Genomic DNA, 1,112,593 nt, shown 5'->3' with positions numbered 1-1,112,593 from the left:
ACTGTGAAAGGCTACCATACCTAGAACTCCATAATGCCTGCCATAATATGGTTGTCTCAGCTTCTGGTCCCCTTCCCACCCCTGTACCCTCACCTAGTTGTATTAAAACATTTAAATTACACTCAATGAAAGAATGGAGGGGACTAAGCCTTCCCCCAAGGGGCAAAGAGCAGCATGGGAGAGAGAAATTATTGGGAAAACTACAGTTAGTTAGATTGGCAGGTAGCAGTGTTTATTGTGAACATATGGATGGAAGTTCCTAGGCATTAGCCATTCAGAGTAGGTATATTCAGAGTAGCCAGTCAGAATGCAAGATTAAGAGGATACTTTTCAGTACAATATTAATAATTTCAGGGGGTTTTGATAGCCCAGTATATAGTGATTACAGAGTTAACTCCTCCTGAGTTTTTGCCCTCAAATGTTATTTCACGCAGGAGGGCTACTACCTTGAAGATAAGTACCTTAAAGTTACAATTTAAGTACACAGGACCAGATTTCCTCCTCTGATAGGACAATCTGAGAGGGGCAAAGAATGAGGAAGTCTTTGAGATGTCTTGTGGGTGGTAAGTTGTTCCTCTTCATGGAAGAGTAACAAAACTGGCATCCAAAAATCACAGATTCAAGAAGATCAGCAGGAGGCCAGAGCCCTCTACACTGAAGTCTTGGACCTCTGCCCAATTTGGTTTTACCAGGTTACACAGTTGGAGCCACTATGATAGGGCATATACAGCTGGCAGCAGATGCTGGGACCTACTTTAAAGGGAGACTTCCAATTGCAGAGGGTGGCTGTAGAAAATAATTCAGGCTAAGGCTGTACAGATCTTTGTACAGGAATCTTTACAGTGGGCAGCAATCATGTCCTCAACTGGCCTGCCCTCCCCAATTACCCTATGGAAACTCAATCTAAATGTGTCTTTTGGTGTGAAAGAGCTCCTCAAAATGAAAAACAACCTTTTACTGTCTACTGTAGCTAATTCCCAGTGCCTACTGGATCCGTGGGTCCAGCATACAGTAACATGAAACCTGTCTTAAGAATCATTCAAATGGCAAACACTTAGTGTTTTAATGAAAGTGGTTTACTGAAAAAGGCGGAACAGAACTGTTGTCTAGTAAAGAGTGGTGTATATAGGTTTTATTCTAAATAATTTACAAATAAAATATTTTGTAGGAGGATGAATGAAAAACCATTGATCAATTTCCAATCATAGTAGCTAAATAAATTCTATTCTAGAAATGTTGGTATAGTTTGTGTGTATCAGAAATAATTTAGAAAATATAGACTTTTACTTTCAAATCAAATATTAAATTTATTTCCCAGGAAATTAAAAGACTGTTTAGAAGTCAAAATTTTATCAACAAAAAATATAGTTTAACTTAAGTATAGTGTTCAATTTTAAGGTATTTTTTATTTAAGAAAAGTGAAGAAAAGAACTACAAAGCAGACAAGCAATCTAGGATTGAATCTCTCTCCTTTTATACAAGAAAGCACAATCAATTGTTCCTATCATTCTTTTGGAGAGAGAGCATACAAAAGATAAGCATACTCTCTCATCTTATAAATTAATTAGGTCAAACTTGGCTAATTTGTTATATGTAACAAACAAAATGGAAAATCATTTCCATTTGATTTTGTCTACCTTGATTAAATTAACACCGCAGATGACACAGTATTGTAGGAATTGAGAGATGTTTTTGTATTTTTTTTTAAACCTTAATGGCATGCTTTTGTGTTCACAAATTTTTTTTTGATTATAATAAGAAGTGACTGGATCTAATACCTTACCCACACTGATGGCAGTAATGTGAAAATGCATGCTATTCATTCCATTCTCTTATCTTAAAATCTTACTTGCATTCCCATAAGAAGATCTGAAGTTATTACCTCAAACCTTCCATAGTGAAAAAGCTACAAAAATAGGTTACACATTGTAAGAATATTCAAACATTTATAAAGATCAGGAAGAATAATTGAATCATTCCACGGTGTAACCAACTACAGAAAATCTCAAGTACTAAGATATTCTTAAATGAATAGTTGATTTGACACTGTTTTACAGACTGCACTGCAAACACCAAAACTCTCTATACATCCCTAAGGTTTGAAACTTTTCTAAGTAATACAGAAGTATCCCCAGAAAGTTATTTGACTTTTAAAAGAAAGGAATAAAATCCCTGAGTAATCCAAAAACAACTGATGTATGACCTCAGAAAACAGACTCTCTAAAACGAGTTTCAAGGCAGCTAACTTTCAGGTACAACCAAAATAAGGGACAGATGTATCATAGCAGATACAGTTTTAAAGCTACATAATCTATGTATTTTAATTGGAAAACTATACTTTGAAATTAGGTAACTGCCTCATTTTTAATATTAAACGCTTAGAAAAGGTCCGATTTCCAAATTGCAAGGTCAGCATACCTATTAAACTGAGATAGATGTACTTGAGAGGCTGGGGCTGTTGGAAACGATCGTTGCTACTATTATTATACTTGTACCAGTGTTTTGGTAGAAATAAAACCAAGCTGGCTAATGCCTGTAAAGAAGCAAAACACTAGCCACTATGTAAGCTGACATTTGTGTTGCCAGGTAAACAAAATCCACTACAATTTCTTCCAACTGAGCTTTGAAGTTGAAGTACACTCCTGCTAAAGGGTACATGGATCACTAAATGGCTTACTGTTAGATTCAGGTTTCAGGGTGTGTGTGTGTGGTTTTTTGTTTTAAAAGGATATCGCTGCAAAATATATACTCTCAAAATTGTACGCTGTATTGGATGCAATTTACAATACCTACAGACTTTCAAGGAGACTAAATAAACCGCAGCATATACAAATACCGGTCCCGCCTCTATCCAATCCCTCCTGCTTCTTTCCCCCTGATGCGCCCTCCCGGACTCCTGCCCCATCCAACCCCCCCTGTTCCCTGACAGCCCCTGAACTCTGCCGCCCCATCCAACCCCCCCCCCACTCATTCCTGACTGCCCCCTCCAGTACCCCTGCCCCCATTCACCCCCATGTCCCCGCCCTCTGGCCGCCCTAACTCCTCTCCACACCCATGCCCGCTGACCCCGAACTCCCCTGCCCTCTATCCAACCCACCCTGCTCCCTGCCCCTTACTGCACTGCTGGAGCACCAGTGGTTGGCGGCGCTACAGCCGTGCTGCCCAGAGCGCCAGGACAGGCAGCCACGCCCACCTGGCTGGAGCCAGCCTCACCACTGCGCAGCACAGAGCACTGGGTCAGGCCGGGCTCGGGGGAGGGGGAACCACAGGGAGGGACTAGGGGCTAGCCTCCCGGGGCGGGAGCTCAGGGGGCAGGCAGGAGGGGCCCACGGGCCGTAGTTTGCCCACTTCTGTCTTAAAACAAAGGTACTGTTGTCATGGTACATCACCCAAACCAAGGAAGAGAAAACAAAGTGTGGAATACTAGTAGGATCGTTTCTAACTCCTTGCCCTCCACTCTGTGCCTGTCCCCACCCATGAGACATTGGGTCTTTTGGGAATTGAGCAGTCCTAACAACATAAACATGTGCTGTTTGGGTAAATAATATTTCATACGACTGAATCTTCACAGTGTAGCTAGTTTGTAGTGTATGTGCCAAAATACAACTGAAGATACAAGTTAGTTCTAGCTCCACCATGAAAACAGACTCTCCTACCAATTTCCCCATCTCACTTTCAGTGAGTGCCTGAAGACAGAAAGGGCCAGTCATATTTGTTTGTTTTAGCTAATGAAACATTTCTTTTTTGCTGGGAGGGGCTGAAATTCTGAACTGTCCTACAGAATTAGTCTCCCCAAAATCATTGCTTATATTCCTAATATAATTTAAATACTACAACAAATATCGACTTGGTTCCAATAATTTACTCCTTACTTCCCTTTGAGGCACTGATATTTTGGCAGTGGCAACCCCTGCCACATAGGTGATTAAACTCCCTAATCCGCTGGTAAAATTGGCAGACAATACAAACAGCAGTCATCTTCCAGCATCTGATTTTAGATATTGGTATGCGAGACAGAAACACTGTGTGATGAAAAAATATTTACAGAATTAGACTCTAAAACCAGACAAGGCTATTCAGTGTACAGTAAAAGTTCAAACACCTTTAGGTATTTCCTCTGAAAGGCCTATACAGAAGCTAAATGGAAAACATGTTACCAATTAAATGTTTTCTTCACAGGACAATCAGTAGAGTTGTGGCTACAATGCAGACTCTGATTGTCTATGAAAGAAACTTAGACCTAAAACTTTAAAATTAAAATAAAACACACATTGAAAAAGCAGCAGTTAGGGGGGGGCCATCTTGTTTGGAGTGCACCAGAGTAGGAGGCATTCTGGCCAGCAGTAGTGTACTGTGTGGAGGGAATATGGCAGAAAGTTCCCATTTTTCTTCCAGGACGTGGCTTCAAAGCTGCTAACCAGTACTATATTGCTCTGTTGCACATTTTTTGTGTAGCCTTACATGGCCAGCTCAGTTCAGGTGAGTAAGGTCCATTCTTACCAGGGCATACCTGTCCGTGACCTTTCCTCTGCTTTTTACAAAGGCAATAGATGGAAACCAAATAAACCTGCCAAAAAAGAACACACAAAATTAAAAGAAAATACTATATAGTTATAAATAGTAAATTGTAATTCTCAATATGTGTGTATCTCCTCACTCACATAACACCACCCAGTATCCAAAATATTGCTCCACAAATTCCTGTGAAACTTAAATGGTTAAGACATTTAGACTAGCACAAAAAATACTGAACTGAAATAGTCTCTTTTTGGTAACTACACTAACATTTCTCTATCTTTCATTAATTTTGGGTTTAAAAACTTATATTATACTTCGGAAATTGCAGTTTAAACTCTCACAATACCTCAAAGGACACAAATAGTACAGAACTGTTGAATCACTGGCAATCTTAACTCCACATTAAAGTTTTTTTGCTGTGAAACTATAAATTATCAGGAAGGCTTCTAAAATACTTTCAGATTATTCAAAGAAACCTTAACCCTCTGATTTTATCTGGCATAAAACTCCTGTGGGTATAAAAGAAGGATGCCATTCAATTTATGGTTCACTTTTAATTTACTTGCATAACTACTGGCTCAATGATAAAACACAGTGTTTATTTGTAATTTACATGATACGATACAATTCCTGCTAATGCCCCTATCTCTCAGGAACAAAATAAATGTCTATTCCATAGTGTTGATTATACAAGACATGAGAATTCCATCATAGATTTAAAGAGAATATTTTAAAAACTTACACACTTTTAAATTCACAACTAAGTTAATAAATCAGTTTTCATACAAATGTAAATCTAAAAACCTAACACTAAGTTACACTCATTGTTAATTACTTTCAGTTCAGTTTCTTTTCTATTTGCTCACTTTCCAGAATCCCAATTTCTGACTATAGAAAACCTTACATGGATGATATAACCTGAACTACCATGCAACATAAAAGTAATGTCTTGGGCCACAAGGATATTGTGATTATAGTATATTAAGTGGTTGTATGCAGTGTTCCTAGAGCCATGTTGGTCCCAGGATATTAGAGAGACAAGTTGTATGAGGTAATATCTTATTGGGCCAACTTCTGTTTGTGAGAGAGAAGTTTTCAAGCTCCACAGGGCTCTTCTTCAGCTCTAGGAAAGGTATTCCAAGCGTCACAGCTAAATACAAGCTGCTTTGCACAGATATTAGACTGTTTGTATTGGCTGAGTAAAAAAAATCAATTAGTTTTTACCCTCTGCTTACAGCTGTTTTTTCCCCTGGTCCCTGCCTTTTTTTGATGGAATGTAGATTTCAAGTATTACATGTCTTCCTCTATTAGTAACTTCACTTTCCTGAACATTAGGTGGAGAGGTATTTTAATGGAAAACTTATTGATTTGCTTCCTGGTTAATTAAGTTTAAAATACAATGTTTTCATTTTCCCTATGGAAAAAGCATGGTCTCTGGATCACCAGCTGTCTGCATCAAGACACAATGAGTGCACAAAACATCTGCAGTTCACTGGCTTTCCAGTGACACCATTAATTTGAAAAGTGGAGGAGAAACAGCAACACCTTTCAGCTGAATGAGGGCAATAGCCCTTTCTTCTCTTCTAAGGGATGTAGTTCATTAATATTTATAAAGCACTTTGAGTTAGTCAGAGAGAAGGTGCTACGGAAAATACAAATATTACTTGGAGTGCTTTCATGCCTTGTCTAGACTAGGATTTAAAAAAGTGTAGTGTTTGCCTGTGTTATCCAACATGTTCCAACACATTGATATTTTGCCTTAAGACATTCTAAATTGGGTCAAGTTGAAGACCAGGTTCCTCACTAGGCTTTAATTCAATCAATCAGTTTAGTATGTGTTGAAGGCAGCATGTCTTGTCTTCACATCAGCAAATGTGTGCCAATAGTACACTTTTGATCCTAGCCTAAGCAAGGATTTGAGTTTATCTTAAGCCTTTCTGTAAAAGCAACTGTTTAATAACCTGATGTGTGTTTTTAAGCGAAAAAAGAACATTTGTTAGAAGAGGTACTTTTCAATCCAATTGAAAGAGTAGTCCATACGGGCTTCTTAGAAAAGATATGCTTTTCAGAGAACCAGGGCCGGCTCTGGCTTTTTGCCACCACAAGCACAAAAACAAACAACCCAACACAAAAAAACACAAACGCGTGGGGGGCGGCTGAAGGTGGCGAAGCAAAAAAAAAAAAAAACAACCCACACACAACCTGTGGGGTCAGGCCGGAAGCCAGGATGCAAACTTTTGGCGAGCGTGACTCTGAGGCTGCAGACGTGCCCCGGTCAGGGAGTGCATGCCCCGGCTAGCAGGGGGGAGATGAGAGAGGAGGGGGGCGGCCAGGGCTTACTTCAGCCCAGGGTGCTCACCACTTGACCCCTTCCCGCCAGTCCACCTCTGGGAGGGCTCTGCACCGCTCTGGTCAATGGGGAGGGAAGGACCCCGGGCTGCCAGGCAGGACGCTCCCCTCCTCCGCACCGCCGCCCCCTACAAGCAGCCAGAGTGGCGAACAAAAAGGAAAAGGAAAAGGAAAGAAAAGAAAAAAGGTCGTGCCACCTTAGGATTGGGCGAATGCCACCCCAAGCACGAGCTTACTTGGCTGGTTGCATGGAGCCGGCCCCTGTCAGAAACTGTTGCTCTATCATACCATCAAGAAAAACCTACTGAAGTAATTACTCCGAGCTCAGTATTAATAATGAACTGTCAAATACATGGTGAAATTACTGGTGTAGAGTGGTTTACAACTACCCCATTAAGATTACTTTTACAGCAGTGTTGGACCAGACGTTGCTATAATACTTCAATTTCAGAGATTAACTATATATAATCAACATGTCTCTTCTAAACCGCATACACATTACTCTGCAGGATCATCTCAGTGATCTGATCATAGCTAAGGCCTAGTTTTACACTTAGAAGTTCTGCCATTATACCTATACCAAATATTGCTATACAAACCCCGATTAGTGCAGAAAAAGTGCTTTCACCAGTATAGCTTGGTGAGCAAAATAAGCTTTACAGGCAAAAGCATTTTTATGTCAGTATTAATGCACTGACACTAGGGATTCTGCAAGCATAGAAATGTCACAAAAAAGGTCAAAACAAAAACTCAAGCACCAAAGCACTTCTAGTGTAGGCATGGCCACAGTTTATATCAGATAAAGGTGCCTTATATCAGTATACAGCTTATTTTGCTTTCTGACCCAGGTTTAAGATGTATTGGTATACACACTTTCATACTGGCATAACTACATCCACACTAATGGAGGCTTTGTACTGTACTATACTCATATAGTTCAGGTGGCAAAACGTCTAGTGTATACAAGCCCGAAGTACTGACTCACTGAAAATATTTGTTCTTTTTAAATAGCTAGTTGGCATCATCCTGTACAGAAAAAAATAATTATAATGCATTGATATTCTCATATAGAAAGCATTATTAAATGCAAAGTGCTTTACAACATCAGTCACACAAACACCCCTGTGAGGTAGGTAGGTAATATTTGTGCCTCTATTTATCCATCTCTAAAAATGGCATTACTGAGAGACTGAACGAATTGCTCAAGATCACGTGTCATGTCAGTGGCAAAAATCAGGATTAGAACCCAGATCTGCAGCTTCTGATTCCTAGTTTTGTGTTAACCCTTCGGTATTGATCACTAAGCTTCAATGAATTATACTATCAGATTCAAGATTACTGACTACTTAGACCTTAGAAATTCCATTTTTTAGCAGAATAGTCATTATACTGCATGAGTTCTTACCTATTACAACAGCTACAGCTCCCAGTGCCAGTCCCAATACCAGTATTAAAGGTGCAATGAGTAATTTCCAGCTGAAAAACAAATCATTAAAAAAAATTAAACTATTTATTTTATTTCATAATCATCCTGGCTATCCAAAACCACCTTAAAATAATCTAACCTCATAGGTACTGCTGAAATAAAATTGATTTTGGAAGTTTTACTGGAGTTCCCCTTTGGTAATGAGATCCTTCAACTCCAGTGAGAAGCCATTAGTGATAAGCCAATCTGTTGCTCTTCCTGCACTCTAACCACTTTTACACGCCACAATCTACCTTTGTGTATCTCAGCTTTCAAAGTGAGCTTGCATCTTTTACCAGTTCTAATTTTAAGACCTATCAGGATTAGAACAGAACAATGGGCTATATATACTCAGTACTTTTAGTATCTCCTGGGGAGGCTCTAGGAGTCCTACTACAATCCACCCCACTACCATCCCTAGGAAGATGTCCCACCAAAGCATCTATAATTCTTGAGATCTATGGAGTTAGGCCCAGATCCAAAATGGGATCTCAGTTAACAGTCAGTAGCAGCAGCTCAAAGAGACATTACCAACTGATAGCTAGCTTATTTACGGTCTGATCCTTTGCCCTTTGAAGTCAATAGTAGTGCTCCCACTGACTTTCATGATGCAGGACCAATTCCTAAGAGCATCTAAGCCTGTTTCCAAAACAATACCTAAAAGAAATGGTGTCGCTCTCACAGGACTGGGTGAAAAGAGCTGTGTGGAGTAGAAGCCATAGGAACATAGTTACCCTGTATGGGTGGTTCTTTTTAGATTTGTATTTTTAGTTTACAACAGGGGTATGCAACCTGCGGCACACGTGCCAAAGGCAGCATGTGAGCTGATTTTCAGAAGCACTCATACTGCCCAGGTCCTGGCCTCCGGTCCGAGGGGCTCTGCATTTTAATTTTAAATGAAGCTTCTTAAACATTTTAAAAACCTTATATACTTTTACATACAATAGTTTAGTTATATATTGTACACTTCTAGAAAGACACCTTCTAAAAACGTTGAAATGTATTACTGGCATGTGAAACCTTAAATCAGAATGAATAAAAGAAGACTCGGCACACCACTTCTGAAAGGTTGCCGACCCCTGGTTTATAGCTTGTTGAACTGCATGGAAGGACTGAGCAGCCAAAAACTTGCCAAACTGATGCCAATTTGGATTAAACTAGAACCCATGCAATACAACTACTTTGTCTTGCTAACATAGACTGAACTCTTGAAACAGGAATAGTTTCTGTCCATGTGTTTGTATAGCATGTAGCACAAAAGGGGCTCTGGTCTCAGCTGTTTGAAAGTAAATGCCAAGTATTTTGTTGTTATTAATGGTAGTTCAAATGGAGATGTGAATTTCAATAAATTAGGTTGTACCTTTAAGAGATCACCTTTGAAAAGGGAGGAAAATTAAAATAGATACCCCAGAAATACAGACTGACTTAGATTAGGTTTTAGGGAATGATTTCATCATTCAAGAGAACAATGACGTAAGCTTCTCCAGAACCAGAGCCACTAATTTGAGCAGTTTGAAGGGAAAACAAGATGTTTCACAAACATTTACAACAGTAACTGAACTGGTCCTTTTCACACTTCTGTGTAATTAAAAAAGCCTTAAAAAACAGAGTGTGTTGAGTAGGAGAGAAGAGTTCTGAAATTATACTTAATTATTAAAAGAAAAGTTTATTATTTGTATTACCATAAAACCTATATGCCTACCCATGGGTCAGGATGCCCATTGTGCTAAGTGCTGTACAAAGAACAAGACAACAGTCTCTGCCCCAAATAGCTTACAATCTAACACAAGAGACAGCTGATGGATGCAAATAGACAAGTAAGGACCAAAAGGAAACAAAGCAATCAAGGATAAACATATAGATAAATAACAAAATTGACGTTTTTTAAGTACATTTTTTAAAAGTAAAAATATTTAAAATGTTTGAAGTTATGACAACCTATATTCAGGCCTAAACTTATGAAATCTATTAAAATAATTACATTTAAAAGTACACAAGCAGTACATGTTTGCTACTGAAGTTTCAAAGAACGTCAAACCACTGAACTGGTAGAACTTGGACATCACTGGCTAAGCACCTGGAATTAGAATTTGTTGTAGTGCTAAACCAGAAGTAGCCTCTTCTACAGGCGAAGAGAGAATATTTTCTTCATTTCAGTTCAATCAACCAGTTTGTTCAAAGGTGAGAAACCAGTTGGGAGTTGAAAAAAGTAGGAAAGCTTTTTTTCCCCTCTTCTAATCTATGAATAAACACTAGCTGTGAGAGGATGAAATTTAATCGTTCTAAAATCTTGAAGGATAGTGACCAGAAACAATCAGTTCAATTCAGTAACTGCATGCAATAATTCCTTTAACATATATTTTGATAAACTACCGTAACTATGCTGGTTACAGAATAAGAAAGTTTATTAAATAAAAACAATATTAAAATGCTGTCTGTGCATTTATAATTGAATTCCAATTACCATGCAAATATAGTTTAACACAAGTCACAAGTAAAGAAATCAATTTAGTAAAGAAATGTGTCATTCACCATTTTATAATAAAAATATAAAAATTAAGAATCTGAATAAATGTATGTTAATCTTTTGCGACAGACTGTACCCTATTGTTCACCACTTTTACAAAACTATGATACATTTTGTATTACCTGTGCATTGTGAGATACTGTTTGAAAACTCAAAATCTACTAAATGTTATTGTCCTGGTAAAATGTGTCCAGCAACATCGTATGTAAAGATTTTACTGTATGACATTGCTGAGACATGCTCCAAATTAGAAAAACAGCCCAAACCAGTTCCTCAGAGACAAAAGGTTAGCCAGCACATCAGTCAGGTGTCAACATAACCAAGTGAACTATTACCAGGTTGAGAGGCCATTCTTTAACAGGAAGAAGGATGCGAGGAAGAAATTTACATTTTGGCAGTGGAACGGATGGGAGTTTCCATGTAAGCAGACCGGCTGTCACCTGAACCCCAGCTAGAGAGGATTCTCAAAGAGTAAAGGATATAAAAAGAAGGAACAGAGGACACAAATAACCTCTTTCCCCTCATCTCCACTCACAGCATTAACAATGTTTGAAAGACAAAGGATGCATCAGTGAACTAAGGGAGTGGTCCTGACTAAAGGAGTTCAGCCAGTGAAAGCATGTGGTGAAAAAACACCTTTGCTTTGAATTCATTTAGCTTCATAAATTAGCTATTAGTTTGCATTTACCTTTTATTTCTTTGTAACCAATTTTTATGCCTCATGACCTGTAATCACTTAAAAGGTTACCTACCTTTTCGGAACTGTTGTTCTTTGAGATGTGTTGCTCACGTCCATTCCACATTAGGTGTGCACGCACAAGCATCAGAAACTTTTCCCTTAGTGGCACCCGTCGGGCCAGCGGGACCCCCACTTAAGTGGCACCACTACACCGTGCATATATATCCCCGCTGGCCTGACCCCCTACAGTTCCTTCTTGCCGGCGACTCCAACAGAGGGGTAGGAGGGCGGGTGGGTGGAATGGATGTGAACACCACATCTCGAAGAACAACAGTTACAAAAAGGTAGGTAACCATTTTTTCTTCTTTTGAGTGCTTGTTCACGTCCATTCCACATTAGGTGAATTACAAGCTTACCTTTGGAGGAGGGTAGGTGTCACGGAACAATTGATCAGAGGACCGCACCGCCAACCGCCGTGTCCTCTCGGGCCTGCTGGTTGACCGCGTAGTGGGTCATGAAGGTATGCACTGACGACTAGGTGGCTGCTCTGCAGATCTCCTGGATCGGGACTTGTGCCAGGAAGGCCACTGAAGCTGCTTGCGCCCTGGTCAAGTGGGCCGTGACCACCAAGGCCGGAACACCTGCGAGGTCATAACACGCTCAAATGCAGTCTGTAATGCAGGAGATTCGCTGCGCTGACACCAGGAGGCCTCATCCTCTCAGCCAGGGCCACGAACAGCTGCGTGGATTTATGAAAGGGCTTGGTGCCCTCCAAGTAGAACGCCATCGCTCAACGGACATCCAGGGTGTGCAGGCTGCGGTGACTTGGGTCCGCGTGGGGTTTGGGGAAGAACACCAGACAACAAATGTCCTGGCCTAGATGGAATTGTGAGACCACCTTTGGGAGGAACTTAGAGTGTGGATGGAGCTGCATCTTGTCTTTATGAAACACTGTATATGATGGCCCCCAGGTTGAGTGCCCTCAGCTCAGATACCCTTCTGGCCAAGGTGATGGCCACCAGGAAAGCCACCTTCCAGGAAAGGTGGAGGAGGGAGCAGGTAGCAAGGGGCTCGAACAGGGACCCCTATGAGCTTAGAAAGGACTAAGCTGAGATTCCATGGAGGGACTGGGGGGCATGAGTAAGGGAACACCCTCTCCAGTCCTTTAAGGAACCACCCAACCATTGGGTGGGAGAACACCAAGCCCCTGAAAACCCTGGGTGGAAGGCAGAAATGGCCACCACATGCACCCTGATCGAGGATGGGGCCAGCCCCTGCTGCTGCTTGAGATGCAGTAGATACTCTAGAATGGGTGGCACTGGAGCCTGGCATGGCTGAATCTGTTACGGCCCACACCAGCATGAGAACTTTTTCCACTTGGCCAGGTAAGTCTCCCCAGTAGAGGGCTTCGTACTACCAAGTAGAACCTGCTACACAGGAAGGGAGCACTGGGTCTCCAGAGCATTCAGCCACAGAGCTTCCATGCTGTCAGATGCAGTGATTGCAGGTCGAGGTGGAGGAGCCACCCTCCGTCCTGCATGATGAGGTCCCAGTGTAGGGGCAGGGTTACCGGGGCTTCCACCGACAGCTCCAGGAGCGTGGTGAACCAGTGCTGACGGGACCAGGCCAGGGCGCTGAGGATGACCATCACCCTGTCCCTGCACACCTTGAGCAGGACTTTGTGTACCAGAGGAAGTAGGGGAAAGGCATATTTCAATTGCTCTCCCCACGGGATCGCGAATGCGTCTCCTACTGAGCCTGGGCTGCGGCCCTGGAACGAGCAGAACTGCGGGCATTGAGCAAACAGGTCTACCCAGGGAAACCTTCACTTGCGGAAGAGCAAAAACACGACATCAGCTCTGAGCATCCATTCGTGCATGTGATACGACCTGCTGAGGTGGTCCACCAGTTCGTTCCACATCCCCAGGAGGTAGGACACCTTGAGGTGGATGGTGTGGACTATGCAAAAGTTCCAGAAGAGGAAAACCTCGTGGCAGAGTGGAGAGGAACAGGCTCCCCTTGTTTATATAAATATAGCGGTTGTGTTGTCCGTCAGAACTGTCACGCTGTGACAACTCAAAGTGGCCATGAAAGGTCTGGCAGGCTAAATGAACCACCCTGAGGTCCTTCACACAGATATGGAGCGACCGCTCTGCTCCCGACCACAAGCCTTGAGTCCCCTAGTTGAGCACCCCATCCGAGGTCTGATGCGTCCGTCACAAGCATCAGGTCCGGCTGTTGTGCAGCAAAGGGGATGCCTTCACAAACCACTGTCTGGAATCGCGACCACCGCAAGGAGTCTAGCACGTCCCCTGGGGCTGTCACTACCAAGTCCAGAGAGCCCCTGCCTGGGTGGTATACACAGGCAAGCCAAGCGTGTAGCGTCCTGAGTTTTAGTCTGGTGTGCTTGACCACATGCATGCATGCTGCCATATGGCCCAGCAGCCTCAGGCCGCATCTGGCCGTTGTAGGAGGAATTGGCACAGGGAGTTCACTGCTTGCTGGATGGCCAGGAATTGTGATACTGGAAGTCTCACCTTTGCCTGTACCACATCTAGGACCGCCCCTATGAATTCCACTCTCTGCGTTGGAATGAGGGTGGATTTGGGGACGCTGACCAGGAGCCCCAGCGTGGGGAATAGGCTCAGAGCCACCTGCATGTGGGACTGCACCCCCTCTTCAGACCAGCCCGCCAGAAGCCAGTCATTGAGGTACGGGTAAACTCAAATTCTCTGCCTCCGTAAGAAGGCCGCCACTACCGCCACGCATTTTGCGAACACTCGTGAGGTGGCAGCTGGGCCAAACGGGAGAACCGTGAACTGGTAATGTTCCTGGTTCACGGTGAAATGCAGGAATTGGTGACGCGCTGGATGGATGGCGATATGAAAGTACGTGTCCTTCATGTTGAGGGCAGTGTATCAGTCCCCCGGATCCAGGGAAGGGATGATGGTGCCCAGAGAGACGATGTGGAACCAGGCCTTGACCAGGAACTTGTTGAGCCCGCGTAGGTCTAGAATGGGTCAAAGGTCTCCTTTGGCCTTGGGAATGAGGAAGTATTGGGAGTAGAACCCTTTCCCTTTAGGTCTTTCGGTACATCTCTACCGCTCCCACATCTAGGAGCGTATGAACCTCCTTTCCCAGGAGATACTTTTGAGAGGGGTCTCTGAAGAGGGATGGGGAAGGGGGGGAGGTTTGGCAGGAAGAACTGCAGCATGTATCCATTTCGCACCATGCATAACACCCAAACAATCTGATGTAATGCTGGACCATGCACAGGAGAAACGAGACGGACGGTTCAGGAAACAAGAGGACAGATCCGGTGGTTGGTCTGGTACGCTGTCCTCGAGTGCACCTTCAAAAGCCTGGTTTAGGGCCCGGCTGGGACTTAACGTTGGCCTTGGCTCTGGTCCGGCCTATTAGAGCTATTATTATTATGTCGCCTCCTGTCATTCCCGCTTCGCATGCGGTAGGGCTCGTGCCTAGGATGAAGCTGGTAGGGATGCTGAGGAGACAGCTGGGGGTCCTAGAGTGAGTTCTGGACCTCAAGTGGCAGACCTGATTCCTGACCACGCCAGACGCGACTGTCCTGGCTGCCACATCCACCGAATCCAAGGACTCCTGGAGAGAGGTCTTCGCTACGACCTTGTCTTCGTCCACCAGTGCCGTGAACTCCTGCTGGGAACCCTGTGGGATGTTGTCCTTAAACTTCCCCACTGCCGCCCAGGAGTTGAAGTTATGCCTGTTGAGAATGGCCTGCTGGTTAGCAATCCTCAACTGGAGGCCCCCTGAGGAATATACCTTTCTGCCAAACAGGTCCAGGCGCTTTGTTTTCTTGGCCTTGGGGGACGGGGCCTCCTGCCCATGGCTCTCTCATTTACCACTGAGATTACCAAGGAACATGGGCTTAAGTGGCAAAACAAGAAGTCATACCCCTGTGACGGGGCGAAGTACTTGCACTTCACACCCTTGGCTGTTGGAGCGCTGGAGACCAAGGTCTGCCATATAGTCTTATAGTTCAACTGTATGGTCTTCATGAGCGGAAGCACTATTCTGGATGGACCTTCTGGGCTCAGAATGTCCACCATGGGGTCCCCCTGCTCAACCATCTACTCGGCCTGCAACCCCAAGTTATGAGCAACCTTATGCAGTAGCTCTTGATGGGCTCTGCGGTCTATTGGCAGAGGCCCTGATACCTCTGTGCCTGCCACCACTTCATCTGGGGATGACGAGGTCAGCAGCTGCTCAGCTTCCTCCTGATGGTCCCCTTGGTCTTCCGCCCCCACAGGAGGGGCTTCTGGCTCGGGCCGGGACAGCTGACCTTGGGGCAGCACCGGACTCAGTGCCAGTCTCTCCGGTCTCTCGCTCAGCGAAGGTGCAGGTGGGTCTGGACACCCAGCTTCCCGCACAGAGAAGCGTTGGTGTTGGGACCAGAACCGGTGCACCAAGTAGCCGGCCTTGGAGGGAATCCCTTGCCACTGGTGGTAGGCCCAAGGGGTCCAGAAGGGCCAGTGTCCTGGCGGTCCCTACTGGGTTTGCCACTCAGCCTGGTGTTCTCTGTTGTCCGGTGCGGGTAACTGTATCGGCCTGAGTCGGCAGTGGACTCCAGTGACGCCGAATGTGAAGGCCAAGGCGGTGCCGTCGATCTGTGCCAGCAGGAGGTCAACGAGCGGCTTCTTGCCAGTCGGGAACGGGACTGGTACCACTGCTAATGGGACAGGGACCAGAGCTCCCGAGATCTGGACCAGGATCAGTGACTTCTGGAAGCCTTCGGTGATGACCGGCTCACCGTCTCCTGGTGCTGGTCTTTGGGGGGTGCCGGAGAGCGTTGGGTCCCTTGCACTAAACCCGTACGCTGACTTTCCTCTGGTACGAGACATCCCTCTGCATCAGGGGTAACTGAGAATCCACAGACTCAAAGCTTGACCAGGACCAACGCCGGAAGCGATGCCTGGACGGTGTCCTTGAACAGCACACCATTGCTGGCTTTCCCCTCGACAGCACCCCAGGCCTGGGTGCCGGAGGCTTATTCCTGGTCGGGAGGGGGCTCACCGCCAACAACCCAATGAGGTTCTTCGCTGCCTCAAAAAGGTGTCAGGCGTGGAGGGTTGATCTATTACTCCCTCGAGCCTGTCATCCTCACTGAGGTCACCTGGGGCTAGACTCAGTGGGACTTGTGGCGCCGGCCCCACTGTTGCTGGTACAGCATCCATCATGCTCTTCCCCGTGCCCTTAGGTGGCGCCGGTCTCCTTAGTGGGGGAACATCTGTGCCCTTCCTTTGGTTTAGCCTTGGTGAGGATGAGCGGTGCCGGGGCCTACTTCACTCAAGGCCGACGGCTTGTGGTGCTTAGCCGGTACCAGGTCTCTTGAAGGAGGCTGGAGCCAGTTTCGGGCGCTCCAGCCTGATGGCTGAACAGCAGCCTCCATCAACACTGCTTCAAAACGAAAGTCTCTCTTTCTTAGTTCTAGGCTTAAATGCCTTGCAAATCTTACATCTCTCTGTTTGGTGTGCTTCCCCTAGGCAACCTAGACAGGAGATGTGGGGGTCACTAACCAGCATAGGCTTGTGATACATGGCACAAACCTTACTCCCATGTGTGACGTTGCAGTCTATATAATTTTATAAAAATATGCTAATGAGTGAATATAATGTAACTGGAATATGCTTCATGCAAAAAGTCTTTTGTAAGGTATCATTACAAAGCTTATAATCTACTGAGTGTGATCATTCTATTTGTATAAATGTACCACTCTTGTACCTGAAACTAGAAATATGAAACATAACTGAGAGCCTATTGTAATTATGCAAAGTGTGGGCCATTAATGGTGGTTTGGAAACTTGATGACTCCCAGTAACCAGGACAATTGTCTGCAGATGGGTATGTTTTACATGTAAGTCTTCCTATATACGTGTGTGCTGGCAAGTGAGCAATGAAGTCTTGCAGTGACATATGAGCATGTCAGCTAAACTGGAATCCATCTTTAACCTGGTGTCTTTCCATTGAGAATTAGGGGGTGGAAACCAAGAGTGGGACAAAGGATTCCCGCCTTATGAAAAACATATATAAAGGGGTGGAACAGAACAGAGGGGGGAAGGAGCCATCATGAAGAATCCCCTAGCTACCACCTGAGCTGGAACAAGAGCTGTACCATGGGAAAGAATTGAGCCCAGGCCTGGAAGGTGTCCAGTCTGAAGAAAAAACCTACTGAAGCATCTCTGAGAGTGAGATTATCTGTATTCAGTTTGATTAGACAGAGATTTGTGCATTTTATTTTATTTTGCTTGGTGACTTACTTTGTTCTGTTACTACTTGGAACCACTTAAGTCCTACTTTCTGTATTTAATAAAATCACTTTTTACTTATTAACTCAACAGTATGTATTAATATCTGGGGGAGCAAATAACTGTGCATCTCTATCAGTGTTATAGCTTTATACAGGGTAAAATGGATTTATTGGTGTTTAAACCCATTGGGAGTTGGGAATTGGAGTGTTAAAGACAAGAACACTTCTGTTAGCTGCTTTCAGGTAAACCTGCAGCTTTGGGGCAAGTAATTCAGACTCTCAGTCTGTGTTGGAGCAGATGAGAGTGTCTGGCTCAGCAAGACAGGGTGCTGGAGTCCTGAGCTGGCAGGGAAAGCAGGGGTAGAAGTAGTCTTGGCATATCGGGTGGCGGCTCCCAAGGGGGGGTCTGTGATCTAACCTGTCACACCGTGGGCCTGGGGCATGCCCCATGGCAGGTGCTGGAAGCCTCCAAGCACCTAATCTATTAAGTATCCACAACAAGGGATAACAAACTGATAGCAGTTAAGGGATAACAAACTGATAGCAGTTAAGTACTCTAAGGCTAAGGGATTGCTTCTCCTAAGAGGGCAAGAGGTTGTTCCAATGCCACCATGGATGGTTAGAAGGAACGGGAGGGAGGTTGGGCCAGTAGGGACATATATGCACAACACAGTGGTGCCACTCAGGCGGGGGGCCTGGCTGGCCCAATGGGTGCCACTAAGAGAAAAGTTTCCGACGCTTGTGCATGCGGTGCGCGCACACCTAATGTGGAATGGATGTGAACAACCAGTCTAAGAACTTGTTTTATCTAAACCTGTGTGTGTGTTTGGATTGAAGTGCCTGGAACCTGAGATAACAGGGTTTGTGTATATCATTTTCTATTAATGAAACAATGGACTTTCTATGAGCTTGTACTGCACGGAAAGAAAAAGAGTTGGGCAGTACAAGGCACACATTTCTGGGGACAAGTCTGGGACTGAAAAAGTGCTGGTTTCACTCTGCAACATAATTTATAACTCATACAATTCCACTGGGAGTGATTTTCCATGCTAAAGGCTGTATGTGAACAGGCAAGGAGTGGTTGTTCTCACAGCAAAGCAGTGTGAAAGGCACCCGAGATTCCGGGAGGGTTGAGAGGACACAGCTGTTCAACTATGCAGATTGTCACATCTATATACTTACTTCAAATGTGCACAGATGGAGTGTATTCTCCTGGTTAACAAAAAGTAGCAAAGGCTATATTTAATTGCAAATTAAGATTTCACTGGTTACCAACCTATCGGTATCAATCATTCTTTAGGAAATAACTAAAAGATACAAATGCAAAACAAGATTAAAATCAGTTATTTAAATCAGCAAGCAGAAAATCTTGATTTAAATCAATTTTAATCAAGATTTCCCATTTGCTGATTTAAAATTATAATTAAAATCAGTGATTTAAATCAATCCACACCAGATGATATTGATCGGCATGCTTGGCAGCAGGAAAAAAAATAAGTTACTGCTTAACACATCACCATTCATGGGGTTTAACTGAAGAAACTATTTGTATAAAATGTATGAAATATCTAAATTAGAACACTAAAAAAAGTGAGGGAAAGCAACAGAACACCTCTGTTTATCAGAATGAATGGAACTCATTAGGGCAAGAAAAACTTAACTGATGGGGGGAGGGCAGGAGGAGAATTCTCACCACCAGAGAGAAATACCTAGATTACTGCTTGTAATCTGTGCCTTCAAATTCAGTTAATAAATCCCTTGTCCTGCCAGTGCAGGACTGTCCATTTTCTACTACAGGAGTAGGCAACGTATGGCACCTGTGCCAAGGTGGCACTCACACTGCCCGGGTCCTAGCCACCGGTCCAGGGGGCTCTGCATTTTAATTTAATTTTAAATGGAACTTCTTAAATATTTTTAAAACCTTATTTACTTTACATACAACAATAGTTTAGTTGTATATTATAGACTTATAGAAAGAGACCTTCTAAAAGCGTTAAAATGTATTACTGGCACGCGAAACCTTAAATTAGAGTGAATAAATGAAGATTTGGCACACCACTTCTGAAAGGTTGCTGACCCCTGTTCTACTACTAGCTGGTATATCCACCCATCCACTTTAAGCTGAGGAGAAGCAAATATAACATAGTCTACAACAGAATATTTCTGACGACTCATATGAAACTGAAGCATAAATTGTAATGAATTCCATGGCTAAAAAGGGGTCTGCCATAGCCACCACTAAAGAACTGGTTTATCATTGTAAACAGAATGCACTAATGACATTTTATAGATATGGACTCTACATAGAACGCACTGGGCAAGATACACAGCTGGTGTAAAGCCATTGCCTTTAGTGGAGCCTCTACCAATTTACACCAGCTGAGAATCTAGTCCAACTAATGTACAAGGATCATGATGTTGTCAATCACTATTATAGGAAACATTAAATGCTGAGAAATACCCAAGACTAAGTAAACAACCAAACTTAAAAGAAAAACTTTAGAATTCTACACCTTAATTAAGTGGAAGCTAACTGCACAAGATTATCTGACAATAGGAGAATGACTTCAAGCAATTTCAGCTACAGTAGAACCTCAGAGTTAGAAACACCTTGGGAATGGAGGTTGTTCGTAACTCTGAACAAAACATAATGATTGTTCTTTCAGAAGTTTATAACCGAATATGGATTTAATACAGCTTTAAAACTTTACTATGCAGAGGAAAAATGCTGTTTTTTGACCATCTGAATTTAAATGAAACAAGCACAGAAACAATTTCCTTACCAAATCCTTTTTTTAAACACTTTTTTTTTTTTTTTAGTAATTTACACTTAACACAGTACTGTGCTGTACAGTATTTGTTTGGTTTTGGGGGGAATTTTTGATCTCTGCTGCCTGATTATGTACATCCAGTTTCAAATGAGGATTGGCTGACTGGCAGTTCATAACTAGTGTTTGTAACACAGAGGTTCTACTGTACCTTTTCATGTTATTTTTCTTCAGAGTAAGAACTCTTACGCCAATTCCACCTCAAAACACTACAGATTCTCTGTTTACTCCCTCCAAGAAATCTTTTACTCTACATGTGTTATTAAAATTACACTAATTTTTTTTTAAAAAAGCTATTGTTCTATTGAGTTATTTGGACATTGAATTCAACCACTAGTTTTTGTCCATTTATGCACGAATTTCAATACACTAACTATGGAGTCACTCCAGTATCTGTATTGATAATATACATAAACACAAATACAGGCAGATCTAGCTAATACTAGTCTCAGTTCCCATCTGGATTTAAAAAATCAGATGCATATATGAGGACTCATTATCAGGCCAGTAATCAATAAGCCTGGCATCTGCATGCAGATGTCTAAGAAAGACTGCACACTGGAGACATATGCTGGTTTCTGCAGTGATTAAATTGTGTATATATCCTGCTGAATCATGCACTCAGTCTTGAGAAGGAAGGGGGGAGTAGAAGATAGAATAAACAGGCATAAAAACATACTATTTCTAAATCTTAGAACTAGAGCAAGTTTTTAAACAGTTATTTCTGATATAAAAGTTTCAGTTGTTATAATGGAATCTGTTTTATGGCTGTTTTGCCTTGCTATGTAGCATGGAATCAGTAATGCAGCACATTAAATTTACCATTTAATGCACTTAACTGGAGACAGATGATGCTTTTATAAATTTAAACTAGCTGTGTATTTTTTTCCCCGTTTTCAGAGACCAACGGGATTCACAATCCCTGCCATAATAAACCTTAGTTAGGCTACATCTACGCTACAAGGACTACATCTGCTGAGACATCACTGTAGCACAGCCGTGTAGATGCTTGTTACAGCAATGGAAGGGGGTTTTCCATTGCTGTAGTAAATTCACCTCATTAAGAGGTGGAAGCTAGGTCAATGGAGAAATTCTTCCACTGACCTAGCAATGTCTATACTGCGGCTTAGGGTCATCTTAACTACACTCCTACATGACATAGCTAGGTCAATCTAAGTTTGAGGTATAGAGCGGGCCTTAATCTGATCATCCTGTTTTCTACAACTCAGCCGAATGAAGGCTACACAGGGTAGAGATGAAATTCTGCTCATTTTTTTGGACACCAGATGCTTAGTCTTACTGCTTTCCCTGGAAACAGTGGACAAACTCCCTTTAAAAAAATCTGCTGCTTGAAGGCAGGGTTAAAGAGAGGGACAAAGTGAGGAAAGGAACAATCACTTCAGCTGTATGTATTCCCACTCTCTCTGATTTCTTTTAATATTTTTTAAATAGACGGTCTGCCTATTATCAGAGACACATGCAGTTTTTCCTATTGAAACATTTGCTTCTAAACAGCAAGTTTGTTAGCCTGCTGCAAAAAACTTTCCCTTTTTATATAAACACTAAAATTGAAATCAGGTTTGCATGGTAAAAACCAAATTCAAAGCACTTTAAAGCACAGACTTAGTTATTCCTAAAAACAGATTTTTGTTTAAGATAAGCATTTTCCTTCCAAAAGAGAAATTAAAATGCTGCTGGAGATATTTCACTTTGATCATATGGCACTCCACTTTCTCATTACATCCCCCCCAATTCTTTCATGAGTCCCAGACCTAAATGCCAATTCATTTTGCTATAGGGCTTACAGTCAGGAAATCCCACTTCTCTATACTAAAGGGTTGTTTTAATTTATACTATACTTCATATATGCTATTTTCCTACAAGTTCCATTATGTTGTCTCCCCTTTATAGCCTTCTTCAATCCTGCTCCAAGTAGCTATTGGCCAAGAACTAGCATTATAATCTCTTCAAAATTTTCCATAGTATAAGTAGTTCTGGATTCACAACTACAAGAACCAAACAAACCCTTACAGTTTTAGTTCAAGGCCAGATCCAAAACTGGAATGAAACTATTTTCAGTTCTGGTTCAGAGATACTTGAAAGTTCCCAAGAACAGACTCTCTCCACAAGATAGTGAAAAATCTTGCAGGTGTAGTTTATCTCACAAGATTTCCACCATACGGCAGAATTCACAAGCTGAGCTGAAATATCGTAAATATCAGCTCAATTTCAGCATTTTCCACCTTCCTGAATGAAGGAATTATCAGGAGACAAGCTTGTAAGAAACTGATGCCGTTTAATACATAACATTCCCCTGATTCAGGCAGCCAATTATATGCTAAATCTACTCTGCAGTCTAATATTTTCTCCTCAGCAATCTTGAGTCCTAATTAGATTCAAACCATTCTAGTTTTATTTTTCAATTTTCTGCTCTGAGATTTGTTGGAATTCCATGGTATTTTGCTACCCATACATTTTTTGTTTCCACGTCTTGTACTAGAGCAACACAAAAAAAAGCCTGTTTCCCTTCTGCAACAGCATGGAAGATGTTAGGAACATGTATATCAATGCAGAATTCTCTGGTTGAGTCATCCTAGGTTCAGGTGCTAAAACCTTACATTAAAATTCAAGATAATTACTACTGAATTATGCTGGCAAGTAGCTCCAATTAGCTCCAACCATATTTAGGAGGTCAGAGTGTCACAGGGAAGTAGTGAGCTAAAACAGAGGTTGCTCCAGAGAGAAATCCTACAGTAAAATTCAGTAAGTAAACATAGGCTGAGGTTTTGCATTGTACTACTCCTATTGACTTATCAAGAAAATCCAGCCACAAGAGCACTTACAAACAAAGAAATGAGTTAAGGACATCAAATCTTATACAGCCCAAACAGGGAGAAATATATTGTCATCATAAAACAACAAATTTAACTCTGATCCAAGGATTACTGGGGCTGTATGTATTTGTTATCTCCACATCAGTATTTAAACAGTATTTCTCAAAATAAAAAAAAATTGTATTTTTGGTGGGGTTTTTTTTTGCTTTAACATTAGAAATATTGTTGTTTCTTGCAGATACATAACAATACAATACAAAGACTGCTCCAGCCTGGTCGATGAGCTGATGCCAACCATGTCTGTAGAGGTCTGAGTCTTAGCCTGGCGTGATGCACTGCGTAGGTACAGGACGCCATGTGACCCAGCAACCTGAGACACTGCCTCGCTGTGGTGGTGGGAAACTTCCAGAGGCTGGTAATTATGCTTGCTATAGCCAGGCGCCAGCCCTCCGGGAGGAAAGCCCTTGCTTAGGTTGCATCCCGGACTGCCCTGATGAACTCTATTGTTTGAGTAGGGGAGAGGACAGATTTTCTGGCATTCAGCATGATGCCCAAGTGACTGAACATGTCCATGACCAGTTGTACTTGAGACCGGACTTGTTGGTGAGAGCAGCCCCGTATAAGCCAGTCGTCGAGGTACAGAAAGATGTGCATGTGGTATCAGCAAAGAAAAGCTGCCATGACCGCCATGAACTTGGTAAAGATGCGAGGGGCTGTGCACAAACCGAACGGGAGGGCTGTGAACTGATAGTGCATCTTGTTCACCATGAAACGGAGGACACGTCTGTGAGGCAGAGTAATAGAGATGTGAAAGTACGCGTCTTTCATATCGAGGGTGGCATACCAGTCTCCTGGATCCAGTGAGGGGATAACAGTGGCTAAGGAGACTATGTGGAACTTCAGTTTGATGATGTGCCTGTTGAGGTCCCTGAGGTCCAGAATGGGTCTTAGGCCACCCTTTGCCTTGGGGACAAGGAAATAACGGGAGTAGAAACCCTTGTCCAAGAACTCCTGAGGCACTTCCTCCACTGCCCCTAGGGCAAGGAGGGATTGTACCTCCTGGGCAAGGAGCACCTCATGAGAAAGGTCCCTGAAAAGGGATGGGGAAGGAGGGTGGGAGCGGAAATGGATGTTTCCTGTGGATGTCTGTTATGTGCAGGATCTGGAGCATAACAGTGTGAGGGGGCTGGTGAGACAGAGGGCTCAGTGGTACCCCAGTTCCAGGTTTCACCCCTGGGAACCCATCACACACTGTCATCAGTTTTTAAACAGATGAAAATTAGGCAAAAAGGCCATGTTTCCAGAAATGTGTGAGCAGTCATACTCGCAAAGTTTGTGCACACATTTTTGTGAGCCCACATTTCTAAATATGCCCTCAACAAAATGTTAATTAGAACAGGGCGTTTGTCAGAAAAGACGGTTACTCACCTTTGTAACTGTTGTTCTTCGAGATGTGTTGCTCACATCCATTCCAGTTAGGTGTGCGCGCCGCGCGTGCACGTTCGTCGGAAACTTTTTACCCTAGCAACTCCAGTGGGCCGGCAGGTCGCCCCCTGGAGTGGCGCCGCCATGGCGCCCAATATATATCCCTGCCGGCCCGCCCGCTCCTCAGTTCCTTCTTGCCGGCTACTCCGACAGTGGGGAAGGAGGGCGGGTGTGGAATGGATGTGAGCAACACATCTCGAAGAACAACAGTTACAAAGGTGAGTAACCGTCTTTTCTTCTTCGAGTGATTGCTCACATCCATTCCAGTTAGGTGACTCCCAAGCCATACCTAGGCGGTGGGGTCGGAGTGAGAAGTCGCGGCACGGAGCACTGCAGTTCCGAAGGCCGCATCCTCTCTCGACTGCTGTACCAGGGCGTAGTGGGAAGCAAAGGTGTGGACCGATGACCAGGTCGCTGCCCGACAGATTTCCTGGATGGGCACACGGGCAAGGAAAGCCAGCGACGACGCCTGCGCCCTGGTAGAATGCGCAGTCACACGGCCCGTAGGGACATGGGCCAAGTCATAACAGGTCCTGATACAGGACGTAACCCACGAGGATACCTCTGGGAGGAGATAGGAAGCCCTTTCATACGGTCCGCTACCGCCACGAAAAGCTGGGGGATTTGCGGAAGGGTTTGGTCCTCTCTATGTAGAACGCGAGAGCTCTACGGACATCCAGCGAGTGGAGCTGCTGCTCCCTGCCTGAGGAGTGAGGTTTTGGGAAAAAAACCGGGAGGAAAATCTCTTGGTTGACGTGGAAGGCTGAGACCACCTTGGGTAGAAAGGCAGGGTGTGGTCTAAGCTGTACCTTGTCTTTGTGGAAGACCGTATATGGGGGGTCTACCACAAGGGCTCGGAGTTCCGACACCCGTCTAGCTGAGGTGATAGCTACTAGAAAGGCAGCCTTCCAAGAGAGGTAAGCAGGGAGCAAGTAGCTAACGGCTCAAAGGGGGGCCCCATGAGCCGGGACAACACCAGGTTAAGATCCCAGGTTGGAGCAGGGGGACGGACGTTAGGGAATAACCGTTCCAGCCCTTTAAGAAATCTCGACACCGTCGGGTGAGAAAAAACGGAGCGACCGTCCGCACCCGGGTGAAAGGTGGAGATAGCTGCCAGATGGACTCGCAATGACGATAAGGCCAGACCACGTTCTTTGAGGGACCAAACATAGTCTAAGATTTCGGATACCGAAACTTCCATAGGGCGGAGATTTCTCTCTACGCACCAACAGGAGAAGCGTTTCCATTTTGCCGAATATGTGGCTCTTGTGGACGGTTTCCTGCTGCTCAAGAGCACCTCTCTCACAGGCGTGGAGCAGCGCAGCTCGGAACCAGCTAGCCACACAGGAGCCACGCCGCTAGGTGCAGCGACTGCAGGTCTGGGTGACAGAGAGACCCGTGGTCCTGGGTAATCAGGTCCGGATGAAGGGGCAGGGGGACTGGGTCGGCTACGGCCAAGTCTAGCAGCATGGTGTACCAGTGCTGTCTGGGCCATGCCGGGGCCACCATGATCACACGAGCCCTGTCTCTGCGCACCTTCAGGAGGACCTTGTGAACCAGAGGGAATGGAGGAAACGCATAGTACAGGTGGGTCGACCACTGGATGAGGAAGGCATCCGCTATCGACCCCGGCTCCCTGCCCTGAAAGGAGCAGAACGCTTGGCACTTCCTGTTCCCCTTGGACGCAAAGAGGTCCACCCGGGGATAACCCCACCTCCGGAAAATGGAGAGAGCGACGTCCGGGCGAAGGGACCACTCGTGTGACAGGAAGGATCTGCTCAATCGATCCGCCAGCGTGTTCCGTACTCCGGGAAGGAAGGAAGCCCTGAGGTGAATGGAGTGGGCTACGCAAAAGTCCCAGAGTCGTATCGCCTCGAGGCACAGGGAGGAGGACCTGGTGCCGCCCTGCTTGTTGATATAATACATGGTTGTCGTGTTGTCCGTGAACACGGCTACACAACGACCCTGAAGCTGATGACAAAACGTTTGGCAAGCAAGGCGGACCGCTCTCAACTCCCTCATGTTGATGTGTAGCCCCACCTCCTCCTGGGACCATAGGCCCTGCGTCCGCAGGGTCCCTAGGTGGGCCCCCCAGCCTAGATCTGAGGCATCCGTTGTCAGGGATACCGAGGGCTGAGACGGGTGAAAGGGAAGACCCCACACAATACGGACTGGTCCAACCACCAGCCGAGGGAATCTAAGACCTTCTGGGGGACTGTGATTAACATGTCTAACGGTTGCCTTGGCCTGTAATGACTGATAAGCCACAGCTGGAGAGGCCTCATGCGGAGCCGAGCGTAGTCGGTCACAAAAGTGCACGCCGCCATGTGGCCTAACAGGGTTAGACATGTCCTCACTGACGTCAACGGGGCTGACCGCAAGCGTTGAACGATCGCCGCCATGGTCTGGAACCGCTGCCGAGGCAGCGAGGCCCTGCCCACAGTGGCGTCCAGGACGGCCCCGATAAATTCCACCTTCTGAGTGGGCCTCAGGGTGGACTTGTCTGTGTTTATCAAGAGGCCCAGACTCGCAAACATGCCGGTGATCACGCGGACATGGCTGTACACCTGCTGTTCCGACGTGCCCCGAATCAACCAATCGTCCAGATAAGGGAACACGTGGACACGGTTGCGCCGAAGATGCGCCACGACAACTGCCATGCATTTTGTAAATACCCTCGGGGCCGTGGACAGGCCAAACGGGAGGACCGCAAATTGATAATGACGAGCCCCCACAACGAAGCGGAGGAAGCGTCTGTGGCGTGGCCAAATGGCAACGTGGAAATACGCGTCCTGCATGTCGAGGGCGGCGTACCAGTCTCCCGGATCCAGGGATGGAATAATGGTCCCCAGGGATACCATGCGGAACTTCAACTTCACGAGGTATTTGTTGAGCTCTCGCAGGTCGAGGATAGGCCTGAGGCCCCCCTTGGCCTTGGGGATCAGAAAATAGCGGGAATAAAACCCTTTGCCTTTCTCGTTTTCGGGAACCGCCTCTATAGCTCCTTTGCTGAGGAGCGTCTGCACCTCCTGCCGAAGGAATTGCTCGTGAGAGGGGTCCCTGAAGAGGGACGAGGAAGGAGGGCGGGAAGGAGGAAACGAAACAAACTGCAGGCGGTACCCCGTCTGCACCACGCTTAAGACCCAGCGGTCCGATGTTATTTGGGACCACGCCGGGAGGAAAAACGAAAGGCGGTTGGAAAACGGGGGGGAAGGATCCATAGGGGAAACTGTTACTGCGCCCTCGAGCGCACCTTCAAAATGAAGGCTTAGGACCAGGCGGGGGTTTTGAGGAGCCTTGGTTCTGCCCCCCTTGGTTCCCCGACTGCCTGCGCCTCCCGTTCCTGCCGCGGCGCCTGTAAAGGTCCTGCCGCTGGCGGAACTGGGAAAACGGCCGACGGTGCTGCTGTTGTTGCGGCCTAAAGGGTCTACGCTGTGTCACGGGGGTGTGCATCCCGAGGGACCGCGCAATGACCCGGTTGTCCTTTAAACTCTTAAGTCTGGGGTCTGTCTTATCGGAAAACAGGCCCTGGCCTTCGAAAGGAAGGTCCTGTATCGTGTGCTGGAGCTCTGGCGGAAGGCCGGAAACCTGCAGCCAGGAGATGCGACGCATCGTAACTCCTGACGCGAGGGTACGGGCAGCCGAGTCCGCAGCGTCCAAGGAGGCTTGTAAGGCCGTGCGCGCGACCTTCTTGCCTTCGTCCAGGATGGCCGTAAACTCTTGGCGAGCATCCTGTGGCAGCAGCTCCTTAAATTTGTCCACTGCCACCCAGGAGTTAAAGGCGTATCTGCTCAGCAGGGCCTGCTGGTTAGAGACCCTGAGCTGCAGCGCCCCAGCCGAATACACCTTACGGCCAAGGAGGTCCATCCGCCTGGCTTCTCTGGATTTGGGGGCCGGAGCCTCCTGGCCGTGACGCTCCCTATCGTTCACCGATTGCACTACCAGTGAACCGGGAGTCGGGTGAACATGTAAATATTCGTACCCCTTAGAAGGGGCCATGTACTTCCTCTCGACTCCTTTCGCTGTCGGAGGGATGGAGGCCGGGGACTGCCAGATAGTATTGGCATTGGCCTGGATGGTCCGTATGAACGGCAGGGCGACCCTGGTGGGAGCATCGGAAGAGAGGATGGTGACAATTGGGTCCTCTATCTCCGAGACCTCCTCTGCCTGCAGACTCAGGTTTTGAGCCAATCGCCTGAGGAGGTCCTGGTGCGCCCTGAGATCCAGCGGGGGGGGACTGTTGGAGGAGGTACCCGCCACCGCCTCATCCGGGGAGGAGGATGATGAGACCCCAGGCACAATAGTGTCCAACGGGGGGTCTTCCTCAGCCCTCGCCTCTGTCTCCGGAGCCACAGCGGAGTCCTGCTGTTTGGACCCTTCGTCCCCTTCCGGGGAGGGAGGGGGGCGAGACAAAGAGGCTTCAGGGGCCCTACGCTCCGCAGTCGCCGGCCTAGCAGGGAGCTGCTGGGGGCCCTGGGCCTGATGGTACGCCCAGGGTGTCCAGAATCCCCACTGTTGTGGGCCTTGGTCCTGCAGCGGCGGATCAGCAAACAGCGCCGCCTGCCGGTCGGTGCCCAGCGCATAGCCGCTGTCCGTCTGGGAGGATACGGACGGCTGCCTCGAGGGCCACGGCGGGGCCGACCCTGGATGGTACGGGTCTGCGCGGGCCGGCACGGAGGATCGTCTCGGTGCCGGGGACCGGTGCCGGGAGTCATATCGGTGGCGGGATCGGGACCGGGACCGGGATCTGTCACGGTGCCGGGCGCCGCTTCGGTACCGGGCGCCGCTTCGGTGCCGGGACCTACTACCAGCTCGGTGCCGGGAGATCGACCGGGACCGGGACCTGCCACCAGCTCGGTGCCGGGAGGTCGACCGGGACCTGCCACCAGCTCGGTGCCGGGAGGTCGAGCGAGACCGGGACCGGGACCGGGACCTGCCACCAGCTCGGTGCCGGGAGGTCGACCGGTGCGGCGAGTAGCGTCGGGACCTGCTCCTGGAGTCGCGGTGCCGGTGTCGACTGGAGCCTGACCGCGACCGTCTCGATGCCGACCGGTGCCGCGAGTGCGACCGGTACCGCTGAGGGGAGCGGTGCCGGGACTGTGAGCGGCGTCGGGATCTGGAGCGCCCAAGACGTCGGGACCTGGATGGCGAACGACTGTCTGTGGGCGGTGCCGACATCATGGGCTTGCCTCTGGACGCGACCCGCACCGGAGGTACCGGGGGTGGCAGCCGAGTAGGCTCCGTCAGGGCAATAAGGTCCCGAGCCGAGGCAAAGGTCTCCGGTGTGGATGGGACCACTATCTCAACCCCAGATCTCATGGGGGAGCTCGGCGGCACCGGACTCAACGGACCCGCCGGGCCCGGAGTCAACGGTGCTGACGGTGCCGGCGGCGCCGCGGCTGATGTCGAGGCCGGGCGCTCTAGCCGGGTCTGCCTGGCCGGAGTATTAGACTTCGACGGCCTTGGCTCTGGCTCCAGTGCCGGAGAGGGTCGGTGCCGAGGAGTCTTCTCGGTGCCGATACCACGGCCTGCGAAGCCGCCGGGTCAAGTGCCGCCTCCATCAGGAGAGTTCGGAGCCTTTGATCCCTCTCCTTCTTTGTCCTCGGCTTAAAGGCCTTACAGATGCGGCACTTGTCAGATCTGTGCGACTCCCCGAGGCACTTCAGGCACGCTTCGTGGGGATCGCTGGTAGGCATGGGCTTCTTGCAGGCCGCACACTGCTTGAAGCCCGGCGAACCAGGCATGAGCCCGGTGCCGGGTGCCGGGAAGGGCTAAGCCCCCGGCGAAGAAGTACTTTATAACTAATTAACTTAACTATCAACTTAACAAACTATTTAACAACTGTAATGGAACTAGAGAATAACAATAGATAACGATAGATAACTAGGAGAGCTAGGGACGTGGAGGACAGCTATGCCGCGCTCCACAGTTCCAACGACCGACACGGCGGTAAGAAGGAACTGAGGAGCGGGCGGGCCGGCAGGGATATATATTGGGCGCCATGGCGGCGCCACTCCAGGGGGCGACCTGCCGGCCCACTGGAGTTGCTAGGGTAAAAAGTTTCCGACGAACGTGCACGCGCGGCGCGCACACCTAACTGGAATGGATGTGAGCAATCACTCGAAGAAGAAAAGTTACTTCTGTTTTGTATTACAATTGCTTTACTGTATTTTAGCACACACAGTATATACCTACACATTTGGAACCTAAAGTCTAGATTTTTCATGACTGCATGTTCTTAGACAGGTTCCTATGAATAGCTTACTTTTAGACCAAAGGACTGCATTAGTTAACCCCCCATGTCTTGCTGGGTGTTAAAGATGCTTTTTTGAGTGTAATGAATGAATGGACTGGAGAGCTGCTGCTACAGTTAGTGATGCTACCACAGAGTATATCTTCAAAAGTATATGGGCAACTCTTGATTCAGTGCAAAGCGGAGCAACAGGATCTGGTCCAAGAGGTAAGTATAGCTGAACCACTTGGTAATAGTAGCCATATGGTAAAATAAATTTAACAACCTTGTAGGGAGGTTAAAATACCAGGGAAACCCACCACAGTAGCATTTAACTTCAAAAAGGGGAACTACACAAAAATAAGAAAGCTAATTAAATGGAAATTAAAAGGAACAGTCACAAGGGTGAAATGCCTGCAAAGTACATGAAGACTATTTAAAAACACCATAATAGAGGCTTAAACGAAATATATACACCACAAAAAACCAGTAAGAGGACCAAAAAATGCCACCATAGCTGAACAGCAGAGTAAAAGAACCAGTTGGAGGTAAAAAGGCATCCTCTAAAAATTGGAAGTCAAATCCTATTGAGGAAAATAGAAAGGAGTATAGAAACTCTAGTAAGTCAAGTATAACGAGATAGAACAAGAACGAATTTGAAAAGTAACTAGTTAAGGACATAAAAAACTAGCAGCATTTTTTTTTTTTTAAAGTACATCAGACGCTTACCAAATAGTCAGTGTGGGTCACTAGATGATCAAGGTGCTAAAGAAACATTTAAAGGAGACCAGGTTGTTGCCAAGTAGCTAAATGAATTCTATGCAGTGGTCTTAACTGCAAAGGATGTTAGGGAGATTCCCACACCTGAGCCATTCTTTTTAGGTGAGGAATTGTCCCAGATTGAGATGTCACTAGAAGAGGTTTTGGAACAAATTGATAAATTAAACAGTAATAACTCACCAAGACCAAATGGTATTCATCCAAGAGTTCTAAAGAAACCCAAATATGAAATTGCAGAACCTCTAACTGTGGTATGTAACTCCGTTAAATGAATGTCTACCAGATGACTGAAGTGTAGTTAAGGTAATGATGATTTTTTTAAAAGGCTTCAGAGGTGATCCTGGCAATTACAGGTCAGTAAGCCTAACTTCAGTACCAGGCATTTGGTTGAAACTATAGTAAAGAACAAAATTATCAGACACATAGATGAACATGATATATTGGGGAAGAATCAAGATGGCTTCTATAAAGAGAAATCATGCCTCACCAATCTATTAGAATTCTTTGAGAGTCAACAAGCATGTGGATAAGGATTATCCTGCTGATAAACTGTACTTGAACTTTCAGAAAACTTTTCACAAGGTCCCTCACCAAAAGCTCTTAAGTAAACTAAGCAGTCATGGGATAAGAGGAAAGGTGTTTTTGTGGATCAGTAACCAGCTAAAAGATAGGAAACAAAGGGTAAGAATAAATGGTCAGTTTTCACAATGGAGAGAAGTAAACAGCAGAATCTCCAAAGGATCTGTACTGGGACCTGTGCTATTCAACAAATTCATACATGATCTGGGAAAACGAATGAACAGTGAGGTGGCAACATTTGCAAACACCACAAAATTACTCAAGATAGTTAAGCCCAAAGATGACAGAAGAGTTACAAAGAGATCTCCCTAAATTGGGTGGCTAGGCTACAAAATGGCTGATGAAATTCAATGCTGGTCAGTATAAGAACATAAGAATGGCCATACTGGGTCAGACCAAAAGTCCATCCAGCCCAATATCCTGTCTACCGACAGTGACCAATGTCGGTGTCCCAGAGGGAGTGAACCTAACAGGTAATTATCAAGTGATCTTCTCCTGCCATCCATCTCCACCCTCTGACAAACAGAGGCTAGGGACACCATTCCTTACCCATCCTGGCTAATACCCATTAATGGACTTATCCTCCATGAATTTATCTAGTTCTCTTTTAAACCCGGTTATAGTCCTAGCATTCGCAACCTCCTCCACAGGTTGACTATGCCCTGTTTGAAGAAGAATGTCCTTTTATTTGTTTTAAACCTGCTGGCCACCAATTTCATTTGGTGGCCCCTAGTTCTTATATTATGTGAACAAGTAAATAACTTTTCCTTATTCACTTTCTCCATACCACTCTTGATTTTATATACCTCTATCATAACCCCCCTTAGTCTCCTCTTTTCTAAGATGAAAAGTCCTAGCCTCTTTAATCTCTCCTCATATGGGACCCGTTCCAAACCCCTAATCATTTTAGTTGCCCTTCTCTGAACCTTTTCTAATGCTAGTATATCTTTTTTGAGACGAGGAGACCATATCTGTACGCAGTATTCAAGGTAAGTATAAAGTAATGCACATTAGAAAACGTAATCCCAACTATAAATGCAAAATGATGAGTCTAAAATTAGCTGTTACCACTCTGGAGAGAGATCTTGGATTGTGGATAGTTCCCTGAAAACTTCTGCTCATTGTGCAGAGGCAGTCAAAAAAGATCACAGAATGTTAGGAATCATCAGGAAAGTGATAAAAGATATCATAATGCCACTATATAAAACCATTTATATATATACAATCATCTTTGTTGCCCTCCTCGGCACCTTTTCCAATTCATTCATATATATATATATATATATATATATATATTATATATATATATATGAATGAATTGGAAAAGGTGCCGAGGAGGGCAACAAAGATGATTACGGGGTATGGAACAGCCTCTAGAGGAGGAAAGATTAAAAAGACTGACTGTTCATCTTAGGAAAAAGAGAACTAAAGAGGGATGTGATAGAGGTGGAAGTGTTATTTACCCCTTCACATAACACAAGAAGAAGGGGTCACTCAAAGAAATTAATAGGCAATTGATTTAAAACAAACAAAAGGAAGCACTTCTTCATACAATGCAGAGCTAACTTATGGAACTCAATGCCATGGGATATTGTGAAGGCCAAAATTATACCTGGTTTCTAAAAAGAATTAGATAAGTTAATGGAAAATAGGTCCATCAAAGACTATTATCCAAAATGGTAAGGGACAATCCCATGCTCTAGGTGGCCATAAACTGCCCATTGCCAGAAGCTGGGACTGGAGAACACGATCACTCAAAATTGCCTTGTTCTGTTCATTCCCTCTGAAGCATCTGGCATTGGCCTCTGTCAAAAGACAGGATACTAGGGTTAGATGGACCACTGGCCTGACCCAATATGGCCACTCTTATGGCAAAAGCAAAGAGCACAACAGCTATCAGAAGACCCTAATATGGTTGCAGAGAGAAGGGGACAGGAAGGAAGAAGAGAATAGAGCAAAGGGAAAATAAATGTGTGGCAGGGTAGGGTGAGGGGAGAAAAAGGGCAAAAGGAAGGATGATGAGCTAAGCAAAGGGGATCAGAAGCAAGCTGAATAAAGAAGGGAGGACAACAGTTTTCCCCAAATAAAATGTAACTCTATAAAATATATTTTGAATGGGAGTTAACAATTCACCAGCATCACATGCTAGTTAAACTATGAGTAACAAACTAGAATAAGAAAAAAAAATAGCATTTACAACAGCATCCTCAAATTGATGCAGAAACACTAAGTAAATAATTTACTCCACCCAACAAACCTACAAGATAAAGTAACATTGTTCCCTTTTTACAGAATTGGCGAAAGAGAGACTTTAAAATAACTTGCCCAAGGCCATAAAGAAAGCAGTCAGAAGTCCCCAGATTGGAAGTTAGGAATTCCTCTCACCCAGTCTCATAACTTCCTTCTAGTCCATGTTGACTCTCAAAAGGTATTATACTGGTTTTGAAAGTTGAAGTTCAATGAGGTGGCTGGCCATGAATATGATAGCATTGATGATCAAAACCAAAATTTTTGTCCTGAGGTACATTTTTGATATTTTAACATTTGCTTTCTTCCTCCTTTGGGTTGAGACGTTGTAATATCAGAAATTTACCCAGAATGGGAAGTTCACAAAAATGTAAATCCAGAAGTGTTTCATTTTGCTGTTTTAAATTGAAACTATTTTGATATTCCTGAATCAAAATGTTTCACTGCTGCTTGTTTGAACTGTGTCCACCCAAGCTGCCATAGAACCTCATGTTCCTCATGCCCCCATTCTCCTCTCTCGGCCAGACAACATCTTCCATGATGCACCACGGTGGTTCAACCAAAGAGGAGATTGTGATTTAGTATGGACTGTAGAATAAGACAGGACAAGCAATGTCAAAACTACAACTCCCATGAGGCTCCACAATAGGCACAGTTCAATGTCAAACTGACAAGAAATGAAATGTTTTAATTCAGGATGACCCAACTCAAAATATTTCATTTAGATAGCAGATCAAAAATAGACGATACAAATTTGGAAAAAAATATCAAAATTTTTCTGCAGAAACTGTTTTTTTCAATGGAAGAACACTGACAGAAAATTCTCAGTCAGCTGTAGATGAGCATTGTTTTGTATTAGTGCTTCAGAGGACTAAGTCTGGTAGTGAGACAAACAGAAGGGTAACATCATTGGGATGTCATGCATCTGACGAAGTTGGTATTCACCCACAAAAGCTTATGCTCCAATACATCTGTTAGTCTATAACAGGGGTAGGCAACCTACAGCACGTGTGCCAAAGGCGGCACACAAGCTAATTTTCAGTGGCACTCACACTGCCCAGGTCCTGGCCACCGGTCTGGGGAGCTCTTCATTTTAATTTAATTTTAAATGAAGGTCTTAAACATTTTAAAAATCTTATTTACTTTACATATAACAATAGTTTAGTTATATATTATAGACTTATAGAAAGATCTTCTAAAAACATTAAAATGTATTATTGGCACACGAAACCTTAAATTAGAGTGAATAAATGAAGTCTTGGCACCTCACTTCTGAAAGGTTGCTGACCCCTGGTCTAAAAGGTGCCACAGGACTCTTTGCTGCTTTTTGCAGATCCAAACTAATACGGCTACTCCTCTGATACTTATCACGGGGACAATGCCCTTGCTTACTATATAAGACCACCAATGTGGTTATCACTGCATCATCAAGAAAGTGCTGATTCTCCCACTAATCAAAACAGGTGTGTGTGTGCGCACGCATTACACAAAAATAATATGGGACCGAACGCAAAAGAGAAATGTAGGATTTCAGTGTTTAAATCTGAGTATTTCATAAAATGATGTTTACCACAGCACCCTGGTTTCTTAGGATACAACATGGAACAAAGGATTCATTTAAATGCCCTAAGTCACAACAAAAGAATACTTAGAAAATGTACGCACAGGACAACTATAAGTTTATCTTTCTGGAAGTATATGCTTCAGCTCCCCATTAAAACAGTTTTATGTTAGGATGCAAAGTTTTTTCAATTTGCTTGCTACAGTAACACTCCGATTATGAAAAAAGTTTCAATACAAGAGAAGTCAATTAGAAAAGTAAAAGTAAAAAAGAGCTTATTCACCCATAACCCATTGATTAAAAATTCCAAATGCTAAATTTGTTTATATTTTTAATGAAGCATCTTGAAACAACTCAACTTCTTTATAAAGAAGCCTATGATGCATTCTGGACCAATTGTTAATTAGTTAATACTTTTACCATTCATCACTTCATAATGCAGTTCTCTGCAAGGCACATCATCCACTCACCACAGACAGAGCCTCGCACTAATCTCCTTAAATGCGGTCTCTCAGGGAGGTAGCGATATTTGCATCCAAATATACTGAGGTTTGACGTGTGATCTCCAAAGAAACGGAGCTGGCGGTATCTCTCCCCACAGCGGTAACAGAAATTAGTGTTACATTGTGAACAGGTCATGTGGTCACACCCTTCTGTTCTCTGGATGTGGATCTTTATGAGCACAAGAGGAAGAAAAAGAAAATGTTAATTTAATTAAACAAACAAACAAACAAAACCATTAAAGCAGGTACTACCTAATAATTATCTGGAACAAAGATCAGATGAAGTCACGATGAGTTATTCCCAGAGTAACAGTCACCCTGATACTGTCCCAGCCATTCCATCAGTAATATGATTGACTTCAATAAGTGTACAATTACATTCACACATTTGTTCACAGAGCAGCAAACCTGAATATTTCCCTTAAATTCATTTCCAGAATTCCACTTAAGGATTACCTCCCCATTTATCTCCCCTCTCCTTTTTTTTTTTTTTTTTTTTTTTTAAGAAAACAATATTTTTTGCACCCCAGATAAAATCCCAAGAGAGTTCTCCAAATAATCCAAATATTATTGCAGTTTGAAAATGATAAGAACTCTGGTGATTATTCAGATACATTATTCAGTACTGCAACTATGGTTCAATTCAAAAAGCACTGAAAAACATAACTTAAGAAGGCACCTTTCCCCACTTGCTGACCTATCATGACACTCTTCCACCTTGAAAATAGAAGTGAACTCAAGCCCTCCTGGCCCCAAGCATGTTGGTCCCTAGCAACTGCTGAACTCCCCTTTTCTCCACCTTGCCATCCTTGTGTACAAGTTACAGATGTCTGCCTGAGGATCCTGCACACTGAGCGTCATGCACAGAGCCTTGCAAAATGTCAAGTTCAGATCTGGTAAAAGTACTTGTAAATTCATTTTAAAGAGTCAACTAACTGACAGAGCCACTCAGAAGCAGCTGAATAGTGCTTTACATCTCTGACCACACATACTTATGCCTCTGACTGTTGCCCCTTATACTTGGAGCAGCCTTCTGAAATGGTCCAGTCTCCACCTTTACATTACTCAAATCACTACTGAAAACCCAACTCTGCACCACTGCCCAGTTCTTGCTTTCCCCACCCTCCGCCCCTGAAGTATAGCGAAAACAAGCAACAAAAACCCATGGAAACAACAAGATACGTTCCTATCTTCACTCAAATTTTAAGTTGTATTTTGTCTCTTCCCCCTCTCCCCCCCCCCCACACATTGCTCTCTTCCAATTATCAGCAGTTTAAGGGAGAGACTGTCTTCTTATGTCTGAGCAGAATCTAGCATACCTTAGACCAGCAGTTCTCAAACTGTGGATCAGGACCATTTTAATGGTATTGCTAGGGCTGGCATTAGATAGGCTGGGGCCACCCAGGGCTCAGGCTTTGGCTTCAGCCCTGGGCAGCGGGGCTCAGGTTACAGGCCTCCTGCCCAAGGACAAAGCCCTTGGGCTTTGGGCCCCTCTTCCCAGGGTGGTGGGGCTCAGTCTTTGGCCCCCCTGCTCAGAGCAGTGGGGCTCGGGCAGGCTCAGGCTTCAGTCCCCCATCTTGGGGTCGCGTAGTAATTTTTATTGTCAGAAGGGGGTCACAGTGCTATGAAGTTTGAGAACCCCCAATTTAGACGCTACTATAACATGAACACTAAAAATAAACCCAACACACTTTTTTTTTTAAATTAAAGAGTAAAGTATCTCTTCTACAACCCCTTCTCTGATATGAGTTCTCACATACCATTTGTGGCCATTTTACATCTCTTCCTCCACCCCTTCAACTTTTTCTTTATCTTGACAAGCAGGTAGCCACTGGGGCACTTTTCCTCAGAAAAAGACATGGTACCAGCTCAGAAATCCTTGTCAGTGATACTAGTACATCAGGGAGCAGAGGGTGCTGAAAATCATCATTAGCATCACATTTTCTCTACACCACCACTTTCAACCACTTACACATTAAGAGAGACCAAAGTATCACTTTTAAAGTGCACCACTCGGCAGAGCCTAGGGTCAAAGATGTCTCGCACAACAGAATGACAGGTATTTCTATCACACTACCACCATATATACCCCAATTTGTATGTAAAATTTAAAATTGTATAAAAAATACCTCACAAAAGACAAAAACATTTCAAGTTCTGGATCCTAGTTCCTAGTATCTGCAGTCAGAATAGGCCTCAGCAGTTTTCAGGTTAAAGGGTATCCCAAAAAATCTTAGCACGCAAGACTAAGGGAATTATCCCTGAAGATTCAGTCTCATATCTTTAATATCCTTCTTCAATATTAAACCCATCCTTAAATAAACCACTAAAACACACACCATGCACATACTTAAACTGAATCACTGCATGATCTTATTGCTGTCCTTGTCCTTCTCCATCCTCCTCTTCCATAAATATGCATGGAGCAGCACAGCCCCACAGTCAGGAAGGCAGCCTGTCCTGGGCACCCCCAAAGCTCAGCCCCATCATCCTAGCTGTACTCCCGGTGGTAGCCATGAAGTAGCTGCCAGTATTAGCTGGCAAATTCTGAAGGTACATGCATCTTCAAATCGGAAATTTTTGCTATACACTACTGATGTGACTCTTTCCAAAGCAAACATATTTCAACCTTGATTATCCAAAGCACCTTTTATCAGCTATCATGACCCTGCTTTGGATGTCGAAACTCAGATAAACAGAGGAGTTCTTCGGTGTCATTCAGATGCTCAAAGCTGAACTTACTATGGCCTCTGCAGATGAACTAGAATATCCTCACTGAGGGGATCATAGAATTAGAGGGTTAGAAGGGACTGCAAGGGTCATCTAGTCTAACCACCTGCCAAGATGCATGGTTTCGTGCATCTGAATCATCCAAACAGATGGCTATCCCACTGCCTCCTTCTGAAAACCTTGAGTGAAGAAGCTTCCACAACTTCCCAAGGCAGTCTGTTCCATTGTCCTACTGTTCTTAGAGTTAGGAAATTTTTCCTGAGTTTTAGTCTAAATCTGCTGTTCTGTAGTTTGAACCCACTGGCTCTTGTCCTGCCCTCTGTGGTAGCAGAGAACAACTTTTCTCCATATGTTTTATTGCAGCCTTTCAAGTATTTGAAGACCGCTATCATGATCCCCCCTTAATATCCTCTTTTCCAAACTAAACATACCCAGTTCCTTCAGCCTTTGCTCATATGGTTGGCATTCCATCCCTTTGATCATCTTTGCTGCTCACCTCTTGATCCTTTCCAGTTTCTCTACATTCTTTCTATACAGTTACCAAAATTGGACACAGTACTCCAGCTGAGGCTTAACCACCGCCACGTAGAGCAGTACTATCATCTCTCATGACTTGCATACTAGGCCTCTGTTAATGCAACCTAAAATTGCATTTGTTTTTTTTGTAACAGCATCACCTTGCTGACTCATGTTGAGGTTGTGCTCCACCACCGCTCCCTGATCCTTTACAACAGTGCTGCTGCCAAGTGCGTTATCCCCCATTCTGTATTTGTGCATTTGGTTTTTCTTCCCTAACTGTAGCACCTTACATTTGTCTTTGTTGAATTTCATTCTGTCATCTATAGCCCAGTTCTCCAATTTATTAAGATCCCTCTGAATTTTAGCTCTGCCCACCTCTGCTTTAGAGGATAAACTATGGCCCGCGGGACCATCCTGCTCAGCCCGAGCTCCCATCTGGGGAGGCTTGCCTCCAGCCCCTCTCCTGCTGTCCCGTCCCCCTGCAGTAACGGCGCAGTGGCGGCAGGGCTGCAAGTTTCTGCCACTCTGAGCAGCATGGTGGGGAGGGGGGGTGTTGGATAAGGAGCAGAGGGTTGCGGGGGGCAGATAGGGACAGGGAGCAGGGGACAGTTGGATGGGGCGGAGGCTTGGAGGGGGCGGTCAGGGGATGAGGAACGAGGGGGATGGATAGGGGTGGGAGTCCCGGGGGGCCTGTCAGGGGGCAAAGGTATGGATGGGGTTGGGGCAGTCAGGGAGAAGGGGGGGGTTGAATTGGGGGTGGGGACCCGGGGGGCAGCTGGGGTAGGGGTCCCAGGAGGGGGCAGTCAGGAGACAAGGAGCAGGGGGGTTGGATGGGTCAGGGATTCTGAAGGCAGTAGTCAGGGGGCTGGAAGTGGGGGGGGGCAGGCTGTTTGAGGAGGCACAGCCTTCCCTACCTGGCCCTTCACACAGTTTTGCAATACCAATGTGGCCCTCAGGCCAAAAAGTTTGCTCACCCCACTCTAAAGTGTTGGCAAACCGCCCCCCCCCTTGCCCCCACTTTGTGGCATCTGCAAATTTGATCAGTATGCTCCCAATTCTTACATCCAGGCCATTAATAAACATGTTAAACACCACCAGACTTAGAACAGAACCCCACTTGAGACCTCCCTCCAATCTGACATTGTTCAATTAATAGTTACACTTTTGTTTGTGGTTGTTAAACCAATTATGTATTTACTAAATGGTAGTTCCACCAAGTCCACATTTCTCCAGCTCACTTTTCAGAATGTCATGTGGGGCTGTGTCAAAAGTCTTACTGAAGTCCAGGTATATTATGTCCATTGCATTCCCCCTATCCACCAAACCAGGTACCCTGTCAAGGAAGAAAATCAAGTTGATTTGGCATGATTTGTTCTCAGTAAATCCATGCTGGCTGCTAGTGATTACCCCTTCAGCTTCCAGGTATTTGCAAATTGAATATTTTATACACTGCTCTGGTAGTTTCCCGAGGGTTGAAGTCAGGCTGACTGGTCTACAGTTCTCTGGCTCTTCCTTTTTAAAGATAGGCATTATGTTAGCCCTGCTCCAGTCTTTCAGGACCATAAATTTGCAAATATCATTGCCAGTGGTGCCAAGATTTCTTCAGCTAATTCCTTCAGTACCTGGGATGAAGAGCATCAAACCATGCTGATTTGAATTCATTCAAACTAGTCAAAAGATCTCTAACATGTTCTTTATCCCAATCTACATTTCTTCCCCTTTACTGTCTATGGTAACTTCCGGTCACTTATTTTTTGTGAGAAGACTGAAGCAAAGTTGGCATTGAGCAGCTCTGCCTTCCTAACATTTTCCGTTCCCAGCTCATGTTTTCCATTGGGCAGTGGATCCCCACCATTCCTGATCTTCCTTTTTTGTCTGTAGCGATCTTACAACATAAGGAGGAAACTTTCATATATAACTGTGAGATGTGTTTTCTTATTTCTAGATAAAAGCTAAATATCTCCACATGCAATATATATACTTGTCCCTAATTTCCAAAGAAAACAGTCTGAGAAATAAACTGAGATTCCTCACTGGAAGCCAACATGGGATAAATCTGCAGAGGCCAGGGGGAACAACCGAAATTAAGCATTGACTGACTTCAGTTCCCCAAGTGATGGGATATTGCTCGACCACTCAAGGAACTCAGAGAACTCAACTTTTAGGTGCCACTTGCAGAGACCTGAGTGTACATCCCCAAGAATATGTACACAAGTGCCTCTGGAAGCTGGAAATTTGAAACAACTGGCTTTGCTTTTTCCTCCAGTGACTGTATTTTCAATTGTAAAACATTTTCTTCAAAATTTACCACTTAATTGTTATTCTGATTAGTTTCAAAAAATTGCCACACATCTTTAACAGTGTTCCTGGAGCTTCATATCACATGCAGAGACTAACAGTGCCAGATGAAGTCTGTATAATTCAGTCGGGATGCTTAGAAATTCAGAAATGACATTTCATTTGATAAACTTCAGCTCTGGTTCAGATGGGTATTTCTCCCTCCACCCCTCTATAATCCTACAGTGGAGATGGATCATGCAGCTAAAGGTTGAGGAAAAGTGACCGTTAACGGATCACATGTCATTTGCATGTCTCTACCCTACTGGGCAAAACAGCAAGAGTATGATATGCAATAGACACCACAAGGAATGTGCAGCCCTAGATATTCACTTTGCTATAATTAGCAAAGTACATTTCAGTTGCTTGATAAACTTCATTTCTTTGTTACAGAGGACAACACAGAAATGGAGAAAGGAGAATAACCAAACAGAAGACAGTTTGAATCTCTGAAGAATCTATTATTGGCTTAACCCTGCATAGCAACGAGCACCCTTAACTCCCACTGAAGTCAAAGAACATTCTTCATATTACAGGATTAGGCCTACATGGCACTTTTATCCAAGAATCCAACAGCGCTTTACAAAAGGTGGAAAATTATATCCATTTTACAGATGGGCAAATTGCACCATAGAGCCATATGACTTGGCCAGGATGTCGCATTGAATCAGTGGCTGAGTCTGGAATAGATCTCTAAACATCTACATGGTTATTTTATAACTATGTAATAAACAAACAAACGACTGCATATTTCTTTACAATATGTATGAGCTGGCTAACAGGGCCGACTCTAGTTGTGGGGAGGAGTTGTCCATCAAAAATGTTTTTGGCACTCTGAACCACCCTGATCACCTAAATGGCTAAATGAGAGTTTCTAGTGAACAATACTTTACAGCAAGTTACTTAATGAGCTATCAGCTGGAAAGTTAAGCTTCTTCCCCACCTTTTGTACCACTATAGCTATCTTTCCATTCCAATAAAAATCCTCTCTAAAGAAAGAGCCCTTAAAAAAATTCTCCAAACAAACATTTTCAAACAACTTTACTGTAGCATAAATGACTAGCTATCTCTTAAGGAAACCCACTGTACATTTAAATCCTTTCATATATCTGCACTAATTTGTTTCTCTCAATAAAAAGGAGCCCAGTTAGTTCCTTAAAAGAAAGATTCAGCTGGAAATACCCAACAATCAACTTTCTGGATTATTTGATGATACTCAAGTTAATTTGAAATATCTGATCCACAAAAAGTGCAAGTATGTCCTGATTTGTATCAGTTTTCTTGTTCACTCAACTTCCTTCGGCTATTCAAAGTTCTACAACTGTAACTCACCAGCCTTTTTAAGTTAAGTTTTCTTCTGTCACCCTAAAATGCGTTTTCTCCTGAAATCTTTGGCATGTTCACATTTTCTACATACAGCACTTTGTTTTATTGTATAGCAAATACATTTGAGGAAGAAGGGGAATTTTGTGGGGAAGTTTTTAAACACACTATTTCAAGAAGTTTCAAAAACTTTTGGTTGAGGAAACGGGTATACTAATTATATTCCTTTTCATCGGCTATGTATACAGGAGATTTTATACTGCCCTAGACATCTCCGACTGAAATAAACCCATGACTTTTCACCAAGAAGCAGAACTATTCAGAAAGTCACACTGCATTACATATCCCAAAACAGAAAACAGGATCTGTTAAAAAAAGCTAACAAATTATTTAGTCATAAATCATGTAATAAAGAACCCAAAGAAACCCCAATCCTTTCATTTTAGTTATAATTTACAAATGTTAAAAGCAAAATATAACATTGTTGTGTTTTGACAGCACATGTTTTTGCTTGCTTGTGTAAGCATATCCTGTAGGCAGCGGCTACACCTAAATAAATGTTTCAGTCAGACACAGTAAGGTAGTATTCACTTTCAAAAAATTTAAGGTGGGATTAAAGCTGTGGCCAAACAATGGTGCCTTCTGCTCTGTGCACCCTTCTAGAACTTGAAATTCCAAAACATCTACCTCAAAATGTTGGAAAACAAGAAACACAGATCTCCCCAGATATTCCCGAAAGGAACATTCTTGTAACACTAAAAACACCCACAAACTTAAGAAAATCAGAAAAATGCATAAATAACGTAACAGTTTATTGGTGATGTGTTCACTTCACGAAAAGTTGCACCACAACTAACAAATCAGCTGTAATGCTCCACAAGGCTACCGAGGGTTGCAAGGTTCCTCACCACCACCTGCCCTTACCATGAGTAAATCTTGTCTGTGCCTGCTGTGTAACAGCTGCCTGAAATCAACAGCCTCTGGCAACACAAGCACTGCCTTCCAAACTTCTATGCCTCTTTCTCTCTATACAGATAATGATAGGCACACAGCAACCCCCAAATACTTGGGGCATTGCCACAGTGTCCAACCCTTTATTCACTGAACACAGAATTATCAGACCCACTGGTAAAGGAACGGTACACATCAGCTTTTAAAATTCAACTCAGTACCAGCACTTCGCTTAAAACCACAGCGCTCTGATATATTGAGAATGAAAACAAGAATAAGTTTGCTGTCCAAGAACAGAGATTCAAGTAATAGTGAGTAAGAATATTGGAAACAAATGGTTACATACAACAATATAAAGCAAAATCATAACACACTTCCTAAAAATTAAAGCTTAACAAGCTATTCACTTGTCTAAAGTTTATCTTACCCAAAGTTCTCCTCAGTGTTTTCAACCAAGGCTGGCTGAGACCCCTTTTTCCTGAAGAAGAAAAACTGCTGTCTTTTTACTTCCTCAGAGAAAGGCGCCCAGCTGTCTTCTCTGCCTCACAAATATAGTCATGCAAACCATTAGTGTGCACCTCTAGGTAAAGTTCTCTCACCCCAACTCTTCTTATATTCTTGTTGTTAGCTTCGTTCTGAAATTCTGACAATCTTCATTTGCATTTAGTTCAGACTGGTGATAGGAAGACCATTGCGAATAAGACAACACGCAATCTACATATAAACTAATAGATGGATAAATCTCTCATCTGACAGAAATCCGGTTTTTCACCTTTGCCAGTGACCACTACCTGGATACAGATTTTAAGAACATTTTTAGTACGTATACAACTTCTTCCACAATATCTGTACATGCACTTCACAATGGAATTAATACAGTGACACCAGTTTTCATTTGAGACCTTACATGACATTCTTTAGTGATCTAGAATGCACACACCAGAGTCATGACATTCCTGTATTCCCTCTACACATACTTTGGCAGTTTGCATTAAGAGGTTCTTGGGTCACATCAGCATTCCCCCAATACATACCTGTTCATATAATGAGGCAGAACTTGTAAGATGGTACCCTTTGGAGGCAACCAATAATTTTACATTATGCCTTCCTGATGGGAATAACCAGCTTGTCTCTTCGGGTACATATACACTGCACTTTTTACTGTGGAGTGTAGAGTACATACAATAAGTGCCTCCCTAGCACGGGTGTAAATACCACTACAGATGGTGAGGCACTGCTTAGGCAAATACAGACAGGACTGAACCACACAGTATGTACCCAACACAACTCTCTACATGCCCAAGCAGTGCCTTCCCAGTCTACAAAGCTATTTTTAGTAGCATAGTGTCCCACTGCCTCCCTACTGCTGGAATCTTTCCCTGATGCAAGAAAAGGCTCCAGCATTAGGAGAAGGCTCTGATAGCGGGAAGGCAGCAGGGAAAGGCTCCCTGTTGCGTCTCCTCAGGCCAGAGCCAAAGCTCCAGCAGCAGGGAGCTGCTGAAGCCTTTTCCCATTGCCTCTCCCCTCCCACAGCCTTTCACTGACACTCATACCTACACCCCGAAAGGTGGATGCAGCATGCTTTTCGCTAATGCACGTAGCTACATGATCCTTATGTGCTACCACCAGTAGTGTGCAGTTTATACATAGCCTATGTTATATCAAAAGAAGTGAAACTTACTTCCCTGCTTTGCTACAGTTTTTAGTTTCTGAACAAATGACAAACTATACTTGAGCTTAAAGCTTTAGGCAAAAAAATGTACTCTGGGTTTAAAATATATTGCCATAATGAAATACTGAAATTCAAATATTATTAAATCATAAATCCATTCAAATGTCATTCCAATATAACTTGCTACAATAAGAAAATAATTGTTTAGCTTTTCTTAGTCACAAGAGACCTGGTTCCCTCTCGTTCTCAACAGATCAAATATGGAGAAAGAGTGTAAACTAAATTTAGTTTTGAAGAAAGATGGCTCAGTCTCTTTGGTAAAGAGCAATTTTTTAGACACTTCCTAAGGTATATAAAAAAAGAACTTTTACATGTATAACTATTTGCAAAGCTATACTAGGTAGGATTTATTTAAAAGATCATCTCTTAGAAGCTGTCACAGTTCAGGACAACTACATCTGTATTTCCCCCTCTGGTCCATCCAGGGCACCCACTCTAGCTGTCTAGTTCCCCAGCAGTTGCCTCTTGTGGGTGGAGTCTCACATCTTTCTAATTAGGTTCTTTCCAGGCGCCACAGGCTCCTGCCAATGCTGTGGTATCTCCAGTAAAAAATAAGCTGGCTAAGCAGACTTCTTTTGTCTTCTCTTCAAAGATGACACACAATCTAATTGCCACAGTTATAAGTTACCACACAGCTTTTTCTAAGCAAGCACATTTTGTTCTTCAAGTAAAAGCATTACAGAGAAAACATTAAAAAACAATAAAAACTACACACATGCTAATAAATTTACCAGAGATCAACCAAACATGGACTCTGGCAGGTGAGCAGACCAAAAACCCACAAGAACCCTCACATGACACTTAGTCACTCATTTATCCAGTTTGGGCCTTTGAAGAGACTGTGAATAGATAATCAGCCAGACAATGGTTTTCTGCTCAAGGCACAGCTTCAAAAGGATGGATTCGAACCCCAAGTGTTTCCTAGGAGATACACTTCACACATATTGTCCCCAAAAGTCCTTTGATGCTCATACATAAAACTCCACAATAGCACATTTGTATGTTTAATATGAGTTCCTAAAAACAACCAACCACATTTCAACAAAGTTTAACTTAATTCCATTAGTTTTGTCTTAGATATTGCAGGGTACTGTCATATTTGTACTGAAGTTACTTGTATGCAATACAAGTAATACTGCATCCTCTTTCACATGCTCCTCTAACATTCTCCTAGGTAACAGAAGTTCCTGAGGATTTGTTCAGGAAGGATCCATTTCTGAAAGTGAAGTTCCTTTCCTGCATCATCAGTTCCTGAAGCCTCAGTTTATCCTTAGACTGGTATTCAGATCTGTCTTCAGCTTCTTGGAATATGAAAATAAAGTTTGCGTTCCATCACAACAGTATACAAATCATTTTACACTGCTTCTTTGGTCCTAATAGAATATTCAGTCAGCATTAATATGTTCATTGTCCTTCCATATAAAAAACAAAAAACAATCTAGTAAGTGATCAAAAAAAAAGTGTGGCTTTTTTGTGTGTGTGTGGGGGGGGGGGGACACAGCATTTGGATTTTTTTTGCTGGGAAAGGGAGTTGGTGGAAAACATGAAGATGCAAAACACAGCCATTCAAAAAAGATCCAATGGAAGTACAGAAAAGTATAGCTGTACTTAAAAATAAATCATAATATGTTCTCAGTTTAACAGATAATATTTCAAATCTTGTTTGCTTAAAACAAACAGTAATACTCTGCTTCTTTTAATATTTAAGCTTCACTACTTTTTGTAGTATCCTGGTTTAATGGCTGATTTTGACCTTATCACACTACAAATGCTACTGCTTAAGAGTATTCAAGAAAGCTGTTTTAATGAAGTACTTCAAGTGAGAATGCACTGGACCTAGAATAACTCAGGATAGATCAAATGGAAGCATGCATCAGATGCAGATTCTTTTTTCTAATTTGCAGATAGGATTTCCATCTGCTTCAAGACATCCCACTACTTCATATATACAAAAAAAAATGTTGTAAAAAGTTACAACTGCTATTTCGTGGTGCAGCTCACCTTTCCTGAGATCTTTGTGTGCTTTGAGACCTACAAATGAAAGGTGGTAACACCAGATGGTGGTGTACTTCGTGCTACAACTGTTGAGAAAAAGCAGAAACACAGCAACCTTGCAATCCTTCTAAGCAGTTATTTTGTTATTACTTGCCAGCTGCACAGACTTGATCTTGCTTAAACAAATAATATTTTGATACAAACTGGTCAGACTGCGTAAGCTTAGAGAATTCTCTTCTCCAAAGATGAACGCTGAACAACCAGAATTCCCTCTCAGATACTAATGCCATTTTGGTTTAATATTATGTAGTTAGAGGAGAAAGTCACTATCAAAATGAATTAACAAGAGTGATCTACATGAAAGACAGTACAGCCTCAAGAATTCACTTTCAAATCAGAACACAAAACATTCAGCTTTGAAGAGCTGCCACATCTATCCTCTGGCACAGTGGAAAAAAAAATGTATAAACAGTCACACTTCCTCATACACAGATTACAACGCACAAAAATACCAAATTTCTAAAACACGTCATTGAACTGCAGAAGGGCTTTTATTAACAAACGTAATTTTCCACACATTGGGCTTGTCTGCATTTCAAATGCTACAGCAGTACAGCTACACTTCAGTGTAGACACTACTTATGACGACAAGAGGGGTTCTCCTGTTGGCACAGATAATCCACCTCCCTGAGAAGTGGTAGCTAGGACAATGGAATAACTCTTCCGTTGACCTAGCGCTGTCTGCGTTGGGGGTTAGGTAGGCTTAACTACGTTACCTCAGGGGTAGCGGTGGATTTTTCACACCCAAGTGATGTAGTTGGGTCAACCTAACTTTTTAGCATGGACCAGGCCTTTTGTTTCATAGCCCAACTCACCAAATTCAGTAGACTGAGGAGTGCAAGATTATTATTTCCTAAACATGGATCCTGAACTCTTTGACAAAGTTTTTCCATAAACAGGAGCCCTTACTTTAGGCTCCTAGATAAGTGGCCTGATTTTCAGAAGTTCTGAGCATCCAACACTTCCTATGAAAGTCAAGGAGAGACGCTAGGTGCTCAGCACACTTGAAAATAAGGTTCTTTATTTAGATGCCTAGTATAGATTTAGGCAACTAACTTTAGGCTTCTATATTTCTAAAAAAATCTTGGGCTTTATGTCCAGTTGCTCAGATATTATGGTGATGTCGGCCACATAATTACCTAGATATATTGAAAGATATCAATAAGCAGAGACTTATAGCTGGTCAAAAACAAACAGTTTGCAAACGTTTGAAAAATTTCCAAAAAAAGTAAAATATTTCAAAAGTTTTGACCAGCTCTGAGAGACTATCACATCACATACTTGGATTTAAGAAAAACAGAGAATTTAACAAGTTCATACGCTTTAACTTTTGTTAATGGCTCCCTTTACTACAGATAAAAGATACCATGAAAACCAAAGAGAAAGCAGCACAAGTTATGAGAAGTGGAACTGTCTTTCCCTACTACAAATGAACCCATCCACTGAAAAATGACATCATGGGCATTTTTCCCATAATCAGAACAAACCAGAGTGTATATTGATAAACATCCTCCTCTTATTAAAGTACTGTGCAGTTTTCTAGCCAAAGATCTGAATACTTGCCAAAAATGTGCTTTGTTGAACTGGAAGATTTACTTTAAAGTTGATGATCATTGTATAATATGACACTAATAGATGGTGATGTCGATATCACAAAGAGATCTTGGAAAAACTTTACCAAAATCAATGTGAGAAGAGATTTTAAAAACCTTAAGGACGCCAAACTGCCACTACTGGCAAAAATCTGGGGTCTCATACAGATTTAGGAAGGCTGGTAAATAAAGCTCAGTTTTCAGTTACTTTAAACACATTTCTGATTATTATCAATTCCACAACAAAAATGTCAAGGTGGAGTTACAGTTGAAAGAACATTAGTCATTCAGAGCAACGCACATTAGAGATGCTGTAATTATCCCTAAACTAAGCACTATATGCCCAGGGAATTCAGAGGTAAGATTAACTTTAAAATAAATCCAAACATGATTTGGAGATACTCAGCTGGGGGATCCAAACCACCTTAACTATGTTTGTAGTGACACCATGTAAGAAAATAGACAAAACGTTTGTACCTTTAAACATAAAATTAATCTAATCTGGGGCCCTGAACACTAAAACCCCTTCATTTTAATCACCATGTTATTGCTTGGTATCGCTACAGGGCAGAGTTAAGGTTGTTAGAATGCCCTATCTATGCATTTTCCATTACTTTAAAAGAAACCCCAACAACATGTTAAAGTAGGGTGATGAGACATCCCAATTTTATCAAAACAGTCCCGATATTTGCTTGTCTGTCCCGCGTCCCGATCGACGTTAGGTCAGGACACTGGACAAACACGCAAAGGCTCCTGTGCACAGGCGGAACCTGGAAGGGCTCACGCCCCCCTTCCCCAACTCTGCCCCGTCCTCCCCCCATTGGATCCCTCCCCAAATCCCCGCCTCTTCCCCAAGCACTGGAGGGAGGCCCGAGAGATGCAGGGGAGCACGGGGCCGGGGTGAGTGAGAGTACAGCCTGGCCTTGAGTGCAGGCAGGACTCTGGCAGAGTGGTACCTGGAGGAGGAGCAGAGAGGTGGCCCACAGGGCCAGGCGGCAGCTGTTCTCCCCACTTGGGCAGCAGGACTCAGGAGCAGCCACTGCTGCAGCTCCCACTGCCACGGCCGGAGGAAGCAGCCGCTGGCCAAGCACGTGGCACTCGGCAGCTACGGCTTTGGCACCTGGGGCGGGAACCCCCCAAGCCCAGGCCTGCTGAGGGGACCCAGCACGCACGCTGCGCCCAGCCCCTGGCCAGTCGCGTCTGGGCTGGCTGCCCAGGTGGTGCAATCCCGCGGGCAGCCCGGGGCAGAGGCAGTGGCAGCTCCATTCGTTCCCCTGCAGGAACCGAGTGGGACGGGGGGCTGGGGCCTGCTGCCCTCAGTCCGGGACCGCCCACGAGATTGGACCAGCTGAGGTAGGGGTAGGCGCTCCGGCGGTTTTTATTTTTTTTGCCCCTCTCCTTTGTCCCAATATTTCAGTTTTGACATCTGGTCACCCTATGTTAAAGTAAGGTTAAATGCTGAATTTCAAGCTTTATAAACCAAGAGTTTAGGGACAGTTACAATGTCCACATGATGCATTTTACTTTAAGGAAGTGCACTTTCTGAATTGCTCTTTCTTAATTATTAAATTTCATACATGAACAGTAAACAAGAAATAATGAAAATGTTACCATAATATTTTTCTAATCATTTGAAAATATGGAGGTATCAACTTTAATTATTTTGTATTTCACACTTTTGTGGCCAGACTATACAGAGGGGTAGGCAACCTATGGCATGGGTGCTGAACATGGCACGTGAGCTGATTTTCAGAGGCACTCACACTGCCCAGGTCCTGGCCACCGGTGTAGGGGCTCTGCATTTTAATTTAATTTTAAATGAAACTTCTTAAACATTTTAAAAACCTTATTTACTTTACATATAATAACAGTTTAGTTATATGTTATAGACTTATAGAAAGAGACCTTCTAAAAATGTTAAAATGTATTACCGGCATGCAAAACCTTAAATTACAGTGAATAAATGACTTGGCACACCACTTCTGAAAGGTTGCCAACCCCTGCTATACAGCATGCTGTATCTACTTTATCCCACCCTAGAACACCACAAAAGGTCATGCATCCTATGCTACTGGAAGTAGGAGAAGAGCAATACAAAAATCAGGTGAATGAAAGCAGCAGTCATCTTTGCTAAGAACAACCTGTGGCCTCGATCCCTTCTGAATAGTGGGAAATTTGCTTAAGTAGAACATTCTTCTTAACTGAAAGCTTTTTCTTCATCAAAGACTGAAAAAGGATTACGAAAAAGTGACCATTAATCCTAAAAAAACTTCAACCACAAAAGAGTTTTAACTACAAGGGAAATATGTAGAGAGGTACTAAATTTCTTAAAAGATCTATTCTAAGAATAATTTTTACTTCATATTTACTTTTAATTCCCAGAAATTTTATTCTCAACTCGGAGAATAAAACAATATAATTTTGCAGAAAATACACTCTCTACACATAAATTAGAGATTCAACCTTTTTGTTAAATTCAAAGCTCTATCTTATTTATGTAGCTGGAGCCCAGCACCATCTTAATATGCATCCATTATATATTTGCTGAAGTAACATTAAACAAAACAGAAGCCTCAGTTTGGATAATTATTTAGATTATTCAAATACAATTCTGAAAGCTTATGTTGTGCCCTAACAGAGGATAGCTTACCTTGCATTTTGGACATTTCTGGGCATTCCTTTGCCCATGTTCAATCTCACTGGCCCAGTGACGCAACAGCTTGTCTCCCTTTTTGTATTCTTTACAGTTAACACCTTCATGCCAGGGGGAGTGGCATTTAAAACACCAGACAAATTGGCAAGATGGACACTGGATCTGCATAAACAAAAGTGAAACAAGAAAATACCAGACAAATTTGCAAGCTGGGCATTGAATGTCTGTGGAAAAATCACCACCACCGTTATAAACACCTTTATAATTAATTTTAATTAAGATCTCAATTTTGTATGATAGTTAGGGTCAAACAAACCTAAAAGACTGATAATCTTTAAAAAAGTATAAGAAAGTACCAATTTATTTTATAATTCTATATGTAAGAAACTATATTAAGAAACGTTAAAGCTTCACAATTACTCACTCAAGATCAGAAGATGTCAAAGGCCCCAAAATAAATTTGTTAGTCTCTAAGGTGCCACAAGTACTCCAGTCCTTGAACAGGGGCTTAACTTTAAGCACACGACCAATCTCATTGAATTCAATGGAATTACTCAAATGCTAAGTGTTTTGTCAAGATTGGGGCTAAAGTTAGTGTTGAATGCACAATTCTTCACTCTGCCCTTTTGTGAATAAGCAGTTTGGTACAAACCTTCGTTATTTGACAAGACAATGTGTTTTCAGGTAGTATCATAGCTTTTTCTACAAACTTTAATAAAATTTAAATGCTTTTAATTAGATGTGTAACATTTAGTATTTTTCCTTCACTATTCTGATTTGCACAATGGTGCATTCACACCTTTAATGATTTACAAGACCTCATTTTCACTGCTCTGTACCTCGTGTAGTAATTTACATCTGCACAGAGCAAATAGTTTTTGTACTGAGGTAGTACCTAGAGGCCCCAGACCTATTGTGCTAGCCCCTGTACATACACAAAGGTCTGGTCTGCACAAAGTTGCACCCATTTAATGAGAGCTATGTTTCTAAATCAATTTAACTAAACTATTGCAACTTGGTGTTTGACAATAGGTTTATCTTGCCCCTATAAATTTCCAGAGGCAAGTTCAACTAATTCAATCAGATTTAAATGTATTCAACAGTGTAACGGGGTAACACAACCACTCTAAATGAGTGTGTAGACCAGCTCCCCCAAAAAGCCCTGAAGGGCTTACTCTGTCTTCCTACTGCTCTCATTTAATGGTTTTTTCATCCACTTTGGACAGGTGCACCTGACAACCGCAAAGCAAGGAAGCAGAGAATCAATGTCAGAATTCTGATGCAGGTTCTCTTCTGTAAACTATGAATTTTAATATTTTAGGCTGCCATGTATTACATATTCTAACAAGTACAGCCTTCCTTATGTGCAATTCAAAGGATGAGACAGTTAACTTTGCTGTCAAGTTAGATGGCCTATATGATATCACAATACGAAATAACTTAAATTTTGCTTCCTGTAGTAGGTTGTGTAAATGTCATTTACTTAGTACTTTCAAATATTTTCCAGTCTTTGACCTCAGTAGTGCTACACAGTACTACGAGATGCTGCATATACACATACAACATTGTGAAAACAAAATATATTGCATTTGACAAGAAGTAGGTGATAATGTTATTAAAGGACTATTGTAGTCTTCAAGGAAGGCAGCACAAAAGTTATGAAAAAGAGTTAATATATTAATAGGAATGTTTTCATCACTATTTAGGAATAAATGAAAGCTTGTTTGCATTTAACTACTTCTCTGCAGCATTTGTAATCCAAATATTGCAGATTGTGACAGTGCATCAGAACATGAAAGTCAAACTGACTGATTTTCAATGTCCATGATAAATACAAAAAGTAAAAAGTATATTTAAAAAAAAATCTGCTAGGAATTTGATGTGCTATAAGTAACTAAATTTTTGTTTCTTTAACCTCCTGCCCTAGGTAAAATTTCTAAAGTACTTACATGACAGAGGATCTTAAGTCCCATTTTTCAAAGAGACTTTGGCACTTAGTTATGGTATCGCTACACTTAAAACACTACAGTGACATAGCTGCAGCTGAACTGTTCTGATGCTTCAGTGTAGACTCACTACAGAAATGGGAGGGGTTCTACCATCACTATAGATAAGTGACCTCCCGGAGAGGTTGACTTCCATTGCACTAGCTATTATCATCCTAGTGCTCTCTACAATGATGGTTAGGTTGGCATAGCTACGTCTCACATGGGTGTGCATTTTTCACATCCCTCATAGATGTAACTATGCTGACTTAAGTTTTCATTGTAGACCAGCCCTCGGTCTCACTGAAAGTCAATGGATCTTTGGCTCTTCTGTCACTTAGGCACTTTTGATGTTGATGATGATAATGTAATGCATAATGGAGGTAGTAATGCCATAGTGGTAAGATTAGAGATGAATGTAAAATTAGGGAGGTTTTGGTTCAGTGAATGGTGGACTTTCCAACCTGGAACTTGTGTTTTATTTTGTAAAATAAACCTAGTTAAGTTTCTAAACAAAAACACAAAACATTTTGTTTAGAAAATATTTTTTTAAAAAAATCCGGTTACTAACCTTCTGTAACTGTTTTTCTTCAAGATGTGTTGCTCATGTCCATTTCATGTTAGGTGCGCATAGGCTAGCCCCACAGAGGGAAAAGTCTCCAGCAACTGTGCACACGGTACACAGACACCTATCATAGAACTGACATGAGCAAGCACTCAAAGAAGAACAGAATACCAAAAAATCACATTTTTCAGCAAATAAACTATCTGTCTGAAAAATTTCACTGAGCTCTAAACAAGACCCCTTTAAAAACAACATTAAATATCCCTATTGAGAAAGTAATACCATATAAGATTGTTTCTGCAAGTACAGAAGCTGCTCCAAACAGTCATTTCCAACCCTGTCATTTCATGATTCATCTTTGACAGACATAAAATAACCCACTTAAAGAGCACTTCCTGCCCTAAAATATTACAAAATTTTAAGAGTTAGGTGAAACCCTATCATATTTATTTGAAAGCTTGTGAAATACATTCTCCAGAGTTACAACTTCATAGAATATCCAGGTCGTGAACATAGATATGCAGGGATACAAATATGTCCTATTTTTAAAAAGGACAATAACATTGACAGGCCCCTGTATCTCCCCTATGTTGAAAGTTGCATTTGAAGATTACATTAATCCTTCCCCTTCCAGCTGGGCTCATCTCTTCCCACTACAAACGTTCCCAGGATAAAATTCTACAGAATTAAAAATATTGAAGCCTCTGCTGGGTTTCTTGTTGGAGTCAGTCTCGTGGTGCCTGGTTTTTAAACAAGCATGCATACGTCCTATTACTCTGCCTGTTAGAAGCATTCCTGTCACCAGACTGCTTTTTAAAGATATGGAAATTTTCAGCTGTGCAAAGTGCTTGCAGAGTAGGATGCTTATTATTTTCAGTATCCTACCTTCTCAGAAGACTGATATAGGTTTGCATATGTCCCTAGAGGTCAACATACAAAGCTCGTAGCTTTAATTACTGGTCTACCAACCTAGACAGCATCCTCCAAACTTGTTTTAAAGTCCTTAAAAACTTTCACTCATCACTGCTAATAGAAGAAGTTACAGTAACCTATGCTGAGCTGGTATTCTACAGTAGATAATGACACATTGTGCTGCGTTTGTGATCTCCACTTCAAAATGAACATGTAGCCATAGTTATCGCTTCTAAAAACTGAAAACCTTCAGCAGCTGTAATAGTTATAAGGCCTTCCAAGCTTGGCCAATTGCAGCAGAGTGTTTCTCAGTCTATCTGTAATGCAGTAACTTGTAAACCCCAAACCAATCAATTCCAAAATTTAAAGGAAACACATTCTAGGCACCAGCAGCCAGAACTCTATTGATTCTGAGAAAAATCAGTTAATCCTTTTTACTCCCAGCCCACTGACTGACTGAATGGGTAATTAGACCCACACCACAAAATGAGTTTGAAACCCCTGAATTAAATTCTAAAGTTCAGGGCAGGGACTGTTCCTTAACTCTATGTTCATAGAGTGCTTACTACAATGGGGCCCTGATCTCGATTGATGCCTCTAGTAATCATTGCTAGAATACAATCAACAATTGATCTTTAGGTTTTAGTTTGTAGAAGACTCATCTGCAGCAAAGAAAATAAACAATGCTGAGATTAGTCTGAATTTAGGTTTTAGAAGGTATGTGAATAATTTGTAATGTTTTCAAACTGTATTAATTATTTTGAGTATGCTTTTTTTTTTCCTATCTAATAAAAGTGTATTCTTGGTTTCTAAGAGATACAAAAATTCCCCCTCCCCCCAAATTACTATTCAGAATAAAAATGCACTACTGATAGAGTATTTATAGACTTCAGTCCCACTGCTGATGTTCTGTAAGCCTCACACATGTAAGCTGGCTCTTCTGAAGGCAGTATATTTCCTGTTACTTATTCAATGGTGAATAGGAAGAATTTCCTCTGGTGTAATTTACAGATGGAGTGAGGAGCAGGGAAAAGAGGCATTCAGCACAGTAACAGCAGCCCAGAAGGGTAATCTTTGCGGGCACAGCCGCATTGACTGGAGAGCTCTATGTCACACGTTTTATTGGTGATAGAGATAAATAAATAATTCCAGAAAATCTGATGAGCAGTGATCACATTAACTGCAAACAAAGCAGCTATTCTGATATGCACTGAGGCAGATGGCAGGATCTGCAACCAGCCATTTCTCTCAAGTGCAACTAGTAGAAACAAAAACAGGTGACCTGAATAGCTCATGTGAGCAAGCTATCCAAAGGCTGCCATTTTCAAGTATTTCTATCTGGAAGACTTTGTCACAGAAAGATTACTGCTTTTTAACAAATTACACAAATGTAGGACAGCCTCAAATGAGCTCAGTTCCACAAGGACAAGTGGACAGGCATTATCTTCAGTCACTCTGAGGGAACACAATCTGGCAAGTCCAGACTTATCAAATGGATCTTAGACCAAGTCTACAAAAAAGGGACAGAACACTTATCAAAAAGTTACAGTAGAACCTCAGAGTTACGGACACCTTGGGAATGGAAGTTGTCCGTAACTCTGAACAAGACATTACGGACTTCAACCATGGGGGAAGGGAGAGTGCCTTGCCTTGGGGCTGCAGCGGGGGACAGGGAGGGAGTGGTGTCAGGGCTCTGGGCAGTGGGGGGTCATGGCTTCTGACCCTCAGGAGCACCAGGGCTCAGGGCTTTAGATCTGAGGGGGGGGGGAGCGCTGGGACTTGGGGCTTCTGCCCTGCAGTTCTGTTCCCGGCCTCGGGGGAAGGAGAGTGCTGGGGCTCCCCATGGCTCCGCTCCTGGTTTCAGCAGCTGAATCGTCCCTTGGGCATATGGACAGATAGCATAAAATACAACTGTTGTTAGGCTGCTCTAATTTGTGATCTGAAGAGGCCTAATGGCTGGAGTGCCTGAGGATTTTGAGAGGGAGGTGTAAAGATGACAAATACCTTTACACTACTCCTAACTAAGCTGGTAAGCACAGCTTGGTCACAGCCCAGGAAGCTGTCATTGTGAATTCAGCTGCCCTTGAGCGTGTGTCTATACTGCAGCTGGGAGTGAGTTTCCCAGGCCAGGTGGACAGACTCATGCTAACGGAGCTCGAGCTATCATGCTAAAAATAGCAGTATGGACATTGCAGCTCAGGCTGTAAAGCCCACCTGACCCCGTAGGCTTGAGAGCTCAAGCTCTAGCCTGAGCCACAATGTCCATGCTGATATATTTATCACTATAGCTTGTGCCCTGTTAGCATGAGCCTGTCCACTCCTGGCCGCAGTGTAGAACACACCCTAAGTGACCTGAAACCCAATGAGATACCAGCATATTCCACAGACTGAAAAATTTGTAACAATACTATCATTAAAGCAAGAAGCAAAAACAGTGACTGTGACAGGCAAGTTACAGTATTCTTAATCACGAGCTGGTAGTTTTCTTCCATTTACTAACAAATGTTTCCTAAATTAACTGATAAAATACACAGAAGACAAAGAATGACATCTTGAGCATCATGCCCAGAATCATGTCACCCTTTGAAATAACTCTGCCATTTGCCACCATAGAGGGCTTTCTATCAGATGGTGGTGATTCAAGGCACAGAACATGCTACACATCTTTGCAACTTATTTAGAAGTTACCAATCATATGTAAATAGTGGTAAGTAGGCTCCAATAAAATAAACTAATAAAAACATGGCTCGACTATATAAACAAGTGCTGTCATCTTTATTATTTTACCATAAAAAAGTCATGGAAAGGGAGAGTGAAGAAAGAGGAAATGAGTAAAATAGTTGTGGAAAATGTGTAATATAACTGCCACCCTACATGTTCTTTCCTCAAAACGGTAACAAAAAATATCTGAAGCAACAAGATTTAAATTAAGTAAAAAAAATTTAAAAAGGAGGGGAGCAGTGTTAAAGACTAAACTAACACTATTTCTCAGATATGGATTTTTCTTCTCCTCAAAAATATTTAATGCTCAGTTGTAAACACGTTTAAAACTTAATCATCATACATGTACACTTGTACTAGATTTTCTCAAAGTTACTTAACATTCTGAGAGCAAGTGACTAAATAATGTGACTCGATAGTAGTTACCTACTACTAGTCATTTTTGCATTATGCATGCGAGTTTTAGTCAAACTGTAGGCATAGTGGATTGTACTTTGCTTTTTTGGCTATAAGCATATGTACCGTCATCATCTTAATAACCAGTATATTCTCTCTCAGAAACATTATCTAAAAGTTGTATATGTTCTGGCATGACAGGAAGACAGATAAATATTTGATACATCTTTTTCACCTCTACCTTCCTTGACACTCCGGTATCATACCCTCCTCAATAGGGTAATGGAGAATTCTAAGCAACTGATAATCAGATTGCCTTTTGGGAATTTTAAAACACTTATCCATTATAAAAATAAAAAGTTGCACCTATAAGCAACTCATCACAGAGCAACATAGCAGCCCTCAGGAAAAGTGCTTCCCCAGCACATAGGGCTTTATACTTTGTTAATTGTGAGAAAAGTTGAGTTGTGTGGCTAAAAACTCTGGTTAATTATTAAAGTCAATCTTAGAGCCCCCACCTCTTTTCTGTCCAAACTGGCGTTCAGTTAGTGCAGTGGAAAGTGAAGGGATCAGTCACCTTTCAAGGTACCATGAAAATTTAATGGCCAAACTGTCCTCCTACCACAAGAAATAAATAACACGAAAAGTTCAAATAGACGACTGAACTGTTACACGACTTGACCAGTTATTCAGATGTATCATACTATAGATTCATATTCTAAATCACAGCTTACATTAGGCTCCAGTAATGGAGGAAAGCCCATTTAATGCCCACCACATGCTGTCCTACTTTTGCTGCTTACAGCTGTGTCATCTAATCCATAGGTTTGGTGAGCATGCTCACTTTGTATTTGTTCTCCAATTTCGTAGGAGTTGGAATGTGACCTCTCCTCCTGAAAGTGGTAAAGTGTTTGCATTGAGGGCATGGCTTGGTGCTGGAGTCAATACGGCTGAGTTCCAGGAAGTATTTATACTTGATGATGTCGTCATGTGGCAGGTTGTAGAGGACAGTTGTTTCATCCAGGTATTCACTGCACTCTGTGATTGGACATTTTATATCTGCCTGTCCCAGCTGCACCTGCACATAAGGGTAAAAAATTACCAGGTAAAAGATCAGATAGCTGCAGAGCAAGTATTCCATGTCTACTATGCAAAAAGTAAAGCATTTCCAACGCATCTTGTGAACTGCACAAGAAAATGCATATGTTCTGAATTCTAGCTATCTGTACACTAACAAAAACATGCCATTTTATTTTAAGTTTATTTTGAACACATTCTGGGAAATATTTTAAAATATTAAGTTTCGCTTTTCTGTCATATCCACATCTGTTATATCACATGCACAAAGCACATGCATGTGTGCCAGTGAGGCTATGTTCAAACGTTTTATCTTTTATATTGGCTACTGAGAGAGACAGTCCAGCTGTTCCTAATTTTACATCTTACTAAGATATGCAATACAAGCAGGCTAAGGGAGTATTTTTTATTTCATACAGAAAGGATAAAAACATGTACCCAAAGAGAGCCCAGTTTTTACCAGGGAAAATAGATTACACTTGCTCCAGAAGCCTTTGGCTGCCTTTGCTAGCTCAATGCTCTTATGTGTGCTTCTTACTAGAATTTGCTTTCCCCATGCCAACTTCTATCTGCTCCTTGAAGAGCACAGAATAAGCTGTTGCCTTCTTATTCTACACCACTCTCAATCAAATGGAAGATAGCCATGATGGTCAGTAACACAACTGCTTGCTCTGGGTATCACTAAACCTCTGACTGGCAGAAGCTGGGACTGGAGGACAGGATGGATCATTTGATAATTGCCCTCTTCTGTTCACTCCCTCTCAAGCATCTGGCACTGGCCACTGTCAGAAGACAGGATGCTGGGCTAGATGGACCACTGGTCTGACCCACTAAGGCCATTCTTATGTTCTTAAATACAAATACTTGTTTTAAACAGAGTGCTTATAGTAGATAAATATATTTTATAGATAAAAATTCTACACACCACTTACATCATGCATTAACTGACTATGCAGTGCAGAGAGTCTTGTGCAGACAACTCCACAGTGGGGAGAATTTCACTCACACTGAAAGAATAAGAGTACCATCACTACAAAAGATAGCGAGAGCTGCAAGGAATGGAAAGGCAGTACTTTAAAATCTAGAAAGGTTAAAGTTTTGAAGTCACTTCTGTTTGGAGGTTTACCATATAATGGTGCTGCATCTCAGTATGCAACCTACTCTACTCTCATGAACTGAGTATATAAATACAAATTTTATGTACAGGAATTTCTGCGGTATTCAATCACTGCAGTACCCTAGAACCACACAGTGAATTAAATCTCACAATTCCCCATTTTACAGAGGAAAAAGGCAGAGAGGTTAAAGCCACAATTTTCAAAGAAGGGGACCTAGTGTTAAGAACCAAAATGGCCTCTTTTCCACTCAGATATATCAGTTTCAAAATCAGAACCTGATTTATTTGCCTAAGGTGACCATTTACGACTATGTAAAAATGACACCTTCTTACTGAAAAAGTTTGCTGTGTATTCTGAGACTCATGCTAACTTTACTGACTAAAATAACCATTTACTGACTTTTGCTATTATTAGGACGGCAGACAGACATGGAAAAGGGAGCAGGATTACATCTAGACTCCCGCTAGAGGAATAATTTAATTCCTACCACAAGGCCAAATTCTGTCCTCTGATACACATGAATAAGCCATTTAAGATGTTACTGAGGAAGAAGTACTGTGGGACTGCACAAATGCAAGTGAAGGGAAAATTCTGGCCTGCAGAACTTTTAATACTGTTGAATATGGAGCTGGAAGAAATAAGTTACCTTCAAATTTCTTTTATTTTTTTCTAGCGTCCCTCATGAACAAAACCCCTCAAATTGTGAATCCTCTGCTCACTATAATAATCCAAAACGAAAAGATTGAAGAAAAAAAAAGCCTTTATTTTCCATTATATATTTCCCACTATTGCCAACCTCCGGACATCAAAAACCATTAGGCAGACCTCCAGAAACATGAGGTTTTATTTTCTTTTAAAGACTATATATTGTGCTTTTTTGGTCTGTCTTTTGATTTTTTAATTCTTCCTGTCCATTGTGGGTGAAAGAGAAAAAGGAATGTGACTTTGGCCCTGTTGAAAGAGTTCTCACCTGCACATATGCCTGTCCCCAGCCCAGTAGTTAATTCATCCCCCATCCAGCTCCCACCCTGTCAGCTCAGTCCACTAAGCTGCTCTCAGTTCTGAACTCACTCATACAGCCTCACCTCTGCTTCTCCTGAGGTTCCTCATACCAAACTGCCATGGCTTCCAGACTTTGGGGAGTGGGAGCGGGAGAAGACACTCCACAGGGTCTTTGCTCCTCTCCCCCGCCCCGCCCCAGGCCAGATGTTGCATTGAAGGCTGGGGCAGAGGAACCATCCTGTCCCCATGGCTCACAGAAGGGGAGGGTACAGAGCCACCTCCACTCTCTCCTCCTATGAGAATGGCTTTGGGTTGCTATGGAGTTGGAGGGGTAGGGCGAGACACATCTCTGTCTGCAGCAGCTCCGATTAGTTATTCTACCCCAAGAGGCAGGCAAGTGGAGCAGACAGCCAATTTGCAGGCTCAAATTCACTACACAGGCACAAGTCAGAACCAAAATCACATCACTCCCCCCCAAAATTGTGAGTTAGCACCACTAAATGTCTTATATAACTTTTAGATTTATTTGGATAGCTCTCAAAGACCTCAGGATCCCACCACACAAGGAACTGTGCTAACACTATCCAAGTAGACATGAAGTAACAGGTGATAAACCAGAAGAGAAAGACAGAAGACAATGGTACTATAAGAGATTGTACAATTATTTAAATTTATGTGCAACTTGTGATTCAACAGTAGAAACAGTGATTTTTATAGAATTTAGCCTGTTACAATTCCCCCCGACCACACATACTTGTACCTAAAATACTTGCTCATCTTCCATTTCTTTATACACTATATCCCTTTGTTACATTTCATTTTCACTTTTCCTTTATTCATTCTTTTCCATAGTAGATACATTAAGTTCCTTTCCCAATCTCTGCACCAGATTGTAGGATATTGTTGGTAGGAAAAAGCAGTCTTCTTACTAGAGTCATCACGCTCCTTCCTCTCAAGAGGAAAATCTGTCCCAAGAAAACATGGGTAATTCATCCCTGGTAGAGTTTCAGGAACTGAAGATTTCTCCACACACAAACTTGCACTGCAGTAACTAAATCAGTTGTAATTTACATCTTATTTTAAAATGTGTTCTATTTTGCTTACATATGTAAAAATTCAGTGCATGCTAAATCAGAACAGGACACTTATTCCCACCTAAGCGCATCCTCAGAGACTTTCCCGAAACCCCTCTCCTCCCCTCAGAAGACATCAGCTAGAACAGGTTTAATTACTACAGTGCAAGTTTGTATGTAGATCAATCTTGAGAGAGTTCAAGTCATGCTGCTGCATCTCTATGAGCAAAGTCTCTCATTTCGCCTCCCAAGCTCAGACTATGCCTCTGGAAGGAATTCCAGCCCCATGTGATCCTGGAGTGGGGTGAAATAACCTAAGCCAAGAGCCTTTCTTGTTCCAGGCCTCCAGGGGTGGCATGCAGCCTTATAAGTACATAAATATGCAATATTAATTGCCCTCAGACCCTTTTGTTGATTAAAAAATAAAAAGACATAAATCACACAAAAATCCTGTTGAGGCACTTGGAGAAGAGGATTCTTGAACATTTTAGTATATAGTCTGCTTACAGCAAAGAGTAGGGAGGCAAGTAAAGAAGAAAGTGCTACATATACACCTGTGATACAAAAGTTTGACCTTTTGGACCTAACAGCATGTTTTAAATATTTTATAATGCACATTTAAGTACACTCATCAGTTTAAATTCCCAAATCTCATCTAGTTTTTATACTTTTATTTATAGTTTGAAATTTAAAATGTAAGCCCAATATGCCTTACTTACCACTGCTTATAGCTCCCAAAGGAGAGTTGCAGGTACCGAGTTCAGTAGGACCAGGGAAAGCATTGTTAGTACACAGGGTACTGCAGCCTGAGACCAAGTCTAAGAGTGGGAAAATCATGACTCCAGTGGGAAAAGGAGTTGTGCAGGTTTTATGGCCCATTACAACAATTTGCAACACATCCTGCTGCCTACTAACCCTCCACTGTCCTATGACTGCAAGGATGTTAACGGTCCACTTCTTTTTAAAATGGTCTCCTACAACATTGTGCTTGATCTGTCCCATCTTGTATTTAGCCTGGACACTCAGGTTACCTTCTTTAGACTTGACAAAGAGCTCTGTGAAGCTCGTAAGCTTGTCCCTTCCACCAAGAGAAGCTGGACCCATCATGTCTCGTTCATATCCTGGGACCAACAAATCTAAAACACTGCAAACAAATGCATTGTTGGCATTTTTTCTGATGATCTTCTCTTCACCTTTCTGCCTCGATTTTTCTTTGGATTTGAGCCACAAAGCCATGATAAAGGAAGAAAAGGAGAATGGGTGCACTGATCATTTTACAAATTACTTTTCAAAATTTATTTTTTTAAAATGTTTGTGTGTATATATAGATCAAACTGCTGGATGTGTAGGCTGTGGTTCATATTCTACATGCACAAAATTCAGACAGTTCAGCTATATTTCCACAGAATTCCTAAACTGGACCCCTAAAAAGTGTGTGCTACAGAACTTTGCACTAATGCATCACAGGATTCAAGGTGGCTTGATACTCGAGAATTTAGCTCCAGTTTGCTTCAGAACACTTGGAGCCTGGAACTGAAATTGACAAGCTCCAGAGAAGGGTAGGAGAGAAACAATTTAGGAGGAGCATGGAGAGAGCCCCTGTTCTATGACCTATAGGTGTCTCAGAGCAGGATTCCTAATGTGCTTCAGAGTAGAAGTTCCTACTACATGCATCAAGTGTCTTTTGTTAATTAATTCCTCTATGCTCTAGAACACAGGAGTCTGCAGGGAGGGGGCTTCAAATCTCAAAGTGACTCTTTTCCACAGACTGTCAAATCCAATTCCAAAACTACCACCAAAGCTGATATGTTCTTCACACTCCATTTAGAAATCTGACTGGTTACTGGATCAACTCAGTCTTCTTGGAGGTTAGCCAGAATCAGGTCCTGTTTAAATCTGAAAATGATAATCTCTTCATTTACAGGGCACTGTAACCCAGTTTAATTCTTTTTATACTATTTAATTTCCAAAGGCAGCATTCACAAATTGTTAGCATACTTTTGCTGCCTAGCATGATGAGGTCCTCCTGCTCCAAGACTAGGATTCCTAGGTGCTGCGGTAATACAAACACACACATCACATCCACATATTATTAAAAATAGTGTGACAATAATAAAGGCAGATAGTAACAGAATTATTTTAAACATAAGAAACTACATGCTAATAGTGCTCAAAGCAACGTGTATCGCATATTGCCCTTGTTATCAACTAGAATATTAAAATGGTTCAACTTTAAACATTTGAATCAATTTAATTTAGGCCAGACAAACAAGACCTACTGCCCCTCTATAATACAACATTTAGAAATCTTCACAACTCCAGTGCAGTTCTGTAGCTCAAAACTGTCAATTTTAGCAGTCCACATACGAAACTGCACTTAATTGTCATAAAACTACGTTTCTCCCTTTGGTCAGGGAAGAAGTTATCAGCTGAGGAGTCTGAGTGGATAGTTCTTATATTTAAATGTTTAGGGGCAAGTGGCATGACATTCCTATTACGTGGCTCTTAACTCTGGAATTTACTTCCTCTTTTTGATCCAATATAAGCTAAATTTAACCCTCAAAGAATGGTTCAAGTTTAGGCTTTTACCTGCGATAACCTGGTGGGGCAGGGTGTTGATTTTGAATGTGCTCCTTATTGGGGCAGTTATGCAATGGGGGAATATCTTTGGCTGCATAAAAAATGAAATTTATTGTCTTTAAAAGCAACTTTCTGAGTAAAGTAACTGTTAAAAGAACAGAGGTTTTGGTGTGTATTGTCTCAGTTAACTGCTCGGTTAAAAAGCCACCACTTTGTTTCATTTATAAACTGCCACCCTTGTGAACTCAGTCTGGAATCTCGGAACTCAGGCTGTCTTCTTTCTGATTCACACATAGTTGCCAGGAATAATAAAGATTCTCCAGGTCAAATTCTACTCTCAGTTGCACATATGCAACCCCACTGTCTTTGTATTCGGTTGCACAGATATAAATGAGGGCAGAATATGTTCTTGATGTTGAAAATTAATAAATCTATTGGTGAATAAGAATATAATACAGCAAACTCTCAGCACTTCAGACTTGTCACAGACAACAGGACTAAACAGAAGTTGAAAAAGACGGTTACCTTTCGTAACTGTTGTTCGAGATGTGCTGATGTTCATTCCGTTGTAGGAGTGTGTGCTCGCCACATGCACCGATGCCGGAAGTTTTCCCCTCAGTGGTATCCATAGGGGACTAGCTCTGGCACCCTCTGGAGTGGCACATGTACGTGCTGGTATAAGGGGTGCCACTGGCTTCACCCTCCCTCAGTTCCTTCTTGCCAGAACTCCAACAGAGGGGAAGGAGGGTGGGTCATGGAATAGACATGAGCAACACATCTCGAAGACCAACACTTAAGAAAGGTAACCATCTTTTCTTCGAGTGCTTGCTCGTGTCCATTCCATTGTAGGTGACTCACAAGCAGTCTCATCGGAGGCAGGTGGTAGTTCATGGATGTGTCCATTGCAACATAGCTTTGCCAAATACAGTATCATCTCTGGCTTGCTGGGTGATGGCATAATGTGTTGTGAACGTGTGTACTGAAGACCAAGTCACGACCCTGCAGATGTCCTGGATAGGAACACGAACCAGGAGGGCTGTCAAAGATACCTGAGCCCTAGTCGAGTGAGCCTTCTCTAAATCGGTGGAGGCACAGCCTGTGCCAACTCATAACAAGTGTGGATGCAGGTGGTGATCCAATTCGAAATCCTCTGAGAGGACACCAGAAGGTCCTTCATCCTGTCAGCTGTTGCAATAAAGAGGCAGGTCGATCTGCGAAAGGGCTTGGTGCTCTCCAGGTAGAAAGCCAGGACGCGCCTGACATCTACAGTGTGCAGCCGCCACTCCTCATTGGTCATGTGAGTTCTTGGGCAGAACACCGGGAGGAAGATATCCTGGTTGACATGGAAGTGCGACACCACCTTTGGCAGGAAGGCCGAAAGGGGCTGCAGCTAGACCTTGTCCTTGTAGAATACTGTGTATGGGGGCTCCAAAGTGAGGGCTTTAAACTCGGAGACACGTCTTGCTGAGGTAATAGCTACAAGGAATGAAACCTTCCACAACAACAAGTGGGAAAGGGAACAAGAAGTCACAGTCTCAAAGGGTGGACCCATGAGCCTGGAGAGGACCACGTTGAGGTCCCATTGAGGAACCTGGTCCCAAATCAGCAGAAAAAGTCTTCCAAGGCCTTTCAGGAACCTGATCAACATCTCATGCGTGAACACCGATCTACATTGGATGTGAAGATAGAAGGCCGATATGGCCAGATGCACTTGGACTGAAGAAGTGACGAGATCTTGGTGCTTTAAGTGAAGCAAGTAATCCAGGATGGACTGCAGAGATGACTAGGTCAATCAGATAATTTCTCTCAGACGCCCAGCAGGAGAAACACTTCCACTCTGACAGGTAAGTTGCTCTGGCTTTCTGCTCTCCAAGAGAACCTGCTGTACCTGACTAGAGCAAGCTTGTTCCTCTGGATTCAGCCACGCAGCATCCAGGCTGTGACGTGGAGAGAGGCATGGTTCAGATGCAGGAGTCGACCATGATCCTGCAAGAGTAGGTCCAGGCAGCTAGGAAGTGGCCATAGCACTGGTACGGCCAGCTCCACGAACATGCCAAACCAATGCTGGTGAAGCCATGCTGGGGTGATCATGAAGACCTGTGCCTTGTGTGTCTTGATTTTTGAGAGGACTTTTCTGATGAGCAGAATTGGCGGGAAGGTGTACATCAGGTCTCCTGACCACAACAGGAGAAAGCCTTTCTTGTTCCAGGCCTCCAGTGGAGGTTGTGTTGTCTGTCAACACCTGCACCACCCAGCTGGACAGTTGGGGAAGGAAGACACCGCAAACCAGATAATGGCTCTGAGCTCCCTGATGTTTATATGCAATACGAGTGCGTTACAAGACCATAACCCTGGAGTATGCAGTGTACCAAGAAGCACTCCCCAACCAAGGTTGGACACATCTGAAATCAGGGAGACCGTGGGTCATGGGCTCTCAAACGGCACACCTTCCAACACCAGGATGGGGTTGGACCACCACTGCAAAGAGGTAAGTGCCTGTGGAGGGATTGTGATGACCTTGTCCAGGTGATGTCTGGCTGGGGAGCAAACCAATGCCAGCCACATCTAGAGGGGACGCAGCCTGAGTCTCGCAGGGTGGACAATGTGCATACATGCTGCCATGTGCCCCAGTAGTCTGAGACAGACTCAGACCGTGGTGAGCGGATGGGCAGTGATACTGACAATCAGATCTGACATTGCTCTGAACCTGGCCTTTGGCAGAAATTCTCTCGCTTGGGTAGTGTTGAGTACCACTCCAATAAACTATCGATTATACTGGAATCAACGTTGATTTTTCTATTTAAATCAATAGGCCCAGAGCTTGACAAGTGACTTGCAAAGTCTCAACACTGCGCTGGATCTGGACCAGCCCTTGACAAGCCAGTCTTCAAGGTATAGGTAAATCTGGATACCCTGACATCTGAGGTAGGCTGCCACCACTGACATGCATTTCGTAAACACCCTTGAGGGAACACCCAAAAGGGAACACTGTGAATTGGTAGTGGGCAGTCACAACTATGAAACGTAGGAACTGTCTGTGTCCGTGAAATATCGGTGTGTGAAAGTAAGTGTCTTTCAGGTTGAGTGTGACATACCAATCTCCTAAAAGCAACAAAGAATCTTGTGGCACCTTATCCGCTATGGAAAAGGATAAATGGACACAAATCAGATATTAGGAATGGCAATATACAAAAACCTGTAGGAGAACACTTCAACCTCCCTGGCCACACTATAGCAGACCTTAAGGCGGCCATCCTGCAGCAAAAAAACTTCAGGACCAGACTTCAAAGAGAAATTGCTGGGCTTCAGTTCATCTGCAAATTTGACACCATCAGCTCAGGATTAAACAAAGACTGTGAATGGCTTGCCAATTACAAACCCAGTTTCTCCTCCCTTGGTTTTCACACCTCAACTGCTAGAACAGGGCCTCATCCTCCCTTATTAAACTACCTCATTATCTCTAGCTTGCCTGCATATATATACCTGCCCCTGGAAATTTCCACTACATGCATCTGACAAAGTGGGTATTCACCCACGAAAGCTCATGCTCCAAAACGTCTGTTAGTCTTTAAGGTGCCACAGGATTCTTTGCTGCTTTTACAGATCCAGACTAACACGGCTACCCCTCTGTACTTGATACCAATCTCCTGGATCCAGGGAAGGAATGATGCAGGCCAAGGAGACCATGTGGAACTTCAACTTCTTTAGATACTTCTTGTAGCTTCGCTGGTCAAGGGGCGTAGACCCCCCTGGGCTTTGGGGATCAAAAAAATGGTGGGAGTAAAACCCTTTCCCTCTTAAGTGCAGAGGGACTTCTTCCATGGCTCCCACCCCCAGAAGGCCCTGCACCTCCTAAGTGAGCAAATGCTCAAAAGAAGGGTCTCTGAAGAGGGACAGGGAAGGAGAGTGGGGACAGAAACAAACTGGAGGGTATATCCCTCTGCTACTGTGTTGAGGACCCACTGGTCCGATGTTATAGAGGTCCAGGCAGGGAGGAAGGGGGACAAACGGTTGGAAAATAACAGGCGTGCTGGATCCAGGACACAGGCTTGAGAAAGCTTTGAGCACATCCTCAAAATGCCGGCTTGTTGCCCAGTTGGTAATGGCTAGAGCTCAAGGGAGCTGAGGGTGCCGGCTGATGGCCCTGCTGGCACTTACAGCCTTTGCCCTTCTTGCGGAAGGGCTCTGATCGAATCTGTGTGGCTGTTGCAGCTTAAACTGCTTCCTTGCCGGTCCCAGCATGTAAGGGGCCAGGTAGCCCCCGAGTCTTTCAGGCCATGTAATTTACTGTCTGTCTGTTCCAAAAGCAGTGCCAGCCCATCAGATAGGAGGTCACACTTAAAGTGCAGTGCTGCTCCATAGATCAGGAATGGTAGCGAAAAGACCAATGTCTCAGAGACCGTCAACGTGCCCGCAGTGAGCTGTACCGGCTGTATTCAACGAGCATTGGCCAGGCACCGCCTGCTGCAAGGAGCAGTGCTGCACTGATGGAGACCACTGGAAGGGTCCCAAGGCAGGCTTACCTGTCGAACAGGGCACCTCAGTGGCTAGCATGGGCGGCACCAGAAGCGACAGTATATTGGCAATAACCCATCCACTCCCAATCTTTATTTAAGCCATTGGCCAAACCGGACAGTCTCTACGCAAAAGAATAAATGGACACAAATCAGACATCAAGAATTATAACATTCAAAAGCCAGTCAGAGAACACTTCAACCTCCCTGATCACTCAGTTACAGACCTAAAAGTCATTATTTTTCAACACAAAAAACTTCAGAACACACTCCAACAAGAAACTGTAGAATTGGAATTAATTTGCAAACTTGATACCATTAAGTTAGGCTTGAATAAAGACTGGGAATGGACGGGTCATTACACAAAGTAAAATCTACTTCCCCATGCTAATTTTTCCCCCTACTGTTACTCACACCTTCTTGTAAATTGTTGGACATGGGACATCCTGATTATCACTACAAAAGTTTTTTTTTCCTCCTGCTGATAATAGCCCACTTTAACTGACTACTCTCATTATAGTTAGTATGGGAACACCCATTTTTTCATGTCCTCTGTGTGTGTATGTGTATATATCTTCCTACTGTATTTTCCACTGCATGTATCCGATGAAGTAGGTTTTAGCCCACAAAAGCTTATGCTCAAATAAATTTGTTAGTCTCTAAGATGCCATAAATACTCCTCGTTCTTTTTGCTGATACAGACTAACACAGCTACCACTCTGAAACCTGAAAGAAACAAAGATACCCTCAGGACTCCATAGGATCAGATTACATGAAGGGACCTGAACAGTCTCTGGCACACAAATTCAATTCCGCAGCAAAATCCTGATTTCTGTGATATAGGGATAATTTGGAATCAGAATGAAATTTCTGCAGTAGATTAATAAAATCTTGAATTTATCTGAATTAGTTTAATTTAATATGAAAATAAAAAACAAACAACAAAACCATGGATTTTTTTCCCCATATGCGTTGCCTCCAGCTTTTCATTGTTTAGTATGCTGCAAGATTTTGAATTAATGCATAAAACCTGCAGGTTTCTGTCAAGATGGGACTTTTGGCAACTTGGAAAGGGCAATAGATGGCTTGGGGATTTTTTACACCATAAGGATAGTTAAGATTTTTGGTACTTGGGAAAGTATGCATCTCGTCCTTCTGTTCCCCTTGTGAGCAGAGACCACACACACCTGATTTTTTTCCAGGAGAGATGAAGGAAAACTATGGGAAGTGGGCAAGGTTTTTGACTCCTTTCCTTGCCCCAGCAATCCAGGTCAACAGCCAGATGTCCTATTGTGGCCCCCTCTATTTCTCCACCACTACAACTAACAAGTGATGGATAAAAAACATTAGCTGGACAGTCTGCCAATACTGCCATCAGTGAAACAAGTTAACAAGACCTTAAAATTGCATGAGTGAATTTCAGACTAACATCTTATTAGGGTGAACAGGAACAAATCATACTACTCTAAAAAGCTTTCCTTTCATGCTGTGTGCACAGTAAAGTACACTGCATCAATTCACATTTAGGTAATTATCTTCACAACCATAAAGAGCTAAAATCAAAGTTAAAAGAATAAATAAAATCTTAGATGTGGCAGCCAAATCCTGCTTCTAGAGTGACATTCTACAGCCAATTCCATAATGTAGAGGAAATCATGGGACCATGAAAATAAATATCACACACACAGAGTCTACTTCTTGGTCACTCAATTAGTAAATGACAAACATTACAAAGCCACAAGATTACTTTTTAAACCCATGAGTCATTCCCTGCCAAGTAACATTAAGCAGCACCAAGGGAAAATTTAAGAGTGTTTTACGGAATCATTTAGATTTAAATGGAACATTTTATTAAAACAAAAATCGATCCTTTGCTGTATTCTGGTGCATGGTGTACCCTAATTATAAATCTGTTTTTAATAATAAAATCTCTGAAGTCTACTTTCCACCTCCACTGAAATCCATTTTATAGAAGTATACTAAACATGCAAGTGTGCTAAATACGACCACAGATAGTTGTGGAGAAAGTATGAGCTGTATAATTCTACTCTAACTGGGGAAAAAAGTAGTCCTACTAAGTCAATTGGAACCTCACAGACTTTCACATATATACTATATATCGCCTTAGTTTCAAGTTTTGCACATTGAACTACGGGATACATAAGGAAAAACTTAATCTAGTTTTAAAAGATTATGTCTATAATAGCCACACCACTTCAGCTAGCTTCTAGTCATATCACTTGCTTTGTACATTGAAGCCCAGATCCTGCAAACAAAGTTACACCAATGCCTACCTTTACACATGAGAACAGTTCCACTTACTCGTCATTTGCAGGATTGGGGCCTTACTCAAAAAGCAGGTCACCAAACATGGATATCATTCTTGGTAATTTTTGTTAACTGCTACAGGTACTCCTAAAATCAAGACAGATTACCAAAGTTTATATGTACTTTTAAATTTTGGATAATAAAGTCTTAGATAATGCTCTAAATGTGTGTGGGGGGGATGCTTTTAAAAAGTTACATACTACATGAGTTAAAGGCAACAGATTTTGTAGGATTCTACCCCATATAAGAGTATAAGGGCTTCCCCCATCACAACACACTGCTTTCACTTAAATGTAAGTGCGTAAAAATAAATAATATTCTAGAGATGCTGGGCCAGATTCTCTGGTCCGGAAGAATTGAACTTTAAGCACTCTTTACACTCTCTTCTTCCTTGGACCAGCCAGCTGCCTAAGTTACAGCATTCTCCAAAAGTTGGCTCTTGTGTCCAGGAGCTTATGGTCCCATTCCAGAAGCTAAGGATCAGCCTGACATGTGTTTGCGCCCAGGGGAAGGGAACAGAGGAGCTGACATCACCACCTGCACTGGAAAGGATGTAGAAAAGACACTGCTACAGTAGACTTACACCCTGAGGTGATTCCCTTACATAGGTGGAATCTTTAGGTAGTAAGTGAAGATGGCCTTCTGGCTGCTCAGGAAAACCAGAGCAGGAGACTACTTTGTGAGACATGGCATACTACATAATCTATACACACACACACCCCTTGTTAGAATGCTAAAATTACAAAGTCAAGCACTCAAATATTAGGGAATGCCAGCATTAACATTGCTTATGCAGACTTAATTTAGCTCCCTTGTATGTACGCAATGATGCAGTCTCTAATTATATAACCACATTTTTCCACAGGATCCCTGCCTCATTCAGTGCTCATGATGGACCTGCTTGTCAGATCACTCAGAGCTCTGTAATAAGAGACTTTTGTCTGTAGGACCCTTGCCTCATTTGCTGCACAATTGGGAAGATGTGCAATGAATAAGGCAGGCAACTCCAAGAAGAGAAAGAATAGTCTCATGGTCATGGCACCTGAAGGCTGACCTGGAAGATTGGGAACTCTGAAGTAGCAGCAGGAATAGAATCCATGTGATGCTAGTCAATCACTTAAACCAAGCATTTCACAGGTGGTCACTGACTGAATGTTCTTTGTTTTATGGATGCTCAACTTGAGCACTCATAGCTGCAACTGAAATAACTGGGAGCTGTGCTATATGATGCTAAGTATTCTGAAAAACAGATCAGACTCTCGGACATCTCAAATAGGACACAAGATTAGCAGACAGTGTTGACCTCTCTCTTCCTTGGTTCCCTCATCCACACACCTGGAAAACCACCACCTCAGAGGAATGTTGTGAAAATAGATTCATTAATGTTCATATCCTATAGTGATTAGTGCCATGGAGGAAGTCAATTCTGTCTTCAGAGCTGAGTTTGAATAGAATGCAGTAATTAAGTCATGGGGCCACGCAGTGAACAATAATGATAAAAATACCAAGTAGTGGCTTGTTCAGTGAGTACCATTCATCCATCCTGTAAACCGAATGAGCCAGCAGTTATGTGAAGAAAATGTGATCATGTAATTAAAGACTTATCATAATGTATACACACAAGTGGGATGAATCAGGGTTGCTAGGCAATCTCAATTACTGGCATTTCCTAACTTTTCATGCTTCATTTTGCAACCTTAATGTTATTTTAACAGTTTTCCACACGTAAGACCCTTGTTTAAAACACACACACAAACGCGCACACACACACACACACACGAAACCCAGAAATTTCATCACATGAAGAAATACTGATTCTCACACGCTTCATTGGCAGAGCTGTAACCTTTACATCCACAGCACAAAACTCTGCCACTTGAGCTAACGGAGTGACTAGAAACAGCAGTAAGTTGTCATCCTCTATGTGGACCAGACATTAGAGGAACCTGGAGACAGTAGAAGAATGGTGAGACTGGACTGAAATTTAATGTGGATAAACGTAAAGTAATGCACATTGGAAAAAATAACCCCAACTATACATACAATATGATGGGGATAATTTAGCTACAACTAATCAGGAAAGAGATCTTGGAGTCATCACGGATAGCTCTCTGAAGTTGTCCACGCAGAGTGCAGCAACAGTCAAAAAAGCAAACAGGATGTTAGGAATCACTAAAAAAAGGGATAGAGAATAAGACTGAGAATATCTTATTGCCCTTATATAAATCCATGGTAGGCCCACATCTTGAATATTGCGTACAGATGTGGTCTGCTCATCTCAAAAAAGATAAACCGGCATTAGAAAAGGTTTAGAGAAGGACAACTAAAAGGATTAGGGGGTTGGAACAGGTCCCATATGAGGAGAGATTAAAGAAGCTAAGACTTTTCAGCTTGGAAAAGAGGAGACTAACGGGGGATATGATACAGGTATATAGAATCATGACTGGTGTGGAGAAAGTGGATAAGGAAAAGTTATTTACTGGTTCCCATAATATAAGAATTAGGGGCCACCAAATGACATTAATGGTTAGTAGGCTTAAAACAAATAAAAGGAAGTTCTTCTTCACACAGTGCAGTCAACCTCTAGAACTCCTTGCCTGAGGAGGTTGTGAAGACTAGAACTATAACAGGGTTTAAAAGAGAACTAGATAAATTCATAGAGGTTAAGTCCATTAATGGCTAGTAGCCAGAATGGGTAAGGAATGGTGTCCCTAGCCTCTGTCTGTCAGAGGGTGGAGGTTCACTCCCTCTGGGGCACCTGGCATTGGCCACTGTCTGAAGACAGAATACTGGGCTGGATGGAGCTTTGGTCTGACCCAGTATGGCCATTCTTATGTTATGTTCTTATGGGTTTATTTGTAGGTTCTGTAGAGGAGTGGGCATAGACCTTTCTGCTCCTTCCCCCCTCCCCCTATCAAAACCTCTGCACAAGCCTGACCCGTTCTGCCCATTTCACCTCCAGCCTATCCCTGTGCCAGCCCTGTCCCTCCAGCCCCGCCCCATCCCACCTCCTCATCCTAGATTCCTCATCCTATTCCCAGCCTCCTTGTCCATCAAGTTCCCTATCCCCATTCAGTTTTTGTCCCCTCTACATTTCAGTCAGGCCATTCTTCTTCCTCCTCCTCACTACCTGGAAGTCAGCAGGGGAATTATTTGGAGCACAGGAAATCCATGTCTCTCTTATTCTCTGTTCCAGTACCAGATACCACAGCAGCCTAGATCAGCAACTGAAGAGAGTCCTGCTCTATCCCTGTAGCCCTGGGCTGAAGCATATTCCATGCAGACTGAATCCTTGGAGAATTTAGATGCAAAACTAACAAGTCTTTGAGGGTGTGCTAGTGCAATTTTCCAAAGGTTTATAAACTTTTCGAGTTTGGGTGGTTTTTCAAGAGGGAAGGTAAAAGGAACATGCCTGATACAAAGGCAACCCACTACCAAATTTCAAATCCCTGCTCCAAGGCAAGGAGGCACAAAGTGCTTCTCAACCAAATTATTAGAGTTGTTTAAAAAAAATAAAAAAATAAAATAAAATAAAACTAACCACCAAAACATGGGCAAAAAAATCTGTTTCCCATTTTTTGCTAAAATTTCCTCCCAAAAATTCAGTCTAAAGCAGACATCCGGCATGGAAAATTTCAGCTCGAATGGTCAAGTTTGCTAAAGCTATAAGCAACTGAAAAAAAGTCTAATAATAGGAAGTGTCGAACAACCTTAAGCATAGGCTGTGCTGCGAGCCCAGACAACACTGAAGGATCTTTTGCTTACAACGAAGCAAATATGCTTCAATTTTCCTCTGTGACAACAGCTGATGGCTCCATTGAGACAGAAGGTGGCTGATTTTTGTCCTCTGTAACTTGAACAGCTAAGAGCAGATGTGTGGTGAACAATTAATACCACAAAGCAGCAACAGGTTTTTTTGTTGTTCTTTGTTTGTTTGTTTTTTAATAAAGACACCTGACATCAACCTGACTCTGCGGCTAAATATCCCTATAGGCAGCAGATTGAAGTGCAGTACAGTGAAGTTAATTTAACACTCTGCACTAGAAACCATTCTTTTCAGGGGATCTAAATATAGAAGAGAATATAAGAAATACACTGAACATGAGTGAGAGCGTGAACATAAAACATAACTATACAGATAGAAAGATTCACAGTTTTTATATACTAAACTTCCACAGGAAAGGGAATCACAGTTCGTTTTTCATTAATCTATAGCTGCCCTAACTACAAAAAAAAACGAAGAGGGAAACTGTGAAACAGCTGTTTTAACAGAAGATATAAAAATGATTATGAGCAGGATGAATGAGATGTGCCCAAGATTTATATATTTTCCTCTTCAGGGAAAGTCCAGCAATACTATAATTTAGTTCTATTATAAAGCTCTGCTCATGGTTCCGCAAATTTTAGATTTGCGCTTATATTCAGCCACTTTATACTTAAAGAATACAACATATCCTGCCCAAAATTACAGCATTCACTTTTTGAGCACAGAATGAATTTTCTAAGATTAGCCAATTGTAAATTTCTAAAGAGTTAAAATTTAAAAATTGGTCTTTAAGAAATTTTCCCTTCATGGTGCTAAAGAAAAACAAAAATTGAATGTCTTTAAGAGTCAATTTAATCTAATCTGCAGCCAAAACATTACTTTAATTGTAATTATATGATTTTTTTTCCATAGTGTCACTTTAGGACAGAGTTACGGTTGTTCGGGTGCCCTAACCATATTTCCATAACTTAACATGTTTGAATTTCTTTTAAAATTTAATCTTCACTCTGAATTTCTTGCTTTTTAACCATTGGTATTGGTATAATTACAGCATCTCTGGGTTTTTTTTTTAAACCCTTAATTATGTATGTGTTGTTTCATTCCATATTCTTTATGAAAATATTCTTGTAATATGAATATAACTTAACAGATGTACTTTATGCGACATGGGTCTTGTAAGATATCATTGGAAATTTACTGAATGTGATTATGCAATGTGTATGCCTGTATGATTTCTGTATCTGAAGTTAGGAGTATTGACTATGTATCTGTATTTCAATTATGCTACTTTGGATGACGCCCACTGGTAACACGTCAGACACAACAATGCAAAAACCAGACAGATGGCCAATCAGGGAGCACAATGGACTGTCAAAAGGCTTGGGGACACTCCATACTGCCACTGACTCATGGATGCTGTGATATTACAGAGTCAGGTGGGTCTTGTCACTTGATACTAAACATTACCTAGGACTTCCTGTAACTTTCCACTGGATGGAAAGTGGGGGGTCAAGTTTAGGAAACAAAGGATTCTCACCTTATGTAAATGCTATTTAAGTGTGGGGAGGAAGGCAAACAAAACTCCTCCTCCCTATGGTCTATCTGCCCAAGAAGAAAGACTGCTAAAGCCACCTGAAGGGAAGGCGAGGGGGCTGAGCCAGGGGTCCAGTCTGAAAAGGAATATAACAAGAACTCTGAACCACAGAAACTTTGCAACCTGTCTAAAATAACATTTAGGATAAGAAATTACATTGTGTAACCTGTTCCTTAAGTATATTGAGCTTAGCTTGCGTACTTTGGTTTATCTGCTCAGTAATCTGCTTTGTCCTGTCTGTTATCTCTTATATTCACTTAAAATTCATCTTTTTTAGTTAATAAAAACTTATTTCTTGTTTATAATATAACCCAGTTTATGTAATGTCCAGAGTGGATAAAAATCCATGATTTTTTTAAAATCGGGTTTTTGATAAAATGCTCTTTGAGGAAATAACCTATTTAAAGATAGCTTTAATTAAGATGCATTATAGCTCAAAGATATCATCATGGAATATGGATAATAAATTCTAATTCTATAGTATGAAACAATATCATCCATTTTCTGATATAGCTGTAAAACTAATCTGAAAAGTTTTCAAAATAAATCACTTAAAAATGTATAGTGTACACCTTCTAAAAATGAAACCTACATCGATCTCTGAGTTGTGAAGAATATGTATTAAGGTTATAACAACCAACAAGAATGGACTTTTATGTAGAAATCCATGATTAAATCAAGTCTTCCTAACTAGTGATTTAAATCATTTCGATTTAAATCAAATTCACCCTGGTGATTTCTAACGTGGGAGGGAAGTTGTGCATATCTCCCTCCACATTGAGGGAAGGGGCAAATTTAATAAAACCTTTGGGTTTGTACCCCTTAAAAGTAGGGGCACCAGATGTTGGGGCGAACCCCTAAGGCTGAATTTTTCCAGAGCGGATGGATCTCTGTCTCTCTGTGCAGCTGGGTGTGGCCCTGCCTGCGTGTTTGGCTGGAAGAGGCTTGTAAGCCTAGCCAAGCAAGGCCAGATAAAGTGGACCCAGGCTGGCAGAACAGACTGACTCAGTGGCACCCCAGCACAATAGGTGACACCCCAAAGGGCCCAAACCCATTACAATGTGTATTATCAATCTTAACTTCTATTTAATGTAATTTTTATTTCCAGACAAAAACAAGAGCTTACAACAGTGGTGTAATACAGAACACAGTACTTCCTAGTATTATTTGGTATGTTCTCCCCATGCAGCTGTCAGTCTCAGCCTCATAGGATTGCTAGTCATTCATTTGCCCTGTCCTTCTCAAACTTTCCTCCTGCTTTGTCCTAAGTACACCCCCATCTGCCCCAGCCCATTGGTCACTTAATACTTTGTAAACTAGATGATCTCCCTCCACCCCAAATCAAACTTTATGAACATCAGAATATACATTTATCTGAGCATGCTTGCCAAAATTCCATGAGAATGTTGAGTATGAAACAGCATTCCACGTAGCATGGGCCAAATGATTTAAGGGAGCTAGATTGCCAAACCTGATTATAATTCAGACTCACCAATATTTTCTGTTAGTATTTATTGTAATTAATGCAATCATTAGGGTAATTACATAAAGAGTTCTATTAATATCTTCTGTTTTTATAAGCGCATAACTTTCAGAAACATTCTCCTTTAGGGTCAACATTTTCCAAGCCTAATCCCAAACCAGTTATTTCTCCCTTTAAAAATAAAAATGTGGAAAAATCTCTTTACATATCTGAGAGTGCTATAAAAATACTCAACATTTGGCTTTATTTTGCATATCATTTGACTTTCAAGTTCTTGGGTTTAATCCTCAACCATGTCCAATAAGCACTGGGAACATCTATATTAACAGATCTCTTTGTGGGTTCCCAACCTTGGGATCTATTCTAAGCCACCCCCAAACCCAACATAGTTTAGAGCAGTTTCAAGACTGCTAAAACAGCTCCCAGCAGCCCCCAGGACTGTTATGCCAGCCAGCAACCACTGAAGTACAGCACAGTCTGGATACATACTTTCCGGCTTCATATACAGATGAGGAAAGGGCTGTATGGATTACATCTGGATATGCCAGCTGTACATCTGCTGATAATTTCCCCACATCAGCGTAATTCTCAGCTGTTCACGCTGGGTAGCTCTGCATCCACTTTACATCACCAGAGAAGCATAAAGAGGATTTAGTACAAAAGGAGTCACATCAAGCTCATGCAAGCACAACGGAGGCAGTTTTAAATCTAGTCAGTTTTAAAGATCAAGTTAGGCAATACACCTGCTCCCACCTCCCCATCAGCCCACATTGTTTTACAGTCATGTTTTCAGTTTTTCTCCTGCAGTTGTGTCAAAGACCCACATAAACAGGGGGCAGACTGACTCCATAGAGGAAAAAATGAAACAAAAATTATTTTTCCTCCATTTTCTTTCACTTGCAGGATCTTTAAGGGGTCAACTTACTATATAAAAGTATTCAGACTAGAGTATGCCACTTAAGTTGACCTGACAATGTTCCTTTAACATATGAATGAATACACAAGAAAACTCAAAGTAAAACACATCACTAACAAATGGGGGTCCAAAATCTAACTCTCAAAGCTTGATCATCCACAAGTAAACAGAGCAATAAAAACAGCAAGGGTCTTGTACCACAAGATTTACTTGGTTCATTTATGAGGAAAATGATAGTATAGATTTAATTATAATACTTCACATATTTACTAGTGTATTGTACTACAATTTATAGAAATAATGAAATCTCACTAATCTCATTTTAATATTTGCTGAAAATTAGGCAATAAGACTACCAGTTGTGTGTAGTAGTTATCAAGTTTACAGATTAATGAGAAGAGAAAAAAATTAGGTTCTACTGCAAGTGTAATTCTTCACCTCAGTTTCATCCTGTTCATCCACCCAGAACAAATTTAGCCAAGATTTTGTTTTATGAATGGCTGAAGTTATTCATAAATCTTTGTATCAAATGCTTTCACTGTGTCTGGTTTTGTTTTTAAGAGGGAATTCTCAAATAAACACACACCAAATATTCACTCTGACTCAGATTTACAAACCACTAGTAGAGAGGAAGAAGTGAATCATTCATCTATCAGGCTTGTGTGTACACACAGCTTCTAAAATAAAGAAAGCTGAATGCCATGTAAGAGAAGCAGAATGAATACAATATTGAGGTTGAGAAGTCAAGTACACTAATCTCTCCCTTTTTTCCTTCGGTTCTACACTATGCAGAACAAAATTTACAGCCCAAGGGAAGGGTTGTTAACCTAGCTTTCAGCCACCTTTTGCCTCCTGGTCCTGGGGAGCAGCCCTAGGGGTAATTTAATCAGCACTAAGAAGGCTACCCATAGATCGTGCTGCCCAGAAAGAGCATTGCAGTTCCACCTCCTCACTCTCCAGTCCCACCCCAACATGCTACCTATGCTGAGGTTTGCAAGTGGTCATCTTCTTCAGCTCCCATGCCACGGAATTCCTGTGGCCAGATCCATGTTTTCTAGGGTCACCCCCACCTGGCACACAGGCACTGGAATCTTACTCCAATCATCTCCTTCCTATAGCCCCAATGGCTCTGTTTAAAGGCAGTAAACATGATACGGGAAACAGAAGCATTTTCTCAGGTAACCAGTTCCTAATCAACCCTAAAGGATTCCCTGAGAGGTTAGTTAAATATCATGCTCAAGTTTTGGATTGGTAAATTGAGGCAGAGAGAAGGTATGTGACTTACCAAAGGTCACATACAATAAGTCAATATCAGGACCATTATTAGAACTCTGGTCTCATCTGCTAAATTTCTAATGACTAAATCAGTCCACATCTCACTCCCAGTAAATTAACCTCATCTCATCTTTTGGCTTTTACATCTGTAAAACAGAATACTTTGCAGTTGCAGAGTAATTTTTCCATCTGCAGAAAGTGCTCTGCCACATGCTTAAGCATTAGGTGGCACATTCCACAGACAGATTTAGGTGGAATTTGATATATATGTGGTATGGGGTGGCTGTGATTCTTAAGTCTTGTCCTATGCTAGCAAAATTAAACAAAGCAGAAAACAGTCATTGGCAATGAACCAGTGAACACCATTTAACTGCAACTGTAGGAAGAAAAAACCCTGTTCAGCACCATTTCAGAAGCCATGATTAAAAACTTCTGAAAATCTATCACCACAGGCCCCACGCTTCGTCAATAGGAAAATTATGCAGAAACTTTAATGCAATTCTGAAGTCTTTAGACCTTGACATTTCTGCTTACAACTTCAAAGGCCAGGATTTTTCCACCCATTGTCCAGGCAAGGACTTACTCAGAGGCAATCAGTATCTTCTGAAGAGAAGAGCAGATTTTACCATCAGAGACTGTCATTGCCAGGGGTTCAGCTCCTGCAACAATTGGACCAAAACACTACATTTCACAGGTCTATTGTATTCTATTCTGTGTAGATTCTTAAACTGCACTCCTCACGGTAGTGATGATGTCTGTTAAGAGGCTCAAACCAAACTTGATCAAAGACATTTTCCCTTCTTGCCAGCTGTCTTTCCTTTCCCCTTGCTACATGGGGAAGTTAGAAAGTTAGAAGGAGGTTACACTATTTGAACTAATTTCCAAGACCTATTTCCACTCCATCCTGACTTCTCTTCTTTCCCAGGAATTCCTCTCACAAGAAAGTGCTATCGAGACAAAACTTTTTTCTATTCCAGATAGTCTTTGGAGAAGTCCTTTAACAGTACTTGGAAAAGGAGTACTACTTCTTGTTATTTCCTGAGTCCCAAAAGAGGGAACTGCATCTCACTATGTTTGAGACTTTTTAACAAAATTTATCAAGCAGATGAAATTCTATATGGTGATGTTAGCATTTGAGATAACAATGTTGTATCCAGAAGACTAGTCTGAGAGTCTTGATTTGAAGACAGCAAATACTTTAGGTTTTGTGTAGCAGAGCAACACAATTGGGAGAGAAGAGGTGTTTGCCATTTGGACTCTATATAGCCATCCCCAAGGCCCATCACAGAGCATACAGCAGTTAACAGCAGCCCTAAGGAAGCTTGTGTATGTCAATTTCTTAATGACTAGTCAATACTAGACCTCACACCTTAAAGGGCTGCACACTAGGTTCCTAAGATAATTAGCTGTTCTATTTCCTAGGCCTAAGAACCATCCCTCAAAAGCCCACCCTCCTGCAGATGGAGTAGTTAACAGGGACAGCTTCAGACTCCAGATAATGCACCTCCCACTAGACTAGTTACAGGCTATGTTCAAAGTTGCTTTAGCTCAGGACAAATCCTCAGATAACTGAGATTCTGCATCAGACTCCTCAGTCTGAAGGCTTCTTGTTCCTATAATCAAACTCTAGTTGAGATCAATGCAGGATTAACTAAAAAGAGTTCAACTGCCTCAATTTGTAATGTAGACAATCATGGCAAGCACTGAGCATCCTGCAACTTGAATCTCTATGGTTGTGGATAAAAGCACTGCACTGTTGCTGAGGAGTTCCCCTCAACCCAGCCTATCACCAACAATATATGTAATAGACACATCAGGTTTAGATTGCAGAGCTCAGCTGAAACATCTCATAATACAAGGTCTCTAGGGTTAGCAAGAGTCCAGCTGTCGTATTCTTGATAGCTTGTCATGCTGTCTAGCCTGCCTGGCATTTTTATACTGCCTCAAAGTGTTCTTTTTCACAACTTTTAGCAATACTATTGCTGTGTGCCAAGTCAACTGTGAGGATGGGGCTCAGCACAACTACCAAATCAGGAAGCTATGAAGAACTGGAAATTTCCACATTAAAGGCAAAGATAACATCCTCACAGATGACCTCAGCTGTAAGTACAATATCCAGCACAAGTGGCCACTGAAGAGTGCATTGGCAAACCCATGCTCTCAGATAGAAAACTTCTTCAGGTGGACCTATTTGCCGTAGAACTCAATGCAAAATGAAATTCATTCTATTCTGAGGATAGGAAGCATCAAGGATCCTTACTGGATACATTTCTCTTAGACTGGAAACAAACATACCTATACGTGCCCCCTTCAAATTCGTCTCATTCTATCAGATGCAACATGGAGTTAATTACCATCTGAACAAAACGACACTATTCCATAAGACATTCCACGTCTGTCTTGATTTCAGGTTTTGTTTTTCAAATGTCACTTAGCTCTAGCACATTCCAACACTAGCACAGACAAAGCAAACTGTACTTTGACACACACATTAGCTGGTCGAGTTAAAGCTTAGGAGGGAGCCTACATTTCAACTCAATCAGCTAGAACATGAAAAAGTCTAAGTTGCCTTTTCTGTGTTAGTGTAAGAACATGTTAGTTAATAAGTTCTAAAACACAAAAAACAAAACAAAAACCAATGTCTCCGCTAGGGTAAATCTCTAGACTGTTAATAGCATGGAGGGATAGTTCTAGTTGTTAGTAAACTGCCACAAACTGATATGCTATATCAGATGACAGCAACCTTTCATAAGTGGTGTGCCGAGTCTTCATTTATTCACTCTAATTTAAGGTTTCGCGTGCCAGTAATACATTTTAAAGTTTTTAGAAGGTCTCTTTCTAGAAGTCTATAATATATAACTAAACTACGGTTGTACGTAAAGTAAATAAGGTTATTAAAATGTTTAAGAAGTTTCATTTAAATTAAAATGCAGAGCCCCCTCCCCCCCCGACCCAGGCAGTGTGAGTGCCATTGAGAGTGCCACTGAAAATCAGCTTGCGTGCTGCCTTCGGCACGCGTGCCATAGGTTGCCACAGCATAGATGCCTGTGCTATATGAACCAGAAAGGATTCCAGTACCAACAGGTGTTAAAAGTTCCTATTATATATCTCAGATGTTCCCATTATAGAACTACATAAACCCAATAACCGGAGTTTTATCCATACCTTTACACTCCATTACTCCCCGGATTTAGTGACTGTCTGTACTGAGGTAGACTGCATCAGTGCATGTCACAGTTTACACCACTATCTATACAAAGAGCTTGCGTTGGTGCAGCTACACCAAAGGCTAAAAACTGCATTGTAGACAAGACCTTAACCTCCAAATCAGATGCTCTCAGACTGATCGGAATAGCAGTGTCACTGTTAAATTGAGACACCTCAACATCTCCTGTGATTATTTTTTAATCACAGTGGGTATCCTAGTTACTTGCTCTTTACACAGGGCAAGAATTTTATGTTTTAAACAAGGGGAACATTTACTTACTGCAGTAAATATTGTTCTTCACAATGACTGACTGCATGGACCTGCACTCCCTGCCTTCCTTATCAGCATTATTTTAGTCTTACAATTGGTTTTTTATTAGGGATATCAAGCAATTAAATAGATTAACTGCGCAATTAACCAATAATAGAATACGATTTATTTAAATATTTTGGGTGTTTTCAACATTTTCAAATATATTGATCTCAATTATAACAGAATACAAAGTGTACAGCGCTCAATTTACAGTGCAAATACTTGTTATAAAAAAGCAAAAGAAATTGTATTTTTCAATTCACCTCATAAAAGTCCTGTAGTGAATCTCTTTATCATGAAAGTTGAACTTACAAATGTAGAATTATGTACAAAAAACTGCATTCAAAAATAAAACGATGTAAAATTTTAGAACCTGCAAGTCCACTCAATCCTACTTCTTGTTCAGCCAATCGCTCGGTCAAACAAGTTTGCAGGAGATGATGCTGCCCGCTTCTTGTTCACAATGTCACCTGAAAGTGAGAACAGGTGTCCACATGGCACTGTTGAAGCCAGCATGGCAAAATATTTACATGCCAGATGCGCTAAAGATTCACATGTCCCTTCATGCTTCAACCACAGAGGACATGCATCCATGCTGATGATGGATTCTGCTCACTAACTATCCAAAGCAGTGCAGAACAATGCATGTTCGTTTTCATCACCTGAGTCAGATGCCACCAGCAGAAGGTTGATTTTCTTTTTTGGTGGTTTAGGTTCTGTAGTTTCTGCATCAGAGTGATGCTCTTCTAAGACTTCTGAAAGCATGCTCCACACCTCATCCCTCTCAGATTTTGGAAGACACTTCAGATTCTTAAATCTTGGGTTGTGTCCTGTAACTATCTTTAGAAATGTTACATTGGTACCTTCTTTGCGTTTTGTCAAATCTGCAGCTAAAGTGTTCTTAAAATGAACAATATGTGCCGAGTCATCATCTGAGATTACTATAACATGAAATATATGGCAGAATGCAGGTAAAATAGAGCCAGAGACATACAATTCTCCCCTAATAAGTTCAGTCACAAATTTAATGAAAGCATTATTTTTTAACGAGCGTCATTAGCATGGAAGCATATCCTCTGGAATGGTGGGCAAAGCATGAAGGGGTATACAAATGTTTAGCATAGCTAGCATGTAAATACCTTGCAATTAGGGATGTAAAATGTTAACTGGTTAACCAGTAAGCATTAGTCTTACTGGTTAATCTGCCTTAACCACTAACCTCATGGCTTGGTTGCCCACTGACCCCAATGGCGCTGCGCCGACCAGAGCAGCCCCAGTCATGCTGCCCGGCCGGAGCAATGCTGCTCGACCTGTGCAGCCCCAGCCACGCCAGCAGGCCCTTCAATTGGTTCACCACTTGAGATAATGCTGCCCACTTCTTATTTACAATGTCACCAGAAAGTGAGAACAGGCGTTTGCATGAGATTTTAGTATATCGCATTGCAAGTAAGGATTTAAATACTATTTAAAAAGTTAATAGTATTTAAATCCTTACTTGCAATGCGAACTACTAAAATCTCATGCAAATGCCTGTTCTCACTTTCTGGTGACATTGTAAATAAGAAGTGGGCAGCATTATCTCCCCTAAATGTAAGGAAACTTGTATGTCATAGTGATTGGCTGAATGAAAAGTAGGACTGAGTGGACTTGTAGGCTCTAAAGTTTTGCATTGTTCCGTTTTTGAGTGCAGCTATGTAACAAAACAAAAAAAAATCTACCTTCGTAAGTTGCACTTTCACAATAGAGACTGCACTACAGTACTTGTATGAGGTGAATTGAAAAATACTGTTTGTTTATCATTTCTACAGTGCAAATATTTGTAATAAAACATAATATAAAGTGAGCAGTGGACACTTTGTATTTTGTGCTGTAATTGAAATCAATATATTTGAAAACATAGAAAAACATGCAAAAATATTTAATAAATTTCATTTAGTATTCTGTTTAACAATGCAATTAAAACTGATTAATCACAATATTTTAATCACAGAGTTAATTGCGCAAGTTAACTATGATTAATTGACAGCCCTAATTTTTATTTAATAGAAGGAATTGTGCTGCAGTTTGTGTTATAAACACTTTTATATCCACTAATGGGAGTGCAGTGCTGTTGACTGTAAGGATCTGCAGGATGAGGACCAAAGTTTGGAACTCATGCCTCAGAGCATGTCTGTCAGGCAGTCATCTCAAAGAAAAAACCCTATAGTTACTAAGCTAGTTAGCAATTTTGTTAGTTTTAAGGGAAAGTGTCGGGGGAGATTAAGTCAATCATGTCACAGTAAGCAATTTAAATTATAAAGTAACATACTTTTTTTTTTAAATTCAGACTGGGAGACAACAATATGAACATGGAAAACTGGAGAAAGATGGTGTAAGCTCACTAAAATGTGAAGCGTGATAAAGCATGTGGTTGTGCATGATACTTCAGCATTTAAGTAATAAACAGTTACTAAAATAAGCCAATAGCTCTCAGATATTAGTAAAAAAATCATCAAATTTGGAAGCAGTTTGGTAAATACCTTTGTTTGAACAAGGTGGTACAAAGTGTTTCTATACTGGGCTATAAGGCTTCACCTTAGTTTTAAGTAATTTACTGAAAAATTAACCCTGGTGTGCAATTCAACAGTTGTCTGCAGTATGCTGTATGAAATAAACCTGATAAATCTACTAGTATTGCTGATACATACAGACTAGTTTTAAATCCAGCTATGGAGATTCTTTCTGCCATTAGATTAGGATAGGAAAATAGTTTTAAATTATATTTTGATCTAAATACGTAAGAACATAAGAATGGCATACTGGGTTAGACCAAGGGTCCATCCAGCCCAGCATCCTGTCTGCCGGCAGTGGCCAATGCCAGGTGCCCCAAAGGGAGTGAACCTAACAAGCAATGATCAAGTGATCTCTCTCATGTGATCCATCTTCTTCTAACGGCTTGGCTACACTCGATACTTCAAAGCGCTGCCGCGGGAGCAGCAGCGCTTTGAAGTGTGTGTGTGGTCGCGGCGCCAGCGCTTCTCCCAGCGCTGCATGTACTCCACCTCCTCATGGGGATTAGCTTGCAGCGCTGTATCTTGCAGCACTGGGGGGGTGGGGGTGTTTTTTTTCACACTCCTGAGCGAGAAAGTTGCAGCGCTGTAAAGCGCCAGTGTAGCCAAGGCCTAAGTGAGATTGGCAGAGTGAGAGGTTTCCTTTCCCATTTAAGCCTAGCCCAGTTCCACTAGTCACTGAAAAAAGTCACAGGGTCCATACAAAATGACTAATGTACTAGCCAGGGCTGAGTGGAAAGTTTTCATTGGCCTCTGGCAACAGCAGCAAGAGTGAACCAGTCTCTTTCATGTTTTACTGACCTGCTGATATCATCAGGCTGGGATAATTCAAAAGAAAATGAGTTTAAACTTTAGAGCATCTTCAACCTACACACACAAATCCTTTGGCCACTGAGGGGAAGTGTGTGCACACCTCCAGAATGTCCAGCTCCAGTGAACAGCAAGTCCTGCTACACATGAGAGAGGGAGCAGCCCTGTACCCAGTCACTTCAGAAAAAAATACTAAGTTTTAACTATGTTGGGGGTCTAAGAAATGGGATAGGAAAGGGGGCGCGAAGCTTGCCCTAATGGCAGGGCTCTCGCAACTAGGCTGACAGCTTGGATGCTCAGGAGGGCAAGGAAATGTACCTGGGAGCCAAGACGGGATGGGGCAGGGCCATCCATGAAAGGGTGAGGAGAGCCGAGGTGTCTACCTGGGTGCTGGGTGGGTTGGGTCAGGGTTCTCCACAAAGGGGGTGAGGCGGGCCGGGGCATTTACCTGGGCGCTCAGGTAGCGCTTCAGGCACTCCTCGCACACCGCCTTCTTGCAGCAGGGCAGGGGCTTGACGGGCTTCTCCTCCAGGCACACCCGGCAGCAGAGGACCAGCAGGGGCCCGAAGTAGGGCTCGGGCAGCAGGTAAAAGTCCACCTCGATGCTGCCCCCCGACGTCAAGGGGTCTCCGAGGGAGGCGCGGCGCGCGGGCAGGGCCCCGGGGGCTGTGGCGGGCGGGGGTCCCGGGCCGGCCCCAGCCCGGTCGTTCTCCACGCAGTACACGGTGCAATACACATGCCGCCGCGGGGGGATGCGGCAGCGGCTGCTGCCCCAGTCCCGCCCCGGCCCCTCCTCGGGGGGCGCCCCGGGCTCCCCGCCAACCCCCGGCTCCTCCGCGGGAGGCTCAGGGGGCGGCGGCGACTCCTCGCTGCGCTCCGGACTCCCCGGGACCCCGGCGGGAAGCGGCTCCTGCTCCGCGCTCCGCCGCCTGCTACCGGGCTCCGGATCCCCCGGCTCCGCCGCCTCCCGCCCCGGCTCCCGGGCCCCGCCGGCCGGGAACGGCGCCTCGGCGGCGGCCGCCCGCATGGTGCTCAGCGAGCTCTGCTGCTCCCCCATCCCCGCCGCTTCCCATCCAGTCGCCTCCGGCCCCGCTTCTGCTTCCGGGTCCCGGGCCCCGCCGCTCCGCGACCCAGCGGGGAACCGCCGCCGCCTCCCCGGGGCAAGCGGCCGCCGCTCGCCGCCGGGGCTGCGCAGGTCAAGGCCGCCCGGGGGCTCCGCCGGGCCCCGCTCCCATCCCGCAGCCCCGGTCGGCCCTACGGCCCCCGGAGAGTCACACAGCTGGGCTCGGACTGCCCTGCCCGGCCTCAGCGCAGACCCCCAGGAGCCGCACCGGCCGTGCCCCCCTCTCACATGTAGCCGGGCCGGGCCACTCTCCGCCCCTTCCTGCCCACACGAGGGACCCGCCCAGCCCCTCACGTACACACAACCTCCTGCACCTCTTAACCCTGTCCCTTTCTCACACTCCCCTCTGGGGCTTTGCCTGCGCCTCCCTTACACAACGCTGTCCTCCCACCTCTAACGCTGCTCCTCTCTCACCCACCTACCAACCAATCGCTCTGCCTCGCCTGCATTAATTAGGGTCACTAGGCAGTAAGTGTGAAATTTCAGAACTTTTTTTTTGGTTGGCAGGGTATAATTGCATATATAAGACAATGCCCCTAATATCAGGAAGGTCCCTATAATATTGGGATATCAGATCACACTACTTTACACACACCCCTATGTACTCACCCACCTTTCACCTTTGCCCCTGTCATAAACAGATAGCTAAGGGTTAATGTCTCTTTCACCTGAAACACCTGACCAGAGAACCAATCAGGAAACCGGATTTTTTCAACCTTGGGTGGAGGGAAGTGTGTCTCTGAGTCTTTTGTCTGTCTGCCTGTTTCCTCTGAGCTTTGGAGAAGTAGTTCTATTTTCTAGTCTTCTGTTTCTAAGTGTAAGGACAAAGAGATCAGATAGTAAGTTCTATGGTTTCTTTTCTTTGGTATTTGCATGAATATAAGTGCTGGAAATGCTTTGATTTGTATTCTTCTTGAATAAGGCTGTTTATTCAATATTCTTTTAAGCAATTGACCCTGTGTTGTATTATCTTAATACAGAGAGAACATTTGTATTTTTTCTTTCTTTTTATATAAAGTTTTCTTTTAAGACCTGTTGGAGTTTTTCTTTACTTCAGGGAAATTAAGTCTGTACTCACCAGGGAATTGGTGGGAGGAAGAAATCAAGGGGAGAGCTGTGTGTTGGATTGCTAGCCTGATTTTGCATTTCCTCTGGGTGAAGAGGAAAGTGCTTTTGTTCCAGGATTGGGAACGGAGAGGGGGACTCACTCTGCGTAGTTTCACAGAGCTTGTGTCTGTGTATCTCTCCAGGAGCACCTGGAGGGGGGAAGGGAATCAGGATTATTTCCCTTTGTTGTGAGACTCAAGGGATTTGGGTCTTGTGGTCCCCAGGGAAGGTTTTTCAGGGGGACCAGAGTGCCCCAAAACACTCTAATTTTTTGGGTGGTGGCAGCAGTACCAGGTCCAAGCTGGTAACTAAGCTTGGAGGTTTTCATGCTAACCCCCAAATTTTGGACGCTAAGGTCCAAAATCTGGGAATAAGGTTATGTCAGCCCCTCACAAACACTCCCCCTTCTGTCTCACATATATCTACTTACCCTTTTATCTTGCCACACACTCACACACACAAACTCCTACCTACTGCTTAATCCTGCCCCTCTTTCACACACACACACACTCTGACCCCTTAACATTGCCTCTTTCTCATACCTACTCCTCTTAATTCTGCCCCCCCAACACACACACACCCATTAAAACTACTCACACATACAATCACACCAGCTTCCCTGGCTCCCCACCACATACTCGAAGCATAGCAAGAGCACGCTATAAAGACTTTAAACAATCTTTGACATGAACATTGAGGTTTCTTCAGAGTAGTTTCAGCATTTAAATAAAAAGGAAGTGCTCCTTTTGTGTATTTACAGTTTTGTTCACTGGGGCCTTGTCTACACTACATAGTTGCAGCGCTGGTGAGGGGATTACAGCGCTGCAACCTAGGTGGTGTACACACTTGCACAGCACAGCCAGCGCTGCAACTCCCCGGTTGCAGCGCTAGCCGTACACTCAGTCGAGCCTCGGGTGTAGAGGATCCAGCACTGGATCACCAGCGCTGGTCATCAAGTGTAGACACTCACCAGCGTTTTTACTGACCTCCGTGGCATAAGCAGGTATCCCAGCATACCTGAGAAGCCTCTCTGGTAACCATGCAAACTCCACTGCCCTGGGCTCACCTGATCCCTCCTTTAAATGCCCCAGGAATTTTAAAAATCCCCTTCCTGTTTGCTCAGCCAGGCGTGGAGTGCAATCAATCAATCAATCACTCAGCGACCATGCCTCCACGCACCAAACGAGCCCCAGCATGGACCAATGCAGAGCTGCAGGACCTCATTAGTGTTTGGGGAGAGGAGACTGTGCAGGCACAGCTGCGCTCCAGAAGGAGAAATTATGATACCTATGGGCAGATATCGCAGTCCTTGATGAGAAGGGGCCATGAACGGGATGCCTTGCAGTGCAGGGTAAAAATTAAAGAGCTGAGGAGTGCTTACAGCAAAGCCCGTGAGGGAAATCACCGCTCAGGAGCTGCCCCCACAACCTGCCATTTTTACAAGGAGCTGGATGCCATACTTGGGTGTGACCCCACTGCCAATCCTAGGAGCACGATGGAGAGTTCAGAGCAGGGAGAAGTGGGGGAGGGTGTAGAGGACGGCGACAGTGAGGCTACTGGTGTGGAGGGAGACACCCTGGAGTCCCAGTACACATGCAGCCAGGAGCTCTTCTCAAGCCCAGAGGAGGCTAGCTAGTCGCAGCAGCTGGAAGTTGATGTTGAGGAAGAAGCTGAGGATCGTGCTTGGGGTAAGTAGATGTTTATGTTTTGGGAGAGGAGGATTTTGGTTATGGCTGCCTGCATGCATGCCTAAACGTGGAATAGCCCATTGATTTGCTCTATCACGTCTCTGTAATCTGCCTCGGTAATCTCTTGAAATGTTGCTGCAAGAGCGTTTGCAATTTGCTTTCTCAAATTGATCGGGAGAGCCACCGTGGTCCCTGTCCCGGTCAGGCTAACTCATCCGATCCACTGTGCAGCGAGGGGTGGGGGGACCATGGCTGCACACAGGCAAGCTGCATAGGGGCCAGGGCGGTATCCACATTCCTGTAGAAGACCCTCCCTCTCTTCCCAGGTAACACGCAGCAGTGATATGTCTGGCAGTAGGAAACCCTGTTGAGAGTTTAGGGATAATTGAGTGCAGGGCGCCAGGTTCGCGTTTCCCCAGCCCATGGTGCTCTGTTTTTAACCCCCCCTCCCAGCACGTAGGCAGCCATGCGGTGCGCTCCTGTGTTCCCCACCCCCCCCTCCAAGCAGGCATCCAGCACCGTGGTGTGCTCCGGTGTTCCCCACTGCCCCCTCCAAGCAGGCATCCAGCACCGCGATGTGCTCTGGTGTTCCCCACCCCCCTCTCCAAGCAGGCATCCAGCACCGCAATGTGCTCCGGTGTTCCCCACCCCCCCTCTCCAAGCAGGCATCCAGCACCGCGGTGTGCTCCGGTGTTCCCCACCCCCCCTCTCCAGGCAGGCATCCAGCACCGCGGTGTGCTCCGGTGTTCCCCACCCCCCCCTCCAAGCAGGCATCCAGCACCGCGTTGCTTCCCCCCCCCCACCAGCAGGACAGCGTGAACGCGGACCATAGAACACCCCCCAAGCAGCTAGCTCACCACCTTCCTGTTCACTACTGTCCCCTCTTCAGGACACCAGCTACCTCCTGTACCCATTGCTGATAAACCCCAGTGACCCACTGGTCAATTCCCACTCCCAAGGGGAAATCAGGGCAAAACCACTCATCCCATTGCTCGCCATGACTTAGCTTGCCTGTCCTCTCTGTGTTATGTGAGGTATGTGAGAAGGATGCTACCAAAAGTCTAAAAAGTCCTTCAACGTGTGATAATAAACAATGTAGCCTCTGTGTATTACATGTTTCTATCTCTCTTTTTTCTAGTGACCTTGACTACTGCAGCTGGATCACCGGCCTCACGTAGGTTGCAGAACTTGAGACGGAATCCTAGAAAATCAAAAGAGGAATTGATGAAATCTGTAATGAGCCACTACAACAGAGAAAGTAGGAAGACAGAGGAATGGAGAGAGAAGACCTATGAATGGAGAAAGAGTGTACATGAATGGAGGCAAACAGAAAGCAGGAGAAAGGAATTGTCTTCCAAAAAAACCACAAAGCAGATGATAAGCCCCCTGGCTCGCCAAACTGAGTCTTTCGAGTCTATTGTAGCCATGCAGACAAATATGTACCGTGGTAACCCACAGCCCTCCCAAAGCCCTCTTCCTTGTTCCCCAGTATTTCCACAAAACAACTTTCTCCAGCAGCCAGTTCCTTATTATCCCCAGCTGCCCCCAACACCTGTAAGATCACCTACCAGCCCTGAGAACTATAATTCTTACCCTGTTCACTCCACCCCCATTATTCTGCAGCATAGTAATCCTGAATTGCAGCAGACATTGAATAGTGATCAAAATAGGACATTAAAACCTGAGAATCTACAGTCCATCACCCCAACCCCCTTGCCTGTTATGTACTGTATGTTGAATAAAGTTCTTTTTTTCTATTTCACTACGTTATATTGTTGCCGGAAGTGGTAAATATTATACACCAAGGTAAAGCAAAGCACATCAAATGCATCAAACATTACTATTGGCTCTCAGCATCAAATTGCTCCCTTAAAGCATCCCTCATCCTGGAAGCCCTTTCCTGGGCCTCCCTATTAGCCCTGCTCTCTGGCTGAGCCAACTCATCCTCTAGGCGTCGAACCTCGGAGGCCCATTCCTCACTGAATCCTTCACCCTTCTGTTCACTAATATTATGGAGGGTACAGCACGCGGATATAACAGCGGTGATGCTGCTTTCCACCAAATCTAGCTTCCCATAAAGACAGCGCCAGCGTGCTTTCAAACGGCCAAAGGCACACTCCACAGTCATTCTGCACCGGCTCAGCTGTAGTTGAACCGGTCCTTGCTCCTGTCAAGCTTCCCTGTATATGGTTTCATGAACCAGGGAATTAAGGGGTAAGCGGGGTCTCCAAGGATCACAGTGGGCATTTTGACGTCCCCTACTGTTATCTTGCGGTCTGGGAAAAAAGTCCCGGCCCTCAGCCTCCTGAACAGGGAACTGTTCCAAAATATGCGTGCATCGTGCACCTTTCCAGGCCATCCTGAGTAAATGTCAGTGAAACGCCCACGGTGATCCACAAGCGCTTGCAGAACCACGGAGAAATACCCCTTGCAATTAACGTACTCTGATGCCAGGTGGGGTGGTGACAGAATAGGAACATGCGTTCCATCTATTGCACCTCCACAGTTAGGGAACCCCATTTCTGCAAAGCCATCCACAATGTCCTGCACGTTCCCAAGAGTCACGGTTCTTCTTAGCAGGGTGCGATTAATGGCTGTGCAAACTTGCATCAGCACCATTCCAACGGTAGACTTTCCCACTCTAAACTGTTTCGCCACCGATCTGAAGCAGTCTGGAGTTGCCAGCTTCCAGATTGCAATAGCCACCCGCTTCTCCACTGGCAGGGCAGCTCTCAATTTCATGTCCCTGTGCCGCAGGGCAGGGGCGAGCTCAGCACACAGTGCCATGAAAGTGGCTTTTCTCATCCGAAAGTTCTGCAGCCACTGCTCGTCATCCCAGGATTGCAGGACGATTTGATCCCACCACTGAGTGCTGGTTTCCCGAGCCCAAACGCGCCGGTCCACGGAGCTGAGCACGTCTGTTACTGCCACAAGCAATTTACTGTCTTCACAGTGAGGCGATTCAATATCATCGTCTGACTCCTCACTGTCACTGGCACTCTCACTGTCACTCTCACTCTCACTCTCATTTTGCAGCTGAAGGAATAGCTCCACTGTCAAGCGCGATGTGCTGGCAACATTCATCAATAAGGTCGTCAGCTGCTCAGGATCCATTTATAACAAAAAGTCGCAGAAAAAGCGCTGTAGAATCACAGTGCCGCCAAACTGCTCGGAATGTGTAGCAAAGCACGACGGGGCATTGGAACAGGAAGCGGAAAGACAATCACACTTCCTTCCCCTTCCCACAAGCCACAGCGCCGAAATGGGACGAGGTGCTCTGTGGAATAGCTGCCCACAATGCACCACTCCCAACAGCGCTGCAAGTGCTGTTAAATGTGGTCGCACTGCAGCGCTGGTTGCTGTAAGTGTGGCCACTCTGCAGCGCTGGCCCTATACAGCTGTACGAACACAGCTGTAACTACCAGCGCTGCAAAACCGTAAGTGTAGACATACCCTAAGTTTGTCTTTAAGGTTCTTCACAAGATAGTATTTCCATATTCTTACTCCAGCATATCTGTGTAAATCTAATTTACAGAAAAATCAGATGACCACCTCCACACCTTTCCATTAAAAAAGTCTCATTTTAGAAAGATGTGATGATCTGTCCTCACTCTAAAAAGCAATAGTCACCTATGCACTAGTACACCCCCCAACGCCCAGGTTAACAGATACATTGGTAGAGAAAGTTAGCACGCTCATAGGAAGCAAGTACCCTTTTTAATTTCAATGTGATATAAAAATACTTAGAATGTGATATATTTTGAATAAAAATCCAATGTCCAATTAAAAATTACTCCCAAAGAAAACAAGCAGTAAAAAATAGAATCATTATCTTTATCCTCTTAGTGTCATAGGAATTTAGGTTTATGGTTGGCACACCAAATCTGAACAATACTATGACATCTACAAAAGTAATTTAAATAATTAAAATCAGACAAATTGATAAATACACATCCAGTGTGTCTGGTCATTTGCAAGTAAGAGGATTGAAGAAAAATTGCCTGTGCATTATGTTTACAAAGGCTGTCGAAAAGGAAGGAAAAATATCTTTCAGAACTCAGCATGAACACAGATACAGCAGATAACATAAAGCCCATTCTAGGACATCTGCAGTGTTGGCAGGACCGGCGCTAGAGTTTTTTGCGCCCTAGGCGCATGGCGATTTTGCCACCCCGCGCGCCGCTCCCGCGGCTCCGGTGGACCTGTCGCAGCCATTTCTGGTCTGTGAGGGAGGTCCACTGGAGCCGCGCAGGACCAGCGGACAGTCCGCAGGCACGACTGCAGCAGGTCCACTGGAGCCACCTGCCGCCGCCCCCCCAGCAAAATGCCGCCCGCTGAAAATCCTGGCGCCCTAGACGATTGCCTAGTTCTCCTCAATGAAAGCGCCGCCCCTGAGTGTTGGTAGTGGCAAGTACAGCAGGCATTTAATAAAAGGTGCTTATTCTTCCTCTTATATCTTGTCTACGCTAGCGGTTTTGGTCCATTGCCCCAGGTGGCTCCTAACTTTCTATTGAAATCAATGGAAGTTAGGAGCCTAAATACCTTTGAGGATCTGGGCCACTGTAATTTCAATTAATTGATTTTGCAATCAACTCAAATTAACTAAGAGAGTCTTTTAGCGATGTCTACACAAAAATTGGTAAAAGGATGTGATGCAGGGGCAATGGATTCTTCCTAAAAGTGGGGGCATCCACACTCCAAACCCTTTGGCCCCAGCCCGGAGTCCCTTCCTGCACCCCAAACCCTTCATCTCCAGCCCTCCACCCCAAAGCCTGCACCCCAAGTCAGAGCCCTTGCCCTCTCCCGCACCCCAACCTCCTGCCCCAGCCTGGTGTAAATGAGCGAGTGAGCAAGAGTTGGGGAGAGTGAGCAATGGAGGGAGGGGGCCTGGAGTGAGCAGGGCCGGGGCCTCAGAGAAGGGGCAGGGCCATGGGGAGGGGAGTGGGGCAAGGGGGTTTGGTTTTCTATGATTAGAAAGTTTGCAACCCTAGTGAAAGAGACACCTGGGCCACTGTGTGGAGCTGCAGACCCTCCACACCCCAGGCTGCTCTTACCTGGGCCAAGCTCCAGCTTCCAGGCTGGCCAGGAAGAGAAGGGGCAGGGGTCCGGGTCCATGGCGAAAAGCCGACAGGCCTGGCCCTTCTACTTTAAAAAATGGGAGGGCCATGGTGCTTTGGCCCTCCCTGTTCTGGGGTCTCTAATGTGACAGGATCCCTGGGGTACAACCTGGAACTGTGGGACCACTATGCCACCTTAATACTCCAGCCTGGGTTGTCTCACACAATGCTATGTCCTCTAGGTGCTATGATCACTCAGCCATCAGCACGTAGAGCCCCACACCCACCTAAATTGCATGAATGCTCCCAAAGCCACTCATAAGTCATACAGAAAGAGGCACCAGCCAATTACCTCAATCCCCAGCTTTGCTCGCCAGAAATATACTGTCTTATGCTGCTCAAGACTCCCTTGGACAGTGCAAGTTCATCAATTAGATCACCACTTCTTCAAAGGAAAGTGGACATGCCCCAACCTTTGTAATCTGAGATAAGATTCCCCAAGCACTTTAACCAAATATAAAACAGATTTATTAACTACAGAAAGATTTTAGGTTATTAGTAGTAGCAGGTATAGAGATCAAAATTGGTTACTTAAAAATAGAAACACAGTCTAAATTCTAACTTTAACAGATTAAGCAGAATTTGAATGAAGCAGTCTCTCACCATAGTAGATATTACTGGCAGTTCATCGTTCTCAGTACACTGACTGGACTCCCTTCCAGCTTGGACCAATCTCCCAAGTCAAAGTCTTTGTGTTCCAGGTGAGCTTCCAGGTGTTGAGATAGGGTGTGGAGGAGAGAGAGACCAAGTGATAATGTCACTGTCCCTCTTTTTTATACTTTCTTCCAACTGCTAGAAAAATCCTTGATGTGATGCGGGGGTCAGGCAGCCCCCACTGGTGCATGCCCTCTGTGGATAGTGGATTCTTCCTGATGTGCCATTAATACCTGTCTGGCCGGTGGTAGTTGCTCCTTTGTCCCTACTGAAAGGGCAGATGTGAGCGCCTCCCAACCTCACAACATATTTCAGTAGCACATATAGCAATACTTCATAACTTCACATACAATGATAGTCCATAGAATCCAACAGGATATTAAGGTTCAACAGATCAAGTCTTTTTAAATGATACTTCACAAGGCATACTTTGTATAAAACATATAATAATCATATGAGAGTGGTGAATATGGGGGTTCCATGGTGCTACTTTGAGGTACAGATTGTCACAAAGGGGTATCCTGAATAGATCTGGTGCAACAGGTAGTTTTGAAATATATATATATATATATATATATATATATATATATATATACACATAAACTTCCAGCTATAACCTAAAAAACAGCTAAAAATGATCCTGAATCTTATTTTATATGTATATATATAATAGAAAGTTTATGTGCTCTGCACAAAAATTTAATTGATAGGAAATAGGTGCACTTAAATATGATTGCCAGATGCGGGCTGGACATAAAACCTTCTGTCAGGAGCTACACTTTTCTATCATATTTTATCCTACACAGAGTTCATGAGCAGCTGCTGGAACATGAGAGTTGATGCACAGCTGCTGACAAATAAGATAATCTCCCCATTAGTAGTTGCGCCTTTAACTCTACAGTTCCACCCCTCCCCATTCTATGTTTTCCAATCTTTCTTGTGAAGCAGTTAGGCATGCTACATGCACAATACCTCACAAATACACATAAGAAAGGAAATTAAAAGTAAAGGTAACTAACAGTATATGTATAACATTTTGGGGACCACCCAGACTAATAAGGCATTCTGTCACTGCCTGCCCTCTAGCCTTGGGGGCCTTTGTGTTGTGTAGCTGTGGTTCAGATCCCTGACACCAATAGCCAGCCCACAAGCATAGGGTCTCATGCTGGCTCTCATCAGCTCAGTTACTCTTTGTATGGTGACATCAATAGCCCTTCCAGTCCCAAGTCTCTCCAAACATGTCCTCTCCTAGTTCTAAACTATCAGACCCTCAGACCCTTCCCTTCTGGTTTGTCACTCCTGAAGGCATGAAACCAGACCCCCCAGTTATCAGCTCACTTTGCCATACACTCCACACAGTTTGCACACTAGAGACTTTCTTGGGATAAAAATAAACAAAAACCGTATTTCATAGAAAAAACACAGGTTTAAAGAGGAAATAGTGAGGGAAAGCAAACAAATATAAGTTACACAGAAAATACACATAAAAATACCACCTCAGGCTTTACACTTTCATGTTATATAAAATATCTTAAATCAACATACCCCCTGCCTGTAAGGACAGCATTCAGGGACAGGTAACCACCTTAAAAGTGTCCCCCAAGTTCTGGATTTAAAAAAAAAAATCACTTCCAAGCCTGTTTATAAAAGGCTTTTTATTCTGTTTATTTTCTCTTAGTCCCTGGTGACTTATGGTTACTCAGAGTTAGGAAACTCCTTCCTAACTCCATGTTTGAGAGCTGGGATGCACTTTTCAATTTTGAGTTGTCTGAATGAGACCTGGTCCACACTACAGAGTTAGGTCATAAGGCAGCTTACATCTACCTAACAGTGTAAGTATCTACACTACAATGTTCCTCCCACTGATTTTACTTGCCTACTATGCCAACCTAATAACTCCATCTCTGCAAGAGGAGTAGCATTTAGGTCAATGTAGTTAGGTGGATGCAGTGTCTGTGGAGACACCGTGTTGCTTACATCACCTGTTGCTACCTTTCACAGCTCAAGCTCTGCTGCCTCAGGGCTGACAGGGTACTCATGTAGTTTCAGTTCTAAGCTTTGAGTTTTTGGAGCTGAGAGAAGCAGAACGGTTCAAGGAGTCAAGGAGTCAACTCCCCTCCTCACAAAGGGAGTCTTTGATCTGCTGTGGGAGTAGAGCATGGGTCAGACAGTTCTAGCCCTGCAGAGCCCATCGTCCAGACTGGCAAAGAGCCAGCCGAGACCTGCACAAGACTCCAGACCAGGGGAGCCAGAAGAGGACCTTGTAGATTCCCATCGACTGATATGGAAGTTGATCCCATAAATTAAAAAATCACAACATCACAAAAGTACTGACTTTAAATATCTTGGACCATGCCTTCTGCAAGAGACTTAAAAAGAAGGAAAACCGATGGACTTTGCAGCACGCATGGAAGGTTAATGAATCTGGGCTCTGGTGGACCATGTTGGAAAGCGAATTCTGAAACTGAGGACCTCTCACAAAGAACGGTCTGCCAGCAGCTCACTCACATTTATACTGAGGGAGCTCTAACTGATATACCTGTGCTGATCTCAACTCTGGCAATATATCAGCAGGAGAGAGGTGATTTCTCAAGTAACAAGATACATTTAATTAGAACATATGAATAACTAACATTCATGCTTCAGTGCATAAGTTGATTGGCCTTAGGAATTCAGATAAAAATCATTTTTCCACATACAACACCGCATAATTGTCATTGCCATGTTTACCCATAGCGTGTAGAACTCACTTCAGCTGAGATTCTCTCTACTTCCAGTGATTTTAGTATTTGTACTGAAAATACATGGGTGATAAAGTAGATAAAACAAATAATTAAATTGTGGAATACTTCACAGAATACTAATTATTTTGTGCAGTAGCCTTCATTGAATGTTTGTTTCTTGGTTTTTGAAATAGAAACTGTAAAACTGGTTTTGATTTGTCACCATAGAGGAATAACGTTTTCCATATGATTTATCAGACAAACACCACACACAAAAACACACAGTATTTCTTATTCACACTTGAGATATACTCTCACTTTTCACTATCACTACGTTGCATCAGAGCAAATATATTCAACAGCCAAGACACTTTCAACATAGAATCATAGAATATCAGGGGTGGAAGGGACCTCAGGAGGTCATCTAGTCTAAACCCCTGCTCAAAGCAGAACCAATCCACAACTAAATCATCCCAGCCAGGGCTTTGTCAAGCCTGACCTTAAAAACACCTAAGGAAGGAGATTCCACCCACCTCCCTCGGTAACCCATTCCAGTGCTTCACCACCCTCCTAGTGAAAATTTTTTTCCTGATATCCAACTTAAACCACCCTCACTGCAACTTGAGACCATTACTCCTTCTTCTTTCATCTGCTACCACTGAGAACAGTCTAGATCCATCCTGTTTAGAACCCCCTTTCAAGTAGTTGAAAGCAGCTATCAAATCCTCCCCTCATTCTTCTCTTCTGTAGACTAAACAATTCCAGTTCCCTCAGCCTCTTCTCATAAGTTATGTGCTCCAGCCCCCTAATCATTTTTGTTGCCCTCTGCTGGACTCTCTCCAGTCCTTCCACATCTGTCTTATATTGCGAGGCCCAAAACTGGACACAGTACTCCAGATGAGGCCTCACCCATGTTGAATAGAGGGGAATGATCATGTCCCTCGATATGCTGGCAATGCCCCTACTTATACAGCCCAAAATGTCATTAGCCTTCTTGGCAACAAGGGCACACTATTGACTCATATCCAGCTTCTTGTCCACTGTAATCCCTAGGTCCTTTTCTGCAGACCTGCTGCCTGGCCATTCGGTCCCTAATCTGTAGCAGTGCATGGGATTCTTCTGTCCTAAGTTCAGGACTCTGCACTTGTCCTTGTTTAACCTCATCAGATTTCTTTTGGCCCAACCCTCTAATTTGTCTAGGTCCCTCTGCATCCTATCCCTACCCTCCAGCGTATCTACCACTCCTCCCAGTTTGGTGTCATCTGCAAACTTGCTCAGAGTGCAGTCCACACCATCTTCCAGATCATTAATAAAGATATTGAACAAAACTGGCCCCAAGACCGACCCTTGGGCCAGTCCACTTGATACCAGCTGCCAACTAGACATGGAGCCATTGAGCACTACCCATTTAGCCCGACAATCTAGCCAGCTTTCTATCTATCTTATAGTCCATTCATCCAGCCCATACTTCTTTAACTTGCTGGCAAGTATACTGTGGGAGACCGTATCAAATGCTTTGCTAAAGTCAAGGAATAACACATCCACTGCTTTCCCCTCATCCACAGAGCCAGTTATCTCCTCAGAGAAGGCAATTAGGCTAGTCAGGCATGACTTGCCCTTGGTGAACCCATGCTGACTGTTCCTGATCACTTTCCTCTCCTCTAAGTGCTTCAGAATTGATTCCTTGAGGATCTGTTCCATGATTTGTCCAGGTACTGAGGTGAGGCTGACTGGCATGTAGTTCCCCGGATCCTCCTTCTTCCCTTTTAAAAAGATGGGCACTACATTAGTCTTTTTCCAGTCATCCAGGACCTCCCTCAATTGCCATGAGTTTTCAGAAATAATAGCCAATGGCTCTGCAATCACATCCACCAACTCCTTTAGGAACCTTGGATGCAGCACATCTGGTCCCATGGCCTTGTGCTCGTCCAGCTTTTCTAAATAGTCCTGAACCCCTTCTTTCTCCACCTCCTCTCCATGCTGTGCTGCCCAATGCAGTAGTCGGAGCTCTACAAAGTGCAAGCTGGTCTCCATATTGGAAGAGAAGATTCAAGGTCTGGAGAAACAAGTATCAACCCTGCATTGCATAAGATAAAATGAAGATTTCCTGGACAGATGTCAGGATATGCTTCTACAGGCACAACAGAGGCTGCACAGAACAGGCTGCACAGAGGGAACAGAGGGACGGTGAAGAAATTTGGCAGCATGTGACCTCCAGAAGAAGAAAGAGGAGCGCCCATGTACCAGCAATGCAGATACAGGTGAGCAACTGTTTTCATGTTCTCTCCACAGGTACTAATGCGGAGAGTGGACTAGATGATACATCTGAGGGAAGGGAGCAGAAGGAGACTCCACCGATTGGAGGGCATGAGATGCACTGTCCTAGAGAGGGGGTTCCATGACCACTGCTCCCAAGAGAAGGAGGCAGGTGGTAGTGGCTGGGGACTCCCTCCTCAAGGGGACTGAGTCATCTATCTGCCATCCTAACTGGGAACACTGAGAAGAGTGCTGCTTGCCAGGAGCTAGGATTCATGATGTGACGGAGAATCTGCCAAGACTCACCAAGCCCTCGGATTGCTACCCCTTCCTGCTTCTCCATGTGGGCACCAATGATACTGCAAAGGATAACCTTGAGCGGATCACTGCACACTACGTGGCTCTGGGAAGAAGGATAAAGGAGTTTAAGGCACAAGTGATGTTCTCGTCCATCCTGCTCGTGGAAGGAAAAGGCCCGGGTAGAGACTGTCAAAGAACGAGGAGTGCTAGGCAGAGATGCGCTCCACCTAATGAAGAGAGAGAAAAGCATCTTCGCAAGCTGGCTGGCTAACCTAGTGAAGAGGGCTTTAAACTAGGTTGACTGGGGGAAGAATACCAAAGCCCTGAGATAAGTGGGGAAATAGGATACCGGTAGGAAGCACAAGCAGGAGAGCGCAAGAGAGGAGGACTCCTGCCTCATACCGAGAAAGCAGGACGATCAGCGAGTTATCTTAAGTGCCTATACGCAAACGCAAGAAGCCTGGGAAACAAGCAGGGAGAGCTGGAAGTCCTGGCACAGTCAAGGAATTATGATATGATTGGAATAACAGAGACTTGGTGGGATAACTCACATGACTGGAGTTCTGTCATGGATGGATATAAACTGTTCAGGAAAGATAGGCAGGGCAGAAAAGGTGGGGGAGTTGCATTGTATGTAAGAGAGCAGTATGACTGATCAGAGCTCCGGTATGAAACTGCAGAAAAACCTGAGCATCTCCATAATTCTCTGTCTCACATTCTCTATGTGTTGTTGAGAAAGAAGAATATGCTTCATTGATAGCACATAAATCTTTGGGCACAGTCTTATTTTTCAGATGTTATGAACTGACTCCACTGTGAATTTTCTCCTGCAATGATTTATTAGTTCATTACACAATTTGATAGTTTTCAGCAAGAGAATATTAATATTTTTCTGCAAGGAGAACTCACAGGGAAAATACTATCATGATCGTCTGGGATCATCCAATGAGAACAGAACTCTTAAAAGCTGTCCTTCTTCTACATTCATGAGTTTGGATGGATTGGATATTGTTTATTTTATGAAAGATTAAAAAAAGAGTTTAAATCAAGCCTTTAGTGAATTTAGTCATACCTCATTTCTTCATAACTTCATTTGACAAGAAAATTCTCATAGCATTTAAATTAGAGTAGGTGAAAAATTATTCTTAACAGTATACGGCTTTAAAGATTACATGATACACATTTGCAGCTGGAAGTTAGTTTCTTGCAGGCTCAATTCTTTGAATTTCTGTTGTTTTCTTTCATGGGGTGAAAGAACAACATTAATGCCACATGAGATGTGGAATAAGAAAAACAAGTGTCAATTAGAGTAATTTCTTATGATAATGTCTTAATACAGTGCCTTTTAAAATTAATCAGGGATGATGAATGGATGTCTAGTTTAATTGTTACAGAAATTATTTTGACCCTACACTATGACAATATTTCTATCTATTAAACCAGTCTTCAAAATGCATCATTTTGACCTGAATCCTAAAAAGATCTCAACCAGTGCCACAGAGCACCATCTTTTCAGCTTCTAATAGTCTTCATGCAGGTGCCATCATTGATACTTCCCTGAAATTACAAGGTAACTCTAGTGATATTAGTGCAATGTCACTGAGAACCAAGCATGGCCCAAATCAGTGAAAACGCTGGATCCTACACATTTACAAACCATACATAGGTTTGTGGGATGAAATATTCTTCTGAAAAATTTGGATGACCCTTCTTAATCTATCTCACCAGGATCTATCCTCTTGACTCCACTGAAAACAGCTTTCATTGAGATCTCTACTTATCTCTTTATGGCCAAATCTTAGAGTCTATACTTCTTATTCATCCTCTTTAACACTTCTGCTGATTTTGATATGGTCAGTCATAATTATCTTCTCAAAATCTTGTCCCTCCTTAATTTTTGTGACACCAACCTCTCTTGGTTCTCCACCTAACTCTCTGTATATATCTTCAGGATCTCTTTCTGTGGGTCCTCCTCCCATTTCCTCCTCGTCATGACAGTACCACAAGACTCATCCTTGGCTTGCACTCGCAAACATAGTTGTGGCTCACACTAATGGCTCACAAATTTATTTTTCCATTCTTGACCTGCTTTTCTCAATCCAATCCCATTTTTCAATCAGTCTCTCTGGCATCTCCTGTTGTTTCACCATGAGCTTAACATAATGAAAACTATATAATTTTTTTCTACTCCAACCCTCTCCACTCCCCACAATCTCATTTGGGCACCATTACCATACTTCTAATCATTGGGGCCCATAGTTTAAGAGTTAACTCCACCGCATACACAGGCAGAGCTTCAGAGTCTCAATGCATGGATGAGACGATGATGTAGAAAGTAGGGGTTTACATTCATTAGGAACTGGGGAAACTTTGGGGATAGGGGGAGCCTATACAGGAGAGATGGGCTCCACCTAAACCATCGTGGAATCAAACTGCTGGCATTAAACATTAAAAAGGTTGTAGAGCAGTTTTTAAACTAGGAGAAGCAGGAAAGCCAACTGCTGCAGAGGATCATGTGGATCAGACACAGACTTCTCTTAGGGGAGACTCTAATGATATAGAATCTCCAGGTTATAGTCAGGAGCAGAGGATGGAAGAGGATAATGTAAGGGCCAGATCAGATGATAAACATTCACATAAAAAAGATTCTGACACATCAGAAAAGGGTAGACAAACAAACAGAGACAAGTTTTTAAAGTGCTTTAAATGCTAGAAGTCTAAATAATAAGATGGGTGAACTAGAATGCCTTGTGATAAAGGAGGATATTGATATAATAGGCATCACAGAAACCTGGCGGACTGAGAGCAATAAATGGGACACAATCATTCGGGGGTACAAAATATATTGGAATGACAGAACAGGTTGTGCGAGGCGGGGGGAGTGGCACTATACGTGAAAGAAAATGTAGAATCAAATGAAGTAAAAATCTTAAGTGAATCCACATGTTCCATAGAATCTCTGTGGATAGAAATTTCATGCTCTAATAAGAATATAACATTAGGGATCTGTTATTGACCACGTGAGCAGGGCAGCGATAGTGCTGATGAAATGCTAAGGGAAATTAGAGAGGCTATCAAAATTAAGAACTCAATAATAGTGGGGGGATTTCAATTATCCCCATATTGACTGGGAACATTTCACTTCAGGACGAAATGCAGAGATAAAATTTATCGATACTTTAAATGACTGCTTCATGGAGCAGCTGGTACGGGAACCCACAAGGGGAGAGGCAACTCTAGATTTAGTCCTGAGTGGAGCGCAGGAGCTGGTCCAAGAGGTAACTATAACAGGATTGCTTGGAAATAGTGACCATAATACAATAACATTCAATATCCCTGTGGTGGGAAGAACATCTCAACAGCCCAACACTGTGGCATTTAATTTCAAAAGGGAGAACTATGCAAAAATGAGGAGGTTAGTTAAACAGAAGCTAAAAAGTACAGTGACTAAAGTGAAATTCCTGCAAGCTGCATGGGCGCTTTTTAAAGACACCATAATAGAGACCCAACTTGAATGTATACCCCAAATTAAGAAACACAGTAAAAGAACTAAAAAAGAGCCACCGTGACTTAACAACCATGTAAAAGAAGCAGTGAGAGATAAAAAGACTTCCTTTAAAAAGTGGAAGTCAAATCCTAGTGAGGCAAATAGAAAGGAGCATAAACGCTGCCAAATTAAGTGCAAGAATGTAATAAGAAAAGCCAAAGAGGAGTTTGAAAAACGGCTAGCCAAAAACTCCAAAGATAATAACAAAATGTTTTTTAAGTACATCAGAAGCAGGAAGCCTGCTAAACAACCAATGGGGCCCCTTGATGATCGAGATACAAAAGGAGCGCTTAAAGACGATAAAGTCATTGCGGAGAAACTAAATGGATTCTTTGCTTCAGTCTTCACAGTTGAGGATGTTAGGGAGATTCCCAAACCTAAGCCGGCTTTTGTAGGTGAAAAATCTGAGGAACTGTTACAGATTGAAGTGTCACTAGAGGAGGTTTTGAAATTAATTGATAAACTTAACATTAACAAGTCACCAGGACCAGATGGCATTCACGCAAGAGTTCTGAAAGAGCTCAAATGTGAAGTTGCGGAACTATTAACTAAGGTTTGTAACGTGTCCTTTAAATCGGCTTCTGCACCCAATGACTGGAAGTTAGCTAATGTAACATCAATATTTAAAAAGGGCTCTAGAGGTGATGCCACCAATTACAGACCGGTAAGTCTAATGTTGGTACCGGGCAAATTAGTCGAAACAATAGTTAAGAATAAAATTGTCAGTCACATAGAAAAACATAAACTGTTGAGCAATAGTCAACATGGTTTCTGTAAAGGGAAATCATGTCTTACTAATCTATTAGAGTTCTTTGAAGGGGTCAACAAATATGTGGACAAGGGGGATCCAGTGGACATAGTGTACTTAGATTTCCAGAAAGCCTTTGACAAGGTCCCTCACCAAAGGCTCTTACGTAAATTAAGCTGTCATAGGATAAAAGGGAAGGTCCTTTCATGGACTGAGAACTGGTTAAAAGACAGGGAATAAAAGGTAGCAATAAATGGTAAATTTTCAGAATGGAGAGGGGTAACTAGTGGTGTTCCCCAAGGGTCAATCCTAGGACCAATCCTATTCAACTTATTCATAAATGATCTGGAGAAAGGGGTAAACAGTGAGGTGGCAAAGTTTGCAGATGATACTAAACTGCTCAAGATAGTTAAGACCAAAGCAGACTGCGAAGAACTTCAAGAAGATCTCACAAAACTAAGTGATTGGGCAACAAAATGGCAAATGTGGATAAATGTAAAGTAATGCACATTGGAAAAAATAATCCCAACTATACATACAAATATGATAGGGGCTAATTTAGCTATAACAAGTCAGGAAAAAGATCTTGGATCATTGTGGATAGTTCTCTGAAGACATTTACGCAATGTGCAGAGGCGGTCAAAAAACCAAACAGGATGTTAGGAATCATTAAAAAGGGGATGGAGAATAAGACTGAAAATATATTATTGCCCTTATATAAATCCATGGTATGCCCACATCTCGAATACTGCATACAGATGTGGTCTCCTCATCTCAAAAAAGATATACTGGCATTAGAAAAGTTTCAGAAAAGGGCAACTAAAATGATTAGGGGGGTTGGAATGGGTCCCATATGAGGAGAGATTAAAGAGGCTAGGACTCTTCAGCTTGGAAAAGAGGAGACTAAGGGGGGATATGGTAGAGGATATAAAATCATGAGTGATGTGGAGAAAGTGGATAAGGAAAAGTTATTTAGTTATTCTCATAATACAAGAACTAGGGGTCACCAAATGAAATTAATAGGCAGCAGGTTTAAAACAAATACAAGAAAGTTCTTCTTCATGCAGCGCACAGTCAACTTGTGGAACTCCTTACCTGAGGAGGTTGTGAAGGCTAAGACTATGACAGTGTTTAAAAGAGAACTGGATAAATTCATGGTGGTTAAGTCCATTAATGACTATTAGCCAGGATGGGTAAGGAATGTGTCCCTAGCCTCTGTTTGTCAGAGGATGGAGATGGATGGCAGGAGAGAGATCACTTGATCGTTGCCTGTTAGGTCCACTCCCTCTGGGGCACCTGGCATTGGCCACTGTCAGTAGACAGGATACTGGGCTAGATGGACCTTTGGTCTGACCTGGTACGGCCGTTCTTATTTTCTTATGATTGAATTAAGTTCTGTAGACATTAAGCTAATTGTAGGGTTCCAGTTTGCCCAATAGTGCTGTTGTGTACAATTCTATGGTTTTTGGAGTTTAAACTCAGAGTTGGGGATTAAAACACAACTAAAGATAGCTGTATTTAAACAGCTTGCCCAAACATATCCCTATCAGCTTCAAAGTTAAGTATTAAAGAGACGATCAAATATGCAACTCGATCCTGAGACTGTGACGAAAAATGCACTGAAGAAAACATACCATACCACCCTAAAATAAAGTCTCTTATATCTTTTCTAATAGAAACTCTAAGAATTAAATGTTCTTAGGCAGTGATATTGTTCTCTATAATTTCTGTTGGTCTCTGAGTTAGCCCTTTATTTTATAACTGCTAAACTGGAGATTCTCCAGTTGCTGAAAAGTATGGATTGCTTCTTTTAGTTTTTCTAACAGCTATTCAATCCAGTCACACATTCATCTAAACAACTGATTTTAGTCAATAAAATAGATGCAATGTTTCTAATACAAAACCGCCATAAGTGTTTCAATCTGCAGGGGATCACAGACCAGATTTTCAAAGATCAATTTTTAAACTGAAATCAATGAGTAGGTTAGTTTTGAAAATCGCCCTAGGCTCCTATCTGCATGTTTAGGCACATAAATACCTTTTCAAATCTGGCCCCACAAGGCTAACCCCATCCATCACTACAACTTTATGCTGAGGGCACATGCATATTCCAAGCACAGGAATTACACAGATAACCTACTCCAAGGAGCACAGTTATTGTTATTTCAAGATCCTTCTGACAATCCATAATCCATAAAAAAATCAAGGGATGTTTCCTGCATCCAAAAATGATTAGTTTCCCATGTAATCATTCAAAAGGAAATGCATACCTATGTAATTTTGCTAATGAATGTTAATCATGAATGGAATGCCTAGGTCCACAGCATGTTTTTGGTAGATTTTCTTTTGGGAATCTGAAGTTATGATCCACTGAAAATAACTGTTATAGAAGTATGAGAACATTCTAAACCTTACCACTATTTCTAGATTATCCTAAAGAGGGAATCCCTTATTTTTATATCATTTCTGGTAACATGCTCTTGAACTAATCTTTAAAATAAAAGTTCTCCATAGAATTACCTGACAAATAGCATGGTACAAATACATTGTGCTAAGGAGCAAATAAATTTTTACAAAGATTATTACATTAATCAGCAATTCCTAATAATACACAAAGAGAATGTTTTGTCAGAGTAAGACTAATCAGCTATATTTTCAAAAATATAACATGTAATTCTCTGATGTGTAAATACCTATTGCTATCTTTCCACTGGAAACTTGAAAAGCAGCTGAACATTTGTTAAAACAATTGTCTACCCATATTACAGGATTATCAAATTATACTTTTATACTTTGGTGCTTCAGGGTTGTTACAATGTTAATAATTTAGAAGATTTCAGAATATAATTAAATTATGCACTTAACTTGATCAGACGATGGAAATACATAAAGCTACTCAAATTAGCTGCTTAATTATAGTTCTTTATTTCTTAAAGAAAAATTTTGGAATGATTTTGGAGATCTTCTTACACTCATGTCTGTCACTGAACTAAATCTGCTGTCATGAACAGAAGCTAATTTTACTTGATGATTGACCCCCATTAAGATTTATTATTTCTGCAAAGGGCCACGATATTACTTTAACAAATATATTAGAAATAGGTAGTGTAACCTACTGGTTAGGGCACTTGACTGGGAGTTGTGTGACCTAGTTTCTAATCTCATCCTAATGATGACTTGCTCTGTGACCTTGGGCAAATTATTCTACCTCTCTGTGACTCTGTTTCCCCTCTCACTCTTTGCCTGTCTTCTCTATTTGTACTGTAAGCTGTCTGGGGACAGAGATTGTTTATATACGTACAGAACTTAGTACAGTGAGGCCCTGATCTTGGCCAAGATCTCTAGATACTACTGGAATACAAATAATATATAGCCACTATCACCTCAGGACATAGTGCTACTATGCTGTCTAAAATAAATTAGATAATTTATAATGGTTAGGTTGAGCGAGAGATGGACATAGCCCTCTTTATAATTTTATATAAATTTACTTTTATTATACATATGTTTCCACACACCTCATACCTTTAACTTGTTAATTTTACTGGGCATGGGACAGTCTGGAAAACCTCTCAGTTGGTCCCAGACCACTACTAAATAATAATGGTGCATGTTGTAAGGAATTAAACCATATTCTTGGGTATCTAGAATAAAAAAATGAAAGTCAACCAACCCTCAACCCACCCCTCCTCCCCTGTCCTTGTACAGAAGGAGGAAACACTACATTTTCACTTGCCTATATAACACTTCTACTTGTCAGACTTCTGAGCTATAGAATTTTCACAGCCTGCTAAAAGCAGAATTGGCCCAATAAAAAGAACTTAATTGACAATTATTTTGATGCTACACAAACCAGATTATAATCCAGCTCACTTTCCCATATCAATGTTCGCTTTCCAGGGCTAACAAGTAAAATGTCATAATCCACCTCCCCCTCACCTCTCCTCACACACCTTATATCAGTCACTGAAGTAAAAACATGTGACTGACTATACACAGGAAATCAGTCTGCTAAGTAAGAGGATGTGAGAGACAAGGTGGATGAGGTAATATCTTTTATTGGACTAGCTTCTGTTGGGGAAAGAGACAAGTTTTTGAGCTACACAGTTCTCTTCTTCAGGGACCAACATGGCTATAACAACACTGTAAACAATGAGTAAGAATATGACAGTTTTACATGGTCGCTTTTCAGAGAAGACCTTTGTAGTCTTTGGCACTGCGATGTGTGAGATGATTAGGACTCTTGTACAGTTCTGCAGTGTTTCTCAAACTGAGAGAGAGGCTTTACTGGAGAGGTGTGATACTTTTCAAAGAGAGTCTCAGAAAACCAACGATAAATGAAGAAAAATGCAAACAAACAAAAACAACCCCCCCAAAAGAATTTCTTTCTGTCTTAATAATTTTTGACTTGGCAAAAGCAGAACAACTGTTTATTGATTATTCTATAGATAGTTCTGCTTTTGATGCATCCTAGCAGAAATCAAGAAAAATTAGTAAGCAGGAACAGGAAGCAAATGGTCTGACCACATGTTTAACAGTCTGTCTGATGCAATACATATCCAGCATATGATGCAAAATGCACACAATGACAGATGGTATATCTCTTGTAAGTGCTACTAAGACTTTAAATAATGACAAAATCTGTCATTGCACATGACAACAACAATCAACAGGGAACAAAGTTAAAATAAATTACCAAAAAGCAATTTTTTTTATTAAGCAAGATGATGCAGTGTTTTGTCAGCATCTGAAAGTCTGGTTCTCAAATAGTCAGGCGCTAAAGTCCAAACAAAAATCTACGTGCAAATTACCCCCAGTTTGTGTGTGTAGCTCCTGTAATTGCACATACAAATCAGACATTTGTGCATATGAAAATGGGGAGTTAATCAACTGTTCATTTGTACTTGCAACAGCGTTAATTATGCATGTAGCTGCACCTGCATTTTTACATACAGCCCTGGCCATCCTTTTAAAAAAAAATCATTCCAATAAAGTATTTTTCCAATACTTACTGAATGAAAATATCCTGTATTAATAGAGAACAAAAATCTTAATACTAAAAAGTGACCCAGACAGCCTGCAACATGTGGAATCCAAACACAAGACTCAAAAGTTGGCTTTTGATTGTAGGGAGAGTGAGCAAAGCGATTAATGTAAATGGGGAGAGATTGTACTGCAAGGACAGTAGTGATTTCTGTAGTCATTTTGACAGTAACATTAATGTAAAACTCTTCCATAGAGACAGTTGCTCAGTTTCCACAATGTCGGGGCATTGATGGAATCTGAAGAGGAAAAATACAAAAAGAACAAGAGATATTGAAAGTGCACAATAGATACCTTGCCCTAGGGAAAAATAGGGAGCAGTAGAACAAAGAAAGAATACAGAATAGAGCAAATGAGAAACACACAATCATGTGTTTGTAATCAGATTTATCTTTTGTTTTAAATTCTTACTGTCTATGCACTTTTCACACCTAAAAAGATTTAATGGTGGGAATGTGCTAGCCAAGTATTTCAGATGTGATACAACTGTATGCTACTATGTGGTGATACTGCTAACCAGGCCATTAATTCACTGAGGGCTTGTCTACATCAGAAAGTTGCAGCGCTGGTGAGGGAGTTACCGCGCTGCAACTTAGGAGGTGTACACATCTGCAGGGCACCACCAGCGCTGCAACTGCCTGTTTGCAGCGCTGGCCGTACTCCCGTTTTGTCTCGGGTGTAGAGGATCCAGCGCTGGTGATCCAGCGCTGGTAATCAAGTATAGACACTTACCAGCGCTTTTCTTGACCTCCGTGGAATAAGCAGGTATCCCAGCATACCTTAGGAAGCCTCTGGTAATCAAGCTGGTCTCCTTCCCCGGCTTGCTCTCGCGTTCCCCGAACCCCGAGCAAGCAGGTCTCCTTCCCTGAGGTTTGCTGGGTGGTTCCGGGAACGCGAGAGCAAACCGCAGCGAAGCTGGTCTCCTTTCCCGGTTTGCTCTCTCGTTCCCCGAACCCCCAAGCAAGCAGGTCTCCTTCCCTGCGGTTTGCAGGGGGAGTTCGGGGAACGCGAGAGCAAACCGCAGCGAAGCTGGTCTCCTTTCCCGGTTTGCTCTCTCGTTCCCCGAACCCCCAAGCAAGCAGGTCTCCTTCCCTGTGGTTTGCAGGGGGAGTTCGGGGAACGCGAGAGCAAACCGCGGGGAAGCAGGTCTCCTTTCCCGGTTTGCTCTCTCGTTCCCCGAACCCCCGAGCAAGCAGGTCTCCTTCCCTGCGGTTTGCAGGGGGGTTCGGGGAATGCGAGAGCAAACTGCGGCGAAGCTGGTCTCCTTTCCCGGTTTGCTCTCGCGTTCCCCGAACCCCCCTTGAAGCCGCCCAACAGCGCTGCAGTGTGGCCACATCTAACACCACTTGCAGCCCTGGTTGCTGTAAGTGTGGCCACTCTGCAGCGCTGGCCCTATACAGCTGTACTAATACAGCTGTAACAACCAGCACTGCAAAATTTTAGATGTAGACATGGCCTGAGTAGCACTGGGAACCTTTTTTGTTTGTTTGTTTGTTTTTAAATTGGAGAGGGGGCATCCCAGAGCCACAAAAGTGATTTGGTGGCTGGAAAAAATATCTTACAGTAATAGACTTACAGAACTCAATATGGTTAACTCACCCAAAAGACCACTGAGAGGTGACTTGTTTACAGTGTATAAGTACCTTCATGGGAGGAAAATATCAGATACTAGTAAATAAATGGCTCTTAATCTAGCAGAGGAAGGTGTAGCAAAAACCAGTGGCTGGGAGCTGAAGCCAAACAAATTCACATTAGAAATAAGGCACACATTTTTAACAGTGAGGATAATTAACCATTAGAACAAACTCCCAAGGAAAGTGGTGGATTCGCTACCTGTTGGTGTCTTCATATCAAGACTGGATGCCTCCCTGAAAGATATGTTTTAGTTAGACACAAGTTATGCTTTAGTGAAACACATTTTATTAGGCTCAAGACAGGTGTAAATGGGTGGAATTTATTGGCTTATGATGTACAGGAGGTCAGATTAGAACAGGGGTCAGCAACCTTTCAGAAGTAGTGTGCGGAGTCTTCATTTATTCACTCTAATTTAAAGTTTTGCGTGCCAGTAATACATTTTAACCTTTTTAGAAGGTCTTTTTCTATGTCTATAATATATAACTAAACAATTGTTATATGTAAAGTAAATAAGGTTTTGTAAATGTTTAAGAAGCTTCATTTAAAATTAAATTAAAATACAGAGCCCTCCGGACCGGTGGCCAGGACCTGGGCAGTGTGAAAATCAGAAAATCAGCTTGCATGCCACCTTTGGCACACATGCCATAGTTTGCCTACCCCTGGATTAGAAGATCCAATAGTCCCTTCTTGCATTTAAGTCTGTGAAATCACACCTTTAGTTAAATCAGTGCAACTTGTATGTTTAGGCCAGGTCTAAGAAAAACAGTTAAGTTGGTTCAACTTGTATGTTTAGACAAGGTCCTACTGAAAGGAAACGAGGCATTTTTTTGAGAGTGTAATTAGAACGGGCAGTAGTCACAGCTCTCCCAATGCACTGAGTGACAAATTAAAGCTGTGGGGGAGAATCGCAGGTACTTCTGCAAGTAGCCCATTAACAGCTAGTCACAGAGAAATGATGAAATCTTGGTCTACATGCAAATTTTGTACCAGCATAACTATTTTGGTTAGGGGAGTTTTTAACCAAACTCTTTATACCAGTACAATGCCTAATATGGGATGTAATTATACCAGTAGAAAAGTGGTATATAGCCTGTTCCCCTCCCATACAGGAATAAGCTACACTGCTATAAGCACAGATAGTTAAAGCAGTACAACTTGTGTGTATAGACAAGGCTCAAGTCTCCACAGACTGCTAATAATGAAGAATACACTCAGCAGTGGGCTGAAAAGATGAAAGAGTCTCTGACAATAGTGAAGTTTAGAAAGATATAGTTGACCAAAGCCTCATCTACACACAAAAATTGCACTCCTTAAATTATACCACAATGTATGTATGTACCACTAACCCCTTAGTATGGAAGCACTTCTAGCAGCCTTATATTAGTATAGCTATTCTCATAGGGAAGAGGAATAAGCTTTAGGCCTTGTCTACACCACAAAGTTGCAGCGCTGGTGAGGGGGTTACAGCGCTGCAACTTAGGAGGTGTACACACCTGCAGGGCATTACCAGCGCTGCAACTCTCTGTTTGCAGCGCTGGCCGTACACCCGGTCGAACCTCGGGTGTAGAGGATCCAGCACTGGATCACCAGCGCTGGTCATCAGGTGTAGACACTCACCAGCGTTTTTGTTGACCTCCATGGAATAAGCAGGTATCCCAGCATACCTGAGGAAGCCTCTCTGGTAATCAAGCAAACTCCACTGCCCTGTGCTCACCTGACCCCTGACACATGCAGCCAGGATCTCTTCTCCAGCCCGGAGGAGGCTAGCCAGTCGCAGCAGTTGGAAGCTGACGGTGAGGAGGAAGCTGAGGATCGTGCTCGTGGTAAGTAGATTTCAATGTTTTGGGAGAGGAGGATTTTGGTTATGGCTGCCTGCATGCATTCCTAAACGTGGAATAGCCCATTGATTTGATCCATCCTTCCCTGCGGTTTGCTCTGGTGTCCCCCGAACCCCCTCTCCAAGCAGGTATCCTTCCCCGTGGTTTGCTCTGGTGTTCCCCACCCCCTCTCCAAGCAGGAATCCAGCCCCGCAGTGTGCTGCCGTGTTCCCCACCCCCCTCCAAGCAGGCATCCAGCCCCGCGGTGTGCTGCTGTGTTCCCCAGCCACCCTCCAAGCAGGTATCCTTCCCCGCGGTTTGCTCTGGTGTCCCCCGAACCCCCTCTCCAAGCAGGTATCCTTCCCCGCGGTTTGCTCTGGTGTTCCCCACCCCCCCTCCAAGCAGGAATCCAGCCCCGCAGTGTGCTGCCGTGTTCCCCACCCCGCCTCCAAGCAGGCATCCAGCCCCGCGGTGTGCTGCTGTGTTCCCCAGCCACCCTCCAAGCAGGTATCCTTCCCCGCGGTTTGCTCTGGTGTCCCCCGAACCCCCTCTCCAAGCAGGTATCCTTCCCCGTGGTTTGCTCTGGTTTTCCCCACCCCCCCTCCAAGCAGGCATTCAGCCCCGCGGTGTGCTGCCGTGTTCCCCAGCCACCCTCCAAGCAGGCATCCAGCCCCGCGGTTTGCTCTGGTGTCCCCCGAACCCCCTCTCCAAGCAGGTATCCTTCCCCGCGGTTTGCTCTGGTGTTCCCCAGCCCCGCTCCAAGCAGGCATCCAGCCCCGCGGTGTGCTGCCGTGTTCCCCACCCCCCCTCCAAGCAGGCATCCAGCCCCACGGTGTGCTGCCGTGTTCCCCAGCCACCCTCCAAGCAGGTATCCAGCCCCGCGGTTTGCTCTGGTGTCCTCCGAACCCCCCTCCAAGCAGGCATCCAGCCCCGCAGTGTGCTGCCGTGTTCCCCACCCCCCCTCCAAGCAGGCATCCAGCCCCGCGGTGTGCTGCCGTGTTGCCCAGCCACCCTCCAAGCAGGCATCCAGCCCCGCGGTTTGCTCTTGTGTCCCCCGAACCCCTTCTCCAAGCAGGTATCCTTCCCCGCGGTTTGCTCTGGTGTTCCCCACCTCCCCTCCAAGCAGGCATCCAGCCCCGCGGTGTGCTGCCGTGTTCCCCAGCCACCCTCCAAGCAGGCATCCAGCCCCGCGGTTTGCTCTGGTGTCCCCCGAACCCCCTCTCCAAGCAGGTATCCTTCCCCGCGGTTTGCTCTGGTGTTCCCCACCCCCCCTCCAAGCAGGCATCCAGCCCCGCGGTGTGCTGCCGTGTTCCCCATCCCCCCCTCCAAGCAGGCATCCAGCCCCGCGGTGTGCTGCCGTGTTCCCCAGCCACCCTCCAAGCAGGCATCCAGCCCCGCGGTTTGCTCTGGTGTCCCCCGAACCCCCTCTCCAAGCAGGTATCCTTCCCCGCGGTTTGCTCTGGTGTTCCCCACCCCCCCTCCAAGCAGGCATCCAGCCCCGCGGTGTGCTGCCGTGTTCCCCATCCCCCCCTCCAAGCAGGCATCCAGCCCCGCGGTGTGCTGCCGTGTTCCCCAGCCACCCTCCCAGCACGGAGGCAGCCACGCGGTGTGCAGGCATCCAGCACCGCGTTTCCACCCCCCCCTCAGTATCAGGACGGGTTGAAAGCGGACCAAAAAAACCTCCAACCCCCCAAGCACCTAGCTCACCACCTTCCTGTTCACTACTGTCCCTTCTTCAGGACACCAGCTACCCCCTGTACCCACTGCTGATAAACCCCAGCGACCCAGTGGTCAATTTCCACTCCCAAGGGGTAATTTTTGCTAAAAACACTCACCCCATTGCTCGTCATGACTTAGCTTGCTTGCCCTCTCTGTGTTATGTGAGGTATGTGAGAAGGATGCTACCTAAGGTCTCAAAAGTCCTTCAAAATTTGATAATAAACAATGATGCCTCTGTGTATTACATGTTTCTATCTCTCTGTTTTCTAGGGACCTTGACTACTGCAGCTGTATCACCGCCCTCACGTAGGTTGCAGAACTTGAGACGCAATCCTAGGAAATCAAAAGAGGAATTGATCAAGTCTGTTCTGAGCCACTACAACAGGGAAAGTAGGAAGACAGAGGAATGGAGAAGCAGTGTACAGGAGTGGAGAAAGACTGTACATGAATGGAGGCAAACAGAAAGCAGGAGAAAGGAATTGTGTAGGCAAACAGAAAGCAGGAGAAAGGAATTGTCTGCCAAAAAAAAACAACAAAGCAGATGATAAGCCTCCTGTCTCGCCAAACTGAGTCTTTCGAGTCTCTTGTAGCCATGCAGACAAATATCTACCGTGCTAACCCACAGCCCTCCCAAAGCCCTCATCCTTGTCACCCTGTATATTCACAAAACAACTTTCTCCAGCAGCCAGTTCCTTATTATCCCCAGCTGCCCCCAACACCTATAAGATCACCTACTAGCCCTGATAACTATAATTCTTACCCTGTTCACTCCACCCCCATCATTCTGCAGCATAGTAATGCTGAAGTGCAACAGACAGTGAATATTGATCAAAATAGGACATAGTAAAACCTGTAAATGTACTGTCAACCACCCCTACCCCCTTGCATGTTTTGTACTGTATGTTGAATAAAGTTTTTTTTTTCTATTTCTTTCACTACGTTTTATTGCTGCTGGAAGTGGTAAATAATACACAATGAGGTAGAGCAAAGCACATCAAATGCATTAAACATGCTGGCTCTCAGCATCAAATTGCTCCCTTAAAGCATCCCTAATCCTGGAAGCCCTTTCCTGGGCCTCCCTATTAGCCCTGCTCTCTGGCTGAGCAAACTCATTCTCCAGGCGTCTAACCTCGGAGGTCCATTCCTCACTGAATCTTTCACCCTTCCCTTAACAAATATTATGGAGGGTGCAGCACGCGGATATAACAGCGGTGATGCTGCTTTCCATCAAATCTAGCTTCCCATAAAGACACCTCCAGCGAGCTTTCAAACGGCCAAAAGCACACTCCACAGTCATTCTGCACCGGCTCAGCTGTAGTTGAACCGGTCCTTGCTCCTGTCAAGCTTCTCTGTATATGGTTTCATGAGCCAAGGCATTAAGGGGTAAGCGGGGTCTCCAAGGATCACAGTGGGCATTTTGACGTCCCCTACTGTGATCTTGCGGTCTGGGAAAAAAGTCCCGGCCCTCAGCCTCCTGAACAGGGCACTGTTCCGAAATATGCGTGCATCGTGCACCTTTCCAGGCCATCCTGAGTAAATGTCAGTGAAACGCCCACGGTGATCCACAAGCGCTTGCAGAACCACGGAGAAATAACCCTTGCGATTAACATACTCTGATGCCAGGTGGGGTGGTGACAGAATAGGAATATGAGTCCCATCTATTGCCCCTCCACAGTTAGGGAACCCCATTTCTGCAAAGCCATCTACAATGTCCTGCACGTTCCCAAGACACACGGTTCTTCTTAGCAGGGTGCGATTAATCGCCCTGCAAACTTGCATCAGCACCATTCCAACGGTAGACTTCCCCACTCCAAACTGGTTCGCCACTGATCTGAAGCAGTCTGGAGTTGCCAGCTTCCAGATTGCAATAGCCACCCGCTTCTCCACTGGCAGGGCAGCTCTCAATCTCATGTCCCTGCGCCGCAGGGTAGGGGCGATTTGATCCCACCACTGAGTGCTGGTTTCCTGAGCCCAAACGCGCCGGTTCAGGGAGCTGAGCACATCTGTTACTGCCACAAGCAATGTACTGTCTTCACAGTGAGGCAATTCAATATCATCGTCTGAGTCACTGTCACTCTCACTATCACTCCCTTTTTGCAGGTGAAGGAATAGCTCCACTGCCAAGCGCGATGTGCTGGCAACATTCATCAATAAGGTCGTCAGTTGCTGAGGATCCATTTTTAAAAAAATTCGCAGAAAAAGCGCTGTACAGTCACAATGCTGCCACACTGCTCCGCATGTGTAACAAAGCACCGCTGGGTGTTGGAACAGGAACAGGAAGCGGAAACACAATCACACTTCCTTCCCCTTCCCACAAGCCACAGCGCCGATATGGGACGAGGTGCTCTGTGGGATAGCCGCCCACAATGCACCACTCCCAACAGCGCTGCAGCGTGGCCACATCTAACATCACTTGCAGCGCTGGTTGCTGTAAGTGTGGCCACTCTGCAGCGCTGGCCCTATACAACTGTACTAACACAGCTGTAACAACCAGCGCTGCAAAATTGCAGATGTAGACATACCCTTAGAGTAATAAAATACCTTTATACTGGTATAACACTGTCTACTAAAGGGTTGTACCAATTTAGCTATTTTGATAGAAAAAAAACAACACCCCTAACTGAAGAAGTTAAACGATAGAAGCAGTGTGTGTAGACTAAGTCTGAAAGTTTCAAAAGTAATAAAAAATAGATTGGATTTCTAAAACTTTCTTTAAAAAAATTAACTTACCCCATGATGGCAGTAACTCCATGATTGCAGTATGCATCTACATTGGAGGAGCCAATGGCAACAGGACATAGGAACCAGCCATGCTGTCAAGGGAAAGAACAGCTGGAGGGCAAATAAAAAGAAAACTGCTCCATGGATTTGAATGGGATATGTATACGGTATGTGTTCAGGCCTGTATTTCACATGAACATCTAGTCTAAGCAGCCCTATCCGCTTCCCACTAGGCTACCATCTCCACATTACTCAGTGTGTGAGAGTGGGCGTGTGAGCAGGGCCGGTGCAAGGATATTTTGCGCCCTAGGCTAAACTTCCACCTTGCGCCCTCTGTCTCCACCCCTCCCCCCAGAGCATTGCTTATTATAAACTTTCAAAAATGAATACTGCATAATGTGGCATTGTTCATTAGAATTAATACATATTTGGCTTGAAAATTTATTAATTTCAATATTTAGCCTACATATTTAATGAAAATAATTGAATAACCTGATAGGGTGTGGGGCTGGCTGGCTCTGGGCAGGGCAGGGGATGCGAAGCTGGTTGGAGATGGGGTGTGGGGATGGTTGGAGATGTGGTGTGGGGATGGTTGGAAATGGGGTGTGGCTGGAGACAGGGGGTGCGGAACTGGCTGCGTGCAGGGCAGGGGGTGTGGAGCTGGCTGCAGGCAGGGCAGGGGCTGCAGCAGGGGCTGGATGGAGACAGGTGGTGTGGGGCTGGCTATTGACAGGGCAAGGAGTGCAGCAGGGGCCGGCTGCATGCAGGGCAGGGAGTGAGGGGCTGGCTGTGGGCAGGGCAGGGGGTGTAGGGTGGCTGGAGACAGGTGGTGGGCAGGGCAGGAGGTGTGGGGCTGGCTGCAGGCAGGGCAGGGGGTGCAGCAGGGGCTGGCTGCGGGCAGAGCAGGGGCTGCGGGGCTGGTTGAGGCAGGGAAGGGGGTGCGGGGCTGGCTGCGGGCAGAGGGTGAGGGGCTGGCTGGATACAGGGGTGTGGGGCTGGCTAGAGACAGGGCAGGGGGTGTGAGGCTGGCTGTGGGCAGGGCAGGGGGTGCAGCAGGGGTGGCTGCGGGTAGGGCAGGGGGTGAGGGGCTGGCTGGAGGCAGGGGAAGGGGTGTGGGGCTGACTGGAGGCAGGGCAGGGGATGAGGGGTTGGCTGCAGTCAGGACAGGGGTTCAGCTGCCATGGATCGAGCTGGAGCACAAAGAGCAGCTGCAGAAGGAAGAGCTGTTGGACAGAAGCTTCTGTGAGGAACCGGCTCTGTCCCATGGAGAGGTACCACTGCGGGATCTGCATTTTAAATAGCAGTGGGGATGCCCCTGCAGCCCCTTGCCCTCTCAACCTCCTGGGCACTGGCTCTCTGCGGCTCACTCCCTAGGGGCTCAGCCCTGCTCCTCTTGCCCCCAGTCCCTCATTAGGCCTGGGTGCCTGTAAAGCATGCAGCATATCTTTGTACTGTGTTAATGACTCCTGAACTGGTGGGGGCTATGCCTAATTGCTGCCACTATCTCTTTCTTTGCTGGGCAATTAGATGACAATTAACTTGGAATAGCCCAGAGGGGTCAGAGTAGAGAAGGAGGGAAGAGAGACCTTTAGGTTTCAGTTCTGTGCAAAGCTGGTTAACTTTTCTTTTCAGCTGCCTATAAACAAACCTAGTAGAGAAAAGTGTTTCTTCCCCACATCCCCTCCCCTAAAAAATCAGTTATGATTTTAATGGATCCAGAAGCAAAATAATTCTGTAATCAAAAAGACAAGTTTCCTGCTTTCCCTTCCACAAAGATCTATTTCCAACCCAGGTAACTTATTATTTATTATCTGTAGTAACTATGTTCTCACGTTTGAATGATACACTGTAGTGGTGTCGGAGTTCTTTGGAAATCCCTCAGCTCTTTTGCGGTGTTGGGAGTGAATGCTAGACCCTCGGTTAATTACTTTTACCTTACTTTACGTGCCCATCTTTTGGACATTAATTTTTTAAATTAAATTAGATTTTCAAAACCCAGCTTTAAAATTATGTTCGTGCCAACAATTGCAATTTAATTGTCCAAACGGGGAAATCGATGCCTTGAAATTATGGGATCTAATTTTAAAATTGTATTAAAAATGTGGCATTATAAAGGGGAAATATTTTAAAAGGTTTTACCAGCATCCCGATTACTGTTACCCATGATTCTGCTTCAAGCAGTAACACAGGAGGGAGAGAGCAATGGACAGATTAGTGTTCAGTGGTACTTCAAACAAAAAGACATTTACTCTTAAATTATCTCGTTGATGCCTAATTGACTATCTAATAGCATGCATCAAGTACATCAAAACTTCTCTGAATAAGCTTGTTAGCATTTCTAAGGGGGACACTGAACATTCCAAACAGTGATAGGTGGTGCCTGCGGGTGGTCCACCGGAGCCGTGCCAGCAGCTGACCGTCCGCAGGCACGACTACGGCAGCTCAGATACCCTCTCTGTCCCAGCAGCAGCGGCTGCTCAACCATTTAAAAAAAAATTTGAGGGTGCTTTTTGGCGCCCTCAAATCTCGGCACCCTAGGCAACCGCCTAGTCTGCCTAAATGGTTGCACCGGCCCTGCGTGTGAGAGAAAAAGATTTCTCACTTCATCTTCCTGCCAAGGTGGCTGCCATCTCAGATAGTGGGACTGAAGGAAGTATTTTTGGATGTGATGGTGGAAGAGTCTGTCTGGTTGGAGACTGATACAGAAGTTACTGTGCAAGGCCTGGTGGATTCTGAAGTGCTGTCAGCTTATGTTCTGAGCCCTATTCCTGTGGTACTGCTGGGAGTTGTGCACTGTAACAGAGCAGGCTCCTCTCCTGTCTTGAGATCCCACCCAAACAGCCTTGGATGCCTTCTGTTTGCTAGCACCTCCGTGTGTTTTATTTATATTACCTCCCCCAAACAACCATCAAAATGCCATGCAGCAGTTCTATTTATAGTTTTCTCTACTCCCCAGCTCTTTCTTGAGGAAGAGATCTTACCACCCTGAGATCTTATTTCCTCTAGACATCCTTCCAGTGCTATTTAACTACCCTCTCAGCTAATGGAATAATTAACTTCTTAGCTCATCAGCCTTCCCCCCAAGTCTCAAGTCTCATTATTTAACTAAGTTCTCCACTCCTTCATCAGGCTTTTTTTTCTGGGGGAACCTATTAATGCTTACGTGATCAGAGCACTAGTTCAGCCTGGGGGAGGAGCCTTCAGATGTGGGTGGGCTTGTGCCCCCTCACCTCCCAGAACTCAATAGGTACTGGCTCTCAGCGCTCTATCATATGCCTCCAGGCTGAAAGTAGCTGTGGGAAGTTGACTTGGGAACTGTGCTTGGGGGAGGATTTGGGGGAGAGGGCACAGAAAATCAGAGTACTTATTGAAAAGGAAAAAGAGTTTGCTTTGTGGCCCCCTGCTGTTGGGGAGCAGCTGCCAGCAGGAGACCAGGGTATGGACGGGGTGGAACTCATAGACTTTAAAGGTCGGAAGGTACCATCATGACCATCTAGTCTGACCTCCTGCACATTCTGGGCTACAGAACCTTCCCCACCCACTTCTGAAATAGACCCCAACCTCTGGTTGAGTTACTGAAGTCTTCAAATCATGATTTAAAGACGTCAAGTTACAGAGAATTCATCTTTTACACTAGTTTAAACCTGCATGTGACCCATGCCCCTGGAAAACTGCACATCAGATTGATAAAATGATTTTTTTCAGATGCTCTAGGGGCAATAAATGTAACATAGTGAAGAGAAGCATGGCCTACCCGCCAGTCAAAGAAGGGGCTTTGGGAATGGTATGTGCTGAAGCTTTCTAACTGGTGGGTTGTTTTTTTTAAATGTTCATAGGAGTCACATAACTGGGGGCAAGGGATGGCCACTCATTTTCCACTGTTACTGGGAAATGTCACAGGGGAAGACATGGAGTAACTAGTGGGAAAAAGCCCCAAGAAAGGGTTTTTCCTCCCTGCAACAGCCAGGCAGGCTCCTTCTTACATACAAGTTGTTGTAAGATGGCAGATTCATGCAACAGCATCCCAGCACAGTGACTCACAGGTTAGGAGAATGCTATAGCAGAGGGTGCTTAAGGAATATTGTTTCAGAACACCATTTAGCCATACAGAAGATTGTCTCAGGGAGGCTTTGTTGTACCTTTGAAATAATATAGTTCCCTGTAAGTATAGTGCTATTTGGTGGTGGGTATTTCATAGTAAATTGCATGTTAGAACATAAGCTATGAGGGAAGCACATTGAAGATAAAGGCTGTCCTTGAGAAGCCTAGTCTGGATCAGGGGAGACAATGGAGCACTTTTTATTATTCTGCTCCCTTAATGTCTGCATTTGGGATTTGTTGGCTTCAAAACTGAGAGTCGCACTGTTCTATGGCCACACTTACCTTTTTAAGTTTTTGCATGAATCTGGTGATGTGCTGACAGCTTTGGAACCTGAGACCTCTACCCCCAGAACTGGGGCAGGTTGGGTATCAGCAGGACAAGCTTCAGCAATGGTCCCCTGTACCTATTGGGTTTCTGGGAACTGGGCTGGCGGAAGCCCGCCCAATGCTAAAGGATCCCCCCCAGCCTAAGGGGAGGATCTACAGGACCTCAGAAACCCACTGATTCCGGGGGACAACTAATAAAAGAACAGGGACAGGCCACACTTACACAAGACAATTGGCTTCTAGACTCTTTCAGATACCAGAGAACTCAGCATCTGCCTTGATAAGGAAAGACAGGCATTTGCCACATATTTTCCTTGAGACTGGAAGTTGTTAACATAGTGGGTTTATATTGCCTGTAGCAGAGTTGCAGTTTGGCCTGTCTTCAGGCACAGAATGATGTATCAGAAACTCTAGTTCACACTATTTGTGCAGTCGGTAACCTGCAATGGTGGAGAAAAAAAAGACTGAGGTCAGTGGAATGGGAAAAGGGGACAAAGAGTCTGGAGGGTGGGATGTTTTCTTTTTGTATCTGTGATTCATCCAGATTTAGACTGTAATTTCTTGGTTTTGTTTTGAAGATTTTATTTCAAAAAACAAGAACAGAGAGGGAAATGGAGGGTGGGGAACGCCTGTAGGACTGTGTTAAGGTACTTGTCCCTTTTAAAAAGACCTTTTTTCTTTTTCCATGTTTCTGTTTTGTTTTGAGAGTGGGAACAATTGGGCCCATAATCTTTATACCTTGAGTGGGAAAACTCAGAGAGGGAACTTTTAAAATCAAGCTACAGGTAGATATGAATTTCTACTTACTAGCTTGGTACACGGACATCTTGAGATACGTTAATTTCTGCATTGTGCCTCAATGAAAAATGTAAAATAAAGGTGTTTTTTTTAAATTAAGAAATCTCTATGATTCGGGGGGGGGGGAAGTGTGTGTGCGATAAAAGAGTTTTACAGAGCAGCAACAACATTTTCTCCATAATCTTTAGCCTGAGTCAGTGCTATCTGCTGATACAAATCCCCAAGATCCTGACCTCTCTTTTGGCTTCCCTTCCCTGTAAGCATTAGAAAGGAAATGATTCCTGCCACTGAGCCAAAGGGGCCATATTTACATGGCTCCTCATGATGTGAGAAGGAAATCCTGTTGTAGAGAATGCAGAGGGAAAACAAGTACTGTATGTTGTCTATTCATTTATTTTTTTAGACTCCCTTCCCTCACCCCTTAACATACCTACTTCCTGAATCACCATTTTTGTGGTAGGAGGTGTCAATACAGATGTCTTTGTCTCTGAATTTTCCTCTTCTGTTCTTGAAAGCAGAGATTCCAGGGACATTATTCTCATTCCTGACTCCATGCAATTTACTTAATTAGGTTGTGGTCTGCTGCACATTCCTGCTTTGTAAATTTCACTTGTGGTGGCCACACTCTTCCTGCTCTCCAGCTGATTGTCTTTAAGCTCTGTATCAAAATAAAGAAGTGACATGAGCTTTTTGATCCCAGTTCAGGAGAGAGGGAACAGGAGGCTTCACTGCAGAGAAGAGGGTACTGCCATTTCAGATCCTAAAGCAGCTTCAGCAGCTGCCTTAGGAAAACAAAACAAAGGGGAGTATGGGGCTCCCTTTCAGGATACATCTATGCTACACACCACAGGCTGCAGTGTGTAGGGTATGTGCAAACTGAATCAATGCTTCAGCGTGTAGCTAATGTCTCCAGGGTATGGCTACACTTACATTTGTGCAGCGCTGGGAGTTACAGCTGTGTTCTTACAGCTGTGTAGGGCCAGCGCTGCAGTGTGGCCACACTGACAGCTACCAGCGCTGCAGTGTGGCCACATTTGCAGCATTTGCAGCGCTGTTGGGAGTGGTGCATTGTGGGCAGCTATCCCACAGAGCACCTTGTCCCATTTTGGCGCTGTGGCTTGTGGGAAGGGGACGGAAGGGTGCAGGTCTTTCCGCTTCCTGTTCCAACGCCTCCTGGTGCTTTGCTACACATTCCAAGCAGTTTGGCGCCATTGTGAGTCTGCAGCGTGATTTCTGTTACAAATGGAGCCCGAGCTGCTGAGGACCTTGCTGATGAATGTTGCCAGCACATCACGCATGGCAGTGGAGCTATTCCTTCAGCTCCAAAGTGACAGTGAGGAGTCAGACGATGATATTGATTCACCTGACGCGCAAGATAATAAATTGCTTGTGGTAGTAACAGACGTGCTCAGCACCGTGGAATGCCGCCTTTGGGCTCGGGAAACGAGCACTGAGTGGTGGGATCACATCGTCCTGCAAGCCTGGGATGAAGAGCAGTGACTGCAGAACTTTCGGATGAGAAAAGCCACTTTCATGGGACTGTGTGCTGAGCTCGCTCCTACCCTGCGGCTCAGGGACACGAGATTGAGAGCTGCCCTACCAGTGGAGAAGCGGGTGGCTATTGCAATCTGGAAGCTGGCAACTCCAGACAGCTACCGATCAGTGGCAAACCAGTTTGGAGTGGGAAAGTCGACCATTGGAATAGTGTTGATGCAAGTTGGCACAGCCATTAATCGCACCCTGCTAAGAAGAACCATGACTCTGGGGAACGTGCAGGACATTGTGGATGGCTTTGCACAAATGGGTTTCCCTAACTGTGGAGGGGCAATAAATGGGACGCATATTCCTATTCTGGCACCACCCCACCTGGCATCAGAGTACATTAATCGCAAGGGGTATTTCTCCGTGGTTCTCCAAGCGCTTGTGGATCACCGTGGGCGTTTCACTGACATTTACTCAGGATGGCCTGGAAAGGTGCATGATGCACGCATCTTTCGGAACAGTGCCCTGTTCAGGAAGCTGATGGCCGGGAGTTTTTTCCCAGACCGCAAGATCACAGTAGGGGACGTCAAAATGCCCATTGTGATCCTTGGAGACCCCGCTTACCCCTTAATGCCATGGCTCATGAAACCGTATACAGGGAAGCTTGACAGGAGCAAGGACCGGTTCAACTACAGGCTGAGCCGGTGCAGAATGACAGTGGAGTGTGCTTTTGGCCGTTTAAAGGCGCGCTGGAGGGGTCTCTACGGGAAGCTAGATTTGGGGGAAAGCAGCATCTCCACTGTTATATCCGCGTGCTGTACCCTCCATAATATTTGTGAAGGGAAGGGTGAAAGATTCAGTGAGGAATGGACCTCCGAGGTTCGATGCCTGGAGGCTGAATTTGCACAGCCAGAGAGCAGGGCTACTAGAGAGGCCCAGCAAAGGGCTTCAAGGATTAGGGATGCCTTAAGGGAGCAATTTGAGGCTGAAAGCCAACAGTAATGTTTGATGCCTTTGCTGTGCCCGTTTTTCCCTTGGGGTACAGTATTTATCACTTTCTTCAATAATAAAAAATGTTTTATAATCCAAGAAATCATTTATTCAAAATACAGTACATAAAAGGGCAGGGGGGTAGGGTGGTGGACTGTACATTCAGAGGTATGAATATGTCCTGCTTGGATTGCTGTTCAATACCTGTTGCACTTCAGGATTAATATGCTGCATCGTGATGGGGGTTGAGTGCATAGGGTAAGGGTTGTAGTTATCAGGGCTGGTAGGTGATCATACAGGTGTTGGGGGCAGCTGGGGGTGGTAAGAACCAGGCTGCTGGAGAAAGGTGTTTTGTGCAAATACTGGGGAACAAGGGAGAGAGCTTTGGGAGGGGTGGGGGTTACTACGGTACTGATCTGCCTGCATGGCTACAAGAGACTGCATACAGTCAGTTTGGTGAGCCAGGGGGCTTATCAGCTGCTTTGTGCTTTTCTTGGTAGCCAATTCCTTTCTCCTGCTCTGTGTTTGTCTCCACTCATGCATTTTCTCTCTCCAGTCCTGCAGCCTTTTACTGTCTCTGGCGTACTGATTCATAACTTCTTTTGATTTTTTTAGGATTTTTCCTCAAGTTCTGTAACCGTCGGGCAGGCGGTGATAGTGCTGGATTATTCAAGGTCACTTAAAAAAACATAAATAGAAACATTTAATACAGAGGCTACATTGTTTATTATCACAGTGAAGGAGTTTGTTGACTTTTTGTAGCATCATTCCCACATACCTAACATAGCACAGAGAGGCCACGGCAGCGAAGGCATAGGCATGTCTAGCAATGGGGTGAGTGTTTCTGCCGCGACTTCACCTGGGAAGGGGAACTGCCAGAGGGCTGGGGTTTCTGTGCATTGGGGAAAGCAGAGGGCAGACAGTTGAGGAGCAGCAGTGGGAAAAGCAGAGGTCAGGCAGTTGGGGAGCAGCAGTGGGAAAAGCAGAGGGCAGGCAGTTGGGGAGCAACAGTGGGGAAAGCAGAGGGCAGACAGTTGGGGACCAGCAGTGGGGAAAGCAGATTGCAGATAGTTGGGGACCTGCACTGAACAATCATCACTACATTTTCAACAGGATTTTCTACTGCCAGATATATCACTGCTGCGTGTTACCTAGGAAGAGAGGGATGGTCTTCTTCAGCAATGTGGATTCCGCCCTGGACCCTATGCAGCTTGCCTGTGTGCAGCAATGGTCCCCCCACCCCTCGCGGCACAGTGGCGCGGACCAGTTAGCCTGACTGGGACAAGGACCACGGTGGCTCTCCCTATAAACTTGCGCAAGCACATTGCCCACGCTCTGGCTGCAACTTTTGAAGAGATTACCGAGGCCGATTACAGAGACGTGATAGACCAAATCAATGGGCTATTCCACATTTAGGCATGTATGCATGCAGCCATAACCCCCACCCTCCTCTCACAAAACATTGCCATCCTAAAAATAAAATCTGCTTACCGGGAACACGCTCCTCTGCTTCCTCTTCACCAACAAGTTCCAGCTGCTGCGACTGGCTAGCCTCCTCCTGGCTTGAGAAGAGCTCCTGGCTGCATGCCTCCTGGGACTCCGGGGTGTCTCCCTCCACCCCAGTAGCCTGACTCTCGGCTTCCTCTACACCCTCCCCCACTCTTCCCTGCTCTGAACTCTCCATCGTGCTCCTCGGATTGGCAGTGGGGTCACACCCAAGTATGGCATCCAGCTCCTTGTAAAAATGGCAGGTCGTGGGGGCAGCTCCTGAGCGGCGGTTTCCCTCACGGGCTTTGCAATAGGCATTGCACAGCTCCTTTACTTTTACCCTGCACTGCAACGCATCCCGTTCATGGCCCCTTAGCAGCAAGGACTTTGATATCTGCCCATAGGTATCATAATTTCTACGGCTGGAGCGCAGCTGTGATTGCACAGCTTCCTCACCCCAAAGACTGATGAGGTCCTGCAGCTCGGAAGTGTTCCATGCTGGGGCTCGTTTGGGGCGTGGAGGCATGGTCACTGATTGATTGATTGATTGATTGCACTCCACACCTGGCTGAGCAAACAGGAAGGGGATTTTTAAAATTCCCAGGGCATTTAAAGGGCGGGTCACCTGAGCCCAGGGCAGTGGAGTGTGAAAGGATGAGCAAAGTGGCTGAAAAGGTATGCTGGGATACCTCCTAATACCCTGGAGGCCAATAAAAGTGCTGTTGGTGTCCATACTTGATGACCAGCGCTGCATCACCAGCGCTGGAATCGCTACACCTGAGGCAGACCAGGTGTACAGCCAGCGCTGCAGCCAGGGAGTTGCAGCGCTGGCCGTGCTTTGCAAGTGTGGACACAGAGTGAGTTGCAGCGCTGTAACCCCATCACCAGTGCTGCAACTCTCCAGTGTAGCCATGGCCTCAGTGAAAGGCTCCGGCACAGGGGAGGGAGTCGGGAGAAAGGCTCTTTGTGCTGGGGAAAGAGTCTGTCAGTGGGAAGCTGTTGGAGCCTTTCCCTGCTGCTTCCGCATTGCGAGGGCCTTTCCCTGCTTCAGGGAAAGGCTCTGGTGGCGAGTCACTTCACTGCTAAAAATAGCAGGGTAGACAGGAGAGGCACTGCTTGGGTGTGTAGAGAGCCATGTAGGATATATACCACAAGGTTCAGGCCTGTCTTTAGTCTACTCACCAAAGCAACACCTCGCTATCTACACTGCTATATATACCCATGCTAGGGGGGTATATAGTGTATGCACTCTACACATTGCCAAAGGATTAGTGTGGTGATGCTGTAACTTTAGACTTGCTTGGTATGTATAGTACTGGGGTTGATCATTCCTAGATTATATTAGATACAATATATTAAAGGCCAGTTTTGAGTCTTACAGTGCCTTTTCCCAGGGCTGGCTCTAGGCACCAGCAAACCAAGCATGTGCTTGTGACAGCACATTTTCAAGGGCAGCACTCTGGCCATCTTTTGTTTTTGCTTTGGGCAGTACAAGCCTAGAGCCGGCCCTGACAGCAGCAGCGTATTGCACCCTCAGGCCACTGCGGTTCATGCTGCAGGGGAGCAGTGCCCGCACCTTGTGGCTGGGCCGAGCAGGCTCCTAGCAGGGGACACTTGGGCTGGGGGCCACCCCTTGGGGCACATGGAGCTGCTTGCAGATGCCACAGGGTGGCCACCCCCCAGCGCTGCAGTCGGGGCTGCGTGAAGTGGCCGTAACCGTCCAGGGACTGTGGCAGGGTGGCCAGAAACAGCAGCAGCCGCAGCGGGGCCATGGAGGGAGGGGCGCTGCTATGCGGGGCCCCTGTCCCGCTCTCTGGGGCTCCGCTCCCTCTGCGGCTACTCTGCTCTGGCTCCTCAGGCCCATGTTGGGGCGGTCCCCTGGCTCTGCCCTCCCAGGTCCCAGCTGGTCCTGGAGGTGGGAGCCCTGGCTGGAGGGACCCTGGGCTGAGGCGTGGCCCAGGAGCCCTGCTGCTTACCCCAACCCTGCCAGCACCGGACTGGCTGGAGGCATGGAGAGAGCGGGCGGAGTCAGCACTGGTGAGGGGGAGCCCAGGACTGGGATTGCAGGGGGTGCAGGTGAAGTGGGGGAGAGAGCCCAGCGCTGGGGCTGCAGGGTGTGTGGGTGCGGGGGAGAGGCCAGGGCTGGGGTGGCAGGGGGTGTGGGTGGGGGAGGACACTGCTGGCGGGAGAAGGGGAGAGAGTCCTGGGGTGGCAGGGCAGCCAAAAATTTTTTTGCTTGGGGCCACAAAAAACCTAGAGCCAGCCCTGCCTTTCCCCCTTCCAGTGAATCTTCCTACCTACAAGTCTCCACCCACCAGATTTAATTCCCTTCCCCAGAGTTGATAACTTTGTCACTCCTGGCTGAGGTCTCAACAGAAAAGTGTGGTAGTGAACATGTCAGTCAATTAGGGACCAAAATCTCATACACACACACACAGAATTTTTCTTTCTGGTCTCTCACGTTGGCCATTCTGAAAATGAAAACTGAACAGTTAGTGACTACCAGTGAAAAGTTTGGTTTAAGTACCAGGAGGTTCCAGTCAGAAAGAGCCAAGCCCGGCTTTCTTCCCTTTCCTTCTGCTCCCAGTACAGCTGCCCTAGCAGCAACTGGGCTGTCTCATTTGGGTTTCCGGTTAAGTGTGTGGGTTGCAGGCGATGGCAATGTGGGCCTAGCTCTTAACATGAACTTTCTACAGTTATTATTTTGATACGATATCCAACATTTGCTGTCAACACACTTGATGGATGGGAATGGCTCTATCAAGAGTTTATAACTCAGCTAAACCTGAATGGAACTGCATGGGATGAAGAAGCAGCACATCTCTGGGCTTTTTGAAATCAATGGAGTGTTGGAACACAAGAACATTTTTTGCAAGAATCTTTTATAATGAAAAGTGTTAAGTAACCGAAATGTAGCAGGTCTCTACTAGCTCTTTCTATAATTGTCAGCGCCTGTCCTGATTTATATTCTTCACACATGGTATCCTCTTTACTCCGTTACATCTTTTCTAGGCAATTACATCCCCTTGTGTAGGGTCAGACTAGTCCAGAGGAGTATGGGGAAATCTTTCAGGGAGCCCCTCACTGCCAAGCAATTGTAGCTTTAAAAACGAACTAAAAATGTTGTGTGCGTGTATTGTTCATGAAGGCCTAGATCTTTGAAAATGACAAAGCAATTTTTCTTTTTTTCCTTTCGCCCTGGACCCACCCAAGTTACCTATAGGTGCATATATTGAAAGCCAGAGGCCACCTCACTTTCATAATGCTGGCACTGTAGAATACACCCCCCAGAATGCCCTGTGGATGCCAGAACCATCAAAAGGAAGTAAATGTCAGTGCATCCCCCTTTCTCTTTTCCAAAAGTAGCAGGGGTAGTCTCTTGGAAAGCATACCAATCCCTCCTCCACCCAGCACCACAGGAAAGAGTAGGATCAGTTCTGTAGCACAACCAGAAATATGTTCAGTCCCCAGCACCCACCATTCCCATCCAGCTGTTGTCCAGCTCATATTTCTGTATAGCATATTAAACACTACAGTGATAACGTAGTGGTACCATATAAAATTAAGGCACACAAGGTTGAAAACAAAAGGTGTTTTTCCTGTGCAGAATCCTATAAGGCAGCATTTCTTAATCAGGAGGTTGCAACCCCCCTGCCCCGGGGGGGGGGGGGAGGGGGGTCACAAAAGACAATCATCTTTTCCAGGCATTGAAAATGTTTTTACAATTTTACAGCAAAGAAAATACAATTTCTATTTTAACTTTGGGGTGGCCCAAAGCTTCAAAGTTTGTGAGGTCAGTAGTTGTGATATACACTGTTTACTCTTCCCTAAAGTAAGGACATCATGAAAGTGTTTGACTTTGAATAAAGGACTGCCCAGCTGAAAGGGTAGAAAAACGTGTCTCTCAGGCCCAGTACACTGACTTTACACCTGGCAGTTCTTCGACATATTGCTGGATCATGGGAGCAATGGCTTTCCTGTCTGGAACATGAGCAGCAACTGGGCCCCTGCCTGCTTGCCAACACCACTGGTCCTGCATTTAGCACTGCTATAGCAGCAGCAGGAGGAGGGTTCCTGGCTAGCTCAGAGCACACAAATTCACAGCGTTTAAGCCAGAAGGGACCATTAAATCATTTAGTTTGACCTCCCATATATCATAGGCCATTAACATTAGAGGAGGTATTATATAGAGGAGGTTCCTCAACTAAAGCGAGCAAAGAATACTTTACATGCTTTCCAAAAGTTACATTTCCATGTAGGAAATTGCTGCAGTTGGAACAGGGATGTTATGTAATGGTGAATGGCAAGCCATGTGGTCCAGGGAAAATGTTTGTATTAAAATGTGGTTCACACTGTGAAAAAGTTTGAAAGCCTCTATTATACAGCATTATAGTTTATATACACAGGTACACCCTCAGGTTTTAGATAAAGCTTTTAAATGATATATAACAGTCACAAGGTGTCAAGTATCAGAGGGGTAGCTGTGTTAGTCTGGATCTATAAAAGCAGCAGAGTCCTGTGGCACCTTATAGACTAACAGATGCCTTGGAGCATGAGCTTTTGTGGGTGAATACTCACTTCATTGGATGCATTTGTCATTCTACCTTTATCCCTAAGCCCCTCATTAGCCTACATGAGGATGTGATTTTGGGACACACAGAGAACAGAAGATGATGAGTCAATTTAAACTAGAAAAGTTTACAGAAATTCTTCCCTAAACAGTAGGTAACTATTACTGGATTAGCTTCCATTTGCAGGCTACAAAGTCTATATTTTAGAGTGAGAGAACTGGGAGCACCTAAGATTACAGGCTTAAAGTTACATAGATTTTTCTTTTAAATATATACTCAGAGAAACTATTAAAAATACAATTTTCACATCTTTTACTGCTTTTTTGTGGGACCAGCAATTTTTTAAAAGAGTTTTGTGCACTCTTGATCCAGCAACCCCAATTGTTAGATAAGTACTATCTAGTATTAAGAGGAAAATAAAATAAAGTAGAAATAATGTAATAAGATAACAATAAAGAAATCCTTAAGGACATTGTGTCAGCCTAGTGAGGATTTTGGATTTCAATTTCTGCTGAGGGAAAGGAATGGGAGGGTCCTCTAAAATTCCAGCATAGAACACCCTGGCCTCCATCACGCTTCATTGGCTTTAATTATCATGTTGTTTTGCCCCATATTATTGGAAATTATTCCTGCCTTGACTCTAGATACCATTGATGGGACAGTGAAATTATTTAAGGTCCCTATGCAGGAAAGTGTTCATATTCATAAAAGCACTTCAGCATATGGTTACCTTTACACACATGCTTAAATCATATTCAAAGCAATGGGCTTTAAATACATGATATTGAAAGTTCAATGGGCCGTATACATTTCTTTTGAATTAAGCATGTACTAAAGTGCTTTCCTGAAGTGGTTCAGTGCATAAGGCCCTTTGCAGGCTCAGGGCACAAAGTCTATCAGCTCTTGGCTAGAGACTCTTGTTACCCCAGTTCAACACGGTTCCTATGGTACAGCAACAAGCACTGAACACAGTTCCTTAGGCTTTGTCTACACTACAGAGTTATGCTGACTTAAGTTATGTTGACATACAGCCACGGCTGTAATTAAACCACTGTTGCATGTCCACACTACTTGTGTCGGCAGAGTGTATCCACTGTAGCAGCTCTTGCATCAACACGGAGAGCAGTGCATTCTGCATAGCTATCCCACTGCGCAACTGGCCACCATCTACTGTGAGGTGTTTGGGGAAGGTTTTGCATTGCCTCATGAGGGAAGGTTAAGCATCCCATGTTGTAATTTTCCCCGTCACATCATTCAATGAACATCCTAATACATTTTGTTCCACTTTTCAATAGCCTCTGTAACCTGCACGTCTGCCATCTCTGTCAACAAGCATGGGTCCTGGGCTGCTCTCCACTATTGTGAAGTGTGTTATGAACACAGTGCACCTTGCTGCATGCCATGGAAAGAACCAAGTCAAGATTGGTGTTGGTATTCACGGTCAGCTGCACATGGTGGACCATCAGTTCTGGGCTTGAGAAACAAGCACTGAGTGGTGGGATTGCATCATTATGCAGGTATGGGATGATGAGCAGTGGCTGCAGAACTTTCATATATGCAAGGCCACCTTCCTGGAACTTCGTGCGGATCTCACCCCAATCCCAAAGCTCAGAGACACTAAGATGAGAACTGCATTGGCAGTGGAAAAGTGAGTGGCGATCGCTATGTGGAAGCTTGCAATGCCAGACTGTTACTGATCAACCACAAATCAGTTTGGAGTTGGGAAATCCACCATGGGGGTTGCTGTGATGCAAATGTGTATGGCCATTAATTGCTTCCTGCTGTGAAGGACTGTGACTCTGGGCAACGTGCACGTCACAGCGGATGGTTTTCAAACAATGGTGTTCCCTAATTGTGGTGGGGCACAGGATGGCACACATATCCCTATTTTGTCCCTAGACCACCTTGCCACAGAGTACATCAACAGAAAGGGCTTCTTTTCTATGGTATTGCAAGCACTGGTGGATCACTGGGGTCTTTTCACTGACATCATCCTGGGCTGCTAAGGGAAGATGCCTGACACATGCATCTTCAGGAACACAGGCCTGTACAGAAAGATGCAAGCAAGGACTTTCTTTCTAGACCAGAGGATTACCATTGAGGGGTTTAGAAATGCCAATAGTGATCCTGGGAAACCCAGTCTACCCCTTGCTCCCATGGATAATGAAGCTGTACACCAGCCACCTTGACAGCAACAAGGAGCACTTCAGCAACAGGCTCAGCAGGTGCAGAACATCAGTTGAATATGCCTTTGGATGTTTGAAGGGTCACTGGTACAGAATCCTCAGTAGGTTAGACCTCAGTGAGGACAATATCCCCATGGTCATAGCTGCCTGCAGTGCACTTCAGAATATTTGTGAAGCAAAGGGGGAGATGTTTCCCCAGGGGTGGCGTGTGGAGGTGGATTAGTTGTCTGCTGAATGTGAGCACCCAGATACCAGGGCTATAAGAGGGGCTCAAAGGGGAACAATTCAGCTCAGGAAGACTTTGAAGGAGCATTTTACCAATGAGCCACAGTAATGCGTGTTGCTGTAATGTGTTGAGCCTGGCATTGTTTTTTTGCCTCTGTGCTATGAATGATTGCAGTGTGTGCACTACTATAACAATGCAAATGCACCTATTGCCTTTGTCTGTGAATGATATCAGTCATCATATTTTGGGGAATAAATAGATATTTATTCCACAGCCATGCAAACATAATGCTGAGGTAAACTTAATTCGTATGTGGTAAAGTATCTTTAAAGGGGAAGGAACAGAGAATTCACAAGCACATACAACAACAAGGCTCTCACATCTGGGTGTATGTGGGGCTGTCAATGTATTTAATCTCCCAGGTGGTGGAGTGCCTTGGGTACTGCTGCAGTCCTGGAAGATACAAGGAATGCGTATGTGTGTGTGTGGTGGGGTGGAGTACAGGGGGGTCCTAGAATGCAATACCTTATAGGCTGTAAAGGGAGGGAAGCATGGATGTGTTCAGCCTGAAGTTGAATCAGAGACTGCAGCATGTCTGTTTGCTTCCCAAGCAGCATTATCATCTCCTGCTGCCTGTTTTTCCTGTCCTCGCTATCCCTCTGCATTTTGTCATTGATCACTACCCTCCAAGCTCTCTGCTCGCAATCTGATGCACCAGAGGCTTGCAGCATCTCCTGGAACATGTCTTCTTTATTCCTCTTCTTTGTCTTCCTTATTGGGGTGAGTTGCTCCACCAGTGTGCCGGATGAGACCCTCCAGGCCACATCTGCTGCTGCTGCTAAAGAAACAATGGACACAGGTTCCATTGTCAGGGCACTTACACTCCTTGAGCCAAATTACAAGCACAACTTTTTCACTTTCCTTTGGGAGACATAGAGCAGGGTGATAGCCCCAGTGAGCACAGCCCATAGGGGGAGGGGGAAGATGGGACAATATGAGGGAGTAGGCCTGATATATCAGTACAAGTGGACAGAACTATTGTGCTGAATACTGGCACCATTTTCCACAGGTGAGAGTGACTGTAGCTGATATCTTACTCCATGGGTAACCGAGGCTGTAAGGGAGCCGCTCTTGACTGTGTCAGGCTGCAGACCAGGTCTGTATGCTGCTCGCCCAAATGGTGCCTGCTGAACATATTGCTGGAATGGGAAAGTGTTCTACTGCAGGGGAAGAAACAAGGCATCCCTCCCAAGAAACCTTTGGCAAAGGATTAAAGATTACCCCTAGGAAAGTTTCCTAGAGATCTCAGTGGAGGATTCACGGGACATCCTGATGTATCCCCTGTGCCTAGCTGTACAGAGGTATAAGGAGCAGATAGCAACTCTACCTGTATTAATTATTTCACAACCTTTTCTAGCCTGATTAATAAAGTAATACATGTGCAGATATGTCCATTCAGTATTGAAGCAAAATGAGTACTTACCAGAGGTTCCCTCTTCTGCATCAGCCTCAGCACAGCTGAACTGCTGGGAATGGTTAGAAGCTCAGGAGTCAAAAAGAGGTCCTGGCTCACCATGCCACTGGATCTCCCTGTTGTCTGTCCCCCATGTGCCTTCTCCTACACTTCTACATCCAGCACGTCATCCTCAGGATTCCGTCGGGTGCTCTGTGACTCCATCTTGCCCCAAGTATCCACGGGGCACTTAACAGTGGAGGTGGGGCTGTTGCTGAGAATGGCATGGAGCTCCTTGTAGAAGCGACATGTCTGTGGCTCTGCACCAGAGCAACTACTTGCCTATTTGGCTCCTGGCACACCTGCTGCAGCTCCTTGTTTTTACACAACACTGCTGTGTGTCTCTGTTGTAGCCCTTCTCCACCATGCCCCCGCAGATGTCAAAGTTCCTGCTGCTGGAACAGAGCTGTAGCTGCACAGTCCCCTCTCCCCATAGACCGAGGAGATCCACCACCTCTGGTGCACTTCAGACAGGAGCACATTTGCTGCGTGGAACTGGCACAGTTAACTGGGCAGTAGTTATGTTAGCTCTCCATGCTGATCAAACAGGAAGAACAATTTCAAAACTTCCTGGGCCTTTGAAAGGGAAGGAGCACATACCTCTGTAACATGCTGCAGGGCAGTGAAATTCAAAACGGTGACCAGAGTGGTCACGGTGGGCATTATGGGACACCACCTGGAAGCCACTTAGTTGACGTAAGCAACTCAGTGTCTACACTGGCACTGCATTGATCTAAGTGCCATGTCTCTCACCGAGGTGCTTTTATTATGTCAGCGTAGCAGGCAAATTACAGAGGTGGGAGGAGCACTGTAGTGTGTACACCTCTGTAGTTAGATTGAAGGTGCCTTATGTTGACTTAGTGCTGTAGACAAGGCCTTAGTGTCTCCCTCTGCTAATGAAACATAAGTGACTTGTTTGCCTGTGGCTTTGCACTGGGCTGGTGGGTTCAATCATTTTTTTTCCAGCTAGAGCATTTGTAATATAATTTACTTCACTGTGTGTTTTTTAAAGGAGGATTCAAGAAGATGGAGTTCTCGATAGTCTGATAGTTTGATGGGCTTCAATTCTTCTTCTTCAATGCACCCTCACCCCTAATCATTTTCCTGCGCTCTTGATTTTTCATTTATATATTCAATTTAGTATCCTCAAAAGCATACCCAAGTGTAAAGTCTTAATGACTCTTGTCGCAGTGGTTTTAAAAGATTTCTCTTTTTTGAAAGCAGCAGCTGCCTCCAGGGATAAAGTAAACAATTCCATTTGGTATAACTGGTTGAGTAACATTCCAAGCGTATTAACGTCATTGGGAGTCCCCAGTGACTTTAAAACTTCAAAAAGGTTGGCTCCCTCTAAAGTTTATTCAGTGACACAGAATGTAGAGATTGAGGAGGAAATAGCTGGCTTTGCCAAAACCATTGGCAGAGACTCTGATGAATGCAGTTTGAATTTTCTGCCATAAAGCATATATTTGATTTCTTGTTCAGCGTGAATGCTGTCTCTGGTACTAAAATAGCATGTACAGTGACACTGATCTGTATCTCATTTAAAAAGGAATTCTAAACAGAGAATAAGTGGAATAATCGAGTTTGCAATGAAAATACCTGGATGTGTGCCAAGTATATGGTATACAGGGGAGAGAGTGCATTGCTGTTTACCTTTTATTTTTCATCATTGCCAGGTAAAAAATGTTCTAGTCTGATATCCATCAAGGAAGGAACATAATGTTCAGAATAGGAACATTTCAGAGAAACGTTGTTTACCCACTACAATTATAACAGTAAAATAATCCAGATTGATAATCTATTCCAAGATCTAAAATCATCCCAGATTAAAATTAGCAATGGAGTTATATCAGGGATGAATTTGGCCCCAGACATAATAGTTTTTGCTTAAATATACAGTATAAAATGTTTTAAAAATTGTTTTGTAATCTGAAAGTTGTAACAACTATTTGACTATACAGTAGAACCTCAGAGTTACATACACTTCAGGAACGGAAGTTGTTCATAACTCTGAACAAAATGTTATGGTTGTTCTTTCAGAAGTTTACAACTGAACATTGACTTATACAGCTTTGAAAGTTTACTATGCAGAAGAAAAATGCTGCTTTTAGCTATCTGAATTTAAATGAAGCAAGCACAGAAACAGTTTCCTTACCTTGTCTTTAGTTTTGCAACAAGGTATCCATCCCTCTCAGTATCTACCAAAAACCTCACTGTGATGGTGAAAGCCTAAAAGACTTTTAGGAATGAATTTATATTTCTGCAGAGCCCTCAACATCTTGCTAGTCTGGAAATCAAAGGAACATAAACCATGAAGGAGCAGTATTAAAGCTACTGAGTAACATTTATGGACAAGACATTTTCACCTTTTTTCTGATTAAATGTTAGTGGTATGTCAAAGAAATTCTATATACTAAAAATGAACATTGTCAATTTTCCAAAAATAGATCTGGGTGCTATGGATCCAAGAGAAGTAAAGAAATCAAACTGGCTTCACGTAATAGAAATACAGCAATATGGTGGAGCATGGCCTCTGGACCAGAAACCTGGGGGACCACCCATGAAGTCTTAGTGTAGTTGAACAATCTGTACCTAAGTAAAACAGAGTACACAGCATAGGAAAAATAAAATGCCCCACAAGGGTTATACTATGCCACAACACATGACACTCCAGGCTTTCCAGAAAGACACCATAATTGTCACTATGAGAGGCTGCTGACAAGTTTAGTATTGGCAGTTAGAAGACAACCCAATCTTGTAATAAGAAAAGGGTCACTGACTTTGCATAAAAGGCCTTATCCTGTTTCTACTGAAGTCAATGGCAAAATGTCTTATGATTTACATGGGAATAGATCCTTAATTTTGTAAGGTTATCAGCACTGAAAATGTAGCTTTACTCTAATACTTAGATGCCTCTGCCACTGAGTGTTTGCATGTTTCTTCATGATAATGACCTAAACTGGTGAATTTGAAATGCAGTTAAAAGTGGGTCAGGTCTACACTAAAAAGTTAGGCTAAACCAACTATGCTGGTCAGGGGTGTGAAAAATCCACACCCCACTGAATGTGGTAGTTAAGCCAACCTAAACCCTGGTATAGACAGTGGAAAGAACTCTTCCATCAACCTAGCTACCACCTCTCAGGAATTAAGGTGGATTAACAACAGTGACAGGAAAACCCCTCCTGTCAGCATAGGTAGTGTCTACACTGAAGTGCTAAATTGCCACTGTAGCATTTTAAGCGTAGACATAGTCATTAGACAATGATTTAAATCAAATTTCCTGAGTGCGTCTCAGTTTACTGCCTAAGGCCCCAGAGAAGCAATGCGCCAGGCCAGAGATAAACATTTTACTTCAGTAGTTCTCAACCTATTTACCATTGTGGCTGCATATGCAACTCTGTGTGTGTTACTTGGGCTGCATTCACACAATATATATACACTACCTGTCTGCAGGGCTGGATTAACCTTTTGTGGGACTGGCACCAAACATATTTGTGGGCCCCCATATAGTTGTTATGAGCCCCTTCCTAGTGTAGGCTCGGTGCAATAGCACCTTTGGTGCCATAGTAAACCTGATACTGCTGGAATGGGGATGAAAACATTTATTCAAAACCAAACTAAGATATTTGAAGCCACACTTGACTGAGACCTCCACTTAGCCCATAGAGAACAAACTGGGCTAGCATCAATATAGTCAGAATACTCTTGAATTTGGTTTTACTTGTGTGGGAAGGGGTTGTTAGTTTTGTCTTTTTTGTTTAAACATTCAGGACCTGCTTGGGGACCTGAACACAACTGGCAAATTGGCACATTTATGGGCCACGTTAAGCCCAGATGTGGCAATCAGTGGAGTTGCACCTGCATCTCCCCACCACCGCCTCCTCCATCCAAAGTTATGTTTTATAAATACATTTTTTTTAAAGCTAGATTTTCTACTTTTCTACATTTAAAAATCTTTTCTTTTTTTTTTTTTGAATTAGTTTATTTAGCCTATTTCTCCCTTTGCTTCACCACCGCTCATGACTTCAAGTGAAAAAGAAAAATTACTGGGGTGAAGTGTGGAGAGGAAAATTGTTGGTGCCTGTCTTTTGCAGGGAGAAAAGGCCACTGAGACACACATGCACACACATTTTACCGCTACAATCCAGCCTCAGACCCATCTCCCCCCATCTTCACATAAGGGCTCTCCCCAATTGCCCTTGCCTTCCCTCCATTTTCACCCCAGGGCTGTTAGCTCCCTCCCGTCTCTTCTACTGCCCCCCTCCCCACAGAGCCAATCCCCCCCTTCTATCCAGACTCCCTCCTTCCCTCTGCTCTCCTGCCCCCACATAACTCCCACCCCACCCAGCTTCTCCTACCTCTTCCCCCACCACAGAGTCACTGCTAGCTCCCCTGTTGCACCTGGACTTGCCCCACAACTGCCCCTTCTTCCCAAACCGCGCTCTATCCCTTCTCCTCCCCAGAGTGTGTGAGAGTGTGTGTGTGTGAAAGAGAGAGTTTCTGGGCATTCTCACTGGCGGTGGGGGTGGCAGCCAGCCCCACTGTCATCACATGTCCTGCCCTGGCCCTGAGGCCTACAGACAACCAGCCGCCCCTGTGTTGCCCCCGATGGCAGCTGAGGGGACACACACACACACACACACCCCGGCACAAAGCTACAGGGCCAACATGGTGCCCAGGAGCCTGCGGCCGGGCATCAGGGTCGCCAGGAGGCTGCACATTGGAAGTCACAGCACTGCTGCTGCCCCAGGAGAGGAAGGGAGACTCGGGAGCAGAGGGGCACAAGCCAGGAGCCCCTACCCTGTGCCCCATGGGGAGGGCAGCATGGTGGGAACCCTCTCCTTGCACCATTTCCCTTTTTTTTGGTCCACTCCACTGCTACCCACTTCAACTGGGGCAGCTCACAGCCTGATGCGGGGCATTCTGGAACTAGTAGTGTAGCTGGCAGTGCAGGACCAAGGGCTTTGGTGGAAGGCAGCGATGCATGAACTACAACTCCTAGCACACCTTGTATCACACTGCTTGGCTGTGGCCAGGGCTGGATTAACACTTTGTAGGCCTCCAAGTAGTTATTATGGGCCCCTTCGAAATGTGGGACTAGCACTTGTAAAACCAGTACTGCCTGTCTGGCCCCAAGGATGTCACATAGGCCACAGCTTTGTGCTGATTGGGCCAGAGGCAGCCCACATGCCATAGGTTGAGGATCACTGCTTTACTCATTCAAGCATCTCCAACTCTGAAAAACAACAATGATAGGTGCCTCTCTTATACCATCAGACATTATTTAATCCAGCAGGTTTATGAAACATGGTCCAGGAATATGTCAGGAGCACACTCTATTGCTACAACAGTAAACAAGCTGGTCCGTCCGTTGCTTCAGGATGGTCCTTCAAGTAGTCTCAGATCATCATGGGAGTGAATGGTCAGTCAGACTTTGGCTTGTACAGGGAAAAGTAGGGCTAAGAAACTAAACATCAAGACAAAGAATAAAATGTTTCAGCTGCATTGGATTCTTTTCTTAGTTCTTTCATGCTTGAAGTAGCAGCCTTTGATTTTCCTAGATAACCCAAACGTTCTTCCTGCTTCAAGTCCTGTGAAGTAGTATGCATTCCTTTCAGAAAAATATTCTGACATAAATTAGACTAATTTTTATTTCTTTTTTATAGCCATCTACAGCTTCCCTCCAACATTTGTAGTTTGGGTAATTTGTTGTTTTAGATAGATTTTTCCATCCTTGGGCCCAGTCTTTTAACCTGTTCGGTGTGGGATGTGTATGTCCTATTGCAGGAACAGTTCATTAAAGCCAATTTTTATGAAGACCGAATGGATTCATAGAAGTGTAATATCGGATTGATAAATACTCACGTGACCCAAATTAGCTAGGAGTTTAATCAAGTAATCAAACCACAATAACCAGTTCAGTGATACCTATCCAAAAGTCATGGGGAGGAAATAACCTTTGCCGGTGCATAATTTACAAATTAAGTTAAAAATGTAAAGAGAAGCAACTTGTACAGGCCCATGTACATGTCAAAGTTATGGTAACAGAAGAACTAAGTGTGGGAAATTCTCTTACTTGTAAACTAAGTTTCAGTATTCAAAGAGTTTAAGGTTCTACTGAATGCTCTCCAATTCCTATTCTTTCATTCTGACCTGTCCCATCTATTCCTGGACCCTTATTCTCCATTGTCTTACCCCTTTGGTAGTTATTGACACCTGTGCAAAGATAGTGTAAAACAAAGCCATGCCGATCTGGCAACATTTGCATCCGTTTTACAATGTTGCATCAATTTCACTGCAAGGTAGTAGAGAATCTCAATATACCACTAAAAAAATTAAAATTAAGTATTTCTGAAATTGTGATACATTGATAAACCAGAGAGTGCATTGACCAATATGACCCTACTTCCCTCTGTGTGATTTGTTTTTACTTACAGCAAACTGATGCTAGGCGAACAGTACATAAACCTAAAAGAGTATTGGCTGATACAAGATTTTTTTTTGGTTCTGTTTGCCTTTGTTTATCCAAGTATTCCATTTTTCCAGATCTGGTCCATCAATAGTTTATTATTTGAAAAATCATGCTGGTCTTAGAACTCCCTCTTCTGTTTATGTATCGTAAGCACAAGAAATTGAAGAATCAGCTCAGCTCCATAATATTAGTTAATTGCAGTTGCTTACATAGCTATCACTGTTAGATCTGAGCATCTCATAGGCATGAATAAGTTTATCCTCATCACTATTTTGTTTTACAGATATGAAGATGAGGCACAGGGGACCAATTTTTCAAAAGATTTTAGGCTCCTAAAGATGTAGTTTGGTGCACAGTGGAATTTCCAAAAGGGCTTAAGTAGGTTGGATGCCTAACTCCCAATGGTAGTTAGGTGCTTGTGGAAAAAATAAAAAATGAAAATCACACTAGACACCTATGTGCCTCATTAAATACTTTTGAAAATCTGTCTCTGAGAGGCTACAGGGGAGAACCAGGCTGTACTGTAGTCAATGGGAATTTGCTATTGACTTCAATAGGGCTAGGATTTCACTCTAAGGCCTGGGCTACTCTAGCAGAGGGGTTCAAACTAAGATACGCAACTATTTGCACAGCTGAAGTCAAAGTATCTTAGTTCAACTTACCTGGCCGTCCTCACGGTGGCAAGTCGACTGCCGCGGCTCCCCCGTCGACTCTGCTTACTCCTCTTGCCAAGGTGGAGTATGGGCATCGATTAGTGGATCAATTTATCGCATCCAGAATAGATGCAATAAATAGATCCCCGATACATCGAACACTACCCACCGATCCGGCGGGTAGTATAGTCATACCCTAAGTATCTTGCCCAAGATCACACAGGAAGTGCATGGCAGAGCCAGGAACTGACAGACTTTCTCAAGATCCAGTCCTGTGCCTTAACCACAAGACCATCCTTTCTTGGGTGGAAGTTGAAGATAACCTAGTGACTATATTTATGGTGACTAAAACTCTATGAAACATTCAGCTTGTTGTTGAGGGAAAAGAGAGAATGTGAGCAAGTACCTGTATACACTGAGAATCTGAAGCATAAGCAGAGCATGCTGGGCAACAGTAATGTTCAGGAAAAACATGTGAGTTAGAAAATACACTATCCTCTACAGAGTGTCCTAGCCAGCATGGAGTTTATTTCAAAGTTTCTCTCTTTTGACAGTTGTCAGATACAGAGTTATTTCACCATCTAGGGTAATAACATTTGAATCAGAGGTCAAATCAAAGGCTCAGTTACTCTGGGGATGTTTAGGTCCAGATGTGACTGTAGGGTAGGGGTAGTCAACCTAAGGCACACAAGCCAAAGGCGGCACATGAGCTGATTTTCAGTGGCACTCACACTGCCCAGGTCCTGGCCACCGGTCCAGGGGGCTCTGCATTTTAATTTAATTTTAAATGAAGCTTCTTAAACATTTTAAAAACCTTATTTACTTTACATACAACAATAGTTTAGTTCTATATTATAGACTTATAGAAAGAGACCTTCTGCAAACATTAAAATGTATTGCTGGCACATGAAACCTTAAATTAGAGTGAATAAATGAAGACTCGGCACACCACTTCTGAAAGGTTGCCAACCCCTGCTGTAGGGGGTCGCGTTTCCAGAGGTACCAATGGCAGTTAAACTGTCTCAATCCATAAGTGAACTGCTATTCAATATTTCTTTTGTCCTCCTCAGTCAGTGTGTGGCCCCAGGCACAGCATTCAAAACCTGCTTTGAATACAGAATTATCAGTGTCCTCATTTGTTTTTCTATGGTGCTTTCACCATAGTATCTGAGTGCTTCACAAACGGTAATGAAATAATCTTCACACCTGAGAATAGGGGTTATTGTTATCCTCATTTTACAGCTGGGGGACAGAGGCAGGTGGAGATTAAGGCCAAAAGTATCCACTAAATTTCGGTGCTCCATTTGAGACACCCAGGGCTTATTTTCCCAGAGTACTGTAATTAGCATTTTATAGCACTTTGTATGTTCAAAGCACAGCTCCAATCTGCTGTTAGGAGCACTCAGCACTTCTGCAAATCTGACCCCCGTTGTCTCATGTTTGGTATCCAGAAAATGGCACCCACCATTAATAGTCATTTTGAACATTTTGGTTTAAGTGACTTGTCCAGCATCACCCAGAAACTCTGGCGAAGGCAAGGATCAAAGTCAGTTCTCCAGGGCAGCCTTCAACTGCCTTAACCATGAGACAATTATTCCTTTTCCTGCAATCTCCTGCCTCCTTCATTACACACCTTCCAACTTCCATGACAAATGTACACACTAGGGACTCCTAGGCTCAATTCCAGGTTCTGTAGGAGAGCGTGCTCTAAAGACTATAAACCTTTCTATCTCTGTATTCCTAGTTTGTCTCTGTCCCTCTCTGTTCCTATTCACCCTCCACCAGCTTCTCTCCCCACTCCCTCTGTTCCTTTCCAACTCATTCATCCCTGGCTCCTGCCCCACCTTCTCCTCTCAACCACCCACATAGCCTTCAGTCCTCATCCCCCTTTGCTCCCCCCATCCTTCTGGCACCTGCAGCTCTCTCTTCATCTATCCCTCTCCCACATTTCTCAGCCCTCTGCATGCTTAGAATCATGGAATATCAGGGTTGGAAGAGATCTCAGTAGGTCATCTAGTCCACCCCCTGCTCAAAGCAGGACCAACACCAACTAAATCATTCCAGCCAGGGTTTTGTCAAGCCTCACCTTAAAAACCTCTAAGGAAGGAGATTCCACCACCTCTCTAGGTAACCCATTCCAGTGCTTCACCACCCTCCTAGTGAAAAAGATTTTCCTAATATCCAACCTAAACCTCCCCCACTGCAACTTGTTTTGTCATGCAGCTTGAGACCATTACTCCTTGTTATGCAAGTCAGCTGTTTCCTCCTTCTCCTCAATGGGGAGGCACCAGCAGGAGAAGAGGGGGACATTGACAGCAGAGGAGAGGGTGAGTTTCCCTGCTCTCAGTCTGGTGCCTGGTGCCACAGTGGCCCCTCCAGCTATTGGGACAAGCAGTTGCAAAGGAAGTCATGCTCAGCCGCTGGATAGAACATACTCAGTCACAAGTGAGGATGGTGCATGCACAGTCTGGTCACATGTAGGAACTGGAAGTGGTGAGGGAAAGGGAAGGGCCAGCATGTCCAGTACAAAAATCTTCAGAAAAAGTAGCTGCCAAACTCCGAACACACTTGAGTATGTGAGAACCAAGCTTTTTCAGAGGCTTAAAATTTAGTGAAATTTGAGCTAATTTCACAGGGACAACAAAAGGCCCAGTTTCAAATCCCTGATCCACAGGCAGTGCTGGAGTTTCTCAGTGAAATGGTTGGAAGAATTTTTCTAACACTGACAAAACATATTTCCCCTAATTTTGTTTGAGCCATTTTTGCTGAAACTTTAAACAAAAAAAATTCTATATAATATGGTTCCAGGAATGTCACCTGTCTGTGTCACTCCGAAGCCTAGAATGTCTGTTGAGTCGGTGTGAAGTCATGGAAACAGCTACAAGCATGGTTGAAAGCTCTATTTGTTCAGAAGATCACCAGGTTGATTTGTTACTGGGTTTTACAATCTGTTAATGTCTAGTTTTCAAGTTCTTGACCATTTTGACTTTACAAGTCATACCAATATGATGCACAGTTACAGTAGGGCAAATATCGATGCTACACCGAGATTCGTAGACCATTGTGATATCAGAGATAACTCAACCAATCACCACTCATATTCTACAGCATGGATTTTCATCTACTAGTAAATAAATAAAATTCAGCCTGAGGCAGACACCCAGAATGGAAAATTTTAAGCCATAAAATTAAAGTTTAGCAAAGACATAAGCAACTGAAAACAGAATTTTTGTAATGGTATGTGTTGGGCAATCTTAATACATTGTGCTACCAGCTCCATCTATGATACTTTACTACTCAACCAACAAACTGCATCAACTGAGCTGCAAACTTTTATTTATAGATTGCTGAATATAATGTATTTTCCAGAATGAATTGAAGACTGTTGATCAAGCTATATATGAGTGCTAACGCACGTACATACTTTTCCTGCACATTTCCTCCAGAACAGCATGTACTGGAGAGAGAGTCTTGTATTAAAATACTAGGTTTCCTCTTGTAGGTCAGATTACACACTTTGTAATTCAAGTAACCCGGACTTTCATGAGCAGCTCTGAGTAACACATTGAGACTGTATAACCGTATTTGTACTAGAATTTAGAACAAGTGAACCATAAACTTGTTTATATACAATTCTTGCTAGAAATGTCTTTTTTTAAAACTGAAAAACTAGGCCTACATTAGCAATATTTTCTTCAGCTTTCTGATTGTTGCACTAGCACCAGTGCAGCTGTGACCATGGGAGACCATCCATATTTTTACCATTGAATCACATTGACCTGTACTGAGCAGGATTGGAGACAGTGGTACAAACACCAATGTCCAGTCTACACAAGCGTTCCCAGTGTTGCTATTGCAGGGGAGTCTGCATCTGTGGTAGAGTGATAATAGATTATTCAGAAAAGTGCCAAGTTAGATAAAGGAAATAGCAACATTTCAGTAGGCCACTGTCAGCAATTGGCTAGCTTCACTGATGTTAGCCATGATCTAGCTCAAAGTGTAGTCAAGGACAAATTGTGGTTAGCAATGGCACAGCTAAACAGATGCTGGCAGCTTGAAAGAGGGCCCCACAATCAGAAAGTCTGCCATGGAGAGATTGCAGTGGAAAATGACCCTAATCTTCACTGTCCCTAGAAGTCCACAGATGAAAAGTGTAGCCTAAAAGATGGGCAGCACTAGAAGGGAAGGGGGCATTGACAGAACTGCTTGGAGGGTATAGACTGAGCACAAAACCTCAACAGGCTTTACTAGCAGGCTCCTATGGAGTCCCAGACAAAAATCTAAAGCTGCTCCTTCTGGTGGAAAAAACAAGGGAGCATGGTTGCAGTATCACCATCTGCCATCCCTTTAGGGAAAGCCCACCAATCTTGGGTCAGACAGGGGGCTAAGATGGCACAGAAGCATGGAATGTCTGTCTGTCTTCTTATGTGAGTTTCAGCGAATCTGGCACTTTCTTCCTTAGAAGAGAAAACAAATGACTATATCTTAAAAAGAGCAAGGGGGGAAAACCCACTCAATTTTAAGAGAAAAATACTTTCACTTTTAAAAGGGCTGGCTCTAAAACTCTCCCTATCAGGCTGTCAGACCTGTTGTTACTGCTATTGCAGTAGCGCCTAGAGGCTCCAACCAGGAATCAAGACTCCACTATGGTAGGTGCTGTACAAGCACACAACAAATAGAATGTCCTTGCCCTGGAGTGCTTACAATCTGGCTAAAGGCCTGGAAGCCTCACCACCATACTCCAAAAGAGAAATATTTTACCACCTGGAATATTTTACCACCAATTGAAAATTATCTTTACAAGCATGAGGGCTAGAGACTTAATTCCTTTAATGTAAGCTATGATTCTGGAGCAGTGGGCGCTGCCAACAGGGAAATAGCACCAGTTTGCTGAGCTGCCATTCCCAAGCCACGTCAACTCCTGCTTTATTTTTTAAAATCATTTTCTTGATGAGTTTTCCTATGGGTGTCATCACTGTACATACGACTCCTGTTCAGATGTTGAATTTACCCTCATGACAGCCCTATGAGGTAGAAAAGTTTCCTGTTTTCAACTGGCAAGCTGAGGCATAGAGAGCTCAAACAGGTAATTTTCAAAAGGCACTAAGAACTTAAGGCTGTGGGAATGGTGGGTGCTCAGAACTTTGGAAAACTCAGGCGCAGGATGACACATGGAGTCTCTGGCAGAGCTCATAATGCAACCCAGATCGCCTGTCCCAGGTCATTACTGGAATCAGACCAAACTTCACCTTGGTTTAGAGCAGGGGTTGGCAACCTTTCAGAAGTGGTGTGCCAAGTCTTCATTTATTTGCTGTAATTTAAGGTTTTGTGTGCCAGTAATACATTTTACATTTACAGGGGCCGGTGGATGGGACCCCAGACTGGCAGCAGGCTGAGTGGGGCCAGCAGTTGGGACCCCGGCTTGCTGCCGGTCTCGGGTCCATCTCCCAGCCCCTGCCAGCCAGGGTCCCAGCTGCCAGCCCAGGGTTCCATCCATCCAGGCCAACAGTGGGCTGAACGGGGCCGGTGGCCAGGACCCCAGGCTGAGTGGTCCGGGATTCTGGCTGCTGGCCCCGCTCAGCCTGCTGCCAGCCCGGTGTTCTGTCCATCCAGGCCAGCACCGGGCTGAGCTGCCAGTCTGGGGTCCTAGCCGTCAGACCTGCTCAGCCACTGGAGCCCGGGGTTCCATACATCCAGGCTGGCAGTGGGATGAGCGGGACCAGCAGCAGGGATCCCAGGCTGGCAGCAGCATGCCATGGTAAATCAGCTTGCGTGCCACCTTTGGTTGTCAACCCTTGGTTCAGAGGCTGGGTAGTGGTTTTCTGGGGCACAGTCAAAGGAGTGGCTACTACATCTGCAGCTGCATTCATTAACAGACTATAAACCCCCATGTAGGGTGTGTAACTCTTCTGCAAGGTGTAGGTGGTAGTGACAATGGTTCACCTCCCATCCTGGGAGAAAAGGGTAAGGCATCAAACAATGCCTCAGTTACTGCAGCTGGGTCACAATTGATGTTATTCACTCTGCTACTGCTGCCTCCATTGCTCTGCTACCCGTGTCTCTCCGCTGTGACATGTTCTGAGGTTCCACCATTTAATCCAACTCTCAGTGATTTTAGCAGGTAGTGGGAAACCTCACTGCCAATGCAGGCTGTAGAACCTTTCACTGCACTACTATCCCACACCAGGTTTAAGGTTCAGCAGCTAGTTATGAATCATTTCACTCTAATGATTACTAAACAAAACAAGAACCTTCAATTGAGTCTAATCAGCTCTGTCCTTGAAGAGAAGAGAATCAAATGGTATCTACAACTCCTTAAAGAGAGCCTACACCCCCACACTAAGATACTTCTCCCCCCTTCATGGGGATTTGGCATACCTATCCCCCACCCCAGGGAGTGAGGTTCAGTTTAGGGTGACCCCCCGCCCCAGTCAAGGCAGGCTAAGTACAGGTCTGCTGCCCTTGACTAATATAATAAAGATAACATTTTATTACCCCTGCACTCAATACCAAGATGATTTGTAACCCAACCCCAGCCAAAATTGACCACTTTGGCAAAGCAGCTTTATCATGCTGCTCACCAGAGCAGAGTAGGTGTGTTTATGCAGATACAGTTTGTTCCTGAAGTCCTTCTCCCCCAGCTCACCACTAGATGTTAGGGGAGAGCTCAGTAAGACCCTTCTTACAGGTGCACAGGTGCTGTGATGACTATAGGAAACCAAAAAATAGGTAGTGGCCAATGAGCAGCACTGCTAGTGATACATAACCTGATTGGAGTTTAGAATTCTGTTTCCTATGGAACTCCAATGCTAAGCCCATTTACACAGACGTGTTGCTGGTCTGGATAGATTAGACAGGAGGAACACAAGATTGGATTAGAATAATGTAATAACTAGAATAGGGAAATATTTTTGCAATTAAAAACATTTCCAAAGGCATTCTCATTTTGCAGGTTTCAAAAACCAGTAATTTGTCATTTATTCAACATTTTTCATGAAATTTTTTCAGTTTTGAAAATTTGTTTATTTCTATTTCCTCCTCTTTGTTTGTTTTCCTTCTCTCTTTTCCTCCCCCCCCCAGCTTTTTGCATTTTGTGACTGAAAAGGGGGGAGGAAGGGGGAAGGAACAAGTGGGGAGAGGAAAGCAAAAATAATAAATCAAAGGACACTTTTTCCCCCAATTGCATTGAAAAGCCTGAAATCTTTAAAAACAATTTTACGCATACACACATATTGAAAAAAAGATCCATTTCCCATATTTTACCCCACTAAGTCTAGTACTAACACATGAGTATAAAGGATAATGCTTCTGTTTACACATAAATATCCTAGTTAATATTAATACAGAGGAAAAAAGTGCATAGCAATTAAATGAGATTTTAGTAAAAATGTGTATTTTCCCCCTCATGTATGCGATGTTGCTGTAGCTGTGATGGTTCCAGGTTATTATAGAGAAAAGGTGGGGGAGGTAATAACTTTATTGGATCAACTTCTGTTGATGAGAGAGAGAAGTTTTCAAGCTCCACAGAGCTCTTCTTCACATCTTGGAAAGGTACTAAAAGCGTCACAACTAAGACTATGTCTCCACTGCACTTTTGTCGGTAAAACTTTTGTTGGTCAGGGTGTGGAAAAATAGCCTCCCAACTGACAAAAGTTTTACTGACTAAAAGCACCAGTGTGAACAGTGCTTTGTTGGCAGAAGATGTTCTCCCACCAACGAATCTACTGTCCCTCATTGCGGGTGGTTTTATTTTGTCGGCAGGAAAGCTCTCTCCCACTGACAAAGAGCAGCTACACTGCATACCTTACAGTGATGTCTGTAGTGGCACAGCAGTGCTGCTGTAAGATAGGCAGTGCAGAGATAGTTTAGCATAAGTAGTTAGCACATATCCTAAGGGATGATTCAAGGTGAAATGGCCTGTTAACACCCCTGTAGTCACAGGACAAAAAATGGTGAGTGGGTTGCAGATTGTTGTAATAAATAGGGCCCTACCAAATTCACGGTCCATTTTTGTCAATTTCATGCTCATAGGATTTTTAAAATTGTAAATGTCACGATTTCAGCTATTTAAATCTGAAATTTCACAGAATTGTACTTGTAGGGATCCTGACCCAAAAAGGAGTTGGGAGGGGTCACAAGGTTATCGTAGGGGGTTGTGGTACTGCTACTCAAAATTCTGTGCTGCTGGTAGTGGAGGTGCTGGGCAGCTGGAGAGCAGTGGCTGCTGTCTCGGAGCTCATCTCTGAAGATAGAACCACCAGCAGCAGCAGCCCAGAAGTACGGATGGCATGGTATGGTGCTGCCACCTTTACTTCTGCACTGCTGCTTGCAGAGCTGGGCCCTCAGTCAGCAGCCACTACTCTCCGGCCGCCCAGCTCTGAAGGCAGCAGTGCAGAAGTAACAGTGGCATGGTATGGTATTGCCTCTCTTACTTCAATGCCGTCTAAAGCTGTTTGGAAGTATACATATTAGCAACAAGCACCTTCAATTTTACCCTTTTACCAACAGGTGGCTTTAGCAATTTAACAAGAATTAAAGTCCATATTGCTTTTTAATTGTGGAGCTATCATTTTTCAGTGTTCGGTACCATGTAGTTTGTACAGTATTAGATGATATTTAATGGATTCTACCACAAAATTCTAGGTTCCATTGTTTGTAAAGAGCAACTGGAGCAGCAGCAAGCTCACCATGCTCATAAAGAACCTGGTGAGCCGTAGGCAGGTGGAACTGTGAAGTATGTTTGACTCAAGCTGCAAACACATTAAAATCAGACTTTGCTTGAGTTCAGGGGCAGCAGGTTTGTATAATTTTTGGTGGTGCCCAGAAGGGATCCATGTCCTTCCTTCCCCCACCACACACACATCTGCCTAGTAAGCTGATATATATTTTTTAAAATAATGTAAAAATGGACTGGAAACAGTCAGTGTTTAACAGTTTCCCTATTTTGCACAATGTGGGTGTGTAGGGGGAAGATGAAGGCTCTGGCTGGGGGTGAGGGTCTCTGGGGTGGGGCTGGGGATGAGGGGTTAGGGGTGTGGGAGGGGGCTCAGGGCTAGGGCAGAGGGTTGGGGTGTGGCGGCGAGGGCTGCAGAGTGGTACCGGCGATGAGGGTTCACAGTGCAGGAGGAGGCTCAGGGCTGGGGTGGAGGTTGGGGTATGGAGAGGGGTGATGGCTCTGGCCAGGGATGCAGGCTTTGGGGTGGGGTGGGGTTGGGAAAGAGAAGCTTAAGGGGCAGACAGGCTGCCCAGGGGCTGGGGCCAGAAAGGAGAACTCCATAGTCCCCCCAAGCCCTCTCTGCCCCCAGCAGCACACTCATCTGGCACAGTCACTGCACATGCTCCTAGAGGCCGGGCCCTCTCAGGACCAGGAAGCCCCCTTGCTTCCCCTGTGGTGGGTGCTGGGATGGGGGGGCTGCCATCATGTGTGCATCTCCTTCCTCCGCAGGCAGTGGCTCAGCCTGCTGCTGGCCCCCGATCTCTTTTGTAGCCAGCAGCAGCAGCGGCCAGCAAGGGAGCACAGTGCAGAGCAGCAGGACAGCCGCCCAGGGCACAGGTAGGGATGCTCCGGGGGGAGGTGCACGGGGGAGGCAGGTGGGGCCGGCAGGAGTGGCGCCAGGGTTTTTGGAGCCCTAGGTGGGAGTCCTTCCGTGCTCCCTGTCGTTGGCGGCAATTCCTTCCGCGCTCCCGGTCTTCGGGGCACTTCAGCAGCTGGTCTCGGAGTGAGTGAAGGACCCACCGCAGAATTGCCACCGAAGACCCAGAGCGCAGAAGGACCCCCCGCTGCCAAATTGCTGCCGAGAGCTGCAAAATGCCACCCTTCCAAATCCTGGTGCCCTAGGCAACCGCCTAGGTCACCTAAATGGAAGCTCCAGCCCTGGGGGCCGGAGAACACACCAGGGGAGGCAAGTGGGGTGGTAGTCGGGGCCGAGGGAGAGACCTGGCCCCTAACATTGGTGGAGCTGGGTCCCCATGCCCTGAATATGCTGGAGCATGGGCACCACAGTCCCCTATAACTTGCTGCCCCTGCTTGAGTTGAAGTTGAATTCATGACCCAGACCTGCTTGTGAATTGTATTCATATCCAGAATTTTAGTACAAGTTTTTTTGCTCTATGTGGATAGCTAGGAACATCTGCAGGCTCCTGTTCACTGCTGCATTATGTATTTGAACTATGTTTGCTGGGAAGTGTCCCATGAGGCAAGTCATACAGCGTTCCTCGTGTGTTACTGCTGGGCTGAACTTATTTCATGCCATCAGGAGGGTCTGCAGGATCTGTTTCACTTGGTTCCTGAGATGAGAATGCTATTAAAATTTTACCTCCAACTCTATAGCCTTTTACTGCAGGTTGAAGCAGTTAATCCTTCAAGAGGAGAACATCTAAGGTATTAATAGCTCTTACACACGCCATTTATGGAACAAGATTAAGATTTCTTGATGGGCTCAAGATAAACTATATCAAAAGACCAATAGAATGTACTGTAGTAGCAATAGGAACAGATGCTTAAATGTGAGAGTTTTGAGGCAAGGTACAAATTGCAAAGTATGGCCTGAGCTGAATTGTTCATATTTAATACCATGAGATGGACACAATACAGCCTGCATAGGTGCTGGAACTAGAGGTGCTGCCACACCCCATGGCTTATAGTGGTTTCCATTATATATAGGATTTACAGTTTGGTTCACTGGCTTTCAGCACCCCCACTACACAAATTGTTCCAGCAGCCCTGCCTGCAATACACTATTAATTATTCAAAATGGTACAAGCTTATTTATTTACTCAAATGTAAGGCAAAAAAAGTAGTGGTGTGATTTTGAATATTTATACTAGGATAACTCCTAGGTACTCAAAGTGATTTCTGGTATTGTTTCCTTATTTAATCAACTTGGTTTATTGATTGACCAGTTCAAAACAGAGCACCTTAGCTTGGCTTTGGGTCAAATAAGGGGATCTGATTTACATGCCTATAAATTTAAGGGAGTCTCTAAGCTGGTGTAACACAAAAGATGAGGAGGTCAGTGGAAGGTGAAAGGTACACTATGTACAGATAATAGGATGTTATTTTAATGAAAATATAAGATGGGCTCAGGTGAAGTCATTAAAAATAATCCCTTTCACCACTATGTAGGTTACTTTGTCTCCATTGAAATGCTGGTAGACAAACCAGTTCAGTGTATCTTTTATAAAATAATTGAAAGATTAAGAAAGCAGTTCTAAGACAAATATGAGTTTAACTAAAAATGTCACTAGCTAATTTAACCAATAATTTTTCTAACCTAATTTACAATACTACAATGCAATAGTCAAATCAAGGTTATAATTGAAATGTAGTCAATAGCTTTATCTTGCTTGCCAGTTACTATAATAAGTAATTAAATCAAATTACAGTGAACAAGTCAAAGAAAACAATAATCTTGTGGTTTTGCAGGAAGGTTAAGGGGAGAAGCTGTTCCTTTTGATTTAAGGCATTTAACTAAGAGTCTGTTAAAGGCAGAGGCTATTCCTTGTTTTGGTTTTAAGAAAGTATACCCTCAAAATGATTTCCTGGTAACTTTCTCCATTTGGCTGCTTTGTCCCATTAAGCATCACTGTTCACAGAAATTGCACCAGGCTTTTATCTAGTTTACCTTGATGTCCCCACTTTAACAAAATGTCTACATCTTTCTGGCAGTCTTACAGATACAAAATGATTTCTAGAATCCCACACTTATAGCAGCTTTAGAATGACACTAGTTTAACCCAGAGATCTCAGGCATTTAGTGTCTACCTTGGGGAACAGTTAGTGACATATAAAGAAACACACACCTACACACACTCACCAATGGGCGTAGAAGTGATTGGAGCATCCTTAAATTCACTCTACAGAAAGATTTGCACAGCTTCTTCTCACAGTCTTTGGCTTACATGCTTGGTTTTTGTTTAGAACTAAGTTGGTATTTACTGGTATTTCTATTGATGATAGGATGAACCTGAAGCTTTTTGCGAGCAGGGATGAATCTGGTCTTTTCATTCTGGGATAGACATCAGGATTGGCTTAACCGATGGTCAGAATCTTTGCCTCTTCGTTTCTGGGTGGCTAGTCTAGGGAAGAGGATAGAATACAATGTCAGGTGGTGGTGGTGTGAGAAAAGTTCCACCTCCCGCATTGAGCCCTATGCTGAGGGCTCACAGATGTAGATGTGGACTCACAGACTTGACTTCTTCTGTCCAAACTAAAATCTCAATCTGTCTCTGACATCTCCTTGTGGATGTCTAGCAACCAGCTCAAGCTAAAGAGGGCTCCTAATCGCTTCTTCCGCACAGACCTCCCCACTATCTCTTTTCTTGATCACTGTGGACAATACAACTATCCTGCCTATCACTCAGGCCTGTATCCTGTGTGTCCTCTCTGACTCAGAGCTCTCCCTCTAGGTCCTCACAATCAGGCTATGTTTAAATGTAGCCAGTTCTTTCTGGCTAACACTAAAACTTGGCCTTCTTTTATAAATCCACACAGATAAAATGATCATCTCGTGTCTCAGTTCCTGCAACAGCCTTCTCTCTGGTCTTGGCAAATGCAGTCTTGCTTTGCTCATCTCCATTAAGAATGCTCCCGTAAAGATCATTTTCCTCACCCATCGCTTTGATCATGTTACCCCTCTTTGCATCCCTCCAATGGCTCCCTCTTCTGTCATATTAAACATAAGCCGTTTTCATTCACTTTCAAGGCTTTTCATCATCAATCTCCACCCTACCCAGCATCTTTCATTAGCTGCCATGTCTACAAAAAACTTGACAATGGTTAGGCTGCTGGTGTGCTGAGACCACAACCTATCAGATGACCAACATTGTCTCATTGTTTCCTTGTACCTCCCCATCTATCTTCGTCCATCTGTTAGCTCTTGTCTTATACTTAGATTGGCGGGAGGGACTGTCTTTTTGTTCTGTTTGTACAGCAGTGGTTCTCAAAGCTGGTCTGCCTCTAGTTCAAGGAAAGCCCCTTGTGGGTGGGCTGGTTTGTTTACCTGTTGCGTCCACAGGTTCGGACGATCGCGGCTCCCACTGGCCGCGGTTCACTGCTCCAGGCCAATGTGGGCTGTGGGAAGCAGCGTGGGCCATGGCATGTGCTGGCCGCTGATTCCTGCCTCACGCATTGGCCTGGAGCGGCAAACCATGGCCAGTGGTAGCCGCGATCAGCTGAACCTGTGGATGTGCAGGTAAATAAACTGGCCCAGCCTGCCAGGGGCTTTCCTTGAACAAGCGGCGGATCGGCTTTGAGAATCACTGTTGTACAGCACCTAGCACAATAGTTCCTGGTCCATGACTGGGCCTTCTAGGTGCTAGTGCAAGACAACTAATAATACATAAACTATTGTATTCAAAGTGATTTACACCTATACAAATGAGTAAGCTAATAAGAGGGTAATCACTAACTTCTTTAACTATTTTTATGGCAATGCTGTATACAAATTGAAGAGTCTTAAACCTCTGAAACCCTTTGATTAGGCCTCTAAATACCAGGGTATTTTGGCACTCACCAGTGTTTTGGGCCAGGATTTTGCCCCCTTATTCCACTGATTTTGGATGAACCACACATCTACACTGCCTTCTAACCTGGTTAACGTCCATAGCAGCATAGTTCCTGAAGGAATTTCTAGTCTGCTGAAGCCCCCCAAATTTCCCAAGAGGCAAGACATATTCACTGTGTAGTGGGGCAATCTGAGTTCACCTTCAGTCTGCCCTTTCTGCAGGGACTGGGGCCATTCCCAGTAGAGAGCTCTTCTCCATGGCCTGAAGATAAATTGGTGTAGTGTGCTCACAGCTCCTGGTTACAGAGATGCACTGGATCTGGGATTCCTGTCTTGCATCATCCTACCATTTAAGGGAAGCATTAGCAATAAGCAGCTTGAGTTAATAGAGAATAAATTTTGCTAGATAAAATTTAACTGCTTTAATAGACATAGTATTAGTGAGCGAAGGAAAAGAAGTAGATGTCATATATTTGAATTTCAGTACAGCATTTATTACAATGTCTTACAACATTTTAATTTAAAAACTAATTCAAATTGGCTTGGACAGGAAAACTGCCATATAGATTGAAAACTGAAATACCATAAGCGATTGGTAATAGTCAGTGTAAATGTATCATGTTGGAAGAGGATTTCTTGTTGGGTACCGTGAGGACTGACACTATTTAACATCTTTGTTAATGGTTTGAAATAGAATTCAAAAAATACAGTAACAACATTTATAGACACTGGGACTGGATGGCAACACCAGTGAAGGGAAAGAATTAACACAAAAGGGACCAAGAATCTAATCCAAAATCTACTGAAGACATGGGCGGCAGGTATAATAGGCCAGAGGAGGCTAAACCTCCCATGGTACAGCTGCTACTGACCCGCTGCCAGATGCTTGGGCCATGGTGGCCCTGCCTGCACTCCTACTCTTCCCCTCCCTGCTCTGCCCCTTCCCTGAGGCCCCCACTGCCTGCCCCTGCCTGGTGAATCCCTCCTCTCCTCCACTCTGCCTCCCTCTCCAGAAGTCCTAGCCGCTTGCCATGTCCCTCCTCTCCTCCAACCCCCACTTTCCTTAGAGGCCTCACTGCCTGCCATTCGCCGGGTCCCTCCTCAGCCCTCCACCCCTGATGGGGAGGAAGATGGAGGAAAGAAGAGATGAGGGGAGTGTTGGGGCCTCACAGGGGAGGAGAGGAATGATGTGGCGAGTGGCAGTGGCCCATGGGGAGTAAAGTAGGGAGGGAGCAGAGTGCAGGGCCATAGCAACAAAGAACGTGGCCCCCTCCGAACATATGTCCGGGGCCCCTTACAATGCAGAAACTGGAATGCGGTATGTATTTTATACAATATACAGGGTTCATATTATGTATACATAGGCCTACAGTGTACATGTATTCCATATTTACGCAAAGCGCTTCTTTCGAGCCTTGTTCTCTGCAAATTGGTTAATTAATGTGTCATAGTCCAGAGATCTGGCAATCTTGTTTTCGACTGAGATAACTGCAAGCGCAGAAAGCCTATCATCTGTCATGGTTGAGCGCAGGATATTCTTGATCAGTTTCATTCTGCTGAAGCTCCTTTCAGCACCAGTGACAGTAACTGGTGTGGTCAGAAGAATTCTGATGCAAATACAAAGATTCGGATACATCTCCTGAAGGCTGTTCTTGTATATGTACGTGAAAAAATTGTTTGCCGTGACAAGTCCTCTCTCTTTCTCGATGACATAAATAAAATGATTCAATTCCATTATGAGTTCGTTGGCATCAATGTCTCCCATTTTTCTTTCAAAATTTTTGCTGTGATTCTCCAGTATATTTTCTCTGTGACACTGCTTCAGGCTGTTAGCGTTGTACAGAAATCCAAACAACTTATACCACTCCACGAGTTGGTCAAATCGCAACAAAACAGAAGATATGGCCTGATCAGTGAGAACAAGAAAGAACTGCGATTTGAATTTTTCTTCGGCAGAAAGACGACTCGAATCATCAGCACATTTGTAATCAAACATTCTCTTCTTACGTCGCACCCTAGTTTCTGGAAACACCTGCTCAATACCCATATGCTCTGCTATTTCATGTGCATTTGTGACCACAGAGTTATATCCTATATTTCGATAGTCTTCCAAAAACTTCATTGTAGCACCAACTTCTGCCTGCAGTACGTCAATTGACACATCTGGTGACTGAATTAATTTGCTGGTTTTATTGATGTGAAATAGTATATCGTACCACGTGTACACAGTCAGAACAAAAGGTCACGTAGTAACATGGTCTAAAAGCGCATCGGCTTCTGTTGCTCTATTGCCATCTTTCTTTTCGAGCACATATTCTCGCAAAGATGACAAAGCATTGCACAATTCTTCAAGGTGATAATGCAATAGCTTCACAGCATCAATTCTCGACTCCCAACGAGTGACTGATAACCCTTTAACAGATATTGGCATATGTTCTTGAAGTATATCCCAACGTGAAGGTGAAGAAGAAAAGATAACGTATATTCTGTTAATCAGACCGAAAAAGTCAACGGCATATTTCGATGACTTTGCCACGTCTGAGATCACAAGATTCCAAGTGTGAGCTTCACATGGTATATACAAGGCATGGTCATTTATTTCTAGCATGCAGGCTTGAACTCCTTTATTCTTTCCTCTCATATTTGCGCCGTTATCATAAGCTTGGCCTCTCATGTCAGCAATGTCTATTCCTAAGTTGTTTGCCTTTTCAAGAAAAGCTTCCAATAAGCCCTCACCAGTTGTATCATGAACATTAAGAAAACCAACAAACGCTTCACGAATATTGACACCATCTTCACAGTTGCATTCAACAAAGCGTAACACCACAGACATCTATTCTTCATGTGACACGTCGGGAGTACAGTTCAAAATAACTGAATAATAATTTGCTTTTTTAAGCTGCGCTATGTTGGCCTCTTGAATGTTACTGGCAACAAGTTGAATCAGCTCGTTTTGGATCTGTGGACTGAGGTACTGAACATGTGTCTCTGCCTTGTTAATCCTCTGTAAAAGTTCGCTGAGGACAGTATCATACTTTGCAAGCAATTCAAACAGTCCCAAAAAGTTGCCATTCGAAGGATCGCTGAGCTTTTCATTACTTCCTCGAAATGCCAAGTTTCTTTTGGACAAGAAAATAACGACATCAACCAGAAAAGCCTGCAATTCGAGTTGGTCAATAGATGTACGGTTTACTATGACCATTTCACCATACAGTCTTGATGACCTTTGCCTGTTTCATGCTGCTGAAGTCTTTTTGACAGTGCTTTCCAAGCAGCTGTTCCACGACGTAGCAGTATGTCACCAGTGCCAAATAATTTACAACAAACACAAAAAATGGCATCTTTCTGAACTGAGTACATTAACCATGAACGTCTTTTTTTCTCGCCATTTGCCATGGTTCGATAGAAATGAGTACTTGTGAACCTCCGTCTTTCCTCGTTAAATGGAAATTCGTAACTTTCATTCTGCTGCGGTGGGCCACGTGCAACAATGTCACACACTTGCCTGTTCGATATTATAGACGGCCAATCTCTTGGATCATCAGTTAGTGGTTCAGATTCAGATACTTCTTTCCCGGCAGCAGCTGGAATATCTGTCACAGTTTGTTTGGTAGAACAACTGGCTTCACCTTCGACCTCACTTGAAGCACTTCTGGATACTTCTGGATACGATTCGTCGCTGCTAGCGCTGTCCGTTTCGTGTGCCTGTACCTGTAAGTTGGATTGCAGCGCAAAATATGTTGACAACTTTGGAATTTTCTCAAGTTCCTTCTCGGCATCTTTTGCTGCCTTTCGTTTACTAGCTCCGCTCTTATACATTCTCTTAGACATCACAAAGCACACTTGTGTGTTGGAAACGATAAAAAACTAAACAACTAAATTAATAACATTTGTCCGCCGACCGCCATTATGAACGCAAATACACATTCTTTGAATGGGTCCAACTAAAATTCAAAACTGACCGACAGACAACTGATGTAGCCAATAGCATTATGATGTATCATAATGATGTCACGGTTTTGTCAGTAAAACCGACATGGACTGTGCAATAGTGTCAATAAATGTCACTTACCTAGTTATACCTTACATTTTTTTTTGCCACTTTTACGGGACCCCTTCCTTGCGGGGCCCCCTCCGATCGGAGGGTACGGAGGGCGCTCGCTACACTTCTGGCAAAGTGGGGGGATGGAGTAGGGGTGGGGCCTGGGGCAGAGCGGAGTCGAAGTGTGGGCAGGGATGCAAGCAGAAGAGGCAGGACAGGGAGCTAGCCTCCCCCAGGGGAAGCTTCACCCGTCACCCATGACTGAAGACAAAAGAAATGGTCTTTGTTTCACTGGTAACTGCAGTGTAGCCTTTCAGACTTGGGCTGCAGGTGGAACTCTGGGACTCTCCCACCTTGCAGGGTCCTAGAGCATGAGATCCAGTCAGAGCCTGAAAGGCTCACAATTAAATAGCCCCACAGCCTGAGCCCCACAAGCCCAAGTCAGCTGGCATGGGCCAGCTGAAGGTTTTTAATTGCAGTGTAGACATAAACTATAATACCCTTTAACGCTCTGCCACGTCTGGCTGAGGTTACTTAAATAAGGTCTTTGACACACACCACCATATAGAGGTTACACAGTATAACACAATTTAGCATTCCATTACAGTTCTTCCTTCTGAGACAGCCTGGGCAGTCAAGACTCTCACACTGTTTTTCCAGTTATCAGCCCCTCCTTGCAGGCACTAGGGCAGGGGGCGGGCAAACTTTTTGGCCTGAAGGGTGCATTGGGTTTCGTAAATTGTATGGAGGGCTGGTTAGGGAAAGGGCTCGTGGCCCAGCCCCCACCTCCTATCTGCCCCCTGCCCCCGGGACTCCTGCCCCATCCAACCCCCCGTTCCCTGATGGCCCCTCTGACACCCCTGCCCCATCCACACACCCGTGCTCCCTGTCCTCTGCCTCATCCAACCCCTCCTCTCCCCCAGACTCCCACTGCCTCATCCAACCCCTCCTGTCATTCCTGATGCCCCCTGCAGGACCCCTGCCCCATCCAACCACCCCTTCTCCCTGTCCCATGACTGCCCCTGGAACTCCTACCCCTGACTGCCCCCTGCTGCCCCATCCAACCCCCCCCCTCCTTCCTGACTGCCCTCTGAGACTCCTGCCTCCATTCAGCCTGTCTCCCCCTGACCGCCATCCACACCCCCACCCCCTGACCACCACCCTGAACTCCTCTGCCCTCTATCCACCCCACCCTCCTCCCGCTACCTGCCTGGAGCACCATTGGCTGGTGCTGCTGCTGGCGGTGCTACAGCCACGCCGCCCGGCTGGAGCTGGGCCACGCTGCCGCTGCCTCCATCACACAGCACAGAGACTGGGTCAGACTGGGCACTGCAGCTGCACTGCCCCAGGAGCTCAGAGCCCTGCCACCCAGAACATTGAGCCAGCGGAGGAGCAAGCGAGCTAAGCCTGCAGAGGAGGGGGAACAGCAGGGGAGAGGCCAGGCTGGGCCGGGCCGGGGGCTAGTCTCCCGGGCCAGGAGCTCAGGGGCTGGGCAGGATGGTCCCGTGGGCCAGATGTGGCCCACATGCCATAATTTGCCCATCCCTGCACTAGGTAGATCTTAGTTTCAGTCCTGTTCCTTCAGAGAGTCATCCTGCAGTGAGCAGGGATCTTTCCTTTTAAGGACCTGCTCAACTCCAGGCTTGGCAAACCTCACAGCTGCACCAATCTGGGGCACAGTATGCTCAGAGGAACCCTAACTCCTTCCTGACTAGGCTGGGGATTTGCCCATGACAGTGGGGTATAAACAGTGGCAAAGAAGAGGATTATTTAGCACAGTACAAGGGAAGTTTAACTAAGGGAGAGGAGATGAAATTAAGAGAAGGAAATGTTGGACTGAACAGAAGGAAAAAATCTCCTAATGATGGGACATATTAGGTTGTGGAATAGTCTCTAAGGGAAGTGGGAGAGGAACAGACGTTGCTGGTAAACAGAAGACTGGAGAAAGCACAAAAAATACACATTTGGAAACCATCAAACAATCTTGCCTTTGCAGGCAGCAGTATTGGATGACCCAAAGAAATCTTTCTTTCTCTATTAGCAATAAATCTGCAATTCTAGGAAAGTTCTTCCTTTTCGAAGTCAGAGGCAGCACAAGCTTGCTCTGCATTAGTAGTGACAGTAAGGGAGTTGGCGGCTCCAACTCTGAACTGGCCTCAGGCCTCCTTCTGTGGGAAGACCCAGTTAGAAAACTGAGGAGAAAAAAGGGTTGAAAGAATTGTACATAAAATTGATTAGTAAGCATGGAAACAGCATTCTGTGCTGCTTCTGCTAAATAAGTTTATAGATAAGGATCCAGAATTTATTTTGTGAATCAAGCTCCAGGAGTCTAAATAATAAAAACATACTAAAAATATGAAGTAAGGTGACTGTACTGTGTCTTTTGGGAATTAACAAGGCATTTAGCAGTGATGTAGGTTTTAAAGTGGTAATTTACAGGGCTGGTAGTAAGAATGTGTAAGATTCATGTGGCAAATAGCAACATAACAGAACTTCACACACACTCTGCATTCTAATTTACCTACTAGATTGCTTGGATTGAAGAAGAACATTTAGCTTTCTTCTGTAAATTCAATTTCAGCATTTTTTAAATGGAATACTTAAACTACAGCAAAGCAATTGCTGTTTACTTTTACACAGACTTCGCTAGTGAAGCAACATCCACACTCTCCTTTTTTCTTGCATTTCTGCCTGAAATTAGAAATTGTGTTCCTGGTTTTCTGTTTTTTATAACATTTTCAATTTTTCTGATATGCATTGCAAAGCTTTAAAAAATGTACATTGTTTAAAAATGTGATTTCAACCACATTGAATGTAGAGTCTAGCAATTTTAATAGAAAGTATAAATAATCAATTTCTCCTTTACTTACTGTACTACATCTACCAAGAACTGAGTTCAGGATTCTGTATTTCCTGTACAGTAGCTGATGATACAGCAACCATCTAATACAGCATTCCTACCATGGTTCATGTATATGTGGCCAGGAAACTGCATATTGCGCCATACATTTAGGAGCTCTGCCTGTGTACAGGGTCAGTAGCCATTTTGGTTTTGAGTCACTGCAACCTGGACAAAAGAGACACACATACTGGGCTCTGATGTACATACTATACTGTAGTCCTTTACCATTGTTTTTTAAAAAAAAGTCATTTGGGCTGACAGTACATGGTTGCACTTTGTGTACAGGAAAACATAATCATGTTGTCATTGTTGCTGATGTTATCAGCTGCTGAAGAGAACGCTCAGTACCCTGGACTCAGAAAGTAGTAGGTAAATGAAGAAGCAACTCATTTTCAAAGAGAGTTTCAGAATAAAAATTGTCATTATTTGTAGATTTTAAGTCTACAAATATAGGGCCCATTCCTGAACAGTACTGAGCACCTCCTGACAAGGGCTTAGCACCTGCTCAGTACCACTCAGGATCAGCCCCCTCACTTGGTGAAATCCCCATCTCCTATGTGAAGTCTGTGCAAATAAGATTGGTTGGGTAATCCATGAAGGGTTGATGCAGGACACAATTCTCTCCCTGTGGGCTGGTGCCCCAGTTAATCAGCACCTTCCCTTGGTCAGGCAAGGTGTTGCACAGAGTCTGCTTAGATTAGTGGGGCAGTCAGTTCACCCTTCTTGTCTGAGTCCTTGTTGTCCTATTCTGGAGCCAAGGACATGAATTTCTGTCCCACTGGGGTGTATTGGCTGAGGGGAGATATGATTGCTCTTTATAAATATATCAGAGAGATAAATATCAGGGAGGGAGAGGAATTAAGCTTAGTACCAGTGTGGACACAAGAACAAATGGATATAAACTGGACACTAGCAAGTTTAGACTTGAAATTAGATAAAGGTTTCTGACCATCAGAGGAGTGAAGTTCTGGAACAGCCTTCCAAGGGGAGTAGTGGGGGCAAAAGACACATCTGGCTTCAAGAATAAGCTTGATAAGTTTATGGAGGGGATGGTATGATGGGATAGCCTAATTCTGGCAATTAATTGTTCTTTGATTATTAGCAGGTAAATATGCCCAATAGTCTGTGATGGGATGTTAGATGGGGTGAGATCTGAGTTACTACAAAGAATTCTTTCCTGGGTGCTGGCTGGTGAGTTTTGCCCACATGCTCAGGGTTTAGCTGATTGCCATATTTGGGGTCAGGAAGGAATTTTCCTCCAGGGAAGACTGGCAGAGGCCCTGGAGGTTTTTCACCTTCCTCTGCAGTGTGGGGCATGGGTCACTTGCTGGAGGATTCTCTGCACCTTGAGGTCTTTAAACCATGATTTGAGGACTTCAATAACTCAGACATAGGTTAAGGGGTTGTTACAGGAGTGGGTGGGTGAGATTCTGTGGCCTGCATTGTGCAGGAAGTCAGACTAGATGATCATAATGGTTCCTTCTGACCTTAAGTCTATAAGTCTATGAGTCTGGTCCTTGTCCTCATCCTAAAGGGCCCTGGATTCCCTCCTCCCCCGGTACGTAAATCTCTGTTAAAGAGTAGGTAGGAATGGCTCACACACTTCATCCCACCATCAACCTCAACCTGGACCAGTCTACTTGGCGCTTAAGGCCTCCAGGAAGACATCCACTTCCTGGACATTATAGTGCTAATAAGCGATGGTCACAAAAACACCACCCTATACCGGAAACCTACTGACCACTATACTTACCTACATGCCTCCAGCTTCCATCCAGGACACGCCACACGATCCATTGTCTACAGCCAAGCTCTAAGATACAACCGCATTTGCTCCAATCCCTCAGACAGAAACAAACACCTACAAGATCTCTATCAAGCATTTGTAAAACTACAATACCCACGTGCTGAATTGAGGAAATAGATTGACAGAGCCAGAAGAATACCCAGAAGTCACTTACTACAGGACAGGCCCAACAAAGAAAATAACAGAACACCATTAGCCATCACCTTCAGCCAGGGCTGGTGCAACCATTTAGGTGACCTAGGCAGTTGCCTAGGGCGCTGGGATTTAGGGGGCGCCATTTTCTTCGGCAGCAACTGTGGCAGCCAGATCTTTAGCCACCCCGATTGCCGCCGGCATTTAGGCGGAGGAAGCTGGGGCAGGGGAGCGCGGAGAGGGCCGCCTGCAGCAAGTAAGGGGGGACAGCACTCAGGGGAACTCCCAGCCTCAGCTCACCCCTGCCCCGTCTCCTCCCAGAGCACGCTGTTGCCGCTTCACTTCTCCCGCCTCCCAGACTTGTGGGGCCTAAGCTGATTGGCGCTGCAAGCCTGGGAGGCAGGAGAAGTGAAGCAGCCACGGCATGCTCGGGGTGCTTGTGTGCGGAGCAGGAGTGAGCTGGGGCGAAGGGGAGTGCCTCAGGAAGGAGGGTGGGGAGCTGCTGCAAGGAGGGGCGCCTCAGGGTGGAGGTGGGAAGCTGCAGCGGGGGGGGTGCCTCAGGGCAGAGGGGGGGAGCCTCAGGGCAGAGGCGCAGGGGAGGGCGCAAGGTGGAAGTTTTGCCTAGGGTATGAAACATTCTTGCACCGGCCCTGCCTTCAGCCCCCATCTAAAACCTCTCCAGCGCATCATCAAGGATCTACAAGCTATCCTGAAGGATGATTCCTCACTCTCACAGATCTTGGGAGACAGGCCAGTCCTCGCTTACAGACTGCCCCCCCCAACCTGAAGCAAATACTCACTAGCAACCACACAACAAAAACACTAACCCAGGAACCTATCCTTGTGACAAAGCCCGTTGCCAACTCTGTCCACATATCTATTCAAGGGACACCATGATTATGCCCAAATAAACTTGTTAGTATGTAAGGGGCCACAAGTACTCCTCATTCTTTCCACTCCACTGGGTTTCAGCTTAGGACCCTTAACCCAGGAAACCAAATCAGTCCTCCACAATTCTCCTGCTGTACCCTGAGCTCCTTCCTACCTCCCTTAGTTCTGTAGGTTTTGCGGCCTGCAGCTCTCGTTGTCCCTTTCTTGGATTGTTGTCACCCTGAGGTGGGTTCTTGCCAGCTTGTTGGCAGGTTTTAAAAATGTTTAAGAAGCTTTATTTAAAATTAAATGAAAATGCAGAGCCCCACCACACTGGTGGCCAGGATCCGGGCAGTGTGAGTGCCACTGAAAATCAGCTCGCATGCTGCCTTTGGCCATAGGCCATAGGTTGCCTACCCCTGTTCTAAATAGTCCACCATGGCGGTAAGGAGGTGTGGGAGCAACCAGGCAATGTGGTGGGAGGTATATGACTTGGTCTGCAATTACATGGATCCAGGGACCACAGACCCTCAGATAGAGGCTGTACAAAGTTTCGTGTCCCTTTTCCAGCCAGGGCTTACTGTAGAGACCATAGACTTGCCCTCTCTCATGTACTCTTCCCACAACTTTGGTGGTGGATTCACTCTCCATCACCTTGCATGTGGTCTGTTTACTTTGGCTTTGTGTAGGGTACAGCTGGGGGGGGGGTAGCGTGCAAATTTATACCTTAGATGAACAGGGATCTACAGTAATTAGAATAATTTCTTCCCCCAAAAGCACTGCAATTTTCTTTGCAGAATAATGTTGTATAAATACCATACTTAACTGGCAATCCTGCACTGAACTTCTCTAATCATCCATTTATGATTAAAATACCTTCATTGCACCACAAAAGGGTCTAACTAAGTTTTGTTTTCAATTTTTAAAATGCAAATAACAGCTGATGTTTGTGTTTGTTTTAGTGAGTGTCTTTGACCTAGAGCTGGACTTTTAGCAGTCCAAAACACGCACACTTAAAAACAAATTTAATTAGAATACAGTAGGTTATTTCTAAACACAGAAGAATGGTACATTTACACAAAATACCTCATGTGAAATGTGTGATGCTTTGTTCTATTTAACACTCATAGTTTGGCGTCGTTCATACATCCATTTCCCACCCCCAGGGAGAGAATAATGGAAGTAGAGAGACAGTTTACAAATTGGTACATGAAACCATAAAGGGAATTCATTACTGAATTGTTTTTCTGCTATTGTAGTTCTAAATTTTAGAGTAATAAAGAGTACTGGATTGGTTTCTCTTTCCTCCTTCCTTTTCATTAATTTAATTTATTTCCATGTTTTTCACTCTCTTCCCCCCATGTCCAATTGCTCTTTCCTTTTTGTAATGCTCTTGTTAAGCACTTCCAATCCGGCTGTAATCTGTTGCTGCAGCATTTGCAGAGCTGAAAAGAAAACATTACTGAGTTGTCAGCATGTTTTCAACGTCATTAAAAATGACAACCTAGTAATCAGCTGTACAGACTGCATTACAGCAGTTAAAAGGGAAATCTGAATTATTTTCTTGCCATTAAATCTCTCTAACAGCAACCAGTGAATTTCAAAGATGAGTTTGCCAGATAATGCCAGATTTCAGAGTAGCAGCCGTGTTAGTTTGTATCTGCAAAAAGAACAGGAGTACTTGTGGCACCTTAGGGAATAACAAATTTATTTCAGCATGAGCTTTCGTGAGCTACAGCTCACGTCTTCGGATGCATAGAATGGAACACACAGACAGGAGATATTTATACATACAGAGAACATGAAAAGGTGGAAGTAAGCATACCAACAGGAAGAGTCTAATCGAGATGAGCTATCATCAGCAAGAGAAAAAAAACTTTTGAAGTGATAACATTGGTCTACAATTTTTGAGAAGTCATCTGCTTCAGAGATAAAATGTGATATTTATTATGTATTTTGATGTGCTGAATTCAAATATGACAATTAAAACAACTGGTTTGCTACCGTTTCTAAGATATTTAAGTTTTTACATTTGATGTCTATGTATATTGTGTAGATAGTAGAGTTTTAATCATAAATTGTAAACCTAGGTCTTTTCATGTGTTTTTTTGGTTGCTTTACATGATAATATTTTACCTGTCCTGTTTATGTAACACTTTAAAAATCAGCAAAAGGGTTCTATAAATAAAATTTATTATGAAACAAAAGGCAAAAAACTATTATGTACATAGTTTAGTCCTATTCAGTGTCTACTTGGTGCTTCTTGGCTTGTCTCTTGTATTTATTAAATGGAGCATCTCTTGTCACTGTCCAGCAATAGTCTGCAAGCATTGAAGGGTTCCATTTGCCCTGATAGCCTGCCAGGAGATTCCACTGCTGTAGTCTGGAGCCCAACAGCTCTGCCTTACTCTTGGGTAGTTCCAAATCCCTGACAAGGTCATTCAGTTCGCCTTGTGTTATGAGGTGTGGTTCAGAGGAGGAGGATGGGAGAAAATGTGGGTCCTGTGACACTGAAGGTTCAGGACTAGACGTTTCCTCCTCTTCCTCGTCTGACTCAAGTGAGAATGATTCTGGTACATCAGGAACCGGCAGTCCTTCTCCGTGGGGTACTGGGCGAATAGCTGATGGAATGTTTGGATAATGCACAGTCCACTTTTTCTTCTTTGACACACCTTTCCCAACTGGAGGCACCATGCAGAAGTAACAATTGCTGGTATGATCTGTTGGCACTCTCCAAATCATTGGCACTGCAAAAGGCATAGATTTCCTTTTCCTGTTCAACCACTGGCCAAGATTTGTTGCACAAGTGTTGCAGCATATGTGTGGGGCCCACCTCTTGTCCTGATCTCCAGTTTTGCAGCCAAAATAAAGGTGATAGGCTTTCTTAACCAGAGTGGTTAGACTGCGCTTTTGTGATGCAAAAGTCACTTCACCACAAACATAAAAGAAGTTATCTGCACAGTTCGCACAAGTACGAGGCATCTCTGCTCACTTTGGCTAAACAGAAATGGGTCCCTTTACCAAAATCAAACACTGACAAATAAGAGAGCACGACACTGTATGATTTCTAGAGCTGATATAGGGCAATTTGTTCAGCAGAGTGATGTAAGCTTCATTATGATTGCATCATCCATGACTTCTAGGAATAACATGATGCAATTCATATCATGTATGATGCAATACCAGCTTCAAATTGCACCATTCATTGTTTTGCCTAAAAAGCAAGTACTGTCCAAACCCAGTCATAGATTTATTCATAGATCCAGTCAAAGATGTATTTTAGTCATTTCTGGTTTAAATTGAGATCCCTTCCCTTTATAACTCACTTATCCTCCACCATTCCCAAGTCAAGGATCGTATATACTCAATAGCATATCTTGAAAACTAGAGCCAAACAACAATTTTAAGCATCATTTTCATTCTCAGTGACCCAGAATTAGTAAAGTTGGACTACATTTATTTCAGAAGCATTTTGGCTGTAGAGCAGTGTAATTAAGATGACCCATAGAAGGTGTGAGGAGAACTTAACATAGGGAAATAGATTCAATTAGTGTAATGACCCAACCATTCCCAGTCTCTGTTTAGGCCCAAGTTAATTGTATCTAATTTGCATATATATTAGAGTTCAGCAGTCGCTCTTTGGAGTCTGTTTTTGAAGTTTTTTTGTTGCAAAATTGCCACCTTCAAGTCTGTCACTGAGTGGTTAGAGAGGTTGAAGTGTTCTCCCACTGGTTTTTCAATGTTATGATTCCTGATGTCAGATTTGTGTCCATTTATTCTTTTGCTTAGAGACTGTCCGGTTAGGCCAATGTACATGGCAGAGGGGTATTGCTGGCACACGGTGGCATATATCATGTTGGTAGATGTGCAAGTGAACAAGCCCCTGATGGCGTGGCTGATGTGATTAGGTCCTATGATGGTGTCAGTTGAATAGATATGTGGACAGAGCTGGCATCAGGCTTTTTTGCAAGGATAGGTTCCTGGATTAGTGTTTATGTTGTATGGTGTGCAATTGCTGGTGAGTATTTGCTGCAGGTTGGGAGGCTGTCTACAAGCGAGGACTGGTCTGTCTCCCAAGATCTGTGAGAGTGAGGGATCATCTTTAAGGATAGGTTGTAGATCTTCGATGATGCACTGGAGAGGTTTTAGTTGGGGGCTGTAGGTGATGGCTAGTGGCGTTCTGTTATTTTCTTTGTTGGGCCTGTCTTGTAGTAGGTGGCTTCTGGGTACTCTTCTGGTTCTGTCGATCTGTTTTTTTCACTTCAGCAGGTGGGTATTGTAGTTTTAAGAATGCTTGATAGAGATCTTGTAGGTGTTTATCTCTGTCTGAGGGATTGGAGCAAATACGGTTGTATCTTAGAGCTTGGCTGTAGACAATGGATTGTGTGGCGTGTCCTGGATGGAAGCTGGAGGCATGTAGGTAAGTATAGTGGTCAGTAGGTTTCCGGTATAGGGTGGTGTTTATGTGACCATCGCTTACTAGCACAGTAGTGTCTAGGAAATGGACCGCTTGTGTGGATTGGTCTAGGCTGAGGTAGATGGTGGGATGGAAATTGTTAAAATCACGGTGCAATTCCTCAAGGGCTTCTTTTTCATGAGTCCAGATGATGAAGATGTCATCAATGTAGCGCAAGTACAGTAGGGGTGTTAGGGAATGAGAGCTAAGGAAGCATAGTTCTAAGTCAGCCATAAAGATGTTGGCATACTGTGGGGCCATGCGGGTACCCATAGCAGTGTCACTGACTGGAAGGTATATATTGTCCCCAAATGTGAAATAGTTGTGGGTGAGGATAAAGTCACAAAGTTCAGCCACCAGGTTAGCCGTGATATTATCGAGGATACTATTCCTGATGGCTTGTAGTCCATCTTTGTGTGGAATGTTGGTGTAGAGGGCTTCCACATCCATAGTGGCCAGGATGGTGTTTTCTGGAAGATCACTGATGGATTGTAGTTTCCTCAGGAAGTCAGTGGTGTCTCAAAGATAGCTGGGAGTGCTGGTAGCATAGGGCCTGAGGAGAGAGTCCAGATAGCCAGACAATCCTGCTGTTAAGATGCGAATGCTTGAGATGATGGGCATCTAGGATTTCCAGGTTTATGGATCTTGGGTAGCAAATAGAATACACCTGGTTGGGGTTCTAGGCAAGTGTCTGTACAGATCTGTTCCTGTGCTTTCTCAGGGAGCTTTTTGAGCAGATGGTGTAGTTTCTTTTGGTAATCATCAGTGGGATCAAAGGGTAATGGCCTGTAGAATGTAGAGTTAGAGAGCTGCCTAGCAGCCTCTTGTTCATATTCTGACTTATTCATGATGACGACAGCACCTCCTTTGTCAGCCTTTTTGATTACGATGTCAGAATTGTTCTTGAGGCTGTTGATGGCATTGTGTTCAGCACGGCTTAGGTGATGGGGCAAGTGATGCTGCTTTTCCACAATTTCAGCCCGTGCACGTTGACGGAAGCAGTCTATGTAGAAGACCAGTCTGTTGTTTCAACCCTCAGGAGGAGTCCATGCAGAATCCTTTTTATTATAGCTTTGGTAGGAAAGATTCTGTGGGTTAGTATGTTGTTTAGAGGTGTGTTGGAAGTATTCTTTGAGTCGGAGATGGCGAAAGTAGGATTCTAAGTCACCGCAGAACTGTATCATGTTCCTGGGTCTGGAAGGACAAAAGGAGAGGCCCCAAGATAGGACAGATTCTTCTGCTGGGCTAAGAGAATATCTGGAAAGATTAACAATATTGTTGGGTGGGTTAAGGGAGCTACTGTTATGGCTCCTTGTGCCATGTAGCAGTTTAGACAGTTTAGTGTCCTTTTTTTTTTGTAGAGAAGCAAAGTTTGTGTTGTATATGGCTTGTCTAGTTTTTGTAAAGTCTGTCCATGAGGAAGTTTGTGAAGAAGGTTGGTTTTTCATGAGAGTATCTAGTTTTGAGAGTTCAGTCTTAATCTTCCCCGGTTTGCTGTATAAGATGTTGATCAGGTGGTTTCGCAGTTTCTTTGAGAGTGTGTGACACAATCTGTCAGCAACTGCACACCATACAACATAAACACTAACCCAGGAACCTATCCTTGCAACAAAGCCCGATGCCAGCTCTGTCTACATATCTGTTCAAGTGACACCATCATAGGACCTAATCACATCAGCCACGCCATCAGGGGCTCGTTCACCTGCACATCTACCAATGTGATATATGCCATCATGTGCCAGCAACGCCCTTCTGCCATGTACATTGGCCTAACCGGACAGTCTCTAAGCAAAAGAATAAATGGACACAAATCTGACATCAGGAATCATAACATTGAAAAACCAGTGGGAGAACACTTCAACCTCTCTAACCACTCAGTGACAGACTTGAAGGTGGCAATTTTGCAACAAAAAAACTTCAAAAACGGACTCCAAAGAGAGACTGCTGAACTCGAATTAATAAGCAAATTAGATACAATTAACTCAGGCTTAAACAGATACTGGGAATGGTTGGGTCATTACACTAATTGAATCTATTTCCCTATGTTAAGTTCTCCTCACACCTTCTATGGATCATCTTAATTATCACTTCAAAAGTTTTTTTTCTCCTGCTGATGATAGCTCATCTCAATTGATTAGACTTTTCCTGTTGGTATGCATACTTCCACCTTTTCATGTTCTCTGTATGTATAAATATCTCCTGTCTGTGTGTTCCATTCTATGCATCTGAAGAAGTGAGCTGCAGCCCACAAAAGCTCATGCTGAAATAAATTTATTAGTCTCTCAGGTGCCACAAGTACTCCTGTTCTTTTTGCCAGCTAATGTTTTCAAAGCAATTTACTAGAGATCATGACAGGACTTGGAATCTGGTTTCATAGGCCTGCTCTCCAGCAGAGAATTGAACCACTGTTATTTGAACTGGTGGAGGAGCCTGCGTAAGTGCCATGTGTCTATAATAGCCGTTCTCTTTTGGAGTGTGGGTCAGTTGTAGTGTTGAAGAACTCTACATTCAAATTGGCCTGGTATAGGAAATTGAAACTTGGTAGGGACAAAGTCTTCCTCAAGAAGAAGTGCCTTTGTATGTTCTGGTGAATTTGGTTTTGATTTCACCAACTTATAGAATATTAGGGTTGGAAGGGACCTCAGGAGGTCATCTAGTCCAACCGCCCTGCTCAAAGCAGGACCAATCCCCAGATAGATTTTTGTCCTAGCTCCGTAAATGGCCCCCTCAAGGATTTAACTGACAAACCTAGGCTTAGAGGGCCAATGGCCCTTTGGAAGTCTTTTTGTCCACAAGAATAGTATATTTTTGTCTTAATTAGCATGGAGAATGAATTTCATCAACACAGAGCATGTTTTAACCCTGAAAACCCAAGCAAAGGCACAATGCTGGCCCCAAAGAGTACACACTCTATATTGGGGTAGGCAACCTATGGCACGTGTGCCGAAGGCGGCACTCGAGCTGAATTTCAGCAGCACTCACACTGCCCGGGTCCTGGCCACCGATCTGGGGGGGGCTCTGCATTTTAATTTAATTTCAAATGAAGCTTCTTAAACATTTAAAAAAACCATATTTACTTTACATACAACAGTAGTTTAGTTGTATATTATAGACTTATAGAAAGACACCTTCTAAAAACATTAAAATGTATTACTGGCATGCAACACCTTAAATTAGAGTGAATAAATGAAGATTCGGCACACCGCTTCTGAAAGGTTGCCGACCCCTGCTCTATATTTAATTTGACTCAGCAAGGAAGGGCCATAAACAGTCAAGTGGAGGGAGGAAAAGGAGAGGAAATACAAGAATGACAACATTTGTAGCCAATTATTTTATCTTAGCATCCAGTTATTGTGTGCTGTGTGATGTTAGGATTATAGAAGTATAAGACTGATCAGTAGTCAGATGCAATAACTATGCATTAGGTATCTAAAAAAGTAGGGCTGAAACGCAAAGCCTACAGGCTGAGGCCTGTAAGAAGTCAGCTTAGCCATACTAGGCCATAAACTTAAGAACAGCTTGACATAAGTGACCAAAGAAGGCCCCAATGCCACGAAAATATGGGAAAAGCTGTGCCAATGGGTATTGTGAAAAATTAGCCACAAGGTTAATTTTTGATTACAAGATACCTGATAGTCACATTTTTCTAACACATGCCCTAACCGTAGGGTGCACTATGTGTGTAAATGCTAATGAGCATAAAAAGAACTATAAACAACCTATGAGAAATGGGGCACCCCAATATTCTTGGGGGACACAATACAAATAAGTAGGGCCCTACCAAATTCACTACCATGGAAAATGCGTCACAGACCCTGAAATCTGGTCTCCCCCTGTGAAAGCTTGTCTTTTGTGTGCTTTTACCATATACTATACAGATTTCACAGGGGAGACTAGCATTTCTGAAACTAGGCGGACCTGACCCAAAAGGGAGTTAAAGGGAGGTCACAAGGTTATTTGGGGGGGGTCATGGTATTGTCACCTTTACTTCTACGCTGCCTTCAGAGCTGGGTGGCTGGATAATGGCAACTGTTGGATAGGCACCCAGCTCTGAAGGCAGCACCCCTGCCAGCAGCAGCAGCGCAGAAGTGAATGTGGCAATACCATCCCATTCCACCCTTACTTCTGTGCTGCTGCCTTCAGAACTGGGCATCCAGAGAGTGGTGGCTGCTGACTGAGGGCCCAGCTTTGCAGGCAGCACTGCAGAAGTAAGGATAACAACACCATACCATGCCATCCTTAATTCTGCGCTGCTGCTGGCAGTGGCTCTGCCTTCAGAGCTAGGCTCCCAGTCAGCAGCCAGCCTCTCCCGCTGCCCAGCTCTGAAGCAACACCACAGCCAGCAGCTGTGCAGAAGTAAGGGTAACAGTAGTGCAACTCCCCCTACACTAACCTTGCAACCCCCCCAACTTCTTTTGGGGCCAGGACCCTTATAATTACAACACTATGAGATTTCAGATTTAAGTAGCTGAAATCATGAAATTTATGATTTTTAAAATCCTATGGCTGTGAAATCGACCAAAATGGACAGTGAATTTGGTAGGACCCTACAAATAAGGAAAAATAGGGTGGACATGCGCAGAGTGTTAGGTATAGTTAGCTTCACAAGATAAAAGAGGGCTCCCAGATTGGGTAAAATGAGTTCACTATGGGAAAACTCCAGCAGCAACCATCCCTTTATTGAGGATTCATTGGCAAGGTATCCATCAGACCCTCATAGCGTTAAGGATGTGAGTACAGGGGTATGCACAGGGGGCGGGGGTAAGCAAGGGCACCGCCTCTCCAATAATCATCTCCACCCCAACCCCCGTTTCTGCCCTGGCTCTCCACCCTGGGATTCCCTCCCCTGAGCCTGTCCTTCCCGCTCTCTGCCAGGGTGGGAGTCTGGCTGAATGCAGCTGAAGGGATGTGCATGGGAAAGGCATTGCAGCTAGAGCTTCCACTGAGCACCACTAGATGGCACCCGGAGCAGGAAAGCTTGGCAGGCATCGGGGGTGCAGGGAAGCTTGCTGAATCCCGTCCCTTCCTTGCCTGGGGTGCACAGAAGGGAGCTCATGACAATGGAGGGTGGAGGCAGTGGCGCCCTGAGTCACTGTGGGGAGTATGGGGAGGCAGCGGGGACCTGGTGGGGGAGAGGGAGGCAGTAGGGCCTGGGGGCACCGGATGGGGGAGAAATGTTTAAACTGCTCCTCCAAAAGTAGTCACATTGAAATCCCTGCACACGACCCTGTGCGAGTATATTAGTAACCTGTGCATAGGTCTTTATAGGCTTTCTATATGCATGGATAATCATAACTTTAGAAAAACAGAGTAGACCTCATACTTGTGAATGTGTATGTATGGGCACTATTCTTGTTCTTTATGTGTTCCTAGAGATTCTAAATCTGAAGCAGGTAGCAGAACTGACTTTTGCTCTGTAAAGCCTGAAACTGTAGCCACCAGAGCCAAATCCACAGTGATGTAATTCAATATTCCTAAAGTCTTTTTAAATAAAATAAAAGGCTACACATGATAGAATCGTATAATCAGAAAAATGTAGATCTGGAAGGGACCTTTAAAAGTCATCAAGTCCAGCTCCCTGTGCTGTGGCAGAGCCACATAAACCTAGACCAGGTGTTTGCCCAACCTGTTTTTTAAGACCCTCCAGTGACAGGGATTCCACAATCTCGCTTGGAAGCCTATTCCAGAGTTTAGCCATCCTTATAGTTTTTCCTAATATCTAACCTAAATCTCCCTTGCTACAGATTAAGCCCATTATTTCCTGTCCTACCTTCAGTGGATATGGAAAACAATTGATCACCATCTTCTTTATAACAGCCCTTAACATATCTGAAGACTGTTATCAGGTCCCCCCTCAGTCTTCTCTTCCTCTCAACACTAAACATGCCAGGTTTTTAAAACTTTCCTCATAGGTCAGGTTTTCTAAACCTTTTATTATTTTTGTTGCTCTCCTCTCCAATTTATCCACATCTTTCTTAAAGTGTGGTGCCCAGAGCTGCACACAGTACTTGATCAGAAGCCTCCCCAGTGCCAAGCACAGTGGGACAATTATCTCCCATATCTGACATATGACATTCCTCTTCATACAACTCAGAATAATATAACCCTTTTTTGCAACTGTCACATTGGTGTCTTATATTCTTTCTGTGATCCACTGTAACCCCTAGATCTTTTTTTTTTTTTTTGGAGTACTTCTTTCTAGCCAGTTAGTCCTCATTTTGTATTTGTGCATTTGATTTTTTCCTTCCTAAGTGTACTACTTTGCACTTGTTTTTAGTTAATTTAATCTAGTTGATTTCAGACCAGTTCTCCAATTTATCAAGTCCATTTTGATTTCTAATCCTGTCCTCCAAAGTGCTTGCAACCCCTCCCAACTTGATGCCATCTTCAAATTTTATAAGCATACTTTCTATTCCATTATCTGAGTCATTAATGCAAATATTGAATAGTACCAGATCCAGAACCGGACACCCTGCAGAACTCCACTAGATACATCCTTTCTGTTTCACAGCAAACCATTGATAAGTACAGTTTGAGTACAGTCTTTCAACCAGTTGTGTGCCCACCTCATAGTAATTTCATCTAGCCCACATTTCCTTAGTTTTCTTATGAGACTGTCATGTAAGACTGTATCAAAAGCCTTGCTAAAATCAAGATATATCATGTCTACTGCTTCCCCTTCCCCTGTCCTCTAGACCAGATAACCTGTCAAAAAAGAAATTAGGTTGATTTGACATGATTTGTTCTTGACAATGCATGCTGGCCATTTTGTATAACCCTATTGTCCTCTAGGTGCTTACAAATTGATTATTTTATCATTTGTTTCAGTATCTATTTGCCCTTCTCCAGACCTCTGGGACTTCACCTGTCCTCCATGAGTTCTCAAAGATAATCATTAACATTCCCAAGATTGCTCCAGCTACTTCCTTAAATATGCTAGGATGCATGTCATCAGGCACTGTTGACTTGAATACATCTAAATTATTTAAATATTCTTTAACCTGTTCTTTCCCTATTTTGACTTGTGTTCCTTCCTGCTTTTTGTTAACATTAATTGTGCTGAATATCTGCTCACCATTGACCTTTTTAGTGAAGACTGAAGCAAAATAGGCATTAAACACCTCTGCTTTCTTGATGTGATCAATTATTAGCTCTCCTTCCCCACTAAGTAGAGGACCTACACTTTCCTTCATCTTTCTCTTGCTCCTAATGTATTTAAAGAATCTTTTCTTATTGCCTTTTATGTTTCTTGCTGAGCCTTTCTGATTTTGTCCGTACATGCATTGGCTAGTAAATATTTAAACAGATTTTTGAGCTGGGAGGGTGGATTGGTCTTCTTACCATATGCACAATGTGCCTTAGGTGGCATGTGAACAGGATTTATCACTGAATTTGGTCTGCTGGTTGAAACACTTGAAAGTCTCTTTTAACTGCCAGAATGGTACAAAGAGGCCATAGTATAAATGAGAATCAAGCCCTGCTCATCTCATGTAGAGCAGGCATATTTCTATTAAACATAAATCGGCTATGTTCCCAATCTTCCAGTCTGTACACAGGCATGACACCCAGGGGAAGACTTTGCCCTCTCTAAGTAGTAACAGTTGTTCCAGTAGAAAGATTCCCATTCCATAGCTCATATCCAAAGCATATGAAATAGGTGGGTGTATTGAGTCCCTGTGGTGTGTAACTGTGACAATTATAACATCCCCTGCTGTATTTTAGGGGTTTGTTCTACACTTAATTCCTCAAGTGAAGCAGACTGAGTGGAAGTTTCTGCGCCTATTGCCCAAACCTCTGGCATGCTAAATATGTCAAAAAGCTGTCAGCAGTTGCATTGTTAGTCTGATATCAGTGTGCTTGTTTTGAGAGAGCTGCTAGCTCATGTCATTTTTCCCATCTGGGCCCCCAGGTGTTTCTGAACTACTTTCATACATTCTATTACAAAACCATAAATGCTGTAAGCCTGCAATAGATTTTAGAATCATAGAATATTGGTGTTGGAAGGGACCTCAGGAGGTCATTTAGTCCAACCTCCCGCTCAAAGCAAGACCAGTCTCCAGATTTTTTCCCCTGCTCCCTAAATGACCCCCTTAAGGATTGAACTCACAGGGAGTTCCTGGCCTATTACAGTGATTTGCTCCCTGGCCCAATCCTGGGCCTTATGGCAGCTCTTCAGCCCCTCTGAATCCCTCTCTCCCTTTGACCCCCCCATGCCCTAGGGCCAGGGCGGCTCCAGGCCCCAGCACGCCAAGCGCGTGCTTGGGGCGGCATGCCGTGGGGGCACTCTGCCGGTCGCCAGGAGGGCGGCAGGTGGCTCCAGTGGACCTCCCGCAGGCATCCCTGCGGAGGGTCCACTGATCCTGCGGCTCTGGTGGAGCATCTGCAGGCACGCCTGTGGGAGGTCCACCGGAGCCGCGGGACCGGCGACCAGCAGAGTGCCCCCTGCAGCATGCCAACGTGCTTGGGGTGGCGAAATGGCTAGAGCCACCCCTGCCTAGGGCCTACACAAGTTCAAGTGGATGCAGAGCCCCCACAATATTTCCATTATGGGGGCACTAGCCCCTCCCTGGCTTTCCTGGTTTTTGTCATCTGATTCATTTTCCACATTGACATATAGGAGAAGTTTGCAGGTGGCTACCAAAGTCTTTTAAAGGCAGAGCTGTTAAATGACATTTGAGAGAGCTATTTAAAAAAATGCATTTATCTGCCACTTAATAGTCAGTAGGGCAAAAAAGCCTCTCACTTTTGTTAAGGACAGATAACTTTAATATGTTTGGAATGCTAAAGCTTGCTGGGATTAATTAATTAATGTATATTGACTTGTACAATATACCTGTACTGAGGGTCTAGAAACAAAAGGTACAAATTTCAAAGGCATCTAAAAGCACGTCTCCCCTGCAATAAAAGATCCACAGCACAGCTGCTGCTGGCCTGGGTCAGCTGACTCAGGCTCACAGGGCTTGGGCTGTGGGGCTATAAAATTGCAGTGTAGATGTTCAGGCTCAGGCTGGAGCCAGGGCTCTGATAACCCTGTAAGATGGGAGGGTCTCGGAGTCCAGGTTCCAGCTCGAGCCGGAATGTCTACGCTACTATTTTCAGTTGTGCAGCCTGAGCCCTGTAGGCCTGAGTCAGCTGACCCAGGCTCTGAGACTTGACGTTGCAGGTTTTTCATTGCAGCATAGACATACTCAAAGTGACTTAGGAGGCTGTAGTGGTCCCTCACTCTCAAGTGGGGAGGGTGGCCACTCTGCCTTATTGTATCCGGCAACAGCATTTGGGCTCGGGTCTTGCTGGCGGGACTGAGTCATAAGCAGTCTATAGCGAGGCAAACAAGCAGTTACAGTTTGAGGTGCTCACCCTCCCTCAGGCTCATAGACTTAAGATCAGAAGGGACCATTATGATCATCTAGTCTGACCTCCTGCACAATGCAGGCCACAGAATCTCACTCACCCACTCCTGTAAGAAACCCCTAACCTATGTCTGAATTATTGAAGTCCTCAAATTGTGGTTTAAAGACCTCAAGGTGTAGAGAATTCTCCAGCAAGTGACTCGTGCCCCACGCTGCAGAGGAAGGTGAAAAACCTCCAGGGCCTCTGCCAATCTTCCCTGGAGGAAAATTCCTTCCTGACTCCAAATATGGCAATCAGTTAAACCCTGAGGCTGGTGGAGCACTGAGCAGTCTTTAGCCCGCAACCCCTTGGCTGGGCTGGCAGTAATTAACAATCTAAGGCTGTGGCCCTGTGGGTGGGACAGAGGAGGGAGCAGGCTTTGGCCTTAGCCTTTGGGCTGAGGCAGCCAGCAAACACTCAGTCTGGCACTCTAGCCCTGTGGGCAGGGCAGAGCAGAGCTGGCTTTAGCCCACAGGCTTCTGCCTGGGGCTGACAACCAGTAAGCATCTAGCTCGCCCCATCCTCAGACAGGGCGGAGCAACAAAAGGTCTGACATCTCAATTTGGGCAGACCACAGGCAAAGGCAAGTCCCTTGGCCTACATTGGGGAGGCTGCCACCCCTGGATGGCAGGGGATAGGAGGATGCAGGCCCACCTGACTGCACCGCGTCCCAGTCCAGGGCCCTAACGGTGGCGGAGTGGTCTGCTACTGGGTCAGCAGGGAGGGTCCAACCGACTCTGGCAACAAAACCAGACTACAGTCTTGTTTCCCTAGGCTACTTCCTACCACAGTCTGGGCGGGGCACTATGTAATCCACAGGTCCTCTGGCTCCTCTGGGTACACAGCAGCAGGCTGTCCTGGCAACTCCTCTCCGTTTGTCTCCTTCCCTGGCTCTTGCTCAACTAAGCAGCAAAGCCTTCCCTTTATACTGCCTGTCTCACCTTGGTACTTCTGGCGGGGAGGGGCAAGGCAGGTTTGGCTCCACCCACTAGGATGAGTGTAGTGGTCCCTCTCTCTCAAATCTGGAGGTATGACACTCCGCCTCACTACAGAGGCCATGTCCCATTTTCAAAAATAATTTAATCACTTAGGGCTAGATTTTTACAGTTATTTACGCAACTGACAATGCAAATAGGCACTGATTCAGATTTTCCAAAGCACCCAGATGCAACTAAGTCATTTTGCAAGCACCTGGATGTACCAAAAACACCTAACTCATTTTGAAATCGACAGGATTTAGGTGTCTAGGTGCTTTTGAAAATCCCACTAGGTGTCTGTCTGCATCTTTACCTTTAAAAATGTGATCTTTAGGACCATAAGGCCCACTGATTTGCAGTGAGACTTAGGCTCCTACTCCCAGCTCCTCAAAGGTATTTAGGAACCTATCTCCCAATGATTTCAATGGAAGTTATGTGCTTAAATACCTTTGAGGACCTATGCATTAAGGCCCAAGTAAAGGTACATTGGTGTTGCTGTGCTAGGGGTTACAGTGCCTAACTGATTTAGGAGACTAGATCTCATTTTCAACAGAGATGTAGACAGGTAGGAGCCAAATTCCCACTGCCAGTCAATGGGATTTAGGCTTCTAAATGTTGTAAATGAGATATAGGCTCCTAAATCAGCTATTTGCTGTAATGCTGAATGCAGCAATGCATAAATACCTTTAAATATCTAGGCCTCAGTGTCCAAATGGAATCCATAAAAGTAAACCAATTGCAAGAACATTTTAGCTCTTGACAAAATATATTTTAAGTTAACCAACTACAAATGATTTCAGATAGTATTTACGGAGGAAGGGATGCCTTCACAAATGAACACAAAACTATTGCTGTGAGGAGCATTATAGCCTTGCAATTTACAAAACATCACTAACCTTTATTCAGGTTCACATTTTTGGTCAGTAGATTCATGCACTGATGCCATGCACTGTATAAGATTAAGCCGTGGGCACTGTAAACTGACTTCCCAGTGTCTCTGATGCATTGCAAAGTTTATTTTTCAAATAAATTAATCTTGTTTTAAAAGCTGCATTGATTGTATTATAAATAACAATATATGGGCCAACAGCCATTACTAAGGCTGTAAGTCTGTCTTGGGGTTCTGATAACTTGAGTCTTACTGAGCTTTGCTCTTCCAGTTTATTATATTATCAGAACTGCTCAATTGAATTACAGCCTTGTAATGGCTGTCTGCCCATGCACTATCCTACATTTCAGTTATCTAATCATGTTCCTCCACTCAAATGAGGAGTAATAAAAACATTAAGTAATTATGCAAGTGACTAGAGATGTGTTCAAATACCTATGGGAAGTTAGAATAAATTCATGAGTCCAGATCATCATTAAATTTCCCCTACCCAAAGATTTTTTTTTAAGGAGCCCTATCCAATGCTTTCCTAATATCAAAAGTTTGGAGCATGGTCCATGCTCCTTGAAACATCCTACACTTGGAATGCTAGCTCCTCAGCTGCTGTATCGTGGGGTCATTCCACTGAGCTCCGTGTTGGTCTGATCACGTGTAGGATATTAGAATGTTACCTACGTAATCAAGAACATGGCACCCCTTGTTAGTTTCAAATGGCATAGAACATGCTTTTAAAGATTTCAGTTTAATTTATTTAAAAACTCATGAGATTGTCATATAGCAAAAGTCTCACATGGCCTGGCATGGAAGACAAGTTTAGAAACATGGCTGTGTTCCTGACTCACTGGACGAGCTGGCATGTAAGAAACAGATCTGGATTATAGTGGGAAAATAAATGGCTGCTCTCTTCTCAAGCTCCATCTGTTACAGAGCTTTGTTGCACCATTAGTGTCTGTTCTAATCAAGACCGTTCAGACACTTTCTATCTATCTATTGAGGTTTTTATGGTGCACCCATCAAGAAAGGGGCTGATGCCCCCTCCCCCCCGAGGTACAACACTCACACAGATGGCAAAATAAGCTTTAAAGGGAAATTATATAGTGGGATCTCATCTAAAGCGCCCTGTGTGAAGATTGTTTTACATCACAAGATTGTTTAATTAGCAGCGAGACACTTGTACACAGGAATAGCTCTACTTTAATTGGTGCTTTTGGTAAATATAGGACTTTGTTGGGCCACCCTCTGCTGTGGCACATCATGTTGCCATCTAGGTTTAAACATTTCCCTGCCTGTAACTTGCTCACTAGAAGACTGAGCAAGTCTTTAGCGCTTTAATTAGTTCAGCAGGAAGCCAGAATGATACAAAATATTTAGATTAGTAATGTAAGACTAACATTAATATTTAACTTTTATTTTAAAAAGGCAAATGTTGAGGAGGTTGTTCAAAGGCTTCAACCTATTATAGCATCCATCAAATAACCATGCAACCTTCATTTAAATGCTCCTTAAAACTCACTTTTTCTGCAGTTTTCACTGCTAATCCACCACTGAGAGATTTTAGTCATATGAAATGAAATACAGAAAGAAATGGGATGGTATAAATGTTTTATTGGCATGAGTCAAGGTCAGCAAGTCAGTCCAAATGACTGTTAATAAAATATAACACCACTCCATATCTTCTGTATATACCAAACAGCTCCCATCCCCCAATATATTTCAGAAATGCTAGAGTTTTTTAAAAAATATTGGGGCTAATTTTTGTATTCCTGTACTTGTAAAGCCAGGTTCTCAGGTGTGGTCAGTTACCAAGGCTGAAGTCCTTACCCCATTGCAATCAGTGGCAAAACTCCCATTGATTTCAGTGGAGTCAGGAAAGCAGTCCCTGAGTCCAATCGTGAAGGATTCAGAAAAGAGCAAAATGACAATACATTTTAGAAATCTTGACAGTATTAGCCAAAATAGCTTTTCTTTACATAGTAAAGCTGTGATGACAATATTCAATTCTTAGACTCATCCAGAATTAGAAGAAAGAGGTATGTGTGCTAATGGGTATTCAGGAATATTCCCTTTCCATGGGGACACAGCTGTTTCCAGCAATATATAAGGTGAAATACCAGACTATAAACCTGTCATTGGTGTACAAGCTATTATTGTCTGTCATGGGCTTCAGGCCAGTGCATGGTTAGTAAGAATTTCCAAATTTGAGGGAAAAAGCAAACTTTTTAAGGGAGGTTGATTTAAAAACAAACCAACCCCAAACCAGCCACTGTTTGAATCTACTCAAAGGTTTGCAGTATTAGAAGTAATCCCGAGAGAGGGAAATTTGTGGTCAGAGAACAAATGAGGTGCTCAGAGATGCATGGTAAAGGCAAAATGTCACATGACTGCAAATTATCACAGAATCATAGAAATGTCTGGCTGGATAGGACCTCAGGAAGTCACCTAGTCCAGTCTTCCTTACTGAGGCACAACCAATTAAATGTAGACCATCCTTGATAGGTGTTTGTCTAACCTGTTCTTAAAAACTTCCAGTGAGGGGGCTTCTACAATCACCGTTGGAAGCCTATTCAAGTGCTTAATTATCCTTATAGTTAAAAAATTATTCCTAATATCAAATCTACATCTCCCTTACTGCAGTTTAAGCTGATTACTCATTGTCCTTACCTTCAGTGGACATGGAGAACAACTGATCATCGACCTCTCTATAAAACCCTTTAACATACTTGAAGACCGTTATCAGGTTCCCCATTCAGATCTTTGTTTTTCAAGACTAAACATATCTATTTTTTTAACTTTTCCACATAGGTCAAGCTTTCTAAACATTTTTTATCATTTTTATTGCTTTCCTGTGGAAAAACTGAAGAGACTCCAGATCTTTCTTAAAAGTATGACACCCAAAGCTGGACACAGTACTCCAGCTGAGGCCTCATCGATACCAAATAGAGCAGAACAATTACTGTCCATGTCTTACATATGACACTCCAGTTAATACATCCCAGAATGATATTAGCCTTTCTTGCAACTGCATCACATTGTTAAATCATATTCAGTTTGTGATCCACTATAACTCCCAGATCCTTTTCAAGTTGTACTACCATCTAGCCAGTTATTTCCCATTTTGTAATTATGCATTTAATTTTTCCTTCCTAAGTATATTACTTTACACTTTATCTTTAGTTAATTTAATCTTGTTGATTTCAGATCACTTCTCCAATTTATCAAATCCTTTTGAATACTAATCCTGTCCTCCAAACAGCTTGCAACCCCTCCAGCTTGGTGTTATTTACAAATGTTATATGTGCAATTTTGCACACCATTATTCAGGTCATTAATGAAAATATTAAATAGTATTGGACCTGGGACAGACTCCCAGGAGACCCCACTAAATACAACCTCCCAGTCTGACAGTGAACCACTACTCTTTGAATATAGTTTTTCAACCAGTTGTGTCTCCACTTTATAGTAATTACATTCAAACCACATTTCCCTAGTTTGCTTATGAGTATGTCATGCGGCACTGTGTAAAAAGCCTTACTAAAATCAAGATATATCATGTCTCCTGCATTTTCCACATCCACTAGGCCAGTAACCCTGTCAAAGAAGGAAATTAGATTGGTTTGACATGATTTATTCTTCACACACTCATGTTGGTTATTACTTATCACCCTATCTTGTAAGTGATTGTTTAATAATTTGCTCCGGTATCTTTCCAAGTTTTAAAGTTAGGTTGACTGGTCTATAATTCCATGTGTCCACTTTGTTCCCCTTTTAAAAGATAGGCAATATGATTTCCCTTCTCCAGCATGCTAGGACCTCACCAATCTTCCATGATGCTCTTCCTGTTTTTTATCAGGTAGATCCCATCTCTTCCTAGCAGTCCTCCTTCACAGAACAACATCCTGTGGATGAGGAAGCCAAAGCCCTCCTGTCAACACTGCTTGCGCAGCCAAGCTAGGGTGACCAGATGTCCTGATATTAGGGGCTTTGATTTATATATGCAACTATAGCCCCCCTTTAAAAAAAGTGTCCCGATTTTTCACATTTGCTGTCTGGTCACTCTACGCCAGGCCCTCATCTCCAAGATGCATGTATCCCTTCCGGAGCCCTTACCCTCTGCTGAGAGAATAGAAAAGAACACAACCTGCATCCCTGACTCCATCCTGGTTCCCAGTGGTCACTGCTGATCTGCTCAGGGTCATCCTGGCAGTATCACTAGTGCCAACATGGATGAAGAGCATGAGATAGCGGTAAGAGGGCTGGATGATCATCAGAAACCTTTCCATAATGTCTTGGATTTAGGCTCCAAGCAAGCAGCACCCTACTGGGATATCAGGTCAGCATGGCAGATGGTATCTCCATCCCCCTCAATAGGATGTCCTTGATTACTAGCACCCTCAGCCTCCTCCTCTTTGGTTTGGTGGCTGTGAGCCTCCCAGCCTTCACGGTAGATGGCTCCTCCTCCTCAGCCATTGGGGTCTGCTTTTTTCCTCCTGTTGCCAGTACAGAATGCCGGTTCTTGACCTGGATGGACAGGGGACCAGATGGTGGGTGGAGCACTGTCTACTGCTTAAGAAGGCCAGCAGCCAGTGTCCTCTTCACAGAGCAGATGGTTCTCCTTCCTCCTCCAGTCCCACTTAGGTTCTCTAGTTGGGTAGCATCCTCCATCCCAGCCATCTCCATGTGCATCCTGTTAATGAAGTCCTTGTGATCCTGTTCTTCCTGCAGTTCTCTTACTTGCTTCCTGAGGGACTCCATCAGCGGACGCGTCTCACATCGAGTTGTTCCCTCTGCCTGGCTTTTATCAGTGGTGATATGCAGGTCATGTCCCCAGCAAGTTAAGACCAGGCCTGAGTGGAAGCCTTCAGGGTCAGGATATCTGTCTGTCTAGGGTCTCCACAAGAGCTAGCAGTGGTGTTGGCACACCACCATTTTCCTTTCATTGTGGGTTCTTCCTTGCAGAGTACCTGCAGGTTGAAGAAAAAATACCTCACTTCTTTCCTCTGCTGGCAAACTCAGATGGCTAATGCCCTTAGTGTCCCAGCTGCCTTCATAACACAGATATTACCACCACATGTAATGTATGTGTGTATAAATGTAACTAGAGTGGAGTTTTCAAAAACACTCTAGGGTGGATCCTCAGTTAGTATAAATTTTCATGGCTCCACTGAAGTCTATGGCCTAACTGTAACCCAGTGGACCTACTTCAGTGGAGCAAAGTTTGGCCAATGTGAGTACTTTTTATAATCTCATCCATAAATTAGATACATGAATAGTAGACACACTTAAAATGTTCATTCTGGTTTTAGAGGCACTAACAGTTCTAGTGATATTCCCTATATTTTAAATCAGAGCTGCTTCTAGAACCAGCTACATCTCTAAAATCGGAATGAGCTTTTAAAGCATGTCCACTGTATATATATGTGTTTATTTACGCATATACACAACTATTCCTTCTTTGTGTTTTTGATCTCATTTTACAGTATATGCCTTGTCACTGCAGGGATCATTTCCTTATATTTAACCCCTGGAATACCACAAACACCTAAACATCAGCATCTTATTCCCGTGCCAAGGTTGGGTAGGGCCGAGTATGTACTCCTAAGGCAGTATTTAAAATAATAATAATGGTTGAGTCAGTATTTTGATCCAATTGTCCCCCTCAATCCAGCAAAGTGCTTAAATATGCATTTAACTTCAAGCCCAGGCATCGTCCCATTGGCTTCAATAGGATTATTCACATGCTTAAAATTGAGCACACACTTAAGTGCTTTGCTGGATCGGGGTCTAAATCTATTGTATATGAGTCAGACAGTAAAAACAAAGATTAAATAAAAAAGAAACTCTCATTTTGAAAATACTGCTTAGTGTTTCTCGCTGTTGGAAAGGCAATAAACATAGCTTGCAGGCTGTACTAGTGGAAGTGGTCAGTGCAAAGCTTTCAATTAGTAAATGCGTGTGTGTGGGGGGGAGGGGAGATTTACATGTGCAGCTTCCCACACATCATGATGAGAATATGCACCGAAAGTTGATGTATGAAACAGGAAGAATAATGAAGAAAAATGACAGCATTCATACCCTCCAGAGAAGAGAATAAACAGGGTATGGCTTTGGTAAATAATTCCCTGCAGAACTCTTAGAAATGACTTACTGATTAATTGAATCAATCCATCATCCTTTTTGTGACAGCATCAATTTGCAGTCTTTTGTTGTTGTTCTTTCATAGCTGCTGCTTTAAACCAATATCAGGATAAAAGGTTGCATAGGATGTTTATATATGTATGTATTGTATAGGACTCTGTTAGTTTACTGAGATGTCATTAGCTGAAACTTTTGTTTTCTGTTCCCTCCAAGATAAGATTAAAGAATTGTAGGGCCCTGTGCACTATGGAAATTGGGGGCTCTCCCACCTTCCTTAAATGAGACAGCGCATGTGATAGACAGTGTATAAATATGATAACATCTCCATTTATTAGTTATTATTAGATTGGAGATGGCTTTTAAAAATCTAATCTGAAATATATTAATATTAATTGATATAAAATATTTAATTTAAACACACATGGTGATTTAAATTAAAAAAACAACAACACACACCCACTCTCTCTCTCTCTTTCTTCTTTTCCTCTGTGAAGCATTTGCTAAGTTGGCTAATCGCTTGAGTGTATTTATGAAATGAGACTAAGAACTGAACTTGACACTGCCCAGCTGGCTCCCCAGCTATAGGTGAAAAGTGAAATTTGCTGGAGACCATACACACCAGAAAAGAGCAAGTACATTAGTGTATTGGATACCAGACTCTCCTGAACGAGAAAGGTGCTGCCTATTGAAAAATGAGTGGGGCGAAGGGAGTAACTTTACCAGCTCCTAAGGGTAAGAGGCACTGAGTCTCAGCTGGCTCTGGCCACAAAATTGATTGGAATCAATATAAATAAGCAGGGGGTGGCTCTAGTCATTTCGCCGCCCCAAGCATGGCGGCACACAGTGGGGGGCGCTCTGCCGGTCGCCGTTCCCGCTGCTCCGGTGGACCTCCCGCAGACGTGCCTGCAGATGCTCCACCAGAGCCGCGGGACCAGCGGACCCTCTGCAGGGACGCCTGTGGGAGGTCCACCGGAGCTGCCTGCTGCCCTTCTGGCGACTGGCAGAGCACCCCCCACAGCATGCCACCCCAAGCACGTGCTTGGCATGCTGGGGCCTGGAGCTGCCCCTGCAAATAAGAGACTGATTCCGAGACACTGATTGTGAGATTGGGCTTCAGCAGCTGAACGAGCAGGAAAGTTGGTTCTTTTTCCCCTGGGATGAATGGTGGACTTGGGTGGCATGACGGCTCACTACTGGGACACTGAAGAGGATGCTGTGGCTCTGATGGCTCGTGATAGTAACACTAATAAGCAGGGGCAACTCTAGGTATTTTGCTGCCCCAAGCACGGCAGGCAGGCTGCCTTTGGCAGCATGCCTGCGGGAGGTCCCCAGTCCTGTGGATTCGGCGGCATGCCTGCGGGAGGTCCGCCGAAGCCGTGGACCAGCAGACCCTCTGCAGGCATGCCCCCGAAGGGAACCTGCCTGCCGCCCTTGTGGTGACCGGCAGAGCGCCCCCCGTGGCTTGTCGCCCCAGGCACGTGCTTGGCATGCTGGTGCCTGGAGCCACCCCTGCTAATAAGGAGGCAAAACATGCCAAAGACAAGCCGAACCCTGAAAAGGGACCCAAGGAGCATCCCCTGCTCTTACGTGACTCTGATTGCCATGGCCGTCTGGGAGAGTGCCAAGAAGCAGTCCAGCTCTTGGGCACCAAAGCTGAGCAGCACTGAAACACAGCTTACCAGGCTGCAATCCCACTCACTGAAGTTTGGCCTTCCTGCTCCCGCATCAGGAATGGCTGGCTCAAACTAGGTTTTAACCGCTGAGGGGTAGAAAACCTGACAATGCCTGCATCCACCAGCCTGAACCCCTGTCATAAACAGATAAGTAAGGGTTAATGTTCTTTTACCTGTAAAGGGTTAACAAAGGGAACCAAACACCTGACCAGAGAACCAATCAGGAAACAAGACTTTTTCAAATCTGGGTGGAGGGAAGTTTTGGGTGTGAGTTCTTTGTTCTTTGTCTTGGTCCGGTGACCCTCTCGGCTCTGAGAGTGATCTTTCTATCTCCAGGCTTTCTAATCTTCTGTTTCCAAGTTGTAAGTACAAGGATAGTAAGACAATAGGTTTATATTGTTTTTTTTTGTATTTATATGTGTGTAGTTGCTGGAATGTGTTAAATTGTATTCTTTTTGGATAAGGCTGTTTATTCTTTTTTTCCTTTAAGCAATTGACCCTGTATATTGTCACCTTGATACAGAGACCATTTTATGTCCTTTTTCTTTCTTTTTAAGACCTGTTTGAGTGTTTTTCACTGGTTAAGGCTAAGAAATGAAGGGAGGGGGAAAATCTCTTTGTGTTAAATGTACTAAGCCTGACTTTGCATACCCTCTGGGTGAGGGGGGAGAGAGATTAGATCTCTCGGTACTTGTGGTTCAAGGACTTGAAGCAGGGAATCTCCCAGAGTACCCAGGGCGGGGAAATCTGGGAAGAGGTAAAGAGGGTGGAATCCCTTTGTTTAGATTCACGGAGCTTGAATCTGTATATCTCTCCAGGAACCCAGGGAGGGAACACCTGGAGGGGAGGAGGGGGAAGGGAAAAGGGTTATTCCCCTTTGTTGTGAGACTCAAGGAATCTGAGTCTTAGGGTCCCCCAAGGAAGGTTTTGGGGAGACCAGAGTGAGCCAGACACTGGAATCTTCTGGCTGGTGGCAGCGATATCAGATCCAAGCTGGTTATTAAGTTTGGAGGTTTCATGCTAGCTTCTCATGTTCTGAACTCTAAGGTTCAGATCTGAGTAGGACAGTTATGACAACCCTCCTTTTCCCTCCCAGGTACTACTCCTCCCCATGAAACTGACTCCCCTTTCCCTCCCAGGTGCTGCCCCACCGACCAGCCTGACCCCCGTCCTCCCCTCTCAAGTATTGCTCCCCCCCCACCAGCTTGCCTCCCCTTCCCCTCGCAGGTGCTGCTTCCCCCAACCAGCCTGACTCACCTTTCCCTCCCAGGTACTGCTCCCTCCCATCAGCCTGACCCCCCTTTTCCCCTCCCAGGTGCTGCTCCCCTCCACCAGCCTGACCCCCGTCCTCCCCGTCCAGGTGCTGCTCCCCTCACCAGCCTGACCCTCCTTACTCCTCCCAGGTACTGCTCCCCTCCACCAGCCTGACCCCCATCCTCCTCTCCCAGGTACTGCTCCCCCCACTAGTCTGACCCCCATCCTGCCCTCCCAAGTACTGTTCTCCCCACCAGCCTGACTCCCCTTCCTCTCTCAGGTACTGCTCCTCCTCACCAGCCTGACCCCCCTTCCCCTCCCAGGTAGTCCCCCACCACCAGCCTGACCTCCCCTCTTCCCCTTCCAGTCACTGCCACCCACCACCAGCCTAACCTTCCTCTTTCCCTCTGAGGTGTTCCTCACCCTGCCCCATCACCACCATCCTCTTCCCCTCCAAGGCAACCCCCCCACCAGATTGCCCCTCCTCTTCCTCTCCGAGGCCTTTTCCCCTCAACATCAGCCTGATCCCTGCCTTTCCTTGACTCATGACATCTAAAACCACGCCTTCCCAGGAGCCTCAGTCCAGGGAGACCCCCTACCATCCCCTCCCAAGCTCTCAGAAGCCCCTGTCTCCCCAACCCCAGTCCAGCTCCCTAGCCCTCCTTGCTGGCTAGCCTTGGGGTCCATCCTGCTTTTTGGTGCCAAGTGGAGCAGGAGCTGCTACATTGGACATTGAGGGTCAGCTCACAGAATGAGACCTGGGTATTGTGCCTACAGCACCCCCAGCAGCCATGGGACCTGCAGGCTGTAGTGGAAGCAGCTGCTGGTGGCCCCGTGCAGCAACGGTTGGAATGGGATGGGGATTCTTCCAACTTGTCACTTACATATCACACGTGAACCTCCCCCACAGTCACACTGCAACCAGCAGTGCAGAAGGAAAACTGTTGAGGCTGGTTAAAAACCAGCCAGCTGGTCAGAGGGCCCTCCTGAGATCGGGGTCTCTGTACAAGTGTAGCTAGTCCACTTTGATTAATCTGTGATGATTCACTACATCTAGGAAGTAAACTCTTAGGGTGAAATCACTCCTCAACAAAGGGCCAGCATGAACTATACTTGTATAGGCCTTCTGCTGTGGGAGGGTTGAAATTCACCCATAAGGCATAATAATGATCTCCCTTGACAATGAAATTCATATTATTGCAGTTTTAAAAAGTGACCTACAATACATAGACACATCTCTAAGGCAAACAGCTCTTTCATCTACCTAGAGCAGGCTGAGTCCCTTATGACATCACATTTGGCCTAGTGTTCTGGTTAGTAACTATCTACACACCAGTGATGATTTTCCAAAAATTATTTGTTTTCTGTAAAGCTTTGACCATTTCATTATTAATATATTTTGATTTAACTACCATAACCAAGTGCCTATGCGGCTGACATGATAGTAAAAACACAACAATGCATGCAAAACTACTAAACTCCAATCTAATTAAACCAAATTCTGTGGCCTCAAACCACAACATAGCTAATATGAAAATAAATAACCAGAACAAGCAAAAGTATTTTTGCCCCTAGTGAACCAACAACTACATTCAAAATATTAGTGAAATATCAAGGTGTGCACAGTTACACTAATTAACAATATAACTTTATGGCTACAATCTACTTTCTTACACCCTAAAATTTTCTCCCTGCTGTGTTACATCTACTTTTTGTATCACAGCTACAAACTTGCATTTTGCTATTTCTACTGTGCCTAGATTACTTAGACTCTAAGCACTTTGGGACAAGGAGCGGTCTGTTTCTGTGTTTGTGCAGTGCCTATATAGTTCTGGTCCACGTCTAGTCAATGAACTATAGCTTTTAGCAAATATTACACATTTGAAAATGATTTCTACAAGGATTAGCTTAAGAGAAAAAGAAAGTCCTTGAATGCCATTGTGATTGCAGTGTTGTCAACTCTTGCAATTTTATTGTGAGTCTCATGATATTTGTTTTTTTAAAGGGGTTGACTTGTGTCTTCAATTGCTTGAAGTTTTGCCCTTATCCAAAATGGCTCCCACTCCCCGCCCCCATTCATTTCAGTGAGATGGAAGCTATAGACTTCCCTCAGCAAGATGGACACTACTCCCATTGTTTCCCAAGTTAGGCTTCCTAGAGGAAGATGGTGGCCCATTAGGCACCATGTGAGGGCCAAGCAGGGGACAGGTGAATGTGGAAGTGCAGAGAATGAGGCTGTGGAGACAGCAGGGCTGAGCTATTTAATATGCAAAGAAAGTGGCATGTTTAGTAGGGCCTGATCCAAAGCCCACTGATGTCAGTGGGAAGACTCTATGACTTCAGTTAGCTTTGGACCAGGTCCATAAAGATGGACTTTACAATTGATTTAGGAGCCAGATGCCTGCTAAAGGGCCTGCTAAAGAAAGAATGTATATTAAAAAAACACACTTCTGGGTTTCTGGAAAGGCAATTAGTGGCAAGCGATGTGTAAGGAACATATGTACTATGCTACATGTGGCTAATTGTTATCTAATCTGGCATTAATTGTGTGCCATTTTTCTCCAAGTTAAAATACATGCTGATATGATCCATGCGCCACACTATGATGCAACCAAACAGCTGAGAGCACCTGACAGAAGAACAGGAACACTCTTTTGCTATGAACTGATGGCCTCAGTCCAGGTTCAGTCGCATTGGTGGTCTCAGTCCAGGGTCTAGTGGAAAGATGTATGTATCACAAATCCAGTTGGCACTAATTGGTACTCTTATTGGAAGTCTGAGGATAAGGTTAGCCAGCACTTAGTCAGTATGATGCCTGTTCTGTGTATAAATAGATTATGTCAGTCTAAAGTGCATTTGTCACAAGAGCTGGATACATTTAAAAGCACATACTCTTTTCTGAAGTGTGCAGCCAGCATCCAATCTACATTATTCTCAAGTTGTAATGGAGCAATTGATACATTGCTGCCTGCAGCATATCTAACCAGTGGTGTTCTTTAATAAAATCTGGTTTAGGCTCAATGTCAATTCAGAGAAGTCCATAATTCATATGTAATACTAGGGGGCTATAATAGTAAGGGAATAACTAGAATACAAACCTGATGAATGCATGAGTCACCTTCAGCCAGATTTAACTCACTACAAGTCTTCGCAAGAACAAACTTGTTTTCTGATTAATAAAGTTTAAGAAGAAAAATACAGACAATTCATTCTCACTGAAAAATAAAAATGGTCCAGGACTTCAGGTTTGATTTTACACTAAATTTTGTATAGCATTCTGAAGGTTGTGTGTGTGAGAGAGGGTGCTTCACTGTTTTTGGGGGGTGGCCGTCAGTATTTAAAAAGATTAAAAGCATCAGTTTCAGAGTTAATAGATAAAACCCATCTAGATAAAACCAGGAAACACTGCGTATAACATTTGTAGTTTATAGTCTGGCCCAACCCTTTCCAAAATGCTACATAATAGCTGAGTACCATAACCAGCATTCTTGGACACAGATCTTGTCCTCTCACACATCTGAAATGTATCACGTACACAGTACCTATGAGGGTATTCACAGAACAATAATAAAGAAAGGATTAAAATACCCATACAAAAGGCCACTCTTCCTAAGCAATCACCTCCCTTAAGAAAGCACCCTGAAGTATCCCTGAACATACTGAATAGAATTCTGGGCCACCTTTATTAAGCATGCAGTCTAAAGTAACCAATTTTTGTGAGTGGTTGCTTAAGACCCATTTTCATTTTATTGTGTTATTTCACTGTATGGGCAATGAAGCAGCATTTTAAAAAATGAACTGCAGTGGAAAAATCCATATTACATAGCTCCCTCTTAACTAGGATTACTTAATACAGTACTTAGCACTGCTGGTAACTGCAAACCTGCCATAGACTTAAAATTCCTGATGAGTAGACAAAATAAAAAGACATTTTCTAAATGACATGCGTCTATTGCAGCCAGCCTTGTAAAAGAATCCTTTCAATGTCAGGAGATAATGAAAATACATGTTACCTATTACTCAGTTAAAATGATGTCATGACCTGGCAGTTTCTTTTCAGCACTGACACATCCATGTATTGCACAGATTAGGATGGGAATCTTGTAAATTTAAAAGGAGTCCTCATTCTATATTGTTGTTCAGCCAGGAACTGTAATCCTAAATTTCTTGCAAGTTGTGAATAGTAGCAGGGGGCCATGAACAGCTTGGAAACCTATATTTTTTTTCATTTTTTTTAATGCAAATTACACTTGTAAGTAAAAAAAAATCACTTTTGTTAAAAATACATTCAGAATTAACAAACGCAAAAAAGAATAAAAAGACACATTTGGATTGTAACTCTTGCCTTCTGAATATTTAGCTTTATAACAAAAACCCAGCCTAGAAAAATAACATTCTTTACTGGATTTTGAGGCGGATACAGCTGTACAAATCAAAAATGTCATTCCAGATATTCTCACACTACTGTGCTCCAAACTGCTTCCAAAACATCATCCTTTAGTGTAGTAGTCAACAGTCCTGAAATACTAGTGCTTTCACTGCAACTTAAGCAGGAATATGAATGCCTACTTTATATATGTGTATATATCTCTATATACTTAGTGTATGTATACATATGTGTGTACATATGCAATATATAAATATACACACATTATTTATAATACTTAGCACTTACATAGTAATTCTAAGCACTGCACAAACATTAATTAATCCTCACAATCACTGTGTGAGGTAGTTATTATTATTCACATTTTATAGCTGGGGGAACTGAAACAGAGAGATGTTAAGGACAAACTTTTCTAACTTGGATGCCTAAAGTTAGGCTCTTAAATCTATGCTGAGGCACCTAAATAAATTGCTTGACTTTCAAAGGTGCAGAGCACTAATAGCTCCCATTCAATGTGAATGGAAAGTCAACGCAAGACACGACTGCTCATTATCCTTGAAAATCAGGCCACTATTTTGGTGCCTAAATCCTAGAGATGGTCAAAAAAAATGTAAATGAAAAATGTAGTTGTGTTAAAATTAAAATGCTTCATTGGAACAATATTTTTGAGAGGAAGAAGTGAAAATGAATTGTTTTGACTTTCTTGTTTTGTTTAGACATTTTGATTAATTTCATTTGGACTTTTATATTTAATTTATATACATATATAAACATTTAATTTTTAATCAAATATAAAAGTCTAAAGGAAATAAATCAATATGATCAAAACAAAGTGATTCAACAGCAACAACATGTTTCAATGGCCTCCACTCAAAATTTGTCAGATATTTTGTTTTGCAAGAAATTTCAGCTTTTTTTTCTGATTCCGAATGAAAAAAGTTTGAACTGTTGGAATTTCCCATAGAATGGAAATTCCATTTCCAGCCAGGTCTTCTAAATATAGATTTAGGGGGTCTAAATTTAGGCACCCACATAGGAATTTTTGTGAAGAGGCCACCAATTCAGCCAAAGACATTAAGCATGTTTTTAAGGGGTTTGCTGGTCCAGGGCCTAAGTTACTTGTCTATGGTCACATAGCTTATCAGGAACTCAGGAATTCCTGGCTCTTAGCCCCATGTTCAAGCTATAACATTATGCATCTTCCCTCAATATATGTAGGTGTGTATTATATATACATACATACATACATGCACACATACACACATATATAGAAAATCTTACAAAATTAATATAGTTTCTAAACCTGTCTTGTATCTTATTTTTAGTGGGGAATGCTTGTTCCACTGTCATTGTCCAGATTTATTGTTTGTGACACATTACATTCATGCATACACAGCAAAGGGCGTCAATTTCTATAGCAATGGGTAAGTAGATTTAGTGCACAGGGCAATGGTACCTATAAGCCACAGAAACTGTGAAGGTTTGGCAAGCTAGGAAAAGAGTCGCTTTGTGATGATCTTGCACCTTTCCAAGCACTGAACACTCATGCCCTCAAGGACAGTGGCTGGCAGGTGTGTGTGGCAGGTGTGTGCATTTGTCTGTGCAGTTTCTGAACAAAGAAAGAATGACAACTCAAGTTCCTGAAAAGCCTGAGCAAAATATTTTTTTTCTAATGAAGGTTGCCTAAGTGTTTGAAAATACAGATCAAATTCAGAACAAAACAAATGTTCCTATGAGTTCAGAATATGTCATAAACACATTGACCTACTAGTAAAATCCCCAAAGGCATCTTGTTGCGAACTACATAACAGCACAGTTTTTTTCAGCCACAGTTTTACAGGAAGATAAAATACACATTCTAACACACAACGGATCCCCAAATATACCACAAAAAAGATCTCCAATATTTCACCAATGCAGCTAGTCCCTCCCCACTCTATGCCAACCAAAACAAACCAAAGAAGTTAGATCCCTTCCGGTGCAATTAGAAAAAAGAATGCTCACTTACATAGGATTTTCAATTGAAATTAGATATAAAAGAGTAAATGTAGCTAATACATATTCAGTTGGCCTCTGTTGCTAGAAATCTGCGGATGTCTCTGTAGTTAGTAAAAGACATATTTAGAGTTAGTTATAAAAGCACCTACAGTGTGATAAATAAAAACAGTGGGGTTATGAAACACTGTTGTTTATTTCCAGTAGGTTCAGTTATTGGTTTAATGAGGGATTCCCTTTACCCCTTTTCCCAATCCCAGAGATCAATTTCTCTTTTAAGCATCATAAATTGTTTGTTTTCTTGACCATTGTGAAGGCTCATTAGTAAAGCACTTCTCTGATGGCTGGCAGTTTTTGTATGTGGTCAGTCTGGAGCTGCTGAGCAACAGAGCCTTATTCCCTGACACAAAAAAACCCCCAGGCTTTCAGAATTAAGAGCAGCAGGTTGAATCTAAAGGAAGTCGTTTCAGTAAGCCTGCACTGAGTGTCTCTGATGTGCAACTTAGTTGGGTTAAGGCAAGTATGTACTTGTACAGCCTTTAGGGCAAACAACTAGCTGTCTATTGGCTTCTGTTACAAGGTCATCATGGTACTTTTTTAATATTATAATGCCTAAGGAGACTTGGTGCAAGTGGTCTCAGAAAGAACTGAATTGGACGAAATCATTTCATAACTCAAATAAGTAGGAACGAAGGTAGTAAACACAGGTAATAGCCAGCAGATGGCACCAATGCTTCTCCTTTTGAACCTTCCAAAGACCTGGCAGTTGTTTTTGTGTATTCAGAAAATCCAAGAAGGGGGTAATATGCATCTCTGGCTGTACTTGTTGGAAAGAGAGGTTGAATGCACCTTTTGTTTCTCTGTCTCAGCGTATACTCATTCCTTTTTTTTTTTTAAACACAAAGGTTGTTTTTTTGCTGTTTGTAGAACACAGGGGGCCATCCTGAAACAAGTTTTTTGAAAGGTCCTTCAGCCCCCACACAGAAGTCACCTTGTTCATTTTGACCTAAAAGAGAGATAGGGGAAAAAAAATATTTGTAATCAACAAACAGATGGACTGATGCATCACCTCCCTCCACTTCAGGCACCCATTAGACTGCAAACGTGCAACTAGCCTTTCCAAAACAACCTCCTGGAAACAGAGATCACTTCCTCTGCCTTAATACCCTGTTTGTATGGTCAGACAGATTGCATACCTGTGTGCACAGAAAGAAAGGACAGGCAAGTGATTTACTCAAATAATCTCTTTAGCATCTTTTAAAATATTATCAAGGTATTTGATGCAAGTTCTCAAAGCCTTGATTCTGGGTAGGAGCAGTATTTAATTATGTAATCCTCTGAGGCTGCTGACCATGTGTAACCTGGAGGATGACCTGAACAATAGTAATTCAGCAAAATGCAGATGCCTTTAGGAAAAAAAAAACCCAGTTTGGTACATAGAACAGAATGGCTGAAAAGCAGCTGCATACTTAAGTCACCTGTGGCTACCTCAGCAAAGTAATTGTGCAAGGTTTTAGCTGCACAGCTGCTGACTTTAGTAAGAGTCCTATGGCTAAACTTGTATTGGTACCAGTTGCTATATAGTTCAGTGGTAGTTTACCTGAGTGAAACTTTGCTTATATTGTTTAAATTACTCAAATATAAGTCCTAATTAAGGTATTTCAGCTGAAAGAGACAATCACATGATATCATATTCATATCACTGTGATGAATTGGGCATTATGATGCTTGCTAATATCAGGGGCCCTATTCTGCTGATTAGACCTATGCCTTGCTAACATCTGTTCTTCAGACAATGTGAATGACAAAAGGGCACAATGAACTTTAGTTCTTTGATCTAATTAGTATTCAGTCATGTAGCTGCAGATTAGGCTAGGAGACCAATACAGGCAGAGTGATTATGCAACTTCAGCAGGCAGAGGACATTGGAAACAGAGAAGGAGGCCAAACAAACAAACTAGAGATGGATCAAACCGAGTCACTGGATCCAAACCTCCTCACTCTTTGGGGACATTTGGATCCTGATCTGAATTTCGTAGCTCAGGTCCCTCCATAAAGTAAACTGCATTTAACCAAAAAGCAAAGCCTATAAATATTTCTGTGTAGCATATACATGACAGATAACTCAAAGGCTCACAGACCTAATAGAATAACAAGGAAATCTTTACTCAAGAAACAATTTCTCCAGTGCATTAGGCTTCAGGGATTTTTTGTTGTTGTTTCATCTCTTCTTCTCTTGAACAGACATGTTTATTGTGAACAACATAGGGAAAATCTCTCTCTATTTACTTTCTTTTCGCATTGCCCACCCTCCGACGTTCTCTCAGGGCAATGATCACACAGTACAGAACCGTGTTCCAAAACTCAAAATATTTTTTTAGGACTGTCAAGTGATTAAAAAAATTTATTGCGATTAATCACACCGTTAAACAATAATAGAATACCATTTATTTAAATATTTTGAGTGTTTTCTACATTTTCAAATATATTGATTTCAATTACAACACATAATACAAAGTGGACAGTGCTCACTGTATATTTATTTTTGATTACAAGTATTTGCACTGTAAAAAAACAAAAAATAGTATTTTGCAATTCATCTAATACAAGTACTGGAGTCAAATCTCTTTATATCATGAAAGCTGAATTTACAAATGTAGAATTATGTACAAAAAACTGCATTCAAAAATAAAACAATGTAAATTTTTAGAGCCTGCAGTCCACTCAGTCCTACTTCTTGTTCAGCTAATCACTCAGACGAACAAGTTTGTTTACATTTGCAGAATATAACACTGCCTGCTTCTTGTTTACAAAGTCACTTGAAAGTGAGAACAGGCGTTCTCATGGCACTGTTGTAGCTGGCATCTCAAGATATTTACACACTAGATGCACTAAAGATTCATATGTCCCTTCATGCTTCAACCACCATTCCAGGGGACATGAGTCCATGTGGATGCTCAATAAAAATCCAAAGCAGTGTGGACCAGCGCATGTTCATTTTCATTATGAGTCAGATGCCACCAGCAGAAGGTTGATTTTCTTTTTCGGTGGTTTGGTTTCTGTAGTTTCCGCATTGGAGTGATGCTCTTTTAAGACTTCTGAAAGCATGCTCCACACCTTGTCCCTCTCAGATTTTGGAAGACACTTAGATTCTTAAACCTTGGGTTGAGTGCTGTAGCTATCTTTAGAAATCTAACATTGGTACCTTTTTTACATTTTGTGAAATCTGCAGTGAAAGTGTTCTTAAAATGAACAACATGTGCTGGGTCATTATCTGAGACAGCTATAACATGAAATATATGGCAGAATGCAGGTAAAACAGAGCAGGGGACATACAATTCTCCCCCAAGGAGTTCAGTCACAAATTTAATTAACACATTATTTTTGTAACAAGCATCATCAGCATGGAAGCATGTCCTCTGGAATGGTGGCTGAAGCATGAAGGGGCATACAAATGTTTAGCATAGCTGACACGTAAATCCTTGCAGTACCAGCTATAAAAGTGCCATGCAAATGCCTGTCCTCATTTTCTTGTGACATTGTAAATAAGAAGAGGATGGCATTGTCTCTTGTAAATGTAAACAAACTTGTCAGCTTTAGTGATTGGCTGAACACGAAGTAGGACTGAGTGGACTTGTAGGCTCTGAAGTTTTACATTGTTTTGTTTTTGAGTGCAGTTATGTAACAAAAAAAATCTACATTTGTAAGTTGCACTTTCATGACAGAGATTGCACTACAGTACTTGTACAAGGTGGAATTGAAAAATATTATTTCTTTGTAATAAAAAATAATATACACTTTGATTTCAGTTTCAACACAATACGATATATATGAAAATATAGAAAAACATCAAAAAAAATTTAATAAATTTCAATTGGTATTCTATTGTTTAACAGTGTGATTAAAACTGCGATTAATCACATTTTTTTAAATTGCAATGAATTTCTTTGAGTTAATCGCGTGAGTTAACTGTGATTAATCAACAGCCCTAATTTTTTTTTATTTCACTGGCACTTATTCCAGTGCCACTGAGCAACTCCTAGTGTGCAGTTTGCCTTCTAGGCCAGTTCTTCCATTTTTGGACTATTCATTTCTCTCGTCTTATCATGCAAAGCCTGTGAGCACACTCCTGTCCTATTGTCTGAAAGTGGGCACTGGCATCTTCAACACAGAATGCCATGAAGCTGCATTGTGGGGTATCAGCTGTGTTAGCCTGGGACGGATGTACACCTCTACCCTGACATAACATGACCTGATATAACATGAATTCAGATATAACACGGTAAAGCAGCGCTCCGGGGTGGGCAGGGCTGCATGCTCTGGCGGATCAAAGCAAGTTCAATATAACGCGGTTTCATCTATAAAGCAGTAAGATTTTTGGGCTTCCAAGGACAGCGTTATATCAGGGTAGAGGTGTGTGTGGACAGCAGCTCTGTTTGGTTCTATTTAGACTGCATGTTTTTGGGCGGCTTTTATAGCCTATTTCTATGGTCAGACAGTTTGTAAATGAGTATGACTAGGAAGGAAGGAAAGGAAAATGATTTGTACACAACTGCCTATGTTTTGAGTCTTGTGCAGCATGGAGCACATTGCTGGCACTTAAATAATAAACATAATAGATATTTAGAATACAAATAAAAATTCAGGTTGATGGAATTCTCTCATCATAATCCACAAAATCAATCGGTTCCTGTGAACAACTTGCTAGTGAAGGCTAAGAAATACCTTGGAACTGCACAAATGTAAGTAAGACTTGTGAGGTTTCCTTATATGATCAAAAATGTTAAATATGTGGGGATGAATCTCTGCACTCATTATTGAAATCCGTGCTGTAATCCACAATTCAACAAACTTTATGGGCACCACACAGGAGCAGCCATACTCAGATTAGATCCCTGAACGTTTATATTGTCAGAGAAGAAAGTATGTCCTCCTTTGCTTTTGCACAGTGCCTAACACAATTGTACCCTCACCCTGATTGGAGCCAACAGGTGCTACTACAACATAAATAACAAACAAATATCTGCCTCTGATATCTAGTACTACAGAGGAAGGCCACCTCTCTTCTCTCTCTGCATAGACACAATGGTGCATATCCTCAGGTCCAGCTGAGCTGCATTCAGTGCAAAAATGGAGAAAGGAGACTGCATAGGTGGCTTTAAGTCACCTTTATGCACCCTTTATACCTCGCATAAACTAGAGCAGCCTTAAAGATGCTTTAATTTTGGTCAGGCTGTCCATAGCTCCAAGGGTTTATTTCAGCAGCCTCGGAGCACTGCATGTAGGAATGCCCAAACCATACTCCCTCTCTACTAAGAACCTTCCTTGCAGCTGGCGGCCAGGAAGGTGGATGGTGTTGGAGTTTCCAAGGCAGCTCTGCACAACCTGAAGATTTCCTCAAAATGGATTAATCTAGTCCAATGTATTTAGCTAATTCCTGCAAGTGATGAAATTATACATACTTGGAAGAGTGGGATTTGATTAACCATATATGTCCAGAAAACATACCGCCTTGTGCTGTGATCCTGGAAGATTTCTGAAACTAAGCAGCACTGGGATGGATAGGGGACCTCCAAGGAAGTGCTCAATGCTGCTGGAAGTGGTGTTGCTGATTCAATAGATGGTGCTCTTTCCTCTAGTTCAGTGCTGAGCCTAGAACCCAACATGGTGTTAAGGGGAACTGTGATGTTTTCATATAAGTTACAAAATTTAGGTCTTGATTACTTGTGGTCAATAATAAGCCCATGGTTTGTGCATGATTTCAGTTTAGGCAAGGGGAATATAATTGCCCAAGTCAGAATTTGATCTGCATAGTAATCCTCGTTGGCAAACCACATTCTGAGTTGAGCAACTACTCGCCTGCAGTTTAAACTGAACTCACTATTCTTTTTCATGTTTCTTCCTGCACTGTTGTGTTGTGTTTCTGTGCACTGTTAAACAGCTCCTACATTCCAACCCAGAGATGGTTGTATTTCACTGACAGCATATTTGGCAATATGTGCATATCCTTTACCTACTTCACAGGGATCCTGAGGAGTGTTGATTGTTTGTAAAACAAAGAAATCTTCTTGGCCACACACGGTAGTGTGAAGTCTAGCTATTTTAAAATTACTTTTCCTTTGAATCCTATGGGGTTAATATTTGGGTGACCAGATGTCCCGATTTTATAGGGACAGTCTCGATATTTGGGGCTTTTTCCCCATATTTGGGGCTATATAGGCTCCTATTACCATCCACCCCCATCCTGATTTTTCACACTCGCTGTCTGGTCACCCTAGTTAATATCGCTGTTCTCCAGTAGACAAGAGCCATGGGAAAACTAAAGATACCAATAAAGCTTTAAAGCAGCCTCAAGTAGTCTTCTGTTATCATTTCAGGGATGCAATTTCCACTAAGTATTATCTTAAAAAGTGCTACAAGCTAGTCAAACTGCAGTTTGATTAAACTGGAATTTGAATTTGTCACTCCACTAGCTAATGATCTGCCCATGTTAACAGAGCTGAAGGCAAGGCATTGCTCCAGGATACACGTGTGTGTGTGCTCCTGGCCTGCCCCTGCAATATGCAGTATAAGGCTGTTGCCACATGCTGTCAAAGATGGTTAAACATTGCAGGTAGAAATTCTATAGAACCTTGATCAAATACTGTACAGTGAGAGGGAAACATTACATGTCTTTGTTTGACTGTCAGTGGGACATGACAATATGCCTTCTCTGGGTTTATTGGAAACAACATCAGCTTACATACTGATTTCTGTCTGTTAGTGCAAAGAAATCACCTACATTCTCGCAAGAAAGCAGTACTGCCATAAAACAGAATTCAGTTTTAAAGGTTCATCATATTTTTCTTTGTCTCGGCTACATGCTTTAAAATTTATATTGGCTTCTCTTTTCTATAGCTCCAGTGTTCCTTCCACTCAGTGTTAGCAGGCTCCGTAAATGCAATCAACTACTCTTGAAGAAGGAACACTGAGAACATAAAGAGAATGGGATAATATCTCAGCCAGAGGGCTCCATATGTTGATGACAATGTATAGTACATTGAGAAAGAAATAGGATTAGAATTGTTCTAAGTACCTATGAGCCACACAGAGTACAAGGAAGGAAATAACATTTTCTAAATGTACAACATGATGCCCAAAGTGCAGGTGAAAAATCTTTGAGCACATACAGATGGGAAGCTGACGCTGGGCTGGAATGGGAGCTATGCACTACTGTAATTTAAATCTGTTAAAATCCCCCCAGAAACTAGCATGCTTCACCAAGGGACAAGTTCTGAGCATCCTCCCAGTATGAGGTCCACAACCAGTAAAGGAGTAAATACCAGACCCACATAAATAATAATGGCTGCTCGTTCATCAGCAGATTTCCTTTTAAAAAAGTAATTACAAGATTTAGTTAAATGTTTCCATTACAGTTTGAATGGGCATTAGGGTTGAACTGATGTTGCCTAGTTATGTTTAGTTCTCTCCTTCAGTACAAATGATTGGAAGAGAAAAGGGACAAAGGAAATGATGCCCTCTTGCAAGTCACCACATGCCATACTTTCACCTAATGAGCTTGTGATATTAAACAAACGCCCAGAGTTACACCTTTGCATTGCAGTGAGGCAAGATTCACCTGGGCAGTAATGAATCTGTGACTTGCTTTCTGCTTGGCACTAGTACAGGTGATGTTTGTAAATCATTGCTGTGTTGCAGTCTAAGGATGAGCAGGAACTTCAGTGTAAATCTGCTCCAGTCTTGTGCTTTTGCTGACATTTTCTTTTCCACTCAACCCCAAAATGTATCAGCTTGTATTTCTAGGCAGTGGAGGGAACTGTCACTCGCACAGAATAGTCAAATTATACTATCCTAATTAAACTGATTTCAAAAGCAACATGCCAGTAAAATAAAGAAAACAGATGTGAGGAGGGCAAAGAAAGTAGAGGGACACCTCAAAGAATAGATGCTCTACTGAGAGAAATGCTAACTATGTTTGCTGCATAATATGTTTCTAAACCTCTGATAAACTTAGCTAAAATCACTGGGCCAAATCCTTAGTCAGATTTTACTCAGGACTTGTCTACACATATAGCACTGCACTAGTGCACTGTAGCACTTGGTGAAGATGCTACCTACACCAACAAGGAGCTTCTCCCATTGGTGTGGTTAATCCACCTCCCTGAGAGGTGATAGCTATGTTGATGGTAGAAACCCTCCTGTCGACACAGCACTGTCTACACCAGGAGTTTGGTGTAGACTGTAGTATAGACCAAGTCTCAGTCTGCCTGAGGGAGGTTAGTAAAATCCATATCAGGACATCAGTCTTATTAAAACAAATATGACACATGGTATCCCACCACAAGAAATCATTATGTTGCAAAAAAGGCTAATGTTAGCGGTTAAGTGCAGAACTTGAATTCAGTCTATCAAGAAAGGTGTCTGCCTAACCTGAATTTTTAAGACATGTAATCTTTCAGTTTAATAATACTTTAATATCTGCCTAGCACTCCATAGACTATCTCAGAAGCTAAGTACTTACATATACATGGGCTGTAGCTGTAAATGAGATGTCTTCTGTGGACCTTGATAGCCATAAGAGTCAAATCCACCTATGAAATCAACTGAAAGAGGGGAAAATTGCTTTCATTAGCAATATCTTTTCAGAAGAGATAGGCACTATCATTCAAGAACAAACTTCCACACAGATTACTTTGGACAGACCCCCTAATAATCTATCTACTAAAATTGGTGACTAATTGTATAGAGGGTGGGTGGGTGGGGTAAATGGGGGAGGAGAGGAAGTGTCTTTAGAGGCAGAAAATGAGGGATTTATAAAATCCATCTACACCAGAGAGAATAATGCATCACTCTTTCCTCAAGCAGATCACCTTATTGAAGTATAAAATTACATTTTATCTGGATATTACAAATGCTGCAAACCATTTATTTAGGCATGGATGCAATGCAACTGACTGTGATTATTGTGTTAAGCTCACTGACATACTCTGGTTCAGTGGTCCGCAGAGAAAGCATATCGATCCTGTTCTGTTTGAGAGACAGAAGTTGCTCCGATTCCCGGCTTTGACATTTGGGTTGAAATGCAGAGACAGAGCCTTAGAACAATTTGTCTGAGCATTGGAGATGGGACTTCACAGATCTAAGGATACTCCAAATACAGTAGAGGTCTATGAGTGGGGGTTATTTTCTAATTCATACCACTGCCTACCCATGTTTATTTATTTTATATCATTTCTGGGACAATACAGTCACATCTGAGTCAGAGATTCCCAGTTTCCCATACTCAAGCGCTTTCTTTTAAATGGTGAAATATGAGGTCTTTGTATCTTACTTAACTGTAGCCCTCATATATATTTGGATGCTATCTCCATGAAATAGTCTAACCTACATATTGTATACTAGGGTGGTATGAATAACTGGATCTACTTCAACAGAAGAGACTGAGAGATACCCACCCCAGAGTAGCTCATAGTCTGGTGGTGAGACCCTACTCCAGAGTGAGGATTTGAACCTGCATCTCCCACATCCCAGGTGAGTGCCCTAACCATTGGGCTATTAGGTAAAAAGGGATCACCTCCCATCATCCTCATTTTGTTAATGGAGCCTAAATCCTCTTGTGACTCTAGTCTGCAATATCAGAGAGATTTAACATTTAGATAAACTATTTTGGCATTTCCAATTTTTTTAGTTTTAACTGAAACAATTCACCAAAATCTACATGAATTCATGAAATGGTTTGAGCCAAATCTTCATTTTTCAGCAAAATAAATTTCAGCCAAAAAATTTCACCTAGCTCTAATGTACACCACTTTGATGTTACTTAGCAAGAGAGAAGGCAAAGCCGGAAAGTTCAGATCTGGAACTGTATTTCCCCTAAGTACTGGGATGTCCCTGAGCAAACTATGATTATGAAGGTAACTGTGATTCTGTGATTCAGAAAGTAGCAAATTACTCTCTAATACAGGAAAGTCCCTTCTGATATGAATGCAATAATAAAATTAGAGTTCACATGTCATTCCTTTTATAATTCACAAATCTGAATTTGAGATCTTTCACAGTGGACAACTTAAATACTGCATCCCAAAACACATAATTATGAAGAGCTTTCTCTCTAGGATAAACATTAATATATAATCATACTTAAACATACATATATCCATTTTCCAAATACTCTAAACTATCCTTTTCGTAGGGCCATACCCTTACCTCTAGCCACGCACGACCTGGGCACGAACTCACCAGCTCTTAGGAAACTCCAACTAGTACAGACAGGACCAGTGCTAGGGGTTTTAGTGCCCTAGGTGCACGGCCATTTCGCCACCCTGCGAGCTGGTCCCGCGGCTCCGGTGGAGCTGCTGCAGTTGTGCCTGCGGGAGGTCCACCGGAGCTGTGGGAGCAACGGACTGTCCGCAGGAATGCCTGCGGCAGCTGCACTGGAGCCGCGGGAACAGGGGACCCTCCGCAGGCATGACAGTGGCAGGTCAACCGGAGCTGCCTGCCGCCCCCTCCCCTGGCAAAATGCCACTCCCTAATAATACTGGCGCCCTAGGCGATTGCCTAGGCCGCCTAAATGGAAGCGCTGGCCCTGAGTACAGAACACAACAGCACAGCTCCTTAGGAACACAGGCTAGTGTGAATACATCAGGCCTATCCTTTACTCTCTGCGCTGGTGTCCCATAGAAAATTGATTCAAGTTAAAGGTCTTGAGCCTTATCTTCAAGGTGCCCAATGGTCTAGGCCTATGATCAGCAACTTTTGGCATGCAGCCCATCAGGGAAATCCACTGGCGGGCCGGAATGGTTTGTTTACCTGCAGCGTTTGCAGGTTCAGCTGATCATAGCGCCCACTGGCTGCGGTTTGCCGTTCCAGGCGAATGGGGGCTGCGGGAAGTGGCAGTCAGCACATCCCTTGACCCACGCCGCTTCCCGCAGCCCCCATTGGCCTGGAACAGTGAACTGTGGCCAGTGGGAGCTGTGATGGACCCGAACCTGTGGACACTGCAGGTCAACAAACCATCCCGGCCCACCAGCGGATTTCCCTGACGAGCCGTGTGCCAAAGGTTGCCGATCCCTGGTTTAGGCCCAGTGTATAAGATCACCTAAAGCTCTGGAAAAAGGCCTTGGTGGACAACTTTGCTCCTCTGGCATAATGGTGCTTTCATCCATAAGGGTAAAGCTCATCTGTACAAGGGACAAAAGTTTCTTGAGGGTTGGTCCAAGACAGTGCAATGAACTCCCCCAAGAACTAAGGACCATCTCAAACCTCACCGTCTTCCACTTCAAGAGCAAGGCAAACGTCTTCATTTTGCCTTCTCCTACATAAACACATAATAGTATGTACATTAGAAAACAAATCAAAGCAACAACTCCCCCCCCCATGCCAACACCCAAATCCCCATCAAAACAAAACACTCTACTGCATTCACAATTCTTCTTTTGGTGAGAGGATGAGAGAGAGGATGAACTACATGCCACAGATGTTAGTTGCATTGTTTAATGCACTTAGATACTATGGTGATGGGGGTAGAATAAGAAGCAGTATAGACTAGAACGTAAGTAATCCCACTGAAATTAATGGAACTACTTATTAAGTGAGGTGCTATTCAGCATGAGCAGAGCCAGCCCCATCTAGCCCATAATTAAGACCGTTTATACTGCAAAAAGGAGTAACAAAGACTATAGCTTCTTCAACTTAAATGGATTTTAGTGTGGATTACAGAGCTCTATGTTCACATTGCCCGGTCTTCTATTGTAGCCCATTCAATTGATATATAGTGCACCTTATGAATGTGTGTGACTTCCTAGTTACACTTGTTAAGGCACACATCTGCACTCCCCTTACATCAGCTCTATATACTGCAACCATTAACACAGTACACTACAAATGAGGTTCCTAGATGCAGCCCTTGCACAGTGAATATAATCCTCCTCCCAGAGTATACAGTCACAATGCTAACTTTGTGACATAATTATTTCCATGGGAAGAGTCACATGTAATAAACACAGGATTGAGATTTAAGGAGGACATGAATGAGCTCTTATCCCACAGATACGTTCAAAGATAAGGGTGACACAGGCCTTTCCTGGTTCATCTTGTAGTGAATTGCTTTTTGTATAAATGTTCTCTTTTTCAGCCTTGACCTTCTGAACAAAGAATTCAGAAAACAAGCTGTCTGGGCTAGATTGTCCATTGTTTTAAATCAGCATAGCTCCACTAGATCTTTGCCAATTTAAGTCAGCTGGGAGGACCTGTCCCTCTATATAGTATGTGTGTGTGTTTTCAGATATATGTGGTAACATAAAGTTGTACCCTATAAGTAATGACAAAATGACTCTGTCACAGGCAGGGATGCTCTGTTTTGAAGACACAAGAAGAAATATTTTGAGGAAGTTTCTAGGTTCTTTCCCAGAAAGCTAAACCAAAATGTTCAGAAAAAAATTCCCAGCAATAAAAGGAGTTTGTGTGGGCTCAGGAAAAAAATGTGTGCGTATTATCTCTGCATGGCCGTGTGTCCCAGTCTTTTGCCCTGTTGCACAAAGGAAACGCAGGGTGTAAACAGGCCAGATTACAAAGTGATATAAACAAGATGGGCCTATAGAGACAGCTCTGTTTTAAGCAGACAGTACAGACTTCCCAGTTGTATATTCAGATGATGGTAGGGGAGAGAATATGATTGTGACCTTGTTAAAGGAATACAATGGCTCCTTACGTACAACAACAGTGCTGCAAGTGAACTAGGAATGGTGAGTAATATGATATTAACTCTTATGTAGAGAATGCCTATAATTTCTTTGCAGCACATTTTCTTCATCATGGCAGCATCTCAGTTAGCTCTGCAAAGCCTGTGGTGCCCAGACTGTGCTAAAAGCTCCCTATGGATTTTGAGTTAGTTCCTCAAAGTATGCAAAATGCTGCCCTTTCTGCTGGGCATTTTATCCTGGCTGTGCCTGAAAGGTCACTAAAAGTGTCATACTACAGATACACTCCTGGCAGCAGTAACATGAGATGAATAAAATAAGCCTCATTAGCTGAATCATTACAGATGTTTCAATTCCTAACCTTATCCATCAAACACATTTTTGCTTACTGTATTTTACTTTTATCTTGTATATCATCATTATCAAACTCAGGTCTTTAATCATGTTTTGCCTTCATAAACACACACACATAATCCTACTCGCATACCATATCAACAGATGAGATATACTGAGAGGCTTGCCTGAAATCTGGTAATGGAACATTTAACAATGAATAGCTCACTTTCATTTTGTGAGTCTGAATCTCTTTCTTGCCTTGCTGATACTAACCTGCTCCTTGTTATAACGTCAGGTTTACAAAAGCACCATAAACTCTTTCTAGGATATAACTGGGGAAGTCATGTAATTAAAATTGGTTATGGCTCAAAATAATGGACATGTTTTCTATTAATACACCCACTAAAGACCTGATCTTGTAATCCTGGCACATAGTCAAAACTCCCATTGAAGTCAATAGGAGCTTTGAATTTGTCTCAGTCTGTAGGATGGGATCGTAAGGCTGAATTCAGTATTCAACTTCAGTTGCTGGACATTTGTTGGTGTGCAAAGAGCCTATTTAGCTGGGATGTGTATATCTGAACAGAAGGGGCCCCGTTTATATAAAAGAGTGAGGAGCTTCTACCAAGACCAGCAGGAGGAACAAATACATAAGCAGATAGAGAAGTAGGCAGGAAATAAATAATGTGGTATAATGTAGCAAAATGATGCTCATGCAGAAAAAAGAGAAGAATATTAAAAGAAAACTCAGGTGACCGCACGTCCCACTCCAGCAAATAATACAAATGGCTTCAGTAGAGCTATGGCAATTTATACCAGCTTAGGATTTGATCCAAGAAGTTTAAAAAGCACAGTTAGGTAAGCTCAGAGAGCTGATAGATAAGGTCCCATGGGAATCAAGACTGAGGGGAAAATCAACTGAGGAGAGTTGGCAGTTTTTCAAAGGGACACTATTAAGAGCCCAAAAGCAAGCTATTCCGATGGGTAGGAAAGATAGAAAATGTGGCAAAAGACCACCTTGGCTTAACCACGAGATCTTGCATGACCTACAAAATAAAAAGGAGTCATATAAAAAATGGAAACTAGGTCAGATTACGAAGGATGAATATAGGCAAATAACACAGGAATGCAGGGGCAAGATTAGAAAGGCAAAGGCACAAAATGAGCTCAAACTAGCTATGGGAATAAAGGGAAACAAGAAGACTTTTTATCAATACATTAGAAGCAAGAGGAAGACCAAGGACAGGATAGGCCCACTGCTCAGTGAGGAGGGAGAAACAGTAACAGGAAACTTGGAAATGGCAGAGATGCTTAATAACTTCTTTGTTTCGGTCTTCACTGAGAAGTCTGAAGGAATGTCTAACACAGTGAATGCTTATGGGAAGGGGGTAGGTTTAGAAGATAAAATCAAAAAAGAGCAAGTTAAATATCACTTAGAAAAGTTAGATGCCTGCAAATCACCAGCGCCTGATGAAATGCATCCTAGAATACTCAAGGAGTTAATAGAGGAGGAATCTGAGCATCTAGCTATTATCTTTGGAAAGTCATGGGAGACGGGAGAGATTCCAGAAGACTGGAAAAGGGCAAATACAGTGCCCATCTATAAAAAGGGAAATAAAAACAACCCAGGAAACTACAGACCAGTTAGTTTAACTTCTGTGCCAGGGAAGATAATGGAGCAAGTAATTAAAGAAATCATCTGCAAACACTTGGAAGGTGGCAAGGTGATAGGGAATGGCCAGCATGGATTTGTAAAGAACAAATCGTGTCAAACCAATCTGATAGCTTTCTTTGATAGGATAACAAGCCTTGTGGATAAGGGAGAAGCGGTGGATGTAGTATACCTAGACTTTAGTAAGGCATTTGATACAGTCTCGCATGATATCCTTATCGATAAACTAGGCAAATACAATTTAGATGGGGCTACTATAAGGTGGGTGCATAACTGGCTGGATAACCATACTCAGAGAGTAGTTATTAATGGCTCCCAATCCTGCTGGAAAGGTATAACAAGTGGGGTTCTGCAGGGGTCTGTTTTGGGACCAGCTCTGTTCAATATCTTCATCAACGACTTAGATGTTGGCATAGAAAGTACGCTTATTAAGTTTGCAGACGATACCAAACTGGGAGGGATTGCAACTGCTTTGGAGGACAAGGTCAAAATTCAAAATGATCTGGACAAATTGGAGAAATGGTCTGAGGTAAACCGGATGAAGTTCAATAAAGACAAATGCAAAGTGCTCCACTTAGGAAGGAACAATCAGTTTCACACATACAGAATGGGAAGAGACTGTCTAGGAAGGAGTATGGCAGAAAGAGATCTAGGGGTCATAGTGGACCACAAGCTAAATATGAGTCAACAGTGTGATACTGTTACAAAAAAAGCAAATGTGATTCTGGGATGCATTAACAGGTGTGTTGTAAACAAGACACGAGAAGTCATTCTTCTGCTCTACTCTGCGCTGGTTAGGCCTCAACTGGAGTATTGTATCCAGTTCTGGGCACCGCATTTCAAGAAAGATGTGGACAAATTGGAGAGGGTCCAGAGAAGAATGACTAAAGGTCTTGAGAACATGACCTATGAAGGAAGGCTGAAAGAATTGGGTTTATTTAGTTTGGAAAAGAGAAGACTGAGAGGGGACATGATAGCAGTTTTCAGGTATCTAAAAGGGTGTCATCAGGAGGAGAGAGAAAACTTGTTCACCTTAGCCTCTAATGATAGAACAAGAAGCAATGGGCTTAAACTGCAGCAAGGGAGATTTAGGTTGGACATTAGGAAAAAGTTCCTAACTGTCAGGGTAGTTAAACACTGGAATAAATTGCCTAGGGAAGTTGTGGAATCTCCATCTCTGGAGATATTTAAGAGTAGGTTAGATAAATGTCTATCAGGGATGGTCTAGACAGTATTTGGTCCTGCCATGAGGGCAGGGGACTGGACTCGATGACCTCTTGAGGTCCCTTCCAGTCCTAGAGTCTATGAATCTATGAGCCTATAGAAATAACATTGACATTATGGTGTTCATCAAATTTAGTAGGGCCGTAAAATTCAGTCCATATTAAATATGAAAGGATACAGACTCTTGAGAGGCGGAGCGGGGACGAGTGGGTTGGGAAATAGCCATACATGTTAAAAAAATCATTCTTATCAAAACAAAAAACCCCACTGTACACACAATTCTCCCCCTGGAAAGAAGCTGTGAGAGAATGGACCATACGTGACAAATGTCAGTCACATTACTCAATGCACTGTTGGAAGGCTCTAAGCTACCACAGTCATGAGGGTGGTATAAGAACCTATCTAGACTAGACTAGGATACCGGATGTAGTTGAGAGCTGTGCAAAAATGCTGAATTTTACAAACCTTGACACAATTTAGAAATGATTAATGGTGTGAAATTAGGGCCAATTTTATTAAATTTGAAATTAAAGCAGAAAACCAGAAGTCTGGCTTAAAAAAAAAAGAAAATCTATAAGCTAGGAGGAAGATTATCATGCTCTTGCAGACTACCGTTGCCATCTGGCCTCCTGCTAAGCTGTCTTATGATGGCATGATACTCACTGCCTGCCAAACCTACCCTAGTCTTACCCTTTGTATCCTGTGATCATTGCTGTTACACACTGTTCAGCAGATAGGCAGAGGTGTGCTCTAATACAAACCTTCAATAAAGTTTTCTTACAATGATAATTAAATGCCATAGGCTTTGTTTTGTGGATACAGCAATTAAGACCCACAGAAGAGAATAGCAGAAAAGTGGCAGGGACAAAGAGCGTATCTGTCAGTTTCTGAAGCTGTGCCATTACCAGTGAGACATTATAGCAAAAATTGAAACAACATAAGAGTTCCAAAGGGTTAGCAGAAGGAAATCCTCTAGCCATATTTCTCTGCTCTGGTTTTGATGTGCTCTCATTATTGCAATTCCATTCCCTTTCACAGCAATGGAAACCGTTCTTTGGCAGTCCCTTCTGGTAGCTCATGAATTTCCAGGTTTTCCAGCAGATCCTTATACCACTTAATTTGTTCTTTGAGACAATTCTCTGTGGGGCCCTCTCTGAGCCCTGCTGATCCCTGGCCAGCTCTTCCCTCACTCCATCTGGTATAAGCTAAAATCAGCAAAATCAGATTGTCAGAATTTTGTGTCATCACATCCCAATCAAGCTCCTTCCTCCATTCTGTTAAATGTCTCCACTCCCACTAAAATAATTTTAAAAACATATTTTATGTTTTCTCTTTAAGTATATCTCAGTTAGGCCTGGAACTTCCAGAACAATTTCCATTTGCTCTCCAATTTTCGTGCATGCAAACATTTCCAGTGTGCCCCTGAGATATTTTTAAATTGATAAAATATTTCTAAATTAGCTAAGGATTCCACAAATTTTGCCCAGTGCCATCTAGAGGTAATGCAGGTTAAATAGGATCATCAGGGCACTAATAAAAGGACTTCTTAGGAGAAATTTGCTATAGGTCATCTCCTCACAAGGGCTAAGCTGGTGATAAGGAAAGAGCAGACTGGGGCCATGCTACCACAATTATTATTTATTATTTGTATTATTGTAGCACCTAGAGCCCCAGTCCTGGCCCAAGGCTCCATTGTGCTAGGCACTGTATAAACATGGAACAAAAAAAGACAGTCCCTGCCTCAAAGATCTTACAATCTAAATATAAGCCAAGAGACAAGAGATGGATAAAGCCACAGGGCAGAGTAACAATTTTGGTCAGCATGATGGGCCGTGGTCTTTGCACATCAACAGCGTAATGAATGTCAAGTTTTTTGTAGGCCTAACTGCAGAGGAGAGTTTTAAGGAGGATAACGAGTTAGTTTTGTGGATGTTTATGGGAAGTGCTTCCCAAGTGAGAGGCAGCAGGCAGAAATCACAAAGGTGGAAGATGGAGGCTGGCATCATGGGGCAATCGGAGGTAGGAACTGACATATCAATGACAAATGAGAAATGACACAATACAAATAAATAAACATTATGAGAATTAATAAGTGTAACAAAGAAGAGAACTGAGTCCTGAATGTGTGAAGACTAACAAGGCAAGGTTAATGAAGAGCCATCCAAAAATTTAAAAGGAAAAGGCAAAAGTAATAAGAAATAGGGAGTGAAATACTAATGGACTAGAGAAAATGTAGCACAAAGATATGTGTCAGATAGGGTCTAGGGACACCCAGGCCAGTACAAAAAATCCAGTTTGACTCCTACAATTGGGAAAACACCAAATTGGACAGAATTTGACAGCCAGTGCAAGTGAGCAGACACACCTTGAAAAGTATCAGAGAGGTAGCCGTGTTAGTCTGGATCTGTAAAAGCAGCAAAGAATCCTGTGGCTGTATCTGACGAAGTGGGTATTCACCCACGAAAGCTCATGCTCCAAAACGTCTGTTAGTCTATAAGGTGCCACAGGATTCTTTGCTGCTTTTACACCTTGAAAAGTACAGCTCAATAGCTTTGGACTCCCAAACAAGGGATTTTGGAGCTTAGCTGTTCATATCAAACCTGCTTTAAAGAGTGCCAGACAAATGAGTGATAATGCTTTTCAGTTGAACTTGTTTGGGGCAGTTGTGACAAACTATACACTGTATTGAGTTACTCATATATGCACATTCTCAGTAGGTAGTCCAGTCAATGTAGACACAACTCAAAATCTCTTTAAACACAGCAGTTTGAATTAAGACTGGATATCAAACTATCTGCTATTAGAGAAATACTGTACAGCATCCAGTATGATGTAAATCTGTATATGATGAATGGTTAACCTGGGTGTCTAGTCAGAACTGCAAAACTCCTTTGTTACTAAGCAGAGCATTGTTATCTTGATCTCCTGTCTTGAGTTTCTCCTCCAAGAACAATTACATCTGAGTGTAGCAGAGTAAGATTTTTGAAAGGGTTTGGGTGTAAAATTCATCTCTCTTTGCATGCTCCCTGCATCTTTTCCAGTGCAATTTGCTTCTGCGGTGGCTTTTTATATTAGTGGAATCAATATAATATTTTAAGCAGCCTTATTTAAAAACACTTTTCATTTAATAAGATTCAGCAATGGATTATGAATGAAAAAAATACAATAATGTAAGGCAGATACATCCCCTTGGCTACTGTGATTCGTTGATTGTATTAAACAGTATTCCATCGTGATGAGCCACCAAAATGGAAATGGTACTTCCTTCAAGCCCTAATATTATGTTATTTAGATATTTTTGAAACTCAAGCTTGACAATCCCCATAGAAGGCAGTGAGGGATGTGGGGGGATGGGCAGGCAAGACAGTGAGGAAGAAGGGAAATTAACATCTATGAAGCCAGAGACAGCACCATGTCCCCCCCCCCTCATGATTTTATTTATTTATATATTTGGTTTCATACCACATCCCAGTCTCTTAGGGACTCCTTTAACATCAACTTCATTAGTTAGGAAGGCAGCAATCCATAGACAATTTTCCTTTCATGTCAAGCTTGTTCACGTATAAACCCAGCCCTTTTGTTGGAAGCATTTGCAATTAATCCCGAAAACAAAGAAAATGCAAATCTTACAGTCTACCCTAACCAACCCTTCTGACTCAAGGCCCTGACCACCATCTATTAAACATTAAAATGAATTGAAATTCCCACTTTGAACCTAACTTAATTTTCTAGTGATAATAGGCATGGATTCCCAGAAGCACTCTGTGCATCTTGATAGTAACATCCTAATTTCCTTTCCTGGTAAATGCTTTAAATAAGATTTTAGCACCAAAGGAAATTAACCTTTAAATTAATTGTAATTATAAAATGACATCGCCGATTTTGTCTTCAGCCTAATTACTTGCTATTATTTAAACAAACTGCTCCTCCTCTGAGCTTTCACTTTGTTTCTCTCTCGGCAACACAGTGCCAGCTGATCATAGCTAAGGCAGTGTAACTGTCTGTGTAGGTCCTGTAAACACCTGGATAGTGTAGTTCAATTTACATGTCAAACACAACTAGTTTTTGTTTTTCGGTCTGCTATTTATATACTCCCCCTCTGGCAGTTAAAGCTGCTTCCGAGATATTTCCAGTGTGTACTTTAGAATAAGTGGCCAAACCTTGTGGGATTCAGAGTGTGTACCATCTCGCTGCTGGGGGAATGAGATGGTAAAAGCCAACCCTCTCTGTTTTTATTAGAGGCCACAACTGAAAGTAATGAAGTGGGAATCAGCTATTGGTACTTTTAACAGGCTGATGCTGTATAGACTTCCCAGTAAGTTTCCTACATGCTCATTGCTCCCGGTGGTAGTTTGGTTTCCCAAGCCAGCTTGTTGTAGGATGAAATGTGTCAGACGGTGTCATTGGATTTCAGAAGCTCCATTCTGTGTGTGTTTGCATCAGCATCCTGACAACTGAAAAACATCCCATTGTTTCCCCCCTCTCCCTCTTTGGCTTTGCTTGCTTTATGTAGCAGTCACAGCACTAAATGAAAAAAGTACACAGAAAAGTTTCTAGCCAGTCAGTGGCTGTACATTTGGGAGTGCACTTGGGCCAAAGCACTTTGACAAATTTCAAATATATCTTTAGCCTCTCAGCCTCAGTCTGCTCATACAATGCACAAATAGCTTGTTGAACAGGTGAGAGAACAGGTGCCTGCATGTGGGGGAGTTCTCATATTTGTGTTTCAAGCATTGGTTTATAGCTGTATTTACTGAGAGTTTTTTTAATGCCTCAAAAAGCCATTCATGGGGCCAAAATAATGCAGGAGTCAGGCTTCCCAGGATATTTCAGTTCTTAGGTGGTAGATTTCTTTTGCATTACTCCGATCTGAGAAATGGCTTCCTGAGGCAAAAAATATAAGCACAAATATGAAAACTGAGTTAAATGGTCCTACTGGAGAGAGCACAGTTCTAGTGGAGACTTTCCCTATTCTCCTAGCCTCAAACCTCCCAATTCACACATATCAGAGAGAAGCAGGGAGGAAGAGCGACAGATTTGCAGTTTAACATTTATTATATGTTTCTTTGTGTTTGTACTGTACTTTCAGAGCTTTTTAAGCAGAGACTTAGGCACAGTACTAATTCTCAATAATGCCTCACTAATCATACTGTGGGAGGCATTTGGCACAGAAATAAAGTAATATACAATAACACTTTGGACTTCTATAGGCCCTTTCATCCAAAGAGCTCAAAGCTATGAAGGCCTGCCAACACACCTGAGATGTATGTTAGTATGATTATTGTTTTGTTTTTACTCACCTGGTCTGTAATTATGCTGGGGTGTTCTTTTTATTAATGACTGGGAAACTGTTTTCATGATGTTGCCTAGCACCCCAAGCACTTATATATTATTATCTCTAATTTAAATATGGGAAACAGGTATGGACAGGTTAAATGACTTGCCCAAGGTCACAAAATAGTCTATGTCAGAGCCAAAAATAAAACACGGGAGTCTTGGCTCCCAATCCTGTGCATTAGCCACATCCCTTAAAACTAACCAGATAAAATTCTCTTTTCCTACCTATGTGAAATCATCGTGGTACTTATCAGTCCATGGCTGGTACCCCAGAGCACCTCATTCTTTAACATTACAAATATCATTGATTTATGGGGGTTGTAGGATGAGCTAAGAGGTGAAAACATTATCTAAAAGTTGCATCTGTGACATTGTATTCTGGGATATCTTCAGTGAGTCAGGAACTACCAAGAAGTTTTCACAGAGGGGAGTAAAGAAATTAAAAAAGGTTACTTAGAACTTATTTCTGTGCCAAATATCCCTAAATGCCTGGCTCGATGGATATTCAGCATGGAAAGCTGTCATTTTTGCCTTGCATTTCACCTTGAAATAACAAAAGAGGGAACAAGTTCTTAACAGGCAGTGATGTGGCACGGTAAGGTGAGAAGCCACAGCTGCCATAGTTTAGATTCACCCCTGCTAGTACCAGGTGATGCAAAGCAGACCTGCCTGTGCGCCAGGAATATTCACCCTGGACAGATAATAGTTCTACTGCTGCCTTCTTTGAGGGTGTGCTACAAAGGGAGAGGTCAGCTTTAGTTTGTAGCTGCAGCTACACAGGTGTCCCGGTGATGGATGGTGCTATATGGGGATGCACTGCACTGGCACATCCCCCTGCCATCTCAGCAGCACCTCCTCCTTAGTCAGTGCTGCCCACCTTTGGGCTCCATTGCAGGGCCGTCCTTAGGATTTATGGTGCCCTAGGCGGGATTATTAAACTGGTGCCCCTGTGCCTGTCTTGATCTTAGCAACATAAACATAAGCTTACACTATTGGAAAACTTGCCACATGCATGTTATTAAAACCAGTTTAACTTAATTAAGCACATTGTAATGCTGATGGACTAGCACTAAAGAGGTAGCACTATAGAAAAAATTCTGATTTGACAGAATGATGCAAATATATATTTTTTAATTTGTCAACATTTTATTGGAAATTTATATGAAGAGGTATTGAAACAAGGATTTGTTTTTAATTAAAAGCAATCTTTCTGGCTTTGTTGGCTGCAAAATCAGTAATAATGTCATCTATGACAAAGACAAAGTGATGTCTTGTTTGATTGCAAGAATAGCAAGACCAGTCAAGTGTTCCTGACTCCTTGTAGAGTGGAGATAGTTTTTAATGAGTTTTAGTTTTGAGAAACTCCGTTCTCCTGATGCTACTGTTACAGGAATTGTCAGTAGAACACAAGTGGCAATACACACATTAGGATATATGTCAATAAGTTTGCTGGTATGAGTAAACTGTACAATGTCCATCATCGATTTTCCATGTGGCACCATTGATGACAGTGTACTCAATTCTTCATACAGTTCAAGTCCATTTAAATCAAAACGATCGCCGTACTTCAGGAGGCTCTCTAGGTCAGGGGTCCGCAACGTGGTGCCCAAGGGTGCCATGGCGCCCACAGGAGCCTCTCAGTGCACCTGCGTACCGGCTGGTGGACGAGCATCCGCCAAAATGCCACCGAAATTTGGCAGCATTTTGGCAGCGATGCCTCTGGATGACACTGCTTAACAGCCGATAAGCAGTGTCATCCAGAGGCGTCGCCGCTGAAATGCTGCCAAACTTCGGCGGATGCTCATTCACTGCCATGGTCCTTCGTCTGGTGACCGCCAGATAAAAAAGGTTGGGGATCTCTGCTCTAGGTTCTTGCATTTTGTCATTAGTTGTTCTTGTTTTCCTATTTCGTTGAATTTAGTCCTGCTCAGCCCACCTACCAGCTGAGTGAATGGAACCCCAGGCTGACAGCGGATTGAGTGGCTCAGTCGGGGTATCAGCCGCCAGCCTGCTCAGCCTGCTGCCAGCCTGGGGTTCCTTGGGGGTCCCCAGGCCAGCAGTGGGTGCTGAGTGGGGCCGGTGGCCGGGACCCCGGGTGGCAATGGGGCAGCAGCCGGAACCTCAGAGCAGCGGCGGGCTGAGTGGTTCAGCCCACTGCCGCATGCCATCAAAAATCAGCTCGCGTGCCACCTTTGGCACATGAGCCATAGATTGCCGACCCCTGCTCTATACACTAGTAAGAAGATGAGCATATTACAGTTGTTGGAGGGCTGTATTTAGCAGTAACAAGGCTATAGGAAAGTCAATCAACAGTTTTTGTTTCTCTGATGAAAACTGGCCCACTCCCTTCCCCATACCAAACTTGTCACAAATAATTGTCAAAACTTAATTTTCTGTTTTTGGCTAAGATACTGATTTAAAAAAAATATTGAAATTGAATTCAGGATTGTTAGCAAGCATTTTTGGCAAACAAATTTGTTAAATGACAATCTAAATGGCAACACAGTACTGCTTTCATGCTTGGCTCACCCCCCAACCTGCTGGTCCAACAGCTGCAGTACAGGAGGAGATAGGTGGAAAACTGCAGGACCCCAAAATCCACCTCTTGGGGTGCAGAGTGGCAACAGCAGCAGCAAACTCTCAGGTCTGATCACATGGCAATGGGCACCACCACCAGCCCAACAGACCATGGTGAAGTTAGCACAGCTTCTGATCTCAGGGACAGGGCACCCACTGAGTCACAGCAGCTCATCCTGCCCTGTGCAGCTCCCCCTGGATGAGATGGATCACTGCCAGCCCAGGGGAGAGACATGCTCCCCAGCTAGGGTGACTAGATCCAGATGTCCTGATTTTATAGGGCCAGTACCTATATTTGGGGCTTTGTCTTATATAGGTACCAATTACCCCCACCTAGGGTGACCAGACAGCAAATGTGAAAAATCGGGATGGGGGTGGGGGGAATAGGAGCCTATATAAGAAAAAGACCCAAAAATCGACACTGTTCCTATAAAATCGGGACATCTGGTCACCCTACAGGTGAGTTCCTTCCCCTACCCCTTCCCAGAGACCGCAGCAGCCAATCCCCTCCCTCAGACTGTGCTGCATTTGGCTCTCTCTAGGACCCAGCAGCCCTGCTCTTATATGCTCCACTCCTTCCCATCTGTCTGGGCTCCCAGCAGAGTGGTGCCCCCAGACCTAGTGGTGCCCTAGGCAGCTGCCTGGTCTGCCTATGGCTAAGGACGGCCCCACTCCACTGCTCCCCTTACCACCCCTCGTCCACCAGCAGAGGAGAGTGTGAGTCTGTTGAAAGTTAGTGCGGGTGCATTCCAGTTAAGCAGCCAGGTTCCTTGTTTAATTTCCGGCAGTATAAAAATCCCGGGAGGATGTTGTTTTATTGATGCCATTCCTGTTTTTTTTCACTAAGTATCTGAATATTTAATAACATTTTTGAAAATACGTTGAATTTTCTTTACAGAAGGCCGCTAACAGCTTATAGCAGGGAGCCAAACTGCTACTGAGCAAAAACACATTAAATGAACATTTCAAAGTATTAAAAATAGTTTGTAATCTTTTAAAAATGTAGCCCTAATAAGATTTCAGGAAACAAATGAGAAGCTCTGGTAAGTTTACAGCTGTTGAATGCACACAAGCAATGATAGCTGTCAACATTTTCATGGTTTATTTTTTTAATTGCAGCACTAATAATGCTAATGAAGTTAGAATGACAATCACTGAGTCATACCAATGGCAATAGGGAAAATATGGAGAGGAGTAATGGGAGGCCCAGCTAGGGGACTCAGGCCCTCCCCTCTTTCCAGATCTAGACCTCCAGGGAATCCCTCTCAGAAGCACCACGCTTCTAAGTTTCAAGTCTCCCTCCCTACTTGGGCACATGAAACAGGAGGCAGAGCAGGTCCCACAGAAGCAACAGGGGCTTATTCAGCCACAATCAGGAGCAGCACTAGGAAGGCAGGGGGTGAGGCACCTTCACAGCCCTGGGACACTGGTGATGACAGCAGGGTGTTTATTACCATTAGAATGCTGGCCATTCTTTTCTGTCTGCTGATTGGTTGCTTGTGCCCCATCGCCTTCTATCCTACTCTCCTACTGTCTCCCTGCTGCCAGCCTTACTCCTCCTGCCCTGGATGTTTCTCCCCACAAATTCTCCTTCCCTTCCTTCCTTTTTCCCATGCTCTCAGCCCCTTCTAACACTTCGCTTCACTACAGCCTCCGTTCCTATCACACCACAAATAAAAAAGAACATGGAATTAACAAGAAGTGTGCCCATTATACTGGCCAGGATTAGGCAAGTTAAAAGTTAGAGCTTTTCCTTTTGGCTACAGTGCCCACCTTATGCTCCACTTTCCCCCAACACCTAATTTCCTTCCCCCATTATTCCTTCTAGTATTTCTCTGCTTTTATCTGGCACCACTTTCATGCGTGTGGCACTGATGGCAGGGGCCAACCAAAAGCCTGAGATTATGGACATGACTGTGAGGATCTGAGAAGCCTTGAAAAGACCTGAGTGTTAGGTCAAATGCTCTAAGTTAAGTAAATCAGGTGCCCATCATAAGCTTGATCACTTGGCTTTCATGTTGCTGTGACCCTAAGACCCCTTTTATGCTAACCGGCAAAGGATACACCCAACAGATTGTTGTCAGAATATTCAGCCAAACAGTGTCTTGTAAGGTATCACATAAAAACTGGTGACATTCTGCTCATTAATGTCACTGTGTGATGTATGTACAGCGTGTATATAAAGAGTTATATATGGGTTCTGGAAATATGGTCTTAAAATATGTCGTGGAGGCAGCTGATAAAGAAGCCTGCCCCAGAAAAAGGATCGTGGATTTACCTGTCTGCACAGATCAAGCGAACAGGGGAAGAGAAAACCACTTGGGTAGATCACAAGCAAAGTACAATAGAAGTACATTTGCATTTAAGGTAAACAAAGTGATCAAGCCAATCGAGAAAGAAAATTGACCAGAGGGTGAAGAAGGCACCAACACTCCAGAGAGCAAGCAGAAGGGCAGAGGAACTTTGTCTGGACTTACTTTTCAAGGGATATATTTCAAAGGTTTTCTGGACTGCCAAAGGGGAAAAAGGGGACTCCCAAAGGGACCAGCACTCTTGAAATCTGTGAAAAGGTGGAACCTCTCAAGCATGTGAGTTGAGGATGCTGAGAATTGACTGTAGATGAGAAAGTTCCTGAAACCAGGGTTGTAATCTGTAAAATTTTACCCAGTAGAAAATAGGTTGAATTTGTTTTATTTGTAACCATTTCCTGTTTCGATTATCTCTGCTTGGTATCACTGAATTCTCTGTTCTTTATTAATAAACTTATTCCTGACTTATAAATTCATCTCACTGCTGGTATACTAAAGTAAGGTGTGCAGCCTCAGCAGAGCTAACAGCCCGGCGTGTATTCTCTCTCTCCAGAGACAGTGGATTTGGAAATTTCTGTAAGAGTCCAGCAACAGGAACGGGACACTGCAGAGAGATGTCTCTAGGGAACTCGAGAACTGGAGTTCACTGAATGTTAGCTGCAAGGCAAGCTAGACTGGCAGAGTCTCAAGTAGTTTGCTGGTGAGGCAGGCAGACTGGTGTGCAAGGGAGCTGCCACAAAATTTAAGCTCCAGCAAAGCTCTCTCTTGCTGCGGCAGAGGGGCCTATGGTTCTGAGTGCCCCAAAAGACTGTCACGGTTGCATCTCATTTCCTTACCCTTTGTCTATGGCTTGTTTTTTAAAAATCAAGTTGGTCTGTGAGTGTTTTGGGGAAAGGACAATGTTTGTCCAAGAGCCAGCACAATAGGGCCTTGGTCTTGATAGTAGTCTTTAGGCACCACCTGAATATAATAAATAAATAAGAAACAGCCAACAGGAAGAAGATATAGATCTATATAACGATGCAATCCCTCCTCCCCATTTTGGGCATGTAGGAACTGGCAGATATAGCAGAACCAAAATAGTTCTGATATATGGGGTAAGTAAGTATCAGGGAACCAGCACAGCTGGGATCAGATTTATAATCCCTGTGTGCCATGCAGTGACTCAGATCAACAATCTGAAACAACCGCATAAATGGGAGGTGCAGCTTTTGCAGGGGCTTAGGCTACAGTGGTGACCATGGAGTCCCCTTGGGGATAAAATTCCCTTCTCCTGAAAGCATTCCCTTTTCACTCTGGCTTGCTGCACATGAGATGCCCAGAATATTGGCAGAATTCTGCTGCCCAGAATATTTTGAAGAAGTTACACACAGAATCTGTGTTTAGAATATAAACACCAGGAGATATGAAATCACAACAGCAGACACTTAGCTGTCCCGACAGGGGACCGCAAAAGATGTATGTGCAAGGAAAGGGAGGGGAATGACTAGAAAACACAGTTAACTGGTAATTCAGGAATCAGAAAATAAACCTGAATCCAGGTGGATGTAGGAGATCCAAATCCTTGCTCAGCTGAGGAGCACATGTTACAAGTCAGAGTGCCGTGCAAAGGCAGAGAAAAACTCACTTTTGTACTCCCCTAAACCAGGGCAATAGTCTGTAGGACTGGTCCCATAGTATAAGGGAGCACTTTCCTTAAGTTGCTTTGCTTTATGATGTCTGTTAATAGAATGAAAAGACTAAAACCATAGCTGGGGATCACTGTAGTCTAGGAGCATCTCAACCACACTCCCATTTCTCCAGCCTCGCTCCATAAACTGGCTCCAGGTGGAATGGTGGTGGAGAAGCCTCTGTGCTGGTGTTACATATCTGGGGCCATCCCTGCACTGTGATGATGCTCCCAGAACTGGATAAGCTGATTCTTTAGCCAGATTTCACTGCTGGTGTGGTGCAAAGCTGCTGCACCTACTTGGAGGATCAGGCCGATGGTATATAGTATACTAGCAAAGTTATAAGAGAACCAAAATAGGCAAGAAATCTACATGAAAATCTTCTGAAAAGCATGAAAATCTTTTTCTCTGGGTAGCTCTCACAACAGTGAATGGAAAATTGTATAATATTAGCTATACAAGACTTGCGACGGAAATATCATTTTACAAATCACAGGAGAAATCATTTGAGTTTTTAATTAATTCTTCACCTGTTCAGTGAGCCAAATTTTGATGTCTTTACTCAGTTTTTACTTCAATTTGGCCCAGTAGCATTATAGAAAATTGAAAATGAATGTAATCTCTTAGATGAGAAGGCAGAATTGTTTTAAATATGATTCCATTTTGGGGTGGTCTAATTCTCCTCTAGCTCTGTTGCTACCCAACTTATTGAATTAGACAACAGGACAAAGAGCTTATGCTTACATCATTTCATGAAGTGGCACTACATTCATGGTGTAGGCCTTCACACCAAACATGCTCAGAGCCCTTTTTACTAATATTCCACTCCTACCTCCACAAAAACAAGAGACGGCTGAAATGAATCTCTTCTCTAGGACGTTGGAAATGAGGTTTACTTAAATGCTAAATCTCCATGATGGCTCACAGTGGCACAGCAAAACCAATAGATTATAGGGTTCCAGCTATTTTCCACACAGCAAAATACACAAAGGAAACCCCACCAGGTTTATTACCGCTCTCAATCAAGTAAAAGCCTGTAAGCTTCCTGTTGGAAAACTCTGTCTCTAGGATTCATGTATATTTTATCAAAGTTACATGCAGTCCGGATATTTGTTTCTGAAACATTTCAATCCCCAGCTGCACTGAAATACTGCTGTGCCTCTTTTTTTTTTTTTAAATCAAAGTTAAAATAAATAATAAATGGGATTACTTGGATCCATAGCTTCTATTCACAGTAAATTCTCCTCAACAGGTTTTTATTGACACAAGTAAGTAAGAGAAACCTAAAGATATTTTTTAAACATTTCCACTACTTTTAATTGTACACTGGAGCAGCAGGACCTAAACAGGAACAAAGCTTCACCTCTCTTAAGTGAAATTCCTGCAATGATCTAAAGCCAGCTCTTGCCAGAAGTGCTGTTACAATTCCTTTAAGTCAACACAGAAGAGATGTACCCCCATCAATAGCCAATTATTTTCACAATAGTTAATAACCGTCTTTAAAAAAAGGTTGTTTACAAATTCTAGGGGGCGGGGAGTAGATTTGGTTTGCTTTAACAACATGTTGCCGAGAAAAAAAAGCTGTAAGTCATGCTTTCAGAATACTAAAGAATTTTTTTAAAAGTTGCATTTAATCACTTCCTTGATTTGCTAGACATTTACTAATAGATCAAGTGTGTGGGACAGAAGGCATGCACCTGACGACCCTATAACCAAGTATTTTAGGATGAAGCTCAGAGAGTGTCAGGAGCGTTAAGAATATCACGAGGAATTCATCTATTATTAATAGAGCTTTAGTACTTACAGCTGTCCTCTTCTTCAGTAATACATTTCACAACATAACAGGCATAGATGAACCCTGCCAGCTGAAACAAAATGTAATAGTATTAGATATAAAGCCAATACAAAAAATGGTTTAAAAACCAAAAACTTGCTAGACTCTTTGCTGAGGCTTTGCCAGTTCTTTATTATAGTTCTTTATGTTCTTTAGTGAGTAGATTTCTCTTATTTTCTGTGACTCTATTAGAACTAGTCAGGAAATTATTTTTCCCCCCTGCAAAACATTCCAAGAAAAATGAAAGCAAAATTGCTTTAGTCAAAAATTTCCCATACAAATGTGCATTTTTGTTAAACAACTGAAAAACAAAAACTGAATATTTTTGGTTTTTGGCAACTGTTTTGGAATTTTTTTTGTCAGAAATACTATTTTTGAATGAAACCCTATGGGGGAGGGGCGGAATAACAATGAAACAAAGAAATAAACCAAAAAATCTTTTCAGTGAAAAAACTGAAGGCCTAGGATCTAGTCCAATGAGCTTCAGAGTTGATCACATTGAGTATTCCTTCATCTGCCACTTGGAAATGAATCCTGTAGCTGTGACTGTGGAACGGGTTTCTGTGTCTGGCCTGCCCTCTCAGATCCAAGAAATGGCTAGTCCTACATCTGAGGATAGATTTATGGATATGTTTATGTCAGTGTCTCTCACAGCAGTTGGCAAACATACATTTTGTTCCTTAGATCCCCCTTGTAAGAATGTGTACAGAATATAATCTTAAATGGAAACAATATCATTCAAAGAATACATATATTTGTGCTGGAAGACCAGGGTCACCAGTGGATTACCCCAGATAATATTTTGCAAAAATGTTAAACATCACACATATCATAGGCCAAAGATAATGTAATTCGTCTAGCAGTCCTTCTACTGGTTCAAGTCCAGTAGGCTCTCTCTGAGAAGTTAGATTCCACGTGAAAGTTCTTTGCAGCATCTTATGTGCTCTTCAAGGCTGTCTGTCACATATGATATTTGAGAAGTTTTCCTTTACATAGTGTTAACAGACTACTACCTCTTCTAGCTCATCACTAAGGTCTACACATAAAGATGATACAAAGTCAACTGAGTCTAGGTTCTTTAATTTTTTGTGTGCTGAAAAGTGATCGTTTGGTCTAACCCTTTTGCATAACATCATTGTCAGTTTTGAGAGTCTAGATTTGTGACGCAGAAGACTTAAAAAACAAACAAATGATAACAAAAAACTTTTTTTGGCCAGATCAAGTCTCTATTTGGAGATCACTTGCAACCAATGCAGATGGTGTGTGTGGGATAGTTAAATCTCTATTGGGAGCACAAAAACATCAATAGAGGCTATATTTCTATGTTACAATAGAGCTAAATGATCATTTCAGTCATTTATTTCATATCTGACCTATAGCTCTGCTGGGAGGATTTGACACCAGGGAGGCATGAAAATTCGCTGTTGGACACAAAGAACCTATTGTACCAAGAACAGTGGCATCTTCTGTTAACAGCAGCATTTCATCTCTACTTTATTGGTTCACTATTTCCTTTGGTAACTTGGCTTAAAGATAGAGGACTAAATTACTCCGCTGATATAATCCTGTGCAACCCCATTGACTTCAATGATATCACATGGAGTATAATTCAGCAAAGAATTAGGCCCAGAAACATTCATAAATGATTCCACTCTTGAATGTGAGCCTCAGCTTAATAGTTTCTCTGGTCTCTTTTTACAGAACAGCAGATCCAAGTTAGCCTAATAGTTGCGTCTCTGGTAGGCAGTCACAGTGGTAAAGACATTCTGACAATAGTTTGGTATTTCACTTCTTGCTAAAATGCCACAAATTCATGTTGTTAACTAAACTTCTCTTACAAAGTGAAGCAAATAAACTGTATCACAAATTGTGCTTATAACTGATCTTTTAATTGCACTCAGTTGCATCTCTTAAATATCAGGGGAACTCCTTTAATATATAAGTAAATCCTACAGCATTTCTTCAGATGAGCTTGCTGATTAAAACAGTGCCTTTAAGCTAGAAATTGTTCTGTTCTGAACACAAATGGAAGTTTGTTTCCCGCAAAATAATCAGGATTCATAAAACAAGCCTCTCTTTCTCTCATGTTTCTCCAGCTCTTTTCTTGATGCACATATTGCAACCTTTGTTTTAATTTTAACTTCACAGCTATCTTTCACAATAATATACTGGACATTACACTGCTGTTTTCAAAGAGAGATGCATTCTGTCAACAATAAAGGGTATCCATGGAAAGTTGGGGCACTGAAGGTTCACAGAACACAGATGGACTGCACTGAATAAAAATCATTTAGCAAAGTAGCCGTCAGTTGTTTTCACACGGTTATTGCATGGTGTCTCTAAACAAGTGAAGAGTTACCAATGCAGTATACCTGGACATGAAGCCATCACTGCTTAGGAAACTCCAACTAGTACAGAATGCTACAGCATGTCTCCTCAGCAGCACAGGCTACCGTGAATATCAGTGTCAAACCTATCCGGTGCTCTCTACACTGGCTTCCCATAGACTAAGGAGTCAAATTCAAGGTCTTGGTTCATATCTTCAAGGTGCTAAATGGTCTGGGCCCAATATATCCAAGGGCACATCTACACTTCTGACTGTACACAGTTACAAGTGCATTGTTGTGCCATAACCTCCCTCTTGTCCACATCTGAAACCTTGAAGCACGTTTCTGAAGTACAGTCCAGTGCACAAAAGGTAGCATGCATGAGGAGCATGGGTATTTACACACCGCCAATGTCGCATAGCCTTGTACCCATTCGATTGTACAGTGTGAACAAGGGCAAGGGACACATATACCAGGTCATGGGGATCGATAATCTTTGAGGGCTATCTGATCCCTTTGCTGCCTGACCTTTGCCCAAAAGTATAAAGGTCCTTGCTCCTGCCCCCTTGCCAGCAGTGGTAGCAATCCGCACTGAGCACTTCAAAACAGTTTTCTGCTGAACTCCATTGATCTGTACTGGCAATCTTGGATCAAGGTGTGAGAGCAGTTGCCTAGTCTCTGGAGCACACTCTCATCCTGATCAATGTGCGATCAGAGTACATCATCCTCTATGACTTTTTCCACATAGGCAGAAACATTCCTGTGTACTGGGAGATTTTGCAGAGGCTTGAGGAGGCAGGCATTCATCAGACTCCATCCCAGTGCCAGGAGCATACGAAGCACCTCAGGCTCCTGTACTGGAAGGTGAAGGACTCCACCAGTTACTCCGGGAAGGGACCTAGCACATGCCTGCACTATGATGAGCAAGACTGGGTGGTCTCCAGGGCTGCAAGCATGGACCCTGAAGTGCCTCAGACCTCCTTCCTCAATCTCACCCAGTCTCATCATATGATGGGATGCCGCGGAGGGCCTGCGTGAAGAGGAAGCCCCAGGAGACACAGAGAAAGAGGAGCCTGTGATTTTGCACCTCTGCCAGGCAGCTCTGGCTGAGGAAGCCCACCCGAGGAGCCTGAGGACCCAGTGCAGCTGTAGGAACCAGAATCTGACACTGGTAAGTTTTACAATGGACCTCGCAACCATCACCAGCAATATTTCTTCTTGCTCTGGTGGTAAATGCTTCACTCTGGTCCTCATCCCCACCTCGATATGGTTCTAGAGCAACACACAACTGTAATTCAATGATTTCATTGAAATCCCATGAAACACTGTGAAACATTCAGCAGAAGCTACAAGAAGTTATTAACAAGCAGTCACTGAGTCCCTGTATCTGCACATTTCTCAGACAGCACTGACACCAATAGTCCCGAGGCTGTCTGACAGGGATGGAAAGGGCGGGAGGGAAGGTGAGAGGGAGAGGGCAGGTTTTAAAGGGTCTGTGTGGGAAAATAATAGTTTCATGACAGTTATGGTTGTGTAAAGACCCAACACCACCCCTCTCCACCCCACCTCCATCTTTCCTTCCCCTTATGAATGGGAGCCATGTAGAAGTGGTTGGGGGTGGTTGGTAGCTTGTGTGTGGATGCCCCTAGGTCCAGGAAGGGAAAGAGAACTATTTGGCTGTCCAAAGAAAGTCAGAATGGTCCATTTTCCTGATGCCCATTTCAAATGTTTTGTACTGTCCCTGTCTCTGGTGTCTCTCTTCTTCTTGCACTAAGTCACTAGGCAGAAGCTAGGAGAAACAGGGGTGGGTAAAGCATCCACTCTGGTGGCTGCAACAACACAATGCCATGTTTCTTAGCAGTGGAGAGGCGCCTGGCTTGTGGTGTTAATCAAAAAGTTCAGGGAAGAACATACACTTCTGGAGTCACACACTCTGTGTCCCTATTCCAGTACCTTCAAAACAGCTATATTCTCCAAGTGATGGCCAGCCTTCAAAGAAGAAAGAGGTGACTGTTAACGTTACCGCTGAAGGAACCAAATCAGACCCAAACTGGTCCCCTTGATGCTCTGTAAACATTACAACTGTTTAATAAAAGTAATGCAGGTATCTTACCATTTTTATCCTTCATTCCTTCCTCATGGGCTGCAAAAGTAGTTTGAAGGAAGCAGGCTATAACAGTTGCATTCCTGGGATGCTAAAAAGTATTAAGATTGGGGCCTTTCACAGAACAGTTGCCTTATGTGGGGAGATGTAGGTACATTTAGGTAAATGCTACTCTTGTCTTTGACGTGGCAGGACATTCCAATGCTGGCAGGGAAATCATTCCAATGGTAAGGCAGGAGTTGCACTGCAAAGATAGCAGAGGAAGATGAAGGACCCTGGAAGATCTGCTTCTTGGCATAGATAGAATGAGCCAGGAGCAGTTCGACTTTCTTAGGCAAAGGGAGGGATGAGCTCTTAGGCAGGATAAGGCACTTCTGCAAATGGAGAGACAGCATAGATAATGGGAGTGTGCACATCAAGAATGGGATCATCACTCATGCAGCCCTAGTCCAGCTGGTGGAGGAATGCTTTCAGGACCCACCCGCCACTGTACTTACTCCTGTCCAGGAACAAGCACCACCTCCTCCTCTACTCCTCCATCTGCCACCAGGCTGCTGCTGAGGTGGTGAATCTCCCCCGCCCCCCGGCTCCCGGCTGCACAAGATCCTCTGTAGGCACCTGAATCCCCTTGCTGGGGAACCCCCCCAGGGCATTCAGGAGGGGAGCCCAACCTAGCCCCTATAGCCCAGCCAGTGTTCGGCCCCCAAACCTCATGCAAGAGGCATCCCTGTTTGTTCTCCTGCACAATATTCCACAGCTGTTCCTCCACTGTCAGTGTAAGGAGGATGGGAAGGGTGAGGAGACATGCCTACAGACATTAATGTTTGATCACTTCTCAAGGAATTTGACCTTTATTTTTTGTTTCATTTGTCCCTGTCACAAGCAGTTTCAGCTCCACTCGTGTGTGCACCTTGTTTTCAGAATACCATCAGTGTGATACTTCCCAGAGGTTTGGGGTGGGGTAGCAGAACTAACAGGACATGACTGATTTCTGAAAAGTCTGATGCTATGGAAGTGCAAACAATTTCATCCCCCTCCCGTCCCCACCACACACACACCGGCCATGAATTACTTATTTTTATTTATTTTTTCATATATTATTCATTATTTTATATGTCAGTATTCATGACAATGAAGTAAGCTGTGAAATAGCTGTTGCTATCCAAAGCACCAGAATGAAAAACAGAACACATGTTAATTGAAACATCTTTAAGGCTTTGTTAACGATTTAAGTTACAATGTGGGCAGGGGAAACAAAACTAAATTAACACTGAAGATATCTGACACTGAGTGGTGCTTTCACAACCCCGCCATCCCCATCCCCACCAAACAGTCACCACTGGAAATGATGGGAGTATGCATGCCATTGGAGTACAAATGCCATGGGAGTAATTGTACATAGAACCCAATAAATGCTCTGAGCAACGGTGTCAGAAAACACTGTGAGGAAGGAATGTGTGAAGTCCCTCCCTACAACTTACAGAACTTTTTTTAATATTACATTAACAATGCTCCCCATAAAGCAGTCTGAAATACAGCAGTTAACACATAACAAAAACATTGCTTGATAATGCCCTTAAAGTGTGCTGAAACTCTCCTCAGCAAAAAACCAAAAGGGTTAACCTTGAGGGCCCCACCACTCAATTGTCTGCTTTCAGTTAGTACGTTAACATTGGCTGCAGGGAACTGAAACCCATGGAGGTATCTCACAACAGAAATATTTGGGAAAGCTGCATTTAGCTTTTCCAGCAGCACCATAGCATCACAGTAGTGTTCCTTGGCACAGCCTCAAATTACTTTCTGGCTCCTCGCGGCTCCATGATGTACAAGCACACAGCATCATGAACTTCCCTGGCCTGCTGGGAACCAGGAGCTCTGCACATGAGTGTGATCTGGCTGCATGTACGGACTTTGAGAAACAGATGTGTCCTGGGCCCACTCGCCGTATTCCCCTTTAGTCTCTCAGATGTTGTGCAACGCACAACACACTACAATAATCTGAACTGCATTGGCCACATTGGTATCCAGATGGATCCAGAAGCACCACCAACAGGCTTTCAGTTGCCCAAAGGCTCACTCGGTCAGCATTCTGCAGATAATCTTTACTTGATTTGAGTAGGCACTGTCAGGTATGGCTTCATGAGCCATGGTAGGAATGAGTATGCGGGATCCTCCAAACTAAATGTTGGCACAGAAAAACTGAACATAATCACATCATTTGTGGGGAAGAAAGTCCCTTCTTCCCCACTGCAGTACAACCCTGAACTCTTGAGCACCCTGGCATCTAGAATCTTTCCCATTTGTCCAACATTCATGTTCATGAACCGACCCTTGTAGTCCACTTAGCCTTGGAGAATCCATGAATACTAACCTTTTTGTTCACATATTCACTGACCCCTTTTGGTGGGCAAAGTATAGGGATGTGTGATCCATCAATGGCTGCCACACAGTTTAGAAACCCTATCCTCTGAAATTCCACAATAATTTCAGGGACTTGGATTATGGCAACCACCCTTGGGTACATCACAGTGTTGATAGCCTGGAAACCTGTACAAACACCACCTTGACAGTTGACTTCCCAATCTTGAACTAGTTTACAACTGACTGGTAGCTGTCAGATATTGCCAGCTTTTAAAGGATGATAGCCACCTGCTTCTGCATTGACATGGGTTTCCAAAATCGAATGGTCTTGCACTGATGGGCTGATGAAACTGCTCACACAACTCCATGAAGGTCTTCTTCATTCTGAAGTTCTGCAGCCACTGGTCATCATCCCAGGTTTCCAAGATGATGTGGTCCCACCACACTGTGCTGGTTCTCCAGGACCAGAAGCAGTGGTCCATCCATGGGCATCCTGTTGCAATCCCTGCATTCAACAAATCTGTTCCTTAGCACTACAGTGGATGTTCATTCCTCCTCTGGGTCAGTTGTCTTTAGTGTCTCAAATTTTTCTGGACTGATTCTGTCCAGTGTTCGATACTGTGCTGCATGAACATCTGTCCAGTGAGAGGTAGCAGGAGCAGAAAAGACGGTTACTCACCTTTGTAACTGTTGTTCTTCGAGATGTGTTGCTCACATCCATTCCAGTTAGGTGTGCGCGCCGCGCGTGCACGTTCGTCGGAAACTTTTTACCCTAGCAACTCCAGTGGGCCGGCAGGTCGCCCCCTGGAGTGGCGCCGCCATGGCGCCCAATATATATCCCTGCCGGCCCGCCCGCTCCTCAGTTCCTTCTTGCCGGCTACTCCGACAGTGGGGAAGGAGGGCGGGTGTGGAATGGATGTGAGCAACACATCTCGAAGAACAACAGTTACAAAGGTGAGTAACCGTCTTTTCTTCTTCGAGTGATTGCTCACATCCATTCCAGTTAGGTGACTCCCAAGCCATACCTAGGCGGTGGGGTCGGAGTGAGAAGTCGCGGCATGGAGCACTGCAGTTCCGAAGGCCGCATCCTCTCTCGACTGCTGTACCAGGGCGTAGTGGGAAGCAAAGGTGTGGACCGATGACCAGGTCGCTGCCCGACAGATTTCCTGGATGGGCACACGGGCAAGGAAAGCCAGCGACGACGCCTGCGCCCTGGTAGAATGCGCAGTCACACGGCCCGTAGGGACATGGGCCAAGTCATAACAGGTCCTGATACAGGACGTAACCCACGAGGATAACCTCTGGGAGGAGATAGGAAGCCCTTTCATACGGTCCGCTACCGCCACGAAAAGCTGGGGGGATTTGCGGAAGGGTTTGGTCCTCTCTATGTAGAACGCGAGAGCTCTACGGACATCCAGCGAGTGGAGCTGCTGCTCCCTGCCTGAGGAGTGAGGTTTTGGGAAAAAAACCGGGAGGAAAATCTCTTGGTTGACATGGAAGGCTGAGACCACCTTGGGTAGAAAGGCAGGGTGTGGTCTAAGCTGTACCTTGTCTTTGTGGAAGACCGTATATGGGGGGTCTACCACAAGGGCTCGGAGTTCCGACACCCGTCTAGCTGAGGTGATAGCTACTAGAAAGGCAGCCTTCCAAGAGAGGTAAAGCAGGGAGCAAGTAGCTAACGGCTCAAAGGGGGGCCCCATGAGCCGGGACAACACCAGGTTAAGATCCCAGGTTGGAGCAGGGGGACGGACGTTAGGGAATAACCGTTCCAGCCCTTTAAGAAATCTCGACACCGTCGGGTGAGAAAAAACGGAGCGACCGTCCGCACCCGGGTGAAAGGTGGAGATAGCTGCCAGATGGACTCGCAACGACGATAAGGCCAGACCACGTTCTTTGAGGGACCAAACATAGTCTAAGATTTCGGATACCGAAACTTCCATAGGGCGGAGATTTCTCTCTACGCACCAACAGGAGAAGCGTTTCCATTTTGCCGAATATGTGGCTCTTGTGGACGGTTTCCTGCTGCTCAAGAGCACCTCTCTCACAGGCGTGGAGCAGCGCAGCTCGGAACCAGTTAGCCACGCAGGAGCCACGCCGCTAGGTGCAGCGACTGCAGGTCTGGGTGACAGAGAGACCCGTGGTCCTGGGTAATCAGGTCCGGATGAAGGGGCAGGGGAACTGGGTCGGCTACGGCCAAGTCTAGCAGCATGGTGTACCAGTGCTGTCTGGGCCATGCCGGGGCCACCATGATCACACGAGCCCTGTCTCTGCGCACCTTCAGGAGGACCTTGTGAACCAGAGGGAACGGAGGAAACGCATAGTACAGGTGGGTCGACCACTGGATGAGGAAGGCATCCGCTATCGACCCCGGCTCCCTGCCCTGAAAGGAGCAGAACGCTTGGCACTTCCTGTTCCCCTTGGACGCAAAGAGGTCCACCCGGGGATAACCCCACCTCCGGAAAATGGAGAGAGCGACGTCCGGGCGAAGGGACCACTCGTGTGACAGGAAGGAACTGCTCAATCGATCCGCCAGCGTGTTCCGTACTCCGGGAAGGAAGGAAGCCCTGAGGTGAATGGAGTGGGCTACGCAAAAGTCCCAGAGTCGTATCGCCTCGAGGCACAGGGAGGAGGACCTGGTGCCGCCCTGCTTGTTGATATAATACATGGTCGTCGTGTTGTCCGTGAACACGGCTACACAACGACCCTGAAGCTGATGACAAAACGTTTGGCAAGCAAGGCGGACCGCTCTCAACTCCCTCATGTTGATGTGTAGCCCCACCTCCTCCTGGGACCATAGGCCCTGCGTCCGCAGGGTCCCTAGGTGGGCCCCCCAGCCTAGATCTGAGGCATCCGTTGTCAGGGATACCGAGGGCTGAGACGGGTGAAAGGGAAGACCCGCACACAATACGGACTGGTCCAACCACCAGCCGAGGGAATCTAAGACCTTCTGGGGGATTGTGATTAACATGTCTAACGGTTGCCTTGGCCTGTAATGACTGATAAGCCACAGCTGGAGAGGCCTCATGCGGAGCCGAGCGTAGTCGGTCACAAAAGTGCACGCCGCCATGTGGCCTAACAGGGTTAGACATGTCCTCACTGACGTCAACGGGGCTGACCGCAAGCGTTGAACGATCGCCGCCATGGTCTGGAACCGCTGCCGAGGCAGCGAGGCCCTGCCCACAGTGGCGTCCAGGACGGCCCCGATAAATTCCACCTTCTGAGTGGGCCTCAGGGTGGACTTGTCTGTGTTTATCAAGAGGCCCAGACTCGCAAACATGCCGGTGATCACGCGGACATGGCTGTTCACCTGCTGTTCCGACGTGCCCCGAATCAACCAATCGTCCAGATAAGGGAACACGTGGACACGGTTGCGCCGAAGATGCGCCACGACAACTGCCATGCATTTTGTAAACACCCTCGGGGCCGTGGACAGGCCAAACGGGAGGACCGCAAATTGATAATGACGAGCCCCCACAACGAAGCGGAGGAAGCGTCTGTGGCGCGGCCAAATGGCAATGTGGAAATACGCGTCCTGCATGTCGAGGGCGGCGTACCAGTCTCCCGGATCCAGGGATGGAATAATGGTCCCCAGGGATACCATGCGGAACTTTAACTTCACGAGGTATTTGTTGAGCTCTCGCAGGTCGAGGATAGGCCTGAGGCCCCCCTTGGCCTTGGGGATCAGAAAGTAGCGGGAATAAAACCCCTTGCCTTTCTCGTTTTCGGGAACCGCCTCTATAGCTCCTTTGCTGAGGAGCGTCTGCACCTCCTGCCGAAGGAATTGCTCGTGAGAGGGGTCCCTGAAGAGGGACGAGGAAGGAGGGCGGGAAGGAGGAAACGAAACAAACTGCAGGCGGTACCCCGTCTGCACCACGCTTAAGACCCAGCGGTCCGATGTTATTTGGGACCACGCCGGGAGGAAAAACGAAAGGCGGTTGGAAAACGGGGGGAAAGGATCCATAGGGGAAACTGTTACTGCGCCCTCGAGCGCCCCTTCAAAATGAAGGCTTAGGACCAGGCGGGGGTTTTGAGGAGCCTTGGTTCTGTCCCCCTTGGTTCCCCGACTGCCTGCGCCTCCCGTTCCTGCCGCGGCGCCTGTAAAGGTCCTGCCGCTGGCGGAACTGGGAAAACGGCCTGCGTTGTTGTTGTTGTTGTTGTTGTGGCCGGAAGGGTCTACGCTGCGTCACGGGAGTGTGCATCCCGAGGGACCGCATAACGACTCGGTTGTCTTTCAGACTCTTGAGTCTGGGGTCTGTTTTGTCAGAAAACAGGCCCTGGCCTTCGAAAGGAAGGTCTTGTATAGTATGCTGGAGTTCCGGCGGAAGGCCGGAAACCTGCAGCCAGGAGATGCGACGCATCGTAACTCCTGACGCAAGGGTACGGGCAGCCGAGTCCGCAGCGTCCAAGGAGGCTTGCAAGGCCGTGCGTGCGACCTTCTTGCCTTCGTCCAAGATGGCCGTGAACTCTTGGCGAGCATCCTGTGGCAGCAGCTCCTTAAATTTGTCCACTGCCACCCAGGAATCAAAGGCATATCTGCTCAGCAGGGCCTGCTGGTTGGAGACCCTGAGCTGCAGCGCCCCAGCCGAATACACCTTACGGCCAAGGAGGTCCATCCGCCTGGCCTCTCTGGACTTGGGGGCCGGAACCTCCTGGCCGTGACGCTCCCTATCGTTCACCGATTGCACTACCAGTGAACCGGGAGTGGGGTGAACATGTAGATATTCATAGCCCCTAGAAGGGGCCATGTACTTTCTCTCGACTCCTTTCGCTGTCGGAGGGATGGAGGCCGGGGACTGCCAGATAGTATTGGCATTGGCCTGGATGGTCCGTATGAAGGGCAGGGCGACCCTGGTGGGAGCATCAGAAGAGAGGATGGTAACAATTGGGTCCTCTATCTCCGAGACCTCCTCTGCCTGCAGATTCAGGTTTTGAGCCAATCGCCTGAGGAGGTCCTGGTGCGCCCTAAGATCCAGCGGGGGGGGACTGTTGGAGGAGGTTCCCGCCACCGCCTCATCCGCGGAGGAGGATGATGAGACCCCAGGCACAATAGTGTCCAACTGAGGGTCTTCCTCAGCCCTCGCCTCTGTCTCCGGAGCCACAGCGGAGTCCTGCTGTTTGGACCCTTCGTCCCCTTCCGGGGAGGGAGGGGGGCGAGACAAGGAGGCTTCAGGGGCCCTACGCTCCGCAGTCGCCGGCCTAGCAGGGAGCTGCTGGGGGCCCTGGGCCTGATGGTACGCCCAGGGTGTCCAGAATCCCCACTGTTGTGGGCCTTGGTCCTGCAGCGGCGGATCAGCAAACAGCGCCGCCTGCTGGTCGGTGCCCAGCGCATAGCCGCTGTCCGTCTGGGAGGATACGGACGGCTGCCTCGAGGGCCACGGTGGGGCCGACCCTGGATAGTACGGGTCTGCGCGGGCCGGCACGGAGGATCGTCTCGGTGACGGGGACCGGTGCCGGGAGTCATATCGGTGCCGGGATCGGGACCGGGACCGGGATCTGTCACGGTGCCGGGCGCCGCTTCGGTGCCGGGCGCCGCTTCGGTGCCGGGACCTACTACCAGCTCGGTGCCGGGAGATCGACCGGGACCGGGACCTGCCACCAGCTCGGTGCCGGGAGGTCGACCGGGACCTGCCACCAGCTCGGTGCCGGGAGGTCGAGCGAGACCGGGACTGGGACCTGCCACCAGCTCGGTGCCGGGAGGTCGACCGGTGCGGCGAGTAGCGTCGGGACCTGCTCCTGGAGTCGCGGTGCCGGTGTCGACTGGAGCCTGACCGCGACCGTCTCGATGCCGACCGGTGCCGCGAGTGCGACCGGTACCGCTGAGGGGAGCGGTGCCGGGACTGCGAGCGGCGTCGGGATCTGGAGCGCCCAAGACGTCGGGACCTGGATCGGGAACGACTGTCTGTGGGCGGTGCCGACATCATGGGCTTGCCTCTGGACGCGGCCCGCACCGGAGGTACCGGGGGTGGCAGCCGAGTAGGCTCCGTCAGGGCAATAAGGTCCCGAGCCGAGGCGAAGGTCTCCGGTGTGGATGGGACCACTATCTCAACCCCAGATCTTATGGGGGAGCTCGGCGGCACCGGACTCAACGGACCCGCCGGGCCCGGAGTCAACGGTGCTGACGGTGCCGGCGGCGCCGCGGCCGATGTCGAGGCCGGGCGCTCTAGCCGGGTCTGCCTGGCCGGAGTATTAGACTTCGACGGCCTTGGCTCTGGCTCCAGTGCCGGAGAGGGTCGGTGCCGAGGAGTCTTCTCGGTGCCGGAGCGATCCGGTGCCGGTGCCGATACCACGGCCTGCGAAGCCGTCGGGTCAAGTGCCGCCTCCATCAGGAGAGTTCGGAGCCTTTGATCCCTCTCCTTCTTTGTCCTCGGCTTAAAGGCCTTACAGATGCGGCACTTGTCAGATCTGTGCGATTCCCCGAGGCACTTCAGGCACGCTTCGTGGGGATCGCTGGTAGGCATGGGCTTCTTGCAGGCCGCACACTGCTTGAAGCCCGGCGAACCAGGCATGAGCCCGGTGCCGGGTGCCGGGAAGGGCTAAGCCCCCGGCGAAAAAGTACTTTACAACTAATTAACTTAACTATCAACTTAACAAACTATTTAACAACTGTAATGGAACTAGAGAAAAACAATAGATAACGATAGATAACTAGGAGAGCTAGGGACGTGGAGGACAGCTATGCCGCGCTCCACAGTTCCAACGACCGACACGGCGGTAAGAAGGAACTGAGGAGCGGGCGGGCCGGCAGGGATATATATTGGGCGCCATGGCGGCGCCACTCCAGGGGGCGACCTGCCGGCCCACTGGAGTTGCTAGGGTAAAAAGTTTCCGACGAACGTGCACGCACGGCGCGCACACCTAACTGGAATGGATGTGAGCAATCACTCGAAGAAGAACCATATCATCACACACTTGCTGCATGTCTCCAACACAATTTGGAAGAAGGGAAAGATGACCAAGAGCTGCTATTACCAAATGTGTGAAGATGGTGTACAGTACCAGCAACACATAGCAAGGCAATTCCCAGTTGAGTTCTTTGATGCACAGGACTCTGCAATACTGCCCCTGAAATGGTAGCACTGTCATTGTGTACCAAAAAGGGGTAGTGTGGATGTGGGTATATGCCTGTGCACAGCATGTACCTGTGTCCAACTCAGCATATGTGGACACTTGGTGTGGGTACATGTGCAAGCAGTACATGGAAAAGTACGCAGGGAAGTGCACAAGTGTAGATGTAGCATAAAAGATTGTCTAAAGCTCCAGGATGAAGGCATGGTTGAAAACTTTGCTCCTCAGGCATAGTGGCACAGCACTTTCTACAATACGGATAAAGGTTATCTGTATTTCTCAGAGGCCAGCTCAAGCCTGTGGAATGAACTCACTCAGAAACTAAAGATCACCACAAACCTCACCATCCTGTGTTCCAAGTGCAAGGCACATTTCTTTGACCTTGCCTTCTCTACCATAAAGATATAACAATGTGTGTATATATAATAAAATAAATTCCAAAACACTCCACTGCACACACTCCCCCCTGGGGAGAGTATCAGAGAACAAACATGTGACAGATGTTAGTCATGTCACCTAATGCACTACTGGAAGGTGTTCAGATGCTACTCTGTTGAGTGTGGTATTAAAACCTATAGAACTTTTCATTCAGATGGGAAAATTTTGTTATGAGAAGATAGTGAATGAGCCTGTTGGTGCTGTGGAGAGAAGGACCCTGACTCAATCTTAGAGAAACACTTCACATCTAGGAAAGCTGCCATGGAAACATTTGTTACTTTGAGTGCATTCTGGTCACTGCTACTTCTGTTATAGACACTGTAAACATAAGAACATAAGAATGGCCATACTGGGTCAGACCAAAGGTGCATCCAGCCCAGTAACATGTCTGCTGATGGTGGCCAATGCCAGGTGCCCCAGAGGGAATGAATCTAACACGTAATGATCAAGTGATCTCTCTCCTGCCATCCATCTCCACCCTCTGACAAACAGAGGCTAGGGATTAGAAGAAATGGGCCCAAAGCACCAAAGATTGGCTCTGGATCCCAAATTTCCCTGGTTATATGTTTGGATCTCTCCCATACTGACTGGAACCTACCCAGTGTTTGAGCCAGGGTTTGGCTCTAATTCATTGTGGTTAGGGACTCTACAGGAGAGAGTCAGTAATTCATCTAATTTAGATACATAGATGACTAAATGCTTGTCTTTGACACTGAATGCCATCACAGACACGATTTTCTGAAGCTCTTTACAGCTCTCACAGATATGCCTACAACAGACTATAATTAAAGACTACTGTTTCTGAAAGCTACTCTTCTCCTATCACAGCCCTTCCAAACTCAGTGTTAGTTTGTGATTGAAGGCTGTTTTCATATGATAAAATGGAAATTACATGATGGTCTGAACCAGTGTAGTAAAATACAGTAACTCCTCACTTAATGTTGTAGTTATGTTCCTGAAAAATGCAACTTTAAGTGAAACAATGTTAAGTGAATCCAATTTCCCCACAAGAATTAATGTAAATGAGGGGGTTAAGTTGCAGGGAAATTTTTTTCACCAAGCAAAAGACTATATTAGGATTATAATATAGACTATATAAAAAGACTATATAATATAGTCTTTTGTTTGGTGAAAAAAAACTTCCCTGCAACCTAACCCCCTCATTTACATTAATTCTTATGGGGAAATTATATAATATATACACACACAGTATAAGTTTTAAACAAACAATTTAATACTGGTACAGTGATGATGATTGTGAAGCTTGGTTGAGGTGGAGGGCTCAGAGGGTAGGATATATCCCTTACTGCTAAATGATGAACTAGCAATTGGCTGAGCCTTCAAGGGTTAACTCTCTCATTCTACAAGGCAGCAGGAATGGAAGGAGATATGCACATTTTCCCTTTAAATATACTGCCTTGTTAATTAGATCAGCTTGCTGAGACTGCAGCTGCTGCAAGCTCCCTCCGTCCTGAACCCTGGTGTGTCCCCTCTGCTCTATGGAAGATGGGGTAAGCGGGGTGCAGGAGCAGGGGGGAGAGGGACACCCTAACATTAACCCCCTCCTTCCTTCCTTCCCCCCTGCACAGCATGCAGGAGGCTCGGGGAGCAGCTCCAAGTCAGGGGGCAGGAGAGCACATGACAGTGCGGGGAGGGACAGCTGCAATTGCTAGCCGGCTGTGCAGCTGCTGCACTCGGAATTTAGGGGAGCAGGGAGCTGAAGGGGGAGCTGATAGGGGGCTGCTGGTCCACCTGGTTCTAAGCCCCCACCAGCTAGCTGCAATGGGCTGCTCTTCCTGCAAGAAGTAGACAAAGCAGGCGGCTGCCAAATGATGTTAGAAGGGAGCATTTCGCAACTTTAAACCAGCATGTTCCCAAATTGATCAGCAACATAACAACGAAACAAGGTTAACCAGGATGACTTAAAGTGAGGAGTTACTGTACCCACTTCTCCTTCCCCAAACCTTAACCCAACAAAGAAAAACCCAACCCAGCAACATGATCCCAAGAGGAACTACAAGTTTTCAAAGATTACTTCAGATTGTTTATATTCTGTTTGATGGGTACAACTCTATCATGTCTACACAAAGATAAAAAAAATCTCTTTAAGAAAAACTGACAAATTATTTACCACTGTAACCCAGAAGTATACTCTTATGGTCTTTGTGAGGCTATAAGTTAACCCTGAGCTTGATCAGAGAGCACTTCTGGAGTTGCCAACGTCGCCAAGTACTGTGATCACACTAAATCTAAATCAACATTGATCAAAATCCTGTCTAGTTATTTTTCCTCAACCCCTTTGATTGAGACAAAATATTTTCATTCACTGCAAATGGCAGCAGGCTTGGGAAAAGGCTTTTTTGGAAAACTCATCATTCCTGTTCAAATTTTTTTTTACTATAGCACCTATATTGATAACTGTAAAGAGGAATCTTTATTAAGCCAGTTAGCTGAACCAAAGAATGACACCAAGGAAAACAAAATTAGAAGAGGGTAAGTTTTGCACGCGGAGCTGAAGAAGAGAACATTACAAATATGAAGATGAATGACTTAAGGATTCTGGAACTAGCACAAGATCCTGTCCTCACTGAAAGTAAATAATTCTTATCTCCTTCTATAACAGGTCTTTCTCAGAAGAAAGGTCAATCTAACACAAATGCATTGTGTCTTGGGCTGAAAAACAGAGCAGCATCCACAGAGGCAGCTAAGTGCTAGTGCTTGTATTTTAACTTCTCATGCCAAGCCTAAGTTTTGTAGCACACAGGGGTTTGAAAGGATCACTCAGAAGTTGAAGATCTCTGAAGAGAAAACAAAAGGGGACTGGGTTAGGAACAGAGGGCCGGGTCCAATGCTGTAGGATCAGGCTTAGAGTGCCAGTTTAATTCTGGATTTTATTGCTTTTATGAGAACCATGTAAGTTAAACCATTGTACCTAAATTTTCAGTCACCTGCCATTTAGCTATGTATCTTCCACTGACTTTACTGGGATCTGTGTGGCTAGATTCCACGTAACGTGATACAGTTAAGGGTCAGTGTTTCTTTGAAATAGATTTTTGGCAGTTTTATACAGTATATGTACATAATAAGATGAGGGTTGGTAAATTACCATCAAGAAAACTTGCAGTATATTGATTTCTCAAGAAAATCATACCTATTACTTAGTATAATGAAGGAGAAAGAGACCTTTCTATCAATAGCTGTAGAATTAGGTTAGTGTCATGGGGGTTTTGAAGATGCACCATGTACTAACCCTTCCAAATTATGTTTTGGTTGTCTGGAGTGTTATGGTAATGTAGACAGCAGATCACTGCTAGAGTTTATTATGACACTGAAGTAACACAGTACAGAGACTATTCTCCAGAGATGCAGCTTTATTTATGCTTATATGTACAATTGTTATCCTGATTTTTTGAGAGTTCTCATCTGCTTACAAGTTGAACTACTCCTTATTGAAACAGTAGGCCGGTGCATTTTAAAAATATTAACTTACTGGGCCAAAACCCTTCTGCAGAATGCAGTTTGCACAGACACTGAACTCTTCGGCTGTGGAATTAACAGATGCTATGCTGTATAAAGCAGATATTTAGTTGATGTGATCAAGTCTCTCGGTCCTGACTGATAGCCAGAATAACTGATCTTGTAGAAACTGTGTTAAACTACTGGAGAACTTAAGAACAGCCCTCCTGTGTCAGAGCAATGGTCCACCTAGCCCAGTATCCTGTCTTCAGACAGTGGCCAATGCCAGGTGCTTCAGAGGGAATGAACAGAGCAGGCAATAATATAATAATATTGCCCATTGCTAAATTCTGGCAAACAAAGGCTAGGGACACTTCAGAGTATGGTTTTGCATCCCAACCCATCCTGGCTAATAGCCATTGATGGACCTATTCTCCATGAATTTATCTAGTTCTTTTTAAAATCCTGTTAAAGTCTTGGCCTTCACAACATCCTCTGGCAAAGAATTCCACAGGCTGACTGTGCGCTGTGTGAAGAAATACTTCCTTTTGTTTGTTTGAAATCTGCTGCCTATTAATTTCATTTGGTGACTCCTAGTTCTTGTGTTATGAGAAGGAGTAAATAACACTTTCTTATTTACTTTCTCCACACCAGTCATAATTTTATAGACCTATAACACATATGCCCTTTGTTGTCCCTTTTCCAAGATGAAAAGTCCCATTTTATTAATCTCTCCTCATACAAAAGCTGTTACATACCTCTAATTATTTTTGTTGCCCTTTTCTGTACTTTTCCAATTCCAATATATCTTTTTTGAGAGGGGAGACCAGATCTGCATGCAGAGGCAATGTGATATTTTATGTCTTCTTATCTATCTCTTTCCTAATGATTCCCAACATTCTGTTTACTTTTTTGACTGCAGTTGGCCACTGAGTGGATGTTTTCAGAGAACTATCCACAGTGACTCCAAGATCTCTTTCTTGAGTGGCAACAGCTAATTTAGACCCCATCATTTTATATATGTATATATAGTTGGGATTATGTTTTCCAATGTGCATTACTTTACATTTATCAGCATTGAATTTCATCTACCATTTTGTTGCCCAGTCACTGGAGCCATCCATTTTCCATTTTCCAAGCATGATACTGAAAAATGTGAGAAAAGCTTGTATCTTAACCTACATAGTAAGCATCAGTTTGCTTTTTAATTAAAAAAAATCTTAGAGGTTGCTTTTTTCCCCTTATGGGACCAATATAACCTAAATGATAGCTACAGAAACCTGTACACACTGGGAAATAGAGAGGATACTATTAAGTTACATTCAGTTTTTATATTTTGTTTTGTCCAGTGCATCCTATCTCCTTTATAGTGGTAATTTAGAAGTTTCTTGGGGCAGGTCTGTCTTTATTTTCTGGCTGGTGTTTCTAATTTCTTCCCTGCATAAAAATCTCAAGATCAGTACCAAGAACAAACTAGAACATTTTTCTTTGAAATGCTGCTGGGCTCTTCCAAATCTATATTGTTTAGGGCAGCTGTTCTCTTAGCTTCTTCCCTGCCTAGCCTTCTTACCCAATGTCCAGAGGAGACACTGCAGGGACACCAAAAATCAAAGGACTGATGTCTGTCACTTGAGAGCTGTGCAAACCTTTCTTAACAATAGCAGAAACCAGGTAATACTTGTTTTGAAGTTTTGTTACAAACCCTTAACTTTACCTAGGTTTGCAGAATGTTGTGCAAACCCTTTGGGCAAACCTATGCTAAACTTTACACAAATCTTCCATATGTGGAGGTATTGGGCTGGGTGGGGAATTCATGGTTTTGACTCCAAGCATATGCATTTTGGTTTCAATTGAAGCACTGGGAAATGCTGTGGTTTGGACTGAGTTTCACTTTGTTTTCAAGTTTTTTCAAACCCGAGTCTACAAGTAAAATTTAGAGGCTGCAAACCTGTATGAACTGAAACTGGGTATTGTTCATTGTACCTAGGGTGACCAGATGTCCTGATTTTACAGGGCCACCCAGAGAGGGGGACAAGTGGGGCAATTTGCCCCAGGCCCCGGGCTCTGCAGGGGCCCCCAAGAGAATAGGTGAGGCTCCCGCCCTGGCCCCTCTCCCGGAGCCTCAGCGCATCCAGGAGTGTCCCTGGACAGCACTGCAGCTTGGCTCTGGTGGGGCCTGAGCCCCACTCCGCTCAGAGCCGCTTGGTAAGGGGGCGGGGCTGAGAGCTCCAGGCTGAGCTCAGCTACCTCCGCTCAGCCGGGAGCTCGCAGCCCCGCCCCCTTACCACGCAGCTCTGAGCGGGGTGGAGCTCAGGCCCCGCCAGAGCCACGCTGCACCGCTGTTCAGGGATGCTCCTGGATACAACGCGCTGAGGCTCCGGGTGAAGGGGGAGCCGAGGGTAAGAGGATGGGACCAGGGGGGTTGGTTGGATAAGGGGCAGGGAGTCTCAGGGACAGTCAGGGCACAGGGAGGGGGCAGAGGTTGGGGGGGGAGCAGGGAACGGGGAGTTGGATTGTGGGCGTTCTGGGGTCTGTCAGGACTCAGTGGGGAGTGGAGAGGGGTTAGGGAAGTCAGAGGACAGAGAGCAGGGGTGGGGTCCCGGGGTGGTGGTGGTGGGGTCTCTGTGGGATGGTGAGGGGGCAAGGAGCAGGATGGGTCAGGGATTCTGAGGGGGGCAGGCAGTGGGTGGGTGTCAGATAGGGGGCAGAGCCAGGCTGTTTGGGAGGCACAGCCTTCCCTACCCTAAAGCTCATTCAGCAGTTTGAGGTTTGCAGAAGACCCAAGCTGTTAGCTTTTCCATTAGGGCTACCATCTCTTTCACTTCTCAAATGCCAAAATTATAGTCTATATTTAATTTCAATGCCATAGGGAGATTCATGTCAGGGGAGGGTAGCTTCATTTAAAATTAGCCACTGAGGGAGGGATCACATGAGAAGAGCAATATTCTGCACCACCTACCTCCTTCCCAACCCTACCAAGGGAGATCCATTCCCTGAGGCTTCAGAGGGGTTAATTCAGTGGTTCTCAAACTTGTGTCCTGGTGACCCCTTTCACATAGCAAACCTCTGAGTGTGACCCCTCCCCTTATAAATTGAAAACACTTTTTTATATATTATTATAAATGCTGGAGGCAAAGCGGGGTTTGAGGTGGAGGCTGACAGCTCATGGCCCCCAGTAATAACCTTGTGACCCCCTGAGGGGTCCTGACCCCCAATTTGAGAACCCCTGGGTTAATTTAATTTTAGCACTCTCTGTCCATTCACATGCATGTGCTATTTTGAGCATGTCAGTTTTCACAACATAGGCTCATCCAAGATTCTGGAACAAGCTCAAATGCTCAGTTCGTGGAGTATGTACATAAGCTATACTAAAGACAAACCCACAGTAACCGTCTCCAGTTTGTGAGGGACCCCATGGAGCCAGTCTCTAGGAAACAGATAAATGCATGGAGGTTAAGTCCATTAATGGCCATTAGCCAGGATGGGTAAGGAAGGTGTCCCTAGCCTCTGTTTGTTAGAGGGTGGAGCTGGATGGCAGGGGAGAGATAACTTGATCATTACCTGTTAGGTTCACTCCTTCTGGGGCCCTTGGCATTGGCCATTGTCAGTAGACAGGATAATGGGCTGAATGGACCTTTGGTTTGACCCAGTATGGCTGTTCTTATGTTCTAACCTAAATGAACCCAAAGTTATGGAGAGAGATATAAGTCAAGGAAGCCAGCAGAGTATCAGAAACCTGGAAAAATCTCTGACTGGATGGGCTCAGGAGTTTGGTCACAAGCTAAGGTGGTTCAAAAGTTTGGGATTTCTTAAGCAGAATTTTTTATTGTTTCTTTAAACAATCAAAAGCAGCAAGCAGCAAATATTTGGCCACACACTGAAACCCCAAACCATATTCAGGTTTTGGCAGACTAATTTCAGCTTTTCAGTTAAAAAAAACAACAAATTTTGAAGGAAAGTAGACACTGTCCATGATTTTTTTTCTGCTTTTTAAAAACTCTTAGTTTTTGATCCAGAAAATGTTTTGATGGAAAATATTTGTCCAACCCTTTTAATGAGCTTTAGTGCCTTTTAGCACTAGCTGATGCTGAGAACCAGTGATACCTTTGTAAAGAAGTTTTCTCAAAACTGGGTTTGTGCTGAGATGCAGAAGGTTTATTTTTCCCAGGGCCGCCCGTTGGGGGGGGGGGGGGGGGGGGGGACACAAGTGGGGCAATTTGCCCAGGCCCTGCAGGGGCCCTGATGAGAATATAGTATTGCAATTTTTTTATGGAAGGGACCCCTGAAATTGATTTGCCCCAGGCCCCCTGAATCCTCTGGGCGGCCCTGCAATTTGATAGGGACAGTCCCGATTTTTGGGCCTTTTTCTTATATAGGCTCCTATTACCCCCCACTCCGTCCCGATTTTTCACATTTGCTGTCTGGTCACCCTAATTGTACCTGATGTAAGCCCAAACAACAGAGTATTTTACTGCTATCAGGCTCAATCCTGAGTTCCACTGTACTCCTTTTGCATAGTCTCTGCTGCACAAAGAGAGCATGTGGGGATTTTTCTTGGCAGGCGGGGGCATGGCCAGAATATGCTGACCTATGGCAATCCCTACCTGATAGATTACAGTACTGAAGAGCCAAAAACAGCTCCCTATCTGAGCTGCATTTGCTAGATACTGGGAGCATCTTAGAATCAAGGCCTTATTGTCACTTGAACAGAAACCAGAGACAGGGGAGGGATAGCTTAGTGGTTTGAGCACTGACCTGCACTAAACCCAGGGTTGTGAGCTCAATCCTTGAGGGGACCACTTAGGGATCTGGGGCAAAATCAATACTCAATACTTAGTCCTGCTAGGGAAGGCAGGGGGCTAGACTCAATGTCCTTTCAGGGTCCCTTCCAGCCCTATGAGAGAGGTATATTTCTATTTGTTTATTTAACTACCTAAGTTAGCAAACCAATGTCCACTTTTTCTATTTTTCCTTTTGAGAAACTAACTCCACTTGACCTTTTTTGTAAACATCTGCTTGACTATTTAGAGCTCTAAGTGTCCCTAACCCTTTGACTGCTAGAAGCTGGAATTGGACAACAGTCCACTCGATAAATTGCCCAGATCTGTTCACTCCCTCTGAAGCACCTGGCACTGGCTACTGTCGGAAGACAGGATACTGGGCTAGAAGAAACATTGGTTTGCCCCAGAATGGCCATTCTTATGTTTTGCTCTGAAGGTTTTATAGCACTAGGCATTTAGATATTCCCCCCAGCCCTGGTCTTTTGGGAATGCTACAGAATGGTTTAATCATCTGGCTTTGGTATCTGACTGCCTTGGGCAGCTGTAGCTTTTCTTATCAGTATGTCTTACTGTGTGTCACCTTTTCCAGACAGCTACAGGATTAGGAAAAGAAAAATTGGTTCTTTATGCTCCAGATCTAACAAACCCACAGACTGCTCACAGCCCACCAAATGAATGCCTAGCATTTAAAATCGACCTGGATGAGAGGAAACAGTTGATTATAAATGCGAGGCATTCGTTTAGGGGATCAGGGGAAAAAATCTGCATAACTGAGGATTGTGCAGATTGTATAGGAGGAAATATTTTGATGATACAAGAGAACACTAAAAACCTTTGGCAAACAAATACATGCAAGTACTTTGGCTGAATAAAAACACCTTCTTGTCCAGGTGTCCACATAGCCAGTGAGGCTGGGAGATCTGAATGTGAACAATGGGTTCTTAGAGCTGTACTTATACTCCCAAAGATGCAGCATTCGGAGGAAAAGAAATGCAGGCTAAGAAGAAAAGTGCTGTGTTGGTTTGCCAGCTCACAAAGATTTTGCAGGCTAATCTGAAAACAACGTGGAAGGAAAGGGTGTTGTAGAAGCAGAGGTAATTCACTGTTCTTTACGGTGACATATTGGATTAAATTAGAACAATACTATCACACCTACACCAAGAGACAGAACCTTTCAGAGGAGGTAAGAGAAGCTTTCCTGCAAAGATTGACTCCTTTCCCGTGGTGCTATTTATTTTCATTCTGATGAATTGCAGTGCATTTGAAGGCTCTGAAAGCAGTTACAGTCTTGGGAATGACAGCCTCAATATTACACTAGCTTTAGGGTGGATGGTCAAGGTGTAACAGCCCAGTGTGGCTCTGACCAAAGTGCTACTGTGATTGGCTGGCGATGGCTGTTGTGGCAAGGCAGATTGATGCACTGTATGTGAAGTGCACGGCTCAGCTGAAGCTGCTGTTCAGCAGTCTGAACGGCCAAGTTTTCCATCACAAAAAGAAAACCAAATACAGGATGTCTTTCCATCCACATTAAAGACTATTGATCACACTTTAAACCGTGCTTGTCAAATAAGGATTTAATTTATTCTTCGATGAATATCAATTGATTATTAAAAGACAAGAACGATAATTTGTGAAGGAAGCAGGAAGCAGAGTAATAACCGAGGGCCATATGGATCAGAAATCTATAAGTGCATAAACAATAAAGTTAACAAAGGGCAGGTGGTTAGCTCACAAAGGGACTAATCTCATCTCCATGGCCACAGAGGAGCCACTGGCAGCAAAGTTTTTGCACAAAATGGGGAGGCAGGAATGGAGACAAGGAGCCCACTTGGCAAAGCACATATGGCAGATGGGGATGGGGCAGGAAGAGGAGTGGGGCCAGAGAATCTGGTCCCTGTACTAGGGTTGCCAACATTCTAATTGCATAAAACCGAACATCCCTGCCTGCCCTTTCCCTGAGGCTGTGCCTCTTTTCTGAGGCTCTGCCCTCGCTCACTCCACCCCCTTCCTCCATTGCTCACTCTCCCCCATCCTCACTCACTCGCTCATTTTAACCGGGCTGGTGCAGGGGGTTGGAGTGCAGGGGGGTGAGGGCTTTGGCTGGGGGCATGGGCTCCGGGGTGGGGAGATAAATGAGGGGTTCAGGGTGTGGGAAGGGGCTCCGGCTGGGGGTTGGAGTGTGGAAGAAGGTGAGGGCTCTGTCTGGGGGTGTGGGCTCTGAGGTGGGGCTGGGGATGAGGGGCTTGAGGCGAAGGAAGGGGCTCTGGGCTGGGATGTGGGAGGGAGTGTAGACTCCAGGAGGGTGTTCGGGTGTGGGAGGGAGCTCAGGCCTGGGGTTGGGCGTGGGATGGGGTGAGGGGTGTGGGCTCCGGGCAGTGCTTACCTCAGGTGGCTCCCACAAAAAGTGGGAATGTGCTAATAAAGTTTGCAGATGACACAAAGCTGGGAGGTACTGTTAACACAGAGAAGAACGAGGATATCATATAGGAAGATATGGATGACCTTGTAAACTGGAGTAATAGTAATAGGATGAAATTTAATAGTGAAAAGTGCAAGGTCATGCATTTAGGGATTAATAACAAGAATTCTGGTTATAAATTGGGGACGCATCAGTTGGAAGTAACAGAGGAGGAGAAAGACCTTGGACTATTGGTTAATCACAGGATGAATATGAGCTGCCAATGTGATACGGCCATTAAAAAAGCTAATGCGGTTTTAGGATGCATCAGGCGAGGTATTTCCAGTAAAGATAAGGAGGTGTTAGTATTGTTATACAAGGCACTGGTGAGACCTCATCTGGAATATTGTGTGCAGTTCCGGTCTCCCATGTTTAAGAAGAATGATTTCAAACTGGAACAGGTTTAGAGAAGAGCTACGAGGATGATCCATGGAATGGAAAACCTGTCTTATGAAAGGAGACTCAAAGAGCTTGGCTTGTTTAGCCTAACCAAAAGAAGGCTGAGGGGAGATATGACTGCTCTTTATAAATATATCAGAGGGATTAATATTAGGGAGGGAGAGGAATTATTTAAGCTTAGTACCAATGTGGACACAAGAACAAATGGATATAAATTGGACACTCAGAAGTTTACACTTGAAATTAGACGAAAGTTTCTAACCATTAGAGAGAGGAGTGAAGTTCTGGAACAGCCTTCCAAGGGGAATAGTGGGGGCAAAAGACACATCTGGGTTCAAGACTAAGCTTGATAAATTTATGGAGGTGATAGTATGATGGGATAGCCTAATTTTGGCAATTAATTTGGCAACTGATCTTTGATTATTAGCAGGTAAATATGCCAAGTGGTCTGTGATGTGATGTTAGGTGGGGTGGGATCTGAGTTACTACAGAGAGTTCTTTCAGGGGTGCTGGCTGGTGAATCTTGCCCACATGCTCAGGGTTTAACTGATCTCCATATTTGGGGTTGGGAAGGAATTTTCCTCCAGCAAAGATTGGCACAACCCCTGGAGGTTTTTCACCTTTCTCTGCAGCATGGGGCACGGGTCACTTGCTGGAGGATTCTCTGCACCTTGAGGTCTTCAAACCACAATTTGAGGACTTCAATAACTCAGATATAGGTTAGGGGTTTGTTACAGGAGTGGGTGGGTGAGATTCTGTGGCCTGCATTGTGCAGGAGGTCAGACTAGATGATCATAATGGTCCCTTCCGACCTTAAAGTCTATGAGTCTAAGTGGTGAAATGTCCCTCCAGCTTGTAGGTGGAAGTGCGACCCGGTGGCTCCGCATACTGCCCCCACCCCAAGAGCCATCTCCGCATCTCCCATTGGCCAGGAACCACAGCCAAGGGGAGCTGTGGAGCCAGTGCTCAGGGCAGGGACAGCGTGCAGAGCACCTATGGCTGCCTCTATGCCTAGGAGCCAGAGGGACCTGTCACCGCTTCCTAGGAGCCATGTGGAGCCGGGTAGAGCCTGCCAGCCCTATGCCAACCAAACTTTTAACAGCCCAGTGACCAGTGCTGACTGGAGCCACCAGCGTCTCTTTTTGACCAGGTGTTCCAATCAAAAACCGGACACCTGGCAACCCTACCCTATACAGATACTGAAGTCTTCTGCTCTTTGGCAGGGACATGGGAGGCTACTTTAGTAAACAGACTGAAGCAACCTGCACAGAGCAACTCCACAGAATTCCTCCTTCCTACTACCTGTGCATCTGCCCAGAGCATATCCCAGACACTTGACCCGCCATGAGGATCTGGCCCTATAAGCACAATAAAAAATTACTCCAAGTCCCACTGGACTTTAAGGACATGGTCAGTAAAAGCCCCTTCTCTGGTACCTAACATTTACAATGACTGAACACAGCTCACGTTTCACTGCTTTTTTTCTAGCGTTAGGCTATTGCAGGGATCAGGCTTTTGCTACTTGTGTGATTTATATTGAAACAGACAGGGCAATGCTACTGTTTTAGTTCAGCAAAATAGGCTAAGCAGGCTTAAAAAAGCCAACACTACAGCACCTTATGAAACCTTCCCTGCAAAGAAAGCCACTAGAAATTTTAAAGGAATATCATATTGGGTGGTCTGGCTTGTGTGAAAAGAGATTACCCTGCAGGAGTTCCAAAGAAAAGGACAATTCAAAAAAACCCACAGCCAAGGGTAACTTCCATCACACATGCTTTCTGTCATAAATGTGTGTGTGTGTGTGCGTGCGTGCGTGGGGGGGCGGGAGATGTAGAAGGGAACTCATGTTATTGTTTACTTTGTATGATGCACAGTCATTAGTAATGAATGGGATGAGTTTAAAGTTATGTATCCCCATCACAGCCTTGAGCAAAAGAGCACCCTAGGTATAAATCCTCAAAAGAGGATATAAACACCTCAGAAATATGTGTTATACAAAAAAACCTAAAACTTTAGCTGAAGCTTCCAGGAACTCCCTATACCTTAAATCATTTTAGGGGAATGACAAATGATGGAAAGACAATTCTCGGAAAGGCTGTGTCCTTAGAATCTATGCATCATTTTAGTGAGTTAAGTGAATGAGTTATATCTGACAGTTTATGAGCCTTATTAATATAATGCAATATCTGGGACTGTGCCAGCCAGGATGATCCAGGGAAGTCACAATTAGAACTCAGACTGTCGACAGACATCAGAGACCAATTTAATGCTAAATGTTTCAAGTGAGTGAATCCCTTCTCTGCTGTCCATTAAATCAGTGATACTCATTCGGAAGCTCTCAAGCTGCATGTGGCTCTCAACAGCCTTGCATGCAGTTCTGTTCTTAGCTTTGAGTAAGACATTGCTCAGCATGCTGCTGTAGCATTTGCCCTGAGGGGAAACATGAATGACTAATGCCATGTCTACACTAGCACATATGTCAGCAAAACTTTTATGGCTCAGGGGTGTGAAAAAACACCCCCATGAGCAATGTTCCCTCTAATTTTTTACATCCATGTGCGGAATGAATTTTGTTATATGCACCAATATGGAGGTGATGTGCTGTGGGCTGAAGCCAAGGCGTTTGGAATGTGGGAGGGGGCTCAGGGCTAGGGCAGGGGGCTATGGTGCGGGGAGGTGAGGACTCCGGATGGAGGTGTAGACTCTGGGGCTGGGGATCTGGGGTTTGGGATGCAGACTACCCTGGGAAGAGAGGGGGGAGAATTGCCTATAAGCTTATACATGTAGACATGGTCTAAAATAAAAGGCACATGTTAGTCTTTATCACTCGCTGACGGCTGACTGATCTCAGGGAGCTCCAGACAAGGCTGAGTTTAAAGCATAGCACAGAAAGTCGGAAGATTTGTATTCTGTTCCCAGTTTTGCCACAGACTTTCTGGGACAACTTGTTTAGAGCCAGGCTGTGATGACTAGCCCCTGTATGTGTGTGAGGGAAAGACTGTGAAGGCAACTTACCTGCCTTTGTGCACTAGTGTGGAAGGACAGTTTCAGTCCAGCTGCATTGCTGGCACCAGACTGCACAGAGATGGTTGGGAAGGGAAAATAGCCCATATCTCTGCTCCCTCTGCACTGGCCAACAGCACACACTGCACCCAGCGCCTCAGGGCAATATAGCGGCAGTGCTCCTTCTTTGCCCCTTAAGATATTGTGACATACAAATGCACAATGTCTCTGGGAGCTCTTGCTATTGTGATGCAGAACCACTCTATCTCCTACAGCAGACTTCCAAGCAGTAAGCAATTTAACTGTTAACTTCTCTATATCTTTTCTTGGACCAACTTCTGTTGGTGAGAGAGACAAGCTTTCGGGATTACACATAGCTCCTTTTCAGGTCTGAAAAATGTACTCCGAGTGTCACAGTTAAATATAAGGTGGAACAGATAGTTTAGCATAAGTAGTTAACACATATTTCAAGGGACCATTTTTCTGTGTGAGTTCATCTGAGAGCATAATGATTGTCTAATTTCATCCACATAGTTGTTATTGGGGCATTTAATTCACTGGATGAAGTACTCCACATGTTGTGATAGGCATGTGGTTCCATGGTGCAATTGTTCAGAAATTCTTCTTCAAGGTGGCTCATGAAGAGGTTAGCATATTGGGGAGCCACCCTAGTACCTGTGGCTGTTCCCATGGTTTGGACAAAGTTTTTGTTGCTGAATGGAAAACTGTTATGGGAGAGGATGAAATGGATGAGTTTGGCGATGTGTTTGGGGTGGATATCTGAATATTGTCCATTATCTCGGAAATATTTGAGACAGGCAGCCATGTTGTCATTGTGAGGGATGTTGGTGTATAGGGAAGTGACATCCATGGTGGCAAGGATGGTATTCTGAGAGAGATTGTTAATGTTGCAGAGTTTGTGGAGGAAGTCGTTATTGTCCTGGAGGAAGCTGGCACTTTGTGTGATGAGTGATTTGAGGATAGTTTCTAGGAGTCCCGATATTCCTTCAGTAAGAGTACAATGGCAATGTATGATGGGTCTGCCGGGACTCCCTTGTCTGTGTATCTGAGGAAAAATGTAGGTGGTCTCTGGAATAGGTTTGTGGGGGTTGAGATTCTAGAGTTTCTCTTGAAGGAGTTTGGGGAAGGATTTTATGATAGCCTTAAACTACTCTGTAAATTGTGGTGAGGGGTCTTTTTGAGTCCTTTACAGTATGTGGTATTGGAGAGTTGGTTGAACTCATCAACATAGTCATCTCATTTGAGGACTATGATGGCACCCCCTTTGCCACCTGGTTTGATCACTATCTGGTGGCTGGATTTCAGTGACTGTATAGCTACCTTTTTTGTGGATGTGATGTTTGTTAAGGATTTCACAGTCAGTTTTTTATAGCATCAGTGTCTGTATGAAATATTTACAAGACAATGGTCAACAGTCCAATATCCATCCCAAACTCATTGCCCAACTCATTCATTTCCTCCTCACCTATAACAATTTTACATTCAACAACAAACACTTTGACCAAACCATGGGAACAGCCATGGGTACTAGGATGGCTCTCCAATATGCTAACTTCATCATGAGCCACCTTGAAGACGAATTTCTGGACAATTGCACCATGAAACCAATGATACACATACCTATCACAACATGTGGTGTACTTTATCCACTGCACTAAATGCCCCAATAACAACTATGTGGGTGCAATGAGACAATCTTTATGCTCTCAGGTGAACTCACACACCAAAATGATTAAGGACAAAAACACCTTATCACCTGTGAATGAACACTTTTCACAAAATAAGCACTCTATCTGACCTCTCAGTCCTCATCCTCAAAGGAAACCTTCACAACACTTTCAAAAGACCAGCCTGGGAGTTTAACTTCATAACTTTGCCAGACATTAAAAATAATGGACTGAATAGAGACACTGGATTTATAGCTTATTACAACCATATATAACCCACTAACTTTCTCCTTCACTCTCACAGTCTTTTTTTCTCCTTTCCTCCTCATGATCTGAGAAGTGTTAACAGGCCACTTCACCTCAAATGGTCTCTTGAAATATGTGTTAACTACTTATGCTAAACAATCTGTTCCACCTTCTATTTAGCTATGGCCATGTCTACATCTAAAATTTTGCAGCGCTGGTTGTTACAGCTGTATTAGTACAGCTGTATAGGGCCAGCGCTGCAGAGTGGCCACACTTACAGCAACCAGCGCTGCAAGTGGTGTTAGATGTGGCCACACTGCAGCGCTGTTGGGCGGCTTCAAGGGGGGTTCCGGGACGAGAGAGCAAACCGGGAAAGGAAACCAGCTTCGCCGCGGTTTGCTCTCTCGGTCCCGGAGCCAGCCAGCAAACCGCAGGGAAGGAGACCTGCTTGCTCGGGGTTCCGGGACCGAGAGAGCAAACCGGGAACGCCGCGGTTTGCTCTCTCGGTCCCGGAGCCAGCCAGCAAACCGTAGGGAAGGAGACCTGCTTGCTCGGGGTTCCGGGACCGAGAGAGCAAACCGGGAACGCCGCGGTTTGCTCTCTCGGTCCCGGAGCCAGCCAGCAAACCGCAGGGAAGGAGACCTGCTTGCTCGGGGTTCCGGGACCGAGAGAGCAAACCGCGGCGAAGCTGGTTTCCTTTCCCGGTTTGCTCTCTCGGTCCCGGAACCCCGAGCAAGCAGGTCTCCTTCCCTGCGGTTTGCTGGCTGGCTCCGGGACCGAGAGAGCAAACCGCGGCGTTCCCGGTTTGCTCTCTCGGTCCCGGAACCCCGAGCAAGCAGGTCTCCTTCCCTGCGGTTTGCTGGCTGGCTCCGGGACCGAGAGAGCAAACCGGGAAAGGAAACCAGCTTGATTACCAGAGGCTTCCTCCTTCCACGGAGGTCAAGAAAAGCGCTGGTAACTGTCTACATTGGATTACCAGCGCTGGATCACCAGCGCTGGATCCTCTACACCCGAGACAAAACGGGAGTACGGCCAGCGTTGCAAACAGGGAGTTGCAGCGCTGGTGGTGCCCTGCAGATGTGTACACCTTCAAAGTTGCAGCGCTGTAACTCCCTCACCAGCGCTGCAACTTTCTGATGTAGACAAGCCCTATGACAAGTACACTTCCCAGACCTCAAGAATAGCTGTGTGTAAGCTCGAATGCTCTCTTATCAACAGAAGTTGGCCCAATAAAAGGAATTACTTCATCCAGTTTGTCTCTCTAATAACCTCGGACCAACAGGGCTACAACAACAGCACATACCATTTTTCTGTGTCTCATTTCCACCACCTATACAATGGGGACAATATTCTTTATCTCATAGTGGTGGTATAATGTTTAATTAATCAAAGTATGCCAATTGCGTTGAGATTTTGGATGGAAAGTGCTTTCTGAAAACTAAAACAACAACAAAAAATCAACTAATTATCCTATGTTGTTATACAGTTATTAATGAATACATTTTAGTATTGTATGAATAGGAATAGTAATTTATTAATGCTTGTTGTAACTTTGTTTCATGCATTTTTATATTCCGAAAGATTCACACCTCATTCTTTTTTAATTCAGTGACAGACTCCATTCAGTGACAAAGTAGGTCTTTGACAGATAAAGTTTAGTGTCGTTGACCTAAACACACACCCTGGATCTTTAACGAATGAATACTAGGGTTATGCCTTAAGGACAGTGAGAGGAGAGATGGTTCTCACGTGTTTTGATGTCTTGGATAAAAATTTCAACACCAAAATTGGAAAGTGCGACCTTATTTTGCCTGGTTCTATTGTCTTGGCAGAATAAAAGGAAAAGAGGATAATTTAATTGGCAAGACATCAGAGGATGCAATATGGCACATTGCGATGAGGTCCAAGTCATATAACCATCTATGAAGACAGATGAGCTGTGCAGCTGCATGATCACATTAAACATTGAGTAAAGCCAAGACACAGCACAACTCATGAGATTTTCTCTTGGCATCTTATGTTTCCACCAAAAGTGGGAGAAAGATCTGTTAATATCTTTAAATATGCCAAGGGGAGTGATAAGGGTATAACAGATTAGGGAAATAGTTTATTATGACTGAATTAATTGTCTCCGAAATTGAGAGGAACAGAATGCTCCATTGTTACAGGTCAGCCTTGATCACATTTACAGTCTCAAATTTTGTACAAGTCACCTGAGATCTGTCTGGAAAAAATGTGGAATAGTATTTGGGTAACAAGGAGGCATAAAGAGCACAGCCTGTGCAGAGGAAAAAGAGACATATGTATAGATACCCCAACACTTTGGAGGTATAGCCGATAGGAATAGGTATTTGCTAGGTAATTCATAGGCATAAGTTAACACAGTAAATCAATGAACCTACAGAAGTCAAGCCTGTAAGACAATAGCTTAGTTAAATAAGGCACAAGGCCGAAAAACCTTAGTATATGCAGTTAACCAGAGCATAAGGGTATGCTGTAATGACTAAACTGCTAACAAGTGACCACAGGATTCTAGTTTATAATTAATACACAATTCATAGATCAGGCCACAGAGATGACAGATAAATAGATATAATGGTTTTCGTTTTTCATGGATACTCTAAGTATCTAAGAGAGGAAGGATAGTCAGTGCTTAGGGAGCCAGATTAGGTTGTGGGAGATCTGGAATCAATTCCTGCAAAGATCCTGTGTGACACTGGGCAAGTCACTTTACCTCTTTGCTCCTCAGCTCCTTATCTGTGATATGGGGATATTAGAATTTCCCTACCTCACAGGGGAGTAGTGAGGATAAATAAAATAAAGACTGTGAAGTGATGATGAGGCTACATAAATACCTATGAGAGATCATACTGTCTAACTTTGGCATTAACGAATATTGAGATTTAAGAGCAATGTAATGAATATTTATTTAGCCTGCTTGTTAAACCTCAACACACACCTTTAATTATTAGTAAGTATATAATTAACATGTAAGAACTACTAAAACTCTACCTCTCTTTATAGATACATATTCCTCCCAATTATTAGGACACTCAATTTCATCCAACCTAAATAGGGCAGAAGGCAAGGTGGTAGTTAGTCACACTAAATGACTGCATGATTATCATGCCAACAGTTAGTGAGTCACTAATGATTCCCAGCTATAATAATCTTCATCTCCAATATTACCATATACTTAAACATAAACGTACATTAAGAGAACTACCAAGCTGTTCACATGCCTTGAAATGAAGAACTGAATTATCAGATTTGCCATGCTCGTCTTTCCCTGCCCTCTCCTGTTGTGTCACCCTGACTGTTTTGTCACCCTAACTGTCCTTTGGGGCAGGGACCATATCTTTCCATGTGTTCTAAGAAGTGTTCAATGCACTGCAGGGGGCTCTAAAATAATACATAACATTATTCTGAAGTCTAAAACTCCCAATAAAGTGTCACTCTTCACAGACATCTTGGAAAGCATCAGATAACTAATACAGATGTGCCTTACTGATGCAGAGGTGAGAAGGGAATCTCTGATATCAAAACTGAGAAACTCATGCTAAAGAAGTCCTCATGTTTATCCTCTGGGCTAGTTAGCATACCTTTCCAGTCACTTTGATGCTCTGCCTTCCTTTGTGACAATGCACCAGAGATAACTGAGGCAACTATGTGGGCATTCTGCCTACAGAACTCACATTTATAGGTTAAGTATTTCTCAGAAACATAAAGAGCCATTGGACCAAATTCTGTTCTCACTTACTCAGATAGAAAATTGGAGTCGCTCCATGGATTTCAGTGGAATTCCTCCAGCTTTACACTAGAGTCAGAGCAGAATTAGGTACATTCCATTAAAATTTCAAAAGTAGTTAAAGCAGCAAAGAATCCTGTGGCACCTTATAGACTAACAGACGTTTTGGAGCATGAGCTTTCGTGGGTGAATACCCACTTCCTCAGATGCATGTAATGGAAATATCCAGGGGCAGGTATATATATGTGTGCTAGCAAGCAAGCTAGAGATAACGAGGTCAGTTCAATCAGGGAGGATGAGGCCCTGTTCTAGCAGTTGAGGTGTGAAAACCAAGAGAGGAGAAACTGGTTCTGTAATTGGCAAGCCATTCACAGTCTTTGTTCAATCCTGAGCTGATGGTGTCAAATTTGCAGATGAACTGAAGCTCAGCAGTTTCTCTTTGAAGTCTGGTCCTGAAGTTTTTTTGCTGCAGGATGGCCACCTTAAGGTCTGCTATAGTGTGGCCAGGGAGGTTGAAGTGCTCTCCTACAGGTTTTTGTATATTGCCATTCCTAATGTCTGATTTGTGTCCATTTATCCTTTTCCGTAGAGACTGTCCAGTTTGGCCGATGTACATAGCAGAGGGGCATTGCTGGCATATGATGGCGTATATTACATTGGTGGATGTGCAGGTGAATGAACCAGTGATGGTGTGGCTGATCTGGTTAGGTCCTGTGATGGTGTCGCTGGTGTAGATATGTGGGCAGAGTTGGCATCGAGGTTTGTTGCATGGATTGGTTCCTGAGCAAGAGTTATTATGGTGTGGTGTGCAGTTACTGGTGAGAATATGTTTCAGGTTGGCAGGTTGTCTGTGGGCAAGGATTGGCCTGCCACCCAAGGCCTGTGAAAGTGTGGGATCATTGTCCAGGATGGGTTGTAGATCCTTGATGATGCGTTGGAGGGGTTTTAGCTGGGGGCTGTATGTGATGGCCAGTGGAGTCCTGTTGGTTTCTCTCTTGGGTTTGTCTTGCAGTAGGAGGCTTCTGGGTACACGTCTGGCTCTGTTGATCTGTTTCCTTATTTCCTCGTGCGGGTATTGTAGTTTTGAGAATGCTTGGTGGAGATTTTGTAGGTGTTGGTCTCTGTCTGAGGGGTTAGAGCAGATGCGGTTGTACCTCAATGCTTGGCTGTAGACAATGGATCGTGTGATGTGCCCGGGATGGAAGCTGGAGGCATGAAGGTAGGCATAGCGGTCGGTGGGTTTTCGATATAGAGTGGTGTTAATGTGACTATCACTGATTTGCACCGTGGTGTCAAGAAAGTGGACCTCCCGTGTAGATTGGTCCAGGCTGAGGTTGATGGTGGGGTGGAAGCTGTTGAAATCATGGTGGAATTTTTCCAGAGTCTCCTTCCCATGGGTCCAGATGATGAAGATGTCATCAATGTAGCGTAGATAGAGAAGGGGTGTGAGTGGACGAGAGCTGAGGAAGCGTTGTTCCAGGTCGGCCATGAAGATATTGGCATATTGTGGGGCCATGCGGGTGCCCATAGCAGTGCCACTGATCTGGAGATATATATTGTCATCAAATTTGAAATAGTTGTGTGTAAGTATAAAGGCACAGAGCTCAGCAGCCAGTTGTGCTGTGGCATCATCAGGGATACTGTTCCTGACAGCTTGTATTCCATCTGTGTGTGGGATGTTTGTGTAGAGAGCCTCTACATCCATGGTGGCTAGGATGGTGTTTTCTGGGAGGTCACCAATGCATTGTAGTTTCCTCAGGAAATCAGTGGTGTCGCGGAGATAGCTGGGAGTGCTGGTGGCATAGGGTCTGAGTAGAGAGTCCATATATCCAGATAGTCCTTCAGTGAGAGTGCCAATGCCCGAGATGATGGGGCGTCCAGGATTTCTGGGTTTGTGGATCTTGGGTAGTAGATAGAATAACCCTGGTCGTGGCTCTAGGGGTATGTTGATTTCTTCTGGTGTTAGTGTAGGGAGTGTCCTGAGTAGATGCTGTAGTTTCTTAGTGTATTCCTCAGTGGGATCTGAGGGAAGTGGCCTGTAGAATTTGGTATCGGAGAGTTGTCTGGCTGCCTCCTTTTGATAGTCAGACCTGTTCATGATGACAACGGCACCTCCTTTATCAGCCTCTTTGATGATAATGTCAGGGTGGTTTCTGAGGCTGTGGATGGCATTGCGTTCTGCACGACTTAGGTTGTGAGGCAAGTGATGTTGTTGTTCCACGATTTCTGCCTGTGCACGCCGGCGGAAGCATTCAATGTATAGGTCCAGGTTGTCATTTCGACCCTCAGGAGGAGTCCATGTGGAGTTCTTTTTCTTGTGCTGTTGGTGGGAGGGCACCCGTGTATCAGTGCACTGTTCAGTGTTGTCCTGGAAGTATTCTTTGAGTCGAAGACGGCGAAAGTAGGCTTCCAGATCGCCACAGAACTGTATCATGTTGGTGGGGGTGGCAGGGCAGAAAGAGAGTCCCCGAGATAGGACAGACTTTTCTTCTGGGCTGAGTGTGTAGTTGGATAGATTGACGATATTGCTGGGTAGGCTAGGGGTACCACTGTTGTGGCCCCATGTGGCAGGTAGGAGTTTAGACAGCTTACAGTCCTTTTTCCTTTGAAGAGCGGTGAAGTGAGTAATGTAGATCTCCTGTCTTATTCTAGTGAAGTCCGTTTGTATAGAAGTTTGGTTATTAATGAGAGTCTCCAGGTTGGAGAGCTCTTTTTTAATGTTTTCCTGTTTGCTGTATAGGATGCTGATCAGGTGGTTCCTCAGTTTTTTTGATAGAGTATGACATAATCTCTCACTGTGGTCTGTGTAGTATGTAGATAGCAGCGTAGTAGTGTAGATATGTAGATAGTATAGTAGTGTAGTATGTAGATAGTAGTTAAGTGACTTGGCAGCCTAAGTCTCATTTTCAAAAGTGGCTTTAGCAGTTAGGATCCTACCTCCAACTGACGTTTAATGAGACTTCGGTACCAAAGGCACTTCTTAAAAATGGGTCTAAGGTGCTTTTGAAAACTTTACCTTTTATAAACATCATACACAATAGTTGTCCCATTACATTTAGATTGTTTACATCAGCAGATTCAAGGGCAATGAATTTAAAGGGGTAGCCAAATAATACATCTATAAGGTACCTCAAGACAATCTTCATTAAATCATCACATTTCTGGATAATCCCTATACAACCAGTTGTACAGCACCATGAAACTCTCAACTGCTAATGGGAAAGATCACCTCTTAATAACTCCATCCCCATTATGTTTTATTGCTTTGTTAAATGCCATCCATGTCTCTAGGAGGCATATTGTCATTCTGAAGATAACCATTACTATATACCTTGGGTTAAGATTTGAGATGAAACACCTTATCGTTCTCAAGGTTGTTCTTGTCACGGATGAACTATGCTTTCATAAATGAATGGATCTGGCTGGATTTCTGATCATGTTTAGTGGAGTAAAGAGCTAATTCTACCTTGTGAATGGTTAACAAGGTTCATGTTTCCTGGAAATTTACAACAAATAAGCATGAAGAGGACAATAAATTACTAATCTGAAGTAATGTAAGTCTATAGCATGAATGCTAAAGCATAAAACATCAGATATAATGGAGGATCAGAAGCACTACTGAAGGAACTTAAGGTTGCATAAAATATAAGAAAAATCAATTTACAGTTTGCAAGGAAGATTGTATTAGAGGTTAAGATAAATAAGAGACGGTTCAAACACTTAAAAGAACACGAGATCAGTGAAAGAGACAGCAGGACTTTTAGAGGTAAAATGTGCAATTACTGACTTCAGAGATGAATCTGTCCCCCAAAATGAAATAAAATCTTTGGTTTCATGTTCACAAGGTAGGCAGAAGGATAGGTTAAAGAAACAGGCTTAAATTTCCAAGAGAAAAAGAAGAAAATCAAAAATATATCAATAAAGATATTGAAGAGATTAGGTTAAAATTAAAATTGAAAATCCTCCAACAGACTATAATTGCATAATTTCACTAGGCAGTGGCATAAAAGACACAGACAGAAGAATCTTCTGCTGATAAAATCATTCAGAAAACAGGGACCAGTGAGCCAGAAAAAAAAGTAACATCTGCATCATAGGTCAAAGAAGGGAAAACAAAATATACACAGGAGATAGGGAAGATCCAGGAAACTTTAAACCAGTAAGAGCAACATCAGTGATAGGGAAGATGACAGAGACAACACTGGCCAGAAAGAGAGGAAAAAAAATGCCTTGGAGAGTTAAGAGTCCAGCAGCTTATCCGCATTGATTCTCAAAGAGGAGATCACGGATAACATTTTCAAAAGCACACAAGTCCTGTTTTCAGAAGTGACTTAAGACTCTTAGAAGCCTGTCTCATTGAAAGCCAGTTCAAACTACGGCTTGTCTATGCAGGTTTTGGGGTTTTTTTTCATGCTAACTTTTGTTGTTTTTTAATTAAAATTCCCTTCCTCCACACAAGACAATTCTCCTGAATTAACTTGACAGTGTTTGCAATCTCAATAATCCACTTTGGAAGCTGATTTAGGCTCTTGAGTCACTTAGAAGCTTTTGAAAATTTTACCCCATGTCTAACAAATTTGCAAGAGCTGTTTTAAGAAACCAAAAAAAGCAAATTCTTAAAGGGTAAGCCAATGGCATAATTTGCTAACTCCCAATAACCTCCTCCCACTGAAATACCTATAGAAGCCAGAAATCTGCAGAAAGTTTCCCTTGTGGAGTTTCAGCCAACTTCTTCCATCACAGGAGGTGGAGCCTGATAGGATTTATTTCCCTGCAGTGATTCCCTGTAATTATGGGAGCCCAAAACTACCAGAAATGGCCAAAACACATGGTAATTTACATTAGCAGTTTTTGCACAGTGTTAGTTATACCCTGTTGTACCTAAGCAACTCCTGTGCTTCTTTTTGGTATTTACACTCAAATTTCTTTAGAATCAAGTCAGTTACATTCCTAAGATGCCAGGACTTCCAGGGTCCATAACTTCAGGACAACCTTGACATGCAGAATGCCCAAGCCAGGGACCCCAGGGCTTCCAGACTACCAGGCCAACTGGCTCCCTCGGCTACCTTAATTTTGGGGCAGCTGGCTCACCAAGCTGAGAAGTCAGGCAGCCAGGTGCCCTGGCAATCTGGAAACCCTGGTTGTAGGCTGGGGCAATCTGCATGGTGGGGCTGTCCAGAAGCTACAGACCCTAGAAACCCTGAGATCACCCAAGGTTTCCAGGATTCAGGCTCTGCAGCAAGGATCCTGGAAGCTGTGGAATCCCTGGGCCCATTCACATGGCAGGGCTGCTCAGAGCTTGATATCCTGTGTTGTCAGACGCCACTGGTGTGGGGCTCTGCTTTAGTCAGTGATGACAGCAGTCGGCTACATGCGTGTGTTCCTTCTGTGTGCTGCCCCAGCGCTGCAGATCACTGGCACAGCAGACCCTGAGACAACCCCCAATGACCACAGACTCCGATAAGGTACGAACATGGCCATAACCAACATTAGAACATAAGAATGGCCATACTGGGTCAGATCAAAGGTCCATCCAGCCCAGTATCCTATCTACCGACAGTGGCCAATGCCAGGTGCCCCAGAGGGAGTGAACCTAACACGTAATGATCAAGTGATCTCTCTCCTGCCATCCATCTCCACCCTCTGACAAACAGAGGCTAGGTATACCATTCCTTACCCATCCTGGCTAATGGCCATTAATGGACTTAACCACCATGAATTTATCTAGTTCTCTTTTAAACTCTGTTATAGTCCTAGCCTTCACAACCTCCTCAGGCAAGGAGTTCCACAGGTTGACTCTGTGCTGTGTGAAGAACTTCCTTTTATTTGTTTTAAACCTGCTACCCATTAATTTCATTTGGTGGTCCCTAGTTCTTATATTATGGTAACAAGTAAATAACTTTTCCTTATTCACCTTCTCCACACCACTCATGATTTTATATACCTCTATCATATCCCCCCTTAGTCTCCTCCTTTCCAAGCTGAAAAGTCCTAGCCAGGTTTATTGTCAAACAAAGCACAGTGATATTTTCCAGCAGACACTAAAAGATATACTGCAAATATGTGCCCTCTGTCAATGGACACAGCTCAGTCAGTGGCCGGACACTCCACTGCCCCCTAGGCTGGACAGACACACCGTCCCAGGTACAAACAAGTTACACATCATTCCTGATGTATTGAGGTGCAAACCCTCTATGTAGGAAGGTGCTGCCTCACATCTTGTACATGTTGGTTCAAACAAAACAATTCTATCCATTATATTACCCTTTTGCACCTGTCTTTAGGAAGGGTCAGCCTGTTCCTTGTTATGTGTGTGGAATGTGCAAGTATCGGAGTGTTCTGGTATCTCCAGTGTCCAGTACTTTTAGGTATGTGTATTTTTGCAACTTCAGCTCTTTCTTTGCCAGCTTCTGTGAGCAGGGCCTGCCTCTGGCTCACAGCTTAACTTTGCTTTATGTTAGCAAAGTCTTGGCCATTACTTTAGTTCAGGCCTTAGGCCTTATACCGGGTCACTGATACAAGGGTTTATGTTTCAGGGCCTGATCTTCCCACATTCCCCCACTTGTTGTCTTTTTATGGGGAGAATAAAGCATAATTCATGGACTAAAGATACCCCAGTGGGCTAAACACAGTTATGTGGTTACTTTATTTTGCTATCCATACGTTCATGTCCCATCCGTCCCTTAGTCTGCACATTCCCTCATACAACAGGTAGACAGATTTTGTCCAATTATTATTTTTTTAGTCCCTTATGGGAATGTTAGGCCCAAGGCCTTGACTGAGGTGTGGGGTCTGTGCTTGTGCATTGTTAACTTCACTGAATGGTATGAGACAGCCTTTTCTGATATTTGTTAGTCAATACTAAGGGCTTCATTAAGAAAGACAGATATCTAAACTATCTAGATAACATGAATATATGAACATAAATGACTATCTATCATGATTGCTATATGGATAATAAATGATCCTATATGATATATGAAGGGGGCTTATATACTGAGCAATATGTACTTTACATCTTACTCCTTGAAATGATTATTTGGTTGAACCACAGCAGTATTGATTGCCATTTCCATCCCCTTCTTCATGCGACGCTGTAGCTTAGCTTTCTTGGTTTGACAACATATAGCAGCACATTCCCATGAGAACAACAATTGTTAGGGCCTGGATCCCCATCAGGATTATGCTAAGGGTTTGGACCACTGGAGGTAAAGTCACATCCTCCGGAACTGCCCACCAGGGTGTTTCCACCTCTCTTTGGATATATTCTATTTCATTCACCTGTTTCTGGATCAACTGAGTTATTAGTATTAGAGATTCTTTAGTGCTCGCCACCAAATCATGTATATCCAATTGCAAGCGTTCCACGAGGGGAACAGTTCAATCAGAAAGTCTTGCAAGCATTCATGTGGGATGATCATTTCAGTGATGGTGCTGCCTTCACTTGTTGGCCAGAGGCATGAGTTCCTGTGTGAATGGTACTGCTAACAGGCACGCAGAACCCAGCATCATTTGTAGGGCAAATGTTACCAGCTATGGAAAAAATATGATAACCTATAGCACAGGCCATACTACCTCAGTAATCAGTTCCTTTTGTACCAGTCGAGCCCAGCCCTTTCTTGTGTCATTAATATCAGTTGTGGCATAGCATTCACACAGCCACTATCCATTATGTTTTCCGCAACATGCTTGATTAATTTCTGACCCAGTTTCAGTTACTAAGCGCACAGTGGGATAATGCTGTACATAGGTCTATGTTTCAGGGCCTCATCTTCCCACAGCCTGGAATCCTGGGCTCTCACAGCACCTGCCTGTGGTTCATGGAAAGTTCATTAAACCTCATGCTTCCATGAAACATTTTGGGTTTGACAAACTGACATTTTCAAATAAAACCCAGTTTCATCAGAAAATTCCCAATTAACATGATTTCAGAGCTGGGGATTTAAGAAATGCACCAAATATGAGAATTGGCAATATTGTATTTAGGGTCTGATTCACCACTGTGTTATTGCATCAGAGGGGTAGCCGTGTTAGTCTGGATCCGTAAAAGCAGAGTCCTGTGGCACCTTATAGACTAACAGACGTATTGGAGCATGAGCTTTCGTGGGTGAATACCCACTTTGTCAGATGCATGTAGTGGAAATTTCCAGAGGCAGGTATATATATGGAAGCAAGAATCAGGCTAGAGATAACAAGGTTAGTTCAATCAGGGAGGATGAGGCCCTCTTCTAGCAGTTGAGGTGTGAACACCAAGGGAGGAGAAACTGCTTTTGTAGTTGGCTAGACATTCACAGTCTTTGTTTAATCCTGAGCTGATGGTGTCAAATTTGCAAGATGAACTGAAGCTTAGCAGTTTCTCTTTGAAGTCTGGTCCTGAAGTTTTATTGCAGTTTTCCACCTTTTCATTTCCACAGACTTCAGTGAAATTTACTGGTTGAAAACTGGACTAACACAGAGAGTAAATTGGGTCTTTAATTTTTCTACTTTTTTCTTTCAGCCACTCAATTTTTTTGGTGCTTCTCAGATTTCTTCAAAATTGTTGACAACTTTGGCAGTTCCTGTACATTTTGAATCCACAGCACTCCACATCGCTGATCTCTAATCATAGAAGTAAGCATTTTACTCCAGGGTTCAGTTAGTAATACAATTATGAAAAAAATCTCAGCATTGAAATAGCCTGAAAAGCCAAACTGTCAGAAAGCACTTCCTTGTTAGGGTTTTCATTGTGCTGAATACAATTTTGTTCTAAAAAGAGAATTTTATGAGGGTTGGTCTGTGGTCACATATCATAATAGCTGATCTGTCATCACACTGCTGTGCATTTGGAAAAGCTGTATCCTTCACACAGTAATGGACTGTGCTGTAGAGACAAGAAGGCATAAAAAAGCCAGTCCATCTAAAAGAGGATTTTTCCCCACATCATCAAGAACCTTTCCTTACCCAGACTAAAAGTGGAATGAGTCTGCAGATGCACCTTCAGGAAGATCTTTGAGAGATGTTCAGCCCCTTTAACTGATGATAGAACTAAGGTGTTGTAGGATATTTTATCCAGGTGCAGTCTGGCTTATTTTAGGTGGGAATTTTTTTCTTTTATAGCTAGGGGACCACTCCCCCAAAGGCTTGCTGTTGCTTTTGCAATGAAAGCTATGCATTTTCAAACGTAGGTGCCTATTTCGGTGCCTGGAAAGTCTGAGTGCTCACCTGTTGCTTGTGGAAACCTTCCATTATTGTGTCCAAGGGCATCATTTCATCCAGTGGCTCCACTTCTCATGCTTTAACTGTGCATGATTTGCAGACACAACTCAGGTACCCACAGCTGAGTTTGAGCTCGAGTGTCAGCATGGAATACTAGTTACTGTGGCACATTTAAACCTACCAGGCAGTGAACACAACATAAAGCCAGTGGAGACATGAAGCTTAGTGTGGTTCTATTTGGGTCAGGCATGAATATATAGTAATATACAGATGGTGGGTGCCATGGCTAATATGGACCTAGTGTTAATACTGAACTCTCTTATATATACAAGTGTTCTTTCTTGGTGTTACAGTCTTTGTTACCCATGTGCGTGGTTGTAATGAAAATCAAATCTTTGTTACCCTAGAGTTTAATTTGCTCTACATTGTTCTACCCACTTTTCTTGCCCCCTGAATTGTGAAGGTGAATGATGCCTGTCCAGATTCTCTTTTGTTTCTTCCTCGCTGCAACAACAGAAGCAGGAACAGAGGGAGGGAGGAGAAGATGGGGTAGAGTGAACATTTTAATTGCCAGTTCGACAGTCCGTTATCACCATTGTTGGGGACTAACTAGAGGCATCATTTACAGAGCGGATGTGGGCATTTGCTCTCTCCCAGATTTACAGCCATGTTTGATGCAACACATCCATTTTAATACTAAATAATGCATTTATTCAATTAAAATATTGCATACTGTGACAACTTCCACTTATATCTCATTTCTCTAGAGTCCTGGGGACAACAGACTTATTCTTCAGTAAAACACTTGCAGTATAATGTAGGGAACCAGATCTGAACTTTGGAGTCTTAGCATTCCCAGATTAGCCACTGACGTTGATGTGAGATTGGGGTGTGAAAGGACTGTTGGATCTGGTGCTCATTCTCAGATGGTGGGTACCATGCTGAGCTGTCACAATTTAATGTGTATCAATATTTGTCAAAAAATTGAGCCATTATATGTGAAAAATGGGGCAGTTTCCTTCAGCAAGGAACAGGCTGTGAAGCTGGTAGAACAGCTGTGGTGGTTAAAATCTTCTGCTCACTCAGACTACAGCTGTGCACCATCTTGCCTCTCCCAGACTGACCTCTGAATCTTTTTGCTGGTTCCTGTGAGTGGAAGTTACTTTAATTTTGCAGAGCCAGTGAACGTTGGCAGTAGTGTAATATAATGACCCATTACATGCATTTCACCCAATGTGTAACTTATGCCACCACTGTCTATGTTACTGCAGAGTTTGACCAGAGACTTGCAGGGGAGTTACATCAACATACTCCAGAGCTGAATTTCATCCTGTGTTTGGAAATAAGGAAATACAAGAGAGTTTTCTTTGTCTTCAGCCCATTTAAAAAGAAATCAGGTTTGGAACTAGAGAAAAAGAAAAATACAGACGAGAAAGAAAATCGTAGTGTATGTCTTCTATAATAAAACACACAGGATACAAGGAATGTAATATGGGAGGGGGAAAGGACAAGAGAAGAGCTTGAGGGAAAACCATTGTCTTATCCTTCCCGCACTTTCCTTTCATTTATCTTTATAAGGGATATAATATGCCTTAGGTGTCTATAATATAAAGAGTTGGGAGTTGACATGAAGTGGACAGAGGCACAAACTTTCAAAATTAGTACTTTAAAACTCTGTAGGAAGGTGCTTGAGGCAAATACAACTACTCTCCACAGAACATCATATAACCACCCAGTTAGACATTTCTTTTAGCAATTAAGCATGCAAGAAATCTGAAGGCTGAACATCTGCCTGGGCTGCACCCATGGTTAGAGAACTCTCTTACCATCTACTAGTATAGAATGCATGAGACTCACATTAAAAAGATAGGAAATTGTATACATTTTAAGAGTAGTAAATTGTACAGATTTTGCCTCTGATGAAGTAGAGGTAGAGGAGATATACTGCCTGGGGAGGTGGAGGAGATATACTGTCTGAACAGCAGAGTCTGGAAGCCTTACAACTTAGTAAGGTAAAATACCTTCAAGGAGCTGTGTAGTGCATGAGCTATAGCAGAGACACTCTCAGGACATCACTTTAAACCTTCCAACTACCAGGGAGTGGCAGACACTATATAGTATGTCAGGTATTGTCAGAGGGTCTAATTCTGTAAATCTTTGCCCACTTTCAAAGTAGTACTTACCTCACATGGATCATCCCACTGAAATTAACGGGACTTCTGAATGTGACTACAACTCAATGTGAGTAATAGCTGCACATCTGGGCCCAGAGTCAGCCACATATAATAGCTGAATGTGTGTGTCTCTGACCACTGACTACATTTCAACCTTTGTCTAGGGCAGTGGTCGGCAACCTTTCAGAAGTGGTTTGCTGAGTCTTCATTTATTCACTCTAATTTAAAGTTTTGTGTGCCAGTAATACATTTTAATGTTTTTAGAAGGTCTCTTTCTATAAGTCTATACTATATAACTGAACTATTGTTGTATGTAAAGTAAATAAGGTTTTTAAAATATTTAAGAAGCTTCATTTAAAATTAAATTAAAATACAGAACCCCTCGGACTGGTGGCCAGGACCAAGGCAGTGTGAGTGCCACTGAAAATCAGCTTGCCTGTCGCCTTTGGCACGCGTGCCATAGGTGTCCACCCTTGGTCTAGAGTCTCTTTGGGGATTTATCCCTTTTCTTATGTGTAATGTAATTTTCAAAAGTTTTTATTCAACTATGTGAAGCTAATGCGTACACAGTGTGTTGCAGCTGGGGCACTGTCCTGGTCAGCAGGACTTGGCACATCTTTGCCCTTTTCTTTGGGATGATTGGATTTAGTGCATAGACTGAATACTGGTTACACTTGTCTCACATGCTGTTACACTATTAGTGGCTTTTACTGCCTATAAATTCCTTCAGTTCTATAGGGAACTAGCTTTAACTCAGCACACACTAATCTACATTTGCCCTGACTGCCAAGATCTCTAATGATTTACATTAGAGCTACTTAACACGTTGCCTCTCAAGCATTGAAATCACTCTGGGGCAGGGACTATCTTTTTGTTCTGTGTTAATACAGCAGAGCACCCCACATCTCCCATTCTCTGCCTATCAGACTGGGGAGGGAAGCTCCTGGCTTCTTCCCTGCAGTGGGGTTAGGGGCTTCTGCCCTTCAGGGAGGCGGATCTCGGGGCTTTAGCCCTGTGGGGGAAGGGGAGGAGGGGAGAGATCGGGGCAGAAACCCCAGCCCCCCAGCAGGTGTCACCCCACACTTGGCAGGTTGTGTGTGTCTTGAGGCTCTCGAATTTCTGAAAATTGTATGTAGCTTGGAGGGTCAGTAAGTTTGGCCACCTCTGCAATATATAATATTATGCTAACTAACATTTCTTCTACCACCTGTAGCTGCAGTACAATTCAGTCTTCAGATCTGACTTGCTTTTTAACTCACAATGTGCTCTACAATACAAGCTGTTTAAATCATCTTCGCTTTCTTTAGAAAATATTTCTGCCAGACATCTTCTCCCATTAATTTCTCACACAGCTCCTCAGTTTATATATACAGAGAAAAAGCCACTCTCTTTCAGACTGTGGCAGCAGAGTTAGGACATTGCTTAGGTTGTTTATTCTCCCTTGTACAGTGCTACTTTCTGCTCCAACAAACTGTTGGGGCTCTTCATAATACTGAGATAGCACCTTTTCAAAGTGAATAAAGTCAACTGAATATATTTTAATTATTTAATTCATATAGCCCCCTTGTGGGGCAGGCAAATAACCATTTTCGCTGTTTTACGCATGTGGAGACAGATGTTCAGAAGTCCAGTGATTTGGCCAAGCTCACAAAGCAACTTAGATAACAGATAGAAACAGCATTAGAACAAAGGTCAAAAATTTCCTATTAAAGCTGGTTTTTGGCAGAAAAATTGAATTTTTAACTAAACCGTTTTTTTTGCTAAAAGTATCTGCTTCCTACAGAAATTTTTGGTTTTTCAGTGCAAAAGCAAACACCCCCAAACCAGAAAGATTCCAGTTGAAAACTGAAAAAAATCAATTTGGAAATGCAGCCATAGAGCCATCTGTGAGTAGTAATTTGAATACCTCATGCCCACTTCCTCCTCTATGGGTCATGTTCCGCAAGTGTACTACATCTCCCATGATACATCACACACAGGGATTGTCATGATGAACCACGGTTGCTTAACAAGGATGCCCATCGTGGATCATGGGAAATGTAGTCCAGAGAGGGAGGTTGGCCCATAGAGAAGAATGGAATCATGAGGCACTGAAACTACAACTCCCATGAGACACCATGGCAGCATATCTAGATCAAAATTTTGAGTTTGCAGCTGAATTTTTCAATTTTCAGTTGAAAATTTTTGGTTTGCAATTTTTCACCAAAGAGTTGCAATTTACTGTGAAAAAGAAATCCCCACTTTCTGACCACTCTAATAACCCAGGTCTCCTGTTTCCTAAGTCCATATCTTACTGAGTAATGAACAAGTCCCTGCCTGACTCATTTGCAAATCAGAAAAAATTACTGTCATTATTTCAAACAATTCTCTGATCAAATCGAAGAGCCACCAAAACAATTCAGAGAAGAAAAATGTATGAAAAAAATCATGAATCCTAGACTGTGTCTCATTTTTCCCTTGAGAACCCTACACCACAGGGGTCAGCAAGAAACCAGTCAGCAGTAGCCACTCCCTGAGAGCCTCCTCAGCTTGTGCAGCCTGTTCCATGCAGCATGTAATTTCTGGAAGCCATACATGCATAGTTTGTCATTTTGCTGGATGCTGCTGCAGTATTAACCCTTATTCTTCCTGTTCGGATTTCCTTCCTGGATGTGATCACATACGTAGTGTTAGTGGTCTGCATTCAAATGTTTGTAGAAAGTTAACTGTCTTTCCCATGTACATCCTCAAGCCAATAAAAAGAGAAGGCCAATAAATCAAGTTCCAACTTCAACTCACCCAAGAAGTATCAGAGGGGTAGCCGTGTTAGTCTGGATCTGTAAAAGCAGCAAAGAGTCCTGTGGCACCTTATAGACTAACAGACGTTTTGGAGCATGAGCTTTCGTGGTGAATACCCACTTCGTCAGATGCATGACATGCATGACATGCATCTGACAAAGTGGGTATTCACCCACAAAAGCTCATGCTCCAAAACGTCTGTTAGTCTATAAAGTGCCACAGGACTCTTTGCTGCTCACCCAAGAAGGTGATAATGTGGCTCTCTCGGTGAATCATTATTATCTCCTTTTTAAAGATGGAGAGGCTGAGATACAATAAAGTGAACTTGCTGGGAGGGCACTGAGGTCTATCAAAGTAGTCTGAGGATTAAAATTTAAGAGGACTAGGTTATAATCCTGGGTCAGAGACTGAGCTGCAGTGTAACCTCAGGTACAAGTGATGAATGAGCCCCTCTTCTCCATCAGCAAAACTGGAACTCAGTACCACCTGGCCCCCAGTCCTGTCGTGCTTGCTCCATTTAGACCTTGTAGAGCAAGAGTTCTGTTTGGAAAACATTGGAGCATCCCTGAAATATTTTAGATTAGTCATTTAATTATTTATCTGAGGATATCTCTACACTGCCAAAAAAAAAAAATCAAAACCCCATGGCAGTGGGTTGCAGTGCCATCGTCAACTGACTGGGGCTCATGCTTCAGGGCCAAAACTAGCAGTGTAGATGTTTGGGCTTGGGCTGGGACCTGGACTCTGAAACCTGGCAAGGGGGAAGGGGCTCAAAGGTCGGCTCCAGTCCAAGCTCAAATGTCTGCACTGCTGTTTTTAGCCCCATAGTGTGAGCCAGAGTCAGTTGACCTGGGCTCTCAGACTCACTGTCATCGGTCTTTTTTTTGCAGTGCAGACATACCTTGAGTGACTATGCTCATGTTCACATCATATCTATCATTAGCCCAGACAGAATAGAATTTTCCATTGTGCAAGTGGAGAGCCAAATATTCAAATACTCTTTCTTATCCCACTTTTGGCATTCATGTGTTCATCATGGGCTGGCTTTCACTAGATTACATACAAGACTCCAAGTCACATAATACATTCAGATAAAGGTCATCTGGTATCCTATGATCTCCCTTACCTCTGGAATTCACAAGGAGATTTTCCAGTAGAAACCAAGCTCTTTCTCCAGACTATCAGAGCTCTCTGAGCATCTCCTTTTGGAAAACCTTTCTTCTTCACAGATTCTGATAATATTTCCAGATAAATCTTTTATACCAACACAGATTTCTTTTCTTCACTTATATGCTTATTTTTAAACTATGCTGCTGCCATGCACTAGAATGAAAACATTTTAAAAATGCTTGAGTACTTTTTTAAAACACCTACACAGTAGTCTGTGCATGTGAGTTTTGATTTTCAACTTCTGTTGAAGCTTTGTTAGCTTTTCTGGCTGTCTTATATGTTTTGGCTTCTTCCTCCTTTTGCACTAAGCTATTCTTTGATAAGGTTCAGCTGGGGAGAGCCAACCCTCCCAGGACCCAATCAGCTTTTTACATCAATTAAGCTAATTGACAGAAAGCTTAACACATTTCTTAATTATGACTACAAATGCTTTCTTGGAAGAAACCCCAAAGCATAGGAAAAAAAAATCTTTCCTAATAAAATAATTAAGAAAAAGTCCTCAAAGGTAAAACTCTGGGAAAGAAAGTTTCATGATGGGCAACTACCACTTCAAGGCCTAAATCTACGCTGGGCCAGAATGACTGTAATGCAGCAATACTCAACATGTGTCTTGTAGTAAAATGGAAAATAATTAAAGGGTGGTGAACTAACTAACAAGAATAACATTGCCCTTCAGGAGTGGACAACTTTTGCTAATGTAGACACTGAACTGCAAAACAAGCATCTGCTGTCTTGAAAGTCCTTCAATTTCTATATACTTCTTTATAGACATATTACATGGATCATTGTTTTCCAAATAGGTTTAATTCCTTTGGTATACTGAGACTCAGGTCAAGGTTGAACAGCACTGGGCAACAAGTCAGAACTAATACACACTGACTTTTTGTCAGGTACTAGATTGGAAGGTCTGACATGATTTATACTGCATTCATATTGGTGGTATTAATCACTAAGACTATTTGCAAAATACCCTCATATTTCCATAAAGCACTGAGTAACATCAGAAGCAGTTTATATATTTAATATAATATTGCATATTAAAATACAATTCTCCAGCTTCCATTTTGGAGTCAAATCAGTTACATTATCAGAAACGATAATGAAAATGACAAGTCAGACTTTTCGATACCTGCCCTTGCTTGTTCTTCTGATTTCTTCGCTTGTTACTTTACCACTGTTTCCCTGTGCTTTGCGCTATGTGAAGACAATAGAAAATGGCAATTCAATATTTTTCACAATACCTGTAGGCATGAAATATTTTCGGAGCAGTCTTTCCTGGTAGGTTTGAACATCTGGCCACCCTACTTGATAATCACACTAGCAGTGTTGGGATTTTCTTTTTAAGTGTATAAGACACATAAAGAACAAACAACAGTTTAGTGAGTTGAGCCTTAGGGAGTAATGTTTAAAGCAGTGCAGAGCAGTTTTATACATAAATTCCTTGGACATATTTCCCATGTAGTACATTTAAAACCAACATTCTAGTGCTAAACACAGCTCTATCAGAGCTGGAATAAGTGTTGAACTATAGTAGTACCTTGAAATATATGGCCCACATTCTAGCTGCTTGTGTGTGAGAACACAATGGAAGGAGAAGGCACAGGAAGCTCATTCTTCTCTCTAATCCTGTTTGCTGAACACTGAGGATGATGAAGTGCACCCTGGGAAGTCCAACATGGTGGTGGCTATTTCAGGCCAGAGTACAGTCATATAATTGGTTCCTGCTGTGATATCTAATTAAGAACATGCTTCACTATGCAAAATCTGGTGAATAACAACATATTGGTTCTGCAAGTCAAGGACTTCCATTGACTTCAACTGGCTTTAGATCAAGCCTAGATACCTTACTTTGTTTTTTCATCCCACTTCTCTTCATTTTCTAGAATTGGAATCAGGTCCTTACTAGCCAAATAAATACTCAACATTGCATACAACAGAAAGGTAACATTCTTCTTGACCCTGCTACTTCATATGATATTCTTGCCACAGTGTTAGACAGCACACCTGACCTTTTTGGATGAGATGTATCCTACAAATCTTCTTCCGTCTTCCACATGAACCCCTATGTGCAGGACCTCTTCTCTGACCAGGTCTACCCATACCTCCAACTTATTATGCTTCAGCTCCCTTCTTAGAATGCACATCTTCAAAAAGATCTATAAATGTAGTCCTTCCCTCTCTGTCTCTTTCCTACACCAATGCTAAATAATGCTAAAATATCCCAAACAAATCTAATGAAGAGAACAAAGGAATAAACCATTCGGTAACACAAATTTTTGTCACATTTCAGTCTCTCCCTGGGTAGATTTTTAAAGTCCTTGGGGCAAGGACCAAGTCTTATTACCTGTCTGTAAAGATCCTAGACCTCTGCTGTTTCTATGCATATAATAAAATAATAATAATAATAATAATAATAATAATAATAATAAAACAGCCATGATAATACAAGTTCATGTTTCCTTTTCATGGGGTACAAAAATAATTTCTGTGTTTGCAAAATAGTTCTTAAGAGTAAATTGCCCCAAAAGTTAATTGATTCACTGATTGTTATAATTAGTTGGAGCATTTGATTAGGACACAGAAAACAGAACTGGTTGTTTTAATGGTTTTATAGACTAACTGAATTACTCCATCTCTTAAATATATTGTCCTCCAATAGAGATATACATTATATATGTATGGCAATAAATAATCTTAGATTTTCATCCAGGCCTGATTAAAATTTCTAGTGTTGGAACATTGCCAAATCTCTCTGCTGTTAGGGAATATTTTGCAGTATATTGATCTGGATAAATGCATCTTTTTCTTTCTCCTATAGTATTAGGGATCCTGAGGACAATTACATCTCAGACAATTTAACCTGGAATCATTCAGATATACTTCATCAGTTGTGAATTGGTTGGGGGTTCACATCAATGTTCAGGCCTTTGGCATTTTTCATTCATATTGAAAACTTAGTTAATTGTGAGAGATACTCATCCTTTATCAGAAGGAGCAAAAGGCCTACTGTAGCCTTGAAGGATATTGAACCTAATTGAACTTTACTATCTTACAGTTGCTTCTCAGGAAAGATTTCAATTTCATGCTTTTTGACGCATCACATCTAGGCAGTTCTGAGATTAAAGACATAACATGAGACTGGCTGTCAGGCTGAACATTCCACTGTACTCACAAATGTATTCCCCTGTAACTTTTGTAGACCTAGGAGAGAGATTAATGAGGCTTCACCTTTATATTAGACCTATTATTGCTCTGAAACTATTTCAGGTAGTTCAGTGCTAAATAATCTCATGTCCCTCCATAAATGGATGATGTGGTTGCACAGGCAATGACTTTTATTTTTCCTCCAAGGTGCTCCACCCTGAGGCCCTGCCCCTGCTTTGCCCCTTCCCCAAGGCCCCGCCCTCACTCTGCCTTCTTCTCATTCCCATTCCGTCCCCTCCCCAAGGCCCCATCCATGCTCCGGCCCCTACCCCAAGGCCCCGCCCTCACTCTGTCTCTTCTCACTCCCACTGCGACAGCTCCCCCAAAGCCACGCTTTTGCTCTGCTTCTTCCTGCTTCTGCTCCACTCCCCTCCCTCAGACCCCTGTCCACCCTCTGCTCGCTGCTCTCCACTCTCCCCCAAGCTCCTCCCTCAGCTGCCGATCAGTTGTTTGGAAGTGCCACCGATTAGGCGATTTGGGGTGCTGCTGAACAGCTATGGCTGGTGGGTGCTACTCCCGGAGCACCCACAGAATTGGCGCTTATGTCTGGTTATTCCTTTTAGTAGTGGTGAAGCTGCAAGTCATGTGGAAATTAAGATATTATGGCAAGTACCATCTTAATCTTTCCCCTAGTCTTTGACTGTCTGTTATTAAATACTGAGCTCCTTGGGGCAAGGAAAGCATGTAGCCCATTGGTTGTGCTACCAGAACTAACTTAGTAAACAGTAATATTAATTACTACCAATGAGTGTGAATGTATATCAATAGTTGTATGATATTTGTGTATTTAGACTTTTATTTGGTAAAAGGACCCTAGTTCTGGTCAGTTTAAGAAACAAAACACATCACATAAAGTTGTTCCTCAACTATAATGTTTGAATTTTTACAGCCAATATTGTTTGTGATTCAGTTAGCATTAGTTTCCCTATAATGTTTCAACATCACGGAGACATTTTAATGTTATCCCTCTTGTTTGAACAAAACAAAAAATAATTTCTCCCAATTCTCAATAACTTATGTTTTACCAAACCATTGGAAAAAATCCTCATCTCTTTATCAGTGTATCAGTAATAGAATACCTATAGTTTCCTAAATCCTGTTAACTTCTTCTTTTTAAGAAAAAATTATAGTTAACTTAAACAGAGAACAAAATGGAAGTATGTCCGAAGTCTGTGCAAAAAGAAGAACTAAGTTCATACAGAAGACCTATACAGCATATCTTTGTTTTGACAGCCCATGCCCTTCTGTCACCGGCGACTGTAATGTCTCATCCTATTTTCATCTATTGTAAACCAGCTACCATTGATTTGTGTTGATGTGATTATATGATTTGCTTCCTTGCTTGACAGATGTTCACAATCTGTTGTCCAGGATTATTACTTCCTCTGCATTTCTCCTAGAGAGAAGAATTGCATTATATTTAGACCTCTTTACTTGAAATTATAAAATTAATAATTTTGTTGATATGATTCATATTCATATATGCCTTAGGTTTTGTAGTTCTAACACATAAGGAGAAGAGAAAAGAGAAGAGAAGAGATATTTATATGGCAAATAAAGACTTTAGAAAAAATTATGAGAGATAGAAACCAGAACTGAATGCATGTTAAATAAAGTGAACAAAATAGTGGGGACCACATTATGAATTACAGATGCACTGGACTTAAAAGTACAAAAGCTACAAACAATTCTGTTAGAAATATGTGCAATTATTCTTCAATTTGCTCTCGAGTTTTCTTTAGGATTAATGGAAACCAAAATAAGGCCCAGGAATATGAGGATTTGGGAATTCTGGATGATAAAGTAATGACACACCTATTTTCAGGGAATATCATACCAAAAAAGTTGGACTTTCATGTTAAAAACCCTATTCATATTGAAAGTGAGAAAAATTACTACAGCCACTAGTCCAGGTTAAATTTCCTTGGAGTTGCTTAAACAGCACAAAGGGAATGTAAAAGGATAGCTCAGGGTGCCTCTTTGATAGAAGAATTCCCCTGGTTTTATACCACCAACTCCCTTGTGAATATTCCAACTTGTAACGTGGGCCAACTAACCTGAGAAGTAGTGCAACTGTCAAAGTTCCAGACTATATTTCATGATTTATGTTAGAAACATGAAAAGAGCCTCTTTCAAAAAGGACATCTTGTTTGAAGATCAAAGGTAGAGCTGGACAAATTTTTTATATGAAATGTCTTCAGTGTTGGTCAAAAAAATCCTAATAAAATTTTTGAAAAAAAAAATTTGTTTCAACATTTTCAAAATTATATATTTTGAGTTTGTTGGATTGAAGTGACTTTTTCTTTAAAGTTTCCTTTAATTTTGTTAAAATTAATAAAAATATTTAAAATGAAAAAATCAAAACAAAACATATTGATTTTGCTAAAAAAGTTTTGTTCAATCCAATTTTTTCAACTTTTGTGCCAGAAATTTCAAAAACATTTGTTTTTTGTTTGATCGAAAACATTTTTATTTTTATTTTTCAGAATTGCCAATGAACAAAAAAAATCCATTATTTGCCTGCTAATAATCAGAAGGTACTTTCCCTTTTTGACCTCAGCCTGGTTACAAAGACAAAGCGATTTCATTTGCTGAAACAGTAGTTTTCAGTTCTGCACGCACTAAACTAAGAATACAATAGAAAAAACACTATTTTGGGGGAGACCAGGATTCTAATAGGAAACCCAAAAAATATCTACTTGATTTAGTACTTCAACGACTTGAAAGGTCAGAGCACTTGGAAGTGACTAAGAAACTTTGGATTGCTTTCTTTTTATTATCTATTATGAAATGAACCAGTGAAACTGTCTATTGCTACTTATCTGTGGAAGCCATTTGTTGCAGTTTTCTTTGCAATAAAAAAAAAGATATAAAACACTAGTTTTCTTTAATGTCACTGAAATCTGGCTTGTTTACAAAGCTCATTAGCCACCATCTACTTCCTTAGGCAGATGCTAGCAATAGAAGAATCTCCCTGGTTATTTATTTCTGCTCTGAATAAAAGTACTGTCGCAAAAAGTATATTTTGAATTACTGGGGACTGAATTTATTGTTAATCAAAGTTACCAAATTTGCGAGGGCTGGAAAATCTGTTTATGCTAAGGATAGGCACCAGTAGCAGAAACTTCCTTACACTGCACTGTGCCCAACATGGCTTATAAAGACCACCTTTAGGTGTCTCCAGGCTCATTCAGTCTTTGAACAGATGGCCTACAAAGGTATCAGTTAGTGCCAGTTTTTGTGGTGGCTTGGAGATATGGACACATGACCACTGGACATTAGACTGAGACTAACAAAGGCATTCCATATATGTCATTGAACAGCCATCAGATGATAGCTTTCTGTCAGCAAACAGGCTAGACTGAATGATTTGAAAGACTGTATATTCCTACCACCATGAGCTGGTGGTAAAACTATTTAGGCTCCAGTCTTGCCAGCGGATCTGTGTGAACACCCATGTGGAGCTGCTTTAATGTCAAGTTGTCTGTTTGCACAACCTGAATGCAGAACTGGGGCAGGGCTGGCGCTTCAATTAGGCGACCCTAGGGTGCCAGGATTCGGGGAGCAGCATTTTGTACGCCACACGGGATACCTGAAAATTTGCAGGGCTCTGTTAATAAAGGCCCCAGTTCAGGAGCGGTGCCAGAGTTTCTGGCGCCCTACGCAGAATTCAGGGGGAGGCACTTTGTGCGCTCCCCATGGGGTGCACGGGAGCTTCTGGTTCCGTTCCCGTCGCGCCGCCGAAGACGGACCTTATGGACTCATAGACTTTAGGATCAGAAGGGACCAATATGATCATCTAGTCTGACCTCCTGCACAAAGCCACAGAACCCTATCCATCCACTTCTATAACAAACCCCTAACCTATGTCCGAGTTATTGAAGTCTTCAAATTGTGGTTTGAAGACCTCAAGCTGCAAAGAATCCACCAGCAAGTGACCCATGCCCTGACATGCTGCGGAAAACAGCGGCATTTCGGCGGAGGGTCCTTCTTCGGTCGCGCGATGGGAGAGGAACCAGAAGCTCCCACGTGCCCCGTGGGGAGCGCACAAAATGCCACCCCCCCCCGAATTCTGCCTAGGGTGCCAGAAACTCTGGCGCCGCTCCTGGACTGGGGCCTTAATTAACAGAGCCCTGCAAATCTTCAGATATCCGCTTTATATCCATGGACCATGTTTGAGGATCCCAGATGGATATGGATCCAAATTTTATATGTAAAGCCATGCAAATCTACGGATATCTGCTTTATATCCAGGGATCAAATTTGTGGATTGTGGATTGGATGTGGATACAAATTTTGTATCCATGCAGGGCTCTATTTATTAATGTCATTTTACAATTGTTCCCCTTTACAGAAAACTAACAGTTTGCTAAAGTGGCAATCATATACTTGCCTTGCATTAGCTTTTGCTGAATTTTGCAGAAGACATATCCAAGTAGAAGTATGCCTACTGTGCTGCTGAATGTACCAGATTTATCTTAATATTGTTTTGAGTCCAATGGAGAGTTAGTGAACAGTAATAACACAAGGGTGTAGGAGGAGCAGCAGCAAATCAGTTCATTACTGTTATGTTGCAGTTCTGCTCTCTGCACCCTCATCCCACACCTGGGTTTGATATGGAAAAATATGCTGGTGGTAATTTCTGCAAGTGATAATTACTTTTCTGGTTAAAGGCAGCATGATCTTGTTCTTCCCTCATCTGTCAATTGGTTATTTTCTGCATTGTAATATATATAATGAGGATGTTAAGCAGTGCAGTGTTCCCTGAAAAATATATAACAGCATTCAGATCTGTTTTCCGACTCAATCCTAAATTGTAGTGGTACTTTGTAGTACTCTGCCAGTGTTTCCTTTGATAGTCTTATACATTCAGATGTTTATAACTTAACATGAAAAAAAAATTCTGTATGCTGAATTACAAGGTAAGATGTCAGCACTGGGGTGATTTTTATTTTCAACAAATGTTAAAAATGACAAACTAACAGACAAATGTTATATCTGTTTTAAGATACTTTGTAAAATAAAGTTTTTAGGCTCCTTGTTAATTAGGTGGACCAGACCCAATAACGATTTATAATAAACTTGTATCCTGTCCACAATTCTACATTAGGATCTGGTCTTCTATCTCTTGATACAGATTGCTTTTATCTTGACTTCTCTTTTTTACATGTGAAATGTTTGGGACAAGAAATGCATTTACAGGATAGTTTATCTATAGGGCTGTCAAGTGATTAAAAAATTAATCACAATTAATCATGCAATTAAAAAATGTATCACGATGAATCACATGTTTAATTGCACTGTTAAACAATAATACAGTACCATTTATTTAAATATTTTTGACATTTTCTATGTTTTCAAATATATTGATTTCAATTACAACACAGAATACACAGGGTACAGTGCTCACTTTATATTTATATTTTATTAGAAGTACTTGCACAGTAAAAAACCAAAAGAAATAGTATTTTTCATTTCACCTAATACAAACATTGTAGGGCAATCGCTATCATGAAAGTTGAACTTAGTAATTCAAAAATAAAACAAGGTAAAATTTTAGAGCCTGCAAGTCCACTCAGTCCTATTTCTTGTTCAGCCAATCGCTTGGACAAACAAGTTTGGTTACATTTGCATGAGATAGTGCTGCCCGCTTCTTGTTTACGATGTCACCTGAAAGTGAGAACAGGCATTCAAATGGAACTGTTGTAGCCAGCATTGCAAGATATTTACGTGCCAGATGCGCTAAAGATTCATATGTCCCTTCACGCTTCAACCACCATTCCAGGGGACATGCGCCCATGCTGATGATGGGTTCTGCTTGATAACAATCCAAAGCAGAGCAGACAGATGCATGTTCATTTTCATTATCTGAGTCAGATACCATCAGCAGAAGATTGATTTTTTTTTGGTGGTTTGGGATCTGTAGTTTCTGCATTAGAGTATTGCTCCTTTAAGACATCTGAAAGCATTCTCCACATGTCATCCCTCTCAGATTTTGGAAGACATTTAGATTCTTAAACCCTGGGTTGGGTGCTGTATCTATCCTTAAAAATCTCACTTTGGTACCTTCTTTGCATTTTGTCAAATTTGCTGTGAAAGTGTTCTCAAAACAAACTTGTGCTAGGCCATCATCCAAGACTGATATAACATGAAATATATTGCAGAATGTGGGTAAAACAGAGCAGGGGACATACAATTCTCCCCCAAGGAGTTCAGTCACAAATTTAATTAACGCATTATATTTTTAACAGGCTTCATCAGCTCCTCTGAAATGGTGGCCGAAGCATGAAGGAGCATATGCATGTTTAGCATATCTGGCACAAAAATATCGTGCAATGCTGGCTACAAAAGTGCCATGCAAATGCCTGTTCTCACTTTCTGGTGACATTGTAAATAAGAAGAGGGCAGCGTTATCTCCTGTAAATGTAAACACATTTGTTTATCTTAGTGATAGGCTGAACAAGAAGTAGGACTGAGTGGACTTGTAGGCTCTGAAGTTTTACATTGTTTTGTTTTTAAGTGCAGTTGTGTAAGAAAAAAATCTACATTTGTAAATTGCACTTTCACAACAAAGAGATTGCACTACAGTACTTGTATGAGGTGAACTGAAAAATACTATTTCATTTATTTATCATTTTTACAGTACAAGTATTTGTATTAAAAATAATATATACTTTGATTTCAATTACAACATAGTATACAATATATGTGAAAATGTAGAAAAACATACAAAATATTTAATAAATGTCAATTGCCATCCTATTGCTAAACAGTGTGATTAAAATAGAGATTATGCACAATTAATTTTTTAAATTATGATTAATTTTTGAGTTAATTGCATGAGTTAACCATGATTAATCAACAGCTCTATTTATATATCATCTCTGCATTTCCCTGAAAGCCTTTTTTTTGGGGTGGGGGTAGGGGCACCAGTGTTGCATGTGCTTTGGCCTCAGGTCTCACAAAGCACCTGAGGTACAAATTTAAAGTGGATTTTCTTTAAAACTCATAGAGATTGACCCCTCATCGGATCTACTGAAGGAGTAGGGGACTACTCGAGGTGAGTAAGAGAACAGAATCAGTCACAGCAAGATTTAAAAATCATAAAACACTTCCCAAATCTGAAAAATGCAGTTAATACAAGATCAACTATTGTGCGTTATGTGTCTCATTAAAAAACAAGAACTACAAAAAAAAAGCAGTAAAACATCCCAGTTGTAAATCAAAAAAGTGGTACCATCCACCACATGTATTCAAACTGTTAAAAACCTCAAACAGAAAGGCTCATTTTGAACCTGTAATTTAATTTATATATCATAACAAATGCAAAACTAGGAAAGTGTTGAACAAGGCTATGAACACAAGTGGATGTTGTGATGCCATTATAAACGAGGTGAACTATGCACTTCTGCTTTATTATAACACTGCCAGAATCCCCTGATGTATTTACAAGCTCGTAATTCAGATTATTTACCTATCATTTAAGTCTCTCTGTAATCCATGCTGTCATCTATTGTTGCTTATTTTGTCACTGTGATACCCTGGGCATTTGATCAGTGGTTTGGCGTCTTTAACTCAGTTAAGTATACTTGACAAACCATGTGATATTTTCACTTTCACAGGATTATTTTGACCTGTGACAAGATGACACATCATTGTCTCTTGCCTGCTATCCTAGATTGCATGATACTGGCTAACAGAAGAGACTATCATATCATTGGCTGATGTGTGCATATAACTGTAACTAAGAATGCTTCATGCTATTAAACCCCAGCAATTGCTTTACTGCTGTTATAAATGTCAGCTCCAACCTATGATAAAAATGTTTTCACAGTTGGGCTCCTATTCACACTTTCTTGGACATTAAGACCTGTCTAGCAAGCTGGGGATTTTGAAATTTGTGTAGAATTGAAAGTCTGAATTCCCTGGGAATGAGTCTTACTTAGCCTGTTTGACCCTGCTATCCCAATTTAGACAAACTATATAATGGTTGGGCTCAGTCTTAGTCCTTCCTTATGACAGTAGTTTCATTTACTCCCATGAGTAAGAACTGCAGAATCAGGCATTATGTTTGCAACCTTACATTACTTGAATAGAGGTTATATGCAGGACTGACTTGCATAACTCAGTCATTATAAATACACTTTCTTGAGAAATTATCTTGTTTTAAGTGTCACATTATTATTATTAGTGTTCTAGTTTCTTCTTCCCAAGTCAGTGTAGTCATCTTAAAGGACGCTTTGCTTACAGGATCAGTCCTGCACTGTGTTTACAATTCGTATGTACACAAGAATTTACCTATTCAACAAGAAAGCCAGCCTGCAACTTCTCTGACTAGAATGGCTTTAGTGAGGCTTTAAGGATATTGTCATACAACTGAAAGAGGTAAAATGATGCCTGTATATCATGGTATGGCTACAAGAGTTCCCCAGTCCTTTAGTAGGAGACAGAAACTTGCAATTGGCAGCCGTGTCATAAACAGATAGCTAAGGGTTAACGTCTCTTTCACTTGGAAAGAAGTAAACTGAAACACCTGACCAGAGGACCAATCAGGAAACAGGACTTTTTCAAATCTTGGGGGAGGGAAGTTTGTGTCTGAGTCCTTTGTTCTGGTCTTCTGCCTGTACTCTCTCGGCTATGAGAAGTGATTTTTTCTGTCTCCTGCCTTTCTAATCTTCTGTTTCCCAGTTGTAAGTACAAAAGATCAGATAGTGATTTATATGTTTTTTTTGTATTTACATGTTTATAGTTGCTGGAGTACTTTGAATTGTATTCTTTTTTAATAAGGCTGTTTATTCATATTTCTTTTAAGCAATTAACCCTGTATTTGTCACCTTAATACAGAGAGACCATTTTTATGTACTTTTTCTTTCTTTTTATATAAAGCTTTCTTTTTAAGACCTGTTGGAGTTTTTCTTTAGTGGGGAACTCCAGGGAATTGAGTCTGTACTCACCAGGGAATTGGTGGGAGGAAGAAGTCAGGGGGAAATCTGTGTGTGTTAGATTTACTAGCCTGACTTTGCATTCCCTCTGGGTGAGTGGGGAAGAGAGATTAACTCTCGGTAATTCTGTTTTCCAGGACTGGGAACGGGGAGGGTGGGGTCCCTCTGTTTAGATTCACGGAGCTTGCTTCTGTCTCTCTCTCCAGGAACACCTGGAGGGGGGAAGGGAAAAGGTTTATTTCCCTTTGTTGTGAGGCTCAAGGGATTTGGGTCTTGGGGTCCCCAGGGAAGGTTTGGGGGGACCAGAGTGCCCCAAAACGTTCTAATTTTTTGGGTGGTGGCAGCTTTACCAGGTCCAAGCTGGTAACTAAGCTTGGAGGTTTTCATGCTAACCCCCATATTTTGGACGCTAAGGTCCAAATCTGGGACTAGGTTATGATAAGCCGTGCTAATGAGATGTACACCACAGCCTTTATAAGAAAGCAAGGGCTAGCTCCCTTGCTGTTAATGGTACTACATCGTTTCGCTCTACAATACTAAAGTGAACTTTTCATCAGAGAAAACAATGTTATGGGAGCCACAATCAACAGGAGTCATGAAATCTTCAACTGAACTGCAAATATTTTTCAAACAACAACTGCTACTAACAATGATGTGGAACTGGTAAAAGGCATCCCAGGGCTAGAGAGACCATTTGTGCTTCAACTATTAGAAGACCCCACATGTACAAAAATCCATTTTTCCTACACAGTCACCAAGTTTCCTTAGCACGGCCACTTGACAAGAGAGGAAATAAATAAATCTTCCTGGTTAGCAAGGCATTGTTTCCAAGGAAGGATGTCAGCAAAACTCAGGGCCTGATTTTCAGCAGGAGTTGTGGGTGCTTAGAACTCCTGAAACCAGACCTTCTTGTTCTGGTGGTCTCAGGTTCCCAGTGGATTGTAATTACAAAACTACATCTCAAAAACCATCATTACAATTGGCACTATAATTGGTAATCTTATTGGCAGCATCAGTAGAGAAGCTAAAGGGATATGGTGACTAAATAGCTGGTTAATTCTAAAGGGGGTCGTGCTAGTCTAGGGTTGAGGTACATCGGTAGGACAATGTGGAAGCACTGCTACTGACCTTACTATTGCAATCCCTTTGGGGTTTAGAGAGCATGGCCCCTTTATATCTTTATTTTGAGGGGGGAAATACTGATTGTTCCAAAAGGAGGAAGTGCTTTTTGGTGGGAGGCGGAACAGAGAGGGAAAGGGGCAAGCAAGTGTGTGTCTGGAGTTCCAGACAGAAGGGCTGCAGCAAACAGGCCCTCACAGAGTGAAGCAGAACAAAAATCTGCCTGAAGCCTGGGAGGGACACAGCGGTCGACTGGGGACACCGCAGGACTGGAGCCAGGAGGAGCCCTGTGCCAGGGAAGAATCGCCTGATGAGGACAGATTGGAGCTGGACCCGGTATTATTCTTGCCCAAAGGTTCATGGGTCTGTGAGTACTGGGGTTTGTGACTTTTTATTAGGAATAAGGGGGGAGGCTGTAGCTAGTTAAGTGGGGAGGTTGTCGCTCTGTGTGGCTTTGCAGAGAGTGGCAGAAGAGGGCACCATAGGGTTTGTTGGGGAAAGTTCACTAGTGCCGAAGACAACCAGGAGCACCCAGACTTACTGCCAAATTGGAACTTTGCTCAGGGCTCCTGAACTCTGTGTGCAGATATATTGCTCTGATTTATACCGGGAACTGGCTCAGCAACCAGAGAGCCTAGGATTCTGCGTGTGTGTGTGTGTTCGTGCACACATAAGATACCTTTGTGCTTTTCCTTTTTTAACTCAGCACCATTTGAGCACTCCTGAGAAACAACTGTTGGTCTGGCCCTTTCTTTTTCCCTTACTCTTTGTCATTTCCTTTTGTCTTTGTTTTTCTTTTAGACCAGAAACTGTGAAAAGAGGTATCTTGTAAATAACTTTCTACCGTCCTGATTGGAATCCCAGCTTCTTATCCTGCCGCCAGCAGCAGCCAATACTCAATACCTTAGAGGTATACAAATAATGCCCTTCTGTATATAGAAAGAAAATTCATTCTTGATCCCCTGTGGCGCTCATCTTATGCCCTGAAGCATGAAACTTGCTTACTCCTATTTTAGCATGCAAAACTATGTATGTTATTGGTCAGAAAATTAACAAGGCATTTTAAAATCCAGTTATGGTATTTGCCTCTATGACCTCCTGCCACAGTGGAACATATCAGTGAATGGAATCACATTAAAATAAAACAAAAGGAAGGCGCTCTTCTTGGCTGACTTTAATGGTGAGAGTTCACGGTCCAGCAATTCCTACCAGTGCAATATGAAACTTCATCACAAAGAGGTTTATCCCATTTCAAAGCTACAGATGAAAAGTAATTGAGTTCATGTGCTGCAGTGATGCAAATCAAAAGCCATAACATTTGTATTAATTGCTGAAAGCAGACAGTGCTTGGCAGTAGAAAAGACAGTGGAAGTACAATAAATCTTCAAGTCCAAATCTGGAAATGTGCCAGTTCTCTGAAAGTAAGAGTCTGATCAGACACACTTTTAAAACTGTAATTCCATTTAAAAAATTTAGACTGAGATGTATATTTTAGATCTTTAAAAAAAATTCTTGTTATTTTCTGAATCTTGTTAATTGAAGCTCCGATACGAAGTACTGTTTCAGATGCCCTCATATGCATGGAGAATTAAATTGGTTTTCATACAGCCAATGCCTTCACTCTCTTGCAGAGTGGCATTTAAAGATACAATTATCACCATCTTTCTTAGGTTTTCACTGTCAATGAACTGGAAAAATATAAATAGATCTATTTAAGTCTGTTCCTTCTATAGTGGGCTATGTGAAATCAATAGTACCAGGAGCACTAATTATTCTGAAAGATTTTGAAATAGCTATTAAATAAACAAAGGAATTAAAATGTAATCTTTCTTTTTAATTGCGTAATGGAAAAAAAGGAATAAAGAATTATAATATGTTTCAATATGGTAGCATCCAGTGAATCAAAAGAGACCACTATCTTAATTATAAAATATATATTCAGTATATAAAGAGAAAGATATGTACACACACATAATTAACAGTACATTAATTTGCTATTGTGCTCCTTCCTTCAATGTAGTGAAATACACTCACTTAACACAGTCAGGGACACTATATTAATTTTCAATTACTTTGTTCCAGGTCCATGACGATTATTATGATTTAAATAGAATAGTCAAAGAACAGAACAGCTCATATGCCCGAGAAGACCAGCTATTATTATTACTGATATAATTTTTATTATGATACCATCCCATGACCACAATGAGGACTAGGGCCCCATTGTTCAGGGTACTGTACAAGGCAGATAATGATACAGCATCTGACCCAGGGATTTGGCATGTTGGGGGAAGGGAACGGCCGGCTTTAAGCCGATTCACCAGATTTCCTGGAATTGGTCCCTGCGTGGAAGAGGGCCCTGCACCCGCGCCTAAGGGGGCCCCACTCTGGGGGTCTTCGCAGGGGTGGCTCCAGGCCCCAGCATGCCAAGCGTGTGCTTGGGGCGGTAAGCCGTAGGGGGCGCTCTGCTGGGGCTTGCCTCCGGAGGGTCCGCTGGTCCCACAGCTTCAGTGGACCTCCCGCAGGCATGCCTGCCATACTTGGGGCATCAAAATCCCTAGAGCCGCCCCTGGGTCTTTGGCAGCATTTCAGCAGTGGGGGGTCCGCTCCAGGGGTCTTCGGTGGCATTTTGGTAGCGGGGGGACCCTTTGGTGCCGAGGAAAACTCGGAGTGGATGCCCCGCCGCCGAGTATTCTAACTGGGCCCCGCAGGTCACAAAGCCGGCCCTGGGAAGGGATATAACATGCAATCTAATGAACATGGTAATGGTTGGCCCAGTTTTGTTAGTTACAAGCTGTGGTGTTGGTTTTTTTGCTGTTTTTAATTGGCTAAAGAGGAGGGGAGAATTTACAGGAATATAGGGGTTAACAACAGTAAGCAAGTAAAAAAAGAAGGAAGGGGAAGAGGGATGATCACTTATCTAGCCACAGTTAGCAGGGTCGTTTGAGTAGGCTTCTCAGAACAGGTGAGTATTATGGAGGAAGTTAAAGTGGATACAATTATCTATAGTATCTAACACTGAGGCCTTGTCTACACCAGAGAGGGTTTGCCAGAATAGATATACTGGTAGGGCAACACCAGCAAATGCCCCTCGTGGAGGTACAGTTTCTAGAGTTCTTTTCCTGGTATAGCTCATACCAGTTCCCCAAATGGCATAAACTTAGGGTGACCAGACATCCCAATAAAATTGGGACCATCGTGATATTTGGGGACTGCTCTCAGGCAATCTGACTCCCCACCCACGGTCGGTGGAGGGTCCAGGGCTTCCGACAGTGGGCCGGGCTCCCTGGGCAGCTCTTGCCAGAGCCTGTCTCTGGCTTCCAGCCTTGCCAGGGTCAGGGCCTCAGGAGGAAGAGGAGGGGCAAGGGTGGGGCCATGGAGAGGGGTAGGACTCTTGCACATGCCCCATTTTTGCCTTTTGAAAAGGTGGTCATCCTACATTCAGGGGTAAGGAAAAATCACATAGCCATGCTGCAGTGTAGACCAGGTCTCACAGTAGAGGAAGCAAAGCCAATGCATTGTAATGGAGCTTTCAGTCCTGTGCTGCACCATGATTACTTATTTAGGGACTGCTCCAATTGGTATTGCAGTCAGTGGGATTCTTTCCACCAACTCCAATATGATCTAATGTTAATCAGGCCACTCGGGCTGGATCTTGCAAGGTGCTGAGCAGTGCTCTGAGGATTTGAGCACCACCGTGGGATGCCAGGCACCCCTGAGCAACCACTGACTTCAGCAGTGCTCAGCACTTTGCAGGATCTGTGGGAACAAAAACAGTTAAAAAGCAGTCATATTTGGTTCTCTTACGCCAACAACACGTTAAAAAGTAAATTCCTACCAGTTTGCTGTTGTGTTTGTTCGTATGAGCTGGTGGATACTATGTAAGAGATGGAGAGAGGGAAAAAATGCATAATTTGGGATGAATCTAAACCGATTAATGTTTTCAGCTGAACTGGGGATTTTTAATGTTAATGAAAGTCAGAGGCTGACACCCTTGAGAGCTCAGGCCCAGATCTTCAAAGGTATTTAGGTGTCTAACTCCCATTGAGGATCTGGTTCTAAAAGTATGATAGGCATATACTGCAGAAGCTTCTTTCACACAACTCTCCTGAGGGGGATTTGCAAATTGGGCCACACAAGAAACTAGGTTGAGATTAATAAAATTTACTGGGCCAAATTCATCACTAGTGTAATGCCTCTGGACTCAATGGAATTATACTGGAGATTAACTGGGTCTATTAACTTCAATTATAATCTGAGCCAGATTAAAAGCCATGTGGAGATTTATTAATGAAATGGCACGCCAAGCAACCCCTTTGAAAAGGTTCCATAGGCATATACATAATTGAACAGTATGAGTTTTAAGATTCTTGTGTTCCATTTGTGTTTGCAAGAAAAGCTAACCTTCTCTTTGATTCCATTCAGGGCATGACACACATCTATTATTTGCTTACCAGGCTTTTGGAATCATATCTGACACAAAGCCCAGAAATCTGAGAGAAGCAACAATTCAAACATATCACGCCTTTAAACAGCCAACCTTCCAACATATTTAAATAATTCTAACAGAAGATTTATGTAGTCTCAGCGTAATTTACTTTTGTTATCTTGTTGTAGCTTAATTTGAATGGCTTTCTAGCCCTGGCAAGAAAGAAGAGGAAGACTGACTGGATGTCAGAACACATCAACGCAGATACTAACTTGTCAAATGTTAGATCAGGTAAGATCTCCCTGATGAGTCCACTACATCAAGATAAGAGTGAGAGAGAGAAGCACTCACTTTGGTGTTTTTATAGAGCTGCAGCTAAGATTTTCTTTTTTCTGTCACTTTCTATGAAGGCATCTGACATATGGTTCCGGTGCTGCTCAATTACACATTTCTCTTCCACCTCACTTAGCATTTTTCATTTACTTGTCATTTCCAATCTTCTAACTGGAATTACATTGTATTCAGCCTTCCTCATAGCCTTGTGTTATTAATTTTTATCTTGGAAGGAAAAAAGCATTTATTCTATTATTTGTAAAGAGAACAAGTTTAATCAGCAAGAAACCTGAATGAGCATGATGTATAAGAGTTTTCTGTTCCTAATGGGCTGACTGGCCACCCGCATAGCCTGTACCAAGCACTGAAAACTTACTTAAGACTATGTCATTTGATTAACTTGTAAAGCTTGAGAGTAACTAGAAAATTCAATTATACATTCAAATTATGTTACTGAATTGGTCTAATTTTTAAAAGTGATGAATGAAGTGCATAAAAAGAAATTGATAGTAGAGGTCTAAAGAATGATTCATTAAAACTTGATGTACACATGCATATCTTCGTTTGCCACATGACTTGTGTGGCACGGCAGGACACACTTGAATGCGAGTGTCCCAGAGTGTGCATCAGGAATCCATGTTCACATACTGTTGTTTTGGCAGATTTTAATGTGCTGTGTACTTAAAGTTAATTTAAGCCACTTGGGTTTTGGTGGCAGAAGGTATTAGATATCTGAGCATATGTTACTGACGTTACAGTAAATAATAATTGTACTTAGCCCTGGTGTGGTACAGTGCCTTTCACTGGAATATCTCAAAGCTGTTTGTAGACAATTAATTTTCACAATACTCCTGTGAGATAGGTAAGTGATATTATATCATCTTTTGCAGATGGGCATAAACTGGTTAAGTGACTCATTCAAGATCATATAGTCAGAAGCAAAGTCAGGAACAGAGACCAAGGGTGAGATCCTCATCCCTACATTGGCCCTTTACATTGGATTAAAGGGCCAGCTAGAGCAGCATAAAATGGCTCTAAAATCCCTCAAGCAAGCTGGGGTAGGGTTCCCTGGTGCAGGCAATACAGAAGGCTGCTTTCCATGGACCCCCTTGCAAGCCCATGGGTATTCTGGCCATACGTGTAGTTGTACGGGTGTACCCAAGGTGGGGCTACCACCTGCTATGTTGCAGTAATTCTGGGAGCACTGTGGCCCATATGGCAAACCCTGGGAGATTGCCATAATTTACTTCTGCAGCTGTCTAAATTATATTGAGGGCTACTTCAGTCCCTGGTGCAGCCCAGGTAGGATACAAAGGCAGCTTGAAGCTTTTGTAAAAGGAACCTCTCAGTGCACAAGAAACACACTTTATGTACAGTACTGCGGCCTGGGAACGTGCTGCTTTATTCAACACATTAACAAACAGAGAAGGCACACTAACTAAACCAGAAATAAGGGAGGGTTGGAGCATGGCCCCAACTCATAATAGTCTAAGTAACCCAGTTATCTCCTTGATGACCATTTTATTACATCCCTTTCCTACTAATTTACAGCCTGGAAGCAGTCTTCAAGATAACCAGAGGCTGCCTCCAGGGGTAGAGACCCATTTCCCCCAGTCTCCTGATCCAGCAGTTCTATAGATATTCTCACCTTAGGCATTCCTGGCAAAACTGAATCCTCTCCTGGCCTTGGCTCCTGCAGATGGTCATCATCCAAGGAGAAAGGCGCTGCTGATGGTACATCACTCCACAAGCAGACATGATTCTGATGTCATCTTATGACTCGACCATCACTTAAACAGACTTTAAAAGACAAGGATGGAGATTGCTCTAGGATTGTGCATGTAATACACATTGGCTGGTGAGTACTGAAACTTTTAGGATACACTAAATCGCTTGGGCCTCCGTCTTAAGCATAATGTTCTTGGCTCTGTTTTTGAAAAGCTTGTTTCTGTAACACATTACGACTCTGTGCTGGGATAGATTAAGTCCAAATGTGTCCCTCACCTTCCTTCCTGTGAACAGTTGGGTTGGGGTCACACATATTGTAGTTTAAAGAGTCCTTTTGTATTTCAAAAGAAATTGAGACAACTTATTTTTCAAGCTCCAATTAATCATCATCTTCATCCTCTCTTCAGAAATCCTCACAGCAGTCTCTGCTAAGCCATTGAAAAGTTGATGATAGGAGAAAATTTGAATAAATTTAATCCCATTTTTTTCTCAGAAATACTTTAAACTGGATGCTTGTAAAATTTAGTCCACTGTCTGCAATAAGTATTGCTGGCAGTCCATGCTGGACACATGGACATCAGAGCCTTTCATTCCAGGTAGCAGTGGAGGTGGTAGAGTCATTACATGCACTTCTAACCATTTTGAATGTGCATCCACTCTGATTAGAAACATTTTTGCCATATATGGGCTGGCAAAGTCCATATGTGTGAGGAATCATGGGTATCCTGGCCATTCCCATAGGTGAAGGGGTGCTTGTGCTGGGGTCTGCTGGTGTACCTGATGTTGGTGATATCCCTTCATCCTTTTTTTTTAAGTCCATAGTGCTGAGCCAAAGTTTTCATGTGTGAAAACGTTGAGGCACACTGTTGACTCATATCCAGCTTCTTGTCCACTGTAATCCCCAGGTCTTTTTCTGCAGAGCCGCTCTAGCCAGGCAGTCCCCAGGCTGTAGCAGTGCATGGAATTCTTCTATCCTAAGTGCAGGACTCTGCACTTGTCCTTGTTGACCCTCATCAGATTTCTTTTGGCCCAATCCTCCAAGTTGTGTAGGTCACTCTGGACCTTATTCCTACCCTCCAGGGTATCTAACTCTTCCCCCAGCTTAGTGTCACCCACGAACTTGCTGAGGGTGCAATCCATCCCATCATCCAGGTCATTAATGAAGATGTTGAACAAAACTGGCCCTAACACCAACCCATGGGACACTCCGCTTGATACCGGCTGCCAACTAGACATGGAGCCATTGATCACTACATGTTGAGCCTGACGATCTAGCCAGCTTTTATCCATCTTATAGTCCATTCATCCAATCCATACTTTTTTAACTAGCTGGCAAGAATACTGTGGGAGACTATATCAAAAGCTTTGTTAAAGTCAAGATATATCATGTCCATCACTTTCCCCATATCTACAGAGCCAATTATCTCATCATAGAAGGCAATCAGGTTGGTCAGGCATCACTTGCTCTTGGTTGACTGTTCTTGATCACCTTTCTCTCCTCCAAGTGCTTCAAAATGGATTCCTTGAGGCCCTGTTCCATGATTTTTCCAGGGACTGAGGAGAGGCTGTAGTTCCCCAGATTCTCCTTCTTCCCTTTTAAAATCAGTTTGATTGTCCCTGCATTCTAAATGGAAATCTTGTAAGTTTTTCACTGCTGATTCCATTGCAGTTACTAATTTCTACTGCTTTGGGCCAGGTTAAGTTCCCCTCTGACAGCAATAGTCTTTGAATCCTCTTATTATTAATACCACAAGCAAATCTGTCCCACAGCATGTCCTTTAGGACATTTCCAAATGAGCACTATTCTGTTAGTCGTTTTAGGTCTGCCACATACCGAACTACAGTTCACCTGGCCTCCTCATTCTTGAAACATTCTACAATAGTGCTAAGCTTTGGTTTGTAGTGCTGTTATCTGCTTACTCATAACCCTACTGTATATGAATGAGTTGTACATACAGTCCACACAAAAACCAGCTGTGCCTCTTCTTCCTTTTCACATGAGTATTTCCTTCCTCCCTGTACAAAATATTCTCCACATTGCTTAAAAGCATGCATCTGCCCTGCAGATGGTAAGGAGCAGTACCTGCCTGTAAGCATCCCACCCCACACAATTAACAACTTGGGGTGGCCAAGAGAGATACAAATTGCACTGAGTTCCCACAGACACGGTGTGTGGCAGTTTGTGCACACTCAATTAGTTTTTCAAGATATGAGATTAGAATTTCAGAGGTAGCTATGAGCTGGGCCTTAACTACTTACATTTCAAGCATTTTGCAAACCTTATTTCTTTTGTAACAGTCTTCCAGTCCCTAGTTTTAAAGGGGTTGAAAGAAGCAGGAATGAGTGGATAGATGCAAAGTTTGCAGTACCTTTCAGACGATACATACATGATAATATAATATGCCCTCGAGCTGACCAAAGGGTATTTCTTTACACAACAAAGTTCCTCGAGCTAGAGAACTGCAAAATCAAACCAAACAACACAAAAAATTCTTCTCAGAATTAAGTTGACGTAACTGGTGTTGTATAGGGTTAATCACAGTCCTATATAATAAACACAACAGTTGGTAGCATATGAGTGAATGCTGCCTGCTGTCAGCAGAGTCCTTGACTCTCCCAGTTTAAAAGCAGGTGCCTTCTCAGTAGTCACTCAGGCATCCCTGCTTCCTGCTTCAAAGACTCCATCTTCTGGAAAGAGCCTGTCAGGTCCCATCTGTTTTTTTTGTGACGTCTCCAGCCCCCTGAGAGAGGGTCTTCCATTCCTATCTCCTGTCTGATGTCGGAAAACCAAAGGGGAATAACCCCTTCAATCTGCCAGAAATTGGTTTTCTGATATCAAGGACTTTGCCTCTGGGAGCTGCAATCTACCATACTTAGATGAAAATTAGTTTTGTAAGTATAGTACTTTCTTCTGTTGTCTGCTTGGAAAAACCGCCATGTTTGCCTGTGTTCTTTTCTCTGCAGTGCGGATTGAAGGAGCTTAAACTTAAATAAACTATTAATGAGCAAAATCCCCAACATAAACATTTCTTATTATTGCAGCTGATGGGCAGGGATTGGAAAGAAAGTAAATAAACTGTCTCTGAAATTCCTTGTCATTGAAATGAAAGTAAAACTTCTGTTTCAGCTATATGCAGTAAGCAGGCTATGGCTAGTATAATTAATTGCTGTTATATTTGTCAGAACCTTGAAAACAATTAGTATGTGACCTAGATGATATGACAGAATCATTAATCATCGAAAGTATTTCTCCAAATTGATTTATCAGTCAAATAACTGTACTCTCACTACTACCCAAAAACATTTACAAAGTGCAGTAAATTTATTCTGTGCTTTACCACACAGATACAGGCACATCCACTGCCCCCAAGGGCTTATAGCCTAAATAAGACTGGACAAACACAAACTCTAGAGAAAGCACAGGACAACCATCCAGGAGACGGAGGATTTATGATAAGAACAAGGGAAGAGGTGAGTTTTAAGGAGGGATTTGGATTTGGGTGAGGGAAAAGAGACAGTTCCATGGGTAGAGACAGCATAATAGATTTCATGAAACCTTTAGCAGGAAAAGACGATGAAGAGGAACAAGGCAAAAGGACTGGGAAGAGCACAGGAAGCCAAAGGAAAGATAAGGAGTACAGAGAAGTAGATACAGTCAAGAGTCTGTAGGGCCTTTAGGGTCAGAATAGGAAATTTCTATGGGATGCAGCAAGAAATATGAAGCCAATGAAGGGATTCAAAGAGTAGCGTTTGAGAGGAATATGACTTTAGCAACTGCATTTTGGACTAGAGGGGTGAAAGGTAGACAGCCTGGACAGAAGAAAGATTACCTATAATAAAGGCAAGAGATAATCCAGTGGTAGACCACAGATTTAGCAGTGGGGGTGGTAGGGAACAAGAGGAAGATGCAACAGAACTTAAAGACAGAGTGGACATGGTGAAAAGGGGAGAACAAAAGAAAAGTGATATATTACACAAAGATTATGAACCTTGGAGATGGTAAGGAGTTTTAAAGTAAGGAAAGGATGTGGAGGAAACAACTGTATAAAAGACAAAGGAAACATTTTAAAATATAATATAAACCTGCAGGATATTAAATAATTGGATAAGTTTATCTAAAAGAATTACTCATTTGCATGAATAAGAGTAGCAATTGTAATTAAATTCGCTGGGACAAAATAACAAGAGCTACCTATTCTCATATTTCAAAGCATAAACTAATCCCCAGATGTGATCAGCAAAACAAAAGTATAATATTGCCCAATTAAGTGTATTATGGGGATTGGGTTACATTTATGCCTTAATCTGAAACATTCTCCATTGGCCACTCTCAGAGGATAAGATACTAGAGTATATGGACCCCCGACTGTTCTGATAGATCAATTCCTATATAAAGATGCATTTGTAGGATATCTGTGATTTAAGATACCTACTGCAAAAGTCAAATCTAAATTTAAACATACTCAATAGAATGGCACAAAGAATGGCCTTTTCTTTACATACCGTATTTACTTTCTACAGCACATCAGCTCAAGATAATTTCTATTGAGACCTCAGAGGTTACATTTTAATTCATTTTTAAGTAAAACTGTTATGATGTTAGCAAGGCAGTAAGCCAAATGAACCTTTATGGACCATATTATATATAGATTTAAAATTATACGGTTTGGAAAATTACACTCACAGTGTTGAAATACTTTGGCTTTTTTTCTGTATTGTGATTGCTTTGTTAATAATGAATAAGAATTAGGTTATCTTCAGGTAACAGTGATATAATGGCCAATGTAAGGGTCGTTTGCACCATCAGTTTAATTCTGCAGAGAGATCTACATAGTGCTGCTTTCAAACAGCTAATTCAAAATGCCATCTTCTTTGGGGCAAGCAGAGCTCTGGCGGCTGGTCAGGGGAGAAAGAGGCTACTGAAAGGTCAGGACAAGAATCAAAGGGTCTGACCAATGCCCATTGATGTCAATGGACTCTTTCCACTGACTTCAACAGGTGATGGACTGAGCTCAAAGATCCGGGTCAAATTCAGCCCTGGTGAAAGAAGACCTACATTCATTTAACTCGATTAAGCTCAGGGATGAATTGTTTCCCTTTTCTTTATTTCTCATTTTGCTGCTTATATTTTGCCTTCTTCTGACTCTTCACTTATTCTCCACAATTTGGCTAACGAGGTAACCTGCTATGGAAAAGGGCTTGGTGGTGAAGAATAGTGGTTATTAGACCAATGCTAAGAGTGATGTCAGGGACATGAACCATAGTCACTTCATCACTGCCTCCAAGTAGAGATAAGGGTGCTATCAGCCTTCAATGTGTGGGACAGACTGTCCACTCCCAAGGACAGAGGGGCACAGGAGGCTTCCACAACTCCCTGAGGGAAATTACCACTGAGCTGCAGGGCAAATATATTGATAGATTGGTGTAATACTGCAACCATTTGTTGTCCACAGCCACCGACACTCTGGTACCCACAGGTACACTCAACTCCATGTGTCACTAAGATTTTCTGATAGCTCTTTGGGCCTATAATAGTCAGGAGGGCAGGGGAAAGGTGATGGGTACCAAAGCTATTATTTTTACCCCTTCTGGATTTGAACTGGTAGCTTGGACTTAAAAGTCTCCATGTAGCCCTTTACCTGTCCTGAAGCAAAATAAACCTGCATGACAGTCTTTCTCACATAAAAATACTCTGGAGTTTTATTAGGAAAATGTATTAGTAAGTAACATGGGTATGAGAGTGTATGTGCTGGGGGGCGGGATGGTTAAAATCCTAACACATTAGGATGATTAGCACATGGGAATGGCATTCAAGGTAACAAGAGGCAGACATGTTTTCTAGAGAGGAAAGCAACTGCACTGAGCAAAATGTGACAGAAACTGTAAATGCAGAACTGCACATTGCTTGCCTATGTTTCATATATAACTAGTGTCATGTTACTTAATGACACCAATTATTTAAAAATTAAGCACGCAGTACCACATGTTTCACATTTATTTTATTCAGATAGAGTTGCTATCTGTAGCACTTGAGGGCCAGACCTCCTTTAATAAATTCTACATGTGTCTTCAGTATTTTCTCTAGGGCTGTAATTTTTTTTATGCTAACTCCTTTAGTGGAGAATCTCAGACATAAAAAATTAAAAAGGTCAATTTTATGATGAAACACATGAGCCTGAATATTCTAAATGGCACCCTAGACTAAAAAAGCTAATTGCTTTTTCACAGCAGAACTCTCCTAAGTGCTCACAATGCAAACGGGTTCATATAAAAATCAGAATGCATCTCTCCCCCCTTTCCAGGCCCGCTGGGATTTATTGAGAGGAGTGATGCTGTAAAAAATAGAAATCACCTGGAGCCTGTTAGAATTATAATCAAGTAAAACTACAATTACAACAGTCCTAATCCATCTGTCTCTGTGCATCCACTGCACTTCCAGTCACCTGCCTTGGTCACATATGTAATTATAATGGAGTCAGAGATGACAAAATATTACCACATGACATTCCAAATTGCAAGACACTGACACACCTTAGCTTGTTTATCTCTATAGCTTTAGTGTAGTTATCAGTCAGTAAACAAAATAAATGTAGTACATCTCTAGTACTATTGCAGGCAGAGATTGTTCAAAGATATCCATGTTTACTTCTAGGAGCTGTATTTTATAATAATTTTGCATTGTGTTCTGTGTTTTAAACACAGGTAAGTAAACAACACACTGCTGTTTGCTGACTGGCTCACATGAAAAGCACAGTGCTGTTCAATAAATAACTATGGAAACATTACAGTAAATACAGTCAACAAATTCTCTAGTGTATAATGATAATTTTACCAAGTCAAGTTTGCAGCTGGTGTATATCAGCACAACTCTGGCCCCTAATTTGTATGGTTGAAGTTAGTTTCATTTGTTTATAATTATGAAAAACTCAATGAAAATTAATATTGTAAGGGAAAATGCCACAAACTTGGTATAATTCAGCAGGTGTCTTCCAATCAGAGCCCAAGGACTAGAATAGCTGGGGATTAGAATATACAGCAATTATCAAGGAGAAAGTCTCTATGGGGAAATTCGTTTGATTCATGTTCTTGACATTAAATCCCTCATTTTCATAAACACTAATTCATCCACAAATTTACTTAAATGTGCCCTAGAATCTTTTATATCAGGTGCTACATCACCACTTTTAAAGCAAAAACACTATATTATTCTTATTTACTATATTGTTTGATTATGTGCTGTATTATTACATGTCCATCAGGAGCTAAAATGGTCAGGAGGCAACCCTATGCTCTGTATGTCCCTAAACCTTCAACTGTCAGAAGCTGGGACTGGATGACTGGGGATGGATCACTCAATTGTCCTGTTCTGTACAGTCCCTCTGAAGCATCTGGCCTTGAAGACAGGATATTGGGCTAGATAGACCATTGGCTGACCCAGCATGGCCATTCTGTTCCAGGGCTTTAGTTTGGGCTCATCTCTAGTTTTGGTGAGTTTCTATGACAGCTAAGTGGTGTAGATAAAAATCTGAGGTGCTATGAGTAAATGACTGAGCTTATGGACAATGGATAGTCCTTATTTCATTAGTCTGGAATTGCAATCATCTGGGGAAATACTCAAGGTGATGATATGGACATTTTGAAAATTCCAGCAGCCATCTCCAGCTTACTCCTTCAAAGAGTGAGCATCTGTCACATATTTGTAAAGTGTCACTTTTTGAAAAGGATTAAGACAGTTTTAAGTGCATACCAGCAGAAGATCTGGCCCAGAGGGAGCACTTCAGGATGGAGACTGCAATATGCTGTGGGAGGATATTAGGTATTCCTCATATTTTAATATAGTAGAATTAAATAAAGGGAGTGGGGTGTGGGATGAGGAAGAACACATGCATGCAGATTGACCTTAGGTTCAGAATGACCACTAGAGGCCCTGTGGTTCCTGGGATTATGTGCTTCTGTGCTCGCCTCTTTTGGCAGGAGCAGTCAAATGGCAGTTATATCAGAATCCCTGTTCCCCTTGCCCTGTGATAGCAACTTGGACCCCACTCTTGCTTGGAGCTTAACAAATCATAAAGAGTGTGTGTGTGTGTGTGTGCGCGCGCGCACGCATGCGCGTGCACTCACTTGGTATCTGGATAATAACTGGAATTAGGATCTGCATCTTTAGAGAATAATATACGTTCATTTTACTCCATTTGAATCTGTGCAAATTTTGCTGCAGCATTATATTCTGATCATTGCAGCAGGAAGTAAACATGGCAAGAAACAGTTAGCAACCAAGGAACAAATCCTTTTCTTATGGCACACAAAGATTTCAGGAACTTCTTTACAGAACACAGACTCATTGGAACGTAAAAGCCAAGTTCATACAAAGCATAAAACAATGATTTAAGAGATGAATGCTTCTGAAGACCAAATTGATTTGGGCTGTTTGTAACTGAAAATGTTTGCAAGTGTACAGTGCCATCTTTGAAATATATTTGGGAGATCTATTTTAGACAGTCAGCATCTGGCTACAGCAAATTTCTGCACAGTTCTCTAAAGGAGAATCAGGGTGTGTCATCTGAAAATGGGGCAGACATCACCAGCTGATAGAGCAAATACCAAGTGGTTACTAAGCAGTGCCAGCTCAGATGAGACTCACGCCTGTTTGTGTCTAAATCTTCTGGAGAATAAATCATTTCCGGAAGCAGGGACAGAGACTACAGATTATTAATCCTTGACAGACCAGAAGATATTGTCCACTCTGACAATCCGTTTTGTATGGGAAGGCTGCAGAAGCAGTAAATTCTATTAACCTGGTCAAAGTCAAATGAAGACATTTTAAAAATGTAACAGCTATTACATGCACTGTTCAAAGAACTCCTTATCAAAGAGAGGTTAAATGGATATACTGCCTATTAGAATATGTACGGTTACACTGCAAAGAAACAGAACCCTTCCTTTTACCTGTTCATATCCTTCAGATTTTTTAATTATTATTAATTATATCTACCAGCATAGTTAGCTGACCCTGCAAATATTATCTTCAGTTCTGCCAACAAGTATATATGCTAATTTTCTGAATAAAAAAATCAGTTTATGCTAGCAGGAGTACTATGGAACATTCCTATATTAAACTATGCCTTCAGTATTGCACACTTCCTCAAATAAAAACATATGGCATTCTGTGCGCATGGGCCACTCTGGAGATTTACTGTAATTATATCATGATGCGCTTATTGTTATAGATTCAGCAACCTTTCTTGCATCTCTACCTGCTTTGTTCAGGAGCAGCTGCTAGTTTCAAGCTGTTGCCTGCTTCCAGAAGCAGAAGCTGAATGAAGGAATGCTTTCTAGGGAAGACATGTTTTGAAGCAGACACACTGACAATACAACAGTTCACTGGGGGATTATAACGTTGACTGGATAAAAGTCTATTAATCAGTCTATGATAATTTATTGATGCTGGGTCCAGTTTGCTTAAAAAATTCTCTCTTATTTGTAAGAGTTTGGAGGCCTTTAACTGCTAAAAGCATGCAATGGTCTTTTACAAAGTGACTGATATTTGGAGATTCATTAAACCTAATTATTTCCTCTTATGTATAAGTGACTATTAGGACATATCCATTAGCTGTGCAGAGAGGGGAGCGCAGAATCACTTGAAACAAGAATATGACATTCTCCCCATATCCTCTCTGAGACACTACAATATGCAGTACATGTATTTACTAGGAGCCTGAAACAGCTGGCAAAATGTTGAGTGCACAAGTTAAGACTGCATAGTATAAACTGAATTTCAGTATGTGGGTTTCCTGCAGGTATTACTCTATAATTAAAGGGTCTAATTCAGCAGTCCTTATTTGAGCTAAACTCCCATTAGCTTCAATGGTAGTTTTGTCCGAGTGAGGACTGAAGGACAGTTACTATCACTTATCATATGACCCTTTGATTTCTCAAATACAGAAACCCTTCCTGAAGAAATATGTGACAAGTACAAGGTTACAGACAGAGAAACCAATTTCCCTATTAATTCACATCTTATCCACAGGTTTTACTATCCCTGATCTTCACGGGTGGGTAAGGAAGAAGGATAGCTGGTTAATTAATCAGGGAGCCCTATGGGTGCAGGGAATGTTGGAGACTCCTCCATTGTGCTACTGTCATATTGCCATTGCTGGAAATGACAGCTATTAATATTTTATTGACTAGAACCTCTGGGGAAGAGTCCAGATGTGACCATTTCATTACTCTCTGTAAATGCATTTAAAGAAAAAAAATTTCTACTATGTCAATATAAGACTCCCATGTATAGCAACAAGAGGCGTAGCGAGCGCCCTCCGTACCCTCCGACCGGAGGGGGACCCGCAAGGAAGGGGGCCCCTAAAAGTGGCAAAAAAAATGTAAGGTATAACTAGGTAAGTGACATTTATTGACGCTATTGCACAATCCATGTCGGTTTTACTGACAAAACTGTGAAGTCATTATGATACATCATAATGCTATTGGCTACATCAGTTGTCTGTCGGTCAGTTTTGAATTTTAGTTGGACCCATTCAAAGAATGTGTATTTGCGTTCATAATGGCGGTCGGCGGATAAATGTTATTAATTTAGTTGTTTAGTTTTTTAGCGTTTCCAACGCAGAAGCGTGCTTTGTGATGTCTAAGAGAATGTATAAGAGCAGAGCTAGTAAACGAAAGGCAGCAAAAGATGCCGAGAAGGAACTTGAGAAAATTCCAAAGTTGTCAACGTATTTTGCGCTGCAATCCAACTTATAGGTACAGGCACATGAAATGGACAGCGCTAGCAGCGATGAATTGTATCCAGAAGTATCCAGAAGTGCTTCAAGTGAGGTCGAAGGTGAAGCCAGTTGTTCTACCAAACAAACTGTGACAGATATTCCAGCTGCTGCCGGGAAAGAAGTATCTGAATCTGAACCGCTGACTGATGATCCAGGAGATTGGCCGTCTATAATATCGGACAGGCAAATGTGTGACATTGTTGCACGTGGCCCACCGTAGCAGAATGAAAGTTATGAATTTCCATTTAACGAGGAAAGATGGAGGTTCACAAGTACTCATTTCTATCGAACCATGGCAAATGGCAAGAAAATAAGACATTCATGGTTAATGTACTCAGTTCAGAAAGATGCCATTTTTTGTTTTTGTTGTAAATTATTTGGCACTGGCGACATACCGCTATGCCGGGGAACATCTGCTTGGAAAGCACTGTCAAAAAGACTTCAGCAGCATGAAACAGGCAAAGGTCATCATGACTGTATGGTGAAATGGTTTGACCTTTGGTCAGGCATAGTAAACTGTACATCTATTGACCAACTCGAATTGCAGGCTTTTCTGAAAGAAAGAGATTTCTGGAGAAATGTCAAACGCATGGTTGATGTCGTTATTTACTTGTCCGAAAGAAACTTGGCATTTCGAGGAAGTAATGAAAAGCTCGGCGATCCTTTGAATGGCAACTTTTTGGGACTGTTTGAATTGCTTGCAAAGTATGATACTGTCCTCAGCGAACTTTTACAGAGGATTAAGAAGGCAGAGACACATGGTCAGTACCTCAGTCCACAGATCCAAACCGAGCTGATTCAACTTGTTGCCAGTAACATTCAAGAGGCCAACATAGCGCAGCTTAAAAAAGCAAAATATTATTCAGTTATTTTGGACTGTACTCCCGACGTGTCACATGAAGAACAGATGTCTGTGGTGTTACGCTTTGTTGAATGCAATGGTGAAGATGGTGTCAATATTCGTGAAGCGTTTGTTGGTTTTCTTAATGTTCATGATATAACTGGCGAGGGCTTATTGGAAGCGTTTCTTGAAAAGGCAAACAACTTAGGAATAGACATTGCTGACATGAGAGGGCAAGCTTATGATAACGGCGCAAATATGAGAGGAAAGAATAAAGGAGTTCAGGCCCGCATGCTAGAAATAAATGACCGTGCCTTGTATGTACCATGTGGAGCTCACACTTGGAATCTTGTGATCTCAGACGCGGCAAAGTCATCGAAATATGCAGTTGACTTTTTCGGTCTGATTAACAGAATATACATTATCTTTACTTCTTCACCTTCACGTCGGGATATACTTCAAGAACATATGCCAATATCTGTTAAAGGGTTATCGGACACTCGTTGGGAGTCGAGAATTGATGCTGTGAAGCCATTGCGTTATCACCTTGAAGAATTGTGCAATGCTTTGTCATCTTTGCGAGAATATGCGCTCGAAAAGAAAGATGGCAATAGAGCAACAGAAGCCGGTGCGCTTGGCCTTTTGTTCTGACTGTGTACATGTGGTACGATATACTATTTCATGTCAATAAAACCAGCAAATTAATTCAGTCACCACATGTGTCAATTGACGTACTGCAGACAGAAGTCGGTGCTACAATGAAGTTTTTGGAAGACTATCGAACTACAGGATATAACTCTGTGGTCACAAATGCACGTGAAATAGCAGAGCATATGGGTATTGAGCAGGTGTTTCCAGAAACCAGGGTGCGACGTAAGAAGAGAATGTTTGATTACGAACGTGCTGATGATTTGAGTCGTCTTTCTGCTGAAGAAAAATTGAAATCACAGTTCTTTCTTGTTCTCACTGATCAGGCCATATCGCGAACTGACCAACTCGTGGAGTGGTATAAGTTGTTTGGATTTCTGTACAACGCTAACAGCCTGAAGCAGTTTCACAGAGAAAATGAACTGGGGAATCATAGCAAAAATTTTGAAAGAAAAATGGGAGACATTGATGCCAACGAACTCATAATGGAATTGAATTGTTTTATTTATGTCATTGAGAAAGAGAGAGGACTTGTCATGGCAAACAATTTTTTCACGTACATATACAAGAACAGCCTTCAGGAGATATATCCGAATCTTTGCATTTGCATCAGAAGTCTTCTGACCACACCAGTTACTGTCGCTGGTGCTGAAAGGAGCTTCAGCAGAATGAAACTGATCAAGAATATCCTGTGCTCAACCATGACAGCTGACAGGCTTTCTGCGCTTGCAGTTATCTCAATCAAAAACAAGATTGCCAGATCTCTGGATATGATGCATTGATTAACCAATTTGCAGAGAACAAGGCTCGAAAGACGCGCTTTGCGTAAATACGGAATACATGTACACTGTAGGCCTACCTATACATAATATGAACCCTGTATATTGTATAAAATAAATACCGCATTCCAGTTTCTGCATTGTAAGGGGCCCCGGACATATGTTCGGAGGGGGCCACATTCTTTGTTGCTACGGCCCTGATAGCAACCCACACTGTCAATAGCTAAATGCCCCTAAGAATTGGCAAATGTCATTTTCTGGCAGTGACAAATCACACAGGAATCATCTGCTCCAGAACCACATAAAGCCTGCACAAAAAAAAAAAAAGGGCACTCCATTATTAATCTGTGTTCATTAAAATATAACCATTTCCTTTTCCAAATTTAGAACTGAGTGGAGGTTAAGTTATCAGTGCTGAAGGTTGCAGATAAAAAAAAATCCTGTCTGCTGGAAAAAGGAATCTGCCTTATTGGCTTTGGAAATATGAGTCCCTTTGTGCCAATCAATTTACAGAGGTTGGGAATTGAAGAACAGTGATATCTAAATGGTTCTGCAGTTTAACTGAATGGTGCTGCTAAAGAGCACATCTTGAAAGCCCAAACAATATATCAGCAGCACACAAATGTGCTGTCTAGCCAAACCATTTCCAGTGGGCTTTGTAGGTATCATCTGCTGAGGAAATGATTGAGAGTAGGCTGACATTCTCTCAAAGTATGTGCAAAGAACAGATTACTTGTGCTTTTATGGAAAGGTCATTCTTTTTATTTGGGTGGAACATTTTCACTATTATCTGTCAGTTGAAATCTTGGGATCAGGTGAGAGTTCCAAAACACTCATACCAAAAAATATCTCCGATTCCTCTCTAATATAGAATAATAGAATTGATGCATAATAGAAGCTAGAGAAGGAAAAGTCCTTAAATCATTGATTTCCCTGCAAATACAGGAATATTTCTGACAGTGCTTAGATTGCGTTCTACACTACATATATGTAGAAATGGGATTTGTCTTCTATAGCTAACAGGTTTTTTTCACCTGATGCTTGACTACAGCATGGCAGACTCACTCCTCCCTTCCCCTCATCCTCACTGCCTCCTATACAGTGGTGTCATCATTCTACACCACCCAACTTTCTTATTTAATCAAGGATATAGAAAAGATACCTTGGTTTGCATCAGCATTCTCCTGCAACTCATAGTCATGCTCTCGGTGATCAGATGAGGGCTTTGCAGTGGGTTTTCACTCAGATTTTTTGAGAGTGGAGATAGTCTCTGAATACCCAGATGTGTGCCCTGTCCCCCAGCACTAAAACTATATCTCAAGGAAAACAATGAATTTTTGCAGGCTTCTTCGGTTAGCCCTTCCTTTCAAGGAAGAATTTCTTAGCATGATAAGAAGGACCCTCCCAGGACCAAAATAACATGACCACTTTTCCCACTCCATCTCCTTGGCCTGCCTTAATAATTCATGAATAGTACATTTATAGTATTTTAAAAGGCACTCTAGTTGAAATGCATACAGTATAAAACGAAAAAAAAGCTAAAAATTCATAATGTGATGTTGAGTGATGTTTTACACACTCACAGAAGTCAGAATAATCAAAGTCATAGTTCTCAGCTTCCATTTTCTTATACGCACATGTAGAATTTTCTATGCTCAAGCGCTTAGTTCCACTAAAATCAATAGACTTGTGAGTGTGGAAAGCTACCTGATATGTTACCTTCAATAAGACCAAGTTGCAGCGTCTGAGAGAAAAACCATTTTTTTTGCCTTTTATTAATTCAGCAAACCAGTTTTTAAAAATTGTGTGTGTACCATTTTGTGTTCATAATTACAGATACATAAGGGATAATTCAAAGCAAATACCCAGGTATATGCCTAAGTGTCCTTTTGTGTGCTCAGTTAAAGCTTTTGCAGAGAGATGTCACAGCAATGAAATGCAGGGTAGCATATAGAATCATAGAAGATTAGGGCTGGAAGAGACCTCAGGAGGTCATCCAGTCCAACCCCCTGCTCAAAGCAGGACCAACCCCAACTAAATCATCCCAACCAGGCCTTTGTCAAGCCAGGCTTTAAAAGCCTCTATGGATGGAAATTCCACCACCTCCCTAGGTAACTCATTCCAGTGCTGTACCACCCTCCTAATGAAATAGTTTTTTTCCTAATCTCCAATCTGGATGTCCCTCACTGCAACTTGAGATCATTGCTCCTTGTTCTGTCATCTGCTACTACTGAGAACAACCTAGCTCCATCCTCTTTGGAACCCCTCTTCAGGTAGTTGAAGGCTGCTATCGAATCCCCTCTCGCTCTTCTTTTCTGCAGATTAAATAACCCCAGTTCCCTCAGTCTCTCCTCATAAATCATGTGCCCCAGCCCCCTAATCATTTTCATTGCCCTCCGCTGGACTCGCTCCAATTCGTCCACATCCTTTCTGTAGTGGGGGACCCAAAACTGGTCACGATACTCCAGATGTGTCCACACCAGTGCTGAATAGTGGGGAATAATCACTTCCCTCAGTCTGCTGGCAACACTCCTATTAATGCAACCCAATATACTGTTAGCCTTCTTGGCAACAAGGGCACACTGTTGACTCATATCCAGCTTCTCATCGACTGTAATCCCCAGGTCCTTTTCAGTAGAACTGCCGCTTAGCCAGTCGGTCCCCAGCACATGGTATTCTTCTATCCTAAGTGCAGGACGCTGCACTTGTCATTGTTGAACCTTATCAGATTTCTTTTGGCCCAATCCACCAATTTGTCTAGGTCACTCTGAACCCTATCCCTACCCTCCAGCATATCTACCACTCCCTCCAATTTAGTGTCATCCATGAACTTGCTGAGGGTGCAATTCATCCCATCATCCAGATCATTAATGAAGATGTTGAACAAAACCGGCCCCGGGATTGCCTGGGGCACTCTACTTGATACCAGTTGCCAACTAGACATCAAGCCGTTGATCACTACCCATGGCGTCAGATGATCTAGCCAGCTTTCTATCCACCTTATAGTCCATTCATCCAATCCATACTTTTTTCATTTGCCATGGGAGATGGTATCAAAAGCTTTGTTAAAGTTAAGATATATCATGTCCACCACTTTTCCCCATGTCCACAGAGCCAGTTATCTCATCATAGAAGGCAATCAGGTTGGTTAGGCATGTCCTGCCCTTTGTTGACTGTTCCTGATCACCTTCCTCTCCTCCAAGTGCTTCAAAATGGATTCTTTGAGGCCCTGTTCCATGATTTTTCCAGGGACTGAGGTGACTGGTCTGTAGTTCTCTAGATACTCCTTCTTCTCTTTTTAAAAGATGAGCACTATATTTGCCTTTTCCAATCATCCAGGACCTCCCCCGATCACCACACGTTTTCAAACATAATGGTCAATGGCTCTGCAATTACATCAGTCAACTTGGTCAGCACTCTCGGACGCATTGCATCTGGTTCCATGGACTTGTACATGTCCAGCTTTTTAAAATAGTCCTTCACCTGTTCTTTCACCACTGAGGGATGCTCACCTCCTCCCCATACTGTGCTGCCCAGTGCAGAAGGCTGGGAGCTGACCTTGTCTGTGAAGACCGAGGCAAAAAAAGCATTGAGTACTTCAGCCTTTTCCACATCATCTGTCACTAGGTTGCCTCCCTCATTCAATAAATGTCCCACACTTTCTTTGACCACCTTCTTGTTGCTAACACACCTGTATAAACCCTTCTTGTTACCTTTCACATCCCTTGCTAGCTGTAACTCCAATTGTTGCACATACTTGTTTGCACACAACTTTGAAAACATGGTTTAAAACACCAGCCATAATAGTGTGTAATGTACTGGTGAATGTATGTTACAGGTCTGCACCCAATCCAGAGAGGATGGGAATCTGTAACAGTCACAGCTAGAGCACTGGCTATTTAGTTCAAGCTAGAGCAGTTCATGCTTTTAGCTCTGGATATCACCAGTTCAATCCCTGACACGTTAGCCAACATGGAAGCCATAACAATAGCACACTGAAGTGAATGCACTACACTCTGGGCAGGTCTACACTACAAATTTACATCGGCACAGCTGCACCACTGTAGTGCGCCTGGTGAAGATGCTCTAAGCCAATGGATGAGAGTTCTCCAGTCAGCTTAATAACCCCACCTCTGTGAGAGGCGGTAGCTATGTCCCACCAACATAGTCCTGTCTACACGGGCAGTGAAGGTCAGTATAATTATGTCACTCAGGATTGTACATTTTTCACACTCCTGAGCGATGTACTTATACCGAAGTAAGTAGTATATACCCAGCCTCAGTCAGATACTGACTAGCAGGGGACTATGCTATATAAGTTAGTAAGAATACAGGGCACAATAAGATAGTTATGTACTGCAGGTATTTACATATCCGCGCCTCAGGATTTGCTTTCTAAATAGCAACTGGGGTGTGTTTTCTGTACCTTCAAAATAATCTCTGGGAAGAGTTTGGTGAACTGCGGTCTGGAATGTGTGTTTCCAATATGGAAAAAGGAATTACTTGTTGTTTGACTATATATTATAATGGAAGACCTTAGAGTATAAACAGCTTGCATTCCTTAGTAATCATTATTATTATTGTATGTATTTCTAAAGTACCCATCATTATATCATCTGGATTCTCTCACATACATTTTCACATGTAAGGAATATCCAAAAATGGGAGAATAGCCATCAAAGAGGTTCTCCCTCAGAATGTCTTACAAGGAGGGTCAGAATCCAAGTGAAGTTGGCTGGTCCCCACCCAACTGTTTGGAAAACACCTGCATGCAACAAAGAGATGAGTCTCACATTGAACTCTGACAGTATAAAGAGTTGGGGCCAACCTGATTCTCAGTGGGAACAAGTTCCACCATTTACCTTCACTAGTATGAGAGAGCTAGAGAGTCCCAGCATGCTCCCAAGAACTGCCTGGTCGTGGTCTACTCATGCTGATGCGACCACTTCTCATCTATGAAAGGCAGCTGTATCCTCTATTGAAAGGCTAATTCATATGCTTCATGGGGAGGGTGGAGGGGAGACAACTGATCCTGTCTGGATCACCATGTGCTAATATTAGGAAAATAAATCTGGTGCTGTAAATCCTGGACATGCAAATAACCCTAAAGCTGACTTGACTGCACAGTTTTTTCATGCAGCTAGCACAGAACTCACTTAATGTGAATGAAATGTATTTAGAAGAGAATTGTTTATGTAAACGAATGAGTACAATTTTACATACAAAGCTCCCTGCTTTTTAAAAAGCAATTTATATGCAAGTACTGTATACGCTTTGATATGTGCAATTGAGTTTCTGACAAAGACGGGCAAAAGAAAGCAGGTGGAATCTGATAAACATATGCAGGCATAGAGAAATCTCTCTCTCTCTATTTTACTCCTTGAAAACACTAATGACATGTGCCCTAACATTATTGTCAAATATAGAAACAGCAAGATACTGTGCTCTGAGGCAGGGTCAAAGAAACCTGAACCTGATGTCACTCCTCTGCTAACAGAGCATGACACTTATTAAATTAGCAATGGTTTATACCCTCCTTCCATTGCACTAATTGTACCCAGTTCTGCAGTAAAGACTAGTCTTTCTCAAGTACCAATCTATACTAGTTAGATTTTTTAAACAGATAACTGTATTGACCTAGAACAGAACTCCACGCTAATCAAATAAGGTTATTCTTCACCACCAGGTTCAAAGAGTCAGAAGTTGATTATTAGAAATTCTGGCTCATTATCCTATAAAAATGATATCCCCATGACTACACAAGCACAACAAGAGGCATCAGGCACTTTGAAAGCACCTTATGAGAAACTTCTTCAGATGTTCACTTTGAATATCTTTAGACTGGCACTCACAGTTTGTAATAGTCCTTCTCCATAAGCACAAAATTACTCACAACATCCTGCCCTCAGCTCTGGACAGACTCTTCCTTCCTAACATAATCCCCCCTCATTTTTTACTCTTCCAAATTTCTTTCCTCTTCAGTTTTCTCTCTTCTGAGCTCACCCAAGTTTCCCAGTTAGGCTATGGGTGGGTTCTTTGATCATACAGAAAATAAGCTCTGTCTTTGTAAGAGAAGTGTTATTTAAAAAGATTCAGTTTATATTTTATTCTAAAAATAGGAATTACATACTCATGTACTAGACTATTAAAAGTGTTCAAAACCTATGTCAAACAGTATTCTTTCCTTAGAGATTGTGATCTTTCATTTGAATTCAAAGCCCCTTTAATATACTATGAAGAGCCTAGAAGATGATGGCTAGCTCACAGCTTGGGTGGCTTGGATAAAATGGGACCCTGATTTGACTTGCTTATCATTTTGACTTAACAGATTCAACACCTCCTTTTATATTGTTCATTTCTCCTAAGTAGCATATTGAGGACACACTAGTACCCTTCTTGTCTTTGCAATGGGATTCTCATTCCAAAGAAATCTAGTAGTTACAATTTATTTTTTAATTCTGGCATTTTCCTTTTTACTTAGTCAACTTCTACCTCTAGGGCAGGTCTTCACTATCCACTGGATTGGTGCGTAGGGATCGATTTATCACGTCTCATCTAGGTGCGGATAAATCCATCCCCGAACGTGCTCCCTGTCGATTCCCAGCTCATAAGAGGTGAAAGTGGAGTCAATGGGGGAGTGGCAGCGGTCGACTCGCTGCCATCCTCACGGCCAGGTAAGTTGACCTAAGATACGCCAACTTCAGCTATGCTATTCACGTAGCTGAAGTCGGCGTATCTTAGGTCGACACTCCTCATCCCCCAGTGTAGACCAGGGCCTAGTCTACCTCTTCTCTTTCTTCCATTGACATGGTTGTTGATTCTCTGTTTGCTTCGCTGTCTTCAACCCTTGACACTTTTTTGTCTCTCTCTCTCTCATTCTTCAGCATGCCCCCAACCCTGGTTCACGCTCAGTGTTACTCTTGATTGTCACTGGTGGAAATCCCATGATCAGGCTGACCTCCTCCACCACCAAATCGTTCTCTCCTCCTTCAGTTCTGCCATCGTTCTAGCTAAACAACTCCACCACTCCAGTTTAACTGAATGCAGTGCCTAAAATCCCTGACATCTTTTCAACACCTTCGACTCACTTAAACCCTTTCCTCCTCCTTCCACCACATTTCTTGACATGTCAGTTGACTTTGACACTCTCAGACAGGCTCCTCTTCTTGAAATATTGCTCTCCCTTGGACTATCCTCTCTTGGTTATCCTTCTACCTTTCTAATAATTTCTTCAGTGTGGCCTTTGAGGATCCTCCTCATCCTCCCATTAGAACCATAGGGCTCTATCCTTGGTCACCTTTTCTTCTGTTACATCCTATTTCTGGGTTATCATATCCACAAAACACAAATTCAGCTAGCATCTTTAGGCCGACAACTCACAGGTCTACCTCCCTACTATACACCTGTCTCGTTCTGTCCACACTAAAATCTTGGCCTGTCTCTTTGACATCTCTCTGTGGATATTTAGCCATCAGTTTAAGAACAACATGGCTAAAACATAGATTTTAATCTCCTTGCCTCCCCCCACCCCAAAGCTCTCTCTGCTATCTACTTTCTCAATTGTTGTGGACAACACTACTAATCTCTCTGTTACCCAGGCCTGTAACCTGGGCATCATCTTCAGCTCCAACCTCCTTCAAGGCCCTCAAATCCAGGCTGTGTCTAAATCTTGCCAATTCTAAGATATGGGCTTTCTTATCCATACACACAGCTAAAGCTCTCATCAAGCTCTCATCATCTCACATCTCAGTTACTGCAACATTCTTTTCTCTGGTCTTGAGAAATGTGATCTTGCCCCACTTATGTCCATTCAGAATGCTGTGGCAAAGATCCTTTTGCTAGTGCATCACTTTGACCTTCTTTTTGTATCCCTCCACTGGCTCGCATCAAAGATACTCGTTTTCACTTTCAAGGCCATTCTAATTCACTGTCAAGATGTAACTCCCATCTCTGATTGACTCATGATGCTAGCTTAAATCATCTATGTTAAATTTTCAAACAAGCATTCTGGTGCGTTCTTCCATGCTGGCCATCACACCTGGGAGAAGCTCTCTGTAAACATCCACAAAACTACTTCCTTAAAATTCTCTGTGTTGCCTAAGAAAAAAACCCAAACAAACCCAAAATAAAAAAACAAACAAACCCTGACAACATTTGGCTGCTGATACGCTGAGATCACTGCCTATCCTGCTGACCAATATTGTTTCATTATGTCCTTGTGCTCCCCCTTGTGTCTGTCTGTATTCATATGTGGTCTCTTGTCTTATATTTGGATTGTAAGCTCTTCGGAGCAGAGACTGTCTTTTCTAGGTCAGACAGTACCTCGCACAATAGGGTCCAGAGTCCATGACTAGGGTTCCTATTTAATACAAATAATAATATTTAATAGCTGTATTTGAATAAAATACATACCACATTTAGGATTCAATTTACAAGAAAAAAAACTCTCCAAGAAATCAGAGCTTTACATGAACACACTCTCTATCTCCCTTTCCTCACTCAGTGCTATGGTTCCTATTCTGTGCTGCACTGGGCAGAGTACAGGTAGCAGCATAATGACAATTGCTGTTTTTTCTCAATCTCAGAGACTAGAACTTGAGTAAATTTAGCTTCTATCACACAGAAGGTGCCACAACAACATTGAAGATTCATAGATTCTAAAACTAGAAGGGACCATTGTGATCACAACACTGAAAACAATTATGAGACAGATAGGTGGAGAGGAACAATTTAATCAGAGAACTGCAAATGATGGGGAATAATTTAAAAACATCTTACTAGATGCCCTAAAAAGCCACAATTGAAGAAGGAGATACTGATTTTAAAAAGACTCAGTTTAGAGGGGAACTGAAGGCAGCTGTAAAAAATAAAATATTACAAATGAAAGTTGACAATAATAAATATAACTCAGAAGTTAGGGATTGTAGAAAATTGAGACAGGAAGTCAAGGGACACAAGGAGTAATCTATAGTCAGTAGAATTAAGGACAAAAAGAAGAAGTTTTAAAAATATATTAGGAATAAAATGAATCCTGACAATAGTATTGGTTCGTTGATAGATGGAAAAGATAAAATTATCAATAATGCAGAAAAGGCAGAAGTTTAAAAAAAAGTAAGTTCTGTACTTGGAAAAAAAAACAGATGACACCATCTCATCAGATGATAACATTCCTTCCATTCCACTATTATCTTTGGAGGCTGTTAAACAGAAGCTGTTAAATCAGCAGATCCAGATAACTTGCATCCAAGAGTTTTAAAAGAGCAGGCTGGTGAGTTCACTGGAACTTTAGTTATTTAATAAGTCTTAGACTTCTGGATAAGTTCCAGAAGAAAGATAATGCTGTGCCAATTTTTAAAAAGGGCAAATGGGATGACCTGTGTCTGTCAGCCTGACATTGATCCTAGGCAAGATAGTGGAACAGCCGATATAGGACTCAATTAATAAAGAATTAAAGGAAGATAATGTAATTAATGCAAATCAAAATGGGTTTTGGAAAACAGATCCTGTAACACTATCTTTTTTTAATGAGATTACAAGTTTAGTTGATAAAGGATATAATGTTGCTGTAATATATTGAGACTGCTGTAAGACATGACTTGGTATCTCATGACATTTTGATTTAAAAACTATAATGATATAAAATCAACATGGCATATATTAAAATGGATTAAAAACTGGCTAACTGATAGGTCTCAAACTGTGAATGTGAATCGAGAATTATCATTGTTTGGGTGTTTCCAGTGAGTCCCATATGAACCCCACTGGAAACACACACAATGAGCTATTTCACATTTTTATCAATGACCTGGCACAAAACCTAAAATCATCACTAATAAATTTTGGTGACACAAAAACTGGGAGTGGGGTGGAGTGGTGGAAAATAATGAATAGGACAGGTCACTGATTCAGAATGATCTGAATCACTTGGTAAACTGGATTGCAAGCAAACAATATGTGTTTTAATATGGCTAAATGTAAATGTATATATCCAGAATCAAATAATGTAGGCCACACTTACAGGATGGGGAACTCTATCCTGGGAAGCAGTGACTCTGAAAAAGATTTGGGGGTCCTGGTGGATAATCAGTTGAACATGAGCTCCCAGTGAGATGCTGTGGCCAAAACAGCTAATATGATCCTGAGATGCATAAACAGGGAAATCGCAAGTAAAAGTAGAGACGGTATTTGGCATGGGTGTGACCGCCGCTGGAATACTGCGTCCAGTTCTGGTGTTCTAACTTCAAGAAGGGTGTAGATAATTTGGAGAGGGTTCAGAAAAGAGCCACAAAAATTATTAGAAGATTGTAAAACATGCCTTATAGTGACAGACTTAAGGAGCTAAATCAATGTTGTTTAACACAGAAAAGATTAAGGGATGGCTTAATTAGAATAGTGAGAATAATTAATCACTGGAACAATTAATCAGCAGTCACAGTGGATTCTCCATCACTGACAATTTTTAAATCAAGATTGGATGTTGTTTCTAAAAGATCTGCTTTAGGAGTTATTTTTGTAGAAGTTCTATGACCTGTGTTCTATGGGTGGTCGGATTAAATGATCACAGCAGTCGCTTCTGGCACTGGAATCTATGAATCTAGTCTGACCTCTTGTAGAACACAGCCCATGAAACTTACCAGAATTAAGCTATGTTTGAACTAGAACAGATTTTGTGGAAAAAATATCCAATCATGATATTAAAATTGCCAGTGTTTCAGTGATTAATGACCCTCAGTGTAAAAAATGTATGCCTTAATTCTGGTAGGAATTTGTTTAATTTCAACTTCCAGTCATTGTTTCACCTTCCTCTGCTAGACTGAAGAGATTAGTTCTCATGCTGTTGGACAGCACAGAACAAGTTATGCGTCTCCACATTGTTTTGTCCCACCAAATCTGGCGCGTTATAGGGTATGTGAGGTACAAGTGTCTGTTGATGCCATCCAGTCATTGTGGCTTAGGTCTCCTGGGTGGTCTTTTCCATCTTGCTTTCATTGGGTCAAAGACAAAGAAGATTTACAGGAGATAATGCTGCCCTCTTCTTAAAATCATAGATGATTAGGGTTGGAAGAGAACTCTGGAGGTCATCTAGTCCAACCCCCTGCTCAAAGCAGGACCAACCACAACTAAATCATCCCAACTAGGCCTTAAAAGCTCTAAGGATGTTCCACCACCTCCCTAGGTAACCCATTCCAGTGCTTTACCACCCTCCTAGTGAAATAGTTTTTCCTAATATCCAACCTAAACCTCCCCCACTGCAACTTGAGATCATTGCTCCTTGTTCTGTCATCTGCCACCACTGAAAACAGCCTAACTCCATCCTCTTTGGAACCCCCCTTCGGATAGTTGAAGGCTGCTATCAAATCCCCTCTCGTTCTTCTTTTCTGCCAACTAAATAACCCCACTTCCCTCAGCCTCATAAGTCACGTGCCTAGGCTCCCTAATCATTTTCATTGCCATCTGCTGGACTCTCTCCAATTTGTCCATATCCTTTCTGTAATAGGTGACCCAAAACTGGATGCAATACTCCAGATGTGGTTTCACCAGTGCCGAATAGTGGGGAATAATCACTTCCCTTGATCTGCTGGCAATGTTCCTACTTTCATAGCTGGCACTGCAAGGTATTTATGTGCCAGATATGCTAAACATTCGTTTGCCTCTTTGTGCTTTGGCCACCATTCCAGAGGACATGTTTCCATGCCGATGACGCTTGTTAAAAAACTAATGCATTAATTAAATTTGTGACTGAATTCCTTGGGGAGAATTGTATGTCCCCTGCTCTGTTTTACCTGTATTCTGCCATGTATTTCATGTAATAGCAGTCTCGGATGATGACCCAGCACATGTGGTTCATTTTAAGGACACTTTCATTGCAGATTTGACAAAACGCAAAGAAAGTACCAACGTGAAATTTCTAAAGATAGCTATAGCACTCGACCCAAGATTTAAGAATCTAAAGTGCCTTCCAACATCTGATTGGGACAAGGTGTGGCGCATGCTTTCAGAAGTCTTAAAAGAGCAACACTCTGATGCAGAAACTACAGAACCCAAACCACCAAAAAAGAAAATCAACCTTCTGCTGGTGGCATCTGACTCAGATAATGAAAATGAACATGTATCGGTCCACAGTGCTTTGGATTATTATCGAGTAGAACCCGTCATCAGCATGGATGTAGGTGCCTTGGAATGGTGGTTGAAGCATGAAGGGACATATGAATCTTTAACACATCTGGCATGTAAATATCTTGCAACACTGGCTATGACAGTGCCATGAGAATGCCTGTTCTCGCTTTCAGGTGACTTGGAAACAAGAAGCAGGCAGCATTATCTCCTGCAAATGTAAACAAACTTGTTTGTCTGAGCGATTGGCTGAAGTAGGGCTGAGTGAACTTGTAGGCTCTAAAACTTTACATTTTTTTTTGAATGCAGTTTTTTGTGTAATAATTCTACATTTGTAAGTTCAACCTTCATGATAAAGAGATTGCACTACAGTACTTGTATTAAGTGAATTAAAATGCTGTTTCTTTTGTTTTTTATAGTGCAAATACTTGTAATAAAAAATTAATATACAGTGAGCGCTGTACACTTTGTATTCTGTGTGGTAATTGAAATCAATATATTTGAAAATGTAGAAAACATCCAAAATATGTAAATAAATGGTATTCTATTGTTGTTTAACACTGCAATTAATCACAATTTTTTTAATTGCACGATTAATCATGATTAATTTTTTAAATTGCATGACAGCCCTAATCATTTGACATTTTCGATCATTCAGAGATGACTCATCTGAATGGTGTCCAACTTTTTTGCATCTTGACTGAGGCTACACCTACACTACAAATTAGGGGTATGATTCCCATGCTCATGTACACATACTCGCACTAGCTCTCATCAAGCCAGTGCAAATGTAAATAGCAGCGTAGCTGCGGTAGCATGGGTAGTAGCAGTGGAGGCATTGCTGAGCCATGCTCAGTACAAACTCTCCTGAAACCAGCTTCCTCTGCTACCACTACCCATATTACATTGGCTACATTGCTATTTATATTCATGCTAGCTTAATGAGGGCCTGCACAAGTATGAGTACATGAGCTCATAATGTAGATGTAGCCAAAGAGGGGCCATGTTTCAGTCCCATAAGTCAGAATACTGATCACTGAAGCATTTGTAGGAATAATAGGACTATATTCTAACTTACTGAAATCTATAATGGGCTCAGGAATGTTATGGATTTTACCTTTCTTGCCTATGTAGGTTACTTTGTCTGCATTGAAGTTTTGGGAAATAGATCAGTGTGTCTTTTAAAAATGTATTATAAAGATTAAGGAGGCAGCTATATTTGTTTTATAAGTTTAAGCTAGGTGGCATAGTTCTCCTGACTTAACTTATAAGAGCATATTACATTGGTCAAAGTAACATTAAAATTGAAATACAGTCAGTATCAATGGTTGGAACTGGCTTGCCAATTACTGCAATTAGTAATTAAATCACACTGAACAACAATCCTTCTTAAGGTTTTACAGAAAGGTTGACGGGAGAGTCCCTTTTCCTTTAATTTGATTAATTTAACTTAAAATTTGCTGAAAGTAACAGCTGCAACTTTGCCTTGATTTTAAGGATGTAAACCCCTTTAAATGATTTCCGAGCAACTTCCCTTTTGGCTACCTCTCTCCCATTAAGCTTTACTGTTCATAGATTATACTGAGCTTGGGTTTGTCTAATATATTTCCCACCCCACAATGCCTGTAATTTTCCGATAGTCTGGCACAAACACAAAATGATTTCTAAAACTCCAGAATTATAGTATCTTTAGAATGACACTGGTTTAATCAGGGATCCCTCATTATTTCAATAACAGACTTGAGGGTTTAGTGTCTATTTTGTGGAAAAGTTAGTCATACACAAACACACACACACACAAGAGCATTGGAGTGATTCAAATTGCTTTACAGAAGGATTTTCTATTCAAAGTTTCTAACTCACGTGATTGGTCTTAACTTGAGTTTAAACTGATATTCACTGGTATCTTCACTGATCATAAGACATGATCTGTGCTTTCACATACAGTGGGGTTTGATCTTCACTCTCTCTCTTGGTTGCACCTCAGGCTAGGCTTAGTCTGTAGGCATTCTTCACTCCTTCTCTGGGCGGCCAGTCCAGAGAATGGAGCAGGCTATAACTTCAGCTATCTTGCTGGTGCTAGATAGTTCCTTCCCTCCATTTTCTCTGCTTGGTTGGTATCTTTTGTAGGCATCAGTGATCTCTCTACTGCACCCTTAGGGACACTTTTGTCTATGTAGGGGTACCAGCATGTTGGTTTAGGTCATCAGGTACATTGAAGGATACAATGTTGGACATGTCATAACCCAATTCATTACTAACTGCGAACAGATGTCTCTTGAAAACAGAATGCAAGAAGGTGCCATGTGATAAGGGGTTGTGAGACAAGTTTCTGTTTTACTCCCACATTGAAATGTCTGGATTGTTTAAATATAATTCAGGACTTATTCAAGGTAATGTATTTGCTTATTTTCATACTTTGTCATGACAACTAGTTAATTATGACACTGGGAATATATCCTAAGAAGTGGGATAACGACTAGGACAAGTATATAACATTTTATCCTAATAACCCTTTGCCTACACAAAAAAAGCTGCTTCGAGCATCTCTTTGCAACGCTAACTTTTATTAAACATTTTGGGCAACCAAAGTCACTCAGGATTAAATCCAGATATGGCCTGTTTTCCTGACACATTATATATCCTCAGCTTCATCTCTCTACATATCTGAGTATTCAGTTTGCGAATGACATTCTTAATGAGGCGCCCCATAACTATTTTGCAGTGTGGACTTCAAGTTGTTTCTCAATGCCACTCATGTTATTAACAACAGAGCGAAGGTACGTGAAATCACTGAGAATCTTAACTGGATGGTCACCCACTAGGGTGCGAGAGCCTGCAGGGTGTTCAAAATTGCCGAGCAGAAGAATTTTAATTTGACCCCAACTAATTTTCAGTCTGACTTTTGCTGCTGAATTTTCTGGATATTGAATAGTGTCTGCAGCCACGAAAGAAAAGCTGGTCCAGCAATTTTAGACTGAAGATCTCATTATCAAATTTTTATTCCCCATGTAGGTGCTTACAGACTGTGATCAAGGTACCACTTAATGCTCTCTTTGTTAAGGTGAATAGACTGAACTCCATGAGTCTCTCACTGTAAGGCATGTTTTTCAGTCCTTCATTCATTCTTGTGGCTCTTCTCTGAATCCTCTCCAATATATCAATGTCATTCTTGAATTGTAATACTAGAACCGGACTGTATAATCTACTAGCAGTCACAGCTGCGCTGCATGCAGAGGTAATATAACCTTCCTAACTCCTACTCAAGATTCTTTGTTTATAAATCTGGAGATTGCATTAGCCTTTTTGGCCATAGAATTGCACTGAGAATTTAGGTTAAGCTGATTACCTACCAGGACCTCCATTGTCTTTTTTTAGAGTCACTTTCGAGGATAGGGTCCATGATCCTGTAAATAAGGTTCATATATTTTGTTCCTAGATATATGACTTTACGTTTGCCTGTATTCAAATGCATATTGTTTGCTTGCACCCAGCTTACCAAGCAATCCAGATCACTCTGTATCAGTGACTGTCCTCTTCATTATTTACCACTCCCCCAATCTTTGTGTTTTCTCCAAACTTTATCAGTGATGATTTTATGTTTTCTTCCAGGTCATTAATAAAAATATTAAACAACATAGGACCAAGAGACAATCGCTGTGAGATCCCACTAGAAACACATCTGCTCAATCACAATTCTCCATTTACAGTTACATTTGAGACCTGTCAGTTATCCACTTGTTGATTCATTTTACGTCTTGTTAATTTTGTATTATTCTAGTTTTTTAATCAAAATTTTGCACAGTACCAAGTCAAATGCCTTATAAGAGTTTAAATATATGACATCAACGCTAGTACATTTACAACCAAACCTGCAATCTAATAAAAAAAGTTAGTTTTACAAGATCTATTTTCCATAAAACCATGTTGATTGGCATTAATTATATTATCTTTCTTTAAGTCACACATCAGCTGATTCATTGTTTTCTCAGGAGTGATGTCAAGCTGACAGCCCGTAATTACTTGGATGATCCCATTTACCCCTTTTAAATATTGCCACAACATTTGCTTCATCATTGTTCCAGGAGTTACTCAAAATCAATATCAATGGGCTAGTGAGCTCCTCAGAAAGCTCTTTTAAACTCTTGGATGCATGTTATCTGGGCCCGCTGATTCAAGAATTCTAACTTTAGTAGCTGCTCTTTAACATCCTCCAGAATTACTATATAAATGGAAGTGTTTCATAATCATGTATGACAGGACTACATCATCTGTTTCCCACCCAAATACAGAAAAGAAATATTTATTAAACACTTGTGCCTTTTCTTTAGGATTATTGATAATTCTACCATTTCCATCTAGTAACAGACCAATACCATTGTTAGGATTCTTTTTGATCCAAATATACTTTAAAAAGTCCTTCTTATGGTCCATAACTCTGCTGGCCAGAGATAGCACCATGTGTTCTTTTGCTTCTCTTATCCATTTTCTACAATATCTAGCTTCTAATTTATATTTATTACTATCAACTTCCCCTTTCTTTCATTTGTTATATGATTTTTTTATATATTTATTTTTTATAGCTGTTTTTCACTTCCTCTAAACCAGGTTCGTTATTAAATCAGCGTGGCCGTCATCCCCTGAGAGTAAATGCCACAATGCACAAAAACAGATTAATAATTCCAGAACATGGCATCAGATTATTCAAATTTCTTATCTGATGTCATCAGCAAGATGTTTTGATTGCTAATCATTGATGGGGGCATATTGAAAATCCCCTCTTTCTATATTTTAGCAAACTATATAGCCCCCATCAACACTGTATCTGACTGCCTCACAATCTTTAATGCATTCATCCTCTCAACAGCCCTATGAAGTAGGGAAGAGCTATTATCCCCATTTCACATATGGGGAACTGAGGCACATAGAGACTAAGGATATTTCGACACAGCAGCTGGGAAGTATGATTCCTAGCCTGGGCAGACATACAGGCAGTAGCTCTGCTCAGTATACTAAAAATCACAGTATGGCTATGATGGCCACCTGAGTGTGTAGCCAGAGGGTTAAGCAAGATTGTATTCAGGTGACTGGCACAAGCCACCAGAGTCACACAGCTATTTTAAGCACACTCTGAGTGGTAGGTATTTACTGTAAGCAACCTGGATTAGTAAGTATTGATTATAGTTTTCTAAACAATGAAATAATTTTAATTATGGTCTAATGATAGTTCTTGTAATGCATATTTTCTTGTATTAATACAGGAAGGAATAAAAAATTTGCAAACAATATAGGACATATAATATACTATTAACAAGATTATTATGGTATTGTTCAATATTTTACATAAATAAAACCATAAGAAAATTAGTGTATTTGATCGTTAAGTTACCAGCAATAATGTATTTACAGTATATGAAGAAATGCCTACTCACTTGTTCTACTGGAGTAATATTACTGAATCATATTTAGTGGTACATGTTACACAGTTCATCTTTTCCAGGGCACCTGTACAAGTAAAAACCAAATTGCCTAAGGTGATGCCTTCGCATTAATCATATTCCCATAACTCAGGTACCTAGTTCCACTAAAATCAATAGACTTGTGAGTGTGAAAGTGCAGAAGTAAAAGACAAGCATAATAAATAGTCCAAATCCTGTGTTGGCATATGGATATGTAATTCTTTCACACTTATTTGCATGACTGATCTTTATTTTGCATATTTTCAAAGTTTTGATCTACACATGGATTTTAATTGTGTACTTTTGACAGAACAGCCATTTGGGAATGAAGGCAGGTAATGGCTAATCAGACAGTAAAATATAGACTGATAGAAGTTGTATATAGTGAGTCTGGACTCCACTGCTATGTGAAATGTAATTAGTGTTATTATTTGTGTTACTTAAAGGTCCCCCTGTGCTAGATGCTGTACAAACACAGAGATTGTCAGAGATGCTCCCCACTCTGAAAAACTTCCAGTCTACTTACAAAACAGATAAAGAGATACACAGAAAATATTTTCCTTCCTTTACAGATGGGGAACTGAGGCACAGAGAGATGAAGTGCCTTACCCAAGGACATGCAAAAAGTCTGCTTTAGCAAATCTTGAGGCAGAATCTTATCCAGTGCCTTAACTACAAAAACATTCTTCCTCTTTAAACAAATTCAGATGCGCTTTAAGGCTCTGGTTTAGCAAAACAATTATGCACATGCTTACCGTTAAGCACATGATTGAATTCTATTAATCTCAGTGGGACTTAAGCACGTGCTTACCTGCTTTGCTGGATCAGGGCCTAAATGCATACAATTCCCAATGAAGTCAAAAGTGGGAGTGCTAGCCTTCTCTATATCTGAATTTGCCCCAGTTTCTGGACAAGTTATATTTAATGCAAGAGATCTGATATTTGTATGTAGGTTTGCAGGTATAACGGATGCCGTTTGACTGAGGTCAGAGGCAAGCAGCTGGCTGATTAGCCTCACTCATTGGGAAAAGACTTGCAATTTAACTGGCTGATCTTCATAAAAGGAGGAGCAGGAAAAGGAGAGGAGGAGCTGCAATACCTGCCAGAGGCTGAAGCAATTGCTGGGAGGAACTGCTTCCGGAAACAAAAAATGGACAGAAGGGAGACTGTGGGAAGTCCTATTATCAAAAGGCTCTGAGGTAAGAGGCACAAATTTTGGGTTGAGGAATTTCTGGGGTGGGTGGGTAGTTGAGTGACAGACTTGGGGAAGTTTTGCTCTTGTTTGTTCAGGAGACTTGAAATAAACAAAGAAACCACAACAACTGACCCTGCTGGAAACTACCTTTCCTGAACTAGATAGGAAGGTTCAAGGCAGAATTCCCGCAGGGAGGGTGCTGGCTCAGCTAGAGCAAGCTGGAGGCCAGCCGGAAGAGGGCACTATCCAACAGGGCCCAGACTGTCACAGCAAGTGAAATACTCACACATCTTTAAACTTATATTTCAAATTCTGATTGGACTTTATTGTTCCACATGTTTCTTGGAGATAGTCAGAAACTCATGCTTTGCAGTCACTGACTTTATAGGAAAGAGAGGAGATAGTTCAGCTAATGAATAATGCTATATATATAACCTTTGATCTCCTCTTAAAATAAGTAAATTAGATGGTGGTATTGATTCAATTAGAGTGGACAGCTGTCCACAATCTAAGAATCACCATCCATGTGGTCACTCTTGTTCGTATTAGCAGAGAGGCACAAGACTCAAATGGAATAAAGGCTGAATTCGTTTCAGAATGTGAACCTCCAGGTCAGGATTCGATCTATGACAAAGTCAATCCTGGCAGATCTGAGAGACTGGAGGAGGGCAGACGTATCAACCCTAGAATGGTGAAGGCCTGTTTGCTATGAGCTGAAAAAAACGGTTACCTCAGGTTAACTGGAAACACCTGAGGCCATTTAAGTGCTGCCAGTGACCTTTAAAAAAACCCCTCTTCTGGTGAGAGTGAGAAAGAGAGTGAAGAGATACAAGCTGCAGCAGGGGTAGTGGCGGCAGGAAGGAAAGGCTTCTCTGGGTGGAAGTCTGTCTTCCTTCACTATAGGGAAAGAAACTAAGTTAACACCTGCTTGGTGAAGTACTGGCAACTAGACGCCAGCATAGCAAGGTAGCGCTCAAGAGAGGGTCAGGGGAAAGTATTTCTGTTTTCATTGTGTGTGGGGGTTTGGGTTTTTTGTTTGTTTGTTTTGCTTAAGAAAACTTCTTGAACCCACCCTGGGGCCCACCATATAAGTAAGAAAAAATAAAACCAGAGATAAGAGAAAAACCCTCAAGAGTCAGACTGATTTACTCCAGGCCCCCCACTGCCTGAGGGAGAAGTGCTGAGGTGAAGAAAAAACCTTGCCACAGGTTATGCTGTTGCCCAAAGTGGGAAAGTAAGCACAGCCAGTGCCCATGCAGTGGGTGAAACCCTGGCTCCATTGAAGTAAATGGCATAACTCCCATTGAAGTCAATGGGGCTAAAGATCTCACCCAGTATATCGTCTGTGGATAATATCCACAGCAGTGATCTAATCCACAGACCAGTAGTAAACCAGACATCCTCACACTGTATTTCCACCAATGACCTCATCCTTTACCTGGGACAACCATCTCCAGAGATTAGTTTGTAATTTAATTATATTCATCCCCGATAACTCAGGAGGTCTGAACATGAAATGATGACTCTGATATACAGGGCCAAAATCAATAGCCATTAAGTGAATGAGGACATTTTATTTAAAGTATGGAGCACGCTGAGTGTCTAAGCTACTCCATCACCACAGTAGCTCAGTCTGGTCATACAGAGGAGTCAGAGAAAGACTGAATCATTTATCATCCCACTACATGTTTGCTGACCATGAAACCAACACAGATGAATAGACAAATAGGAACCAAACCAAAGAGTTGCTAAGGACCATGTGGTAAATGGGAGGTGGCTGAAAGCTCTACAAGCAGAACTCTCCAAGAAGTTGCTCATAATTGCAGAAGCAGACAGATAATGGAGTTGAGGAAGAACAAAAGAAAGAGACAAATAATGCAAAAATCTCTACCAAATAGAGTACTTGCATTTCAGAGAAAGTCAATGGAACCATGTAAAAAGTAAATATTTCACAAGTAGATGGTATTTTGAAAATATCAGGTTGAATCTTTCCATATTTTACTCTGTTTTTACTTAGTGTTCTACTTAGTAGTTGGGCCAGATTCTCAAGTAGTGTAAATTGGCATAACTTCTTGTGATGGGGTGGATAAACCATATACTGGAGAGTTAAGGATGGAGGAAAACACCAGGGCAGCCTCGCCCCAACAGCACTCACTGCTACAGAGGCATTAGGCCAAGAAGGCACTCCTAGGTGGAGGTTGGCTGCACAGAGTCAAGGCTCCCTACCTTGCTGAAATCCATGGATCAGGTAGCCAGGAACAACCATCACCATGACATACCCAAGGCAAGAGGCAGAGCAGTCTGAAGAGGCCCAGGGGAGAACATTAGCTGGATCTCAGGTAGTGGACTCCTGCATTACAGTGCTTCAGAGGGCCTATGGGTCAGAACCCAGTGGAGTGGGAAGGTCTGGGTTCCCTAGCCCCATAACCACTAGATGGGCCTGCCACCATGGACCACAACTGCCAGGCGCGAAGCCTCGCCCCCTCTCACACTTGTAAGTAGAGTTTGTCTGAGTAAGTAGTGAGTAAAAGCTGAGTAACATACCAAAATACCTCACTGATAGCAGTTAGTGGACACTCTACTTCAATAAAAACTCTATTGCTTTGTGAGACATAATGAAGCTAAGGTTCCAAGTTAGCAGTTTCAACGGCAGTATTAACAGGGAACGTGTGGGATGGTTTTGTAGAAATTTCTCCCTCACATATTTTCCCAAAGTTCAGGGCTTCATACTAAACAGAACAAATCACATCCTTAGCAGTTCTGCTCTGCTAAGTACAGCTGCATGGTGCAGGTGGTGCCTGAAAAATGTTTACTTTGCAGCGCTGCAGGCTGCAGAACTAAAAATGAAATAGATTCCTTTCTTTCTTTTCATATGACTGGGTGTGGGGTTGGGAGTGGGAGTGAGAGTGTTGGGGAGGTGGAGAAGTGAGATGATGAACAGCACAGAAAGAAAGTGATAAAATTTAGGCCAAACTTGGCTTGAAAAGAACCAAACCAGAAACACAGCTGACAATTGAGGCTTAGCTTCTGATTTCTTTTATTTTCAATGAAGCACTGAAGAAAAGCTGACAAGCACAATAGGTGTGGCATTGGGATCTTTGAGACTGCATAGTTTCAGAGAGGCAAGCCAAGCACAGCAAGTTCATGAGACCTCCACAATATCCAGGTGAAATCACAAGTGCTCCTTTCAAGAGCAACATCTGTCAACATAAAATCAATCAACAGCTGAGCAAAAAAAGTAATAAAAAAATCAACATGGCTATCAGGCAACTACAAATGGGCACAAAGTGACTATCTTAAGCATTTCTAACACCACGGTAGATAAGCACCCAATACAAAAATGAGGATAGCCCTTGTTCTATGAAGGAAGATCCTTGCATTTGGTAACTTTCTGACAACTGTTCCTAATTTGGAGGTTTTCACAAGGCTACTTTCTTTCAGTAGCTCAGAATATTGCAAACAACATTAATCAGAATAGTTCTGTTACTTCTTCAAAGTTACCAGCTGTATGTTAGGAAATAGGCCTTGATGTTTATTTGTACTGAATGAAATCCTATCCTCTGTGGAAGATCTGCCCAGCACAAGATCTGGGCATCACTTAAGTCCCCCAGTGCTATTCTTAAGACCTAGTTTGAAGGTATGTGGGATATAAGTAGTGCCCAGGCCTGGGGCTGGTCCTCTGCACAGGGTTGAATCTCTTGACTTTTAAGAGTGTAGGTCAGACTCTTTAATGTTCTCAAGGTATTTTAGGTGTGAAAAAGAAAAAATGATCTATAAACAACACTCTTCAGAATGTATAATTACAGATGACTCACATAATATTTGTAATAGCACATATAAATTCCATAATCTGGCACTATTTGGCTAGAGGCCACCAAAACACTTTGTCCAGCACAGTTTAGGAAGTTCTCAGGAGAGATCTCTTCCTCTGGGAACCTTAAGTGCTATGGAGTTCTTCTAATGCATCAGCAGAGCTTCCTTTTGTTAAAATACAATAGTTCCCTCTAAACCCCTCTATTTAATGTGTAAAAGGATGGGGCCAAGAGCTCTCACTTCCGCCTATGCATAATGTATCTTAAGTACTCTTTTCACCAAGTCATACACATATGAACTGCACAACTTTCTTTAGCTGCACACTTTGCAAGCCTAACATAAGAACATAAAAATGGCCGTACCGGGTCAGACCAAAGGTCCATCTAGCCCAGTATTTGTCTACCGACAGTGGCCAATGCCAGGTGCCTCAGAGGGAGTGGACCTAACAGGCAATGATCAAGCGATCTCTCTCCTGTCATCCATCTCCATCCTCTGACAAACAGAGGCTCGGGACACAATTCCTAACCCATCCTAGCTAATAGCCATTTATGGACTTAACCACCATGAATTTATCCAGTTCTCTTTTAAACGCTGTTATAATCCTAGCCTTCACAACCTCCTCAGGCAAGGAGTTCCACAGGTTAACTATGCACTGCGTGAAGAAGAACTTCCTTGTATTTGTTTAAACCTGCTGCCTATTAATTTCATTTGGTGACCCCTAGTTCTTGTATTATAGGAATAAGTAAATAACTTTTCCTTATCCACTTTCTCCACATCACTCATGATTTTATATACCTCTACCATATCCCTCCCAGTCTCCTCTTTTCCAAGCTGAAGAGTCCTAGCCTCTTTAATCTTTCCTCGTATGGGACCCTCTCCAAACCCCTAATCATTTTAGTTGCCCTTTTCTGACCCTTTTCTAGTGCTAGAATATCTTTTTTGAGGTGAGGAGACCACATCTGTACACAGTATTCGAGATGTGGGCATATCATGGATTTATATCAGGGCAATAATATATTCTCAGTCTTATTCTCTATCCCCTTTTTAATGATTCCTAACATCCTGTTTGCTTTTTTGACCACCTCTGCACACTGTGTGGACATCTTCAGAGAACTATCCACGATGACTCCAAGATCTTTTTCCTGACTTCTTGTAGCTAAATTAGCCCCCATCATATTGTATGTATAGTTGGGGTTATTTTTTCCGATGTGCATTACTCTGGAAAAAATAAGCCTAGTAAAAAGTCATAGAAAATGCACTGAATATGTTATGTATCAGCAGGGTAGCTGTGTTAGTCTGGATCTGTAAAAAGCGACAAAGAGTCCTGTGGCACCTTATGGACTAACAGAAGTATTGGAGAATAAGCTTTTGTGGTGAATACCCACTTTGACAGATGTCACCCATGAAAGCTTATGCTCCAATACTTCTGTTAGTCTAAAAGGTGCTACAGGACTTTTTGTTGCTGAATATGTTATGTCACTTTCAAAGAATCATAAAAGTCAGCTCCACTCAGAAGTGAAAGTAAGCCGGTACAGTCCAGTATGCCGTGCCGGACTGGACCGGCTTCTCCAGCGGTGATTTAAAGGGCCCAGGGCTCTGGCCCCTGTGGTGAGCTCCAGGCCTTTTAAAGCACCGCCCAAGCCCCACTGCCGGAGCTCTGGCGGCACTTTAAAGGGCCCAGGGCTCCCCGCAGTGGCTGGAGCCTCCCCGGGGCTCCTGCAGACAGGCTCAGGTGGGAATTTAAAGGGCCCAATGTTCCTGCAACTGCAGGGAGCCCTGGGACCTTTAAATCACTGTCCGAGCCATGGTGCCGCTGCTCCGGGGTGATTTAAAGGCCCTGGGTCTCCCAGACACCGGAGCCCCAGGGCCTTTAAATCACGAAAGGCCCCACCTCTTCTGGTTGAGGCCACGTCCCTGCTCAGGACTCTGGCATACCAGTAAATCCTTTAAGTTACTTTCCCCCCGGCTCCAATCAGAATTATTTCCTACTCCTTTTTGAGACATTTATCTGCCAGAAACCCCTTCAAGAGCAACCAGTGATGCTACTGTCCCTGAAAAGCTAAGATCAACATTAACCTGATACTGGCCAGGAACGCAGGGGAAAAAAAACAAAAACAAATTTAAACAAGTAAACAATTTATAGGTTGTAATTTATGATTTTACAGTTAAAGTCCAAAATCCACTTAAGTGCCCATAAAAGAGAATTGGAAGGAAAGATTAACTTCTTTCCAGTAACCAGGGATAAATCTCGGCAGAGACTTAGAGATTAGTTTGTTGAAAAGAGAAGAAAACTCTGCTTGTCTAACTTTGTGTTGTGTTCACCCAGTGGTTCTATTACTGAAACCATATTTACATGCAGAACAGTGGTTATTATTTATAAGAAAACATTTAAACTATGTATTATGCAACCCAATATGATGGTTTGGAAAACTGATCCCAATTTTTGCTTTGTGAATGGCTACCTATAATAACTACAGCTCTGGTAACTAAAGCAGTAATAAAAGGCCTAACCATGGCTAAAGTATGCTGGGATTTCAACACATTGTCATTCTGTACTTTTTCTGTGGCATGAAAAGGGAGGCCTTATCTAGAAATACAGCTGTGTTCAGACATTGCCACCCCTAAAAGATCTGACGTACAACACACCATGTTTTTCTGAATGGGAACAGAACCTCCATTGAACTATATTTTTTCTTTGTTCTTTTGCTCATCACTCATTATCAACAAAATTGAGTTGAGATGAGCCTGAGGTACAGACGCTGGGCCTGAACACTATCCTGTGATTATATATTTATGCAAATACACCTGTCTTCATTATTACTTTGTCCTCTCCACCTCAAGCCTATTTGTCTGTTAATCCACAAGTTGCATCTTGTCATAATTTAAGACTGTGACCTTGCTTGAGCAGGTACTGTCTTTGTTTTACCCATTTGTACATGTTAAACTCAATGGGGACTCAATCATAGTCTCTAAACACTGCTGCAATAGAAACAAACTATTATTATAGGAAGAGCTAGCAGCATCATCATCTATAGTTAAAAGTTGTTGAACACTTTACATTATAAGCCCATTTTCAGTTGCTTATAACTTTGTCACACTTTAAAGATGAAGACCTGGTCCCAGTGAATATCAGCATTGGAAAAGGCCTCAGAAAGTCATTTAGTCCCACCTCCTGCTCAAAGCAGGACAAATCCCCAGGCAGTTTTTTTTACCCCAGTTCCCTAAATGGTCCCCTCAAGAACTGAACTCACAACCCTGGGTTTAGCAGGTCAATGATCAAACAGCTGAGCTATTCATGGGAATTTTGCCTGTTAATGTCAATAGAGTGAGAATTTCACAGCCTTTATGTCTTGGCAGAAATTTTCCATGCTTGCTCTCTACTTCAATCTTATTTTTCACCCAAAAATTTCAGCAAGAACAGCCATTTTGGAGGATGAGTTTACAAAAATATAGGTAGCTAAAAATAATTTTTTTTCTGAGTGTTAGATGGACCATAAGAAGTCCCAGTTTTGGACTGATGAGGCAGGTCAGCCTTCTCTATAAGATAAATTCTAGAAAAAGTGCTGGAAGAGAGGTTGATTGTGAACACTTACTGCAAGGAAGATCTGAAGGGAACTGTGAGCCACTTCTATATACTGGTATTCAAGCAAACACCCTGAGACAGTGATGTAACGATGATCCTCCGGTGCCCATTCTGGGGCTGGAGTCACAGATGTCACTGTACAGCCTGGGCCATTCTCCATCCACCAAGAACGGTGCATTGAGATATTAAAGGTCAGAATAAGATCCGTTTCCTGCAAAAGAAAAAGGAAAGGCTATAATTCTGGAAGGGTACTTTGATGGGTCTTGGGGTACCCATGATTTTGAGTCGCCTTATTACTTTCCTGGCCCAGCAAGAAGCAGATTTGCTTGCACTTAACTGGGTGTCAGCTCTGTTAGCCACCCAAGCAGTCTTCTCTGGGCTATGCTAGTCCTTGCATAGCCTTGCAGGTGAACAATAGGTGTACCCTAGTCCCTGAGGGGGTATTCCCTTGTAAGCATTCCCCTGTAGCGTCCAGCCCTTACTTCACTGAACACTCACAGAAATATCAGTTCTGTTGTCCCCAAGGGGACAATGTAACACCAACTTATTTGGTTCAGCTCAGACTCAGCACTTAATACTGCAGCACTGAGATATATTTCTAGTAAAAGCAATCATAAGTTTATTATCAGAGATCAAAATTTCAGAGGTAATGAGTAAGGATAAAACAAACAAAAAGCTACATATAAAACTAAAGTATAATAAGCTTAGTCTTTAGAAAGTGTAACATGTTAATGTTCTAGGTAAAGATGATTATTGCACTCCAAATGTCTTCTGCAGTGTTTCAACCAGGGCTGGTTGTTATCCTGTTTTCATGAATGTAATGGTACTGCCAGATTAGTTCCTAGGTGCAGAACAAGAGAGTGCCCTCTCTACCTCCCACATATGCCCCCCCGCCCCAGTTCAGTCTTTGCACACAGCCAAATAACCCCATAGCTTGTTTTTCCCTGTGTGCTCCTTTCCAGTTGAATCTCTATGCAACAGGGACTTCCACTATGTTGGCTCACAATGCTTAATTTATATTTTGATAGAGAAAGAAACAGCTTACATACTGTATGGAAGAAACCTGTTTTTATCTTTGGCTGGTGACAAACTTAAAAACATATTTTCAGTACATACACACGACTCCTTAAACATCATTCATATGTATACTTTGCAGCTATTATTAGACTCAGTGTGACATAAGTGTCTATTAGAGACCTCACATGACTATCTGGTGAAGCAGAATGTACGTGCCAGGATCAGGATATTTTTGTAACCTCCTTTGCAGCTGGCACTGAGGTGTTCCTGGGTATGTCAGTGCTAATATCACCCCAATTGCTTCATCTAGACATCTCACAGTAGGCATAAAGAAGGCAAGAGCAGTAAAAGAACTTCATTTACTCCTGAAAATTGGAGAAAGCTTGTCCCCTGTAGCACACTCAAGTAATTGGGAGTTGGCATGAGGGTGTTGGTCATATGGGAAATGGAGATAAGTCATTTTCCAACACAAGCTTTGCTCCAGGCTGCTACTGTAGCCCTGAGGATATAGTTTCTCCTTACACTACTGTGCCTATGCTGAAATGGAAGCCACAATGGCTGATGGACATGCATAATGGCAGATCCACAACCCCATCCCAGCTCCTTCCAGTCCATCCCTGTCCTGATCCTCCAGGATCTACAAGGTAGATCCCAGGAGCTGGTTTTCATGGAATTGAGGGAGTGCAGTCCCAGTGCAAGTTCTCCCTATATCCTTTCCTACCCACTCGTGAAGCAGAATCACACCAGTTGCACTGCATCGGGGACCCTCTGCAGTCATGGAAGAAGGGGAAGACAGGATTTGCCTGTTATATGTAGCAATGGATTCCACTTCTGAATTCTTTTGTGATTTATAGTCTCAGCCCTTTAAGTTTGTATTAATTTTCAAGGAAGCAGCTACTATCCATTGCCTTGTCCAAAGGCAATGGGACATAGCTAGAGTCAGAAAGGCAGGCAGGAAGACATCCTGTGAGTTCCTCACAGCTGGTACACCCCAGATGGTGTCAAGGAATATTTAGTCAGTCACAGTTTAAGGCTACGTTTATAAACAGTTTATAATGGGTCAATACATGACTATTAGATGTAATAAACATATCACAGCCAGGAATCGTATTGGTAAGGATATCAATCAAAGGTGTTATAGATTATTATAAGCAACCTACTGGCTGCTGGACTTCATAACAATTGATTAACCATTTAGTAACCTTTATAAATGTAATCTTTGTGTAAAGTGTCAATCTGCACATGTGCTCAGTCATGCAAAGAAAAACTGCCATTAGAAACATCTTTTCAGAATCAACCTCTCCTACAAGTCATCCAGAGTAATTTACATTTTTTCAGCTTGTTGATAACATTAATATTTAAGACCCTCGAAGATTTCAAAGTAACTATTTAACTAGATTTACCAACATGAATTGAATATAATCACCCCATTCTGCAGATACTGTGTATATTTTCCCCTTCCCTCAAAAATACTCATTTTCCAATTGCATTTAAGTTACAGGCTCCTTGTTTGTATTAACTCAACCAAAGGTAATTCAATCCAGAGAATTTTTGCATAATTTCATGATTGATAGATTAATCTGGGTTTGCATTTGCCACCATCGTGCTGCTGAATAATTTTTTAAAAATTGCAGTCCTGCCCTAAGACACAGTGATGTTGCTGCTGAGTATGTCTTAAAATCAATTATTAATCTGCATGTATCCACTCAACTATCAGTTAACAGGGCCAGCTGTAAATATTTTTGCAATCAATAAATACCATGAAATCCCATAAAGCTCTTGCAGATATGGCTAGTGCTATTAATGTGAATGGGGCTACTCGAAATAGTAACTTCGATGCCCAGTGGCAAGTGTTTGGATAATCAGGCCCCATGTGAACATTTGGGCAAATAGTCAAAGCTGCCAAAGCTAGATATATTCAGACCCGGTCCTGCATTGAGCAGGGGGTTGGCTAGATGATCTCCCGAGGTCCCTTCCAACCCTGATATTCTATGACTCTATAGGTCCAATGAACTGAATACTGTGGTTCAACCTGGAAGACATTTTAAGACAAACTTCATAACACTAAGAACACTCACAGCAACGAAAGCTATCCTTATTTTGCACATATGTTAAGCATGTATAATGAGGATGATGCACTGGAAATAGAGATGTACAAGACAAAGATACTGTACATCTATATTGCACCTGGGAGCATGTTTCACAGCACTGGTAGATAGATGCACTAGCTCTGCTTGAACTAGTGCACTAAAAATAGTGCACTAGTGTAGCTGGGGTAGCATGGACAGCAGCTCAGGCTCATTGCCCAAGTATGTACCCAGGGAGTCTGGGCAGGTTTGTATTTAGGAGGCTAGCCCAAACTACCACCCACACTACTCTGGCTACCCTGCTATTTTTAGTATGCTAATGGGAGCACAGTTAGCATGCATCTGTCTACCCACACCAGGAAGCGCCTTCCTAGCTACAGTGTAGACATACCCACATGTTTCCACCCATAGAGTTGAAAATCTAGTGTATTTTAGTGTAAATCTAGTGTATCAAAGTTGTAATTCTAGTGTATAAAAGTATTAAATAAAATCTAGTGTGGGGGGAATATTTGAATAAAGAAACAACAGAGGCAAAAGTAATACACCTCTATCCCTTTATAAAGCCACCCGATATAACATGAATTCGGATATAGCGCGGTAAAGCAGCATTCTGGGGGGGAGAGGCTGTGCGCTCCGGCAGATCAAATCAAGTTCGATATAACGTGATTTCACCTATAACACAGTAAGATGTTTTGGCTCCCGAGGACAGCGTTGTATCGAGGTAGAGGTTTATAATGAAGTAGAGAATCCTAACATTTTATATAAAAATTACTCCAAAAGGAAACCAATTTTTCTCAGTACGTCAGCTGTCCCAAGCATTATAAAACAACATCTGGCATGATGAATCGTCTTTATGTGCGCAGAACATCTGCCTGAGTAATAGTTTTTTGATTGCCTTTTCCTCACAATAAAATTGGAAGTCCCCCCTACCTGGCATAAAGAGTCTGGAACAAGGGTGAAGATCTCACCCCACCAATATCTCTGCTGAAGTAAAATTAATGGATTTATACTGGTATAAGTGGAATCAAATTTCATCACATTTTGTTGGAAGAGTTTTTCCTCTTTAAGTCACTGGAGCTACCCTGGGAAATTCTTAACCTTTCTACTCTCTTATCAGAGCAGCAGTAAAAATGAATAGGATTAATTGTTTTGTTCTATTTTATAGCACACAGTGAACTCAGAAGTATCTTGATCAACCAAAATTTTTAAGAAAATAAAAATGAGAAGTGCAAAATGAACTCTGAAAAATAATACAAAAAAATCAAGAAACAGATATGGAATAATTTTTTACTGTGTGTAAAGCTGGAAGTTTAAAAAAAAGAGTAAGAGGGGCTGGTCATAGAGGGGCAAAATTCAACCCTTGTGTATGTGCACACAACTCCATTGACTTCAATCGAATTACGTTCACTTACACCTGGCTGCATTGATCCGCAGACTTATAAATGAGAAGTGCAAGTAAAATTCCAAAGGGCATAGATAATATAATTACACATTAAAATTTGCATGATTTCATATACAAATAAAACATTGCACATTCCAACCTTCTTCCATTGCTAAACCTATCCCCTTAAGTTTCACAGGAATGATTCTCTATTACACTTAACAGTTTTTTTTCAAAATAATAGTTTTTGGCATTTTATTTGAAAGCTGTGATTAGTATGAAATAAAATTGCGTCAGACAAGGACAGACTTTTTGGGGCCATCAGTAAAAATAGAAAAAAGAAAGCTTGACCAAGTGCAGAACACCACAGTGGGTGTGAGCAGAACTGGGTTTACCTTCTGGCTCTGTCAAAGACTTGCTTTGGGACCCTGAGCAAAACACTGAACTTCTGCATTGTTTGTTTTCCTCTTCTATAAAATGGGGGTGATACCTACCAGAGAGAAGTGTTGGAAGACTTTAGTAATTATAATTTGTTTCACAAAACCAAAACAGAACCCCAACTTTGAGTGGAAGGTGCTAAAAGTGCTGAATATCAATAAGATTTTAGAACTGCAAAACTGAGTCAACAACTAAGATAAATTTATTTTAAGAAGCAAAAAGAGGTGATAAGCCAAATGGGATCCGGGGTTCAGAAAACACATCCACATGTCCCAACACAAATCTGTATTCAATAGGCCTGATTTTGATCTCTAACTGTTGTAAGAGGAGTTACAGGTGTAACTCTATTGAATTGAAGGGAATTACCATATAAAACTGACATAAGTGGGCTCAGAATTATCCCCAGAATCCATTATGTCTCCCACAATACAAAGTGAACTAGTTACTAAACCAATGTACAAAGTAAGACTAAGGGGCAGATCTGCAGCTGATGTAAATTATCATAGCCACATGGGTTTCAAGTCCAATGAGCCTTTGACAATTTACGCCAGCTGAGGATCAGGCCCTTAAGTGTATGTCATTCCATCTACAGGCAGATGAGACTAGTATCCACAGTTGGTGGGTGGCAAAGGATCACTGTAATGTGTGAAAGGTTCTAATGACAAAACTGGTGAGCTCTGGAATTTCTTTGAAGAACTGTGTATGTCAGTTTGAGGATGGATGCATCCATCACTGAAAGACGGTTACTCACCTTTGTAACTGTTGTTCTTCGAGATGTGTTGCTCATATCCATTCCAGTTAGGTGTGCGCATGCCACGTGCACGTTCGTCGGAAGATTTTTACCCTAGCAACACTCGGTGCGTCGGCAGGGCACCCCCTGTAGTGGCGCCACTATGGTGCCGGATATATACCCCTGCCGGCCCGTCCGCTCCTCAGTTCCTTCTTGCCGGCTACTCTGACAGTGGGGAAGGAGGGCGGGTTTGGAATGGATATGAGCAACACATCTCGAAGAACAACAGTTACAAAGGTGAGTAACCGTCTTTTCTTCTTCGACTGCTTGCTCATATCCATTCCAGTTAGGTGATTCCCAAGCCTTACCTAGGTGGTGGGGTCGGAGTGAGACATTGCGGAATGTAAGACCACGGAGCCAAAGGCTGCATCGTCTCTGGACTGCTGGACCAGTGCGTAGTGTGAGGCGAAGGTGTGGATGGAAGACCAGGTAGCCACGTGACATATTTCCTGGATGGGAACATGGGCCAGGAAAGCGGCAGATGAGGCTTGAGCCCGAGTAGAATGGGCGGTGAGATGGCCAGTCAGAATGTGAGCCAAGTCATAGCATGTCCGGATACAAGATGTCACCCAAGACGAAATTTGTTGGGAAGAGACTGGCATGCCCTTCATGCGCTCTGCGACAGCTACAAAGAGCTGAGGTGAGCGTCAGAAGGGTTTGGTCCTCTCGATATAAAAGGCGAGAGCCCTGCGGACATCCAAGGTATGCAGTTGTTGTTCCCGACGCGATGAGTGCGGTTTCGGGAAAAAGACTGGTAGAAAGATGTCTTGATTAACATGGAAGGCAGAGACTACCTTAGGAAGGAATGCCGGGTGTGGTCGCAGCTGTACCTTGTCCTTGTGGAATACCATATACGGGGGATCCGTGGTTAAAGCTCGAAGTTCCAAGACTCATCTAGCCGAGGTGATGGTGACGACAAAGGCTGTCTTCCAGGAAAGGTACAGCAGCGAGAATGTGGCTGAATGCTCAAAGGGGGGACCCATAAGCCTAACCAACGCCAGGTTCAGATCCCAGATAGGGGTCGGGCGCTTGACCTGAGGGTACAGCCGCTCCAAGCCTTTGAGGAATCTGGAAACTATGGGGTGAGAAAAGATTGAACTGTCAGTTTCCCCAGGGTGGAAAGCGGAAATAGCTGCGAGATGCACCCTTATAGAAGAGATCGCCAGGTTCTGCTCCCTGAGAGACCATAAATAGTCCAAGATAATGGGGACCGATACACTTTCGGGGATAAAGTTACGCTGAGCGCACCAGTTGGAGAAGCGCTTCCACTTGGCGAGATATGTCGTCCGCGTGAAAGGCTTTCTGCTGCCCAGCAGCAGCTGTTGAACTGAGGTGGAACAACGCAACTCCGATTGGCTCAACCAGACAGCAGCCACACTGTCAGATGAAGGGACTGCAGGTCCAGGTGGTGAAGCCTGACAAAGTCCTGTGTTATGAGGTCCGGGCATAGCGGCAGGGGGATCGGGTCTGCCAGAGAGAGGTCGAGCAACAGAGTGTACCAATGCTGTCTCGGCCATGCTGGAGCGATCAGGATTAGTTGGGCTCTGTCCCTGCGAGCTTGAGTAGGACTCTGCAGACGAGAGGAAAGGGTGGGAAGGCATAAAATAGGTGCCTCTTCCACGGGATTAGGAATGCATCCGAGAGGGAGCCCGGGGAGTGACCTTGCAGGGAGCAGAACACATGGCATTTCCTGTTCTCTTGGGAGGCAAAGAGGTCTATGTGGGGAACCCCCACTTCCGGAATACAGAATGGAGAATGTCCGGACGGATGGACCACTCGTGAGACAGGAAGGATCTGCTCAGTTGATCTGCCAGAGTGTTCCGGACTCCTGGGAGAAAGGACGCTACCAGGTCTATGCAAAAGTCCCATAGCTGTATCGCCTCTTGACAAAGGGGGGAGGATTGAGACAGGAGTCGTGCAGGTCTCCTGTGGGCATTGGCCTATCACAGGCTGACCACGGTTTGAAGCCTGGTGAACCGGGCATGGGCCCTGGTACCGGGTGAGGGGAAGGGGCTAATCCCCGAACCCTCTTAACTATATACAATAATTACTACAAAGAACTAATAAAACTAACTAGAAATATAGAATATTGAACTATATACACAATAACGATTACAAACGAGCGAAAAGCTAGGGAAGTGGAGGACAGCTAAGCCACGCTCCACTGTTCCAACAACCGACACGGGCGGTAAGAAGGAACTGAGGGGCAGATGGGTCAGCAGAGGTATATATCCGGCACCATAGCGGCGCCACTCCAGGGGACACCCTGCCGACCCACCGAGTGTTACTAGTGTAAAATTCTTCCGACGAACGTGCACACGGCACGCGCACACCTAACTGGAATGGATATGAGCAAGCACTCGAAGAAGAACATCCATTATGCAGGAGACTGAGAATTCTTCATGAAAAACTCCTCTTGCTATTTACACATGTTACTATGCACACTGTTTGAATATAGTTTTAGTGGACATAGAAAAAGTCTACAGAAACAGGAAGAGATTTTTATATCCTTTTGTGTATTTCCTGTTTGTGTTCTTTTCAACATCTGTGGTTCAGATGTTATTCAGAGAAATGCTGAGAGGTAGCCTGATAAGACTTGAAGCTGTGGAACTTAACAGGAATGTTGATACATCCCGGACATGCCAATATGGCACTGTTCACAGCCTGTATGTCAAGGAAGATTTTATTATCCTAATTCATCAAACAGTTGCTTCCTCTTATAGACATAAATACATCTGTACAAGCTTTATTGACGATTACTGTGAAGCTTTTGTAAATCCTGGTGATATTTACAAAACCTGTTAAGGAAAATTAAATTAGATTTTGTTTATGCACCAAGAAAGAGAAACTGGGAAAGACTATTTGGAAAGGTATGTTTGTTATTATTCTTGAAATGACAAAAGATATTTGATGTGGACATGGGAGGATTACATAACAAAACTATAGTCTGGAGATTCCAGAGAGACATTATAAACTCAGACGTTTTTGAGATGAATCTGTCTATGAAATTATCATTTCAGTTTATCTTAGTTTTCTCTAAACCATACTGATCATTGACAGTTATGTGACTAGTTTAAGACATTGGGCTCTAGATTAACCCCGCAGTGCATAACAATTTATGCTGAAGATGACATTAGTGAAAGGTCCCTGCAGTAGACTGTCCACCAAGGGAGTACATTGCATTGTCAGAAAACGGTCAACATCGCTCTTGCACTAGGGCACAGTAAAAGGCCAACACGTAGACAGAGATGGCCAGGGGTTATAGTGAGTCAACTTTTTTATTACAATGGTTCCCCTATGGAATTCTGGCACTGGTTAGAGCAGCTCATTCTAGAAAAAACCTCAAAAGAAGGCAGCATGTAGTTGTACCTCAGGGCAGCTCCCTCATAGGGAGCAACAAAGTTTGCTGGTACAGGGAGACATAATTTCTACCTCCCTGTATCAGCTTCAGTTAATCTGGTCAGCATGTCATGGGAAATCAGATGCTTTCATTGTTCTAATTCGGAATTGCTGAAAATCTGTGCAAGCCTGCAATGTTTCAGTACAAGTTTTGTCAAATACAGCAGCGCAACCCCACTTGTTTCATTTTTCAAACATACACAATCAAGAGCAGGCTGCTTGGAGACTGACTTATCACATGCAGTTTCACTGATAAAAATCAACCTCTAAAAGCTTCTATAGTTCTGGGTGTTTTGGATGCACAGAGGCCTCTCCGGCAGTTTTTTCTCCTGTTATCTCACTTTCTCACTTCTTCTAGTTCTCATCGGGCAGTATCATTTTCATCATGCAAGCAGACCTTTTTCTCTCGAAAGAAACATCTGCATTCACCAGTGGGGCAAAACAATGTAAAGCAGCCTGGCATCTGTTCCCATAGGCAGACCTTTCTGTCGTCCTTGAGTGTCTCAAAATTAGTAATGTGGACAGAAATTCAATGGGTTGTATTTTTTATGGAATATGACTGATTTAAATTTTTAAAATTGGAACTGTGAATGTTATTAATCAGAAATATATAAGAATGAAGTAATCACAGCAAAAAGTTTCACATTCATATACAGTAACTATATCATGACACCATTGCCTTACTCCTGTATAGACATCATGGATTTCTAATTGCACACTCTCGTTTCTCCTGTTGCATACTCATTGATCTCTGTCACTCCTTTCTCTTGCACGTGGATCTTTGGGTCTCTTTCTTTGATTTGGTATTTATTATTAGTATATTTTATATTTGATTTGATTTCTTTGATATTTGGGGGTCAGATAACTATAACATACTGGCCCTGAATCTCCTCTTACACAACCAGTTTTATATGAGTATAAATGTGTTATTTTCAATGTTATTATTTCTGATTTTCATTAGTGCAAGAGAGAAGAATCAGGACCATTGCATGGCCATCTAATTGCTCATTGATAAAGGGAGACAACAGAAGCATGTTCATCAGTATGTTTCACCAATGTGTTAAGTCCCCAAATTCATCTAAAGTGAGTTCTAGGGATGGAATTCTTCCAAGGAGCCCACTAAATCACATGAAAAGATATTAAGAAATATGGGGATGACTGAGCCCCTTTGAAACTGCTAAAGAAATTACAAAATCCTCCAAAATTTCAGAACACTGAATGGTTTTGTCACTTTGTACAGCAGAATACTAATGTTTTGGCCACTCCCATCCATGCTGTCCTGAAGTCTTCTGAGCTATGATTCGTGCAATCTCAACTAACATCTTAGTTCTACCTTTTAGTGGAACAAGTACATTCAACATGGCTAAGATTTCTGGTCTGTTCAAGGAAAACTCATAAAAAGATTAAGCTTCAGCATATTCAGTGCCATCAGTCAAGAAGCACGACTATTACTGTGGGAGAGTTCCACTTATATATAGGCTTAGCAATATCCTTGGCAAATGATCTGCATAGTTCCCCACTAAAAAATATCACAAGGAAATACTGTAATATCTCACAATTTGCACTATGGGAACCTAGAAGTTTTGTTGATGCAGCTGTACAGTGGGCCTGATTTTACTCATACAAGTTTTATCCTGGTATAACACCACTGATTTAAATGGAATTACTCATGATTGACACCCCGTACATGACTTCAGGATAGAACCTTTGTCCTTTGGTATTTCCTTAGCTCATCAGTAGCAAAATATAAGATACTGTAAATTCTGCGGAGAAGTATTTTCAAACTTGGACACCTTACTTAAGGTACCAAGTTCTACATTTGGATGCTCAAATCAGCTACTAGGGTGTCCAGATACCTATTTTAGGGAGCTATGTTCCTGTTTCAGTGTGAAAAGGTAAAACCGAGTGGCCTAATTTAGACTGATAATTGGGCTTTGTGCATTTATTATTTCTTAAATGAGAACAGCACTTAACAAAGAAAGAATCAGGACACCATCCAATGCTCCTAGTCTTCACCATCGTTCTTCCTACGTCAAAGTCTTACAACTAACAATGGATTTCAGAACCTTTCTACATTCAGTCTTCTCTTTCATCTCTTTCACATGTTTCTCTTCATTTTGGAAAGACATTCAGGGTGTTGGCTGTTTACTAATAATTAAACTTGTGTGAGTCCACTGGCTTATAGTAGTATTAATGTTTCTCATGTGCAGTGTAGAAAGGCTTTTAAAACATTTTAGCTGTACTTTATTTTCAAGATAGTCACTATATTTCTTGTCTTGGTTTATTCAGGCAAATATGTAGACCAATAGTGCTTAGAATTTGTTGAGACAAACAGAAATAACCTCCTAATTCTAAATAAAACACTAAGGACATAGATTTATTATATTTGGACAACATCCAAAAGATTGGATCTAGCTTCCTCTACCAACCGGGACAAAGCTAGTTGGCTGCTAAGGCTGCTGATGGAAAAGTCTAAGCCCAGGAAAAAAAAACATTGAGACCCAAAAGAAAATATTTTAAAATCTTCCCCTTCTAGAGTGATTGATTTGCTATATTGGCTAAAATATTATTTCTACACCATGCCAAAAGAACTCTGTTTGATTAGCTCTATCTAATCCAGAGTTCTAGTTTTAGCCCAACATAAAATTTTATCTCCAACTATGCATCCAGTACTGGTGGGCTGCAAAGGAGCATCACAGAGCTGCTATTACAGCTCTCCACCACCTGGAAATTCTCCCCATGTATGGGAATATATGGATATTTGGTGAGGTCTGCCTGCTTTATGGCCCCTTTGCACTGGTTAGAGTGGCACAAGGAGAACGGAGAAGTCCAGGTCTTTAGGGCTCCCAATAGGGGTAAGGCAAAGTTTGAGACAAAGTACTAGACTGAAATTTGGACTACACATGAGCACAAAGCAGTAAGAAGGAGCAAGGACTCCTCTTAGGCCTTATATAGCTTGCTTGGACCATGGGTCTGAACAAGTAGAAGTAAAGAAGTTCTGTGTCCCAGCTTATTCCCACTGCCCCAGGAGTGGGTGGGTAGAGGGGATGGAGAACCGGTGGAGCCTTAGGGCTTGTCTACACATGAAATTTTAATCCAGAATAAAGTAGGGTGTTAATGTAAAGCAGATTAGCCATTTCTGATTAACTACCTGTGGATGCTGTTATTCCTTCCAGTGTGGATTAAGCTAATTTGGAATGTGATGATTTATTATGGAATAGGAGCATCCACACATGGAGTTAATCAGAAATAATGGAACAGGAATAGCTATTCCAGGATAACTCCCCATGCAGGCAAGACCATCTCCTACACTTGCTGACAACTCAACTGAACCAGTAGAGAGTTGTTGTCACTTGCTGCCATATTGGACAGTAGCAAATTACTACCCTTCAAAGCAAGGATCTACTTAGGGGCTGAACCTAAACGCACAATCTAACCCTAATTCTTAAGTTTGTTAGAGAGGAGTTATGCTCAATAGTGAGCTGTCTGGGTTAACAAATAATATTCATGGAAAAAAACCAACTAATCAAGAGTTTTGTCATGGAACTCATTCTCTGTCTGCTCAGCAGAGTGGAATACACGGTTTTAATATTATTAAATGCTGTTAAAAATGTGTAATTGTAAACTGACGGATATTTTTTTTTTCTAATTTCCAATAAAATTATAAATGGGCATTGCCAGTCCTGCAGCACCTCTGTGCACCAGGTGTGGCTCTGCAGCATGCTGCCTTCATTTTTCCCTTCAAGGAGCTCCTTAAGTAGGCTTAGAAGAGCCCCGAAGGTGAGAGAAAATGCCAGAGCTAACTATGGACTGTGTCTTGTTGGAAGAGACTTTAGTTTGGGACTCTGGGTTGTTGCAGGGTGACCACCTGTCCCAAATTGGGTGGGACAGTCCAGAAATGCAGATTTTAAGTCCTAGCCCCAGACTGAATGACTCTGGTACAGCATTTGTCCCGGATTCCCTAGAGCACCACTCCATGCTTGCCTGAGACTCAGGGGTGGCACCAGCCTCTTCCTAGTGGTGGTGGTGGGGGCTGAGGTGGGCCTTAGTCCCACCTTGCAACAGGACCCCACACCCTGTACCTCCTCTCCCAGTCAAGGCCCCATCCCCTGAGTAGGTCAGAAGCCAGAGCCAGGCAATAATAAAAGCCACCCAGGGAACCTGGACTCTCCTTTCCAACAAGGACATTGGCACCCCATCCCACCACCCTCAGGGCAGGTAGAGGGTCCAGTGCACTCCACAGCAGCCTGAGATCCTTGGGTAGCTCTTACCATGGCCCGGCTCTGGCTTCTAGCCTGACCAAGGGTGTGGCCTTGGGGGAAGAGGAGTGGGGGGCAAGGAGAGGGGCCAGCTTTTCTCTTTTGAAAAGATGGTCACCCTAGGTTGTTGTAAACTGGTTCTGCTATTAAACTACCCCAAGGCAAGGGTATTGTTAACCAGAGAAAGCCTCTTATTTCTTGAAGGTCCTGAACAAGAGGAAAATCAGAGGTAGGGAGCTTGCAGGGACAACCCTGGCCAGGAGAGGCTGCTCAGTAACAGCAAGTCTGTTACAAATTGGCATAGTCAGAGGATCCCAAACCGCACTCCAACCAAGGAGGAGAGTTGAGATAGAAGAGGTAACCATAAGACGAGATGGAGGAAATTATCTGCCTATTAGTACAGCAGCAGCAAAAAACTCAGATCTTTCTCCTGCTGCTTTTGCAAAGCCAACAAAAGCAGCAGGAGGTACAGCTGGTCACCCAGCAGCAGTGGCAGGAGTCCTAATGTCAGCAGCAGGAGCAGTTTCTGCAGCAACAGGGCAGATGGGCCCAGAATCTCTGGCATGATTGGGACAGGGCAGGCTAAGCCTGGCACTGGCAGAGTTGGGCCTGGAAGATGTTTCTGAGGCCTTTCTCTGCATCTTTGGGCAGGTTGCCTGAGCTGCTGGCTGGGAAGACTCCAGAGTGATGTCATTTCTGACTAGAAAGGCTAAAATTGCTTATAGAAACTTGAGTGATGCAGTCAAGTTTGTACCGCACACGGAAAGCAGCTTAGATTGGCAGAGGTTCATGGCTGAAGCATAACAGCATCAATTCCACACAGAGCCATGTCCACGAGGAGCCTGATCTCATATAGCAACCCAGAGGTTGCGAGACCTAGCTGCCCTGTGTCTGAATCCAGAGACAATCTAGTCATGGATCTAATTGTTTTAGAACAATTTCAACCACTTGTAAGTTTCAGCTGGAGTGGTGCTCTCCAATAGAACTTACACTGGTATGGACAAGGTTCAAAAAGAGGAGGGTATGTAACAAGGCGGGATTCATAGTAAGAAGCAGTCCTGCTACAGGAGCTAATACTGTTTTTCATTCTGCCAGCCTCATCTACCTCTGCCAAGTATTCTCATTCCTTCCTTTGCACATATTTCTGACATATCCTGCCACCAAACCTATTTTATGAGCTGGGAATGAGCTGTAGGGGGGCAGGTCATACTGAGAAATCATTATAAGGATGGATAAGTAGAATGGAACCCAGAATAACTCTGATCAGGTTGTTGACCATGAAGATGTGGATAGGAACATAACATAAGAATGTAAGAACAGGCATGCTGGGTCAGACCAAAGGTCCATCTATCCCAATTTCCTGTCTTCTGACAGTGGCCAATGTCAGGTGCCCCAGAGAGAATGAATAGAGCAGGTAATCATCAAGTGATCCATCCCCTGTCGCCCATTCCCAGATTCTGACAAACAGAGGCTAGAGACACAGTTATACCTACTCTATAAATTCTGAAAAGTATAACTATCTTCTTCAGGTTGCTTTTTAAAAGGTTTATTTTATTTTTTAAATCAACAAGGCAATAGTTGTTAGGATATGTTAAATGACTCTGACAAACTTTAGTCCACAAAAAGTTTATTCTTGTCCTTGAAGGTGTTGAAGTTTAGCACAGTGCCGAAGGCTATATTGAGACTTGATATATCAAACTCATTTCACTTTACATGCAGTAATTAATTTAACAGTAAGTGAAACTGATCTTTCTTTGTGTGGTGCTATACTATGTCACTTAGTAATGATCACAGCTTTAGTTTTATTAAAAGTAATTTGATTTATCTACTATTTGAGTCTTCACTCTCATCTGACTATGGATTTAAGATACAAGCATATTTTAGACGGCAGTGTGAAATAAGGAGGACGTATATATTGGCTGCTTCCTGCATTTGTGTGCTTTTCTGGTTAAATTTGGAAAAACATTTGAAATGTTTTCACAACAAAGTGAGATTCACAATTCCGCCTTCACTGTCGGCACCATTCACAAAGACTAAAGCATATGTTTGAAAAAAAAAACCCAAAAGTTCATAGGAGACATAAATATGACCTCAAAGAAGCTGACATTAGCAAATTATAATAATCTTTTGAGTTGTGGCTAATGCATGACAACCCCAAACAAATATTTATGGACACTTTAATACTCTCTAACCGCCTGAGACTATGATAATTCATTGTCAGCTTAAAGCATGTAACACATGATATTGCATACAGTGTGTGTACATTTTCCATTAATTTTCAAAAGTACATATTAAGGAATGCAATTAACCCAGTGAGCCAGATCCTGACATAGAATCATAGACTATCATGGTTGGAAGGGACCTCAAGAGGTCATCTAGTCCAACCCCTTGCTCAAAGCAGGACCAATTCTCAGGCAGATTTTTGCCCCAGATCCCTAAATGTCCCCCTCAAAGATTGAACTCACAACCCTGGATTTAGAAGGCCAATGCTTCAAACCAATCCTCTGCTGGTTTAAATCAGAACATGTCCACTAAAGCCAATGAAACAATTCCAGTTTGCACCAGCTGAGGAACTGGTGCAGAGGGTAAGATTCTGTTATCTTTCCACATATTGACTTGTTCTGTGCATAGTGTGACTAAGTTCCTCCTCTACCTTGGTGGGTCCTGTGCTTATTGGCGGATTTGCTCATCTCAGTGATCTTCCCCTCTGGTGGAACCCACAGTCTGGGTCAACTTCTCTTGTGTCTGATCAGGAGCTGGGAGGTTTGGGGGGAATCCGGGCCCGCCCTCTACTCTGGGTTCCAGCCCAGGTCCTGTGGATTGCATCTGTCTATAGTGCCTCCTGTAACAGCTGCATGACACCTACAACTCCCTGGGCTACTTTCCCATGGCCTCCTCCAAACACCTTTTTTATCCTCACCACAGGACCTTCCTCCTGGTGTCTGATAATGCTTGTACTCCTCAGTCCTCCAGCAGCACACCCACACCTTGTATCTCTTGCTCCCAGCTCCTCACATGCATATCTCACTGACTAACTGGGAGGCTTTTAACTAGTTCCAGCCAGCCCTTGATTGGCTTCAGGTGTCCCAATCAATGTAGCTATCTCCACTGCCTTCTAGAAAGATATTAATTGGCCCTAGATGTCTTGATTAACCTGGAGCAACTGCCATTTGGTTACCATGGTACCAGGGATTTGTTCAGCCTGGGGGTAACATACCTGTTCCTCACTATTTTACTGTAGCCATCTGGCCTTGCCCCATCACAATAATCACAGTGAAATGCAGGGGACTACTTGGAGAATAAGGGACTACAAAATACAAGGGTGGCAGAATCTGCCCCATAATAAATAAAAGCAACCACTCTTTTGCAAGCCTAATATTCATCACCACATGAATACTGTAATCAGCTATATGACATGGAGAACTTAGTGTGTCACACAGAAGAAATAACATACAGAGCTAGGAAACTGATAGGTGTGGTATTAGATTACCAGAGCCAGTAATAGACTTAGGTCATTGAATTAAAATTAAATTAATTAAAACAAATAATTAAAAAATGTAAACTAAAATAATATATTTGGATTGAGAACACTTATATTTAAATTTCATATACACATGCATTTCAATCTCAGATATTATCTTGTAAAAGTAGCTATGTCCCATAAGCACAAATGCAAAGCAAATGCTTTTACAAGATGAATAGAAGCTCACGGTGCCATTTATCAGAGATTAGAATCCGGTTTTCTCTCACACCCCTCCACTCTTTATTTTCATATATGCTCCTGTAAAAAATTAATTCCTCGATCAAGTATTCTTTAATGATGCAGTTCACGTGAACTGTCAGCTTCACTGGCAGAACGGTGAGGTTTACATTGTAGATAGGTGAAAGGAGTATATTGTCTTGAATCATCTCATGACATTCACGTATTGATGCTTCCCTTCATCTGACAATGTTGTGAAGAGGGAAATCACCATTCAGTTCTGATGTACACAGGCTTACTTCAGAACAGTTATAATGCTGGGGATCCCACTCTTTCTCCACCCAGGAACCCTAAACCAAATCAACCTTTCTTGTCATGACTCCAGTTTCATAAGAGTTTACACTTGCATTTGCTGGGCTGTAAAATACACCGGAGAGGAGAGTTTTCCACCACGCTGGGAAGTACTTTGTCCTCCCCAACAGGAAGACATCAGGGGAGAATGGAGGAGGATTGTGTTGGGATTGAGATCCATGTGTCATGGTGGTGTCGCTCATAGGTTTGATAGGCATACAAATGTTGAACTTTTTGAGTTCCCGCATCAATGTTTTAATATAATTTTTCTTTACTGAGGATGGTTTACAGTGTGCTTTTACATGTAGTTTGGTCATGTTAATATTGGGGTGTGGATTTAAAAAAAATCCTCTTTGCAGCATTGTGTACATGTGATCAGAATAAGTTATGCCTTGTGTACTGGGTGGTATCCTCATGGGAAATGAGCTGGATTAACTTCTGCCACACATCTTAACAATGACCGAATACACAGACTCAGTCTTGCTTCCCTTTATCATTCTGTCCAAAATTCTGGTTTAAAACCCATGTCTTCCCAAGTGGCTTCCTTCTTGGTAGCTTGCTTCACCTTCATGTCAGGAAAGGAAGAGAAACTTACAGTGGCACTACGACATGGGTTAACTCTTCATGAAGGTATACCTGAAGACACCAGGATAACTGTGAATTGGTAGAATGGAGCTGAATTTCACCTCACTTCCTCTCAGCCCTGATACACCTTTGATATGTCCCCTACAATAGGATGGAAGAGGGGCAGGCCAAGTAGGAGCTGGCTTCACTGGCTTTACCCCAGCTGAGAGGCTACAGAGAATATCAACTGTTCAGATGTGGTAAGGGGTTCCAGCTCCTTTCTGCCGCTCAGGTGTCAAAAACAGGTCAGAAATGAGACAGAATCTGGCCCACAGTTTGGGGAATTTGTCTTAAAATGTTTTGTTTCACTTGCATTCATTCAACCTGAGTTGTATAATCATACTGCTCAGCCAATGTCTTCTGTTTGCCAAGTTTTCATCTCTGCTAGCTAAAACTCCACCCACCAAAACCTCTCTTCATTTTCTATCTCTGAATCCAAAGATGCTCCAGTTTTCTGTCAACACTAAAGTCAAACACAGTGACGAACTTTGATAAGCATAGCTCACCAGAGAGGCAGCTAGAATGGAGCTCTCTCTCTTTCTCTCTAGACTGAATCAGTGATTGAAAACTTTATTTAAGAAACTGACAGACAGTAGATTTACTATTCTAACTGTAGTGTCTGGAATCAGTGTCTTAAATTAAGTTTTCAACAGCTGATTTGGCCCTGGGAAATGCAAAATCTTGTTGAACTGTCTCTGGGGGCTTCTTATACTGCATTTTTATTTATTTGTGTTGAGTGCTTCCGCAGAATTAGAGGAACTATGGTGTCAGAGAGTTAGAAGATCGATGCTTTTATTACTTTGAATTGCAATGCTGGTATACACAAAAAAATACCAGCTGGGGAAAAATCAAAGACATTTGACTTCATAGTGTTAAGAATATTGCAATACATTGGGACTCGTGAACTCTAGGATATACAGTTAATTTTCTTGTCAAGGAATAAATATTAAATATCTGATTTATTAAATATAGGCTTTGAAGAAAGATAAAAATAGATTTTATAGAAAGAATATAAATAAATACATATATAAAATGTCACCTCTAGTAATTCATGACTATAGTATCTATATAACTACTTTATTATGAAGTACTAGCAATAAAACACTTAAGGCCTGTGTTGTGTAAAACTCTTACTAATAAATTACTTACTAGAGTGACATTTTATTTACAAGGCACATATATTTTATACTGATCCCATCTATTTTTATCTTTCTTGTATGAAAGAATTAAAATATTTAAAACTTTCTTGAATTCCCTATACTAGATCAGCTTCTCTGATGGTATAAATCAGTGTAGCTCTATTAACTTCAAAGGGAGTTTAAAGTGCACAAGGAATGTAGCACTAAGCCCCTTTTGCACTCACAACACAAAGTGTATACATTAATTCCAGCTAAAAAGTTGAACTATATTGTTTTTAAGCATACATACCCATTAATATTAATTGATGGCACAATCAGGCCCTATGTTAGAAGGAAATCAAAATCGCATGGTTCAGCACTCAAAAGTCAGGAAATGCCAAACTTATGCTTGCACACACTCATAGACTCATAGACTCATAGACTCTAGGACTGGAAGGGACCTCGAGAGGTCATCGAGTCCAGTCCCCTGCCATCATGGCAGGACCAAATACTGTCTAGACCATCCCTGATAGACATTTATCTAACCTACTCTTAAATATCTCCAGCGATGGAGATTCCACAACTTCCCTAGGCAATCTATTCCAATGTTTAACTACCCTGACAGTTAGGAACTTTTTCCTAATGTCCAACCTAAATCTCCCTTGCTGCAGTTTAAGTCCATTGCTTCTTGTTCTACCATTGGAGGCCAAGGTGAACAAGTTTTCTCCCTCCTCCTGATGACACCCTTTTAGATACCTGAAAACTGCTATCAGGTCCCCTCTCAGTCTTCTCTTTTCCAAACTAAACAAACCCAATTCCTTCAGCCTTCCTTCATAGGTCATGTTCTCGAGACCTTTAATCATTCTTGTTGCTCTTCTCTGGACCCTCTCCAATTTCTCCACATCTTTCTTGAAATGCGGTGCCCAGAACTGGACACAATACTCCAGTTGAGGCCTAACCAGCGCAGAGTAAAGCGGAAGAATGACTTCTCGTGTCTTGTTTACAACACACCTGTTAATGCATCCCAGAATCATGTTTGCTTTTTTTGCAACAGTATCACACTGTTCACTCATATTAAGCTTGTGGTCCACTATGACCCCTAGATCTCTTTCTGCCATACTCCTTCCTAGACAGTCTCTTCCCATTCTGTATGTGTGAAACTGATTGTTCCTTCCTAGGTGGAGCACTTTGCATTTATCTTTATTGAACTTCATCCTGTTTACCTCAGACCATTTCTCCAATTTGTCCAGATCATTTTGAATTTTGACCCTGTCCTCCAAAGCCGTTGCACTCCCTCCCAGTTTGGTATCGTCCGCAAACTTAATAAGCGTACTTTCTATGCCAACATCTAAATCGTTGATGAAGATATTGAACAGAACCGGTCCCAAAACAGACCCCTGCGGAACCCCACTTGTTATACCTTTCCAGCAGGATTGGGAGCCATTAACAACTACTCTCTGAGTACGGTTATCTAGCCAGTTATGCACCCACCTTATAGTAGCCCCATCTAAATTGTACTTTCCTAGCTTATCTATAAGAATATCATGCGAAACTGTATCAAATGCCTTACTAAAGTCTAGGTATATCACATCCACCGCTTCTCCCTTATCCACAAGGCTCGTTATCCTATCAAAGAACGCTATCAGATTAGTTTGACATGATTTGTTCTTTACAAATCCATGCTGGCTATTCCCTATCACCTTACCACCTCCCAAGTGTTTGCAGATGATTTCTTTGATTACCTGCTCCATTATCTTCCCTGGCACAGAAGTTAAACTAACTGGTCTGTAGTTTCCTGGGTTGTTTTTATTTCCCTTTTTATAGATGGGCACTATATTTGCCCCCTTCCAGTCTTCTGGAATCTCCCCCGTCTCCCATGATTTCCCAAAGATAATAGCTAGAGGCTCAGATACCTCCTCTATTAACTCCTTGAGTATTCTAGGATGCATTTCATCAGGCCCTGGTGACTTGCAGGCATCTAACTTTTCTAAGTGATTTTTTACTTGCTCTTTCCTTATTTTCTCTTCTAAACCTACCCTCTTCCCGTAAGCATTCATTATACTAGACATTCCTTCAGACTTCTCAGTGAAGACCGAAACAAAGAAGTCATTAAGCATCTCTGCCATTTCCAAGTCTCCCGTTACTGTTACCCCCTCCTCATTGAGCAGAGGGCCTACCCTGTCCTTGGTCTTCCTCTTGCTTCTAATGTATTGATAAAAAGTCTTCTTGTTTCCCTTTATTCCCATAGCTAGTTTGAGTTCATTTTGTGCCTTTGCTTTTCTAATCTTGCCTCTGCATTTCTGTGTTATTTGCCTATATTCATCCTTCGTGATCTGACCTAGTTTCCATTTTTTATATGACGCCTTTTTATTTTGTAGGTCATGCAAGATCTCCAGGGTAAGCCAAGGTGGTCTTTTGCCACATTTTCTATCTTTCCTAACCATCGGAATAACTTGCTTTTGGGCCCTTAATAGCGTCCCTTTGAAAAACTGCCAACTTTCCTCAGTTGTTTTTCCCCTCAGTCTTGATTCCCATGGGACCTTGCCTATCAGCTCTCTGAGCTTACCAAAATCCGCCTTCCTGAAATCCATTGTCTCTATTCTGCTGTACTCCTTTCTACCCTTCCTTAGAATTGCAAATTCTATGATTTCATGATCACTTTCACCCAAGCTTCCTTCTACTTTCAAATTCTCAACAAGTTCCTCCCTATTGGTTAAAATCAAGTCTAGCACAGCTTCCCCCCAGTAGCTCTTTCAACTTTCTGAAATAAAAAGTTGTCTGCAATGCAGTCCAGGAACTTATTGGATAGTCTGTGCCCCGCGGTGTTATTTTCCCAACATATATCTGGATAGTTGAAGTCCCCCATCACCACCAAATCTTGGGCTTTGGATGATTTTGTTAGTTGTTTGAAAAAAGCCTCATCCACCTCTTCCACCTGATTAGGTGGCCTGTAGTAGACTCCCAGCACGACATCACCTGTGTTTTTTACCCCTTTTAGCCTAACCCAGAGACTCTCCACCCTTCCGTCTCCTATGTCCATCTCCACCTCAGTCCAAGTGTGTACATTTTTAATATATAAGGCAACAACTCCTCCCTTTTTCCCCTGTCTATCCTTCCTGAGCAAACTATACCCATCCACACCAACATTCCAGTCATGTGTATTATCCCACCAAGTTTCAGTAAAGCCAATAATGTCACCTTGTGCCTACCCTCTTGTGCCTACGCATTTCAACATTGTCTTTAATTATATGGTCATATACTATTTGTTTAAAAAAATTATACTTTTTTACAACCTTAGCTACACATGTAGCATCTTGCAATACTTTTATCATTTATTTATACCCCTGTAATTTTCACTGTTAAAGCAGTCCCATGTGTCTTTTATACACTATCAACTTGATCTTGCAAGGATTTTCAAACTTTATGGATTGGGAATAGTTCAAACTTAACACAGTGCATAAAGGTATGTATGTGCCTAAATCCTTGCAGGACTGAGGTGTTAGGCTTTTCATACAAGTTCTCTCTTTCTAAGGCCTGATCCTGCAAACACATAGTGTTTATTATCCCAAGTAAGGCTAAGATTTTGTCACACATATTTTAGTAAAAGTCATGAACAGGTCATGGGTTTCCATGAATTTTTCTTTATTGCCTGTGGCCTGTCCATGACTTTTACTAAAAATATGTGAGACAAAATGGGGAGTGATAGGGTCCTCACACCACCCACCATGGCTGGGCAGCTGTGGGGGCTCTGGCTTGTAGCACCAGGGGTTCCCATCACCCATGGGGGCTTGGAGCTCCAGGGAGTTGCAGGGTCTCCCCGCTGCCCACAGGGGCCAGGAGCTGCAGGGTCCCCCTGCTGCCTGTGGCAGCTCAGAGCTCAAGGGAGTCCCAGCTATTCCCAGCTGCCATGGGATGACGTCACGGAGGTCTGTGGAAGTCATGGATTCTATGACTTCTGTGACAAAATTGTAGCCTTAATCATAAGTAGTTCCACTGAAGTTTGACGTATTTAATATAAAAAGCGGAAATACCCCTCAAAATATACACCACATAAGAATAACTGAATATAATACAACATTTTTTTTCAGAGTTTTCTGAGAAGAATCCATGATTTTAAGAGATGCTCATTTTAGGAGCAATCATAATGGAATGGCATCTTTTGAAAAAAGTTATTTCTCTCTCTTTTTTCTAACTTTTGGTAATTTACTCAGTCTACCCATGGGACCCTGAACACACAATATGAGTGGGATGTATCTAGGAGATGGGACCAGAAGTGTACATAAAAAGAAGAAAGCATTATGCATATCTATAGAGCAGTACAAATAATAACAAGGATGCTGGTCTGGAGGTGGTGGTTTACTGCAGATTCATGTAGCAGGAATGGCTTCTGATTAGAAATGGTCAGAAACTGGAATTCCCATTCCCATGAAAACTGAAATTTCAAAACTCAAAAAAATTCTGTTCTAAACCAGAACACAAAATGAATTTCAAAATTTCATGAAAAATGGGAATTTCAAATTTTTATTTTGAAATTGACATTAACTTTCAAAGCTCCCTGAGGTGCTCAGAGTTCCAGCAGTCTGCCAGGCAGGAAGCTGGGCACCTTGGGCACACTGGAACCCCTCCACCTGGTGGGCTGATGGGAAGCCATGGATCCTGGAAGCCCAGCTTCCAAGGACCCATGACATTGGGAACTTGGCAGCTGGGTTCAAGGAGCTGGAAGCCTGGCTGCCAAGGGCCCAGAGCAGATTTCCAATATCAGGCAGGATTATGTTGTTAACCTGCCTGGTTTCCATTGGCATTTTGTCAAAATCATTGCTAGAGAATATTTTGATTCCCATGAATTGACATTTTCTGACGGAAAAATGTTCCATGAGAAAACTTCTGACCAGCTCTACTGCCGACCTTTACTGTTTTGCTGTTTTCACAATCTCACTCTAAACAACCACATGATTTTTATTGGACTTATGGGACAGGAAGACAAACAAGACATGTTGTTACTAATAATGACAACTTACTGCAGGGACAAATTCGTCATGACAGACTGGATTTAATTAACCATGGAAAAGTCAAGGAATCTAGTCTGACTTGCAGGTGACCATTTCTTACATAATTCTGAATGGATGTATTTGCTTGTAGACTGAAAGCTACAGTTTGAGTAGAACTACTAGACAAAATGGATATTGAAAACGTGGGAATTTTTCAGACAGTAGGTTGAGTGTCAATGTCATCTTGCCCCAATCTAAAAGATCAAAGTGAAACAAATCATGAGTCCTGGATTATAAGTGTCAACTAATTCAGACCTTCAGTCAAACTAAGTTAGCTGAAAATTTTACTAGCATGAAGGCAAAGAACATGCTATGCATGAAATAATGCTTTCAGCTATGAGACAAGGAGAGATATAGGAAAGAGTGTAATCAAACTTGAAAGACCCATATGAATGGTTTTGTATGGACATAAAAATGAAGTAGATAAGGGTTCAAGAATAGAGCGACAGAATATTTTTTTTTCACCAGATTATGAAGTCAGTGGAAGGTGTAAATGATCAGCTTCTCCCAGGATTTGCATTGGTCTTGAAGTCACTTGGCAAAATATAACCACACCAACTGAAACCTTTACTCTGGATTCAGAAATGTCTTTGGCCAGAAATTAAAGAAATGACATGATCTTGGAAAGTGTATGTTTGGTGTACCTTTTATTCAAAAGGTTAAAAAGACCCTCTCAGAGGTTGAAGGAATATTTTAATGCAACACTATTACCTCCATTTTAGAATCTTAAAACTAAAATCTGTCTGCAAATGGAAGTGGCTGCATTAATATCTCTTGTTATTTTCGTTGGCAATTACCGTTGTGAACATAGCTGCCATTTATACTGTAGTCTTTGAGAAAGGTAACGGTGTGCTCATCCTTTTATTGTTGCTGGCTGAACCAAAGTCTCTCACTTTCCTACTTTCCCAGTCTCAGCTGATGTTCTTCATTCTTGCCTGGTTCTAATTTCCAATTCAGACTGACCCCACATCTTAGTTTCCTGATTCTTGTGTCATTCTACTTGTTGGTACTCACTCCCAGCAAAACTCAAGTCTCTGCTTTACAGCCTCTCCTCCCAGCAGTAACTGTAAATACTTGCTCATGTTACATGCACACCTATACAGAGATGCTACGTCTCCATTCCTTTCATAGTCAAAGTACTTTAGAAATATCCACCATAAAGCCTCATAACATTTCTTTATGAGGTTATATATCTTTTATATTAAACACTGGACTAAAATAGGGCATATCTTCCTGATATTGAGCAGATCATTGTTCATAACTTTTGTTTTATATGCAAGAGCTGTACTGAGGAGATTCTTTATAACAGTCTAAAACATTCATTACTTACAGTGTTTGTTGGTACTAATAAACATTTTCATTGGCTCTCTAGTTATAAATTCAGTGAAACTGAGATTGTGATATTACTAATAAATGTTGAACCAAAGTGAATATCCATACTTCACATTTCCTATTAAAATCCAGTTATTACTTTCAGAGAGGATTATTATTCTGCTGATCCTGAAGAGACAGTTTGAATAAATATGGAAATGATCTGTAATAAGATAGACCTAAATCTGTGATAAATCTCAAACTAAAGATTGTAAACCCTCACTCAGATGAGATGGGGCCATTTATGAGTGGGTGATATTCGGTGGACATCTTTTGTGGAGTTAGGTATGAAGATTAATTTGCTAAACTGTGAATTTTTTCACTATTCACAGCAAAACTGTGGAATATGTGACTGTATGTAAGTAGACAGGCTTCTCTTGTTATAATCTGGCATGGTGTTCTGTAAATTACCGTGCTTGACCTATTTACCATATATATAACATGACTGCAAATTGTGTGTGGTGTCTCCCATGTAATTAAGAATAAAAATCTCTGGGAGAAAGAAATAAGGGTGGAATGCCAAAAGACAGGATGAGCTACCAACAAAGTCAGTGGAGACTGACCCCACTCATTTGACAAGACTATTAACCTCTTGGAACACTGACCCATATCAGATGGTCACATCCAGTAAATAAAACTCAGACTGTTACCAGTGCTGTTACGTGTCACACCATTACAATATCTGTTTCTAGAAGGGATTCCAATTAGCAGAATTTATATGTTATAAAATTTAGTTCTAGAAATGGTCTTAAATTAGGAAGAAAATATAACTGAAGTGAAAGCAAACATTCCATGATACAACTGTCAGAAGAAGAGTATTGTGGATGTAGTTCATTCAATAGAACTTAGGAAAAACAAGTCTGCAATAGGTTACCACTAAGTAGCCAAATACTACTAATGCCAGTTTAGGGTTTCCAGCAGCAAAAACTGAAACTCAGCTTTCACTCCTTATCAGACTGTTAATATCTAACCTAATATTCATGAGCGAGACCTGATCCAAAAACCTGCATCAGTTGAAAGACTCCTGTTGACTTCATAGCCCATCAGATACACACACACACACCTTTGCAAATTTCAAATTTCATATGTGATACCTGGTAGTAGTAACAGCCACTATAGTTATGTTGCACTCAGTTATAAATTAAGGTTGGAACTCTCATAATAATTCTCTTTTCACTCGCTTATGACTTTCTGAAAGAAAATGCTTTATCTAGAACTGTATAAATCAGATATTTTTCTTTAAAGTTTAATTCAAACTATTCACAAGTAAACACCATCCCTATATAACTCTCAAATTTCCATGCCCTGTTCTTAATCTGCCTGTAGCAAGAAAAGACAGGAACATATTCATTTTCCATAAACGAAAACAAAAGGATTCTTCCAAAAGCATGCATGGAACATTTTCATTTGCTGTGTCAGGGTTTTTACTAAAATAGATAAAAAAGGGTGAGCAGCAGGGAATCATGTAAAATTTAATCTTTTTACATGTTATTTTTATATTTTTTAAAAATCCCAGACAAAAATCACTCTCTACAATTGATTAATTTCTTAGATTAGAAACACATTTCCATTTCTCAGTGAAGATAATGAACTCCCTCTCCTTAGTTTAGTATTCCAGAAGAGCATAGACTTATCCAAAATGCTCATTATATTAACATCTGGGAGTTTGTTAATATTCAAGGCAACACAATTAGATCAATAAAAACAGGAATATATTAATACTTGATAATGTCAAATTTTAAGGAAATCTCTTAAAAGTTAGAACCTTCTTTTCTTACTTTAGTTAATTTATTAATGTCCAAGGACATTAATAAATGCTTTGGATGCAAAATTTCTCCTATTTGTATAAATGACATTCCAGCCTGATTTAAAAAAGAAAGCGTTATTAAAGTATGAGCCTATCCCGCTGACTATCCTAATGTACACATACCATTGACAACAGCAGAAGTACAAGAACCAGACATCTCAAAGTCAAAATCATTGACAAAGATAAATTAAACTTGTTCAAATACATCTGATAGTCACAATGGGGTTTTTGCCCTCCACCCTTATTTCAACAGCAATATATAAATACTGCACATACAAGATTTATTTTAAAAAGGGACAGTTCATCTTGTAAATTTCTCTCTACCCAGAAAACTGCACTTTCTTTTTAATTTTCTGCTTTTATTTCTAATTAATCCAGACTCTTGAGTTTTCTTTGATAACCATTCTGCAGTTGGTCTAATGAACCCTTTAATTTTCTAATCTCTTGCCAAATCCCATTGATCTTCTATTCATTCTCATAACTAAATTACAACTAGGCCTTACGGTAATTTCAGTAAAGGCTAGCTTATGCTGTAGGAAGCAGCCTTGTGTAAGGGTGGGTGCATGACTGAACCAACCAAGGAAGAAATTGCGACTCACCTGTAGCAGATTACTACCCTTTCTAAAATGGCTCAATTGCCTGACCCAGTGTTGGAAGGTGAGGACCAGAGCCAAATCTGTGCCCATTCCTCACCTTCCCCACCCATCTATAGAAGTGGAAGTAATAGGCATGCAGCTCCTGCTTTCCTCTCCCCACACCTGCAGTGGATATGTGGGAGCCTGTCATAAACAGATAGTTAAGGGTTAATGTCTTTTTACCTATAAAGGGTTAACAAGCTCAGTGAACCTGGCTGATACCTGACCAGAGGACCAATCGGGGGACAAGATACTTTCAAATGTTGGTGGAGGGAAGTCTTTGTTTTGTGCTTTTTGGGTTGTTCTTTGTTCACTCTTGGGATTAAGAGGAGCCAGACGTGCAACCAGTTTTCTCCAATCTTTCTGAAACAGTCTATCATGTTCTAAATAGTAAGTACTAGATAGGAGGCGAATTAGTCTTTATATTTGTTTCCTTGATTTGCAAATGTGTATTTTGCTGGAAGGATATGTTACCTCTGTTTGCTGTAACTTATATTAAGCTAGGGGGGAGAGAGTCCCTCTGGTCTATGTAAAGCTAAGACTCTGTAAACATTTTTCCATCTTGATTTTACAGAGATAATTTTTACTTTTTCTTTCTTTAATTAAAAGCTTTTCTTTTCAACAACCTGATTGATTTTTTTTATTCTTGTGTGAGACCCAAGGGGAGCGGGTCTGAACTCACTAGGGAGTGGTGGGGGGAGAGAAGGGGGAGGAAAAGGGTAATTCCTCTCTGTGTTAGAATCCAAGGAGTTTGGATCAGTGTACCTCTCAGGGAAAGTCTGGGAGAGGGAAGGGGGAGGAAAAGTTTAATTCCTCTCCTTTTTAGGATCCAAGGAGTTTGGATCAGTGTCTCTCTCAGGGAAAGTCTGGGAGGGGGAAAGAAGGGGGGAAAAGGTTAGTCCCTCTCTGTTTTAGGATCCAAGGAGTTTGGATCAGTGTATATCTCAGGGTTCCCCAGGGAAGAGTTTTGGGGGACAGAAGGTATACCAAACACTATATTTTGGTTGATGGCAGCATGATCAGATCTAAGCTAGGAATTAAGTTTAGAGGGGTACATGCAGGTCCCCACTTTCTGGACGCTAAAGTTCAAAGTGGGAATGAGACCTTGACAGAGCCACAGAGGGAAACAAAGGGGTCTTATTCTTTCAAAAACCTCCTGTGCAGCCACAGTGGTTTGGCCACCATCGGGTTTTAAATTAGTAAACTCCGTCCCTTCCCTGGCCTGGCCTGAGGAAGACGGCCCAATCTCAGAATGCAAACTCATATCCTGGGAATCCTCATTCACTCTGTCCAAAATTGTAGATAGAATAATTGATCCAGCATCTTTTGCCAGTGGGGTCACTCGAGAATTTTGTGTTTCAATGAGCCACAGTGGAGAGAGAGACAATCATATAAGGGTAGGACTGGAAGGGTCCTCAAGAGGTCATCTAGTTCAGTTCTCTGCACTCAAGGCCAGACTAAGTAATAACTAGACTGTTCCTGATAGGTTTGTCTAACATGTTCTTAAAAACCTCCAAGGACAGAGATTCTACAACTTCCCTAGCCAATTTGTTTCAGTGTTTAACTACCCTTACAGTTTTCTTAATGTTCAATCTAAACCTCCCTTGCTGCAATTTTAGCTGATTGCTCCCTGTTCTATCCTCAGAGGTTAACAAGAACATTTTTTTCACCCGCCTCCTTGTAACAACCTTTTATGTACTTGAAAATTGTTATCATGTCTCCCCTCAGTCTTCTCTTCTCCAGACTAAACAAACCTATTTTTTTCAATCTTTCCTCATAGGTCATGTTTTCTAGAACTTAAATCATTTTTGTTGCTCTCCTCTGGACTTTCTCCTGTTTCTCCACATCTTTCCTAAAATGTGGCACCCAGAAGCGGACACAGTTCTCTAGCTGATGACTTATCAGCATGGAGTACAGTGGAAGAATTACTTATGTCTTGCTTACAACAGTCCTGCTAAAAGCATTTGCTTTTTTTGCAACAGTGTTACTTGATTCATATGTGATCTACTATATTCCCAGATCCATTTCTGCAGTACTCTTTCCTAGGCAGTCGTTTCCCATTTTGTATGTGTGCAATTAATTGTTCCCTCCTAAGTGGAGTACTTTGCATTTGTCCTTACTGAATTTCATCCCGTTTATGTCAGACCATTTCTCCAGTTTGTCCAGACCATTTTGAATCTTAATCTTATCCTCAAAAGCACTTAAAATCCCACCCACCTTGGAATCATCTGCAAACATTATAAGGGTAATCTCTTAAAGTATGATCATATCTTACTGACAACAGCACCAACAGAAGAATAAGACATCACAAAGTCAAAAATTAAACTCAGACACACACAGAGATGAACCTGTAGCTCAGTGAAGATACGAAAAGAATGCTGGCATTCTGGAAGTGTTGCTAAATCTATGTAAGCTTTGCTGCTGCTTTGCCTGTTTCTATTGATCCTTGTCAAAACAACAGCATATAGGTATTACTGGACCAAATACTGAAATAACAGCATATAAGCATATAGGCATTACTGGACCAAATACTGGTGTGGAGAAACCAAATATGAAAGTGTTATTTACTCCTCAAACACAAGAACTAGGGGTCCCAAATGAAATTAATAGGCAGCAGGTTTAAAACAAACAAAAGGAAATATTTCTTCACATAACAACAGTCAACCTGTGGAATTTCTTGCCAGAAGATTTTGTGAAGGCCAATACTATAACAGGGCTCAAAAAAGAACTAGATAAATTCATGGAGGATATGTCTATCAGTGGCTATTAGCCAGGATGGGTAGGGATGGTGTCTCTAGCCTCTGTTTGCCAGAAGCTGGGAATGGGTAACAGGGGCTGTATCACTTGATGATTACCTGTTCTGTTCATTCCCTCTGGGGCACCTGGCACTGGCCACTGTTGGACCTTTCGTCTGACCCAGCATGGCTGTTCTTATGTTAAGTCTGTGTCCAATTATTTCTCTCTAAACAAGGAAATTACCCACTCTTCCAGTCCACATCTTTCCTGACTGATAGAAAACCAGTATTATGGGCTGGTAGCACTGTCTGTTATTAAGGTTGCCTGACATCCTATTTTCAAGTGCTTAGACTTTTGACAAACTTCAACCATTCAGATTGAAATTTTCCACATGGAGGGTCTGCCTCACACTGAACGTTTTCAGAAAATTTCAGCTAAAATGGTTCATCTGTTTTCAAAAATAAAGCCAGGAAACTATATGCTTTGCAGTGTCGTTGTAGCCATGTAGGTCCGAAGATATTAGAGAGCAAGACAAGGTAATGTCTGAGGTAATGTCTTTTTTTCCACCCACTTTGGTTGGGGAAACAGAGACAAGCCTGCACAGGAAACTATACTGTTTTGCCCATGTTAAAAATTCTAATGGTCCTTTCTTTCAGAAGTTCTTACCTCCTTCTTTGGAACAGGGACTTGACATTTGGCAGGGTGGTGGCCCTTCTGTCACGAATGGAACCTTTGACATCCCTATGAAAATGTACCCAAATTTGGTCAAATTATAAACCTTTGAAAAATCAGTTCACACTTTCTTAGAAGAGACTTTCTAGGGAGTCATAGCTTAATTCCTCCAAGACTCCATCTGTACTGGTTATGGTCCAGCCCAGTGTCAAGCAGAACATTTCCTGTAATTATTTCTCTGGACTATATCGAGGCTGGGCACTGGAAGTAAGAGTAAGAAGCCTGTCTCTCTTGTGCTTTCAATGCACCCTCCCCATGGCACACAGACAACAAAGAGGAGGAAGAAGCTGATTTGAAAGCAGAAGGGACAAACACTGGACCAGGAGGCAGCGAGAACAGATTGGCTCAAGGAGCCTGGGAGAGGGGAACTGGGCCTGGAAGCTAGTAAGGATGTGGAAGAATGGGACTGAGCATTGCAGTGGGTGGGTGAGTGGGACTGGCTGGGCACTGGGAGCCAGGGAAGGCAGAGGAGATTGGGACTGATTGAACACGAAGACTGGGACTGGGAAACAGCTGAGGGGAGACTGGAATCAGAAGTGGGGAGAAAAAGGAAGAATTGGTAGCCAGTGGGTGGGGGCTTGAGATCAGATGAGGAGCCAAAGAGAGACTGGAACTGGCTGGGCAAGATGGCTGGGAAGCAGTGGAGCAAGAAGAAGGGGAGACAGATCTAAAGGGAACCAGAGTGAAGAGGAGAACCGGCACTGGTAAGGCAAAGATTGGCACACGCAGCCAGGGAGAAGACGGTGTTGGTGCTGAGAGATTGAGATTAGATGAGGATCCTGCAGAGGAAGACTGGGAGTCAGTAAGGACAGGCAATATGAGTGGGAGAAACAGATGGATGAGGAATGGGAGACAGAAATTAGGAATGCCTAGGTAAGGAGACTGGGTTGTGGGGAGGCTACAACTGGGATGGAGACTCCAGAGGGAGAGGCTAGGACTGGTTTGGCAAAGAGACTGGGACTGGGATGAGAAGCCTGAGGACTGGAGACTGTGTAACTGGTTAGGTGAGGAGAATGGGACTAAGATGATGAGCCTAGGGTGGGGAAGAGACAGGACTGGCACAAGCAGGGGTTGAAGGGAAAGGGGCATGACCCTGATAGTTACAAGCTGGTTGGTATATAATCAATCCTGGGGAAAATAACAGAAAAAGTGATACTGTATTCAATCAACAAAGAATGATGATAGAATTTGCTGGTGACGCATAAATGGTGGAATGATAAATAATAAGGCACACAGAGCAGTCATACAAAGTATTTCGAATTGCATGGTAAGCTGGGGCTTTTTCCAACAAAATGTGTTTGAATATTGACAAATACAAGGCCATATATTTACGAACAAAGAATGCAAGCCATACCTACAGAATAGGGGCTGTGTCCTGGAAAGCAGTGACTCTAAAAAGGGGATTTAGAGATGATAGTGGACAAACAACTGAACGTGACCTCCCAGTGCAACGCTGTGGCAAAAAGGGCTAATGTGATTCTCGGATGTACAAACAAGGGAGTAGTGAGTAGGTGTTGGGATGTGTTTTCACCTCTGTATATGGCACTGGTGAGATCGATATTGGAATACTGTGTACAGTTCTGGTGTCCACATTTTTAAAATGTTGAAAAATTGGAAAAGGTGCAGAAAAGAGCCACAAAAATTATTCAAAGGCTGGGGAAAATGCCTTACAGTGAGAGACATAAAGAGCTCAATCTGTTTACCAAAAAGAAGACTGAGAGGTAACTTGGTTAAAATGTATAAGTACCTTCATGAGGAGAAAAGACACTTATTGAAGGGCTCTTTAATCTAGTGGAGAAAAGCATACGAAGAACCAATGGCAGGAAGCTGAAGCCAGACAAATTCAAATTATAAATTTGAATTTAGTAGTGAGGAAGTGAGGGTGATTAACCTTTGAAACTCTCAAGGGAACTTCATATCAAGACTGGATATCTTTCTGAATCATATGCTTTAGATGAACACAAATTATTCGTCAACACAAGAGTTACTGAGTTCAATACAGGGGTGAATGACAAATATAATGGCCTCTAATATACAGGAGGTTAGACTAGATGATCCAATTGTCTCAAAACTCTATGGAAAAAAAACACTTAAATCAAACCTTTCACAGTGATCACTAACTGTGTATTCCTCATTTTCTGGGTGCCCAATCTGAGACCCTGGGTTCTGATTTGCAGAAGTGCTGAACACTCACAGCTGCAACAAAAGTATTGGGATCTGCGCCATGAAACTCAGGTGTGAGGTGTCTCATATTGGGCATCCAAAATTATTGGATACTTATGACCTTAATTATTCTATGCCTTAGCTCCCTATCTGTAAAATGGGGATAGCAACATCCACTTGCCTTGCAGGATTGTTGTGAAAATCAATTTTTTGTGACACACTCAGATACTAAGTGCTAAAAGGCTTAGAGTGCTATGACCCAGCCTTGCTTGCCATAAACCCTCAGCTTTATTTGTAAAGGCTGTTAATGCCACATCAATATTCAGCTCAGAATTTAATGTAATAGTTATTTCTTGGAGCACAATTCTATGAAACATGCAGAATTAATCAGTAATCATGTAACTCACAGCAGAAACTGGAGTGATGAGTGCCACAGAAAAGCCCACGAGGAAATTAATAGTTTCAACATTTACAATGTTCTTTTAATGCATCTGTTTGCGTTTAGTATAACGTTTGCATACTCTGTATAGGCTTCGTTGATTGGATACCCATAGCTGATGCATATTTGTAGTGATAATACTCATACTACACATGTTCTCAAAGCAAACATATTCATATAGACGAATTAAATTTTTCTCATCTCTTAAAATGCAACGACTCCAAACTTGCATTTTCTGGTGCGCCAAGATCATAAAGTTCATAGTTACTGTGGCTATAATTCCCAAGCATCTTTTGATCCCTCTAGCAGGTTATTTCTAATTTTCTTTCATAGGGTTTAAACTAGATCTTTCTGGCTTTAAGAGGCTGTGCTCATTTATTTTTATTCAGTAAAACCCCTCCAAGCTTTTGAGCCAGTTATTTCATTAGAAACGAATACATTTGACTTGACCATACACAGTGCTAAAAGGCTTAGAGTGCTATGACCCAGCCTCGCTTGCCATGTCATCTAAACCCTTAGCTTTATTTGTAAAGGCTGTTAATGCCACATCAATATTCAGGTCAGAATTTAATGTAATAATTATTTCTTGGAGCACAATTCTGTGAAACATGCAAAATTAATCAGCGATCATGTAACTCACAGCAGAAATGGGGAAGAGCTTTTTCTTGTTATTGAACATTATTCAGAAAACATGAGGTGGAAAGTAAGGCACAAAATCGATTCTTTTAATTTTGTACATCCTTTCAAATTTCTCAAGAGTTTATGCTTTTTAGAGAGAATGATTCAGTGCAAAAGGGCTGAGATGGTATGAGCTAAATAAGCTTCGTTATGCAATTAGTTAATACTTTTGGTGATTCACTCATATAGCATTAGTGTGTTTGATGTCACTGTGCTTCTTTCAGTTGTAATGCACTTTGTCCTAATGCTGTTCAGAGGCTGTGTTGGCTCAAAAGCTTGTCTCTTTCACAAACAGAATTTGGTCCAATAAAGATATTATCTCCCCCACCTAGTTTTTCTAATACAATACTATGGAAGTTCAACTTCTTTTTTGTTTAAAGGATCTTTCTTAGAGCACTAGCCTTTAAGCATTTCATTTACGTATAGAAGCTCATAGTAGTCATAATGCTGCAAATACTTATGCACAAGCTTAATTTTAAATATGTGAATAGCCTCACTGAAGTCATCAGGAATCCTCATATGTTTAAAGCTAAGTGTAACCCAGTCCACAGAGGATGTGAATCTGTCACAGCTCTCAGCTAGAGAGCTTTAGCTCTAGTTGCAGCATCTTATGCTTTTAGCTCTGGAGGGCCCCAGTTCAAGCTTTGGTGTGTTGCCCAACACAAAAGCAGAGACTGTTCTGGGATTTGAGCTTCCATGGATTTTAGATTCTTGGGACAAGTTTCCTTTGATCAGAGGAAGTATGTAACCCACTGGTGAGTGTGTTATAAGTCCCCTTCTGTGCCTGATCTGCAGAGGATACAAGTGTGGTACAGTCCCACCTAAAGAATTGAAGGTTGAAGGTCCAAAAACAGAACACAAAAAACTAAATTAGCACAAACCAGAAGGACTTGTAAGAAATACAAGGACTGTGTTATGATCGTGCTGGTAAACAAGAACAGTGTAGAATCATAAATAAATGAATAAAAATGGGTGTGTTAGAAATTAGGCCTAATCTGTAAACAAAATAATAAAGAAAGGGGCTATTGTAGCCAACTCTCCCTTTTTGGGTTCTTAAAAACACCCACCTTAAACAAATTAGCTGTGGGGAAACGCTGAAATGCTGGCTGGCTGAAAGAGGAGAGAAGGGAAGGTGAAAGCTTCACCATCATAGCTGCCCACAACTACACTGGAGCACCCACACTGTCTACAGGGATCCTGGTCCTTCATCATCCAAATCCTGTAAGGTGTCCTGATCAGACAATGCCAAAGAGAGGGAGCCAGATGACATCACTACCTTCACCAGTTCCGATTAAACGCTGAATACCACCTCAGATGTGAGACTCTGTCACACACCTCTCCTCCTGTGTTCTTTTCCTTCCCAACCTTATTTCTTCTCTTTCATATCCTTCTTCCTTCTGTCAAATAAGAGCCCCACTTAGCCAGCCAAGACTGCAGTAAGCCTGTGACCAGAAGACCAGAAAAAGGCAGCTAAATGTAATGCCCTAAAAGCCCGATGCTCATACAGATTTGCCAGGTTTTGAAGAGGCTGATAAGTCTATGTGCTGGACCTGCGTTTTTCCATCAGAGGGGTTGCAAGTGAAATTAAGCACCAGTGACAGAAGCTGCATTTTCTATCTTTGCTATTCTTTTATCTCCCCTTGTGTGTATTTGTCTTCCGGGAAACAGGATTGGACTTTAACAACAATAGGAACAAAAACAGTTCCAGCCCATTTCAACTAACTTCTCTTTCTTGCAAAGGACAGGTATTACCATCTTTAATACCATCTAAAATACTGTCAGACAAGGGTTTTTTTTTCCTTTCTAAAGATTTTCTCCAGCAAAAGGACACATAGGATATGGTTTAAAATGAAAGCCTTATTTAAAACTTTACATTTCAAATGCTTTAACCGTTTTTGTTCCCCTTTCTTTTCTGTATCTTTTATAAAAGCTTAAAGTATTGATGATGATGTGTTTGCCATGGTACTAAGTAGGCCGAGGTTTCTGTATACCAAACACTTGTTTTAAACTGTTTAATGTTGGACAACGACTGGGTTATGTTTGACTCTTTGGGCCTATATGCTCCATCTAAATCAGGGATTGGCAACCTTTGGCATGCGGCCCATCAGGGAAATCCGCTGACAGGCCAGACCAGTCTCTTTACCTGCAGCATCCGCAGGTTTGGCCGATCGCACATCCCTCAGCCTGCACTGCTTCCCGCAGCCCCCATTGGCCTGGAACCGCGAACAGCACTGGGAGCTGCAATCGACTGAACCTGCGGACGCTGCAGGTAAACAAACCATCCCTGCCCGCCACCGGATTTCCCTGATGAACCACGTGCCAAAGGTTGCTGATCCCTGATCGAAATTAATATAACAGGCCCTAATGGATAATGCCCCGTCATCCATTCCCTTTCTCTTATCCAACGGACCTTCATCTCAGGCATGTAGTGAGGTGGACTGGCCCTCCCCAGACACACTCGTGGGTGGAACCCTACCCTGTAGCTCTACCCCCAGAAGCTAATGGGTGGGATTAGGAGTATAAAGGCGGGAGGGGGCTAGGAGTATAAAGCCAGTGGAGGGGACAAACGCTGCCCCTGAGCTCTCACACTGGGAGACAGCAGCAGGCCTGCAGAGTGCAGACGACTGGCCTGGACTGCCTGGACCCTGGACTAACCTGATCCCGGGGGAAACAGACGTCTGGCCCAGGCCGCCCAGGCTCCTAGATGACCTGGCCCCACAGAAAGCAGACGACTGGGCTGGACCACCCGGACTTCTGGATGACCCAATCACGCAGAAGACAGACGGCTGGCCCGGATCACGGTCTGGCCCGACCCTGGCAGAGCTTCCACTGGCTACTGAGGCCCCCGCAGATCACCTTACCTCACTGGACCAGCAGGTACCCTTGGAGGGGAAATGTAGAAGTGGCCCAGGGTAGTAGACCCCTGTCTGGCTGCAACGCTGGCAGAGGGTGAGTCAGTGTGTTGCGGCTTGGATTCCCACTGACGTGGTGGCAGACCCCTCCGCCACCCTTAGGGCCCTGGGCTGGGACACAGTAGAGTGGGAGAGCCTGTGTCCCCCCTGCCACCCAAGCACTGGGTGGCAGTCTCCTCTTCCCTCAGGCTAGCTGAAAGAAAGCCTGAGGTAAATGACTTTGGATACAGGCCCAAGCTGAGAGACTTTGTTTCCTGCTCTGCTCTGAACCAGAGCCTGGGCTTGTTAACTATTTGCAGCCCCACCTGAGTACATGCGGAGCTGAGAGACTTTGTTTACTGCCCCTCTCTGAAACAGAACCCAGCCTAATTGACTAGTTGCAGCACCTGGGTGCAGGCTTGAGCCAAAGTACTGCGGCTCACCCTGAGTGAGGGGCTAGACTACGGCGAGAAGCTGGACAAAAGACTGGACTGCTGGTTCCCTTGGAATGTGGGGAGACAATGGAGTTGGGGTACAGCTGGAGGGCCATGCCCTGAAGAGGACGCTGCGGTCTGGGAGCGACGTGGGGACCCACAGACAGAGGAAACAGCAGAGCAGACAATGGATGAGACACCGCTTGCAGAAGGCGCTCCAGAGCTAGACAGAGCTAATTCCCGGCGCAACCAACAGGAGGCACCATGCGGGGGGGGGGAGCACAACTTGTTACAAAGCACCTCTGCTTGGCAGTATGTCAGAGTACAAGGCAATGGAAAATCAAGCCCTGAGCACTCAAGGGTGAGTGAAGGAAACACATGGACATTGCAATGGTTGGTAGGTGGAGGTCCAGATTTTCAACTCCGCCATAACTGGCAACCTTGGGGGATGTTAACAGCCAAAGTATGTAAAAGCAGAAGTTAAATGTTATGTTTTTATGTCACTAATGTTTAGAGTAACTGGCAGACATATCAAGGTTTAGGCTACAAATAAATATTTATATATAACAAGGTTTTTGTTTTTTTATGTGTTTAAAATATTAAAGGTATTGAAATATTTGTGTATTAAGAGGCTTATAAATTATTAGAAATTATGCTAACATAAATATTCTTTATATCTTTCATGGGACTTCCTACAGCTGCTCAACTAAAATTCTCATCTACCTTTTTTAAACATCATGGATACATTTTTCCAAAGCATCTGAATCACTTTTGAAAATTAGACTTAGCTCCCTAAGTCACAAAAGTTTTTTTTGAGAAATTTACCCTACATCTTTCAGGAGAGTCCCTTCTTGTCACTCTCTTGAATGGTTGCCTCATACAACCAAACTACGCTACTTTTTTGTTTAAGGGCTGTTAAGTTTTATTTTTGTTTTGTAGCATTTTTAATGCAATGCTAATAAGCAGGTCGACTGACTGAAGATTTTTTGATTAGAGACCTGCCAGATCCGAAAACATGTAGGGCACATTGTCATAAACAGATAGTTAAGGGTTAATGTCTCTCTTACCTGTAAAGGGTTAACAAACAGGGAACCAAACACCTGACCAGGGGACCAATCAGGAGACAAGATACTTTCAAATCTCAGTGGAGGGAAGCCTTCGTTTGTGTTTTTTGGGTTTGGCTTTGTTCTCTCTGGGATCTGAGAGTGACTAGACGTACTACAGGCTCTAAATTTCTATTCAAGTAGTAAGTGCAAGTAGAAAGGCGGTTTAGTCAATTTAATTGGTTTACTTTATTTGCAAATGTGTATCTGGCTGGTAGAGGTCTAATGTGTATTTGGCTGGAAGTATTTTAAATTGTATTTCTGCTAGAGGAGGCTTTTTCTCCAGTTTCTAGAAGCTGACAGACCCTGTAATATTCCATCTTGAATTTACAGTGATTTTCTTTATTCTTTTTTTCTTTTATTAAAAGTTTTGCTTTTAAGACTTGTCTGATTTTTTCCCCTTGTTGAGGCTCCAGGGAATTGAGTCTGTACTTAACAGGGAGGGAGATGGGTGGAATCCCTTTGTTTTAGATTCACGGAGCTTGAATCTGTCTATCTCTCCAGGAGCCCAGGGAGGGAATACCTGGAGGGGGGGGGAGAAGGGAGAGAGAGCAGTGGGAGAAGGGAAAGGTGAATTTCCTCTCTGTTTTAGATTCACGGAGTTTGAATCTGTATTGCCTCTGGGTGAGGGGAAAAGAGGAGGGGGAGGGTAACATTCCTCTCTGTGTGGTGATTCAAGGAGTTTGAATCAGGGTGATCTCCTAGAGTACCCAGGGCGGGAAAGAGCTGGGAGGAAGAAAGGAGGGGGAAGGGAAATGGTTTATTCCCCTTTGTTGTGAGACTCAAGGAATTTGCGTCTTGTGGTCCCCAGGGAAGGTTTTTGGGGGGACCAGAGTGCCCCAAAACACTGTATATTTTTGGATGGTGGCAGCTTAACAGATCTAAGCTGGTAATTAAGCTTAGAGAAATTCATGCTGGTACTCCATATTTTTGGACTCTAACACACATAACTAATTGCTCAGCTTCTACTCTCCTCAATGACTCATTTTCTGACTTCAGGATCGGCTTCTGCATGATCAGTAATCACTAAATCCGTGGAAAGAAACATTGTTTCTGTTATTCATTTTTTTTTTTTACATTTCTAATGATGACACAACAAGTGGAAAAGCCTTTTAAAACATCCATTGCAAACTGGATAACTCCTCTGCAGTTCCTAATTCTTGGTGAGAGTTCAGCAGATTGGTGTCTGCATAAAGCAGGTCATTTGAATTTTCCACAGACAATTTGAATATGAAGACAATACAGTACCGCTACATCTTTATTAATAATCTAACCTGTCAATACACCGCTCCCCCTTATGTATACAGTTTGAGACACACTCATATATTTATTCAGTGAAGGGTATCAGAGTATGAAACTCTTACAATGCAGTTAATTCACATATATGGCCAAATCCTGCAAGTAGTTTATCTGAGGTACTTATATGGCCCCCAGTAACATAGCATTTGATAGCTTCATGATGATTTATGAATTAGTGTATTTATCCCAACAATACATGTATGTGGTGGGGACATAATCTTATCCCCATGTGATGATTAAGGGAATCTATGTACAATTTATGAATTCTATTTTGATTTTATGAACTGTGTGGATCATAATGACAGTCTTTATTGTGTACTAGCTTCATACTCATTGTGCTAAGATGACAGGGGAAACACACCTGCATATCCGGATTAGATGAATAGACAATTAAGACTCACTGACATTTGAATAGGTCTACCTGGGTAATACAACGGATATGCTAAAGAAGGTGACCAAATCAAGAAAACTAGTTCTGCCCAGGTGGGCTGGTAACTAAGAAACAGATCACCTGGTGAGGGTCTTTGATTACCTAACAAAAGGAACTGTAAATGTATAGATATAGATATCTATCTCTATCTTTCTTTGGCACACTTCCTGAGCATAGCTTCTATCTATTACCCCTTAACAGACATTGGACCTTGTGGTTCAGGTGCCCTGACCCCTCAAGACAACCAAATTGCTTAAACACACCCTATCCCAGAGCTGCACTGTTCTGTACTTCACTGGTCATGAAGGGCACGGGGGGGGGGCGGAGAGCAGGAGAAGACAAACAAAGATAGCACAGACAGACACAAATACTCACTCTCTCTCCCCGCAGTTTGGAAGACAATTCATGTGCAGGAGGGACATCCTAGAGGACTCTGACCAAATCTCAAAGAACATTCAAGACTGGTAACAAAACTGAGGCACGGAATGGTACATAGATGTTTTACTGTTTTTACCTAGATCTGTATATCTGTTGTGGTATCTAAAGCTAAGATTAATTGTGCTGAAAACCTTAGTAAAGCCTGTGTGTTATGTTCTTCAACCATCATAAGTCCCTGGAGAGGTAAACCATAACCCAGAATGCACTCCAGAGTGCTGCTCTGGGAGAGGGTGTGTTTAAGCTACTGGGTTGTCTTGAGGAGTAAGCACTGGTCCTGAGGGTCTAGGGCACTTGGGACCACAAGGTCCAATGTCTATAAAGGGGTAAGAGATAGAAGCTATGTTCAGGAAGTGTGCCAGCAAGGCCAAAAAAAGAGACAGTGATGAAGCATACTCTGACACAAGAAACTCAGCATACATGGTCCTGTGTATTGGGACCCAAACACAGCACCTTGATGAGTGTTCAGATGGGGAAGCTCAGTTATGGTTGTGAATTTTACACATGAGAAATGAGGCTGGAAATGCTAAGTGACGTGCCAAAGGTCACACAAGGAAGTTTGTGTCAGAGTAAGGACCTCACTGGAACGTATAGGTCCTGATTCTGCAAACACTCACAATATGCATGACTTTACACACTATGAGTAGTCGCATTGACTTCAGTGAGACTACTAAAGCATAAAGTTAAGCATGCATATAAGGAGAATCAAGCCTATATTTTGCCCTTGAAGGGATCAGTTGTCATAATTTTAAACGAGGAAGAATTAATTGAGCTAGATGCCATTTTTTGTTGCAGGGTTGCGGGACACATTTCCCCTGATTTTCTTCTTTTGACAAACCCCCCCCCCTTGCAATGTATTTAATGGAAAATTGCCATAATTAGCTATAAAACCTTAGCATAATACATATATCTGAAATAAGGGTAAAAATTCTGTTCTCTAATACATAGACATAATTCTGATTTGACTTCCAATGAGATGTGAACACACGCATCTATGGGGAGCATTTGGCTCAACGAATACAGATTAAAGGTTATTTTTTAAAATCTGTAATTGTTTTATTGTCTCCATAACTGTGAATGGTGGCAGTTGACTCACTATCAGGGCTGCCATTTTAGGGATATTTTGTAGCAGGAGCATCTTTCTGATATTGTACAGTAAGATGGAGAGAATGCAAAGCTCATTTGATAACAAAGGAAAGAAAGGACTTTTATCATCATCAATTCTATCATTTAATACGAGTAAATGGTTAATTTAAAAATATTTTAGTCACCTTTTCATGAATGGACAGTTACAGTTTGAACGGAACTTTGTAATAGTTTTCACTGTTGCTGCTTTCCTCTAAATTCAAATGGGTTCTGCCTTCTCAAAGTCCTACTCCCATTACTCCCACGCTGTAGATAACAGCATCCTGTTTAATTGCTAATTATTCTTTTTAATTCTATTTAGACAACTTAATTATTTTGTTTAGTGATTTAATAACAAAGACATTCACCTCTTTTGTTTTTCAAAGCACATTAGAATTAATAGCTGGAGTGAGGTAAGTAGTGGCAGTAGTAAGTATTATTACCCCTTGTTATAGATGGGGAAACAGAGAGAAGTTAACGTGATTTGACATTGGCCAAACAGAGAAACTGAGAAGTTCCTCTTTTCAGCATTGTGCCTAGTCCAGTAGACCAAACTGCCTCCTGTTAGTATATAGGCTTGTTTTTTAGCCTGAGATAGAATTTTGTGTTTGACCTTTTGATACTCTTATACTAATATGTGTGAACAAAGAACAGAGAAACCGTGTGTGTTGCTTCTCCCTAGCTAAATGGGTTTGTTAGTATAATGGGAACAGATAAAAGCAGTTAAAGTGTTACTGGAGATTGCCTCAACCCCTATCTCAAGGCAAGGTGAAGCAACCAGTTGGGAGGGGCAATGGGGGATTGGGGTGAAGGTATAAAACACTGAAAGGCCAAAGAAATGCCTGTCCCTGACTGTAGCACAACCTCACTCCTCACCCCTCCCATGGGATACAAAAGAGGTGGGACAAAGACCTTAGACTCATGATCCGTAAAATGGAACATGATCATAAATTGTAAGGGGTAGGACTGTGGGTGTGCATTGCAGGTATATTTGGGCCTGCTAAGAAGTAGGAGATAGGAATGAGGAAGGGGGACATAGGGCAAGGCTCTGCAGCATCAAAGCTGGGAAGTGGGACACAGGGTAAATGCTCTGCGGCATCAGAGCTGGGAATGGAACACTGGGAAACAGACTCTGCCAGCGTGAGAGCTATGGATATGCTTGCTTGGAACTAACTTGCACTATGGACTTCTGGTCTTCTGCTTTCTGTCTGTGTGACAAGAACCAGGGGAGAGGATGAAGGGAAAGCCCTCTAATACCTTCCTGCTTTATTCTATTTAAGTAAGATGCAAAGATTACAATTTGTTTTATATAACTAGAGATTTCCTTTAAAAAGAACAAAGGAAAGCATGAATCTGCATTCCCTATATTACAAAAATAACAAAACTGCACAAGTAGCTGATCCAAAACATACTGAAGTCAACAGGAGTCTTTCCATGCATTTGAATGGATTTTGGATTAAGCTCTTGTGCATTTCCTTTATCATTTAGCATGAATGCAATGATTTTTAAATTTATAGTCTGTGCAAGAAGCAGTATCCTACATTTGAATGTACAGTGAAGAATGGGTTGATAGCAGTAAGTATAAGGCAACATTTCAAGTAGAATCATGGCCATTAATACAGTTCGGATATTTTCTGAAACTTTACTGCATCAAACCTACACAAAGGATCCTAAACCCATCATCCTTAAAATCTACAGTATGACTACTGTACTTTCTCTAAGCTTTTACGAGTTATCCCTTTCTACTACAGCTGTTGACATGTTTGCCAACCCACTTTGTACTGTACCATGTTACCTTCAGAAAAAATATTATTCCTTTTAAACACTGTTGCCATAAATGTCTTCATACAGTATGTTTGAGACATCTTTTAACATCATTTCATTGGAAGTTCAAAAAAAGGAATGTTCACTATACCCAGACTATTTTGTTTACAAACCATGCTACCAGGAAAATTACAGATGGCATTTCAGTTTAATATATTATCAAACTGCAGTTACATTATGAATGTCAGATGTAAATGCACAAGCATTTGGCCCAGAAGTTCATCTTCCAACCAGATAAACTACAAAGACTAATAATGCAGAGGAGCAAATTTACAGAGGAGTAAATTCTCAGAGTTTATGCCTGATAAATTATTGTACGTGAATAGTTGCTTGGAACATGTGCTAATTCATACAGTTCAATGAAAATTTACCACTGAGTGTTATGATTCAATTAATCACATATGTGTAATTTTAAGCACAAGCTTTAGTAGATTGTTGAATCATGGCCTAAATACATGCATAAGCGATGCAGGCAAAACACACACTAATTCCTGAAAAGGCCAATGGCCAATTTGCTGTTCCCAGGGTTTGAACTGTAGGTGCAAAATAATTAACTGGTCATGCAAAGGAAACACTAAGAAACTGCACACAAAATTACTCATTTTACATATATATATATATATATATATATATATATATATATATATATACACACACACACACATAGCTTTGAAATCTTATTAGTCTCTGCAGTACCCCAGGATCATGAATGTTCATGCTCACCAAATGGTTGGTTAATCTGCCCCATTTGATGAGTAATTCTGCATGGAGACCTATCTATATGTCAAGATAGTACACTAGCCTAATTTTTCTTCCTGTCCTGTACATGGAATTCCATGTAAATTAAAGCATTAGAGAGAATCTGATTATCTGTTACTTTATTATTTCTGAAGCTCTAGTGGAATACAAGACTAAACTTGGTTTGAAAATATTTACTTATTAAAAATATCTCCATATTTGATGTGATTTATAGATGTTAGGGCCAGAAGGGGCATTTATGATCATTTAATTTAAATTCCTGCATCTAGCCCAATAACTTGTGGTTGAACTAGAGCAGCTCCTTGGGAAAGCTATCCAGTCTTGATTTAAAGATTCCAAGTGACTACATCCCTTGTTCATCTGCTGCTATGGTTTATTACCATCCCTGTTAAATGCTTATGTCTTATTTTCAGTTTTATCTTTGTTCACTTCAACTTCCAAGCCTTCGTTCTCCCCAGGCCAGATTAAAAGCCTTCTAGTATCAGACATCTTCTCCCTGTGTAGGTATTCAAATTCCACCCTTTTGTTCCTGATGGTGGCATGTGGAACTCTGTCCCACACTATACACTGCATCAGTAAATCTGCCTCACATGAGCGACTAGTGGGAGAGACACAAAGGGGGCACCAGCTAAAGGGGGGCACGTGACCTCCCCACAGTGACCCCCATGTGACTTGTCCCCACCCCCCATGTGACCCCCTCACTTGACTTGTCCCTGCACCACTCCCCACATGACACCCCACATGACTCATCCCTGCCCCACCCCCAGCCTGGAGGACCCCAGGTTCTCCCCATCTCTTCCCTATCCCATATTACCAGGTGTGTGTGGGGGCTCTGCTCCAGTCCCCCTGGCATGTGGAGCCACTAATGCTCTCTCCCAGGCAGCCTCTGGCCACGCTGCCTGCCTGGGATGCTGCAAGCAGTGTGAGAGAGTGCAGCCGCTGCATGCCACACCAGGCAGCATGGCCAGAGGAGGAGGCCAGAAGAAGAGAGGCTCTGGCCTTGCCCCATTTATCTCCCTGGCTGCCAGCCTTGCCCCCCAACCCTCGCAGCATTTTGGGGAGGGTCATGTGACCCCACGAGTCATCATTGCCTGCTCTTGTGGTATCTTTCTGTTGATGACTTGAGCAGGATATTCCGCCGCACATCTCATTAACTGATCTCTTCACAACACACTTTCTGGATCCATAGACAGTCTAGGGGAGAGTTGAGCAGATCTGTGCCTGACCCTTGCTTCAAGAGGTGCAATATTGCAGTTCCTATCAAATGAGATTGAATGGATTTGAGGCTTCCAATGTTCTGCCTCTGTAACTGGTGGTGAAAAACTGTTGGTATTGTTTGCCATGCATGCACTGAATGTTCTTAGCCAAAAGAGGGGAGAGTCAAAACGCGGTGGTCCACAAAGCTAATCTCAGCGTATTTCACACCTTTTCCTCGTTTCATTAGAAGGGCTATGTGATGACTGCCTTTGGAGTTGGAGACAAAGACAGAGGTCCACTGGGTCTGACCCTCTGTCCCCATTATTATTATTTTCTCACTTATGCAAGAGAGTTTTTAATACAGAAAGAGAAGCAAGCCAATTGGAGTGTTATTCAGGAATGTGATGCAAAATTATATGATTGAGATTCCCAGTTCAATTGGTGATGCCAAAAAAAAATTTTTCAGTGCAGACAAACTCGCTATACCAAGGTCTTTTTAATTACTGACCTACTGCAATGGTCTAAAGTTCTTTAATGGACATAAAAACAGAGTAAGCTTCACTTATTTAGATAACTGCATAATAAAACCTGTATTTAAAATAATGCTAAATAGATATTGCTGAGATTTATCATAATACATTTTTAGTCCACTGTTTATAACCACCCCTTGAAAATGTGACGCTAAAATATACTTCCTCACAACTCTTTGTTTGCATGCATATTTGTTATTGTGCATTTGCTCATGAATCCTGTGTTACTAAAATATTGAATTTTTCAGGAGTAATATGGATTTTGCAAGGAAATAAAAAGGAAAGTGAAATTTGTCCTCCAACAATCTTGATGGTGTCTCTAAATTTGGTATGTACCACACAGAATAAAAATAAGAATATTTAGACTGACTGTAAACTCACTGTGCTGGGAACCTTTTTCTCAATATTTTGCAGCACATTTTCCATAGCACACAAAATATATTTCTTTTCAAACAGCCCTGCCATGTTATAATTTAGAGTCCCATATAGGTAGGTATCTTTTGCTGTCTTAGAGCCTGATCCAACTTAACTTTAACGGGCAGTGGACTGGGCCCTTAAAAGATTATACAGGTACAGTCACAGAAGGGAGTTACTGTGGTAGTGTATGTGAATATTTGTTATTTCCAAAAACATAAAGCTGATAGTTGAAATTAATGGAAATTGTGCATTCAGGTCACACAGGCAGTTTGAAAATCTCAGCAGAAAGGTTCTTCCAAATGGCAGTGATTAAAATCACAGCACTCTTGCACTATCACTGCTCACACTGGAAAAGCGGGAACAAGGAGCCCCAGAGCATTGACGTATGGAACATAGGGTTACCAGATTTTCAGAGTGAAAAATAAGGAGATGTGTGATAGGGTTGTGGAGCAGGGGAATGGTCTCACCTGAGGTTAGGATAGTTTTGGTGAGAAGAGAAAAGGGTGACCACCCTTCATGGGTGAAAGTAAGGCGGTACGGGCCGGCACAGCGTACTGGTAAAAAGTAGCCGCCAGTATAAGCTCATACCGCTGACTTTAAAGTGCATGTGGCACATTGCCTTATGGGAGTTGTAGTTCTGCCCAGGCTCAGGAAGGGCTACTTTTCCCATAATGTGTGTCATCTGTGTGGTGTATCACAGGAGTCACACTGCTCCGGGTATATTTTGGGAGATATAGTTCAGCCAGGTAGCCTGGCCAATAGGAGAGACAGTTGCCGATGGCAATTCCAGATAGGCTGTAGGGAAATATAGTTTAATGTTGCCATGATTCAAAAGGAAACCTTCTGGGTCATTCCAAGAAACATTTCGATTTTGGGAATGGCTAAATGTTTTGTTTTGAATCAAAATGTTAAAATGAAACATTTCCATATTTCTGAATTGAAATTTGTCAGGATTTATGTTCTGTAGAAAATTTCAAAAATTCGACTTTTTGTCCAGTTTTGGGATGAAAACAAATATTGAAATGTCAGAATTTACACTCGGGCAGAAATTCAGAATTTTACTCAGCTCTAATCCCCAGTCTTCAATACAGCCCCTCTCCTTTTCTCCCCGAAACCTCAGCCAAACCCCTTCATATATCGTCCCCCAAACACACACACACTCTGTCTCTCTGGGAAGCCCATTCTCCCTTCACTCACTAATTCACACTCAGTCCTTAACTTCTCTATTCCTCAGACGTAGGATATCTTTGTGCTCATATTTACCTACAACCAGTGCTTACTATTGGTGCAGGAGAGGAGACATTAAGCATTGCTGCTGACCAGCTTTGGTAAGTAGTCATTTTCATATGGCAGTGTGGCTGAACTGTCTGTAATTTCATCTGCTTCAGCATTACCCAGACACAGAAGAAGTATTTGACTTAACATGCCAAGAAGAACTAATTTAAAATCTTATGAACATAGGGGACCTTGGGGACGGACAGCAGGATGGCAATATATGTCAAGCATATTAAACAGCATCTACTAGAGATAAATATTTTTATGTTACCAGGCCCAGAAAACTTGCACCCAAGAATCCTAAAAAGTTCACTGAGGAGATCACTGGCTTTCTGATGTCAATTTGTAATATGTAACCCTTCTGCCCCTCTGAGTTGGCAGCAACAAGGGCTGGGTTCAGTATCCAGGGGTTCCGTTTCAATAACACAATGCAAAACCGGCTCAAGCCCCCGCCCAGTGACCTGGGACAATTACATTCCACCCCCCTGGGCATCTCTAGGAGGCAATACTTCCCCACTTGCAAGCACGGAGTCTGAGTGCAGCAAAATCCTTTTAATAAAGGAAGGAAACAATGCAGCATCACATTGGAGAAACACCACAAACAGGATAATAACACAAACCATAAGCAAAACCCCACCTCCAAGTATGTTTGGCAATGTCTTTTCCCCCTTATGGTCTTAAGTCTAATCACCCCAAAGTCCAACAACCCGAAAGTCTCTGGTCAGTGCCACCCCAGAGTTCAAAAGTTTATCTGCAGAGTTTTACCCCCCCAGCCTGGGTGGAAATGCGGGGGGGCACACACAGAGTGTTAAGGGGCACCTTACGTGGGCCAGGGCCAACTGCTCTCCCTCTCCGTAGAGTTCTGTTGCAGCTTTCACCACACCAGCTGTGCTGCTCCTCCAGCCGACCCATAAGCCACTCCAGCCGTCCCCTCAAACCGCTCCACTCCGCTCACTGTTCCATGGGCTGCTCCAACATGCTGCAAACTGCTCCGCTCTGCCACCCACTTAGCAATAGATCTTCAGGCTCTCCCACTAGTTAACACAGCACTCAGTGATCTCAGCTCAGTAAGCTTAGCTCTATTTAGTGATTTCAGCTTGTAGTAGGGGAGCCCCGGTGCTGGTAAACCATTGGCCCAATGTGAATTCAGCTCAGCAGCCTCTAGATGGACTCCTAATGGAATCAAAATTAGCTCTACTCATCAACAGTGGAGAGAGAAGGCTGTGCAATTGATATTTCAGGCCCTCAAAAGGGGCCCATATCATCAGGTACACACACCAGTCCCCAACCTCTCTCATTTCAATGGGTTTTGACACCCATGTCCCTTGTCTAGCAAGTGCTACTTACTTGATATTGAGACATCTCTGTCATAAAGCAGTCTCATAGTTCCTCATTCACATAATCAGGGTGACAACACTTTATTCCTCCTGCCCCAATAACAAAGAAATTGGGGATCCCAGAGCTGTCAAAATAACCATCCCAGGCTGCCGTGGGCTATGCTATGTGGGGTGGGTGTGCCAATGCAAATACCTAAAATTTCTTTCCATGCTCCCCATAATTCACCACCAGATGTCAGGGTAGAGCTCATCCTGACTCTGCTTACAATAAATATTGGAAAACCAGGGGAATTTCACAAGACTAGAAGAATAATAGTGTTGTGTCAAGATCCAAAAAGGACAAATGGGATGACTCAGGAAATTATAGGCCAGTTAGCCTGACATCAATCCTGGGCACAGTAATTGGAAAACTGATACTGTATTCAATTAACAAGAATCACTGACAAAAGAATTTGCAGATGACACACAGACTGGTGTAATAGTAAATAATGAGGAGGACACTGTGTACTCTGGATTGCATGGTAAACTGAGCCCATTACAACAAAATATGTTTTAATAAAGACAAATGCAAGGCCATCTATCTATGAAGAAAAGAATGCAGCCTATATGTACAGGATGTGAGACTGTATCCTGGAAACTAGTGACACTGAAAAGGGTTTAGGGATCATAGTGGACAAACAATTGAACATGAGCTTCTAGGATGATGCTATGCAATGCTTGGATGTATAAACATGGGAGTAGCGAGTAGGGAGGTAATTTTACCTCTGTATACAGCACTGGTGGGATCAACAATGCAATCTAGGTCTGGTGTTCACATTCTCTAAAGGATATTGAAAAACTGGAGAAGGGGCAACAAAAATGATTCAAGGGCTGGAGAAAATGTCTTACAATGACAGACTTAAAGAGCTCAATGTGTTTAGCTTATCAAAATGAAGACTGAGAGGTGACTTCACCTTTAAGAACTTTTAATGAACAGAAAATAACCATCAGAAATGGGGACTGAAATGTCCCACATACAAATGACCGCAAGTTAAATTTTCAAAAGCTCCTGTTATTTAGGAACCTCAGTCTCCTTTTGAAAAAAGTAAATTACATGCATAAAGATCAGATTTTTAAAGGTTATTAGATGCACAAAGATGCAGATACAGGCTTAATGGGATTTTCAAAAGTAACCTGGAATCTAGCTGCATCTTTAGATACCTAAATACCTTTAAAAATCTGGCCTTAAATCACTTAGGAGTGTTTAAAATTTTATCCTGCAGCCCTAAGCCTCAGTGCTGTGCTACTCCTCCCTCTCCTATAGCAAATGTAACATGAAAGGGCAGGGACTACCCCATGAAATCAGTGTTCATTTCTAGTATAAGGCAGAAATGAGGAGCAGCTTCCCAATGCAGGGAATGGTAACATGCTGCGGCTGAGACTAATGCTGCTGCATTCTGAAAGATGGCAGCATTTGCAAATTACTGACATGAAAGTGCATTACCAGGACAAAACCTGCTGTAGTGTTACATACTATACAAACCTCTCAGTCAGTACTACCATGTGAGGTGCAATAAAATGCTTCATGGAACATTTGTATTTCAAGTGTGATGTAGCAATTATGTTTATGTGATCCAATGTTCCCTTAGTTCTCATTCTTAAAGTTTTGCCTTTTTCTTGCTCTGTTGTTTCAATGAGGTTGAATACGTTCAGAGAATAAAGTGACTCTTTCCACACTACTTGCTGAGAAGACACTCAAGATGCTAAAACAGTGGTTCTCAACCAGGGGTACGTGTACCCCTGGGGGTACTCAGGGGTCTTCCAGGAGTTATATCAAGTCATCTAGATATTTGCCTAGTTTTACAACAGGCTGCAGAAAAAGCACTAGCAAAGTCAATACAAATTAAAGTTTCATACAGACAATGACTTGTTTATATTGCTCTATGTACTACACACTGAAATGTAAGTACAATATTTATATTCCAATTAAATTATTTTTAATTCTATGACAATCGTGAGAAAGTAAACAATATTTCAGTAATAGTGTGCTGGGACACTTCTGTATTTTTATATCTGATTTTGTAAGTAAGTAGTTTTTAAGCAAGGTGAAACTTGGGGGTGTGCAAGACAAATCAGACTCCTGAAAGGCATACAGTAATCTGAAAAGGTTTAAAGCCACTGCCCTAGAATACGGTTTCCTTAGTCAGTATCTTTCAGGGATCATGATAAGACCAACAAGATTTTCCTCTTCATAACCTAGCTGTAAAATATGTTGGTACTGGTATGTTAGAAACAGTTGAAAAGAGAAACAGAAATAAACTATTGTAATTATTAATATATTTTTGCTTATCCTCGACAGGCCTGAAATTTTCTGCTATCTTCACTACAAATAGCAATTCAGTACTGTGTTTTATGATTAACTTCTTTAGTACAGATGCCTTTATAAATGTAACACTATAATTTCGTTATATGACAGTATTTTAATAAGGGGAAAATAAATTATGAAAATCAAACAATTATTTGCAAAATATAGAGATGAAAGAAAAAAGCCTGCAGTAACAAAATAAAAGAATTACACCTGACAATTTTATATCTCAGAAAAAGGGAACTGTGCACATTAAGGATCTCCCCTTACTTGTGAGAGATTTTCAGTAACAATAGAATAAGAATGAAGTTAATACTCTGAGTACCACAGAAAATCTAAAAAAAGCTTTAATACTGGGGAAACATTACGTATATCAGTGTTTCTCAAACACTTTCCCTATACAAGCGGCTTCCCCAGTTTGAGAGACACTGATCTAGGTTCAAAGTGTTTGGAATCCTACAGTCTTCACCAACAAAACTATCACTGTTTACATGGCTATTGCAATGCTTTTTTCCCCTCCCTATCCTACTGCATAAAGAATGAATAAGTCTCTACTTTGTGCAAGGTTACCAAGTGTTTTCTATTTTCATCTAATAAATCACCATATTAATTAGTATTTCCCACCTCTTTTCTAATAGGACTGTATTCCATCCCTACTCTGATTTTTCCGGCTTTGGAAGACTCAGGAAAGCCAAAGTTAAAAAACGCTGCTTTGCACCTCAGTCACTGTTCTGGTGACTTGGGAGTGTTGAGTAGAGCTGTGTGAATGACAGATTTTTCAGTTGCTGGCAGTTAAAAAAAAATCAGTTCAGGTCAAACCAAATTTGAAAATTCCAACAAATGTTGGCAAATAAAATCAGTTTCAAGTCCAACATAATGTTTTGTGCAACCAAGACATTTTGTTTCTGGCACTTTTTAAATGCCTAGAGTCACAAAATGTCAGCAGAGGAGTAGGCTCTTGCCCAGTGGCAAAGGCTCTCTCTTGGGATACAGGAGACTCACGTTCAATTTTCCTCCCTTCCTGATAATGGGGAAGGGATTTGCACTGGGGTCTCACATACTGCAGGAACATGCCCTAGTCACTGGACTATGGGATATTCTGGTGTGTTTTTTTCTTAGTCACTCCTGTTCATGCTGGTCCATTGTGTATAAACAATCAATGGATCAAAGCTATAGTGAGAATGACTCTATCGCTTAGAAATAAGAGCATCTAGGTGGGAGCTGAGAGACCCAAGTTCATGTCTCTGCTTCAGTGACTTCTTTAGCCATTTGTGAATGGTACCTCAGTATCAAGAAAAAAAAAGTTGGGGCTAAAACTATTCAGAAAATTCATAAATAGTTTGTGTGCTGAAACATGCACTTTGGGCAAATTTACTATTCACTGAAAAAAAAATGTCCCACCTTTAGTGTTGACAGCGGTGGTTAAAATGAGATTGATCTTTCATTCTATACAGTGGGAAAAGTCCTACCGCCTTCAAAGTGGAAATTTTACTTGACTAAGCAGCTTAGTATCATACCCAGTAGGGGCAGACAAGAATCACAGTTAATATAATAATGCAACAAAGTACATTAAGACCCAGCACAATATTAAATAAACCTGGTTTTGTGGCCACAAGAAAATGGTCTCTGATGAGATTCCACTTGGTATTAACAGTATCCCTGTTGCACTGGTGTGCATTTGCAGGATGAAAAGCAAGAACTCATTTAACCTGTGCATGCAGGTTTGCCCTTATTAGAGGAAAAGCAAGTACCATGTTATCCCATGGCAACTAACATAAAAATGCCTGACCTAAATCCTATTATATGGCTGCCTATTTTAGCCACTTACGTGGAAGAATATACACTTTAATTTGAAAGTTGTGCAGGAAAAATGTGATGTACATTAATTTACTGGCAACATGGAAGTTTGTGTTCAGTAATTACTACCTGTCAGAGTTTCCACTGACTTAATATGTGCATAGCTTGAGTGGGGCTCATTCATTTGAAATGTATTCCTCCTGCTCCTATCCAGGACTAATTGTACATGTCCTATCCTGTCGTCATAGAAATTGTTTCAAAATGTCTCATAGTCTGAATGAAATCCTTTAAATTTATAGAGAGAGACCAAAAATCATATCAGCAAGCAGAAAATCAATGCACTAAAGCAGTTTGTATGAATATATGGAATCAGATCATGCACACGGGTACATTCACATTTAATCATCTGAAGGATACATGATGCTCACAGCATCTTGATTGCTGATCAGACTGGTAGTGGTCTCTTTCTGGGATAAAAGAAGAAAGATTGCAAGCCTTCCCAACTTAAACTATCCTCACCTATTATTGATTATTTAAAAATAACTGTCTTACATTTTACCATAACTTATTTACAGGCCAAGCGTCTGGCAGAAAACATCTTCAAAGCAGGTTAATAGAATTTTGCTGTTCTTACAAAACATGACATTTTGTTGCAAAGGTAACTCATTTATTTGGCAGATTACAAAAGAATATTTTTCAGGTGTTGAACTTAGTGGATTCTATCCCAGTGACATCTAAATGTGAAAAATAATTTTAAGTTGAGCTATTTTCAGACAGATACAACAACAAAAAGTGTAGCAGTCCTTCTTGATTACAGGATCATATAAAAGCTTTTGAAACCATAAAATCCAAAATTGTCTTTTTAATGCTTTTGTACTCTTACTACAACAGAGGTCAAAATTGTTTAACCCAGTCCTTGAAATTAATTATTATTTTTAACCAAATTCAACTTTTCTTATTTTTACCATTTTTGCGTTACAGAGGCACAGTAATATTAAAAGAAATAATTTGGCAGTTCCAGATGATTTTACATGCTCCTATAATTTGAAGAAGTTGCTTCACTTTGAAATAAAACATTGACAATAACACTACATTTCTGTAGCACTTTTCATGCAAAGATAACAATGCACACAGCAAACATTAATACTAGAGCTGGTGGGAGAAACTTAGAACCATATTCCACTGGAATATGCAGTTCTCTTAAAATTGAATGCTTCACAAAATCAGACCAATTTTACTGGAATTTGGTCTCAGAGAAAAAAATAGGAGAAAAAAGTTTTGATAATGAAATATTTCAATTCAATTTTTCATTTTGAAATGATTCTATTTTGAATTTTTTTATTTTGTATGATAGTATATCTTATAACACAAAATTTAAAGTCAAAACCAAACCAAAACATTTCAACTGACCAGAAACCAGTTTTGCGTGTGAATTTTCCACTGGAAAGTTTTGAAATTTGGGGGTCTTGTTTTCATTTGGAATGAAGTGAAATTTCAAAATACTTTGTGAAATGGAACTTCCATCCTCCACAGTGCTGCAATTAACACATTGATCTTAAGATCATCCCCCCAACTCCCGAGACTGGTAAATATTATTAATATCCCTATTATACAGATTTGGAAATTCAGGCCCAAAGAGATTAGGCACACTGATACCATGGGGATGACTGGCAGTGTAAGAACCTGAAGAGAACAGAAGTGGCTTGCCCAGGATCACACAAAGAAACTTGTGGTAGTGTTAGAAATGTCTGAGATATCCTGATTCTCAGTCATGTGCTCCAGTCACAAAATTTCCTTTAATCTAAACTTAAACCATTCATCCAAAAAAATTCACCAGCCTTCTACTTGTGGGTTCACAAAATAAGCTTGTCGGTTTAGTATCTGATATGACCAAGTATCTCTAAAAACCAGTTCACATGAACATTCAACAGCCTGTAAAATTTATTTGACAAAAAAATGCAGTTTCGGTCTATCTGAAACTATTCATGAATTTAACACATCTACTTTTGTCCATTTACAAAACAGCTCAAGAAAGAGATGGTAGTGATGCTACCTTTCCCTTACAACCTTTAGCCTGGTGGTTTGGGAACTTACTGGGGACATAGGCAACCCAAGTTCACATCCTTGCTCTTGAACAAATTTGAAATGGACTTTTTCAATTCAGAAAAAAATCAAACTCAGTTTGACCTGAACTGAAATTTGTTTTTGATTTTTCAGAAGTGCCACCCAACTGAAAAAATCAGTTTTTCACCCAGCTCTATCCATAAGATCTCCTACTTAGAGTGTAAACTTCTCAGCATCAGAACCATCTTTTGGTTGTGTGTTTATACAGCACCAAGCACAAAGGGACTCCTAATTGCTACCACTATATAAGAACAAAATCTTACTTCAACTATGTGCACTCAGGGGAATTCTGGAAGTGATGTTATGGTGACAGCCACTGCTGAAGCAACTCTGTAGACTAGTTTGAACAACTTCCCTCTTCACCAAATTATTATTCCATTAAGACCCACGTTTAAATCACATCTCAACTTTCAATACTCTCCAATGACCAGTGATTCCATGCAAAGTTAAAAGATGAACTACATTAACTTTAAGCAGTGTGCTGACCCTGAGCAACGCAGTCAGGAAGATGTCATTTTGAACAAGATCTTAGAAAACTGTCCGATAGAAAAAAGGAATTAAATCCTGTATGGAACATCTTCCAAACATACTGTATTTGATTTGCCAGTGTCTTTTCATCATGTTGGAAAGACTTTTTCCTAGAAATCTGGGAAGGATGTGCCAAGCTGCAAAGGCAACTCTTTTTCTGTAGCAAATGATCTAAAAAAGAACATTAATTTCTGAGAAAAGCTAAGGATTACAGAAAAGGAACACCCTGCAAAGGGAATTCAAACAGCTAACCATTACATTTAAATAGCATTCAGAAATTCACTATAAATGAAAATTCTCCTACAAAGCACTATGATATTGGGAATCATTCTGCACTGGCTCCAGAGAATTGGCCTGAGTGGTCTCATAGTTTAATCATTTTTTTGCCATCTGTGGCTCCTATTACTATGTGAAATGTTGTATCTTGTATTTCACTACCAGCAGCCAAACTTCATTTTGAAAACCAGAGAGGCTGCTTTGCAGTTAGCTCTGTGTTGTCACTCAGTTTTCCATTTGTATCTTGGTGCTTTGAACTGTTATTAGAGGGTTTTAATGTCAATCTGTAGGGAGAATCTGAGTAAGGGCTTATCTACCCAACACAAATGAAATTCACTCTGATGCAGCTGCCCAAGTGGTAGCAATAGTAGATTTTTCAATTCTAAAAGACTTTGTTTCAAATTTTACTTAATTTTTATATTTAAAAAGATGAACTCAAATGAAATGTTTCAGGTCAACCTGAAATTATATATATATTTGTTCAGACACTACTCCACAGGAGAGGAATTGAATGAAGAAGGCTGCTGACAGCACACACAGGACTAGTTTGCGCCTTGTGCATGCCACAGAATTGTGTTTTGCAGAGGCAAAATCTGTCCTAGTACAGAGCCTAGCTTTAGGCATGGTCAATGGATCCATAAATATGTGGGAAGTTTCAGAGCTGTGTTAGTCTGTATCAGCAAAAACAACGAGGAGTCCTTGTGGCACCTTAGAGACTACATGCATCTGATGAAGTGGGTTTTAGCCCACATAAGCTTATGCCCAAATAAATTTGTTAGTCTCTAAGGTGTTACAAGAACTCCTTGTTGTTTTTAATAAATATTTGGCTTCATTCACCTAACCCATTCTGCTCAGATGGGAACTGGGCACAATTTCCATGAAAGCTGCTACAACCCTGAGGTTGAAGAGGCATCTGCAGAGCAGTTGCAACGTCACTTCATGAATTGGTAGTTGGGAGTATTATGTTACTCTTCCCTCAACAGCTGTAGAACCCTGATGCAAAGTTCATTTACCAGGGCTTTGTATATTGCCCTAAATGACTAATCCTGAAGTCCTTTCTCAGGCAAAACTCCCACTTATTGAATTACACCCATATATCTGAGTAGAGTATTTTCAGCATGTGTACTGTAGATGGGGTGTCAGTAAGCAATACCTAGTCTAGTCTATATAATTTCTTTCACTACCCTCTGTAGTACCTGATCGCCTTCTAATAGTGTATTAAGTAATCTGATTAATACCTGTCACACGTAGTTTGTTCTCTTCCCAGCGGGAGAACTGTGTGCATTGTAGTGTTTTGACTTGGTAGGATTTTGTTTTTGTTTTTAAATATACGTATTGCTATATGTTAACCATGTATTAAGATGTCTCATTGCAACTGTAAAATGGCTTTGAATTTGCCTTTTATAGTTTACTATATTCTTTTTCAAACTAAGTGTTATTGTAAAATTCAGCAACTCTTATATGCCTTTGGAAATTACCAGACTTTCCCTGTATGCAGTGATGTCATGTACACTGATATGCAATTAATACCAAACAAACCCTGTTAAAGAATCACTTGAAAATGAAGTGGACAAACTACAGGAATTTGGACACAGCTCTTGTGGAGTGAGTCTCTGCTGATGGTTTTAAAATAATAAATACATCAGTTTTGACAGCACATTTGAACATACCTGCATCATGTTGATGTGCTGTCATACCCAGGATAGGTGACTTTGCTGAAAATTTTGAAAGCTGTGTGTCAACTCAAACTGACTGAACTCAAAATGGAGTCTGCAACTGAGTGCATATAGCAGTTTTCTTAAAAGATTAGATAATGCTTTAAAGAGCCAATTTGAATGCTGCCTGCACTCAGATGAAATTTGCCTTTAAAGTAAAAGATAAAACTGTTAAATTCACAAGCAAATGGTGTGGCTTGTTTTCATTCACCAATTTGGATTCTCTTCTCTGAGGACAGCGTCTTCATGGCCCCTTTTGAATCTCACAAAGACATGTTTTATTGAATAAAAAGGATAGGGAAATCTCACAAATAACTGCGAAGTCAATCTAAAATGGCAGTCACTAGTGATCATTGTTACTCTTTATCATATGTATTGTTGTAATGCCCAAAGTCTTCAGTCATAACTTGGCCCCATTTTGATAGATGTAAAACATGCAGGAAAATATGGTGCAGTTTTATTTCATATCTACTGTGATGTAAGAGCTTAGGGGAACTGCATACCTGCCACATTATGAAACTGACAGTACTGGGTAGCGTGGGGGGGGGAAATCAAAAAAGTATTATTTTGATTTTCAAGCTTCCAGACATGGGAATGGTGAGCCTGATTCTGCTCTGACTTGTAGGATATTCATCAGGAGTAACTCAGCTGAAGTCTGTCATAAAATTGGTGAGAGCAGAATCCAGGCTATTCCCTGGTGACATCGCAATTTGAAAATGCACTGTGATTAATTGGACTCTTGATCTTTCTAATTTAATTTTATTACTTAATGTTTAGGAATTTATTATTTTTTCATATGGTATACTGTATTCCACAATATCTATTGGAACACACTGCAGGCCATCTTGTGACAGCAAAACCTCAAAAGACGAGGGTAGAAATCAGTAAAAAGTAGAAGTGCTGTGACAAGAACATTCATTCCTTTTAACTCACATTCTAAAAAATGTGTTAATGTAAATATCACCAACTTTCACCTCATCTTGCATCAGAGGAATGAATTAAATACTTACTTGACATTGAGCTCACTGAATGGTTTTGCACTACTATAACCCTCCTCCCCTTTGTTTCCATTTGTTTATTTTCATCTGTTGTCATACTAAGTGAGGGTTCTTAAAAGCTGCTAATTTCATGATGTAATGAAGTATTAGTTAACCTGAAACAGATAATCTGTTATATGATCTCAATAGTTGTAAGAGCCAAGTTATTTTCAATCATACAAGGGACAGAAAATAGAAAGGAGTACTGCAGATACGGAGGTCTCTATTTTAGGCCAAACTGGTGAGTTTTTATAGAACCATTTGTTTGTTAGAAGTGATGTGCTGAGTATTCATTTATTCACTCTAATTTAAGGTTTTGCGTGCCAGTAATACATTTTAACATTTTTAGAAGGTCTCTTTCTCTAAGTCTATAATATATAACTAAACTATTGTTGTACGTAAAGTAAATACGGCTTTTAAAATGTTTAAGAAGCTTGCTTTAAAATTAAATTAAAATGTAGAGCCCCCCTGACTGGTAGCCAGGACCCAGGCAGTGCGAGTGCTGCTGAAAATCAGCTCGCGTGCCGCCTTCGGCACGCGTGCCATAAGTTGCCTACCCTGGTCTAAACCAAGTAGAAAACTTAGCCGGGGAGGGATCTACCATTTCATTAGTCCATGGAGCACCTTGGCTTATCTGCAGTGTGGCATAAATAACAATCACATACAAAAACACTGTGTTAAAAAGAAAATTGAGGTTGCAAAGTAAAGCACTTGACTGTTAGGAAATCCTAGAATTAAGGTTGCCTGTGCAGCTTACTTGATTGTATGTAACAGGATAATCTTGCCCAAGATCATATGAGATGTCTATGGCAGAGCCAGGAATAGAGTTCTGCTACTGTTAATCCTGTGCAATGAGCAAGACACAGATCATATAGAGCAAATAGCATGTGATCATGTAATTAAATACTATGTCATAATGCATATATACTGTGGCCTTGGCTGAGCTCTCCACTGTGGTCAGACTGCTGTATTGGACCCAAACCTTTGGATCCCACATGTCCTTAAGTCTCTTAGTCCAACCTCTTTAGCATAAACCCCCGGTGTAATACCCCCTAAGGTACAGGTATTCTAGGCCCAAAGACCAGTACTGATGCTCCAAGCCTCCCCAAAAGCCTACCTTCCCCTGTACCTATGTTCATGAGTAGTCTGGTTTACCACTCAACACTTTGAGGCTATTGTGACAGTTAAACCAAAGGATTCTGCAAAGGAACTTCTACATTAGACACTTTACTCATAGACCAAGCAGAAGAGTTACAGATCTAGGCAAAAATAGCAAATGCCAGCCTGCAAAACCCTCCCCTCTACTGCTGTCAACTGTAGGTGATCGCAGGCCTGGAACCTGGGCTCTCAGGTCCCCAGGCAGTGCACAGCAGCTTACCTGAACCAGTGAAGAATGGGACAAGTAAAACTCTAACTCATAGAGGTCTCCACCCACAAAACTCCTGACTGGGGGAGACATCCAGCCTCATCAATGAGCTGGAATGCTCTAGTTAAACAAGAAAGAGGCACAGGAAGTTGTCTGAGGAATTTGGTGAACGCCTGGTTGGCTGTTGCTATGTACCCTGCCTACCTGTCTCATTCCTCAGCCCTGCTATCTGCCTGTTCCTGTCCTCTTTATCTCGGACCACTGTCTGTTTCTGGTCACTGCTTTCCTGCCTTGCTCCAGGTCCCCGATCCTATGCCCTACCACTGACACTGACTCCAGCTTTGACCCTTGGCTTGACTCGTGACTCTGAATCTGACTTTGCTGCTAGACTCCTGACTCTAACCATTTGGCATGACCAACCATGCCCTGGTTCCTATACCATCTTTCAAAGGCCTCTAGGATTTTGGTTAGTAAACTTTCAGGGTCTTAGAGGGTCCCAGGGCCCTCTTGCACCCTACGCCTCCTGCTGAGACATCTTATCAGATGATGGATGGTTGGTGAGAGAACTCCAACTGAAGAAGAGCTAGCCCTAAAATAGAGTTCTGGCCTTTTCTATCAGGTCCCCCTGAGCAGCTTCAAAACCACCACTAGGTGTTCAGTGGCTTAATACATCTTCCCCACAGTATAAACTGTGAAAAGCGGATCCCCCTTGGACTGTAGACAGCCTAGGGCCCTTTGTGGACCCATTTGGAATGGAGGACCATCAAGATTCTTAATGGCATTCTCATTGTTAGTGTCTCTTCAAGATGAAAAGATTCTGACATCTCCATGGGGTCCCAGCCTAAGATGGAGGCTACGGTGCAAAAGTAAAGGGGACAGGACAGTAAAAAGGCAACATAGCAGTCACAAAACAAAATGGAGTTTGCAGATTGATATAGACAAACACTAATCTGTCGCAATATGCAAAAGCGGGCTGAATTAAGGTTGCTGAGACCTAATTTTTGACTGCTTGACTTTACAGACAATGTTCTTTTCTATATTTAAAAAACAAAACAAAAAAAAACCCTGAACAAATTCAAACAAACAAATTCAATAATGTGTAACCCAGGTAATGTGTAATTAGCAGGGTTGAAACCAAGGGCTTTTAGACTGACAGCACAGGCCTCCACCACTTGAGCTAAAGGAGTAGCTCGTAGCAGTAGAAAGCTGTTTTCCTCTATGTGGACCAACCACCAGTGAATGCAAGACATACTTTGCAAGTGGCTTGCATGACTATTTACTAGATAGAAGAAGAGTACTGAAGATGAGAAATTCTGGGTTTTATTCCTAGCTCTGGAGGGGAGAGTAGTCTAGCCATTACAGAAACTGTAGTTAAGCACACACATTTTTCACATTTGTCTTGAATAGTACTGTGGCTATGTACATGAAACTTGCCATTTTAGATTTCATTCCCAACTCGGACAGAAGTGACCTTGTGTATCCTCTCAGTTATTGTAAAATAGATAAATAATCCTTGCCTTCCTCCTAAGTAGGGGGCATGATCCTGGCCTCAATAATAAGGGCTGTGAAAGGCACAAAATTAACACTCATTAGTGGATGAGCTAGACAAGCATGCAAGGAGGTCTCCCAACCCAGTATGCCTTCTTCTAGGCCAAAGGTCTGTGTGTGGCTGCTGCTGTTACATCCCTGCTCACAACTTTTCCAGAACTCTATCTTTGCATCCATCTTGTAGTTAGCTCATGGTGCTATGAGTGAACTCACTGAAGTTGGCAAACAGTGAACTTTGTGGGTCTGGAGCATGATCAGTGCATAGGGAATGCTCAGAAAATTTAGCAACAAGCTTCTAACACACTCTACTTAGCGGGTGCCAATAGTGATTTTTAATTTGGCTAAATTCCAGTGGATTTTCATGGAGACAGCAAAATGCACATTTCTTATTCTAAGATCATCTTCCTGCCCAATTTCAAATTCTTGTTCCAAAGCATGGACATGTTAGAACTCAAAGAAATGGCGAGAGACATACCTTAACATTGGCAAAAATACCCTTCCCCTACATCCTTGTTCTTGAAAATTGGTAAATTGTTTTCACAGAAATTTATTTTTCAACCAGCCTGGAGCAGAGAGGAAGCATAAACAATTTTAGCCTGAACATTTAAACTTTGGCAAAGTTATAAGCAACTGAAAGCAGGGGTTTATAATGGATAATGTTAGGTAACTTTAACCTGACTTCTTGTTTCCAGTGTTATATATAACAATAACTAATTAAAGAAGGAAATAACTTTTGCTGATCCCATATATTCATCATTTTATAAATGATAACATGGGGCAGGTTTCATCTTTGAATTACCATCTGGATTAGTAATACAGAAAGAGATCCTTTCAATTGCAAATCCCAAATACAAGATAAAAGATGCTGCTTATCTATTTATTTATTTTTGGACTGTTAGATCAACAAAATATTATAGCACAACTAATTCTTGGGAGCAATGGACTAGAACCTGGGGTAAGTCTGTCCTCCAAGAATTAAACTGACCTAGCTAAACTGAGATACCCATATTAACACAAGGTGGAATTTGTTTTCAAGTGAGAAATTTCTAAAATAGGATTTTTTTTCTCTGTATTTTGTTGAAACTTCCATTAGGAAAGAAGGTTAGAAAGCTTCAAATTTCGACATTTTGAGAAGGAAAAGGAATGACTACTTGACAGGTTTAAGAAGTCAAGCTTGACAGAGTAGTTATAGCTGTTTGACAGAAAGACTTAAATGTGCCGCTTTATTGGATGACAGGGCTGCAGAACTGAAAGATTATCAGAATAACACTTTTTTTTTAACACTAGAAATTTTTTCACTTAATAGTCCCAGGGCAACTATGCATTATAATCAAACAACCTCAATTTTTTTGTGCTTACTAATTTTCAGTGTTCTTATCAACGCATTGGGCAGTCTGTGTGTGGAAAGCACATTAGAACTATGTTAGCAGATGCATGGAATTTTTTTAGGAAACCTCTATAAATACATTAACTGTACTGAAACACAAATTGTCCTTTTGGTTGGGGATTTTATATTTACTAAAAATAATTATGAATGAACCAGGTACATTAATTCTGCCATCACCTTAAAACTTTTTACATTAATATGTGTGCTTATTGGTGTTTGGGGCCTGCATTGCTGAAATCTGAAGCCCTCTTTTTTGATACACTGTCTATATGTGCTCAATGAAACCACAAAATACTTCTCAGCACACTGTTTTCAACATGCTCAACTCTTTGTAGAATGGCTAGGGGCTTCAGTTCCTATGGTATGTAAACGAAATTCTCAGTCTCTCTTGATCACACCTGACAATTGTATCAAATTACATGTGATTCTTTTCAAAAGCAAGGCATGGCTGGCACTAAACATTAAAAAGGTTGTAGAGCGGTTTTTAAACTAGGAGATGGGGGAAAGCCGACTGCTGCAGAGGAGCATGTGGATCGGACACAGACTTCTCTTAGGGGAGTGTCTAATGACAGAGAATCTCCAGGTTATAGTCAGGAGCAGAGGACGGAAGAGGATAATGTAAGGGTCAGATCAGATGATAAACATTCACATAAAAAAGAATCTGACACATCAGAAAAGGGCAGACAAATAAACAGGGATAAATTTTTAAAGTGCTTGTACACAAATGCTAGAAGTCTAAATAATAAGGTGGGTGAACTAGAATGTCTTGTGATAAAGGAGGATATTGGTATAATAGGCATCACAAAAACCTGGTGGACTGAGAGCAATCAATGGGACACAATCATTCCAGGATACAAAATATATCGGAAGGACAGAACAGGTCATGTGGAGGGGGGGAGGAGGAAGGAGTGGCACTATATGTGAAAGAAAATGTAGAATCAAATGAAGTAAAAATCTTAAGTGAATCCACATGTTCCATAGAATCTCCATGGACAGAAATTTCATGCTCTAATAAGAATATAACATTAGGGATCTATTATCGATCATCTGACCAGGACAGTAAAAGTGATGATGAAATGCTAAGGAAATTAGAGAGGCTATCAAAATTAAGAACTCAATAATAGTGGGGGATTTCAATTATCCCCATATTGACTGGGAACATGTCACCTCAGGACAAAATGCAGAGATAAAATTTATTGATACTTTAAATGACTGCTTCATGGAGCAGCTGGTACGGGAACTCACAAGGGGAGAGGTAACTCTAGATTTAATCCTATTTAATATTTAAAAAGGGCTCTAGAGGTGATCCCAACAATTACAGACTCGTAAGTCTAATGTCGGTAAAGGGCAAATTAGTCAAAATAATAGTTAAGAATAAAATTGTCAGACACATAGAAAAACAAACTGTTGAGCAATAGTCAACATGGTTTCTGTAAAGGGAAACCGTGTTTTACTAATCTGTTAGAGTTCTTTGAAGGGGTCAACAAACGTGGACAACAGGGATCCAGTGGACATAGTGTACTTAGATTGCCAGAAAGCCTTTGACAAGGTCCCTCACCAAAGGCTCTCATGTACATTAAGCTGACATGGGATAATAGGGAAGGTCCTTTCATGGACTGAGAACTGGTTAAAAGACAGAGAACAAAGGGTAGGAATTAATGGTAAATTCTCAGAATGGAGAGGGGTAACTAGTGGTGTTCCCTAAGGGTCAGTCCTCGAACCAATCCTATTCAACTTATTCATAAATGATCTGGAGAAAGGGATAAACAGAGAGGTGGCAAAGTTTGCAGATGATACTAAACTGCTCAAGATAGTTAAGACCAAAGCAGACTGTGAAGAACTACAAAAAGATCTCACAAAACTAAGTGATTGGGCAACAAAATGGCACAAGTAATGCACACTGGAAAAAATAACCTCAACTATACATACAATACGATGGGGGCTAGTTTAGCTACAACGAGTCAGGAAAAAGATCTTGGAGTTATCATGGATAGTTGTGTGAAGATGTCCACACAGTGTGCAGAGGCGGTCAAAAAAGCAAACAGGATGTTAGGAATCATTAAAAGGGATAGAGAATAAGACTGAGAATATATTATTGCCCTTACATAAATCAATGGTACGCCCACATCTCGAATACGTACAGATGTGGTTTCCTCATCTCAAAAAATGTATACTGGCACTAGAAAAGGTTCAGAAAAGGGCAACTAAAATGATTAGGGGTTTGGAGAGGGTCCCATATGAGGAAAGATTAAAGAAGCTAGGACTCTTCAGCTTGGAAAAGAGGAGACTAAGGGGGGATATGATAGAGGTATATAAAATCATGAGTGATGTGGAGAAAGTGGAAAAGGAAAAGTTATTTACTTATACCCATAATACAAGAACTAGGGGTCACCAAATGAAATTAATAGGCAGCAGGTTTAAAACAAATAAAAGGAAGTTCTTCACACAGTGCACAGTCAACTTGTGGAACTCCTTACCTGAGGAGGTTGTGAAGGCTGGGACTAAAACAGCATTTAAACTGGATAAATGAACTGGATAAATTCATGGTGGTTAAGTCCATAAATGGCTATTAGTCAGGATGGGTAAGGAATGGTGTCCCTAGCCTCTGTTTTTCAGAGGATGGAGATGGATGGCAGGAGACAGATCACTTGATTACTGCCTATTAGGTTCACTCTCTCTGGGGCATCTGGCATTGGCCACTGTCAGTAGACAGGATACTGGGTTAGATGGACCTTTGGTCTGACCAGGTACAACCGTTCTTATGTTCATTGTTCAGTAGGAACTAAGGACATCACACTCAATTCACTGACAGTTACATGTTATTTTCAAAGCTGGTTTCTAGAGTTTTAAGCTTTTGCTACAGGCCTCTTATACCAATCAATAAATATTGCAGGTTTCTTGAACTGCACTTTAATGCTGCAAAAGAAAAGCACTTATTGTATGACTGGTATGGAGTTCACATTTTCTTATCATTAGTATTAGCATAATTACTGTACCTCTATATCTTGGCATCTAGATTTTCTCTTTTGACTTTCAGCAGCAATACACTGAAGTTTAATTTAATTTTCAGAAATATATCAGGTAAATAGTCATTTTATTTTTCACCTTCTACCATTTTTGCTATTTTGGGATATTTTTGTCAGTTATAATATCTTAACTTTACTGTTTCTTCCTATATATTGATTAGGAACCATTTTTCACATAAATAAAGGATATATTTATTTAAATGAAAAAGCAAATGATTTTTTAATTTTATTCAAAATGTATCTTTAATGGAAATGTATCTAACAAAAACCCCCATCCTTGTTTATAAAGCCTCTGTGGACTGGCATCAAGCCTACCACTCAGACTTCCTCAGCTTCCTCTTCTGCTCACTCCACTTACCTCATTGCGATTTCACTTCCACTTATTGTGGTGGAAGATCCTTTTCCTTTGCAGCTCCTGCTCCTGGAATAGCTTTCCTTTCTCTCTCCATCAAGACCCAAGTTTAGGAAAGCAGTGGCTTAAGCCCCATTAACTTCAAAATTTAACTTTAAATATGTGTTTAAGTGCTTTCCAGAATCGGAGTCCAATTTGGTTTTCTTTTCAAACTTCAAATGAGAATGCATTTTTATTACAACAAAATCCATTGCCAACAGCTATTTTTAAATGCTTTGTACTACTAATGGTCTAAACATGATGTTTAGAAAGTCTAAAATTCTGAACCCCGCAGACTAAAATCCGAGAGTCCACTAAGCTCTTCACCCTTCCACAATAGATACACTGAATTGTATACATAATTATGGACTGAGGTCTTCTCTTGAGCTAGAATAATTAACTAATTACTCTATTTATGGTTTAAGAGAAATAACCTTTTAAGAATCAACATAGTTTTTCTCATGGTTGCATCCCATTTACGACTTGTAAGTGAAGAGATGCAGGAATTATTATTTGCATTGCTGTCAGTTACAGTTTTGTCTGCTTGTTAACCTAATAGGAATATTAATTAAAAGTTGAGTTCCATGCAAATTTAAGTGTGTGTGTGTGTGTGTGTGTGTGTGTGTGTGTGTGTGTGTGTGTGTGTGTGTGTGTGTGTACATTATCCATGTAAAAAGTATGCTTCACAAACTTTGTTATTATAGAAACAGAGATTCATGATGCTAGATTTTAATTTAAAAATTCTGAGCATTTTGCCTGGAGAGCCAAAGGAACTGTCTTCATTAGAGACAATAGGATTAGGTGGACACCAAAGCAACAAAAAAATTTGCTGATAATTTTGTGACAATATTCAAACATTTAAGGAAATCCTTCCAGCAATAGTACTGGCAACCCTTTAATTAAAAATCACTTCAATATCAGGGGACACAGGAATGTTAGTATGCAGATATGAATACAAAATACTGGGACCACTTAAATTAGTAACTATTCTTTGAAGGCAAATAAAATGATATTTGTGTATCTAAACATCTGCTTTACATAGAGGACCTAAATCTGCAAGTTACTTAAGACCATACCTAGCTAAGCATATGCGTAATTCTGTTGAATTCAGTGGGGTTGCTCAGGCTTAAAGTTAGTCATGTGCTCAAGTACTTTGCTGAACTGGGCACAGAGATAGTAGAAGTATGAAATATTGTAGTACATTGTAAAACACATTGGGAGATACCTTGAAAGGGGTTCCTATATGGTTAGGTACTGTGGTGGAAAACCAGACAAGAGCTGGTCTGGATAGATTCTAGGCAAAATTTCTGCAGTGAAGTAGAGAGGCAGAATTGCCCTAAGGATAATACCGTTTTCTTTATTCTAATGAAGTGCCTTCTTCAATTTAGTGTTTTTTGTGTTTGTTTCAAAGGACTTGTTCTGTCTTTACATTTATCACAGGACAATTTTCTCAAGTTTCTCTTATGAGTAGATTCAAAGAGGGCAAAACTCTGCACAACTAGACAAATAACTATTTCTCTATCCTTACTTAAAATGAATCAATATTTTGCCATCTCCTCACTTTGACTGCAAAATGTATTATATACTGTACAGAAAAAGAAGATACTGCTAACTATGATAATATTTGCCACGAAGACTTTGGAAGGGTTTGCAGTGCTCTACTTAATATAATAGCAAAGTATTAAATAAAGGGCCCATATGTTAAAGCAAATGAAAGTATTTTTGAGGTTGAGAAGACATGTTGGACAGCGAACAATGTTTTGCCAGCAGTTGAACAAACAGAATAAATCAGAGAAATAACATTATTTCAGATAAATGATCAATCCATTCATGGTCCTTGAGGCTTGTTTCAACGATTTCTGCTGGAATATACCAGGAAGTCTGTGATTCATATACTAGAATCGAAGAGCTCTATTACAATTCCAGATCGGTAGGACCTCCATTTATCTCTGAACTCCCTTTATCTAACACTGGGTGTAGGCCCAAAATCTTCACTATATTACTAAAACCTATCCAACTGGTTTTACATACTATTGACAGAAGATTTCATCCGGTAACCTCTCTCATACTACAAGTGGTCTTTCACTTTGGGAAATTGATAGAAACTTGCAAATGATGAAATTACATTAGATATAATGATTCTTAAAATTAAATCAGCATTGACTTTTCCCATTGAAATATTTTCCCTATTACGGAGGTCAAAGAGAAGACGTAAGAGAGTTGCAGAGCACTGTAAAATAAAATGTCTTATTTTGTAGTAAAACAATCATTCTGGCTATCTCTGAAGGAGATGAACTGGGTTACTCTAGATCCAGGAATGGATACACATAAAGATCTTTATTTCTTTAAGCAAATTAAAATTTTAAAGATACTTATCTAGTGCCCTAGGCTCTTTTTACAAAATATGCACATCATAAAACACAAGCTCCTCACTAAAGAGTTTCCCATTATACCTTAGTTTTCCTTCTTTTTGACTGCTAGCGCTGTCCAATAATCAACAATAATTAACATATCAGTGAAGCAACAATCATAGTGCTCCCCCCAAATCAAGCCCTTAAGCCTTAACTGCTACTGCAAATTCTGAAGCACTATGTATTGTGTGCTCTGCATAGTGCACCATGTAACAAGTAGGCAGCCAAATCCGCACCAGTGTTAGTTTCTGATTAATATCAACAAGTAGATTCATGTATGTGCATTACAGTAATCTACTCTTCATTGGCAAAGGCATTGGTAACTAGAACAAGGTCTGCATGAGGAAAAGAAAGTTACATACACCTTGCGTATCAGAAATGGAAAAACACAGCCTTTACCTGAACAAGTAGCAGAAGATCATGATCTATTAAGACACCAAGATTTTAAGGATGAGATGCGAATGGCAGATTCATTACCCAATCAGAGATGTCAAACTAATATCCACCAACTTCTCTGGCTGCTATCTCCAGCTTAGTAACTAAAGCCGGTAAAAATAAATTAATACATACAAAAAATTTTGAATGGAAAAATTGCTTCTCCTCCCCCCCATAAAAGACATTTTTGTGGGAAAATTTTAATTTGATACAAAAATTGTAATTTTTATTTACAAAAATGCTAAAAGATGTATGTGCGCATGTGTGGAGGGGTATTGAATAGCATGGTTCCTCAGCACTAACTGGAAGCTAACCAGCTCCACAAGTTTCTTTGAGCTCGTCATGAAAATAGGTCCTTTGAGACAGGAGCATCTCAACAGGAGACAATGAATGGTCCATAAACTCATATAATCATAAGACTGGAAGGGACCTCGAGAGTGCTTCTCGTCCAGTCCCCTGCAGTATAAAGAAGAATCTAGACCATCCCTAACAGGCAGGCATTTGTTTAATCTACTCTTAAAAATCTTCAGTGATGGAGATTCTGCAACCTCCCCAGGAAATTTATTCCAGTGCTTAACCACCATGACAGTTAGGATGTTTTACCTAATGTCCAGCCTAAACTGCCTTTGCTGCAGCTTAAGCCCATTGCTTCTTGTCCTATCCTCAGAGGTTAGCAAGAATATTTTTTCTCTTTCCTCCTTGTAACAACCTTTTATATACTTGAAAACTGTTATCGGGCTCAATCTTCTCTCCTCCAACCTAAACAAACCTAGTTTTTTCAATCCTCCCTCATAGATCATGTTTTCTAGACCTTTAATCCTTTTTTTTTGCTCTTCTTTTGACTTTCTCAAATTTGTCCACATCCTTCCTGAAATGTGGTACCGAGAACTGGCCACAATACTCCAGCTGAGGCCTTATCAGCACGGAGTAAAGCAGAATTACTTCTTGCGTCTTGCTTACAACACTCCTGCTAATACATCCCAGAATGATGTTTTGTTGTTGTTGTTGTTGGTAAGAGTGTTACACAGTTGACTCATATTTAGCTTGTGATCCACTATGACACCCAGATCCCTTTCCGTAGTACTCCTTCCTAGGCAGAAGTTTCCCAGTTTGTATGCATTCAACTGATTACTCCTTCCTAAGTGGAGTACTTTGCATTTGTCCTTATTGCTTTTCATCCAGTTTAGTTTCAGACCATGTCTCCAGTTTATCCAGATCATGGCAGTAGTATAATCTCTATTTCTCTTATCATTTAATCAAATCCTAAATATCATGCTCAGCCCTATGGGTTGAGCTAATAAACAACTCGAAAAAGTCCCATGGTTGTCATGGCAGCCATGACATTCTGAGCTGATTCAGATGAATCATCATCATGCACATCATGAAGTCACTGAGCACTATCAGTCTTAACAGCTCCAGTGCCACGACAGAGAGGAAACTGATTAGTACAGTGAAGTCTTCTGCAGTTCAGTGGGGTTTTTCTATATACCAATTACAATCCTAATTTACCCCAGGAACTCAGCACTATTCACAGAAGTTCATATTCTGTTCTGAGCAATGACTTTAAAGTTAAAGTTGTTCATATGTTGAAAAATGAATACAAATTCAACTCCCCCATCAAAAAATGACAGCAACAGGATCAGCCATAGACCCTTGGAGCAGTCCGAGTTCAAGGGGGTTGTGGAGGGACTATTTCATTCCATATTTGAATGACATAGTGACCTGAAGGTAACAAAGTGGGAAGTTGACTTACCCAGTCAACAGAGGTGAATCCATATTTTCCCATATTTTAGCAGGCACAACACAGACTCAGTGTCAAAGACTGATTTTCCTTAGACAGAATTTATCATTTATAAGAATTAAAGTGCCATCATTTTAGGTTGCAAAACTTGGAGAAATATGTATAATGATATAAAATGTATTTTAATGGCTATAATTATGTTAGGATAGCTGCACTTAAGCATGCAGATAGGACTATCAATATGAGGAAGAGGTTCAGAAAAGCATTCAAATTTTTGGATGCTCCACCTAAACATTGCATCCCTTGCAAAGGTGGCATGTAAGAACTGAAAAGGAGGTGTATGATAGGAATTTTCACATGGTGCTGGAGAGACATTCCACTTTGCATGCACTCGGCAGCTGCAGCTCCTATCCTGTGGTGTTGTTCCTGGCTACCCACTCCAGGATTGCAACAGAACACATGGAGTTGTGAGGCATTGAAGCCCTATGAACCAGGTCACAACACTATTCACTCAAATTTGGTCTGGCCACCCCTCTGTCATGATGGCGGGGTGCCCAGGATGTACCTGAATAGTGCTGTGATCCTGTGAGCCAGGTTGGAATGCCCAGAGTGGGGAGCCAGGTCCAGCACGACTGGACAGGAACTGCCACTGCCAGGTGAGTGTGGGCCAGACTTGCTATCCAGTCCCCCTTTGAAAAAACAGCCTCTGCCATTGGGTATATCTACAGTGCATTCAGAGGTATGACAAGCATGTGTAGACATACCTGAGCTAACTTTGATCTAACTCGCTTGAATAACTAGCAGCATGGGTAGCAGCACGGTGCATTTAAACCTACCCGGGACCCTGGGTATGTACATGATTGGCTAGCCTGTGCTGCAGTTTCACTGCTATTGTAATGCAAGTTAGCTGGGTCAAACCTAGCTCAGGTACTTCTACTATCTCTGATGGCTGTGTAGACATACCCTAAGGGACATATCACACAATGATTAAAGTCTGAATGAAAAATGTTTCAGTTTTAGGTATATGGCCTTCCTGGGTTATATGAAATGTGTCATTTGCTACAGAGGGCTATAAACAGTCACAAACAGGGTACAATAAATGGAGGCAAATATTTATATTTCAAAAACACAAACTTGTTGGCTAAACAGGACCATGTACTTTGGATGAAAATTATTTATTTCTTATCCAGAGGTAAGTATGAAGGATATAGGATGATTTTGTTGGATATTAGGATTGATTCAGGAACCATGCACTCTGTACTCAACTCTGCCACAGCCTTCTTATGTGACCACTAAAACCACTGAGGGTAACCAAATAGCAAGTGTGAAAAGTCAGGATGCAAGGGTAATAGTGTCCTATATAAGACAAAGACGATAGTATCAGGACATCAGGTCACCGTAAAGTCATTCAATATGTGTCTCAGTTTCCCAATATGTAAAAGAGATGGCAATAATTTACTACTTCAAAGTGATGAAAACCAAATTAATTAATGCTCAGAAATTGCTGGATAGAAGCTGCAACAAAAGTGCAAAGTATTATTAATTATTATTATATTGTTAAGAGCTGGGTTAAACCTGGTTATGGATTGAGTTAAAACCTTGTGAAACTGATGTGAATGTAAGACTGTTGTAAGGTACGGTTAAGGGCCCATGCATAAAAAAAAGGTATAATGGAGTCTGCCACTGAGTATTGTTCCAAAGAGAGATTGGTGGGTGGGTGGAGGTGGGTGTGGGTGTGGAAGGAGCAGACAAGAAACTGAGAGAGACTCGGAGGGAAAGCAAGAAAGCCAGGTGACACCCTATGAGCAGAGCGTGACCTTGAGTGCAGGTTTTGGGTCAGAGATGCTGCCTGAAAGTAAGCAAAGAATCTATCCCCTGCTTTTGGATCCTGCTGCATTCAAAGAAGCAGGACTTTGTACATTTCTTGTAAATAAACAAAATTGCATCAAAGAAAGTACCAGACTCTATCACTGAATTTTTACACCCCACTGGAACTTCCCAAGGGTCCAGAATTTTGTTGGGCTGTTCAGGTCAAAAACAGGTGATATCTTCTTTACAAGATTAGTCTCTATTCTGTTCATTAAAAAAGTGCAGGAAGCCCATTCTAGGCTAGAGAGTCAGAATGTGGAATGAGTTTAGAAACCCATATTTGCAGAGGCCTGGGTTAAACATGAACTATGCTTGATAGGAAAACCAATCTGAAAACCTTATTCAGTTCAAAGCACTAAGGGTAATACATCTTGTACATTAGGATGCCCTTAAAGGACTTGATACAAGACTCTCTGAAGACAACAGAAATTGTTTAATTGATTTCAGTGGCAATAGAAGGAGTCCATAATGCACAGAGATACTTATTTTTTCTTGCTTACTCTTTTCAAACAGAAGTCAGAATGAGCCCCTGAATTAAGACTAAGAATTCACCAAGGGCTATAGATTCAAATAAACAACAGGTGGTTCCAGAATATCCATTCCTACTCCAGCTCCACACCTCAGGCCAGCACTGTACATATGGACATATCTGCCAATCCCAGCTCTATAACAACCACTCATTTCTTGTAGTAAGAAAAGGGATAACAGAACAAAGATGAAAAAATACCTTTTTTGCTTGAATTAAAAGGATAATTGTCTAACTCCTGAGTGTTCTTCATTTACAGATGGAGATGAATAGGCCGCAGCTGCCATTTAAAGACCCACCTTCCTTTTTGCTAAATTAAGGGTGCATCACTTTGTTTCTCAATAGAATCATCCACTTTCACAATCTGATTGCATTATTAAGCTTAAAAGTATACCAAACATTCAACAAGATATGAACATTGGAGAAAGTAACAGGAGTAATTCAGTCTTTTACACAGGTAATCGTCAATTTAAAATGGTTTCTTTAAGAATGCAAAGAAGACTGACCCCAGATTTCTGATCTGCTTCAAATTGTCTCGGCTTATAGATCTACCTTTTTTCATTCTTTGGTGGAAGTCTGGGGAGGGAGAGGGGAAATGGGCAGGAATCTCCATAGGAACAAACAAACATAGAATCATCAAAAGTTAGGGATGGAAAGGACCTTGAGAGGCCATCTAGTCCATGACACTGTGCTGAGACAGTACCAAATATACCCAGGCCATCCCTGACAGATGTTTGACTAACCTGTTCTTAAAAATTTCCAATGTCAGGGATTCCACAACATTCCTTGAAAGTCTATTCCAGTACTTAACTATCCTTATAGTTAGAAAGATTTTCCTAATATCTAACTGAAATCTCCCTTGCTGAAAATTAAGCCCATTACTTCTTGTCCTACCTTCAGTAGACATGAAGAAACTTCCTCTTTAGAACAGCCCTTAACACATAGGAAAAGTGTATCAGGTCACCCCTCAGCCTTCTTTTTTCAGATTAAACAATTTTTAAACCTTTCCTCATAGGTCAGGTTTTCTAATTTTTTTTCATCATATTTGTAACCTTCCTCTGGACAGTCTCCAATTTGTCCACACCTTTCCTAAATTTGGCACCCAGAACAGGACACAATACTCCAGCTGAGGCCTCATCAGTGTCAAATAGAGTGGAAAAAATACCTCCTGGTTCTTGCAAATGATACTCCTATTAATACATCCCAGAATAATATTAGCCCTTTTCACAACTGCATCACATCATTGGCTCATATTCAATTTGTGATTCACTATAACCCCCACATCCATTTCAGCAGTGCAACTGCCTAGCTAGTTATTGCCCATTTTGTAATTGAGCATTTGATTTTTACTTCTTGAGAGCAGTACTTTGCATTTCTCTTTACTGTATTTCATCCTGTTGATTTTAGACCAATTCTCCAGTTTGTCAAGATCATTATGAATTCTAATCCTGTCCTCCAAAGTACTTGCGATCCCTCCCAACTTGGTGTCATCTGCAAATTTTATAAGTATACTCTCCTCTCCATTATCCACATCATTAATGAAAATGTGAATAGTACTAGATCCAGGAGGTGAAGTCAAAATCAAGTTAAGATCAAAGCCAGGAGTTCAAGAGTTGGAATGAACATGGAAGCTACAGGAGAGCCACACTGTTGCCTGGACACTTCCTGGAATGCCCAATGGGCTTATATAGGATGAGGAGCCAATCAGGAGTCGTGACAGAGCCATAGAACCTCTAATCAAGGAGGTCCCAGAGGAACATACCAGAGATCCTTGATGTAGAGCCAGTTATCCTGGACCTTGTATTTCCCCTAACTTGGGGATGCCCTAAGTTCATTGGAAGGAGGATCCATCACTGCAGCTGAGCAGATCAGTAACATAAGGTCTTGGGGAACTGTGGCACCAGGACTTAAGAACATATGGACACTCAGTGTCAGGGTGGATCCTGGGTGGCAAGATATTCCCCTTTTTGGACACAAGACATCAGTGGTCTTGTTCTGGGCTCCCAGGTGGTACATAATGATGACACTGAAGCACGTTACAAGCAGAATCCAACAAGGCAGCTTCTGGTTCAGTGCCTTGGCTCGGTGAATGTATTCTAAGTTTTATGATCCATGCAAACCTGTACTAGGTACCAAGCACATTCTACTTTTCAAAGGCTGCTTTGGGGACTAGAAGCTCCTTATGTAGAATTTAATACTTCTGCTCAGCTGGAGTGAGCCTCTGTGAACAGTAGGCACAAGGGAGGCGGTACTGTTGGGGACCATGTCTTTGGGAGAGTAGGGCATTCACCTGGGATGTGGAAGACCCAGGTTCAAATCCTTGCTCTGAAACAAGAATTTGAATCCAGCTACTTTAAGTACCAGGCTTCAAACTACTTTGGGCTAGGTCTCTCCCAGTCTCTCCTATTGCAGCTGTTCCAACTTGTACCAGTAATTAGAGCAGGAAGTTGAGTCTTCTCCTCCCAGGTGAGTGCTATCAACTATCCTGCAGTGTCTCTCTTTTAATCTCTCCTGTTGCACATTGTATAAAATACATGAATAGTCATTGGGTCAGAAAGCAAGAGCAAGAGACAATCACTCTGCTGCCTTTCTGCTGGTTAGGGCACTTGGTTGGGGGGACAGTCAAGTCTGAATCCCTGCTCCAACAACTATGTATGCAAAGTGGAATGGCTTTAACAAAAGAGATTGAGGGAAACCCACTCCACAGTAGGTTACAGCTTAGTAGTCCTAGCACTCACCTACACAGAGGGAGACCTAGGTTCAACTACCTATTTCAGGAGATTTGAATTTAGGTTTCCCACATCCCAGATTAGTGCCCTACCCACTGGTCTAAAGGTTATACAGGCACCACTTCCATCCATTTTGTGAATGGCACCTAAGTCCCCTTGTGAATCTGGCCTGTCATTATTTTGGGGGCTGAATCTATTTAGCACTTTTATGTCAAATTCACAAAGAGTTTTGGGTTGACAGAAATGGCATTTTTTGGCAAATAAACTATTACTTTGAAAAATATCACCCAGCGCTAGTTACTAATTGCTCTTCTGTCTCATCTCAGGGATGCTATTTTCTCGAGAGACTGCCGCTGGCCTGTTAAAACGCACAGCTATATCTCTCTGTCTGTTCCCTGGAGTGTTTCTTACCAAAACTAATTTGTCTCAGCTGAAATTTGGCCCGTTTCACCTCACAGTTTCTTAATTAGAAAAACAGAAACATTTTTGAAAATGGAAGTGCCATATTAGAGTTAACAGGAAAGTTTTAATTCAGCCTTATATTAAGGGATAAGATCTTCCTTTGTGCCTTTAAATCCATCCTTTCTTTCCTTGCTCTCATGTGGATATCAGATATCAAGCTAAGTAAAATTGCCATAAACAAATATCCTTCCTTACAACTTCTTTAAGACACATTTGTATGGAGTGGCATTGACTTTGTGCTCTCATTTCAAACAGAGCTGTCTTCACAATGGATGTCCAAACAACTGATTTCTTTTCTAAAGTGCTAATCTGATGGGGGTCAGACATCAATTAAATTCCTTACAGTCGCTTATGCACCTTATTCAGCATGTTTCTTGGTGGTTTTCTAGAGTGTCTATTCTGCAGCAATATACATTATGACTTCATGCTGGAACTCAATATTGCTCATCAAAAGCCAATAAATTGTCCAGATGTATATCTGATATCAACAAGCGTAAAGGGAAATAGGATGGAGGAAAGTAGGAAATGGATGGGGGTAAAACTGACATATTTTTATTATTATAATCATGTGAAAATTCTCTGTTCACCCAGACTGGGAATTCAAAATCAGTTTACTGACCAGTTAGTGCTTTGTTTTACTAGAATGCAACCTAAGCATATTAAACTGTCAGACCTATCCTGTCCAACAATAAAGATTACCTTTACTTTCAGAAAAGGTTTATTTTCACTCTTCACCTTTAAACTGACTCTGTGCAAGATAATATTATTGAGGATTTGTGATAAGAGTAAACAGCATCTTGTAATTTTACAGATGCCCTAAAAAATGCCATTGATATTTTGGGAATTACATTTTCTCCCAATCTCATTCTCCCCTTAATTATCTGAAAATGTTTTAACATTTACTTCTGTCTGTATTCATGTGCAAACACACACACAGACACACGAGGAATAAAGGAATAGTTATACTGGATCACAACCATAGTCCATCTAGTTCAGTATCCTGACTCCAACAGCTTCAGAGGAAAATGGGGAGAAAAACATGCAGTAGATTGTTATGGGATACCTTCCTTGAGGGCAGGTTTTCTTCTAACCCGGGGTGAGCAATAATTTTTGAAGGCGGGGGGCACTCCACGAATTTTGGTAAGTCATCACGGGCTGCACATTTCTACTATATTAATGGAGGGCGTGTGGGGTCTGGGAGGGAGTTTGGGTGCAGGAGGGAGCTCCGGGCTGGTGCAGAGTGTTGGACTGCAGGAGAGGGTGAGGGGTGTGGGCTCTGAGAGGGAATGTGGTGCAGGAGAGGACTCCAGGCTGGTGCAGGGGATTGAAGTGCAGGAGGGGCTGCAGGGTCTGGGAGGGAGTTTGGGTGTAGGAGTGGGTTCTGAGCTGGGGCAGGGGGTTGAGGTGCAGGAGGGGGTATGAGGTACAAGCAGCTCCTGGCTGGCAGCACGGCAGGGCTCAGGCAGGCTGCCTGCATACTGTGGCCCACACCACTCCCAGAAGTGGCAGCGGCTGGCTGCTGCTGGCATGTCTCTGCGTGCTCCTTGTGGGGAGGGGGACAGTGGGTCTCTGTGCACTGCCTGTGCTCACAAGCACCATCTCTGCAGCTCCCATTGGCCAGAGACTGGCCAATGGGAGCTGTCAGGACGGTGCTGAGGGAAGGGGCAGTGTACAGAGTCGCCTCTCCCCCCCATGCAGAGATGTGCCAGCAGCAGCCGGCCACTTCCAGGAGTGGCGTGGGGCCATGATAGGCAGGCAGCCTACCTGAGCACCCTGCTGTGCTGCAGGACTTTTAGCAGCCCGGACTTGGAGATTGCAAAGGGGGCAGAGGAGGCTGGATAGAAATGTTAGTCATGGCATGTTGGACAGAAATGTTAGATGGGCTGGATGTGGCCCACAGGCCATATTTTGCCCACCCATGTTCTAACCCCAAGTATTTAGAGGTATGATGAGGCCCTGAGGCATTTTGATTTATATTCCTTCCAAAACTCTTGGATTATTTACTATAACAAGTCGGTATATTCTTGTAATCTTATATAAATGTCTACATCTCTTTGAATTCTGCTGAACTCTTGGCCTCCAGGATATCTTGCGGCAATGAGTCCACAGTTTAATTATCCACTATGTGACAAGATATTTCCTTTTATTCATTTTGAATATGAAATCTTTCAATTTTACTAAATGCCAGATGTAACTTTTGTTATTTTGGCTTTTCAGTCCACAGTTATATGCAAGAGAAACATTAGCATCCAAACTATGAGTGGCGGAATGACATTTCTAAAAATATTTTTAAGAAGGATATAATACAAAAATTGTACATATTTGATGTTCTCTCTCTCTTCCTCCCTCTATATGTCACTTGTATTTTATTAGATTGTAAGTTTCTTAGGGGAGGACCATGTCTTCTTACATGCTTGTACAGCAACACAGGGTCCTGATCCTGATTGGGGCCTTTCAGAATTACTGCAATAACAATAGTAAACAAAGCACATTTTTCTCAGGTTAGGTCAAACAACATTTTAGGTTAAAAAATGCCTGCCTCATGACCGCAGATCATTATGAGATGGTAGGGAGCTGAATGGCTACATGCCCAAAACCTGAGAACCCAAACACTTTTTATTTTCTCCTCTTTACAGAAGCAGAACCTGATAATTCAAAAGGTTTCTGGATATATCTTGCTAGAACAGGGGTGGGAAAACTTTTTCCCCCGAGGGCCACATCTGGGCATGGAAATTGTATGGCAGGTCATGAATGCTCACAAAATTGGGGGTTGGGGTCTGGGAGCGGGTGAGGGCTCCAGTTGGGGGTGCAGACTCTGGGGTGGGGAGAGAAATGAGGAGTTCATGGTGCAGGAGGGGGCTTCAGGCTGGGGCAGGGATTTGGGGAATGTGTGTGGGGGGGTGAGGGCTCTGGCTGGGGATGCAGGCTCTGGGCTGGGGCTGGGGCTGAGGGGTTGGGAGTGCAGGAGACTGCTCTGGGCTGGGACCGAGGGGTTCGGAGGGTGGGAGGGAGATCAGGGCTGGGGCAGGGGGTTGGCGTCAGAGGTGCAGGCTCTGGCCAGGCAGTTCTGCGGGTTGCCCTTTCCACAGGCACCACCTCTGTAGCTCCCATTGGCTGTGTTTCCCAGCCAATGGGAGCTGGGCAGGAGCAGCATGCGGAGCTCTACGTGTAGGAGCCGGAGTGGGGACATGCCTCTGCTTCTGGGAGCCATGGTGCACACAGAGCGGGGCAAGCCCCCAACCCACTCCCTGGTGGGAGTATGAGGGCTGGATGAAAACGTCTGATGGGCCAGATGCAGCTTGCTACATGAAATGAAACATGAAAATGACAAGCATAGATCGGGGCATCAGGCACCGGTCCAAAGATGAAGTCAGAATCAGGGTGGAGGGGACAAACCAAATGTCAGAACCAGAAGCAGATGCCAAAGCCTGAGCTAAAAGGGTAAGCCAGACTTGTAATCAGACATATAGCCAGGGGTCAGAGCTGGGAGTCAGAAGCCAAAGCCTAAGCTAAAGGGTAAGTCAGAATTGTAGTCAGGAAAGTAGCCAGGAGTCAGAAATCAGAACAAGCAAGTATAGACTGGGGCTGGAGCAGGAACAGAGTTGTGACCAAGGCAGGGCTTGGAGCAAGGACTGGAAGCAGGCTGGAGTATGGGCTCAAGCAAGAAGCAGAAGTGAGAACCGGGTAAGCACAGCTGTGGGCATAATGCACACTGAGCAGCCACTGAGCTGCTGCTGTTGCAGCTGGAAGGCTCAGGGAGCAAACCTCTGTCTCCCCTGCCCAATCAAAAAGCTCCTCCATTTGAAGAAGGCTCATTGGGTCCTGCTGAACTTGCTGGGTGTCCTAGTGACCAGACTGGGAGCCAGCTGTGCCCCTGACAACAACCAGTGGAAGTGGAATTGATGGTTCCGATGTTTCCCTCATACTGAGACTATTGCAGAGGTTTCCATTAATTTTCATAAGGTTTGGTTAGAAGTGAGATCCACAATCAAAAAGGGCTGAAATGAAAACCAGGTTTTCAGAAAATGTCAGCAGTTGGAGCTGAAGTCTGAATGAACAATACCACAAAGCTGATGCGGTGGACCACAGGAGGGAGTCAAAAGCCTGTAGTATAGTGTATAGTATATATTTCCCCGGGGATGCATTTTATGAAAAGGAAAAACATTTTCTTCTATTTTTGGCTTGAATTTTTGTGAAAATCGAAAGATGCCTATGGAAGAGAATTCCTGAAAATCAAAAAGTACTTGTATGTTATGGCTCTGTTCTGGAGAAGCAGAGCGAGGACTCAATTTTAGAAATTGTAAGGTTTCTTGAAAGTGCAGAGGAACCCAATATTAATCCAATTTCAGGAATAGGCTTTCATCTTTAACAATGTCACCTCACTGCTCATCGAGTGAGTAGTCAGTTGACAACAGCAGCAGGAACAAAACAGATTTGAGAGGTGAGGGGCTACAGCTTTCACATGCAACTGCAGGATTCTGTACACTTGTGCATTATCAGTATTTTGAACTTAATTCATTACTTTAATTTCTATATCTGTGGCTTACGCTGCACAACAAAAAGAAATATTGAAAAATGGTCAAAGGATGAGTGTTCCTCATCCAATAGTACAAATCTGTGTTAAGAAGAGAAAAAAAACCATAACAAAACAGATTGTTTAAGAGTTATCAGAGAACAACTCTGGTCTTTTCCTTACTACGACAGCTAATGTGAAGGCACATGTTTTTCCTGCTAATTACAAAGACAAAACTGTTGTAAAATTCACATCTCACTTCACATATATTGAAACCCTTTGCATGACTTTAGCTGATGCGACATGAAACAAAATTACACACCAAAAATAAAGTGTATGTCACCTCAATAGCTACAACAGCAACTGACAAATTTTTCAGTAAGGTCTCTTTGAAAACTTTTTGGAGCACCTGAAGTGACTGGAATTTTCATACCAAAGTCAAACTCTATAACTGGGAAAAACAACAACAATAAAATAGTTGGCTTGGTAATTCAAGAAATAAGAATCTCAGTAAGCTCTTGTAGAAAATAATGGAAGAAAAGGACAATTTTTAATTGGAATTTCCCGATAATTCTTCACCAGGGAAGTTTTAACTAACCTGTTTAAAGATGAAGATATATAAATGTTTTTTAAAAAAAATCTCTCTCTTTTCCAAATGCAGGATGGCTGTTTTTTCCCCAAATTTCTTATTGTTAGAATCTGAATACAGTAATGTCAATTTTAGTCAATCTATGTTAGATGGGTTTAATTGGAGACATGAAAAGAAAGGAAGGATTGACTATTTTGGTTGACTAAGATTTTATACCTTATTACTAGAGCTGTCAAGCAACTAAAAAAATTAATCGCAATTAATCACACAATTAATCGCACTGTTAAACAATAACAGAATACCATTTATTTAAATATTTTTATATGTTTTCTATATTTTCAAATATATTGATTTCAATTACAACACAGAATACAAAGTGTACAGTGTCCACTTTATATTATTAGTTTTTCTTACAAATATTTGCACTGTAAAAAAGAAACAAAAGAAATAATATTTTTCAATTCTTCTAATACAAGTACTTTAGTGCAATCTCTTTATCATGTAAGTGCAACTTACAAATATAGATTTTTTGTTACATAACTGCATTCAAAAACAAAACAATGTAAAACTTTAGAACCTACAAGTCCACTCAGTTCTACTTCTTGTTCAGCCAATCGCTCAGACAAACACGTTTGTTTACATTTACAAGAGATAATGCTGCCAGCTTCTTATTTACAATATCACCTGAAAGTGAGAAGAGGCATTCACATGGCACTGTTGTAGCCAGCATTGCAAGATATTTATGTGCAAGATGCACTAAAGATTCATATGTCCCTTCATACTTCAACCACCATTCCAGAGGTCATGCATCCATGCTGATAACAGGGTCTGCTCAATAACCATACAAAGCCGTGCTGACCGAAGCAAGTTCGTTTTCAACATCTGAGTCAGATGCCACCAGCAGAAGATTGATTTCCTTTTTTGGTGGTTTGGGTTCTGTACAGGGCCGGCTCCAGGCCCCAGCGCGCCAAGCGCGTATTGGGGCGGCATGCCGCTGGGGGCACTCTGCCGGTTTCCGGGAGGGCGGCAAACGGCTCCGGTGGACCTTCCGCAGGCATGCCTGCGGAGGGTCTGCTGGTCCCACGGCTCTGGTGGAGCATCCGCAGACACGCCTGCGGGAGGTCCACCGAAGCCGCGGGACCAGCGGACCCTCCACAGGGATGTCTGCGGGAGGTCCACTGGAGCCGTGGGACCGGTGGACCCTCCGCAGCCACGTCTGCGGGAGGTCCACTGGAGCCGCGGGACCAACAGACCCTCTGCAGCCACGTCTGCGGGAGATCCATCGGAGCCGCGGGACCGGCGGACCCTCCACAGCCATGTCTGCGGGAGATCCACCGGAGCCACGGGACCGGCGAGCGGCAGAGTGCCCCCCGCGGCGTGCCGCCGTGCTTAGGGAAGCGAAATGGCTAGAGCCGGCCCTGGTTCTGTAGTTTCCATATAGGAGTGTTGCTGTTTTAAGACTTCTGAAAGCATGCTCTACACCTAATCCCTCTCAGATTTTTGGAAGGCATTTCAAATTCTTAAACCTTGGGTTGAGTGCTGTAGCTATCATTAGAAATCTCACATTGGTACCTTCTTTGTGTTTTGTCAAAACTGCAGTGAAAGTGTTCTTAAAATGAACAACATGTGCTGGGTCATGATCCGACACTGCTATAACATGAAATATATGGCAGAATGGGGGTAAAAGAGTAGGGGACATATGGTTCTTCCCCAAGGAGATCAGTCACATATTTAATTAATGCATGATTTTTTTAATGACCATCATCAGCATGGAAGCATATCCTCTTGAATTGTGGGTGAAGCATGAAGGGGCATACGGATGTTTAGCAAAACTGGCACATAAATACCTTGCAATACTGGCTACATCCATACATTCCTGTTCTCTTTTTAGTCTGTTACTCTTCATGTAAGCCAGGCAGTGTGTGGGCCTGATTCTTCTGCCATTCTGGTTTTACACAACCGAGTAAATCCACAGACTTCAGGAAAGTTACTCCTGATTTATACCAGCATGAGACAAAAATCAGAGTCTAAGTAATAAAGGGATAGGAGTATTTTTTAAAAAAGCAGCAAAGAATCCTGTGGCACCTTATAGACTAACAGACATTTTGGAGCATGAGCTTTCATGGGTGAATACCCACTTCTTCAGATGCATGTGGTGGAAATATCCAGGGGCAGGTATATATATGCTAGCAAGCAAGCAAGCTAGAGATAACGAGGTCAGTTCAATCAGGGAGGATGAGGCCCTGTTCTAGCAGTTGAGGTGTGAAAACCAAGAGAGGAGAAACTGGTTCTGTAGTTGGCAAGCCATTCACAGTCTTAAAGAAATCAAGTGTGAAAGAATGGAATTTCTAGGCTACTTATTCCATGCACTAGTCAGTTTCAAAAAACAACTTAAAAGTAGTTTCCAGCAGTATAACTGCCTCTGAGTCTTCCTGCTAAATTCTGTGGATTTTATTAGAAGGCCCATTATGTCACTCAATGCAGCTCCATGCCAATGCAGGACTGTTCACTATTTTTTAGTGTTTTGTCCTGACTGGTTTTAAATGCCCAAAGCAACTGAGCTGCTAACATTTCCTTTCAAAGATTTAGCTCATTGTCAAGATAACCACAGCAAAATCTGTCATTAAAAAACCTCCTTTTTAAAATTAGATTGTAAACTGTTCCATGTATTTAGACAGTGCATGTTTGGACAGCATCTAGAACAAAGTGACCCCAGTTTTGATTGGGACCCTATTGTACTACTGTAATATTACAAACAACAACAATAGTAACTGGATTTTCAGCAAGCAGTTGTCTAATAGAAGTGGTCTTTATTTAAAGGGCAAACAAAGCTTACTAGAAGCATATGAGATATATTAAAACAGTCACTATGGTGGCCTATTGTGCATAGTTCAATGTATATTTCCTAACTTTCTGTTCTAAAATGTTCATTTCGATGACAGAGAAAACCTGGTCTCTCCCTGATTTAAGCCTTTAGCGTAATCGTTTATTGGCAATAGTTCAAAATGAAAATGTAACCAATAAGAGACTAAATCTCTTAAGAAAAGCTATGACTTCTGTCTGGGCAACTCTGTGTGGAAGACATATGGGAAACCTCACCTCACACTATTGGGATCACTGCTGTTACTTTCAATTTTACTTGCATTTTTATTTTTGATGACAAATGTCCAATTTTAAGAAGCCTGTTACAGCTAATGTCTGGTGTAGCACAGTCTCCTCAGTGAAACATGATTCCCAGGGTCTTTTCCCATTCAGATATGTAGCTTATCTCTTCCGGTCTGAGTATTGGTTTGGGGTTGGTTGGTTGGAAACTTTCCAATGTTATTTTGCTATAACTATTGTAGAATTAGATTCGGTTGTAGAGTTTTTACCACAGTTTATGTTACTGAACATATTTGTTCGGTATCTCTAAAAACTAGCCTGGCTCCCTAGGACACAGCCCATAGGTGCTGCACCGCTCCAGGAGCATCTCAGGGAAAGAATTGTGGCTCAGAGAGGCACAATCTCTTTCTTATTTTCCCCTTAGCTCCAAAGGTTTAGCAATTGACTGCTGACCAAATTACAGCTCCACCCCTTCCACAAGCACTACTGGGGGAAGAGCCAAGGCTTTACCTATTTTCCACTGTGCTCTACTCACCTGCTAGACAGTGTAAGTGTGCCTAGACCCAAGGTTTGAGTAGACTGCCCATGGGTACAAAAGGGGGTCTCTCCAGTTTCTGTTAAAGCCCTGTATGGGTGCACATCCTGAGTCACAAGCTTTGTTTGTTTTACTCGTCTTTTTTCTTATCTAAAATTAATAATGAATAGATTAAAAAAACCCTGGTTGTTCTAAATTGCTGTTTGGGGGTTCTTGTGTGCAAAGGAATTTGATTTCTTGTAAGTTTTCTTCTATTTGTCACTTTGCAGTAATCTTGCCTTAAGCAAGCTATCTGGTCCACTGACAGATAAGAGCATTTCCCCGTGTCCATCAAAAATCTGGAAAGTTATCAGTGCATTTTTCATACTGTTATACCGTAATCTTTCTGCAGAATGGTTTACACTGACAGTTCTGCCAATTTATTGATCTCAGTTGTCCTGTGTAGCCACACAATACATGTGATAGCAGTATAAAAGCACAGCTCCTTCAAGAGGTACTGTACTGGTGAGAAGGTGCTCCCTGTCTCTGAAAAGCTTCCCGAAGTGCAGTACTCTGGAAGTGGTTATTGATTCTTTGAAAGGAAAAACACAACTCCAGTATCATTTTTGAGTAGGGATATATAGCTTAATAAGAACTTCTATAGACCTTCTATGGATGGAGGAAAAAAGAGGCAGGGTTTTGTTTGTTTTTATTTGTTTTATTGCTTTAATCTTGACAGCATCTTTGCAGTCCTATAGTGATATAGTGCCAAATTCTCTGCTAACATAACTTAGTTGGCTTCAGTGGAATGATATCAGTGAGAATTTGGCTATGAACTTTTTTCTTTTAGGTTTAGGAATTTCCGGTACAGGACACTTATTCTTGTTTAATGAAAGCAAAAGTGCTCAAGGAATGCTGTGCTTTAAACCTGGGCTTTAATCATTGTGAAAGATAAAAATAAAAAGAAGCAAAAGGAATAAGCAGTAATAGTGTTCCAGATCAATGTATTTTACCCTAGGATACACCATCTGTCATGCAGATATCACCATTTATCCTGACTGACACACATCCGTTCTCTGAGTTTCAGGAAAGCATTAACTCAATTCCATGATGCCAAATTAGGACACAACTAGAGATGAAAACAAGATGCCAAATTTGGATCTAGATGCAGAGTTCAAATACCCCAAAGTTTACAAGCGCTGAGATCCAGAATTTTAATTTGTCCTATTATAATGAAGAGACATTTGCAAAGATCAGTCGGGGAACTGGGTTTGTATTTCAGATACCTTCTGCCTTCAAAATTTGGGAGGGATTAAACCTGTGATTTTAATTTGGGTCAGTCTTTAGACAAAACTCAGCCCAGGCAATTTGATTTTCAATTAAAGAGTTTACTCAGTTTTCTTCAAAGTTTCAGTCTGTGCATCATTTGGTTTCTGAATCCTGCATTTCCTCTCAGTCTCAATCCCTGGATGCTTCTTATCTTCTGTATTCCAATAATGGGATACTCGGTAGGTGATTCTAACTGTTGAACAGATTGCTTTCAGTTTATGCTGTGATCTTTCAGTGTCAGGTTGTACATAACTATTTTTCAGTTCACTACACTTACAGTTTGCAAAAACTTGCTCAGCAAGAGAAATAGAAAGTGAAACCATGGAGCTAATTAATTTTTTGTCCTTTGCTACATTTTCATCAACACAAAGCAAAACTACTCTATAGTGGCCATCTAATAATACTGGGCCAGACTGCGATACCATTATTTTTGTGCAATAAGGTATTATTCAATGTGAGTATGGGTATAGCCATTTTACCGCTGAGAGATTCACATTTAAAATTCAAATGCCAGAACTTATATAGTCATTCTGTTTAACACTGACTTTATTTTCTTGTGTGTGTGTTGGGATGGGGGGGAATTCAACATCACCCTCATTAATGAATACTCTAGCAAGAGAAAGGCAAGATTCTTATGTTCTCTTAAAAAATGATGTTTAATATTAGATCTTTAAAATGTTTTATTACTTATTTTGAGGGGTTTGTTGAAATCTCTTTTTTTGATATAGTTACAGATATGTCTGAATGTTGCATTCCATGCATAGAAATAAATGTAATTACTAAAGACTAATATGCTGGTCCTTCCATAGCATGACTATATTTTGTAAAGAGTATCCCTCTCGTAGGGCTCTACATTCCAATCTTCCCCAAATCCACTGAAGTAAAATAAAAAATGCAATGTACTATTATAGAACAGACACTTACCTGGACAGATTACTAGTGTACTTCATATTTACTCCTGGTTATCAAAGAGGACCCAAGTTGTGGAAAACAGGGAAATATCTCTATTTTTTAATAATATGTACATGTCTGTTTATGAGAGGTTACTTGTGATGGAGTTAGATTAAAAGGGGTTGTTAGTTAGAGGCACTAAGCAGGACAGGCAAAACAATGGCACATCTAAGAGTACTGGAGGAAACCATGGGGAAGGTGTTAATTGGGGAATACCCACTATCTGGCTCCATCCCAGCTAGAATGGTTGACTTTTCCAAGACAAAGCCTACGGTCAAAGGAAGATACTAAAAGACTGCAGGACCCCTGGCCTACCAAAGGGAGACAGGTGTGTGAGTGAGTTAACTGAGGCTGCCCACAGAGCATCAGTGAAAATTGACAGGGAGATGCTGCCACAAGCAGTGTGTAGCTTGGTCCACAAGAGAACAGGGAGCACCTACTCTAGGTCATGTCTACCTAAAGTCCTGAGGGTAATGGCAAGCTTCAGTCTGACAGTATGCATATTGGTCTCATTACTGTTTTTAATCCATTTCTGAGAGTGCTGTGCACCTTTGGAAAAATAAATCATTCTGTTTTGAAGAAGATGCTTCTGTGTTATTGTGTACTGTTACTGCCCACAGACTCCCAAAGGAAAATTCTTGCAGGTTGGGGGTTGTGTGTAACCTGGAGATCCAGTTAGAGACTGGTTGTATTATGGGGTCACACCCCAAACAGAAGTAGAGGAATCGGCTTGTCACTTGAAAGTGATACACTTAGGGGACTTGAACAGGGTAATGGCAGCCAACCAAAGGGCCTGTGACACAGGTATCTAAAAACAAATCAGAATGTCAAATGATGAATTTCTGAACCATGGTGACATACATTTCTGATCTGCTGAAAATCAAACTAACCCTAAAAATCTAACCAGAGGCAGGCACAAAAGAGGAAAAAACAAAGATCACAGAGGCTATTCTGTTAACAAAGGTATTTTAATTGTGTTTTTGTGTTGTTGGATTAGATTAAAGAACAGAATTGAAATTTATTGTACTGAAGAGCTACTCCATTCTCCTTTAAAGTTTAGAACACTTTGTATTGTTATTAGCAGTGAATCAAAGTCAGATTTCAAGCCTGAATTTACATGACTGTACTTTTACTACTCTACTTTATAATCATATGCTTTGCAACTTGAAGCCATCATTTGTAATTATATTACCGTCATTTTGTACATCTCACATAAGCAATAGCATTAGTGCCATCAAGCAGAATTGTTAACACATAATGCATGTGTGAACTCATACCAAGCTTGCCTTAGATAGGGATTCCCCTTTTATGACCATTGTACAGCACAGAGACAAATTGCATTCTTTAAGCCAAATTCATCATTGACTTCAGTGGAATTACACCAGGGATAAATGCAGTCCTCTTTCTATGAAAGACTAAAAGCCACTGGACAATTTCTGAAGTCTTTCCTTAGTCCTTACACACATACTATGGTAAGGTTGAGATTTAAGAACACAAAATCCAAAAAGTTTAGAATCAAGGTTCTTATGGAAATTTTATCTTCAATGCATTCAGCATTAAAGGTCCAATCCTGGAACAAGGGAATGCAGCAGTAAGGAAAGCAATGTCCCTTTACTGAAGCCTAAATCTGCTCTGCACTAAACTGAAGTTCAAGGACAAGGGATTGCAGAGGAGACCTACCCTTGCTATGTGCTCAGGAGCCATAGGATTGTTCAGGGTGGTGGTGGGAACAGGAAGTTCATCTAAACATACCACCTATTGCTTTAGCAGCTTTCCATAGATTCTAATCCTTCTGCATCAGTTGGGGCAGTCAGTGCATTTCATTGAAAGCCTAAAGTAACCCTGCAGAATTCCTGCAAGAGAAAGGGAAGGTCATAAATTCTCTTCAGCTGTCTCTCTGTAGGGGGTTGATGTGAGGGCAGCTCTGTGTCTTTTGTGATTGCAAATGGATCTTTGAGAATCTTTCACGCATCGGCCAATAAGGGATTCTTTCTCTTATGTCTGTATGACCCACTCAATTTTCCCAACAGCACTAGGTTAGGAAGAACTTTGCTTGTACCCTGCTGGGACATTGGGCAGGCAACATCACCTTGGGGGAAGAGGTTTTCACAGCCACAGGTTCTGCTCCTGGAAAGGGGTTGTTGTTGAATAGCTGGGAAGGTGCAGAGTGGCTACCACTGGAAGCATGTGGAGGCACAGGATCTACATTAGCATTGACTGATGTGGAGCTCACAGAAAGGGGCTTTCATCACAAAAATACACACAACTGTGCAAAGCACTATTCAGCAAATAAATAGTTTACAAGTTAACTATGTGGAGGTTGTGATGAATATGCAGTGCTTGTAATAATTTATTAATACTATATGTTGGCTTAGTTATTGGGATAGTGTTTCTATATCTTGCTTTAATTATTTACCATTAGTAATCTGTCAGGCAGAAAAGGAGATGGTGGCTCAAGATGGACACCTATCAGCTGGCTCTTAAAAATCCTTAAAGGATAATGCCAGAACTATTAATTCAGACTTGGCTTGGTCCCTGCTGAGCCTATGAGACTGGTTTGAGAAGAAGGGCCCAAGCCTTCCAACACGGCTAACAAAGACTCCTGGCAGGTTTGAAAGACACTTTCTCAGGGATGCAAGGAGGAAACTACCTTCAAAACAGATGGAGACACAGGAAGAACCCACGGGGTGGTGGTGATGGCAGTATCTGGAGAAACTAGGCTTGCCTAGGTCACCATCATGGGATTATAACACTTCAGGTCAGACAGACACATGTGTAGGTTGTTTGCTGTTCTAGAAACTGTTGTTCTCTAAAGCTTTGTTCCATTGGCTAATAAACATATTTGTTTTAAGAAAACTGCTCGTTACTATATCACTGGTCACAAGCACCTGAAAAGAAGAAACGCAGGTAGCCAGTCAAACCTGCAGGGTGACAATGGTCGGAGAGGCTAGTGTCACCAGGTCCTAGTCTTAGTCTTCTCACTCTTACCTGTCTCTGGGTGATTATTCATTCTATCACTTGAGGGAGTGAACTCAGAGATGAGAAAGGGGACAAAGATAATGCTAGCCCTATGACCATGACAGACTTAAACACATAGATCACAGTTTGGATGATATGCTATGAAGAATGATTCTAGCCATGAAGGGAAATTGCACAAATGCAATACTGAACTTGCAAAAATGTAATAATAAGCTTAAATTGTACAATGCTAACATTCTTACGAAATGCAAAGTTATTTTTAAATGATAAAGATTTTATGATGGGTTTTCAAAGTAGTAATTATTTGCCTCTCTATCTGGAGAAAAGGATTAACTGTAATAGGATCTAAAGATTGCTGAAATTTCTTAAGAATATATAAAATGGAAATATTTACTAGGATAACAAATACAGCAACTTTAATTTCCTCTTGTGAGAACAACTGGTGTTGTTTTATACAGGGTTCTCTTAAGTGTTCCACATAAAGATGTTTCAAATAAAAATAAAATGTAGCTTAGAAAGTAATTTTAAATATTTATTGGTATAATTAAATTTTATTCATGTTCTTTATTATTTGTATTAAACATTCACAAGGATTCACATCCCTTTTCATCTTTATTAGATGTGTCATAATTTGTTACGTATTTTCATGAACTGATGAATGTGAAATGCTTAAAAGCATTCTTTTCTTTTAGTTATAATGACTTTGTGTGGCACTATTAATATTTAAATAAGCATTTACAGTTGCTGGTTAAAATCTTTTCTACCATTTTGCCTAGCATACAGTACAAAGGCCATTCTTTATATAAGGGAAACAGTTTAATCTTCAGGTTCTTTAGGATGATCTGTTAAATAATACTATTCTAAGCAGTATGTCCAGTGTCCTAGGAAGCTCTCACACAAATTCATCTTATGTTCGGATAATATACGATATTGTAGTCAATGTATATCCAGGGCCGGCTCTAGCCATTTCGCCGCCCCAAGCATGGCGGCACGCCGCGGGGGGCGCTCTGCCGCTCACCGGTCTCGCGGCTCCGGTAGGTCCACTGGAGCCACCTGCCACCCTCCCAGCAACCGGCAGAGCGCCCCCCACGGCATGCCGCCCCAAGCACGCGCTTGGCGCGCTGGGGCCTGGAGCCGGCCCTGTGTATAGCCTATATCTATGCTTCCATTGGATTAATCTGTATGTATCAAACACTACTATTTATTATGGATGGATGTGTAGGGGACCCCGGAAGACATTGTTACGGTTCAGCTAGGGCCTGCGCTTTCTCAAGGAGAGGTTATTAGCGGACAGAAGTTGCTAGCAGCTGCTGCTTCTAACTGGTTAGAACTGCCCTGTGTGGAAAGCCCCGGTGTTTTGGGGAACTGCAGAAAGTCCCTGGCCCGAGGCCAGGTGAGGCGGCCATTGCTGTTGGAAAGTCCCCCATTGCATATGTAGAGGCTGCTTTGCATGCTATTAGCATGATGCTATAATTGCTATGGGTTGGAGCTTGCGCGTTGGACTTCGCACCTGACCGAGCTGTTCGGACGTTGGACTCCCCAAGCCAGTGGCAGCAATGTGTGGAGTCCCCATTGCGGATGTGTCACTTAACCTTCATTAAAGCCAATTAATTCACCTGTGTGTGTGGGCCTCGTCCTTGCAGAGCATCCAGGCACGCAACAGATGAATTGTGACTCCAAAAGTTAAAGTTGAGTTGAATTTTTGTACTTAAAGAAGGGATTGAACCTCTTTGTTATGCATGAAAAATACAGCATAATTCTTTCCCAAATTACAGCATTTGTTCTTTGACTACAGAATGAACTTTCTGAGAAATTACAATTATATCTAGGGTTGTCAACCTCAACGATTGTCCTGGAAACTGCAGGAATTAAAGATCAATCTTTAATCAAAGTTTGTCATATGATGAAACCTCCAGGAATATGTCAAATCAAAATTGGGAACTCTAAGTAAACCTCAATAGTGAAGGCAGAAGGGAGGAAGAAAGCAGAAAGGGTGCATGCATGGGGGTGTGAAAGAGGCAGGGAAGGGGCGCAAGGCTGGCTGCATATAAATTATGATTTAAAATAAACAAAACATTGATTTTTATCATTTAAATCAGATTTTACATTTTCATGTTCTAGTTGTTCACTTTCAATTTTATTGTCTTAGCTTGCTAATTGTAGATGTTATTTGCAACTGATACCACCTTCTTTATTCATTATACATTTTCATATAAAGCTGCAATAAGCAAAATTTACAGAATTGTAAAAATTGACTTGGAATATACCTTGTTAAGGGTGGGGAATAACCGTCACCACTAAGTCAGGATGAATGGAAAGAAGTGACTGAAATAATAGTCTCCAAACCCAAAACACAGGCATTTGTCTCTGCCCCAAACAAAAGCAAATGCAAAATGCCAAGAAATTTCAATGACCTGAGTGGAGGGCTTCACTGTGTATTGTTTTGACCTGGGGGGGGGCATGCTATGTGGCCCGTAGAGAAGCTGAGAGAAGACTGCATCAAAGAAAATAAACTATCTTCAGTTTCTCCTCCAAACTGGAACAATCTGCAACACCCTGACTTTGACTAGCTGCTGGAGTCCAAAGGGGTAACAATACATAAATAATTTAGGATAAATTACATAACAGGGATATTGTAATGATCCCCAACCACACATTAGAAACTCAGGAAATTCAGAGTTAAAGGTAACCTTAAAAGAAAGGCAGATACCATAATGTATGAATGCACAGTTAGGGCACTCATACAACCTTAGTTCTGCCCTATAGCAACACCCCAAAAAGAGAAAAGTCTAATATGGCTTTAAAAATCAATGTAATCTGAAACCACAAACACTAAAAAGCCTTAATCATAATAATATGGTTATTGCTTGGTGGAGATAAGTTTCTTTAGGCCCCCCGAGCAATTCAGAAGTAGCAGAGGGCAAACCTCAACCTCAAATGATATACTAATAGTTTTATGTATGTAATATCTTTGGCATGGTCTACACTTAAAACTTATACTGGCATACTTATGTAGGTAGGGGTGTCAAAAACCACACCTCCTATTGGCATAGTTCTGCTGACAAAACTCCAGTGTAGGCACAGCTATGCCAACAGAAAAGTGTTACTGTCAGCACATCTAACTTTGCTTGGGATGGTGTTCCCACACCTGCAGCGAAACTCCTTCCATTGGCGTATGCTTTCAGCAGAGGGTTGGACTAGATGACCTCCTGAGGTCCCTTCCAACCCTGATATTCTATGATTTTCTATGCTGCATTTATGCTGGTGGAGATGCTGGCATAGCTATACCAACATAGGCTCAGTAGCAGACTATGTAGACAAAGCCTTTATCTCCTAAAATAGAGAGGGTAAACTGAAAAAAAGTGGGCTGTTTTGATGCAGAGGGTTTGGCTTCCACAGCAGAATGAACTTGCCTTGAATACAACAACCTCTTGCAAAGTGATTATTCGTGCATTTCCTGAATATATTCAGCTTGGATAGCCACAAACAGTTTTTGCTGTCACAGGCCAAGCTTGCCTTGTTTTCCAACCAAAGCAAAAGTCTGTGGCTATTTATACATTACTAAATGAGTTCAAACTTAAGCCTCCAATTAAAAGAGAGATACATAAGTGTATCTTGGCAATAACACACTTACTCAAGAACATCAAGGATGTTGTATTTTGGATTTAAGAGTCTTAATTCTATGTCCTAGTTCTGCTCCCACTGGACACAATAATAATTTTGCCATTGATTTCAATGAAAGTAGAAGTTGTCCACAAATACATTAAAGTAAAATGAAGACTTAAGCCAAGTAATATGACAAAGTGACTGGAATATAAAATCTAGTTGGCTGCAACTCCAGTTATATTAAGATAAGCTCTAAATACTCCTTTAACCACACTACAGTATAAACACCTTAATTTTTCTGAATAGGTTTGCCTATATATTTCAGGAATATTAAAGTATTTCCTGAACCAAATGAAAAATTGCAATTCCCTCCTATTCCATCTCAGCGTATATGATCACTAATGTACTCAGAATTAGAGAACAGCTCCCTTACTCCTTCAAGTCAGAAAAAACAGGAACTAATTCTCTTTTTTGGTCCAGAAATTACTCCATAGTATAGTAGATATTGTTAAATATAATGCTCACATAGGAACAAATGCAACATGCTATAGCTGATCCTCCTGATTCATAAAGTAAAGGTGTTTCTGTGGGTAATTTTTATTCAAATAATAATAATAAATGTACAGATCTCAGAAGACACTATTTACAAACAGAAAAACTTAAGTACATCATCAAAATCAAAAGCACATCCAAAGCAAATAGTATCCAGTTTGTCATGGCAACCCATCAGCAGCCTAATTGCATGACACATACATTCAGAGGAAACTTGAGAGATGCTAACACAAGCGTCTGACTGAGGTCTCTTAGGAGACAGGTGGTACTGTTGAAAAAATAGCCTTTATGGGTAGAAACTGGAGTCACTGTGATTGCTGTCCAAAGGGACGATGGCAGAAAATATTGCTGGGTATTGCACAATAAAACACAGTTTCTTCAATACTGAAGGTTGTAGTTTAACATTATATTGATAGTGCAAATATTATGACAGTATAAATTCCCTAAAATACTTTATGAGAAAGAACCATAAAAGAATTATAGCAAGTCTCTTCATTTTTAGACTAACTATCAAGCAGTTTTTGCCTATTTCCATAAAGACAACAAAGCAACTATTTGCTTTGGTATGGGCTACATGAGAGGTATAGATGCACTATTATTATTACTAATAAATACTATAGTTTGTTATTTAATAAAACATTAGTACATAATCTTAGTAATCATAGATCATTTGCTGTGGCTTTTATTAAATATGTAATAAGCTGAAGCATTTGATAAGCTTGGTAGTTGACTATCATGGCTCTTTCATGACATCATCCTCATCATTCATAGCTATCGTCACAAATGAGTCATCAGCATTGTCAGAGAGCTGATCAGTCAGTGTTCAGGAATATGCTCCTTTTAGAGGCAGAAGTACCATGCACATTTGTGTTTAAAGAAATGCCCTTGGCTTTTCAAATATCAGAGGGTAGCCGTGTTAGTCTGTATTCACAAAAACAACGAGGAGTCCTGTGGCACCTTAAAGACTAACACATTTATTTGGGCTTAAGCTTTCATGGGTAAAAAAACCCACTTCTTCAGATGCATGGAGTGAAAATTACAGATACAGGCATAAATATATATTGGCACATGAAGAGAAGGGAGTTACAAGTGGAGAACTAATGCTGAAGGCCAATTCAGTCAGGGTGGATGTGGTCCACTCCCAATAATTGAGGAGGAGGTGTCAATACCAACAAAGGGAAAATTGCCTTTGTAGTGAGCCAGTCACTCTCAGTCCCCAAACTGATGGTGTTAAATTTGCAAATGAATTGTAGCTCTGCAGTTTCTCTTTGAAGTCTGTTTTTGAAGTTTTTTTGTTGAAGTATGCTTACTTTTAAATCTATTATAGAATGTCCAGGGAGACTGAAGTGTTCTACTACTGGCTTTTGTATATTACCATTCCTGATGTCTGATTTTTGGCCATTTATCCTTTTACATAGAGACTGTCTGGTTTGGCCAATGTACATGGCAGAGGGGCATTGCTGGCACATGATGGCATATATCACATTAGTAGATATGCAGGTGAATGAGCCCCAATGGTGTGGCTGGTATGGTTGGGTCCTATGATGGTGTCTCTAGAGTAGATATGGGGACAGAGAAGGCAACAGGGTTTGTTACAGGGATTGGTCCCTGGGTTAGTGTTTCTGCAGTGTGGCGTGTAGTTGCTGGTGAGTATTTGCTTCAGGTTGGGGGGCTGTCTGTAAGCAAGGACTGGCCTGCCTCCCAAGGTCTGTGGGAGTTAGGGATTATTTTCCAGGACAGGTTGGAGACCATTGATGCGCTGGACAGGTTTTAGCTGGGGGGCTGTATATGATGGCCAGTGGTGTTTGCAATCAAGAAGAAAATGAAAAATCCCATTTACTTGAATCTGAGAGAGCAGTTTTTGCCTGTTCTTTTAAGACGTAGCAGTGCTTGTCAGAGAGAATTTATCTGCAATCCAATTCACAAAACTTTTAAGCACCGGCATAAATTGTTTAAATTGGTTTCCGCAGAGCCCACTGTATCCTGCTACAGTATGCTTTCTGGCAGCAGGCTTAATTTGCTTGGAAATCAAAAGTACAATCCACATCCTTTCTGCAATGCAAAACATTGTGCATATTTAATGAGCTAACATTTTAAACCCTTACTGTGTAAACAGCACCCTTAAGGTTGATTGGGATATGACTTAAACGTAAATCTTTTCCCCCCACTGTTAGTATCTTTCAAAATACCATTAAATACATTTTATGGCAATTCAGCTTAATACATTTGCTAGAAGAGGCAAGATAATTAAATATGTTTTTCTTGTAAAATTGCATAAGACTATCTAATTTTATGAACACAGGTTGCAGTGCATATTTATGTGCACTGGAAATTATCCATTTTGTTAAAATGTAACATGAAAATATTGATATGACATCTGATAATAAAGGGCTTGATCGGCGTCAGCTTCCAGATGTCCTGTTTCTAATTTTGGAGTGCAAAACAAATGGAAAACAAAACAAACAAGTCAAGGTTTCAGAATGAGTTTGCTCAGTGAAAGGTATATTTCAGGGTAGTCTACTCTCGGAGCCATCTTCATGGGAGGTATCAGACCAAGTTTATTTTTCTCTGTTGAAGTTCATGCTTCATCTTTACACTTGCCAAAAGTTTCACTCATTAAACCATGGTCATTTAAAGAAAATAGACAATTTAGATACAAAGAACAAAACTCACCCCTGTGCACCACTTAGGGTCTATTTTGAGAGCTTAAGTAAGATTTAAATGATGCATGAGGATTATGTTAGCCCTCTGCACTATGGATTTCAACCAATGTTTTTCTCTGACTTTCAGGTAGCTCCCTCTATGACAGATGAATCATCAGAAATGGCTTCTTAGAGCCAAATATTGGGATGCAAAAGCCTAAATTGTGCCTGAAAATATCTGTTTTTTAATCTAGTGTTTGATCTAGTAGGATGGTGCTCTGCCAGGTGCAGAGCCTCTCCTCAACAGGAAATCAAACAGGTATTTTATATGCATAAGAGTTGTGGGAGTGAGGCCTGCGCCTTTAAGGGCTGAGCTTCCCAGACAGAGTCTAGGAAGGGTCTGTGAAGCTCTTGTTGTCGTGCACAGCTAGCTGAAATCAGGCACAGGATAAAGGAGATCTCTCACAAGCTCCTTAAGCACTGAGTATTCACTAAACACCATATGGTACCAAGAGTAAAAAGGAACTGAGAAAAGACCCTGAGTGGAAGAACAGAGCAAGCAGAGGTGAAAGTAGGCTGGTCCGGTTCGGCGTACCGGCAAGAGCCAGTACGCTGTGCTAGACTGGACTGGCTTCCGCGGCGGTGATTTAATGGGCCCAAGACTCCAGTCACTGCGGGGAGCCCCAGGCCCTTTAAAGTGCAGCCAGAGCTCCAGCAACCAGGCTCGAGTAGGGATTTAAAGGGCCCGATGCTTCGGCCACTGCGGGGAGCCCCAGGCCTTTTAAAGCTCTGGCAGCTGGGCTCGGGCAGGGATTTAAAGGGCCCGGCACTCCTGCTGCTGCGGGGAGCCCCAGGCCCTTTAAATCACCACCAGAGCTCTGGCAGCCGGGCTCGGGTGGGGATTTATAGGGCCTGGTGCTCTGCGGTGGCCAGAGCCCCAGGCCCTTTAATTCGCCCCTGAATCCTGGGGCTCCCAGTCGTCTCTGCAGCTGGAAGCTCCAGGGTGATTTAAAGGCCTTGCCTCTTCTGGCTGAGACCCCGCCTCTTCCGGTTGAGGCCATGCCCCTGCTCAGGACTCCGGCGTACCGGTAAGTCCTTTAAGTTACTTTCACCCCTGAGAGCAAGTTAAAAGCCCCACAAGAACCAGCACTCAGGAAATGTAGAAAACAACTGGAGAAAGTTTAAATGGCACTTCACTCTGTATCTGTAAGCAGGTTGCCTTATTTTTGACAATGGCTTGTTTTGAAGCACTTGATGTGTTTAATACTTTCAGTTAACTCTGGTAGAGGTGGCTAACAAACTATATTACAAAAATTTGAGCAGTAGTGCACCCCATGTAAAAATAAACAATCAGAGAGATGTTTTTAAACAGAGTATAGGAAGAAGAGGAAATCATAGAAGAGTTTGTGACTGATTTGAGTCCCTGATAAGAGACTGATTGGGATCTGGAACAAAAAACTAAAAGAGAGATTACTAAGAGACCAGAATTAACCCTTGACAAAGTAATTAGAATTTGCCAAGCAAAAAGAAGTCACTCAGTCCAGAATGAAGCTTATGAAGTGTGAAGAGTTCTCTGACACTGTAGACCTGAGAAAGGATCCAAAATGCCACAAGAAAAGGTACCTGAGCCAAAAAGGCATCTAGAACTCAAAGCTGGAGTCCACTAAAAACAGATCATGGAACTGCACGCATTGCAGCAACCAGCACAAGCCATGACAATGCCCCACATATCAGAAAAGATGCAAGAAATTAAATGGATGACATCTCTTTGCAAGAGTTTGCAAACACTGGCAGCCTGTGCACACTATAGACCAGGGGTAGGCAACCTATGGCACAGGTGCCAAAGGCAGCACGCGAGCTGATTTTCAGTGGCACTCACACTGCCTGGGTCCTGGACACCAGTCCGGGGGGCTCTGCATTTTAATTTAATTTTAAATGAAGCTTCTTAAACATTTTTAAAGCCTTATTTACTTTATATACAACAATAGTTTAATTATATATTATAGACTTATAGAAAAAGACCTTCTAAAAACATTAAAATGTATTCACTCACTCATGCCCGTCACCCCAATCGGGGTATGGGCCGCCAACCACAGATCTCCAGAGTCCTCTATCCTGGGCCATTCGCTCTAACTGGTTCCAGGTATAGCCCATTTTTTTGCTGTCAGCCTGAAAGTCATGTCGCCAGGTGTTTCTTGGACGGCCTCTTCTCCGCTTGCCTTGGGGATTCCACCGCAGTGCCTGTCTGGTGATGTTAGTTGGCTGCTTACGTAGTGTATGTCCTATCCAACCCCACCTTCTCCTTCTGATTTCTTCCTCTGCTGGGAGTTGACAGGTCCTCTCCAAGAGGTGGATGTTACTGATGGTGTCTGGCCAGCGGATCTGGAGAATCCTTCTGAGGCAGCTATTAATGAAGGTCTGGATCTTCCTGATGGTTGTTTTGGTTGTCCTCCAGGTTTCAGCTCCATACAGTAGGACTGATTTCACATTGGAGTTGAACAGTCGAATTTTTATTGCCAAAGACAGCTCTCTAGAGCTCCAGATGTTCTTGAGCTGTAAGAAGGCTGCTCTTGCCTTACCAATCCTTACTTTGATGTCTGCGTCTGTGCCACCCTGATGGTTGATGATGCTACCTAGGTAGGTGAAGGACTGCGCTTCTTCCAGGGGGCTTCCATTCAGTGTGACTGGGTCATTGCTAGTGGAGTTAATCTTAAGGATCTTGGTCTTGTCCTTGTGAATGTTGAGGCCAATCTGTGACGACGTGGCTGCCACTACGTTGGTCTTCTCTTGCATCTGCTGTTTACTGTGCGAAAGGAGTGCAAGGTTGTCAGCAAAGTCCAGGTCATCAAGCTGGGTCCACAACGTCCACTGGATTCCGTTCCTACGCTCGTAGGTGGATGTCTTCATAATCCAATCGATGACGAGGAGAAAGAGAAGTGATGACAACAAGCATCCTTGCCTGACTCCAGTTTGCACCTGGAAGCTGTTAGTAAGCTGCCCTCCATGGATCACTCTACAGTGTATACCGTCATATGAGTTCTTGATCAGGTTGACCACCTTTGCTGGGATGCCGTAGTGCCGAAGGAGCTTCCAGAGGGTCTCTCGATCCACGCTATCGAACGCTTTCTCATAATCAACAAAGTTGATGTACAACGAGGAGTTCCACTCCATAGACTGCTCGACTATGATGCGAAGCGTTGCTATCTGGTCCGTGCATGATCTATTCTGCCGGAAACCTGCTTGTTCATCTCGTAGCTGTGGATCGACGGCATCCTTCATTCTCTCTAAGAGGACTCGGTTGAAGACCTTCCCTGGCACCGACAGGAGTGTGATTCCTCTATAATTGGCACAGTTGCTAAGATCTTCTCTCCTGCTCCTGGGGATTTTGATGAGATATCCCTCTTTCCAGTCTTACGGAATCACTTCTTCTTCCCATATCTTCTCAAAGAGGGGGTACAGCATTTCCATTGAAGCATCCAGGTCTGCTTTCAGGGCCTCTGCTGGGATGTCATCAGGTCCAGCCGTCTTCCTATTCTTCATCATGGTGATGGCTTTTCTGATCTCACCTCTGGTTGGTCCTCGTTGGCTGGGTTGATATCTGGTGGATTTGGTGGTGCTGGTCTGTTCAGGAGTTTAGGAGTTCTTCAAAGTGCTCCGCCCATCTGTTCATCTGTTGTTCTATTCCTGTTATAGACTTTCCCTGCTTGTCTTTAACGGGACGTTCTGGCTTGCTGAACTTTCCAGACAGTCACTTGGTAGTATCATACAGCTGTTTCATATTACAGCTGTATGCTGACTGCTCCGCTTCTGCTGCCAGTTCATCCACATACTCTCTCTTGTCTTCCTGATATTCCTCTTCACTGCTCTATGGGCTTCAGCATACTCTTTTTGAGCTTTGGCCTTTGCTGCTCTAGTCCTGCTGTTATTGACTGCTGCCTTCTTCTTCTTTCTGTCTTCTATCTTGATCAAGGTCTCTGCTGTGATCCACTCTTTCTGCTGGTGTTTCTTAATTCCAAGCACTTCCTGGCATACTGACGTAAGTGTCTCTCTCACTTTCTGCCATCTGTTTAGTACACTGTCTTCCTCTTCCTCAGACCGATCCCTCAGACCTCAGATGTATTACTGGCATGCAAAACCTTAAATTAGAGTGAATAAATGAAGATTCAGCACATCACCTCTGAAAGGCTGCCGAACCCTGGTATAGACAAAAAGGATGATGACTACACCAGTAGCACAGGGGAATTATTCAGAGGAGCCATGGACAACATTGTAGCAGATGATGATTTGACTATCACCCTGAGAGCAAATGGGACATTTAATAAATTTTAAGTTGGACACTGGGCACAAATGTGTCAAGCCCTTTGTCTTATCGGGGGGGGGGGTACTCTTTGGATGGGTAGGGGACCAAACGAGAGAGGAAGAGATTGGGGATGTCTTCCATAGGAAAGCTCTTAGTAGAGTACAGAATCCCACAATTCCCACCCCTAGGAAAATTCCCCTCAGAGGAGTTGGATAGGCTCATTATTTTGGGAATCAGAGTGAGTAGGAACACCAATAGAGGGGGTATTCTCAGTCATTGTAGGAAACAAAGATGGAACCCCTTCATTTATGTATGGACCCAAATAACAGAATAAGAATGTAAAAAGGAAACACTTTCCACCACCTACAAGGGAACAATTTGGCTGATGCCAAATATTTTTCTACACTTGATGTGTCACAGCAGGGTTCTGGGAGAGCCCTTAGAAAAACAGAGCACATGTTTGTGCACATTCCACACCTCTTTTGGGAGACACTGTTTCCAAACACTATCATCTGAACTGTGTTTGGCACTCAAGGTGTTTCACTGGCAAAATACAATATTTTTTGATTGTACAGAGGGTACTAATATTTACATAGATGACATTTTGATCTGGGAAAAAACAGTAAAAGAGCATGAACAGAGGCTTCAAGCAGCTCTGTAAGGACCAGAACTGCTTGGATAGAGTTAAACAAACAGGTACATTCCATGTAATGGAAATAATAAACCTGAAAGATAAGTTAACTCAGCCATGCCTTCCATAACAGACAAAAAAGGGGTACAAAGATTCCTTGGAATGATCATGTAGGAAATGTGTGTCTTAATCTAGCTTCTAAAACCAGCAATCAGAGCACTACAGTGGACTCAGAGGATGCAAATATTAACGAGTCTGAGAAACTGAAGGAGTTAATTCAAGAGGGCTCAGTCCTAACTTCCAGCAGGAGAAATATAACTCCTAACAAGAGTTTTAGTTGTTCTGATTCTATGAACTTTAATGAATTCTTTATCTCATTTAGTATATGTATTTATAAAATCTCTCATCGCTTTTGGGCCCACCACAGTAGACAAAATATCCATGAACTTCTGAGATGGGCTTGGTGAGATGATGGCACACAGTTTAAGAAAGTGAATAGAATAGAAATCAAAGCAGATGCTAGCTCTGCAAGATCAGCTTTGATGCAGAAGTCAAGAGTCACACACATGTGGTGTGAATTTGTGTGAAAAAAGTATACCAACAATAAATAACATTAAAACATTTGGTTGTGTAAAGATTTCATTCTCTCTGTTGTTTAGATTTATGTATAATTAACAACTTCTTTCCTCTCCCCCTTCCTCACTTGCCTGGCCTCATCTTCTCAGATTTTCCTGACCATTCTGCAGTTGTGCCCACAAGCCTCTTTCCCATCTCTCCTATTGTCAGGCAAGAGCCTCTTGGCATCAGTTATGTCTGCTCAATCACTCTTTCCCTCATTCATCTCTGAAGATAGACTGGTTCACTCTTACTTAATATCTCTCATCTAACATAAAATGAAGCAGTACAAAATTGTACCAGTTATACTAGAGCTGATGGACATTCTACACTTTTTGCAGATGTCATGCAAAGCACTTGGTTAAAACAATGTGGCATGACCGTAATGCAAGAACGTGTTAAAATAAGACCATAAATCTCAAACTGTACATACATAAGACTATCTAAGAGCCTAGAAAATGGGAAGATATAGTTGTTGTTGTTGAACTTTTAAATTGTAATACAGCTTAAATGTCACAAGCAGGGTGGGGCGTGTTGTGCTAGCCACTGCACAAGGATATGAAAAATGACAGTCCCTGCCTCAAAGAACTTACAGTCTAAGAGACAAGATGTGAGGTGGAAGAGATAGACATGCAGATTAGTGAGGAAATCACAAGAAAATCACAATGTGCCCAATTCTCTTTGTACTGAAGTCAATAAGAGTTTTGCTAATGACTTCAGTGGGAGAAGGCTCAGACGCAAAGTTATCAACAAGGCCTCTTGCCCCTTCTGATTCACAGTCATAGCCAGATGTAAAGAGAAATTTATTCTCAGCTGCAAGGTGTTCTCTGAAATGTTGAATTTGTATCCACAACATGCAAATGCCAAGACGTCTTTTATGTGTCTTGGGATATTATTTGGACAAAGCAATGATTGTTCTCCTCCTTTTTACCCTCTTCCTGAATAAACATCCTTCTTCCAGAGGCTGTATCATATGGGTATTCATGTATTTTAAAGGAATCTTTAGAGAAAGCTTATTCAAATAAAAGTGTCTTAATAGCAGGAGTGTAATGAATGCATATTCGTTCACAGAGATACTATTTTATCATAACATATGCATGGTCAGTTATGGCAAAACAGTCATCTACTTGAGCTATTGACTGCAGAATTAATTCATGGTTCCCTGAGAAATGTATCTATGAGTGCTCATGCTAACACTGCTGCACAAATTTATTCTTGTCTGACAAGAATGAATTAAATGATCTTGTATTATTTGGAAACCAAAATATCAATTATATTTAGGGTGCCTTCCTGAACAGACTACATACAACCTTAATCATCTAATATATTTGATTTGTATATTTGATATTTTAAGGGATCACTGTTCTTATTGACAAATCAGGGATTTATACAGATAGCTAACCATTAATTGTGTTGTATGCATAAATCTCTTTCATAGTACAGAACGCCATAATGTATACAGGTTTGAGATAATCTTATTTACTAAATAAAGGATTAAAAAAAACTTCTTTTCTCCAGCAAATAGAGGGTAGTAGGTTTGCTTTAAATAAACCTGCCTTTCAAATAAACTCCTGCAGCTTGCAATCCTGTCCACATTATTTCATAGGATGCTCTGGGTGGTGCCATATCTTAGAAGGAGTGTTGAATAAATCATTTGTTGCTGAGTGATTTTTGAACTCACTGGGCTCCATTCCATTTGGAAAGTCAGTGTTTCAGACCAGTGTTGTGCAGCAGTCCACTGCAGACAAGGTCTCCTGAGGCCTGATCTTTGACACAGCAGGGAGCCATAAATAGGATCCAACCATACCAGCTTAACAGGTTGCTAGCTAGTCAGTGTTCCTTTTCATATCACGCACAAAAAATAATTCATTTCTTCCTTCTAGCTGGAGCTGTTGATTCACGCCTTGGGCAAGGAAAAAGAAGGTAGACAGAGGGGAGGGAATTCACAGATCTGTCATTTTGCACCTGCTCCTGTTCCTTCCTCTATTCCAAACAAAGCAAAAGGTTTGAGGCTGCTGTCACTGCAACAATATGAGCTCCAGGCATCTATCAGCAATAAAATGAACTTTCATCCAAAGTGTACTTAAATGGCAATTATTTCAGGTCACTGGTATTATCACTGTATTGTTCACTGTAAACAGACAAATGCAAGTGACAGCAGGTCTGCAGAAACTCTCTGTTACGCATGCAATCAGTGTAGAAGTCTTAGATTTCTTTGGGCATTTTGTTAATTCATTTTGTACATTTAGTACCTACCTTCCTAATTAAAACAATGCATTGCTTATTACACCAAGCCCTGCTGAGTTCCAATATCCCATTCCAAAAGACAACCGCTTGTTGCTTTTTGTAAATTAAACCCTAGCTTTATCAAACAGCAGAAAATCCATGTTGGGTAGCACATTCTCTTTCTTTACTTGTATATTTTCTATCTTCTACACTCTGCTCTCCTTTTTCCTACAGTCAGGCTTCTTCACAGAACGCCTAATCCAAAGCCCATTGAGGGCAATGGCAGTCTTTCCATATTCTATGGGTTAAGCCCCAAATGATGCATACAATAAGCAACACATGGACAATCTGCATGTTGTTTTGTATCTTTACTATTTTCCCAAGCAAGTCATTAATAGTCTCTCCAGCCAGACACTAAACCCCAGACCATATCCCTTGAAGTACAATGTGCAATATCTTGTTCATAGGACAATGTGCATCATTTCTGATCCCTGAAAGATAGAGAACTAAACAAAATCTCAAAGGAATGCTATTAAGTTTAAATAATGTTCTAGTATAATTTCATCCCTTGCTATAAAAAGATTTTTGGAGAGGAAAGTTAACATCACTTCGCCATCCACTATACTACCAATGGCAAAGGCTATCAAAACTATTGAGCCAATAAATTATGAACGTGTACTGGCCACCATACATGACTGAAGGTAAAAAAACAAGAGGCTTCTCACATTAGTCAATACTCAATGGTTTTGTAGCCTACAGATGAAATGTCTACTCCATATTACAAAAGTGTATTGTCAAATCCTCTGGTGGACTGTGCAAATGAAGTAGTGGAATGCCCAGTCCTTGTATTTGGTTCAAACTACATTATACAAAGAACTGGAGAAAACAGAGCCGGGAACAATCATGCACCAGTGGGAGTGTGGATAAGGTGATTTATTAGGTCTCTTCCATCTCTAAGTCTCTATATTTGGCACAATTGACACATAACCCTTAACTGAAACACCTTGTTATTGCAATTGGAATTTGCACAAATCTTTTATTTTCAATTACCCACAATCATGGTTCTCTTTATTTTAAGGCATAATTAAATACCTCCTCTGAGAGAGAGAGAGAGAGAGAGAGAGAGGCGATATTTGAAATATATCAGTGTATTATATATTTTAGGCCAGACTGTGATCCTGTTACAGCAGCTGCACAAGATAGTAAGGGAGCATAAGGCACCTATTTATTATCTTTCGACAGCTAACTCCACTCAACATGGGAGGGGAAGCAGGACCCACAGAGCCATTACATTCCCTTCATGCATAGCTATGGGCAGAATATATGAGAAGGGGCTGTGAAGAGGCAGAGTTTTGGCTCTTCCCTGTTCACCCAACATGCCAAGCAAACAAAACTGCATCAGCATGTCAGCAGACATATGCTGTTAGATACAGAACAGTTTATTTCCTTCCAGGAGCAGCTGGGAGAGTAGGAGGGATATGATCACTAAGTTACACTCTTGCTCCCAGGCTGCTTTAGGGGCAGAGCAACAATGCACTGCTCAGGTGAATCATAAACTCATGATCTAGCTCTTTATTAGCATTTTCCTGTTTGATTTGCTGCAAAAGAGACACTGAAATGTATTCTTTCAGCGGCCTAATGGTCTCTGACAATATCCAAGCAGTTACAGTATCTTACGCATTTTAGGCAGTTGTCATGTACTAGCTTGGATTTTACAAGAATTTGCTTTATCATTTGTCTTCTTCAAAGAATGCAAGATGGAAACTGTATTTCTAACATAAGCAAAAATGTGGTAGGCACTGTACAGATAAATAGGAAGACAGTACTTGCCCCAAGCTTACATTATAAAAAGATGCACAAACACAAGGATGGAGGAAAGGAACAACATACACATCCTGAGCTCAGAGTAATGACTATGTTCATCTTGTCTTTTTTTATATAGTTCAGTGCTTAATTTGTAATGAAAGAGGCACCGGGGCTCAAATAATTAGGTGCCGGGGCTCAAGCCATGTTTTACCGTTCATAACTGATGCATCAAGCCCAGAGGTGCCGGGGTTATGAACTGCCATACCTAGAGGTGCTGGAGCTCAGCTCTGGCAAGCCCTGGCTCAAATTAAGCACTGATATACAGTATTTTCAACTTCTCCTCTGTCTGCCTCTCAACCTAGCCATATTTACAGCAGTTGGTTAATTCCTGGTAGATCTTGTGTAGAAGTGGACATTTAGGAGGAGATTGAATGAGGAGAGGTTGATGGCACCACCGCTGATGTTATCAGGGATCATTATATCTTTGGAAAATAAATTTATCTAAAGTCGTGGGGATTTTTATAAAATATTTCTTTATATAAACAAAAATAACTTTTCCCTGGTTTGAAGGATACAGGCTTTAGTATGTATCCACCAAACTAGGGGAAAAGTTATTTGTCTTTGATGTAACTCTCTTGAACTTAATGAGTTACACAAGGGATGAATCTGGCCCATTATTAATCATTATTGTTACATAATGCCAATAGATCTTAAAGACTGGGAAAATGATTGAATGACATTCATGTATATTTGACAAGCTGTTGTATAATAGAAAATTCTAACTAATCAGACTTGAGTGAAACATTTGTGTAGAACTTTAAAAGATAAAATATTTAATTTCATAATTTTCTCTTCGTGTAATAAAATTAAAAATATTTATATTATATAATAAGAAACTCTGGATGATTGAGGCGAAAAAGAACACATCCCAGTGTTCTTGAAGGAGAAAATATTTTTAAAAAATCTTATTTTTTTTGCTTCCTTTACAATAAAATACATAAATTGCAGCAGAATCAGACTATGAGCCTGTGAGAGATGTTTGCCTGCTGCCCACTTGTTGTCACTCCCCCACTCTAAGGAAGTGCAGCTATGGGAGCCAAAGAGATGGCACAATTCTGTGCAATAATGAAACACCCACAGCAACATATAACATTTAGAGAAGGTCAGGAAAGGAATACCATGTCCCCGAAAGCACAGCAAGAGATACACCAGAAGGACCTATCTTAGAATAGCTATGCTAAACCGTGCTCAGAGTAAGGATTTACCAAAGTAGAATGGCAAGGAGAAAATTATGTTTTCCTGGCATTTCTCAAAGGTCAGGTGTTGCTTTTTGGCTGGAAATAACATGAAAGAAAGGAGTAATGATCAAAGAAAAAATAAGCCTGCTTCACAGATTGTCCTTATTACTCATAGAAAAGAACCATATTGACTAGGTATCTGGCTAGCTTGTAAATCGATTTCACTGTTCATTCTAATCACAAGTACAGATTATATAATAGTTACAGGAAGGGCATAACTCCCTTTTAGGGCCAGGTTCAGAGCTGGTATCAACTGGAACCCATGGATGCAATGGACTATCACCATTTACACCAACTGGGGATCTGGCCCTTCTGTATTTTTAGGAAACCTCTATATACAGTTTCAGGGATAGCATCCTTATGGGACAAATGAGATTATGATTATTAATATTTGTATGCCTTATACAGAAAAAAACCCCAAACCTTTACTAAACTGTTTTGTAGCTGTTGTTTTTCGAGATGTGTTGCGCATGTCCATTCCACTCTTGATACATGCACATCCCAAATACAGTTGGCAGAAAGTTTTACCTCAGTGGAACCCATCAGGGCAGCTCGAGCTACCTCTGCTGCCACATGCCGCTGCGTGCAGGTATAAAGGGTGGAGAACCTCAAAGAACAACAGTTATGGAACAGGTTAGTAACTGTTTTTCCTTCTTTGAGTGATTGCACATGTGCATTCCACTCCTGATGACTCACAATCCATGAAAACTTGTGGTGGAATTAGAGCCTATCTGAATAAGGACTGAAGGAAAGCGTGACCAAATCTGACATCATCTCTAGCTTGCTGAGTGATGGAGATATATATACATACAGAACATGAAAAGGTGGAAGTAGCCATATCAACTCTAACAGGAGAAAAAAGACTTTTGTAGTGATAATCAAGATGGCATATTTCAGACAGTTGACAAGAGGTGTGAGGTACTTAACATGAGGAAATAGATTCAATGTGTGTAATGACTCAGCCATTCCCAGTCTCTATTCAAGCCTAAGTTAATAGTATCTAGTTTGCATATTAATTCAAGTTCAGCAATTTCTCATTGGAGTCTGTTTTTGAAGCTTTTCTGTTGCAAAATTGCCACTTTTAAGTCTGTTACTGAGTGACCAGAGAGGTTGAAGTGTTCTCCTACTGGTTTTTGAATGTTATGATTCCTGATGTCAGACTTGTGTCCACTTATTCTTTTGTGTAGAAACTGTCCGGTATGGCCAATGTACATGTCAGAGGGGCATTGCTGGCACATGATGTCATATATCACATTGGTAGATGTGCAGGTGAATGATGGCGTGGCTGAAGTGATTAGGTCCTCTGATGGTGTCACTTGAATAGATATGTGGACAGAGTTGGCATCAGGCTTTGTTGCAAGGATAGGTTCCTGGGTTAGTGTTTTGTTGTGTGGTGTGTAGTTGCTGGTGAGTATTTGCTTCAGGTTGGGGGGCTGTGTGCAAGCAACGACTGGTCTGTCTCCCAAGATCTGTGAGTGAGGGATCATCTTTCAGGATAGGTTGTAGATCTCTGATGATGCACTGGGGAGGTTTTAGTTGGGGACTGAACTTGAATTGTTAGTCTGTAAGGTGCCACAAGTACTCCTGTTCTTTTTGCAGATACAGACTAACACGGCTGCTACTCTAAAACTAGCCAAATTGTAGCAAATGCAATACGCGAATACACGAGGCTATGCAAGATGGCATTCTCTGAGAAGAAACAAGGAGCCCCTTCAATCCTGTCTGTGATCAACACAAACAGCTTGGAAGAAGCTACCTGGACTTGTTCAGATAGAATGCCAAATCTTTCCTGACATCCAGAGTGTGCAGCCTTTCTTCATCTTTATTCAAGTGTGATTTCAGAAAGAACTAAGGTACATAAATCACTTGGTAGATGTGGAAGCTAGATGCTATTTTTGAGGCAAACTTTGGATGAGGATGCAGATAAACTTTGTATTTTAATAAAAGAGTGTAAGGAGGGCCAGATATCAAGGACCCCGACTCACCTACCCTCCTAGTAGAAGTGATGGCCACCAAAAATGCTACTTTTGTTGAAAGATGCGCTAAACAACAGGTAGCGAAAGGCTCAAAAGAAGGACCCATAAGCTTTGACAATACCAAGCTTAGATCCAATGAGGGAACAGGATCTTGTACCTCAGGTACAATCTTTCCAAAAATCTTACTGATATTCTATCAGAAAAGGTAGAGTGATTACCTATCAGAGAGTAGGCCAAGATAGCTGCACCCTGATAGAACTAATAGCCAAACTTTGCAGTTTTAGTACCAAAAAATATAGTGACAGCCGCACTTGGGATGCACACGTACAGACTGAAATGCCCTTGTACAATCACTCGAAGAAGAAACCTAACTTCAACCAATGCAAAGTAGGGTTTGTCTCTATTTAGTGTCTTGGACAGCTTCAGGCACCCTGTTGACACTTAATATATGCAAACATCTCCTTTAGGTGTTCGCTGGTATTTGGATCACCAGATCATAGTGCATGAAACGTGCTTATTGCATTTTCTCAGAAGAATGGCTATCCATTTCCTACCGTGTTATATAGGCTTGAAGATAGATTGTGATTGGACTACATGCCTATGTAAGGGAATTCAAGGAATTAAAATAATGATATAACCATACATGAGCTACCTAGAACTTGGGCCCAGGACTAGGTAGGAAGGATCATCCAGTGAATAGGGGCACTGGCCTGAGATTGAAGAAACATGGCTTTAATTCCAGACTTAGACACAGACTTCCCATGTGACCTTAGGTAAATCACTTATCTACTCTGTTTCAGTTCCCCATCTGTAAAAGGGGAGATATTGCTTCCTTACCTTGCAGCTGTGTTGTGAAGAAAATCCATTAATAATTATGAGGCATTCTGGTGATGAAAGCTGTATAAGTATATAGATAAAGAAGTAAGCAGAGCTATGCACTGCCTTACTCTTTCCCTGGAGAGATGGGTGGACACCAGGGATGAGGATTATGAGGAATAGCTGAGAGGGAGGCAGGAAATAGTAATGTTATGGTGGTATAGGCTAGCAGTAAATTTCTACCCGCTTGAAGGAAGCAAAATGCTGTCCCCAGAAATGATTCTTCTTACAACAATATTAAACTATAAATGTTCTCACTGAGGCTATATCCACCTCTTAATGTACACTGTCAGAGAGCCCCAAGAACAAAGTCCAGTGGAGATGGAGGGAGACACAGAAATATAGAATGGTTATAGATTCCCCTTTGTTGGGGGATCTAGTAAGGGACATCACAGCTTACAATGTGGCAGGTATGGGCGGGGTGGGTTGGGAATGTGCTGATTTGGCACACCCTATCAACTGGTGGGGAGTGGAGAAGGGATGCTACCTCTCCCATGCCACCTTCAGTGAATCTGGTGCTTGTATTATACTCATTCCCACAGCAGACTGTAGGGCACGATCCACTGAGGAAATAAACTCATTAGATAATGAACAAGAGTTTTCTGGTATCAGCTTGGTGGCCTGTGAGACATGAACTAGTCATACTGCAGCTCTAAGAGAATAGGTGTTCTCATCAAAAAAAGCCATTATTAACTGCTATCCTGGATAGCAGACATGGCAATTATGTGGCAGAAGAGGCTCTCTGGAGACCCTTGCTAATATTCTGTTATCAAATGGAAAGGAGGGCTAAAATGACATCCTGCCTCTGATAAAGTTCAACCCCTTTTCTGGATGCTGGTAAATCATTCCTGACAGAGATGTTGCATGCCTGTAACTCATATAAACATTTCTGTATAGCAAAACATTTGCCTTTTTATATATGGACCAGATTACACAGAAAGTAAATATTTCCCACAGGCAGATATCCAGACTTTCCTAATATATGCCTTAGCCCCTTTTCCTTGCCCTCTTTCCTCCCTAGTACCTACCCCAGACATAACCTTTTAAACTACCACCTATTGAACACTGTAGTGGACTGTTCAAGTACAGGATTCTGTATATGTTTCACAAATAGAGCAGAACATTTTCAGCCACGTGCCTTTAAGATGTTTGTCTATTGCTCTGCCTCAATTCTTGTTTTTACTTACAAGAATGTGGTAGGCAAATTACTATTTTCTTCCAGTTTCTCCACTAGCACATGCAGCCCTAGTTCATGGGATATATCACAGGAGGAGGAGGAGGAGTTTTGTGGGAGTCCCTTGTGGAAGTCTTTGGGAAAGGCCAAGGAGTAGATCAGCATAAAATATGAATGGCCCTCTCACCATCTGGAGGTTGTATGTTCGTATAATTAATGAGGTACATTTGGTAGAGTAGTGTGTGGATAACACCTTTGCCATATTTATTCTGTAGATTAAAAAACACAATTTCTAGTGCTCATAGCCTGGACTTGTTCTGAAGTCTAAACTCATTTTAAAATTATTAAAGTAAAAAGCAAACCTAAATTATAAAATGGGTATTGATTCTGCAGAAGATAGCCATAAATTAAATTTTATTTCATTATTTTTGCATTGTGTAGCAAGATATTACCTACTAAATGCAAAAACTAGAATTAATTCTATGTTAAGTTTCTGAGGCTAAAGACTCAAAGCTTTGGCAACATATAGTATGGTATGCATCAGTACCACAGAGTAATATGTTGAGGTCTGTTAACAAGTGGAGAGAAGTAGAAAATATTTCATCTGTACAATGTACCCAAGTTAACATTGTCCCAGACATCACAGGAAGATAAGACCACAGGAATGTGGTTTAACTAATCCACAACTTTATTAAATAATACATCTGGAGAACTATTTGCCAATATCTCATCCAGTGCAAGCAATCAGCACCCCATCTCTCTGTACTATCTGGGAGAGGGCTGCACTCAGGCCCCTACCCATCTTTAACCTGGTCCCCGTACCACTGCTGAGACCCCAGTGCCCTCCCTCATATGAGGGTTAAGTGGGTGGGGAAGAGTGAGTTTTCTCCTTGCTATATTAGACATTATGATCCCCAACTCTGTTCCCAACCTTTTGTAGGAGATGCCGTCTCCTAATTTGCTTTCTGTTCTGGTTTATCAGGGAACTAGACACCCCTATTGAATTTACCTGTATTGGGCACCTGCCAAGCTGTGACCAAATGAATTTTCCAACATCCCATACCCACTATGTCCCTGTGCTGCTGGGGAGGGAAGGCAAATTTCACACTCCATCCACCCAGATCAATCAGGCAATAAGAGAAAATTCCTTCTGATCCCCCAAAAGGCACCTTTTGTGTGATGACCACAGAAAGGTCCCAAAATCTGGTTGTATGCTTATCCCAAGTGGCAGATAGGAGTGTTTGCTCCTGGTCTCAGATTGGCAGTGGGAAAGGCTTAAAAATCCTCTTCTTGGGTGTGCAGGAACCAATATGCTTATGCTACATCCTTCTGTTAAGCCAGCTAACCAAAAAGCTCCCCTCCTTCCGTTCTTAAACCCATCAGAAAACTGAGTAGCCATGAGGAAGGAAAAATACAGATAGGCAATCCTTAAAGAGGTATTCTGTCCCCTGATGGTTCAGGCAAAGCTTCTTGAACACTGAAAAAGCCAGGGAGGGCAGTACTGGGATGTAATGTAATTCAAATAGTGGATCACCCTGTAACTTTAGGGATTGATTGTGCCCAGTCATAAACTAGTTTGCAAAGGAAAAGGAATAAGTGGACTCCCCTGTTCCTGTCCCCTCACCCATTTATAGTCCTTATAGTCCACTTGCCTAACTATATTGAACACTTAAGTCCACTGCCAGAACCAAATTCCCTAGGTGTAAGCAGCATGGCCACATGGCCTTAAACAGGGGGTTGGGATTTGCTCCTTCCACACCCTGACATTGTCCCCTACATAGAGGCACAATTTAACTTAACATTGCATTAACACTAGATTTTGCATTCAATTTTCTAACATTTTTATGGTTTTTGCTATTAAATAATCTGAGTGGTAATTGGCCTGTGCATTTTACTAACCTTTCTGTCCTAGTATGATTCATAGAAGATTAGGGTTGGAAGGGACCTCAGAAGGTCATCAAGTCCAACCCCCTGCTCAAAGGAGGACCAATCCCCAGACAGATTTTTACCCCAGTTCCCTAAATGGCCCCCTCAAGAATTTGAACTCACAACCCTGCGTTTAGCAGGCCAATGCTCAAACCACTGAGGTATCCCTTCCCCCTCAAAGACTGTGCTACAACTAGAGTTCTTTTAAACAGAGAGACCATCTGAATTTTTAAATTAATGGAGATATCCTTCCTCCAAGGATTGGAAGGCACCTTGAAAGGTCATGGAGTCCAGCCCCTGCCTTCACTAGCAAGACTAAGTACTGATTTTGTTCCAGAACCTTAAGCAGCCCCCTCAAGGATTAAACTCACAACCCTGGGTTTAGCAGGCCAGGGCGCAAACCACTGAGCTATCCCTCCCACCAAACACTAGGCTGAGAGAGTCAATATGTACAGCAGTTAGTATCAGTATTCAACTTGTTTTTTGCTGTTCAACTAAAACATTGATTTGTGTTGACCTGGCTTCTTAACTTTTACATTTTAGTTATTGAATTTTAAGTCATTTTGCATTAAAAATAACTCCATGACTAAAGCAGAATATGGATTGTGTTATTTTGTTCGTTTGTAAAACATGACTTCTAGCCTCACTTTGTTAAGACACGTTCATCTGATCTATTATGATCCTTTTGCTGAGTTACATCATTGCTAGTGTAATTTCCTTCAGAAACCATTTAATTGATAGACAAGAAAAGAGAAGCAGAAGAGGGTAAATGCCACTAACGAACACATTCTGATGAACTTTCTTTCCAACCACGGAATCCTTGTAATATATATTCTTTGGATGAAAACAGCTAGTAATCTGACTAAAGGGAATTCATCTAATAATTGTATTCTGCCATGATGAATACACATGAATTTTACTGTAAATGAGCCCTTTTCATATAGCTACATCATATATTAAAACAACAGACTCCAGAAGTTTATAAATAGATTAACACAATATCTCTGTCTAGGTTTTTATATCATGCCCATCAGCATTGCGTATGAATGCTTCCAAAAATATCAACACATTGAAAATAAGTTGTGATTCAGAGCTATGGAACATCTCAATAACTTCTAAAGAAAGGTTCTTTTCCCATTCCAACCTCCTCTTTATCCTTCCAGTTTCTTTATGGGTGAGCAGTTGTCTTATCAGCCCCTATCAATTCTTGACTAGCCCTCAACAAAGCAAAATGCCCTTGAAAAGGACTTATTTCCTTATATTCAATCAATAGTTACCTCAGCATATTTTCCACTGTACTGGGCCTGAAGGCTTGAGCGTACACCTGCATATAATGCTATGTGGGGAAGTTACTTTGTGCCAATTATTTTCTCTCTCATGGAGCTTATATCCCTTTTTCTTTCCTCAATATAAAACTTCTTAACAGATTACAAGGTAGTCCAAAGCAAGAGTTTACAGAATAATACCAGTACAAACCCAGCTTTCAACATGGAGATAAGCTGTCACTTCTTTAGTTCAAAATGCACATGATGTGCCGATCCAAATATCAGAACAGCCTGTAGCATAAGCGACAATAAGAAGCAATATATGTTCACTATACCTGAACACAGAGATAAGCTGGAAAGACAAAAAAATTATTTTTTAAAATCAGCGAGGTCACTGAATCATTTATGCTGAAAGAGAAGAATAGAAAGACTTGCTAATACATACACACACATGCAATTTTTTATGATAAATTGTGGTGAAGTACAACAGATTCTTAATTTAAAAGAGAAAACTCATAGCAGCAATGCTTCTATAGAAACCACTTAATCATGGTCTGCAATCAATAAATGAAATTTATAACATTAGAAAAGGACTATCTTTTTCTGCAAATGAACAATATGCCATGACATGTGAACAATTTTTCAATCCACCATGTGAAATAATGGTTATTTGCCAGCAGGATAATTCCTAATTTATTTTTCTAATAACCCAGTCACTGAACAGCTATACTACTTATTGATTGTGATTCTTCCAGATCAATAACACATTGTCAAAGGAACTTTTCAGTTGTTCCATCAAAAAAAGAAATCTGATAAAGTAGTACTGCTTGTGTGGCATAAGCAGTAAGCTCTTCTTAATAAGTGGTCATTATGTAACATTACCAACAAAGTGAACACTCCCTGTGCTATTAATCTATACTTTCTAGAGTACTTTCTGGACAGAGTATGGGAAGGCTTATTTATAGAATTGAAAAGGCTTTCACTAACAAGAACCTGTCACAGGATGATCACTGTATATTCACACACACTGCAAAGACACCAAGAGGAGCTGTGACTATCTTTCTCCTTTCTTTTTGTTCTGTATATCAGGATGCTTAAAAGTGATTGTGCAATAGTGGCATAGTTTGCACAACTTAATTCTGGGGCTGCAATGAGCAGTATCAGATTCCTGGCTAAACTGGAGCAATGCCAGTATTGCCAGTCTCAAGCATACAAAAATCATGAGTCCGGTTTTCAGGAAGCCTGAGATTTAAAAAAAAATAATAAAAAGTTTATGTGATGTTTTATTAGCTTCCAGCTTCTGAGCCTTTAGGGCACAGTCATTGCATGTTTTCAAGCTTTTCTAGGCAACCAGAAATTTGCTTCTTTTTTTTTTAAATGAAAACTGAGATTTTCACATATTCACAGGACTCCAGGAGATTCTCCTGCTGTGTCTTGATTCCAGCAACTAATGTTTTAAAAAGACATCAAATATCATGAGATCTGTGATAAAATTGTGAGAGTTGGCAACACTGACACACCTGATGCTAACAGCTTCAAGAGGCTGAAACTGTTGCTAAGGAAAGGCACAAAATAGGTCTTTCAATGGGAGCTGAGCATCTAAGTCCCTTAAGCTTATTTGAAAATCCCAGCCCTTAGAGACTGAATTAAAGCAAGTCTCTCCATTCCACTTCAGTGGGTTTTGGATCAGGCCCTTAAATCCTGAAAACTTTAGAACTGTTAGAATGAAAAGTAATAAAACAGGACAAAACATTTAAGGTAAGTCTACACTTACGGCGGTGTGTAGCGTACAGATACGGCACACCCAGCTAGCACTGGTATAAATAGCAGGATGCATAGTGAGGCATGGCTTAGACAAGTAGAGCAGAGTGCCCTATATGCTTGTACCCTTGGGGTATATAATACCCTACAGTGCTCTCTACATATCCAAGCAGTGTCTCCCATGTGTACACTGGTACTTTTATCAATGTAGTGCCCTGCTTCTTGAACCTTTCCCTGCTGCAGTGAAAGACTCCAGCAGTGGGGAAAGGGTCTGGCAAAAGGGAGTCAGTGGGGAAAGGATCTGGCAGTTCCCCTTTGTAGGAGCCTTTCCCCACCACTTCCTTCCACCGGAGCCTTTCACTGTGGCATGGAGCTACACGTGTACACTAGATGCCAGCGCCAGTGTAGACCAGGTACAGTGAAGTCAATCCACCCAGATTAGCATTTTGAACTTTTCAAATCTTTTTCCATAGGTTACACAGCAAACAAGTAGAAAAAGACTACATGCTCTTTGTCAATGAATTAATGGTAGGAGTGTTCTTTAATCAGTAATAATGATTCTAAGTTACAGAGCAGTGTCTATTTTAGGATTCCTGAGGGTACGTCTACACTACAGGATAAATTCGAATTAGCTAAAACCGATTTTATAAAACAGATATTATAAAGTCGATTGTGCGCGTCCACACTAGGCACATTAATTCGGTGGTGTGTGTCCGTGGTCCGAGGCTAGCGTCGATTTCTGGAGCAGTGCATTGTGGGTAACTACTGTAAAAGAATGAGGCCAATAACGTCGATTTGCATCCACACTAACCCTAAATCGATATAGTAATATTGATTTTAGCGTTACTCCTCTTGTTTTGTAGGAGTACAGAAATCGATTTAAAGAGCCCTTTAAATCGATATAAAGAGCAGTGTAGTGTGGACGGGTGCAGCGTTAAATCAATTTAACGCTGTTAAAATTGGTTTAACAGCGTAGTGTGGACCAGGCCTTAGAGTCATAACTGACAGGAAAACACTCCTGGTAAGTGGGCCAATAAAACAGTGTTTCTGTTTAAAATTCATAATTTTTGTTTGTTTTAAGGCCTTGGATTATCGTCTGCTTTATGCGCTCTTTGCTTTTTGTTTGTGAAAGACAGGAAATAACGCAAAACCACAGGTTTTCTGTCACCTACGTAAGAGTCATTGCAAAGTAATAAAAGAAACTGCAGTCCCCATCAGAAAACAAACGCCTAAGTTTTACTCGTTTAGTGAGTCATTTTACAGCCTTTTCACATTTTGCCCTTTATGTAAGTCTCTCTGTATTGAAGGTAGCTCACTTTACAGATATTTACAGCCTTATTGCCAGCTCAATGAACATTGCCACCAGCAACATTTGTTTTTACACAAATTCCTTGCTATCCAAGGGTAACCTTTTAGACAGACAGAAGTAGTCACACAACCTATTTATAAGAATAGTAACATACTACATTGATATGTATATTCTTGCATATGTAGGTATAGACAAACACATACATCTTGATTGCAACAGAATTAAGGGTTTTAAAAATTATATTCTGCATTTTCAAGGCTGCAACAACCTGTACTTAAACTGTTGTGTGCTGCTAATTGCCAGTGTGAAATAAATATGATTTATTAAACAAATTTAGGGCAAGGAGTGTTCTTTCAGTCTCTTCTTGTGGAAAGAATAGTACATTTTATAATAATATACAAATCTACAAGAATATTTTGAGAAGACAACACAGTTTGATACTGAAAACAAATTGTATTACGTAGTCTAATTACATTATAAATCCACGTTATTCTTTTTAGAGATGGCTGATGTTATGGAAGTGTTTGTTCAACATATCATGATGCCTTAAATTAGTTCCAAATAAATTGTGAGGTTTTGTTTGTTTGTTTTGTTTTCTGTTTTTATTCAACTGAAAACCTGTTTTAAAACTAGATTTAGGGAAGGAAGATAAATATTTGAACCACCCTGTCCCTCTTATCTCTTGGAATTTAAAAATTAATTACCATTGTTTTCTGTGCAAAGGAAATGCTGTTTTTATATTGTTCTCACTGAAATTTTTCTTCAAGATAAAAATTAAAAAAAGTCTGATCAACAATGCAAGAATTTCACATTTAGATGGATATGATAATAAAGTACATTCTATCAATTTTACAGTTGGGATGGTTCAACTTTTATGAAAACTCACTTCTGAGCACAAATTGTTTAGGTACCTCCTCAGCCAGTTTTAATGTATGAACACTGTTTGTGTGCAGAACTATGTTTGCATATGTAACTGAAAGACTGGGGGAAATGTTCACTGCTCCTGACAAAGCACAGAACAGACAGCACACTGGAGAAGGAAAGGAAAGCAACTATAGCAGGAGTCAATCAAACCAGAGTATGGGGGAGACAGCATCTGGTGTAGACTAGTGAAGCATGGGAGAGGAGCAGCATCCCAGAGAGGATGAAGGGCTTAATACAGCATTGGAAGAGTAAGGAGGGATGTGTATCCTGTGCAGGGCTTGGAGCTGGTCCTCAGAACCATGTATTATATCGAACAAACAGGTAACTGTGAATTATGAAGCTATTATTCTAACTTGGGCTTGTGGTGAATACAGAAATCACTCCTGCTTTGCTTTTATGGTTTATGATCTAACCAGAGCCCCTTGATGGAAATATTGCCCCATAAGTCAGTTAACTGCTGTGTATTTTATACTGCTTGTATGTAGCCAAAAACATTTGTTCACCTCTCATGCAACTCATATCAAGTCACATTTGAATTCAAGGGCCTCCTGAGGTGAAAAGCTTAAGCAATAATCCATAGTACTGTGAAGCCTCCCAAAATATTTTATTTATTTTAAGGGTCTAGGTTTTTCATGTGGGAAGCAATGCAAATACATTTTCAAAAGACTTGCAGCCACACAACTCCCATTAAAATCAGTGGGAGATGTCTGGCTAAATTCCATGCAACACTTTGGAATCTGAGGGGGAAGTCTCTAGCCACTAACTGTGATGTAATTTAGTTTGAAAGCTTAATGAGAAAGGGAAAATAACATTTGGGGGCAAGGCATTTACATAGCCCACTTCTACTGCAGGTGTCTAATTGGTAGTGCTACAGGTTTCATTAGAATACACAGCAGGTTGTGGCGCTATCTAAAATGCCACAGAAGATAAATTCATTTCGTTATCACCAAATGTAACGGCTTGAACTGGGAACCTACAGTTGTAATGTACTGTATAGTACCCACCTCATGTCCTTAATTTCATACTGTTCTGTGGAAAAAGTGAATATAAAAAGAATTATTAACACAGTATCCTTTGGAAGGAAACTAGTTTAAAAGGGAAAAATATGGAAATCTAAAATAAGAGTGGGGGATGAAGGCAGTCCATTGCCTTTATTTAGCAGTTCTCTAGGTAACATTAAGATAGTGAGGGAGGTGGGTGGCATGAAAAAAACATGCACTCCGAAGTTTATGTGGCCTCCTTACTTTCAAACACAGTGTGAGAGTATAAAGAGAGCTTATACCAAAATCTTCATGTGAGAAATGAATTCCCAACTACTCTGTCCTTTCACGCACATGTTGTATGTGGTAATTTTTTGCACTGCAGATACCTAGGATTCCGGTTTGAGAGACAATCATCCATAGTCGGCATCAATTAAGACCTAATGGCCTGAAACCATAAGGGAGGGGAAAAAAACCCATAAGATGGAGTTGTGGTTGTAAGTACATACTCATGAAGTTACAGTTATAAATATGTACCATAAACAAAGTGAAATAAAACAGTAGAATATCATAGTTTTAAATGTCTGAAAGCCAAGAAGTTCAGAGTTAAAGCTACAATTTAAGACACAAATTGAAACATAACAAAGTATGGAGATGCAGAGTTAATGTCCCCAAACAGCGCATAACACTGCCCTCAGATTTCCACCAGCTTGTGCCTCCGCAAAGAAAGTAGGTATCTTATCTATGGCAAGAATTACAATATCTCATGTTGTTTTCATGTTGCATCCTGGATCACTTGGCTGTTTATGTATGGTTTAAGATCCCTACAGCCACAGGGAGTCTAGGCAGAGTGGATAGGAAAGGTTAAAATGTCTGTATACTTTCTAATGACTGCCATGAGGTGACAATGCTGGATGGAAATGCTGCAAGCTCTGCAACTGCCCTCTGTCTCGGGAGAGGGGGAGAGAGGAAGAAGGATGGAAATGAAGAGGAGACTGAGAGAGAGAGAGAGAGAGAGAGAGAGAGAGAGAGAGAAAGAACCAAGAAAACCAGGTTGGACTCCTACCTGCAAGGGCTGCCATGTGGTAGATCAGCTGCACTGACTTCTACTCTACAGCTAGGTCAAACTGCCTGTGAGACCTACCTTAGCAGCCTGCAGGGGTCTTTCCCTTGATGCTGTGTCACCATGCATGGGCAGAATTCAGTGACTAGCAACTGTATCCTATAGCTGAGGTAGTGCTCCCTGGAAACAGACTTTAACTAGTGCCAGTCCTAAACCAGGGGGATTGCACTGAAGCATCATAGCAGCTTACCTTCTAGTCAGTGGTCACTACTATCTCAAAAGACACTGACTTTGTTCACTAAGATAAAAGGAAAAGAAAAACAAAGGACAAGAAAAACATAGCTATTGCAGCCGGTATAGGTTGCTTCTACCTGGAGACAAGAACAGGAGCCAGGCAGCTGATCATTAAAAGGATGAAAGAAAAAAGACTGTGCACTTATATAGCAAATTCGATCTGATTATCTTGATATGTTTTACAAACATCAATTAATTTAGTCTCAGAAGAACACTGTGAGGGTGATAAGGATTATTATCCCCCTTCTATAGGTGAGTAAATTGAAACAAAGAAATTAAGTTTCACAGGAAGTTTGTGGCAGACTGAGCCATGGACAGAACTAAGAATCCAGACTCAGTCTTGTCCTTTAACTACAAGATCTTCCTTTCTCCTCACAAAGCCAAGATGTTAGTGTAGAGGGTGAACAGAGGGCTGGAAGCTGGATTCCTGTGCATCATCAATGGATGTACTTCTAACTGCAGAATCTTTATGTTAACACATACAGATGTGTACACTTGAATTACACCTTGAAAGTTATCAGAGTGGTAGCCGTGTTAGTCTGGATCTGTAAAAAGCGACAAAGAGTCCCGTGGCATCTTATGCTCCAATAAGTCTGTTAGTCTATAAGATGCCACAGGACTCTTTGTCACCTTGAAAGTTGTTAGCAATGGGCATAGGCAGCAGGTGGCTAGGGCTAGAGCCCCCAACCCCAAATCTATCTCTATCTGAAGGAGCCAGGACCAGGGAGGGGGTGGGGCAGGGCATCACTTGGGGAGGGCCCTGCTTGGGTGTTGGTGCTGCCAGACAGAGATATATTGGCAAGTGGGGAGGTTGGGAGGCTGAGCACACTCTAGCCCTAGCTGGTGATGAGGAGGAGAAAGAGAATCCTGAAATGACCGGGGGGGGGGGGTGGGTGGCAGAGAGTTCCGGGGAAAGGGGGAACCTGAGGTGATTGTGGAGGTTGGGGGAGGAGAGTCCTGGGGAGGGAGGGGGGCATCCTGAGGCCCCATGTCCGGTGGCACCAGGGCCAGGAAGAGAGGAAGGATGGGGCAGGGTGTCGCTGGGGAGGGACCCGCCTGCGCACAGATGCATGCATCAAATGATACTGTGGCAAGCTCTGAATTTGTGAGGGGTGGGAGCAGGACCGGCGCTAGAGTTTTTCACGCCCTAGGCGCACAGCCATTTCGCCGCCCCGCGTGCCGCTCCCACGGTTCCAGTGGACCTGCTGCAGCCATTTCTGCGGAAGGTCCATTGGTCCGCGGCTCTGGTGGAGCTGCCACAGCCGTGCCTGCGGGAGGTCCACCGGAGCCGCACGGGACCAGCGGACTGTCCGCAGACATGCCTGCGGCAGCTCCACCAGAGCCGCGGACCAACGGACCCTCCGCAGGCACGACTGCGGCAGGTCCATCGGAGCCGCCTGCCATCCCCCTCGGCGAAATGCCGCCCCCCGAAAATCCTGGCACCCTAGGCGATTGCCTAGTTTGCCTCAATGGAAGCGCCGGCCCTGGGTGGGAGGCAATAGGCTGGAGCTGGGAGGCTGACCAAACCCTCTGGGATAAGAGATGATGCATCAGGGTGAGCGTAGGGTGGGTGCAGATCCCACAAAGAATATTTTCACCAGGCAATTTTCTAGTGAAGGGGCTTCCTAAAATCATCCCCCTTTCCCACAGATGGTTAAGTAGTAAGAATAGAGGTATCGTATTATTCAAAATGGATCATTCTTTTCCCTCCAGATTAACAGGAAGAAACTTATAAAAGCTTGTCACTGGTTCAAAACTCCTTTGAGGTCTCTGTGTATTTTATGGGATTTCTGGCAGACATCTACTTTTGTCAGGAAGTGATTTTTCCATATCACATAACACTTTACTTACATTTCCAGGGCCACCCAGAGAATTCTGAGGGCCTGGGGTCTTCGGCAGCGGAGGGGCCCCCACTTTGGCAGTATTTCGGTGGCGGAGGGTCCTTCCGCTCCGGGACCCGCCACCCACGTGCCCTGAAGACTCATGGCGGCGGCTCCCCATGGCCGAATTACTGCTGAAGCAGGACCTGCTGCTGAAGTGCTGGGTCTTTGGAGGTAATTAGGCGGTGGGGGGTCCTTCTGCCCTGGAGCGGAAGGACCCTCTGCCACTGAATTGCCGATGATAACCCAGATTGGAAGAAGCTCCAGGGGCCCGGGCCCCTTAAGAGTTTTCCGGAGCCCCCAAAGGATCACACTCCAGGGCCCCGAAAAACTCTCATGGGGGCCCCAGGGGCCCAGGGCCCGGGGCAAATTGCCCCACTTGGTCCCCCCCCCTCGGCAGCTATTATAACTTTAGTCCCAGATTTGGACCTTAGCGTCCAAAATATGGGGGTTAGCATGAAAACCTCCAAGCTTAGCTACCAGCTTGGACTTGGTACTTGCTGCCACCATCCAAAAAATTAGAGTGTTTTGGGGCACTCTGGTCCCCCTGAAAAACCTTCCCTGGCGACCCCAAGACCCAAATCCCTTGAGTCTCACAACAAAGGGAAATAATCCTTTTTCCCTTCCCCCCTCCAGGTGCTCCTGGAGAGATACACAGACACAAGCTCTGTGAAACTACACAGAGTGACTCCCCCTCTCCGTTCCCAGTCCTGGAAACAAAAAGCACTTTCCTCTTCACCCAGAGGGAATGCAGAATCAGGCTAACAAATCCAACACACACAGATCTCCCCTGATTTCTTTCTCCCACCTATTCCCTGGTGAGTACAGACTCAATTTCCCTGAAGTAAAGAAAAACTCCAACAGGTCTCAAAAAGAAAGCTTTATATAAAAAGAAAGAAAATACATACAAATGGTCTCTCTGTATTAAGGTGACAAAATACAGGGTCAATTGCTTAGAAGAAATATTGAATAAACAGCCTTATTCAAAAAGAATACAAATCAAAGCACTCCAGCACTTATATTTATGCAAATACCAAAGAAAAGAAACCATATAACTTACTATCTGATCTCTTTGTCCTTACACTTAGAAACAGAAGATTAGAAAACAGAAACTACTTCTCCAAAGCTCAGAGAAAGCAGGCAGACAGAAAACAAAGACTTAGACACAAACTTCCCTCCACCCAGAGTTGAAAAAATCCGGTTTCCTGATTGGTCCTCTGGTCAGGTGCTCCAGGTGAAAGAGACATTAACCCTTAGCTATCTGTTTATGACAGCAGCCCTGTACATTTCCAATAAGCTAGTATATTGTATTCTTTGCAGGAAATGGCCAGTCATTTATGGTGAAAAGATGGGCAAGTACCTCAATAACCACTTGAGAGAACACTAAAGCACCGATGGAGAAACTTACAGCATAGGTGCTAGAATGAGGAGTCCTGGGGGTGCTGCTGCACCCTCTGGCCTAAAGTAGCAATAACAACTCAAATACATGGTTTCCACCTTCAGCACCCCCACTATAAAAATTGTTCCAGTACCACTGACTAACAGACCTATCGTGTCCAAACTCACTTCCTATAAGAATGATTGTTCTGATCTCTTTCAGGTTTACTAGCTGCCAAACAGAGAAAAACCACCAAAATCAATGTATCACCCACTCTTTGGGTTCCTTGTTTCCATCAGTCCCAAGAAAAAATAAGAGATTTTTAGCCTACTGCTAACATTTCTTTTTCGCTTTTCATACTTTATATTAACCAGTTGGTGAGTGGTGCCACAGATCCTGTATTAAATCATCATTCTTTGGAATGCTATTATTTTCAATCTAGGCACAACTAGTGTTTGATGTAGACTGTATATGTATTCTGCATCCCATATCTTGCATATTAATCAGCAGTTCTTGTAATATTTCAGGAACTATGTATATTGTCTTTTCTATTTATTCTCCCTATGTCTTAGGGTATGCACTTCTTATACATTTTGACTGATTTAGTGTCTATTCTACTTTCACTTCCGCCTTAATGACCATCTCCATCTGCCCCTTGCATTTTTCACTCATCTTTAACAGAAACTTCTTTAAAACAAAAATCACATTTGTTATTTGAAATTTTTGTATACTACCCTGCTTCACCTCCCATTTTAATTTTTTTTTTGCCTTAGCACAAGTTTTGTACCTTATTAAATTATCCCATTATTCACATACCCTATTTTCATTGTCCAGTAATGGTTTTTTAAAGCATTTTATAAATAGTAAATTAGACAGAAATGCTGCAATGACAATGCAGACCTACAGTGCAGGCATATTACATGTGATGATAACTCTCATGCAGTCTTCAAGTCTAGTTTCAAAGAGAGAAGTCTTGCCAGATAACTTAGGTGACCTTTTCTAAAGAAGAGGCATGACATTTTAAATTTCTACCTGGGCAGCTACCAGAGCTGGACAGAAGAAACCAAGTTTTAAAATCTAATTGAATGATGGCATCTCTAAGAATGCACTGCTATACTGTAGCATCAGCAGCTGGTATGAGCTCCAATTCTGCTGTGGTACCTCAAACTGTTTTGAACTCATGTGCATCAACACTGAACCATCAAGTTGACTATTTTATGCAGCTGGAGCTATGACTTGAGCTGAGTGAAATATTTTAGCCTAAACATTTTTGGTGAAAAAATGCAGATTTGGCAAAATGAAAACATTTTGCAAATTCATGTTGGTTTTCTTGAAATGCTGTTGTCAATAAATAATAAAATAAAATAAAATAAAGAGCACAAAAACATGCGCCACCAGAAAAGATAAAACATTTCAATTGGATATTTAGAAACAAAATATTTTGATGTTTTGGCTTGAACGTACTTTCTTTTGTTTCAAATATTTATTTTATTTTTAATTCAGGAATGTTACAAAAATGCTTTGATCCAAAACATTTTTTTTTACTTTTTGATTTTCCAAAACTTTCAAATTTTTTTGTTTCATCAAGTGAAGCAGGCTTCCCCCCCTGTCTACTCCCATTATTGCCAGGAAAACAAACAATCCATTATTTGCATAGATATAGTCATGGTCATTTTTACCCCCCACTATTCAAATACTCTTTTTAATGAACTGGCTCTCTGTCTATTGATTCCCGATTAGTTAAAAATATTTAATATGTCCAAACAGTACAACTCATAATTTTTTAATAATTCAACCATTTATTCTGTCTTTACAAACTACGGGACAGTTTATTCAATAAATTTAGCCCTTTTGCAAATTATTCATAAACAGGCTGTGATTTTCATGAATTTGTATGCTATTTGCAATCATTTGTGTGATTGGTTTATTCATAAACTGGTCAATATCAGTATTTGCAATTTATTATTCGTATTGTATGATTAGTCACCTAAATCACTTAGTATTGTTTCTGTTCCCAGACTGGATGACCTAAGCCTTATAAAAAGGAAGAGTGTTTCTCTGTTCATGAATTATCCATGAATTCACAATTATTTGATTAATCTATTGTGTGAATGATGAATAAAATCTTTTTAAATGACCAGGAGCTCCCTTCCACTGCAAGCACTATAGTAAACATTTATTCTTTCTAGTATTCATGATAATTTTGCTTTGCATGAACATTCTTGTGAATAAAATTTCGCTCGCTCTAACATTTGTGAATAAAAGGGGTTGTGAGTGCCAATGACGTGTATCAGTAGATAAAGTCACAGGAATAGCTGCAAATACTTTTTTTCCCTGTACTCACTCAGCTCTAAATTAAACAGTGTGTATACAGTAAATATCACACAAAACCACACACTCACAGAGACATACCTGCCCTTATCCCACTACACATATGTGAAAAGATACACCCAAGTTGTGAGTGACTTCTCCCAAGTGTACTTGTATTAAATTACAACAGACATAAATTGTTTCAAGGTATTAAGTAGGACTGCTTTGGAAAAAGAGAGTTATTTACAATTCACTTAAATTGTATGTTAAGAGGGAAAGATATAAAATACAACAGAAATATTTTAATCGGCATGCATGCAGCTGAAGAGACAGAGGACACAAATATCCATGCTCTTTAAAATGTCAAGTTGAACACCTTGCTGTGAACCAGATTGCTTACTGTATGGGCCTTTCAGCTCTAAAAAAATATCAAATGCAAAAAGGACAGCATGACTAATTATTATAAGTTTATAAAGATAACATGAAAATGATACCATTTCCTTATAATTAAATCATTTACTAACATTTATGATGAAATGCACTTTTGAAGTTTTATACTTGAGTCTCTTTTATCAATTAAATGCAAGTCAAAATGCCACATACCAGAGACCACTGCTGTGCTAAAGGTCTCAGTTAAAGATTCAAAATCAAATTTCTTTATGCTAAATGTGAAAATGATATCAAAAAAAGTCCTATTAATTTGTTTGCTATGTTATCTTGTTTTTCCTTTTTCTCCCCAACTTCTAAATTCCTGGAAAATCTGATAAAAAATTTGCCCCAAATTCTGGTCTTCGCAGCAGATTTGTTCTTCCCGTTAAAATCAAAGATAGTGTTGCTCATGCAACCGAGGACAGAAGTTAGCCCATTGTGGGCCAAATCTAATTTGCCTTACTGAGCTGTCCCATTTTTTATTGCTTCTGTTCTCAATTGCAATCTAAAGGAACAATTCTGCCTCTGTTACTCAAGTTCAGTAATGGCTAACTCCACAAGCAGTAGCACGGAAATTAATGGGAACAATCTGGATCTGGCTCAAGAACCACAGATGCAAAACACCCTTGAACTTTGTGGCTTCCATCTCTAATTTTAGAGCTGTTTTGGTGGCTATGAAAGCCCATATAAGTCTGTCCTCTCATGTGTTCTAAGGATAGTTAGATAAAAGTAATCAGTTTAATACAATGACCTTGCTTCTGAGTCCTAGGATACTGAATATGATTGGGTTTGCATATGTAAATGTAATTATTTCTTGTCTGAGTGGCAGATGGTCACAAACCAGACCTGAGAGTGCACAATGAACTCTGATTGAGGGGTTTAGGTGGGACTGAGGGAACATTCACATTTCCATAAATATCACTGAAGCCACCAAAAAACACTACTATTGGTCCAGATAATCAAGGCTTTTTTCATGGAAGAAAATTATTTTATTTATTACTTTGTTTGGAACACTATAAAGAACAAGAGGGTGCCTGCAAGGTGCTGAGTGCATCTGTTGATGTTGGGGGAATGGAGGGTATACAGCACCTCAAATAAATAAATAAATCATAAAAGCAGCTCAGGTTTATATATTGGACCTTCATAGATTTTAAAGACAGAAGGGATTATTAAGATTATCTAGCCCAGGGTTGGGCAAACTTTTTGGCCTGAGGGCCACATTGGGGTTCCAAAACTGTATGGAGGGCTGGGTAGAGAAGGCTGTGCCTCCCCAAAAAGCCTTGCCCCCGCCCCCTATCTGCCCCTCCCACTTCCTGCCCCCTGACTGCCCCCCTCAGAGCCCCCAACCCATCCAAACCGCTCTGCTCCTTGTCCCCTGACCGCCCCCTCCTGGGACTCCTGCCCCCTTTCCGGCCCCTCCAACTTCTCACCCCCTAACTGCCCTCCTCAGAACTCCTGACCCATCCAACACCCCATGCCCCTTGTCCTCTGACCACCCCATCCCGGGACCCCCTGCCACTAACCGCCCCCAGGACCCCCTATCCAACTCCCCCGGCTCCTGTTCCGATTGCCCCAACCTAGCCATGCCCCCGACAGACCCCCCCAGGACTCCCAGACATATCCAACCACTCCCTGTCCCCTGACTGCCCTCTGGGTCCTCCTGTCCCTTATCTAACCCCTCCACCCCTGCTCCCCACCAGCCACGCCACAGCCATGCTGCTGCGCAGTCTAGAGCACTAGGACAGGCCGGTGGCTCTCACAGCCACGCTGCCTGGCAGGAGCTCGCACTCCCGTAGCCCACACATAACACAGGGTAGAGAATTACTGCATCAAGCCCATTACTTCTATCTGAACTACAGCATCTCTCTCTTAGAAAATATCTGGTCTTGATTTAAAGACTGCAAGTGAAGCAGAATCCACCCAATTTCTAGGTAAGTTGGTTAATTACTCTCACTGTTATAAATATGCACCTTCAATTTATCTAGTTTCTGCTTCTGAACACTGGATCTCAGTATGCCTCTTTCTACTAGATAAAAGAACCATATACCATCAGAAATCTTTTTTAATGGTTGGTACTCATAGACCATGAACAGGTCATCTCTTAACCTTCTCCTGGATAAACTAGGTTGAACTTCTTAAGTTTCCCACTATACAGCTAGTTCACCAGATCTTGGATCATTGTTGTAGATCTTTTCTGAACCCTTTCAGTTTTTCAAAATACTTTTTAAAGTGTGGACAACAGAACTGGACATAATATCCAGTAATGGTCTCAGTAATTTCATGTACCTAAGTAATGCCACCTCCCTACTCCTACTTGATATTCCTTTATTTATACATCGAAGGATACTGGTTGCCCTCTGAGCTACAGTATTCCACTGGAAGTACATATCCCATTGGTTATCTAACATGATCTCAAGGTCTTTTCCACTATCACTGCATCCCAGAACACTGTAAATATGACCTACATTCTTTGTTCCTTGGTTATGAGTCTTCATTTGGCTATGTTCAAACACCTGTTGTTCAGTAAGTTCATTTTACCAAGCAATCCAGGTTGATGTGTAGAGCTGACCTGTTCCTGTCATTATTTAAAAGTGCATCAATTTTTCTGTCATCTGCAAGTTTTAGCAGCAGTGCTTTTATATTGTCTTCGAGATCACTGAAGAGCATTTGGCCAAGAACAGATCTCTGAAGTACTCCACTAGAAATGATCACAAACTTTTACATACTTTTTAAAATACATTAGGAGAAAGACAAAGACAAATGAAACTGTAGATCCTCTGCTTAGTGAAGGAGAGCTAATAATTGATGACATCAAGAAGGCTGAATTTTTTAATGGCAATTTTGCTTTGATTTTCACTAAAAAGTTTAATGATGTCCAGATATGGAAAACAATTAATATAACAGCAAAGGGGAAGGAACACAAGCAAAAGAACGGGTTAAAAGCCATTTAGATAAGTTAGATGTATTCAAGTCAGCAGGGCCTGATGACATTCATCCTAGGGTACTTAAGGAAGTGGGTGAAGCAATCTTGGAACCTTTAGCAAATATCTTTGACAATTAATGGGAGACAGGTGAGGTCTCTAATGACTGGTCAAGGGCAAACATAGTACCCACCCTTAAAAAGGGGAACAAAGGGGGACCCAGAGAATTATAAATAGTCAGCCTAACTCTGATACCTGGAAAGATACTGGGACAAATTATTAAGCAATTTATAAGCATCTAAAACAGGGGTCGGCAACCTTTCAGAAGTGGTATGCCAAGTTTTCATTTATTCATTGTAATGTAAGGTTTTGCATGCCAGTAATAAATTTTACAATTACAGGAGCTGGCAGACAGAACCCCAGACTGGCAGCGGGCTGAGTGGAACCAGCGGCCTGGATCCCAGCTGGCAGGGGCCAGCAGACAGAACCCTAGACTAGCTACTCAGCCCCCTGCTGGTCTGGGGTTCCATCCGCCAGCCCCTGCCAGCTGCCGACCCGAGGTTCCATCCATCCAGGCTGTCAGTGAGATGAGCGGGGCCGGCAGCCGGGACCCCAGGCCAGCAGCAGAGTGCCACTGAAAATCAGCTTGCATGCCATAGGCTGCCTATCCCGATCTAAAAGATAATAGAGTTGGTTATAAGTGTTACATCTGAATCCAACAGAGAAGGAGATATACCCAGATACAGGCTAATGGAAACAGAGCAGTCTCTTGTGGAGACTTTGTTGTTCTCACTGAAAAATGGAAACCAAAGTGAGGCTCTTTCTCAGAGTGAGCAGAGTCCAAATATTTAAAGAGATAGGACTTCACAAAAAGGAATATCCAGGATGGATTTGTCAAGAACAAATCCTGTCAAACCAATCTAACTTACTCTTTTAACAGGATTATTGGCCTAACGGATGTGGTAAAGCAGCCGATGTGATATATCTTGATTTTAGCAAGACTTTTGACATAGTTCCATTCTCATAAGCAAACTAGGGAAATGTGGCCTGGATGAAATTATTATAAAGTGGATGCACAACTGACTGAAAGACCATACTCAAACCATAGTTATCAATGGTTCTCTGTCAAACTGGGAGGGCACATCTAGTGGGATCCCGCAGGAGTCAGTCCTGCATTGGGTACTATTCAATATTTTCTGTAAGAACTTGAATAATGGAGTGGAGAGTATGTTTATAAAATTTGTAGATGACACCAAGCTGGCAGGGGTTGCAATCACTTTGGAAGATAGAATTAGAATTCAAAATAACCTTGACAAACTGGAGAACTGATCTGAATTCAACAGATGAAATTCAATAAAGACAAGTGAAAAGTGTTTCACTTAGGAAGGAAAAATCAAAAGCATAACTACAAAGTGCTTAAAAGGATCTGGGGATTATAGTGGATCACAAATTGAATACGAGTCAACAATGTGATGCAGTTGTGATAAAGAGTAATATAATTCTGGGATGTATTAACAGGAGTGTCATATATAAGAAACGGGAGGTATTTGCTCCCCTATTCTTGGCACTGGTGAGGTCTCAGCTGGAGTGCTGTGTCTAGTTCTGGGCAACATTCTTTAAGGAAAATGTGGATAAATTGGAGAGAGTTCAGAGGAAAGCAACAAAAACGATAAAAGGTTTAGGAAACCTGACCTATTAGGAAAGATTAAGAAAACTGGGCACATTTAGTTTTGAGAGAAGAAGACTGAGGGGAGACGTGATAACAGTCTTCAAATATGTGAAGGGCTGCTATAAAGAGGAAGGAGTTCAATTGTTCTCCATGTCCACTGAATGTAGGAAAAGAAATAGTGAGCTTAAGCAGCAGCAAGGAAGATTTAGGTTAGATATTAGGAAAAGCTTTCTAACTATAAGGGTAGTTGAGCTCTAGAATAGTTTCCCAGGATGGCTGTGGAAATCCCATCACAGAGGTTACTAAGAACAGGTTAAACAAACACCTGTCAGAGATGGTCTAGGCTTACTAGGTCCTGCCTCAGCACGGGGCTAAATTTAATATCCTCTTGAAGTCCTTTCCAGCCCTACTTTTTTGTGATTCTATTATTCACAACTATAAAAAATAGGCAGGCAATTTATTTATTAAAATTAGAGAAGGGCAGATGCAGTCATGTTTAGCTTGGGAGTTGGATCCAGATGCCGAAGTCAAAATTTCCCTGAATTGGTCTATATCAAATTATGCATCTACCACCCAAACCCAAATGGCAGGAAATGCTCAGAAATAACTGTCCACCACTCTTCTACTCCTCCTCCATATTACAATATGGGTCTTCTGAGAGCATATGCAGAAGAAGTAGGCTTCCCCCCACCCCCAACCAGGAACAGTGTGGAAAAACATAGTCTAGTCCCCATTGCTAGCACTACTCATTGGAGCTACAAATACGTAGAAGAACTTGCAGAGTTGCTAGGGAACCACAGAGGTGCTTTTGGGATTTGTAGTCTGAGCAGGTAGCACTAGTAAGATGGAGCAGAGTTATTGTACTCTATGTGGGAGTAAGGTGTTAAGGCCAATTATCACATTTCTCTACTCCACTCCCAGAAGACTGCTGCTGGACTGGATTGGAATGGAATGTTGGCTTGACCTAGACCTCTATGGGAAGAACAACTGTGTTGCCAACCCATCACATTCAAGGGCAGGCCTCAAAAATCACGAGATTGGATTTAAAATCATGAGATTTAAAACATTTGGGGTCTGATTTGCCTTCTGGTATTTGAACCTTTAAGAGTTATGATTAGCATTTTCCAGCTGCTCTCTGCAATTGAGATGGTTGGAAACTTTCTTTCTTTTAAATGAAACGGATTCAAACATAATTACATGCCTCTCAGAAATGGGACTTTAAGAAAAAAATCAAATATTGTGAGACTTGTGATAAAGTAGCAAGAGCTGGCAACACTGAAATGTGCGTTTCATTTGCATGTACAGTATACTCCTGGTTATCTGCATCACATGGGGGACATGGATTTTATTTGGCTAATCGGGAGTTCAGATAAATTGAGAGGGCAGGAGCCATTCAGCAGCAGGGTGAGTTTCTTCGCAGCTGGGAGCTCCTCCTCCTCTCAGTCCTGGCCGAGGGAGACCCTGGCCACAACTCTGCTCTGGATTTGGATAATGCGGAGGTTTGGATAATAGGGTTTTGGATAAACGGGAGTATACTATATATTACACCATACAATCCTACATATTGGATTGTCATATATATCAAAGGGTCACTTTCATATTAATTCATAGATGAGTCAATATATGAGCTAAGTCCAATGTGTAAATCAGACATTACTTCTACAGAGCTCATGTGTGAGTTATATAAACTCATTTTTCATATGGGCAGAAGAATGGGATGTAGGCAGGAACGCAATAAGCCACCATCTCTCTGAAGAATCCAGTTGGGCTATTCACCCTTTTGAATAGCACTTTGGTGAAAAATATTCAGAAGTTTATATATACTTAGATACTTTTCCTGAATCAGTTATGTGATAGATACATTTTCATACCAATACATTGTATGTGTTTGTATTGGTTTTTTTAAAGAGATGAACTGTAAACGTTTCCATATGGAAGAGAGCTAAATGCTAGTAGAACTCTAAGGAAATTGAGGAAATCAGGAAAATGAGATGCCATAATTTGTGATAGTACAGCACTATCTCTGTGTATGAAATTTAGATTACCAAAGACTTTTGTTGTAGTTCAAATAGGAGCCACAACTCTATACATATCTATTAAAAATCGATTATCAATTTTTTAGTGTAATACCATATGCCAACATTTGTGCAGTGGCTCAGTCATATGGTGCTCATTTATAAAATTTATTCTGCTTTATAAATTGATGGATTTTAAGCAAGGTACTTAAGTTGTTCCTTTCTGGGCAAAAATAATGAACATACCATGACTGGCTGGAGGAAGTACTGCATATTAATCTCTGCTTGTCCATTGCTTAGACAGCTTCATCCAAGCTACATAAAACCAGTCCCACTTCCACTGAAGTCAAGGGCCTTATGTGCAGAAGTTTGCAAATAGGGAAACAGATAGCTCATTTAGGTCTGACAGTGGACAACCAGCTGATTGTTTTGCTGCTGCTTCCTGAGTTAAGAGAAAAATAGAATGTTTCCAACTGTTTAGGATTAAATAAGTTAAGTAGAAATACTTGTATCTACATTCTGCACTGTGTTAGGGATGCTGTGGCTTTAAATGAGGTTGTGAATTATATGGGCCACTAGAGAGTCATAGACATATTCTGTGGAGGGTTTTGTTCTATAGTTACATGTCTTTTATTTTACCCTATCCAGCAGCTGACAGAAGCTTGTTAACTTAAAAGAAGGAGATGCTGCATCTCACTGAATCCAGCTGTATAAATATTGTATCAACATCATGGATGTTTTGCCTGAATACTGCAGCACATGGTTCATAAGTATCTAAGCACAGAAGTATAATTCTTATTTGAGCTAAGAGAGAGAGTAAACGTGTCCAATGGGGGAGGGAGAGTGGGGTGTGGCTCAGCCAAACAAGTAAGTAAATGATAATTATTTAACAAGTGATCAGCTCAGTACTTCAGTTAATTTTGAATTCTCTTGCTTTATTCCCTCAAGGGTGTGCTTTGTGAGTCAGTCTTAAGCAGCATTAGCAGAGCCTATTATTATTACTGTCTGCAAGCATGTCTGGTCCAGAGTCATTTATGTAATCAATGTCAATTTATATTGGAGAGACTTTGTGCAAGCCTAAGAATCAGTTACGGAACTTGCTTTCAAAGTAAGAAATTACCAGTAGAGGCACTTCATTTCAAACAGGTGTTTAATCCATTCTTTACTTACAAAACAGAAACTGTTTTTGTAATAGAGGAAGAGAAGGTGTAGCCTTGTGGAGGTTATTAGCAACTGAAATGTAGGCTGCTCTGAGGCAGGCACATTACTGGGTATGCAGAAGTGAAAGATAGCATAGGAAAAATGCTCTTTGTGACCCAGATCCATTTATAGGAGAATTTAAAAGGATGCTTCTGAGAGTACTAGGCTACAAAATAGAACCAACTTAACAGTAGCCCCAAAATAAATTCTCCAGCAGTCCATCCTTGTACAATATTTTATTTCAAAACCAATAGTTCCAGACTCTGAAAGGTAAATGAATAAACATTGTGAGTCAATTACTCCCCTCATTTGGTCAATAAAGGGTTCCCAGTGACTTGAGCAGGAGCTTCTGATACATCCAAGTGGAATATTTGCCTAGATGTACAAATTAATATTTGTACAAAAGTAGAAGCTCTCTGACACACTTCACTAATTCACATCAAGCAAAAACAAACAATGGCCTTTCCTCATTTTTCAGCAGATTTAGGATCATTTTGTGGTACTGAAGTCTCATAGAATTGGAACTTCTTGACTTCCATAGTATATACTATAGAACATTTACTAGCACACCATGAACTCTTATAAATAAAATTAAACTAAAACAACACTTTGAGTAAGGGCCTGATTCAGCAAGTTGTTGAACACTTTTTGCATGATGTTAAAGCACCTATTGTGTGTATGCAAGTACATAAATGTAACCCATTGAAGAGTGTGTTACAGGTCCCTAGGGTTGTCAACTTTCTACTCACACAAAACCGAACACCCTTGCCCCGCCCCCTGCCCTGCCGCTCCTCTGAGGCCCTGCCCCCATTCACTCCACACACACACACCCTGTCACTCGCTATCACCACCCACACTCACTTGCTTATTTTCACTGGACAGGCTCAGAGGGCTGGGGTGCAGGAGGCAGTGAGTCTCTGGCTGGCACCAGAAATGAGGCCTTCAGAGTGTGGGAGTGGGCTCCAGGCTGGGGCAGTGGACTGGGATGTGAGAGGGGGTCAGGGCTCCAGGCTAGGGTGCAAGAGAGGACTGTGGGCTTGGGCTGAGGGGTTCAGAGTTTGAGGAGGTGGTCTGGGATAACGCAGGAGGTTGGGGTGCAGGGAGGTGGTTAAGGGCTCTGGCTGAGGGTACCAACTCTGGGGTGGGGCTAGGGATGAGGAGGTATAGGAGGGTGCTCCAGACTGGGACTCAGAGGGGTTCGGAGGATGGGAAGGGGATGAGGGCTGGAGCATGGGAGAGGATGAGAGGTCTAGGCTCCGGGCAGTGCTTACCTCAAGCAGCTTCCAGAAGCAGCAGCATGCCCTCTCTCCTCCGGTTCCTACGTGGAGGCACGGCCAGGCGGCTCCGCACGCTGCCCCCACCCCAAGTGCTGTCCATGGAGCTCCCATTGGATGGGAACTACAGCCAATGAGAGCTGTGGGGGTGGCACATGCAGATGGAGTAGCACACAGAGCTGCCTGGCCGTGCCTCAGTGTAGGAGCCGGAGAGGGGACATGCTGGCTGATTCCAGGGAGCCGCGCAGCGTGGAAGCTAGTAGGGAACCTGCCAGCCCTGCTGTGCAGCGCTGCCAACCAGACAGTCAAAGGCTTGGTCAGCGGTGCTGACTGGAGCCACCAGGATCTCTTTTTGACTGGGCGAAAACTGGACACCTGGTCATCCTATAGGTCCCCCTCTGTGCCAGTTTACAAAGGATATGAGTTATTATAGTGCCTAGCTACAGAGCCCTGGCTTTTTAGCTCAAGCTGTAGCAGTTCATGCTTTAAGCTCTGGCAGTTACCAATTCAATTTCTGAAGTAGTAGCCAACATGGTGGCCTTCACATATATAAAAACCAACCAGCCAAACACTGTTAAGTCAAGATTCCTGAATTAATTACTATAATTTTCATGCAAAACACATAAATGCAGCATTATCTGTGGAAGACTGGGGAGGTACCAGCCCTATTGACTCTTTTAGAAGACTACAAGAATTATTGAGGAAACCACGACTGAAGTCTGTTGTGGGGTGCTGAACTAATGCAGGAAGGCATATAGGCCAGATACTGTCTGTCTGAGGGGAAGGCAAAGTGGTGCTATGTGAAGTGAACACTTTCTGATTTCAAGTCAAAGTATTTTGGAGTCCCAGATTCTTCCTGGTGCCCAGCTGTGACAGGTACATGTACATACAAAAAGGAGAGAGAGATTGACCTAGAGGCTAGCAGCATCCACTAGGAAGAGTGGGCAGGCTACCAGCACAGAATTTCCCTCAGATTAGTGTTAGGAGGTGAGCCTCTGAGGAAGATACCCATGCTGAACTGCTTCAACAGTCAGAGGGAACATAGCAGGAACTCTGCTTCTTTCTTCCCTTCCTCGAAGAGCTTAATTTAAACTCTAGACTTTCAATGTGTCTCAATATGTCACAATTTTAGATATAAGCATCAGGAGAATCATTTTATTTTTTCTCCATTGGCTATTTTGTCATGAATATAAATCTGTTATAACAAATAATGGGAACAATTATTCTTTACTTATATAATTTCTTCATTAGCCAGTGCAGGAGATGACATCACCCATGTGCTGTGTTTGGAAAGCTTGAACTCTGTCAGTGTCTCTGTTTTGAAGCAACTAGGCTCTGAATAAAAAAGTAAACAGCAGCCATTCAACTGCAGAAAAGGGTCATTATTAACTTCAAACACTTATAATAAAGAAGACTTTTACTTCAAACTTTCCAGAAAGTTATATCAGTATCCTGAGATTAAGTGACATAATTTTGGAGATAATCAACATTTACATGATTAATTTAAGGAATTTAGTTGTCTATTGATGCATATTCTAGTAAACATGAAAATGTGCCCATGCAAATGTTTTAGGTGTCTTTGAAAAATTAAAAACAGAAAGTAATTTAAACAATGAAGCAAAAACCAGCAATTTCCTCATTCAACTCTGTTCCCAGTACACATATTGCCGCCCTCACTTCCCCCTTTCTCCAAAAAAGCAGGAGAAGGAGGAAAACTTGCTTTTACTGAAAAACTCAAGTTTTGGCTCACAATAAGTTACATATCCTCTTTATATTTATATTCTAAAATACGTTTGTTGAAACAAGAAATTATACAGCATCCTTTTGAAGACAAAGGTTTACAATTAGGATTACTACTAAAGCTGGTCAGGTCTAAAGGCTAATAATGAAATTCTAGTCCCACTGAAATCAATGGCTAAACTCCCCCTGACTTCAGTGGAGTCAGATTTCACCTTATAAATTTCAACACTTCTTTAAGGTGACCCGACCTCTCTTTAAGCAGTTCACTATTTATTTATTATTTAAAACAAATAGTAGAATAAACTACAGAATGAAAACTAGAGCAAACGGAAGAGTGGCCATCCCAAGTATTGCTCATCCTTTGCAAACTTTTAGAAATAAACAGACTTCAGAAATTACACTCAGATAGCATGAATGTAATCAACCGCACTAACAGAATTACCACCAGATTCCCCATCCAGCCACTCCCCAGCCAATTTCATTGCAGGCCAGGGAGAAGTGATGGGATTTGCTGCCAATTCAAGCTGCTATGGACCAAAATCAGAAATGGGTTCCAGAGGTAAGAGGCCTTGTAACCCTTAAAGCTAGCTTTTGCATTTTATTTTACTGAACAGTAATGCAATGAACCTACAGGCCTATATCCTGTAAGACTGGCTTACACAGTTAGCATAAGACTTTGAGACCATGAGCTTTGACATTGAATGACTAGAACCCTACAGTCCCCCAGCTATTTAATCAGTAATTAACTTTGGAAATCAATAATCATTAAAGAATTGGGCACTAAAGAATAGACAACACTTTACCAGAAGCCCCACTCTTTGACACCAATGGGGTTTAAGTTTGGGTGTCTCCACTGAGTACAACTGTGGCAGACTATCAGTTTTATAGGCCCTTATCCTGCAAACACTTAAGCAAGTTAGTTCCTGGGTAAGGAATGGTGTCCCTAGCCTCTGTTTGTCAGAGGATGAAGATGGATGGCAGGAGAGAGATCACTTGATCATTGCCTGTTAGGTTCACTCCTTCTGGGGCACCTGGCATTGGCCACTGTTGGTAGACAGGATACTGGGCTAGACAGACCTTTGGTCTGACTTGGTACGTCTGTTCTTATGTTCTTATGGAAGTTCTTAACTTTATGCATGTGAGCAGTCCATCAAAGTTAATGGCACTATTCACACACACAAAGTTAAGCATGTACATACAGGTTTGCAGGATTGGGGCCTTAGATGGGTAGATCACAAGGTATTTAGGGTTTTATACCAACATCTTAAAATCCACCAAGCATGTAGATACAAATAGGCTGCTACTGCAGATTATAGAGCACAAGTTAAATGCAGTCTCAAAAAATGCTGTTTCACAAGCTGACCATTGAATTCTGCTCCAATTGCAGTGTCTAGATAGATCTGAAATATAGCCCCATGTAGCCACCATTCTTACACATATACAAAATGGAGTTGCAAGCCAACTCATAATTTGTCTTGTACTCAGGACCATTGTTTCCTTCATTACACCCACCTCACAAATAAAGATTCACCATCATGTGCACTTTTTGAGGTAAGCTAGAACATTACACAGTAAGGAGGACTTCCGTTCTACTTAACTGAGAATACCATGTAAAAATCTTTTTAGACCACAAGGAGCTTTAAATCTACTGTAAGAAAGGCTTTAAGGCAGTTCCATTGTTCTTTCCAATGACCTTCTTATATATTTAGTATAGCATAGCACATTTAACTCTTCAGCTCTTCCTTTCTCTGTCTTAGTTATTGAATGGTATAGAAAAAAAGTGCTAGATATGAATATCTCAGCTAGAAAAAACAAGACTGCATAATATTGAGCTTTCTTATTAAAAGTGGCATTTTCATTAACGTCTCTTTCTTCCTCATGAAAAATCATGATGGTATGTTATCTGTTCTGATAAAAACGTGTTGCAGCAAGTAGGAGGTAATAAGACAGTTTAAGAAAAACACTAAATATGATGTCTGGCCAAATGCAATTTACACATTTGTTTTCTTGTTGGCGTGTTATTTTTAGCAACAAGTACTGCACCTGAGGCATCAGTGTAATGCTTTCACTGCAACACAAAGGAAGGAAAGGAAAGCTCTGTGTAATCCCATGAAGGAGGATAGGTTAGAGAGTCTGTCAAGAGCTACTGTGATTAGGTGCCAGTGGTAAACTCAGTGCATTATCCTACTAGTGGAAAAACACGTCAGCTATAATTAGCATGGAATACGCAGAATAAATGCAATGACGAACCGTAAATTCTGGTTAGCATCAGCCTAGTGCAGAACTAAGGGAGGCTATCTGCTTAAAAATCCTATTTCTGTCTGATTTTTTTTTTACCTTCTGGACTGGGTATTTTATTTTGGAAAAAAAGGCTATTAAAGGTCTATATAAAGGTCTTCAAATACTTGAAAGACTGCCATAAAAAAGATGGAGAAAAGTTGTTCTCTCTTGCCACAGGGGACAGGACAAAAGGCAATGGGTTTAAACTACACCATAGCAAATATAGATCTAATCTCAGGAAAAACTGCTTAACGGTAAGAACTTCACTAGAGGTTTTCAAAAGGAGGCTGGATACCCATCTGTCTTGATTGGTTTAGACACACCTAATCCTGCCTCTTGGCAGGGGGTTAAACTAGATGACTCTTGCTGTCCCTTCTAACTCTATGGTTCTATCATTAATGCCTACAACTGAAAAGGAGTTATATCCCCCCCCCCCGACACACATATACACCCAGTTTGTGTACTTTGTACATTTGACTATGGTTTTTTAATAGTCACTTTCATTGTTTTTTTTCATAACAACTTAGGGTACGTATACTGTAGCAGAGAGAACTCAAAATGGATGCAAAAATGATATTACTAAACTATATATTTTTAATATTAGGTTATTAAGCTTGTTTGTGCCTTTACTGAGGCTTACAAATATATTTTTCATTACTTTCATGCATAAGGGACTTGGAGAGAAGTACCTCACGTGCAAATATTTTTGTTTGTGTAATTATGTGAAATATTCAAGCTAACCAAAGGAATCCCAGGAGGCTTCTACATTATCTCCCAGGATAAGCAAATGTCACGAAGGTAAACATCGTTTTGTGGCTAAAGAGGTGTTTATTACCTCCAAATGTGTTTATACAGACTCTAAAATGAAGCTTTATAAGCTCTATTTCACTTTAATGTTCTATACTATTTTCTTTTATACTATGTTTCGAAAGATGTATATGTGTTAGTTACTGTGAGTGGCACTTTGTATAAAATATTTTGTAAGAATATGTAATTACAAAATGTAAGCAAATGGTAGGGTGTAACTCTACAAACCATTTGATCAAAAAGCAAACAAACCTATCAGTGTTGAGAAAGAATTACAACATTAATGCATATGTGCAGTAACTAACATCATATTAGACTCATAGAGACTCATAGACTTTAAGGTCAGAAAGGACCATTGTGATCAACTAGTCTGACCTCCAGCATATTGCAGGCTACAGAACCTCACCCACCCACTCCTGTAATAGATCCATAACCTCTGCACAAATTACTAAGGTCTTCAAATCAAAATTTAAAGACTTCAAGTTACTGAGACTCCACCATTTACACTAATTTATACCTGCAAGTGACTTGAGCCCAATCTGCAGAGGAAGGCAAATAAAACCTGGGGTATCTGGCAATCTGACCCAGAGGAAAATTCCTTCCCAACCCGAAATATGACAATCAGTTGAACCATGAACATTTTGGCAAGACCCAACCCCAGATACCTGGGAAAGAATTTTCTGTAGTAACTCAAAGCCCTACCCATCTAGTGGTCTATCATCGGCCCTTGTCAATATTTGCTACTAACAGTTGCAGATTGCCAACATGACATTGTAGGCAGTTTCATCACACCATCCCTTTCATAAAGTTATCAAGCTCAGTCTTGAAGCCTTAGGTTTTTTGCCCCCACTGCTTCCCTTGGAAGGCTGTTCCAGAACTTCACTCCTCTGACAGTTAGAAACCTTCGTCTAATCTCAGATCTAAACTTCTTGATGGCCTTTTTATATCTATTTGTTCTTGCATCAACTTTGGTGCTTAATTTAAACAACTTTTCTCCCTCCCGGGTATTTATCTCTCTGATGTATTTATAGAGAATAATCACATCTCGCCTTTATTTGGTTAGGCTAAACAAGCCAAGCTTTTTGAGTCTCCTCTCATAAGGTAGGTTTTTCCATTCCTCTGATCATCCTAGTAACCCTTCTCTGCAACCAGGGCTGGCTCCAGCTTTTTTGCCACCCCAAGCGGTGAAAAAAAAAAGAGAGAGAAAAAAGAAAAGCCGATTGAGCTGCCACCAAAGCACCACTGAAGAAGAAGACAGGGAGTGAAGGACTTGCCGCTGAATTGCGGCTGAAGACTAAAGTGGAGCAATTGAGCTGCCACCGAAGTGGGAGGTTTGTACCCATCACAGCTTAAGTCCATCTCTCTTCAGTAAATCTCTTTAATGGGAGAGGGATAGCTCAGTGGTTTGAGCATTGGTTTGCTGAATTTAGGGTTGTGAATTCAATCCTTGAGGGGGCCATTTAGGGATCTGGGGGATTGGTCCTGGTTTGAGCAGGGGGCTGAACTAGATGACCTCCTGGGGTCCCTTCCAATCCTGACATTCTATACATATATGCTAAATGCTTTGATGAGAGGGATGGTTTGTAGCACTGGAGCATAGTGCACAAAATGTATTAGCCATGTCTGAATGACATTTCTTCCATCTCAATTATAGTCAAAGTATTTTTCAACAAAGAATTGTGTTTTTCTTTCACATAACATCTGCTAAGTGCAAAATTGGTTTTCTAATGCCTCAAAATGATATTACATTGGAAAAGAAACCTTTTCAGTCAAATTATTCTACATCTTATTATTATTACTAAGTATATAAGAAATCATGCATGTGTTTTATATATAAATTTCAATAGTAACATTTTTCTACTTTGCATCTGAAGACAGTGCTAAACAAGACTAACTAAAAGAAAACATTTACATATATCTGGTTAGTAATACCGTAAAGTTGGTAATTTGGATTTATAAAAATATTTGTTCCTCAAATAGAAAAAAAAAGTATATAACCTAAATTAAAAACTTTCCATTCTGCAAGTAAAACAGACGAACAAAATAATTGACTCCTCATTCTGACAAGCCCGGTTAGGGCTGCCACTCTGTTTCTACCCCTTAGATACAGATAGACTTTTGCCAAATTATTTGCCTTTTCAGAACCTACTCTATTATGACCAAACTAATCTAAATATGCCTATTGAGTTGATGGCTGGCATCTCAGATCTTCAGGTCTTTTCAATATTGACAAAATTCTGAATTCAATTGTCCTTTCTTCTGTGATGTCTAATTTCCCAATATTCGGTCATGTTTACAAACAAAGCAACAAAGCTTCTGTTACATGGTTGCTGGCCCCTTTAAGGGAATACCAGGCCCAGATTACCCATGAGCTAATTTAAAGGAACAAATCCATCTAGGCAGTTAATTGAATAATGAGCACGTGGGCTAGAAAAAAAAAGCCATCAGGGCAGAGTTGCAGGTAGATGCTCCCTAGACAGAGGAGCTGAGATCCTAGCAAGAGGAAGACTGTGGCCTGTGAACTTTTCCAAGCTGACAAATGAAAGTAGTAAGTAAAAAGGGGCTCTCTGGGAAAGGACAGACTGAGGGCTATCATAGGCCTGAAGTATAACCTTGTTTCAGGAAGATATCTAGAGGACTCCTGGCTTAAGAAGAGTGAGACACGTCAAATGATAACCCAACCTGGGGAGGAGGGCTGGGCACTCCTGAGCTTGGGAGAGGATGCTTGTCAGCATTGACCCAGATCCAAAGGGAGGGTTGACTTGAGAGGTTAATGAAGAGAGGTTTTCTTTGGAAAAGGAGCTAAATAAGGAGACCCCATAAAGTGGGGTTCTTGTTCACAACTCCTGGGTCTAAGTAAATCTTGGCATGAACACAAGTAGGTTCTGAAAAGGCAAATAATTTGGCAAAAGTCTATCTGTATCTAAGGGGTAGAAACAGAGTGGCAGCCCTAACCTAGCTTGTCAGAATTATTTGGGGGAAGCTCTATGGCCTTTGTTATACAGCAGGCCAGTGGTAGGGCCGCCTAGATGGGGGAGGGAGGGCAAGTGGGGCAATTTGCCCCAGGCCCTGCAGGGGCCCCCATGAGAATGCTCCGGCCCTGGCCCCACATCCGCCTTCCCTCATCCCCCAGCACCTTAGCGCATCACGCCCAGGAGTGGCCCTGGACAGAGCTAAAGTGGCGTGGCTCCAGCGGGGCCTGAGCTCCTCCCCGCTTAGAGCTGCATGGTAAAGGGGCTGGGCTGTGAGCTCTGGTCTCACTGGAGCCAGGCTGCTGCAGCACTCTCCAGGGGCTAGGGCAGCTCCTGGATGCAGCACACTGAGGCTCCGAGAGAGGGGAGAGGCAGGGGTACCAGGAGTGGCCCTGGACAGAGCTAAAGCGGTGTGGCTCGGGCAGGGCCTGAGCTCCTCCCCGCTTGGAGCCACATGGTAAGGTGTTGTGGCTGCAAGCTGCGGGCTGAGCGGCGGGAGCTCAGGCCCCACTGGAGCCACACCACTGCAGCAGTGTCCAGAGCCGCTCCTGGACACGGCACACTGAGGCTCCAGGAGAGGGGAGAGGCAGGGGTAAGCAGCATGGTAGGAGGATGGGAGGGGGTTGGATAAGGCACAGGAGTCCAGGGGACTGGAAGGGGGCAGTGGTTATGGGGGGGTGGTCAGGGGACGGGGAACGGGGGGTTGGATCATGGGCATTCCCAGGGTTTGTCCGAACTCGGCGGGGGGGTGGATAGGGGTCGAGGCAGTCAGGGGACAGGGGACGGGGGGGTTGGTGGGGGGTGGGGTCCCGGGGTGGTGGTTGGGGAGGGAGTCTCAGGGGGCAGTCAGGGGACAAGGAGAAGGGTGGGTCTGGGATTCTGAGAGAGGCAGTAGGGGGGGAGGAAGTGGATGGGGGTCAGATAGGGGGCAGGGCCAGGCTGTTTGGGGAGGCACAGCCTTCCCTACATTAAAGCTCATTAAGCAGTTTGAGACTCGCAGACAGCTATTTAATACAAAGAGCCAAGCTGTTATCTTTTCCCTTAGGGCTACCATCCCTTTCACTTCGCAAATGCCAAATTATAGTCTACATTTAATTTCAGTACCATAGGGAGATTCATGTCAGGGGAGAGTAGCTTCATTTAAAATTAGCCACTTTAGATTAACAGTGATAGAGCCAAGAGAGCCATGGGAGAGGGATCACATGAGAAGAGCAATATCCTACACCACCTACCTCCTTCCCAACCCTACCAAAGGAGACCATCCCACCCCTTGCACTCCCTGAGGCTCCAGAGGGGTTAATTCCGTGGTTCTCAAATGTTTGTACTGGTGACTCCTTTCAAATAGCAAACCTCTGAATGTGACCCCCCACTTTATAAATTAAAAACACTTTTTTATATATTTAACACCATTATAAATGCTGGAGGCAAAGCGGGGTTTGAGGTGGAGGCTGACAGCTTGCGACCTCCAGTAATAATGTCATGACCCCCTGACGGGTCCCAACCCCGAGTTTGAGAACCCCTGGGTTAATTTAATTTTAGCACCCTGTGTCCATTCACATGCATGTGCTATTTTGAGCACGTCAGTTTTCACGACATAGTTTTCATCCCAGATTCTGGAACAAGTTCAAATGCTCAGTTTGTGGAGTATGTACATAAGCTATACTAAAGACAAACCCACAGTAACAGTCTCCAGTTTGTGAGGGACCCCATGGAGCCAGTCTTTAGGAAACAGATACATTCATGGAGGTTAAGTCCATTAATGGCTATTAGCCAGGATGGGTAAGGAATGGTGTCCCTAGCCTCTGTTTGTCAGAGGGTGGAGATGGATGGCAGGAGAGAGATCACTTTATTATTACTTGTTAGGTTCATTCCCTCTGAGGCACTTGGCATTGGCCACTGTCGGTAGACAAAATACTGGGCTGGATGGACCTTTGGTCTGAACCAGTATGGCCATTCTTATGTTCTAAGATAAATGAACCCAAAGTTACGGAGAAGATATAAGTCAAGGAAGCCAGCAGAGTATCAGAAACCCGGAAAAATCTCTGACTGGATGGGCTCAGGCGTTTTGGTCACAAGCTGAGGTGGTTCAAAAGTTTTGGATTTTTTTTTAAGCAAATTTTTTTTATTGTTTCTTTAAACAAACTCAGCAAGCAGCAAATATTTGGCCACACACTTCTGAATCCCCAAACTGTGTTCAGGTTTTGGCAGACTAATTTCAGCTTTTCAATTTAGAAAACCACAACAAATTTTGAAGGAAAGCAGACATTGTCCGTGATTTTTTTCTGCTTTTTAAAAACCCCTAGTTTTCGATCCAAAAGAAGTTTTGATGGAAAATATTTGTCCAACCCTTTTAATGAGCATTAGTGCCTTTTAGCACTAGCTGATGCTGAGAACCAGTGATACCTTGTAAAGGTGACTTGAAAAGAAATTTTCTCAAAACTAGGTTTGTGCCGAGATGCAGAAGGTTTTTAAATGTTTATTTTTCCCAGGGCTGCCGAGGGGAGGGTTGAGGGGCACAAGTGGGGCAATTTGCCTCAGGTCCAACAGGGGCCCCCAACAAGAATATAGTATTCTATACTATTGCAACTTTTTTTTATGGCAGGGGCCCTGAAATTGCTTTGCTCCAAGCCCCCTGAATCCTCTGGGAAGCCCTGGTCAGCGGAAATCAGTGGTCCGCAAACTATGAGGTGCGCCCCCCCCCAGTGGAACAATCAACGTGGGGGGAATGGGAGGCCTGCTCTGCCCCCAGCCCAACTCCACTCCATCCTCTGCTCTGCTGCATGCGACGAAGTGGGTATTCATCCATGAAAGCTCATGCTCCAATACGTCTGTTAGTCTATAAGGTGCCACAGGACTCTTTGCTGCTTGTGCTGTAATGGGGGGAGAGGGGGAACCATCAGATTCTATTACTGGTAAGGGGAGGGCATGACAGGAAAAGTTTGGGCGCCACTGTACTAGATGGTCACAATGGTTCCTTCTGGCCTTGGTATTTATGCATCTAATAAAGTAGACAACTGGCAGCAAAGCCACACCATGCCACAAGGTGGTGTGCTCAAGGGTGTTGCCCTGCAAACTTCTTTCACAAACAGATTTTGTTTAGAAATTGTGTCTTAACCATCTTGGATATAGTATTCTACAGCTCCCCTCCACCACCCAGAAAAAATTAAATGAGAACTCATTCTTCTCTGTACACAAGATGGCAGTCATTTTTGGATCATTACTCTAGGAATTGAGAAAGATCTGTTCTTATTATTTTGGGGAAGTTCTATAGTCTGTACAGGAGGTCAGACCAGATAATCACAATTGCCCCTTCTGGCCTTGAAATCTACAAATAGAACTGTAGATACTTTTACTGCTTCCTTTAATTTCCCCCCTATTTCTCCACTTGCAGCATTTAATAGCAGACCTGTGAGATTAAATCAGTCTGGACTAGTAAGTACATCCATGGAGAAGGGCTTCAGTCCATTTTGTACTATCTTCTAGGTGATGGGATTAGTATAAATTGACCAAAATGTTAAAACCTTCTTGTTAAGCTTTTGCCTTTTAGTGTTTTTTTATGGTATAAACACAGGTTGATCTTTGTCATTTTTGGGGTTTTGAAAATGAACACAGGCTGCTCTTGAAAGTAGCAGATATGGAAATGCTGTTGAAGGTCGGGAACAGGAACATAAATTATCATTGCGATGAGGTTTCAGAGATGATGATGATGATGACATAAAATGTCTCATTTGCAGGATCATCAGACTCATCAAATTTTCTGTGCTTTCAATAGACGTTTCAGTCAATGGCGCATTCGAACTTGAAGGAGTCAAAGGCACCAATTTTTTGTATTTTGAAATGGCACAAATCCTTTCTGTCTCCTTACTTAACAACTCTTGACAATATTTATATTTAACTTTAAATGACTGATCAATTTTTATTATTTCAGACCACTCAATCACTTGTTTCCTTTCACTTCCTTCAGCTCTAGGCACATTGGGTTGGATACATCCATACACTGGTGTTGTGCAGCTAGAACAACAAGGACATTCCTGAATTCACTGTGAAGACTGAATAACAACATGACTTAGCATATATTACATAGATCCAAGGTATCAAATGCCATGCTCACCCTCTGAAGTTATTGGATTTTAACAAACCATGTCTCCCCTAAGAGTTCATAACTCCACACAATCCCATTTCTTTGACTTCTAATGACTGTTGGTTGCACCCACCAGCCAAACCCAGGGCTCTGATCACCAATGGCTGCATCCATTTTCCTAGACACTTAGCCAGCTCTGTACTTCTCTTATTGTTTCCTAATAGGCAAAGCACAAAGAGGAAGTTACTCATCTTGTGCAGTAACAATGGTTCTTTTAGATGTGTGTCCCTATGGGTGTTCCACTGTAGATGCATCTGCGTCCCTGGGCTTCTGACAGGAGATATTTGGTAGCAGTGTCTGGTGGGCCTGCACATGTGCTGTCCCCCCACTCATGCTCTGCCTCAAGGCTAACTAGTGCTTCTCTACTGCAGAGCTCCCATTGAGAACTCCAAAGCAGAGGGAAGGAGGGTGGGTTGTGGAACACCCCTAAGGACATATCCTGAAGAACCATCATTATTTTATAAGGTGTGTAACTTCCTCTTCTTCTTTGAGTAGTGTCCCTATGAGTGTTCCACTGTAGGTGACCCCCCAAGCAGTATCCCCAATGGGAGGCTGGGGCTTCGAAGTCGAGTCTATTATGGATGACAATACTGCTGAGCTGAAGATGGCATCGGAAGCAGAGTCTCCAGTAATCACATAATGTTCTATGAACGTATGAACAGAAGCCCAAGTGGCTGCCCTACAGATTTCCGAGATAGGAACACTCTTGAAAAAGCTGACAGAGGTGGAAATGGCTGTGCTGATTCTGGATGGAGGTAACACCTTGTAAACATGATAGCAGAGGCTGATATAGTTTTAGACCCATTTGGAGAGTCTCTGGGCTGATTTTGCTGCACCTTTTGACCTTTTCTCAATGGAGAGGAAAAACTTCCTAAAGGCCTTTGTCTTGTCCAGATAAAAGGCTGGGGGTCTCTTAACATCTAACATATGCAATATGGCCTTCCTGTTATCATGGTGAGGCTTAGGGTAAAATGTTGGGAGATGAATTAGTTGGTTTATGTGAAAAGATGAGGTCACCTTGGGAATGAACTTCAGGTGTGGCCTAAGAGTAATCTTGTCCTTAAAGATTAATGTGAAGGGGGTGTGTGCCATTAGTGCCACTATCTCCCTTATTCTCCTCACTGAGGTGATGGCCACCAGGAATGCCACCTTCATTTACAGGTATGTGAGCAAACAAGTGGCCATAGGTGCAAAGGGTGGTCTAGTCAGGCTTTTTAAAACTAGATTTAGATCCCAAGTTGGAGTGGGGTAGGGATAGAGGTTCACTATGCACTGGAAGAATCTCTTTGTAGTTGGGTGGGTGAAAATTGAGTATCCCTCTACTTGCTGATGGAAAGCCGTTATGGCCGCAAGGTGCACTTTGAGCAAACAAAGGGATAGCCCTGACCTCTTGAGATGAAGCAGGTAGTCCAACATCATGGGAAGGGTGGAAGATCCTGGGATATAGTGTCTGGAATTGCATCAAACCTGAAACCCTAGTCCACTTTTGCAGGTAAATGCATCAGGTAGCCGATTTTCTACTGCAGGGATCTACTCCAGGGACTGATTTTCTACTGCAGCTTTGGCACGTAGCCCGTCAGCTAAATCCGCTGGCAGGCTGGGATGGTTTGTTTATCTGCAGTGTCTGCAGGTTCGGCCGATCACAGCTCCCACTGGCCGCGGTTCACCAGTCCTGCGGGAAGCAGCGCGGGCCGAGGGATGCGCTGACCGCCACTTCCCTCAGCCTCCATTGGCCTGGACCGGCGAACCGCAGCCAGTGGGAGCTGCACTCGGCCAAACCTGCAGACGCTGCAGGTAAACAAATCATCCTGGCCCATCAGTGGATTTCCCTGACAGGCTGCATGCCAAAGGCTGCCGATACCTGCTCTACTACGTAGTAACACTTCCTGCACTTCCTCAGAGTAGCAGCTCCCTATGTGTTGCAACCATGAATAAGTCAAGCCTTGAACCAGATGATCTGCAGGTTGGGATGGAGAGTGTATCCTTCATTCTGTGAGAGGAGGCAAGGGGTGGGTTGAAGAAGGATTGGTGGACATGTCACCAGCTGTACCAGGGATAGGTACCACATGCAACAGAGGGAATGGGAGAAAGGCATATAGGAGGCCTTTGTTCTATGGAAGAAAGAGAATGTCCCCTAATGAGTGCTTCTCAAGACTGGCTCTGGAGCAATAGAGTAGGGATTTTCTGATAGAATATGCTGTGGAGCACTGTTGGGTTCATTTCCCATTTGTGGTTATGTGAGAACTTGTGACTGAGACTGTCTGATGCTACTCTGCAGTCCCAGTAGGTAGGCTGCTGATATTAAGATATTGTGGCGAATGCACCTTTAGTGCTTCCATGCATAGGGAGGATGATCTGGGGGCCCACTTGATAATTTATAAAATACATACACACAATGTTGTCTGTCATAATTTTTCATGTGCCTATTTCTGATCAGTGGAAGAAAGTGAGTACAAGAATTTCTGATTGGTCTGAGTTCGAGGAGGTTGTTGTGGAAAGTAGTCTCTGTGGGCAACCACTTCCCCTCAGAATGAGGTTGTTGAGATGCACTCCCCAGACAATTAGGGATGCATTCATAGTTAAAAACAATGTTGGGCAGGGGGTTGTGTGAACGGGATGCCCATACAGATGTCTGTTGAGTCTTTCCACCAATCCAGGGAGCATTTGACCCTGGGGGGCATCAAGAGAGGTTTATCTAACCTGTGTTTGTTTGGTCTGTAAACAGATCGGAACCATGCCTGTGGACACCTCATGAGTAGTCTGGCATGAGATATTACAAACGTGCCTGCTGCCATGTATCCCAGAAGCTGGAGGCAATGTGTGCCTGACGTTTGTGGCCTGGCTCTATGAGCATTGTCAGGCTGTGAAATCTGTGTAGCAGAAGGAATGCTTTCACTTGCAGTGAGTCCAGACTGGCCCTATAAACTGCAAGCGCTATACCGGAGTTAAGGTCAATTTTTGGACATTGATTTGCAGCCCCAGCTTCGTGAACCTGTCCATAGTTCTGTAGGTGGCATGTAGGGTGTCTTCAGAGGAGTGGGTCCTCAGGAGACAATTGTCTAAGTATGAGTAAATCATGATCTCCAGGGTGTGTAGGTGAGTCGCTACTACAGAGAGGACCTTGGAGAATACTCTGTAAGCCGACGAGAGGCCAAAGGGGAGTACTCTGTACTGGTAATGGTTCTGACCTAGGGTAAATCTGAGGAATCATCTTTGGGATGATAGAGTGGATATGTGGAAATATGCATCCTGGAGGTTGAGAGCTGAGAACCAGTCTCCTTGTTCCAGAGATGGGATAATCACTGCTAGTGTGACAGTCTTGAATTTTTGAGCCTTCACGTATTTGTTCAGGTGTCTGAGGTCCAGTATGGATCTCCAACCTCCCTTTTTCTTGGGGATCAGGACATAATGGGGAATAAAAACCTTTGCCTCTGAGATGTATGGGAATGGGCTCTTTGGCTCCCAGGCGTATGAGGTGATCTTTACCCTGTCTTAACAGCCTCTCCTGAGAAGGATACCTGAAGACGGGCAGGGAGGATGGGTAGGAGGAGAGGAAGGTGAAATGATAGAATATAAATGGAGATAATCTTTAGGACTCATCTGTTGGTTATGTGTTCCCAATTTTGAAGGAACAGAGCAAGGTGATGGACATGAACAGAGAAAACCAAAGGGATGCAAGAGGTTGGAAAGTTGCAGCTGATATCACAATGATCTCTTGGGTCTTGACCAAGGCACCAATACTGTTGTTTTGAAGTGGAAGGTTGTGTTGTTGAGGATTGAGGTCCTGATGGTTTATGCTCTGAAATGTGGACTTTTTCTGCTGTGGCTCATTGCAGCACTGTCAGAATCAGAAGTGCAGGGATGCAGACATACCTACCGTGGAGCACTTAGAGGGACACTACTCGAAGAAGAACCATAATGTTCTCATCACTTCCCTTTTAACTGTTCAAGTTTTCATTTACAGGTTAAACTAGTATAGACACCTCCAGGCATTAGCTGATGATGTAGATCCTTCTCCCATTCCACTCTAACAGATTATATACAGGAATAATCTGTCTAGAAAGAATGTGCATGGAGGCACTGTTGGCCAGAACATGGTCTTGGCATTAGTGTGTACTCAGAAGAGACAGGAAGAACACAGCTGACTTTCAGATTCTATATGGAATTTTCAGGGTAGCTAGAAAAATCAGTCTGACTGGTAAACTAAGTAATTTTGATTGAAGTCTAGGAGAAGAATAAAAATGGAACCCTTCAGTACCATATGTACAATCACTTTCCCACCTAAAAAGATACTTAAACTCAAACATGAGATCTGCCATCAGACTCAGAAACCCTATTTGGTATCCCGAATGTCTGTGATTTTAGATACTGGCTGTGAAGATTCTAGTAATAGACTGAAAACCATGACACTTGCTTTCATTTTCTTCACTTTACTTTGTTATTTTAAACTTATAGCAGTATTATTTTGCCAGCAAGAAGTGGAAATAAATCATTCCACTGAAGAGCATCAAGCCTCCACTCTTGATTCCTTATATATGATCTGAATAATGGTAAAGTGCCTTCTCAGTGCAGTGATAGGCTTCATTTCTCACTGTTGCCAAAGAAAATCTGCTTGCAGTGATCAGTATACTAGGAAATGGAAAGAATGCTAGTAAAGACAGCACAGAAACTTTAACACACTATTATAAAGTAAGGTTTTAATTTTCAAATGAATCTACACACCCCTGGAAAAAATAGTGTTAATAATAGAAAGACAGGGTTGCCAAGCCTCCAGGATTGTCCTGGAGTCTCCAGGAATTAAAAGATTACTCTTTAATTGAAGATTATGTCATGTGATGATACCTCCAGGAATACATGCAACCAAAAATGGCAACCCTATAGAACAGAGATTGGCAACTTTTGGCACATGGCTTGCCAGGGTAAGCACCCTGGCGAGCCAGGCCGGTTTGTTAACCTGCCGTGTCCGCAGGTTCAGCCGATCGCGGCTCCCACTGGCCGTGGTTCGCCGCTCCAGACCAATGGGGGCTGCGGGAAGCAGTGCAGGCCGAGGGATGTGCTGACTGGTGCTTCCCACAACCCCCATTGGCCTGGAGCAGTGAACCGCGACCAGTGGGAGCTGCGATCAGTTGAACCTGTGAATGCAGCAGGTAAACAAACCGGCCTGGCCCGCCTGGGTGCTTACCCTGACGAGCTACATCCCAAAGGTTGCCGATCCCTGCTACAGAAAGAAAAAATTGTAGGTAAATGTGGTTGTGCTGCCATGATTATACTGAGGATAGAACATTTGTGGAAAGTTTCTATCAAATGTACAATGGATAAAACAAATAAGGTTCTATTAAAATTTAGTATGTTTCTATAGAAATTATTTTAACAACCTATATAGTGAGATTACTACCCTTGCTATGGCTCCTTTACAGCACAAAAGGGACCAAAGTATCACAAAGAGGCTCTAAAAACCCTAGCCAAGGGAGAATTCCCCCAGTGCAGGAACTGTGGTAGACAGCCAGGGTACGCAGAGGACCATCATCCAAGCCCTGGAGTAGGGGTGGTGTCAAAGGTGTGGGGGGGGAGCTCCTAACACTTTGCATCAAAAACATTCTCGCCAGCCAAGGAAGGATCCTGTCATTTAGCACTCAGGGCTGTCTAATCACTACCAAGGGCTGCTCAGGCTCCCAGAGCAGCTCATAATCAGGAGTGAATAAGGGTAGCTTTAAGCCATTTTAGCCTCCTCTCCTCAATATGCTGTGTGCATCCAAGAAGTGCAGCACAGAATTACACCCATAGAATTTAACAGACATTGATTTTTTTTTCCTATAGGTTTTAAGCCTAGGACAGGTATATTATCCTTTTTTGTTTTTTTTTAAAAAATTGCAGTGATATCATATTTATAAGGTGAGTTCTGTCGTATACTGTTTGCAAAGTTCTGTGCTAGAGAAGGACACAAGTAGTAACATTTGGATCTGGATTTCAAACACTGCAAAGCACCAGGGCTGCTTCAGTCAGCTGGCTTGGGTTCAGCCCATCATAAAGATACAGACCATTTGAAAAATTTGGACCCAGATTCTATTCCAGACTGTGAACCCTTCCTACCAACATTAAGGGATGGTCACATTTTGGACTTTATTTTGGGTTCATCTCTATCTTCTATCATGTCATAACACATGAAAATATTTATACACGGACATAATCCCAGAATATGCACTAGTCTAATTATTGCAACCAAAAAATACTCCTGCTCCTAAAGAAATAAAGCTTTTGGCACACATCATTGAGAAGCAGAAGAAATGCATGCATTATCCTTTGTTAAATTCATCTAAGTTCCCTAGCAACCCAAGCATTATCTTTGTGGTGGATAAAAACACATGGGCATAATTCAGAAGCTGAGTGTCTTTGACAGCAATCATGGTTTTTGACCACTGAAATTAATTACCCAAGATCCTGGCTACAGTCCAAGTATTTTCCGTCAAGGATATAAGCATCAGTAGGGTATTTTGCCTAATGCTAATGCACTTCATTTTCTGTTACAAGATAAAAATTGGTCTCTGTGTATCTGATGTACAAAACAAAATGCAGAGGATACCAAACAAAAATCGTCACATTAAACTTTGATATGTCCATTGACAAGAACACAACCACACTATCAAGGTGACTTTTTTAGATTCATGTGAGGGTATAATTAATGGCCTAACTAAAAATACTTTCAGAAAACCACCTTCCTTAAGAAAAATACAAGTTTTTTTCCCCACTGCTACATTTCAGATAATGGCTGTTAATGTAAGCTGGCTGAAGCAAAACTGAATCTAGGGACAAGAGCGGTAAAGAAGGCAGTCTGCAACTGGAATTCTAGGAAAATTAATTTATATTGTCCTCTGTGTATAGTGAATTCATTAACAGACAAATGAGATGTTAAAAAAAACACACCCACATACTTGATTTAAAAAGCTACATTTTGATTTAAAAAAAAATCAAAGATCACTGAGGAAAATTATATGATGGAATATCCATCTCTCTTCCTGCTGGGGCAAAGAACCACTGCTTAAAGACTTCTCACACTGTCCTATAATCCTCCAGTTTATGGAGAATAAAGGCATTAACCCTCATTAGCAAGCAACCCTCATTAGATTTAAGAAACTTGTTTCCTTTATAGTGGATTCTATGTGGTCCACTGAAACTTGACTGCTTTCCAGACCTGTATTTTTCTCCACTTTAAATCTCAGGATTAAACACCACCACTATTTGGTGGTATCCCACAGGGCCGGGTTTACTCCAGTATACGCCTTGTTCTAAAATGGCAGAATTCATGCGGAGGAGACACCATTACCATCTAATAAAGAAAAAAATGTGTTCCCTCAATTTCTTGGCTATCCCTTGTTTGTTTTTTTAAAAAGAAATGATTATTCAAATACAAAGAGGTAAAACAAATGCTGCTAGTTTAAGGTATGCACCTTTCAGCAGGTACAATAGCCAGATCCACAGAAAGATTAAAACAAATCAAGCCATGTGTTTATAACCTGCTCTTTTATTTATGTGAGTAGAACCAATCTCCCATTCTCCATATAAGCATATCCCAAGAATTTCTACAGGGATACTTGGAATTGGATTGGCCTTGTACACAGCATCTTCAATGCTATTCACCAAGTTCATTGTTTTAAAGTTCCCTATAACACACACACACACAGTATATGTTGGAGTTGTCTCACTTGTTTTCTTTCACCACTATCATTCCTGTATTATGCAGAAAATATTATTATGGAAACAAAGGTGCAAATACTTCATATTATCTAGTTAAGGTTATGGTCTTAATTTAATTATAGCAATTGATAGCCCCCTTGCACATGGTTGTTAAAAAAAGAAAGAAAATAAAACAAGCACACATTGCATTGGCTTGTAGGTTGACACAAACAGGCAGTATACTTTTTAACTAAACTACCTCATTACGTTTTAGGAGTCTATTATTTCTTGTCTTATTATTATTCTAAATACAATAATATGGCTTCTATGACTCATGCATAGTAACTCAGGACAGATTTCTTTCTGATGTGCACTGCCTTAGTCATACTTTTCTCGAACACAAATGATATAAAGTGCAGCCTCTGCACTTGCTATTGTATCCTAGAAAAATACTACTATATTATCTGGTGCTGCAATAAACAATGGAATATAAACAAACATCACTCAAAAATAGCTTCTGAAATTCAGGAAGATGGTGGGGATCATTCTCTTTTGCATTCTTTTATTGATACTACTGCAGAGAGTTCATTGCTACATAATAATTCTTCCATGGTTTGTCAGAAATATGAGCTAAAAGAGAAAAGTATAAAGGCCATAGAACATGAAGTTAAGAACCACAAAGGGAAGATTTATGATAAATCTTTTGTCCTAAGAAACAAAGGACTGCAAGATGCCAGGACCATTTGAAAAGTACTGGAATCCAAAACAAGCAAAAATATATGGTTCCTGATCCATTAACAAGGGCCAGATCTTGCCAGTCCCTAGTTCAGTGGTTCTCAACCTTTCCAGACTACTATACCCCTTTCAGGAGTCTGATTTGTCTTGCATACCCCCAAGTTTCACCTCACTTAAAAACTACTTGCTTACAAAATCAGACAGAAAAACACAAATGATTACCATTACTGAAAAATTGCTTACCTTCTCATTTTGTCTGTATGAAATTTTAGTTTGTACTGACTTCTTTATTGCTTTTTTAGGTAGCTTGTTCTAAACCAGCCAAATATCTAGATGAGTTGATGTAACCACTGGAAGATCTCTGCGTAACTCCTGGGGTACGCATACCCTTAGTTGAGAACCACTGCCCTCATTAATCTGTGGCACGATTTGGTTAGCCGATGTTAACCACCCAATGGACTCATCCTCTTTGACAAAGTTGAATAAGTTAAGGCAAGTCTCATCCTTTATTTGTTCATCTCTAATTTACTGAAGTCAGCTGGTAGATGCTGGAATTGCTGCCAGGACAAGGTCAATGTAGACTTTGACATATATCTCTACAGATTTTTCTTCTGTTGGTGGGTGCTTAATTGGGGCTCTGGGCAGACTTTCTGTAGCTATGAGTGCTTTCCCTGGTATGTGTTCACTAGACTATCACAAGAGAAAGCTAGGACTCTGGTGGATAGAGTAAACAGGCAAATGAAATGGTGGCTGCGTAGAGAAGGAGTGAAAGTGATCGGAGCATGTTTCTTCCTCCTTTAAGTTTGCAACCCCTTCATCCTGGATCCCATTAGGGATTGCATGCCCTCTTTGTTGGGCCTATTCCTTACCTCCTGATTGCAGCTTGTGCTGCTCAACCAGGGCCAGGTTTGGTGAGACTGAGCAGGCTAATGGGCAAATGAGGCACGCGATTGATGGAGTGGGAGAAATACCCTATACAAAATCCATGAACATCCATGCATGTAGCCATGTAAATGAGATCACCTGGGAGAATAGCTTCAGTGTGATACCAAAGTAACTTCCCTCTCCTGTCTCTGACTTTACCCTTCTCAGATATTTGGGAGCTTGCTTTCCTGTACCAGTTTTACTAATGCATCACATTCCAGGTTGTCAAGCTTAATGGGTGACATGGGCTTTAGAGTGAATGACACTTGGTGTTTGTGTGGTTGACCAGTTGGTTGTCAACCAAATGTCCATATCCAAATAACACTGACCTGCCCAAAAGGTGTCACACAATTTTTGTATTGAATGTAAAGCACTTTTATATGCAGAAAAACAGTTATTGTGGCACAGGTTGGCCATGGAGTTTTTATATCATGTTGAGTGGGGCCTCAGAAAGAAAAAAGGTTGAGAAGCCCTACCTTAGGATATAATGGTGATGTGCTTTATCCAGTCAATTTTAAATGGCTCAAGTTACTGAGGTTCTATCACTTCCTTTGGGGGATTATTTCTTATTGTAATAGAGTTTAGTATTAGGAAAAGTATGATATTCAGCTTCAATCTTCCTTTGCTTGTTTACATCCAGTCACTCCTAGTTATTTTTGTTTGCACTATCCCTAAGCCATTCTGCTCTCTCCTTGGTGTTTGCACTCTTAAAATACTTATGATGTTTTACATATCCTTCATTAGTCATAATTTAGACAAGCACCATGCATTTAGCTCTTTTAGTTTTTCCTCACAAATCAGTCCTTCAAGCCCATTCATCATTTTTATTGCTCTTCTTCTAACCGATGATAGTGTTCAAAACTACATTGTCCACAACTGCAATAAGCAAGAGAAGAAGAGAAACAAAGACTGGAGTTAAATAAACAAAACACACTTATATACATACACTTGATCTTATATATCTGCCTACAAATGTGCCTATATATCTTGCCCCAATATACTGAAGACTGTTTTGTGGAAACATTTACAGTATTTAAGATCTGTCATGCTTAAAAAATAGTTATCACTTTTGTTCAAGATTAGTCCACGGCTTGACAGGCAAATAACGCATTTTTGACAGTCAAATATTTACAATAACCTATCCTAATGGTTTCAGGTTAGAAGGAGGACACTTCTTTTCCCACATAAGGGTAATGAATACTGGAAGCCTGACATCTGAGGCTTTATGGCTGAGGTGTAAGTTTTAATGAAACTATTTATAAAATGGGATCTATATTCCTGATGAGAGCAAAGACCTGCACTACTAGCTTTCTCTTACAGACAGCTTTATAACAGACCATTCTGAAAGATTTACTATACGAGAGGAAGAAAATACCATGGGAGTTAAGGGCAAACACCTTGTCTTGTAGTTCGCTAAGCAGAGCTAATATACACAGAGCAATCAGGCTTATGGACACAGGTTCTGTATTATGCATGTGTATTGTGTGTGTGTGTGTATATATAAGAGAAACACACATACACATACACACACCTATATACACATACAAAAAATGGAGGCTGCAAAAATGAATAAATGAACTTTAGATATTTTGAAGTCATGTTGTTGTGGATTTGTTTCAATTTTAGAAATAAAGAGAATTAGAAAATTGGATTTTTCTCTCTAAAGGAATACACCCAGTAAAATAAGATATAAATAACCAGTTTTAATTTACCAAACATTATAATGGCTCGGCTCATACTAGCTTTACTCCTTTTATTAAGGGTCTGTCAATGGCCTCTTTACAAATCTAATTTTTTGAGGAGTTTATAACTCTGCCACTTTAAATTTGCTTCAGTATGAAACCTGCCTAAAAGGGTTACTAGCCTGGATTAACTGTTTTAATTTTACTGCTATGTTTAGTGTATTAAGTTACTGTGGTTATTTTGAGATTACAGGTGCATAGGAAAATGCAGAATTCTCAAGCCTTAAAATGTGTAAAAAAGAAAAAAAGCAACAAATGTAAGGATTTTTTCCCCCTACTTGAAAAACTGGTCTCTGTGAGCTCCTCTACATCAAACCAGGTAAGTTGAGTTTACTCATTTGTCAGCAGGAGGATAGATTACAAATGAACACTATATGCATTTTTCCAAGCAGTAGAACCTCATATAATTATATAAAAAGGATGAAAACATTTGACAAAAGTTAGGTAATTAGAGAAGATATAGTTACTCAGATATATTTAGAGATACAGCTCTACAATTGTGGTCTCATTGAACATGCCACTTCCCCTCAGAGAAGTCTGCCTTTTTCATAAAGTATTCATGTAATATATATACAATTTACTCTTTACATCACTTCAAAGATTTGAACAAAGGTGTAATTCTAAGCTTATCTTGGAAGTGAATAGCAGAATCTTCATCCCCATCTTGTCCTCATGAAAAGCATCTTGAGAGAACAAGACCTGGAATTTGCTTCCTGATCTGACTGAATAAATGATAACCATAAGGATGTTTTGTGATGCAAAAGAAGCCCTCTGAGTTTCAGTGGACAGTTGCATCAGAGGTTATGCAACCACAATGGGTTCCCATTCTATTTTTAAAAGAGCAGATCCATGCAAAGAAACTCTGAAAAAATGGGGGATCTGTTTAAGGGCATGTCTACACAGGGACACACGGGTAAGTTAAGGCAAATCAACTTAAGGTGTGAAGTCAATGCCCCTCAGTTCAATATGTTAAATCCCATGTGGATGGTTTCATCCAGAAGTGAAGTGATCATGGTTTGCTGTAAGTGAGCTAAGATCATTTTACTCCTAAATGAGAGCATGCTTTAACTTATGTGCACTGACTTCACAACTTTAATCGATTCTCCTTAAATTTCTTGAGTGTCCCCATCTAGACAAACCAGGGAATAAGGTTAACAAGGGCATGTCTATACTACAAACTTGTACTAATGCAAATTACATTGGCATAAAGTCTCTACAGTCGGTATATTGCTGGCGCGTATGCATACTTGGCTCCTTGTGTTACTGCTGTGCATACTCGCCAGAAATGCTTGTTTTGATGCACACTGTGGTGCACCAGGGGTAGGTATCCCAGTGTGCAACTTGCAATCACCCATCTCACTATCTTTTGGGAAGTTTTGGCAATTCATGGTGGGGCAGAAGCAAATCGCACAGGAATGACTGGAATTGTGCGGGCAAGTTTCCATCACACAACTTTCTCCATTCCATAATGCTATGTCTATTCCATAATTTTTGTTCCTATTTTTAAAATTCCACAAATCTGCATGGGACTTGCTGCTGTCCTATATCTCTGACAGAAGCATGGAACATACACAGCTATGCAATACTGTCACGAGTGTTGCAACCACAGGATGCACAATCCTCTGATATTTGCAGAGAAGAGCCTCCAGGAACACAATTTCCTGGGGGACAGATTGCTGTCAGACATAGCAGAACCAATTCATGATTGTTGGTGGTTTTCACGGGGTAACTGCAAATGGTTACCAGAGTTACTTATGGGGGAGGACTCAGTCTTTCTCCCGCGGTGCCTCCTCTCCCCCTCAGCACATTTGGCCATTCTCCCTGGCAGTCGGGCCTGGATTGGGAGTGAGAGGGAGCCACTTCTCACACTGGCTGAAGATGGTCGCTCCAGGTCACTGTTCTGTACAGTGCAGCAGCTGCCTGAGAGAGAGCCTGGTTGGGGAGGTAGCACCAGCAGGCTGCCTGGGGTCCAGCTGCCAGGGACAGGGGCCGAGCGAGCTGGATCCCCCTCTCCCCTTCCTGGCATGTTTCCAGCTCAACTGGGAGGGAGGTTTTAAAAAAGGAGGGAAGATTCTGGTCTCTGTGACCCCTGGGCAGTGGAGTTCACAGCTGTGGCCAGTACAATCCATGTCAGGCATTGTGGGTCAGCTGCTGCAGGACTTTTAGGGTCAACAGAGGTAATACAGTGTCCTACATTCACATTTAGGGAGGTGGTCTATTACTCTTACTTACAAAACACTACTAATGTTTTAAGCCAAAATAAGTGGAAGAAATGAGCCCAAATACTATGATATGTAGAAATAACGGAAGTTTTGAGACGTTGGCAGCAAAAGCCACTCTTGGCTTTTCATTCATCAGTCACCTCCAGTTACTGCACAAGGTGAGTAACCTCCCCTTCTTCTTTGAGGAGTGTCCCTGTCAGTGCTCCACTTCAGGTGACTCTCTAGCAGTAACCCCTTAAGGAGTTGGGAGTTTCGGAACAGAGTCCTTCAAAGAAGAAAGAACTGCGTGGCTTCCTGCAGCATCTGATGTGGCAGTCTGAACCAAAGCATAATGGGTGGAAAATATATGCACCAAGGCCCATGTTGCAGCCTTGCAGATTTCAGCAACTGAGCGTTCTAGAGTAGGGCTATGGATGTAGATTGTGATCTATTAGAGAATGTGAAACCGTAGCAGAACCATAACAGGCAATAATGCATCCAGAGATCCACTTAGAAAGTCTCTGAGTGGAGGCAGACCTATCTGCAATCGAAACAAAGAGTCTAAGGGGACTTCAGGAATGGACTGATTCTGTCAAGTAAAGGCTAATGCTCTCTAATGCTGTGTAAATTGATGCGGCTTAGGAAAGAAAACTGGAAGGTGAATAGTTTGGTTAATATGAAACTCAGAAGAAACCTTACATAAAATTTTTCGAGAGGGTTGTAATGACACCTGCTCCTTGGAGAAGAACAGAGTAAATGGAGGGACTGCCATTACAGGCCCCATCTCTCCAACCCATCGACTTCCATAGGGTCAAGATCATAACCCAGATGCTTCAGAGGAAGGTATAATATCCCCATAATGGAAAATTAGTCAGTAATATTTCCAAGGAAGAAGTTTCTTCTGGAAGCCTGGAAGCCATGCCTTGAACATGAGGATTTATCTCTCGTATAAATGTTTATCCCAGACAGAGTTACTATGTTTTTTTCTTATTTGGATAGTTCTAATGAGAGGTGCTGAGTCTATGAGAGTTTGTATGGGTTTTGCAACTTTGAAATGTAAGCTATTCATATTTAGGCACATTAATATGGATTTAAGAACGTAACCTTTGGCAACCAGGTTTGAAAAAAAATGGCTGAAAACTACAGAAATGAGCAATCAGAAGGATGAGAACAAAGATGGCCAAAAGTCTTGAAATGTTAAAAGATTTTTTATTGTTTAATTTCCTAAAAATGTTCAATGCTCTTGAAATTTTATTCTTTCTCCAATTTGCAATTTTGCTTGTATTTATTTTTATAAATGCAATATTTTAAGTCCATCCTTAACATATCTATACAGCAGAGCCTACATTCTAATCTTAATTAAAACTGTAAATCTAGAATAAAGTCTTTGGCTTCTTTGGAGTTACTCCAGATTTACAGTGATTAAAATGAGAGCAGGATTTAGCTTGCAATTATATTTACACACTGTACTACACTGGGCAGTAAGAGACTGTTACTGAACTGGTTGGATATTTTTTTCCTCTTAAAAGCGCATATGTGATAATTTGTATTTGGCAGTTAGCCATGTGGTCACTTAAAATTTTAAATTTCTCAAATAAAATGCTTCTCATTAAACTACATACCAGTAGCATGAAAGTACCTCACTTATACTTGATTGACATACAACAAGGTATGAACAATGTCTGTTGTAATGATGTGAAGCAAGTGACCTCAGAAGCTAGAAGATGCTGCCAAACATTTGAATTGTATCCAAAAGAAGTGTCTGTTCTCCCCTACAATCTACTTAATGCAGAATGTATTAGTATCGCTGTACTGCACAGCTGTGCTTCTCTACCGAAGGAGGATAATGCCTGCTTTCAGATTTGGAAAAAAAAAGTCCCTCTTAACTGGATTTGGTATCTTTATCTGCATTCAAGTTGCTACTTATTTATTTTTAAATAATTGCATTCTGGCAACATTTTATATGCACAAGTGGAACAAATATTGTAAGAGGAGGTCAAGTTCGATGTCAACATCCAGCTGGGTTTCAAGAAAAAACATTCAAGAAACAAAATGACTATGCAAGAAAACTTGCCATTTCTTGACTTTTTTTGCAATTAGTTGGGACATCAAACAAAATTACTTCATGATATTAAAACTGATGGCCCTGTTCCCAATTGAAATGATTACAGACCTATTTGCATTGGTTGAAATAGCTTTTATAATCTGTTATTTTCCTCCCCAAAATGTGCATGGTGGAACCTCTACCCCAAGCCCCATCATTATCCCATTCACCCTGGTCCCTGCCTCTACTCATCACATGCTGAAGCACAAGAGGCCCTGGGGAGTTGAACTACTCACTATCTAAGCAATCTGCACCCCATGCAGAGTCTACTGGAATTCTGTCCCCTGAGTGTGCAGGAGAATTGCACTGGTTTTGCTGGCTGTGGAGCCGCCTCATCCACAGAGGACAAAACTTTTGGGAACCTCAATCTCCAGTACAGACAGGGCTCGGGTACCTGGTAGTTTGAATTTATAAATTCCAATTTCTTTTTAATTTATACCACTATAAATCAAGACAACTCCACTGAAGTTAGTAGAGTTATAATGGTGCAATGGAGAAAAGCACTTACGCACATGATTAAATCCATCCCTATTCGGGAATTAATTGGGACTGAAATATGTACTTAAAGGTAAGCATCTGCTTAAGTACTTTTCTAAAAAAGAACATTGTCCTGATTTGAGGCCTATGTGAGAAGAGAATCAGGTTTATAGTTCTAAACTCCCCTTGGACTAGATCCTCTCCTGGAGTAAACTGAGATACCTCCAGTGGTTTCAATGGAGCTCTGTTGATTTATACATGCTGAGGATCGGGCCCAAGTAAAACCAAAGGTGGTCATATCCAGTTTGCCCTTGTGTTTCTCCCTCTGATATATCTGCTTACTTTTCAGAGAGCTGTACATGAGACCTCTTTAAATTCTCTAACAAATGATTTATTTACAGTGCTAACACCTGCAGCTCTATTCTCTTAATTCAGGATTTTATGCCCCACCGTCACCTTAGTTTTTGAGTGCTTTCCAGCAATACACAAGGTTATGTGAACAAGCATCTGTCATGCGTGGCTCCTTTTCCATTCTTCTGCCAAGAGTGAATACTGTGCATGTTGTTTCAACTGCCTTTTATCAGTTTAGGCTCTGAGGACTTCAGTTATGTCTTTTGTGCTTTGTCTACACCAGGAAGTACAACCTCATTTAGTTAAACTGGTGCAAACCCTTTTGTGGCACTTATGTCAATTTAAGAGTGGCTTATTTCAGTTTAGCTTAAACAAAGTCTTAAATGACAAACTAAATTGAAAAAACTCTGGTTTAAAGTCTTGTTCACTGCTTTACCTAAACTGGTTTAATATCACTTCTTTAGTTGAAGTGGTGTAACAATCTCATGCAGACAAGGCCTGTTATTTGATGCATCAATTTATAATACTGTACAGGAGTTACCTTAAAAATACAGCAATTAGTTCTGAAGAAGAGCTGTATTTTAACAATGTGCTCTTTTGACGGAAAACTGGTTTGTGAGTAAACTTTTTTTCAGGAACATTTCACAGTCTGCTTGATTATGTTCACTTTGCGAAGGGCAAACATTTCAGCCTCTCCAGCCCTAGCCTAAAGAGCTGACCATACTTCTATGACTGAGTCAAGGAACCTAGTTATAACACTGTTACAAGCCAGTCCATAAACAGAAACTATGTCCCCGTCGCTGAATTAAAGCTTTGCATAAGTTCAAGGTTTAACGTGGTGATAGCCCATGGCTGGGTCTTGTTTAAACTACAGCTTTTAATCATAGTTTAAGCGGGCCAGCTAATTAGGGTGTAGTTTAACTGCAATTGGCACCTAAGTCCTGCATTTATTAATATAAATTTCTCTTCGGGATTTGTTCCATAGATTGTTCTGTAGTCCATCAAATCTTTTATGTTATATTAGTAAAAAAAAAACCTTGAAAATGTATCTGCTGTCAACTAAAAATACAATCAATAGAAAAGACATTTTACATGCATGCCCACAAATATGGCGAGGGAAAAAAGGATGAGGCAAAAGCAAACTGAATGCATGTATGGTGGCCTGATAGGAGTTAGTCTGATAGGTGAATCAGGAAGTACAGTAACACTATAATGAGAAATTATGTGACTTTCTCCTTGCAGCCATTATTTAAGAAATAATGGTGTATTCTGTCAACCACAACTTAATAATTATAAGGCCTGAATTGAACTAGTTGCTGTGTTCTAATGTTGGTCACTTAGGAGAACATAGTACTTCAAAGTCCTGAGAGAGTATTATCTATTCATTACCACAGATATTGCTTACATTCCACAGTGCTGTTATACATAGTCTTCCAAGTTATTTTTCTTTGTGTTCAAGCAAGTGTTCAGAAGATATGTTGAGAAGATATGCTGGATTGTTCTTAGTTTTGGTTATGTGAGACTCTGTGTAGAGGCAGTGGTCCTTGAAGAGGGAGCTGCCTTGGTCTCTGATTAGAGTCCATTCTTGAGGCCGAGTTACTCCCTGGGAAGTGGGCATGGTATTGAGCTGAGATTCCTGGAAAATTGCCAGTATGGTCTTTGACCATCTCTGTTCCAGGACTTGTAACAAGTTACACTTAATACCCAGCAAAGAATCCTGTGGCATGCATCTGAGGAAGTGGGTATTCACCCACGAAAGCTCATGCTCCAAAACGTCTGTTAGTCTATAAGGTGCCACAGGATCATTTGCTGCTTTTACAGATCCAGACTAACACGGCTACCCCTCTGATAATACCCAGTATACCTTAATCACTGATTTCTGCTTCACTGAGAAGACAAACCTGCAGTGCCCCAGAACTAGGGGGTATGTAGAGTGACCAGTAGTTTCAGGGAACAAACTAGGAATGAAATGGGGCAAGTATGAATACAGTGTGCTCTGTGTATGTGTGAATTTCTTTATTATCAAGGAAATTAACTTATCTTACTGCGTGGAAGCTCATTTTTCTCCCTTAAATTCTTTGAAGGGAAAAAGTATTATATTTGTGGGAAATTTTATTATAAACATTCATAATAGTGGATTTTTTAAAAATGGGAATTATTTACTCAGTATTCCATAAATTGCTAGAGAGAACAGTTAAATATATAATTATAATCTCTCTAATAAAAGAAATATTTTACTCAACTGTCTGTAATGGCTACCAGGGAGAAGTTAAAATTTATATACTAAATCCATATTTAGAAACATACCTAAGAAAAAGTCATAATGTTTATTGGAAAAAGTTATTATATGTGTATAGTATCAGAGGGGTAGCCGTGTTAGGCTGGATCTGTAAAAGCAGCAAAGAATCCTGCGGCACCTTATAGACTAACAGACGTTTTGGAGCATGAGCTTTCGTGGGTGAATACCCACTTCCTCAGATGCATGTGTGAATACCCACTTCGGTATTCACCCACGAAAGCTCATGCTCCAAAACGTCTGTTAGTCTATAAGGTGCCGCAGGATTCTTTTCTGATTATATGTGTATGATATTTAAATTTTAAAATTCAGTATCTATTTAATTTTGTATTCAAAACAATGAACAGGGTTAGACTATTTTTGAACCACTTTACCAAATTCTATATTTTTTAAACAAAATCTACATTTCTGAGTCACAGTACACGAGTACCAAATCATATCTAAAACCATTAGCGTCTATATTTTTTACATAATAATAATTCAAAAAAAATAATTCCACATTTTTAAGGGAGAAAAATGAGCTTCCAAGCTAAATTTGTATGTCATATTTTAATTTGGAGAAAATTCTTATGGTTGAGTTGGGAGAATAGTGTGGTATAATTTAACATTGAGACTGGAGAGGGTGATGGGGCATAAACATATTTTTGCTTTACAAGCAGTTGGGATATTATAGACTCCAGGACTGGATTATTTCCTTGATAAGAAACAAAGAAATTCACACATACCCGGAGCACACTATATTCATACACTAATATATTTGCACTTATGTACACTTTTAAATGAGGATATTAGTTGACAAAAACAAAGTGAAGCTTTAATACTCAGACACAGAAAACAAACACTAGCAGACAATACTATACTGAAACCAAATGTCCAACCAGACACCTGTTCTGTTAGAATTCCTAACACTGCTCCTTTGATCGGCTCATGTCATTCAAAATTATCACTCTCAGCTACCTACTCCAGATGTCAATTAATATTATTCTATGGGTGGAGTCACTATGTTCATTGCTCTGATTCACATCTCTAATTTCCTGCATTTCAAAACTGCCTCTGCTTTTGGAATGATCAGTGCTGTTAAACCTCTCAACACTGAAACAAGGTGATACCAATTCTCAAAATTCCTGATTTAGAGTTCCAGTAAAACCTATTCAAAATGAGCTGGATAGAGCTTCTTCTTCTTCAATGGTTAGCCAGCAGACAGTCAGCCATAGCGATTGTTTACCATTTGGATGGAGCTGATAATAAATAAATAATTTGTGATGATAAATGATGTCATAGAGAGTACACTTATAAAGTCTGTGGATGATATCAAGTTGTGAGGGGATGCAAGCACTCGGGAGGACAGGATTAGAATTCAAAATGATCTTGACAAACAGGAGAAAAGGGCTAAAACAAATATGATGAAATTCAATAAGGACAAATGTAAAAGTACTACACTTAGGAAAGAATAATCAATTAAACAAATACAAAATGGGAAATGACTGCCTAGGATGGAGTTCTACCGAAAAAAATCTGGGGGTTATCATGGACTACAAACTAAATATAAGTCAACAATGTAATACTGCTGCAAAAAAAAACCCAAAACATTCTGGGATGTTTTAACAGAAATGTTGTAAGTGAGAAACGAGAACATTCTAGCAAGCACTGATAAGGCCTCAGCTGGAGTACTGTGTACAGTTCTGGGCATCATACTTCAGGACAGATGTGGACAAATTGGAGAAAGTCCAGAGGACAGCAATAAAACTAATTAAAGGTCTAGAAAACATGACCTAGAAGGAAATATTGAAAAAAATATTGGTTTGTTTAGTCTGGAGAAGAGAAAACTAAAGGGGGGACATGAGAAAAGTCAAGTACATAAAAGGTTGGTATAAAGAAAAGGGTGGTAATTGTTCTCCTTAACCAACAAAGACAGGACAAGAAGTAATGGATTTATATTACAGCAAGGGAGATTTAGGTTAGACATTAGGAAAAACTTCTTAACTGTAAGGGCAGTTAAGCACTGGAATAAATTACCCAGGGAGATTGTGGAATCTCCATCATTTGAGGTTTTTAAGACTGGATTAGACGAACACCTGTCAGGGATGGTCTCCAGATAATACTTCTGCTTCAGTGCCAGATGAGCTATCAAAGACCCTTCCAGTCCTACATTTCTGTGATTCTATGAGGTAGTTCTTCACCATTTTTCAGAGACTCCCTTTTCTGTCTAAATTATAATTTACAGCATAAATGGCATGTTTAATAGTTTTCCCACTTTTGTTACAATACAGCTTTTATAGTAAATGGGCAGACACATGATCAAGCATGCACACACTTGCACAAATCTGCATGCATGTGTTCATATGTGCACACACACACAAAACACTGAAGATGAAACTCTGAAAGAAAAGGATCTGGGAAACTCAAACCTTGCTCAGGAGTAAGCTTTGAAGAAAGCCTTACAAACCTCAGCACTAGGCAGTGTGATAAACTGAGTACTGTTAAGTTCTTTGCTTCTTAAAAGAATACTACCTTGCAATTAGCAGCTACTATTCATTTGCAAGGTCTAAAAGTAGCACCGGATTCTTTTTGTTCCTCATTTAGTTTGTACTCACTTTTTGGGGGGAGGAAGAAATCTGCAAATTGGAAATTCCATTTACAAACATTTTTATATCAAAATACGTATCTTAACATGAAAGTCAAATATACCTTTTTGAAATATGTGCTTTTTAAGTTTTTCAAAGAATTATTTTCAAAAAGGCAAGCAGCTCATCAGTTCTCATACGCATAAATCTTCAAATACTTTTTTTTTGAAGAATTGCATTTAAAAGTGTGTTTAGTCACATACTAAGCAAGAGAGCTGCAAAAAAAGTCTTTGAATCTGAACTACAGCTCATCGTAATCCGGTTAAAATTATCTTCAGAACCACCTGTCATTAATGCAAAGAGAGAGGTGGAAAAATACCTTCAGCCCTGCTACGTTATTGCAAATATGGGCCATCAGTTTCTCACTGTTCTGTCATACAGTAACAGCAGTTAGATTTTTGATGGATTTAGAATTTTGCTGCAGTAGCTGAATGTGTAACTGCTTTTATTGAAACTGTTTCTTTGGGAGCGTCCTATCATTTTTTGCAGCATTTACATTTAATTTCAAATATGAAAAGACTCAACTTTTAACATATACCAGTGTTAGGTTAAAAAAAATCCTCAACTTTGCCAGCCCACTTGGTCTTTTGTGTTAAAATGTATAGATTGGTTCAATCAAAGTTGAAGTAAAACACATCAACCAATCTGTATATTAACAAAATGCTTAAGAAATGTCAGGAAATGTTAACTGGTTTTATACATAAAGGGCCTAAACCTACAAGGGTGCTCAGGCCCTCAACTCCCAATGAATTTATTGAGAGTTGAAGGCGCTCACTATCTCACATGATTAAGCCCACAGTTGCTTAGTGCAAGATATGGAAAATACTCTTCTATTAAGATCCTTTCTCACTCACTGTACCAGTACTGTGCACACCTGGCATGGTGCTATCTCCACTGACGTGTAGGCATACTACCTTCTGCCAAGTTAAGGTTCTTTTAGTTACGACAGTGGTAGGAATAGGCTTGAGCACTGACTTCAAGGTCCAATGCCAAGTCTTTCAATTTACACTAAAGACTGGATCATCTGCTAAACAGGACAGGAAACTCTCAGAATTGTCACTGTTTTGTTCAGTCAGTGTGTCATTCCTTTCCCCTGTTGCGAGTTTCGCCAGAGGGAACCAGGCTGTGCCTCTGCATTACCTTCTGCCTCCAGCTCATTATTTTTGTTATCTCTTACTATTATGTATTTATAAGGCTCATCACCATGGCTTCTATGAGCACATTATAGGATTTAAATCTGGAGTAAAGTGACATTTTCCCTAAAATTGGGATCATACGTTGTCTTGTGTGATCACTTACAGCAAGTCAGCCAACTCCTGGGAAGGACCTAAGGATTGGAAATAGGGAACTAGTTTAAATGCCAGGGATGCCAAAGCCTACAGATAGTAGAAAGCCTGAACAAAACTGTGGTGTATATCATGCTCTAGAAGTAGACAGACCTCACATATATTTCCAGCAGGACTAAATTCCAGAAGTACAAGCCTACCACTACAAATACCCTCTGCTTCTGACTTCTTTCTATACTATCCTAAGCACAGGTGTTTTGACACAAAGTGAAAAGCAGTCTCTCAGATAATTAGTAACTAGACCATTTAGGGCTCTATACCAGCACCCTAAATTTCTCCTAGAAGTTAACTGGCAGCCATTGGAAAGTACAGAGCAGAACTGTATTATGCTTCATGCTCTAACCTGTTCATAGGGCAGGCAGCCATATTCAGTGTTAGCTGAAGCTTCTGAGTGCTCTTGCTTCAAGGAAGAGCCTGAGGAAGCCTGTATTTTCAAAATTTAGCCTTGAGTTGACAAAGTATGATTAGCTTATGTGGCAGGAACAATAAAGGACTCAAATGCTCGCTACTTCTGGTGGCCATTTCCCATGTATGAGACACTGCAAAATTACAGGGCTAGAAAAACTACTTTGAAGGAACAGTACTGACTTCAGTATTTTGTTTTGCTTTTCAAACTAGTAGGCTAATCACTTGCATTTCATTACATTCATGGGCACCCAACATAAACTGCAAGTGTGCAACAACAGTAGCTCTGCTTTGCCAAGAAGCCTGATATCTGAATTATTGTAAGTTTTTTTGACACATCTTTGCTCTATGTTAAAAGCTTAAAGTAAGGATTGGTAAATTCAGCTGAAATTATATGATCATTTCTAAATAAAGGGAAAACAATTTCATATGGTTACTGGTCCACATTGTTTAACCCTATTATTTAAAGATTTAGCATCATTTATCATTATAGTAACATTTACCTCTCTTCTCCAGTAAACACAGAAATTCCTGTTTTCTTTCCCAAAAACTGAAAAGAGTTAACATTCACCCAGCTAGAGATCAGAAGCCATACAGGGCTCTCAGTCATGCTGGCCTAGATCCTTTAATTCAATGCAGTTAGTCTGCATTTACACCAGAGTAATAGAGTATCTGCCTGAGGTGCTTTCAACTCATCCTCTGAATGAAGAAAGACCTCAAACACCTATCACAATTATATAATTATACTTCTGCTGGTTGACCTCATTTGAAGCAACCATGCCTCCATTTGCAACACTAGACAATAAGTCACCTTTGCCATTCCTTCCACTAACTCAAAATTGCAGGGTCAAAATGGCAAGCTTTGAGGCTTTATCAAATGTCTTCTGTGTGTCCATCTTCACTGAGATCATTTTTTCCCAAACTTCATTGATTCTAAATTTTAACTATATACTTCAGTGTGAACAGTTTGGAGGTATATATATAAAGAAAATCCATTGAATTAATTTATTTGAATATTTGCGGTTTGATGTTGCTGTTTCCAGCTATTTCTTATTTTTAACTGTAACATTTAACGGACACAGAAACTTTTAATATTAGACATCCCAGTGTATTTTGATAATAAGGCAGATCTTTAGACCCATGTGAAAAAAAAACCAAAAAAAAAAAAAACCAGGCAGATTAAATTCTTTTTCTGGCAAATCCATAAAAACACCCAGCCAGGCCTGTCAAACACCAGCCAGATGGAAACCCTACTGAAGCCAGAATTTCACTCCATATGTTTGTGTGTGATTGTACAGCACCAACACAATAAAGTCCAGAGACTGACGGGGGCATCCATATGTCTTCTGTGTTTTCCCCTGTTCTATTAGTTGATGTGGTACACATTCAACAGGTATTGATGACCCTTACAAACATACCTATTATAATCCAAATTTCATATCTTAATCATTTTTTGTTTCATGATCATGATTTTTTGAGGGATGAAGACCACTAACAAGATATCTCAGTTTCATTCCAGACAGGGACAAAGAGGATGATGAATTAATTTCCCCCAATTAATTTAAAATAAAGGCAAGTTCAAGTAACTGCTGAATCAAGACAGCACTATTTAATTTTAACTTCATGTGTTGGAGCACACACTATTTTTCTACCTCCATGCAAGACAGGTGCTAGAATAGAGGTTTTCTTTTGGTATGGTTCCAGTTGCACAGCCATGAGCGAGGTGTTGCTTTGTAGCAACCTGCAGAGTGCAGGAAATGCTCTTCTAAATTTCTTCTATGCCTGATAGGACCTTAATTATCATCTAATTACAGATAATTAGATCAGTAAAGCTATCAGGAAAATTAATCACATACAGAATTTTCTTTGTCTAATTTCTCTTTATCAAATAGACTTACTCATGCTTTTTAATAATTACTTATTATATTGTACAGCTGATTATGTCATCATAAGAAAATAGGAACGGCCACAGTGGATCAGACCTATCTAGTCCAAAGTTTTTCTTTAGAACAAACAGTGCCAGATGCATCAAGGGAGATTGAAAAAAAAATCCAGTAACACAAAATTATGGAGTAACTTGTCTATAGTAGAAGCTTTTTCCAAACCTCGGGCAACTAGCGGTTGACTTATACAAAAAAGCATGACAGTTTATTATACCCCTTATATAGTTTTAATCCATTGAATATAACTGGATGTGCCATTATCCATATAAATGTTTTATTCCTTTGCTGAATCTCACCTAATCTAATGTCAAAGTCCTAGTGAATTTTGACCTTAGTGCCTCTTAAAACATCTTTTCAGGCCATTTGTACATTTATTGCACACCTTGCGTATATAAGTTGCAGTTCATCATTTACAATATACTCAATGACGTTAAGAGGGAACCTTTCATGGTAAGGAACTAAAACTATTAATGCTTCAACAGAGACCACAAATTGTCTTACAAATTATTATTTTCTGATACATTCAAGAAATCAGCTCATCTTTTTGTTTAAGATTAACTCCACAATTGAGAAGATAGTGTAAGTCAAATAACCAGATAAAAAGCTACATTACCTCTTAAACAGAAGAGAAGACTGCCACACAAACACTAACTGCATGCAATAATAGTTAAAGCAGGGAATATACCTGTTGCTCAGATTACACTTAAGCGTGGACTGCCCCAAATTCAAAGCAACTAGAGCAGTGGTAGGCAACCACGAGCTGATTTTCAGTGGCATTCACACTGCCCGGATCCTGGCCATCAGTCCGGGGGGGCTCTGCATTTTAATTTAATTTTAAATGATGTTCTTAAACATTTTAAAACCTTATTTACTTTATATACAACAATAGTTTAGTTATATATTATCGACTTATAGAAAGAGACCTTCTAAAAATGTTAAAATGTATTACTGGCACGCGAAACCTTAAATTAGAGTGAAATAAATGAACACTCGGCACACCACTTCTGAAAGGTTGCTGAACCCTGAACTAGAGTGTAAATAATTTTGTGTAACTGAATAGTTCATATTTGACTGAAGAGTGGGTAGTAAGATTCTCAAATCTGTCAGAGTGGTATTTGGAGTGTGACTCAAATCCAAGTGCAGCCCAAGTGAAATAAGGTAGGTAGACATTCTCATGCTTAATATACAGATATGACCTGTATAGAATCACTCAACTTTGATCAAGCATGAGCACAGCATGTTGGGAACTGTAGAGGTCTACAGGGCTGCAAATTAATATTAACTATGAGGACAACTACAACACATTCAATTTTATGCAAAATAGGTGTGCTCTTCAAGTCGATAGACAACATGGTGCTATGTTGGGCAAAGTTTATGAGCCATTTGTGGTAATGCATGAGAGAAGGTGATGGCAGACAGTCAGTCAGTCTTAGGCAGCCATGTATTTCTAATAATTAATAACAAATCATAAGCACCATGTAAAAGAAGAAAGAGAAGGAGAAGATAGAAGAATAACACCCCCACATAAAACAGGCAATAAGGACTGAGTCTAGAATTATGACATTATGGTCATGCGCAATGCTGTCTTTAATTGTTTTCTGGTGCTTAGATACTACACTGATAATTGCCTTAGAAATACCAGAAGTAGAGTAGATCATATTAGAGACATACAAATCCTTCATTCTAAGATCTAAATGTATTTTGAGGGTGAAACCCTGGCCCTACTGAAGTCAATGGCAATACTCCCATTGATGTCAATGAGGCCAGGAGTTCACCCTCCAAACTGATCGTTCCTTAACAGGTTGTTAACATCTACTAAATACCGAAATATGCAGCAACTTAAAACACACACCTAACAATGTCTTCATGCGCCATTTTATATTACTAGGTTGAATTATAATGGAAGAAATTAGTTCCTTGGTTCAGAATCCTCCATAGTTGCTAATGGCCAGCCATTTTTATTGTGCTCATCTCTACCATGGTTTTCATCCAGCAGAATGGTAACAGTCTTTAATCAGTGCATTGAAGATAGCAGATTCAATTTTGCCATCCATGGCTCTATATCACCGCTTTGCTGGCTGTTTTTCTTTTCTGATGGGCTTCAGTCACTTCATTTTCTCACATTTCTGGCTCAATAGGTTCAGCATGAAGCTATGCATGATGATGCTGAAGAATTGTTCAAGGTTTTTCCATAAATTTTTCACTTATACTGAACAAACTTCATCTTTATAGTAGCAATTTTTTCTGCTTTACTGAAACCACACACACACACACACACACACACACACACACACACACACCAACCAGATTTTCCTTTTGATAATTCAAGGTAACTACAGTTAAAAGTAACTGCCCACAGACAAATCTAAAGAGTCAGTTTTACACTGGGAAAAACTGCTGTATTTTTCAGGTGTTTACAGTTTAAGCTAGTAGGAAGGTCCCGTTAAGAAAACTGACAATTATTCACTGCAGTTCAAATTGCCTTGGCACACCATTAAAAATATTGTGTTTCAGTGTCAAATCAAAGTCACACAGGTAATTTTTACTTATCATAACAGGAGTAAAAATTGACATTTTGGTCATTGTGCATTCCTCTGAGGTTACTCTAAGGAACTAAACTGAATGGCCAAATCATCCTGTTCTACTCATAAATCAAAGTTATGTTTGGCCTTCATGTGGCAACGAAGCATAGTATTTTTAAACAATGTGCTTTGAAGCAGCTTTTGTTGTCTTGTCATGTTTTATTACAGATTTACTAATTACATTTTAAATCAGCAAAACAAACTACAAGGTGAAGCATTGATCAAGTGGCATATCCCTCATGTAGAAGCCAGCATGCAGATTTTAAAACCACAAATTCTGCTCTATGTAAATATCCACAATCCCACTGGCTAAATTTATACGGCTAAACCCAATTATACTCTAAACAAAATTTTACAATCTGCATCTCTAGTTCTGTGTACAGGAATTACATTATTTGCCTCATATTACATTCCCACCCCCCATACAAGGTGGTGATAGCCATGTGACAAACTGCAGAGATATCTAATAAATTCTGTCTTTCTTAGCATTTACTTATTGATTTTTATAGGACCTATCACCAGTGTATCTAAATACAAATTATATATGCAGCTTTGAAGACTTCACTTGCACTCTACCTGTTTCCTCCAGGAATAATCGTAACATATAGTAACAATATCACACTTCTGAGTAGTGTCAAATGGTTACCATTTTTATTTTTGAGAACTGCTTTTCAAGGAAGCATTTCCTTCTTTCCCGTCTTCAAAGCTAAGAGTTCAAGAGCCAATAAGGACAACACTGAGTCCTGGAGCAGGGAGAGGTTTACACCTTTTGTAACCCTTCTGCCAGTTGTCCTCGGCAGCAAAGAGGACCAGTTTGATTTTTCTAAGGGCTTTCTTGAAGTCTTAACTATGTCTCAAGCACCCACCCAGAAACAATAAATATCACCCTGGCAATTCTTCCCCACTTGCAAGCTCTGAGTCCAGGGTTTGCAACAAAGAAATTCCATTGGGGATGGCGCCAGGGAGGAGGAACACAACAGAATGAATTTGGAAAACCAGCAATTAACAAATTCTATGATGTAAGACTCCCACTTAACAGAGGTACAAACATCAGTGTTCTTTTGGCTATTGTGAGTGGCTGGTGTGTCTTGGCTACTTCCCTCCTTGCCAGCACCCATGCACTGTCCTGGCTTGGAGCAGGCCAATGATTCTAGCTGGTCAGCACTGCCTGGGCTGCTCTCGGGGATAATTGCTGGGTAGGGAGGCCTGCACCTTAGGTAGGCTGCTGCTCTCTCTTTGGTTTCAGACAAAGCTGCCTAGCTCTACTGGCACTCTGCACCATCCATCCCCTCAAAGGTGCCACTGCTGCTCTGAGCTGTCTTTCACCTGGGAGAAGCTGCTATCACCTCTCTGCATCATCAGTTACCTCAGAGCTGTGGCCACTGCTGCTCTGTGCCATCTGGTATCACCAAGGTGCTGCTGCTACCTCTGCTCTGCACTGCACAATGTTTACTGTTCAGCACTCTCAGCTCAGTTCTTAGGAAGGAATCAATGGAATCTAGGAGTCTTGACAGAGTTCTCACCACCGGAGTCATATTCCCAGCGGTTGGCACTTCCTCTCTTTCCCCCTGCTTTAGCTCTGTCCAGGATCCCTTCCCACCCAATCACATCTAACAGCAGTCGTAGTCAGCGTAGCCCAAGTCAACAGGAATGTTTTATCCTTGTATTTCCACACAAGGTCAATTAAATTTTATGGCCCCCAAACTGAATCTTAAGCAAATGCCCCAAACCGTCAAAATAATGACATGCAAACAAGGCCTGCTCAATTCAGTTAACGTCTCTTGCTTTGCAACAGAAACTGGCAGAAAGTTCCCTTGCCAGTGGAGCCCCTGCCCATTGTAAGCAGCTCTGGGCCACTCTTCACCCATTTCAGCAACAGGATGACAGTAATGAGCACCCGTTTTCTCTAAGGCTTCAGGCTACAGGGCTTACACTTGTGACCCTTCATGGTAGGAAATGGAAGAGATCTCATTATAAAGGGGAGATCTGAATGGGCTGCATTTTCATCTATTCTTGAAGAGTCTCGATATATGGGATCTTAAAATTATTGTACCATAAAATTATTATTCTTTAATATTCATAGCGGAGGCATCTGGTGCTGTAAAATCGCACACAAACATATGAAGTGAAATCCTGGCTCCACTAGGGCTACCACCTGGCCGGTATTTGACTGGCCTGGCTGGGTGTTTTAATGGATTTGCCAGTTTCCATAAAAATAATTTAATCTCCCAGGTTTTTTTTTTAATCTAATGTTAAAAGTTTTTGTGTCCAGCTAAAGATGCTACAATATTGCTGTTAAAAATAAGAAATTGCTGGAAACATCAAAATCAAACTGCAAATATAAATTCAAGAAATAAACTCAATGGATTTTATGTATAAAGCTCCAAAATGTTCACATTCAAGTATATAGTTAAAACATAAAATCAATGCAGTTTGGGAAAAAATAATCTCAATGAAGATGGACACAAACAAAGCAGCTTAGAGGAAACATGACCAAGGTAAGACGATGATGTTATTAATCTTATGTATATGTGAAATCTCTCTAGATACTATAACTGGCTGTTGAAGGAGAAGTAGGGGTTGTGGAGTTGCCTGTAGTTAGGGTTGTGGTGAACTTGCGTGGGTGAAAGGGAAAATATTTGCATTTCAAAGGTGGGAGAACTTTACTATTGATTTCAGTGGAGCCAGGTTTTCACTCATTGTCCTTGCCCCCAAAAGTTTACAATTTAAGAAATCACATTATTATTCTATAAAGGAAAATAAACTTATTTTTGTTATTGTTTTAGGTGTCCAAAACTTTATAATTTTCCTGTCACTATGAAGCTTGTAAAATTGAACCCATAGTAATTAAGAGTTCAGAGGTGAAGGGATAAAAATTAGTGCCAAATATCTGTCTGTATATTAATAAAACCTTTTAAACATTTTACAAATATTTTCTGACCTATGTGTATCTGAATGATCCCAGACATACAAATATTGGAACTACAAAATGGCACATGGAGGCTCAGCTAGGAGATCCTTATATCTGTTTTCTACTCACATACTAGTTGACAAAATGCCTGTCTGGGTTCTGTTGTAATTTAACAAACCTGCATAATTATTTATATATTCAAGGACAGTATTAAAAATAAGTTCATCCCATTTTCTTTCTTAAGGCACAGTTTGCAGTTTATGTATTCTTAAAATCAATCTTTTCAGATTCTGGTCGTGGTGATTATGGCATCTCTAAAAAACAGAATTTAACAAGAAAATTGTACATTTATTTTGCATACTGTGAAAAAAACTATTACTTTCTAAAGACAAACTGTATGGCTTAAAGTACTTTTTCTAGTTGTTTTGGCCCACACTTCTTAGTTTTCATAGCAAACAAAAAAAATCTTTTTGTGTTACTTTAGCATGGTTTAATGTAGGATAATTAGTCAGAGCCCCCTGTGGCAATTCCACTGGAATGTTTAAACAATTTGTACAAAAAGTATACTGCTTTTGACTCTAATGGGATTGAAAAATTAACTACATTTATTATAAGTGAGAGAATTTCAGCTGGCTTTTTCCCTTTCCCCCACTCAGTCGGAAAAATAATAAGTTAAATTCGGCCTACTTAATTGGAATTTCAGCTTTTCAGTTACAGTTGGAAATCAATCCATTTGGTTAAGTTAATCCATCTGGCGTTATTCAGCTCAGCTCCTACAAAACAACACTTTTATCATATATGCCACAAATTAAATTGAGGTTGTTTCATAATCATAGTTTTAGGGATCATATCAGCAGTACATAGAACTGCACTACGGTTTTTAAAATTATTTATGGGTTACTTCCTATGGAGAATATTCTCAATCTATCCCTTGTTGTGGAAATTTTAACTAATCTGTATTACTACAATACCTGACCTGGTCATGTGTGGCTACCAGAAGTCTATTGGAAAAGTTAATCCACAATAACTCAGGATTCAGTGATAACTCGGTTTTAAAATGATGGAAAACCATTTCTTTGGAAATCTTTTCTAAAACATCTGTATTAAAGGAATACTACTATTTGGGGGTTAAAATCTGTATTCCTCCACAATGTAAATAGAAATTACACATATCAAACAGCACTGCAAAAGCAATTAAATAAAATGAACAGAATCAACTGTTGGGTAGTTGAGGGAGAATATATGTAATCCAGGCATTATCCCCAAAATTAAAAAAAATGGCATTCTAAAAATGAAACTATTTATTCTTGATATAATTGATGTGAATATGAACAACACTGGAGCCTAAGGGTTTCTTTTTAACTCGTTTGGAGTAGCATAACTAGACAATGCCAGTTTTTCATGTTCATTTCATGCCCAAATTGGGTTTAAAATTTGAGTCAGCATATACCTAGCAGTATATTTTTGTAATAGGAGGCCTTCTGTGTATTTCATTTTGGCCTTCACCACACTAGAATTAGCCATAACAGTTTGTTTGACATGCTGAAAGATCATAGATCAGCTTTGCGAAAGATGATGTATAAATGTATGCTGTTAGTGCACTGAAGAGACTGCTGTTTAAATTTTCCATTGATTACAGGTCACAACAAGCACATTCAAAGACATGGATATTATATCTCAAGTGAATGGGTAAAATACTGATTCTTCAAAAATACATGTCCCCCAATATTGTATTACTTTACATTCATGTGCTCTGAAACAGATGCTTTCCCTTCAGTTTATGAAACAGTATATTTTGGAACAAAATCTTTTGTGTCTAGCACAGCATGTGGCTAAAATCCTTACATCTGCATCTATTTTTAGTGTTCTCAAAGGCTCAGGTATGTTCATTCAAACTGGCTTAATGTCTTATTGAACAAATGGACATACAGTAACTGAAATAAGCACTGTTGGAAACATACTAGAAGAAAAAGTTATATGGAGTAGTAGATGTTATATTTAAAGCCTAAAACAAACTAACCACATGAATGATTTATTTCAGATTAACGATTGGTGAAGAGACTGGAATACCAGCAATAACACCAACATTTTGGACACTGTAAACAGAAATTACTCTGATTTGAAATAGTACTGGGGTCTTTGCAATTTAGATACAGTAGAATCTCAGAGTTATGAACACCAGAGTTATGAGCTGATTGGTCAACCACACACCTCATTTGGAACCAGAAGTATGCCATCAGGCAGCATCAGAGACCTCCCCCCAAAAAGGTGCAAATAAAATACAGTACTGTGTTAAATGTAAACTACTAAAAAAATAAGGGAGAAGTTTTAAAAAGATTTAACAAGGGAAGAAAACTGTTTCTGTGCTTGTTTCATTTACATTGAGATGGTTAAAAGCAGCATTTTTCTTCTGCACAGTAAAGTTTCAAAGCTATTGTAAATTAATCTTCAATATCAGTTTATTTATGTATGTGAATAATGTACAGCATATTACACTTATTGATGCTCATCAGATAGTTGCTTACATTGAGACACATTCTGACAGGAGTTACCTGACTGCTTTCTGAAATTGCTTGCACCATATATTTTGAGGAGAAATGTGGTGAAGTATGTGAAAGGTACTGGTGCAGAATTCAACTGTTTATTTATAGTCTTAGTATTTTTAAGTTAAATTCTCTCAATAGCTATCAATGATCTTGGTGGTGACTTGAAGGAAATCACCTTTTAGGATGTTGAAAAGGGAGTCATGTCTGTGCTGTAGTCTCATTTCTGGGCTTCTGCTGAACAGAAGCTGAGAATGACCAATAAGCCTAATTGTGATAAATTATATGCTTTTTATTAATTCTAATGGGAGGGGAGGTCTGCTGCACAACAGGTAATAACACTAAACTAATTGTGGTGAAACCTCAGGTTACATTTAAAGTGATCCTAGCCATGAGAGGATAGTTCTTCATCTACTATGTCATTATTACAGTCTTCACATTTATATACACAATTAATTTTGTGACAGTGTATGAAGTTATGAGCCTTAATATGGTTAAAAAGGCCTGTCTTTCCATTGCATTATTAGTTTTCATTGTAGAATAGCTATTTTGTCACTATATCGTTGAAGAGACCCAGCCAAGGGTTCAGTTAGCCTACAAACTACCTGATTTCTTTTCTATTTGTGTGTACGCATGTGCATGTCATACCATCCCTTCCTGTCTTCCTCTCTGTTCTTGTGAGCAGGCAGCATACTGCAATTTGCAAGAACTTGGAAAGCATAAAAAACAAAATAGTCTGTCATTAATTTTGATACTACATGCGTGTTCTCTATGAATGCACACACTCACAACAACAAACTTAACCAATAAAGCTACCGATTGCTCAGCATTAGGGTAGGATGCAAATTTTTAGGTGAATAATTTATTCACAAAAAATGCAGTTTTAGACCAAAAAAATTCAGAAAAAGTAAAAATGTTTTCTTTCAACATTTTCAAATTAAACATTTCCCTTCAAACTGACAAATAATTTAGAAATTGTACTAGATTTAATTATTTTTAAAAAAAACTAACCAAATGTTTCATATTGGTTTGAACAAGTGATTTTTGTTAACAGATTTCTCAGTTCAGCCACTGAATTGAAAAAGATATCTGTTCTGCTTCAGTAGGCTTTGAAGCTGATCAAAAAGTTTGTCAAAAGTGTATTTCTAGGTAAAATTCGGTTTTCAACTAAATGAAAATGCTCCCAGAAAGGGCTTTCTTTTCACAAAAAGTCTTTGTTCAAAAACCTAAACTCAAATATTTTCTGCTGGTAACAGATTGCTGAAAACCAAAACATTTTCAGTCTTTCAGTGAAAAGTCAAAATTTTCCACTGAAAATTTCAATGAAAAATAAATTGTTCCATGGGGAGAGAAAAAAATTCTGACCAGTTCCACTCAGCTCTTTTGAAAATCATGTCATTAAAGTGACTAAATGTGGATTTAAGAACTTAAGTTTAGATATTCATTTTGAATATCATAGAATCACAGAAATGTAGGGCTGAAAGGGACCTCAAGAGGTCATCAAGTCCAGTCCCCTGTGCTCCCATTTTGTAGTTCTGCATTTGATTTTTCCTTCTTAAGTGAAATACTTTGCACTTGTCTTTACTGAATTTCATGTTCTTGATTCAGATAAATTCTCTAATTTGTCAAGGTCATTTTGAATTCAAATCTTGTCCTCCAAAGTGCTTGCAATTCCCTCCCAGCTTTGTGTCATCCACAAATATTAGAAGTGTATTCTCCATTGATTACCCGAGTCATTAATGAAAATATTGACTAGTACCTGATCCAGGACTGACTCCTGTGGAACCCTATTAGATATACCCTCCAGTTACACAGTGAACTATTCCTAACTACTCTCTGAGTATGGTCTTTCAGCCAGCTGTACACCCACATAATAATCTCATCTAGACCACATTTTCCTACTTTGCTTATGAGAATGTAATGTAGGACTGTGTCAAAAGCCTTACTAAAATCAAGATATACCACAACTATTGTTTCGCCCCATCCACTAGACCAGAAATCCCATCGAAGAAGGAAATTAGGTTGATTTGGCATGGTTTGTTCTTGACAATTCCACACTGACTATTTCCTTATGATCCAATTATTCTCCAGAGGCTTACACATTAATTGAAAAATATTGGAACAAATTATTCAACAGGTATTAAAGTTAGGGAATTATAGATGCAGCCTGGGTCCTTTTTGTTCCCCTTTTTAAAATAGGTTATATGTTTGCCCTTCTCTAGCCATCTGGGATCTCACCCTTCTCAATGAGCTTTCAAAAATAATTGCTAATGGTTCTGAGATTGCTCAGCTAGTTCCTTAAGTACTCTATGATAAATTTCATCAGGCCCTGATTACATGAATACATTTGCTTTATTTAAACATTCTTTAACTTGTTCTTTCCCTATTTTGGCTTTCCCCTTGTTAATATTAATTGTGTTGAGTATCTGGTCACCATTAACCTTTTTAATGAAGACTAAAGCTAAATACGCATTAAACTCCTCAGCCTTTGTGATGTCATCAGTTATTAGCTCGCCTTCCCCACTAAGTAGAGGACCTGCACTTTTTGCTCCTAATGCATTTAAAGAATCTCTTCCTATTGTCTTAATATGTCCCTTGATAGGTTTAATTCATTTTGTGCCTTAGCCTTTCCGATTTTGTCTCTACATGCTTGTGCTATTCTTTTCTATTCTTCCTTAACAATTTGTTTATGGTTCCACTCTTTGTAGGATTTCTCTTTGAATTTCAGGTAATTAAGCACTCCTGATGAAGCTATATTTAGACTCCTTACTGTTCTTCCTATCTTTGTATCTAGATAGTTTGTGCTTATGCCTTTAGTATTGTCTCCTTGAGAAACTTACAGCTCTCCTGAATTCCTTTATTTTCTTTCCATAGTACCTTATTACCAGTTCTCTGAGTTTGTTAAAGTGTGATTTTTTTGTAGCTTGGCAAAGCTCAGAGATCAAATCCATGGAAGAACTGGAAATAGATCCTAAGTTTCCTAAGACCTTTGAGTTATCACAAAGTGCTTCTGCTCTAATACTTAAAAAACACCCTAAAAGGAGGAAAAAAATGAACCATTTAAGGTCCTACTTATGTGCAGATGGATCTCCTTGCAATGAATATAGATAAGTGATTTCACGTAGAGGGACCTTGCACAATCACGTTAAATTGCGACATAGGGAAGTTGAGTTTGCATTGAGAGATACCATTGATTTTTCCACTTCTGCTGTTGCTGATGCATATTTTAGCCATCTCCTGTACCGCTTCACAGCTGGTTTAAGTCTATTTTTTATGCATCATTACTGACTCTAACGTTGTCTTCCTAGGTGGCAGATTTACAAGTCTTAAGTAATCTGAAGTATATACATCTAAAGTTCTCAGACTCCCTCAGCAGGAGAGCAATTTAATTCAAGCAGAAAGGGTCATTGGGGAAAGTACAGTGCTTTTGATTAAAGCTAGAGATGAAGTGATTTAAAATATATGTTCTTATCATATAGCTTTAAATTATATAAAATATTAAATACAAAATTCAGGAATTGACTGATTTTACACTGAAAGCTCTCACATTACAAGTGCAAATGTATTAGATCTGTTTAGCAATCTCTTCTAAAAATAACTTGCAAAAACCTTTAAAACAATTACTTCCTTTTCCTATTTGGTTAAAAATAGTCTTCTTTGCTGTTAATGAACAAATATTTACAACATAAAAAATGATGTTCTGCATCAGTAATTATATTTCTCTCATCCTTTGCTATCATATAGATGAATAATAGTTTCTGATTACCTTAAATATACATCTGGGTATTCAGCATTTCAAGCACTGGAGTTCTTGATGCAAGAGGAATAGATACATCTGTGCAGTCTCTGGAATAAAATCTCCCCTCAGTGCATGTGTGTAACTCCCAGTAAGAGCGTGTGTGCACTGAATGGAGAATATTAGCACAGAGTCTGAAAACACTGTCACAATTTTGTGTATTTGTAATGGAGATTGTTTTTCGTTCACCCTGAGTTGGAAAGCTATTTCAGGCAACACAGAATGGTCTCAGAGAGTCAGCTCTTAAGACTATGGACCACCACACATTAAATTTTAGGTCTCTTCCTTCCTTCTGCCCCTTTGTTCTAGATAGTTTGCATTTTCTACTGTAGCCTGTGTCATAAACAGATAGTTAAGGGTTAATGTCTCTTTTACCTGTAAAGGATTAACAAACAGGGAACCAAAAACACCTGACCAGGGGACCAATCAGGAGACAAGATACTTTCAAATCTCGGTGGAGGGAAGGCTTTGTTTGTGTTTTTTGGGTTTGGCTTTGTTCTCTCTGGGTCCTGGACGGGACTAGACGTGCAACCAGCTTTCTTGCCAATCTCCCTGCTACAGTCTCTTATATATTCAGAATAGTGAGTATTTAGTAGAAAAGGCGGTTATAGTCTTTTGATTGTTTTCTGTATTTGCAAATGTATAGTTTGCTGGAAGTATTTTAAATTGTATTTTTGCTGGGGGGAGGCTTCTTTCTAGTGTCTATAAGCTGAAAGACCCTGTAAGTTTTACCATCTAAATTACAGAGACACCTTTTATTTTTTTTCTTTCTTTTTATTAAAAGTTTTGCTTTTAAGACCTGTCTGATTTTTTCCCCTTGTTGAGGCTCAAGGGAATTGAGTCTGTACTTAACAGGGAAGGAGAAGGGAGGGGAGAAGGGTGGAATCCCTTTGTTCTAGATTCACGGAGCTTGAATCTGTCTGTCTCTCCAGGAGCCCAGGGAGGGAACACCTGGAGGGGAAGAGAAGTGGAGGGGAACAAACCTGATTTCTCTGTGTTGTGATTCAAGGAGTTTGAATCACAGTGATCTTCCAGGGTAACCCAGGGAGGGAAAGCCTGGGAGAGGCACTGGTGAGGGAAAGAGTTTACTTTCCTTGTGTTAATATCCAGGGGGTCTGGGTCTTGGGAGTCCCCAGGGAAGGTTTTGGGGGGACCAGAGTATATTAGGCACTCCAAATCCTGATTGGTAGCAGCTATCAGATGTAAGCAGGTAATTAAGCTTAGAGGAATTCATGCTGGTACCCCAACTTTTGGACTCTAAGGTTCAGATTGGGGAGAGATACCATGACAGCCTGCTCTAAGAAGAAATTCCAGTGCCCCAAACACACTTTTCTGGTAGCAGTTTCAGGATATTTTGGAGTTAAAATCTGAAAGCGAATGTAGGGTACATGAACTAACAGCTGGTTTAGACTAAAAAAAAGTGCAGGAAGAAACTATACTGCTCTGCTAACATATATCACTCCTAACTCGCAACCATTGCTATTCCAGTATTGGTTATCACCTGCCCAGGTTTTAGAGAGGAGGACCCAGTTTTTTGTCCTCTATGTCTGATCTATAAAGTCTCTCTCTCTCACTCTCTTTAAAAAAAAAAACCCAAAAGGTTGATACTTTAACAATTGCTGCTCATATTCTCTCCTGGATCATACACTATTGGGTCTACTAGTGAAGCGTGTCTGATTAGTAGCTCCTCTTAGCAGTAAGGAGCGTTGAACTCAACAAGAAGCCAAGATGGACTAGAGGGAAGATAGAAATAAAAAGCCAGATTCTGAGCTCACTTGCACTTGAGTAAATCTTGGAACTTGAAATCCACAAACTTAACTGGAGTTAGTCCTGATTCACAAGAGTGCAACAGAGAAGAAAATCTAGTTTCAAATCTCTCCCTGGATAAAGGAGGAGACTTTATCACGATGACATCAGGAAGAAAGGAGTGTGGACTAATAGAAGAAGTGAGGACACAAGCATTATTTGGTCTTCGTTTGAATGTAAAGTGGAAACCATATTTCAAATCCTGGATCTCTCTTGTGCAAAGACTTGCCAATTGTATCAGTTTATATGGTCTCTTGTGTCATATGGTCAGATAGGTACTAGGATAAAATCACAAATCTCATTTTTACTTGTGACCAGAGGTAGGAGTTGAACACAGGTCTTGAGAAATGAAAGGTTAGTACACTAATCCACTGGATCACACCATACACTAGATTAAACCCTATTGTTATCTCTTTTGATCAAAGAGCTAGCCAAAAATTCCAGGTCTTGTGGATAGTTCCAGTTAGGAAGAGAAACTGAAGATGGAGTTTGGGCTCTTTCATGCAATCTTGTTTACTTACAAAGAATGTACAAAATTCCATATTCTTGGTTTCAGGAGGAACTGAAATATTAGGAGACAGTGTCCTATCTCATAGACCCAAACTTCTCTGTCAGAAATCCTGACCTAAAGTCTCTTTTTCGACTTCTCACAGGGCCATACCATGCTTTCGGGATGTCGCTTAGCCTTCTTTCTCTGTTTCTGTCTCTCTGCCCCAGTCTCTCTCATTGTGTTTTCTCAGGTTTTGACTGCACTTCAGCTCATCTTACACACACACACCCTGGTCAAATGATACCCAGTGTATACCCCACCCACAGGTTACTAGTTTCCATTGTGCCTTGTTTTAAATGAGTCTCCTTAAATGTCTCTCACGGCTATCTTAAACGAAAGATATATTCATATCCAGCAGTTTCAACTAGGTTTTAATCCAACCCATAGTAATAATTTAATTAAAAAAAATCTAAGATGCTCAGAATACAAACTCTAGGACCAATTTACCATTGTGTTACTCCAATTTCACACCACAGTGAATCCATTGAATCAACTAGAGTAATGCAATGGTGAATCGGGCCTTCTGATTGCTCTTGGGAAACTAATGCAAATATAACCAAATGAATTATATTCCAATCTTAACTATTAGAAATCAAGCATTTCAAACAGTCATACTGTATCTTCCTAATATTGTTGCACTAATAGTACATCAACTGCTAGTAGTGGAGTTTTATCCCTTATTGAGAAAAGTGCCAGGAATAACATTTTATATATATATATATATATATTATAGAAAAGTAAAGTTATTGGGTAAATGTTAATTACCCATCAGAGAAAATATCAAAGACCATAAAGGAAAATGAAATGAATAAATACTCTGGGATAAGAGGTGAATTACAACATTAAGAAAGTATGATAATACTGTGATAGAGAAGCAAAGCTGGAGGACAAAGAAAAAAGAAATGGATAGAAGAAGATCATAGACACAGCAAAGCCAACATGAAAATCTTTAGAACAAACAAACACATCACAAAGAAACTACACAAGTTCAGTACAAGGACCCTGATCATGAGCTACAAAGTTAGGTAAATCCAGCTGGAATACACCAACAGAAAGTATGCATAATTAGATAGTGGGTAGAAAGAAATTGTGTAAAAAATTCATTACAAATGTCTGTATTCTCTTCCCTCTCTGTAGTCTCTTCAAAGCCTTAGCTGGCAAGATGCAACCAGAATATGAAGAACTCAGGAGACCACTGTAAAGTTCTATAACATCCCATGATATTGTCAGATATGCACAAAGTTAAGATGGAGAGCTGGTCAAAAGTTTTCTGATGGAACATTTTATCCATCAGGAAAATGCCAATTGTCAACATTAAAATGTTCCACAGGATTTTAATGAAATTTTGTACTGAGATCATTTTAAATATTTTTTAAAAATTGTAATAACATTTCAATAAAACTTTTCAATTTTTGTTTATCTAAATGACTTTTCACTACAAAATAAATTTTGTATTATAAGTAATATAAAATAAAGTCAAAATCAAAATGAAATATTTGTATTTTGTTGAAAGAAAACATTTCAAGTGACAATTTTCTTTTACTTTCATTTAACAAGAATTTTCAAAATTCGTTGTTTTCATCCCAATTCGGAATGAAAACAAATGTTAAAACCAAAGAATTTCATGCAAAGCGGAATATCTGGTTCCTGCACAGCTCTAGTAATGTATATTTTAAACTTTGTAACAGTGAACAATAAATGCCATATGAGAATCCACAGCTTTGCAGGCAAATAGCAAAACCTAGTCTGTGTTTTGTATTTAAGGGCCACAAGCATGCTTTAGATGAGTTCTCTGAAGAGCCTGATGATAGGACAGTTACTACAGTATATAGCAATATAAGCCAAGGTGTTTGGAAGATGGAGAAACACTTGAATGATGACAACAACTATTTTACACAAGGATGTCTAAAAAATAGGAGCTGGACGAATACCTCAAATTAAAGTTAACAGATTACTCCTAGATGCAAGTAAGAAGGCGGCAAGTCATTCAAGATACGATGTGCAATTAATTTTGCAGAAAGAGAGGTTTTCTATGTCTTTTTTTTTACTGTAAATGCCTGCATGTTTATGCAGATGAAGAAAGTATCGTAGAATACAGATTTTTTCCAGCTCACTGAAATTGGATTGTTGCAATTTCTGCATGACAATCAACAATTATCAGACATTGCTGCCATTGAAACTGACAGATTTCCACTTCGAAAGGGATGTGGATGTGGTTTTCTAAAAATGTGATGAGAAACATCTTGCCATGATGCAGAACTGGTCGAAAATTTTCCGACAGAAAAGTTTTCTACTGCAACACAAAGATTTGACAGAACATGTCAACTGTGTCTAAACTTTCAACAGAGACCAGGTAAGTTTCCTGGCTCCCAGCCTGACTGCCTAGTGGGTTGCTGGGGAATGAGGGCTCCCCAGGTGACCAGATCCCTGGCTATCAGAAGCTCTGACTCCCTGAGCTACTGGCTTCCTCGCTGGTAGCAACGTTGGATTCCTGGATAGCTGTTATGTTGCTGAGATACCCTGGCTCCACAGGTGGCAGTCTCCCTGGCTTGTGGGATACCTGGCTTCCTCCTAGCCTAGAAGGCAGTAGCTCATTATGCTCTAACTCCATGGGTGCCCTACAATGTAAAGGGAAATCCCATGGGTTGGCTGGGGCATTCAAACAGATGTCCACTGATGGTATCAATCTCTTCTCCTGGCTTACCACATATCCCTTGGATTCCTGTGGCCAGGGGCTTCTAAGTAATACTTCCCTGCCCCACAAAAAGCAGGGAGCATGGTAGTGTTTACTGGGAGTCCCCATAGGATAATGCTGGCACAGTAAGCACATTAAGCTCCACCACCTAGTAGACAACTCCAATATGTAACATTTGGACAGAGGGGCTACTGTAAGCACAGAAGGGATGCTGCTGTGTTGGCTTCAATTCCTTTTGCTTTCAACAGACTTGTGGCCAAAAAGAAGCATGTTTTATGATCATTTTATTTTCTCCAGAACAAAAAAGCAGAAAGAATGATATGACCTTTGGAGAACAGAATGCTAATAATAAATGAAGAACTTGTGCAGAGAGCGTGGGCAAGCAGGCTGTGGAAGCTGTCCAGCACTGAAGTTGTACGCTTATTCTGTCTTGTTATTCCACTCCTGGTCTTTTCCTACCGTTACTTGTGCCAAACTACAGAGTGACTCTATGACATGAACAGATTTCAAATATGAGTTATGAACTGAAACTGCAAATTCATTTTCACTTGTAACTTAACCCATATTTGAACCCGCAGCCTCAGAAGAAAAAAAGGTTGAGTGCATTTAAGCATCATGCTACTGAGCCCCTACTCCTCTCATACTTCTGAAATATGAGATTGTCAAGTATAAAATTAGAGCTTTTTTGAAACTTCTGCACAAATTATAGGTTTTTCAATAATGGCTGTGAAAGATAGAGAGGGAAGACATAAGGAAAATAATCCGCTAGCATAGAGACGAACTGACGATGAACTTACATCACAGAGCAGACTGGCCTTTTTGTAGGGATGGGTGAACCAGTCCGGATAAAATTAGAAATGGACTTGGATCGAAATACAGATCCAAACAATCCCAAATGCTGGGAAACATCTGGATCTAAAATTTGTGGCTCAGATCTAGAGCAAATAAAAAGCAACTTGAACTTTCATTAAAACTGAAATGGATCCCTTTTTTGTGGTTCAGAAAAGTTTGGTTAACTGTGATTCCAACCAGGATAAATAGTAGAGGTGTTGAATATACTATGAGGAAGGCAGTTTGCTGCAATGCACCCAGCCCAATTTTACAGAACCCTGAAGTTCAGATAATTTTTTTCTCTAATCTAGTTACAGTATCCTAGATTTATTTCCAAAGTAGTTTTCACCATAGTGTCTAAACTCCATTATCTTGTATGTAGACAGCCTTTCCTTTAAGAATTATGTATACATAGCTATACTTTATGACTTCTATTTTTCTCTCATTTAAATGTGTTTGTTTTTCATTCCAAGTGAGTGAAGCCACAAGACATCCATAATCACATCACCTCCCTGTACCAGACCAACCTGATTCTCAGTTGACCAGCCCTAGCACAAGTTAAAACGGCAAAGGAGCACCTGTAACTTATACCACTGATATAAGTTCCATCCAGGGTTTTCTGTTGATGGAGACCCATTCTACCATGTACCCTCCTTTCTCTTCCATTTCTTTCCCGCATCCTCTTAGGCAGGAGCTGCAAGGAAGGGAAACGGGGTGGAGGAGAGAGAGAAAGGTTTCCAGGATAGAAGGCAGCGTCACCTCCACCCAATTTAGTCCAGCAGAATCCCCCAAGACAGGGATTCTCCAGTGGCAATCTCTGGATGCTTTCAGTTCACTCTGTTGTGTAAGACCATCTGTCTCATGAGACATTGTAGAGGACATGGAGAGCTGGGAGTGATGTGGGCCAGGGAGCCCCTATAAGGTTAATTTGTAATCTGTCTATCATGCTCAGTTATCAGAGTACATAGCAATCTCTAATTTATGTAGGAATTCTAATGTACCCATTATGGTGATGCTTTTTGAAGTTCAGCCATCACCGCTGCTGAGCAAGTCTAAGAAAGAAAGGGCTAAGCACTTGGCATCTAGATCATCTGGTAGTAGATACATTAGCATTTCCTGGGTAGTTTAGACTGGATTTTGTTATGAATTCTGATAACTGATAGATGATAGATGACAAATAAAACAATATGGGGACTCCATGACTCAAGTCACCTTAAGCTCTCCATACATGCAACTGATGCGTTTACGCGTTATTTGTGGTGCACAGCTTTGCACATTCCACTAAATGAGAAAAAATGGGAGTCACTAAACTACAGCCATGTATTTATTATATTTAAATGAAAAAATGTCTATGAAATGACAAACCTGTTAATCTGATTTTACTTTGAAAGGTTTTTTCTGTTTTTAAAAGTATATTTATTGAGATTCTCAAAGTTTATGAGAGAAAAAAGATTAAAAACAGAGCTAGCACACAGCTTTCCATCATTAGAGCAAATGAAAGCATTTTTTTCTTTGAAAATACTGTTACCTATTAGTAATAATGGGGAAAGGCTCAACCATATGGGGAAAAATAAAACCTTTTAAAGAATTTCTGTCTCTAGATAAAAACATTTAGCATTGACTTTAAAAGTCTGCTGATAAAACCTTACTTAACATGTGTACTCACTGCAATTTTCTTTAATTGGAGTCATGCTTTGTTTCTTCTTCCTTTTTTTTGGGGGGGTGGGTAGCAAGATGAAATAAATCATTTTCAAATAAATCAAGTTTCACACTGATAGCATCTCTAGTACAATGTTTTACTTCAAATCTCTTGTATGGTGTTTACTAAAGCTAAAATAGTCTCAATAAAACAAAATTCCTTCTAGTGGTTTAACACTGAGCCTCATATGACTGAGGCCCACACGTTGCTTTTGGGACATTATAATTATATTTTAATACAAGGCTGGAACCACAAACTCTGGAAAGAGTGATTTCAGAACTAGAACAGAACAGCTCATTAATAGGTGATCTGGGATTACAAAATATCTGGATTATGAGAAACTATCAAAGTGCTATTGCATGTTGGTGATTTTCCTTCTTCCCTGAAGCCAGCACTGATGATGATCTGAAAGCAACTTTTTATGATCCCCTGAATTGTATTGGGGTAAGGAAGGTATGACTGTGCAGTTTTTACTTTTTCTTTTTAACATTTATTAGGAGCTAATGAATTTCTAAATGGTTTGCCCAATATTCCAGAAAATATTCAAAGCCCACAGGCAATTTTGAGCCAAACTGTGATCTGCTTACTCACACTGAATAGGGCTTTATACCCACAGCTTCAATGGGATTACATATGGAGTGAGGCACATCAGTGTGACTCGGAGTATCTGGTCCTTAATTGTCCATGGATAATATGGTTTGTTTGTCTTTTATCATTTTTCTGTGCAACTTCATTCAAGAGCATAGTGGTTGACCATTTCCTCCAGATAGTTTTAGTTGGGACACCTGATGCACTGGATGAGGTACACTACATCTTGTGATAGGCATGTGTAGGACCCATGAATCTTGAAGTGTCTATTGTGAGGAGTGCTGATCATCACGACAGCAGAAATATGTCGGCAGGTTTTTCATCTGTTCTGGAGAAGAGCTCTGTGAAGATCAAAAGCTTGTCTCTCTTCCACAAACAGAAATTGGTCCAATAAAAGAAAGTACCTCACCCATCTTCTCTCTCATATCCTGGGATGAACACAGCTACAACAACACCACCACTGCAAACAACATCACTAGAAGTCAAGTGATAAGATGGCAAAGTAATAATAAAATAATCCTTTTGAAGCAAATTAGGATACAAGGATGCAGTGCAGTTTAGAAATACAGTATTGGGTTTCATTTTTGATATTCTCGTTGGTCCAGGTTGTGAGTCCTCCTGCATGCCCATGCAGAGGCATCAGGGATGTATGAAGTCCCTTTATGACACAGCATGGGCTATCTGCATCACCAGAGCCTGTGTATGTGGGAAGGAGACAGTAGCTGACACCAGGCTGCTGCTACTCTTCCCATGCAGGTGGGTGATGTGTGAGTCGGGCAGGAGAGAGATGGAGTCTCCTTCCCAAATGCACCAGCCTGTGCACAGGAGCTGACACAGCGGATGGGGGACGGGAAGCCAGAATCAGTTTATAAGAACTTGGAGTCCCACGCTGGTTTCTGCCCTGCATGTGGAGCAATGCAGCTATTTGCTGCTCCCTACTTAGACTGAATTTTAGGATTTCAATCTACTCCTTAAGGGCATTATTCTGCCCATCCACACATACATTTCCATTATCCTCAAACCTCAGTCCTCAGAAAGAAGGGATACTAAGGAAAGGAAAAGTTCCCACATCATTCCCTAAACCTAACAACATATAGAAATTAAAGACATACAGTACCAAAACACAACTGACAATTTTCAACTCAAACAAAATTTCAGTGCCAACATATGGCTGCAAGAACTGGAGAGCTATTAACATGCTAAACTGAAAGCTAGATGCCTTTGAAAGTAAATGCCTACAAAAGATTCTGGACATTGGATGGAGAGATCTGAGCAATTACCAACCAGCAGCTTGTCTCCACCAAAATCAGAAGAAAACGTTTGATATATTTGGGTCATATACTCTGGATGCCAAAACACAGACTCCAACATGAAGCTGTCAAGTGAAAACCAACTGGTGTGAGGAAATAAGGATGCTCAAGAGAAACCTTAACAAGAACCCTTAACAAGGAGGGCAGAACAGTTGACCTGAAAACCAGAGAGCAGATGGAAGCAGCAGCTAAAGACAGAGACGGATGGAAGAGACTGGTTTCCATTCTGTGTGTCAATATTAGTGAGAAAAGGATGTAACACAAGTAAAGGGGAATCAACTTTAGGTTTCGAGGAAAGAATAGACCCCTACACCCAGCCTCAGAGAATTTTTAAAGCTGAAATCTTCATAAGAAAACCTCACCACTATGATTTATTTTTTAAATATACTTTAACAGATGAGTATCACAGAGGCAATTTAGATTTCAGTTACATCATGGCATGCAAGCACGCTTGAAAAATGCAGGCATCATATTCAGTCTCTCTTGGAACAGAAACCAAAGACTGCCAGAAAAGTTCTGAATAACTGAAAGCTGGGATAATGTAGAAGCCAGTTATGCTGATTTGCTTTAATGAGGAGATGCAGAGAATAAGTACTTCGGTCATGACCTAAGCCTTTTTCTGCCTGCAAGTGGAACAGACACATTTCCAACCATTTGAAAGCATAGCAGATCAAAGTCTATTTCCTCTGGGCACACAGGTGGCTCTGTGCATATTGCTATTCTGTTAGATGGATAATGACAAATGTATTGTATATGAAATCCCAGCAGATTGAGGATTCTTTTGTTTCATTCTGAAAGGGCTATAAATAAGTAGTGTGGCACAAACAGACTGCTGAATGAAACACACACACACAATCAGAGAAACCTTTGTGGTTTACAAATGGCCAATTTCAAAGGGATCCAAGCAGACAGAGTGGGAGCATTTCTCAGCAAATAGAAGGACTTTACTGCATTCCACAAGCATTTCTGGGAAGAAGCTTCTATCAAATATTCATGGTAGCCTCTTGTCTATACAAGTCGGTTGATAGAGTAATAGAGTTGACTGACTGGGCACCAAAATGCAGCCATTTTCCTTTTCCCTGTCTAGTAAATCTGTGACTGTCAGTGATGGGAGCTGATGGGAAATGACAGCCTTATTGAGCTGCCTCATGAACTGTAACTCATTTGTTCTGAAGACCCAGAATGACAACCCCTGCATTTCTCCCTTCCAGCAAAATTGAGTATAAATCACTTTATCATTTTTCTCCATGACAGTTTATCAGAATTCTGGAATGTTATATGAAGTCATAGGGGCTGGTGATAGGAAATAAGACTTATACTCAATCTTGTTGTTGAAGAGCACTGCCCCTCACAAGGGCTAAGCATTCCTATAAAAGCGGTAATCTGAGTTTCACTATACATACATATACACAGACATACACTATATATGTGTCTTGATGACAGAAAGAAAACATTGACAGACTAGCTTTTACTAGACTTTAGACAGGAATATTCTAGGCCATGACCCTTGTGAACCTACCGCTGATGATTCAGCTCTTTGTAAGCTCATCTTTCATTTGTCACTTTGAATGTTAATTTTTCTGTTATTGCCAATTTAAGTTTCATGACAAAAATGTATTAATGTTCAGCATGACCTTATCAGGAAAAGAAATGGCACTAATTGTTGCTGTTCTTGTTATTGAATTGGGAAGTGTTGAGATACTATGGTGATGATGGCCATATAAGTTCATATATAGATAGATCTTTATCTAACTTAGTGTTACACTAAGCTGGAATCATGTAAACTAGGCAATTTTACTTTTGTCTCCACAAAAGGCTCTCTACACATCACCTCAGTCTTGTGTGAATTTCTCTAAGCATTTACAGGCACTATGCTAGCTTGCCACATCTCTGCCACTATTCCTTCTATTCTAGGCCTTGGTCCCTCTGATAAGGCTGACAACTGTATAAAAATTGAGTAGTTCTATGATACAGAAACAATATCCAGTAGAGACTATGGATTGGATACCACAGTTTATCTTCTCACACTGAATGCTCTATTAAGTATGGTGATAAAACAAACACAAATAATAAATGGGCCTGAAATTCAAATCTGTGAAGAGAATATTAAGATGATTGAACACATTAAGGAGCGAAGATGGAGGGGAAACATGTCAATTGCCTATACTTAGAGATGTGTTCAGGTTCAAGTTTGTTACCCAAGTTCAACAATGTTGACCCCAAACTCCTCTGTCTGTGCTCCCAGAGTTGGGTCATAGCAGGTGGGCTAGGCTGACCATATGGGGAAGTGATCAGCCTATGTTTTATCCAGTGCTCCCGGGATGAGTTTCTAGGAATCCCCCCACAAGTGGCTACATAAAAAGACAGCTGAGCAATATCTTCCTGGTCCTCTATGGATGGATGGCCTGCAGTGCAGGTGACATGAGGAAATGATATCTACATAGTGATGCCTCCTCATAATACTGTGATGCCATATTTACCCAACCAATTTTGCTATTGCCTGAGTTCCTTTTTCAAGACTATAAATGCAATACTCTTGACATTGATTACACTTCCGCTTACATAAATAGATGTGAAAGCTCAGTTCTCATTAGTCTAGGAGACTATGGCATGTATCTTAAACTACAGTAGGAAAAATTTAGATAAAATACTAGGAAAAATGTTAAAAGTCTAACTAGATACTGCAGCAAAGCTATAAAAGAAAGTTCAAAGGAGATAACTGTAGATCAAACTTAACTCCTGTGACCCATCTATTTAGAAATAATTAAACCCACTCTGATACAGAAAGATGGATTAAATGATCTATCAACAACCACACTAATTTGGCTTATCACCTGAAACTAAATTTAAACCAGATCTCCAGAAGCAAGAGCCTGATTCAGTAGGCCACCAATCTAACCTCTCATTAATACATACTATCACATGAAAGACACAGGTTAAAGTATACTGTAAATTTTATGCTCACAACCCAGCGGATGAGCATGAGTCTTGCTTAGTCATCCTCAATGGCTGAATACTGGTACCACTGGCCATCTTCCTGGAAGGAATCAGGCTTTTACCCTGGAGTCAGACTTTGGACCCACTGCTACAAACACTAAACAATGACCTGAGAAGCTGAAGAACTCCCTCCCCACCACCACCCTTTTTTAAACACCATTTACATTTTATTCCATCCACTTTTTCTTAAAGTATGGTCCATATCATTAGACAATTGATCCTTGCCTATCCCGTTGGCTCTGGTGATGGCATGGACCATGGGGCTAATTTTGCACAGGTTATATATCTGAGAACGGGAAGAATGTGCACACGCTATGAAGAAAAAAATTGCTGAGACAAACCTGGGAACTATGCAATTAAAACAGAAACAGCAATAAATTAAGAATGACTTGGAAATACCAAAAGCATGGTCCTAAATGGCAACCCCGTGAAATATACAGAAAAACTTGATATTAAGACTAGTGATAAACACATGGAAAGGCAATCAACACTTCAGGATAATACACTACAAAACCCTAAATCAGTGTGTCCCAAACTTGGGACGCTGCTTGTGTAGGGAAAGCCCCTGGCAGGCTGGGCCAGTTTGTGTGCCTGCCACATCCGCAGGTTTGGCTGATCACGGCTCTCACTGGATGCGATTCACTGATCCAGGCCAATGGGGACTGCTGGAAGTGGAGCAGGCTGAGGGATGTGCTGGCCGCTGCTTCCCGCCTCCCCCATTGTCCTGGAGCAGTGAACCACATCCAGTGGGAGCTGCGATCAGCTGGACCTGCGGATGTGGCAAGTAAACAAACCGGCCCATCCCGCCAGTGGCTTTCCCTACACAAGCGGCATCCCAAGTTTGGGAAACACTGCCCTAAATCAAGGAAGGATATTGGAAAGTGGTGGATAAAACTCTTTTTGGTCTACAGGCCAGTCCTTAAAAGCACAAGTGTATGGGAAACAAATCAAATCCTAGCAAGAATAAAAACAGAGGCATCAATTATGTTAAAGGGAATTTTTCTAAAACTGTAATAAAGGATATAGTTAAAATGCAGTGAGCCGTTCTGATCAATCAGTTATAAAATAATTTATTAGAGACAAGGTGGGCAAGGTAATATCTTTTACTGGACCAACTTTTTTCTCCAGCAGACATTGGTCCAATAAAAGATATTACCTCACCCACCTTGTCTCTCTAATAACCCGGGATCAACACAGCTACAACACTGCAAACACAAAAAAATTATGTTATCTTATTATAAAAGTTCTGGAGGGTAAAGGAGTCTCGGTGGCTAGGTGGAATTTCTCCACATAGATAATTGTTACTATATGGAATAAAATGACCAAGTTTAGACTTAGCAGCAATGAAGCAAGCAGTTTAAAAAAAAAGATGTGAAATAATATAGTAGGGGACAACTGTTATTGAAAAGGAGAACATATACAAACTGAAATGGATTTCTCCCATCCTAGCATGATCTGCATTTGTAAAAGACCAAGATGTCTACAGAAAATAATATATCCATGCTAATTTTATATATAAGCATATATACAGTCCTCCAGCACTGGAAAGGTTTGATATTTAATGAGAGAATATTATTATATTTCCAAAGAGTTCTTCTGCCTTTAACTTATTCCAAATGTGCTGACACTATATATTACCCGTAGGCTTCTTCTTTTTTTTTTTTTCTTTTTTAAAGCTAACAGCAAACATCCAGAAAATATTCAGCCTGGAATTGTCATAAGGTTGCTGCAGTTTTCATGTGAAGAGTTTTAAGGGGTGTTGAAAGGGAAAGGGATTATAGCCAAGTCACTTAAGTGGCATGAATTTCCCATCATGGTTCAGCCATGTTTTAGAAGCTTGTGGGTCTCACTAATAACCTAAGCTTCATGGATTTTTAAGATGGAATCTTGTATACAATAACTCTAATTTATACAATTTCCAAACAGTAAGTTCTGAGCTGGCTATGTTTAGAGATGCTAATTGCAGTGCTTTTGTAGAGTAAAATGGTATCAAAATTGCAGGGGGACTGAGATGATGGCTATGACACAGCTGCAAGCAAAAATGTCCGTCTTGAGAAACTTGTGATCATTTTATTTGAAGGTTTTGTTCCTTAGGATGACTAATCATCCTGCCTTGTGTTTATTTATGGATTACCACACACACTGGAGGCAGAGGAAGTCTCTCTCTTATACTTTTCCCAGCCCCCGTCCCTAAAATGAGTCAGAGGAATAATATTTCTAGTCATAACTTAGCAAGGCTGATTTTGTTCTGATCCCTTCATTTGTATGCTTGATAGAAATATGAACAGTTAGCACAAGTTCACGGCAAGTGAAAAGACACCCATAAGGACCAACAAAAATATCAGGGTGGGGGAAAAAGGACAGGTGAATGGTATCAATGCAGAGTCACCTTTGCAGCTGTGGATAAACTGTAGGTGCTTTGTGAGTATCACAGGTTGTGATAAATGAAACTGACAATGAAATAACTAAGTCAACGTACTGTAATTCAGCAGCGAACAAAAGGCAGGAAGTGTAGGGAAAAATTACAAAATGACTTATGCAAAGAGAAAATGAAATCTGTGAAGCAAAGAAAAATCTAAGGAAACTTTGGGAAGCCTAAGATGGGGATGGTGGAATAGGTGGTACCAAAATAACTGTTAGGAAGAGAAATTTAGTGCAACAAATAGAGACAATGAAAGTGCATAGAAACAAGAACTGGAGCACCCTGGCACCTAAAAAGGATAAGAGAGCATGTTCAAGTCCTCAAATGCTCTACTGTCCTAATGCGAGAGAAAGAGTATGTATGTTTATACACACACACACACACACACACACACACACACACACACACACACAAATTACCTGTCACTGCACTGTAATTTTTTACCAAGACTCCAAAGTCATAAGTAAATTACGATATATTGTCAATACATATTTGCTGTGGATTCACATTCACCTTAAATATTTATATCTGCATCAAATACCAATTTCATATAGTTTTCTTGAGAGCAGATATGAAATGAGAATTGTGCATTTGTCTGTGGATGCTTGTATTAATGGGAATGACTTACCATCTGTACCTCTTCAGACTGTGATATTGTCAGAACTCATACGCTAAGCAGGCTCTAGCCTGAATAACAATTGGCTAGGAGGTCTCCAAGGAAAATCCTAGGTGCTACAGAAAGTAGCATTGGTGATTCAGCAGTTGGCACTCTTCCTTCTAATTCAGTAGAAATCCAGTGCCACAGCATGGCATTAGGGAACTGTTATGTTGCTGGGGCCTGTCTACACTACGCGTTTAAACCGATTTTAGCAGCGTTAAACCGATTTAACTCTGTACCCGTCCACACAACGAGGCCCTTTATATCGATATAAAGGGCTCTGTAAATCGGTTCCTGTACTCCTCCCCAATGAGAGGAGTAGCGCTAAAATCGGTATTACCATATCGGATTAGGGTTAGTGTGGCTGCAAATCGATGGTATTGGCCTCCGGGAGGTATCCTACAGAGCACCATTGTGACCGCTCTGGACAGCAATCTCAACTCGGATTCACTGGCCAGGTATACAGGAAAAGCCCCGCGAACTTTTGAATTTCATTTCCTGTTTGGCCAGTGTGGAGCTCTGATCAGCACAGGTGACCACGCAGAGCTCATCAGCACAGGTAACAATGCAGTCTCCTGAGAACAGAAGAAGAGCTCCAGCATGGACTGCACAGCAGGTACTGGATCTGATCGCTATATGGGGAGAGGATTCTGTGCTAACAGAACTACGTTCCAAAAGACGAAATGAAAAAATATTTGAAAAAATTTCCAAGGCTATGATGGAGAAAGGCCACACCAGGGACTCAGTGCAGTGCAGAGTGAAAGTTAAGGAGCTCAGACAAGCCTACCAGAAAACCAAAGAAGCAAACAGAAGGTCCAGGGCAAGGCCGAAAACATGCCGCTTCTATGCTGAGCTGCATGCAATTCTAGGGGGGTCCGCCACCACTATCCCATCCCTGTCCCTGGATTCCGAAGTGGGGGTGGTAATCTCAGCCGTGCCTGAGGATTCTGTGGACAGGGAAAATGAGGAGGAGGAAGAGGAGGACGAGCTTGCAGAGAGCACACAGCATTCCGTTAGCCCCAACGGCCAGGAGCTTTTTCTCACCCAGACGGAATTACCCTCCCAGCCCTCCCAAGCCACTAGCCCAGACAATGAAGCCATGGAAGCGACCTCTGGTGAGTGTACCTTTGTAAATATAAAACATGGTTTAAAAGCAAGCATTTTTTAATGATTGATTTACCCTGAGGACTTGGGATGCATTCACGGCCAATACAGTTATTGGAAAAGTTTGTTAACATGTCTGGGGATGGAGTGGAAATCATCCAGGGACATCTCCATGAAGCACTCCTGGAGGTACTCCAAAAGCCTTTGCAGAAGGTTTCTGGGCAAGGCAGCCTTATTCCGTCCACCATGGTAGGACACCTTACCACGCCATGCATGTAGCAAGTAATCGGGTATCATTGCATGACAAAGCATAGCTGCGTATGGTCCCGGTGATTGCTGGCATTCAAAAAACGTCCGTTCTTTATCTTGCTGCGTTATCCTCAGGAGAGTGATAGCGTTCATGGTAACCTGGTTGAAATTCGGGAATTTAAGTAAGGAGACAGAGATGGCCATTCCTACTGGGTGGTTTGCCTGTTGCTTAAAGGAAATCCTTCCTTGCACGTAGCCAAGCGGTGGGAGGGGAATAGCGCTGAGTTTTTTCGGTTTTGGCTATCACACGATGGGAGGGGGGGAAGGGGGGCGATTAGCAGTGATCTTCCATGATACCAGCCATGCGGTGGGGGGAGGGGTAAAGCGATCATCCCACAGAATTGGAGGGGGGTGTGTGGCTTCTGCTGCTGCATGTTAACAGGAAAGAAGCATCACTGAATGAGATTTACTTGGTATTTAGGAAAGGAGAGCACTGTGTCTATGAAGGCTGCAGAAGCCGAAAGACAATGGCTTACCATGGCCACATGCAAGCTGAATTCTGATGCCCAGGCCTGCATCTGTGAGATCTGTAACACCAGAGCCGCAGGCACTCAATATTAAGATGCAAAATGCGACCTTGTAGTGAAATCACATGTGCTATGTAAGGTGAATAGTGTTGTTCACTGTGAAAGAGTATAACCATTGTTCTGTAAAATGTATCTTTTTAAATACTTCTCCCTTTTTTCCCTCCCTCATGCAGCTGCACATTTTTCAAGTCTCTCTATTCCATCCCAAAGGCTATCTCAGATAAGGCGGAGGAAAAAGAAGACGCGAGATGAAATGTTCTCGGAAATCATGGAAGTGACCTGCAATGGAAGAGCTCATCTGAATGAGTGGAAGTATGTGGTATCAAATTACAGGAAAGATGCCAGTGAACATGAGGACAGGAGGGACGCTCGAGATGAGAGGTGGCGCCAGGAAGATCAGAGGTGTAGGCAGGAATATATGCGGTGGCGGGATGCAACGCTGGGCCTGCTGCGTGATCAAACTGATATCCTCCGACGTCTGGTGGAGCTTCAGGAAGAGCAGCGGGGTCACAGAGTGCCACTGCAGCCCCTGTGTAACCACCCTCACCACGTTCCATATCTTCCTAACCCAGACATGTAAGAACGCGTGGGGGAAGGCTTCATGCACCCGCCCACTCCACCCCCGTGGATAGCCCAACCAAAAGGCTGTCATTACATTGAAATGTTTTTAGTAGCCTTTTCCTTCCCTCCTATCCTCCTCCAAAACCACACCCGGGATACCTTGTCATTTCTCTCCCTCTTTTTATAATGACTTTTTAATAAAGAATACATGATTTTTAAACGATAGTGACTTTATTTCCTTAAGCAAGCTGGAATCGAAGGGGGAGGGTGGGTTGCTTACAGGGAAGGAGTCAATCAAGGGGGGGGCGTTCATCAAGGGGAAACAAACACAACAGTTACACCGTACCCTGGCCCATGATGAAACTCGTTTTCAAAGCTTCTCTGATGCGCACCGCTTCCTGGTGTGCTCTTTTAATTGCTCTGGTGTCTGGCTGCGCGTAATCAGCAGCCAGCTAATTTGCCTCAGCCTCCCACCCCGCCATAAAGGTCTCCCCCTTACTCTCACACAGATTGTGGAGCACACAGCAAGCAGCAATAACAAAGGGGACATTGGTTTGGCTGAGGTCTGAGTGAGTCAGTAATGCGCGCCAGCGCGCCTTTAAACGGCCAAATGCACATTCTACCACCATTCTGCACTTGCTCAGCCTGTAGTTGAACGGCTCCTGACTACCGTCCAGAATGCCTGTGTATGGCTTCATAAGCCATGGCATCAAGGGGTAGGCTGGGTCCCCCAGGATAACTACAGGCATTTCAACATCCCAAACTGTTATTTTCTGGTCTGGGAAGTAATTCCCTTGCTGCAGCCGTTTAAACAGAGTAGAGTTCCTGAAGACGCGAGCGTCATGAAGCCTTCCTGGCCATCCCACGTGGATGTTGGTGAAACGTCCCTTGTGATCAACCAGTGCTTGCAGCACCATGGAAAAGTACCCTTTGAGGTTTATGTACTGCGTGCCCTGGTGCTCCGTTGCCAAGATAGGGATATGGGCTCCATCTATCGCCCCACCACAGTTAGGTATATCCCAGTGCAGCAAAGCCATCCACTATGACCTGCACGTTTCCCAGAGTCACAACCTTTCGTAGCAGCAGCTTAGTGATTGCTTTGACTACTTGCATCACAGCAGCCCCCACAGTAGATTTTCCCACTCCAAATTGATTCCTGACTGACCAGTGGCTGTCTGGCATTGCAAGCTTCCAGAGGGCTATTGCCACTCGCTTCTCAACTGTGAGGGCTGCTCTCATCTTGGTATTATGGCGTTTCAGGGCAGTGGAAAGCAAATCACAAAGTTCCATGAAAGTGCCCTTACGCATGCGAAAGTTTCGCAGCCACTGCGAATCATCCCACACCTGCAAAACTATGCGGTCCCACCAGTCTGTGCTTGTTTCCCAGGCCCAAAATCAGCATTCAATAGCTAGAACCTGCCTCATTACCAGCAGGATCTCCAAAGTGCAGGGGCCCACGGTCTGAGAGAATTCTGTGTCCATGTCCTCATCACTCTTGTCGCCGCACTGTCGTAACCGCCTCCTCCTCCTCGCCTGGCTTTGCAGGTCCCAGTTCAGCATAGACTGCACGAGAATGCACGAGGTGTTTACAACATCCATGATTGCAGTATTGATCTGAGCAGGGTCCACGCTTGCCATGGTATGGCATCTGCACAGTTCACCCAGGAAAAAAGGCGCGAAATGGTTGTCTGTTGCTTTCAGGGAGGGAGGGGTGAGGCTGTACCCAGAACCACCCGCGACAATGATTTTTGCCCCCATCAGGCACTGGGATCTCAACCCAGAATTCCAAGGGACGGGGGAGACTGCAGGAACTATGGGATAGCTACGGGATAGCTACCCACAGTGCAACGCTCCAGAAATGGACCCTAGCCTCGGACCGTGGACGCACACCGCCAAATTAATGTGCCTAGTGTGGCCGCATGCACTTGACATTATACAATTTGTTTTACAAAACCGGTTTATGTAAAATCGGAATAATCCCGTAGTGTAGACGTACCCCGGGTATGCCAGCTTCTAGAGGACACATACAATCAATGCCCTCAACACTTGTTATTGAAATATCAATGGCACTTCTTGCAATACTAGCAGTTGCAAAATTCCAATTTTGGTTACAACAGTCTAGCAACCCAAATTTTGCCTGTCATTTCAAATAGAGGAAGGTAATTCTCAAAATCCCATCCTAAAAATGGTTGGTTGGAAACAGCTCACACATGCCACTCCAAAGTCAGTGCTTTCCAGTGGTGAGTGAAAGAGCATTCTCTATTGCTCTCTCACACACAAAATCTGTAGAGTGCTTTGGAAGAATTCTCAATGAAAAGTACTACATAATAGCACAGCAAGCTACTGAAATCTCATTGGGAAGATAATGCAGTGATATTAGATGAAACATAATTGGGATGATTAGGTGCCTTTATAATACGTCATTTAAACAAATAAGAAAGATCCAGAAAAATCAAATGATACCTGTGAAGTCAGAGGGCCTAATTCTCCATCGTGCTACATAAATGTGTATATTAATGCATCAGTTTTATGTATGTATAATTCCATAGACTTCAACAGATTTACTCCAAGGTAAAACCGGTGTAAATGCAGTGGCGAATTCAGTCCCAGATATGTTATTTGTTTTGCTATCTGAAACTAAATTCCAAAAGCCTTAATTATAGCTCTGGCTTTTTAAAGAACTTCTATAAAATATCTTCCCTTTTGAGAAGCTGATAGATAGGTGGGGAAAGATGGAAATTTATGGCATATGAATTATCACTATGAATAGGATGTTTAAACCCCCCATTCCGAACTTCTTATTCTGAACAGCAGATTTTTATGTTCATGTTATGTTTTAAAAATAAAAACTCTGAAAGCAGAAAATCAAACTCAGCATTCTGAGTTGCAAGTGACTACCAACTTTAGAAATCAAGAAGTTTTTATTTTTTCCACTTTGCAAAAATGACAATTTACAATACACATACCACAAATTACTCTTATTTCATAAGAATATTGAAATATTCTGTTCTCTAAATAAAAGAGGCACTTATTACAAAATAAAACAATTTGCAGGTGCCTTTAATCAACTAAGCAGTTGGCAGGTTTTTAACAAAATTACTACTTTTGGTACACAGAATTCTTAAATTAATTCTCGAACTTTAACAATCTTAAATCAGTAAATTGTCTCACCATTGTGGATATATATCTAATCAAGTCAACATTGGAGTAATGTCAACTCAAAAGTTGCTTGCCAAGCATTGAGCACTGCCCTGCAGGCAGCAGCACTTCTAGTTTTATTGTTCCTTCCCTTTGTCTCTCCTGCCTGCCCCAGAACAGAGCTGAACGTGGAAGCAGATAAATACACTGTTGCTCTCTGCCCTACCCTGCAAGAGTTGGGAGAAGAAGCCTATCCCTTTCTGCACTCTTCATAAATAATCTACTGAAGTCAAGTTGCAGAAAAGGCCAACATGACACAGCTCTTTTCTGACTAGGGACTCTGAGCACTATCAGAATACAAATATATTGGATAAATTAGAGGGGAGAAATCATTCTGCTATATAGTAGGGTTGTCAGGTGTCTGGTTTTCAACCAGAACACTCGGTTGACAAGGGACCCTGGCAGCTCTGGTCAGCACCGCTGATTGGGCCATGAAAAGTCCGGTTGGCGCAGGGCTGGCAGTCTCCCTATCTGGCTCTGCCCAGCTGCCGCATGTCCCTCTGGCTCCTAGGCATAGGGGCAGTCATGGGGGTGCCATGCGTTGCCCCGACCCAAGCACTGGCTCCGCAGCTCTCATTGGCTGGAAGCCATGGCCAATGGGAGCTGCGGGAGCAATGCCCGCGGATGGGGGCACCGCACAGAGCCCTCTGGCTGCGTGCTTCTGCCTAGGAGCCAGAGGGACATGCTGGCCGCTTCCCTGGAGCCACCTGAGGTAAGCACCACCCGGAGCCCACACCCCAAGCCTCCTCCTGCACCCCAACTCCCTGCCCCATCCCCGAGCCACCTGCCGCACCCTGAATCCCTCATTTCTGGACCTACCCTGAAGCCCACACCCCCAGCTGGAGCCCTCACCCCTCCCACACTCCCTGTTCGGTGAAAATCAGTGAGTGAGGGTGGAGTAGAGCGAGCGATGGAGTGAGTGGGGGCGGGGTCTTGGGGCAAGGGTGGGGCAGGGATTGGGGCAAGGGTGTTTGGTTTTTTGTGATTATAAAGTTGGCAACCCTATTCTGTACTGGAATACTGACTCCAGTTCTCATGTCTACATTTTGAAAAGGACATTGAAAAATTGGGAAGGGTTCAGAAAAGAGCTGCAAGAATGATTTGAGGTCTGGAAAACATGATTTACAGTGAGAGGTTAAAGAAACTCAATCTAGTTAATCCAAGAGAAAGATAAGAGGTGACTTGATTATGGTCTACAACTATCTACATGGGGAAGAGACTTCTGATAGTAGAAGGCTCTTTGATCTAGCAGAAAAGAGGCAAATGGAGATCCAAATTTAGACTAAAAATAAATTTTTCTTTGAAAACAGTGAGGCAAATAGAACATCGAAATGATTAACCAAAGGTTATGATGAATTCTGTATCACTTAAAAATCAAAATTGGATGTCTTTCTAAAAGATATATTCCATCTCAACCAGAAGTTGGGAGCCTGGTGTAGGAAATTCTATGGCCTGTGTTATGCAGGAGGCCAGACTAGATCATCATAATAGTTCCTTCTAGCCTTAAAAATATATTAATCTATAAGGATGTGCTATGTAGAAAAAACACCATATTAGGAAAGGGTAAGTAATTTAAACAGTCAGTTAGGGATAACCTGGTCCCCTTTCTTCAGGTTCATAAACCCACATATTGGAACTATGAATTGGACAAAGAAGAACAAATTAGACCTATTTGTGTCACATTTCATATGGTTGTAAGTGATTAACACTTTTCAAATTTTTTAAAATGATTACATCTTTATAAGTCTGAGCCTACCATTTCTCTAATTCAGATTGTTTCAAATGTGAAATGTTTGTATCTGACCTATTTTTTCCCTTTAGAAAATTGGTAAGAATTCATGCATAATTGCACTAATGAAAAATCCAGCAGGATTTGAATTTAATAGCTTTGGAGTACAAAAGCCTTATCCACTAGTCTACACAGTCACCTTAGGTAATTTCGGTGGGAATTTACAGACACCATACTCATCTCTAGAGGAAGCCCATATTCTTCCATGACTGCGGTAGAAACTTATTGAGAATTATGAGGACAAGTTAATTAAAAAATTGGATGGAACTATTATGATGTTCAAATTTAAGTGTCATGAACTGGGGAATAATATACCTAAAAAAAGCAAGCCATACTTAGTACAAATTGAAGACTATAAAATAGCATTTTCCTAATTTAAAAATACCCATGAATGAGGCAACACTGGATCTCAGCATATAATTAAAGGGATTTATTCTTATTATATGATATTGGCTTGATTCAGTCTCTAAAAGTCACACATCTGTTCCAGTCCTTAATACTGTCAGACCACTAACCCAGGGTTTTTTTTTTCAAGTTTGGGCCTATAGAAATAGTAGCTGTAATGCTCTTTATTTACCTGGATTTACTTTGAGACTCAATAGGAAATCTGGAAAAATATTATACAGAAGAAGCAGAACAATCACAAAAACAATCTTCTTTCCCTATTTATGTTATGGGGTAAAGAATAATACTCCCCAAATAAAATCCTTCTATTAAAATATTCAATTAATGAAATGTCCCAGCTTTCAGTGGCTGAAGAAAAGTTTGAGCTTTCTGGTAAGGGTTGTTTATTAACTGTTCATTAATTAACTGATTATTAAGGCTCAGATTCAGGAAAGTATCCCTACTGAGGACATCCCTTAAGTATATGCTTTAAAGGTAAGCCAGTGCCTAAGTGCCTTCCTGAATATGGATGGATGTGAGCATGTACTTAAATGTTTTGCTGACTTGGGGTCTGAGAGAGAAAGTGAGTGATTCAGTTTTGTCACATGCATCTGACGAAGTGGGTATTCACCCACAAAAGCTCATGCTCCAAAATGTCTGTTAGTCTATAAGGTGCCACAGGATTCTTTGCTGCTTTTTCAGATCCAGACTAACATGGCTACCCCTCTGACAATAAACTGTCTGTTATGAATAAGGGATAACTGATTATAAAACTCCTTAATTTCTAGAGTAAGAAAAACAAATAGGAAATTATATATAGGTTTTTGTATATTGCCATTCCTAATGTCTGATTTGTGTCCGTTTATCCTTTTCCGTAGAGACTGTCCAGTTTGGCCGATGTACATAGCAGAGGGGCATTGCTGGCATATGATGGCGTATATTACATTGGTGGATGTGCAGGTGAATGAACCAGTGATGGTGTGGCTGATCTGGTTAGGTCCTGTGATGGTGTCGCTGGTGTAGATATGTGGGCAGAGTTGGCATCGAGGTTTGTTGCATGGATTGGTTCCTGAGCTAGAGTTATTATGGTGTGGTGTGCAGTTACTGGTGAGAATATGTTTCAGGTTGGCAGGTTGTCTGTGGGCAAGGATTGGCCTGCCACCCAAGGCCTGTGAAAGTGTGGGATCATTGTCCAGGATGGGTTGTAGATCCTTGATGATGCGTTGGAGGGGTTTTAGCTGGGGGCTGTATGTGATGGCCAGTGGAGTCCTGTTGGTTTCTCTCTTGGGTTTGTCTTGCAGTAGGAGGCTTCTGGGTACACGTCTGGCTCTGTTGATCCATGCGGGTGCCCATAGCAGTGCCCCACAATATGCCAATATCTTCATGGCCGACCTGGAACAACGCTTCCTCAGCTCTCGTCCACTCACACCCCTTCTCTATCTACGCTACATTGATGACATCTTCATCATCTGGACCCATGGGAAGGAGACTCTGGAAAAATTCCACCATGATTTCAACAGCTTCCACCCCACCATCAACCTCAGCCTGGACCAATCTACACGGGAGGTCCACTTTCTTGACACCACGGTGCAAATAAGTGATGGTCACATTAACACCACCCTATATCGAAAACCCACCGACCGCTATGCCTACCTTCATGCCTCCAGCTTCCATCCCGGGCACATCACACGATCCATTGTCTACAGCCAAGCACTGAGGTACAAACCGCATCTGCTCTAACCCCTCAGACAGAGACCAACACCCTACAAAATCTCCACCAAGCATTCTCAAAACTACAATACCCGGCATGAGGAAATAAGGAAACAGATCAACAAGAGCCAGACGGTACCCAGAAGCCTCCTACTGCAAGACAAACCAAGAGAGAAACCAACAGGACTCCACTGGCCATCACATACAGCCCCCAGCTAAAACCCCTCCAACGCATCATCAAGGATCTACAACCCATCCTGGACAATGATCCCACACTTTCACAGGCCTTGGGTGGCAGGCCAATCCTTGCCCACAGACAAACCTGCCAAACCTGAAACATATTCTCACCAGTAACTGCACGCCACACCATAATAACTCTAGCTCAGGAACCAATCCATGCAACAAACCTCGATGCCAACTCTGCCCACATATCTACACCAGCGACCCCATCACAGGACCTAACCAGATCAGCCACACCATCACTGGTTCATTCACCTGCACATCCACCAATGTAATATACGCCATCATATGCCAGCAATGCCCCTCTGCTATGTACATCGGCCAAACTGGACAGTCTCTACGGAAAAGGATAAATGGACACAAATCAGACATTAGGAATGGCAATATACAAAAACCTGTAGGAGAGCACTTCAACCTCCCTGGCCACACTATAGCAGACCTTAAGGTGGCCATCCTGCAGCAAAAAAAACTCAGGAACCAGACTTCAAAGAGAAAACTGCTGAGCTTCAGTTCATCTGCAAATTTGACACCATCAGCTCAGGATTGAACAAAGACTGTGAATGGCTGCCAATTACAGAACCAGTTTCTCCTCTCTTGGTTTTCACACCTCAACTGCTAGAACAGGGCCTCATCCTCCCTGATTGAACTGACCTCGTTATCTCTAGCTTGCTGCTAGCACACATATATATACCTGCCCCTGGATATTTCCATTACATGCATCTGAGGAAGTGGGTATTCACCCACGAAAGCTCATGCTCCAAAACGTCTGTTAGTCTCTAAGGTGCCACAGGATTCTTTGCTGCTTTTACAGATCCAGACTAACACGGCTACCCTCTGATACTTGACACCTTTTCTTTGTACTTGCTCTAAATCCCAGCTATTTATTACAATGCCAAAGTCTTTAACTGTAGGATCCAAATGTTTGTGGGTTTTTGCTATAATGGTAGAATTTGGGTTTGCTTCTCTTTGGGGAGGAGGAATGTTTGTTGCAAAATACTTTGCTATGGTCTGTATTTGACACACAGGGCAGGCAGGGTGCTGGAACAATTTTTATTGTGGGGTTGCTGAAGGTGGAAACTAGATATTTGGGTTACTACTACTTCAAGCTGGGGGGCATGGCAGCATCCCCAGCACCTATGATGGCAGATGTTCATTATCTTGCATGCAATCAAATAGTTGCTGGGAGTAAAGGTGGTCAGAAATTTTTCACCTAAGTATTCTTCTGATAAAAGTGCTGTTTTCATCAAAATGAACACCTTTCAAATGTTTTTGATTGACAACAATGACATTTTATAAAAAAAAATTGAAAAAAAATTTTCTGACCAGCTTTGCTCCCAGCATCTGTGTTAGAATGCACACAATATACTAGATACTGCATTTTGATCAATGAAATATTGTTTTGGAAAAAAAAACAAGATGTTTTGACATTATGTCCAGTTTTGCCATTTGTTTCAAAATGATTTTTCAAATTCAATATACACCTCTACCTCAATACGTGACCCAATATAACACAAATTTGGATATAACGGGGTGAAGCAGCGCTCCAAGGGGGTGGGGCTGTGCACTCCGGCAGATCAAAGCAAATTCGATATAACACGGTTTTACCTACAATGCAGTAAGATTTTTTGGCTAAGGACCTTGTGATCTCAGGGTAGAGGTGTATATAGGATTAAAATTTGACTGATGTAAGATCAACCCATTTTATTTTTTATTTAATTTCACTGGAAATTTTTGAAATATATTTTGATTTTGCTCTGTTTTGGAATTATTTATTTTTCAAAATTGCAGATTTTCCCATTAAATGGAAAATTTGGTTTCTGGTTGTTAGATATACATAAATAATGAACATTTTATTTAACCTGCCACCAAACCTGCCAAGAGAGACTGGTGGACACTGCACTAGTAGAATATGGAATTGCGTTGAATATTTGTGGCCCTAATATAAATTGTATTGCTACTGCAAGGTGCTACTATATAGAAGTGGTGCAATGACAAAGTTTCAGAAGTGGTCTCTAAATTTGGTGGCCCAATTTAAGACCCACACGGGGTGATTTTCAGATATATCCTGGTAATAGGAACTCTAGAAATACATAGGTAAAACTTTGGCAGAAATATTATGCACAAGTGAAACTAACAGTGGGTTAGACTTACACTTGTCTTCTAAGTAATATCCTTTTACACTCCACACATTAGTTGAAATTTTAGTTGAAGTTTACAATTTTGGAACCAGTGCTTTGGCTTTGCATTTCAATGCACTTTGTTTATACAAGATCCGCTTTGAGGTCTCTCTCCTCCCACCAAATTAAATTTGCTGTGTAGCTAACCCTACCCATTGGGACAAAAGAACCTAGAAAGATCAGAGAATCGTGTGTAGTGCCAGTCCAGACATTGAAATGTAAAGCTATCTTAGACTTTCACAGTTGCAATACAAAGTGGCTGTGACCAGTGCCATTTGTACAAAGAGTAAAGTTGTGCATGGCTCCACTCATCATTGTATTTTACTTACAGCAGAAACATACTAACTGAAAAGGCAGATTCCAGTGAAGATCTATGTGCTGAATCATCTGAAGTGAAAGTAAAATAACTAACCTCTAAGTTAGTCTGTATCATGCCAACATGTCCAGCTTGAGACAATGTGTAGGTTAGTTCTGTTTGATGGACAGAAACCAAGAGACTTCCCACCTCCATAATAAGGGTTTGTCTACATGGGAAACTTATATCATTTTAAGCTAGGGTGTGAATTTAAATGGATATACCTGAATAACCCCCGTATGGATCCTCTTATTCCAATGTAAGAGGGCATTTTTAATTTATGTCACTTGGAATGGAGGTTAAGCTAAACCAAAAAAGCCACTGTTATGCCAAATGAGAATGTCCACACAGTTAACAATTATTCAGGATTAACTACAGGTAATTCTATTCTGCGATCAGAGATGTTCCTGGAGCAAGCATAGACAAGCATGTTTTGAATTTAATGTACTCCTCTATGGCTTTACAGTTTAAATGCACAGCCTATCTTAAACTGGTATAGCTTTCCTTTGTAAACAAGCACTTAGAACTCCACTGGTCTAAAACTATAGCATAGTTCAATGACACAGTGGCAAGTGAAGCTGAGCAGCAATATAAAACCACAACAAATATGATCATCATCGTGTTTAGAGGCTGTTTGCTATTAAACTTTATCCTCCTAACTTTGATAGTTAAATACTACCTTAAAAATAAGGGCCGAGGCATCTTTGGATCACTCAGACACACAGCACTTACACAGCCAGTTCTTAATGGCACTTACAGTGAAAATTTATATTAAGTACAGAACAGGGACTTCCAGATGAGAGGAGCTCATACTGTTCCTGTTGTCTTCACCAAGAGGAGACTATCTTTGGCTCACCTAATAAAGAAGTGACCTTTGAACATGCAACTGTCAATTTGGGTCTCTGCTGCATTAATATGCAGATCACACACTCACCAAGGCCAGACACTAGATAGGACTCAGCTACTTCCAAGAGTCCATTCCAGTTTCTGTCCACAAGAAAACTGGCAGCAACTGGTGAAGGATAGGATCAGCCTCATAATCAATTCCTTCCAGCTGAGACCCACTTAACAGGGGAACTCTACTAATTGATTAGCATCTATCCAGTGATCGGCTACTAGAGGTCAAACACAATAAATGACATTGTTGATCATTCTTATTTTAAAAAGTTGAGAATCAGTGACGTAGGCATTTCATAATTATTTAGCCAAAACTTCTTCTGTATGTCACACAGTATGTTGATTACTACTAGGCTAACAAACCTTTTGCATCCAGAGGCAGCTGCTGTGGCACTTGGATTGATTAGCACAAATTACCAAATATTTGAAGGTAGTAACCAATCCATCCTGTACAATCTGTGCCAAGTTATGCAATATATCGTAACTTTGAAAATTTATCAGTCTAAATCTGATTTCAAAATACTCAAAGCCCAGGACCAGATGACTTCTGAACATTTGTTGGGAGAGAAATGACTAGAAATTGCATTTATTAAACAAAAGCAGTATTCTTGGACTAAACATTCCCTTGTTTCGAGGGATATACAAACCAATTCCCATGAAATCAAAACCATCCTCCATCTTTGCCAGAAAGTAGAACCAACCACAAATACTTTTCTTTGTTCAAAGAAGGCATTTGTTTTTTGCATCCTGATTTCATCAAATCTGGAAGAAGAAACAGCCCAAGGAGAAAAACAACAACTCTTCTCTTATTTCCTGAAGCAAATATCCACTGAAAATTTCCTGAAATGATTTCAGGAGACTTCAAGACCAAAGAGACTTTGTAAAATATCCTGTGGTGTAAAGGGTACTATATGAAAATCTAAGATATTACCATGTTGTTTTTACACAAGTCCAAATGCCAACAAAGAAGTCTCAACTGGTTCTTTTTCAAAAGATAAAAACCAAAACTTTATGAATCAATATGTGCATGCACAAGCAGTTACTGCAGGTACCACATACCAGACTTCTGTTTTCTTGCAAAAGTCACGTAATTTAATTTTAACATTTTACTGAAATATATGCCTTCCCCCCAGGCCAGAACTGTAGCATGGTCATTGGTTTGCTTTTGTTCACAGTATAGCTAGTGTGCGGCACAGAGACCTACAGTGATACATAAGGCCAAATTAAGCATGATTTAAGTACCACCACCACATTTTTATCCATATATACACTTGAGGGGATATGGGAGGAACAAAACATCATTTGAACCTCTCCCTAGTGAATGCAGCCACAGCTTAATATTGAGTGTGAGAAAAGGAGAAAGATGCACAATAGAGAGGTTGCTAAGAACTACAGAATGGTGATAATAAATACAGTGAAGAGAAAGAAAAGGTAAAATGTGTTAAGAGGGAGAAAAATATAAGTAGTACGGGCAATATTTCATATAGCCCCTTCTATCTTTACCTATGAATAAAAAAATATTTTTGTAGGCTGGGGTGGAGGTATCTCAGGTCAGCTCACAAAGAAGAATGGGTTACTCCTTCTTTTTGTATCTGCAGCTAGCAAACCAGAATTTACTTAAAGTTCAGATCACATTTAACCACCCAAAAATCTGTTCACCCCGTCCCTATACAATTATTTTGTGTTTACTTGTTATAACTATAGATTCTGTTTTCACCTTATCCTTTCAGCATGGAAATCAGGGTTCCTGTACAATACTATCAGTCCACGTCTGCAGAGGGGACTACACTCTTAAGTGAACTTCAGTGACACCTCACAATTAAAATGTCAGTTTAATATTCCTGCCACCACCTTGCAAGAACACTTTTTCCTTCAGTTTGTTGTTGAGATTGAGATGGCATCTAAGTACATCTGGAATTTTATCAAGATATTTCCATTTCATATTGGCTGGAGTAACAACACTAAGAACCATAGTTAATCCCTGTAGTTTTGCCTGACAAAAGAGAAGGCTGGATTTGCAAACTGGAGAATGTAGCGAGTCGGTGTGGCTCCCCTCCTGCCCAGGAGAGGGCGCGCCCCACCAGACACCTGAGTGGGCGGGGCTAAGGAGTGGTGAGCCCACCCCTCAAAGGGTCAGGCAGCGACCCAGAAGTACAAAAGCTGGCCATCAGAGCTCAGTGAAGCCCAGCCACTGCCGAAAGCAGACCTGCCGCAGGGAGCTCGTGACTGGGAAGCCACTAGGACCCAGGGCAATCGCCCTGACTGGAGCTTCTGCGCACCCGCTACTGGGAGGAGCCACCAGAGCCTCCTCATCCCTGCTGTTACCCCGAGGAACCCCCAGAGCAAGCCTGGCTGGATTTCCCAGAGGAGCTGCCGGACCTACCACCCAGCCCTGGCCGCGAGGAGCCCATGCTGCTGGACTTCCCGGGGGCTGACGCCATGGACCAGGTAGGCCCGGAGGGGGAAATTGGAAATAGCCCGGGGGCAGCCGACCCCAGTCAGGCTGCAGACGTACCTGTGCCTATGTCAGTGTGTTTCGGTCAGGATCCCCACTGACCGTCAGCGGTGATAGTCGCTGCTAGGGCCCCAGGCTGGAAGGCAGTGGAGTGGGAGGGCCTGCGTTCCTCCTGCCACCCTCCCAAGGGTGGCAGACTCCCCCTCTCCCTGGCCTGAGGAAGCCCTTAAGACTATTTGTTTGCTCGGCCCCTGCTGAAGGGCCTGAGCCCTAAACTGCTTGTTGCCCCGCCCTGAGCCAGGGCCTGGGCTTTATAAACCTGAACTGCTGGTTGCCCCACCCTGCCCAGGGGCCTGGGCTTCTAGATTGTTTGTTTGCTCCGCCCTGAACCAAAAGGGCCTGAACTCCCAATTGACTCTGTATTGTCACTCACCCCTGAAGCAAAGGGCCTGAGCTCCCAATTGACTCTGCATTGTTGCTCGGCCCTGAAGCAGAGGGCCCGAGCTCCCCCCTTGACTCTGTATTGTTGCTCGGCCCTGAACCCAGGGCCGGAACTTTGACCTTTGTGTTTGTTGCCCCAGAACCTGCCTGGCCCGACTGAATGTAGCGAGCCGGTGTGGCTCCCCTCCGCCTCTCAGAGAGGGTCAAGCCCCAGTCCCACACCTTTACAGAGAAATTAAGCTTTGTTTCCTGAAGGTGTGCCACTGAGTGGGCAATAGCAGGCATGAAAACATTAGACATGATTTCTGAAGCACTTCTGTTCCGATTGTACTTGCTTTTCTGTGTTTTACCATTCAGTGAGATTATGGGCACCTCTTGATGTATTCAGCTGTCACAAATTGGAAACACTCCAGATGAATAGAGAAAACTTACCTTTAAAGACTTCCGAAATGTTGTGGGTAATGCCATATAATTATTAAATCTTTCATTATTTTAAAAGCAAAATACTATGTTAATGCAATTTTGAAACTGAAAGCCAGATTCTCAGGAGGTATGAATCAATGAAGTGCCACTGAATTCAATAAAGCTATACTGAGTGACTCCAGCAGAGGATCTGGCCCAGAAAATGTAACTGTCCAACGACAGTCAGGAGGCTGAGGCTATGTCCACTCTTGGAGCTGGGAGTGTAATTTCCAGCTCATGTAGACGTACTTGGGCTAGCTCTGAAAGAGCTAGTGCACTAAAAATAGTCGTGTATCTGTGAAAGCATGGGCAGCGGTGAGCGGCAGCATAAGCTATTTGCCTGAGTATGTACCTCTGGGCCCAGGTGGTTTTGTACTAAGGGCAGCTAGCCTGCAACACCACCGCCACTTGCCACTACTCATGCTGCCATGGCTATAGCTCTATTTTTAGTGCATTAACTCACTGAGACCTGGGAGTCACAATCCTACCTCCACGTGTAGATGTAGCCTTAAGGTTAAAGCTCCAACGTCAATCTTTAACATGCCACCTTGTACATGTACATACCCGTTAATAGAGTCCCTCATATGTCCACAAACCATCTATGCACCAATACAAATGCTATATAACATGGATTCCATTCCTCCTCCCTGACACAACACGGCACAATCTGCACACCGTTTTCCCTTAACGGTTGTACAGGGACAGCAGCCTTGAATTGTGACTGGAGCTCCATGGGACTAGAGCTGCTGGAGTACAAGATATAAATATGGTATTACTGTGTATGAATAAACTTAGGCTAGAAATTGGAAGAAGTCTTAAGAGTGAGGTTCTGGAACAGCATTTCAGTAGGAGTAGAGGGGGCAAATAATAAAACTAGTTTTAAGATGGATTTTCATGAATTTATGAATGGGATTATAGGATGGAGTTGTCCGCAATAGCAGACAACTGGACTGGATGTCCCAGGAGGTCCCTTCCAGTCCTACATTCCTTAGAATTCCATTTCACAAAATTCAGATTTCATCATTTTCCCCCATTCCAATGCAGAACAAAATCTATACCTTCAGAAAACTTTCATTAAAAAAAGACCCACCACAGAATAGCCAATAGCCCAGCTTGGATAGGCACAACCAACAGCCCAGCTAGGACACTCAACTGGGATGTAGGCAACCACATTCAAGTTCCTGTGCAGAATCAGACAGGTGAGTGCCCTAACCACCAGGCTAGTCTCTCTCTCAGTTCGCCCTGTTGGAGATGTTCCACTTTGTGTAATTAAATATTCATCAGGATACAGAGACTGACTATGACCTGGTGGTTGGTTAGGGCATTCACCTAGGATGTGGGGTACCCAGCTTTAAGTCTCCACTTTGAATCAGGCAAAGTGGGGACTTGAATATGGGTCTCCCCACACCCCTGGTGGGCACTCTAACCAATGGGCCTATTGGCTATTCTTGTGGGGGCGGGTGGTGATGTCTGTCTGACTCTCTCGCACTCTTGTGGGTTTTTTTTTTACCAAAAATTCCATTCTGGAACTAAGAAACCTACTGGACAACATTTTTGTTTAAACTGATACGGTTCTTTGAAAAGTTTGTTTTTGACAAATCAGCGTTTTCTAATGGAAAACCGTTTTAGTCAAAAAATTCCCAACCAGCTTGAACAGAGACTTCCTGAGAGACTCATAGATTTAGTTCATTTTACAGCCTCCCGGTACTAACTGGCTTTCAAGGTTGGACATTTAGCTCTGCATATGTATCTAAAGTTATGGTAAAAAGTGTAGCTTAATGGAAATTACCAGTGGTTATTCATTGTGCCAATATTTTTAAAAAGGTAAATGGATGACACAGGTAACTATAGGCCAGGTAGGTTGACACCGTTCCCAGGCAAAGCAATGGAAAATGCTGATTGGATTCGAATCAGTGAAGAATTAAAGGATGATAGCAAAATCAATACCAATTTTATGGAAAGTAGGTTCTGTCAAACAAATTTGATATCGTTCTTTAATTAGCTTAAAAGTTTGGTTCACAAAGGTAACTGTACTGACATAATATATATAGACTTCAGTAAGGCATTTTTATTATAAAATTAGCAGTAAACGAACATAGCACATATTAAATTGCACTAAAACCCAGTTAACTGATAGATCTCAAAAAGCTGTAGTAAACGGGGAATTGTGATCTAATGGAGAAGTTTCTAGGGGGATCTCGCTGGTGTCTTTTCTTGGCCCAATATCTTTGTGATTTATCTGAACTAAATTATAAAATTGTTACTGGAAAAAATTGCACATGCCACAAAAATTGATGGAGTGGTAAATAATGATATGTACCAGGCAGTTCTACAGAGTAATGTGGATCATGTGGTAATCCAGGCTTACGTGAACAACATGTATTTTAATACAGCTAGATTTAAGGTCTTACACCTGAGAATCAAGAATACAGATTCCATTTATAGGAAGGAGAACTATATTTTGGAAAACAGCTACTCAAAATTTTGTGGTCCATAATGAACAATCAACTGGATCTTTTAGTGCAATGTGGTGGCTAAGAGAGAAAATATAACCTTTCAATATATAAGCAGGGAATACAGAATGAGAGTGGTATACCAGTGTATACAACATTAGTGAGACGGTTATTGGGATTCTATATCTAGTGTTGAAAATGGGAAAAGGGTTCTAAAGAGAATTGTATGAATTATGTGATATCTAGAAAACCCGCCATATGAGGAAAGACTTAAGAACATCCATTTTTTTAGTTTATAAAAAAAATATGAAGAGGGAAGTTGATGATGGTCTGTAAGAATGGGCAGAAGACTTCTGGTAGTAGAAGTTTTTTCAATCTATCAGAAAAAGGCATAACAAGAGCCAGTGACTAGAATCTGAAGCTAGACAAATTCAAAAGAGAAGAAAGGTGCGAATTTAGTAAAGATACTTAATCGTTGGAATAATAAATGTAGGATATGATGGATTCTCTAGCTTTTGAAATCTTTAAATCAAGAATTCCTGTCTTTCCAAAAGATATGCTATGCTATGCTGTAGCTCTACCGGAAGATATAGACTTAATGCAGGAATTACTTAGCGAAAGTAAAAAACCTGGAATATGCAGTATATCAGACTAGATGATAAAAATTATTGTAGCCTTAAAATACAGGAATCTGTATGTCAGACAAATAAATATGTAATTATCTACATAAGAATATACCACAAGTATACGGGAGAAATTGTCACAGCAGAAATCCCTTTGGCTGTTTTATCTCCATTCAATGCATAGGAGTGTTTTCTCCCTCAGTGGGATCTGTCATTTTAAAGATACTGGCCAGCAGAGGCCCTACTTGAAGATGCAAAATTGTCTTGAAAGAAGAGACTTTCCCATTAGAAAACCCTGGAAATCAGTGAAGGTACATGCAACATTCTTTTTAAAAACTGGGTTATTTAAATTTATGGTTTAACAACTGTTATTTGCAAAGTTAAAAAAAATAGAATTTTAAAATAAATTATATAACTTATTTTGTAACATCTTTCTAATTTCCAATACTTGCTACTTTCTTCTTTCAATCCAACTCTACATGTCAAAATTGTCAAGATGACAGCTTCCTGTGATTACTCTTATTTTGTTTCTTCTTTCACTACTTCCCCGCAATCACACTAAATAAATATAAATATTTATATAAGCTTTTCATAACTATTGAATCTATCCTCACTTTAAACTTATTCTGACATGCTGACATATAAAGACTATAAATGAAAAAAAATGACTAATTAGCATGTTTAAATCTCTAGTAATCTAATATTTTATCCTAAGGTTCAACATTTTCTACTGAAAACCATACTAGCTTCTGAGATTTCCAAATAAAGATAATGTTAATATGAAATAAGTGATTGAGATATAATCTTCCTTTTTATTTCATTAACGTCTGATAATTCCAAAACTAATGTGGCCAAATCAGCACCTTCCATGAAAAAAAAATGTGTGAAAGGTGAAAAATTAAGGCCATTCCCTCAAACTCTCAAGTGAATAATTTTGTATTATTATTATTAAGTAGTAGTAGTAGTAATAATAGTAGCACTACTAGTAGTACAGTAACTCCTCACTCCTCGTTGTAGTTATGTTCCTGAAAAATGCTATTTTAAGTGAAATGATGCTAAGTTAATCCAATTTCCCCATAAGAATTAATGTAAATGGGGGGGTTAGGTTCCAGGGAAATTTTTTTTGCCAGACAAAAGACTATATTTTATATATGTATACACACACACACACACAGAGAGTATAAGTTTTAAACAAACAATTTAATACAGTACACAGCGATGATGATTGCGAAGCTTGGTTGAGGTGGTGAAGTCAGAGGGTGGGATATTTCCCAGTGAATGCCTTACTGCTAAATGATGAACTAGCACTCAGCTGAGCCCTCAAGGGTTAACACACTATTGTTAATGTAGCCTCACACTCTACAGGGCAGCAGGAATGAAGGGAGAGGAGAGAGCATCGCAGACAGAGACCAAGACACACACTGTGTGTGTGAGAGAGAGATGTGCATTGCCCCTTTATGTACATTGAGCCCTCTCTAAGTACACTGCCTTTTTAAGTAGATCAGCAAGTTGAGACAGCAGCTGCTGCCAGCAAGCTCCCTCCATCCTGAGCCCTGTTGTATCCCCTTGTCCTCCCCGCTCTGTGGAGATGGGGTACAGGAGTGGGGAGGAGACGAACACCCTAACATTAGCCCTCTTCTTCTCCCCCCCCCACCCCTGCACAGCAAGCAGGAGGCTCTGGAGAGCAGCTTCAAAGCACAGGGCAGGAGCAGCACATGGCAGTGGCGGGAGGGACATCTGAACTGCTAGCAATTGAAAGCCTGCAGGATGGCTGCTGCACAGGGAACTCAGGGGAACGGGGAGCTGATGAGGGACTGCCAGTCCACCCTGGTGCCAAATCTCCACCAGCTAGCTCCAACAGGCTGCTCTTTCTGCAAGCAGTGGACAAAGCCGTAGGCTGTGAAACGTTACAAGGGAGCACTGCGCAACTTTAAATGAGCATGTTCTCTAATTGATCAGCAATGTAACAAGGAAACAACATTAACCAGGATGACTTTAAGTAAGGAGTTAGTGTAACTTAGCACTCTGGAGCCCTAGTCATGGGCCAGGACCCCACTGTGCTAGGCACTGAACAAACAGAACAAAAATACAGTCCCTGCTCCAAGGAGTTTACCATCCAAGAATATGACAAGAGATAAGCAAAGCTTTTGATTCGGTCTCCCACAGTATTCTTGCCAGCAAGTTAAAGTAGTATGGGCTGGATGAATTGACTATAAAGTGGATAGAAAGCTGGCTAGATCATTGGGCTCAATGGGTCGTGATCAATGGCTCCATGTCTAGTTGGCAGCTGGTATCAAGCGGAGTGCCCCAAGGGTCGGTCCTGGGACCGGTTTTGGTCAATATCTTCATTAATGATCTGGAGGATGGCATGGATTGCACCCTCAGCAGTTTTGCAGATATCACTAAACTGGGAGGTGTGGTAGATACACTAGATGGTAGGGATAGGATACAGAGGACCTAGACAAATTAGAGGACTGGGCCAAAAGTAATCTGATGAGGTTCAAAAAGGACAAATGCAGAGTCCTGCAGTTAGGACAGAAGCCTCCCATGCACTGCTATAGACGGGACCAAATGGCTAGGCAGCAGTTCTGCAGAAAAGGACCTAGGGGTTACAGTGGACGAGAAGCTGGATATCAGTCAACCTTGCTAAGAAGACTAACGGCATTATGGGCTTTATAAATAGGAGCACTGCCAGCAGATCGAGGGACATGATCATTCCCCTCTACTCGGCATTGGTGAGGTCTCATCTGGAGTACTGTGTCCAGTTTTGGGCCCTACACTACAGGAAGGATGTGGAAAAATTGGAAAGAGTCCAGCAGAGGGCAACAAAAATGATTGGGGGCTGACTTATAGGAGCCCCCAATGACTTATGAGGACAGACTGAGGGAACTGGGATTGTTTAGTTTGCAGAAGAAAAGAATGAGGGGGGATTTGATAGCTGCTTTCAACTACCTGAAAGGGGGTTCCAAAGAGGATGGATGTAGACTGTTCTCAGTGGTAGCTGATGACAGAACAAGGGATAATGGTCTCAAGTTGCAGTGGGGGATGTTTAGGTTGGATATTCGGAAAAATGTTTTCACTAGGAGGGTGGTGAAGCACTAGAATGGGTTACTTAGGGAGGTGGTGGAATCTCCTTCCTTAGGAGTGTTTAAAGGTCAGGCTTGACAAAGACCTAGCTGGGATGATTTAGTTGGGGATTGGCCCTGCTTTGAGCAGGGGGCTGGACTAGATGACCTCCTGAGGTCCCTTCCAACCCTGATATTCTATGATTCTATAAGGGTGGACACAGATATGGAGGGGAATAAAGCAAACAATGACAACAAAGGTCCACATGATAGGCAGTGGTCTCAACACTCCAGCAGCCTAACCATTGAGAAGTTTTCTGTAAGCATCATGGCAATACAGTTTTGAGAAGGGAGCATGAGGCGGTTTTGCGAATCTTTATCTAAAGGGCTTCCCACGTATGTAGGGCCGCACAGGAGAAAGTACAAAGAAACTGCTTTGAATATTTATTACAAAATGGGTAACGGAGGCTAACACCAGGAGTTGATTAGGGAAGAACACCAACAGATTAATAGCAACTTGGAGACTATAGACAGGGAGGAGAACTGGAAAGGGCCCTTCAGATAAACACAAGCAATTTATGTTTGATGCAGTAGAGAAGGGAGAGCCAGTGGAGGGATGCAAAAAGAGAGGGAACATGGTCAAAACTATTGGCTAGAAAAATGTTCAGGTCCTACTCCTTACAGCACTGCCTCCTTGTAGAGAGCCACAAGGAAAGGTCAGAGAGACAGGTCAAGATGTTAGTTTAGACACAAGGAGGTAGGTAGCTCACAGTTGTTGGGCACAGAGATAGTAGTGTAATTTGTATTTGCAGATGAGATGAGTTACAGAGAGAGACAAGAGAAAGGGACCAAGGGCGGAGCCCTGTGGAACCCTACCAGAAAGTTGGAGAGCTGATGAGGAGGATCCTCCGAATGACATGTTGAAGGAGCAATTAGAGAGGTCAGAGGAGATCCAGGAGAGGACAGAATCACTGAAGCTAAGGGAGGAAAAGATTTCAGGAAGAATAGTATGGTTGATTGAAGATGATGAATAATACATCAAAGAGGATGAGAATGGAGTACTGATTCTGAGCTTTGTTAGGAAAAGGTAATTAGAGACTTTGGCAAAAGTGGTTTTTTGTGTACAAGTAGTCCAATTTAACCCAGTGGGACTACTCATGTGCAGCTTCAGGAGTTTCAGGTCAGAATTCCTAACACAAGGAGGATTTCAATCATAATAAATGAATCAAGTCAGGCTAGCAGAGTAGTTAGTAGCATCTGAAAAGTGGAGAAATCTACTGCAAGTACAGATCTTGAAGTGTCGTTCTACTGTGAAAAGGGACACTAAAATAGCAAAGCAGGGTTCCATTTGTATTGTCTCAATTATTTCTAGATTAGAAGCTATCAGTTTACAAGTTTAAAAAAAAAAAAAAAGAGCCTCCCATGAAAATTCAACCTACGATCTGAAAGTCTGCGTGGGCTCTCCTTCACCATCATCGCTGGTAACAATGGTTTTGAGGGACAAATCATGTCTACCATTGCAATGTCTGACTCCCAATATCTTCAGATTATGTATTCAGTGACATCTTTGAATTGCCTTAAAAAGTTTGCACAAGTGTACTTTAGTAAATAAGTCTCTTGATGATATGCAAGAAAGACTAGAGAGAGTCATGTTCATTCGTTCACATTTATGTTGCCTTTGAAATATAAAGGCAGTAAAAAAATACAAATATTTTTATTGGAAAAGTCAGCAGAGGTCTCTCTATTTGCACAAAGGGAGCAGATCTGTTGACTTAGTGCATTTCTTTTTATATAGCTGCTATGCAGATTAGAACCACTCTGAGCTGTTTCTGTTTTCTTGGAGCAGCAAGGTTTTACCTAGCCCCTGGAGAGAGAACATTACACTTTCCCTAGGAAAAGCAAGAAAGTAGCTTCCAGAGCTTTCCTTCCTGTAGAGTTGCCAAGCCTCCAGGATTGTCCTGGACTGTCCATGAATTAAAAGATTAATCTTGAATTAAAGATTATATCATGTGATGAAACCCCCCAGGAATATGCCCATTCAAAACTGGCAACCCTACTGAGATAAAGGAAATGTTGGTCTGTAAAAAAAAAAATAATAATAATAGGTGGACTAGGTAGGAGATTTTAAGTTAGGTTACTGTAAGCCTCCAGCACCACCACCACCCAGCATGACTCAGTAAGACTACTTTCTTAAGTAATCTGAAAAAAAAACCCAATAAAACCAACATTACTTGAGTTACTGAGAAAGCTGTCTTATGCAACCAATTAAGAAATACGCAAGAATTGTCACCTAGTAGAGAGCTTCTTAATGAAGAGATTGAATAATAATATACTGGATACTCTGGGGCTTTTTTGAACTTGGTGATTAAGCCCTAGAGTTATCTATAGGATATCATCCTTAGTAAAAAAAAATCACAGCACTTTTAGGAGCACTAATCTGTGAGTGAAAAGTCACATAATATTTCATCTACATGGAAATGTATTCATGAATTGAACTGCAAAGGACTTTGCAATACTGTGCATTTTTATCACCACATTATTTTTGACTAAGGTCCTAAATCCTTACATCCCATGCAAAGTAGATTTGTTGATATTAAATATCAAATCAGACCTCTAACAATATTTAGAGGGTTTTTTAATTATTGCAGTATTAATCTGCAAATGTTTTACTCTTCTTATTTTTGCATATGTCAAGAAGATTTCTAGCATTTCAATAAATGATTAACAATTGTAGCTAAGATGTAGGCAGTTCTTCCAAACACAGCAGCTTTTAAATGTTATAGCCCAAATCAGCAGAGGGTGAGTCGTTTTATCTTCTGCCATCATAAATACATTTTGTACTGCATAGCTGCAACAAAGCCGTGAGGTAATCTATTCTAAGCCAAATGTCATAAATGTACTTTTTAATGGCTTTTCATGTGATGGCTAAATAAAGGTATGACAATATTATACTGTTAAATTCCTTATCTAATTAGTCATCATTTTGTCTTCTCTTTTCAAATAATGAAAAATGATATGTGCATGAGTAAAACTATTGTGATTTGCTAGGATTCTCTCCTTATAGCTTTATATGTATTTTAAATGTATTACCTACCATTTTAGCTGTGCATTTACTGTCAAGGCAAAACGTATTCTCAACTTCAGTGTTTTGTGAATTCTGCCTTTGATAGTTATACTTTTCTGCATTACAATGGAGATAATAATAATCAGAGATTTCTCTTACATTCAGTTATAGGAACTGTTTGTAGTGCTATATTCTGAGGGCTGCTAGAAATATTTTTTTAAAAAAGGACTTGTTAGAGGAAGGATCTTTTATACGTTTCAACAATCATTCTGCATGTGGGCTGACCAAGTTATCATTCTAAGCCCTTCGCTCCTAGGCTGCACCAGACATCAACAGGTTTCATGCAACTGGCTGCATTTCTTTGTCCATAATGACATATCACTAAAGAAAGAAAGGCAGCAACTACAAAATGGGACATAATGGATAATCATATAAGTTCCCACTTCTCCGCCCCACAAAAAAAAAAAAAAATTTTAAACAGATGCAGTATTGGGACTAATTACTGAAATTTAATGAAACCAGACTGGTTCTAGCTTTCAAAATAATTACTATAAGGCCATATTCTCCGCCAGTGTAAGCAAGCACAACCTATTCAATGACATCAGCCCATTGGCCATTCTTTTACAAATTATGTACAATTGTATTTCAAACTATGTACAATTGTGTTCAATGAAAGTCTCTCAACCATCTTAAAAATAAAGTAGCCCATCTCTTGCAGAGCAATGAATGAAGGACAGTATTTCTATACAGAGTAACTGTCTTGGTGAGGAGGGAAAAGGAAATCCTAACAAACCTCATTAATTTAGAGTTTCAGATTCATGGAGCTGTCCAACACTCAGGGATATTTAATCATGGATATGGGTTTTTGTTTGTATTTATTTCAATTTAGTCTCCTGCCTGGGCATTAGCGATTTCATTTATAAATGAAAAAAGGTGGGGAAAATAAATAAAATATAAATTGCCCATAAATTAATTTTTTCCAGTAGCTTTCTGATTAGTTTGAGTGCTACATGTCAAAAACCAGACAAGAACTGCACTTTCCTCTTTCCACATTCTTCTTTAAATCATGTATTGATTAGATAAAGTATTACAGTAAGATATTTGCCTTTTTATTCCTATGTGGGTTGCAGGAGAGTTAGGCAACTGCATTACTTAGATCATAAACTGGCTAGATGGGAGTGGGGAGAGAATAACTTAAGTAAATAAACCACACTAATAATCAATTTTCATTTATAATTTCAAGCATAACCTTTTAATCACATTGCATTCAATAAAGTAAATAAAGAGGTAGAATGCCTAAAGTATTAGAAAAAGTGATCACCCATTTTCACTGCAATAAATGTGGACAGTAAACATAAGATTTCCCTTAGTTTTGTTTTCTTATTCAAAGATTTTGTAAGCAAGTTTCATGAACTGGACTAATGGCATTGAAATGATTAAAATGAACAAGTGACTGGGGTTGGTTCAAACACTGAATCTTCTGAGCAGTGATTTCCCCTACAATAATATACCCTTTCCATTTACTTGAATTTATATATGTTACTGCCTTATGGTGATTGTAATTGATGATTAGCACAAATCTTCACCTGGAGGAAATAGTCCATTGAAACTACTTGAAACTTTCCTCTCTCCCATATATACCGTATGATAATCTTTATACAAATAAACTCAGGTTGCTCTTAGTCTACACACCAAGTCCAGACAAGGCAGTATAAGCAAGTGGTAAACCGAATTAATGGTGCACACAGAAAGGTTTGCACTAGAATAATAAAATTGGTTAAAAACAGATATTGATTAAACCAATACACTATTATTCATTGAGCTTTATAGTGACATTACACTAGTGCAGTAGATCAAAATGAAGCCCTGAATTCTTTCCATGCACATATAGAACATTCACTCTTTCAGTGAAGTTTCACTGTGCTAATCCCCTTGAAATGCAGCATTTAACACTCACCACTAAAGTGTACAACATTCAGTCTAAGAGGATTATCATATCTGTGTTCTCTCTGCTCTAATGGAGCAGAAGAAGGAGTTTATGGGTTGTCAGAGTGATTCACCAGTTAGAAAAGCAAAGCAAAAACAAGCAAATAAAAAATACTCCCAAATAATTTTGCAGGCCAGCTGTATTTGTTCTTGAGGTTTTTTAATTTCTCAGGGTTTTTCAGGAAACACATTTACATAAGTAAGTTTTCATGGATTGGACTTCAAAGAGACATTATTAAGGGCACAAAGCAAACTAGGTCAATGAGTAGAGAGATAGGAAGCATGGCAAGACACACAATTGGCTTACCCAAGAATGGAAACTAGGACAAATTCCAAAGGATGAATATAACAAATAACACAAGTATGTAGAGATAAAACTAAAAGGCCAAGGCACAAAATGAGATCAAACTAGCTAGAGACAAAGGGTAACAAGAAACATTCTACAAATACATCAGAAGCAAGAGGAAGATCAAGGACAGGTTTGACCCATTACTCAATGGGGGAAGGGAGCAGGGAATAATAACAGAAAATATGGTAACGGCAGAAGTGCTAAATGACGTTTTTGCTTCGGTTTTCACCAAAAAGAAAAGTAGTGATTGGACTTTAACATAGTGATTGCCAGTGAAAATGAGGTAGGATCAGAAGCTAAAATAGGGAAAGAACAAGTTCAATTACTTAGATAAGTTAGAGGTCTTCAAGTCACCAGGGTCTGATGAAATAGATCCTAGAATGCTTAAGGAGTTGACTGAGGCAATATCTGAGTTATTAGAGATTATCTTTGACAAGTCATGGAAGATGGGAGAGATTCCAAACGGGAAAAGGGCAAATATAATGCCAATCTATAAAAGAAATAAAAAAACTGGTTGGAAAACTGTTCCCAGACGGTAGTTATCAGTGGTTCACAGTCAAGCTGAAAGAGTATATTGAGAGAGTCCTGCAGGGATCAGTTCTGTGTCCGGTTCTGTTCAATATCTTCATCAATGACTTAGATAATGGCATGAGAGTACACTTATAAAGTTTGCTAATGATACCAAGCTGGGAGGGGTTGCAAGTTCTTTGGAGGTTAGGATTAAAATTCAAATGATCTAGACAAATTGGAGAAATGATCTGAAGTAAATCGGATGAAATTCAATAAGTACTCCACTTTGGAAGGAACAATCACTGCACACATACAAAATGGGAAATGACTGCATAGGAAGGAGTACTGCAGAAAGGGAGGTAGGGTCACAGTGGATCACAAGCTAAATATTAGTCAACAGTGTAACACTTGGGGAAAAAAAGGAAAAAAATCATTACGGAATATATTAGCAGGAGTGTTGTAAGCAAAACACAAGTAGCAATTCCTCTCTACTCTGTGCTGATTAGGCCTGAGTTGGAGTACTATGTCCAGTTCTGGGCACCACATTTATGGAAAGATGTGTACAAACTGAAGAAAGTCAAAGAGCAACAAAAATAATTAAAGGTCTAGAAAACATGATCTATGAGAGAAGATTGAAAAAACTGGGATTGTTTAGTCTGGAGAAGAGAAGCCTGAGAGGGTGTATGATAACAGTTTTCAAGTACATAAACGGTTGTTACAAGGAGGAAGGAGAAAAATTATTTTCCTTAACCTCTGAGGATAGGATAAGAAGCAATGGGCTTCAATTGCAACAAGGGTGGTTTAGGAAGTTTTTCCTAATGTCCAACCTACCTGTCAGGATGGTTAAGCACTGGAATAAATTGCCTAGGGAGGTTATGGAATAGCCATCATTGGAGATTTTTAAGAGCAGGTTGGACAAACATTTGTCAGGGATGGTCTAATTTAGTTCTGCCATGAGTGCAGGGGACTGGACTAGATGACCTCTTGAGGTCCCTTGCAGTCTGACAATTGTGAGTAACCAATCAAAACATGACATATTGATTGAAAACAAAACAGAGAAACCAGAGAAACCAAAGTCTTGACTACCACCACAGCCCTGACACTCTGTGTGGATGGACAGATGGATGGAAAGAGTCTTCCTTATGCCAAGACAGCTGGTGGCCTCTCTCACTGGCAGCCACTCAGAGTTCCTTGTTCTTTCCTTTTGGGAAATCTGATTGACCTGCACTTTCCAGCTGCCCTTCATTATTTCCCCCTGGATACCTCTAGAAGGGGAAAGAGAAGCCAATCAGGAGTTAACCCCTTGTTTGCTGGTTATTGGATTGTGCCCTTGCAGATCACAAGAGAGGAATAAAGGACATTGGCACAATCTCATGGAGGGAAATGGTGAAAAGAAATCCCTGTCTTGCTGCATCTGCACCAAATAGAAAGTGAAGAGTAGTATCGGTCTTGCTACACAGCTATTTCCCATTAAGAAGATATGTGGCCTTCCATGGCTGCTGGATTTTGCCAATACCCCCACGATGAAGACGAAGGTTTATTTTGACAAGTAGATTCCCTTCTGCTGAAGTGAAGTATTGCTTACAATTAAATATTTTCTGTAAAAAAGCACTTTGCTATAAAAAAAAAGTCACATTAGAGAGTTTCTTAGAACCTGTCTTTCAGACAAGACATATATCCAAAGTCTGAGTACTTGTGGTTGTTAAATGTCCCATGGTACCCTTCGTTAGACTGGAGGTGTTAACCCTGGTATCCTGGCTAAATTCCAAAATGAATTAATTACATTTTGCCTATCTAAATTCCTCCTACTGAATAATATATTCTTCTTCACTTCCTGTACTCTATTGTTATGTAATTTTGTGGTGCAGTCTTAACCAACTGCTGAATTTTAGTGATGGATGAAATGATTCCTGTATATATACTTTGTACAGTGCTTTGCGATCCTTCCAAATGAAAGTGGTATCTAAATATAAATCTTCTCAAGAACCTTAAAAGTACCAGGCTATGCCTCATTTTATGTTGTAGAAATGAACTTCCGAGTTTCCTCACTCATAAATTTAGTCAGAAGGAAACTCCCAGGAGCTTTTGTCTGGGACACTTAACTTTCAGAAGGTAAAATCTGACTCTGTAATATGTGTCAAACATAAACTTTCAGTACATAAATAGTCTTTTAATCCCATTGGAGTAAAGTTTGCAGTTAATCTCCATAATTTATGCCAGTACATTTGGTTTCAGGAATCCCTGGAATAATTATACCAGTTTTAAATCAGCGATAGACAGCTCATCCAGGCCCCAAAATAAAAATATATTAAGAGAGACATGAATAACATTTAAACAGTAGCCACTGAAGTCCTAAATGGCATATTTTTCAAAAGAAACAATGGTTCAGAATTACCATCATTTCATCAGGGGCATGAAGAATAAAACACAGGGATGCATTTACAGCTGCAGGCTGCAACTTGATTAACTTTGATCTCTAACTGGGTGGATAGGGCATTAAACCAACCCTCCCCAAACCCCACAGACATTTACTTAGATTCACTGTGGTGATAAATGACTTCACGCCATATGACCAATGAAGGGTTGTTTCCCTTCAGTCCAACCCTAAGTATTTGGTTCACCTCTGAATCAAGGAAGAATGAGGGTGTTTATGAGGATTATCAGAGTCTGCAAAGACTAAAGGTCAACCTTTCTCCATACAGCATAACAGGGTTCATCAACTATATTCCAGGTCTTCTGCTCATATTTTCTTTGAAGCTGGTTCCTTTCAGCCTCTTACCTGTACTTGTCAACTGCCATAAAATAGAGCAATTAAATTACATACCCCAGTTAAACATACAACTTTTAAATTCCTTCCCCTACTTGTTATAAATCCTAAAACCAACCCTCGAGAAAGGTGACTTCAAGACATGGGTCTTTAAGGAAAACACCAACTATCACAAGACTTGCCATAACACAAGATCTGGCAATACTGCCAGGGTTGCTCCAGGCACCAGTGGAGGAAGCACATGCTTGGGGTGGCACATGCTAAGGGGCGGCATTGTGTCCATTCTTGGGGTGTACAGTCTGAGCAGCTTTTTTTTTTGGTTTTTTTTTTTTTTTTGCTTGGGGCAGCAAAAATGATAGAGCCCTGAATATTGCCCATTGCTCCCTCTTAATACAAAAGGGACTTAATTATGGCTCTCTTCTCCAAATCCCTGGCCAGCGGTCTGATACAGAGATCACTACAAGGACCCAATTGCATCCTTTCTAATTATGGATACACACATCCAATTGGTGTTTGTCAGTGGCCATTGTGAATGGATGACAAGAGACTTAAACAATTTTCTAGTATATTACACATACACAGTGATAGGAAATGAAATCTGCCCCATCCTATGACATTATATTGCTGATCAAAAAATGAAGCTGTTTCAGGCAAGTCCTAACTCAAGTAACACAAAGAGAAAGATTAAAATCAAATGTCCTTATTTTGTTATCCTGGCTCCTTCTAAAGCCGCAAACTGCTCCCACGATCTCCCTGAAAGAACCAAATGCCTATTCCTTTGGTCACCTCTCCCTTTTATTGCAGTTACACTCACCCAGAATGGAAAAATTACCATGGGATTAAAGTGACCAACAATCACACAGTGTACGGAAATAAAGAACTTCAAATGAACACTATTTGTGAGCAACCCATCAGCTCTAATTTGTCCTTATGACATACAGATAATTTTGAATATCCAATTCTGATCACCACAGTCAGTTTACAAACAATTTTGGAAAGAAAAAATAAATAAAAAGGTTGAATTTACTAAACACATTTCTTGCTACAAAAAGATTCTGTAAGGTCTTTTTGTTCTGTGTTTGTAAGCACCTCATACAATGAGGTCCTGGGTCCATGACTGAGACTCGTAGGTGTAACTGTAATACAAACAGTAACAACAGAGTCATGCTCGGTGAATTCTCTGATTAAGGTCCTTATTTCTACCTGAAAGGGGGTTTCAAAGAGGATGGCTCTAGACTGTTCTCAGTGGTGGCAGATGACAGAACAAGGAGTAATGGCCTCAAGTTGCAGTGGGGGAGGTTTAGGTTGGATATTAGGAAATACTGTTTCACTAGGAGGGTGGTAAAGCATTGGAATGGGTTACTTAGGGAAGTGGTGGAATCTCCTTCCTTAGAGGTTTTAAAGGTAAGGCTTGACAAAGCCCTGGCTGGGATGATTTAGTTGGGGAATGGTCCTGCTTTGAGCAGGGGGTTGGCCTATATGACTTCCTGAGGTCCCTTCCAACCCTGATATTCTATGATTCTATGATTTCATATTAGCGGAGCACCTTGCAAATATAAATAGCCTTAACATCCTTGTGATGCAGGGAACCACTTGTCTTCATTTTTCGGAAATGGAAACAGAGACACAGAGATTACGTGGCTTCCCCCAGGACACAGATAAAGTCTGTAACAGAGCTGGAAACTGAACCCAGATCTCCTGAGTTCGAGTCCAGTGACACAAGCCAGTTTTTAAAAGTATTAAAATAGTCTCAGTGAGGATTTTGGTCCACTAAACATTGACACACCTATTATATTCAAAGCCTGCTACATTATGAAGGCCAGAAATAAGCAATTTATCAAAACCTGAATTCATTCTATACTATCACCATACCAAGTAGGTATTTTTTCTAAATCTAGTTTAACAACATTTTGACAGGAAAGGAAATTAGGTGTGCATGCCTTACGGGGATGGTGGTTTAGTCACCGATTGTTTGCATGAGGCATGCTCCATAACATGATTTCCACATCAATGAAACTTAAGTATTTTCTTCTAAAATAAAGTTGATTTTTATATGCAGTGTTTTGAGGCATATTCATGCTGTGAGGGAAAAGAGATGACACTTTGAGGAGCCCTTAGAAGACTCTAGTTCAAATCCTGGCCCTACTGAAGTCAACAGCAAAACTAATTTATTTTCAGTATACAAGGATTTTACCCTAGGTTTCCATTTACCTTCACCATGAAAGGCAGCATGGATTTAAGAAAAACAAAACAAAACAAAAAAAAATCAGAAAGACAAATAGACTGTTTTTAACTGCAAGTAGGTTTAGCATCATCCTAATACAGGTGCAAAATCTTCACAGCAATTTAAGCTATTAGCTATAGCTCTCATTATTTGACAATGACATGAATATGTAATTTGCTCATAAACAATTTTTAGCTTTAATTAATAACTCAAATCATCTTCCCAAAGTGCTTAAACTAAAAATAGTGCATGTGGCTTCACATGTAGAAGCCTAGAAAGCACACATTTCTACAATATATAATTTCAAAAATATTAAATAAAACATTTGCTGAAATGCTTAAATATTTAACAGTTTGCTGCTTCTTTTTTTGTAAACATTGTATTATAACTATCACCAGAAAATGCAACAGAATAGTGATAGCTATAAAGACACATTATCTTGTAGATTGTGTAAATGCACTGTTCAGTATGAAGAATCTCCAAACCACATTTTTTCTGTTTTGAATGTTTTATGTAGTTCTTTACATATTTCTCATTATGAGAGCCTTATATAGCACAAAAAAGTACAGTCACAGTATTCAACACTGCTCTTTGTTTCCAAGCATGCACTTATTTTATACAGCTTTTTAAAATCTCCATACTTCTTGAAATTCAATCACTCCATGATCAGAAAAGTGAAAACATTGGTGCTTGCTATTCATTTGCATTTTAGCATGACTTTCTGTAAAAGGTTTTTCAAACCTGGGCTCTGTTTTTTCATGGCTATACTAGGAAGATTTTCAAGGTATTTGATGTTCAGCACCACTTAACTACTCTGAAATAAAAGCCTATAAATAATAAAGGGTGTGGCGGGGGGGTGGTTAGCATATTACATACTATACAACCTGTGATTGAAAACATGCAGCATTTTTTCTGCAACTTTATAAAAAGCTATCACTGCCACATTTTCTTTACTTCACTGTTAAACCTATTATAAATGAAGATGTCCCTTTTTCACAATTGAAGCACATTAGTTTAAGGGCCACTTATATGTGGGCTGCAAATACATTTTTTCAAGAAATTATATGAAATTATGCTCCCTGTGTTTACAACACTTTGCATTATGCCCTCTTCCTGTATGCAGGAATCACTATTTGATATTTACCAGCATAAAAGCTGATGCTTTTTACAATGTCAGTGGACAAAAGGGAATTATCATCTTATACAGCACATAATGATGTCTATGTTAAAATACCAGTGCACTGGGAAAAACAATTAGCAGTAAGTCTTTATATAAATTCTTTTTACGAGCACTAAAATTCATCCAGTAAAAAGGACTGACAGCACTGACTAAAGCAGGGGTGCAGGGAATAGAGCAAATTTCCCACATAAATTCTACCAGTGAACTTCAGTCCTGAGCGACTATTTCAATAGGGAGACAATATCTGCTCAGCAGAGTCATGCTGTCCCCTATGGATAAGCTGGAGATCACCCCATTCATTCCCACTTTGAGACCTAAATTGGGATATGAACTGCAGTCTCTTGAAGGTGCCTTGCAGAAGTGTAATATTACAATTAAATCTCAATAACCTGTTATGAGTGCTTGATTCCACTTTATAGAAAGGGAATGTTACTTGAAACAAGTCCCAATTACTTCACTTTCATCCTTTACACTACCTCTGTGTGTGAAAACCCAAGGGTCATGCAATTCTCATTATGTTCTCATTCCTATAGCAGGTTACATGTGCTAATGAACAAAAATTATATAGTATCATAGTCAGTTAGTGAGCACTCTCCTAAACTTTGTTGTAAACAGCTGCCTGATTATATCAAATCTCATAAAAAAAATTCCTTTATTAAAAAATAAAACTCAAGGCAGACAGCATAACTAAAATTGTTATTTTATATACAAGCTAGTGCTTTGATTCCCTTTAACCACCTTAGCCATAAAAATGTACAGTATAACTCCCCCTCCCCTCAAAAAAAAGCAGCTAATATCATATGAATAGATATAAGATATACATCGTATGTTCTTACTTTGGGTTGAAAGCAGTGATGTGACACTAACATTTTCTAGCATGATACTCCAAAGAAAGAAAGAAAGACTCAATCAGCTTTTGGTTAATAAAGAATATACCAGTGAGCATGACAGGGACTGTTTAGTTTGGAGATACCGGAAATAAGGAGGGACATGATATAGATACACAGAATAATGAATTATAGCATAAGGACAGTAATGTATAATACAAGAACAAGGGCATACCTAATGAAATTGAAGGACAACAAATGTATAATTGGTAAAAAATATTTTTTTTTATTCTTACAATATTTTTATGATATAGAACTCATAGCTACAAGATGTTACAAAGCCTAAAGAGTTAATATTAAAGAAAAAGGATTAGCCATTTACAAGGATGCAGTTATATTAGTTCAAATGAAAAATGTTGATAGGATATAAACTCTCATACTACCAAAGGAATTTAAGCATCTAATTGCCACTTTGGGCACCTAAATCCAAAATGTATATCTTGGAAACTCCTGCTTAGCTGCCATTTAATACTGTAGGTGGCAAAGCTTCCTCTGATGATGTCCACTAGATGCCTAAAAATCCACCAGTGGGCAGCACTGCCCTTATACTCTATAGTCCAGTGTTCAAAACACCACTCAGCCTGAAAGAGGCAGGGACTGGAACTTGGTTCTTCCATGTCCACAAGCATGCCAACTACTGGGCTATTGAGTTACTCTCACTCTCTCTCTCTGGCCCAGTGAATGGCTGGGAATCACAAGCTGTGATAGAAACCTCCCTCGGACTTGGAATTAGGCCCCCTACACCCTGGCACATGTGGCTACAATGGATAAGGGCAGTTAAGATGAACAACATGAAAAAAACCATGTACATTGTTATGTTTTCTAATACATCAAATGCAATATATATTTGTTAATTTAAACTATTTATTTCAAAGCAAGTAAAACAGAGAAACTACATATTTAAAGTTTCTTTCACAGAGAGGACTGAACTGACACACAAAACGGCATCCCCTGAATGAGGCAGGGAGATGCCTCTAAATTTAATGATGCAATACACTGAGAACAAATGGAACTCACTTTCTAGCTACAAACACCACCAAAGACATTAAAGTATGGAGTTTGTGAAAAAGAGGGCACTCCTTCAGAAATACAGGATTGGCTGAACATCTATCAACCCTCTAATATATAAATAGGAGTTTTTCTAGTCTTTTCTTTAAAATGACCTCTTTGGTTATTTGAAAGCATCACTGAGACTGTCAGACCCAGCAGGTTACATTTCTGCTTAATTAGCCAACTATTCTAGAATAAAAGAAAAAATAGCCTGAGTTATGCTATTGCCAGCTGAAGACCAGTCTTTTTGAATGAAACTCACAACAAACCACACTGTTGTTCAATTCATAAGGTTACTTAATCAAGCCGGTCCAACCCTTCAAATACAGAAGCCAATTTCTTTCCAAACAAGTGTTTGTGGTAGTGTGATAAGTGGGATATAATGCCATAGTACTGCAGTCTACTCCAAAATAGATAGGATGCCCCTTAAAATTAAGATAATTGAAATAGCAGCAGCAGGTTTTGAAGCACTAGTTCTAGGCTCAGCCTGGACTGAGGAAATAAATTTATAAAGGTAATTGTGGGGTTTAGTGGATTTTTAGAAAAAGAGTTCACATATAGTCCTTTCAACAGTGTTTCATCATATGTATGTGGGAACACCAGCACAAACACTGAGTGCACCAGATTCAATTTGGCAGAATGCTGAAATCGATGGAGATAAATGAGGGATGAAATTTGCCTCGTTTATCAGGAACACTTAATAAAAATGCATCACCAAGTTTCTCAGGAATCCTACATGCTAAAGTGAATTAATTCACATAGGAATATACCATAGACTGTTGTCTTTTAATAGTAGCGTTGGAAACTAACACAGTGCTCTTATTGACAAGCTACTAGAAAATAACCTACATTAATATTTGTATTGAATTAAGCAGTCTAATAGTAGTAGTTATGGATTATGACCTAGAATTCTTATGCCATGCAGCTGCTTTGCATCACATGCCAGTGTAATTTGGCCTTACTGCCCGTATAACTGGTCCCAAGGAAGTTCATCCCAGTGTAAAGCATTGCAATACTCTTGTGGTGTAGAGCAGACATAGGGACCCTTACACTACAATGCCTCTCTACTGCCATTGTGTAGCAGGAGAGAAAAGCATGGTCAGGATGAGGCTGTATTGATCCTTGGCTGCAGTTTTGGCCCCTCAAGCTGCTTGAAGTATTCTGAGGGACTGACTTGCACTGAGCAACACCAAGATAAGAGCAGTGAAAAAGTAAGCTTGAATATTCACTTTATCTCCACCCTTGAGAATCCCAGTGCTAAGTAGATTGTTTTCTTTTACAGCTGAAATGGTGTTTCTGGCAAAATACTCCACAGAATAGGTGTAATTTTGATCTCACATCAGCTTCATGTTGTAGTAACATGATTACTGGATTATATAGTATATGGGAGCTCAGAATCTGTTTCCTTTGAGAAATCCTCTCAGTATCAACCTTCTAAGAATGTATATTGGCTCAATGTTGTTTAAAAGCCTCATTGCATTTCCTGTTTGCCCAGCGTGGAGCTCTGATCAGCACGGGTGGCGATGGAGTTCCAAATCCAAAAAGAGCTCCAGCGTGGACCGTATGGGAGATACTAGATCTGATCGCTGTATGAGGAGACAAATCTGTTCTATCTGAGCTCCGTTACAGAAGATGAAATGCCAAGGCATGTGAAAAAAATCTCCAGGCTATGATACAGAGTCCACAGCACAGTGCTGTGTGACAAGCATCATGGAAAGGCAAAGAATCAAATGGATGCTCATGGAGGGAGGGAGGAGGGACTGAGGACTCCAGCTATCCAACAGTCCCCGCAGTCTCCGAAAAGTATTTGCATTCTTGGCTGAGCTCCCAATGCCTGTAGAGTCAAACACATTGTTCGGGGTGGTTCAGGGTATATCTTGTCAATTTACCCCCTCCCCCCCCGTGAAAGAAAAGGGGAAAAAATCGTTTCTTGACTTTTTTCAGTGTCACCCTATGTCTACTGCATGCTGCTGGTAAACGCAGTGCTGCGGCACTGAACAGCAGCATCCTCTCCCCTCCCCTCCCCGGTGGCAGATGGTACAGTACAAAAGGACTGATAGCCGTCCTCGTCATCAACCCGTGAGTGCTCCTGGTTGTCCTCAGGTAAGGTCGGCCGGGGGCACCTGGGTAAAACTAGGAATGACTCCCGGTCATTCCCAGCAGATGGTACAGAATGGCTGGTAACCGTCCACATCATAGCAACTGGGGGCTGAGTTCCATCAGCCCCTTCCCTTTCATGTCTAAAGAAAAGATTCTGTACTGCCTGGACTATCATAGCAGCTGGAGGCTGCCTCCCCCTCATTTTATCTCACTAAAAAGTTAGTCTTTCTTATTCCTGCATTCTTTATTATTTCAGCACACAAATGGGGGGGCACAGCCACGGTAGCCCAGGAAGGTTGGGGGAGGAGGGAAGCAACGGGTGGGGTTGTTGCAGGGGCACCACCCGTGAATGGCATGCAGCTCATCATTTCTGTGGGATCTGACACGGAGCAGCTGTGCTCTCTGCTTCTCTGATGCACTAGCTCTCTAGTACACTTGCCCCATATTCTAGGCAGGACTGACTATTTTTAGATAAAACATAAAGGAGGGAATGACCGGGGAGTCATTCCCATTTTTGTCTTTGCGCCCCTGCCCGACCTCAGCGAAGGCCAGCCAGGAACACCCATGACAGCAGCAGACGGTACAGAATGACTGATAACCGTCATCTCATTGCCAATTCACAATGGCACAGCAGACGGTACAGAACAACTGGTAACCGTCTCTGCTACCTTGCAAAGGCAAATGAATGCTGCTGTGTAGTACTGCAGTACTGCCTCTGTCAGTGGCATCCAGTACACATACGGTGACAATGACAAAAGGCAAAACGGGCTCCATGGTTGCCATGCTATGGCGTCTGCCAGGGCAATCCAGGGAAAAAGGGCGCAAAATGATTGTCTGCCATTGCTTTCACGGAGGAAGGAATGATTGACGATATTTACCCAGAATCACCCGCAACATTGTTTTTGCACCATCATGCATTGGGATCTCAACCCAGAATTCCAATGGGTGGGGGAGACTGTGGGAACTATGAGATAGCTACGGGACAGCTACTCACAGTGCAACGCTCCAGAAATCGACGCTAGCCTCGATACATGGACGCGCACTGCCGAATTATTGTGCTTTGTGTGTCCAAATGCACTCTGCTTTATACAATCTGTTTTTCAAAACCGGTTTATGTAAAATTGGAATAATCCTGTAGTGTAGACGTACCCTCATTTGCAGTGGAAAAATGGAATGTATTTTCATCACTGTTGTGAGGTAACAAAATGTTCCTTAAAATATAATTATATAAAATCAATAACAGAACTTTCCCTATCGAAACTCTGAACAGCATTTTCTGTCTTATCAGATTGAATTTCCTGGTGGTAGGCATGGGGTTAAATGGTAGTTCATTAAAAGACATCATAGTTCTGAAGATGTTTTCAGTGTCATTTTCCTGCCCCGTACTCCTTCCTCTCCTGCATTTCCCATTTCCTCCTGTTCTGTATCATCATATGCTAAGATTGTGAACTGTTTGGGGCAAGGAGTATTTTTGTTATTATAGCCCAATGGAGCCCCGATACCTGATTGGGACCTTTATGTGATACTGCAATATAATAAATAAATAATGTGACATCTAAAAACTGCTCTTTTGCTGCAGTGTCTAGAGTGGAGTGTTTGAAAAAAACCTGCAGAAATATCCATTACGATGCATTGTTTTTACATACATATTATCAAATGTACATGCGTACATATTATACAGTGTGCTGCTGTGAGTTATAGCTTGAAAAAAGAGAGACAGAGTAGGCGCACAACTCAACCCATCTTGCTCCACTTTGCAGAGACTCCACAGAGGACCCAGATCACATGCCTTTCTTCAAAACTCCCTAGCCTGCGAGCAGGATCAGGAAACCCCTTACAATTTAGAGTGATAGCTTGTGATTGTAACACAGTTGTAACAGTTTCCAATACATCACAAACTGGATCATTTTTAAACATGACCCTAGATTAATATACATTTTAGATGGTAATTACCACTTTGTTACTACAATTAATCATGGCAATTTCCCCTTAAAATGCTATTTATGTATTTTCCTGCACTTAGAACTATAATTATTATAGTAAAGGGATTAATGGGGAGAGAGTGTGTGTGTTACACACATGCATGTTTACATTAAATCTTAGCATAAAATATAAACTATGATTACAATAATGTGGCCACATTCTATGCCGGTCAGAGTTTGTACAATCATATTTTGTATTTTTTGCACCTTTGACTCACTTCCTATTGCCATGTGCATTATCAGTCCTATGAAGAAGAAAAAATGCAAGTTTTTATAAATGCTTTCAACCATACACTGAATCTACAGAAAAACAGTTATATTTTGTAATCAGTTCCCTTCTCATTGGTTGAGATCTTGAGGTTAAAAAATTGCTGCAAACTAATTTAACTGGAACCATAAGCATGCTTAATAGTATCTACCCATGAAACTACCCTCAAAATAACTCAACACTGCTGGTTGCCAGCATATTTTCAATTTTCATCTGTTATATAAATGATCAAGCATGTCAAATCTGCTCTAAGTAATAGAAGTGAAAAAGTAAAGTCATTTACTTAAAACATTCTGATAGCTATTTATCCAAAAACCCTGCTCAGATTTAGTGCTCAAAGGCATTTACCTACAAAGTTAACCAGATGCTTTGAATGGAAAACTAATTTAATTTCTCTGTTATCGTAACGGGACATCTGTTAAAAGAACATCCAAGGAAGGTAATATGTTCAAAATTAAACATCCTGCAGGTTGTCTCATTAGAGTATGTGCATCAGTGACATTCAACTGATAACCACCACTACCTTATGAAAATAATTAGTAAATGTGAAACTAAAACAATATAGTTATTGCTGTCACAGACAGGAAATATAGGATCAGTTTGTCCCTGGTGCAAATGCAGTCCGCATGCCAAATTCATTCTTTTGCTACTACAGAATTATACTAGCGATGAATTTAAACCCTTGTTTTTTATATCTTTTTCTTCTCCTCTTCCCTCCTCCACATCTTTTTTCCGTGCTTTCAACTGAATTGAGTTTATTTTAAGTATCATTATTGAATTCCAGCATATTAACTGCTTAAGATTTAGGAACACATTTTGAAAAGTGCTCAGCTGCTGAGTTTTGTTGAGCTCCATGTCTGACAATCTATATAAGTTATATATTGAGCTAATTGGCATATTTGCCAATAATTTGCATATGCCCATAAACTTCAGCTAGTGGCTTGACAAGCCACCCTATCCCCAAGCAGGTTCAAGGGCAGGATATGGAGCTGTAGAAACTTGGCAGGTTCAGCTAGAAAAGGTGGAAAACTGTTACATTACACAAGTAGGTGAGTATCAGAGGGTGCCTGAGCTGTGCAGGTGAGTGGGTGATGGACAATGTTAGGGTGTTTGGGAGGTAGGTAGGTGGGCAAATGCTGGAAGATATCTGGGGCACAGGCTAGATGTGAGGATGATGGAGGGAGTCTGGAATTTCTGACAGGTGTCTAGGGGATTCTGGCTTAGGTGAGTGCTGGGTGGGAAGCAGGGCCTGGATGGGGAAGGAGGAGGGAAATTGGGCATGTGTGGCTGGAGGGCTGTTTGGGGTGAAAGGTGAGGGCAGGGTATTTGGTGTGTAAACTGAGGAAAGAAAAGCTTTTGGGGAAGCTAGAGGAATAAAACTACAGGGCTGGAGAGAGCTGGTGGGAAAATCTCATGTTGGGGAGGGATGGGTGGCCAAAGGGAAACAAAGTGAGCCAGGCACAAGTACTGGACCCCTTCCTTATCTCTTTCCCCTTTGGCTGCTGCTGCCTACACCTCCTCTCTGCTGATCCTTCCACAGGGATCCAGTAGGAGGAGCAACAAAAAGAAATTAGTTGCTACTGTGCTCCAGTAGCCAGAAGCAGCAATTCCTGCAGCCCAATTGAAGAGAGACATCTCAGTAGGGCAGAGAGTATGTGAGTGCCATTGTAGATGCATGACATATGGCAGGTCTGCGTACCCACAACTGTGGCTGGGTTTCCAATGAGCTCAGTTTCTATTTAGGAATATAAATGTAGTAGTTTGATTTTCACAACTGCTCAGCACACAGTAGCTTTTGCTGCTCTCAACTGATGCATGTTTATTCTAAATTCAGAACAATATCAATATATGTGGTTTCAAGGTTTCCATTTCAGAGGTTGAATATCTATGTTCCTTTTCCATTCAACATTGATCCCGACTGCATCTGGCATTGTATCCCTTGACTAGAAAGGATGTGCAGCCGCCAAGGAAGCTAAAGAACTACATAGTATAAGCTTATTTTCTCAAAAACATAAAACACAAAATAATGGAAGCTGCTGACAAAATTTTACCCTCTCTAGCCATCTTTTGGATTGATAAACAAAAATGACAAAATGACTTGATCCAGGGTGCAAGAAAGGCAGAAAGAAAGAAACTCTTCAGTTCTACTGGCCTTGAAACCTTCTGTGCTATCATAATTCACAGTCCTGGGGCCAAGGCATTTAACACCTCACAAACTGTATGTCCCTTGTGACTAGCCAAGGCAAACAGGGTTTGATTTTCTTTAACACACTGCTTACTTTTCCATACTTTATTGCTGGCTGGTTAAATAGCTGTCTATTCTACCACAAATGATAGGCAACTCAGGCAGAACCACAAGCAGTAAAGTTGCCCAACTCTCTACATTATAAGACCCTCGATTTGGTTCCTTATTGTTTTGCCAAAATAAAGTATTTGTTGTGAAATTTTTCATACTGCAGATCTATCTCAGGCTGATTTTTTTTGGATACATTATACAAATTTCAGTCATTTCCAAGAATGAGACCGGGGGGGGGCAGGGGAAAACGCTGTTTCCCATATTAAAAAATTCTTACAACCATTTAGTTGATAAGCTGTAGTGCCCACCTGCTTTGAAGCAGAAACTTGTAATCTGGCAGGAAGTCACTCTGGTAACAGGGATGTCCTATTAAAAAATATCAAAATTGTTTTTGTTTTTTTTTCAAATTAACCCAGTTTACACATGCTCAGTAGAGACTTGTTAGAGTTTGGTAAGTAAATTTTCTGAAGATTTGATCTGAATTGGATGTTTCTTTGCTCCTCACTGCAATGGCACTGGGCAGCAGAACACACACACACACACCCCACACACAGATATTTTCTCTCCTTTTCTCTGATGCTCCTCCTGAATGCACCCAGGCTACGTGGAGGAGGAAGCACCCTGATTTGAATGTAGAGGGGCAAGAAACTGGTGTGGGAAGAGGACAGAAAGAAGAGCCAGCAGACTGGAATGAGGAGCCAAGGGGGAGGGAAGAGTCAGAGCTTGAATGGGGTGGAGAAAGACTGGGAATGATATGGAGAGCTCCAAGGCAAAGACTGGAACTGAGCTCCAAGGCAAAGACTAGGCATGGAGATTGGGACAGGGATGAAGAGCCAGGATAGTATGTGGGGAAGACTGGAACAGCAACAGCCTAGAGGGGACAGGGACAAAGGGTCTATGCCATCTACAGAACAATCCCATACAGAATGTGAAAAACAACCGCATGGTTAAGGCACTTGAATGCTGACCCTGGAGAACCCAAGTCTATCCTTGCCTCTGCTACTGAATTCCTATGTGATCCTGGGCAAGTAACTTAAACCAAACTTCACAAGTGACCATTATCTATGTGTTCCTCACTTTCAGAGACCCTGGGGTTTGATTTGTAGGTGTGCTGAGCACTCACAGCTACAACTGAAGTCAGTGGGAACAGTGCTTTGAACGTATAAAGTGCTATGTACTCTGAAAATCAGCCCCTAGGCTTCTCAAATTGGAAATCCAAAGTTAGGGGACACTTTTAATCACTTTAATTCCCCATCTGTACAATGGGATTTGTAATACCACCTCACTTCCCAGAAGTGTTCTCAAAATAAATGCATTAAAGTTTGTGAATCACTCAGATATTATAGGGAAGAGCACCATAGCCATGACTAGAGCTCCTAGCTGCTAGGGTAATAATAATAATAATCATTCAGTATTCTGAGCAGAGTGCAAATAGTGTGAAGTAAATATAGCTTGGAGCCACACAGTGAACAATGAGAAGAAAATAAGTTACTGAATAGCACCATCCATTCATTTATTTCATGCTTCACTCATTACACACATTCCAAATTGTGCAACAAATGAGGCAGATTTCTTACAGACAGTAGCCCACTTTACTATACATCTCTCTGATTCATCCACAGAGCAGATTCATCCTGTGCACTGAATGTGGTAAGTGTCTTCTGGAAAAGAACAGTGTTGGTGTCACTAGGCTTAAATCTAGGCCTCAGTGAGCCAATGTTCCTCCATGTTGAACTCTACTTGATCTAGAAAGCTAGCAGCTGTGAAATTAAATGTGTAACAGTAAGTTATCAGTTGCAGCACAGCTAAAACCGGTCTAAAGCAGTGGTGATAAGGCCTGTGAACATTTAGCAGAAGGACAAGATAACTTGCAGAAGGAATACTTACTAACAAGCTGCCGCAGCCAAGATTACTTAATGCACCTGCGCTTACGTAACTGCTACAGGGGGAGGAAGGACGGGGGAAGAAAGAGAAAAAAAACTTATATAAAGGGAAAAGCCGCTTGTGTAGGTGTGCATGATTTGAGGCGTTCGTCTCCTTGCACCGCTTTGAGATCTCAGATAAACTTTGCTTTCTTCTCCACCCTGGTGTGTGTTCATTGGCGCTTCACACTCTGGGCAACGAACCACTGTTGCTTGCCTCGGGCACCCTCTGTGCCTGCAACAGTTTTGGCGTCCCTGGGTGGGCTCGAGGCTAAAATTAGCCTTGCTCGGATCCCTCCTGGTGGTCAACGGATCGCGGCGACGACCGACGCCCAGTGCACACCCGTGACTTCACCGGGGGCCTTGGCGGAGACACAGTTTGACTGACCTCAGAGGGCACAATGGTGCAATGCGGTCGAGTAGTGGAGAAGCAGTTGAGGGTGACGGTGAGGAACCGGTCCCTTGGATAAGGTAGGAACAGTCCAGTTGTCCGGACTTTGTCTGTTAGGACCTGGGGACATCCAGTGTCTTCCTGCGGCATGGGGCAGGGACAGAGTAAAGTGGGGAGGGCATGGTGCACACCCCTAGAATGCAATCTAGTGAATTGGAAGGTGTTTGGTTCGGATCCGATGACTAAGCATAAACTGAAAAAGTTCTGTATAGTAGACTGGCCTCAATATCAACTAGAAGACCAGAAAAGGTGGCCACCAGAAGGATCACTTAATTATAACATGATCCTCCAATTACTCCTGTTTTGTCAGCGAATGGGTAGCTTCTGAAGCTGTTTGTATGGAGAGCTCTTGTAAAAAAAAAGCCCCCACCGTAGCTCCTGTTCTTCCTCCCTGTCTGGCGGAGTGCAAGGATCCAAAGCAGGTTAGGGATAGTGCAGGGACAAAGGAGGGACCTGTCTAGAAAGGGGAGACCCTATGTCCTAGTGCACTCTCTCCCTGTTGTAGCTAAAAAGCAAGATCAGATGCAGAATGGTGCTGGGGGCCAGTGTGAGTGACTGTTACTGGAAGATGCCCAGAGTACCCTGTGAAGCAAAAGCTCGTGACCAGGACTACTCTAACGCAAGCCCAGTAACTAGTGGATCTTTAGGAGGTCCGACCCATGGTGGGCTGACTCGGCCTGGCATCGTCCGGTGAGGAAGCTACCTGGGTCTAGGAGTGTGTGTACCCATCTTCCCTCCCCCTTTCCTTTCCGTGGGGGCTACTGATAGTCTGATCATCTCACTGGATGCAATCAGAGTAAGCGGCGCCGTCTCCCAGAGACTAGCCGACGCTCTTTGCTGAAGGGAGGTATACGAGGGTCGTGGCCATCCTCGTTAGCCTCTCCTGTGTGAGTACCCTGTAGGGAAAAATCCTCAGTTTATGAGCCGCTAGCGCAGACAGGGCACCCTCCCTGTGTGTGTAAGTGGAAAATGGGTGGGGGGACAGTCTAAACATTCCACCTCACCCCCTAAGGGTACCCCCGCATATTACATGTACGTACATTATGGTTCATCAACCTGCAGGTATTTAGAGAATTGGAATATTTACACGCGTGAAAATCCATCTAAACAATGCCCACTAGAAGGTACTTCAATCTAGATAAGATCATACATCTAAGAGGAGTGTTTAATCACCAAAAAGCCCTGACACAGCGTGAGCAAATTTGTCTATTGAGGAAAGGAACGGGTTAATTTGAAATTCAGGTTGGCCCAGGGATAAAAAGAAAGTTGCTCTGCGTTCAAGGTCAAGAATCAGTGCAGACTATGCTAAGTACAAAGAAAAACTGCTTTCGGCCCCAGCTGGCTGTGGGAAAAGGAAAATTGACAGAGGCGAACCAAAGGCAATAGAAGTTACAGAACTGAGATTACATTTGCAAAGCTTAACTGTCCAGTAAGATCCAACAGTGTGCCTTTGTGACCCCAGAGCCGGTGTGGCTTGGTGACACCAAAGAAGCCATAGGCAGCTGACCTGGACTGGAATCTCTGAAAGAGACGCCGCAGGAGATTCCAGGGTGCAAAAGAACAGCCCTCCTGTCATGACATTTCTTCCCAGATCTGGACCTTAGTGTCCAAAATATGGGTGTTAGCATGAAAACCTCCAAGCTTAGTTACCAGCTTGGACCTGGTATTTGCTGCCACCAGCCAGGAATTATACAGTGCCTAGCTCACTGTGGTCTCCCCAAAACCTTCCCTGGGGGACCCCCAGACTCAGATGCCTTGAGTCTTACAACAAAGGGAAATAACCCCCTCCCCTTGTTTCCTTGTTACTTCCTCCCAGGATCCCCTCCCTGGACGACCCTAGGAGATTCCCTGCTTCCAGTCCTGGAAACACAAGTACCGAGAGATCTAATCTCTCTTCCCCCTCACCCAGAGGATATGCAAAGTCAGGCTTAGTAAATCTAACACAAAGAGATTCCCCCCCTGACTTCTTCCTCCCACCAATCCCCTGGTGAGCTGCAGACTCAGTTCCCTGGAGTCCCCACTAAAGAAAAACTCCAACAGGTCTTAAAAAGAAAGCTTTATATAAAAAGAAAGAACAAGGACATTAAAAATAGTCTCTGTATAAAGGTGACAATATACAGGGTCAATTGCTTAAGAAAAAAAGTGAATAAACAGCCTTATTCCAAAAGAATACAATTTAACACATTCCAGCAACTACACACATGTAAATAGAAAAAATATATATAAACCTATTGTCTTACTATCCTTGTACTTACAACTTGGAAACAGAAGATTAGAAAACCTGGAGATAGAAAAATCACTCTCAGAGACGAGAAAAGGAACAGACAAAGACAAAGAACAAAGAACTCACACCCAAAACTTCCCTCCACCCAGATTTGAAAAAGTCTTGTTTCCTGATTGGTCCTCTGGTCAGGTGTTTGGTTCCCTGTGTTAACCCTTTACAGGTAAAAGAACATTAACCCTTAGCTATCTGTTTATGACACCTCCCAAGAGTGGAAGCATGTTGGAAATTCTGGACAAGCTGTATACAGAATAATCTCCCGTCCACCGCTCCCCCTTCTCTGAACATTATACACAGAAGTGGCCAGTCTGGACATACGTGTGTGAGTATGAAAGGGGCTTTGGGCTTGGGGCATTAATGTTTTCCTGAGTGATGTGGGAGCGTTCCCAACACTCTCCGTTGTTGTTTTATTATTTTATTAATGGAGCTTTAAAAATTCAGTTATATGGTGTGTTTTCTTTATCTTCCCCCAATGATCTTGTAGTGCCAGCCTGATCGTCTGACACAAGGGATAGATTGGTAACAGAAATTTGTCAGTTTGGTGAGCAATTAAGAAGGGGGGAGCCCTGCAGAATTTACACCATCTATTTATTTTACTCTTGTTATTTTATGTTTGCTTTGCTTGGTACTGTTGGTGTTATATGTTGAGAACGGCATGAGTAAAAGTGAGCCCCAATAGGACAAGGAAACGCTATCTGGTTCTGGTTCTGTTCTGTTTAACCGGTTACTGTTGTTTTTCTGCTCTGTTCATTTGGGCATTAGGAGTGTGGGCGGAACTGAACCTCTCGTTTGTAATTCCTCGGAGTGGAAGCCATGCGTGCGAGGAAGCACTGAGGTCAAATTGAGATCCTTCTGTTCTGTCCCCTGTAGCGGTCAGTGTATAGAAGTGGGAAAGCCTGGCTTAGACTAAGTTCCTCTTCTCTGTGTAATTCTCTTTTCTGTTTAAGTGTCAGCAGAGAGATGGATGGGTCTCTGGGTAAATCCTCTAAAGGGGGTTGGATTATATGTTAAGTAAATGGCCTTTGCCCAATGGGCCATGTGTTTTTGTCCAGGTGACAAGCCTCATGAGGGAGGACTCGGGTAGTCTTGTGAGTAAGAATGTTTAAGGGAAGAGACCAGGAGGGGTGGGGGCTAGTTGAGAAGCCCACCCTCCTAGCTAAACTGGTAGTGGAACAAGTTGGTGCCCATGGAAGAGACGGTTCAGCAAGAAAAGCAGGATCGGGCCCAGGTGGGCAGGCAACAGACAGAGAGATTGGAAAACAGATTGGAAAACTTTAAGGGTGTAGTGGAAGGAAGGAGTCAGTAAGTGTAAGCATGGGGATTTCAAATACCCAGGATTTACTTGGAATGGTGAGTTAAGTTGATAAAAGTGGCTGTTGGGAGACAAGCAAGTGATTTAAGGGAGAGTGAGAAGTTAACTCTGTAGTAGCTGGAGGGAACAGCAGTTGAACTTTGTAAAAATGCTAAAGAAGAAAGTTCTTGGTGTCCGTGAAATGTTTGTAAATAAATTCAGGCAAAGAAATTATTGGATTGCAATCATTTGATTTGGCTATGAACAATTTAGTTAAATTAGCTGAAGAATGTATACAGTGTTATGTAATTGAAAACCTGGGCTGCCTATGAAACAAATACAAGAAAATATGGGGTAATTCCTCTGTTTTGCCTGAAGTCAACAAGGGTGTTTGTATATTTTAAGTGATGATTATCTGCCCAGAAGGGGTAGACCTCTTTTTTTTGTCTTTCAGATAACCAGAGAAAACTGATGCCAGCTGAACAGCATTCAACGTACCATGCATTTACTGGCACAATAGGAATTGTGTTTTGTGTTCTATGTTCTTCTGTCTTGTGGTGTTTGTCTTGTGGCCGGAATTGTTGTGTTTAATATTTTTATAAAATAGTCTAGTTTAAAATCAAACAAAAAGGTTAAATTAAAATGCAGATACTTGTCTTGTTCAACTTGGAATACAAAGTGTTTGGATAAATCAGGAGAATGTGATATACTAAAGTCTAATGCATTTCCTTAAGTAAGAAAAAGAAACTTCATTGGCCAAATTGTTAATTGCAAAAATTGTTGTTAAAATTTGCATACCAACAGTCTTTGGAAGCAAAGACATGAAAAGTTAACCATATTGTAAAAGTTAACCATATTGTACATGGGATCTTTCTGGCTACCTCAGATTTCTAGCCAGGGGGCTGGGAATGGTGGGAAGCTATTGGACTAGAGGTTGAATTGAATAAACTCCTCAAAGTGGGTGTGCTTGTTCTAGCTTGTTGCTCCAAAGTTCTGTAATAAGGTTATTTTAGTAAAAGGGTATGTGTGGCATATATTGAATAATAAGACTAATGTACTGTATAATGACAATGCTTATGTGTTCATTGTTGGGAAAAAGGTGTATAAGTGAAAAGTGGAAGTTTCCTTTGCAGGTTAAAAGAAGCCAAGAAGGGGAAAAGGACAAAGAACAGAATGAGTTAACGGGAAAAAAAAATTAGCTAGCAAGCTCAGGCTATAGATAAGACACTGACTCCATTCAAGGACACTGCTCACAGTTAAGACTTGGCTAACAACCAGGAAAAGGAGGGCTTGAATTTGTCCATGCAGCTATAAGGTTTGCAAAACACTGCCAGGCACTAATGAAATGTATTAGGTTTCTTTTCTCACAGGTAAGGAAGCGCTACCCGAAGACCCTAGCAGCCCTGCCACTCCTTGGAACCAGGAAACTGGATTGATGTAAAGGTCCACCAACGAAAGACTGCTTTGGCTCCATGCTGAAAAGGCCCTTATTAAGCCCTGCTGACTACCAACACCGCTGTGAAGTGCCAAAGGCTGACTGCTTGGACCCATGATTTTCACTGCAAAAAGACCCCTCCACCTCGGGAGAATTCTCCTATTGATGCTTAGCCTATTTCTCCTTCTAGCTCCACTGTGCCTTCTGGACAGTAGGGAAAAAGTACAAGGTGAAGTGCTAGTAACCTCTCCCTTGTCCACTGACAGATCTACTGTGCCTTTGAATTTTTCTAGAAGAATCAAAACCATTACAGGGTGATGTGCTGGTAATCTCTCCCTTGTAGGATGCTGAACCATGACTGTTTCGGGAAAGAAGTAGTAGCACTCAGAAATTGCCAAAGTCCAGGAATTCCTGACTAGAAAGGACATTAAGAACTGACCCTGGTGAAGAAACAAGGAATTATACACTGGCGGGAGGACATTTGTGGGACCCATGCTTGGGAATGTGGTATTGATTGGAGCTTGGGATTTATTCTACAGGCTGCGCCCTGTGTCCTGCAGAGTGACTAATAATGTAACCCCTTCTCCTATGCTATTAATGTCGATGCCTTTTGAAAGTACCTGAGAATAGTTAAATAACAGGTGTATTATAGTACTACATCAAGGAAAGATGGTATTGAATATCACTGAGGCTGGGAAGGCATTGCAGTGGGATCTAGTATGTTTAGGAATTCGGGATTTCCTGAATGACGGCCATTCAGAGTGATCTTGAGTACCAGACTTGGCCCACTGCCCTTACAGACGCATCAGAAATACCATCTGATCTGTGATGATGGAGACATACGTGGACACGTCCTGGGTGGAAGCGTGGCTTCCCAGGGCGGGGTGTGCGCTCTTATAGGGGATGAATGCTGTACTTATGTCCCAGAAAATGCACAGGATATTAACAAGCACATCCTGTCAGCCAAACAGGCTTTTGAACAGTGGAAGGCCTAAAAAGGGGAACCCACTATTTCTGATTCCCTCCAGCCTCCGGAACTGGTTACCCAACTTGGGGGGACTAGGGAGGCATTGTTCGCCTCCTGCTCACTGGTGTCGTGTTGTGTATCGTTACTCTCCTTTTGTTTGCTTCCTGTAAAGCACTCCTACATAGAATTTGTACCTCCCGTTCCCCAGGAAATCCCGCTATACTCCCTCATTAATGACCCCAGCTCCCTAGAGCTTAATCGCTTTTTGTCCTCAAAGTATGAGAATACTCAAACTTTTGGCTGAGTTTTCTCAAAGGAGGGAGTTGTTGGTGTCACTAGGCTTAAATCTAGGCCTCAGTGAGCCAAAGCTCCTCCATGTTGATCTAGAAAGCTAGCAGCTGTGAAATTAAATGTGTAACAGTAAGTTATCAGTTGCAGCACAGCTAAAACCGGTCTAAAGCAGTGGCGATAAGGCCTGTGAACCTTTAGCAGAAGGACAAGATAACTTGCAGAAGGAAAACTTACTAACGAGCTGCCACGGCCAAGATTACTTAATGCACCTGCGCTTACGTAACTGCTACAGGGGGAGGAAAGAGGGGGGAAGAAAGAGAAAAAAAAGTATAAAAAGGGAAAAGCCGCTTGTGTAGGTGTGTATGATTTGCACCACTTTGAGATCTCAGATAAACTTTGCTTGCTTCTCCACCCTGATGTGTGTTCATTGGCGCTTTGCACTCTGGGCATCGAACCACTGTTGCTTGCCTCGGGCACCCTCTGTGCCTGCAACAATAGTATGTGATCATGTAACTAAAGACCATATCGTAATTCATATGCACAAGGGAGCTGAATTCAGTTTGCACAGGCAACCTAAATTCTGGAATTTCCTACACTTTTTAGGGCTTGGCTTTGCAAATATAACATTCTTTTAATGTATGTTTGTTTATAATGTTAGAAAGAGAGAGAGAGAGAGAGAAAGCAAACCTACAGTTCATTAATGCAATATTACAGTTGCTAAGTTAAAAAAAGGAAGCTGTCGGAAATGCAACATAAATGCAAAAGTGTTAACCTACACAGTAACAACCAACAAAGATCAAAAAGTAGAATGTCAGCAGAACTCAGCCAGCTTCATACAGTTCTGGAGAAACTCCAGTGAAGTCAGTGCAGTCATACTCCACAATTACCCTGAGGTGACTAAACAGACTTTTGCCTTATTTGTGCAACATGTCTAAATTAAGGCTGTTGTTGTGATTTTAATTGTACAGTTAAATAGTGCATCATCGTGTTGTTTTTTTCCAGTCAAACAGTTGGAGGCCTTTGAATTGTAAACCTCTTATTCCTCAGCTATCCAGCTTATGGAATTTACAAAATCTGCAGATGTCTTTAGTGGAAACTTTCATGTTCCTGGAACCAACTGTGTGATATAAGCATTTGCAGCACTTCTTTATTGAGGGGTTTTATTTAGCAGCTATTGTTCAGGAAAAACTCCCATAGAAACCTCAGGGAGTTTTGCCTGAATAACGAATAAGCAGTACTGAATATGGCCTTACATTTACTTGCTCTTGTGCTCCATTACAAAGTTGCAGAATCACCTCACTCAGGTGACACCTGGAAATATTTCTTGACCGTTTTAAAGTGGTAAATGCAAAATTAAAATGCAATGGAAACTCATCCTACTTTTGTCTTGTAAAGGATAAATACATTTGTTTTGATTTTTGACAATGTGCTCATTACAAGGGCACAACATATGCCTATATTAACCCAAGGGAGTTTATACCTTCTGTATGCTGTGGGTTGTCTCCACCTTTGGGACAAAAATGGATACATTTTATGTAGTAATCTTGTCTGTTTCTCTTAAAGAAGCCTACAAACTCCCACTTATATTGGGTATGGTGCCTTACTAAGAAGATCTTCATATGGCCAAGGAGAAAACATGAACACTGTGAAATATTACTTTAAAGGGTTACTGTGTAACAGAATGTACTGTGAAGTGGGCATTTCAGATGGCAATCCATAAACTCATACAACAACCAAGTAGCTTTAAAAAACACCCCCACCACCACCAAACTTGCTTCTTTTTGGAAATGAACCAATAAATCATAATTATTCTGGATAGTTATGGAAGCTACATTGTCAGCAAAGCCATTTACAAAAAATGCACAATGACAGAAAATACTCAAAGTGCAATACCACTCTCCACTGTATGGACAGACATTCCCTATATTGGCATAGAATGTGCCTAGAAAAAAAATGGCTGTTCACTGATAATCCTTTAGCTCCTTCACTCTGTTAAGCAGGGGATAATCTCATAGTTCTAACAAAGTCAGTGTCTTTACAGGGCCCTTTTGCAGTAATAAGGCACAGTTATAAAAATACCATGATCTCTGCCCTTGAAAACTAATTTAGAAAGAAAGATGATAGCAAACCATTAGTATGATATATTAACAGCTTGAAATATGTTGCCTCCTTTAAAATACTAGGTGATAACAAAATGGATGTCCAAAGAGCAGAGGCAAGTTTCAAAACTTTCCAAAAAATTTATTTTGATATGATTTGGTAGAAAGCTATATATCATACATATAAAATAATCTATCCCCAGATGGACTATTATTAAGCTGTAATTTTAATTTAGCAGTTCCTAAAACTATGCTGTGCTAGTTCCTCCCTCATTGTTTATGACCTCAGCAGAGTCCCTAGTGGAAGATATAGGCTAATACTGTGCTCCCCTAAAGGTTTCTTTTCATACTCTGTTTAGAGCCAGTTCAGTGCTATATCTTTAAGATTCCACGTGCCTTTCCTAACAGGAGACAATACTCCCGAGTATCATTAAAACTTCAATGTCATATTTATTCTCAGTTAAAAAATACATGCGATGAAGTGAATTCAATACAAGATGTACGAGGATAGCTAGATGTATGAGGCACAATGCTAGCCGTGATCCACTGTTTAACCCCCCTGCTGGCCTGAAGATGCACACAATGTGTTACAACAAGGAAGAATTTGCTCCGGGCATGTCCTAGACTGTTTTTCTACAGTTGTGTCAAAGTATATGCTTAGTTTTTGTAAATAGTGGTGTTTTAGGTACCACATTTATTTAGGGTTAAAGGGAACCATCCTCTCCAAAGCTTTGCAACATTCCATCATGGGCCAGATCCATGAATGTTTCTTTGCCTTCTCTCTCCACTAAAACCATTCAGTGTGAAGGAATTTCTGAACACTAAGGAATTTCTGAAAGCCTAGATGTGAGGTAATGCCCCCCTGCCCAGCCCCAGGAGATGAGACAAATAGCTTGAAACCTAATTTAGGTGATGGGAATACACTGGGTTTTTCCCCATTCTAAGTATAGAGCATATCATTGGAATCAAAATGAACTTTTTAGATGCATCCACTGTATAGGCATGAACAAGACACCCAGTTCTGGGGGAAAAAAAAACAACCTTGAGATGGACACCCCCAAATTTGGGGGTGAGGGGAATCTCAACTCTGGCCCATCTCTACTCAGAACAGCACATTCATGTTCTTAAATGATTTTTAGCCATTAAAATGCAATGATAAAACAGATCAATTCCTTCTCAAATCAGCCTACAACAAGCACCCCACATTTTCATTCACACCCAGGGACTAGCCAATATATGCAGCAGGTCAAAGGGTATGAGTTTAAAATAAAATACTAGTTTGTATATGATGCCAGAAGCATAACTAGCTTCTTATAACATCTGTTATAGTTCACTTTGCAATATACAAAGCACTTGTAACAAAAAATAATGTCCGGAAGGTCATTGTATTTATTACGTCATTGCCCAGCTCTTTAATAGAGTTGGTCTACCTAAAGCTACAAAGGCAGAAAGCATGATATATCTTCTCCTCTTAAAAATAAGTTAAGCACCTCAGAGAGTGAACTTTGGTCCTATTGAAGTCAAAGTGAATTTTACCATTGACTTCAACAGGATGAGGGCTGGTTTACACTGAAAACTTACAACACTGAAGCAATACAATGGCGCACAGTTGCAGCGCTACAGTTGTGCCACTGCAGCGTCTTAAGGGTAGACATAGTCTAGGATTTAATTCAGTCTTTTGCAGGAGCAGCACACATGGGAATACAAGATACACATGGGAACAGTACACTGAACTTATATTCTGGGGAGTGCTTTTCACTTACTCAGTGAAATAAGAGTGAAAAATGCCTTCTTTTCTGTGAATTTTTTCTTGGGTCATCTAGGATTCTGAGTAACAAACTGAGGTCGATTCCACAATCCAGTCTATCCTGACATCTCAGTCTACATTTTAATTTAACCAGTGATACCTTGTTTTACCACTATTACATTGCAGTATAGGCCCCTGGAAAGAATTCAGCAAAGCAATAAGCAAGTTAAATGATACAAAAAGAACATGTTTACCCTAGAGACAGCAATTGTGAAAATCTCCCTTTGTATTTATAAAATCTGATTAGTATCTCTCCCAAAGGTGGCATTTGCACTGAATTACTACCAGAAAAAAGTGAGTTTTCCTTTAAAAGTATAGTTGATATAAAAAACACAAATACCTCAGTTGTCTGGGATGTGGAATGGTAATATATATGGCATATGCAAAATTTCCATCATGCAAACTCTTTTAAATGATGCCAAGAGGATAAGTAGCAGAAGACTTAGCCTCTGAATGGGGGCATGTTAATAATGTACTGATGGCTTAGACATATCAGATGGTAAATTACCTTTGAAAGATCCCCAGCCTCCAAGTAGAAGCAGATAACAAATACATTCCATGTGACCCAGAAGACTAGCCAGACAGCATACTGCAGGAGAAGAGAGAAATAATACATTATTAATTCTGCAGTCAGATGAGTTAAACTTAAATAAAGCTTAAACTGTTTGTCCAAGTCTCAGACAGACACAAAAGAGCGAGACTATAAATACAGTGCAGCTGAGTGAAAATATTTTGCAAATAAAACCAAGAAGAAATGTTTCCTTTTCCCTAGCCACACACTGGTGAGAGCTGCTTAGTGCTGTCATAACCTTAGTCCCAGATTTGGACCTTAGCGTCCAAAATATGGGGGTTAGCATGAAAACCTCCAAGCTTAGTTACCAGCTTGGACCTGGTACTTGCTGCCACCACCCAAAAAATTAGAGTGTTTTGGGGCACTCTGGTCCCCCTGAAAAGCCTTCCCTGGGGACCCCAAGACCCAAATCCCTTGAGTCTCACAACAAAGGGAAATAATCCTTTTTCCCTTCCCCCCTCCAGGTGCTCCTGGAGAGATACAAAGACACAAGCTCTGTGAATCCAAACAGAGTGACTCCCCCTCTCCGTTCCCAGTCCTGGAAACAAAAAGCACTTTCCTCTTCACCCAGAGGAAATGCAAAATCAGGCTAACAAATTCAACACACACACAGATCTCCCCCTGATTTCTTCCTCCCACCAATTCCCTGGTGAGTATAGACTCAATTTCCCTGAAGTAAAGAAAAACTCCAACAGGTCTTAAAAGAAAGCTTTATATAAAAAGAAAGAAAAAATACATACAAATGGTCTCTCTGTATTAAGGTGACGAAATACAGGGTCAATTGCTTAAAAGAATATTGAATAAACAGCCTTATTCAAAAAGAATACAAATCAAAGCACTCCAGCACTTATATTCATGCAAATACCAAAGAAAAGAAACCATATAACTTACTATCTGATCTCTTTGTCCTTACACTTAGAAACAGAAGATTAAAAAGTAGAAACTACTTCTCCAAAGCTCAGAGAAAGCAGGCAGACAGAAAACAAAGACTCCAACACAAACTTCCCTCCACCCAGAGTTGAAAAAATCTGGTTTCCTGATTGGTCCTCTGGTCAGGTGCTTCAGGTGAAAGAGACATTAACCCTTAGCTATCTGTTTATGACAAGTGCTTATTCACATTAGAAATTCTGCATCCCAGGAGAGGTGGTGGTCCTGAAATGTAATGTTCAAATTCATTTTGATTTTGTTTTATTCCTAGTTATGGGAGAATCTTAGTATCAAAGCAATGAGACACATTTTGGCATTACCTAAGTGTGGTTTAGTGCCTGCATCTGCACTATATGCTTATTCAAATGGCACTCACTAAATTCCCAAATCCTCTCCCAGCATGTACTTGACTCTGTACCACGCCTGAAATGGAATATCTGGATGATGTTTCTTCTTTAGTTGTGTTATGCTGATGAGGAATCCAGAGGGAATTCTAGCTGCATCACTGTAAATGTATTTTACGGCATTTCAAACCATTACACAAAACTATCTGACACTCTGTTCACAATGTTCATTTTAATACAACATTGAAAATGTTCATTTTCATCTGAGTTTGGAATATACTGGACAGTGAAGGTAGAAAAGCTTAAGCAAAACCTGTTCAATGATTTGTGCTATCTATTTTCTAAAATGCATATTTTGTGAGAGTAAAGGAGGTACACTTTCTTTCTGCCTTTCTATCCACATTTATATATATGGTAACATTTTTGCATGAACGGAGACATCATACATTCTAGGTTTGAATATGCCACCTCCCTACCATAATGAAGATCTTCTACGCTAATTTCTGACCTGTTGTCTAGTCATGCCTAGTGTTAGTGCCTCAAAAAATTCCCTTGATAAATTATTCCAATGTCTAATAAACATTAACATCTGCAAACGATTTTTCTAATGACTTATTCCTATTTGCTAGTTACTCCTGATTTAATTCTGTGTGTTTGGTATTTTCATTCTATGGGCCCATGATATTACATATGTGAGAGTTGTTTCATAAACCAGTATAATATAAACTATCCCCTCTTCCCCGCCCAGTTTTAGTTCAGGGCCATTTCCTCTTGTTATGCCACTCGTGTCCTCTGCCTCTCAAGGGTTCAGAAAATTATCACACTCCCCTTTGTTTTGTTTCCTTTTCCTCAAGCCATACACATTATGTTACTTTAATCCTGTGGTGCATTGCTTGTACTTCTCAATGTGATATTTCATCATTTGCATATGGTCTGTCATACCACTTATTACTTGAAGCATCGGCCTCCATAATCTTATTCTAACTTTATTTGAAAATTCTTGCATGTGACCATATCAAGACATTTACATTTAGCTATTAACTTTTACATTACCGATAACTAAATCATTGTCAGCCAGACTACTGGATAGGCAACCTTTGCTTAAAATAAAAACAAATAAAGCTTTAGTCTAGCAGACTAAATAAATGTTTAGATTTAAGGTTTAGATTACTCTTTATGAGCAAGCTGATTTCTGATTTATAGATAATACAAGTCCATTCTCTAAGGATGGGATTTTCAAAAGCACCTTCGTGACTTAGCACAATATCTACTGCAAGTCAATGGGACTAAGTCATGTCAGTGTTTTTAAAAATCCAACGGTAAGCCAATAAGAAGGCACCTGTTCAGTAATGCTATACTGAGCTATTCAGTCTATTGCAGGCTGCTTCACAATACAGCACTGTTACTATCCAATACGAAAGGTCAGATATGCCAAAGCAAGAAGTGGGCAAAATTAAGGCGTCACAAACATAACCTTCTTATTTTATTTTTTAGATTATTTACACATGCACTCTGGTGGAGGTAGTCTGAGTTGAAGATTCTGAATTCTGTTTCTATGTTGCATTCATACAGTAGCTGATTTAAAAGATACCTTGTAAAGTAAGCACACAGCGATGGATCAATACAATGCAATAAGCCACTTTGGATTTGTTTGTGGTAGCAAAGCGTCTTATGCTTAAAATAAAAACATAACTTCTTTTTTTCAACTGTCTAGTCACAATCATTCAAACTGCCAACATCTGAATTTTAGAACTTTTAAAAACAAACATCTGCTATTAATGGACAACCACAACAAAAAGCTTTCAAATTATCTTAAAGACCTCCTACTTGTGAAAATGTCATGTTAAGTGTTTGCTACCTGAATATTTGGAGATGAGTATTGAGCATAATTATCTCGAAAAACAAGGATGCTCCCATTCCCCACTGGCGGTTATTTCAACTGCTTCAGATCTGGTACATCTCTTATCTCTGGATCACATGCAATCATAAATGTCGCTTTTTGTCTCATCAGCTGCAGCTAATCATTTTGGAAATTCGACACTGAAGGACTGCAACAAGGAACAAATCCCTCTGGTGCTGTCTATTATATGTAGCTAATTAGAAACATTTTATAAGAAATCTTCAAGGAGCCAGAGTTGTCTGGCTTTTCCCCCGCCTGGGAGTTCTAAGGAGCTGCACTATCTGACAGCGACCACCACGAAGATACAACAGCCAGAAATCAACAAGCCAAGAACCTCAATGAGCACATCTTTGACTACTACCAGACAGAAGATGTCACCAGGGTAAATACCTACAACTAGGAGAGAATTGCCATCTTGCTATTGTGAAATTTTGTACTGAAAAGAAATAGAGCTGGAAGGCTAAAGTGGAAGATTTACAAGCTAATTGCAGTTATTCCTAATTTGTGAGGAACATCGGCACCGATCCATGAAGCCAATCAAAATCCTTTCCTTCAGTGAAAAGAGTTGCATAAAGAAGGCATAAGCTGTAATGGAATCATCAATATGCCACTCTTCAGTGCCCCAGAGAACTTCATCTTTGACAAACCTTCACAATGGACAGACTGGAAGCAGTAGTTTTGCAAGATTTCAAATTGCAAAAAAGCTGCATAAAGAAACTAGAGATGTACAGGCATCTTCTTTAATTTATGCTGTGGAAAAGCAGGCAGAGCATATCTTTAAACCCTTTGACTTTACTGAAGACAATCACGGAGATGACTATGGAAGGGTTCTGGCTAAGTCTGATGCATGCTTTATACTCCAGAGAAATATGGCTTATGAAAGAGCATGCTTTCACCAGAGAATTCAAGAACCAGAGGAAAAATGTTGAATGTTGAATAAGAGTTCTGCATATACTGGCTGAAAACTGATTTTTGGAATTAAAAACATGTCAATATCAGAGATAGGCTGGGTTCACAGAAAAAAAAATGTTTCACATCAGGTACAACTGAAGTGAGCTTTAACCCTAGCCACAGCTATATAGGAAGTAAAGCATTCTGAGATGGTAAGACAGCAAAACCTAGAGCAACTTGATAAACCTGAAAAATCTGAAACTAGCTTTAGGAATAATAAACAGACATTTGAGTGTTAAAAGTCATTATTATAAAAAGTTTTGAGTATGTTCCATTTTTACTTTGCCAGAGCAGGCCAAGAACTGAATTTCTTTCACAATGGACAGTGCTTGAAACTCAAATCCCACCCAGTTTAAGAGAAATCCTAGATCTCTCACATATCTTAACCACCTGAGGAAATCTGTGGCTAAGGTGAAGATCCATAATCTTCTAAGCAAATTGGCCGGCACTTCATGGGGAGAAAATGCTCCAGTTCTCCAATCACTTGGTTTAGCCCTCTGTTACTCTACAGCAGAATACCTGGCTGCAGTCTAGCTCTATTCATCTTATGTCAAGCTAGGTTGACACACAACTACACTCAATACGTGCATCATAACTGTATGATTCGCCCACATCAGTACTGTAGCTCTTGTGTTAACATCATGCCTCCACACATCTATCGCATTGATGTTACAGACAGAATGGTTGAGATGACCAGGGCATATCCAAGCCTACCACTATACATGGACCTCTTGGACTACCCAAGGGTGCACTTGTGGGCTCACTCATCCTGCTCAGATTTCTCTGACACATCAGTGTGGCATGAAGAATGGTCTGCAGCTGATGTCAGAAACCAATCTATTATAATTGACCCAAACATGGGTATATCTGACTTAGATTTACCATGTGCTCATGGGCCCTTCTGAATTGATTTCAAATGGGCCAGGATCAATATGTAGCCAGCTTTCACATCTGGAGCCATTGAGAGGATCCCACATGCAGCTGTGGCCAAAGACAGACAATGTCACATCACTGATAACTGCTCTCTGACCAGTTCTGATGCCCTCTGACCAGATTTGGTCTGTGAGCTCTGCACTTCACTGATGAGGCTGCGACATATTGTCTTGATGAGCTCTGCATCTGATAAGAAGAAAATTACTTATATTTTACAGACCAGGAGTGTTAAGCATAGAGAGATTAAATGACTCATTTTAGTTCCATACTCAGTGGCAAAGTTATCAATAGAAGCCCGGTCTCTGGACTCCCTGCATCCAATGTCCTTGCCATGTTACCTCCCCATATGGAAAGAAACTCCCTTTTAATACCTTTTAAGTGAAAACAAGTTTGGAGACTGATCCTTTGAATATCATTTTGAAAATCCACAGACAAAGAGCATGTGTTCCTCAGAAATCGTTATGATGCCTTGAATACTGCATGCAGAAGTGGTCTCCTCATCTCAAAGAAGATATATTGGAATTGGAAAAGGTTCAGAAAAGGGCAACAAAAATGATTAGGTGTATAGAACAGCTTCTGTTTGAGGAGAGATTAATACGACTGGGACTTTTCAGCTTGGAAAAGAGGCGACTAAGATGGGATATGATAGAGATCTATAAAATCATGAGTGGTACAGAGAAAGTAAATAAGGAAGTGTTATTTACTCCTTCACATAATACAAGAACAAGGGGCCTCCAAATGAAATTAATAGGTAGCAGGTTTAAAACAAACATAAGAAAGTATTTTTTCATGCAACATATTGTCAACCTATGGAACTCCTTGCCAAAGAGTGTTTTGAAGGCCAATATTGTAATAGTGTTCAAAAGGGAGCTAGATAGATTCATGGAGGATAGGTTCATCAATGGCTATTAGCCAGGATGGGCAGCAATGGTGTCCCTAGCCTCTGTTTGCCAGAAGCTGGGACTGGGTGACAGGGCATGGATTGATAACCTATCTGTTCATTCCCTTTGGGGCACCTGCCATTGGTCACTGTCAGAGGACAGGATACTGGGCTTGATGGACCTTTGGTCTGACCCAGTATGGCTGTTTTTATGTTCTTATGCCTCTATAACTGAAAAATCAACATTAAATTCTGATGCTCTGTGTGTTCAAAGGATTGGTTTGTTATATTTTTACATATTTAAAATGGCAAATTTCTCTCAGTTAAGCTGAAAACATATGCTATAGCAGCTGCAATACTCAGCAGTCAGATGAGGAAGGGGCAAGAGATGATGGTACTCTTCTAAGCTCCACCCACAAAATCAGCTCTTCCCATGTGACTTTCCAAAATGAGAAGACACTCACTATAGGTTGTGCAGATGTTTAGAATGTGCTCATGTATGTTCTGTGGGCTCTACTGGACTCTGACTTTAGCTCCATGTTGATTGCGAAAGAAAAAAAAAAGGAATAGAGCTCATCCAAACACTGCCAACTTATGGCACCAAAATGAGACTTCATAGTAAACTGAGCAAGAGTGTTATTCTCCCTCATCTTTTCTGAGGAATGAAATAATTTAAATGACATTATTGATATTAATATAATAAAGTGACATCTGAGTTGGCATCTTATTGAGATGAATGGGGCAGTTCAGACTTCTCAGAACTATTGCCCCAAGTTCTTGGCACACTCACATGGCTATCCCTGCATTGTTTACACTCAGTTCACATTAAGGTTTTAGTCACAATCATAACAGTAAAAGACTCTCTGACCTACCTCTCCCCCCGCACCCTCCCCCCAAAATGAAATGAAATGTGGGATTCTGGAGAATTAAATCTTTAGAGGAGTGCTGGTACAGCATCTGGTTCATACCAGATGTCTGATCCCTGCATAATTTTCTAGTCCTTCGTCTCCGCTCTCAGCTTATCACTGCAGCTCTGCAAGAGAGTCTATCGAACACTTACAGCTATCACCCAGAAACCTATTTACCAAACCTGCTTATGGTTAGTAGGGCTTCCTTGAAACCTTGAGAGACATTGATCAATACAATTCACTTTGCCTTCACAGTTAAGAGACAATATTTATGTTCATATATGACTCTCTAGATGGACTAGGTCAGCACTATGCAGTGTTATTATAGCCATGTTGGTCTCGGGATATTAGAGAAACAAGATGGGTGAGGTAATATCTTTTACTGGACCAATGTCTGAGAGAGAGAGACAGGATTTCAAGTCTCCACAGAGCTCTCCTTCAGGTCTGGGATATGTACTCAGTGCCACAGCTAAATACAAGGTGGAATAGATTGCTTAGCATAACTGGTTAACACATATTTCAAGATGAAGTGGCATATCAATACTTCTCCAGTCATAGCAGGGAAAGAAAAGCAGGGGAGGCAGCTGGAAGGAATGCTGTTAGTGGATTACAGATTGTTGCAATAAGCCATAAATCCAGCATCTCTGTTCAGTTCATGATTTTTAGCATCTAGCAATGTTGTGAATTTAAGCTCCCAGACTTTTTTTAAGGTGTTGGTGCACATTTCCTTTGAGAATGAGGACTGAAAGGTCAGTGATCATTTTGTGAAAAAAAGTTTGCCCACTGCTGATAAGTGATAAAAGATACTCTTTCCGTGACAGTTCATTCAAGTGTGTAGTGACTGTCTAGTTCAGGGATCGGCAACCTTTGGCATGCAGCCCATCAGGGAAATCTGCTGGCGGCATGGGATGGTTTGTTTACCTGCAGCATCCTCATGTTTGGCCGATAGCAGCTCCCACTGGCTGCAGTTCGCAGTTCCAGGCCAATTGGCATGGCCCGAGGGATGTGCTTCACAAGTTTAGTACATAGAATGATAGGGTTAGTAGGGACCACAAATCTAGTCTAACCCATCAAGATGCAGGATTTGTTCTGTCTAAACCATCCAAGACATATGGCTATCCAGCCTCCTTTCGAAAATCTCCACTGAAGAACTACCTCCCAATGGAGTCTGTTCCAAGGTACTAAGGAAGTTTTTCCTGAGATTTAATCTAAATCTGCTATGCTGTAGTTTCAACCCATTGCCTCTTGTCCTGCCTTTATGGTAAAAGAGAACAACTTTCCTCCATTTTTTCATTAGCAGCCTTTCAATTATCTGAAGACTGCTATGATATCCCCTGTTAATCTCCTCTTTTCCAAACTAAACATACCCGGTTCCTTCAGCCTTTGCTCATAGGGCTGGCACTCCACCCCTTTGATCTTCTTTGTTGCTCACCTCTGGATCCTTTCCAGTTTCTCTACATCCTTTCTATACATTGGTGGCCAAAATTGGACACAGTGCTCCAGCTGAGGCCTAAATCAGTACTGCTCTACTCGGCGCTATCACCTCCCATGACTTGCATGCTATGCCTCTGTTAATGCAATCTAAAATTGCATTTTCTTTTTTGCAACAGCATCACATTGCTGACTCACATTGAGGTTGTGATCCACCACAACTCCCAGATCTCTCTCAGCAGTGCTGTTCCCAAGCCAGGTTTCCCCCATTTTGTATTTGTCATCTGTTTTTTCTTCCCTAAGTGTAGCACCTTACATTGGTCTTTGTTGAATTTCATTTTGTTGCCCAGTTCTCCAATTTATCATCCCCCCTCTGAATTTCAGCTCTATACTCCAATTTCTTAGCACCCTAGCTTTGTGTCATCTGCAAATTTGATCAGTATGCTCAGGTCAGTAATAAAAAAGTTAAACAACACTGGACCGAGAACAGATTCCTGTGAAACCCCACTTGAGACCTCCTTCCAATCTGACATCATTCCATTAATTACTCTTTGTTTGCAGTTGTTTAACCAATTATATATCCACTTAATGGTATTTCTGTTGAGCCCACATTTCTCCAGCTTACTTATGAGAATATCATGTGGGGCTGTGTTAAAAGCCTTGATTAAGTCCACGTATATTACGTCCACCACACTTCCCCTATCCACCAAATCAATTACTCTGTCAAAGAAGGAAATCAGGCTGGTTTGGAATGATTTGTTCTTGATAAATCCATGCTGGCTGCTAGTGATTTACCCCTTCATCCTCCAGGTACTTGCAAATTAAATGTTTTATACATTTCTCTAGTAACTTTCCAGGTATTGAAGTCACGCTGACTGGTCTATAGTTCCTTGACCCCTTCTTTTCTCCCCTCCCCCATTTTCAAAGATGGGAACTACATTAGCTCTTCTCCAGTTTTCCAGCACCTCTCCTTGTCATCCATGAGTTGGTAAATATTATCTCTAGTGGCTCTGAGATTTCTTCAGCTAATTACTTCAGGTGAATAGCATCCAGCCCTGCTGATTTGAATTCATTCATTTGAGTCAGAACATCTCTGATGAGTTCTTTACTTATCCCAATCTGTATCCCTTCCTTGCATAGTCTATGGTAACTTTGCTAGTCATCTGGTCACATGTGATTTTTTGTGAGAAGACTGAAGCAATGTTGGCATGGAGCAACTCTGTCTTTCTATCATCTTCCGTTACCAGTTCACCTTCTCCACTGAGCAGCGGACCCACGTGGTCCTTGATGGTTCTTTTTTATTTGACGTATTTGAAGAACTGCATCCTGTTGTCTCTAACTTTCCTTGCAAGCTGTAACTCATTCTTTGCCTTAGCTTTCTGGATTTTATCCCTACATAGTTGTGCTATTCCCATGTATACTTCCTTGGTGACATGCTTCTCCTTTCATTTCCTGTATGTATCCCTTTTGGGTTTTAGATATCTAAAAAGCAACTTGTGCAGCCACATTGGTCTCCTGTGGCTCCTATCTTTCCTCTGCATCGGAATAGCTTGATGTTTAAGTATGAAGGGGGGAAAAAGGAGTTTTTATGCAAGTTGAATTGGTAAAGTTAAGATAGTTGTGTTCTTCACTAATAGGGTAGTCACAATTTTTGTTTGTCAAAATGCTGATTTGACCAAAACTAAAACTAGTTACAAAACAGGGTCAGGCTGGACAACTTTCCCAACTTGAAAAAAATGTCATGTTAAAAGTTTAAGATTTATTGAAATGTTTCATTTTGACATTTTCTCCATGAAAAATTCATTTCCTGGTTCAAAATTACTTTGTTTCAAAAATTTAAGCTAATGAGCCTGAGAAAGATTAATGAAAAAGAAAATCAAAATTCAAATTAAATTTGAATTATAACAAAATATTTTGACTTACCCAACATATTTTATTTATTGTTCAGTTTGTGAATAGTTTTAACTTTTTGTCCCAATTCAAGATGGGACAATTTTGAATTCTTGCAAATATCTGCAGGACAGGAAAACAATTTCCTGCCCTGATCTTTTAATTAGCTTAACAAGAGAAGACGTGGAAATCAAGATAAGGTGAATAAGCAACAATTACTGACTGCTATTAAGTCACCATACTAAAAGAAAAGATTCTGTAATGTAAAAACTAAGGTCCCAAAAATCATGAGTTCTGACTATTAAGAATTGCTCAAGCATCAAAACCTTTCAGAAAACATAGAACTGAGGGTTGAGAGAACAAAAACCCACAGTCTAACAGCTAGATTTGTTCAATAATCAGAGGAAACTCAGAATGTTACAACCTTTCACAAGAGTGTACTACTGGTGTAGCTAGGGATACTTCCCATTTTTCCTGGTCTCTGAATGAAAAAAAATTCAATACATACCAAACTTTGATATATGACATGACAGATATAGCCTCCAACACATCCAGATAGATATTTCCAGAAAGCTAACTTCCTCTGAGTTGGGTGCACATTATGTTAGTATGAGTGCAGTTCCTATTTCTTGAGTGCTTACTAAACTTTGCAAAACTTACAGAAGAATAATCTTTATAGAAACAGCTGAAGGGATTGGTTTTCAATGAAATCCAAATGCTTGAAAAGATATACAGATTTAATGGAATTGAAATCATGACATCCTAATTTTTTGCAAATGTGGTTTTTTTTTCCATGTAAGAGCTTTTAAATGCAGGAAGAAACATAGAATGTGGATGATTTTTTTAATTTTGTTTTGCAGCCAGATTTAGGAGTAATACCGGGGAGAAAAATAGACCACATTCCTAGTGCCTAGGGCTTGTTTCAAAGAAATTTAGGAACAAGAATCATGATTATGATTCAGTCATGAAGTTTTATATGAATAGAGCTTTTAGCAGCTGTACCAATTTAAACTTTCTGATAAAATATACAAGTAATGAGATCCAAAAATCTTCCAGTATTAATTTTTAACAGAAAGAAAGAGATAAAATCAGTAGACTCTTAGCTAGGAATAGAACTCTACTGACATTTATCTAGATTCTTATATTGATGCCTATCATAATAGTGTCTGAGTGCCACTTAGGATTGTTGGATATTTGAGTAAATCATTGAATAATGATTTAGGGAATCATTCTCCTCCACTGTATACATGAATAAATTATTTTTTTTTCTAAGACCTTATGCACTGTCTTTGCTGATTTAATTGTGATAGTTTGGGGTTCACCCAGGCCAGTAAGGAGTTTGGTTGCTGTCTGCCTTATAATCCTGGCTGTCTTGTGGCTGAGCCACTTTGGTCCAGGGCTCTGGCTCCAACAGCCTGTCAGCAGCCTGCAAGCTTCATCCTGGCTTTGCCCAATCTGGTTACTCCTTGCAGGCTGACCTTAGTATGCTTCCAGCCCTGAATTCATCCTACTTCTGGGACCAGTCCCTCCCTATGGACCCTCACAGAGAAAGGGTTAAGATCACTGCCTGTAGAGAGATAGTAGAATAACCCAGTCTGTCAGCTTTCTAGAAGCACACACATTACTGAACATACACAGCACTGATGGTTTACATGAAAGCAAAACAAGTCTACTAAGAAAAGAATCATGGATTAAGTGATACTAAGTAATAGGGATATAGGTAGATCTGGTTACAAGCAAACCACACAACTAAAAGACTAAAACTTAATCTAGCAAGATACAGTTTTTCTTCAAGATAGTTTCTCACCAACTCATTTCCAGCTTTTGCTAGCCAGCACCCATCACGAAGATCAAATTGCTTGGTTTCTTTGTCTCCTAAAATGAAGGATACAGTTGGAGTCTCTCTGTTCCTTACATCCCCAAAGGGATGTTTTTGTCTTACAAGTCAGGAAGGTCTCTTGAGGTCAGATGCAGGAACATCCCTTCCAGTTTAGCTCAATGGCTTGTTTACGGCTCATATGTAAGCTGAGGTAAACCCACATTCCTTTGTCTAGGACAGATCTGTTTATCACCTTTACCTAGGCTAGGCTGTCTGGTCTTAAAAACACGTTTTAATAACTTCATATACAAAGAATTCTCTTCAAAATTTTTATTTTGGGGTGCTGAAGGTGAAAACCATGTATTTGGGTTGTTATTACTGTGATGGGTTAGATCACATAAACTCCCTTGGGAGCTGCCACCCGATGTGCCAAGACTACTTCTATATCTTCTTTCCCTGCCAGCTTGGGAATCCAGCACCCTGTCTTACTGAGCCAGACACTCCAGTCTGCTCCAACACAGACCCAGGGTCTGAATTACTTGCCCCAAAGCTGCAGGTTTACCTGAAAGCAGCTCACAGAAGTGTGCTTGTCTTTAACACTCAGATGCCCAACTCCCAATGTGTCTAAACCCAAATAAATCCGTTCTACCCTGGATAAAGCTTATGCAAAGTAAGCTCATACATTGTTCAACCTCTATAACACTGATAGAGAGATATGCGTAGCTATTTGCTACCCCATGTATTAATACATACTCTAGGTCAATTAATAAATAAAAAGTGATTTTATTAAATACAGAAAGTAGGATTTCAGTGATTCGAAGTAGTAACAGACAGAAAAAGTAAGCCTCCAAGCAAAATAAAATAAAAAGTGCAAATCTACGTCTAATCAAACTGAATACAGATTAGATCCTCACCAGTTCCAGCATGCTCCCTTTTACAGACTAATCTCCTTTTAGCCTGGGTCCAACAATCACTCACACCCCTTGCAGTCACTGCCCTTTGTTCCAGTTTCTTCCAAGTATCCTGGGGGGGGGGGTGATGGAGATGCTCTCTTTAGCCAGCTGAAGCCAAAATAGAGGGTTCTCTTGTGGGTGTAGACCCCCTCCTCACTCCTATGCAAAGTCCAGCTCCAAGATGGAGTTCTGGAATCACCTGGGCAAGTCACATATCCATGCATGACTCACAGTCTTTACAGGCAGAAGCCATTGTCCACATGATATCTTGTATGTCTCCAGGAAGACTTCTTATGTGGACTGGAGCATTCTAAGATGCATTGTTCCCCAAGTGCTTCCTGATTGGGTACATAACCTTGTGAATTCCTTCCTAAGGAAGCTGACCAAATGCCTCACAAAGCTTACTTAGAAATCAAGCAAGTATACAGCTAATATTCTTTACCATCAGTACAAAATGATATATGTGTATAAATAGGAAGAATACATACAGTAGACCATAACCTTTACAGAGATATGTTATATGGCACAGGCAGCACAAAACCTATTCCAGTTATTTCATATTCCCATAAAGCATCACAATTACTACTTCAAGCCAGGGGGAGGGCAGCAACCCTAGTTCCAGCACTTGTGGAAGGGGGGGCCAGCGCAGGAAGAAAAAAATATGGTCTTTCCTCATTCTACACCAGGGATTGGCAACCTTTGGCACGTGGCCCACCAGGGTAAGTACCATGGCAGGACGGTTTGTTTACCTGCTGTGTTCGCAGGTTCGGCCGATTGCGGCTCCCACTGGCCATGGTTCACCACTCCAGGTCAATGAGGGCTGCGGGAAGTGGCTTGGACCAAGGGATGTGCTGGCTGCCACTTCCCACAGCCCCCATTGGCCTGGAGCAGTGAACCGCGGCCAGTGGGAGCCACGATTGGCCAAACCTGTGCAGCGGCAGGAAAACAAACTGGCCTGGCCCTGGCGGGCCATGTGCCAAAGGTTGCCAATCCCTGTTCTATACACAGTTCTGTACAACAGCAGTTTTCTTAAGTTATCAAGGCCACTCAAAAAGTTGGAAAATCCAGGTTTTGTAAGTCAGTGAGAGCTAGCTAAGATACTTAGAAAAGTTTACATTCCAGGGGTGGGGGATAGCGCACAAAGAGCTCCAAAGCCTGCTGGCTGGCAGTCCTGATTTGAGAGATGTTGGCTGTGTTGAAAAGGATCAGACAGCTACAAATGCTGCACTTCATCCGCCAGAGAACAGCAAAGAGAATGATTACTGGTAACTTTGCAAACTGTCCAGCTTTAAAGGGGCTTCAGCTAGCACCCCTGTTTAAGGCAGCGGTGGACAACCTGCAGCCACTGGGAGCTGCGGGCAGCTGTGCAAATGTAAACAAACTGTCTGACGGCCCAACAGCGGATTTCCCTGACGGGTCACAGGTTGCCCACCACTGGTTTAAAGCCAACTGGTCTGCAGAGCTGGCCAGAATTCTCTTAATCGCCCTAGAAGGCTGAGACTGTGGAGCGTAGTGCAGTTCTCAAGGGATACAACTGAACTTCAGTAAATGAGGGGTTTGACAAATCAATGTGGGTCAGTATAGCATTAGAGTTTCTTTAAAAATCTGCAAAATCACTGGATGAACTATTAACGACAGATGTGACACCAACAAAATAAAAAGAATTCCTTCATTCAATAGCCCTAAACAGGTACAAAACAAAAAATCAAAATAGACATAATTAAATTTTTGAAGCAAACAATGTAGCATTTGAAAATGTGCATTCTGCACTGAAATCAGAAAATATATATGTATCGTTAATAAAAACGGATTGCACATATTTAAAGAATGCAATGCACTACAAGTATTTTCTTTATTAATCAATATTTGATTGTGCATACATGTAGCAAGAGTAAATACCTACAACCATATTTCTTCTGAACAAATATGTCAAGGTTTCAATAAACCAGAAGAGTGCTTATGCACCATTTCCCATGATTTAGCCATGGTTCTGCAGTATTCAAGATGCAGTAAAGGAGTTGGCATTAGCACATAACTCCGTTATGTTCTGTCTCTACCTTCACTTCTTGTCTAATGTGACCTGTTCAAAAGCTCTTTACAACTTTTTATTTTTACTCTTTGAAAATTAATCCCAAGTGACGCTGGCATCCCTTTAACTAGAGATGTAAGAACTTACGACATTTAGTTGTTAAGACATCACTGGCTGGGAAACCTGCCATCGACATCCACACTTGATGCACATACATTCTCTTTTGGCTCTGTACATTCAAGCACATCTGCTCAGCTGGCATGGTGCCCACTCATCAGTTAGTTGGATTGTTGCACTAGGGCATAGGTGCCAAATAATGGTTTTATGTGGTCAGCCTGCATAACCCTGCATCTCTTTTGCAGGAAGTTGGTGTTTCAGCACTGCGGCAGAGAACCAATACACCATCTCTCCAAACATACTATCACACCTGCTGAAATAAACCTATGTGCCAAAACAATTTCTAAAACTCCTGTAGAGAAAAAAAGATGCATTGCTTATGGTCATGAATGCTCAGAGATATGCTGCATTGCGGAAAACCGCATAATCCTAATGAGTCAAAGGATACAAAGAGAGAAAGAGATGCATTGCCCACAGGTAAGACTACATGAACAATGGCACTAAAGAACAAACTATAGTATAAAAAACAACAACCTAAATTAAAATAGAGTTAAGGCTGAGAGTACATACCATTAACATAAGGTATTTTATTTTAGAAATGTTGCAATTATCCCAAACCAAGCATTACAAAGTCAGGAAAGAGTTACTCTTAAAGGAAATCCAAACATGATGAGGTATTCAAACACACAAATAGGACATTCAAACAACCTTAACTCTGCCCTTTTGTGACACCATGTAATCACCATATGATTATGACAATTACTTTAGTGTTTGTGGTCCAAAGTTAGAATAAACTTTTCAATGATAATTTTCCCTTCATGGCATGGCTATATTTCATGGGCCAGATTCATCAGTGAGTTATTCCAGTTTTATGCAGCTCTAAGTCAATGAAATCTATAATAATTAGCATAAAACTGGAGTAGAGACATTGATTAATCAAGTCCTACATTTTAAGGTCTTTAAATGAGACATTTCTGAGATAAATATTATTAGACATGTTTTAAGTGGGTAAATTGAGTCACAGCTAAGTTAAAAGGGAGATGCTTAAGGTCACAGACTGATTCAGTATTAGAATTGGGAAGAAAACTCTTCCCCATCCCCTTTTCTATTTGCACAAGCTGTATAAAAAAAGAAAAAAAAATCCTTACAAAGTCACCAACAGTTCTACTCAAGATAGAAGTTAATACAAGTTAATCTACTCTAGGCACTTGTAACAGGGTCAGCACCCACCTCTCACGAGTGCCCTGTTTTCTCTGGATGATATATCTGCAATCACTGTCTTTTTGGGGGGCAGCACCCACCTCTCACAGACAGTCCCCTTTGGTTGGTTGAGTATGAACCTGCTTTTGGTTTTAGTTCTTACACCATGGTGGCATCCGCCTCTCACGAGCACCCCCTCCCGGCTGATGGGTCTCTTGGTAGATCTTCAGCAACTCAGCCCTCCAGTTGAGCCACATACACTGTCCCCCCTTCTGGGATATACAGAACCAACTTCTTATCTCAGCATTGGTATGGTGCCATAGCTCTAGGGCTTCTTCCAGAGGCACTGCCTTCTTCAACCAACCAGCACAGGCTCATCTCAGTACCAGCAGCTGGTAGTATTTCAGCAGGCTCCCATGGCTCAGTGTTCAACCAGACCAGCAATGCCCATCTCGGTACTCTCGCTGGCCTAGACAGGTTCTGTGCTCAGACTCCATGGGCTTCAGCCTGCCTGCACTGACCTGCTGCTGGTCGTGCTGTTCTTCCTGCCAGACAGGCATCCGGTCTTCACTCCTCAAACCCCACATAGCAATAGAACTTCGCTGCTCTGCTGCTTGTCTTATATAGGGCCCTTCAGTCCCTCTCATTGGCTGCTCATCTCAGCCACTCTAGGCTGCCTGGAGGAATTCTCTATGCTCTATTCTGGGGCAGGGAGCCTCTAGAGCTGGTCCCCCCCGCCACAGGACTGTCATCAAAATAGTAGTATCTCATCAAGTTGGAGTCCAGAGAAATCAAATAATCCCTCAAAAACAGGACTCAAAAAAGTTGTTGAAATTCATAAGTAGGGCCTTAAACTTAAGAAATTGTTTACAAGACATCTGATATATATATATATACATTGAAATTGGCAAAGTACCCTGAATAAAATCATTCTAGCCTAGTTTCTGATATACAGAGGATCGAGGCTATAACAAATACAGCTGAAATATTTAAGTATATGAATAGCAAGACCTAAACTAGGCCTGCAACAAAAGATTATTATGGGCTTTAACAAGGGTCTTTCTTGATATTATGACCCTATGTATAGCACGAATGGAAAATCAGACACATTTATATTGATAAACACTCAAAATGACACCCACCCTTTCCTAGCATTTTTTAGAAAAATAGCAGATTGTAGAAAGGATGAGAGCGCAACAAATTATAAGGAAATAGGAAAGATCAACTGAGTGAGGAAATAAACAGCTGACACTTTAAATGGAATGGGAATATATCCATATTTCAAGATAATATTTGATTATATTAATAATGAAAGGAGCAGTAGCTTTCACACATTGACAAGAAAGCTAAGTTCAGTTTTGCCTCAACGAGCCCAGATTGCCATAGAGCCAGACAGATTTGTCACTGCACCCAGAAGTGCCACACCGGAGAGACTGTGATGGCAGTTTGATGACAAGCAATTGTACTGTCTGATACTTTTGATTAGAACGGGGATGAGTTTTTTTGAGGGGCCTTTCTGAGTTATTCAAAATTATATATATGTAAAATAAAAACTTAGCAGGTCTCTCTTTTTATACTCTGTCCTATACTGCAAAAACAAGGAGACATCTCATGAAATAATGGGCAATGAAGTTCGACTCTCTAAAAGGAGTTACTCCTTTTTGCAGTGTGGAGATCAGCTCTGCAGGAGGTCCACCAGGAAAATACTGTTAGATTTTTAAAACAGCTGGCTAATTTTGTGACCATTCAAAACATTTGTTGCTATGCAAGATGAAATTCATGCTTACATTAAATTGAAACTCATGCTTTAGGATGAGTTGGAGAAGTCAAGAAGGACTCCCTCACACCACCGCATACCAGTATACTAATGTGTCATATATAAAAAACTGTTAAAAGAAAGTTAGGGTAGCAAAGACATGGACTTAAAAGTTAGGAAATGTCAATACCTCTAGTTTTTAATGACACAATCATATACTATACTACATGCTGCTCAACGAACAGATAGCTATTCACTGTCTCTTTATTGTCATCATTCAATGTGGCCCCAAGGGCTTATGTATTGAATGCCATTCAGACTCTGTATTGAATACAGAATAATTAATTCTCTCATGGGCTTTTCTACAGTGCTCATCACTGTAGTATCGGCGAGCTCCAGAAAAACATTAATGAATTTATCTTCACAACACCTTGGTAAGGTAAGGGGATTTACCAGATCTTGTTCTACGTCCTGCAAGACTGTTTTTCAATGGTCAGCCCTTTGCAACACTTAATAGTTTGCAAATGCCTATGCCAGCCTACAGAAGCAGCTGTACTCAGGTTAGAGAGGCTCATTTGTAAACAGAAAAAAAGAGAATAAGAAATAATATAGAACTGATTTAAGAGAAAAATATTAAAGAAAAGTTAAGAGTGAAAGGAAAATTATACAAAAGGTTAAATAAATAAAAAAGGTCAGATACATAAACTACAAGAGGTAGTAATGCCTTTAAGAGCTGGAAAGGTTAATTTATTGACAGAAGAGAAAGTCAATGATAAAATTTAGATGTCACAAAGACATACGGGGACAGATGCCAGAAACAGAAAACCCCAAGAGGAAAGAGAAAAAAAACCTAAAGGACATCAGTGTCCGGCCAGAACTGGTCAGCAAAAAATTAGAAAGTTTAAAAATTAAGAAAACTTCAAGTCCAGATAGATTTCTATCAAAGAACACTAATGAAATGGCAAGTGAGATAAAGGAACCACTGGAATATATTTACAGCCTCTCAGATACAGGTTTTTCAGTAGGGAGAGCTAGTTCAATAAACTTCACATTTGAAACAATGTAGACCAGAACTAGATCTTCTGCAACATTTTTAGAACTCATACTACTCTGAGACCAACGAACAATCATCTCATGTTCTTGAAATTCATCCCTCATAAAAGCCATGTGCCAAAGTGATGCAACTATCCTTTCACTGACAAAGGCTGTCCTTATGGTAGCACAAGCACTAAGAGAAACAACAACATTTAAAAGGATGACTCTTTGTCATAGCCAATACAATTCGGAAAACTTCAATTCAGAGCTTAAAAGCCCTAAATAAAGCAAAGAAAAACCCCATGATGCAGATAGAGAGGTAATGAGTATTGAACAATGCGATGATTTGATCCCCATGTAGTCAATCCTTGTTCATCCATCTCCCCAAGCCAGCAGAGACCGAGGGAGCTGCAGAGTCAGCAAATAAGGTTCCACTAGAGAAGACTTTTGTTTAACTCAAGAAGCTCTACGAGGCCAATTGTCAAGGTTCCTTCCCCACTCCTAACTTTAGGGTACAGATGTAGGGACCTGCATGAGAACCTCTGAGCTTAATTACCAGCTTAGATCTGGTTTTACTGCCACCACTCAAATCCTTTAAGAGTTATTTGGGAAACTCTGTCTACCTTCCCCCCAGACTGTCTCCCTCCCAGTAGCCTTGAGAGACTTCTCCACCAAGTTCCTAGTGGACACAGATCCAAACCCCTGGATCTTAAAACAAGGTAAAATTAACCATTTCCCCTCCTTTCCCCCGACCAATTCCTGGTGAATGCAGATCCAACCTCCTTGAATCTTAAAACAAGGAAAAATCAATCAGATTCTTAAAAAGAAGGCTTTTAATTAAAGAAAGAATGGTAAAAATCAACTCTGTAAAATCAGGATGGAAAATAACTTTACAAGGTAATCAGATTCATAGAACCCAGAGGAACCTCCTCTAGCTTTAGGTTCAAAGTTACAGCAAACAGAGGTAAATCCTCTTAGCAAAAAGGAACATTTACAAGTTGAGAAAACAAAGATAAAACTAGCATGCCTTGCCTGGCTGTTACTTACAAGTTTGAAACATGAGAGACTGGTTCAGAAAGATTTGGAGAGCATGGATTGATGTCTGGTCCCTCTTAGTCCCAAGAGCAAACAACCCCCAAAACAAAGAGCACACAAACAAAAGCCTTCCCCCCACCAAGATTTGAAAGTATCTTGTCCTCTTATTGGTCCTTTGGGTCAGGTATCAACCAGGTTACCTGAGCTTCTTAACCCTTTACAGGTAAAAGGATTTTGGTGTCTCTGGCCAGGAGGGATTTTAGAGTATTGTACACAGGAGGGCTGTTCCCTTCCCTTTATAGTTATGACACCAATGTTCTAAGGTATGTTCAGCCCACCCTGCCTGAAAGAGAAGTCATCACAATAGTAATAAACCAAAAGTGTGCACAGACAGTAGTGAGATAATAACGGGATAAAAACCATGGAGGGTTTACATACTAACATACAAACCATGGAGGGTTTGATATTAAACTGCTCAAGATAGTTAAGACCAAAGCAGACTGTGAAGAAGTTCAAAAAGATCTCACAAAACTAAGTGATCGGGCAACAAAATGGCAAATGAAATTTAATGTGGATAAATGTAAAGTAATGCACATTGGAAAAAATAACCCCAACTATACATACAATATGATGGGGGCTAATTTAGCTACAATGAATCAGGAAAAAGATCATGGAGTCATTGTGGATAGTTCTCTGAAGACGTCCACGCAATGTGCAGAGACGGTGAAAAAAAAGATGTTAGGAATCATTAAAAAGGGGATAAAGAATAAGATGGAGAATATCTTATTGCCCTTATATAAATCGATGGTACACTCACATCTTGAATACTGCATACAGATGTGGTCTCCTCATCTCAAAAAAGATATACTGGCACTAGAAAAGGTTCAGAGAAGGGCAACTAAAATGATTAGGGGTTTGGGACGGGTCCTGTATGAGGAGAGATTAAAGAGGCTAGGATTTTTCAGCTTGGAAAAGAGGAGACTAAGGGGGGATATGATAGATGTATATAAAGTAATGAGTGATATGGAGAAAGTAGATAAGGAAAAGTTTTTTATTTATTCCCATAATACAAGAACTAGTGTCCACCAAATGAAATTAATGGGCAGTAGGTTTAAAACAAATATAAGGAAGTTCTTCTTCACACAGCGCACAGTCAACTTGTGGAACTCCTTGCCTGAGAAGGTTATGAAGGCTAGGACTGTAACAACTTTTAAAAGAGAACTGGATAAATTCATGGAGGTTAAGTCCATTAATGGCTATTAGCCAGGATGGGTAAAGAATGGTGTCCCTAGCCTCTGTTTGTCAGAGGGTGGAGAGAGATTACTTGATCGTTACCTGTTAGGTTCACTCCCTCTGCGGCACCTGGCATTGGCCATTGTCGGTAAACAGGATACTGGGCTAGATGGACCTTTGGTATGGCTGTTTTTATGTTCTTATGTTTTTACACAATTTACGTGACTGTGCTAGCTGCATTATGAAAAGTAGAGTACATTTTTAGTTTTAATGCTAAGTTTTACCTTAGAGTTGAGAAAAGGTGGGGAAACACCTATTTTTTTTCCTGTGATTGTTATTTCATCAGTGCAAATCCTACTGCATCAACGTGTTTCCTCCTGCTCTAAGCTATTTAGAAAAAAAAAGTTATCCAACCTCTTCAAATGTCAGATCCTCTCTTATTTATAGGGATATCATGGTAAGAAATCAGTTCCTCATTAAATCAGGTAATGAAAATGGTACAAATAAATATAGCACATGTAGCCATCCCAGCCCAACATCATCTGAAGATCCAGTAAACCTATCACCACTTCTGTCCAAGAGCTGAGGATTTACAACTAAAATCATATCTTTGATTCTGTTTTCAGACGTACTACAGAAATAGTTTCTAGTCTGTTCTCGCCTGCTTCTGCTGTGCTCCAAGAATACCTTTACATATGTCAGTTGCTTCTGGCATAATAAGAGTTTCCCCAGTAGTAAAAGATTTTCTGCCTTGTGTTGCTCTCCAGAGACAAATCAGATAAGGAGCCTTCAATGCTTTCTCTGGCATTGTAACCTACTACTTTTTCCATAAATGATATCTGCTTATTTTCTTCTTGCAATTTCCTTTTGAAAAAAATATACATCTATAGCCTTATCTTTAAACTCCTGTCGCTTTGTGGCCAACTGTCTGGGAGGCTTTGATGGCTTTATTGATTCATTTGTGAGCACAGGAGTCAGAGAAAGTGGTTTATGATTTTTTTCCAATCTCATAAATTTGAATCATCAAATAGTATTGCTTTGTCATAGCTCCAGACAGAAAGTTTAAAGCTTTTTCTGCAGAAGGGCTCGAAAGTCCTCCTGGTCTGGGTTGCTTTCTGAAGAACATTACAATCTGTTCTTCAATTCCAGCTGGAACTATTGTTGCGCACTTCCAAAAGATAACTCAAGGCAAAGAATTTCAAGACACAGTGTCCTTTCTAGCCCGAAATTACAGTATGGAGACCAAAACTCAGACCTCTTGTTCAGTGTATTTATTCTCTCAAAGAATCTTAGGAATTATAGACAGACTTGAGGATTTATTCCATCTCTGTGTGAGTGCTGTACTGTTTCCAACCAGAGTCTTCAATATAGCTGGTCAGGAATTTTTCAATTAATTTTTTTTTATAGTCAGAAGATGAGGATTTATCAAAACCAGAACTTCCTCCAGGAACATGTCAGTTTGACAATTTTCGTTTTGGAAAAGTTTGATAAAATATTTTAGTAATATTGAAATGTTCCATTTTGACAATTTCAGAATGAAATGTTTTAATTTTGCAGTTTAGAATGACTTCTCATTGGGGAATGTATGTTAGTTTACATTAAAAATGAGAAAGAAAATATTTTGAATGTATTGAATCAAAACATTTTGATTGAACTAAAACAAATTATTTATTTATTTATTTAAAAATCAGTTCACCAAAAATTGAGACTTTGGCTTTTCAGTCTAATTCTGGATAGGACAAAATTCTATTTTTTTTTTTGAGGAATGGAAAAATCCATTTATGGCCCTGCACTTGTCTCCATCCATTGTTTTGTGCACACTCTTAGCTTCTTCCTTTGCAGTCTGAACTACTGTCTTGAAGAATTCACTTCTTGTAATAGTACTAAACACAGGTGACCTTCTATGAGCATCTTAGCTGATTTTAGACCTAGCTTACTCTGAATCTATGATGGCAATGCCTACTTTCACAGCAGAAACTCTGCTGCTTCTGCTTTTCACAACCTAGCCAGCCAGTCACTTTTGTTTCTTATTTTTTTTCTCTTTGGCACACAAATGTGTTAATTAATTCTGCCACACATTTCAACTATTACTTTAAAAAAAACAGAGACACAACATTAGAATATTAGAGGGTTGCTCTATAAAGTCGCCATTTATTAATGGTCTGTTCAAGGAGTTGCCACTGAATAATGTAATTCCTTATGAATATGATTATACTGTGCGCGAGCACACCACATTATTTCTGGGTGTGACTATGATGGCATTTAAGAAGCTCCAGCTGAAGTCAAGTGTGGCATCCCACATGCTAAGTGAGAAGGCAATGGAAAAATCAATCTGGTGCTGCAGACTTTTAATAGGTTTGCCATTAAATTCCAGATTAAACCCTAAATCCTGGTCTTGAAACTATGATCTTCAAAGCATTCAGGAGACTGGGTCTGTGATATTTTAAGAGCCACTATGACCAGGACTTTACTGCATCAACTGCAGTTAACAGGAATAATGGAACAGTCATCAACAATGGCTTTCTTGGAAGCCAGTTTTAGCTATGCTATGGAGTACCTTGGCCCAATGACAAAATGATCACACTTTAAGGATTGAGACCTCAGTCAGCAAAGCACATAAGCACATGCTTATTCAGCAAAATACTTAAATGTATGCTAAATTTTAAGCATGAATTAAATACTCATTGAAATCAATGGAATTTAAGAATACATGCCTAAAGATTAGTTGCTTTGCTGCACTGAATGGACTAGTGAAGAACAATCCCTTTGCTGTGTTTTCCCCGCAAAAACAAACCATCACCTCGGGAAGGAAAAGTGAAGAGAAGATTGCTTCATTAAATCCACTATGGACTTAATTGAAATCACCTAGCAAATCTGAACTACCTGTGCTGTGCTTAGATATGATAGTAATGGGAGTTACAAAAGCTCCTTCTAAAATATGTATAGAGCAAGAAGAAGGGGAAAATATAGAAAAAAAGTACAACTGCTAATACAATAAATGATATTGGAAGAAAGAGGACAAAGAAAGATGTTACCATTTTCTCAGTGCACTTTCAGATTTTAATTACTTAAATATTTATTAAGCACTATGACACTACAATAATGAGTGCTGTAAAATACCCACTTTGATTAGATTAAATGTGGCAGATGGGCCAACGATTGAAATACTTGGTCATGGAGAATTTACATACATAAATATTGTGCATGGAATCTCAAACTACTCTCTCACCTGTGGGTCAGAGTTGAGGTACATTGGCAGGAGGGTATGGTGGCGCCTGCAGTACTGATGATTAAGATAAGTTGGTAGCTGATCAGTAGATAAATACATGACTTTATTTTCTAATGCCATCAAGCTGCCATCTTTCATGAGGATTAATTTTACTTGAAATAAACAGCAAACAGGGTAACCTATTAGTTCTACACCTGAAATGTCAGAATTTGAAGAAGCAAGTAATCAGGTGTTGGATAGCAAGTGCTAACTATATCTGACATCCTTTAATCCTATACATCATATATAATTCCTATTAGTACTGCTTATTTTCAGGCTGTGATGCATTTGCTTTTTTTTTTTTTTTTTAACTTCTCTATAGTGGGAAAACGCATCCTGCTGTAACAGGTTAACTAACATTATGTTTGACTGGGCAGTCTCAGATTCTCAGCTGGTATATTTCAGCATAGTTCCAGTGAAGACAATAGAGTTAAAGTAGATTTACACCAGCTGAGAATTGCCGACAAGGACTCTTGTATTTAAAATCATATTGCCACGTACTCGGGGTAACTGTAAGTGATGGCTGCATATGACATAGTTTGAAAATTTGTCTAAACAGCAAGTTACTGCATAACAAATCAAGGTATGAATCTATGGTCTATCAGCTTGCTATTACTAGTAGCAAGTCAAATGGCACTTGGGGACTTTCAGTGTACTATATATCAGAATCCATATCAGCCATTAATGTGGGGCAAGATGGTGTGCTGTTGATTCACACCCTGGTGTTGTATAGTAACTTGTTGTGTAGACAAGCCTCAGGAACCCATGTGGTATCTAATTTTTCATATTGTTGGCAAGGGAAACAAATTGGTAAAGAAGTGTCTCTAGGGTCAATTCGGGAGAATGCATCAACTTTTCCTTGCTGAGGATTTCCCCAATAACTTTCCAATCTATGCACTATTATCTGAGAGATTCAGGATTCTGTTTTCAGGATTTTGCCAACAAGCCTCATACACAGCAAAAGTATATGAAAAAGTATATGCTATTTTCCAAATGGTGTTTGCAGGTGATAGTACTCAAAACTGTATAGCCAAAACTGCATTTGTGCAGACCCCAAATTTTGAAAACACGACCATAATACTTTACAGTGATGACAGAATCCCTATTTTACACTAAATGGGGATTGAAGAGTTCATAAAAAAATTGAAAGTTCATAAAATGTAATATTTCAAAATACACGTATACTGCGTAAGTTGTAGTATGGTGCACTGCATTGAGGTTTCTTCTTGTCTTTCAAATCACTGCAAAGCGATTTCCAATGCACTGAAGGCAATCAGAATATGAAGGGAGATGTTGACTTGTTCTTCATTGATATTCCTTTTGTTAGGTGCTTTTTTTATTCAGTTGGGGAAATAGTTCATATAACTGATAGCTCATATGATCTGTGTTTGTAAAATCAAGTTTCTACTCTAATAAACATCTTACATGGTTTAAAGACATCTCTTTGGATGTATTATAAAAAAAAGTAGGATCTAAAACCCACACACAATTCAGCTTATATTTTATGTTTTCATTTGAAACAAGTTTTTAGAATGTATTAGGAAATGAGAGAAGAGGTGAATGCAATTGAGAGCTACAATATTTTTGGGGTAGAGCTGGCCAAGACATCTATTTTAAGTAGTTTACAGGACTATTTTCCTGTCTTTTTTCTTCATAAATTATCAACAAATAGCAAATAAATTGAGAAAATTACTATCTGAAATTAGACACAATAGTGAATACTAAAGACTTGTAGGTTCTTGTAACTGTATATATGAAATTAAATATTTTGTACAGTTCTGGCTAGTTCCATAAATCATATTGATTGTTTGTGTACCTGGTTGTGTCGCTTATATAACTACAGACACAGGGAATTGTGACTATTACAACTGCATATACTATTTGAATTTACTTATGGGAACTATTCAAGCATCAGGATTAGAGTTTTTCTCCCCCCATATCTGACCTCACTTCTGAGCATTCATGCTTGTAAAGCTCATTTGTGCAAATACTCTCTGGAAGTGAATACACAAGGAGCAAGAAATTTTATTAAAATTTTGTATGACTATTTGTATATTTTTGTAAGGTTGCCCAGTTATATTTATTTGGTGGGTCTTCTTCAAATGTTTTCCATCAATGAACACAGGGCTGTATCCAAATCTAAATTAAGATCTACATAATTCTTTATCTGAACTAAAGCTGTTACCACTTTAAAGGGTTTCGGTTATAGGATAAATCATATGGTCATCTTAATTTAGGCCAGGATCAAGATTTCCATTGACTCACTTCAATTTGGATCAGCATCTTTGGCCTCAATTTGGCAAACCCGCATGTGCTAACTTGATGGTCATAAGTAGTCTATTGACTTAATGGAAACACAGATATGCACAAAGTCAAAGCACATATAAAAGTATCTTAAGGATTGGGGCTTAGTAGCAATACATTTTGTTCTCCTTCAAAAAACCTCTCATAACTCACCCAATTGTCAGTCTAAAGGTGCATAAGGGGATTTGTAGAATAAACAGTTGCACTGGGTGAATTACGTGGAAAATTTACACCTTATCATCCCATCCCCAGCCAGAGCTTCATTAGCACATAATTCTCATTCCCCGTTTTTTAAGTCTTTTTTTTTTTTTTTTTGCACATCAACCATAGCCCAAACTTCTTAAGTGTGGTGAGGTCCCAATCTACAACAAAATATTCTCGTTCTGTAATAAGTATTGCACTGAACTGAGCCCTTAAACTTTTGTTTAACAAGTTTATGCCTTGGTTTATATGTGCTAAGAGTGACTAAATCGTGGCAATTACAAAAATCTAACAGAGTATACATAACTTAGCTTCAACAAAAATCTCCTAATTTGTTAAAAGCTGATATAAAGCTTTGGACAAATGTCTATTCTGGAAGGTAATATGGTATCACACAAATTGGCAGGATAAAACTTACAACTGGGAGAACATTTTAAACTAAATGATAAGCCAAAATATAGCTGTTTACTCAAATATGTTTTTAAAGTATAGTTCATTCATTAGGTTACTGAAAGGAGGAAAAGCACTTCAGTTACAATTGTTAGCCTTTATGGATTTTAAAAGACTTCCAACAGTTTTACCACAGGATACGCATAACTATTGATTGAGAGTCATTTATGGAAGATGGATTAATAGCTTTCTTTCCTCCCTAAATATAAATAATTTGTCTATAACTCATCAAAATGTCAAAAGGTGAAACTGTAACAGTATCCCTCTCCATTTTCCTACCATTCCCCCCCCAGGAATCCAACAGGAAAAGAGACTCATATGCAGTGTCTCCTGTGATCCTTGCCGTTTCTTTTAGAGTCTCAGGTATACCAGCCAGGTCATATAAATAGAAACTCTTACATTTGCTATACAAAATTCATATGGAAATCCTATCTGGAATACACTATTCATCTTTTGGCTTGGCAGAAGCAGCTCAATCCAAATGAATAGCCGGCAGAGAGCACTTTTAGTATTTTTTAGTTCATTTCATGTTTTCAGGGTTTTTACTGGAGAGTCCAGTTAGCTATGGTGAAGAAGCTACATGCTGTGTTCTCTGAGCTGCAGGATTAAACAAGTGGTCTATGAAATGTTAATTAAAACTGTATACTGCATATATATTCTTTCCAGAAGCTCCTACTCAGGAAAAACCACTGGCAATGAGGACCAATAACAACACAAAAACAAACAAAAAACAAAGTATGAGCATTGTAGCTGTTGAATTTTAGATTGTACAATGCTGCCCTCAGACAAAAAGTCTCCCTACCTGCAGTTGCAGAAGACACACTAGTGCCACACTGTAATGGCACCGTGCAGCAACTGTAGTTGCTCTATCAGATTGGAAGTGTAGGGCATATCTTCTGGAGAGCATCAGAAAGCCTGAACATGTCCATCTTAAGTTAAATAACAAAAAGAATAAACAAACAAGCGTACACACATTGCTAACCAAGATTTTGTGACAAATCTATCAAAGGTCTACCTCATATTCCATGCCCACATAGTATGCTTTGCAGTACTGCAGTCTTAACTTGGAAAAAAAAAGTTCTTGAACTTCCCTGACCTTTCTGTCCAAGAATTTTATTCCACTCTGGGACTCAGATGGGAACATTGGCTTAAAAGGTTAGAAAAATCTATTTCTTGTGATGGAGGAAGATGACTCTACTTACACTCGCAAAGTACTTTAAATCACAAGCACTGACTATGATCAATATATGTTTCAGCAAGCACATCAGTGAGAGAGGAAAAACATGAATGAGTATCATGCGTACCTACATCAACTTTTGATTTCATGTGAGTTAACAAAAGTGGATCACAAGATAAGAGGGCAGATACAACAAGGATGTTTGTCAGCTAACTGAGAAAACAAATTCTCCGAGGCCCCCAAATGACTCATCAGGATACTGGATGGACACTGTTTGAGCAAACAAGATGTTGGAAACACATGCTCAACAAATAGAGCAAGACAGCGTGGCAACAAATACAGAGACAGCACATGTACTCCACACTAGGAACTCAATCAAGAACTGAATGTGTAGTTATCAAGATGGAAACCAACTCTGGAAAACTCAGGCCCAGCCACAAAGATGACAAATGTAAAATGCTGCAAATGTGGAGCTCAACTGATAACATGGACCTTTTCATGTCAGAAAGCTGGTGAAAGAAGAATAAGTACACCTGGAAGAGCCTGAAGTCATTGAGCAAGTGGAAGGCCCCACATCATTGGTATCGCCTATAATAGTGGCCCAGAAACCAAAGCAATCAGGCAAGATGAAAATCTGCATGGCTGTGTGTTTACTCAATGGGGCTATCAAATGTAAGAGACACTTTCACCCCACTATAGATCAGATTATTGCAGATCTGAATGTAGCTAAATTCTTCTCCAAGTTTGACCTCACAGAAGGATACCACCAACTTGAGCTTTACCTGAAGTCAAGGTACAGAATAACCTTCATGACACACTTGGGTTTATGCACTATAAACAACTCAGTTTGGGCATTTCTTCAGCCATAGAAATATTTCAAAAGACCATACGTGAGCTACCAGCTGGAATCTCTGGAGTTCTTAACATGAATTATGAGATATTAGTATTTGGCACCACATCTGAAGAACACGACACTCGATTAGCAGCTGGTTTTGAATGACTGTAGGAACAGAACTTCACATTAAATGCAGACAAATGTAAGATAAACCCATGTTAGAATTTTTTCAAGATACATTCCCCAGAGATGGCGCCTTAGAAAGATCCTAAAAAACTGAAGGACATTCATCATGCCACCATGCCCATGAAACCCACTGAATTTCATAGCCTGGTATGGCTTGCAAATTACTGTGGCAGATTCAGTCTGAGACTAACCACTATCACACAGCCTCTGGAATCTTAATTTAAATCTATATACAGCATCTGTGTGATTCTTTCCAGAAGCTCCTACTCAGTTAGGACACAACACTGTGCAGATGGGAAATAATCTCTAACTAAAGCCAGGTTGTCACAAACAGATAGCTAAGGGTTAATGCCTTTTTCACCTGTAAAGGGTTAAAAACAGTGACCTGCAAACACCTGATCAGAGGACCAATCAGGAGACAAAATACTTTGAAATCTCGTGGAGGGAAGCCTTTGTTTGTGGGTTTTGGGTTTGGCTTTGTTCTCTCTGGGTCCTGGACGGGACTAGAGGTGCAACCAGGTTTCTGCCAATCTCCCTGCTACAGTCTGTTATCTGTTCAGAATTGTAAGTAAGAAAAGGCGGTCATAGTCTTTTAATTTGTTTTTTTTATTTGCATATGTGTACTTGCTGGAAGTAGCTTAAATTGTGTTTCTGCTGGAAAAAGTTTATTTCTATTGTTTATAGTTGAAAGACCCTGTAACTTTTTACCATCTAAAGTGCAGAGATAAACCTTTTACTTTTTTCTTTCTTTTTTATTAAAAGTTTTGCTTTTAAGACCTGTTTGACTTTTTTCTCCTAGTTAAGGTTCAAGGGAATTGGTGGGGAGAAGGGAAGGATAAATTTTCTCTTTGTGTTAGATTCACGCAGCTTGTATTGCCTCTGGGTGAGGGGGAAGGTAACACTCCTCTCGGTGTGGTGATTCAAAAAGTTGAATCAGGCGATCTCCTAGTGTTCCCAGGGTGGGAAGGAGCTGGCAGGAAGAAGGGAGGGGGAGGGGAATGGTTTATTTCCCTTTGTTGTGAGACTCAAGGAATTTGGGTCTTGGGACCCCCAGGGAAGGTTTCTGGGGGAGACCAGAGTCTATCAGGCGCTCTACTCTAAGTCCTGATTGGTGGCAGTCTATCAGATCTAAGCTGGTAATTAAGCTTAGGGGAATTCATGCTAGTACCCATATTTTGGACGCTAAGGTCCAGAATTGGGAATTATACTTGACACGGGTACACCCATAATATTTGTGCATAGTCAAATATGAAAATGATTATTTTTTCATGTATCTTTTTCTTGGTGACAGTGCAACTAAATAGCAGTATAGCTGAAAGTTAACTCTAGTTCTGACAGATTTAGTGTCCTTTAAATATATAGATTTTGACTTTTACTGCTACAAAAATGTAACACTAAAGCTCTGGTTGTTTCCCCATTGTCCCCATAATTGGTCCAAATCTTTTGTCCATCTGCAGAAGCCAGCCAGTAGAGGATGAGAGCATGAGGCACCTGAACTACAACTTTCAGAAAGCATTCCAGTGACACATCCAAATCAAAACTTCTGTTTTTTTAGTAAAAATTTTCTTTGGGATTGTGTTTTGACATATGCATACACACAAAGTAATAATCCATGGAATGTAGGTACCCCCTCAAGAAAACTTTTGACATATTCATGGCTATTCAGCTGTGAAGCAGCCCTTCAAAGTAATATAAACTAAGAAGAAAGAACAAGAAATTACAGACCTGGACAACATTCCCCCCTGCCCTGCCTCAGATGTTATTTCCCTTTTCTTGCCTTTCAGTGCCTGATGTTCCTGCAGTATTGTGCTGGTGTCTCAGATACATAAAGGACATGCATGTGCAGCTGGGACAGTGAGGAAGAGGGAGAAGTGAAGGTGAGAGGGAAGGGTTGCCAGTTTCTTCAGCTCTCTCCTCCATCCCCACAACCAAGTTCCTACCCATTATACTGAGGAACCTCCTATTTTTTAAATTAAAAAAGGAACACTTACTAAATTGCAGCCAGTTGTAGCCCTAGCACTTGAGGTAGCAGAAGGGGAGCCATGGGCAAAAGTGTGCCACAAGTAGCCATACTTCACTGATGCTTAGCATCAGCTCTGCCTCAGCATGAGGCCTCCACTTCACTACCCATCAAATGGGCAAAAGACTCGTATCTCAGCTATTCCCATGACAGGGCTGGGTATTCTGCCACACTCCAAAATGACTTTTTTCTTTCTTAATTTCTTTAGAAACTTTCTGGTTTTTCAATGAAAAAAAAAAAAAGAAACAAAGATTTTCTGTTTTCTGAACCCAAGCTGTAGTTCTCCTGTGAGTTAAGCTAGGCAATGTCAGCTAAAGGCTGGGGTTCACTGTTGACCTCATCTAGCTTCCTCCTGGTAAAAAATGTCTCCACAAGGATTTTACATCTGGATAACTAACACACATTCATTATCTCACAATAATAAAATAAACATAAATAAATAATAATACCCTTTTTTTTTCAACGACTACAAAGCCTAAAATAGTCTGGATTAAAATTTGATAGTTGCTGGAAGTATAAAGATATAAAATATAATATTGGGCATATGATTTAGTGTTTTGCAGTTATAGACACAGAGTGCATTTCAAGTAATAGGAACATCCAGATGTAGTGACATGCAGCTCATTGAAATGTAAGGTCAGATCCAGCAAGGTGCGGTTCACGCCGAAGGCTCACTTAAATTCATGGGAGTCCTTGAGTGGATTGCTCAGGATCACTCATCATCAGGACTTTATTTTGCAGCATAAATTCACTATCTTGCCTCTGAAGGTTTGAGGAAACTGTTTATGAATGACTTATGAATTCTGATTGATTTTATGACCTCTATATACAATTCCAACCTTCAGCATGTAGTGAGTCAGCTGTTTGCTGACAGGGACCATGCCATGCATCACATGCCCTGTGCTACAAGTCAAATAAAGAAGTGATTCAAAGAGAATGGTGTTGTCCTGAGTATATGAAAGAGATTGGTCAAACTAAAGGAAAGTGGTTATCCAAGGGTTTCTGCAGTGGGGAGCAAGGGGAGGTTGGAGCAATGGAAATTCCTTTGAAGAAAAAGGAGGAGAGGGGGAGAGGTATTACCTTGCTGTTAAAGCTACATGCTTCCTGAGCCAGAGGGAATCTTTGCCCACCGGAACTGAACAAGCTACAGATAATTTGTTGCATGGGCAGGGAGAGAGGACCTGAAGGCTGGGCAGGAGGAGAGAAGGGTCAACCCTGAAAGGACTGACCAAAACCCAAAGGATTCTAGGAGCAGCGAGGATACTTGAAGGAAGATTTTTGCAGGCAGGTTTTGTTATGTGCATGGATTTGTAAGTCTCCATGTTTTCTCTCATGGATGTATGTGTGTTTAAAAAGTTACTTTGCCAGGCCCTGGAGACTAAACTGTAAACTGGAGTACCCACAAGGGTAGAGCTCTAGGGAAGGCGTGCTTAATATTGGGAGATTGGGCTCCAGCACTGGTCTTGGTGTCTTGGGCAGAGTCCCACTTCCAAGAAGAGATACCAGGTGTGAGCCTGAGAGGCCAGAGCTGGTGTCTGGCTGCTGCTCAGACTCAGTGGGCTTAGAAGCACACAGAATCTAATATTTGGATTCAAACTAAGTGGGTCTGTGACAATGGCAAATGTTAGTATACCTAAGAAATAAAAGGATACCAATGCTAATATAAAGTGCACATTATATTTTGCTTTGCAGATGGAGAAATTCATTGCACCATGTCATAAACAGATAAGTAAGAGTTAAAAGAACAGAACTGCTTCATATCTCTTTTGCCTGGAAAGGGTTAATAAGAACAGTGAGCCTGGCTGTCACCTGACCCGAGGACCAATCAGAGGACAGAATACTTTCAAATCTTGAGGGAAGGAAGTTTTTCTGCTGTGCTGTTAGTTTTGGTTGTTGTTCACTCTGGGGGCTCAGAGGGACCAGATGTGCAACCAGGTTTCTCTCCAATCTCTCCAATACAGGCTCTTATAAGTTCAGACTAGTGAGTACTAGGTAGATAAAGCGAGTTAGACTTATGGTTGTTTTCTTTATTTGCAAATGTGTATTTGGCTGGAAGGAGTTCAAATGTGTATTTGGCTAGAAGGATTTTAATTTGTACTTGTATACTTAGGTTGGGAGGGTATTCCCAGTGTCTATAGCTGAAAGACCCTGTAACATATTCCATCTTAAATTTACAAAGATAATTTTTACTGTTTTTTAATTTCTTTAATTAAAAGCTTTTCTTGTTTAAGAACCTGATTGTTTCTTTATTCTGGTGAGACCCCAGGGTACTGGGTCTGGATTCACCAGGAAATTGGTGGGGAGAAAGGAGGGAAGGGGGAGAGAAAGGTTAATTTTCTCTCTGTGTTAGGATTACTTTCTCTCTCAGGGAGAGTCTGGGAGGGGGAGAGAGAAGGAGAGGGGGAAGGTGAATTTTCCTCTCTGTTTTAAGATTCAAGGAGTTTGAATCACACAGTAATCTTCCAGGGTAACCAAGGGAGGGGAAGCCTGGGAGAGGCAACGGTGGGGGAAAGGGTTTACTTTCCTTGTGTTAAGATCCAGAGGGTCTGGGTCTTGCGGGGTCCCCAGGTAAGGTTTTGAGGGGACCAGAGTGTACCAGGCACTGTAATTCCTCATTGGTGGCGGCGCTACAGGTTCTAAGCTGGTAATTGAGCTTAGAGGAATTCATGCTGGTACCCCATCTTTTGGACGCTAAGGTTCAGAGTGGGGAATTATACCATGACACACCAACGCTACAGTGCTGCTTATGTATTATTCATAGATTCACAGATTCCAAGGTCAGAAGGGACCACTGTGATCTGCTAGTTTGACCTACAGGAGAACTTCTCCTAAATTCCTTGCACTTATTTTTTAGAAAAACATTTAGTTTTGATTTTAAAATTGCCAGCGATGGAGAATCCACCACAATCCTGACTAAATTGTTCCAATATCAGGGGCTGTCTCTCTTTTGAAAGGGTGACACACTGCACCTACATTACTGAGCTACTCAACTTTTTTGGTACATTAACTGCTGTAAGATATATATTTCACACACCATCTTGGCCTCTTATGTTAAAAGATCATTTGAGTGCCTCCTCAAATTGCTGAATTATTCATCTTTCTCATAATTATTTGGTGTTTGTGGCCATTTCTGATGTTTGACTTTGTATTTTCTTGTTACTTTAAAAAAAATAAAAGTCTGAGATCATTTATATAGGAGCACATTTTAAATATGAAATATCAGTCACTGTGTACCTGTGCTAAAATTAAGAGAAAACTGTAGGAAATGCTCCAAACAAGTTTAGCATTTTTATACATGCATCTGTCTGATCTGTGTTCAGATTGCCACTGTCTGATCTAATGGACCAAATTAAACACTTACATGGATGCCTTTATTGTAGATAACTGACAATTCTACTTCTGCTTATATATCCAAAGGATGACATTTGAAAAGGCATAATTCTTATGGAAAGAAACAATTGGCTTCTCTTTATATGTATATCATTGTCTGGCTGATCCACTTATCTATATGAATTCACTCTATACTTCAGAGAACTGACATAATATTATCCTGCCATGTGAAGTTCAGGTAGGGCATGTTATTAGAGCTGTAACTCTAAAGGACAACTTGTATGGTGGCTCGTTCTCCTTGAGTAATTCTACAGTAAGTTCACATTGTGTTCAATAAGCTTCTTGCCTGAAAGCTTATATATTGCATAATGGGATTTTTTTTTCCCTTCTGCTAGTGAAAGCAAAGTCCAGATTCTGGCTACCCTTGTACGAGAAAGATTGAAGTACAAGAAACCGTACCCCCAGGTTGAACAAGTGGCAGCACAATCCAAGTGCTTACCATCTTGAGTGCAAGGGGTGTGTTGTGGGGTGAGGAGGGGAAAAAAAAATCAGAGTCACCAGTGTAGCTTAGCTCCACTGAAGCCAACTCCCAGATATCAATGGACTCAGGATTTCACCCACTCAAGGGTGAATGCTTGTATAGTTTGAGGCCAAGGCTCAGTCCCCCTGATTCCATACTAGTTGGCAGAAGCAGGGCCAATGCTGCGGAGAATGCATGCTGTACCCCCTTCAAGAATATAGTAGCTGTCACTGCTGTAGGAGATGCCCCAGTGTCATCTTGCCTTCCTCAGACCTCTGCAGGCAGAATATTTATATTACATCTAGAAACTGTCATAGTTATGGTGTCTATACTATAGGTAGCCCCCATTAAGCTGCTGTGGCTTTTTAAAGGATAGCAGAATTCAAACTATAGACTGTGTACTAAGATGTCTTCTTACCATTTCATGACATCATTATTGGCTTTGTGACATCTATACAGGATACTTTTTCCTCAAGGTCCAAAAAGGATTTCAGTGGTGGCACTTAATTAAATAAAGTAATTTGAATATTTTAAAATAAAATGTCCAGTTAGCTAACCTCAATATTTGCATTATTTAAGGTATTTATCACAGCAAGTACAAGGGAATATTGCAGATATGGAAACTTAATATAGCTATTTAAAGTTAGTAACATTGGCAGGTTTTTCTGTACCCTACTGTAAGTATTGTAATTTTAGTGGGAAATTTCCCACTATGTGATTTTGCCTTGAGAGAGAGCATGCTCTCTGCCAATTCAGCCCCACGGAGGCATTTTAAGGCATTGTGCGAATCAAGTCATTCCTCTGTAGCTTTACAACTTTTTAGATAAGTTAATTTTTCTTATTTGTAAGCTTTTGTTAGTCTAGCATAAACCTGACTGCAACCACACTTTGGGTTTTCATTGAAGATTTAAATTTGTACATTTAGATTTGTAGTGGCACTCACTCTCCAGCCATTTTTAAATGCAAGGATTTGAAACTAGGATTTTTGAATATGCCTAGAACATCTAAATTCCTACACAGAAGCTTAAAAATACAAATATGCACCTAAATATAATTTGTAGGCCTGAGCAGTATATACAATGTTTTGACTGTGTGACCTTTACTGTCTGTGTTTCAGCTTAAATTTATAGATCTGTACACTATAATACTGTTCCTATATTTTGAGAGGATATTAAACTGTATATTTTAAAGAGAGCGATCAGGAAAGGATTAGAATGCCTAACAGAATAGACAGACTCAGAACAGATAGCATGACCATGAAAGAGCCTTCTAACACAAAAGAAAACAGCATTAAAATGAGCATCAGAAAGGATTATGTGTCAAAACATCCATGTGAACTGGATAAATCATTAGCCTCTCTGACTCTTTTTCCCCCATCAATGAAATAGGGATAGTAATGCTGACTCAGTTATAAAGACCACTGAGAATGACAGATGAAAACACAATATAAGTGGCTCCATATTATTATATTTGTAAGCCCTTTGGGATGAGGAATTGAGTCTGTACACAGTGTAGCACACTGGGATCCAACTCTTGTTTTGGACTTTTGGGCACTGTCACTATACAAATAAAAAACAGGTTAAAATTTTCAAAAATGGGTGACTAAAATTAGGCAACTGAATCCATATTCAGGTATCCAAAGAAAAGTGGCCTGATTTACAGGGATGCTGAGCAAACACAGCTTCCAATGATGGGGAAAAAATAGGTTTGAAAATCTTGGTCACAAATACCAAGAATAACATTGTATTAGTAGCTGGTATAGAGAAAGGTTTATTATGTTATATATACTTTTTGAACTACAGGGTGCCTAACTAGTATGTTCAAGCGATATTGTTCTAAATAACATTCGTATGTGATGTTCGCGAGTACTGTGAAGGGAAGTGGGTTAGAAAGCTCATACTGGCACATTTCTGAAATGCTGTACATATATCTTAGGGACAATGAAGATCATAATAAAAACACCTTGCTTTTACAGAGCTCTTTAACTTTGGATCGCAAAGATTTTAATGACTTAATGGAGTGTTCAGGATGCTGTTATAGTATCTTTATTATAGAAACTTTCACACTGTCTGTTATGACCCAGCACAAACATAAGTGTGCTTATAACTACCCCAATTATGATGAAAATTCTGTGTGACTTTAGGTTAGAGTATGACTATTAAGCCCATTCAGTTTGTGTCCACTGGCACATAGCAGCGTGAAGAAACAAGACAGCACTAGACAGGGGGTTCCATTACTGGGTGAACACTCAGTAGGATTCAGTGTTTCTCTTAGAAACAGACCAATAATCCCCACTGAATGCAATAAGAATTTCAGGCAAGTACCCAAGTACAGAATCTGGCTCCATGTATTTGAAGTAGTGTGGATCTAGAAGCCCCTCCCATGGCCAGAGGAACACAATATGAAGGCTACCAAACAATTTCTGCTCCTCTACTTCTGCTTGTATATCAGACAACATTTTAAATCTATGCACAGCTATTTCCTGTAATTTAATTTAAAACGAGGAAGATTGCTTATTTTTGTTGCACCTAAATTAAATCTGGAGAATGGGGAAAAGCAGGATCTAAACAGCATACACTGACACACATGCTGAACAGGCACTTGCTCTTTGGAAGATGCACTATTAATATTACACAATATGTCTGAAGTTCCAGTGCTACCACCGAGAATCAGTCCTTCTTTCCTTATAACTTATTATATGGGTTTTTTTTAAAGATGTGATCCCTGTAAGCCTGTGCTAGAAATGTGCATGTTATCTAACAGCAAATGATGAATATTAGCATAAGTGAAGCTACCTTTAAACTCATGATTTTCTTTTTTTAAATGTATTTCCATACTGAAACATTTATCGAAAGAAAACATGGTTGCTTACTAAACAATAATTGTCCTTGCTTATGCATGAGTTAGAAGGTGCTATGCTGTTAATGAAAGCATAATGCCTAAATCAAGGTTGATCAGTATGCTTAGCAGCAGACGACAGGAGCAGGGAAAATGTGATATGAATAAGCAACAGCTAAAGGACAGAATGACTCAAAAGACCATTTGAGGTGCATATGCCCCAAATACTTGTATTATATTCCACGTTATCTGTTCAGCTTCTCCTATTCTTGCAATTCTTCCAGTGAGAGATCAGTCCATTCCCAAGGTTTTAGTATAAGTAACTAAATGAGCTCTGTAGCCATTTCTAATAAGCGCTGCATTTTTCTGGCTGGGTAGTCAACCCATCACAGTAGACTCCTAGTATAACTGAATGCTAATCCCTGTTTGATCCTGTGAGGGAGGGCGAGCAAACAAAGTTTCCCTTGGTCTCAGAGCAGAAACATCTGAGAAGACTTAAGTGGGCTTATTGGGTGAATTCAGTAGCAGAGATGCCTCAAGTTGATTATCTCTGCACTCTCAGGCAGGTGACTCTGCAATTAAAGAACTGCTCTTGAGAGTTTCATGGAACAAGAATAGAGGATTCTAGCCAAAAACAGTATTGAACCGTAGCAAAGAGAATGCAGTCAGAGACCAAACACAGCAGCAATGTCTTTAGTATCCCAGGCTGACATAGTGGGAATTGTAACATTTACTTGTGAAACAGCAAAAAGTATTGTACTCGAGTTGTTTAGAAACAAAATGTATGTTGATATCAGGGAAAGTGTAAAGTGATATTCTGTACTTGTAGATATTTATAATTCACACTATATCTGCTGAGTTCACAGACATAAGATGTTGCTTCACTGTGATCTTTATTATTTTAAATGTAAGATTATTCCTTAGTTATGGTTCAGTTTATCCCACATGAATGTGTGTGGCATTATCATCAATGCCTGAGCATAGATGATAACCCATAAAACAATCTCCAAATAAATAGTGCAGCTGACAGCTAAATGATTGAACAATGGACATTTTGGAACATCTTTAGTGCTGCATTTTACTATCATACACGTTGTTTATCTTTCTTTTCAGTGTCATCTGGAAAATGTTTCTTCCTTGGCAACGGCACTCACGAAGACAGGCAAAGCTTGACAAAAAAATAGCGTCCATTTTTCTGCGGAGCTTCAGAAGTTGAAAATTATAATGAAAATATTTAAAATGAAAAAGATTAGTACAGAGGGTAAGCGAGAAACATCTCTAAAGTTCTGAAATAGAGCTTTGTGACAAGATGATTTACAGGAAAGGTGTTCACATAAAGTTCAGGTTGGAAGGCGGCAGAGCCACATTTAGAATATGACTAAAAACCATCTCCAGCATCTCTCACTACCAAAAGTAAGTGACTTGTAAATGAATGGGATAGTGCTGTTATGTGATTTTCAGTGCATCTTTCCTGAAGCATGACCTCAGTGACATTGAAACTCACAAAAGAAAGGAAGCAGTCACATTACGGAGAAGAATAACTTATACATTATTTTCACAAAAAGGACAGAAAGGGACTACTGTTCTAGCAGGTTACCCTACAGATAGATATAAAGCAATTCCATGACATAGCCATCCTTATTTGAATAACTGATCATGCAATTGGAATAACTAGAGCTAGTCAAAGAAGTTAAAAACCCAGTTGCCAAGTTGAAAACTGGGTTTTGATGTATCGAGATATAGATCAGGTTGACAGTGGAATAACCAGGTCTAAAGCCACACTAAGTATCTCTTCGCCATAAAGTGCATCATTAATTTGAGATGTTAAACACTGAAGCAAAGACTTCCTAAGGAAAGTCAACAGTGTAATACAACGTTATCACGCTTTTTAAGCAGTCAGAATAACAACTTTCTTCCTATCATATATGACATTGGTATGCCAAGAGGTCTGTAACAGCCTACGCAGCCTTAGTACAATACTCTTACCTGTCTTCAGGAGTTGTCCAGATTTCTGGGCTCCAGATTTCTTCTTGCATGAAGGCAGGTAGTGGGCAATTGAGGGACATCTTGAAATGATCTCCCTACCGATGCAATGAATCTCAAATATGCCAATGACATTATCTTGGTGACTCAGTTTGGTGAATTGCTGCAGCTGATGGACAATCTGGTTGGACAAGAAGCAGCACACATTGTTCTGGTTATTAATTCTGGTAAAAGAAAGTCCCTAGCCATGACCATCAAGCAGTCTCCATCTCCAGTATCACAATAAGCTCGGCATTAGTCGGTCTGAAAGGACATCAAACAGGTGACAACTATCAAATATTTGGGCAGTGCTCGAGGGCACTCAAAAGACATGGACACTTGTGTGGCAACAACTGCCATCATGTTGTGACATCAAGCTGCTCACAAAGCTGTGGCTCTATAGAATCACAGTTATACCAACTCTACCATATGGAAGTGCAATGTAGGTGCTGAGGAAGGCTGAAGAATATGTGATTGATGTTTTTGATCCACATCAACTTCAGCAGCTGCTCCATATGAAGGGGTAGAACAAGATCAGAAATAAGGATACTCAAAGTCAAACTGAGCAACTGCCTCTGTCATCACTGGATCAACAATATTGGTACGGACATATTAGAATGGAAGACCAAGAAATTCCAAAGTGTGTGTACTAAGGAATACCGTTACATGGACAGTAATCATGTGGGTGCCAAAAAACTTTGGTGGCATGAGAAGATTGCCACTGATGGACATAAACTGATTATCCAGCCAGACCACCTTAAGGACCTAAGCAGATGTAGCTATAGGTGGTGCTCAATCTGCAAAGATGTCACATCCCTTTGAGATTTGCCATGATGATGATGAAACTGTTTTGATCTGGCTTCTTTTTCTCCTTTTGTTAATTGTTGGTCATGATAAGAATTCAAATTAATTTAAACCAAGAAAAAAGTGATCAAACAAATTTTGTTTCAGCCAGAAGTGGATGCAACGTAGTGGCCATTTTAGACATTTGTGATGTTAGTGGATATGAGGCAGTGGCAGAGAGTAGAAGAGAATGAATATAAGAACATAAGAACAGTCATACCAAAGGTCCATCTAGCCCAGTATCCTGTCTTCTGTTAGTGGTCAATACCAGAGGGAATGAACAGAACAGGTAATCAGCAAGTGATCCATCCCCTGTTGCCCATTCCCAGCTTCTGGAAAACAGAGGCCTAGGGACACAGTCCCTACCCATCCTGGCTAATAGCCATTGATGGACCTATCCTCCCTGACTTTATCTAGTTCTTTTCTGAACCCTGTTATAGTCTTGGCCTTCACAACATCCTCTCAGAAAGAGTTCCAAAGGTTGACTGTGCATTGTGTGTAGAAATACTTCCTTTTGTTTGTTTTAAACCTGCTGCCTATTAATTTCATTTGGTGACCCCTAGTTCTTGCATTATGAGAAGTAAATACCGGTAACACTTCCTTATTTCCTTTCTCCACACCAGTTATGATTTTATAGACATCTATCATATCTTCTTTTCCAGGTAGCAAAGTCCCAATTTTGTTAATCTCTCCTCATACGGAAGCTGTTCCATATCCCCTAATCATTTTGTTGCCCTTTTCTGAACCTTTTCCAATTCCAATATATCTTTTTTTTAAAGATGGGGCGACCACATCTGCATGCAGTATTCAAGATATAGTCGTACCATGGATTTATATAGAGGCAATATGATATTTTCTGTCTTCTTATCTATCCCTTTCCTAATGATTCTAACTCTGTGTTAGCTTTTTAGACTGCTGCTGCATATTCAGTGGATGTTTTCATAGAACTATCCACAATTACTCTAAGGTCTCTTTCTTGCATAATAACAGCTAATTTACACCCCATCATTTTATATGTTTAGTTGGGATTACGTTTTCCAATGCACATTACTTTGCATTTATCAACACTAAATTTCATCTGCCATTTTGTTCCCTAGTCACCCAGTTTGGTGAGATCCCTATGTAGCTCTTCACAGTCTGCTTTAGACTTAAATATCCTGAATAGTTTTGTATCATCTGCAAATTTTGCCACCTCACTGTTTACTCCTTTTTCCAGATCATTTATGAATATTTTGAGTAGGATTGGTCTAGTACAGACCCCACTATTTACCTCTCTCCATTCTAAAAATTGACCATTTATTCCTAAACCTTTTCCCCTATCTTTCAACTAGTTCCTGACCTATGAGAGGACCTTCCCTCTTATCCCATGAAAGCTTACTTTGAATAGGATTGGTCCGAGTACTGACCCTTGGGGAACACTAGTTACTCCTCTCCATTCCGAAAATTTAACATTTATTCCTACGCTTTGTTCCCTGTCTTTTAATCAGTTCTCAATCCATGAAAGGATCTTCCCTCTTATCCCATGACAACTAAATTTACATAAGAGACTTTGGTGAGGGACCTTGTCAAAAGCTTTCTGAAAATCTAAGTACACTATATCCACTGGATACCCCTTGTTGACCCCCTCGAAGAACTTTAGTAGATTGGTGAGGCATGATTTCCCTTTGCAAAAACCATGTTGACTCTTCCCCAATAAATTATGTCCATCTATGTGTCTGACAATTCTGTTCTTTACTATAGTTCCAACCAGTTTGCCCGGCACTGAAGTCAGGCTTACTAGCCTGTAATTGCCAGGATCACTTCTGGAATCCTTTATAAAAATTGGCATCACGTTAGCTATCCTCCAGTTATTTGGTACAGAAACTGATTTAAATGATAGGTTACAGACTACAGTTAATAGTCCTGCAATTTCACATTTGAGTTCCTTCAGAACTCTTGGGTAAATACCACCTGGTCCTGGTGACCTATTACTCTTTAATTTATCAATTTGTTCCAAAACCTCCTCTAGTGACACTTCAATCTGGGACAGTTCCTCGGATCTGTCACGTAAAAAGAATGGTTCAGGTTTGGGAATCTCCCTCACATCCTCAGCTGTAAAAACTGATGCAAAAAAATTCATTTAGTTTCTTCACAATGGTGTTATCATCCTTGAGTGCTCCTTGAGCATCTCAATCATCCTATGGCCCTACTGGATGCTTAGCAAGCTTCCTGCTTCTGCTGTACTTAAAAATAATTTATGCTATTACTTTTTTGAGTCTTTGGCTAGCTGTTCTTCAAATTTTCTTTTGCCCTTACTAATTATATTTTTACACTTCATTTTCCAGAGTTTATGCTCCTTTCTATTTTTCTCACTAGGATTTAAAGATGCCTTTTTTTGCCTCTCACTGCTTCTCTTACTTTCTTGTTCAGCCATGATCACACTTTTTTGATTATCTTACAATGTTTTTTTAATTTGGGATACACATTTAAGTCAAGCCTCTATTATGGTGTCTAAAATTTTTTCATGCAGCTTGCAGGGATTTCTCTTTTGGCACTGTACCTTTTAATTTCTGTTTAACTAATTTCCTCATTTTTGTGTAGTTTCCCTTTCTGAAATGTAATGCCACTGTGTTGGGATGCTGCAGTGTTTTCCCCGCCATAGGGATGTTACATTTAATTATATTATGGTCACTATTACAAAGCAGTACAGGTATATTCATCTCTTGGACCAGATCCTGTGCTCACCTTAGGACTAAATGAAGAATTGCCTCTCCTCTTGTGGATTCCAGGACTAGCTGCTCCAAGAAGCAGTCATTTAAAGTGTCAAAAAACTTTTTCTTTGCATCCCGTCCTGAGGTGACATGTACCCAGTCAATATGGGGATAGTTCATAGAATACTAGGGTTGGAAGAGACCTCAGGAGGTCATCTAATCCAATCCCCTGCTCAAGGAAGGACCAACACCAACTAAATCATCACAGCCAGGGCTTTGTCAAGCTCGGCCTTAAAAACCTCTAAAGATAGAGATTCCAACACCTCCCTAGGTAACCCATTCCAGTGCTTCACCACTCTCCTAGTGAAACATTGTTTTCTAATATCAAACCTAGAATGAGACCACTGCTTCTTGTTCTGTCATCTGCCATCACTGAGAACAGCCGAGCTCCATCCTTTTTGGAACCCCCCTTCAGGTGTTGCAGGCTATTATCAAATCTCTCCCCCGCCACCCCACACACACACTCTTCTCTTTTGCAGACTAAATAACCCCCGTTCCCTCAGCCTCTCCTCGTAAGTCATGTGCCCAGGGTCCCTAATCATTTTCATTGCCCTCTGCTGGACTCTCTCCAATTTGTCCACACCCCTTCTATAGTGGGGGGACCAGAACTGGACACAATACTCCAGGTGTGGCCTCACCAGTTGAAATCCCCCATTAATATTCAGTTTTTGTATTTTTATAGCCTCTCTAATCTCCTTGAGTATGGAGGAGTACAAAGTCAGGGAGTAGAAAAAGATAAGAAGAAAAAGCAGTAGAAAAGATGGAACATTATGAGTATGTGTTACAGAGCAGTGTGTGAATCTGCTGCAGTTTCTGTAAGAGGAAATTAAGCAGGAGCTAGGTTATGTAGTCATGTTTGCTGGTCGGATTGAAGAGTTCACAAACATTTCTTTGCCCCTTAGTATCATAATATTTTTCAGTTCAGCCTAGGCCATTACAAGAATTTACCCATCTGTCATAAACAGATAGTAGGAGTTAATAGAACAGAAGTACTTTATATCTCTTTTGCCTGTAAAGGTTAACAAGATCAGTGAGCCTGGCTGTCACCTGACCAGAGGACCAATCAGGGGACAGGATACTTTCAAATCTTGAGGGAGGGAAGTTTGTGTGTGCTGTTAGTTTTTGGTTGTTGTTCTCTCTGGGTTCTGAGAGTGACCAGACGTGCAACCAGGTTTCTCTCCAATCTCTCTGATACAGTCTCTTATATGTCCAGAATAGTAAGAACTAGGTAGATAAAGCGAGTTAGGCTTATGCTTGTTTTCTTTATTTGCAAATGTGTATTTGGCTGGAAGGAGTTCAAATGTGTATTTGGCTAGAAGGATTTTAATTTGTACTTGTATACTTAGGTTGGGAGGGTATTCCCAGTGTCTATAGCTGAAAGACCCTGTAACATATTCCATCTTAAATTTACAAAGATAATTTTTACTGTTTTTTAATTTCTTTAATTAAAAGCTTTTCTTGTTTAAGAACCTGATTGTTTCTTTATTCTGGTGAGACCCCAGGGTACTGGGTCTGGATTCACCAGGGAATTGGTGGGGAGAAAGGAGGGAAGGGGGAGAGAAAGGTTAATTTCTCTCTGTGTTAGGATTACTTTCTCTCTCAGGGAGAGTCTGGGAGGGGGAGAGAGAAGGAGGGGGGAAGGTGAATTTTCCTCTCTGTTTTAAGATTCAAGGAGTTTGAATCACAGTGATCTTCCAGGGTAACTCAGAGAGGGAAGCCTGGGAAAGGCAACGGTGAGGGAAAGGGTTTACTTTCCTTGTGTTAAGATCCAGAGGGTCTGGGTCTTGGGGGTCCCAGGGCAAGGTTTTGGGGGGACCAGACTGTACCAGGCACTGGAATTCCTGGTTGGTGGCAGCACTACAAGTACTAAGCTGGTAATTGAGCTTAGAGGAATTCATGCTGGTACCCCCCATCTTTTGGACGCTAAGGTTCAGAGTGGGGAATTATACCATGACACCATCCTAGAGATCACATAGCTTCTGCTGCAGGTCAGCACAAGAGTTAGTTATTATCTGAGGAGTAACTGAAATAAATGGTCTGACAAAGTACAGTACTAGGTTTTCCTCTATAATACTGTTTTTGGCCTACAATTCTGTTTGTAGCCACAGGCCTCAGTCATCTTCTTGATTATTTACTGCGTCTCAGCAGTTATCAAAGAGTGTGCTTGAGAAACTCAACAAGCTCATCCCATGTGGAAGACACATAGAATTTCATAGCCTTTGGGTTTTTAAGAATTTCAATACACTGTCAAGTAGCTGTGATTCAAAGTTTCTCCCCTGGACAGCGAACAGTTTCTAGGGTATCCTATACATAACCCAAGCCTGAGAGGAAAGGCTGAGTCATGACTTGGCCAGTCACTGGCACAGCTTTACGTCATTTTGTAAAACAACCACCCATAACAAATATATACTATTTTCCCTCTGGATTTGTGGGGCATTTGGGCATTTTTACCATGACACAAATCCATAAGCGTAGTAACAAGGATTGAAGCTATTTCTGTAGGTAATCTTTTGATTACATAGGTTACAGGTGAACACCTAGTTCTTAATATTAGAGGCCATCCCAGGGCAGTAGAACATAACTTAAATCTTGCATAACTTTTAGTTATCCCTAGATGGCCAGAGCTATGGCCATTATGAGAAAATTTCAATACTTCTTGCAACAGTGTAAGGCACAGAACCAAAAGACATAGATCTTCACCCTGATCTCTTACATTGTATGTCTAAGAACCACATAATTCATTGCTCTATGCATCTGATAGAGTTTAAGTTACAGAGTGACAATCCGACATTATTTCAACATAAAAGGTTTGTTAAAAATATTTAGAGTAGAACCCTTTTGTCATTTACAGCAATGTGTCAGAAGATGTAATCTAGAGGAAGAGAAGGAGAATGTGGAGGAACATCATATTTTGTCATCTTTCCAGCTGTCAGGGAATGCTCCAGCTTGAATTAGAACAAAAATTCATATTCACTATAAACTACTAGCAGTTCTAAACTGGAACTGTACTCAGTCAAGACTCCATAGAAAGCTGTCTATCTTTTTGTGAAGAGGATGAAGGACAGACATTCTCAACGGCTTTTTTTATTTGCATACTCTTCAATGAAATGAGATAAAAGCATTTAGAAAGGATGAATGTAGCTGAATTTTGCACTAATTAAACCTGTTACAAATATCTCATAATTAAAGCTTTAAACTGTGAAAATAACGGAAAGCTTCAAGTACTGAACAGGTGATGCATAAAATTTACTGGAAATCAATGCTGCACTTCATTAGATGATGCAAATTATAATTTGTCATCTTCCAATACCCTTTTTTAAAAATTTATATCCATGTAAAATATTAACTAAGAGTCTTTAAGGGGATTTATTGTAGTGGAAAGTTAAAAACGCTCAGAAAATGAGGCTGAAATGAATTTTCAATAAATGAAAATAAGCTCCGAACATAACTATTGTTGAAGAAGAGGCTTGAACATATATCTGTCTATTTTAGAGTTTTCTAGAGGGCCTATCACCATAATTGTTGAGTGAAGGCCAATTAGATTAAGTTTTCAAGACCCAGTGACCCAGAGAGCCTGGCGCCTCTTTTAAACTGCCTGATTAGAGCTTTTCCAATCTTTAAATTCTGGGTTCTCTTGGGAAGTATCTGTGTCATGAGACCCAAGGTGAGAGTAAGAAGGTAGGACAGGTCTTTAGATTAAAGAGAAAAGAGTTTTCACAATTTTCCTTAGACTGATTTTATCCCCTTGTGCTTTAGAGCAGAGTGTACAAATAAGTGAGGTTTTGGTTTGCTGGACATGCTGATTTTTTTAAATTGTTTCTGAAAAATTTTAGCATACTGAAAAAAATTCAAAATTTGGTTCAGGTTGAATGAAATATTTTATTTGACCCAAATAAAAACATTTTGTTTCTTGTGAGTTAACATTTTAAAAATAAAATTGAAGTAAATTTTGAAGTAAGAAGTTGTTTGAAATCAAACAAAATTGAAACATTTCAATTTGGGGGGGCGGGGTCCAATGGAAAAATTCAGCAAATTTGACAAGTGCGGAATGTTTTGATCAACCTGAATCTGCATTTTTCAGTGAAAAAAACGCTTGAGACAAAAGGTGATCACTTCAGAGGGATCTAGCTGTGTGAGGAAGGGACTTAGGCTGCGTTCATTTTTAAATATATCCCTTCTATCACTCCTTAGCTAAACAATTTTGCAAGTAGCAAAAATTTTTTTGCTCTTAGGCTTTGTTCAAAACAGTATTAAAATCAGGTTCTACTGCACAGGCAAGCAGAGAGAACTGAAGATACTTAGTTCACGTTACCTCTTTTTTTCTGTTTCTTTGCACGCAATACAGACACATTCTGCCATAATATACAGCAAGTAACTCCTTCAGTTGGGGTCTTTTTTGCCAGAGGCTTAGCTCAGGCCCCATGCTGGCAAAATTTGAGACTCTGCTAGGGTTTCCTGCAAGGTACAGAGAAAAGTCACCAGAAAGAGAAGCCAAAATCAAAGGCTCCATATAATCTAAATATGGATTAGCTCTGTGGCTTTTTTGTCAGATGAAAGGAGCAGCTTATGAGTTCTAAATTGATGTAAGAGTATATAGTATAATTTTTTCTACCATTAGAGAACTTGTGCACTTCTCTCTCTTATTGTTCTCTATAATCCCAGAAGTTTAATGAGAGGGCATGTATGCATTCATTCATCAGTTCTTGTACTCATAACTTGGATTAATTACATCTGTACAGCTATGACAATGGGGCTTACTAGCTAATTTGCATAAACTCTTTTTCTCTGCTTAAAAATTTAGAATTGGAGCTACTGTAAAAGAAAACTATTAACACTGTTCCTTTAAATGAAAACGGAAGAACATTTAAATCTGTAGTACTCTAAAATGTAACATTTATGCAACAAAAAAAAATACTATATTACAAAATGTATTTTTAGGCCCAGAGTAACTGTGCTGAGAAGTAAAATGTCTTTCACAATTGTTTCACTTCCAAAGGATATTGTCACACATGCACATACTATTTTTTCCCTGCATGTATCAAAAATAAATATTACTCTCAAAATAAAATAATGAACACAGCAAACTTTACAGTGGTCATTTAGTGATGTAGTGTCCAGCAGTCAAAGGACAAAATATGCAAAGAAAATAAATGAAAAAAAACACCCTGCCCCATTTGGATGTAGTGGATTACTGATAAGAATTTAAACAAGAAATTATTCAGCTCTACAGCAGTGATAACATGCTCTGGTGCCAGGGATTATGAATATACAGGTATTTCACAAATCACTGATGAGACCTGCAGGCATGATTAAGTAAAAAATGACCAGAACAAAGAATCTCTTTAACAAGGAGACAGCTGGGCAATCAACAGGCCTCCTCAACCAAAACTACTCAGTAGGAATTCTTTTAAATAAGGAATGCTGATAATCATGAAGACATAGAACAACTGACGCCAAGGAGAATGCATGCTGATATTCATGACAAAGAAGGAGTTACATGAAAGTGCTCCTGTGCAGTAATTACTCTACCATAAAAGACCAATGCTTCACTTAGGCCCTGTCTACACTGGTAAGTTTCTGCACAGTAAAGCAGCTTTCTGTGCTGTAACTCCCAAGGTGCACACACTGCCAAGCCACTTAGTGCACAGAAATTGCGCAACTGTAGCACTTTAAAAAAACTACCCCAACGAGAGGCATAGGATACAGCGCTGTGGTGCCAGTATAGACATGTGGTGATTACAGCACTGCAATTGGCCTCTGGGAGGTGTGCCACAATGCCTGTTCTCACCTCTCTGGTCATCCGTTTGAACTCTACTGCCCTGCCCTCAGGTGACCAACTATCATTCTCACTCCGTAAATTCCTTTGCAAATTTGAAAGTCCCCTTCCTGTTTTGTTGGTGATGTGTGCAGTGGTCTAAGTGCATCTTTCCAGATGGCCATGCCTGCTCCACTTACCAGATGATCCCCCCCTTGGAGTAATGCCAAGCTGCTGGATCTCATCGACATTTGAGGAGAGGAGGCTGTCCAGTCCCAGCTGCACTCTACCCATAGGAATTATGATACCTATGGACAGATTTCACGATGCATGACAGAAAGGGGCCATGACCAGGACACACGGCAGTGCAGGGTCAAAGTGAAGGAGCTGCAGAATGCTCACTACAAGGCACGGGAGGCAAACTGCCTCTCCAGTGCTGTGCCCACGAGCTGCTGGTTCTACGAAGAGCTGGACAGCTCCTGTGGATACTTTGGTAGCTTGCATGCCTGTCGAGAGTGGATGAGGATGTGGAGGGAGAGGGGGACCCAGAGGCAGAAGAGGACTCTGAGGCCAGAGATCCATGCAGTCAGGAGCTCTTTTCTACCCTGGAGGAGCCTACCCAGTCACAGCTGTCAGATCTTGGCAAAGTGCAAACAGGAAAGGAGGCCCCTGGTAAGTGGATCTGATTTTGGGAATTGCTGAAGTGAGTTGTTGGGGGCAGTAGGGTTGCAGAAAGCAGGCTTGTAGTCTAAGCGGTGGAACAGGCTGTTGATTGAGTCCCTCACTTCACAGGAATCACCCTCAGAGATCTCCAGGAAACTCTCTTGGACATACTGGGCAATCCGCTGCAGTAGGTTCTTCAGCAGAGTTGGTTTGTTTCTTCCCCACTAACAGTAACTTTCCTGCACCACTCTGCCATCAGTGTGCGTGGACAGGGGGGGAGGGGGGAGGGGGACCACTGCTGCACACAGGCGAGCTGCATAGGCACTAGGGAGGAAGCCGCAGGCTTGGAAAAGACCCTCCCTTGATTCCCTGCTCACTAGCAGCAGTGAAGTATCTTCCATTATGATCACATCCTGTGGAAAGTGTGGGGACAGGAATGATTATCAGCCCCCACTACAGTGCTGGATTTCCTGAAGAGCCACATGCATTTGGCCTATTTGATCTTTAAATTCCCTTTCAGCTGACACAAATTCCATCTTATATGTGAATTTCCACAGTTTCTGTTCCTGTTTAATGGCTCTACCAACTTTGAATTTCCATAAGGATTCATGTTTGGCTCCAGTACTCTCTAGCACCTTGCCATCTCACCTGAGGCACTGATTGGGGTCTAAAGCAGGCATATCAGGCTGATGTTTAAAAAAATTTACCGAATGTTTCCCAAAATTTTATCAAATAGTATGAAGTGGTAGATGGAGGAGATTGATGTAGACACCCAGGGGAAAGGGTGCAGGGAGGGGATAGGCCCTTCCAGATTTGATCCTGAGCCATGAAGTTGAATTGCTGGGTGGGTTTGGTGCTTTTGTGTGCCATCCTCCATTTTGTGCTAGTGCACTCTGCAGCTAGGCTGGCCCTTTGCTCCGGCCAGACATCTTGTACTGAGCCAGCCTCACATCACCCCATGTCACCTCAGGTGTAACTGGGAGACAGCAACAGTGCTCAGGCTCCTGGGTAAGGCCTGCACAGTAAAAAAGGCTTGGCAGTGGCAATACTATTTCTCAGGCTACCACTCCCTGCCCCCACAGCACCAGCACCTCCAGAGCCAGCTCCTCAGCATCTCCCCTCCCACCATGGACAGCACTTGGGGAGCTCCGGAGCGCTAGGGCCGCCCCCACTGGCTGTCCAAACTCCTCCACCACTGACATTCTCCATGCGGAAGGGGAGGAGACCTGTGGGCTCAGCAATGTACTGCCTCTGAGGCTGCAGAAGCACTACCAGTCAGGAGACAACATTTTACCAAATGTGTTAGGGGGGAGTCACTTCATCCCTCTGAATCCACCACCCTTTGTGGCACCCTTGCATGTAATCATACTGTTTCCCTCTGTCTCCTTTTCCATTTAGCAATATGGATGCTTTCTGGGACTCTATTGTGCTATGATTAAGTTGCCCTATGCTTATTCCTCACTTTTGACTTTAGGGTCATTTAATTCCTCATAATTTTTTTTAAAATCCCTACTTCTGAAGTTTAGTGTCAGTGACAGTATTTGGTAAGATCCCACTCCACAGGGTGGTGAACTTAATCATTCAGTAGTCACTATTAGTTCTTGACTCAGTACAGTTACTTTTTTAACCAACTCCTGTGCATTACTTTGAACTAAGTTGAAAGTAGATTCTGCTTTTGTTTGATTTTGAACTAACTGTTCCAAGAAGCAATTTCTTAAAATATTGAAAATTTGCTTCTCTAAACCTTGCCCTGACATGACATTTGATCAGAGGGCAGGTAGTTAAAGTAGCCCATTATTACAGATTTGCTGCCTCTGATCTTGTTCTCCATTGCACACTCAATATCATCTTTCTGGTTAAAAAGTTAGCAGTATAAATCTACTAGTATATTTGTATTCTTATAATCTGGGATTTGTAGCTATATATATTCTATTGTATGGGACTCTCCACTCAGATAATCCCTCTCATTAGATTTTATGATATCTGTTAGGTATAATGCTGCTCCCGAACTTCTACACCCAAATGGGTCTTCCTTGTATAATGTACACACCAGTGACACAGTATTCCACTGACTTTTGGCATTCCACCATTTTTCAGAACTTTTTACATCAAAATTTTTTTCTATTGCCAGGCCTCCAAGATCCCCTAGTTTAGCCTTTTCAGCTTCTTGTGTTGGTATATAGATATTTACAGCACCCTTATTGTGCACGTATTTCACTTTTTATCTGACACCTTATTATTTCTCTCTAATGTACATCCGTGATCATGTACTTTTTGGTTTCTTCCTTCCAGGACAGTAAGTACAGGTATAAAAACACAAACTAAAAGGCTAGTCTCCTAATATTTCCAATCTGACTAAAGCCAATCACACAGCAAGAACTATGTGAATACTGCAAAATGTTTCTTACAACTACTAATTCAAAATTTTAAATGGGTTCACTTCAGTTGTGCTTACTTCCCTTGTGTTTTAATTTCAACAGATCTTTTAGCAAATGAAGACATTGGCAGGATGTTTAAAGAAACAGTCAATTTGATGCAGATATTGGCTAATATTTGCAGAAAGAGGATTTTGTATTTTTAAAATGTTTTTGTACCTGAAGCCTGTATCTGAGAATTATGATCTTCTAATTAGGGTGGGGGAGGGGCTGGGGGGAGAACATATAACTTATGTTTCCAATCAAGACTGATTAACAAATCAAATAGCAAGTGTCAGAAGACATTGCTCCTCTACAAAGCAAACAGTCACAAATATTTATGGGAAATAATTTCAAAGAATGAGAAGTTCAAGAAAATCATTATCTGTTCTTAGGCAATATGTTTAAAAAGTGTTCAGGTCCCACACTTCCATAACTGTTACCAACAGCAACAGGGGCTTCAAATTGTGTGTGCAAAAGCCTATTATTTGCAAAAACAAATTAGCATTTGTGCTTTCAAACTGGGAAACTGTGTGAGCAAGTGCTTCTTTATAGATACAATTTGTTTACCTCTACTTGCAATATATGAACCAGATGATTCTCTGAGACTGTAATACCCTTAACTCATGTTATGATTTGGAGCTGCAGCATATCATAAATAGTAAAGTGAACTGCTGAAAGTTTTGCCTTAAAGGATCGTAATCTAGACGAGAACTTCTCAAGGAGCCACCAAGTGAGTGCCTCTGGCTAGGATACGAAGTTCCTGAACCTCAAGAATATCAAGCTCCACAACCTGGTCAGAACTTCATTCCCTTGCAGCCTTCTCTTAGTTACACTGATCATAAAGGCGTATCCTTCCCCAAAAGTATACAGAATGTAAGAGTGGAAATATCTTTCTTGGATAATTTCTCTGCAGGGCTTGAAGATATGTACTGCCTTATTTTAAAGAAAACAAATCCCTGGAAAGCAAATTGGATGGGGTCAATAAGGCAAGACTTAACCTCACAAAAAATGTTACTAGAAAATGCTGAAAATATGAAGCTTTTCTCATACTGTGAGTAAATAGCTTTTCTTGGGAAAAGCACTGGCAGTCAATTGTGTTATTTTCTGTTATAAGATATTTGGAAGTTAAAAAAAAATCACTGAAATTCTTTTACCAAAACCAATACTGATGACTCCTAACTCACTGAATACACAGAACCTAAATTTCAAAATGAAAAAGGTAGCAGAGAACAGGGTAATCCAGAACTCTTGAGACTCACTATTATTCCTATTTGTTACTGGCTTACGTTTAAGCATTTCTGTGGTACAGCTGATTTGTAGCTGAACTATTTGACAATATCCTGATAGATGCATGTTATAGATGAGCTTCTGCACATTTTTATGCATCACCATGAACATTTTTAAAAGTACAGTGGGTACTAAGTTGTCATGTGTAGTTCAACATATTATTGAAATATTTCCTGAAATCTTGGCAGATTCTGGGATAAATTCACTATATGGCATTGAATTGGTCTACCTGCAAGGCTATGGGCAATTGGCAATTCTTTGCTTTAAAGGAGGCATGGATTAGCTCAGCTATACTCTCTGGGGGCTAATGGTCTGGCAGATTGATGAAGCTGTAAGAAGCTCAGACATAAGCTAATTGCCTCTCTCTCGCTCTTTTAATACATATCAGCAATTACATGTTAAGTAATGTACCAATGATAATCTGTCCTTTTCTCCACGACTTAATGCGGCCAAGTATTAAACTATACAAGATTCGTCCTCCTTTAACTGACTGCAAATTTGTGTTGTGGTAAATTGAGATCTTTGCTCTTTCTCCAGCATATTATGCTCTTTAGTACTTTCAGAGGTCTATATGAGTCTCCATTAATGTTTACTGTTATTTTTTCTTATTGTTATCCCTAATAGAGGGATACAATAGAATACATTAAACTATGGCAACATTACATTGTTTCTTATCCTTTTTGTATGTTTGTATCACATACAATCTATATCTATTATTAAATTTAAAATTCGGTAAGATGTAATTTTTAAAATCTGCTTAGTTACATTATAGTTCCCTACTACTGCAGGCTTAAAAAACAAAATCCCTCTTCTGGTTAAAGAGGTCTTCTTGTCTCATGTCTCTTATATCAGATCTTTTCTTCACTCCGAAGATCAGCAATCTTATTCAAACCTTTAATCCAGAGAGTCTCAAACTGTGGTCCGTGGAAAGTTCCTTGTAAGGTGCGCACCTGGGCGGCTGCACACATGAGAATGAAGGACCACCCACCTGATGAGTGGAGCTGCGCAGGTGTGGTTCCACTCATTAGGTGCCTTGGCCCTGGAGAAGATTCACATGTAAGGTTAGGTGGTGGCCTTGGGGGGAATAAGGGGTAGGTAGAGTGAAAAGAGAGGATGGGGGGAATTTGGGATGTTCAGGGCTGCGGAGAACAGAGAAATAGATGATTTTCCCCAGCTCCAGGGCTGCAGCTTCCAGGGACAGATCCCCCCACTCCTTCCCAGCCTCAGCTCTGTGGCTGCTGTGGCAGGGGAGACCTCCCCCACCTTCCCAGCCCCAGCTTGAGGGCACATCCATCACATTAGAAAGGTAAGACTACTGATATTAAAATATAAGTTGTGTGCTTTTATTTGTAGATCAAAAAACAATTATTATTAAGTTTTTTTATATAGCGCTTTTATCCAAAGCGTTTTACAACAGTTAGCTAACGGTACAAACAATATATGGAAAGATCATTAAGTGGACTGCCGAGACCCTCAGCAATTTTCAAGTGGGCCACACAAAAAAAAGTTTGAGAACCACTGCTTTAATCCATTTCCTTGCCCTCCTCCTGAAAATCCTCCGCCTCCCTCATCTGAAAGGCTGCCAATTACCACCTCCAAAATACTGCCAAAATTCTCCTTTATCTTGGTCTTTTCTATCAAGCACACATCCAGGATTTACATTCCTTGGAACAAGCTCTAGTCTAGAAGAATTGAATTTACCAACACCAACAGAACAAAAGCTCCAAAGTGGCAGCTGACATCTGTTTCTACGTGAGATTGACACCCAGTGGTCTCTCTTCACAAATTCCCCTATACACATTTCCCATCCCCAAACTCTCCTTCATTCCTTCACATCACTCCATTTTACCTTCCTTGTACCTTCTTCCCATGGCAAAAAGAGCAACACAGAGTTCAATTTTACCAAACCATCATCCCTACAGACTAGGGGTTTCCCTAAATGTTTTCACCTTCTTTGTCAGGAGACAGCAATCGAACTTAGTGCAAATATTTACATTCCTTGCCCCTCATATTCAAAACTCCTGGAAGGGGAGTGTCATAAACGGATAGTTAAGAGTTAATAGAACAGAAGTACTTCATGTCTCTTTTGCCTGTAAAGGGTTAACAAGATCAGTGAGCCTGGCTGTCACCTGACCAGAGGACCAATCAGGGGACAGGATACTTTCAAATATTGAGGGAGGGAAGTTTTTGTGTGTGCTGTTAGAATTTGGTTGTTGTTCTCTCTGGGTTCTGAGAGTGACCAGACGTGCAACCAGGTTTCTCTCCAGGTTTCTCTCCAATCTCCCTGATACAGGTTCTTATAAATACAAAATAGTAAGTACTAGGTGATAAGGCGAGTTAGGCTTATGTTTGTTTTCTTTATTTGCAAATGTGTATTTGGCTGGGAGGAGTTCAAATATGTATTTTGCTGAAAGGATTTTAATTTGTATTTGTATACTTAGGCTGGGAGGGTATTCCCAGTGTCTATAGCTGAAAGACCCTGTAACATATTCCATCTTAAATTTACAAAGATATTTTTTACTGTTTTTTCTTTCTTTAATTAAAAGCTTTTCTTGTTAAGAACCTGATTGTTTTTTTTATTCTGGTGAGTCCCCAGGGGACTGGGTCTGGATTCACCAGGGAATTGGGGGAGAGAAAGGTTAATTTTCTCTCTGTGTTAGGATTACTTTCTCTCTCAGAGAGAGTCTGGTGGGGGGGAAGAAGGGGGAAAGGTGAATTTTCCTCTGTTTCAAGATTCAAGGAGTTTGAATCACAGTGATCTTCCAGGGTAACCCAGGGAGGGGAAGCCTGGGAGAGGCAACGGTGAGGGAAGGGGTTTACTTTCCTTGTGTTAAGATCCAGAGGGTCTGGGTCTTGGGGGTCCCTGGGCAAGGTTTTGGGGGGACCAGACTGTACCAGGCACTGGAATTCCTGGTTGGTGGCAGCGCTACAAGTACTAAGCAGGTAATTGAGCTTAGAGGAATTCATGCTGGTACCCCATCTTTTGGACGCTAAGGTTCAGAGTGGGGGATTATACCATGACAGGCAGGAAAAAGGATGAATACAGATGCTGAACTTTTCTGCAGAGCAGGAGCCAGACACCATCAATGTGTTCAGCAGCTTTCTCCTTCTTCTTGCATTTCAAACCAGCAGTAGAGCAGGAAATGTGACTGCACACATAAGTGCATTCTGAATCTGCTCTGCAGGAAGTATCCTAAGTGGAGTGGAAGAGATTGAGCTTATATGTGTGGCTCACACCAGGATGAGGAAGAGATTGATCAGCTCTTTCCCAGGCCCCTTGGTTAGGCAAAGCCCCAGACATCAATACTGCCAGTCCCCACTGATGGCTCTGTTAAAAACACATTCACATCTCCATCATGTCACTTCCGAACACTGATAGACCTCTAATATCTGCTCTCTAAATTTCAGCCATACTATTCTTTTCTGCAATAGTACCTTAACCATCTTCTCTGTTTGCCTCTACCATCTCCCATTTCAATTAAAATCTCCCAAGATCTGACAGTATATTCACCTCTCCCCCAGAATGCCAGTTTTGGCCTGCTATCGTGCTCTCTCTCTCTGCTTCGTGTGATTCTCCAGAGTTCAAGGTCACTCATTCACTTGTTGTGTCACATCTGTGAGGAACTCATTTCCACATCCCTCTGAGACATTAACTTATTCTTTAAATCTCTCCTTAAAGCCCTTCTGTTCTCTTTAACCTGTGATTCACTGTCTCTAGAAAATGTGTAATACCCTTTATGAAGAATGTTATATAAAATTAAAATGTATTTAGTGTTGTAGAAGCAAGAAATATTACAGATACTGATATGACTGAGGAGTAGGGATGATGCAGGGTATATTCACAGAAGATGGCTGTCCTAACCCTTGCATATTCTCTTGGCAGTCTGAGTTTTACAGACCCCTACCCACACCCCTGGAAATAAGCAAATCTCATTGATACAGTCCCCAGGCCCAGAAGACTGTGCTCTCCTGGAACTGAGCACCCACCTTCTGATTCTTCAGATGGAAATTCCCTGAATCTCCTAGCTTCAATGGAATACATGGTATGGACCCCTGAAAACCAGGATGGGCAGGAATCAGTCTACTCCCATCCTCAGACACACTCATTCTAGACAGAGCAGCAACTGAAGTGAAACATGCATTATACCACTACATTCAGCGGACAAGCTGACTGGAGGGTAATAGATGCTCATGAGTTTGTGGTCTCCTAGCAACTTTGTGATAGCTGGGGCAACTTCTAATTCCTAGTGTGATTTCTTGTAACAGCACTAAGAGGAAAGTGGTCTCTATGCAGCTGCTGCAGGAACAGAGGGATTGTTTCCCTTTGTTAGATGTCCTTTGGGACAATCAGGCTATTTGCTGCCCACTACTGTCCAACTGCAGGGGTGCAGCAGCATCAGGAACCTGCTGTATGTGTGGAACTTCAGTTCTAGACTATGGATGCCAGGTCACAAGGCCCTTTACTCTTTGTCTTAAAGTCGGGGGCAACTCTAAGAGAGGGCATATGAGACAATGAGCAGGAAAGAGTGGCAGGAATGGCATCAGCCCAGGAGTTTAAAGTCTACTTTATGACTAGAATTTGAATTCATTCTGATTTTGGGTATAGTCATGGTTCTAGCAGAAAACTGTGCCTTCCCCTATTGAAGTGGCCCTTTTAAGAATACGCCCCTATTTTCTGGTATTTTCAGAAAAAAAATTGTGCTTAAATTTCTTGGAGTGGTTTTGAACCCAAAGGTAATACTTTTTTAAAAGCAAAAATTTCCCCTTTTAATGTCTCCAGGTGTGAAAGTGGGTGTTTTCTTTTCTTCAGAGCTGACTGAAAATGTAAATCATAAGAATTTAAAAAATCAGTATCAGAGGGGTAGTCATGTTAGTCTGGATCTGTAAAAGCAGCAAAGAATCCTGTGGCACCTTACAGACTAACAGATGTTTTGGAGCATGAGCTTTCGTGGGTGAATACTCACTTCCTCAGATGCTTTTAAAAAATCAGTGTTATGTTCTTTCTATTTGCCTTATGGTTTCTTAGTCTTTACGGTGCACTTGAGTCCTGTTTTCAAGCTTTTTTCCCCCCACAACCATAAGGCCTAGAAACTGACTTTTTTGCAGAAAAGGAAAGCTGTGATTCTCACATAATCACAGACTTACAGAAGGTGAGACTTGATGAAAAACTCCAAATATGAAACCTGTGATAAAATCATGAGAGCTGGCAACATTATTAAATATGTGCATGCGTATATTATTTACACATACACTTTCCATATATATAAGATGTTTGCAGTGTTGTTGCAGTTGTGTAGATCTCAGGATATAGATACAAGGTGCGGGCAAGAACATATTTTATTGGACCAACTTCTGTTGGGGAAAGAGACAGGCTTTCAAGCTTACACAGAGCTCTTCTTCAGACCCAAAGCTTCTCTCTCTCACCAACAGAAGCTGGTCCAATAAAAAAGGATTACCTCTCCCATCTTGTTCCTCTAATATCCTGGGACCGACATGGCTACAGCACCATTGCATATATATAGAAGCACATTTTCATTCCTACACATAGCAATATTCATTCATTAACATTAATACCATAGGATTAACCTGTGGCTCAGGGACTACAAGGACATAAGGAGAACATCATGATCCCTTATCTCATGGACCAGTTACCCACATCTTATGTAACAGTGTAAGAGGGGATGCCAGCTCTTCAGAGCCAGGTACAGACCCAACACAACTTACTCCTTTCCCTCCCTGGAGCAGCAGGGGGAATTACAATCTCACTCTTGGGCTGATCCAGGAGCGTCTCAACAATACACTAACTCCAAAACAGGCTTATGGCAAAGCCACAGTTCATCCCATAGTGACCAACACAAATCAGACAAACAAGCATATGCCTGAAAGCTGAATTACTGTTCATGATGAAACAGCAGCTTCGGGATTTCATGATTTGCATTTGTGTTGGTGAAAAATCTACACTGTACTGTTGAATTAGTATTGGTTTTATTATGGAATTATTTTGAGATAAAGGCATTCTGAGCAACGTTTTTGAGATTTAAACTTTTTATATCATTCTTTTTTTAAAACAAAATGCTAAAAATGTAAAACTAAAATCTACTTAAAATTGTAATGTGTTTGAGAGTACAACAAAGCCCAATTTGTTTGTGTGTATACAGATAGGTTAAAGGGCGGATGGATGAAGAGAAAAAAAAAAATCAGGTCAACTCCTGAGAGTCACATACTATCTTTTTTTTACTCTTGTCTTGTCACTTCCTCGCCTCCCTCTCCTCACACACCCACAATACTGTCTTATTTGTAAGAAGCAGGCATATTTTTGGCATTCTAAACAACATAGGTTAATAAGAAACAGTCAATACAAATTACAGTAATTCAATGATCAACAGGTAATGTCCAGTGTGTATAATAGTTTGTGCTTCTATATCATCTCTTCTTTGGGGATTCCAAAGTACTTTACAAATGTGAACTTATTAAGTCTTATGCTATATTCATATATTTTGTGAGATTGATTATCAGCTGCTGTTGCATGGTGCTATTTAATAATGGTAGGTGAACCATAACAATGTTACAGTTGTAAAATACATACGCAGGTTAAACAAGGGTGAGATGTATATGTAATTCCTAAGCAAAAGAGTAAAGTTTGCACATCCATCTCTCCCATTTTTATGACACTCAGAAAAAAAAACGTAAATGATACTCACTCCTGTTATGTAGCGAGGTCTATACTGGATTGTTCCAAATAAGCCAAGTATGACTATAATAATGTGCACAAAATTTGCCAGGATCGGTGCCCACTGATAACCAAGGAAGTCAAATATCTGCCTCTCCAGCACACAAACCTAGGATTTAAAAGCATCAGAATGCATAGATTAGAACAGGTCAGAAAAAACAAATAAGACGACACGTTCCCTCCCCAAAACAAGAAAATTGTCCTGAGTTTGAAACTAGTTCACTCAGCATTATAATGAAATGTGTTTTTGATGTTTCACCCTTTGATTTTAGTGAAAGCAGCATTTCTCACTGACAGTCCACTGAGTTATATGCAGTTAGCTAAAATATTCATATGGGTAATTCTGCTGAGATACCAGACCTGTTCACAGGGATGTTGCGTTTGCAGCAGAAACAGCACAAAACATTTTGTCATATACACTAGTAAATGCTGTACTTCTTCGGTGGCAGGTTTAATACTTGAGCTCAGCAAAATATTTTCAGCTGAAACTTTTTCAATGAAAAAAATGCATATTGGATCAACTGATTTGGTTAACTGATTTCCACAGCTGTGCTGATTTTGGCAAATAGTTTTAGTCAAAACATAAATAAATGACTATTTTTCCCCTCGAAATGTTGAACTGGTTCATTTAGACACTATCATAATGAAATATTTAGATTTTTCAGGATAGATTCACAAGGGATAGGCACGATTCACAAAAACTGAGGAGTTTGTTGTTTGCCAGCCCTCACCCCACCACACCCCCAATATCCAGTTGTCTGGTGGTTCAGGCACTCACCCTTGATGTGGGAATTCCAGGTCTGAATCTCTGCTTTGGAGTGGGAACAGAAACCTACGTCTCCCCCTTCCCAGGTCACTGACCTAATCATCAGACTACTAGATATTCTAGGATGGGACCCACTCAATCTCTCCTGCTGAAGTTGTTCCCATTTGGTATAAATAAATATTAATTGGAGCATGGATCAGAATCTGAGAGTGCTCTAACCACCAGGCTATATAGTCTCTCTCTCTCTCTCCGAAACCCTTGAATAGTCATTGGGCCAAAGTGGAACAGCTTCAACAGGACACACTGAGGGAAAACCACCCCAGAATGACCTATAGCCCAAGGGTTAGCCCAGGGGTCGGCAACCTATGGCATGCGTGCCACCTTTGGCACGTGAGCTGATTTTGCCTGGCACGCAGCTGCCAGCCAGGGTCACAGCCACCGGCACCGCTCAGCATGCGCGGCCGGCTGAGTGAAGCGGGGCCGGCGGCTGGGACCCCAGACTGGTGGCAGGTGCACTCCTCTGGCTGCTTCTATATGAATTTGCAACTCCCCTTCACCCCAAAATCTGTTGGTGAATATTTACTCAGTTTATAAGACACGGTGGATCAACTGAATTAGGTGTTTTTGTCAACGACACTTTTAGTTAATTTAAAAGTTAATATCTGTGTTTGAAATTAAATGCTAGCTGAATAATTAATTTTAGTTCACTGCAATTTTTTAGGTGATACAATTTATTGGCGGTATTTCCCTGTCCACAAAGGCATTCAAGAACCAAAATACAATAAGACCTTGCTAAAAAGTTACCAAATACATACATCACCATTAAAAGGATGGCATTTGCCAATCACTGCCACATAGTGATAACAGATACCACATTTTCCCCCAATTTATATCAGGAAAGTGCAACTATATGTTGTCTATTAACAAATGCTGACTTCTTAGCCTGGAATTTTTAAAGGAATCTAAGGGAGTTTGGCATCCCAATCCCACTGAGTTTTATGTTCCTTTTAAAATTCTAGATTTAATGGTGACCACTGTAATTCCTCCTCTCTGGAGACAGGTTAGTACGGTACAGTATATCAGATTGATAGCCCATCCTGATTTTTGCTTAGAATTTTGCTTAAGAGAGCCATGGACCAAGCTAGACAATCACAGTTCTTAAATTACCCAGGATTCTGCAAGCCTTGTTCACAATATTATACACCACATTTTCAGAAACACTGCATGTCAGAAGAATTCCCAAAGAAGCAAGGCGTAACGTGCTAATTGTAATTGCAATGACGTGACTAAAAGACCAACCTGTCTTGCAAGTTTCACAAAATCCCAGTCCCCCTAAATTACTTTAACTATTACTATTACTAAATTACTTTAAAATTACTTTAACTATTAATTTATATAAATGAGATCCATCTGTGACACTGTGCAGGTCTTTGTGGAATCCAGTAACAGTATCAACAAAATACCTGCCTAAAGCATTATTATTAACTGTCTAACAATGGGAAAATGTTCATTCATAACAGAGAGCTCTTATTTTCATCAGCTGAAAAAACAGTAAAATGAGAATGGCAAAACAGTTGTAAAAAGAAAATAAACTGTGCAGACTTCTAGTAAAATAACTATGGGGGGTCAGTCAGTTACAAAATATAGAGGGGATGAGGCAAATCATTCAAACAGTAGGAATCACACTGATAAGTGTACCAATTATGGAAGAAAATAGCAGCACTGTAGTTAATTATAAAAAAGTAGGGAACTTAATATTTCCACTGTAACTGTAAGGCTAAAAAGAAATTGCATCAATATATATCAAAGGTGGTTTTTTTTGGTGACAGATCTAATAGTTCTGTCAAAAATTGCTTACAAGGCTATATAAACTGAGTAAGAGGATATTCTATAGTAAATCTTCGCTTAACATATTTTCATTCAGTTCTCTTTCCACTATTAACCCTGTCATTTTTCTAAGGTTATTATATGACTGTTTTCTTTAAATTGGAAGCCTATGGATGACAAAGTTCAGAGATAGATAGACTCGTGCCATTATAGTTGTGTGTGTCAGGGTGCCTTGAAGAAATTTTTGTTGTTGAATTCAGTTATAAAGATGGAGTCCTGAAATTATATATCATTAAAAATTAAACCTAACACTTCAAAGAGCAGAGCTCAAAAGTCCCTCAGCCAGCCCAGCAATTAGAAATTTGGTTCAGAGTCTGGTAGTGCTACCATCTACCTAGGTTTTTATACAGGTAGCCATTTGAGACCCTGCAGTCAGTTTTTCATAAATGCCCCAGCTATCTACTTAAATGGATCTGAGCTTAGTATTTCAGATTCATCCAGCTAAGGGCTGGAGTAATGCAGCTTTTGGGCCACTAACAGCTGGCACAGATGAGATTGCGAGGAATCTTTAGAGTGCTCTAAGCAGCACCAGAGGACTGGAATGTCACAGATGATCATGATGGTTCCTTCTGGCCTTGAAGTCCATGTGTCTATGAGATCAGCCCAGGGACCAGGGGAAGTCAAAAAAGAGCACTTTTGTGAACCCACCTCAGCTACACAGTGATACTTGCTTTCAGCTGACAGTCTCATCCAAAGTCACCAGAAAGGGGACTTTACATAATTTGCTATAACAGCTCTACTGCCTGAGTACCAAACAGCAGACTGTGTTAATCATCCTTAGAAAGTAAGGCCAAAGCGTTCCAATGTGGGTGCCTAAACTTGGGCCCCTCAATTAACATTTAGACATCTAAGTAAAAGTTACGTATTTTGGAGAGGTGTTGAGCATGCCATGGGTGTGACTAGTGACAGTGCTCACCACCTCTGCAAATTAGCCCTCCTTTATTTAAGTGCCTAAAGATGGATTTTAGTTGTCCAAGTTGTGGCTGATGTGCTAAATAAATAAAAATCTGACTGCTTTCATCTACTGTTAGCTTTAAAAAGTTTTTGCTTTCGACAAATAATTAAGGTTACCTGATGGGATGAAACTTTACACACACTCTTTTCTAGACACCCCAGATGAGTGTGCAGAACAGAACATTACACAAAAAATAAATTAAAACGCAAAGTTCATTGCTTTGTTGAAAAGACATTGATTGTTGTAAACTTAGAGCAAACATTTTCAAAGTTAGGTGCCTAAAGTTAGACACACCTCTGTAAAAGGAGCTGCAAAATCACTGTGTTATCAGGCATTCAGTTTTGAGACTGTTGGCCTTAATTTCTTCCCTTTGTGGTTTGCACAGTAAAACATACTTTTTAAACAATTCTGGATTGTAAATGCAGATATAGGGCCTGATTTTCCAGTGTAACTCCATTGACTTCAGTGTAGTTACCCCAGTGAAAGAACTAAAGTGACAGAGAAAATCAAGTTCATACATATATATAGTTGAAACAGCATGGGAAAAAAAGACCTGCTGAAAGGAGGAGACTAGATTAAAAATAATAATTATCGGTATAAAAGCAACAGAAGTTATGAACAGAGCTGGGCTTTTTTCTCCTCTAGTCTGTTCAGTCAAATTTTTAAATGAATTTCCTTGAGCCATGCTCACTTACTTTGCATTGACATTCAAGGGAGTAATTTTTAATAGCACAAACATTCATCTGAAGCTAATTTAAAGGGATATAGACTAGAATTTGCAGAACCCAAAATTTTAGTTGGTCTGAGTTTGAGACAAAATGATTATACACTCACCCAGTCAGAAAACAAAAACAAAACAATACCCATAAAAATTAATCCACATCAAATACTCTAAAAAAAGGCTTAAAAAAGTTAATTCACTTCAAGTTATTAATAAAAATTAGAAAATTGTGAGCTATTTGCAGATGTTTGATGAGCAGCACAAAAGGTTAAATTTGATACAAATTTTTCATTGTGAACTATATGCACAGTTCTAAAAACAAAGACTCATGAGGAAATATGGACACAAAGGTGATCATAACATATTCTTGGGCTTGGTTCAAGTTTTGAAGAAGCTGGTTACAGAATCAGTTGATTCTAGAAATCATTTTTTCTTTGCTAGCAGACTGCTTTGTAGGAAGCACGGCATAGGGACCTCTCAAAGAGATTACAGACACCCTTACGGTGACCAGATCTCCCAATTTTTTAGGGACGGTCCCAATTTTGGGGTCTTTCTTATATAAGCTATTACCATCCACCCCCATCCTGATTTTTCACATTTGCTGTCTGGTCAACCTAGACACCCTAGCACTGCAACTATTCCCTTTGACTTTGTTGGGAGTAGGTCTGGATCCTTACTATAATTATGGTCAGAAATATTACTTTGTATGGCCCCATTCCTGTATTCTGAAGCCAATGGGGCTTTCCATGGGCACAGCAGGCCACTCGCCTGCAACAACTTGGAGGATATGCACCTACAAATAGAGCCCTATCATTCAGCATATCTGCTCCTTGTGTGTGTTCAGAATGTTAGCTGCCAACTCTCCTGAACAAATATAATTAAAAAATACCTTTTAAACACTAGTTTTGCCCTACAAAAGAGAGACTGCAAAGGGAGAATGAGCTGGATTCTTTTTAGGTTCACTTATATAATGAATGGAATTGTTAGATAAATTGCAATTGTCATCATTATTCCTGGGACATAAAATTAAAACTCTAGCTGGACTTTCAAACCCCAGGCTGAATTTGAGGATGGCAGTTTGTCAAAACATCTTTTGTAAACTGAGCAAGTTTCGTATGTGATTTTTATACTTGCTTTTCATAGTATTACTCATAATTTAAAGACACTTAAGGTTCTAATCCTGTAGAGGACTGTGTGCAGACACATTTATCCACATGTGGAACATTTTCAAAAATATTAATTGCAGTTACAACACAGAATACAAAGTTTCCACATCAGAGTGTTGCTCTTTTAAGACTTCTAAAACCATGCTCCACACTTCATCCCTCTTAGATTTTAGACGGCACTTAAGATTTTTAAACCTTGGCTTGAGTGCTGCAGCTATTTTTAGACATCTCAAATCAGTACCTTTTTTGCATTTTGTCAAATCTGCTGTGAAAGTGTTCTTAAAACGAACATGGGCTGGGTCATCATCCACAACTGCTATAACATGAAATACATGCAGAATGCAGGTAAAACAGAGCAAGAAACATACAGTTCTCCCCCTAAGTCCAGTCACAAATTTAATTGACACTTTTTTTATCATCATCAGCATGGAAACTTGTCCTCTGGAATGGTGGCCAAAGCATGAAGAGGCATATGAATGGTTAGCATATCTGGCACATAAATACCTTGCAACGTGGGTTACATAAGTGCCATGCGAATACCTGTTCTCACTTTCAGGTGACATTGTAAATAAGAAGCAGGCAGCACTATCTCCCATCAATGTAAACAAACTTGTTTGTCTTAGCGATTGGCAGAATAAGTAGGACTGAGTAGACTTGCAGGATCTAAAGTTTTGTTTTTGAGTGTAGTTATGTAACCAAAAAAATATCTGCATTTGTAAGTTATACTTTCATGATGAAAAGATTGCACTACAGTACTTGTACGAGGTGAACTGAAAAATACTATTTCTTTTATCTATCAGCTTTATAGTGCAAATAAAAAATAAAAATAATAATATAAAGTGAGCGCTCTGTGCTTTGTATTCTGTGTTGTAATTGAAATCAATACTGAAAATATAGAAAAAATCCAAAAATATTTAATAAATTTCAATTGGTATTTTATTGTTATAAGTGTGATTAATCACAATTAATTTTTTTTAATTGCGTGAGTTAACTGCGATTGACAGCCCTGGTAATTAGATACACTTGATATTATCAAACCTAGTGCAAATATCAATATGTCCTCTGCTTAGATAGACAGAGGGTGTGGAGCTACTAATGTCTCATTGATTTAATTTTTATACAAAAATTGTGTGCCCACCTTGACTGGGTGACCCTAAATGAAAGAAATCTCAACTGATATACATTTGGTTTCATTAACAATGGGGAAAAAATCCTGAACATAGTCATTTTGCTGTTTTAGAGTCCCAATTCAGCAAAACACTTCAATGCATGCTTAAAATTTTAACTTAATGCACAGGTCACACTGGGTTAAAATTGAATGGATTTAAGCACATGCTATAGAGGAATTCAGGTTAAAAAAACGGATCTTGAAGCATTATCTGTGGGGTTGCTTATCTGAAGGGTTAAAGTAGCTATGTTTTTCTGGCTGACATACAGTAAAACAGACCCAGGGAAGTATCACAAACACTCCATTTTGGATCTCTGCCAGAAAATTTGAAGCGTCAACTCCGGATATGATGTTCTACCCAAGTTAACTATTGCATTGCTACAACTTGTAAGCTACAGGCTTATTATACACAATATTAACTTAGAAGTGCTATTCTAAAGAAAACTAGTCACCATACAGTATTTGATTTCCTGTTCATAAACAGTTGCAATAGCAAGCTATGCATGATTTCAGTAAGACATGCTTGTATTCTGTAAGTTCTAGGAGATATAGATTACATCAGCAAAGATACTATAAGTGGCTCAGACTCAGACTGATAAGTCATCTCAAGATAGGAAATTCATTTTATTCCTTAAAAATGAAACCATGTTATGAGACAAAAATATCCTCCTTTTTCCCCCCAGCTGGATTCAATCACTCAACCATGATAAAGGAGGGTTTTTTAGGGGGCAGAGGAATTATTTAAAGGCAGACAAATGGAAAAAAATCTTGTTAAAAACATTAGACAAAAAGGACAGAACACATCAAAAATACCTAAAATATTTGCTTAGATGCACACATTAATATTTTTCACCACATATTTCAACACAACAAAACACTGACTGCAGAATAGTGTCTTTCCATCTGTGCTACTGACTTCCATTTTTAAGGACCATGGGGACAGATTTATAAATGCATTTGGGCACTTTAAGAGGGAGATAGATACCTAGTGGGATTTTCAAAAGCATCTGAGTTAGGCATCTAACCCTCATCAACTTCCGTGTACAGTAATTCCTCACTTAAAATCATTCTGGTTAACGTTGTTTCTTTGTTATATTGCTGATCAATTAGAGAACATGCTTGTTTAAAGTTGTGCAATGTTTCCTTATAATGTTGTTTGGCAGTCACCTGCTTTGTCCACTGCTTGCAGAAAAAGCAGCCCGTTGGAGCTAGCTGGTGGAGGCTTGAAACCAGGTGGACCAGCAGCCCCCCATCAGCTCCCCGCTCCCATAAGTTCTCTGTGCAGCAGCTACCCAGCAGGGTAGCTATGGTCAGGGTGTCCCCTCCCTCATGCTCCTGCCTCCTCGCTGACCCCATCTCCATAAAACAGTGAGGGGACATGACACGGTTCAGAATGGATAGAGCTTGCTGGCAGCAGCTGCTGTCTCAACTTAAAAAGGCAATGTACTTAGAGTGCGGTCAGCATACTTAAAGGGGCAATGCACATTTCTCTCTCTCACACTTAGGGTGTGTGTCTCTGTCTGCCATGCTGTCTCCCCTCCCTCCATTTGTGCTGCCTTGTAGAGTGTGAGGCTACATTAACAACAATGTGTTAACCCTAGAGGGCTCAGCCAAGTGCTAGTTCATCATTCAGCAGTAAGGCATTCACTGGGAAATATCTCACCCTCTTCTATTCTCTGACTTCACCACCTCAACCAAGCTTCACAATCATCATTGCTGTGTACAGTATTAAATTGTTTACTGTGTATATATAGTCTTCTGTCTGGTGAAAAACAGTTCCCTGGAACCTAACCACTCCCCCCCATTTACATTAATTCTTACGGGGAAATTGGATTAGCTTAACATTGTTTTGCTTAAAGTCACATTTTTCAGGAACATCACTACAACATTAAGCGAGGAGTTACTGTAACTAGTAGTTGAAAGGAAGGCGTGCTGAAACAGGCCTCTAATATGTTTTTTTAAATCAGAAAGGAAAAAAGGTAGTGCACAAAAGTATGAATGCAGGCAGAACTATGCATTCAGGTAGGTGCAGGCACATATCAAGAATATCAAAATTGTTACCATGTTATTAAAATATTTGATAATAGAGAAACTCTAATGCACAAAGATGTGCAGATGTTACACATAGAGGGCCGGATTATGTTCTCATGTTCACATCATAAACCTACAGTACATTTATAACCTAGCATTTACCCCAAGGTATATTCAGATTAACTCCTCTGAAGATATTGAATTATCCTACATTTATACTGGTGTAGTTGAAAGCAGAATTTGGCCTATTGTCTGCACAAAATTACCTACCTACAATGAAAACAAACAAAAAAAAATCACCTTACTCACTAAGGCTTTTTGGAAGAAAAGGTGGCTTGAAGAGAGTTAGAAACAAATGCTCTGTAAGAATCCTCAGCCAATCAGTTTTGAGACGCATTAGAAGAGAAGTGCTCACAACTCATCAGGAGTGAGAGATGTGAAGGTAAAAATCAATGTGGAATGGTATCACAGGAATATATCAGGTGAAAATAGCCAGTCGCTAGACATGAAAGTGGTTTTACCTGTGTTCCCATACCAAGCTTACTGACAGCTATTGCCAAAAAAATAGCTAAGCCACGCCAGCACTGATAAGCACAGAGCACTTACTGCTTTATAGTCACTCACTCCACATCAGATTTGAATATGCAGAAGCCTGACTTCATCTGACCTTATACAATTCTTTTTAATATACTCCTGCTAGAATATTCATTATCATTACACAGTGTGAAGTATTTACTAGATTTCAAGCCTTGGCATTATCTATAAACAGATCTTTCAACTTTGATGATCACTTTGCTAGTGTAGAAGAGATGGGATATCCGTTATCTCCTGAAAAGTTTGCAACTGCTAAACTTTGCCTACTACCTGGCCATGAAGCCATCAGCACTCAGGGAACTCCAAGTAGTACAGAACACTGCAGCACATCTCAGCAACCTGGGCTACAACGAACAGACCTGTCCTTTGCTTTCTTCACTGGCTCCTCACAGAACAATGAGTCAAGCACAAGATCTCAGGCTTTATCTTCAATACATTCAATGGGCTGAGCCCAGCATATTAAAAAGATCATTTAAAGAGCCAGGATGAATGCCATAGTCAACTTTGCTCCTCTGGCACAATGGAAATTTGGACCATAAAGATAAAACTCATCTGTGCAGGGTCTAGAGCTTCCTCAGAGGCCAGCCAGTGTGGAATGAACTCCTACGGGAATTGTGGTCTAGAGCTGATCAGATGATGACCATTCTGTTTTGCAGCAACTTTTGTGATATCAAAATTTGTTTTCATTCTGCACTGGAAAAAAAACTCAAAACCTAATGGATGGTTTTGCAAATATCACACACTCCATAAACTGGTAATTATGGTACTGGCCTGGGATGAGGGAGACCCAGGTTTAAGTCCCTTCTCTGCCTCAAATGAGATTTTTTTCATCACAGATCACTCCAAATCAGGCCGGGCAGGGACTTAAAGCTGAGTTTCTCACATCCCAAACCAGTACACCACAGAGTGAGTCTGACTCTCCTGGCCACTATCTCTCTGAAGGTTTTTGGGTCAGACAGTTTTGAGGAAACTGATGTGTTTCAGAAAAAAAAACAATTTTCACTTCAAAGCAACAGCTTATTTTGCCAAAATGAAATTTTGGTAAAAATATTCTGACCAACCAGAAGGTGATGAGGTTTATTACAGCTGAAGTGCAAGGTGAACTTCTTCAATCTGCCTTCTCTAATATAAACAGATAGCAACACCTACATTAAAAAAAGAAGCAAGGAGTCCTGTGGCACCTTATGGACTAACAGACATATTGGAGCATGAGCTTTAAGACACCCTAAACCAGGAGTTCGCAACGTGGTGCCCGTGGGTGCCATGGCACCCATGGGGGCATCTAAATGCACCCGTGTCCTGGCCGGTGGTTGAGCATCCGCCGAAACGCCGCAGAAATTCAGTGGCAACACCTCTCGATGACGCCACTTGCCACCAACAAGCGACGTCATCAAGTGGCATCGCCACTGAAACGCTGCAGAAATTTGGCAGCATTTTGGCAGATGCTCCACCGCCGCTATGGTCCTTCGTCTGGTGCCCGCCAGACGAAAAGGTTGGGGACCACTGCAAACAAAACAAGATCCTGCACACACGCAATTCTCCTGCACTCCCATCGGCATAATTATTCCACCTCCCTGAGTGGTGGTAGCTATATCAGCCAGAGAGCTTCTCCCACTGACACAGCACCATCCACACCAGCACTTAGGTCGGCGTAACTTTCGTCACTCAGGGGGCTGACTTTTTCACATCCCTGAGTGACTTACGTTACAGTGAAGTAAGTGCTAGTGTGTACAAGCCCTTATGCTCATGTTACTCCATTATTGTCAGTGATGTTACTCTGATTTATACCAAGATAAATGAGAGGAGAATAAGGCCCAACCTTCCACTAACTTAGGGCCTGATTCTGATGGTTGCTGAGCACACACAACACCCACTAGTGCTAAGCACCCAATTCTGGATCAACTCCTCATTGTTTACATACACATTCACTCAAGCACAGTGACAGACTCCAGGTAACCTATTTTGAAGATTAAATCTTTTTAAAAAGCCAGCTACGGCAACATGTATTTATTACTTTGGTTTTGCTGCTACACTACATATAATAAAAAACTACTAAGTAGTAATGTGTCATATAGGAACAAGAATGACACCTGTTTACTGAAATGTGCTATGGACAAAATAAGGGGCTGTCTAATATAGCTGCTTAATTTATGCCACATTGTTGATTGTGTACGTTTGTTGCTTCATAAAAGAATCAAGTGTATACGATGAAGTAAACATTGTAATGTCACAATTCATAGTTTCCCTATTGCATCTGTCTTTTAATCTCCACTTTCCTTGCCCTCCAATTTGGTTTATTTGCTTCGGTGCCCATCGCAATTCCACTTGGAAGCAGCAAAAGCTATAATCTAGTCCTGCTGCAAGCTCTCCTCCAACGGAATCCTCCCCTGCCAATAGCTGCCATCATTCAAGTGGCACTTGCTGGCATGATAGTACAGAGTTGCAGCAATTTCTTTTCACGTTCCCATACCTCATATCCCCAGCTGTTCCACGGGGGTGATCGCCTTGCTGGTTTGATGAAATCTAGAAACTCGGCAATAATTATTGTGCTGGAAGAAGTGCTTAAGGCAGCCAGCAGTGGCATGGCAGGAATTGGAATGCAGCCTGACCAAAACAGCAAACTCTAATTTGTTGCACTGGATATTTTGTTGTAAGAAATAATCATGACAGACTACGAAAGGCAAATTAAATGGTCTGAGTCCAACTCTTCTAAAGTGCCTCCCACAAAATGAGCTGACCATTTTAGGTTAGCTGCTTAAATCTATCCATTCAGAGTGCTTTGACTTGTTAGTGAGTGACCTCTTAGAGCTAAACAAAATGTGATCATCTAGTCATGATCTGTAGAAAGAGAGTTGTTTACAATTGTTTTTGACCCATTTAACAAGGATTAGTCTAGAAGATGGAGACTAAGGCTCAGGGCCGGCTCTAGCAATTTCGCCGCCCCAAGCACGGTGGCACGCCGCGGGGGGCACTCTGCCGCTCGCCAGTCCCGCGGCTCCGGTGGATCTCCGCAGGCGTTCCTGCGGAGGGTCCGCTGGTCCCATGGCTCCGGTGGACCTGCCACCACGGGACCAGCGGACCCTCCGCAGGGACGCCTGCGGCAGGTCCACCGGAGCCGCCTGTCGCCCTCCCGGCAACCAGCAGAGCGCCCCCCGCGGCATGCCGCCCCAAGCACGCGCTTGGTGCGCTGTGGCCTGGAGCCGGCCCTGCTAAGGCTATGGCTACACTAAAGAGTTTAAAGTGGTGCAAACAAAGCAGAATCAGCCTTCTCCATCCCTGCTGTTCTAAGACAGGATGAATGCCCATTGAACTCATGGGTGGCAAGTTTGTAGAAATTTTGGTGGTGCCCAGAACCCGCCCCCCCCAACTCCTACTCCCCAAACTCCGTCCCCACCTGCCTAAGACTCTGGGAGGGGTTTGGGGGGGAAGGTCTGGGGTGCAGGTCCTGGGCTGGGGATTAGGGTGCAGGAGGGGTGCAGGCTTTGGGAGCGAGTTTGGGTACTGGGTGCAGGTTCCGGGCTGGGACAGGGGGTGGGTGTGCAGGAGGGGGTGAGAGGTGCAGGATTTGGGACGGAGTTTGGGTGAAGGCTCTGGGCTGAGGGTGGGGGTGTAGAAAGGGGTGAAGGGTGCAGGCTCTGGGAGGGAGTTTGGGGGTGAGAAGGGGTGTGTGGGAAAGGGGAGGTGGTGCACGCTCTGGGATGGGGGTTTGGGGATAAGAGGGAGTGCAGGGGTGAGGGCTGTGGGCTGAGGATGAGAGATTCATGATGCAGGACGGGGCTCAAGATTAGGGCAGAGGGTTAGGGTGTGGGGTGAGGGCTGTGGGGCTAAGGATGAGGGGTTCATGCTGCGGGGGGGGCTCAGAGCTCGGGCAGAGGATCAGGGTGCAGGGGAATGAGAGTTGGGGCTAAGGACGAGGGGTGCATGATGTGGGGGGGCTCAGAGCTGGGGCAGAGGGTTTAGGTGTGGGGTGAGGGCTGCGGGGCTGAGGATGAGGGCTTCATGATGCAGGAAGGGGCTCAGGGTTGGAGCAGAGGATCAGGGTGCAGGGGGATGACGGTTGGGGCTGAGGTTGAGGGATTCATGATGTGGAGGGGCTCAGGCAGAGGATTAGGGTGTAGGGGGATAAGGGGTTTGGGGTGTTGGAGAGGCTCACCGCTAGGGCTGAAGGGCAGGGTAAGGGCAGCCTGCCTTGACACTAGTGGATGGCAGGCACTAGGACCCTGGGCAGCAGACACCAGTTCTGCCCAGAGCCGTTCTACTCCAGCAGCAGAAGCAGGCAGGGGAGAGGCGCTGCGCTGCTTTCTGTCAGGCAGGGACGCGGCGGGGGGGGGGGGAGAGATCCGTGGGGGCCGGGGCCCGATCCAGGCAGTGCTCGGGGAGAGATCCAGGTCCAAGTATTGCTGGAGCAGGGCCCCCAGCCCTGAATATTCCTGGTGCTCGAGCACCGCAAACATATCATACCTGCTGCCTATGAATTTGAACTTACAGTGCTACTGACAGTTCGACACCAGCAATATTGTAACAAAGCACTAGAGGAAGCCTAAGCAGAAGTAAAAACAAACACGCAAAAGAACAATAAAAAGCGAGCAGGGAGGTGTTGCAAGTTTCCTTCATTTATGTCAGTGTGCTTAGTAAGCCGCTCAAATAATCATGTAAACCACAGCTTCATACTGCTGACCATTACACAAACTGCTAATTCTGGGACTAAGGGCTTGTCTACTTCAGAAAGTTGCAGCGCTGGTGAGGGAGTTACAGCGCTGCAACTTTGAAGGTGTACACATCTGCAGGGCATCACCAGCGCTGCAACTCCCTGTTTGCAGCGCTGGCCGTACTCCCGTTTTGTCTCGGGTGTAGAGGATCCAGCGCTGGTGATCCAGCGCTGGTAATCCAATGTAGACACTTACCAGCGCTTTTCTTGACCTGCGTGGAAGGAGGAAGCCTCTGGTAATCAAGCTGGTCTCCTTTCCCGGTTTGCTCTCTCGTTCCCGGAACCCCGAGCAAGCAGGTCTCCTTCCCTGCGGTTTGCAGGGTGGCTCCGGGAACGCGAGAGCAAACCGCGGGGAAGCTGGTCTCCTTTCCCGGTTTGCTCTCTAGTTCCCCGAACCGCCGAGCAAGCGGTTCTCCTTCCCTGCGGTTTGCAGGGTGGCTCCGGGAACGCGAGAGCAAACCGCGGCAAAGCTGGTCTCCTTTCCCGGTTTGCTCTCTCGTTCCCGGAGCCACCCTGCAAACCGCAGGGAAGGAGAACCGCTTGCTTGGCGGTTCGGGGAACGAGAGAGCAAACCGGGAAAGGAGACCAGCTTTGCCGCGGTTTGCTCTCGCGTTCCCGGAGCCACCCTGCAAACCGCAGGGAAGGAGACCTGCTTGCTCGGGGTTCCGGGAACGAGAGAGCAAACCGCGGCGAAGCTGGTCTCCTTCCCCGGCTTGCTCTCTCGTTCCCGGAACCCCGAGCAAGCAGGTCTCCTTCCCTGCGGTTTGCAGGGTGGCTCCGGGAACGCGAGAGCAAACCGCGGCGAAGCTGGTCTCCTTTCCCGGTTTGCTCTCTCGTTCCCGGAACCCCGAGCAAGCAGGTCTCCTTCCCTGCGGTTTGCAGGGTGGCTCCGGGAACGCGAGAGCAAACCGCGGCGAAGCTGGTCTCCTTCCCCGGTTTGCTCTCGCGTTTCCGGAACCCCCCTTGAAGCCGCCCAACAGCGCTGCAGTGTGGCCACATCTAACACCACTTGCAGCGCTGGTTGCTGTAAGTGTGGCCACTCTGCAGCGCTGGCCCTATACAGCTGTACTAATACAGCTGTAACAACCAGCGCTGCAAAATTTTAGATGTAGACATGGCCTTAGAGTAGCAATTTCAGGGTTTCGTACTGTGAATAGCTGTCATTCTCCAACACACTATTTCAGTAACGTCAACATTAACTTCATACTGGTCACCTCAGGAATAGTAAGAATGCCTGTTGCTGCCAGGTCTCCTGCTTGGTCCCACCCTCTAAGGTGAGAACATCCCACATTGAGAGCATTACTTCTGATCCACTGCCAACCTTCCTGCTCAGGTCCCAGCCCCAAAGCCAGATGTCGCTGAGCAAGAAAATTTAAACCCTCGTGCTGAGGGAACAACCACTACATCCCTTCAAGGAGTTATTTCATTTAAAAACATTGTTCACATGTGATGCTAGTAGTGCCTGCTTGTGGAATTACAGATTAATGTGAGTTGTCATTAACTTTCCTGTCACCAGTGTATCTCCTGTCGAAGTATATCCTCCTCTTACATCTGAGAAGGATGTTGCTAGTAACCATATAACTGATAGGGTAGAAGGTCTATGCTTTAAATACTGCACTGGGTTCTGTTCCAAGCTCTACACCAGCCTCTGAATTTAGGCAAATCACAATCTCTCTCGGTAAAAATTTTGAAAGTTACACCAGTTTCCATCTGGAAAGTAGAGAAATAATAATTATAGGACCCAACGTTCAACATTATTCTGGCCTTTTCTCCCGCTTCCCTGCAAAAAGCAGTTGGGAGGGAGGGAAGTGGGCTAAGGTCACACCAATAATCACTGTGGTGGGATATAAAATTGATCAGATGCCTTTCCTGTCAACTGGTTTCAACTTGTTCTGTGGGGGGAGACAGCATGCATAATTCATCATCATTTTTTGGAAAGAAAACATTCAGTGCAAGGACTAAATCAATTATTATGGAAATCAAGGAGAAAGCTTATTAACCAAACATAAGGAAGAGATGTATGAATTCCAGTGAGTACTAACAATTAGTTACTATAAAAGAGAGAAGGCAGAGTTTTGTACGTTACTTTGAAATTTCTTTTCTTAACTTCTACACCATATGTTTTTACCTACTAAAAGTTGATCTACAGACTATAAATTCCTTGGCAGTTGGTTACCTGACAGACAGCCTCTTTCCCTAGACCATATTTTGAGACCAGCTGAGGCACTTGAGCTGGAATCTCTATAGTAAAGAGGCTGCCCTGCTGTTCTCCCTGTGAGTCTTCATCTTGGGAATTTGATTCCTGATCTTGTGTAGGCTTTGTGTCCGAAGTAGGGTGACCAGACAGCAAGTGTGAAAAATCGGGATGGGGTGGGAAGTAATAAGAGCTTATATAAGAAAAAGCCCCAAATATCAGGACTGTCCCTACAAAATTGGGGCATCTGGTCACCCAAGTCCAAAGTCCAGATTTCATTAAAGTATGCTACAAATTGCAGTGTCTCTCAGATATTTGGAGGAAAAGGAGATTATAGGAAAGGGAGGAGAGTGAGGGTTGGGCAGGCTTTGTTGTTGCTGTGTAAGGATTTATCTTCTGGTACATATTTCTTTTACACTGAGAATAACAGTTTGTATACTTTACTGTGAAATTAAATTATGGCAGGACAAGATGGGTATCTACTTTTGCTTTTATAAAACTGAATATACATACAGTGGATTCTTCTGATATTGAGTTTTAGTGCAGAGAATAATTTCAGAATGTAAACAGAGTTCACATAGACCCCATCCACATAGCTCTTATGCAGACAAAACTAGCAAAGTCCACGGGAATTTTCCCTTTGTGAGGCCTACAGGTTTGGTCCTCATATGTGCATTCCATTTACCTATTAAAAGAGCTTAAAATTTTTTTCCTGTTCAAGGATCAGTGAAATGACTCGTCTGACAATGGGAACCATATAAAGCTGTGGTTTTCTACATGTGCAGACCTTTGGGGTTCCCAGACTATGTCTAGGGCTTCCAAAGGGGTCTGCACCTCCATTTGAAATTATTTAGGGGTCCACAATTAAAAAAAGGTTACAAACCACAGATACAAACTGTGCATACTAACAGCCCACATGTAATTAGTGCAGAATATATGGTATACTTGCATCCAAGTCACAGGACATGACACAAAAGAAGTACTGTAGTCTCCCTTATGTGCAGCATAGGAATTTAGTAGGTTGGGGTTCTATTTAAACATAATGTAACCTTAAATTAGAGAGGCTAAACTCATTTATAAAATACCACATCAATATGATAATTTCAATAATTATGCTCCTTTAAATTCCTTTAAGGTAACAATCAGAAAATATTCCCCTGCTGGGAGATGCTGCCTAATGGCTAAAGGGAAGGACTAAGAATTAAGAGACTTCTCCCTGAAAATTAGGATTCATTCACTTACTCATTTTGTACTTGAAAGTCCTTATACACCTTCTGTTTCAATTGGTTCATACTTGCATATATGGTATAAGCTCATGTTTAATGATAAAGCTAGTTCAAAAACTATTTATAAAAAATAAAATATTGCCCAGAGTTGTTGAATAGTTTAAGAGATTGACTAGATGAGATTAAGACATGGACAGATATCAAAGAGGTGGGCAACATGAAATAGACAGTCAATAGTTTAGAAATAAAAATAAGCCTAATAAAAAACCTTGGATCAAGAGACCCCAGAACTCTGGATCTGATTTTAGTTCAAGCCCTTCTTTTGGGTCACTGTGCTGGGATGGGTCTCTTTATGTTGGAGCTAACCAACTCCCCATCTTTGATTGCTCTGCTTCTCTGATTTCTCTAAGGACATGCACAATACAAGCAAGCACCTAATGAGAACATAAAAAAATAGCAGGAGATACACTAATTAAAAAGAGAAAGATTCTAGGAACTGGCAACACAACCACCACTTAGATCTTCTATAGTGCTGTTCATGCATAGATCTCAGTGTCTTACAAAAGGAGCGTATCATTATCCCCACTTTACAGATGGGGAAACTGAAGAAGTGAAAGGTGAAGAAATGTCACCCATTAGGTCAGCAGCCATGCCAGAAATAGAACTGAGATCTACTAAGGTCCAGCTGAGTGCCTTATCTGCTGAGCCATGCTGTTTCCCAAATACTCAGTGCTTCCAAGGAAGATTGTTAAATAACTTTCCCCACATTTGCAATAACCTGAAGCAGGCAGCCATCTATTTATCACTAATTAATATATCAGTTAACTATATTACCAAGCTTTTATAATGTATGCCATGAAAAATGTAAGTCTATGAGATACATTAACAACAACAAAGTGATGGTGTTTCTGATGCCTTAAAAGCATCCTGAATATACTTTAATTTTTAATTAGCCTTTTTAGAAAATGAACACTGGTTGGCAGAGCACCAGAAGGTGACACATCTGTTACTGCTGCAGGGTATACACCCAGAATCCATCAATACAGTATAAATAAATCACTACATGTATCTTATAATGAAAAAAAAAATCACTAAAAAAAATCACTGTCAGATTAGTGCAGCATCATGCAAGTTGAGGCGCAAGAAAGACATTCTTTTCATAGTTCAAAGTGCACTGTTAAGGAGAAAATATATGTCCTGAAAGCCCTGGATAGAAGAAAATGGAACAACAGATGGAAAATTCCACTGAATATTTATCAGCCACCTGTCATCCACTGAATGGTGGCCAACACTGCTACACCTTATTAAGTGACACGATGGAAGACAAAGTTGCACTGGTGAAGAAGTACAGTACTACAGGGTAATGTGTAGCTTATGCTAAGCATAAGAAACTCAAGCTGCACTTTAAAGGAACAGGCCAGTCCAGAACCAGAGGCAATGATTAGCTATGAGTGTCAGAAGGTTTATGCCAAGCTGAACTTTCTAAAACTTTCCACTCATCACCACTCTCTCAGTGTCTTCCAATAGCCCCCTGGCTCCACTCAGTAGCATCTCATTGGTTCCACCAATATTAACCCACAACCCTCCAACAGACCCCTCTCCTTCTCTTTCACGTTCTCTTTACCCAGCCCAGAGGCTCCAGTAATCTCTTTATTGGCTCCAAGCATTATACATTTTGTACACTCTGAGACAACATGTTTTGGAGAGTTCTCTGCTGTCTTAAAAGTGCACAGGCTCCTAATTTATCAGTAGTCAACACATAGCAGAAAGGCTGTCATAAGTAGATTGGATGTGAAGAAAGAGAGCTGTGGATAGAGAAGGCCTATTTGCTCTGGGCCATTTGAAGGTTAACCAGTGGAGAGATAGCTGGGATCTACTGGAGGATTAATAGTGGAAAAGGATGGAAAGGGACAAGAGTCATATGGGTGAATTGTTTAGAGAGAAGTGGGAAGGGGCACTTGTCAGAATTTTTAAAACATCCATGTTGGTTTGGGGGAGGTTCAAGTGTTCATTTATTTGGATAATTGTAGTAGTAGTGTTGAAGGCTTTCCTCCCATCTTCTTCTTGCCAGGACTTGCAAACATTTCTGTTAAATGCAGATAGCAATGAATCCATTACTTTTTACTCCTTTTCAGATTAGACTATTGCAGTGTGCTCTACATAGTACTACACCTTAAAACAGAAAAAATCTACCCTAGGATTGAAGCTGCTGGACCATATGGCAGCTGTTTAGTAAGGGGTATATGTATCTAGGTAGTAGACCGGTGCCATAGAATCTGAACTGGCTATACACTGGTTTCCAGGTGGAGTTTAAGGTGCTGGTTTTCAACTATAGAGTCCTAATTGGCTTGGGAACTACTCATTTGAGAGAACACTTCTCTCTCCCTACCATGCTGCTACTGGTGTGGTCACCAGAGGCACTAGAGTTGCAATCCATTCAGTATAAAAGAAACAATGGGGGTGAGGGTCTCTGCTGCCAGGGCATTGTTCATGAAAAAGTGCATCTCAGCTTTGAAACTCTCTCCCCATTTAGTTCAAAGTAGACCAAATCTTTCAGTGTACACTGCAAGGTATATCCCAATGCCTTTGCATGGGGTACGATGCATGATATAGGTTCTTCTTTGTGACTGTGGTTTCACTGGAATGTTCATTTGATTAATATATCTGGCTGGCTATTTACTTAGTTTGCAGAGGCTGCCTTTTTTGTGTCACTATATTTTAAGATTGTCAAAGACCTCAAGCCCAGGACACATGTTTTTTAACTTGATTTGTAACAAAAAGAATGCCTACAGAAAATAAATCTGGCAAAAAGTGCACAGCCATTTGCTATCAGAAAAATATATAGTTAAACTACACGTTATGACAAATGTCACTGCTATGGATTGATTTAATTTCTTTGGGAAAAATGAATGATACTAATAGAAAACAAGCAAAGACTTCAGAAGACAGGGATCTTAAACAAAAAAATAAAAATACGCTAAATAGTTCCTAGTTTTTATTTTATGTAAATCCAGCCAAAAGTTTAGCATTTTGAAGTGGCTGGGTACTAAACACCTCAAAAGAGAGGCCACTTATTTATGTGCCTAAATTTAGACTTAGCAACCTAACTTTAGGCACTCATTTTTAAAAACCTTAATCTTTTTATGTCAGCATCAGGCCAGAAAGCAGTATTTACCTCTAAATATTAGGGCTTAGAAAAAAGTGAGAATGACATCATGATACAGCCTAAGGGATATTGGCTTTAGCCATTTTTGAAATTATATGAAATAAAACAAATTGTATCAAAATATGTTTGCATTGATTCATTCAGACATTTACAATGACCTTAAAAAGGCTCTGAGTTCCAAGTATTATTACCATGGTGCTGTCATAGTATCTTTCCCCAATCTGAACCTTAGAGTCCAAAAGTTGGGGTACCAGCATGAATTCCTCTAAGCTTAATTACCTGCTTAGATCTGATAAGCTGCCACCAATCAGGAATTCCAGTGCCTGATACACTCTGGTCCCCCCAAAACCTTCCCTGGGGACCCCCAAGACCCAAATCCCCTGGTTCTTAACACAAGGAAAGTAAACTCCTTTCCTCACCATTGCCTCTCCCAGACTCCCCCTCCCTTCTCTTCCCCTCCAGGTGTTCCCTCCCTGGGCTCCTGGAGAGATAGAGAGATTCACACTCCATGAATCTAAAACAAAGGGATTCCACCCTTCTCCCCTCCCTTCCCCTTCCCTGTTAAGTACAGACTCAATTCCCTTGAGCCTCAACAAGGGGAAAAATCAGAAAGGTCTTAAAAGCAAAACTTTTAATAAAAAGGAAGAAAAAAAGTAAAAGTTATCTCTGCAATTTAGATGGTAAAAGTTACAGGGTCTGTCAGCTTATAGAAACTGAAGAAAAAGCCTCCTCCAGCAGAAATACAATTTAAAATACTTCCAGCCAAATACACATTTGCAAATACAGAAAACAATCAAAAGACTATAACCGCCTTTCTTACTAAATACTCACTATTCTGAATATATAAGAGACTGTAGTAGGGAGATTGGCAAGAAACCTGGTTGCACGTCTAGTCCCTTCCAGGACCCAGAAAGAACAAAGCCAAACCCAAAAAACACAAACAAAGGCTTCCCTCCATCGAGATTTGAAAGTATCTTGTCTCCTGATTGGTCCCCTGGTCAGGTGTTTGGTTCCCTGTTTGTTAACCCTTTACAGGTAAAAGAGACATTAACCCTTAACTATCTGTTTATGACAGGTGCCTAGGAACCCCAGTCACAGCACCCATTGTGCTAGCTCCTGTACAAAACAGAAGAAGACCCATAGACAAGGCAGGTTTGGGGGAAGGGAAGACACAAAAGCAGAGTGAACAATGTGATAAAAGCAAATTCCCACTTTTTTTGGGGGCGGGGGGAGGTACATTTACTTAGGAGTGGGATCAACTAAATGGAAAAAAAGAGGAGGGGAACAGGGCAAAGGATAAGAGGGGGAGATGTAGGGAAGGGGATAAGAGGGGGAGATGTGGAGTGAGAGAGGGGAAGGTTAGAGCAAACAGCGAATCAGCACAGGCCAGTTATGCTGAAGGTGAAAAAGGTCACTGGTTCGCTGCTCCTGTTCCTAGCAGCTGGAGTCTCTAAGTCTCTAGCTGACTCCTCTAAGCAATTTTTCTCCCAGGCCACATGGCAGGCAGGAAGGAAGGCACTACCTAGAACCTTGTGCCCCCAGAGTTGGGGACAGTCTCCATGCACAGTTCTGGGACCAGCAGGCTGCTGGGGGAAGCGAGGACAGGCCTCTCTGCTTCCCCAGTCTCATCAAAGGTCCCAATGTGTCCTTAATTCCTCCTACATTCATGGGATCCTCCATAACTTAACCTCTCTGGGCTTTTATCAGCCCCCGTCAGCCTTCTTAGGACTCCCACTCCTCACTTTCATGGTCTTGGGTTTGTGCTTAAAGCACATCTTGCACATTCTTCGGAGACACAATACATTCTGGGACACAGTTTGAGCATTCACTAAAGGCAAATTAAACAGCAGTGGTTTCCAACCTAGGATTATCAGAAGTCCTGGGCCCTGCTTCTAGTGTCTAGCAGCACAAAAAGTAGGATAGGATAAGTTATATGCAAAAGAATGGCCATACTGGGTCAAACCAAAGGTCCATCCTCCCCAGTATCCTGTCTACCAACAGTGACCAATGCCAGAGGTCCCAGAGGGAGTGTACCTAACAGGTAATGATCAAGTGATATCTCTCCTGCCATCCATTTCCACCCTCTGAGGCCATGTCTACACTACAGCATAAAATCGAAATTATTAAAACCGGTTTTATAAAACTGGTTTTATAAAATCGATTTTACACGTCTACACTAGGGCACATTAATTCGGTGGTCTGCGTCCATGGTCCTAGGCTACTATCGATTTCCAGAGCGGTGCACTCTGGGTAGCTCAGTAAAAGAATGAGACCAATAACTTCGATTTCCATCCACACTAACCCTAAATCGATACAGTAATATCGATTTTAGGGTTACTCCTCTCGTTGGGGAGGAGTACAGAAATCGATTTTAAGAGCCCTTAAAATCGATTTAAAGTGCCTTGTAGTGTGGACGGGTACAGCGTTAAATCGATTTAATGCTGTAGTGTGGACCAGGCCTGATAAACAGAGGCTAGGGACACCATTCCTTACCCATCCTGACTAATAGCTATTAACGGACTTAACCTCCATGAATTTATCTAGTTCTCTTTTAAACCCTGTTAATAGTCCTAGCCCTCACAACCTTCTCAGGCAAGGAGTTTCACAGGTTGACTGTGCATTGTGTGAAGAAGAACTTCCTTTTATTTGTTTTAAACCTGCTGCCCATTCATTTCATTTGGTGGCCTCTAGTTCTTATATTATGGGAACAAGTAAATAACTTTTCCTTATTTACTTTTTCACCACACCATTCATGATTTTATATACCTCTACCATATCCCCTCTTAGTCTCCTCTTTTTCAAGCTGAAAAGTGCTAGCCTCTTTAATCTCTCTTCCAAACCCCTAATTATAGTTGCTCTTCTTTGAACCTTTTCTAATGCTGGTATATCTTTTTTGTGTACTATGGATTTATATAAGGGCAATAAGATAGAGAATAAGACGAAGACTATCGTTTTTTAAATGATTCCTAATATCCTGTTTTCTTTTTTGACTGCTGCTGCACACTGCCTGGACGTCTTCAGAGAACTATCCAGGATGACTCAAAGACCTTTTTCCTGATTAGTTGTAGCTAAATTAGCCCCCAACATATTTTATGTATAGTTGGGGTTATTTTTTTCAATGTGCATTACTTTACATTTATCCACATTAAATTACATTTGCCATTTTGTTGCCTGTAGTGAGGCAGCCTGGCTTCCAGCTGCCCCAGAGGGGGACAAGCCCCTCTGGATGCCAAAGTAGGCAGAGCCATTGGAGCCTGCACCTGCCCCCAGAGGTCAACATGCAGGACAAGAAGTATAAAAGCCCAACCCCAGGGCTCTGAAGCGGCCTGGCCGCCAGAGAAGCCAGACGCTGGTGGCCTAGCTCCCGTTGGGGAGCTGCAGCCTGTGACCCGCCCGAGGACTAGCCATACCAGTCAAGGCCGGATGCTGACCAGGCCCCAGAGAAGCTGGTAAGCCTACCTGTGAGAAGCGACCCAGAGGAGCTGCCAAGCGTACCACTTGCCGAGCATCCTGAGGAGCCCATGGTTCTGGATCCTGTGGAGGACACCAACCAGACACAGGTACTGCTAGAGGGGGAGGTAGGAAGTAGCCCAGGGGCAGCCGACTAGTCTGGCTGTGGCACACCCAGAGCCAATGTCAGTGTGTTGCATCCAGGATCCCCACTGACACAGCAGCGGGCCACCTGCCACTGTTAGGGCCCCAGGCTGGGACGCAGTGGAGTAGGCGGGCCTGCGTCCCCCCTGCCACCCCACTCATGGATGGCAGTTTCCCCCTCACCCCGATGCTCAGGACCAGGAGCCTGGATTTTGTTCTTAAACTATTTGCTCAGCCCCTGCCTGAGGGCCTGAGCTCTGGTTTGGTTGCTGCCCCATCCTGACCCAGGGCCTGGGCCTGTCATTGAACAATTTGCTCAGCCCCTGCCTGTCTGTTTCCTGCCCCACCAAGCTAACTCCCCGACTCTCCAGACCTCAGAAGTGAGGCAGACTAGCTCCCAGCCACCCCAGAGAGGGGCGATCCCAACCGAATCCGTCTACATTGCCCAATCACTTAGTTTTGTGAGATCTTTTTGAAGTTCTTCACAGTCTGCTTTGGTCTTAATTATCTTGAACAGTTTAGTATTATCTGCAAACTTTTCCACCTCACTTTTTACCCCTTTCTCCAGATCATTTATGAATAAGTTGAATAGAATTGGTCCTAGGACTGACCCTTGGAGAATACCACTAGTTACTCCTTTCCATTCTGAAAATTTACCATTTATTTCTATGCTTTGTTCCCTGTATTTTAATCAGTTCTCAATCCACGAAAGGATTTTCCCTCTTATCCCATGACAGCTTAATTTATGTAAGAGCCTGTGGTGAGGGACCTTGTCAAAGGCTTTCTGGAAATCTAAGTACACTATGTCCACTGGATCTCCGTTGTCCACGTGTTTGTTGATCCCTTCAAAAAACTCTAATAGATTAGCAAGACATGATTTCCCTTTACAGAAACCATGTTGACTCTTGCCCAACAATTTATGTTCTTCTATGTGTTTGACAATTTTATTTTTTACTATTGTTTCAACTAAATTTGCTCGGTACTGACGTTAGATTTACTGGTCTGTAATTGCCAGGATCACCTCTAGAGTCCTTTTTAAATATTGGCGTAACATTAGCTATCTTCCAGTCATTGGGTACAGAAGCTGATTTAAAGGACAGGTTACAAACCATAGTTAATAGTTCTGCAATTTCACATTTGAGTTTTTTCAGAACTTTTGGGTGAATACCATCTGGTCCCACTGACTTGTTACTGTTAAGTTTATCAATTAATTCCAAAACCTCCTTTAGTGACACTTCAGTCTGTGACAATTCCTCAAATTTGTCACCTACAAAGGATGTCTCAGGTTTGGGAATCTCCCTAACATCCTCAGCCGTGAAGACTGAAGCAAAAAATTCATTTAGTTTCTCCGTAATGACTTTATTGTCTTTAAGTGATCCTTTTATATCTCGATCATCCAGGGGCCCCACTGGTTATTTAGCAGGTTTCCTACTTCTGATATACTTATAAAACATTTTATTATTACCTTTTGAGTTTTTGACTAGCTATTCTTCAAACGCCTTTTTGGCTTTTCTTATTATATTTTTACTCTTAATTTGGCAGTGGTTTATGATCCTTTCTATTTATCTCACTAGGATTTGACTTCCACTTTTTAAGAGTTATATAAACTACAATATTTTATCCACATTTCTAGATCGCTCTAGGATGGCAATTTCTGTAACTGGACCTTAGCCTTCTGAGGTTCCATTCACCACTACTCATCACAGTAATACAACCGCCCCCCCCCCCCCAAAAAAAAAAACTTGTGCAGCAACAAACACAACTCAGAAAAGACTGATCATCTATAACTGCTAAACTGAATGGTTTGCTATTGAACAAATATAAAATATTCCAAAATCGACAATAGAATTACTAGGCACATTATACCTAACCCACCACTAACAAAAATAATCTATTTATCAGAGTGAAATGTAGTCAGTGTTTCTTATTTTGCTCTAAGGCTCTTGGTCCAATTGTAACAAGTACTGAGCATTCACTATGCCAGTTGAAGTCAATGGAAGCTGCAGCTGGGTGCTCAGCCATACCTCTGAAAAATCAGATCATTTCCAGTTAAATAACTGTTGTGCTCACAACTTACCAAGGTTTAGCTTTTACCCTCAGCATGACAACCTCTGTAAATGTAAGTTAGTTTACTTATGACAATCTCATTAAAAATAAAACCCACTACTTTTTCAAATCTTCAGCTAGTTTGATAGCCTACCTATAGAAAACACAAATGTAAAAAAGGTTATTAAAAGACTTTGCTTTGTTAGCAACTATACTAGTCCTGGAGTTGAGTAAATCTGCTCTCTCCTGATACCTGACTTATTCTAGGATGCCTTCAATTATTTTGGTTGAGCTCTCCATGTCTTTCTGGCCTTTATAGAAAACCGAAGGCACAAAAGATAACTAATGTTTCCCCATCTGTTTCCTTAATAAATGCCCTCTGCTACAAAGGACTGGTGTGCAGACAACAAAATAAGACCCACTTATCAAACTATATACTCAGTGTCACCAGAGAATCAAGCTGTGTTTTGATAAGGATTTCCTGGATGATGTGACAAAATTCTGCCTGAATCTCAGAGGTATCTTGGGCATCTGTACTACAATCCTTCAACCAGATAATGAAAACAAATCACTTTTAATTAGTTAAGTCTTGCTTTCCACCTCCCCAAATCCAGTTTTAAAAAAAATCTCTGGCTCTGACATTTGAAAACGTGATGCAATGTTATTTCCTAAAGGCCCCAAATGACAAGATTAAGTAGTGGCTAACTCTCCCCACAAAACCTGCTGACTAGTATGTAAACATAACACAACTTTCAGCATGCAATCAGAAAATCCATACATGATACTGTGGTGCAATTCTTAGGAATTATAGGTCTCTTTTTACTTCTTTTAAAAGCAACTGCAGCCATATGAAATCATGAAATGTTTCCCTATAAAAAGAGGTTAACCGATCCATAGCTAACAGTATATTTGTTCTAGTGAGATTAAGAAAGATGTTTAGTTACAGATAAAGTCTGATATTTCTAAATGTTTTCCAAAGAAAGTTGAAACTGGACATTTTCCTCTCCTTAATGACACCTTCATAGAAGGAATTTAAATGCTATGTGCTGTTGATATTTAGGAAATCAGTGGATAACATTTCCCCTTGCACTGGGACTGCAGTTGTGATGTGCCCTTACATGGACTGTGCAAGATGGGAAGTGGGGACTTCCCACTTTACACACTCATGCTGAGGTCAGTTATAATCTAACTCTAAGTAATACGTTTGGCTCTCCCCAAAACATTCCTCATAGCTTGGAGCCAAATCTCTGTCTTTTCTATTTCCAACTGTGGGACACACTGCTGAGGGATAGTATTGACTCTGAGGCATATAGGTTACAGAGATTAAAGGGGGAAAAAAACAGACACGAATAAATATAACTATTGTCACGATTTCCCCCTTGACTCCGAGCTCCCACTTGCAGCTGGGTGTAATAATGTTAGGGTTACTACTCAGTTTCTCCTCTCAGGTTCCTTAAAGTTCATAAGTTCTCCTGGGTCTGATAATAGTCCTGCATGGGGCGAGTTCATTACTCCACCTAGTGCAAATAGTTGGTGAAAGTCCATTTATCTCAGATACAGTGCATATAGTAAAAATAGTCATAAAAAACAGTCCAACAAATCACCTCACGCCCCAGCTCCAATGTCTTCTGACACACTGGGCTTCCTTCACTCCAGACTCCATTATATCACAACAGAGATCCCAGCCATCTTCCTCGCTTCCAAGCCTCTGCCTGGGAAAGGTCAGTAAGCTAGATTCTCCACTACTCTCCTGCCCTCAACTTTCTCCTGAGAACTCCCGCTAGGCACCTCTTTCCAATTTCACTGTCTTCATATCATTTATTATCCTCAGCTGCTGCCCTGCTCTTAGTCAGGTCAACATGAGCTGGGGTGTGTGCTGGTACAAGAGGAGCTGGACCCACTTCACTTAAAGCGGCCAGCCACCTTTTGGTACAATTGCAGCTACACTAGCTAAAAAAATATTCACAGGAATTAAACTTGTGAGATCACGCACCTAATCTTCCCACCTGATTCAATATTACACAGTTATTCAGATGCATTATGGGTAAACTTTGCCTTCTTTGGCCATATCTAGTATAGGCCACTGCTGGAGATAGAATACTGGACAAGATGAACCAATGATCATACCTATGATTCAATTTGTAAAAAGTGAAGCTGAGTGCAGATTAAGTTGAAAAAGTGGAACTTTAATAACCCCTGTCCATGCACTGCTCTGGTCATGTAGCTGCATTGCTTCCAGATGAATTCTTCACATTCCCCATTTTCCTGGAGACCTCTCCATAACAATCCCTCCAGGGATCATGGGCCTTCTGACTCCAGTTCCACTTATCATAATATGCCTATGTTCTAAATCAAGAAACTGCCAATGATGTAAATCATATTTCGGTAAGAATACCTGGGGCAGCCTCAGTCAGTCCTATTAAGGAGGTGGGCTCAGTGACATCAGCTAGGGAGCAATGCATATCCTAGATAGGCACCACAATATAGCTCTACATTCAAGAGAGAGAAAGAAAGGGAAAGAAAAAAAGATTGAGAATACACAGCTCTCCATGACAAAGGTCAAGTCTCAGATGAGTTAGTCAAGAAGAGTTTTAAAGTGGTAATGCAGTGGTTCTCAAACTTTTTTACTTAACAAGCCTCTGAGTGTGACCCCCCCTTATAAATTAAATATATATAAATATAATAAAAATTAACACCTTTATAAATCCTGGAGGCAAAGCAGAGTTTGCAGCGGAGGCTAACAGCTCACGACTCCCCATGTAATAGCCTTGTGACCCCTGAAGGGTTCCAACCCCCAGTTTGAGAACCCCTGTGTTAATGTAACGGGAAAAACAAAACAGAGCAACCATCAAGGTCATGAAGAAGTCTATGGCATATCAATTAGGTAATTGTTTTTTTTTCTTTATAAATGAGGCTTTTGGATTTGCAATTAGTCCTTTGAAGTAACATTTTCTGAATAAGTTATATGTTGTATTTCTATAGGAATAGAGATTGTTCACTAATTAGTAGAACCACAAGTATGACCATACCAGTAATTCTCTCATTTTGGATGTTCCCTCTCTGCTCTCCCTGCAACTCGCAACAAAATTAACCTATCATCTGAAAAGGAGCCAACAGAGACGCTGTTCTGTTGAAGAGAACAGAAAGCTCTCTTCTTAGTGGTGATCTACAAAATACTACACAGTGAAAAGAGGGATTAATGATTTGCAGTTACATCACATGGAATCAATTCTCAGCTCTGAATTCCCACACCAATCTAGAGATAGATGATGACCAGAACCTCTGGAAAATAGGAATTGTGGTTTTTCCTCATGGTGTTTTCTTGCTAATGTTTCAACAGGTTACAAATCACATGCCTTTCATTAGGATATATTTAACCAGCAGTCCATTATTGATTTGGGCTTTATCATTCAATAGTAGATCACAGTAAGAATCTCATGGAGCTTGTAACTAGACATTAGCCAATACATTTTAAAAATGGCCACTGACTGGGTGGTATATAGCTTGAGTCACTTTAGGAGCATCAAAGCTGGGTAGCCCAAAACCAAAGCATTCAGAATCTGTGTCCACTTTTGAAAATTTTGACCTAAGTCACTGTTCTAGCAAGTATCATAGAGGAACAAATATACAGTTGGAACACAGTCCTGCATTGTGATCTGAACAGGTAGGCTGCTGCACATATCTGGAGCCTAGTGAAGCCAAAGGGGCTCCATACAGGTCCTCCCATATGAATCACAATGCCGAATTAAGCTTTGGACGTTAAACCCAAAAGACAGCCGCAATATGCGAATAAGCTGCTAAACCATTATAATCTATTTTTAAAGACCAGGTGTTTTAAATTTCTATTAAAACACTACTAATAAAAAGCTATATCAAAATTATGTAATCAACATTATACTCTGCATTTTGAGACTGTCATTTAATTTAAAAGTAGTACAGCCCAGGAACATAGGTAGGTGCATATCAACACAGGTCATAGATGATATCCTGGCCACAATGAAGTCAGTGGTAAAACTGTCAGTAACTTCAGTGAGGCCAGGATTTCACCCCAAAAACCCAACCTACTCTGGTATTCTATATCTCAGGGTCAATGCTAGATTTTTCATAAGAGATGTGTAACCCTGCTCCCTGCAATGCCCTGGTTAGTGCAGAACAACATTGTAGGCACATTTTGTTCCTTATCTCAGATTGTAATCACATGCAAGATATGATAAGAATGCATTACAGAATAATAGGGAATATTAGCAGGCCTTTTGAGGCTATCATGCCAGGGCAAGAATCTCTTGCAAACAGTGTCTTGAACAGACTGGTATTTTGCCAGGCTGTACTTGGGTATGTTTTTTGTGACCAATCCAGTGTAAAAAAATTCTTATATCAAACATGTTCTCTAGCCTCTGAGTAAGAATATATTTTCCTATAGAATTTCTGATGTTGTATAAGATTGGCTTTTTAAAAAATACCTTTATTAAATTTTCAAGGACACATTACAAAGATGAGTTTGGTACAGAGAGATACAGCTGGCAGATCAAGACAAGGTTTGCATCTCAGGCACAATTCAAAATTTCATGTACAAGGCTAATCTGTATCCATTAGGATTATTAAATTGGTTTTGCACTGCTTGGCTTGCTGGTTCACTTTCTTGCCCTCCTCCATAACAACATGGGAGAGCTGGCTCTGTTGAAGAACATTACCAGGCTTCATTTACTTACACTTTAGGATGACATTAGAATCAGTAAGGAGTTTATACCCAAGAATCCTGTTGTGAATATTAGACATTTGTATGCTGTTCTTGTTGGTGGATGTGCACTTGTAAATTCATCAGTATAAAACTAATGTTAGTAAAGTAATAAAATACATGTCTTTTTTTTTTTTCAATGGACACTGGGTGAAATTTCTCCTTGTGCAGATTACTAGCACAATGCCAGTGTCCTAATTAAAGCCCACTCATGTTCAAGGACCATTCTGTCAGTCAGGGATCCACAGTACATAAAGATGTCCTGGCTATACAGGGCATAAAAGTACCACTACACTAAGGAGAACCCTTTATTTGCCAATCAAGCTGGATTTCAAGCTGCTTGTGAGGCCAAAGCAGCTCAGAGTAGTCTTAGCTGAACTGAGCTAAGATCTTGCAACAGGTCTATTTTCTCCTGGATCATTTTTCATAATACAGTTCAACATAATTCCAACCGTTTCTCTACAGAGCATGGGAGACCTCTGCACAGCAGACGTAACAGATGAGGTAGGATGGGAAGGCAGAGAAACAGGGGGCTGTTGCTGCAGTACCTAGCAACTAGGGAAAGCATTGCAGGGAACAGCAGATCCGGGAGGAAGATTGTTTGTTTGGGTGCTGCCTACTTACTTCACCAAGACCATAGGGTTTGTATTGTTGAGCACCTGCTCCAAGTATATCCAGTCTAGTAAAGAAATAGGGATGGATATAGTATCCAGCCAGCTACAGTAAATATGAGTTTGCAGTGTGATGACATTGTGAAAAAAATGTTATTCTTGAATATGTACACATAGGGGAAGCACATAAAAAACAGGAAAGACACAAGGTTGCGCTACATAGCTTGGATTTGACCATTCTTGGAGTATCATGCATAATTTTAGTCCTCAGATTAAGGAGGATGTGGAGAAACATGGGGGGAAAAAGATCAGCAAAAAGTCTTACTAAGTATGGAGAAAACAAATGAGGCAAGAATGAGGGAATTTAAATGTACAGTCTAGAAAAGGGAAAAATCAGGATGGCAGTCTATAAATGCATTCAAGATAATATAAGAGAAAGAAAAAGGATAGTACTGGGAAAGGAAGGAGCAATGGCCTGAAGCTCAGAAAGGAAAAAAATTAGGCTGGATATGAAAGGAAACAAACAAACATTCTCAACAGTAAGAATAATTGGCCAGGGAAACCGATGCCTAAGGGAAAAAGGGCAAGACAATCACAGCAGATATTCAAAAACAGGTTACCTAGAATCTTACTGGGAATGATGTAGTGAGTGGGACTGCAAGGAGGGCAGGAAGGGGGTCAGCCCGAATAATGTAAGTGACCTTTATGCCCCAGATATGATTAATAGATATGATTAAAAAGGCTAATATTAATGTGGCGCTAAGGTTAAAAAAATCAAGTACTCATCCATCAGAAAATAACCCAATAATTATTCCACCCTAAAGGTCAGATACATTTCACAACCTACATATATTGTGATCTGAGAAAAATAATTTAAGATTTTTATTAAAAACAATAGAAATTTAAAATACTAGATATGCACAAGATAAAAATGTAAGAAATCAATATGCATCTTATATCAGAGGGGTAGCCGTGTTAGTCTGGATCTGTAAAAGCAGCAAAGAATCCTGGGGCACCTTATAGACTAATAGATGTTTTGGAGCATGAGCTTTCCTGGGTGAATACCCACTTCACCAGATGCATCTTGTAACAATTACATTCATGCAGAAGGGCAAGACTAAATATTTTCTCCAAACAGATCACAGTAAAGGTTTAATGCACCATTTAACACAGTGTACTATTATTATTATTTTATTTGGGTTTTGCTTTTAATTTTCCTGGTGTGCTGGAGGTAGGGGTGCTGGGGGTTGTGACAGCACCCTCTGGTTTGAAGTGGTTTCCATTATATACAGTAGGGGTGGGGAGCTTCCCAGATCCAGCCTGCTGCTTCATTTCTTCTGGCCCATGGCAAGTTTCCATGCCCCTGGCTGGAGGCCCTGAGCCTTGGTGCCCCCCTACTCCCCTGCAGGGCTGGAGCCATGAGTGCCAGCTCGCCCTGCTGAAGAGGGAGGCTGGGGTTGTCAGGCTGTTAAAAATTCAGTTGGCTCTGCGAAGCTCCCAGAAGTGACCAGCATGTCCCTGTAGCCCCTAGGTGGAGAGGTGATCAAGGAAGCTCCGCGCACTGACCCTGCCCCCAGCACCAGCTTCGCAGCTCCCTTTGGCCAGGAACCATGACCAATGGAAGCTGCGGGGGTGGCACCTGCAGGCACAGGAAGCACGCATTGTGCAGAGACCCCTGGCCTCTTTGCCATTTCTCGGAGCAGTGTGGAGTCCCAACAGGCAGGGAACCTGCCTTAGCCCCACTGTACCACCCGGCTGGAGTCTGCACCCCAACCCTCCTGCCCCAGGTCAGAACGCCCTTCTGCACCCTAACTCCCTCCCAGACTATGCACCTCCACCCCCACCCCCTGCTGCAGGTCGGAACACCCTCCCAGAGCTCACACCTCAACACCCTGGCTCAGGCCTGAGCCCCCTCATGCACCCAAACTCCCTCCTGAAGACCGCACCCTGAACCTCCTCCTGCACCCCAACCCCCTCTCCCAGCCCTGAGCCCACTCCAACACTCCAAACCCCTTAGCCCCAGCCTGGAGCCCCTTCCTGAACCCTGAACTACTCATTTCTGGCCCCACCCTGGAGCCTAGGGGAAGCCTCGATGCCATGCTCCCACTGGACTGGATCTGGGAGTGCCCGCTCGCCCCTTTACAGTGGGGGAACCCCCGAGCCTCTGTGCCCCCCCGCAGGGCTGTGTGGTCCACAACTGATTTTTTTCTGTGGGTTAGTGGCCCTTGATAGAAAAAACGTTCCTCATCCCGATATACAGGGTATGCAGTTTTGTTCAATGGCTTCCAGCACCCACACTACAAAAGTTGTTCCAATGCCACTGTATATTGCACAAGATTTTAGACTTACTCTTTGCTATCAATCTGCACAATTTAACAATAAAAACAAATCTGTAACTGTGCTACTTAAGAAAGCAAAGGAAAGTTAATCATGATACATGTTGCTAACTAAGTATGTATAGTTACCTTAATGAAAATGAATGAAATTTAAATCTATGCTGAAAAGTGGAAGATGAAATTTTAGATTCAAAACAAATGTTTGGGCTCTGAATCTTATTAAATCAGTGGCTAAACACACTTATTAGGTTATTCAATGAAGCGTATTATATATATCTTTTAGTGGCAAAACTGTAGCCAGAAATGCTAATGTGATTTGTCTGAATCTCAGTCATGAATTTTTTCCCCACATTTTAATAACTGTGTAAGTCTCAACTTGGAACTGAACTATCACCCTGAGCATCAGACCTGTATTTAATTCAGAAATGACTATTCTATTTTTCATTTTGCAGAAATGTATTTTGAAAGATAAACACAATATTTCAGACATACTGTGTGTGAACAAGTTCCATGTTCTGTACCATTTATCTTTTAAGCTCTAAAACGATAATTATGTTTAAATTACTCTTCAGCTCTACTGCATTAACATAATTGTGTGTCAACTAACAAGATGTACTTATTAAAATGGGGTATTTTTAGACTTACCACATGTTAATAATGAATTGCTACATTTACAATATATCTTGTCACACTTTGCCTAATAAGTTGCTCCTGCAGGAAGTTGTACCATTAAAGCTAACAAATGTACTATTTCCTGTTGACCACAGTGAATTCAATATTGCCTTATAAAAAACATGGGCTAGCACACTGCAGTGTTGCAGAGCTTAACTTCTTTTTTTACTGAATTCTTGTTTTTAAAAATGGATAGAAGCGTTCTCAGTGAAAGGGCACAAAACTATCTTAAAACAGTATGTGACAATTTCCAATACAGGCAGGATAAATAGCACTTTCAAATCAGCTACACTGGGGTCAGAAAGATCCCTATGATATACCACCAATTAAGGATTGTTCCTATTTTATGCCAGCTAGCAGAATCCCAATAAATGGACAAAAGAATCTGGAGAATGAAGCTGGCCTTGTTTCAGTTCTTGCACCCAGGGAATGAAAGTTTCTTCCTCCTATCACCATAATATTGTCCAAGAGACTTTTCCGACAAAGCTGAGAAGTAAAATCATATCTCAAAAGCAGACCTTCAAAACAGACTCCAAATCAATTTTACCTACCTAATATACCAGCTTTGTCACCATCATTCAAGTATATAATATTCTATCACAAAATCCTGGGGCAAAATTGGCAAAAAATTACAGACAAAACCCAAATCAATGGGTCATAGCTAAAGCCTTGTGATTTTTCATTTTATTTTTCATAAATTGTGTTACTTCATTTTATCCATATGGTTGGCATGGCAGACCCTGCCCCCTAGAGGTGGGAGGCCCTGGGGAGGGTCCTGGGGATTGAGCCTGACTTGTAATCACTTTGCAGCGGCAGCTCCTGTTCCACAGGGCTAGGCATGGCTCTCCATGCTGGGCACTATGACCTGGCACATGGGGTCATGGTGCTGCTAATGTTTGACCCAGCCACACCCTCATCATTATGACGGAGAAGTGACCAGGCCAATTTTGAGCAAGTGGCACATGCGCCAGGTTGCAACTCCAAATTTGGTCAGGCCTCTCCCTCGTCATGATGACTCGCAGCTTAGTTCTTGTCTGAATGTGTCTAGTTTCAAACTTCCAAACATTGGATTTTGCTGTTTCTTTGTTTGTCAGATTGAAAAGCCCTCTATCATCAACATTTGTTCCCCAGGTATCAGAGGGTAGCCGTGTTAGTCTGGATCTGTAAAAGCAGCAAAGAATCCTGTGGCACCTTATAGACTAACAGACGTTTTGGAGCATGAGCTTTCGTGGGTGAATACCCACTTCCTCAGATGCATGAGATACATGCATCTGAGGAAGTGGGTATTCACCCACGAAAGCTCATGCTCCAAAACGTCTGTTAGTCTATAAGGTGCCACAGGATTCTTTGCTGTTCCCCAGGTAGGTACTTACAAATTATGATTAAGTCACCCTATAAACTTCTCTTTGTTAAGCGAAACAGATTGAGTTCCTTGAGTTTATCACTATCAGACATGTTTTCTAACCCTTTAATCATCCTCTTCCCTGAGCCCTCTCCAATTATCAGCATCCTTCTTGTTTTGTGGACACCAGATCTTGCCACAGTATTCCTTCAGTGGTTAGACTAGTGCCAAATACAGAAGTAAAATATCAAATATTACCCTGTTTATTCATATAAGGATTGCAGTAATCCTTTTGGCCACACTTAGATCTCAAGTTCAGCTGATATCACCATAAGCCTTTTCAGAGTCACTGCTTCACAAGATAAAGGATGGAAGACTCATAACCTACATTTTTTCCTAGAATGTATAACTTTACATCTGGCCATATTAAAACACAACTTGCATTTGTTAGTAGTTCTTCTAGCACATAATTGAGCATATTTGTTTTCCACAGTCAAGTTGGTCTCTTCTATTGTGTCTAAGAAAAAAATGCTTTTGTAGTTCTAGTTTCTACCTTCATAATTCTTGGGTCTTCTCTATTAGTTTCCAGGATTCACTATTTTCTTTGAGTCAAATACTCAGTCAAAATGAGTATTCAACAGAATATTCAACCAGAAAATTAAATCCAACTTTAAGAATCCAAGGGCACTTGTAATTTATAAACCACTGAGTTTTCTAATTAAAAATAAAAAAAGGGAAGTAGAAAATTACTTACCTCTGAAAATAGCAACTGAACATTTGTGCTAGCTACTTTTGTTATCTACTGGATTAAGAATGTCAATAACATCATGGATGGACCGCAGACCCAATACAATATACAAAAATGTCACAATTACTGGAGCCACAGATGGAAAAGACTTATTAGATCATCCAAGCTATCTCCCTTACAGTGTAGAATTGTTCCCTACAGTATACTTTATTAATATTTTGTCTAGTCTAGTTTTAGAAGTCCAAAGAGATAAGGCTTCCACTACTTTCCTTGAAAGGCTATTGCAGAGCCTAGCCTATCTCACTGTCAGAAAGCTTTTTTTATATACTGTCTCAGTACTCCCACAGTAATTATACCACTTTGTATCCCACTAAACGTGTCCTCTCCATCTTTGTGTTTTAATATCTTTCATATATAATGTTCCTGATAGTTATCACTTCACTAAATAGGTATAGCCTGGCTCTTTTAAATCTTCTCTTATAAAACTAATTCCTCCAACCTTTGGATTACTTCTCTCCTTATAACTGGCATTTGCATCACCTACACATTTTTATCATCAGTGAATTTCATTAACAAACTGTTTACTCCTTCTTTCAGATCACTAATGAAGATGTTAAGAAAAGCACCAGTCCTGCAAATATCTATGCACATGTTTAACATTAAGCAACTGAATAGTTCCATTGACTGACTTTACCTTGAAGTCATGCATGTAAGTCTTTGTATGACTAGAGCCTAAAGACTAGACCTGAGAGTAGGGCCCACTTCTAGGATGAACAGATATCCAGATTTTATAGGGACAGTCCTGATATTTGGAGCTTGGTCTTATATAGGCGCCTTTTACACTCCACCTCCTGTCCCAATTTTTCACACTTGCTGTCTGGCCACCCTACCCACATCAATACATTTATTGTGATCATAAGTTCAAAAGCAAAAGATTGTAATCTACATAACTGTGTTCCTAAACAAGCTAATATGATTTACTTCCCCCAACCCACAAGTATAATTTGATGAAACACAGTAACAAGTTCTTTACTATTATCCAAATTTGAATCTGTGAATACTATCGATACCATGGGATTTAGCATGTGAATCTTACAGTGCAAATAACAAACACTGGAAATGATCACAGGAAAATATCCTAAGTGACCCTGAGGATGAAATCTATCTGCCTAAAACAAAGATGGTACTCAGATACTATGGTGGCAGTATAAAACTCTAAAACAGATTTGTTGAATACTTTTCAATCACTAACCTTCATAAATATTCATGAACATATTTCATTAATTTGCCAACCAAAAACGGGGCTAAAATCACAGAGTACAATGTTCACTACGAATGGTTTGCCCAGCTCATACTGTGAAGGATGGTGGTTTCACTGACACATACTGCATGTGATGAATGAATGCAATCTCACAGAAAGATCTTGCACCAGTGAAATTTGTAGATCAAAAGATTAATTAATATTGATTACTGGGATTTAAGAGCTACTGAACAAATGTCAATAGGAATATTAAAAATATTGGGGGTTTTCTATATATTTAATTATATTAATTTAAGCAAATATGCATATAAATGTAACATAAAACATACTGTTTTAAATATGCAAATATCAAGAAATGTAAATATAAAGGTTATTTTTTATAATCCTAACTCACTCCACATTATGCATGATTTGGATTACCACAGTTATGTTCTTAAATATGTATCTTAATACCAGACGCATCTGTTTAACTCCCACAAAAGTCAATTGAAGTTGTCTACACATATCTACAGGCAGAATTAAGCTCAGAAAGTGTATATCTAAAATCAAAATGATTAATCCAAGCAACCATGGACCAAATTCAATGAAGTGATGGCATTATACAAGCAATGAACTCTTCCACATGTAGATTCCCTTCTTTTGTGGAAAGCCCGAAAAGATTTTCCCAGATACCCTGAAAGGCTTCCCTACTGTAAATTCACCTAGAATCATCTTTAAAAGGGTTACCACCACCACATGGACAGGCTTAGCAAACAAGGTATAGGATAATGTGAGGGAATGCTGCTGTACTATTGTAATGTAGACATACCCTTACACAGCTGTGGAACTGTACAGAGCAATCACAATACAAAAAACATCGTGCAGCAAACGCCTAAATAATTTAGCATATTGTATTATATTGTTACCTCAATTTGTAGTCCCGTAATTAATACTGTTGGAGGGTTTATTGCCTTTTTTTACTGCAAATGTGCAAACCTGAATTTCATTTCCTATGTGAGCGTGTACACACATAGTTAGTCAGGAGACAAGTCCTAATGGAGGACTAACAAATTGGCACTCAATTTTACCATTTCTTCCTCTCCTATTATTTTTCTTCCCTATGGCCTCCTACCCCCTAACACACTTTGAAGGATAAGTAATATTCCAAGTAACTTTTATCCTCTAGGGAGAAAATAAGACCCTTGGAAATTCTAAACTTGCAAAATCATTTTCTGAGGGCAAGGACTTAAAACCCTTATCCAGCACACAACTTTTCCCTCATCTTTTTCATAACTGAAATGTGTTGGGTTCACATTGCTCAGACTCCCCACAAAATTTCACCATTGGGCTGAGAGAAAAATCACAAAAAATTTCAGCCCAAAAGATTTTTCAATAAGAGATGAGCATGCAAAAAGAAGATTGGCAAATAGATTAAATCAACATCACTACCATAGTGACATCTACTTATTTTTAATTCTACATTTATTTTTCTTTAATTTATTCAAACAAAGAAAATTAAAGTAAAAATGAATCATGAACAAATAAATAGTTTACCTTCATGACTTTAAATCACCTTACTGACCTTCAAGATAGGACACATAGTTCTGAGACAACTGCAATACATAGGTACAGTTATGTGACTAAAGGTTGAAATGGTAAACTTACACTCCAATTTCACTTGGCTTTTATAGGTTTAAGATGTCCCTTCATATTATTTTAACTTTGATTTTTGGTATTTAAACAGACAGTCTTTTTTCCCTAGCTTTATTCACAGGGATTGTGGCTGTTTCAAGATTGATTATATTTTGTATTCTTGAGGTCCTCGGAGACTTACAGCTATCAAAAGTTGATCTAGGAAGGCTGGTGCTGCTTCCTGGGTATAGAATGAACAGATTTATTAAGGGGTGGGGGAGCAGGGAGAGAGAAGACACATAAGGATACATATTGCAGGCAAGTGATGGGTGAGTGTGTAGTAGAAAGTTTTGGTGAAAAGACAGGACTGTGGGAAGCATTTAGCAGCTAGGAGCAGGGAAAAGAATGCCAACCCATCTCTCCCACTTCCACAGCAGTGTAAAAGGGCTAGGAGTCGATCAGAAGCTGTTTTACAAAAAGATGTTTTGTAAACTAGACAGGAAGGATGGAACCATTCTGAAAAACTGCCCAGTTTTCTAGGGGTGCCCTTCTGCTCAGCTGGCTGGTGACTCCTTCAAATGACCAATCTGCAGGGATTGCAAGAAACTGGGACAAGATGCTAAATTCTGTCAAACCAACAGACACCTGGATAGACCTGTAAAATATGGAGATCAGTGGTTTTCAGGGTAAAATGGTCACCCACCTGGCTAAATGGTTGGAATGCAAGTCTTCAGTAGCTACCATGAACTTTGTTTCATAAAACTTCTACATATTGTGATTAAAAAAAATCACAATACAAAGCTTTCACTAGAATAGAAGTCTTCATTTTTCTGGGCATGGACCTATTAAACTGAAACAAACTCAGCAAGTAGCTTTGCATCCTGAAGAGATATATTTAAATTCTCCTTCCTGGTACCTTGCATTACAAATATGGGACTGTTTTAGTGAGTCATCAAATGCTGGTAGTTTTTCCTGACTAGTGAATTAGAATAAATCAGTGCTTACAGGAGCTAATGGAGAGCTGATAGAACTACTAAGCCCAACTCCTGCATGCTGGCCCAGAGCCCTGCTAGCACAAAACCCAACTATTGGATCTCATTATGTCTTTTTCTGATGAATTAAAGAAATCTCTTCCTCACATACGGACTTGCAGACAATCAACTCCATCAGATGTGAAGAATAAGTACTTTTGCACAACATTTCATTTTCATTATTCTGTTTCATTTTTGGTCTCATTTTTCTTCACGAGCCAGTGCGGACTAAAACCATTAATAACTATGAAGTTGAAATGTCTGTGAATTAAAATAAGTCTACTTCTAAAAATTCAGATGACAAAGGTTTTTAAAAAAAAAATTGCATAAAAATGACTCAACCAGTGTTGAATTTCCCTCAAACATTCATTTTGTCTTAAAGTATCATAATAAAACAGGATATATTTCAGGAAACTTAAGTAGAGATGGGGAAGAAAGGGTTTCCCCATTCTAAATATATATATAAAGTAAGTCTCTTTCCCAATGAATATTTATAGAAAGTGCAGTGGCACCAACAGAAGAGTTTGAGGCCCACCCCAGAAAAGCCATATATATATATATCAATCAAGATCTCAAAACATTGCCCAATGGGATGAAACCAAGACCTTTCACATTTTTTAATTGGAGACAATTGAGGAGGTGAGGTGGGGAGAGAGAAAGAGATATCTAACCTAGAACAGTCTGATGTTTGGGACACTTGCATGGGATGTGCGAGACCCAGATTCAAATCCTGCCTCTGCCTGATTCAGACCAGGAATTTGAACCCATGTCTCCCATATCCTAGGGAAGTGTCATAAATGTCTGGCTTTTCTGGGGTGGGCCTCAAACTCTTCTGTTGGTGCCACTGCACTTTCTATAAATATTCATTGGGAAAGAGACTTACTTTATAGCCCTGGGGTTATAGTACTCATGAGATGCAGGAGACCTTGATTGAAGTCCCTGGTCTGACTCAGACAGAGCAGGGATGTGAACCTAGGTCTTGCACAGCCCAGGCAAGTGCTCTAACTACTGGTTATTGGCTATTCTGGGGCGGTCTGGTCTGTCTCTCTCCAGAAACCTATCCTGAACCTGAGAAGCCTTCTTAATGAATGTTTTGAAAACCAACCCTTTCTGGTGCAAGGTTTCAGTTTTGACAAATCAGCATTTTCTATTAAAAACTAGTTTTGTCAAAACATTCCAGACCAGCTCTACTTTTGAGACAGTTATGAGACAGCAGAAATGCAATGGAATAATTATTTCAGCTTATGTTTTTTATTTTAATTTCTGTTCCATTGAGCAAACTATTAAAGGTGATATCTCTAAGTCTAGAGAGACGGTGGTTCAGGGACCACAAGTGGCAGCGGAAGATTCTGTTCTAATAGAATGCAAGACAGTGCTAATTACATTTTTAAACAACTATACGCTTTTTGCTCTTTGGGAAGGTTACAAACAAGTGGAAGGTTACAAACAGATTCTCAGCAGAAGTCAATATGTGTAGCTCCATTAAAGTTAATGGATCTAGTCTAAGCTTCTCCCCACACCAGTAAAGCTTTTGCAATATACTTTTAACCTCTTAAGTAATGCAGACGAATTTAACTAGATGGCTAGTGTGTTTATGAGAATATATATTAAACTGCCAAATTAAAGGAGCACACGCTATAAAAATGGTTCATAAGATAACATGCATAATCATAAAAGAAGAGGTCCATCTGCTCTGGTTCTGCATAGCTCATTTGCTAAGTTCAGTAATGGGGGAATCTGCAGTTGGTTGATGAATTCTGGCCACACCAGCAAGTGTTTTAGCAGGGCACGTAAATTGCTGTAGATGGGTGTTAGGTGCATAGTTCTGCTGGGCTCAGTGCATCAAAAACAAATTTAAAAAGTAAATGTGTTCAAGACAATGTATTTAATGGCATTTGTTTATTGTCTGGAAAGTATTCAGTTATCAAGTAATTTAAATAAATTGCCCACACAACAGTGAGCAGTAAATAGAAAGTTCCTGGGTCAAGCAAGTGTTGCCACTAAGCAACAGATAAGGTTAGAATTTAAACTGCAGATATAGTGTGGTAACTTGTGTCTCAGCTCATGCAATTGTAATTTGCATGAAATTTCCACTCAATTGTGTTGCTATAAAAACAGTAAAGATTTACAATGATGACAAAACAAGCTTTTTTCTCTACATTTAGTTCCCGAGATGAGGGTTTTTTTCCAGAAAAGAATTATGCAATACAAATATAAAAACATATTAATTGTGAAAGGAGGAAAGTTACGCCATTAACTCAAGTTTGCAAATTTCTGGGAAACAAGGTATTTTGGAGGAATTTCCTGATGAATCTGGAGAGGCTTCTCCAAAATTGGGAAGGAGGAATGCCTAAGGGCTTGTTGTTTGTTTATGGTTGCCTGACCACGTGGGATAACAAAGGACGCTTTGGAGCATATATACAAACCACATGCCCTGACTTATAACTTGCTTAAACTATTGCCTGGGCCTCACCCATAAGATGGCTCTGAGCTTGGCTTGTTCCACTAAGGGCCTATTCAAAGCCTACAAGTAAACAGAAGCCTTGCCATCAACATTTTTGTATGAAGAACTAAGTGTTTAATTTCTTAAAGGCACAATACCCTTATTTTAGGAAAAACAATCACAACCAGCTCCGCCTAATCAATGCTAATCAACAGCCTGGATGGAGGAGAGACGCAATTAAACATTTGACCACATGTAATCCGTATGCAGCAGTGCCTTCTCCCAGTCCCTCCACAAACACAATCAGAGACCAACTGAAGTGCAGTACCCGTATCCTTTTATTGTTTGTGTCCGTCCCCACCACTATTATTTACAGTTATTTACACAGACCTACACTCTGGGAGACTGCTAACTTCCCAGCCAGCAAGGATCTAGAGCCCACGTGCCTCCCTTTCCTTCTTCCCCTGTTTCCTGTCTCTTAGCCAGCTTTATAGGGCAGGTTGGCTACCCAGGCCTGCAGGTGGATCCAGTCTGGTAATTAGGGCATGGCCCCTCAGCCAGCCAAACTACTACCCTTCTTCCCCTGGAAGAGGGGTAACAGAGGCCTGGCTTGCTTCTCCTAGCCAGCACCCTGTTACACCAGACCATAAATCGAAGAGCATCTTTCAGTCACACACAAAAAATTAACCAAGAGGCATGATCATTCACATGGAAACTGCTAATGTCAGGGAAAAATAAGATAGACCCCATGAGTCAAAAACCCTCTGCTGGAGATGACATTGTGACTTATGCTAGGATGACAAGAGTTCCAGAGGATTTCGGCCCACCCCAGATCCTGACAGTTTATTTGATCCCATCTCTCATGACTACTTCTATGATAATAATATACAGACAGAGCAAGACAGAGCCAGAGAGAACAATCAAGCTGAGCAGAAGTGAATCGGTTTTAGAGCATAAAATCTCCAAGGCCTGTGAGAAATGGAGAAGAAAAGAAGAGGAACAAAAAACAATGAAAGGAGAAAAAGGAGTGACTGTAAATGAAATGAGTAAGTAGCATGTGTGATGTGTTGTCAAAAACAGATAGCTAAGGGTTAACGTCTCTTTCACCTGAAAAGAAGTAATCTGAACCACCTGACCAGAGGACCAATCAGGAAACAAGACTTTTTCAAATCTGGGTGGAGGGTTTATTGTGTGTGTGTCTTTTGTTCTTGGGTCTTCTGCCTGAATCTCTCTCAGCTAGAGAAGGATTTTTCTATTTCCTACTTTCTAATCTTCTGTTTCCAAGTTGTGAGTACAAAGTGGGTTTTTTCTTTTGTATTTACATGTCTATAGTGGCTGGAGTGCTTTAAATTGTATTCTTTTTTAATAAGGCTGTTTATTCATATTTCTTTTAAGCAATTGACCCTGTATTTGTCACCTTAATACAGAGAGACCATTTGTATGTATTTTTCTTTCTTTTTAAGACCTGTTGGAGTTTTTCTTTAGTGAGGAACTCCAGGGAATTGGGTCTGCAGCTCACCAGGGAATTGGTGGGAGGAAGAAGTCAGAGGGAGATCTGTATGTGTTAAATTTACTAGCCTGCCTTTGCATTCCCTCTGGGTGAAGAGGGAAGTAATTCTGCTTTCCAGGACTGGGAACGGGGAGGGTGGAGTCCCTCTGCTTAGATTCACGGAGGTTGCTTCTGTGTAGCTCTCCAGGAGCACCTGGAGGGGGGAAGGGAAAAAGGATTATTTCCCTTTGTTGTGAGACTCAAGGGATTTGGGTTTTGGGGTCCCCAGGGAAGGTTTTTGGGGGACCAGAGTGCCCCAAAACACTCTAATTTTTTGGGTGGTGGCAGCAGTACCAGGTCCAAGCTGGAAACTAAGCTTGGAGGTTTTCATGCTAACCCTCATATTTTGGATGCTGAGGTCCAAATCTGGGACTAGGTTATTGATATGTGTCTTGCCAATTTTGACCTTTATACTCCCTGAAGAATTTATCTAATTGTTTAGCAGAACACTACACCTAGCACAAGCAAAGACAAAAAGTCTTAGAGCCAGATGATGCCTAGCACTGAGTGGCTGCTGAAGTGAGAGGAATGAGATGGTATAAGCAGGAGCAGCGCCAGAGTTTCTGGCGACCTAGGCAGAATTCGGGGGTGGCATTTTGTGCGCTCCCCATGGGGTGCACGGGAGCTTCCAGTTCCACTCCGATCGCACTGCCGAAGAAGGACCCTCCGCCAAAATGCCGCAAGTGACAGCAGCAGTCATTGAGCTGCTGAATTGTCTGCCACTGTTTTCCATGGCACATCGGCAGAAGGTCCTTCTTCAGGCGGCGCGATGGGAGTGGAACTGGAAGCTCCCGTGCGCCCCATGGGGAGCACACAAAATGCCGCTCCCCAAATCCTGGCATGCTAGGTGACTGCCTAGGGTTGCCTAATGGAAGCGCTGGCCCTGGGCATAAGGAGTCTTCTACACAGCTCAGGTGTAGTGGATCTTTAGCCAAAACCTGCTGTGTCTGTTCCACTGCCCTACCCAGTGAGGAAAATGTCAATATGATGCAGATGTGTATGTTAGTGAGAACTGCAAATACCCTATTAGCCTAGGGGAAAGTACACAGCTCAAAGCCAGAATAGCAAGGTCTGGTCCCATCTTTAATGACTATTTATATTTCTGTACAAGATCTGAGCCCTACCTTAGAAAGCAAGCAGATATAATCCCTCTATTTAACTAGGTTAACTGAGAAGCTGTACAAGATCACACCCTGCAGTGATGGGGAAAAAACCTGGGTCTCTAATATAGTCTTACCCACTGAGTAGGGCTGCTACCTTTCTAATGGCTGGAAACCAGACCCTATGGGCCCCATCTCACCTCTTCCTCTCAAGACCCTGCTCCTTTCCTCTAAGGCCATGCCCCTGCTCTGCCTCTTTCCCCTGATAAAAAAAACCCAGACATCAGTGCTTGTCAAATGGCACCTGGACACACAAGCCAAAACTAGGACCATCTGGGTGACAACCCTACCACTAAGCCATGCTATCTTTTAGAATGGATTACAAGTTTATGAATGTGGCTATCCAGTCTCTTAACCACTAGATCACACTCCCCTCACACATCCAAGAATAGAGCTAACGGAGTAACAGTTATCAAGTGGTAGAGCTCTGTGCTGGGGATCTGAAATTCCAAGATTTTAAATCCTCCGGGCAATCAATGTGGAGTTCTTACAGTCGCTCATAATGGAATTTGGTTTTACAGGGTTTGTTGGTTTGTTTTAAAAAAAACCACCACAACAACAATTCTCACACAGAGAACATCCTTAAAATACTTTATAGTTAAAACCACTATAACCTAATTGGGTTTAGCCCAACACACAATAAAACACAAATGTTCCCTATTTCAGTTATTTAACATACCCTTCAATTGCTTTGTGTCACATAGTAGTAGCAGGGTTGAGGATTAATAGGTATGCTAGGCACAGTCTCAGTCATGTTTTTTGTTAAAACTATCCGTATCTTCTCAGGTGGAGATAGTCCAGGGCAAGGGCAGGAGCACAGTCCCATAACACTCTATGCAGTAACCAGGACAGCTTTCTGAAGATCTCCTTTTTGGCTTAAATTTGCCATAATGGGCACAGATCAGGGTGAAACTGAGTGCATGTGTTCATAAAATCAGAACAAAATCTGTTCATATAATAAGAATTACCAAATAGTGGAACTCTGTTAGCTCTTACTTCATTCACCATCTGTCTGAACAAAGCCATACTCTGATCATCAGTTCCCATTCACTACTTTCTCTACCTTTCTTCCACCAGCCTCAGTCCATTTAACTCCAGCCTCTTCCTGAACAATGTACAGCCTTAACTCTGACCATACATACAATATACCAAATACACACAAGTGAAGATTTCAAATATATAATTCTATAAAATATGACGACTAATATAGCTCACACATTCCCATGATTTCTTTACATTACAGAAAAACAACCCACACAGACCATTTGCAATCTAATACCAGAACCCAATTACTTACCCATACCAGTACAGAACTGCTTACTAAGTAAATATTTAAAACCATGACAACCAGTATACATGCTCAGAGTTCAGAGGTGATGGACTATGGTACAGATATATGGGTTAGGAGTGGTGTGAGGTAGTGGAAAATGAAGTAGGAATGGTAGTATGGAGTATATATGGTTATTGAATTACTTACATGCTTATTTACAAGCATGTAACAAGTCCATTGGTGGACTATGCAATCTAGTAATCTTAACCCAAAGTTAATAACTCTTTTGTGGGAATATATTAATGTTTCTGATATTAAATGTCTACCATAAATTATATAGAATATAATGGCTGAGTTAGGTTTATGTGCAAAACTTGGTATTTGCATTTTCAACTGAGTGTTTAAATTAGTAAACCTTTATTTTCATGCTAGTCTTTGTAGTTTTAACAGAGTGGTGAGAGCACATAATTAGAAACAACAAGGAGTCTGGTGGCACCTGAAAGACTAACAGATTTATTTGGGCATAAGCTTTTGTGGGCAAAAAACCCACTTCTTCAGTGGAGTGAAAATTACAGGTGCAGGCATTATTGTACTGACACATGAACAGAAGGGAGTTACTTCACAACTGGAGAACCAGTGTTGACAGGGCCAATTCAATCAGGGTGGATATAGTCCATTCCCAATAACTGATGAGGAGGTGTCAATTCCAGGAGAGGTAAAGTTACTTTTGTAGTGAGCCAGCCACTCCCAGTCCCTATTCAAGCCAAAATTAATGGTGTTAAATTTGCAAATGAATTTTAGTTCTGGAGTTTCTCTTTGAAGTGATGGTCACATAAACACCACCTTATACCAGAAACCTACTGATGACTATACTTACCTACATGCCTCCAGCTTCTATCCAGGACACATCACATGATCCACTTTCTACACCTAAGACCTAAGACACAACCGAATTTGCTCAAAACCCTCAGACAGACAAACATCTATGAGATCTTTATCAAGCATTCTTAAAACGACAATACCTGGGGAAGTGAGGAAACAAAATTGACAGAGCGAGATGGGTACCCAGGAGTCACACACTACAGGACAGTGTCCAAAAAAGGAAAACAACAGAACACCACTGGCCATCAAATACAGTCCCCAGCTAAAACCTCTCCAGCACATCAATGATCTACAACCTATCCTTGAAAATGATCCCTCACTCTCACAGACCTTGGGAGGCAGGCCTGTCCTCGCTTACAGACAGCCCCCCAACCTGAAGCAAATACTCACCAGCAACTACACATCACAGCACGGAAACACTAACCCAGGAACCAATCCCCGTAACAAACTTCGTTGCCTTCTCTGTCCCATATCTACTCTAGCGACACCATCATCGGACCCAACCACATCAGCCACACCATCAGGGACTCATTCACCTGTGATATATGCCATCATGTGCCAGCAATGCCCCTCTGCCATGTACATTGGCCAAACTGGACAGTCTCTACGTAAAAGAATAAATGGACACAAATCGGACAACAGGAATGGTAACATACAAAAGTCAGTAGGAGAACACTTCAATCTTCCTGGATATTCTATAATAGATTTTAAAGTAGCCATACTTCAACAAAAAAACTTCAGAAACAGATTTCAAAGAGAAAGTACAGAACTAAAATTCATTTGCAAATTTACCACCATTAATTTGGGTTTGAATAGGGACTGGGAGAGGCTGGCTCACTACGAAAGCAATTTTATTTCTCCTGGAATTGACACCTCCTCAATTATTGGGAATGGACTATATCCACCCTGACTGAATTGGCCCTGTCAACACTGGTTCTCCACTTGCAAGGTAACTCCCTTCTCTTCATGTGTCAATACAATAATGCCTGCACCTGTAATTTTCACTCCATGCATCTTAAGAAGTGGGTTTTTTACCCATGAAAGCTTATGCGCAAATAAATCTGTCAGTCTTTAAGGTGCCACTGGACTCCTTGTTGTTTTAGTGGATACAGATTAACATGGCTATCCCTGATACATAATTAGAAAGTAATTTGGTGTGATATTTTCTTAAAATCATATCTAAAAGATTCAGCAAATTTATTAAGAGCAAAGAAAAGTTTTTTTGACACCTCTGTGCTTCCTTCTACTGAGACCACATGAACATGTTTTTTGTTAGGCAAGGTGGTTGAGATAATATATTTTATTGGACCAACTTCTGTTTCTGAGAGGCAACTTTTCAAGCTTAGTCAGAGCTCTTCTTCAGGTCAGGTTTTTGATTTTCAGTCTGAAGTCCTGATTAGTTTGAAATGAGTACCAAAGGTTTAATCCACTGAAAGTAACAGCATGAATGTTCTTATTTCATTCATTCTCTTCAGTGCAGTTTAGTGAGCAGCTTACTCTGCAGAAGTGCATCTTGCAGGTGCTGTGATCCGTTTTTACACTTCATTTACATAATGGAGATGTGATTTGAGGTCATGATACATTCAATACAAAAAGCTACAATACGAAGGATTTGAGCTGGGATCTGAGCTAAGGAACCTTAGTTCCAATGCTAAGGATCAAAAAGAAAGGACATTAAAGGATAAAGGACACATAATGCAGCCTTAGAAGAAGGGCTCTTACTCTTGCTCTAGACTCAACTGCAGTTTCTAGTAGTCAGTCAGTCACTGTGTTACATTAAAATAGCTTTGTGCACTTAATTTCACTGTTTCGTTTTGAAATTAGAATACTGTATCCTCTAGGGAATATTTCCATGAAAAGAATACCATTCTTGCATTCTTATCAGATAAGATCTTGCACAAGCCATGTTATTGTTACACCGTGGAATGCTAACAAATAATCTGTTATAATTTTAAATATTATTTTCCCTGAACAAGTCCCATTCATTTCTCTGGGGCTTTTCTGTCAAAATAATACAATACCTACTGCCCAAGCAGCTGACACAGTGATCACTCAATTGTATCAGACAGCAACTTGTTTTGGTATATAGTATGCATCTTGTATTTACAAGTTATTTGGGCCATACAATCACAGACATTAGTATCAGTTTCTGAATGTGTATCAATTTATTTGAAGATTTTCAAATAAAATATTTGCAAATAACTTTTTTCCACTATTTCATACAACTCTACTTATTGCAATAAGCCACACCAGGGTATGTATTAGTAGGCTATTGATAAATGTGGTTCATTGATAATGCAAATGAGGTATGCATCAATATCCTACTTCTACTGCACAACCAATTGGGGCTTACTGCTATGTTAGAAGAGCCCTTTATGCTTATGGTACAACACCCTGAAGAACAGGGCCAGCTATATATTAGAGGTAAAATAGGTGGTTGCCTATAATCACCAAATATTGATTCAGCAAAATGTTTCCTGGCATCACAAAGTGACTGAGACCTGGATGCAATATAATTTTCAGAATATATTGGGCCTACACTCAAGCCAGTACTATTGAAAATAACTCATCATAATGGCAATATACACAGATGTTTAAATAGCCACTGTCAACTATTTCTTCAAAATATTTCATCACATAGTATGTAAAAGACAGCTAGGTACCATTACCTAGCTCTTATATAAATACTTTTCATCGGTAAATCTCAAAGTGCTTCCCAATCTTTAATATATTTATCCTCACAACATTTCCATGAGGTAGGAAATATTATTTTGTTCCCATTTTCTATAGTTGGGAGAATTGAAGCACAGAGACACTAAGTGACTTGCCCAATGTCATACAGGAAGTCTCAGTTCCCAGGTCAGTGCCCTAACCACTGGGCCATTCCTGTGAAGTCAAAATCAGATCTAGCAACAGATTCTGCATAGTATAGGTAGCCATCCAAGTGGAGTCTGTTTCAGGATCAGAGCCTTAAATTGCATCCTTCTACATCACAGCTATGAAGAAGATTCATGTTTTGAGTATTCTGTTCAGAAAATAAAACTGTGTCTTTTGGAACTAAAACTGGTAGTCTTTCATTGCTTAAGGGAGGGTTGTTTTTGTTTTTAAACTGAGCCTGTGTATGCCGGCAGTCTTTCCTTCCAAACCCAGGAATCCTAGGGGATTCCTGTGGAGGGAGGTTAAATAGGTATAGACACAGTTTCACAACAGAAATGGGGAAAATAATTTCATTTTAAATGAACCAAATCTGAAGTGGAAATAAGAATAGAATAAAAACAAAGGAAGGTGGGAAAAGAAACAAAGTATTTCATTAGAAAGGAGACTAGGAAGATTTCTCCCTCTCTCTTTTTTTTTAAAGAGCTATGTTCCAGGAAAAATCATTATTAATGCAAAGTAAGTTAGGAATGCAAAAGTTAAGGCTGAACTTTTGAAGTTTTCACTCCCATGCATATGTTTTTTCATAGACTTTTAATTCAGTATCATATACCACTACTAGTTCCAGGTCTCCATTTACTGAGCCAGCCTTGAGCTTAGACCTTCTGGAAAATTTGAGCTCTCTCAAGATTATAATTTCCATAGGAGAAAGTCTCTTCCCTAAGAAGAGTATAACCTCGAGAACAAGAGGATCAAAAAGCCAGGAAGGAGCAAGACAATTTATTGAATATAAGAGGAAAAAGTATACCTGCAGAAAATGACCATTTTAGAGCCACAGGTGATTTGTTCTTGCCAATTTAAAGTGATGATTACCAGAAAGGAATGTTGGGAAACAGTCCTATAATAGGGTGAACCCAAACTAGAAAAATGCATTAGTGAACAGAAAATCATTACTGAAGTAGTTCCTAAGGAAAGGGCTGAATTCTGAACAGAAGGAATGAATTCTGTGGGTGGAAGATACTCCGGGAAGTCAAAATTAGAACCTAATCCTATCTATGTGTTCTCTTTTGTTTGTTAATAAAAATCTAGCTGCTTTTTAGACATGTGAGCTTCCCTGTGCTTAAAAGTGATGAGGATTGTATCACGCTTTACAGGCGTATGGGCACTCCTTTCACAGAACATAAGCTCTATAGGAGAGAACTTCTCCTTTGGGTATGTCTACACTGCAATTAGACACCCGCAGCTGGTCCGTGCTAGCTGACTCGGGCTCATGGGGCTCAAGCTAACAGGCTGTTTAACTGCTGTGCAGACATTCGGGGCTGCAGTCTGAGTTTTGTATCAGGGGTAGCCATGTTACTCTATATCCATAAAAACAATGAAAGGTCCAGTGGCACCTTAAAGACTAACAGATTTATTTGGGCATAAGCTTTTGCGGGTAAAAAACCCACTTCTTCAGATGCATCAGCCCGAGTTCTGGGACCCTCCTACCTCACAAGGTCCTAGACCCATGCGCCATCCCGAGCCCCAACAACCACATAGCAATTAAACAGCCCCTTAGCCCAAGTTGGCTGTCATGGGCCAGCCGTGAGTACTTAATTTCAGTGTAGACATATCCCTACGGTCATTACAGATATTTCAGAAGTAGACAGATTTTAACATAACACCCGTTTCCATACTGAGATCTTGCTACCAATATTAACTGTGATACTTAGGGCTGAAGTGACTATTGAAGCTCCCAAAGCTATTAAGTTATTGATGTGGATGTAAGGAAAACTTCTTAAATTAGCATGGAGTCTGTTTCCTATTAAGGATTACTTACCTGTAAAAGGTACTATTAGAGTTCTCTGCCTGTGGCACATAATAGTTTCATCTTCTGTAGGCTGTAATGTTGTGGGTGTTATTTAGGTTGTTGGGTTTAGTGTACAGATGCTGGTGGGCAGTGATATACAGGAAGTCAGACCAGAGGATCTAGTGGTCCCTTCTGACCTTAAATGCTGACTCTAGCTTCATATTGTGTGCTATCTGAGACTAAAATGCAAATGAGGAGTACTTGGGGCTCCATCTCACCACCACAATCAATGGGACATCACACAAGAAGGATTTTTAAAAAGTGGGTTGTGGTCTATCCAACAAGGTTTAACAATAAATGATATCCCTGCCCATGGAGCATTGCCTAATTCACAAATGGTCTTTATTACAGGGAGACGCAACATAGTCCAAGGTTCTGTAGGAAATATGGAACAAAACCAGTCCACCACTTCCCAAACAAAATCATTGCCATCTTCAGAGATGAAGGGAATACAAAACAAAAACCCAGCCCTTGCTTCAGGGAATCCATTTTATTTCCTAGGGGCTAGCTATCTGGGCCCTTTTGTCCCCATTTTAATTAAACCACAGCCTCGGAAGACTGCTTCAAGGTTTACCAACATCAAGCATAGTTAGAAGGAGGCTGCTCTCCCTTCCGACCTGAGAAGAGTTAGATTAAAAGTGCTGCTTCTTTGAGTTTCCTTGCTCCCAAAATGCCTCATTTGGAGGAATCACCCCTCCTAATCAGCAGCTCAGATTGTGTCTTGGGCAAAAGGGCTGCTTTAAGTGCTTGCTTTTAATTTTCACCCTTTGTTAGCTCAGCTGGAAGTGGCATATGTCCACCCCATCATGCCAATTATGAGAAATACTCTGCATAAGGAATATTTATTTAGAAAATCATCACTGAGTGGAAAGTTATTGCTTCAGTTTTGGCATGCAGAGGGAGAAAAAAAGAGTACATGAACATCTAACAACAGATTACAAATTTAACTTAAAATCATCCAGTGCCCCAAATCCACACATTCTGGTTCTCTTTATGAACTGGAAGACCAAGAGATCTTTGATCTAACTTAATTCCACAGACCAAATTTTAACCTCACTGCAAAGTGAAAGCAGAAACATGTTTAAATATCCCAGATAAATCAAATAATTTCCCCCAAAATATAATTTTTGTGCATTTGAGGCTCCGAATAGAAGCACACTGTTTAAGTATGGATTCTCCTATGAGAGGTTCCATGATTTTGTGAAGGAAAAACATAAACCAGTAATTTAAGAAACTAATACAAGAAATTATAGCAAGTGGGCTTTCCAATTACCATGGTTACAAGCCCCCAAAGGCCATCCCTTTCTGTTTGAATTGCCTCCTTTTTTCCCCCTCAAGATGAGAAACAGTCCTTAAAAATATTATCATCTAGATCAGGGGTAGGCAACCTATGGCACGCGTGCCGAAGGTGGTACACGAGCTGATTTTCAGTTGCACTCACACTGCCCGGGTCCTAGCCATCATTCCGGGTAGTTCTGCATTTTAATTTATTTTTAAATGAAGCTTCTTAAACATTTTAAAAACCTTACTTTACATAGAACAACAGTTTAGTTATATATTATAGACATAGAAAGAGACTTTCTAAAAACATTAAAATGTATTACTGGCTTGCAAAACCTTAAATTAGAGTGAATAAATAAATACTTGCCACACGACTTCTGAAATGTTGCCAACCCCTGATCTAGACAACAGCAAAATAAGGTGTATAATACATTTTCTATTGTTATGCAAATTAACAAAAGCTTTTGTTAATGAATGCCACTTAGGTACCAGCATTGCCATGCAAATACTCAGAATGACTGCTGATGAGAAATACAGGGGTCTTATTTCTCGATAAGCCAGAGGTTTTCTAAAAATAAAATCCATAGCATTATGATTTGTCAAAATAAGGAGAACATTTACTTTGTGTGACTAATCTAGGAATAAGAATCCAAGTCAATGGCTTTCTCTGGTGCTCCCTTTTTGGAACCTGGCACTCACTTTGAGACATTTCTATTTTATGTTTCTCTTACATCACCCTCACTACTGTAGCATGGGTGCCTTCCAGTAGTGCATAAACCAAGGTGACAACTTTTCACATGTAGTGCATTCTCTGTGTGCGGTGTGCTCGTCTTCTAGACATCACATATGAGCATTCACAAATCTGAGATATTTAAAAAAATGCATTTAGTACAATTCCCACACAAAGAAACATCTTTAATTTACAGTTTAGCTTACTCAAGTGTACTTTGTCAATATCATCAACTAAAGTTAAATCAACAATATCCACAACCAATTTCACACAACGTCTTAACTCTCATCCATCAGAATATAGTCTTAAATGGACTCGGACTCCTCAACTCCACAGATCACTCCCTGTTGATTCTAGCCACACTGCATACACCTAGAGAATGTTTACACCATCTTGTATATAAACCTATTGTTGGCCAGATTCTCTGCTGCTGTAAATGGGTGAAAGTCTACTGAATCAAGGAAGCTGTGCAATTACACACACACACAGCTCCCGATTATCCAAACATGGCGGACATGGATTTTATTTGGATAATGAGGAGTTTGGCTAATTGAGAGTGCAGGAACTGTTCATCAGCAGGGTGGCCTCCCTTGCAGCTGAGGGCTCATTGTCCTCCTTCTTGCAGTCCTGGCCAGGGGTCTTTGCTCCACACTGCTCACTCCCATTACAGCAGTGCTGCAGAGAGCTCCCTGCACTGCCAAAGGATTGGTGACACCCAGTCCCTGCAGAAGCAAGGTACAGACAGGGAGGCTGCAGTTCTGGCAGGGCAGTGCCAAGACCCCCGCTCTGCCCTGCCAGGACCGCAGCCTCCTGACTCAGACTTTAGGGTCAGAAGAGACCAATGTGATCATCTAGTCTGACCTCCTGCACAAAGCAGGCCACAGAACCCTACCCATCCACTTCTATAACAAATCCCTAACCTATGTCCGAGTTATTGAAGTCTTCAAATTGTGGTTTGAAGACCTCAAGCTGCAGAGAATCCACCAGCAAGTGACCCATGCCCCACGCTGAAGAGGAAGGCGAAAAACTTCCAGGGCCTCTGCCAATCTGCCCTGGAGGAAAATTCCTTCCCGACCCCAAATATGGCGATCAGCTAAACCCTGAGCATGTGGGCAAGACTCACCAGCCAGTACTCAGGAAAGAATTCTTTGCAGTAACTCAGATCCCATCCCATCCCATCCAACATCCCATCACCGACCACTGGGCATACTTATCTGCTGATGATCAAAGATCAATTGCCAAAATTAAGCTATCCCATCATACCATCCCTTCCATAAACTTATCAAGCTTAGTCTTAAAGCCAGATATGTCTTTTGCCTCCACCGCTCCCCTTGGAAGGCTGTTCCAGAACTTCACTCCTCTAATGGTTAGAAACCTTCGTCTAATTTCAAGTCTAAACTTCCTAGTGTCAAGTTTATACCCATTCATTCTTGTGTCTACATTGGTACTAAGCTTAAATAATTCCTCTCCCTCCCTAATATTAATCCCTCTGATATATTTATAAAGAGCAAGAATATCCCCCCTCAGCCTTCTTTTGGCTAGACTAAACAAGCCAAGGTCTTTGAGTCTCCTTTCATATGACAGGTTTTCCATTCCTCGGATCATCCTAGTAGCCCGTCTCTGAACCTGTTCCAGTTTGAATTCATCCTTCTTAAACATGGGAGACCAGAACTGTACACAGTATTCCAGGTGAGGTCTCACCAGTACTAACACCTCCTTATCTTTGCTGGAAATACCTCGCCTGATGCATCCTAAAACCGCATTAGCTTTTTTAACAGCCATATCACATTGGCAGCTCATAGTCATCCTGTGATCAACCAATACTCCAAGGTCCTTCTCCTCCTCTGTTGCTTCCAACTGATGTGTCCCCAATGTATATCTAAAATTCTTATTACTAATCCCTAAGTGCATGACCTTGCACTTTTCACTATTAAATTTCATCCTATTACTATTACTCCAGTTTACAAGGTCATCCAGATCTTCCTGTATGATATCCCGGTCCTTCTCTGTATGTTAGCAATACCCCCCAGCTTTGTGTCATCTGCAAACTTCATTAGCACATTCCCGCTTTTTGTGCCAAGGTCAGTAATAAAAAGGTTAAATAAGATTGGTCCCAAAACTGATCCTTGAGGAACTCCACTAGTAACCTCCTTCCAGCCTGACAGTTCACCCTTCAGTACGAACCATTGAAGTCTCCCCTTTAACCAGTTCCTTATCCACCTTTCAATTTTCATATTGATCTGACTCTTTTCCAATTTAACTAATAATTCCTCATGTGGAACCACATCAAATGCCTTACTGAAATCGAGGTAAATTAGGTCTACTGCATTTCCTTTGTCTAAATAATCTGTCACCTTCTCAAAGAAGGAGATCAGATTGGTTTGGCATGATCTACCCTTAGTAAAACCATGTTGTAATTTGTCCCAATTACCATTGACCACAATGTCCTTAACTACTTTCTCCTTCAAAATTTTTTCCAAGACCTTACATACTACAGATGTCAAACTAACAGGCCTATAGTTACTCGGATCACTCTTTCTCCCTTTCTTAAAGATAGGAACTATGTTAGCAATTCTCCAGTCATACAGTACAACCCCTGAGTTTACCGATTCATTAAAAATTCTCGCTAACGGGCTTGCAATTTCATGCACCAGTTCCTTTAATATTCTTGGATGAAGATTGTCTGGGCCCTCTGATTTTGTCCCATTAAGCTGTTTAAGTTTGGCTTCTACCTCAGATGTGGTAATATCCACCTCCATATCCTCAATCCTTCCATTATCCCTAAGCTCCTCATTAGCCTTATTAAAGACTGAGGCAAAGTACCTATTTAGATATTGGGCCATGCCTAGGTTATCCTTAACCTCCTTTCCATCCTCAGTGTTTATGGTCTCACTTCTTCTTTCTTTGTTTTCTTCTTATTTATATGGCTATAGAACCTTTTACTATTGGTTTTAATTCCCTTTGCAAGGTCCAACTCTACATGGCCTTTAGCCTCTCACTTTATCCCTACATGTTCTGACCTGACTAAGGTAGCTTTCCTTGCTAATCCCACCCTTCTTCCACTCCTTGTAGGCTTTCTGCTTTTTCTTAATCACCTCTCTGAGATGCTTACTCATCCAGCTTGGTCTACAACTCCTGCCTATGGTTTTTTTCCCCTTTCTTGGGATGCAGCAGCGACTTAAAGTAATTCCAGGCCTCTTCCGCATTTAGATCCACAAGTTCTTCAGTCCAATCCACTTCCCTAACTAATTTCCTTAATTATTTAAAGTTAGCCCTTGAGAAGTCAAAAACCCTAGTCCCAGATCTATTTTTGTTTATCCTTCCATCTAGTTTGAACTGAAGTAGCTCATGATCACTCGAACCAAGGTTGTCCCCTACAACCATTTCTTCTATGAAGTCCTCACCACTCGCCAAAACCAAATCTAAAATGGCATCCCCGCTTGCTGGTTCTGCAACTGCTTAGTGAAGAAATCCATCTGCTATCACATCCAGAAAAATCTGAGCCCTATTATTCTTACTAGCACTTGTCCTCCAGTCTATATCTGGGAACTTAAAGTCTCCCATGATCACACATTTCCCATTAGTGTTTACTTCGTTAAAAACATTAAAGAGGTCTCTATCCATATCCAAATCAGATCCCGGCAGTCTGTAGCACACCCCAAGCACTATCTTAGGAGAGGCTCTAGTAGCTTTCTTTCCCAGTGTGAGTTTTGCCCAGACAGACTCTGTCTTGTCCATTCCATCACTTCTTATTTCTTTACAGTTAACCTCCTCATTGATGTACAATACTACTCCATCACCTTTGCCTTTATTTCTGTCTTTCCTAAACAGCACATAGCCTTCAATACCTGTACTCCAGTCATGACTACTATTCCACCATGCTGGAATCCTTCCACCTGCTGGAATCAGTTGTCACTGGCCCGATAGCCATGCAGGGAACCCTCTGCAGTGCTGCTGTCATGGCACTGCTTGCTCCTCCCCCATGACAGCAAAGGGGTTGCTATGCTGCTGCGGAAGCCATTCAGTAGCAGGGCAGCCTCCCCCAGGGCCAGGAGCTTGTCCTCCCCCTCCTCATGGTGAGAAGGATGTCTTTGCTCTATTAGCCAGACCTCCATATCTCCTGAATCCTTTCCCTGTCCACCAGCATGAGATGCTGTGGAGGGCACGTATCTCATACAGAGGAACAAGGAAGGGGTTTATATGATGCGGAGGTTTGGTTAATAGGGTTTCAGAAAAACGGGAGTATACTGTATGGGTGTGTGACTTAAAAAAAAAACCAGGGGCCTTATACAGCTGAAAGAATTACACAGCCCAAGTGTATAACATTATTAAACCACATGAAATTGTAAGGAACAAGGATATGGGCTGTATAATTCCTTCAGTTGTATGAGGCTGCAGTTTTGAAGCCATATGCTCTGCTGGTATAAATTGGCATAACTCCACTGAAGTCAGAACTGTTGAGTTTCGGTGAAGCTACATGGATTTGCCTTTTCAATAAGAGGACCAAAATCTACTGCCACTATAACTAGGTGCAATTACATTGAAGTCAATGGAGTCAGGCAGGCTTAGGCAATCAGTAAATTTGAACCAATGCCTGGAAGACATTGTTTCATTTTACTTAACTAATATTACTAGCTAATTCACTTACCTCAATTTGACTTCCTAACGTGATATGCTTGCCACAAAAATGGGGAAATAAAGTTGAAGTAGAATGCAAAAGCTTGCAGTGACTTGAAATGAATTGACATGGAGGGATAAACATGAAACTCTCTACTAGGTTCACAAGAAATATGGGTTTGGTGCATATATAAAGAATGTTTTATGTGTATTACTGACTAAGAATCAATATTTAAAATGTCTCCTATCCCCTCCTTTTTAAAACTCTCCCTTAGCCATCTGTAATCCTAACATCTACTTCATTTGCTCTCACCAGCAGAGTCCTGCAACGAATATTGAGCATTCTTCATGTCATACGGTTATTGCAGATTGTGCATATGATATTTTTCTAAAAACTAGGACTTTGCTTTAACTAATTGTCTCTTCTTCTCACCAAGTCTTTACTTACCAGTAGATCATAATCAGCCTCAAGTATCAGACCTCTTTGCAAACATAAAAATAATTTTTTAAAAGTTAAAAACCCAGCTATTTAGTCTGCTGTTTAAAGTATACATTCATCACTTGTGAAAGATGTCAGATCACCAGTTCTGAAGTCTCTTGTTATTTACAAAGAAGGCACAGCATGGGCAGAAGAATGCAAGCTTCACCTCACCACCCAACTTGTTTGCTTCAACCTGTTCAGGAGGAAAAATTCCTATGTGGGGGAGGGTGGTTCAGATGTTTTTCCTATTTAATTCTAAACTCCTCTGCAGAGACTACCAACCAAAGCACTAATCAGTGCCAGTTTTAGTGGTGGGTTTTGAGATTGTGGACACCTGTTAATTGGGAACTAGATTGAGACCACTGAATCAATCCAATTAGGCTCCTGAATAGTCTTCTAGACAGGGCCGGCTTTAGGAAGTGTGGGGTTCAATTCGAACAGTTTCGATGGGGCCCCAGCAGGGATGACTAAAAAAACGTAAAAAAACACGTGGGGCTTTTACTCATCGAGTGGTGCTCTGAGTCCTCGGCGGTGGGTCCCTCACTTGCTCCAGGTCTTGGCGGCACTGAAGGACCCGCCGCCAAAGTGCCGCCGAAGACCCAGAGCAAGCGAAGGACCTGCCACCGAAGTGCCGCTGAACACCCGAAATGCCACCACGTGAGTAAAAATTAAAAAGGTGCCTCTAGCCAGGGAAGGAATTCTCACTGGGCGTGGGGCCCTCTTAGGTGCGGGGCCCGATTCGGGGGATTTGGTGGAATAGGCCTAAAGCCGGCCCTGCTTCTAGACAAGAACATAAAGTTATCACAAGCCTGTGTTTGCTTTGAAAAAGAGACAAAATGATCTCTCTCATACCTACCCAAGGGCAATCTAGTTAGCCTTCCTACATAAAAAGGCCAAATTCAGGAATAGTGTGAAACTAGTATAAATAAATGGATGGGTATTGGTGTATGTTCCACTCCAGAGGGGAATGAAAAAAGCAGGTTTGGAGCAGAAAAATATAAAACCAACCCAATGGATAACAGTACGTAAGTGTAAGATAGAAGACTTGTCTACATTACAAATGCTTTGCAATTTATATAAGAGCCCTGTAGTGTAGATGCAGCATAGGCCAACTGGATTTTTCTGTCAGCATAGTAACACCAGCTCTCCTCATAACATTGCTTCCAACAGGATAGCAATTCTTCTGTTGGCACAGTTGCATCTGCACTGGGCGTTTTGCTAGCATAGCTCTATCAGCTAAGCGGTGTATCCTCCCCCGAACCCACACGCACACACCACGACTAACAGCTATGCCAACAAAACTCTGTAGTGTAGACCTGGTCAAAATATGTTCTTCTCCAAAAGGTATTCAAGAAACTCTTACTGATTATTTCCCCTTGATTTCCAGGCTTGTCATCAGGAAAGATACACAGTTCATATAAATGGGTATCAAATTAGTATAATTTATATCCATTTACATCACTTCAGAATTTGGCTCAACATGTCTGTTTTAGCTCTGAAAAATTATACCAAATAACAGTTAACAATGAAGAAGTTTTGGTTATATATCATAACAGAATGATGTAATTACAATGTGATTACCCTGGGGTTACTTTTTTATTATTAATTACCCTTAATTGCCATAATATACTTTTTTTTAAAGAATTCAGGTACTTTAGCTACATGGTAGCTGCACCTGATTAATCTAAATCATGCAGTTAACCTTCCAGTTATGTCAATTTGGTAGTAATGAGACATATCAAACATAACTATAGTGTAATTGCAATGTAATTAAGGTCACTGTATTATAAAGTTTAGAGATTTTAAAATGTTCAGCATCTGGGGAGTACCTGTTAGTAGTTGTATTCTGATCCATTCATCAAGGAAACAGGAGCCCTCTAAATGTCTTTTGTTTTGAGTTTTCCCTTAATTTCCAATTCAAGAATAGTTGTGGGCATTGTTAGATTTTTTTGTTTTATTTTGGGGGTTCTTTTCCCCTCTCATAAGTTTATTGTTTTCAAAGTCTTCATGAAGGAAACAAAATATTAAGCAACATATGTTCAGTTGAGATTTAATCCATAAAGAAGCTTACTAAACCCAGACATATCAAAATAATAAAAATACATTAATACAGTTCCTTGCAATACAAAGTTTCTCAATAACTTTACAAAATTTGAAGTTATAAACTAGATATAGGAAAACTACAGGCACCACTAAAAATGTAGTCTCCAGTGAAGTGAAATTCAGCAGCTATTTAATAATAAAAACCAACACTACTCCACAGTTGCAGTTTGCAAAGGAAATGCAAAGAGATCATTATGTTCAATTGCTTCTGCAAAGGAAAAGTTGATAGGAAGCTTCTCCTCCATTAGAATTTTTCCAAGATTAATGACTAACATTCCAAATGCCAAAACAGGTCCTAGACATCTTTAATGAACAGAAGTGATCAAGATCTTGGTTCTGTCTCTCTTCTGCAACAACACTTCTAGCACTACAGTGATTGGAAGTCTTCCCCAGTAGCTATGCCTCACAGGCAAAATAGTTAGGCAACTATCTGCCATTTGTTCCTTTGAAAATCTCCCCCATTAGGTATTTAAGAAGTTTTTTATTGACATATGAAAAGGGAAAACTGATATTAACAAGTCCTATATAAAACTGAAGCAATTGAATCTAGATCCTGCAAATGATTGCATGAAGGCACACCTTTATATCAGCACAAATCCATTGAAATCAACAGGGCTTCACGTGGGCACAGAAATGTTCTATGGTCAATTTTGACCTTAAGTCTGCACATTCCCACTGAAGAAAGCATCAGCCAAGATAGCTCAGGTGCTTCAGTTGACAGTCCTTGGATCAGTCTTGTTCCTGTCTCACACTATAAGTGATAGCGGTCTAACTCAGACCAACAAGAAGGAAATCAGCTCGAGAATCAGCTCAACTTCTCAGACGTCTATAAACAAATGCAAGAAGTATGTGGAATAACCAGAATAAATGGAAGCATTAATACATAATCTAAATTATGATTAATTGGCATCAGAGACTTGATAGGATAAGTCTTGTGACCAGAATACTGGTATAGAGGGACGGATCTTCTTCAGAACAAACAGGCAGGGTAAAAAGGGAGGTGGTGTCGTATTATACATAAAGAATATAAACACTTGTTCTGCAGTCCACAAGGATGTAAAAGGCTGACCACTTGAGAGTCTCTGGGTAAAAATAAAAGGGGAAAGATACGGGTGATGTCATTGTTGTGGTCAAATCAGGAAGAGGAGGTGGATGAGGTATTTCTAGAATACATAACAGAAATAGCTAAAACACGAGACTTGTTATTAATGGAGAACTTTAACTACCCAGATTTCTGTTGGAGAAGTAATATGATAAAACAAAAAATTTCCAGTAAGCTCTTTGAATGTAGTGGGGACAACCCTTTTGTTCCAAAGCAGAGGAAGTAACCAGAGCAATGGTAATTTTAGACATGATTCTGACCAACAGGGAGGAATTGGTTGTGAATCTGAAGATGGAACACAGTTTGGATTAAAATGATCATGAGATCCAAAAAGAGTGAGAGCAGCAGCATAAGGACAATGGACTTCAACAAAGCAGAGTTTAACAAACTCAGAAGTGGTAGGTAAGATCCCGCGGGAAGAAAATCTAAGGGAAAAAGGAATTCAGGACAGCTGGCAATTTCTCAAGAGACAATATTAAAAGCACAGCTGCAAACTATCCTGATACAAAGGAAAGATAGGAAAAACAGTAAGAGATCAATATGGTTCCATCAGCAGCTCTCTAATGACCTGAAACTCAAAAAGGAATTTTACTAAAAAATGATAGAAAAGCTGCTAAGGAGGAGTACAAAAGAATAGCACAAGCATGTAGGCACAAAATCATAAAGACTAAAGCACAAAAATGATTTATATGTAGCAAGAGGTTCTTTAAGAGCAAGAGAAAGGAGGAACGTGCATGTCCTCTAATTAGCAGGGAAGGAGCAGTAATAACATCAAGAAGGTTGAGGGTATTTAATGTCTATTTTGTGTCAGTCTTCATTATAAAAAATGTTAATGGTGACCAGATCACAATTAATATTAGCAAGGGGGAAGGAACGCAACCCAAAACAGGGAAAGAACCAGTTAAAGAATATTTAGATAATTTAGATGTATTCAAGTCAGCAAGGCCTGATGAAATTCAGGCTAGGGCACTTAAACTTGCTAATAGTTCTGAGATTGCTTCAGCTATTATCATCTTTGAGAACTCATGGAGGTGAGATCCCAGATGACTGGAAAGGGGCAAACATAGCACCAATCTCTCCTCACACCTTCTATGGGTCATCTTAATTATCACTTCAAAAGTTTTTTTTCTCCTGCTGATGATAGCTCATCTCAATTGATTAGACTCTTCTTGTTGATATACATACTTCCACCTTTTCATGTTCTCTGTATGTATGAATATCTCCTGTCTGTGTGTTCCATTCTATGCATCCGAAGAAGTGAGTTGTAGCTCATGAAAGCTCATGCTGAAATACATTTGTTAGTCTCTAAGGTGCCACAAGTACTCCTGTTCTTTTTGCGGATACAGACTAACCCGGCTGCTACTCTGAAAAGAGAACCCAGGAATTTAGACCAGCCTAACTTTGATACCTGGAAAGATACTAAATTAATTATTAAATAATCCATTTTTGAACACCTGGAGGATAATAGGGTTATAAAGAATTTCATGCATGAATTTGTGAAGGACAAACCATTACAGACAACCTAATTTTCTTCTTTGACAGGGTTACTAGCCTAGTGGAAGGGGATGAGGAATAGTAATTAGGATACATCTTAATTTTAGTATGATTTTTGACATAATCTCACATGACATTCTTGTAAACAAATTAGGAAAATGTGGTCTAGATGAAATTACTATAATGTGGGTGCACAATTGGTTAAAAGACTGTATTCAAAGAGAAGTTCTCAATGGTTCTCTGTCAAACTAGGAGAACATATATGGTAGGGTCAATCCTGAGTCCAGTACTATTCAATATTTTCATTAATGAGTTGGATAATGGAGTGAAGAGGATGCTTGTCAAATTTGCAGATGCCACCAAGCTGGGAGGGGTTGCAAGCACTTTGGAGAACAGGATTAGAATTTTAAAACCCTGACAAATTGGAGAATCGATTACAATTCTAGAAGCTGAAATTCATTTAAGATAAATGCAAAGTACTACACATAAGGAAAAATATCAAATGCACAACTACAAAATGGGAAATAATTGGCTAGGTAGGAGTGCTACTGAAAAGAATCTGAGGTTGCAGTGGATCACAAGTTGAATGAGAGTCAACAACGTTAAGCAGCTGCAAAAAAGGCTAATCATTCTGGAGGTATATTAACAGGAACATCATGTGTAAGACATGGGACGTAACTGTCACACTCTGCTTGGCACTAGTGAGGTCTCCACTGGACTTGTGTACCCAAATCTGGGCACTTCAGGAAAGATGTGGACAAACTGGAATCCAGACAAGAGCAATAAAAATGAGAAGTATCAGAGGAGTAGCCGTGTTAGTCTGGATCTGTAAAAGCAGCAAAGAATCCTGTGGCACCTTATAGACTAACACACATTTTGGAGCATGAGCTTTCGTGGGTGGATGCATCTGATGAAGTGGATATTCACCCATGAAAGCTCATGCTCCAAAATATCTGTTAGTCTATAAGGTGCCACAGGATTCCTTGCTGGTTTTAAAAATGAGAAGGGGTTTAGAAAACCTGACCTATGAGGAAAGGTTAAAAAAAATGAGCATGATTAGTCTTGAGAAGAAGACTGAAGGAAAACCTGAGAACAGTCTTTAAATATATTAAGGGCTGTTATAATGAAGACAGTGGTCAATTGTTCTCCATGTCCATTGGAGGTAAGAGAAGTAGTAATGGACTTGATCTGCAGCAAGGGAGATTTAGGTTAGATGTTAGGAAAAACTTTAATTATAAGTTTGCTGGTTTATGATGAGAACTGTCTCTGTGGATATGGGGAAAGCAGTGGACGTGACATACCTTGACTTTAGCAAGGTCTCCCACAGTACTCTTGCCAGAAAGTTAAAAAAGTATGGACTGGATGAATGGACTATAAGGTGGATAGAAAGCTGACTAGATTGTCGGGTTCAATGGGTAGTAATAAATGGCTTGATGTCTAGTTAGCAGCTGGTATCAAGCGGAGTACCCCAAGGGTCGGTCCTGCGGCCAGTTTTGTTCAACAGCTTTATTAATGATCTGGATGATGGGATGGATTGCACCCTCAGAAATGCACCCGCAGATGACACTAAGATCGGGGGGAGAGGTAGACAGGATGGAGGGAAGGGATAGGTTCAGAGTGACCTAGACAAATTGGAGGATTGGGCCAAAAGAAATCTGATGAGATTCAACAAGGATAAGCGCAGAGTCCTGCACTTAGGACGGAAGAATCCCATGCACCGCTACAGGCTGGGGACTGACTGGCAAAGTGGCAGTTCTGCAGAAAAGGACCTTGGGATTACAGTGGATAAGAAGCTGGATATGAGTTTTATTTTTTTTTGGCCTCCCCTCCTGGACCCAGCTCTTTAGTCCGCTAAAGATTCTGTCCCAAATTCAGTTTGGACACTCCCAAGCAACTTCCATTGACTTTGATGAGAAAAGTGCCAGCTCCCACCAGGGAAAAGCTTGGTTCTCTATCTTCTGATAGAAGTGATATGCCAGTGGTCTCCCAGCTTTGAGCTCCCATTAATATGTCCCTCAATCCACAAAAGTCTGGGCAAAAGGGCTGGTAGTTGTTGGGAAAGGGGCACTGGTTGAGTTTTGATTTAATTTTTGATTAATTATTGTCTGATTTAGAGGTGATGAGTTTAATCTTTTTAAGAGATGGTATTTTTCATTGGTGTCAAAAGAGCCAGGAGCCCAGAATAGGCTCTATTTATGTATTATAAATCAAAGTAAGTAATAAATGATAAATAGCAGCAGCTAATGATGCAGACACAGCACTCCCTATCCCCACTAAATGCAGCAGTGTGATTTTAGAAGGTTGCATCCTTGCAGACAGCACAAAGAGGATGTCACTATACACAACAGTTTATATAGCAACCCAGAAATATATATAGTGCAGTTGTCAGACCTAAATGCACGTGTCAATGAATAAGAGGAATATTACTGTATATGCTTATATGCTTGCTGGGGAGTTGTTGGGTAGATATTGCACCATGAACAGGGGGGTTTAGCATAATAGTAAGTGTGTGGGCTAAATGTGAGAAATGAGACTCTGACATATAATTGTGCCAATTCCTATATCATGAACAAAACTCAGATGATTCACATTCTCACTAGTTCTATAAAAACAGATTTGAGCTTCTTGACAGATTTTCTTAAACATGTTTCATGTTAGAGAAAGTAGTTTCTGTAATCAAAATTACAATGGTTGCCCCCCTTTATAGTGGCCAAAAGTCTAAAAGTATATCACATATAGTGGGGAATAAAAACATTAGATTATGAAGTGCTCAGAAACTATGGTAATAAGTACCTAAGTGCATGTTTACACTGCAGCTGGGAGAATGCCTTGCTGAAAATAGCAGAATGGGTGGCCACTCAGGCTGTCAAGCCTGTCCAACCCCAGGGATCCAAGCTCAGGTGGCTAGCCCAATCCTCTGCTGGTGCCTAACAAAAACCTTTGTACTGTTGTTTTAAGTGTGTTAACTCAGCTTGAACAAGTGCAAGTCTGTCTTTCCTGCTTCCAGCTGCAGTGTAGACCCTAAGACAGAGTAAAGAGAATTTCTATAATATGTTATTCCTGCATTCAACGAAAGACTTGCCCAAAATCTAGTCTGTATACCCAGCAGCAGCGCCAGGATTTTTGGCACCCTAGGCGGGGCTCCTTCCGCGCTCCTGGTCATTAGCGGCAATTCTGCGGCAGAGGTGGGGTCCTTCTGCGCTCCCGGTCTTTGGAGCACTTCTGCGGCGGGTCCCGGAGCGAGTGAAGGACCTGCCAGCGAATTGACAACAACGACCCAGAGCGCGGAAGGACCCCCCGCCACCGAATTGCTGCCGAGGTTGGCAAAATGCCGCCCTCCCAAATCCTGGTGCCCTAGGCGACCGCCTAGGTCGCCTAAATGGAAGCGCCGGCCCTGTGTATACCATGTGATAGTTATTATTGAGCTTTCACTAAAAAGCATAGACTAGGACTTAGGTCCAACCTCAAAATTAGGGAACTTCAACTATTAGGCCCTTTCCCATGCCGTGCCTTGCAGAGAACCTGGCCCATATTATGTAGTAATTTAGGCTCAAAATTTGACCTACCATCACATTTTTATTTGGTGAGGTAATACTTGTGTTTTCTAAATACCCATTTGGTGGAAGAAAAAAATTACTTCTATTGGTGAGAATTAAAATAAATCACCACCACCCTCTAAAATTTCCACTCCTGATATAGAACATGCACTAAAACACTGAGGCTATTCACTCTGGGTCTGCAGCAGTGGTTAAATTAAAAAAAAGTGATTTTGGATATGCTGTTAACATCTGCATTGCTGTTGATGTACTAACAAGAAAGTTAGGGGAGAAAAACATACAATCTTCAAGCACTGTAAGTAACAGAAGTGAGTAATGAGATGGACATGGAAAGGAATCGAAATTGTAGAAGAGATATTTGACTAGTTTTGCAAAAGGTTGTAACAAGCAATGCAAGATAAAAAATATCGAGGGCTAGATTCTGTACTACTCCTCTCACAAGGCACAGTACAGACGTCCCAATTCAGCAGTCCATGCTTATTTAGCAGGCACCAAAGCACATGCTTAATTTTAAAGCACATATTTAAGTGCTTTGTTGATTAGGAATGGTCTTAAGGCAGACTCCTAAGGCAAATGCTAACTTGAGTTAGAAGGCGCAACCCAGAAGATGTGGGGGCACGTCTGGCTGTAAAATATCTTTGTACCTCTGGGATTCTAAGTTACCGAGGCCTCGGTATGGCTGCTAACGAATTGCTCTGCAACTCAGAATATATAGTGCAAATTGTAGTGCATGTCTCCCACTCCATATCCACCCACTTCTGTCTCCACCACCCTCCTATCCCAGCTCTGCAAGAGGAGGTTGCATAAAGTCACATATGTTGGCCCTACATTCAGGGCCACCCAGAGGATTCAGGGGACCTGGGGCAAAGCGGGGGAGCTGCGGCACTTGTACTCAACCAGTGGCTGTCCAGGTCTTTGGCAGCATTGAAAGCCCCCCCGCCGCCAAAATGCTGACGAAGACCCAGACCGCCACCAGGCCAGGGCTCGTGTGGCCCCTGTGGGGCCCAGGGCAAATTGCCCCACTTCCCCCCACCCCAGCGGCCCTGCCTACATTGTTCCTCTGACCGGAGGATTTATCTGGGGAATACTGAAGGTCCATTAGGGCTCCTGTGGGTCATAAGCATAATAGTATACAAGGTCCAGAATATGTCCACTAAAATCCGCAATAAACAAAGTACTGGACATAGTCCTCTATCCATCCAGAAAAAAATATTCTAAATAATGTACCCAAGCTTAGCATCCTGTCAAAATATGAGTGCTTATGAAGCAGCTTAAAAGACTGCAAATGTTTTTTGTCCCTAGGTCTGCTGCTGTCACTCAGGATCACTTACTGACATGCTCTAATTGAAAAAAAGTTATTCAGTTTTAAATGAATCTTTCACTTAAGTTTTAGACAGAAAATTAAGACAAATATTGAGGGGGAAAAAGACTGGCAAATATTTGGCAACAGAAAAGGATTTTAATATCCTGTTTATTAAGGCATGACAAAGGCACTGATCCTGCAAAGATTTATGCATGTGCTTAAAGTCAAACATGAATGGAAGTGTTTGCAGGATCAGGGCCATAGCTTCACAGTCATGGATTATGCAAATATTATTTTTTTTAAAATCCTGCTTAGAGAAGTCAGTATGAAGATCACACATCTGTTTGAAATGGGAACCATTTTTATGGTGTCCTTTTTGTGACTCTATGCTGAACTATTAATCTAGGTTGTACCACATATGGTACATTTTCAGAGCAATACACCAGCACTGACTTTAATCATTTGTAAAGTGTTCATCACTGTTGGAAGTTTTATGGAGATGCAGAAAAGGTTATTTAGGGCAGGGCAAATTTTCCCAGCCTATTAAGGACTTTGCATATCAGAAGTGGACATATGAAGTCTTCATCTGTAAGAAAGAAAGTCAGAGATGGTACTAAGATCAAAGATGGTCAGTCAGAGATGCATTTGTGGCTATATTTGTTTTTTGGCTAAAGCCCCAGATTTCATTTTGAAATCCACACATTAACTAAGGGGTCTTTGTTTTTGGAGGAGGCCTGGATTATAGGTCTAAGACTGATACATCTCTGGAGGCTGGGGAGCAGGAGTACATCTTCTTGAAGGACACTCAGCTGCAGAACTAAAACACCTAACAGATTAGGATGAGCCATGTCTCACTGCATTTGAGGCTTCATCCCGCACCCAATGAAATAAATGGGAGTCTTAAATAACTTCAGTGAGCTTCTGACCCAGGGAGTACAATGTAAGGCATAGTTTATAGCAAGGCATTCACATAGTAAAGGAGATGTCAATGTGGCAAGCAAGACTTTCCTTTCCCAAGATAGAAACTCTCAAAGCAATGACCTTCTCTGAACCATGTGAGGAGAGGAGGAAGCTAATCATTTACCAGCAAAGAACTAAGGTTTTAATTACTGTTAGGGTACTTAAATACCATGGTGATATGTTCTATTGAGATACAGTGAAGTAGATGGCACATATCAAAGTAATAGTTAGAAATATATACGAAGATCTCTGGAATAAAACTTGCCCATTACAATTTGGAATCCCCATTTGAAAGGATGTAGAAGATTTCCCTTTCCCCACTGAGTAGCACAAATGATGTAATCTGAATTATAATGACAGATAAGGAAAGATTCCTGTGCAGATTCATTAAAGGGAATAAGTTCTGATAGGTCACAAGCAGTAAATCTTAAACTAGAGTTTCCAGTTGTCTACAACTTTGAAGGAAACCTCTACTTACATATCATGTTCTTCTTCAAAATAAAATAAAGTCTCAGGAACAGATTAAACAAAACATTCAGTCATAGAAAGTCAGTGGTGATTTCTACTCCTTTCCCCCATAGCACCTTGGCCAGTCAGAGAAATACTTACAGTGAGTGCTGGACACATATTGAAGATGTCATTGTGAAGGATTTGTAATAAGTTTCTGTTTAACTAAAAATCAAAATTCACTAGATCATTGATTGTGCATAAGTCTGTTTCATTGTTGCTGACATATTAGGTATGTGTGTTCTTATTGAACTTGCAGGGCTGTTCAATAATTCTGCCTTGATCTGCCAAAATACTTAAATATACAACAAGGCACAACTGGTTTCTTATTTATTGTTATGGCAGGAAAAAAGTGTCTAATAGGAAAAGTAGTAATTTTTTAGCAGACTGTGCTCCATCTCCGCAAGGGTTGTAGTATAGGTTTATTAGTCTGCAAAGTAAGAATAATTCATTAATTGCACTGGTCTACAATTTGAGAAGTCGTCTGCTTCAGAGATATTTATTATGTATTTTGATGTGCTGAATTCAAATATGACAATTAAAACAACTGATTGGCTACTTTTTCTAAGATATTTAAGTTTTTACATTTTATGTCTATGTATATTGTGTAGATAGTAGAGTTTTAATCATAAATTGTAAACCTAGGTCTTTTCATGTGTTTATGGTTGCTTTACATGATAATATTTCACCTCTCCTGTTTATGTAACACTTTAAAAATCAGCAAAAGGGTTCTATAAATAAAATTTATTATGAAACGAAAGGCAAAAAACTATTATGTACATAGTTTAGTCCTATTCAGTGTCTACTCGGCGCTTCTTGGCTTCTCTCTTGTATTAATTAAATGGAGCATCTCTTGGCACTGTCCAGCAATAGTCTGCAAGCATTGATGGGCTCCATTTGCCTTGACAGCGTTTCTCCATTGTTGCAATGTCCTGGTGAAATCGCTCACTGGGCTCGTCGCTCACTGCTCCGCAGTTCGGTGGAAAAAAATCTAGATGAGAGTGCAAAAAATGTATCTTTAGTGACATGTTGCAACCAAGGCTTTTGTATGCCTTGAGGAGGTTTTCCACCAACAACCTGTAGTTGTCTGACTTGTTGTTTCCAAGAAAATTTATTGCCACTAACTGGAAGGCTTTCCATGCTGTCTTTTCCTTGCCACGCAGTGCATGGTCAAATGCATCATCTCGAAGAAGTTCACGAATCTGAGGACCAACAAAGACACCTTCCTTTATCTTAGCTTCACTTAACCTTGGAAATTTTCCACGGAGATACTTGAAAGCTGCTTGTGTTTTGTCAATGGCCTTGACAAAGTTCTTCATCAGACTCAGCTTGATGTGTAAGGGTGGTAACAAAATCTTCCTTGATTCAACAAGTAGTGGATGCTGAACACTTTTCCTCCCAGGCTCCAGTGACTGTCAGAGTGGCCAATCCTTCTTGATGTAGTGGGAATCTCTTGCACAACTATCCCATTCACAGAGAAAACAGTAGTACTTTGTATATCCAGTCTGCAGACCAAGCAAGAGAGCAACAACCTTCAAATCGCCACAAAGCTGCCACTGATGTTGGTCATAGTTTATGCACCTCAAAAGTTGTTTCATGTTGTCATAGGTTTCTTTCACATGAACTGCATGACCAACTGGAATTGATGGCAAAACATTGCCATAATGCAGCAAAACAGCTTTAAGACTCCTCTTCGATGAATCAATGAATAGTCTCCACTCATCTGGATCGTGAACGATGTTGAGGGCTGCCATCACACCATCGATGTTGTTGCAGGCTACAAGATCACCTTCCATGAAGAAGAATGGGACAAGATCCTTTTGACGGTCACGGAACATGGAAACCCTAACATCACCTGCCAGGAGATTCCACTGCTGTAGTCTAGAGCCCAACAGCTCTGCCTTACTCTTGGGTAGTTCCAAATCCCTGACAAGGTCATTCAGTTCACCTTGTGTTATGAGGTGTGGTTCAGAGGAGGAGGATGGGAGTAAAGGTGGGTCCTGTGACATTGATGGTTCAGGACCAGAAGTTTCATCCTCTTCCTCTTCCTTGTCTGACTCAAGTGAGAATGATTCTGGTGCATCGGGAACCGGCAGTCCTTCTCCGTGGGGTACTGAGCATATAGCTGATGGAATGTTTGGATAATGCACAGTCCACTTTTTCTTCTTTGATGCACCTTTCTCAACTGGAGGCACCATGCAGACGTAACAATTGCTGGTATGATCTGTTGGCTCTCTCCAAATCATTGGCAATGCAAAAGGCATAGTTTTCCTTTTCCTGTTCAATCACTGGCGAAGATTTGTTGCACAAGTATTGCAGCATATGTGTGGGGCCCACCTCTTGTCCTGATCTCCAATTTTGCAGCCAAAAGAAAGGTGATAGGCTTTCTTAACCAGAGTGGTTAGACTGAGCTTTTGGGATGCAAAAGTCACTTCACCACAAACATAGCAGAAGTTATCTGCACTGTTCACACAAGTACGAAGCATCTCTGCTCACTTTGGCTAAACAGAAATGTGTCCCTTTGCAAAATCAAACACTGACAAATAAGAGAGTACGACACTGTATGATTTCTAGAGCTGATATAGGGCAATTTGTTCAGCAGAGTGATGTAAGCTTCGTTATGATTGCATCATCCATGACTTCTAGGAATAACATGATGCAATTCATATCATCTGTGATGCAATACCAGCTTCAGATTGCATCATTCATTGTTTTGCCTAAAAAGCTAGTACTGTCCAAACCCAGTCATAGATTTATTCATAGATCCAGTCAAAGATGTATTTTAGTCATTTCTGGTTTAAATTGAGATCCCTTCCCTTTATAACTCACTTATCCTCCGCCATTTCCAAGTCAAGGGTCGTATATACTGACCCAATAGCATATCTTGAAAACTAGAGCCAATCAACAATTTTAAGCATCACTTTCGTTCTCAGTGACCCAGAATTAGTAAAGTTGGACTACATTTATTTCAGAAGCATTTTGGCTGTAGAGCAGTGTTGTCTGTGTAACACTCCTGTCATATGTAAAAAGAAAGCATATAAGAAAAGCTCCTGTGCAGGATAAATATTGCTCTAGCTTAAGTATATTTCTATAAATGCTTAAGTAGACATTGGTAATAACAGGGCTACAAGAGCAACAAAATAGATGTTAAACTGGCCTTGGACAGATAATGTTAGTGGGTTTCCACCATTCAACATCTCCTCTCTCTTAACTGGTTATTAGTCTTTATGCACATTAATGCAGAGGAGAAAAAGCTTTCTTTGTTCTGCAACCATAGATCTGGTCATACACAATGTAAAAAGCACATCAGACCTTCACATGATGTACATCTGGTTCAGTACAGAGTACAGCTTCTTCCTGCGTTTATTCCTGTATAAAGTATGAAAGAGAAGAGAGTGTTCTCCAGGTAATCTCAGATTTAGTGGTGCTAGGCCCGTAAACTGTATATTTCATTTCAAAGTCTTCTTCCTCTCTACCTTGCAGTGTCACATGGAGAATCTCACACGAACAAATGCAACACACTGACAAGGGTATCTAAATTACAATACAGTGTGAAACTGTGACCCCCAAATGTGAATGTGGTAAACCAAGGCAAACACTAGACGAGGGGACGGCAACCTTTCAGAAGGTGTGTGTCTTCATTTATTCACTCTACTGTAAGGTTTCGCGTGCTAGTAATACATTTTAACGTTTTTAGAAGGTCTCTTTCTATAAGTCAATAATACATAACTATACTATTGTATGTAAAATAAATAAGGTTTTTAAAATGTTAAAGAAGCTTCATTTAAAATTAAATTAAAATGCAGAGCCTCCTGGACCAGTGGCTTGGACCCGGGCAGTATGAGTGCCACTGAAAGTCAGCTCGTGTGCTGCAGATTGCCTACCCCCGCAGTAGACCATTGCCTGATGCTGTGTCCACTGTCAACATACTGTACCCCTAAGGAACTATTCAAGATGAGTGACAATGTTGGGTTTGGCTGTGGTTTTGGAGCAACAAGTTATAAACAATCTACAGGCAATTAGTAAAGCTCTAAAACGGTCATTAAAGAGGGCCTAAAGATTAACCTGTTTGTACTGTGTTTATGCTCAATTTTCACAAAAGAAAGAAACGGACCTTGAAATCAATCGGAGTCTTTCCATTAAGTCCTTAAGTCTGTTTCATATAAATGCATCTGTGTGCTGGCCACATAGGATTTGATTCACATATTCATTTTTCCAGTTTTATGCTGCCATCATTCCATTAAAAAACAAACAATGGAGTTACACCAGTATAAAACTAGAGTAACAGTGGTGTAACAAGCTCATGGCCTCTGCAGCTCTGTAATCAACAAGATGACATGTAGTTTAGAGCAGCCTCAGAGTTGCTCTTAACTATGGTAGTGGCTTCTTGGAGACCACCTTTTAGCATACTCCCTCCCTGTCTCCACCATGCCCATACCACAGATATGAACAGGGCTGGAACTAATATTGCTATGCTAGCTCGCCAGCTGAGGACTCCCTTGCACTAGGAATAATTCTCGTGAGGGGAGCTATCGGGAGGAGCACTGCAAAGGGACAGCACTGAGAAAGCAAATGTGGCTCAATACTATTAGTCAATAAGTATTTACCATTAAAATAAATATTGTTTCCTAACAAATGATGCCTAACAAAATCCTTATCCTTAACAGTCCTTATTTCAAACACTACTAATTTGATTTGCACCCTTAAATCATCTAAATGGCAGCAAAATTAAAAGGAAGACTTAGTTCTTTTGACAATTACAAACTGCTCTATCATATTCTGTGATGTTTTTAATTTAAGGCATGAAAAGCTTACTATTTTTTTAAGAATAGCTACACGTGAAAATACAGTATAAAGGAAAATATGCTTATTTGAATAATTAGACAAAATCCATTGTTGAGTTATAATAGGGCAGGTAGCATAAGCAGAAAAACCACATTTTATTGTTCATTATATAAAGTGGGTCTTTCAAGAAGCATATTAACAAAAACAAAAAAGTTGACTCATCACTTGCTCTTGTGGGTTGGCAAGGGCTGAATTCTGTATCTTTCCCAAGGGTTTTTTGTTTGTTTTCCTGGCACACAGTGCTTCTGGGCCTTTTTTTATTTACACACACCACATTTCTTTCAGGTAGAACTAGATTTTAATAAATTTTAAATCAAATTGTGCTATAAAAGGTTTAAGTTGTAAAGAAGTTATTTTTTAAAGGACAGAAGTCCAACATGTTTAGAACACTGTTAAACAAGACCACCAATTATTTGAGAAATTCACACAAAGCCTGTTAATCTGATATTGCAGTTTGCAACAGCCTTTATGGCCTGCCTTTACATCCTATTTATCTCTGGCAGACCAGCTATCATTCAATACAGTCCCAATTCTCTAAGCACTTAAAAGCTCATGGCTAGTTCAAATTTATGAAGAGTATCAGTGAAGTCAATAAGATTACTCAGGTGCTTAAAGTTAGGCACATTTTAAGCACTGGAGCTGAGCGAATTTCAGTTCAGTGGCCAGCCCCCCAAAAATTGGTTTGTTTAAAAAAAATTAAGTTTCTGTTCAAATGTAAAACAAGAAACTAAAAAATATTTGGATTGAAACAACGTTTCAAATGTTATTTCAAATTGAAATGTTGTTTTCAGAATGTCATTTCAAATAAAAAAGTGTCAAAATGGTTTGGCGTTTTCAAAATTGCTGTTTCTGGCTACTCACTTAATTTGATCAGATTTTCTGAATCATTTTGGTGCTCCAAAAATGCATTTCTCAGAAATGTATTTGATGAAAAATTTTGCTAAATTCTACTAAGCATGTTGATGAACTGAGGCTTGACCTAATGTCCATTAAAGTCAAGAGGAAGACTCTCATGGACTTCAGTGTGAGTTACATTGTGTCCTAAGGACTAAATGGTATATACACCATTGGTATAATTACTAATATCTCTGACTGTTATATACACATATAACAATGTGAAGATCCTGTGAGGATCCAGCTGTTAGAGACACACCAGAAGGAGAGGACGAAAGGAGTCACGGGGGGAGCAATAGTACCCAGGACATAGGATGTGACTGCAGAAGAGGGATAAGTTATCCAAAGGAACAGGAGACACTATGAGTCAGCAGATACAATACCAGAGAGACCCTGTAGAGATCATCACAGAAGTGAGAGTCAGGGAACCTCTGGAGGCCAACTCCACCAGGATAAAGGAGACTCCACAGAAAGATAGTTGACTAGACTCAGAGACAAGTGAGAGGGAGACAGAGATAGATTGGTATGTATACCAATGGTATAATTACTAATATTTTCAGTATTATTTTCTATTCCACTATATCCGTTCCAACATTGTTTGCTTTTTTGACTGCTGCCAGTCACTGAGCTGTTCATAACAATGTGAAGATTAGAGAAAATATGCCCTGCCATTTCATCCAAGTGCTATCCAATTTTAGAAACAACTTCCTGGTGCTTGTTTTACAATTTTAACCCTTTAAATTTGTATTCTCATACAACCAAGGAGACATGGGGGGATGTTTCTTCATAACCTAGGCAGTCAGCATTTGGCTTATGCCCTTAGCCAAGAGGATACGTTACTTACAAACTTTTTATCCTAACTAATATAAAGAGGATGTTGTCCATTTAAATGGCTACTCTTTTATAATTGCATTGAGCTCTTGGCCTCAGCTATATCTTGTGGAACTGAGTGCCATATGTGGATTTGACTGTGTATAAAAAAAATTTCTCTTTAATAATTTTAAGTTTGCTATCTTTAGTTCTCATGCAATAAACCCTTGTTCTTGTATTATGGTGAAGTGTAAATAGGTGCACAACCTTTACCTTTTCCATAAGTTTTTGTCTTCTTGTGTATGTTTATTTATGACCCTCTTCATCTCCTTGCTAAAATAAACATTCTGAGTAAGTTTTCGTATGAAAGTCTGTGTCTCTTTCTTTTATCATTTTTGAAACAAGGTAGTCAGAAATGACTATAGTATTCCAGATGAGTGCTTATTTATATATAATTACTAATATTTTCAGTATTATTTTCTATTCCACTATATCCGTTCCAACATTGTTTGCTTTTTTGACTGCTGCCAGTCACTGAGCTGTTCATAACAATGTGAAGATTAGAGAAAATATGCCCTGCCATTTCATCCAAGTGCTATCCAATTTTAGAAACAACTTCCTGGTGCTTGTTTTACAATTTTAACCCTTTAAATTTGTATTCTCATACAACCAAGGAGACATGGGGGGATGTTTCTTCATAACCTAGGCAGTCAGCATTTGGCTTATGCCCTTAGCCAAGAGGATACGTTACTTACAAACTTTTTATCCTAACTAATATAAAGAGGATGTTGTCCATTTAAATGGCTACTCTTTTATAATTGCATTGAGCTCTTGGCCTCAGCTATATCTTGTGGAACTGAGTGCCATATGTGGATTTGACTGTGTATAAAAAAAATTTCTCTTTAATAATTTTAAGTTTGCTATCTTTAGTTCTCATGCAATAAACCCTTGTTCTTGTATTATGGTGAAGTGTAAATAGGTGCACAACCTTTACCTTTTCCATAAGTTTTTGTCTTCTTGTGTATGTTTATTTATGACCCTCTTCATCTCCTTGCTAAAATAAACATTCTGAGTAAGTTTTCGTATGAAAGTCTGTGTCTCTTTCTTTTATCATTTTTGAAACAAGGTAGTCAGAAATGACTATAGTATTCCAGATGAGTGCTTATTTATATATAATTACTAATATTTTCAGTATTATTTTCTATTCCACTATAACCATTCCAACATTGTTTGCTTTTTTGACTGCTGCCAGTCACAGCTGTTCATAACAATGTTAGGCCTTTACTGACAATGTAGAACCCAGCAAAGTGTACATTTAGCTTCAATTATTCCTGTCAAGAGCCATTAACTTGCTTTTGTCAACAAAAAATGTTATCATTGTGCTGCACAGGCACCTAGCTTTAGGTCCCTCTGAAGGTCTTCTCAGTCTCCAGTGAGGATCCAGCTGTTAGAGACACACCAGAAGGAGAGGACTAAAGGAGTCACGGGGGGAGCAATAGTACCCAGGACATAGGATGTGACTACAGAAGAGGGATAAGTGATCCAAAGGAACAGGAGACACTATGAGTCAGCAGATACAACACCAGAGAGACCCTGTAGAGATCATCACTGAAGTGAGAGTCAGGGAACCTCTGGAGGCCAACTCCACCAGGATAAAGGAGACTCCACAGAAAGATAGTTGACTAGACTCAGAAACAAGTGAAAGGGAGACAGAGATAGATCTCCTCCACTATGGTCACCAGTTCAAGAGACCAAATTATCTCAAAGACTGTGTAACCAGCCAAGGCTGTGGTAAACACTCCAACTCAGTTGTCATTTGCTGTGTGTATAAAGAGTCCAGCACAATAGGGAACAAGCCTAGTTAATGCTCCAGATACAATTACAAAATAAAGTTAATAGGAATATTTTATTAAATCAAATTATCATATAATTAATAGCTGTATTATAGGTGACAATATATAGACATCTCTGGATATGTACGTTATATTCAAACACAAAACTATCTTAAAAGATTAAAATTGTAAAGTCAAGGACTCAAATTAGGAAATGTCAGAATTAAGATTGCCTGTACAACCTTAATTTGGCCCCCTGCCCAGCCAGACCTTCCTCCACAGCCCGACTCCTGTCCCAGTCTTCTTGCCTAGTGAATCCCAGTTCTCACTCCCCTGAGCCATCTGCTCCCAGTTCTGCCCTCCTGGCTCCTTACCTAACGTGTTTCTTATCCTTGCTTCAAAGCATGGCAGCACTAGAGGGTCTCAGAAAAAGTTTAACAGAATTGAACATGGGCAAAACAATGTGTTTTCCCTAGCCTTGGAAACAGCTAAATCATTTTGGCTGGAGGGGAGGAACGCCCAGCATGGAAAATTTCAGCCTGAACAGTTAAAGTTTGGCAAAAATGTAAGAAACTCAGAATAGGGTTTATAACGGAAAGTGTTGTGCACCCTTAATAGTTGTTCAAGCAGCCCAGTCTAGAATACAGTTGAATATTGTAGATATACAAGTAATACAAAAATCACAAAATATAAGGGGTGTAATACCATTTTCTTCTAAAAGACCTAAACACGTTTCATAATAAGATAAATGAATCTGTAAATGAGATGATGCACCACATTCTACATCTTGCAAGCCAGACACCATTCAATAACTTGTCACAATATTAAAGGATTTCCTCAAGAGAGCTGAAATCTCTGGTGAAAAATAAAAGGCGCAAATGCAATCCTGTGCAATTGTCAGAGCAGCCAGCCCCACTTACCTTTTATAACTGTGGATAAAAGATGTAAATGTTTAGGGGGAGTGGGCAGGACAGCAGCCTAATAAAGGAGGTTACTATAAATGTCTCTTTTTGCCGTATACCTATCCAACTTACACGGCTGAGAGAAAAAGCTAACCCCCAGTTCCAAATATATCAGACTCTTACATTGATCAAATAATAAAACTCTACTTTAAGCATAAGGTACTGACTTTTATTATACAGAAAAATATCCTAGTATTCCAAAAAACTCTTCAAGGGTGATAAAGCAAGAAACAGAACATGGAGGTTACTTTAACTTGCAACAGAACATAAATGGATTACTTATACAATTGTGGAGTGATAGCTGCCGCTCCTGCTTAAGGCTTCAGCTGTTTTTTTACCATAGGAAAAGTTTAGGACTTTTCTTTAAATTACACACACAAACTATACTGGCATCAAAACTGTGATGTTAGATCTGGGGCCAAAGTAGGATTTTTTTTTAGACAGTGTGAACTGAATTAAATAAGGGGTACCTAATTATAACATACTAAATATAGACCTGTTGTACTCTTTGTGCTATTTGCAAGCAGAAAAACAGAACAAGAGAAATAAAACTGAACTTTTCTAGAAGAGATTAATGCATAAAACTTAATGAACCACTCATTTAAAAAAAAAATTTAAAATCAGGAATGCCATTGGGGATTGCCGGCTATGTGATAAAAAGTCAAATGACTGCAGAGTCCTAAACTTTCATTTGAGTTATAATTACTTCCAAAAAGCTATGTTACAAGAACATTAAGGTTGCAACTAATCAAGCATTTAAAAATGTTTGGCATTGATCAGCAGTAAGGGTGGAACCTACAGATTCACACCGCAGAGAATTTCCACTGGAGTAACAGAGTATGGAATTATCTTTTATGCAGGCCAGTGACTAGAGTGGAATGAAACACACCTTGCCAGTGAGTTTTGCCATTATTTAATGAGAGCTGAGGAATGATGCGACTCTGAAAGCTTGGGTTCTATTCCAGATTTTGAAAGGGAGTGTGTTCTACTATACATAAACACTCCCAGTCTCCCCTTTTGGGTTCCTTGTCTGAGTCCTAGCCTTCCCCTAACTTCAGCTCCCAGTCCCAGTTTCCCTTCCCAAGCTCCTCATACCAGTCTCTCCTTCAGGTTCGTGGCTCCAGTCTCCTTCCCCAGATAGTCCCAATCACTTCCCATTCCATCTCCCCTAGGGCTGTGTCCCAATCTACTCTCTCCACCGCTTCCCCACTCAGGTTCAGATCTGGGCCCCTCTGCATTTGAGTCAGGTTTTTCCTCCTCCAGACTGCTGGGAAGCTGATTTTGGGGGTGGAGGGTAGCACAGAAAAGGCATGTCTTCTTCCTCCCAGTTCTTGTGTCTGGCACCACAGTGACCCACAATAGACAGAAGTAACTGTGGGGAAAGTCCTACTCAGCTCCTACAGTTCTCTTAAAGATGACATATTTGGAAAATGTAGCTGCCAAACTCAAACAAGTCTGAGCATTTGTGAATTCAGATTTTTCCAAGTCTTATAACTTATCATTTGGGTATCTCCCCCCCCCCGCCCTTCCCCCCCAAACAAACAAAAACAAAAGGCACATCCCCTACTTTTAAGGCACACCTCTGCCAAAATTTCAGGCTTCTGCTCCAAAGAATGGAAGTGCTAGAGTTTTTCATTTCTCATTTCATTTCAATTTTTCAACATGGCAAAACAATTCCTTTTCCCCCTACCCTCATTCTGAAAATTGGCGGAACTGTTTTTGCTCAAGTTTTCTAGACAACCACCTCTTGAGTTGCTCCTGATCACTGTTACCATTTAGACTCCTGAGCTAATGGAAGTTCCCTTCCCCCGACATGTTCTCAGCAAACTCCCACCCTTATACTCCCATAGCCCTTTGCATAGAACCTCTTTCTTCTCATGTCTCCATGCCCATTCCCACCAGATGATTGTGGAGGAGGTCCTAAGGAGCAACTCAGGGGAACAAAAGTAGAAAACCGGGGCGGGGGGGGGGGTTGAGGGGGAAGGTAGGAAGCACCAGAGCTTCCCTTTCTTCTTCACCCAAAATACTCCTGTGGTTCACAATACTGAGACTTGCCCTCTGATAAACCATGGGAGGTTTGTCTGGTGGACAAGGCAGGGAAGCACTAAGTCTTCTCTCCATCATTTCTCCAGCTGCATTTCTCTAGTCCTGGCAGCCCCACACCCAGTCATTGGATCACTGGTGGGGAACCATGGGACTGCTGGGGGTGGGGGGGCACGAAGACATCTGGTCCATCTAGTATCTTTTGAGGGAACTGCCAGGAGCAGAGGGGTGAAGCTGGGGGACACACTGGAGGAGCTCAAGTATGCAGAAGGAAGTGCTATAGTCCTTGAGTGTCTAATGTCTGAGACTACTTTTGACCTCTACTCCTGCAGCATTAGCTTCAACCTAATGAAGTTTTTGTATAGGAGCATGTATTACATATGATATGTGTAGGTGCACTCACATGTGTCACACACACACACCATCTACCCTTTACTGGAAGTACGTGACATAGGGAGTTAATGTAATTCAAGTACTGACATTACTTCCCTACCATTCATGGGAAAATATCAGAAATACAAAGAATGATTTATTAAGGTTAATTTTTCAAATTATTCATCACAAACCATCCTAGTGCACTCCAACCTTTTGCTTATTCTACATCCTAAGTGTCAATTGGATTTTAAACACTGATCTTCCTCCTCTGCCTATCTGCCAGGTGGAGTGACACCAGCATTTTCAGCTGTTTTATTCTGATTGAGAAGTGGATCTCATTATTAAAATCCCTAAAAGTTTCTCAAGGCATCCCTGCCTTGACACTTCCAATGGTGTGGACAGCCATAATTCCCTATCTGCATTTCTTAAAAGCAGATAAAGGTCATGAATAAATTACTGAGCACTAGAGTATGGAAAGAAAATGGACTGGTGCTAAAATGAAACCATAAAGATTTATTAAAACCCTCCTTCCACAGAAAACATTTTGATACCAGGAAGGCCGAGGTTTCAGTGCCATTAGCAAGTGGTGACCTTTATTTGCCTCTATAGACAATAAATAAGTAGGCAAAATGCAATTAACCATTTCCTATATTTACCAATGAATTATCCACCTCATTAGCTAGAGTTTTATTCCTATCCCCTTGATGTACTTGTGCTTCCTCACATCTGTACAGTATAAATTTACTGAAGCTTTGGAATCTAAATGAAAAGTCTAATAATCCATCACTAGGCAGCAAATAAAAGGACAAAAATTCTGTTATTTTAAAAAACTCCCAATCCCAGAGAAAGGGCCAACAAGAAGTTAACATTCTGCTACCATCTTTTTTTTCATTATAACATTTTCACTTGTTTTCTTCTCTTCCACCATGAAACTTCCTTAATGCCCCATAACTACTATTTGGTTTCCTCCTGTGGATTTCATGTCACTGTAGCCCTCAGTCCTAGACTAATCTAAGCAAGAATAAAATCCAGCTCTAGACCACCAGGATTTATAAAGCTTTACCTCATGGCTCAATGACAAGCTATATCTTCTTTACAAAATAAAAATTATATTCAGGTATTACAGTGCATTTTGTATTAGTTTTGTTTTTTAATTTATTTTTCTTGTAATCTAATTTAGGCCTGGCAAAACATGTTGGATTGAAGGATCTAGAGATTGAAATCTCAAATTAGATACTACAATGATAAGTGACATTAGGAAAACCTGGATAGGTACAGATATACAAAGAGCAAGTTGTGCAGAAGAAAGAAATATCTCTATGAAAGGTAAGAACACATCCTGTCTTTACAAACTGCATGTAATGGTGTGGCACCCGCCTCTCAAGAGCACCCCTTCTGGTTGGGTGTGTCTGCAGTCTTTAAAGAGTCCCAACCCTGGTATTTGGCTGTACTCTCAGGGCTTCCTCCCTGGTGGCAATGGTTTCACACTCTCTTGATCCTTCTGGCCTCAACTGGGCCACTAAATAGTTCAGATCCCCTTCTGGGAATTTATCACTGTCCAATTGATAGCCTCTTTGCCAGTGGCCTATGAGGGGACCCAGGCCTGCCCACTACTCTGGGTCCCAGCCAAGGGACCCTAAGAATAGCAGTCATGTGCCACCTTGTCCCTTTAACAAAACTACTTTCAGTTTCCTGGGGCATGTCCCCCCAGCCCCAGCATTCACCAAATCTTCACCTTTACCTCACGGCTCTTCTATGTTCAGCCCAAGAGCCAGCCAGGAGCTCTTCCTCACTCTCCATCAGCACTGAACTGCCCCTGGTGCTGCAGGTCCCTTTCACCAGCCAGGAGCACCAGCTGTACTCCTCTGACTCCAGTAAGGAACTGACTCTGGTCTGCACTGCAGCTCCTTTTATTCGAGCCTGAAACCCTATGATTGGCTAACCCCTTGCAACCTCCCCTGATTGGCTGATTTCCTGTACAGTCTCTCTAGGCTGCTTGGAGGACTTAGCTCCACTGCTCCTAACCCAGGACAGGTGTGGCAGGACCTTGAGGCCTCCAACAGGGGGACCTCTGGGCCTAGTCCACCCAATCACACTACACTAGAAGTTGAGAATAAAAAATGGCTGCTCAATTCTGAACTCTCCTTGTGCTCAAAGACTTTAATACATACAAAGTACTTACTTTGATACCTGTTCTGCACCCCTCTGCCTCCTATCCTCTGTACATTGTTTGTCTGTAAGGTGCTTGCCCATCCTGCAAACATTTAAGCATGTGAGCAACTGTACTTACTGTAAATTCAAGTAGTTCTACTGAGAATTTAAAAACAAATCTGACATAAAGAGTTACCTAAATTTATACTAATTCCCATTTGTCTGCCCTGTATGAAAACAATTCTCTGAATTGCATTAATACATTATTATTTTAAGAGAAATTAGTTAATATTCATATATTTGATTATGTAAATTGTTACATAAATGCCAGGTGTTATTTATTATTTCTGGTATTTGTCATCTAGTCAACATACAATTCCATGACAACACCAACTGTTAACTAAAACACTTCGGCAAACACTTAGGGTATGTCTACACTGCAGTTAGACACCCATGGTTGGCCCGTGCCAGCCTGAGCCTGGAAGTCTACAGAGCAATGAAACAGCCTTGCAGCCTGAGCCCCGCAACTGAAATCAGCTATCATGGGTCAGATGTGAGTTTTTATTTGCAGTCTAGACATACCTTTAGGCATGCGAGCAACTTAATTTGTATAAGTAGTCTCAAACTCAGGGAACTGCATATGAAAGAGGGGAGTCTTGCATTAAGAACTCAGCATAGCCTAACTACCTTTAAAAAAAAAAGATAATTTGTACAACTGAGTTTTAACTTCAAGTGTCATACTGTATGTAGGAACCTGTACTGTAGGATATCTTGAAATCCAGCAGCCTCATTTTTGGTACATGCATGATGATAAAGTTTTTAAGGTATGCATACAGTGACACCCAGAGACCTGAGATTGGGGATAAACAATGAAACCTCAGTCCAACTGAAGTAAGTGGCAAAATTCCCATTATATTACCCACTGACTTCCAGGAGGTTGGGGGGGGGATCAGGATTTCACCCCAACTCCCTAATCTTTATATTTTTTATTTTTGTGCTTCCTTTCATAAACATTGTACTGTTATCAGAAACAACGATGAAAGACATCTTATAAATGTAAACTATTGTTCTTTAAGAGGTATTTAAAGTTACAATGAATATAATAAAGTCTTCTGGAAGAGGTCTTCACTCAGAATCTAAAGTATGCATATTATCCATGCCCAATTCCATGTTCAGTCACAATGAGGACACATATTAAAGGAGCACCACGTGATACTTGCTATTTAACTGAAATCACAGTGCACGGGAGGTCAACAGTCTGAATATCATCCAGCACCCACGCTGCAGTAAACCAGTGTACTGTGACACTGCTAAAAACACTTTCTATTGATTGTTTCTACTGAGAAAAAGCTATGAAAGTAATAAGACAGATTTGGGCAGCAGAAAGCTGAGAGCTGAGAGAAGTAACACCACCAAAGATTATAATTCCAACAAAAACAAAAACATCATGTGTGTTACAGATCGATGGCCTGGAAATAAGCAAAAAAGCTTTGTGCCACTTTTTAAAAAGTGTCCGAGGCCACAATTAACTTCTGAAAAATAAACCATAACTCTTAATGAAATAACCAAAGTAATAACAAAAATGAAGCAGTACTTTGTGCTTACTTTATCAACAGTGAATTTAGGGCTTGAAAGATAAGAGAGGGTATAAATTTAAAGTGGAACTATTCCTGATTAGCTTCGTGTGAGTACAGTTATTCCAGGATACAAGTGCCTTATACTGAATTAGTTTAATCCACTTTGCAAATGGATCCAAGAGTGGATTATGCTAATTTGGAAGAAAGCACTCTTATCCTGGAATAAGAGTGCCCACCAGGGTTGGCTCTGGGCACCAGAGAAGGAAGCAGGTGCCTGGGGCGGCCAATAGAAAGGGGCGGCACTCCGTCTGGTATGGGGGCGGCACATCCAGGTCTTCGGTGGCACTTGGGCAGCGGGTTCTTCACTCTGTCTCTTCTTCTTCGGCGGCAATTTGGTGGGAGCTCAACCGTTTTTTTATTTGTTTTGTTTTTCCACCGCTTGGGGTGACAAAAAAGCTGGAGCCAGCCCTGGTGCCCACACAGGAAGTTAATCAGGAATATCTATTCTGGAACACTTTCCCATGTAGATATACCCTTAGAATCATATTCAGCTCTAGCGTGCATGCATGTAACTCCTTCAGTGGGTGCTGTACAGATATCTATATGAAGTCAGCATTTGGCCCTTATTGCTCATAAAAGGTGCCAGACTGACAGCACTGTGAAATCAATTCAATTCAATTAATAGAACAGGTACAACCCATTAACATGCCTTCAAATCTTACATGAATAAAACACGTACATTGGTTCAGTTTCGCCTCTGTGCCAATTCAATCCGGAGCTTCTCCGCTAACAAGGATGTGGATTGTTGCTAAGTGTGCTGGTGGTGGGGGTTCCTAAAGTTAATTTTATGCCAGGGAATGGTGCTGGATTTATGGCCCTGGAGAATGAAATCTTCTATAAGTAAATAAATAATTGCCTTTCATCCTGAAGGTTTGCTGCAAAGTGATTATCAAACTGTACACATACAGCAGCACTGAAATGCAGCCAGCTGGTGTGCAGCCCATTAAACAACAATGCCGGGTGAGAGGGGAGGCATTTAACTAAGTGCACCAGACAAAACTCTTTACTTACGAAATCTGTCATGGGATATTTGGTGTCCACACGGAGCAGAGAGAATTGCAGTTTTCAAGGTCTTTTCTGTAAGAGTCACACAAAGAAAATTGCCCAGCAGTCACTTATTCTATCTCAGGATGAGATCTCTATGGATCCAAAGAGTTTGCATTTTCCTAACCTGACATTTGGACCACTAAGCTATTCCCTTCAGCATTTATCTATCTTTTATTTCCTTACAAAACAGTACAGCACAAGCCATGGCAGCACCAACTTTCCCACACTTCACTGACTTCAAGTTACCTTCTCCATTGGGTAAGGGCAATTCATCCTCCATAACCCACTCAGCCTCCAGTTTCTCTGCTGAGTCTACCAACAACAGAAATTGGTAGTGACGTTTGTGGCAACGATACCAGTTTACTTGGATTAAAAGAACCTACCGGCTATTAGATAGTAAATTTGGATCACTACCAGCCTGCGTTGTAGTTGAACCAGTGACCTTGAAATGAAAGGCTCTGTAGCCTATCACCAAGTTCCGGAGCTATTCAACCCCTAACGGACTGTTTTTTCTAATAAGAAACAAGACTCCCTGTCTGACTTTTATAATCTCTCATGCAATTCAGCACTATTGAGCAAGAACACCATTGTGTGTCCAGATTCCCTCCGAAAGGAAAAAAAAAGGCTCAAACTGCTACAAGTCTGAAGATCAAATATTTTTATTTCTGTAGTAAATGCATTGACTTAAACTTCATTTAGTTCACTGGGCTATTTCTCACCACTTTGATATTAGCAAGATTTCCCTCACACACACGTCTCTATTTTTCTCATTTTATATATATCTTTAATATTTGGTTACACACACAGTGCTTTCAAGAAGCTGGGAGAATATATAAAAAGCATCAGACAGACACAGATCACACGCTGCTCTGAACACAGCTTCAAACCTGCATAAACATATGATCTAAATGGGACAGAGGCTAAATTATCTGGTGATCTGAGCATGTGACTAAGATCTAATGAATTCTGGTCCTAATAGACTTGTACCCTGAATTCCAGTGGAGCCTCAGACCAGACAATTAAATATTGTTCCTAATCTGGCACAGAACGATCTTCCTGCCTCTTACTGTGAGACTAAATTGCCACCATGGTCCTTTCTGGCCTTTTAAATCCACAGGTTTGGCTGTGACCAAGCAATGGAAGAGATGCAGTGGCTGGGGGTGCTCTTCGTGACATCCAGCCCTAGTGTTAAAGCTACAACAGGGCAGCTTTAATTTGCACCACTGGAGAACAGTTTATAGTGGACCATCACCCTGCCTCTCATGCCTTCTCCTTCCCCCTTATGCTAGGCTAGGGGTGGGGGTTCCAAAATAAGGAATGGCAGAGCTGGGTGGCAAAGCTGTGCCAGTGGAGTTACTTTTGCTGGGTTTGTAACAGCAGGGATGCCCTATACACAGCAGGAAATCTCCAGGGGCAAACTGTCTGCTTTAGCAGTGCAAAGTGAACTTGGCTGACCAGAGATTCTGTCCTGTGAATTTTCAGGTGCAAAACGAGGTGCCAGTGCACTCTACAATTGTACAATAAATGCCTGTTCTCTACCCATTGAAGTTAGTGGGAGTCTTTTCGTTAACTACAATAGGCTTGGATCAAGCTGAGACATCAAGAACATTTCTGTGGTAAGGAGAAGGGTGCAAGGTTTTATTTTCAGGGGCATAGAAGTCCTCCTGGAAGCCAATGGGTCAATTTATTTTTATAAGGAGAATTGCAAAGGTGGAATAACTGGCTAAGAAAAAACAATCCTATGAAATCATTACAAGGTATAATCTGAATATGCTAGCTAATGCATTAGCACGGTCCTGTAATAATAATGCCAGAGACAAATTCTGAGTGCCTATATAACCATTTTAAGGCAGGTTCTTTTCCTACACAGGACAGTGCATGAGTGACATTAATTACTGGATCTTGGTATGTTTTTTTTTTTAATGATTGTACAGGCAACAGAAGGACTGGTGTGATGGGCTGTATAAATCAAAACAAAGCAATAGTGTTTATAGCCTTCAATCTCTGCTAAATAGAAGTTGCCACTGGTTATATCCTGGGCTGGTGTGTATCTTTACACTACTTTTCATTGGGGAGATGTGAAGAGGCTTTGCATGGAGGTAGATTCTGGAGGAAATCTCCATGTATTAGTGAGTGACACTTTAGCAGGATGTAGATGGCTATCTCCGACCCACATCATTCTGGGCAGGTATACCATGACCTTCTCCTTGTTCTGTCCCCTTTCAGGTATTTAGCACCCCTGGTGATGATGGAGTCTCTCAGTCCTTGCTCCATGGACCACATGGATCAAGATTGTACCTGGACCATGTGCTGGGGTGCAAGTTAGAAGAACAGCTCCCTGCACTCTTCCTTCCACTCTGTGTACCCATGTGGGGCTAGGGATCATCTAGCCCCATACCAACCTGTGCCAATATAAATGAAATGACATTGGATATGGCTAAGTAACCAAGTGAACATAGAGTAGAGATTTCCCCAACACATTGACTTACATCCTCCAAGTAGAGGTTCTCAGGGGGCACTGATGAATTTCCATTCAGGGATAGCTCCCCATTGAAGAATGCAAAGCTCTTGTTTGTGATTTCTTTACATCTCAATCTTTGATTAAATAACCCAGGTTTGGGGACTTAGATTCTTACAATTTATTAATAGCAATTAGATTAACCACTGAGGCTTCAGAGACAGTACATTGCCTTCCTCACTCCAATAAACTTCCCATTTATTAAAATTAATACACATAAAGGATTCCATTTAAATTACAAAGTTAAATTTGAGATGTTAAGAATCAATTCAATCATGTTTAATTTACATGAAAGAGTTATTAACATAGCTTTCAGGAGAGCAAGCAAGGCAAACCTTTCTCCTGCTACCAAGACAAAACTTTCTGTTTTGGCATACAATCTTATTTAGGTGTTTCAAACTTGAGGTATTTCAAGAGTGTCATCACTTGGCAGTTTAGTATTTAATGTTCATGTAAAATAGGTCCAATTTAAAAATTCTTTGAGATACTTGCTTAGTTTAGTCCCAGTCATATTCCTCTCAAGAGATGTGTAATCCTAACACACACATACAGGGTACCTGAGCTACCTGTCACTCATGAAGTTGCTAATGAAAAGATTTGTGAATGCATCATATACCACAATACTTCTCTCCACTAAATACAGATAAGAAACCGTACAAGTGAAAAATCACACAGGAACTGAACACCACCTGGAAACTCCAGATCATACAGAACGCTGTTCACTTACTCATAACAAATTCCCTGCAGGAAACACTATGGACCAGGATGTTCAGAAAAGCTTAGCTCCCACAGTTGGGGACATATTTTCCAAAGAACTCAGCAAGCTGGCTGTTGACCTCTTTTGAAATTCCAGCTATAAGTGTTGCAATGGGAGCTACTAAGCACGTTTGAAAATCTGGTTCTTATTCAAGTGCTACAACAGTAGGGGAGCTCTGTTCAGTGCTGCGCCCTGACTCTGGACCCTGACTCCTTTGGAAATTTGACCCTCTATTAAGTACAGCTAGTCTGCAATACTTTCCGATTCATTTCTGGGCACCAAGTGAAGTGCTGGTTTTGGCTAAGACTGAGCTAATAATGGGAAACACTTCCACAAATGTTTGCTGGAATTTGATATTAAAATTTGATTTGATCGTGTTCACAACCCTTTTGTGCCAGCTTGCCACAAACATATGTGCTCAAGTATTACCAGTCAATACTACCAAATAGGAAATTTTTAGTTTGAATTTCATGTTATATGTTCAATTATTACATTTACAGTTTGTACTGTTGATTAGTTACATTGCACGTGCATCTATGGGACTGGAGTCATCTAAACATGCAAAAACTGAGGATAAACAGGGATTCAGGCCTCAACCCCACAGATATTTATCTATATACACAAACTTTAACTGTGAATTAAATATATAATGGAGCACCTTATTAAACTTCCCCTCTTCAAGAAAACCTTTAAAACACTATTCAATTCCAGTGATTTCAAACTGGAATATACTAAAGACAGTAGTACATATAATGTACAACACTCTTCTCAATGATTTGGCATGTGATAATTTTGACCACACTTTTACTGGTTACCTTGTATGCAATCAATTTGAAGTAATTAGTTCCCTAGTTGCTCTACACAGGAATTTATGGCCAACACTGATGGCAATAATAACTTTCACTGACAGAGATGTACAACTTGGATTTTCTGCATTGTTATATAAAACTGTAAATATTCAAATTGTACAACAAATACAAGCAACAATGAATAATTAGATTTTTCCTCAAACTGTTCACCTTTTATTTAAATGTAATGACAACTGGTTTGGCACCAAGGCAGCAGAAATGCTTTCCTTTTTGGAAAGAGCACCATATGGATTTTGTATTCTCAAAAGAGAAAGGATCGGCTAGGAGCATGTCCCCAAGGTTACGTGCACTACCATAAACATTACACTAAAGTGTTTCAGGGGAATGAGTACCAGAGCCCAGCTAAGTACATAAAAACAAATGAAATTATAATGAAACATTAATCGCATAAAAGTGAATTGACTTTGCCAGTGCTCAATGATTTTCCTCAAGAACATCAGCTGCAAACCTCAGATCAGTTTGCAAGTGGCTTCTAAACCTAGAATATCTAGCAAACTGAAAATGTTTTTTTTTCCATTCATAGTTTATTTAATATACTCTTAATTGCTATCAGAAATGATCCCATCTTTACTTTCATTATTATTTAATAAAACTGTATGATTGGGGACCTATCCAAAGCCCAGTGAAGTCAAAGAAAAGACTCTCACTAACTGCACTGGGCTTTGAATCAGGCCTACAGCAAGTGTCCTGGTAACTATGCTAGGTCTGGTACAGCAACTTTGTTTATAGTTCTAAGAGACTGATACATTTCTAGGGCCAATGGGACCATCAGATCATCTAGTCTGACCTGCATAACACAAGCCAAAACCTATCTTCTAGAATGGCATCCAGTCTTGATGGAGAACCCACCACTTCCCTAGGTAGTTTTTTCCGCTCATTATTTACCCTCACTGTTAATATTTTGTGCCTTATTTCTAATTTGAATTTGTGAGGCTTTAAATTCCAGGCTGTCTTGTTATGCCTATTTCCACTAGATTAGAGAGCCTTTTTAGTACCTGGTATTTTCTTCCCATGAATGTATGGATACACAATTATAAAGTCATCATTTGATCTTCATCTGGTAAGATCAAAAGAGAGCTCCTTAAATCTCTCACTATATAAGGCTTTTATTTTCGGTCCTCATGTTATTTTTGTGGCTCTTTTCTGCATCATTTCCAGTTATTCAACATCTTTTAAAAAATTTGGACAGTGGACACAGTATTCCAGAATCGCTCTCTACAGTGCTATATACAGTGGCAAAAATCACATCCCTACTTCTCTTCACCACTCCCTCTTCATACATCCAAGGATCGCATTAGTACTTTTTGCTACAGCATTGCATTGGGAGCTCACTTCCAGTTGTTTATAACTTTCAGAATCACAACTTCCCAGGATAAAGTCTCCCATTCTGCAGGTGCGGCCTGCATTGCTTGCTCCTCGAGCAATAACTTTGCATTTAGCTATATTAAAACACATTTGTTTTACTGGGCCCATCTTACCAAGAGATCCAGACCACTCCGTATGGCAATCCTCCTCACTGTTTATCACTCTGCTAATGTTTGTGTCATTTGCAAATTTTATCATCAATGATTTTATATTTCCTTCAGATGGATGATAAAAAATATTAACTATTGCCAGAGGCCTAGACCGGATCCCTGTGGAACCTCACTAGAAAATACCCCCATTCAATAAGAATTCCCCACTGACTACTACATATTGAGACCTGTCAGTCTACCAGTACTTAATCCACTGCTTAATGGAGACACTCACATGCTTAGAGTTGAGCACATGCTTAAGTGCTGTGCTGGACTGGTGGCCATAATACAATCTGACAAATTTCTTTATTTTCTTCTAACCCTGAAATGCTGCACATTTTACACTTGCAACTCGCTCCTGGAGTCCTATTCACTGAGAAAGTTTAACACATATCTCCACAAATTTGCACTAACCTAACTAAGAACCATATTGCTCTTTGAAAGAGAAAAAATCTGTTCTTAGAACATGTAAAGCTATTATCTTACTTCCATATTTCAGGAGTTGTAAAGCACAAGGGAGATACTATAGGAGCAATTTATAGAAGTACACTTCTACCCCGCTATAACACGGGGAGCCAAAAATCCCTACCGCGTTATAGCTGAAACCCCATTATATCGGCGTACAGCAGGGCTCTGGCGGTGATTTAAAGAGCTCCTGGCTCCAGCCACTGCAGAAAGCCCCAGGCTCTTTAAATCACTGGTGAAACCCCACTGCCACAACCCTGGGGCAGGGGCGGCAGGGCTCCAGCAGGATTTAAAGGGCCCAGGGCTCCCCGCAGTAGCCGGAGCCCCGATCCCTTTAAAGCGCTGCCGGAGCCCCGCTGCTACCCCGCTATACGCGAACCCGTGTTATATCGGGTTGTGTTATAGCGGGGTAGAGGTGTAGTAGGCTGTTATCTTATATGTGGATCAACTACTACAGGGGGACATGACACATTTTGCCAATGGCTCACCCTCAGGTAGCAAAGAAATGTATATATCAGCAATCCTGAGCTCTGTTACTGGCCCTGAAGGGCCTCATTGTTAACTTACACTCCCTGGTGTTTGTTGTAGCTACCTTTTGTTTCTTGTCTCATACTAACTTTGCAAGCTCTTTGAGGGCAAATAAACTAACTTTTTATTTTGTATGTACAACAGGACCCCTAGACATTAATGAAATACAAGGCATTAATGAAATACTACAGGAAGTGGTGTCTAGTCTGCTTAGCCAAGCACACAGATTTAGCACACACATTCTGAATGGCAAAGCGGCTCAATTAATGAGATTGGGGTCTACCATATTAGAGACCTGGTTCTATTTCCAGCTACACTAGAAGTTATTTGTACATCTTCTCAATTTCCTCATCGAGGAAAGGGAGAAATGATACATGCCTGCCTCCTTCGGTCGGGATATGAGTTCCTCCTCAATAACAATAGTTTTGTGCACTTTACAGCCCTTAAGTGTGGAACAATTAGTAGAAGAGCGGAGATGAAAACTCATGGTCTACTTCTGGTTCCCAGCTGAGCCTGTAATCAAGGGGATGTTTGCTGCTTCTGCATCCCTTTGTCAAGAGCTGTGTGCCTGCCATGCAGGAGGCTCAGTGGGCGTTGGAAACATGCTCAGTGAAGACTGAATCTTAGAGGTTTCAGTAGCAAAAGTCTAAACCTGTGCAAATGTGCAAGCTTGTAACTCAGTCAAATCTGGCAGTCACAAACAACTGGGAATAGGGGCTTTTAATGGAAAGTTACAATTGCAAAATTAGAGATTTTCCATTCTTTGAGGATATATCCAAGCACGTGGACAAGACTGATCCAGTGCATATAGTACACTTGGACTTTTAGAAATCCTTTGACAAGATCCCCTGCTAACGGCTCTTAAGCAAAATAAACAGTCCTCGGACAAAAGGGAAGGTCCTCTGATGGATCAATCACTGGTTAAAAGATAGGAAACAAAGGGTAGGAATAAATGGTTAATTTTCGCAGAGAGAGAAGTAAATAGTGGAATTCCCAAAGGATCTGTACTGGGACCTGTGCTGTTCAACATATTCATAAATGATGTGGAAAAGGGGGTCAGTGAGGTGGCAAATTTTGCTGATAATACTAAATTACTCAATATAGTTAAGTGCAAAGGTACAGAGAAGGGCAACAAACATGATAAGGGGGATGTAACAGGTTCCATATGAGGAGCGATTACAAAGACTGGGACTGTTCATCTTAGAAAGAGATGACTAAGTGGGGCTAAATGATAGAGGTGTATAAAAATCATGAATGGTGTGGAGAAAAAGTGTTATTTACCCCATCACGTAACACAAGAGCTAAGGTTCCCATGCACTGCTACCCCAAAATCATGGGGACCTACTGGCTAAGTGGCAGTTCTGCAGAAAAGGATCTGGGTATTACAGGGGACGAGAAGCTAGATATGAGTCAGCAGTGTGCCCTTGTTGCCAAGAAGGCCAATGGCATATTGGGCAGCATTAGTAGGCGCGTTGCCAGCAGATCGAGGGGAGTGACTATTCCCCTCTATTCAGCCCTGGTGAGGCCACATCTGGAGAATTGTGTCCAGTTTTGGGCCCCCCACTACAGATTGTAGAGAGTCCGGCGGAAGGCAATGGAAATAATTACGGGGCTGGGGCACATGACTTATGAGGAGAGGCTGAGGGAACTGGGCTTATTTAGTCTGCAGAAGAGAAGAATGAGGGGGGATTTGATAACAGCCTTCAACTACACCTCTACCCCGATATAACGTGACCTGATATAACACAAATTCAGATATAACGTGGTAAAGCAGCGCTCCAGGGGTACCGGGCTGCACGCTCCAGCGAATCAAAGCAAGTTCAATATAATGCGGTTTCACCTATAATTTTTTGGCTCCCGAAGACAGTTTTAGATCGGAGTAGAGGTGTAACTGCAGTGGGGTTCCAAAGGGTTCCAAAGAGGATGGAGCTTGGCTATTCTCAGTGGTGGCAGATGACAGAACAAGGAGAAATGGTCTCAAGTTGCAGTGGGGGAGGTCTACACTGGATATTAGGAAAAAGTATTTCACTGGGAGGGTGGTGAAGCTCTGGAATGGGTTACCTAGAGAGGTGGTGAAATCTCCATCCTTAGAGGTTCTTAAGGCCTGGCTTGACAAAACCCTGGCCGGGATGTTTTAGTTGGGGTTGGTCCTGCTTTGAGCAGGGGGTTGGACTAGATGACCTCCTGAGGTCTCTTCCAACCCTAATCGTCTATGACTCTGTATGATTGTTCAATTAAATAGGTGGCAGGTTTAAAACAACCAAGGGGAACAACAACTTCACACAACACACAGTCAACCTGTGGAACTCATTGCCAGGGGATGCTCTGAAGGCTAAAAGTATAACTGGGTTAAAAAAAGAATTGGAGTTCACAGGTGACAGGTCCATCAATGGCTATTAGCCAAGATGGTCAGAGATGCAACCCCATGCACTGGGTGTCCCTAAACCTGTGACTGCCAGAAGCTGGGACTGACGACAGGGTATGGATTACTCCACACTTGCCCTGTTCTGTTCATTGTCTCTGAAGGACCTGACACCAGCTGCTTTCAGAAGACAGGATTCTTAGCTAGATTAACCATTGGTCTGATCCAATATGCCCATTCTTATGTTATGTTCTTAAGGGGCAGTTTTGCATTAAACATCTAAAATGTTGATACTTTGTATTTTGAAATGAAAACTGATTTTTGTCAGAATAAAATTTAGAAAGTGAAAGTGCCAGAGTTTTACCATTTCCTGGGGAAAACAGGCTCATTTCCATTCAAACATTGTATTAGTTTTTGAAGCCAAAAGCCCCACAAACATCACAAAATTTCACTGTGCTTTGATTAATTTGAACATTTTTTTCTGAAATTGAAAAGAAACACATATGACAAGCTATTGGTTTTGCTGCAAATATTTCACACAGCCTTTAAAGGAAAACAGAGTGGAGGAAGAAAGGCCAAGTAGGTAGAACACCAGAGAGAAAGTGATTTGATTATTATGGATGAGCGAGTCCAGAACACAAAGGCACACAGGTGATGTAGCAAAAATGCCAAATATGCAATCAGTTACATCTCCACAAGATGCAGGTTATGAAATAATCAGAAAGCCTTGTGCAGAGAGAACAAACCATTTAAAGGGCATGGTCCTGCCACCAGATATATGGGTGAGCATCACTGTGTTTCTAAAAAACAGCTATAGACCTGGGCCTTAAAATGCCACCGGTTATGCAGATTTCCTGCCATGCAGGGTTAATACTGGAAGACATTGAATTCCTGTCCCTTTATAAAAAAAAAAAGACATGCCCTTTCCACAGGGCAGGTGGAGTTTTAGGGCTTCAGCATCAGAGTGGCAGGAACTGATTTTACAAGATCCTTAGCAACTTACCTCTGCAGAGATTCTGAGAGCAGGCCTATGCCTTATGTGAACTATGGGTTTGACATGTTTTAGATGATGTTTTTAATATTGGTAGCTTAGAGGAGAAAGGTTTTGTATCTAGACTGACAAAGATCTTGCTGGAAACTGAACAGAAGTGATGCAGATCAAGTATTTGTTCTCTTTGTACTAAGCCTTTATTTTGCTTTTTGGTGGTATATTTAAAGGCGAAAGAATGAATGGAGCATTAGGAATAGTTTCTCATCCAGAAACACACTAATCTTCAACAGTTATCAATGGCACTGGATTTGTTTGTTTGTTTTTTTAAACAAATCTGCTTAAACCATAAACAGCACATTACCCATTAACAGGCTTCTCACATACAGTACTTGTGGCTAATAATTAACAAAGTAGTGTTGCCAACTCTCACAATTTTATCACAAGTCTCACAATATTTGGTGTTTTAATTAAAGTCCCATCTCTTGGAGACAAGTGATTACATGAGAATCTCAGCTGTCAAAAAAAAAAAAAAGTAGTAAGCCTCTAGCTATCCTGGTTGTGGTTGAAAAGCTTGATATCACAACTTGAGCACCCTTTGAAGTACCAGAAAACAGAAGACCCCCCCACCCTCCAAAATATTAAAATTATTATTTTTAAGCCAGTCTCAGATTTTCAGGGGAATGGGGGTAGATTCAAGATTTGAGTGTTAGGAACTAGAAGTACTGGGCTACTGCATACACAACAGTTTTGACTAGGATTTTTATTCATCTCCTTTCAGCAACTTTTAATATTCCAGCCTTTATTTTTATTGGTTAAACCAATACTATAGGACCTGATCCAGGGAACACTTATGGATGCACATAACTTTATTCCCTAGTGGGACTATTTAGGTAGGTAGAGTTGCACGTAACCTTAACAGTGCAGGATGAGAGCCGGATTTTACAGAGCTAGGTAAACTTTGGGGGGGTTTAGGTTTGTGAATATCATGTATCGTTGTGTCCATTCAAAAGGAATTAAATATTCAAGGCATTGAGTACTCATTACCTCCTGTAATTGAACTACACCCCACCCCACTCCAGGGGGATCAAAGTAAATCAAATTAAAACAAAACAAAAGCTGATCTTAAGAGTAACCTTTGTTATATATTAGGGATGAGACAAGCCAAATACCCCAACTAAAATTTGCACCGACACAAGTAAGCAGTCAGTATGTATTGTACTGTAACTATTATTACTATCTAGGCATCATCAGGTGGTGCTGTTACCTAGTCTTCCATATTCTTTTTCTTAGCACGCAAGCAAGTTTTTAATCATGGAAGAAATCTTGGGGTGATATACAACGTTCTGGATCGAAGGAGCTGCATGAGCCGCAGGAGAGTTTGCTCTGACTTGATTCAGTTCTTGAGACAGAGTTACTGCCTGGGAACCTGGCACTGGTGTTGTGTTGAGATTCCTGGGGAGGGGAAAGGTTGCCTTGTATGCTGTTTGACCACCTATGTTCCAGGAGTGGAGTGTGTGAGTAAATAAAACAAGTTACAGGCTGTGTCACTGATGTCTCCTCTGCTGGGAAACCAATCTGCAAGGCCCCAAACATCTTCTACCACTCTGAAGAGGTTATATTAGTGTCAAGAAAAAAGACAACACTATTGTATTAGATAGTATCATTCTCCCTCCTCTTTTTCACAACAGCTCTACACCTGTTTTTTAACTCGGTCCCATTGATTTTTTCTCTGCTTGCCTCCTCGACTCCTGTTTTGACAGTCTCTCCTAAATAGAATGTAAACCCAACATTTAGTGCAGCAGAACTTTTCCACATGTGGTATTTGAATAGGTTTGAAACTAGGCAAAACCTAGCCAAAAGAAACAGTCATACAGATTCTTGTTGAGGGACTTCATTGCCCAATGTTTTTTGTCTTTTTATGCTAGCTTGCAACACCGGTCTCATATCTGCCGAATGCTGTATATATTTCTCAGAAGTGCTTAATTTCTGCAAAGATACATAAACCATTTTCCAGTTCAAAGTGTTCCTGAGCTGGTCCAGGAAGATGCAGTCTCAACAGGAGACATAATGTGTTTACTGGCTGAACTATAGCTCTATTCTTTGTGGTATTTCTCCTGCTCACTTAATGGTTTGCAATAGGAGAGAGCTCCAGGGAACTGTATGACCCCTATGTGTGTCTGAGAGTTCTGGCCGGAATGTGCTGCAGCTATTAGTGCTCAGCATGTGGGAGGAGAAGCTGTTGTATATGCCAGTAAAATGTGGAGTTACTTTTGGGCTTTTCTCCCTCTCTCTCTGAAGCTAATACTAATTTCCCCCATCTCTAATTTAATTGCTATTCAGTGAATTCTACCTTACTATTTTTCTGAGCATGTGGGAGTCTGTATATCTATCTCACCGTGTCTCTCCTCTCACAAACGGTGATTATTTTTAGTCATCAGCCCCTAATTAAAATGAAGTGAGGGTAATATCCTCTTCCAGTTGCACTGATGACAGAAACACTATTATAAATGACTCACTACTGGCCAACTAAAAGGCAGGTTTTGTTAGCTTTTTGCCAGTTCCAGTTGCCTTTCCTAGAGCCTGTCCTGGGGGGCCGGTGCTTGTATTTAGGCAGCCTAAGCAATCGCCTAGGGCGCCAGGATTATTGGTGGGCAGCGTTTTGTCAGAGGGGGCGGCAGGCGGCTCCGGTGAACCTACCGGAGTCGTGCCTGCGGAGGGTCCACTGGTCCACGGCTCTGGTGGAGCTGCCGCAGTCGTGCCTGCGGACGGTCGGTTGCTCGCGCGGCTGACTGTCCGCAGCCGCGACTGCGGCAGCTCCACCGGAGCCACAGGACCAGCGCGTGGGGCGGTGAAATTCCCATGCGCCTAGGGCGCTAAAACCCCTAGCGTCAGTCCTGGGGGGCCATAAAGCCCAAGGCCAGGAACCCTGTTTTTGTGGGAAATAGAAATAGAAAAGAGACTCTCAGCTTTTGTTCTAAAGAAAGAGTAGGTTCCTAGCACTCTTCCTTGCTGAAACAGTTTTGAAAGCTGACCTCCACCCCTGATGCAGGAAGGTGATGGGAGTGTGGAAAGTAGTACTGCCAACCCCAACGTTTAAAAAAAAAATCATGAGTCAGGCCCTGGGAATCATGAAATTGGCTTAAAAAAAGGACAAAGTTTAAAAATAATAAATGTTGTGGGGGTTTTTATATATATTTTCTTGTACTGGAGTTCTTGGGGTTTATGTTTCCAAGCTTTTCTTCACAACAGAAGGGTCAGAAATTGATTTTTTTAATTAATAAAAGCTGAGATTCTCAGTTAATAAACTGATTGCAGCAGGTGGGACTTTGGGGGAGGGAACACCAAATATTGCAAAGACACGACCAAGTCATGAGAATTGGCAAAACCAGATCAAGACATCCCCATATAAAACTAGGCAGTTAAATTTGGGTATATATATTTTACAGAATCATTCCATTAGCATCTCCTCAAAATCCTCAGGCCAGCCCTTTGCACATGAGCAACCAAAAATGCTAAGGTCAGCTCTGGCACTTCCTCCTTAATTTCCCCCTCCCGCCAAGGCATTGCTGAGTAAGCTTCCAACAGGACTTTAGAAAACGTGTCCAGGTGAAATGTGTGCAGATGTGCGGGGTTTCTGTTTTCAGGTGGTGCACCCCAGTATTAAAGATGTCCTGCCTAAAGCCACCTTTAACTTTCTTCCATGTGCCCAACTTCTTACAGAAGCCATAATACATGGAAATTTCAAACAGAGCATTTTTCTATTTAAAACTCTTGTTTAGAGAGATTCTAATTTAATGTGTTTTCTCAATTCCACCACTCTCCGTGTAGAGTTTAAAGCAAGTCTTTCCTATCTACTATTCAACACAAACCCTACATTCACCAAGCACCAGTAAAATTAACCAATATTTTTCCTCTCCTCCTCTCATTAACCAGAATTGGAGGGTGAGGGAAGTACTAACCAGCAAGAATTTCCTCTGTGCTCTCAAAAACCAACCATGCTGCACAAAAAAATAAAGAGTTTGTCTGACATTCCCTAGAAATTGTGCTGGGTGGTTTGACTTATCTTTGCCCTTATTTTTAATTTAGTATTTTTTTTACTTTGTTTTATCTCTAATTTTCGTAATATGCCCAAAGCTGGATTTTAACTCATAAAAATAACAGAGTAAAAATAATTACTCCAATTACAGTATTTCGGAAATGAGGTGAAATAGTTTAGATCTAAATATGCACACAGGAGATGAATATGGTACTACACTGACTTTAATTATGGAATTAGCACTGCTCTGTTAACAGTGGCATAGAAGTACCATAATAACTAACGTGGACTTTATTAGTTCAATATATTGTAAGTCAAAAGTGCTTTCTACACAGAACTCATTTAAAGGAGTTGCTCAAGAGCGTGATGTTGTTGCAGAACCAGAAGTGTATAATTTGCTTGCTTTGGAAAAACCGCTCTTGTTCTTTTAAGTCAAGGAGGTGTAATACCAATTAAAACTCTAAAAGACAGCAGCATAGACATAGCAAGATCTGAAAAAACAAAAGAAATTCGGAGTAACAAAGGAAAGGTGCTGGGGTTTATTTTTAGTTGTTTGTGCCTAAGCTTCTTTAACAGTGGGAAATACACAAACACAGGAGAACAGGGGACATGAATACTTAGGCCATGTCTACATCTAAAATTTTGCAACGCTGGTTGTTACAGCTGTATTAGTACAGCTGTATAGGGCCAGTGCTGCAGAGTGGCCACACTTACAGCAACCAGCGCTGCAAGTGGTGTTAGATGTGGCCACACTGCAGCGCTGTTGGGCGGCTTCAAGGGGGGTTCCGGGAACGCGAGAGCAAACCGGGAAAGGAGACCAGCTTCGCCGCGGTTTGCTCTCGCGTTCCCCGAACCACCCTGCAAACCGCAGGGAAGGAGACCTGCTTGCTCGGGGTTCCGGGAACGAGAGAGCAAACCGGGAAAGGAGACCAGCTTCGCCGCGGTTTGCTCTCGCGTTCCCGGAGCCACCCAGCAAACCGCAGGGAAGGAGACCTGCTTGCTCGGGGTTCCGGGAACGAGAGAGCAAACCGGGAAAGGAGACCAGCTTCGCCGCGGTTTGCTCTCGCGTTCCCGGAGCCACCCAGCAAACCGCAGGGAAGGAGACCTGCTTGCTCGGGGTTCCGGGAACGAGAGAGCAAACCGGGAAAGGAGACCAGCTTGATTACCAGAGGCTTCCTCCTTCCACGGAGGTCAAGAAAAGCGCTGGTAAGTGTCTACATTGGATTACCAGCGCTGGATCACCAGCGCTGGATCCTCTACACCCGAGACAAAACGGGAGTACGGCCAGCGCTGCAAACAGGGAGTTGCAGCGCTGGTGGTGCCCTGCAGATGTGTACACCTTCAAAGTTGCAGCGCTGTAACTCCCTCACCAGCGCTGCAACTTTCTGATGTAGACAAGCCCTTAGAGATGGAAACACAGGAAACAGAAAAAGGCAAGGTGTGGGGAAGGGGGAGAAAAGAGGATGAGTCACTAATAGCCAAATGTTAAAAGGCTGATGCAGTGATGTGGCAGCAACACATGGTTCTTTATACTTTATCTCAGTTACAAGTATAATTTGGGTTCCAATTTGAGCAATGAAGACAAAGTTAATGTGAAGGTGACATATGTTGTCTCTAGATGAGATGGCAGTTCTACAGTTATTGAATCAGCCACTTCCTCTAGTCACTGGAATGTAAATGGAAATAACCCCAGCCCAGATTATGCCATTTTTCTAATTCTCTCAAAGAAGCTAGGTTGCTAAAACAGACCTATTGTGGGAGAAGAGGGATGTTGGAACAAAAATCCTTGCAGTATTAAAGGTAACTCATCTTACTCACCCTCAATATCTCAAGGGGAAAAAACAGACCTTTCAGAAAGAAGGAAACCGGAGAGGTGACAGCTCCTAGGCCAGACTTCAGAATAGATCTCGGCCTTTGTGTCTTCAAAGGTTCACTAAAGTCAGTAGGATTCCACATAGTCTGGAAAAGAGATGACTGAGAGTATGTTGACACTGTCCATGTTACAGCATGGCCACGGCAGCGCTGTGACATGGGCAGTGTAGTCATGCTTTATCACCGGGGGAGAGCTCTTCTAGTGATAACCCTCCACCCCCCCACCCCAAACGAGGGGTGGTAGCTTTGTCACTGGAAGCATGGCTCCCGGCAATAAAGCACTGTCTATGCTGGCGCTTTTCAGTGTTTGTCGCTCAGGGGGTGTTTTTTTCACACCCCTGAATGACTAAAGTTTCAGTGTTGAAGGTGGCAGAGTAGAGACAGCCTGAAAAGGGACATTATAACAGTTTTCAAGTAAAGGTTGTTACAAGGAGGAGGGAGAAAAACTGTTTTTCTTAACCTCTGAGGATAGGGCAAGAAGCAATGAACTTAAATTACAGCAAAGGAGGTTTAGGTTGGACATTAGGAAAAACTTCCTAACTGTCACGGTGGTTAAGCACTGGAATAAATTGCCTAGGGAGGTTGTGGAATCTCCTTCATTGGAGATTTTTAAGAGCAGGTTAGACAAACACCTGTCAGGAATGGTCTAGCTAATACTTAATCCTGTCATGGGTGCAGGGGACTGGAGTAGATGAGCTCTCAAGGTCCCTTCCAGTTCTATGATTCTATAAGCACAGAGGTCTGTCTATGTGAGTCTGACTATAGGACTGGGCATTAGGCCTCAACAGTTATTGAGCTTGTAACAAGTTAGATGTTTAAAAGCACAGATTTTCTATTTTGTTCTATTTGCTCAAAGCTTCCCACTGCGCATTTCTTGACTTCCAAACAAAAAATGTAAAACATATTAAAATATAAAACTTACATGAATATAAGGGCACACTTCTAAACACTCCAGAACCAGAAAATGCAAAAATTAAGATACTCATAGTAACTTGAACTCACCAACATTACATATACATGACTGACTGGGCAGTCAATAGTGTCAGAGAAGGGGAGAGTGGAGTAAACCCTACAACAACATTATATACTTTGTTCTTCAAGTATTATGAGATCTATACAGTATAAGCCACTTACTATTTTTCATTTACAAAGTCTATTATTAGCCTCAAGATTTCACCAACTGAAGACTCAAACAAGCAGTCTGATCTGCTTAGCACTTGTTTTGTTATTCCAAGAAAGGTTCATTAAATCAGCTCAATTTCAATCTCCTTCTAACTTGACTTCCCAGCAACTGTGAAGGTGAACACTGTCTTATCACTTTAGTCATAAGATCTCTCTCACTCTCTATTTTGGACAGATTCAGACTTGTCGGTAAGTAAAAGAAAATAGCTAGCAAGTTGCTAATAAGGGTTAAGTTTATTGCTTGTTCTATTGCCCCAGACTTTGTTGCTCCCAGGACTGACTTGAAAGAAAGATGATTGCATCTCAAGGGGTTTCCCTCCCTTATTAAACAATTTATAAACAAATAAAAATCCTTTTGTCAGTTGAGGGAGGAAGCAATTACTGCTTTCCTGAAGCGGGAGCCTATTATATTACTGCCTCATCTCTTACTGTTTTTGACAAAAGTGTTCACATGGATGACAGAGCAGCTATAAGAGGCCTACGTCCTTTATGTCAGTATTACAAAAAAGATTCAACCAGCCTTTAGATTTGGGAGTAGCAGAAGCATGGACTGGGGAGATGTGGTCTGCAATCGTGAAGCCTGCAAACCTTTCTCCACAGGTTGATATTAGCATGGTCTCAGAGTTAGTCTTATTGGTGGCTTTTTATAGAACTGTTCCCTAGGTACTTCAACACAGTAGTTGTCCATCACTGACATGTATATCAGGCTTGACACTTCAGGCTTTTGTGATTAGTATTCTATTCTCTTATACTCTCTATCCTAATTACGAGTAATCCATTCTGGGCCTTAGTGCAATGTCCCTGATGTCTCTCATTCATCTGTGTGCACTTTAACTCATAGTGCAGCTTTAATATATAGGTTTTTTTTCCCCAGAAGGCTGTGGTTTGGAGCAGCTAAATTGTTAGCATGTACATACTTTGGGCTAGGTTGTGGCTTTAATTTTTATGCAGGGGGCAGTGCAGAACAGCACTGGAAAGATTGCCTTTCTGCAATATGGGAGGGTGTCGTTGCTCCTGGCATGATGGCTCCACAGCCCTGTCTGCTACCAGCAACCTTTCTGGCATCCTGCTCCTTAGCAAAGGGCAGGAACAAGCAGTCACTCTGCTGCCCAGAGCATAAGGACTAGTGGACGTGAGCTAGGGCAATCATGTAAAGGGGAGTAAGTTTCTTGCCTTGCCCTTCAAGTCTGCACAGAGGCTAACCCTATATGAATACAGGCTGAATTGTATTATACAACTCTGTTAGTGTGTGAGGTAAACAAGTGACTGGGATGCAGGGTACAATGGCTGGTATAAGTAAGGGCTTAATCTGGTAAGTCCTGCCCAAAAGATTTGGGAACTGTTGCTTTTTATTTAGCTCAGCCACTTGGGGCCCAGCCACTGTCAGCATTGCATGTGCAATTGATGGGATGATCAGAGCACAGGTGGGTATCTGGAGCAGCGTATTGACTTGAGTTCCATCACTATCAGAATGTTTTTTAAAAGGGAATGTTTTAATATATGTTCATCTGACAGTAGCAAAGCAGAAAGCAATGTGACTTAAGCTACCTCCAGGACTGCATTTCTCACACCACTCTTTTGAGAATACTTCCGCCAAGAGGAACGATTCAGCTGACAGGGCTTCTGCCTTTTTTCTCACCTCCTCCCTTTAATGGCCCTGTGGAAGAATGGACTCACCCCCAGCACACTCCTTTGTCGCTGAGTATGAAATAGCAGGTCTTTCCACCCATCACTCCCACCAACTGTTGCTCCCCTGTGGTGTATCCCTCCTCACTACTTGGCCCTCTGGTCAGATCACAGTTTAATCCTTCCTCTTCTGGGGTAAGAAAAGGACATCTAGAAGCCCAAAAGTGCTCCAACACAAGAGATCTTTCTGCCCATGCTTAAGGCTTGTAGTTCTTACATCAAACTCGTACACCCATTTCTCAGGGCTGGGAGAGAAATTCACTCCCATCCTCTCCTCTCCATTCCAACACAGGGCTCTTACTCCTGGCTGCACTGCTGTTTCCCTGAGCCACTTCCTATAGCCAAGCCCCATGTGCTGCTTCCCTGCAGCCTGTGCTCAATGCAGCCTCTCTCTCCTCAGGTTCTCAGACCTCTGGCTTCTCCATATATCCTCCCAGCTCTTTCCCTCTCTGCTGGAACACTGCTCCCTCAGGACTGCCTCTCTGTGCCTTGCCCCTTGCCCAGGCTCACCACAGAAATTCATTCCATCTCTGTGGTCTTCTTCACTCTGCCCTCCCCAGGTCCATCTCAATGAGCAAGGACTCCCTTCCTCTTCTCTTCTCTTCTCTTCTCTTCTCTTCTCTTCTCTTCTCTTCTCTTCTCTTCTCTTCTCTTCTGGGTTTCTCTGTCTTGAGTCCCTCTCATAGATCTCCTCCATAACTTTCACTTCCTTCTTTTATGAAGAAGATGCAGCTGTGTCTAATAATAAATGAAACCTGATATACCTGTGTCATAAACAGATAGCTAAGGGTTAATGTCTCTTTCACCTGGAAAGGAGTAACCTGAAACACCTGACCAGAGGACCAATCAGGAAACAAGACTTTTTCAAATCTGGGTGGAGGGAAGTTTTGGTGTGTGAGTTCTTTGTCTTGTGTCTGACCCTCTCGGCTATGAGAGTGATTTTTCTATCTCCTGGCTTTCTAATCTTCTGTTTCCAAGTTGTAAGTACAAAAATAGTAAGGTTTATATTGTTTTCTTTTGTATTTACATGTGTGTAGTTGCTGGAATGTGTTAAATTGTATTCATTTTGAATAAGGCTGTTTATTCATTTTTTTCTTTTAAGCAAATGACCTTGTATTTGTCACCTTAATATAGAGAGACCATTTTTATGTCCTTTTCTTTCTTTTTATATAAAGCTTTCTTTTTAAGACCTGTTGGAGTTTTTTCTTTAGTGGGGACTCCAGGGAATTGACTCTGCAGCTCACCAGGGAATTGGTGGGAGGAAGAAGTCAGGGGGAAAATCTCTTTGTGTTAGATTTACTAAGCCTGACTTTGCATACCCTCTGGGTGAGGGGGGAAGAGAGATTAGCTCTCCGTACTTCTGTTTTCCAGGACTGGAAATAGGGAGGGTGGAGTCCCTCTGTTTAGATTCACGGAGCTTGCTTCTGTATATCTCTCCAGGAACCCAGGGAGGGAACACCTGGAGGGGGGAAGGGAAATGGTTTATTCCCCTTTGTTGTAAGACTCAAGGAATTTGGGTCTTGGGGTCCCCAGGGAAGGTTGTTGGGGGGACCAGAGTGCCCCAAAACACTCTAACTTTTTCGGTGGTGGCAGCTTTACCAGGTCCAAGCTGGTAACTAAGCTTGGAGGTTTTCATGCTAACACCCATATTTTGGACGCTAAGGTCCAAATCTGGGAAAAATGTTATGACAACCTGATATACCTTCCAGGTGCTGCAAAGTGGATTAACTGAGCTTGCAGACACTGGTTAACCCTTCATTCACCTGTGGGGGATAGACACCCAATCACAGGCCTTTCTACCTTCCTTTTCTCTCTTTCAGATAATCCCCTCACAGCATTTTGCTGACAACATTTCAAAGGTTCCATCAATTGCGGACCTAGATATGAAAACCTCTCATGCCTTTGCAATTTTCCTTTGCCATTCAGCAAATACAGTATGCTACTTTTGTTGCACTCTGCCTAAACAGTACCTGTTCTCTCTCCACCAGTGAGTGGTGTGCATTTCATACTCCTCTGCATAGAAGAGCTGGGCACTGTATGTACAGTACAGTTAATCTAAGTATTTATTCAATGACACTGTATTTCTTACCAGATTATCAAACATAAGGCAAACACATTGTTTAATGTTACATTTTTCTCACACACGCTTTCTATATACACAAGCTCATACAAATGTCTACTATATGCTGCAAAGGAGAGTAAGTGAGATGTTCCAGTCAGTGGTGCTGGAACAATATTTATAGTGCCGGTGCTGAAGGCAAAACACTGTAATTGGGTTGTTATTACTACTTCAAGCCAGGGAGTTTGGCAGTACCCTTAGTCCCAGCACCTATGTTTCAAGTTGGAGATTTTCTCTTAGGAATTAATGCTTCCCATTATTCTTCCATTAGTTATGGAGGTATGATCCACAAAACAATTTAGGCATTCCAGAGTTAGGCACCCAAGTCCCTGTGTGCTGCACCACTGTGATCCACAAAACCCCTGCTTAGGCGCTGCCTAAAACTAAAGACATCTGAACTCACTCAGCACCTAAAGTTCCCCAGCAGCCTAAGGTTTAGTCCTTGGGGAATGCACACTGCTGCTCCCTTCCAGACACCCTGGCACCTATCTCTCACCTAAACCTCAGAGTAATTCACAAACCAGGAGAAGACAGGTGCTCATTTTGCAGGATACATCCTCATACATGCAGGATAGGACCAAGTAGGCAGCCACGGAGCATGCCCCATTCAAAATCCATGCTGAAGAGGCAGTAAAAGCCACCTGATGGCTTTCAGCCCAGTGGTTAGAACACACACCCAGGATGTGGGAGTCCCAGGTTCAATTCCTCCTCCTCTGATAGAGAGGGAGAAAAGATTTGAATAGGTGGTTTCCTAACTCTCAGAAGAGTGCTCTAATACCTGAGGCTATGGCATATTCTGATGTGAGGGCTCCTTTAGCCTCTCCATTGAAGCTGTTCCACTGTGGATAAATAATGAAAGAGTAATTGGTTCAAGGGGACTGGACTCAGGATCTCTCACCTTCCAAGTGGATGTCCTAATTACTGTTCTACTGCATCATTTTCTTGTTCTCCCTGGGCCAATGTCTGTTCCACTGTGGATGAACACTTAAATAGTCCTTGGGCCAGAGAGAGAAAATGACTGTGGTTCAGTGGTGAAGGCACTCACCTGGGAAGCAGGAGACTCTGGGCTCAGTACCTCTGCTTCACCACCTCCTCCTCCGCAGGCCATCTGGGTGAAACAAAGCAGATGCCAAATTTTTCTCACAAAAATTGCTTTAAGCATCTAAGCTGCCTAACTCCAGGTGGCTGGTTCCCATTCGTGGATTGCTAGCAGAGATAGATGTCCCTGTAAAGCCCAGACGTAGGCATCTAATTCTGATAGAGGCTTAGGACACACCCCTCTAGTTGGCATCTACCATTGGCTCATTTAGACACCTCCCTGCCTAGTGTGCCAGCATTTGTGGTTCTCATTTTTAGGCGCCTCTCTCTCTCTGTTCACTGTGTTGGATGCCTGAGTGTCTAAGTCAGGCTTTGCAAATCTGTATTGTTCCTGCGATTTTCTGGTTGCTTTAAAACTAGATACTGTGACACTGAACACCTGCCAGGGCCCATATGTGGGCAATTTCACATAATGTTCAAAACCAAGAGCAAAGTTAAGGGCATGGTCAGGAGTCATGCCAACGAGTCAGAGATAGAAGCAACACCAAGAGTCAAACTGGAATCAGAGGTAGAAGCCGCTCCAGGAGTCAAAGGGAAAGTCAATAACTAGTGTCAGGATGAGGGAGCAGGAATAAACAGTAGGAACCAGACAAGGTGGCAGGAACAGGGGGTGGGGGTGTCTAGTCAGCAGCAGGTTTGAAGTCTGACAGTGTCTACATTCCTTTTGGATCCCACCTTTGGAGTCTACGTTAACCTCTGTAAAGTAAGATAATAAATACTGATAGTTCATAATCATGCTTTAAAATTGGAGATTTATATAAGTGAGACCAGAGTAAAACAAGAACCAGGTACAGTAGCACAGGGATACTACACATGCACACCCACAAATATAAACAGAGCGCTGACAGACTGACCATTAGTTAGTCCTTCCCGGTATGCTGCTGGGGGCAAAGTGCAACATCCAAAGACAGAGAGACGCCTTTGGTGCACAGGAGAATCATTATAAAGGAAACAACATGTTGTTGTTTTTAACCAGAGAGAAAATAAATTACATACTGTGTCTGATGTTTAGACATACTTAAAATTGTCAAAGCATTAAGCAAAACACAATTATGGTTAAAGAGGATGATACGAATAGGTATAACTTTTTCAGATTTTAATTACCTACCATCCAAATCCTTCAGTCTTTACTTCAAGAAATTCTCATTTAAAAAAAAAAAAGGAGTTTTAATTGAGTTTAGGCTGCAAGATCTGGCCCTTTATAAATTAAACTAAGACTTAATTTGTAATTATGGGTTCATGGGGGATTTCTACATGACACCATCCACTGTCTCAGAACATTTGGAGCAGGACTCAACCTCAGATGGTTCTATGTTTGTGGGGCACTTCATCAAGCCAAATATGCAGGACCGCAGGCAGATACCTCTGATCTGTATAGCCAATCAAATGGTGCAGGTGTTTGGCAAGTGAGTGTGCCTGGAATGCATCAAGAGAAGGCTGGAGAGTTTTACCATAAACATATTGTATACAGCCTTAACTGTAAAATAATATTTTATTTTTACTTATGTGGACTTGTTATAATTACACCTATCTAGTGATGTGACTGCATGTGCAAACTCGAAAGCCCGACAGCAACAAAAAGAACTACAGTTTCTTTATAAGGGCTTACCTTGGGTAATTAAGTAGGGCAATGGGACTATTCACAATTTGTAAAGTTGACAAGGAGTCTTGTGGCACCTTAACGTCTAACACATTTATTAGAGCATAAGCTTTCATGGGCTATGACCCACTTCTTCAGATGTATGGATGTGTCTGCAAGTCAGGGCCTAAGAATGTAATATTGTACAAAGTCCTATATGTATAAAATATGGGTACAGGCTCAATTAAATTAAATATAAAACAAAATTAAGATATACTGGTTAAATAATTAGGTAGTAGTATTATAGCTGACTAAGTCTGTTGCATCATTGAGACATGCATTCCAGTACTTAAATATGCTATTTACTGTGTTGTTATTATTAAAGAAACATACAAAAATAATTTGTTTTCAGACTTCTATAAATAAAATAGGAGCACACTGAATAGCGCTCAAGCAGAAATATCAGTTACTCCAATAAATAGTACCCCCTACATCCACATGAACAATTTAATTCCCAGAAACATCCTACTAAAACAATGATGTGATTGGCACATACTAGTAGTTTGCCTATAACAAAATCTGTCTTCAATACCTATCCATTCACATGCAGAACAGAAATTTAAGCACAACTACAACTATGAAGTTCTTTTGATATTGCACAATTACAAACTATTTTCCTTCCTTTTTTTTGTAAAATGATGGCCTAGAAATGAGTAAAAACAACTCTATAGTATGACACAATGTATTCAGCAGCTTTTGCTTTCCCCAGCTTATTATGGGTCAGAGCTGCAGAAAGATGTTCTTCATGGGGATTTCTTGTGAAAATCTCATGATAGCCCAGACACCTAAAAATAACTTGGCTAGCTTATTTTTCATTTGCAGTCCTGCAGGGAAACATGCTCTGTAGGATATCTACTTTATCTGCCCCTCCTAAAAGAGAGAGGTCTGATTTTATCATAACACCCAGGAAGAAAATATACTGAAAGGTATTATAAATAGAAAAATCTTGACAGTGTACACCTCAGTAGTGTTTTACTTTTTCCTCATATGCTTTTAATAGTCTTTTACAAAGCTCCACAGAACGCATTAGGATACTAGTACAAAACTCCACTACTTCCAATAAATTCTTCCATTGATGAGATGAAATCTCAGAAAGTATTTCACTTACAGGGTCTCTGTGATGCAACCCACCCACCAATTTATGCTTTCCATTAAGTCTAATTCTGTTAGTCCTACTTTATGTTTAGCACTGGATCCCCCATTAACATCTATTTTTGATCCATGTGATCCCTGTGATGCTTCCCTGGGGTACCCAGAGCTATGAGGCACCTCATTACCACCTGCCCTTAGCATGAGGAAGCCTAATCTGGGCCACCATGGATCAGCTTCCCAACTCTACCAGCCACTGGCAACACAAGCACTTCCCTCTCACCCTATGCAGATCCCGCTCACTCCCTTCAGACTCCAAACTTGAGCCCTCAGCATCTCCCTGCAATGTCCAGCCTGTTTCACTGGACACTCACAATATTCATAGATTGGCTGCTTCCAAAGAAGCTGTATGCTCCATCTTACCAGTTCCACCTCAAATCACCCCTCCGCTTAACACACAGCACTTAGATGTGTTTGTAGTGAAAACTAGTAGAAGTTTATTTAACAAAGTATAGAGATTGAAGTGATACCAATCAGAAGTACTGGTAACAAATGGTTACATATAAAATAAAACCATAACTCACATTTTAGAACCTAGACTTACTTAACTAGATACTATCATGTCTGATACGGCAATGCCCTAATCCCCACTCTTTGAGAACATTACTTTCAGTACAGATACATAACCTCGTAAATGTTATCGCCACATACATTTCACGGTGATTATGATGACCAGCGGGCTAATAGCTCTTGGTAAAGACCTTATATGCCACTCTTTGGGGAATGATTATACTTATCTGAACCCTAAGTACCCCCTGTGCCCATTGCCATTAGGCACCTAGAGTTCCCTGGGTCACAATCCTCCATTAATTTCAGTGAAATCTATCAGGGATTCTATGGAAACCTCAAAACAACAGGTGGGCTCACACTGAATAGCAGATGGAACTACTGTGGCATATTCTGCTTGGATTCAATAGCTTTGAAATTAGAGTTATTATTCCTACAAAAGAGCAGAGATTTTTTGAAAATGCATACTACTGTTTTGCATTTTTCATATTGGGTTTAACTGTATAAAACATTTTGCATTTTAAAATACATCCACGTAGTTCTGTAAAATTACTCCCTAAAGTTAGTCATTTCCCACTCTGCTCCACTGAAAGGTCACAACATCAAGGCAGAGAGCATTCTGGGAAACACGTCGGAGGGAAATGGGCTGAGGAAGTTATATTCAGATGTGGATCTGGATTACATTTAGGTTCAAGTTCAGGGTTTCTACTGAAGGAAGAATAAGGATAAGGGTTTGGTTCAGATTTGATTTTATCTAATCTCAAAAACTCTTCTCAAAAGATTATAATTGTATATGAAATAGACCTGAAAAATAGATCTCCTGACTTTGGATCTGACCTATACTCGAAGTCACAGAGGCAGACTCAGGTAAAGAGATGCAAGCCCTCATTAACCCACCAAAGGGATTCAGCTTTGATGTTCCTATTTGATCCAGTGCCTAGTATTTACCTGAAATGCTAGTCACCTCTTTTGGGGGGGGGGCAAAGTGATGCAATACATTCCTCAACCAGAGATAAGAGTTCAAATCCAAGCTTCAGTTAAAGTCAATATTGTTAGACCCCCAAGTGGGGCCCCAGGGCCAGACTACGGGTGCTCCGGCCTCCACCCCCCAACGGATTTTTCCCCCAGCCCTCAGAACTGTCATATAGCTGCTCTGAAAGCAGAACTTGCAACAGGAAAAGCAGCCTTGTGGTTAGCCAGCCTGAAGAGACACAGTTCCCCTCGCGACGGTTGCTTCCTGAGTAAAGATGTTAAAGCCCGTCTGCCTCCCTTGTATGGGCATATGTCACTCGCAACCCCTCAATTGGCTTATCACAAACTATGACGACAAATTTACTATATATTGCCGGTCCCCTCCCGGGGACGGGCAGAGAGCCCCCGAATTCCTGTCGAAACCGTATCCAGGCCTGATCACCTTGGACGCTCTCTCGGCTCACGCGTTTCCTGAAGCCTAACCGGTTGCCGGCCGTAATGAAACTTTCGTGGTTTGTATGTGTAAGTATAATTAGCTGTTAAGTATTCTGTACTGATAAATAGGAGGCAAAGGCTGATTCTAGCCGCCCTGAGACTCCTGCTAGGGGAAACCCGTTGACCAGGAAATCTCAAAAGCAAGGGGGATCAGTTGAGCCTCACAATTTGTTTAGGGAAATTAGTTGCTGCACTTATGATTACTAATAGCACCAATATTACTCCTACTAACCCCTGGAATGATTTAGATAACTATTGGGATTTAGAAAAATACCAGGGCCAGCTTTTATTTGTAATTGCAGTATTTGTATTATTTGCTTTGGTAGTGTGTTGTAAGCCCCAGATGTAACTGATCGTGTTTTCCCTTATCATTATCTGTGATTCATTTAATAAACCCTTATTCTCTTAAACACTAAGAGTAATTGCTTGCGTGCTCTCCGTCGCTACCCGTGGGGACTTGACACCCCCCCCAGGGCATCCAGTGATCGAACCTCCGCCCTACCCCAACGCTCATTACCCGGTAGATAACGGGCACCTGGTGGCCATATTGGTGGAGCAAGGGGCGAGAGTAATCAGTAATCAACAAATATGAGTTCACTTTTCTTAGTCCCCATGTGTGCACATCAGTAAACCATAATACAGTTTGGCACAACTTCCTTCCTAGATTAGTGTATGAAGCAATAGTTTTCACATATGCTAACTTTGCAAAACAAAGCCACTTATAGTAAGTTTACTCTACCCTTGAATAATATTCCTGTTATTGGATACAGCAAATTGAAAAAAAAAAGTTGGACAATTTCCAGTTGTTGATAGTCCTTCTTGGATATTCATGGATACCATTAGAGTGGAGGAGTGAGTTAGGCAAGAAATGGCACTGGCAATGATGTGCTGGGTGGGCTGCTCAATAGTTCCCTTGTTAAAATTCCACCATCAAATTGAAGGGAAGGGAATATTTCCAGACACTGCTAAAATCCCTGTCAGAAAGGACTTCTTCCTGATATTCACAAAAATACTTACAAAATGTTTCCATTGTCAAGGCTTTAAAAAAAAAAATTCCCTGGGGACAAGATCAACCTACAAGGTATTTTACTACTACCCCTCCATCCCTATTTAAAATTATACAAACTAATCCCTGTATAACTGTACACTATATGCACTGTGCTATACAATCAATTTACTCATTTTATTTTTTCAGGAACAAAGTATATTTCCAATAACTGCACTAAAGAGAAGTTAGTTTGCCAAATGGTGTATTGAGGAAAAAAACTGTACAAAAAAGCTCTCTTGTCACCAGTTTTTTCTCGCCTGGTATATGGTGTGACTTATAGGTGGGGAGAGGGCGGGAGGGGCTGAAGAAGTGATAGGTCTATACAATTAGGCCAAATGCAGCTCTTCAATAAACAAGCACTATTCCACTGACTTCAGTGGAGTTCAGCCAGGGCTTCATTGAGTATATGAGTGGGGAAGCTTGAAGAGAGAATGCTTGCACTATACTCAAGTCAATGCGGTTAGTCTTTCATTTTCATGAATACTAAATTCACACATATAGATTACTAGCAATGCTTTTACCTTTCTGTAATATACCAGCACCAAAACATACCCAACCGAGCAGATTGGTTCAAAACTTCAGGCTGTGATTTAACTTCCACTTTCTTTTGTGAAAGTGCAATAAAGTTTATGACCTCTCAAGCAGCTAGAGCAGGGGTTCTCAAACTGGGGGTTGGGACCCCCAGGGGGTTGCGAGGTTATTACATGGGAGGTCATGAGCTGTCAGCCTCCACCTCAAACCCTGATTTGTCTCCAGCATTTATAATAGTGTTAAATATATTTAAAAGTGTTTTTAATGTATAAGGGGGGGGTCACACTCAGAGGCTTGCTTTGTGAAAGGGGTCACCAGTACAAAAGTTTGAGAACCACTGAGCTAGAGCTTGGAATCCATCTATTGGTTTGATAGGGACTAACTTTAAATTAATATACACCCCTATCCCCGATATAATGCGACCCGATATAACATGAATTTGGAAATAAGGCGGTAAAGCAGTGCTCTGGGGTGTGAGGCTGCGCACTCCGGCGGATCAAAGCAAGTTCGATATAACGCAGTTTCACCTATAACGTGGTAAGATTTTTTTGGCTCCCGAGGACAGTGTTATATCGGGGTACCATGTATATGCTTACATTAAATTCCCCTTTGCATATACTCCAGAGAATGAAACTGCTAAATAAAACCATTCACCTCTTCCGTAGTAAATATCAATCATACTTTTTGCATTGCCAACACACTGTACAATGCCTCAGTTCAGCAACTAAGTATTATCCCCATTTTACATGTGAGAAAGCAAAACACAGAAGGCCTGATTCTCCGCTGCCTTGTACCTTTTGCTGTCATTTAGACCTCTGCTAAGAGGGTATGATTACACAAAATGTAGAGAAATGGGGAATCAGGCCAAGACAAGGTAGAAGACTTCCTCAGGCAACACAGTGGATCTCATTCTCTCTTCATTTATGCTGATTTTAACCAGTCCGACTTTCACCATTGGCCTCACTGGGGCTAAGATGCTACCCATTGACATCAACAGAATTCCTCCTGGTTTACACTGTTGTAAATTAGTTTGGAATCCAATCCATAGAGTCAGATGACAAAACTGAGATTATAAATCAGGAGTTCCAGGATCCTAGACCTGTGCACACCACACCGCTTCCCTGTAATCCTTTAAGGACAAGGGAGGAAAGCTGATTTAGAGTACAAAACCATTTCAAAGAAGCACTAACAGAAACACTTAACTGTGTCTTTTCTCTTGTAAAATGTGCCATCAATTACATGAATAAAGCAAATCAGTAAATGAAACCTCTTTAAGATTAAAGGGAACTTTTGTGCCTCAAAACTTTATCAAAACTTACTCTTAGTACAAGTGTTTATCACATATTGACTATTTTTGAAGACCTATATAGCTACAGAGCTCTTTGGCTCACATTTATATGGCATATGTATGGCCTTACAACTGTGCTCCCGTACATCACAGTTAGTGTACATTCCAAGTGGTGTGAAGGCTGGGATGATCGATATACTGTATATTATTTATTAAACTGAGTTAACAAGCATATAAAATGTCAAAATATATTGATGCGGAATGTTTCAATGAAGTCCATTTATTGGATTTTTGTTCCTCATTTTTTACTCATTACTGACTCATGTTTAATAGAAAATGTTTAGCTTATATAACTCTTGAAACAATAACAAAACTGCTGCCAATTTTAGGGCTAGATCCTCAGCAAGTATAAATCAATGTAGTTTAATGAAGTCAATAGAGCTACACTGATTTATCCATCTAAGGATGTCCTTTAATTTGTATCCATTCATGCTTTTTTTACAAAACCTGTAGATTCACTGTTTTACATTACTATGTAGTGTCAATGTTTATGGCTTATAAGACTGCTGGATACTTGACCAAGTTTTGCTGATAACACAGTTTTAAAAGTATGAAATTTCAGGCAGCAACTAAACTCTCCATAGAAATAGAATTACATTTTTAGAAATGTACTTCTGAACATATGTTTGTCTCTGTCAAGCACGCCTCACCTCTGTTCTCCCATCAGATTATAACCTGGCATGTTAATAATGACACAGTGATGTCAATGGGAGCTCTGAGTGGGCATGCCATATAGCAGCAGGCACACAGTGAGTAAATACTATTCAATTGCATCCACAGCTATCAGATGAAAAGATTACATCTGACTCAATCTGTTTCATAGAAATAAAATCATGGTAATGGACCATTATCACAGGATCAGTGCCACTTGTTTTGAAATGTCTCCTGCTTCACCCTAAAACCTTAGCATTTATGTGACAGCAAAAGACCGTTATCTATTCTGTTCCAGTGACATTTACCCTTTCTCCTCATTTATATAGTTATCCATTCTTTGGTGTCTCTAATATATCATGTTTTTCATACTCCAGCAGTTTTGTGCTGTACTACTTTTATCCATTCGGACCCTTTGGGGGAGGGAGATTTTCCTTTCTCAAAGTATTTTCACAGCTAAAACTCTGTTGCTGTTATTACCTGAGAATCCCACTCCCAGCTCTCTCTGTTCTCCTTGTAGAATTTCACATCCCACAGATGTATCCACTACAGGCATGATATCACTTACTTATTTTAATTTATTTCCCTTTTTCCCTTTCAGAGTTCTCTAGGCACAGTACCAGGGTTTTGGGAGGCTTATTTTATGTAAAGTTCTTTGAGGTCCTCAGATAATATCTGCAATTATGTAATAACAGGAAGAAAGAATTTTCTTTACCTAGAAGAATTACTTTATGCTTTATGTTAAAGTAAATATTTGCATTTTTCATGGTCAGCATTTTTAATGTCCTTTCCTGGCTGCTTTACCATTTGTTGTACTAAACCAAAGAGTGAGGTATAAGAGGTCTTTGGTCAGACCAGATATAACAACATGTTTACAATGGTCCCCATTAAAACACTATCAGTTGCCAACAGTTAACACCTGAGATACCACAGCCTTCCCCTATATTTAGAATGGTAATTAAATTACTAGCAAATACTGTCTTTTACTAGAGACCACTGTTTTTACAGTAGTATCAGAATGACCGCCCTGCATCTTTAAGCAGGGGGGTATTTGGCTGGTTGGCCAAATGAAGGGAATAGTGCTTTATGGCTGGAAGGAGTAGGAGGATGAAAACCGCTGCAAAAGGGTCAGCATGGTCACTGACTCATCCCCTAGAAATGCAGTGTTTAAAAGGGGCAGCTCTGCCCCTGAAGCCTCCCTTTTACACGGAGCAAGACACACCCTCCCTCCCCTTTAGGTGGTAAAATATCAAGTTTGGTCAAGACCTGCTGTGGTCCTTATGCTAGCTGCCCCTTTTTCAGGGGGGATGGGAAGGAATTTTTCCCTTATCTCCAGATTGGTTTGGGTGCCGTTGGGGTTCTTTCACCTTCCCCACAGCTGGTTCAGGAAGGGCTCTGTTCATGCATGGCATGAAGGGCAGTAGACTGTATGTTGCAACTCATTATTTAAGTGTAGGGCAGATTTCCAGTGCAGGTACTCCACGGGAAGGGATACATTGTCTAGATCAATGGCTTGGAAAAAGACTTAAAAAGAGCTGTTTGTTTAAGAAACGAACGGGGAGTAGTTGGGGACCTCTATGATTGGTACGGCAGGGAGCCAAACCCCCCATTCTTATAGCTCACATTAGCCCTACTACGAGGTGGGGTGGATGGTAAGGTCCCAGCACTGGATTTGCTGGAGGGACCTGGATGGAAAAAGGGGAAGCTGGTAAAAGCCCCCAGGGTAATTACAGAATAAACACGGAATTACCTTCATTGTACACTTTTATCTGTTGTGTAGTCCCAGACATCTCATAATAAAGTTACAGCCTAATTAAACCCATGTCAAATGTCTCCAGTCCTTCTTTTGGTATATCCAGACAACAATGACTACCAGTAACATGATTTTTAATTTAAGTGATTAATTGGCATGATTGTTTTCTAATGGATATATACATTTTTTAGACTCTGCAAATTTTTTCCTGAGACTGGCAAGTTGGTTCCAGTTTGACTATTTAAACTAAAAGGCTAAGCTTGTATGAAAAGTAGAGGAAAAATCTGTAGGGGGGGGGAAACAGGTTGCAATTTACTCAGTGGAAATCTAAAACACCAGGTGCAGAAAGCAGACAAACAGATCTTCCAGATTTTCACTGCATCTTTCTTGCTAAAATAAGGCTTCAGTCAGCACAAAAACCTGCCCCTTCAAAGAAAATGACAGCATCTACATAGTTTCTGCTTCAGGGAAGGAAATTGAGCAAGGCAGGCTGTTAATGCCTGTTTTACCAGCTCCAGCTGCCAGAGTACACCCCCAAGTTAATCCTTGCGCATAGTGAAAATTTCCCTAAATTATACAATACTTTTATAAATTTGAATTCATTTTACAAATTATATCAGACAGATCACTGCTAGGCAGACAAATGAGACAGACAAAGATGCACATTATCAAAGAATTGATTGCCAAACAAGCAAACAAAATAAAACACAGACTTAAGCCACCAGTGGTAACACATACACTATTATTATAGGCAAAGGTGATAGTGTCGCCTATGGCTATGGTTGTCCAGCACTTGCCTGCTTTCAATTCACTATATGTGAAAGAAAATGTAGAATCAAATGAAGTAAAAATCTTAAATGAATCCACATGGTCCATAGAATCTCTATGGATAGTAATTCCATGCTCTAATAAGAATATAACAGTAGGGATCTATTATCGACCACCTGATGAGGATAGTGATACTGACTATGAAATGCTAAGGGAGATTAGAGAGGCTATCAAAATAAAGAACTCAGTAATAGTGGGGGATTTCAATTATCTCCATATTGACTAGGTACATGTCACCTCAGGACGAAATCCAGAGACAAATTTTTTTGATACTTTAAATGACTGCTTCTTGGAGTAGCTGGTAGAGGAACCCGCAAGGGGAGAGGCAATTCTCAATTTAGTCCTGAGTAGAGGGCAGGATCTAGTACAAGAGGTAACTATAACAGGTCCACTTGGAAATAGTGACCATAATATAACAACATTTAACATTCTTTTGATGGGAAGAATATCTCAGCAGCCCAACACTGTGGCATTTAATTTCAGAAACGAGAGCTATGCAAAAATGAGGAGGTTAGTTAAACAGAAATTAAAAGGTACAGTGACTAGAGTGAAATCCCGGCAAGCTGCATGGAGACTTTTCAAAGACACCATAATAGAGGTCCAACTTAAATGTATACTCCAAATTAAAAAACACAGTAAAAGAACTAAAAAAGAGCCAGCATGGCTTAACAACCATGTAAAAGAAGTAGTGAGAGATAAAAAGACATCTTTTAAAAAGTGGAAGTCAAATCCTAGTGAGGTAAATAGAAAGGAGCATAAACACTGTCAGCTTAAGTGCAAGAGTGTATTAAGAAAAGCCAAAAAGGAGTTTGAAGAACAGCTAGCCAAAAACTCCAAAGGTAATAACAAAATGTTTTTTAAGTACATCAGAAGCATGAAGCCTGCTAAACAACCAGTGTGGCCCCTGGACGATTGAGATAAAAAAGGAGCACTTAAAGACGATAAAGTCATTGCGGAGAAACTAAATGAATTCTTTGCTTCAGTCTTCATGGCTGAGGATGTTAGAGAGATTCCCAAACCTTAGCAGTCCTTTGTAGGTGACAAATCTGAGGGAGGGATTGTTCCAGATTGATGTGTCATTAGAGGAGATTTTGGAATTAATTGATAAACTTAACAGTAACAAGTCACTGGGACCAGTTGGCATTCTCCCAAGAGTTCTTAAAAAACTCAAATGTGAAATTGCGGAACTATTAACTATGGTTTGTAACCTATCCTTTAAATCAGCTTCTGTACTCAATGACTGGAAGATAGCTAATGTAAGACCAATATTTAAAAAGGGCTCTAGAGGTGATCCCGACAATTACAGACTGGTAAGTGTAACGTCAGTACCAGGCAAATTAGTTGAAATAATAATAAAAAATAAAATTGTCAGACACATAGAAGAACATAAATTGTTGGGCAAAAGTCAACATGGTTTCTGTAAAGGAAAATTGCCAAAACGGCTAACAGCATTTTGGGCTGCATAAGTATGGGCATTGCCAGGAGATCGAGGGATGTGATAATTCCCCTATATTCGACATGGGTGAGGCCTCATCCAGAGTATTTTGTCCAGTTTTGGGTCCCAAACTACAAGAAGGATGTGGAAAACTTGGAAACAGTCCAGCGGAGGGCAACAAAAATGATTAGAGGGCTGGAGCACATGACTTATGAGGAGAGGCTGAGGGAACTGTAATTGTCTAGTCTGCAGAAGAGAAGAATGAGGGGAGATTTGATAGCTGCTTTCAACTACCTAAAAGGGGGTTCCAAGGAGGATGGAGTCTAGACTGTTCTCAGTGGTAGCAGATGATAGAACGAAGAGTAATGGTCTCAAGTTGCAGTGGGGGAGGTTTAGGTTGGATATTAAGAAAAACTTTTTCACTAAGACAGTGGTGAAGTACTGGAGTGGGTTACCTAGGGAGGTGGTGGAATTTCCTTCCCTAGAGGTTTTTAAGGCCAGGCTTGACAAAGCCCTGGCTAGGATGATTCAGTTGGAGATTGGTCCTGCTTTGAGCAGGGGGTTGGACTACATGACCTCCTGAGGTCCCTTCCATCCCTGATATTCTATGATTCTATGAAATCATGTCTTACTAATCTATTAGAGTTCTTTGAAGGGGTCAACAAACATGTGGACAAGGGGGATCCAGAAAGCTTTTGACAAGGTCTCTCACCAAAGGCTCTGTCATGGTTTTTTCCACCACTTTGAACTTTAGAGTACAAATGTGGGGACCTGCATGAACACTTCTAAGCTTAATTACTAGCTTAGATCTGGTAACACTGCCAACACTCAGAATTAGTGTCTGGGGCACTTTCTGTCCCCCAAAAACTTTCCCTTCCCTGGGTTGCCTTGTAGGGGCTTCACCAGTTCCCTGGTGAACACAGATCCAAACCCCTTGGACTATAAAACAAGGAGAAATTTACCATCCCGCTCCTTTCCCCCCACTAATCCCCGGTAAATCCAGATCCAATCCCCTTGGATCTTAAAACAAGGAGAATTTAACCATCCCGCTCCTTTCCCCCACCAATCCCCAGTGAGTCCAGATCCAATCCCCATGGATCTTAAAACAAGGAAAAATCAATCAGGTTCTTAAAAAAGAAAGCTTTTAATTAAAAAAAAAGGTAAAAATTATCTCTGTAAAACCAGAATGGAAAATGCTTTACAGGGTAATCAGATTCCTATAGACCGCCCCCAGCCTTAGGTTCAAAGTTACAGCAAACAGAGGTAAAATCCTTCCAGCAAAAAGAAACATTTACAAGTTGAGAAAACAAACATAAGACTAACACGCCTTGCCTGGCTAATTACTTACAAGTTTGAAACACCAGAGACTGATTCAGAAAGATTTGGAGAGCCTGGATTGATGTCCTGTCCCTCTCAGTCCCAAGAGCGAACACCACCACCACCAAAAGCACAAAAAAAAACCTTCCCTCCACCAAGATTTGAAAGTATCTTGTCCCCCTATTGGTCCTCTGGTCAGGTGTCAGCCAGGTTTACTGAGCTTCTCAACCCTTTACAAGTAAAAGAGACATTAACCCTTAACTATCTATTTATGACAGACTCTTATGTAAATTAAGCTGTTGTGGGATAAGAGGGAAGATCCTTTCATGGATTGAGAACTGGTTAAAAGACAGGGAATAAAGGGTAGGAATAAATGGTAAATTTTCAGAATGGAGAGGGGTAACTAGTGGTGTTCCCCAAGAGTCAGTCCTAGGACCAATCCTATTCAACTTATTCGTAAATGATCTAGAGAAAGGGGTAAAAAGTGAGGTGGCAAAGTTTGCAGACGATACTAAATTGCTCAAGATAGTTAAGACCAAAGCAGACTGTGAAGAACTTCAAAAAGATCTCACAAAACTAAGTGATTGGGCAACAAATTGGCAAATGAAATTTAATAAGGATAAATGTAAAGTAATGCACATTGAAAAAAAAATAACCCTAGGTATACATATTATATGATGGGGGCTAATTTAGCTACAACTAATCAGGAAAGAGATCTTGGAGTCATCATGGCTAGGTCTCTGAAGACATCCACGCAGTGTGCAGCGCCAGTCAAAAAAGGAAACAGGATGTTACGAATCATTAAAAAAGGGATAGAGAATAAGACAGAGAATATCTTATTGCCCTTATATAAATCCATGGTACGTCCACATCTTGAATACTGCATACAGATGTGGTCTCTTCATCGCAAAAAAGATATACTGCATTAGAAAAGGTTCAGAGAAGGGCAACTAAAATGATTAGGGGGTTGGAATGGATCCCATATGATGAGGAGAGATTAAAGAGGCTAGCACTTTTCAGCTTGGAAAAGAGGAGACTAAGGGGGGATATGATAGAGGTATATAAAATCATGAGTGGTGTGGAGAAAAGGAATAAGGAAAAGTTATTTATTTGTTCCCATAATATAAGAACTAGGGGCCACCAAATGAAATTAATGTGCAGCAGGTTTAAAACAAATAAAAGGAAGTTCTTCACACAGCGCACAGTCAACCTGTGGAACTCCTTGCCTGAGGAGGTTGTGAAGGCTAGGACTATAACAGGGTTTAAAAGAGAACTAGATACATTTATATAGGTTATGTCCTTTAATGGCCATTAGCCAGGATGGGTAAGGAATGGTGTACCTAGCCTCTGTTTGTCAGAGGGTGGACATGGATGGCAGGAGAGAGATCACTTGATCATTATCTGTTAGGTTCACTCCCCCTGAGGCACCTGGCATTGGCCACTGTCAGCAGACAGGATACTGGGCTGGATGGACCTTTGGTCTGACCAAGTATGGCCGTTCTTATGCTTATAACTTTGCCAAAGTTCAACTTCTGGGGCTCAAATTTTCCATATTGAGTCTCTGCTTCAGATTGATTTTTTTAAGTTTCCACTAAAACAATTTAGGCATTTCTGAGAACATGAATAATATGTTTCACCTTTAGGGTCTGAGTGGGACTTTCACTGCAGTTCTTTCTATCTGTCAGAAAATGCTGTGGTTCCAAGCACAGGACCTGAGAGCAACAGAGACGTCTTCTCTGTTCTCTCAGTATCATCAGCAGACAGCTGTGATATCCCCTGGCAAAGTGTATGTCCATCCCTCCTCTAATAACTGGTCCATGTAGAGGATAACAGTCTTCAGCTGCTATCATTTACTGTTAGTTCAAGTGGTAGAGGTCTGTGGATCTAAAGGGCTGAACTCTGCTGATGACTCATGTTGGAGGAGTTAATATGGTTCCATGTGAAAGAATTTCTGCTTTTTCCACTTTGATATTTTTTCATTAGGAAACTATTACATATATATTGCAAATTCAAGCACTCAAAAGTTAGGAAATTCTAGAATTATGCCTTGCCATGCAGCATTAATTTGGCCCCCTTTCTTGTATGCACTCTGATACAATCTCTATTTACACGATTACATACTATTTTTGAAAAAAAAAACAGGAGTACTTGTGGCACCTTAGAGACTAACAAATTTATTTGAGCATAGCCCACCTCATCGGATTCATAAAATGGAACATATAGTAAGGAGATTATATATATATATATATATATATATATATATATATATATACACAAACACATACAGAGAACATGAAAAGGTGGGAGTTGCCCTACCAACTCTAAGAAGCTAATTAATTAAGATGAGCAATTATCAGCAGGAGATGCTGTTAATTTTGCCAGCACTGATTAATTCAGAGGACAGTGTAAGAACACCACAGTAGGCAGAAGGGGGATAATCTGCCCCTCCCCCCACATACATTAAGTTTAATCCTTATGTCTAGTTTTTAGGTATTGTCTTAAGCCCTGAAGCATGAGGCTTATATCTGTTCTGAAACTGCGGACAAAAACGGTTACTCCCCTTTTGTAACTGTTGTTCTTTGAGACATGTTGCTCATGTCCATTCCAATTAGGCGTGCGTGCACCGTGTGCACAGTAGCCAGAAGGTTTTTTCACTAGCAGTGTCATTTGGGTTGGTTCCTTCTTGCTGGCATTGCTCCGACAGAGGGGAGGCGGGTGGGTCTTGGAATGGACATGAGCAACACATCTCAAAGAACAACAGTTACAAAAGGTAGGTAACCGTTTTTCTTCTTCAAGGGCTTGCTCAGGTCGAGTCCAATTAGGTGACTCCCAAGCAGGAACTTGGAGGCAGGGTTGGAGCTCATGGGTTTGCTGATTGAAGCACTGCTCTGCCAAAGGCTGCATCATCCCTAGCCTGCTGGGTAATGGCGTAGTGAGAGATAAAAGGAACTGAAGTGGCGGTGGGTCAGCAGGACTTTATATACGGCACCACAGAGGCATGAACCGACCCGATGGATACCATTAGGGGAAAAACCTTCTGGCTACTGTGCACACACACCTAAATGGAATCAACATAAGCAAGCACTCGAAGAAGAATTATTCATTATAATAACTCTGAATATTATGGATATCTAGATAAATGTCCTCAGATTTTTTTTTAAATACATAGTTAATGTCTTCAGGTAATGATAATAATAAATAATACTTTTCACTTTTATAGTGCTTTTAGCCAAAGATCCCAGAGCACTTTTAAAAAGTATTATTGCTGATGGGGAAACTAAAGTAAGTAGAGGTTAGGTGACTTATCCAAGGTTACTCAGAAAAGCAGCAGGAAGGTGGGAGATGGAACACATTGACTGGCTCCAAAAGCCCTGCACTAACTGTGGACTGTATTGTCTCAGGGGAATGATGTGAGTTATGAACGAAGAGGGTATTCCCACCACAAAGTGAAGCTAGGTCCTCTTAATTTCATACAATTTAAATATTTCTCTATCTCAAGCATGCTCAACAACATAGCCAAGGAAGATACTGAAAATACACTTTTCAGTACCATTATCAGGCACAAAAGATATATGATATTAATTGCCAATACATGAGTACAATAGTGTACATGCACACACACGTGTGCACACACACACACACACACACACACACACACAAAGAAAGAAAGAAAGAAAGAAAGAAAGAAAGAAAGAAAGAAAGAAAGAAAGAAAGAAAGAAAGAAAGAAACATACAGATTTGGGTACCTAGACCAAACCACCCAAATTTGTGCAATAAAAACTGTAAAATCACAATTCTAAAAGCAACCCTTAAAAGATCCCTGGACATCAGTGCACCTAGTATAATGATGGAGAAATATCCATCCATATCAAAAGTTCATGGATCACATAAGATACATTAAACCATCTGTTTCTGGCCCCTCCCCATCATAGGTGATATGCTGGGGGTGTCCTACGGCCAGAGGGAGGTATGGCTGGAATTGACGTAGCTCCAGTCATATCCTAGTGGAGTGGTACCTAGGATCCATTCTAGCTGGTACAAGTTAAAACATCTTTAAGATTTCTCTATCCCATGACAGTGGCTGAACCAGCCCCCAGCTGGCATCAGGACAGGAGGATCTGAAATGTGGTAGAAAGCCATCTATGCTTCTTCCCTTCCCTTCCCCTTCTTCCTTTCCTTCCAAATGCAGCTTTGGATCACCTGAAGGTCAAAATTGAAAGGTTTGCCAGCATGATAACTGTATTGTATCATTAATTATGGAAGTGCCATTTGTGGTTCCATACTTATGTTTAGTTGACTTTTGCGCTTAAAATAGGAATTCACAATCTCTTTGTTTTTAATAAATACTATAGTGTATTCTCTCCAAAATTACAGCACTTACTCTTTAAGTATAGGCTGAATTTTATGAGAATTTATAAGTAACTCTGTTATTTATTTTAAGAGCTCACTTAATTTAAAAATGAATCATTTCAGAAATGTAGCACCTGGTATCAGAGTCCTTTATGGTACCTAACAATCATAATAACAGAATGATGCAGGCTTTTCACACTTATATCATTAAAACTCACTGAAATCTCTTCAATATGCCACACTTAAATATTTTGTTTAGGCTTAATGGTAATTTCTCCCCATTGTACTTCATTATAAAGTTTCTCCTTCAACATAGGCTGAAAAATAAATGGTCTACTACATACAATGCCAAACAGAATTGCCCTCTTTCAAAATGGCTGCCAACTCTCATTGTTCTCAATGGGACTGAGGCCATATGGCATAATTAATTGGCCATTTTAGGAAGGGCAATCATCTACCCTTGAGTGTTCCTCTCTGCATCCTGATAGCATGGGGTCTACTCTCTTTCCTGACAATAGTTTATTGCCACAATCTCACTGAGAACAATGGAAGATGGCGGTAATTGTGAAAGAGGGAATTTCTTTTGAGTTTATTTGAAAAAGATTTTACACACCAATCTCTGCTGAAACATAAAATTTCAGGCATGAAAAATAACAGCATAGATCTGTATCTTTAGCAATAAATTTAATTTAATCCAAGACCTAAAACATTAAAATGCCTTAATCATAATCATATGCAGGATTATTGCACTCAAAGTTAAGGTTATTTGGTGATCTAAATATGCATTTCTGTATCTTAAAATGTTTGGATTTCTTTTAAATTTAACCTTAACTCTGAATTTCCTGTGTTTGTAAAAGTTGTTTTTGGATAAGTACAACATCCCTGTAATGTATTTTACCTTTAATTACTGATATGTGGTCAGGGCCGGCTCTACAGTTTTCGCCGCCCCAAGTAGCACGCCGAATTGCTGCTACAGGCGGGGGTGGGGGCAGTCCCTGTACCCTTAGGCCCGCAGGCGCGTTTCCGCAGCGACGGCAATTCGGCCGCAGCTTCTATGTTTAGCTGAAGCCGTCCCGGACAGCTAAACATAGAAGCTGCCACAGAATTGCCGCTGCTGCGGAAACACACTGCTGCCTTAAGAGCACACAGACTGCCCCTCTCCCCCCGCTCACGGCGGCAATTCGGCGCGCTGCTTGGGGGCAAAACAACAGGGACTGCTGCCCCTTGTAGATTGCAGCCTTGGAATGCTGGTGCCTGGAGCCGGCCCTGTATGTGGTCTTGCCTTTACTTCCATTTTAATATAGGTTTTGTCTGGGAATATTTCATCATATATAGATAAAATCCAATAATATCCTGAAATCCTAGAAAAAATTGCCTTGACATAAGACCTGACATCAAACATAATTGCCTAGGAGGAGTTCTTGTCTGTCTACACATTCAGTAGGCCCAAAGACTCATTATAATGTTGTACATGTAAAAACATTTACATCTTTTTAAATCCATACCAATTAGGCTTTGAAATGTATGTTCCTTCATGATGCATAGTGAATGTATACCCATTAAAAATGTCACATATTTTTCATTCAGTGATAGGAATAAAAAATACCATAGCAAATAGGAATATTTGGGATTTCAAACTTAAAACTCTCCATGTGCCAGGTAATGGATCTTGGCTTTATGTCTGCATTTTCAGCTCATTTAGCACCACTACCCAATGAAATCTCTAAAGATAAATGTTTAACTTTCTGACCATATCTAAAAGTATCCATACTACCTATCAGTATTTTCCTTGATTGAAAAGATAGGTCAGCTTCTTTCTCAGCGATGACGAGAAAATTCTGAATACATATATTGATAGAAGGTGCTTTCTGATTCAGGGGCACAGTGATAAATGACAAGCAAAGCATATGGTTAAAAACATAACATAGACACAGAATGTCTTAATGTGAAATGAGTAATGTGCCTGACCTCTCTTATGCTAGTTAAGACTATCAACATAAACCAAAATTCCATGAAAAGACTGCCTGTAAATTAAGGACATCATAAAATGTGTTCCTAATCACAGACTTTTTTTAATCTAATAAAAACAGATGGACGGAGCCCCTGGTCATCCATCACTTTTTGTATGCAAATTTGTCCAACTAAGTAATGACAATAGCTCACACAGATTTCCAGAAGAATATATTAAAAGGAATGAAATATAAGAATAGTATGTCAAACCTTCATGATCTGTTATGAAGGGGATTACTACATGACATTGAAGGCAACGAGAATGCTGCAGCATTGATAGATCACCTTGGTTTCCTGCTGTGAAGCTGATTAAACTAGTAGACAGAATAATAACCTATTCATGCAAACAAAGTTATTTACTTCATTAGATAAATGCTTGATTTGTTTCAGGGTTTTATTTTCTTTTGATTTTCTGCAGCAAGCCATCCTGATTCTTAAAGTAATGACCTTTCCAAGTTCATAAACTCTCTCATGGAAGTAGTCATATTAAAGAAACACCAGAGATCTGAAAAACACTCATGCATACATATATGTGCACACACCATTGCATAGGCACTGTAATTTCACCAACTGATTTTTCAAACACTCAGCCAGCCATTATGGCAATATACAGTATTTAACAGTACCCAGGAGAACAACAGAACTTGATGTTTAATACAAAGTAGCTTGTTGAAAAATATGATTGCTTCCTATTATTTTCCAAAGGAAGAAAATAAAAATGGAGCCTTTAGAGAGCTATTTACTGTATATTGATGAACTTTTTGAAATAGACTGAGTGCTTAATAAGGGATGTGGTATGCTTTTAAAAAAACTCTAAACTGCATTCTCAATAAAATGATATATATAATCACATAATGTTCTATATAATTATGCGCACACTCAAATGCACTATATATCCAGAGGTAATATCAAAATAGTACATTGACTGAGATAGTGAAAAATAAATTAACCATGTGCCTGTCCAATTTTAACCCATACCTATCACCAAATCAACTGCCTACAAATCTATCTCCCTTTGATTTATTCTAACATTCCAATCATTTGTGTTTGCACATTTTTGGGAATTCTATTGTTTATCCCTGCACATAGTTACTTTGACACCATGACATCACATTTAGATATGATTGTTTCAGCATACTAGTTTGCTTATTATTCTGTGCTCTATAAGCTCCCTTAACTCATTGGTTTAAAAAAATACTTCAAAGTTGCTAAGATAGCTATCCCTAGAAGCCTTTTGTTTTTTCAAGAGAGATATATAGCCTTCTAATAAAAAGTCAAACAAACAAACAAATTCCTTCACAATACCTATATTAGCAGTAGGAGCATTAATTAGTACAATTTGCCCTTTAGCATGTCTTAAAAATGACAAGTCCAGGTTTATTTCCTTTCTGTGATCGACAAATTATAGTTCTGAAACCTTAAAATAATAAAAAGAAAGAAAATTTCCTTAGAAATAGCACATGACCAGAAAATGTATGGATTTTCAATTCAAAGGCAGCATTAAAAATAATCCCCATAGTAACCCAATTGCAAATGCTAATTGCATTTCTGTAAATTACTTTACATTCATCAAACAACATAATCAATGAAAGACATTGCTAGCTTCTTTTATTATAATGATCCTGTTTGCAACTCCAGAGATACGGTTGTGTCAGGCTGTTACAATCCTCTCCGTTATATTCAGGGGTTTATAACTCTGCGATAAAAATTTATGCTGAAATTTACCAACCCTCCCCAAGAGTCATTCTTTTTAACTGAAAAATAGGTTGCAATATATTCGGTGGGAAAAAAAGAAGTCTAGGCCAAATTTTCCTGCTGTGGTACCTGAATAAAACATCTAAAGCAATAAATTAGCCACAATAAATTACTTCATTTTCAAAGGTGCTGAGGTTCCAGCTTCTTTGGAAATTTTAGCCTTTTATTTTGAATAAACTTCTCTTTGCACTTTTTTATCTACACTTTTATTTTTTGTCTTTGGAGCTGCAAATTTCACCAACCAATGGGAAGCCGTGATGGTTTAGTATATATTTGTATCTATATCAAACTATATTTTGTTTTCTGGGCACCATTTGGGTTGTAAGACTGTACTATCCCTTCCCTGTTTACTCTTTACCTGTATCATAGACTGGAATTTCAAGAGATGTTGACAAAGGACTGTGTCAGATATCTCCTAGATAGAATGATGGAAAGTCATTAACCTATATTGCCTCCCAGTGGGAGCACCTTAGAAAAATGGGATAGCTCCAGCTTAGGGCAAACCAGTGCATCCCGATTGTAGACAGAGTTGGAGCAGTGAAAAATCACCAGAAGTACACAGGAAGACAAACCAGATGTTATAAAGGGCATTTTTAAAAGAAACAGACTCTGGGAGGTTCCAGGAACTCAAAGGGATATGTTTTCTGTGCTAGGTGGAATATTTTGATGTTAGACCTAGGCAAGCTAAACAGAACACCTTGCAGGTGCAGAAAGGGAGAACCTAAAGGCTAATCATGAGAACTCGAGGATCTGGGGACCATGAAAGGGCTCATGAAAAACCCTAAATGTTCTAGGAGTGGCGAGGGCTACGGTTGCCAACTTGCTACTCTCACAAAACCAAACACCCTTTCCCTTCCCCCTGTCCCACCCCTCCTCCTCTGAGGCCCCGCCCCTCCTCACTCCATCCCCTCCTCCCTCTATTGCTTGCTCTCCCCACCCTCACTCACTCGCTTATTTTCACTGGGCTGGCTCAGGTTTGAGGTGCAGGAGGGGGTGTGGGCTCTGGGGTGAAGCCAGAAATGAGGAGTTCAGGGTGCGGGAGGCAGCTCCAAGCTCATGCAGTGGGTTGGGATGTGAGAGGAGGTGAGGGCTCTGGCTGGGGGTGTGGGCTCTGGGGTGGGGCCAGGGATGAGGGGGTTGGGGGGTGGGAGGGGGCTCCGGGCTGGGGTGGGGGGTTGGGGTGCAGGTTCCTGGCCAATGGGAGCTGCGTGAGCAGCACTTGAGGCTGGGGCAGCATGTGGAGCCCCATGGCTGCCCATACACGTAGGAGCTGGAGGAGAGATATGCTCCTGTTTCCGGGCTTTGCACGGTATGGAGGCTACCAAAGAGCCTGCCAACCCCATTATGTGGTGCTGCCAGCTGGACAGTCAACGGCCCAGTCAGCGGAGCTGACCATAGCCACCAAGAGCCCTTTTTGGCTGAGTGTTCTGGTCAAAAACCAGACACCTGGTCATCCTAGTGAGGGCACAGGCTTTTGCATTTAGGTATGGTTATTTTCCTGTGCATCTATCAGTCTCTTATGCTTTCTCTGCATGAAGTATGTGTGTGCTTAAAAAGTTACTTTGCCAAGTCTCTGGGTACCCACAAGGGTGGAGCTCTGTGGAGAGTGTATTTAAGTTATTGGGGAGTTTTAGGGGGTTCAGCACTGGTCTTGGGGTCTATGGCAGCTGGACCACAGGGTCCCACTTTTGAGAGCCAGTGAGTCTGTACCCTGGAGTGAACTGAGAAGCCACAGGCAGTGTCTGGACTCTGCTCAGGCTCAGTGGACTTAGAATCATGCATGGTCCAAGCACAACAGCCAGCCAGTGTCCAGCCCAGGGGTCTGGACTGAGTCAGTGATAGGGAGGACATGCTGATCTCACTACATTACTTCAGATTTTGAAAGGCTCTTGCACAGCAAGGCATTTTGGGACAGTCAGCAGACTGTAAGTAGTTACTATCCACTTGCTGCTGTTGCTTCTCACATTTGTTTTCTTAAAGGTGGCTTTTATTAGCTACACAAGATTTGAAGAATGGAATCTTGTAATATTTAAGCCATTATTTTTTTTTAAAAGCAGCTTCCAAAACTGCAGGTACATTTTTCTGTATTTATGTTTTTTGCATATGTACATGTTTTTTTGCATGCAGTTTCTACATATGATTTTAAGGTTGTGAGCCAATATCAATTAATTCAGTTACCCAATACACTCAGCAAAGCCCAATCTTGAAAAGAATTTAAGCATGTGCATAATTTTGTTCACAGGATTAGACCCTTCAGTTCAACAGGGCCCTTCAATTCAAGGTAGATTGCTTGATGTCAGAGAACAGAGAATCTTCCTGTGGATCTAAATCACTGATTTTCAACCTTTTTTCATTTGCCAACTCCTTTTGGAAATCTTAGACATAGTCTGCAGACTCCCAGCAGTCCACAGAGCACAGATTGAAAAAACACTGATCTAGATTAACTGGTTAAAAGAAAATTAGTACTTAATGCCAGATGCAATAAGCAAGAGTGTGAGGGACTTTATCTGTTATTAGCAAGTTTCATACAAAGGCTTGTCATCTGAAGGAAAGAGACTATTAGTACTGCTGTTATTACTGGTGACACCACAATATCAGCCTTAGTTTAAACTACAAAATAAGGAACTACACAAAACAAATTCAGATTCAAGACCCAAAGCTTGTAGAAATTCAGACTTTGTGTGTTGAGAGTGTGCTGCTGCATATATGCTACATCTCTGCGTGTGTGCAATGGAAATCCTTATTTTAGTTATGACATAAAAGTATCCTTGCTTTTTCACTCATTTATTTGCATGCTTATAAATGGTTCCCCTCATCACTTGCATGCCTTACATTACGAATATAAAATTCACAAATGACAGGTCTTTAAAACTCAACAGGAAAACCTGCACATCCTGCCAATAAAACAGTCTGGAGCTCAAAGCTTGACTGAATGGAGGCATTTTAATAACCTTGAAACTCATCAAGCACTTGACCTGCTAGATGCTGAGTGCTCTGGTCCCCAGCTAGCAAAATATTTAAGCATGCGCTTAACTTTAAGCATGTGAGTGGTTCTATCAAAGTTAAAGTTAAGCACATGCTTAAGCATTTTGCTGGATTGCGGGCCATAGTGCTAAGCACTAGGAAGAATCAAGCTCCAAATACACGATGTGGCAGACAAGATGTCAAAGTTGCATTGGTTTTGTGCTGCAAAAATCATGCTATACATCCCACATCACCCCCCCCTCCATATTATGGGGGAACATTTACCAAGTATTATGCATCATTTCGGTTGCAAAATTCCCATTGTCTTTAATGAGAGTTGAGGGTTTAAATCCCCACACAATCCACTGCATCGAGGGACTATATATATATATTTTTTTAATTTTCTCTCTCATTTGTAGAAACAGAAGAAAAGAATTCCAGAAATACAGCTATAAAAGATGCTATTGTCATGAGCTGTGGAAATTTGCTTTTGTAGTGTCAGATTCAATCAGGGCAACACCAGTAGCTTAACGTAGCATTTGTTAATTAGCCCCAGTTCGTATTCCTTTTCTTGGGAGTTTCAATGTTGTAATGTTTCCAAATGCAGTATCAATTCAGGCAGGATAAATCTATAGGTGGTGGGACGGCTGTTTGTTCTTGAAATCTGGACAGTTATAAAATTACAAGCTGGAAATATGCAGCTAAGAAAATCCCTTATTTAGAAAATTACGTGTTTTCAACTAGTGAATTTAGAAAGATGAATGAAACTGCAGATAAACTTAGACTCAAATGGTTCAGCTACAGAGTCTAATGATGTTGCTATGGGACAAAACCGGGGAATTTTCTCTAGGCAGAGATATAAACAGAATGTGAGCCTAGTTACCTCAATCCAGAATCTTCCTACTGGCTGCATAGCATAGCCCCCGTTCTCTCCTTTGCATTAGTACGATTGAATGAATTAAAAGATTGATTCAAAATAAGGCTGAATTTGAAGCATACAACTGTCCCCCCTAAAACTGTGAGAATGGCCTGTGCACAACCAGTTATGGGAAGAGCTCACCAGTCCTCCGCCTTTCCCCCGCCCAGATAAGGACAGTGTTGCTGAAGAAGCCATCACAAAAGCAAAGACGACTGCTCAGAGTGGCAGCCTCAGCAGCTCAAGTGATTACAGTGATAACTGGTACTGGTTCTGACAAGGCCCTAAGGGGGAGAGAGAGAAAGTCACAGTGGTTGCTAGTCTGAGAAGTGCAAGAGCCATTATAATGCATGTGTGATCTGACTTCACGGTGTATGCCTGATGCATGTTCTTGTGCTGTCACAGAAATGTGGGGCTAGCTGACGAATTGCTGCCATCTGCTGTTACGATAACACGATTCTAGAATATGTTAGCTGCCATCAGGGTCGATGTCTTTACAGGGATTGGCCATACTGGCTTTCAAGCCTCTGTTATGGAGAATTCACTTTGTATATGGCAGAAGCTGACTGTATCCCTTGCCCAAGCCCTTGCCTATCTCTTTGGATAGCAGCCTGCTGTAAGGACCAGCACTGATGAACTTTGATTGCACGCCTTCTCTGGGTGACCTGATGCGTGATGGGGTTGTATAGGGACATCTGTATACAAGGTGTACCCTTGAGCCACCTGTGCACTAACACCTGGAGTGTCTTATTTTGTGATTCAGCTTCCATCATTTTTCTTCTGGTGGCTATATGCTGTGTATCTATATACCTACAGACTGACCCTTGTGAGTCCCTCCCTGCTATAGAGCTCTCCTTATCTGGCCATTAAAAAACATTCTCCCTGGCCACCCTTAGCAAATAGCATCAATGGCCATCAGTAGTATAGATTTAGCGTGCCTGGTTCAGCTACACTTACACTTTTCGTACATGCATCTTATGGAGAGACTTTGGGCACACCTTCCTCGCACCATGACATCACTTTTTACACTACGCCCTGCCTGTACACCCCTCCCTGCTATGACCATCACCTTCTCTAGACACAACAGGGGGATGAAAGAACTTAGCGCAGCTGTACGTAAGCCATGAGCTCCAACTTTTTCAATGCACTGTAGTTCTTTCATCTATGCTGCGTGGTTCATAACTAGAAAATGACCCTAAACTACCTGTTAAATTTGTTGTCTGTAGGTTGATTTGCTTTAAAAACTTCATCCCCAGTCTTCTCTACTCACAGACGTGCTACACAGCATATGGTGACTGGGTGTTGGCATTCTCAGTGGGAAGGCCAAGAACTATGTGCGGCTGGAGTCTATTCCTTTCTTGTCTTGCAGGAAGGCTGGGTGACCCAGTGTTTAGATGATAGTCTAAGACTTGGGAAATGTTGGTTCAAGTCTCTGTACTGCCAGACTTTCTGCGTGGTGTTGAGAAAGTCCCTTAGCTTTTAAAAAAGATTGTGAGGCACTCAGGTACTACATTGATGGGTGCCATATAAGCAGCTTAAGTAGTTAGCACGGGGCTGGGGGATGACATAATAGTTTGCACTGCTTCTAATTGTGCTATAACTGTTCAGTGGATGGATCAAACACTCCAGAGCACTCAATATGCTACACAATACATGCATTTAAAATGTGCATACTTTTAAATTAAAAAAAAACACAATGTACATAATAGCAGCTTCTGACTTTGTGTGTCTGTGATGTTTGCTGAGTCAGAGATGGAGTAAAGCTAAAGAGTAAGTACCATCCTGGAGGAATGCAGGCCAGGTGGATGGTCATAACAGCAAAATGGAGCAAATACAACGTTGGGACTAATGATTTGGAGGAGAAATGATTCATGGCAGGGCTTCTAAAGAAAAATTCTTCAGAAAGGGAAGGGCTGTCATTGGCCCTCAGAGGTGGGTGCAGAGATGTCGGAAGAGAATAAATGACTTCCGTACATTTTGTTTCTGTGTCATACACTCTGCTCACCTATCTCACTGATCTCATTCCTGCCCTAAAGCAGGGGCACTAACAAAGAAATAGAACAAATTGAGAAAACAGTCAGAAATCTGTCATATGGAAAGTGCCCAGTGCAAGATGACTGACTTAGCTGTCATATCATCTGAAGTGTCTGCATAGCCTGCTATATTGAAGAAGCTGCTCTGGGAAGTTATTTGGGAAGCATTTATTTCTCAATGGGAGGAAAATACAATTTTCCTCACCTGTAAGTCATTTCCAATTTATAATGAAAATGAATGTCAAATATTTCTGGTATTTAAATCTTTTAAGAAAAAATACACTTTCACATTATATTCAGCTATACTGTTTTTGTTCTGAAATGTGCACATGGGGTTTATATAATATGGCTAATCATTTGGGAACATAATTGCAATAGCAAAGTCAAGCAGAACCTCTGCATTTTAACACAAAATTTTTGATGAATGTGATTAACCTGTACATTGTAATTTTCTATAATCAAATTTTGTGATTAACTTGTGAACATTTTATATATTTATTATAATTTGGTAAGGCCTTTGGAAAAACACTTAGTACTAAAGTAATTTATCACGTGCCTGCATAACCCAGATTATAATCAACACCTAATTATCTATTTTCCTGGCATAGCTAGCACCCTTGCAGTGCAATTCAAAAATATAATACTGCCATTTTGATGTGGTCACACCAAAATACAAGCTATGACACCCTTCAGCCTTGGTTCAGCAGAAATTAATTAAAAAGCAGTTCCAAGAGCTGCACACATTTATGTGGTTAGCAACTGTGATAAACGGGCAGAAAAAGAGAAGAATTAAAATAATCTGGTTTTGATGGTAAAGCAAAATAAAGGGTCTGATTCTCTGTTGGCTCTCCCTATGTACCATCATTGGTACCGGTGAAAAATAAGTGCCAAGAAGCTGTAAAATGCTACCCAATCAAAATCTTAATGCTTTACACCATGTCTCCACTATGCTGTGATGTACTATGATAACATAACGTTATTGTGTAAGCCTGCTGAGTCCAGCTAAAGGTCACTTGATACAAGACACAAAGAGATGTGGGGTTGTGCATCTTTGCAGTCCTGATCAGGGGCCAAGGTGTGCTCTGGAGCATAGCAGCCTTTTGGCCAAGCCTTCTATGCTGGGTAGCGTAAACGTGCTATTCCAGCTTTGGACTTTTTCAGGAGTCACTCAGATGTCAGATGAAGCCCCAGATCCTCAGTTAGGGCAGCTTTATTCCTGGGGCAGCACAAAGGGTTGTATCAGGGGCCAGGATCTCAGCAAAAATATTTACCCAGTGCAAAAAGACAATAATTGACAAAATACTCGATTCCTAGGAAACCACTGACAATGCAAGACAAAAAAGAACGTAGAAATTAGTGAAAGCAAATTGTGAAAATATATTTGAGGAAGAGACAGGCTGCTGCTTGGCCAGGAGTTTCATGAATGTTTAAAAGCCTGTGCTTTGTCTGTGCAAAAGGTAGTCTGCAATAATTCTCTTTGAGTAGAAAAAAGGTTGTTTAGCAGAACCTCAGTTCCAATCCCCAAATTAATATCATCAATCTGAAGAATAATTCTAATAATGAAAATGTCTTGTTGCTTTCTTAGAATTAATAGTTGTAAGGAGTTATCAAAGATTAACTGAAAACTGGTGCCACTAGATGGCCATTAGAATAAAATAGGTGACAAACAGTACCAAAACTTTGTCCATGATTTGTTTTACAGAATTGTCCAGCTCCTCATTTGCCTAATAAAAACAACTTCTTCATTGAATTGGAAGCAAAGTTAGACAGGTTTGCCACGAAAGAGTTGCCAGGGGAGTTCTTTCTTCTCAGCAGGATTTAGAACAGATGGAAAAATGTTAACAGTTATTGAAAAACTCTATGTCTAGGCTTGGCGGAATTCCCTTTTATATATATATTTTGACAGATAATATCTATGTATATTTTAAAACATTTTTTCCATTTTTATTGTTTTAAATTTTCATAGTTGTGGATAAATTATGAAGGATTAGACAATAATTAATGACACATTCAAAAAGTTAGTTTTATAACTGTTAAAACTAGGGCTGTCAAGTGATTAAAAAATTAATCATGATTAAACATGCAATTAAAAACATTAATCATGATTAATCATGTTGTTAAACAATAATAAAATACTATTTATATAAACATTTTTGGATGTTTTCCACATATTCAAATATATTTATTTCAATTACAACACAGAATACAAAGTGTACAATACTCACTTCATGTTTATTTTTTATTATAAATATTTGCCCTGTAAAAATAAAATAGTATTTTTCAATTCATTTACCAAAAGTACTGTAGTGCAATCTCTTTACCATGAAAGTTGAACTTAAAAATGTAGACTCATGTACAAAAAATAACTGCATTCAAAAATAAAACAATATAAAACTTTAGAGCCGACAAGTCTACTCAGTCCTACTTCTTGTTCAGCCAATCGCTCAGACAAATAAGTTTGCTTACATTTACAGGAAATAATGCTGCCCACTTTTTGTTTACACCTGAAAGTGAGAACAGGCATTCGTATGGCACTGTTGTAGCTGGTGTTGCAAGATATTTATGTGCCAAAGGCGCTAAAGATTTATATGTCCCTTTATGCTTCAATCACTATTCCAGAGGACATGTGTCCATGCTGGGGATGGGTTCTGCTTGATAATGATCCAAAGCAGTATGGACTGATGCCTGTTCATTTTCATCATCTGAGTCAGATGCCACCAGCAGAAGGCTGATTTTCTTTTTTTTGGTGGTTCAGGTTCTGTAGTTTCCATATTGGAGTACTGCTCTTTTAAGACTTCTGAAAGCATGCTCCACTCCCTGTCCCAATCAGATTTTGGAAGGCACTTCAGATTCTTAAATCTTGGGTTGAGTGCTGTCGCTATCTTCAGAAATCTCACATTGGTACCTTCTTTGCCTTTTGTCAAATCTGCAGTGAAAGTGTTCTTTAAAACGAACAACATGCTGGATCATCATCTGAGACTGCTGTAACATGAAATATATGACAGAATGCAGGTAAAACACCAAGCAGGAGACCTACAATTCTCCCCCAAGAAGTTCCCTCACAAATTTAATTAATGCATTGTTTTTTTAATGAGCATCAGCAGGGCCGGCTCTAGCAATTTCACTGCCCCAAGCACGGCGGCACGCCGCGGGGGGGCGCTCTGCCGCTTACCAGTCCCGCGGCTCTGGTGGACCTGCCACAGGCGTTGCTGCGGAGGGTCCGCTGGTCCCGCGGCTCCGGTGGACCTCCCGCAGGCATTGCTGCGGGAGGTCCACCGAAGCCGCGGGACCAGCGCACCGTCCGCAGGCACGCCTGCAGCAGGTCCACCAGAGCCACCTGCCGCCCTCCTAGCAACTGGCAGAGTGCCCCCCGCGGCGTGCCGCCCCAAGCACGCGCTTGGCGTGCTGGGGCCTGGAGCCAGCCCTGGTCATCAGTATGGAAGCACGTCCTCTGGAATGGTGGCCAAAGCATGAAGGGGCATGTTTAATATATCTCACATATAAATACCTTGCAATGCCAGCTACAAAAGTGCCATGTGAATATCTGTTCTCACTTTAAGGTGACACTGTAAATAAGAAACGGGCAGCATTATTTCCCATAAATGTACAAACTTGTTTCTCTTAGCGATTGGCTGAACAAGAAGTAGGACTGCGTGGACTTGTAGGCTCTAAAGTTTTACACTGTTTTGTTTTTGAGTGCAGTTATATAACAAAAAAATTCTACATTTGTAAGCTGTGCTTTCATGATAAAGAGACTGCACTTATCTGACGTGAACTGAAAAATACTATTTATTTTGTTGATCATTTTTACAATGCAAACATTTGTAATAAAAATAATATAAAGTGAGTACTGTACACTTTGTATTCTGTGTTGTAATTGAAATCAGTATATTTGAAAATGTAGAGTAATATCCAAAATATTTAATAAATTTCAATTGGTATTCTATTGTTTAACAGTGCAATTAAAACAGTGATTAATTGTGATTCATTTTTTAAATTGTGATTAATTTTTTTGAGTTAATCACGTAAGTTAACGATAATTAATTGACAGCCCTAGTTAAAACACAAATGTCTATATCGCATGTTAAAATACAATGTAAATATCCTTAAATCAAATGCTAAGTTCTCAAGAAGGATTTTTCTCATTTTGTTTCTGTAAATGTTGACTATTATTGATGGAAATGTTTTTTTCATTGGTTTGTGTGTGTACAATGAAATCAACATTTATCAATAAAATATAATATTTCCAAGCCTAACTATGTTGCAGATTTACAAAGTAATAAGCCTTCATTCCTATTTCTATTACCCAATCATAAAACAGAATGAGCTTATGCAAATTATTTGTTACACAAAGGACCACATTCATCTTTGAACATCATTCCTAAACTCATCCCTGATACGAATTTTGCCCAAAGATTTTCTAATTTGGTTTCTGTACAACCTGTAATGTCTACGTAGAGACACTCTTCTTTGTTATAATAAAGGGAACTATGGTTTATAACTGCACTTCTCTGTCATTGAAAAACCCATTAATCAAAAAGTTGTTTCCGTGAGTTCTGAGAGTGAAGGGAGATGCAGTTATGCTGATAATGGCTAAAGTGCATGAAAGTATGTGTAGAGAGCAGCTGGAATGGAACAGTGTTCATTTGCACCACCTGTAATCATAATCAGAAACCTGGGATGAAAATCTGATGTGTGTTAGTTACTTCAAGTATAGTATTTCATTTCTCAATACACTATAGTATGATAATCACTATGAAAATGTCAGAGCTCTTTCACATCTGCAAGGTTCTGCTTGATGGGTTCTTAGATAGTTCCACCTGCTCAGTACAGAAAAAAGTACATCTCAAAGACACCAGGGTGACTTCAAAACCATGCTCAGTGGTATTTCTTTTCAAATAACCACTGGTTCCTATGTATCATATCTTTTTAACGGAGAAAGACAAACCCTTTGGGTAAAATCCAGCCCTCCCTACCCCTGCAAATGCAGAACGTTTGACAGACAGCGGAAGCAGCATGGTTCCTCAGCACAGGATGGGATTGCATTAATGCTCTGGGCTTCCCACATCCTAGGATGTACAATGGTTTCGGAGTGAGCTGGGTATTTGATCACTGGATCTCAACAGGGGTGTTGTGAGGAGAAATTCACTAATATGTCTAAGGTGCTTAAATATTAACATGATGTCCCTTAAATACTTTGAGAGACAGATAGCAGCAGCCTGAATCCTGATATGAATAGCTTGAGCACTGGCTTCTGTTAACTAAAGCAGCAAGGTTGAGAGCTCTACGGAATGCATTTGATTTCTGGATTCTCTTAAGAAAAAAATTCTTTTTATTTAAAGTTAATAATAGCGAAGTAACTTTGATCGTAACATCTCTACATTTAATTCAGAATCTAGGCCTGAACTACAGCAGAGTAATTGTGTTTGGGGCAATTTAACTACAAAAAAAAGTATTACTCTGGCCCCTCTCTGCTATAAATTACAACAAATATTGAGTTCACTTGCTTTAAAGTTCTTCTTTATTTTTTTTGTCCTCAGTACTGAAGTTCTAGTGCAGCATAGGTAAATATGTTTCCCTTTAATTACACTGAGCCATACCAGTTATGTAAAACAAAGTTTTATATCTGAATATGAAAGTACTACTGTCTGAATCTGGAGACTTGAGGATTTTTAATTTATCTATTTGTTCCAACATCTTCTCTTTTTGATACCTCAATCTCTGTTAGTACCTCAGCTTTATTAGCTGAAAAGAGACTTGACTCCAATAAGGTCTTTCTATAACATTTGCTGTGGTAGAGACTGATGCAAATTGGAAATTTAGCTTCTCTGCAAGATTCTTATCTTTCTTAATTGCTCCCCTTACTCCCTGGTTGTCTACTGGCTCCTCAAATTCTCTTGTAGGCTTCTTGTTTGATATATTTAAAGAATCTCTTGTATTTGTTTTGTTTCTTTCAATATTTGTTTTTCCAATTATAATTTAGTCCTCCAAATTTCCATTTTATCTGCCATAGTTTATATTTTCTTCACTTTGGGTTTAATTTCAAATTTCTGAAGGAAACCCTTAAATATCGTCTTGAACCTTGCCATTTGTGCTTCTTTTTTGGTTAGGAGTATGCTTGACTTTATTATGGTACCCTTATTTAGGTACGCCTCTACCCTGATATAACGCCAACCGATATAACAAGAATTTGGATATAACATGGTAAAGCAGTGCTCCGGGGAGGCAGGGCTGCGTGCTCTGGTGGATCAAAGCAGTTCGATATAACGCGGTTTCACCTATAACGCGGTAAGATATTTTGGCTCCTGAGGACAGCGTTATATCGAGGTAGAGGTGTATCAGTATTCCATACTGAGTCTGAGGATTTTAATTTCTTCACCTGCAGGTAATTTTTCACTAGCTTACTCATTTTATTAATTCCCTCATTCTAAATGTGTAACATAACAGAAGCATTATTTGGTACCATCACACGAATGTTGATTTTCACTTATATCATGGTCACTTTAACTAAGGGCTCGACTTTAGCTACTACTTGAGCCTACTCCTGTGTGTTATTTTGGACTAATTTGAAAATAGTATCTCCTCTTGTGTACTCTAGAACAGTGGTTCTCAAAGCTGGTCCACCACTTGTTCCGGGAAAGCCCCTGGCGGGCCAGGCTGGTTTGCTTACCTGCTACGTCCGCAGATTTGGCCGGTCACGGCTCCCACTGGCTGCGGTTCGCTGCTCCAGGCCAATGGGGGTTGCAGGAAGTGGTGCAGGCTGAGGGATGTGCTGGCTGCCCTTCCCGCAGCTCCCATTGGCCTGAAGCAGCCTGTGGGAGCTGCGATTGGCCGAACCTACAGATGTGTCAGGTAAATGTAGCAGTAAACCACTGCTCTAGAACTAGCTGTTCCAAAAGTAATTGCTTAATTTATCAAGAGATTGCAGCTATGACACTTGTCCCCTGGTGACATTTGACAATTTCATATGGGGGTAGTTGTATTAGGCCTTGTCTACATGAGAATGTTGCCTCAGTTAAAGGGAAGGTTTGAATTTGAATCTATTTACTTAAACGAGTACAAATCCCTTTGTGGTCACTCTTATTCTGGTGTAATTCTTATTCTTTTGGTCTTGGTTAAGCTGACTGGAAACAGGTTTCAGCCACACCAGATAAACTACTCTATATACAAGAATGTTCACATAGGGGTTTGCGCCAGCTTAACTAAATCAGTTGAAAAAAAACATTATTTTAAACTGATGCAACTTTCTCACATAGATAAAGTCATAGTCTTAGTTGTCTCTTTGAACTCAACATTGTGCACTTAATACACACACACACATTATATCTTATTAAACCAGAATACCTCACAGGGATGACAGCATGGAAACGTAGGAAATGTACACAAATAAAGCACGATTTTAATGTAGTTTTCTTCTACATGTCCGGTGTTTTCTCATGAATCTATATGTTTATGCCAACTCTTCTGCTTCATCTGGTTCCCATTTTCCCCATACTAGTATTTTCTCATGCTCTATTCCCTCTCACACACTGGAAAACTTTTCCTCCTACTAAAACTTTTCATCTGATTCTTTGGCTTTTTGTCGGTCTTTCCCTCCACTTGGCTACAACCTTCTGTCAGGCTTCTGGCCATCCACCATTTCTTTATGGTCCCTATTTTAGTGGCGCCCATGCGAATGAGATCAGAATCAGGTCCCATCTTTATAAAACTTTGTCACTGATTATTATTCCTTTAACATAATAAGATTTTATTTCTAAGAAATAAATTTAAAGTTAAGGAAAGACAGTGAGTCAAGTAAATGCTGAAGTTCCAGAATCTTAGTACACCATAACATTATCTGAAGGGGATATGAATACTCATGATTAGTGATTTGTTCTTTTCTATTTTTAGTCTTAATCTTCAGAGGCTGGCTATTGAGACAATTCACAGTGCACCTTGTATTGGACGCCATATGTAATCTTATGGTTTAGAAGCTTATTACTATTATTCAGCAGTGGATAGATAGTGCATGAAAATCATTTACTTTAAAGTACTCCTCTAGAACTACTAAGCAAGATCATACAAGGATCAAACTAAAACAACAGGAAAGGATAAGAGAATTAGATGTGGGTACTTACTTTTTAAATTTCAGATACATCTCCCTACAACACTACCATGCAATAAAGCTTCCTGCTATAATGTTCCAAGAAAATTTCTACCTGATCCATGAGACAACAAAATTATAGAAAAATATGGAGTTTGTGTACATGAGATGCACAAAATGTGGAGGAGTTTGTTTCCTAAAGGCAAAAAGGCAAAATACTATATTTTAATGCCATATATGGGTTTCAATCCAGTGAAGCAATTTAAGCATGTGTAACTTCAAATACCCAAGAAATCCCACTGATACAAGTGAGTTGACAGCCAAAATGTGGGATGATGGGAGTCCTCAGGTGCCAAAAGGGAGGTATTTGCTTCAGTTCTTTACTGGATTAGTGCAAGGCTGTATGTCTCTTTTGGAGCTTGAAGGATGTTTACTCTGCTTGAAGTACAGTCTTCTAAACATCTAAAATGTGCAGCAGTTTGTGAGCTATGATCGTCCATCAAAGAAGTATATATTTAAAACACTTTTTAAAAATCTGCTTTATTTACAATACCCGGGAGACTGAATTGTTCCAGTCTGTCATGTAAATCCTATTTGGAATATGTGTTATGCATTACAAATTTTGGCAAAGCCTATGTCATAATTCACTAGTAGGACCTAATCCTACAGTTCTTTCTCAGACAAAAATCACTGAAGAAATTCTCCCCCATAAAAATCCAACTACTCAATATGCCAGGGGGCAGGGCAGTGGGGGCAGAGGTAGAGGGTAGGGAGCACCATTACTGTTTCTGCATTGCTGTCTGGAATGCAGATTTTATTGCATTTCTCCCTGAGGTTAACACTTTTTCTTTTAATTTGATTATTTCCCTCATTTTTTAAAAAAAAAATACAGCTACAACAAATATACACCAGCACCAATTGCTTTTTAAGTGCTAAGCATGTAGATAATCTAAATGGTACTGTATCTCATTAGAATACAGTGGAGCTGACTAATGTAGGCAAGTTCTCTCTGCCTCTCTAATGGTACATGTATATTTCCATGAGTAAAGCTTCAGAAATATCCAATAAAACCCTTTCATGTATTGGAAACTGAGAAGTCAGCTGGGTCTAGCTCAGGCAAAACCTGCTTTTTCTCTATCTGACTGCATATCACGGGTGCGGGAACTAGGGATGCGATAGCACCCCCAGGCTTGAAGTGATTTCCATCCTATACAGCAGTGTTTCCCGAAGTGTGGTACACATACCCCTGGTGGTATGTGAAAGCGTTTCAAGGGGTACATGGCAGAATTTTTTATTTTACTTTATCATAGTTTCTTTTTTTAGCAGCAGAAAACAATTTACTAAAATTTAATATACAAGAATGGTGCACACTTGTACAGTAGAAATACACACAGGTTTACATTGTAACTAATATGATAACACATTCAGTGACATCTAATAGCACAGCAGAGCTGACGCATACCATGTGTGTGCGTTACCGCAGCTTGGACAATACACTTTCCTTTGTGGAATGCGCACAGGGCTAGCTCCAGGCACCAACTAAAGAAGTAGGTGCTTGGGGCGGCCAATACAAAGGGGTGGCACTCCATCCGCTATTGGGGAGGCCCATATGGGTCTTCGGTGGGAATTCGGTGGCAGGTCCCAAAGTCTTCTCTTCCTCTTTGAGCTGCTGCCGAAGTTCTGCTGAAGAGGAAGAGAGGGAGTGAAGGACCCACCGCCAAAGTGCCACCGAAGAATGGAGCGGCACGATTGAGCTGCTGCCGAAGTGCTGCCAATTTTTTTTTTCACCACTTGAGGCGGCAGAAAACCTGGAGTCAGCCCTGCATGCGCAGAAGTCATACTGACGGATAAAAGATAAAAGTGAATAATTACTCGTAGGAATCTAAAGATCGTTGCAAGTACATACTTAGTGTGTATTAATATACAAAATTTCTCTCTTTCTGTTTTTTGTTAAATCCATTTACAATGCATCGCTGGCTAAAAACGGGAAGTTTGAAACATACAAAAAAATTATGAAGGAAATATGAATGTTAGTGATACTTATGCCGAAAAATGCAGCGATATAGCTACATCAGACAATTGTGATGACAAAATTAGTGACCCATGTGAACCATCTGTAAGTTTATTGAATGTATCAGCTGCAAAGGCAATGAAAAAAGCCCGCAAATATGTTGAAGAATATCTTAAACTGGGATTTTCGTGGACTGGTGATGAGGTGGAGCCTGTTCTACTATGTGTAATTTGTTACGAGATTCTCACAAATGAAAGTATGAAATCATCCAACCTAAAACATCATTTCGACAGCAAACATAAAGAATACGAGGGAAAACCTGTAGAATTCTTTGAAAATAGGCGCAAAGATCTCCAAAAGTCCCAGAAAACAATTTGTAATGTGACGGGAGGTGAAAACATGAAAGCTTTGGAAGCTTCATATAGTGTGGCGTACTTAATTGCAAACTCCGGAGCTGCTGAAGTGATTGGCGAGACATTAGTAAAACATGCAGCCAAGGTAATAGTGCAAGTGATGATTGGAGACATGGCTAGCAAAGCTACAGATTGTGTTCCCCTCTCAAAAAACACTGTTTATCGTAGAATCACAGATATGGCCGAAAATGTAAAGCAGCAATTATTGTCAAGAGTACAAAAGAGTCACTATTATGCACTGCAAGAGGATGAATCCACTGATATTGTGAATTTAGCTAATCTTTTGTTGTTTGTCAGGTATGAGCTGAATAATCAAGTCCACGATGATATTTTGTTCTGCCAACCTATGTCAACACATACAACTGGAGACGCTGCAAGTTTTTTTAGATGAAACCTTTAACCTGCGAGACCATATACACAACTGGAAATGGCTATGCAAACTAGCATATATTGCAGATATCTTTGCTCATTTAAACAACCTCAATCTATCCTTGCAAGGGAAACTCATATCCATACCCCATGTTCAAGACAAAGTGAGCGCCATGGTAGCAAAATTGAAATTGTAGCGTAAACGTTTTAGTCATCGTGAACTGGATTCCTTTCCATCTCTTCATGACTTAGTAATAAACTTGCCTAACGAACTTGATAGTGATGTGTTGCAAACGATGAAGCAGCATTTGGAAAGCTTGCAGAAAGATCTTTGTAAGTATTTCCCTGAACTGCACGGCACCTTTGAATGGATAAGGAACTCTTTTATCATCAATGTTCAAACATTCTCAAATAACCTCTCTGCTTCAGAAGAACAGCTCCTGGAGCTGGCTTCAGATAGCTTCCTGAAAACAACATTTGAGCAAAATACACTGATCGGACACAGCTGTCAAGTATCTTCTGCCTTTTCCCACCTTGTATTTGAGCAAGATCAGATTCTCTGCACTGGTTGGCATCAAAACAAAAAACGAAATTGTCTTATTGACGTGGAGCCCCATCGTCGTCTTAAGATCACAAACATCGAGCCAGATATCCCCGCGATAGTGTCTGGTCAAAAGCAGTTCCATCCCTCGCACTGAATAGTTTTATTTGTACTGAAATTTTTTCAATATCGAAATAGTAGGTATTAAAACTAGTGTTTTCTTCACTAACATAACCAAACCAGCATATTTTATTTTCAGAATGATCTGAATTCATCACATATATATATACACACTGTTCTGCCAGACTGTTGATTCGCTTCTATTATTTTAATTATTTCTAGTAGTATTTCTATATGTAACTATTTCTATTAAAAGTTTTCTTTCAACTGTATGTAATATAATTTTGTATTTATTTCTAATAAACATTTAATCCACAATGAATCGAATTAGGAGTGTGTCATAAAAATGTGGCTACCCCCCCACAAATTATCTTCACTGGAAAAGGGGTACGACAGTAAGACAAATGTCTCAAAAGGGGTATGCAACTGTTGTAAGTTTGGGAAACACTGCTATACAGGGTCTGTGGTTTCATGCAGTGGCTTTCAGCATCCGCACTATACAAATGGTTCCAACACCGCTGTTGCATATCATGCAGCGTTCATTCAGAATAGCAAATGAGAGAAACAGCCTGTTAGCCACTTTGGTGTCATGATTTCCTGGTTATTACTAAGCAGTTTAGTTTTACAGAAATCTTTTTAAACCATGTTTTCACATTTCAATATGCTGAGACCCTGAGTCTTTAAAAATTAAAGGCCAGATTCTCATCTGGTGTAAACTGATATAACTTCCACTGAATTCAATGAAGCGCCTCTAAATTATTCCCAGCTGAGAACCTAATCCTAAAATACAAAAGTGTATACATGTCCCTTATGCTTCTCAATCTGCTCATCTAACTCAGTTTTGGTCCCTCAAGCCTTCAAATGACGTCACACCAACACCTTTGTGTACTCCATTTTATCAGAATACAGTATCCACTGCATAGGCCTATTTTTTTTTCAAACCTGGTCACCTCCAAATACCCCTCCTAAATGGTGATTTGACATCCAAAGAGTAGGATTTAGACATCGTGTTAAGGTGCCCATATTTGGGAACTGGGTTCTCCAGGTATGCCAATATATCTAAATACACACATATCTATATCTATGTACACACACACACACAGGCCTTTCTGGGTATAATGGTTGCCATTAAAATCTTTATCATTTTGCCCTTTGTCTAATTAGCATACTTAACATGGTGATTTTGTGAATATTAAAGTAATATTAATTATTGTAAATGGCAATTTAATTTTTTTAATGTAACCACTGTACATATAAATACCTAATAATCAGTCAACACCTGCAGTCCTATCTCCAACTGAGATCAATGCATTTTTCTGCTTTAGGACTTAGTATGGACTTAGGCCACAGTTTGCTGAAATTCAGAACAAAGGAACTGCATGGTGCAGCATTTTTATGACTGTACATAATTATTGCTGTTGCTGGAAAGGATTTGAGTAGAGGCATCAGTCCGATGTGGGGGGAACAGAAGGAGAGACAGCAAGCCAGAAACCAGTATGACATAACTGGACAATGGTAAAAGCCAAGAAACATTCTCTTATTAAAGATTTTTTTTAAATCAAGTAAAAGCTTTATAACTAACACATATACTATACTGGACCAGATCAGCAGCTGAACATTTGCCTGAAAAAAGCTACGACAACTTACATCAGATGATAATCTGGCCCACTGTATATTATAAAGACATCAATAATAAAATTGAAGCACCAAAATAAATCCTCCATTCATATTTAAAGGCTTGTAACTCCCAAGGCTGAGCCCTGCACATATATTGAAACAATAAAACATTTGAACCTTTAGTGAAGTTTGTTCATACCTGAACTCCTAGGGCATCTTCAATATTACCACTGATTGTTGTATTACTGCAGACGGCAGGATCTTATTTAATGTAGCCAACATTGCACTGATCAGTCGTTTAAAAAAAAAATCTGGATTGTAAATCATCTCAGATTGTACATCTGCCCCTCTGACTCACATTTATTCAGAATGAATGGACATGTCTCTCTGATGCATTCGTGGGTGAGCTCCCAAAAAAGTACTTGGCTACACAGTGGCTTGCTAACAAATAGAAGCTAAAACACCTACTGCAGATTAGGTATTGTATATAGGACAGAAACTGTGCAAACTGTCAATTCATGTGCATAAAATCTCATCTACCTGTTAAGTCTGAGAGGGGTAGCCGTTTTAGTCTGGATCTGTAAAAAGCAACAAAGAGTCCTGTGGCACTTTACAGACTAACAGAAGTATTGGCGCATAAGCTTTCGTGGGTGAACACCCACTTCGTCAGATGGGATGAAGTGGGTAGTCACCCACAAAAGCTTATGCTCCAATACTTCTGTTAGTCTTTAAGATGCCACAGGACTCTTCATTTACCTGTTGTTTTATTTAGGGGCAGTTGGAATTAGAGCCAATAAAAAAGAGAAAATCCATAGGAGGTAATTTTATTTTTCTTTTTGGTTGTCTTGTATTTCCTTGACCTTCTCCTATCCACCATATTTTGATGATGTTTTCTTCATTCTACAGTCTTGAAATCTTTTAATTCTTCCTGTTATCATAGGGATTTCTTGTATTCTCGGTGTGAACTACACTCAGTTAGATGAGCAGATTGAATAGTACATGGGACAAAAGAAGGGACATGTATTCACTTATATTTTAGGACTCGGGGTGAACTAGCTTCAGGTGTAAATTAGTCAGCCATCCAAATGCCAAGATTATGGATGCAAAAAATACAGGTACAAACTGTGCCCACAAAAATAGAGGTTACCCTATCAAAATAAAGGGTGACATTCTGTCTACACCTCTACTTACATGATCACATCAACCACAATAGGATTGTATGGTTCTTCAGATAGTATAGGACACTGTTTTTGAAAAGTCACAAATTTAAAGGACATTTAAATTTCCTTAGGAAAGCATCGAAAACTAAAAGTGGGTAAAGTAGAGCTGTGGCCAACAGGTTAATTATAGATCAGGAATAGAACTTCCCCAAAATTTAGAGAGGGAAGGACAGCATTAGAACCTGGGGTATTGTCTCAGACCATCTTTAGAAGGTGTTTATCTACCAGTATAAACACAAGAACACTCTAATGATGCATATTCTGCCACTCATACTCATGTTGAGGGGTATCTTACTCCATGGATAGTTTTGGTAAAACAAAGGTACAGGCCATTGCAAGGGTGGTCGAACTGGGCCTTAAGTTTGGATGGTATTATTTCAAAGGTTTCACCAAACACTATATGCTGTTAGGTTTCAGGCTCTCCAAAGGGATTGATTTTTGCAAGTCCCTCATTTAGCTGGAGGGCATTCAACTACATTTTGCTAGCAAAAGAGTTAATGGATTTAACCTTTTGAAAAATGTACTTCTTTACATGCATATGATATGATGGATAGTTAACTGAATGCACAGTGGTAAACAGAGGTGAAAAACAAATTAATTGGAAGGTATAGAGTTTATTGTTTGTCCTCTATTTGATAGATGGATCTCATTATTTTCCTTAGGCAGACAAAGCCATAATGTTTTCCAGAGAAAGGAGAAGTGGCAGCTCCAGGAAACTGCTTACAGATGGACAGCCAGCAGGCTAAAAATATTACTTCTGTCCACCTCATCAATAAACTGACTCCATGCAGAATGGCAATTATTCTTTTCCTGCTTGTGCTGCCCTTTGTAAGGCATGAGGACTGTTATTGATAACAGGGCATATAATGCAAAATATATACAGTAACACAAACTCATTTACTATAGTAAATCTATATTTGGTAGCAATGCTGCTTTTTATGCCATTATTTAAAGTGACAGTACACACTCGTCAATGTCCAAGAGGATTATGCTGATCCTGTGCTTTGGACTACCCCATTAATGATTAACGATACAGATTTATTATTTGCCTATATTTAGATACCATGTATTCTACACTGCAAAAAAGAGCACTACTGGGTTATCTTTAAAAGATTTAAATGTCACAAGGAAAAGCCTTTAGAGTCTTTGACACAGACAGGACTTGATCACAATAAGAGCTAAGCAACTTCTGCAGTTGCTGAGTTTCCTCAATTGACATCAATGGGTCTACTTGTGTGCTCAAAATTAAGCAGGTGCTTAAGGCACATTTGCTAGATCTGGGCCACAGTGCTCAGCACTAATCGAGCCATGAGTGTACACCACTTATACACATAGTAATATTGGAATATCAGCCGTGACAACCGATTGCCATGTTTGCAATACATTAGAAAAAGAAATACACATAAAGAAAGATATAAAGCTGCAACATTGAACTGGTCAATCTATAATCATCAAAACACAGCATAAGATTAAGGATTGTCGATGAAGCCATACGGCATTTGTGATATGTTTATGAAGATTTAGTTCAAAGGCTTGCCTATTTAGATAATAAGCTTTTGAGGAAAGGACCTTTCATTACCTACTTGTACAATGCCTAGCATGAGGCCCTGATCTTCACTGGGACCTTTTGGCACTAGCGCAACACAAATATAAAAATTAGTTAATAATCTTAAAGCTGAGTAAGACAGGCAGGACTAGGGCCAGAGGCCCTCTTCTGGAAGCTTCAGGGCTCTGTCATCCCCCACCCCCCCGCCCCGCCCAGGAAAAGAGCAGTAGATGAGTCCTCCAAGCAGCCTAGAGTGGCTGCAGGAGAGGCATCCCCCAGGCACTACCAGCCCCATATCCACCAGACACTTATAGAATTACCAGACCAGCTGTTCCCAAAGGAACCACAGCTTACTAGTTTGCCTTAGAACACTGCTCTGCTTAACACACTGCACTTAGATTTGTTTATAGAGAAAGCAAGTATAGGTTTATTTAACACAGAATAGAGATTCCTATGATAGCAAACAGAAATAATGAAAACAATGGGTTGCATATAAAACAAAATCATAACACACCTTCTAGAGCCTAAACTTAGCTAACAAAATTCCTGCTTGTCTAATAAGGTACTGCTTACTCCAAAGTTCTTCTCACAGCATTTTTCAACCTCGAGTGTTGCAACTTTTCTTTTGTGAGGCAAAGCCCACTAGAAAGTTGCCCCCCCTTGATGAAGGATGGGAGAGCACCTCTCTGCCTCCCCAGGTATACCAGACCAGGCCTTCGATATTCTCCTGAAAATAGGGATCTCCTGCTGATGTTTATCTCTTCCTGTTACTTTCCTTCTGATGTCCCCTCAGACTCTTCATTAGCATTTAACTCAATTTACTAATAGACTTCTATTATAAGACACACAATTCACACTGGTTAGCTAGAGAGATAAGCGTCCAAGGCGCACTACCTTTGAGTGATCTGCCTTCAACCTCAAGCCCTAAGAACATTATTCCTGTATATCTAAATATATTTTCATATTATCTGCATGCGCATCTCACACTGATTATGATGGCAAATGTGACTGACTTTCATTAAAGACCTTTATATAATATTTGGTGGACTTTGTATGTAGACATTGGACCCAGGGGAATCCCTATAACCCTTATGTCCCCCTGTGCCTTCTGCCATTTGGCACAAAGAGATCCCTGGGTCACAATCACTTAAGCCCTTTTCCAGCAAACTCATATCCAGGGGTATATCCAGAGATTCTGTCCATGATCTTTCTGGTATCCATAATTAAGGCTGCGAGTCTGTCATGGAGGTCACAGAAGTCACAGATTCAGCAGTTTGGGTATGTGGGAGGGGGCGGGGGCAGTGGGTTCCAAGGTGCGGGGTGGGGAACTCCCCACTGGTATGGCTTTGCAGCTTCTTGGAAGACGAGGGGCCAAGGACCTCCATGCTCTGCCCATGCCTGCAGGCCCCGCCCCTGCAGTCCCCATTGGCTGTGGTTCCTGGCCAATGGGAGCTGCGCAGCTGGAGCTTGTGGCAGGAGCAGCACATGGAGCCCCACTGGCTAGGAGCTGCAGGGACATGTGGAGCCAGGTAGGGAGCCCCTTCCAGTCCTGCCAACCCTTCCCCCCTCCAACACCAGTGGGGGTGCTGGGCCCCGCACCACCCTCCCCCAGCTCCAGAGGGATTCCTGGCCAATGTGCCATGGCCCGCCCCCACCCCCGCACCAGCAGGAGTCCTGGGCTGCCTCCTCCAGCAACTACAGTTCCCCCGGACTGCCCCCGTCTCCCACTGAGCACCCATGGCCCCCCGCCCAAGTCTTAGTTAGTAGTATATATTAAAAGTCATGGACAGGTCACAGGCCATGAACTTTTGTTTACTGCCCGTGACCTGTCCATGACTTTTACTAAAAGTGCCCGTGACTAAAACATAACCTTATCCATAATCATTTTCATGGTATAAAATGAAAAATTCTTAAGACTGACACTAGCTGTTGATGCTCATACCATTAACAGCATAACACCTATTAGTGCTATTGCGAGTCTCAAAAGATTTAAAAGGACATTGCCCCAGAAAAGGCAGGGCAGAATATTTTTGTATATTGGCTATACTCTTACTGTCCTTTACATATACTTGAGAGAACTTTAGTATATTTAATCACTGTTTTTATTTTATAAAATATAAATAGAATTGTTGGCACTCCAAGAGAGGGTGTTGGATACAGAAGTTAAAACCTTGATCCTGCAAACTGATCCATGTGGCTAGGCCTTTGCATATGTACTGAGTTCAGCTAGAAATCAATAGGGCTCTGAATGGTTGCAAGGATCTTCCCATAGAGATCAGCTTGCAAGTTAAGGGGCTAACAGAGTACACTGGAGACAGGCCAGCGAGGGTTGTGGATTGCAGTAAGTTTAATGTTGTAAAACTATATACATTATTTATATTAATCGGTTCATCCCACCTGCTGTAGGTTTCTTCAAACAGATGAACTTTAGCCTGTAACAAGCAGTTCTTCCTTCAATTTATCTTAGTTTTTTTATTCCTGTAACTACATAACAAGCCAGCTAAAGTCTTTTACACAATTATATAATACACAATATATCAGAAAAACAGCATATTTGTATCTTCAGGTTTCTATTATTTACAAAATTATAATACCGAGACACAATTTAACTGGAAAAAATAGTTTTGAAATAATCAGGTTGCCTGTAAAAAAACAAATCAAAAGCCTAATAGATATATTGAATACCCATTTTTCTAAAGAAATGCAGGGCAATATTGATAACATGAGGTTAAGTTGGGAAAAAAAGTAAACCAACAAATCTCTCCAAAGGATGTGGAAAAATATAATGCTAACCTTTATAAACAGTATAAAGGCTCTCGCATGCTAAAAGTACAAATGAAAAATTTTGACATAATATTTTGCATATACCAGATTTACAAGAACAACAGATGCAAAATTCAGAAAAAAAGTATAGACAAAACACTGCAGCATAGGGACCCCTATTTATCTGATATAGGACTTTCCCAAATTGAAAGAATTCTGGTGTGATGTTAGACAATGTATGTGAGACTTAACTCAAGAATATCCCCAGACAAATTCCTCTGATTGTGATATTAGAGAAATGTCCTTCTCCAATTAAATTAAACAAAGATAAATATTTAAAATCCTTGTGACTGCAGCCAATAAGTTTACGTCAACCACCTCTTAAGAGAGTGACCGGTATGCTACTTAATCTACGTCCATTAGACATAGATTAACATAATGAATGATGCTACTGGATAATACTCAGTGCAAAAGTGTTGAGGAATCTCTATGAACTGAGTACTATGTACAGTAATTTTGTCCATAAGACTGTTTTCAAAATCGTTTAGAGCCTGATCTAATAGCCACTGAAAGCAATGGCAGTCTTTCTATTTACTCCAATAGGCACTGCATCAGGACCTTAGTTAACCCAGCTCTGATGTCAAGAGGCTAGATTTAATTTCAACCTAGTTACATACAATACTTACCTTTAGATCAACTTTTTTAAAGTTCCCCAGTTGATCCATTTGAAAGTTACATTTAGATAAGAGGCAAAAGCCATATACTTTACAGCTTCCTTAAGCCCCAATGGCATCATCTCCTTTGAACTGCATTCAAATACTGTTGGAAAAAAATTCTCAGTGCGTCCGTGACAGGAATAACTTGCTCTATGGTTCTGATTTGTAACAAGGGATAATTTAAATATTTATTAAGCTCATCAGGTTAAAAAAGGAAAAATTCCCATAAAGTCAGGGCCGGCGCTTCCATTTAGGTGACCAAGGCTGTCGCCTACGGCGCCAGGATTTGGGAGTGCAGCATTTTGCGGCTCTCGGCGGCAATTCGGTGACGGGAGGTCCTTCCGCGCTCTGGGTCTTCGGCAGCAATTCTGCGGCAGGTCCTTCACTCTCTTCGGGACCCGCCGCTGAAGTGCCCCGAAGACCGGGAGCGTGGAAGGACCCCCCCGCCACAGAATTGCCGCCACCAACCGGGAGCATGGAAGGACCCCTGCCTAGGGCGCCAAAAACCCTGGCGCCGTTCCTGCATACAGTCACAAGATGCTCCTACAAAGAACCACTTTTAATTAATCTGGTTTTGGGGGACGAGGGCAAAGACACATTCAAGCACTGCCATTACTGATGTGTTTCTAGGAAAAACTAATTTCACAAATATTTGCCTAATGCTGCATGAACAACAAAAACACACCTACTGTACGACACTCATTTCTTTATGCACTGCAAGATTAAATAACCCATATAATTACTTCAGCAAACATGCAGTCTAAGATTTAGATGAATATCTGTCTCCTGTAACTCAAAAGGACATAAAATGTTTCCAGTATTGGTACATCCAAGTGAGCAGTTCCTGAAGCTAACTCCTCTAAAGGCAACAAGGAATTATCAAACTTTTTGTAAGCAATGTTTGTTTACACAAAATGCTAACTGGCCACATGTGACATGATATTTCATACCTTCTATAATCTTAACAGTAAAAAAAACTGATATAAAATCTAATTGCATAATGGCAAAGTACCAATTGTGACAGTCAGTTTATGATATGTACATGTACCAGCTACAAAGCAGAGGGAGGCCATCAACTCATTTCATGCAAACTCACCAACAGCTATCATATGCTAACCACTTTCAGTCACTACTGACTGCGCAATATTCAAACCAGTGACCCAGAAGTGAAATGTTTTGTATCTATTATCCATCGTCATTTGTAACAACCACATGCTGGACCAGAGGGATCCCTTCTTCCCTGCCGGGCTGAAAACATTTATCCAGTTTGCTGGGTTTTGAATTGAGACTATGTTATCAAATGCATTCAGCTCAGAAGTTTCATATTAAGAAGTCTGGAATGAGCACTGACATTTAGAACATTAGGATTAACTCAAAAACTAAGACAAAAAGTTAAGTCATCGCCACTAAGATCTAAAATTACATGGAAACATATTAGCATCATATAAGTCTTAGAAGATTAATTTATATAGTAACTCTCTTGTAAGACAACCTTTTAATCATAATTTCCTTCTTTCAGTGATTTGTGGTAGCACCTTCGAACTTTAGGATGACCTTGCCAAAATATTGTTTCATCTAGATCTCACAATCCCACTCTTGCATGAGAAAAGGGCAAATGCATCCTTAAGAATTTGTACTCTCCATAAATGAAAGGCCACCTTGGTTTAATCTGAATACTTCTCATGCCCCTCCTTGTCCTTATGCTCTGCCAGGTTTTATGAGAGTATTTGTCTCACAAGCTAAATCAGGTTAGTGGTCTTAGTATTTCTACTGGTCTCTACATATGGTTTGTCTTCTTTTTCTTTACCACCTAAGGTAGATAAATTACTTGTGTTCACTATCTTAAACATGTTAGTGAACATCTGTATTTAATTTTATATGCTCCCTCAGCAGCTTCTATTATTCTTTTCAGCTTAAAGTGAATTATTTAGGCATGAGCAAAGACTCCTTTCTGCAGGTTTATCTACACACACGGGGGAAATAATTAGTGTTTTGTCCCCACTGCTAAGTTTTCTTGGAGATCTCTACTCACCCTTAGAATTATACTCTAATGAAAATTTATTAATCTTCTAGCTTTTCCAACACTGAAAAATGTAATACTACTTACCTAAGAAACACACTTCAGTAATAAAACCCCTCAACATTTCTAAGTAAGATAGATACTGCAGGAGTGGCCAAAATGTCTTATAAAAATAGATTAACTTCAATTTAAGAACCAACTATTCTGTTTATCTGTAAGGAACAACAACTCATTATTTTTACTTATAGGTCTTCACTCATAAATAAAATAGGTGAAAGACTCAGAAGCAAAAATAATGAGTTTTTATACTTTAATAGATTAATCCTGTTATTTAGACTATTACTTCTTCATTTGGATTATGTTAAATCATTTAGTTTTAACGTAACATAGAAGAGAGAAACATCTGTCTTAAAAAAAAATCAGATAATCAGTTGGCAACCAGCAAAATAAAAAAGCTATAATCTTTGTCTGAAAGTTTTCATTCTCGTACTCCCAGTCTAGTAACTTTCCCAAATCCCAGACATGGTACAACAAAATAAGGTAAGGAGTAAATTCAGTTGCAGGTTTCAGGTTCCTAATCTCTTCCTGTCTCCTTGGAAACTATGACTGGCTCAGGAAAAACAGGCTGAGGATTAAAAAAATAATAATTTCTGTAAAAATGTATCCTTGTCCTGCTCTGTGACTTCGTTTCCAGGAGCAGGAAATCTCCAGCAGGGAAAAAGGTAGCCAGGAGTTGTGAGTGAAAACTCAATGGCAAATTTCCCAAAACTAGCTTACAGAAAAGAAAGTGTGAAGCATTTCAAGGGCCTCTTCCAATTCCCACTGAAATCAACTGAAGTTATCCTGTTGAAACTCTGGAAAATATCTTATTAAAGTGATTATCTGAGAGAAGACCAGCAAGTTTCATTCACGCTGTCTGAATGTACTAGATATCTGTACAAACTGGAACATTCACTGGCCGGATTCTGCCATCCATACTGCTTGCAGTCGGATGAATATATTAAATATAAAACAAACTGTATGTGCACACTGTATTATCATAACACTTTTAATATGTTAATTCATATATATTGCATATTTACTAAAAGGGCCTGGGAGGAAAGGGCATAGCAGTAGTAACCATGAATTAGGTTCAGTTCTTTTAAAAATTGAATGATATTAACTTTGATTTTTTAAAAGTGAGTTAAATGTAATTTAGAAAGAATGAGATGAAAAACGATAATTACGATTGCCATGAAAGAACCATTTAGCCTCATTTTTAAGCCTCTGAAGTAACAAAGGTTACTAGGTTACCATCCCTATTCTCTATCAGTTAAGTATTAAGCTCTTATGGCTGAGGTTTGCAGTGATCATTCAGACAAGGGCAAACATGAATGTGTCAGTGTTCTAACAGACTCAGCCCACAGAATGAATTCTGTTACCAATATTAATCTTTCAGCCAAGCTTGTGATAAACCATTAGGATTTCAATATATTTTCTTTGATTTCATATCTCATTGTTCATAGCCTGTATCATGGAATTTAGTGTAACTCTCTATGGACTAAAACAGTGGTTCTCAACCAGGTGTACGTGCACCCCGGGGTGGTACTCAGAGGTCTTCCAGAGGGTAAATTAACTCATCTAGATATCTGCCTAGTTTTATAACGGGCTGCAAAAAAAGCACTAGCAAAGTGAATACAAACTAAAATTTCATACAGATGACTTGTTTATACTGCTCTCTATACTATACACTGAAATGTAAATACTATATTTATATTTCAATTGATTTATTTTATTATTATATGGCAAACAGGAGAACGTAAGCAATTTTTCAGTAATAGTGTGCTGTGACACTTTTGTATTTTTATGTCTGATTTTTTAAGCAAGTAGTTTTTAAGTGAGGTGAAACTTGGGGATATGCAGGACAAACTGGACTCCTGAAATGGGTACAGTAGTCTGAAAAGACTGAGAACCACTGGACTAAAAGAAACACAGATGCCTGTCCTGTCATTTCATTTCTGAAGCCAAGTAATTTGGCTATAAAATGATATGTGCATTTTACTTCTCATGGTTATGTGGGCATAGTGAAACAATCTTTTTACTCTTTTGTGCCTTGTTATGTCGTTATTTAGCTAATTACTTGTATTCAGCATCCTGTAGAATACCCTCAGGCATTTGTTGTGCAAAAGGTAGGTCTGAAGGAATCACATCTATCATGCCTTTGCTATTATTGAAAAGTTTGTCTTTTATTTTGTGTGGCAATACTCTCACTTCCAAATCCTAAAGTGGTGGGGCATGTACACAATCGGTCCAATCCAAGCCTACTGAAGCCAGTGAGAGTCAGAGAAGCACAAAGATTGTATCCATAAGGACAAAATCTAATTTTATGTTAAAGCGAAGAGAACTTCTAATGGGAAAGATCATCAACTGCTGTGCAACACTCACAGAACTTTGCGGAGGTGACAAAGCAAGGGAGACACATGGGGAACCAGATTCTCACTGCTATCAGGGCCACCCGGGGAGTGGGGGGGAAACAAGTGTGGCAATTTGCCAGGGGCCCCACAGGGACCCCGTGAGCCACTCTGGGTTTTCAGTGGCACTTTGGCGGTGAGTACAAGTGCCGCAAGTGGCTGGAAAAAAAAGAAGCTGCGACTGGCGGCAATTAGGCTGTTCTACTGCCACCACTTCATTCTTTGGCAGCAATTCGGCGGCAGGTCCTTCCCTCCAAAGATCCTGCCAAAGATCCTGCCCTGCCCCAGGCCTTCTGAATCCTCTGGGCAGCCCTGACTGCTATCACTCATTTGGCTGCCTAAAAAAACAAAAGTGTTTTGGAGAACTCTAATAGAAATGGGAAGTCCTTCAAAAAGAATACCATAGTGGCTACGCTCAAAAATGTCAAAGGGATGCTTTACCCTCTGATCCATGCTCAGTCCCAGCGAAGCAAATGGTGCAGAAATCCTGACCTTGTTAGTAATGCCAAGGATCAAGGGAATGTGGATTGCAATTTGGAATGCCTACTAACTGTATGAAAATATCAACTAAAGATAATATATTATTAATATACCATAATGCATACTTTTGAAGGATTATAAAATGGAGAAAATGGAGTAACACCTCCTTCTCAGCTACACAGATTAATGATAAATGTCAGTTTTTCCCTAATTATTCTTTCCTGCATAAAACTGAAATAAGTGAGCATTGTCAATTTGCTAATTAGTCATAAGAAAAAAGATGTTAAGTGTATCAAGTGTGAATATTTTGCAGCATTATGCACCTAAAATTAATTACTGTAGATGATATAACTACATCATTATTGAGTTAAATTTATAAATATGTAAATTATAACTCATAAAACTGTTAAAACTCCTATATCTCTATTTGGGAGCTCTGGCATAAAAAAAGAAATAAGTGTTTTAATGTTTTTTACATACACATGGCACATCTATGTCACCCTTTTCAGCAGTCACACAAAGCAATGCACCAGTAGCCGCTATAAATCAATAATCACCTCCGTTACATATGCCAAATTCTTCTGGATTCCAGACTCCACTACCTTCCCATATTTAACTGGCTCTGGTTTACTCAGCCTCAATCTTGGAACTTCCTAAATAAATTGATGCATTTCTTAAAATTTGCCCATTCTATGAAAATTGGTTTGAATATAGGCATGAATGTGTTTAATTGAATGTTCAATCATAAGAACCATAGGTAAGGGGGCAGAAAGTTAGTGGATCACTGGTTAAACTCAGATACTTACTTGAAAAAGTTGGGAATCTAGAGGGAACGTCACAGTGGCCAGCCTGCAGCAGAGCAAGTCTTTGGGCAACCCACTGACTGCAGCTGTCCCCAATAGAGGCTGTCTGATTGATCGTACCACTTGATTGGCTGCAAGAGTCTGCAGGCTGATGCTTAAGCTCAGTAGCAGAAGCAGTCCACTGGCTGCTTAATGCACTCCTAGCCTAGCAATCCAAAGTAAGTACGACTACAAAAGAAAAGGTTTGTGTCTTCTGATCGCAAGTATGACTATAAAAGAAAAGGTTCCCTTCACATCGAGACACAGCCTGAGCTCTTACTACATCTGTCTCAGCTCAAGTCCAGACACTTTTCAGGAAAAAATCATGTCTGCCATCTACAATGAGGTTGTTCTGGCTAGAAGTCTATGGAAAGCCTAGCATATGGACTTGAAAAAAAAACCCTAATGACTAGAGATGGTTGAAATATTCATTGTAAAATTTTTTGATTGAAGTGCACGCGTTTTTAAGTGTGATATGGAAGAAATTTTAGGATTTAACAATTAGCGGTGACATAAATGTCAGTAAAATGAAACCTATTTTGAGGGTAACTCAGAAAAAGATGAAGGCTGCTCTATATTGGCCCCAGATTGCATAGTATTTTTCTACTGTGATAATGATAACTTAGCTTAATGTGGACCTTCTTAAGTTTTTTATGTCCCAATACCACATCTTCAGTGTTGGAACAGCAGGTGTTACATAAAGATTCAGAATCATTTCCCCACCCACCCACCATCAGTAACACTGTAGTCTAAGCTTCCTATAGTATAGATGTTCTTATATGTCTTCCCATAAAATGTACAGTATTGAAACTTGGTCTGAATGGATGACAAGCTTGGTTTTCTCCTACATGTTGAATAATAAGGCACAAAATAGCCAGCAAGAAACTCATAATACTGGTTGCAGAGTAATAAAGCCTTTAACACACAGGAATAGCCTGAACAGTCCTTGGTGGCCAGCAATCAGTGAAGCTGTAACATTCCATGAGTGCAGACAATGGCAAACTGGGATTTGCATCATTGAGTTAATTAAAATTCACCTCTTCTCATTATCAGTATAAATCCTGATTATCTCAGTGGCTGCAAACCCAACTGAACCTCGCTTATATGGGTCAACACCCATGCAGCTACAGCTTGCTAGCCACCAATGAGTGAATTGGGGCTATTCCTGAATGCAGGCAAGGCTTCAGGATAAGGGATCCTCAATGTAAAGCCATGCTCCTTTTATCAAATCACCTTCCAAATTAACAACCACTCCCTTCATAAATGCCCATGAAAATAAGTGAGCTTTACATCTAGGTGATGGTCTGCAAATCTCCTCTGTGATGAACCTGGCATGGAGAAAGGTTGGAGGGTGCTACATCCAAGTACCTCTTTTCAGGGCCTCTTCCACATATCACAGGCTGTTTTCCTCTGTGCCTTTATTGGTGTGAGAGTCTTCCCCTTTGCAGCTCCTGCAATCTAGAACTGTCTTCCTAGCTCTCCAGCTCACAGATTCTCAGTCCCTTCTCATTTCTAAGATGAACATATATCTTTTCTCTTGCCTAATCCTCTTACCTTCCCTTTCATATGATTGTTTTATCTAGCTCGAATGGGCCAGAGCCTCAGCTTTTGTAAGTGTATGTAGCTGCCCTGAATGTATTAACTCTATAGGGTTTGTGGATATAATTTGTATGAGTAAAGTCATCTAAAATGAATTGTTATGCTGAAACAGTTTCATTTGGACCAATTTGAATGCTGACTGTGTTTCTACACCTGGAACGCAAGTATTGTCATCAGCACAGCATCACTTAATTGCTTGCATTACCATCAAAATATCTAGAAATCTTGACATTTGGGAGCGTTTGATTAGTATAATATTTAATAGTATGAAAAAAGGCAAAAATAAGTTTCATGCAAACTAAAATAGAAATCCCACATATTATGAGTGCATATTTAGACAGTTGTCTGTATTAAACCAAAAGCATATTACAGTTTTTCCATTGCAGCTAGTCTGCAAATCCAGCTCAGCTATTAGCAACCAAAAATATGAAAGATGAAACCATTTTACAACAAATCTAAGCATTCAGTTACATTATTCCTGTTTCCCTGACAACCAACCAGCATTCATGATCCAACAAAATTCCCAGCTGAGTTGCTGATCAGATGTTTAATAATTCAGAGATCTCTCTATTTCTCTCTTTGTGTGGGATGTCATTTGTCACTAATGACAGAGCCACCAGCAAACCCCTCTTTGTCCATTTCCCTAATGTGCCAAGTGTGATGTAATGTCAGCTTTGTTAAGCTAAGCAAATCTGCTCAAACGCCTTTGCACTGAACAACAGTGAAAACAAAAGGATAAGAACAGAACTCTGATCAAGAATGATGCCCTCAACAAAACAATGGCTATCATTAGTTGCTATCTTTATTTTGAAACTATTGTTTTCTTTCAAAGGAGGCACTAGAGTGTGCATGAAAATACTTGTTGTAGAGTTATAAGCTAACTGCGATTATTGGTGGGATATTTCTAACTTGAAAAACTCACTTCATTGATGCCTTTCTTTTTTTATGTAATCTCCATTCCAGAAAAGAAAAACAACCAAAACACACAAAGCTACATTGTGTGTTTAGTTAGACACAGTCCTGACCCAGGGGTGGTAAGTAAAGTACATCACGCAGGGAGTGACCTCAAGAGGCATTGTGCCTCAGAGACACTCCTTTAAGGGATAATTTGTTCCCTACTTTCCCATTGTACTAGAGAGCTAGTGGCTGGCGGCTGAACAAGGCTCTGCCGAGGCCCCATCCATCTGCTCTGGATAGAGAGGAGGAAGTTGGTATACAGTGCCATTTTATTCCTGCATGCCTGGACCCAATTGCCAGGTGCACATACAGGTATGTGGCGGGAGGGTGTGTAGTTCTGGACACAATCTAACCCTTAATAATGTCATATACTCAAAATAATTCATTTAATCTCAACAGGATTTATAGAAATTAATGATGTGTTTCTCTAGAATTTAGTTAAAGGCAATTTACTGGGCCCTCTTTTTGAATTCTGCTGCTATTTCAGAATCAGGTCCGTCATTAGCTTCTACTTACCACCTTGTGTGCATTCATTTCCTTCTACATCCTCACCTCCCCAGTAAAAGAAAAAAATCACAAATTAGTTTTCTCTTTGTTCCCTACATTATCATAACATTTTTATTAAATCAATTTTATTTAGGCTCAAAATTTAAATATTCTTTCTCTCAAGTTTCAAGATGTTTCTCAAACCCTAATTTAAAAAGAAATGCTTTCATGATTTCTCTCCCCCCTTCCCTCCAATTTCAATTTTATTTTTATTATTATTATCATTATTATTATTATTATTAATATTTAAACGTTTATAATCCCCTGGATTGTCAGGCTCCTAAACAGTACCGGCCAGTACTAATATGTATGAAAAGCAGAAAATGAAATTGTCTAGGAATTGATCAGTCTAGTTTTACTGTCTAAGCGAAGTGAAATGTAAACAGTAAACAAAACCACATATATGATTTAAAGTGAGTCATATTTCTTAAATTTGCTCAGATTTTTAGTAACACAACACGGATAAAAATATTTTCTTTTTGAACACTGGGCCCCAGTACTGACATGATGTTAGTGCAGAGATCTTAATAGCTATAAGGGTTGGACACTGATCCCATGATGCATTACACGTATGCTTAATGTTATGCACTGTGAGGAGTAGCAGCAGCACAGCAACCGTGCATAGCAATGGAAGTACTCACAATGTGTAAAGTTAAATGTGCACAAAAATCTTCACAGGATTGGGCACTTAGTAATTAATGGCCTCATCTAATTTACTGTCTTCCGTGGGAGTTGGTCCCAGTCCTATGTTTTAACTGAGAGCATGGCTATACTTGCAGATGTAGAGTGCCAGAAGTTAAACTAGCCCTCGGAGACCACAGCAGGGAAAATGCTGCAGTGTGTTCACACTGTCAGGTGCAAGCGCAGTGACGTGGCCACATTAGCAGCTCTTGCAATGCTACAGAGAGCAGTGCATTGTCGTAGCTATCCCAGTGTGCAAGTGGGTGCAGCATGCTTTTCAAATCGGGGGTGGGTGGAGTGTGACAGGGAGTGTGTTGTGTGTATGTGGGGGGAGAGACTGTGTTTTGGGGGGCAGAGAGTGTGTCAGCATGCTATCTTGTAAGTTCAGACAGCTGCAGAGGGAAAGGGGAAACCCCAACATCAGCCCCCACCCCCACCTCTCTCTCTCTCCCACACACACACACATGCCTTAGCAGCAGCAGCATTCCTCAGTAATGGTATGCTTTGTCCCAGAGCAGATAAGCATGCCAGCTGTCAGAAATGGAGCTTTGAAAGAGGATATCCGCATGCCTGTGGCCAAGTTCAAAACAATGAGAAGAGTGACCACTTGACTTCAAGGGATTATGGGACATATCTGGAGGTCAGTAATGTAACACATTGTCCACACTGACACCTAGGTGTTTCAGCTGGGGCCAGGGCCGGCTCCAGGGGTTTTGCCGCCCCAAGCAGCCAAAAAAAAAAAAAAAAAGCCACGATCGCGATCCTGATCTGCAGCAATTCAGTGGGAGGTCCTTCGCTCCAAGTGGGAGTGAGGGACCCTCCACTGAATTGCAGCCGAATACCTGGACATGCCGCCCCTCTCCAGAGTGGCCGCCCCAAGCACCTGCTTGCTAAGCTGGTGCTTGGAGCAGGCCCTGGCTGGGGCGCAGCAAGGTTTATGCTTCTCGTGGAGGTGGATTACCAGGAGCGCTCTAGCTGCAGAGTCCAGGCGCTCTACCTGCCTTGCCAGTGTGGACACCTCAGGAGTTAGGGCACATGGGGCTGATTTAATGCGCTCTAACTTGCAAGTGTAGCCAAGGCCTGAGTTTCCAGATTTCAGGTGTTATATGGCTACAGCACTGAGCTCTAGTGCTCCAAACATATATATCCTTAATTTTAAGTAAGTGAGTAGATTATGAAACTACTCATGTGTTTAAATATAAGTGTTTACAGGATTGGGGTCTTGGTTTCTATCACTAACGATTCTCAAGATAGTTTTGGAAAGGAGGTAAGAATAAAAGCAAGACAGTAATCACAAAGACCTGATTGTAATATTTGAAACGGTATCTCACAGTTTGTTAGGGCTAGAAACAATTGCTCAGTTGCTGTTTACGATTGAAAGCAAAGATTAGCAGCTTCCCAACACCCATTAGCACCTCTAATGGTTCATGATACATCTAGCTTTAAAACGTTCACAAGGGCAAGATCTCAAACTAGTGCAATTTTCATTCTTACATAGGTCAAAACATTTTTTTCTGAAAGCTCATATACTGCCACTGTAAATCTCGTGTATCAAGCTGAATAAAGTCAGACTAGTAGTATTGTTGTAGCTGTGCTGATCCCAGGATATTAGAGGGACAAGGTGGGTGAGTTAATATCTTTTATTGGACCAACTTCTGTTAGTGAAAAAGACAAGCTTTTGAGCTACACAGAGCTCTTCTTCATGTATGGGAAAGGTACTCAAAGCATCATAGCTAAATACAAGGTGGAACAGATTGTTTAGCATATGTAGTTAGCATATTCTAAGGGCTCATTCAAGGTGAAGTAGCCAGTTAAACCCCTGTAGTCAAAGGAAAAAAGAGGGGGTGGGGTTAGCAGGTTGATTGTTGTAGTAAGCCATAAATCTAGGGTCTTTATAAAGATGATGATTTTTAGTGTGTAGCAAAGTTATGAATTTAAGCGTTCAGGCTCGTTTTTTAAAAGTGTTGTGCATTTTTCCTTTGAGGACAAGGGCTGAGGGGTCAGAAATTGAGTGACCGTTTCGTGAAAAGTGTCGACCCTCTGGTAATATGGTGTTTTTGTCTTTTCTGTGAGAGTTCATTTGAAAGTGTAATGATTGTCTGGTTTCAGCTACTCACTTGTTATTAGGGCATTTAGTGCACTGGATGAGGTACCACATGTTGTGCTAGGCATGTTTAGGACTCACGAATCTTGAAAGCTGTGTTGTAGAGGATATTAATCATCCCAGCAATGTAGATACGTCTGCAGGTTTTGCATCTGTTGTTCTGGCAGGATCTAGTGCTACTTTCAGGGTATGGCTACACTTGAAATTTCAGAGGGCTGCCGTGTGAGTGTGGTCGGAGCGTCAGCGCTGGGAGACGGTCTCCCAGCGGAGCGCTGCACGTAAACCACATCCTCTATGGGTGTAGCTTGCAGCACTGGGAGCCGCGCTCCCAGCGCTGCGGCACTGATTACACTGAGGCTTTACAGCGCTGTATCTTGCAGCACTTGGGGGGTGTTTTTTCACACCCCTGAACGCGAAAGTTGCAGTGCTGTAAAGTGCCAGTGTAGCCAAGCCCTCAGTTAGTGTGCCCTGGTCTGTGGGGAGTTTGCTTTTGATGATGAGTTGGTGAGGCTGGGGGATTGTTTAAAGGCCTGACAGCTGGGACATTCTGAGTACTTTCCCAGACTGAAGAAGGGTTCTGTGTACCTTGAAAACTTGTCTCTTTCACCAACAGAAGTTGGTCAAATAAAAGATATTACCTCACCCACTTTGTCCTCTAAAGTTGGACTCGTCAGACTATAGGGAAAGCTCTATTTTTCAGGTTATTTAGATTTTCAGGGGGATATTTATTTTAATGGATTTTTTAAAATTGGAGTCCAAATGAACAGATTATTATTTAATATTTGAGAAATGGTTTACTTAGAATCATATAAATGCAGGCTGAAAGGCACCTCAAGAGTTCATGAAGTCCATCCATCCACACTGAGGGTATGTCTTCCCTAGCAACATTAAAGCACTGTTGCAGCAGTGCTTTAATGTGGCTGTATAGTCACGGCACCAGCGCTGGGAGAGAGCCCTCCCAGCACTATAAAAAACCCACACCCACAAAGGGAGTAGCTCACAATCCTGGTGCACTGTCTACACTGCCACTTTACAGCGCTGAAACTTGTTTTTTTCACACCCCTGAGTAAGAAGGTTGCAGCACTGTAAAGTGCAGTATAGACAAGGCCTGAGGCATGATCAAGTCTATCGACATCAGGGGTAGGCAACCTATGGCATACGTACCAAAGGCGGCACGCGAGCTGGTTTTCAGTGGCACTCACACTGCCTAGGTCCTGGCCACCGGTGGGGGGCTCTGCATTTTAATTTAATTTTAAATGAAGCTTCTTAAACATTTTAAAAACTTATTTACTTTACATACAACAATAGTTTAGTTATATGTTATAGACTTATAGAAAGAGACCTTCTAAAAACGTTAAAATGTATTACTGGCACACGAAACCTTATATTAGAGTGAATAAATGAAGACTCGGCACACCACTTCTGAAAGGTTGCCGACCCCTGATCTACACCATCCCTAATGGGTGTTTGTCTAACCTGTTTGTAAAAGCCTTTGAGAATGGGGATTCTACAAATCCCCTAGGTAACCTGTTCCATTGCTTAACTATCTTTACAGTTAGAAAGTTTCTCCTAATATGTTAACTAAATCTCCCTTCCTGCAAATTAAGCCTATTACTTCTTCTCTTACCCTTGGTGGACATGGTGAACAATTGATCACCATCCTCTTTATAACAACCTTTCACATATTTGAAGACTGTTATCATGTATCCCCTCAGTCTTCTCTAGATCAGTGTTTCCCAAACTTGGGATGCCGCTTGTTTAGGGAAAGCCCCTGGTGGGCCTGGCTGGTTTGTTTACCTGCCCGGCCTGCAGGTCTGGCTGACTGCAGCTCCCACTGGCTGCGGTTTGCTGCTCCAGGCCAATGGGAGCTGCGGGAAGCAGCAGCCAGTACGTCCCTTGGCCTGTGCTGCTTCCCGCAGCCCCCACTGGCCTGGAGCAGGGAACCGTGGCCACTGGGAGCCGCGACTGGCCGGACCTGCAGACATGGCAGGTAAACAAACCAGCCCAGCCCACCAGGGGCTTTCCCTAAACAAGCGGCATCCCAAGTTTGGGAAACACTGCTCTAGACTAAGGGTATGTCTACACTTACAGAGTTTTTGCGCTGTAAGTTTCACTAGTGATAGGGAACCAGTGAAAGTAAAGCACTGGTTTGTGTACTCAATTCCTCAGGTGTCAGAGAGTGTTTATACTAGCAGCACTTCCATCACTGATGAGAGCAGCGCTGTAGGGCAGCTATCCCACAGTGCAGCTCTCTCAATAGGTCTGGTGGGGGGGAGCTGAGCGGAAGGCATTCTGGGTCCGTGCTCAGTGCCTCCTGCTGCCCTGCTTCATGACTCAGGAGCCCCATTACTTTCTTGTTTCTTCCATGGCATTTTTTAAAAAAACCTCCTGCTGTCTGGCTGCTTTCCCTGCCACATCTACAAACAAAGGGAAAGGGGGGTTCAAATTTCCCAGAACTTACAGGGGGAGGGGTGGATGTCCGTGTGTCAGAGCAGCGGAGATGCTGGCCAGAGTGGTCGCTTTTGGAACTGTGGAATATCCTCTGGAGGCCAAAAGGTGTTTACACTGCTTGAACATGTCTTCACTTTCACAGGAGTGCAAAAAGAACAGCGGTAAGAGCTGTACACTTCTCGTGAAGGTGGTTTTCTTTTTGCGGTGAAACTTCTGAGTTTCACCGCAAAAAGTCATTAACAAGTGTAGATGCTCCTGTGGTTTTAGCGCAAAAAAGGGACTTTTTGCACTTTGTATGGTAAGTGTAGACATACCCTAAATATGCCCAATTCTTTCAATCCTTCCTCCTGGCATGCTCTAAAAGTTCCATAGTGTGCATCAATGTAGCCCTGTTTCAAACAGTACTACATTAATATGCACCGGGCAACTTTTAGTGTGTATCAGGAAAGTTCACACGGGGTTAGTTAGTGTCCAGCACGCACTAACATTCACACCCCTCTAGTGCGGACTAATGTACCTTGTAGACAAGCCCCAAAGAAAAATGTTCATATGCATCTTAACTGAATAAATGGGTTTTTTTTTGTAGTGGATGCTTTATACAATTGCAATTACAATTTATTTTACAGCAGTTTGGCATGACTGTACAAAACACTAGACAGCTAGGCCTGATGCTCTGCAAAGCTGCAATGTGATTTTCATAGTCACTGCTCTGTTTAAGAAACACAAAAAGGCAGCCAAAATTGGTTCCAGTAATTTAGTGTATTTGGTAAGGAGGGGATTCATTCAGGAAGGGAGAACACAGTCTTAGTGATGAATGGGAATCAACTTAAATTGCTGAACCAGAACATGCAGCCAAAGCAGAAATGAAGTGTGAAAATGCCTATTGCAGCTGAGGCAGCAGCACTAGAAACAGAGTTAATAAGAAAAATTGTGATATGGAAAATATTAGAAAAAATTAAGTTTAAAAAAATGCTAAGAAATGAATTCTGGCCACGGTCTATGAGAAGCTGACTTTGAGCCTAAGGAGATGCACTTCATCTCTTAAGCAGGTATACCCCTTGCTAAATGACCCATGGAGCTAGCTCTAGAAGAAAAACTCCTAAGCACAGATAAGTTATTGTAAGAACAGACATACAATAAAACGGTAGAGTAACCTCAGTAACAATTTAAGTAGTTTCTATGTATTGATAATGAACACCATGATATTGTTTAATGAATCAGTGTTGTGCCATAACACCATCTTTAATGTCTTATATTCACTGATCCCGTGTACAGTTATCTTGGAGCAGACCACAGCAGATGAAGAGGAATGAGCACATGAAGAGGAATTCTTGGAGTTTTCTTTAAGTTAAAAAATTGTTTGTCAAAAAGTTTGCGAACCATTACAAAAGCAACCCACAAGTAGACAGGTTTAAACAAAAAAACAAATTTTCAAATATAAGAATAAAAAATGTAATCTTAAAAAAAAGTTATAAATTGTTGGATTTGACTGCTTTTATAAACCAGTTTTTGAGTTTATTCTCTTGGGTCCTGATTCAGCACAAACTGAAGCCAATGGGAGCTGGATCAGGTACTTGGAGTTTATGAAAGAATGTCATTTGAAACCTTTATGTATTATGGCAGAATCCAAATTTCAACACTCAAGATTTAAGAGACAGATCTGAGCTGAAAAATATGGCTCCTAATCCCGATTTTGAATCCTCCTGACAGTGGTGTTCAGCTGTTTAGGTTGGGCACATCTATTTAATGGATTATAAATCAGAACCTGACAAAATCAAGTTAAAAGCATATTCTAACTGAACTATTTTTCCCTAAAACCATGGGGAACAAAATAATATGCCTAATTAAATCCAGAAAACAGCCCATTTCCTAATATTTAAACCCACAAATCTAACTGATGGCTGTGGCTTGACTTTTTCTTGTTGAAATTTTTTGAATTGATTTGTGCCACCAGCTTCTGTTGCTGACATAGTAAGAGAAATTCTGCCACCATCAAAGTCAGTGGGAATTTTGTCATTGATTTCAATAGGGCCAAAACTGCATCCAGAAAGTTTATTTCATATTTCAGCTACTTTTGCTGTAAAAAAATATTGATTAACTTAGTTTATATTTTAGTCCATTGTTCATCTTTGGTCCCTGACTTTTTGTTTTTAGTTGAGTTATTGTCCCAAACAGCATACTTGCATCATAAAGACGTAGGGCTGGAAGAGACCTCGAGAGGTCATCCAGTCCAGGCCCTTGTGCTGAGGCAGGACCAAATAAACCTAGACCAGGGGTAGGCAACCTATGGAATGCATGCCTAAGGCGGCAGGCGAGCTGATTTTCAGTGGCACTCACACTGCCCGGATCCTGGCCACCGTTCCAGGGGGCTCTGCATTTTAATTTAATTTTAAACGAAGCTTCTTAAACATTTTTAAAAACTTATTTACTTTACATACAACAATAGTTTAGTTATATATTATAGATTTATAGAAAGAGAGCTTCTAAAAATATTAAAATGTATTACTGGTACGCGAAACCTTAAATTAGAGTGAATAAATGAAGATTCTGAAAAGTTGCCGAGCCCTGACCTAGACCATCCTTGACATGTGTTTGTCCAACCTGTTCTTAAAAACCTCCAGGGATGGGGATCTCACAACCTCCCTTGAAAGCCTATTCCAGAGCTTACCCATATAATTAGAATGTTTTTCTTAATATATAAACTACATTTCCCATCCTGCAGATTAAGCCCATTACTTCTTGTCCTACCTTCAGTGGACACAGAGGACAAATGATTACCTCAATACTAAACATGCCCAGTTCTTTTAACCTTCTCACATAAGTTGGGTTTTCTAAACCCTTTTCATTTGCATTGCTCTCCGTTGTACTCTCTCCAATTTGTTCACATCTTTCCTAAAGTGTGGTGCCCAGAATTGGACACGGTACTGAGGCCTCACCAGGGTCAAGTACAGCCTGACAATAACCTTCTGCATCTTAGGCCATGGCTACACTGGCGCTTTACAGCGCTGCAACTTTCGCGCTCAGGGGTGATGAAAAAACCACCCCCCTGAGCGCTGCAAGATACAGCGCTGTAAAGCCTCAGTGTAATCAGTGCCGCAGCGCTGGGAGCGCGGCTCCCAGCGCTGCAAGCTACACCCATAGAGGATGTGGTTTACGTGCAGCGCTGGGAGAGCGCAGCAGCACTTTGAAGTTTCAAGTGTAGCCATACCCTTAGGCTACACCTACACTGTAGCCAGAGTTTAGCAAACCACATCGAGCAGTATAGCCGCAACAGCACTAGTAGCAGGAGTAGAGGCACAGGCAGGTTTGTACTCAGCATGACTCAGCCGTGTCTCCGCTGCTGCTAATGGCATTACTGCAATTACACTGCTATTTATATTCACACTAGCTTGATGAGAGCTAGTGGGAGTATGTGTACACAAGCAGGGGAATCACACCTCTAACTCATAGTGTAGCCACAACCTTATATACAATATTCCTTTTAATACACTCCAGAATATCATGCTATTAGTTTTTTTTGCAATTTGTTTTAAGAATCATTTCTACTTCCATGAAATCCCCATTGGTCTCCTTTTCTGTCTTGAGAACTAGAAGCCATGTCTGGTTTATTATTCTCCTTATTTTGGCCCTATAACCCCCTAAATCAATTGTGGTTGTCTTCTGTCACACATTTTTCATCTCAGCCATATACTGTGGTCTTGGTATGCTGAGCAATGTGGTTTTTTTTTACATTGCTAGAATAATCCTACTGCTTCATTTTCCAAAACTCTGCATATTGTCATACACAATCCCCCTAACATTATATATCATTTTTGAAAATGTTAACAATGGACATGGATTTAAGCAACTTCTAATATAATTTACATTATACTACTATAATAACATAGTGCATACTTGAATTTCCTTTTTGCTATACCACCTTATGAATAATAGTTAAAAGATGTTTAAAAAATAGGGTCTATCTTAAAATCACAAAAGGAAGGGAATTCAACTCCACGCTATCTTTAACAGACGTTGCATAAGTCTGTGGTTAGCATGAAACAGGATGAGTAAATAATGGGATGCCATGACTGTGAATACTCTGTCAAATAAAATGCCTAAAGTTACTATAGTAACTATAATATAAAGGAAACTAAGCTCAATACTCTTTCCTTATGACAATCTACATGTTACAGTACGTCTCTCCACCTTTATCATGTTCCTTATCAAATACACTCCAATTTCTGCCCTACACCAATTTTTAATCCATTTAGAATTCATTGGTGGTATAGCGGAGTGGTTACCCGCGCCTGCCTTAAAAGGCTTAAATCAGCCCTGGGAGAGGGCTGAGGCTGCGAACCAAAGGCTCGCTGATTGGGGAAGCAGTCACAGCTGGGCCACGCCCCAGTCAGACTGCAGCTGGCCCTATAAAAGCCAGTGAAGCACAGAGCTTAAAGGATTCTCCCTCTAGCTCTTGAGGGAGAAGGGCCTGGGGGCTGGGAAAGAGTACTTTTGTTAATGGTAAGTGGAGATGGGCTGGGGGAGCTCTAGCCTAGAAACCCCACAAGCTGCAGGCCTTGTTAAAGGCCGGAAGGGTACTGGGATTGCAGAGGGGCAGCCCAAGGGTAGGCACAGGCAGCAGGTCCAAACCTTCTTTGCTGGTAATGAGTGGCACTTACACTGCAGTCTGCCCCAGGGAACGGGGGCTAGGTGATGACTGGCAGTGGCCATAGACTGAGGCGAGGTGAGGATAGAGGGCGGGGGTTCCCTGGGAAGGGGAGAACCAGATCTGTGGGGATACTACCAGGGGGCAGCACCCTAGCCTGAAAGGGGCACTGGGGTCCAGGAGGGACTTGATCCCAGTGACAAGTGGGACACCGGCATGCAGAGGGAGCTCCGGAGGCTGGAAGAATTAATTCCCTGGATGACCAGCAGGAGTTGCCTTTTACTGGTAAACAGGTAAGGTATAGAAAAATGTTGCCTATTTATATGTTTGGGTCTACACACAAATTTGTCCAGTGTGCAGCCAGTCCATCATGACAGGTTCTGGAGAGCAGTGCTGTACCAAGGCACTTCAAAGCTAAAGTGCCAATAAGTATTTCTTATTAAAAGTACTTATGAGAACATGGGATGGGAGATTTAAAACTTTAAAAACTTTCCCTTTCCCTTTTGACTGAAAGCTAATGGTACATCTGTCTGTTTTTATGAACAGCTTCTAGCATGATGGCCTTGAGGGATGCCCTCTCCATGCCCACAGAATGCCTGACCTTGATAAGTAGGAGAAAGACGAGGACCTGTTCTATAAGATCCTGCAAGTCAGTGCTGTATCAGACCATTAACAAAGCGCTTGGACAGCTAATATGACCAACAGCACGGTGAAAGAGAGAGATAGGAAAAAGGCCCAGGAGTCCCAGCAGGAAAGAGCAGGAAATGCACCAGGACATAATGGGTCTTCTCAGGGAGAAACCTAAATGTTGCAGACCCTGGTTAACCCACAGGTCCAAATATGACTTTGCAGTCCTTGGAGGACTCCATGGTTGGTGCTCCCTACACCCTATCCCCTCTCAATATACCATGTGGTATCACAGGCTGCATTCTTACCCCTACCACTGCACACTGGGTTACAGCAAGGAAAACTACAGTTTCACATACACTGACCTGTGAGAGCCACAGTTGGTGTACATGTAGCCACAACACATTTGTTTACATTGTGGACATAAATGTTTACTTCCTTTTAATTTTAGATTCCCCCTACCCCATTAAATGTGTATAACATTATGTGTTTTTGGCACTTGGATTTTCTGCACTGTTTTTTTCCTCTCAGTAAAGTTATTTTTGGAGACTCAAATGATTTTTATTAGTTCACAACAAATATTACAGAATGCATAGCAGTACTCAGGAAAGCAAACAGTGCTTATAAATGCACACCAAGCACCACCGAATTCATAGGTTCAGTAAAACACCCACTCATATTTATCAATGTACAGCCAGCTCCACACAATTCGTAGCAGGACCCAAAGCTCTGGCCCAACAGAATAGATACCGGTAGGCAAAGACTTACCAATACATAATATAGATTAGACAAGATAGACATGATACTATGAAAGCAGCAGAGAACACTACTGTGGATGACTGTATAAAATGTCCTTTCAGAACCTCCCTCATCCACATACCTCCACATTGGGTTCTTCTTGTATCTGGCTGTCCAAAGTCAGCAGACAACCACTCCACCACCATCTTTGGTGACAGCTTTTCCCCCCTTTACCTCAAAGATATTATGCAGCTTGCGAACAGGGGCTGCTAACAGGGAGTTTTGCAAGGGAGTTCTCCAGGTGAAGGAGGAGCAAATACAGCATCTGTGGGGTAAGTGACTGTCTGTAGTGTGTGTGTGTTTGTGTTTGGGGGTTACTTGCTGTGTGCTGAGCTTGTGTTTGTCAGTCTGGTTGGTTGGTTGGTTGGTTGAAGGACCGCATGCTGTGGCTGGAGGCCGTGAGCTTCAAAGGAAGGTTTGAAAGCTCGAAGCCTCTGGTAATTGGCACAATCAGAAAAGGGCAGACAAATAAACAGGGAGAAGTTTTTAAAGTGCTTGTACACAAATGCTAGAAGTCTAAATAATAAGATGGGTGAACTAGAGTGCCTTGTGATAAAGGAGGATATTGATATAATAGGCATCCAGAAATCCGGTGGACTGAGAGCAATCAATGGGACACAATCATTCCGGGGTACAAAATATATCAGAAGGACAGAACAGGTCGTGCAGGGGGAGGAGTGGCACTATATGTGAAAGAAAACGTAGATTCAAATGAAGTAAAGATCTTAAGCGAATCCACATGTTCCATAGAATCGCTATGGATAGAAATTTCATGCTCTGATAAAAATATAACATTAGGGATTTATTAGAGACCACCTGACCAGGACAGTACTAGTGATGATGAAATGCTAAGAGAAATAAGAGATGCTATCAAAATTAAGAACCCAATAATAGTGGAGGATTTCAATTATCCCCATTTTGACTGGGAACATTTCACTTCAGGACGAAATGCAGAGATAAAATTTCTCGATACTTTAAATGACTGCTTCATGGAGCAGCTGGTACGGGAACCCACAAGGGGAGAGGCAACTCTAGATTTAATCCTGAGTGGAGTGCAGGAGCTGGTCCAAGAGGTAACTATAGCAGGACCGCTTGGAAATAGTGACCATAATACAATAGCATTTAACATCACTGTGGGGGGAAGAACACCTCAACAGCCCAACACTGTGGCATTTAATTTCAAAAGAGGGAACTATACAAAAATGAAGGGGTTAGTTAAACAAAAGTTAAAAGGTACAGTGACTAAAGTGAAATCCCTGCAAGTTGCATGGGCCCTTTTTAAAGACACCATAATAGAGGCCCAACTTCAATGTATACCCCAAATTAAGAAACACAGTAAAAGAACTAAAAAAGAGCCACCGTGGCTTAACAACCATGTAAAAGAAGCAGTGAGAGATAAAAAGACTTCCTTTAAAAAGTGGAAGTCAAATTCTAGTGAGGCAAATAGAAAGGAGCACAAACACTGCCAGCTTAAGTGCAAGAGTGTAATAAGAAAAGCCAAAGAGGAGTTTGAAGAATGGCTAGCCAAAAACTCCAAAGGTAATAACAAAATGTTTTTTAAGTATGTCAGAAGCAGGAAGCCAAACAACCAGTGGGGCCCCTTGACGATTGAAATACAAAAGGAGCGCTTAAAGCCGATAAAGTCGTTGCGGAGAAACTAAATGGATTCTTTGCTTCAGTCTTCAAGGCTGAGGATGTTAGGGAGTGTCACAAACAGATAGTTAAGGGTTAATGTCTCTTTTACCTGTAAAGGGTTAAGAAGCTCAGTGAACCTGGCTGACACCTGACCAGAGGACCAATCAGGGGACAAGATACTTTCAAATCTCTGTGGAGGGAAGTTTTTGTTTGTGCTGTTTTTTTTGTTCGTTGTTCGCTCTTGGGGCTAAGAGGGACCAGACGTGCACCCTAGGTTTCCCCAATCTTTCTGAAACAGTCTCTCATGTTCAAAATAGTAAGTACTAGCTAGAAAAGGCAGATTAGTCTTATGTTTGTTTTCTTAACTTGTGAATGTGTATTTTGCTGAAAGTATTTTTACCTCTGTTTGCTGTAACTTGTATCTCAGGCTGGGGTGGGGGGGAAGTCCTTCTAGTCTATATGAGCTGAATACCCTGTAAACATTTTCCATCCTGATTTTACAGAGATAATTTTTACTTTTTCTTTCTTTAATTAAAAGCTTTCTTTTTTAAAAACCTGATTGATTTTTTTCCCTTGTCTAAAACCCAAGGGGATTAGGTGTGAACTCACCAAGGATTGGTGGGGGGGAAAGGAGGGAGGGAAGGTTAATTCCTCTCTGTTTTAAGATCCAAGGAGTTTGGATCAGTGTAGCCTCTCAGGGTACCTAGGGAGGGGAAAGCCTGGGAAGGGGAAAGGAGGGGGGATAGTTTATTTCTCCTTGTTTTAAGACCCAAGGGATTTGGGTCTTGGGTACCCCAGGGAAGGTTTTGGGGGAACAGAAAGTGTGCCAAACACTATATTTTGGCTGGTCGTGGCGCTATCAGATCTAAGCTAGAAATTAAACTTAGAAGGGTACATGCAGGTCCCCACTTTTGGACGCTAAAGTTCAAACTGGGGAAAAAATACCTTGACAGGGAGATTCCCAAACCTTAGCTGGCTTTTGTAGGTGACAAATCTGAGGAACTGTCACAGATTGAAGTGTCACTAGAGGAGGTTTTGGAATTAAATGATAAACTCAACATTAACAAGTCACTGGGACCAGATGGCATTCACCCAAGAGTTCTGAAAGAACTCAAATATGAAGTTGTGGAACTATTAACTAAGGTTTGTAACCTGTCCTTTAAATCGGCTTTGGTACCCAATACCTGGAAGTTAGCTAATGTAACGCCAATATTTTAAAAGGGCTCTAGAGGTGATCCCAGCAATTACAGACCGGTAAGTCTAACGTCAGTACCGGGCAAATTAGTCAAAACAATAGTTAAGAATAAAATGGTCAGACACATAGAAAAACATAAACTGTTGAGCAATAGTCAACATGGTTTCTGTAAAGGGAAATCGTGTCTTACTAATCTATTAGAGTTTTTTGAAGGGGTTAACAAACATGTGGACAAGGGGGATCCAGTGGACATAGTGTACTTAGATTTCCAGAAAGCCGTTGACAAGGTCCCACACCAAAGGCTCGTAGGTAAATTAAGCTGTCATGGGATAAAAGGGAAGGTCCTTTCATGGTTTGAGAATTGGTTAAAAGACAGGGAGCAAAGGGTAGGAATTAATGGTAAATTCTCAGAATGGAGAGCGGTAACTAGTGGTGTTCCCCAAGTGTCAGTCCTAGGACCAATCCTATTCAATTTATTCATAAATGATCAGGAGAAAGGGGTAAACAGTGATGTGGCAAAGTTTGCAGATGATACTAAACTACTCAAGATAGTTAAAACCAAAGCAGATTGTGAAGAACTTTAAAAAGATCTCACAAAACTAAGTGATTGGGCAACAAAATGGCAAATGAAATTTAATGTGGATAAATGTAAAGTAATGCACATTGGAAAAAATAACCCCAACTATACATACAATATGATGGGGGCTAATTTAGCTACAACGAGTCAGGAAAAAGATCTTGGCGTCATCGTGGATAGTTCTCTGAAGATGTCCACGCAGTGCGCAGAGGCGGTCAAAAAAGCAAACAGGATGTTAGGAATCATTAAAAAGGGGATAGAGAATAAGACTGAGAATATATTATTGCCCTTATATAAATCCATGGTATGCCCACATCTAGAATACTATGTACAGATGTGGTCTCCTCATCTCAAAAAAGATATTCTAGCACTAGATAAGGTTCAGAAAAGGGCAACTAAAATGATTAGGGCTTTACAGAGGGTCCCATATGAGGAAAGATTAAAGAGGCTAGGCCTCTTCAGCTTGGAAAAGAGGAGACTAAGGAGGGATATGATAGAGATCTATAAAATCATGAGTGATGTGGAGAAAGTGGATAAGGAAAAGTTATTTACTTATTCCCATAATCAAGAACTAGGGGTCACCAAATGAAATTAATAGGTAGCAGGTTTAAAACAAATAAAAGGAAGTTCTTCTTCACGCAGCGCACAGTCAACTTGTGGAACTCCTTACCTGAGGAGATTGTGAAAGCTAGGACTATAACAATGTTTAAAAGGGAACTGGATAAATTCATGGTGGCTAAGTCCATAAATGGCTATTAGCCAGGAAGGGTAAAGAATGGTGTCCCTAGCCTCTGTTCATCAGAGGATGGAGATGGATGGCAGGAGAGAGATCACTTGATCATTGCCTGTTAGCTTCACTCCCTCTGGGGCACCTGGCATTGGCCACTGTCGGTAGACAGATACTGGGCTAGATGGACCTTTGGTCTGACCCAGTACGGCCGTTCTTATATTCTTATGTTAGAATGCAACAGGCAGCTATAATCATTGGGATATTTTTCTCACTGAGATCCAATCTCATGAGTAAACAGCGCCAGCACCCCTTCAGTCTCCAAAAAGCACATTCAATTGTCATTCTGCACCTGCTGAGCTGGTATTGAATCTTTCCTTGTTGCTGTGCATGGGGTCAGTGTAAGGGTACATGATCCAGGAGTTCAAGGATCACTATTGACATTTCAATATTGCCAGTGGTAATCCACTAGTCAGGAAAGAATGTCCCTGCTTGCAGTTTTTTGAAAAGTCCTGTATTCTTAAAGATGTGAGCGTCATGCATCTGAGGTATTCACCCACGAAAGCTCATGCTCCAAAACGTCTGTTAGTCTATAAGGTGCCACAGGATTCTTTGCTGCTATTACTCTTCAAGAGGTCTTACTGAAATCAATGGGACTGCCTACAGGGTAAAGTACTACTGAGAATGTGGAAATGCCATAATGTTCTGGCTTAGATTCTCATGGAACTTCCAGGCTGGAATCACTGAAAGGCTCCAATCATTTTACTCCCAAGCCAAACCCCCCAGGTCTCTTTTTTTGGCCTGGGTAGAGTACCTCAGGAATATGAACAAATAGTAGGTTCTCCTTGGTCCACTTAGTTACAGAAGGTGAAAATCAGGCAGGGTAAGCCATATATGTTTCACACTCTAACTGCAAGCGCTGATAAGTACTGGTCTTACCAAGGGTGTGGCAAGGGGTACTGACTTCCTGCAGGTAAAAGATTAATAGCATCATCGAACCATAGGATTAAGAGGGACCTCAAGGGTCATCTAGTCTGTCCCCCTGCCAAGATGAAGGATTTGTTTTGTCTAAACCATCCAAGAGAGATGGCTATCCAGCCTCTTTTTTTAAAACCTCCACTGAAGGAGCTTCCATGACCTCCACAGGCAGTCTGTTCCATTATCCCCCTGTTCTTACAGTTAGGAAGTTTTTCCTGAGATTTAATCTAAATCTGCTGTTCTGTAGTTTAAACCCATTGTCTCTTGTCCTGCCCTCTGCGGCAAGAGAGAACAACTTTTCTCCATCTTTTAATGGCAGCTTTTCAAGTATTTGAAGAATGCTGTCATGTCCCCTCTTACTCTCCTCTTTTCCAGACTAAACATACCCAGTTCCTTTAGGCTTTTGTCATATGGCCTGCATTCCCCATCCTTTAGTCATCTTTGTCACTCGCCTCTGTATCCTTTCCAGTTTCTCTACATCCTTTCTATACATTAGTGACTAAAATTGGACACAGTGCTCCAGCTGAGGCCTAACCAGTGCCGAGTAGAGTGCTGCTATCACAGAGAGCACAGCAACTAGTGAGTACAAAGTAAAAACAGGGAAAGGTCTCATCAGATTCTACAAGTAGATTCAGCTAGCTTCGTGGAACTAGTGCATAAAGCAATGTTAGGAAGCAGAATTATACCTGAAAGAATACAATGAGTTCCTTAGGAGAGTCGCCCAGTATGACCCTTTCTACACTAGGGACATTTTCTAAACAGTCCCTGCTGCTGCTAGAAAAGGTTCAGCTCCACTGATTTTAGGAAGCTGGGAGAATGGATGTAGACACCCTTACAACCAGTTGCTGTTTTACACCATGTCATGTAACCCTGCTGCGGGTCTTAATAAACACAGTGTTTAAAATGGCTGCAGCAGCTAGCTAACAATCTACCCTAAAGTGCTGAAGGCTGCTAACACCTGTGCAGCTAAACTTATGTTAACAATGTGAAACTTTTAGAAAATTTCCCAAGTGCAGATATCACTATACCGAGGGAAGACTGGATTAGGTAGGGAACTCCTATAGATTATATAAATTGGGAAGGGAAAGCTTAGTTGCTAGCCCATGGCCTGTAAGAAAAAAGGATGCGCAAGTTGGGTGAAAGAAAAAAATGCTGTAGGAATTGCATTCCTCAATAATTCATCCCAAATTCTGTCACTCACCCACAAGATAATAAATCAGCAATCCTGGAAGACAGAATTAAAAGAAAATCTATTCTTTTCTTATTAGTTGACATTTTTTCTTGTTACAATCTGATCTATAGCCTAAAGTTTCACGTATTATGAATATACATATATAGAAAGGCAGTTGAAGTCCTCTGAGCTAACTGATATGTATATGCAATGAATTAGCTGTTACAAGTCATAATTATGCGGTCACAGTTAATGGTTTTATTGCTTACCAAAGGCATAGCCAGTTAGGTTAGAAGTACTGGGTAATATACTTTTCTACAGCCCAATGATGTTTTCATTTGTAGCCTGTGTGAAAATGCAACTTTTTAGTGAACTATGAAATCAACCCATACAATATTTTAGCTCATGGACCAGGCTGAACAGTAGCATGGTGATATATCATCTATGCAAGAAGTTGTTCACTGCATTATGGCACACTGAGCTCAGGTTGCTACCTGAAGTATCAGTCAGAAGATTACCAAAAAATGCATTGTGAAGCAAATGAGGAGATTGGAAGGTGGATTTAAAGTGTGGTTGTGCTCCGAAAAGTGACCCGGCAGAAAGCATAATGGGGGAGGGGTCCATGTTTATTATCTTTCAGAGACTCTATAGGAACTTTGGTTGGTTTCCAGGTAAAAAGAATGGTTTGGTTTATTTATTATTGTATAACTTCCAGCCCTACCAATACAAACTTGGAATCTGAAAATCAAGTTGTGTTCTTTCTGGCAGCAGCAACAGTATCTCTGAACCAACTGAAATATAAGTGCAGTTAAGGTGTGTTTCTAATTACAATGCATGCTAGACTTTCTCCAGCTGGAATTCAGAGATCAATGTACTAATATGCAAGCCGTTGATGTGATTTCATCTCCTCTCCTAGCTGGCATTGGCAGTACAATGTTAGGAGGAGTAAATAGTTATAAAAACTCAGTTTTCTCAGGAAATATTTTTGGGCAGTTTTGTCCCCTAAAGATCTGTAGTGAGACCTGTGCCGTTCAACATCATAACTGATCTGGAAAAAGGGGTGAACAGTGAACTGGCAAAATTTGCAGATGATACAAAATTAGTCAAGATAGTTAAGCCCAAAACTAGCTGCAAAGAGTTACAAAGGGTTCTCAGAAAACTGGGTGACCGGGCAACAAAATGGCCCAGGAAATTCAGTGTTGATCAGTACAAAGTAATGCACATTTGAAAAATAATCGCAACTATACATACAAAATGATGAGTTCTAAATTAGCTGTTATCACTCAAAAAGGAGATTTTGGAGTCATTGTATAAAGTTATCTGAAAACATCCACTCAATGTATAGCAGCAGTCAAAAAAGGGTAACAGAATGTTAGGAACCATTAGAAAAGGGATAGAAAATAAGACAGGAAATATCATAATGCCACTTTATCAATCCATGGTATGCCCACACCTTGAATATTGTGTGCAGTTCTGGTGGCCTCCTCTCAAAAAAATTATTAGAATTGGGAAAGGTGAAGAGCAGGGCAACAAAAATGATTACGGGTATGGAACAGCTTCCATACAAGGAGAGGTTAAAAAGGCTGGGATTATTCATGATAGAAAAGACAGACAACTAAGGGGGGGAATACGATTGAGGTCCATAAAATCATGAATATTGTGGAGAAAGTGAATAGGGAAGTGTTATCTACCCCTTCACATAACACAAGAACCAGGGGTCACCCAATGAAATTAATAGGCAGTGGGTTTAAAATAAACATAAAGAAGTTCTTCTTCAGACAATGCACAATCAACCTGTAGAACATGTTGCCATGGGATTTTGTGAACGCCAAAAACATAACTGGGATCAGAAAACAATTAGGTAAATCCCTGGGTGATAGAACCATGAATGGCTATTAGCAGATGGTCAAGGATGCAACCTCCAACTGCCTGAATCTAGGATTTGACAACAGGGGATGGAACACTTGAAATTGCCCTGTTCTGTTAATTCCTTCTGAAACAGCTAGCACTGACCACTGATAGAAGATAGAAGGCTAGAATGACTATTGGTCTGACTCAATATGGCTGTTCTTATGTAATTCTCATTTCTGTAATGGAGCAGATTTGAGGAATTAGATTACACAGGTCCATTTAGCTCATCTCTCCCTACATATTTATATGAATTTTTCTTGCATAAGAAACAGCAAATTCTGAAACAAATTGACAATCCCGGGTATATAATTATATCATTGCTAAAAAAGGAGTGGATGAGCTTGTTTCTCAGCACTTTAGTGCATGGACAGCATCCTTGAAAGTCACAGAGTCGTAGACTTTAAGGTCAGAAGAGACCATCATGATCATCTAGTCTGACCTCCGGCACAATGCAGGCCACGGAATCTCACCCACCCACACCTGTAATAAACCCCTAACCTATGTCTGAGCTATTGACGTCCTCAGGTCATGGTTTAAAGCTTTCAAGGTGCAGAAAATCCTCCAGCAAGTGATCTATGCCCCATGCTGCAGAGGAAGGTGAACCCCGCCCCCCCAGGGTCTCTGCCAATCTGCCCTGAAGGAAAATTCCTTCCCGACCCCAAATGTGGTGATCAGCTAAACCCTGAGCATGTGGGCAAGACTCAACAGCCAGACACCCAGGAAAGAATTCTCTGTAGTAACTCAGATCTCACCTCAGGTAACATCCCATCACAAGCCATTAGGCATATTTACCATTAATAATCAAAGATCAATTATTTGCCAAAATTAGGCTATCCTATCAATCCATCTCCTCCATAAACTTATCAAGCTTATTCTTGAAGCCAGATATGTCTTTTGCCCCCACTGCTCCCCTTGGGAGGCTGTTCCTGAACTTCATTCCTCTGATGGTTAGAAAGCTTCATCTAATTTCAAGTCTAAACTTCCTGATGGCCAGTTTATATCCATTTGTTCTTGGAGAGGCTCAGCAAGAATAAAAATATGACAATGACGAGATGTTATTTACTTACATTAAATTAACATAAGTATCATGATCATAGGAACAGATGCTCCTTCACCCCTTAAGCAATAGGGAAGGATGAGAGTGCGTGAATGGTGAGTCAGAGGCCAATGAGAAAGAGCATGGTGATTACATGATATATTGTCCCATGCCTCCAAGCCAACAGTACATAAGCTCCATGCATTGGGGATCAGCTGGACCATAGTTAGAGAAATCATTCTCCCCTGGGCAGTGGGTGTAAACTCCATGGTAAAAAGTTGTGAAGGTCAATGCTGCTTAGACCATCTCACAGATGGGATAGGAATGCAATGACAGCTACCAGAAGAAACAAGTATGCTGTGTGGGCTTTTTTTCTGTTCTGCCTGTCTGGATTTATGGATACATGCCTGTATTTCTTCCAAACCCCATCCCGTATGACCACTCAGCTGGCATGCCATCCCCAATTCCTTGCAGTAAGCTGCCACACCTGACTTTTTAACAGGATAATGCCACAGAAAAACAGCTGTGAAAATGATGCAGCAATTTTGAAGTAAGTTATCTCTCGTTTATGCTTTATTTTTTCATCCCACAGATGAGGAATTATCTGGGCCATACATATTAGAACTGAGAAGGACTTCTTAGATCATGTAGTTTACTTCCCAGGAACAAATGCAGAATTAGTCCGCACTATATTTTTAAATGCTTTTGAATACAAAATATTGATAACTCTTGTTGATTTTTTCTACTGATTTTTGTATATTAAATTAAAAAAAAAACTCCCCACTTTTTAACATTCTGATTGATAATTAGGATATTTGTTAATAATGAGTAATGATTACAACTAGTAACAAACATAGGTGAAATCAGTATAATGATCTTTAAATAAGAGTAAGTTGTTCCTATTCATCTTGAATGACATACTCAACCTAGCTGTACAAGATTTAGTCATGAAACGGTGCTCTGTGATGAACTCGACAGTACCTGGAAACTTAACTGCAGGCTTATGTCAGGTTCCCACTCCTTTAATGTTTTTAGCTTGTACTGTGCAGGCAAACAACACCTCTTCTATACTCAAGGAACATAATTAATGACTCTGCTAATGAAGACCCTGAGCCTGCAAACCTTTATACATGTACTTAACTTCAAGCACATGAGTAATTCCACTTACATCATCGTATTGACATATATGATTAAAGTTAACATGCATACGTTTTCAGGACTGGAACCTAAAACTGTGTGGATACTGCAAAAGAGGGATGGGATTATTTAGGACATAGACTGCCAATAAGGAAAGTGACTGCCAACAGCACTAGTGTGCTGAGTGGAGTGAAAAGCATCTGGGGGCACTTTGAATGGAATACATAAGGACAGAGTTGTCGAGTGGTTATGGTACTGGTCTGAGACTCAAGAGTCCCAGGTTCCATGCCCTGCTCCATCAAACACTTTCTATGTGCCCTTGGTTAAGTCATGTAGTTTCTCTCTGCCTCCTAACGCCAACTGTAAAATGGGGATAATAGTTCTTCACAGGGGTATTGTGAGGCTAAATACATTAAAGATTGTGAGATGCTCAAATTCTACAGTAATGAGGGCCATATAAGTATCTTAGATAATACAGAAATGTAGGTTATCTTGCAAAGTTTGCAAGATGTTCCAACACTTTGCAAATCCACCATTATCAGCTGGTAAAGAGAGTGGCCCCTTATGGGCCCTACAGAAGAAAAAGAGAAATACTTTGTAAGCAAACAAATATTTTCTTTCAGTTTTAAATGAAAAGGTTTTCTAGGATGGACTCCACAGGAATCTAAATCAAAACTCAAATGTATTATACATTAAGCAAAGACACAGTATCTTTATTCTATCTACTTTATCTATCCCTCTGGAATTCTGACTTTGCTCTTTCTAAACTGTCTTAAATCCACTTGTTCCCTGCTTAGAAACTGATGAGCATTTGCTCTAACTTATTTTCTTGCACTGGACTCCATCCTGAGGAAGATTCTCTAGACCTGTGGAAGCAGGGTTTTTGTGATGGCTAGAAAATCTCATTGCAAGATACTGATGCCATTATGCATTAACCTCTAATATGGCCTTCATTTTCTAGAGACAAAAATAATGGAGGGAAAAATTGAGGAAAATAAAACAAAATAATATCACTTATTTGACACATATTGAGAGCAGAAATATTGCTCTTAAGTGAAGCAATAGTTGTCTTTTTGTAACATCTGATATTGTAGAGATTTTGGTGGGACTGTTTCAGAATGGATATAATCACCAGTTACTTTTGAAAATTTAGGCTTAGATTTTCAACAGCTAAGAAAACTCACTTGTGAAGGGTCAAATTCTGACCTCCTTGACATGCTATCCCATCAAAATCAAGCTGTTTGGGTGGCAGCTTACAATTTACTTCTGTGCACTAACCATTACAATCTACACAACAGGAACTTTTTGACCCCTACTGGAATTAATTATTGGAAAAAATGGAAAAAAATGAAAGCCTCACTCCTTATGTGCAGAACAGTCATTATTTCTGTTCTGTAGAGTAAGATTTCTTGCTTCCCGACTAGAAAAGTTTGCATGTGACAGTATGGAAGAGCTAAAGTGTATTCTGAGCATTAGAACAAAATGCTCAAAGAGATGAAGTGTCCTATACTCTGAAATGTGACGGAAAAAATGGAATTATGGCGCTCTGTTTTTATTGTCTCGTAGTGACTTCTAGATCAAATATGTTCACTTTACATATAAAAAGATAATTTTCCTAACTTCCAGCACTGAAAACTCAACCAGGGAGTCTATTCTATAGAAAGTCACCAGAGATGACTGAATAGTCTCAGGGAGCAGAGCTTTTAAGATGGTGCTATATTTACATGGTCACTTTACTGACTATAAACACACTTTAAATGTTGCTATTTTGCAAATGGGTAAGGTGGACTTTCAGCTTAAAGATAAGGTAATATGATCTCATTTATGGGGTGGCAGAGCAGTTGCAGCTACTGTATGTTTAGGCTCTCTTTTGATTGATTTGTGAGGAGAAAACTAACAGCAATAGGATCAGACATTAGGGGTCTCAAGAACTGGAATCTGCCTCACCAAACAGCTAATCAGTTATGACTGCCACTGTGTTATGCACTTTTATGAACTCGGGGTCTAAGAATCAGTTCTGAATATGACACAGCCAGAAACAAACACTATGATAAAGACTGATAAATAACTACAATAGTCAGAGACCTTGACTTCAGAGAAAAAACAGGATTTAATAAAACTCAGAAATGGGGGGAGCAGTGAAAGAACTAAGATGATTATTGCTGCCTTGTTGTGGTTGGGCATTAGATTAGTAATGTTTAATGTTCTTTTGCTTATAATGTGGCAAATAATTGGATCGAGCTATTGATACCTGGAGAACTGCAAATTTTACAGTTTGTTTTGGACAAAAGAAAAGGCAATGTAGCTTATAAGAGTGCCCAAAGCAAAATGATGTTTGTAAATTGTATTCCAACTGCATCTTAATGATTTTAGTCACCTTATCTCCCTGGGACCTGCCCTTTCAGTTGCCCTCTGATTTTATTTTTCTAAGAAAGCTTTTTGAGGGATGCAGAACATCACATAGAGCACTGACCCAATTGTTTCTGCAGCTGTGCATGTGAGGTTAGTCATCGTTATCATTTATTAGTGACTCTGGCACAGCAATTTTTCACCCTCCAAGCATTCTTCCTGCCCAATTATATACCTGCACTGCATAATGACTGTACCTGATTTGGCCAATACTATGTCATTTTTAACCTGCCTGAACTAGACCATAATCTATTTAGTTTCCATCACACTTATCATTGGTGTAAAAGCCTTACTTATTTCCTGTCTCCTAATTGGATGTTTCCATCAGATTCAAGGGAAATCTCAACAAAGTTTTAAAATCAGTCAGTTTTGATGGGGTGTATGTACCCTGCATGAAGCCCAGCAGCCAAGCCGAGCTCCATAGTGCCTTAACTGCCAAGGCAGACTGGTAATCAGCCTCCCAGCTGAGTAGAAAGAAGCTGAAAGTAATGAATGACCACATATTAAATACTAAAGCTAACATCGATGCAACTTGGTGTGAGAGAAGTCCAGCAATAACAAGTCATGACATACAAAAGTTAAAGTTTTAGCCACTTGGCTACAAGTCACAATCAGTGTATTTTATAGTAACAAAATAATTGATGAAGGTTCATATGAAGAGGAAATTAATTTTGGAACTGCTCTATGCCTCAGTTTCCCCTGTAAAATGGGGATAATAATGCATACCCACCTTTGTGAAGCTCTTTGAGATTTATGGATAAAATGTTCAATTGTTATTACTCTATATGCAACATAGCTAAAGTTAAGATAGTTGCAGAAGACATATAAGGCCAGAATTTCTCTAGCACTAATTCTCCATCCTAGGACATGGATGCACACAAGCTGCTATCCCAGTCTGTGGATGAGAGCAGTGGTCACAACCCCTCTGTGGCAGTTGAGTGTGATACTGTGGTTACCGCATCTTCATACACACAGTTCCACAGCCGTTTCCCAGGTCCGTCCCCAGACCATTCTGTTGGGAAACAATTAAATACGAATAAATAGCCTGGACTAAACTAAAATAAAAGCACTCCTTAAAATGCAAAATGATTGACAAGACTTCTAATAATTTATAAACATGATGTTAGGACTTTGAGTAAAAAGTCCCCTGAAAATGCAGGTTTGAAGAAGACCTTCCCTCCCGCCCCCAAAAAATACTGACATTAAAGGTGTCTGTATTTGCCATAACTTCCCCATTCAAATAAAAATTAAAGGTTGTGATGATACAGACATTCTGAATTACAAGGTTGAAATAAAAAGATGAAGAATTGTAGATTGGTAAAAACAAGAGTTTTGTTAGTTATATTTTACTAGTTTATAATTATAGATAGTGAATGAGTTTGGATGGGACTATATCTAAGTTTCTGCCTGGCATGTCTCATGCCAATTTTTCTTTTACAAAGGCTTGTTTAGATAATGCTTGTTGCTGACAGGACAAAAGTGACATTTAGTTATTGCATTAGAAAAATTAGATAAAAGGAAGTTAATTAGTAAATAAATACACAAATGTAATGCTAAGTGCCCCTATGCTGGGATAAACAAGAGTAAGGTGACATGGAAACATAATGACAGAAAATAGTATAAACAGCAAAATTATATAAATTGAAGCTTGGACACGCATACTGTACAAGTTATGTAAGACACAATGCTTAACATTGATTGGAGGAAAGCTAATGACTATGTAACGTGGAAAGGTATGTGGAAACTAAGTGAACAAGGCCCATATTGGAAAAAAAACTGAACTAGAATCAGAAGGAACAAGACTGAAGGGCAAGACTAGGAATCAGAGACTAAGATGACCATCACGAAGTGGAGGCAGACTTCCTGGTACTCAGGAACTTGGTAACTTGATCTGTTACATTTTATCTATTTACTGTCTGGCATAAATATAGGTACAGAAACTATAAGTAGCAATAATTCTGTCTGAAAATTTACAAATGAAGGTGAAAATAGCTTAAACCTAATTTGAGTTGATTTGTGACTCAGTTTCCCACCTTACACTCCCAACCATTCCCTGCTTTCCCCCAATGCTTTCTTCCATGTTAGCCTCTTTGCGGCTTACACAAAGATTATTACTACAAGGTGCAGTACCCATATGTGGCTACTCAACCTATGGAACACCATTATAGCTCCTATGCAGATGTTAGGCAGTGCAGAGGGCCTTGTTGCAGACTTCTTCGTTCAGGGCAAATGTTACCTTATTTGTATTGCCTTTCACCCATAGGGCAACAGGAACTGTTTATGTGCTGGTTCACCCTGAGGTTAGAGGAAATTACCATTGTCAACCCTTTTTCTGAGGGTCTGTCAATCAAAGACTATTTAGGGCCTGTCATAAACAGATAAGAAAAGTTAATAGCACAGTAGTACTTTATATCTCTTTGACTGTAAAGGGATAACAAGTTCAGTAAGCCTGGCTGTCACCTGCCCAGAGGACCAATCAGAGGACAGGATACTTTCAAATCTTGAGGGAGGGAAGTTTTTGTGCTGTGCTGTTAGTTTTGGTTGTTGTTCACTCTGGGGGCTCAGAGAGACCAGATGTGCAACCAGGTTTCTCTCCAATCTCTCCAATACAGGCTCTTATAAGTTCAGACTAGTGAGTACTAGGTAGATAAAGCGAGTTAGGCTTATGTTTGTTTTCTTTATTTGCAAATGTGTATTTGGTTGGAAGGAGTTCAAATGTGTATTTGGCTGAAAGGAGTTCAAATTGGTATTTTGCTGAAAAGATTTTAATTTGTACTTGTATACTTAGGCTGGGAGGGTGTTCCCAATGTCTATAGCTAAAAAACCCTGTACCTATTCCATCTTAAATTTACAAAGATAATTTTTACTGTTTTTCTTTCTTTAATTAAAAGCTTTTCTTGTTTAAGAACCTAATTGTTTTTTTTATTCTGGTGAGACCCCAGGGGACTGGGTCTGGATTCACCAGGGAATTGGTGGGGAGAAATGAGGGAAGGGGGAGAGAGGTTAATTTTCTCTCTGTGCCAGGATTACTGTCTCTCTCAGGGAGAATCTGGGAGACGGAGAGAGAAGGAGGGGGGAAAGTGCATTTTTCTCTCTGTTCAGGATTCAAGGGGTTTGAATCACAGTGATCTTCCAGGCACTATAATTCCTGGTTGGTGGCAGCGCTACAGGTTCTAAGCTGGTAATTAAGCTTAGAGGAATTCATGCTGGTACCCCATCTTTTGGACGCTAAGGTTCAGAGTGGGGATTATACCAAGACAGGGCCCTTTTCTGATGAGTGCCATCTGAGTTCTGGGGACAAGGTATGTACTTAAAGACTTGTTCATACCCTTTTGCTTGTTGATTCTAAATGCCTGTATTCTGGCTGAAACATGAAGTTGCCTGGAGGACCCAGAGGACTCCGCTCTGATTTTGTTATGTAGTGAAGCATGCATATCTTTTGTCATCCATGGGTTTTCTTTCTGTCAGGTGAGGGGAGTGCATTGTTTCTGTTTTATTCAAATAAAAGAAGAGCAGAAGTCTGCAGCCTCACATCAACAGCTGCATGGAGCTCAAGCCAGCAATGTGTTTGACCTCTGTATCAGAAGAATGTGTTGTCCTGCAATTCATTAAAAAAGGAAAAAGGATGAGGAAATATGGATCGAGAGTAGACTTCCACCTTTCTTTCTTGACTGGGTAAGTGCCCTTAAAAAGTTCAGTTCTATTTGTAAATCTCCTGTAATGGGGAGATCTAGAAGGAATTGCTTCCTGCTGTGGAGTGTTGTGTTACTGTTACTGTCACCTCAGGTGGTGCAGCATATTGCCACCGCTATATCTAGTCAGCTCTGCTGAGCATTGCATGTGGCCATGGTGAGCCAGGGCATGTTCTGGCATGTTGTGCACCTCAAAGGCCACATGGAAAGAGTGGAAGGACTGCTACTGTACCTGCTATATGCAGGGACACATGGAAGGAACGACTTCTTTAACCTCCCTTGCTCCCCAATACACAGGGCACGCTTCCAAATAAGGACTTTAGTTCTGAGATCCAAAAGTTTTCTATACCTTCTACACAGTTAGAAGAAAACACAAAGTCAGGATTTCTTTTTCTTCCATGGCTGTCAGAAGGTTCCAAACAGAACCTCTGTCACTTTTTTCATAGCCAGCTTTAGAGGTCTCAGTGGAGCTGCATACCAATAAAGCTTTACTGGAAGCTCAGAGTAAAATGGAGGCAGTTCAAAGCTAACTATGGTATATTTATAATCCAGTTGAATATACCTTTTCAGCTATGATGGGCTTGTGAATTCATATTCAGCATTGCTCTGCAGGGCCCGTCAACTCTTTCTGACAGAGATTCTTGAGATGATTCCTCTCTGTTTCCTAACTAATTCTTTTGACGGTAAAATTAAAGTAAAGAAATAGCAAAGTTTCACCCCTAATTGACCAGCTCAATATATCTGAAGATGCTTTACATTATGGAGGCACTGGTCACAACTTCATAGCTAATGTTCAGTACATCTTCTTTGTTATGTGTAAAATATATAGGAAGATATTATGCGTGTGTACGTCAGAGCATGAATAATTATAATTACACAGATTCACATGCACATACTTTATGGTGATCTAGAAGTAACAACGGAAAGTAGCTTTTCACCTAAAACCTCTTCTGCAAAACCGAGCTAGCTCATCTCATTATTTTTAGAAATCTCATAGTTTTCAAACTCATGATTTATTAATATTTCAACCAATATTTCAAGCTGGAAGTGTTTACATCCTTTTTGTTTCCACCTAAGTAACTCTGGAGTTTTAGCAAATACACAGTTATCCCTATATATCTAGGTTTCACCAGTTCAAAGTATTTTTAAAACCAGCATTCACTTCACTGAAAAATAAAACAGGAGGCTGATATAAATCAGCTGACATTTTACATGTGAATCTCTATTCTTTCTTACATAAATTTATTTTTTATTTTATAACTGAACTCAAGTGTTGTGCATTATACAGCAGTGGTGGGGGGTGTCCTAAGGTAAAACTGGCAAACTGTTGTACTGTTCCTGTGAGAGCAGAGGATCTGGGATTTCTGTGGGTATCAAGAGATCAGGGGCCGAATACCACAGGGGGACATTTTCAAGGGATGCAGGGGCAAGAGTGCATCTGTTGTCAAACTGCAGAGGAAAAACAGGGATGGTATAGCCCAGAGAAGAGTGCTTGAGTAGCTGACGGGCTGGTTGTGATAGGGAGCTAACATCCAGCTACTATAGGCAGTACTCCCTCACACTGGAGGCAGATGCTAACATGGTAACTCACCCCGGATGCCATAGGAAGGGGCACAGGCAGCAAAAATATTTTTCTTTGTATCCTTGTGATGAAATATTCCAGCAATAATTCTACTACATTTTCTTTTTTAAAAATTACTGTACAATTGTCACAAATTCTCAATGCATCTTATGGTCAAGAATATCCTCTGATTCATTAGTTTCCAGAATTGTTCAGTCTTGCATTCTAGTTTTCTGACCCTAACCATGAGACGATACTTTTAGGACCCACAAAAGGGCCCAGATTTTCAAAATAGTTCAGCTCACATTGGGACACCAAAATTGGTGGGAAGATTTTCATATTAGCTGCTTTGACATTTTTTGAAAATCTGGCCCTAATAACACAAGTGACATCCTCAGCAATATCTATTAAGCTTTATAAAAGACACCACCACACACAGACTACTCTGGGAAGGTCCTCTTTCATTTATATAATGATACATGTACTTGAAATAAAGCTCTTTGGGGCAGGAAACATTCTTAACTTATTCTGATGCAGCACTGTGTAAACATACAGTAGTAATGACTGACAATTAGAGGTGAAATCCTGTCCCTAACATACTCATTGGCAAAACTTTAATTGATTTCCATAGGGCCAGGATTTCACCATGCAACTACAGTCATATCCTGAAATTGCCAGTTTTCTCATTTCCGAAGATGTGCCGAGATGGTAATTTTCTTCACAGATGCAAATGATCTTGAAATAACATTGTATCGGTGACAGACAACCAATACAAATAAACACAGCACACAAAGTTATTTCCTTTTGGGATTTGCAAGGTCAGCTGCACACTCCCTGAAGTCACTAGTTTGGATTCCCTCCAAAACTTGCAACTACTTAAGAAATGTTAAGAATTTATTGGCTTGAAAAAGCCTCTGTACATGTGCAATGACCAGAAAGTCTTCCTTAAAAAAAAAAGTTTTCAAAAAGCTATTTAAGTTGTTGAGGGAAATATAAATCAATGGTGGGCAACCTGCGGCCCACGGGTTGCACGTGGCCCATCAGGGTAATCTGCTGGCAAGCCACGAGACAGTTTGTTTACATCAGAGGTTCTCAAACTGGGGGTTGAGACCCCTCAGGGGGTCACAAGGTTATTACATGGGGGGGTCGTCCTCCACTCCAAACCCCGCTTTGCCTCCAGCATTTATAATTGTGTTAAATATATTTAAAAGTGTTCTTAATTTATAAGGGGGGGAGGTCGCACTATGAGGCTTGCTGTGTGAAAGGGGTCACCAGCAAAAATGTTTGAGAGCCACTGGTTTACATTGACCGTCCACAGGCATGGCCGCCCACAGCTCCCAGTAACTGCAGTTCGTTGTTCCTGGCCAATGGGAGCTGCAGGAAGCTGCGGCCAGCACATCTCTATGGATGGTCAGTGTAAACAAATTGTCTTGCTGACCGCCAGCGGATTTTGACAGGCTGCAGGTTGCCCACCACTGGTATAAAGGGAAACCATCAAGTGAAAGGTGTCATAATCTAGTTCCAGATTTGGACCTTAGCGTCCAAAATATGGGGGTTAGCATGAAAACCTCCAAGCTTAGTTACCAGTTTGGACCTGGTAAAGCTGCCACCACCCAAAAAATTAGAGTGTTTTGGGGCACTCTGGTCCCCCCAAAAACCTTCCCTGGGGACCCCAACACCCAAATCCCTTGAGTCTCACAACAAAGGGAAATAAACCATTTCCCTTCCCCTCTCCAGGTGTTCCTGGAGAGATACACAGAAGCAAGCTCCGTGAATTTAAACAGAGGGATTCCACTCTCTCTATTTCCAGTCCTGGAAACAGAAGTACTTCCCTCTTCACCCAGAGGGTATGCAAAGTCAGGCTAGTAAATCTAACACACACAGATTTTCCCCCTGACTTCTTCCTCCCACCAATTCCCTGGTGAGCACAGACTCAATTCCCTGGAGTTCCCCACTAAAGAAAAACTCCAACAGGTCTTAAAAAGAAAGCTTTATATAAAAAGAAAGAAAAAGTACATAAAAATGGTCTCTCTGTATTAAGGTGACAAATACAGGGTCAATTGCTTAAAAGAAATATGAATAAACAGCCTTATTCAAAAGGAATACAATTCAAAACACTCCAGCAACTACACACATGTAAATACAAAAAAACATATAAATCCCTATCTGATCTTTTGTACTTACAACTGGGAAACAGGAGATTAGAAAGGCAGGAAACAGAGATCCTCTCATAGCCGAGAGAGAGACAGGCAGAAGACCAGAACAAAGGACTCACACACAAACTTCCCTCCAGCCAGATTTGAAAAAGTCTTGTTTCCTGATTGGTCCTCTGGTCAGGTGTTTCAGGTTACTGCTTTCCAGGTGTAAGAGACATTAACACTTAGCTATCTGTTTATGACACCCCCCCCCAAATTGCAGACAGTGGGGAAGCTCACTGGCGGCGATTTCCTCCTAGAACCTTAAAATAAACAGATTAATACAACACATGCACCTTTACATATACCACTAAGTATATAACTAACAGACTTTTACATTTTAAGAACACTTTTTAACTACTGGATTATGGGAAACTCTCATGTGAGAGAGCATTAGCTACTTTGTTAGAAGCTCCTGAAATGTGCTGAATTTCAAAATCAAAATCTTGGAGAGCTAAATTCCAATGAAGAAGTTTCTTGTTGTTCCCCTTGGCAGTATGAAGCCACTTCAGCGCAACATGATCAGTTTGTAGCTGGAACTGCCGTCCCAAAACATATGGGCGTAGCTTTTCCAGGGCATACACAATGGCATAGCATTCCTTTTCACTGACTGACCAGTGACTTTCCCTCTCAGACAATTTCTTGCTGAGAAACACGACAGGATGGAAGTTGTGATCCGTTGCTTCCTGCATGAGAACTGCTCCTATACCACGCTCAGATGCATCCGTGGTTACTAGGAATGGCTTGTCAAAATCCAGGGCCCTGAGCACAGGGTCAGACATGAGTGTCGCCTTAAGCTGGGTAAAGGCCTTTTGACACTCATCAGTCCAGTTAACTGCATTTGGCTGGGTCTTTTTAGTCAGGTCGGTCAGTGGGGCAGCGATTTGGCTGTAGTGTGGCACAAATCGCCTGTAGTACTGGCCAAGCCTAAGAAGAATTGGACCTGTTTCTTTGACCTTGGGACAGGCCACTTTTGGATAGCATCCACCTTGGCCTGTAGGGGGTTTATGGTTCCTCGACCCACCTGGTGCCCCAGGCATTTCACTCTGTTTTGGCCTATTAGACACTTTTTGGCCTTAACAGTTAGTCCGGCCTGCCTGATGCGCTCAAAGACATTTTCCAGGTGCAGTAGGTGTTTGGGCCACGAGTCTGAAAAAATGGCCACATCATCGAGGTAGGCAACTGCATATTCACCCAGTCCTGCTAGTAGACCATCTACCAGCATCTGGAAGGTGGCGGGTGCATTTCACAGCCCGAAAGGAAGGACATTGAATTCATACACCCCCGCATGGGTGACGAATGCTGACCTTTCCTTGGCAGGTTCATCTAGCGGTAATTGCCAGTATCCCTTGGTTAAGTCTATTGTAGAGATGAACTGGGCACGTCCCAACTTCTCCAATAGCTCATTGGTGCATGGCATTGGATAGTTGTCCGGACGAGTTACCGCATTTAGCTTACGGTAGTCCACGCAAAAGCGTATTTCCCCATCTGGTTTGGGTACCAGAACCACTGGAGATGCCCATACACTGGTAAATGAGCGGAATATACCCATCTGTAGCATGTTCTGGATCTCCCGTTCTATAGCAGCTTGGGCGTGAGGAGACACCCGGTAGGGTGGGGTTCTAATGGGATGAGCATTACCTGTGTCAATGGAGTGGTATGCCCGTTCAGTCCGTCCTGGGGTGGCTGAGAACAATGGGGCGAAGCTAGTGCACAGCTCCTTGATTTGTCGCTGCTGCAGACGTTCCAGGGTGGTTGAGAGGTTCACCTCTTCCACGCCACCGTCTTTTTTCCCATCGTAGTAGACACCGTCAGGCCACTCAGCATCATCTCCCTGGACTGTAAACTGACAAACCTGTAAGTCTCAGGAATAGAAAGGCTTGAGAGAATTAACATGGTACACTCTAGGCTTTAGTGAGGAATTGGGAAATGCTATGAGGTAGTTCACAGTTCCCAGGCGCTCTTGGACTGTGAATGGCCCTTCCCATGATGCTTCCATCTTATGGGCCTGTTGTGCCTTCAAGACCATAACCTGGTCTCCTACCTTGAAGGAACGTTCTCTGGTATGTTTGTCATACCAGGCCTTTTGCTCTTCCTGAGCATCCTTTAGGTTCTCTTTAGCAAGGGCTAAAGAGTGTCGGAGGGTGCTTTGTAGGTTGCTTACAAAGTCCAGAATGTTAGTTCCTGGAGAAGGCATAAACCCCTCCCATTGCTGCTTCACCAACTGTAATGGCCCCTTAACCTCATGACCATACACAAGTTCAAACAGTGAAAACCCTAAACTGGGATGTGGTACAGTCCTGTAGGCAAACAGCAACTGCTGCAACACTAGGTCCCAATTATTGGCGTGTTTGTTGATGAATTTACGTATCATGGCCCCCAAAGTTCCATTAAACCTTTCCACCAGGCCATTGGTTTGATGGTGGTACGGGGTGGCAACCAAGTGGTTCACCCCATGAGTTTCCCACAGTTCTTTCATGGTCCCTGCCAGGAAATTAGATCCTGAATCAGTAAGGATGTCGGAGGATCAACCTACCCTGGCAAAAATGTCTGTTAGGGCCAGGCACACAGTGTTAGCCCTGGTGTTGCCTAGAGCTACTGCTTCTGGCCATCGGGTAGCAAAGTCCACGAAAGTCAGTACGTACTGCTTTCCTCTGGATCTCTTTTTTGGGAAAGGACCCAGAATATCCACAGCTACTCGCTGAAATGGGACCTCAATTATGGGGAGTGGTTGGAGAGGGGCCTTGACCTGGTCTTGGCGTTTTCCCACTCTTTGGCATACCTCACAAGACCGGACATACTTGGCAACGTCCTTGCCCATCCCCTCCCAGTGGAAGGACTTCCCCAACCGGTCCTTGGTTCTGTTCACCCCAGCCTGGCCACTGGGATGATCATGGGCTAAGCTTAAGAGCTTCCCCCGGTACTTAGTTGGAACTACCAACTGTTTTTGCGGCTGCCATTCTTCCCGGTGTCCACCAGAAAGAATCTCCTTGTATAAAACTCCTTGGTCTATAACAAACCGGGATCGATTAGAAGAGCTGAGAGGCAGTGGGGTGCTCCGTGCCGCCCCCCAAGCTTTCTGAAGGCTGTCATCTGCTTCCTGCTCAGTCTGGAACTGTTCTCTTGAGGCTGGGGTCACCAGTTCTTCCTCAGACTGTGGACTTGGACTTGGTCCCTCTGGAAGCGATGTAGGTGATGGGGTTGTTTCCGTTGCTTGTGAACCGCTCTCCGCTGGTACACCTGAGGGTATTTCAGGCTCTGGCTATGGCTTGGGTATGGCTGTCTGTTGCTTCTGCCAGTTTTGGCTCGCTGGCGCCCTCTGGCGTTGAGTTTGAAGATGTGGTTGCACTTGCTGGTGTTGGTTGCTGTTCCAGTTCCGGGCCTAGGACTGGAGGTGCTGTGGCTGTTTCAGTGGTTAGCATGGAATCTGGGTCCACTACCTCTGTCTGGGTCTCTGGTAACACAGATGGGGCACCTATGGATGGCTCAGGAACAGGAATGGGTCTGGAAGCTTGCCTGGTTTGGCTACGTGTAACCATTCCCACTCTCTTGGCCCGCTTCACCTGGTTGGCCAAGTCTTCCTCCAGTAGCATGGGGATAGGATAATTGTCATAGACTGCAAAAGTCCACTTTCCTGACCAGCCTTTGTACTGGACAGGCAGTTCAGCTGTAGGCAAGTCTACAGCTTGTGACATGAAGGGGTAAATTGTCACTTGGGCCTTTGGGTTGATGAATTTGGGAACTACGAAGGATTGGTGGATAGCTGACACTTGTGCCCCCGTGTCTCTTCACGCAGTAACCTTCTTTCCGCCCACTCTCAAATTTTCCCTTCGCTCCAAGGGTATTTGAGAGGCTTCTGGGCCTGGGGATCTTTTGGGTGATGGTGGTGTAATGAACTGCACTCGGTTGCCGTTGTTTGGGAAGTAGGCCTTGATATGTCCCAGTTCATTACACTTAAAGCATCTTCCATCTGATGGGTCACTGGGTCGAGGTGAGTTACTGGAGACTTTTGAGGTGGAAGAATAGTGTGTCTGTGGCTTTACTTGGGTTGTAGGTGGGGTTTTTGGCTGCCCTCGGTTGTAGGGTTTATGGTTGGTGTGCCCTCTGGGGTATTCGTTCCCCTTGACAGTAGCTTTCTTGCTTTCTGCCACTTCCATCCATCTGGCTCCAATCTCCCCCGCCTTGGTGAGATTTTTGGGTTTTCCATCTTGTATGTACCGTGTTATGTCCTCAGGAACACCGTCCAAGAACTGCTCCATTTGTATGAGGAGGTGCAGTTCTTCCAAGGATTTAACATTGTGTCCTGATATCCAGGCCTCATAATTTTTCCCAACGTAGTAGGCGTGTTTGGGAAATGACACCTCTGGTTTCCACTTTTGGGTTCTGAAACGCCGACGGGCATGATCCGGGGTTATCCCCATTCTGTATCTGGCCTTGGTTTGAAAAAGTTTATAGTCGTTCATGTTCTCCTTAGGCATTTCAGCTGCCACCTCTGCTAAAGGTCCACTGAGCTGTGGCCTCAATTCTACCATGTACTGGTCTTCAGAGATGCGGTACCCAAGACAGGCTCTTTCAGAATTTTCCAAGAAGGCCTCAGTGTCATCACCTGCCTTGTAGTGGGAAATTTCCTGGGATGTGGAACCATAATTGGCAAAGGGTTGTTAGGATTGGCTGGAGCCTGTTGCTTAGCCTTTTCTAATTCCATGGCCTGTCGGTGGGCCTCCCTCTGTTTTTCCAACTCTCGTTGGTGGGCTGCATTGTTGGCTTCTTCTTGTTTTTGTAGCCTTTCCATCTCTTGTTTGTGAGTTGCCTCTCTTTCTCTTTCTCTCAGCTCCATCTCTTGTAGTCTTTTTTCCAGTTCTCGCCTGTGTTCAGCTTCTTTGATTTGTTCTTCAGCCTCCATTTTTGTCTTGGTAGGCATGGTTCCTGTTTTCTTGTGTTGGGGTGCCCTCCGGTGTTTATTGTCTGAACTGCAGGCTCTGTTGCCTCCTGGGGTCAGCCTAGCAACAGTGCCTTTTTCCCTTTCTTCCTCTAGCTAATCTTTTCAATGTAAAGTAAACCAGAAAAACCATTTTATTTGCATGTGTACTGTGCTGGTAATTGCCCCCTAATGGAAGTGCTATTGTCTGACAAAAGACTCGTAATAGCTCCCTAATGGTTCCTTGCTTAATATGCAAGCCACAACTGCCAGAGAGAGCAGAAAAAAAATTCTCTCTGGTTCCCTTTAAAAACAAACTGTTTCTCTCTGCTTAAAAGCCCCTAGCAGAGAAAAGAAAAATATAATATTCCTACTGGCTTCTGGATTCTATCTTTCCCACAAACGCTGCCACCATGTCATAACCTAGTCCCAGATTTGGACCTTAGCATCCAAAATATGGGGGTTAGCATGAAAACCTCCAAGCTTAGTTACCAGTTTGGACCTGGTAAAGCTGCCACCACCCAAAAAATTAGAGTGTTTTGGGGCACTCTGGTCCCCCCAAAAACCTTCCCTGGGGACCCCAACACCCAAATCCCTTGAGTCTCACAACAAAGGGAAATAAACCATTTCCCTTCCCCTCTCCAGGTGTTCCTGGAGAGATACACAGAAGCAAGCTCCGTGAATCTAAACAGAGGGATTCCACCCTTTCTGTTTCCAGTCCTGGAAACAGAAGTACTTCCCTCTTCACCCAGAGGGTATGCAAAGTCAGGCTAGTAAATCTAACACACATAGATTTCCCCTTGACTTCTTCCTCCCACCAATTCCCTGGTGAGCACAGACTCAATTCCCTGGAGTTCCCCACTAAAGAAAAACTCCAAAAGGTCTTAAAAAGAAAGCTTTATATAAAAAGAAAGAAAAAGTACATAAAAATGGTCTCTCTGTATTAAGGTGACAAATACAGGGTCAATTGCTTAAAAGAAATATGAATAAACAGCCTTATTCAAAAGGAATACAATTCAAAACACTCCAGCAACTACACACATGTAAATACAAAAAAACATATAAATCCCTATCTGATCTTTTGTACTTACAACTGGGAAACAGGAGATTAGAAAGGCAGGAAACAGAGATCCTCTCATAGCCGAGAGAGAGAGACAGGCAGAAGACCAGAACAAAGGACTCACACACAAACTTCCCTCCAGCCAGATTTGAAAAAGTCTTGTTTCCTGATTGGTCCTCTGGTCAGGTGTTTCAGGTTACTTCTTTCCAGGTGTAAGAGACATTAACCCTTAGCTATCTGTTTATGACAGAAGGTCCCAGCTTGGGGCATTAAAAATTAATAGTCTGTCCTTTTCAGTTGATGGCACCCTAATATGTGGGCACAATAAATTACCCTATCAGTGCTGAGTAGAGAGGAAGAATTCCTTCTTGTGTCTTGCTTACCAGACTCCTGCTAATACATTCCAGAATTATTATTTTTTTGGAACATTATTACATTGTTGACTCATATTTAGTCTGTGATTCACCATAAGTCCCAGATCCTTTTCTGCAGTACTCCTTCCTAGGCAGTCATTTCCCATATTGTATTTGTGCAATTATTTCTTCCAAAGTACAGTACTTTGCATTTGTCCTTGTTGAATTTCATCTTATTTAATTCAGAGCATTTTTCCAGTTTGTCAAGATCATTCTGAACTTTAATTGTGTTTTCCGAAGCACTTGCACCTCTCCCAGCTTGGTCCACAAACTTTATAAGTGTGCTATCTATGCCATTACCTAAATAATTTATGAAGATATTGAATAGAATTAGACCCAGAATAGATCCTTGCAGAACCACACTTGATATGCCTTTCCAGCTCGATTTTGAGCTGTTGATAACTGCTCTTTGAATACAGTTTTCTAGGCAGTTATGCACTTTTTCTACTGACTTTCATCAGATCTAGTCTCCGCTAACATAGCTGAATAGACAAGCAGAAACCAGTTCTAATCTTTGTGCTGTTCTCTGTGACGACAAGATTTAAAAAAAAAATTGTAAGCACATTTTGAATTCTATCCAGCCATTGCTAAAAGAACTATCCAGATAATTGGAAACCCTGAGATAGTAATGTTTTACCAGTGAATTACACGGTCATCAGAGAAAGTAATTTTTGGTTTATGCTCGCTAAAATTCAGAGACAGCTCTAAATTTTTTCACAGATTTATTCTACAGTTTGTATAGGTTTTAGACCTGGCCACTGCTAATGGATCAGACTAACGGTTTAGCTGATGCTGTGCATGTTCAGTTGTCATATGGTAATTAAATGTTGATGTCTCACTTTTTAAAATAGCAAAATAAGCAAATTTTAACAGACCACACTTGTCAAGATGAAGAAAAAGCAATCATGCACCATATTCTCAGCTTGTGTAAATCAGCATAGCTCCAATTAAGTCAATGACAATTTACATCACCTGACAAGCTGGCCCAATGTGTCTAAACAATTCCACAGTTGTTTTCTGTCTTAAAGAGTTTAGAGGCCAAACGCTTTATTGACATAACCTATTGACTTCCGTGGAGTTGCAGCAGCAGATAAACTGGCTTTGATTTTTCAACATCAACAAAACAAATAATAAAAAACTGATCTCATTTGAAATCCATATGCCAAATTTCATACTAAATGCAGTTTTTATTGCTCAATCATGAATCCTTTTAGATAGCAAGTTTGAAAGTGCTAACATTATTCATGTCTTCGAAACTAGTTTTCTGAACCTCATTCAGAGCTCTAAAATATCTGATTTACATAGGTTTCACTGCAGAGAAACATATATAAGAAACCACTCTGATTATGCAACTTCCTGTCCTAAGAAATTACACCATCATATTCCCAAAAATATTAAGTGCAATTCTTCTTATTAAAAGAACTAGTACTGTTAGGCAACTGATTTTTGTCAGTTTCTTGGAGAGTCAGTCGAGACAGGTTTCATGGTATATGGATACAGAAGTCTGTATAATGTATGTATTTACCTGGTAACATCATATAGCATACCACATGAGCTGAACTATACATGAAAGAACCATATTTGTTACAGAATTATTTAAATTTATGTATGCTAAACCTATGTTGCATACAGATGTTATCTTGTATAAACTGGCATGTGACTTCCTGGAAGTGATAGACTCTATAGGTTTTACGTCAAGGGCCAAGGAGAAATCCCTCAGGGCTTGCCATATGTTCTGCTTCATCTTTTGGACTGGTTTAAAATACATAAGATAATTGGATCACCCCACAAAATACTCCATCATCATATATATTTAAATGCAAGGGGTAATTCACATTAATGCTAGAGCCAATTAAATTTCTTATGCCTTAGAAACTAATGAATCCTATGACTTTTTGTACTCTTCTTACTAGTGCTGAGATACAGCTGACTACCCTCTTTAAATCATGCTTTTTATACTAATTCATGCCTCCCTTAACTAGGTTGTCTGTCCCCTTAGCAAAGAAGCTGCTGCAACATAGTGATGATCTGTGTGAGTTGAAGTAGGCTGGGTGCAGACTGGAGCGAAGATAACTGAGAAGCCACACGGAGAAGGATCTTGTACACCCACACTTTACACAGGTATATGTATCTTCTTTTCTTGCTTTCAGAGAGGAATGTATTATATCCTTCACAGATGAGATAGTCTGCAGCCTGATCTCTCTTGGCCTTTGGACTGCAATATATTACCTTTCTCTAGCTTGATTTGACTTATTTTAAAATCAGAGTATCTATGGTTTTATGGATGCCCTGAGACAGTGTTACAAGATAGCAACTGTGAAAAAATGGGACAGTGGGTGGGGGGTAATAGGCGCTTATATAAGAAAAAGTCCCCAAAAAGGGACTGTCCCTTTGAAAATGGGACATCTGGTCACCCTACCCTGAGTTCCATTTTCTTTGGCTTTGACCCCTTTCCATCCTGTTTGTCTGAAGCGGGTACTATGACTGTTGTACTATAATTTACAAACATTATTAGCCCCTCATTTGGCAGAGGAAGGTGATGATTTTCCTCAGATATGCACAGATCTGCCTCCTTGTCAAGAAACATTTATTGATTCTGAAGCAATTGCTATGTGAGATCCATTTTCAAGCCTTCCAATTTTTTGGAGGAGATTGAGAAGATGTCCTGTACAGTCCCAGATGCATTTGCATGCTAATGACATTCCACTTCGATTCCAGGGTTTAGGCTTTCCATTGAAGTCAAGATCATGTTTCTTAGGTTATGTCCACACTCGAACTGCTGCAGGTGCGCGGCTGCAGCGTTTCAGTGTAGACATTCACTATAGTGATAGGAAGGATTCTCCCATTGCTGGGGTTAATCCACTTCCCCAGAAGGCGGTAGCTAGTTCAATGGAAGAGACATGAATGATCTGCTGCTTTCAGATAGGGATTAGTTGCTCATTACTATAAATTCACTGTGCGTTTCAGCAGCTTTTGATATCATTGATAAATTTTGCTGGTGTGTGTGGAACAGTTATTAAATAGTTCAAGTCAAACAAAGAAGAAAAGAGTGACTTGGTGATGATGAACAGTTGTTCCACCACCCATGTAGTTCACACATGCACACAGGCCCTTTCCAAAATAGCTTTATACCTGATGTTACTGAAATTAATAGTTTGGGGGCTAGTGAATCAGATAAATAATCCTGATATCACTTTTAAGCACACCCTTTCTAAGGAAAAACAAATGTTAGCTGTAGCACAAAGATGTGTTTTTCCTCAGTTGCACGATTTATGTTTTTATTATTACTATTAATTATATATATTACAGTGGCATCCAGAGGTCACAATAAGGTTCAGGACTCCATTGTGCAAAGAGTTGTACAAACATTTGAGACAACTCCTGTCCTAAGATCTTACTGTCCAAGACCACAAGCAATATCGGAATGGTGGGAGAGAAGAATACAGTCAAATTCTGTATAATTTGTATAATCTTATACACATTTTAAAAGTTAAATAAATTCCCTTTAACCTCACCCAGCTGCCCCTCAGCCTATTCTGTTCTAAATACACAGAAATGAGGCATGACCACAGGATTACAAGACTTAATTATTGTAGTTCCTCTTTGCAGGACTTCCAGCAGTGCTTCTCTATTGCTTATAACTTATTTAGAACGCAGTAACATTTTTGCTCACTGGCTTCAGCAACCAGGATGTCACACACACCTTGTGTAGCTGTGCATAAATGAGAAGATTGACATTAAGGTGGCACAGTGGATTTTTCAATCTCTTAGCAATGTGCAACTTGGCTAAATTAGGGAGTTCTCCATGAGCTTCAACCTGATGGAGGATGAGATGCCATGTATCTTTTACATATTCCACTGTTGCACCATAAGTCAGCAGGAGATCACACCATCACTCTGCTAGATGTTAGAGGACTCTCTTTAATATCCATCTCAGTTATTCTCTTACCACTGAAAAAACATCTTTTCCAAGGATGTTTTTACTACAACTACTGATGGCCACATACTTATTGCTTTTCACTGCTCCACGCAATCGATTTAGAACTACCATGTCATCTTAACCCTGATCTTCAAGTGGCTTCTATAAGTAACTAAATTAAAGTTCTCCTCCAGTTTCTTAGGATTTAGCAAGATCGCTTATTTTTGTCCCTTCATAAACTGTTATAAATTTAAACAGGACCCACCTTCCTTTCAATAGTCAGGAGCCATCCATTCCCATTGGCTCAAATTACCTTCTCTTTCAGCTTGCCAGGGCCGGCTCCAGGCACCAGCTTAGCAAGCAGGTGCTTGGGGCGGCCACTCCAGAGACAGGTGGCAGATCCAGCTATTCAGCGGCAATTCAATGGAGGGTCCCTCACTCCTGCTCGGAGCGAAGGACCTCCCGCTGAAATGCCGCAGATTGCAATCATGATGGCGGCTTTTTTTTTTTTTTTTTGGCTGCTTGGGGTGGCAAAACCCCTGGAGCCGGCCCTGCAGCTTGCATAGAGAAAAGTTTTACCTACAGGAGGCACACCACGTGCCTCACACTTGCACTTGGTGCAATCTTACTTGGAATGTCTCCATGAGAGATACACAGAAGAAGAGGTGTAAATCAACTAGAACACTGTGGTTTATGGAATATTTTTGTGAATTCAAAAGATACATAGATACCGATACATTTGATTTCTCTTGCTTGACTAATTTATGGTACCCTACTAAGGCATGAAAGGAACCTTCATGTAACCAATAGTTGGCTCATACCCATGAATTTATATCACAGAAATAAAATATTTAAGCATTCATCCTCCCTGGATCTTTGGTTTCCAGATCACCATTTTTAGTAATGTTGGGGTAATATTACATGCACCCACATAATGAAGGGCAGGCATGCTGAAAATCCAGATCTATGAAGGGTTACATTACAGAAGAAAATGTTTTCCAGACATTAAGGCTGCAATTCAGGAAAGCAGTCTAGCACATGTTTAAGTCCCACTAAAGTTAAGCATGACTTTCCTATATAGTGACTGATTTACTCATGTTTAAATAGTTCCTGAATTGGGACACAGCATGCACTGATGTAACACATTTTTCTACAGTTATCTATTTGTACATTTGTACATTTTTGTAAGCTAGCAATATAGCATGTAAATTAACTCTTACTTATGACTCAGGCGGATAGTAATCTTGGAAATTAAAAATGTTCAAATTTATCGAGATTGCATATTAATTTGAGGAATTACACCAATAGCGTAATTTGTGGGTGCTGTTGATTTCAGAAGTAAACTTAATGTACTCTTTTGGAAATAAAAGAGTTGATGAAAACATGCACAAACAAAAAGGAAGACAAAACCTAAGCAAAAAGAACAGGAGTACTTGTAGCACCTTAGGCCTGGTCCACACTACAGCGTTAAATCGATTTAAACAGCGTTAAATCGATTTAACGCTGTACCCGTCCAAACTACAAGGCACTTTAAATCGATTTTAAGGGCTCTTAAAATCGATTTCTGTACTCCTCCCCAACGAGAGGAGTAACCCTAAAATCGATATTACTATATCGATTTAGGCTTAGTGTGGACAGAAATCGAAGTTATTGGTCTCATTCTTTTACTGAGCTACCCAGACTGCACCGCTCCGGAAATCGATGGTAGCCTAGGAGCATGGATGCACACCACCGAATTAATGTGCCCTAGTGTGGACGCGTAAAATTGATTTTATAAAACCAGTTTTATAAAACCGGTTTTAATAATTTCGATTTTATGCTGTAGTGTAGACGTGGTCTTAGAGACTAACAAATTTATTTCAGCATGAGCTTTCGTGAGCTACAGCTCACTTCTTCGGATGCACAGAATGGAACACACAGACAGGAGATATTTATACATACAGAGAACATGAAAAGGTGGAAGTATGCATACCAACAGGAAGAATCTAATCAATTGAGATGAGCTATAATCAGCAGGAGAAAAAAACTTTTGAAGGGATAATTAAGATGACCCATAGAAGGTATGAGGAGAACTTAACATAGGGAAATAGATTCAATTAGTGTAATGACCCAACCATTCCCAGACTCTGTTTAGGCCTGAGTTAATTGTATCTAATTTGCATATTAATTCAAGTTCAGCAGTCTCTTTGGAGTCTGTTTTTGAAGTTTTTTTGTTGCAAAATTGCCACTTCAAGTCTGCCACTGAGTGGTTAGAGAGGTTGAAGTGTTCTCCCACTGGTTTTTGAATGTTATGATTCTTGATGTCAGATTTGTGTCCATTTATTCTTTTGCGTAGAGATTGTCCGGTTTGGCCAATGTACATGGCAAAGAGGCATTGCTGGCACATGATACCATATACCATGTTAGTAGATGTGCAGGTGAACGAGCCCCTGATGGCTTGGCTGATGTGATTAGATCCTATGATGGTGTCACTTGAATAGATATGTGGGCAGAGACTGGGAATAGTTGGATCATTACACTAATTGAATCTATTTCCCTATGTTAAGTTCTCCTCACACCTTCTATGGGTCATCTTAATTATCACTTCAAAAGATTTTTTTTCTCCTGCTGATGATAGCTCATCTCAATTGATTAGACTCTTCCTGTTGGTATTCATACTTCTACCTTTTCATGTTCTCTGTATGTATAAATATCTCCTGTCTGTGTGTTTCATTCTATGCATCCAAAGAAGTGAGTTGTAGCACATGAAAGCTCATGCTGAAATAAATTTGTTAGTCTCTAAGGTGCCACAAGTACTCCTGTTCTTTTTGCGGATACAGACTAATACGGCTGCTACTCTAAAACCTAAACAGTCCATATTTAGTCATTTATCTGATAGGCATGTTTAATGGGCTGCAAAGCAATAACACAAAATAAACCCCAGGAGAGAATTCTGAAACTGTTTCTGATCCCAATCCTGTGAGATGCTGAATGTCCTCAACTCCCACTTCAAGTAAGGGAAGTTGAGTGCTCAGCACATTGCAAGATCAAATCCTCTCCAAACTCATAAAAGAATAACCAATTCAAAAGGTACATTATTGAACAATGCCTATTATTTTATTAAGAGAAATATAAGTGCATGCTAACTTTAAGATTACATGATATATCTTTTCATTAAAACTTGATAAAAGGAGTAACATGCTACTCATGAGGAAGATGGCTGCCTAGTCCTGGACCTCCTCATTCCACACATCAATTCATCTCTAATAATTACTTTCCCAGCAAATTAGCAATAAGATTTTGTCATAACTGTTTAAATTAATTCCCTGGATAAACTTCAAATTGTTGAATATGGATTCCAATGAAAAAATGAGAGGCACAAAAGACCTAAGCCTGACTCACCTAAGCAACTGAAGGAGAAGACTGCAAGACCACAGCAGAACGTAGCCCAAGATATCGTGCCACTGAAAGAGCTCCTCACAGACCAATTGGATTCAGTCTCAAAAGATATTAATGGCCTCTCTAAAGATGTATGTGATGTAAAACCCCAAATGGCTCACTTGGAAAATGAGCTACAAGACGGTGCCATTGAAGCCAGTGAAATTAAAGAAGAAATCGCCTCCTTAAAGCTTAGACTAGACCAACTGGAAGGAAAAAAAATACAGCTTAGAAAGCAGATCTTGAAGAAACAGCCTTTGCCTCTTGGGCACTGCTGAGGGTCTAGAGGAGAAAAATATTATCAGCAATGCATATAGTGTAAGAGTTTAACACTAAATTGAGGTTTATAGCATTATCTAATGACTGAAGTATTATCTTCACTAATCATCACAACTTGCACTGCTAGACAGAATCTCTCCACTAGCTCTGCATTTGATGGATTGTGTTAAGGTAACCACAAGTTCCTTGGAATTGTCAATACTCCTGACATGTAAAGTAGACCATAATCCAAATGTTAAATAGCGCTAGTTATTCAATTTGTGCAGGACATTTGACAACTGACAGCATACATTCATTCAAAGCTAACAAGTCTCTAATACAGATAAATACATATTATATCGTAGAGATGTGGTTTTACAATATCAACAGGGAAATATGTGCCTTCAGAATAAGATTATATATATCAATATATCATTTGAAATTTTGCCATCAATTTTCTTAGTGTCACCTAGAATTTCAGTGAACTTAACCTTCCAAAAAAATTAAAATCCTGAAACATCTCGGATCAAAAAAGTGTCAAGTAACTTGACTGCAGGAAAATCATTTAGCAAAATTAGATGCCTATAGAATCCAGAAGACGTGGGTAGGTGTTGAGTATCATTCATCACTGAATTCTAAGAGCAGAGGCACATCCATCTTAATTTATAAAAATATAACTTTTAAATGTATACAGTCCTGGTCTGATCCAGAAAGAAGATACATTCTTCTTGAAGGCTGTTTCAACTCAAAAAAGTTAATTCTAGAAAGCATTTACAATCCAAGTGGAGGTAATTCTGAATTTTTCAAAGGCACCACAGACATTATTTCTAATAAAAAAGACATTCCTGTATTACTGAGAGACAACTGGAATACTACGCTAGATAGATATCTGGAAAAATCCAAATACATGAGACCCAGCTCTCAAAACACAATAGACCAACCCTCATTATTAATGAATGAACTTGATTTAAAAGATATATGGAGACTGAGACTTCTCAAGGAATGTGATTATCCATATTTCTTTACAGTACATTCCTCTTACAAGAAAAAAGTCAGTTCTGAAGCAGCTATCGATAAAATATTAATTTCAGATCATTCTCCCATTATATTTACCATAGACACTGGTTACACATCATTAAGATCTTCTAGGTGGAAACTGAACAGTCTCCTACTAAAAGATGCAACGTTTTGTTCCAGATTCAATTATCAATCTATCAATTATCTCTAACTTCACAGAAGAAAATAAGTCTCAGATACCATATTTTGGAAAGCTCTGAAAACTACTGTAGGGGGCAAATGCATCAAGTAAGCCTCCCAAAAGAAGAGAAAAAGACTCAAGTTAACAGAATCTCTGGACAAGGAAAGAGATGAGTTGGAGAGAATGCACAGACATTCTCTAATCATTGCCAAATATATAGTGAATGCTGATCCAGCTAAGTTAAATTTACATTCAATGCGGTCAAACAAAGATATTATGAATGGGGAGATAAAGCAGATAAACTGCTTGCCAGAAGACTTAAGACGGACCTAGCCAACAACAACAATAGTTCTTCCTTATTACAAGAAGACAGGAGTGCCATCCTTGAACTGATAGATATAAATAATCAAATTAAGCAATTCTATCAAGCTTTATATAAATCAGACAACCCATTTCACTCTAATAAATCTGATCATTCCATTGATGGCATACCTTTTAATACCCTAACTTCAGAACAAATGTTGTTTATGGAAAAGCTATCACAACATAAGTGATCGAACTGGCTTTAAAAATATTAATTCTGGCAAGGCCCATGGGGTGGATGGCTTTCCAACAGATGTCTACAAAACATTTTCTAATCAGCTATCTTTTATTCATAGATCATAGATTATTAGTGTTGGAAGGGACCTCAGGAGATCATCTAGTCCAACCCCCTGCTCAAAGCAGGGCCAATCCCCAGTTTTCACTGAAATATTCCAAAAAGGAGCCATGGCTCGTGACAGGAGAACAGATTTAATTACTTTAAAAGAAGAAAAAAGAGGGTTGCATCTTTGTCAACTTCCACTCCATATCTCTTTGAATGCAGATTGCAAAATAATTCCAAAAATTTTAGCAACATGACTGAACACCATCATCCCATCAATGATACATACAGATCAGGTTGGTTTCATTAAAGGAAGATTGAATATAATATAATATAATATAATTATAATAAAAAATCGCTGACTTGATCCAGGAAGCTCAGATGTTCCCACCATAGCCTTATCTCTAGATGCAGAAAAAGCCTTTGATAGGGTTGAATGGCCTTATCTGATGGCTACCCTATAAAAATTCAGCTTTGGACCAATATTCCTGAATTGGGTTAGTGTATTATAAAACTCTCCCCTCACTTCACTATCAATTAATGGAATTATTTCTCCCACATTTCAACTAGAAAGAGGGACATGACAGGGCTATCCCCTCTTATCCCGTCTTTTTACTTTTTAATATCTCTCTTGAACCACTGGCAATGTACATCAGCACTCAGCCATTGAAGGTGTGACTACAGACAGGAAAGACTACAACATCAGTTTAGATGCTGATGACATTTTTGTACTACTGAAGAATCCATCCTCATCAATCCCATCATTATTTAATGTACAGACCCTCCTGGGTTATGCAAGACCCGACTTATGCAAATTCGCACTTACAAAAAATGTTCCATAAGCCAGAAATAGGATTTTTGAGTTGCAGAAATTTTTTGCATAATGTATGGGTATACATTTCCGATTTACGCAAAATTTGACTTATGCAAGCCTTTCCGGAATGGAACGATTGCATAAGTCGGGGGGCATCTGTAGTTGATATTTTTGAAAAGGTCTTGATTTTCACATTAACTGGAATAAAACAAAAACAATGGATATATTCAAAAGACCAGATCTTTCTCACTTGCAGCATTTTCTATTTCAAATATGCAAGGAAATAAATTATTTAGGTGTTAAAATTTCTCCTAACTTTCTCCCCAAAAATTCTATAAATATGGACTATATATTAAAAGAAATTTCCAAGAATGTAGAGAGGTGGCGTCTCCTCCCTCTATCCTTACTGGGGAGACTAGAATTAGCCAAAATGAATATCCACCCAAGAATGACTTATATCATTAGCCTATTGCCTTTCAAGTTCTCTCCCTTGCTCTTTGCTCAAATAAATAGGCTTATTATGCAATTTTATGTGGGATAAAAACCTTGCTTGTCACGTCAGATCCTTTCAAAGTCCTGAGCAAATAAGGGTTGCCAGATTTGTATCTGTATTATCAAGTATTCCAAATGTGTCCAATTGCAAAATGGTTCCCCTCCAATAGCTCTACATATACATCAGCCCAGTTTGATATAAAAAAAATTGCTATACCATTTGGTACTCTCTCTTCTTTTATATACCCTAAGAGGCTACCACAATCTGGAGGAAAAATCCAGTCTTTGCATCTATCTGGGGCATCCTACAATGCATTAAGATAATTACAGCATCTGAATTTACTAATTCTTTTCTCTTACAGGACAACCCACGCTTCAGGATTATGGCCAACTCCATGCATAAAACAATTTGGATAGAAAAATGCTTAACAAAAATTAAAGCTATAATACAAGATGATAGACTGGCCTCCTTCGATTACTTGTGTAACAAATATCAGTTACTGCTGTCTCATAGTTTCTTCTTTCAGTAACAACAGTTGTTCTGTTTCAACTTGCTCACCTATAGAAGAACATATTAAGAAATATGGAAACAAAAGTCGCTTTGTAGGAATTACTGTACTTGAATATGGCTTATGCTTTGCATTATCCTCTCAATCTCAGTCTCAAAGAAAAATGGGAAAAGCAATTTAGCTTTACCATCACAACTGACACCTGGGAGGATATATGACTTAATGTGAAAGATAGTTCAAATTCTTTAGCCTTGCAATTCTTCCAAAACAAGACATTAAACAAGTACTACTAAACTCCAGAACATTTGTTTAAGGCTAGATTTTAAGAGTTTAAGAGTTTAAGGCAACACACAGTGCATGCTGGAGATGCAAATAGCCACATACCAACATTTCACACATCCTCTATACCTGTCAAAAAAAGTGTGTGTTCTGGAACACCATATTCAGTACTCTCTAAAAAACTTTATGTGTTGCTATCTTTCCTTCTCCATGTCTGTGTATATTAGGGCGGTGGTATTACCAATTAACATTAAGGGATTTCAGCAACTAATTTCAGTGCCCTAAAGAGTTATTTTCAGAAAATAGAAATCTACAATTCTTCCCCCATACACAGACTGACTTAGTGAGCTCTCTACTACTGCACTAATGGGAAAAAATGGCGCTCTCTAATAGAAACATTTGGAAAAAATATGTCAGCTCACACATGAAACTATTGCATACTTTTATAGTTTGGTATATATTAGTCCCTGATACTCGTAGGTTATGTTCTCACTTATTTATCTAGATAATCACTTTAATAATTGCTGCCCTTCATGACCTCTAGGGGTTCAGGGTTTGGGGGTTTTTTGAGGGGAAGATGGAGGGGCTTATTTTGTTTTGTTTTGTTGCCAGGTTTTACAAACAATGAACATCAAATTTTGTTATTTATATGCTATTTCCATTTTGTGCATGTATTTATATATGTTTTGTTTTGTTATATAAACACAAATAAATATCAAGTTTAAAAAAACTTGATGAAAACATATCTGCAAATTAAGAATGACTCAGTTTCTTGGCAAATAGCCATGGGCGTCCTGAGTGTAGCAGAGATTGAACAGACCCTTATGATGCTAATCGTTTTCACAAACCTCATCTGAGGCCACATTTAATTTGTTGCTTTAGGGTGTAACAGAAACTGCCACACAGCATCAGACCAGAAGTCCACATATCCAGTATCCCACAGCGGCCATCACCGGAGACTTCAAAGAAAGGTGTAAGAACTCCTTTGTAGAAAGATATAGGATAATCTGCCTCCCATATAGATTTCATCCCAATCTCTAATAATTAGAGATTGGTTTAAACTCCGCAGAATGTGATTTAATATCCCTTTAAATTTAGTTAGTATTAATTATGATAACTCTGCCTATTTTTTTAATATCTATATAAGTGTCCAATAGCTTTTTGAATCTTCCTAATCCTAAATCCAAAACCCATTAAAATCTGGAAAGACTCCACATTCATGTTTCCCCACACACACTTGTTTTATTTCCAGAAGATTAGGTAATATCTATTTCTGAATGTAACCATATCCCACAAATACAACCAGTTTATCCAGCTGAGCAAACGATCAGTACAAAGGGCCAAATACAGGACTGCCAGTCATGCTCTCCCATCCTTTTCCACTACAGGATAAAGTCAAGAATGACTATGTGTAGGTTGCTAACGAACTCAAAAGAGCAAGTGCAATTAATTTGCTAAGGAAGAGACTTTGGGTTCAAAGAAGAACTAGAGAATTTTATGGAGGACAGGTCCATCAATGGCTATTAGCCTGGATGGGCAGGGATGGTGTCCCTAGCTTTTGTTTGCCAGAAGCTGGGAACGGGTGACAGGGAAGGTTCACTTGCTGATTACCTGTTCTGTTCATTCCCTCTGGGGCACCTGGCATTGGCCACTATTGGAAGATAGGATACTGGGCTAGATGGACCTTTGGTTTGACCCAGTAAGGCCATTCTTATTAATTGTGTGCATTCATCTTTTATTAAGGAAAAACTCTTTTCATACTTATATGCAAGTATGGTCCAGCTCTGAGGCTCCTTAACGAGTGCTATGTGACCAGCAATAAAAACCTTTATTTGTTCAGCTTTCTCCTTATTGCTTGGCTCAAAGGATGATGCTGACCACAGTGCACAGTCTCAGGTTGAATATGACCTTTTGGTCTTTTGTCTCACCAGTAAACCCCTCAATTCAGCAGACAGGATGGTCTCCTTGCCTTTTTGTTTGCATTGTTCCTGATTTGTGAATTTTCTTCTATGAGCTCGGTCCTTCACTAGTGCTTTCATCAAAGCTATCCGTTAAAGCCAAATTAACAGATTTACTTTAGAGTTCAAATTCTTTAAAGTTGGTTTTGCAGCTTTTATGTTTTGTACATAGTTAACATGTACTGAAGCAGCTATTTGTTTCTGTTATGTAAATATTTGATATATTGTATTTTATCTATCAGACATTTAATAGCACCAGCATAAATTAAATTGTTAAATATATTCCGTCAACCTGAAAATCATTTGATATCTGAGCATGTTGTCCTTACTGTTGTTACAAGTAGCACCTAAGATTGCTTGCCTTTAGATAATAAAATAAAATATTATTTGATCTATGATAGCACAGTGGTCCCAATTCAGCAAAACATTTAAGCATATACTTAACTTTAAGCACATACAAGAAGTTCCACTGAAGTCAATGGGATATAAATATCTGGTTAAAGTTAAGCATGTAACTAAGTATTTCTCTAAACTGGGGCCATAAGGAATGAATCTTACTAGAGAACCTTGGCTGCTTTTTTTAAATAGAATTACAAAATTAGCTAAGGGAACAGAGTACCATGGTGCTTTTACAAAGGAATGTGACGTAGTGTCTTGCAAAATTTAAATGGGCCTGGAATGTGAATTTTGAAACTGAATAAAAGAGTAAATGGAGGATAACAATAAACAGCAATATTCTGAGCTGGGGGGAAGTGGCTAGTGGCACATGGCAATGAATGGGGCCCTGATCCTGCAATTGACTTCAGTAGGGCTGTGCATAAGAGCCGGAAAGAAGATTCCATATCAATCATTGTAGCACTGGGGCCTGAATTAACAGCTTAATTATTGTTGTAAAGTAACCAGCACACTGTGGACAGAATAAGGCGCCCATCTACATTAGCATTGTATTGAGTAGCAGGTAGATTTATATCAAAAGTACAAAAATACAATTTAGAGTATTAAAGGCTTCTGTACGTTAAAGCAAACTAACAAGTATTTGTTTCTTTTGTGACTTAGCTGAGGGAATTTACGAAGATATGGGTTCATTAGCATTTAGTTATGCCTTTAAATTAAACGCAGCTAATGAATTGTAATTAATGTTATTCTACAGAAAGCACTGAAGTGAAAACCTCAATAAAAGAAAATCATCAGTTCTGTGAAAATAAAGAGAAGACTTCAAGTAGCTAATAAATGAACACAATGTCCAGATCACTTGCAATTCTCTATCTCTGCACAGTGTATACAGTGCTCTTTAAACAGAACACCACATCTTTTTATTTGGAAGAGAAAGAGCCTCTCTCCCTGTAGAAATCACATTTTTTGGACATGTGAAAACAGGAAGCTTTTGTATTGGTAGTATATCCTTCACATGTGGCTTTTCATTTTTAAATGTAACTGAGGCCATAAGAGATGTTGGATATCCACACATCTAACTTCCCGTAAAGAATTCGAGGTTGTTTTGTCCAACCGGCATCTCTTAGAACCAGAAATGTCACTAGAGGACACTCAAATCACTGAGAGAACATTACACTCATCTCCCTTACATTAGAATCCTAGGCCTGATTCTCATTTACATTTAGGCCACTTTACACTGGTCTGGCAGGATAAAAGGGATCTTAGAGTGGTTTTAGACTACCAGAGTGGTATAAGTGGCCTTAAGGCTTGTGTCACTTTAACTATACTGGCATAGTTAAAGTAATACAAATCCCCTGGTATGGATCCAGATATATCACATGAAGGTACTTTACATCAGAATAGCTATTTCCAGAGGGGAAACGGAATAAGCTATACTTGAATAAGGCACTTTTATATCAGTATAATTGCATCCACTCTAGGAGTTGTACTGCTCTAATTAGATGGAGTAAAAAAGGGAAAATAGTGATACTGGTACAAAATCTGGGTATAGGCTGGGCCTTAGTGATAAATGAGCATCAGGCTCCTGATCAGTTCTTTGTGAGAAATTCCTAAGGGCAGTACTGGACTATTACTGCTCTTCTGCCCCAAGGGTTCTCCTCATGCAGGGTTCTACAAATTTCTATCTTGTTAACCCTCTATTTCAACATTGATGTAATGTTGTTCAGGAGATAGCTTTGACACTTCATATGGGAATCAGCCTCATTTTAAAAGTGCTGTAGAGCTGTGTGTCCAGTGTCTGACTAAGACTGTGTCTTAGATGCACATTAGCTGCCTGAGACTCATTCTAGGTCAAGGCCAACGTAAGGGTAATAGGTTTGGGGAAGCAACTGAAAGAAATAACAAAAACATACATATACCCCTTGATTGAGGGACAGCTGAGGACTGAGAGTTGCCCATTGTTTGTTGCCCACATATACAACTTGGGTGGCCTATTGGATTCCCAACAGATTCTGAAATCCAGGTGCCAACAGACCCCAAGATGCATTTTTTTAATGGCAAGGCTGCAACCTTTCCTTCTGAATATAGACCTTGCCATACTGATCCCTGCCTTTCATAGGCGCCAACTTTTCCTGGCACTGGTGAGTGCTCGCCCCTGGCCCTGCCCCGCCTCCGCCCCTGCCCCACCTCCATTCTAACCCCTTCCCCAAAGTCGTCACCCCAACTCTGCCCCCTCCCTGCCTCTTCTGGATCCCTTCCCCAAATCCCTATCCCAGCCCTGCCTCTTCCCAGAGCACGCCTTGTTCCCCCTCTTCCCCCCTCCCTCCCAGCACTTGACTCAAGCGCTGGGAGCTAGGGGGAAGGAAGGGATACGGGGCATCCTCAGGGGAGGAGGTGGAGCGGAGGTGAGCTGGGGCAGGGGGGTGGGGCGGGGAGCCACCGGTGGGTGTAGAGCACCCACCAATTTTTTCCCCATGGGTGCTCCAGTCCCGCAGCACCTACAGAGTCAGCGCCTATGATGTCTCTGCAGTAATGCAGTCTTGAAGTGATAAAATGCTCTACATGGGACTACACGTTAGTAACACCTAAGAACTTGAGCAAGTCCAAAATTTGATGACACGCTCACAGAGAGCGTTGAACATCAGTGTTAGTAAAACTGCACCAAAACATAATTGGTTTCCATGTCCAATATAAGGTGTGGATTTTGACTTTTAAATCCCTAAATCTGAACCCTGGTAACCTAAGAAATCACATCTCTAACTATATGTAGGCCATGTAGCACCACAAATTGTTAAGGTTGTATGACATTTCCCCTTGTAAGACCCAGTTTTCAGTGCCTTATAACTTTGGCAAAATTTAACTCTTTGGGCTACAATTTCCAAGACTGGATGTCTGCCTCTGGGTGAATTTTTTAGGGGGAAATTTCAGTCAAAGTGGTACAACCATTTCTGAAAATGAGGTGAGGTAAAATATATTGTTTTGTCCATGTTAAAAAGTTCTAGCAACATTTTCTTTGAGAAACACTAGTGCTTCAAAGCTTTGGAGCAGGAACTTGCAGTTTGGTTGGCAGAAGGACAAGGAAGCAAAAGAGAGGAACTAATACTGTCTGAGCAAGGAGACTGTGGACAAGTAGTTGGAGAGTGAGGAACTGGGAATGGTTAGGCAAGAAGACCAGAAAAGGGAGCATAAGGGGAAGACTGGGACTCTGGATTGGGAGACTAGGGATGGCTGGACAAGGAGACTGGGTCATTGATGAGAAGCCAGGGGTGGGTAAGAGTCAGGAGTGGGGCAGGGACAGGTTGGAGAGGTCAGAATAGAAGGTGTCAGCTTGTGTAGCAACAGGCAGAAGGGTCTGTGTGATACTTCCCTCCAGGGCTCGGAACGTAACCCAAGGTTCCAGAGTCTCACCATTCTACTGCTGACAGAAAATATCTGTGAAAACTAACAATGCTGATCCACTCAGAGGATGACAACCTACTGTCAATTACAGGACAGTGCTCACTTAATGAGCAGCTATTCAATATTTTGTTTTATTCTCATTGTTCAATGTGTGGCCCTGGCCTTACATGCTGCACACTATTCAAATACTGCTCTGAATACAGAATTATTTATTTCCTCATGGACTTTTCTACGGTGCTCATTGCTGTAGTATCTGAATGCTTCACAAATATTCATTTATTTTCACAACATCATTGTGAGTTGAGTGGTTGTTATCACCTCTGTTCTACAGATGGGGATTGAAGCACAGAGAGATTAAGGTCAAAAGTATCCACTAATTTTGAGTGCTAAACTTGAGATACCTAGGACCAGATTTTTCAGAATACTTGGCATTTTATAACACTTTATAAGATCAAAGAATACCTCCCACTGACTTCAGTTGCACCTAAGAGTGCTCAGACCTTCTGCAAATCAGAGCTCAGTGTCTCAGATCAGGAACCCAGAAAATGAGGAGCGCACAATTAGTGGCCATCTATGAAAAATTTGGTTTAAGTGACTTGTCTAGTATCACACTGAAAGTCTGGCAGAGGCAGAAATAGAATCCAATTCTCCAGGGACAGCATTCAAGTCCCTTACTCGTGAGACTCTCCTTTCTCTTCTTGCAACCCTGTCTCATTCACAACCCACCTTCTGCAACAAATGAAGCAAGAGTCCTACAGACAACAGCCTCATTCGCTACATCGCTCTGATTCATCCTCAACGTATGATCCCTCCCATGCACTGAATGGGGCAAGGGTCCTGTGGAAAAAAATAGTATGTTATCATGTAATTAGATTATATTATAATGCACATGCACATGGGACCTGAATTAAGGTTTCATAGGCAACCACAACTCTGGCATTTCATAACTTTTCATGCTAGATTTGCAACTTTAATAATGTTCCTTTAACACAGATTTTTGTGTGTAATATAGCATAATGATTAGTTGAGTTACTGGAACCTACAGCCCTCTGCTTTAACCTGTATTGGGATGATGGCACTTTCAGGGAAAAGAAGGGAACTATTTTGCCTCTTCGGTCCATCAAAGCATAGATTGTTTTGTATTATCTGTGTATATGTAATATATTCTATATTATAAAAATATGGGGCCAGAGCCTCAGCTAGGGTGAATCAGCACAGCTGCCTTGACTTCAGTGGAGCTATGCCAATTTACACTGGCTGAGGGGATGTGTTAATATCATTTGATATTTACTTGGTTTGCAGTCAAGTGAAGAATCCAGGTATTATCAGCTTCTTACTCTGCTGTGGTTAATAAAACTTGCATTCAATTTTCTTTTTAAAGGCTCTTTTTTATTGGGAAGCCTATTGTAACGGTTCTCAGTTGAGTCTCTACAAACACTTCCACATTTCTGCAGTTTAAGAAAATGACTGGTGCCTCATCGAAACAATATTTAAAATAAAGATATTTCCATGTTTTTGCAATTAGTGCTTATGTCTCTATTTCTAATCACTCCATTTAAAATAGCACTTCAAAGTGTTTATCACCTTTGTCCCTATCGTAGAACTATATTGCCACATTTATCACATCAAAGCACAAATTGTAATGTCATGGCAATGCAATAATATGGAGAGCTTCCAGGACCAAAGAACAGAACGACAGCTAACATTCTAAAATACTAATTTTAAACAAGTTGCTTACGCTATAAACAAACATATTCTGTGCAACAGTATTTCCACAGACAGAACAGCTTCTATGAGACATATATATACACACACACACACACACATACATACATACTGTGATAGACCCAGGCCAGTTGGGTACAACAAAGTAGTAGAAGGCAGATATACTGGCCACTGGATTAGCAGATTTTTGTTCCCTGACTGACCAGAGCAGGGGCTGCTCCAGACTAATGAGAACACCTGACTCCAATTAACCTGCAAAGAGTCAGGTTAGTCCATTAAGTTAATGTGAACACCTGACTTTAGTTAAGACCCCTTTGATACTATAAAAGGGCTCACTCCAGTCAGGCTGGGGAGAGCCAGGAAGCTAGAGGAGAGGAAGTGCGGCTGAAGGGCTGGTTAATGAAGACACCTGCAAACCATGGTAAAGGAGCCTTAAGGTAAGAGTGAAGAAGCGAGAAGCAGGAGAGCTGTGGGGAAGGCCCAGGGAAACGTAGCAATTCTGGCAGTGAAAGGTTGGCTGCCAACAACTGCTACCATTAGGGTCCCTGGGCCGGAACCCGGAGTAGAGGGCAGGCCCGGGTTCCTCCCCAACCCACCACTACATGAACATCTCCTGGGAAGGGAGGGCAGGCCCCTGTCAGGACAAGAGACTAAACTGTTCTGAAACAAGCCCTAGAGACAGAGACTGTAGGAGTTCTCTCACCAACCTCCTTGCTAGCTTATGATGAAAAGGGCTCAGTAGACTGTAACCCTGATCCTAGAGAGAGAAGCACTACATGGATGGTCACGGTGAGCCACTGAGGCTAGCATAAACCACCTAGAAGTGAGAGATCCATGGGGACAAGGTCAGAGCTCTACCACAATACATACATATAGATATAGATATAGATATAGATATAGATATAGATAGATATAGATATAGATATGTGTGTGTGTGTGTGTGTGTGTATACATACACCCCCATACACACACAATACCACCATTGGAGAGTATCTGCTGCATATTACAACATTGTGGCGTTTTAAGCAAAATATGATTTAAACCTTCAAAGGCTTCTATTTCTTCAGAATTTATATCCAGCTGTGGTTCTTTTGGCAACAATAAAAAAATCACAAGATTAAATCCATGACCAGACACTTCTGATTAGCCACTGCTGTGTGTTGGTTCTTAGATATGTGACTGATGACAATGAAGCAATGTGTTTCCTATCTTTCAAAGATTCCTTTCTAGGTTTGCGCTTTGCATTCAAAAACCTTAATGTCATATTGTATGGTTATACACTGGGCTAGGGTCTTTAGCTACCTTGGACTCCTTGAGGACACATCCACAGTGTAAAAGGGCTGTAATAGTCACAGATGTCAAGTTGCATTCCCCTACTGGGCAGGAGTTGGAGGCAACTGGGGTCAAAGGGTTTTTTGTTGTTATTTTTGTTGTTGTTTGTGGGGAGTTGAGATGGGAGAAACTAAATCATGTTTGTATTGTGATGGGAAAGAACCAGAAGAAGTGAGTTTTTTACTCGCAAAAGCTTATGTCCAAATAAATCTGTTAGTCTTGGGCTTTGGCCCCAGGCCCCAGCAAATCTAAGCTAGCCCTGGTGACCCCATTAAAATGGGGTCATGACCCACGTTGGGCTCCCAATCCACAGTTTGAGAACCACTGAATTAGGGTAGAGAAGTAGAGTCGCTTAGCTAGGAAGATAGCAGAAATGAAGGAAAGAACAGATCTGTAGCAGAGGAGGTCAGCCTGTCATGGGATTTCCACCAGAGATGCTCTGCGGTGCTAGAGGAGGAGCAGAGGAAGTGCATAGTGGGGGCTGAGCCAGGGCTGGGGGTTGGTAGGGCAGACCCTGTAGGAAAACATCTAGCAGTGGGGATTGCCTCTTCTTGAAACGGATTGTTGGGCTGGCTGCTAAAACATACAGATCTCAGGAGACCAGTGGGAGGCCTGTGCGTTAACGCTGGCTGTGTCCCTCAGCAACTCCCCTCAAAATCTCAGTGCAGCATCACTGAAACTGTGATGCCATGTCTTCCCTGGTCAGCAAATGCGCAGAGAGACCCTCTTTAAAAGGGATCCCCACCTTGGAGAGAGGGGCCCGTGCCATAGAAAGTTAATATAGGCTGGGAGAGACTGTATTAAGGTGTTGGAGGCTTCTCTGTGGGTCTAATGGGGAGAGATGCACAATTCTCTCCTGGTTAGATGCATCCCTAGCCTGCCCATTCCCGTTCCCAAATGGATCCTTAGGACAGCAGAATGTCTTCTACAGAGTTTGGGCAAACAGGAGGCACTGTTATGGAGGCTACTGACTGCCCCACCCCCTTTCCATTTTGGAGTAAGATGTTCAGGTACAGCAGTTCCTCTCTGTGGAGGAAGATGAGCACAGCTCATGGAGGCACAATCTGTCTCACTGTTATTTTTTATGTGATAAATGCACATAAGAACTAATACATTTTAATGTTATTAACCATCAAAGGCAATATTCATACATGCCCCTACATTGTTATTCACAAATGCACTGGCACTGCCCTATCCCTGAATCTTTTCGGCTACACATCTGTTCATCTCTGGTTTCACTGCACCTTCAGCCAGTATTCTGTAAAATGGATTATAAGGAGTCAAGAATACCTAGATTCTATTGTACTTCAAAAAAGAGCTTAGATAGGGAGAAAAGGAGTAAAATCAGAAGAAACCTGCCAGTTCTCACTCAAGTGAATCGGGGGATGGGGGGGATATCAGCAAGTTTAGAATAAAAATGAAAGAAAGTACACAATCTTTCCTCGGCAATGAAAAGAATGAATGCACCAAGCTTGCCAAACAATTTGTAAAAGCAACCATTTCCCATGTTACTCTTTATCAACATTTCCTGCCATCAGAAAACATGATCATGACTTCAATCCAGCTATTACAGCAATAAACCATTTACAAATAATGAGCCAAATACATTTTCCTCTCATTTTCCTCTTCCCCCTACTCACAAGGAATTAAAAAAAAAAAAAAGATTTATTTTTCTCATGATATGACACAGGACTTCCTCTGTACAGACTAAAGCGTACACAGACCAATATTGCCATTAGCGCAACAGAGCTATGACCAGTAGTAAGGGAAATTCCTGTGCAACATAAGGTCCTTGCTTATTTTTCTGTATTGACAAGCTTCCATATAAACTGGAGAGCCAAAATAGCACATCCGTATATGGGAAGAATCTGGAAAATTTTGGGAAAGTCACACTCATCCCAACACAAATGTTCCTTTACATGCCACAAAATGTGGGGCTGGATATTTGTTAGGAAGATGGTTGTGGGCTTTTTTTTTTTTTTAAATGATGTAGTATTAGCTTTCACATTAGGTGAAAACAGTTTTGCCAGCTGCTCCAACATAATCACAGCTATATACATTCTCATATACATGAGACAAGCCACAAAATGGTAAAACTGTCAAAGGAAAAAAAGAAAGAAACAAACAAGCAAAAGGCAACTCTAGCAATCCAAGGAAATGTAATGAGAGTGTGTTTATACTGTACACATATATCTGCTGCTTCAGAACTTCCATTGCTAACATGTAAACTACTGTAAATATCATACTTCGAGGAGTGGGGAATTATTAGATATGTGGCTAGAGCCACAGTTGGCTGCTCTGGCCCACGGGCTGGGCAGAGCAAGGATCAGTCTTTAGCCCCACCATCTGGCTAGGGCAGATAGCAAATGCAGTCTGGCTCACCTCTCTGGCTAGGGCAGAGAGCAAACACAGTCAGGCTCAGCCCTTTGGACAGGGCAGAGCAGCAACAGTCTATAGCCTGGCTGGGCAGACGGCAGACAAACACATGTCATTCAACCTAAGGTGAGTAGGCTGTCACCCCAGGGTGGGGTTGGTAGCAAAGGGTAGGGGGACACAGGCTCACCTTACTCCACCGGGTCCCAGCCCAGGGCCCTAACAGTGACAGAGGGATCTGCCACTGAGACAGTGGGGAGCCCATCAAAACATGCTGAGTCATGCTCTGACAGCCAAATCAGACTGAAGTCTGGTTTTCCTGGGCTACTTCCTACCACACTCCAGGGACAGGGCACTATAGTCCAAGCATCCTTTGTCTCCTCAGAGTACTCCGCAGCCAGCAGTCCCAGCAGCTCCTCAGGGTCCTCCTGTGGGGCCAGGGGTTGGTGCAATTCAGTACAAGGGCCAGTGGCAAGGCAGAAGTATCTGACTCATTGCCTGGTTCTGGCCCAACTGAGCTGGAGACCCCTCCTCTTATACTTACTGTTCCATCTCTCTACTTCTGGCTCGGGGGCGGCGAGCCTGACCTGGCTCCATCCCCTAGCAGGTGGAGAGTAGTCCCTCCCTCTCAGGCTCGGAGGGAGGCCACTCAGCCTCACTACACTGTGTAACTAGGTAAGTCACCAAACAGGCAAGAAGCATTAATTAATATAAAGTGCTGGTCCTGTACACAAGGAGGTCTATTGAAACCAAATGAATCATTGTGAAACATCAAAGGACCAAAACTTTGTTGATTCCCACTCCCTGCACACATACCCGTGAAGAGAAGACAGAAGAAAACACTTGTCCCATCACTCTGAACTGTGGGGAAAGGGAATAAAATCGAGGAGGAATTGTATCACTATGCTACTTGGAATTTGGAAAAGGCAGTATTTCTTAGCATAAGCAAGGGATTTCCAAGCTGTTTGGCTTGCATATCACAGCAGTTTCTATCACCTTTTAGAACCTAAGACTGTAACTCACTTGTATGTGTATATTTATCTGTTTTAACCCAGTTACAAACTCTCTCATTTATTTTTCTTAGTTAATAAATCTTTTGTTTGTTATAGGATTGGCTACAGGCATTGTCCTTGGTGTGAAGTCTAAGGTGTAATTGACCTTGGCTAAGTGACTGATCCTTTGGGACTGGGAGTAACCTGAATAATATTGTGATTTTTGGTGTAAGGGACCATCCATCATAATGGCAAGTTTGCCTGAGTGGCAAGATAGACTGGAGTACTCCAGGGGGCTGTGACTCCATGGTTAGGCTGTTATAGTGCTTGAGGAGTTAACACTCATTACTTGGTTGGTGAAATCTAAGTATAAAACTTAGAATCAGTTTGGAGTTTGTGCCCTGCTTCTTGGCAGTCTGTACTGAGGATGATACACACACTCATGAGCTACTCCATGGAGCTGGACAGATACTATGTGACTTTAGGTGATGAAATCAGACAACCTGAAAGGAATAACTGAACAGCTTGCAAACACCATATAGGCTGAAATTTGTTCACACAGAGTATTTAGTGAATATGTGTAGATAATAAATACATTTGTAGAAAACAGCAATAGTTTGTGAATGATTCATGAACAGAGTACATTTCCCTTGTCTTTTTAGATTGTAAACTTGTTTGGGACAGGGATTATGTCTTCTCACTTGTCAGTACAGTGCCTAGCACATTTGGGGTACTTCTGTAATATAAGTAAAGCAGCTCAAACTGCTCCATATCTGGGATCAGGGATGGCCTTACCATGAAGCAAACTGAGGTGGCTGCCTCAGGTGCCAGACTGTGGGGGGGCACCACTAGGACCCAGAGTGTAGAAAATTGTGTCTGCCGCTGGTGCATATGTATTCTCTCCGCTCTAGATGCACAGAGATGGTGGAGTGCTGTGCTGGAGGAAGGAGGGCACAAGAGACATAACAGGCAGGCAGGAGAAAAGGTGAAAGGGAATAACAGAAAGCAGCAGGAGCTGCAAGGAGCGAGAGGGAGAGAAGGAGACTCTTACGTACCTTTCTAGCACCCCCAGAAGCCTGGACTGATTAACACCAGCTTCTCAGGTAGCTTCCTGTTTCCTGCTGCTTCCCTGAACCCACTTGAGGAGAAGAACAGGCAGTCAACTGAACTAGTAGAACCCAGTTAGGTCCTTAAGATGCTGATATCTTCCCTCACTCAGGCCCTGCTACCAGCCTGCTTATTTGTCCCCTTCAACCGAGTGTTGAGAGCCACTACAGCTGGCACAGAACAGCAGTCATGAGTGAAAGAAGAAAATGCCCCTCTGGGGCAGCACTCCGAAAAAGAAAGAAAGCAAAGGAAGCTTTTCTATCTAAGCAGGAAGGAGCTCTCCTGAGATACATAGACACAAATGTTCATGCTGAGCCTTCTGGCCTCAGTGAGGATGTGAGTGGTGAGGCGATGCCTGATCTTCCAGTTAGTCAGAGTGCAGGTGACATGGCAGCTACTGCAGCATCTGTATCTCCATCTCAAATGGATGTAACCATGCACATTCCTGAAGAAAAGTGTAGATCAGAGAAGAGTGTGGTGGAGGTGCAAGAAACAGCTGCTGCTGAGTTTAGTTCCTTAAGTCTAGATGATCCAGGACGGTGGACCCACTTGAGCAATAGCCTGAGGGACTTCCTTGTACTGCATGGGCCACAGCAAGTGAAAAACGTCATGTTCCACCAAAGACAATGAAAATAGAATGCTGCATAATGTTTTTGTTGCAAACTCTTCCAGTCTAATGTTCCAGCCACATTGGGTTCTACAGGAACACAGGCCTGAAAAAATCGGGCTAGAAATCTGGCATGCCATGAGAAGGAAGCAAATCACCAGAGATCATTCCATAGGTGGAAAGAGCTTGAGATGAGACTAAGGTTAAAGGCCACCATAGATGATCAGCATCAAGAGAAGATTGCATCAGAGTCTCTTTACTGGCAAAATATTCTGAAAAGGCTCATTGCCATTGTGAGAATGCTTGCTACCCAAAAGCTAGCACTGTGTGGCACTTCAGATCAGCTGTATGTGCCAAACAATGGAAACTTCCTTAAAATTGTGGAGCTGATGGCTGAGTTTGATGCTGTACTCCAGGCGCATCTAAGAAGAGTCACCACTCAAGAAATGAACACACACCACTACCTTGGAGAAACAATTGAAAATGAGATCATACAGTTACTGACAACAAAAGTCAAACAGAAGATTGTGGCAGATCTGTAGTCAGCAAGATATTACTCTGTTATTCTGGACTGCACATATGACATCAGCCATATAGAACAAATGACTTTAATGGTGCGTTTTGTAACAACAGAACTTAGTGAAATGTCCCTGCAATGGTGACTGTTAGAGAGCATTTTCTAGAATTTATTGACATTGATGATACTACAGGAGCTGGTATGACAAATGTGCTTCTTAAAAAGCTGGAAGATACGGGAATTGCGATAGCTGACATGAGAGGTCAGGGCTACGATAATGGTGCCAAGGTGAGAGGAAATAACAGAGGAGTGCAGACACGGATCCAAGAGTTAAAGCCTTGAGCTTTTTTTGTCCCATGCAGTTCCCATTCATTGAACTTGGTGGTCAGTGATGCAGCATCAGCTTCTAGTGAGGATGTTGAATTTTTTAATGTAATGCAAAGCATCTATGTATTTTTCTCTGCATCAACTTATCAGTGACAAATTTTGAAGCAAAATCTGGGAACATCCTCTCTGACATTGAAACCACTGAGTGACACACGATGAGAAAGTCAAGTGGAGGCAATAAAGCCTATCAAACACCATATTGGGAAGATAGATGACACCATAGTTGCTATTATGAAGGATAACACTATGACAGGAATTGATCATTGGAGAACAGTGGCAGAGGGAAATGGAATCACTAGAAACATACATAAATTCAAATTTCCAAGTGGCTTAGTGTTGTGGCATGACATACTGTTTGAAATAAATGTTGTAAGGAAGAGCAATGGAACAACTGGACAAAGCAAAGTCACACCTACAGTCTTACCGGTCAAATGAGGGATTTCAAAACATTCTGAAGAGTGCACAGAAGTTGGCAGAGGAACTTCACACTGAATCTATTTTCCTACCAAGAATACAAGAGTCACCAAAGAAGAAGACATTTTGATTATGAGGCACAGGATAATTCCATGAGACCCCGAAAAACAATTCAAAGTTAAATTCTTTAACCAGGTGCTAGATTGTGCAATACAGTCAGTTGAATGTTTCATGCAGCTCAAGGAACACAGCAGTATATTTGGGATATGATATTCCAGAACTCCTCACTATACCTGAAGAAGACCTATACCAACAATGCAGGGCACTAGAGACAGTGTTGACACATGATGACATGTACGATATTGATGCGAGTGATTCAGGTGATGAACTGAAAGCCCTTTCAAGATACATTTCAGCAGGATCAACTCCAAAGGTTGTTCTGGAATATATGTGCACAAATAAGATGACCACCCTCTTTCCAAATGCTTTTGTTACTCTGTGAATACTTCTAACACTTCCTGTAACAGTTGCCAGCGGAGAACGCAGCTTCTCCAAGCTGAAGTTAATAAAAACACATCTATGCTCCACAATGACACAGGAGAGGCTGGTCGGCCTTGCAACCATCTCAACAGAGCATGAGCTGGCCAAGACTGTGGACCTTCAGGAAGCAGTTCAAATCTTTGCAACCAAGCAGGCATGGAAAGCACCACTTTGATTACTCAAAGAGCCTAAAATGCCAGTGTTTACCATACAGACAAAAAAAGTTATGTTTGCTGTTCAGGCATTTGAAAGTTAAGTGTTATTTAAAATTTTTGAACAAGGTTTTTTAAGTTGTTAGTTCTCCTTTATTGGGGTAGATAGCAGAGCAGTACCATGAGAGGAGTAGAACAGGAAGAAGGCAGAATTGAGACCTTTCAAAGTTTTGGGCCAAGCAAGGGTGCATGGGGGCATCATTTGAGCTCCCCACCTCAGGTGCCAAAATGTTATGGGCCGGCCCTGTGTGGGATGTGCATCCATGAATTTGTGTTGAGAGTTTTCTGTGGTGTGCCTGATAACTATTAGCCACAGAAGACTACGCTGCTTGAACCTTTTGGAGATAAGAGGGTGTTCTTAGCATTCATGCATGAGTTAGAATCTAGCTGTGCTCCTCTGATTCCTGAGCTATTTTCTGTGTTGTAAATTTAACACTTGCATGATTCTAGGGCTTCAGTGACATACATTGGCTGCTTGTATTTGAATACTATTTAACAGTGATGCCAATAAATCAAAAACAGAGGTTCAGCGAAGCTGAATACAGATACATCTACATCCCCAGACATGTCTTAACTATGAGTAATATACATTGAAATCTTAATTCCCACAGACGGAGACAGAGTCAAGCTAACACAGAAAACAATAACGCTATCTGACATGCATGACCTTTTTGATTAAAACAACTTTTCTTTCTAACAAGAGGCAGTTACTACGTCTCATTAACAGCCTCATTCTTTAAAATACTGCACCAGCCAATTCATATTCTTTCTTTCTGATGGCATCTGGAACTGTCTTCACTTCCCTTTGAAATTTATGATCTACAAATATTCTATTGTAAATAATCAGTGGTGTGTTTTTCCTTATTAATGACATAGACATTTTCAGTCAATTTTCTAGATCTCAGAAGAAGTTTGTACTTAGTCTTTATTCAGGGAATCAAGAAAGGACCTAAGGATCTGATCCTTCATTTGTAAAAGAGCCAGACTACAAATGACATCAGTTCATATGATAAGTACAAAAACGGACACATTAAAAAAAGAACTATTACAGTTATGGGCACTACAGAAAACCTCACGACAGAGAGAAGTTTAAAAAAAAACATTATTAGGGCTAACTAGGCAGTCTTTCCTCAATTCTGTGCTTGTATCCCTACCCACCAAAGTAAATAGGATGCTTGATTGGGACCTATGATTTACCGCAGAAAGACAAATCATACATTGGCCTTAAGTGTGTCCTATTTAAGTTGATAATTTTGAAGGGCTAACCCTTTTCTTAACATGGCTGCATACACTGATGTACTATAATTTCTTACCTGTTGTTTATGCCGTGTTATGTTTACCTTTAAATCACTTTTTTTGCACTAGGAATATGCCAAGAATTAAACTAATTGCATTGATGGAAAAGAGTGAAAGCACCATCCTATTAGGATTTGAATTCACAACATTATCAAATATGATGCAGTCATTCTATCTATCAGTTAACACTCATGGGGATTTAGAAATATTGTTTAAGCCACTGAAAGGCTTCCTTGTTTTTGAAAATTGAATACAAAGTCTATAAAGTTTAAACAAAAAGAATGCTTTGTAGTTCATAAAAAAGTCTAGATAAATACAAACTTCCATGAAAATTAGACAGAACAATGTATCATATATTATCTTTTCCTTTTGCACAGAATAGTTTAAATTGATTTTTTTAGCCTGCACATTGAAAATGTAGTGATCTCTTTGACACTGCTAAAATATATGAAGACATCCTAAGAAAATTATTGCTCAGAATTTGCAGTTTTTGTTATATAAAATGGACAGTTTTTTCATTGTGAAGTCCTTGGTTAAATCCGTCATTATTTAGTTTTTATTTTGCAATATAGTAATGTTAAAATGATTATGAAATATAAAGAGTAAATATAAACTGAGTACCGCATACGGTTTCCCGAGTGCATAGCATGTCTATTCCTTAGTACATGTATTACACTCTATGTGTATGCAAAACTCCATATATTAAACTTTAGTCCAGATTCACTAAACCTTGTACAGGATGAGCATGCAATTTTGAAAGGCTTACAATTTAGTCAAGTCAAAGTCACCAGGACATTGCAAGGAACTTCTCAATAGGGGCAATTTTCATAGCCAATTTCAACTTTTCACTTCCAGCTATTTTGCATACAGAGCTGTTCAAATACAGATCAAAAGAATTTGGAGAGGATAATGTATTTTTTCACTTTTTTAAGTGCTCAAAAATGGCAGAATCTCAGACTTTCAGCAAGAACACAAAAATTCACCATCAGGCAGAAAACAAACCTGGAAAACACAGCAAGAAAGCTAAAAACTTTGAATGGTAGAAATCAGGGGTTTGGTATGGATATACAGAATTGAGACAACTTTGACTGTAGCTATTGCACGTGATCCTGCTTATAATATATTAATATATTATTTGTATTAGCATAGTGCCTAGGAGCCCAATCATGGACCAGGACCCCATTGTGCTAGGCATCGTACAAACACAGAACAAAAAGACAGTCCCTTCCCCAAAAAGCTTACCATCTAAGTATAAGACAACCGACACTCAATGGATACAGTCAGATAGGGAATACAAGGAAACAGGGAGATATTATTGGTCAGCATGATAGGCAGTGATCTCAGCACACCAGTAGCCTAACTGTTGTGAATTTTTTTGTAGGCATCATGGCAAAGGAGAGTTTTAAGGAGGGTTTTGAAGGAGGATAATGAGTTACTTTTGCAGATGTTACCAGGGAGCTTCTACCAAGTATGAGGGGCAGCATGGGGGAAAGCCAAAGGTGCTTGTTTGAAAATCGAACAAGTGGGTGATGCAGGAGGATATCATGGGCTGATCGGAGTTGGGAGTTGACCTTTTGATTCTGAATGAGATATTATAGGTAAGGTGGGGATGGGCCATGAAAGGCCTTGAAGTGAAGACATACAAATCATGTATTTATATTAGAGAACATATTAGAATTACCTCTTAAAGTCATTCTTCCTAGGAAAATACAGTGTAAAAAGTGTCATTGAGCAATAACAGATTCTATTTTAGCAAATAGAAATGTTTGTGCTTCACCTACAGAATGCTTCACCTACAGAATTCCACACATATCTGTGAAGAAAGTATCGATAGATTGGACAACTAATTATGATTTGCACAATTTCACTACCCTAAATTTAGGATTTAAAGAATTTTCCTCCATCGAACATTGCAGGATGAATCTTAAGATATTACAGTACAGACCATTGCTTAAAGTGAACTCATCATTCAAAGTCAATTTAGTCATTGTGACAAGCATAGAGCTGTCCAGGACTAATTTATGAATACTATATATTGATTTTGCTATTGGGTGTTTACCATACGGCTGTTTTAGGTTAAATATTGGGATGTTTACTGTATGACTATACTGGGTTAAATGAACAGGATTGTTTGTAAACAAGCAGGAAGGCAAAACAATGTCTCTGAGGGGAAGATACCCCTTAGCAAACACATGCTTATAATACTTGTAAAGCAGTCTGAAGTACTGGGATAAAAATGTCATTATTTATTTCTTGTAGTTCCCATAATGTACTAAGCTCTGTGTAAATATAACAGTAGATAGGGTCCTTGCCCCAGTGAGTTTATAATGTAAGTGCCAGTCACATTGTTATCTGACAAATATTATACTAAGTTCTGTACGACAGCAATAATGCTAGCTGCTGAAGCACAATTTCAATGTCTTTGTGTTAGTGTTGACTCGTTTCCGGCTGCATTAGCACACTTGTACATGTTATTGTGCAAAAGAAACATGATTTGATAGAATTGCAAATTGTGTATTTCCACACACAAATATCTGCTGAAGAAAAACATAGTTGTAATACTTAGAGACTGGCAGCAGCGTTATTATGTGAATCCAGAATAAAACAATTTCCTCGAATGGATCAGTACATATTATGGATGGAAGAGTACCATTGTGTAAGTAAAATAGTATGAAGATTCAACCTGACTCAACCCGAAAAACAAGCTGGTAAAAGGAGCTTTGCTAGTCAGAGCAAGCAAAATGTACACAAATCCAGGTGGTTGGGCCTATTAAGATGAAAGATGGCCTTGTTAAGGCATTGGCTTAGGACGCACGAGATTTGGGTTCAATTTGCAGTTCTACTACAGGTTTGTTGTGTGACCATGGGCATGTCACTTAATCTCTGTGTCTCAGCCCTGCTTTTGTAAAATCGGGATAAGAGTGCTCACTTGGTCTTGCTTGCTCAGGTTCTGTGCCTGCAAACACTGATGTATGCACATACTTAACTTCAAACATGGGAGTAGTCCAAAATGTATAAATATTTGCAAGACCATGGCATTACATTGCAAGCTCTTAGAGGCAGGAACTTTCTCGTAATATGCAGATACACATCACCTAGCATGTGGGGCTCTGATTCTTGGCACTAGTACAATAAAAATAATGAAGAATAGGAAGAAGGATGTGCAGTCTAACAATCAGAGCACGAGCCACTAAACTCTAACCACATTGCCAGAGAGTTGCATGAGGTTTTAACTGTACAACTCCCATTAAAGGCAGTGGGAGTCTATGGCTAAAAGTCCATGGAACGTACTGAAAGCATAATACAAATGACAACGATTATCCTTCTTATATCATTTTATACCAGTGGTGGGCAACCTGAGGCCCACTACTGCTTCATATAGTCAAAGCACTGTACAAAAAGCCACTAATTAATCCCCCAGGTGAGAGGCAGGCTGGTAAGTATTATCCCCATGTTCCAAGAGGGGGAACTGACAGACGGAAATGACCTGTCTGAGGCCACTAAGCAAGGAAATGGTAAAGCCCAGATTAGATAAGAACTCAAGAATTGCTCAAATCTAAAACTGATATCCTGGATCCCATTAGCTCTTTCCTGTAGTGAAAGAGTTCTGTCTTAAGAGTGGTATGGGGGAAGACTCATGAGGCTTGCAATTAACTGAAAAGATATATTGTATTTGTCAAGCTGTATGAGACAACATCTACAGATTCAAATTGTGGGCTAATGTGAATAAAACAATGTACAGTATACATTAAATGCTGCAGGTCTCTCAGGCTTGACGTTTTTATCAAAGGGAATCCAGGGAGAGCAATTCCTGAAGCTGAAGAGAAATGAAACTTGCATAGGGAAGACAAGAGTATGAATGAAATGGCAAAAAATTAAAATACAGAAATCCTATTATTATATCTTTAATGTTTCTCTGCAATGAAGGTTTTCACCAGAGAACCATGGGGAATTTTGTGTAATTTAAGCAGAATCCAGAGGGAAATTTTAGGATACATAACACCCAGAGCTGTCAAGAAAAATGAGAATGTGGATTTGTTTATTATTTCAAAGCCCTGTAAATGATTACATATGTTTGGTGTGAATGCTCACACTGTTGAAAATGTGAAAGCTTCTTTACTAGAACTTCTATATTAGATTACCCACCAGCAATGCATATATACATTCTATTAACTATATTTTCTAGTTTGTCATACTTGATCAAAACTCATAATTATTTAACTTTTGTATAATCACATTATTATTTATAATACAAATAGAGATCTCAATTAAGATCAGGGCCCCATTACGCTATGCAATGTACAAACCTACTCAGAGACAGTCCTTGCTCCAAAGAGCAGAGGGTCTAAATAAAAAAAAATCGTAGCAGGGGAGAGGAGTAATTAATATTATCTCAATTTTACAAGTGAAGAAACTAAGGCACAAAGGCCTAGATTCAGAAAAGTACTTACATGCCTAAATCCCAGTTTTAGGCTCCACTGCAATTCCCAAAACTCTCATTGAACCATTAGGCACTGAAATTTGGTGCTCAAATTTATGCAGTAAAAAGTTGCCTAGGCGCTTATGTTTCAGCCTCTGGGTATGCGCACTGCTGCCTGCCTCCAGATGCCTATTGCCTACCTAAGACCCAGAGCAATTCACAAATCGGGAAAAGATGGTCGTTCAGCCATTCAACTCATGCAAGGGTCTCAGGTGGGTTTGCACAAACTAATGCCTTCCCTGATAACCTTTAACCCAATGGCTAGGGTACTCATGTGGGATGTGGAGACCCCCTGGTTCAAGTCTGTCCTCCCTGATGAGGAAATGGGATCTGAACAGCAATCTGCCACCTCCCAGGGATAAGCTTTAACCACTGGGATATGATGATGGGGAAAGGGGGATTTCCCTCGGTCTCCTGAGCAGGGAGGCAAGATCCTGTGTCTCCCACCTCCTGGGTGAGTGATCTAACCACCAAGCTACAGAGTCACACCCATGCTTGTGTTCTCCTTCTCTAGCCCAAATGACTCTAATTATTTATTCACAGAGGAATAGCTTCAACAGGAGACACTGAGGGTGACTCACATCAGAATATTCCATATTTTCACCTGAGAAGTAGTAAAGCTCTGTTCAAACCCCTTCTTCCCCTGAGGTGGAGGGGGGACCTGAACTAGTAGTCTCCCACATCTTAGCTGAGTACCCTCATCACAGGGCTAAAAATCAGGAGGGAGACCTTCTTCCCCAGTTTCTTGCAAAAAATGCCTTAGGCACTTAACTCCAAAGAGGGTTCACAGCCGAAGAATCACTAGCAGAGCTGGGTGCCTCCCCACAGCCTGGACTTTGGTGCCTATCTCCATGGGAGGGTCAAGGCTTAGCACATACTCCTGTGGTCAGCATCTCCTATTGATTAGATTACTCAGCTCCCCACCTAATGTGCTGGCTTTTGTGAATCACAGTCTAACACGCCTCTCTCTTTCTCCAGTCATTGTATAGGGATCCTAGGCAACTAACTCAAGCTTTGTGAATTGCAGTGTTCCTGTGATTTTCTAGGTTCCTAAAAGTTAGGTGTTGCAATACTAAGCATCACTACGTCTTTGCACCCCGAAGAGATTATTTGACCTGTCCAAAGTCACACAGAAAATATGTAACTAAGCTAGGAACTAAACCCAGATCTTCTGAATTGTAGACTAGTGCATTAACTAGATGCCAATGCTTTCATTTTTAGCTTATAGCAATAAATATGCCTTATGTACAAAAGCATTCTAAAATGCTTCATTTTCTGACCCTAGCCTGCATATAAGCCAATATCTTCTCTCTTCACTCATCTTTGTTGTCCATTTGACATTCTCTTGCACCCATCTCAACAATGACCTCCATGACAAGGACTTCAAGAATATCCACCAGCTGGGTACCAATAATTCTGGACATCCCCCAAACCATGCAACATACATTTTATAACTTTCTTCTTCTCACCCTGTCTATTATCTGTATCCTCTCCAGCCTCTTCTTTGTATTTTGTTAAAGTGGAGGGAAGGGGAAATCTACCTTACCATTCTTCTTTTCCTACTCATCCTGCTGTTTCTTTCAGAACTACGTCTGTCAGGTTTTTTTTCCATGGCTGCTACATTCAAAAGATGGTGTTTTATGTGATGTCAGTAACTGCGATCACTTTACCAATACAGAGCTTTTGAGTTGCAGAGCTAAAGTGGCAAAGGTCAAAACCAGTCAGTAAGAAGACATTTGGAACTGGGACTGAAGCCAGGGCAGCAGCTGCAACAAGGAGGCTCCTTTGTTTTACTATTCCTTCTTATTCAGTTAACGTTACTTAGTTTAATGAAGGTGCATGGTGACTCTTATGTTATCTTGGGACACAGGGTGAAATCCTGGCCCCGCTGAGTTATGCCTTTGACTTCAGTGAGGCCAGGATTTCATCCACAATATATATGTCCTTGTCCATGTTACTTTGCTTGCAAGCCCATTGAAACGTAGGGGAAATCAAGAATTCCTGCCTGAAACATAAGAACATAAGAACAGCCATAGTGGGTCAGACCAAAGGTCCATCTAGCCCAGTATCCTGTCTTCTGACAGTGGCCAATGCCCCAGAGGGAATGAACAGAACAGGTAATCATCAAGTGATCCATCCCGTCTCCCGTTCCCAGCTTCTGGCAAACAGAGGTTAGGGACACCATCCCTGCCCATCCTGGCTAATAGCCATTGAGGGACCTATCCTCCATGAATTTTATCTAGTTCTTTTTTGAACTCTGTTATAGTCTTGGCCTTCACAACATCCTCTGGCAAAGAGTTCCACAGGTTGACTGTACACTGTGTGAAGAAATACTTCCTTTTGTTTGTTTTAAACCTGCTGCCTATTAATTTCATTTGGTGACCCCTAGTTCTTGTGTTATGAGAAAGAGTAAATAACTCTTCCTTATTTACTTTCTCCACACAAGTTATGGGGCGGTGTGTGGTTGCTGGTGAGAATATGCTTAAGGTTGGCAGGTTGTCTGTGAGCGAGGACTGGCCTGCCTCCCAAGGTCTGTGAAAGCGAGGAATTATTGTCCAAGATGGGTTGTAGATCACTGATGATGCATTGGAGAGGTTTTAGCTGAGGACTGTAGGTGATGGCCAGTGGAGTTCTGTTGGTTTCTTTCTTGGGCTTGTCTTGTAGCAGGAGGCTTCTGGGTACATGTCTGGCTCTGTTGATTTGTTTCCTTTTTTCTTTATGTGGATATCGTAGTTATCTAACCTCATTATCTCCAGACTGATTCTTGCCTGCATATTTATACCTGCCTCTGGAAATTTCCATTACATGCGTCTGACGAAGTGGGTATTCACCCATGAAAGCTTATGTTCCAATACATCTGTTAGTCTTAAAGGTGCCACAGGAGTCTCTGTTGCTTTTTACAGATCCAGACTAACACGGGTACCCTTCTGATACTTTATTTTAATAGTCTTTCTAATCTCTCTGAGCATTTCACAGTGACTATCACCGTCCTGGTCAGGTGGTTGGTAATATATCCCTACTGCTATATTATTATTACAGCATTGAATTACTATCCATAGAGATTCTATGGTACAGTTTGGTTCATTTATGATTTTTACTTCACTTGATTCTATGCTTTCTTTCACACATTGTGCCACTCCTCCACCAGCACAACCTGTTCTAGCCTTCTGATATATTTTGTACCCTGGTATTACTGTGTCCCATTGATTATCTTCATTCCGCCAAGTTGCTGTGATGCCTATTGTATCAATCTCCTCGTTTAATACGATGCACTCTAGTTCTCCTGTTTTATTATTTAGACTTCTAGCATTGGTATATACACACTTTAAAAACTTTTCACTTTTTAGCTGTCTTGCATTACACGATGTAATTGAATGGGACTTTTTTTCATTTGACTGTTTCTCATCAGATCCTACCTGTATTTTATCATCTTCCATCCTCTCCTCCTTACTAGGATATAAAGCATCTCTATTAATAGATCCTCCCCGAAGGGATGTCTCTGTCTGAAACATGTGCTCCTCCGTACCTGTCGGTTTTCACCCAGCCCTTAGTTTAATCTTTCCTAGAGCACAGCATTCTCATATAACTGCAACCACCCAATTGTCTGTAATTGTCACTGTCCCTATTGACTTAAAGAAAGTCAGTCTTTCAACTGCTGGAGTCTCTCTCAATTAAAGAGTACATGTGCAGACCATATAAATAGCCTTTTCACTGAGGAAATGATTATCGGGATTTCTCTTGCTGTTTTGCTCCCTAGGGCTAATACCTGCCTGACATGTAGCTGTAATCTTCCCGTGAGTGATTGGACTGATAGGGAAAAATGAAGATCACTTTCTAAACCCTCTCATATTTGCCTTAGTTTGTTTTCTACACGTTCTGCAGCAGCTTTATCTGTCCATGGGTGTTAGCTTTCCACAAAGGCAGTGGCTGCTGCCTTCTGAAAGTGGCATTTGATACCGCAGCCCTAGATGAGATCTTAATTCTGACTAGAGAAGAATATGAAATGGGGAGTTGCTACTAGGAAAATCTAGCACAATACTGATAAACTGCTTATCTTTTGATTTATCCTTTAATGAGTTAGGTTTTAAGAGCAATGCTTGGAAGAAAGTAATGAACGGGCCTATACTGCCACTGCTGCTGTTTTAAAGTTTCTTCTCAAGGCCCTCTGAATTCATCTACAAGTCTTGTCCTCCAGGGCAAGTATCAGACTCCTTTTTTACTATCTATATTTCCCCTTTGGCTTTTTCCTTTTGTCCTGTTTCAGCTGAAGCTCTAAAGATTTTATGACTCTTTTGACCACAGTATCAAAGAAATCCTTTGGGAACAATCTGTCCTGAGTTTCTTCCTATAAGTGCTCTAGGTCAGACTCCAATACCTCTTCTGTGAAGACCCAGCTCTTTGAGGAAGAAGGTGAATACCTAAGCCTTGGTTTGTTTCTTAGTAACTTTTTTCCTTTTTTATTTCTTAGATATATTCTATTTCTAATTCTGGAGAGGTGGAGGGGAAGGAAAAACTATCCCTTTGCATCAATCACTTCTTTAACTGCATTTAAAAAGACTTGACTAGATTCTTTATTGTTGGTTAGTGTAATGAGGTGGCCTGGCTCCCAGCTGCCCTGGAGGACGATGAGCCCAGCCACAGGCCGGACTGGGCAGAGCTAAAGAGCTCTGAGCCCGCCCCGCAAAGGGTCAGGCGCCAACCCGAAAGTATAAAGGGGGGCCCTCCAAGCTCAGTGAGGCGCCAGCAGCTGGAGCGAGCAGATGTCCCTTCGGGAGCTCGGGACTGGGAAACTCCTGCAACCCAGGGTAGCCGTCCAGAGTAACCCAAACTTCTCCGGGCTAGCTACCCAAAGGAGCTGCCGGAGCTTCCCCGCGCTCGCTACCCCGAGGAGCTGCCGGAGCTCCCCCACGCTCACTACCCCAAGGAGCCGCTGGAGCTCCCCCGCGCTCGCTACCCCAAGGAGCCGCCGGAGCTCCCCCACGCTCGTACCCTGAGGAGCCGCCGGAGCTCCCCCGCGCTCGCTACCCCAAGGAGCTGCCGGAGCTCCCCCGCACCTGCTACCCAGAATTGTCGCCGGAGTGACCCTGGGCAGACTTTCCGGAGGAGCTGCCGGACCTACCTGCCAGCCCGGGCCAGGACGAACCCATGCACCTGGACCCTGCGGAGGATGACCCCAGGATCCAGGTAAGCCCCGAGGGGGAGTCTGGAAGTAGCCCGGGGGCAGCCAACCCTAGTCTGGCTACAGCAGAACCAGAGCCGATGTTAGTGTGTTGCGGCCAGGATCCCCACTGACACAGCAGCAGGTTGCCTGCAACTGTTAGGGCCCTGGGCTGGGACGCAGAGGAGTGAGCGGGCCTGCGTCCCCCTGCCACCCCACGCATGGGTGGCAGTCTCCCCCTTTGCCTGAAGGCGCAGGCACAGAAGCTTGGGCCTCTTACCTTGTATAGACTGAACTGCTTGCTCTGCCCCTGCCTGAGGGTCTGAGCCCTGCACCAGTGTTTGTGGCCCCGGCCTGATCCAGGGCCTGGGCTCTATAAACTGAACTGCTTGCTCAGCCCCTGCCTGAAGGTCTGGGCCCAGAACTGCTGTTATCACCCCAGGTAGTGAGGCGGCCTGGCTCCCAGCCGCCCCAGAGAGGGGTGAACCCTCTCTCCCAACAGCGGACTTCTACAGTTAGGCACATTCTGCCCAGAAGCTTGAGAATCCATTAGTTATCTCCTTGTTCCAAGAAGGAACCCTGTATTTTTCCTCAGGTAATAAAGATCTACCTTAACATCTTAGGTAGAAACCATTTAAAAGCCTCTGAGGGCTTGTCTACATCAGAAAGTTGCAGCGCTGGTGAGGGAGTTACAGTGCTGCAACTTTGAAGGTGTACACATCTGCAGGGCATCACCAGCGCTGCAACTCCCTGTTTGCAGCGCTGGCCGTACTCCCGTTTTGTCTCGGGTGTAGAGGATCCAGCGCTGGTGATCCAGCGCTGGTAATCCAATGTAGACACTTACCAGCGCTTTTCTTGACCTCCGTGGAAGGAGGAAGCCTCTGGTAATCAAGCTGGTCTCCTTCCCCGGCTTGCTCTCGCGTTCCCGGAACCCCGAGCAAGCAGGTCTCCTTCCCTGCGGTTTGCAGGGTGGTTCGGGGAACGCGAGAGCAAACCGCGGCGAAGCTGGTCTCCTTTCCCGGTTTGCTCTCTCGTTCCCGGAACCCCGAGCAAGCAGGTCTCCTTCCCTGCGGTTTGCAGGGTGGTTCGGGGAACGCGAGAGCAAACCGTGGCGAAGCTGGTCTCCTTTCCCGGTTTGCTCTCTCGTTCCCGGAACCCCGAGCAAGCAGGTCTCCTTCCCTGCGGTTTGCAGGGTGGTTCGGGGAACGCGAGAGCAAACCGCGGCGAAGCTGGTCTCCTTTCCCGGTTTGCTCTCTCGTTCCCGGAACCCCGAGCAAGAAGGTCTCCTTCCCTGCGGTTTGCAGGGTGGTTCGGGGAACGCGAGAGCAAACCACAGCGAAGCTGGTCTCCTTTCCTGGTTTGCTCTCTCGTTCCCGGAACCCCGAGCAAGCAGGTCTCCTTCCCTGCGGTTTGCAGGGTGGTTCGGGGAACGCGAGAGCAAACCGCGGCGAAGCTGGTCTCCTTTCCCGGTTTGCTCTCGCGTTCCCCGAACCCCCCTTGAAGCCGCCCAACAGCGCTGCAGTGTGGCCACATCTAACACCACTTGCAGCGCTGGTTGCTGTAAGTGTGGCCACTCTGCAGCGCTGGCCCTATACAGCTGTACTAATACAGCTGTAACAACCAGCGCTGCAAAATTTTAGATGTAGACATGGCCTGAGTATTTGTTAACTGTGAGGCATGTGCTGAGTAAATGAGGCTATGAGGGATTCCTTGGCATTTTGTAGATCTGTCTCCTGGGCTACATCGGTTATGGGCTTGTCTACATCAGAAAGTTGCAGCGCTGGTGAGAGAGTTACAGCGCTGCAACTTTGAAGGTGTACACATCTGCAGGGCATCACCAGCGCTGCAACTCCCTGTTTGCAGCGCTGGCCGTACTCCCGTTTTGTCTCGGGTGTAGAGGATCCAGCGCTGGTGATCCAGCGCTGGTAATGCAATGTAGACACTTACCAGCGCTTTTCTTGACCTCCGTGGAATAAGCAGGTATCCCAGCATACCTGAGGATACCTCTCTGGTAATCAAGAAAACTCCTCTGCCCTGTGCTCACCTGACCCCTCCTTTAAATGCCCCGGGAAATTTCAAAAATCACCTTCCTGTTTGCTCAGTCAGGCGTGGAGTGCAATTAATCAATCAATCATTCAGCGACCATGCCTCCACGCAACAAACGAGCCCCAGCATGGACCAATGCAGAGCTGCAGGATCTAATTAGTGTGTGGGGAGATGAGGCTGTTCAAAAACAGCCGCGCTCCAGAAGGAGAAACTACGATACCTATGGTCAGATATCGCAGTCCATGATGAGAAGGGGCCACGAACGGGACGCCTTGCAATGCAGAGTAAAAATTAAGGAGATGAGGAGTGCATACTGCAAAGCCCGTGAGGGAAACCGACGCTCAGGAGCAGCCCCCACAACCTGCAGGTTTTACAAGGAGCTGGATGCCATTCTTGGGTGTGACCCCACCGTGAATCCTAGGAGCACGATGGAGAGTTCAGAGCAGGGAGAAGTGGGGGATGGTGTAGAGGATGAATACAGTGATGCTACTGGCATTGAGGGGGACACCCCGGAGTCTCAGGACACTGGCAGCCAGGAGCTCTTCTCCAGCCCTGATGAGACTAGCCAGTCGCAGCACCTGGAAGCGGACGTTGATGAGGAAGCTGAGGATCGTGCTCGTGGTAAGTAGATTGCAATGCTTTGTGATAGCAGGATTTTCGTTATGGCTGACTGCATGCATGCCTAAACGTGGAATAGCCCATTGATGTGATCTATGACATCTGTGTAATCTGCCTGAGTAATCTCTTGAAAAGTTGCAGCTAGATCTTGGGCAATGTGCTTTAGCAAGTTTATAGGTAGAGCCACCGTGGTCCCTGTCCCAGTCAGGCTAACTCGTCCGATCCACTGTGCAGCGAGGGGCGGGGGGACCATGGCCGCACACAGGCGAGCTGCATAGGGGCCAGGGCGGTATCCGCATTCCTGTAGAAGACCCTCCCGCTCTTCCTTGGTAACACGCAGCAGTGATATGTCTGGCATTATGAAAGCCTGTGGATAGTTTAGGGATAATTGAGGGCAGGTGGCTAGAAGCACGGCTCCCCAGCGCAAGGCGGTCTGTTTCCTCTGCCCCAATCCACCCCCCCCGCCCTTCCCAGCACGTAGGCATCCAGGCGGGGTGCTTCTTCCTCACCGATCCCCCCTTCCAAGCGTGAAACCTGCCTGCGGTGTGCTCTGTCCGTCCCCCACCCCCCCTTCCAAGCGGGAACCGTGTCCTGCGGGGTGCTTCTTCCTCACCGATCCCCCCTTCCAAGGGTGAAACCTGCCCTGCGGTGTGCTCTGTTCGTCCCCCATCCCCCCTTCCAAGCGGGAACCGTGTCCTGCGGGGTGCTTCTTCCTCACCGATCCCCCCTTCCAAGCGTGAAACCTGCCCTGCGGTGTGCTCTGTCCGTCCCCCACCCCCCCTTCCAAGCGGGAACCGTGTCCTGCGGGGGTGCTTCTTCCTCACCGATCCCCCCTTCCAAGCGTGAAACCTGCCCTGCGGTGTGCTCTGTCCGTCCCCCACCCCCCCTTCCAAGCGGGAACCGTGTCCTGCGGTGTGCTCTGTCCGTCCCCCACCCCCCCTTCCAAGCCTGAAACCTGCCCTGCGGTGTGCTCTGTCTGTCCCCCACCCCCCCTTCCAAGCGGGAACCGTGTCCTGCGGGGTGCTTTTTCCTCACCGATCCCCCCTTCCAAGCGTGAAACCTGCCCTGCGGTGTGCTCTGTCCGTCCCCCACCCCCCCTTCCAAGCGGGAACCGTGTCCTGCGGGGTGCTTCTTCCTCACCGATCCCCCCTTCCAAGCGTGAAACCTGCCCTGCGGTGTGCTCTGTCCGTCCCCCACCCCCCCTTCCAAGCGTGAAACCTGCCCTGCGGTGTGCTCTGTCCGTCCCCCACCCCCCCTTCCAAGCCTGAAACCTGCCCTGCGGTGTGCTCTGTCCGTCCCCCACCCCCCCTTCCAAGCGGGAACCCTGTCCTGCGGGGTGCTTTTTCCTCACCCGGCCCCCCTTCCAAGCAGGAACCAAGGCATCCCAGTAACATGGGAGAATTTTAAGCAGAAGTACTCACCCCATTGCTAGACATGTCTTAGCTTTCTTGAACTCTACAGTGTTATGTGAGGTATGTGAGAGGGATGCTACCTACAGTTTCAAATGTCCTTCAAAAGTTGATAATAAACAATGATGCCCCTGTGTATTACATGTCTTTATCTCTATTTTTTCTAGACAACTCGAGTAATGCAGCTGTGTCACCAGCCTCACGTAGATTGCAGAATTTGAGGCGCAATCCTAGGAAATCAAAAGAGGAGCTGATCAAGACCGTTCTGAACCACTACAACAGGGAAAGTAGGAAGACTGAGGAGTGGAGAAAAACTGTACAGGAATGGAGGCTGACTGAAAGCAGGAGACAGGAATTGTCTGCCAAAAGAATAGCCAGGCAGATGATGAGACTCCTGTCTCGCCAAACCAAGTCTTTTGAGTCTCTTGTTGCCATGCAGGCAAATATATACCGTGATAACCCACAGGCTTCCCAAAGCACTGTTCCTTGTCCCCCTGTGTATCCTCAAAATAGCTTTATGCAGCACCCAGTTCCTTATTATCATCAGCTGCCCCCAACACCTATAACATCACCTAGTAACCAAGATATGTTTAATTCTTACCCAGTGCACTCCACCCCCATCATTCTGCAGCAAAGTAATGGTGAGTTGCATCAGACGGTCACAACTGAGTAAAATAGGAAATAGTAAAACCTCTGAATGTACTGTGAACCAACCATACCCCCTTACCTGTTTTTTACTGTATGACAAATAAAAGGTTTTGGTTTGTATTTCTTTCCATATGTTTTATTGGTGATAGAAATGGTTAATTATACACAGCAAGGTAAAGCAAAGCACAACACATGCACCAAACATTACTGCTGGCTCTCAGCATCAAATTGCTCCCTTATAGCATCCCTAATCCTTGAAGCCCTTTCCTGGGCCTCCCTATTAGCCCTGCTCTCTGGCTGAGCAAACTCATTCTCCAAACGTCTAACCTCGGAGGTCCATTCCTCACTGAACCTTTCACCCTTCCCTTCACAAATATTATGGAGGGTGCAGCACGCGGATATAACTGCGGTAATGCTGCTTTCCATCAAATCTAGCTTCCCGAACAGACTGCGCCAGCGAGCTTTCAAACGGCCAAAAGCACGCTCCACAGTCATTCTACAGCGGCTCAACCTGTAGTTGAACCGTTCCTTGCTCCTGTCAAGCTTCCCTGTATATGGTTTCATGAGCCATGGCATTAATGGGTAAGCGGGGTCTCCCAGAATCACGATGGGCATTTCCACGTCCCCTACTGTTATCTTGTGATCTGGGAAAAAGGTCCCGGCCCTAAGCCTCCTGAACAGGGCACTGTTCCTAAATATGCGTGCATCGTGCACCTTTCCAGGCCATCCAGAGTAAATGTCAGTGAAATGCCCACGGTGATCCACAAGCGCTTGCAGAACCACGGAGAAGTACCCCTTGCGATTAATATACTCCGATGCCAGGTGGGGTGGAGAGATAATAGGAATATGCGTCCCATCTACTGCCCCTCCACAGTTAGGGAACCCCATTTCTGCAAAGTCATCTAAAATGTCCTGAACGTTCCCAAGAGTCACGGTTCTTCTTGTCAGTGTTCGATTAATGGCCCTGCAAACTTGCATCAGCACCATTCCAACGGTGGACTTTCCCACTCCGAACTGGTTCGCCACCGATCGGAAACAGTCTGGAGTTGCCAGCTTCCAGATTGCAATAGCCACCCGCTTCTCCACAGAAAGGGCATCTCTAAATCTCGTGTTCATGCGCCGCAGGTTGGGGGCGAGATCATCACAAAGTCCCATGAAAGTGGCTTTCCTCATACGAAAGTTCTGCAGCCACTGCTCGTCATCCCATGATTCCAGGACGATGTGATCCCACCACTCAGTGCTGGTTTCCCGAGCCCAAACGCGCCGGTCCACGGAGCAGAGCACGTCTGTTATTGCCACTAGCATTGTACTGTCTGCATATTGATGCGATTCAGTACCATCGTCCGACTCCTCAATGTCAGTCACACGCACATTTAGCAGCCTAAGGATTAGATCCACAGTAAGGCGAGATGTGCTGGCAATAGTCATTAGTAAGGTATTCAGTACCTGAGGATCCATTCTTGAAAGATAATGCAGAAAAACCCCTTTAGAGTCACAATGCTGCCACAGTGCTCCACATGTGTACCAAAGCAACGCTGGCCGTTGGAACAGGAACAGGAAGCAGAAGGACAATCACACTTCCTTCCCCTTCCCACAAGCCCCAGCGCCGCTGTGGGACGAGGTGCCCTGTGGGATAGCCGCCCACAATGCATCACTCCCAACAGCGCTGCAGTGTGGCCACATCTAACAGCACTTGCAGCGCTGCTAGCAGTAAGTGTGGACACTCTGCAGCGCTGGCCCTATACAGCTGTACTAATACAGCTATAAGAACCAGCGCTGCAAAGTTTTAGATGTAGACATGGCCTATATCTGGTTCCAAGGAATAAGGAGAGGATTACAAATTTCACTCCTCTCTGTATGTTGCCATTCACCACAAGTGATCTTCCTTCACTCCCAGTCCACCTCCTTCTCTTTTATAAGAGTCCTGTATGCAGAGCCCACTGTCTAGACAAGACATCAAGTTGTACCCTACTAAGTGAGGGTTTGCTTTATGTCATTCTGGCCATCAGTGTTTTGTCCATCTGCTCATCTGCAATTTTACAACAGCCCAGGGAAGCAGGGGGAAGGGCTCCTTGTTGAAGCAAAAGGCTGGGAAATAATTTTGCTGTACATGAAAGACATTTTCTTGCTTTCATCTGCCAACAAGGTATTTATTTTAGTGAAAGACAACAATTAAAAGTTGATGCCAGAGCTGAGCAGAATATGTTCAGATTTGTTGCTGAAATGTTTTCCATTGTTTTGTTAACTCCATTTGATGCACTCATTCTCAGCCTCATCCAAAACAAGGCGATAAGAACTCCTGAATATCAGATAACAGACAGGTTACATTGTTAGGATAATACCAGCATAATACCAGTAAAAGAAACAAAGGGAACTTCGAAAACAACAAGGAATCTGATGGCACCTTAGAGACTAACAGATGTATTTGGGCATAAGCTTTTGTGAGTAAAAAAACCACTTCTTCAGATGCTTGGAGTGAAAATTACAGATGTTTTTGTGGATACATACTAACATGGCTACTCCTCTGATACTTGACACCAAAGAGAACTTCACATTTTTATCTTCTGGGCGGGAATCAGAACAAAAACTTCTTCTAATGATCCAACAGAGCACTTAAGCATATATCTGAGGTCAAAGATGTGAATGGCACTCCTCATGTGCTCAAAGTCACACATGTGCTTTACTGAATCAGGACAACACACAGAAAAGGTTCTATCTTCTTTAAAATATTGTACATTCTAAGCATGCAATTGTGTCCCTTCCCTCTCTCACTGGTAATACTATACTTTATCTATTCCTATGACAAAGCTAGCAGATCCTACTCTGTTTCACACTTCTAACTGCATTAATATAGGGGAATACTACAGGTTATGTACACAACAGAGACAGCACTGATTTCACTGATGGAAAAATGGCTTGTACAATTTTTGGGGAGGAAAAACTCAATCTTTTCCCCCTCCCTAAGCTCATGATGCCCATGACTGCACTCCAAGCAATTAAGAAGAATATTGCTGGAAAGGTTTTTGGCCCTTAACATATTTCTTAAATGAACAATGACACTTTCCTATCCATCCTCTTGCCCTTCCCACACTCCCTCAAGTAAACACATCACAAAAATTTTTTGGAAATTCAAGGTGATTGTGGTCATTTTGGATGCTCTGTTTTCCTGTGCTCTTTCACTAAATCCAGTTAATCATTTTGCACTTTTATTGTGTTCTAATCTTGTATTATTTTTTCTCCATAGTGATTAACTGTAGCAAGCATTTGGAGCCAAAAGGAGTGCAGAATTCAGACAGGTGTAATTAATGTCAAGCATTGCAGCAAGTGGTATTGCTTTCCTGCTTCCTCCACCTGCTGACTGCCTGCTGTTTCACCTTCCTAATGTTGTGTCCATCTGTTGAAAAATGACTTCTGAAATTTACCATTTTTTTTTTCATGGAGACTCATGGACCCCCTTCTGCTGCTTAAATATGGGACCACTCAAATTACCACCACGCACACATAGTCCTGATAGTATTTTGCTCAGTGATCCAAATTCAGAAACATATTCTATTAATGTCAGGATATAACTACCATACGTTTAGATCAAGGCCAACTGAATTATGAACTCACCTTTCGATCATGAGGAAGATACACTTTTCTGGGCCTTTCTGCATTCCTTACACACACAATAGAATACAAGATAAGGAACAGGTCTTGTAAACCAGCGCCTAGCACAATGCAGCCTTGGTCTATCACTGGGAATCCTAGGTTTTACAGTAATATAAATAATACATAATAAATCACGCAGTTGCTTTTGAAAATCCCACTTGGTCTTAAGTAATACATCAACTAAGAATTTTCACATTTTAGCCACCAGAGGGAGCTCATATAGTCCCATTATATAACAGAAATGTATAGACAGGCAAAAATGATAACCGTTTGAGATAAGGAATAGCACATTCAAATAAACTATTTCTTGCACAACATTTCAAGAAAACAGCAACACTTGATCTGCTATTTTCATTCTGAAACAGCGGGTGAAAACCAAAGAGTAAGTTGGTCTCTGCTCCACGTACTGTACTGTTCCATAATGGGAAAAATAAAGCATGCTGTTTTGTTAATTGGGCATGTTTAGTGTTGAGAAAAGAAGACTGAGGAGAACCTGATGGCAGTCTTTGAATATGTTAAGCATGGTTATAAAGAGGTTGGTGGTGAATTGTTCTCACGTTGACAGATGTAGAATAAGAAGTAATGGGCTTGATCTGCAGCAAGGGAGATTTAGATTAAATATTAGGAAAAAAATTCTGACTATAAAGATAGTTAAGCACAGGAATAGGCTTCCAATGGAGGAATCTTCCATCACTGAATGTTTTTAAGAAGGAGTTGGACAAACACCTGTCAGGGATGATCTGTGTATTCTTGTCCTGCGACAGCACAGGAGGCTGAACTAGATGATTTCTCAAGGTTCCTTCCAGCCCTGCATGTCTATGATTCTACAGACATACAGATGCACAAACATATACACAAACATGAATTTACTTAATCACCCTAATTTTCCAAAGCATTCTGTTCCTGCCTCATATACTTATTCTTTAGTTGAAATATTAATTTGGAGAGAGTTCTCTCTCTCCTGCTAGGAATTTAGCTGCAAAAGTAAAATTTCATCTCAGATTATGCATCATTATGACACCATTCAAATCTTTGCTCTCCAATATTCTAAAATAAAAGTTTTTCTTTTATATTGTAAACACAGTTGCAGTTTTAAACCACACAATAGCAATTTACTTCTTCAAAATAACCTTTTTTTTTTTAAATGCCTCTTGGGTGCAATAATCTTTTAAATTGAAGACGTTAGTTCCAAAGCCATGCAAAGGGGTATAAAGGTGCAGCTATAGCATTCTAAACAAATAATGCAACATTTCAATGACATGGAAACAGAAAACGCAGTCATTTAATCTTACAAGTAAACATATAGGGCCTGAGTCATCACTGCATTACTCCGATTGTACATCAGTGCAGCTCAGCTGAAATCAACAAAGTCAAAATAACTGTGAAACTAGAGTAATTGAGTCAAGAATCAGGCCCCATATATTATATATTTGTTGCATGTGACTTTTGTTTTTCATTTTTCAGAGATAAACATGTATGATCCTACCCAAAATTCCCCCCTTTTATTCTGCAGCTTTATAAATGGGATTCAAGTGACAAAGCTTTGTGGCAGGACTATATTTACAAATAGCTCAGAGAGGACCCTTGCCCAAATGTCCTCCCAAGTTGGCCTATTCCAAGGGCTTCTCCTTGGGTCAATTACTGCCCCTTTCTCCTTCTAATGCTCTCCTACCTCAGGGCACCAATCCTACTATTTATCTAGCTGATTTGGTTATAATAAAACCCTCCTGGTCTGGTAAATAGAGAAAATCAGCAAAATAATTCTGCATTCTCCATTAGAACTGGCTGAAATTTGTTGGTAGACTTATTCTTTCAAATGAAAAATTGCCTTTTTATTTAAATGAATATTTCCATGGAAAAATCGTTCATTTCTTCTTTTTAAAAAAATCTGTTTTTTTAATCATAAAATTGGAAAATTCCTCACAAAAGTCTTGAAAAAATTGAAAATGTTTTTTCTTCTGAAATTTCTCATAGAACGTTTTCCAATCAGCTCTGCCTTCCACATGGGTTCCTAAAGGTGGATGCTCTGTTATGTCACAATGATTCTGTGCTGAGTCCCACATTCTCCCCTTTCTATGCAAAAAACATGCAGAAGACACAGTCTTACTTGCAAAGCCCTATGCCCTTTAGTAACCCCACATTCCACCAGAGCTCCTACCAGAGTGGTATGACCAGCAAATGTGTGACAACAAGCTCCTGTGGAACCCCAGGACACCCAGCTACTACAGATACATCTCTCACTCCTGTCAGACATTCTGTGCTGCTCCCAGGCCCATTCAGCACAGGCAACGTATCATGTTCTCTGCTACTCTGACACTATCTGGCCTCATGGCTGCAGTGTGCACATTCCCACCCTGTGGAGTGTAAAGTGAATTTGCAGCACAAATTTACAGCTGGAGATTATTAAACATATGTCCGTTCCTCAGTTCCAGCCTGCCCTATCTCTGAGGTCATTAATCTGTAACCTTGCAATTTTGATTGCTCAGGGTCTAGAGACCCTACCTACAAGGTGTGTAGAAGTGGAAGAAAATTACATGCATTGCACTTGACTTTCCCTCCTCATAGCCCCCATCCTGCATTATGTGGGGATTTCCATAATTTGACTCCCTGACACGACATACAATGGAGGGAAGCAGATGGCCTGTGGTCATTTAAGACATGTTCTATTCTGACTAAGTCACAGAGACAAATCTTGTTTTACATTATGATAAATACAATATGACTGTGTACAAGTGCTTGACCTCTGAACACTCAAACAGAACCTTAGCGGCCTGTACCCAGCAGAGAGAGAAATTGATTTTGTAGATTTAAGAGATCATTATGATCATCTAGTACAGGGGTGAGCAAACTTTTTGGCTCGAGGGCCACATCAGGGAGTAGAAATTGTATGGCGGGCCATGAATGCTCACAAAATTGGGGTTGGGGTGCAGGCTCTGGAATGGGGCTGGGGATGAGGAGTTTGGGGTGTAGGAGGATGCCCTGGGCTGGGACCAAGGGGTTTGGAGGGTGGGAAAGGGATCGGGGCTGGGGCAGAGGTGTGGGAAGGGGTTCAGGCTCTGACTGGGGGTGTGGGCTCTGGAGTTCGGCTGGGGAAGAGAGGTTTGGGGTACAAGAGGGTGCTCTGGGCTGGGATCAAGAGGTTTGGGGAGCAGGAGGGGGAGCAGGGCTGGGACAGGGGGTTGCGGCATGGGCAGAGGCTCAGGCCGTGCAGGCTTTGAGCGGCGCTTTCCTCAAGCGGCTCCTGGAAGCAGTGGCATGTCCCTTCTCCAGCTCCTATGCAGAGGCATGGCCAGGCAGCTCTGCAAGCTGCCCCATCTGCAGGAACTGCTCCTGAAGCTCCCATTGGAGCACTTAGGAGCTTGAGCAGGGCCATGCCATGGCTTCCGGGTGTGGCCCCGACCCAGCACCCCGGCTGGAGCACCAGAGCGAAGCTGAGTCGCTGGTGTGGCCCCAACCCAGTGCCCCGGCCAGAGCAGCGCCAAGCCGCGTGGTCCAGCCCCCAAGCAGGTGCCCCGGCTAGAGCAGGACCAAGCTGAGTGGTGCAGCTCATGGGCCAGCTTGAAGCGCGCACTGGCCAGATCCAGCCTGCAGGCCATAGTTTGCTCACCTGATCTAGTATGACCTCCTGAATAACATAGACCAAAAAATTTCACCCAGTTAATAGAAGCAGTTCTCTTAACTATTGCATTACATCATGTCTTCAGTTGTGGTTTTTAAGATGAAAAAAATTACACCGTCATCTTCAAATAATTGCCTCTGGGGTCATGTATTCCAAAGACTAGAACTCCTTAGCCAGAATTTCTCTCCCTAACTTGAATTCTTCATTGATCCTGCTCAAGTCTGATTGTTCCTAAGTGAAATCTCTTTGGACCAGTTATATATTTCCCCCCTCCCCTGCCACCTAAAACTGCTCCATGGTTCAGTCAGACAAGAAGACATTGTATAAAATTACCTCAAAGGCACCTGAAATCCGGTCCCCATCCCACTGGATCACTTACAGTGAAGACAGCATGAGGGAGAATTTTATAAGTTTATATTAAAAAAGCTGAGGGAGATTTATAGTAAACTGTCTGCAAACGCAAATATATTTTTAAAAGCACATCAAAAGCTAGGGAGGTTAAAACAGTTGGGATATTTGTTAAAATATTTTATATTTACACTTTTAAAGGCTTTTTATGGGCAGAAATTGCTTGAGCCAGCAAAACACATCTGGTTTATTTTTTATGAGAGATCCACAACACGTTATGACATGACTCATAACAGAGACAATCTTGCCATCAGAGTCATGCATCGCTTGGAAGACTAAATCATATATTTGTGGCTTGACAACATTATGCCATCCAAAAGATACACCTAACTGGTTGGAAACAAACCTTCTCTTCAGATCTTGTTTTCACATCTGCACTAAAATCCCAAACAAAAATTTCTGTACAGAGAACGTGACGGTTGCCCATTTAAGCACTCAAAAGTCAGGAAATACTGGGTGAATTCCTAGCTCCATTGAAATCAATAAAAACAATGAGGAGTCTTTAAGGTGTTAGTCTTTAAGGTGCCACCGGACTCCTTGTTGTTTTTGTGGATACAGACTAACATGGCTACCCTCTGATAATTGATGTCAATGACAGTTTTGCCCACTGAAAATGGGGCCAGGATTGCACCCCACTATGCTAAGGTTTTGCATATGATCATAAAACTCTCCCTGGTGTGCCTGCCCTACGACACAATATTTAATCACATCCCCACATTCTGTTCACAATAAAAATCTACAATTGTGGATACACTTGTATCATAGTTGTTTTTTCCATCTTTTCATACTAACTACATACTGATCAAGCATCAAACACCTAAATTCAGGTTCACTCCTTGCATGATATTTCTCCCTGCCCGCTACCATAGGATGGAAGGCTCAAGCCTTTGTAATTCAAACTGCTAATATCATGATCTATCATATGTCATGCAGTAGTATTTCCAGCCAAGAATCAGAGCCCCGTTGTTCTAGGCACTATACAGACATACTATCTCCAGGGTCCCCAAACCTCCAGTCCATAGGAATATAGTTCCATCTATATGTCACCCTAAAGTTGCCATCAAAGAGATGCAGCTCCCACCGTGGTCACTCAAACAGGGATCTTCATGGCAGGCTGCAAAGCCTGTTCTAATAACATATCCTCCATCATCCAACCAAGATCTTTTTATTCCTCCACACCTCACTCTCTTCAGCCAATTACAATACACTTTGCACAATCCCCCTTGTCAAATTAGCCCATTACATAAAAACTTAGGGGAAAGGGAGTAGGAAAATATCAACAAGAGAAATTCTTAACCCTGTACTCCCCTCCTTAGGGCTCACTACCCCATCCCTTTCTGACACACTTCAAATCCCACTCCCTCCAAAATAACATAAATACCATGCCCTTCTGTCAGCCTCCCACACTCATACAGGAAAATCGTCTATGCTGATCTTAACCCAGCCATCCTCTTACACAGGCTTAGAAGCAAGGTCCCTGAATGAGTAAGAGAGGGTTGAAGGAAGGAAGAATAACTCAAAATAGAAGCTGATCCAATTTAATGTAGGCCACCCACCTAGGCAAACCTTTACTAGAGGTGATGAATACTCACAATCTTTGCTCAAACCCTCTGCCACTCAGACCTGCCTCAACACATAGGGTATGTCTGCACTGCAGAGTGAACCAGGGTTTTTATCCAAGTGTTGCCCCTAAGCCCACACTGATCCACACACAAAACCCTCAAACCTGAGATTGGCAGTGCTTTTAGCCCAAGCTCGCTGGCACAGATGCGGGAGTGGGTTAGAACACAGTTTTCACTTTCACTCAGACTGCAGTGAGGACACAGGCTAAAACACTCAAGTGCAGACAGTTCCTCCGATACATTCCCACAATCCCTCCTTCTCTGCCCACTCTCATATCCAGAAGGACAGACACTCAGCACATTGCAGCACAAAGAACCAAGGGATATGTCCCAAGAAGTCCTAGCAACAAACATGGGAGAGTGCAGCATCAGTGCGGATGTCTGATATTTTTCAAATAGATGTTATAGAGATAGGTTCATACTGTTTCTATTTAGTAACAATCTGGAATATTTCTTTGTTGCTGTTTTTGTTAATAATATAAAATTATAGAATAAGAGAAATGGGGACTGCTCCTTTAAGAATAGGGTGTGTGTACTGCAGGTGAGCGCCTGCAGTGGCCACTGGGATCAGGTGTTCAGTTAGTGCACTGCTTCTGCTACAGGAGGCTGGCTTATAGCTGGGCATTGTGGGTGTGTGGGATTTCTGTCTGCAAGAAGCTCCTAAGGTAAAATGATTGTATTCCCAAAATAAGTTCTCTTGAAGGGCTGAGTCTTGTGATTAAGGGTGTAACTGATTCAATATCTCAGGTAGGGGCTGATCAACCCTAATTATCCAAAGAGTCTGTAGAAGAGAAGACTGAGCGGGGACATGATAACAGTTTTCAAGTACATAAAAGGTTGTTACAAGGAGGAGGGAGAAAAATTGTTCTTGTTAACCTCTGAGGATTGGACAAGAAGCAATGGGCTTAAACTGCAGCAAGGAAGGTTTAGGTTGGACATTAAGAAAAACTTCCTCTCAGGGTAGTTAAGTTCTGAAATAAATTGCCCAGGGAGGTTGTGGAATCTCCATCATTGGAGATTTTAAATAACTTCTTAGAAAAACACCTGCCAGGAATGGTCTAGATAATACTTAGTCCTGCCTTGAGTGCAGGGGACTGGATTAGATGACCTCTCGACATCCCTTCCAGTCCTATGATTCTATTAGGACCTCCCAAACCAATCAAAGAACTCAAATCAAGTCAACATAACACCCTCTCAAGCTTGTCGTCATCTTTGCCCACCACATGGTCTCAGTACCACAAAGACTGTACAAAAGGAGCACAAGGTTATAACCCACACCCACAGAGCAATACCTGTCAATCATAAAAACAAAAACAAAAAAAACAATCCCTTGGCATCCTATCAAACCATTATCCAAATCACCCAAACGTATCTGGTGCTCCCAAAGAGTCACTTTCTTTGCTGGGTGGGAACAGTGTCCCTTTTATGTGATTAACTCCCACTTCTGCTGCTGCCCCTGAGGCTTAGGGCTGGTGCTGCAGTGACCTGGTGGCTTCTTGGCTGGACTGGGGAGAGGATGTAGTTTCCCTAAAGAGATTCCCTGCTCCTGTACTGATGCTCCCACTACTGGGGCTTGAACTACAGTTGCGTCATGACTATTGGCCCCTGAAAAATCTCTTCCTACCAGAAAGGCTCAGGCCTCTGATTGTGGTGGCCTGTTGCTTCTTGAACCTTCTCTGTCAAGCCACCAAAGACCTGTCCCTTTACCCCACCACAGTACCACCATTCTGTAATTGCCCATGAGGGTACACCTAGATTCCTTTATTGTATATTCTGTCTGCAATCTTTTAAGCAGAACAGTGAGTGCTCATGAATGTGTAAAATGTACTGCAGACACACTGCACTACTGTGGAAATCCCATGATGCTGAGTAATAGCAATAATAATGCACAAGCAATTGTGCTTTGATTTTTCATATTTGTTCTATGGCTATTTTCCTACAAGTTTGATTATAGGAGCGAAAGTGTTTAATGGATCAGGAATAATAGCAATATAAGACAAGAAAAACTTCAAGTACAGTTTTAAGAAATATTTCCCTGTGTTGAAGAAAATGGGACATTGGAGGGAAGTCAGTACATTTATGGCGCTATGTTTGTACTGCATTGTCTTTCCTTACTAGAATGTATCTTACAGATTTACAACGGCCAATGTGAATTTTCAAATGCTGATAGTGACAACTGAAGTCTGGGCTATAGAACTGTGAAAAGGAGAAGCTCGCACATATCTAGCTTCACACTTCTTAAGACATCAGCCCCTGTGCATTTAATACAATTGTATTGCTTTGAAAAGATGCTCCAGCAAGGTTACAGCCTTCTACATAGCCTCTTTTCTTTTTGAAATATGAACCTCACTTGAAAGATGATTCATTTCTGACTCCATTCCAAATGATCTTGACTTTACATCCCTGTGGAAGCAGGTATTTTATCTCAATTGTCTTGGATGGTCAGTTCCTGATCTACAGCTGCTGGATGAGATTCTCCGCTGTACAATCATCTCTCATGAGGAAAGTCTTGGAACAAGCTGTCCTGTTCTCATATACTGCGCTTCTGATCAGCTGTATTCCCACTAAGAGTTTTTAAGCTAGATAGAACTCTCTGTTTTGGCCTTCTTAGAATGACAACGTTAACCACTGAAAAGTGCAGCAGGATGAGATGTGAAAATAATGCAATTAACCAGTAACTTGATAATTTATGGATGTATCACTTTTCATTCATGTATTTTAAGGAGTTTGATTTTTTTCCAAACTAATATTCAATTTGCATAAAATACAAAGTATATTCCTGTTTTATTTAAACCACCAGGCAATACAAATTCCAGTCTGACTAACAGTTATTATCTTGTTTTTACCTGGCATTTTATATTGGAGTTTAATAGAAACATACAACTTTAAAAATCTCAGCTAATTTTCTCAAGCATAAATTCAGGTCAAGAACCTTTTAGATGGTGACAGGGTTACTGCCAAACTGGACTGTTAAATTACACTGCTCTACAGCCAAAATGCTTCTGAAATAAATGTAGTCCAACTTTACTAATTCTGGGTCACTGAGAACGAAAATGATGCTTAAAATTGTTGATTGGCTCTAGTTTTCAAGATATGCTATTGGGTCAGTATATACGACCCCTGACTTGGGAATGGCGGAGGATAAGTGAGTTATAAAGGGAAGGGATCTCAATTTAAACCAGAAATGACTAAAATACATCTTTGACTGGATCTATGAATAAATCTATGACTGGGTTTGGACAGTACTTGCTTTTTAGGCAAAACAATGAATGATGGAATCTGAAGCTGGTATTGTGTCATACATGATATGAATTGCATCATGTTATTCCTAGAAGTCATGGATGATTCAATCATAACAAAGCTTACATCACTCTGCTGAACAAATTGCCCTATATCAGCTCTAGAAATCATACAATGTCCTGCTCTCTTATTTCTCAGTGTTTGATTTTGCAAAGGGACACATTTCTGTTTAGCCAAAGTGAGCAGAGATGCCTCGTACTTGTGTGAACAGTGCAGATAACTTCTGCTATGTTTGTGGTGAAGTGACTTTTGCATCACAAAAGCGCAGTCTAACCACTCTGGTTAAGAAAGCCTATCACCTTTATTTTGGCTGCAAAATTGGAGATCAGGACAAGAGGTGGGCCCCACACATACGCTGCAACACTTGTGCAACAAATCTTCGCCAGTGGTTGAACAGGAAAAGGAAATCTATGACTTTTGTAGTGCCAATGATTTGGAGAGAGCCAACAGATCATACCAGCAATTGTTACTTCTGCATGGTGCCTCCAGTTGGGAAAGCTGCATCAAAGAAGAAAAAGTGGACTGTGCACTATCCAAACATTCCATCAGCTATACGCCCAGTACCCCACGGAGAAGGACTGCCGGTTCCTGATGCACCAGAATCATTCTCACTTGAGTCAGACGAGGAAGAGGAAGAGGAGGAAACTTCTGGTCCTGAACCATCAATGTCACAGGACCCACATTTTCTCCCATCCTCCTCCTCTGAACCACACTTCATAACACAAGGTGAACTGAATGACCTTGTCAGGGATTTGGAACTACCCAAGAGTAAGGCAGAGCTGTTGGGCTCCAGACTACAGCAGTGGAATCTCCTGGCAGGCTATCAGGGCAAATGGAGCCCATCAATGCTTGCAGCCTATTGCTGGACAGTAACAAGAGATGCTCCATTTAATGAATACAAGAGACAAGCCAAGAAGCGCCGAGTAGACACTGAATAGGACTAAACTATGTACATAATAGTTTTTTGCCTTTTGTTTCATAATAAATTTTATTTATAGAACCCTTTTGCTGATTTTTAAAGTGTTACATAAACAGGAGAGGTGAAATATCCTGTAAAGCAACCATAAACACATGAAAAGACCTAGGTTTACAATTTATGATTAAAACTCTACTATCTACACAATATACATAGACATAAAATGTAAAAACTTAAATATCTTAAGTATCAGAGGGTAGCCGTGTTAGTCTGGATCTGTAAAAGCAGCAAAGAATCCTGTGGCACCTTATAGACTAACAGACGTTTTGGAGCATGAGCTTTCGTGGGTGAATACCCACTTCCTCAGATGCATGAGGAATGAGGAACGCATCTGAGGAAGTGGGTATTCACCCACGAAAGCTCATGCTCCAAAACGTCTGTTAGTCTATAAGGTGCCACAGGATTCTTTGCTGCTTTTAAGTATCTTAGAAACAGTAGCCAATCAGTGGTTTTAACTGTCATATTTGAATTCAGCGCATCAAAATACATAATAAATATCACATTTTATCTCTGAAGCAGACGACTTCTCAAAAATTGTAGACCAGTGTTATTGTACATTACGTAAAATAACACACTAAAAATTGTCAGCTCTTTGAAACACTCCTTTAATCAAGAAATAACTTTAAAAAAATGGTTGGCAGGTCTAAAAATTGACCAACCATTTTCACATTATGGGCCAAATACTTTGGGGCATTCTGGACCCTTTTGTGTCACTCTTGCCGTGCACAGACTGGAAGGCAGCCATATCTGGCCAGCTGAGAATCCACCCAGTATGAGGGGTAAGCTTTCAGCTGGCACATATCTAGCATTCCCGGCTCCTGCACTATCCACCAATCAGCCACAGTGTAGGGAGCACTTTAGAGGAACAGCTCATAGACTCATAGACTCATAGACTAATAGGTCAGAAGGGACCAATCTGATCATCTAGTCTGACCTCCTGCACAAGGCAGGCCACAGAACCCCACCCATCCAATTTTATAACAACCCCTATCCCAGGATCGAGTTATTGAAATCTTCAAAACTGGTTTGAAGACCTCAAGCTGCAGAGAAACCACCAGCAAGCGACCCGTGCCCCACGCTGCAGGGGAAGGCGAAAAACCTCCAGGGCCCCTGCCAATCCGCCCTGGAGGAAAATTCCTTCCCGACCCCAAATATGGCGATCAGCTAAACCCTGAGCATGTGGGCAAGACTCACCAGCCAGCACCCAAGAAGGAATTCTCTGCAGTAACTCAGTTCCCATGTCATCCAACATCTCCCCGCAGATCATTGAGCAGACCTATCTAGTGGTAATCCAAGATCAATTGCCCAAATTGACAATCCTATCATAACATCCCCTCCATATACTTATCGAGCTTTGTCTTAAAGCCAGGAAAGTCTTTTGCCCCGACTACTTCCCTCGGAAGGCTGTTCCAGAACTTCACTCCCCTAATGGTTAGAAACCTTCGTCTAATTTCAAGTCTAAACTTCCTAATATCCAGTTTATACCCATTCGTCCTCGTGCCTACATTAGTACTAAACTTAAATAATTCCTCTCCCTCCCTAACGTTAACCCCCCTGATATATTTATATAGAGCAAGCATATCCCCCCGCAGCCTTCTTTTGGCCAGGCTAAACAAGCCAAGCTCTTTGAGTCTCCTTTCATAAGGCAGTTTTTCCATTCCTCGGATCATCCTTGTAGCCCGTCTCTGAACCTGTTCCAGTTTGAATTCATCCTTCTTGAACATGGGACACCAAAACTGCACACAGTATTCCAGATGGGGTCTCACCAACGCCTTGTATAACGGTACTAACACCTCCTTATCCTTGCAGGAAATACCCCGCCTGATGCATCCCAAAATCGCATTTGCTTTTTTAACAGCCGTATCACATTGGCGACTCATAGTCATCCTGCTATCAACCAGCACCCCAAGGTCCTTCTCCTCCTCCGTCGCTTCCAACTGATGCGCCCCCAATGTATATCCAAAATTCTTATTATTAGTTCCTAAATGCATAACCTTGCACTTTTCACTATTGTATTTCATCCTGTTCCTATTACTCCAGTTAACAAGGTGGTTCAGATCTTCCTGAATAGTATCCCTGTCCTTCTCCGTGTTAGCAATACCCCCCAGCTTCGTGTCATCCGCAAACTTTATTAGCACATTCCCGCTCTTTGTGCCAAGGTCCGTAATAAAAAGGTTAAATAAGATCGGTCCCAAAACCGATCCTTGAGGGACTCCACTAGTGACCTCCTTCCAGCCTGACAATTCACCTTTCAATACGACCCTCTGGAGTCTCCCCTTTAACCAGTTCCTTATCCAACTAACAACTTTCATATTCATTCCCATCTTTTGCAATTTGACTAACAGTTCCCCGTGCGGAACCGTGTCGAACGCCTTACTGAAATCTAGGTAAATTATATCTACCGCATTTCCTTTATCTAAGTAATCCGTCTACCTTTAGTAAATCCGTGTTGCAATTCGTCCCAATTACCATTGACCTCTATGTCCTTGACTACTTTCTCCCTTAAAATTTTTTCCAAGACCTTGCATACTACAGACGTCAAGCTAACAGGCCTATAATTACCCGGATCACTTTTATTCCCTTTCTTAAAAATAGGAACTACATTAGCAATCCTCCAATCATACGGCACAACCCCCGAGTTTACCGATTGCTTAAAAATTTTCGCTAACGGGCTCGCAATTTCACGCGCCAGTTCCTTTAATATCCTCGGATGGAGATTGTCCGGGCCCTCCGACTTCGTCCCATCGAGCTGTTCAAGTACGGCCTCTACCTCAGTTGCGGTAATATCCACTTCCATATCCACATTCCCGTTTATCATCCCTCCATCATCCCAAGGTTCACTAGTCTTATTAAAAACTGAAGCAAAGTACTTGTTTAGATGTTGGGCCATGCCTAGGTTATCCTTGATCTCCATTCCATCCTCAGTGTATAGCGGGCCCACTTCTTCTTTCTTTGTTTTCTTCTTATTTATGTGGCTGTAGAACCTTTTACTATTGGTTTTGATTCCCTTTGCAAGGTCCAGTTCAATGCGGCTTTTAGCCTTCCTTACTTTATCCCTACACGTTCTGACCTCGCCAAGGTAGCTTTCCTTGCTGATCCTGCCTTTCTTCCACTCCCTGTAAGCTGTCTGCTTTTGTCTAATCCCCTCTCTGAGTTGTTTGCTCATCCAGTTTGGCCTATGACTCCTGCCCATGGTTTTTTTCCCCTTTCTCGGGATGCAGGCTTCCGACAGTCTCCGCAGCTGCGACTTAAAGTAATTCCAGGCCTCCTCCGCATTCAAATCCACTAATTCCTCCGTCCAATCCACTTCCCTAACTAATTTCCTTAACTCTTTAAAATTAGCTCTCGAGAAGTCAAAAACCCTAATCCCAGATCTACATTTGTTTATCCTTCCATCTAGTTTGAACTGAATCAGCTCATGATCGCTCGAACCAAGGTTGTCCCCTACCACCATTTCTTCTACGAGGTCCTCACTGCTCACCAACACCAAATCTAAAATGGCATCTCCTCTCGTAGGTACTTCAACTACATTCCAGCTATGCCTAGTTGGTGTACAGCCGCCTTGCGGCACTAGCCTGTGCTGGGGTAGGGGATAGTACATATCATCACAGGTTCCCTGATGGCCTCCACTCTTTGCCACATTGAGCAGAAATTTGGCACAGGTGAATATGTGGGGTTCTCTCTCTGTTCAAACGTGTTGTAATCACTTACATTTCTATGAAGCTGTTACTAATAATGGGAAATGTAGTTTTAAAAATGAGTAAAACCTTGGTCATTTTAACAACAAGCATGAGCTACTGCCAACCAGCTTGTACAGGTGTTTTATACAGAGCCACATTGCACTAGAGTGTTATAAAAGAATAGCTGCAAAGGTTTTTCAGAAACCCTCGGCGGCCTGGGTTTGGATTTCTCCTGTAGCTACCCAGTATTTGATTCAGCTGCTCAGCCAGTGTGGTGTATTACACTCAACAACCTACAATTCTCAGGATGTGCATATATTAACCAATCAAAACTCCCTTTTCTTTCCAATGTCTTTGCTATAGGATAAGCCATAAAATGTTAATTCTTTGCCCAGAGCTTCCAACAGGCACTGAAGATTATACAGTTTAACTTCCCCTACTCGTGCACCACAGCACTAGGCAGTACATTCACACTTCACTTAGAATTCATCTTCATCTAGAGCCTGTTTCTTTGGGGCAAGACAAACAATTAATTTACACATTGCTGGCTCTGCCTGCTCCTCTGTATATAAAACAACAAACAATTCCCAGGGATGAGAAAACAATATTTTTACTCATTGTACTGCCAAGCAAGGTGTATACACATTCAAAACAATGACAGAAATAAGAGAGCCAGAAACCACCTCAAAACCACCAAGGATTGAGATCAGAATGGAAAATCAAAGTTGTAACACAAACACCATAATACCCATTTCTCCTCTACATGAGGTTTTTCTGCCTCATAAACACTGGGCTATTTTTAGAGACTCTGTACTCTTAGCTCTGATGAGGTGAATTCTTACACTCATATTATTTATTCAATCAGTGTTTGTGAAAGCAGAATTCCAGACTAGACACACTTATCAATGATACAATTGGATAATATGCGAGGCAGGTAAAATATGCTGTTGCTCTAACAAGTCATATATACAGCATTGTATAAATATAATCTGCCTCCATTCTTAATTTGTATAAAACATCCTCCACATGAAAAAAAAACCAAATGTTAAATGTAAACACTTGACATTTGAAGCATTAGGCAGGTTCTTAGGCTGAATTCATTTTTGGTTGGCCCACAGGTTGACCCTCTGCTACAGTCACTTGCACTTTTGAATGCACCACCAATAAGTGTCAGAGCAGGTCTGAAATATATCTGCTTATCTCTGCTGTTTAAGCTTCTAACTTTAAATAGACTATAAGTCTTTCAATCACTACAAAATATGGAGAAGGGGAAAGTGGCAGAAGGAATGGTTCACAAGTGATCTGAACTTTGGAAACCAGTTCAAGGTCTGGTTCTGGTTTGAAACTGGGTGAAGGACAAGGGCTTTTCTTATTTTACCTGAACAATGTCACTCATCCTTTATTATTATGGACACAGTCGGGTACTATTCCCACAAAACTTCATTAGTTTAAGTGGATGCCTACCTGAGTTAGGAATGCAGGAATGGACTTCAACCAAACCTATAACATATTTTATTATATTTATATACAAAAACAGCTGAGTTGGTCTTTTCATATTTTGGAACGCATTTGAATTAATGTTGGACCAAATGATTGCAGTATGAAACTGCCACAAAAATTCCAGGATAATAGAAACATCTTCCAAGCAACGTATTTGGTGAGCAACCTTCTGGAAAACACCTTTGAAAATCAAAAACTACCAAAAGTAACTAAGAAAAAGAAAACTGATGAGGGAGGGTGAATAAGGATGCATAAACCATAAAAGACAACTAGAATCTGCAAAGCTAGTTGTAATATGTCTTCATTTATATTGATATCCAGCTATCCTTGTGGAATATCTGTTATAAGTACAACTACTGAAGTCTGAATTAAAGGAAACCTACTATAAACGCTATTGATACAACTTATACAAGGCACATAAAAGAGAACAATATGCAATAAACAGTATGTCTTAAAAGAAAATAGTAGCCAGAATAGCTGCTGAAATCTAATAATGATTTAGTAACAGAAACTCACTCATTTATTACATAAATCTGTACTGTTAGAGCACAGAGCTCAGCTATGGTTACCATGTACTCTTGAACAAAAAAGAAATGTGTTGAGGTCCTGATTAAAAACACAGTAAAGTCAAAGGAAAGATTCTCATTGACTGTAATGGGGTTTGGATCAGTCTCTATAAGAATAAGGTCTGATTGCTTTGAAAATATTGAGAAGACTTTATTTCTGCAATTAGGACTAGATAGCACCAGTATTTAACAGACCAGTCTTCCTCCTAAATGACAAATCACACCTTAAAATTGCTTTCACAGTAGTGACACCCTAGAGCTATGCAAGACCCTGAACTGTCCTTCAGTTTTTACCATCAGAAACATTGCCAATAAGTACTGTTCTGTTTCCACCTGCAGCATAGTCTAAATGAAGGTAAATAAGGCATTCATGCAAGAAACTAACACATGGCACAAAATAATACTAAGCTTCAGGGTGAAAGTTAGCCTTGTAGTCCAAGTGAAAATCAAAAATCTATGTGTGCAGTCTCAAAACTGCAGCTCAGTAATACTGTTAAAAGCCCCAATAAATGGATTGGCTGGACAGGCAGACAATCCCAAGCTAATAGTTGTTACTCATATCACGGTCTTAAAATTGCATAGCAGATATTTTCCCAAATTTATCCTCCTCAGTTATTTTTTTATATTACTATGTCTTCCAAATGATGCATTTTTGAGTTGTTTACATCCTGTGTAAAACTGCCATGTCCAAGATACTGACTAGAGATAGCTAAATATAATCTTCACCATCCATTATAAGTACTATAATGCAGATCCTAGTTTTTGCAAAATGGATAGCTATATATAACTTTCCTCCTTCACAGAGAATGACACCAATGCTATTCATAGGAGCCTAAGGGAGTGCCCAGCTATGAAATTTCATAAGTGATGTAGAAGACACTATGTAAAAGGTTAAACTCTGGGTAAAATTCTGTACTGCACCTCTGGCTGGCACAACAAAGAACTCACAGCCCAGAGGACAGAGAGGCAATGGTCACTTTATGCCACCTTTGAACCCTGCAGGCTGTTCCCGGAACTGAAACAGTCCACAGCTTAGGTATCTGAGGTGGTTGCTCTAAATTACTGCATCCTGTTTTAGGCTGACTATGTGTGGCATTGCCACACAGAATACTTATAGCACTATGTGCTATAGGCCCCCTCCCTAAATCTATCCCCAGCACTTCCCCTACACTCACACTGGGATTTGCAAGGGGGCCTGTGCAGACAGCCTTGAGCTGTCTTAAATGGTGCTGGTGGCAGTGGAAATTTGCCACACCTAGTTGAGGGACTCCTACAGTAAATAAATATCACTACAATAGCACACAGGGACTGTAAAAGAGTGAGGTTAACTGCCTCAGGTTCTTGGATCACCCCTCAATTTATGTGCATAACTAAGGATAACCCTGTAGAAAGTTATCCAGGAAACTAGACCCTTTAACTTAGCCAGGAAACTAGATCTAAACTAGACAATAGCGCCATGTATACAGTTCACTTTTGTTTGCCTAGCATCATTCATATACTAGTATCACAAATTATTTCAGAGCTAATTAGAGTCACAATGGACACACAACTATAGTAGAGGAAGTAGATTAAAAACATACTACAGGTGCTGTAGCCTCCATTGATGTTGTAGGGTAGATGGCAAAGCACAAAGGAAACATTTCAGGAGAAATGGCTAGGTATGGAAAACTAGGATCCTCAATTAGCAGGATTTGATTGTTATACTAGAAAGAAAGTTAGGAGTCAAAGGCCAGGGTGAATGGGGATTCACTCAGCAGAAGAGACAGGATAGGTGTTTCAGATGATGGAAATATCATGAAACAATCATCTACTGCTCAGTGTAGGAAGGGAGGAAGAAGACACAAAGAATCTTGTGTCTGCTAACACTGGTGTACTAGGGCCAAAAGCAACAGAATATTTCTGCTGCACATGTAACACAGACAGATCCCGGTCGCTGGGATCGAACCTGGGGTCTGTGGGAACTTAGTGCATGAGCCTCTACTGCGTGAGCCAAAAGCCATAATCCTCTTAGCTAAGGCTGTAGAGTAGATTCATTAAGCTCTCCCTCTACGTGGCCTCAGCACCACTACAGCGGACGGAACACCACACCCAGGAGCAAGGCTGGCTCAGGCTTCTTTGCTGCCACAATTGGCGAAGGGATGTGGAGGAAGGCACAATCAGCAGCAGCTAAACCCTCAGCAGTGGGTCCTTCGCTCCGACAGTGACAGAGAGACCCGACACTGAATTGCCACTGAAGACACGGCCGTGCTGCCCCTTCCGATTGGCCGCCTCAAGCACCTGCTTCGTTTGCTGGTGCCTGAAGCAGGCCCTGCGCAGGAGGTGTGTGGGTTACACACATGTACCCCAAATTGTAGAGAAGATGCATAGGGGGACATTGTGTCCCCCTGACCAACAGAGCTCTGCAGAGAGCCCAGGAGTGGGAAAGCTTGGGGCATGGCCATCCTGGGTGCACAGAAAAGCTCCAGTGTGCCAAAACTCCATGGAACAGCTGGTCATATGGTCATATTTGCCACACTCCCTCACCCTGTGAAACAGCAAATACTGCTCTGCTGTACACTGGAAACTAAGGATAGTCTCCTTTGATCCTGAGACACTGAATCTTGGCTCTATGGGCCTCAATTTATGTTTTAAGAACCAGAATGGAGAATAGAAAACAATGAAATGCAAGAGCCAGAAACCTTGAAACTAGAAGAGAGAATTTGGAAGATATTTTGAAATAAGCACAAAGCCAGTGTGTGGGGTTAGTGGGGACTACACAAGCACAATTCAACATGTCACTTCCACTTTAGAAAGGGATTGTTTGATTTGTTGTAATATACTGACCTATGTCCTGTGTTGGGAAGTTAGATCAGAGCTCTCAGAATTCTCTTAGACTGAAATGATCACTAAGCAGCCCTAATACACTATCAAAAAAATTGTCAGACCATGTTGACTATGATACATAAATGAGAGGGAGTCCAGCTGAAGGTAGAATTTAAAAAGCACAGAGCTACAAGAAGCCATTATTATCTCTTGGTCACAGAAAACCAGAGAACACCCATCAGAATGTAACACACTAACAATTCCTCAGACCCACAGCCATGCATTCTTCCAGATGATCTTTCTTCCTGTTCCTGGAGCAACTGCTTTCATGGTCGCTCCCTGGAGCACCTATGTGAGCCTCAGTTGTTATTAATTCTTCATTTGCCTGGGAAAGGGTAGGACCTCTGCACTGTATCATTGAACCCATCTAGTCTTTGCTTTCTGTGGATATTCTAGTAAACAGAAAAACAACAAGGAGTCCTTATGGCACCTTCGAGATTAAATTTATTTGGGCATAAGCTTTCATGGGCTATAATCCACTTCATCGGCTACATGGAGTGAAAAATTCAGTAGGCAGATATAAATATACAGCACATGAAAAGATGTTGTCATACCAAAAAGTTGCCTTACTAAATGGGGGAGAGGGGTCAGTGCTAACGAGGCCAATTCAGTTAGGGAGGATATGGCCCATTCCTAACTGTTGACAAGGCGGGGTGAGCATCAACAGAGGGAAAATTATTTTTTGTAGGGATTCATAAGAACATAAGAACGGCAATACTGGGTCAGACCAAAGGTCCATCTAGCTCAGTATCCTGTCAACCGACAGTGGCCAATGCCAGGTGCCCCAGAGGGAGTGAACCTAACAGGTAATGATCAAGTGATCTCTCTCCTGCCATCCATCTCCATCCTCTGACAAACAGAGGCTAGGGACACCATTCCTTAACCATCCTGGCTAATAGCCATTAGTGGACTTAACCTCCATGAATTTATCCAGTTCTCTTTTAAACCTTGTTATAGTCCTAGCCTTCACAACCCCCTCCGGCAAGGAGTTCCACAAGTTGACTGTTCACTGTGTGAAGAACTTCCTTTTATTTGTTTTAAACCTGCTGCCCATTAATTTCATTTGGTAGCCTCTAGTTCTTGTATTATAACAACAAGTAAATAATTTTTCCTTATTTACTTTCTTCTTCATGATTTTATATACCTCTATCATATTCCCCCTTAGTCTCCTCTTTTCCAAGATGAAAAGTCCTAGCCTCTTTAATCCAGGGTTTCTCAAACATGGGTCACCGCTTGTGTAGAGAAAGCCTCTGGCGGGCCGGGCTGGTCCGCAGGTCCAGCCGATCGCGGCTCCCACTGACTGCTTCCAGCAGCTCCCATTGGCCTGGAGCAGTGATCTGTGGCCAGTGGGAGCTGCGATAGGCCGGACCTGTGGATGGGGTAGGTAAACACACCGTCCCTGCCTGCCAGGGGCTTTCCCTACATAAGCGGTGACCCTTGTTTGAGAAACCGTGCTTTAATCTCTCCTCATATGGGACCGTTCCAAACCCCTAATCATTTTAGTTGCCCTTCTCTGAACCTTTTCTAATGCCAGTGTATCTTTTTTGAGATGAGGAGACCACATCTGTACACAGTATTCAAGATGTGAGAGTACCATGGATTTATATAAGGGCAATAAGATACTCTCTGTCTTATTCTATATCCTCTTTTTATTGATTCCTAACATCCTGTTTGCTTTTTTGACAGCCACTACACACTGCGTAGATATCTTCAGGGAATTATCCACGATGACTCCAAGATCTTTTTCCAGCAATTACACACCACACCACAGAAACACCAACCCAAGAACCAACCCCTGCAACAAACGCCGTTACCAACTCTGTGCCAATATCTACTCAAGTGACACCATCATAGGACCCAGCCACACCAGCCACACCATCAGAGGCTCACTTGCGCATCTACTACTGTGACATATGCCATCATGTGCCAGCAATGTCCCTCTGCCATGTACATTGGCCACACCAGACAGCCTCTATGCAAAAGAATAAATGGACACAAATCAGATATCAAGAATTGTAACATTCAAAAACCAGTAGGAAAACACTTCAATCTCCCTCGACACTCAATAACAGACTTAAAAGTGGCAATTCTTCAACAACAGAAAAACTTAAAAAACAGACTTAAATGAGAAACTGCACAACTGGAATTACCTGTAATGTGCAAACTTGACACTATCAAATTAGGCCTGAATAAAGACTGGGAGTGGCTGGGTCACTACAAAAAATAATTTTCCCTCTGTTGATATTCACATGTTCTTGTCAACTGTTGGGAATGGGCCACATTCACCCTGATTGAATTGATCTTGTTAGCACTGACTCTCCACTTGGTAAGGCAACTCCCATCTTTTCATGTGCTGTATATTTATACCTGCTTACTGAATTTTTCGCTCCATCCATCTGATGAAGTGGGTTATAGCCCACCATACCTTTTGCCCAGATAAATGTGTTAGTCTCTAAAGTGCCACAAGGACTCCTCGTTTTTGCTGACACAGGCTAACATGGCTACCCCTCTGAAATCTAGTAAATGTGTTTATTAGCAGGTATTTTCAGAACAATTTTTTTAAGTGAAAATGAAAAGCAAGAATTTTGGAACGGATATAAAGCCTCATGCTTCAGGGCAAAAGAAAACCTTTAATTAAAGGAGGCTAGGAAGAAACGTTTTCTTGGGGGAAGGTTATTGCTCAAATGCCTATTACAAGGTGTCTTGCACCTTTGTCTGAAGTATCTGGTATTGGTCACTATTGGAGATGGGATGACAGAGTCGCCGGATCACAGGGCCAGTCTGATACAGCTATTCCTGTGTTCTTATGGAAGCAAATTCTGAATGAATAAATGTGAGTTTTCTCACTGGAAAGCTGCTTTGAAGAGTTCTGTTCATCCAATGGAGAACTGTTGTTTCCTTTTGCTATATATTACACCCTTTTTCTTTACAATTTTTAAAAGTACTTCTAGAACCCTACAAAATGTCTAAGGTCACCATTTGTGATGAAGATGTGCATAATAAACACATAAAGGTTCAAGTACTATATCTCTAACCACATCCATCGGTTCCTGAAATATAGTACTGCCTGCCCAAATTAGTTGTAAACAAAAATAATTATATTTAAATATATTTTCCCTGTACTGAGCATATGACAAGAGAGGCTCTCCAAGTGCTTTATAAAGATGGGTATCAAATGTTCCACATGAATATTTTTTAAGATAGTGAGGTATTTCTCTTTAAGTCATTTCTCATTGAAACTACTTTAAAAACCACAGTGTATCTGAAAGGCTTGCTCCTTTGATAGGTTCTATGATCTCACCCAGTCACTCGTTCAGTCAAAATAGGAACAGACCAGTAATGTTGTGTAACATTTTCCCACTGGGTTTCAGTCATAACAGAAGGGCCATTCCTTGCAAAGTGCACCTTCAGGAGAAAGCTAGGAAGAGTAAAGAAATAGTGTAGCTGGAAATGAAGCCAACATAAAATCATGTTTAGTATGTGTTTATTATACACACCATTAGGTAACAGCAAATCTCTATTTAAGAACATTGCAAATTTCTCCCAGATGCATCACACCTTTGCAGAGGTTCTCACATTCAGAGCCTGACTCCAACATAAACACTCATATCAGGCACAGAGCTCTCCCTCTCCCTCTCCCTTGGTCCCTCACTATAATGTTTATAAATGGCAGCATAAGAAGATATTTTAATGATGTTTCCCAAAACTCTGGGTATATTTTTAATTCATTTACATGAGTATATTAAACATTCATATTGATGGAGCAACTCAATTCATTTTTTTAAAAAGTTCCCTCTTTTTGGCCAGTGCAGCTTTTCATCGTCTGCAACAGTAATTTTAGATTTTAAATGTAAATGTTTTTTCCTGTCCCCCCTTCCTTGGCTCTATTCCCAAGATGTTTTTCTTCTTTCATCTTATCTCACATCTCAATATATAAAAGGAATTAATGTTCAGCTGTTTAACTTCCATTTTATACAGAGTAGACATCTGATTATCAAATCCACCCAATGTCTGTAATTAGACCACGTTGTACAGCTGCGCTTCCTCTCGCTTGCTATAGTGCTCCTCTCTTTTTTCTCTGAACGGCTTGCTTTGTGATACATGTGATATACATTCCTCTGTGTATAGCTTCAAAGTAAATGTGGGATATTATTCTATCTTCAAAGCCAAAATAGAGATAGGTTGTACCAAGATTTGGGGAGGGGGAGGTGTGGAAAGGGAAGGCAATGATTGCAGATGCCCAGGCTGTATGCAACAAAACTAGTCAGCTGTCACTGTCACACTAAACTTCCCAGATGTTCTATCTGGAAATGTCACGAAATGTCATGGCATAAGTTGCTATATTTTGTTTTCTGCAGAAAGGGTGAACAGTCTCAGGAGCATACGGGCTAGTCACCAGCAGCTTGTAAAGGTCTCATTAAAAAAAAAAAGTGTGTGTGTGTGTGTGTGTGTGTGTGTGTGTGTGTGTGTGTGTGTGTGTGTGTGTGTGTGTGTGTGTGTGTGTGTGTGTGTGTGTGTTCTGGAAAAGCAGCAAACATCAGCAGTTTATTTTTTTATAATTAAAAGCAGTGCTCATGCTGATAGACGTTTAACATTTGAATAAGAAAAGAAAGAAAGGGCCTTTAGTCATCTTGTCTGATTATCAAAGCTCCTTTTGTCTATGAACTACAGCTCGAGTCAGATTAGTTATTGACAGAGCCAGTACAAATTTGTTGCTTGTTAATTTATCTTCTGGAATTTGATGTAGTGCCCTAGAATTAAGAGCCAGCCTTCTGTGAAATAAGCTCTTCATTGATGACATCCACCTGGAACAAGGTTTTCATTTTAAAACAAGTCCTTTAAAAGCAGGGATTTTGACTTCATAAAATTATGAAGTTTCTTGTTCTTGAGCTGAAGTACAGCTTGGGCTATCTGATTGGGTGCCTCATTCTCTCTCACATTATTTTTGTTTGGTTTTTAGAAAGCAATGTAGCAGCACAAAGAACCATCATAGAGGCATATGCTCAACAAGACGCCCGTCACTTAGCCATTATTAGAAAGTGCTTTATGTTAAACACTGCCATCTATACAGCTAAAGCAAGCTTCAGACAATTTGTTTGTAAAGAAGTCAAATAAGAATACAGCAAAAGGAAATCAATCATTTCTCATTCCATCTTTTTCTCATTAGTGTAAGGCTCAATGCATGTATAGAGGGCACAGTTAAAATCATCAACATTTTGCCTTTGCAATAATTAACTTTACTGTGTAATGCTAATGTTTCAATAATATTATCTACTTGCAATGCCCAAACTGTCAAGTGTTTTAAAAATGACCAGTGGATTCAAATATTGGTTCTGATTGTTACTTGTTATTTAGTGGAAACCCATTTTTGGTCTGTAAAATTATTGTGGTATACATGATTTTTTCCACAATGTATTATTCAGCTGGTAGCTATATACAGAGCTGAAGACAAGATATTGAGCAAAAATAAACGCTGAGGCAAAGACACAACCATTTGTTTTCAAAGAAAGAGCTATTGACCCTGTGACAATGATTTCTTCCAATGACTATTTCATTCATGTCAAATGATTCAGATGTCATAATTTAATATTGTGGATTTTGCTACATTTAAATACAGTATTATTTTTGAAAAGATGTATTATTGTTTAGAGGACAAACTGCACTTATGCTTCAGCCAGTTGGAAGCCAGTTCACTCAGAATTCCTTTACATTTGCCCTCACAAAGACAAATTTTTCCTCTGTGTAAATTTACAAAATCATTGTCAGCAGATTACAGGGGAAGAACAGTTCTTGTAAACTATATCTTACATTGATTTACCTTTCTCATCATATTCTTAGTCAATTCAAGTCACGCAAAGTCAGTGAGTGGACATTATGGCACCATTTTTTCTACAGTGGCTTGCTATCATTATTCATGATTATCATATGATAGTTTATTTCTCAATTTTCATATTGCTGTAGAAAAATCACAAATACCCAAATGAATGAATGGGAAAAAAAAGTTTAAAAACCTGCATTAGAGATTCGATTACATAGTTTGTCTCTCTGGGCCACAAATGCAGACTGACGAGAGCGCTACTTGCTTGGAGCTAACAAGACAGGATCTTTTAGCTAAGCCAGTAGAGGCTGATGCTTTTAGATCCAGAGGGCCTTGTTGTGCTCCTCAGTGCCGATGATCCACCTAGAAGCATTGCATAGCATAAAGATGTAATGGGGCTCATTGTTGTTTGGACCATCCGTTCAAAAACCATGAATCAAATTCTGCTGACAATTATACTTGTCTATGCCCACTGAAGTCAATGGGCACTGTGCAGACATACAGTGATCATACTCTAAATGTTTCTTACCCTTTGAAAGAGCCTACCAGTTTGAAAAACACTTCCCATACTTCAAATGTGGAACACTAGTAGAACCAGTAATATCTCTCAGTGTGGTAGAACCTTTTAAAGTGAATGGCCTGTATCTTTGTTGCAAAGAATCCTGTGGCACCTTATAGACTAACAGACGTAGTGGAGCATGAGCTTTTGTGGGTGAATACCCACTTCGTCGGATGCATGTGATATACGTCTGTTAATCTATAAGGTGCCACAGGACCTTTGCTGCTTTTATAGATCCAGACTAACACGGTTACCCCACTGATACTTGTATCTTTGTTAAAATTTTAAAATCTCATATTCCATTAAGTATCAGAAGGGTAGCCGTGTTAGTCTGGATCTGTAAAAGCAGCAAAGAATCCTGTGGCACCTTATAGACTAACAGACGCTTTGGAGCATGAGCTTTCGTGGGTGAATACTACATGCATCTGATGAAGTGGGTATTCACCCACGAAAGCTCATGCTCCAAAGTGTCTGTTAGTCTATAAGGTGCCACAGGATTCTTTGCTGCTTTTACATATTCCATTAAGTAAAGACTTACAATAAAAATTTTGAATTATATATCAATGCAGTACAGAGTTCCAGAGGATGTCCAATGAATCACTACATGCAAGAAATATAAAGGTAATAAAACCACTATAGGCAAAAATCATTAATAAGAAGAGAAGCCAGCAAGCTAGCTTATATAAATTATCGGCATTTTCCATGTACCTAATAAAGAGTTACCCTGAAGGCAGAAATAGTCTCATGTTATCCCATAGAGAGTACTTAAAATAAAAGTGGGAATCATTAGATGACAACTAAGAAAATAATTCTCTCTTAAAGTGATATTTGATTATGCTTAGAGTCATAATATATTGTGCCTATAGGTATATTTTCAAAGAAACTTCTTGCAGAGGAAAAATGTGCAATATGATAGCAGTACAAAAAGTAATTCACTCCTCTTTCTCATAATGATAACTTTAGTCTAATCTGCCCTTGCTATGCACATGTAACTTCTGTTGGGATCAATGGGGATTACACAGCAGTGTTTGAGGGAGAATTTAGTTAGTTTACTGTAGACGAGAAAATTAGGTGACACAGGTCGTGAGCAAAAGGAATCTTAAAAATAGGATGTGCTAACCACAGGAATAATGAAATAGGTTCATTGCACAGGCTAGTAGACTGAATATACTGAGCTGACAGTTTGGAGCCACAGATATGAGACTTTTAGGTGAGAATTTTAAGACCACCTACGGGATTTGGGTGCCTAATTCTCATTAATTTCTAATGTCTTCATGGTGCTGTTCACTTCTCCCTCATTGGGATCTAACTTTTTAGACAACTTATTTTAGAAAATAAACTGCTGTGTCCTTCAAGTAAGAGGCTATGTATTATACAAGGACAATACTAGTTACAGGTGCAAGGTGAACTAGACGAAGAAGAGGAGTGAAACATTGGCCATGGTATCCCTCTGGGTTCATTTGAGATCCCAGCCTGGGAGCAGAAGTCCTTAGCCATAATACTGGCTGGAAGCGGGGAATGACAACACTAATTCTAAATGCAAATGACAGTTAAAAAATAGTTGAAGGAAAGTGATCACTTGTCATACAGGGAGAGTTTAGGAGAAGGTCACCAATGATTAAAGCTAATACTTAAGGTAGGAGTAGTCCCTGTAGAACCAGTTTGATCTTAGGGCTTGTCTACATGGTACGGTGATGCACACTATGGTGATGTGATTTCTAAAGCACAATGATATGTTGTACATTAATTTGCCAGTGTAGACACTGCCAGTACGTGCTAAATGTCTGAAATGGCACTACATTAAAGCACACTAGGGGACATTTAGTACACAGCAGAAGAGTCTACATGGACCAACTACTGCACAACACATTAATGCACTTTAGAAACCGCACCCCCATACCTCACTGTGTAGACAACCTCTTACTCTGAATATCAGAAGCCAAGAAATTTAGTTAAGGCTTTTAACTCTAAAGAGTTTGCCCAGTTGCACTTTAGTACCACAGATCATACAAAGACACTATTGTCAGAACTGAGAGAGAGTCGCCTTAATTTGAGTTTCCTTGTTTTTATCAATGTATTTTAATTTTTAACAAATACATTGGTTCTTTTTGACAGCAGCACACAAAAAATATAAATATAAGTAACATTTTACATTTAAATTATGCCAAATGTGCCTTTAATACTGATGTGAATAGAATCATTATTGTTCTTCAGTGCATGTTTTACTAAGTCTTTGATAGAGCACATTTGCCAGGATTTGTGGATGTTGAGGACACAGTATTATAACTGCATTGTATTGAATTTCTGTTTACATTATACCGGTACCAAAGAGACTAGCCTATTACAATTCTGTCATTGCTCTTTCTCTGGATGCTTTTATGACGTGAACTAATGATGTTGACCAGAAAGATTTCTACATGCTACATATATAGCGTTGCCAACTGTCTAAGCCACGGGTCGGCAACCTTTCAGAAGTGGTGTGCCAAGTCTTCATTTATTCACTCTAATTTAAGGTTTCGCATGCCAGTAATACATTTTAATGTTTTTAGAAGGTCTCTTTCTATAAGTCTATAATATGTAACTAAACTATTGTTGTATGTAAGGTAAATAAGGTTTTAAAAATGTTTAAGAAGCTTAATTTAAAATCAAATTAAAATACAGAGCCCTCAGGACCGGTAACCAGGACCTGGGTAGTGCGAGTGCCACTGAAAATCAGCTCGCGTGCCGCCTTCGGCACGCATTCCATAGGTTGTCTACCCCGGTCTAAGCCCTGCCGCTACCCCGGAGGCCCCGCCCCTGCTCTGCTTCTTCCCTTGAGGCCCCACCCCTTCTCTGCCTCTTCCCCAAGGCCTTATCCCCTTCTCTGCCTCCTTCCCCAAGGCCCTCCCGCATTGCTCACTCCTCTCCCCTCCGCCCCCTTTCACTTGCTGGATAATGTCAAGGAGCCTGCCTGAAGGTATGATATATACCAGTATGTATATATATACCTATAAGTATATATGGTGCATATATTATTTATGTACTTGCTTGAAAATTGCATCCTTTGCCTCAGCACCAGTGGTCCTTATGTAATTAAAATTAAATATGAAATTCACAAAATATAGATCTAAAGTGACTTAATAGCCACGCATTCTGGATTTAAAGGTCTGGAGGTCATTCAAAAGCTTGAACATACCTTGAAGCTTGCCAAGCTTATGGTCTAACAGACTTCCACAGATAGTAGGTGCCAGATGTGTTGGCTCCAAGGGTATGGCTACACTGCAATCAGAGGTGTGATGGCAGCATGAGCTAGCAATGTGAGTGTGTACCCAAGGGGACCAGGTGGGCTAGCACATCTCACACCGAAGCCAGTGTCACTACTTCTTCACTATTATTTTAATTGGGCTAGCTAAATTAAAGCTAGCATGATTATGCCTTCCCCAGCTGCAATCACAGCTCCAATTGCAGTGTAGACATACCCAAGAACACCTTGTTAGTTCTGCAGAGTTAAACCCACTCCAAGGAAGAGTGACTCAGGACATACAGTTCATAGAAAGAGCAACAATCTTTCAGTTAGATTGATCCTTCACCATATTAGCCTTTGCAGATTAACTAGGCATTAACACAAACAAAACAACAAAAGACTAGAGGGGAAACCACTAGTGACTGAAAAGTGAGTGTCAAGGTTTTTTCCCCACTTTGAACTTTAGCGTCCAAAAAGTGGGGACCTGCATGATCACTTCTAAACTTAATTACTAGCTTAAATTTGGTACGCTGCCACCAGCCAGAAGTCTGTGTCTGGCACACCTTCTGTTCCCCCAAAACCTTCCCTGGGGAACTCAAGACCCAAACCCCTTGAGTCTTAAAACAAGGAGAAATAAACCATCCCCCCTCCTTACCTCCCCCAGACTTTCCCCTCCCTGGGTTGCCTTGGGAAGCTTCACACCGATCCAAACTCCTTGGATCTTAAACAAACGAGGAATTAACCCTCCCCCCTTTCTTTTCCCCCCACCAATCCCTGGTGAGTTTAGACTCAATCAACTGGATTCTAAAATAAGGAAAAATCAATCAGGTTCTTAAAAAGAAAGCTTTTAATTAAAGAAAGAAAAGTTAAAATTTATCTCTGTAAAATCAGGATGGAAAATGCTTTACAGGGTACTCAGATTCATATAGATTAGAGGAATTCCCCCTCGCCACCCCCGTAGCCTGAGATTCAAAGTTACAGCAAACAGAGGTAAAAATCCTTCCAGCAAAAAGACACATTTACAAGTTAAGAAAACAAATATAAGACTAATCTGCCTTGCCTGGCTATACTTACAATTTTGAAACATGAAAGACTGATTCAGAAAGATTGGGAAAGTCTGGGTGTATGTCTGGTCCCTCTTAGCCCCAAGAGCGAACAACGAACAAAACGAACAACACAAAGACTTCCCTCCACCAAGATTTGAAAGTATCTTGTCCCCCCATTGGTCCTCTGGTCAGGTGTCAGCCAGGTTCACTGAGCTTCTTAACCCTTTACAGGTAAAAGAGACATTAACCCGTAACCATCTGTTTATGACAGCAATGAAGGGCTGTCCTGGATTAAAATCAATTAAGAGACAGGAACAGGGTAACCAGATATCCTGATAAACTTGGAACTGTCCCAATATTTAACCTTTGTCCCGCCTCCCAATCAATGTATGATTGGGATACCATTTGTCCAGATATTCAGGTAAGGAGGCGAGTGGGAGGGAGGCGCTGATCCCATGGGTGCTCTGGGGCTGGAGCACCCATGGGGAAAACTTACAGCCAAGCTCCTCCATCCTTACCTCCTTCTCCCCCTCTGCCCCCAGCGCACTGCGCCCCTACTCCTCCCCCCCCCCAGTGCTTCCTGCCACCTAACAGCTGTTTAGTGGTGCTTAGCACTTTCCATGAGGGAGTGGGGAGGAGCGGATACTCAGCACGCTCAGGGGAGGAGGCAGGGAGTAGGGGGAAGGAGGTGGAATGGGGGTGGAGGGAGGGCAATGCAGGGACGGGAAGAAGAGGGGGGCTAGCACTCACCCAGCAGAGGGGAAGTCAGCGCTGTAGGGGGTGAATGGTGGGCGGGGGGGTGAAGAGGCGAGCGGCAGGCAGGCAAGCGAGCAGGCAGGGAGGTGAGTAGTAGGTGGGGGACTGAGGAAGGAGGCAGCAGGCCAGCAGCAGGCCGGGGGCATGAAGAAGGGCGCAGTGGGGGGGGCCTAGCAGAGAGGAGGTGGGACCTGGGGCAGAGTAGGGGTGGAGCATGGGAGAAGCAGGGTGGACTGTGGGCGGGGCTGATGGCACCCCAATGTGTCCCAATATTTTACTATGTTGATCTGGTCACCCTAGACAGGAAGCAAAGGATGGCAATCAGTGGCCAATTCTCAGCATGTAAAGGTTAACATGCTCTACTAGGCAGACATCAAAGGCTGCACAGAGTAATAGGTTGGTTTTGAATTTGGATTGGTCACTCCTAGGTATCATAGGAAATGGTGTTAAATAGGTAGCTAGTACGATTCTTCCAAGATAGTATTGAATCAAATGTCCCAGCATGGTTCAAGATTCAATCATTGTGATTCTGGAGGTGCTATCTTCCATAGGAGATGTAAAACTGAGGTGTTGTGCTGACCATTTTGTGGTCATTAAGGAGCCAGTAGCATATTTTGCAAGAATAGTGGTATTGACCTCAGTGTCTTGGTCAAATTCAGTTTGGATAATTACATTTTGGTTACCTATATCCACTCCGCCCACCCAAAAAATTCCTGTTCCCTAGTGTTGCTGAACACTGTTTAATCAGGTTCTGCATTTCTCTCCAACTCTGCCAAGGACCTACTGCATGATCTTGGACATGACTTAAACCTATTTGGCCTTCGGTTTACTAATCTATAAAGTGACAACTATTCCCAACAGGATGTGGTGAGAACTAATTAATAGATATAAAATGATCTGAGATCTAAGGCATTATATTAATAAATATTATTTCAATTTCAGTGGATAGGTTTAAATAATGTTGAGCAACAGATTTCTATATTTATAGCAAATTAACACATATGCATTGACTAAAAATATTTATAATCCTCAAATGCAGTAATTGCCAATATAAATATTAAAGGTCAAGGGCTACTACATATAGTGTTTATCATCATTTCATCTTTAAAAAGACTCTCTCTCTTTTTTAACCTGACCTTTAAACTACTGTATATGCAAATGAACAAACTACAGAACTGAATTGCAAGTAAGAATGTGTGGTATCCTGGTAATTTTATGTTCCCATGAGCTGGTGGGTTTCATCTGAGAATCACATGATGTTATTCTCTTTGGGCCAGTGTCGTGAAAATCAACTCAACTCTACTGAACTCAATGAAGCTACAGTAAGAGGACACACACACAAAAATGCTACCATGGCTAAACAACAGCATAAGAGAGGCAGTTAGAGACAAAAATGCAATCTTTAAAAATTGGGAGTCAAACAGAAAGGAGCACAACCCCTGACAAGTCAAGTGTAAAAGTGTAATTAAGCAGGCCAGAAAAAAATTTGAAGAGCAACTAGCAAAGGACACATAAATTAACAGCAACAATTTTTTTTAAAGTACATCAGAAGAAGGAAGCCTGCCAAAATATCAATGGAGCCACTGGACAACTGAAGTGCTACAAGAGCATTCAGGGAAGACAGGGCCGTTCCATAGAAGCTAGACTAATTCTTTACATTGATCTTCACGGCAGAGGATGTGAAGGAGATTCCCATACCTGAGCCATTCTTCTTAGGTGACAAATTTGAGGAACTGTCTCAGATTGAGGTGTCAGTAGAAGAGGTTTTGGAACAAACTGATAAATTAAACAGTAAGAAGTGACCAGGATCAAATGATATTCACTCAAGCATTCTGAAGGAACTTTAAATATCAAATTGCAGAACTACTAACTCTAGGATGTAACTATTGCTTAAATCAGCCTGTGCACCACATGACCAGTGGATAGCTAATGTAACGTGGTTTTTAAATAAGGCTCGAGAGGTGATCCTAGCAATTACAGGCCAATAAACTGAACTTCAGTACCAGGCAAATTGGTTGAAACTACAGCAAAAAACAGAATTATCAGACACTTACATAAACATGATGTGTTGGGGAAGAATCAGCATGGCTTCTGTAAAGGGAAATCGTGCCTCACCAATCTATTAGAATTAATTGAGAACTTCAACGAATATGTAGACAAGGCCAATTCCAGTGAATATAGTTTACTTGGACTTTCAGAAAGCCTTTGACAAGGTCCTTCACCAAATGCTTTTAAGCAAACTAAGCAGTCGTGAGATAAGAGGGAAGATTCTTTCATGGAACAGTAATGGGTTAAAAGACATGGTGGAAAGGGTAGGAATACATGGTCAGTTTTTACAGTGGAGAGAGGTAAATATTGGGGTCATCTGAGGATCTTTCCTTGGACCAGGGCTGTTCAACATATTCATAAATCATCTGGAATAAAAAGGTAAATAGTGAGGTGGCAAAGTTTGGAGACAACACAAAATTACATAAGATAGTTAAGACAAAAGCTGACTGCAAAGTTTTGCAAAGGGATTTCAAAACTCAGTGACTGGGAAGAAAATGGCAGACGAAATTCAATGTTAATAAATGCAAAGTAATGCACATTGGAAAACATAATCCCAACTATACATACAAAATGATGGTGGTCTAAATTTGCTGTGACAACTCAAGAAAAAAATTTTGGAGTCATCATATATAGTTCTCTGAAAACATCTGCTCAATGTGCAGCAGCAGTGAAAGAAGCTTATGAACCATTAGGAAAGGAATAGATAAGAAGACATAAAATATCATGTCACTATGTGAATTCATGGTATGCCTGCATCTTGAATACAGTGTGAAGTTCTGATCACCCCACCTCAAAAAAGAAATATTAGATTTGAAAAAGTTACAGAAAGGGGAAACAAAAAATGATTAGGGGTACAGAACAGCTTCCATATGAGGAGAGATTGAAAAGGCTGGGACTGTTCAGCTTGGAAAGAGATGACTAAAGATGGATGTGATCAAGGTGTATGAAATCATGAATGGTGTGGAGAAAGTGAATAACCCCTTCACACAACATCAAACCAGGCTTCACTCAATGATATTAATAGGCAGCAGGTTTAAAACAAACAAAACTAAGCACTTCTTCACACAACGCACAATCAACCTGTGGAATTTGTTGCTAGGAGATGTTGTGAAGGCCAAAAGTATAACTGAGTTAAAAAAAGAATTAGATAAGTTCATGGAGGATATGTCCATCAATGGCTATGAGCCAAGATGGTCAGGAACGCAACCCTATTCTCTGAAAGTCTCTAAACTTCTGGCTGCTAGGAGCTGGAACTGAATAACAGGATGGATCACTTAATAAATTGCCCTGTTCAGTTCACTCCCTTTGAAGCATCTGTCATTGGCTGCTGTCAGAAGACAGGATACTAGGCCTTAGAGATTTTTAAGGTCAGGCTTGATAAAGCCCTGGCTGGGATGATTTTAGTTGGGAATTGGTCCTGCTTTGAGCAGAGGGTTGAAATAGATGACATCCTGAGGTCTCTTCCAACCCTGATATTCTATGATTCTATGGACTATTGGTCTAACCCAGTATGGCCATTCTTATTTTCTTACTAGCTAAGGATCTATCCCTTTGTATTTTGCCTATTTAATGTAAGACATTTATATTACTACAGTTTTGTGTCAATTAAAATAAAATTGCAATATAAAAGAAAAAATGTTGGTGTTCCCTTGACCTAGACTGCATTTATGAATTCCCTTGGCAAGCAGTAGAGCTAATGACCAGTTTATTTGATACAGCTCACAACAACAACTTGCTGGTTAAAATATTAGAAATTTTTTTGCAGGAGATTTTGAAAATGTTTTCTGCAGGCACACTGAATTGCTAACTAATTGCAGTCACATTATTTGCCATATCATCAATGGGGAGCTTTTAATGGCTGGATGCAGCTAGATTAAAATCAATTAAAAAGATGAATTGGTTTTATCATGTATTTTTATTTTGTCTGACAGCTGTTTTCTGAATGCCATAGAAGAGTGCATAGGAAGCAGATATTTCCCCTCTGAATAAACCGATTGTTATACACTAACTCTTTTATAGTAGAAGCATTACATAAAAATGAGGCAGTTTAAAATGACATCTGAAATTCCCTCTATCCTCCTGCCTCAAGTCATCTCCAACTACTGCACAATCTGCTGTCTGTGCTACAATACTAAGACAGACCAGGGCACAACAAGAGAAGAGTTTTGGGGCTAAATTAAGTGGTGATTTAGGGTAAGTTACACATAAGAGCGGCCCTACTGGGTCAGACCAAAGGTCTATCTAGCCCAGTATCCTGTCTTCTGACAGTGGCCAGTGCCAGATGCCCCAGAGGGAATGAACAGAACAGGTAATCATCAAATGATCCATCCCCTGTCACTCATTCCCAGCTTCTGGCACACAGAGACTAGAGACACCATTCCTGCCCATCCTGGATAATAGCCTTTGATGGACCTATCTTCCATAAATTTATCTAGTTCTTTTTTGAACCCTGTTATGGTCTTGGCCTTCACAACATCCTCTGGCTAGGAGTTCCGCAGGTTGACTGTGCATTGTGTGAAGAAATACTTCCTTTTATTTGTTTTAAACCTGCTGCCTATTAATTTCATTTGGTGAGCCCTAGTTCTTGTGTTATGAGAAGTAGTAAACAACACTTCCTTATCTACTTTCTCTACACCAATCACAAACATTATAATAGTAAAACATGAGCTACCAAACAAGAGGCAGTCCCACCCTGTAAGAAAATTTCAATTCAATGTGTATCAGTTTTCATGCGCAGCTCCTCTGTATGTCTCTACCTGTTTACTTTGCTACCCAGAAATTTTTTTTGTCTCCAGTTACTTTGGTGTTAATTCAACCAAGATCAGAATTGATGATGATGCCAAAATTCAGCGCAAGGGAGGACAAAACCAGACTGCAAAGCATCACAAGAAAATAAAGCAGCATGGCTATGGACAATGAGGGGAGACTTCGAACTGATTAGGTCTCGTTAAAATTTTTCCATGGTAAATGGTTGATGAGAGGACTTAGGTTTTCAACTCGATGTGTTTTTATTTTTTATTTTTTTTTGTGAAAAGTGACTGCTTTCTTGGAAAATTTCAACTCATTCCACACTGAAAACTTTGGTTGCTTGCCAGAAACTTTAAAAAAAAGGTCAGCTTTTGATTTTATTGACAAAAAGACAAAAAATTTCCACAGCAAATTTCTATGGAGGTGGAAAAACTCACATATTTTCTGACCATCTCTAGGACTAATAAACATGAACCCCTACGTCATAGAAGAGAAATAAGCATCGCAGATGTGCAGTGTGTTGGTGTATGTGTAGTGAGGGGCAGAAATGTAATCATTCCATCTCATCCTTCACATAAAGCATATGTATTTTCATCTTGTCTCAAGGTCTATAGTTGCCACAGGGAAGGTGTGCATTTAGGATTGGGAGAGCAAGTGGTCCATGAGAAGACCTAGTTAACTTTAAAAATGGTGTATTATGTAAAAATTTGAGAATCATTCCTTGGTTACAGAATCATAGGACTATAGAGTTAAGGGACTGCAAGGGTCATTTAGACCGTGGTAAGATGCAGGATTTGTTGTGTCTAAATCAGGGGTCTCAAACTCAAAATGACCACGAGGGCCACATGAGGGCTAGTTCATTGACCTGAGGGCCGCATCACTGACACCCTCCCTATGCTACCCCCGGCCCTGGCCCCACTCCACCCCTTCCATGAGGCCCCGCCTCTTCCCACCCCTTCCCTGACCCCATTCCAACCTCTTCCCTGAAATCTCCACCCTAACTCCGACCCCTCCCTGCCCCCAGAGGGAGTATGAGGGGTGTGGTGGGGGCTCAGGGCAGGGAGTTGGGGTGCAGCAGGTGATTGGGGTGCAGGCAGGGGGCTCAGGACAGGGGACTGGGGTGAAGAAGGGGTGTGGGATGCAGCAGGGGACTCAGGGCAGGGGGTTGTGGTGTGGGGTGCAGCAAGGGATTCAGGGCAGGGAGTTGGGCCGTAGGAGGGGTGTGGCATGTGGCAAGGGCTCAGGGAAGGGGGTTGGGGTGCAGCAGGGGGTTAAGGTGCAGGCAGGGGGCTCAAGGCAGGGAGTTGGAGTGCAGCAGGGGGTTGGGGTGCAGGCAGGGGGCTCAGGGCACAGGGTTGGGATGTGGGATGCAGCAGGCGGCTCCAGGCAGGGAGCTGGGGAGCGGGGTACAGGAGGGCTTTGGGCTCCGGGGTGGCAGCAATGCACACTGGGGCCAGGGCAGGCTGCCGGCCCCGGCTCTGCTCCGCTCTGGGAAGTAGCTGGAACCATGCCTGGGGGAGGATGGATGCAGGGCTCCGCACGCTGCTTGCCGCACCTCCAGGTACCTCCCCCGAAGCTCCCATTGGCCGCGGTTCCCCGTTCCCAGTCAATAGAAGCTGCAGGGGCGGGGGGTGCCTAGAAGCCAGAGCAACACACAGATGGAGCCCTCTGCTTCTCCCCACCACCACCACCCCCCAGCCGCAGGGACATGATGCCAGCCGCTTCAGGGAGTGGCGTGGGGCTCGAGGGGGGCAATTCTGTGGCTCTAGTTTGCCCACCCCTGGCCTGGAGGTAGGCCGGGGGGGGTGGACCGCTTGGCAGGCCACAGGAAATAGCCCCATGGGTCGCGTGTTTGAGACCTCTGGTCTAAATCATCCAAGACAGATAGCTACCCAGCCTCCTTTTGAAAACCTCTAATGAAGGAGCTTCCACAACCTCCCAAGTCAGTCTGTTCCATTGTCGTTCTCTTCTTATGGTTAGGTATTTTTTTCCCTGAGTTTTATTCTAAATCTGCTGTGCTGTAGTTTGAACCCATTCCCTCTTGTCCTGCCCTCTGTGGCAAGAGAGAACAATTTTTCCTCTCTTTTTTTTTATGGCAGCTTTACAAGTACTTGACAACCACTGTCATGTCCCACCTAATCTCCTCTTTTCCAAACTAAACATACCCAGTTCTTTCAGTCTTTGTTCATATGGCCTGCATTCCCAATCCCTTTGATCATCTTTGTTGCTCACTTTTTTATAGGGTGATCAGTCAGAAAGTGTGAAAAATCGGGTCAGAGGGTGGGGGGTAATAGGAGCCTATATAAGAAAAAGACCCTAAAATCAGAACTGTCCCTATAAAATCAGGACATCTGGTCAACCTACTTCTTTACATCCTTCCTATATAGTGGTGACCAAAATTGGACAAGTACTCTAGCTGAGGCCTAACCAGCACTGAGTAGAACAGTACTATCACCTCCCATTCTAGATCTCTGTTAATGCAACCTAAAAATGCATTTGCTTATTTTGTAACAGCATCACACTATTGACTCATGTTGAGGTTGTGATCCACCACAACTCCCACATCCTTCTCAGCAATGCTACTACCAAGCCAGTTATTCTCCATTCTATATTTGCACATTTGGTTTCTCCTCCTGAAGCGTAGCACCTTACATTTATCTGTGTTGAATTTCATTTTGTTGTCTATAGTCGAGTTCTCAAATTTATCAAGATCCCTTTGAATTTTAGCTCTATCCTATTATTTCTGTGAGTTGATTGAAATCTGCCTTTCTGAAGTCCAGTGTCCTTGTTTCGTTGTTCCCGTGTCTTCCTTTCTTTAGGATCTTGTATTCTATCAGATCATGATCACTTCCTCCATATTTCTTGACCATCTTAGCATTCGCAACTAATTCATCCCTGTTGGTCAAAACCAGATCCAAAATGGATGACCTCTTGGTTGTTTCCTTATCTTTCTGGATCAGAAAGTTGCCACCTACTCATGCTAGGAATTTGCAGGACATATTATGCTTTGTTGAAATAGTCTTCCAGCAGATATCAGGGAAGTTAAAAACCCCCATTAATATTAGCTAGTGTGTTAGTTAATCTTGTTACCTGCTTGTAGAAGGTGCCTCATCCACCTCCTTTCCCTGATTTGGTGGTCTATAATAGACCCCCACCCTAACATTGCTACTATTCTTTTCCCTTTTTAGCCTCACCCAGAGACTCTCAGTAGATCCGTCACTTCCTCTTGAACCTTGGAGCAAGTGTATTATGCATTCTTGATGTACAGCGCAACACCTCCTCCTTTTTTCCCATATTTATCCTTCCAGAACAAGCTATAGTTCTAGTGCTAGTACACCAACTATGGGCATTGTCCCACCAAGTCTCAGTAAAGCCAATTAAGTCATAATTTTCTTCATATGCCATGACTTCCAGTTCATCCATACTCTTTACATCAGTGTACAGACACTGAAGATATTTAGCAGACTGTCCTATTGCTTTTCTTCTTGCCTCTTTAATGCAGTCATAGTTTCTAGTCCCTTCTTCAGGATTTAGCCCCTTTTCCTTGTCTTTATTACTTGAGCTTAGATGCATTCAGTTACACTTCTAGGCTTCTATGTTAGTCTTTAAGGTGCCACCAGACTCCTCGTTGTTTTTGTGGATACAGACTAACACGGCTACCCCTCTGATACTTAGAAAAATATATATGGAAAATCATTTTTACAGTCAACTTTCAAACTATAACCAAATTTCTAATGCTGGGTTTTTTTCTATAGAGTACATGCCAGGATCTGCTATGTAAGCTTAGTTATCTAACAATATGCAGACTTACTTTATGAGTCTGAAGTAGCAGGGTATCTTAAGCCTGAGTAGAGAAAAAATAAGTACGCTGGCATTCTCTGGATCCAGTAATTTTAACTGTCAAAATCCATTAGTAAAGGTATTCAAGGTCTCTGTAGTTCTCCTGTCTTATCTTTTCCCAAATATGTACAAGTGTAGTGGAAATACTTAGCAGCTTAATTCCTTCTTAATACAGACTTCCTCTTTATAAGGCAGCTTCAGCACCTGTCTTATCAGCTGATAAATTGTGTCCTTCACTCTGTTAATTACAAACATCCCTTTTAGAACTGAAGGCCATCACTGGAGCTGAACTTTTGTTGAGAACAAAACCATTTTGTAAAGGTCCTTATCTCCACAGGCTTTGCCACTTAACACTCTAAACAAAAAGAACAAAGAATTCTAAACAAACTCTCTACCAGAATCTTTTATTGGAGTGCTATTAATAAGTTAGATAAACCACTCTCCTGTGACCACACTGACTTATTGTTTTTGTGGGGTCTTCCAAATTGTGCAGGCTCGCTTTCCGTCCCCCTGTACCCCACCCCCCCCACACACTCCACTCTACTCTTTCAGATTTAGTACTGGGCCAAAAGCATTCTGGGGCCATGCTTCTATTAATATTTTCTTCCTGCAGCAAAATGGTACAGCTGGCACAAGGGAAGTGTGGCTATGTAAGCTTGCCACTCTCAGTCTCCTGTAACATAATCGCACATTACCCCAAATGAAGGACACACTCAGATACCTAGAGGGGAAGAGCTCTGATGCCAAGTTCATTGATTTTTAAACTTTTCATATATATAATAATAGATATATAATATATAATAGAGAAGTTTTAACAGGGTTGTAAAGATCAGAGACAACACAATAATCAGTAAAACAGTTCCATGATTCAGCACCTCAGAAAGAAAGAAATTTCAGTGATTATCTGTGAGAGAAAACCAGCAGTCAGAGAATGCCTAGGGAAGCCAACATAACTTCAATAGGTACCGGGATGAGATACAGTAAATTTGGTTCTAAAATGAGGACCCATCCCTCACAATGGTCTAGCACATTCAAGACTAGATTTTGCAATAAATATTTTGATTGTGGAATTGACTTTATATCTTATCCTGTGCAACTCAAGCTTGATTTTTTTTATGCACCAGAGACTTATTGAACAGAAGTCCCTAATGCAGTTTGTTCTATTGGCACTCACAATCATGATGTACATGAACTTCACATTGAATAATCCCTAGAATCCTGTAATTCAGACTGATTACTTCATTGACTTCTCTTGCCAATTAACTCTCTTCCTTGTTCTTTGTCTGAATTTAATCATAATCCAAAGCCAACACTGGGTAATTAAAAATGTACTCCTAATTAGCCAAATAGGCCAATGACAAATAAAGTTATGGCTCATACAGTCTTCAAACCCTGAAAAGAACAGTGTTTATTTTTGGTGTGATGCTGTAGTTTGCTTAAAATCTAATATTTGGTGCAGCTACTGATCTACTTCTTGTAGCCAAGATCTAGAAAATCCTGCAGCAGAGGATTTTGAATAATGTCAGGAAAGAAAATTATTATGAAATAAACAGGAAGCAGTTTCAACTTCTGTCATAGCATTACAAAGAGAAGACATAATTATGAATGCCCATTGCAAAAAGTCTCAGTTTCTGCCATCCTAACATTTCCAGGAACTGGAATATTCTCATTGGATAAAATCCTCAGCAGGTGTAAACTAGCATAACTCCATTGAGGTCAATAAATTTACACCAGTATACAACAGCTGAGATTCTGGCCTGCTATTTTTAGGTCTTCAATTTGTGTTTGTTTCCTGTAGCCCTGAACCATATTTTTCAAATGTCCTTATAGCCAATGTTCAATAACCTGTATTGAAACCAACAATTTATCAATATCAAATGGCTGACAGGCCTATCCCCTGCCCTGAGAAAAATTCAGAAATCAGCAAGTTGGATCAGATCCCCAAATTGATATAAATCTACCGAGCTCCAGTTGAGGATCTGGCCCAATATATGAATCCAGCTAGGCCATTTTTATGGCAATTTACAGTACAGAATGCTTATCTTTCCAGTAATTAATATAACGAAAACTCCCAAGCCAGCAATAACTAATTCTAAAATTACAAAAGAACTGAAAGTAACTTGCCACTAAAAGCTGTGGGCTGGCTGGACCTGCCTGTAGAAAGTTTCATACTTGTTTTGCTGTTGTTGCAACAAACGTGTGGCAGCCTGCATGACATAAGGTAGCAAACTCAGCCCAGCTCTCAATGGACAAGTTGCCTCAGCAGAAAAGAGATAATGCCACCTCCACAATTGGCACCTTTGACGTCTCAGCAGAGATGCCAAGATGGAATGTACCAATGGGATTGATGATTACTGTGGTCCACTTCAGATCCAGTTTGAGCATATTAATGGAGTGGTGTGAGGGAAATTATTAATGCCAATGCCCATTTTACACAGAGGAGCTCAGTCTCCAGGGCTGCTAAGCTGACACTTTTCACCAGAGTGAAACTTCCCCCAAGGCTAAATTCAGCAACAAATAGTAGTATGTACATACAGTACATTAACTGTGGAAAACTGCTCCAAAATGGTAAACCAGCTGAAAAATAAATCACAGTGCACTTCTCCAGTTCAGCTGGAAAGCCGTTCAGGGAAAGAAATGGTAAAATAATATTTTAAAGCTAGTTCTACTGTGAAACAAAAACGGACAGATCTGATACGATACTGAGGGGACACAAAAACAGTGAGAGCAGTTTCTTTGAAAAGTGAAGAAAATCTACAATAGTTCTCAGTCTCTGAGCTGTGAACCTTGAGCTGTGAAGCTTCATGATCTGATTCCCATTCCCTAGCTCCAGTTCTTTTACTCAATTCTTGCACTAGATGCAAAAACAATGTGAGGAAAGTGATTCTAAACCACCTTTGCTTTGCATTGCTAGTATTCTGGGATAGCCAGTGGCTTGCCTGGCCCGCAGGGCAAATTAGAGCAGCCTCAGGCTGCTGTTCTTCCCTTGACCCACCACATCCCTCTACTCACTCATTCCCCACACCCACACTGCAACTGTCATGTCTTCTACTCCAGGGGCTGCAAGCAGGGTTGGTGTAGAACCCTAATGTTAGGTCTATGCTGGCTGGGAAACCTTCTTGTCCAGCAGGTATTTGCAGTGGGCTGATTACAAGTTTTAAAAGGTCCCAGAGAAACATAAAGAGACCTAGGGTAACTGAAACAGGCCCATTGTCATTGGCCTTCGACAGAGGTAGGTTTACTCAGTCATTTGTCCTCAGACACCAAGAGTAACTCATAAATCATTGTGCAAGTTCCCATAGTTCCTCCTTCGAATCATGATGGGAGCAGGGAGCCATTATTTTGGGACTCCACTGAGGTCCAGCTGTGAGTGGCTCAACGTGAGTACATGGTACTAAAATGGTAATAAACCTCTATTCTGCATGATTTTGGCAGCTCATCTTAACTCACAGAATTTTACTATCACATTTGATGGTTTGAAATGTCACAGGCGATCGATCATTTGAGAGGATAAGTCTAGCATCCTCTTCCATAGTCCTCATATGGCTGTGTTTCCTATTTCCGGTGCGGTTGTCTCCAATGAGGGCAGGGGCTAAAGTGTCTGTGAAAGGTAAAACTGATAAAGTTATAGCATTTTAAAAAGGCAACAATGAGGAATTTTCTCAAAGCCTTGGTAACTACAGGTAACCATGACACGTAAGATTTAAATTTAGATCTTGGGAAAATGTAACTTACTTCCACCCAGAGATAAAGTCTCTTAATCTTTGAAAAGAACAACAAGAATAATATCCTTCTTTACAACCAATATAAAGGCACTGCACCGCACAGCACTGCATGATCTTTCTTTTTTCTTTCTTCCTAAACTGTCCACTGATGATACAGCAAACAGTGAGGATACAATTAGTTAATAATTTATTAAACCTTCAGAAAGTCTGGAAACCTCTTGCTAATCACCTTCTGATCTCAAGTTTTAGGTAAGAGAGGCATCTCACCAGCTACCCTGCTTCTCACCACTGTAACTCAAAGAGATTTACTACCAGTGCTCACTTGGAGGAAACTCCAGTTTCACACAGAAATTGGCAGCAAATCAGTATAATCTGCATCACAATCCACGGTCTTATGGAAGAGACAGGATACTTTTTAATGATCTCCCACTGTGTATGGCTTTTCTGTTTCATTGCTGAAATGTTATTTCAGGGCCAGTAATTTCTCCCAGAGAAAGTTGCTTTTATTTCTGACAGCTCAAGCTCTTCTACCTTAGCACAGGCTGGTTTACTTGACATTTTCACCCAGCTCTGCCTTCTCCACATAAGCAAAGGTATGTGAGGAGACAGGCAACAGAACTTGTTTTAAGGGATGACATTTAGGGTAAACAAGCCTCCCTGAAAAAATGGAAAATCTTCAGAAATAGACTGAGGACCACAAAGTGCAAAGACCAAGACCAATAGATTCTTTGCACTGATTAATACAAGTTTAATTTGCAGCATTTCTGAGGCTTCCATAGAACACCAGAGTGTAAGTGTGCAGCTAAAATGAGATACAATCTGCTACATGTTAAAAATAATACATTAAAAGAAAGTTACTTAGCTTTCTTAGCTTAGTCCAAACAACCCAAACCTCTGTCCTGGTGGGAAATCAAAATACTTTTTCCAGTAAGGGCTAACAGGGAAATAAAGGCACAACATATTGACAAGAATTAAAGGGAGTATCCTCTTTCATTTCTTACAAAAATGTATCCATAATTTTCCACTAGAATATTAATAATAGCAGACCATGTGCGTGACTCCTTTGCAGCTTTCTTATCTGAACACAGTAAATACATAACCTTTGATAACCCACAATCCTTAACTACTGTATAGTATTTATGTTGATGACATAAGCACCAGCGGAGGCAGACAAATGAACAGCTTAACAGAACAAAACAAAAACAGTACAACTACATAACAAGTATCTTGGACCCTCTGGCTTATTTTTATAGTTATTGCTAAACTCAAGGATTAGGGAAATAGTTATTTTAGAGAGGACTTTACGAAAAAGAAAATATTTATTGTGCAGGCACTTGGAAATCAGTCATAACTATAATGCCAAGTTCTTAGCCACCACTTCTAATCCATAAAGCTCAAAGCATTTTACAAATAAGGACAAGTAGCAATACCCACATGTTAAAGAAGCAGAAACTGAGCTCCAGAGAGGTAAAATGACTTGCCTGAGATCAGCAAGCACAGTTGGGACTAGAACCCCAGTCTCTTGAGTCTCAGTTCTGTGCTCTATTGAGACTGCTTCTAAGAGAGAACTAGGGGCAATGGTGGAAATCAAATTAGATATGAGTTAATAACGCCGTACAGAGAGGAAGAAGGAGAGCTAGGAGGAACCAGCTTGATTTTGGGCTACCTATTAAAACATTATGTGATCCATGATCCAAAGATTTCTTTCTCTATAGATGTTGATAAATCCAGAATACTGTGTTCAGTTCTGGCATACCATATATACTCGTTCATAAGCCGAGTATTTTTGGTAAAAAAGTGATGCATCAAAGAGCAAGGGTCAGCTTATAAACGGGTCTACACCAAATTTGATGATTTAAAACTCTATGGAATCATTGAATTGAATATCTAATACAGGAATCGGCAACCTTTGGCATGCGGCCCACCAGGGTAAACACCCTGGCAGGCTGGGATGGTTTTGTTTACCTGCCGTGTCCGCAGGTTTGGCCAACTGCAGCTCCCATTGGCCGCGGTTTGCCGCTTCAGACCAATGGGGGCAGCAGGAAGCAGCGGCCAGCACAACCCTAGGCTTATGCCATTTCCCACTACTCCTATTGGCCTGGAGCAGCGAACCGCAGCCAGTGGGAGTTGCGATTTGCTGAACCTGCGGATGCGGCAGGTAAACAAACTGTCCCGGCCCACCAGGGTAAGCACCCTGGCAGGCCACAGGCCAAAGGTTGCTGATCCCTGATCTAATACATTGTAGTTTTGTTTACCTGGAGTGTCTGCAGGCCACTTCCTGCAGCTCCCATTCGCTGGGAATGGTGAACCGCAGCCACGGGGAGCTGACAGGCTCCATGCCTGCAGACACTCAAAGTAAACAAAACATCCCGACCCGCCAGCGGCTTACCCTGACAGGCCGGGAGCCAAAGTTTTCCAACCCCTGAAATATAGGGTCGGCTTATGAAAGGGTCATACAGTTTTTGCTATTTTTTCCTATCCATTTTGGGGGGTCGGTTTATAAACAAACGGGCTAATGAATGAGTATATATGGTATATTTTAAGTAGAGGATATTGCAATATATTAATAAGAATAAAGAGAAAAAACAGACAGTACATAAGAGGTTGAAGAGAAGATTTAAAGAACTAAATATCTATACTTCAAGGTACACCACTAAGGGTAATATGAAAACCACCTCAGAGGGTATTGCGTGAGCTTGTCTGAGGACAAATTTGTTCCCCAGAGGGAGGATGACTATATAGGTTAGTACCAGGATATTTAAATAGGAACAATGTGATGAAATTACACAAAGAAAAAGATTAGATATAAAAAAATCTTAGTAATAAGAACTATTGCACTATAGAATAGTCTAAGGCAGAAGTTTTCTATCTGTGGTCTGTGGACCACTTTCTGGTGGTCACATGGTGCTGATTTTCCTTCTTACTTCTTGATACCAAATGACATTAAAAGACAGCAACAATTCATAAATTGCCTAATATTACTGTTCCATGTAAGCAATTGTTCCAGTGTGTGACTATGAATGGGATGGAAGATGATCCATTTGCAAAGTAATAAAGAGAAGGGGAGGTGGCCCTCATCTATCCTTTAGGTTATTATATTGATGCCCACAACCATCGTATCTGAAAAATGACACAATAGAAAAGAAAAGGTTCAAAACCCCCACTGAAAAGTTGGAGAATCCCTGGCCTATGGAAATGACTGAAGACTCATTGCTTGGATCCTCTAAAACTTCACAAATCACCTGAAAATGTATTGTAGGGAACAATCCTACACTGATGGACGGTTGGAATAGAGATGGACTTGGTGACTGAATAGTATTTTTTCCCGTCTCTAATTTCCATGATCGTATGAGAACTCATTTTGGAATTAAATGGAGAAACCTGTGCATAGTCCTGTAGGAAAACAGCATGAGTAGTTTTTCCAGTCTTGTTATTTTAATGACTATGCTTATTTTAGTACTATTTTCCAGCTGGCTGACCACAAAGATAAACAGATCAGGAAAGCACTCATCTCTCTCAATTTCTGCTTCTCTCCCTTTCACAAGCAAATCATTTACCCATCCTTGATTCTACAAAGGGTACTAATGGAAAGCCATTTTTGGTGAAACAGATGATTAAGGCTAATGGATTCCTAATGTGTGTTATGAGCAAAATTATATCAGAGTCAACCCCTTAATTTCACATGACATGGTTAAAACAGGTGAAAGCTGAAACGGAGAGAAAAATTTACATTGGAGATTGATTTCTGTGCATACATCTGTGTGAAGTTATTACTTTTCCGTATGATCACCAAAAGGTAGAGCAATTCACAGCCCACAAAAACAAAGTAAATCAGTCACACTGGGCACTGCAAAAAAGCTGCTTCTGCTATATCTTTTATATATTATTTATAAGGGTTCTCATTTAAAAGAGTGTATTTACCAACAGTTAGCGTGCAACACTATCAAAAACACTACTTATATCCTGGGCTAAGTGTCAGGAAACTTTGAGACGAGGTCAGGTTCTAGGAATCTGCATTAAGATACAGGGCTATTCTACTGACTCAGCTTGGTAGGCAAAACCAATGAGTCCTATTAGCACCAGTTCTGTAGGATGAAAGCTGGAGAATCTCTAGGGTACAAGATAAAATATCTCACAATGAAAACACCAAGAGACAGCCAGCTCAGTAAGATTCTCAGACTAAGGATTTAGATGATTTTTTTAAAGATTAGATTACATGAAAACCAAAAGCAAGGAAGTGAATTTAGGGAATTTACATAGTGTGTATGTTCTGTGTTCAGACTTGTGTGTGGACTCTGCCCATCCAGAAATGTTATGGTAATTATAGGTAAAAGGCTGACTTTTTAAATGGTGACTAAAATGTTTCTGATTAGAGGATGGTAACTCTACTGATGGGCTCTAGAGAGAGTGACTATTAGACTCTTTTTAAAAAAAACTACCTTTCTGTCACTTAAAAAATATAGCTATTATAAAATAGTCTTTCTGTAAGAAGCACATAAATGTTTTATGCTCTTGAGTTTCATTTGCCCATTTTAAAGCACCAATTAACCAATATACCTAATCCTGGTGCTGCCTTAATATCACTAACATTGTGACTGCACAAAAAGCAAACCAAACAAAATAGCCTTGCTATGTACAGGCTTCACAGAGAAAATGTAATGCTTAAATGTGCAGTAAATGTCTTACAAAAGATTTTTTGCAGGAACATTTAGCAAATATAGTGAAGCAGGCTAAAACTGAGATTTTCTAAGGGTATGTCTACACTGCAATTATAAACCCGTGTCTGGCCCATGCCATCTGACTCGGGCTCCCGGGGCTTGGGATACGGACTGTTTAATTGTGGTGTAGACATTTGGGCTCATACTGTCGTCCAAGCTCTGGGACCCTCCCACCTTGCAGGGTTCTAGAGTCCAGCCCGAGCCTGAACATCAACACTACAATTAAACATCCCTTAGCCCGAGTCCCATGAGTCAAGTCAGCAAGTATGGGCCAGCTATGGGATTTTAACTGCAGTGTTGACATACTCTAAGAAGCCTATTAGAGTTGGATGCACAATTCCTAATGAAATTCCCTGGGAATCCCAATGAGAATTGGCTATCCCTTAACTCCCTTTGAAATCACATTTTAATTGCCTGCAAGCTAGAAAAAAAATGTTGATGGATGTTTTCCGTCTATCCAATGGCATGCCTTTAAAAATTTATACATTATATACTGTAAGTAATATGGAATCTAATGAAAGTATTCTTGGAAGGAGTTTGAGATTAACATACATCTCTACTTTACCTCCCAACCCAATGCCTTGTTTAGTCAGTTGGATGAGAGCTATTTTTCACTGCAGATTTCCTATTTTTTATTGTTTTGTGTCACAGATTTCATGTTACTTAGATGTAGGTTTTTGTATTTAATTTATTGAGCTCTCAAAAAAATCCATTACAGGCAATTACTTCAAGTTCGTGAAGAGGAAAGGAAATGTAGCCTTAATCAATAGAATTGCTTTTTTTGTTTTCTTTATATGGATCATGGATTGAATTCTATCTTAGTCCCTTGCGTGGCACAAAAATAGCCCTGTGGGTGAAGGAGGAATTGCCTCTTAAAAAAAGGAGAACTCTCTGGCATGTGAAACATCTTGATGTCTATGCACTAAAGCTTTACACAGCATTTCTTTAATCCATTTTACTTGGATGGGGATGGTTCACTCTATGCATAATTGTATCAAGTGTCATCTTTCTGATTGTCCTGATCTAGGTAAGATTTGAGGTTTTTTTAAACATCCTTATTCTGGCTGCAGAACCTCACAGTAATTATAGTTATCACTTACTCTTTCAGCACTTTACAACTTCAGTGCAATGCCCAGTGTTAACTAATGTTTATTCCCTCGCCTCTCAGTTGCAACTTTCCTCTAAATTGCATTGCAGAGTTTTTGGTCACCACCTGGGTTTGTTCCAAGTACAGAAGTGTATTTTGATAAAGGTAACAGAACAGTCTTTCTTTCCATTTGTGGAGAATTGTGTTTGTAAACTGTATCCAAAACTTGGGTGATCGGCAGCTTATACATATGTGTAATAAGAGTTAATAGCTATACCACATGAGATTTTATTAAACTGTATTCAAATATTACATATATTATTTTTTAGCTTTGAGTTGACACTGCAGTTTAAAGTACCTTCTGCTATTGCTCACATACCAGTCCAATATTTTCTAATAGTGTGTTTAAGTCTAAGTAAAATAAAACCTTTTAAATAACTTAACAGCAATTCAGCTATGTGTTGGACTTAGAATAATACCATCCTGAAGTAGGCTGCTGGAACACATGATCCTGGCGAATCAGATGCAGATATACACAGGATGACTGCAACTTGTGTTTGAAATGTTAATTTTTATACAAAACAATGCCAGAGATTTCTGTTCTAAAGTAAGATAGCCATAAATGAAAATAAATCTCTTCTAAAATGAGTACCAACCACTTGTTCATGACACATTACCATTTCCTCAGAAAGTGCACCCGTGTTACCAGTGAGTTCAATTTCTCTAAGGACTGTGCTATCTACAGCCACTAGAGTATCCACTTAGGAAGGAACAATCAGCTGCACTCATACAAAATGAGAAATGACTGGTTAGGAAGGAGCACTGTGGAAAGGGATCTGGAGGTCATAATGGATCACAGTGAGTGAATAGTGTAACACTGTTGCAAAAAAGGGCAAACATCATTCTCAGATGTATTAGCAGGAGTGTTGTAAGCAAGATACAAGAAGTAATTCTTCTGCTCCACTCGGTGCTGATTGGGCCTCAACTGAAGTATTATTTTCAGTTTTGGGTGCAACATTTCAGGAAAGATGTGGACAAATTGGAGAAAGTCCAGAGCAACAAAAATGATTAAAGCTCTAGAAAATATGACCTACAAGGGAAGATTGAAAACATTAAGTTTATTTAGTCTGGATAAGAGAAGACTGAGAGGGGACATGATAACAGTTTACAAGTACATAAAAAGTTGTTACAAGGAGGAGGGAGGTAAATTGTTCTAATTAATGCCTGAGGATAGGACAAGAAGCAACAGGCTTAAATTTCAGCAAGGGCTAAGCCTAGGTTGGACATTAGGAAAAACTTACTGTCAGAGTAGTTAAGCACTGGAATAATTTGCCTAGGAAGGTTATGGAATCTCCATCACTAGAATTTTTAAGAGCAGGTAAGACAAACACATGTCAGGGATGGTCTAGATAATACTTAGTCCTGCCATTAGTGAAGGGGACTGGACTATTTGTCCTCTCCAGGTCCCTTCCAGTCCTACAATTCTATGGCAGTAGAGACTTGAACCATACTATCCAGGATTATGGATTGTTCTGGCACTTTGCTGCCTTAATTTCCATCCCAGCAGAAAGCTCAGAAATCACAAAGCCATTTTATATTGCTCAAGAACTTCTCTGAAATCTAATTCAAAGTGACTTAACCAGTGCTTCCGTTGGCTGTGAACTCTGCTATTAGTACAGATGAGGCTTAATGGCAAGTGTAGGATTATTACATTTTATTCCTTCTGTTTTAATTGAACCTCAGATTTAATGTGAGTGTCACAGACAATAATTTAGCTTTCAACCCAGTCCTAATCACACAGATGTAAAGTTATGAAAGAGGGCAAAACTCCTCTCTGATTACTGACAGTTTGTTTAGACTGAAAGATTAAAACTGTGACCCTTTCTTCAACAGAAAATACCTAACGACTGGTGCAATAACCTCACTAAAAGCAGAATATTGTATTTCTAGACATGGCATGCTAATGTCTTTCAGGTAGGATTGGTCAACTGAAATCTATTAAAGAATGAGCACCTTCCAGTTAAGTTTTATGGCACAGAAAGTAGTTTCTGTATTCTTCCCTACTCTTAGGTAAATGTTTCCATGGTCAAACTCCAAAAGATGTAAAAGGGCCAAAGATCTTACAACTGAAAGGAGCAAAAACTTGTAAATTACAGAAAACAGTGAAAATTACAATCTGCCACTGGAATTAGGAGCTGTCTTGAGGTTTAGTATTTTGCTTTTTTAATTGGCTTGGCCTTCAGGGTTTTATGTTTGATGTTAGAATGCCCAGATAAAACAGGTGATGGACTTCCTCACACATTTTATTTTTGTGTACTTTAGAGTGAATAGAGGGCAAACGCTCATCCCATCTTGGTTAGCCATCTGTTTTTTTTTAAAGTGACTATACAAGCAAACCCTCCTGAACAGGAGTAGCAATATCCTTTCAGCAATGATCCTCCTCTGCGACAGCCTGAGCAGCAGGAATTCAAGAGGAAGGACTGAGTGGCACTGCCATATGCTACTAGCTGTGTCATCAGACTACTAACTTACGCCTTTTCTTTCCTACACTTAAAGTGAAATTCACCCCATGTATCAGGCCAGGTCAAGGCCTATGCACTACATAAATCCCACTTGAGCCCTTTGAAAAAGGGAAAATAACCCATCCCACTTTTTTGCAATAGAAAGCAGCTAAGCCTAGTATGAAGTGATAACTGTTGGTAAATGCTCATCTTTTATAGTGACCATTACATTTTAGATAACCATCATATGGCTGCTTTGTCATTGTTTGGCCAAGTAGTACACAAAGGCAAGAGTCTCAGCTAGTATAAATCAGTGTAGCTCCGTTGACTTCAAGGGAGCTACACTTATTTATACCAGCTCAGAATCTTTAACTCTGTCCTCAGACATCAATTCCTCCAGCCTCTTAACCTTTTCTTAAAATTTGCTCTTCTCTGAATTCTTTCCAGTACGTTGACAAATTTCCCCTTCCATGGCATGACAACACTTCTACGTACACAGCTCAAAAACACATTGCATTTTTCCTACGAAATTGAATTGCAACCCCATAGCTTATTTGCTGTCCACCATCACCCTTAGGTATATTTTGGTCTTATGCTTTCTTTGGAGTGCCTTCCCACTGGATAGCTTTTTTAGTTTATTATTCCTCTTATCATCATTATTGCTTAGCTTTTCCCAGATTGATACTCATTTCTTTTGCATATTGCTAACCTTGTTGTTTGTATTATTTTTCCCTCCTCGCTGGTGTTCACAACACCTTCCAGTCTCATATAGTCTGAAAATGTAATTAACAAGCTGCTTACCCATTCTAGGTCATTAATAAAGATGCTGGCTCACACAATCTTACTGCCTAAGTTTCTGCTTGTTGCAGCAGAGAGGGAGGGCTGTCAGTGAGCCTGTCAGGGTATGTCTATGCAGCATTTTGCAGCCCAGATCTACAGACTCAGGTTAATGGGGCTCGCACTAGTATTCTAAAACTAGCTGTAGAGACAGTGCTTTGAAGTTGCAGCTCACATCCTTCCCTGATCCATCCTCTAAACACAACTCTGCAGTATAAGTAGAACTGGAGAAACAGGGCTGGGTTTCAGGAGGGAACTAGTTTGGAAAGGCCTCAGGGGATGGGAATGCAAGAGGAGTCCAAACTGCGAACTGTCAAGACACTGGAGCCCACCATGTAACACTGACCACTAAGCATACAAATGAAGGGCTGGAAGGGATCTTGAGAAGCCATCAGATCCAGCCTCCTGTGCTGTCACAGGACAAAGTCAACCTAGACTATCCCTGAGAGGTGTTTGTGTAACCCGTTCTTAAAAACCTCCAATGATGGGGATTCCACAACCTCCTTGTAAGCCTATTCCAGAGCTTAACTATCCTTATAATGAAAACATTTTTGCTAATTCAACCTAAAATCTCCCTTGCTGCAGATTAAGCCCACTACTTCTTGTCCTACCTTCAGTGCACAGAGAGAACAATTGATCACCGTTCTCTTTATAAAAGCCATTAACATATTTGAAGACTATTATTAGGTCCCTGCTTAGTCTTCTTTTCTCAAGACTAAACATGCTCAGTTTTTTTAACCTTTCCTCATAGGTCAAGTTTTCTAAATCTTTTATCATTTCTGTTGCTCTCCTCTAGACATTCTTCAATTTGTCCATATATTTTCTAAAGGGTGGTGCTCAGAACTGGAAACAGTACTCCAGCTGAGGCCTCACCAGTGCTGAGTAAAGTGCTGAGTAAAGCACAACAATTACCTCCCATATTTAATGATATCACAACGGCATCACGTTATTGACTCCTGTTCAATTTGTAATCCACTATAAATCCCAGATCCTTTTCAGCAGTACTACGACCTAACCAGTTATTCCCCATTTTGTAGTTGTGCATCTCATGTTTCCTTCCTAAATGAAGTACTTTGCATTTGTCTTTATTGAATTTTATCTTGTTGAATTCAGACCAATTTTCAAATTTGTCAAGGCCATTTTGAATTCTAATTCTATTCTCAAAAGCACTTGCAACCATTCCCAGCTTGGTGTCATCTGCAAATTTTCTAAGTATACTCTCCACTCCGTTATCCAAGTCATTAATGAAAATATTGAATAGTACTTACTCAGGACTAACCCCTGAGGAATGCCACTAGATACACCCTCTCAATTTGACAGCCAATCATTGAAAACAACCCTTTGAGTATGGTCTTTCAACTAGTTGTGCATCCACCCTATAGTCATTTCATCTAGACCACATTTCCCTAATTTGCTTATGAGAATGCCATGTGGGACTGTATCAAAAGCCTTACTAAAATCAAGATATAGCACATCTACTGCTCCCCCCCATCCACGAGGCCTGTAACCCTGTCAAAGAAGGAAATTAGGCCTGGTATGATTTGTTCTTGAAAAGTCCATGACAGCTATTCCTTATAATCATATTATCCTCCAAGTGCTTACAAATTGGTTGTTCAATCTTTTCTTCCAGTATCTTTCCAAGTATCGAAGTTAGGATGACTTGTCTATAATTCCCCAGGTTCCTTTACTTCCCTTTTTTAAAGACAGGTACTATGTTTGACCTTCTTCAGTCTTCTGGGACCTCATCTGTCCTCCATGAGTTCTCAAAAAAAATGGCTAACAGTTCCAAGATTGCTTCAGCAAGTTCCTTAAGTACCTTAGGGTGAATTTCATCAGGCCCCGCCAACATTGAATACATCTAACTTGTCTAAATAGTCCTTAAACTGTTTCGCTATTTTGGCTTGCATTCCTCTCCCTAATTGTTAATATTACTTGCGTTGAGTGTCTGGTCACCATTATCCTTTTTAGTGAAGAGTGAAGCAAAACAGGGATTATGCACCTCAGCTTTCTTGTTGTCTTCAGTTATTAGCTCTCCTTCCCCACTAAACAAAGGGCCTACACTTTCCTTCATCTTTCTTCTAATGTATTTAAAGAACTTTGTCCTATTGCTTTTTATGTCCCTTGCAAGGTGTAACACATCTTGTGCTTTAGCCTTTCTGATCATACTTAATAATATCTAGTTTTTTATATAGCTTAATAAATAATATAACAAAAGATCTCTTTCCAACAACTCTGTCTGCCTTTGCATCACTTATAGCTAATAAAACACCTTCTACAACTCATTGGTGGCTTTCTGTGGCTCATTACTATGATGTGTGAATTTCACTCTTGTGAGAATTTTATCATCTTGCTACTGTACAAAGTAATTAATCTTTCTGTGCCAGAGGAATCTGCATGTTATGCTAAGCTTTTCTTTGTAAACTAGAGCTTTCTCATAATTTCTGTACTTTTCCATTCCATCAAATATTTTATTACAATGTTTGTTTCAAAAGCTTTTTTACCTGTCATTATGTGCAGGCTGATACGGAGAAAATGCAAATTGTATGCCTAAAGGAATTCTATCCATTAATGGCAACATACTATAAAAATGAAAATTTTAAAACCAACAACTGCTTGAGGAGTTTTAGTGCAATCTTGCTGTAGATGATTTCATAAAGTCCCTAAACAGCAGTGTTCAGCACAGACTGACATAAATGACATCTGAAATGGAACGATATCTCTTTTATTGGCTCTGTTTCCAAAAAATGGGGGTGGGGATTAAATGAGTTGGTAGAGAGGAACGGGTCTGATTTTATCCATATAGTCAGCGAAAACTCAGGAACTGGAAATAAACAGCAGATTAGCAAAACGTTAGTTGCTAGGATAAAAGGTTTTACCTACAATTTCAACTGTAGTGTGTTTTGGAAAGCCATTTTGAATCATTGTATTAAATACAGCTTTATGTTGAACATAAATGGTTTTCTTTCTTTGCCTGTAAACCGTTACATTATTCATGACTAAAAAAGAGTTGTACATGAGATTACCAAGATTTCTGAGGCTTGTGTTTAATAAATGATGCATTGGGAGAAGTCTCTTTCCATTGACTAAAGTGGGCCCAAGTTTGCAGATTCTGTGCTGGCAAAATTCTTATTATTTTCAATGGTACTGAGCCCAGGCAATTTTCCTGCCCCGCTCAAAACACAGTGAACATATGTTATAAAGAGTAAAAAAAATTAACTTCTTCCTAGGATTTGGTTTTATTCACATAAGGAACTCAAGTTGAAACAACAAAAAATACAGCCCAATGGCTGTTATGTAGATCCAAGAGCTAAACCTTGCATACAGGGACACACACAGGTACTCATAGGTACATTAGCTACACGTCCACTATACACCAAGCTGCTAGGCTGTGGGAAAGGGCACATTTAGTCTCTTCTCAGACTCTCTCGGCAAAGTCTGTGTACTAGAGCTCTGAAAAGACACAACATTTAGTCTCAAGAGGTATGAAATCCCCCATTCATCACAATGAGATACAGACCTTGAGGCTGAATTATGTCAATTTAAATATCAACATTATTAACTGCTTCACTGCTGATCCCTTTTACAAAAACAAGCATCCAGATCCTCTGGGAGGGCCTGAGCTGAGGGCCTGCCCTTTTATTCCCTCCCTATCTACCCCATGCACATTGTTATGAGCTGAGTGAAACCTTGTTATGGGTCAAGTTACCTCACTAAGACTCATGGGTGTGCACTTATTAACATAAATGTAGGGATAAATTAGCCACTAGCCCTATGGAACACAAAAATAGTTGTGAACTCACCCAATAGTCTGGAGTGAGTGAGTGGAGTGCTTTTGATGAGTGGTGGTTTTGGGGTCGGGGATGTCTGTATGAGAAACTGGGAACACACAAATCACAGAGAGGGGGAGGGGAAGAGAGAGGCAAGAGAAAGAGAGAGAAGCAGAGGTGAAAATCAAGCAATAGCCAGTGAGCATAGAGTGCCCCTGGAAAAAGCTAGAGAGAGCACTTTTGGATCTGTCGGCTACAGGCTTTAAGATGCATACTAAGAAACTACTCCTTTTGTTCTTGGTTCCTCCTGTGTTTGGAGAAGCAGGACTTTGTATACACCTGTAAATAAACAAGATTGCATCAAAGAAAATACCAGATTCCATCTATTTCTACTTCCAACTGGAACATCCCCAGGGCCCTGAATACTGACTAGCCACTCAGGTCAGGAAGGGGTGACACTGCTGTAAGGGATGGGATCCAGCTTCCAAGGAGAGATATTGTGAGCTGGTATACCTGTTGAACCAATATGGAACAAATAATGAAAGTGCTTGCAGAATTCAAGACTGGCTAGAAAGATCTAAAACAAGAGCTAGAGACTTGTCAAAAGGAATTAAGACAAAACCCTAAACAAGAACTGGAGCTTTCCCAGAAAGGGCTCAGAGATGACATGAGGGCTGAGATGAGATCCCTGTTGGAGCAGCAACTACAAAGAACCCATACAGACTGGGAAACACAGTTGCAATACACCCAGACTGGAATGGTAAAACAGACTGATGAGGTGATCAACAAACCACAGAGACCCAGAGGGGAGAGGTTGGGCTGTCCCAGCTCAAATGATTCAAAAGCCCACTGGGAGGCTTACTTGGCTCAATTCAGCATTATAGCTCAAATTAATGGCTGGCAGGATGGACAGAAAGGGGGTGTTACTGCAGTGAATTTGGGTGGCCCAGCTGTGATGGTGCTGAAGAACTTACCCCCAGGAAAGAGACTGAGTTATCCAGACCTGGTTCAAGTGTTTTGGATCTAGCCATCAATCTGAACTGGTTAAGGCACAGCTAAGAGCTAGAGGGAGACAGAATGAAGAAATGCCATCTGCAGTGGCAGCGATCTGTGGAGATGTGTTCCTGCCCTACCCAGATATCACTAAGGCCTTCCAGGGTAGACTGGCAATGGACTAATTTATAGGTGTTTAGCTGACTTGAATTTGCAGATCAAAATCAGCAAATGGAGGCCAAAGACAGTCAGAGGCTGTGAAACCTGCATCTTCCGTTGCAGCATGCACCACAAGAAGCAGCAGCCACAAGTAAGGAAGACAGCAGTTGATTACCGTGAGTTCTGTAAGTACAGCACTGTGTCTAATATGTATAAAAGAGGATTCTAATCTGGTTCATGAGCTTACTGATTAGAAAAACTGATAAAATTGGAAGGGAAATTGGCAAAAATGCTAAAATTAAAGCAAAGGAAACAGTTCAGTTAAATGCTGGTACTGCAACAAAATTGGCCATAGAAAGGAGTTTGTGTAATGCAGGCCAAGACAGCATCTCAGAAATGTCTACTAAATGCCCCTCACCCAGTTCATGAAACAGGGGAACATCAAGCTGAGGGAGGAAAGCTTGGTGGAGGTACAAGGATCAGCCCTACAGTTTTTGTTTACATCTGGGCAATTTAACAACAATAATGGGGGTTTGGGTATTGAGTTTGTAATAGGATCTGTAAAAAGTACAGCAGCAATTAACACAGGCTCTAAAATAATAGTTATTAGACCAGAGACAATAAAAAGGCTAGGGAATAGGGAATCCAAAACTAAACCATCTAACTGGTCTCAAATGGAGATAGTGATTGGGGAAAGGGTACTCATTCAAAAACTGGGAAAATTGGGCTTGAGGAGTGGATCTCTGGAATGAGAACAGGAAGTCTGGGTGGCTACAATAGTGCAAGAGCTACTAATTGGCTTGGATTTCATTATGGCTAATAACTGTGTATCATAGAATATCAGGGTTGGAAGGGACCTCAGGAGGTCATCTAGTCCAACCCCCTGCTCAAAACAGGACCAATCCTCAAAGTGTTACCTCAGCTCCCTAAATAGCCCCCTCAAGGAATGAACTTACAACCCTAGGTTCAGCAGGCCAATGCTCAAACCACCAAGCTAGCAATGTCAAGAAAGTAAATGCCTTTACAAATTCACTTTGTGGAAATTCCCTTTAAAGATAAGGCAAAGGTGAAACAACTGGTTTGTAGACAACTGGTTTGCAATGAACATGTTGTCAGAAACCATTAAAACTGCTACATGCTGTGGTAGCTTTCCAGCAAGGGAAAGATGGGGAGTTGTTGACACCTGTTTTAAGATCCAGGGTCTCTGGGGGATCTTAGCTGCTAAAGCTCTCGTGGATCTGATACAAGAACTGATCCCTGTTCATTGTTAAAAGTTTCTGAGAAGCAGCAAATAATCAAGAAAGGAAACCATTTCAGTGGTCAGGAGGCTGTGATTTAGCATTTTCACAGTTGAAACGGGCTCTTGGGACTGCTCCTGTTGTATCCATGTTTCAAAACTCTTTTCATATTGGACACAGATGCTAATGCTAGATGCTAGTGCTTACCATCTGAGGGACAGAACTTCAGCTTGGCTGCCCCCTTCCCCCTCAAATCTGAGAACGTAGCTGTGGAATTTGAAACTGGAAAAGTTGAGGGGAATCCCCATTCTAACAGAATGGGCAGGGTCTGCCTCAGCCAGTAAATTCCACAGAAACACGAGACATTCCTGGGGGGCTGACTGAAAGGGCTACTTGCTGCTGGTTGAAAGAAAGTCCATCAGGGAGCGAAAATCCCACAGGGGTATGGGTGGCAATAAAAATCAATTTGGGTTGGTGATGGGAAAACATTTTGACAGGAAAACGTACAAAATAGTTAACCTTGTATCATTTGTAAATTGTTAAACTGTTTAGTCTCTTTCTGTTTGGGATGGGCTACTGGGTTTCACCATTTTAAGCCTCATTGGGACAATGGCCAGAACTGAGTTGCTGGTTATTGCTATAAGCTAGGTGAAACTTTGTTATGAGTCAGGTTAAAACCTCACTGAGACTGCTGGGTGTGAACTCACCCTTCAATTAACATAACTGTAAAAATAAATTAATAACAAGTCCATACCTAAGACAAAAGGATTATATGGATCCACCCAGGAGTTTTGGACTGAGTGGGAGGAGGGCTTTTGCTGAGGTGTATATGTATGTCTCTGTGTGTGTGTAGGCAGAACACATAGAAACTGAGAACAAGACTGGAACAGAGAGAGAGGCAGAGGTGAAAAGCAAGAAAGCCCAGCAGTAGCTGCTGAGCACAGTGTAACCCTGGAAAAAGCTCTAGAGAGTGCTTTTGGGTTTGATGGCTAAAGAGGCTTGCCGCTGAAGCTGTTGGCTAAGCAGTTTGGACTCCATGTCCATTCAGTGGAGAGGACATTATATCTCTACTGAGACTGCCAACTAGTGCCTTTGGTAATGGTATTTTTCATTACCTACTAGTAATTGGTTCAAAGCCCAATCCATTTCACAATGTTACATTTCATAAGTGCTTCTGTGAATAACAGACAGGAAATGTTTTATGTTAGGTGTTTCTAATGGCCCCTTTGTACACAGTATCACACCAACAAATTAGTCAGATAACGACACACCATTACACTACATCATAAAATCAAAACTGAAGACATACTTAAGATTTGACAGTGTTAGCTATTTCTAATTTATGGTGTTGTATCCAACTTCAACATACATGTTGACGTTACAGTCAACTCCTCATTCCGATTAGACCCTTGTCTCAGATATGCTAAGAGACTGCTGCAGTTTAAGTTATTTTAATTAAACACTCCTCTTGAATGCTAATATTTATTCTTAATCACAACTATTTTTCAAATTCATTCTTGACTAGTTTAAGGTGATTTCTTTTCTTCCTGTTTGTGAACATAACTAGAGTATTTAGTTGTATTACACTTGTTGAAGGGACCTGTGCCCTTCCCCTGCATAAAATGAATAGTTGTTGAGCAGTGGGGAGGGAGATAATTTGTTTTTGTTTTGAACAGCTGAATAGACTCTGGCTTACATTAAAAAAGAAACAGAAATATATCCTCTTCTCAGTCATCCGTTAAATATGACGCATCTGCTTTTACCTAGTTAGCTTTTCATGCCCACAATCTCTGTCACTTTCACTCTACATATACAATTGCTCCGACATATGGGTACAGCTGACTACATTTTAGAGAGATTCAATGACATTATGAAAATGAAAGCTTTGATCTACTGGCCCTAAAATACTGCACAGGAATACAACATATGTCTTCACAATTCTGTATTCTCCCCCTCCCTTTTACTGTGGAAGTGGTTAGTTACCCTCAGCTCAGAGCAAGAAGTATAAAGGGAGTTCCTCTGAGAACTGATTAATTTCTTCTCCAATCCCCATCCAACATGACTAAACTCTTATGCCTTAACCATTCCTTGTTTCCTACATGCAGCTGCAGTCCTGAGACTAACATAAATCATAGTATTCACATTCTTCTAGTCCAGTACAGCTCCTTTGAGAGCACAGGCAAGTGTCTGAAGAGCTTAGACAGCACCTGGATCTTTTTCAGCCCCCAGTGCTTTGAAAATGTATATAACTCCAAATGACACATCACATAATGAAACCAAGAGGTTTCTATGTTTTTTTTTTAACTTGTAGTTTTTATTTCTTCTCTGGACTATCTATTTGTTTAAAGTAATGGACTATCTTGTGTAGCCTGAATGGCTGGAAGACTTGTTTGAATGCATCTTCTGATGTGTGTTGTTCCGCTGTTTATTTTTACTGGTAGAAAAGTACAATATACTGAACAAAGAGATTGTATTTCATGCTGAAGGCTTAACAGAAATGATTGTTTGTATAACCTTAATCTTGGCTGTCTTTTGTGTGGAACTACTACAAGATTTTCATGTAGCGTAAACTGAACACAAGTTGTAAAATCAGATTTTAAGCTTATAAAATAAAAGCAATCAGAACACTACCCAGTAGCTGATTTTTCATTTACTTCTCCCTCAGCAGACTCAAACTTCTCCCATAATTCAAGATTCCTGCCATCTTCCTATTCTGGAAAGTATTCCAAATTTGATCTGTCTTTGTGAAGATGATTTCTTGCCCCTCCAGCCCATTCTATCTCCACATCAGTTCCCTCCCTCACCTGCCTCTGCCTGCTGGCTTCCGGCCTAGGGCACGAACCAAAGTCTATTGAAGTCCACAGGTCTCTTTCCATTGACTTCTGTGGGCTATGGTCAGGTACATAATGATTAGGTCTACGACAGAACTTGTTAAATTGGTCATGAGGGGAAACACATCACTGAAGATTTCCAGCAGTGGGAAGGTGGGGTGGGAAGATATATACTTCAGGCAAAACTCTTGTCCTGCTCCTGGAAATCTCCTTGGAACCTAACATGGTAGGCCCTGCTTAGCCCTTGAAAAGCTCTTAACAGTAGGTTATTTAAAGTATGGTTGTTACTAGTGTTATTAGCCTAATCTTAAAACATATCAGTATTTCCATTATAAGGTTCTATAGGAAGATCTCTATATCTAGAGATTTCCAACAGGGATGTAACAAAAAATAAATCTGGATCAATTCTTAGCATGCACAATCTTAGTCCTGAAACAAATAAAAGTTACTTACTTAACAAAATAATCATAAAATTAAAATAAAAAACATCCTAAATCTCTAACAGTCCCAAAGAACTTTTGTTTAACATTTTTACATTTCCCATAATAAGGAACAACTGCTTTGCTATTATGAACAAAAGATAATTCTACCATTCTTTTAAAAATGGAATTCTAGGCATGCACAGCACCCACATTAAATAGCACACATTGGCTTCAAAGGAGCTATTATACAGTCTATAGGTTCAATGATCTGCTAAGTAATAAAGAACTCCTTCTGGAGCTCTCACGGCCTATTGAGTAAATAGTAACTGTTTAGAAAAATTCCATAATTACATGTTTACACATTGCAGCCATTATGGGCTATCTAAAAAAATTACATGTATTTTTTAAAAAATTCTATAATTACATTTTTTACATGATTACAGCTCCTTTGGAGCCATTATAGACTATTAACTAAAGAACGAACAGGCAGAAAAGCCCATAGTTATGGAACGCATTTATTTGCAGTGAAAACAAAATGAGAATTACACCCAAAATATGTTACATTCATAGTAAGGGTCAGACTGATCTTCCAGCAGAAAGGAAACTGAGAGGTAAGTCACACCAGAGCTCAGGCTCACACCAAATGCTGATACTTCACTTTAGACTCCAGTTAAGCAGAATTATTAGGTATATGCTAAAATTCTTTGCTGAACTGAAGCCTTAGTGCTTAGTGGGGGGAATCCAATCGCTGCATTCTAAGAGGTACATGTTTAAGTTAGAAAAGAAAGAGGCTTAACCCTGATGTCCTGGCCATCATTCTCTCTTACAATTGCCAACTCTGACTACCTATTCCGGGAGATTTTTTTTTTCCAACATGACGTAATGTCATTTTCTTAAAATATCCTATTACAATCTCCCAGATTGCTTTCAGTAGTCAACAGGAGATTGGTGCCAATTCCAGGAGACTCCCAGACAATCATGGAGGTTTGGCAAACCTATTTTCTCTTAGCAAAATATACTCCAATGTCCAAAACTGTGGGTGACCAATCCTGAGCACATAACAGATGCCGCCTTTGGCTTTATAAAGCTCTTTAGATTACCTCAAGTATGGATGGCAATATAGTACGACAAATTAAAACACTGAATACTACTTAGACATAACTGTGTCTGTTTATATGTGTAGTAACACAACAGCTACCATGGTGAATGAGGAAAATTGTGTATTTTTCACTCACAAAAGACTGATCCTCATCTGGTGTAAATCATTATAGCTCCACCGAAGGCAATGTGTACTAAACAAAATCAAATCCCTTACAAGTAGAAGAATATTCTGAGCTAGGAATCATCCTAAGCAAGTGGAAAAATATGATTTATTTCAGTTCTCTTCACCATCATTTATATTCAGTTTAGACCATATTAGGGTTGTGATTTGTTCATTTTCTTAAAATAACAAGCAACAACAACAACAAACTTGCTTCACATACCTACTTAAAGCTTTATTTACTATTAATTTTTCTAGGAATATGCCAAAAAATCTCAGGAAGAAATCAGGGGGAATATTTTTGGGTTGTACAGGAAGAGCAGTTGTGACTTAGTGATCAAAAAGGTTTTCTTGTACAGTATGGGAATAACATGCAGTCCTTACACTCTTGGTCCTGCTGTCACATTCTGAATGTGGGGAAAAAATCACTTCAGGGTTTGGCTCAATACTTATATGACAGAAATTTGACAGCTCATTAAAAAAATCTGTCAAACTAGCTATGTTAAAGAAATTGAAGACTCATTCAGAATGTCTCAATGTGACATTGTAATGGTTATATCTTCTCTGATTTGGTGAGTTTAAGTTACAAGTCACTTGGCACTTTTATATTATAGTAAAATCTCAAGATATATGAGGGAGCACAATATGCTTATATCTAAACTTCCAGAACTATATATCCTTTGTAATTTCTTAAACATACATTTACACTCTTCAGGGTATAAGTAATAAATTAATTTTACTGCTTCTCTAAAACATTAGAGTAATTGTAATAGTTTTGTCGTAACTCTGTGCAGAGCAATTAATTTTATGGCATTTATATGAACATCTACTTAGGGTAGGTTCACATGAATTTAGATATTGTCATATAACATTTACATGTTAGATACACAAATAGCTAAATTGTCAGGCTGTAGCAGCATTTAATGCAGAAACACAAATGCATATGTCTAAATTCAGTCAGATCAGACATGTCATATATAGCACATGCCACTCAGTGACAGAAACACTATAGGAAGCATGGATAATCTATAATAGTCTGACAACAAAGATGGATGGTAAAGTTGAATTCTAACCAATATGTTGATGCTGAACAATAGAATTATCCAATGTTGAACAGTAGTGTTAGTCATACATCACTGCTGGGTATAAATATAGAATAGGAGGAAACAAATTACACTGATATCAAAATGCAATTCAACTATATTTGCTGTTTAAATCAGTGTCTAGTATGGGTGTAACACGTCTTGTTACCTTGGCAGCATTATTTTTTTATATAACACCCATTTTCCAAATTTCACTTTTATAATAAAAGAGAATATTTTCCTTTACTGTGTCTTTATTTGCACAGCCTTTCTTACCAATTAAATGCCTGTGCATGTAGTACCATACACAAGAAGAAAGCTGCAGTGCAGTTTTCATTACTCTCCACGTTAGCAGAGTTGCTGTCCTCTTGAAAAGAAAATTATTCCACTCATGTAAAGAATTTACTTTTTCTTTCTGGAACACCAAGCTAAAGGAAACATGAATATGAAGTTATATACATATAAATATATAGAGAAAGTGACAGAACAAAACTGAAGAATAAGTAACTCCCAAGATATCAAGTAATTATGCCTTACACCTTGTCCTACGTTTCTCATTTTGTAAGATATATGGCTATCTCCTGTTCAAAATTAGCCTTAAACAAACAAGGCTTTATTAAAATAGCATGAAGTAAAGTTATCCTTATAGATGTTTTGAACAGCTAATAACAACATTACGGAAATTAGGTTTGAATAGGTGGTTTTAGGTCAACTGATTTGCTTTCCTTACATACTATGCCGGGAGCATATATTGGACAAGAAAGCACCATACATATATTTATTTAAATACGAGAGAAAACAATTATCTGCCTTAGTGACAGAGAATGGATGACCAAGATTAATGTTAAGTAAAAAAAAAACAACAACAACAACCCTAAACTTAAAACTATAAAATTTAATATATGATTCTCATGACTTTCGTTTCCATTTACCTTGTAAAGTGCATTGGGATAACTGGAGTAGGGAAAATACTGTATGAAAACAAGTTTAGTTCAAAAACACTATCAGGAAAAGAGTAACCATTTAAGTTAATAGAAGCTTTCTCACTGACATCAACAGCAGTTGGGCCAACACCAAGTGCTTTGAAAACTTTACCTTTAATATGTGGCACTGACCTCATAAATGAGTAACCAAGGACCGAAATTCAAAGCAATAATTTTCAAATGTACCAGAAATATAAAAAATGCACATGAAACTAAACATGCCAATATTCAAAACAAGCTATCATAGAATCATAGAATATCAGGGTTGGAAGGGACCTCAGGAGGTCATCTAGTCCAACCCCCTGCTCAAAGCAGGACCAATTCCCAACTAAATCATCCCAGCAAGGGCTTTGTCAAGCCTGACCTTAAAAACCTCTAAGGAAGGAGATTCCACCACCTCCCTAGGTAACCCATTCCAGTGCTTCACCACGCTCTTAGTGAAAAAGTTTGCCCTAATATCCAACCTAAACCTCCACTGCAACTTGAAACCATTACTCCTTGTTCTGTCATCTGGTACCACTGAGAACAGTCTAGATCCATCCTCTTTGGAATCTCCTTTCAGGTAGTTGAAAGCAGCTATCAAATCCCCCTCATTCTTCTCTTCTGTAGACTATACAATCTGTTCCCTCAGCTTCTCCTCTTAAGTCATGTGCTCCAGCCCCCTAATCATTTTTGTTGCCCTCTGCTGGACTCTTTCCAATTTTCCACATCCTTCTTCTAGTGTGAGGCCCAAAACTGGACACAGTACTCCAGATGAGGCCTCACCAATGTCGAATATAGGGGAATGATCACATCCCTCCATCTACTGGCAATGGACCTACTTATACAGCCTAAAATGCCGTTAGCCTTCTTGGCAACAAGGGCACACTCTCAACTCATATCCAGCTTCTTGTCCACTGTAACCCCTAGGTCCTTTTCTGCAGAAACATTTGGTTCCTAGTCTGTGGCAGTGCATGGAATTCTTCCATCCTAAGTGCAGGACTCTGCACTTGTCCTTGTTGAACCTCGTAAGATTTCTTTTGGCCTAATCCTCTAATTTGTCTAGGTCCCTCTGTGTGCTATCCCTACCCTCCAGCATATCTATCTCTCCTCCCAGTTTAGTGTCATCTGCAAACTTGCTTAGAGTGCAGTCTACACCATCCTCCAGATCATTAATGAAGATACTGAACAAAATCGGCCCCAGGACTGATCCTTGGGGCACTCCGCTTGATACTGGCTGCCAACTAGACATGGAGGCATTGATCACTACCCCTTGAGCCCGACTATCTAGCCAGCTTTCTATTCACCTTATAGTCCATTCATCCAGCCCATACTTCTTTAACTTGCTGGCAATACTATGTTCTTTCTGATAACTCCTGAAAAGTGCCCAGTCTAGCTCTCATTGATCTAGCTCCCATTGAAATACCATGGCAAAACTTTTACTGGCTTCAGTAGTGCAGGACTGAGCTCTTAATCAGCCCCAAAACACTCCATTTTCATCACCACACACCTTCTCTCTCCTCTCCACTCTTATTTTATCCTTCCTGTTTACAGTCTCTCTCAATGATTCCATGATTTTCATTCTTAGCTTCTTTTGATATTCTCTCTAATGAACTTCTCCAGTTCATTCTTTCTACCATCAGCTCTGTGTCATTCAGTTTCCTTTAATACGCATGACTCATGGAATAATCCTGCTTTTCAATAGGGAGGAGATAAGGGAATGTCAGTTTGGTGCTTGCATGGATAAGCAGCCTATTATTGGCTATAATGTACATTAGAAAATTGTAGAGATGCAGAACTAACCAAGACAAAAGTGAAACACAGTTTGCAGAACAATTTCCTACACTCAAGCTTTATATTATTAGGAAAATAAGTAGCCTTTAGTAATCGAACTTCACATGAATGCTATCCAAAAATTGAATAGCTTGATAAATTGAATAGCTTGATAACCAATACAAATAACTGGAATATGCAACTTTGCTGTTCAATTCCCTCTCTCTCCATTGTTTTCCACCCCACTAACAATGTATCTGACACAGTCATTAGCCTGAGTATTTAGGCTGACCTACCCTTCCTTTTCCCTAATCTTGTTACAAAACAACCAAGAAATTGATATTCGTCCCAATTTAATCCTTTGTTTCAGTGTCTCTTTTGAAATGCAATTACTGCAAAGATCTAATGATAGTATCAGCTCTAAATCATTATAGGCAGTGCTCATAGAAAAGGTTGCCTAACATTTCCCATTATAAGACCTTGTTTTCAGTTGCTTATAATTTTGCAAATTTTAACTATTCCAGGGGAAATTTTCCATACTGTGTGTCTGCTTCAGGCGGGTTTTTTCTTTTTTGTTTTTTTTTTTTTCAGCAAAAATAGTTAAGCAATTTCTGAGAAAGACATTAGGAGGAAAAAAAGTTGTTTTTCTCATGTTAAAAAAAATATCTTACAACTGTTCTGTTGAGAAGCTCTGGTGCCTCCATACTTTGGAGCAGGGACTTGAAATATGGCAAAGGCTTTGCCTTGGTATCAGAGATGTGCCTTTTGCTGTCCCTGTGAAAATCCATCCAACTTTGGTCAATTTATAAGACTATAAAAAAATCTCAGTTTGTGCATGCTCAGCAGAGATATGTTAGAGTTTATCAGCTAAATTATTAGAAGGTTCCATCTATACTGAGAATGCTTCAACTCAGAGCTGCAGGGGCTGAGCAGGATTTTTCCTTGAACTGCTGCTCCCAGTTGACACTCTGGCTCTGGAACAAAGAATGAGGAAACTGTCTCTTCTGTGCTGTCAATGCTTCCCCTGCTGGCATCAAGGCAGTGGGGAGAAAAAGCATTCATGGATTTTAAGGCCACAAGGGACCATTATGATCATCTAATCTGACCTCCTGCTTATCACACGCCATAGGTCTTCCTTGAAATAATACCTGCTTCAAATCCAATAGCTTCATGACAAGCTGAAGGGGCAAAAGGATCTGTAATCACTAGACCCACTCCCCTCAGAACTTGAAAGAGCACCTAGGATTCCTGAGACCCTATGTTCTGCATTCTAATAACTGTAAAACCTGCTAGCAAAGTGTGTGCCTCTAATGGCTGGCCCACATACAGGATGAAAACCTGTTACAGCTATCAATTACTCCATCAGCTCAAGTGGCAGAGGTCTGTGCTGTACAGATATAATTTTCAAATCTACTCATAACCCATGAGGGTGTCAATATGGTTTCACATTATAGAATATTTTGGTTTTTTTGTTTGCTTTTTTAAAAGCCTAGGAAACTACACACAAAAAAGCTCTGTTAAAAGAACATTAAGTCCAGAACTCAAAAGTTAGGAAATGCCTTTGAAACATTAATTTGGCCCTCTTGTGCATATGCATTATGATACAGTCTTTAATTACGTGACCATGTTATTTTGTTCATAGGAGCCCGTCCTTATTCAGTGGACAGTATGGCACCCGCGGGGACATCTAAATGGCCGGCGGTGAAGCATCCGCTGAAATGCCGCCGAATTTCTGCGGCATTTCGGCAGTGACGCCTCTTGATGATGCCACTTGCTGCCAAAAAGTGACGTCATTGAGAGGTGTCACCACCGAAATGCCGCAGAAATTCGGCGGCATTTTGGCGGATGCTCCACCGCCACCACGGTCCTTCGTCTGGTGCCTACGAGACAAAAAGGTTGGGGACAACTGGTATAAACAGTGCCCATTCATGCTTTTAGTATTTAGTAATCTTTACAAGGTGGGATTTGAGATCTGTAATCCAGGTTGCTCACTTGTACACAAAGTGTTGCTGTACTTGCACTGTTGATTTATAAATTAAGTAGAAAACAGAGATAAAACTTTATTGAACTTTACACATAAATATGCATATGAATAAGAGCAAAACATTATGAGTCAATGAAACATTTCACAGTGAAATCATTACATTAATTATGCATTTTAGCTGTAACTATTCAGTTTGTTCATAGATTAGGGGGCAGAGTGGCCCAGTGAGCTATCAAAGGTCAGCAATATGTGGCCGACCACTGTGACAGCATACTTCTCAGCAAATAAACTGACTTTCAGATAAAATAGATTCCTCTCTGGGTCATTTGGCTGAAAATTGGCTGTGCTGCATATTTCAGCATCTATGATAAGTTAAGAATAGTGTAAAGCTGACAGCCTAATAACAGTATATCTCCAGTTACTTATCTTTTTTTTTGTTCTTGCAGTATGATTTTACATTGTTTATTCTGCATTTGAAATGAATACATATGATATAATAAAGTGAGCAGGCTATTTAAAAACACTTAACTGAATCCATAATTGCTAAAGATATAATAATACAGCTGTGAAAGGGATGACACTAAGGGCCCAACTGTCCCTTCCACTTCCCTCCATCTCTGCTTCTGGATTCTACCCAATGAGGCACAAAGGAGAAGGGTGCTGAAGCTATCATTGCCACCCCTTAAATCCTGTGAAAACCCTTCTTCTAGAGCTCTATGAAGACAGGACTCCATAGATTTTGACGGTCAGAGAGGGAGGGAGAATGGCAGAATTCCACAAGCCGCCACAAAGAGACAGAAAAGGTATTGAACCACAGAATTATTACCAAATCTTTGCCAGATTCATGGATGCTGCCATTTGTGTCCACTGTAAGCTGGTCTTCTGAGAGCAGCAGCAAAGCCTACTCCTCAACAATAAAGAAAAAAACATAGACCAGATCCTCAGCCAGTGTAAATCAATGTAGCTCCAGGATCTGGCCCCTTATTTGATCTATTTATCTGTTAAATACGTAACAGGTGGAAAGACAATACCCAAGAACAGTCGTTCTTTTAATTGCTATTCAAATGTTTTCCAGTTGATATGCTAAGGCACAGTTCTACACTGATTTTTTTGTATTTTTAACTCTTTTGTTCAACACACCTTGTGCCACCCATTGTTTTGATTTTATTCCCGCTGTAAGAGAAAAGGTTGAGTTAGCCATAGGCTTTCAGTTAAGAGTGAATTTCTACCCTGTTTATAATAAGTCACCAATGATTCTTGTTGAAAACTGCAGAGCTGTAATTCTTTTCCCACTTCCTAAACCAGAGGTTCTCAAACCGTGGTCCATGAGCTCCAGTCAGGTGGTCCATGGAAAGTTCCTTGTAAGGTGTGTGCCTGGGCAGCTGCACACAAGAGAATGAAGGGCCACCCACCTAATTAGTGGAGCTGAGCAGGCGTGGCTCCACTAATTAGTTGCCTGGACCCTGGAGAAGATGCACATGTAAGCTGAGGTGGTGGCCTTCGGGGGACTAGGGGATAGGTGGGAGGGGCAGTTGGGTGAGAAGAAGGGTTGGATGAGACTCCCCCTCCTTCCCAGCCCCAGCTCAGGGGCTGCCGCAGCAGTGGAGAGAGGGCACATCCATCGCATTAGAAAGGTAAGACTACTGATATTAAAATATGAGTTGTGTGCTTTTATTTGTAGATCAAAAAAAGTTAATTATTAAGGGTTTTTTTTATATAGCGCTTTTATCCAAAGCGCTTTACAATAGTTAGCTAACGGTCCAAACAACATTTGGAAAGATCATTAAGTGGTCTGCTGAGACCCTCAGCAATTTTCAAGTGCTCTGCGGAAAAAAAAGTTTGAGAACCACTTTCATAGACTATATGAAGTGTATGTGTGTACACACACACACCACAGACTCTGAATCTTGCTACAAATGCTACCAATACTGCTACTATTAAGTTCTGGATAGCTTGTGGTGAAAGCACTGAGACTGAAGTCTAGAGATCTAGCTTTTCCCTCCATCTGTGCCACAATGGCATTATGCAAGTCTCTTAGTAGTGGCACTGATTCTGAGGGTCCAATCTGAAATAAACTTGTAGCTGATTTTCACCCAAAATTCCAAGTGCAGCCCATGGGAACTGTGCATGCTTAGCCAAAGATCTCCCCCATTGTAACACAACACACCCATATACACACACATATACCATACTTATTTCTTTTCTTTCTTTCGGATGCAAGGTGCTCCATGTATCCTCCCTTTCCCCCTTCTAAGTTTCATCATCAAAATCAACAGGGTTCTGCCCACTGACGCATAGAACACTCCTTGAAATTTTGGAATTGATTGGAAGCAGGGTTAAAAAAACACCACTTATGTTAAAGACAGACAAACAAAAATACCAGTGAGTTCAGTGTAAGACTTTGCTTCACTCAGTCAATCAGCTCTGCAGTGGTTCAACATACTAGCAAATGAAGACTCTTCTCAGAACTGAACTTTGGCTCAGTGTAAACGTCTAATTGACAAAGAAGCATCCATACGTCAGGTATGATCTAACAAAACAAATTGTGTGACAGAAGTGTGAAAGTTGTGTTTTCTTGTTGTGATGGGCAAGAAAAATGCTGCTTTTGGCCAATACATTAGTGATTCATTTGCCAGTAAATTATAGTCAGTTATGATATATTGTGGCCACAGGTTTCATGGTTGTTAATTGAATTTAAACTCATGATCTTTCTTTCCCAAAGCACAGGGCCTGATGACTCAGCAAGTAGACTCAAGTATCAATGAAACTCTCTGTTGGTCACAGTAGTATTAAGGCATTTATCTTGTGAGACCGATACCACAGGGCAACAATTACAAATATTCAGTAGGTCTGACATTCCAGTCAACTAAAAGGCAGTAGCACATGGGAATAATGACAACAGATGCTGCTGTGACCACTAATAGCCAGGAAAAATTGATAATATAGAGTAAATTATAAAGCCTTATTTTCAATTTGAATAAGAATAGAGCATTTACGAAAAACTATGTTACTCAAGTTAAAGCTGTACTATGTAAAAATAACATACAGTGAATTCACTAACACTGCCAGTATAATGGACACAGAAACTACCAAAAAAGTATGGTATCAGATTTTTCCAATTTTATATTTAATTTGTTTGGAAAATGAAAGAAGAGCCTTAATTTCAAAATGTGGGATTTAAAGATTTCTTAACATTATATAAAGTAAGATAAAAGTATATGACAGCCTTTTTATTTTGTCCACATGCTAGGCATGCAGTACAGTATGTTCACAGCTGAAATGTATGTGTGTGATTACAATTATAAAGCAGCATAGTTGTACTTGTCAGAGAACGAAAGAGTGTTACCGAAGACCAATGTGCCACAGTATAAATTATTTCTCTCTTCTCAGCCAGTGCCTCACCAACATGAGAAGATTAGGTTTCTTAAACATAACATAGGGCTTGTCACCCCCTTTAGTGACTGATCCATACAATGGAGGATAACAGCCAACTAGTGCTACCAGTTACTCAGTTAGGACTAATAGTAGAGGCCTGTGCTGTGGATCTAAAGGTCCAAATGCCAATGATGAACCAAGCTGGGGGTTAACATGGGTCCACATAAAGGACATTCTGTGTTTTTTTCATTTTTTAATTACGAAATCACATCTAGAAACACTACATTAAAACAACACTAAGGCTGCAAAATCAAGCTCTCAAAAATCAGAAAATAACAGAAATAATATTGCTTGTTCAGCCTTAATTCATCCTCTTGTGTGCATGAATTGGAAGATTGGACAACTGACCAGGGAGGAGTATAAAAATATTGCTCAGGCATGCAGGAGTGAAATCAGGAAGGCTAAATCATACTTGGAGTTCCAGCTAGCAAGACATGTTAAAAGTAACAAGAAGGGTTTCTTCAGGCATGTTAGCAAGAAGAAGAAAGTCAAGGAAAGTGAAGGCCCCTTACTGAATGAGGGAGGCAACCTAATGACAGAGTGTGGAAAAAGCTAATGTAGTCAATGCTTTTTTTGCCTCTGTCTTCATGAACAAGGTCAGATCCCGGACTGCTGCACTGGACAGCACAGTATGGGGAGGAGGTGACCAGCCCTCTGTGGAGAAAGAAGTGGTTTGGGACTATTTAGAAAAGCTGGATGAGCACAAATCCATGGGGCCGGATAGGGTGCTAAAGGAGTTGGCAGATGTGATTGCAGAGCCATTGTCGGTTATCTTTGAAAACTAATGGCCATCAGGGGAGGTCCTGGATGACTGGAAAAAGGTTAATGTAGTACCTATCTTTAAAAAAGGGAAGGAGGATCTGTGGAACTACAGGCCAGTCAGCCTCACCTCAGTCCCTGGAAAAATCATAGAGCACGTCCTCAAGGAATCCATTCTGAAGCACTTAGAGGAGAAGAAAGTGAACAGAAACAGTCAGCATGGATTCACAAATGGCAAGTCATGCCTAACTAACCTATATATTAGGACAGTCTTTAATTATATGATCAAATAGTATTTTGCTATATATTTCAAAAGGCATAAACAATGCAGAGATGTAAAAATTGTGCACCCACAAAATTAAAAGCATAAACAATCGCCTTACTTGTGGGCACTTGTGTTTTCTTTACACCATTCTAAACAAATTACAAAAGTTCATATCATCTAGAATTGTGCACTTTACTTATGTACTCTGTACTGCAGACAGCATGTATACCTTGTGATGGAAGGAGGATTCTGCACCACTCCTTCAGGATGCCATGGGACCCATTATCACTGCATTCTGGAATGCCAAAGGCTCTGGCTACTTTAAGTCAAAATCTTATTAGAAAAAATATGTCTTTGCATGACAAATGTAACTTAGAACTCATTGGATTTAAGTCTGTAGAACCTTGCATTTAACTGGTACATTTAAAGCAAAGTAGTGCTTTGATCCTGCACTGAGAACTGCATCCATGGGCAGTCCTACTGAAGCCAGCGGGTGAGTGCAAGGTACGCTTGCAGGGTTTCAGTACAGGATTGGGCCTTGATGCTAATACTAAAACTAAAAGGCAAGGAGTCTTTTCTCTGAATTGTCTCTTTGTTTTATCTTTCACTTCTGCTGATGTGGAACACAGGTCACCAGAGCAGAGAATAATACAGAATAGTACCTAATAAGTGGACTTGATTGATTTCTCACCAAATAAATGAATAAAGTGATCAGAACCTATCAAAAGCAATTTTCAATGTACCGTTCACAAAATTCTAAGGGAATCTCACCTTCTAGAACATAGGTGGGCTCATTTTTTCCAACAGCATGCGGAACAAACATATATTTTGAATCTGAAATGCAGAACATTTCTGATGATGTGGAACACTTGAGAGGTATGCTTGCAATACCAATTTTGTAAGCTTCCAAAACTGGCTCTGATTGCATGGCAAATCTGGGAATTTGGGTTTGGGTTGTTTTTTGCTGTGTGTTCTGCAATTTTCTGAAGCAAGAGATCTAATTTATATGTAAATTTGTACTAAATACAACTCTTACAGTTCAAAAAGTAAATATTTTAAGAACGATATATAATCATATAGTAAGAATGCCAATACTTGTCTAACTAGTATTTAAAGAATAACTGTAATTAAAAAAGAACGCAACATTAGTCAATTACAATTCTAGCAGTATGTTATTAAATCTTCTAGGATAAATTGAAGAAAGAATGAAAATATTAAGGAAAAACATTCAAAAATAAACACAAACATTTGATTGAACATGATAAAGTATCTAATAAAATTCACTCTACCTTCTGTAAACTTTCAATTTTAATTAAAACCCAGGAAAAACCCAATATTCTACATACTGGCAATTTCATCTTTATATTCTTTTAGACAACAAGTGCTCTTCAAAAAGATGGATTGACTACAGTTCGAAATAAAGTTGTTGTTCCAAAATGCTATTCCAGCTCCTTAGTTTGATTCCTATGACTGATTGTCAAATGTGTGTGCTACTGGTATAAAATTCTGTTTGCAAAAATTTAACATACTCGGCCAAAGTCATAGTGATTTCATCAGAGTTTCCAGATTTCTTTTAAAAATTGTGGGCATATAGTTCTTCACTTTGTCTCTGTTAACAGTATCAATATTTGAAGATTACATATGAAATCAAATTAAACATGAATCAACAAGTAAACTGTTTTCTCAGTGGAAACCTGTTGGATGCTGAAATCAATGAACTTGCAAACACGTAAATGAATGCAGAATTCGGCAGATTTATTACTATTTTATCAATGGCAGAGTAGCAATCTCAGTTTTTTGATTGCAAAGATCAGAGATGATATCTACCTCGCAAGGTTGCAGAGAAATTCAGTTAATGTTTGTAAAGCAATTTGAAGATGCACCACACTATGTTCTATTAGGACACTGATTGCGGAAAACTGATATAATGCTTCCTTAACCAATAGAGGAAGAGCCAGGTGAGCAGTTGACATCTTTAATTTTCCTAATCAGCCATGGGAGGTCACTGTTAAACATCACAAGTCAGCAGAAATATTACATATGCAGTAATAAATCAAAAACATTTAAAATTAACTCTAAGATTAGAGATAATAAGCTGGGACCCTTTCACACATTTCTAGAGAAAAATATCCATGTAGAAGGACTGGCAGGATGACTGGTTGTGCACTGGAGCTTTACTTCAAAGGATCACAGTTTTAAATCCCAGTCACCTTCTTAACTTTAATTTCACTATGTTTAATGCTAGGATCTGAACTTCCATGTCTGCAGGCATTATCATTGGCAGCACCAATTCTCTTTAGAAACTTCTCTGCAGAGTGAAAAATCAAATCCTCAGTATTTGCAGTTTGGGCCCAGTCCTGTTTATTTCTCATCCAAGGCTCCAAAATAAGACAACACTAGTGCAAACAAAGTAAAAGAGTGTGTGTTCTCCAACCAATTCTTTACATCTGGAAGCTCTTTTGACATTTTGGACCAGATTCTCAGCTGTTATAAATCAACATAACTCTAATGAATTTAATGGAGATTAGCTGTTTCCTTAGGTTCACAAGATCAATCATATCATAACATGGAGTGGGGAAGAAATTGACTTAGGTAGTCAAACAGGTGAAACACAGATTTTATGAACTGTTAAGTTATTAGGGCAAAGACTGCAAAAAAGCTTCCAAAAGATTAAGGCTGAGATTTTCAAAACTGCCAAAAAGATTTAGATGCCCAGTTCCCATTTTAATTTTAATGGGAACTGGGTGTCTAAATCCCATTGGCACCTTTGAAAAATCTCAGCCTTAAAGCAGACAGTTTTCACACATTCAAAATCAGGCTATACTAAGAACATGAGTATGTACTGCATCAGACTTGTAACAGGGATGTGACACCAATGAACTTTGACAAGACAGAAAATCAGACCACCCTTCTAGCAGTATAAAAACTGTACAGTATTTGTGAAGATGACAAAAGGTCACATTTTGCTATGCTTTTGTTAAGCCTGGCATATGGCAGTAAGCTTACAGCAATAATAATCAAAATATTATCAGACCCCACAAAATTCTCTTCTGGATTTATTGTGCAGTAAACAGCCGAAAGGGTGGATGGATAAGGATTGGATAAAAATGGCATGAAAGACCTGGAAAAGTGCTGTGCAAAAGCTCTATGCTTGTATGTCACAGGCACATTCCATTGATGGTATAAAAAGGATGGTGAAAGAGCCAAACTTGGATTTCAGAGTAACTGCAACAAGTCTGACAACTATCTGAACAAGCCATTCAAAGGCCAAGTAAAACATATTGGGCTGCATTGGAATATTTTGGATTGTCCTCAAAGACTAAACGCAGCAAATTTAATGAAGCCACTGAGCCTCTATGCACTGTCTCTGAGTTACTGATGCTTGGGATTCAGTTTCTGGAGTTGATTCAGCAATAAGCCACAAACTGTTTCACTCTATCAGAATAAAGATGATGATGAAGAAGATGAATGCTCAGTGGTTTGAGCATTTATCTGCTAAACCCAGTGTTGTGAGTTCAGTCCTTCAGGGGATCATTTAGGGAACTGGGTAAAAAACTGTCTGGGGATTGGTCCTGCTTTGAGCAGGGGGTTGGACTAGATAACCTCCTGAGGTCCATTACAACCCTGATATTCTATGATCTTTTATGACAACAGCCACAAAGCAGGATTCAGCCTTATTTGATTTTTCTAGCAGATACTGAACATTTTTTTTTTTTCAAACCTGGGCTTGTTTTAAAAATCTCACTGGATGCAAATCAAGCCATGAATAGTGACTTAGTATGAGAAATGTATTTAAAGAAATTCCATTTTGAGTTATTCATTTTATTTATGATGATATAAAAGAGAGAACATAATTTAAGACACAAGCAAAAGGAATCAGAATATAATCAGAATTACACTTGAACTTTGAATCCTAATGCTGCATTTTCCTTTTGTATGGATGTGACGTTGCAGTCTAGATGATTTTATAAAAATTTGATAATGGGTGAATATAACTGGAATATGCTTCATGCAAAAGGTCTCCTGAAAGGTATCATTACAAAGCTTATTATCTACTGAGTGTGATCATCCTATTTGTATAGATGTACCACTCTTGTATCTGAAATTAGAAATATAACTCTGAGGGCCTATTACAATTATGCAAAGTGTGGGCCATTAATGGTGGTTTGGAATCTTGATGACTCCCATTAACCAGAACAATTGTCTGCAGATGGCTGTTTTACCTGTAAGCCTTCTTGTATACATGTGTGCTGGCAAGTGGGCATGAAGTCTTGAAGTGACATGTGATCATGTCACCTGAACTGAAATCCATCTTTAACCTGGTGTCTTTCCATTGAGAAGGAGAGGGTGGAAACCCAGAGAGGATAAAGGATTCCCGCCTTATGCAAAAGGTATATAAAGGGGTGGAACAGAACAAAGAGGAGGGAGGAGCCATCCTTGTACCGCCTGAGCAGGAACAAGAGCTGCACCAGGGGAAAGAATTGTGCCCAGGCCTGGAAGGTGTCCAGTCTGAGAAAAAAACTTATTGAAGCATCTCTGAGGGTGAGATTACACTGCTCTACAGCCAAAATGCTTCTGAAATAAATGTAGTCCAACTTTACTAATTCTGGGTCACTGAGAACGAAAATGATGCTTAAAATTGTTGATTGGCTCTAGTTTTCAAGATATGCTATTGGGTCAGTATATACGACCCTTGACTTGGAAATGGCGGAGGATAAGTGAGTTATAAAGGGAAAGGATCTCAATTTAAACCAGAAATGACTAAAATACATCTTTGACTGGATCTATGAATAAATCTATGACTGGGTTTGGACAGTACTTGCTTTTTAGGCAAAACAATGAATGATGCAATCTGAAGCTGGTATTGTGTCATAGATGATATGAATTGCATCATGTTATTCCTAGAAGTCATGGATGATGCAATCATAACGAAGCTTACATCACTCTGCTGAACAAATTGCCCTATATCAGCTCTAGAAATCATACAATGTCCTGCTCTCTTATTTGTCAGTGTTTGATTTTGCAAAGGGACACATTTCTGTTTAGCCAAAGTGAGCAGAGATGCCTCGTACTTGTGTGAACAGTGCAGATAACTTCTGCTATGTTTGTGGTGAAGTGACTTTTGCATCACAAAAGCACAGTCTAACCACTATGGTTAAGAAAGCCTATCGCCTTTATTTTGGCTGCAAAATTGGAGATCAGGACAAGAGGTGGGCCCCACACATATGCTGCAACACTTGTGCAACAAATCTTTGCCAGTGCTTGAACAGGAAAAGGAAATCTATGCCTTTTGCAGTGCCAATGATTTGGAGAGAGCCAACAGATCATACCAGCAATTGTTACTTCTGCATGGTGCCTCCAGTTGGGAAAGGTGCGTCAAAGAAGAAAAAGTGGACTGTGCACTATCCAAACATTCCATCAGCTATACGCCCAGTACCCCACGGAGAAGGACTGCCAGTTCCTGATGCATCAGAATCATTCTCACTTGAGTCAGACGAGGAAGAGGAAGAAAATGAAACTTCTGGTCCAGAACCATCAATGTCACAGGACCCACATTTTCTCCCATCCTCCTCCTCTGAACCACACCTCATAATACAAGGTGAACTGAATGACCTTGTCAGGGATTTGGAACTACCCAAGAGTAAGGCAGAGCTGTTGGGCTCCAGACTACAGCAGTGGAATCTCCTGGCAGGCTATCAGGGCAAATGGAGCCCATCAATGCTTGCAAACTATTGCTGGACAGTGACAAGAGATGCTCCATTTAATGAATACAAGAGACAAGCCAAGAAGTGCCGAGTAGACACTGAATAGGACTAAACTATGTACATAATAGTTTTTTGCCTTTTGTTTCATAATAATTTTTATTTATAGAACCCTTTTGCTGATTTTTAAAGTGTTACATAAACAGGACAGGTGAAATATTATCATGTAAAGCAACCATAAACACACGAAAAGACCTAGGTTTACAATTTATGATTAAACTTCTACTATCTACACAATATACATAGACATAAAATGTAAAAACTTAAATATCTTAGAAACAGTAGCCAATCAGTTGTTTTAATTGTCATATTTGAATTCAGCACATCAAAATACATAATAAATATCATATTTTATCTCTGAAGCAGACGACTTCTCAAAAATTGTAGACCAGTGTTATCTGTATTCAGTTTGATTAGCCATAGATTTGCGCGTTTTATTTTATTTTGCTTGGTGACTTACTTTGTTCTGTCTGTTACTACTTGGAACCACTTAAATCCCACTTTGTGTATTTAATAAAATCACTTTTTACTTATTAATTAATTCAGAGTATGTATTAATACCTGGGAGAGCAAACAGTTGTGCATATCTCTCTATCAGTGTTATAGAGGGCGAACAATTTATGAGTTTACCCTGCATAACTTTATACAGGGTAAAACGGATTTATTTGAGTTTAGACCTCACTGGAAGTTGGACATTTGGGTGTTAAAGACAAGCACACTTCTGTTAGCTGCTTTCAGGTAAACCTGCAGTTCTGGGGCAAGTAATTCAGACTCTGGGTCTTTGTTGGAGCAGACAGGAGTGTCTGGCTCAGCAAGACAGGGTGTTGGAATCCTGAGCTAGGAGCAGAGGTAGTCTTGGCACATCAGTTGGCAGCTCCCAGGGGGGTTTCTATGATCCAACCCATCACAATGGAATTTTCTAAGATTTATATTTTTTTTATTTAAAAAAATGCAATTGCCAATGGCACTTTTATGTTATTTGATATGCAGGTATTTGCCCTGGGGCTTCCTGAATCCAGTTTCCTGTCAACTGAGACGATCTGGAACCCAAGCTACCCTTGATCAAGAATCAAGCTGCTTTAAACAATGAGCCAAAAGCTTACTAAAGATCAAAGTTCAATCACTCCAGAAACTGAGAGTCAGAAAAAGCCCCTGGTGGGCCAGGCCAATTTGTTTACCTCCCCCGCCCGCAGGTCTGGTTGATCGCGGTTCCCACTGGCAGCAGTTTGCTGCTCCAGGCCAATGGGAGCTGCTGGAAGCGGCGTGGGCCGAGGGACATACTGGCCACCACTTCTAGCAGCTCCCATTGGCCTGTAGCAGTGAACCGCGGCCAGCGGGGGCTGCGATCAGCCGGATCTGTGGAGGGGCAGGTAAACAAACCGGTCCGGCCCACCAGGGACTTTCCCTAAACAAGCAGTGACCCCATTTTGAGAAACACTGACTTAAATGGTTCAATTGACTTTGCTCAGAAATTCCTAAAACATTCATCTCAAACCTTAGGTGAAACAGCCCAAAAGAAGACATCAGTTTGAGAAAGCTATGAAGGTGGGAAAGAACCTGCTATACTGTGATACTCTTCTTCAAAGCAGCACCCTAAAACTCCCATATTCACCATTGTTGTAGAATTATGATATGTTTTGTACAAAGTATACTTTGCAAGTTATCATTTTAAAGGTCTTGATCTGTTGAACATTAATGTCCTGCTAGATTATATGTGCTATCAGTGTGTGAAGTTATGACGTTTTGCAGTGTGTGTTATTAAATATACTGGGAGGCTAGGAACACTCACAACCAGCCTTTCAGGTACAATGTAGTAGGCTAGACAGCAGTTAATGGCTCATCAACATCCATCAAGGAAAGAATCCACTATCCCAGAAATTATATACAATGGAGACTTCTCAGAGAGAAAACGTAGACAATGGAGACTGCTTGATCACTGGGGACTGCCTGATCCCCAAGTCACTGCAAAAGATCTTTCCAGCAAGCTGGAAGAAACTATAAAAGAGGGGAAGTGACATCATCACTTGGCCTTTCTGCCCCCACCCCATCCCAACTCAACATCTGGAGGAACATCTGAAGGACAAAGACTTTGAGCTGAGGAAGGTTGGTCCTGGGCTGGAAAGCAGTTCCATCCTGTATATTGAGGATTTGTGACTGTCTGGGTGAGACACTGCTTGATTCAAATCCTGTTTAAGTTTGTAGAACTCAGACTGATCTCTACACTTGCTACTTATAATCACTTAAAATCTGGTTTATATTTTACCTAAAACAGTGTGTTTTGGTTGAAGTGCTTGGAAAATCTCAGCTCAGTTTACAAAGGATAGTGACCTGACACTGGCCAGGCTTCTGACCAGTGCACGACGGTACAGTCTAGGGAGCTGGGGGGAATTGGATGGAGCCTCCCTAATGATGGTTCATGAGTGGCTGGGAGATCATTCATGTAACTCAGTTTGTTCTGTCCCTGACTATGGATGTCTGTCTAGGTGCAGTACCCATCAGAGGTTTACGGCTTGACAACAGCATCACAGTGTGAGAGGAAACCCAGGTTGGTGGGTTTGGGGGACTTAGCAGCCCCACAGTCAGGTTGCACCCTGGGGACCCCATCACAAATACATACATATAGTACAGTGTCTGCAGTCTTTTATGCAAGACCACTATACATTTGAAGTCTATAAGCAGATGAAGGTCCTACCATGCCTTCAACAGTGTCTCCATATGCCATACATAGTCCAAATTTACCCCCTTCCTGGTGTTTGGCTTTATTGGTGCTTCAAATAATGAAATAAAGCTCAGCATAAGTTGTCTCTCCCAGTTTCATTCTTTCCCATTTCCCTACAGGCCTCCCTCTGGCCAAGGGAGACATTCTAATCCCTCTTATAGCATGGTTTGAGCCAACAAGGTTCATTTACAATCAAGAGTCAGCAATGAATGCTCTCCATTTGTATTCAATGTTCTGGCACCTGTGTTTATAGTGATTCAGGAAAGGAGTCTTGCATTCATACACAGTGTCCTGGAACCCTGCTACATACCACTTACGCTAACGTTTATTTTTTTAATTAATGGTCTAATCGTACCATTGCAAAGTGGTAATGTGAAATTATCGCTGTTCTTTTAATTTGACTGAGTAGAAAAAAAGTATGAAACATTTTTCACTTATTCTGTCCATAATAGACTGCTAATGATGAGTTCACTAACAACACGTTTTAAAGTAAACTCAGATCTGTTCCTAAAGGTTACAGCAATATACTTTCATCAAAAACAGATTTACTGTTCTTTCTCTTAAAGCTTTGAGTACCACCTACACTCTGTGGGAGAACCTGATTCTAACTAGAAATACACTAATAAATCCATAACAGATGTGAACTCATTCAAGCACAGTCTCTGACCTCAGTTTCCACTTTGACTGTTACAATATTTTGCCTAAAATGCATCTGAAACCTACCAGTCAGTGTGTTACATGTCCTCAACTGTGCCTGATTCACAGAGAACATGGCTCTGTTATAGCTTTCAGCTTGAAAAAATGGCTCTTTAGCTCAGAGTGTAGAGATTCATACGGTTTAGCTCTGGAGGTCCCTATCCAATCCTTAGAATGTCAGCAAAGATGATGATTGTCACATGCTCTTTCATACAACATTAATGGTACTGACAACCTCAAGAGATCACACATTCTGAGATTAAAAAAAAAAAGAAAGGCCTGTCCTGATTTTTGAACTTCCCTTTCCCATCCCTAGTACATGTGTGTGACTATTAATGTTACCAGTGCTCCCAAATGTATTGGGTAAGGTGATTTTGTCTCCTGCTGAAGGAGCTGCCACCTTCAAAGCTGTCTGTCCTCTGCCCAGCAGCTAATCCTGTCCCCCATTTCCCCATCAGTACAGCCCTTTAAATCCACAGATATCCGCTTAATATCTGTTGACCATTTCCATGGATACCAGCATGGATGCGGATACAAATGTTGCATCCGCACAGGGCTCTGACAGTAAGAGCAGGTGGGCAGCTGTGAAGAACCGTGGCACAGATCCTCCACCCGCCCTGGCTGGGGGGCCTGGGGTATAGGGACAGGGGCTGATCGGCCTCCCACCCAGGGCAGGCGGAGGGTCCCCCTTGGCACCGCACAGCTGCCCGTCCAGCTCTTACCGTGACTGGGCTGCGGCTCCAAGCTGCCCCCTGGCTGAGGAGAACCACACTGTAGAAAGCCTGGGTCCCTCCACCTGCCCTGGGCGGGGGCCTGGGACACTGGATGGAGGGCTGCTCGCTCCCTCCCCCCCCCGAGCAGGTGGAGGGTCTGCTGCGGCTCCACACAGCTGCCAGTGCGTCTCTTCCCGACTGGGCTCCAGAGGGAAGGGTGCCTTGGAGACTCAGTCCAGCCCCAGTGTAGAGCCCTGCAAATCTGCGGAATCCACAGATAACTTTTGTGGATTGTGGATCAGATGTGGATACACATTTGTGTATCTGTGCAGGGCTCTACCCATTGGTTGTGTCCCCATCCAGCCCTCTCCATCAGTTCAATCCCTCCCCAGCACCCACCTCAGTTCAGTCCCTCCAACCTCTCACATCTGCTCCTCCTGAGGTTCTTCAGGTGTAGGGAGATGGTTTGCAGGGGGTCCACTGTCTCCCATCCAGGCTGAGGGGGGTGCATCTCCAGGGGCTCTTCACCCCTCTCTGCCCCTTTCCAGGCAAGGTTCTGCAGAGGGAAGGACCAGATGTCCCATCCCTGTAGTTCACAGCAGAGGGAGGAGAAGGCAGAGCTGTGTTGAGTGCTGGGTTCTTTGCTTGCTTCTTCCTTCTTGTCTGTTACAGCTATCCCCCTATTCCATTTTGTTTCTTACAGCTGTCCCCATACTCCATTTTGTTTTTGTTCTCCTCCTGTGGCCTCCCTTCCCTGGCTGTTAAGTTGTTTACCAGGGCCACTGCCCTTCTCAAAGGGATGGCCACTTGTGCTGCGTGCTAAGTGGGACCACTGCCCTGTTCAAAGGGTTAGTCCTGTTATCACCTTGTTGAATCTGGGCTTGGTGTAGGGCAGGCAATATCCAGAGCTGCAAGACCTATTGTGTTTTTAAGATCCTGGGCATGAGTCATAGGCCTCATGTGCTTTTGAGTCACCTATTGCACAGAACTCTGCCCCGGCATGTCTCTGTGTTCACCTGCAGTTTTTCTCTGTGCCTCCTCCCCTGTGACAGAGGGAGCCTATCAGGATCACTGGTGGGAAACTGCCTAAGTTTGTCTTTAAAAACAGACATTTTTAAAACAAACATCAGAAAGGTACCTGCATTGCTGCCTGGTCTGATCAGCCAGGGGTTTTGGGGGGTCCTTTCTCCGCTCTTGTTTTATTTTTGAGAGTACCCCCAGTTTTTTAAAAAAAAACCCACGAAGAACAAATCGCTGCCTGAGAGATCTCCTGATTATCAAGACCGTACCTAGCCCTCCTTGCTTCTTCTGATGTTACTGCTGCTTCTGCCTTTGCTGTTGCCTTGGGGACTGGTAAGAATCCCTCTGTAAAACTTTCCATACTTTTATTTTATTACTTTAGCTGCTGGCTCTGTTTCCCTAGCACACAGACTCAAGCTAAACCTTGGTCTGTGTCTTAAAACCTCTCTTAAACTCCGCGGCGCTTTGCTGCTAAAAATAAGCTTGTGCCGCTGCTAAGCTCTGCCCCCTGCTTTCAGCTGTATCCACTGCTGCAGCCACCACCCCTTTGCTTCCATGGGGGCTGCCTTGGGAGCTGTATCCTGGGCACATACCACTCTGCCCTCTGTGACTTCCCCATGGCATAAGGTGCACCATAGGTTTTGCTTTTTAGTTTAATACGTCATAGTTTGCTAAGATTGTAGCACTTGTAAGTTTCACCTGCCTTGTTATAGTTTGCTGTTTTGTTGCTCTGTATAGTTGCTTGTTATAGTTTGCTTAGAATTGTGATATTTGTTGTTTTGCCTAGTTGTTGTTTAAGATAGATTTAAAAAAAACCATTGCCTGGTTGTATTCTGTACCTGTTTTATTACTTTGTATAAGCTGCTTGTAATTTATATGTTTAATTAAGTTAGAGGATAGATAAGGTTTTTACTGCTTGAATTCGTCTTCCCACTGTCCCAATCTGTCCCTGAACTTTCCCGTGTCTGTTTTTCCCCCGCTCCAATCTCCCCCTCTGTGTACTTCTCCGTGTCTCCCTGTGGTAACCCCTTGCTGCTCTCTCCTCCCCCCTGTGTAACTTCCAAAACCTTTGCCGCTTCTTTCCCTTTTTTTTTTTTTGGGTGTCCCTCTAGCCCTTCTTTACACCTCTCTGCTGCCTCTCCCTGTATCCCCTGTGTTCGTGCCCCCACACCTCCGCCGCCCCTCCCCTACCGAAGATCACCCTCATACTGCTCCGTTTGTCTTCACTCCGCTGCTCCGCAACTTCCCTGAAGTGCTCTCCGCTGCTGCAACCTGTTTCTTCCCTCAGCCGTCTCCCCCATTCTCCACGTGCCTTCCCATCGCTTACGCGTTCAGCGCCCTCCCCTCTTGCTGCTCCCAGACTCCCCTTAAGTGCGCTCCAGCTGCTCTTGTCTCCCGTACCTCCAGCCCACAGGCTCCTGAAGACTGCTGCTCTGGGCTTCACCCCACAGGGCTTCAGTCTCTCGCTGCTTGCAGCTGCACTCTCCTCTCGTTAGTTACCACTAATCACTCACTCCCCTCCCCCCTCCCGCTTCTTGACCCAGCTTTTAGGTACACTCTTGCTATCACAGCCTCACAAATTAAGTCAGTAATTTTCTACGTTGCGTAATTTTACTTATCACCCATATTGTATTATTGCACTGTGACTCACATTTTACTTGTGATTATAACACCCCATTAGTTGCCTCCATTTTTCTAATATACTCTGTATACCATTTTTATATAGAAGCTACCATTTTATTTTGCATTCCACATTGTATCTAGAGTTGTTCCTATATAAAGTTGAGTTGCTTATTGACTGTACTGTATCCCATTGTGCTGAACCCCACTTACTGTACCCCACTGTTAAAACTCCCTACACTGTTCAATAAGAACCCCCCCTTATCATTGTTTATTGTAAACACCTTATACACCCCATCCCATCGCATTTCATTGTTAAATTCCCACCACTCCCTTTTTCCTTCAATAAAGAAATTAATTGGCACCCCACCTGTGTGGTAATTGCTCCCCAAGATCCCATATACCTGCAGGCAGGGACACTTCTCCCCTCGTTTGAAAACAACAAGCAGAGGGCAGCGAAATCTGCTAGCTTCTAGCAAGGTTGAACTTTCACCACCAAATGAACTCCAGCCCCCTGTGAAACCCCATCTCTCACAAAAAAGTCATGAGAGTTGGCAGCACTGCAGTAGTATGTGTGCTGTGTATTCTCTACTTACAGAAAGCCCCTTTGACTCCATCATTCATTTTGCATTGTTGGCTTTCAAAGCAACAGGATGGAGGAAAAAAGGTGAGGTACAAGGAAAAAAAAATCCTGTGTGATGTCAAAGTTCCATAAACGCAAGATCAGTTCCATTCTCGTCTGCACTCCCCTGCCAAAAAAATCCTATTATGATGTTCTCTTAACATTTCAGCAATCCAGCTCTTCTTTCCACAACTGCACTTCTTCAAATTAATAATCTCTAGTGTAATTCTAGCCACTTAAATCAGATTTAAATTTTCCCCTAAAGTGTGCAAAATTGCATTGTATTTCTCTGCTACTTTTTGTTCTGTTCTGCTGCAGCAGGGTCCAGTGTGTCTGTGTCATTATATGACATTCCCTTGTATTTTTAACTCTTGTCTTAAAGGAGAAATGAAAACGTTGGCCACTGCAATGTCTAAAATATGAGAGGTTATTTGGGAAGAGAGTACAAATTATCTCATAACTAGATGGGTTACTGATTTAAGGAATCTTAATAAATTTCAGTAACACTTCATGACAAAGACTTGACCAGAGATATAATTTTTCTCTAGGTTGTAACTACAAAGGCCTTACATATATTTTCAGCTAGCTGAGGCATCTGTTATAAGTGGATGCAATCCCCAAAACAGATGGCTATTTAAGTTTGGCCCCTTACTTCAACTATAGGAGACAATGTGTTACCATATATGTAGCTAATGAGACAGATTCTAAGCAATGGCTCAATCTACCTTTTTGTTCCTACTAAGGAAGCAGTGCACATAAGCCCTAAGTAGTTAAAAAATATGGAGGGTGGCAGAAGTTAGGCTATGAAAGAAAAACACTGGCACATACTCCATCACTGCCTGTCAGCTCTTGAAAAGCAGGAACTCAGTCACCATTATGAGCGTAAATAATCCTTGTAAGGATGCATTTTATTAACTATATTTCACAGCTTTCCTATTTACAATTATATCCATCTTCTTTAATAAGAGAACCTGGAGAAACAGCTTATCTTATTTTGTTTTTTTCAATACATTCTTCTGCATGTATTTTTGGTTTTTGTTGTTTGGTTTGTATGTTATATTTATTTTTTTGTAGATGACATAAGAATGGCGATACTAGGTCACACCAATCATCCATCTAGCCCAATATTCTGCCTTCTAGCAGTGGCCAGTGCTAGATGCTTCAGGGAATGAACAGAACAGGGCGATTTATCAAGTGATCCGTTCCCTGTCATCCAGTCCCAGCTTCTAAAAGTCAGACGTTTTGGGAAACCCAGAGCATAGGGTTGCATCCCTGACCATCTTAGCTAATAGCCTATCCTCCATGAAGCTACCTATAGTAGAACCTCAAAGTTATGAACACCAGAGTTACAAACTGACCTATCAACCACATGCCTCATTTGGAACCAGAAGTATACAATCAGGCAGCAGAGAGAAAAAAAGCAAATACTCTACTGTACAATACTGTGTTAAACGTAAACTACTAAAAACAAAGGAAACGTTTAAAAAAATGGACAAGGTAAGGAAACTTTCTGTGCTTGTTTTATTTAAATTAAGATGGTTAAAAGCAGCATTTTTCTTCTGCATAGGAAAGCTTCAAAGCTGTATTAAGTCAATGTTCAGTTATAAACTCGTGAAAGAACAACCATACCATTTTCTTCAGATTTTGATCAGAGTTACAAACATTTCAGAGTTACAAACATAAAGCTGAGATTCTACTGTAATTCTTTTTTTAACTCAGTTATATTTTTGACCTTCACAAGATTCCCACAGCAATGAGTTTCACAGGTTCACTGGGTTGTGTGAAGAAGTACTTCCTCATGTTTGTTTTAAACCTGTTGCCTATTAATTTCATTGGGTGACCCCTGGTTTCCATGTTGCATGAAGGGGTAAATAACACTTCCTTATTCACTTTCTCCACACTATTCATGATTGTATAGACCTTTATCTTAGTTGTCACTTTTCTAAGCTGAACAGTCCAAGTCTTCCTAATCTTTCTTCATATGGAAGCTGTTCCATGCCCCTAATCAGTTTTGTTCATAGAAGAATCATAGAATCATAGAAGATTAAGGTTGGACGAGACCTCTGGAGGTCACCTAGTCCAATCCCCTGCTCAAAGCCGGATCAACACCAATTAAATCATCCCAGCCAGGGTTTTGGCAAGCCGTGCCTTAAAAACCTCTAAGGTATGTCTACACTACGAAATTAGGGTGAATTTATAGAAGTTGTTTTTTTAGAAATCGTTTTTATAGTCAATTGTCTGTGTCCCCACACAAAATGCTCTTAGTGCATTAACTCAGCAGACTGCATCCACAGTACCGAGGCTAGTGTCGCGTTCCGGAGCATTGCACTGTGGGTAGCTGCGAGTAGCTATCTCACAGTTCCCGCAGTCTCCGCTGCCCACTGGAATTCTCGGTTGAGATCCCAATGCCCGATGGGGCAAAAACAGTGTTGCGGGTGGTTCTGGGTACATGTCATCAGCCCCCGCCCTTCCTCCCTGCGTGAAAGCAATGGCAGACAATCATTTCCCGCCTTTTTTCCTGGGTTACCTGTGTAGACGCCATACCACGGCAAGCATGGAGTCCACACAGCTCACTGTCACGGTATGTCTCCTGGGTGCTGGCAAACGTTGAACTGTATTGCTCCACGGCAGCAGCTCATTGCCTTTTGGCAGCAGACAGTGCATTACGACTGGTAGCTGTCGTCGTTGTACTCCTGGGTATTCTTTTAGCCGACCTCAGTGAGGTCAGTCAGGGGCACCTGGGCAGATATGGGAGTGACTTAGCCAGGTCATTCCCATCTTCTGGCAAGCAGCCAGGAGATGAGGATGGCTAGCAGTCATACTGCACAGTCTGCTGCCAGCGTAAGATATATAAGATAGATGGAGTGGATCAAAACAAGAAATAGACCCCATTTGTTTTGTATTCATTTGCTCCCTGCTCCCTCCCTCTGTGAAATCAATGGCCTGCTAAACCCAAGGTTTTGAGTTCAATCCTTGAGGGGGTCATTCTGTGTGACAGTTGTTTGTGTTTCTCCTTGATGCAAAGCCACCTGCTTTGTTGATTTTAATTTCCTGTGAGCCATGTCATCAGTCGTCCCTCCCTCCGTCAGAGCAACGACAGACAATCATCTCGCACCTTTTTTCAGCACAGACACCATAGCACTTGGAACATGGAGCTCGCTCAGATCAGCACGGCAATTATGCGCACTATAAACACCACGTGCATTATCCGGCTGGCAAGAATACTGTGGGAGATCGTATCAAAAGCTTTGCTAAAGTCAAGATATATCACATCCACCACTTTCCCCATATTCACAGAGCCAGTTATCTCATCAAAGAAGGAAATCACGTTGCTCAGGCATGACTTGCCCTTGGTGAATCCATGTTGACTGTTCCTGATCACCTTCCTCTCTTCCACGTGCTTCAAAATGGTTTCTTTGAGGACCTGCTCCATGATTTTTCCAGGGACTGAGGTGACGCTGATTGGTCTGTTGTTCCCTGGGTTCTCCTTCTTCCCTTTTTTAAAGATGGGAAGATTGTTGCCCTTCTCTGTCCTTTTTCCAGTTCTAATATATCTTTTTTGAGATGAGGTGACCAGAACTGCACGCAGTATTCAAAGTGTGGGTGCATCAATGATTTATATAGTAGCATCATGATATTTTCTGTCTTATTATCTATCACTTTCCTAATAGTTCCTAATAGTCTGTTAGCTTTTTTGACTGCTACTGCACATTGAGGAGATGTTCTCAAAGAACGAACCACAATGACTCCACAATTTCTTTCTTGAGTGACAACATCTTATTTAAACCCCGTCATGTTGTATGTATGGCTGGGATGATGTTTTCTAATATGCATTTATCAACACTGAATTTCATCTGCCATTTTGTTACCCAATCATCCCATTTTTGTAACTCTTCTGCAAATTTTGCCACCTCACTGTTCATCCCTTTTTCCAGATTATTTATGAACATGTTGAATAGCACAGGTACCAGTACAGATCCTTGGGAGACCCTTCTATTTACCTCTCTCCACTGTGAAAACTGGCTATTTATTCGTACCCTTTATTTCCTATCTTTTATCCAGTTACTGATCCATGAGAGGACCTTACCTCTTATCACATGCCTGCTTAGTTTGCTTAAGAGCTTTTTGTGAGAGACCTTGTCAAAGGCTTTCTGATAGTCCAAGTACACTATATCCACTTGATCACCCTTGTTCACAAGTTTGTTGATCCCCGCAATGAATTCTAATAGATAGGTGAGGCATGATTTCCCTTTACAAAAGTTGTGTTCCCTCTTTCCGAGTAAATTACGTTCATCTATGTGTCTGATAATTCTGTTCTTTACTATATTTTCAACCAATTTCTATAATAAAGCCACTTTATTATTAATTATTATTTTTATTCTATCAGGGGTCATAGGACTACTATTAATTATTTACTTGTGAACCAGTGGTGATAGGACTGCTTCAGGGCTCAAGAGAGTACTAGGAAAACCTTTGAGGAAAAACTTTTTTATTTTTGCTAAATTTATCTTAAAATATACATTTTAAAGTTTGCCTATTAGATGCAAAATTCACTATAACTAAGGGGTCATTAGGGAATGTAATTTCAACTGTAGCACAAAATGCAAGCAAATTATCACAGAAATTAGGATCTGAAAAAATGAAGTTGCTCTGGTTAAGACAGTGAAGAGCAAGTGTGGCAGAAAAAGCAGCCTCTAGTGGATAATGTAAGGGATACAGATAAATAATGTAGGACTCCAGTAGTAAAAGTTCTGACTAACTCCATAAGAAAAAAATATTATAAGATTATACTAGCTGGGTAGTCAAAGGATTTGTAGTGCTTCTGAAAGAGTGGAGAGATTGTATAATCACCTCTCTTCTGTTAGTCTTATAAGTAAAAAAATACACAATATTACTGAATGATCCTTCACCATATCCCAGGTGTGAAGATTTTGTTTTGTCTGGCACTAAGTAAATAACTTTGTAGACATATGTCTTTGGGAAGCTCTTTCTGAGTAATCTTAATGACATGTTGAATGAAATTACAGTATTTCAAAACAACTTTTTTGGGGGTATATCTCAAAGATATTTAACTCCAATGGGAAAAGATTCTACCTTCAAAATTCACCGTGCTATTTCCTCCTTATGATGTTTGTCAAACAAACAGCATGCAGAATATTTTCTTTCTAACATTGTGGGAACACAAATTAAGTTGGTTAGAAAATTATCTATGAAAAAAGTAAGACTTTCAGTGTTCCTGGAACACTAATTCAATGCCAAATGCAAAAAGTGTGTCTTGCGCACATCATTATTTTGAAATGAACTACTATCCAAAAATGTTTATGTAGACTTGGACAATATTCACAAACACTTGGGGCTAACACAATTGTTGTTCTAAACATATAAATAGCTCTCAAGTTTTAATTCTTTTTCCCTTCACCTCAACCCTAGGCCCAGTGAATTTCAATTGAAATAAATAAATCATCTTCACTTCTTGACCTTTTAAAAATACAATTCATGAACCATGCTTTATCTTGATCAGCTTTGACATTCCTGAGGATTCAGGGGGCTGCATGTTAATAAACTGACCTTATACTTGTCTCTATTTGGGTTTTATTATAGCTTTGGTGACAGATAGAACAGTTTTAGTAGAAATCAAACTAATATTCATCCCTATCACTGAGGACTAGATTGATCCTTTAAATAAGAGGTCAAATCTACGGATGACCACTCCAGGAAAGAAGTCACAATTCCTTCCTTCTTCTCCTTCTTGCCCTGGGGCAAAGAGGAAATAGGTTACTTCACCTTTTCAGGCTACAGCTAATTCCCCTCTATTGGGTCAGGCCCATTGCAAGAAGTAAGGGTGGTGCAGTCCTGGCTCCACCCTCGTTCCCTCCCGCCATCCATATGCTCAAAAGGGAGAATATTGGGTGTGTAGCCCCGGTCTACTACAAGCCCCAGCCAAAATCTGTGTTGTCCTACTGTGAGCACAGACAGGGCTAGGGCTTCACTCTCGTCCTGCCATCATATGACTAGTCAAAATTGAGTCCTAAATTGTAGGAATGGATCTGGATGCAAAGTTTGGCATCAAACTTTCCCAAAATTTGGCAATATTAAGATCCAGGATGTGGGGTTGGGGCCATGTCACCTAAGCTAAAGTAATGCGTGTCTGTTCAAAGGCAGATGCAGCAATGTGATGACAGCGTTCTACACTCAGGCTCTAGGTACATTAGTACAACTCTTTGAAGCAGGTTGCATGGCCTCTGCCTGATTCTTGCCAGCATTATCAATTCTTATTTTTGCGAGGCACTGATTTCTTTTAAAAGTGACTTTTCTTTGGAGTTTTCCATTGGCTGTATTTTCATCTCCCAATTCCCACCTCATCACCTTAGCTGTCTTACTGAGTGAGCAGGCAAGTGTCCCCTTTCCCTAGACTCATTGCTATTGAATCTGTTAACAGTAGTGCTGACTGATCAATGCTGCTGCGGCCTTCAATTCTTCCATCCATTCTTCCTCTAGAGGCCAAAAAACTTATGGTAATAGGATCTCTATCCTAAACCCAGGCTCTTCGGTGTGCTGTTGCACTCTGTATGATTTTATGAAACAATGTTAATGTAACTGGAATATGCTTCATGCAAAAGGTCTTTTGTATCAATACAAAACTTATAATCTATTGGGTGTGATCATCCTATTTGCATAAATGTACTGCTCTTGTATCTGAAACTAGAAATATGAAATATAACTCTGAGGGTCTATTTTAATTATGCAAAGTGTGGGCCATTAATGGTGGTTTGGAATCTTGATGACTCCCATTACCCAGGACAATTGACTGCAGATGGCTGTTTTACCTGTAAGTCTTCCTGTATACCTGTGTGCTCGCAAATGGGTAATGAAGTCTTACAGTGACATATGATCATGTCACCTGAATTGGAATCCAGAGAAGGGTTGGGGGGCAGGTGGGAACCCAGAGGGACAAAGGATTCCTGCCTTATGCAACAGATATATAAGTGGGTGGAACAGAGAAAAGAAGAAACCATCATGAAGAATTCCCTAGCTACCACCTGAGCTGGAACAAGAGCTATACCAGGGGAAAGGACTGTGCCCAGACTAAGAAGGTGTCCAGTCTGTATAAACATATTGAAACATCTCATAGGGTGAGACTTTATCTGTACTCAATTGTACTACTGTATTAGGCTTAAATTTGCATGTTTTATTTTATTTTGCTTGGTAATTCACTTTGTTCTGTCTGTTACTACATGAAACCACTTAAATCCTACTTTCTGTATTTAATAAAATCACTTTTTACTTATTAATTAACTCAGAGTGTGTGTTAATACTTGGGGGGGGGGCAAACAGCTGTGCATATCTTTAGCTTTATACAGGGTAAAATGGATTTATTTGGGTTTAGCCCTCATTGGGAGTTGGGCATCTGAGTGTTAAAAACAGGAACACTTCTGTTAGCTGCTTTCAGTTAAGTCTGCAGTTTTGGGGCAAGTAATTCAGACCCTGAGTCTGTGTTGGAGCAGATGGGAGTGTCTGGCTCAGCAAGACAGGGTGCTGGGGTCCTGAGCTGGCAGGGAAAGCAGGGGCGGAAGTAGTCTTGGCACATCAGTTGGCAGTTCCCAAGGAGGTTTCTGTGACCCAACCCATCACATCCAGTTCAAATAAAAAGATGCTAACAGGGTGTCAAAAGCCAACAAAACATCCCTTTTTAAATGGCAAAATTCTCAAATAATGCAATACAAAAGAGTATCCATTCAATTAGTCCATTCAATCCATTCAGCACAGAAGTTTTAGATCACTTTAGACCACTTAAATTCTCAACAAGATTGTCTGGAATACTGGTTACCGTCTTAGTAATAATTGTTTCTGCTCTCAATAAAGTGTTTAAAAACGTACACTTTATTCCAAGTATGATATACAATCTTTTAATTGGTTTGAGAGTTTTAAATAAAAAATAGGAAACCTTACATAAACACGGGACTACATGTGGCTAAGTGCTCTAGTCTGACTGAGCTTTACTCTGGGCAGAATTAGGGGGGCACATTTTTAAAAAAGAGCTCTATGTCTGCATGTGTAAACAGTTAGTTATTAATAGATTCGGTGTCAGTAGATGGCTCTCAAGAATATATTCCTAGGCACCTCCTCCTGGCTGGTCTGGGGATTAGCTCCATCCAGGTCCGATGCCCCGGGCAGCTTCGGATCTCTAGAATATAGGAATGCCCCAGCCACACTTCCTTTATCCCAGGAATGCCCCTTATGGTAAGAGTCAGTGTAGAGCTGCTATGCTGGCTCTATACAACTCAGATTTCCCTTACACAGGGAGAATCCTCAGGGAGCCAGTTAAACCAGCTTCCCAGCTGCTTTGTGCTGATGGAGCACCTAAGAATCTGACCCTTCTCTTCTAGTGAAGGCAATTAATATGATTTCAGTGTCCACATATATATTCTATTTTCCAGCACATGATTTCTATAAGGGTTTCCTGTATTAAAGCCAAGATCAAGGAGTCTTATCCAGCATATGTTACCACCGGCCTTTTATTCTCTAACATCAGCACTGGAAACACACTCTAACTTTACAAATAAGGGTCTAGTCTCCACTGAATAATATGCATTGATCTGATTCAGAATTGTACTACTCCTGTTTTATATCAGTGTTTAATTGAAACCAACAGAGTTATACGAGCATAAATTAAAGTAATGCTGTGGTGAATTACGCTCAGAACTTTATTATCTGTGGGAGTTATATACAAGTTTTGTATGGAGAGGAATAGCTGACCCCCAACAGGGAGCTAGTCATAGCAGGTATAATACTGACATGGGACCCACATGATGATATTTTTAGGCATACTACAAAATAAGAATGATTACACATATCAGCAACCACAAAAAGCATTTGTATTCAAATTAATGAGAACAGCACATTTGTGCAGCAAATAGGGCTCACTAAACTAGCTGCTTTTTGGTACTGTTCATATGCCCATCTGATTTTATGCAACAAATACCACTTTAACAGTGTGCATAAATAACTTTCTTACTCTGAATCTGGAAAGGAACAATTGAGCATTATACAGCACAATGTCTCTTTCAGAAGTAGAGACCAACAACTTCTTCTTTACCTACTATTATAGCCCAAACTATGAGTTAGAGCATTCATTACAAGCAAATGCACTGCACTAGATACCAGAGCCCCTAAGTATTCTTAGAGGCTGCCAAAAATTGAAATAAAACATTACTAGGTGTGTTCCTGGATGCTACATCCAGCTGCAGTTTGTTGTGGTTTCTTTTTGCAAGTCCCACTTCTACTGGCAGTTATCATGAAAGCTTTGTTTAGCATGGAAAACACAAGACAATGAACTCTCTTTTCAGTATACAGTAAATTTGAGCCAGAGTTTTACAATCAACGCTACTACTGCCATCACCTGGCTTATCACTAGTGACTGTCATGACAAGTAACTGCTAATGTCAAAGAAACTAAAAATACAATTGGCCAAAAATACATGGGATGGAAGCGGTTGTGTACCTTGTTTTTAAAAGCTTTACAGCGTCATTACCAAAAAATACAGGATCTGTATTTAAAATTATTTTCCAGATCAGACTCTTTCTCTTTAGCATTCCCTTAACTCCTAATTTTTTCTTGGCTTTTGCACTGCCAGCTTGAATAATGATGCAATGACACATGACTGGCCAGTAACTAGTGTTATTCATAAAAAAAAAAACATGTCATTGGTGGTTCTAATGAACATTGAACAGTGTCTTCTTAGGCATAAGACATTTATGGTTTTATTTGTGAAAGCAACAATAATATACAACAGGCTTTTCCCTCTCCTTTGTTTCAATGCTTTATGATCATTTCTGTGATAGCCTGTTCAATCTGAGACCAGAGAATAAAAGAAAACTCAGGGCCATTGTTGGTCATGGCCAACATCTGTAAGCTTCACATTTTGTTATGAATTATTGGATAACCACTTTTCATACCCCCATGCATTGTTCTAAAGAGACATCATTGCATCTATCTTCCTTTTTGCACAACAGCTTTTTATCTTAAAGTTAACAGGAAAATAATTGTTGAGAGCCAATTAGTAGGTCCTTCTGTGGAGAATTCTAAAAGAATTTTTAATTAGTAAAGTGAACCATAGTATGAGTCACCTGAGAAAGAATTACTTTAGTTCAGAAAGCAGTTAAGATTTCAGATACAAATATTAGCCAACATTTGTCTCTAAGCTAGATTCACTATCCTTCCTCTTAGTTAATAGTATGTTATTCTATAAACTGTTTTCCGTATGAGAATTTGATAAGTTGTAACATACTACTCCAGAATCTGGCCCTTTTGTTAGGTCTGCAACATTACTTAAATATAGGACAGATGAAATTGCATGACCGTTTATGCTTATGTCCGCTAAATTCCAATTAACAGTTCTATATTCTGTTCTGTCTCAATTTAGCATTGTAGTTTAATAAGAGAAATTTTTGTTCACTTCTTTCCTATTCGGCTGTGCTGTTAAGAAGCAGCTATGATAACGCTACCACCAGAAGTGACTGGATTTGAGTAGAAAGTGATGTGATCCTTATAGAAGCAGAGTCTGCCAAGAATTTTATAGTAATGTTTTCTGAAAGATGAAAACTGACCTCTTTTATAGCATTTTCATCAGTAGATCTGAAAGTGATTTACCAAGGAAGTATATATCATCATATCCCCATTTCACAGATATGGAAACTGAAGAAGAGAGAGGTGAAATGACTTGCCTAAGGTCACTGCAGAAGGTCACAGACAGAACTGGGGATAGAATCCTGCTCTTCTGAGTTCCAGTTCAGGGCATTGTTTACTAGGCCGCAGTGACACACACACACACACCCTTTCCAGTAGAGCACTGTAACTCTATAAAGAGGATACAAAATATAAAGGTGGTAGGTATTGTTATATTGGAAGAAACACTGAGTTTCCCTTAGAAGTGACATCGTTAACTTCACATTGGTGTCTTCTTCACTAAACTCTACCATCAAGACCTTTGTGATGTGCAGGGGGGGAAAAAAACCCTGAACCTTAACCTACTCAGGCACAAATAAGGGATATGATGAATCCAATCCTTCTCCCACTGATGTCATTGGTAATTTATTCAGTTCCTTCAATAAAAGCAGAATCAAACCATATGTAGGTAAAATGGCCTAAAAAGAGGAGCACTAGAAAGCTATCAGTGTAAGAAACATAAAACAATGTAACTGTCATTTTTTTCATCAGTAACATTCTTCTGACTTTAGTTTCCCACTCCAGGATTTCTCACTTAAATAACGTACAATTACATATATAGGAGAGCAGCAGGTTTGTGCATTAAAGGTAAAATATGAGGTATAGTATATGATGTGCAAATTTTAGTAGGAATCAACAGATAGTCTTAAACTGATGAACATTTCTCATAAGTTATTTATGAATTCAAAGCAATATTTGAAATTAAAAATGCATAAGAATGATGTGTGTTGAACAGAACTATTAGATATGCATGTTTACTTTTTAGTGAACACAGAGATCAGTAGTTTCCCCCTCTAGATGTCATTTCCAGAGAGTTATAGAATGTGAAATATTTTCAGATATCATCAAGACAATGGTATATTGCATATTTTTTTAATAAATTGGGTAGTGGTGTGGGACCTACTTGTTGGCTCTGGCAAGGAGGTGTCATTCAAGCCACTTTATATCTTCATCACTTTACAGGTTAAAAGGAACTAGATCTTCCATCCTCTGACTCACCATTGAAAGCAGTATTATTTACCTCTAGAAGAGCAATGTTAGTCTATCCATATTTAAAACCAATAATAACAACACTTCATTAGAACAAGAATAAAACATCTTTGATGGTTAAAAACTATTATACTTTCATTGAATTTCTCTACATACTCACTACTACATGAAAGCAGTGAATAAAAAATGGTCTGAACACAAGGCATAGCAAAGCAATCCCTGGATGGTTTTTGTCTGTTTTTTAGCAGTGAAGCAGTAGAAGAGACCGCAATGGCTGTTGTCATACCGTAAATGTCAAACTAATCACACTATTTTCATCTCAGTAAAACACCATTAAACCAAGAAAACACGTAAACAACTTCAGAAAAAATCCATCAACACATATTTTATCAAACAAGATTTCATTAGAATAGGTGTCTAAGGGTTTGGTTACACTTGCAGCTGCACAGTGCTGGTAGTTAAAGCTGTCTTCGTACAGCTGTGTAGGGAAAGCGCTGCAGTGTGGCCACACGGACAGCTACCAGCGCTGCAGTGTGGCCACATTTGCAGCATTTGCAGCGCTGTTGGGAGCAGTGCATTATGGGCAGCTATCCCAGCGTTCAAGTGGCTGCAACGTGCTTTTCAAAAGACGGGGTTGGGGTGGAGTGTGACAGGGAGAGTGGGCGAGAGAGAGGCCACATCTACACTACACCATAAAATAGAAATTATTAAAACCGGTTTTATAAACCTGGTTTTATAAAATCGATTTTACGCGTCCACACTAGGGCACATTAATTCGGTGGTGTGCGTCCATGGTCCTAGGCTACCATCGATTTCCGGAGCGGTGCACTCTGGGTAGCTCAGTAAAAGAATGAGACCAATAACTTCGATTTCCGTCCACACTAACCCTAAATCGATATAGTAATATCGATTTTAGGGTTACTCCTCTCGTTGGGGAGGAGTACAGAAATCGATTTTAAGAGCCCTTAAAATCGATTTAAAGTGCCTTGTAGTGTGGACGGTTACAGGGTTAAATCGATTTAACGCTGTTTAAATCGATTTAACGCTGTAGTGTGGACCAGGCCACAGAGAGTGGAATTTTGGAGCCGACACTGTGTCAGCTCCCTGCCTTACAAATTCCGCCCACTTCCCCCACCCCTCTCTCATTCACTCTTAAATGCAAATAGCCTTCAGACTAGATAAGCAGATGCTCCGATGGACCCTCTCCCCCGCCTCGCCGTGCTGTTTCTCTCCTCAAGCAAACACTAGCTGTGGACATTCCCTGACTGCCTCTGCTCAAGCAAACAATTGCTGTGTTTGTTTTTTAGATAAGCAGCTCCGGGAGCCCCGAGTTCACAACAAAACAAAGAGAGGCATCATAACAAAACAAAGAGAGTTCTTTAGTTAAAAGCATTATGGGAAAATTCCGGACATCAGTTACAGCATAGTAAGATTAATCACTGTTTACACTGGCACTCCAGCGCTGCAGCACCAGCGCTGTTCTCTTTATTCCTCTCGTCCATGTGGAGTACAACCAGCGCTGTAGCCAGGGAAATACAGCGCTGTATGTGCCTTGCCAGTGTGGATGGGGAGTAAGTTACAGCGCTGTAAAGCCACCACCAGCGCTGTAACTCTCAAGTGTAGCCAAGCCCTATGTTTAGCACTGCTCCATCTTGAAAACCCGCTCCTGCTCAGGGCCATTATGTGGCCCAAAAGGCAGTTTGGGGTATTCTACCTCCCACCTATCATCACAGTGTCTGAGCATTTGAACTTAGGTACATAATCAATGTCCGCTGAACTCAATGGGAGACTTTCTATCAACACTGGATTTGATTTTTAATAGCCATTTGAAGTTTTCTCAACCCTGTAATTAAAAAAAAATCCATTTGCACTGTCCATCTGAGCCTATATAATTTAATCCTCTTTCTATAAAAAATAACATTGCATCATTCATATTGGAAGTCAATCCATTACAATCAAATTACATAACGTCTCTTACTTCTAGTAATACTGAAGTTCTGTACCTGTTACCAAGCATAACTCGAAAAATCGTAAGAAATAAAGATCTTAGTTATCAATCTGGAGTATTTTATCTGAATAACAGCACAGAAATATACTGTGTATCCCCCACCCCCTCAAGCTTTTACTCACCTAAAAGGTTTGCTATACATTTTCTTCATCGCAACAAAAGATGTTAGTTCTTTGAATTCTAGCTCAAGTCCTTGACTTATATAATCATGACGACTCCTCAAATGCAGTCTGCAGCATTACACAGCAGCTTTCAAAAATATACATCTCTTGAATGTCTGCTGCAGTTAAATCTGTGTTTACTTCCTTTGTACAGTTAGTGGCATCAGAAAATTTTGGGACAGAAAGAGGCTAGGGTGCTCATCTACATCCATTCAATTCTTCCAAACAAAATTAAAACAAAACTACAAAGAATTTTGAAGAAGAAACAACCTGTTTTTAACCCATACACAATTTTGAAGGCATCCAGAGACCTAGTTCCAGAAGCAAAAAGAATCTTTGTTCTTGTAAAAAGCCTATGGATCCGGGAACTAAGGACCACACAAACCTTCCGCTCTAAGTGCAAGGCACATTTCTCTGACATGGCCTCCTCTAACATAAAAATATAGCAACATATGTGTCATTATCAAAAGAATTAAAAAACAAAAAAACACAAAAAACCACTCCCTTGTACACACTTCCCAGCTGGGGAGAGGATGAAAGAATAAACGCAAACATGATGTTAGTTACTTAATCACTTCATGCACTGCTGGAAGGCAGTCAGATAATATGGTGAAGAGCATGGTGTAAGAACATATCTAGAATGGAACGTTAATTATTCTGTAAAATTACCAGGTTAATATTGCTTAGGCACAACCCTGTGAGTTTTCTGATACAGGTCAGTTAAGTGACCTCAGCTCTAACCTGGATAGCTATAGCTTCCTGGAGGACTGCAGATAATTCAGTCTGCAAGCTATTCAGACAACTACTTCTCTTAAAATAAGGATACTAATGATATAAAACTGTGCCAGATCAAGTGGGGTAAAATTGTGATATAAACTGCTAGAGACCTGAAATCACCATTCTCATTTCAGACATTAAGCTTGCATTCAACCTCAGTTTCTGACATGAAAAGCCTATACCCACAAAGCATGAGAGAATCTACAAGTTTCCCAGTAATGATGATTTAAAATATTCTGTTCATGACAGATAAAAATGAGGATAAAGATTGCTTGCTGTTCAAGCCAAAAGTTGGTATGTTACATTTCTTGTTACAAGAAATGATCATTAAGGCACACTTGTTCTCCAAAGAATAAAGCTCTGTTCTGAGTGGTTAAATATATCATTGTTTTACAGTTTATGCAATAATTGGAAGAGAAAATACTGTAAGTATGAAGGCTCGCACTGTGTGTACTGTAGATTGTACCTCTGACCATGAAAGACATACTGCAGATATTACTTTCTGATTCTATGGAATTCATTCTCTCCACTTGAAAATTTACAGGGCTTTATTTCCAGCAGAACAAATATGTGCATACAGATGCAACAGTGTAACTAAGGATGAGTTCACATGCAGTACATCAATATCACAGTTAAGTATAGAAATTACCCCAATTAGTGTTGTTTCTGAAAAAAATTGTTTGAGTTTTCTTTACACCCATGTTAATAATTTGTGCAAGGGCATGAAACTCAAGTGAGTTTTTGAAGCAAGCTGTCACAATCCATTAAGTATCTGATCACTATTTTAAACAGCATAAAGCACAGGTAAGAATTAAAGCCTACATCAGGGATGGGGAACTTGCAGCCCAGAGGCCGGATCTGGCCCCTTGCTCATCTTCATCCGACCCATGGGCCACACACGTTCAACTCACCTTCCCAGGGGGGAGTGGAGACTCAGCACTTCCTTCCGCAGCAGGACAAGCCGGCATTCGCAGTTCTAGCCCTGCACGGGGCGAGCCAGCACTTGTGGTTCCAACCCTGGGGAGGGGAGCGCCAAGGCTTGAGGATTCCTGCCCTCAGTGGCGTGAACCAGTGCTTGTGGTATCCCCTACCATGGGGCTGGAGATGCAAGTGCCGGCTTGTCCCGCTGCAGGAGGAAGAGCTGAGCCTTCATGACCCGCCCCCCGCCTCCAGGCACGTGAGCTGAACGTGTATGGCCCGCCATTGATTGTTTCGGTGGGTCAATGGTCCCTGATACAAAAAAGGTTCCCCATGCCTGGCCTACATTTTCAAAAATGAGTAGTGATTTTGGCTGTATCAATTTTTGGGGGTGTCTTAATTTTCAGAAAGTCCTGAGTAAATACCCTGTGAAAATCAGACCCCTTTAAAGCAACTGAAGTTGAGCATCCAAAAATTGAGGTACCCACAAATCACTAGTAACATTTCAAAAACCTGATGCCTATTTGTAAAGTGTTTCTGTTAATTTTCTGCAAATTAAATGACGGGGCTATGCCTTTTTAAAAAAAAACAACAAAAAATCATGAGCAAAATTTATTATAACCAATCAGGTATATGTGATGGGGTGTCCACCCCACACAAGGGAGAGTAGGTTAAGTTAAGTTAATTAACCTGAGATGCTGCACCTAGGGGAGAAAGGCTGATGGAGAATGGAGTCCAGCTGGGAAGGCACAGGCGGGGTTGGTATAAAGCCAGGAATTTGGCAGCAGAAAAGAGCTACAGGGGAAGTAGTTTGCAGTCACTCCTTGCGAGAAGGAAGGTGAGTTTAAGACTACAGATTTAGGAAGTCTGCAGAGCAGTTGGGTTGATAAATCGAGAGTGGGGGAGAGTGCATGTGTGCAGAAGATAAGAGCACAGAAGTAGGAAGGAGTCCAACGGAAACAGCAACAGGCTCTGGATGCAAGCAGATCACAGTTGCTAGACACAGGGGCCCTGGACTGGAACTTGGAGCAGAGGGTGGGGCTGGGTTCCTCTACCAACTGCTGAAGACTGCCTGGGATTGTCATCCAAGGACTTTGCTACCTTAGAAGGGGAGGACCTAGTGACCTGGCTGGAGGGCTGAGTCTCTAAGAAGGGGTATCTGAGTCCCAGATTGAGAGAGGCACCACAAAGTGAAGAAAGGGGCATTGGACTTGAAAGGAGCTAATCACCAAACCAGCCAGGAGGAGGTGCCCTAGCAGTGAATGGACCTTGTGACAGTATAGAACACAAAGAAAAATGTAAATGGTGACATATAGAAATAGTATAAAATACTGCGCGAGATGGAAAATACCATTCATTTACTTGCCTCTGGGAAGTGAGACCTTTCCCCAATGAACAGAAGTGGAGTGATAAGCTATTAATTTCTGAAGAATTTTAAGTTCTACTTTAAAATTTCTAGCCTTTGCTTATGACGATAACTTCCAAGTTTGACAAAATGAAGTATCGTCTTCCTGAATTTCTTGCTGACCAGCTCAATGCTTCTGCCATTGTTCATAGCTTTCCCTCACATAACTGAGGGAAAATGAAAAGGCTCTGGCCAGTTTCATTACTGCTCTTCAGAAATTTATGGACAGCACTGAAACTGACAATAAGGCTGTTAGTTTCATTTTTCTGCTGGTTGAGAAGACTGTAAGCAACAGCATAGGCTGCCACTAGAGCTATTAATGGGAAAGGAGATCCAAAAGAAAAAAAGGCCGAGAAGTTTGGGGAAAGGTAGAATAGCGGAGACTTCCTCTTAAAGCTACATGGAATCTGGGTGAGAAGTGAAAGAAACAGAGACCCCAACTCACATACATTCATGCTTAGTGGCCTCTTGTGGAGGAGGAGAGAAATTTACAAAGAATCAGTTTAATATCTTTGAATGATAAAGATGTATACTGAGGTTATTTTCATATACTAAATTAATTAAGAGCATGGACCTGACATTAGCAAAATTAACTCTTACCTGCTATAGATACACAGATTCTAAGGCCATAAGGAAACATTGTGATCATCTAGTCTGACCTCCTGTATAATACAGGTCAGAGAACTTCCCCAAAGTAAATTCCTGGAGTAGATACTCTGAAAAAACATCCGATGTTGATTTAAAAATGGTCAGTGATGGAGAATCCATCACAACTCTTTGCACATTGTTCTAGTGATTAATGACTCTCACTGTTAAAACTTTGCCTTTTTCCAATCTGAATTTGTCTAGCTTCAGCTTCCAGCCATTGGATCATCTTGTATCTTTCTTTGCTGGACTGAAAAGACCATTATTAAATATTTGTTCCTTCCTCATGTAGGTACTTATAGACTGCAATCAAGTCAGCCCTTAATTTTCTCTTTGTTAAACTAAATGGACTCAAGGAGCTCAATCTATAACTATTTGGGAACCAGAACTGGACACAGCATTCCAGCAGCAGTCACAGCAGTATTAATTTTTCTTATTGGTTAATAAATGCAGAAGAAAAGAACTGTCAGAAGCTGCTTTGCATAATACAAGTGAGAGCACAAATAGGAGGGACTATGTACGTTAGGCAAGGGAGCACTGATCAGTGTGCAGTTGGAAGCAAACTATTCCTTGAGTATTTTGATAATTGATGATACAGTAAATTGCACAAGCAGCAGGTGTTTAAATTGCATTTATGAAAATAATTCTGTGTTTGAGCAGGTGCTCTCAAGTGCATCTAACTGCATTCCTGATGCATTCTTTGAAAATTTAGCCTTTATGGTCCATTTCGGAGATTGGCCGTACACCGTACAGATAAGCCTGCAGCAACTTTTCTAATGTTCAACAGTATATCATTGTATTACATATTCTGCCAAGACTAACTAAATCACCACATCTATACTAACCAAATATGCAAAAATTCTTCTAACAGAAACACAGGTGCAAAACCCCTTTTCTTCCTTAAAATCTGAAACTTTTTTCCTTAGAAGTGTATTTTCTATGTTTTATAATTGTTTTGGAGATATACCTCTCTCATAGAGCTGGAAGGGACCCTGAAAGGTCACTGAGTCCAGCCTCCTGCCTTCACTAGCAGAACCAAGTACTGATTTTGCCCCAGATTCCTCAGTGGCCCCCTTAAGGAGGGAACTCACAACCCTGGGTTTAGCAGGCCAATGCTCAAATCACTGCGAAATCCCTCCCCCCATCACATTTTTTTTTAAATTAAACCATTTTTGTTTCAATAAAAAAACGTTCTCTGTTAAAAATGATGTGGATTAAAACAAATTACTAACAGTCAAGTAATGCTGTTCACAATATCATACCAGTTGACTTTTTTTCATTTTTTTAAAAATCATCTTCATCTGCATTAACATGGCTGCTAATCATGGGCTGAATCCTGAAAATTTCAGCCATTCTACTCTATGGAGATTACAGTGGCATAGCTCTGGAGCCATAACTATGCCAGCACAGACGTATATATAGATGCAGACTACAGCAACGGAAGAAGTTTTTCTATCACTGTAGGAACACCATCTCCTCGAGCGATGGTAACTAGGGACTTGTCTACACTCAGAATGGTACAGTGGCACAGATACTCCCCTGCACCGCTCTAGCTCTTCAGTTTAGTTTTCCCATTGGCGTAGGTAATCCACCTACCTGAGAGGCAGTAGGTAGGTCAATAGAAGGAGTCTTCCATCAACCTAGCACTGTCTACGCTAGTGTTTCTCAAACTAGGGTCACCGCTTGTGTAGGGAAAGCCCCTGGCGGGCTGGGCCGGTTTGTTTACCTGCCCCGTCCGCAGGTCCCTCCGATCGCAGCTCCCACTGGCTCGGTTCGCTGCTCCAGGCCAATGGGCGCTGCTGGAAGTGGTGCGGGCTGAGGGACATACTGGCCGTCTCTTCCAGCAGCTCCCATTGGCCTGAGCCTGAGAAGGAGCCAGAAGTTACCAATGTACATTGCCAAAGAGCCACAGTAATACGTCAACAGCCCCCATCAGTTCCCCCCCAGCCCCTCCCTCCCACCCACTGGCAGCCCCGCCCATCAGCACCTCCCCCTCCCTCCCCACACTTTCCGATCAGCAGTTTTCAGGCTCTGGGGGGGAGGGAGGAGGAATGAGGGCACAGCAGGCTGAGAGGAGGGGGTGGGAAGGGGTGGAGTGGGGGCAGGGCCTGTGGCAGAGCCAGGGGTTGAGCAGTGAGCACCGCTTGGCACACTGGAAAGTTGGCAATAGTTGCAGCCCTGGAGTCGGTGCCTATACAAGGAACCAGAAGTTAACATGCAAAGAGCCACATGTGGCTTTGAAGCCACAGGTTGGCCATCCCTGGTCTATACAAATGTTAGGTTGGCTTAACTACGCAGCTCAGGGGTGTGGATTTTTCACATCCCTAAGCAATGCAGTTAAGCCAAATTAATTTTCTAGTGTAGACCAGGGCTGATGTATAAGCAGTCTTTATGCAGTCACATCAATCAATTAATGGAAGTACTCATATGAGAAAGGGTTTGAAGGCTCATGACCTACATCAATGCATCGCACATAAAGTGGGCGGGGAAACACGATTTTTATAAAGTGAGAAGGGTAGAGTATTCTTGTATGGCCAACTATATTTTTCACCTACTGAAACATCATTACGCAGATGCAGTATGATTGAAGTGTTTTGTTTTGTGAGTAATGCGCCCCCTCTTGTGCAGTAAAGAAATTAAAGCTTTCAGGTTTGTCAGGATACTGCATACTGGTATGAGCTAACTGAAACTTTGTTATGGGTTAAGTTAAAAACCCCATGGAGATTGACCAGTCTGAATACACCTTTCAACTAGCATAACTGTAAATATAAGTTCCCACTTAAGACAAGGAGTACGTGAATTTACCGAAGAGCTTTTCTTGAATATTGTTTTAGATAGGGTTGGGGGCAGGGAGAAGGCAGAACAAAAGAAAAAACTGAGATAGGGATGGGAGATAGAGAGAGTACCTGAAGAAACAGCTGACAGAGGTTGACCCTGGAAGATATATAAGGAGATGTTTTGGGATCACGGCTGGGAGGCTAAAAGTACTCGGTGCTGTGAGCAAAAGAAGCTGTTTTCTGCTATTTGATTCCTTCTGCATTCAGAGACACAGGACTTTGTACAATCCTTGTAAATAAACTAAATTTCATCAGAGAAGTAGCTGACTATTATCACTTTCTCCTCCTAACTGAACAACTAACTAAATGCTGATTTTTTGGGTAGCTGCTCAGGTCTAAAAGGGGAACAGTAGTGTCTTGCAGTCTACTTGAAATATATTGATTCTCAAAGATTTTATAAGCAATAGTGGAATACAGTACTTAGATTATATTCTACTTATTCTAGAGCCCTACCAAGTCAAGATAAAAGAGTAAAACAATATGAAACAAGATCCTGCATTATTTCACCTACTCACTCATTCATATATCCCTGTGAAATAATGTGAAGTATAATCTAAGTACTGTATTCTACTATTGCTATATATATATACACACACACACACACACACACACACACACACACACACACACACACACACACACACACACACACACACACAAGTTAGCAAATGTACAGACCAAAAAGCAGTAAAGTTTTTACATCTCTGCACCTTCGTAAGCTAATTCACTCAAGCTAGTATTTGTTCAAAAGGATCTTTTGTCCATATAAAGTACATTTTAAACATTTTTGTTGCCTTTTCAGAGAAAACGAAAAGTATGGGACTGAAACTTAAATAGATCTGGAAAACTTCAATGATGTATTTTATGTTTCCAAATTGTTGGGAAAAGGTTACATTCCTCATGTACTACACACTTCTATTCAAGTTTTTCTTTTTAGACTGCATATGAATAAATCTACTAAGATACACCAAATGCAAAGGATCACATAACTTGAGGAGAACACCATTTATACAAATAGAAAGCTTCCCACAACACAGAAGGATGAAGAATTAATCACAACATATATAAAGACCACAGACATTTGTGCTTCAGTTCTACTGATAAATCTACTTTTTATGTACTGATTTAGGTCTCTGAAATCCACTGTTTTCCTCTTCTTCTGCAGTCTTCTTAGTACCTGGAAGAATTGGTGGTAATGCTGGTTGCCGTTGATACCGGCTCATGGTTTTCCAGCAAGACTATACAATAAGAGATAGAGGGGAGTGGGTAATGTGAATGATTTCATTCCTGATCAAGGTTAACTGCTTAAAGAAGTACCACATGTTCCACACTTGGTCCATTTAAATTCAGAGAGGTGGCATTTTTTTTGTGGCTGGGTCCTTAGTGATATGTACTTGCATCACATTTAATATGAATTCTACAAATTCCACCATCCTCTCAAATCAGACAATAATCCAGCTGGAAATACTCATATATAATACAGAAAAATCCATTTCCTTTCTTTAGCATGTTAGCAGTTAATTAAAAGTTAATTAAAAGCCTTTTCTAAGTTACCGTACTTCTCTTGCATACTTTCTAAACTCAATAGTCTCTATGTCTGATGGCTATGAATACAATATTTGCAATGCATTCTTGCATATTTTTTTCACTTCTGTAACAATGCAATGCAGTTAAACATCAGCCACTAATCCTGAAAGAAGAAACATATCTGCAGAAAAAGTCAGATGTAAATTCACTCACACTTGTGTGGCAAGTTGTTCATGACTAACAACAACAATGGCATTCTCAAACTAAGTGCTAACTAAATATCAATTTGCTGAAAGAAACCAGCCACTAAGTTTAGCCAATGCCTGTCAAAACTGTCCTGAGGTTGTTGGTTTTTTTATTAACTTTACTGTATGTACAAAACTCTATAGCTGTCTAAGAAATACCTGTAACGGACCCTTTTTTCCAGTGAATATCAAAGGTACCATTAGATCTCTCCCATTTCAGGGAGACTTCCTCGTTTGGGGGGTTTATTTTAAGACAGCAGGGACAGTAGCGCCATGTGATGAATGATACCTTGTGTCAATGATCCACTGAAAAGTCTTTTTTTTTAACCTTCCACCTCTCCCTTGCAGCCCGTGTGTCAGCCTCTGCCCTGCACTTCTTTGCCACTATTGCCGAGGCACCGCACACATCTCCGTGTCACTTACCAGTTGCATGCCACAGACAAAGATCAGCGTGCACCTGCCGCTGCAATAACCCATGGTTTCCAAGAGCCCTCGCCACGTAGAGCCCAACTTGATCCAATCAGATTGCGGGAGAGGCCAGGCAAACCTGCGCGGGGCTCCGGGGGCTTTCGCCTGCTGCCGCCACCGCCGCCAGCGCGTCCCGAGAAGTGACAGGCATTAGGACCCGCTGCGCTGGGTTAGCAGCCGCAGCCGCCGCTACCTTCGCTCTCCCGGTGCACCACGGAGCGAGCCTCCAGCGAGCGCGTCGGCTGTAGCGCGGGGGGCAATGTTGCGCCAGGTGCCAGCAGGAGCAGCCGCGCTGTGCTGGGAAGCCCCAGCGGCATCTGGGCTTCAAAGCCGGCTCCCCAGCTCGGCTCGCAAAAGCCTCCGGGGCGGCGGCGCTGCTGCGCGGGGAGGCGGCGGGGCCGAGCTCAGTTCATGCTGGGCGAGGGGCTGCGCGAGGCAGTAGCGCGTCCCCTTCCTCCTCCTCTTCCCCAGCCGGGTCTCGGGCAACGCCAGCAGCGGCCGCCTCTCTGCCAGGAGGCTTAGCCGGGTCTCCCCAGTCCCCTGGGCGAAGGCTTCAGCTGCTCCATGCGGCGCCGGCCGGGCTCCCAGCGCAGCAGCAGCAGCAGCGGGAGGAGAACGTGGCACGGAGCTGGCGGCGGCTGCTCAGCGGCATGGCACGGGGCTGGCTCGCAACGTGGGGGCTGCTGCTGCTCTGCCTGCTCCAGCGCAGCCCGGCTGAGGCGCGGGGAGGGGAGGGGAGGAGGGGTTCCCACTCCTGGGGCTCGCGCTCTGCTACAGTCTTTGCTGCACCCCCCACACCTCCTCCCCTGGGGGGTCCCCCCCCACCAAAGCGGGAATCTTCACTTCCCCGAGCTCCCTCCCCGCCCTTCTTCCCGCGCAGCCGGGCGGCCTTGGCGATAGGCGGCTGGAGCTGCTGTGGCTGCCACAGGCTCCGGCGGCAGATGCTCGCACGGAGACTGCTCGGGGTGGGGGGAGGCGGTGTTTGGGTCAGGTACCGGGGCGGGCGGAGGTGGCGGCTGCGGCGGGGACACGGCTCCTCTTAGGGAGCGGCGGGGCCATTTGAGGCTGCGGGGTCCCCGCTCGGCCAGGCCCCCGCCCCCGCTCCCATTTTTGGAAGGGGAGGCGGTGGCGGCTGCTCAGAGAGGGACGGGGCGCGGGCGGAGCTCTCTGCTGCCGCCTGCCGGGACACCGCGGGGGGAACGGCGCGAAACGCGCGCCGTGACACCGGGGGACCTGCCTGGTGCTGTGTCCCCAGCGCCTCTGCCGCACGCCAGCTGGAGGGCGGCTGCCGGGAGTGCGTCGCAGGTCCCTGCATGGGGCTGTTAAGAAAGAGAAGCTGCTGGTCGTGGGCCCCCAGCTCTCCTTGCTGAACAGCGATAGAAGGGCAAACGGGGGAGGGGGATGGACTGGATGAGCCTGTGAAGCTCAGAGGCATGGAGAGGCAGGATGGCTGGAAGGGCTCAGAGACTGGGGGGGTGTTAGAGGAGAGGGATTTAGGGAATTGGGAGTGGGTTGGGACAGATCTGGTGGAGTGAGCAAAAGGATGGGAACAGGAGGGAGGCATAGCTCAGTGGTTTGAGCATTGGCCTTATCAAGGTTTTTTCCCCCACTTTGAACTTTAGCATCCAAAAAGTGGGGACCTGCATGATCACTTTTAAGCTTAATTATCAGCTTAAATTTGGTATGCTGCTACCAGCCAGAAGTCTGTGTCTGGCACACATCTGTTCCCCTAAAACCTTCCCTGGGGAACCCAAGACCCAAACCCCTTGGGTCTTAAAACAAGGAGAAATTAACCAACCCCCTCTTTTCCCCACCCCCCAACTCTCCCCTCCCTGGGTTACCCTAAGAGGCTGAACAGATACAAACTCCTTGGATTTTAAAACAAAGAGGAATTAACCCTCCCTCTTCCTTTCCCCCCACCAATCCCTGGTGAGTTTAGACTCAAGCCCTTGGATTCTAAAACAAGGGAAAACTCAATCAGGGTCTTAAAAAGAAAGCTTTTAATTAAAGAAAGAAAAGGTAAAAATTATCTCTATAAAATCAGGATGGAAAAAAATGCTTTACAAGGTACTCAGATTCATATGGACTAGAGGAACTCCTCCCCGCCACCCTAGCCTGAGATTCAAAGTTACAGCAAATAGAGGTAAAAATCCTTCCAGCAAAAGATACATTTACAAGTTTAGAAAACAAACATAAGACTAATCCCCCTTGCCTGGCTATACTTACAATTTTGAAACATGAAAGACTGTTTCAGAAAGATTGGGAACACCTGGGTGTACATCTGGTCCCTCTTAGCCCAAGAGCGAACAACGAACAAAACACCAGAAACAAAGACTTCCCTCCACCAAGATTTGAAAGTATCTTGTCCTCCCATTGGTCCTCTGGTCAGGTGTCAGCCAGGTTCACTGAGCTTCTTAACCCTTTACAGGTAAAAGAGACATTAACCCTTAATCATCTGTTTATGACACGCTCCCCAAATCTCAGACAGTGTGGAACAACACTGGCTGTGATTTTTTCCTAGAACTTTAGAATAAACAGATTAATAAAACACATGCACCTTTACATATACTACTAACTATGTAAACTACAAGACTTTTTACATTTTAAGGAAAATTTTTAACTAGTTGATTCTGGGAAACTTTCACGGGAGACTGCATCAGCTACTTTGTTAGAAGATCCTGAAATGTGTTGAATTTCAAAATCAAAATCTTGGAGAGCTAAACTCCATCGAAGCAGGTTTTTGTTTTTTCCCTTGGCAGTATGAAGCCACAGTAGCGCAGCATGGTCAGTTCGTAGCTGGAACCGCCGTCCCCAAACATATGGGCGTAGCTTTTCCAGGGCATACACAATGGCGTAGCATTCTTTTTCACTGATTGACCAGTGACTTTCCCTCTCAGACAGTTTCTTGCTGATCCGGTCCTTCCTGCATTAGAACTGCTCCTACACCACGCTCAGATGCCTCTGTGGTTACTAGGAATGGTTTGTCAAAGTCTGGGGCCCTTAGCACACAGTCAGACATGAGTGTCGTCTTAAGCTGGGTAAAGGCCTTCTGACACTCATTAGTCCACTTAACTGCATTCAGCTGAGTCTTTTTGGTCAGGTCTGTTAGTTGGCTGTAGTGTGGTACAAATCGCCTGTAATACCCAGCCAAGCCTAAGAAGGATTGGACCTGTTTCTTTGACTTTGGGACAGGCCACTTTTGGATAGCATCCACCTTGGCCTGTAGGGGGTTTATTGTTCATTGACCTACCTGGTGTCCCAGGTAAGTCACTCTGTTTTGGCCTATTTGACACTTTTTAGCCTTAACAGTTAGTCCTGCCTGCCTGATGAGCTCAAAGACTTTTTCCAGGTGTTCTAGGTGTTCTTCCCATGAATCAGAAAAAATGGCCACATCATCGAGGTAGGCAACTGTATATTTTCCCAATCCTGCTAGGAGACCATCTACCAGCCTCTGGAAGGTGGCAGGTGCATTTCACAGTCCGAAAGGAAGCACATCAAATTCATACACCCCTGCATGAGTGATGAAGGCTGACCTTTCTTTGGCGGGTTCATCTGGTGATACTTACCAGTACCCCTTGGTTAAGTCTATTGTAGAGATGAACTGGGCACGTCCCAATTTCTCCAATAGCTCATCGGTGCGTGGCATTGGATAGTTGTTGAGACGAGTTACAGCATTTAGCTTATGGTAGTCCACGCAAAAGCGTATTTCCCCATCTGGTTTGGGTACCAGAACCACTGGAGATGCCCATGCACTGGTAGAGGGGCAGATTATACCCATCTGTAGCATGTTTTGGATCTCCCGTTCTATAGCAGCTTGGGCATGAGGAGACACTGGGTAGGGTGGGGTTCTAACTGAGTGAGCATTACCTGTGTCAATGGAGTGGTATGCCCGTTCAGTCTGTCCTGGGGTGGCTGAGAACATTGGCGCAAAGCTAGTGCACAGCTTCTTGATCTGTTGCTGCTGCAGACATTCCAAGGTTGTGGAAAGGGTCACCTCTTCCATGCCACCTTCACTCTTTCTTTCGTAGTAGACACCTTCAGGCCACTCAGCGTCATCTCCTCCCTGGGCTGTAAACTGACAAACCTTTAAGTCTCTGGAATAAAAGGGCTTGAGAGAATTAACATGGTACACTTTAGGCTTTAGGGTTGAGGTGGGGAATGCTATGAGATAGTTAACAGCTCCTAGGCGCTCTTGGACTGTGAATGGCCCTTCCCATGATGCTTCCCATGCTGCGCTTTCAATACCATAACCTGATCTCCTACTTTGAAGGAACGCTTTCTGGTATGTTTATCATACCAGGCCTTTTGCTCTTCCTGAGCATCCTTTAGGTTTTCTTTAGCAAGGGCTAAAGAGTGTCGGACAGTGCTTTGTAGGTTGCTTACAAAGTCTAGATTGTTAGTTCCTGGAGAAGGCATGAACCCCTCCTATTGCTGCTTCACCAACTGTAATGGCCCCTTAACCTCGTGGCCATACACAAGTTCAAATGGTGAAAACCCTAAACTGGGATGTGGTACAGCCCTGTAGGCAAAAAGCAACTCCTGCAACACTAGGTCCCAATCATTGGAGTGTTCATTTATGAATTTACATATCATGGCCCCCAAAGTTCCATTAAACCTCTCCACCAGGCCATTCGTTTGATGGTGGTACGGGATGGCAACCAAATGGTTCACCCCATGAGCTTCCCACAGATCTTTCATGGTCCCTGCCAGGAAATGAGTTCCTGAATCTGTAAGGATGTCAGAGGGCTAACCTACCCTGGCAAAAATGTCTGTTAAGACCTGGCACACAGTTTTAGCCCTGGTGTTGCTTAGAGCTACTGCTTCCGGCCATCGGGTAGCAAAGTCCACGAAAGTCAGTACGTACTGCTTTCCTCTGGGGGTCTTTTTTGGGAAAGGACCCAGAATATCCACAGCTACTTGCTGAAATGGGACCTCAATTATGGGGAGTGGCTGGAGAGGGGCTTTGACCTGGTCTTGGGGCTTTCCCACTCGTTGTCACACCTCACAAGACCAGACATAATTGGCAACATCCTTGCCCATCCCCTCCCAGTGGAAGGACTTCCCCAACCTGTCTTTGGTTCTGTTCACCCCAGAATGGCCATTGGGATGATCATGGACTAAGCTTAAGAGCTTTCCCTGGTACTTAGTTGGAACTGCCAACTGTTTTTGAGGATGCCAGTCTTCCTGGTGTCCACCAGAAAGAGTCTCCCTGTATAAAAGTCCTTGTTCTACAACAAACCAGGATCGGATAGAAGAGCTGAGAGGCGGTGGGGTGCTCCGTGCCACCGCCCAAGGTTTCTGAAGGCTGTCATCTGCTTCCTGCTCAGTCTGGAACTGTTCCCTTGAGGCTGGAGACACCATTCCTCCTCAGAGTGTGGACTTGGGCTTGGTCCCTTTGGAAGTGATGTAGGTAATGGGGTTATTTTCATTGATGGTGAACCGCTTTCTGGTGGTGCACTATGCGATATTTCAGGCTCTGGCTGAGCCTCTTGGGTAGGGTTGTCTGCTGCTTCTGCCAGTTCAGGCTCGCTTGTGCCCTCTGGCATTGGAGTGGTAGATGGGTTTGCAAGTGCTGGCATCAGTGCTGGCAACAGCTCTGGTGTTGGTTGCTCTTCCAGTTCCGGTTCTGGGACTGGATGCACTATGGCTGTTGCAGTCATTGGCAGGGAATCCGGGTCCACCACCTCTGTCTGGGTCTCTGGTAACACAGACGGGGCCCTGGTGGACGGCTCAGGAACAGGGATGGGTCTGGAAGCTTGCCTGGCGTGGCTGCGTGTAACCATTTCCACCCTCTTGGCCCACTTCATGTGGTTGGCCAAGTCTTCCCCCCAGTAATATTGGGCTGGGATAATTGTCACAGACTACAAAAGTCCACATTCCTGACCAGCCCTTGTACTGGACAGGCAGTTCAGCTGTAGGCAAGTTTACAGATTTTGACATGAATGGGTAAATTGTCACTTGGGCCTCTGGGTTGATGAATTTGGGGTCCACTAAGGATTGGTGGATAGCTGACACTTGGGCCCCTATGTCTTTCCATGCGATAACCTTCTTTCCGCCCACTCTCAAAGTTACCCTTCGCTCCAAGGGTATTTGAGAGGCATCTGGGCCTGGGGATCTTTGGTGTGATGGTGGTGTAATGAACTGCACTCAGTTGGGGTTCTTGGGGCAGTTGGCTTTTATATGTCCCAATTCATTACATTTAAAACATCGCCCAACTGACTGGTCACTGGGCCGAGGTGGGTTGCGGGAGACTGGTGAGGTGGGAGAATAGGGAGTCTGGGGCTTTCCTTGGGTTGTAGGTGGGGTCTTGGGTTGCCCTCGATGATAGGGTTTATTTTCGGTTTCCCCTTGTGATATTTGCTCCCCTTGCTAGTAGCTTTTTTCTTTTCTGCCACTTCCACCCATCTGGCTCCAATTTCCCCCGCCTCGGTTACAGTTTTGGGCTTCCCATCTAGGATGTACCTTTCTATTTCCTCAGGAACACCCTCTAAGAACTGCTCCAATTGCATTAGGAAGGACAGCTCTGCCAGAGTTAGCATTTGCTCCTGATATCCAGGCATCCCAATTCTTTCCAATGTGGTAGGTGTGTCGGGTAAACAACACATCTGGTTTCCACCTTAGGGCTCTGAACCGCCGACGGGCATGCTCAGGTGTTAGCCCCATTCTGATTCTGGCCTTGGTTTGAAAAAGTTTATAATCATTCATGTTTTCCCTAGGCATTTTAGCCGCCACCTCTGCTAAGGGTCCACTAAACTGTGGCCTCAACTCTATCATGTACTGGTCTGTAGAGATGTTGTACCCAAGGCAGGCCCTTTCAAAATTTTCTAAGAAGGCCTCAGTATCATCACCTGCCTTGTAGGTGGGGAATTTCCTGGGATGGGGAACAGTACCTGGAGAAGGGTTGTTAGGATTGGCTGTTCCATCCTGCTTAGCCTTTTCTAATTCCAGGATCTGCTGGTGGGCCTCCCTCTGGAGCTCCAAAGCCCTCCGGTGATCAGCCTCTCTCATCTCCATCTTTCTCCTGCGGTCAGCCTCTTTGCCTTTTTCTTCTGTGTCCAGCCTACCCATTTCCTGTTTAACTGCTTTCTTGGCACTCATTTTTCTGCTTTCTTGTGCTGGCCACACTACATCTGCAGCCTACTGACTGGGATGCTTCAACTCAGGCTGCTTGGTTAACAGAGATTTTCTAACTAGCTATATCCGAGAGGTAGAAAGAAAAAAAAACAATTCAGCTTGTAAATGCCTTTCACTGGCTGTCTGCTGGCTCACAGCTTGAAGCCTCCTCTTAACAAAGACCCTTGCTAAAAACTTAACACCTCTGCCCTCAGGCTGCTTTCCAAGCAGCTAGAAAGGAGAGAAAAAAAAATCCTACTGGCTTTTGGTTCCTAGAAATCCCACCTCTACCACCATGTCAAGGTTTTTAACCCCCATTTTGAACACTAGGGTCCAAAAAGTGGGGACCTGCATGATCACTTTTAAGCTTAATTACCAGCTTAAATTTGGTACGCTACTACCAGCCAGAAGTCTGTGTCTGGCACACTTCTGTTCCCCTAAAACCTTCTCTGGGGAACCCAAAACCCAAACCTCTTGGGTCTTAAAACAAGGAGAAATTAACCATCCCCCTCTTTTCCCCCTCCCCCCAGACTCTCTCCTCCCTGGGTTACCCTGAGAGGCTACACAGATCCAAACTCCTTGGATCTTAAAACAAAGAGGAATTAACCCTCCCCCTTCCTTTCCCCCCACCAATCCCTGGTGAGTTTAGACTCAAGCCCTTGGATTCTAAAACAAGGGAAAACTCAATCAGGGTCTTAAAAAGAAAGCTTTTAATTAAAGAAAGAAAAGGTAAAAGTTATCTCTGTAAAATCAGTATGGAAAATGCTTTACAAGGTACTCAGATTCATATAGACTAGAGGGACTCCCCCTCATCCCCAGTGTGAGATTCAAAGTTACAGCAAACAGAGGTAAAAATCCTTCCAGCAAGAGACACATTTACAAGTTAAGAAAACAAACATAAGACTAATTCCCTTGCCTGGCTATACTTACAATTTTGAAACATGAAAGACTGATTCAGAAAGATTAGGAACACCTGGGTGTACATCTGGTCCCTCTTAGCCCCAAGAGCGAACAACGAACAAAACAAACACCACAAACAAAGACTTTCCTCCACCGAGATTTAAAAGTATCTTGTCCCCCCATTGGTCCTCTGGTCAGGTGTCAGTCAGGTTCACTGAGCTTCATAACCCTTTACAGGTAAAAAAGACATTAACCCTAACCATCTGTTTATGACAGGCCTGCTAAACCTAGGTTTGTGAGTTCAATCCTTGAGGGAGCAATTTACAGATTTGGGGCAAAAGTCTGTCTGGGGCTTGGTCCTTCTTTGAGCAGGGGGTTGCACTAGGTGACCTCCTGAGGTCTCTTCCAACCCTTACATAGGAACATAACATAAAAATGGCCGTACCGGGTCAGACCAAAGGTCCATCTAGCCCAGTATCTGTCTACTGACAGTGGCCAATGCCAGGTGCCCCAGAGGGAGTGAAGCTATCAGGCAATGGTCAGGTGATCTCTCTCCTGCCATCCATCTCCATCCTCTGATGAACAGAGGCTAGGGACACCATTCTTTACCCTTCCTGGCTAATAGCCATTTATGGCCTTAGTCACCATGAATTTATCCAGTTCCCTTTTAAACATTGTTATAGTCCCAGCCTTCACAACCTCCTCAGGTAAGGAGTTCCACAAGTTGACTGTGCACTGTGTGAAGAACTTCCTTTTATTTGTTTTAAACCTGCTACCTATTAATTTCATTTGGTGACCCCTAGTTCTTGTATTATGGGAATAAGTAAATAACTTTTCCTTATCCACTTTCTTCACATCACTCATGATTTTATATACCTCTATCATAGTCCCCCTTAGTCTCCTCTTTTCCAAGCTGAAGAGTCCTAGCCTCTTTAATCTTTCCTCGTATGGGACCCTCTCCAAACCCCTAATCATTTTAGTTGCCCTTTTCTGACCCTTTTCTAGTGCTAGAATATCTTTTTTGAGGTGAGAAGACCACATCTGTACACAGTATTCGAGATGTGGGCGTACCATGGAATTATATAAGGGCAATAATATATTCTCAGTCTTATTCTCTATCCCCTTTTTAATGATTCCTAACATCCTGTTTGCTTTTTTGACCGCCTCTGCGCACTGCGTGGACATCTTCAGAGAACTATCCACGATGACGCCAAGATCTTTTTCCTGACTTGTTGTAGCTAAATTAGCCTCCATCCTATTGTATGTATAGTTGGGGTTATTTTTTCCAATGTGAACTACTTTACATTTATCCACATTAAATTTCATTTGCCATTTTGTTGCCCAATCGCTTAGTTTTGTGAGATCTTTTTGAAGTTCTTCACAATCTACTTTGGTCTTAACTATCTTGAGTAGTTTAGTATCATCTGCAAACTTTGCCACCTCACTGTTTACCCCTTTCTCCAGATCATTTATGAATAAATTGAATAGGATTGGTCCTAGGACTGACCTTTGGGGAACACCACTAGGTACCCCTCTCCATTCTGAGAATTTACCCATTAATTCCTACCCTTTGTTCTTTGTCTTTTAACCAGTTCTCAATCCATGAAGGGACCTTCCCTTTTATCCCATGACAGCTTAATTTAGGTAAGAGCATTTGGTGTGGGACCTTGTCAAAGGCTTTCTGGAAATCTAAGTACGCTATGTCCACTGGATCCCCCTTGTCCACATGTTTGTTGACCCCTTCAAAGAACTCTAATAGATTAGTAAGACACGATTTCCCTTTACAGAAACCATGTTGACTATTGCTCAACAGTTTGTTTTTCTATGTGTCTCACAATTTTATTCTTAACTATTGTTTTGACTAATTTGCCCGGTACCGACGTTAGACTTATCAGTCTGTAATTGCCGGGATCACCTCTAGAGCCCTTTTTAAATATTGGCGTTACATTAGCTAACTTCCAGTCATTGGGTACCGAAGCCGATTTAAAGGACAGTTACAAACCTTAGTTAATCGTTCCGCAACTTCACATTTGAGTTCTTTCAGAACTCTTGGGCGAATTCCATCTGGTCCCGGTAACTTGTTAATGTTGAGTTTATCAATTAATTCCAAAACCTCCTCTAGTGACACTTCAATCTGTGACAGTTCCTCAGATTTGTCACCTACAAAAGCCAGCTCAGGTTTGGGGATCTCCCTAACATCCTCAGCCGTGAAGACTGAAGCAAAGAATCCATTTAGTTTCTCTGCAATGACTTTATCGTCTTTAAGCACTCCTTTTGTATTTCAATCGTCAAGGGGCCCCACTGGTTGTGTAGCAGGCTTCCTGCTTCTGATGTACTTAAAAACATTTTGTTATTACCTTTGGAGTTTTTGGCTAGCCATTCTTCAAACTCCTCTTTGGCTCTTCTTATTACACTCTTGCACTTAAACTGGCAGTGTTTGTGCTCCTATCTATTTGTCTCACTAGGATTTGACTTCCACTTTTTAAAGGAAGTCTTTTTGTCTCTCACTGCTTCTTTTACATGGTTGTTAAGCCATGGTGGCTCTTTATTAGTTCTTATACTGTGTTTCTTAATTTGGGGTATACATTGAAGTTGGGCCTCTATTATGGTGTCTTTAAAAAGGGCCCATGCAACTTGCATGGATTATACTTTAGTCACTGTTCCTTTAACATTTGTTTAACTAACCCTCTCATTTTTGTATAGTTCCCTGTTTTGAAATTAAATGCCACAGTGTTGGGCAGTTGAGGTGTTCTTCCCCCCACAGGGATGTTGAATGCTATTGTATTATGGTCACTATTTCCAAGCGGTCCTGCTATAGTTACCTCTTGGTCCAGCTCCTGCGCTCCACTCAGGATTAAGTCTAGAGTTGCCTCTCCCCTTGTGGGTTCCTGTACCAGCTGCTCCATGAAGCAGTCATTTAAAATATCGATAAATTTTATCTCTGCATTTCGTCCTGAAGTGAAATGTTCCCAGTCAATATGGGGATAATTGAAATCCCCCACTATTATTGGGTTCTTAATTTTGATAGCATCTCTAATTTCCTTTAGCATTTCATCATCACTATTACTGTCCTGGTCAGGTGGTCGATAATAGATCCCTAATGTTATATTTTTATTAGAGCATGACATTTCTATCCATAGCGATTCTATGGAACATGTGGATTCACTTAAGATTTTTACTTCATTTGAATCTACATTTTCTTTCACATATAGTGCCACTCCTCCTCCTGCATGACCTGTTCTGTCCTTCCGAAATATTTTGTACCCCGGAATGATTGTGTTCCATTGATTGCTCTCAGTCCACCAGGTTTCTGTGATACCTATTATATCAATATCCTCCTTTATCACAAGGCACTCTAGTTCACCCATCTTATTATTTAGACTTCTAGCATTTGTGTACAAACACTTTAAAAACTTGTCCCTGTTTATTTGTCTGCCCTTTTCTGATGTGCCAGATTCTTTTTTATGTGACTGTTTATCATCTGATCCGGCCCTTACATTATCCTCTTCCGTCCTCTGTTCCTAACTATAACCTGGAGATTCCCTATCATCAGACTCTCCCCTAAGAGAAGTCTGTGTCCGATCCACATGCTCCTCTGCAGCAGTCAGCTTTCCCCCATCTCCTAGTTTAAAAACTGCTCTACAGCCTTTTTAATGTTTACTGCCAGCAGTCTGGTTCCACTTTGGTTTAGGTGGAGCCCATCTCTCCTGTATAGGCTCCCCCCATCCGAAAAGTTTCCCCAGTTCCTAATGAACATAAACCCCTCCTCTGTACACCATCGTCTCATCCACACATTGAGACTCTGAAGCTCTGCCTGCCTACCTGGCTCTGCGCGTGGAACTGGGAGCATTTCTGAGAATGCCACCACAGAGGTCTTGGATTTCAGTCTCTTCCCTAGCAGCCTAAATTTGGTCTCCATGACATCTCTCCTACCCTTCCCTATGTCATTGGTACCTACATGTACCACGACCACCAGCTCCTCCCCAGCACTACACATAAGTCTGTCTAGATGCCTTGAGAGATCCGCAACCTTTGTACCAGGCAGGCAAGTCACCATACGATTCTCGCGGTCATCACAAACCCAGCTATCTATGTTTCTAATGATGGAATCTCCCATTACTAACACTTGCCTTTTCCTAGCAACTGGAGTTCCCTCCCCTGGAGAGGTAACCTCAGTGCGAGAGGCAACCCCAGCACCATCTGGAAGGAGGATCCCAACTATGGGAAGGTTTCCCTCTGCTCCCATTGACCGCTCTGCTTCCCTGGGCCTTTCTTCCTCCTCAACAGCACAGAGGCTGTCTGAGTGGAGGTGGGACAATTCTACAGTGTCCCGGAAAGCCTTATCAACATACCTCTCTGCCTCTCTTAGCTCCTCCAGTTCCGCCACCCTGGCCTCCAAAGTCCGTACGTGGTCTCTGAGGGCCAGGAGTTCCTTGCACCGACTGCACACATACGCCACCCACCCATGAGGCAGGTAATCATACACGCTACACTCAGTGCAACAAACTGGATAGCCACCACTCTGCTGCTGGGCTTCTGCCTGCATTGTCTCCTAGTTAATGAAAGGGTGGTTTAAAGAAAGGGGTTTTGGAATATGGTTTGGATTACAGGTTTTAAGGGGACTATAGGGAACAGGTAGGACCGACAAGGGACCCCCCCTCCCTTCCCAACTCCCTTGCAAAACTCCCTGTTAGCAGCCCCTGGTTGCTTGTGCGCGGCTTTATAAAGCCCTGGTCTGAGTTAATGCCCCACCCACTGATTAAGGCTCAGCCAATTACCAGAGGCTTCGAGCTTTCAAACCTTCCTTTGAAGCTCACGGCCTCCAACTGTCAGCCACAGCACACAGTCCTTCAAACAAACTAACAAGCAGACTGACAAACATAAGCTCAGCATACAGTGCACAGCAAGTAACCCCCAAACACAAACACACACACACACACTACAGACAGTCACTTACCCCACAGATGCTGTATTTGCTCCTCCTGCACCTGGAGAACTCCCTTGCAAAACTCCTGTTAACAGCCCCTTATATTCTATGAAATCTTTTGTGATCCTTCCTCTCACACACTTGAAACAGACCCCTCACCAAGCTCATCATCAGAAGCAAGCTTCCCACAGACCAGGGACATCAACTGAAAGCAGCACCAGATCCTGCCAGAACAGATGTAGAATCTGCAGACATATCTCCACTGCTGCAGTGATTGACACCTCCCCACACAACAAACCTTTCAAGTTCCATGGGTTCCTACACATGCCTATCACAACATGTGATGTAGCCCCAGTAGCAACTGTGTGGGTCAAACCAGACAATCACTATGCTCTCAAATGAACTCACAGGAAAATGATAAAAAACAAAAATACCCTGTCCCCTAGTGAACACTTTTCACAAAGCAATCATTCCATATCTGACCTGCCAGTCCTCATCCTCAAAGGAAATCTGCACATCACTTTCAAAAGATGAGACTGGGAGTTTAAATTCATAACTTTGCTAGACACTATAAGTCATCTTAATAAAGACACTGGATTTATGGCTTATTACAACAATCCATAACCAGCTAACCCCTTTTTTGTCCTATGACCAGAGGGGTGTTAACAAGCCACTTCACCTTGAATGGTCTCTTAGAATATGTGCTTATGGTAAAGAATCTGTTCAATCTTGTATTTAGCTATGACACTCTGAGTACCTTTCTCAGATCTGGAGAAGAGCTCAGTATAGCTCAAAGGTTTGTCTTTTTCACCAACAGATGTTGGTCTAATAAGAGATACTACCTCACCCACCTTGTCTCTCCAGTATCCTGGAACTGATACAGCTATAACAACACCGCATACAACTTCTGATGTCACTCAAAATTGCTTCAAGAATGTTGGAAGAAATAAATTCAGTGTCTTGTAAAGCACTATGGAAAATATTTGCATTGGCTGGTGTGTTGCACTCTTTTTGATTCAAAGGTTTCCAAAATATGTGGGTAAAGTTTGTGGGGGAAATTACAGCATTATTTCATTTAAACCATCCAGTATCTGTAAGCATGCAAAGTCATTTACCTGCTGTGTGATCAGAAGCACTTAACACAATGTTGCAGGGAGATCACTCTTTTGGCTGAGTTACTGATTAATGCTATTGTTTTAGCAATTACATCAACAATTATGAATTGCGGGAATCTCACTAGATTTACTAATCAAATTTAGGCAAATGACTTACACAATGGATATGCAGTGCCACTGGATACTTACTGTGAATGAATGCCTCACTGCAGAAAACCAACCACTCAGTGCATGAGCACTATCAAAGCCTAAACCCACAAGCCTGCTGAGATCATGTGTGTCTATAATAGTAAGCCTGAGTGAGTCCTGACACCTCATTCAGTCATAGAGCTTAAGGCCAGAGGGGATCACTAGATCATCTAGTCTGACCTCCTGTATATTATAGGCCACCACCCAGCAGGTGCACACTAAACCCAACAACAAAAATGAGACCAAAGTAAATGAGACCCACAAGAGTTTCTAGACTGTTATGTGCCATAAACAGAATAGGAAGGACCAAGGTTTGCCAGTGCTCAAGGCCCCTGCAATGGCGGGGAAATTATTAAGTGAGATATATCCAGATAATCCTGACAAGTAACCCTGTCACAGGGTTCACTCCACTCACCACTGTGGCACCTCCTTGTGGCTCATCTGGGGATGAGCTCACCAGTGGTTTTATGTCTCCTCTTTCAGTTCTGTAGACCCCTTGTCCCAATCTCTCACTCGGCAGCCTCTCTTACTCTCTGTGAACTGCAGCACTTACTCTTCATGGCTTGGCCTTCCAGCCAGGTCACTGTAGTCTCCCCACTTCTGGGGTATCAAAATCCCTCCAAACAAACTGCCTCAGGCAGTCTTCAAAGTCTACTGCCCTGTCCATGCCACTCCCAGTGGCTGGCAGGGGAACCCATGTCCGCCCTGTACAATGGGTTTCAATCTATGGACCCTAAAATCAGGTCCTCTCAGAGGTCCAGAAAGACCCAGGCCACTTCCAGCTTTTGAGGCCCCTATCCATAATAAAAATAAAAAATGACAACACATGAAAACAAAATAAAGCTCAAAAAAAAGAGTGAGACACAATTTGATATTTTTTATTTAACAAATGCTTTTCTAGTCTTTTTCTGTGCAAAAAAATTGTCCTTTATCAAATCACATCTCTTATTTGCCAAAAAATGAACATTTGTCTAAATTTGAGGCCCCTTTTAAGCTTGAGGCCCAGGCCAAATGGCCTTCCTGGCCCTGCCTCTGATTGGCCCTGCCTACAATCAGCAGCTAAGGCCCCTGTGGTCTCACCCATGCTGCAGTTCTCCCTAGACTTTTTCTTGCTTCTTTCTCTCTATCTCAAGAGTGACTGCTAACTCATTCTCCCTGTAGCCTCTTTCTGCTCTCTGGCTTTGTACAAGTCTAGCCTTTTCCTGCCCAGCTGGGCTTCAGGTTCAGTTAGGGTTGTATATCCAGCCTATACTTCATCCATGTGAAGCTCATCCTGTCAAGTACCCCCCTTCTGAACCATTTTAACTTCTTCAGAGGTGCTGTCGTGTGAACTGCTCCATCACAGACCTGTACTCGCACACTGCAGAGGAAGGCAACCCCCCACCACCACCCAAGGTCACTGCCAATATGATGTGTTGGGGGGGGCAATTCCCTCTCAACCCCACTTTTGACAATCAGTTGGACCCTGAGCATATGAGCAAGACCCAGACAGCCAAGCACCTGAGAAAGGGAATGCCCAGAGCTCTGAACAGCCCTACCCCGTGTTCCATGTCCAGTCACCTGTCATGTTACAGGGTTCATAACCTTTTTAACCCCAAACTAAGTCAACAGAAGCACTATAGGGCAAGAAACTAAAACAGAAGAAACATTTCAACAAGAAGCTCAAACTGTTACTCCCATTGCAAGTAATAGACCCTGTCCAATTCAGAACACAAAATTGCTGGCAGCCTGCCAAAGTAACAACTATACCATCCACAATGTCATATGGCATAACTGCCACTGAGAATCAGCCATGAGGTGAGGGGAGGGGAACAGAAGACAAAATCAGAAAGTCAGACTGGTTCTTGAGGACACTCAGCATGCTATTGATAGTGCTGATGGAAGTAACACATGCTTGCCGAGTCACTGATAAAAGACACGGAGAACAGTAAATACAGGCTCCATGTTGTAAATCCACCTCTGCAGCTGAGGAAGTCACTGCAGAAAGAGCTATTTGGAGAACAAGAAGAGGCCATGTGATCAGAAAGTCATGGAGATTCAGAGACAGTTGTGACAAATGCCCAACAAGAAGCAGAATAGTTCTCATCTACCAGAGAACTCTGGTTGTCTGCCTTGAATACCACCCTTGACATCTCTATGTGTGTGTTTTATTAACTGATGTCATTGATTTGTATTTATTATTTTGGTTCATATTATGTTTGATTTTAATTTAATTTTCTTTTTAATAGAGACAATGCAACAGTAGCTCCTGGAACTGCTGGAGACTGACCACTGTCATGTGACGGGGTAGTAACCTTTGTAATCCTAGCTCAAGACAGATGACTGAGTGGCAGTTACCTCTTACTAGCACTCCTGTGTGTTACATATTTATTACACTGTAAACTTTTTACAATGAAAATGATAACTGAGCCCAGACACGGTACAGTGCTTCATGGAGCTCTGTACTTTCCATTTCCCCTCCTTTATTACAGTTCCCTCCTTCCCCTGGTTCTTCTGTTTCCATCTGTCTCCCTTGCTCTGTTTTCTCACTTCCCCTTTTATCCCACCTCTTCTTCCTCACCCCCTTTGCCCTTATCTTGTTCTATCCCTTCCATGTTAATCCTTTGTGTTTCTTTCCATGCTGTTTAACTCTCTTGGACCATTCTCCCTCCTGCCTTCTCCATATCCTCTTGGAGCCTGCTTCTTCCGCAGGAGCTCTGTAGCTTCCTGCCCCGCAATGCTATATCCTGCGCTCCGCCTCTGCAACCATTCCCCTCCATTCTTGCCCCAGCTGCTCTCCACCAGCAGTTGCACTGAGGAGGAAAGAAAATCAGCTAGCAGAGCAGAAAAAAGGAATATAAACATGCCAGTTCAACTGTATGTCTTAGCTTTGGATGACTTGCTTGAAATCCTTATGTCTGTCTCCTCTTGTGAGTATTCTTGAATCCTTAGGGCACTGCTATGCAGTCAGATGAGAAGTTAAGGTCAGGAGAAGTTCACATGACCTATGTATTTATTACAGAATCTCTCTAGTTTTCTGCGAACAGCATGGGGATTCCTGTTCAAATCCCAGCTTGCATGAGAAGAACTAGGCACATGTCCCTCCCTCCTAACCAATGCCAGTCAAATATTGTTAACAATGTTGACCTTTAACTTGTCCTCCAGAGGGAGTTTGTTAACCCTCACTGAGATGGTTGTGAAGAGTTCACACTTCTCATTTAGCTATATAGTCTGTAACGGACTTGCCAGCACAACATAGGTTTGCTGTTGTTTCATCTCTGGAAGGTTTTCTTTACAATCATAAAATATTATTTCAAAAAATAAAGAAGATTATGCTCTGATGAACTTCATGGAGTGAGGGAGGACTATACTCTTGCCCCCATCCCCATATCCACCAATGTGAAGCTTACTTCTCTGCACTTTACATCAGCCAGGGCGGAGCTAGTCTGAAAGAGCTGTAGGGCAGACACTCTGGTCTTTCCCCAGGCCAGTAAGGATCCATTCTGTGGCCTATGTAGTTCGGTGTGCAAAAAAGTCAGCTGTGCACATATGTACAGTATATTTGTTTCTTTGGTTCAAACATAATTAACTTAGGATCTGTTGTGTGTGCTCAGCAAGCAGTTTTCAAATGCTCAGATCAAAATTGATTTTCCTTGGAAACTAGCTGGAGACTGCTTCTCACTGAAGATTACACTTGGTCTGAGCCAGAGGCCCGAGAAGCACAAAATGTTAACTTTCAGACATCAGTGATTCCACCAAAAGGTTAGTAACATAAAAATGATCACAAGGAGGAGGGAGGAGTGTGTTCTTTCCAGCTCTCCTTGCTCTAAGAAATAGCTTACCTGATTATACTCATATTCCCAAAAATCATCTTTGGTCATGGGCAAAGACTAGGGCTGTCAATTAATTGCAAGAAAGTCATGCCATTAACTCAAAAAAATTAACAATAGAATACCAATTGAAATGTATTAAATATTTTAGATGTTTTTCTACATTTTCAATATTGATTTCAATTACAACCCAGAATACAAAGTGCACAGTGCTCACTTTATATCATTATTTTGATTACAAATATATGCACTGTAAAATGATAAGCAAAAGAAATAGTATTTTTCGATTCACCTCATACAAGTACTGAAGTGCTTTATCATGAAAGTGTAACTTACAAATGCAGATTTATTTATTTTTTGGTTACATAACTGCACTCAAAAACAAAACAGTGTAAAACTTTAGAGCCTACAAGTCCACTCAGTCCTACTTCTTATTCTGCCAATTACTAGGACAAACAAGTTTGTTGACATTGATGGGAGATACTGCTGCCTGCTTCTTATTTACAATGTCATCTGAAAGTGAGAGGGGTTCGCATGGCACTTTTGTAGCCGGTGTTGCAAGGCATTTACATGAAAGATATGCTAAATATTCACATGCCCCTTCATGCTTTGGCCATCATTTTGTAGGACATGCTTCCATGCTGATGATGCTTGTTAGAAAACAAAAACAAACAAAAAAGTGTCAATTAAATTTGTGACTGGACTCATTGTGGCAAGAATTGTATGTCTCCTGCTTTGTTTTGCCTGCATTCTGCCATATATTTCATGTTATAGCGGCCTCGGATGATGACCCAGTGCATGTTTGTTTTAGAAACACTTTCACAGCAGATTTGACAAAATGCAAAGGGGGTACCAGTATAAGATTCTAAAAATAGCTACAGCACTCGATCCAAGCTTTAAGAATCGGAAGTGCTGTCCAAAATCTGAGAGGGATGAGGTGTGCTTTTAGAAGTCTTAAAAAAGCAACACTCTGATGTGGGAACTACAGAACACCAAAAAAGAAAATCTTCTGCTGGTGGCATCTGATTCAGATGATGAAAATGAACATGCGTCAGTCCGCACTACTTTGGATTGTTATCAGATAGAACCCATCACCAGCATGGAAACATGTCCTCTGGAATGTCCTCTGGTTGAAGTATGAAGGGACATATGAATCTTTAGTGTATCTGGCATGTAAATATCTTGCAATGCCAGCTACATCAGTGCAAGGTGCACACCTGTTCTCACTTTCAGGTGACATTGTAAGCAGGAAGCATTATCTCTTGCAAATTTTAACCAACCTTGTTTGTCTGAGCTACTGGCTGACCAAGAAGTAGGACTGAGTGGACTTGTAGGCTCTAAAGTTTTATATTGTTTTATTTCTGAATGCAGGGGGGGGGGTTTGGTACATAATTTTACATTTGTATGTTCAACTTTCATGATAAAGAGATTGCACGATAGGACTTGTATGAGGTAAATTGAATTTTTTTAAGTGCAAATATTTGTAATAAAAATAAATATAAAGTGAGCTCTGTACACTTTGTATTCTGTGTTGTAATTGAAATTATTTTAAAATGAGTAATCATCCAAAAATATTTGAAATAAATGATATTCTGTTGTTGTTTAACAGTGCGACTAATCGTGATTTTTTAATTGTGTGATTAATTGTGATTAATCGCTTGGCAGCACTAGCAAAGACCAAGCTGGGGAGATGTCAGTCCAAATGGTGAAGTTTCCAGGTGAATGAGCAGGAACAGTATTTTGCTACCTTACATTGTTTTCTATTTTCCTTAGTAATATGCCTGTACATGTATATCACAAGCAATTTTGCATATGTGCTCATCCATGAACATCATGTCAATACAATTGGACACAAATCTAGGCTAATCAGTGTAGATACCTGTCCACTATACCTGTCCTAGTTTCAAGCTAGTTTTGGCAATATGTAAAATGCAGTGGTGGTGGTAGGAGAAGGAAATGTCATTTCAGTTGAACTAACATACTTGTTAAAATCATAGACCTTTTATGTATTACTAGGGGATGGGGAAAAAATCAGTGAGGCAAAAAAAACAAATGTTATACATAACAGCAAATTATTGTAAGCTTAAATACCTTTCACCAAGAACTCTATTGAAACCTGAAAGGCTGTAGTAATCTTAAACTATTTTTTGAACCTCATCCCTATCATCAAGATTGAATGTCAAGTACTTTTTTTCTCTCCTGCAGGATTTCAAGACTTGATTGCCCGAATGACAGTTTACTTATTTTACTGTCACATACTTTTTTGAAATGCCATAACAAGTTGATTGCAGGTTTCACATTTTGCATAGTGACAAAATCATCTGTCATATAACAGTCTGATGCCTGAAATCCATTTCACTAAGAAGCAGTTTCTATTGAAATTAATGATATTCAGAGTATTGAAATGGATTTAAATATGTAAGTTTCTTAAGCAAGGCTCTGTTTTAGCTAAATGGCAAGAGCTATATTATCAACCTATGCATGGAATCCAGGCTTGTAAAATTCATCAAACTAACTAGCCAGAGGTTGATCTGAAGTATGAGTGGGATCATCCATCAGTGAAACAAAGAGGCAGTGCTCTGTTGCAGAGAGGAAGGTGTTTGCTGCCTGTCACTATATCTTCTTTGGGGAATCCCATAAGCATATGACGGAGAATTTAAAGTCTCCTCATACCACACTCTGGCTGCTGGGAGGAAAAATGAGCTTTTTCTTTCCTGTGCCACCTAGTACCATTTGCCTGTTGGGAGTAGGGTTCCACTACTCTGGCCTTACACCTACCTTCTGGCTAATGTAATGGGGATTTTCTATTAAACCACCTCTTGCCTAACCTGCAGTTTTAGATGAATATATCAAGTTCTTTACAGTAGTAAAAATAGTTTGTTTAACATGTGACATCCTTACCTATTCACTTTCTTGATTTTGAGCAATCAGGCTTTTGTAAGTAATGTGATAGGTAAACTACATTGTTGTTACTTAGCAATCTTAACTGGTTTCTGAAATAACTTTTTTGTTGTGGGAATTTCCCAAGTGTAGGTAGGAGTGGGGGTTTAAACACACATTTTTCTTCTATGTGGTAACTGATAATGTAGGTTTCAAAATGATAAGGAAATGGACTGGGATAGAGCACCAGATTATTAGATTATTATGAAGGAGTGAGTGGTGCTGCCCAAGAAGTTAATGGCTCCTATGGAGACCTCAATGCACACCTGACAACCTACATATATTTACTACATAGGTAACTCGACCATGTATGCCTGCACCACAGAGCCTACCAACATTCAGAATGCTGGCAGAGTCATAATAAGTTAACTGCTAGACCCACATCTAGAGCCTTGTCTGTTTGGTATATCAGCTAGGACCTGATTCAAAGTCCATTGGAGTCAATGGAAAAACTCCTGCTGAGTTTAGTGGGCTTTGGAGCAAGCCCCTTAATGCATACATTATTAGACCGCTGTGCCTCAAAGTGAGACACTAAACCTGTCTGTGCCTTAGTTAGCACATTTGAGAGATATAGCAAATAATAATGCTTTCCATTAAACTAGGTCTTTTCCATTTGTAGCTCTTAAAGCATTATAGAAAAATGGGTGAGCATTATTGGTCCCCTGTTTCACCTCGTCTAAGTGCAGAGACTTGAAGCAATTTGTATGAGAGATACTTTGGTCTAGTGAGTAAAACAGGAGTCATTTAAAGGATTCAAGATGAGGTTTGTTACTAGGTCTGCTACAAACCTCCTCTATAGCCTTTTGCAAGTCATTTAAACATTCTCGTTCTCAGTTACCTCATAAAAAAGATAGGTTAGTATGACATGATCTGTTTTCCATAAAAAAAAGTGGCATGAATAGATTGATACCTTTTCCGATCAGATTACAAGTTTGGTTGATAAAGTTAACAGTGTTGCTGTAATATACTTAAACATCTGTAAGGTATTTTACTTGGTACCATACAACATTTTGATTAAGAAACTTGAATAATACAAAATTAACATTGCACACATTAAATGTGTTAAAACACTGGCTAACTGATAGGTCTGAAAATGTAATTGTGAACAGGGAACCATTACTGAGCAGGTGTGCATCTGGAGGAGTTCCACAGGAACTGTTTTTTTGGCTCTACGCTATTTATTTTTTCTTCCATTTAATTGATAAAAATGTGAATTAATGATAAAATTTGTAGATAACTAGAAGATTGATATAAATTGGACATATACCTATCTCCTAGAACTGGAAGGGACCTTGAAAGATCATTGAGTCCAGCCCCTTGCCTTCACTAGCAGGACCAAGTACTGATTTTTTGCCCCAGATCCCTAAGTGGCCCCCTCAAGTGTTGAACTCACAACCCTAAGTTTAGCAGGCCAATACTCAAACCACTGAGCTGTCCCTCCCTTCTAATAAGAAAGACATTGACACAGAGCAATCCAGGGCCACCCAGACGATTCCGGGGCCTGAGGTCTTCGGCGGCGGGGGGCCCTTCCGTTCCGGGACCCACCGCCAAAGTGCCACAAAGACCTGTGGTGGGGGCCCCCCTACTGCCAAATTACCACCGAAGTGGGACCCGCTGCCGAAGTGCAGCCTGGTCTTCGTCAGTAATTCGGTGGCGGGGGGCTCCCGCTGAGGGTCTTCGGGGCACTTCAGTGGTGGGTCCCGGAACGGAAGGGCCCCCTGCCATGAATTACCACCGAAGACAGGGCTGCACTTCAGCGGCAGGTCCCATTTCGGCAGTAATTCACTGGCGGGAGGGTCCTTCTGCCCCAGAGTGGAAGGACCCCCCACCGGCAAAGACCAGGAGCGGAAGAATCTCCGGGGCTTGGCCCCACAAGAGTTTTCCAGGCCCTCCAGAGCAAGTGAAGGACCCTGCTCCAGGGGCCCCAAAAAACTCTCATGGGGACCCCTATGGGGCCCGCGGCCTGGGGCAAATTGCCCCTCTTCCCCTCCCGTCCCCGGACGACCCTGGAGCAATCTAGATCACTTCATCATGTAGACACTAGCAAACAATATGTGTTTCAGTATGGTCAAATGTAAAGTCATAAATCCAGGAACAAAGAATGCAGGCCATAATTACTGGATGGGGAACTGTAGTCTGGGAAGCAGTGACTCTGAATAGGACTTAGAGGTTGTGGCAGATAATCAGCTGAACATGAGCTCCCAGTGCAACACTGTGGCCAAAAGGGCTAATGTGATCCTTGGTTGTATAAACAGGGGAATCTTGAGAAGGAGTGGGGAGGTAATCTTACCCCTGTATTTGATAATATTTCCTCTGTATCTAACGAGACTGCAACTGGCTTACTGTAACCTACTTCCACAATTCAAGAATATTGATAAATCAGAGAGCGTTGAGAGAAAAGCCACAAGAATAATTAAAAGATTGGAAAAAATGCCTTATGAGAAGAGCTCAATCTGTTTATCTTAACAAAGAGAAGGTTAAAGCGTAACATGATTACAGTCTATAAATACCTGTATGTGGAATAACCTCCCTTCCCCCCCAGTAATAAAGGACTCTTCATCTGGCAGGCAAAGGTCTCACAAGATCCAAAGGCTGGAATTTGAAGCTAGACAAGTTTAGACTGGAAATAAACCACACTTTTTAAACAGTCACTTAACCACTGGAACACGGGACCTAGGATTGTGGTGGATTCTCCATCACTGGAAAATTTTAAATCAATATTGGGTGTTTTCTAAAATATATATAACCATCATCATGGAAAAATCCCAAAGGGATGTGGCCTCCTTGCAGATCGAGTGCCACCTGGATTTCAAGGTGGACTGCGTGGATTTTCAGTTTATGCCCATCGCTAGCAATTTTATGCCACTAAAGCATTTGGCACTCAAGTGATTGCCAGCCATATACTGATTCAGTTTTAGCAGCTTTCTTGGTAAGGGCTATTATCAGAATGGAAGACCAATGAATTCTAAAATATATGATCTAGTTCAAACACCAGCTAGTTCAGGGAAGTCCTATCATCTGTCCCTTCCACAGAGGGCCAGACTAGATGGTCTCAATGGTCCCTTCTGGATTTATAATCTATGAATTATATTATACTGTTTTAATTCTTTATCAATTAAGCCTTGTACCAGCTGTTCCATTATTTAGCTGAGGATCGATGTTAGGCTCCCAGGTCTATAATTACCTGGTTTATCCCATTTAAATGTTGGCACAACATTCACTTTCTTCCAGTCCTCTGGAACTTCCCCAGAGTTCAAAGACTTACTAAAAAGAAAATCAACATTAATGGTCCAGATAGCTCTTTGGCCAGTTCTTTTAAAACTCTTGGATGCAAGTTATCTGGACATGCTGCTTTGAAAATGTCTGACTTTGGTAAATGCGGTTCAACATCCTCCTGAGTTACTATTGGAATGGAAAGAATTTCTTCATCATCAGATGATTGACTATAACATCTGGCTTTTTCCCAAATGTAAAACAGAAATATTTATTAATCACTTCTGCCTTTTCTGCATTATTATGGTAAATTCCACCATTTCTGTGTAGCAGTGGACAAATGCCATTGTTACAATTTCTTTTGTTCCTAGTATATTTAATAAACTCTATTGTTCTTCATTCTACTGGCTATAGATTTCTCCTTGTGCCCTTTTGCTTCCTTTAACAATTTTCTATCATTCCTAGCCTCTACTTTATATTAATTGGTATCAACCTCCCTCGCCCCATCATTTGTTATATCTCTTTAAGAAGTTTTTATAGCTACTTTCACTTCCCCTCTAGTCCAAACATTTTAAAACCAGTGTGGCCTTTTTAACTGTGGTTATTTGGGCATCTAGTACAATGTCTCTAAACAGTTCTCAATTTTCATTCACATTTTTGTTTAAATTCTTTCTCCCACATGATTTAGTTCATAATTGTTTTCAGCTTTGCAAAGATGATCATTTTATAGCCCAAGTATACATATTACAGATTTGGACCTTATTCAATTTGCACATAACGGATGTGTCATATTCACTTGCACCTAAGCAACCACTAAGTTTTAGTTCTGTGATCAATTCCTTTTTGTCTGTCCAGATCCAGTCTATTACTGAACTGGGTGCAACACTTTTTGAGTAAGAAATTTGTCATTTATAATTGTTAGGAATGCTGAGGATATTTTAGTAATGGCAGCTCGAGATGTCTAGTATATGTCACTCAGATTGAAGTCCACCATGATAACCTTCCCCCCATAGTTAGGTGCTTAAGGAGATGGTCATCCTGTTCTCTGGTATGATTTGGTGGTCTATAGCAGACACCTGTCTGTGTTTTATATGTTAGGACATTGATCCATAAGCATTCAAAATCAATTGCTGAGTCAGAGTTGTCAGTGGCTTGGAAATCGGTAATGTCATTGTTGACCTAGTGTGCCACTCTCCCTCCCCTTTTGACCAATCAAACCTTCTTCCTAAATAGGTTGAGGCCACTGATTTTAACATTTCATTCATGCAATGCTTCCCACCAAGTTTCAGTATCACCAAATAGGTTGAATTTATGCTCATAAATGAACAATTCCAATTACTCTTTCATTACCTAGGCTCCTAGCATTGGTGTACAGGCAATTAAAGAATTTCATCCTTTGGAGCTTTGATTAATTTTGTTCTGAACTTCTTGTTTTTTGTGCTAACCAAGTGCTCATTAGTTCCCCCTTTTCACCCTCCCCATTCGTTGTTAGTTTAACAGAAGGTTGCCACTGAGACACAGAAAGAGTGAGACACTGCCCTCCCCCCCGCCTGACCTTCTTCTTCCCCTCTCAGGTGCCCCCATACTAGCAGAGTGAAACCCTCTCTGCACCCCTCATGAAGGCAGCAGTGCAGGTGGAGGCTGGGCACAAATGGTGGTTCAAGTCTTCTTTGCTCTTACCTTCCAGTGACCCACCTATACCTACCCCCTCCCAGGAGCCTCAGCCCCTGAGGAAGCCTTTGCTACCATCCCTTCTAGAAGCTCTTGACTCCCCCATCTTGGTCCTCACTATTTACCCCTCCCTGCTGGTGAGCCTTGGGTCCATTCCACTCCCCGTGCCAAGAGATGCTGCCACAGCTGCAGCAGACTGAGGGCCCAGCACATACAATGGGACTAGGGTGCTGCTCCGACCATGCTTCCCTCTCAGCCACGTGACGTGAACATGCTGTAGTTACAAGATTGCTGTGCGGCCGCTGCCATGCATGTACATAGCTCAAGAGTGAATGTTGGTGCTGTGGGGAAAAGACAAGCACATTTTCACCAGCAACTTACAACCAGCAAAGCACTATAAAAACTGTCCAGGCCAGTTAAAATCCAGCCAGCTGGCAAGACTAGATTAAACACTCTGACTAGTTTAGCCAGCCTGTCCCCTAGAAGACTGGTTTCTCTTCTGCTGAGATGCAGGTCATCTGAACTGCACAGCCCTGTCTCATAATTCCACGTTTGGTACCAAGTTGTCATAGGGTCCCTCCCCAGAGTGAAGGGACTTTGAAGAGGCCAGCTGCGAGAAGGCAGCTTGTGTCCTGATTGGTTGCAACTAGACCTGGATACCCCAGCCAGGGATTGAACTTTCAAGGCCACAGAAGACCCAGACAGAGGTAACCAATAGGAGGAGGTGACTGGGGGAAGACCCTGTACCCCGCCACAAAGGGGTGTGAGCCAGTGAGTTGCTTCTGTGCATGTCCCATGAAGCAGCATCATTAGGGCCATTATGCACCATTACCAGTGGATTCTTGTCCACTGATTTCAGAAATAATTTTAGTCACATCTTGTGTGTTAGCTTCAGGAAGACAGCACACCATACTGTTGCCCACTTACCCCTTGCAGCATGTCCTTTCTATTCTTTTTAGTATAGAATCCTCAAAAAGGATTATCTGTCTTCCTTGGATTTTGATTTTCTTCCTAGGTATCTGGCATACAGGATTTGAAAGGGGATTTAAATATAGATATAGTAGTAAGAAGCCGTTTGTGAGCTAGAAACAGACAAAAATGTTAGAGAAAGAAATTTCAAGATCAGTAATTTTTAGTGACCTATAACTCGAAAAACAGTTTGATGAATTTTTTTCAGTCTTTGCAGAACCATTCTTGTTTTCTTTAAGAGTAAAATACAGGAATGTTCAAGTCAAACAATTTATCAGGTCAAAATTTCAGGGGAGAGGCACAAATAAGTTCTTATAATAGAAGCTGGTTGCAATCATAACTTTGGAGAGACTACCACCTTCTCATAATACTTGTGAAGTAAACTTCTGTACTGGTAACACTAACTCCCCAGTGAGCCTTGAAATCACAGTAAGCTTTGATCCCTCATCATGATTCTTTTGTCTTTATAAGAATAGACTCCTCTAATGTCAAAATGATCAGATCTGTTGAGACCAGCTATCTTGACTTTAGAGACTCATGGAATATTTGAACTGTTGCATGAATCTTCTCATATCCCCATTCCCCTCTCCATCCATGGGATACCTGCTTTAACCTCTTAATTTTAGTCTCTCCTCATTCAAATCAGTCCTCAAAACGTATTTCTGACATTTTCTTTAGAAGATGCAAGTATAACTGTCTTCCCTTGAACCATTAAGGTGTACACAAGCTTACATTGAATAAACACTTGATACTGCCTTTGCCTTTTTTCAGTTCTTCATTAACATTTATTACAGGTTTTTTGGCTACTTTTTAATATTCACAGATTCTTTCAAAGTGATTTTATGTGCATTTTTCTTCAGCGATGGCAGGTGTTGGCACTGTCTGATCTGCTGCGATTAATACTCTTTCCAATTTTTCATGTTCTGCTGTAAGGTAAGATTTGAACTAGAAAGGTTTGTCAATTCTTGCAGCCACCAGAGCAGAACCTTTATCAGAGTAGTTTCTATCTAGTTATCAGTAATTCCGTGGGATTTTGACACAATTTCTTTAAGATTCGTTAGCACTTCCTTTATGGCTCCTTCCCTTCTCTTGGTACAAATTCTACTGAAGTTCCAGTGTATGCATCCCCAGTTGCTATCCTTTCTAGAGACAGCCATCCTCAGCTGAGGATGTCTCATTTTTAGTAGCCTCAGAATCCATTTTCTCCATTTTCCGTACTATATCAAGATGCATGAGTGCATAGCAGAGTAGCCCCTATTAGTGGGGGAGAGACTTTAAAGTCTCTAGCCAGACTTTCCCATCCCAGGATTCAGAGAGCTAGCTATATCATATTCTTCACACATGTACTGTATGGAATATTATTATATTAGTGCCTCAGTATGCTGGGTGCTCTACAAACAAAGGCAGACACCATCACTGCCTTGAAGAGACTTCAGATGAATTTAGCCAGGAAGGGATTATATCAGTAATTTTAATTTCACCAGTATTTGCCATTATAATACTCCTGAAATATTTAAGATAGCCTCAGCCTTTAAATGAACTTTAAAGGCCTGTTGAGGTAACTGATATTAATGGGAAAGGCTAGAGAACAGATTATTGATTGGTAAGGATGAAAGGCGCAATACTATTTCTAATATCTTCTTTATCCACCAAGCCATGTAAGAAGGGGTCTGTCTCTGGGCAGCCTCCACCCCTTGCTTGGTGGAACTTTCTCTTCTCTCATTATATTTGTTTCATCTAGTTTATTCTTTTGCTTTTTCTTTCTTCAGATTTTTCCCTTTCCTGACACACATTTTAACCTATTTCCTTTAATGCTCACTACCTGTAGAACCTGCTGCTGTTGTTGGACGTCCTTCACTTTGCTTCTCCCCACTTGCTAAAATCTATTTTATTCCCCAAACTTTCTGGGAATTCTCCAGCTCACTCTCAGCTAACTCCTGCAGTCCTTATTCTCTTAATTTCAGTTACAGTTATTTATTTTCCTAGCCCAGAGGCATAATTCAAAAAATTCTGGTTGCTGTTCAAACACAATTGTGAGAAAAGATTCACTCCAGTGTATCCTACACATGTTTAGGGGATAAAGCATAGGGTTAAGAGTCAGGAACCCAGGGTTCTAGTCTCATTTTGACTATTTGCCTGCTATGTGACTTTGGGTAACTACTCAGGATCTGATTGAATTACCACTGAAGACTGTTGAGGATTTGGCACCATACAAGCTGACTATTATTAAAATCTTTACTTACAATGTCATAATATTAAGACAATAATTATAACCAACAAGAAATACCTTACATTATTTTCCTTTCAACCCTCTGGACTAGATGTTGCCCAGTTTTCCTGATCTAAGCACTTTGAAGCTTTTAAGGGTTTTCTTTTTCATGATTTTGCTGTCATATTAAAATTGTGATGATCTATCTTGACCCTTCAGGGGAAGTCAGCTGTCTTAAGAGTATTCCAATAGATATATTATAAGTACTCTTCTCAATTTAAAAGGTTGGTTATCTATTCCTGCCATTTATCTATAAAACATATGATACAGGAAAGTACAATCATGAAATGAGGATGCTTTGACCATGCAGTTTTTTACATTGCCAAAATCTCCAACCCTAATTGCTTCATAGATCATGTTAGTGGCTTTTATTTGTATATTTTAAAAAAGGAATTTAAAAATCATATGGGAAGTGAAATTTAAATACAATAAATTAAATATAAGAAGTTTGTAAAATCTTCATTTTCCCCATTTATAGCAAGGAACAATTCTTATAAATATTCCATGAGTAATAAGGTTATATTTAAGAACAAACACACTTGTTCTCTATGCCCTCCATAAACTGTAACATTAAACCTATGACATCAAGCAAGAGTCTAGGAATGGACACATCTGATTATTATAATGCAAATCATACTAGATAAAGGAATACGATAACACCTACTTGAATGGAATTGATTGTATGCATTCCTCTTTATCTTTATCTCCATCCATAATTCAGGTCCTTCATAATGTCTTTCACTTACCACCCCCCAGCAGATGCACAAGGGGGTTCTTAGGGCCCACAAACAAAAGTCGTCTCTCCTCTTTCTTCCCTTACAGGAGAGGGGATCCCACAGGAAAATAAAGAGAAGAAAGGGTGACCTGGATCTCAGAGAGTCTTGCTAGGTCAGCCCTTTGGGCTTAGTCTAAAATGGGGTCTATCTCCATCCCCTCCATGTTGAGCATACTGCTCTGAGGCTGAATTTTTCAGTTTGGGGAGCAGTGAGACTTATTGCAGTCTCCCTCTCAGCAAGTCTCCCTCCCACAATTTTAGTCACAGGGGTTGTTTTACAAACCTGAGGGGACACCATAATTAAAAGCAAGCAAAATAATCACAATTATTAATCAGAGCTATTTTATTAACGAAAGAAAAAGAAAACATTAAGCAAAACAATAGAAATGACAGAATACAACTGGTAAACAGGTTATTTTCATTACAATCTCATCTGTATGTCTCTGTGTTGAGCTTTCACCAAAGATTACACCTCTGAGAGTGGATTTCCTTTGGGGGCGTTCTTTCATTTGGTAAGTTAAGACCAGAGCATAGTGTTTCCAAATCCATTTAGAGTCAATTTAGTATATCATAGATACTGAAACCGATTATAATTGGGCAAAAGAATTCGTTGAAAGAGCAGGTAGGTTCTGTTTGTTATATCATTGATAACCTAAACAGTTCATAATTGGGCAAAATAACCAATCTTAATTAAGTCCTATGAAATTGAAGAAAACATTTAAATCATTTACTTTAAAGAAGCCATTTAAGGAGCTGCCTTGAGACAGGCCAATTGTAAATATTAAGCAACTTAAATTCAATTAAAGCTCACTATTTCTGTTTGCCAATGTTTAGCCCCTGTCTCCTCTCTAGGAGTACATAGTCTACTCATTTGGTGATTAACAGGAGAAACTGTTAGTATCTTAGTTTACAACAGTATTTCCATATGCCACAGTATTTCCATATGCCAATAAAATCATTACAAGAGTTTTAAAACTAATCCCTTGGCAGTGTCTTAGTTAATTTCCTTTTACCAATCCATGTTGAAGGATTGGGAAAGTTTTCCTTGGGTTAGTTTCTTCTTGAGTTTTCTCTGTTTTTCTTAACTGTCTGTGCTAGCTTGCTTATAGAGATGGACAGGATGAGTTTTGACATGCTTGCTGTTTAGTCAAGATAGCAGGGAGAGTGTGAGAGTGAGAGGGCTGCTCACATAAGTGTTTTATATTCTTCTCCTTCCTATTTTCATGAAATCAGGAATCTCTTTCAAGCTTGTTTAGATTCAAAGATGTTTGCTGTCATTCTTCATTGGCTCCAAGTTGTTGTGGATTGTCTTAGGGCAACACTTTCAGCTTCTGAATATGCAGTCTGTTTAATGAATATACAACATTTCTAACTGGCTTTGTTCTTGTGTCAGGAAAATCCCAGAAAACATTCTAAAGTTAGTGAATAGTGTTCCTTCAATTTTATTAGAATTCAATGGAAAAATTAATTCTATTTTCATAGAATCAGGACTGGAAGGGACCTCAAGACATCATCTAGTCCAGTCCCCTGCACTCATGGCAGGAGTAAGTATTATTGAGATCATCCCTGACAGGTATTCGTCTAACGTGCTCTTAAAAATCTCCAATTATGGAAATTCTACAACATCTCTAGACAATTTATTCCAGTGCTTAACGACCCTGACAGTTAGGAACTTTTTTGTAATGTGCAACCTAAACCGCCCTGTCTGAAACTTAAGCCCATTGCTTGTTCTTCTAGCCTCAGAGGTTAACGAGAACAATTTGTCTCCCTCCTTTTTGTAACAATCTTTTATGTGCTTGAAAACTGTTATCATGTCCCCTCTTAGTCTTCTCTTCTCCAGCCTAAACAAACCCAATTTTTTTCGGTCCTCCCTTAGAGATCATGTTTTCTAGACCTTTAATCATTTTTGTTGCTCTTCTCTGGACTTTCTCCAATTTGTTCACATCTTTCCTGAAATGTGGGCCCCCAAAACTGAACACAATACTCCAGTTGAGTCTTAATCAGTGAAGAGTAGAGAGGAAGAATTACTTCTTGTGTCTTGCTTACAACACTCCTGTTAATACATCCCAGAATGATGTTTGCTTATTTTCCAACAGTGTTTTGCTGTTGTCTCATATTTATCTTGTGATCCACTATAACCTCCAGATCCCTTTCTGCAGTACTCCTTCCTAGGCAGTCATTTCCCATTTTGTATGTGTGCAACTGATTGTTCCTTCCTAAGCAGACTATTTTGCATTCATCCTTATTGAATTTCCTCCTATTTTCTTCAGACCATTTCTCCAGTTTGTCCATCTGAATTTTAATCCTATCGTCCAAAGTACTTGCAACCCCTCCCAGTTTGGTATCATCTGCAAATGTTACAAGTGTACTCTCTCTGCCATAATCTAAATCATTGATGAAGATATTGAACAGAACTTGACCCAGAACTGACTCCTGTGGGGCCCCTCTCAATATGCCCTTCCAGCTTGAATGTGTACCACTGGTAACTACTCAAAATTCTCAAAAGTTCAAATGCTCCTGTTCTTTTATATAAAAGATTTTAGTTCTCAGAAGTCTTTTTCAATTAAATAACTCTTAAGCTTAAAGAATTATTTAAAAAGTTGTTGATTCTTTATACTAATTTTTGGAGACATGATGAATCTTGTCTTTCTGAGTTGGGTGTGGGAGTTGCTTGAGCTGTACCTGTACTGAATTAACCCCATTTATATAAATATTCTACACTTAAATGTTTTCTTATATTAGGCATTAGTTTAGCAAGATCATTAAATTCCATATTGTTGCATATAACATTTTACTATTTACATAGAAATGACATTAGGAAATTATGTTAGGTGCTTGCCACTGATGTGTTACAAAGGACTGGTCACTTAGAGACAATATATTAAGAAAGAAGGCTGAAGTGGTATGTTGTATGGATGTCAAAAATTCATATTCCTGGACAAGCCCTTGACAGGATACCACCTGGTGGAAGATGGAATAGCAGATGACATATTAGAAAACTACTGAGAAGATGCTGCTATCATGGAAACAGACTCCGATTAATCAAGAAAAGTGATGCTAGACAGACTGAGGTGGAAACACTGTGTTGCCTCATGTGTCACAAGGTACAAGAGCATCAAATCTTATCTAATTTGCATTTAAACAATACTTGCAACGATGCCAGTAGAAATAATTTGTAGTTTTAAGAAATAAACAAAAGTTTAAAACATTTCCAACTACACATTTTTCCCAGAGGCTTTTCTCAAGGAAGTTTTTAGAGCAATTAGAAAATTCATTTCAACAAGAATATTCTAGAATGTTTGTGTAGGTTTACTTAAAAGTTTTTCTCAGGACAGTGAAAAACCCACTTAACACATAGATTTATTGCTCTGATAATACAATTGTACATTCTTTTTCACAGTTGGGTCTTTTTCTAAAATATAAATGTTTTACATGCTTTGTTTTCTTGAGATAAGGATTACATTTGTATCAAACTGGTATTTTATACATAAGCAGATGTTCTGGTCTAGATAAGATACTCTTACGGGTGATAAACATGGTTTCATGGCTAAGAAGGGTCTTCCTGATATTTGGCTTGTCTTTGCATGACGCAAAACAGAAGTCTCCTGCAATTTTCATAACCTTGCTGAATCTTTTATATCATAACTAACTATAACATACATAGATATTGTTGTATTTCAAGCATTCTGGCTAAAACATACTTGTAGCTATATCTTAATATTTAGTAAACGTGCAAACAAGTTTGTAATGGCATAATATTAAAATAGTAATGCATGCATCTGACAAAGTGTGTATTCACCCACAAAAGCTTATGTTCCAATATGTCTGTTAGTCTATAAGGTGCCACAGGATTCTTATTTTATCAAGGAACGAGGAAAGATTGTGTAGCAATTTATCGGCCAGAAGTAAATGTCTAACCCATTTCTCCTGGTGGAAAGATGAAGCAGGGAAGGAATTTTGACTCAGAAGGGTGTCTCTGAGGTACAATATTTCCTGGGACTGTTGTTGGTTTACTGTGGTTTATTTTGGTCAGATCTATGCCAATAGTCATAATCTCACTTCTACATGCTAGTTTTCAGCCTAGTTTTGAGTATGTTCTTCCCATTTTTGTTAACACCAATACAGTATGCAGATACAACCTGGAGTATAGAGACAAACAGGCTCTTATTTATGTAGCTTTTAATAATGTCACTGAGTTAATTTAGGTTGCTGCATTTAGAGTCATAGACATTCCATATACAGATGCTTCTCAATTTACGCAAACGTTCCATTCTGGAATGCCTTGCTTAACTCAAATTTTGCGTAATTCTGAAATGTATACCCGACAATTATGTGCCAACCTTCCCCCCCCATTTCTAATTTATGGAACTTTTTCTGTAAATGCGATTTGCGTAAGTCGGGCTTGCGTAATCAGGGCGGTGTTTGTAACTGACTTTTGTATTATCAGACATCCAACTGACATTGTTCTAAAATGTAGATGGTCAGTAATACATAAAGACATTGGGCCTGCACTTCCAGGCAGCCAGTACACCTATCAGAAACAAGAGTATCAGTAAATGTGAATACAACTTTTACAATTTATTTTTTGATGTAAGAGCTCGTCATCTATCTGCAAAATGACAGTTTGGAAAAATGTGTACATATTCACTTGAAGTGTGTTTACATTTGCAATATGTTCTTTTATGTGGAAGAAAAGAGACTGAATGAAAAGAGAATCCTTCTTTAGTAATGACTATTTCAATGTGTCTGTCCAAAGCTTTGTAAATATGCAGTGCTATAAAATTTAGTTATAAGAAGTAATCATTATTTAAAAAGAAACAGAATATTTTTTCCATTTCACCTGCCATTTAAATGTCTGTAGCCGTTACATTTTTCTTGAAGACTAGTTTTTCTATTTATAGCCTAATAACAGTAATGCAACAATTCAGAACATCTCAGAAAATTATGCTTTAATGTCTCTTTTCCATCAGTGGTTATGCAGCCTTTATGCTATGGAACAGGCTTTTTTACCTTTCCAAACTATTCAATCAAAAGTCAGAAAACACATGGGTAGCACAAGCTTGTTTTGGTTACTTCTGTGTAGTTGCTGAGGGAAATTTCAGTAAAATACCCATGTAGTATTGTACCTGATTCAGATAGGCCAAAAGCTTTTGTGAAGGATTCAGGGTTTGGTTGTTTTTCTTTTGTTGTTGTTTATTTGTTTTATATTTTAATTCAGCCCAGTTGGGCAAAAAACATATTTAAAAGACTCTTTGAGAGGACTTCTGTGTTCAGGAGTTCTTTCTGTTAAGGAATGTGAAAACAAACATGCAACTGATTATAAAATGAATGTTATATTATGCAAACCTGAGAGTGATAGGATGTCATTAATGACATGTATTGTTGGGGTACTTCATCTTGTGGTTAATATATTGTGTATTTTCCCAGGCGGTTATATGGCCATTGGAATGTGAAGATGCTACTTACCTTATGTGTCTTCCCTCAAAGTGTGATGTTCATTGAAATGGAGATGTGACCACTGACTTCTTAGATCTGGGAAGCTAATATGAAATTTGCCTTTAGACTGTGTATGCCTTTTGGGAAATGTAGTTTTGAAACTTGGTAGCCATTTTTGCCAGCATTGTTGGTTATGTTTAGTTACATTAAATAAATACTATAGGATTTCTTGTATTAATGAGGGCAAAGGTTTACCTGATCCGTTTTCATCATGTGGAGTTAACTGGTTTTTTGGAGGGGAAGGAGGGAAGGTTCTTTGGGAGTGGAAAGAGGAGGTCGTTTGGGATTTAATTGTTTTTGATGGTATAAAGACCCAAAAAAGGCTACAAAGGTAACATGGGATCAGATAGATGTCTGAATCTGGTTGTAATCTCAAGGGCAGAAAAATTTAGTCTTTTTAGTGTTTTAAATTAGGACATAAGGCCAGATTTTTAAAGATATTTAGGTGTTGCTGCTCTCTGTGCTACAATGCCTAAGTCTTTTATGAACCTAAATCACATCAACTGTCAATGGCATTTTGGCTCTTAAGTATCTAAATCCCTTTTTACCTTATATTTCTGTTTGGCTATTGAGTTTTTTTTTTAATTTTTAAAATAGAATCTTTTATATACACATTCCTAGTTCTTCAAAGAGTTTATACTCTCACAGCTTCACTACTGGTTGCTTCCACTGCCTGGAAAACAGTTTGTCTCTTCCACTAATTGTAAGAAGGGGGTGAAAAGTTGGGAATTGAGAGTTGTAACTCAGTGTCCTGTGTGCTGTTTTTGCTTCTCTTGATAATTTTTTTCCAAATGAGGCCATGTTCTAACAATGAGAAACAAGTACAATGGGTTTATAATTCATTCCAGACAAAGTTGATTGCTTTTGTGATAGAATTATAAAATTAGTGGAGGAACTGGTCCATGAGAAAAAAATTAAAGATGCCTGTATACTATGCCTATGGGAACAGGGCATCCACATTCCTCAGGCAGATTTGAAAATCCTATCCTGAATACGATTAGCATGGCTAACTGAGGACCTAGAGAGGGAACTTAACCTGGTCCTGATCCAAAGCCTATTGAAATCAGTGTGGATTTTTCCACTGACTTCAGTGGGCTTTGCGTCAGGATGGAAAGGACTAATGTAGAAACAGAAAAAATGCTAAATTTAGGTTGAATATTAGAAAAGAAATCCCAATTGTAAAACATACTAGGCTGTGGAAGCTTGAAACATTTAAAATAGCACAGGTCAAACATTTAAAATAGCACACATATATTGGCCAGATCCTCAATAGTGTAAATTAGCATAGCTTCATGACTTCAGTGAAGCTACTTGGATTTAAACCATCTTAGGCCTGGTCTACACTACGCGTTTATACCGAATTTAGCAGCGTTAAACCAAATTAACCCTGCACCCGTTCACATACCAAAACCCTTTATATCGATATAAAAGGCTCTTAATACCAGTATATGTAATCATCCCCAACGAGGGGAGTAGCCCTGAAATCGGTATTGCCATGTTGGATTAGGGTTAGTGTGGCCGCAAATCAACGGTATTGGCCTCCAGGTGCTATCCCACAGTGCACCATTGTGACCATTCTGGACAGCTATCTGAACTTGGATGCACTGGCCAGGTAGACAGGAAAAGATCTGCGAACTTTTGAATTTCATATCCTGTTTGCCCAGTGTGGAGCGCTGATCAGCAAGGGTGACCATACAGTCCCAGATCCAAAAAGAGCTCCAGCATGGACTGTACAGGAGATACTGGATCTGATCGCTGTATGGGGAGACAAATCTGTCTATCAGAGCTCCGTTCGAAAAGACGAAATGCCAAAGCATTTGAAAAAATCTCCAAGGCAATGATAGACAGAGGCCACAGCAGGGACTCAGCACAGTGCTGCGTGACAAGCGTAACGGAAAGCCAAAGAATCAAATGGACAGTCATGGAGGGAGGGAGGGGGGACTGAGGACTCGAACTATCCCACAGTTCCCGCAGTCTCCGAAAAACATTTGCATTCTTGGCTGAGGTCCCAATGCCTGAAGGGTCAAAAACATTGTCACGGGTGGTTCAAGGTATATATCGTCAATTTCCTACCCCCCCCATGAAAGAAAAGGGAAAAAAATCATTTATCGACTTTTTTCAATGTGACCGTATGTCTACTGGATGCTGCTGGTATACGCGGTGCTGCAGCACTGAACAGCAGCATCCCCTCTCCTCTTCTCCCTGATGGCAGATGGTGCAATAGGCTTGGTAACTGTCCTCATCATCCTGAGAGTGCTCCTGGTTGGCCTCGGTGAGGTTAGCCGGGGGCGCCTGGGCAAAAATGACTTCCGGTCATTCCCTTCTTTAAGCTTTGTCTCCTGGAGATTCAGTCCTGGCTGGAATATCATAGCAGCTGGAGGCTGCGCTCCTCTCCCCCTCCCCTTAATGTCTAATGGAGATTCAGTCCTGCCTGGAATATCATAGCAGCTGGAGGCTGTGCTCCTCTCCCCTTAACCCTTTAATGACTAATGGAGATTCTGTCCTGCCTGGACTATCATAGCAGCTGGAGGCTTCGTCCCCCTCATTTTATCTCACTAAAAAGTCATGTTTCTTATTCATGCATTCTTTATTCCTTCATCACACAAATGGGGGGATAACTACCATAGTAGCCCAGGAGGGGTGGGGAAGGAGGGAAGCAACGGGTGGGGTTGTTGCAGGGGCACCCCCTAGAATGGCATGCAGCTCATCATTTCTGCGGGATGTCTAGGGCTCTGACCCAGAGCGCCTGTCCTCTCTGGTTCTTTAGTAGGCTTGCCCCATATTCTAGGCAGGACTGACTCTACTTTTAGATAAAACGTAAAGAAGGGAATGACCTGAGGAGTCATTCCCATTTTTGTCCCTGCGCCCCTGGCCGACCTCAGCAAGGCCAGCCAGGAGCACCCATGACAGCAGCAGATGGTACAATAGGACTGGTAACCATCATTGCCAATTTCCAAAGCAGCAGATGGTGCAATAGGGCTGGTAACCGTCTCTGCTACCTTGCAAAGGCAAATGAATGCCGCTGTGTAGCACTGCAGTACCGCATCTGTCAGCAGCATCCAGTACACATACGGTGAGAGTGAAAAAAGGCTAAACAGGCTCCATGGTTGCCATGCTATGGTATCTGCCAGGGCAATCCAGGGAAAAAGGGTGCGAAATGATTGTCTGCCGTTGCTTTCAAGGAGGAAGGATTGAGTGATGACATTTACCCAGAATCACCCACGACACTGTTTTTACCCCATCATGCATTGGGATCTCAACCCAGAATTCCAATGGGCGAGAGAGACTGCGGGAACTATGGAATAGCTATGGGATAGCTACCCACAGTGCAACACTCTGGAAATCGACGCTAGCCTCGGTACACAGAAGACACAGCTGAATTAATGTGCTTAGTGTGGCCACGTGCACTCGACTTTATATAATCTGTTTCCAAATACCGGTTTCTGTAAAATCGGAATAATCCCGCAGTGTAGACATACCCTAAGGATCTGTCTCATTTAAAAGAACAATCCTTTAGAAGCAGGAGGCATAGACAAAATGTTCAAAGTATTTTCCATATTTTATTCCTACAATGTTTCTGTAACAATACTACAGGTTGAACTTAATGAGAAATGAGAGATTATGAGACAGGCTAAGAGGCCAGTTGTGTAATTACTCTAGAGAGTTGACAGCCAAGTTAAGAGGCTGAACCTGAGAGGACAGTAGCAGTATGTGTTAGGGATAGAGAAAGAAAAGCAGACTTTATTCATGTTCTCTGTTTGAGAGCTAGGCAAAAGGAAAAGTCAAGGGAAACAGTTATGAATGAGAGTATTTAAATGTCTGTCAGTCAGTAGAGCAATAGAACCGATATATAGAACCTTGGATGCTTTCCTTTCAGGCCAATTGGCTGCAATCTGGCTTCACTCAACTGCTCACCATTCAGAAAAGTTATTCTTTCTAAATATTCTCAGGACAGTCTTGTTTCAGCATTGTATGTGAGGGGATGTTAGCATATGTGATTCTTTGCACTATCCTATTTAGGGCTAATGAACAGAGTACAAATGCCTAAACAGAATTACATTATTTTAGACAGATGCATTGCCAACACTGAAGTGTTAGCTCCACTGGAATAATCCAGAAAAACGTCTGGTTCTTGAATCAGGATTAGGCTCAACAGCAGCCAAATTGTAAAAGCCCTGTGGGATGTGTGTGTCCAAAACTGCAGAAATTGAATTTAAGCTTGAGCAGATAACTACAGAAGTAAATAAGTTATGCCATAATAAGCCATTAGAATACAACAATATGTTGCCTTTTAGATAACTTTCAGTTTGCTAATTTGAAAATTGCTACCATATGAAAGATTTCAGAATGACAGCACACACATTTGTTTATATTCTGTTATTTGAATATGCCTAATATTGGTTCTATTAAGCCATTATAATGCTACAGCAACTACATCATGCACATTTCCTTTCTGTATGAATACAAAAGTATAATGCCCCAAGATTTGCTGAAAACTGCATGTTTAAGTACATTTGTTTTCAACTTACAACAGAAAGCTGTGGTCTTGAAAACCGATTTAAGAATACTGAAACTTTTTCACTCAGGGATGTTTCTCCCTGTCTAATGAACAAAGACAGACAGCTATATAATTCTTGGATAAAAAGAGCAGTATATGTCAGTAATCAAGTGTCCGCAATTTTTACAGCCTCATTAGCAGTGTCTAAATTAGATGTCAACCAGGTTAGCACTGACTTGTTAAAATGATACAAAATGTAGTGAAGGGCAACTGATGTGCTCTCAAAATGTCACGCAGAGTGTCCATCTCATAATATGATACTTTTGTTAGAAGAGGTTGAAATAAGTGTGTGTGTGGGCTTTTTGTTTAAAGTACCTTCAACTCTCTCAGTAAACCTAATTGGCTTTCTTTCTATAGATGCGGGGAGGGCGGGGGAGAAGTCGAATACCATGGTTTTGAAAAAGAATGCCGTAAGACTATCGAATTGGATAAAAGCAATTTCTTTGTGCCTAAATCGGTTTTTATCACTTGATAATATCCAAACAAAATATATAAGACGATATGAGGGGAAACATTTATGTTTGAATGAGAACTGAAAGGCCAGTTTGTAGAATTTATTTACTTAATAGTAAACTATCATATTATTTAGATGCCATAATGTATGTCCATTCAGATTTTTATATTTGGTTGTAACTTGTACTGATAATTGAAATGAATTATTCAAGAGAATGTTTCTTGATCAGGAGTGAAAATATGTCTTCATAATCCAGAGAATTGTCCTTATTGTACACACAACAATACATTCATTTATTAACATGCACAATTTAAAGACCAACATTTATTATTATTATTATTTTATTAAATTCCTATGCCTAATGACCGCTAAATGCCTTAAAATATGGACTCAACACCCATTCAAATCAGTGTGTATCTTTCTACTGAGTATAATGGGGGGTTTGAATCTGGCCATAAAAGGAAAATTGCCATCACATAGGGTGAAAGTTCTGTAAAGAATCCAAGAGCCAGTGAACAAAAATCCCACGTGCCACCTTATATTCCCTTTCCATAACCCAAGTCATAAAAAATGGGAACTAAAAAGTTCTGAGCCTTGCCCTGAGTGACACCACAGATGTGATGGATCCAAAGGGAGATCAATCCACAGTTTTGGCCCAGTGAAAAAGAAGGATCTTGCTTTTGTCCTAACTGGATAACAGTGAGAATTTCTAACTCCATTGATTTTTAACCTCCTTGCACATAGAATCACGAGTACCTCAAATAGACCACTCCTGAAAATTTTAAACTATTACTGATAAAATTAACTCTGAGATTGAAGCACTATGATTAGATCAGACAGTGGTATAGATCTAGTCATCACACAGGTGATACAAAAGATCATGTTGGCTTCTCAGGTCTCCAAGTGGTTTCTCATGCACATTGAACAACATTGAGAGATGCCGGTGGGATTCCATGAAGAAAGGTAAGAAGTAATTAGACATTGCCACTGATTTAAAGTTACCTGAAGACATTAATAGAACTCCCCTCCAGCAATTTCCACCACATCTAGCTGGTTGATACACTTGGGCAGCAATGCCCAGTGACCACAGGTATCAAAAACTTTTTATTGGGTTGCTGATCTCATAGAATAGTAGTGGCTGGCTCCAATAAGGCATATTTTCTCAGTAAAGAGGATGGAAACCACTCCCAGGGCTGCAGTAATGTGCTGCCAAGATAAGGGGATTCAAATTTTTTTTTCTTCTTTACCTTACAATAAACTTTTTGTACCAGAGGTGATTGTTCTTTCAACAAAGAAAGATAAGAGACTGGGGTGGGGGGGGACAGTTTGTTTTCTCACTTAGAAATATTTTCTTACAAGAATAACAAAAGAAAGATGCAACACTACTTCATAAACAAACAGATTAAGCTGTACTAAACTGAAAATATTTGCCCTAAGGTTTGATCCAGCAAATATACCTAATATATTGATTTAACACCATTGTGTTCATCTTGCATAATTTGAAAGGGCAAGGTATGCTGTGAAAACAGTGTAGAGAAGTCTGGAGTTATCCTTCATGGAGACTTTTTTATTTTTAAAATACCAGTCATTGGGTGCAATCTGGTCCATTCCAAGATAAAATATTTTGCTTTTTTAAAGTATTTTTATGAGACAGGAATGACTTAGTATCCAGAGAGGGAATGACTCAATATGAGGTAGGGCAATCATAAAATCTTCCCTTCAAATTGTGGAGACATTTTAACATGGATCTTCTGGAATTGCCCTCCAGCACAGGACTACCATGCATCAATGCAATGTTCAAAGGAAACAAGTCTGCGTCAGGGGTCAGGAAGTCTGGATCAGTCCACACCCTTCAGCGACCTAAGGAGCTCTTCCACGCAGGTATTTTTTTTGTCTTGAAGTATGACAAAATGCTGCTGTTAAAGCACAGTACTGAAAGCAGTAGATTTGAGTTTTATTCCTGGCTTTGTTGTACACTTCTTGTGGAACCTTGAGCAAGCCACATAATCTCTTTGTGCATCAGTATCCTCCACTGTAACAACTGGAGAAAAAATAAGTATTTACCTCAGAAGGGTGTTGAGAGGATCAAGGCCCTGATCCAGCAAAGCACTCAAACCAAGCTTAACCTTATATCCATGAGTGGTCTCCTTAAAGTCCCTTTCCTTTGGAGTAAAGTTAAGCCTATGTTTAAGGCCCAGATTTTTAAAGGTATTTAGGCATTGCTACCCTCAATGTTGCAATGCTCAGCTGATTCAGAAGCTTAAATATCATTTTCAAATGGGATTTAAGCACTGAGGAGCCAAAATCCCATTGACACACATGGAATATAGGCTCCTAAGTGCCTAAATTCCATTGGAAAATGAAACTTAGGCATTGAATGCAGCAAAGCCTACATATTTTGAAAAATCTGGGCCCATGTGTTTTAAGATAGCTTAATTCATTAACATCTATAAAGAGCTGCAAAATACTCACATGGAAAGAGTATGTTAGATAATTTAAGTCTGCAATGCTTTGGTTTTCTTCCACTAAGAGCAAAAAATATACTTTCTGTCTTGGCCCCAAACCTGCAAGCAGTTAAAGATGTTCATAATTTCCCTCAGGTGAGTAGTCCCATCAAGTCTATGGGACCATTCATGTGAGCAAACTTACAAACATGCTTAAGTATTTGCAGGATCAAGGGCATATATTTTCTTGTCTTATTTTAAGAAAGGAAGAAGGAAAGAAACCAAACCTCAGTGAGAGAGTAAACTGTTTCTCCTTCAAGATCCATCATCTTGACTTCCCTCACAGTCACAAACTAAACTGAAAAGTATGGCATGTTCTTTACACTGCCATTCAAACGTTAGTGTGGTCTACCAGTATGAGTATAGTTAATTGTATTACATAATAATGTTTATAGTACCAGAACACTGAGGCACAGCGAGAACAGTAAGATATACTATAGAATTATAGCTCATGGTTATGTAATTATGGAAATAGTTCATTTTATGTAATTCTTCTCTAAGCCAATATACTATAGATGGAAACTGACAATGCTGTCCCCTGTTAACCTACTATTTACCCATTTTATTATACTGCATCTATGCTATGTCCTTTAAGTTTTATTATTTATTGTGTATATTTCGTATCAGTGATGTATGTTTTATTTTTGTTTACCTTCTGACGTTAGCGCACAGTGCTCCACTGTCACACATATTAGTCTAAACTTGATTAAATAATTGTCATCTGAAAAATATTATATTGTATTCTAAATAAGAATGTATTTCAATGCTTATGTCTGGAATAGAGTTAAGGATATATGCATGATTTTTATAATCTTGTAAAACACTTTGAGGTTTATATACATAAATAAATTATGTTATGAAATATGCTGTAAAATTAATTTATTTTGTATGCACTGACTGGTTATTTTAGGAATGGTGCAAATTATGTTTTGTGCTTAAATGTGCATTGACGAACACAACTACTTTAAGCAATTTTTCTTGAAATAATGTAATAATGAATTTGATTCTGTGTTAGAAATGAAGATTTTAATCATATAAATAAATCATATATATTCTAGAAATTCAGAGTTGAGATTCTCAATTGCCAAGTTAATTCTGTCCTCTTGAGTGTATCATTACAATGAGGTCTTTCATTATATGACCATACAACAATGAACACTGTGAAATATTATTCACTAAGTAATACAATATAATGGAAAGTAAATGCACTTTTTCAGTAATGTCAGGTGCACTCATAATGCACTTTGTATTACTGCATATATACTGCCTCGTATTTTAATGAAAGATCTCAGTCTAATGCACATAAATAAGAGAAAAAATTCTTGACTTTTGTACAATTCACTTATCAATATTACATGAAGGCAGTTTTTTGTGTAAGAGAGGAGCCAATCACATAAATTATATAGCCTAATAGAGAAGAGGTAAAAATTTTTTCATAAGAGTCTAAGGAAAAGAGTCCAATAAGTAGATTTACAGTCAGGCTGCTTTCACATCACAGTCATCAAATCAGTGCATAGGATGTACTAGTACAGTCTGTGATAAGCTTTCCTCTGATGCCAGACCCTCTTACCATGAACACAGCATTTGGGGGAGTGGGAGAGGAAATGCTGCATTGTGGAATGTCATACCTCTCCAGACATGGAACTTTAAATACAAAACCAAAAAACCTGTCTTATGAAAAACACAAGGTAATCACAGGGAATACAAGGTTATAATTCATTCTCAGGGCTCTGCTGGTATTCATGTGTCAACATAGCCCATCAATTAAAATATAACTCAGAGATATACGTGGTAATAGCCCCAAAGTGAATGTAACAATACAATATGTTTCATAATGTCATTAGTTTTTTGGCCAATATAAAAAACTTTTCAGATCATTTTTAAAACCTTAACCAAAGTATTGATTTACAATTGATAATATTCTTATATTTCAGATTTAAAGTTTTGATTTAAAATAAATATCATTAGTACCTGTTAATTCTTGAGGTATATTTTTTATCAGTGCATAGTGCATAGCACGTTGCTTTTTCTCAATCTCACATCTTGACATCGGTCAACTCAAACCATCAAGGTTTAAATTTATAATTCATGTATGAACAACAGTGACCTCATGTGGCTATTGCTTCAGGGATGCACATTTATCAAAGAACAAAAGAATGAAGTGTTTCTTCATGACAGGATTATAGAAGAGTTCAGAGGAAGCCCATTGTGATGTATTATAGCTTTTGTCTTCAGACAACATTTGCTACAGTATTGCTTTTAAAGAACTCAGTTCAAGAAAAGATGCCTTGAACTGGCCAACAAGCGCTCCTGGACTGTAAAACTTATCTATCATCTAATTTTAATAACACTTCCCATAATGTCTGAGAGTTCTCCAGACAAATTAGGTGTGTATAGCATGGTATGTCATAGATTCCAGAGCCAGAAGGGACCACTATGATCATTTAGTCTGACTAGAGTGACCAAACTTCCCATTTTGGCCAGGACAGTCCCCTTTTTAAGGCCTGTCCCAGACATCCTGACTTTTTTGGTAAAAATGGGTATTTGTCCCGTTTGCTCTTGCCAATTGATCATTAGTTGGCAAGAGCAAATGGAACAAATGCCCAGTTTTGCCAAACAAGTGGGGTGCACTCCCTAAGGGGCATGTGGAGGAACATTTTGGGGGGCAGTGGTGATGCGAGGTGCCAGCTGGTGGGGCTCTGGCGAATGGTGACACCAGGTAGCTTGGGCCAGTCCCACACAGTGTCCTGTATTTACTTAGGGAAATTTTTACTTTGGGACACTCTAACTCTGACCTCCTATACAACACAGGCCATAGAACCTCCCCAAAATAATTCCTAGAGCAGATCTTTTAGAAAAACATGCAATCTTGACAAAAATTGTCAGTGATGGAGACTCTACCACAAATGTTGGTAAAATGTTCCAATGGCCAATTAGGCTGTGTTTTGGCAGGCAGTTTTGGGCTATTGAATTCCTACTGCAGGGAAAACTTTTAAGTTGCTGTATGTATTTGCCTTTCCATGTAGCCAAACACATAGTAAATTTGCCCAACACACCGCCTTGTCTTTGTTTGCCTATTTCTGCTTTTGGGGCTAGCACTTTTAAACAGGAGGTCACACTAGATCAGGTTTTCTCAAACAGGGGTTTCCACTTGTGTAGGGAAAGCCCCTGGCAGGCTGGGCCTGTATGTTTACCTGCCCCGTTTGCAGGTCCTGCTGATTGCCGCTCCCACTGGCCATGGATGTTTGCTCCAGGCCAATGGGAGCTGCTGGAAGTGACGGCCAGTAAGTCCCTCGGGCCGACCTGCTTTCAGAAGCTCCTATTGGCCCGGAGCAGCGATCTGTGGCCAGTGGGATCCGCGATCTGCTGGACCTGCGGACAGGGCAGGTAAACACACCAGCCTGGCCCACCAGGGGCTTTCCCTACACAAGTGGCGACCTCAATTTGAGAAGCCCTGCACTAGATGATAACAGAGATCCCTGCTGGCCTTATAATCTATGAATCTTGGTAGGAAAGATGTAATGTAACTTATCACAAGAAGAAGGAAGACTCACACATTCCTCATTCTTTCACATTTAACAACCAATCCGTTAAATCCTTCAAACCTCATTTAATCCTTCAACTGAATAATGGGAGTTTTGCCCAAGTAAGGACCAAGTTAGTACTGCAGAATTTGATCTCACTTAGGCCCTAATCTAGCAAAGCACATGATTAACTTTAAGCATGTGAGTACTCCCATGTGCCTAAATTCTTTGCTGGGATGGGACATTATACAGGTGAGTTTTCAGCATGTTTTATTTCCAAATTCAAATACATTCTTATATTTCACCTAACCTGTATCAACAAGGGAAATGTTAAAACTCCAAGGAAGTCAATATCATTATATCCCTGTTCTTCAATGTATCCTTGTTCTTATAAACTGTGAAGCCTTCCTATTTCCCATCCTTCCCTTCCATAATTAGCAGCCAGGTTGTCTTATCATAAGGATTTTTAACTGATGATTAAGATAAAAAAGAGCCTTACCCACCTATCTTGCAAAACTCCCTTCTCAGAGTTTTTACATTGTGGTACAAGCTGCTACATTACACCTTAAAGGATAAGAAATAAGTCTCAGCAGTACATGTATATAAATACATTTATCTGCAAGGATATTACAGCTATTCCCATAATCATCCATTCTCTACAAAGTATCCAGTTCTTTACCAGACTTCATGCCACTCTTTTGTTTCAATACACAAACATACAATAAATGCAACAATATTGGAAGAACAGAACTTTTTTGTTTATTCCTAAACCTAGGACCCGAGTCTGCTCAAATTGAATTCAATGGCAAAACTCTCATTGACTTTAATGCGAGTAGGACATAGCCCTTAGTTATAAAAGATACATTTCTGAACATCAGTGGAATGTAAATTTAGGTAATGATTTGGAACTTTTCCAATTGCAGTTTAAGCCTTGGAAACAACTGATTCCCTCTGTAAGTCATTGAAGCTGAACATGAAAATTCTTGTTATACTACAGCAAATTGACATCACACAAGCATCAGTAATGACTTGTGCACCAAAGAAACATACACCTGTACTTACATTCTAAGAACAAGGAAAAATAAAAATAAAAGGCTTGGAGTAACTGAATTATGAATTATGAAGTTTGTAAGTGTGTTTTATTTTATTTTTTCATTTTTATTTGCAGCTAATTCAATGACACATAAAATTACCAAAAGAAAAATTGGCTCTGCTCTTTTACAATGGTATACAAAAAGAATCATTAAAGATATCCTGATGATAGGCAAATCTTTATTTGTGTGAAAATAATGGCTACATAAAGCTCGAATAGAGATGTATCCTTCTCTCTCCCTTTTCTTTCCAATATCATGATGAGAAGGAAAAGAAATAATTAAGCAGTGTAGACATGAATGAATTATCCCATCCATCCTCACAAGTGAAGATAAATATCATAGCATCAGCCTGCATTTGTCAGATGTAAGAGCACAGAATTTAGCATACTGAATTAGCTCACTTGTCCATCAAATCCAAAATCCCATGTCTGCTGTGACCAATACTTGAAATCTTACATAGATACACACAAAAGACTCCGTACATCATGTTGTTCATAATGCTGCTTATGCAGATTTTGTTTTACATCATTTTTACTTTCTCATACATGTAGATTGCTACCTAATATATTACAATAATCAGATGCTCAAGAAGCTAGCTGCTTTTACAACCAGCAGCCATGGCAACCAATCCCTTGCTGGGTTGGCAGCCTACTCCACAATTTACACGCAGGCCTATTCTTTTTCTTTTCAAAGATGGTTTGGCATTCTGCAAAATTTTTAAGCCTCCTGGAAACACATCAAGGTAAATTATACCAGTTTACAGACTGATAGGTAATCACCTATCTTCATTATTCCTAAAGTGCCTAACTCCTTGGTATTTAGCTACTGAAAAACCCTTCCCCAATATGAGTATAAAAGTTTATAGTGAATAATGCTTCTTATAGGGTATAGGTGGATATGAATCTCAAAATTTGATTCCAGATCCAAACTTGCCCGAAATTTGAGGGTGGGTTTTGGGTCAAGCTTTATAATAAGGCTACCTGTGAAGTTCATGTCTAGGATGTTCTGGTGTAAGGTTTTGGTTCCAGCCCATCTCTAATTCAGCGGAAAAGACTAAGGTCCAGATCCTCAAAGGTATGTAGGTACCTAACTCTCACTTAAGTCAATGGTAATTAGGTGCATAAATACCTTTGAGGATCTGGGCCTAAATTCACTGAAGAAATTTTGATGCAGTTGCCAGGGAAATTAGAAACAGCAAAGTCTACTTGTGAATCTATCTGACTTTCATTCATTTCGGTAGGAGCAGAATGTATTCATTCAAAGGGCAAATTTGGCTTATAATTAATATACACTGTAGATTCTTCAGGTAATACACAAGGCAAAAAACAATTGTTCTCTTAAGTAAAATATAACTTGGCAGGGTTTTGCAGTTAAAAACTTTGTACCAGGTATGAGACTACACTTGATCTTAGCCACAAGTAATACATGAAAACTGTTGGGGGAAAATACCCCTAATATGTGAAGAAACAAGTTTGTTTCTCTAAATTTCTTAGTAGAACTAATATAAACATAAACACCACGAACCATAAAATGCCCATTTGTATATTGGGACAATTGAAATAATAAAGGGGCCATTTCCAAGACAAAAAGGGCAGATAGGTGCCCAACTTCCTGTCCTTCATGCCTTCAGAAAACTTCTTGAGAGTAACTTGCCAAATGAAGTCACACCAGTGTAAGCACCACTCTACACCAGGTTAGATTAGGTGGTTGGATCACTGTAACTCTATTATTATAGTTACGCAGATGCAAATGTTCATAATGTTAGACAAACTCTTACATTCTAGGGCTTGATTCTCCACTCTGTTCTGCCATTTTACACTGAGAAAATTCCATTGAAGTCAATGGAATTAACCTGATATAAAGGTGGTGTAATGGCATGGAGAGTTAGGCCCAATACAGTCTAAAATTATAATAGTGTATTATACTATTAATATTATAATATTAATATATATTAATTCTAATATTATAACCAAATTTAAACCAAATCCAGATTTTTATTCTAGCAAGCTATTAACAATGATCTCTGATTCATAAGGAAACAGTGACTGGAATGTTTATATTTATTATATCTCTGCTTTATGCAAGCGATTAGTTTAATAAGTGTCTGCAATACAGCATACTTTAATTTAATTAAGAGATAATATGAATTGAAGAGCACAATGTCACAGAATAATGGTCTCTTTCTTCTACATAAATGCTAAGACATTTATGAAAAATAAATACTGAAGGCACACACACACATTTTTCAAGGAAGATACCTTTCCTGTAATATAGTTTTATGTAAGTGCATTTATTTCTATTATGCCTAATGATTTATGTAGATCTAGAGCTTGATTCCTTGCTGACTTACATCTAATGTAGTCATTTACAATGCATCAATGCAAAGTGGCTTACTGGATAGTTTTTATACAAATCTGCACTGTTGAAAGTAACTTCATTAGCTGAAGAGGAATAAAATTATTTTCAGCAACTTCACTCCCACCCTCCAAAAGATTATTCCGCCTTCTTTTTCTCCCTGCTCAGAGACCATTTGCTCCAACAGACTCGATTCTAGCCTGGCCATGTTTCTCCTACGCTTACACAAACCCACCAGATGTGAATAACAGTTATGTTTGGAAGAGAGTGCCATGTTTTAGCCTTTCCCCTAAAATTACTCTTCCTCCACATCTAATCTTATTTATTATGCTTTGTATCCAGTAGCTGTGTTTGGATCCGGGCCTCACTGCGCTGTGTACAGTACACACATATATAATCAAGACAGTCACTGTCCCAAAAAGATTAAAGTCTAAGCATATGATGAGATGAAACAGGACAAGGTAACAGTGAGATGATCATTATTAGTGCAATAAACAGCACAGTGGCTGATGATGCTTCATGAGCATCATGAAAGAGGAGAACTTTAAGGACGGATTTGAAGGAAAATAATGTGGTGACTGTGGATTTTTACAAGGAGCAAAGGTGTGGGAGGGAAAACTTGACTAACAAGCAATAAAGACTTTCATGATTGGCATAATAAAAACTGGGGACTATGCATATGCTAAAAGTTAAGCACACATATAAGGATTTTGCAGGGTCAAGGTCAATATGCAGGCCACATTATTCTGCGACCACTTCGGCTTCCAAGTGTTCTCCAGGCGTATCCCTATGTAGAATGCATTTCAGTCTATTTTCTTTGGATGGATTTTCAAAGGCACAAATAGATGTCCCAATTCCTTTGAGTTTTACTGAGAGTGTGACAGCTATGGCAAGTTCCTGGAATATCTAGGACAAACCTTATTTAATTAAGTTCAATCATATTGATTTAAGATTGATCATTTAAGCATTTTAGGAGCTCACTGTATTAACAATGCAAATGTTTATGTGTTGTTGTGGGATTATATGTAACTTGGGTAGGAGGCGTGACCAATGTAAACCTTGGGAAGTGTTATGAGCTTCAAGTCTTTTAAACAATGGGACAAGAATGATTTGTTAGTTTCCTAGGAAATATGTGGGTGGAGGGGATGCAAATGTCCATCTCTGGATCTGATCTTTAGAAGCTTCACTTTGGGAAGGGTACCTTTGTCTATGAATTACCTATTCCCAGGATCAAAAGGCCCAAATGGCACAAAGGAGTATCCTAGGATTTATTCTTGTGAGCCAAAGGAGTTATGAATTTGTAACCACAAGAAACCCCCAGAGTGTGGTTTGAAGGACTGTTCAACAGCCAGGGCCCTTGTTGGAGCTGGGGTGATCTTTGGTAAGCTTATTAGCATGTGTGTAGGTTCTTTTAATGGTTTCAACAGGTTTCCCCTGTAATGCTTTACCTTAAGAATAAACGGGTTTGCTTAGAACTAGGTGCGTGGTAATTTAAACTGCGGGGAATTGTACTGTTAACCATTGCTCAGGAGAAAAGTAAAGAAGGCCTGCTAAGGCAGTCTGGTTTTGCCAGGGAAATTCATAGCAAAGACAGGGAGCTCTGCAGCCTGGAAATAACCTAGTCAGGCTGGAGAGAGACATGGCTGGGGAGACAGAAGCCTAAGAGTGAGTGTCCTTGCTGGACCATAGAGGGGGGGATACAGGTGCAGCTGCCCTGAACTCTGACAGGAGATTTGGCACTTAACTCTCTTAAATTCTGAAAAACTCACTCAAGCTGATAAAGACATGATCCACACTTGAAAGAATCTTTCTTCAGAGCCAAGGTCTTTATGAACAGAATTTCTGTCACCATTCACTTGTCTACTGGTGATTATTCTTCCATATCCTAGTAGATTTGTGTTAATATTTGATTAATTATGTGAAATCCATAGCTTACATTTATTTTTTTTTAAATTTTCTTTGTTCTTATTCTGAGAAAAGCATCTTATTCCGTGTTGCCATTATGTTGCCTTAAAATATGGAATACTCTAAAAGTCACTTAATGGAGCTACAAATGGCAGATCTGTGTGATTTTGAATAGCTGAAATCTGAAACCTAAAACCTGGAATTTATAATGAAAATACCAACTCAAGAATAATTTTAGCAGGATTACTGGCCTGATAAAATAAAGAATATAATAAACCCCCAAAGCTACATTTTATAAATTAAAAAGAGAAGAACAAAATAGTCTGCGATTCTACTGGTTATAATCCTGGAAGACACAGGGTAATTAAAGTACTACTATCCTTTTTTAACTATAGAAGATCATCTCCTGACATTGCACCAAATCTCCTTTGCATGGCTTATCAGCCAATGCTGAATTGATTCTCTTTAATATAAGTGTTCTCTGTCCAGTGAATAGAGAACCATGCTGTAGTATAATGAGGAAGAAGTGAGGTCATGACCCTCTCTGCTCCTTGTCCTTCCTCATTCCTTTAGTAGCTTCATGCTCCCCAGGGGCTCAGAGGGGTGGGGGAGGGAATGAGCAGCCCCTAATCTCAAATACAATGATGTAAAACTAGAGTAACTCCACTTTAATCTACAGAGTTACACTGGATTTACATTACCATAACTGAGATCAGAATCCAGCCCCATGTTACTAGTTTAACCTTGCCACAGAATTCTCTGTTACTTTCCTTGTAGCAGAAATCAATCCTGAAATGCTGTCAAAATCTCATGGGTTTTGCTTATAACTTAAGCTCATCAGTGTATCATGAATTCAGAAGTAAATAAAATAGGTTAGATGAGGTAAGGAATAGAATAAGAAAATCTACCCTCCTCCTTCCCCACATGTGCTTTCCCTTGACTAGATTATAAAACAAAGATTTTGGATTAATGTCAACTCCTTCAAGCATTTGTGTTATGCAATTAAAATGCACTGAGCAATAAAAAACGCAGGGCATAGCCCACAAAAATAGCTAAAAAGGCTAATTGGGAACCTGGCTGTTACAATGACAAATTGCTCCATCTCTTGCTTTTGAGTCATATATCATTATATATCAATAAGGACTAATCTGTAAAATGCCTCACAAGCTTTGATTGACACTAACTGACTGGCTAGCTGTTGCTTCACTAATGATGAGACAATCACCACAGTCTCAAGGGTAGAGGAGTCAACATTATGCAACCTTTGATACCATTCCCTTTGGATCTGTGAAGAATAATAATTTTGAGCCATAGAATTTAAATTGAATTACCAGCCCTCCTGCCCATCTCACATGCCATTAGAACTATTTACTTCTACAAAAAAGAAAAGAAAAAAAACACACCAAAACTCACTAGAAATAAAAGCATTCACTTACTTATTATCCCTAAACACAATTTCTCATATTAGTGGTTTTGGCTGCCACTGTAACTATCCCAATGAGTTTACTATGCAAACATTGTGATATTATGAACATTCATTAAATAGATATTGTTACACCACTACCATATAGACAATTGTCAAGCTGATTTTATCAAGTGGTTTGGAAAGGTTTTTTTTTTTTAAATTTAAGCACCAGGATTTCTATCTATCTAGCCTCTTATACTGACACCCACCACTGTAGTATCTGAGCTCCTAAAAGTTCTTTGTAAAAAAAAAGTGACATTGAATAACTTTAATGCGCTGTATATGAATTAATCTTATAAAATGTGTATATAAAGGTTTTCAAACTGCAATACCTCACTGTCTTAGTAATTCTACTGATATATGTTTTCTCTTATCTGTTCTTTGCAAAGTTTTTAATTACATTTGCTTTTTAAAGTATATCAGAATTATAACACCTCTTTTTACAGGCCTCTGTCCACCAGAGCGGGAAAAGGTTTCAGTATATCTAGATGCAGCATATGTATTCCACATGCCATCATTTTAATCTATAAAATTGTAAAATGCTAATTTTCAGTAAAGTTTCAGGATTTGGAGGAAGCAGTTGCTTAGTCTAAGGCCTGGTCTACACTATGAGTTTATGTCGAATTCAGCAGCATTAAATCGAATTAACCCTGCACCTGTCCACACAACAAAGCCATTTTTGTTGACATAAAGGGCTCTTAAAATCAATTTCTGTACTCCTCCTGGATGAGGGGAGTAGCGCTGAAATTGACATTGCCATTTCGAATTAGGGTTTGTGTGGCCGCAATTCAACATTATTGGCCACCGGGAGCTATCCCACAGTGCACCACTATGACCACTCTGGACAGAAATCTGAGCTCAGATGCATTGGCAAGGTAGATAGGAAAAGTCCCATGAATTTTTGAATTTTATTTCCTGTTTGCCCAGCGTGGAGTGCTGATCAGCACAGGTGACCATGCAGGCCCAGAATCAAAAAAGAGCTTCAGTATGGACCGTATGGGAGATACTGAATCTGATCTCTGTATGGGGAGATGAATCTGTTCTATCGAACTCCATTACAAAAGATGAAATGCCAAAACATTTGAAAAAATCTCCAAGGCCATGATGGACAGAGGCCACAACAGGGACTCAACACAGTGCTGCGTGAAATTTAAGGAGCTGAGACAAGTGCATCAAAAAGCCAAAGAATCAAATGGACGCTCACAGAGAGAAGGTTGACTGATGACTGTAGCTCTCCCACAGTTCCCGCACTCTCCGAAAACCATTTGAACTCTGGGTTGAGCTGCCAGTGCCTGAAGGGTCAAAAACATTGTGGCGGGTGGTTCAGGGTATATGCTGTCAGTCCCCACCACCCTCACTCCGTGAAAGCAAAGGGAAAAAAATTGTTTCTCTCCTTTTTTCACTGTCACCGTATGTCTACTGGATGCTGCTGGCAGATGCGGTGCTGCAGCGCTACACAGCAGCATCCCCTTACCTTGCCTTGCAGATGGCAGACGGTGCAGTATGACTGGTATCCGTCATCGTTGTTCCATGGGTGCTCCTGGCTGGCCTCAGTTAGGTTGGTCCAGGGCGCCTGGGCAGACATGGGTGCTCCTGGCCGGCCTTGGTGAGGTCGGTCAGGGCACCTGGACAAAAATGAGAATGACTCCAGATCATTCTCTTCTTTAAGTTTTGTGTATTGGAGATTCAGTCCTGCCTGGAATATCATGCCAGCTGAAGGCTTCTGCCTCAGGCTGCTCTCCCAGTCGGCAGCACCGGGCGGTCGCACCTACCCCAGCCTACCCCTTGCTCCCATGGCTCACAATCAGATACTTAGACCTCTACATTTTGCTGCAAATAAAAAAAATAAGCTCCCATTTAGAACTGTCCCCCAACATACCTATCCTGGGACATTTTGTATTTTACCAGTGTCAACCAAAGGCCCACACACAAATGGAGATTCAGTCCTGCCTGTGCTTCTATCCTAGTGCTTATCACAGATTCCCATTTTCAGCTATAGGCTGAGCAAGTGCAGAATGACGGTTCACTCTACTTCGCTGTTAGTCAACTACCCTCCCTTCCCCCCTTTGATCTCTGCTTGCAGAGGCAATGAAGTCAGTATTGTTTCAAATTCATGCATTCTTTATTACTTCATCACACAAATGGGGGGATAACTGCCATGGTAGCCCAGGAGGGTTTGGGAAGGAGGGAAGCAACAGATGGGGTTGTTGTTGAGGCACCTCCTAGAATGGCATGCAGCTCATCATTTGTGCTGGATGCCTGGGGCTCTGACCTGGAGCAGCTGTTTGTCTCTCTGGTACTTTAGTAGGTTTGCCTGATATTCTAGGCAGGACTGACTCTCCATTAGACAAAACTTAAAGAAGAGAATGGCCTGGGAAGTCATTCCCATTTTTATCCAGATGCCCCCGACCGACCTCACCGAAGCTGGCCAGGAGCACCCATGACAGCAACAGACAGCAGTATGACTGGTAACCCTCTTTGCCAACTTGCAAAGCAGCAGGCGGTACAGTATGGCTGGTAACCATCTTTGCTAACTTGCAAAGGCAAGGTGATGCTGCCGTGTAGCACTGCAGTACCGCGTCTGTCAGCAAAATCCAGTAGACATATGGTGACAGTGAAAAAAGGCTGAACAGGCTCCATGGTTGCTGTGCTATGGCTTCCCAGGCAATCCAGGGAAAAGGGAGCAACATGATTGTCTGCCATTGTATTCACAGAGGGAAGATTGACTGACAACATTTATCCATAACCACCCGTGACAAATTTTTGGCCCCATCAGGCACTGGGATCTTAACCCAGAATTCCATTGGAGGGGACTGTGGGAACTATGGGATAGCTCTGGGATAGCTACCCACAGTGCAACACTCCTGAAATCGAAGCTGGCCTCGGTACATGGATGGACACCGCCGAATTAATGTGTTTAGTGTGGCCACATGCACTCGACTTTATATAATCTGTTGCCAAAAATTGAAATATGTAAATTCGGAGTAATCCTATAGTGTAGACATACCTTAAGTCAAATAATTACCAAACTCAGGTAAGCACAATGATTATAGTATTAATTATACATTATATACATAACTATCAGGTGAACAATAAGATTTCTAACAAGAAATGCTTGGTAATATCACTTTAAGACTTTCTGGAGTTTCATGCACGTGAGTGGATGTCAGAGAATTAGAATCTAAAACATCTACTGATTCGGTTCATAGATATATAGTTGGACTATATTTTCTTTTTGTAAAGCAACCAGAAAAGGCCACCACATGCATTTCTGAAGTAAGGACTTTAAGGGAAATAAAGGGACTATTTTAGGAAAACAAAGAAGCTGAGGAATAGTGATAACACTTAGGGTCTACTGGTATCAACTCTTATCAGGCACAACTAAATGTAAGACTAAGCCAAAATATTTAAGGTCTACCAAATGTTTGCATGAAAGAAGTAGAATTGGGCTATTGAGTCATTTTCTTTATTTTTCTTGCCCAATTAATATTTAATTCAAATATTTAATTAAGGGGAACAACTTCAATGGGAGAGATTGAAGAGGCCCACCTCAGAATATCCCATAGCTCAGTGGTTAGAACACTCGAGTGAGAGGTGGCAGATCCCTGTTCAAATCTCTCTCCTCATGAGGCAAATGGGGAACTTGAACCAGTGGTTTCCCACATCCTAGATGAGAGCTCTAATGACAGGGCAAAAGGTTATAAGGGATGTTCTCCTCCTTCACTCATCCTGGCTGTTTTACGCGGATCTAGGCAGCCTCTGAGCACTCCTACCATAACAGTCCCTGCAAGTGAGTTAGGTGGAGGATCTTCCTCTGGTTTGTGGACCACAAACAGAGGTATATGTCTCCCTGAAGCCTGGACCTGGGTGTCTATCTGTATGATAGGGGCAGGACTTAGGACACACTCCTCTCATCCAAAGCTCCCTTGCCAACTTTCTGATAGAACAAAACTGAACACCCTTGGCCCTCCCCTTCTCCTTGCTGGGGAGGGTCCCTTTTCAATTGGGTGTTGGGTTGAAAACTGGACACCTGGCAACTGTAGCCTCCCATTGGCTAGCTTAGATTTCTCCCTTTCTAGCATGCTGGCTTTCTGAATCGCGTTGTAAGGTGCCCATCTCGCCTCATTCATTGCAGAGAGCCTAGGCAACTAATTTGGGCTTTGTGGATTGCTGTGTTGTTCCTATGATTATCTAGGTGCCCAAAAGTTAGGTGTTGCATTGCTGAGTATTGCAGCACCTAAGTCCCTATGCGGATCCGGGCCTAAGAGTGTACTCAGAGGCACATACCATAGTCAGCTAGACTGATATTCTGAGCAGAGATGTTTTGCAAGTATGGTTCCTAACATCTGCAAATTCTATTAAAGTTAATGCAAAAGATTTATAAAAGGCCTATATTCCTTTAAAGTTTATGCTAGCTGACTGGAATGGTTGGTAGCATACAACTGCATTGCTACAAGGTCAGATAGGAGAGAATAGGAACAAGTGAAGTAGCTTAGCTACTTGAGATAACATCCAGTGTAAAACTAGAGACTGAAATCCATGCCACAAATAGCTAGGCAACAATGAGATTCTCTGAGACCAGCAGTTAACAAAGTAAACACAAGAATACACTCAGCAAGCAATAAGTGAAAAATATAGAAGGCAAAGGTGGAAAGATCTACAAAACAGAGGAAAGGTTTAAAATCCAGAGTCCTGCAGCAGCATCCTGCCTGCTGATGGGAATGGTTATTTATTTGGTGTATGCAGTCTGGTCAAGCCAAACCATAGCATTCTTATCAACAGTGTTCAAGGCAAGAAGACCCCCAGGAAGATGAGTCATTTTACAATCTTCAACCATGTGTTTCATGGTGTGTGGCTGCCCACACTAACTAGATATGTGGGCAGAGTTGGCATCGAGGTTTGTTGCATGGATTGGTTCCTGAGCTAGAGTTATTATGACCCTAACCAGATCAGCCACCCCATCACTGGTTCATTCACCTGCACATCCACCAATGTAATATACGCCATCATATGCCAGCAATGCCCCTCTGCTATGTACATCGGCCAAACTGGACAGTCTCTACGGAAAAGGATAAATGGACACAAATCAGACATTAGGAATGGCAATATACAAAAACCTGTAGGAGAGCACTTCAACCTCCCTGGCCACACTATAGCAGAGATTAAGGTGGCCATCCTGCAGCAAAAAAACTTCAGGACCAGACTTCAAAGAGAAACTGCTGAGCTTCAGTTCATCTGCAAATTTGACACCATCAGCTCAGGATTGAACAAAGACTGTGAATGGCTTGCCAATTACAGAACCAGTTTCTCCTCTCTTGGTTTTCACACCTCAACTGCTAGAACAGGGCCTCATCCTCCCTGATTGAACTGACCTCGTTATCTCTAGCTTGCTTGCTAGCACACATATATATACCTGCCCCTGGATATTTCCATTACATGCATCTGAGGAAGTGGGTATTCACCCACGAAAGCTCATGCTCCAAAACGTCTGTTAGTCTATAAGGTGCCACAGGATTCTTTGCTGCTTCAGCAGTTGTTCACTGGCTGGGTCTGCAGTCACATAACTCTACTCTCTATGATGACAAATTAAAGTCTCCAACATACACTGCCAGATGTTAAGCCTTGGGAGAACTTGTGGACCCAGTGTTTCACCCAGTGGCTTATATACATTTGCAATTTGAAACCCACCAACTTCAATCATGTTGCAAAAGGATGATGATTCAATATGGTGTCCGATATATCACTACAGATGTACTTGGCTCAGCCATGTTTCACATAAAGATTGTGACTTAACAGAGCAAAACCAGTGATCTTAAACTGATGAGCTTTATCCAGTGTGATGTGAGTTTCTTGTGGACAAATAGTGCCAGCTAGTACTTCCTTTGCCAGAATACTAATAAACTCTCTCTTGGAGGCAGACGACCCTTCAACATGAAGCTGGAGGATATCTGACTAGAAAATCACAATCTGGAACCCGTTTGACTGATTGACTGAGATTCATGGTATCTAAGGCCTTGTCTACACTACATAGTTTTGTCAACAAAATTCAGCTTTTATCAACAAAACAGTGAAGGTGTACACACTACACTGCTCCTCCCACATATTTAATTCTCCTGCTACGCCAACAAAATAAAATCACCTTAATGAGAGGCATAGAGCTTTTTTTTAAAAAAGTTAGATTGATTAATGTCAGTGTAGACAATGCACTTGCACCCAAATTGGCATCCAGGAGGTGTATCGCAATGCCCATCATGACTGTTCTGGTCAGCAGTTTGAACTCCATTGCCCTGAAGGTACGCAGGCACGTACCCCTCCGCTATTTAAAGGCCCAGGAATTTTTGAAATTACTCTTCCTGTTTGCTCGGTATGGACAGTTCACACGGCATCTTCCCAGCTGACCGTGCTAGCTTTCTGCTGTAAATGTGCTCCTGCATGGAGTACACTGGAACTGTTGAAATACTGAAGGACTAGCTGCGTTGTGTTCATAATGCTCACCACCAGACTGGTCAGCAGTTCAGTATCCATGTTTTCAGGAGGAGATGATGGGCTCAGTTAAGAAGAGCTGTTGAAAAACGGCACGAAACAAAGTCAGAATCCCATTGAATGATGGGATGGAAAGAACTGCTACATGGCAGGGGGGGCATGCCCCCATCATGCACCATGATCCATACCAAGAGCTCCCAGTGGCAGAGGGTGGTGAGTTGAACACTGGGATAGCTATCCACAATGCAAAGTTCTCTCTATTGATGCAAGAGTACAAACTGTGGACACACTCTGCTGACACAAGAAGCATTGTGTGGATGTACACAACCTATGTAATTAAAGTGGCTTATGATTGTCAACATAACTTAAGTTAACATAACTCTGTAGTGTAGACCTGGCCTAAGATACCATATTGCTTCTTTACAGTTACAACTGTGTGATAACTAAATGGCAAATGTTGGCAGATGTTAACTTTTTATGGCTATTACGGTATTATATGTTTACATACACTAGAAAGGGACTGTGCACACTTTAATAGTGCTGTGTGCTTTTGTAATCATGTAGTTGGTGGATGCTATCAAGCATTTCTTGCTAAGTCTATATTGTTAATAGAGAGGATAAGCATAGTGTGCCTTCACATGAACACTACTTTCCAGCTTTTGTGTTCCCTTCCTGCTTTGCTTAATAAACATTGATTTGTCCAGCTCCCAGTGTTCTGCAGAAGAATTTTTTCCATTCCCTGAAGACTGGATTCATTGAAATAAACTTATATTGATGTAGTGCTTCCCACAGTATGAATGTACAAGCGTTAGTTATGTATGAGTTCTTGTCTTAACAAAAGGGAAACAAACTGCATGATAGCAAGTGAGTGTTCTTTGTGGTTTTGCCTAATACGTATGTTGGGCCCAAATCTACTTTCAGTTACAAGGATGTAACTCTCATTACACACAATGATTTGAGAACAGAATGTAGTCCATTATGTGGTCCATTGGAGCAGCTCAGAGATGAACCTGGAGAACAACCTGGTCTGGAAAATCAATCAGAGTTAGAGCTGGTTGGGAGTTTTCCAATGCAACAGGTGTTTGTCAGGAAATATGCATTCATCAGAACATGAAGTGTTTTGTAAAAATGTAACAGCCTGGGATGCCAGGGTCCACAGCTCCAGTCCCACCATGTGGATTGCCCCACAGCCAGGGATCCCAGGCTTCTAGGGTCCAGGACTACAGGGCAGACCACTATTTGAACTTCCCAGGACCCGAGACCCCAGGATTTCCAGGCTCCCTGCCATGGAGGCAGGACCATGGAAGCCCTGGGAACCCTAGCACGAGGAAACCCTGACCACCCTAGTGTAAGCTGGGGCTCTTAGGGCTTCCAGACTCCCTGCTATGGAGTTGAGAGCCTGGAAGCCCTTGGTTGAAACAGGCATCTCAGGGCTTCTATGCTCCCTGCTCTGCTGTAGGAAGTCTGGAAGCCCTGAGCTTGAGCCTGAGCTGGGAGCCTGGAAGCCTTGGGACCCCAAATCTAGTCAGAGTTTTTTGCAGTAAGAACAATTCTTAGCTGAAACTATAAACTCTAATTTAAAAAAGGTGGAGAGAATTACTCACTACAGTCTTAATGAAATCCAGGAAACTTAAATGACAAGCCTAAAAAAGAGAAAGTAGTCACCAAAGAATCTTTAGTTAAAAGTCTACCACTGAAAGGATCTATTGCTAGATACAGTCTTGTCATTATAGCTAAAAAATTCCCATGTGTCTGATTAATTTAGGCTTTGGGATCCTTTTTTGTTTGTATCTTTTGGGTCATAGGTCATACATATGATGTACATAAGATGTTGGTGAGATCTGCAAGTGCTCAACATTTTTTGAAATCTGGCCAATTATTTAGGAAAGTGGAGGTGAAATGAACAATAGAAAATAAGGTATAAAGAGGAATTGGGCTAACAAAATGACTTGACTTTCTGAGCACACACAGCTCCCACTAATGTCAGCGGAAGCTACAGGTGTTCAGCACCTCTGAATATAAGGCTACTTGTTTAGGTGCCTATATATGGCTTAAGCGGTGTGATTTTCCTTCTACTTGATTTAGGAGCACAAGTCCCAGTGAAAGGCAATGGGACTTGTGTTCTTAAGTCACTTTAGATACTTTTAAAAATCCTACCATAGATGTTTAAGTCTGAAAATTTTGGGCTAATTCATGAAAAGAATTGGAAAAATGTATAATGGTGTGGGCTTTTAAAGGCATCAGGTGTGTATAATATCCAGAGTTATAGATATAAACGCACACAGCATTAAATAACATTATCTGGCACTATGTACTTACAGAATCTTGTTCTGTACTACTTTTATACACACTCATTATATATACACAAAGGGTTAAATGAAGGGATAGATATAGATATATAGGTTCATTGATTTTAAGGCTTGGAGAACCCACTGTGTTCTATGTTAATCTAATCTGACCTTCTGCATAACACAGACCACTGCATTTTGCTCAGTAACTCTGAAGGAATTATTTTTTTCCCACTATGTAATGAACACTATGCAGCACAATAGTTTGTGGTTGAAATAGATCATATCTCATAAATATATAAAATGTTGTAGGCCCATGACACTGAATAATGATACTGAACACTACGTTACCAGAACTCCCAGATATCTTTGAGACACCACTGACTTCCTGAGGAAACTACAATCCATCGGTGATCTTCCAGAAAACACCATCTTGGCCACTATGGATGTAGAAGCCCTCTACACCAACATTCCACACAAAGATGGACTACAAGCCACCAGGAACAGTATCCCCGATAATGTCACAGCAAATCTGGTGGCTGAACTTTGTGACTTTGTCCTCACCCACAATTATTTCATATTTGGGGACAATATATACCTTCAAGTCAGCGGCACTGCTATGGGTACCCTCATGGTCCCACAGTACGCCAACATTTTTATGGCTGACTTAGAATAATGCTTCCTTAGCTCTCATCCTCTAACACCCGTACTCTACTTATGCTACATTGATGACATCTTCATCATCTGGACCCATGGAAAAGAAGCCCTTGAGGAATTCCACTATGATTTCAACAATTGCCATCCCACCATCAACCTCAGCCTAGACCAATCCACACAAGCTGTCCATTTCCTGGACACTACTGTGCTAATAAGCGATGGTCACATAAATATCACCCTATACTGGAAACCTACTGACCACTATACTTACCTACATGCCTCCAGCTTCCATCCAGGACACACCACACAATCTATTGTCTACAGCCAAGGCCTAAGTTACAACCGCATTTGCTCCAATCCCTCTGACAGAGACAAGCACCTACAAGATCTCTATCAAGCATTCTTAAAACTACAGTACCCACCCGCTGAAGTGAAAAAACAGATTGACAGAGCCAGAAGAGTATCCAGAAGTCACCTAATACAAGACAGGTCCAACAAAGAAAATAACAGAACGCCACTAGCCGTCACCTTCAGCCCCCAACTAAAACCTCTCCAGTGCATCATCAAGGATCTACAACCTATCCTGAAGAATGATTCCTCACTCTCACAGATCTTGGAAGACAGGCCAGTCCTTGCTTACAGATAGCCCCTCAACCTGAAGCAAATACTCACCCAGCAACCACACACCACTGAACAAAAACACTAACCCAGGAACCTATCCTTGCAACAAACCCCAATGCCAGCTCTGTCCACATATCTATTCAAGTGACATCGTCATAGGACCTAATTACATCAGCCACACCATCAGGGGCTTGTTCACCTGCACATCTACCAATGTGATATATGCCATCATGTGCCAGCAATGCCACTCTGCCATGTACATTGGCCAGACCGGAAAGTCTCTATGCAAAAGAATAAATGGACACAAATCTGACATCAGGAATCATAACATAAAAAAAAACAGTAGGAGAACTCTTTAACCACTCTGGCCACTCAGTAACAGACCTAAAGGTGGCAATTTTGCAACAGAAAAACTTCAAAAACAGACTCCAACGAGAAACTGCTGAACTTGAATTAATATGTAAATTAGACACTATCAGCTCAGGCTTGAATAGAGACTGGGAATGGCTGAGCCATTACACACATTGAATCTATTTCCCCATGTTAAGTATTCTCACATCTCTTGTTAAGCTATCTGTAGTGGGCTATCTTGATTATCACTACAAAAGTTTTTTCTTTTAATTAATTAGCCTCTCAGAGTTGCTAGGACAACTTCCACCTTTTCATATTCTCTGTATGTGTATTTATATCTCCTTACTATATGTTCCATTCTATGCATCCGATGACGTGGGCTGTAGCCCACAAAAGCTTATGCTCAAATAAATTTGTTAGTCTCTAAGGTGCCACGAGTACTCCTGTTCTTTTTATTACACAGAATGTGAAGGAACTTCCTCCTGTTTTCAGGAGAAGAATATACTATATGCATAATGTTTTGTGTCTGAAGGCAATTTAATATGTTTTTTTTAAAAAAGGAAATATCCAGACAATCAATTGTTAACTTTAAGTCAAAGCTGCTAGATAACAATCAATACTGCCTCCTCTCATGATACGTGAGTGAGTGTGTGTGTTAGCATGCCAATGGCCTGATCCAGCAATCCTTATTCTGGCAAAACTCCCACTGAAGTGTGAATAAAGACTGCAAGATGAGGTCCTGAGTGTAATTAGAGGAGTATATTTTTGCAAAGATTATTGTCAAAAAATCCCCACCATGCTGTATGGTTACATCCTGAAAATAATAGTATGATTGCTCAAATAAGAAATTATTCAGTCCTAAACCTAAAATGTTTTCAAAGTCTGCAATGTTTCCAATTAGAATCCAATGAATGCAGGTTTCCATGGTGATTTACTAAAATGTGGAATGAACTTCATTTCATGATAATTGCTACATATTTGCAGCTGAAGTACATCTTTCAGTTTCAGCCCAAGCCTTTGAGACCCTAATCACAGCTCTGGATCTGAATCTACTGATGAAACCTATAATAAAATGCAGTCTATCTCCATATTTGTTGGGAAGGGAGGAGGAGTTATACAACCAATGTAATTTTTTTTAAATGCGTCTTGTTATTTTGGCATTTGTGCAGTTATTTGTGTAATCTATAAGGCAACAGAACTTACTTATTCCAGTTCATTAAAAAAGAAGCTTTAATAAAAAATCTCCTTTTATGACATTGGTGAAAGCAGAACAAGCTTTGATTACCTGTAAATTACACAGTGCCACATGATCCTATTATTTTTGCAAAGCTGGGATGTATGCTACAATAATTTAATTTTACTATAGTTATTTCATACTCTATATTTCTGTACATCAGGGTTTCTCAAACAGGGGTCGCTGGTTGTGTAGGGAAAGCCCCTGGTGGGCCGGGCCTGTGTGTTTACCTGCCCTGTCCACAGGTCCTGCCGATCGTGGCTCCCGCTGGCCAGGGATGGCTGCTCCAGGCCATTGGAGTTGCTGGAAGCGGCGGCTAGTAAGTCCCTTGGCCCGTGCCACTTCCAGCAGCTGCCATTGGCCCAGAGTAGCGATCTGCGGCCAGTGGGAGCTGCGATAGGCCGGACCTGCAGACGGGGTAGGTAAACACACCAGCCTGGCCCGCCAGGGGCTTTACCTAGACAAGTGGCTACCCCTGTTTGAGAAACCCTGCTGTACATCTTACATCACAATGAATTTGCCAGCAGAACTTAACGGCATGCCCTTTAGGTCACTGAGAATGTTTGTAACAATTAGACTGTAATAATAAGATGTCAAATGCTACTTAAAAGCAATTCTTTTTTTTTAAGCAGACTGACTATCTTATAAATTCTGGGACCAGTCCAGCAGAAATATTGGCCTGAGAGAGAAGCTCCTCCCACCAGAAAAAAATAAAAAGGCCACTCCCTCCAGGGAAGGGAGTTGCAGATCTCCTCGGAATAGGTTATATGGAGTATGTGGAAATTGCAGTTGACATACTTCCTCTTTGTATTAATCTGAGCTCTGAAACAACCATAAAAGAGCTGTCTCTGAGCTCCTAAAACTCTTCTTTGGACAACTGGCTGAGAATCTATTCACTCCAACATCAGGATGTCAGGGAATTCATGTTTATTCACTCAGTATCATTCTTATGACCCTAGTTGCCATAGATAAAAATGAGGTGGAACATAGGCATGAAATCTGACCCTAGGACATGAGAGATGGAATCTGGTAAGGCCTCTTGAAAAGGTTACTCACTCCCTTGGAACAGAAAGTTACCTCTGTCACTGCTGAGTGCCAGAGTCAGGCTCAATATAGCCAAAAAACTTCGTGAGCGAAATTACATGTGGACATCTAAATAACCATTCCACCATTTGTAGTTTATATTGATATTTTCTGAAACTAAAAAGTGTCCTAAGAAAATAAATAATATTTTATAGTATTCTATCTATGATACCTTGGTACATCTTGGTATCTGCCTGAGGATATGATCTTATGTGATATGTCTTCTTACTTCTTATTGGAGGCTTTATATTTTCCCCATCATTTTATAAAAAAGGAGGATAGAGATCCATGGTTAATATACACATCCTGTCCACAAATATATTAAGAAAATGAATTGCTGTCAACAATAGGTTCCCATAGATTGAACCTTACCTCAGTCCCTGGAAAAATCATGGAGCAAGTCCTCAAGGAATTAATTCTGAAGCACTTAGAGGAGAGGAAGGTGATCAGGAACAATCAGCATGGATTCACCAAGGGCAAGTCATGCCTGACTAGCCTAATTGCTTTCTATGAGGAGATAACTGGGTCTGTGGATAAGGGTAAAGCAGTGGATGTGTTATTCTTTGACTTTAGCAAAGCTTTTGCTACGGTCTCCCACAGTATTCTTGCCAGCAAATTAAAGTATGGGCTGGATGAATGGACCATATGGTGGACAGAAAACTGGCTAGATCGTTGGGCTCAAAGTGTAGTGATCAATGACTCCATGTCTAGTTGGCAGCTGATATCAAGTGGAGTGCCCCAAGGGTTGGTCCTGGGGCCGGTTTTGTTCAATATCTTCATTAATGATCCGGAGGATGGCGTGGACTGCACTCTTAGTTTGCAGATGAGACTAAACTAGGAGGAGTGATAGATACGCTGGAGGGTAGGGATAGGATACAGAGGGACCCAGACAAATTAGAGGATTGGGCCAAAAGAAATCTGATGAGGTTCAATAAGGACAAGTGCAGAGTCCTGCACTTAGAACAGAAGAATCCCATTCACTGTTACAGACTAGGGACCGAATGGCTAGGCAGCAGTTCTGAAGAAAAGGACTTAGGAGTTACAGTGGATGAGAAGCTGGATATCAGTCAGCAGTGTGTCCTTGTTGCCAAGAAGGCTAACAGCATTTTGGGCTGTATAAGTAGGGCCATTGCCAGCAGATCGAGGGACGTGATCATTCCCCTCTATTCGACATTAGTGAGGCATCATCTGAGTACTGTGTCCAGTTTTGGACCCCACACTACAAGAAAGATGTTGAAAAATTGGAAAGAGTCCAGCAGAAGGCAACAAAAATGATCAGGGGGCTGGAGCACATGACTTATGAGGAGAGGTTGAGGGAACTGGGATTGTTTGATCTGCAGAGGAGAAGAGTGAGGGGGGATTTGATAGCTGCTTTCAACTACCTGAAAGGGGATTCCAAAGAGGATGGATCTAGACTGTTCTCAATGGTACCAGATGACAGAACAAGGAGTAATGGTCTCAAGTTGCAGTGGGGGAGGTTTAGGTTGGATATTAGGAAAATACTTTTTTATTAGGAGGGTGATGAAGCACTGGAATGGGTTACCTAGGGTGGTGGTGGAATCTCCTTCCTTAGAGGCTTTTAAGATCAGGCTTGACAAAGCCCTGGCTGGGATGATTTAGTTGGGGGTTGGTCTAGATGATAGTCCTGATTCTACGACTTAGCATTGGTGGAGTTACACTGTTTTCAGCACTCACTACAGAAAATATACTACGGGCTTGTCTACATCAGAAAGTTGCAGCGCTGGTGAGGGAGTTACAGCGCTGCAACTTAGGAGGTGTACACATCTGCAGGGCACCACCAGCGCTGCAACTCCCTGTTTGCAGCGCTGGCCGTACTCCCGTTTTGTCTCGGGTGTAGAGGATCCAGCGCTGGTGATCCAGCGCTGGTAATCAAGTATAGACACTTACCAGCGCTTTTCTTGACCTCCATGGAATAAGCAGGTATCCCAGCATCACCGAGGAAGCCTCTGGTAATCAAACTGGTCTCCTTCCCTAGCTTGCTCTCGCGTTCCCCGAACCCCGAGCAAGCAGGTCTCCTTCCCTGCGGTTTGCAGGGTGGTTCGGGGAACGCGAGAGCAAACCGCGGCGAAGCTGGTCTCCTTTCCCGGTTTGCTCTCTCGTTCCCCGAACCCCGAGCAAGCAGGTCTCCTTCCCTGCGGTTTGCTGGGTGGTTCCGGGAACGCGAGAGCAAACCGCGGCGAAGCTGGTCTCCTTTCCCGGTTTGCTCTCGCGTTCCCGGAACCCCCGAGCAAGCAGGTCTCCTTCCCTGCGGTTTGCAGGGTGGTTCGGTGAACGCGAGAGCAAACCGCGGCGAAGCTGGTCTCCTTTCCCGGTTTGCTCTCGCGTTCCCGGAACCCCCGAGCAAGCAGGTCTCCTTCCCTGCGGTTTGCAGGGTGGTTCGGGGAACGCGAGAGCAAACCGCGGCGAAGCTGGTCTCCTTTCCCGGTTTGCTCTCTCATTCCCCGAACCCCCGAGCAAGCAGGTCTCCTTCCCTGCGGTTTGCAGGGTGGTTTGGGGAACGCGAGAGCAAACCGCCGCGAAGCTGGTCTCCTTTCCCGGTTTGCTCTCGCGTTCCCCGAACCCCCCTTGAAGCCGCCCAACAGCGCTGCAGTGTGGCCACATCTAACACCACTTGCAGCACTGGTTGCTGTAAGTGTGGCCACTCTGCAGCGCAGGCCCTATACAGCTGTACTAATACAGCTGTAACAACCAGCGCTGCAAAATTTTAGATGTAGACATGGCCTACATAGCATATTCCATCAGCAGAGAGTCTAGCATACATGCTATAAAACAGTGATTCTCAACCAGGGGTACGTGTACCCCTGAGGCAGGTATGCAGAGGTCTTCCAGGGGGTACATCAACTCATCTAGATATTTGCCTAGTTTTACAACAGGCCCCATAAAAAAGCACTAGCAAAGTCAGTACAAACTAAAATTTAATACAGACAGTGACTTATTTATACTGCTCTATACGCTATATGCTGAAATGTAAATACAATATTTATATTCAAATTGATTTGTTTTATAATTATATAGTAAAACTGAGAAAGGAAGCAATTTTTCAGTAATGCTATGCTGTGACACTTTTGTATTTTTATGTCTGATTATGTAAGAAAGTAACTCTTAACTGAGATGAAAGTTGAGGGCACACAAGACAAATCAGACTCCCAAAAAGGGTACAGTAGTTTGGAAAGGTTGAGAGCCACTGCTATAGAGGACATTGAAAATGGAGCAGTGCTTCCTTGCATTCAAATCAGTTTCAATGCCACTTATAGAGGAGCCAGGTTGTACAAATTATCAACAACAGGTCATTTTCCTAGTGTCAACAAGACTCTTAAGGATAAACGGAAAATATCTCACTGCCAGGAGACCATCTCTTCTAACTTTTTTTTAAACATATTTTTGGGAACACGAGGAAGCTAAAAGGAAATTTGTTGTTCTATGGTGAAAATGATGAATGACCCTTTCTGTGGAAATGGAAAAGAATTGCTAAGCTATTTTATTAAGTCTTCTGGCATTCTTGCAGGTTGAAGGGCAGCAAGTGTGTTGCCTGACCTGGAATCACTTTGCTCAATTTTTGTAGAAAACCACTGGTGCCCATATTACAAACTACCAATTTATGTAGCTACAGCTTAGTAAAATGGTCCACTAATGAGATAATGACTCTCTTAATCATTTAATTCAAGCAGCAATGGGACTGGCTGATGGGTTTTCAACAAATTAATTTTGGGGGTGGTGCAAAACAGTGAAAGACTGATTGAAGTTAAGTGGGTGTGTTTGTGACAGGTAATTATGTTCAACCCCTAACATCCTGTGATTATTTAAATTTATTTTTCAGATTATTATTGAATTGTTTTCCTTTGCAAATTAGAAGATCAAATGAATATGTGCATTAAAGAAAGTACAAATGGAAATCACCTGAATGTGGATTTGGCTCTGTGAGGTGCTAAATTACCTCAGTTCCCATTGGCATCAGTAAGAATTGGGCAGGTGAAGGGGCTTACCACCATAAAGGAGAAAACTTTGTATGAGTTTCTTTAAAATTTTTAATAAAATTTGAGAAGACAGTTGAAAGAAGAAGTGTGGCTTACTGGAGAGAGCTCTGGACTAGGACTCAGGAGTCTGTTTTTTATTCCCATCTCTGCCACAGGTTGTCCTTTGGCAAATCACATAACCTGTCTGTGTCTCAGTTTCCCTATCTGTAAAATGGAGATGCTGACCTTCTTTGTAAAATGCTTTGAGATCTACTGATCTATTTAAGAGCTAGGCATTATCCTTGTTTTGTTTATTTTCTGTTACTTGAAATAAAATAAGAGGCTGCTCACACATTTTTTGCAGCTGATCACTTTTTCTTAACCAAGTATCCTAAGTATCCTAGGTTTCCTCACAATAATAGCTATGTGAGTTCTGTGGCCTGAAGCCTAAGAGAGAAGGGCACACATTGTCACCTGTTTATGAAATGGGAGAATGTGACACAAGAACCTCTTTATGCCGACTGAAAAGGAGATGCAGAGGTACTACAGGAATCTCCTGATTCTAGTATGTACATTCTGGTTCATGAAAGAATGTCATGTGAGGTCTCGGATAAAAGCTGGTGTCACACTGGTCATCAATATCATTGTGAAATCTATGTACTGATAGTATGTAAGGAGTTGTATATCTTTCTCTCTCTCTCACTCTCTCTCTACTTACCTACCTATCTCTCCCTCTATCCCTCTCTATGTCTCTCTACCTGCCTATCTCTCTCTCTTTCTGTCTACCTGACTACTTCTCTCTCTCTCTCCCTACCTATTTCTTTCTCACTCTATCCATCTCTCTCCATAAATACCTCTATGTGTGTCTCTCCCTCTCTCTCTCTCTCTCCCTACCTCTCTCTCTCTCTCTCTGTGTCTCTCTCTCTCTCTCTACCTTCCTACTCCCCTCTCTTTCTCTCTATCTCTCTCTTTCTCCATCTCTGTCTCTCTCTCTCTCTGTATCTAGATATATACTGAAAATAATTTCAAAATGAAATAAAAAAACCTATCTGAAGGTAAACATGATAGGTTTGCTCCACTATATTTTGAAGGCAAAGACAACACCCTGGCATCCTTCCATGAGGAAGAAAAGAGACATCGCTTTTGCTTCATGAAATGTGGCCTCAGCTATGCTTGGCTGAAAGTGCTGAAGAGAACTTTGGGTGAGATAAACTTATTTAGGGAGGAGGTTCACCTGTTAGTTACGTTTAGTCACTAGAAAGAGTGTTATGATTTTGTTTTACATGTAACCATTTGTTTCCAATAGTCTTATTCACTACCACTTGAATCTTTATTCTTTGATAATAAGGTCATTCCTGTTTTCACTACAAATATATGTAAGTGCTGTGATGATAAGTGAATTGCTGGTCCTGAGGTGAATCTTACAAGCTGGTGCATACTGTTCCTTTGGGAATAACAGGCCTGATAATTCTGTGAGTGTTCAGTGGATAAGGAGCTGGAAGCTCTGGGGAATACTCTGAGGACTTGGGGGTTGGTATGTGCCTGTCGCTATCTGTTCAGAGAGGGCGAGGTCTGGAAGATAGTAGTAGTGGTGGTAACAGCTCCAAGGTGACAGACAGTGCGGAATGGTAGCAGTAGCAGCAGCAGCTTCTCCTAGGTAATGGACAAAGCAGAGTGGCAGCAGCATCTTCAAGGAAATTGATGGTGCAGAGCAATGGCAGAACTAGGCATCTTGGGTAGAAACCTCATAGAGAGGAGCAGCCTACCCAAGAAACTCTGGTCTGGACTATCTAACCCAGCAATTAAAGCTAAAATCACTCCAGCTGGGCTAGGTAGTAGAGCACCCAGAGATCCAGGTAGCACTGACCTGCTAGACTCATTGGACTGCTCCAATGCATGACAGCTAACTGTGAGTGGGGACCTGGTGAGGAAGGAAGTGCCCAGAACACATCAGCCACTCTCAGTGGCTGAAGAAGTATTGAGGTTGGGACTACTGATAAGACTCTTTGGAAGGAAGGTGGGGTGGAGGTGGAGGGGTTGGGACTCTTACATCATAGAATTTGTTAATTGCTGGTTTTCCAAATCCATTATGTTATCTTCCTTCTTCCCCACAACAAGGTTATCTTTGTTGTAACCCCACACTCAGTGCTTGCAAGAGGCACCGAGGGTGGTGTATCTAGTTTTCCAGGTGTCTGGTTGGGGGCTGGAGCTGATGCTACTTAAGTCTTTAAAGAATCTCCTAAAAATGGAACCTGGCCCTTTTTGGTGCTGACAAAACCTGGCAGAAGGGTAACAGTTACATTGCAGCCAGACTTGAAACAATATGTGAAAGATAGTTTTGGGATGGCCTTCTCTTCTGCAATAAAAGTGTAACATTAGAATAGGGAGAAGTTTCCTTCATTAATCTGACACAACTCTCCTCACGAATCAGCTCCCTATAATTTTTTTGAGGGGGAACTTTTCAGAAGGTAAGTGGGACTACCTATTTCATGTCACTGCATGCATCAAATCTAAGTAGGAAGATAACTCCAGGATTACTGAACCCTGTCATAGTAGTATGGTGTCTTGAGGAAATGAAGACTGTCCCTGATAATGTACTTAGACATATGTAAAGCAAGACCATATGGAAACCACATGCTTTATATTGCAACATTTGACTTTGTTTGGCCCAAAGAAAGGGAGATAAGCAGAGGGAAGGACGAGGAGATTGGGATTTTAGTTGGAATACTCTGTGTCTCTGCATGGCCTTTTTACAAAACGGTTTCAGTTTTTCTAGCAGCATTCATTAACATTACTTTATCATTGAACTTCAGCAGCTTGAAGATGATGGGTCTGGGCTCATCAGACTCCCACTTTCTAATACCAGGCATTCAATGAGCCCTTTCAATATCTAATGGGGGCCAGGGCCGGTGCAACCATTTAGGCAAATTAGGCGGCCGCCTAGGGCACCTAGTGATTGGGGGTGCCTAAAAGTCCCCTCAGGCAAGGAGATGCAGTGAAGGTGAGCTGGGTGGGGGGGCGCGCGGGGAGGACTGCCCGCAGTAATGGGGGGGGGAGGCGCACAGGGGAACAGCTCCCCGCCACAGCTCACCTCCACTCTGCCTCCTCCACTGAGCACGCAGCCCCCGCTCTAAGTCTCCTCCAATCAGTGCCACATGCCTGGGTGAGGAGGACAATTAGAGCTGCGCCAGCGTGATCAGTGGAGGAGGCGGAGCCGAGGTGAGCTGGATGGGGGAAAACCCAGGCAGGGTTAGCTGCAGTGGTGGGGGGGAGTCTTCCCAGGCAGGGTTAACTGCCATGGCAGGGGGGAAGTCTCCCCAGGCAGGGTTAGTTGCCACGGGTGGATGGGGGAGAGTTCCCATGGGTAGAGTTAGCTTCCATGGGGGGACAGGGAGAGTCTCCCTGGGCAGAGTTAGTTGCCATGGGGGGATGGGGTGGAGAGGGGTTAGCTGTCGTGGTGGGGGAGGAGTAGCTGCTGCGGGGGGGGCACTCCCCGGGTGGGGGCTGGGTCAGCTGTTGTGAGGAGGCAGAGTTAGCTGGGTAGTGGGTGCAAGATGGAAGTTTCGCCTAGGGCGTGAAACTTCCTTGCACTGGCCCTGATGGGGGCAGATATGGGATCCAATTTAAATATGTCAGGGAGCAGCTTATGAACAAAGCTCATAATATTTTTTTCCTTTAGACCCTCAATAACGCCCAGTAGGTGAAGGTTGTTCCTCCGAGATCTGTTTAAATGTCAGTTTATCTAATCTAAGTTTTAAGAAGGCAGTTTCTTCTCTAATTTCACTGATTTCAAGGGCAATCTTTTGCAGCTCATTTTCCAAGTGAGCCATTCGGATAGCTAAGGGTTAATGTCTCTTTCACCTGAAACACCTGACCAGAGAACCAATCAGGAAACCGGATTTTTTCAACTTTGGGTGGAGGGAAGTGTGTGTCTGAGTCTTTTGTCTGTCTGCCTGTTTCCTCTGAGCTTTGGAGAAGTAGTTCTATTTTCTAGTCTTCTGTTTCTAAGTGTAAGGACAAAGAGATCAGATAGTAAGTTCTATGGTTTCTTTTCTTTGGTATTTGCATGAATATAAGTGTGGAGTGCTTTGATTTGTATTCTTTTTGAATAAGGCTGTTTATTCAATATTCTTTTAAGCAATTGACCCTGTGTTGTATCATCTTAATACAGAGAGAACATTTGTATTTTTTCTTTCTTTTTTATATAAAGCTTTCTTTTAAGACCTGTTGGAGTTTTTCTTTACTTCAGGGAAATTGAGTCTGTACTCACCAGGGAATTGGTGGGAGGAAGAAATCAGGGGAGGTCGGTGTGTGTTGAATTGGCTAGCCTGATTTTGCATTCCCTCTGGGGAATAGGAAAGTCCTTTTTGTTCCCAGGACTGGGGAACGGAGAGGGGGAATCACTCTGTGTAGTTTCACAGAGCTTGTGTCTGTGTATCTCTCCAGGAGCACCTGGAGGGGGGAAGGGAAACAGGATTATTTCCCTTTGTTGTGAGACTCAAGGGATTTGGGTCTTGGGGTCCCCAGGGAAGGTTTTTCAGGGGGACCAGAGTGCCCCAAAACACTCTAATTTTTTGGGTGGTGGCAGCAAGTACCAGGTCCAAGCTGGTAACTAAGCTTGGAGGCTTTCATGCTAACCCCCATATTTTGGACGCTAAGGTCCAAATCTGGGAATAAGGTTATGTCATGGTGTAGCAGCGGTGGGATCTAGACAGAATCCAGAAGCCAGTAGGAATATTATATTTTTCTTTTCTCTGCTAAGGGCTTTTTAGCAGAGAGAAACAGTTTGGTTTTAAAAGGGAACCAGAGAGAATTTTTTTTTCTGCTCTCTCTAGCAGTTTGTGGTTTGCATGTTAAGCGAGAAGACTGTTGAGGGTCTTTTGTCATGCAATAGCCCTCCCATTAGGTGGCAAGTACCAGCACTTATATGCATGCAAATAAAGTGGTTTTTCTGGTTTCCCTTCATTGAACATTAGCTAGAGAGAGAAAGGGAAAAAAGCACTGTTGCTAGGCAGACTTCAGGAGGCAACAGAGCCTGCAGTTCAACAGAGAAACACCGGAGGGCACCCCAACACAAGAAAACAGGAACCATGTCTACTAGGACAAAAATGGAGGCCGAAGACCAATTAAAAGAAGCTGAACACAGGCGACAACTGGAAATAAAACAAAAAGAGATGGAGATAAAAGAAAAGGAAGAAAGCATCAAACTGGCAGCCTTCCAAAGAGAACAGGCAGCCCAAGAGGCAGCACACAAAAGAAAACTAGAAGAAGAAGAGGTGGCCTACCGAAGGAAACAAGCAGAAGATGAGGCGGCCCACCACCGAGACATGGAAAAACAACAAAAAGAGAATGAAGAGAAGGAAAAACAGAGAAAACATGAACTGGAGATGGCAAAAGCTGGGCTGCATGTGCCAGCCAACCCTAACAACCCGGCGCCAAGTATTGCTCCACAGCACAGGAAATTTCCCACCTACAAGGCCGGTGATGACACCGAGGCCTTCCTGGAAAATTTTGAAAGAGCCTGTCTTGGGTACAGCATCCCCGAAGACCAGTACATGGTAGAATTAAGGCCACACCTCAGTGGACCTTTAGCAGAGGTGGCAGCTGAAATGCCCAAGCCGCAAATGAATGACTATAAACTTTTTCAAACCAAGGCCAGATACCGGATGGGGATAACCCCAGATCATGCCCGTCGGCGCTTCAGAACCCAAAAGTGGAAACCAGAGGTGTCATTTCCCAAACACGCCTACTACATTGCAAAAAACTATGAGACCTGGTTAACAGGAAACAACATTCAAACCTTGGAAGAAGTGAACCTCCTCATACAAATGGAGCAGTTCTTGGATGGTGTTCCTGAAGACATCACACGGTACATACAAGATAGAAATCCCAAAACTATCGCTGAGGCGGGGGAGATTGGAGCCAAATGGATGGAACTGGCAGAAAGCAAAAAAGCTACTGTCAAGGGGAACGATTACCCCAGGGGGCACACAGACCATAAACCCTACAACCGAGGACAGCCAAAGACCCTACATACCACCCAAGTAAAGCCACAGATACCCTACTCTTCAACCTCACCAGTCTCCAGTAACTCACCTCGGCCCAGTGACCCATCAGATGGAAGATGCTTTAAGTGTAATGAACTGGGACATATCAAGGCCAACTGTCCCAAGAACACCATGCGAGTGCAATTCATTACACCACCATCACCCCAAAGATCCCCAGGCCCAGATGCCTCTCAAATACCCTTGGAGCGAAGGGAAAATTTGAGAGTGGGCAGAAAGAAGGTTACTGCGTGGAGAGACACGGGGGCACAAGTGTCAGCTATCCACCAATCCTTCGTTGACCCCAAATTCATCAACCCAAAGGCCAAAGTTACAATTTACCCCTTCATGTCACAAGCTGTAGACTTGCCTACAGCTCAACTGCCTGTCCAGTACAAAGGCTGGTCAGGAATGTGGACTTTTGCAGTCTATGACAATTATCCTATCCCCATGCTACTGGGGGAAGACTTGGCCAACCAGGTGAGGCGGGCCAAGAGAGTGGGAATGGTTACCCGTAGCCAAACCAGGCAAGCTTCCAGACCCATTCCTGTTCCTGAGCCGTCCACAGAGGCCCCGTCTGTGTTACCAGAGACCCAGACAGAGGTAGTGGACCCGGATTCCATGCCTACCACTGAAACAGCCACAGCATCTCCAGTCCCAGGCCCGGAACTGGAACAGCAACCAGCACCAGCAAGTGCAACCACATTTTCAAACTCAACGCCAGAGGGCGCCAGCGAGCCAGAACTGGCAGAAGCACACGACAGCCATACCCAAAAGGCTCAGCCAGAGCCTGAAATACCCTCAGGTGCACCAGCGGAGAGCGGTTCACCAGCAACGGAAACAACCCCATCACCTACATCGCTTCCAGAGGGACCAAGCCCAAGTCCACAGTCTGAGGAAGAACTGGTGACCCCAGCCTCCAGGGAACAGTTCCAGGCTGAGCAGGAAGCAGATGACAGCCTTCAGAAAGCGTGGGCGGCGGCACGGAGCACCCCACCGCCTCTCAGCTCTTCTAATCGATCCCGGTTTGTTATAGACCAAGGACTTTTATACAAGGAAATTCTTTCTGGTGGACACCGGGAGGAATGGCAGCCGCAAAAACAGTTGGTGGTTCCAACTAAGTACCGGGGGAAGCTCTTAAGCTTAGCCCATGATCATCCCAGTGGCCATGCTGGGGTGAACCGAACCAAGGACCGGTTGGGGAAGTCCTTCCACTGGGAGGGGATGGGCAAGGATGTTGCCAAGTATGTCCGGTCTTGTGAGGTATGCCAAAGAGTGGGTAAGCCTCAAGACCAGGTCAAGGCCCCTCTCCAGCCACTCCCCATAATTGAGGTCCCATTTCAGCGAGTAGCTGTGGATATTCTGGGCCCTTTTCCAAAAAAGACGCCCAGAGGAAAACAGTACGTACTGACTTTAGTGGACTTTGCTACCCGATGGCCAGAAGCAGTAGCTCTAGGCAACACCAGGGCTAACACTGTGTGCCTGGCCCTAACAGACATCTTTGCCAGGGTAGGTTGGCCCTCCGACATCCTTACAGATTCAGGGTCTAATTTCCTGGCAGGGACCATGGAAAACCTGTGGGAAACTCATGGGGTGAATCACTTGGTTGCCACCCCGTACCACCATCAAACCAATGGCCTGGTGGAAAGGTTCAATGGAACTTTGGGGGCCATGATAAGAAAATTCATCAACGAATTCTCCAATAATTGGGACCTAGTGTTGCAGCAGTTGCTGTTTGCCTACAGGGCTGTACCACATCCCAGTTTAGGGTTTTCACCATTTGAACTTGTGTATGGTCACGAGGTTAAGGGGCCATTACAGTTGGTGAAGCAGCAATGGGAGGGGTTTACGCCTTCTCCAGGAACTAACATTCTGGACTTTGTAAGCAACCTACAAAGCACCCTCCGACACTCTTTAGCCCTTGCTAGAGAGAACCTAAAGGATGCTCAAGAAGAGCAAAAGGCCTGGTATGACAGACATGCCAGAGAACGTTCCTTCAAGGTAGGAGACCAGGTTATGGTCTTGAAGGCGCAACAGGCCCATAAGATGGAAGCATCATGGGAAGGGCCATTCACGGTCCAAGAGCGCCTGGGAGCTGTAAACTACCTCATAGCATTTCCCAATTCCTCACTAAAGCCTAAAGTGTACCATGTTAATTCTCTCAAGCCTTTCTATTCCAGAGACTTACAGGTTTGTCAGTTTACAGTCCAGGGAGATGATGCTGAGTGGCCTGACGGTGTCTACTACGACGGAAAAAAAAGACGGTGGCGTGGAAGAGGTGAACCTCTCAACCACCCTGGAACGTCTGCAGCGGCAACAAATCAAGGAGCTGTGCACTAGCTTCGCCCCATTGTTCTCAGCCACCCCAGGACGGACTGAACGGGCATACCACTCCATTGATACAGGTAATGCTCACCCAATCAGAACCCCACCCTACCGGGTGTCTCCTCATGCCCAAGCTGCTATAGAACGGGAGATCCAGAACATGCTACAGATGGGTATAATCCGCCCATCTACCAGTGCATGGGCATCTCCAGTGGTTCTGGTACCCAAACCAGATGGGGAAATACGCTTCTGCGTGGACTATCGTAAGCTAAATGCTGTAACTCGTCCGGACAACTATCCAATGCCACGTACCGATGAGCTATTGGAAAAGTTGGGACGTGCCCAGTTCATCTCTACAATAGACTTAACCAAGGGGTACTGGCAAGTACCACTAGATGAACCTGCCAAGGAGAGGTCAGCATTCGTCACCCATGCGGGGGTGTATGAATTCAATGTCCTTCCTTTCGGCCTTCGAAATGCACCCGCCACCTTCCAGAGGCTGGTAGACGGTCTACTAGCTGGACTGGGAGAATTTGCAGTTGCCTACCTCGATGATGTGGCCATTTTTTCAGACTCCTGGCCCGAACACCTACTCCACCTGGAAAAGGTCTTTGAGCGCATCAGGCAGGCAGGACTAACTGTTAAGGCCAAAAAGTGTCAAATAGGCCAAAACAGAGTGACTTACCTGGGGCACCAGGTGGGTCGAGGAACCATAAACCCCCTACAGGCCAAGGTGGATGCTATCCAAAAGTGGCCTGTCCCAAGGTCAAAGAAACAGGTCCAATCCTTCTTAGGCTTGGCCGGATACTACAGGCGATTTGTACCACACTACAGCCAAATCGCTGCCCCATTGACCGACCTGACCAAAAAGACCCAGCCAAATGCCGTTAAGTGGACTGATGAGTGTCAAAAAGCCTTTACCCAACTTAAGGCAACACTCATGTCTGACCCTGTACTCAGGGCCCCGGATTTTGACAAGCCATTCCTAGTAACCACAAATGCATCTGAGCGTGGTATAGGAGCAGTGCTCATACAGGAAGCAACAGATCACAACTTCCATCCTGTCGTGTTTCTCAGCAAGAAACTGTCTGAGAGGGAAAGTCACTGGTCAGTCAGTGAAAAGGAATGCTATGCCATTGTGTACGCCCTGGAAAAGCTACGCCCATATGTTTGGGGACGGCGGTTCCAACTACAAACTGACCATGCTGCACTAAAGTGGCTTCATACTGCCAAGGGGAACAACAAGAAACTTCTTCGGTGGAGTTTAGCTCTCCAAGATTTTGATTTTGAAATTCAACACATCACAGGAGCTTCTAACAAAGTTGCTGATGCACTCTCCCGTGAGAGTTTCCCAGAATCCAGTAGTTAAAAAGTGTTCTTAAAATGTAAAAGTCTGTTAGTTATATACTTAGTAGTATATGTAAAGGTGCATGTGTTGTATTAATCTGTTTATTTTCAAGTTCTAGAAGGAAATTGCCGCCAGTGAGCTTCCCCACTGTCTGCAATTTGGGGGGCGTGTCATAAACAGATAGCTAAGGGTTAATGTCTCTTTCACCTGAAACACCTGACCAGAGAACCAATCAGGAAACCGGATTTTTTCAACTTTGGGTGGAGGGAAGTGTGTGTCTGAGTCTTTTGTCTGTCTGCCTGTTTCCTCTGAGCTTTGGAGAAGTAGTTCTATTTTCTAGTCTTCTGTTTCTAAGTGTAAGGACAAAGAGATCAGATAGTAAGTTCTATGGTTTCTTTTCTTTGGTATTTGCATGAATATAAGTGCTGGAGTGCTTTGATTTGTATTCTTTTTGAATAAGGCTGTTTATTCAATATTCTTTTAAGCAATTGACCCTGTGTTGTATCATCTTAATACAGAGAGAACATTTGTATTTTTTCTTTCTTTTTTATATAAAGCTTTCTTTTAAGACCTGTTGGAGTTTTTCTTTACTTCAGGGAAATTGAGTCTGTACTCACCAGGGAATTGGTGGGAGGAAGAAATCAGGGGAGGTCGGTGTGTGTTGAATTGGCTAGCCTGATTTTGCATTCCCTCTGGGGAATAGGAAAGTCCTTTTTGTTCCCAGGACTGGGGAACGGAGAGGGGGAATCACTCTGTGTAGTTTCACAGAGCTTGTGTCTGTGTATCTCTCCAGGAGCACCTGGAGGGGGGAAGGGAAACAGGATTATTTCCCTTTGTTGTGAGACTCAAGGGATTTGGGTCTTGGGGTCCCCAGGGAAGGTTTTTCAGGGGGACCAGAGTGCCCCAAAACACTCTAATTTTTTGGGTGGTGGCAGCAAGTACCAGGTCCAAGCTGGTAACTAAGCTTGGAGGCTTTCATGCTAACCCCCATATTTTGGACGCTAAGGTCCAAATCTGGGAATAAGGTTATGTCACCCTCAATAACGCCCAGTAGGTGAAGGTTGTTCCTCCGAGATCTGTTTAAATGTCAGTTTATCTAATCTAAGTTTTAAGAAGGCAGTTTCTTCTCTAATTTCACTGATTTCAAGGGCAATCTTTTGCAGCTCATTTTCCAAGTGAGCCATTCGGGATTTGACATCATGTACATCTTTAGAGAGGCCAGGAATATCTTTTGAGATGGAATCCAATTGGTCTGTGAGAAGTTATTTCCATGCCGCAATACTCTGGGCTAGGTTCTGCTGTGGCCTTGCAGTTTCCTTCAGCAGTTTGGGTGATTCAGGCTTAGGTCTTTTGTTGCCTCTCATTTTTTAATTGGAATCCATATTCAACAGTTTAAAGTTTATCCAGGGGATTAATTTAAACTTTGATGACAGGAACTTATTGCCATTTTTCTAGGAAAGTAACTATAGAGATGAATTAATATGTGTGGAGCTAGGAGGTTCAGGACTAAGCAGCCATCTTCCCCATAGGGACCATGTAACTGATACTGCCTTTCTTAAGCTCTGAAGAATCCAGATAGCATGGACAACAGACTATGGCCACACTAATAAAGACAGGGAAATCATCTCTGAGGAAAGATCAGAAGGGAATGAGTTATTTAGATGTCCACATATAGTTAATATAGCTAAAAAACTTCACAAGCATAATGAGCCTGGCTCTGGTTCTCAGCAGTGACAGAGTTCACTTCCTGTTCCAAGGGGGAATTTTCCTTTTCTAGAAGCCTTACCAGATTTGGTCTTTCATGTCCTAGGGTCAGAATCCATGCCTGTGTGTGTGCTAAAGTATCCAAGTATAGAATGTTATGTTGCAACCATATATCTGAATGTATGTTAGAGTTACAACGTGGGGGAATCTGCATGAAGAACAGCAGTAGATTACTAAAAACTTTTGTTAAGAGTCATCCATAATATTCCAAATACAGTTTACAGAGATTTTTTTTTACTGTTGACAGTGTGTTCTGGGAGCATTATGTGTTTGTTTGATTAAGAAACTATATGGCACTCTGTCTTCTAAATTGACTGGTAACTATTAACACTTATTTATTAGGGTCTTATGTACAATAGGCATGAAGCTGAGTCCTGAAAAGACATCAGTCTGGTCTGTGCTTCAGCAAAGAGTTAAGCTAAGCTAGAGGAAGAAGGGAAATGCAATGAAGTTGTACATAACTTTGCCTCAGCATGCCTGTGCCCCCTTACACAGAGCACCATACCGATGAGGGGTCCCATTTGTCATCACCTCCTCCCAACTTGTATGTATGATCTCACCCTAAAAGTTGAGTTTGGCAGTCCAAACATACATCGGAAACAAGCACCATGAACCTACTGTGCTAGCAACAACCCTCCCCCCCCATCTCTCTAATGACAAGCACCTCCAAAATATCCAGTTGCCAAACTCCTTTACCTACCCCACCACATTGTCCAAATCAGTTGAAATATCACACATCTTACTTAGCAGCCCTTTGCATTGTTCCTGTAATAATAACAACACATCTCATAACTAGCACTTTTTAGCAGTAGATCCCATTTGTTTTACAAAGCTGGTAAGCATCATTATCTCTATTTTGCAGGCAGATAAATATTGTGAGGCATAGAGCTGTGAAGTGACTTGCCAGAGGTCATTTAACAGCCCAGTGGTAGAGCCAGGAAGAGAACTGACGTCTCCTGAGTCCCAAGCTAGTGTGCGCTCCACTAGCTGTTCTGGTAAACCTAACTAAGAGAAAAGGCATTTCTTCCACTTTGAGTATGAAGAAATTGATATGATTTTCTGCAAGACCAATTCTAAAAACCGATTTCAAGACTGGTTAAAAAAATGGATTTTCTCAGTCATTCTCTGTAAAATCTATTGTTCAGTCCTTGTGTCTGTAATCCTGCTCATTTTACAGAAGGGCATCATGGACATTATCAGAATTGCATCCCTTAAGAACTGCACAGTAATAACACTGAAAATGAATGTGAAATCAGTCTTTAGCACTTACTATTATGCTATTTATAGCCAGGATTAAAGACTATTTGGAAAAGCCTAAGGGAATTATTATCATGTGATAATTGCACTCTCTGTTGTGTTTTATTGCTTAATTATTTTTCCTTTTTTGATATTTAAAGCGAATGTATTTCTCCAAGGGTTTTTTGCATTCTCATTTTCTTGTCTTTTTTTTTTTACATCCAAATTTCAGATATTTCCTCTAGCCTTCCAGATGTCCCTACATTTGAAAGTTTATTTTTTCTTGATTAAGAGTTAATATTAATGGTGCCAGACAATGTGTGGGTCAATACATAAATATACATGATATTGTGCCACAGCAAAGCTAAGCTACTTAATTATTATGAAAGCCAGTTTTTGGGTGCATATTTCAATGCTATGAACAGTACTTCTTTCATGCAATAAGAGAAAATAAAATTCAGTCAAGCAAAATAGACAGGAAAAAAATGGATGTTTAGACATTTGGGGTGAATTTTACACCTCCCCTCTTCCTTTATTCAGGGCATTGGGGCTGCAGCAGTATAAAAGGGTTCTTCAGATCCTGCAGGGGAAGAATTTCTGTGGTGCAGTAACTGATGAAGACAGAGCTATTTCAAAGACTCTCATGCAAGTCCCAGTGTAAATGGGAGGGGCATGAGGTATGTATTGGGCATACATGCTTTGGCAATGGCATTACATGCTTTGGGGACTGGCTGCCATAATTTAGGCCACCTTCCAGGGCTGCCTAAGCTATACCAGTGCCTGTTTCAGGTTCCATCAGAACCCCCAATTTGCCAGGTGCAAAGGTAGCCTCCCCAGAATCTGGGCCACAGCAGCAATAAGCACTTCAATAGCTTTTGTAATATTAACAGGTGACTAAATTAGACATAGAACTGTGTTTCAGAACATTTACTACTAGCACTGGGTTTTTTTAATTTTTTTTTTAATAGTAAGAGCTCTGTGCAGCTCAGCTTACTCTCCACTAAACTGCTTGTAGCATCTTCATGAACATGGATGCTGTGAGAGGGGATCTGAGCCAGGCACTGACTTGGTACCCTGTCACTCAAATCCTCACCAATATGGGTTAATTTGAACCTAAATAGAGACTCAACTAACAAGCAGGGCCTCAGCTGAATATCTAATTAGTGAGGGGAAGCAACCCCAGCTGCTGGGAGCTGATAAATGCAGATGATGGGGCAGGAAAGGGGGAATAAAGAACCCAAGGGAAGGCAGACCTGGTTGCTGCTGCTGCTAATACCACTCCCTTTCTCACATCTGTCCCTAGCACCTGCCCTTTCTGTGGTGAGAAGGAGACCTTGGCGCACGTTTATTTGGAGTGTGCCAGGTTGCAGCCCCTGTTCCGGCTCCTCCTGAATATTTTCCTGCGTTTTTGGTTGCACTTTTCCCCTCACCTTTTTATCTACACGCTCCCCATCCGTGGCCCTACGAAGTCGCGGGATCTCCTTCTCAACCTCCTCTTGGCCCTGGCCAAACTGACCATCTACAACACCAGGGAGAGGAGGTTGGCCGACGGGATTTCCTGCGACTGTAGGGCCTATTTCCGTTCCTCCGTCTGCTCACGCATCCGGGCAGAGTTCCTCTGGGCGGCGTCCACTGGCTCCCTTGACGTCTTCGAGGAGCAGTGGGCGTTGTCCGGAGTTCTCTGCTCGGTGTCCCCATCGGGTTCCCTTCGTTTAGCCCTATGACCTCACTCCCGATCCTGTTTTTTTCATTAGTTGTCCCCCGTAATTATTTGGTGTCCCAGACCTGTGGGTCCTCCCCTTAGGCTGGGGGGACGCCCTTTAGAAGTGGGCGGGCTTTGCCCGCCCACCCCCGCTGGATGCCAATAGGACCACTCCCTTTCTCCCCAGAAGTAAGAGGAGGAACTGACTGGGACTTGTAAACATATTAATAGTACTACAGGCAGTGGTCTGACAGAATGCTATAATAAAGCACGGTGGTGAAGGTGGCCTGGAATGGATGTGGTCTGTACTTGCAGTGAGAAAATATGCTCAGGGGACCACCCTGTGACAGATGCTGATACCTATTCCAAATGGGACAGAGTAATTATCTCTCCAAAAGGGTTGTATAATTCTATTATTACATAGATCCAAATCCCCCAGTCATGGGGCTCACCAAGTGCTGTTCTAAATTATGCCAACAGAAGTGGTTCCCTAGGGACCACTCTGTTGGTTAGGAACCACCAGAGCCCAATACATTCTAGCTACATCCTCAGCTGGGAATAGGGAGAGCAGGTGGCATAGAGCTACCTCTGCTGCATTTACACCACCCAGGGATTCCCACACAACAGAGGAATCTGCATATGACCATCAAGGATTATTTAGTAAGGAGGCATAAAGCAGCCCCTGGTCCCTTAAGTGGTTTATCTGCATTGCAAGGCTGCGTGCAGGAAGGGGTAGCTGCTGAAGCCTAATAGTCTCCATCCCATACTCCCCTTCCTACTAGATTGTGATGATCAGTCACTGCTTCTTCTCTGTGACAGCTCAGCAGCATTGGTTGGCATATTGAAGGGATTTAGCCAAGGCCTTGCCCGCTCCTCGCCTACCTTTCCAGTTGAACTTGCACAGTGGGAAAGCAGTGACTGAGTGTCAAAGTCATAATTTGGTCCTTGGTCTGGTCTTGGGGCAGCATAACTATATACTGATCCTTACTCAGAGCTCTTGGGAACTCTTTTGTTCTAACTCTGAATGAAACCTTCAGAAGATAAATGTTTCGCATTAGATTTAAGTTAATATATATAATACCGAAATATGTTTAGAATTCAGAGCTCTGAAATCATCAGCAAGAAAGAGGTAATATATACAGAATATTGTTTTATATTCTTCACTTTTCACCTTTTCTTTTAGTGACCTGATTTCTTAGGACTAGACTTTGTATCTGAGGGCAGAATCAGGCCTTTAATTAATTACATGATTCTTGCATACAGGATTTTAATGGCCAAGCATTTTGTAGCTAGAATTAGTAAAGGAAGATAGTGCTGACAAGTTATTTAATATAATTAAGAAAGGATAATAGGAATTCTGTGTTTTTCAATAGCAAATGAGATTTCAGTATCCAGATATAGTTCTATTGTACCCTTATATATACTTTATAAAATGCTTCCTATTTTTGTACATTATTTAAATAATGTCATTGTATCATCTTGTTTCTTCAGTTACATCTGAAAATCTGGTAGCCACTAGCAAATGAGAAATTAATTTCTCATTACACAAACTGTAAACATTTTTTACTGGAAAAGCGAAAACTATCACCAAAATGCCTGGTGGAAGAACATAATCTGTAATCTAATTAATGATGTAAAAGGATTCACTTTGGAAACACCTGGAACCTCACAACATATGTGATTAGCAGTAAAATCTTCCCCTTAGATCCACCCTAACAAATGTCTGACCATCCTGCTTCAGTATATATTTTCAAAATTTGCAGGCATGAGTTATTCTTGGTAAACAATCTTAAAATGGGTTTCCTCTACTGGAAGTACAGATGGAGGATATAGCACCTTTCTTCCGAATTGAACTCTCATTGCTTTCTGATTGTTGCATTTTTCATTGATGCTGCCCACTGTTTTCTAAATGTACACTTTCTGTGTGTGATGTCAGCTGTGTAATTACTGATATACTGAAATAATTTATGTTGCCCCACTTTACCCCAGTACCGCTTTTAAACATACAACTGTCCACTTTTAAAATACTTGAGAATCATATAACTGTTTTTAAATATTCGTAGAGGTTCAGGGGAAGTGCATTTTCCTTTTGAGGTGTATCTAATTCCCGTTAGTGCTAATTTGAGATAAGTCTGAGCAGTCAGTAGTGAATTGACCTCCTGACAACTAGTGGCCAGATTATCCCCTGCCACGGTAACACCCATGGGAGGACATTTCCTTTACAGCTTCACAGAGTTTCCTGCAGTCATTCCACTGGGGATATGAGGAGTGTTGTGGTTTTCCCTCACTAGGCCCCAAATGTAGGAGTAGAAAGATGCCTTGGCCTTCTGTGAGGAAATATAATATCTTTGCACCAGTTCTGTGCCCCCAATGGCAACTCCATGCCAGCCTGGCTCCAGTGTAGCCCAACTTCCTGGGAATGCCCCTGCCCAGGGACCTCATCCTCAAATGGGATTTCCACCATGGACAGTGATCCTGAGGAACGGAAATACAGGATGTATATTTTTTGCATAATCTTAGTACAAACACATGGAGGATGATCTATATTTCTCTAGCCTCTTTTCCACCAATTGTGAGACCTCCCATTCTCTCCCTCACCCAATTTAGCTTCTGTTCTCTCCCTCTGCATGATTCTCAAACCCTCTGTGGGGTATTAAGTGAGGATATGGGAACAGTGTTACGGAGGTAACTGCACCCCAATTTCTTCATAGTAGGAGTGAAAGCTGTGCCCAGTTGTCCCTCTATACATGGGTCAGGAGGATCCTATGATCTGGCCCTATGAATTGTACAAGTAAGAATTAAGAAAATATTTGTAATTAGATTCTGAAATATCTCAAGTTATTTTGGTCAAATGATTTTTGTGAGAGTTTAAGAGGGAAAATAGAGAGGAGCCATAAATTTTTGTTTTAGAAAGATGCTGTCAAAGTAAATTTGGCTTACAAAAGCATTCCACATCAGTGGAAATGAATGCTTGTCAGGTCAGAAACACCTATTCATTCAGCAATGATAGGGAAAAGCTACCAGAATATCTAATAAAATACTATAAGCATTGTGGTGGTTCTTCCCAAAAGGCTCTATGGAAATATTCTTAGAATGTGTTTTGCTACATATGCCATGCAACATATCTCCGTAAAGGTTATGATCTACTAACTGTATTAATCCTATTTGCAGGCATATATCATTTTGTATTCGATGTTATGAATGGCACATCAGGTGGCAGCTCCCAAAGGAGTTTCTGTGATCCAACCCATCACAAATATTCAAATAGGCACCTTGTCAAGATTAGATTTTTCAATATTTTCCATTAATTGTCATAATCTGAGTAATTGGTAAACAGTGATGAAGCAGACAACTCAGAGAAGAAGATTTTACATGAAGAGGGACAAACTCATTAATATGATTTGAAGGAAATCTTTCCATCAACAAAATTCCTCATGAAAACTTGTTTTATTCCTTCTAATCAAATGACTGACTGCACTACAAGAGTGGTAAAGGTAAACTATTGACATTACTCATCCACAATAATGGGTAGAGTTCAAAGAGTTATTTTTAGCACTCCAAATCAAGAACAGCAGCAGGTTAATAGGTCCCTTTGGGGAAGTGCAGTTAAATGAGCATGCAAAGTGTTGTACATAGCAAAGAATAAAATGCAGTCAGATAATGAAATGGAGGAATTAGTATAGCTTTGCACAGTTGGCTGTCATTATTACAAGGAGTGCAGAGATCACCTTCCTCTGTAGTAATATATGTTGGCCACTACCTCAGGTACATGGCAGATCTTTAATCTTAAATAAATTGTTGTTTATTCTGAATGGTTTTGTTTGTTTGTTTGTTTTTCCATTTTAGACTCAATTTTGAAATATGAGGCTGTACAAATCTTTCATTTTTGTGTTTAGATTAGCAATGAGGTGAATAAATGTGCTTTCTCTAAAGATATTTTTTGACCAGAAAGGACTGAGGTGTGCTGAATCAGCAAAGTAAAAAGTACAGAAATACCGAGGCTACTGCCTCCTAAATTAGGCAACCTACTAAACTGACTGGAAATGGGTTAATGTGGGAAGATAATAAAAAATTAGTAGCCCTAGAGGAGTTTATCATCAATAGTATAGAGATAAAGAAAGAAACTAACCTAAACTAAACTTTATATTCTCCATATGGCTACACTTACAGCTGTACAGCGTTGCTGCAGGAGCGCTCCCGCAGCAGCTCTTTGAAGTGCGAGTGTGGTCGCAGCTCTCCCAGCACTGCAGGACTCCAGCTCCTCGTGGGGATTAGCTTACAGCTCTGGGACAGTGTTTACACTGGCACTTTGCAGCTCTGTAACTTGCTGTGCTCAGGGGTCGTTTCCCTGAGCGAGAAAATTGCAGCGCTGTAAAGCGCCAGTTTAGCCAAGGCCTTAGAAGTGGGGAAGAGTTTACCCTTGGCTACACTACTCATTGTGACACCAGGCGCTCCTTTCTCAACAGCCTGGAAGGCTGAGGGAATGGTATTTATCTGCAGCCTCGCTTATGTTCTATGCCACTGCTGTACTCTCGGGGCCAAAATTCATAAGAGATGTGGTTGAAAAGGAAAAGAAAGTGCTGTATTGCCCACAGTTCAAGGGAGGTTGGCTCAAGAGGGAGCTGAAGGCAGCAACGCATGTGAGCAGCACAGTTACGTTGGAGGCAGCAATGGAGGAGCTGGCTATGGAGAGAAGGCCAGGGGCTAGCAGTAGCTATGGTGAGTAAATAGCCGGGAGTATCCCACAATCACAAGGGCTGTGTAGATAGGTTTGACTGAGACTGCAGGTGCTGAGCAAAAAGACTGGTATATCTGCAGGGCAGTGCACGATTGCCTCAGGGAGATGACTAGCCTAGAATGTGTCTCCCTGGCAGTAGGTCTGAGGAGCCCAACATTCATAGCCGCCAAGTGAGCTGTCTTTGGAGGTTGGATTAAGATCCATTGTGTGCTGTTTGTCATCTTTTGTTTAAGCAATCATGCCTAGGGTAATTGCACTGTTTATTCCTGGCAGCCCTAGGAAAACAACTCTGCTGTTCATTAGCATCTGTGAGTGTTTATGGGAACCCACCACGGGGCACAGCCTGAAGGGCCTAATGCTAGGAACACTCACAGCACTTGCCTCCGAGGGTGTGGTGCATAATACGAAATTTCAAGGGTGTGCCACAGCACTTGCAGTGACTTATGGGGTCAGTTACAGTACCTCCAGAGACGCAGAGTTACAAGTAAGTAATTTTCCCTTTCTAGCAAACTTAAATGTTGAATTGAGTTTTCAGATGTCCTAATTAGACACTCATGTTGGAAAACTGGGTTTCCCATCTTTACATTGAAGAAGCTTCTTGGTTACTGCTAATAAAAAAAAGATGAATTAGCACACAGTAATATTTATAGTTAGACTAGGCAGAGTTTGGTTTTTATTTATGTAAAATTTCAGTGATAAAGTCAATGTTTATTTTTAAACAACTTTTTTAATTTTATCAGTTTAATTTTTCACAGTTGTGGTAAATTATGAGGGGGGGTGTCAGGCAACGAAGGGCTCAGACAATAAATATTTAGTAACAGTAAACGTTGAGATTTAAAAGTTATTGCTTTATAAGTGTTAAAATACAAATTGTCAGCATCAGATGTCAAAATATACAAAGTAAATAACCTTAAATCAAACACCAATAAGCTCTTAAGCAGCACTTTTTTTGCTTTGACTATTTGTAAATTTCTATTATCATCTATGGAAATATTTTTTTTTCAGTTTGGGTGTGTTTGATGCCATTGACTTTTATTAGCATATAATCCTATAGTGTTTTCTCTGGCTCCTGGGTCCAAGATATCTTTTCAGCTCTGACTAGGACCAGAAGTTTGGTCTGGTATACTTGATATACTGGATTTCTAAGAGAAAATTTCTGAGGTGGAGTATCGACATGGGAGCATTGAGGCGACAAAGTACTGCTCAAACTCAAATGAATAGAAATTAATGTGACAGTGTAACGATTCAGGAGATGTATGAAGATCTGAAAGACTAAGCAGGACTAAATTTGAGAATGGTGAATCTTCCTAAGGAGCAGTATAGGTCAGGGGGCATCACCATTCTGCCTGCCCCTGCTTGAGGAAAACCAGCTTAGGGTTTAGTCCTGGAAGGGCCAGGAGGTGACACAGACCAATAGAAGGCCAATTAAGAAGGTTTTTAAGGTAGGATGACCTGACAGATGTTAAAAAGACAAGGTGGGAGTGATAATATCTTTTATTGAACTAACTTCTGTTGGCAAAAGAGTTCTTCTGCTGTGTAGCCGGAAACTTGTCTCTTTCACCAACAGAAGTTGGCCCAATAAAAGATATTTTCACCCACCTTGTCACTCTAATATCCTGGGACCAACACAGCTACTACAACACTGGCAGCTGTTAGACAGGCAGGCACTGTGTGGTTGTTGGTCAGTGACCATGTGGCAAAGGTGGGTGTCTGAAGTTGGTGACTCATCTGACCCCTCATTGTGCTGTTTGAAAATGGAGACTCCATCACTGAAATGCCAGGGCTGGCAGCCTCTCTGCACTCCTTCCCCATACATCAGAAAGGTGAGGGGCCTATCTTGGTGCTGGGCAGAGTGTGGGGGCTGCCTGAGCTGGCTTGGGCATACTGTGCTGTGGGCCACTGACTAGTTGCAGTCCCAAGGAACACAATTTCATATGTCACCCTTGCCCTACACCCACTGTCCATGTCCCATGTATAATCCCCTGCCCTCAGTTTCCCATATATGGCCTCATACACCCAATTTCCTCATGTCCCATATATGCCCCCTCCTCCCCGCTATGAGATGAGACATGTCGAAGCTTGTGTTTTAAACATAATTATGTTGTGCTTCTCTGCTGCTTGTTTTGGGTTTGCTTCAAGAACCAGCCTAATATACGAAATGAAGTACCTCTTCACACAACGCATAGTCAACCTGTGGAACTCCTTGCCAGAGGATGTTGTAAAGGCCAAAAGTAAATCTGGGTTTAAAAAAGAATTAAATAATTTCATGGAGGACAAGTCTATCAATGACTATTAGCCAAGATAATCAGGGACACAACTCCATGCTTTGGGTATCCCTAAGCCTCTGACTGCCAGAAGCTGGAACAGGATGACAGAGGATTGATCACTCAATAAATCACTCTGTTCTATTTATTTCCTCTGAAGCACTTGGCACCAGTTACTGTCAGAAGACAATATGTTGGGCTAGATGTACCATTGGTTTGGCCCAGTATGGGCATTCTTAAGCTTTGGTATAGTCATTAAACAGTTAAGTAATAACCAACTCAGAATCCAAAAGTCTGTGCCTTTAGACAAACAATCAAATGTAAAAGCAGGCAATTGATTGCAGCATTTTAAACCCAGGACCCAGCCTGGCTTTAGGATTCTGGATTAACACTGGGAGCACCTCTTCTGTCCCAGTCTCAGCCACCTCTCCTCTCAGAAGAGGCAAGCTGACAGTGTTGACAGGTTTTTCAAGAACGACAAGACCTACAGTCTGCTGATGGACGTCTGACTGTATTACTTTTACTCTTGCATGGGTTTTTGTTTGTTCTTTGTTTTTGAGGGGTGGGTGGGGTTCATTAGTCTAAGTTTGGAGAATGTTTGTTAAGTTTATCTGGCTCTCATACTTCCTCAGTAAACTCCCTTGCAAAACTACCCTGTTCGCTGGCTCCTCTGATTGCTTAGAAGCTGGCTTTTTAAAGCCCTATTCTTCTGAAGTTAGCCCTGCCCCCTTATCGAGGGATCCTAAGGCGATTAGGAAGCTCACGTGGGCTGTGTTCCTCCAGACTGGCTGCCTCACATGTAAACAGAAGCAGGGAGAGCATGCAGTGCGATATCCTGATGCAAGGGGGCACAATGGTCAGAAGAAAATCTTACAGGGAGAAAGGAGAATATGTGCTGTCATTTATAAGTAACTTAGCAATAAAGGACTTCTGAGCCAGTCTTTGAATTAAAAAGAGCCTGTTACCAATTTCTCCTGCTGACAAATCACTTGGACTAGTTGTAATAGAATTATTGCTATTTTGAGAGAAGTTTTTAATTTAGCCAAATTTAAATCTATGGGACAGATTTTAAAGTGCCATACAGCCACTTTGTACTAATAGACTCTGGCTATACAGCTGGTGTATCTTGCCCTGGAAAGATCACCTCAATTTAGAGGAAATTGTAGTGATTTTTTGCTACCTTCCTTTCTCTGCTGATGTGGCCAGAGGAAACAGGGCATAGCCAGCACTCCCCTGTGTTGTGCTGATCCAATGCTGCAGCTTTGCCTCTTGGGCCTATTAGCATTTTAAGTAAATCCTTAAGGCTGTTCTCACTTATGCTGAGGCACCAGCTCTGCATGCAGCAGCCCTGCAATTGAAGGAGTGCAAAGGTAGGCTTTACATTGCCTTATATACACACAAGCCTTGCACTTTATGCTTCTCAGCTGAGGCCAAAGTACTAGCACTACAACATATAAAGGGAAAAATATAATGTTCTTCCCCAGGTTCTATACTATTACTGAGAGATAAAGATTTAGGGTCAGTATTGAGAAGGAAGAAATAACAGGGCTCCCTATGCAATACTGACATTTTCTGGTTTTTTAATCCAGTTTTATGTTAAAGTCTTTGCACTTTCTAAATAGCTGAATGCAGTGCACAAACAATATGCCCTAAACTAAGCTGATGATAATCATGGTTCAAGTCCTGAGAAGGTTCTGCCTCCCATAGTCTCATGAGTCTTCCTCTGTGGGTTGATGGTTATATTTTTCCAGTGGAACACAGCTGTTGTGATAGGTCATGGTCACAGGAAAGCCACCTCCAACAACATTCGGTATTCAGTGGGGAGCCAGTGCAGATAGCAGAGTGTTGGGGTGATTTGATCTTATTTATGAGCTGCTGGGCCGCTGCAATCTGAATAAGCTGGAACTTGCTGAGGGCTTTCTTCCTAGCTATAGAGAACTGCAGTTTTCCAGCCTACACATACATGGATTACTATGGCCATACCTTTGTTCATTAGGATCAGGCCATCCACAGAGTTTTTTTGGCAACTGTAGCAACTTGAATGTCCAAGTATATTGCAGAGTACAAGGGATTATGCATATGGGGAAATTTACAAGAATAGTTATTGCAGAATAGCTCCCTGGGTTTCCTTATTCCAGAATAAGAGTCTCCACATGGAGAGCTGTTCTGGAGTAGCTCTTGTACTTTAAAGTATGGTGTGAATTTAATCAAAATTAACTTTCAAGTATAGACAAGCCCGAAAAGGCTATCAAAGAGTGTTAACCAATTTAACATTATAGACGTTTACATTTGAAGGTAAATGTCTATAATGAATGGAATAGATAAGAAAGAGAAGTCCCCAAGGCTGTTTTTTCCTTCTTCCTACTATCATCACCTTGTCCAATTTCAGTTCCAGTCATCTGTTCTTCATTCAAGTGCTGATCTCAAAAAGGCAGTCAGAAAGCTTGCAGTAGGTTTTGTTTTCAGTTGACATAAAGGAGATGTAGAATTGGTTGGTGTCTGTGTACTGATGAGAGTTCAGCCCACTTTGTCTCATTAGCTTTCTCAGTGGATTCATGCAGATGTTGAAAAGGAAGGGGAGAGAACAGAGAGACTTGCATATAATGGGTTGGAGGAAAGGGAGCAGTTTCACATGGTGACCTTTTGGGTTTGGTCTGAAAGGAAGGACCTGAGTCACATGAGGGCTTCCTCTTGGAATTGGTGCAGGAGAGCTAGGAGATCCATTGTATCACTTGAAAAGTCCAGCAGGATTAGTATGAATATATTTTCCCTGTCAGTGAACAGAGGGAAGTCATGCACCAGGGTGATCAGTGCTGTCCCAGTCTTTGCCTAAAGCCAGCTCCAGGATGGTGGCTGCAGAAATGTGGTTTTGAAAATTATATTTAGCTAACTTTGTGAATAGCTTGCTTAGAAATGGAAGGTTGAAAAAGTGAGGGGTGGTTTGCAAGGTTGCTGGCATGAGGTGATGGCTTCTTTGGTAATGGATAGAATCAGTTATTTCATCACTGGAGGTTAGGCAACCTGCTTAAAATATCTATTAGCACTGGTCCTGGGTGTTCCCTAATCTCTTTCCTTCAGCCAGAAAGGGCAAGGATCAGATTTGCAGGTGACAGAAACACTGACGAAATCCAGGATTATCACATCTTATATGAATGGACAGGAAAGGCAGCACGGTGTCCCCAGCCCTGGGCTTTGTTTGCGTGTGGAAATCTGTGAGGTCTTGAATGCAGGTAAGAAAACAGGAAGTTTTATATTCTGGGATTGAGTGGAGGCCTTCTGAGTTTACAGAGTGGTTTACCATTCAGAAGAATTCTGAAGGGCAAGCCATTTCTGCCTATCTGGCTGATGAGACATAAGCTATTTTAGCTTCTAGTAGAACAGGAGCATAAATTTGGAGGGAGATATCTTTGTGTCTGGATTTTTCAGTGTCAGACTGCAGTTTTTTTCCAGTTCTCTTCCTTTCTGCTTATTTTGTCACAGCTGGTCAGAAAGCCAAGGGGAAGTGTGTGGGCATGTGGTAGAAGGGAGTGCTTTGATGCCAAAGTATCTATTGCATGTGATTGTATTGCTTCTTTAATTCTCCCTGGGGGTGAGAAGAACATTCCACTAGTCAGTTGTGAAATTTGGCAGGGTCCGGGAGACTTTGGGGTGAATCATGATGATAGCTTCCCCTTATCTAGTGATTGGGGTGTGTCACAGACTGGCTGGCCCTTTAAGGCAAGCTGGGCTACACCTTGCCTGTAACCTAGAAGTTGCCCCTCAGTCTTGCCCATGATCCAGCTGCTTAGGTGCAATTAGTGGACCCAGCTGGATGATATTGTGTATGTTGGTCCAAGTTGTGGAGGATGACTTAAGCTCAGTCAGAGGGAGGTAACCCAGAAGATAGAAACAAGGAGGTTTCTCTCTCTGGGAAAGGTTTGGAAAAGTCAGTCTGGAAGAGACTAGGTTAGCTGGGGAGGAGAGGTCCTGAGATAGGGCTTATAAAGGGCAGGGAGATCCCTGAGGTAAATTTCCTTGGGGAAGGGAGGTGGCATGGGGTATCCTGCTGTGGAAGAAGCAGCTGAGGAGGAACTCTGTAGCAGGAGCAGAGGACTTCAGCGTGGTCTGAGAGGGCAGAAAAAGTTATTTGAGATTTATTTTGGACTTACAATGGGATCTTTTGTTACCACAGAAGGGGATTGAACTTTTAAGTGGCCATGGCAGACACAGACACAGACAGGCCATTGAGGGGCCAAGGAAGCATGCACCAATGGGTGCCATTGATGATGACCTCCTGCAATGCTGCCTCTAGGCCCCAGAGGGTGCCCACAAGGTGAAGACCCACCATAAAAAGGTGGCAGAATGGATTACTGACATAAAAGGAAACTTCATAGGTGCAATAAAAATTTCCTAGAGGGACTCTTCACACACTCACTATACCTGTCATCCCTCCCTTACTATGTTAGTTCTCAGTCAGCCTATAAGAGATTTAACTAAACTAAAACTAGGAACCGCTAAATACTAGGTTTACTTCTGAATCATTATGTGCTAATGGTCAACAGCAATGCTAACAGCCAATAACATTGCGGTTACCTGGAGAGTTCATCCATCTCAATTGCATTACAGTATACAGCTGTTTAATACTTAGAAAAGTAGTCTTGCCAGTGGCTACTATTAACAGGGGTCTGTAAATGCACTTACTCTCTGCATATAATAAATATGGACAGTACAAAAGAACAATCTATGTAACACCTGTTTAATCTTGTTCTATGGGGCATAGAGTAAAAATAGTAGCTTGCTTTGAAAGGAAAACCTTTTTAAAGAAACACTTTTGGGACCAAAGTGTTCATACAAATCACTGGGTTATTTATACATTCCAAAAATTATGCAAATAATCACTTTAGTGGTGAATTAATCAACATTAATCACTTTAAAATAGCTTTTAAGTGTTTTTATAAAAATGTATGAAAGTATTTAAAATTATTATAGTGAGCTTCCTTTCTAATAATCCTGTTTTCTTTAATACTGACAGATCAATACTCCCTATGTTATTTTAGTGTTGAGGAACAGTCACAGTGGGTGATCACGGGTGTGAAATTCTGAAATTGGGTCCCAGATTCTTCCCAAGGTTTACAAGATGATAGTGTGAATTTCAGTTCTTGAGGAGTTACATTTCAGCCATAAATTCCG

The 1,112,593-nt window shown here is 41.6% G+C and overlaps 2 protein-coding genes and 1 long non-coding RNA gene across 4 annotated transcripts in view; 1 reads left to right on the top strand and 2 right to left on the bottom strand.

Annotated features, from left to right (window-relative positions):
* Positions 1-89,973, bottom strand: part of RNF217 (ring finger protein 217) — a 137,342-nt gene extending 47,369 nt beyond the window's left edge. Inside the window, exons 1-2 of the mRNA XM_030558334.1 lie at positions 89,395-89,973; positions 60,186-60,419 (exon numbers count right to left, since the gene is read on the bottom strand). Coding sequence (XP_030414194.1) covers positions 60,186-60,419; positions 89,395-89,973 — 813 coding nt within the window. The remainder of the gene's footprint in view (positions 1-60,185; positions 60,420-89,394) is intronic.
* A 109,159-nt stretch (positions 89,974-199,132) lies between these two features.
* On the bottom strand, positions 199,133-1,017,094 carry NKAIN2 (sodium/potassium transporting ATPase interacting 2). 2 transcript variants are annotated; one of them, XM_030556222.1, is made up of 8 exons: positions 1,016,023-1,017,094; positions 657,780-657,917; positions 596,809-596,889; positions 338,389-338,589; positions 229,993-230,053; positions 208,887-208,968; positions 205,874-206,017; positions 199,135-201,371 (listed from the first exon to the last, which is right to left on the bottom strand). In XM_030556222.1, the coding sequence occupies exons 1-8, from the start codon at positions 1,016,074-1,016,076 to the stop codon at positions 201,362-201,364; spliced, it is 771 nt and encodes a 256-aa protein (XP_030412082.1). In that variant the 5' UTR covers positions 1,016,077-1,017,094; the 3' UTR covers positions 199,135-201,361. The 2 variants fall into 2 exon arrangements, with proteins under 2 accessions (XP_030412083.1, XP_030412082.1); XM_030556223.1 differs by lacking the exon at positions 205,874-206,017 and having other exon boundaries at positions 199,133-201,371.
* LOC115648523 lies at positions 545,454-562,244 on the top strand. Its single transcript, XR_003999581.1, has 3 exons — positions 545,454-545,465; positions 561,262-561,265; positions 562,161-562,244. It is a non-coding gene; the product is annotated as an uncharacterized LOC115648523 (long non-coding RNA).
* Positions 1,017,095-1,112,593: the final 95,499 nt, after the last annotated feature.

Source organism: Gopherus evgoodei, chromosome 3 (assembly GCF_007399415.2).
Source record: "Gopherus evgoodei ecotype Sinaloan lineage chromosome 3, rGopEvg1_v1.p, whole genome shotgun sequence".
In the NCBI taxonomy this organism is placed as follows: Eukaryota; Metazoa; Chordata; order Testudines; family Testudinidae; genus Gopherus; species Gopherus evgoodei.
Note: the sequence above shows the minus strand (reverse complement) of the source record. Positions and strands in the feature narration are given on the sequence as shown.

What these genes read in the sequence shown, in the direction of transcription:
- NKAIN2 (XM_030556222.1), bottom strand. Translation starts at nt 1,016,076, where the DNA reads ATGGGTTATTGCAGCGGCAGGTGCACGCTGATCTTTGTCTGTGGCATG. An exon ending in GACCTCGCTACATAACAGGA is followed by an intron (nt 596,890 to 657,779) that starts GTGAGTATCATT and finishes CTTCTCCTGCAG; the next exon opens with TATGCTGTCTGGCTAGTCTT. An exon ending in CAGCTACAGCCCATGTATAT is followed by an intron (nt 206,018 to 208,886) that starts GTAAGTACTTAG and finishes GTTGGGTTCTAG; the next exon opens with GCTCAGCACTGAACTAGAGG.